Source organism: Pleurodeles waltl, chromosome 8 (genome assembly GCF_031143425.1).
Source record: "Pleurodeles waltl isolate 20211129_DDA chromosome 8, aPleWal1.hap1.20221129, whole genome shotgun sequence".
Taxonomy (NCBI): domain Eukaryota; kingdom Metazoa; phylum Chordata; class Amphibia; order Caudata; family Salamandridae; genus Pleurodeles; species Pleurodeles waltl.
Window position 1 is genome coordinate 154,582,184 of NC_090447.1, and position 1,153,433 is coordinate 155,735,616.

The window sequence follows — 1,153,433 nt, forward strand, 5'->3', positions numbered from 1 at the left end:
TGTAAGAGTGTTACTGAGGCCGAGATACCAGCATGTGCAGAAGCGACACCCTCATGTGCTTTTTTTTATTAGATCTAATCTCTGGTCTTCATTGGGGATCGCTCGATCTCATACTCCAGGAATTGTTGTGTAGGCAACATTCTGTGCATCGATGTGGTAAGAATATTTTTGTAGAGTATGCTTTTGGAAGAGACTTGCCCTCAGCCGAAGCTTTCACGGCAGTCAGAATTTCATTATCCAATTTCGTCTTGAAAACGAGTTACTGCAGCCGCAGAAGCTGTAGCTACTGCAGATTTGGCTGCTTCGTCAGCCAAAGTGTTGCCAATAATGTGTACTCCTATACGTTGGTGGCCCAATGTATGTAGCACATGGACACATAGTAGCTTATCCTTAAAATCAGCCACCCTCCCTCACAAATGTTTGTGTTTTATGGTGTTCCCTTTGGAATCTCTAAACCCCTTCAGCTTCCAATGTTTGAGATAATCATTGTAGGACCGGACGCAGTAGTATGAGTCGCAGACAGTCAGCAGTCCTGGCTCTGTGCTCTAGCGCTAGAAGAAGGGCTTTGCTGTGCAGTCCCCTAGGGTCTGCATGTAGGTATTGTGAGGGTGGAAAAATCCATCCTTCATCACTCCACCATTTGCTGCGCAAGCGGCTAAACATTGATGTTTGGTACCTATCACTGTTTGTGCTAAACCATCAGTATAAATGGCAGTATGATATCTGTCAAGGGGCAAAATATCTAGAGGAGCGGGTACTCCTGTTCATATTGGAGAAATTCTTGTGTCTGAAGTTTTGGATCAAACATGTAGTCAACATCAGTGGCAGTCAGGGAGGTTGCCCACTGAATCCAATGTGGATGTAATGCTTTAGCATTAGGAATGCTTGCTTTGGTGACTGCCTTTAAGCCTGGCACCAAGGTAACAACAATGATGTGTTTCCCTTGGGCAGTGGCCTCTCCTTAATGACATCCATTTGAACTGCAGTTAGAATTTTTTCTGTGGGTGCAAAACATTGTTATGCATTGGAGTATAAATGTGATTTATATGCTGTGGGCACTGTCTCTCCCTCGTTAAAGGTGACGTAAGTAAACCCAATGGCACCAGCAATTATTCTGATGCCAAAATTTGTTTTATTGTCTCGTGTGTGCAGGTGTTTGGCTTCTAGCATGTCCTGCTGCAATTCCCTATGGATGCGTGTGTGTTCGACTGTCCAAGTGTTTGCTAGAAAAATCTGGGCGTATTAAGTCATAAAGTGGCTTGACACGTTGTGCACAGTCAGGAATGTATGTTATGCCAAAATTAAAGAGTAACGGCTGTAGTTTCTTGAGAGTATTAGGTGGGTGAAGTTGTGCACATTTCTCTAGAAAGTGCGGGGCCAGGCTCTTCCCCTCGTTTGATAGCTCGTATCCCAGGAACAGTACGCTGAGAAAGGCTATTTTAGTTTTCCTAAAATTGAATTTGTAGCCAAGGGCTGCGAATCCTAAAACGATCCAATCGACCCTGACAAGATGAATGTTGAGGTCATCATCTGTGAGATGTCATACATGTAGGACAACGCCTCAGATCAATATCATGCAATATTGATGTTACACGGGCTGAGAACAGTCCTGGGCTGTTCTTATAGCCTTGGGGCAAACGGCAAAAGCGTTTCTGTGAGCCAAATGAGAATGCACTCAGGTCCCGACTTTCGTGTGCTACGTTTTGGCAGAAGAACCGTTGGAAATATCCAACGTTGTTTTGTATTTTTTACGCACTATATTGTTAATCAGTGCTGTGCTATGTGAATTTTGTATAGCGTATTTACATTTATGACTGATAAGTGTATGTAATCTAGGACTATTCTGTAGGAATGGTCTGGTTTTGCAACCGGAATAACGGATTATTCATTGCAGAGACATAGGGCTCAATTATTCCCTGGTACTTGCGCTGAGTGAGGAACTCCCTCACTGGAGCTTTTGCTTCATGTTTAACTGGATATTGTGGCTGAGGTTGGGGTGTAGGCCTGATAGGTATTACATGACAAGGAGAGTCCTTGTCCCAACCTACATGATTGCGGTACAACGCAGGTGCCTGCGCTAAAGTCCAATTGACAGCGTAGGCTTGTTTTACCGCTTCTGGAACAAGATCAGAGAAAGAAAGCAAAATTACATCTTCTCCGTGTGGGAGCTTACGGACGTGCTTAGGTGGCCAGTCCCTTTCGGCCAGCAGGATATCACAACTGAGTTCATCCTAGAATATTACACCAATGGTGCGCTCTACGTCTCCATCAATTTGGATATTTAAATCATAAACCCTGTTGGATGGGAGGACGCGGCCGTCCGCAGTCTTATCTGCAATGAAATCGCTAGTTGCTGTTGCATCCGGATGATCTTTCAGACTCTGGCGACATATCGTGACCTGTGCTGCGCTGTCTAACAGTGTCACTGCCCACGTCTTGTTCTTCAGCAATATTCTCAAGTGTACTGGCATTTTTAATTGACAGTGCTGCCACCTTTTTCTTTTTAATCTGTGGCTTTTGTTGTGGGGACTCTTTTTCTTCTTTGTCTGGAGACTGTGGTGAGTCTTCTGTTTCACGTATTCAGGACCTCATTCAGGACGCTCCCCTCTCTCGCTACCTCTATCCAGTGCGTCCTGAAAGGAACGAGAGGGACGTGAATCAGTATATCTGTCAGGAGCTTTTATACTTTCTCTATTTCTGAATGTATCTCCTTTCGGAGTTCTCCGGATGTGGAGAATTTGCTCTCTGATTTTGTCTATCTTTAAATTGTTTCTGCTTATCCCAGCGCTTTTTAGAATCCTCCTGTGCCTGTTTAGTACCTTCCTTAGGGGTGGTACTCTGTAATTCAAGTTTTTTCGGCTTAGCTCCCAAACTATCCCGTCCTGTACTAGTATAGGTGTCGGAAATAATTTTCAGTAGCTCTTTCTCCAGGTCCAAATGTGGAATCTCTCGGAGATGCTAACGTATAGCCAATGCTACCGCTTCGCCTTTAATGTTACTGAGTATGATTGAGGAGACTGTGTTGAAGTTATGCATTAATTTCATCCCGAAATCTAGGGCTGGTGCAGCCCTATGCTCATTCTGTATTTGTTTTAACACTTCCAGTAAATTGGCAAGTGTCGGAGTACCATGCGTGGTAGTGTATATTGCAGCGAAGACTGTACCCCATGTGGCACTGAGTCCTCCACCGAGGGAACCATCCCAAAAAGCAAGCACATTGTGAGAATTCTGTTTCTCCTGTTGTCCCGTATGGGGAAATACAGCTTCCAGCTGATTTTTTTTCTAGGCTATCCAGAACAGGATTTATTCTCGTTCTGTGGGTACCTTACCCATGATAGTATGCACTGTTGTGGATTAATCCCAGTAGCCAATTGGTATCCAGCCGGTGCTTTACATGCTGGTGTAGTGTTCAGAGTTTGCATTACCAACTGAGCTAGTCATCTGTAAAGTGTTACTAATTCAAGATATACGTTTCGCAGGTCTGCTGCCTGCATATTATGTATATCTGGGTGAGGTGTGTATGTGGCAAGAATAGGCCTCTTTGGTCCATCATTGCCTAAGGTACCTAATCTCACGGGTTTGTATTACATGTGGTAGGGCGCCTTTAAACCAGTTCTGATGCTCCTCATAAGTGAGCGGTATTTCATGATACTGGTATGCTTGGTACCGTATTGGTACGTTTGCAATTCTGTATGTGTGGAATGTGAATGTAATGTTGTCTTCCTTGGGGAAGTGTACTCAGGAATAAAATGTTTGTTTGGTAAACCTCACTAGCTTCCACTATGAATGTAACATCCCCGCCCTCTTCTGTTAAGCCATGCAGTACTAGATGTAAAGTTAATGCTTGTCTAGCATTCTCAGGAATGTCTATGGCGTTAGCCATATTGTAAAATGGGTAAAGAGATGGAACACCAAGTGGGGAGTAAAGTCCTTTTATGAGTTCGAGCTCGAACAACCTACAACCTAATTAGGTACTCCCTGTTCAGCTGAGGAGGATCTTCCCCAAGACCACAGACGTCTCCGTATAATAGTACTTAGGGTACCTGTTGTCTGTGAGACAGTGATAATCAGGGTATCCGTAAATTAGTGCCTAAACACCATTGTTGGTGGTGCCATGTCGTAGTTGGACTCTTGCTCTAGGCATGACTGCTGGTTTAAGGTTGACAGTACTTATGTTTGTAGGTGACTATGCCAGTCCTACAACAAGTTGCAACTGTTATCCCAACCCTCCGGGCTCACAAGCAGCACCTCACCAGAAACTCCAACAGTAAAAGGTGATTTGTGGCAGCTTTTACGCATGGACTTGAGTGTGACATCTCAGGGAGTGTTGTGGTTAAACGGAGATTACCCCTTTCTCACATTAACAAGATGTCTCAATCAAACACAGGCAATGAAGAAGATGCAGTAAAGTTTCAATAGGTTTTATTTAGCAAAACTGCATTCTATGATAAGTTGCATGGGTTGCAATGAATAGGATAATGAACAGTGCAAGAAACAGAATAGTAAAGACAAGAGTTGTTAATACAAAGACCCCCACCATCTTGCAATATCATGAAATGACATGAAGGGCCAGATGTAGGTAGGTCCGAGATTGCGACTGGGAAATTGCGAGTCTGTCCGACTCGCAATTTCCGAGTCGCAATCTCGAATGCAAAACGGCGTCTCAGACACTGTCTGCGACTCGCTATGGGGTCGCAAAGACCCACCTCATCAATATTCATGAGGTGGGTCGCATTTTGCGACCCCATAGCGAGTCCCTGCACTCACAGGGATGGTGGCCTGCTGAAGTCAGCAGACCTCCATGTCTGTGACTGCTTTTTAAATAAAGCAGTTTATTTTTTTCATTTTGCAGCCCATTTTCCTTAAAGGAAAACGAGTTGCAAAATGAAAAAAATACCGAAACCATTTGGTTTTGTTTTTTCAGAGTAAAAATATTTTTGTCGACATTCACAAAGGGGAAGGGGTCCCATAGGGACCCCTTCCCCTTTGTGAAAAAGGGGAAGGGGTCTCTGAAAAAATATTTTTGTCGACATTCACAAAGGGGAAGGGGTCCCCTGGGGACCCCTTCCCTTTTGCGAATGAGTTACCACCAGTGTGCCACTGGTGGTAACTGCGAGTTGCTTTGCGACCGCTTTCGTGGTCACAAAGCAATTCTGAATTGCGATGCGAGTCGCAAATAGGAAGGGAACACCCCTTCCTATTTGCGGGTCGCATTCCCAAATTGCGAGTCGGTACCGACTCGCAATTTGGGAATGAGCATCGCGTTAGGCTGTTTGCATGGCACAAACTGCGATTTTCGCAGTTTGCACCATGCAAACGGCTACCGACATCTGGCCCGAAGTGTGTAATATGTCCTAATACCCTAGCATGATAGGCCTAACCTCTAACCTAAAGGAGAGCTGGTATGTTAAACCTAATCTGCCAATGCCATGTCCATGAGAAGAGCCCCCAACCCTCGTTACCTTGGAATGAGGTCTCTAGCTCAGACTCCGTAGGGACACGAAGACTGGTTCAGCATCAAGGCGACGTGCAGCATCAATATCATCTGGTCAGAATCCCTCTGACTATCTGTTTAAGTGAGGAATATTTATACAGATCTTCTTGGACCCCCAACATAGGTTTGTTCCCACACAATAGATATCAAGGCATGCTTGGGACGGTAATTAATATAAATAATTCCCCGAAAAGCTGTGAAGAGGGAAAGTACCTAAAGTGAACACCTACAGTTTATTTATCTTTGTCGCTTGATATTGACACCTTAGCGCAGTGGCACTGATAATGCAAACTAAAACATAGGCCTAGCTAAAAACAAGGCAGGCATCTTAAGATTTAATTAAATAAATGTGCTAAAACAGAGCAAGCTAAGTAGGGTAAAGGTCACTGGGTGACGAGGGCACGAGTCTGCAAGCCAAAGGCTAAGCTAACTCCTGTAACCCATTAAAACAAACTAGGATTCACTATAAGGTACGCGACCATGGTAAGTGAAAGGTTCCAGGACTTAGGACATCACTACTGATCTCTGTTTCATGGGGTATGATTATTAGGAAGCTAAGGTATGTGTATGTGATAAGGCTTTACCTAGTGACACCAAGGACCAATCTGTGTGACTCCAGGCTTGTAGGAAGACTGACATGTCCCTAACTTCTGTATCCTGTGGGTTAGTAGTGAATGGTACCTATGCTGACAATCTGAATTCACTAGCAGTACTACTCTATCTGCTGTTTACAAAGCTAGAATTAAATGTGTGGAGATGTCCAATACAGCTGTTTTGGCTTATGTCTATGTTACAATCCCAATGTAATGAGTCTCCTGGTGATACAGTACACGTGTGATGTCCATAACAAAAGTTGTACGGTACAGAGGGACATATTGATACTAGAGTTGGCAGACATGACAGTTGAACATGGTTGATAAATGACACTTAGACAGGACGTGTTTTTAAGTGTTATTTATTGGGGAGTGCAAAACAATACGTGTAAATAGTAACCAAAAAAACACAAAGTTAACAGTGAATGGTTCACTCATGGTGAATGACATCATCAGGGTAGCTTCCACACCATTTGGGTCCAATGTCCTTGCACTATAGGAAAATGTAGTTAGGTTTCAGAACAGTCAACAGGGTGTAACTGTGGCACACAAGGGGAACCAATCAGGAGAGGTTCACTTCCTGGCAGCGGGTTTGGTCTTGGCATCTACTCCTGCTAGATGTCTGGGTGGACAGCCACATTTGCAGGGGGTTCCTCTGCCACAGAGGGTGGGGTGTCTGAGGCATGTCCTTCCCTGGAAGGGCCTCCATTCCACTAGCAGCCGCTGATGTTGAAGGGCCTAATGAATCATCACTAGTGGAAGAGCCCTGGTGTTGTTTGGCAGAACTACTCAGGGTAGTGTTGATGTCCTTCAGCATCCCAGCAATGGAAGCCAAGATGGCATGTTGTGCCTGCCACTGCTGCATGCCTCCCTAGTAGTTGTCCCTCTGCAGCTTTTGGATTTACTCCATCATGGTACCTACCTGGCCTGTCATGCCTTGGGAATTTTAGTAGACTCCCAAGACTTGGGAGATGGTTTCCTGGTCAGTATTGTCTCTTTGAGCCCCCATCATCTGGCCCACACCATCCCTCTCACGCACCCTACCCGACATGCCTGTGCCCCTGGCACAGTGTGCCCACCCCCAGTGGGGGCAGGACCATCATTGTCAGGGGTGACAACAAGAGACTCTGATACCTGTACTGTACACAGTGGAAGAAACCGTCATTGGGACACAGGTTTGGGGGCGAATGGTTACCTGTGATGTAGCTGCAACAGAACTGGGAGGATTCGATGTGGGCAGGGTGAGGCTGACAGTTGTCTGACCAGGTGTCGTTCATGGGCCAGCGTTGTCCTTAGTGTCCACACATCCAGGGGTGTTGTCCTCACTGGGGCCTTCATCCAGAGGGGTAGTCACAGTCTCTGGTATCCTCTCCATGGGGACAATGGCAGGGTTACCTGTGGGAGTAATGAAACACAGAGTTGCTGTAAGTGATACAACAATAATGTTTCAGTTAGAGTATTAGTGAAGTTGTATGAGATGCACACAGTGCCTTAACATGATCCCCAGAAATGACAATGACGGTTGCTGCCAAATCTTACTTGGTACAACATAAGACTCTAAAAGTTCAGTATCATACACCATGCTCAAAGGTATTAAGCTATGTTGTTAGTGATTCAACTGCTGATACCGTGTTATGTTATGTGTCTGACTGCTGACATGGGTGTTAACCTTTGTTGCCTAGTCAGGTGTCTGGCATGATACATGGCAGAAAAAGCTGCACAGTAGTGTCAGAGTAGGGACACAGTTTGGCGTAAGCAATTGACACTGACCTCTATCTGGACGTACTGCATGTGCATCCACTTTGGCATCTAGATCCCCCCTCCCTCAGTGAGTCAATTCCATTTTTGACATGTTTTTCTAAGGGCAGTTTGATGTGGCACTCAGCTGTGTTTTGCTTGTAATGATAGTGGGAGTGGCCCTTTGCATTGCTGTTTTTTTATCAATTCTTTTTATTGGCATTTCAAATAGTACAATGTGGTTCGTTCATATTGCCATAATAGACCGCCAAAGGCACCACATCACATTGGTATACAGCCTTGTAGGTAAAGTGTCTAGAACCTTAGTCAGTCCATGGCAGACAGAATCACAGTGGCAAAATCTAAATCTCTCTCAAAGTCTCAGTTGTATGTTTGCGAGACAGGGAGCTGGTAATCGCTCCGATCAACATCTCAGAGATGCATACCCGTATTCCCTGTGTACAGAAGCCAAAAACAAAGTGAAAAGAAACAAAACACCCTACTTAATTAACCCAGTAACTTGCCCAGTGTTTCAAAAGTCATGTATGTGGTGTACGGTTGTTTGTGCCAGCCCCTGTTCCCGGGGGCCGGGAAAGGAGGGGGCACGCGAGAGAGGCGGGACAGGGAGGGGAGGTCCGGGGGGGGGAGGGTCTCTCCCAGGACGCAGCCCAACAGCGGTCCGGTCTGCATCAGGGCTAAATCATCCCCGTGCCGTTCGAAGTCAGGGCTCCACCCATGTTATCATCCGCCTTGACATCCAGTGCCTCCCAGGCATCCACTACTTCCGCCCACAAAGGGGCAATCGGCCGGTGCCTCAGTCCCCTCATCTCCTCTCTCTGGAGCGCCCTTTCCTCTGCCCTTGCCCAATGCGTAAAATCCGTCACCCATGTGGCAAGACGGGGTCCACACTTGCTTTTCCAGGCCACCACCACTCACCAGCGTGCACGTACTAATGCCAAATCTGAAAACCTATATCCCACTTTTTTTAGCTAAGGGCTTGTCAAAAAGTCCCAACAGACACACCGCTGGCCCATCGTCTAGTTGTCTTTGTAAAACTGTGTTGAGGCGAGCAGTCACCTTTTCCCAGTAGGGTCTTAGCAAGGGGCAGCCCCAGGTCATATGGCGAAGGTCCGCGTCAACCAGCCGACATTGGGGGCATGCTCCTGCCATCCCCCCGTAGATCGGGTTAATTCTGTGCGGGGTGAGATAGGTCCCATGGACATAGTTGTATTGTATAAACTTCAGACTTGTATTACGCAAAATCTTACATGCTGAGGCTAAAGTCCTATGCCAATCGGCATCCGTCATGGTCCTATGTATGTCGGCGTTTCATTTGAGTCGCAGTACGTCTAGTGGCCTCTCAATCATCCCATTTAGAGCCTTATATATTCAGGTTACTAAGTGCGAACCTCCACCCACAACCAGTACAGTCTGGAGGGCTGCCGCCATGGGTGGTTCATCACTGCCGTCTTCCCACAGTGCTTTCACAGCAGAGCCTCATAAGTCAGGAATTGGCAGAGCAGTAGATCCTTTTGGTCTGCAAGGTCTCAGAAGGGGATCAACATCCCCCCCGGTAGCAGTCGCCCACAGTAGTGATCTCTGCATCTGTCCAACATCTAAGTTGTCCGGGGGTGAAGGCGGGCTCAGTTGCATCACGTGGGAGTCCCACAAGGGGAAGTGCAGGCACATAGGGATTAGTTGTATTTGTTCTCCGAAGGGCTCTACGCCATGCTGCCAGGGCTGTGGATACCAGTATGTTTGGTTTGGGCAGTACTGTTTTCCCCCTTAGCGTACGTGTTGTGAGTTCCTCCCCTCGCCCGGGTTCACCGTCCAGCTTTGTCTCTATCAGGTTTAGCCCATTTAGCCATCTCGCCAGCCATTGTAATTGAGCTGACAGATAGTAGAGTTTAAAATTTGTGTCTCCCAGTCCCCCCTTTTCAGTTGGTAGACAAAGTGTCCCTAGTGCCATACGCTGGAGTCCTCTTCCCAGATCAGTTCACGTTGCAGAGAATCTATTGTCCGGAACCACAATACCGGCACAGTCAGTGGTAAGTTGGTGAAGTAGTAGAGGAGTATATGGGGAGCATCACCATCTTGGTAAGCGCAATTCTGGCCATAGCTGGTAGCTGTAAAGATCGCCAGAAGGCTACCTCCGCTTTCAGAGCCCGATATGCCTTTCCCATGTTGCCCCCCCAGAGGTCTTTGTTATTATGGTAAATTTGGATCCCAAAGTACTTGAACGTCCGGGGGCCCCATTGTACATCCATCGGGCACGAGGGCGGGCGTGTCACCCCCTCATAGGGAACACATTCATCTTTTGTCTGTTAAGCCGTAAGCCTTAGTGTTTACTGAAATCCTCCAGCGTCTGGAGCACCTGTGGAAGCACTGCGCCCCCATCTCGTACATAGATAATGAGGTTGTCTGCGTACAGGGAGATAATGTGTGGGCCCCCCCCTCCGATCACACCCTGCTCCGGTCCTCTACGCCTGAACTTCTCTGCCAAGGGCTCTATAGCCAGGGCAAATATTAGGGGCGAGAGTGGGCAGCCCTGACTAGTTCCCCGGTGAACCTCATAGCTGGCAGAGATCGTGCATCCTGTTTTAACCCTAGCAGTAGGGTGAGTGTAGAGCAATTTTACCCATTTCCCCTACTCCAGTCCCAGGCCCATGCATTGCATTACGGTGTCCAAAAAATCCCAACGTACCGTGTCAAAGGCCTTTTCCAGGTCTACTGACACTATCATAGCTGTGGGGTCATGTAACATAGAGCAGCTTATAGAGCCTCTGTAGGTTACTGGAGTTGTTTCGCGTAGGGATAAACCCATTTTGGTCTTCATGGATGAGGTCCCTCGTATGTGGGAGTAGTCGGTTCACCAGTACCTTGCTGAGTATTTTAAAATCATGTTTAACATTGAAAGTGGGCGATAATCAGCAACCGTTGCCCCATCGCGCTTCCCCTTAGGTAAGGGTATCACCAATGCCTCCCTAACAGAGTGGGGCAATTCCCTCTTCTCGTAGGCCTCTGTGTACATCTCCACCAGTCCATCCAGTGCTCCCACGAACCTTTGATAAAATTCAGGGGAGAGACCGTCAGTCCTAGGGGTTTTCCCGGTCGCCAGGTCTTTTATAGCAGTCTGTACCTCCAGTGCCATCACCTGCACCCCCAGTTGTTCACTGTCAGGTCCTGGCAGCGTTCGCAGTTGTAAGCCACTCAAATAAATGTGCAGCGCACCCCTCTCTGCAAGTGGTGGTGCGCTATAGAGTGACATGTAGTAAGATATAAACTCATTGTTAATGTGTGTCGGTGCATGCAGTATAGTCCTGTCTTGGGTTGTCAGGTCGGTAATTGGAGTGACCCTGCTTTCCGATTTTATCAGCCAAGCCAGTAGCTTCCCAGCCCTCCCCTCATCCTCGTGGATCCTATTAGTGTGTACTTCATAGCCGTGGCAACAAAGGCGTTCCAGTGCCTCATTATGCGCCTCCCGCGCTGCTGAGAGCAGTCAAGGTGCCTCTGGGTTGGTACCCAATTCCGACTCCCACCTACGTATTGTTGTCTCTACCCGAAGGACTTAGGTCATCAGTTCCCTTCTGATTCCCACTGTTTGACCAAGGCAATAGCCCCGGATTACCACCTTCAGTGTCTCCCATTCCACTCTCTGATCTGAGGCTGTCCCTTTATTTAACGTGAAGTACTCCATCAGTTTAGTCGCTAAGGCGCTATGGAAGGCCTCGTCCTCTAGGGCTCTAGGATACAAGCACCACGTCAGGACCGGTGGTAGCTTCTCACCTTTCTGTATCATCACTAACAGTGACTGTGATCTGACACCGTGCGGCCTAAATATTCGGAGTGTGTGAATGTACGGCTAATGATGGCCGTGCAGAGCATATGGTTGATTCTAGTATGTATCTGATAAATGTAGGAATAGTGGGAGAACTCCCTGCTGTGCTGGTGCTTCAACTGCCATATATCTTCCACTTCCCACCCAGATCTCCAACTCATCAGGCCCTTAGCCACCCCAAATGCCGTCGCCCCCCGCAGAGGTGGAGTAGAACGGTCTATGTCAGAATCAGGGACAGCGTTGAAGTCTCCCGCCCAGGAGATAAGGGCCACCCGGGTGTAGGGCAAGCTGAGCAGACATCCTGTGTAAGAAGGAGACCTGATCTTGGTTGGACACGTATATACTTCCCGGTACCACCAGACATCCGCACAAGCGGCCCTCCACCAAGACATACCGACCCTCTCTGTCCATGTCCACCAAGACTGGCTCAAACGGCACTCCAGCCCTCACCTAGACCAGCGCTCCAATGGCATATGCAGAGTATGTGGTGGCAAACAGTTGCCCTCACCATCTTTTATGGAGGCGGTCGGCCTCCACTTTGGTGAGGTGTGTCTCCTGTAATAGTGCAATATGGACTCCCCTTCTCTTCAGGTATGTCAAGATACTGTAGCGCTTTGACATGCTCCCCATCCCCCGAATGTTCTAAGACATCAGTTTAAGAGTTGTTACTACAGGCATCAGGGAACCAGTCTGTCGCCCGCCGCTAGATCCCCCGCCCCCATTCCTGCTCCACAACCCAGCACACCGATCTTCATCCTGGGCATCATCGACTGCAAGAATAGCAACAGTAATAATCAGTCCCCAACCCCCCATCCCCATGGCAGAATGGCAACGGCTGACCACCCAAATCTGTGTTAACAGTCTAATACTGGCCATCATCTTCACTCTGCGGGAACAGTCGAGGGTCAAATGGCGGGGTACGTCCGTCTGTGAGCTTTGTAGTAGCGGCGATCCTGAGTGTAGCCCGGACCGGCCCACACTCACACTCCGGGCACTGCTCCTATAGAACAGAGTTCCATGCAGTCGCGAGAAGCGGCAGGGGCTAAATAATTTCTTCAGCTGTCTGAGGGGTGACGTGCGGCAGACCGCCAAGTGGGTCCACAACCAATTCATGGTCCGATGAGTCCCCTGACTCACCCACATCCGTGTGGCTTAGTTTGGCCTTATCAGAGAGACGCGGCTGCTTGAATCGCCGCCCGTTTGCCTTGGCTAACTTGCATCATCCTTCGTCCGAGCAGCCTGCCTCTGCGAGTGCAGACGCTGGAGCGGCGTCTCTTTTTCCGACATCTAGCCGGTGTGGGTTCGTGTAGGTTCTGATGTACTGTCCCATTTTTGTGTGTTTCAAGCCAGGACCAAGCTTCCTCCGGGGTCAGGCAGAAATGGGTGTGGCCATCACACATTTTCAGTTTTGAGGGAAAGAGCAGTGCATATCAAACCCCTTTAGTCCGGAGGGCCTTCTTCACTTCGGTATAAGATGCCCTCTTGGCCTGCACCGCAGCTGCATAGTCTGGGTACATATTGACCCTGCTGTTTTCCACGTCAAAAGGCCCCTCTTCCTGTGCTTTTTGAAGTAGCAAGTCCCGGTCCTTGTAGTGGAGCAGCTTGGCCACGACAGGTCTGACGGGTCGTTCCGGTGCAGGGGGCTTAGTCGGACCCTGTGCACTCTCTCCAGAGCAAAGAACGGTGTGAGCTGATGACGACCCATAAGTCCTTTCATCCAGGGTTCCAAGTAGGCCACCATGTTTTTGCCCTCCACTCCTTCCGTTAGGCCTACTATTCGGACATTGTTACGCCGGCTGCGGCCCTCAGCGTCTTCGGCCCTATGTTCCAGTCTCTGCACTCTGTAAGGTGGGCAAGTTGAGTCTGTTGCGCCCGGTGGGATGTGCCCATTTCATTCAGCTCTTCCTCTGCATTGTTCACTCGCTCCATCAGTTTTTGGTGGTCCGTTCTTAAAAGGCCCAGTTCCGCTGACACTTTTCCTATTTCTTGTCTGAGGGTGTTCTTAGAGTTCTCAATTGCCTCCAGGATCTTTTGTAGGGTGTCTTGCACCTGGGGTGGCTGGGGTCGGAAGTGTGGTCCCACGATCGGCGTCCGGGCTCGCCGCACGTGATTCCTGCGGCCTAGGGCGTTGCTTCCGGCTTGGTCATGATAGCCAGGTAAGGGTCCCGGGGGGGCTCTTGCCACCAATGTTGGCCCCCTCTCTACCGCTCAGGGTCTGGAGTGTCACAGCAGGTTTTCAAAGACGCAGGGCCGCCGGTGACCCGAGTCGCCCCCCTGGCGTTGTATGTGCTCCACCCTTCGTTCCTTGCAGTCGCTATGGGCCGCGCCCAGGCAGGGTATGAAAGGTGGGACTCACTGCACTCACCGGTGCAGGCACCTCTGCCCAGGCCGCACTTCACGGTTCTGCCCCATCACGGTGTAATAGCTCACCTTTTGTGCCGTGAGGGTCTGTTAGCTCCACACCAGGTGCCATCCACCCCTCCACGTCTATGCTGGGCCGGGTGGAGGAGGGGTCATAGCCCTGTCGGCCCTTATACTCCTCTTGTCTGCACCGTCCACCGCCTCATCCAACCTCTGCCCCCCCAGAGGTCCAGGGACCCCTGCAGTGTCTGTGAGCGCCAGCGCTTGGCATGCTGGCGTGCTCTGTTCCCTAGCGGCAGCTGGCCCACACTGCTAGCTTCTCAGGGATGGCGCGCGCCCGCCATTTTGTGTGGCCACGCCATCTCCACTCACCGCGTCGGCAGCTCCGCCACTCTATACCACAGGGGGCTGTTGCCCTCTGTCCCACGGCTGCTCCGTAACCCTTTTGCGTGCTGCCAGGTCCGGAGCCGTTTCAGCCCGAGGCAGCAGCCAGATCAGCAGGATACACTGCAGGCCAGTCCAGAGTCGCTTCTCTATGCCCCCTCGCCCATTGCATTGCTGTTATTGCCATAAACTGTTTTATAGTGGAACATTCATGATGGGTTAGTTTGGTAGTTAGTTTCACAAGCGTGACATCTCACATTTGTTGCACTGTTCAGGTTTTCTTAATGGTGGGATATTGCCTTCAGGGAGTTGTAGTGCTATCAGTTTCCAGTACTTCACATGCCATTCCCAAGGGTTGTGGAGCCAGGTGAGTTTAGTGGACATGTGGCATGCCAGAGAGGGGTATTAGGACATTTAGACAGGGGTGGTGAGTGGTTTGTTAATTGAGGTGGGGTAAGGTGGTGAGGGAGCATGCAGGACAAAACAATTGGGTGACATGAATGTTGTGGGGACTTAATAGACTCCACTCCACCAGGTATTCCTGTCAGGTCCTCAGGATGAAGGTTGTTAAAGACCTCCTCACAAGATGTGAAAGTTGGGGGAGGAGATGGGGGCCCCATCACGAGTCTTGTGCACCACCAGCTGGTGCCTGACAGCCATGGAACGTACCTTCCCCCGGAGGTTGTACCCCCTCTTCCTGATGTCCTCTCTTGTGTGTAGGTAGCTGCCTACAGAATTGACCCTGTCAACTATTCTTTGCCACAACTCAATTTTCCTGGCTATTAATGTTTGCTGGACCTCTGCTCCGAACAGGTGTGGCTCTACCCTGAAAATTTCATACACCATGACCCTCAACTCTTCATCAGTGAAACGTGGGTGTTTTTGTGGGGACATGGTAGTGGTGGTAAAGACGGTAAGGTAGTGTTAAAAAAATAAAATTAAATTTAAAAAAAGCCAAAAAAAAGTAAGTGATTAGGTGCAGGTGTTGTGATGTGAGTGGGTGACGTTGGTTGTGTGTGTGTAAGTAAACTGTGTGTTGTGTATGTTGTGCAGGTGTGTTATGTATGTGTGGTGAAATGTGCATAGGTGCCAAAAGTTGTTAGAGAAAATCTGTGATGGTAATTCCTCCTCTGTGGCTGTGGGGCATTTTGTTTGCAAAGGATTGTGGATTGTGTACGGGTGTGTTATATAGTGGACTTTGTAGGGGTGTTGTGTGTGTGGATGTGTGTCAGGTGTGGGATATTCAAACTAACTAATGTGGTGTTGTGTTCAGTGTGATGTGAGTTTAGACCACCACGGTTCGCACTGCTAATGGTTTTCCACCATGGAAGAGCCGCTGTTGTGATTTGTGGATCATAATCTGATGGGGGCATTTTTTTGGGCTGGCAGTGCTGGTGGTGGGATCCCCTCTTTTCTGTCATCCAGTGTCCTGTCGGTTTCAGAAATGTGTCTGTTTTTTGGCAGCCCTCACAGTGTTACTCTTAATACGACAGTCAGATTACCGCCAACATGGTGGTCTTTTGGTGGCTGCCACCACAACGGTATTACTAAAAGATTGCCAAACTCCTAACGACCCACAAAGTGTGTAAAGCATTCAAATATCACAAAACAGCAAAGAAATATACACAGGAAACATTTTTTAAATCCATGTATAGAAATAGGAAGTATTTTTATCTTTATTTTGACACCAAAACGAATAAAATCAGATAAGGGAAACCAGAGATATGTATTTTTAAAGAATAAATGTTCTTTAGCGCATAGAAACTGAAAGTGCCACTCAAGATATGTGGTCGCACCTTGACCAGGGTAAAGTCAAAGTTTAAGGCCAACCATGATGGAGCACTGCTTGGCTACCTCAAGCAGGAGGCCTCAGTCAAAAGTTTACCTTTGGACTTAGTCTTTTTCTTGAAGATTTTTCTCACCGCGACAAAGTTGCCGATTGGATCCAACCTCCCTGGAGCACTCTTCAGATACGCGTCACAGGAGACCTCTGTGAAGAATTCTACCTTCGGACGTAGTCAATATTTCGGGAAGGAAATCTTTGTCGGGCCGAAATTGAAATTGGATCTGAGGTCCCTGGAGCCCTCCTCGGATACGCTGTGCTGGAAGTCCCGGTCACATTTTTATGTCTGGACTTTGTCACCTTTTTGTTGCTTTTTCTCTCTGACGTTGGACGACCCTCCACAGCAAGCCGATTTTGAGTTGATCTCATCATATTGCCTTTCCAGGAGCCCCCAGTGAAATCCTGAAAGTCCGGGGCTCTGGAGCTTTTCAGTGGGACGAGCCTGCAAGTCGGGGCAGGTCACAGTTGATGCAGGCCAGTTCGACTCACAACGTCGGGTCGGTCCCTTTATGGAGCTTTTTACCAAACTTTCTCCAAACTTCTGGATCTTCTTCCAAAACGTCTTTGATGGTCCTTTAGGAGTCCAACACTCACCCAAAAGTTCCAAAAGCTCTGAATTGCTCCTTGAGGGTTAGAACTCCTACTCCCAGAAAGCACCTGGCTCAAACCTAAAAATGACCACTGGACAGTGGTCAAATGGTCAATTTCTTCAGGCTTTGATGCAGGGGACTGTGGTTAGCTATTTTCTACCAGTAGCAAAATGGGAGTCCTTCTTGAGCCAGTTGGAGCCAGGCAAAGCCCCTTTTGTGGTGAAGCCGAAGTGTGCAGCTGGTGCAGTCCTTCAGAGTGCAGTGTCCAGGTGCAGGTCAGGGATCTAGCAGGGCAGGCCTTCTTCTTCTAGTCTTTGTTTCTGGTAGGGATCTGAGGTGTGGGTGCAGCTCTGCCATATTTATCCTTACTCATGGGGTGGAAAGAATTGTGGGCAACTGTCCAATCACAGGCAGGCCATCACCCTCTTGGGTGACTACTTCCTGGGAAGTGTGGCAAAAATCAATCCCTGGGAGCAACACTCTTTAAAAATCCAAAATGTCAGAAATACAATTTTGGAGGTACGTCTCTGTGAGTCCACCCACTGGTGTGGCTAAAATTCCTTAACACACCCCTTTTCTGCCCTTTCCTAATCTAATCAAGGGGCCACATCTTGGACAGAAGCTCCATTGCCAGGATCTTAAACTTGGTCCTCTGCGTCAGATGCAGTCAATGTCAGAGCCATGTTAGGGGTAGATTCAAAAAGCAAAAGCAACAATCTGCTGGGTGATCAGCCTGTGGGCAGCTATAATGCTTACTATGAAACTAACACAACAAACAAGATGACAATAAAGAACACTTTGTCAAATTACAACTAAACAAACTGACAGACAGACAGTTAATGTAACTATTGACAAAAAAGGATCTGGAAAAAAAAAAACCTCACAAATTTTACGCCACCGGCAGCTAGAGTGAGGATCAACTGCACCTACTCTGCACATACACAGCAACCACCAAAGATATCCCACTAAAGAGGAAAAACAGAAAAAATACACAAGAAAATAGAACGCAGATCTTGCACAAATCCAAATGTGATTTTTAAAACAATAAAACATAAGCTTAATATGCTTTAATTATTCAATTATTACAACAGTTTAAAAAAAAAAAATCAAGCAGAGCTATGACACTCAATTGAAGTAAACATTACAAAAAAAATAAAAATCCTAACCAAACTACAACTACAGCAACTGAAGACTACAAGTGCCGAAAACGCAAGCAGGTGTTGCAACATTTGAAATCAAAATCTTTGCAGTACAATAAAAAAGAGAAATAAAACAAATGCAAATTATAGCAAGAAATAAACATTAAAAAACACAATGAAGTCTGCCCCTGTAGGCAGATCGGCATCACAAACAGCTAATCTGCAGCAAAGGAGGGCACAAAGCAAAGGCAACATTTTGGCACCCCTGAGGGGAGTGACTCTTACCCCAGCTGTCAGCCAAACACCAGTTCACACACACTGCCAGCCAAATACCAGCCAAACTGCCACCAGACACAGGTTCACACCACCAACCACAATTCTGCCACCCAAATGCCAGTCCACAATCACTGCCAGCTATATGCCAGTTCACACATGCCACCAGCCAAATTGCAGGCCAAGCCGTATACATTGCCAGCCATACACCAGTCCACACACATTGCCTGCCAAACGCCAGTTCACACACACTACCAGCTAGACACCAGTACAAATGAATTTCCCATTTTAAAATGGAGAGTGACCCTTGCTTAAGTGGCCACTCCACACTCTACATAAATATTTTCCCTGGTGTCTAGTGATGTTCCACCCCAGGGGGTAGATCAGCCTAGAAACTGGCCAATCTGCCCCCAGGGGGGATGGAAAACAGCCAAACCATGTGCTGATATATTTGGAGAGTGACCCTTGTTCAAGGGGCCACTCCCTGGCTTCCATCTAAAATATCACAGGTGGCTAGTAGATTTCTGCCCCGTTGGGGGGCAGATCAGCCTAACAAATGGCTGATCAGCCCCTGTGGAGGCGGAAAATAACCAAAATAAGTGCCCAGTCTTTTTGGGGTGCCACCATGCCCAAAGGGGCCTCTTCCCCACAGGAATGCACTGAAGAGAGACGTAGTGTCTCTGTACCCTCCTAACCTTCCCGGGAGTGAGGGTTTACCAAAAAACGTTCTCCCCCTAGATGCTCTGGAAGCAAATGGTTTCAAGTGCATCCCCAGCACCTGTTAATGGTGTAGGTGTGCCGCATGCGCTCGGACACCATCAGATTGCTGAGGGAGGGGTTGAGGGCGGCAGCAAAAGGACTTCTGCTGCCACCCTCAGAGGAGGCATGGGGGCAGTCACAAAGTGCTCTTCAGCGCTCCCCCTGTGGGTGAGTGCTAGGATGTGCTGGAGCCATCCTCAGGACCTGAGCACCAGTGCTGAGGATGGCTCCAGCACATGTAGCACCCAAGCGTTTAAGGAAAACGGACTGCATTTTTTAAAAAACTATTGCTTTATTTAAAAGCAATAATAATAGACATAGTAGTCTACTGTCGTCAGAAAACCACCATCCTTGTGTATGGCTGTCATTCCTAATGGGTTGCATCAATATTTATGAGGTACTTCAATTTGCAACCCACTATCGAACACTAATTTAAAAATAAAGGTTTCATACATTAAGAATAGTGATTACCAAACAGCGATTCAGAAAAAAACGCTATTTGGAAATTGCAATTGTTAATGCTCGTACATCTGGCCCTGGGTCTCTCTATAAAACAAAAATATGCTAACACACCGGTCAAAATCTGCAAGTGTTTATTAACAAAAGAAAAAATTATTTGTGAGTTACAGAATCAGGCGACAATGGGATTTCCATATACCCAAGAACATAACAAGACACAAATTTATGTTTTCAAATGCAGCACTCCAACATAAATCTTGTGATGAGGCAAAAGATGTTACAAAGGAGCAGGATCTGAAGTCACCGATAAGTGTACAAATCACCTTAAAACTGATACAGAGATGTAAACATTCAGTGCTGAGCAAGGCATTCAAAAATATCTTGCCTACAATGCCAGGCAGGAAAGGGAAGATTCAAACATCTGGGGCAGGTACAAGTAAGCCTCATTAGTTAGCACTGAGCAGAAAGATGGCAGCAGCACTAAGGCAGGATTTTTAAATTTCACACCATATCTGGTGGCAAATCTCTCCGAATAATTTCTTTCTGCTTTTCTGGTCTTCAGAATATGGCACTTTCCTGGCTGAACTAGAGCCTGAAATATGAGGGGGTGTTAGGATGCTTCCCGGCTTCAGATTGTTGGCTTTCTGACATGCTGAGAATAATCTATAGCTTCATCTAGGGATGGATTGTGATGATGCTGCACCCATCATTGCATGGGTGAGGGCAATACTTCAAACAATTGATCTTTTAATATCTTGTCCATCATCGTCTCCTTGGTTGTACGATATGGCCAGCCACCTATGGTTAGAGGCTTAGCTTGGAAATGAAAACGTGTAGGATTCTCTATAATTTTGAAAGAGTCTGAATGCTCTGCCGAAAAGTCTACTTGTCATACCCCTAATGTTCCAAGATGGTCTTTTAATCTCAGCATACAAAAAGAAGTGCTGTCATGGTTAGTCAAAATGTAGAGCTTCCACCTCCCTAATTAGAAGAGGTATAACAAAATGTGATCAGCGCTCCATAGGCCAGGAGGTATTAGTAACCACTTGTTCAAAAACAGTAAACAAAATAAGTGGCATCCTCCCGTTGGGTGTATTTTTGAAGTACAGCTGCTACATTCGGATGTGCCCTTTTTGCTGTTATGATGTCTGTCAGTTGGGTTTTAGTGGCTTGTCTGTTCTCTTGCACCTCCCTCTGATACTCTCCTTGGACTTACAGGGCACACTATAGGCTTTGGCAGTCTTCTTGAGACTGCTTTTAAGATATCTGTTTGATTTGGGCTGATATTGTGCCACACTTGCTTTTTAATACAGTCTTTTCTTTGCTGTGTTGCTGAGGCAGCATGGACTCATGGTCCCTCAGAAATACACAATTGTCAGTCCAGTAGTTACACAGAATGAGAGAGAGTAATCCCAAAGGGAAGGGGGCCTGTGTAAAAATATATTCTTATTATTAAAGTGAACACTAACCTCTGTGTTGTGTTCTGAATCCTGAGTTTTTGCTTCTCCAGAACAAGCACTCTTAGAAAATGCCTACCACTCGGGATGACATGTGAATCACACACCTTGTAGTCCCCTGTAAAGTGTTCTGACACCCTACAGTGGTATGAGAGGTGCTATAAAACAAATGGATTACATGCAACAGAGAAGATAGGGAGAGATGTGAGGCCCTTATGGTTTACTTCCTTTCCCCTCCACATATTTATTTAAAAAAGCTTTCTCAGATCTTACATACCCCCCCCAAAAAAAAAAAAAGACAGATATCGCTATGTAAATGTAGAATCTGACATGAGGATTCACCTTTCCTAAATAAAGCCAAACATTGAAAAGTTAGTTGCCCAGATGGAGTGCTAACCTTCCCAATAGAATGTTTCGATTTTTGCATATTTATTGCAATATAAAATAATTATATCTTTAGTAATTTGAGTATTTGCTTGGTATGTACTTTTTATATGTATATTTTTTTTTCTAAAAACACCCATTACCCGGGGTCGGCTGATGAAGGCGATCACTTGAACTTGCAGCTTTACATCGGCCTTGCTCATATCCTGAGCTTCCTGCCCCCCTGGGGCACCATTGACCCCGGATCTTGTGGACTACAGTGTGGTGAAGCAGCTGGGACGGACTCTTGCCAAGAATGGAGCCTGGGAGCACCCCAGAAAATGTTGAGGAGAGTTGTGTTGAGGACCAGGCTGGGGATGAGCTGGCGGTGTGGGCCCGAGCTGTTGTATGTGTGGAGAGCTTCTAAGCCACACGGAGCAGCGATTACACTTCCATCTGCAATCAGCAGCATGTGAGCCCATGCTAAACGGCTCCAGCGGCTGCCCCGTGCTGAGGACATGGAGGAGCCCAGTATGTGGCTGCAGCAGTATGTGGCTGCAGCCGCAAGCTGAGATCAGGTTGGTGGTGCAGGCCTGAGCTGCGATACGAGCAGCGCTCCTCTTAGCCACAAGAAGAAGCAACTACATTTTGCTCCCACAATCTGGAGCATTGAAGCTTCCACCTCACAGCCCCTTTGCCTCTCCTGAGCTTAGACGCTGGCGACGATGTAGCGGAGACCAGCAGTGGCGGCCTGCTGTGAGAAGGGCTGAGGACGAGGCTGAGTGCTCCACTGGGGAAACCCCACTGTGCTGCGGGAGCACATCGGCACCCCCAGACGCCTAAGAGGGGGTGTTGTTCCCTGGCTCCAAGTTCATCAAGACTGGTGGCGGGCCGGGGTCGCCCCGTTGAGAGACTTGACTACTCTGATAGGCCCTGCAGGGACGGGGCTGCGACCCAGTAACATTGTGGACTTGCCTTGGTGATCAGTTGGTAGCGGTAGGGCAGCTGACCCGGTCTCCTGCTGCAAGGCCCACCTGTAGAAGAGCGGGGGCTTTGAACTGCTGCAGGTCTGCCTGGCCTGTGTACTGACTGCTGCTGGGGAGCCCCCCGGTGACTGCTAAAAAACATCCGTACTGTGTTGATCGAGCTGGGCTTCTGCACCCCCATTGAGATAAGGAGTGAGGTGCCAGTAAAAGGCCACTACTGAACTGCCTTGCTGGGCCACCTTGCTCTTCATTTGTCCTAGCCCTCGGATGCCCCCCTGAGGTTGTCGCTCCCTGGTCTATTCCATCACTGGAGGTGCCAGACCTGCAAGTCTGTGGCGGGCAGCCCATGTGTACCTTAGGGGGTGAAAGACCCTGGGTTCCCACTGACGCTTGCTGAACAAACTCAGCTGTGATTGCTTGCGAGGACATGCTGAAAATATTGGAGCATACCTGGACTGGCATGGTGCTTGGCCTTTCCTTTCATCTGTGGATGCTCACATGGGCAAATCCATGACCAAGAGGCAGGGACTCCCGATGGCTCCTGCAGAATGATGATTTGCCTGCGGAGGGCGTCATATCTTCTCTGCTCCCTCCTTAGGCCCAACTGGTCAGGATATTGGAGGCTATTATGACACTAAAGACACCCTGCAGCGTGAAGTTGGCACGGTATCTGCAGAATTGGGGCTGCTTTGTGTGGATCACCACAAGTTGACCGACTCAGTGAAAGAGATGGAAGCTCAGATCAAAGAGCTCAGGCCGGGCCAGAAGGAGCTGGTCACCTAGGTCATAGACTTGGCGAAGAGAGTGAGGGTCCTAGAGCGCTGTGCTGAAGACACGAGGGACGCAACCGTCGCAGTAACATTCGTATTGTGGACCTCCCTGAGAATGAGGATATGGTGGCCTACCTGAAGACGTGGTTGTAATGGAAGTGGCCCGAAGCAACTAACCCTGTTCTTCATGCGGGAGAGGGAGCATCGTGTGGCAGCCTGCCCACCTGCCCCTGGGTGACTGCCTCAACTGGTGGTGACCAAGTTGCTCCCAACAATTGAGATGTACTGCTGCAGAGGCCTAGGGCGGATGGACCACTTTATTTGGGGAACAGTAAGGTGTTGCTGTTCCCGGACTTTACTGTGGCGGTTCAATCACAGAGAAGGGCCTCCCTTTTGGCTGTGAAGCATGCATTGCGAGAGGAGAGGGCATTTAGTATTCGTTGCTATTCCCTGAACGGCTTAAAATAATGTTGGACGGCAAGGCATACTTTTGTGCTGAGGCCCGGGCAAGGCTAGAGGCTTACAATCCAGGGCCCACTTGGCTAAAGTTCAGACTAAGGGCTCAGCACCTACCCATAAATCAAGGAAGCACACCTGCCATGCTTACCAACAACAAATGCTCAAGAAGTTGACTAAGTCTTAGAATGAGCTGGAATGAGCAACGTTGCTACTGGCAGCTGCAGCGATCACTGTGCTCAAACAAGGAGACCTGACCAGGAATGAATACTCAGGCCAGTGCTCTGGACAGTTGGATTCAGATGACTCGGAGCAGTGCAGCAAAGACCTCCCGGAACTCATGTGACTGGTGGGGCTCTGCCAGAAACTGGGGTGTGCAGATAAGTGACAAATTAGTTCTGCCCCCTGAGTGTGGGCCCCTCCCCCCCCCAGGCCCAGTGTTGTCATTTGCTGGTAGGTGGGCTCTGGCGGAGGATCCAGTCTGCTGGGAGCTGTCCTAGAGGCCCAGCGCCCCCTTGGTGATTATGAGATGGGTGAAGCTTTGACTTGTTTACTAGGCACTGTCCTCCTGGTTTAGATGGATGGAATGCCGACCCTCCTTTTCCCCCACGCCCATGCCCTGCTGTTCCTGCCCTCATGCTGCATGCCTTTGTCGATGTTCTGTATGGTGATGAGGTCCCATGGACTGGCGTGAAGGTATCTCAAGGCTGATGTGCTGCATATTTTAAGTTGAGCGCTTGCCCCTCTTTACCAGGCTTCTGTAGAGCGGTAAGTGATAACATGCTTGCACCACAGTTGTTATCTTTACTGTTTGGGTGGCCAACCATTCCTGGACTGCCCTTGGGAGGGGTTGTTTCGGAATTGTTTATTTGTTTTTTTTGCCTCAGGATTTGCTGTGGGTGCTGGATTGGAGGCTGTGGGTGTCTTGGGGTTTGGGGACGGACTTGTAACAACTGCTTAGATGGATTCACAATGACTGACACGAGCTCAGGAATCAAACTCCAGACTTGTAATATAAGAGGACTGGGATCATCAGCTAAGTGCCACAATATATACAGCTATCTTAGATGTATGGGTTAAAATAGCTATGCTATAGGAAACCCATCTTGTGGGGGTGGAGGTGCAGAGATTGCAGTGCCATTGGCGGGGACAGGTATTTGCTTCAGAATACTCTGCTTATGCTTGAGAGGTCCTCTTGTGGGTATGAGCGGGGTACCATTTGAAACACTAACCACCTTAATAAATAAGGAAGGACACTATGGCCCTCATTACAACCCTGGCGGTCGGTGTGAAAGCGGCAGTAATACCGCCAACAGGCCGGCGGAAAAAAAAATGGGATTACGACCGTGGCGGAAACTGCCAACATAGACAGCCACTTTAACACTCCGACCGTCACAGTGGTACAAACAAACAGCGCGGAGGACACCGCCAACAGACAGGCGGGAGACAATGTACCGCCCGCCCTATCACAACACGCCTATCCGCCACCTTTTCAGGGGCAGAACCAACGCAAATAAAAACATGGCAGAAACAGTACACAGAAGGGAAAACACTCACCTCTCCACACCCCACGAGGAACCAGGATGCCATGGAGGCCGAATTGCAGATACTGCCGGCAATGGTCTTCCTGCTCCTCTATCAGGAGCTCCAATGACGGTGGCGACGACCACGGTGAGTACTGCACCTACAACACAGGGGAGGGGGTAGGGAAAAGAGAGTGACACACAAACGCAACACCCCCACCCCCACTCACAACACCGTACACACGAATATACGCTGCAACAATGCATATACACCCCCAACCCCCCGGAAGAACGCAAGCACAAAAGGAAATGATTGTAACAATTGTAATCAATAAAAGTCCATTAGTCAAAAGTCGAAATCCAGTATATACAATTATGTACACCAACTACACAAGTCCGGATAGTGCACCAATCATTGTCTGTGGACCACTGGGCCCAAAATGCATGGGCGAGGCCCACACATGATACCTGACTCTAAACGGAGAGAACACTGGAGGGGCATCACAAAGAAAATATACAGGCACCTCGGGGAGGGGGTGCACCACAGCCTGATGAACGCACGATGCCACTACTCCACGAGGGGGCTCCATGCCCATTGATGTATCCTGGGGAGTGCAAAGCCACAGTCTCTCAAGTCTTTTCAGTGGGTGGTTTGCCCACTGCTTTATCCTGGGGAGTGCAAAGCCACAGTCTCTCAAGTCTTTTCAGTGGGTGGTTTGCCCACTGCTTTATCCTGGGGAGTGCAAAGCCACAGTCTCTCAAGTGGATAACAGTCTCCACTGGTTCTGGAGGGGGCTTTGTGCCCAGAGTGCTTCATCTTGCCAAGGACTGAGGTAGCGGATCAGATACTCCAGTGGTTCTGGAGGGGGCTTGGTGTCCAGAGTGCTTCATCCTGCCAAGGACTGAGGTAGTGGATGCCTTTCTCCACTGGTTCTGGAGGGGGCATGGTGCCCAGAGTGCTTCATCCTGCCAAGGACTAAGGTAGTGGATGCCTTTCTCCACTGGTTCTGGAGGGGGCTTTGTGCCCAGAGTGCTTCATCCTGCCAAGGACTGAGGTAGTGGATGCCTTTCTCCACTGGTTCTGGAGGGGGCTTTGTGCCCAGAGTGCTCCACATGCATTGTGGCCGGAACACTACACTTGCCTGGGTGTGTTTGCCACGATATTGCCGAGGTATAGGTAGGATGATACGCCATGGAGGCAGAGACATACCCCACACTGCTGGGGCTTCGCATTCCATATGCAGGTGGCAACTGTGATGACAGTGATGCTTCATGGAAGCTGCCCAGGGTCCTGGAACTCACCACCAGCCTCGGACGACTGACCACTGGGGATGGTAGCCATGTCTGCGGTTGTGCCACTGTCTGAGGATGTTGCGGGGCCGCTGGCGGTGCTGGTGGCGGGGTCTGTGGTGGCGGTGCTTGCGACAGTGTTGCGGCAGTGCTGGCTGCGGGGTCTGTGGTGGCGGTGGGGTCTGTGGCGGTGTTCTCCACCGTACAGGTTGGCGTCGACGTGGACAGAAGGTGTGACACTGGTCCCTCAGTCGGTGCCACCATGCCCTCTCCTGACCTGCCCTTTAGTTTTTGGCCCTTCCCCACCTTTGATGGTGGTGCAGCTGTCTTGCCACTATCCCCTTTTGTTTTCCCTGACCCCCTGGTGGCAGGTGTTTTTGGCTTCTCCCTCTGGGATGTAGGCACCTTTTTCACCTTGGCAGGTGGTGGAATGTCCTTGCCCTCGCTACGTGGAACACTGGCAGCCCTGATGGTTGGCCCACCCCATGACCCTGCAGTTGCTGGCACCACTGTGCCTGGGGATGTGGTGGCTGAGGTGCTGGGCTGGGACCTGGAAAGCCTGGCCCTCGGGGAAGGAGGGGGGGGGGGGGAGGTGTAGGGAAGAGGTCAATATTAGCCAGGAAAAGTTTTTTTAGACACACTGGGACGGGTAGATGGAGGGGGGTGGGGAGTGGAGGTAGAGGTAGTGGTTGTAGGAGGTGTACGTCTGCTGAATTTGGGTGAAGGTGCATGGGCTGGAGGCTGTTGTGAGGTGGATGACTGTTGGGTGGGTGTGTGCCTGCGTTTGTTTACTTTGGGAGGAGGGCTCACAGACACACTGGGAGAGGACAAGGGAAGTGTGAATGGTAGTAGGGGTGGTGAGTGCACGTGAGCAGTGTGTGGTGATGGGCGTGCTGGTGATGGAGGTAGTGGCTGAGGATGTAGTGCATGCAGGTGTGAGTGGAGGCGAGACTGGGAGGGAGGAGGGAGACGTGGAGGAGGGGGACACAGTGGAGGCAGTGGATGTTGGTATGTGTGCATGGGTATGATGCTTGTGTGAGTGCCTGTGGGATGTGTGGTGCTTATGTTTGCTTGAGCCACCCTTGTGTGTTGGTATGTGTGCATGCTGGTCTGATGGTGTGCTTGGGATAGGCTGAGGTACAGGGGATTGGGTCTGGGTGGAGGAAGTTGGAGGGGGGAGGCTGGACACAGGGACAATGGCTGCCATCAGTGCTGAGACCAGAGTCTGAAATGCTCTCTGTTGGGCTGCCTGCCCAGAATGAATGCCCTCCAGGTATGCATTTGTTTGTTGCAAATGCCTCTCAACACCCTGGATGGCATTCAGAATGGTAGACTTCACAACAGTGAGGGATCTCAGGAGGTCAATAGCCTCCTCACTGAGGGCAGCAGGGCCGACTGGGGCAGGGCCTGAGGTGCCTGGGGCGAAGGAGATGCCCACCCTCTTGGTTGAGCGGGCACGGGACACACGCTGAGGGGCTGCTGGGAGGGTGGTGCTGGTAGGGGGGGTAGTGGCTGTACCTGTCGATGCGGGGGCACAGAGTGGCCCGCACCACAAGGGAGCTCCCATCAGAGGAGGAGTCACTGTCACTGCTGTCTGCTCCTGTCACCACCGTGGAGCTCCCCTCGCCCTCCATCCCACTGGTGGCTTCAGACTCCGTTGTTTTGCCCTCCAGGGCCAAGTGGGATGCAGCTCCCTCCTGCTCCGGTGCCAATGCTCCTCCGCCTGATGATGCTATTGCACACAAGAACAGGGAGACCACAAAAAGGGGGGGAAAGACAGAAGAAAGATATGTTCAGTGCATGCAACACCACTACCGTTGGCGGACACTACAGACACAGCAGCCCTCTGCACTACGCCATGCACTTATAGTCCCTAGATTAATCACATGCCCATGGGGTACAAGGCCTAAGCCCGATTGCTGCACACATGGAGGTCACAGGAGCCTGACTAGGTGTAGATGGCACTAACCACTAGTGGGGTTGGGGTGCCACTGAGCCTGCCTCACAAGGGACCTTGTCTACCAAGATCGCCCTGGCCTACCGGAACCCACTTACCACCTCCCCCACCCAGACACCTCGTAATGCGCACAGAGTCAGCTGAATGAAAGTGTACTTACCCCCTTGTGGCTGTTGTGATGCCCTCAAGCGCCCATCCAACTCCGGATACGCCACCGACAGGATCCGGAACATCAGGGGGGGTCATGGTGCGACGGGCACCCCTCCCACATTGGGAGGCCATCCCCAGCTGGGCCTCCGCCGTCTTCTTGCTCCAGCGGCGACGGTCCTCCCATCATTTATGGCAGTGGGTGCTCCGTCTGTGGTGGACCCCCAGGGTCCGGACGTCCTTGGCGATGGCACACCAAATAGCCTTCTTCTGGTGGGCGCTGACCTAGAGGAATAGTACCGGGGAAAAGGAAAATCTTTACCCGGTCCGGACCGTCATACTCATTGGCCCACGTTCCCACCCTTGCCCTGACGCACATACACTCACCGTCCGCACATGCAGGCCTCAGTCGTCCCCCCCATATAGGGTCCAATGCAGGATTGTGCCGCGGATCTTCGACCGCCTACCGCGACGGTGTACACTGCCAGCGCAGTTACCTCATATCCCCTTGTCCCACCTTACAGGTCAGGCAACCGCCATTTCAGGGGGCCACATGGCATTAATAATAACTGCGTCACACCTGTCTAGGCCTTGCATACACACAGTAACAGGCACATTACGGATTAATAAATGTGTGCAAATGACATTTTGTGATACCTCAGTGTTGGCTGACTCTGCTCGCTGTTCTCATCCATAGGGCACGTCTGCTGGGGCAGGTGATGAGATGGCGGCATCCTCCGGTGTACAGACTGCTGGTGGACCTGTCAACAATGGAAGAGAGACACGTAATAGTCACCTACAGACTTGATTGTGCAACAATCCATGAACTGTGTGCCCAGTTGGAGCCAGACCTGACGTCAGCTATCCGCCATCCCACAGGAATCCCCCCTCTAGTGCAGGTCCTGTCAGTACTTCATTTCCTGGCAAGTGGTTCCTTTCAAACAACAGTGGCCACTGCATCAGGATGTCCCAACCAATGTTCTCTAACGTGTTGTCCAGAGTGTTGTCTGCCCTGCTGAAACACATACGCAGCTACATCGTGTTGCCTCAGGTGGAGGATTTGCCCACAGTGAAAGGTGACGTCTATGCCCTGGGACATATCCCCAACATCATATGTGCCATTGATGGGACACATGTGGCCTTTGTACACCCCCCGCGGCAGGAGTGAACAGGTGTACAGAAACTGGAAGAGGTACCATTCTATGAATGTGCAGATGGTGTGTTTGGCCGACCAGTACATCTCCCATGTGAATGCCAAATTTCATGGCTCAGTGCATGACGCTTACATTCTGAGGAATAGCAGCATCCCTTATGTGATGTGGCAACTCCAGAGGCACTGTGTGTGGCTAATAGATGAGGACAAGGACCCTATACAGTGTGAATAGTTGTCTGGGTATGGGGTTGTCCCTAAGGGTTAGTGTGTGTCTAACAGTTGTACCTCGACATTTGCAGGTGACTCTGGTTACCCCAACCTGTCATGGCTACTGACCCCAGTGAGAAATCCCAAGACAAGGGCAGAGGAACGCTACAATGAGGCACATGGGCGAACTAGGAGGGTGATTGAACGCACCTTTGGCCTCCTGAAGGCCAGGTTCCGGTGCCTCCATATGACAGGTGGTTCTCTCTACTACTCACCAAAGAAGGTGTGCCAGATCATCGTGGCCTGCTGTATGCTGCACAACCTGGCTTTGCAACGGCAGGTACCTTTTCTGCAGGAGGATGGTCCAGCTGGTGGTCTTGTGGCAGCTGTGGAGCCTGAGGACAGTGAAGAGGAGGCAGAAGAAGAGGATATCGACAACAGAAACAACATAATCATGCAATACTTCCAGTGAGACACAGGTAAGATGTCACTGCCTCCCACATCTCATACTATTGTTGGAGCTAGCATAAGTCTGTCATTTTCACTCAGTGTATGGACCCTGACTTGTCACTTTGCCTTTCCATTTCACAGATGTGGGTCCCACTTTGTGCCCTCTGCTATATTTCCTCCAGCCCTACAGCTGTGTTACATCGATATGTGAACAATTAAATTGACATTGCTATATTCCATGGTTATTGCAATTACAAGTTTGTGAAAGCACAGACTGACTCCAGATTGTTTTGTGATTGAAGTGTGTTTATTTCTGAGCAAATTAGTGGAGGGGGTTGTAAAATGGGCAGGGGTGATGGTGGACGAATGTCCATGGCAGAGTCCAGTCTATTAGTTTTACAGGTGCATTGTCCAAAGTGGCACAGGAAGTGGAGCAATGGCAGTTGAAGGATGGACAGGGTGACAAAGTGGGACAGAAGGGTCACATTCAGGGGGGGTCTCATTTCGTGGCGGGGGTCTTGGCAATGTTCTCTGTCTTGTTCCTGGATCTCAGGGACCGTTTGTGGGGTGGTTCTCCATCTGCAGGGGGTGGGATGCTGGTGTCGTGTTCCTGTGGCGGTGCCTCCTGTCCACTAGCGCCGGCGGAGGGCTGTTCATCGTCCAGGCTAGTGTCAGGGGCCCTTTGTTGTGCCACAGTGTCCCTCCTGGTGTTGACATGGTTTTGCAGCACCCCTGCAATGGTGACCAGGGTGTTGTTAATGGACTTCAGGTCCTCCCTGATCCGCAGATAGTGTTCCTCCTGCAGCCGCTGGGTCTCCCGAAACCTGGCCAGTACCATTGCTATCGTCTCCTGGGAATGATGCTAAGCTCCCATGATGTTGGAGAGGGCCTCGTGGAGAGTGGGTTCCCTGGGCCTGTCCTCCCCCTGTCGCACAGCAGTCCTCCCAGTTTCCCTGTTTTCCTGAGCCTCTGTCCCCTGAACTGTGTGCCCACTGGCACTGTCCCCAGGTCCCTGATTTTCTTGGGTTGGTGGGTTTGCCTGGGTTCCTTACAGTGGTGGACACACTGCTGATTGACGTGTCGTGGGGACAGAGGGATGGGCCTGCTGGGTGGGTGCTGTGCTGGTGTTTCCTGAGGGGGGAGGGTCAGTGGTGGCTTGTGCCAGTGTCAGGGGAACCGACTGCCCCGAGGTCCCTGATGGGCCAGGCTGGTCATCCTGATCCAGTTGTGCAGAGCTGCTATCTTCACTGTGGGTCTCTTCTGTGGGGGGAGTGGATATGTCTGGTACCTCCTGTCCGGTGACGTTGGGTTGGGGTCCTGCAGGGGTGTAAAGGCATGATTATTGCATCTGTTTGTGCCATTGTGTGCACTGGGTGAGTGACCCTGTACTCCAGTGCTCGCATTCTTGTCTTGGTCCTTGTGTGATATTTGGTTTGGGGTCTGTGTGGGTATCTGTAGTGAACATGCTTTGGTGATGGGTGTCCATGCTTTGGTGTTGCATGCAGGGCTTGGTGTTGTGATGGGTGGGTTGTGATAGTGGGGCATATGTGAGGTGTTGGTGTGATGGGGGTGAGGGTGAGGGTGGGAGTATGTGATGGCATGCAGGTAGGGTGGGGGATATAATAGTAAAGCTTTGACTTACCAGAGTCCAGTCCTCCTGCTACTCCTGCAGAAGACCTGCTCCTCCCATGTTGTTTGTTGTGGGGGAGGAGGTGTGGGTCCACCGCCAGTCCTCTGTACAGCAATCTGGTGTCTGGAGACCACGGAACTCACCTTCCCCCGTAGGTCGTTCCACCTCTTCCTGATGTCATCCCGTGTTCTGGGGTGCTGTCCCACTGTGTTGCCCCTGTCGACGATTCTGCACCATAGCTCCATCTTCCTTGCAATGGAGGTGTGCTGCACCTGTGATCCGAATAGCTGTGGCTCTACCCAGACGATTTCCTCCACCATGACCCTGAGTTCCTCCTCAGAGAACCTGGGGTGTCGGTGAGGTGCCGTGATGTGGTGTGGGTGGTGTGTGTTGTGATGTGTGAGGGGATGTGTTGTTTGAGGTGCGTGGATGTTGTGTAAATGATGGTGTTGTGTGTCAGTGGATGTCTCTCTGGCGTGGTATCAGAATTCTGGTAGTAAGGGTTTGTGGGTGATGTGGGTGTGTGTTTTATATTGGATTGGGTGTGGTGTGTGTATGTATGTCAGGTGTGTGTATTTCGAATTGTCCAATGTGGTTGTGTTTTGTAAATGTATGTGTATTTTGAGCATGGCGTTGTGTACCGCCAATGGAATACCGCGGTTGAAAGACCGCCGCGTGGATTAGTGGGTCGTGATACTGTGGGCGTATTCCTGTTGGCATGACGGTGGAGGTTTTGTTATCACCAGTTTATCACTGACCTTTGGTGTGGCGGACTTGTGTGGGTGTCTGTATTATGGCGGATTCCGAGCTGTGGGTCGTAATAGCTGTAGCAGAATTCTGTGGCCGCAGTGCTATGTTGGCAGTCTTCTGCACGGCGGTAAGCAGCATTTACCGACATGGTTGTAATGAGGGCCTATGTGCCATTCTCAGGTAGGGACTATGCTAGACAGGTTACACTGAGGAGTATATATGCACCCAACCAAGATCTTGACTTAATCTCCCTTTTCCTGGGGCAACTAGACACAGATGCGCTGCTTCTGGGTGGGGATTTTAATTGTGTCCTTAATACCAACATGGATCATTCGACTCCACCTTTGCCGGTGTAGAGGCATGGAGTGGTGTAGAGTGGAATAGCGTGTAGTGGAGTGGTTACAGTGGCGTGGCATATGGTGTATGTGAAATTTAGCAGCAATGTAGATTATGGTGTGTAGAGTAAAGCAAAACAGAGTGTTGCGCTGCGTTGCGTTTCTCCAGATTTACCAATCAACACAGGTCCATGCAAGGTGGCCTTGTGTTCCTTTGTAAATCTGACTTAAGTATTGCACTGCCCATGCGACACTGTGAGTGTTGCAAGGGTACCGCAATCCAGTAATACAGTTATAGTTTGGGCCATGGTACGTGATGTTAAGCCAATGTGTAATTGGGTAATTTTTTTTAAACTATGTTTATTGGCATTTTCATAAACCATAAATACAGTGCAATTAAGTACATCAGACAATTGTAACTCAAAGCAGCATCCACAGATGTCCTGAATATGACAAAATTTTACATAATACAAAAATAACGTTGTATAAAGTCATGACCTAGGATATTCTGCAGAACAACATCATAGTGAGTCAACAAGTCAGTGCGCTTAATGAGTGTCAACTGGAGTTCAGGGCCTTCTTGAGTGTCCCCCTCCCCTTGCCACCCTTGTGGGAGCAGACCAGTTTTCACATATATTGCAACATACAATAAAAGTCACAAGCCATCTTGCGCCAACAGGGGACAGGCACTACTGACGAACCACACAACACGTCCAACTAATAGTCTCGAAGGAGCTGCGTGTGCGACCATAAGTAGATTCAAACACAATGGGGAGAGAAGGGGGAATTGAAGTGAATGAGACCCCGGACCTTCAGTCAAGAGGAGCCCAATGAACAGGAGCTCATTCCCAGGCTGGCAACATACCCATACAGAGGGCTGCTGACACTTAAGTGACATGTAAAGGGGGGGTGAAGGGCAGGGTGTCCAGGAAGCGGGAGAAAAAGAGAAGATGGGTGTAGACTTCTTGTCTATAGAAACAGGCCAGGCCACTTCCTCAAGACCCCAACTGTAGGCTCTTCTCCCTGTGCTATCATTCGCACTGGCTGTCATCCGCAACTGAGTCAGTCCCACTCTCCCGTATTGTGTTTCTCCCCGCCAGTGGGGTTCTCCTAGTTTTCAAAAACTTCGGACCACAAACCTTTTATGGGCCATCTTCGCACTTCACGGGCCTCCTCCCGCTGTACCACTGCCTACATGGAAACATCTCTGGCACAAACCTATCTGTCGGTCCCTCCTTAAACTTCCAAGCCTTCGCAAACCTCCTCCAGACTGTGATAAATCTTGATTCTCAAGATATTTAAATGTTCACAACAGCCACTCTAAGTCCATTGGGACCTCTGCAGATTGCACACAATCCGGAGCAACAGGAACCCGGCGTGTTATCCCTCAGTTTGACCTTCAGGCCAAAGAGGGTACCAAACTCCTCCAGGAGTCGCATCCTATGTCCTGCTTCAGAGACCCCGTCCGTCTAGTATAGCAAGAGATCATCTGCTTATAAAGAGACTATAAGTTCATGCCTGCCCACTGTGAGGCCCCTGCCCTTGCATTCCAGTCTAAGATCTTCTGCCAAAGGATCGATAGCCAAGGCAAATAAAAGAGGAGATACGGGCACCTATGGCGAGTGCCCCCAATGGACGTCATACTGGTTAATCCATTAGCCACATAACCTCTTCCAGAAAGTCTCACCAGACCGTGTTGAACGCCTTCTCAAGGTCAACGGATAATCACTTCATTTGAGTTGGAAAGCGTTTCGGGGTGGTACAGCACATGGTGCAACCTGCAGAGATTAAGGGAAGTGTTGTGCATTGGTATGAACCCGTCTGGTCAGGGTGTATGAGCAATTCATATGGGGCAACAAGTGGGATGCAAGGATTTTACTTAATAGTTTAAAGTCCATGTTAAGCATGGAAAGAGGTATAAACCACACCGCTGCCATGTGAGCAGAAGCACTAGGGCCTCCCTGGTCGATGCCAGCAATACCACTTTCTCATACGTGCAGCGTATACCGCCATCATCATTGGAGACAGTAGTTCAGCATAGGCTGCCAAAAACTCTGCATGGAGGCCATCAGGCCCCTGCCTCTCGCAAGTGGCCATATCTTTAATTGCAACTTTGACCTCCTGAGGCATCATAGGTCCCCTCAAGTCACCGCTCACCCAACTAGGCAAGGCCCGGAGTGGAAGCCGCCCTAAGTATGCCCTCATTGAGTCCTTTGATACCAAAGCCGGGTGTCTATGGAGTTCAAAATAATAGTACTGAAAGTCCCTGTTAATGGAACTGGGGGAGAACCACACTGTACCATCCTAAGCAACTAGATGAGTAAACAGGGTGCCCCTCTACTCTTGTTTGGTGAGCCAAGCCAATAGTCTCCCAGCTTTCCCTTCCTCTTTGTGGGCCCTGTGAACATATTCTCTATGGTTGTGGCAATGCAGGCGCTCCAATGCCACCTTATAGCGTTCCTTTGAATCCCTCACCCTACATGTGTATCTGGGTCTGCGCTTACATTCTGGTCTATTGGCTTGAACTCCTATTTGAGCATATGTAGTTCTCTAGCCAATTTCCTACGCACACCCAGGGACTGACCCAGGCAGTGTCCACTTTGAAAGCATCCCATTCAGTTAAGCAATCAGAAGCAGTACCCTGGTTGAGGTCAAAATATCCTACTATAGAATCCCTCTGTAAGGGGCATCCGTGAGGGTGGGCGTGTTCAGCCGCCACACAAGAATGGCTGGGCTCTCTTTCTTGCGGTTGATAATTCAGTAATAGCGGGCCATGATCAGGTGCGACAGAGATACTCCATCTGAGTCATGTACCTGCTTAGCCAGGATAAGCAAATGAATGATTCCGGCGCTCCACTCCACTCTGCTATTACACTGTACACAATGCCACTGTATGCATCTCCAGCCACATCACTCCACTGTTCGCCACTACACTGGACGCTACTCCACTAAATGCTATTTCACTCTGCCATTTTACTATACGCCGCTCAACTCTACAACACTACACTGTTTGCCACTCCAGTGTACGTCACTTCACTCTACGCCACTTCATTCTTTGGTATTTGATTGGACCCCACTGCAATGTACGGCATTCCATTGTGTGCAATTACACTCTACCCCCATGCCACTGTACGCCACTCCACTGTACACTACTCCACTATATACTATTACACTCTACGCCACTCCACTGTACAACACTCCACTCTACTCCACTGTACACAACTCCACTCTATGCTATTACACTGTATGCTACACCACTCTATGCCTCTTCATTGTACGCCACTTCACTCTATGCCACTCCACTATACTCTACTCCAGGATATGCTATTCAACTCTATGCCATTCCACTCAACTGTATGCTATTCTGCCAGACTCTACTCCACTCTACCCTGTACACTCCACTGTCCAAATCTGCACTCAAATCTATGCCTATACACTCTATTGTAAAACACTGTACTCCACTATATGACAGTTTCCAACACTGCAGGACACAGCTCTCCACTCTACTGTAAGAGGTCCCACTCAAATTTGTAACACTGTCCTTGACTCTATGCTAAACCACTTCAATGTATGTCACCCCATGTTATGCTAATCCACTGTACCCTACTCCGCTCTACACCACACCACTCCACGTTATTCCACTGTATGCTACTCCACCTTATGGTAATCATTCAATACCCCACTCCACTCTACACTGCTCCATTGTATGACACTCTCTTCCACTTTATATAACCCCACTTTATAAAAGTATACCACACTTCATGGCACTCTATGACTTTCTTCTCCACTCTATCCCTATAGACTCCACTGCCCAATTCTATACTCCACTGTATGCCCGTATGCTCCAATGTACAAAACTCTATTCCACTATCCAACACTTTTCTAATTGACACAGCACTCCACTCTACTGTATAAGACCCCACTCCAATTTATAACAGTTTACTACCTACACAAGTGCACTCCACACCACTGTACTCTACGTCAGACCAATACACTCTATTGTACTTTACTACACACTACGTTACACTACTTCACTCGAATCTGCTCCACTGTATGAGACTTTACCTCACTCTACGATACTATACAACAATCTACTCTATGCAGGTTCACCATTTCACATACTATTGTACTCTGTGCAACTCTACTCTACAACACTTTACTACACTGTTTATGACTCCCAACAACTTTACTCCTGTTGAAACGTCTCCATTACACTGTACAACCCTGTACTATACGGTAGGCCACTGTACAACACTAATCCACTCTGTTACTCTCGTCTGCTATGCAACACTGTACGCAACCACTTGTATGCCACTGCACCCCACTTTACTCGACTCCACTCTGACACAGTACTCCACTCTACTCCACTGTATGCCACCCAATGCCATTGTGCTCTATAACACTGTATACCAACCATCTGTACCACGCTATACAACACTGTACAGTACACCACTCCACAAAAATGAACTAGACTATATGCCACTCTACTGTAGTCAACATAACTTTCCAATACTGTATGACACCTGACTACACTTGACTATACAATTCATGACACTTAACTCAACTGTATGCTACGCCACTCCACTCTTCTACACTCCAAGTCACTGTGGTCTACCAAACACAACTTCACTATGACATTTTACTCCACAGTACATTAGCCCACTCCAGTGTACTATACTCCACTCTAATACACTTTATCCCACTGTACTATACTCTGCTCTATGCTGCTCCACTGTCTGACACTCTACTTATACAACTCCACTCTACAACACTGTACTAAACTCTATGCCACACTATGACGCTCTACTCCACGCCCATCCATTCTACGCCACTGTACTACACTGGATGACACGCCACTCACCTTCTCTTTGTGTTAAACAATTCCAGTATCTGACATGGCACTCCACCCTACAACACTCTCCTCCACTGTAGTCTATGATACTCCAGTAGACGATACTCCACTGTTTGAAACTCTACTTTACACTACTCCACTCTAGAACACTCAACTCCACTCTAGGGTAGTCTACAACACCCTACTCTACTGTTCTACTTGCCATTCCACTGTACAACTCACTGCTCCAGTCTACGATACTTGCCTCCACTATATAAGACAGCATGCCACTACACTATATGACACTTTACTGCACTGTACGATATGCTACTACACTTTACTACACTCGATTCCAATCTACAATAGTCTAGTCTATGACAATAGACTTTACAGCACCCTCTTCCACTGTACTGTATGACACTCCACATAACTCTCCTGTTGTGACACTGGATTCTACGATCTTAAACACATTTTTATTTAAATTTGAAATAAAACCATTAAAATCAATGAAAAATTCCCTAGACAACCATGTTTAAACTGCACAAACTTTAAAAATTCTTTGGTTATAAGTTTAATTTACAATTTATCCACATCCTTCAAATTCTATGTAGCGGGCCTCGTTATACACTCTTTTCAGCTCGCTAACAGACAACACCAACTCACCACACTGTGTTCTAAAAAATAATGCTACTCCACTGTACAGCACTAAACTGTACAAGATTCTCCGGCACTCTACTGTACAACACTACACTCGACAACACTGAACTATGACACTCTACTCCATTGCACTCCACTCTATGCCACTACACTGTACAACACTCTGTCACACTCTCTGCCACTTTACGACACTCTACTTATTGACACTCCACCCCACTCTAAAGACACTTCACTATAAAACACTAAGCTCTACTTTTCAACATATCGCTAAACAATGTACAACACGCCGCACCACTCCTCTGTATAACACTTTACTCTGCTGTGCGCCACATCACCCCACTACACTCTTCAGTACGCCACTCTACAACACTAGACTCTAAAACAATCCCCTTCATTGTACTACAGTCCACTTTACAGCACTCCAATCAATGACAATACACACTGCGATTTGAAGTCCATTCTTATTTAAAAAATAAAAACCATTGACATACTATGAAAAAAAAGGTTAAGGATCATTTATAGTTAGAAATATGTTATGTATTCTTCCTATACAAACCAAACTTCAAATACACAATCATTATACATTTTAAAGTTCTAAATATTACTTGAATTTATCATTTATGCACCAATTTCAAATTACTATAAATTGTGCACCTCCAAACAGTTGTCATCTCACTCGCCACACTACATTAACTAAAACTCATGCCTTTTCCATGCACAGTTCATACCCTTTGATACTGCATCATTTTTATCGCATGTGAAATCTTAGCATTCATAACAACACTTACCTTTTCAAATTACATTATTTGTCACAACACAGAGCATGGTAGAATAGCAAGTTATGCTTAGTGTTGTCTGGTTAGCAAGCTGAAAAGAGTGTGTAATGAGGTCCGCTACAAATTGTAAATGAAAGTTATAGCTATATTTTTAGAATTTTTAAAGTTTGTGTAGTTTAAACTTGGGGTTCTATGAGGATTGACAAGCAGTGCAGCGCAGGCCAGCAAGTCACCTTGCTGCAATGCACTGCATGACTGGGAAAGAGCAGGAATGTGCCACATTTAAAAGAATACAGTGCATTCCTGCCTTTTTCCCTGCGCTGGCACCCCTTTGGCTGATAGCACCATTCAGAATTGTTTTTGTGCAGGAAGGGACACCTTACAGCACAAAAACAATCCCGAGAGGTATATTCTTCTATGTGAGCTACAACATGCAGCACACAGAAAGAAAAAGTAACAAAGAGAAATGAAGCTATTTCTCCTTATTATGCCTCTCCTGGGAAGGTGTATCTTTTTAGCACTTTCCCAGGTTTACCTGTTCTGTTAATTCTGAGAATGCGTCAAAAACCATGAAAGTTGCATTTGAACACCCACATAACACCCATGGAACACATCCCTTGCATAGAGTAAGGCAACACATCAATTTGTGCTGCATTATTTTACTCAACATTTATGGAACCCCCTCACAGCCATAGAAAGTGGCCTTGCATGGCTTCATAAATATATTTATGTATGTATATATATATATATATATATATATATATATATATATATATGTATGTATATGTATATATATATATATATGTATGTACAGCTTAAGAATACAGTTCCTTGAAGTCGATAGCTCCACCTGGGGCTATCACAGTGTCGTGAGCAAGAAAATCAACAGTTCAGACCGGCTGCGGCATTGCGGGCCAGCTACGGTGTTGGGAAGACCTGCAAGCAGTACCTTGGATTTGTAGAGTGTTGTGATCTTCGCGGTGAGCTCCTGAGAGTGGCCTGGTGTTGCAGTGTTGGTTCCGGAGTCCGTGCGGGAGTCGTCGGGCCCTTGAAGTCATGTGTGCAGATCGAACTCCAGGCTGATGAAGTCAGGAGCGCTGCCGTGGATAGCGTTGGGGCTGCTGTGTGAAGCAGGACGGTGCGACGTGCGGTGTCACCAGGTCACGGTGCAGGCAGTGGCGTTGTTGCTGAAGCGCTGGCGTTGGTAGGCCCAAGCCAGTGGGACAGGACGGTGCTTTGTGACCCTCATGAGAGGTGTCACCAGGTCACAGTGCAGGCAGGATGCCTGGTGGCGACACTGGAGTCAATGATGCTGGCGTCGGTGGACGGGGGTTGCTGTGTGGAATGGGACAGTGCTTCGTGCACCTCACGAGCAGTGTCCACAGGCCACGGTGCAGGCAGCAGCACTGGGTCAGCAGGAGCGGCAGCGCCGGCGATGCCCAGGCTGCGGTGTGAGCAGACAGTGCTGAATGCGGGGCCCACGGGTCACGTGCGAGCAGCGGCTCGGTGAAGTTGTCCCATGACAGCATCGATGACACCAGGGTCGCGGTGCGAAGCAGGATAATGCGACTCCGTGCAGCGTTGGCAGGTCACGGTGGAGGCCAGCGGCGTCACAATGGTTTCTCCTCTTGAGCAGCACAAAACGCACAGTTCTCAGTGCTGCAAGTCAAAGAAACTGAAGTCTTTGGTGTCCCTGAGACTTCCAACAGGAGGCAAGCTCCACTCCAAGATCTTGGAGAACTTGACAGTACTCCTCCTCCAGCTCTTCAGCCCTTCTCCTTGGCAGAGTTTCCTCGATTCTAAAAGTCTGGGGTTTTGGGTCATCCTCTTATACCCTTTTCTGCCTTTGAAGTTGGCAAACTTCAAAGCAAAGTCTCAAGTGTTTGACAGATCCTTCCTTGTCCAGGCCAGGCCCCAGACACACACCAGGGGGTCGGAGACTGCATTGTGTGAGGGCAGGCAAAGTCTTTTAAAGTGTGAATGGCAACTCCTCCCTGCCCTCTAGCTCAAATGGCTCATCAGGATATGCAGACTACACCCCTGCCCCCTTTGTGTCACGGTCTAGAGAGGTGCAAAACAGCCCAACTGTCAAACTGACCCAGACAGACAATCCACAAAGAGGCAGAGTCACAAAATGGTTTAAGCAAGAAAATGCCTACTTTCTAAAAGTGGCATTTTCAAACAGACAATTTAAAAACCAACTTCAATAAAAGATGTATTTTTAAATTGTGAGTTCAGAGACCCTAAACTCCACATTTTTATCCTCTCTCAAAGGGAATCTGCGCGTTAAGGATATTTAAAGGCAGCACCCTTGTTAACCTATGAGAGAGATAGGCCTTGCACAGAGAAAACCGAATTTGCCAGTATTTCACTGTTAGGACATATAAAACACACTAGTATATGTCCTACGTTAAACATACACTGCACCCTGCCTGACATGTAGTACAAGGGAAGGTTTAGGCCTGGCAAGTGGGTACAATTGCCAAGTCAAATTGGCAGTTTAAAACTGCACACACAGACACTGCAGTGGCAGGTCTGAGCCAGGTTTACAGGGCTACCAATGTAGGTGGCACAACCAGTGCTGCAGACACACTAGTAGCATTCGATTTAAAGGCCCTTGGCACCTCTGGTGAACTTTACCTGGGACTTACCAATAAATCAGATATGGTAATTATGGATAAACCAATCAACAGTACAATTTACACAGAGAGCATATGCACTTTAGCAGTGGTAAAGTGCCCAGAGTCCTAAAGCCAACAAAAACTGGTCCGAGTAGGAGGCAAAAAGATTGGGGATGACCCTGCAAAAGGGCCTAGTGGAACACCCCTCAGTGGCCTTCCTAAAACGTCTGACCTCGTTACTTTACAGACACAGATGTTACTATTTTGAAATTCACAACTTGTTGTAACTAAGTTTTGGTTTCACAATGCTCCACTCTGTAAGGTTGGATTTTCCTTATCATTTGTGAATCTGCTCTAGCTCTTGCATTAGCACCGAATCAACAAGTAAATCAATTGCCTACTCTTAAAATGAAACTAGTCCAAGCTAGTCTTAAAGGTTTGAACACTAAGCTGTTGTATGGGCTCCAGGAAAACATCAGCTTGGATGGGCGACATACAGTTCCTTGTCTCTGAGGTTCTCTGTGCAAACTACAGGCCCTCTCATCGATCATCAAGGTTGCCGTTGACGACCCATGGATTCACATAGCAGCCTCGCAGCTCTCGGGAATGGAGGCACTGCCCCGACTACATGACTCATCTTCGAATCTGGACTACGCAACACAAGCTCTAGTCAATGGGACCTTCAACAACGATGGAGTAGGACCTTGCACCGCTGCTTTGTCTCATGTTGGAACCAACATATTGCTTCAGCTGCGCAACGCATCTTTAACGCAGATCCTCCCAACGCTCCACAAACCAGGATTTAAGGTACTCTGTTCAGCAGGTCTAATTGGGGCCCTGTAACAGGCCCGCTGTCCATTGTGGATGGCCTGAACTTGTCCCGGTCCGGCGTGACCAGATATCCACAGTTGGCGCTTTACACCTTTTGGCGCTATGTTTGTTTAAATCTTTAAAACTGAATATCTCCAGTTCTACTGATTGGATTTCTGACGTTTTTTTCGTCATCCACTTTTCCAAATCTGTTGTAGACTCCTTTTGTGGTGTGTTTTCACTGTATTACTGTTTGAAGTGTTGCACAAATACTTTACACATTGCCTCTGAGTTAACCCTGACTGCTTTATGCATTCTACCAGAAGTTAAGTACTGGTTAATTTAGGGATTGCTTGTGACTTCATCCTGAGAAGAATTGTGGTTGCTACTTGAGAGTCGGGTTTCATCCCCCTCAACCAGTAACCCAATTTCTTACACCTACCTACCTACCGAAATCTCCAGCAGTCATTCTGTCTCTCTGGAGTGGGCGGGTTTGAGGGGATCAACCTGCTATGTACCCACCACAGAGTAGCAACAAAAGCACTGGAAATGAAGATTTTTTTTTTCTTCAAAAAGGGGGTTTAACCAGCCCATGCTGGCATCATGTTGAGCCCCTGCCTTCAAATGCCAAAATCTTCCTGCCGTCACCCAAGGGGCAGATTGGCGTTTTATCTCTGATCTTCCCTTCCTAGGGCAACACAAAGAACAGTGCAAACCAGCGATAGATTATAAAAGTGGAGTTCCAAGCTGGTGGATTGCTTGGGTGGTCACCTGTCCTGGCACCAGGCCATCACACCCACCCCTAAAGCACACCGTTTTCCAGCCTCCCTGGAGGGCAAATTGGGAGATATACCCTATTCTGCACTCTTGGAAGCAAACTACTCACCAGGGGTAGATTTAAATAGGATTCTAGCCAACCAGACCAGGTATTTGTCTGCACCTCTACCCTAAAGTCCACAAAGTCTTGCTGCCACCCATGGGGGCAGATTGAAGGATTTGCTACCCTTTAGTATTTAAGGATAACCTTTCCTCCATGGGGATGGGGGCACGCAGACAGAAAAAACACCTGAGGTAGGGTTTTTTTGTTTAAAGAAATGGGGTAGGAGCCAACCTGTCCTGCCATTTGACTGCACCCCCTCCCCTAGAGGACAAACAGTCATACCAGCCCTCTGGGGAGAGACAGGCAGAGTTACAGCGAACCTGCCCTCACCAGGAGGGCAGAAGTTGCATAGAACACGGGGGACATATTACAGAAAGTGTCCCAGTGGTGCAATTGGTGTTAGTACTAACATCCTGCACCCCTGGGCACTTTGGTATTCTAGAAGTGGCTTCAACCACCCTTTCTACAATATAGATCACGCTGGCACACATCTTTCACCTGCGTTAACAATGGTGAGCTTCTCCACAAACCCTGGGTATCGTTGAATACCCCAACATGTGGAGGCAGAAAGGACGCAAATTTGGCCTGGATAGCTTTTTTGAAAAAAGGTATGAAGGCTTAAGTGCGAAGTGCCCCAAATATCATCCAAAAGAGTTCCATTCTCTTGGGAGGCAAGCCTTAGCACTTAAAATCTTTATAAGGACCCATACTAATAAATGAGTGAAAGGTATTTATTTATGATATTTATCAATAATGAGTCAGACATAGTACATTACTTCCATTGTCCACTGTTTCTTTGTATTGGGTATCAGACTGTTCTATTCACGACTTTCATTTATTCATAAGTCTTCTGGTGAGTGTATTTTACTTGTTCTCTCTCATAAACAAATCAAAAATGTTAGTTGTAAGATTTTCTATTATCGGATTCACAGATCTCTTTCAAACTGGAGTTCTCTAAAACTGGGGAAGCTGCTGGGTCCAGGAAGGAAAGAAAAAAAATGGGTGACATCTGGGTTGAAGAGGTACAGCTTCCTAGCTGTTGCCCTCCTCCTTCTCTTACATCATTCTCAAGTATTGTCCCCCCCTTCCCTTCCTGTCATTTATCGCTTCCCTTGTCTGAGAGGAAGAATGGGTGAAGTTGGGTTAGAAGCCCGTTGAACATTTGGTGCCCACCATGACTGTGAAGGAATGCAATAATCCACCTGTGACCCGTCTCCTAGGATCCTGATTGATTACCATTTCACCAAACACCACCCTTGTTTTCATCCCCTCTAGGAATTAGCTATGGGCTTATCTGGATTTTGCCCTTTCAGTAGAGTTACATGGCATCCCTGAAATGTTCCTGCTTAGGGTCTTTCTACCCTGATCCTTGAGCATCTGCATCACCTTGGGTTAAAGACAGAAAAAAATAATCTAAATAAATAACACTGCATAAGCAAAGAAATTGTACTGTATACCACACCTCTATGATTTTCACCTCTTTTTTTCTATCTAAACTGACTAACTATATGTCCATGTGCACTCTTTGATCCGCCTTTTAACTCTAGGTGATGGTTATGTTCTTCAAGAAACTGTTTCTCAGTTGAAAATCCTTTCTGACCTTGGCTCCTTGTTTTGTTGGAACAATTTGCTTCCTACCATATCAAATTTAGAAAATAGCTTAAAACCATCCTGTTTTCCACCTACCATATCTTCGCCACTATTCACCCTGCCTCTCAGCATTGAGACCTTTGGGTGTATGATTGCACTCTGTAAATGCCTCTCTTAACATAACATAGCTATAATGATACCATTGATAATGCCAAAGGTAAGTTAATATGTAATGTAGTTGATGCCATTTCTGATGCCATCTAATATTTAATGTTTGTCCTTTTGGGGGGGGAGGTATGGTTTTCTTTAAAGGCGTGCCTTATGGTTTACATAGCAATCACTGGCAAATTTCAGGGGTGTTAGACCTGGCATCCTTGGCGTGGATTCATTTTTGGCCACTGACTCCCTGTTTTTCTGACTACATTTTTGCTGGCTTTAGGATTCTGACCAGTACTAAAGTGCAGGTACTCTGTAGTCTAAACATAGTGATATGGGTCTATCTGCAATTGCCATATTTAATTTACTAGTAAGTCCCTAGTAAAGTGCACTATATGTGCCTAGGGCCTGTGAATTAAATGCTATTAATGGGCCTGCAGCACTGATTGTGCCGCCCACTACAGTAGCCCTTTAAACATGCCTCAGGACTGCAACTGCAGACTGTGTGGAGTTTTAAACTGGTATTTCAACCTGGCAGGTGTACTTACATGCCAGGCCCAAACCTTGCCTTATTTTACATATATGTCACCCCTAAGGTAGGCCCTGGTTGGCTCCAAGGGCAGAAATAAAGTTGGACATGCACTTTTAAGTTTAACATGTCCTGGTTGTGAAAAACTGATAAATGTGTTTTTCACCACTGCAAGACCTATCTCTCCCATGGGTTAACATTAGAGTTCCCTTGCAGCATCCCTTAACTGTAACTTCCAATTGGGAAAAGATCGAAATTTGGAGTTTGGTGTCTCTGAACTCACAATCTAAAATCCCAATTTATGGTGTAGTCTGATTTTAAACTGTAAATCTGAAAATGCCACTTTTAGAAAGTTGGCATTTTCTTACTTTAACCATTCTGTGCCTATGCCTGTCTCTGAATACACAGCTGGGATTTGTGCATTCCCTCTAGACAGTCACACAAAGGAAGTTTGGGTGTGACATTTGCACCCTGATGGCCCATCACCAGGCTGATGGGTCTTCCTAGACTTAATGGGAGGGAGGAGCTGACACTTATACCTGAATAGGGCTTTGCCCCTCCCCAAAGGGCTGCATAACCCCTTGCAGAGTGTCTTGAGCCAGGGAACGAACGTCAGGGACCTTGTGCACTTCTAATTCTTCTCTATGAAGTCTCCCCCACTTCAAAGGCTCAACTGGATATATGTACTGCACCGCAAACCCCACCAAATTAGAACTTTGCTGGAACCAAGGACATTCTGCCTCGAAGAAAACTGCTGTGCTGCTGGAGGGACTGCCACTTTGCTAACTGCTCTGGTGTGTTGGACTGCTGAATGTTGTGCTGTAGGAGGGGCAGCCACGTTTCTACCTGCATTGATGTGGTGGCCTGCTGCTTCTTGCCTGGGGGTTGAGAAGGACTGGGCCTGTTCTCTACCTCCTTGCACCCAAGTTTCTCCAAGAGCTTGCTGGCTTGCCCCTGTTCTCCTGCAGTCAAAGAGGCATACAACTCTCCTGTTGGTTCCGGGCTCTGCCATCTGTGAGTTCTACCCATGTCTGATCTGCCCCCTCCAGTCCAGGCCCTCAGACGTGGGTTTTGCAGCCACTTTCTGCAAACAAAACAAAAACAATGCATTGTCCCCACTGCGCCTGTCTGAACCAATGCGTCAGTTCTTTGGCTCCAACGCAGAGGCTGTTCGACAACAGCGGATCAACCGCTTGCACTGCTCGAAGACGATGTTCTGTGCAGCTTGATGACAACACATTACATTCATTTTATGGAGTTAAGACACCGAAGCGGGACTCGACTGCTAGGCTCGACGACGCAGTGGCTGGAGTGCGTGGAAAATATCTCCGCTTTGCATGTGCTTCTCAACATCGATGCTTGCTCCATACAAGGTACTTGTTCAGCGGACCCTGCATGGGTTCTGTAGCCGGCCTACCCACCATTGCGGTTGACCTGAACTTTGGGTTTGGACCGGTCCCTCAAAACCTCAAGTTATCTGTTGACCGGTAGTGACTTCAAAGCACTACTTTCAGTTTATTCTTCAAAAATTCATATCTGGACTTCTTCTGATTGGATTTTTGTTGGTTTGGTCTTGTTTTAAATATTCTCTAATTTTCTAAACTGGTGTTGAGTCCTTTTGTGGTGACTTTCACTGTGTTACTGTAATTTAAGTGTTGCACAAATATTTGACACATTGCCTTTTATGTTAAGCCTGACTGCTCTGTGCCAAGCTACCAGAGGGTGAGCACAGGTTAAATTAGGGTGTGTATCTGTCTTACCCTGACTACCATTGTTGTCCCTACTTTGACAGGGTGCATACCTCTGCCAATCAGAGAGCCAATTTATAACAAGGGGATTTTTGGATTATATTTGCAATCAAAACCTGTGGGCAAAGAGCCAACAGTGGAGCATCCAGACCTCGTTGGGCTTTGGCCGTTATCCTTTTGGTTTTGCATTGCAACCATGCTATAACTTTAAATGTGTTTTTCCTAGGAATTTCTTTTTTTCTACAAGAGCATTTGCTTTTTTACACACAGTCACTGCATGTGTGTGCAGGCTTTATAGGTCATTGCCTTTGGTCGTGCATCTCTGGGTTGGACATTGGGCCTGCCCCCAAACAGATGTACAGGCCCTGATGTGGAAATTGTGCACATAGCCACATCACAGCAGAGTAGCTGTTTAGTCATGCAGACATTTCATGCTTTTATTGCTGGGTCTGTCTTCCTGGGACTCTTCAGCATCTTTGAACTGTACTCGAAGCAAAAAATATTTCCAAACATAGTGATTTTCGACAGTTGTGATATATTCCTTTGCCAGCTTTTTTAACATAGTACACTTTTCCTCTTACAAAAGAGCCTGCTACTATCCAAAGGCATGCCTTAAATGATCAAGAAACAGATTATAATCGTATATTACATACCTACCATTCAGAGGGGTGGCAAGCAGAACACAAAACACCTTACTGCTCTTCCAAATCTTCAAGAAAGTGTTCAATGGCTTTCCACAGAAACGCTATTAATGCTGCCTTACAAGCGAAGGTTCCAATGAAAATGTTCACACTTCTAGAACTATATTTGTTTATAATGGAAGCCCTTGAATAAACAGTTGGGAATATTTATTTTTCACTAAAAACGGAAATGTATTAATCATAACCAGCCAGTTTCACAAAAGCCTTTAGTTCTGCCATCAGACATCGTATAGCGTTTTCAATGTTTGAGGGATACAACATAAGGTCATCAGCGTATAAGGCTATTTTGTCTTGGGAAAGCTTCCACCACAAATGGCCCAATTTCACTGTTTAACCTCAAACTTTGTGCTAAAGGCTCCATATACAAATCAAAAAGAATCTGGGGCAGCCCTGTCTAGTCCCCCTGCATATCTTCACTGGGGAAGTTAGGCTGCCATTAACTAACACCTGAGCACGTGGCGTCTATCAATCTTAATTAGCACATTTCATATCTCATCCCCAATTCCAAACCTGTTTAGTGTGTCTGCAATATATTTCCAGTTTACACGATCGAAGGCTTCGCTGCATCCAGTTACAACTGACAGGGGGACCCTATGAGATGTGGCCAGATCTATTGAGACATTTAGAGAATGTGTGAGATCTTTCATCTGCCTCCCGGGTACAAAACCCCTGTGATCTTCATTTATCAAAATCCCCACTACCTTACACAAATGTGTTGCCAGAATACTTGTAAATATCTTGTAATCACATTTCAACAGCGATATTGGCTGGTATGCTTGACATGCATGGGATTCTTACCCAGTTTTAAAATCAATGAAATAACTGCCTCATCCCTGGAATCTGGTAAGGGTGCACCGCTCAATAATATTGCGTCGAATAATCAAGCCAAATTGGGATCACTACTTCTGACATCTCAATGTAAAATTCGTTTGGGATCCCATCTGGGCCCGCTGCCTTCCCTCTTTTAAGTTTTCTAACTGCTGTCAGGATTTCATTCCCCATAATTTTGCTACTCAGATAGAGCTGCTGCTCAGAAGAAAGTTTTGGTAACTGCTTATACAAAAGCCAATTATCCAGTTCCTCCTCATCCAACGTCAGCGTTTCTAAGTATAAGTCCTGAAAGAATTTATGAAATACACGTTCTATCCCTTCTAAGTCCTCTACCACCTCATTTTTCTCTTCATCCCTAATCTTCCTAATGATGTTTATTGTCCTATCCGTCCTTGCCTTCCACGCCAGCAGCTTTCCACAGCCATACCCCTGCTCATATTCCCTCAACTTACTTGCTTCCCATTGATGTACTTTCTCCTCCGGTTTAACTTTAAGCTTCAGTTGCAGATCCTCCAATTTCTTTTCTAGGTTCTTTCTACTTTCCCCTTGAACGTGAGATGCTTTCAAATCATTTTCTGCTATGGCTATCTCCTCTTCCAATTGTAACATCTGCCTGTTTTCTCTCCTGAACCAGACAACTGAGTTCTTCAAGGCTTTGAAAGCATCCCACACCAAATGTATAGGTGTCAAAGCCATATTCCAATTAAAAAACTCAACTGAGCCTTTCTCTATTTCATTCATAATTTCTGACTGAAAAAACAATCTTCTGTTTACAGTCCACCGTCTTCTGGTCGGGCACCTAAAGTTTCAGCAATCATGCTGTGTGTTCAGACATATGGAAAGGGAGGTTCTCCATCTCCATAATTCTTTCAGTCTCCCCTTCATCCAAGACAATATAATCAATCCTTGAGTAAAGACCATTCTTCTTACTATAGAAAGAGTAATGTCCTGTTTTGCCTCTTTAACCTACGCCATACATCACAAAGGTTCAAGTTTTCGAACATTGAAAGAAGGTAGGCCCTCCTTTTTGGAAAGCTAATTTGTGTTCGAACTGAAGGCTTCTCTAAGTTGTTATTCAATAAAATAATAAAATCTCCACCAAAAATAATAGGTGCATCTTATTCTAACAATACAAAAAAAAGAGTGGTCAGTGATGTAACATCACCCACATTAGGGCCATATTAGCTAACCACGGTACACCGCCTTTGCCATAGTTTAACTTCTGCTACTATAAGCATGCTTTTACTCTGTGGTTAAATCTGACGTTTTAAGGAGAAATCATCTTTTCACCTTCCACAGAATGTATTGGACACCAGCAAGATTGGCCAAGATGAGAGGCCATCGGGATTGTAAATACAAGCAGTGTGGAGTTCAAATGCAGATGATGTAATTTTCTGAAATATTTCTGGAGGATTGTCTGTAAGATAATTTCTCATACCCGGAATTCGAAGTGGAGGTAAGACCCACTCTTATGTTTGTTATGATGCAGCAAGGATCTGGTTGTAGGGCCCCTTCAAAACATCATGGTATGTTGATATTCTTCCTGATCCTCTTCACAAGGAGGGAGATATGTAAATTATGGTGCCAAACTTCATTTTCAGCTTGGCGGAAGTGCTGGAACTCCATGAAATATTTTAGGGAATTGGATGACAAGACTAAGTGGAATACGACCAACGCAGAATCTCAGTCATTTTGGAGTCTCTTTTAACTTTCTGGAAGGCCTGATGTCCAATGATTACAATTTTGGTCAGTTCTTAATGATGTTAGGCTCTGGGTGATACCTTGTCTCAGACATTGACTGACAACGGACCCCCATATAAGCATGGGGGCAGACTGAACAGGAGGGTGTTTATTTGAGGTTTTATGAGGACAAAAAAAAAAAAGAAAACACTAATGTGTATTTTTCTCTCAAAACTGAAACATTTTAGCTATGAAAGCAAAAACTGATACTAACCAATGTCTTTAAAAGTAAGAAAAAGTTGTAATTTAAAAAGATCAGTTATTTACCTAAAGTGTTAATAGATTACTAAAGAATATTATGACCAGAAGGATGGTCCTTTATAGTTCAATTATAATACAATAAACTGGCAACAGAGGTTTATATTAGTTTTCCAGAAATACAAGTTATACAAATACAGACAAAAACAGATCCATACATAAATAGGAGAACTCAGTATAAATAATCAAACCTTGCTTTTAAATTTGAAGCAATTATAGTTATGCATTTCTTTTTTTTAATGTTCGAAAATATTTTATTTAAATAGTTTTCAATAGAATTCAATAAGTTACTTATATTTCCATAATGAAGAAAATCAATCTGTTATCATCTATGATTTTTGTAGAGAATAAAAGACAAGAAAATAAAAAGCAAGAAAAATATCTTAATAGTATTTAAATAATAGAATCAGTAACAAAATGGATATTAAATTATTACATATATAATGCAGCCTAAGAATCAAGGTGGGTCAAAATTAGTATTGGTACCCAAGGAAGGAATGATTGTTCTGGACAAAAGGGGTGTGAACGGCATCCAGAGCAGTTGTTGTTTTATCAGCAGATGTGCAGTATGTGCATTAGCTTTGTCCAGTCCATGATGATGACAGAGCATATTCTACCATCAGAATAATTAGATTTTAGTTGTGTCCTTCCAATTAGATGTAATAATTTGTGGGGGTGTGGCCATGCCAGAGACCAAGATGGCTGCACTGCTGTGAAGCTCCAGACCTGAAGCCCCTAAATCCTGTTTAACGGGTCACTCCCCTATATCTACTGCCATCAGGTGGGCCCGACTGCTTTTAGCACTGTTGACAGGCCCAGGAGGAGCAGGATGCACAAGCGGCAGGGGCAGTGCGCAACTACACCCAGCTTGTCGAGAGTCTGCCTGCATTGAGCACTGCTCCCAGGCGATCCATTGGATTTGGACCCAGAGATGATGCTGCATAGGCTGGAAGGGCTGGTTGAGTGAAGGTGCAGCTGATACTGCAACATGTGGACTGTTGCGGCCTAATCTCCTCCTCCACAGTGAGATTCTAACGTTCTGGCAGCCAACCTAATATAGGAGATGACTTCCTGACCAGCAATGTCCGACCAATGGCCCTGCACTGACAGAGTGTGGATGAGAGGAAGCACTCACTTGCCCAGCCATGACATTGGTCGACTGGCTGTCTGAACCCAGCTGGCTCTGGTGCTATCATAGTCTCGCAGCAGCCCCTTACACTTAGACATCAGCCACCCCTTCCCCCACATGAGAAGCCACTTTATATGGGGGTTCAGTTTTTTTTGTTTTTTTTTACCCCGCTCACACTGCACCCTAATTGAGGTGCTTGTTTGTCAGTTGGCCTGGGGCCTCGTATGGACCTTGAGACTGAATTCTCGCTGCTATCCCTGCTCCTAGTGCCACCAGGCCCACTGCAGCTGCAGCCGCCATCATCGGGCTTTGCAGGATGAAATCCCTATTTCGGCCCTTCCTGAATATGGGGCGAGAAGATCCAAGGCAGCGCAAGCTCCCCTTCGAGGGTGCCGGAGACCCAGGGAAGTCAGGGACCCCCAATGACATGGAAGGCGAGTCAACTGAAGGTGTGGACCAAGAACACTCTTCTGGCACAGCTTCCTGCGGGTTCCTATCCATAGGTGCCTGGTTTGATTCCCTAGCGAGCCGAACTGAAAAACTTGGGGAGCACCTCGAGTGCCAGAATGTTTGGCTGGATGGCGCAGAGGAATGAATCTCGACCATGGAAGAAGGGGCATCAAACGTGCATAAGCAGCTAGAGAAAATTGGGTGAATGCTCAAACCATTGCCATCAAGAATAAGGATTTAGAAGTCGTATCTGTAGGAAGTTAGCTCTGTATGTGCTATTTCAAAGTAAGGAATAGCATGCACAGAGTCCAGGGGTTCCCCTTAGAGGTAAGATAGTGGCAAAAGAGATAATACTAATGCTCTATTTTGTGGTAGTGTGGTCGAGCAGTAGGCTTATCAAAGGAGTAGTGTTAAGCATTTGTTGTACATACACACAGGCAATAAATGAGGAACACACACTCAGAGACAATTCCAGGCCAATAGGTTTTGTTATAGAAAAATATATTTTCTTAGTTTATTTTAAGAACCACAGGTTCAAATTCTACATGTAATATCTCATTTGAAAGGTATTGTAGGTAAGTACTTTAGGAACTTTGAATCATTACATTAGCATGTATACTTTTTACATAAAACACAATAAGCTGTTTTAAAAGTGGACACAGTGCAATTTTCACAGTTCCTGGGGGAGGTAAAGTATTGTTAGGTTTCACAGGTAAGTAAGTCACTTACAGGTTTCAGTTTTTGGTCCAAGGTAGCCCACCGTTGGGGGTTCAGAGCAACCCCAAAGTTACCACACCAGCAGCTCAGGGCCGGTCAGGTGCAGAGGTCAAAGAGGTGCCCAAAACACATAGGCTTCAATGGAGAGAAGGGGGTGCCCCGGTTCCAGTCTGCCAGCAGGTAAGTACCCGCGTCTTCGGAGGGCAGACCAGGGGAGTTTTGTAGGGCACCGGGGGGGGACACAAGTCAGCACAAAAAGTACACCCTCAGCAGCGCGGGGGCGGCCGGGTGCAGTGTGCAAACACGCGTCGGGTTCTCTGTAGATTTCAATGGGAGACCAAGGGGTCTCTTCAGCGTTGCAGGCAGGCAAGGGGGGGGCTCCTCGGGGTAGCCACCACCTGGGCAAGGGAGAGGGCCTCCTGGGGGTCGCTCCTGCACAGGAGTTGCGTTCCTTTAGGTGCTGGGGGCTGCGGGTGCAGGGTCTTTTCCAGCCGTCGGGAAATGGAGTTCAGGTAGTCGCGGTCAGGGGGAGCCTCGGGATTCCCTCTGCAGGCGTCGCTGTGGGGGCTCACGGGGGACAACTTTGGTTACTCACGGTCTCGGAGTCGCCGGAGGGTCCTCCCTGAGGTGTTGGTTCTCCACCAGTCGAGTCGGGGTCGCCGGGTGCAGTGTTGCAAGTCTCACGCTTCTTGCGGGGAGTTGCAGGGGTCTTTAAATCTGCTCCTTGAAACAAAGTTGCAGTTCTTTTGGAGCAGTGCCGCTGTCCTCGGGAGTTTCTTGTCTTTCTTGAAGCAGGGCAGTCCTCAGAGGATTCAGAGGTCGCTGGTCCCTTGGAAAGCGTCGCTGGAGCAGGTTTCTTTGGAAGGCAGGAGACAGGCCGGTAAGTCTGGGGCCAAAGCAGTTGGTGTCTTCTGTTCTTCCTCTGCAGGGGTTTTTCAGCTCAGCAGTCCTCTTCTTCTTGTAGTTGCAGGAATCTAAATTCTTAGGTTCAGGGGAGCCCTTAAATACTAAATTTAAGGGTGTGTTTAGGTCTGGGGGGTTAGTAGCCAATGGCTACTAGCCCTGAGGGTGAGTACACCCTCTTTGTGCCTCCTCCCAAGGGGAGGGGGTCACATTCCTATCCCTATTGGGGGAATCCTCCATCTGCAAGATGGAGGATTTCTAAAAGTTAGAGTCACTTCAGCTCAGGACACCTTAGGGGCTGTCCTGACTGGTCAGTGGCTCCTCCTTGTTTTTCTCATTATTTTCTCCGGCCTTGCCGCCAAAAGTGGGGGCCGGGGCCGGAGGGGGCGGGCAACTCCACTAGCTGGAGTGTCCAGCTGTACTGGCACAAAGGGGTGAGCCTTTGAGGCTCACCGCCAGGTGTGACAGCTCCTGCCTGGGGGAGGTGTTAGCATCTCCACCCAGTGCAGGCTTTGTTACTGGCCTCAGAGTGACAAAGGCACTCTCCCCATGGGGCCAGCAACATGTCTCGGTTGTGGCAGGCTGCTGGAACCAGTCAGCCTACACAGATAGTCGGTTAAGGTTTCAGGGGGCACCTCTAAGGTGCCCTCTGGGGTGTGTTTCACAATAAAATGTACACTGGCATCAGTGTGCATTTATTGTGCTGAGAAGTTTGATACCAAACTTCCCAGTTTTCAGTGTAGCCATTATGGTGCTGTGGAGTTCGTGCAAAACAGACTCCACAGACCATATACTCTTATGGCTACCTTGCACTTACAAGGTCTAAGGTATTGCTTAGACACTGTAGGGGCACAGTGCTCATGCACTGGTGCCCTCACCTATGGTATAGTGCACCCTGCCTTAGGGCTGTAAGGCCTACTAGAGGGGTGACTTATCTATACCTGCATAGGCAGTGAGAGGCTGGCATGGCACCCTGAGGGGAGTGCCATGTCGACTTACTCGTTTTGTTCTCACCAGCACCCACAAGCTGGCAAGCAGTGTGTCTGTGCTGAGTGAGGGGTCTCCAGGGTGGCATAAGACATGCTGCAGCCCTTAGAGACCTTCCCTGGCATCAGGGCCCTTGGTACCAGGGGTACCACTTACAAGGGACTTATCTGAATGCCAGGGGGTGCCAATTGTGGAATCAAAAGTACAGGTTAGGGAAAGAACACTGTTGCTGGGGCCTGGTTAGCAGGCCTCGGCACACTTTCAATTCAAAACATAGCATCAGCAAAGGCAAAAAGTCAGGGGGTAACCATGCCAAGGAGGCATTTCCTTACACAACCCCCCCCAAACGAAAGAGGATGAGACTAACCTTTCCCAAGAGAGTCTTCATTTTCTAAGTGGAAGAACCTGGAAAGGCCATCTGCATTGGCATGGGCAGTCCCAGGTCTGTGTTCCACTATAAAGTTCATTCCCTGTAGGGAGATGGACCACCTTAACAGTTTTGGATTTTCACCTTTCATTTGCATCAGCCATCTGAGAGGTCTGTGGTCAGTCTGAACTAGGAAGTGAGTACCAAAAAGGTATGGTCTCAGCTTCTTCAGGGACCAAACCACAGCAAAGGCCTCCCTCTCAATGGCACTCCAACGCTGCTCCCTGGGGAGTAACCTCCTGCTAATGAAAGCAACAGGCTGGTCAAGGCCATCATCATTTGTTTGGGACAAAACTGCCCCTATCCCATGTTCAGAGGCATCTGTTTGCACAATGAATTGCTTGGAGTAATCTGGAGCTTTTAGAACTGGTGCTGTGCACATAGCTTGTTTCAGGGTGTCAAAGGCCTGTTGGCATTCTACAGTCCAGTTTACTTTCTTGGGCATTTTCTTGGAGGTGAGTTCTGTGAGGGCTGTCACAATGGATCCATATCCCTTCACAAACCTCCTATAGTACCCAGTCAAGCCAAGGAATGCCCTGACTTGAGTCTGGGTTTTTGGAGCTACCCAGTCCAGAATAGTCTGGATCTTGGGTTGGAGTGGCTGAACTTGGCCTCCACCTACAAGGTGTCCCAAGTAAACCACAGTTCCCTGTCCTATCTGGCATTTGGATGCCTTGATAGAGAGGCCTGCTGATTGCAGAGCCTTCAAAACCTTCTTCAGGTGGACCAGGTGATCCTGCCAGTTGGAGCTAAAGACAGCAATATCATCAAGATAAGCTGCACTGAAGGACTCCAAGCCAGCAAGGACTTGATTCACCAACCTTTGGAAGGTGGCAGGGGCATTCTTTAAACCAAAGGGCATAACAGTGAACTGATAATGCCCATCAGGTCATCAGGTGTGGAGAATGCTGTCTTTTCTTTTGCTCCAGGGGCCATTTTGATTTGCCAGTACCCTGCTGTTAAGTCAAAGGTACTTAAGAATTTGGCAGCCCCTAATTTATCAATCAGCTCATCAGCTCTAGGAATGGGATGGGCATCTGTCTTGGTGACAGAATTAAGACCTCTGTAGTCCACACAAAACCTCATCTCTCTCTTTCCTTCTTTGGTGTGAGGTTTGGGGACTAAGACCACTGGGCTAGCCCAGGGGCTGTCAGAGTGCTCAATTACTCCCAATTCCAGCATATTGTGGACTTCCACCTTGATGCTTTCCTTAACTTGATCAGACTGTCTGAAGATTTAGTTTTTGACAGGCATGCTGTCTCCTGTGTCCACATCATGGGTACACAGGTGTGTCGGACCAGGGGTTAGGGAAAAGAGCTCAGCAACCTGTTGTAGGACCTTCCTACAGTCAGCTTGCTGTTGGCCAGAGAGGGTGTCTGAATAGATCACTCCATCCACTGAGCCATCTTTAGGGTCTGATGAGAGGAGATCAGGGAGAGGCTCACTCTCAGCTTCCTGGTCCTCATCTGTTACCATCAACAGATTTACATCAGCCCTATCATGGAAGAGTTTTAGGCGGTTTACCTGGATCACCCTCTTGGGGCTCCTGCTTGTGCCTAGGTCCACCAGGTAGGTGACCTGACTCTTCTTTTCCAGGATTGGGTAAGGGCCACTCCATCTGTCCTGAAGTGCCCTGGGAGCCACAGGCTCCAAAACCCAAACTTTCTGCCCTGGTTGGAATTCAACCAGTGCAGCCTTTTGGTCATACCAACACTTCTGGAGCTGTTGGCTGGCCTCAAGGTTTTTACTTGCCTTTTCCATGTACTCTGCCATTCTTGAGCGAAGGCCAAGTACATAGTCCACTATGTCTTGTTTAGGCTCATGAAGAGGTCTCTCCCAGCCTTCTTTAACAAGAGCAAGTGGTCCCCTTACAGGGTGGCCAAACAGAAGTTCAAAGGGTGAGAATCCTACTCCCTTCTGAGGCACCTCTCTGTAAGCGAAAAGCAGACATGGCAAGAGGACATCCCATCTCTTTTTGAGTTTTTCTGGGAGCCCCATGATCATGCCCTTTAATGTCTTGTTGAATCTCTCAACAAGGCCATTAGTTTGTGGATGATATGGTGTAGTGAACTTATAAGTCACTCCACACTCATTCCACATGTGTTTTAGGTATGCTGACATGAAGTTGGTACCTCTGTCAGACACCACCTCCTTAGGGAAACCCACTCTGGTAAAGATACCAATGAGGGCCTTGGCTACTGCAGGGGCAGTAGTCGACCTAAGGGGAATAGCTTCAGGATACCTAGTAGCATGATCCACTACTACTAGGATGTACATATTTCCTGAGGCTGTGGGAGGTTCAAGTGGACCCACTATGTCCACACCCACTCTTTCAAAGGGGACCCCCACCACTGGAAGTGGAATGAGGGGGGCCTTTGGATGCCCACCTGCCTTACCACTGGCTTGACAGGTGGGGCAGGAGAGGCAAAACTCCTTAACCTTCTGGGACATATTGGGCCAGTAGAAGTGGTTGACTAACCTCTCCCACGTCTTGGTTTGTCCCAAATGCCCAGCAAGGGGAATATCATGGGCTAAGGTCAGGATAAACTCTCTGAAACTCTGAGGCACTACCACTCTCCTAGTGGCACCAGGTTTGGGATCTCTTGCCTCAGTATACAGGAGTCCATCTTCCCAATAGACCCTATGTGTTCCATTTTTCTTGCCTTTGGACTCTTCAGCAGCTTGCTGCCTAAGGCCTTCAAGAGAGGGACAGGTTTCTTGTCCCTTACACAACTCTTCCCTTGAGGGTCCCCCTGGGCCCAAGAGCTCAACCTGATAAGGTTCCAGGTCCATAGGCTCAGTTCCCTCAGAGGGCAGAACTTCTTCCTGAGAAGAGAGGTTCTCTTTTTCTTGTTGTGTTGCAGCTGGTTTCCCAGCTGACTTTCCTTTTCTCTTGGTAGGCTGGGCCTTTCTTCCAGACTCCAGCTCTACTTTTTCACCCTGTGCCTTGCACTGTGCCCTTGTCTTGACACACACCAGTTCAGGGATACCCAGCATGGCTGCATGGGTTTTCAGTTCTACCTCAGCCCATGCTGAGGACTCCAGGTGATTTCAAAGCAGTCTACTGGGATATTTGAGGAGACCACCACCTGTTTCAGGCCATTGACCCCTCCCCACTCTAAAGTTACCATTGCCATGGGATGTACTTTAGTTTGATTGTCAGCATTGGTGACTGGATAGGTTTGTCCAGTCAGGTATTGGCCAGGGGAAACCAGTTTCTCTGTCACCATAGTGACACTGGCACCTGTATCCCTCAGGCCCTCTACACTTGTCCCATTAATTAAGAGCTGCTGCCTGTATTTTTGCATGTTAGGGGGCCAGGCAGCCAGTGTGGCTAAATCCACCCCACCCTCAGAGACTAATGTAGCTTCAGTGTGACACCTGATTTGCTCTGGGCACACTGTTGATCCCACTTGGAGACTAGCTATTCCAGTGTTAGCTGGAGTGGAGTTTGAAGTGGTATTTTTCTTGGGACAGGCCTTGTCTCCAGTTTGGTGTCCAGACTGACTACAGCTACGACACCAGGCCTTTTTGGGATCAAAGTTTTTAACCTTGTACCCAGAATTGTTTTGTGAAGAGGCTCTGGGCCCACCCTCCTGTGCAGGTTTTTGGGGGCCTGTAGAAGACTCTTTACTATTTTTGTTTTTGGCTGTCTCACCACCCTTCCCCTGGGGAGGTTTTGTGACCCCTTTCTTTTGGTCACCCCCTGTGGAAGTTTTGGACACCCTAGTCTTGACCCAATGGTCCGCCTTCTTTCCCAATTCTTGGGGAGAAATTGGTCCTAGGTCTACCAGATGCTGATGCAGTTTATCATTGAAACAATTACTTAATAGGTGTTCTTTCACAAATAAATTGTACAGCCCATCATAATTATTTACACCACTGCCTTGAATCCAACCACCTAGTGTAGTTACTGAGTAGTCTACAAAGTCAACCCAGGTCTGGCTCGAGGATTTTTGAGCCCCCCTGAATCTAATCCTATACTCCTCAGTGGAGAATCCAAAGCCCTCAATCAGGGTACCCTTCATGAGGTCATAAGATTCTGCATCTTTTCCAGAGAGTGTGAGGAGTCTATCCCTACACTTTCCTGTGAACATTTCCCAAAGGAGAGCACCCCAGTGAGATTTGTTCACTTTTCTGGTTACACAAGCCCTCTCAAAAGCTGTGAACCATTTGGTGATGTCATCACCATCTTCATATTTAGTTACAATCCCTTTAGGGATTTTCAACATGTCAGGAGAATCTCTGACCCTATTTATGTTGCTGCACCATTGATGGGTCCTAGGCCCATCTCTTGTCTTTCCCTTTCTATGGCTAGGATCTGTCTTTCCAAAGCCAATCTTTTGGCCATCCTGGCTAACTGGATGTCCTCTTCACTGGAGTTATCCTCAGTGATTTCAGAGAGGTTGGTCCCTCCTGTGAGGGAACCAGCATCTCTGACTATGATTTGTGGAGTCAGGGCTTGAGAGGCCCTGTCCTCCCTAGATAGGACTGGTAGGGGGGAATCATCCTCCAATTCACTATCCTCATCCTCTGTGTTGCCATCCTCAGAGGGGTTGGCCTTTTCAAACTCTGCCAACAGCTCCTGGAGCTGTAGTTTGGAAGGTCTGGGGCCCATTGTTATTTTCTTTATTTTACAGAGTGACCTTAGCTCCCTCATCTTAAGATGGAGGTAAGGTGTGGTGTCGAGTTCCATCACATTCACATCTGTACTAGACATTATACTTCTAAAAGTTGGAATACTTTTTAAGAATCTAAAAACTAGTTCTAGAATCTAATTCAAACTTTTCACAAACTTTTAAACTCTAAAAGTAATGCTAACAGGGACTAACACAAGGCCCTAGCAGGACTTTAAAGAATTTAGACAAATTTCAAATTGTAAAAATCAATTTCTAATGACAATTTTTGGAATTTGTCGTGTGATCAGGTATTGGCTGAGTAGTCCAGCAAATGCAAAGTCTTGTACCCCACCGCTGATCCACCAATGTAGGAAGTTGGCTCTGTATGTGCTATTTCAAAGTAAGGAATAGCATGCACAGAGTCCAGGGGTTCCCCTTAGAGGTAAGATAGTGGCAAAAGAGATAATACTAATGCTCTATTTTGTGGTAGTGTGGTCGAGCAGTAGGCTTATCAAAGGAGTAGTGTTAAGCATTTGTTGTACATACACACAGGCAATAAATGAGGAACACACACTCAGAGACAATTCCAGGCCAATAGGTTTTGTTATAGAAAAATATATTTTCTTAGTTTATTTTAAGAACCACAGGTTCAAATTCTACATGTAATATCTCATTTGAAAGGTATTGCAGGTAAGTACTTTAGGAACTTTGAATCATTACATTAGCATGTATACTTTTTATATAAAACACAATAAGCTGTTTTAAAAGTGGACACAGTTCAATTTTCACAGTTCCTGGGGGAGGTAAAGTATTGTTAGGTTTCACAGGTAAGTAAGTCACTTACAGGTTTCAGTTTTTGGTCCAAGGTAGCCCACCGTTGGGGGTTCAGAGCAACCCCAAAGTTACCACACCAGCAGCTCAGGGCCGGTCAGGTGCAGAGGTCAAAGAGGTGCCCAAAACACATAGGCTTCAATGGAGAGAAGGGGGTGCCCCGGTTCCAGTCTGCCAGCAGGTAAGTACCCGCGTCTTCGGAGGGCAGACCAGGGGGGTTTTGTAGGGCACCGGGGGGGGGACAAGTCAGCACAAAAAGTACACCCTCAGCAGCGCGGGGGCGGCTGGGTGCAGTGTGCAAACACGCGTCGGGTTCTCTGTAGATTTCAATGGGAGACCAAGGGGTCTCTTCAGCGTTGCAGGCAGGCAAGGGGGGGGCTCCTCGGGGTAGCCACCACCTGGGCAAGGGAGAGGGCCTTCGGGGGGTCGCTCCTGCACAGGAGTTCCTTTAGGTGCTGGGGGCTGCGGGTGCAGGGTCTTTTCCAGCCGTCGGGAAATGGAGTTCAGGTAGTCGCGGTCAGGGGGAGCCTCGGGATTCCCTCTGCAGGCGTCGCTGTGGTGGCTCAGGGGGGACAACTTTGGTTACTCACGGTCTCGGAGTCGCCGGAGGGTCCTCCCTGAGGTGTTGGTTCTCCACCAGTCGAGTCGGGGTCGCCGGGTGCAGTGTTGCAAGTCTCACGCTTCTTGCGGGGAGTTGCAGGGGTCTTTAAATCTGCTCCTTGAAACAAAGTTGCAGTTCTTTTGGAGCAGTGCCGCTTTCCTCTGGAGTTTCTTGTCTTTCTTGAAGCAGGGCAGTCCTCAGAGGATTCAGAGGTCGCTGGTCCCTTGGAAAGCGTCGCTGGAGCAGGTTTCTTTGGAAGGCAGGAGACAGGCCGGTAAGTCTGGGGCCAAAGCAGTTGGTGTCTTCTGTTCTTCCTCTGCAGGGGTTTTTCAGCTCAGCAGTCCTCTTCTTCTTGTAGTTGCAGGAATCTAAATTCTTAGGTTCAGGGGAGCCCTTAAATACTAAATTTAAGGGTGTGTTTAGGTCTGGGGGGTTAGTAGCCAATGGCTACTAGCCCTGAGGGTGAGTACACCCTCTTTGTGCCTCCTCCCAAGGGGGGGGGGTCACATCCCTAATCCTATTGGGGGAATCCTCCATCTGCAAGATGGAGGATTTCTAAAAGTTAGAGTCACTTCAGCTCAGGACACCTTAGGGGCTGTCCTGACTGGTCAGTGGCTCCTCCTTGTTTTTCTCATTATTTTCTCCGGCCTTGCCGCCAAAAGTGGGGGCCGGGCCGGAGGGGGCGGGCAACTCCACTAGCTGGAGTGTACTGCTGTGCTGGCACAAAGGGGTGAGCCTTTGAGGCTCACCGCCAGGTGTGACAGCTCCTGCCTGGGGGAGGTGTTAGCATCTCCACCCAGTGCAGGCTTTGTTACTGGCCTCAGAGTGACAAAGGCACTCTCCCCATGGGGCCAGCAACATGTCTCGGTTGTGGCAGGCTGCTGGAACCAGTCAGCCTACACAGATAGTCGGTTAAGGTTTCAGGGGGCACCTCTAAGGTGCCCTCTGGGGTGTGTTTCACAATAAAATGTACACTGGCATCAGTGTGCATTTATTGTGCTGAGAAGTTTGATACCAAACTTCCCAGTTTTCAGTGTAGCCATTATGGTGCTGTGGAGTTCGTGCAAAACAGACTCCCAGACCATATACTCTTATGGCTACCTTGCACTTACAATGTCTAAGGTATTGCTTAGACACTGTAGGGGCACAGTGCTCATGCACTGGTGCCCTCACCTATGGTATAGTGCACCCTGCCTTAGGGCTGTAAGGCCTACTAGAGGGGTGACTTATCTATACCTGCATAGGCAGTGAGAGGCTGGCATGGCACCCTGAGGGGAGTGCCATGTCGACTTACTCGTTTTGTTCTCACCAGCACCCACAAGCTGGCAAGCAGTGTGTCTGTGCTTAGTGAGGGGTCTCCAGGGTGGCATAAGACATGCTGCAGCCCTTAGAGACCTTCCCTGGCATCAGGGCCCTTGTTACCAGGGGTACCACTTACAAGGGACTTATCTGAATGCCAGGGGGTGCCAATTGTGGAATCAAAAGTACAGGTTAGGGAAAGAACACTGGTGCTGGGGCCTGGTTAGCAGGCCTCAGCACACTTTCAATTCAAAACATAGCATCAGCAAAGGCAAAAAGTCAGGGGGTAACCATGCCAAGGAGGCATTTCCTTACAGTATCCCACTGCAACAATCTGCGCATCCTGGGAGTTGCAGAAACTACAGACACTGGCCGATGGTACCTCTTTGTTGAGCACCTCCTTTCAGACCTCTTCGGCCGCCAAAATTTTACCACCACATTTGTGGTGGAACGTGCTCAGCGCTCACTTGGACTGTGGCCCTCCCTTTGTGCGCTGCAGGACCCCGTCCTCGCCCATGTCCTGAACTTTTGGGATCGCGACCCGGCACTCCGCCTGGTGCGCAAGATGGGAGACATGCAATATCAAGGCTCCCGTCTCTCCTTCCTTCCCAACTTCACTATGGCAGTGCAAGACGAAGAACCTGAGCCTGACATATGGCATGCTCCACCCGGTCTGTTTGCCAGTTGATGTCAAAGGAAAGGCCTGTTGCCTTGGCCTTCTGCAAACAATACAGCAAAGAAAAATGTCACCCTTCCCCCGCAGCACCACACCCGTGCATATCCCCCCCCCCCGGACATGCACACAATGACCAGCACGGACCTCTTTCCATCGGACTGAATCTCACCATAGCCAGATTCAGATTACTCACCCATGACACTCTCTGGCTATTCTTCAAGCAGGACTGCATCACTTCCATTGCATTAGCAAAGTGCTGACTTTATACCTTTATGAAACCTTGCGACCTGTTCGAACCTTCATCAACCCATCATTAACCTGTCACAGGGACCCAGGCGCAGGGGCGTTGTTCGCCCCTGAGGTGTATACCACATTGCAGACTATTGAGTTATTTGCATTTCAGTTGTTGGTAATGGTCTCGGGATTCTCTGGGTGTTTACTTGTCCAGTGTGGGTGGGTTTCTCAGGGTTCTGTTTGCTTGTTTGTGGAACTCACAGGAAAGAACCATCCTCTCGACTGGGCTGGGCCACGTCTGCTCATATGACCATACTGGATGGTGATGCATGACAATTGGGGCCCAGCAGCTGAACTTTCACTTCTATCCTGGAACATCAAGGGCCCCAACAATCCATAAAAGGTCAAACTTGTGCTCCAATACTTCACACGCCACGGTATAAAAATTGCATTCCTAGAGGAGATTAATTTCCCCCCTCCAGCAATTCACACTCTTTTGCCTCTTTATGGAGCCCGCTCCGATACCTCTTCAATTACAGTACATATTCACATGGTGTGTGCATCTTAGTCTACAGGTCTGTTCCACTGCACCTCACAACTCGCCTCACTGATACATGGCAGTCGTAGGCATACTGTCAGACCATCCTGCTTCTCTTTGTTTATGCTCTAAATACGGACTCCCTGGATTTTATCCATACCCTTGTGTCACTCTTGGGGTGTGTAGAGGCCGACTATATCATACTGAGGGGGACTTTAACCTCATAATGAAACCTCTCCACATCGCCTAGCAGCAAACCTCATTTGTTGCAGGCCCTTCCCAACCTTTGCGACATGCACGTTCTGAAGGATGCCTGGCGGTTGACCCATGCTAAGACTCCTGGCTACACATTCTATTCCCCCCTCCCTCCACACCACATGGGCTTCCATAGACTATTGGTTGCTATTGGCCACAGCTGTTCTGTAGCTGTGCAGTGTCACCAATGTTCTGCGCACCCTATCTGATCTCTTGTCCAGGTGTTACTGGTCATACCATATGAGGGAGGAGTTAAGCGGTCCTGGCACTTTCCGCATAACACCCTCCTGGATGAGGTGTTCAGGTCAGAGCTCCATACTGCTATATTTAAATACTTCCAAATGAACAAAGGCTTTGTCTCAACGCAGGCCACCCTATGGAAAGCTTTTAAACCCTACATCAGGGAAATATCCATCTCTAAACACGCAAGCGTGCTGTGCGATATTCACAACAGTGTGGCCCGCGTCGAAACTGCACTGCACGACATTGACAGCATTGAGGCTGAACAATGATAGACTCCTCAGGTGGCGAGGTCGACAGTATTATTGGATGCGTTTTGAGAGCTGGCTGAGCGAGAGGTTGCATTCCTAGAGAAGCATGCCTGGGCAAACGACTGGTCGTGCTTGCTTCGATCTCCCCCCAGGGGCACTGCATACATTCCTGAACTGTAATGGCTTGATGGGACAAGGGTAACTGACATTCAGACGGTGCTGTTCCGGTATTACTCACATCTCTACTCCTCCTGCACTGCTAGTGAGGACACGGCCAGGGCAGACTACCTGCCTGAAATTGCCATGGTCTGGATCACAAACACCCACCGACAGTTCCTTAGTGAGCCGATCTCTAGTGACAAGATCATACAAGCAATTGACTCCCTAGACGCATCAAGCCCTCTGGCTTCGACGGATTCACTGGGGATTTTTATAAGGTTTATAAACAACTGCTGGCTCCACACCTACTGGAGATGTGTGCCGAATCGCTGGAAGTGGGGTCCTTACCCCCAACACTGCGTGAGGCTGTCATCACATTATTAGTAAAGCCTGGAAAGGACCCTTTGCACTGCACCACATATCAGCCCTTATTGCTACTTAATTTCGATAATAAAATACTTGCCAAGGTGCTGGCCACCAGGCTGTCGCATTTTTGCTATGTCAAATCAAATGACCCATGCAGTTGGGTTTTGTCCCACGTCGCTCCACCTCTCTTAACTTGCGCATGGTGTTTTTGGTACTAAACAGGGCTATCCCTATAGTGCCGGCAGCGGTCACCCTGCTAGATGGGGAGAAAGAGTTTGACTCACTGGAGTGGCCTTTCTTACTCATGACTTTACAGAAACTCTGGCTGCCCTGTCAGTTCACTGCACTTGTTATGTTATTAGATTCTGATCTCACAGCCCACATTAGAGCCCGTGGCTCTCTCACCCACTCCTTTGACGCCACCAGAGGGACTAGACAGGGCTGTCCTTTATTCCTTCTCCTATTCATAATTGCCATGGACCCCCTGGGTCGACATCTACATGAGAGGCACCTCCTTCGAAGGTTGCAATTTAAACCAGGCTCACTATTGTTGTCCCTATATATGCAGATGACATCTTAATATTTGTCAGTCACCCAGCATGCCCTCCATAGTTCGGGAGATCATCCGCTTTGGCACTTTCTCCGGCATCACCGTAAAGTGGAACAAGACCGAGCTCCTTCTGCTTACTAATGCCATCGTGCCAGTATCCTGCGAGTTCCACCTGAAGTGGTGCAATGGCCCCATCCGCTAACTTGGCATTCTATTGCATCTGGACAAAGAACAGGTAATCCGATTGAATGATGGTCCTGTGACAGATAAATTAATGGCACAAATTGAGGGATGGCTTTGTCTGACCCTATCAATGGCTGGTTTAATTGCCATTATCAAGATAGTTGTACTTCCCCGCTTTCTATATCTTTTTTAAACAACACATTCTTCACCACGCTGAAAACTCTTCTTCTGTGGCTAGTCTGGGTGGGCCGCAGGCCCCATGTTGGCTGGGACACCATAGTGCTTCCTTCTGACAGAGGGTAGTTCGGGGTACCACTTTTTCAACTTTACTACCTGGCTGCATAATGTCACTTCAAGTACTATTGGTATCATCGCAATGCCCGGCTTCCGTATGCCATACCAGAACGCGAAAAAGGCAGACCCCACGACTCCCTTCCATCCGCCCATGGGGTCTACCGCTAAACCCCATTGATATTTTGACACTTTCTACCATTTGTTGGGCATGAAGGACTCTCCTTTGTTTGCATGGGGGGGGGAGGTGGGTTGATCTCCTCTACTCTCCTGCATTGCCTTTAGCAAATAACCAATGAATCCCCTCAACCCGGGAGAAGCTGGTCCAACAAACATTTGTCACATCATGCTTACATACGTTCTGGGACCTATTCCCAGACGGCCATGTCCTCTCACACCCCAACGATGTACGATTTGCCCATGCTACCCCAATGGACCATTTTGTCCTATGCGGTGTTCACAGTGGCTTTCATGCACATATTCCCTCGTACCCACTAGCTCCTGAGGAGTTCACTCCTTTGCCGTTGGTCATAACTGGTCCTGATTGAGGATGCTTAGTGTCCAAACCCTACCATGCATGTGTGGCACTGTTGCCAAATAGAGATACCAGACTCCAGAAAACCTGGGAACCCGAATTGGGCCGACCCCTCTCCGATAAGATTTGGTACTATTGCTGCAACCAAACCAAGCTTATATCACCTTACCACAGACACAAACTCCTACATTACAAATTTCCATGGCGCACATACACCACCACCTAGCGCCCCAGCAAAGATAGACCCTTCGAGACCCTCAAACTGTCCAAACTGCCATACTTCGGATGCAGTTTTCACACCTTTCCCATGGTCCTGTAGCCCCATAGGTGGCTTTTAGAGCTCAGTTTTCACTCAACCCTCTCAGAAGATTAGGACCAATCTGGATCCAAACACACTCCTTGCCTTACTGGGATATGTGGAGAATGTACCACGCAGAGTCTACAGCTTCACTGCCATAGCTCTACTAGTGGCGAAGTGGAAGATTGCCGTACACTGGGTCAGTCACTGTTACCCTTCTGCCTCTGACTGGCTAAAAAGCTATTGAGGTATATGCCACGCTCCAGCCCCCTCCCCGTATCTAGACCAAAGGACAAATGGCAACCGCTTCATGAATATATGTTATTACAGGAGCAGCAGGATTTGGACTAACATGGACTGTGACACGTGTTGCTCTGCTGCCTTTTATTCCTCAATGTTTCCCCTACTGATAAGAGACAACTGTGTTGCCCTATGTGGTGCCCAACTGCCAGCCCCACTAATGATGGATGTATCAGCACCTTACTGTTCTGTGTCCAAATATCTACCTTTATCTACCTCTATCTACCTTTATAACGGCCCTTCCAACAACCATGTATTGTAATTCCATTGTTTCCAATATTCCCCTTGTGGGTTTTGGACTGTTCTACAATGTCTACAATGATAAATAAAGATTAAAACAAAAAAAAATGTAATAACGTGTAGCGCAATAGCAATAAGTAAGTTAACACATTTAGCTACCATAACCTGAGAATGCTACATATGAGATAAAACTCCTAAGAAAACATGTAATTTATCAAAAGGTATTTTAAGAGAACACGTTTCAGTTATCTTATCCCAAACTTATATTCAAAACACCTGTACAGACAGAAAGTCAAAAAACATATGTAAAAACTCACGTTGGTTCTGAAGATAAGACCATCATCTATTATCAGAGGAGAGTTTAAACCTACAGAGAGATTTGGGGACCAAAAATAATATATTGTAAATAAAATCTTAATAAGGTTTGTGTCATACTAGCTGAACGTGAGGTGGAGTGGACTTTAGATGAAATTTTCTTCTGTAGAGAAGGAGGAAAAACCTGTTGAAGATCTTTTTCCCACTGTAATTCAACAGCAGACTACGGTCTATCAACATGCCAGTCAATTAGAATTTTATATATGTGAGGTGCGTACTACAAGGGTGAAATTCAGAGGGGAGAAGCGGTATTAGTGATGGGTTGTAAGATTGGGGTAAAAAAAGAATTGGTAAGAGAATTGCCTTGAGGTGTTCATATCTGACTGCATAATATGAGGGAATACCAAATTTGTGTTGCATGTCAAAATATTCAAGAGGATCCCCATTTGAGAGGAGTTGACCTCTAGTTATAATCCTCTTACTCTTCCATTCTTTCCAAAAGAGGACCCTATTATTTAATTTGATGTGCCTATTATGCCAAATAGGGGAAGGTGTGAGATTATCCAGAGGAGATTCCGAACATGTAAGCATTGGTTTAGCTAATGAAACAGGATGGGTAAGTATTGGGGAATTAAATAACTTGGGAAGTAGTGAAACGTAAGATAGTTATTGAACAGAAAAAGGAGTAATTTGCCATATAGTGGATTTGTGCTAGGGTTCATGAAAAAGAGAAGTCTAGATCTGCGTAGTGGTGAAGGCTGAATGATACTGAAGATTGGGAGAATTGATCCCGCTGGTTTCTTTAAGGTGTTGTAACTTGACTAAGGAGATGCAAGCCTTCCACTTACTCCATAGAAGCTGCATCAACAGACTATCAAGAGTTTTAAAGAATGTAGTAGGGAGAGTGACAGGAAGCATGGATAGGTAAAACGTAATATTATCATATTAAAAGTAGCGAGTCTGGCCCACTAAGACAGGAATAGGGGAGACCATTGATCCGATAAAGTTGACATTTTTGGGTTATCAATATAGTATCTCTGATAGGGCTTGAATACAAAATGCCCAAACATTTAGTACTTTCAGACTTCCATGAAAAACCTGTGTCTTTGAATAATTCCTAAAAACAATATTCATTTACAGGGAGAACCTCTGATTTATCAATGTTGAGCTTATATCCTGAAACATCAGAGTAGTCATTGAGAAGCTGGAGACTTCTGGAACTGTATGTTGAGGATCTGATACAAAAAGATGAGATGTCATCTGCATATGTGGTGAACTTAACCTGAAAGTCCTTATAATTAAAACTGGAAAATGTATGACATCTGAAAATTTATTTCAAAAAGACTCGACGACTAAAATAAATAGCAGAGGGGATAAAAGGCAACCCTGTTCAGTGCCTCAATGCAAGGGAAAGTAATGTGACTGCTTACCATTCACAGAAATAGAAGTGGAAGGTGTGAAATACAACAGTTGAATATCTTGCAGAATGTGAGTGCTGAAGCCATGCCATATTAATTCTCTAAACATGAAAGACCAGTTGACTCAATCAAACACCTTTTTTGCGTCCAGTGCTATGGCTGCTATGGGGGAAGTAGATTTGGAAGTCAAGTGTATTTAAAAAAGTTCTGTAATTCTGATACAAGCGATCCCTGAACAAAACTGGAATGCTTCATACCAATGAGATCTGGGAGGACTTGGTTGATACACATGGCAAGTGATTCTGCAAAAATGTTACAATCTGTATTGATAAGGGAAATAGGCCTATAACTCCCACATAAGCCTAAATATTTATCCATTTTGGGAAGCAAACGTAACATGGCTTCAAAAAATGTGCCTTGTGCTCTGTTGAGGGATGTAAAGGAATGAATCAAAAGCAAAACATTTGGGATTCGAATATGGGAGTTTGGAATTTTTGCGGCTATCTTGAAAAAAGGCATCCAGGTTATCCTCAGAGGGGCTGTATAAATGAGTGTAGTAGTCCGAAAGGTAAATTCCTGTTCATCCGGGTGGGAGCTATCCAAGCATCGCTAAGCCCTCTAGAGACAATAGATTTCTTAAAACATTTTGAATTTTGGTGGGTATGTATTGAGTCTGAGAACTTTTATCGATAAAAGGATCCATCAGCTGATTACAATCCCCTCCTACAATAAGGTTATCAGATGGTCATGATAATAATGTAGTTGAAAAAATATATTTGTGACCAGAGACATTACAAATAGAGAGTGTGTTGTTTAACTTAAGATTTAAGATTTTAAAAAGTCCATCTGCCTTTGTCATCCTTAGCTTCTATCTGAAGCTGAAAATGTAAATTTTTATAGATGAGAATACTCACACCATTTTTATTGTTAAGGACAGGGCAGCAAAAAGAATGTCCAATCCAGTTTTCCCTAGGGAGACAAGATCTTGTTATTTAAAATGAGAATCTTGTAATAGTGCCATCTGACATTTCAGCCGGGAAAGATTAATTCTTTGCTTTTCAATGGGTTTACGCAGGCCTTAAACATTCCAAGAAACAACACGTAAATTACTCATATATGACATGGTAGAGACAAATCAATCAAACAGGATTTAGAAAGAGTGGATAATCATGCTATATGGTATCCAGTTGCTTGCAGGTCTCGGCAGCTCATTCAAACAATCAGGTCTTAAGGGCCCTATGGAATTCTTGATGTGAGGTGATAATCCGGAGTTGCGTGGGGAGGCTGTGGTTTTGTTGCTATTTGGGAGAAAGATCATTGTCCACTTCTGCTTCGGTGAATGGGAGGAGTGTGGGCAAGTAATAGGGAGGCCGAGCGTAGTCTTCTCATCAGTTGGTGGAATTTCTGGCGGTAGTTAATGTAAGCGGGTCCTTGATTGTATAGAGCCTTGTGTGCGTGAGTCAGCAATTTGAATTTGCATCTCTTCTGCACAGAGAACCAGTGGAGTTGCCTGAGGTGTGGTGTGATGTTGGATCATCGGGGATTAGTCATTGTAACAATAAAAATACCAATATTCAGTAACACAATAATCTCAATAGAATATATACGAAGTAAACAAAACAAACACTAAGGCCCTCATTATGACATTGGTGGAAAATCCCACTTACTGCCATGCTGACTGCTGCCAACATACCGCAACCGCGACGGTATACCACTACTCATATTATGACCCACACATGGTAATCTGTCACTATACACACACACACACACAAGTCCGCCAAGTACCAAACCCCACACCATTACGCCAACAGAACTACGCCCACAATATTATGACCCACGAATCACCGCGGCGGGCATTCAACCGCGGTAAACCATAGGCAGTACATACTGCCACGCTCAAAATACACATAACCTAACAAAACAACACCACATTGGACAATTCAAACTACACACACCTGACACACATACACACACCACACCCACACCACTATAAAACACACACATTACACACATTCTTTTGTGACTAACAAAAATTGCCACTAGAGATACAGTAAGAGCACCCACAGAACCAGAGCCACAGAACACCATCACCCATACACCATCCACGCACCTCACAGCACACACCCCAACACATCACCCCACACACCCTCACACCACTTACACGACACCCATGGCACCACAAAGACACCCCAGGTTCCCAGAGGAGGAGCTAAGGGTCACTGTGGAGGAAATTATCTGGGTAAAGCCACAGTTATTCGGATCACAGGTGCAACAGACATCCATCGCTAGGAAGATGGAGCTACGGCGGAGAATCGTGGACAGGGTCAACGCCGTGGGACAGCACCCAAGAACAAGGGATGACATCAGGAAGAGGTTGACCGACCTACGGGGGAAGGTGCGTTCCGTGGTTGCAAGACATCAGATAGCAGTACAGAGGACTGGCGGTGGACCTCCACCTTCTCCCCCACAACTAACAACATGGGAGGAGCAAGTCTTGGCAATACTGCATCCTAAGGGCCTGGCAGGAGTATCAGGAGGACAGGACTCTGGTAAGTCAAATCTCTATTACTATCACCCCCCTACCTGCATGCCATCACATACCTCCACCCCTACCCTCACCCCCATCACCCCACCACCTCACATACACCCCACCATCACAACCCACCCATCCCAGTACCCAGCACTGCATGTACCACCAATGCATGGATACCACGCAAAGCCTGCATGGACACCCATCATCACCGCATGCACACTAGAGAGAATCACCTAGTCCACAAAATAACTACTCACACAAGGCAAAGCTGACAGGGCACTCACAACCACAGAGGCCAACACACTCATGCACAAGATGTCACACACAGAAACAATAACACTGCATTTACATCCCCACAGGTCCCCCACACGTCACCGGAGAGGAGGTGCCAGCAACATCCAGTCCCCACCCAGAAGAGGCCCACAGTGATGACAGCAGCTCTGCTCGCCTGGATCAGGATGACCAACCTGGACCATCAGGGACCTCGGGACAGTCGGTTACCCAGGCACAGTCCCATACCACCACGGAGCCTTCCTCCTCAGGAAACACCAGCACAGCACCCACCCAGCGGGTCCATACCTCTGTCCCCAGGACATGTCAAACAGCAGTGTGTCCACCACTACCGGGACCCCAGGCCACCCCACAAATACAGGGCGATCAGGGACGTGGGGTTAGTGGCAGTGGGCACACAGTGCAGGGGACAGAGGAACAGGACAACAGGGAAGCTGGGAGGACTGTTGTGCGACAGGGGGAGGACAGGCCCAGGGACCCAACTCTCCACAAGGCACTCACCAACATCCTGGGAGCATACCACCATTCCCAGGAGACGATGGGCCAGATACTGGCCAAGTTGCAGGAGACCCAGCGGTGGTAGGAAGGACAATACCTGGGGATCAGGGAGGACCTGAGGGACATCCACACCACCCTGGTCATCATTGCAGGGCTGCTGGCAGACATGGCCAACACCATGAGGGAGGCAGTGGCACACCACCGGGCCCCTGACACTAGCCACACTGATGAACAGCCCTCCACCTCCGTTGAAGCTAGTGGACAGGAGGTCCGCCACAGGAACAACAGGCCACCAGCACCCCACCCGTTGCCACCAGCACCCCACCTGCTGCAGAAGGAGAACCACCCCGCAAACGGTCCCTAAGATCCAGGCAGAAGCCAGAGAACATTGCCAAGACCCCCGCCAGGAAATAAGACTCTCCTGATTGTCACCCTTGTGTCCCACTGTGTCACCCTGTCGACCTTCAACTGCCATTGCTCCACTTCCTATGCCCCCTTGGACAATGCACCTGTGATACAAATAGACTGGACTCTATCCTGGACTTTCCTCCACCACCCCACCCAGCCTATAGCAATACCCCATCCACCTATTAGAACATGAATAAACATCCTTGTAAAAAATACAAGTAATGTATACTTCGGTATGACCTGTAGTTTGCTGCAGTCAGTACACCAGGAGCCAGAGTGGGGCACAGATATCTGTAAATGGACATGTCGAAGGGTACAGTAAGTGGCCATAGTAGTGGGAATATCAGCCTGCCAGTGAAAATGTACAATTCAAAACTGCAATGGAAGGTGAAGTTACAGTGTCTTACCCGTGTGTCACTGGAAGTACTGTTGAATGATTGCTGTTCTGTTTTCCACATCCTCATCCTCATCCTCATCCTCTGCCTCATCTTCGTCACTGTCCACAGGGTCTACCACTGCCACATGCCAATCTCCAGCCTCATCCTCCTGCAGAAAAGGCACCTGGCGACGTAAGGCAAGGTTGTGCAACATGCAACATGCCACGATGATCTGGCACACCTTCTTGGGTGAGGAGCACAGGGAACCACCTGTTAGATGGAGGCACCAAAACCTGGCCTTCAGGAGGCTAAAGGTTAGCTCTATAATTCTTCTTGTTCACCCAGGTGCCTCATTGTAACGTTCCTCTGCCCTTGTCCTGGGATCCTCACAGGACACTAACCCTTGGGGCCAACCCCATACCCATGCACCAATATATACTAGGTGAGGACCATGGGCTCACCTATTAGCCACACACTGTGCCTCTGGAGTTGAGCCATCACATATGGGATGCTACTATTCCTCAGGATAAAGGCATCATGCAGGATACTTTTCATTCACATGGGAGATGTACTGGTCCGCCAGGCACACTATCTGCACATTCATAGAGTAAAAGCTCTTTCGATTTCTGAACACCTGTTCATTTCTCTGGGGGTGGGGGGACAAAGACAATATGCGTCCCATCTATTGCCCCAATACTGTTGGGGTTATGTCCCATTGCATAGAAGTCAGCTTTCACTGTGGCCAAATCCTCCACCTGGGGGAAAACAATGTAGCTGTGCATTTGTTTAATCAGGGCAGACAACACTCTGGTCAGCACTATTGAGAACATTGGCTGAGACATTCCTGCTGCCAAGCCCACTGTCACTTGGAAGGAGCCAGTTTCCAAGAAATGGAGCACAGATAGGACTTGTACAAGAGGGGGGGAACCAAGTGGGGTGACGGATAGCAGAAATCAGGTCTGGCTCCAATGGGGCACACAGCTCTTGGATTGTGGCACTGTCAAGTCTGTAGATGAGGATAATGTGCCTGCCCTCCATTGTTGCCAAGTCCACCAGGGGCCTGTACACGGGGGGGATGTCTCCATCTCCTATTCATCCTCAGCGATTATAAGCTAGGGGGCAAAATGATGAGCACCTGGTCAGTTTTCAACATTTCCTAAATGTACAGTGCATTGCATGTTGTGACAGAAACAGTATGTTGATGTATAGGCCCACATGGTGCCTATGTGTGCTGTGACGTTGTTAGGTGCCATGGCCTGCCCCCCCCCTGAAATGGCAGCCGCCTGACCTGTGTGGGTGGACAGGTGGAAATGAGGTAATGCCGCTGACGTTGTGCGCCGTTTGGGAGGCGGTCGAGTACCGCTGTGCAACTCCTCATTGGTTAACATTGGGCCCTATGGTGATGTACGCTGGAGGTGACAGTACGCGCAGCCGCGGACGTGACCTCCATTTTCTATGTGTTCACTCACTTGCTACCTGATCTTCAACAGGAGAGGACCTACACTGCAAGTGCTGCTGTGACCTGTGTCTGGAACCGGCCACGGCTCGTGTCACTGGGGAAAGGGCCCCAGCCTTCACCACTGCGGAGCTGGAGAGACTGGTGGATGGGGTCTGTGGCGGGGCATCATCCGCAGATGCCCTGGGGGTGCGTCCACAGACAACCGTGGTCCCCAGGGTACTTCCAGTGGCGTTTCTTTTTACCCAGAAGCATTAGGCCCAGAGCCGAGGACCGCCGAGACGCCAGTGGATGCAGGGCTTATTAAAGCCCGGGAAGACGAGAAACGGAGGACACCGCCACAGGAACAAACAAAGACGGACGAGCCGACCGCGACGGGGGAAGAAGAGAACTCAGCACTGCTACAGCAGCCGAACCACGGACCGGGCAGTCAGGAGGCAGCAGAACGCTGAAGCCGGCCACGCTCTAGGAAGAGCGTGGCCTAACCAGGTACGGGAAGGGGGGTGGGCGAGGAAAGAGACATTTTTTTTTCTTCATTCATAACTTTTATGTTGGATTCTCCTCTGGTATATAAACGGGCAAAAAAAAAAAAAAGGCCTAAACCTAGTGTGAGATTTATTTTCCCCATTCACACAACAGGTTGTTTGTGTTTTCTTTAGTTAGTTATGTTGGTAGATGGGGTGTAGATTTAAAGAAAAACAAAACAGAAGCAAAAGAAGAGAAGAGAAAAAAACGGAAACAGCAGACTGTTTTTTTTACATATATATATATATATATATATATATATATATATATCCGTCATTGTTTTGTTTACATTTTGACAACAGTAAGAAAACAAATATGTAATATATAGCAGACCAGAAAGAAATACAGCTAATGACAAGAAAGTGAAACCAAGACAGAAAGAAAAAAGAGAAGAGAAAGAAGTTAAGGAGGTTACAAAATAGAAGTGTAACAGAAAGGAAAGCAAAGGAACACCAGCACAAGAAATGAAAGAAGTAGAAAGAAAAGAAAGAAGGTAGAAAGAAAGAAAGAATCAGAAACAGTAAGGAGAAGGAAGGAACGTAAAACAAAAGAAAGCATACTTACCAACCACCTGTGTTCTTCTTTTCTTAACATGCTCCACTGGAGTCGGCCCATGGGTAAAAGAAGAACAAAGGAGTGGAAACCGTGAAGATCAAAGGAGAAGACCAAGACGAAGAGCCAAGACAGACCAAGGATAAAAAGATTAAAAGACTGTCATACTCTGATTTACTTTAATAAACTACTATAGCAAAGACACACGTGTACCTCTATTACTGACATCTCTCTTACAGGGTCCTACTCCAGTACTGAATGCTATATGGGCCTCCAGACCAACAGGTGAGCACACTGTGAGCACGATGCATGGGGCATGAATGCATGGAGTGCTGTATGTGAGGGCCTCATGTAAGGGGAGGGTAGTTGAGGGGTGCTGGGCTGCGTGCTGCATGGATGGTGGGCAATGTATGTGCGTAAGGGGATGGGAGATATATGGTGGGCCGTAAGTGTTACAGGCTGGACGGTATGACTGATACCTTTTCCTATGTTTCTTTTTCTGCAGGTCAGCGCCCATCAGAAAAAGGGTATATGGCGTGCCATCGCCAAGGATGTGCGGACCCTGTGGGTCTACGGCAGGCGGAGCACGCACTGTCGCAAACGGTGGGAGGACCTGAGACGCTGGGCACGGAAGATGGCAGAGGCCCAGCTGGGGATGGCCTCCCCAACGAGGAAGGGGTGCCCGTCGAACCCTGACCCCCCTGATGTTCCGCATACTGGTGGTGGCCTATCCGGAGCTGGATGGGCGCTTGATGGCATCACAGCAGCCACAAGGGGGTGAGTACTGTTCCCAATATACTACTTGCGCGTGGTGGGGTGGTCTCTGGGTGGGGGATGTGCGCCTTTTGGTGCCCCAAGGCCAGGACGGACATTGCAGGGTAGGTTCCATGTTGGGCAGGGGCTGATGAACTCCACCTCCAACCAAGCTAGTGGGCATCCACTACTGGGCAGGGCTCTGTGGGTCTCAGGTATGCTGCAACTGGTGTTACATATTACTGTCCATGGCATGGTGACTGGTAGTGCATTTTGTAGTGCGTAGGGCTGTTCCCTGTGTGTTGTGTACGCCAACGGTGGTGTTGTTGCTGCCATTGACCAAGTGTATCCTCTGTCTCTTCCCCCCCCTTTTTGTTTTGTCATCCTGTCCTTCTGTGCATTAGCATCATCTGGCCTTGCCCCAGTTAGCCCTGCTGCCCTGAGTGAGGAGGCTATTGACCTCCTGTGATCCATCTTTGTTGGGCAGTCAACCATAGTGAACGCCAACCAGGGCCTGGCAGGGCATTTGCAACAAACAAATGCATTCCTTGAGGGCATTCACTCTGGCGTGCCAGCCCAACAGAGACCATTCCAGGCTCTGGCCTCCTCCCTGATGGCAGCCATTATCCCTGTCTCTAGCCTCCCACTAAAACTTCCTCTACCCAGTCCCAGTCCCATTCCCCTCAACCCCAACTTATCCCAAGCACATATTCAGACCAGCATGCACCCAAGACAACACACAGGAGTGTCTCAGGCAAACACAAGCACCACACATCATCCCACAGGCACTCACACAAACACCATCCAGATGCTGACATAACAACATCCACTGCCTCCACTGTGTCTCCCTCCACCTCGTCATCCACCTCCCTCCCAGTAGTGTCTCCAACCACACCTGTACTACATCCACACCCACTGCCTCCATCACCATCACGCCTATTTCTACACGCCCTTCACTGGCAGTCACCACCCCCACATCCATGCACACGTCCCCTTTGTCCTTGCCCTGTCTGTGCCCCCTCCTTCTAAAGTACACAAACGCAAGCACTCAGACACCCAACAGCCATCCACCTCACAACAGCATCCAGCCCATGCAACTGCACCCAAACACAGCAGACAGACACCTCCTACAACCACTACCTCTTCCTCCAATCCCAAACCTTCACCTTCTTCCCGCCCCAGTGTCCCTAAGAAGCTTTTCCTCTCCACCATTGACCTCTTCCCTACCCCTCCCCTCCCCGTCCTTCACGTCGGGCCAGGGTGTGCAGAACCCAGGCTAGCACCTCAGCCACCCAGTCCACGGCCACTGTAGTTTCGGCAGCTACTGCAGGTGTGAGAGGCTCCAAGGAAACACCCATCCACAGTGGCAGTGTGCCTGCACCAGCTGCCAAGGAGAAGGGCAAGGAGGTACCACCAGACGGCAAGGGCAAAGGGCCTGCAGGCAGGAGGGACAGGAGGCCTGGTGCTGTGACTAAATCTGAACCCTCACCACCAACCATGGCGCCTCAGCCGTCTGAGACTGTAGGGGATGGGCTGGAGCCTACCGCCACCAGCTCCACTGCCAGCAGCAGCAGCCCCAGTGGGCAGCCGTCCAAGGCTGCAGGGGATGGGCTGGAGCTTCACCCCACCACTGCCAGCACTGCCATCAGCACCACCACCTGCACCGCCACCAGCAGCAGCAGCCCCAGTGGGCAGCCGTCCGAGGCTGCAGGGGATGTACTGGAGCCTCCCCCCACCACTGCAAGCACCACCACCAGCACCTCTGAGCAGCCGTCACCGCTGGCAGGCAGTGTGTAGTCCTGCATCCATGGGCTGTTGTGCGGCTTGGATCCTGCAAATCCAGTGGGTCTGACACCCAGGTGAGAGACTGGACCTTGCACTCCCCAAGATTTGCATCACAGGGCACAAGGCCCCCCTCCAGAACCAGTGGAAGAAGGCATCCACTCTCTCCCTCCTTGCCAGGATGAAGCACACTGGGCACAAAGCCCCTCCAGAACCAGTGGAAGAAGGCATCCACTCCCCCTCTCCTTGTCAGGATGAAGCACACTGGGCACCAAGCCCCCTCCAGAACCAGTGGAAGAAGGCATCCACTCACCCCCTTTCCAGGATGAAGCACACTGGGCACAAAGCCCCCTCCAGAACTAGTGGAAGAAGGCATCCACTAGAGAAACTGTGGCTTTGCACTGTCCAGGACCAAGCAGTGGGCAGACCTTCCACTAGAGAGACTGTGACTTTGCACTTCCTAGAAGCAAGCAGTGGGCAGACCACCCACTAGAGAGACTGTGGCTTTGCACTCCCCAGGAGCAAGCAGTGGGCAGACCACCCCCTTGAGAGACTGTGGCTTTGCACTCCCCAGGACCGAGCACAGGGCATGCTGCCCCCTCCAGGACAAGTGGTGTTGTACCATCTTCAGGCTGAGGTGCCCCCCATTCCCCGTCCCCCTGAGGTGCCTGTGTATTTTTGACCTGATGCCCCAGCAGTGTTCTCTCCGTGTTGATGCAGGAGTAAGATGGGGCCTTGGCCTATGTGATGTAGCCCTGTGGCCCACGGACATTATGGACTGGGCAGTGTCCCTCCATTTGTATATATGTAAATAGTGTTTTGAATTTTGAGGACGTATTTCTAGATTTTTATCTTATTACACTCACTTCAATCACTTCCTTTTGTCCTTGCATTATTTCTGAGGGGTACGTGGTGGATGTGTAATGTTGTTGCGTCTGTGTGTATGTTGTTGGGGGTGGGTGTGTTGAGTGTGTGTCACTCTCTTTTTCCTCCCCCCTCCTCTGTGTGCTAGGCGGCATTACTCACTGTGGTCGTTGTTGCCAGGGTTGGTATTCCTGGTGTAGGAGGAGGTAGACCAGCATGGGGAACACCTGCAGTTTGGGCTCCATGGCGGCGTGGTTCTTCCCTGAGTTTCCAGAGGTGAGTCCTTTGACTTCTGAGATCGGTTTCCGCCGTGCTTTTGTTGTCGTTGGTACTGCCCCACAAAAGGTATCGGATAGGCCTCTTGTAATACAGTGGGCGGTACATTGTCTTCCGCCTTGCTGTTGGCGGTTACCGCCGCGGTGCTTGTTGCTACCGCCGTGGAGGTTGGTTTGTTAAAGCGGCTGTCTGTGTTGGTGATTTCCGCTGTGGTCATAATTCCATTTTTTTTACCGCCGGCTTGTTGGCGGTATTACCGCCGCTTTATCACTGACCGCCAGGGTTGTAATGAGGGCCTAAATGTATGAAGACTAGGCTAGGAAAAAGCATTGCATTATGGAAAAGGAGCGAAGACAGAGGACAAAAGAGTATAGAAGTAAACAGGAAAAGAAAGAAGAGGGAGAAACTCCCCATTAGTTATAAAGAAGAGATGGCAAAAACTTCAGCCATGTGTGTTGGAACAAAGTGAAGAATGTAATAACAGTGGAAGGCGGTAAAGAGGTGGAGCGAAATCAGAGGCCAACCGGGACCAAAACCTCCACCCCAAAGGAGAAAAATACATATAGAATACAGAATGGAGGAAGGAGGACTTGGAAGTAAAATATGAGAGGAGCAATAGGGTAAATAACACGTCGGACTAAAAATCACGAGTATAGTAAAAATCTTGTGAAAATATAGGAGAGAAGAACTAACATACCAGAGAGCCCGAGCATGAAAAAGAGTTCAAATTTTGCCAGGGTCCATTTTGGTGCCTTTATGTTTGTGGATTAATTGCTTCAAATCCGCTGGGCTGTCAAAGGTGGGTGTTTTGTCTTTATACATGTCCTTGAAGAAACGGGGTGAATAAGACCATATCATGTTCATAGATTGAAGAGCCAGGCGTAAATCCAAAAATTCCTTCCTGCAAGCAGCCATTGATCTGGTAACATCCTGACTGAAGAAAACCTTATGTCCGGACCACAACATTTTCCTGCATTGTTTAGCAGCTTGGAGAGCTTTCATAAGGTTGCAGTACTGAAGAAAAAAAGTTAAATATTCCACGGTTCAAGCCAATGTAGAATATGACATATTAGGGTGATCCAAACGATGAGCTCTTTGAATATTAAAATCAGATAAGCCTTTCATGCCTACGATCTTGGCATGGAGGAATGTGATATCGGACTCCTCCATACCCTCTGGAATACCATAAATTCTTAAATTGTTGCATCTATTTCAGTTTTCTTAGTTCTCTGAATGTTTTCTTAATAGAGTAATTTCTTTGGACAGGAAATCTACCTTAGCCATCAGATCCTGAGCATCACTAACTCTCTGTTCAACTTCAGTAAGCCTGGAATCAAAGTGAGACCATTTATTTTTAATTCTTAGGAGAGCAGCATTTGTCTCCAACATGAATAGTTTAATAGTCTTAAGTTTGTCCATAATGCCCTCCAACATTTAGGGTACCAGTAACTTTGTGGGGGAGGTTGGGTCTTTTTTTACTCTTTTTTTTTTTTTTTTTTTAAATCTTTTTATTAAACATAACACACGAACAGCAGTACATTTCCTTTAAATCAGTAAGAGAGTAAACATTTTTCTCTTTTCATGTGCCTCTACACGTACTTGTGGTTTCTATACAGTACGGTTATATTTCAATGTGCTGACAATCAACTTAAACTTGATACATTTTATAACAATAGGCATATTTGCAGTGTTGTTAAAGTATATTTATATTTAGTGGAATTCGAAGCAATTGTGGTAACATTCAGCTGTGTGGGCGTGGGAGATGTCAGTATTTTGTTTACATGACATATAGTTTGTTATGGGGCAAGGGCATGATTAACAGCGCATCAGTAGCCACTAACAGTTTGCGTATTCACAATTGGGTGGTGTTGCACTTGTTATCCGATTGTGTTTTTTCGGGTTAATATGCCGGTACCAGGAGGGGTGTCTCGTCAGGTGTAATATATTCCTTATCATGATTTCTAAGTATTTATTTGAAGGGCATATTGTTCATGTTTCGTGTTTCAAGGGGGGTATTTATCATCTCTAGATTCTATTTGTACTACTAAGTGGTTCCAGTATTCGGCACCCTCTTGTATCTGACCTCTGAGTTGCAGCTGTCTTAGAGTGTGAGCCTCCGCTAGTGTGGAGCTATGCAAGGCTGCAAGCCAAACGGAATAGGGGGGGGCATTAGGGGCCTTCCAAAGTGTAGCGATCAATCGCTTATATATTACAAACGCAAGGTCTATAAACTTGTGAGTATGTTTTACATTCTTGCCCCGGTGACGTATACCCAACAAGCAGGATTCTGGCGTGGGTGTAAGCGTGTTTTCTATTATGTCTGCTACCGTTTCTGTTATGCGGCACCAACCAGTGTTTATTGTGTGGCATTCCCAAACCATATGGTAGAAATTAGCAGCGGGTGTAGCGCATCTAGGGCAGTTTGGTTTAGAGTTTGGATATATTTTGCTGATACGAGACGGTGATAGATATGCCTGGTGGATGTAATTAAATTGAGTGTATCTCAGTCTGACATTACGGGATACAGATTTAATCGTGGAAAGGGCAGCTTCCCAGGCCTTCTGGTCAACTGGTGTGGAGAGAACCCCATCCCAGCGGTCTTTGACCTGGGTCAGAGTGGTGCAGGTATCTGTTAGCAGGATTTTATATAATTTAGTGATGCTGCCTTTTGTGTTTCCTATGGTGAGTAATGATGTGAGTAGAGGGGATTCGTCGGGTTCATTTGTATTGCGCCCCCAGAAGTTTTGCAGAAGTTTGTTAATGGCGTTAAATGTTAAGAAGGCCCCTGGTTGCATGACACCGCAAGATACAAGCTCTGCGAAAGTGCTTCTCTTAGAGCTTGAGTACAGGTCCCCTATTTTCAATGCCTTGGTTACACGTATATCATGGTGATGGGAGAGGTTCTGGACACCTGGTACCTGAGCCAGAGGCAACGCAGGCGAATAAGGGGGAGTTAGAGTTTTACCCTGGACATATCTCCGCCAGCAGTACCTGGCTGTTTCCAATAGAGGATTTTTATTAGACAGGTAAGGAGGTCTGGACATGAGTGATGTCAGTATCGTTTGTGGTGCTGTATAAGACAATAGCGCTGTACACTCTGGGGTGGGGGGTTCGCTAAACCACACGGCCACCCATTGGAGTTGGGCTGCCGCGTAGTACAGTTCAAAGTTCGGCATGCCCAGCCCGCCCTCTTCTTGTGGATATTGTGTAATGGCTAATGCCACCCTCCGTCTATCTCTGCCCCATAGCAAATCTGTTAGTAGCGAGTGTAATTTATGAAAAAACGAGCGCGGTAGGGGCAACGGGAGCGCTGTGAAATAGTATAGGAATCTAGGTAATATTAACATTTTAGCTATGGCCACACGGCCCATTGGTGACAGTGGGAGGGAGCTCCAAAATGCCATAGATCCACGAGTTGAACGTAGCAGCCTGTCAAGGTTGCCCTCCCGTAAGTCTGTCATGGAGTGGTATACCTGAATTCCTAAATATTTAAAGGTCTGATATGCCCATGTCAGTTGATGTAATGGTAATGACATTTGCTGCTCCGCAGGTATGCAGGTAAGCGGGAAAATACATGATTTCGCCCAATTAACGCATAGGCCAGAGGATAAGGCGAAGTTATCCAGGATTTGTACAACTTCTGTGAGGGAAGAGGTATAGTTACGCAAGTATATTAAAGCATCATCCGCATATAAGGAAACAATATGATAAATATTGGATTCTTGGATGCCCCACCTGTCTGCGTAGCAACGGAGTTTGATTGCTAATGGCTCCATAGCTATTGCAAATAATAGAGGGGATAAAGGGCATCCTTGCCTGGTGCCTCTACCAATGGGGAACGCTTCTGATATCGTTTGGCCCGTTTTGACGCGAGCTGTTGGTTTTGCGTATAACGTGGCGATCCAGCTGATGAAGCCGTTTTGAAAGCCGAACGCCTCTAACGTGCGGAAGAGATATTCCCATCCCAGTGTATCGAACGCCTTTTCTATATCCAATGCCACAGCCACTGCCTCGGTCTCTGTTGTGCTGTGAAGTATGCGGATTAGGCGTCTTATGTTTAGAAAAGTATTCCTCCCTGGTACAAATCCAGATTGATCATGATGGATTAAGTCTGACAAATAAGGGAGTAGTCTGTTTGCTAGGATTTTCCCCAGGAGTTTACAGTCAGTATTTAACAGGGAAAGTGGTCTGTAGGATTTGACATTGAGTGGATCGCGTCCCGGTTTTGGCAGTACCACTATTAATGCTTCACACATGGAGTCTGGTAGCTGTTTTCTATTACGTGCCTCATTAAACACCTCGATCAAAGGCTGTAGTAGATGGGTGGATAATGAGCTATAGTATTCCATTGGTAATCCGTCTGAACCAGGGGTTTTGCCACGTGCCATTTGAGAGAGAGCTAAGCGTAGTTCCTCACCAGTAATGGGACCATCCAGAGTGGCTGCGTTATCAATGACATTACTATTTTGGGGAATCAATGACAGAAGTTCAGATAGTTGTTGTTCATTTGGAGGGCTAGTGGGTTGGTATAGGGAACGATAATATGTGTGGAAGGTCTTATTAATTCCAGCTTGAGTGTTAATCACTTCTCCTGAGTGTGTTCTAATCGCGCCTATAGGTGAGGTCTGTAGTGGTTGGCGCACCAGCCATGCTAGTAGTTTGCCTGATCTGTCTCCTTCTGCGTGTTGCCGGGCTTTAAAATGTCTGTAGTCATGTCTGCTGAGTCTGGCATCTGCTTCTCTGTAGTCTGATTTCAGCGAGTTTAGTGTCTCAATCGAGGTCCCACTAATAGTGGCCTCGGTCTCAGCCTTGCGCATTTTAGATTCTAGCACTAGGAGTTCTCTATTAAGCATTCTTTTAATTCCCATTGAAGCTGCAAGGCAGTGGCCGCGTATAACCACTTTGTGAGCATCCCATTCCGTGGCGCGCGCTATTGTTGTGTTTTTATTTAAGGCAAAGTAATTTATTATACATTTAGCCAACTCGGCATGAAAAGGAGGATCTATAAGGGCATCTGGTTGTAAACGCCATGTGGGAATGCACGCGAGTGTGCGGTCCATTCTCAGGGTAGCTTGGAGTGGGTTGTGATCAGATATGGTGCGAGCTAGGTAGCCTGATGTGGTTATTTTTGGAATTATGTCCCTTGATGCGAATAACATATCTAATCTGGTGTGTAATTTATGCACTGGGGAGTAGAAAGAATATTCGCGGTGTGCAGGGTGGCCTATTCTCCAGATTTCACTTAGCCTATTATTGGAAGCCCACTCTGCGAGTTCAAGTGATGCGCGCTTAGCTAGGGTGTTATCTAACGGAGGGACAGAACGGTCTTTGTGAATGTCTAATACGCAATTAAAGTCACCGCCCCAGATGACATCCATCTCTGGGTCGTTGAGCCTGCTAGTGTTAAGTGTCCTTAAAAAGTCCCATTGATTTGAGTTCGGGGTATATATTGATGCTAAAGCCATGGGTTCTCCATCTAGGGAGCCCTCCAGAAGGACATATCGACCATGTGGGTCAACTTGTACGCGGGACGTGACGTAGGGGACCCCTGGGGCTATCCAGATCACTACTCCCCGGGCATATGTTGAAAAGGTAGTACCATATAATTGCCCTTTCCATTTTACTTTGGTGTGTTCCAAGGAGGACTTATCCAGGTGTGTCTCCTGTAGCATGGCAAAATGTATTTGGTGTCTCCTAAGGTATGCGTGTATCTGTTGTCGCTTACGCGGGGAAGCCATGCCTCTTATATTCCAAGTGAGTATTTTATACTGTAAGTTATACTGTTGTCTCTGGACTGCCATGGGTTATTTGTGATTTTATACATGGGCTTTGCAAGTTTGGGGGGCTGGCTTTTATTTTATTTTTTGCTACAGTAGTGTATTTCATGCCCATTGTGACTAGCCAGTTTAAGCTGTGGTTACCTAGTGTATACTTATTGTTAACATAATAATGACATTTACTTCGAATACCATAAGCTAATCTATGCCTTGTTGTTGCGACTCTGCTAATTAAAACAGTAACATTAACTATATCTAACAATAACTGTGGTTGTGGCAAGGGCTTCGCCGATACAATACTTGCCAACCAGGTAGAACGGTCCATACGGTGCAGGGGTGTTTCGAATAAGTACGTTCAAGTCAATGCTGGCCCCGACCCGCTATATTCTTGTTGAGATTTGCTGCTCACTGGGACCAACCATAGATCTTTTTGCCGCTGTTAGGAGTAGCGGCAAAGCAGAGGCGAAGCCGGTGGGTAGTAGACAACTTTAGCGGGCGACTATTGGCTTCCACTGTGGGATATCTTGTACCATTGTGTTCGATACCGGTATGTATTTATCAGATATCGTCCGCTGTCCGTGGAGTGAGGTCGGGGCCGCAAGTGGAATCCGCAGAGTCAGAATGTACTCCTAGCTCTGCCTCCATTCCCGATTGTGTCGACACGGACCTCGGAGATGTATTAGCGAGGAGGGATGTAGTCTGCAGTAGTAAAGAACGTTCCGCGCGGGATTGCTCAGGGGTGGGTTTAGTGTCTTGTTGCCTGCGAGGTTTGCGTTTGTCCCTAGGGGGGTGTTTTGTGTCCACGGGGTTTCTTGCATTTAATGGATCAGCGATTCCCTTTGCGTGAAGCCAAGTCCATGCATCTTCTGGTGAGGTAAAGAAGAGAGTGCGGGTGTCATCCTGTATTCGAAGTTTGGCCGGGAACAGCAAAGCGTATTTGATGTTGTGATCTCTTAGTCGCTCTTTAACCCGGAAAAATGAATTACGCTTTTTCTGCACCTCTGCTGTAAAATCCGGATAAGCTGATATATTTGCTCCTTCAAAGCGTATCGGACTTTCTTTACGAAACAGATGCAATATGAGGTCCCTATCCCGGTAATTGAGGAGTCTTGTTATTAGTGGTCGAGGCTGTGTGCCGGGTGGTAAGGGTTTCCCAGGAACCCTATGGGCACGTTCTACTGAGAAGAACTTCGGGACGTTGTCCTTCAGTACTGTTTCCATTAGCCATTGCTCAATGAAGAGTTCTGCGCACGGGCCCTCAGCGCGTTCGGGAAATCCCACGAAGCGGATATTGTTACGCCTGGATCTTCCTTCCGCGTCCTCAGCTCTGCGCTTCAGAGTCTCCAACTCTGCTGTTACAGTCCCCATTTGTGACTGGAGTTTGGTTACCGCTGGTGAGAGGTGTGACGTATCTTTTTCTAAATCGGCGATCCTTTCCGTCAACGCGTGTTGGTCCGCTCTCAATAAGTTAACATCCTCGATCACCGAGCCTATTTTTGCTTCCAGAGTGATTTTGGTGTCTAATATAGCTTGTAAAATCTTTTCAAATTGCGTTGTGTGTGTCTGGAGTGTTATTTCCATCTTTTGCAGTGCTTGTTGTGTGGCTGAGGCTTCCGTAGGTGGGGTTGGGGCATCAGCATCCATTGTACCAGGAGGTGCACGTGGGGTCTTTGGTTTGCCCATTGATTATGCACGTGACGGTATTGCTGTCAGAGATTGTCTTTTCAGTAGCTACAATTGGTTAGGGCTGTAGAGGTTTGTTCCTTTGAAGTGGGGAACTCGCTACGCATCAGGCAGTTAAGTTTCTTCGCAATCGGACAAAACGTATCACATCTGTCAGGGTTGCGTGTTGCTGCCAAGGAGTATGGCCCACAGTTTGGGACCCGATATCGCTGCTTGGAATAGTGAGGATTGGGTAGGGGTACTTTGCTTGTATGATGTACTCCCTTATAGCGAGGAGCCTCAAGGCGCTGCGGTTCGACTAGTGCCGCCGGTGAAGCGCTACAGTAGGATACAGCATCATGCCCTTTTGTGTGATTTATTGTCGTCGTGCTGCTACTTGAGGCTGGGACAGGTGTGACTCAGTTTACTCAGTCTTTGTTGGTCTTGTCTTCTTTTTTTTTTTTTATTTTTTTTTTTTCTCTTCCTCCTTTATTTTGTGCCCCCTCTATTTGTTTTACCTCCTTTCTACTGGGCAGCTCCCCGGTCCGGACTTGATCCACGTGGCAGCGTCTGACGACTAGCCCAGGGCATACACTGCCAGTCGCCTTGGGTGCCGAGCCCCGGATCTATAGTATTGGAGAGGCCACACCCATCTCCACGGAAAGCGCAGCCAAAACGATAATAGTCCCGAGCTCCGTGCGGTCCAACGGGACAAAACTTGTAGGGCGAGGGGAGCGGGCCGGCCCTCCCCGGGGGCGCAGCCCACACCCGTTCGAGCGCAACCCCCGGCGCGGGCGGCCGCCCCAGACGCACAATCCCAGATTAGGGGCAGGCACCACCCGCTCTCACCGGAGTCAGCGCCTCCCCTCCGGCAACCCACTCCGGCAGCGGCACGCCGGGAGCGCGATCGCGGCCCCCGCCAGAGCCGCCGCGATGCGGGACAGCGCTTCACCCCGATGGGCCCAGCACGCGAGTCACGGCCTCCGCGACGTACCTCCGCCTCCCCTTAAGGTCGCGGCTCACTACACACTCCCGGAGCTCCGCAGCCGGGTCCGGGCAAAACAGTGTCGGTGCTCCGGTGAGAGCCGGCGGCGCCCCGCACGCTTTTGTGTGCAGGCGTCTGTGACAGGATATTAAAAGCGGGCCGGGACTGGAGCTGGTTATTATGCGACCATCCCGGTCGCCATGTTGGCCACGCCCCCCGTCTTTTTTTACTCTTTTTAGTGTTTCCTCTAGGTTCCTTGTAAACATTAGGAAGGAAAGTAGGAGAAGCGAAGGACCTTGAAGATGAAGAAGACTTGGAGTCCATTCTGAAGAGAGCAGAAAGCCACCTGCAGCACGGGTATGAAGTATGCATATAATTGTGGAAATTAATGCGCAACAGAGTCATTTGTAGTACAAATTAGCTATATTAGAGGTTTCAATCTTTGTATCAGGAAAATTCTGGTGCAGGACAAGGTCCAAAATCTGAGCTCCCTGAGAAATTCTAGCCAGTTCACCAAAAAGTTGCCAACTGTCAGGAAATCACTGCGCTGATGCTAGGAGTGGCGGATAGATGCTAATAAATATGCAGGAAGACCTTCAGAAAGATCCAAAACTCAACCCATTGCTCCCTACAAACTCTGCAACTACCACAGACCAGTAAACATTGAAGAAACGTTGTGTCTGCACTTCCTCTATGAAAACACTTCAAAAGGAATGGGAGGAGCGCAGCTAGGTGGGCATCTTGCATCAAACCCATGCGCGCCTCTTAGTAGTTATGCATTTCTGATCAGAAAGTTGACCAAACATCACAATGCCAAGTAAAAACTCAACAAAAGGTACTCACTCGTAAGGCTGAATACGTTGAGATATCGTAAAATAGATAAGGATGAGCTTTTGCTTGAGGACATCATATGGCTCCAGGACAGGGGTCTTTGAACTGTCTTTTACTCAACAAGGATGCTATTTTATCACCACTGGGAATGGGAACGGGAGTGTTCATACATAAAATTTGTTAAACATTTTGAAAAATGCTATCTATACTTGATAAGATTGTCTTCTTTGCCTGCACACAACATTTTGTTGTTTTGATGAATGTCAAATCCATTTAATGTGGCAAACACATGAATTTGATTTCAAACAATTTGGTATTTTTTAACGTTCCGCTGTGGAAATGTGATTTGTTCCTTGGAAATCTTCAAATGATTGCCTTAATTAAATAAATATTGACATGGTGAAAAAGGTCTGCATGTAATGTTAGATTACAGGGCTAGGGTTTTAAAAAAGAGGTTGTGATCTATGAAATGTTGTAGGGAAATGCCTCCCTTTGCATGGTTTCCCCCTAACTTTTTTACTTTTGTTGATGCCAGTTATGATTGAAAGTGTGATGGGACCGTGCTAACCAGGCCCCAACACCAGTGTTCTTTCCCTAAACTGTAACTTTGTTCCCACAATTGGCACAGCCCTGGCACACAGGTAAGTCCCTTGTAAATGGTCCCCCTGGTAAAAAAGGGCCCTGTGGCCAGGGAAGGTCTCTAAGGGCTGCAGCATGTATTATGCCACACTGGGACCCCTCACTCAGCACATGCACACTGCCTGACAGCTTGTGTTTGCTGGTGGGGATAAAATGACTAAGTCGACATGGCAGTCCCCTCAGGGTGCCATGCCCACATCCCACTGCATGTGGCATAGGTAAGTCACAGGAACAAAGCCTGCACTGGGTGGAGGTGCTTCTCACCTCCCCCTGCGGGAACTGTAACACCTACCGGTGAGCCTCAAAGGCTCCTGTCTGTTGTTACAGCTCCCCAGGACATCCCAGCTAGTGGAGATGCCTGCCCCTCGGGACACAGCCCCCACTTTTGGCAGCAAGTCCGGAGGAGATAATGAGAAAAACAAGGAGGAGTCACCTACCAGGCAGGACAGCCCCTAAGGTGCCCTGAGCTGAGGTGACCCCTGCCTCTAGAAATCCTGCATCTTGAGTTTGGAGGATTCCCCCAGTAGGAATAGAGATGTGCCCCCCTCAGGGAGGAGGCACAAAGAGGGAGTAGCCACCCTCAAGGACAGTAGCCATTGGTTACTGCCCCCCCCCTGACCTAAACACACCCCTAAATTCAGTATTTAGGGGCGACCCTGAACCCAAGAAATCAGATTCCTGCAACCTGAAGAAAGAAGAAGGACTACTGACCTGAAAGCCCCGCAGAGATGTTGGAGACGACAACTGACTTGGTCCCTGCCCTACCCGCCTGTCTCCAGACTCAAACAATCTGCACAGCGACGCATCTAGCGGGACCAGCGACCTCTGAGGAGTCAGAGGACTGCCCTGCACCTAAAGAACCAAGAACCTCCCGAGAACAGCAGCACTATTCAGAAACAGCAACAAACTTGCAACTTTGAAACAACTTTAAAGAGACTCTCACTTCTCGCCAGAAGCATGAGTCTTCACACTCTGCACCCGACGCCCCTGGCTCGAGTCCAGGACAACAAACACCGCAGAGAGGACTCCCAGGCAACTCCAACGACGTGGACGCCCTGAGTCTATCCCCCTGCATCCCCACGGCGACACCTGCATAGAGGATCCAGAGGCTCCCCCTGACCGTGACTGCCTGGTAACAAAGGAACCTGACGCCTGGACCAAGCACTGCACCCGCAGGCCCCAGGACCGAGAGGAACCACCTACCAGTGGAGGAGTGACCAGCAGGCAACCCTCACCCTAGCCCAGTCGGTGGCTGGCCTGAGCAGCCCCCCTGTGCCCTGCCTGCATCGCTTCAATGACCCCAAGGTCACTCCATTGCTTTCCATAGCAAACTTGATGCCTACTTTGCACACTGCACCCGGCTGCCCTTGTGCCGCTGAGGGTGTGCTTTGTGTGTGTGTCCCCCCCAGTGCTCTACAAAACCCCTGTGGTCTGCCCCCGAGGACGCAGGTACTTACCTGCTAGTAGTCTGGAACCGGAGCACCCCTGTTCTTTATAGGCGCCTATGTGTTTTGGGCCCCCCTTTTACCTCTGCACCTGACCGGCCCTGTGTTGCTGGTGCAGTGGCTTTGGGGTTGCCTTGATCTCCCAACGGTGGGCTGCCTATACACAGGAGACTGATTGTGTAAGTGCTTTACTTACCTGAGAAAACTAACCAAACTTACTTCCCCCAGGAACTGTTGATTTTTGCAGTCTCCACTTTTAAAATAGCTTATTGCCATTTTAACCAAAACTGTGTGTACTACTGTTTTATATCAAAGTTTAATACTTACCTGTGTGAAGTACCTTGCATTTTATGTACTTACCTCAAATCTTGAATCTTGTGGTTCTAAAATAAATTAAGAAAATATATTTTTCTATATAAAAACCTACTGGCCTGGAGTTAAGTCTTTGAGTATGTGTTCTTTGTGTATTGCCTGTGTGTGTACAACAAATGCTTAACACTGCCCTCTGATAAGTGTAGGAGGCTGGCCTGGCTTATAGTGGGTACCTTGGGGTACTTGCACCTTGTGCCAGGTCCAGTTATCCCTTATAAGTAGAATAGAGGTGTTTCTAGCAGCTTAAGCTGATAGAAGGTAGCTATGGCAAAGCAGCTTAGGCTGAACTAGGAGACATGCAAAGCTTCTACTATACCACTTATATCATAAAGCACAATATCACAAGAAGACACAATACTCAGAGTTACTAAAAATGAAGGTACTTTATTTTAGTGACAATATGCCAAAAGTATCTCAGAGGATACCCTCACTTAGGAGGTAAGTAATATACACAAAATATATGTACACAAACCCAAAACAGGTAAGTAACAGTAAGAAAAGTAGTGCAAACAATGTAGAATCACAATAGGATGCAATAGGTAGACATAGGTCCAGGGGCAACACAAACCATATACTCCAAAAGTAGAATGCGAATCACAAATGGACTCCAGACCTATGGGAGATTGTAGAGAGTCGCTGGGACTGTGAGAAAACAGTAAGGGTGTCCAAAATACCCCACCCCAAGACCCTGAAAAGTAGGAGTAAAGTTACCCTACTACCCCAGAAAGACACAATAGTCGTGATAGGGGATTCTGCAAGAACCACAAGTACCAGCAAAACACTGAAGACGGATTCCTTGACCTGAGGACCTGTAAAGGAAGGGGACCAAGTCCAAGAGTCACGAAAGTGTCCAGGGGGGGCAGGTGCCCACTAAACCCCGGATGAAGGTGCAAAAGGGCTGCCTCTGGGTGGAAGAAGCCGAAGATTCTGCAAGAACGAAAAGGGCTAGGAACTTCCCCTTTGAATGGAAGATGTCTCATGGCGTGCTGGATGTTGCAGAAGTGTTTCCAGGCAGAAGTACCGCAATCAAGCCTTGCTAGCTGCAAGAGTCGCGGTTGAGGATTTTGGGTGCTGCTGGGGAGCAGGATGTCGCCCCTTGGAGGAGGAGACGGGGGGCGCTCAGCAACTCGGAGAGTCCCCGCAAAAGCAGGCAGCACCCACAGAAGTACCGGAACAGGCACTTAGAAGATCTGTGAACTCAGAGTCACAAAAGGAGGTTCCCATGACGTCGGAGTCCAACTCAGCGAGTTGGGCACTGCAGGATAGAGTGCTGGGGACCCAGGCTAAGCTGTGCACAAAGGAATCCTTGTAGAAGTGCACAGAAACCAGAGCAGCTGTAAATCACGCAGTACACAGGTTTGCTGTCTGGCGTGGGGAGGCAAGGACTTACCTCCACCAAATTTGGACAGAAGGGCCACTGGACTGTGGGAGACACTTGGACCCAGCTCCTGTGTTCCAGGGACCACGCTTGTCAGGATGAGAGGGGACCCAGAGGACCGGTGATGCTGAAGTTTGGTGCCTGTGTTGGCAGGGGGAAGATTCTGTCGACCCACAGGAGATTTCTTCTTGGCTTCCAGTGCAGGATGAAGGCAGACAGCCCGCAGAGCATGCACCACCAGGAAACAGTCGAGAAAGCCTGCAGGATGAGGCGCTACAATGTTGCTGGTAGTCGTCTTGCTACTTTGTTGCGGTTTTGCAGGCGTCCTGGAGCAGTCAGCGGTCGATCCTTGGCAGAAGTCGAAGAGGGAAATGCAGTGGAACTCTGGTGAGCTCTTGCATTCGTTATCTGAGGAATAGCCTAGAGGAGAGACCCTAAATAGCCAGAAAAGGAGGTTTGGCTACTAAGAAAGGAGGCTTGGCTACTGAAAGAGGTAAGCACTTATCAGGAGGGGTCTCTGACGTCACCTGCTGGCACTGGCCACTCAGAGCAGTCCATTGTGCTCCAACACCTCTGAATCCAAGATGGCAGAGGTCTGGGACACACTGGAGGAGCTCTGGGCACCTCCCCTGGGAGGTACTGGTCAGGGGAGTGGTCACTCCCCTTTCCTTTGTCAAGTTTCATGCCAGAGCAGGGCTGGGGGATCCCTGAACCGGTGTAGACTGGCTTATGCAGAGATGGGCACCATCTGTGCCCATCAAAGCATTTCCAGAGGCTGTGGGAGGCTACTCCTCCCCAGCCCTTCACACCTTTTTCCAAAGGGAGAGGGTGTAACACCCTCTCTCAGAGGAAATCCTTTGTTCTGCCTTCCTGGGCCTGGGCTGCCCAGACCCCAGGGGGGCAGAAACCTGTCTGAGGGGTTCGCAGCAGCTGCAGTGGAAACCCCGAAAAAGGCAGTTTGGCAGTACCCGGGTTCTGTGCTAGAGACCCGGGGGATCATGGGATTGTCACCCCAATACCAGAATGGGGTGACAATTCCATGATCTTAGACATGTTACATGGCCATCTTCGGAGTTACCATTGTGACACCACACATAGGTAGTGACCTATGTGTAGTGCACGTGTGTAAAGGTGTACCCGCACTCACAAGGTTCAGGGAATTTGCCCTGAACGATGTGGGGGCACCTTGGCTAGTGCCAGGATGCCCACACACTAAGTAACTTGGCACCTAACCTTCACCAAGTGAGGGTTAGACATATAGGCGACTTGTAAGTTACTTATGTGCAGTGAAAAATGGCTGTGAAATAACATGGACGTTATTTCACTCAGGCTGCAGTGGCAGTCCTGTGTAAGAATGGTCTGAGCTCCCTATGGGTGGCAAAAGAAATGCTGCAGCCCATAGGGATCTCCTGGAACCCCAATACCCTGGGTAGCTATGTACCATATACAAGGGAATTATATGGGTGTTCCAGTGTGCCAATGAGAATTGGTAAAATTAGTCACTAGCCTGCAGTGACAATTTTAGAAAGCAGAGAGAGCATAAACACTGAGGTTCTGGTTAGCAGAGCTTCAGTGATAGTTAGGAACCACACAGGGAACACATACAGGGCATACATTATGAGCACTGGGGTCCTGCCTAGCAGGATCCCAGTGACACATGGGCAAAAACAAACATACATACAGTGAAAATGGGGGTAACATGCCAGGCAAGATGGTACTTTCCTACAATAAGCCTACTGCTCGACCACACTACCACAAAATAGAGCATTGGTATTATCTAATTTTGCCACTATCAACCTCTAAGGGGAGCCAATGGACTCTGTGCACACTATCTCTCACTTTGAGATAGTATATACAGAGCCATCTTCCTACAAATGTGTGGTATCTGCAAATTGCAGAATTACAGCAATAAGGGTCAAAGCAAACAGACACAAGACTGAGATAAGGCTATGCTCAGAAAGAGAAGACATGCAGAGGATGGAAGGTAAGAAGGGGGTCACTAGAAAAAGAAAGGAGAAGAATCAAGCTGAAGTAAGTCAAGGTCAATTTTTCATGCAGGGGTTTTGTGGGAGAAGGCTTTGTGAGATAAGCAATTTAAGGATGTAAGCTGGTGAAAGAAAGACCATTATAACTAGTGCTCGCTCTGAAAGGCAGACAGCTAAATAGTGCTCCATCTGAAGGGCAGACAACTTAAACATGCAAATCTGTGGTGTATGCATCATCTAAACATTAAGAGCCCTAGCCTGCTGTGTGCCAGGCCTTATGCAGCACTTTTAACCTTTTGGCTTGTGTATCCCAGCCTTGGTACAGGGTCTGTATGCTGCACAACAGGAGTTGGCGCTGGAAAAAGAAAAGGTCTAATTTAAAGATCTTCCCTCACTATTCTATAATTAAAGTTGTTTTTCGCCCAGCCACTAAAAATGTGTTATTATCAAGATGCTCTCAGTAGTGCTAAATGTGCAGTCAGATTATACCCTGTCGCCTAATCCTATGTGTATGTTGTGCATATTTGTGGCCACTGTAGTAATGTATTGTTCATTTAAGTTAAGCAGAACGATGAAGGCCAGTGGGTTCCCGTTTAAAAGCCCCTGGCCTGTTCCTGTGCACAATATGGGTGTGATGTTGTTTTCCCAGAGAGTGGAAGTGTAACATAAGACATACAGAGGGAGAGTACCTAGAAAGTGAAGTGAGGACAAACGAGACAATGCTCCTTGTGACAAATTAAGTCACATTTGTCCTTGCTGACAAATACTTTGCTGTAGAATTTAAAAACAAATTGAAGCTGAAAACCAGATGTCGTTTTTCATGACTCCCTCCTCTTCCACACCTTAACCTTAAATATATGGGTTCCCAGGGTATTTCTTTCCCATTTCCAGCTCGTTTTAAGCAAACCTGCACTTTCGGGGCTGACCTGAATGTTGCTCACCTTAGCGGCTCTTTTTTGATAGTACACACATATACCATTTTCGGCGATCATAGGCTCCCCTAGTGGGCAGGTATAACATGCCTGCTACGGGGCTCGACCCACTCGTCCAACCGCGAGTTTAGACCTGGACTACGAACCCACAGGCTAAAAAGTCTCGTCCACCACCATTCCAGCGAGCGCGCTCAACCCCCGACCGTGCGTTCTATCCAACAAGCGCGTGCTCGTGACTCCACGCCTGACCCGTTGCTCGGGGCAACAGGGAAAGTTGCGGACGCGTCCTAGAGACGGCGCGCTCCCGCCTCCTCACTCACTCTGCCCGCAAGCGCGCGCACCGGCCTGCAGCTGGTGGGGGCAACGGCGCGAGACAGCGGAACCCGGAGAGAGCGCGAGATACGGCGCCTGCAGCATGGCTCCGGACCCAGAGTGTGGCAGGGGAATCTTCCCCACCCTGCCCCGCCTGCCCGAAGAGGGTGAGTTAGGGGGAAGAAGGGAGCTCACTTTCATCCATGTGTTGTAAAGTTACTCGCCATGGCAATCACGGACTCCTCCAGTGAGACCAGCTTTCTCTAAATGGTGTAATGCTGACCCCGGTATCGCCGATTAATGAAACCAAAACGCCCTCCTTGCTGCCCACCTTCTCTGTGCAGATAAATGTTTTTTTTCACATTTCCTTCCTATTCGCCGCCGTTTGCAGATTCATTGTTAACTTGCCAACAGCCACCTGTTAGTAACCTTACCACAGAATAGTGATGAGCACTTTGTGTTAGAAGTATTTGCTGGTTTAGCTTGAACTGCTTATTTAAATTTGCAGGGGTCTTGGAAGGTCGGAAACTAGACGTTTTTGTCTTTGTTAGTTTTTGGTCTGGTTTTACAGTGCAGCTGTCTTCTAGACATATTGTTACTAATATCTGAGTCTACCTAGAGAGAGCATTGATGCAATATTACAAGTCAACCTTTGCTCAACATTAACTGGCTTTTGTGTCAATCTCGGTTGTCTTGCGCTTATTGGTGGCTTTCCTCCTTGCTTTGTGTTTGACCCGGTCACAGGAACGTTTTGGTTGCATCCTCGGTATATTTGTCATTCTGTGTGGATATCGCCTGGGTGAGGGCTCTGCTGCAGGAGTTGCATTTACTGGTAAAGTTAAACTTGTTCCACTCACAGGCTAATCAAATCTGATGTAAAGAGTTCGCATAAGTGCGCCTTTCTGGTTACAAGACCTAACAGTTCCTCTTTTGTTCCGTATGCAGTAGTAAAATAATCTTTTACCCATGTATTTATAGGAGTGTTAAGAAATCATAAAATGACGGTACGAAGGTAAGATTATGGAGCACATCGTTTGATGGGCTATGAGTGCAACATGCTCTGGAAATGCCAATCGGTGTTGCTTGTGTGTAAACGTAAGGAGGGGTCTTAGTGTCTATGCTGGAAAATAATATTCACACCATTACTAATAAAATATTGAGAAAAATCTCTAGTCTGTTCACATCTTTACGACCAAGGGAGACTGAACAATTGGCATCTCCAATGCTTGATTAAAATAAAAATAGTGTACACTTTGGTTCCACACAGGGGAATATCACTGTCTCCTCATGCTGTTGACGATTTGATTTATTATTCCGTCTTCCGGGGCGACTTCCATTGGAATGCGTGAGGGACTTTTTTAAGTCTGAAAAGTACACATGTTCTTCACTCTGTCAGCTCTTTATCTCCTATATTTATTTGAAAGCATTCCTTTTTTTCTACATCTTTTTTTAAGCCTTTCCAAATCAAATAGGGCTGCCTTTAATATGATAAATGCCCTTTGTGCATGTAACACATGAAAACAGTATTTGTGAATGCCGGTGTTTATGTGCATTATCACATTAGAGCCAGACATATTCGTGCCAGACATGTTGGTTGGGTTAATGCATATTACTAAAATTCAATCCAGGCTATCCAAACGAGGGTCCATTGTGAACTATAGGTACAGAGTATCTTGGGGTTATGTGAAGATGATTATAAAAGATCCTTCGTTGTCTATGTTGCTCACCTTCTGCATTCACTGCCCAACCCAGCTTCCAGTTGTGTTGCACAATTTAATATTGGCCATCTTTTGTTCTCCCTAAGTGTCTTTTCTTCAGCACATGTAATAGATACCAGCATGGCTACTCCACTTTTAAGCCTTATGATAGGTGGCTGTGATGAATATTTTTATGGAACCAGGGGTGTGGAATTTTCTAAAATACCTACCTACTTGTCCGTTAGACAGGTTGCTTCATAAATCTACTTGTCCTGTAAAAAAAAAATCCATTTGTCCTGTTGGTACCATGTAGTGCAGTGCAAAATTATGTCAGCACTCTCATTTTTTTCATAAATCTGTTTATTAGCATTTTATCACATCTTAATACCAAAAAAGAACCATTGACATACGGATAATTATCATTGTGCAGTTGCAATGCACTTGGATACCCACATGAAAGAAAAATAAAAAAGTCAGACGCCATAACAAGAAGCAGCCAAGCATCTAACCCAACCATTAAACCATGACGAACCCGAGCTCCCACATCGCATTATTGACAAATATGTAACACAGGAGTAAGATATGCTTACGTCAGGGACTCAAAGCATGAGCATCCATGAAGGAGTGATAAACAATTGCATGGTTCAACGATTCAGTCCGCAGTGTCATTTCATCCCCTCCCCTCCCATAATTGAACATGGGTATTTCTAGCTGGTAGGCAAATATTGTAAACAGGTTACAAACAAACAGTACAACCAATAACAACTGCTGGTTACTAGTCATACAGGCAACAAGTTACCATTCAAACGCGTCCTGACCGGCATGAGAACTAATCCACGTCTACCCAACATACCGGCGGAGGGGCAGACCCCAATCGCGGAACCTGGCCAACATCACCCTTCAGCACACTGGTACTGCATCACATCACACCAACGGGCACACACCACCCCATCGCAGCGCACCATTCCCCCAGCGGACGCCTATTATGTTAGCACTCTCATTATATAAGAGCTCCGACAATAGCCCCTCTGATTATGCCAGGGCTCATACCATTGTAGGGTTTGAATATTAGTATTTCCCTTATTTTGCACCTTTCAGCAGATCTACATACTGGAACTGGAGATAGAGATAAGCAACATTTCTTCTAGAGTTGGGAAAAGTGGTTGAAGGGAAAGTGAAGCTGTAATCGCTAAACAGATTTTCATATGAGCAACTCTACACATGCTTATTTGCTTGTGATAACATGTAGTTCACAGATATTTTCGGAGACTATGATTTCCTAGCCTATGTCTGCAAATTCTTGTGAATTCATGAAAGCTGAAATCCTGCACTAATGCAAGGACATATATCATTGGGTGCACTTTTGTGATTTTCTTTAAGAATTGGGCACCTAATTGGTTATCCACAACCATTTTCTTATTAAAATTCTAACTCTCTCTATACCATCTGGCTTCACTGAGTGACATGATTCTCCTCTTTCACAAGGAACTACAGTGGCAATGTGTGCTTCTTGAGACCCAAAAAATATTTTTGCTTTTTGCCAATGTTTGTTATGGTGGTGAAGGCCCGGCAGCTCCCACGATAATAACTTTTTACAAAAGCCATGTCAAAACAAGACACAGGTTGACAAAACCAAAAGGCTGACCACCAATGCCAGACAAATTGAATTTGCCACTGCTTGTTTATTTTCATGTTTCCCATAATCTTGTTTAAATTGGTTACTCAGATTTTTCTATTAAGAATGTTTTTTGGAAATACTAGCATGCATCATCACAATTTACTAAATGATGCTTCAAAGCAGTGGTGCCTAACGTTTCACAGTAGTTTAGCAAAACTGTTCTTTTTCCTAGTTGCATTTTTTATCAACATTTTATTTTGAAAGCAAAGAATCATGCTTGCTTTCTGCAGATATTTGCATGTAACCAGAGGGTATTCGGCATTCTGGGATCATTATATGTAACCTCTGATTGTTAAACTTTGCAAACGTGTCTACACATTTTTATACAGAAACCACTGTCAGTAGTACAGGCCAAGCTTAGAAAACTTTCGTAGCGTGATTACCCTAATAATAAAGGCTTTGCATTAATGAACCATAAATACAAGTTCAAACAGCATTAAGATATGGAAGCAAATATTACCTTAACTGCAAACAAAGTCCTTCGCTGATCCACAATGCGGTACTGTAAACTAGCAGCCAAATTGTTGGCGCTGCAGGGGGTTGGGCCTTCTTGTCCCAAGGACAAAAAAAACCTGTTGTCCCTGACCCCAAACAGTATGTCCTGTGCATCAGGCTATGGGAATTCCACACCTCTCTGGAGCCTCCCCTTCTCTGACTGGATTATAACCTCCCACTATTCTTTTTCCTATTTTCTGCTGACCTTGATGTTCTGAAGTAACCACAATGCTACGCACAGTTCATCCAAAACTCCATATTAAATGAACTATAGAAAAGTTTGCTCTTGTGAGCAGTGATTTGATCCTTGGGACAGTAAAATCATGGCATGGAAGGTTCACACAAAACAGTAGCTCTAGGTCAGAGTGATGTCACTACGTGGTGTCACTTCAAGGGAGGACTCTGAAGCGTGTCTCCAAGGGTACATGGAATTCCCAGGCATATCCCCACACTTGGAGGTTTTATGGTGACCCACCAGTGCCCCTGTTTACTGTGTCCTCATTTAGGTCCATCAGAAAGCTGTTCTAAATGCAAGTGTTGTATATGCTTGCAGTTTTGGCTCTATGATTCTAATATGATAAACAATCTTGGTGGTAGAACAGAACATACCTGTTTTGCTTTGGGATGACCCTGGGGTAATCATGACCACCCTACCTACCTGTCCACAGGTGATAACACATGCAATCTCATGCTGATGGATATTTTTCTCAGCCTGTCACCATGGGCTTCCCATTTTATGCCAGAGACTTCCACATTGTGGTAAGGTACCTACTACTGAGCAGAATCTTCCCTAATGAGGCAGTTAATGGGTGCATGCTGCCCGTGTATGGCACCCACAGTTACCATCCACTGAGAGCCTTCTGGCCAATACGGAAGGGGCAGTGGAGGTAAGCAGTGTTGTCCTCTCTTAGATTATTTCTACCCCAGGTGGAGCACAGTGCCCAGGTCTGCTGGGTGGTGTGCTGCATGTGCCAGATGCAGCCTAATCCCTGTCCTTTACTGAATGCTAAAATGTTGTTATGCAGCCTGTGTGGTAGGGTGGAAACTGGACAGATTTTGCTTGTCTAAATTTGGATATATTTCTGTGTGGTATCTGTGTCTCTCCCCAAGACTGTCTACAAGGTGGAGGCATTTTAAATATGCCACATTAGGCGACCAAAGAGGCTGTTTCTGTGGGACGTGAGGAGGACCACAGTGGCCTGCTAGTGATGTTTTTATTTTCATTTGGCTTCTAGTTCTTGAATTTTCCATTTTACCCTTCACCCACCTCTAGTTTTGGCAAAAGAAAACTTATCTATAATTCCTATTTGCTTGGGAGAAACTACCCAGTGGAAGAAAAATGCTGCCTGTCGGTCTTCAACTCTTTTGAAAATGCTATATTTGACAGCCCTCTGCTATTGTTTTTAAAGATGCAGTCCAAATATTGATCTTATTTTTTGTTAGCCAGAGAGGGGCCTATTTGCTGGATCATTTTTATTTTAATAAACAAGTTCTATTAGTTTTGTAACGAAACAATGGACAGAGGGAAAGACACACCTTTCATTGGGCAGTGAGTTGACAACATACAGGCAGTTACGTAGACCACAGTACAACACATACATCGGTTATGAACCATTATTTTAAAATCACAACTATTTTACCCCCTTTATCACTCATGGGAGGAGGCCCAGCCATTCCCGCCCCCCAACACTTGTATGTTTGCAGGTAGATCCCCTTACCTTATGAACCTGTTTTTCTTGTCTCGCACATCAGTCAACCCCACGCCTCCACTTCGTGAGGGACCGCGTAGTAGGCAAGTTCCAGGTATTCGCATTGTCCTGTTTCGCCATCATCAGCGCAGTACCTATGAAAGTTCGATCGGCCCTTGATCCCTCTATTCCCCCCATTACTCCAAGTAGGACCATCACTGGCAACATCTGTTGCTCTCCCCCCATTACTGCATAATGTTTGTGAAAAATCTTCTTCCATTATTGTACAATGTGAGGACAGCTCCAAACCACATGGAAGAAATCTACTGCGTCCCCTGAACATCTAGGGCACTGGGAAGTGGAACGGAGTCCTGCTTGATACATCCGAATAGGAGAAAGGTATGACCCATACAGAAAATACAATTGTATCAGCCACAACCTAGTCGATATGGCTATTAGTCTTGGTGCCATTAGTGCATCCTGCCAATCCGCGTCTTCTAGGGGGACCACCCATCCCTCCCATCTACTTCTGATATGATCTAGACCACCCGGGGGTATGAATAATTAGCATTTTATAAATTTGAGACACACCCTTTTTCCCACAAAGCCCCCATAAGCAGTTTGGCCTCTAGTGGACTATACTCAGGTACCGTGTCAGTACATGACAAGTGTGTACTAAGGGCGTGACGAAGCTGAAGATATTTATAAAATTATGTCCGAGAGAGGTGATGTGTGGTCTGGAGGTCTTAAAAGGACCGCATAAATCTTTCCCCCCACACATCTCCTAGCTGAGAAATGCCCAGCAAGTCCCATTTCTTAAATCCGCAAAAGGTAGCTGATTCTTTTAGCCAGGTGCCCTGCCATAGGGGGATCTGCTTGGTGATGATGTTATCCCACTGTATATGACGTAAGACCACACGCCAGTCAAGGAAAACCACTCCGGTCACTGGCTCTATGCTACAGGGGAGCGAGGAGCCCTAGAGGATATCTAAAATTTGTGGAATGGGAGTGAGACTAATTCAAGTTGATATGTCGGGTCAGCCCAACCCCCCTTGAACCAATCATGAATAATCAAAACCTGTGTTGCCAGATAGTATAAGTAGGTATTGGCCATACCCATGCCCCCATCGTATACCCCCTCTAACAATGCTGCCGTGCAAGTCGGTGTCTAGATTTCTGCCAAAGAAATGAGGCTGCCATCCTGTCTAGCGCCCAGAACCAGTATCGTGGAATTGGGAATGGGAAGTTCTGAAATATATATAAAAACCGAGGTAGTATGATCATTTTGTACAGTGCCACTCAGCCAAAGACATTTAAAGGCAATGTTTGCCAGCGCATCCAGTCTGCCTTGGCTCGCGACCCCAGTGGAGTGAAATTCAGGGTACATGCCAGTTCTGAGAGGAATGCCACCCAGATACCCAAATATTTGAAGCACAGCCGACGGAGAGGTACCTCGTCTTGCCAAGCATAAGTGTCTCCTGATGGGCCCAGCGGCACCAGTACCAATTTAGTTGCTTTTATTCAGAGTCCTGACGCTTCCTCAAAACAATGCAGAAGGTGAAAACTCTAAGGGTCAGAGTCTCTATGTTCTGCTATATATAGGAGGACATCATCGGCATAGAGAGCTACACGATCTTCATATGTGTTGTTCTAATTCCACCCTCGTTATATTGGGTCTATTCTGATCAGTTGTGCCAAGGGCTCAATTGCCAGGGCAAAAAGAAGAGGGGATAAAGGGCAACCCTGACGTGTCCCCCGGCAGTTAGGAACGACTAGAGATAAGATACCATTAATCTGAACTCTAGCCGTTGGGTTATTGTCAAGGGCCTGAATCAATCGACAAAATCATTGTCCCATGCGAGCCCTCAGAAGCACTAGTTGTAAATATCCCCAGTCCACTGTATCGAAGGCCTTCTCAAAATCGACAAAGAGAAGTGCCAGACTGGAAGACAAGCGATGACGCCGTGCCAGTGCAACATGGAGGCGACGTATACAATCTTGCGACCTCCGATTAGTCATGAATCTTCATTGGTGGGGATGGATTAACAGTGGTAGGACCTTCTTTCGCTAGATAATTTTTAGTATGTAATGTAGTACATCAACAGTCCTAATTTACATACTTACAAATGCTATTCATAAATGGCTTAGTTTACAAAGGGGCTAATTTACAAAGGCATTGCTGAGTATGCAAAGTAGTACTCCAGTGTTACTACTTCGCATACTTCTAAAGGCAATTCACTAAGGAGATTTCTATCTATCTGTCTGTCCTCTTACTTTGGTCCCAATTCACATAGCACTTGATTCACAAAGAGTTACTCTTGTAGTGCTCCGAATTCTAGGAGTACTACAAAAGTGGGAATTGCAGTTCACTAAAATTACACCCACATTTACTCCAGTAGTATTACTGCACCCAATCTGACTCAAATCTACTGCACTCAAGCCTGGGAGTAGGTCATACACAGCAATTGGACACTCAAATTTGCAGCAAGGTAATCACATACAAATTAATAGAGGAATTCAAAAATGCTACCAGCACAAAGTCTAGGCTAGAAAAATAGATACTATTTACCTGATTAAAACAAGACCAAAACGACAAACATGCAATCAGTAGAAGTTGATATATGAATGTGTAAAGATTAACTGTGAAATTGTTCTTATAAGTCAATAGTGGTTAAAAGGTTACTTGAGGTCGCAAAGGACTGGAGCAAATCCAAAATCCAGTCCGACTGCGATGGAGGGTAGACCGTTTACAGAACCCAGACAGGGTCCACTTAGACAGTATCTTTGATGAAGCAATGCGTCGAGGACACAAAGCGTCGGTACCAATGCTCATAGTTGGGTAGATGCATCAATATTTCCCACACAGTTGTGTCCTGCGTCAGTGCCGAACTCTGATGAAGTGAATGCGATGCATTGTCTTCGAGCTGCACAGTGTGTTGTCATTGAACCACACAGGCTGTGGATCTGATGTTGTCAAGCAGCCTCTGTGTCAGCGCCGAAGGAGCAATGCAGTGAAAATTTACACACACTCAGGGTGATGGGTTGGTTTTTGCAGCAGACAGCTGCAGAACTTACTTCTGAGGCCCAGGACTGGAGAAGGGCATCTCAGGCAAGGGTAGGACTCACATATGGCAGAGGCCAGCAGCACTAGGAGAGTTGCGGGCAGTCTTTGATGTCCTTAAGACTGCAGAAACTGGGAGCAATCCAACAAGCCCTTGGAGAATCCTAGGTTCAAGGTTGTAGAGAACAAGTCCAGTCCTTCTCACTGCAGGCAAGAAGCAGAAAGCAGCAGGCCTACATAGCAGAGCAAGTAGCAAAATGGCAGTCCCTCTTATAGCAGAGCACACAGCAAGCAGTAGGCAAACTCAGCAATGCAGTTGCAGAGCGGCAGTCCCTCCTGGCAGCACTGCAGTCCTTCTTCCAAGCAGAGTCCCTGTGGTTCTAGTAGAATTCTGATTTGTTGGGGTTTGGGGTCCTGTATTTATACTTTGTTGCCCTGGTTCTGGAATGTGGGAGAACCTTCCAGGCATTCCTTTGAAGTCCACAAGGTCCCTGCCCTTCTTACCTGCCTTCAGACATTCTACAGGGGGGTTATGCAGCCCTTTGTGTGGGGAGAGGCAGAGGACCCATCGGCCTGGTGATGGGCCTTCAGTATGCAAATGCCACACCCAAGATCCCTTTCTATGTGACTTTCTAGAGGGAATGCACAAAGCCCAGCTGTCATAACCCCAGACATGTATTCAGAGACAGGCAGAGGCACAGAATGGTTAAAGTGAGAAAATGCCAACTTTCTAAAAGTGGCAGTTTCAGACTTACAAATTAAAATCCGACTTCACTATCGGTTGTGACTTAAAATTGTGAGTCAAGGGACACTAAACTCAATATGTCTATCTTTTCCCAATTGGAAATTACACTTAAAAGATGTTTTGAGGTAATCCCAATGTTATCCAGTGGGAGAGATAGCCCTTGTAATAATGGAAAAACAAATTTAAGAGTTTTCACTACTTGGACATGTTAAACTTAAAAGTACACATTCAGCTTTTTAAAAATACACTGCACCCTGCCCTTGGGGCTAACTAGGGCCTACCTAACACGTAATTAAAAGGAAGGTTTGGGCCTGGCAGGTGGGTACACTTGTCAGATCGAAATGGCAGTTTAAAACTGCACACACAGGCTTTGCAGTGGCAGGCCTGAGACATGTTTGAGAGGCTACTGTAGCGGGTGTCACAGTCCGTGCTGCAAGCTAACTAGTAGCATTTAATTTACAGGCCCTGGGCACAAATAGTGCACTTTACTAGTGTCTTAGAAGTAAATTTAAATCTGCCAATTATGGAAAAGTCAATGTTACCATGTTTAGAGAACAGTGCACCTGCACTTTAGCACTGGCTAAGTGCCCAGAATCATAGAAGTCAGCAAAAATGAGTTAGAAAAACAGGAGGTCAGAGGGAAAAAAGTTAGGGGAAACCACACCAAAAATGCCATGTCTAACAGAAATGTTCAAGTAAGTATATTGCTAATAAATAAAAAAAAAACACTCACTTTACATCTAACACTATTCTTTACACACTCAAAAACTCATCACAACACATTGCAAGTCCCAAACAGACACACGCTCACTGACGTGCATGCATGGAGACGCACAATGACACACAACATAAAGGTGATATCTGTCTGTAGTACATCTCACAGGACAAGGTGAAGATGGCAGAGCCCTGGGTGTAGGCTTATTTAGGTGCTTCCAGTAACATTGTTTGTCAGGCGTGTTTCTGTTTCTTCAAGTGATGCCTAGTTCCCTATTCTTTTGAATTCATAGTTCTACAGAGCTTAGGGAGAGCTGCATGCCTACACTATGTAGAAGAAAGTATGTTGAAATGAATTCCCTAAGGATAAGCTTAAACCTATGTGTGTGAAGATCTCTGTATGTTGGTTTACATTTGTGGAATGAGTCGACAAGGAAACCAGTAGTATTGGCATTCATAAGTGTATCAGAAGTACTTGAAGAGTAAGTTGCACCTTCCCATAACAACGTATTTGCAAATCGAGCCCTAAGACGTTTATGAAAATGTGAGGTGCAGAAAGGTCAGTATAGATGGCAACATGCAGAATTTGTTATCACCTAGATCCTTATATCAACTGTAGTCTGAAGAATAAACTGGAGTGAGTGAACCTAGTCAGACAAGCAAAAATCCCAGTGAAACAATTGTACAGTTGTGAACCTAAGTTTGTATATAGGTACCGATTAACAGCAGATTTCATGGGGCATTCACATGCATACAAAAAGTGAAGCAAACCTATCTTACTTTTGTCTTTTCAGTTAGATTTCAGGGATGGCATGAAGGAAGACCTATGATTACCTTGCGTAGAGGAGGGCCAGGATGTGCTTTTATGGAAGACAGATGGCACTGATGTATTGCTACTACTTACAAAATAAGTTGCTATATGTAAATAGTCTGCTCCTGTTGCTTAAGAAGGGAATTGTGGGGCAGGAATGAGCAACCCATTGTTTCATGGATATCAGTTAGAGTCTGAAGGCAAACAGGAAATAATGGAAAACCTCAAATTTCCCAGGAATCTTTTCTGCCAAATTAATACTTGGCAAGAAAGTGCTCCCTTGGGATGATGAGGCTAAGATACTGCAAAGCATAGCACAAAACATGCAATTAACATTTTGGCGCCCAACACCAGATGCACTGCACGCATTATGTCTTGCGCCCAAGAAGGAGAATTGGCTCTAGCATTTCAGGGAGATGCTTGACTTGATTCATGCAGTATTCAATGAACTTGCAGGCACCACTCAGTTAACTCTCTAGCCAAATTAAGGTGTAAAAATGTTCAGAGTCATTTAGTGTGTCGGGAAACTTACGATCTAGAATCTGCACTGCCAATCTTCACCAGAATTCAAAACTGCAGAACCTGATCAGTAGGTGTATTCCACCTTTCAGTGCATAAAACTTACTATTTCAAAGAGCCCTAACACAACATACCTTATCAGAAACACAAGCAACACTTTTAATTGGTACTCTGCTAGACATGGTCAGTGATCAACACCAACATTTTGTAATGTTTTTATTTTTTATTTTAAAGAACCTTCCCCCCATTATTAAGTAAATATTCCTGTGTTCAGCCTTTCATCCAAGGGTTCATAGTTTGTATGAGTATGTCTTACCCCATGTCACAGGTGCATCTTTGACACAACGTTTTCAAAGTTTGGCCTTTCCTTTACCGGATCTCCACAAACTTCAGCCAATGTAAGTAGATGTCAAAGACCTATCAGGCACTCCCTTTTCCCACAGAGGAGTGTCACTGTGCTCTTTTTTCACTCAAAGGCCATACAATCAACTGCATCCTTGTACTAATTATCTTGGGAGGCAGATGTCTAACTTCCTTCCTATTCTGTATCCTCAGCCACAAAGCAGTACTCTCTTTCAAATAGCCCTCCACTCACTGGAAAGTAGAACTTCAAAGTTTGGCAGGAAAATGATAATTAAAGTGTTCATTTACTCCACAGGCATGCACACCTTCAGCACTTTCCCAGTATCTTCTTTCTGAACCTGTGTATGTATGTGTGTGTATATGGTATTTCTGTAGCACAGACCTAGCCCAAAGGTAGCAGAATGCTTTACATGATCAGGGACAATCATGAAGTCAACAAATAATCTCAAAGGAAGCTTGGTTATGAATGGTTAATGCATTGTGATTAGTGTCCTTTAAAGAAGTGAGTCTTCATCTGTTTCCTAAATAGGAGCAGAATCGATGTGGTCTTAGTGGATATAGGGATGTTGTTACAGATCCTGGGTCATATATGGAAAAAGGCCTGCTGTCTTGTGTTTTTCTTTTCTTTATTACACCTTTTGGTCTGCAACCTGATGTGTCTTCACTGCAGGTGTGCTTGGAACCGATAGAGATGGTGAGCTTGTCCGCAGTGTAAGAGGGGTGCTGTCATGATGACTTTGTAAACGGCGCAGCTGGTTTTGAAGATGGTGCGGGCTGGCAAGGGGAGCCAATGGAGTTCAATGAAGATGGGGATGATGGGATCATAGTTCCTTAGGTCCTAGATGAGATGTGCTGCGGCATGTTGGATACCTCTAAGGGGTGCCAGTGTGGCACTTGGGAGGGAATGGAGTAGGAAATTACCACCATTCCGATAAGAGAGTACGAGGGCTTGAACAGCAGTTCTGAAGTCTCTTTCTGAAAGGAATGGTCTGGCTTTCTGTAGAAGAGATAGCTAGTACCAGGCTGTCTTTGGTTTTCTGGCAGTGTGTTCCTTGAGGGAGAGGTTGGTGCCAAGGATGAATCCAACTAAATTGGCATTCAGTTAAAGTTGGGAATAGAAGCCATCAAGGTTCATGACTTTGAACTAGGTTTTGTACTCTATCTCGTTTGTTGTTCTTGGCAGGTAACAGGAATTCCGTCTTGGTTGGGTTGAGCTTCAAGTAGGCAATAGGCTTTGAAGTCTGGATGATGTGCAAGCAGTGTTTGAAGCGTTGAATATCTGAAGCAGAGGATAGTTTTAAACAGAGTTATGTGTCATCAGCATATTGGTAAATCTTTACATTGTTGTCTGTGAATATAGCACCAAGCAGCTTCATGTAAACGTAGAAGATGACAGGAGACAGTATGGAACCCTTAGGGATTCCACAGGTGATGAGGATCTTTTGTGACCCAGAGGTGCCCATGTGAACAAACTGGTGTCAGTAGGAAAGGTAGGAGGAGAACTAGTGAAAGACATTGCCAGTGAATCCCATTCAAGATTTCACAGTGTGTATGAGGTTGGATGGTCGACTGTGTCATAGGCAGCTCAGTAATATCTGGCGGTGAGGATCATCTTTATCTGTTGTCAAGAGGGTATTGTCTATGATGTGTAAAGTAGCGTTTTCGAATATTTTAAAGCTACACAGCTTTGTAACCCCACCACTTATAATCTCAAAGGTACTGATCAAAATCCCCTCTCAGTTTTTATAGGCCTCACAAGGTGGATCCTCCAGTGCTTAGGGATTTTTATTTTCCTCTCCACAAGTTGTGTCATTTCGTAAAAACAAACAGGGCAAATCTAATTAAAATTACAATTTCTCATAAGAGTGAAATAATAGCAAAATCAGTGCTTTAAGCCAGATGTTCTTTTGTGGCAATGTTGCTGAGCTTAGGACTTAGATATCTTCATTCCAGCGGATACTATGGCCAACAATCATGTAGTTCAGGACAAAGCAGGTTTTCTTCTGTGACTCAAATTGTAAATTTTGAAATGAAAATGTCTTGTTACTACTAAATAATAATATATTATGCAGATTGTATCTCAAATTACATGTTTCAGCCTCCCACGCAGTCACATTCTGGCTTCTTTAATTTGATTTCAAGTGGATCAAATATGCAGAATGTAGTTTTATTTACAGCACATACATGTAGGAGCTGCTCTTCTTTGTTAAAAAGGTTCTCTTTATGTACTCCGCTGTTACTTACAACTGGGCTTTCCTGTATGAAATACCCTGAATAATATTGCTGTTATCCTGTTCCTAGTAATTTGCAGGTGGTTGCTTCTAGCAAGAACACAATTCTTGTGTCTTTTGCTTTAATCAGCAACTCTCCCACATCATGAAGAATCTTTTGTGCCTGCATTGTGATCTCTTTTGCTGTAGGCGTGTGAGCTAATAGTAATAACATAGCAACACAATGTTCATGACATGTTTGTATACAATAGCAATGTGCGCCTTCAGAGCAGTGTTTTGCATTGCTATAAGCAAAGTCAGCTATATTGAGTAACACAGTCCTAATGTATAATGATGAAGCATGTGAGACATCTTCTTGGTCTTCTTTGTCTGCCCTCTGAGAATGAAATGTTTACGTTTGTTGGCATGATGGTTTACTTCTCTCCTGAGAGGCTGCCTTCTGAGGCAGGAGTTTGCTGAGAGCAGGGAGCATGTAAGGATAACCATGTGGGCCTTTATTTGGCTTTAGCACATTCGAATATGCTAATTTACTTTACAGACCATCTAACGTACTCTCGCAGAGGAGTAACAGCACAAGGGTATGTCAAAAATGGCACAACTGCTGTAGGTGCCAGGAGCTGAAAGCTGTGATTAACAGATCTGCCATAGCAAACATTTCTCTTCTCAGGAATGCACAGGACCTGAACTGATAGGAATAGCAAAGCAGAGCTGCAGACTAGTGTGTGGCTCTGCAAATCAGCGTGGGAGGATGCTATAAAAGCATTCCATACAAGGACCCCTATACAGAGAGGTTTGAGTATACTTGCTTGGAAGATCAGGTAGTTCTGGTTTTACCTCTCGTCACAAAGAAGGCTGAAGCCTTCATTACAAATGAGGTGGAGCGAAATTACCACATGGTTTCATATGGTGATGTCTTTCAGCCACACTCAAAGAATTTACTGCATACAATCTTATTACATGTGGAATTCCCTTTGTTTTTGTGGTGTGTGGCTTATCACATGAAAAATAAGGATACAAGCCAGTATGCTGAAAAGCTGTTTGCTGATAAACCGCTTATCAGATGTTAGATGCAGTGAAGCAAAAGGTTAATGAGGGAATATCACCTAATAGCCCCTGCTCGGAGCAGGTGGTAACCATCTCCCAACTATAAATTTAACTTCATTATGTAAATATTGTAAGTAAATTGTAATCTGTTTCAATGAAGACAGTTGTTTGCAATTTATAAAATTCATTTTAACAATAAAATGACATGGGGCGTGGCCAAGATAGCGACTACAACAGACGTTCTCCTGTGAGCTCTGGCATAGCTCTGTGGCAGTCCTCATTAATCCTCTCTGCAATACTGCCCAACAGTGTCTGCCCTGATGTGCATGCCCCCCTGAGGCCCTGGAGAAACGTATGCTGAAAGTGACCAAAAGAGACCAGGACAGGCACTGGGTGGCCTGAGATGGTAATGTCGCTGACGGTTCTCGTAGGCCCCGAGGGAAGTTCCTACTATCCTGGGGTGGACGGCGGCTGCAGTGGAGCCGGGGCCTTCAATCTGCTGCTGTAGATTATGTGTGGTACAGCCAGCTGTCACAGTGATGCGGCCCATTGGCAAGAGAAAGCGGCGTGCTGGAGCTGCAGAGGACTGGGCCCAACAGAGCGGAGCAGGTACGAGGTGGGAGGGAACGGACAGACCGCTGATGGCCGCCGCTGGGTGCATGACTCGGGACCTGCAAGAGAGGGGGTTGGGAGCACACTGCCTCACATCCCAGCAGAGTTCGCCCCTTTGCATCCTGGTAAATGCAGTTCTCAGTTAGCGCTTACTCGAAAATTATCTGTAGTTTCTCACCAAAGTTGGTGCAGAAATTGCTTTATATCTCTAGCCACATGTTTCTGGGTTTAGCCCTTTATCAGTAGAGAGTAGAGAACAAAGAAAATTAATCTGGGGATGGGAGCACACTGCCTCACATCCCACCACAGTTCGACTCGGGACCTGCACCTCGGTGATTGCCTATGGCTGCTGGGGACTTGTTGACCGGAACCTCGCAGCGGCTGAGATTGCTTGCCGCATTTATTTGTGGCCTAACATACAGGGACTCTGCCAGTGTGCAATGACACTGCCCAGCGGGATTTGCAACCCAGGAATGTACTCCAGGAGCTGCCCTAGATGACCATAATTTGGGGAGCCATCTTCTTCCTTGACCGCTGCCGGCCCCTACTGTGGACTGTAAGTTGGTGCCAGTTTCTGATGGTATTAGACAGTGAGTTAGACCCCCTGATGAAGCTTTAATAGCACCTGAGACCAAATTCTTACAGAAAGACTCAGGCCCACTAATTTATGGTCACTGGGTTGCATATGATACAGGGCTGGACTGGAGGTGGCTGCTCCTGCTGGGGTTCACTGGAGTAAGCCTGCACAGTCCTCGTCACAATGGGTACGATGGTTAAACTTAAGAGCACCAACCTCCCCCCCCCCCCCCACCAATAAAGACCTCATGGACTACCCAGCTGCACCACCATGAGCGGTTGGTTGGGGCGGAGGGGTGTTGTTGCCCAGGAGCCACCTCGAGGCCACCCTCAAAAAACATTCTGGACAGTATGACAAGGTACTACAAGCAATCCTAGACACCAAAATCACAGTGGAGATCAAGATAGACCTTGTGTCCCTGGAAGTGAACCTGCTCCGCATGGACCACAGGTAGCTAGTGATCTGAATGGATGACAAGGAATTTTCCATTACTATGATGCGATCCATGATGAATGAAGTCCACATTTGAATGCAGGAACTGAGAACCAGCATAGCCTCTTTACAGCGGAGGGTGGAAGATGCAGAGGGCTGCTCGAGACATAATAATGATCGCTTCACGGGCTTTCCGAAGTGTTCTGAGGGCCCAAACATGGACATTTTCCTTCATCAGTGGATGATGTCAACTGTCCGGGTTCAGAAGCTGCTGAAATTCTTCTCTGTAGAAAGGACACATTGATTATCAGGGCAACCTCCCACCACCGGGAGCCCAACCGAGACCTCTGATTGCAAGGCTGCTGACCTACACAGGCAGAGATCTTATTTTGCAAATGTTCTGGACAAAGACCTATGGCAGTTTGAAGGCAGTGTTGTCACAGCCTATCCGGACTATATGGCGAAAGTACAGCAGCTGCGCAATTCCAACACAGCAATCAAACAACAACTGCTGGGCCTGAAGTACGCACTCCTCTTCCCTGCCAAACTGAGGGTGATTGAGGGCGAGACATTGCTCTTCTTACATCTGAAGAAGCATGGGTGTGGTTGCATTCCAAAGGCATAGAGGCACCGGTGGCCAATTATCAGCAAAGCGGAGAGTGTTTGACACTATGAACAAATCACAGGCATAGGTGCACCCACCCGACGACTGGACAGGTGGCCAAAAAGAGAGCGCGGACGGTGATGGATATGCTGCAGCAAAGCCAAAGCTCATTTGCTGCCCTGCAATCGGACTGTGCATCAGTCTCTGGCACAGACTCCAAAGAGGACTGGTGCCTCTGCTGGACAGAACAGACAGGGCCTGGCACAAATGCCCAGACTGGCAGATGACTTGATCTAACTGTCGGGGCACTCATCAACTGTGGTCTGCCTGGAACTGGGATAATGATATGATCCCGCTAGGGGTTGCCGTGGCTGGCACGGGAGGGGTAATAGAGTTCTGTAACCATTAATCAGGGCTTAATTGGTCATGGACCACACAAGAGTCCTGACACGCTCTGACCTCTACTGTAATGGACCTTGAGTTACGTACTGGCAGCCTACATAGCCAATGGATATATGCTGTACTATCCTGGTTGGGCACAAAGAAGACTCCCTGTTGGTGGGGAAGGTATTTTGCGTCAACTGTTATACTACTGAGGGAACCTTTACAGATACCACAAGTCTAACCAAAACTGACGAAAGCACATGTAAGCATAAGAGAACACTTGGTGGGGACTTACACTTCAGTGATTCAATACACACTGACCCTAGGTTAGGGACTGGTGAGACAGACAGACACCCACCCACGAAGGGAATGTTGTCACCTCAGTATAAAGCACTGACATGGAACGTGAGGAACATGGCCACCCCACCAAGAAAAACTGGGTACATCCCCACCTTAAACAGCGTCATACACATAGCATTTCTACAAGAAACACATCTGATCCAAGTGAAATACAGAAAGTGTGTGAGAAGTGGGGAGATCAGATTTATGGTACTACTTCCTCGCATACGCAAGGGGGTTACTGATCTGGATTGCCCTGGGGGTACAATTAATTCAGGAAACAGTAGAAGTTGCTGCCTGGATCAGGAGATGACACAGTTGCACAAAGTGCTGTTACGAGGGCAGACTGGCCTGCCGGAATGTGGGTTAAGCTACAAGAAAGAGAGGAAGATTCAGTTATAGTCCCTTTCTGTAAGCCATGGAGTGACCAATAACTCAGTCCAGCTAATGAGGGATGTGCTGTGCTGCAACAAAGGTTTAGAGGCTAGTACTCTGCTGGCTGACAGTTGTCCCCTTGCTGATGGGGTTGGAGGGGGTGGGGTGGGGATTTGCCGTACTCTGCGTTTGCATTCCTTCTTTTTAGCATCTCTAAAAAGAAAACAAATGTGCTTCTAAAGCTGCGCTGAGCAATACATTGTCTGTGATGCAGCTCTTCCCCCATATACCATGTAAACAAACACAGCCCCATCAAAGGCACCTCTGCATAGGTTCCCGTGGAAAGCGTGCAGTTTTACAGGCAACATCACACCTGCCTATTCCCAATGTGTAACAGTCTGCCCTGGCCAGTTCCTGGTGCTGTTTTATAGTGAAGTAGTCAGAAATGGCTGTGCTAATAGAAAAGCCACAAAGCTTACTGACAGACTGGTGCTCTTGATCTGCTCGCCAGCATGAGCAAAGTCATTCATGCATTATGAAGTGCCTAACGGACCTGACTGCAGTGGAAATAATGCCTGCAAAGAAATATACAGATTTCCAAAAAGGCTGGAAGAAGCCATTAATTTTCTATTCTAAGAAAATACATTGTACAGATGTATAAGAAATACAATTGTATGTTGCAGAAAGATTCCAAATAAGTTTTGAATTATGTTGCCCATCGTAGGTCCACGAGGGTAGGTCAGAATCCATGGCTCGACTTTCAGAATTACCACTGGCTATTCAAATGTGTTTTAATGCGATTAAATGAATATTTGTTTATTTTATGTGATAATCTCTGAAAATCCAGTATGGGGTTGGCCCTCCTTGGACTACGTTCGATACCCCCTAGTCTCTGGGTTCTTTGTTCTTTTACATGCAATGTTCTAAAATTCACATGCCCACTAAACACAAAATAGATGTCATTAATCAATATAATTGAAGTTTCTGAAATTGCTTGCTTTAAATGTTGAAAGGTCTGCATTTTTAACTCTCATAACTTAATTCCTGTAATTTGGAAGATATTCAGCTCACGCTGCTCTCGTCAGGGATCGTGCCTGACTCCAGCAGGCAGGTTCGCAATCCCCTCTGTGCTAACTTCGGTGCTGTTGTGAGGAGATAGTTCAACGATTAAACCCTCGAGGTGCAATGTAGCATTGACAGCCTTGGAACATGCACAGATCACAGCGTAGGACCAAAGAGAGAACTTGAAACTCTGTAGGAACAACATATTGTAAGACACACAGCAGAAGACATAGAGCATGGAGAGCCTGATCTGTTAGCAATGGTATGACATGCCTCATTGTTCTAAGCACAACTGGTATTGCTTACTGTTGTCATAACAGCACCAGCTCTCCACCAATACAGTTTGGGCAAATACAGACCTGAAGACCAGCACAGCTGTCAGCATGTGTATACTTAAACACCTGCCCTTTTAAACATCTGCAGTTGAGGTAGCTTAAGATAGGAACACATTCACAAGTACTTTGTGATTCTGTGTGTGAGTGGGGGGATGGAAGGGGGAGGGAACTGAGGGGAGTGTTCACATCGCTCCCCAGAGGGTTGAGCTTGGGCATGTTTGATCACTGAGTTGCAAAAGTATCAGGATGTTTTCCAGAACCATCATTCTGAACAGCTATTTTTTCACAGAAAGAGTGACAAATGCAGTGAGCCCCTGGCAGCTAACACCAGTTCAAACAGTTGCAGGATCATTGGAAGAGCAACCGAAATCACAGTTTGAAAGTGACAGGTCAAAACGCTCTGACTCTGTTGTCCTGACTGAGCATTAAAGGCTTTGATCAGTCTCCAGAAAGTTTATAGCCCTGCCCTCCCGGTGTGCATATTATCAGCTCTCTGGAAAGGACACAAATTGTGTCTCCACAGGAGGTTTTTGATTTTTTTGATTTTTTTTTTTTGTCCTGCAGTGTCTTCCCCCTCATTCAGGGATGGGGAACCGGTACATATTGTTTGGGGTCAATGGCAAAAAGTTTTCATGTTTATTTAATCCTTGGGACAAGTAGGCCCAACCCCCTGCAGCACAAACCCTTTGGCTGCCAATTTACAAAGAATGTCACTGTCTGCAGTGGAGGTAGGTGTGTCCATTTGTTAATGATGTTCAAACTTGTATTTATGATTCATTAATGAAAAGCCTTCATTATTAGGGTGAGCGTTGTAAATAAAAGTTTTAAAGTCACACTGCACTATTGACAGTGGTTCTGGTAAAATGTTTTTACACACATTTGAAAAGTTTAACAATATGAGGCTGAGTGTAACGCTCCCAGAATGCTGTCTGATTAGATGCAAATGTTTGCAGAAGCTTGTAAGCAAGAGTGACAATTCTTTGGTTTCACAATAAAATGTTCAGAAAAAAATGCAAGTAAGAAAAAAAAACCTTTGTTACAATGACATTTTAGGTGCTATTTCTTTGAAGCCTCATTTAGTAAACATTTTGATGCATGCTAGTTTTTTGAAAAAAAAAATCCTAATGGAAAATCAGTGTAACCATTTTCAACAAGATTATGGAAAGCATGAAAATAAACAAGCACTGGCAAAGCCAACCAATCTGCCATTTTTTGTGAGTCTTTTGGTTTTGTCACTGCGTATCTTTTTTTGACATGGCTTTTGTAGCACTTTCTTGTTGTGGGAGCTGCCAGGCCCTCGCCATTGTAGCAAACACTGACAAAATGAAAAAAAGGTTTTTGATAACAAAAAGCACACATTGCCACCAGTGGTGTAACAAAGGCCCTGCAGCCCCCTCCAGGGGCCACAGTGAGTCTGGAGTGTGTGTGTGGGGGAGAGAGGGGGGGCGGACAGGTGGGGATCTGCTCTCCATGTTCTGTGCAGGGGGGCCCACTCCAGTTTTGTTAGGCCACTGATTGCCACAGCAGTTCTTGGCATAAAACCAAACTACTTTGTGTGCCAATATGCTCCTTGTGGAAGAGCAGAATGCGATCACTCACAGTAAAGCCAGCCGATAGAGAGAGAAATACAAGTTTAATTAAAACAAAAGGTCTTTGTTATTGCCAGACCTAATTAGGGATCTAATTCTTAAAGAAAGTCACAAAAGTGCACCCATGGTATACGTCTTTGAATTAGTGGCTTTCATGAATTCACAAGAGCTTACAAAAGTAGACCAGGAAATCGCACTCCTAAAAAATATTTGTGGACTGTATTTTAACACAAGCTAATATACATGTGTAGATTTGCTCACTTGAAAATCTATTGAGCGTTTACAAGTTCACGTTCCCTCCAACCACTTTTTTCCCAACCGTGGAAGAACGTCTACTTCTGCTATTGTCAGGAGTAAGTTTCAAACCTTTCTCATTATGGAAAAGATTAGAGAAGTGCTGGTGAATATCCTTAAAACATGCAAGATAGTAGGTTTGCATACTCAAAGGCATTCCAGCCCTGGAAATGTTGCTTACTGCTTCTTCCAGCCTCAGCATGTAGATCTGTGGAAAGGTGGCAAAATAAGGAAATTGCTATATTAGGGATTGAAATTGCAAGTATTCAAACCCTACTATAGTAGTAGCCCTGGCATAATCAGAGAGGCTATTATCAGAGCTTTTACATAATGAGATTGCTGGCATAATTTGTCGCACCAAAGGGACAAGTTGATTTAAGAAGCAACCTGTCCCACAGACAAGTAGATATTTTATTAAATTCCACACCCCTGTCATTTATCTCGTAAACAAACTTGGGTCTCTGCCAGACATTAAAGCACCATATACATTATAAATATCCGATCCTGGCCTATTAAGGCCCAGATCGTTCAAACTCATGAGGTGGTTAAAAATAAAATGAGGGCAAGGTCCTGAGGGGATTGATGAAATGATCTCCGACTTGCACATTTTCCCATGCCAACATTTCTTGATTGACTGTGAGAACTAAAGTGCTGCAACTTTGTTCCTTTGGGCAAAATAGACAAAATAGATTTCTATTTTCTTGCCCCTGACAGAAATCAACATGTCTCGGGCTTTGGTGATATGAATTGCCCACCCCTGGTATAGACTATACCTCCATGCCCAAAACTGGGAAATACCGGCTTACAGTAGATGGCTCATAATATCCTTATGTGCTGACAATGCCTTGATTTATCTGTGGGATGCTAATGTAGGCTCCCAGTTCTGATAGAGACCCTAAACAAATTCGGGGACAAATCAGGCCTCAGAGTAAACTGGACTACGTCCTGCATATTCCCACTATCTCAGCTACTGGAATATGACTGAGGGACAGTGACACAATCCAGACTTGAATGGTGCTTTGATACGTGTAAGTACATGAGAATACAAATTTACCACATGGATAATAAATTGCTGGAGGGCAATCTACATAAGGCCATCAGATCAATACGTAGAACCCTTCCATTTTGGGCATTGCGCCATTTTGTATGTCTTTGCAGCCCTACTGATATTTCTTCTGGCACACTTCTTCAGGGAACTACACATAATTCTTTCAGAATTAATATGGGTAGGAAACAGGTGGCACTTCACAGTACTTAGTGCCCCCAGTTATGAGTTATACTATGCGGCAGCTCAGCTGCAGTGGCTGCTGTGATGGCTGGGGACAGCCGCTTGCGCAAAATGACCTGATATACAATAGAATGCATTTACACTTGGTTGTCAAAAACCTGAGAAATACTACCACATGAGACCCATCAGATGAGAATAAGTCACATATGCTGGCACAAATTTGTACACGTTAGTAGGCCACGCCCACCTCACTCATCGCTGATCCCCAAATGGAATCTGCCATCCTTACAGGTCGTAGCTCAACAACATGATGCAACACTGCGGAAGGTGGCAAGGACAGAATTAGCGGGAAATTTATATGCAGAGAGCATTCTTCGATCCTTTCAAGAAATCGAAAATGCCTATGACATACCAGCGGCAAAGTTCCTCACGTATAATGCCATACAGCACGCAGTCACCACACAGTGTGGGCAGGGCTGCTCTGAACCTCCAGCAATATCTACATTACAAACAATACTGTCTTACGGAGGCACACAAAAAAGCCCCATTGTACTTAACATGGGAAACACAACTTTTTGACACGCCCACCCCCCCATCCCCGGGCACTTTTTTGGGGAAAATTTAATAAAGATATAGGCAAGTCAAAACAACTCTTTTTCTATGAATACATGGTCTTAACTATAACTACCTAGTGGCAACTGCCAGTAGGTAATATAAGCTTTAAGTCTCGTTTTGAGCTCTGTAGATCATTTAGAAGGTGCTATCATGTATATAAGTCCCAAGATGGCTGCCAGCACTTCCTGGTTGAAGTGCTGGCAGCCAATCGTGTCACACCAAGAGATCTGTGTTTCGGCTTCGCTTTGATATACAAATTTCTTTTTCCTTTAATATCTCAAAAACTACTGAATGGATTTACACCAAATAACAAAAGGGGCGTGTTCTGGACCAGAAGCTATAGTTCTTCTAAATGTGATGTAATTCAGTCCAGCGGTTTGGGCTGTAGTTGTGTCTAAAAATCCCTATGGAAATTGCATGGGGGAAAAAGCATTTTGTGACATCTCCCTCTTTTTCTTGGCCACCGCTTGACAAATCACCCCAAAACGTTCAGAACAACAGCCAAACTGATTGTTATGCTAGTTTTGAACATTTCATGAAGATTCGTCAAACGGCACTAAAGTTATTGGAAATAAACCAAAAAAGTCTTGTGTGTGTGTGTGTGTATATATATATATCTATCTATGTATGTATATATATATATATATATATATATATATATATATATATATATACACACACACATACTAGTGCAAGTTGCCACTATGTAGGTATAGTTAGGAGTGGGTTTCTATAGAAAGAGCGTTTTTTGATTTGCTAATAAGTTTGGCGCCGGCTGGCAAATCTTCACTAAATGTTCCAAGAAAATACGATGCTCGCTTGAGTTGCTGTGTGGAAAGTTTCGGGATGATCCGTCCAGGGGGCCATAGAAAAAGGGACGGTCCCAAAACACTTTTTCCCCATTCATTTTTCCTTGGGGATTGTGAAAAGCTATAGCGCCAAAACCATTGGACGGAATTACACTAATATTGGCAAAAAGGTAGGTCCTGGACCAGAAAGCAGCCTTTTTTGTTTTGGTGAAAATCCGTTCAGTAGTTTTAGAGAAATGAAAGAAAATACAAATTTGTATATCTAGGGACACGAAGGATTTGCGACCCCTCCCGATCTCCTGCTCAGATCTGATTAGCTGCCAACACTGCTGAAGCCGATTCCCAGAAAAAAAGAATACAAAATACAAAAGGGCCCAGGGTACGAACACCCTGACCCCTTAGCTCTGGTGCTGGGCTCTCTAAGGGACCCCTCATGACTAAAAAGCATTTTTTTAAAAATGTTTGCAGCGATTTGCGGCGGATCAGTGACGCTTCATCTTTTTCAAGCCCCGAGTGGACCAAGTTCTGGGGGCAATGTTTATTTGTAACATTACCCAGGGAACTGCCACCTCCCTTTGGTGATGATCAACATTAATGAGGGGGGCTGTGCGCGTGCAGTCCCTGAGACCACCAACTCCCCGGGACGATGGTCAAAATTAATGGGGGGGTCGTGCAGCCAAGTCACAGCAAACAAAGTCTGCTTTCTGACAGCGGGACCTGAAACAGGTCCCGCTGTCAGAAAGTGAAGTTTTCATCTGTCTTCCCTGCACGCAGATATGCGTGCAGGAAAGACATATGAAAACATTGCTTCAGCAACCAGGCAGCTTCTATGTAAGCAGCTCTTTGCTTTCTGGAGTAAAGGGACCGCGGGGGAGGTCTTGAGGCTCCCCTGCGGTCCCAGATAGTCTGTAAAGGGCATAGAATAAAATAACATAAATGAATAAACTGGAGTCCAGCAACCCTTGACCTCAGTTTTCAGACTCCCCTGAACCGGGTGCCTACTGGTATCAAAAACAACAATTAAAATAACAGTGAGAAATTAGAACCCATAAACTTAAAATAATCAGGTCTAGCCCATTTCATGCAGTTGAGTGACTTTGGAGCCAGGCACCCCCTAGAAAGAAGACACTCCGGTGTCTTTTACAAGGAAAGTAAAATTTGCACGGTGAACAGGAATCCTCACGTGCAGACGCCTGTGATGTTTGTTGGTAAAAACGTATGCAAATGATGTTAAGGATATGTCATTTGAACTCAGATGTAAATTAGCTTCTTCAAACTATCAATGGTAAACAAGTTAAATTTGGCCATGAGTAGGGGTGGGCAAAATATTCTGTTCCGCCGGCAGAATTGGCCAATTGCACTAATGTTTCAGTGCATTATGCTCTCCCGGCGCTTGATCACAGCATGAGCAGCACAACGCGCATATTTCCACCCATTGCAGAGCTCTGCCGAATCTCACATAGTTTTTATATAACTCTGCAGAATTCCACAGTCGCATTCCATGAGTTCTGCCCACCCTTAGCCATGAGGGGCCCTCAGATGCTATGTGATGAACAGACAAGCATTATATAGTACATCATTTCAGGGGCCTTTGTACATTTAGGAGATAGACAGAAGTTGGGAGATCCCCACAGCAAGAAATATTTACGCTTAGAACATGGCTTCTGTTATCCATGAGAGCACAAATTTCTAATTTCTGGGACCAGGGAGTAAAGCAAGTTGTTAATGTAACAGAAAAAATCACAGGGCTGTGTATTGTGATCGAGTCAATCTGCCAAAGTGACCCAATGTATTTGTACATGAAGAGGTATTTGTTGGAACCCCCTCAAGCATACTCTGAATTTGATATGGATCTTCCCAGTTGTGTAACAAATTGTGCCATGAATTCCTTCACACCATTCCATGGGAATGAGTTTTAAACAACCAATTTGTTTAAAAAAAAAAACGTTATTTATCATTGTTTTACTATACCACACAAATACAAATATGTCCTCCCAGTAATGGAAGTAGAATGGATTGCTGATTCATAACACACACAGAAAATACAAAACGTAACAATGAATATTCCTATAACACCACATGAAAGTCCAAGGCCAGCCCAGTACCGAAAATACAGAAAGTAGGTAATGTCCGCTGCTCCGTGCAAGAGTGTATTTCACGTGGTGGAGATTGGGGGGTGGTGGGGGCTAGGCTGATTCCTGAGACTCTAACGCCAGCAAGTAGTCCCGTAGTGGCTTCCAAATGTCCTTTGGTCTGGAGGCCGGTGGTTGCAGAGTTGTGAATAGCTTACTGTTAGCATCACAATAGATTAGGCTTTTAATCAATAGTAGGAGGAGGATGGCTTCCCCAGTGTATAGCTATTTCTCATTTGGCTAGGAGCAATGCGATTGCATCATATCAATGCAGTGATTTGGGCATATCTCGACATATCTCAATAGGGCTAACAATGGCATGGATTTGAGCACAATGTGTGTCATCAGGACCAGATTATCGAACACCGCCCTCCAATGTGACGCAATAGATCTGTATGTACATGATGTATGGGCAAAGTCTGCAGTCACTGCTTAACATTTCAGGCATTCACAGGGTCGAGTAGTGTCTATGCAAGCGTGTGTTGTGAGCGTGACACGCTTGGCGCAGGAATTTATGGTGTATAAACTTATGGAGATGATTAAAGGAGACTGGACACGTCACAGCAGGCATTCAAACCTTGGCAGTCCAGGGGTGTCCCAAATCAGTCTCCCATGGGACTCAAAGTCTAGAGCCTCAAGTGGTTAGGAGGTCCATAAAGGTGTGATATAATTTGGAGATTAATCTATCTCCTTCACTGTCGGGATTACCAGTGTCAGTGGTGTGAATTTGTCTGGGACCAATTAGTACAACAGGATCTGAAGGTGGCAGAGTGTCCCGAATTCTATCATCCTCCGTGCGGGAAGTGGTCTCCGATGGTGTGCAGAACAAGTTTAGTCAGAGTGCAGTAGACCAGCCTTTCCTGGGGGATGAGGAGCCAGGGGTTACTCGTTAGTGGGATTGCAGGAGAGTATAAAGTCCACCCACTCAGCACCTGGGCCAACTTTTCCATGCCAAGCTGATTGTGGCCAGTGGTTTGCTTGTCCTTTGGGTCTTATGGAAGTCCTGCCTGCAGTTAAGTTTTCAGTGGCGCCGGAGCTGCAAAGTCTTTTTCAGGTTTGGAGCAGTGTATATGTGCATCAGAATAATACCAGTGTCGAGCAAAGTGACCCTGTGCAACCAGATAGTACAAATGGATGTTGGGAACTCCAAAAAACCCGTGTTCATATGGTAGTACCAGGGTGTTCCACCCAATTCAAGGCTATGTGCCCACCCATACAAGTTGCAGGAGTATACTCTGCAAAGTCGCGAAAAATTATTGATGAGCGGAATGGGGATGTTTTGAAAAAGGTACATGGATAACGGGAGGCGGATCCAGCACTTCACCTGGGTGGTCAGCTGATCTACTTCTGAGCCATAATTTAAACGTATTACTTGTTTCTAGTCCCGGTGAATATGAATGCCTAAATACTGGACTGGGCTGATGCGCCATGTCAAGGGAAAGTCCGAGTGCACCTGGGAGGGGGCATCCGTGTGTGCAGATAACTCTGATTTAGTCCAGTTGAGGTGGAGGCCAGACTCCACCCCATATCTAACTATCTCCCAGAGTATCAGATTCAAGCTTACTACAGGGTGTCTTATGAAGAGTAAGATGTCATCCGCATATAGCAAAATCAGAATTGGGTCTGGTTTGAATTGCAAGCCCCTGTGTAGATGTTTTTCCTGCAAGTGGCTTAGTAGTGGATCCATTGTTATTATAAACAGCAATGGTGAGAGGGGACAGCCCTGTCTCGTCCCTCCTAATGACTGCAAATGGGGACAGTGCACCATTTTATCCTAATCTGAGCTGTCGGCTGCGCATAGAGTACTGTGATCAAGGAGTAAAAATTATAGGGGAAGCCAATTTTTGTGGAGTATGGCATGTAGGTATGCCCATTCAAGAGAATTGAAGGCTTTCTCTACCTCTAACAGAACGATTGCAGCAGGGACTGTGGTGGAAGTTCTATTAAGCACTGAGGTTGAGGGATGTTGAGCGGTTTGAGACGAAGCCTGATGGGGCCAGGGAGATAATCTGCTCCATTAGAGGTGCTGGTTGCGTTGCCAGTAATTTGGGCAAAATGTTATTGTCAAAATTCAGGAGTGATAGCGGTCGACAAGATCCGCTTTGTTGGGGGTCTCTACCTGGTTTCACAAGTAGTGTCATCACCGCTTCCCATAGTATGGATGGAAGCACACCCCTCTCCAGGGCCTCCAAATACATAGCAAGGAGCTCCGGCGCTAGCATATGGTTATAGGCCTCGTAAAAGGCACCTGTGTAGCCATCAAGGCCAGGCATCTTAGAGCCGTCCATTGAATCGATCACCATAATAAACTCCTCAGGGAAATAAGTTCACTGAGAAACTGTTGGTGTGCAGTAGTGAGCCCGGCCATAGCCACTTTATCAAGATAAGTCACCCTCTCAGCGGGATCGTCATTCAGTTGTGTGAAGTATCGGTGGGTGTAATAGCTAAGTAGTTCAGTCTGTATGCCCACAGTATCTGTAACTTAAGTGCCATCTGATCATTGTAATTATGATATATAGGACGTTCCTCTGTGTGGCTGTAGCAACCTCACCAGCATCCATCCTGGTCTCTCCCCCTCGCCGTAGAAGTGCTGTTGTATATTTCCCCAGGTAGTGAGCCTCTTGCTCGCTAAGTCTCAGAGCTCAGCTAGTCAAGTAGCTCAGCGGTGGGAGTTAGCCTCAGTGTTTTGATGGGCTGCTGTGCAATCTAAGTCTGCCAGAGTTGCCTTGATGCAGGACAATCTCCTGTGTATATCACACAGCACCCCAGAGTGCATAGCTAAACTTATGCCCCTGTTTCAGACCATAAAGGCTATCCACAGTGTAGCCTGAGATCGTACAGAATCTTTGTGTTCAAAATATTCAACAATAGCAGCACGGAGTACTGTGCGAAATAGTTAATCATGGAGTGCCATGCTGGGGAATCTCCATTGCTGTTCAGGACCCCCTGCAACAGGAATGCGTAACAACATTACCACTGGAGCGTGTTAGAAAAGTGTCCGTGGGAGGTGTGTGATAGAGTGAAGCCAAGGTGTAGGCATGACCAATATCAGCCAGTAGTCAATTTCTGTCTATGGATTGTGTGGCGCTGAGTGAATTATATAGGAGGAGTAGTAGTTTGTCGCAGACGCCACGGATCTTTGAGCAGATATGTGTCACAAATATCTTGCAGTATACACAGTGAGCAAGGTTTCTTAGAGGGCTCTGTGCCGTGGTATCTAGCAAAGGGGTCAAGAAGCATATTAAAATCTCCCTCCAATATAATGTGATCTGCATCCATGTGGTAAATTTGGGCCTGTGGAGCTTGGAAGAATTCCGGGTCATCAGTATTAGAGACGTACAAGTTAACTAACAATAAACATTGCCTCGCTAAATGACCTGCTACCAGTACATATCTGCCTTCCTCATCAGTATCGATGGCATAGGGGTGAAACTGTACATTTTTATGAATCAATATGGATACGCCCGATGAGTAAGTACTGTAGCTGGAGAGTAAGTAATGTAGCTGGAGAAGAATCGGTGTGGGCATTTGCTAACCTGCGGGAGGGCCTAGGTGACAGGTGGGTCTCCTTGAAGAAGACAATATCAACATTATGTCGATTCACATATTGCAGTACTTGTTTTCCCTTATGAGGATTGTTACGGCCACGGATATCCAGGGCATAAGGGTAATGTCTGCAAACAAGTGTGTAACGTTACGATTCTGGCTCCTATTGTGACAGGGGAAGCTCCCTCTCAATACACTACGGGCTAGATAGTATGGATCGTCGGCTACTTGTAATTTCTGTCAAAATAGCAACCAAGATCTGAATAAAGTTGTTTTCATTTGTCTGGCCTTGCTGTTATTTCGTCGTAGATAGTTACGTTCTATCTGTCTTCAATTTTCCCTACGTACTGCATCGGAAGTATTGCAGGCCTTCTCTGCCCCCCAAATGAAATATTTTGCTATAGAATTTGTAGCTTATTAAAATGCTTTTTAATTTTGTATTAATTTAATTATCAAATTACTTCGAAGAAATGGGGAATGTAAACTGTTCATGAAGGTTTAGGTTTTCTATTTTATGGTCTTCCTTTTCTATATTTGTTTTATGCGGACCTCCATGGGAGTTTCCTATCAGAAATAAAAATAAACTTGAAACTTGAGTGACATTACATGCAGACATGAACTAAAATCATAAATGGACTGTAGCACATATTGTATGGCATTGAAGCGCTGTGCTGTATTAATGCAAACAAACAATAACAATCAAACGAACAACTCAATGAAAAATAGCCCTTCTCCCCCCACCCACACCTGGCGAACTCATACCAAGTGAATTCCAAGAAAATCCAAAAACAACAAAACATTTCCCCCACTTCAACTGTGGTATAAAACCTCAGGGAGGTGGCAACGCCACGGCGCATGGCCTTGCTTGTGGAGGTAGCCAGCACATGGATGGGACCACAGATGGGTTAATGTAGTCATAGTGATGGAAGCATCTCTGGTGTAAGTACAACAAAAACGTGTGGTAAGGGAGTACAAAGAATGCCAGGAGCCTAATCACTCTTGCATCGAGTTTGCACAACGCTGACATGCTTCAGTCTGGCAGAAAGTGTTACATGCTGCCAGCGATCTGTGAGTTTGGCAGAAAGCGATCTGGTGTTGCACGCCCAGGGGACAGGCAGTTCTGTGGTCATTGCTTACGGAACTCCCATTTGCCTGCTGGGGTGTTGAAGAATCAGGTTTTTCCATCTACATCCAATTTGAGCCGGGCAGGGTACAGCATGCCATAATGGAGCCCCAACTTGTGCAGCGCAGCCTTTACCTCGTTGAATTTGTGCCAGGCCTCCTGGACCGCCATGGTAAAATCAGGAAAGAGGGAGATCATGTCAGCGGGTCCAGTTCTCGCTCTCTTCGAAGCACGACATTTTGGTCTCTAAAGTTGAGTAGCCTGGCGATTATTGGTCATGGCCGGGACCCAGGAACAGGGCAAGGGCTACGGGACGTATATGCATGTTCCACGACAAATGTAGGAGTAAAGTTTTGGCGTCCCAGTAGATCGGAGAGCAACACAGGTCAAAATGGCCTGTCTCCAACTACTCCGCGACCCCTAGAATACGGGTATTATTGTAACACCATCTGCCTTCTAAGTCTTCGTTCTTAATTGCCACTGCTTTGAATCGGGTCTCCAGCCTCTTAGCTGCTATGGTGATGGGGTTCTTTAAGCCTGAAATGCGCTCTTCAGCTCCCACTTCGCGTGTGTCCTACTTATATAAGAGATCCCCCATTTGATCCAGGTGGTTCGTGATGGGATCATAGCGAGCGTCGATAGCCCGAAAGACTCTCTGAACAAAGTCACTAGGTACCTGCCTTTTCTTGTTTCTGCCAGGTAGCAGAGGCAGAACAGGGTTACCGTCTATAGCCCCAGTCAATGGCATGGGTGGACATAAATGGAGTTTTGTATGGTACCTTCTTCTTCACCAGTTTCCCTGGGTTGCCTGAGTCATTAATATAAGTTTTGGGTTGGGAGTCTGTTTTTTTTCCAGCATATCTATCAAGGGGACTCTACAACAAATCAAAACATGATTCTGGCTTATTATTCCACTTCAAATGGAAGGGGGAGGTCAGTAGAATACATTTGAATTCTAAATAACACCTGATAGAGTGTGCAGTTTTGCAAAACATGTCTCAGCAAATTATTCAAGACCCTTTACATTTCATATAGTTTATGATACCATGAGACTGAACCCAGCACCTTTATGATCAAGTTTTGATTTGTGGTGCCATTGGCATGCTGAACTATTCTGTTTGACAGAAGCTGAAACAGATGTGAGAAGAGCAGTTGGACTCTAAAAGCAGATATAGGATCAGTGGATGGCCTGCTTATTTCAATCTACATATTTAGTGCAGCAAAACAGGTAGCAATGGCTTTGATCATATTCGTATTGTTGCACTGTGTAAACACTTCTACTGGGTACCAGGAGACAGATACTGTTCCTTTCCCAATGTAGATCAAGACTTAACAACTTCATCCAAAGCTGCCGAGTTTCGATTGATTTACCTTTTAAATCTGTGAACCCATTTAGATGCCAATGTGGTACGTTATATTGTTGGATCTAAAAACTAGAATTTGATACTATTATAGTAGGAACAAACGGTGATACCATTAAAGTGGGAACAAATGGTTTTGCCTTTTGGAGTACCGGAAGGGAGTTTCTATCTGTAATGTTTGAGCAGTTAAATCACCTACTGATTTAGTATGTCTACAGAGCCCATGTTTGAAGTCCCCAAGTATGGCTGCACATGCTGCGAAATATTTCTGTTCCATGCCCACAGTAGGTTACTCAGAAGGTAGTTCATTTTGAGTGTAGGCATTGTTTTTTTTCCTTTTTCGGAAACTAGAACTCTCATTGGAACAGTTCCATTTTGTCAAACCTTCTGGTAGTGCATGGCCATAGCCTAATCTTTTCTCCTCTTGTTTTTACTTGCTCCTGTTCTATTTTCGATAGCAATTTGAATTAAGTCTAAGATCGCAGGCATCACTGTTGTCAGTGGAGAATCTAAAGCAACAATTTACATCTCATATCAGTGTCTGATACATCAAAGACAAATTAAGGGCCTGATTTAGAGTTTAGCGGACAGGTCACTCCATCACAAACATGACAGAAAGAGGAAAGTTTGCTGGAAGATCCGTGTTCACTGGTATGAGATGCATATACTGGAAACCTGCTTAAATCTGTGGCCACATAGCTCCATAGTTCTAGGTAAGTATATTTTTCTTCTGACCTTTTTACATAAACAAATTCACCGTTTATGTTCATAGTAATGACTTCCTTCCTTACATTTGTTTACACTTGTGGCTCTTGTCAGACCTTCCTAAGAACACATTTCTGGCTTTCCAATTTATGAAGAGCATCCAAAGTCTAGATATAACATTTTATCATAGAAGAATAAAAAACCAAAAACCCTGATCTCTAGTAAAATGCTGTCATTTAGACCTAAAAGTCGTGCCTGTATTGCCCCTTTCCACCTGCACAGTGTATTCCCATGTGGATTAATTGTTACAGATTCCAGATGTTGGCTATAATTAGAGTCCATACTATCTGCTTCACCCATCCTTTGTCATGAGACAGCATGCTAATGTGCAACAGTTTAGTGCTTTAAGATGTAGCGACGTCATATCATTATTTTCATAGATTTGTTAAGGACAGTCTCTTTCTAATACTTCTACTTGAATAATGTATTTATTCCACATTTGAATGTGATGCATCTGATCTTGTCTGCTTTCACTCTAGATGTCAATACTATCTGGGCATGTGTGTCTGACTTCATTGAACGGCAAATGGCTTTGCAGAAGGTAGGAATTTAATATTGTAGAAATATGTACAGCTGTTAGTTGGACATTCTAAATGGTTTCATTAAATAATAGAGCTGAAATTGTTGTTCTGCTTCTGTTAGCAGATTTTTAGTTGTGTTTGCCCACTAACCTATATGCAGTGTGGTGATAAAACTACCTCTTACTCCTCTTGAAGTTTTACTTCAGACATTCTTGGGCCATGATACCCATACTTTTTCACATCCCGTGGCTAATATATAATGTCTACCTAGTCACCTTTACTTGAGAGACATCAGCTTCATGGAGGATGGATATTCAAGCTACCCAGGCTGCAGAAAATAGTGGAAAAAGTTAGTTGCAAGGGTGCAATGTTGTTAACAAGTGGATACTGGTCCAAAGTATTTAGGGGCAAGGAGAGGGTTACTATTACTTGCCTAGTAGAAATACTGGAATGCAAAATAGAAGCTTTATGGTATAGTTTGGTGTTGGATGATATGTGACCTAACCCATCATCTTTTTCTAGCAATGGTGGTAAATGCATAAACAGGAAATATGTTTAGACAAGCTAATGTGGTGGCAATCCAGGAAGAAACCTATAAAGGGGATGAGGGTTTTAAATTTTGCCTTCGGGGGGGTGCATCTATAATGGCTGACTGATCCTGGAGATCCCCTTCGCCTCTGTCCCCTAAGTCCCCTAACTCAATGTTATACCATATATCACCACTTCACAATACTCTGGTCCCATATCTCATAGCAACCTACAAAATAGTGATTGAACACCTGAAGCCTGTCTGATAAGAAGAGCAAAGCAGTCAGCTGGGGAGGTGAGACTGCTTTGACACAGTCTCACTGGTGTTGTGAAGGCTAGAAGTCATATTTTCAGGAACATGTCAAGAAGCATCACATTGTGGGAAGCAGTTTTCCTATGATCCAGGATGCTGTGGTGAGATAGGACTGACTTACAAAACGGTGTATGTGGGGGGCGGGTGTTTCTGATAAGCTGGTTCACATCAGAAGGTGCAATGAGAGGAGATCGCTCTAACAGCGGTGAGGAAGAGAATCCTAGTAGATCCAAAATAAGTAAATATACAATGGCTGCCATGTAGTAGTGGAGTGAACACCAAATCATTTATATCTCTTAATTGGTTACAATAACAAACCAGCTCATAGTAAAAGAAATGTCATCTCTCAAGCTCATCAGACAAGTAGACAGTTACAATACAGTGCAGCGTATATACACCAAATTCCATGTGCAATGTTACTTTGGAGGATCCCTTTTTCATAACATTCCTCTACTTAGATTGAAAAAGCAATGTAAATTAACCTTGGGATGGCCAAACGGTTTATTGGAGATGAAGTAAGACTTATCAAATGGGAGATCCCCAAGTGATTATGCTTTTTATTTAATAAAAGTTTACAGTTCTACGTTTTGCAAACAGAGAGATACACAATATGATAATCTTAACCAAATTAAATTGCAGTTTGATTACAGTGATCCCTAAACCAGGTACAGATATCCCAAAATTTGAAAATTATATTCTTATTTGTATTGTGAATACATTGTAAGAAATCTTACTTGTTCAGTGCCACACTCTGGCACGGCTCCTGCAGCGGGTTAAGGTTTCCCAAGAGCTTCCATTCACATGTATCCTTCCTTGGCTGTTGCACACAGGATGCGTCAGGCCCTCTGGCCATTCAGTCCTCCCTGCATGTCATGGTTTAATCTGAATCCATGCAATGCATTCTGCGGCAATTAGCTTGAATTCATCTCTGCTTCTGGGAAAGGCTGCAAGCACGAGAACTTTACCGGCACCACACATATATACCCTGTATGTTGATAGGTTTATCTTTGAAGTTCTAGAAAATATGTATATATTGAGATGTTGAAAAGGCTTTTGATTGAATAGAGTGGAACTACTTGTTTAGAACGCTGGATAGATTTGCATTTGATCAGATATTTAAAGTGAAACGTCTTTTCCAGTACCTATTTGCGAGTGGGTACTGGTAAAGACATCTTAGATACCTTTATTATAGTTAGGGGTATGCTACCAAGATGCCTTCCCTCACCCCTCCTGTTTTTGCTCCCATGTCTGCTGTCACCTCCTGTTTTTACTAGCTATTGATCTAACTCTAAAAGAGAGGCCACTAATGTTGTTCATGGATAATGTTATGACCTGCTTTATGGCTGATGTTAATACACTCACCCTGTGAAATAAATCCAAACTCCTCAATACAAGAAATAATTGCTATCGCTAACACTTTTAAACTGAAACTGATTATAATGGGGAATGTGATGCATTATCTCTCACAAAAAACAAATTCAAATCCTCCATTGGTTCACATCCATTCAGATGACATAATCCTGGCATTATGTTAAGTTCAAGTCTAGAGAGTATGGTGCAAGTCAACCTATGTCCCATGACTTAAAGCAATTGGAATCCCTCAAAGTAATCCACCTGGGGAAGAGCCCACAATATTAAAATGTCAGTCATTCCTAAATTGAATTCTTTTTCCATGATACACCTTGAGGTTGATATGAAATGTATGTGCCTAATGAGCATTAAAACTTTGTGTAGACTGCATCTCGTCCCAGACTTAAATTGACAAAATTAATCGATCGGGCCTCACTTGGTGTACTTGGCATTTCATAGAAGTGTTTTGACTCTAAACCCGTGGCAAAAGGGACCCGGGATGGGAAACAGCCATCTGCGGTGTTGATGTTGGGACAATCAACGAGCATGCATTTTGTGTTCTTTGTAAGAGCTATTATAAAGTGCAAAAATAAAGTTTACAAAAATTTCAAAATTATTTATCAATACCAACAATAGAGGACTTAAACTTTCTGGCTTTATATTATTTGGTTATCATATTTCACAGTTTTCTGTTTTCCCTAGATTTAAGATCACGCCAAATTGGCATAACTGAGTCTTAGAATCTATATATCAGAAAACAATTTGTCAACTTGTGAATATCAATTTATACAGAGATACTAAATGCTGGTGCAAATCACCATCAACTGTTTAAGTTGACTCACATATAAGTTTGCAAGCTCATATTTGGTCAAATGCTAAGATACATTTTGACAAAAATTGTTAGATGGTAGTACTGGATTGATAAAGGGATTAATTGCTTAAAGGATATTATTGAGGAAGGCTCGGTTATTGATTTTGACTATCATCATAAGGCCTTTCATTTTCCTGTTTCTGAAAAACTGAGATACGTACAACACCCACCAATGTCTTTCTAGAGTACTCAGTAATACAATAAAACGGAACAGTTTATCTTTATTTTCAGGTTTGGCCTGTTTGAGCAGTATTAAGGATGTGTCTTCTTATACACTGTACCAATAAATTAAGACTTTGTAGGTCAGGTAACAAAGAATCTTAAACTAAAGTGGGTAAGGTTTCTTCTGTGTTTTAATGTGGTTTAGCGTCCTGGACTATCATAATGAAAATGGACAAAAAGTGAGATTAAAATTGCTTCAGTTTAAGCTACTACATAACTGGCTTTGGTGGCCACTGAAAGTGCAAAAACGTAGACTAACTGCCAATGCTGATTGTCGGAGATGTCTTCATAGAGTCAATAACTGGTGAGAAGGGGAAAACTACTCTCTTACAGAAGATTAGGTTATAGGATGAATGACTAATAACATTTGTGACATGATGTTGGTCACTTTTTCTGGAATCACTTCAACATCTAGATGAAAGATTTTCAAAAAGCAAATATCAGCACTCATATTTCCTCAATGTGTAACAGCTCTGGTAGCATTGAGCGATAGAATGAATGCATCTCTACTATGGAATCATACGAATAGCAAATGTTGTAATTGTTTTTTTTTAATATGGTTACTCTTAATTCAGTTGTTTAAACAAATCCATCATTTCTTTCACAAGAAACCAATGGACAGCCTTTCTCATATGACTCACTTATTTTTGCAGCCCAAAGATTATAGAAATAGTTGCACTCTTGTTATATTGAGGTACTATCACTTGATACTTGGAGGCCCCCAAATAAGGAATGACAAATCAAGTTTGTAATTGGTTACAGCATCAATTGTTGGAGTCCACAGTATCAAAACAAAAAAACTATTCAGATTTATTGTATTTTAAACCAGCAGTCATTGAGAATCCTGTCAATATGGGAAATTGGACTTTTCTCAGCATCACATATGAAGATAATGGTCTAAACAGTAGAGTAGAGAAGGTAAGGGACTGTAAGTGAACAGGGTCTAGAGTCTAGCAAAATGACCTCTGCGTTAACTTTTAAGCCATGGGCTCCCAAACAGTGTGCAGTCTTAAAGCTCCTGCTTTTGAGGACCTCAAGGACATTAGACAGACTTTCTTCTCACAGGTAGATACGAGTGTCATCTGCAAAGGAATGAAATTAGAGCCCTTCAGACTATACCAGATGGAGCAGTAGTCTGTTCTAACATAAAACATCAGTGGAGAGAGAGGATACCCCTTGGGAGCTTACAATTATTAGAAAAAGTCCATGACAAGTGAGTTTGAGCTTTAACGATCATGACCTACTCTGAAGAAAAGAGGTAAAGCAAGGTAGAGTATCCTCAAAAGTTCCAAACACCAAAGTCATATTTTCCAGGAGCGGCACTTGACCAAGTTGATGAATGATACAGATAGGTGCAGGCAAACTCCTTTCCATCCACCAGTGTGGACCTACTGCTATACTTAGAGCAAATCAATCAATCAGGAATTTGTAAAGCGCATTACTCACCTGTGAGCGTCTCAAGGCGCTGAAGGTCGACCGCTGACCATCTAAATTACAACATTTTTTAAGCTACACTTTTCTCAACCTTTTCAACACAAACTGACTTTTTATATGATCTTTCCCATTATGGGCCTAGGTGGCATGAGCCAGTGGTTCTTAAAAGACAGGATTGAAAATAGTACACCATGGTGTCACTAGCACCTTATTGAAAGTATTTGTGACAACGTCAGAAGTCATACAGGAATCCCTACCTTGGCAACAGAAATAGAAGGGGCCTCTACGTGGATATATTTGAATATTTAAAAATACCAGGACCTTTACTTCAGTAAGCTCTGTGGACTGTGCAGAGGATGTTGATTCCTCTATTCCACAAGGCACTTATTAAAGCTTTCAGCCCCAGGTTTATGTGGTCATATTTTAGTATATTCACACACAATCTGTCTACAATGTATGCCATGCCATTGTTGGACCTCTGCCTGACAGCACGTGTTGATGTGCAACAGCATGGGTTGAGGAGGATCATAAAGGGACTCTGAATAATATCGCTTGTTTGGGCAGTTGTGCTATACGAATTTGAGCATGTCTGCTTCAGTTGAGGAGAAAGGATGAAGTAGTCCATGATAGCTTTGCCCCTTCTTCTCGCCTTTTCGTTAGTACTGTGTGGTCAACTATGTCAAAAGTCTCTGAGAGGTTGAGACCTGTCAGATCATATTTTGATTATAATACAGTTAGTAAGGAGTTCTATTCATTTATTTGCCAAAGCAGTTTTGTAACTTACAGAGGCTCTGCATCAAGAATGGTAGCTGCGAAGGTGGAGAGTTAGTTCCATGCAGATTCCAACCGTCTTTAGAGGGTTTTGCTTTAGTACATGAGATGGCAGACCAGTTGATAATTAGCCTGTATCACTCCTTCCGCATGTGGTTACAGTGTAATAATAGTGTCTTAATCCCACATGCTCTCTTTTGTGGCAGCATTTGCGAGCAGTTTAGGTTTATCAGAGGATAGTGTTCTTTTGTTAATATACCTTTATTCACATTTTCAGCCATTGAACTAACAAATTGCAGTGTGATACAACAGCTGTTAATTGTCCATGTACAATGAGACTTGCAATACAATATGGAATTTGAAGTATTAAGTTACAGAACAATAGGGGTTTAGGTGTATGGATGGTATCCATACTTTTACACATCCTGTGGCTTATATATAATGTCTACCTAGTCACTGTGCTTGAGAGTCTTCAATCTCATGGAGGTTGGACAGTCATCCTGCAAAAACATCTAAACAAAAACATCTAAAAGGAGTACAATAAACAACCATTGGGGGAGGGGGGTCCAAGGGCATGATCTTATCTCACAAACTCATGTTCACTACTCAGGTGTACTCACCACTACATTCCATACAGCTCTGAGGGGAGTTGAGGGTGGTTACAGCAGCCCAGGGGAACCCCCTTGTGGGATCTCTGCATCGTCCTTCCGGTCACCCCCAATACGGTCCACTATTTCGTCCCAATTAGCAAGATCCCTCTCCATGTGTTCATCTGTGCAGACACATCGTCGGTGTATCACTTCCGCGATTGCCCATTCCATGATATACATTTGCCATCTGTCATAATTAGGGGTCGCTACCCTTGCCCAAAGAATGACTATACAGCGTCTAGCCAGTAGCAGACTTAGGAGAGCAAATCTATAATTCATTTTTGCTGCCTTCCCTAGGGAGTTGCAGAAGGCCCAGGAGGCAATGCAAAATTGTCTGGGTCAAACTGACCCCAGTTATTCATGTCACCTATTCCTTGACTTGCGTCCAGTATGAGTGCAAGAGTCTGCAGCTCCACGTAATGTTGACGAATCTGGTAGGGGACCTACCATACCGGCTACATTCTGCAGTGTGTATAGAGTAAATCTTGCTGCGTCGCTGTGGGGTCAGATAAGCCCTATGAAGATAACAGAATTGCGTTAATTTGAACCTTACATTACTCGTGGTGTCTAGCACCTGTGCCCTTGCTCTCTGACACTCACCATCTGTTGCGTGGAGCTGGCCTCTGCTGAAGTCCCTCAACGTGCAGGTGAGCTTTTGCGGCTGTGGTGTTCGGGCTCAACACAAACAAGCCCTGATGCTTGCAACTGGGGTTGGTACCCTGGGTATTGGTGCAGGGAGGCTCTGGGCAGGCTTAGCGTCTTGAAGACTGGATGGGTTGACAGGACTGCCCCCCTGGACACTTGGGATCCTCTTCCTGGCACGATTCTCCCTTGGTGGACCTGATGGTCGGCAAAATGAGAAACCGGGCAGTCACAGTTAGTGCCCCCTGGTGTAGAGAAGTGACTGCTCTATTAGAAGGGAGATGCTGGCTGGTTGATGAAGTGCTGACAGGCCTTTAAGGCTTTTGGAGGATACACAGCTGCAGGACGAGTTGAGTCTTAGCAATTGTTGGGGCCACGGCTGGGTCAGGTAGGCAGGGTTTGGCGCCAATGTCCTCAGCTAGTACACAGTTCTTGTGGTGGTTGACTCTTCTTTGTCCTTCTTCTTCTTCTTTAGTTAGTCAAATCTAAGTTGCTGGTGTCAGGGGGCCACCTAAATACTCAATTTATGGGAGTTATGGGAGTGTAGGGTAGCAGTCAATTGGCTACTTGTCCCTGAGTTGACTTTACCCCCTATATGACCACTTTCTGTGGGGAGTGGTCATAACCCTGTCCCAGAGTTCCTAATTCCACCAAGCCCAAGATGGTGGAACCCTTCCTTCGTGGAGCACATCAGGCAGTCCACCTTTGGGGTGTGATTAGCATGGAGGTGCAACATGCCTACTTGCTTAGCTAATTTCCTGTCTGTCCTGGTGCCAAATGGGCCTCAGGGCAAGAGGTGGCATCTCCCAGGTCTGGGGGAAGCCGAGGTCACATATCAAATGCGGCAAGGACATTGAAGTCCCTGGCCTTGGTATGCAGATTAACTAGCCATCCTGCTGGAGCAGGCATTGCATCTGGCCTCAGAGAGTGTGGGACCTTACTTCCGGGGGGGGTGCAGAAACCCGCTTGTGCTGGTAGGTTGATCGATACCAGTCATCCAACACATTAGAAGACTAGTAGGTTTTCATGGCGCACCTGTGAGGTGCCCTCTGGGAGCATGTCATAAACAATCCAATACTGGCATCAGTATGGATTTATTAAGACAAGGTGTTTTATACATTTATCTGAAGTACTTGTGATAATCAGTGCCCAGTACATGACCTTAAGATGGCTGCTGGTTCACTTCCAATATCTAGTAATGGAACTAGACATCACAGGGCATATCTGCTCATGCAGATGTGTCCTCACGTAAAATATAATGCACCCTGCCATGTTGTGTTTTCACTCATGGTTTGCACTATGACACGCAGTCTACAATGGCAGGCTGAGTTTAATTTGTGTGGGGGTTCCTTAGGGTGGCACAATACATGTGCAGCTGTTAGGGACCCTCTTTACTACTCAGGCCCAAGGTACCAGGGATACCATTTACTTGGGACTTAAAGGGGTGCTAAACCGTGTGCCAGTTGGTTTACAACTAGGCCATTTTACATTTTGTTAGGGAAAGAGCACTGGCACTGGGGCCTGGTTAGCAGGGACCCAGTGCACATCAGTTGAAAAACATCAGCGACAAAAAGTGGGGTTGACCATGACAAAAAGGGGCGCTTTTCTACAGTGTTGGATAGGGCAGTGGTGTTGGGAGAGTGTAATATTTTCAGAGGTTTGTAATTTTGATTCAAGGAACAACATGAGATCCTTGCAGTGTTGTGGGCTTGCCCAAGCAGTAGTTTGCGAAGCTTTTGGATTGATATGTTTTTGGGATAAGCTAAAAATCTATTTCATCACCTCATAAGACCTGACTGCTCCGTAAATCTAAATCTTGTCCAGTTCCTTCAGTGTGTTTTTAACTGTTCTGTTTGCTCTAGATAGTGTTTTGTTCTACTATCAGGATGTGCCCACATCACTGGTATTTTAAGGCACTGTGGCTGAATGTCTTAATGCTGAGGAAAGAGAGGAACAACGCCAGCTACATTTGCTTAGATGACTGTGTCTGGCTCCACAAAGAATCTTCCAAAAAATACAACATTATTTTCTTTTTTCCACACACCATGGACAATAGGATCATGGAGTCCAACAATTTTTCAGTGAGTTTACACAAAAGTATTCAACCGCATTTACATCTTTTGGTCAGCATGCTGGTCAGCATAGTGGGTTTCTAGTTGGCAGAGGAGTGTATCCTGTCCAAGTAGGGACCACAATCCTAGTCAGGGCAAGTCAATTAGACAACATAAATTAGCCTGTGCTCTCCCTCTGGTAGCTTGGTGCAGAGCAGGCAGGCCTCACTTAGAAGGCAATGTGTAAAGTACTTGTGCAACACATACACAATAACTTCAAGAGATATACACAGAAAAAATACTTCACACGGATGTGGAAAAATAATGCTTGTTTATCTGGTTACCTTTAAGCTCAGCACAATACAGATCCAATTCACAAATAGCGAAGTATTGGCTTTGTAGACCCTAAAATAGCAAGGTTAATGATCGATGTCATAGATAAATGGGGTGGTGCCAGGGACTCTTCGTCACAGGTGTATGATGTCCTGATGGACTCTGGTCTGGTCTGGTCCTGTCCTGGTTGAGATCCTCTCTGGGTGCAGTGTTAGGCTAGGCTAGGCAGAGCCATTTGGGCTGACTGAGAGCAGCGAATGGCGAAGGAAAGCAGAGCCACTCCAGATGGTTCCCAGGTGTAAGCAACAATGGTTGACGAAGCCGCTCGGGTTGAGTTTGAAAGTAGTGAGGGGCCAAGTTTGACAAAAGCCGTTTGGATTGAAGTTGAAAGCAGGCGGCAAAGGAAAGCAGGGCTGCTCTAGGCCGGTCACAGATGCGAGCAGCAGAGTTTGGCAAAAGTTGCTTGAGTTGAAACTGAAGGCGAGCAGCATAGGGAAGCAATGCCGCTCCGGGCAGGTCACATATGTGAGCGGCGAAGCTTGGCAAAAGCTGCTCGAGTTGAAATTGAAGGTGAGCGGCAAAGGAAAGCAGAAGCTGCTCGAAGTCACTCTGGGTTTGGAGGACGAGTCTTGGGCTACCGGGCAGAGGCAGGCAGCAGGTCTGAACAGCAAAGCAGGGCAGCAGTTCCTGAGAGAAGTCAATCCTGGCAGTGCAATCCTGGCACACAGCAGTCTTTGCTCCAGCAGCATTTTCTTGAGTCTGGAAGTGTACTGATTTTAGGGGGTCAGGGACCCAGTACTTCTAGTAGAAAGTGCCTTTGATGTGGGGGTGACTGCAAAGAGTTCTTCTAAAGTACACAGTTCCCCCTTTTAGGTCAGTCTCAGCTCCAGACTGTCAGTGGGAGGTAATCAGCTCCTTTATGAGGGCTCTGGTCACTACCCTTTGAGGTGTAAGTGTGAGCTCTTCCCAACCTCCTCCCCAGCAAGACCCATCAGTATGCAGATGCAGCTGCGTATCCTGTGTTGTGGGTGTCTTAAGAGAATGAACAAGTGTAACTGTCACCTAGCCCAAGCCAAACGTGTATTGGAGACAGGCTCTGGGCACCCAGGGCAGTAAGTGCAAAGAAATGCCCACTTAGTAAAAATGGCATTTCTAAAATAGTAATAATAAATAAAGAGTCAAGCTGATTTATTATTATCATTCCAATGGTACTAAAGATGATGCAACTACTCCTCTCTGATCAGGAATTACAGATTAAAGGCAATATAAGGACTTCCGAATGCTGGCCTATAAGAGGTGATGAAAAACAACTTTGAGAGGTTTTTATTAGTAGGACATGAAAAATTGAGAAGTACATGTCCTGCCTTTTGCTTACTTAGTACCCTACCGTATGGGCTACCTAGGGCCTACCTTAGGAGTGTCATATTTGCAAGAAAAGGGGAGTGCTGGGATTGGCAAGAGGTTATAGATGCCAAGTCGGGTGGCGGTAAGATTGCACACACAGCCACTGAAGTGGCAGACCTGAGACATGTTTACAGAGCTACTTAAGAGGGTGGCACAATAAGTGCTGCAGGCCCACCAGTAGCATTTAATTTACAGGCCTTGTGTATATAGTATACCACTCTACAAGGGACTTACAGGTAAATGAAATATGCCAATTGTGGATACACCAATGTTACCATGTTTTAGGGGAGAAGCACATGCAGTTTAGCACTGATCAGCAGTGATAAAGTACTCAGAGTCCTAAGGCCAGCAAAAAGATGGTCGGAAAAATAGGAGGAAAAATGCAAACAGTCTGGGGTAAGACCACCCTAAGGATGCCAGGTCTAAAAGCATAGTTCTCCCAAAGTGTTCTGGCCTCAAGTCTTACTCTCAATGCAAAAAGCAAATGTAAGCATCTGGCCCACGTAATGGCTTTTTTTTTATTTTTAGGCCTTGTCCACAGATAGGACACCTGAGGTTTGTGGGCTCAGATGAAGGCCATGTAGAGTGTAAAGCAAAACCTTTTGGTGGTGGAAACCTAATCTAGATTCATGTGTTGTGCATTTTTCAGCGTGTGACTGTTTGGGCTTGGAATATTACCTTGTTACATTTCTGAAATTTGACCCTGGATGATATTTGGGTGACTCCTGATGAAGTTGAGAAAAACTCTTTGTACAATCTACAAAGAGTGAGCTTGCTGTGGGTTGCCATCCTTCTGTCATTGTCTTGTTTGAGTCAGACCCCGTTCTGCTATTGATTTAGGACATTGTAAGTTATATATTTTATCATCCTGCAGGATTGTATCTCTTTCACCATCATGGTATTGGGTGTATTATGCTCCCTGCTCGGAAATGCTTCCATTCCATTGAAGAATTGTCTTCAGCATCTGGCATGTGCTGTTTGGTAACTGCAGAAGTCATCTTGAAAATGAGGATTCCACCTCTAAAAGCAAACGTTCTGGAATACAGCCAAATGCGTGATTTAAGTCTGATGGAAATATGGATGTTAAGGCTCTACAATATTTACCAGCTGTTCTTTTTTTAATCATTTTATGTAAAAATATCTACTTCAAATATTACACCTGACACATATTATAGAGCACTTGCATACTTTTCTACACAAGTTCAAGTACCCTTTTCATTCTTACTTTGACAGTCTTCCTGGATTGCCTGCATCATGTGTGCAAACCTAAAAGAAGTAGCATACGCTGTCTTTATTTGCATAAATTCTGAGCTGTTTGCATTCCAAGTCGAGCACTTCAGCGGAGCGACACCCATTTGTTTACTTAAAAGCTTCAAAGACAGAAACAGAGCTTTGAAGTGGAGGCAAACATTTGTGAACAAGGTGCTTAAATTAATCCTTGAAATACGTTGTGAAAGGGCAGTAGTAAGTGAGTTTAATGTTATTCCCCTGTGTCTGCGCATGCCTGGGGTTTCAAGAGTTAGTTCCATTACTAGACTTTTAAAACACTTGTTGAGACAGGATCTCCCCACGCCTGCCGTTTGTTTGGGCTTTAAGGCTCATGGAACATGATTTGGTAATGACTTTTTTTCGCCTTGAAAATGGGTAAAAACACATTTCAAGTTGCCCCGGAAGTGCCAGAGTAGATACCCGTGTATAGATAAAGAAGAGGTGTGACATTTTATAATGGGACAGAGATGACTTCGTGTCGTCATCTGTGTGCCGGTAATTCCAATGAGCTCGGAGGAGAAATCGAGAGACATTTTAAGCATTGGCATTCGCATCACAGTTGAATTACATTTGGCTTTCTGAAACTGCACAACCTGACCCAGCCAATGACTCAGGTACTGAAGAATCTTATGAGGAAGGAACCACCTCTGCAGAGACCCCCCAAAAAGTGCTATTTCGGAAGATGAAAGAGTACAATAACGTCCCCATTATATTTTAAAATTGTTAATTGCTTTCCTGAGCCCCTGCCTTTCTGTAAGAAGGAATGCTGGGCAGGACAGTCTATACCTGATGGCAGCTTGGCAACACTCGGGACCTCAAACGGTTCACAGAGAAGGGCAGAATAAGGTTCTAATAATATGTGCAAGATCTAAATAGAAAAAATCCTTCCCATGGAAAGTCTTGGATAAAATCTCATCAAGAGAGGGGAAAAAGCAATTAATCAAATAAAAAATAGGATTGAATAAATTCTCCCAAAAATGGAAGTGTCCACAATATGTTGCTGTTCCTGCCTTGGTTTCCTGGTCAACCTGAGCATTGTGAATAAGACTATACGTGCATCACCAGCTGCGAGCCCTGTGTTCCTCTGTCATCGACAGCACATCTTGCAGGATGCGAACTCTTATTTTTGGCAAGCCCAAATCTTCAAAGAAGCAACCGAAGGAAAGTGTGCCATGCCCAAATAAGCATGTGCTAGCAAACCCTGAGTGGCGTCTAAATGGAAAACTAAGTATAACTTGCTCCCCTGTCAGTCACTGCTTATGACCTCACATATTACATCACTTATAACATGTTAAATGACTTAATTGATGACCACTGATTACACCGTCCAGTCATTGTGACAGCGGCCTATAGGGTTTGTGGACTGAAGTAGTTGTAATCAGTGATGTCATCAGTGATGTCATTTGGGAAGTCATCAGTGATGTAATATGTGATATCATAAGCAGTGCATAGTGAGGGCACAAGCTAACTATAACTGTGAATCTCTGTGTTTGTTTTTAGTTCAAAATGTAAATTTTTGTCACTGACATATTCACCTAACTATAATGTTACTTTAACCTTTGTGTTATTTCCTTATTTCCAGTAACAAAGGTTACAGGGACGTTATAGTTAGACTCACATTTAAAACATACATACCAAACCATAGAACTTCACCAATTATAATTATAAGTTTTCTCAAGTAACTGTAGCTCATGTCCTAAGGTAACTATAACTCGCACCCTTGCCATGCAGAGTTATCTGATCAATAACTTACCTCCGATGTTACATTGACATTATCAATGATGTTATCAAAGATGTCACGAGTGCTGTAGTTTGCGGTATAATTAGCAGTGTATGACGAGGGCACGAGTTATAGTTACCTTAGGACAGAGTTATAGTTATTTGAGATAACTCTAACTATAACTGGTGAATTTCTGTGGTTTGGTACGTTTAATTTTAAGTGAATTTCTATGTTTAAAAAAAATTCTATTTCCTAACTATAACGTCCCTGTAGCTTTTGTTTTTTTTTTCAATTATTTTTATTTTTATTTTTTTTAATGCAAAGTAATTTTCATTACTGTATGTTAATCCAACCACCACGGCGCCCGGCCTGCGGCCAGACTCTGCAGCCAACCCCTCTAACCACCGAACTCCACTCTGCACACTGCCCTTTCAATCAATCAATCAGTTTTTTTTATAGCGCAACTACTCACTTGTGAGGGTCTTAAGGCCCTTTGGATGTGTGCGGCCTCAGTGGGCCGCGGTGTGTCTCTCTGGGTGTGAGAATAGGTCTGACAGTGTGTATCTGGATGTGAAAGTAGCTGTGAGAGTGTCTGCCTGGGTGTGAGTGGATGTGTCAGTGTCTGTGTGGGTCTGTGAGGGGTTGCATGAGGGTTTCAGTGCCTGTGAGTGGGTGTGTGAGTGGGAGAAAGAGATTGAAAGAAAGAGAAAGAGAAAGAGGGAGAGGGAGAGAGAGAGTTTTTTTAAGGTTCTGGTGAATGATAAACTTAGAATGAGATATTTCTGGCAAATTGAGAAGAAACATGTATTTGTCAATTAAAAGAGTGAGATCACCTTTTATTATGAACCTTAAACTTTGGAAGTAGAAAATAATTTAAAGTAGAGCAAATGACCTCAGACTCACCTGGACTAGAGCCCTCAACTTTTAACGTGAGGGTCTGTGACCCTAACCATTATGCTGCAGGTGACTCCTTACTGTGACTTTGTTTTAGAAGTCATTGTATGGCGAGACCATTGCAATAACTCTCTCTCTCTTCCATCATGTTATAGAAAAGAGAGAGTGAGAGGACCGCGGGGAGAGCCTCAAGGCCCCCCCCGGTCCTAGCCTGCTCCCCAAGTCCTGCTTTTAACAGCAGATCCTTGCTTGCGGGAGCAATGTTATAATCTGTCTTCCCCGCACGCATGTTTGTGTGCAGGGAAGACAGATGACAACTCTGCTTTCTGGAAGGGAGAGCTGGTTGACAGCTCTCTTTTGCAGGAAGCGGACTTTGCACCCCTCCAATGACCTTTGCCCCGGGGGGTGGTGGTCCCTGGAGTTTGGGGGTCCGAAACAGACACCCCTTCACTTTTTAATTGTAGCCCCGTATGGTTGCGGTCCCTGGGGAAGGGGTTGCGCAGCCACCCTGCCCTGTATACATTCAAAGCCCCGTGGAGGTGGTGGTCTGCGGGGGTCTGCATATTCTTCCCACATTAAATTTGATAATAGCCCCGGGGAGGTGGCGGTCCCCGGGGCTGCATGGGGGACTGCATGGCCCAGCATCAAATTAATTTTAATCCCCGGGGAGGTGGCAGTCCCTGGGGCTGCAGGGGGCTGGGTGTCCCACCTCCATAGTTAATTGCTGAAAGCCCCAGGGAGTTTGCGGTCTCTGGAGCTGGGGGGGAGGGGGTGGCCCCCAGCACACATAATTTTTGTGGCGCCGGGGAGGGGGTGGTCCCCGCAGCACCGGGGGACATGTGAACCCCCTGCATTAAAATGGCATTGCCCCCAGGACCTGTCCCACCCGGGGTCTGTTTATAAAGCAAGTGCAGGAGCCTGCGCTAGTTTTTTTTATTTTATTTTTATTCCAGCTCTGCGGATCCACTGCGAATTGCGGTGAAATGCTTTTTAACTCTGGGGGCAGCTCTCGAACCCCAGCACCAGAGCTAAGGAATCAGGATTAATCTACCCTCACCCTTTTTCCCTTTTTGTATGTCTTTTTTGAGGGACTCGGCTGAAGCCAAGTACCAAGATGGCTGCCGACACTTCCTTGATGAAGTGTTGGCAGTCAATCATATCTCAGCCCGGCATAACAGATCACCCCCAAAACTTTCTAGACAGCACCTGATATGACTGTCAATTTTTTGGGGGGAAATTTCGTGAAGATTTGTCAACCAGCGCAAAAGATATAGGCAAGTAAAAAAAAATCTTTCTATAGAAACTAGGTCCTAACTATTATTACCTAGTGCCAATAAACAGACAAACCTTTTTTTGTTTTGCTAATATTTTTGGCACAGTTTGCCGAATCTTCACGAAATTTTCAAAAGTAGCGTGCAAGTTATTTTAGCTGATGTCTGGAAATTTTTGTGATGATTCGTAAAGGGGACCTGGGCCCAAAAGCCTTTTTCCCATTCTATATCCATGGGGATTTTGCAATACACAGCCCGAGCGGCTGAACGAAATTGCACCAAATTTGGCAGGAAGCTAGATGTTACTCTACAGATAGTGCTTTTTGTGATTTGGTGTAAATCTGTTAATTTGTTTCAGAGTTATTATTAAAGAGAAAAAGATCTAGATATCTAGGGACGTGTCCAACCGTGGGGGATCCGGGCCAAAAGGGAAGGTCCTGATTAGCTGTCCGCAACCTGAGAGAAAAGTTGTGGCTGACATTTTGTTTCTCGGTCGCCCCGGGGGAATCAAGTGAAAAATGACATAAGGGGTCATGATACAGGTATCCTGACCCCATAGGAACAAATGGAGAGGTCCCTGAGGGACTCCTCATGGGCAAGAAATTGCCCAAATATAGTTTTTTTGGTCAATCTGCGGATCAGCCTCAGCACGGTCTCCAGTGTAAGTACACGAAGGGTCTGCAGATCCGAACGGAATGAAAAAAAAAAAATAAGCACATACTCACACACCCAACCCCCTTCAGCATGCACAGCATGGGGTTGGGTGCATGCGGGGGTTTGCTGTAGTTGTTTGTGTACGTGGTTGTATTAATGTACAGTAGTAATTACCAGGTGTCCCTATCGAGCCAGATGTAAAAGCACTGACATTCTTACATGAAGCTGCAGTTCCTCTAGATTCGAGGCTACTAAGTGTCCATCACAATTCAAATGAAAAAGCATTGTAATTCTTACATCAAACCACAGTTCAATCATTCATCACTAAGTATCCCTCAGAGTGTCCCTCAGATGTCGAATGCAAAAATTCTTTCATGAAGCCTCACTTCCACTAGCCATTACTGGGAGTGCCTCAGAATGCAAAAGCATTGAAATTCTTTCATGCAGCGGTACAGTTTCACGAGTTGTTACTAGGCGTCCCTCAAGTCAAATGTAAATACATTGATATTCTTTCAAGAAGGTACAGTTACACACCACGCATGAAACTGGTGCAGGAGGCTACAATACCTGTGCCCTGGAAGAGCCCATTGGGCACATAATCGGAGGACCGAGTAAGCAAATCGGAGGAGCTGCATGGCTGTTGTGAGGAGTGAGACATTGCCTGTGCCCTGATGTTAGGCTGCAATGGCCTGGACAGCGAACGTGATGGGGCCTGTGAGCTGGTCCTACTGCGCAGTGAGTGATGAGGCACCACAGCCCTCTGAGAGGCCTTGCAAATTGCAGAGCTGGAGCAGGAAGCATTGTGACACTAAGTGTAGGCCCCAGGGGCACAGCGATCCTGAGGCCGGTGCACGCAGGAATAGAGGGCCCACTGAGAGAGGCCAGTAAAGTCAGAGAAGAGACTGAGGGGGACTGAGAACGGCCATGAGAGGAAGAAAAGGAGACCCCCAGGAATGGTGCGCTGGCCTGGTCCGAAAGAGAGACCCTGAAGTTAGCTCTATACTGCTGAGTTGGTGGCTGTAAGCCCTGCTGTCTGGGGGAGTCCAGGGAATGCCCCTGTGGGGCAGCATCGGTTAACTTGAAGTGAGCCATAAGTCATACTGTCCATACTGGTCAGGTGCTGGGGAACACAGCTCAGTTCAGTGACTGGAGGCACAGTACACTGCCCCGAACTGCATGCCACAATAGGTAAAGGTAAAGTAGCCAAACCATCACAGGCAAACAAGATTGTTAATTTTATACATGTGCTATACCCGGAGGGGACTAAAGCCGAACAATGCAACAGGAGCGGAGAGCCAGTGGATCGAGCCCCCGTGTTGGCGGATCTGATGGTGGCAAACAAAGGCTTGCAAGAGGAGCTGGTGAGTAGAATAGTCTCTGCAGCCATCAGTGTGAACCTCATGAGAACAGACCTCAGAAAAGTGGTGTACAGAGTCACTGAGACAGAGGGGACCATATTGGAGCTCAAACATGAGGTGCAGGAGATAAAAGAGGCCGTGCCTATGTTTAAAAAAAATAAAAGTTTCAGCACAGCTGGAGGACAGGATGGAAGACTCATAGGGCAAGTTGAGGTGTAAAAATATGCGTTTTATTGGGTGGCTGGAGAAATCTGAGGGACAATGAACTGAGCTGTTCTTAGAGGACTGGATCGTTAATGTGCTTCGGCCCAAAAGACTGTCAAAATTCTTTAACATAGAATGTGCACACAGAGTGTTGGCCCCACCGTCTCACCTGGGGGTGCCCCCCAGGTTCATTATAGGCTGCAGGTAAATTTCCGAGACCAGGATATTATTTGACAACATGCCTGATTACGGGGTCCGGCCCAGTTCGAGGGCAGAAATATCTCTATCTACCCAGTCTACACTAAAAAAGTTCTAGACCCGAGTAAGAATTTCATGGGAAAGCGTGGTTCTTCTACATGCCGGAAAAGGCAAATTACTGGCTGGACACTTGGCACAGTGTGACAGTCCGCAAGACTGAGAGAACGGACCACACCATCTGCAAGGCAGGATAACGAAAGACCGACAGAGTGCAAAGTTGTCTGCCCTGATGATGCCCTCATGGATAAGAAGGTGGTGCCAGACACAGGGGATTCAGTCTCAAGACACAAGAGAGACACTAGGTCAGGCAGCAACAGCACAGACATGGGACCACTTTGATCCCAAGCCTCATGTTAAAGGTACTCTGAAACACCAAGGTGGGCACACAGGGGAGCCTCAGGTGGATTTATGGTTTGGATCTGTTTTTTGTATAACAAGCAATACAACATACGTCCACCTACATCCAACGGCTACTGGGTAAAAACATATGTTGGTCCAAGGGGAGAGGAACAGGGAGGGTACGGGAAAAGTACATTAAACAACCTCACAAGGCATAGCACTTAACTTGGAGCCTCAAGTATGAGTGAGGATGGCAGGGAAGGCCCCCCCCTTTAGTTCAGTAGTTGGTGTGTAGGGATCGTGTGAGCCCCAATATGCGTAAGTATGGGGGGCAGGTGAGTTCTCTAAATTTGGCAGACAAAAAAGTGCATGTAATCTCACCATGCCTTTTGTGGCAATGTGGGCATTATACTAGTTAATTGTTCCATACCCAGTGGGTCCCATGTTTTGTGGAGCCATTTAAAGTGTGTTGGTATTTGATCTGTACCCCAGCCTGCTAGTATGACTTGTTTAGCCTCACCCAGTGCCAATAATATCGCTCTCCCCTTTGGTGAGTAGAAGGGGGTTTGTGAGTAGGTACGGTAAGCCTGAAAGGATGTAGCTAGGGAATCTCGGCAGATCTGTGTTCCAAATGTTGTTAATGTCAGACAACACTTTGTCCTATAAGTCCGAATTTGGGGGCAGTGCCACAGCACATGCAGCAGAGTGCCTGGCTGTCCGCAGTGTCTCCAGCATAGGCCGTCCATGTTCTTCTTCCACTTAGCCACCCTATTGAGCATGTAATACCAGTAGTATACTGTTTTGAACAATGTCTCTTTACCCATCACACTAGTTGCCGATTTGTGCGCTCTGCGCCAGATGTCCTTCCATTCCCTGTCTCTAAATGTGCGCTTGCATTCCCATTCCCAGCATTTCTGCACTGGTGACTTGATGAATTCTATGGGAGTGTTGAGGAATTTATAGATATCTGAGAGTATGCACTTGTCCTCTGAGCAAGTGATCAGACACTTTTCGAAGCTGGTCAGCGGGCGGCTCACATGAAGACTATTGTTTGGCTGTAGAAGCCAATTCCTCAGGGCGACGTATTGCTAACGAACAGAGGAGGAAAGGTCGTAGCATGTTTGTAATTGCGAAAAGTCCATGATGCTCTCCACTTAAAGACCTCTCCCAGCCTCTTGCAACCTGCTTTCTGCCAAGTGCCAAGGGGGGTGCCTTGTGCTGCAGGGCGAAACTCTGGGTTACCTATAAAAGGAGTCAGGGTCGAAACATGGAAATATAGGTTGTGGTGTGTCTGTACTGTGTCCCAGACTCCAGTGGTGACTTGTAAGACCGGGGAAATATAGACGCCAGGTGGGGCTATGGGGCTTAGGCAGCCAGGGTACTTTCCATATGTGGATACCGGCCACTGCTTGATCAATGAAGCACCAGTGCTTCACCGTGTGTGTTCTTGCCCACTCCACCATATATCTCAATTGGGCAGCCTAGTAGTATTACTTTACACATGGGATGCCCAGCCTGCCCTCCCCGGGAGCCAGATTCCCCTCCCTGGGAGCCAGATGCACATATTTCACCGCAATCCGCGCCTTTTTGCCTCCCCAATTAAAATTATCAATAAGCCTTTGTAATTTATCGAGAACAAGAACAGGGGGGGCTGCAGCGGCAGGGTTTGCATGATATATAACATCTTCGGAAGCAGTGACATTTGAACTGCTGCTAATCTACCCAGCCAAGATAATAGATGTTTCTTCCAGGATATTAAGTCTGCCCTGGCTCCTTGCAAGAACCTCTTGTAATTGCTATTTGTTGTGCACCCCAGCGTTGGAAGTATCTGGAGACCTAAGTGAGTGACTCACTGAAGCACCCATGTGAATGGGAAGTGTTTTTCCAGGTAGGTCTTGACGACTTTGTGCAGCATAATATTAACAATGCTAGATTTCGCATGATTAATTTTAAGTCCCACAGTCCTTTCAAACCTCTCCAATTCCCCCATCAGAGGGGGCAACGAGGCCTTGGGATCTGTCAGTACGATCATCACATCACCAGCATAAAGCCGCCCATTCTCAGGCCCTTAATGTCTCTGTTGAGTCACATCTTGGCTGCAAAAGGCTCCATGTAAAGAGCGAACAGCAGCGGTGACAGCGGACAGCCTTGACGAGTTCCTCTGTTAATAGCAAAGAAGGGACATAGTATGCTGTTCACCCTCAGTGCTGCTCTTGGGGATTTGTAACTGGTCCACCCCCATCGGCTAAATCTCGATCCCAGTCCCATTTTAGTGAGAGCCAGCTGTATGTAAGGCCAATTCACTCAATCAAATGTTTTCTCCACGTCAACCGAGAGAAGTGCCATGGGGGTATAGGAGCGGTGAGCCTTGTAGACTAAGTGACACAGACGTTTAGTGTTACCACTGCAATTGCGTTCTGGAATAAATCCCGCTTGATCTGGATCAACTAGGTGTTGCATGTGAGGGCTCAACCGAGCCGCCAGGATTCACGTATATATCTTGGCGTCTACATTTAATAGCGAAATGGGCCAATAGGATGAGCATAGGGCCAGGTACTTGCCTGGCTTAGGAATGACTATAATAGTAGCTTGGAGCATAGTTTCTGCTAGGGTGCCGTTATGCTAAATGATTTGTAGAGTCTAGCTAGTACTGGCGCTAAGGTTGGGGCAAAGGTCTTGTAAAAGGATGCTGTATAGCCATCTGGGCCTGGTGTTTTGTCTGAGGCGAGCTTTTGTATGGCCCGCTTAACCACCTTGTTTCATTATCTTTCTCCAGAGGTCCTGACTCCAGAGCGGAGAGGCTGTTCAGTGGCAGTTGGTCCAGATAGGATCCTGCATGGCTGGAGTCTAGGTGTTACAGCCGTGTACAGTGTGTTGTAGAAGTGTTCAAATGCTTGTGCTATATATTTATCTTGAACTACCTGGTTGCCCAGAGTGTCTGCCACCTCCACTATTCGCTGCCTAAGGGGTTAAGCACAGAGCCGGTGAGCCAGCAAACGCCCTGCTTTTTTGCCTCCCGCATAACATTTCTGCTTTAAGGGCAGAAAAGCATATTCTGCTTTACTTATGTCTACGGCTCTGAGCTGTTTGCATGTGACCGTCAGCTGCCTCCTGACTCTGCAGGCACCTGTGTACTTGTGTTTCTCCTCCTGGTCCCTGACCTCGGACTTCAATTTAGCCCTCTTGTCTCTCCTATCCCTGCTGAGCCGGGCCACCCTTGCGATTAAGGTGCAGCAGATTACTGCCTTCATTGTGTCCCACAGCAGGGACAACTGGGTTATCGTTGATGTGTACAAACTCTGCGATTGCTAGGGTTATTTCTGAAATCGTCTCATCCTGGAGCAGAAGTGTGTGATTTAGACGCCAGAAGTACTGTTGTATCGGTGACCTTGGCAAACGGCAGTCAACTGAAATGGGAAAGTGATCTGACAGAGCCGCCACCCCAATGTCTGCCGCTGTGGTCTGTGTGCTCAGGTGTTAGGAGGGAAGAAAATAATCGATCCGGGTGTAGGACTGGTGGACTGCGGAAAAGAAGGTGTAACTCTTATCTAATGGGTGGCGTTGTCACCAAATGTCTACGAGGCCTGCCTCCACCAGCCATTGTTTAAAAGCCGCAGAGTGTGCCCCCACCTGTCCTGCCCTCTGTGTGGACCTGTCCCATGTGGCATGTGGGACCAAATTAAAATCTTCCCCAATCATAATGTCCCTATCTGGTGTGGTCAGTATTCGCCCTACAGCCTCCTCTAAGAATGCCTCCTACTGAGAGTTTGGTGCATATAGGTTTGCTAGTGTGAATGTATACCCTTAAATGGCAATGCGCAAGGAGAGTGTTCTGCCCGTGCTTTCAAACTGGGTCTGGACCACTTGACTTGGGAAATGCCGTAGCCAGAAGGATCGCTACTCCGACCGTTTTCTTAGAGCAAGAGGTGAAGTACTGACGGTCAAACCATTTCGAGTGCAGGCGCTTCCAGTCCGCCCTAAGCAAATGAGTCTCGTGGATAAGGCAGATGTCTCAGGTGGATTTATAATGAACGTCGCTCCAGTCTAGCCTACATTCTCTGATAAGAAGGGATTGAGTGGCATGAACATTGGAGACCTGTGTATAATAGACAATAACCAACATAGACCTTTTATGGAATTATTACTCAGCCGGTGGGTGCGAATGTGTGGCCTTTGACCACCAGAGAGAGGCTTGAGTGCCACCAGCCTCATAGCTCCCTCTTAACTATGGACCACTTTCAAAGTACTAGTTGGGAGAGAGTTTCTGGTTACTAGAGGGGAGGGGATGAGGTGGTGGATAATGTTCCCCAGACTACTCGTTGCTGGGGTGGGTTGTTTGCATGTACTCCCCTTAGGAGGGGGAGAATTCAATACCATTTTAGTTTCTTGTTTGGAGGAATTTTGGACTGCTCATGTATGACTGTACCTTTGGTGATGCTATACCTTAGAACATTGTAGATGAGAGGGGGACGTGCAAGAGTCTGCATTGGTATTAAAGCTGAAAGGGACACACACAGTGATGACAGACAACATCATGAAAATATTGACATGGAATGTCAGAGTGTTGGGCCGGATGAAAAAACTACTATTCCTACATGAAGCACTATGGCTTTTCCATTGCCTTCCTGCAGGAGACACATGTCTGCGGGGTATTTGTACATAATATTCGAAAGGTATGGAGGGGTCACCTCTACTCCACCTCCTATTCAAGATTTATGAGGGGTACTCTAATTTGGGTGGCAAGAGGGACCCATTGAGCTAGAAGGGTCACAAACTGATTTGGATGGCAGGTGTGTGATCTTGTTTGTGACCCTGGATCTCACGGATGTATGCCTGTTGAATGTTTATGCCATGAATACTGGTTACTCGCAGTTTTACAGCAGAATGACTGCTGCAGTGACTGACAGCTGCAGTGACTGACAGCTGCAGTGACTGAGTGCTGTGGTGACTGAGTATATAGCCGCAGACCTGGTGCTTGCAAGAGATTGGAACTGATTTTGAATGGTACCCTGGACTGTGATCCACCTAGACTCCACAGTAAACTGACAATGACCAGGGCCCTGTGGGACACGTTAATGGGACTGGAATTTGTGGACATCTGGAGGAAGAGTCACCCCCAAGAGAGAGAATACTCCTGTTACACGCCTGCTCTTGGGACCTGCAGTAGACTAGACTATTGCTTTATCCCTGCAGCATTCATTCAGAACATTGGAGAAGTCACATGCCTGGTTTGGTACATCTCTAACCACTCCCCTCTGCAGGTGGGAAATCAACTTGCGGCATAGGCAACCGGCCAACCCTTTATGGAGACTCAGGGCAGAGGCGCTCACGGAATCTGTGTTCTCATTCCTGGTTAATGAAACACTGACACACTTCTTTGAGGAAAACTGGGGTAGTGCAGGGAGTAGGGCAATTGACTTGGATGCCATGAAGGTGATACTCTGTGGGGATTTCCTTAATACCACATATGGGGTTAAGAAACATTGGAGCGTAGCCTAGACAGCCATGAGGATAAACTGAGCTCACTTGAAAGGGTGGTACTGGATGACCCGGGTAAAGTCCCCCAATGGCATCAAGGTAAAAGGCAACTCTTAGAGGATAGAAGTAGACTAGAAAGATTTGTTCAGAAGGCCTATTACCAGAAACAACACAAGGGGCCGGGGGTGTGTGGGATGGTTGGCAAGGTGTGGGCGGCACTTGCTCGACTGATCAAACAATAAAACCCAACTCACCCCACTGTTGTCCATAAAGGATGATGGGGGAGTTCTTGTCAGCACGCAACAGGCCATCAACAGTAAGTTTGTGTTCCATTTACAAAAGACAAACCAGACACAGTCTAGAGATGTGGCGGAGAGGGGACCACAATACTTGAGGTACACAGACTTGCAGAGGAGGAAGGGGAAGAATTGGAGGCACCTATAATTAGGAAGTAGATATCGGCGGCAATATGCAGTCTCAAAACAGCAAAGGTGCCTGCTGGTGACGGGCTGCTAGCAGAACTTTACCAGAGACACACGGGCATAGCAAATGAACTCTTAGAGGTATATAATGGAGCCATGATGCTAGGGAGACAGCCAGACACGATGTGTGAGGCAATAGAGGTAATGATCGCTATACCGGGTAAGGTCCTGACGGAGTCTTCCTCCAGTCGCCCAAAAATACTTAGCAAAGTACTGGCTGCGCTCCTACTCCCGTTAGTAATACACACTGACCAGTGCTGGTTTATCCCAAAATGGAATACACTCTGTGACCTGAAGCATCTCACACATGTTCACCATGCCCCTCATCTGATGGATGGCGCCTTATGTCTTGGTGTTTCTTAATATCTAACAGGCGCTTGACTAAGTGGACTGAGAATATCTATGGTTAGTCCTTGCAAAGCGGGCATAGGGGCCTGGTATATAGGGTGGGTCAAACTCCTCCACACCGAGCCGGGGGCAAGAGTGAGGATAGGGGATGGTCTCTGAGAGGTTCAGCCTACACAGGGGTACGAGACAGGGCTGATCACTGTCTCCACTTTTATTTGCGCTGGCAATGGAGCCAATGGCGAGCATGCTCTGGCGGGTGCTTGGGCACTGGGGAATCACTGTAGGAGAGACGCAGCATGTGATCTCCCTTTATGCTGATGATTCTCTTTAATATGTAATATGCAGTGCCAATCCTACTGAAGGCAATGCGCAAGTTTGGAGACATCTCAGGACTTTGTTAATCATAAGAAATCTAAACACTTCTCCCCTTGGGACACTAAGAGCAGTCACCCTGGATAGGTTGCCAGCGATGATTCTTCCCCGGGAGACAAAATGTGTGAGATATTTAATTAGGGTTGCACCCACAGATTCTTACCCAACAAACCTGAATATGGGTAGAGTGGTGGAGAGTCTAAGACCGACGATCCGGTCCTTGAAGACACTTCTCCTGTCAATGATGGGCAGGGTTGCCATGATAACAATGGTAACACTACAGAAGATGCCTTTATACACTGCAGGGCTCACTCTATGAAATCCCACATGGTTACTTTGTGGACATAGATAAGCTGATTACAGAACTGCTATGGGGAAGGATGGGAATGGGAGGGTGCTTGGGTTTAAATTGAACCTGATGAGACTGCACAATTCTGATGACATTTTAGTAAGTAGCACTGTGATTGTGTACCCTGGGTGACTGGGATTGAACTCAGCAAAGGTAGATGTAATTACTGGTCCGGTACAGCCAAATGTGTTGGTCGACAACAAGAGCAGTAGGGGATGGAGGGAGGTGGGAGAGTTGTTTGCTGATTATTTGAACTATGTATATGGCAGTCATAGTATTGAACTTGAACTATGTACTTTGATAAAACACACTAAAATCTATATGCAGGAAAACAAAAAGTGCAAGCAGATAGCTTATTTTGGCTGTTTATATTTCAGTGGGTGTAAGTGTTATCTTTGGTTTGAGAGGTGCAATTTGTGCATACTGACAGTGCTTGTACAGCACTCCAGTAGGGGAGATGCAGTTCCACAAGTAGGTACTAAAATTTAATAAAACTAAATAAATAAAAAATAAACACTTACCTTTTCTACGCCGTCCCGTGCCGCGCTCCTCTTCCCTGCTGGCTTCACGCAGGCACAGGCTCCCAGCTGCCCTGCGGCCAATCCTGACGCTGCGCAAAGCAATGTCAGGATTGGCTGGGCACTCCCAGGCAGACTGGGAGGTGTGCAGGCTCTCTCCAGCCCGGCAACTGTGTTGCTAGGCTGGAGAGAACCTACCGCCCGAGACTGCCGGCCAAACATACATGCTCAATGAGGAGGAGTACTAAGTACTCCCCCTCACTGCTCCTAATCCCAGATGGCCCCGCTCCTTTAACAACGAGGGGATAATAAACATAGTTTATTATCCCCTTGTTTTTAAAGTTTTGCAGCTTCTGCTGCTGGCAGGGGGGCGACGCTCCTCTGCCCTAACGGAGGAGCCGCCCCTGCGCACACATTTCTAAAGAACCTGCAAGAGATTTTCAGGATCAGGGCAGTGTGCAGGGACTACTGGAGGTGCTGAAGACATTTATAGCTGTCCACAGCACCTCCCTTGCCATGCCCACTGGACCAATCCATTTTTTTTCTGGAGGTTGGGAGGGAATTGGGAGAGAGATGCAGACCAGCTCCTCCTGCTACGTTTCCCACCGCCTTCTGTACTCCCATCAACAAAAGAAATGAAACAGGAGGTAGGAACTATGATTGTTTTCATTATCTTCCTTTCTAGTCCCCACTTCCCGATTCAGTTTCACACAGCTCCTTCGTCTTACAATGCTTTACTATTCAATGGAAGCATTGTTGGAGTAAGGAGCAAGGAGCCAGACATAGTTTAAATTTTTTCTTAAGGTTCAGAAAAATAAAAGTGTCGTACTCCTTTGTAGGGGATAGACACACAGTTCTGTGCCCCAGAAGTCAGATGCAGTTTGGATTGTTTCGTCCTATGAAAAAAAACTGAATAGTGGTTGGCTCCTTTCTGGGGCACAGACACACTGTTTAGAGTTTAATAAATATTGAGTCTGTAAGACCAACATGGTTCTTACAAACACACATAAACTAAACAACAATACACATTTCATCTATGTACATTAATCTACAAAAATATTTTTCAAATGTGCTGTCAGAGCCACCGCCACCTTTACATTATTGAAGGCAAAAAATAATTGATTATGCTGTAGCAGTCCTTGTAGACTTGTAGAGTTTTCTTTAAAGAAAGGTCACAGATAATGATTTCACAGTTGCAAATAACTAATATAAATAAATAACATGGTTTATACCGCCCTGACCTTTAAAAAGGCAGTTAAACAGTTTAAACTTCTCAAAGTTGGTAGCACAAAAAAAAATGTGCAAAGCCATTGTCCTCCTCAAAGGAACTTCCATTACTTCAGAGTTCTCAGGTGGTTTAAATAAAGAAGATAGATGCTTAAAGAAAGTATCGTGTGGGAAATTCAAATCCTTTTGCCAACTAGTAGCTAAAACTTTGTCGTTATTAGATTTGATTGTTTCCTTCATCAATAACCATGTCTGTTTTACTTGATCTCGCTTATTTTGTTTAAAGAACGTTTTGTAAAAAAGGGTTTAGCTCTTTAGAGCAGAAAGGTCCCTCAGAGCACACGTGCACTGGTAATTTTATAATGTTTACAAAGCTGTCGACATTCATGAAATCATTCTGTAGCGTGCCATATGGAGGGCGATGTTCTGTTGTTACTTTTCTTTTAGAATGTATTTATTACATTTAACAGGTACAAACAAAGCTTTGTAAACAGATTAAACCTCGGGTGGCACAATCTCATGTACGAATACAAACATTGCACATATCGCTAGGTATATTCTAGGCTGCTTGCGCCTACAAAGGGACAAGGGGGAAAGGGAATCATTATCAATAAGAAAACAACAAAACATTCTTCAGGTCTTATAACGTAGGGGTGATATCATGAGCCTCTAGGCAATCAGTGTGTAACCCATTTAGGTCTGTATAGTGCAGTGGGCAGACCTAACCTATGTGGTGTCAAGTGAGAGGACAGCCAGGTGTCAGAAAAGTAGTTGTAACGCTCTGAGCCAGGGTGGATTAAAGCAAGTGAACTCTATGTGTGAAAGATGGCAAAAACCGGGCTGCCATGTAGCCAGGAATTTGTCATCAGTAAGGGACAGGCTATGCAAAATTCGCTCCAGAGACGAGTGAACCACTGGGCTAGAAAGGGTGGTATTTTCTCCTTTCATGCTATAGCTATTAACTGCCTAGCTGTGTGCATCATATAGCTATCAAGAGCCCAGTCTGCGTTAGTCATGGCTCTCAGCTGGGTGGGCCTGAGTCCCGGAATCACTGTGTAATATGTGGCTGGCAGAGGGAACCCCACTGTCATTTAAATGGCTTCCTTCCAGAAGATAGTGATTGGTGCGCACGTCCACCATATGTGAGAGAAGTCGCCCCGCTCCAAGCTGAACCTCCAGCAGGAGTCCAAGGTACCAGGGTACATGAATGCCAGCCGTGTAGGGGTATAGTACCATTGGTACATAAGCTTATAAGCTGTTTCTCTTAGGAAGAGACTGCTGTATAATTTATGCTTGTTCCGCCCTAGTCTTTCCCATTGTTTGGTGGAGATATCATTAACAGGGGCTGTAACCCACTGGCGCGGGTAGTGGTAAGATTGCTGATGTGTGGAATGTGGCAGAACTCGATAGGTGTTGGAGATTAGTCCCCAGGATCCATTATAGGTTCTGACAAGTGATTGAAAGGGGTGTATGGGTGGGTTATACCAGGATAGACTGAAGGGTGTAGAACCCAGTGACGAAGCTGGAGGTATTGCAAGCGCTCTGCTTCAGGTAGCCGATAGTCCTTTTTGCACTGTTCTAACGTTTTTATGGTACCACCCTGAAAGAAGTCTTGTAGGGTTATACATTCCGCATCCACCCAGGCTCCAAAGGTGTGCGGGCCGAGGGCTGGGGGGGAATGCGGGATTGTGTACCAAAGGTGTATTCAGTGATGGAAATGTGTTCAGGACCCTCGACTCCGCCAGACTGTCCCACACATTCAGGACCATCCTAGTTGGAGTTGCTAGATATGCACTATGGGATCGAGCGTGTCGGGGGAGTCACACCAAGTCCCACAAGGGGTGGCGTGCCACCGCTTTGTTCACGTGGAACCAATGGCTTTCAATCTCACTCGCTGTCCACATGCCGGGGATGCGCTGCTGCATAGTAGTCTAAAAGATTAGAACAGCCCAGGCCGCCCCTATCCTGGGGCTGCATTAAAAGAGAGTTGGAGAGGTGGGGTGCCCTCCCGCCCCAAATAAAGACACGCAGGTCACGCTGTACCCTCAGTAAGTCATCTCGGTTGATTGACATAGTGAAAGATTGAAACAGGTGAAGCACCTGTGGGAGCACATTCATTTTCACTAGGTTTATGTCCCCCAACCACAATATGTGGAGTGGCTTCCATAGTTTGAGATCCTCAAGGAGCACCCACCGGAGTATCCGCTCGTTCAACTTTCCAGCGTGAGGTAGAGATCCAAATATTTTATCTTACTGGGGGCCCAGTGAATGGTGCCAGCTCCTGTAGCACTCGGATGTCTGACTTTGGAATGGTGATATTCAGGACCTGTGATTTGGAGAGGTTCACTTTGAACCCTGAAATTTCCACAAACTCTGCTAGACAGGCTATCACTGCTGGTATTGAGGTATCCGGCCGGGTTAATGTTAAGAGGAGGTCAACTGTGAATACGTTGATTTTATCCTCTTGCCCTCCAAATTGTATCCCCCTAAATCTGCTTGCTGCCACTTCTCACAGTGGCCATAGGCTGCACTGCTAAGGCAAATAACGGCGATGAAAGGGGACATCCCTGCTGGATGCCCTGTCTAATATTAATGGGATTTGTGAGTCTCACGTTCACCCGGAGAGTAGCCGTTGGGGACAGGTATAAGGGCATTATTTTGGAGATCATATTGGGGCCCAGCCCCACCCTCACAAGAACCAAGCGGAGAAATCTCCAGTCGACCCTATCAAATGCGTTCTCTGTATCCAGTGAGAGAAGGCATGCAGCGATCGCTTGTAGATTGGCTTTCTGAACCAGGTGTGCTACTCAGCGGATGTTGTCCACTCCCTGCCAGCACGGAATGAAGCCACCTGGTCGGGATCTATGAGGCCAGGCATATATCTCTCAAGTCTAGCTGCTAGTATCTTTGTGTAGATTTTGCAGTTGGTATTGAGCAGGACATGGGGCGATAGGAGGCGCAGTGAGTAGGGTCCTTTCCTGACTTGGGGATTAGAGAGATCTCCATGCCTGCCATCGTCGGTGTGAGCTCTGTGGCCTCTGTAAAAGAATTGTATTGTTTAAGCAAATAGGCCTCAAGGTCGGGAAGAAACAGCCGGTACAAACTAACCGGCAATCCATCCAGCCCTGGCGCCTTGCCTATGGGAAGTTCCTGCAGCATGAGGTGTATCTCTTCTGCCCAGATAGCTGATTCAAAGGCCTCTCTATGTATGGGCTCCAATAGGGTCCAGTCGCAGGCGCTTAGGTATGTGTCAGTCTGCTCCTACAACATTATTTCACTACCATAGAGGGTCTGGTAGTAGGCACTGAGTTTGTTCTATTTGTCCTTTTTGCGACTGCCCAGGATCCATCGGATTTCAGGAGCTTAGCTATATGTGCCTTGCATTGCTGTTGCCATAGCCTGCGCACTGGTAGTGTCCCCACCTTGTTACCTCCCTCATAGTACGGTTGTTTGAGTGCCAAAAGGGATCTCTCAGCCTTATTCGTTCTATGAGCTCACAGTTGGTCCCTCAGAGTGGCCAACTGTCTTTTATTCTGGTGAGTAGGATGGACCTTGTCTTGTTGTTCCAGCACTTTTATATCAGAGGTCAGAATTTGCTATACTATGCACCCCTCCCTGCCATGTGCAATGGCTATTGTGGTGATCACTCCCTGAGTAGCGGCCTTAAAGCCGTCCCATAGAGTGTTGTGAAGTCAAATTCACGAGCCTCTTTTTGTAGGAGGCTTATGTCCACAAGATATAATACAAGGATTCGGAGTAGGCTTCAAGATAGCATTTTATTTCACTGCACCGGGTCACACCCAAAGTGTGTCCCTGAATCTCTCTGGCCAAGTGCAACTACTTCCCCCCCTTCATATGTCTTTATTGCAGTACCCACTGTACCACGCCGTACACGCATCATAAATTCCAAACAAGTTCAAACAAGCGTTTCCAGTGACACCGTCACGGGCATTTTGGATGAGCCTTTTTATGTCTGTCCATCCCACATACATGCATCTCTTGCAGGAATACAATATTGGGGTTATGTTGAAGAATATATCTCCAGAGCTGTTTACTCTTATTCGGAGAGTCAAGCCCCCGTACATTTGGAGATAATATTTTCATGCCCCCCCAGTGGCTCATCCGGAGTAAGTAGTTATCTTTTTAAGGGGCCCCATCCCCCCGTTTGCCCCACCCAGTGTGTCTAGTATGACCATGTATCTTCCCTCGTATCCCAAAGACTTAATGCAGACCTAAGGAGTAACAAATAGGAAAAACATCCAAAAACAATTCTAGGCCAGTGGGGCCTAACTTGTATATCCGCCCTCATTAGAGAGCCGTGTAAAGCCACGAGCTTCTTCATGGAGGAGTCACCCTCCAGCAGGGTGAGATACCGGGGACAGATTAGCAATATCGCAAACAGTTGTTTTCTCATTCATTCAGAGGTACCGAGGAAGCTCCAGTGGTCTCTCGGGGGCCGATGCCGCCATCAAGGTAAGTACCAAACAGGAAATGGTCCCGCACAGTAGGAGCCCACCACTAGGCATCAGAGTGTCGTTCATCGCCTGAGGAGCCCACGGCGGACCGTGCAGGTGAAGGTGGATTGTTCATGTTCCTTAGATGCTGTATGATGTCCCTCTTCGTTTACTGTGAGGACGTCGCCACCAAGCTCCTATCAGGGCAACCTCACCCCACTGTGGTCCAGGTGGGTTTCAGGAAATCACTGGAAGAACCCTCCCGCTAAGAGGAGGTCCCAGCTTCTTCTGATGTAGAGAGGCCCAACAATCGTTTCACCTCCACAAGCGTGCCTCTTATCCTCCCATTCAAAGATTAAGGCAAAAGGATGACCCCATTGATATTTGACATTTAATGCTTGTAGTTTGTCAGTTACTGCCTTGAAGTCCTTACACCTCCTTAAAGTGGTGAAGTAAAGGTTTTGATATATTTGAATCTTGTGACCCTGGCATTCTTGGCTGGATTTCAGCTGCGCAGATTCGATGGTGGCCTCTTTTTTGGTGAAATAATGTACTCGAGCCAGGATGTCTGGAGCGGCATTGGGGCACCCCGGGGCCCTGTCAAGAGATGGCAGCAGTCGCAAGTGGTCCCCCTAACAGAACGCAGTAAGGATGCAGTGTAGGCAATAATGTCCGTCCCTTCCTCTCCCCTTATCACCCCCGGTATTCGAACATTATTTTGACGAATTCTGTTTTCGAAATCTTCCTGTTTGAGTTGGAGTTCAATGTGCTGTTCTTCCAGTGTCTCCATGCGCCGCCAAAGCATTTCTTGGTTTTCTGCTTGCACGTCAACAGTGCGCTCAAGACCATCCACCTTCTCTCCAATCTCAGTCACCTCCTTCTGGACTTCTCAGATGCATGATTTGAGGTTGTCTTTGAGAGATGTAATTTCCATCCGTATCTCTTGAAAAAAGTGGTTTATATAGTCCTGCGTGATGGGGGTTGAGGGGCCCGCCGCATCCAGGTCCCACTGAGGTGTGCTTTTCAATTCCATAATGGCACTCAGAGGCTTGTTCCACAATGAGATAATGGGGTCTTCTTGGGGGTTTTAGTACGTGGCATGATGCAAGTGATCTCCAAGATATTCTCCTAGGTAGTGCCTGAGGTGGGTGCCACCGGCTGGCTATCGTTTGACTCTTTTCTCTTCCCTTGTAGCAGCGGCACGTGTGCCTCCAATCCAGTTCAGTCCAGCTTTGCTCCCCAGTTAGCCCCCATTACAGGTGAAAGGCAGGAGAGGTCTCTGGAGGCTTCCGCTCCCCCAGCTCCCCAGCAGGTCAGGGTATCTCACGACTGAATGACAATCACTGCTAAGAGTGGTGCATTTGGTGGCCCACGGGAATCCTCAGTCACAGGCATTCCCCAGCGCCCCAGCAGCAATCACCTGTCTCACCCCAGTTCCAGCCACCAGGGGTCTAGGGGGACGGGAGGCAGCAGCACATCAACAAGGTACTCCCCACCCCTCCTGACACCCACCCCACTCCCAAGTCCACCACAGGGGTCCCCGCCTGACACGCCGCCCCCGGCACCGCATGCCGCGCCCGGCACCGCATGCCGCGCCCCAGACAAGCCAGCCAGAAGAAGGGGGGTGTCCACAAACATGGATGTAGCAGCACTGTTCCTCACTATGGCCAATCTTCCTGCTGTTCAGTCTGCCACTCCTTTCTCAATCGCAGGGCCACACTAGTGTCTGGCCGTCCATGGCCCTGCCTTGCTATGGGATCCTCCAATGGGGCCCCCGGTCCAGCAGTCCAAATGGCAATGGTCCCACAGTTCTCCGTCTAGGGCCCCCGCTGCACCCTCCTCCATGCTATGCTCACCTCAGGGGCCACAGCACAGATCATCGTACAGCTCCTCACCTTCTGCACCACCAACCAGGCTGCAGTGAACTTCCGCTCGATTATTGACAGTGTCCAGGCACTTGTTGGTGTTAGTCGAGGCCGCCCGCAGGTAGTCAGCCCCGCAGTCTCTGCACCTGAGCTGGGCGTGGCAAACCCCAGGGCAGGCTGGCCCAGGCAAAGGCCTGCAGGCTGTCGATGGCTACATGGAGAGGTGGCAGGTGCGATGGGCCTGTCAAGCAGGCTTGGCCCCTCGGTCTGCTGTTCCTCTCTGCCGGCCGATCAGGGAATACCGCTCTGGTCGCTGGCCACCAGGGTCCACTCACCCGAGGTCCACGGGCCCTGGTGTCCAGGCTCTGCAGCCCGCCGGCAGACGTCTGCTATCCTGCTAGTCAAGATGGGGGCTCCGGCCAGGTCAGAATGCGATCCAGTGCCTCTCCGTCCTGCCGGCTGCACGGGCAATCCCCTCGCCAGGAGTGGGGCGACGTGCCTTTCCCCGCTCCCCTCCGCTGCACTCATGCGGCTCCCGCTGCAGTAGATGGTGCCAATTTATTGCCCTCGGGACCCTTAGCTCCCCTGCTGTATGTCCTACTCGGCGTGCATGCTGGCTACACCCCCTATTGTTATTTTTAATAGCTATAGATATTGATGACCCAGTAAATTTGAGAGATTTATCATGTTGTTTCACAAGGATCACCCAGAGACTCAATATCCAAGTTTTCCAAAGAACAAAAAGCAGGCAGTGTCTTTGGTAAAATGATGCATATTGAATCGTAGTTTTCCTAATAATGTTAACGTTAAACATCAAGAGATTAATTTCTGAAGGCTCTTGATTCAAAATCTTCAATATGAGAGTGACAACCAAATAGTCATTTTTTCACAAATTGGTACTCTTTCATCTCATAAAGCAACATATTTACAGCAGTGAAGTCAATCGGTATATCTACTGAGCTTTTATGAGTCTGACCAGTGTTGCCAGATTTTACATGCCTTCTATAGCCCAAAGCTGTTGAAAAACCAGCCCAAAGTAAGCCCAAATGAACCGGTCCCAGCCCAAAAAGTAGCCCAAACTTTTAACACTGAACTAATGCAATCGTAGGCTGAAGCAAACATTTTAAAGCATAAATCTAATTTCTATTGTAAGCAAATATGTGAATATGTTTCAGGCAGACAATTGACTCTTTGGATTTGTCATGTTTTGAAATGGGGAATGAGCCAAAGGATGGCAACTCCCTCGTATTCAAGGTTAAGTAAGAGGTATGCTCTAGCTTTCAAACTGGTTTTACAATAAAGCAACAATTCACCGATAACAGCAAAAAGTTATACATCTTAATGGACTACCCCTCATACTTACTCAACTTTTCATGCCAAACTCAAGTTTGTGGAAAGCAGACTCAATGCTGTTTTCCCTTTGCATTTTACAGTTCAAGTCCTGTTAATCCCAATATGTCAGCCCCAACATGCAAAGATAACATTTGCTACATTAGCTCAGTCATTAACCTATGATAATCAACACCCCCCAAATGGATTCAAAGCACAACCTTTGTTCTTTTCACTGCCTTTCAGATGCATACGGTAGATAAAGGTGAAATGCGAGTTGCCATCTAGCATTGCCAGTGTGTATCTGCAGTCTGCTCTACTACTGTTCTACTTTCGGGACTTTTCATTAAATGGGCAGCAGACCAACATTTCACTCATTTCCTGCCTCCTTCGGACGTACTCAGGCACTACCCCTACACTTGTTTTAGCGGGCTACCTCTACCCTGGACAGTGGATGTCAACAGGGCCCTGCAGAAACATACATCCTTGTGTGAGGTGAAAAAGGCTGTTTGTGTGAGGCGATAAACACCCTTTTACAAATTGCTACCAGAGGCCAGAACACAGTGTCCCAAACTCCGTGAACTTTAACTTAAATTATTGGTAAAGGCTAGTGTTTTGTGTCTAATGCAAGCAATGGCTACGCTGAGCAGTGCATGACTACAAGTGATGTCAATAATTTAGGCACTAAGATCACGAACAGAACCATGCAGTGAGGCTGTGCACTGACCATGTACCCTCATTTCGCTTAGCTCAGCCAATGAGACCACATTTGTGCTGGCACTGCCTGCAACTGGAGTGAAATAAATGAATAAATCAGCTGAGCACACAGCTCAAAGTGCATTAAAAAAAAGTATGGGAACAGTGATGCTGCATGCAATGGGGCAGGGTTAAACGTGTGGCTAAAAAAATATATATATATATATTCTGTTTCAGGCAGCCACATACATAACTCATGCCTTAAAATAAAAAAAAGTTAAGTTAATCACTGTATATTATGAAACCCTTATTAGTTAATGCACTGAAAGGTCTGTGTGTAACCAAAAAGCCACAGAATTAAATCTTCACTGCTGCAATGGAGAGTTGTGTATTGTGCAAATGTAAGTCATTAGGTTAAACTTGCATTACTGGCAGTATAAGACAGACTGCTACCAAACGTGCAAAAAAGTTTCAGATAAAATGGTTTAAGTAATACCCAAACTGAATGATTTTTTTTTATTTAAATGCCCTGCAAAGCACACACTGCACAACTCAGCTGGTAACCCCTTTGCATTACCAGACGAACACAATAACTCTCTGTCATCACCAACCTTCATGTGATTCCACCCAGTGCTTAATTTGTGCTTGTTGTTTCCGGTGCAGAGTACTGGCACTTATTTTTGAGGGACAGCACTCTTTTTTCCTGCCTCAAGCATTTACTGCAAGCAAAAGACACATATGGGAAAGACGGAGGAATGCAAAAATGAAAAAGAGCGCCAGAATGGGAGAAAGCAGAAAGCTGCAGGAGTGAGGTGAAATGGCTTAAAATGGACTAAAGAGGCCCAACATGGCTTTAGGATTACGCTGCCCTAGTATTCCGTGTTTGCAAATTTAATTGCAGCAGCTGCGTGTTTAAGAGGAGAGCTCTGGACACCGGCACGTTTTTATTTACAAATTAAGCACTGGCTGTGCCACTCATTCTTATTCAATCCTGCCATGCTTTAGATCCTATGCACTGTCAATCCACAATTAGTCCCTGAATATTAAAAATAAGGAACACATCTACTCACAACAAGTCACAAAGGTACAAATTGAAGGACACTTACCTTGTCTTACTCAGCTGCGCACCAACCGGCCGCACGTCAGTGTAGGTAGGGGACGTAGGTAGCACCTATACAACAGGAAGGGGCCAGGGGGGGTGTCTCCCTTCTACCGGGCCCCAATCACGCACTCTGAGGCTGGGCGCTGGCTTTAATTTGGGGTCCAAGGCTGAAGCGCACAACAAAAGAGACTTTTCCATGGGGGATGGGGGGGCACCACACCTGTGCAGGCTGAGGGCTGAGGCTCACGGCAGGGCTGAAACAGAAAAGAGCCACACACCATAGTACACCACCACGTGCTCAGCGCAGCCAGTGAGTCAACAGTGTGCCACACACTGGCTCGCTCCTGGCTCACCACTGTTGGCACCCACCCACGAAGGCATTTTAAATAATTTGGTGATGGCCCTCTGCTCCCATCATCAGCTAATGTGGGGCGCGCTGCGCCCTGCTGCCAGCTGCTGTGTGCAGTGCCGGGCGGCGTGTGCGCCGTGCAGTGTCTCAGGGGGCTGTCAATTGGTAGCGCTTTCGCGCGCTACTAGATTGACGGCCCTCTGCCCCACTGAGAGCTCCATCGAGCTCTCAGTGGGGCAGAAGGCCGTCAATTTAGTAGCGCGCGAAAGCGCTACCAATTGACAGCCCCCTGTGACACTGCGCGGCGCACCCGCTGCTTCCTGCTGCTGTGTGCGCCGCCCGCGAGTCCGAACTCGCTATCTCATGGGGCGGGGCCTGGCCGGGGCAGTATCTCCGGCGGCGCCGCCCCGCCGGGATTTTAACGCACACAGGGCTAAAAATAGCCCAACAATCGGGGTCCCCGCAATTGGGTTTTTTTCCCGCACAAATGGGAAAAATATCGCCCATTTGTGTGGGAAACCACCCAATCTGGCAACACTGAGTCTGACGTGCAGGAGAATCATTGCTTATTCTACCATTTAACACACATAATTGAAGTTCATGTACTCCCCTTCTAAACTTGCTGGATTTTATTGTCACAGAAGTGGAGTCAGGGATACCCAGCACCTCTCTGAGCAGTGACTCTTCTTTAAGGTCTATTCCGTCCCTTGTCATTGTGACATTCCTGCCTCCTATGATCAGTGTTGCTCCTGGGTAAACCTGTTGTATGTGGGTCATATTGTATTCCAACAAATCAACAAGCTGGTTAAAATTAGATAAAGTTCCCCAAGGTTGTAGATATATATTTAGGGGAATTATCTCCATCTTGTTTCCCAAATTCACCATGCAGAACTACCTGCTCATTTTAGAGAATAGCCAATGGTATAACAGAAACTGTCAATCAGGCTTTTTTAAAAATTGCTACACCACCCAAATGACATCCAGAAACTATATTGCCTGCTATTGCCACATAACCATTTAAAAATGGGGATTTTGTTAGCCACAGCTCTTGTACAAATGTTATATATATCAGGTAACAAATACATTAATCGATAGTACAGCGGCAAATAAAACCATGTATGTTTCCATTAGACAAAGAACAAATGCACACAGCATCTAGGGCTACATGTGCAAAGATTTGATACAGCGATTTGCTAATTGCAATGTCCTGCGAATCACAATAGGGAAATCGCTATTTCAAATGTGTGAAACGCTTTTTAGTTTTATTTGCCATTCTTAGTGGGTCGTAAATTGACCTACCTCATGAATATTAATGAGGCAGGTCGCAATTTGTGACCCATTAAGAATTGCAGCCATCACAGGTGTAGCGTCTTCCCCAGCTTGGTTTGCGCTGAATGACTAGGCCACACACAGAGCTGTAAATCACATGCATGTACCTGTGAACTCCCATATTCTAAAGCAAACTTTTAAGCATTCTGTTCTATCGATTATGTCACACACTGATATGGCGTCCTCGGGGAGCCATAAAGGTTCCATTAGTTTTAAATAATGCAAAATAATACAACCTGGATTGAGGCCAGCTGAGGGCAGCAGTCCACCATGTCTGTGATTGCTTTTAAATAAAGCAACTTTAAATGCAGTCCATTTCCCTTAAATGGAAACAGGATGCATTTAAAAAGAAAAAAAATGAAACTTTGAAGTTTCATATTCTATGAGTAGACAGTGGTCCGTGGGACCACTGTCTGCTCTTACAAAATATTTGTTTTTCATTCTCAAAGGGCTGGGGTCCAGTGCCACAGCCAACCGCTCCCGGAGCTCCAATACATACAATTCATTTACCATGAATGATAGATTAACTTTGTCCTGCCTGTAGAACTGAAGTCCACTTTTTTTATGTTCTTGTACTCTAGCCAACCCAACCCTTTGGTCTTGCAAAATCTCTGCATCTCTCAATTAATAATGGAATTTCTAAAGCACAAAGTTACTTCGGAGAAGTGTTGCAGCGCTGCATAGTCAGAAACTCTCAAGGATTGTTTACAGAAGGCTAGACCGAACTAACAGCCTATCTGAAAAGCCATGTCTTCAGATATTTCCGGTACAGAACCCCTGCCTCCAATTTCAAGAGGATGAGAGTTCCAGATCTTGGGTGCCAAAAAACTTAAGGAACTGCCCCCAATGGGGACCTTCTTACCTCTGGGTATTTGACAGAGGACCTGAGACACCTCGCAGGAGAGTGAGGCCTGATAAACGAGGAAAGTAACTGGCCCCTGTCTTCCTAAAGGCTCGATAGCAAAAAGCCTTTTAGGAAAGACGTTTCTTAATTGGGACGCAGTGCAGTTTGCTCAGAGCTGAGCTCACTGAGGCCCACTTAGAAAGATTTAACAAAAGAGGGTCTGTGGAATTCTGCGCACGTGCTGGAGTCTGATCAGCCAAAACTGAGAGACTCCCAAGTAAAGGATGTTACAATAATCCAACCAAGAGATAACAAGTGCCTATACACAGTTTTTTGGGCAGACTCCGGCAAAAGCCAAATGATGTTCTTAAGAGATTTCAAAATGCCAAAGTATTTGCTTATCAAGGCCGTGATTTTACTCTCAAAGGTAAGGTTTTCATCAAACTAAATGCCTAGGTTTTAAACCCAAGGAATTGGTAAAAGAAAGGGTCCTAAGTTAGATGGCCATCAATCACGAGATCAGGTTGATGGCTCCTTGCCAGAAATAAGGACCTTGGTCTTGCCCGCGTTTAATTTTAAGCAGTTGAAGTCCATCCATTGGGCTACCTCTGACAAACAGGCTCTCAGAGAAGTTGCTGCAATAGCAGATTTCTGTGTCAATGTGGCATTCAACTACATATCATATGCTATGGTATGATGTCAAACCTTCAATGCTCGATGATATCAACCAGAGGGCGCAAATAAAGATTGAAAAGGGTAGGACTCATTGAGGAGCCCTGGGGCACCCCTTACTGCAATGACGGAAACCAAGAGCGAAAAGGTTTCAGTATGACCTCAAAGGAGTGGCCCTGCAAGAAAGAGGCAAGCCACTGCAGTGCCTTGTGTCCTACACTGCAGTTCCACAGCCTCTCCAGAAGGAGGCTGTGGGATACAGTGTTGAAAGCTGCACTCAGGTCCAGTAGCAGAAGTGCTGCAGTTTCACCCCAAGCCCGAAATGTGATGAATAGACTCCAAAGCGAGCAGAAGAGCTGACTCAGTGCTATAACAGGAACGAAAGACCGATTGAGTTCTATGGGGTAGGTTCTTAGCTTCAATGAACATTGAAAGCTGTTGATTCATATATTTTCCTGCCACTTTCGAGAGACAAGGGAGCAACAAGATTGGCTTATAATTCTCAGCTTTAGTGGGATCAGGAGAAGGCTTTTTCAACAACGGCACCACAGAAGCATGCCTCCACTTTGCTGGAACTCAAGCTGTAGCAAAAAAGTTATTGATATTGTATTTCCCTATGTAGTAGTTAATAAACATCTACAAATTACCCTTTCCAAACTTTTTCTTTTGTTGTGCTATTTAAGTGCGCTCCCAGAGGCATCGACACCCCCATGTATGGTAATCTCTTCAAACCTTCCACCCTATTTTATGTCTCATTTTTCCCTGGCTTTTCATCTTTTGTTTTCTTTGCGTTCTTTCTCTTCCTTACTACCATCTTTATCTTTGGCTATCGATAATACTACGCCAATCGTAACTTTTTTAGTACCTACTCCCTTATCCACTGTATTTATACCCACCCCTCTGTCCACCTTTGTTTCTATCCCATTGCCATCTATTCCACCATTGCTCCTCACTTTCTCTGAGTTTGCTCACCGCTTCTGGAGATGATCGCCTCTGCTCGCCCCTTTCTTGATTTTGCCTCCAACCACCTACTCTCTTTCCTTCGCTGGACTTTGATTCCACCATCTGTAACACAGTATTCTTTCAAAAAGCATTAGTTGCCACCTGCTCTGCTTCCCCGAACACCTCTTTGTTTCAATCCATTCCTGCCATTTTGATATTTCACCTTTTCCCAGCCTTTCCTCCTCATCATCATAATGCAATTCATACCCCATATCACCGTCGTCAATCAAGCCACTCAACCCCGGACATTTCCCCATTGTCTACACCATCATCAAAAGGCTTCCAATCAAATTTAGAGTGCAATTTGACCGCGTCGATGTCTTCTTCTCCTCCCTAGCTGTCTGGAAGGTTGCATCAAGCCTGTCCCTTCCTTTGGGATGGTTCTTCCCGGTCGTTTCAAACCTGGCCGGTTCAGTTCCCCTGCATCTGCTGTCATCATGCAGCATTCTCCCTCTGATGCCCTGTATGTCGCCCCAGCCTGTGGGGTCTGTAGTCCTGGACCCTGACCTGTCCAGAAAGTCCCTATGATCTGTGTCTGAATTACCAGCCATCCACGCCAATCTTCCTTCCCCAAACCCTTTTTGATTATTGTAGTGCCTTACCAGGCTCTTATCTTCGCTCACCTTTTCTAATACTTGTGGCATCCCCGCATTGTCCTTTTCTGTATGAACATTTAAAGCTATCTGGTAATCATCGTTAACTGATGCTCACTCAAAAATCTGCTCCTCCTTGTGTGGGCCCTAAATTCTTTATCACCTTCATGACCTTGTAAGTGTGATTTAGAATGAAGTCGTGAACCACTGTGCGCAGCGCTGCTTCCTGCCATGGACACTCTTTTTTTCTAATAATTTGGTCCCCAGTTGTCTCCTCTATGTGAATGCTCACGCTCATCTGCATGCGTAAGCACTCTGCTGCCCCCTGCCAGGCCATTTCCGTCACTGCGCGCTGGCAAGAACCCCCTGATGCCCTCCCTTCACTGGCCATACACTTCCCTTAGATACCACGGCAATGAGCGCGGTGCCTGCTTGCCTTTAGAGGACCTCCATCTGCAACAGCTGCGGGTAAGTTCTCGAAACCCGTTCTTTGTGGGCCCTGTGGCCTAGATGTGCCAGCTTCAAATTCCTGCATTGCTTCACCTTTAAACCTAATTTTTTGTTGCAGCGGCGAACACGCAAGGACAGCCGCCGCAACACTACTTGCTGCTGACTTTTTGGGCGAGTCATGGCCATCCAAACTTGCAGCAAGATTCCAGGCTTAATTAAATCCTCCCTAGCTGCCTTACAAAGCACCTTAAGCACCTCCCTCACTGCTGCAGCTTTTCCACCATAATTATGATGTAAATAAAGCTCCTGGAGACTAAAATTAACTCAAGCTATAGTTCAAGAGAAAACCCCTAACAGGACCACACTCCCAGGGGTTCTGTAGAGACTAACCACAGCAAACGCCCCACCCTCGAAGACAAAGGGGCCAATGAAAACCTCACCAGGGCCACCCCAGGAACCCTTGTTTCGACTTGTAAAGACACGCTGTTCAAGGGTTTCGCGAGGAATTGAAGACTATGCATTTGAGCTTACTGCAGGCAATGTTTGTTTTAATAACAGGGAAGTTAACACCAGCCCAGCAAATAACCAAACAGGCCCACAAACAGACTCAAACAAAAACAGTGCACATGATGACCTGGCATACTAGACCTTCGGGCACTGCCTGATTGCTCTCTACGCCACTCCAACGCTGGCTCAGAAATACCTCTCAGCTGCTGCCTGCTATTACAGCCTTGCCCCTTCTGCACAGGTTGGCCAAAGAACACACAGCTCAAGCGGTGATGTGCAGACTTGGCAAGGTAAACAATGTAGATGGGAAATGCATTATTTTACATTGATGTAACTAAATGTTCAGTTGGTTATTGCAGTCATTGAATTTTGTCCTAGTTGGTATCTGGACTTTTTTATGTCCCTGTAGTTCACACAGGAGTCCAACCAACTAGCCCTTGGAGTCACTCTAGTAGTCCTGGGCTCAAGCAGCAAGGGATGCCTCAAGTAGCCGGGTAGTCCTCTGGGGGTCCAAGTAGTTCCTCAGAAGTCTTCCATGAGTCTAGGAGTGTAATGAAGAGTTGCCCTGAGGGTCCAATATTTACACCTGGTGCCAGCCTTTGAAGTGGGGGAACACCCTGTCTACCCCCACATCTGGTTTTGAAACTTCCTTTCTTCCTCTGCCATGGCTGCAAGACGTCTGGGGTGAGAAAAGGCTAGTGGAGGGTGGGAGGGAAGGATGGGGGGGGGGTATGTGTGTGTGTGTGTGTGTGTGTGTGTGTGTGTGTGTGTGTGTGTGTGTGTGTGTGTGTGCGCACGCTGGAGGCACCCCTTTGTAGCATAAGTGGGGTAGGGGACAGCTCCGCTCCCAGCCATCCTGCCAGCACCTAGTCTCCTTTGTCACACAGTCTGGGAGGAGTATGCAAAGCCCAACAGCAGAGCTATTCACAGACATGTGACCAAGGCCACTGTTTAGGGCCCACCTTAGCGGTGACTTCTTTGTATTAAAAAGGAAGAGTTAGGCCTGGCAAAGGGGTTATTTTGCCAGGTGGAAATGTCAGTTTGCAATTGTACTGCAGACTGTAATGGCAAGCCCGAGATATGTTTTAATGGGCTACTGTATTAGGTGGCACAGTCAGTGCTACAGGCCTAGTAGTAACATTTATCTTACCTGGGTACATGTAGAACCGTTTTGTTAGATCTGTCAGCTCTTGGCGTGGTTTCCCCTGTCTTTTTGCGTCTGACCTCCTTTTTCTGATCCTGTGCTGAATTTTGTTTTTGCTGGCTTTAGGACTCTAGGCACTTTACCACTGCTGACCAGTGCTAAAGTGCAAGTGCTCTCTGTCTAAATTGTATTGGTTCATCCATGGCTGGCATATTTAATTTACTAGTAAGTCCCTAGTATAGTGCAGCATGTGTGCCAGAGCATGTAAATAAAATGCTACTAAAGGGCCTGCAGCACTGATTGTGCCACCCACATGAGTAGCCCTGTAAACATGTCTCAGACCTGACACTGCCTTTCCGTGTGGGCAGTTTTAATTTGCCACTTCGACCTGGCAAGTGCACCAACTTGCAAGGCCCAAACCTTCCCTTTTACTCCATGCAGGTCACCCCTCAGGTAAGCCCAAGGAAGCCCCATAGGGTTCTGTGTGACTACGTGACCGGCCTGCACTCCCTCGTTAGTGGCGTCAGACTGTTGGTATCGTCTCTGTCAAGACCCCTTGATAGCTCCAGTTAGAGCTATTGTGTTTCTAAGCACTTGACTATGATTTAATTTTTGAAAATTCATATCTTTACTTGTGTATGTTGGATGTTTGTCATTTTGGGCTTGTTTTACTCAGATAAATATTGGCTATTTTTAAGTTGTGGAGTACACATATTTTGCACATTGCCTCTGAGATAAGCCAGACTGCTCTTGCAAAGCTACTACCAACTAGAGTCCTCATTTCTGACTCATATACTAGGGACTTATAAGTAAATTAATTGTGCCAAATCAGGTATAAGCCAGTTTGACCATGTTTTACGGAGAGAGCCCTAGCACTTTAGCACTTTAGCACTGGTTAGCAGTGGTATCGTGCACAGATTACTAAAGCCAACAAAAACAAATTTAAAAAAACAGGAGGAGTGAAGGCAAAAGGTTTGGAGGAAGAGCACACCAAGACTGTCAGGTCTAACACTGACCTCTCCCAAAACTGATTCTGGTCAGTTCTTTCTCTTCCCTGGTTTTGACTCCAAATTGTCTAGGATGACAAAGGCAAGGGCAGGCCTGGTGTCAGGTTCCTTTGTGTGTGTGTTGTTGGCAAGGTCATTTGAAATATAATCAGGACAGGGTACAGCTCCTCCCCATCCATCTTGCTAGGAAGGCCCTTTGCCATCTACACCCAGTTCCAATTGTTCCCTCTCTGGGCCAATACACATTCTTCATGGGGTAACAATTATCAGGCCCAGGTAGGTGGAAACTCATAAAAAGGCCTCAGAAACTTTGGGCAGGAAAATGTTAACTTTATAAAAGTGGCATTTTCAAAAGTATAATCTAAAATTCTACTTTACCATTAAAGAGAATTTTAAATTACAATTCAATTGAATTTAAACATAATTCTATATCTGCTTCCTATCCTAGGTTAGCACTTATTTACTTAAATAAGGTAGCCCAGTGTTAGCCTAAGGGAGAGGTAGTCCTTACAAGAGTGAACAATACCTTTAGGTGTTTTTCACGGTCAGGACATGTAAAACTTACACACGTCCTAATTTTTAAATATCATGCACATTGCCTAATTAGAATTAGAGCCTACCTTAGGGTGACGTATAAGTATTAAAAAGAAAGGTTTAGGCAAAAGCTTTATTTTACCAAGTCGAAATGGCAGCTTACAACTGCTCTACAGGCTGGATTGGAAGGCCAAAGACATGTTTAAAAGGCTACTTTAGTTGGTGGCACAATGAGTGCTACTGGCCACTAGCAAAAGCAACAAGATGATGGATGGAATGCTCGAATTAATCTCATCCACTGCCGATGGCTCGGGATGCATCCCCAATCCATCGTTTTTTGCCCACAATGCCATCTCAGTTTGGACCCAGCCATATGCAAATTAGTTTTGACCCTGCTTCTCATGGTAACAGTCCAGGTTGAACTGCCAGGCCAGGCCTTCCCTGAACTGGAACACAAGCAACCTGGGACCTAGGTGAAACTGGTTGTGGGTTGCTTGTTTTCCGTTTCAGGAAGTACCTGGTTTAGCAGTTCGGGCTGGACTGTTCTGATTAGAGCAGGGCCGAGGCTGATTTGCGTATAGCTGGGTCCAAAGTGATGTGACATTGTGTGCAGAATAACAATGTTTTGGGATGTGGCCAAAGTGCTTACCAGTGGCTGAAATTAATGCAGGCATTCTGTTTCTCACTTTATTTTATACTTCAGTATGTCGCCCTAATTGCGACAGGAATACCCAGATGTGGGTTACGTGAACACTGTGTCACTGGAACCAAGCTGTACCTGATTGATGATCCCATAACTAGGGCTATGCTTGTCCTGGGTTGCTTGCATTCCGTTCCAGGGAGGAACTGGCGTGGCAGTTCGGGCTGGACTGTTCCCTTTGGAGCAGGGTCAGCAGGGGGATTTGCTTATAGGTGGGTCCAAACTGAGGTGACATGGTGTGCAAAATAACAATGCAGTCTGAGTGATTGCCAGTGGCTGCATTGATTCAAGCATTCCATCCATCACTTTTTTGTATACTTTAGCTTCCCACGTGTAGCATTTAATAATTTACAGGCCCTGGGTACATGTAGTATCATTTACCTGGGACTTACGAGTAAATAAAATGCCAATTAGGTGTAGTCCAATTTTACCCCGTATGAAGGGAAGACTACAAGCATGTTAGCACGTTAGCACGGTTAGCAGGGGTAGAGTGCACAGAGTCCTAATGGCAAAAATAATTAGCTCAGCAAAAGTCAGGGAGTAAAGGCAAATAGATTGGGTGAATACTACCCCTAGGATGTCAGGTCTAAAATGTGTGTCCCCCCAGCTGAAAACATTGGTGTGGTCAGTCTCAGGCTGATGTTCCACTGTAAAGTCCATTCCTTGTAGAGAGATGGACCACATGACTAGTTTAGGATTTTCACCCCTCATCTGCATTAGCCATCTGAGGGGGCTGACCTGTCTGAGCCCAGAAGTGAGCCCCAAATAAGTATCATCTTAACTTCTTCAGTGCCAAGACTACTCCAAATGCTCCCCTTTGTCTAGCACTCCACCTCTGTTCCCTGGGGAGTAGCCTCCTGCAGATGAAGGGTAGTCCAAGCCCTCATCATGCAGATGTGAGAGCGCAGCCCTGATGCCATGCTCAGATGCATCTGTTTGGACAATGAATTCTTTGGAGATGTTGGGTGCCTTGAGCACTTGTGTGGTTCACATGGCCTCTTTCAGGTTTGTCAAAAATGTCCTAGCACGCATCTGTCCAGATCACCTTCTTGGGTTGGCTGCTCTTTGAAAGTCTGCTCTGTCAAGAGGGCAACCTTGGTGTCATATCTGTTGACAAATCTCCTGTAGTAAGAAGTGAGGCCCAAGAAGGCTGTCGCCTCAGTCTGGGTCTCAAGATGTTCCCATGCCAGGTTGGTTCATATCTTGGTTTAAAGGGGCTGCACCTCACCCATATTGACCTGGTAACCCAAGTATACCATATATCTCTGTCCTGTCAAGCACTACTGGCTTTGATAGTCATTTCTGCCTGAGGTCGGGCCTGAAGCACTTTCTGGAGGTGAAACAGGTGGTCTTCCCAGCTGGAACTGAACATTGCAATGTTATCCACGTAGGCAGCACCGAAGTTCTCCAACTCAGATAGGACTCGGTTGACCACTCTCTGGAAGGTGTAAGGGGCATTATTTAACTCAAAGGCCATCACTTAAAATTGGAAGTGGCCCTCTGAAGTGGAGAATGCAGACCTATCTCTAGATTCCTCGGTTAAGGCAATCTGCCAGTACCCTGATTTTAAGTCATATGTACTCAGAAATTTGACAACTCCTAGACGGTCGATGAGCTCATCAGCCCAAAGGATGAGGAGGGAGCCTAATTAAAAATTTAATCAGTGTCTCAATCCTTTCAGGGAACAGATTTACAATTCTTTGCCGTAGCAAGGAGTCAGATCACATTTTGAATTTTTTAGCAGACTGGAGATGCATTTTACTGTGCAGTCAAGCCTACTCGTGACATGAAACAAAGTGATCAGAATGTTGAACAGTCAGTGACATATACATGTTGCTCTGCTGTGTGTACGCACAGCAAAGTGCAAATTTGCAAACTTCACTGATAACTGAAGACAAAATGCAAGAAACATTTATAGCATGCAAAAAGAACCTTGCCGAAGGAGGAAACTGACGCTGTCAAAAATATAGATAGGATGCTCCGGACAGCAAAAGATTTGAATAAACCAGACAAAGAATCTATGTGTATTTGTATGCACACGCACATGTAGTCAAAGAGAATAAGCAACTAAAACAGGTTACAAATGAAGTAGCAAAATATAATTTTTCTATACGAAAGATACAGTGATATAGGTTACTGGTGCTGTCATTTGCTACACACAAATGACAAGTTGTGTCCTGCATTGAGAAGGGAGTGCAGCACATATGGGGTATGTATTCATTTTCTGTATTATATTTTTTTTTGTTTTGAGTGTGAATGTGTGAACAAGATGTGAGAAAGCAAGGTGTGAATTTAGTGATGGACAAAAAGAAAGGCGTTGAAAACATAGTACCTACTGTATAGGTATGTGATGATGAGCTACCCAAAGGTGATGATCCCATTCTGGACTTTATCATTGACAGATAATTGGTTTTCGGTCAAAAATAAACATTATTTCAAACAAAATGTTCTTGAGAGTTTTCAGTCACCTGACATATGTCCTGGAGGAAACAATGGGAAAAAACGTGTCTTGTTGGGTTAATTTTAACATAAATAAATATCAAAGGTTGTTTAATAAACTAACGCTCTAGCTTAACTCTCCAAGGTGTGACTTTCCCACCCACAAATGTCTGAGCTTGAACATGAAAGTACAGGTTAGCGTAGTCCACACAACCTGACTCAATATTTAGTTGATGTGATGTCCATGCTTTCTACGTTACTAACAGTCCCAAAAAGAAGTCAGGGATGTAATGGGAATTTAAACCGAAATTGTATATTTTATATCACACTTAAGTAGTGCACTAAGAAAAGACACTTTGGGCCACATATACAAAGCCCTTTTGCATTTCTTAACGGTCCGAATCGGTATTTCGGGCCGTTAAGAAATGCAAAACTGTTGGTTCGGAGTTGGAAGTTGAGGTGTTCCATGAAGGGGATGGAGTCGTCGGTGGTGGTGGAGCATTCAAGGTTCTCCTTGTATATTATGTTGATGCTGCTACTGTGTCTGTTGGATCGGTCCCAGAGTGCGATCTTGTATCCATCGGAGGTGGCTATGGCAATGTCTGGACGAAGCAGGGTTCAGCCAGGTCTCATTGATGATGAGGGCATCCGGGTCATGGGCCATGATGGTGTCCCAGATTTCTGTGGTGTGTTTTCCGAGTCAGCGTGCATTGACCAGCTGGCAGGGTACTTTTCTGGAAGTGTTGGCGATGGCCTTGTTGGTGGTTGTTTGCGAGTGGCAGGCGTGGCGTGGGTGGTTTCCATGGGATTGCAGGTGGAGCAGCATTTGCAGGAAAAAGGGCCTTTTGTGTTCCTTTGGGAGACATGGGCACTATTATTGTTGTCCTGGCATCTGGGATTAAGGGCTCAAAGTTTGTCCAAGGTGTAACAGTGGCGCTCTGTGGGGGTAGGTGTTCTGGACCTGGTCCAGGTGTGTGTGTGGCATGCCCTCTGCATGTGTCCACCTTGTGGATGCACTGCAATCCACATGGCGTAGTGGAATGGGGGGTTGTCGGTGGATCGCCGCAGGGGAGGGACCTAGTGAGGCAGAGAGAAGCAGGAGGAGGGAGAGCGGTGATTACTTACTGGGCAGGGGCAGGGGCAGCAGGCCGGGCAGGCCTGGACGAGAGCAGAAAGCCTAAGGGGCAGCGGCACGGTTCAGGGAAGGATGGGGGAGCACTGCGGGCAGCAGGCCGTGGAGGGAAGTGGAACCGGACAGGTGGAGGGACAAAAACTGAGCATGGCTGCAGGTGAGGTTTCTTACCTGAAGGCTGAGGTGAAAGAGGGGTCGCCCAGCCTCTCCAAGGCTCCGACGGGCGTGCACAGGCCCGCCCTTGGCTGGGCCCGGCCAGGGCATGTCCCGCGATACGGGAGTTGGCGAACGGTTATGAGGCGGGGGCAGGAAAAACCAGAAGGGACAGTAGCAGCTCACCTCTCAGTGGCGGAGCCTGCTAGGAGTTGTAGTGCTTATAAGGGTCCCAAGGGAGTCCCGCAATACAGGAGTGGGTGGGCGGTTATGAGGCCGTTCACAGGATGGGGTAATTGGAAGGAACCAGTAGCAGCTCACCTCTCTGTGTGGGAAGATGCTGGGAGATGTAGTGCATGGGAGGGTCCAAAGGGAGTCCCATGATGCAGGAGTGGGCAAGCGGTTATGAGGCTGGGGGGGAACAGGGGAGGGACTGTAAGGAACCAGCAGCAGCGCACCTCGCAGTGGCGGCAGCTGCTGGAAGATTTAGTGCATAGGAAGGTCCCAACGGAGTCACACGATATGGGAGTGGGTAAGTGGTTATGAGGCTGGGGGTGGGGGCGGCAGGAAAAACTAGAAGGAACCAGTTGCAGCTCACCTCTCAGTGGCGGCGACTACTGAGAGTTGTAGTACGTAGGAGGGTCCCAAGGGAATGGTCAAAGAAAAAAAAAAGATAAGATTAAGCCTTTCTATTCAACACTGTGAAGAGGCATCAGCTGTAGTTATAGAATAGAATCTTGAATATTTTGTGGCAAGCACTGATGTGGTGGGATGGACAACATCTCAGAAGAAGAATGGAGGAAGGTATTGGAAACCTGATTTGCTACATGTAGATAGGCTGGTTAAGGGAAGGTGATTTCCTGGGACTCTGTCGTTATACAGTAAAGTTATTTTTAAAAGTAAAAAACATATCCCGGTAGGACTTGAACCTACATTTCTGAAACTCAGACATGTAAGTCAGTTGGGTATAACACTTAACAAGAGTTAGCTTTCTGAAAAGTGATGGTGACCTTGCTTGTACTGCAGTGTTGAGAACAGAGCTACCCAATGTCATGTTTGCAAGACCAGTGACAAAACATTATAGTGCAATATCACCCAAATGCAAGAGTTTGACTTTTCAGAGAAGGCTTGGGAAATGTTTGGAATAGATTTCCCCTGACCGTTATCAGGCATGACTGACCAGAGAGCAAATTTGCAATAGTGTTAGTGGATTTAGATATGTTTTGTACTAATTTTCGCCAATATTGGCAATTGCCAATATCATTTTTACAGGATACCTACCTGTTTTGCTTTTCACTAATGACCGAGCTGAGCTACTCAAACACTAACAAAAAATCTCTGGAATGCACTTCGTAGTCCTAAGAAGACGTTTATTATTTCACTATACGAGGTTCCTAAAAGGAGATTAGCATGTTCAAAGCACATGTTTAAAAATAGTCACAAAATGATTCTCCACTGCAATATACTCAGTAAATATATGTATCTATATTAAATGCAAAGCAAATAATGAATTAAAAATACATCACCGTAGGGCCTGTCAGGTGCTTCATCTTTCTCATGCCAGCAAGCCGATGACCCCATTCGACTGAGAGAAAGAGAGATCTCCGCTCTCACAGGAAATCTGTATCAGGCATCCGACGTCTGAATCCTGATTGAGGCGACTCTATCTCTCACTGTCGCACTGGGTCTATTTATATCTTTAAAAAACACAAAGGAGCTTTCTGGAAAAACCCCTCCTTTTGTGATTCGAACATGCTGGCTAGTTTAGGTATGCTTTGAAAATAACACGTTGGGGTTTGGCCAATCCCAAGATGTCAAGTCAAAACAAGGCCATTCCCTGCCGTCTGAGTATATCCTTTTCAACCAAAGCCCTTGGTGCGAAAAAGCACGAAAACAAGACAGAATGCAGAGTTTACAATGTGGAAAATGACTGGCAGCCTTTAACGTGGCAGTGTCTAATGCTACAATAAAGTCAATAGGCAGAATTAAGCTAAGGCTAAACTGAATACAAAATGTAGTCTGTAACTTTGTGAACACTGATGTGACGGTGGGCAGCTAAGCCAAGTGCAAAGTGGTGCAACATGAAGCCAGTGGTCAAAACACACATTTCACTACACTACCCTATGGATTTTCTGTTGCACAATGGTGAACAGTTCACCTTATAGGATATGGAGAAATGAAACAAAATGTGGTACTGTTCCAATTGGACTGAGATGTCAGAAATGATATACATGGACGGAGATATGCTTCATAACAATTTTTATTAATACTAGCAATTATTTTTTACAAGTGCACCACAGGGAACCTTTGTTTAGCAATGGTGAGCAGTTCACCTTGCAGACTATGCAGATAGTTTTTAAGGAGCAAATATTAATCTTAAAATGTAGTTTGGGCCACCAACAAGGTGATGACATGGCCTAGAGAGCCAGTAGTATGGGAGGAGATTGTATGAAGTGGGCTGTAGCATATGAGGGTCCCCTATAGGATGCTCTGCATATCATGTTATGGTCATATTGCAAAACATGTCCCAGCTGCACATGTGTTAAGCCTTTTAAGGCAGTGAGGGACCAGTTACCACACAGTAATATCCCTCATGGTTCAGTAGGACAGTGTAGTTTAACTGGAGGAAATTAGATAGATCAGAGACAAAGTATATCAGCATGTGAGAAGACGGAGGCTAGGAATAGCAGACTATTATGTATGAAGAAGTCAGTAATAAAAAAGGACATGTTGTCAGGTTGACACTACAAACAGCAGTTAAGAAGTGTAAGATGGTAGGTGGACAAAGCCGGAGAGCTCCAATTGCACTCTGTGTGGTTCCAATAAAGTGCTCACCTACATTGTCTTTGCGGCACTTATTATTTGCCCTTCTTTTGTTCAACCCAGGAGCCTTCAAAGTGCATACAAACACTCTCTGTCTCTCATGGTCTCTCTGTACTAAATGGGGATTAAGCTCTTCTATAGATCTGTCTTTAAGGACTATACCATGAATGTGCAGCAGCTTCTTGGGTTCCAAGAAACAGAGAGTAGTATGAAAAGCAGATGAAAGGCAGTATTTCGTAGATAATCCTCTTCTTCTAAAAAGTATGCAGTCAGCTGGCAAAAAGGATCCTCGAATGACGTTCAGACCATTCAACTATTTGCTGCATACATTGAGCAAATATCATTGTCTTGTCTTTGGCTCAAGTAATAAAGCTCATTTTGGTTGTGCTGTGCTTCATGAGCTACTGATTTGACTCCTAAGTTTGATTTTTCTAGGACTATCATCCTTCAGTTTTACTGCTTTTGAAGCCCTTCAGAGTAATAGGAAACCAAGGAAAGAATTATTCATTAGAAGATCAGATTACTTGGGGATCTTTGGTAACATTATCTCAACCATACATTCCTCATCCCCATCCCAGCTCTTCTCTCTTTCTTTTTCTGTATTTCCTCTTTTGGCTTGACGCTGTCCTTCTTGACCTTACCTCTGGGGAGTGGTGATTAGGTAGACCCAAAGTCAATCTCAGTATTTTTATGAAGCTGTGACATCACTTCTAGCCATGTCAGCATGGCTCCGCCTCAGAGTTCTGTTTGTTACTACCCAGTGCCCTCTTGTGCATGTGGAGTTTAAAATCAATTTTGGATCTACTCTGACAATTGAACATATCTTAAAAGATGGCTAATATGTGAGGCAGTAGAGTATTAATCAGAAAACAATTTGGTGTAGATAAAGACTTAACTCGCATAACTTGTGAAAAGAGACCAATCTTTAGCTTGGCTATGTACGAACCAAGCAAAAATAAGTAATACCGATGTCACGTATGTTTAAAATAATTGTGAAGAGAAATGTATTCATAATTATAGCAGGTTTTAAAAAATCTTTCTTTTAGACTTACTCTTTATTTTGTTCACAGGGTGTCCATATAGCAGGACTTGGAACATTCACACTTTCAAGACAGAAAATAGATGTTGGCAATAATAAATGTGTTCTGCTTCAAAGGCCTGTCTTTGTTGTGTCTGAAAAATTTGCACAAACTCATGGACTTAAGCATACAAAAATCTATGCCACAGGTGAGAGATGTTTAGTACAGAGACCTTGTATGTGTTTATATTATTTGCTTCTACTGACCAGAATACAAATACACTAAAGAATGATTGACAATATTAATATGTTTGGGCTATGAAGAACCAAAATACTGTTTTCTTTCCCTGATTTGTATGTAATTTCTAAGGGCATTTTCCAAGCAAGCAAATAATGTGTTAAGTGACAAGTTAATCTGTAGACATAGCTTTTAGTCATATGGGTTTAGTCATCAGCCGTAGAGTATTTGTTGGGTGAATCTCAAACTGTTCTTTAACTTGGAGAAGGCCCACAGTTCCTTCCTTTGTGATTCAGTTTAATGAAAAGCACGAAAATGAAACAAGAGGTTTCTTAATATAATTGTCTTGGTCTTCTACAGCATGGAGTAGGTTAATTTGATCATCACTTAAGAGGTGCTATTTTGAGGATGCTTGGATCTGTGAAGATTGAGGAATAAATAAATGATGGAATAGTAGGTATGTTGGATTTGGCCCTCTCTGCAGGGTCATCCCCAGATGTTTTGTCTCTGCCTGCCACTTTTTGCCGAATTTGTTTTTGTTGGCCTTAGGACTCTGTGCACTTTACCACTGCTGAGTTAGTGTGTTTGTACTCTCTCCCTAAGACATGGCATAATTGGCTTATACTCTGTTGGCATTTTAATTGACTTGTAAGACCCTAGTAAAGTGGCACTACATGTGACCAGGATCTGTAAATAAAATGCTACTTGTGGGCCTGCAGCATTGATTGTGCCACCCACTTAAGTAGCCATTTAACATGTCTCAGGCCTGCCACAGCTTACACTGCAATTTTGACCTGGCAAAATTAACCTTTTGACACCAGCTGGTGCATGGAGGTGCACCAGACCCATGATGCACAATCATTGAGGCATGAGCCAATAGAGTCAACGAGTCGTAGTCCATTATAAACAGCTCTTACAATTCATCCGCTTTTCATTGAATTCTCATTCTTTAATATCTTTCTTCAACTTTTATACAAAGACCATGTTATTCACGCTGTGCACGTTTAATCAAAAATGCCAATCCCGTTCTTTTTTGTATGATATAACAACCCAGGCTTTATCTTGCAGCACAGGACAATTCTTCATCCACTGCACATAAACACCATGTTGTAAACCCAATGCCTTTCGGGCATAAGCCCTTCGTTAGGGGTCACTGTGGTGCACAGAAAGGTCACATCAGAACTAGTATTATCGACGTATCACCAGACATGCCATTTTATCATTCTGAATGCCACTTACGTAACGAACACCTTATTGAGTACTGACTCATATGCCCTCATTGAATTTTAATAATCTTAAATTAAATGAATATTCATGTGCAACTATTAGTTAAAGTAAACATTGTGCCCGAATGACTTATTAAATGGTAATGCTGGGTACTTTACGTGACTAAATGCTCACTTTTTAACCATGTGTCGAAAAACATACACCATACAGAAAACCACAATGGAAATTTCCCAAACGTGTACCAAACACTCATCTCACGGTGTAAACAAAATACGATGCTGAGCTGTTATCACTTCACTCTTCTACCACATCATCATCATGTACAAACACGCCGCTACTTTAACAGTGATGTTTCAAACCAAAGGCCATATACAAACATGTGCATCATTCCAGCTAAAACCCCAAAATGAAAACGGAAAGATGAGTTAACCTTGTACAAAGTGAACCGATCGAAAAACGACCATTCGTTCAAGTGAGTGTTACATACACAGACCTAGGTGTGTCAGTCCCATTTATAGTGTGACCTCAAGTTAAACTACACCATGTGACTTGAAATTGGTGAAATAAAAACAAACAAAATACTTCTGCCGTGCACCTTTTCCACTCAATGATATTAAATAAACTGAAATTCGTGCTTGTAAGAATGACAAAATGAAAACAACCATGAAATCACAGTCAACTAAAAAGATATACTGACTCAATCATAAGATAACTGATGTTTCATTAAAAAAACATATAAAATACATGTTTGAACATTTATATATGGAATTGTTGAGTTACAAACAAAATACTCCAGTATTTACTGATTGTTTAATTAAACAGGTCCTAACTGATCTACTAACTGCCAAAGAATGACACAAAAATAAGCCTCTGATGCTATATATGCTACTGTCGCCAATGTCTTTGCTACTATATTTTCAGTTACTCCAATTTCATCCAAGGGGGCAAACTATCCTGGTCTTTGTATAAGAGTTGAAGAAAGATATTGAAGAATAAGAAATAAATAAAAAAGCGGATTGAATTACAAAAAGTGTTTAGAATGGACTATGACTCATTCACTTTATTGGCTCATGCTTAAATGTTTGTGCATCTTGGGACTGGTGCACTTCTGTGCACCAGCTAGTGTAATAGTATTTTGGTGTGCTAGGCAGCTCACATACCAAGGTCGCACATCAAAACCTTGCCTTTGGGCTTTTAGGAAAATGATGGATGATTTGGTTTAAAGATTTAATTGGTGTGCATTCTGCCATTTATATAAAAATGAACATTTTGCTAGGCAAAACCTTCCTTTTTTATACATTCAAGTCACCCCTAGTGCAGACCCCTGGGAGCCCAGAGGGAAGGGTGTAATGTATTTAAAAAGTTGGAGATGTGCGTTTATGTTTTACATGTTGTGGTAGTGAAAAACTCTTACATTTGTTTTTCACGACTGCAATCATCTCTTCCGTAGGATAACATTGGGGTTGCCTTATTACATTTTCTAAGCGTAATTTCCAAATGGGGTGAGATAAATGGCCCTGCTTTGCTATCTCTGGAATCCTAATTTATAAACGTAAATTATGGTGGTCGGAGTTTAAATTACATTTCCGAAAATGCCACTTTTAGAAAGTTGCCTTATCCATTTTGTCCCTACATCCTATCTCTGGTGAGACAATTGGATGTAGTTGGCAGTGGGGCTTTGTTTTATTCCTCCTAGAGAGCCGCACACTGGGAACTTAGGTGTGACTGGGTGGGTCATCACTGGCAGGATGGGAGGTAGGCCCTTGACCCAACCTCACATACACCTTAATAGGCTATGTCCTGTCTATACACTTAGGGCTACATAGCCCTTGTAGTTGGTTTGAAGCCAGGACTAGCAAGGCAGGGCATCTGTGCACTTCAACTCTAGAAGTTTCTCCCTACTTCAAGGACACCACTGTGTGTAAAATAAGGACCTCAGACGCCACAACGTAAGTGCACTTCTGGACAATATTGTGCCCAGAAGAAGGACTGCTGTGCTGCTACAAGGGCTGCCACTCTGCTGGACCGCAACTTTGTTGGGCTCCTGCTTCGCTGCTGTGCTCTGCTGTGCTGACCTGCTGTCTGCTGCCCCCTTTCCTGAGTGAGAAGGACTGGACCTACATCACTTGAACCCAGAGTGATTCCATTTTGGCTGGCCTCCTGATCTGAATCCTGTTTTACTGTTTAATGTGCTGCACAAATACTTTACACATTGTCTCTAAGTTAAGCCTGACTGTTCAGTGCCAACTTACCAGGGGGGTGAGTACAGGTTTATTTGGGGTTTGCTTGTGCCTTACCCTGACCAGGATGGTGGTTGCTGCTTGACCAGGGCACAAATCCCAGTCAACCAGTGACCCAATTTCTAACAAGGTGCTTGTATGAAAGATGGATGGCTGAATAGATAGGTCAAAGAGGAAGTAAGGTGTATTGAATAAATGGATAAATTAATCTAAAGATGGGTATGTATATGAAGCATTCAATAAGACTGAGGAAATGGATGTAGGCCTAAACAAAAATCATAAAAATGTTACTAGGCCTCCAGGTCGAGTAACTTGAATAATCTACTCGACCATATCTGTAATGTACTTGACCCATAATTGGGTCTCAATTGCGTGACCCTAGGTAAGTATTTTACTTTGAGTCACCTTTTTCTTCATTCTCACAAGACTGTTCCTTCAGATATGCGAGCTCAGCATTTCTGCTGTACAAAACGTCTTTGTTTGATTAAGTAGACTAAATGTTTGCTCCATGTATAAAAATAATCTAGCCCATATATAGGAGACGCATGATCCATTACTTGCATCTTAGTTTACAGATAGCATTGCTACCAGGGCTGGAGTGTTTCTAGGTATATGTTTCTAGGGTTATGTTTAAACACCCATTTTTAATAAATGTATTACTAAAGCATGATGTGGTCGCACACTGTCAGTTACAGAGAGAAAATGTCCATGACATGCCCACAAACCTTCCCTCTAACTTGCAGATTTACTTCTAAAACTATATAATGTATCAACAAATCTGTGAAATTCGGGTTTCAAAAAACATTTATTCTTTGCACATCACCAAGTAAAGTGTTCTCATTTGTTTTCATCCTATTAAAATATTTTTATATCACATAGAAGTACAAATAATGGGCTTGCACACCTACTGAAATATATTTTTAAATGTTTATACAGTTGACTTCACTATTTGTGTGTTAGGAAAAAAAACTGACAATATCCTGGAATTCTGCAGTCAGAAGGAAAATTAATTGTAAGACAAACTGACTTTTGACCTCCCTTTCTGAACACAGACCAGGAGATGCCGTGCCCCAGGGCTCAGTCACATGTTTTTAGTTGCCCAGGTCACTCATCAAAACTTGATCAAATCATGTTCTTTTGCTTTGCATTTGACAAGGAACAGAATGTGAACATGTGAGGCATTTGTTATGATATTGCCGATACAAGTTTGCGCACACTATCTTACGTTTAGGTACATACCCAAGTCAGGATGTCTGCATGAACAATAACTTGTGCCTTTTAAAAACACCTTGGGATTGGGATTAGAAGAAAGCAATGTAATAGGATGTATATCACTAAGGAGTCGTCTCTCCACCAGTAGCCAAAGGGGGGATAATCAGATTGTTGAAAGAGTCAAAGTGATCCCTGAGTGGCCGAGAAAGCAGTTTGAAGGTTTCTAAATTCTGCTAGATTTACTCCTCCCAGTTCCACAGGTAGACAGAGCTTTTTAAGTTAAATTCTAGGGTATTTGAGTTGCCAAATAAATTATGATAGTAATTCATCAAGTTTCCTATGAAAGTCATCAGATAGGACCAGAGGGAGCATACTTATGAGATAATTAACAAAGGGGTCACCATCATTTTAGTGGTCTTGGTGCTGCCCCACCAGGTGATGAACTTAGGGTTCCAGTTACCCAAAAGCATTTAAATTTTCTTTAGGTCCAGATTTCCCTCCCGATGAAAGGTTTGTAGTGAATCAGAACCAAATTCCAAGCCTGAATGCTAAATTAAATTTGGTTGCCAGTATAGTCCAGAGGAATCTGTTATGTCTTTGGTACAAAGATTATTTAGAATCTTAACTTCTGATTTTTATTAAGTTTGTATCCAGAAACTTGACTGCATTCTTCAATAGTTTGCAGAAGTGCAGCAATTGATTGGTCAGCATTGTCTGTCTTAATCAAAATGTCATCAGTATAAGCCCCCACTTTTATCAAAAGTGATCTCAGAGATTGCTTGATTAGAATGAATGCACTATAGTAAGGGTTCAAGAGCGAGAATAAATAAGGAACGGGAAAGTGGGCAGCCCTGTCTATTACTTCTCTCTAAATTTAAGGAATCTGATAAAAGACCCCCTATTGGTACTTTTGCTGAGGGGGTGATCTAGAGGGCCATGACCATTTAAGTAAAGACTTCACCTAAGTTAAATTTACGACAAGTTTCACTTACAAAAGTCCAAGTAACTCAGTTGAACCTGCATCCAATGTTATTATCACAGTATCAGAATTCAGAGATTTAGCTTTTTCTATAATATAACAAAGGGGGCTGGTATTATCATTGGACATTCTTTTCTTCATGAAACCAACCTGAGAGTGGCTGATCAAGTGGTGTAGTAGAGGTTCTACTCTTCGGCAAAGGATTTTAGCATAGATTTTTGCATCCAGATTAATCCAGGAAATTGGTCTATAGTTTTTTTAGCCAGAGTGGGATCTTTCCCTTCTTTCGGGATCACCACGATGGTGGCCTCTCCAGCTGTCCCTGAGACAGAGCCTGAAAAAGAAAAGTGGTGAAAAGGGTTCAGAGGTATAGGGAAAGGGTAGAGGAGATTGTTTTGTAAAATGAGGCAGCAAAGTCATTGGGTCCCAGAACCCTATTGGTTTTAAGAGATTTGATCTCTGTAATAATTTCATCCAAGGACACAGGGAAGTAGAGTGATTCCTTTTCTGTTTCAGTGATGGTGGGTAATTGTATGTGTCGCAAGTAGTCTCTACCATTTCCTGGGAGGGCTTAGTATCATTGTTATAAAGGGATTGCTAGAAGTCTTTAAAGATATCTAAAATCTTTGAGGTACATTCAGATTGCCCTTCAGTATGGTGGTGATTTGTTTTTAGATTGTATGTGTTTTAAGTGGTAAACTAATCATTTATCAGCCTTATTAGATTCACATTGCTTTAAGCTTCTGTATTTATCGATCCAGACTGGCTCTCTCACTCACAATTTTATTATATTCATATATTTTTTATTTGTAAGGATTGAGAGGGTGAGTGGATCATTATTAGACCTATGCTTAGATTCTAAGGCTATAATCTCTTTTTCTAGTTCGAGGAGGTAGTTGTCATAGGGCTTGTTTAATTAGGATTGAATCTTTATAAGTGAGCCCCTGACAGTTGCTTTTAGTGTGTCCCAAAAGGTGGTGTGGCACATTCTATCACTTGAAATTTGTTTTATATAATTTTATATAGTGTTTTCAACAATGGGTTTTGAAGAGGCATCTGCATTTGATTTGTCATTGCATCTCCAGATTTTTCTGGCTGGTCTAGAATTCGTTCCACGTAATGATAGAGATGGCAGAGTGATCTGAAATGAGGCAAGGAAGAATGTCAGATTGATCAATCAAATGTGTTTAGAAATAAGAAGATAATTGATTCTGGAGTATGAATTGTGAGGGAAGGAAAATAAATTATAATCCCTGGTATTGGGGTGTTGTAGTCTCCAGGCATCCAAGAGATTAAATCTTGAGTACAATTTTAGGAGGACTGTGTGAGATCTGGACGGGTGGATAGAGGTTTTAGATTGTCTGTCTGTGATGATGTCCATGGGGATATTCAGATCTCCACCCAATATGGGTAAACTATCAGTGGGAATTTGGGGTAGGGAGGTGGTTAGTGATTCCTTAGAGTTGTGGTGCTTTTATATTTGGGCCGTAGACATTAAAAATGTAGAGCGAGTTAATGTTTTTATGAGAGTTTCGTCAGGATCCATCTACCGTCATCATCTGATATGTGAGTCAACAGTTAAGCCAGACTTCTTGGTAATCAGCGTTAGTACACCTCCTTTCTTATTAATTGCAGGTGAACAAAGGACATCACTAATCCAGTTTCAGCCAAATAATATTAGTTCTTTCTGGGTAGTCTTGGTTTCCTGCAATAGGATTATGTCAGCTTTCATTTTGTATGGATAACTTTATATTTTCATGCGTTTATCCGGGTGTTTGAGACCTTTAACATTTCAAGAAATCAATTTCAAATTGTCATCAAGTGTACTGTTATTCTTATTCATAGAATGACAATGGTATTGTGGTATAGGCACATACAGAACATGTAAGACCAGCAAATTATAAGAGTTATGGTAATCAAGGCATGGGAATGCAAGTTAACGATTTATGAGAGGTATTTCTCAGTTAGTGTGCAAAGGAATAACCTGATGATGTGAGACATAGGACTCAATCAAATGATGCAAAAGTATCAAGTCAGTCAGATCCTTAAATACAAAAGAAGAAAATATAAAAAAGGACAATGAAATACATAGGAATTACACACACAACAGATAAACAAACCAATCCCCAAAACCCACTCCCCAACCCACGTAAACCTCCCACCAACCCCCCTCACCCAAAACATTGAATATGAGGCTGACAACAACAAGGTGAAAAATCCCGCTGTTGCGGAGCTGCAATAAACAATTGTAATAGAAGCGCACTAATATGTCTGATGTATTAGGGGAATAAGAAATGTAAGAACTATAAATTTAAGGTGATCACAAAAGTTATAGTAGAGGTTGAGCTTGTCACTGAATAATATAATCAGTAGTAACTAAGTAGATATAAAAATCTAGATAATGAGTTAAAGTCACAACCTTTTTCCACCCTGGGTAAGTATTTATGGTGAAAAGAAGAAGAGAGGACTGAGAATTATATGTGATTATTCTTAATGTATATGTATGCACACAAAAGAGGAAACTGTAAATTTAAGACAGTGAATCATGGAGCCTATCATAACGTATTAGTCAAGATTACGTTAAACATATCTGTACATACAGTATAGTGATATTTACTATTAGCAGAAGTTGCACAAACAAGATATAAAACTGGGCATAATAAGAAGACAGTAATAGTACTTAGCACCAATAACAACCATTCTGCAGAGATGAATAATGCACAGCATAGAACATGAGAGGAGTCACTGATCAAGCAGGCTTATAGAATCGAGATCCTGAGGATTGATAATGGATATCCATAGAGAAATCATCCCTTTCATCTAAAAAAAATTGTAGGTCTTGATAGTCAGTAAAGAAAAATTGGCGGTTTGAATTTTTTTTTCAGCCTAGGTCTTAGAGCCAGAAAGCCTTTCCTTACCTCCACTGTAGATTTGGAGTAGTCCTGAGAAACACAAAGTTTATGACTGTTCCATAAGATGTGGTTGTTCTTCCTCATATAGTTTAGAATAGGTTCGGTCTGTTGGTATCCTAGGGGACACAGACAATCTGGTGCATGGAGTTTTTGTTGGGTGTTCTGTAGGTAGGGACACAATGAGCTCTTTCCAGTTCAAAGCCTTTCTCGAAGGAGATGTTTGTGGTTTAAAGGGAACCAGTTCTACAAAAAAGTTATACAGGAGCCTGGTGCATCTTCTGAGCCTTCTGGAATTCCAAAAATGTGGAGATCCCTCTCCAGTTTCTGCCCTCTATTTCAGGTATATCTTTTTGCAGGGTTTTGTTTGAGATTCGTAGTTTTTGCATGTCTCTGGTGAGATTGTTGGAAGTATCCTCCAATTTACTAATACGAGTTTCTGCTTCAATTAGGTTGATCTATGCTGCGTTACTGATGATAGATCACATATTCTATTAGACTGGGAGAGCTGGGCACATGGATGGGAGTAGATGGAGTGCAGAGCTGGCAGTTCAGACGGCCATCACTCTCCCCTCCCCATGTAAGCAGAGCTGAACAGAAAGGGTGTAGATTTCTGTGAAGCCCTGCTAGTAGAAGCGCAAGCAAGCAGGAGTTGTAGTCAATAGTAGCAAGTTACAAGAGCAGATATAACATTCAGTATAAAGAGCAGACACAATAAAATGTAATAGACTGTGCAAATGTCACAACAATGCCCTGTCTCTTCTGCAAATCAGGGTGGCAGAGACATCAAATAAGGAGGGGATGGCCAACATCAAGCTGCAGGGGTTGTTAACCAGCTATCAGGCATCAGAAAGTATATGAGATACAGTCACTTTATAGCGACCCTGTCATCTTAAGGTCAGGCAGAGAGGAAACAGAATATTGCTTCCATCTGCAGGTAGGATTTAACCTGAAGATAAAGACTCACAAAGCAGAAATATTGGAGTCGGTGAGGTCCTGGGCGAGAGTTAAAATGCAGGTGTATTTGGTTCCTTTATGTGAAATCTCAATATTTGTCACAGCAAGGATATTGACAATGCCCGATCGTGTCGGCCATTTTGTGGAGTTGGTATGCAGGAGCTCTGAAGGATCGGGTTGCGTTAGGAGAAATGCCAGTAGGCACACTCACTTACATTCATTTGAGCAATCATAGTGCTCCCCTGTAAATCACCTTCCCGGGGTCATTCTCATTTCCACATTTTGGCGCTGCTGTGTGAAGAAATCGTCTTTCAGCCAGCCACAATGGCAGGACCAGCAGAGTCACGCCGTAATTCCCAGCGCTGTCCAAGCCACATCCCCTATAGTATACTCTTACATCTTGTAACTCTGGGCCCCCTTAATGGGGTGAAAGCACAGATGTCTGGGCTGCTTACCATCCCAGAGAACTCTTGTTATCACTCGTTGCAGCGGGCTGTATGAAAACGCGAAATATCATAAGGACATTTTTGGAAGACATTCAATAAACTAGGAAGAGATATCATCTTAACGGGTAGAGAACGCCACACCTCTATCTTCTGTTTACTTTGATTAAATAAGGAGTGTTAGAAATTAGGTCTTTGGTTGACAGTCAGGTTACCCCCTGTTCAAGCAAGGACCCTCACTCTAGTCAGGGTAAAAGTGAATCACCCTCAGCCAACCCCTGCTTACCCCCTTGGTAGCTTGGCAGAGCAGTAGGCTTAACTTCAGAGTGCTAGGTGTAAAGTATTTGTACCAACACACACAGTAACTTAATGAAAACCCTACAAAATGACACAACACCAGTTTAGAAAAATAGGAAATATTTATCTAAACAAAACAAGACCAAAACGACAAAAATCCACAAAACACAATTATCAATTAAAAATCAAAAAGAGTCTGTAAGTAGTTTTAAACACACACTAATGCTGTCAGCGTAAAAAAGTACCTTGGGCGCGTCAAAAATAACCCCGCACGGGCGAGTGCACGTCAGAAAGGACTTGCGAGTTGTTGATTCCACTCACGAGCGGGACCATGCGTCGTTGCTCCTTTCGCGGGTCGGCGCGTCGTTTCTTCTCTCCGCAGGAGAACGATGCGTTGATCCTGTCAGCACTCTCTGGTGTGGGCAGGCCTTGTGTTGTTTTTCCACGCACAGCGGTACTTGAGTCGGAAATCCAGCCGCACGATGATCCAAAAACCATGCAGCGAAGGTTGTGATCTCCCAGCCTCCATCACCGATGCTACGTCGTTTTCTCCTGCTCCGTGCATCGATTCTTCGGTCGCGTTTCCTGCTAGCGTCGTTTCTCAGCTGCAGAGCCGGCGGTGCGTCGTTTCTTCAGCCGCAGATCGGAGTCATGTCGATCTTTTCCCCGCACGGCGTTCTGTGCGTGGATTTCCTTGTCTTTAGGCTGCCAGCTTCTCCTTTCAGGGTCCCAGGAACTGGATGGGCACCACAGGGCAGAGTAGGAGTCTCTCCAGAGACTCCAGGTGCTGGCAGAGAGAAGTCTCTGCTGTCCCTGAGACTTCAAACAACAGGAGGCAAGCTCTAAATCAAGCCCTTGGAGATTTCTTCTCAGGATGGAAGGCACACAAAGTCCAGTCTTTGCCCTCTTACTCTGGCAGAAGCAGCAACTGCAGGATAGCTCCACAAAGCACAGTCACAGGCAGGGCAGCTCTTCTTCCTCAGCTCTTCAGCTCTTCTCCATGCAGAGGTTCCTCTTGTTTCCAGAAGGGTTTCTCTAGTCTGTGGTTTTGGGTGCCCTTCTTATACCCAATTTCTCCTTTGAAGTAGGCCTACATCAAAGTAAAGTCTCTTTTGAATGTGAAATCCTGCCTTGCCCAGGCCAGGCCCAAGACACTCACCAAGGGTTTGGAGACTGCATTGTGTGAGGGCAGGCAAGGCCCTTTCAGGTGTGAGTGACCACTCCTCCCCTCCCTCCTACCACAGATGTCTCATCAGGATATGCAGGCTACACCCCAGCTCCCTTTGTGTCACTGTCTAGTGTGAGGTGCAACCAGCCCAACTGTCAAACTGACCCAGACAGGGAATCCACAAACAGGCAGAGTCACAGAAATGGTATAAGCAAGAAAATGCTCACTTTCTAAAAGTGGCATTTTCAAACACAAAATCTTAAAATCAACTTTACTAAAAGATGTATTTCTAAATTCTGAGCTCAGAGACCCCAAACTCCACATGTCCATCCGCTCCCAAAGGGAATCTACTCTTTAATCAGATTTAAAGGTAACCCCCCTATTAACCTATGAGAGGGACAGGCCTTGCAACAGTGAAAAACAAATTTAGCAATATTTCACTGTCAGGACATATAAAACACATTACCATATGTCCTGCCTTAACCATACACTGCACCCTGCGGGCCTTCCTTATGGGTGTCTGACATGTAAGAAAAGGGAAGGTTTAGGCTTGGCAAGTGGGTACACTTGCCAAGTCGAATTTACAGTTAAAACTGCACACACAGACACTGCAATCTGGTCTGAGACATGATTACAGAGCTACTTATGTGGGTGGCACAATCAGTGCTGCAGGCCCACCAGTAGCATTTGATTTACATGCAGGCCATGGGCACCTCTAGTGCAGTGTACTAGGGACTTACTAATAAATCAAATATGCCAATCGTGGATAAGCCAATTACATACACATTTTGTAATGGAGCACTTGCACTTTAGCATTGGTTAGCAGTGGTAAATTGCCCAGAGTAATAAAAACAGTAAAATCAGAGTTCAGCACACATCAACAACCAGGGGAACAGAGGCAAAAGGTTAAGGGAGACCACGCCAAGGATGAAAAGTCTAACAAGGATGTTATGCTCAGATCCCCCGCCCGTTGACTGTGCAATGGAACTTGTTTACAGAGCTAATTAAAATGATCAGTAGCTCTCTGCAGACCAGATGCCACTTCGTTATTGTTGTGGTCTCTTGTCTCTGGTATGTATACTGCTTTATCCCACTTGACGATAAGACTAGAAGCCTTTCCATAGATCTGCTGCATATACATCAGTATGGGGATAGAGTTCAGTGGCATAGCTAGTGATTCATGGGCCCTAGTGCAAGAAAGAAAATGTGCCCTCTGGCCCCTGTTGGAACTGTGAAATACAATAGTAATCAGAGTTCAGTCGGCCCCTCAGGCTGCGGGCCCCGGCACCACTGCACCAATGGAAGCTACAACCCTGATAGAATTCAGCAGGTCCTGAAGATACATTAGGATGTCATCAGCAGAAAATGATATCCAGTCTTCCTTTATATTTTACTCACTTGAACCTGCTGAATAGTGGATCTCTTCGTAGCCTCTCTGCAAACTGTTCAGTGGTCATTAGGAATAGGAGTGGCAAAAGAGGGCATCCGTGTCTTGTCCCCCTTCACACCCTGAAAGGGGGGGGAAGGACCCTCTTAACCATAATCCTAGCCCAGAGATCTGCATACAAGACACTTCGAAGAGAGGCCCAAAGTTCATGCAGTCCAGTAACTGGAACATGAAAGGCCTATGCACAGAACTGAAAGTCTTTTCGAAGTCTGAGTATCTGATAGAGATTTCTAGTTGCTGATTCCTTACCTTGGAATTTCCCCCAGGCGTCAGACTGGATCCAGAGATTTTTCTTAGAGCTATATCCTTGTGCGTCGGTAGGTGGCGTCGGTCGACTCTGCGGGCGTCGTTGTCGCCGTGATGACATCGGGAGTAGTATATAGACGCCGCCTTTGCGCAGTGAAGTCAGTTCTTTTCTTTCCGCGCCACGCGCTGATCTGGAGAAGAGCTACCCTGGTCTCTTTTTGACCGACTTCAACCGTTTTGTCGAATTTTTGAGAGAAATTTGGTGCGTCTAGGATGTTCCCGCAGAGCGGTTTCAAGCTGTGCGAGGACTGTCATCGTATGATGTCGGTAACGGATCCTCATCGGGTTTGTCTGTGGTGTCTCGAGTGCGACCACGTGCTCTGAGTGCCGGGCCATGCACCCGAAGGCTTTGAGGGAGCGTCCCTAAAGGTCATGGCGGTCCGGCACTCGACTCTGCGTAGGTCAAGGTCTCGATAGAGAGGAAGGTTTTGAGCCCGGTCGTGGAGCCATCACCACTCGTCTTCTTCAAAATCCTCAGGTCAAAGTAAGAAGAAGTCGAAGAGATCCCATCGCTATCCAACTTCGCTCCGTCGCTCGGCTGATGCGACGCGGGAGGAGCATCCACGCACAAGGGCTCCGTCCTCAGAGCCTACATCTGGGTCGGCTCCGTGCTTCCCCGAGTTTCCCGGAGCCGCAGGGACCCCCGCCCAGCTTAAAGAGTTTTATGAGGCCATGCACCTCATCTTTGGGCGGTCCGACCCCGATACGGCACCTTTGGGCCCAAGGGGTTCGGATGAGGGTCCTTCGGGTTTCGCGCCGGCGGCTTCGGCTCCAGCAACTGAGGTCACCTCCGGATCTGCACGCACCCTTGAGACCTTACCCGGCACTGCGTCGATTGTAGACGCTCCGGACTTTGGTAGTGCCCACTATCTACGTCGACCCGATTCTTAACCCCGACGACTCGGAGTCGGAGCACCGTCGGCCGACGCCGCCTTTGACTTCGATGGGGCCTATTTGTCCCAGGTCGGATTGGGACCCTTTTTCTTATGGGTACGAATATGGGGAAGGATTGGAGGGGTCCCTGGACCCTTATGAATACCAGGATGACCATTCTATGGACTGGGCTCAGGAATTGTCGACACCAGTGGTCTGGATACTTCTCCTGACGCTGGCATGCTGTCTCCTCCTACCGTGGCTACAGCAGAGGGAGCGACTTATGGTATGGTGGCCAGTAGGGCAGCTGAGGTCCTCGGTCTTGAGCTTCCCACTGTTAAGGTCAGGTCTAATCTCCTGACGGAGGTGCTTCAGCCTGGGGCTTCTACTTCAGAACCCCTTTTGCTGTTTAATGAAGCCCTCACCGATGTCCTTTTGGGTACCTGTCCAAACCCAAAACAGGGGCTCCTGTAAACAGGACTATCGCACGCCGCCATCGGCCCGCTCCGAACGATCCTAAATTCCTGTCCCAACACTCCACGCCTGAGAGTCTTGTTATCCAGGCTTCCTCCTCTTCTTCAGGCGCATTTCCTTCCGCACCCCGGGACAGGGAATCCAAAAGGCTGGAACAGTTTGGCAAGAAGATATTTTCTTCCTCCAGTCTCGCGCTGCGGTCTGTGAACACCGCATGCCTTTTGGGCCGCTTTACCCACTCTTTTGCGCAAGTCCTGCCTCAGATACTGGAGGAGGCCCGTGCTATCGTCTCACAAGGTGTGAACGATGGGAGAGATGCGGCAAAGTTGACAATCCGTTGTGGGCTGGACACGACCGACTCTCTGGGCAGATCGGTTGCTACCACGGTGGCCTTATGACGCCACGCCTGGTTGCGTACTTCTGGTTTTTCTGGGGATGTCCAACAGTCATTCATGGACATGCCCTTTGATGGCTCACGTCTCTTCGGAGACAAAGTGGACTCGGCCTTGGAGAGATTCAAGGATTCCCGGTCTACGGCTCGGTCCCTTGGTCTTTCCTCTGCCCCTCACCCCCCACAGTCTGCTTTTCGCCCCTTTCGTGTCCACGGAAGGGGCCCCCTGTCACGTCCTCCACCCAGCCACTGTGCCACCCATGCTGTTCAGCCATTGCGTGGCCCGGGACGCAGAATCCCACGTGGCCGTGGGACAGGGAACCAGAAGTCTGCCTAGTCCACCTCTGCCCCCGCTGCAGCCTCCAAACCCTCCTAGTCCGTCCCCTCACTCCCATCCAGTTGGTGGCAGGATTCGCGATCACCTGCCCCACTGGGAAAACATCACCACAGACAGGTAGGTTTTGCAGATAGTTCGAAAGGGCTACTCCCTCCCTTTCGAATCTGCTCCACCAACCATGCCTCCATCCTTCAGTCACCTTCCATAGCATCATTTGATGCTTCTCCGCCAGGACGTCGCAGCTCTCTTGGCCAAGGGAGCTATAGAAAAGGTCCTTGTGACCAAAGTAGGTCGTGGTTGTTAGTCCCGCTACTTTCTGATACCAAAAAAGGACAAGGGCTTACGTCCTGTCCTAGACCTTCGGAACCTAAACTACTTCCTCAAGAAGGAGAAATTCAGTATTCTCACCCTGACTCAGGTTCTGTCTGCCTTGGACTCAGGAGACATGATGGTAGCGTTGGACTTGCAGGACGCTTATTTCCACATCCCCATGCTGCCTGCCCACAGACGTTACCTACGATTCGTGGTAGGTCAAGAGCACTTTCAGTTTACCGTGCTCCCCTTCAGCCTTACCAGCTCCCCTCGGGTGTTCATGAAAGTGATGGCAGTGGTTGCAGCTCATCTGCGCAGGTTAGGGGTCTCAGTCATCCCCTACCTCGACGACTGGCTGTTGAAGGTGGACTTGCCCCAGAGAGTCATCTCCCACCTTCAGACTATGGCGAACCTCCTGCACATGCTGGGGTTCACTATAAATGTGCCGAGTCACACCTGACTCCCTCTCAGACACTCCCTTTCATCGGAGCAGTTCTGGACACAGTGCAGTTTCGGGGTTATCTTCCCGAAAGGCGAGTCCAAGACATTCAGGCTATGACTCCGATCTTTCGGCCTCGGTCTTGGGTTTCGGTGAGACTGACTCTGAGGCTGCTGGGCCTCATGGCCTCCTGTATCCTGCTAGTAACACATGCCAGATGGCGTATACAGGCTCTGCAGTGGGACCTGAAGTTCCAGTGGGCGCAGCATCAGGGGAATCTCTCCGACATGGTCCAGATCTCAGAGGAAACTACGAAAGACCTGCAGTGGTGGCTTTCGAATCCGCATTGGGTCCACGGCAGATCCCTCTCCCTTCCCCAACTAGATCTCTCTATAGTGACAGATGCGTCACTTCGGGGTTGGGGCCGCCACATGGGAGAGGCGGAGATCAAAGGGCTCTGGCCTCCGGCGGAGTCTGGACTCCATATCAATCTTCTGGCGCTCCGGGCGATCAGGCTTGCGTTGAAAGCATTCCTTCCCTCTCTCAAAGGGAAAGTGGTGCAGGTGTTCACTGACAATACTACCGCCATGTGGTACTACAACAAACAGGGTGGAGTAGGGTCCTGGACCCTTTGTCAGGAGGCACTACGCCTCTGGACATGGCTGGAACATCAGTGCATTACCCTGATGGTTCAACATCTCGCGGGTTCCCTCAACGCCAGAGCGGACAAACTCAGCCGTCGATGCACAGCCGATCACAAATGGCGTCTCCATCCGGAGGTGGGGCAAGGTCTCTTTCAGCAGTGGGGAGAGCCTTGGTTAGATCTGTTTGCCTCCGCAGAGAACTCGCAATGCTAGCTGTTTTGCGCGTTGGAGTTTCGTCTCGAGTAGAATTCCAGCCTCCTTTCCGCCTTCCCGCATATACCTCTTTTGCCCAGAGTTCTCAAGAAAATCAGGAACGACCGGGCCCAAGTCATCTTGGTGGCTCCGGACTGGGCACAGAGAGTATGGTATCCAGAGCTATTGAGCATGCCCATCGAAGCTCCACTCAGGCTGCCTCTTCAGGCGGATCTTCTGTCGCAGCAACAGGGGATGGTTCTTCACCCGAACCTGTCCAACCTCCGCCTTCATGCGTGGAGACTGAGCATCGACAGTTGACGGCTTTTGAACTTCCACCCAAAGTCTTCGATGTTATGTTGGCAGCCAGGCGCCCATGACCAAAACTGTATACGCCTGTCGTTGGAATTAATTTGTGGCATGGTGTACCAACAAATCTGTGGATCCCCTTTCTGCCCCTCTATTCGAGGTTCTTCTGTTCATTCTTTCTTTGGCCCAGCAGGGCTCTGCTTTGGGCACCCTTAAAGGGTATTTATCTGCCATTTCGGCCTTTCTTAGCTACCTGATCAGTCCTCACTCTTTAAATCTCCTATTGTGAGTAGATTCCTAAAAGGACACACCCATTTATTTCTTCCCACTCCATTTATCATGCCTCAGTGGGACCTCAATCTTGTACTTACTTATGTGATGTGTACTCCCTTTGAGCTAATGCATAATTGTCCCTTGCGGCTCCTCACCTTCAAAACTGTCTTTCTTGTTGCTATCACCTCTGCTCACAGGGTGAGTGAGCTTCAGGCCCTTCCCTCAAAACCTCCATACTTCTCTGTGCACCCTGACAAAGTAGTGTTGCGCACTAAGGCTTCCTTCCTTCCTAAGGTGGTCACTTCTTTTCATGTAGGCCAGTCCATCACTCTGCCTACTTTCTGCGCACCCCCACATCCCTCTCATGAGGAGGAGAGACTCCACCGTCTGGACCCAAAAAGACCGTTGGCGTTCTACCTCAATCGTACTAAAGATTTCCAGTTGGATGATCAACTCTTCGTTGTGTATGTGGGTGCGAAAAAAGGGAAGGTGGTGCAAAAGCGTACCATCTCTCGATGGGTGCTTCTTTGCATCAAAATGTGCTATGCTTTGGCCAAGAAGCAACCTCCTGAGGGCATGCGTGCTCATTCCACCAGAGCAACTGCTGCTTCCACTGCGTTAGCACATGGAGTTCTGTCCTGGATATCTGCCAGGCAGCTAGGTGTGCATCCCTGCACACGTTTGCTAAACACTATTGTCTGGACAGTCAGGTCCGTCGGGACGGCTACTTTGGTCGTTCAGTTCTGCAGGACTTCCTAGTATGACCTTGGTTCGCAGCGCACCACCGAGGATGGCATTGCTTAGGTATCTATTCTAAGGTAAGGAATCTGCAACTAGAAGTCTCTATCAGATGTACAAGTTACTTACCTTTGGTAACGAAATATCTGGTAGAGACATATTCTAGTTGCAGATTCCTTACCGCCCACCCATCCTCCACGCTTGCGAACTGATTACTAGGGACAGGGATTCCCCCTTTCAGGTCCTTAGCTCTGGCGCACCAATCTCAGTGTTCTTAGCGGCTCTGCGCTTTATCGTGGAAAGTTGTTAAAAGAAACTGACATCACTGCACGAAGGAGGCGTCTATATACTACTCCCGATGTCATCGCGGCGACTATGACGCCAACGACGCCCGCAGATTTGACCGATGTCACCTACCGACGCGCAAGGGTATTGCTCGAAGAAAAATCTCTGGATCCAGTCTGACGCCTGGGGGAAATTCTAAGGTAAGGAATCTGCAACTAGAATATGTCTCTACCAGATATTTTGTTACCGAAGGTAAGTAACTTGTACACCAAAGCTTTGTGCCCCCAGGGGCCCATGAGCATGCAAGGGCAATGCTAAGGCAAGAACTGCAAGCCTAAAAGATAGAGCTGCTTTATCTGGGGATGGCAGCCTGCTTTGCTTCCCCGCAGAGCTGAGAACCGGTGGCAGCGAGAAGACCGTGGCATTTAGGGGCGTGGCGGATGCTGTGGAGTAAGTAACTTGCCAGGAGTTAAATGATTTGCGCAGTAGCACAAGCAAATGGAAATTATCCTTGGGCAATGGGAATGTGTTAAACCGATGTTCTCTAGGGATTGCTTGAATCATTTTCTAATTTATTGGCGCAGTGACAGTGATTACTGGGTCTTTCTCGCTGTGTGGAACTGTGAGATTAGGTTTAGAAATCAAAGTGAGTTGTTGAGTGCTATAAATTATGATCTTTTTCTCTCCCATGCTCATCACTCATCAGTCTCCTCGGCAGGCAGTGAAATTGCGAAAGCTGTATATTGTGGCGGTGAATGGATGATGCTTAAATGTATCAAAATATGCTGTATTTGCTAGCAGCTAGGCTACATTTCCCATTTTTGGCCTTTAGTGGCGTGGAAAGATGTTCTATAAAAAAGATTTACGAATAAGCAGAAAGGAATTGTAATTTTCTACTCGGTTTGATAAAAAAAAATTTAACCATTGAACAAAAATGAACCCTGTATCAGCAGATGAGAACACAACATTTCATAAAGTGAAGTTGTTTACTAGATTTATTGACATTAATGTAATCCTATGTTTTTTTGATACAGGAAGTGTACGTTTTTTTAAATTTTACTTCATTTATTGAGCTTCGATAGTGATCAATTTAAAGCATTAAATAGAGGGATTTTCCCTATTGAGCGAATACAGGATCAAATATTAAATACTTGCAAAATTATATTTAGTCCCTTGGGTGATATTTCAGTTGTCTTCTCAGTCTTATGGCACTAAATGAATTACTTGATGTCATTTTTCAATTAATTTCACATTGAAAAGTATTTGTAATCCTTGTACGACCTTTTATTTAATGTCTACTATAATTCGATTTTTTTTAAATTTAGTGTTGATTGCATAATAGGATCGAACAATAAATAAACACAAAAATATGTTTAATCTCTTAGGTGATGTTCCAGTTGTTCCACTCAATTTCATGGCACTGTCCTTGGGCAGTTCATTTACCAGGGACTTAGTGGAAGGATGTGTTAAGGAGACCTTGCAGCTGTTCTCGCGCTCCATCGCTATCAAGCAGAATGCGGAATTCACGTTCACAGGGATTGGAGTGCTCATCATCAGAGATGGCAAGGTGAAAATGAAGTTCTTCAAAGAATTCCTTCATTCCATGGATGGATCCGGGAATCTGGTGAAGGCTCTGGTGAATGTGAGTGTCGTTTATTATTACAGCTTTACACTGTTTTTTAAATGTTCCATTCCGTGTTTTTTCTTTAGCACGTACATTTGTGACGTGCAGGTGGCAGAAAAAGAAAGTCTGTTAGATTATCTGGCTACAAACACTAACACACTACTCAAGAATATTCAGAAACCAGTAATAAGACATCATGTATAAAGACTTGTTTGATCAAACTATTCCATTGGTTTCGTATCATCGGAAGGAAATGTATTGTATGTAACAATGTATTTGGCGTTTAGCCTGATGAGGCCACACTTTGCTCTGATTGCCACTGGGTCACACACACTTTTCGGAGTGCATAGTTGCTGATGGTATTGGATTTGCTCTGTATGGCAGGTAGTGCATGAGGTGCATGGCTTTCAGAGACAGGCGGCACATTGATATGTGAATGCATGTGTTGAATGCTGCAGTACGCGTGAGTGTTGCAGAGACTGCGAGTAGACAAAGCATGCTTACATTCGAGTTTTCGAAACATTTAAATGGGTATCTGCATCATGCGAAAGGGAAGAGCCACATTTTAGTGCTCTCCAGAATTTCAGATGATCATCCATTCTCATTTTTGTAGTAATTGTGTTCCATAGTTAAATACCTGGACACAGTAGGAGCTTCAGTCAGCGTGTTGTTTTTTCAGTGTGTGGATGGTCGAGAAGACTGCCATCCGAGAGTGTAATGGTCCTGCTTGGCAATAGGCACAGACTTTCTATAGAAGAAAGAGTGGTACACTTCTTTGGAATTCTTGATATACAAAACACATTGCTTTGAAGGTGACATGCCAAGCCACAACCATTCACGTATATGCAGCTTGGTGAGATGTGTGTCTGAAATCCTAGACTGAGGATGGCCTTCAACATGGAGCCTGTTGTCATAGTCAAGCTGGGAAATCATTAATGCGATGGCCATTTGAACTTTTGTGGGAAATGTCAGAATGGGAATATTTTTCAAAGGCACCTCACCATGTTGGTACATTAAAAAATGATTTATCTGTGATCTGATAGAAAGATTTCAGTCTATAATCACCCCTGAATTCATCACTTTGTTGCATGCTGTTATCTAGGTTTTTTGCCTGTTTAACGTGATGTAGTTAGATACCTTCCAGTGCTCAACAGCATGTATGCTTTGAATGATGTGTAGGGAGCCAAGTTCCAATGGATTTTTGTGATTTTGTATGTCTTGTGTATCTGCATTGTTATAGCAGTTTAGACTGAAGGCGGGGATAAGGTCAGGTAGAGGGCTGAAATAAATACTGAGCAGAAGTGGAGCAAAGGAATGTCAGCTGTGGACCTATGTGGACTTGCATGGTGCTGCATAAAAGGGAGGAAGTGAAATGATGATTGATCAGTGAATTAGGAAGGAGGCAATTTAGTTAATAATAGTTCCTCTAATCCTGTTTTGTAAAGTTTCTCTTAAAGCTGAGGCAGATAAACCATATCAAAAACAGATGATAGCTCATGCGGGATAAATACTTCTTCTCCATTTGAAAATATCATCCCACAAGCAGTTCTGCATCAGCTCTGCTTCTGGGACTGACTTCAGTTAAGTAATTTGAAAGAAGGGTATTTTCCTTTGGAAATGGTGATATTTAACTGAAGGCAGGTCTTTCCTTAGGTTTGCCCATGAACGGACTATTGGAAATTGGCTGATGGAAGGATTAGCATGAGCCAGGCCCAGGTGTGCTGCTTCCAGAAAATGTATATGGTTAAACTCTCCCCTCTTCAGGACTAGCCTACATTGTCGTGAGGCCTTTTTAAAGGTCTAATGAACTGACTTAGTGTGGCCTAATTCACTTGGTCTCGGTAAACTTTAATATGAAAATTAGGCGGGTGGAATTTGGTAGCCAAATGCCTTGCATGTTTGTCTCAGAACAAGCTAAAACTTGTTATTGGCATTTTATTTTTGCATAGCACTGCAGTAGAAAGTGAAGGTGCTTCTGAGGTGTTAAACCAAGTTGCAGCACTGCTGGACATACAACTGGGTTCTGTTTTTCATCATTAATATTAATTGCAAATTCCTGGGGGTTTAAATGTTTCACTTACACCAAAAAATTATACTTTTCTTATGATGAAAATGTATTAATAGAATCCAGTCGTCATTTAGTGTGCTGAAAAATAACCTACCCTGTTGAGAATGTATTTCTGCAAAGAGCAGGTTTAATATTAATGGCTAATGTGCCGCCCATACTGAAACTCTCTGGTGTCAGTGTCGTCCCTTTAGCCATCAGTTTGAAATTATGACTGAGTGTTGAAGAAAAATAGAACTTTTGTGTTACATACATAACAGTTACTGCCTGATCAGACCAGCCAATATGTAACATCATATTTCCCACCAGTAGCACCCTGGCGACTCACAGAACAAGAAGGCAGTATACTGACATACCATATTACACGTCGAGTTTTTAGAGTCAAGGGCCGAACACCCAGAACCCAGGACTTTGGCGAGATAACCCCTCTATTGAGCCATACAATTAAATTCAACAAGTATTGCGGAGAATTTCTTGCCTGTAAGTGCCACCTTTTTTGTTATGTTGGGAGAGGGTACCCCATCAGTAAACCAAGAAGAACCTGCTCATAGGACAGGTCACACCTATGTTTTTGACTAAGCACAATATCCACAAATATTTAAAACAAATATCCACAAATATTTAAAAGGCTTTACTTGACCCTTCAAGGCCTTCCTTCCCTTGTATGTCAGTCAGCCATGAGCTTCCAACAGTTTCTCAGGTCAGAAGTGTGACCTACATCCTTCTTTCGCCCACCCCCTGGCCTCTAGGCCTACCTCCCTTGCCTCTGCGAGTCATTGTGCTTGCCAGAGTAATGTCAGTGAAGAAGTGTGTCATCATTGTGGTTGATCTTGTGTTTAGCTGAATAGAGCATTGCATGTGGAACCTCTTGCCACAGTTACTGCTCTCCCAGGAAGGTTGCAGGGACGAGCCTTCACCCATACTCAGCGCTTACATCAGCTTGTTGCATGATGCGCAATACGCAAAGTTATGGGGGACTGACAGCAGTGGGGAAATTGATTGATTTTAAGGATTTTTCTGCCAGGCTTTCTGAGCTCCTTATAGACCTGTCATCTTGACAGCTGGCTTGCTAGCATCCTTTTCCGCAATGATGAACTGTTGATGATTCCACACTTTAATGACAAAGAAGTGATAAATAGCATAAATGATCAGGAAGCCAGTGTGTCCTAGGAATTGCATTTCATTATTGCTAATTTACTTAAAGCAGAGTCGAAGCGTTGGGGCTTTTCCCTGTATACCCTCTCCAGTGCCTTAAGTTACCATCTCACCCCACTGGAGTGGAGAAGCATGCAGAATGCCCCAATTTCCAAGAAGGGAGATCAGACCGATCCAGGCAATAATAGGCCAGTCTTAGTAACCAATGTTGCAGCCAACATATTGGAAAGCAGCTCTGACTCACATCCATGTTTTACTGTGGTTTTTAAGAATTTAGGGCCAGATGTATGTAGGTCCGAGATTGCGACTCGGAAATTGCGAGTCTATCCGACTCGCAATTTCCGAGTCGCAATCTCGGATGCAGAACGGTGTCTCAGACACCGTCTGCGACTCGCTATGGGGTCACAAAGACCCACCTCATCAATATTCATGAGGTGGGTCGCATTTTGCGACCCCATAGCGGGTCCCTGCACTCACAGGGATGGTGGCCTGCTGAAGTCAGCAGACCTCCATGTCTGTGACTGCTTTTTAAATAAAGCAGTTTTTTTTTTAATTTTGCAGCCCGTTTTCCTTAAAGGAAAACGAGTTGCAAAATGAAAACAATACCGAAACCATTTGGTTTCGTTTTTTCAGGGTATGCAGTGGTCCATAGAACCACTGCCTGCTCTGAAAAAATATTTTTTACGACATTCACAAAGGGGAAGGGGTCCCATGGGGACCCCTTCCCTTTTGCGAATGAGTTACCACCAGTGTGACACTGGTGGTAACTGCGAGTTGCTTTGCGACCGCATTCGCGGTCACAAAGCAATTCTGAACACCCCTTCCTATTTGCGAGTCGCATTCCCAAATTGCGAGTCGGTATCGACTCGCAATTTGGGAATGAGCATCGCGTTAGGCCATTTGCATGGCGCAAACTGAGATTTTCGCAGTTTGCGACATGCAAACGGCTTGCTACATCTGGCCCTTAATTTTCTGAGAACCAGGCATTATTTAGGGAAGGTGTATGACCCATGTGTTTGTGCATATGACCTTATTTCAAATATTGTTTATAAGTAATTGACATACTAATTCATTGTATTATTAATTTTAGTGTTATTATTAATAATATTAATGTTGTTATTTTTCTCCTCCTCCTTTTTATTTTGCTTCATAACAAACTGGCATTTCTGAGCACTGTAAATAACAGGTTTAACTGTCACCAAATTTCTTAACCAGTTTATTAACTTTGAAAGGTGGAAAGTTCACTGTGCCTTGCTGGTGTTGAAATTGATGGTCTCTTGAAAGATAACATTGTTGTAGGTTTTATGGACTTTATGTCAACTTTTCATTATCTTAATAAAACTCTCTGGGCAGTGCATTTTTGGGTTAGTACCGACCCAGCCATAGTGAATTTGCTAGTTGCGCTCGAGGTGGAAAATTGTGCCATGATATTGTACGGTTGTTGCAGTATAAGAAGTGCATGGCGGGGCGAAAGTTATAGTTAGCTCTCCTTACTATAACTGATGAATTTCTTTCATTTTTTTTTTTTTTTAAATTAAAAAACGCTGTTATCACTGACATTCACCTAACTATAACGTTACTTTAACCTTTTTTCAATGAATTTCTCAGTTTTTTTTTTTAACAATTCTCTTTACAACACCTAACTATAACGTTACTTTAACCTTTGTTTTTTTCAGTTCATAACTAGTTTTTTTTAATGTAAAGTAATACTTAATTACCATACGTAAATGCAACCCCCCCACTGCACACGGCATTTGGCCATGAGCTGTCGGGTATTAGGCCCTGCAGCCAGCACCCCCCATACAGCCACCCCCCCCAGCCAGCACCCCCCATAAGCCAACCCCCCAATGCACGCGGCCTTTGCCCGTGCACATTGAGGCGTTGGCCATAGACCCTGGCCCTGGGAACCCCATACCCAAGGGCTGTTTTTAATTAAAGGGGAGGTGACTGTGCATGCGGCCTCTCTCCTCAAGTAGAATCCCCCAGGAACATGACTAAAAATAAAGGGGCGGAGGCTTTGTGGCCCCCCTCCCTGAACCGTTATCGGCTCTTAGGACCCCCATCCCCAGGGTCCACTAAGTTAACTAAAGGGGAAGGAGGCCTGCTGCCCCCTCCCTGAGCCTCCTCAGTCCTGTAGACCCCATCACCCAGGGACAAACATATATCTAAACAAGCATTTTCAATGCAACGGGTCTCGCATTTGTTCGAGTTAGAGCTTTTAGCGTTGTAACGCAAAAAAAAAAAACGCAGCGCGATATCGCTATGTAAAATGCAGCGCGATTGCGCTGCGTGGAAAATAAACAGATAAAGTAGTCAGGACTCCAGGCTGAAAACATCGAGCCTCGTATGTTTTTGGTACTTTACCAGTGCTGTGTAGGTGGGCTAAACACCAGAAAAGGCATGATGTGTGCATGCCTTTCACAAATGAAAGCAAGCGGATTTTAAAAGGCAAGCCCTCAAACCAATGTAAGTGACTGATGTGGCATGTGCGTGGTTTCAAGCCCAAAGAGAGATTACAGAATGGATGGAGCACTTTGTGCTCGCCCATAAAAAGGGAAGGGGGTGGCCCCGTCCTTAAGCCTTTTTATGCCCTGTGGACCCCATCCCCCAGGGCTGTGTATTTTTGTAAGGGGAGAGGGCCATGGTCTACCACCCCTCCCTCCCCACAGCCTTGTGGGATGGTTATGCACAGACATGGGTCCCGTGCGCACTGTGTCACTAGAACCAAGTTATACCTAGCTGATGGGCCCTAACCAGGGCAAAACTGGTCTTTGATTGTTTGTGCTCCAGTTCAGGGAAGACCAGGCCTGGCAGTTCGATCTGGACTCTTTCCATTGGCACAGAGTAGATACTAATTTGCATATGGATGGGTCCAAACTGAGGCCGCATGGTGTACAAAAGAGCGATGGATTGGGATGCAGCCTGAGTAATTACCAGTGGCTGAGATTAATTCAAGCATTCCATCCATCACCTTTTGTATACAGAGATCAAGAGAGCATTGTTTAAAAGTAGGTGTATAGATAAGCTGTTTTATTTTTACAACCTATGGTTAACTGCTTAATCTTTCTGAATAAAAGACACGTTCTAACAAAATATGGGAAGCTTTTCTTGTCATGATGTCTGCCCAGGACCTGTGTCACTGACATTAGTTTGTGAATGAAGAATTATGCATAGTCATACTTTTGTCCTTGGATTGCTGCTGATAGCAACTAAAAATCGTACGCACAATTATAAAAATAATTCCATAAACTGAAGGTATTACTGTGTAGTTATCTCATGCAGGCAGCAGGGATACTGTGGTTGGAAACACCAGCTTTTCACGCACCTTTCATGCAGTGTCTTTAATGGAAAACTTTCCCCCTGCTCACAATGAAAAATTTAAATGGTACAAATGCAGATCTTCATGAAATGTCATGATCACCTCTTTCTATAATTGTTGTACCATGTATGTTGTGCTGGTAGAGATCTGTCACACAGCTAATGCTCTATGAAGCTATAAATTAAAAAAAATATTAATTACTACAGCATACAGTGTTTATCTGTGAACTAGCTGGTTAGCAACTGATCCTTCTCTACAGAAAAGGGAGTGATCCATGATTGAGTACAATCTCTCTGTGTGTCTAATGCTTACTGAGGCCCACCAGCAATCCCCCTGCAGCGGGGAGCCTCAGCTTCTTCCTGAAGTGGAGGAGCGAGAGGAACGAGCAGTTTACAGTGAGATATTCCAAGCATGACTGAAGTTTTCACTCCTTGCGCTTCTGTAGTTGGTCTTTATCAGTATCTGTTTGATAGCCCCTTATGACGTCTGCTATATCCTCTAGCCTGGTCACTCATATTTAATTTGAATTAGTCATTCAGGGGTTTCTGAGGTCCTATAAGCAGACCTCACTTTCACAAGACCACAGTAGCACAGATAACCAGATCTCGCACAAAGACACACACGCTTTAATACTAGTTGCATCGTGGCTGTCTTAGTGGCTCGTTGAAGAGGGAGGACACTGAGTGAGTACTGCCTGATAGCAAGCCGAGTCTGAAAGAAGTACAGGTATTAGGACACAACACGCGAGGCTGAAGGTTAAAATAGTCCGCAAATAAATGGACAGAGCAACTGTGCAATCAAGTTACCAATAAAGAGTTGGCATTCTTAATTTAACTGTTGTTTCAGAGCACCACTATTGCACATCACACTTTGGAAACACGTTGGTGTGTTGACATTTGTCTTCTATTCATAGAAAGATGGCGTATTATATTGTATTGTGTTGTAGCATTTATGTAGTGCTTGCTACCCCTATTGGGGGGGGCACGGAAACGCTTGCCTACATTGGCAACATGCTACACTGTGTAGGGTGTGTGGTTGGAAGGATGCTGTCTGTACTTTGATTCCATGTTGGAAGTTTTTCCATGCAGTGTGTCATGACCACCAATGTGTGGTTATGGTGTTATGGGATGATGAAGTGTGAAAGGCAGATGCACAGTTTTATGTTTTTCAGTATGCTAGTAGCTTTGAACAACTCTGCAGGCCCCTTTATGGTAATTCATATGAAATAGTCTGCTTAGCTGAATGCTGCACTGGGCAGTACAATTTGATATTTGAATAGTTGTGCTCTTGAGGTGGCATAGTTGGAGGAAGAGAGACAGAGAGATCTGTTGGGATGGGCAATTTTATTTTCATCCCTTTATCCGAGTGCCTTTGTGTGATACAAATAAGCAATCAAATTGTATATATATTTGGGACCTGCAGTGGCGGACTATATTAAATTCATCTGAATTGTCCAGCAATGTGTAGCAGATCTCTTCAGTTATGCCATGTCTGTTCATTTGATGATGTTTGTGTTTTTTGGCTGTAATGTGCTGGTGATGGACAACCCTCATGTGAATTTAAGAAGTGTAAGTTACAATGTGCTGCTGACCACTGCCAATTATTATTAGTGTTATTGTGGCCCCTAGCTGTTATTCATGCAAGTACATAAATATATAACACAACGGGGAACCATAGGTCAGCTTTTCCCAACTTACAGGCATATCAACAGCAGTAAAGCAGTTTTCATGTTTAGTTGTTTCTAATTTTTGGGTTGTAAGCTGAGGAACATGCTTGGAGGTGCAACTGTTTTCTAGGCACCGTTACTGGGATGTAGGCGGTGCAGTTGTCGAATAAATAGCCACGTTGTCAACTGTTTTCAGAAGTGTATATTCTCCTGGATGCTTCTACTGGCTGTTACTGAGTTCCCGAGCTTTGTGGCTTGTACTGAGAAAGGAGTACCTTCTACAGATTTCTTATGGCATGGTGGCATGACGATAAGTGGCACAGCCGGGTGCACTGTGTTCTGATTGGTTTGTGTTGTGTGAATTTAACTTGTAGTGTATGCTGGCTTGGTTCGCTTTAGGTAGACTCTGTATGTAATGTTCTCTGTGATGACCATCCCAGAATCACCATGTGTGTGTGTAGTTTTGCCTTTTAAATCATGTATTGATGACGTCCAGCCAGTTTATGTGATTATGTCTTTCATTTCCAAACAGAGACCTGGGACGTGTGATTCAGTGATGTCCAGCAGAGAAAATGAAGCCCTGCGGCCACGTTCTTGCAGTGCTGTCTTGTTTCCAAGGTGAGCGATCAACTTTTCTCCAGCTCATTGCAATTTGTGTTGTTTGTTAAAATTCCAATATTAAATATTGAACTAACAATTTGCAGTTGCAAACGTTTCTTTTGTCTGTCCATAGATGGTCTGCCCTCTAACTCTCATCTTTCTCGCACAGCTTTGCCACATCAGTGTCTGTGACTAGTGTACAGATTCCAAAATTGGAACACAAACTAATAAATCATAATAAAGGAAAGTATTCTTCTAATAAATTAATTCTGATCCTTATTAACTTGAGTTGATAAAGGTAACCTAGGTCCTATCGGCATCAAGGAGTGCCTCTGAGGTCTTTCTCTTCCATTACCCACATTTGAGGATGTACGCATGCCAGATTGCAAAACTTGTCTGACTTAGAGATTTTGTTTCTCATTCTTGTACCATTTAACTAACACTAAAACCAGAAATATGGATATTGTTTTTACCTTTCTTCTTCGCTGGTAGCTTTAATAAACAAGTATGCACCGGGAGAGCATGCACGGACAACTCTGATAATTGGGAATCAGGAAACTTCCTACTAATATAGCTCATAAGCCAGAACACTCTCCCAAGTTACCTAGAACCAGATTCTTGTATCTGAGACAATTGGTTGCAATCAGTGAACCAAACTCATGAACTCTGTGTTAGAGTTTGAGTTGTATCTGCTGGAAGCGTGAATGCCTTGACACTTTCTTATGCTGACTCCCCATAATCATTTCTCTGTTGTATAGCCGACCCACTTAGGTCTGACCTTCAGTTTCATCTTGTATGTTTTAAAAGTGAACAGTATTTTCCTTCTGTCCCCACCTAATATACATTCCTGGAGAATATCTGGGAAATCTGACCAAGCATTGTTTATCTCTGCCTCTGCTCTGTAGAAGCATATACCAGGATTCTGTGTCTCTCCATATCCCCCACACAGAAGAAGTAGAAGGACAAAACCTTTCCATATTTAAAGAGGACCCCCACACCCCCCCAAACAATGTTACAACCTGTCCTTTTCCAGTCCTGTCTCATACAGTCATCTAGCAATTCTCTATATTGTCAATTTCCGCATCACAGAACATGATCAGAAAACATAGGGGGATACCTTGCTTCTTCAGTACCAAAGGTCATGCACACTTTCTCCAGCGTCTGAGCTTTGATTGGGAAAGCCCAATACACTTTAGAATACAACCCTTGCATGTTTAGGAGTATGCTTTGCTACCTAGCTTATTAAAGGATGAGGACATTTGGGATCTATTTGGGAAAACCCATTTTTCTGCTATGATCACATCATTAAGGGTTACCTTTCAAACTGGAAAGTAAGATACAACACAACTCAGGAAGCTCTGCAGGGTCTCACTCAACTGGACGTTTTTTTGTCAAAAGTCAAAGGAGATTCTTTTATCAAAGCCCTAGGTGACTCCTCACCCCTGAGAAAGGAGTATATGAGGGGGTAACCTAGTTGCCAAGGTGATGAAATCTTCTATGTTAACATCAGTATTAGTGCCTCCTGCTATCATTTGGCAGCAGACACCCTTGCACCGATAATTACAGATCGGTATGATCTATCTATGAATTCATCATTCTGCCCCCGATTATGGACGAATGCAAAGATCCTTCCCATTTTAAAGATACCCACAGCAGACCCTTTCCAATTGTAGAATTATAGGCCCATTTTGAGGCTGCCTTTAGCTGCAGAAATATTGAAAAAGACATTAACAGACAACTGAAGGCCGCTTGGAGATTAGTGAAGTGCTTGATAAAACACATGTGAGCTTTAGATCACTTCATGGCACAGTGCTCTCTGTTTTTGACATTAGAATGCTGTTGGATGGAGGCAGCAGTGCAAGGCTGATCCTGTTGGATCTTAGCGCTGTGTATGATACAGTCTCTCACCGTGTCCTGATTCGCAGATTGCAAATGTTGAGCACGCAAGGTAAAGCCTCAGACTGGCCTTCTTCCTTTTTATCCGGTCGTACACAATTGGTTAGGATATGGCATTTCTCCTTTTTTTTAAAATACCTTTATTTTGTGTGGTGCCCCAGGGCTCTATGCAGAGCCCTTAATAAAAAATGTGGGTTATCTTCTATGTTATATGCCGGAGACACCCAAATTGTAGTTTCTGTGGTTGATGAGTCTAAAGTGACCACTCATTTGCATGATCTCAGTGATGCAGTAGATGATCTCTAATACACTCAGACGAAATGGGGACAAGACAGAGCTGCTGGGTTTTGGCCCTCCAGACATTTTCCCTACGCTAGTATCAGGAGCAAAAATAGTTATGTTTGAAAAAGACCTTAATATAGATAAGCAAATAAATAGGATCTCGGCTTCCTAGTTTTTTTTACTTAAGGATGTTGTTTAAATTGCTCCCAATGTTACCCAAACAAATTTACGGAAAGGGAGGCCTGCCTACTGTTCTATCTTTCTTGGGCTACAGCAAGGCTCTATATTTTGGGGCTACGAATAAAAGCTATAACATTACTGGATAATCAACCAACCCTGTTATCCCAGTATTTAATACTCTGCACTGTTTGCCTGTTAGCAAGAAAATATTGTTCAAAACCACCTGTATGTCCCCAGAGTTTATTACAGTAAGGCCCCGTTATTCGATTGGAGACGTTTCAGATCCACCTACTGCGCGGGCTTGTACGGTCTACAAACGCTCTCCTGTTCACAGTTTGACAAGTCATTTCTGCTTCAAAGAATTAAAGGGCTTTTTTCTTTGTTCGTTCCAAAACTGTGAAATGTCCTGCCCCCTTCATTTGAGGGGTGAAACTGATCGTATATGGTTTTGGAACGGTCTGAAGACATGGTTGTTTCAGTAGCAGCTGTTACATTTCAGTCATCAAGCACCAGGACATCCTTGTTAGGGTAGCAGTTGCACTTTATAAATTTAGCTCATCATCATCTCTTCATCATCATAGTAGGAGGTCAGTTTTACCTACACAGAATTATACCCTGTTACATGCACACAATGGTCCTCATTATGAGTGGCGCATTAAATTCCTGTATGTGCGGTAACTGGTGTTACTGCATCTACTGACATTACTGAAAATGCTGCTAACACCGTAGCAGCACAATTTTCCACAGGTACATTTCAGCAGTTCAAACCTGCTGAGGTTTACCAGCAGAAAAAGATCAGTGATTACTGGTGCATATGGTTGTTGGAACTATAGCACCAAACCCTGCCTGTTACTCCAAACAAAAAGCTATAACCGGTCTGTTTATCCCACCTGATAAAGTCTCACCAATGCAAAGTTGGATTTTATAATAAAATAGGACACCGAAGACCTGGCCGCTTGGAATGAAGGCCAGTGTTCACCTATAATGCCAGCATGGACCAGTAAACCCAAATGGGTGCTAAGAATAGGAGGTTTATTCATGTGAACCAGAGATGCAGAATTTTAGCTGCATGTTGACCACTGGAAATGTAATAGTTCTAACCATCAGTCCATATACTGTTTGGTTTTTCTGAAAGCTTACAGTTAAACGATTACATTCAGGTTGTACCCTATGATTCTAGAATTGATCTCTTTACTGGAGCCCTACATGATTGTCCCCTATTCGGTGTTTGAAATGGAAAAATGGAAGTGCAGGTACTCTGTACCAGAGTACTTGCTTGTCTCTGAGAAGTGTTGGTACTCTACAATTAAAAGTATTACGTTTTTCTAGAGAAGTACAGGTACTCTCCGCTCCAAATAAAAAAGTGCCGGTACTCAGTACTCAACAGTACCGGCCCATTTAAATCACTGACCCAATTTATTATTGACCTGTACCGTTTCCTAAGTTGGAAGCCATATACAGTCTTATTCACGTTTAGTGTTCCTTGTATATTGTGTTCTTTTTAATTTACATTTAGTCTGTAAGCTCTTTTTCAGACTTCTAATGGCCAGATGTACAGAGCTATTTTGTGACCACCAGTGCTGCATTCCACAAAATCACAGGGTTTGCCACTGCAAAATGGCTTTTAGGTATGTATTAAACCCATGTTGCGAGCCAAAAGCCTTTATGACTAGCCCTCACAAAATGGGTTTAGCAGCTCATACTGATTCGCAATTAGAAAGAGGCGTGAAAAGCGTGTCAACTTCCCTCCCCCAACCCAAAATGTGATTTGGAATGGCATCTTATAATCGTTTGCAAAAGCTATTGTGGTTGCAATCAATTGATCAGTTCCCAACACATCAAAGGTAGTGGTAACTAATTCCCCTTTGTGAATGGTTTTGGGTTACCTTGATGGGAGGAGGCAGTATTATAGGGGACCAGTGCTTGCACTACTAAAAACTGAAGTTTTCTCAAATGAGAAGCTTGTTTCATTTTTTTAAGGTACTAATGCCTTTGCAGAACATGGCCTGCTTTAAAAAATGTTTTCTTTTTGGTAGATACATAGATAGTAGTCTAACTGTCCTGTGTAGGACTATGTCCCGGTGTTTGTAGCCAATTACGTGGTTGCAAATTAAGACCAGCCTGATGAATATTCATTAGACAGTGTTGTTTCGAGACCTCCTGCACCTAAAGATTTTGCGATGCAACCTATTGATTGGTACATAGGTTCACATTGAAAAAATGTTGCAATAACAATTATCACCCAATGATGTTTGTTCTTATTTTATCAACGCTGAACCCTGCTTCGAAGTGAGGGGCTGAACGTCCCTAGCTGTGGTCATGCAGCTGAGCTGTGCCCCCGGTCTTAATGAATACTGTTTTCTTACACATTGTTTCAATATGTGTACTCATTTGGGTTGGAATATCAGTGACAATTACAGATTTAGCTTTGACAGGGCATTTTCTTCCAGATTACACAATTTTTAGGGCAACACTTTAAATTGGCCTTTTTATTGGTTAACCTTCTTGATTTATCAGAGCTGGTGTTGACTTTTGATAGTTTCTCCACAACCTGAAAGATCTCAAAATTCTCAACTGTGTGTTAACATAATGGCATAATACTAGTAGTCTGTGAGCTTCAGGAGGGCAAGGCTTATGGCATGTATTTACTGATTATCATTAAGTGGTCCATGTTCCATTGGACTCAATGGTGGTCGATAAAACTCAGAAACCTTTTTTGGCAAGGGGCAGGGGAGGAGCCCACGCCTGATAAGGAGCAGAAGTGCGTGGTTGCATCTGGTGAAAGAGAAGCATCTGGAGCTGTTGTAACATGGCAAGCAGCTAATTCCCAGGCTTTGCCAGTCCTTATAGGGGGCATCAGTGAGGGAAGATAGAAGACAGTCTGCAACACATTCATGAACCCCACAAGAAAAAATAATTCAGGAAGGGTAGATCATTTCAAATGAGGGCCTTAGGCCTGGCTTAAATAGCACAAATATGTCCTGTGGACAAATTAGCAATGCCCTGCTGCTCTCACTGCACATCTGGCTGCAGATTTCATGTTTAAGGTCTGAGGTACACCAGTCACCCTTGAACATGCCCATGCCCTCTGACCTTGAGCATGTTTTGGTCTTAGAATAGATTAAATGTTTTAGAAGATTATAAAATATACTGAGACATTAACATTGAAGTCAACTATGTCTTGCAACAGTACTGTCTATTTTCATTTTGAAACATCACCATTACATGAACAGGCTTGTACCCGAATATAATCTTTGCATTCACACACCCCATACCAGTGTCAAGAGCAAGCACGGTAGTTTCACTAACACAGCATCACAGTTGTGAACATTTTCATGGCCATACAAGATCACAAGACAGAGGGTCTCAGGAAAGATGGACCTCTCAACTTAATTTGCTTTGATGGTGATAAAGGTGATGAAGCTGTTGGGGGTGATGGAATATTGCACCTTACTGGTTCCCAGTGTCAGGTTACAGATCCATTCTCCATGGTCCCAGGCGACATGGTTCTGGGAGGATCTAGTGTTCATAACTCCCAAAGTCAAGAACAAAGTAAAGTGTTGAAGCAAACAGTGTATCACTGGGCAGCTGTTTTGTGGACCCGAAGCCACTAGAGATCCTCACCACAGACCACATGATAGGGTGACTCTTCAGGGACAGTGGTCACCACATGTAATACCTTCAAAATTGTTGGGGTTGACAGCGCTGAGCTGGCACTCCAAGCTTTTCAAAGAAATTTACTGGACATGATTAAACAGCCAACATAACCGTGCACTATGTACAAAACCCCATTGACCTACACCCATAGAATCACACTCTTCTCTGCTGCCCTAGAAGGCTTAGCAGTTACGTTTATTCACGTTTTCGTTTAATAACTTACCATGATCCATGAGACCAAATAAATATTCTAAGTTCATTAAAACAGATTAAAAGTGATCATAAAATTAAGATGAAAGGCCTATAACAACTGAACAGAGCAGCAGTTAAAAGTGATTTATTAAAAGTTCTGAATAGGGCTGCAGTCCAACAGTATTAGTAAAGGCACATTCCCTTGTCGCACAGGATATGGAACAATCATTTAATACATTTCATAGCACTAGAAGATTCCTGGCTGAAGCAAGGATGGTTAACAGGTATGCTGCGTCAACCCTACGAGATGAATGCAAATTAAAGAGAGCCTTTAAACAGCATTTCCGTAAAGCAGTCAGCCCAAGGCAAAGACATCGAAAGTGCTTCAAAGACTCAGGCTGCACACCAGAGAGGAGAAATGCGGCCTTTAGAATTATTATCATGCTCTAAATGCCCATTTGTTTCCAGAGTAGCAGAAGCAGTAGCATAAGTACTGGTAATGTTTTTCTGGGGGTGTGGCTGTCGTTTGGCATTCTTGTGGCACCAGGGAATTGTAAGTAGGAACAAGGACCTGATCCAGTTTAGTTATAAAACAAGCTCTAAGGTCTTGCGGGAAGCTACAGGCCTTAATAGTTTAGTTTACTTTACTTCTGAGCTCAAACAAAGGCATATTGTGACATGAGCATGTCCAGCAGAGTTTGTGAGGTTGGAGTAACGTAATTAAGAATAGATCGAGCAGGCTCTGCATATTTGGCACTGTGCTTAGTGTACTCACTTCATGCCCCTGCTGGCGAAACAGCTACCAGTAGTAGACCGTGCATTAAGCAAAATTGAGCAGGAGACCTTCCTACAGGAATTTAGAACAGCATACTTTATTGCTTCTTTTGCAGATGCCTAACTTTTGAAATATGCTTGTTCGTAACAAAAGTGGTTATATTATGCCCCAGTGTATCCACACCCCCACTCTCAACCCCTTTACTGGTGGGCCTTCCTCCACCCCAGCCAACCCCAACCAATGATTACATTTTTTGGCTATATGGGGTAGTTTGCCCTGAGGGCGGCTCCATAACAGTTTTCTACTTAGGGGATGCATACCAAATTTGTGTCCTTTTTATCCAACATCCTGGGGATTCTAAAGGTACTAGAGTTTGAGTATCCCACTGGAGGGGAACGACTAAATAGGCAAAATATAGCTACAATTGTTTTTTTTTGGGAAAAATAGGAAAATGTTCTCTGAGTGAAAGTCTGTTTTTCTTCAACATCAAGAAACAGTTTGGTGTGCTAAAGTCGCCATCTTCCCAGCTTTCAGAAACATTCAGAGCTGAATTAAAAAAAAAAAAATGTGCCACAGTTTGGCATTTTTCAGAGAGGTAGCCCATTTTTCCTTTTTTTTGTGCTCTCAACCTACTTCCGGTTGGTGTGGTGGAAACCAGTGTGAAACCCATGGGTGATCCAGGAAAGCTATAGATTTCCGAAATATAGACAACATTCTGAATTCATCAAGGGGTCATATGTGTAAACCCCTGGGGGTTTTCCCTAAATAAACTAACAGTTGACATAAATATTGAAAATGAGTATGAAAAAATGCCCATTTGTGACAATGTTCTCATCTGTAACTTTTGCCACCATGGCAGATTTACAAACCCAGTATACCATTATGTCCACTAGGCCCTTCTGGTTGTGGGAGATATAGGGTTTGTAGGTTCTCAAAGAACCCAAGGTACCCAGAGCCAGCAACTGAACTGCTCCGTACAGTGGTTTTTCATTGTGTACTGAGTACACACCAATTCATGTGGTAAAATAAGTAGAGGGAAAACATTGCATCAAGGAATCCTGTGTGTTTCTGAAATGAGCACAAGATATGGAGTTCAGGACCAGTTGTTATTTTTACACATCTGAAATTGTGGGTATTCGTATTAGCATATGATTTACAGGCTATTTTTTCCAAATGTCTTCTTTCTTACACACTAGCTTACATTTGGAAGGCACGAATGCAGAGAAATCCAATTAGTAATAACAAATGTTCTTCTAGTCTATGTCTCCCAATACAAATGGTACCTCAGTTGTGTGGGTAGGCCTAGTGCCTGTAGGAAAGTACCCTCTTTTTGGCATGTTACCCCCAATTTCTGCCTCATGTCAGTGTGTTTGACTGTGTCACTGAAGTCCTGCTAACCAGGACCCCAGTGCTTATGCTCTCTCTCCTCTCAAGGATGTCACTACATACTGGTAACCCAGTATTTCACCCCAAATTGGCATACTGGTGCCCCTTATAAGTTCCTAGTATATGATACCTAGGTACCCAGGGCATTGGGGTTCCAGGGGATCCCCATGGGCTGCAGCATTACTTTTGCCACCCATAGGGAGCCCATGCAAAGGCTTCTACAGGACTGCCATTGCAGCCTGTGTGAAATGGTGCATGCACCATTTCAAAGCCATTTACACTGCACTAGGTCACTTACAAGTCATCTATATGTCGGGTCTTCCAACCCTGAAGGCTGGATGCAAAGTATATGTGTGTGAGTGCACCCCTGCACTAGCAGATGTGCCCCCATGTCGTCCAGGACCATTTTCCTGGGCTTCGTGAGTGCAAAGACGCCATTTTACGTGTGCACTGGACATAGGTCAATACCTATGTCCAGATTCACAATGGTAACTCCGAATATGGCCATGTAAGGTGTCTAACAACTGGGAATTGTACCCCAATACTGATTCTAGTATTGGTTGTACAATCCCATGCACTCTGGGGGCTCCACAGTGACCCCCAAGTACTGCCATACCAGCCTTCTGAGGTTTTCCAGGAAGCCCCAGCTGCTGTCACCTCACAGGTTTCTGCCCTCCTGTTGCTTGAGCAGCTGAAGCCCAGGAAGGCAGAACAAAGCATTCCCTTTGAGAGAGGGGTGTTACACCCTCTCCCTCTGGAAATAGGTGTTACAGGCATAGGAGGGGTAGCCTCCCAGAGCCTCTGGAAATGCTTTGAAGGGCACAGATGGTGCCCTCCTTGCATACTCCAGTCTACACAGGTTCAAGGACCCCCAGTCCCTGCTCTGCCGTGAAATTGGACAAAGGAAATGGGTGGTGCCCAGAGCTCCTCCAGAGTGTCCCTGGGTTTTGTCACCTTGGATTCCAAGGTGGTGGGGCACTCCAAGAGCATCTGAGTGGCCAGTGCCAGGAGGTGACGTCAGAACCCTCCTCTGATAGGTGCTTACCTGTGATGCTGACCAGTCCCCCTTTCAGGGCTATTTAGGGTCTCTCCTTAGGGTGTTTACTCAGATTCGGATTGCAAGACTCCTCAGCATCCTTTACTTCATCGTCTACCGACGGAACTGCATCTGGACCCTTCAGGAACTCTGCAAACTGCAACAAAGAAGCAAAGGTGACTTCTGCAACATTGTATCTTCAGCTCCTGCCAGCTACTGCAACTGTTTCCAGGTCGTGCATTCTCCGAGGACTGCCTGTCTTCAGTCCGCACCAGAAGAACTGAAGGAATCTCCCTTGAAGTGAAGGAGTCACTTCCCTGCTTCAGCAGCCACCCCTCTGCGGTGACGACCGGTGGCGTGGGTCCCGTCTCCTGACGAAGTGCATGGATCCAGCAAGACGGGAGGTGGACTGAAGTTGTCCCAATGGTCCTAAGGTCCAGCTGTCCAACTTTGGTGGAGGTAAGAGCTTGCCTCCCCACGCAAGACAGTAAATCCCATGCACCGTGTGATTTGCAGTTGTCAAGGCTTGGGTGCGACTTTCCACGAAGTTCTTCTTGCATCGTGCAGCTCCGGGGCCTAGCACTCCTTCCTGTGACGCACAGCTTCCTGAGTGGTTCTCCGGCGGCGTGGTATCCCTTTGCGTCGTGCTGCTGGGCCTCCATTTCCACCTTGTTTGTCCCGTGCTGTGGGACTCCTGTGCATGCTGCCTGGTCTTCTGAGGGCTCTCTGAGTTGCTGAGAGCTCCCTGTGTCTCCCCCTCCTGGGTAGAGGCCACCAGGTCCCTCCTGGTCCCGAGCAGCATCATTTTCCGCTAACCGCGAGCTTTGCGTGTGCCAAGGCTTGTTGGTGGAATCCAGTGATGCAAACCAGACTGCAGTCATCCATCCGGCATGGGACATCTTCTCCACCAACCAGGAACCCGCATCTGTCTTCTTGGGTGCATAACTGACTTTGTCTTCTCACTGGTGGTTCTTCTTTTGCACCTTCATCCGGGTTAGCAGGGGCTTTTGTTCTTCCTGGACTCTTCAGTGCTTCTTGGACTTGGTCCCCTTCTTCCACAGGTCTTCAGGTCCAGGAATCCATTGTTGGGGTTTTGCAGTCTCTTCTGGTTCTTGTATAATCTTCTATCACAACTTCTTGTGTGTTCTAGGAAAACTTACTGTGATTTACTCCTGTTTTCCTGGTCTCTGGGGTGGGTTCTGTTACTTATTTTTGGTGTTTTCTTACACTCCCAGCGCCCCTCTACACACTACACTTGCCTATGTGGGAAACCAACTTTTGCATTCCTCTATTTTAGTATGTGGTTTGTGTTCCCCCTAGGCCCATTGCAACCTATTGTGATTTTCACTATTTTGCACTTTCTAACAGTTTTTACAGCTATTTCTGCATTCTAGTGTATATACTGTGTATATTACTTACCTCCTAAGGGAGTATAGTCTCTAAGGTATTTTTGGCATTGTGTCACTAAAAATAAAGTACCTTTATTTTTGTAACACGTTTGAGTATTTTCTTTCGTATGTGTGAGTACTGTGTGACTACAGTGGTATTGCAAGAGCTTTGCATGTCTCCTAGATAAGCCTTGGCAGCTCAGCTACAGCTACCCCTAGAGAGCCTGGCTTCTAGACACTGACTACATTTCACTAATAAGGGATAACTGGTCCTGGAATTAGGTGTAAGTACCTTTGGTACCCACTACAAACCAGGCCAGCCTCCTACAGGGCCCGCCACAGGAAACAGGCCAAAACACACCATGGATACATCACATTTTTCCTCAGAAACCTTTTTTTTTTTTTTTTTTGCAAAGTGGGTAGCTGCGGATTTTGAGCCCTAGGTCAGTCAGATCCTAGGGAAACCTAGCAAACTTGCACATTTTTGAAAAAGCAGACACCTGAGGGAATCCACGATGAGGTGACTTGCATGGCTGTCACCAGGTATGTTTACCCAGAATCCCTTGCAATCCTCAAACTTCAACTAAAAACATATTTTCTTCACATTCCCGTGAAAGAAGGTTCTGGAATCTGCGAGGAGCCACACATTTCCTACCACCCTGATTTTCACTATAAAATAGAGTCTCCCTTGGATAGAACGATGGTTTCACTGACTGGAATTATGTTTTGAACAAATTATTTGCTCTTTTTCTAAATGTGTTTGTACTATTCGTCTGTGAAAGTTTTTTTCGAATTTCAAGGGTATTTCTATAACTACTTATATTTTTGTCCTTCACTGAAACGCTCCTTTTATGCATGGAAGCATGAGCTTCTCTGTAACATGTGTCAGTATGTAATTTATCTTGATAGGGTGTTTCTGCAAATCAAGCACATTGTGTATATTATACTCTCTTTGAAAGACGATGTGAGGGGTAGTCCGGCTGTTTCAAGAACACCTGTCCAATCGATCCGTTTCTCCCCCCAATTCACGTTCTGGATTTTTAATCCTGAATTTTGCGTCCCAACAATATTTGTACTTGTTCTCATGCATACTGCATTTACACACTGTAACCTTCTGTAGCATATTGTGAATAAAAGAATGTACACCTGGGTGCTTCAAAGATCCAGAGAGGGTCTAGTTGCTAAGTTCAGTCCTTAAACTGATTTTGTAGAAAAATCAAAACAGGTGAGTATTGATGCAAGTAAATTTTTCCAGCTTTCTCGCATCACTTGCATTGTATGCCTCTGTTTTCAACTACCTTCTGTGTCTAATTTCTTTGTTCATAGTCTTTGGAATTCTGTTAAGGTAATCATCCAAACGTGTGTATGTTTCAGGGCTCAGTATAATGGCGATGATACTAAAGCAGTCATGGAAACAATCACAGAGGAAGTAGACGAACAAGAAGATAGAGAAAATATTGTTAAATGTACTGCTCAGTCAGAAAAAGCAGAGCGGGAGAAAGATGACCGCAGCAGCAGCAACAAACAAGGTTTGTTAACAATATCGCAAATAATTTTTGAAGGACAATATTGGGGTTGGAGAATAGCCAACAATCAATAAATGGGCAATCAATATACTCTGTAAAAGTAACCTGAAACCTCTTTACCAAGGGCAAAACACTTTTTGCACAAGCATTGTGTTAAGCAAAGCAGCACACTCCTATTATCTATGTAATGTATATCTGTGCAGGTGATAAATCCCTTTTAGGTCTCACCTACCAGACAGCACAATCTGCTGGGTAGAGAAAGACCTATTGTGGGCTTATCAAAAGGTTACAGGGGCGTACAGCTGCCCGCTGCTTACCATTTGTTGGCACTCTTGTTTGCTTGCTTCTTATTTGATCGATTTCCTTGTCCTGTCTTCGTTTGTCCTTCCTCTGAAGAATTCCCTCTTTACCATTCCTTTGACTAGCTGACTTGTATCCTTCCACTGTTCACTTAAAGGGAACTATTTTCCTCTTCTGCCATGAGAATGCATGTGTTGTCCTGCTCTCTCTTGTATGCTCTCCCACAAATGCCTCTCTCCTGTACTCCTTATTACGCTGTCTCATATGTGCTGCTCACTTTCTCTTGTGTATTTCTTCCCCTGTGGTCTGTGTTGCTCTTTTCCTTGTGTGCTTTTTCAAGATCCCACATAATTCTCAACCTAGTTTGCTTCTCCTCCATCCCCTGTTAATCTTTCTCTCTGTTATGCTTCTCCCCACGCCCCTGTGCTCCATGTTCTTCTCTCCATCATGTGCTTCTCACCGTGTGGTTCCCTCCTTTGTCTTCTGCTTTTCCCCCTCCTGCCTCGCCCGCTTCTCTGTTGTGTGCCCCACTCCTGCAGTCCTTTTTTGTTTATTTCGGACATTTGTTGAAAGCAATTCTTTATTTTTTTTATAGATCCAAGTGGTGTCCACCATGTTTCATGTACTTATAAAGACATGTACTTGTATTTTCTTCCCTCCTTCATTCATTCCGTAGGTTAATTATTCCAAAATCCTATCTTCGTACCCTTTCCTTGAACTTGCTCTTTCAGGTAACTATTCATTTTCTCGCTTTCCTGGTTAATTTCCCAGTAATTAAATCCCTCTTTCCAGCAGTCCTGCCCGACCCCGTGTCAAGGATGTGTTTGGATGGAGATTTGTTGCCCCTCATTAAGATTTGATTGTAGTAGATACAATGTCAATGGTGGGATCTGATACACCTTTCCACTGGCCTGTTCTTCAGACCAATAGCAATGATGTACTGAATGGGAGTTTTATATTTAGGAGATGAGATGTCTATTGTGAGGTGCTTGTAGCTAGGTTATTGCAAGAAAGTGTTACACTGTTCTGTCTCAAGATGGCAATAAAGAACAGAGCTAATACATGTTTTATTGTTGTCTTATCTGGGCCTAATCTTGCTATAACTGTTCTGAAGGAAGAAGCCCAATCATGTGGGTGGATGTTTACTTGAAACCAGTGTAGGGATTGTCCACCTCCACGAGGCACTTTTCCTCTGAGCTCTGCACATTGTGCGTTGTTCTGGTGCATTTTCCATTATGGGTGAAAGAAGCAGCACAGCTCACTATGTTTCCATTAACTATCTGGTTTTGTTTTTGCACTATATGTTGCAAGCTTCATTTTGACATAGAGGCAAGGGAGTGAAAGCTGAACTTGTTGATACTGGGGCTGTATCATGAATGAATCATATTTCAGTATGCAGGCACAGCACTGGTCCAAGCACATGCTGCTGCTGAAATTGTGCTCTTTGCAGCACATCCTATGAAGCAGCAGTGTTTGCCTCTACATGTTACTGAGCTGTACTGTCTACAGCTCATACAGTAACCCATAGATTGTCTGAGTTAATGTATGCGCTAAAGGCGGTACAGCTTAACCAAAACCAGAGCATGACCTCCTTTTGGGGCTGTGCATGGGAACTGAAGATTGTTCATGCTATGGCTCTTGATCCTTTTATATGAAGGGACGCCGCTCGTGAGGATCTGCTTTTCAGACCATCACAATGTAAGCCTACAAACAGGAGTTATGGGTGCACGGGTTTACGGGAGGACATGGATTCTGAATGTAAAGCCCTGACCCGCTCTCAATGAAGGAGGATGGCATTGTGGAGGTTGTACATGCCCTGAACTGAGACACTGCTCAGAGTTCAGCCTCAAACCTGCTGCCGCTACACAGCAACGTTATAGTGAAACCGTGAGTTCAAGCCACTGTGAGGTGAGTCATGCTTCATGAAGAGGAGTAACTAAGACCTGGGAGGCCTAAGACCTTGCGGCTGGCACACTGGCTTACTCTGGCCTGAGTGGTTCATAGCAGGAGCATTGTAACAGAAAATTGCTTAGAGGTAGGGGCTGCGCTTACACTGTTTGTCACCAGAGGATGCATAAGCAGTAAAAATGTGGCAAAATCTGATGTTTCCCAGTTGTTACTGAAAAGCAAATTGTCCCTCTGGTGGTGTTTTAATGGTTGTAATTGGGTTTAACTGAAAATGAGAAGCCCTAATACTATTACACGAGCAACAGAACCATCATACACCATCACCTCCATTCATCACAGTCGTCTACTCTGGGCGTCCAAGGGCCTAGGCCTCTATCGGTTCTGGTTGGATGCCATATACTAACTAGTTCTGTTGATGTTTAACTAAACCTACAATAGGGAGGATCCTCCCTCGCTTTATTGTGGGCTCCATAGACTACTCCTGTGGTACTTTAGCAGCATCTCCAGTATGGTGGATCTGCTGTTGCCTCTCGGTTGAACTCGTATATTACTGCTCTGGTAGCTTAACAGCACCCCCTCTAGGGTTGGTCTGCTGTCGCTTTGAGGCACAGGCTTAAGAGTTGAAGGAGAGGGAGTCCGAAGCCAAGAAGTGGTGTTGTACGGATGATGGTGGTGATTGCAAAAATAAACGGTAGTGCTGGAGAAAGAATAGTTGTTTTCATGTAGCACTGAATCTATAAACATTTTGTCCTCCAGGGAGTTACAGTCAGATGTCACAAAGGTCAAATAATCTCAGTAGTGCAGGAAGCTGTGGTCTATGCAACAACATTTTTTTATAGAGTCTAGTCTGTTGCACTCACATCATTCATTTTGTATTCATTTATTCATGTAGTAATTTCTGTATTTATTTAATTAATTATGGTGTGTTGTGCAAAGACTAACATATTTGCATTAGGGTCACTCAGCTTAAGCAAAGCAGATAACTTTTGCAATTTCTATCATTGTGATCAAATAGTTAAATTTAATGCAGGAATGATTAAATTGTTGAGTGCAGTTTAACATTTGAAATGCATGTTTACTTCTGCTGAAAATAAGTTCTCATTTTATGCCTGTCAGGTCTAGTTTAGAGCCCTGGGATGCTTTCACAGCAACTATTTCCTTATTTATCGAAGGTACTATAACATTTTGTTAATATGGACAATTAATTCTTGAGTGGTATTTTTCCTTTATTGCCTAACTTATTTTTGATTTACAATCATTAATCTCGGATGCATATTTTTTTTGCCTGCTTATGCTATTATTATTATTTTTACAGCAGAGTGTATGTCCGGTAGACGTCTTCTAAGCCGTCAAACTATGGTGCCAGCCAAAGTGACAGAAATTAGCATGATAGAAGATGTGGATGAAATTTGCAAGCCAAAACCTTCCCCAGAAAGGTGAGTGAATGCTTGGTGTAAACTATAAAAGTAATGACTGACTTACATTTTACATGCTACAGCAATTTGAGTTCAACTCTAATTGTCTAATTGAGCCTCTTCACCCTATGACATGCAGTGTTTACCATTATTTGAATAACCACCTTTTATTGTGGAACTCTCTTGTTCACAGTAAAGCCCTGAGTAAAAGCCTCAAAGACCAGGAGGTAGAACTTCCTTGAAGTGGACTCTGCCAGCAGATGCTGGAGCTCAGCCAGCATTCCCAGCTGTGCCTTTGCAAGCATGTGCCCTTGTCTTGCAGAACGTGGTCCTTGTTGATCACAGGCGATGGAATAGGTTGGTGTAGCCAATCCCTCCAACCAGTACTGCCATGTTTTAAATGACTAAGTACCATTGTTTCCAATCTTGAGCACTCAACTAATAGATCAGTGCCATCTGGCATTAACTGTCTCGGTTTAGTTTATATGAGGGAATTGCACCAACACATCTGATGTTGGTGGTTGGGAAAGAAAAGCAAATGGCTAGAAAATGCAGTGTCTAGGTGATATGGAGTCTTTTAGTGACTCTATTTGTGCTGCTAAGTTAATAGTTTGATGCTTGGTGTGGGGACATGTACAGTTCAAGCAGAGGCAGAGCTACTGTCATTTGAGCTGACTAATTTCCCGCCTCATCATTAGGGGATGGGGGCTACTTTGTGACGTTTTTGATTTGTCTCCCATTATTCATTGTATTGCCAGATAAGATCCATTCTCATGCTCTCCTTTCCAACCTTTCTTTGATCTACAGTGGTGGGTTCTTGAAAGGGTTCCTTTCATTCTTTACCTCTGTTGCACTGAAGGCTCTCAGTTGTCATTCTCGTTATGGCTTTTTCCAATCTATTTCTGAGAAAAATCAACACATTTTTCAAAATGCCTTTTTCAGTTATTGGTACTGACACTCAAAATTTAGTTTAAGAAATCTGTGGTTCACATAGTGTCACTGCACTCTTCTGATAGCCAGCCAAGTAATTTTTGTTTCTTAGCTTTTGTTTTTGTGATTGAATGTTTATTTGCATTTGGGCACACTAGGCAAGGTTCCAGGTCTGCCTGACATACTTATTATGTGCTTGTGACTGGTCCCCTCTCATGCTACGCTTGGCATGGTATCCCCCTTCTCCTGTCATGTACATGTGTATATCCCCCTTCTCCTCTCATGTTCTGCGTACAATCGGAATGTATTTGGTTACACCAGACCTTGGGGCAATGTCCTTCCTTCGTTTTGTCTCTTTTGTGGTCTCTTGTTCCCTTCCCTGAACTTCAAGTTCCTTCATAATAGTAACCAAATCAGCAAAAAGTGAAGAAAAAAGAATAAATGAAATATCCTGGTTGGTTGTACTCATCCCAGACCTAGGCCCAAATCCACAAAAAGCCAAAAGTCGGGTTGGTAGTATTATTCCTTACATTTGAAACACATTTCGGAATTTCTTTAGCTTCTCATAGGATCTTAGGATGTCTCCATCAATCCTGCAATGGCTGTATATTCCTTAATAAATCCAGCGCACACCAGTTACTCAAACAAGCCTAAATGTGATCCATGTTATTTTACAAAAGTAACTTGTCTCTATGGGTAAAATATTTCGAATATGGGATCATTTCTTATCTGTCACCATCCTGGGAACGAGCTTACTTCTGCCTTCTATAGGAGCACATATGCTTGGAAAACACCTAATTCTCACAAACATATAAGTTTGTGAATGCCTCCCCCCCATGTTTTGCAGGGTGTCCAACATAGACACACCCACAATCCCACCGGAAACATTAAACTTTCGAGTGCTTTTGGTAATATTAAATCAAACTTTCTTTATCAGTTTGTTTTTTCCCACTCAAGTTATTCTCATGTGTAAATATTGCTTTGTCAGTTAGGCCCTAAAAGATCATTGTAGGAGGCTGGACTGGCTTGTAGTGAGTACCTAGGGGTACTTGCACCTTGCACCAGGCCCAGTTATCCCTTATTAGTGTATAGGGTGTCTAGCAGCTTAGGCTGATAGATAATGGTAGCTTAGCAGAGCAGCTTAGGCTGAACTAGGAGACGTGTGAAGCTACTACAGTACCACTTAGTGTCATATGCACAATATCATAAGAAAACACAATACACAGTTATACTAAAAATAAAGGTACTTTATTTTTATGACAATATGCCAAAGTATCTCAGAGTGTACCCTCAGTGAGAGGATAGGAAATATACACAAGCTATATATACACAATACCAGAACTATGCAGTATAGTCTTAGAAAACAGTGCAAACAATGTATAGTTACAATAGGATGCAATGGGGACACATAGGGATAGGGGCAACACAAACCATATACTCCAAAAGTGGAATCCGAACCACGAATGGACCCCAAACCTATGTGACCTTGTAGAGGGTCGCTGGGACTATTAGAAAATAGTGAGAGTTAGAAAATTAGCCCTGCCCAAGACCCTGAAAAGTGAGTGCAAAGTGCACTAAAGTTCCCCAAAGGACAAAGTAGTCGTGATAGGGGAATAAGGCAGGAAAGACACAAACCAACAATGCAACAACGCTGGATTTCCAATCTGGGGTACCTGTGGAACAAGGGGACCAAGTCCAAAAGTCACAAGCAAGTCGGAGATGGGCAGATGCCCAGGAAATGCCAGCTGCGGGTGCAAAGAAGCTTCGACTGGACTGAAGAAGCTGCGGTTTCTGCAGGAACGCAAAGGGCTAGAGACTTCCCCTTTGGAGGACGGATCCCTCTCGCCTTGTAGAGTCGTGCAGAAGTGTTTTCCTGCCGAAAGAACGCCAGCAAGCCTTGCTAGCTGCAAATCGTGCGGTTAGCGTTTTTGGACGCTGCTGCGGCCCAGGAGGGACCAGGAGGTCGCAAATTGGACCAGGAGGTAGAGGGGACGTCGAGCAAGACAAGGAGCCCTCTCAGCAGCAGGTAGCACCCGGAGAAGTGCCAGAAACAGGCACTACGAGAATGCGTGAAACGGTGCTCACCCGAAGTCGCACAAAGGAGTCCCACGTCGCCGGAGACCAACTTAGAAAGTCGTGCAATGCAGGTTAGAGTGCCGTGGACCCAGGCTTGGCTGTGCACGAAGGATTTCCGCCGGAAGTGCACAGGGGCCGGAGTAGCTGCAAAAGTCGCGGTTCCCAGCAATGCAGTCTAGCGAGGTGAGGCAAGGACTTACCTCCACCAAACTTGGACTGAAGAGTCACTGGACTGTGGGAGTCACTTGGACAGAGTTGCTGGATTTGAGGGACCTCGCTCGTCGTGCTGAGAGGAGACCCAAGGGACCGGTAATGCAGCTTTTTGGTGCCTGCGGTTGCAGGGGGACAATTCCGTCGACCCACGGGAGATTTCTTCGGAGCTTCTAGTGCAGAGAGGAGGCAGACTACCCCCACAGCATGCACCACCAGGAAAACAGTCGAGAAGGCGGCAGGATCAGCGTTACAGAGTTGCAGTAGTCGTCTTTGCTACTATGTTGCAGGTTTGCAGGCTTCCAGCGCGGTCAGCAGTCGATTCCTTGGCAGACGGTGAAGAGAGAGATGCAGAGGAACTCGGATGAGCTCTTGCATTCGTTATCTAAGGAATCCCAAGAGACAGAGACCCTAAATAGCCAGAAAAGAGGGTTTGGCTACTTAGGAGAGAGGATAGGCTAGCAACACCTGAAGGAGCCTATCACAAGGAGTCTCTGACGTCACCTGGTGGCACTGGCCACTCAGAGCAGTCCAGTGTGTCAGCAGCACCTCTGTTTCCAAGATGGCAGAGGTCTGGAGCACACTGGAGGAGCTCTGGGCACCTCCCAGGGGAGGTACAGGTCAGGGGAGTGGTCACTCCCCTTTCCTTTGTCCAGTTTCGCGCCAGAGCAGGGCTAAGGTGTCCCCTGAACTGGTGTAGACTGGCTTATGCAGAATTGGGCACATCTGTGCCCAAGAAAGCATTTCCAGAGGCTGGGGGAGGCTACTCCTCCCCTGCCTTCACACCATTTTCCAAAGGGAGAGGGTGTAACACCCTCTCTCAGAGGAAGTTCTTTGTTCTGCCATCCTGGGCCAGGCCTGGCTGGACCCCAGGAGGGCAGATGCCTTTCTGAGGGGTTGGCAGCAGCAGCAGCTGCAGTGAAACCCCAGGAAGGGCAGTTTGGCAGTACCAGGGTCTGTGCTACAGACCACTGGGATCGTGGAATTGTGCCAACAATGCCAGGATGGCATAGAGGGGGCAATTCCATGATCTTAGACATGTTACATTGCCATATTCGGAGTTACCATTGTGAAGCTACATATAGGTAGTGACCTATATGTAGTGCACGCGTGTAATGGTGTCCCCGCACTCACAAAGTTCAGGGAATTGGCTCTGAACAATGTGGGGGCACCTTGGCTAGTGCCAGGGTGCCCTCACACTAAGTAACTTAGCACCCAACCTTTACCAGGTAAAGGTTAGACATATAGGTGACTTATAAGTTACTTAAGTGCAGTGTAAAATGGCTGTGAAATAACGTGTGCGTTATTTCACTCAGGCTGCAGTGGCAGGCCTGTGTAAGAATTGTCAGAGCTCCCTATGGGTGGCAAAAGAAATGCTGCAGCCCATAGGGATCTCCTGGAGCCCCAATACCCTGGGTACCTCAGTACCATATACTAGGGAATTACAAGGGTGTTCCAGTAAGCCAATGTAAATTGGTAAAATTGGTCACTAGCCTGTCAGTGACAATTTGAAAGAAATGAGAGAGCATAACCACTGAGGTTCTGATTAGCAGAGCCTCAGTGAGACAGTTAGTCACTACACAGGTAACACATTCAGGCACACCTATGAGCACTGGGGCCCTGGTGAACAGGGTCCCAGTGACACATACAACTAAAACAACATATATACAGTGAAAAATGGGGGTAACATGCCAGGCAAGATGGTACTTTCTTACACAACCCCCACCCCCAAACGAAGGACAATAAGACTAGCCATGACCTGATGAGTCTTCATTGTCTAAGTGGAAATATCTGGAGAGTCCATCTGCATTGGAGTGGCTACTCCCAGGTCTATGTTCCACTGTATAGTCCATTCCCTGTAGGGATATGGACCACCTCAACAATTTAGGATTTTCACCTTTCATTTGTTTTAGCCAAAGTAGAGGTTTGTGGTCTGTCTGAACAATGAAGTGAGTGCCAAACAGGTATGGCCTCAACTTCTTCAGAGCCCAGACCACAGCAAAGGCCTCCCTCTCAATGGCAGACCAACGCTTTTCTCTAGGGGTCAACCTCCTACTAATAAAAGCAACAGGTTGATCCTGGCCCTCAGAATTAAGTTGTGATAGGACTGCCCCTACTCCTAATTCAGATGCATCAGTTTGGACATAGAATTTTTTAGAGTAACAAGGGCTTTTCAGGACAGGTGCAGAGCACATGGCCTGCTTCAGCTCCTCAAAAGCTTTCTGACAGCTAGCTGTCCACAATACCTTTTTAGGCATCTTTTTGGATGTGAGGTCATTAAGAGGGGCTGCAATGGAGCCATAGTTCTTAATGAACCTCCTGTAATACCCAGTGAGGCCTAGGAAGGCTCTCACCTGAGTCTGCGTGGTAGGGGGAACCCAATCTATAATAGTTTGGATTTTCCCCTGTAGTGGTGCAGTCTGTTCCCCACCAACAAGGTGTCCCAGATAAACCACCTTCACCTGCCCTATCTGGCAATTTGAAGCCTTGATAGTGAGGCCTGCCTTTTGCAGGGCCTCCAAAACTTTCCATAGGTGGACCAGGTGATCATCCCAGCTGGAGCTAAAGACAGCTATATCATCCAAATATGCTGCACTGAAAGCTTCCAGCCCTTGCAGGACTGTGTTCACCAACCTTTGAAAAGTGGCAGGTGCATTTTTCAAACCAAAAGGCATTACTGTAAATTGGTAATGGCCTCCAATGGTTGAAAATGCAGTTTTAGGTTTAGCATCTTCTGGCAATTTGATCTGCCAATACCCTGCAGTCAAATCAAAAGTGCTTAGATACTTGGCAGATGCCAGTGTATCTATGAGCTCATCTGCCCTGGGTATAGGGTGAGCATCAGTTTTGGTTACAAGGTTGAGACCTCTATAGTCTACACAAAACCGCATTTCCTTCTTTCCATCTTTGGAATGGGGTTTTGGTACAAGTACCACAGGAGAAGCCCATGGACTTTCAGAGTGCTCAACCACTCCCAGCTCTAACATTTTCTGCACCTCTTGCTTTATGCAGTCCCTGACATGGTCAGGCTGCCTATAGATCTTACTTTTGACAGGTAAACTGTCTCCAGTATCTATAGTGTGCTCACACCAAGAAGTGGTACCTGGCACAGTAGAGAAGAGTTCAGAGAATTGATCTAGGAGGTTTATGCAATGGTCTTTCTGCTCAGCAGTAAGACAATCAGCCAAAACTACACCTTCCACAAGAGCATCTTGTTCTGTGGAAGAGAAGAGATCAGGTAGAGGATCACTGTCTTCTTCCTGTCCCTCATCTGTTGCCATGAGCAGGGTGAGATCAGCCCTGTCATAGTAGGGTTTCAGGCGATTGACATGGAGCACCCTAAGGGGACTCCTGGCAGTGCCTAAGTCAACTAAGTAGGTGAGTTCACCCTTCTTTTCAACAATTATGTGGGGTCCACTCCATTTATCTTGGAATGCTCTTGGGGCCACAGGCTCCAAGACCCACACTTTCTGCCCTGGTTGGTACTGAACCAAAACAGCCTTCTGATCATGCCATTGCTTCTGGAGCTCTTGGCTGGCCTGAAGGTTTTTACTGGCCTTTTTCATATACTCAGCCATCCTTGATCTGAGGCCAAGTACATAATCCACAATATCTTGTTTAGGAGCATTTAAAGGTTGTTCCCAACCCTCCTTTACAAGTGTGAGTGGACCCCTAACAGGGTGTCCAAAAAGAAGTTCAAAGGGGCTGAAGCCCACTCCTTTCTGGGGTACCTCCCTGTAGGCAAAAAGGAGGCATGGTAAGAGGATATCCCATCTCCTGCGGAGTTTTTCAGGGAGACCCATAATCATGCCTTTGAGAGTTTTATTAAATCTCTCCACCAGTCCATTTGTTTGTGGATGATAGGGTGTAGTGAACTTGTAAGTCACACCACACTCCTTCCACATGGCCTTCAAATATGCAGACATGAAATTGCTTACCCTGTCTGATACTACTTCCTGTGGGAAGCCCACCCTAGAAAATATTCCCAGGAGGGCCTTTGCCACTGCAAGTGCTGTAGTGGTCCTTAAAGGAATTGCTTCAGGATATCTTGTGGCATGGTCCACTACCACCAAGATAAATCTATTGCCTGAAGCAGTAGGAGGGTCAAGGGGGCCAACTATGTCAACCCCTACCCTTTCAAAGGGTACCCCAACCACAGGCAGTGGAATCAGGGGTGCCTTTGGAGTGCCACCTGTCTTGCCACTGGCTTGACAGGTTTCACAGGACTTACAAAACTCTTTTGTGTCCTCAGACATCCTAGGCCAATGAAACAATGGAACCAGTCTGTCCCAAGTTTTCATTTGTCCCAGGTGCCCAGCTAGGGGAATGTCGTGTGCAAGAGTTAGGAGGAACTTTCTGTACTCCTGAGGGATCACTGGCAGTTCCAGGTTTAGGATCCCTTGCCTCAGTGTACAAGAGGTTGTCCTCCCAGTAAACTCTGTGAGAGTCACTGACATCCCCATTAGCCTGTTTGACAGCTTGCTGTCTGAGACCCTCTAATGTGGGACAGGTTTGCTGTGCCACACTCAGCTCCTCCCTGGCAGGCCCCCCTTCACCCAAAAGTTCAGCAGTGTCTGCTTGAAGCTCCTCTGGTGTAGGTTCTGCACAGGGAGGGAATTCTTCTTCCTCAGAAGTTGAATCCACTGTAGAGGGAGGGATAGTAGGAAGTGGTTTGCTTCTACTAGCCCTAGCTTTAGGGAGCACTTGGTCCATTGTTCCAGGATCCAAGCTTCCCTGTCCTTTTTGCTTTTTGGCCTGAGCCCTTGTCAAAGCAAAAATATGCCCTAGGATGCCCAGCATTGCTGCATGGGCCTCCAACTCCACATCTGACCAAGCTGATGTCTCCAAATCATTTCCTAATAGACAGTCTACAGGTAAATCTGAAGCTACCACAACTTTCTTTGGACCAGTAACCCCCCCCCCCAGTTGAGATTTACAACAGCCATGGGGTGGCTAAGTGTGTTGTTGTGAGCATCGGTTACTTGGTACTGGTGACCAAGTAGGTGTTGTTCAGGGTGGACCAGTTTTTCTATGACCATAGTCACACTGGCTCCAGTGTCCCTGTAGGCCTGAACCTCAACACCATTTATTAGGGGTAGCTGCTTGTACTTATCCATATTAAGGGGACAAGCAACTAAGGTGGCTAAATCAATAGCCCCCTCAGAGACTAACACAGCCTCTGTGGCCTCCCTAACAAGGCCAACCCCAACTAAGTTACCAATAGTGAGCCCAGCTACTCCCTTGGATTGGCTATTAGTAGGTTTGCTCCCACCACCACTGCTATTAGTAGGGACACTAGGTGTAGCAGTAGGGGATGTAGTGGTAGGAGGCTTGGTGCCTTTTTTTGGACAACTGGGATCTGTTGTCCAATGGCCTTTTATTTTACATAAATAGCACCATGGTTTCTTTTCTTTGTTTTGATTAGAAGAGGATTTGGGACCCCCACCCCCACCAGAGTGTTTTTGGGGGCCTGATGAAGACTAATTTTTAGATTTGTCCCCACCCTTGTCAGAAGACTTACCATCCTTCTTCTTGTTGCCATCTTTGTCACCCCCTGTATGAACTTTTCTTTTCACTCTTGTTCTGACTCATTTGTCTGCCTTCTTTCCCAATTCTTGGGGAGAGGTCAGATCAGAGTCCACCAAGTACTGGTGCAACAAATCAGACACACAATTATTAAGAATATGCTCTCTCAGGATCAAGTTATACAGGTTGTCATAATCAGTAACTTTACTGCCATGTAACCACCCCTCCAAGGCCTTCACTGAATGGTCAATGAAATCAACCCAGTCTTGTGAAGACTCCTTTTTGGTCTCTCTGAACTTTATCCTGTATTGTTCAGTGGTTAAGCCATAACCATCCAGGAGTGCATTCTTAAGAACTTTGTAATCATTAGCTTCATTTTCTTTTACAGTAAGGAGCCTATCCCTACCTTTTCCACTAAATGATAGCCATAGGATAGCAGCCCACTGCCTTTGAGGGACATCCTGTACAGCACAGGCCCTCTCAAGTGCAGCAAACCACTTGTTAATGTCATCCCCCTCCTTATAAGGGGGAACTATCTTATGCAGATTCCTGGAATCATGCTCTTTTGCAGGATGACTATGGGGAATACTGCTGCTGGCACCATGGGTTTCTAAACCCAGTTTCTGTCTCTCCTTCTCTACTTCTAAAGTCTGTCTATCCAAATCCAGCTGTTGCTTCTTGAGCTTCAGTCTGGTTTGTTCCACTCTCAATCTATTGAGCTCCCTTTCTAACAATCTGTCATCAGGGTGGGTGGGAGGGACATTCCTTGAAACAGAAGTATGGTGAGAATGGACAGTAGGAGACCTGTCCCTTACAGAGGGCACCCTAACAGCTTGGCTAACAGTATAATGTGAAAGCACACCATCAGTATGGTGTGATTCAACCTCTGTACCAACTATGCTAGACTGTCTAGTAATGGGCAGGCTGAGAAGTTTCTTTCCTGAATCTTTTCCTGGGGGAGTCCCTGGATCAGATTGGGAACCATTAGCTACTTTTTCAACAGATGGGGCACTTTTAGACTTATCTTGTTCTCTAAGCATGTTAAGTAACAATTCCAAGGAAGGATTCTTCCCTACACTCAAACCTCTCTCTATACAGAGACTCCTTGCTCCTTTCCAGCTAAGGTGGTCATATGCAATCTTAGACAGGTCAACATTTTGGCCTGTGCCAGACATTTTTAGAGAGAGTTAAAGTGATAGAAAATGAGAAAAAGTTTGTCAGAGCTTTTAGAAAGACTGAGAAAAAAACTTTTAAAACTTTTTAGAACTTTTTAGAAAGTTAGAAGTACTTTTCAGCACTTTAGAAAAGAGTGAAAAGAGGAAATGCAAAACTTTTTGGCAATGTGTATATATACTGAACTTGTTTTGTATATTTTTCTCTTATGAAAAGTACAATGACAAGAGTGGTAAGTAGTCTCAAAGCACTTATCCCACCGCTGCACAACCAATGTAGGAGGCTGGACTGGCTTGTAGTGAGTACCTAGGGGTACTTGCACCTTGCACCAGGCCCAGTTATCCCTTATTAGTGTATAGGGTGTCTAGCAGCTTAGGCTGATAGATAATGGTAGCTTAGCAGAGCAGCTTAGGCTGAACTAGGAGACGTGTGAAGCTACTACAGTACCACTTAGTGTCATATGCACAATATCATAAGAAAACACAATACACAGTTATACTAAAAATAAAGGTACTTTATTTTTATGACAATATGCCAAAGTATCTCAGAGTGTACCCTCCGTGAGAGGATAGGAAATATACACAAGCTATATATACACAATACCAGAAATATGCAGTATAGTCTTAGAAAACAGTGCAAACAATGTATAGTTACAATAGGATGCAATGGGGACACATAGGGATAGGGGCAACACAAACCATATACTCCAAAAGTGGAATGCGAACCACGAATGGACCCCAAACCTATGTGACCTTGTAGGGGGTCGCTGGGACTATTAGAAAATAGTGAGAGTTAGAAAATTAGCCCTCCCCAAGACCCTGAAAAGTGAGTGCAAAGTGCACTAAAGTTCCCCAAAGGACAAAGTTGTCGTGATAGGGGAATAAGGCAGGAAAGACACAAACCAACAATGCAACAACGCTGGATTTCCAATCTGGGGTACCTGTGGAACAAGGGGACCAAGTCCAAAAGTCACAAGCAAGTCGGAGATGGGCAGATGCCCAGGAAATGCCAGCTGCGGGTGCAAAGAAGCTTCGACTGGACTGAAGAAGCTGCGGTTTCTGCAGGAACACAAAGGGCTAGAGACTTCCCCTTTGGAGGACGGATCCCTCTCGCCTTGTAGAGTCGTGCAGAAGTGTTTTCCCGCCGAAAGAACGCCAACAAGCCTTGCTAGCTGCAAATCGTGCGGTTAGCGTTTTTGGACGCTGCTGCGGCCCAGGAGGGACCAGGAGGTCGCAAATTGGACCAGGAGGTAGAGGGGACGTCGAGCAAGACAAGGAGCCCTCTTAGCAGCAGGTAGCACCCGGAGAAGTGCCAGAAACAGGCACTACGAGGATCCGTGAAACGGTGCTCACCCGAAGTCGCACAAAGGAGTCCCACGTCGCCGGAGACCAACTTAGAAAGTCGCGCAATGAAGGTTAGAGTGCCATGGACCCAGGCTTGGCTGTGCACGAAGGATTTCCGCCGGAAGTGCACAGGGGCCGGAGTAGCTGCAAAAGTCGCGGTTCCCAGCAATGCAGTCTAGCGAGGTGAGGCAAGGACTTACCTCCACCAAACTTGGACTGAAGAGTCACTGGACTGTGGGAGTCACTTGGACAGAGTTGCTGGATTCGAGGGACCTCGCTCGTCGTGCTGAGAGGAGACCCAAGGGACCGGTAATGCAGCTTTTAGGTGCCTGCGGTTGCAGGGGGACGATTCCGTCGACCCACGGGAGATTTCTTCGGAGCTTCTAGTGCAGAGAGGAGGCAGACTACCCCCACAGCATGCACCACCAGGAAAACAGTCGAGAAGGCGGCAGGATCAGCGTTACAGAGTTGCAGTAGTCGTCTTTGCTACTATGTTGCAGGTTTGCAGGCTTCCAGCGCGGTCAGCAGTCGATTCCTTGGCAGAAGGTGAAGAGAGAGATGCAGAGGAACTCGGATGAGCTCTTGCATTCGTTATCTAAGGAATCCCAAGAGACAGAGACCCTAAATAGCCAGAAAAGAGGGTTTGGCTACTTAGGAGAGAGGATAGGCTAGCAACACCTGAAGGAGCCTATCACAAGGAGTCTCTGACGTCACCTGGTGGCACTGGCCACTCAGAGCAGTCCAGTGTGTCAGCAGCACCTCTGTTTCCAAGATGGCAGAGGTCTGGAGCACACTGGAGGAGCTCTGGGCACCTCCCAGGGGAGGTACAGGTCAGGGGAGTGGTCACTCCCCTTTCCTTTGTCCAGTTTCGCGCCAGAGCAGGGCTAAGGGGTCCCCTGAACCGGTGTAGACTGGCTTATGCAGAATTGGGCACATCTGTGCCCAAGAAAGCATTTCCAGAGGCTGGGGGAGGCTACTCCTCTCCTGCCTTCACACCATTTTCCAAAGGGAGAGGGTGTAACACCCTCTCTCAGAGGAAGTTCTTTGTTCTGCCATCCTGGGCCAGGCCTGGCTGGACCCCGGGAGGGCAGATGCCTGTCTGAGGGGTTGGCAGCAGCAGCAGCTGCAGTGAAACCCCAGGAAGGGCAGTTTGGCAGTACCAGGGTCTGTGCTACAGACCACTGGGATCATGGAATTGTGCCAACAATGCCAGGATGGCATAGAGGGGGCAATTCCATGATCTTAGACATGTTACACGGCCATATTCGGAGTTACCATTGTGAAGCTACATATAGGTAGTGACCTATATGTAGTGCACGCGTGTAATGGTGTCCCCGCACTCACAAAGTTCAGGGAATTGGCTCTGAACAATGTGGGGGCACCTTGGCTAGTGCCAGGGTGCCCTCACACTAAGTAACTTAGCACCCAACCTTTACCAGGTAAAGGTTAGACATATAGGTGACTTATAAGTTACTTAAGTGCAGTGTAAAATGGCTGTGAAATAACGTGTGCGTTATTTCACTCAGGCTGCAGTGGCAGGCCTGTGTAAGAATTGTCAGAGCTCCCTATGAGTGGCAAAAGAAATGCTGCAGCCCATAGGGATCTCCTGGAACCCCAATACCCTGGGTACCTCAGTACCATATACTAGGGAATTATAAGGGTGTTCCAGTAAGCCAATGTAAATTGGTAAAATTGGTCACTAGCCTGTCAGTGACAATTTGAAAGAAATGAGAGAGCATAACCACTGAGGTTCTGATTAGCAGAGCCTCAGTGAGACAGTTAGTCACTACACAGGTAACACATTCAGGCACACTTATGAGCACTGGGGCCCTGGTGAACAGGGTCCCAGTGACACATACAACTAAAACAACATATATACAGTGAAAAATGGGGGTAACATGCCAGGCAAGATGGTACTTTCCTACAGTCATTATGTACTGACCTGTGGACGGAGGGAAGGCTGTAATTTTGTCAACCAGCTCCTATGTTGTTTGGCTGATGTTAGTCCCAGAGGGCCCAGGACGGCCATAGTCCCAGTACTGCAAAATAACTAAGTGGGACAATCCAGCCTTGAAATTGCGCAATAATTTGGACAGAAATGTATTTAGATCCCAAAGTCTGGAAAATGAAAAAGCCCTTAATCTTTTCTCCAATGCTTCCCTCCAGCAATGTTGAGAGCTGAACTGTTGTGTTGCAATCTCCCAGACAGAAAAGCAACAACCAGAGTGTGGAGCAAAACATAAAAAGTAATTCTGAAAAATAACGAAATCAAAATTAAGACACATAAAGTAATAAAAATAATAATTGATTACGTTCCAGAGTGTGCAGTGTACACTTGTGCATTGCAAAGATTTGTCTTTGGTTAGCTGATTTATAAAACAATTCGGCATATATGAGCGCAACCTCGGTTTTTATAGATATAGATGTAAAGGGATAGCTGAATCACATAAATCCTATGACTACCACTATGTTTCCAGAGTCTCTGCATGCGATGTTAGGAAATCACTGAAACATCATAAATATATTTTCAATGCTTTTTTTAGGTTGAGCCTAGGCAGCGCACATGCGCTGTCTCTCGGCATGTTGTAAACTACTTCTGTGGGCTTTCACCACGCCCATCTCACACCCATTACTTTCATTCGTTCCTTGGCCTGCCTTTCAAAATTCCCTTGATTTTGTAGGTAAATGTTTTATGTTTGTACCACCTTGAGGCTGCTTTGTTATCTCCTTGGAGACTGACCCTGTTACATGGATTATGCACGATCGGCCTATACCTTAGTGTTGCGCACTATGTTTTTTTTTGTCTCGCCGTTTCGTGCTCCGTGTCCGTATGTTGTTTCTCCATCTTCCTTATTTTTTAGCATGCCGCTGTTTCTTTGTGGTGTCTGCGCCCAAAGGGTGCATGCTGGAGGGGGGTTCTTTTTCATTTATTTATTTATTTTGGGATCTTTCATATAGGGCGAACTCGATCGGAAGATCGCTTCACATGAGTACCACTTACGTACAAGTTTAGCAGTTGAAAATGTACAAACTGGGGAATTTTTAACAGAAAAAAATGCAGAAATCCTTAACGTGGCTCTCCCTGCACAGTGGGAGAGCTGATTCTACAATATTCACTGCACTCGGGAAACTTGCCCCATAATGCTTTGCCAGGCCTTTCTATTGCAAAACATTTTGGCCTATAACTCAGCCTGTGGTGGTCCTATGTCAATAGGACCACCACCAAACCATTCGGCATGACACACTCCTTCTGTCTAGGTCATCTCTGGGTCCCCACACTAGATTGAGGGATCCTAAAATAGTAACCTCTCCCACCATTCAGTGTCTTTCTAAGCTCTTATGGCTGGAACTTTTGTCTTAAAGCTGGTACTAGTTTGTGTTTTTAAGGGCCTTGTTTGTAATATCATTGCAGCAGGCCTTCTAGGCCTGAAAATATTTAAGGCACTACACCCTCTAAGGGCTTCATATATTGTTACACTGCATTATGTTCTGTCATTCTGGTTCCATGTGGTTATTCTTTCGAGGGGCTGACTATATGGTTACATGACTGTTTCTTACAATTGCTGTTTTGATTGTGGTGCCCTCTAGGGTCTATTCTGATCATTACAGCCAAGAGACTACAATATTCGCTACACTCCCACCGTCAAAACAGTCAGCACAACGTGCTCTTTCTGTCTAGGTCATCTCTGGGTCCCCTCATTATGGTGGGGGGACCCCATAGTAATATTATAAATACTAATAAATAATGGCAATATTTCATTTGTTACTGCAGCTAGAGGAAGAAGGTAAATGGAAGTGCTTTAGTTATAAGCAGGGTCACTGGAATTATGTGGCAGGGTTGACCAATTTATGTAACAAAAAAAGTCCAGTTATGCATTTACAACACCAGTAGCTCTAACTCAAGCAAATGCGAGACCTATTGCATTGCTAATGCTTGGCTTTCAATGCACCTGCCTCAAAAAAGGGAATATTGGTACAATTGCCCATAATATCTTCACTCTTAAAACTATCACTCGCTTGTACGTGTAAATGTGCACAAATGTGTAGCAAATGCATTACAAATGTTTTGTGACTACTCATTAAGTTCAGGCCGGGTAGGCGAGCCACTGACAACTCAAGCCTGGAGTCCGATTCAGCTTGAGGTCCTTTCGGAGCCTGGAGCCCATATCGATCTGAGCTTTCAGGTGGTCTCTGTCTTGTCCGCCTCACTACCTGTGCCCTGAATGTGGCATTAGGGCCAAAGCCGTCCATTTTGGACTTGGAGAACCGGGTCTGAGTCCCTGCGTCAGCTCATCATTCTGTGATTTTGGGCAAATCACTTATTTTCCCCATTCCTATGAACTTTGATCTTGTGTGATGTAACGGGTGCTTATGTGCAGCTCACCAGTACCTTTGGGTCGAGTTTGCGCTATATAAAAACTTCTGAAATGTGTACAAAGAGGTAAAAACAAAGCCTTAACCTAAGTAATGTTACTGTATAATAATGTGGGCCAGTACAGGGTTTACGTGGCAAGTGTCTTCCTCGTAGTGCAATATGGTTGTTGTTTAAAAACGTATAACTTTTAATAAAGTACTTCTCAGTGCAGTGCTATAATGTAATGTATTAATGTCCAAGCGTCCACATGCTAAAGAAATAAACTTTTTTGAATTTTTAAGAGACTTAACCATATTAACGGGAAGTTTGGTCTATGATTTACATAGCAAACATTTTGAGGGCTCGGCTTGTGCACAGGCTCTAAGATCCGAGCTAGACCCTTGGCTCAGCCCTGGCTCAGCTCTCCCTTGTTAGCTTTTTGACTCGTCCACTTCTAGTCTTCACTTCATTTGCATTGTATTTACACAACACTCCCCTCAGTATGCCCACATCTTCTTATTCACGGAGACTTTATGACTGCGTAGTTTACATGTGTCATTTTGTGACTCACCTAAATTTACATCGTGATTTTCAAACAAACCGATTTGCGACACTAAACATCAAATTTCAACCTCATTGATTAAAAAAAGTGATGAATCAGAAAACAGAACTTAAAATGTAAAAAACAAAAGACCAAGTTTAAAGCAGATAATTCAAAATCATGCTAGTCTATCTCCCATGAAGGGGCTGCCTGACAGGTCTGATTGCTGACACCGTAGGGAGGGAGGGCAGGCACCCCCCTCTCCTCTTCAGATCAGAGTCGGCATCGCTGGTCTCCATCACAGACGTTTTAAGGCATGGGCAAAGTGGGCTCTGTCCCAGGGCCCCAGCCTTTCAGGAGGCCCCTGATAGAGCCTTCTCTTTTCTACGGAGTCTTGCCCTGGTGACCTTAGTAATTCTTAAACAGATTGTTTTAGCTACCGTTTTCCTTTAATTTCTTTTTATGGGGGTGATGTGTGAAAGTCTATTACAGACATTTTGCAGAAAACTATTGTGTTTGTGTTTCATGCAGCATCCATAAGTTTCTTTTAGATCAAAACAGAACCTCACATATGAGAAATGGGAGATTGTGACAAATATTATTTGCAGTAATATTAGTGAGCTGCTGCTGTGTTGCAATATTGAAAACACACATCACTATCCCTGAATATCAGATGTAAACACATTTAGAATTTGGAGGAGTGTGTCGGTGCACTGTCACTGACCTTGCCAAAGTACACATGAAAGAGCTGAAACTGGATCATAAATTCAAAGCTGTTCCTAACGGGGCCCCCAAAATACATTCGACCCAGGGCCCCCAAAATCCTTAAGATGTCTGGTTTCCATATATTACATCTTCTCTTTTCACTACCTGGTCAGCCACTTTCATGTTCCCTACATCTGCTCTCTCCGATTGTAGCCATTTCCCCCTCCCCCGAGCTGCATCCCATTCAATGGTAATAATGACCATTCCATGGCTGTTCACTTTTTGGTCTATATATGAGCTTTATAGCAAGGTACCAAAGACAGGAGTATGCTTTCTTGTTTATGAGTGGTATCGCCAGTACCCAGACTTATATGTTCGTCTCCAGCCTTCAGCCCAAGAATCAGCCGACATGAGCTCCCCAGGCTCCCAAAAACTGCAGACGCCCTAAAGTGCATCACAAAAGTCCGGCACAACCATTCAGTGCTTAATTTGTAACATAATGAGTGCCCAGGGGCGTAGCTCCCAGTAGTGCAGCCGGTGCAATGCACCGGGGCCCAACAACAACAGCCCATTGAGCCCTGAGAAGGCATCTAAATAACCATTCTGGAGTTCTGAAGCTGAACAAGCATTAAAGAAGACTTTAACTTTTGGTTTATCTCGTCACATCCGCTGTGCGTTCAAAAATAGAGGTCAGATGTCAGCTTAGTCTTGTGACAAATTGCTCACTTTTACATAGAGACTAGTGTTTACTGTTCCTTCGCTTACTGCAAAGTGGGAGGATTTTGTAAAGTGAACAATGTGAAAGTCTTGCTGGTGTGAAAGGAAAGTCTGCTGTGTTATTTTAACACACAACAGTCTTAAAATACCTAAAATGAACCTCACAAATATTTCAAAATAAATCAACAGGAAACCACAAGTGAAACACTTTTTTCTAATTCTAAAGTGTAATGGAAATAAAGATTTTAAAGGATCACAACAAATCAAGACACTCTCTTAGTAATGCGCAAACAACTGCTGGTCTTTAAGATGTCATGTAGTCTGAGTAACAGTATTTTGCTTGGTTACTTTGTGTTACTCTGCATCCAGAGAAGTTCGGCCTCAGGAGATATTCCCTTTAGTTCAATCCCCAGGATCTCACCTGCAAATGCAGACTAGTTCTAATTGAGTAATGAGAGTACCAGTAGCCACGTTGCCATTGCAACTGGACCACAACTTTCTTATGCAAAGCAGCAAGCATCACTGCTGTAAGTTTCAAAACCATGCCACCATCTCAATATTCTATATACTCTATCATTTTTTTACTGTTACGAAAAGGCAGACTAATGCAAAGCTTTGCTTTTTAATTTTTTATGGAAGTACATGCCCCTGCACATGTGCTTCATGTGCTTTAGTTGGCTTCTTGAATTAAACTCGTGGACCGATGCACCAGATACTAAATCTGTGTATCCTATGCCACCGTCTGTCCAAAACTCTGCTCTTTCGCAGTGAACAGTGTACCAGTGTGTGAGTAGTGTGCTTGTGTGAGTGCAGGATAGCCAACATGTTTTGTGAGTGTATTGCAAGGCATGTGTTTGTGTGGGAATGCAGGATTAACATTGTCTTTTGTGACTGTAGAGTAAGTGGTCTACAGTTTGAAAGTTGCTCCTGTGCGAGTGCAGCAGGTAGAATTTACCTATGTTAGGGCAGCAGTCTTGAGAGTGGTGTCCCTGCATAGTATGTCTTTGTGTGCATGCACTTAACAAAGGCCAAACCTATTGGCTTTGGTAATGCTTTTTAGGGTTCTGGCTTTGGCGTGCTGAAACCCAGTGCTGGGAGTGGAAATACAGTTGTGTGTGTGGGAGTTTGAGTGTGTGAATGTTAGTGAGTTTTAATATTGCAACTGCAGGCTTCGTCAAAGGAGTTTGAGGAGAGTCGGGGGGAGATGGCAGATTGAGATGTCTCTTTGGTGAGGGGACCCTGTTACACTGCTTGCACAGGGGCCCATGGCAACCTAGCTACGTCACTGTGAGTGCGGGTGCCCAGACCACTTGTTTCCTCTTTGCATGTTTTCCACAGTGTTGCTCTCAAGAATGACTGATAAGGAAAAATAATTTCTGGTGACCCCACCCCCCCAGCCCCAAAACTTAGTGCTAATGGGCCTAACGGAAACCACCAGCTCAAATTAAGCACTGCACCCATTCCACATCTGGCATGGGCTAGATCTTATTTGATGCATTTGAACCTATATTTGTCCTCCATCAAAGAGTGTGGAGAAAAAGTACTGGACAAGATCAGCAAGAAAATGGGAGGGTGGGTAATAGACGAGGAACAGAAGAGGGAACAGCAGATTGTGTGAATAATGACAAGAAGAAAGGGAGTCGCAAAGAGATTGTGTGGGCTGAAGAGAAAGATTGCAGTAGAAGAGATGAGTGTAGGATTTGAAACATTTTTTATTTTCCTTTGCAGAATTGGAAGTGTTGGAGATATTTTGTGCTATAAAGCTAGCACAAACAAACCTGGGGGTTTTACTATAGGATTACAGTGCTTTTTGATAACTGAGGTTGGTTTGGTAGAGTAGTCTGTATGCAAGGGTCGTCCAGCTTTCTTACAAAGTAACTTTTTATTGCTTAAATCTTGAGTGTAGTATGGGGCAGAGAGGGTGTGACAGAAGCTTTATGTAGGTATAAGAGGATTAATGCTATCAGGAAAATTTGTGATCCAAGTGTTGACCAAATTTGCTCCTTGGCTGGAGAGGGGACCGAAACAGCTGGGGCTTGTTGAGGATGAGAGGGATCCTGAGAGAAGAAGTTGTACTAGGGATGCTTAGAACAGGGGTAGGGGAGGAAAGCAGCAGAAGGGGCAGGGAAGGGAATGTGAGGCATGGAGAATGGAAGTGCATACCGGTCAGACAGGGAAAGTTGTTGAGGGGTGTCCATAATAACCTGTTCGATAGGTGAAATAAGCAGGTTAAGAATACTGTGTAGGTGGGGCCAGCTATGAGGGGCCAGTGTCAGCAGGGAGTAAATAAGATAGGAGATATCGGAGAGGGACAGTTGGTCGCCCCAAATGTTATTCAAACTTTCCATCAATAACCTTGTTGTTTGTTGCAGTTGGTACGTACATCAGGTATTCCCAGACGTGGACCCCACGCTCACCGGCCGTAGGACTCAAGCTGCATCCTACTAATGAGACCCAAATAGGCTGAAACCAGTCTCGGGTACTTGTGTTCCCTTCTGGAATGGGTAAAGCCTGGCATTTCAGGATGGGGGGTTCTTATGAAGGTTAGGGTAAGTACTGATATGCATACAGTGGGCCTCGGTCTAGAGTTGGTTTGGTGGTCAAAAAAAGATGAACTGGCATGCACCGAGTGATTGCTATTGGCTGAAATGAATTCAAGCAGTCCATTCATCAGCATGTTTGTTGCACTCACATTGGAATGGGCTGCAATATGCAACCTATTTCATTACTGTTCATGAAGTGGGTTAGATTGTGGCCCACTTTAAATTGGAATTTTACAACATGACCTATTAGTACATAGGTTGGCTCATAAAATTCTTTACTGGTTGCTAATTGTGACCAGATTTTTGCTACCAGTTTTCTGTACATTTGACTATAAGTTTTACATTTTGAAGTAGGAAGCCAGGAGACAAGTGCTCCAAACTGCTTCTTTTTTTTGCTGTAGAGGCCGGCGAATGAGGCACTGTGACCCCACCCCAGAACTCTGGGACCAATCTTTACTGTAGATTTCAAAGCCTGCAGCTAACAGTTCATATGCAATAAGAGAACTGTCCTTGAACAGCCATGTTTCTGTTAAGTTTTTAAGTCCTGCCGATAGTGTTTACCAAGCCTACTAAATGTTGATAGAGTAGAAACATTTCCTATCACACATATGTGATTCAAGAGCTCACTAAGAGATCCACTCGGAGCTCACTGTGGACACTAAAGGCGATAGTGAAGGGGAATGCTGTGACGAAGCGTACTGCTGGAAGTGGGTGACCATCCTTTTTAACTGCTATGTGACTGTCAAGAGGTCAGAGAAGTGACTTCTTATAATAGACAGACAAGCCCAGGCCAGTTTTGGAGTTGGAGCCGAAAATGGACTTTAGTCTCTGTAGTACCAGCGTTAGGACAAGGGAGTATTTGTGGAATTCTCCAAGTTCACGGGCCGGTCCTTAGTTACCTCATATCAAGACATAGGCCATGACTGTGCTGAAGCCGATTCCGGGTTCAGCATCAGAACTGGTGCATAATCGTGAACCAGGGCCGACGCTGCCTGTGGCAAAAGAGTCAAAGTGCTTTGTGACGCTGGCAAGAGGCCGGATGGAATTCAGCCAGTGCCGCGGAAAGACCCATCAGCAGATATCTACCCAGACCCCCTTTGGATCGGTGCGTGTTGGTACCACTCTGGAGCATGGACACCCAGAAGGTCGTAATCTCCTGCAGCAGTGACGATGCCCCAGGGAACTCAGGGCACATTGGAATCAAAGCCGGAAGTGGGTCAGAGTCCGAAGAAATAAGTGGCCCACTGGCACACAGACTGTGCAGCCTCTCTTTCTTAGTGTGGGGTTATGACAGAATACAGAATCACAAACATTGATGAGTATGTCTCCTGTGAGAACTTAGTTGTGATGTTTACCAATTTCAAAACGTTTACGATGATCAAGGTCTAGCCCCCTTTCTAATTTTATTTGAACCAAAGTTATCTTTATTGTTTTTGGCCAAGAGGGCTTCTTTGCCCATTTGCCTCTGATTTTTCAAAGTGACAGCCTCCTCATTTAAATTGGTTTTATATCAAATCCCTAATGAATGCACCATAGAACCTTATATTGAGCCATTAGTGCACAACATGTCTGTTCATGCTTGCAGGAACAGCCACCGGTCCCCTTACAGAATCGTCTCATTTTGCTAAGATGGATGCCCCAGTGTCCATGTACCATCAGTTTCCCGCCACAATTGCTTGAAGGGGTCATTCAAGTGTGATGTTCGATTTTTTAAGTTTGCCTTGTTTAACCCGTTGCTGCCTGTCCTTGCTCTTTTAAATTCATCATTTTAACACATCGTTATCTAAAAATCCCTAGTCAATGCCCTCCAAAACCTCCCACCTGTTAGATTGTTTATTAAATAATTTTCAGTCTTGACCAGTATCTAATGTCCATTTTTTTTTACAGTTCACTGCCACTTATTTTTCCAAACACGAAGTCTTGGAAAAGAACTCGCACAACTGTTTAAAGTTACCTTCCGATTGCACCATAGCACAGCTTACCCCACCGGTTTCCAAAAGTGCGCCCCAACCTACAAAACCAGACAGGGTTTCGCCAATCGATAACATAGGTTAAGCTTTTCTCCCAGTCAGAGCGAGTCGCAGGCATTCGTGCGGTGAAAGTACCACGGCAGCCATGACATGACCCAAAGGCCATCAATAGTTAATGTAAACTTCGCCGCACAGTCCATTGCTCCTCACCGCAGGTCACAACAGACCTCCGTGTCCGATACCTACCCTTGCGCGCGTTCCCGCAGTTTATTAACAATTAATTGTCCGGGTCCCAGTGTCTGCTGAATGCTTTTAGCCGTCTTTCAGCAGTTTCACTTGTTCTAGGAGGAGACTGTTGAAAAACGCAGAAAGAGTGCTGATTGAAACCCATTAACCTTGCAAAAGGTTTTCAGTTTTATTCTCAAGCGCCTTCCTTTCGTGATATGGCCGTAGCTACATTATAGAGACGTGAGACGGATCCGTGTCCTTTTCTTTCACGTCCTAGGAGGTTATGAGCAGTTAACCTACAGGGGTGGTCTGGTCACCTTCCTGAAATGAGTAACACAGCCAGGCTGTGTGCCCGGTGAGCAGCCATCTGTGCACTGATATATGGGTATCAGCTTAGCATTCATTCATTTTGTTTACTGTGTGATTTGCTAGGAAACCCCACATCAATGTGCTTTATTTCCCATGTGTAGAGCACTGCTGCAGGGGAGTTGTTGAATCATATATGAAGGTCACTTGCTTACCTAACATAAAGCCCATTTATGCACAACCAAAATATCTCTAAACCTTTCAGCTGTAGTTTAGCTCCTCCCCTCCCCTTTTAGTTACGGTTGTAGAGTTATTTTGTACAAAACTCAAGTCTTTTTCATTCTCAGCGTTCTTGTTCTGTATAATAAGGGCACATACATAGCACTGAAAACACAATTAAGGCCAAACTCTTTGTTGATGTGGCACCTTTTTTCTTCAATTCACTCTGCTGCCTCAATTTCCAAGATTGCTTGCTCATTATGGGCCATGATTAAAGTGGCTGCATTAACCGATGACGGTAGAACTTGCGGCCAGCCCCTTGCAGTTGCGATCCACGGGTTTGAGAAACACTGCCTTTGGGTGTCCAAGCACCAGGCATGATGGGATGTAAACGCTCATTGCAGAATATTCATCATTCATGGTCATAGGTCCTTAATTCTCATGGTGGTTGGTAATGCCTGTGTGGAGAGAGAATACATGTCGAAATCACTCTGTCCGGGCGGGTGAACAAAATGTTCACCTCTGCAATTGTTACCTCTGCTGCTGTTTCCACTCCCCATTCCACATGATTGCTAAAAAGAAATGTCTCTGCTGAGCAAGCAGTGTGGAGTTCTCCCATCCCTCCCAAAAAGGTCCTCTGTCTAGGGATGACAGGGTCTCTAGAACAACCCCTAAGCTGAGTGGTCTTCCTTAGTGCCTGTCAACATCTGTATCGTAGTAAGACAGCTCAGGATAGTACTAGCAAAAGGTCATACCCTTTTCTGGGCTATATTTCTATTTGTATTGATGACATTATAAAACCAGTAAGTGCTGGCAGTGGGAGTGGCTCAATCAGGATCCCTCCTCCATTTATACGGAGGATACCTTTTCCATAGTACTTGCACCTATTTCATTAATGATGCTAATCCTGCTTACTTTACTCATCTTTCGATAAAGGGTACAGGGTGTAGTCCCTTCAGTGAAGTTGATGATGCCTTTAGATGGCACAAGTCATGCACGTAGCAGCCAAGAAGCTTAAAACTCTCAAACACACTTACAGTCTATTAAGAATGCTTCAGTTACTGTGCCCTAGAAGCTAGCTTTAATGGCCCCCTGCTGAGGAACCCTCAACGTTTTATATCTCAGTAACTTTTGGCATATCTCTTTTCCCCTCCTGATTGCTAATATAGTTGAAAATTACCAATCGCCTACTTTCATCTGATCTCAACAACAAAGACATTTGTGACCCCTGCCTGACAATTTTTCATGCCATGCACAATTGTGATGTGACATTGATTTCTATCCTTGACCAACTCAGATTCTTAATAGGCCAGTTTGCTGGCACATGCAACCAACATTTCATAGCTATTCGACTTTGAGATCACACCTAAATACCTTGATACCCTCATGGTGTGACCCTCCTTTTCAGGAAGTTTTTTTTGCTGTCTTTCTTGTGGTATCCCTAAGTATTCTTTGAATCTAATCCATATTCAGTCTCATTTATGGCCCTCCCTTATATTGTTACGACTTTTGTTGTATAACGTACGCAAGCAACAGTCACACGAACCTGAGTTTAATCTGGGAAAAGCTTCAGTCTACTTGTGCCACCCTTGGTGATATGCAGCTTCACTGGAAACATAGCATACATTGCAAGCTGTGTGACTAAGCCTCTTCTTCATTGTATCAGATGCTTTTCTCTCTGTTGAACCCTCTACATTTAATCTGGAAATATTCTAATTACCAAAACTTCATAGGTGGCTTGTCTGATCTGCAGGCTCCTCACTTCACTGTGTTTCTGCCCTTATAATTTAGGATTCATGCTATGATGATTGTAAGTGGTGCCTCCAGCTTCAGAGAAAAGGCGCGAGAGATCTGTGTGCTGTCTCAATTGAGAAAAACCTGGGCAGCCACTAAGAAGCATGACATTAGAATTCACTGCTCCAGGAACAGCTCTTTGTAGAGGCCTTCTCCCCTCAGCAGAAAACCAAGAAATTGCTGGTCACTCCTGCAGGACCTCTCTTCTGCGTCCTCCACTGTTCTTTCAGAGTTTTTGTAGTTCACTGTGCTTTAATAGTCGTATTCCTCAATTTGGCCACATTTGGCATGACTGAATCAACTGCCTCCTCTGCAACCCCTGATCTTTTAGGAACATTACGTAAATCTGTCCTCAAAATGTTGATTTAAGTGGGCATTGTATCACTCTTGTCCATTGGTGCTGTGCAGAGATCTTTTTTGCCACCCTTTAGATCAGCAAATTTGTGCTCAGGTGCTGTTCCGTGACCAGCAGCCGCAGACTCCTCTGTCTATGTATGTCAATGTCCCGCACAATTTAATTTTCTTGTATTGGTGTGGCCCATTTGTTTTTCACCATACATAGGATAGTTTGCTATGCTGCAGTGGAAGAATGTCTGCAGAGGTACCCAGCAATTTGAGGTTCGATGTCGTTGCCAAAGGCAGTCTCTGATCAGTTCTCCAAGTAGTTTCCTTAACCAGCCTTAATGAGGTCTTCTACTCATCCATATGTGTGACTGTGGTACCAAGCCTTACATCTACTAGCAGCTCTCTCATATATTGCAGAGTCAGGCAGACAAAATATCTTTGTTACCCTGCAAGAGCCTGTCTTTGTCTGACCTATGTTTGCTGTGCTAGGCAATGTTTCCTCCAGACTTTCCCCTTCCGCGACTCTTGTCCAAGGAGCTGGAGTCCTCAGCTTTCCGCCTTCATTTGTGGTTCGAGCTACTAATCAAAAACCCTAAAAAACCTGGCCATAAGAATTCCACTAGCCAGAGACCGGTCTCGTTTATCACCCAGTACAGCCCAGCTAGCAAGGCGATACTACGCATTCTCAAGAAACATTGGCACTTGTTAATGCTGGACACATGTCTCAAAGACTCACTAGGCAGATCCCCTACCATCATACATAGCAGGGGTCGGACTCTCAGGAATATTCTGTGCCCTAGCTTTCTCTGCCCCCCCTCTCCCATACGCCCTCTGGGGTGGATTCCAGAGAAACCCACTGGCTTCTATAAATGTGGCTGCTGCATATCCTGCCAACTGGCCCTCAACAAAACCATTTCCTTCTCATATAACACCAGGACAACGTACCACATCACGAGTTTCATTAATTGCAACACTAAATACACAGTGTATTGTTTGATATGTGTATGTGGTATGATCTACATTGGAAGCTCTATACGCCCACTGAAAGAACGCATTCAGGAACACATCAGGGCCATCAGAAATGTCAACATTAACTATCCCCTTGCCGTTCACTTCAACAATGCACACGGGGAGAGGGATCTACTTAGAATCAGATTCCATGGCATTACCCAGGTCTCCAACTCACCAAGATGTGGTGACAGAACCAGGGAACTGCGCAGATGCGAGGCCAAATGGATCATTAAACTCCGCGCTGTTGAACTAGGCCTCAACACGGACCGCGAATTACACTTCTTTCTGACATAACCTTTTGTTCCTCCTGCCTGAGGTTCCCCATTTTTTCATTGTATTGTATTCTCTCATGTACAATCCCTATGCGTGATCTTAACAATTGTACACAACTCTATCATTATTTTCCACCATTTTTAGATTTACTTCTGTGTTCTACCAATCAACGCATGTATTGTGTACAAGTTGTTGTATTGTATTTTCTCATGTACTATCCCTATGCGTGATTTTAACAATTGTACACTACTCTATCATTATTTTCCACCATGTTTGGATTTACTTCTGTGTCCTACCAATTCACGCATCTATTGTGAACAAGTTGTTACTCGTGAACTTTGTCAGTATATTCCATGTTTTCAACCCTACTATGCACAATGGCCTTGGTCATGCTAGGCATCCACTTATTCCTTTTTTATAGAGATAATTGTTGTATCAGAGCATTACATCTCATGGTCTTGCCTGTCATATTTACCATTGCCTTCGGCTTACTGGACGTCCACTATGTCTACTCTTGTACTTATCTAACTATGTCCTTATCTTGTTTCTTTTCACTACCCTTCAAATTATCATCCTCCGGCATGTTGCCTACGTTCTCAACCCTCTCTTAATTTTACTTATATTCTCTCCTTATCTCATCCATATATCTTACTCTTTTAATAGATTTTGGCCCTTTTTTCACTGTTGCCTTAAGGGCCTCGCACCACCAATCACCGCATCACCAGTCCCATTACCTATTTTAGGGCTTGTCTCTATTTCATCATTCCACAGTTCGATTATTCGTTTCTAACTTGCTCCTCGATAGCTCCTTATCTTCAATTGTGCTCCTATCAGTTCTTTCCTATCACACAGACTTTTATTTACACCTAAGATGGCCGCCACATTGTCCTCTTTAGCCTACAATTTGGTCCTTCTTCCATTTCCACAACTCCGCTACTTCCTGTTCATTATAATGAGCGCGGGTCCGTTACGACCATCAGACGCTCCTTGGCTGCTTACCGCGCCTCTCCGGCCTGCCTCTACAAGGTATGTCCTCCAAACTCCCGAGTTTTGACGTACTCGGCTCCGATTCCTTTAACAGGCATTTCCTTCACATTTGATGTATTTCGGTTTGTATATATTAACGTATATGTTCCATCATTTACGAATTAGCAACAAGTTATGTCCTCCAACTCCCGAGTTTTGACGTACTCGGCTCCGATACCTTTAAACATGCATTTCCTTCACATTTGATTTATTTCAGTGTGTTTATATTAGCGTAGAAGTTCCATCATTTACGAATTATCAAGGCCTGACTTTTCTCATTATTTACTCCACATCCCTCGATCCCGTCCCATCCTCCAATAACATGCTTTACCTTCTAACCTTTTTATTACCTTGTCTCGGCTTTTGTTCGCCTCTCACCCATCATTGTCATACGATCACCGGGTTACCTACGCGCTACCTAATATATCTACAATACCATGACGCTTTTCCTGTTCGGGCGCACTTTTGAACAACATTTAATGCCCTAACCTCACTACCCTGCTTTCTTAACTCATCTCGCACTGCCGCTTGGGTTCGCCTTTTTCACGTTTTTATATGAACCACGTACAGCATAAGATATTATCTCTCATGCTTATACTATAGCGTATACTAGCATGCGCTTTAGAACCCTATTCTGTGAACACTTAGCCCATGACATTTTGATTGACTTCGCTCTCCCTTGCTTCCCACACTACTTTTCCTGGACACATTTCCCATTTCACCAGCGCTCACCCTATAGCCCCATGGGACTTGACTCAATACCGGCTTCTCACCATAAAACCATTACTACATTTCCCATTGGACATTTTCTTGCTTCTGTTCCCTACACCCCAATTCTCTCTATTTTTATCTTTCTTTTTTGACACCTTGTAGGTTTTGTCTCATGGCTTATCAGGGCCTGCTTATACCTGAACTTACCTACGTACCCAACACCTACTAACCCTGCTGCTCCTCGGGCAGCCATACTACTTTGAATTTACTAAACTATCAAGGTATGTACCTAGTGATTTTTTCTAACCTCTAGTTTATACTCTTACTACTATGACTTCTCCTCCAAATCATTCTTTCCTTTTTTATTTTTCTTACCTCGGTCCCACGGACACTCTATGATCTTGCTCCTCTACTGTCCATTTACAACCTACCGTATCGTGTTCACTACTATTATTTTTCTTTCCCTTTCCAGATCAATATCACCTATTCTAGCCCACATACCTAATTAACATTGAGCGTTCTAGCCTTACGGCCCAGGTATGAACTATTGCTCTCGCTCCTATAGGCTCCCATTTCCTTCCTCTCTCTTAAACACTTACCTACTTTGCACCGCTCCGTCTCTTCTGATTTGGTGTTTTTATTCACACACGTTTGGTCTCTCTCAAATCCTGCCCTACTCTTGTATGTACCATACTTCACCTCACAGTTTATATAAACGATTTCACACATCCTAATTGTCTACTATCAGAGGCATACAGGTTCTTTATATTTACTGTATGGTCATTTGACTTACTTTATCTAATATATATTTTTTTCTAATTGGTGTCCCTTTCACATATGTCTGCTTGTCATGTTCACTGAGATACACATTTTCTCAAACTCTTACACTAGTCACTGGTCTCTGGTTCTGGTATCTTCTCTACATGTTCACCAATGAGTTCATTACTGATTCCGCAAACATGTATATACCAATTATTGCTTTTTTCACTATCTTCTTGCAGCCTTGATGAAGTCACTTGTGTGACGAAACACGTGTTGGCTGTCTATCTATGATGTTACTAAGGCTGTCTATCTATGATGTTGCTATGTTCTACAACACTCACGAATAAAGACATCATCTACCAGGCTGTCTATCTATGATGTTACTAAGGCTGTCTATCTATGATGTTGCTATGTTCTACAACACTCACGAATAAAGACATCATCTACCAGGCTGTCTATCTATGATGTTACTAAGGCTGTCTATCTATGATGTTGCTATGTTCTACAACACTCACGAATAAAGACATCATCTACCAATGAGAGCCAGGACTTTTCTTCAACCTCATACTTACTCTGATTTTCATTACACTATCAGGGATCCTTATCCTTGCAACACTATTGGACACTATATTCTGTGTGCTTTGGCCAATTCGTTCCAGTTTTTCCCGTGGGTACTTTGTTACCCGTTTGGTGCCTTTTGGGTAGTAGGGCACTCGGCCAGTTTGCACCAGACTTTGCTTTCTTCTTAAGATATTTGTTAAAAATAATTGCTTTACTACCTTTAAGTGCGGCATTCTGTACCCTTACTACCCTTGTGTTTCTTTTTTCTAAATATTCTGTCTGATTAGGGTTAGCCGCACTTTAGGAACTGTACACTATATTACTGTATCATTGTATTTCTTCTGATCGGAAGTTGTAACCCATCATTAGATTTTATAACATGGCTTCGTTTGATGATAACCGGGACACCTTAGCTGCTGAGTTATTTTCCAGGAAACCCCTGGCTGCACGTACCACAGACTCTACTACCGCCAAGGAAGGATTGAGACAGAAATTTATCAAACTAGAGAGACTAAGAAAACAGGAACTTGCTCGCTGGTGGGACATCACTACTCTCAAACGTTACTTAGAACTTAAACAGGTCCCTAGGGGACTGCGTGTTATAATCTTTCCATCCTTTGAAGACCTCGACCCCGACTTACTTGGGGAATGGGAACACCTTATCTCCTCCACCTCCTTCAGCATGATTAACATATTGATTAAACATGCTGATAGAAAACGTACCAAACTACTACAGGACATCGCATCCCTGGAGGAAGAGATTAAAAATCTCAACCTCCCGGAAGCCACTGACAAGAACCACACCATTATGAGGGAAATACTTACTGGGTATCAGCTATACATAAAAGACAAAAAAATGCGCAAACTGGTCAGAGATGACAACGACTACAGTAACGGTAGGATTTACACTTTTGCACGAAAATTTGACCAGTTCAACAAAGACTCCAGCATCAGACCCACTAAACCCAATACGCCTGCTGGGTCAACCGCGGGTAGTTTATCTGACATCTCCAACCTATCTAGTGACTGTAGTGAATCACTCACAGAAGGGTCCTCTGCCAGTATACATCCACTAAATACAACCCAACAGTCGAATTCTTTTTTAGAGGAACTTGGCAGATACAGAAAGGGATTACGACAGAACTACAACAGATCAGGCTTAAATACAAACCCACCCGCAGGGGGGGCAGGAAACACCACAGTAAACACCAGGGAGGGAATGACAACTCGCGCTACCACCAAAACCCTGAGACCCTGAATGGTCCCCCTCAGCAACTAACCTCTAATGTTTCAGAGGAAACAGTACAGGTCATGAATCTTTCCAATTTGCAACTTTCTGTACATGAAATAAATGTTTTGAAAAAAGGTCTGGGCTTCTGTCCTACTTCTAAACCTGACTATACTACCATTCATATAGATCTCTTCAAGTTCATACGCAATCTCAAGCTCAAGAAGTTTTTCCATGACAAGCCAGACATCAACAAAACTGTTCGTGTTACACTACCAACCTGCAATCAATCCATTAGGGACCTGCAGGACATCCATACGGTTCTCTCCCTTGACAACACTTCCTCGCCCTCACTCAGCTTTAATGAATTACTGACTGAACTTAACATCGCACCTAACTTAGAAGTGGACAGTGGGCTCAAACCCAGTTCCACGTTTGTCCCCATTTTACCACCGGACAATCATATTGATGTCTTTTACAAAGCCATCAGTACAGAACTATACAACTTAGAGGACAAGACTAACACCTGTACCTACAGACCTAAAAGGAATCTCAACCCCAATGAACTCCAAGCACTACACAAACTATCCACCTATACAGATATAGTTATCAGGGAGGCAGACAAAGGAGGCAACGTTGTCATTATGAACAAAATTGATTACATCGCAGAAATCAACAGGCAACTCAGTGACACTCAGGCTTACTCTGTGGTCCCAATCAACCCTCTTCCTGACATCACCAACTTGATCAGAACCAAACTGACGTCCTTGAAAAATCGTTGTCTCCTGACCGATCTGGAATACAGATTCTTGCTCATTGAGGCGCCACGTGCCCCCTGCATATATATCCTACCCAAAGTCCATAAACCAGGAGGATTTCCTCCAGGTAGACCTATCATCTCAGGTATTGGTTCTCCCACGGAACACATTTCTGAGTACATTGACTCTTTCCTCCAACCTTTGGTACGTAACTTACCTTCGTACATACAGGACACTAGGGACCTCTTGTGTCAACTTGAAGACATCGAATGGACGGATGCCTGCATGTTTATTTGTCTTGACGTCAGCTCACTCTACACATCCATTCCCCTGGAAAGGGGTCTAGAAATGCTCCAACGTGCACTCAGTGCTCGGGATGCAACATTGTATGAACATACACACATGCTTCTTGAACTCACGCGATTAGTGTTAGAGAACAATGTTTTTCTGCATGATGGCAGGTGGTTTCGACAGTGTCAGGGTGTAGCTATGGGAGCTAAGTTCTCCCCATCATATGCCAACCTATACATGGGTCAATTTGAGAAAATACATCTTTGGTCCAACTGTCCGACGCATCTCACCCAGCACATTCTGTACTGGGGCAGATACATTGATGACATTCTTGCCATCTGGACTGGCAACATCCCTGACTTAAACACACTCATAGAACACCTCAACATTAACGACTTTAACTTAGCGTTTACTCATAAGGTTGACACTACTCGGATTGAATTTTTAGACCTACTGCTATATACTACCAACAACAAGATTTTGTCTAGACTTTACAGGAAACCCACTGCCTGCAATTCTATCCTACATGCACAAAGCGCTCATCCCATCACACAGATCAGGGCCATCCCTTACGGTGAAATGGTTAGGATTCGACGCAACTGCACTGACACTGAGGTTTTCAAACAAGAACTCGCAAACCTGACCCACCGTTTCCAATCTAGGGGTTACTCTAATAAACTCATCTCTGGAGCCACCAAACGCATTTCCAACAAAGAACAACACGAGCTACTAATCAAAAACCCTAAAAAACCTGGCCATAAGAATTCCACTAGCCAGAGACCGGTCTCGTTTATCACCCAGTACAGCCCAGCTAGCAAGGCGATACTACGCATTCTCAAGAAACATTGGCACTTGTTAATGCTGGACACATGTCTCAAAGACTCACTAGGCAGATCCCCTACCATCATACATAGCAGGGGTCGGACTCTCAGGAATATTCTGTGCCCTAGCTTTCTCTGCCCCCCCTCTCCCATACGCCCTCTGGGGTGGATTCCAGAGAAACCCACTGGCTTCTATAAATGTGGCTGCTGCATATCCTGCCAACTGGCCCTCAACAAAACCATTTCCTTCTCATATAACACCAGGACAACGTACCACATCACGAGTTTCATTAATTGCAACACTAAATACACAGTGTATTGTTTGATATGTGTATGTGGTATGATCTACATTGGAAGCTCTATACGCCCACTGAAAGAACGCATTCAGGAACACATCAGGGCCATCAGAAATGTCAACATTAACTATCCCCTTGCCGTTCACTTCAACAATGCACACGGGGAGAGGGATCTACTTAGAATCAGATTCCATGGCATTACCCAGGTCTCCAACTCACCAAGATGTGGTGACAGAACCAGGGAACTGCGCAGATGCGAGGCCAAATGGATCATTAAACTCCGCGCTGTTGAACTAGGCCTCAACACGGACCGCGAATTACACTTCTTTCTGACATAACCTTTTGTTCCTCCTGCCTGAGGTTCCCCATTTTTTCATTGTATTGTATTCTCTCATGTACAATCCCTATGCGTGATCTTAACAATTGTACACAACTCTATCATTATTTTCCACCATTTTTAGATTTACTTCTGTGTTCTACCAATCAACGCATGTATTGTGTACAAGTTGTTGTATTGTATTTTCTCATGTACTATCCCTATGCGTGATTTTAACAATTGTACACTACTCTATCATTATTTTCCACCATGTTTGGATTTACTTCTGTGTCCTACCAATTCACGCATCTATTGTGAACAAGTTGTTACTCGTGAACTTTGTCAGTATATTCCATGTTTTCAACCCTACTATGCACAATGGCCTTGGTCATGCTAGGCATCCACTTATTCCTTTTTTATAGAGATAATTGTTGTATCAGAGCATTACATCTCATGGTCTTGCCTGTCATATTTACCATTGCCTTCGGCTTACTGGACGTCCACTATGTCTACTCTTGTACTTATCTAACTATGTCCTTATCTTGTTTCTTTTCACTACCCTTCAAATTATCATCCTCCGGCATGTTGCCTACGTTCTCAACCCTCTCTTAATTTTACTTATATTCTCTCCTTATCTCATCCATATATCTTACTCTTTTAATAGATTTTGGCCCTTTTTTCACTGTTGCCTTAAGGGCCTCGCACCACCAATCACCGCATCACCAGTCCCATTACCTATTTTAGGGCTTGTCTCTATTTCATCATTCCACAGTTCGATTATTCGTTTCTAACTTGCTCCTCGATAGCTCCTTATCTTCAATTGTGCTCCTATCAGTTCTTTCCTATCACACGGACTTTTATTTACACCTAAGATGGCCGCCACATTGTCCTCTTTAGCCTACAATTTGGTCCTTCTTCCATTTCCACAACTCCGCTACTTCCTGTTCATTATAATGAGCGCGGGTCCGTTACGACCATCAGACGCTCCTTGGCTGCTTACCGCGCCTCTCCGGCCTGCCTCTACAAGGTATGTCCTCCAAACTCCCGAGTTTTGACGTACTCGGCTCCGATTCCTTTAACAGGCATTTCCTTCACATTTGATGTATTTCGGTTTGTATATATTAACGTATATGTTCCATCATTTACGAATTAGCAACAAGTTATGTCCTCCAACTCCCGAGTTTTGACGTACTCGGCTCCGATACCTTTAAACATGCATTTCCTTCACATTTGATTTATTTCAGTGTGTTTATATTAGCGTAGAAGTTCCATCATTTACGAATTATCAAGGCCTGACTTTTCTCATTATTTACTCCACATCCCTCGATCCCGTCCCATCCTCCAATAACATGCTTTACCTTCTAACCTTTTTATTACCTTGTCTCGGCTTTTGTTCGCCTCTCACCCATCATTGTCATACGATCACCGGGTTACCTACGCGCTACCTAATATATCTACAATACCATGACGCTTTTCCTGTTCGGGCGCACTTTTGAACAACGTTTAATGCCCTAACCTCACTACCCTGCTTTCTTAACTCATCTCGCACTGCCGCTTGGGTTCGCCTTTTTCACGTTTTTATATGAACCACGTACAGCATAAGATATTATCTCTCATGCTTATACTATAGCGTATACTAGCATGCGCTTTAGAACCCTATTCTGTGAACACTTAGCCCATGACATTTTGATTGACTTCGCTCTCCCTTGCTTCCCACACTACTTTTCCTGGACACATTTCCCATTTCACCAGCGCTCACCCTATAGCCCCATGGGACTTGACTCAATACCGGCTTCTCACCATAAAACCATTACTACATTTCCCATTGGACATTTTCTTGCTTCTGTTCCCTACACCCCAATTCTCTCTATTTTTATCTTTCTTTTTTGACACCTTGTAGGTTTTGTCTCATGGCTTATCAGGGCCTGCTTATACCTGAACTTACCTACGTACCCAACACCTACTAACCCTGCTGCTCCTCGGGCAGCCATACTACTTTGAATTTACTAAACTATCAAGGTATGTACCTAGTGATTTTTTCTAACCTCTAGTTTATACTCTTACTACTATGACTTCTCCTCCAAATCATTCTTTCCTTTTTTATTTTTCTTACCTCGGTCCCACGGACACTCTATGATCTTGCTCCTCTACTGTCCATTTACAACCTACCGTATCGTGTTCACTACTATTATTTTTCTTTCCCTTTCCAGATCAATATCACCTATTCTAGCCCACATACCTAATTAACATTGAGCGTTCTAGCCTTACGGCCCAGGTATGAACTATTGCTCTCGCTCCTATAGGCTCCCATTTCCTTCCTCTCTCTTAAACACTTACCTACTTTGCACCGCTCCGTCTCTTCTGATTTGGTGTTTTTATTCACACACGTTTGGTCTCTCTCAAATCCTGCCCTACTCTTGTATGTACCATACTTCACCTCACAGTTTATATAAACGATTTCACACATCCTAATTGTCTACTATCAGAGGCATACAGGTTCTTTATATTTACTGTATGGTCATTTGACTTACTTTATCTAATATATATTTTTTTCTAATTGGTGTCCCTTTCACATATGTCTGCTTGTCATGTTCACTGAGATACACATTTTCTCAAACTCTTACACTAGTCACTGGTCTCTGGTTCTGGTATCTTCTCTACATGTTCACCAATGAGTTCATTACTGATTCCGCAAACATGTATATACCAATTATTGCTTTTTTCACTATCTTCTTGCAGCCTTGATGAAGTCACTTGTGTGACGAAACACGTGTTGGCTGTCTATCTATGATGTTACTAAGGCTGTCTATCTATGATGTTGCTATGTTCTACAACACTCACGAATAAAGACATCATCTACCAGGCTGTCTATCTATGATGTTACTAAGGCTGTCTATCTATGATGTTGCTATGTTCTACAACACTCACGAATAAAGACATCATCTACCAGGCTGTCTATCTATGATGTTACTAAGGCTGTCTATCTATGATGTTGCTATGTTCTACAACACTCACGAATAAAGACATCATCTACCAATGAGAGCCAGGACTTTTCTTCAACCTCATACTTACTCTTATTTTCATTACACTATCAGGGATCCTTATCCTTGCAACACTATTGGACACTATATTCTGTGTGCTTTGGCCAATTCGTTCCAGTCCTTCATTTGTGGTTCCCTCTGCTGCCCATCCAGTGCGTGTCTGCAACTTCATACCTGCATCCCTGTGGTAGGGGGCACAGATCATATGAGTCCTTTGACACCAACTTGTCTCGCTCCAGCCTGAGTCGCTGCAGTGCATCAACTCAAACGTACGACATCTCTGCTCTTTAGCTGTTGTCCTACTGCCAATGCAACCCCTTTTATGCATGTCTCCGTACCCCATCAGAGCCCCCAAGAAGATGGGACTGGCCTAAGTATGTCCCCCTCCTCTAACTAATTAGTTGACATTTTCATTGCACCATTATTTACAAGGAGGGGCTTATATATCACCCGATCCTGCTGCCAAGTAGTCAGCTAGAGCAACTATCTTACTACTGTAGGTGTGGGGGACTTACAGCTCCCCGGTTTTACAGCCCTTGAGCCATCTTGGTCACCATCCTCCTCCCCCCCCCCCCCAAATCTCACTGACTAAACTATGTCCCAGGTTGGTTCTGCATCTAACCAGTAGCCAGTTAAAAATGTAAGGTTTCATTTTGATCACTACCTTATACTAGCTCCCGGGTCATCAAGATTTCTGCAGTTTAATTTTTATTTCAAGGAAGTCTTCCTTGACTGCTTTTCACCTGCCAGTTACCAGCATGGACGTCACTTCACCAAAATGCCAGGGGTAGCAGAAGTGACCTTACATGCTCTTTGACCTCCACTTTCACTCACACACACACACACAAATTCACACTTACATACGCTCTCACATAAACACACTCATCTGCAAGCAGGCACACAACATAGAGTTAAAAGCATTTTTTTTTTACCTACCTCAGCTGCCATGGAAGGGCATTTCCAGCTAATTGTACTAAATTTGTATTAAACTAATAGTGAACTGATCATAAGGACGAGCTGCCACTTTGTTCCTGGCACTGAATTTGCCACCTCTGAGGCCAGAGGTCGCCAAAGCAGTGGCAGGGGTAGCAAAGGGCAAGCCAGGGGTCACAGCTGCGACCCGTGGCGACCCTTAAATGACACCCATGGTTAACAGTGGTCCATGCAGGTATAGGCTGTCAGTTACCTAGACTACTGCAACTAATTATATTTTAAGGGACCAGTTGTTTGCCACTAGTCAAGAACACAGTAGCCTGATGTCTGCTTGATCTTCCAGGTCACACAGTCATCTTTGACCATATTATGAAACTGCTCTGGCTCATGATGGTGAAGCATTCAGTGTTGAAATGCCTCTGCCGCAAGGCGTTTAATAGCAAGTAACCTTTTCATCTGAATTTGTTTTCTTTTCTTTATTCCTCTGAGGACATTTCATTCTTCTTTGGCAAGATTTCTGATGGTGCCTAAAATCTGCAAGTTGAGCACTGGGGGCTGTGCCTTCTTGTTTATAATAGTCAGATGCTGACATTATTTGCCACTGTCTCTTCACGAGCAAACTAACCTTACCTTTCACCAATTCCTAAAAGCCTGTCTGTTTCCAGTTATTGTATCTCTTTGGCCATACTCAAAGCCTTCTGTTGGTTCTTATAGCACTAGGACATCCTTGCAGCTATTTGCACACTCTACAAATACGATTAATTAGTGAAATAAATAAATGTGCAAGCCACTTGCACAGGGCAAAGCCCCTTATTATTGAGGTTCTCCCTGGTTAATATATACCGGGATGAGCCTTCTGCCGGAAGAGTGTAACAAACGGCAGATAACACCTTCTGCTCTGATATAATGATTGGTAACGGATTGGAAACGGGGACTATTGTTACCCCGTGCTACCATCATTTTTGGAATGTGGACCTAGAATCTAAGGAAGACTGTCACTATGACTGGAGTTAATGGAGAAGACTATTGATATCAAGTTTTTAGTATTGCCTTTAGACCATTTGTCCTAAGTACTCAAAGATGAGGTATGCCATCTTTAAGGGAGTCTGAGGCTCTGATTCCTCCTCCCTGCTGTTGCTGGTTACACACTTGCTATTGTAAGGCAGTGACATTGCAAGACCCTGAGCAGGATTAAATGCCAGGGATTACCTGCCATGAGAGTAGTGCCTCACATATATGTATATATATATATGCTTGGGGAGTAAGCTTCCTCTCTTAACCTGGAAGTAGTGGAGCAACCTACATTTCCTTGACTCTGACATCTTGCTGGGGGCCTAGGTTTATTTTCCTCACTACTGTCACCATTGTTTGGGCATCCTCCCTGGGAAGGAAGAAGTATGCTGTGCACACTAAAGAACATGTACTTTATATAGCCTGGCCACCTCAGCTGAGACAACTTCTCTCTCTCTGCCTGTCTCTGTCTCTCTCTCTCTCTCTCTCTCTGACTCTGTCTAGCTTGATGTACAGTGCCAGGACCTTGTTTTATTACTTAGGCTTTCATTTTATGTTTTCATTCCTTGAGGTATCATTCTTGGACTCGCCTCCCATTTTGTCCACTCTGTTCTTTGTTTACACTGTCTGCATTATCCTGATATCTCGATCTAGTCTCTGTCTCTTCTTTCTGATGTGTCTCTTGTGCCCTTGATTGCCTATTCCTCGTGTAAAAATCCCCTCTTATGTCACTCCTATTCTTTGTATGTTGGAAACTTGGATTACATTTTTTAAGACCAACACTCTAGCAGTTCTCGCCTCGTTTGAATCTAAACTTTCCCTCTCTCATGTGGATTATTTTCCTTCCTTCTAGGATCATCTCCATCGCCTCTTTTCCAACAGTTTCATTCCTTGAAAATCACAATGCTTAATGTACTCAGCCTTCTTTTATTCCTTTTCATGTTGTGTTTCTCCTGCACCTTGGCTTTCCCTATTCCCAAGCAGTAGATATCCATCTACTTATTGACAAGACTGCTGGTGACTTTCAAAGCTGTTTAGATCAAACATGTTTGATTGATATGGAGTACAGCCCACTTCTCTCTAGATCAGCGAGTCCATACCATGGACTGCTACCCTCGTTGTTTTTTTGTATTTTCTAGTGTTTTACTTCTTCAGCTTGGGTAGCTCATGCTCAACGTCCTAGTTTCAAGGCACTTATGAAGGGCCACATCAGTGTGGATTAGCTGAAACTCTAGTATAAAAAATAGACTGAGATAATGCTGGATTCTTATTTTGATGTTGCAGAGGTACATTTCAGGCTTTATTTTTTCAGGCGCTTTGCTGGGGCCATTGTCCAAGGAACCAAACAAACATGCGGAGACCCATCCCCCACCTAATGGGTGGTACTTGGCTCTGTTGCACAAAGCCCATAGTAGGCTGGGTAGTCTTTGACCCTGTTGCATATGGCTCAAAGTAGACTGGGCCTAAGGTCATCAAGAGTTAAAGGACCCACCTACCACCAGTAACCCCTGCCTACTCTGAGGCCCTCTGAAAAGGGTTCTTATAACTCTTTTCTGGGACTGACTGCTGTTGTCAGATATGTTCTCAAAGAATGAAACTTAAGTAAAGTTCTAGAGGTATTATCATAAACCATGTAGGTTACAGATGATTCTCATAAGAGAGCGGGAAAATTACAGTTTGGTTGTTAATTAGTAGAGTGTGAGCCCCGATTTATAGCTTGACAGTAAGCATACTCCATTGCAACGTTGACGGAGTATGCTTACCATCAAAATAAAGGTCTGTCCTCCCAATGATGTGGGCAGGCCATAAGTTTGCCTACAACGGTGACTGTTCCGTTATCACCATCACCCAACCTTTTCAATGTCCTGACGGAGTAAGGGCCGTTGGAGAAATGGCTATATGACTATATGACTTCTCACCCAATCAGGATGGGACGACATATAGCTGTTTTTTTTAACGTACTTCACTGCCAGGGAAATCCTGGCAGTGAGGGACTTTAAGAAGGGAATAATGCCCTCCTCGTCATGGGAGATGACTTTCATGGCGAGGGAGGATTTTTCTTTTGTGTTTTCAACAAAAAAAATCCTGTTTTGTAATTTTCTTTTTGAAAATATATGTTAACTGTTTGGTGCAGGGCTCAATCATGTAGCCAGAGCCCTGCACCAAACAGCAAAAAGCATTGACAGGAACTGCTGTGTTTCTGCCAATGCTTTATAAATGACCTCCAGCTTAGCAGGAATTTATAAATTCGGCGGGCGGTCCCCCCTAGTGAAACAACGGACTTATAATTCAGGCCCTGTGGGACAATCAGAATATAGACGTACTTACTAACTTCAACTTGCTGTTTCTAGTGATGTTATAGTCATCACATCTTTATGTAAATGAATGGCAGACTCTGTCACGTTTCAACCAGAGATAACTGAGCTGTTCTCTTCTGATGCGATGGAAATGAATCATAATGGAAAAACAATAATTATTTGTAGGGTTTTTTCAGAATGAATGGCAAATATTCTTATAAGAAGATTGCTAATACAGTCTCTATTTCCTGCCATGCCTTGTGTCATGGTTCTGATGCTTATTTTTATCTAGGTATATCGGTGCCAGATCAGTGTGTAAGCATCAGAATGTGTCTGGTGGCCCCAATAATATAATGTCTTCATGTTCTTCGCCTCAATTTGTATTCAATTTTTGGCTCTGCTCAGCCACCCTCATGTTTTGTATCCGCTATGTTGCTATTGAAGCAAGTACTTCTCAATGGTTACAGGATGGTGTTTTCTAACAACGTCATCATTGGCTGCATGTTCTTTCTGTCCACTATTGCGAAACATATTGTTATCCTACAGTGGGTTTAGAGCCTGCTCATTGCTAACCAGTGGCTGGCTTACTTTTCTCATTTGCTTGCTTCACATTTCTCAGCTTCCTTAGGCTTTCATTCCTCTTTTTGTGTTTGTCCCTCCCCAGGAGCATGGTGGGGTTACTTGTGTCCTTCCCTTGCTCACTTTTATGTTACTACTTTTTTAGTTTTGCTTAAGCACTACGAGAGGGTGTATGTTTTCCAGCTGTCTCCCTCATGTACGTCAGCCCCCTCCATGTTCCTCTTTCGCTGCCTCCCTCAGTTAACATTCTTATTTCCTCCCAATCCACCTTCCCTTGCTGATTCCACTTTCTCACGACCCCCTTGGGTGTCTGTCCACCCTCCATTGTGTGTTGGGTTTCCGGCCCCTCCCACCCACACTTCGTTTCCCTGTTTCCCCCTCCTCTCCTGCCCACCACTGTCTGTGTTCTTGCGCATCGCCTTCCGCTTGTCCTCCATTGTCTTTGTGCTTCAGTAGCAGCGAAGACCACCCAATGCTGTTTGCTTGCTTCCCCAACCCCATTCTCCATTGTCAGCTTGCTTCCTCAGTCCCTCTCATTCTCTCTTCCTTGTCAGCTTGCTGCCCCAGCCCCTCCTGCCCTCTCTCCATTGTCAACTAGCTTCCCTAGCTCCTCCGGCCTGTCCTTTGATGTCAGTGTGCTTCTCCACTGCATCCTACCCACCGTCCAGAATCATTTCGCTTCCCCACCTCCATCCTCCAATTATCAGCTTGCTTCCCCATTCCCTCTCACCCACCCCCCATTGTCAGCTTGCTCTTCCAGCCCCCTCACCAGCCCTCCATTGTCAGATTTCTCTCCCAGCGCCTCTCAACCACCCCCTGTTGTCAGCTTGCTACTCCAGACCTTCCTGCCTACTCTTCATTGTCAGGTTGCTTCTCCGTTCTCTCCTGCCCACTGCTTCTCCATTCCCCTCCTGCCCACCCTCCCATGTCAGCTTGCTTCCCCAAAGCCTTTTGCCCACCCCCTGTTGCCAGCTTGCTGTCCCAGACCCTTCCACCTACCCTCCCTTGTCAGCTTCCTGCCCCTCCCCCTTCGGGACACCCTCAGTTGTCAGTCTGCTCCTCATATCCCTCCTCCCCACTCTCCGGTGTCGGCTTCCTTCCTCATTCCATCTTACCTACCATCTGTTATCTTTGTTCCCATCCATTACCCCATCCTCTGTTTTCCATGTACACCCCACTCCCGCCCACTGACCCTCTGGTGTCGGCTATCAGCATGCTTCCCCATCCTCTCCTGCCCACCTCCATTTTCAGCATGCCCCTCTGTCCCCTCCCGTTCACCCTCTATTGTCAGCTTGCCGCCCCAGCCCCTTCTGCCCTCTCTCTGTTGTCAGCTTGCTGCCCCAGCTCGTCCTTCCCACCCTTAGCGGTCCGCTTGTTTCCCAAGCCCCTCCTGTCAAACCTCCATTGCCAGCTTGATTCCCCAGTCCTTCCTGCCCTCCCTCTTTCCGCCTTCCCAACCCCTCTTGGCCATCCTCCGTTTGTCTCCTCAATACCTTCTGCCTGCCCTCTGTTTGCCTACCCTCCTGTCCCCCACCGTTTACCTCCCAAGCCCCTCCCACCCACCCTCCATTGTCCGTTTGCTTCCCAATGTCTCTCGGGTTCCCTTTCTGCCTCATTTGTGTTGCTTCGCCCCCCTGTAGTATTTATTTCTTTATTGATATCCCTTTAAGTGTTTGGAGACTTATGTTCGATGTTCCAAATGTGTCATGGGGTTCCATGGAACATCAGGCAGGCAGTTGGCTTTCGAGTGCTAGAGAGGACAGGAGGTTCGCTGCCAGCTGGATGTTCCATGTCGTGGGTTCATCTACATTAGGAAATAAAAGATTTGAATCGTTTTCCACCGCTTGGCGGCCTATGTTTTGATATCTCACTCTGGCAACGCTACATTTTGGTACCAGGAGTGGGGTTAAGTTTATGTCTGAACCCACCAACGAGATTTTTTTTTCCCTGTGTTGGAGGACAAAGACCGGCGCTTCCAGACGATGGTTAGCAGCGAGGCAATCTTGTCCTGAAGGAGCAGGGAAGCTACGTTTATTCCGAAGGACCGGTGAGGCTGTTTTTCCTGTTTTTACTTCAACGCTCGTGCGCTTGTGCCGTGTGCTTGAAGCCTCGTTGCCTGGCAATGCGCTATCGTTTACACTTGAGAAAGCATGTGAAGGACTCCAAGGGTTGCTGGAAGCTTCATTGAAACACTTCCTAGCAACCAATGACGCGCAGTTTTCACGCTGAAGCAAAATAACTTGTAAAGAAAGGATTGTTTCTGATGGATACAACTACCTGTGGATTCCTCACCTCATGAATACTCCCATGGCGCCAGCATTCGACGGAAATCTTCTTACTAGTCTCTGCACGTCGACGAGGACGTCACTGTCTCGCACGCGACGCCGTCTGACGTCATACAGGCAATAAGAGGTCCTCGACGACGTGCGGACGTCAGTTCCCTTTTTTCCGTACATTCGAAACGGTTATCTTCGAGGGAGCAACTGTTACTCTTGCGGTTACAGTGTATATCTTGCTGCGTACTCTTTCTCTGTGGAAATAATGTCGCAGAGAAAGTCTGGATTTAAGCCTTGTCGTGAGTGTGGAGGCAAGATGTCGGTGACGGATCCTCATTCCGATTGCCTTTGGTGTTTGAGCTCCGACCACGACGTCTCGACTTGTGATTCATGTCAGCACATGAATCCGAAGGCCCTTAAAGAACGTGAGGCGAAGCTGTTTATGGCCAAGTCAAAGGAGAAGCATCACAAGAAGTCTTCTCCAAGACATCGGCGTCATCGAGACTCCCGGCGCCGTAGAGAATCTCGGCGTCATTCAAGGGAGGCTCGTTCCAGGTCTCCGGATCGGCGCCGAAAGACATGGGAGGTCAGCCCCACGGTGCCGCCGCATCCTTCGACGCCGTTGCCCTCTCCGGCGTCACCAACTTCGCCTGGACAGGCGTCGGTGATTGAGGTATTGGAGCCTCAAGTGTTTTCTCCGGCGCAGACGCCGAGGCTGGCGTCGGGGTCGCCTCCGAGACAGGCACCCCAGTATCCGGCTTTTCCCACCCCTGGAGCCGATAGTTCCGCATTCTTGAATGCGATGTATGCCATCTTCCAACAGATGGCTCCAGGGGGTGCTCCGGCTGGGCCTTTGGCCTTTTCTTTGGGTGATCCTGCGCCTCTTCGGCCGGCACCCTTTATGCCCTTTCTCCCGTTTGGGAACGTGGGCTCGGCGCCAGTGTCGGCGCCGGTGGCCGCTCCGGTGGCTTCGGAGGGATTGGCCCCAGGGATTTCCATCCCGTCGACGTCGAGATTTCGGCCTGTGACTCCGGTGGGTCCATCCGTTTCAACTGCTCTTCAGTCGGCGCCGAAGTTACCTGTGGCGCCGGATGCGGCGTCGGTGGCTTCGGAAGATCGGCGCCGATCTCCGACTTCGGCGGAGGTATTGTCGACTCCGCGGATTGAGCAACGACTGCATTCAAGGAGGCGTGCTCTCCGGGTACTAGAGGAGCAGGAGTACCAACGAGCCCTAGAGGAAGGAGAGCTAGAGGACTCGGGTGATGGGCTGCGTGGACTGGAGTCGGCCAGTGGGCTGGACACTTCCCCTGAGTGGGACCTTTCGTCCCCGGGGGAATATACTGAGGAAGCTGCTTCCTTTCATACAGTGGTACGGAAGGCAGCTAGTTTTTTGGACCTGCCTTTGCCGGTGGTGGAGGCGAAACAAAACCTTTTGACGGAGGTGTTGCATCCGGCCTCAGCCGCGGCGGAGCCTCTGTTACCTTTTAATGACGCTCTGCTGGATCCGGTTTTAGAGGTGTGGAAGAGGCCGGCATCTTCCCCAGCAGTTCACAGAGCCGTGGCCAGGAGGTATCGGACGGCTCCAACTGATCCTGGTTTCCTATCTAGGCACCCTACGCCGGAGAGCTTGGTAGTGCAGGCCTCCTGTGCGTCCAAGTCAGCGCCTGGTTCTTTCCCGACGGTGCCTGGGGACAGAGACTCAAAAAAGCTAGAGGCGCAGTCGAAGAAGATTTTTTCGTCCTGCAGTCTGGCGTTAAAAGCCACTAATGCGACCTGTATCCTGGGGAGGTATATTCATGCTCTGATGGATGACATCTCCTCTTCGTTTACAGAGCTTCCCCAGGGTCTTTTGGATCTTGTCTCTGATGCCCAGGCTGCTGCGACCCAAATTATCCAGACGGGACTGGATACCACCGACTCGGTAGCCAGAGCAATGGGCACAACTGTGGTGGAAAGGAGACAGGCCTGGCTCCGTAACTCGGGCTTTTCGGCAGATGTACAGTCCACATTGTTGGATCTCCCGTTTGATGGGGACAAACTGTTTGGGGCTAAGGCTGATTCGGCCTTGGAACGTTTTAAGGAGAGCAGGGCCACGGCTAAGTCGTTGGGACTCCAAGCTCCTTCTTCCACGGCCTCTTCCAGATTCTTCAGGAGGTTTCGTGGATTTGGGCGTGGCTCTTCCTCCTCTTCCTTTCGGGGAAGATATCAGCAACCTGCCTCTTCCCATCCCTATAGATCTTTTAGGGGGAGGGGTAGGGTCCGCACCAGGGGAGCCTCTCAGCAGCACTCTGCCTCTTCCTCATCCTCTGGCGGGGTGCAGCAGGGGAAGCAGCCTTAGGCTTCCACCATTTCCCACTCACTCCTCTCCTGTAGGGGGAAGATTACAGCATTTTCTCACCAAATGGGAGACTGTTACGTCGGACACTTGGGTTCTCAGTGTTGTGGGAAAAGGCTACACCCTTCCCTTTCGGGAGTTTCCGCCCCTCATCCCGCCCCGCCCTTCGTATTGTTCACAAGAACACCTCCTGTTGCTAGAACAGGAGGTAGAAGTCCTCCTTTTAAAGGGCGCGGTGGAGTTGGTCCCGGAGCAGGAAAGGGGTCAAGGAGTTTACTCAAGGTATTTCCTGATTCCCAAGAAAGATGGTCGTTTGAGACCAATTCTGGACCTGAGGATCTTGAATTGGTTCCTCAAGCAGGAAAAGTTCAAGATGCTGACCCTAGCACAGGTGCTTTTGGCGTTGAACATGGAAGACTGGATGGTGTCTGTCGACTTGCAGGATGCTTACTTTCATATCCCGATACTCAAGTCACACAGGAAGTATCTCCGGTTTGTGGTGGGATCGCAACACTACCAGTTTGCGGTCCTTCCGTTTGGTCTTACTTCAGCACCTCGAGTCTTCACGAAGGTGATGTCGGTGGTTGCGGCAGAGCTCAGAAGGAAGGGGATAGCAGTATTCCCTTACTTGGACGATTGGTTGATCAAAGCCAAGTCCCCGGAGCTTGTGTTGCGTCATCTGCAGTCAACAACCCAGTTGTTGTTCGACCTGGGCTTTTCGGTGAACGAGCCCAAATCTCACCTAGAGCCCTCTCAGCGCCTCCTGTTCATAGGGGCAGTACTGGATACAACATTGGGTCGGGCCTTTCCTCCGCCTCAGCGGATTCAAGATATTCAGGATTTGGTTCCAATGTTTCGAAATGGAGCGGTAGTTCCAGTCCTCAAGGTCCTTCGTCTGCTCGGTCTTTTTGCCTCCTGCATTCTGTTGGTCACGCATGCTCGCTGGCACATGAGGGCTCTTCAGTGGTGCCTCCGAAGGCAGTGGTCTCAACACAGAGGGGATCTAGAGGGTACTGTCAAGATCTCCAGAGATGCTGCTGTGGATTTGAAGTGGTGGATTGCAAGCAACAATCTTTCACAAGGAAAGCCGTTCCAGCAGTCGCCACCAGTGGCCACAGTCATAACGGATGCTTCCACTCTAGGGTGGGGAGCTCATCTGGGGGATCTGGAGATCAAAGGTCTTTGGTCTCCAGAGGAACAGATTTTTCACATCAATCTGTTAGAGTTACGGGCTGTACGTCTGGCTCTCAAGGCCTTCCTCCCTTCCCTTCGTGGTCAGTCGGTACAGGTCCTAACGGACAATACTACCACGATGTGGTACATAAACAAGCAGGGAGGAGTGGGGTCGTACCTTCTCTGCAGAGAAGCTCTTCGACTATGGTCCTGGGCAAAGGACCATCGGATTTGCTTGATAGCAAACCATCTGGCCGGAGTCTTGAACGTGCGTGCGGACAGTCTCAGTCGCCACTTCTCGGCAGACCACGAGTGGCGTCTCCATCCAGATCAAGTCCGTTTAATCTTCCAGAAGTGGGGGTTTCCTCGGGTAGATCTGTTCGCCACTCGAGAGAACGCGCATTGTCCGTTGTTCTGCAGCCTTCAGTATCCGATGCAGGAAGCGTTGGGGGACGCGTTTCAAATGACCTGGTGCGGCCAGTTGCTTTACGCGTTTCCTCCCATACCCTTGATTCCTCGAGTATTGAGGAAGATTCGCCAAGACCGGGCTCTAGTAATCTTAATAGCTCCGGATTGGCCAAGGAGGGTGTGGTACTCCGACCTTCTCCAACTCTCAACGTGCCCGCCGCTCCGTCTCCCTTTCAGGGCAGACCTCCTCTCACAGTCGCAGGGGCAGGTTCTACACCCCAACCTCCAGAGTCTGCACCTACATGCCTGGAGATTGAACGGGGCAACCTGAGTTCCTTCTCTCTCCCGCCTGAGGTAGTGGATGTTATATTATCGGCCAGGCGACACTCCACTAAATCTATCTACGCTAATAGGTGGTCTAAATTTGTTGCGTGGTGTGGAGAGAGGCAGATTGATCCTTTACATGCTCATCTATCGGATGTTTTGTCTTTTGCTCTATCTCTGGCGCAGAAAGGTTGTGCAGTGGCTACCATTAAAGGTTATTTATCGGCCTTGTCAGCCTTCATATGTCTTCCAGACCAACCATCTTTATTTAAATCCCCTATTGTTATCAGATTCTTGAAAGGTCTTCTAAATCAATATCCTCCAAAGCCATTCGTTATGCCGCAATGGGATTTGTCCTTAGTCCTGACTTTCCTTATGGGGTCCCCTTTTGAACCTATGCATTCTTGCCCCTTGAGGTATTTGGTTTTAAAAACAGTCTTCCTGATAGCTATAACATCAGCAAGGAGAGTGAGTGAGTTGCAGGCCTTATCAGTAAAACCCCCTTATACAACTTTTTATGGGGATAAGGTGGTGTTGAGGACCAAGGCTGCTTTCCTCCCGAAGGTTGTTTCACCCTTCCATTTGGCTCAGGCAATTACTTTGTCCACGTTCTATCCTCCGCCTCATCCTTCCAAAGAGGAAGAAAGACTGCACCGTCTGGACCCAAAGAGAGCGTTGAGCTTCTTTATCGATAGAACAAAGGATTTCAGGCTGGAGGATCAGCTGTTTATTGGATACGTGGGCAAGAGGAGAGGAAAGGCAGTCCACAAGAGAACACTATCCAGGTGGGTTGTTCTTTGCATTAAAATATGTTACTCTTTGGCAAAGAAGGATCCTCCTGAGGGCATTAGAGCTCATTCCACCAGAGCTAAGTCGGCCACTTCGGCCTTAGCCAGAGGTGTTCCTGTGGTCGACATCTGCAAGGCCGCAACTTGGTCGTCCCTTCACACTTTTGCAAAACATTACTGTTTGGATTCTGAGGTTAGAAGGGACGGCCATTTTGCACGGTCAGTGCTGCAGGATTTCTTGGTTTGACCATTTAGGCACCCACCGCCGGGCGTGGTACTGCTTTGGGACTCTATTCATGAGGTGAGGAATCCACAGGTAGTTGTATCCATCAGAAGAACGAGTTACTTACCTTCGGTAACGACTTTTCTGGTGGATACATTAGCTACCTGTGGATTCCTCACGGTCCCACCCGCCTCCCCGTTGCCTTTATGGTCTTGCCAAGTAATCCTTGAGTGCGCTCCTCTTGGTCTTTGAGGGTGCAATAGATGTATATATATAATATATTTATATATATATAGGTATATGTGTATATATCTTTATGTATATACTTGGTGTGTGTATATATATTTTAAAAGAGAGAGTTTTATATATATATATATATATATATATATGTACATAAAAAGATTTACAGTTATTCATACAATGTGGTGTATTTTTACAATATAATGGATGTTGCTTTGTTCTTTCATTGCATTGCCTGGTTGTTCTCATGCACGTAAAAAATGATTGGTACTGACGTCCGCACGTCGTCGAGGACCTCTTATTGCCTGTATGACGTCAGACGGTGTCGCGTGCGAGACAGTGACGTCCTCGTCGACGTGCAGAGACTAGTAAGAAGATTTCCGTCGAATGCTGGCGCCATGGGAGTATTCATGAGGTGAGGAATCCACAGGTAGCTAATGTATCCACCAGAAAAGTCGTTACCGAAGGTAAGTAACTCGTTCTTTAAGTCTGTTTCAGAACTGTCTGAAAATGTTGTGTTCTGCTTTGAAACCTTGAACATTTCTGTGTATCAGGAGAAAAAAAAAAAAGCTTAAAAAGTTCCTGAACTTTACGTTGCTAAATTGTGGAGATCTTTATTTTGCCTACGTACGCTCTGTGTTTCATGCAATGGCTACAGTACAAGGAGCTGTGCAACCACCTCCATTTCTGCAGTAGGCCGGCAAACCTGAGATTAAATGGAAAGAATAGCTGCGAATTTTTGAGAATTATCTAGCGACCATTGATGCCACTGACTATTTACCTGCAAGGAAAATGGCATTATTATTCAACCATTGTTTATCTGGAGGCAAAAACTAGAATGGGAAAACAATATACAGAAGAACCCAGTGTCATATTGGAAAGACAAATTTTTTTTAAGGCTAAGCAAGGCAGCGATGAGTTGGTGGAGCAGTATATTGCTACTTTAAGAGTATTAGCGCCCAGATGTGAATTTGAAAATAATGTGGACATTTACATCAGAGACCAGTTTGTGTTCAATAGTTATTCATAGAAAGTCCAAGAACACCTTTTGACCTGCAGAAACCCTACCTTATCTGAGACAATAGACATTGCTAGAGCCATAGAGAGATCCATTTTAACTACACAAGTACTCTTTGGTCAGAACGCACATAGTGGCACTAATCAGGAAGGTTTTTCTCCAGTCAATCTAGTTGTTGACGACACTTCCATTTATGCGAATAACAAAGGTCCTAAAGGGAAGAGGGGTTCTATTGTGTGCTATAGATGTGGCTCAAAGAATCATATAGGACATTTTCCCTCATGTCCTGCATTGGGAATTTTTTTTTTACGTTGTCGGAAAATGGCTCACTTCCAGGTAGTTTGTAAGAGTTCTTCAAGTAATTGTAACAAGATGAGGATTAGTAATGTGAACATTAATGACAATGATGAGCTTGTCTAAGACTGCCTTGATAGATTTTCTAATGTCTTGTTAACCATTGACAGTGATGAATCAAGTCATGTTGATTTGGTTCCTAACAAGAGAATCGAAGGACCATTTTGTCAAGCGACTATTGATGGGAAATCTATTACTGTTATGGCAGATTCTGGGGCTCCGGTAACAATTTTAGGTGATGTGATATTTCGTAAGTACTGGCCTACTGATATGAGTCTCATTTCACCTGATATAAATCCAAAGGCCTTTGGTGAACAAGATGTGGATTTATTAGGGTATTTTACTTCAAATTTGGAATGTTTGGGAAGGACTATTCTAACAAACATTTATGTTGCGGTGAAGGGTCGTGACATTGTTGGCTGGAAAGATTTAGCAAGACTTGGTAGTCATCTGTGTCCTGGGCACATTGAACCTATTTTTTTTGGGTGATATGCCTGTTTGTTGTTTATCATCAGACAGTAATATTGTTGATTCTTTATTGGAAAAAGATTCAGCTATTTTCAAAGAAACTATTGGCAATGTAAAGGGGTTTGAGCATGTGATTAAGTTAAAGAAAACTGCTATACCTATTGTACATAAAGTGAGGCCCGATCCTTTAAGTGTCAGAGCTGATTTAGGAAAGCTTTTAGACAAATTGGTTCAGGAGAAGGTTATTGTCCCTTCAGATTCTTCAGAATGGGTTTCTCCAATTGTTTTGACCAAGAAACATTCTGGCGATTTGAGGTTGTGTGTTGACCTCAGGTCATTAAATCAAAATATACTTGTAGATTGTCACCGTTACCACATATACAGGAGATGGTGGCCAATATCGGCAGTGCAAAATACTTTTTTACAACAGATTTGCATTCTGCGTATCATCAGGTACCTTTGAGTGAAGAGTCTCAGGCCTTGACTACTTTTGTGACACCATTTGGTGTTCACAAGTATTTAAGGCTACCGTTTGGTCTGGCATCTGCTGCCAGTGTTTTCCAGAGACTGATGGATTCTTTATTTGGTCATGAGACACACATTCAGGCTTTTCAGGATGACATTTTGGTATTCACTGAAACAATTGAGGAACATCTTGCAAAGTTAGAAAGAGTTTTTAGTATCCTGATGAAGTGTGGTATGACAGTAAAACTGAGTAAGTGCAAGTTCATGCTACAGGAAGTTGAGTATTTAGGGCACACTATTACTAGTGAAGGTATCAAGCCAAAGGCTTGCAGTGTAACTGCCTTCAAGTTGGCACCTCTGCCCACAGACTCTCTCAAATCATTTCTTGGACTGTGTGACTACTATGCACGTTTTGTTCCAGGTTATGATATTTTAGTACAACCTTTGAGATCCTTGCTTAAAAAGGGGGTTAAATGTGAGTGCTCCACACAAATTGGCAATGCTTTTGAAGAAGTTAGTTATAAATGCATCCGTGTTGTAACCTTATCAACCCCAGTATAAATCCTTTATATCCATGGATGCCAGTTTAAAGGGGCTGGGAGATGTGTTTGGACAGTGGGTTCGTAATAAAGAGAATACAGTGGCATTTGCTTCTGGATCTCTCAATGAAGCAGAGATGAAGTACAGTACCATTGAACGAGAGGCTCTTGCATGTTCTTGGGCGGTGGAGAAGTTCAAAACTTACGTTTGGTGAACATATTTTGAGTTATTTACAGACCATAAGCCTCTTGTTTTTCTTTTAAGTGGTAGTGGTTTGGGAAAAGCTTCTGCAAGACTAGTTAGGCTTCCATCTAAATTACAAGAGTACAATTTTAAGATCAAGTATATACAAGGTGAGAGGAACTTCAGGGCAGACTGTTTATCTCGGTTACCTCTCAGGGAAGATAACGATGAGATTTTCAAAGAAAAAGAAGGTGTCATAGCTGTTGTTGATGTTATATCAAACTGTGCAGGTATAATTTCTGAACAAGAGTGGTTGGAGGCTATGGAAAAGGATGAAGTATTAAGAAAAGTACTTCACTTCATAAATGTGTGTTGGCCTCAGGATAGGTCACTTTCAGGTGAGCTCAAATGTTTTGCACAAGTGGCATCTGAATTGTCTTGTGAAAATCAAATATGTGTACACAAAGATTTAATTGTACCACCTACTGCAGTAAGGAAACGTTTATGTTCAATAGCACACGAAGGACATTTAGGAGTTTCAGCCACTGTAAAAAAACTCAACATTTTTGGTGGCCAGGCATAGACAGAGCAGTTTCCCAATTTATTGAACTTTGTCCGCATTGTATTGTTTCAGATAAAATTGGAAAACTAAACACAAACCTTTATTTCCTGTAGAAATGCCTGAGTCTCCTTGGGTGAAGGTGGCTTTAGACTACTCTGGCCCTTTCCTTATTCTTCCTAGACAGCAACGTTATATAATTGTGCTAGTGGATTATTTTTCTGAATGGATCTATTATGATTTTGTTGAATCACCCATTACAAAGTGAGCTATTGATTTTTTTAAAGAGAACATTTCAAATTAAAGGTCCTCCACGCTACATTGTCACTGACAATGGAATGCATTTTGTGTCAAAAGAAATGAATGGGTTCTTGACAAGTTTAGATATTTCACACATAACAGTTGCTCTGTACAGTCCATCTTCTAATGGCTTAGTAGAGCGAGTCAATCGTATCCTCAAAGAGGGTATTCAGACAGCCATTTAATTGAACATTGATGTAGAGAGTTTTCTAAAAGAAAAAAATTTGGGCGTATGTAACTACTCCTCATTCCACTACTAATTTTTCTCCTTTCAGGGTGCTACGAGGCAGAGACCCTGGAACAAAACTTATTCCTCAGTGGTTGAATTTAACACCTGATAGCACTGACATTACTACAGATTTTGAAACTGTTAAGAAGAATGCACTGGTCAAACAGATTAAACAGAAGGACTATTATGATAAAGAAGAATAATGTACGTGAGGTTAAAATAGAAGTGGGTGATTGGCTTTTAATTAAAAAACCTATCAAATTTCTAAAAGTGGAAACAAAGTTCATGTCTCCTGTGAAAGTACAGAAAATCACAAAAACATCTCTTTTGTTACAAGGGAAGGGGTGGTGGAACAGAGATAGTGTGGTTCCTATTTCTGATTTGCAGGCTCACATTTATCAAGATGTCTATAAAGTAAAACATTCAGAAGATTCTATGCTTTCCACTGATGTTTGTCAGGATGTCAAGTGTGTTGATGACAAATCTGGTTCGTCACAACATGATAATCAGCATCCGGCTAGTGGAGATATTACATATAATCAAATGACAGGAAAATTACAAAATACATTGTGTTCAAATTCGAGACCCATAGGTGTCCGTCAGGTGAAGGTCCCCAGCAAATTTAAAGATTTTGAATTGTATTAGCAAGTTCTGAGTTTTCATTTTATATTACTATGTTTTGAGATTTGAATTGTGTTTTGTTTTGTACTTATATTTCTTTTAATGTTTTGTTAAGTTTTAAAGGGGGAAGGTGATGTAGTATGTATTTCTTTATTGATGTCTCTTTACGTGTTTGGAGACTTATGTTCTATGTTCCAAATGTGTCATTGGGTTCCATGAAATATCAGGCAGGCAGTTGGATTTCGAGTGCTGGAGAGGACAGGAGGTTTGCTGCCAGCTGGATGTTCCATGTCATGGGTTCATCTTCATTAGGAAGTAAATTAGTTGAATAGCTTTCCACTGCTTGGCTGCCTATGTTTTGGTATCTCACTCTGGCAACGCTACACCCCCATCTTCCCCCCACACAGCCCCATTTGCAACTTTAACAGCAAAAAAAAAAGCACATTAGCGTTGGCTGCATTATACCACGTTTAAAAAAACAAAACTATGCAGACAGTCCCAGTAACTGTATCAGTACTGTTTAAAAGGTGGCCCTCTTTTCATAAGATATTAAAATGCAGTTGTCTTAAAACTATCTTTTGGGAAAACATCCATACAGAAAGGCTACACAGCGCACGCCTTGAGTTTTCTGCACCTCTATCATTTACGTAGCCTATCACTGCTGAAGATTCTAGGTGAGGCCTCATCTGTGATTCGGTGCCCCGTACAATTATTTTGGACAAGACTATGCTTTAGCTATAGTTCCAGCATTGTCTAGGTTATTGGGTTTAGTGAAGCCTCAGTGAGGGAGTATCTATGAATGTCTCTGGCTTTTTGGCATACATATTTTTACTTGAATAATTTATTGATAGCCTCAGTAAAAATCTGAGAAAATAAAGATCTGTTGCAGTGGTTCCCAACCTTTTGACTTCTGTGGACCCCCACTTTATCGTTATTGGAATCCGAGGACCCCCAGTGAGTCATTATTGGAAGTTAGGGGCCCCCCGGGCCTAAGCGTTTTTGATGATTTGAACTGCAAAACAATACACAAAAAACACAGAAACAAGCATTCATCAAACATATACACAAATGATAACACATTTTAATTTGCAAACAAATATAAATAATTTAAAAAAAAAAAAAAAAACTTTAATTGGAGGGTTGGAGCTTCTCTAAATTTAATTGAAGCCACAAACCATTGATACTATATTCTGTTTGATGCACCTGCGCTACTCCTCTGAATCAATCCGAGGAGACTAATTCAGTTTTTAGCCTCTGATTTAAAATTCCTTCACATTTATAGTAAGTTTTAAATATTTCATTTGTACATTTAGCTATTTCATTTATATATACTTTATTAATCTGTTAATACTATTTAATTTTCTGTGCAGTCGTGGAGCCTCTGGGGAGGCTTTGTGGATCCCCATGGGCTCCCAGGCCACAGCTTGGTAACACCTGATCTATTGCATTTGCAGAGAGTCTTTTCTGTTCATTCTTATGTTACCTGATGCCAAGGACAGTGCTGGTGAGTGCAGGCATCTCCTTTACCCTAGGACATGATTTGTCACTGACACAAAGTAGTGTGCTTGTTATTAATATGTGATGCCTGCCTTGCTCATGCTGGTGGTCTGTAACAATCTAAGGCCAGTCTCGTTATAGCCAGGACTACACTAGGGAGTGAAGAGGAAGCCATTTTGCACAGAGAAAACTAGGAGTGGGGACTGGACTGCAGACCTCAGACCATTACATAGGTCTGTGGACCCAAAAAACCTGGGGAACTCCAGAGAAGACGGAGTTTCACTCAGTGTTGACTCGTTGTTGTTTGATGGGCTTCTTGTGTTAGTGTGTGAATTCCAAGACATACAACGCCTGGCAATGCTGAGGTTTGCTAATAATGAGAAAAAGTGTTCTTTTTAGCTGATGATTACATCTTGTTTTTGGTTGTTCCTAGGGTACGTTCACCTCTTCCTCCAAAGGCTCTGAAGGCAGACGATGCATGCATTGTCACCCAGGTGTACCAAAAAAGACTTCCGACCCCTTCATGCCTTGGTCACTGCAGGGCAGGGCAGGTACATATACGCATAATGCATTACTCTTTTTTCATTTAATAAAACCGATGAAAGCTAGAGTTCTATGAATGTCATTCTCATTTTGTTAAAATCTCTAAATGTATTAATGGTTCCTTACATTAAAGGCTAGACGTGCCAACGCATTTTCTTGGATAAAGCGCAGGGTTTGCAACTAGAAAATGTGGTTTTCGAATGCACTAAGCCCATTTACCGATTCGGTAACATGTTACCGAATCGCTAAATGGGTGTAAAAAATCATAAGGAATCGAAGTTTGGAAAGGGGGTGTTTTAGGGCGTCCTTTACAAATAGTGGTAGCTTACTTGTAAACGGGAAAAGGTCCCCAGGGGACTACTTCTCCTTTGTGAATGGCCCAAAACATCTATAAGAGTAGGCAGTGATCCATGGGTCCACTGCCTACTCTTAAAAATAGTTCTACAAATGTTTCCCTTTTTTTTAGTAAATGCATCCATTTTCCTTAAAGGAAAACGGCTGCATTAAAAAAAAAAAAAAAAAAAAAAAAAAAAAAGTTTGCTTTACGTAAAAGCAATCACAGGCATTGTGTGGTCTGCTGATCCCAGCAGCCCACCATCCAGGCGATGGCAGCGAATCGTAGTGGATCACAGTTTGCAATCTATCTCATTAATATTCAAGCAGTAGTTGAGACACACTGCGATGCAGTATTTTGTGAACCCACTTATTAAGTACATAGGACGGATTGCAAAATACCATTGGATTCGCTAAAAGTTGGTGCACAAATTGTGAACACGTTTAGCAAATGAGATGTATGTACATCTGGCCCTATATCCTGTACAAATGTATTAGGATTGTGATGTGTATTCAGGGTGCATTAAGGTAATGGTGTTAATGGCAGTCCTTATTCAACACTCAAGAAACCTGAAGCTCTGAGGTTGTTTTGCGATCTCACCTTTATTTTGCGCTGCGACTAATTAACAAGGGGTCTCAGCATAAAACACCCTGTCCCACATGATGCTTTCAAAAGTATCAGTCATACAAAAGGTGGTGGGAGTAATGCTTACAAAAAGTCTGATCACAGGCGGTCACTCAGGGTAGCATTCCAGCCTATCGTTTTTCACACATTGTGCCACTCTGGACAAAGACCAGCCTTATGCAAATCAATTCTAACCCTGCTGCGCACGGAAACAGTCCATCCCAAACTACCAGGCAAGGCAAAAAGGATTAAAATAATCCTCATACCGGTTATGCCTTTGTTAGGCCGTATCAGTGAGGTATACATTGGATCTGTACTGATTTCCATAAGGTGGACCTTTGCCTAGAGTGGCACAGTGGTGAGAAATGATGGGTTGGAATGCTGCCCCAAGCAATTGCTAGTGGTTAGACATTTTGTAAAGCATTCTTCCAATCACCTTTTGTGTTACTGATGTTACATCCTAAGTGACTAATGGAATGCCCAGACCTGGGTCCCTTACTGACTGTGCCATAGGATCCAAACTATAACTCAGTGATGAAACATAACAAGGCTGAAATCGGTCTGGGGTTGTTTTTATTCCCTTCTGAAGGGGGCCTCACCTGGCAATACGGGATAGACTGTTCCCATGAGGAGCAGGGTCAGTAATGATTTGCATAAGGCAGGCCTTTGTCTAGTGTGGCAGAGAAAGTGAAAAACTATTGGCTGTAATGCTACTCTGAGCGATTGCCAGTGGTCACACTTTTTTCTAGCATTCCTCCCATCACCTTTTGTGTGATTGATGCTTTCAAACGTAAACATAACCATTGACCAAACAATGTTGAGATGCAACCTATTACTACCCAGGCCACATTGCAAAATCAGAAGCAGGTCTCAAATAATCAATGCTCAATTTGCGACCGCTATTTGTGTGACCTGTCTCTTTATATATCGGTCTATGGTATATTGTTTTCACAGATTACTATAATGAATTGAATAAAACTGTGTGTTGTCCACAGAAAGTCAGTATGAGTATTCAAAATACTTTGGGGCATAGAACGTGTAAGCATTTCAGTAGTATTCTGTAGGAAGTTGGCTCTGTATGCACTATTTCAAAGTAAGAAATAGTGTGCACAGAGTCCAAGGGTTCCCCTTAGAGGTAAGATAGTGGCAAAAAGAGATAATTCTAATGCTCTATTTTGTGGTAGTGTGGTCGAGCAGTAGGCTTATCAGACGGTAGTGTTAAGCATTTGTTGTACACACACAGGCAATAAATGAGGAACACACACTAAAAGACTTACTCCAGGCCAATAGGTTTTTATATTGAAAAATATATTTTCTTCGTTTGTTTTAAGAACCACAGGTTCAAGATTTACAATTAATACTTTAAATGTAAGGTACTTCACTTAGATACTTTAGGAACTTTGAATAAAAGCAATATCATATACAGTCTTTGTAAAAATGGCAATAAGCTTTTTTAAAGTGGACACAGTGCAAAAATCAACAGTTCCTGGGGGAGGTAAGTAAAGGTTAAGTTTGCAGGTAAGTAAAACACTTACAAGTCTCAAAGTTGGGGCCAAGGTAGCCCACCGTTGGGGGTTCAAGGCAACCCCAAAGTTACCACACCAGCAGCTCAGGGCCGGTCAGGTGCAGAGGTCAAAGAGGTGCCCAAAACACATAGGCTTCAATGGAAAACAGGGGTGCCCCGGTTCCAGTCTGCCAGCAGGTAAGTACTCACGTCCTCTGGAGGCAGACCAGGGTGGTTTTGTAGGGCACCTGGGGGGGGGGACAAGCCGGCACAGAAAGTACACCCTCAGCGGCACAGGGGCGGCCAGGTGCAGTGTGCAAACAGGAGTCGGGTTTTAGATAGAAAGTAATGGAGGGACCCGGGGGTCACTTCAACAATGCAGGCAGGCACGGGGGGGCTCTAAGGGGTAGCCACCATCTGGGCTAGGCAGAGGGTCGCCTAGGGGTCACTCCTGCACTGGAGTTCGGTTCCTTCAGGTCCTGGGGGCTGCGGGTGCAGTGTTGGTTCCAGGCGTCGGGTCCCTTGTTACAGGCAGTCGCGGTCAGGGGGAGCCTCTGGATTTCCTCTGCAGGTGTCGCTGTGGGGGATCAGAGGGGTCGTCTCTGGCTACTCACGGGCTCGCAGTCGCCGGGGAGTCCTCCCTGAAGTGTTGGTTTTCCGTAGGTCGAGCCGGGGGCTTCGGGTGCAGAGTGGAAAGTCTCACGCTTTCGACGGGAAATGTGAAGTCTTTAAAGTTGTTTCTTTGTTGCAAGAAAGTTGCAGGTTGTTGAACAGGGCTGCTTTTCACAGGAGTTTCTTGGTCCTTGGGTGCAGGGCAGTCCTCTGAGGCTTCAGAGGTCGCTGGTCCCTGTTGGATGCGTCGCTGTTGCAGTTTTCTTCGAAGTTGGGAGACAGGCCGGTAGGGCTGGGGCCAAAGCAGTTGTCATCTCCGTCTTCACTGCAGGGCTTCAGGTCAGCAGTCCTTCTTCTAGTTAAGGATGCAGGAATCTGAATTCCTGGGTTCTGGGTGCCCCTAAATACTAAATTTAGGGGTGTGTTTAGGTCTGGGAGGGCAGTAGTCAATGGCTACTGTCCTTGAGGGTGGCTACACCCTCCTTGTGCCTCCTCCCTGAGGGGAGGGGGGCACATCCCTATTCCTATTGGGGGAATCCTCCAAAACCAAGATGGAACATTTCTAAAGGCAGGGGTCACCTCAGCTCAGGGCACCTTAGGGGCTGTCCTGACTGCTGGGTGACTCCTCCTTGTTTTTCTCATTATCTCCCCTGGACTTGCTGCCAAAAGTGGGGGCTGTGTCCAGGGGGCAGGCATCTCCACTAGCTGAAGTGCCCTGGGGCATTGTAACACGAAGCCCGAGCCTTCTCACTGCTAGGTGTTACAGTTCCTGCAGGGGGGAGGTGTTAAGCACCTCCACCCAGAGCAGGCTTTGTTTCAGGCCTCAGAGGGCACAAAGGCCCTCACCCCAGGGGCTCAGAAACTCGTCTCTCAGCAGCAGGCTGGCACAGACCAGTCAGTCCTGCACTGAAGGATTGGGTAAAATACAGGGGGCATCTCTAAGATGCCTTCTGTGTGCGTTTTGTAATAAATCCAACACTGGCATCAGTGTGGGTTTATTATTCTGAGAAGTTTGATACCAAACTTCCCAGTATTCAGTGTAGCCTTTTTGGAGCTGTGGAGTTCGTTTTTGACAAACTCCCAGACCATATACTCAATATGGCCACACTGTACTTACAATGTCTAAGAATAGACTTAGACACTGTAGGGGCATATTTCTCATGCAGCTGTGCCCTCACCTGTGGTATAGTGCACCCTGCCTTAGGGCTGTAAGGCCTGCTAGAGGGGTGACTTACCTATGCCACAGGCAGTATTTTGTGGGCATGGCATCCTGACGGGGATGCCATGTCGACTTTGCCTTTTTCTCCCCACCAACACACACAATCTACAATGGCAGTGTGCATGTGTTAGGTGAGGTGTCCCTTAGGGTGGCACAACATATGCTGCAGCCCTCAGGGACCTTCCCTGGTCATGGGGCCCTTGGTACCACTGGTACCTTTTACAAGGGACTTATCTGTGTGCCAGGGGTGTGCCAATTGTGGAAACAATGGTACATTTTAGGTGAAAGAACACTGGTGCTGGGGCCTGGTTAGCAGGGTCTCAGCACACTTCTCAGTCAAGTCAGCATCAGTGTCAGGCAAAAAGTGTGGGATAACTGTAACAGGGAGCCATTTACTTACACAAGACCCCCAGCCCACAGGTCAGGAGACTCAGCCGAAGCTGGGAGAGTCTTCCTAGTCTGTGAGGCGAGTAAGAGTAGGGGAAATAGGCTGGTTTGTTGCAGGGCCTACTCTGCCTTACATCCTCCTGTTCAGGTCATTCCCTCTGGGGAACTGACCCACTCCCACAGTGATAGGACCTATTATGAATTGCCTCTGGTCTGTGCTTTTAATGTCTTCACCCATTCTCTCTATTTTGGGGTTAGAGGTATCCACCTCTGTTAATCTTATTTTAGCCAGGGTCACCCCTAGCTTACCCAAAGAGGTTACCCAGAACTGGAGTAACCCCACCATGACCAACAGGGTCAGGGGGCCTAACTTGCTATTTGGCATGGGTTCAGACCACCATGCCAAGATTATTGCAGCCATAAAGGCTAACACCCAGCAGAGGCCACTGACAACTGTCAGTGCCCAGAACCACACCTTTAGCTCTTCACCTACAAGGGAAGGGGCTAAGTTACAGGCTTCTTTGGGTTACTATCTCTTGTAGTAAACACCCTTCTTCCACTCTTTCTTCTGTTAACTGAGGAGCCACCCACTCAGGTTTAACAGTTGCCTGACTAGCCAGGACTTCTTGTGGGTCAGGTTGGACTTTACCAGTGCCATTTTTGGAGTTCTCCCCTACTGGAGCAGAATCGCCTTGGCTTGCTGGAACCTTGGCTAAAGGTTGTCCACCTTTCCTACACTGTTTTCTTTTCTTTTTCTTCTGGGGCCTACTTGCAGTAACTGCAAGGGCAGCACCTCCAGAACCCTTGGGAGAGGACTGGCACTGAACCAGTTCCTCTTTTGGGCTCTGACTAACCTCTGGATAGTCATTTCCAAGGAGACAATCAAGGGGGAAGTCTGTACTGACTACCACCCTTCTCCAGCTAAAAGTCCCACCCACTTCTATGGGCACAAAAGCCACAGGCCTATCAGTGACCCTGTCTCGGCTAACTCTTACTCTGGCAGTCTTACCTGGGATGTACTGGTTTGAGAACACCAGCCTGTCATGCACAATAGTGTGACTGTCACAAGTGTCTCTCAGAGCAGTGGCTGGGATTCCATTCACCAGTAGGTGGTGGAAGTGTCTACTTCCCTCTGGAATCTCCAACTCACCTGTTGGGCCCTTTTCCAGTTGAAGGCTATGAAGACCTTCTTATCTGAGGAGTCATCCCCAATGGCTACACTGGTCACCCCTGGGATTTTGCTAGGGGGTTTGTTTTTGGGACAAGAAGTGTCCTTGGTGTGGTGCCCTGTCTGTCTACAGTTTTGGCAGCATGCCTTAGTGGCATCCCAGTTCTTACCCTGGTACCCACCTTTGTTTTTGGTTGTGTTTTGGGGCCCACCCACCTGGTCTGGTTTTTGGGGGCCTACGGAGGTCTCTTTTTCTTTGTTTCTAGTGTCCCCCACATTCTCCTGGGGAGGCTTTGTAACCCCTTTCTTCTGGTCACCCCCAGTGGAAGTTTTGGTTACCCTAGTCTTGACCCAGTGGTCTGCCTTCCTTCCCAATTCTTGGGGAGAAATTGGACCTAGGTCTACCAGATACTGATGCAACTTTTCATTGAAGCAGTTACTTAAAATGTGTTCTTTCATAAACAAATTATAAAGCCCAACATAGTCATGCATTTCATTTCCAGTTACCCAACCATCCAGTGTTTTCACTGAGTAGTCTACAAAATCAACCCAGGTCTGGCTCGAGGATTTTTGAGCCCCCCTGAACCTAACCTCGGACTCCCCAGTGGAGAATCCTAAGCCCTCAATCAGGGTAGCCTTCATGAGTTCATAGGATTCTGCATCTTTACCAGAGAGTGTGAGAAGTCGGTCCCTACACTTTCCAGTGAACATTTCCCAAAGGAGAGCTCCCCAGTGAGATCTGTTTACTTTTCTGGTTGCACAAGCCCTCTCAAAAGCTATGAACCATTTGGTGATGTCATCACCATCTTCATATTTGGTTACAATCCCTTTGTGGATTTTTAGGATGTCAGTGTTCTTTCTGACCCTATTTAAGTTGCTGCCACCATTGATGGGAGCTAAACCCATCTCTTTTCTTTCCCTTTCTATGGCTAGGAGCTGCTTCTCCAAAGCCAATCTTTTGGCCATCTTGGCTAACAGGAGGTCATCTTCATTGAGGCTGCCCTCAATGTTTTCAGAGGTACTGGACTCCTCTATGGAAGAACCAGTCTCTCTGACTAGGATTTGAGGAGTCAGGGTTTGAGGGACCCTGTTCTCCCTATTTAGGACAGGAGGGGGGAAGTCATCCTCCTGTTCACTAATTTCCCCATCTGAAGGATTATCCTCAGAGGGGTGGTCCCTTTTGAACTCTGCCAAAGGCTCCTAGAGCTTTACTTTGGTAGGGTTGGACCCAGTTTTTATCTTTTTTTTAGCTTACAGAGAGTCCTTAACTCTGACATTCTTAGATGCAGGTAAGGGGTGAGGTTGAGTTCCACCACCATCTCATCTGTGCTAGACATTATCACTCTAAAAGTTGGGATTACTTTTTAAGAATCTAAAAACTACATCTAGAACTTAAATCCAAACTTTTACAAACTTTTAAACTCTAAAAGAAATGCTAACAGGGACTTACACAAGGCCCTAGCAGGACTTTTAAAAATTTAGAAAAATAGCTCAGATTTCAAAAATCAGTTTCTAATGACAATTGTTGGAATTTAGTTGTGTGATCAGGTATTGGCTGAGTAGTCCAGCAAATGCAAAGTCTTAGACCCCACCGCTGATCCACCAATGTAGGATGTTGGCTCTGTATATACTATTTCAAAGTTAGAAATAGTGTGCACAGAGTCCAAGGGTTCCCCTTAGAGGTAAGATAGTGGCAAAAGTAGATAATTCTAATGCTCTATTTTGTGGTAGTTTGGGCTTACTCCAGGCCAATAGGTTTTTATATTGAAAAATATATTTTCTTAGTTTATTTTAAGAACCACAGGTGCAAGATTTACAATTAATACTTTAAATGTAAGGTACTTCACTTAGATAGTTTAGGAACTTTGAATAAAAGCAATATCATATACAGTCTTTGTAAAAATGGCAATAAGCTATTTTTAAAGTGGACACTGCAAAAATCAACAGTTTCTTGGGGAGGTAAGTAAAGGTTAAGTTTGCAGGTAAGTAAAACACTTACGAGTCTCACAGTTGGGGCCAAGGTAGCCCACCGTTGGGGGTTCAAGGCAACCTCAAATTTACCACACCAGCAGCTCAGGGCCGGTCAGGTGCAGAGGTCAAAGAGGTGCCCAAAACACATAGGCTTCAATGGAGAACAGGGGTGGCCCGGTTCCAGTCTGCCAGCAGGTAAGTACCCGCGTCCTCTGGGGGCAGCCCAGGGGGCTTTTGTAGGGCACCGGGTGGGACACAAGCCGGCACAGAAAGTACACCCTCAGCGGCACAGGGGCGGCAGGGTGCAGTGTGCAAACAGGCATCGGGTTTTAGAATGAAAGTAATGGAGGGACCCGGGGGTCACTTCAACGATGCAGGCAGGCACAGGGGGGCTCTTCGGGGTAGCCACCACCTGGGCTAGGCAGAGGGACGCCTGGAGGTCGCTCCTGCACTGGAGTTAGGTTCCTTCAGATCCTGGGGGCTGCGGGTGCAGTGTTGGTTCCAAGGGTCGGGTCCCTTGTTACAGGCAGTCGCGGTCAGGGGGAGCCTCTGGATTTCCTCTGCAGGGGTCGCTGTGGGGGCTCAGGGGGGTCGTCTCTGGCTACTCACGAGCTCGCAGTCGCCGGGGAGTCCTCCCTGAAGTGTTGGTTTTCCGTAGGTCGAGCCGAGGGCATCGGGTGCAGAGTGGAAAGTCTCACGCTTCTGGCGGGAAACGTGAAGTCTTTAAAGTTGTTTCTTTGTTGCAAGAAAGTTGCAGGTTGTTGAACAGGGCCGCTGTTCACTGGAGTTTCTTTGTCCTTGGGTGCAGGGCAGTCCTCTGAAGCTTCAGAGGTCACTGGTCCCTGTTGGATGCGTCGCTGTTGCAGTTTTCTTCGAAGTTGGGAGACAGGCCGGTAGGGCTGGGGCCAAAGCAGTTGTCGTCTCCATCTTCACTGCAGGGCTTCAGGTCAGCAGTCCTTCTTCTTGTTAAGGTTGCAGTAATCTGATTTCCTGGGTTCTGAGTGCCCCTAAATACTAAATTTAGGGGTGTGTTTAGGTCTGGGAGGGCAGTAGCCAATGGCTACTGTCCTTGAGGGTGGCTACACCGTCCTTGTGCCTCCTCCCTGAGGGGAGGGGGGCACATCCCTATTCCTATTGGGGGAATCCTCCAAAACCAAGATGGAGGATTTCTAAAGGCAGGGGTCACCTCAGCTCAGGGCACCTTAGGGGCTGTCCTGACTGGTGGGTGACTCCTCCTTGTTTTTCTCATTATCTCCCCTGGACTTGCTGCCAAAAGTGGGGGCTGTGTCCAGGGGGCAGGCATCTCCACTAGCTGGAGTGCTCTGGGGCATTGTAACACGAAGCCTGAGCCTTTAAGGCTCACTACTAGGTGTTACAGTTCCTGCAGGGGGGGAGGTGTTAAGCACCTCCACTCAGTGCAGGCTTTGTTTCTGCCCTCAGAGGGCACAAAGGCCCTCGCCGCAGGGGGTCAGAAACTCGTCTCTCAGCAGCAGGCTGGCACAGACCAGTCAGTCCTGCACTGAGGGATTGGGTAAAATATAGGGGGCATCTCTAAGATGCCTTCTGTATGCGTTTTTTAATAAATCCAACACTGGCATCAGTGTGGGTTTATTATTCTGAGAAGTTTGATACCAAACTTCCCAGTATTCAGTGTAGCCATTATGGAGCTGTGGAGTTCGTTTTTGATAAACTCCCAGGCCATATACTTAATATGGCCACACTGTACTTACAATGTCTAAGAATAGACTTAGACACTGTAGGGGCATATTGATCATGCAGCTATGCCCTCACCTGTGGTATAGTGCACCCTGCCTTAGGGCTGTAAGGCCTGCTAGAGTGGTGACTTACCTATGTCACAGGCAGTATTTTGTGGGCATGGCATCCTGAGGGGGATGCCATGTCGACTTTGCCTTTTTCTCCCCACCAACACACACAATCTACAATGGCAGTGTGCATGTGTTAGGTGAGCGGTCCCTTAGGGTGGCACAACATATGCTGCAGCCCTTAAGGACCTTCCCTGGTCACAGGGCTCTTGGTACCACTGGTACCTTTTACAAGGGACTTATCTGTGTGCCAGGGGTGTGCCAATTGTGGAACAAATGGTACATTTTAGGTGAAAGAACACTGGTGCTGAGGCCTGGTTAGCAGGGTCCCAGCACACTTCTCAGTCAAGTCAGCATCAGTGTCAGGCAAAAAGTGGGGGGTAACTGCAACAGGGAGCCATTTCCTTACATATTCATTTACACAACAAATGTGGTAATGTGTTATTTTGTTACTATTGCACCATTGATCATTTCACCCACACACCACGGTAACTCTTCAAAGAAATTCCTTCTGTTTAGATAATGTCCTTGACATGTCAACACATCCTAGTTAGGATTTTACAAACTGCCCCTTCTTCAGTATAGTGGTTGTTTCTCTGCCTTGCATCACATGAAGTGAATTCTGTGAATAATTACTGTATGCATGCGAACAAATCCAACCTCGTTTTTATGATTCTCTGTAAAGGTGGTAATTCATAGGTTCCTCATGGACAACTGCACATTGCCCTCTGGGCCTCAAGAAAGGGTTATATAAATGCAGTACAATCACTCCCTTAAAAACCAATTATGATCGTAGTCTTCCATTGCTAACCACAGACGTGGAATATCTCTGTCTCCTTGCCATGATTGATATCAATGTCATGCATTGTCACAGTTACAGGATTTTATCCCATACCTAATGCCAGACTTTATATTGGTGATCATGATAAATTCTGTATTAAGCCCGGGATTGTGGTTGATGTTGGTCAGATTCTTCAATGGGTACTCACAAATCGGAAGAAGTCAAAGGTCTAATCACAGGTAACCGTGATTGGTTAACAGCAAGAATGATGTTTATTGTGTAAGTTATCTGTACCCATGTTTATCAGGACCATTTGTTAATCACAAGGAAGCTTGACCTGTCTGACACCCATTCTCTTTTTCAGATGTGTGAATACATTTCACTTATATACTTAAATGGCTGTCTTTTACAAGTAGAAATGCTGTTTAGTAATCATAGAAGCTTAATATGTGATCTTAAAGGCGGGTACCCCCTCTCATGTTTCATTCATAAACCCAGATCAGTGGTTCGTAACCATTTGATTTCTGTGGACACCGCTTAATCATTACCACTATCCAGGGACCCCCGCTGGGTCATCATTGAGACCTGGGAACTGTGTCCTAAGCGATTTCAATGGTTTGCAAAACAGAACACAAAAATATGGAAACAAGCATTCATCAAACAAATTAAAAATAATGAACTATTTTATGTAACTTACAAATATTAAACAAATCTAAATTTTTGGTTTTAATTGAAAGATTGCAAGTTGCCTAAATTCATTTGAGGACACCCATCTTCCATACTACATTCTGCTTGATGCACTTGCGTTGCCTTCACGAATCAGTCTGCTGATACCCACTGAATTTTTGTCCTCCAATTTCAAATACCTTCACATTTACACAATGTTGTGAAATTTTTAATTGTGTTCGTTTATTTATATACACGTTGTCAATCTGTTGAAATTATCTACATTTTTAAGCAGTTGCAGACCCTTTGAGTAGGCATCGTGGACTCTTACGGGTCCATGGACCACAGGTTGAGAACCAATGTTCTAGATTATCGCACTACATGGGAGCAGTGGACATCCCCTCTTTAGAGCTACATCTGGCCATGCCAGCCCCAAACTTAGGTTTAATATATGGAATCTAGGGACCACCTGGTCCTTCCATATTGCCTGAAGCATTAACCTTGGTAACATCACCCCCAGAGTGCCTGCTACATATTTCAATACTCCTGTATGTGCAATGCAATCCCCTCCCAATGTACAAGTTTAAGTTGGTACGGGGATTGCATGTACAAGCAACTCAAACTGCTATAGAAGAAACTCCTTAATTTTATTTTGGCCTCATAATGCCATTTCCCTCATCGAGCCTGGCTTGAGTGTTCAAGTAGACCTAAAATGCCTCCTACTGGACAATCCCATCCCATGGAGCACTCCGGTGTGGTTAGAGAAGGCATACGCTAGCGGTTCCTTGCAGTGTATTCTCTGCATCAGCAGATAATAACAAATACTTGTTGACATGTAGGGTTTAATACCGCTGATTCTATGCCCTGTACATATGTGTCCATACTAACCAATTCTTTGGGACTCGCTTTATTGATCTTGAAAGATGAAAGGCTGAGTTGGCCTTGAGATTTGCGCGGAAGCTTGAAAGAAACGGCTGTCTGAGTTCTTAACTCTCTGAACCATCCTTCCAACTCCATAGTCAGTAGCTAAAAAACTGTAACAGAAGAAAAAACTAAGGGGCTGAATTAAGAGCCTCTAGCGCCTCCTTGTGCCACATTAGCGTCATTTTTTTACACTGTGGCTCAACGAGGCCAAAATCGCGGTGCCAAATTTGCAAAGTGGTGCACAACTATGTAACCCTTTGCGCTACATTATGCCTTCACCACGCATAAAATATGCAAAGGGGGCGTTCCCCCATTAAGGGGGGCCCGAAAAAAAAATTGCAAAGAAATCTAAAATGACTTTTTGCTGCAGGTGAACAACCTTTCAGAATCACATGGCTTCTACACTTGGCCAAATAACCCAGAGTGAGAACATTAGGTGGCAGAGACACTATAGCGGTAGAAGACATGTTCTCCAATGGTGAAACTAACAAAGAATTATCTAAGCTCTATAGAGCACTAGACAGATCTCCTCCCCTCTCACAGTTATCATACACCACAAAATGGTCAGACTGGAACTAACAGAAACAGACTGGATTTTGATATGGGAGAGGCTGTTAAGATACTCCTGGGCCTGCCTCCTGCATAGGGTGAACACCTTTAAAATGATGTTGAGGTGGTACTTAACCCTGGTCTGTAAGAGGGCCATGATGGGTCACTTGCATGCATGTTCATAGGACTGTGGCTCTTGTTGGGCTGCATCTCCTCCTCAATCTCACATCAGCCCCTCTCTTCCTCCACTGTCAAAATACTTCCCCCTGTTACTGTCGGCCTGCCTAGTGATATTTCAGAGATGGCAGGGTCCAGCATTACCAATGATGGGACAATGGACGAAAGTCTGGACTATTCATGCCATGGAATGCCTTATGGCAACGGCAATCTATGAATATAATACATGAGCACAGGATGCTATAAACCATGGTTTAGTGCTGGCAAGGCCACAGTGGTTCTCTGTTCAACAAATGTATGGCACCGTGAAGTCCTGTTTTATTTTGCACACTTTATTAACCGTTAAACGCCATAAACTCTGCCCAGTTGTATCTTTGAATGCGATTTTCTTGTGATACCTTAAATGTGTCTGTAAAACTGCTTTGTGTAACAAACCAATGGATCGTCCTGGCCTTGGAGAGAAAACAAAAAAAGTTTAATCAATACAGTTGTAAAAAAATGATATACTTGACACAGATTTGAGCTGCCCTTCTCCGTCCCATCTCTTGGTATTCTCCAAGCATTTGCCCCAACCCTGCCCCAGTCTTGTACATCTACACCGTCACTGATGTTTTCAATATTCTCACAACTGTGCGCACCATGGACATCTAGGGCCTCATTTACAAGGCCTTTGGGCCACCGTTGGGTCTTTTTTTTTTTTCACTCAGCAGTGACGCTAAGCAGTGCTTTACACTGCTCCCCATTTACAAACTGATGCATTGAGCCCATCACACCACTTTGTAAAGCCTTGCATCACATTATACCTGCGTCAGGTATAATGTGTGCAAGGTAGGAGTTCCCAGGCAAAAAGCCACGCAGAACTGAAGCAGTGAAATCTACTACTGCGTCATTCTGCGACTTCACTCAGTCACAATTTGAACAGTTGCTCAGAGAAGGCGTTAAACTGACACAGGGCTTTTGTCTATGGGAGCCTTCCTCGCATTGCTGGAGGAACGTCATTTTTTTTTATGCTAGTCCAGCAATGCATCAGTTTAGCACCACAGATGCTTCAAAATTTCTGACACATCTGTGAAAAAATGCACCATAGAGCTCTGTATAGTTAACACAGCACATCTGTGGCGTAGTTAAGGAATCGTTGGGAAGCGCAAGAAATACACATTGGGCCAGTGCATCAGTTTCTTGTAAATGAGGCCCCTGGTTCACTTTTTGTTCCATCTGGACATTTCTGATGCTTTCCACAGAATTGATCACTACCCGTCATGCACATATCTAATAACTTTTATTTTGTGTCTAGGTGCTTCTCCTGCAGTATTTCCAACAGTCTTGGGGGACTTCTAACAGTTTTGGGGGAATTCCTCAGCACCCCTGTACTCTGTTCTGAGCCCCCTCCTCTCACCGATGTTAACATCTCATTTAGGTTTTCCAACAACTCCTTCATTGATGAAACCCAATTGTTAATTTTCTTCTCTCTCTCTTCACTTCCTCCCAATCAAGATAATTTCCTTCTTGCAATTAAGCACTGGAAGGCTGTGCACTGTCTGATATAACTTAACTCACCAGAAAAAACGACTGTCAAGTTTTGTGCCCTCTGCAACTCCCTCAATTTTCACAAGATTCTTCCTGCTTCTTATTTGATTTAGCCAAAACCATGATTGCCCAGCATAAATAAAATAATGTCAACAAATATCTTAGGTGCGCTTCATTGCTCATTCCTTTCTGTTTCAAAAATTCTTAACCACACTTTCATCTGCCTCCCATAAAGGTCTTGATTGAAAACTAAAATCACCCTTGGCAAAGCTGCTAAAACCCAGCCCCGCACTGCATGGGCTGCAACCAGAATGGAACTATGTGGGCATTATTCAGTCATGGGAGCCTATCATGCTCTAAAAGCAGCCCCTTCCCTACCACCAACGAAGGATATGCCAGCGTGGCAGAACGGCTGGTTCAGCTCTCCTCCCATGCACTATTCACCTCCTCCTGCTGTCATCAGGGTGGCCGGTTTTCTGTCCAGTTCACACCTCTTAGCATGCTTCTCAAAAATTGCTTTCAAATTCATAATAAAATGTTCCTTCTGGGTTTCTTCGTAAAATGTTTTTAATGCTCAGCCCACCACTGGCTGATACTTGAAGGATATGTTGCTTGATCGCCACAGCTGCCAACTTTGGAGCTGGGGAACCAGGTTGGAGTCATGGTGTTGACTCAACATTTTGTGATTCTGGGCTCCTTTGAGTTACATGTCTTATGCAAACCAGTCTCAAAATAAGATTTACTACCCAATGCAAAACAGGATTTGCTTCGAACAGTAACCCAAAGTAGTGCAAAGTTGTGCAGTTTGCTGCCCTGTGTTAATTTGCAACCACCCATGGGTTTTGATACAGATCCCTATCTACAAAGAATAGTAGACAAGGGTTTGTGCCAAAATCCTTTACCTCCTCAAGGCAGGCTCAATGAGAAGTAATGTTTTAATTTCTCCTTGTTTTTCCTGCTTTGCTTGTTTGCGACATTGTACAGCACACGCGCAAAGGGAGAAAGCCTTAAAGCAAAGGCTTTGTTCCTGAAGGGACCCCTTTCAGCCCAAACCATATGCTTACCTCAACGCAGACATCCTGGCACTATGGCTCACGGGTGTGTGTGTTGGCATGTGGCAGCCTAAAGTGCGTCAGCGCAAGGAGAGAGCAGAACAGCACCGTATCTTAGTAGACATAGCTCTAATCTGCTTTATCTGGTTCACGCAGCACAGCAACTTTACTTGCTGCGCCCGGTTGCGTTAGTTTGTGGTAAATTTCTGTCTTAAGCTGAGGTTACCTGTCACCCTCTGTATTCAAAATCGCCTTAAAGAATCACATGACATCTGGAAAACAATTCCATCTCAAAATCGCTCTACGTTCCACATGTGCTTTTCCCCGTAGCCACCACCAGCACTGCGACTGGTTTACTTGTCTGAACATTATAAAGACTGGTCCAGAGTACTATTTGTAAATTGTATCTGTAAGCAGAACCTCTGCATATTTTCACTCTACCCTCTCCTTTCCTCACCTTTCCTATCAAGATATGGTTACTTTCGACATAGGTTACAATGAGAACAAGTACATTGACTCCAAGAGCATTGTTTCTTGTTGAGACTCTTACTAATTAAATACAACAATAAAAAGGCATGCACTTAGAGGCACTTAATATGTATTCTTTTTAATTTAAGCACGGATGGAAATAACACACAGCAACTGACATTTTTATTCTTATATTTTGGAACTTCAGGAGCTGTGCTACCTTTGCATGCAGCGTGCTCAAAAGAACATCCCGGTTTACTTTCACGAGGAAAGACGAAAGAAGGAAGAAGATGAAGAGCGCATATTGCAGCAGTACCAGTACATAAAGGACCAGGAAGCCTTGCGGCAGGCCCAGGTATGCTTATGGAAACAGGCTAGGAAATATCACAAAGGCTGCTCGATCGACAAAGAACCTGGGCTATTAGCTACATCCAACACAGCGATTCTTATCCCTAATACTTAATTGTTATTAATAGACAATGCATAACAGCATTAGTAAATGTTCCAACATAATGTAGAAACAAGGAGGCTTCTCTCATATTGAATGACACAGAGTAATTTAATATACATATCCAAACATATATTGCATACAGCAAAAAGGAGTCCTATTAACTTGAACCTGTAACATATACCACATCCATAAAGCAAAATAAAACACAAAACAAAACAGGTTTCAAACAAATGGCCATAAGCGACTCCAGAGAAAGTAATGAACAATGTCCATTTTTGCCCTAATGCACAGGGCAGTTTGAGTTTGTTATGGCTTAGTCGACGACATTTCGACTCTCTATATAATGTGGAGTCTCATCAGGATGAAATGATTGGTGCAGGGACACCTTTTCAAAAAGTGGAAATCACATTCACCAAGCGCATATCCCAAAATGTCAATAAGATTGTACTCACAAGAGAAAGCTGTATACAACTTCTCCTATTAATTGAGCAGTTAAAGTGGGAGATAACTAAATGTTGAAAAACTTCCAAACGTACGCCATTTTCCTTCAAACAAACTTCCAAAAGATTAAAGAGTCGAAAAGGCTCAATGGCCTTTGAGTAGAAGATCAATGCGAGTGTCCAATCACACCTCGCGTAATATAATGTATGACCCGCTATTAATATTCCTGAGAATTAGCAATCAAGGCCACAATCAATCAGTTTAAGTGGTGAGAGTAACGTGCGGGAGCGCTTTCTTTATCGGGTGATTGTGGCCTTGATTGCTAATTCTCAGGGAACATTTGGAATATCAGGAAGTTTGTTTGAAGGAAAAAAGCGTACTTTACTAATGCCGTTGTGCATTGTCTATCAATAACAATTAAGTATTAGGGGTAAGAACCGCTGTGTTGGAAGTAGCATGGAAACAGGTTAAGCACCACTAAGACTTGGAATCCAAACAACATACTGCCAGGCATTAGGGAGCAAATGAAGTCATTGAGAGGTTTCTGTATTGAAGGGCTGGACAACGTGGTCATCCTTTGTCCCCATGGCAGAAAGAGCCTGCATCGCCACACTGCAAAAAAAAAAAAAAACTTTTCTTAAGTGTGGCCGATCAAGTATTTTGTTGAGTCACTTGATGATGGTACAGTTGACTTCATCATATAATTAGAAACATCAAATAATTTCACAGGTTGGAACAAAATTGTGCGGACAGATTTTGTGGTTAAAAGAACTTTAGAAAGACCAAATTACTATCGTTTTGTAACCTTATTTGTCTGAGTTGTGCTGTGTTCAATGTTTCCGGTTGTCAGGAGAGGAACTTGTGTAAATGATTTTGTATTGTGTATGTCAACAATACTTGTGGCCTCCATGTCCTTTGATTTTTGCTCAACAGAGCCCTCCTGCCATTTTCTCATTGTATGCTCTCAGCAGCTGTCTGTCTTCTGCCAAGAAGGTAGGCTGGATGTTTCACTGATACCCTTTGTAGACAAGATCTTGTATTCAAAGTTTCACTGTCCTGAAGAGTGTGGCTATGGCATGGTGAGTATTGATGTGAAAAGAGAGCATCCGAAAATATTTTGAGGCCACTTTGCCAATGGTATGCATATATAAATGGTATGAAAATGGTGAAATAGATACTTAACGTAGAAAACAGGAATAAACATCACTTAGAATTGCAGAAGACACATAACTACGTGAGATGCAAAGGTTTTAACAATCTCAACATGGCGTGTAAATAAAATTTAGTCGACGGCTCTAGAGGAGGAAGATTCTGGCACAGTGGCCAACAGTTGCACTTATTCACTATTAAGGCGTGATTTTCTAAAGACTTTTAAAAGTGTTCCTTACTTTACTGTCAGCGAGAGAGATATGCCTTTGTCTGTTAATATGAATAAGACTTACAAAATCACTTTTTTATTTTTTATTTTTTTACTATCAAAGGAACATTGTGTCCTTGAGCAGGAGTCACAGATTTAAGACCAAAAACAGGTTATCTAATATTAAAAATGCTCTCAGCTCAAAAACAACTTAAAAAGTAAATGAACAGCTTTGAGTGTCATGGTTTTGGCACAGAACACGCACTGATGTGTTGACCCCCAAACCATTGATTAAAAGCACCCTAAAATGTAACATTGGTAGTTTTACGCGTATGTCACAAGCACCAACTTGTATCGTGGGCAGAGGAAAGGGACTGTTCATAGTTGTTGCTTATATCATAAAAATGGGCATGGCCTGACGGGCATTATACAAAACTCTCTAAAACATACTGTTATCACCCACTTTCAAAGAAATAGACTGCAGCCCTTATAAACAGTTGACCAATCAGTCAACAGGTGCACATTGGATCTTAGATTTAATCAAGTGTATGGTAATATGTTGTGTACTTGAAGGCTTTTCATTTGTCAATGCTGTTTAACCTTTACAGGCTCCTGTTTACCAGTTGCAAGAGCAATATTAGGTATGCTTTTAAATGTACTTACATGATACCCAAAATATTTACCAGTTGGAGAAAATCTCGGGTACTCAACCTAACATTTATAAATGCTTTGAATGAAATGCAGATGATACCTAGATAATTTTCTAGCTGGAGAATATCTTGGATGGTCAACCTTACACCTCTACATCCGCCGTAGGATAATGGAGTACTTCCTCTAACTATATGGAGAAAAGAATAAGATTCTTCTCTTGGGTGAGGCCATGCCTACATCTCTGCCATTTGAGAGGTATGAACGTCCAGGTTAAGTCTAATTAATTCATCAGAAAATGTGAAATAGGGGACTCCTTTTGATGCAGATCTCTTTGCCCTCAGATGAATGCAGTGGTTAAGGATGTCAATGTTCAGGTCTCTAAGCTTTGGGAATTTTTACCACTTCTCAAGTCACAACACAGGCTGTAGTGCTCTCATACCTTCATTACTGCGACCTCATCTAAATAGGTTTTCACAAGAATTTGTTATATACTGCAATAAGCCTAAGATTAAGCAGCTGGACATTGCCTCAGTCCTTCTAAATAAAACCGTGTGAAAGATGCCTTGAGTCCATTCTATTGACACCTGGGGCCATGTGTACAAGAAGTATGAACAACAGTTTTCTAATTGTGACTCTTACTGAACTGCAATTAGGAAATCACAATTCCTAATGTAAGAAAACTTACGAGTATTAGGTAGTGATTCCTAGATGGTCACAAATCAACCTACCTCATGAATATTAATGAGGCAGGTCTTTGCGACCCATCAGGAATGTTACAGCAGACCACCATGTCCGTGATTGCTTGTTAATGAAGCAATCTTTATTGTTTTTAAATACAGTCCTTTTTCCTTAAAGGAAAATGAATGTGTTTAAAAAAAAAAAATTAAAAAAAATAGAAAATGAACACTGCCTGCTCTTAAAAAATATTTTTGTTCACATTCTCCAAGGGGAAGGAATTGTGGCTTATTACCACTACTTTTTATTAGTCGATAAAAAATTTATGATTTATGACTGTAGTTTATGTTGCAAAACATTAATGCATACACCACTGTGATTCTGTAGTTGGAAGAGACCCATTAAACAAGCCCCTTCCAAATAACTGAAGTAGCTAAACCAAACTGCGATTCAGCAACAAGTTACTGAATTGCTATTTGGCATTTGTTCATTACAAAATTATTATTTTTTGCAGTCGCAACAAGCCAATTCTGTAAGTCAGTTTATTTGCGACTGCAATTTTTTTTTTTTCTTTCTACATGTGGCCCTGGTGTGGTCAAGGATTAATTACATTCAGGATCCTGTCCATGATATATAAGGCAAATTTTGTTAAAATTCCACATCTAATTAAACATCAAAGCTTTAGTGACAGATCCCAGCAACTTGCATTTCAGGAAAATCCTGTAAACTGAATTGTTTAGGTTGTTTTTTGACGAAGTAACTGTTCCGTAGAGAATGATGAAAGCACTAGTCCAAAACAATGAAAAACAAATCATTGCATTTTCATAGTGGTTGAACCAAAAATATTGTTTGGGTATGTCCACCAGTAGTAAGGACGGGGTGATGAAAGAGATGAGAAGGTAATGCTTGCATTACATTTTGAAAATTTTCATTGCTCGGATTCTCTCTTCCTCACCTAATCCTTACATCTTGCCTTTGCTCTTTGGTCTCTGTCTCAGTTGTGAGCTTTAGTAGATAACGAGGAACGAAGAAAAGCTGTTTCCACACATCAGGAGGGGCTCGAGCAAACGAGGTATGTATTTGCAAAGTGTGTTTTAGCAGAGGCTCACCCAAAGACCACTCTGTGTACTATTGTGCAACGTGCTGTCAGTGACGGATACCTGAAGCTGTCCATAGCAACAATGCAAAAAGAATTTGATGGGGAAACTGGTGGTACCTTTCAACAGGAACATAACATTGTAAGGTTGAATTTTACTTTACACCTTTTATTTAAGTTCCACAAAAAGTATTTAAACAGGTTTGTGATTTGAGGTAAGTGTCATGTTGACCTCAGGACCTAGATCAATGCTAAGTAACTTCTGCAAATAAAATAAAATAAGGTTTTAGGTCTCTGAATGTGTCAAGGTTTGAAAACTTTGGTGAAATCCACACGTACTGAAAGAGAACATTATTAGTAAAGTACCATCTCAGACAAATACCCTTTTAGTAGCATAGAGATGTGGAACTACATCTTGGCATCCTTTGTGGTATCATAGAACTTTCAAGTCTCAGATTTTAGTTACATGTTTGCAAATATGTATTTCATGCTTCTCTGTCACAAAAGGATATTCATACATTTTTACATATGAAAATAGTCTAACTAGACGTTTGTGACTCTCACTTTCTTGATTTTATGTTAGATTAAATTATTGGCCAACAAAGAACAGAGCCAGAAAATTGCTGCTTTTAATCTTGGAGTCTCTGAAGCCATTAGAAACCAGAAATGTGACAGATCCACAGACTTCCAGGTACAGTTGTTGTTGTTTCATTAGGAATGCATGTGTGTTCTTAAAAACGTGTGTTTTACTTTGACTTTACTGTTTTCAGAATACAAGTTTAAAGACATCAAGGAGGGAAAGAAATTATGTTCTTATTGCAGTTTCCTAGAAAAATCAGTTGCTTGCGGCAACTCCTTCAATAAAGAAACACAGACAGAGTCACATTTCATACGCAGTATATTCGTGATCATGGAGCCAGGTGCCCTTGAACACATGGCCAATTTGGAGAAGTTCCATCAGGTCTTTCATACATAAAACCCACAAAGGTGTGAAAGTACATTGTCCAATCAGAATAGCAGAAAAGCAATTTCTTCATCAGTACATGACTTGATGTTGAGCAGGAGATGCGCACATTACACAAACAACAGTGCCCAACCAAGAATAGGCTGTGTGGCCTGGTTGCTAACATCATGATACAATATGGCGCAAGGCCTGATGTCCACATGTCCTAATGGCTGGTTCTTTCCAGAGTTCACAGAAGCAGTTCCTCTTCACACTTGACCAATCAAGTGCAAGCCTAAAAGTAAAGCTATATGTGGTTATAGATCTAACTGGCTGTTGCTAGGGTAAGGGAGGCACCTGCATATCACCTGAAGGGTTTTTAAGCAAGCCTTGCGTTACAACCGGTTTCAGCGGAGCACATTAGTTTAATAAAGGTCATCCGACCTTTTGCATATATTTTGCAGGCCTGTTCATCATTGAATGTCACAGACTGTGGACAGGCCTGTGGAGATACAAAATTAGTTCTTTTAGTCAGTTTCCACAGCTGTATTTAGGTTTAGATACATTAGTATCTTGGGGCCTTCAAAATTAATAGTTTCTAGGAGTTTGGCACAGACTTATTCTGTGAAACATACCTGCCTTTAGGAGACAACAGCATGGAGGGGATTCCCCGTGTTCTATCATGTTGCATTCTCTGTCCCTCTATCCCTTTGTATATACCTTTTCCCCGAATCCACTTTCTAGATTTACAGTTAAGACAAACCTTAGACGTCCCCTTGGCAGTTGTTGAAGCAGATAGTGTCACATCCGTGTGGATTTTAAATTGCCTTGTTACTTATTTTAGCAGCTCTAATGTACAAAGTAAGACTTTCCAAAGAAGCCTTCACTGTGGAAGATCCCTGTGGACTCAAGCCAGGACGATTCAAAAGCACTAAATTCACACCACAGATTGCAAAAATGCTTAGAATTGAATCATTTAGGTATGTGTGCTAAATGCAGGGGCTAACTTAGACTATTGTGTTCAGATTCGCTGCATTGTCTGCTCTCCCTTAGCAGAATAACGACAGAGAAATTTCCTGGCTGCTTTGTGGGGATCTCTAAGTCATCAGTGCGTCAATCAGTGCACTGGACCTGCTGAAAGCAAAGCAAAATGCTGAGTGGGTTCCAAAGTTGGCTCCAATCAGCATTTTATTTAATTTTTCCTAACAGTTCAAAACAGTTTCTTGACAGTTCAAAACAGTGCTTTGATTCAGAAAAACAAAAAACGGCCCTGAAAATGGGGATTTTTCTCCCTATGGGTGAGGTCATTGTTTTTTAACCTACTTGGTACTGCTATGCTATACAAAGGTGAGCATGGGAAGGGAAATCGAATGGTGAGCATGGGAAAAGAAATTAAGTAACAGTGACCTGCTTTTGTGCCGGATGGTCTGCCGGGTTAAGGGTTTCCACTGGTGGGATCGGATCAGGCTCCACTTGTGGAAAATTGTCGTCTCCACCACCACTAAATGATGCAGGGGTGCCACAAAGTTGGTGTACTATCAACCGTTTTTTCAGATGCCCCTTATCCTCTTCCTCTGAATGTCCACCTTCTTCTGGAAACATATCTGTTTAGATGCTTAAATGTCTTTGCGTCGGAATTGTGGGTTACACTTTACACAATGGCTTCTCAGTCTTCCATCTGTTAGCATATTCTGAGAATAGGGTTTAAAGAGATGGGAACAAAGTTTCTTCCTGTAAACTAACCTCCATTTTCCTGATTGGTGTACCTTTCCATTTACGAGCAACATTCATCTTGCTTTCTTTAGTACAGAGTTAGAACTGTGGTTTGAACCTCAGATTATGGGTTGTTCTAACAGCTTTTACAAAGCAACACTGATAACTAGTCGTCAACCCTTGGAGAACCTCTTCCACAATTGCAGCGGTACAACGGAAAATCCATTGCTGCTTGAGCATCAACAAAAGCTAATAATTTAACCGCTTTTTTCGACATATTGTGTTGCGTGCTACAATTTGGTTCTGAGTTTGAGGCAGAGAAAATTATTTGGTGGTTTGATGCCACAAACCTCTCTTGGCCATTCTTATAAGGCGCCTTAAATAAGGATGACCTCTGTGTGTCAGCTCTCGACTGCAAAGTTCACCCAATACAGCTCTCACCATTATTAGTACAGCACAGCAGTAGGAGTGGCCATAAGGGAGAGGTATATAGGGTAAGGGAAGAATGTATATATTAGTCTTTGTCAGTGGAGCTTAAGGAGCACAGCAGCAAAGGTCATTAACAAGGTGTATTAGGGATGTACCAGGGCAGTGGTATTTGATATTAGTTTTTACAGAACATGATTGGCAGTGGTAATGGACAAGGTGAGTTAGGCGTCTTTGATGGCCGTGGCATTTGACAATAGATTTTATGGAACATGATTACCAATGTTCATGGACATTAGGCAGTTTGGAGCATTATTGGCAAAGGTAAGCAAAAATCGGTGATAATGACTTTTTTAACCAACTTTGGACTACATTTAGAATTAAAGAGTTTTGCGGACAGAGTACACCATGACAATCCCACCATCAACCGTGGTTGCGTAACCAGTCACTGACTCGGTCCTGGAAACTGTTTACTGACTTAGACAACTGAATTTGATTATATTTGCCTATCCACTGCTGCCGAGTGGCTGCTTATGGTAATGAAGAGAACTTTGCTACGGCTTCAGTGAAGCATGTAGAAAATGTTATTAGATTCCTTCATACAATCATGATCCAACAAGACATTTTCACATAAACCAATGTTTGATCTCATTTATTACCCTGAAGAATGTGCTTACAATTGGATTTGCGTCTCAGAGCCTTGGTTTTCATTATGTTACAATTCTTTCTCTTGAAAAAGACCCTATTTGGCCATGTCACTCAGATAGCACAAGCAGTGCCGTCTTCTTGCGTCATAAAAGTAAGCACTCTTAACGCATGATCAGACATAAGCGATAATACATGCTTTCAAACGCAAAACAATGCAGCAAGTTCCTTCTCATATTAAAATCACAAACATTGTACAAAGAAAAATAAAGGGTAAAACCCCGAAATGCAAGGAAGAATACAAATAAGGCCTCTGGATAATTATAATACAGATCAGCAACACTTTACCAGGGACCAACGGTACAAGCAACACCGCCTTCTCATTAAATAGAATTTGAGGAGGGTGTGCTCCAGATAATACTCAATAAAAATGACCAGTATTCTAGTATCGCTCTGGTCCACAGTCTGTTTTACCAAGGTGGTCAATCTAGCCACTCTTGGTACATTCTTTCAAAAGTTGTTGTCATTGATTAATGTACTTTCCAGATTTGGCCAGATCAGATGGCCCCTTTAAAGTGAAAATTAAGTTCCTTGCCTCATTGCTAGTCTTTATTCCATAAATTAAAAAGAGGGGTTTTAACAAAGTGCAACGTGCGTTCAACAAAGTTGTGCAGAAGCATAGAGTATGATGAAAAGACTTGGATTGGTAGCCACAAAGCCTGCAGGTCGTTATTGTGGAAAGGGAATGCCATTTTGGGTTCATGTCCTTAATCTGGAGGGCCAGCAGCCTCGCTGCCATGATTTGTGTCTGACAAGCTTTCCCAATTGTGCACTTTAGGTATGGCTGTGGATTTGTGGTGTAGGATAGTGCCACTGCTTCTATCACTGGTTTGCTGCCCAATTTCACCAGATCACTTGTCATGGTGAGAGTTCTTATCTGCGTTTTCAATGTGGCGTTAAGCACTGCATAGGAGAGCACCAGCTTACAAAGTTCCTTCTGAGCTATCTGGAGGGTTCCAAATGATTTGGCTAAATAGTGCGACCATGAGTTTGTCTTTGAGTTAACGCAGAGCTGCCTTCAGTGTACCCATATTGGCTAACTTATATTGCTCCAGGCCAAGTTCCAACCTGATCAGACAGACTCTTACATATTGGGGCAGCTTAAACACTCTCTTATAGGTTTTAACTTGTAGTTTTTCCATTGTTGTTAGTAAACTGCCCAGGGAAAGCTTCATGACCATAAGTTACCGCCGGTAGGAGTGAGGCCCTGAGTACTCTTGTTTTGGAACTGATGAGGGGCTTTCCAATAGAGTATTAAGCTGTAATGTTCTTGTGATTATCAATTCAGCCTTAGATTTGAGGTAACACAAGTGAATTTTGGATTTTCTATCTGCAGACAGCCACACTCCTAAGGAATTCTGTGATTTTGCCGCACTGATTTTTAGGGGGCCTATCCTCCAGTGGTAATGTGTCTTTTTATGCAGCCCCTTGAAAGTTATTACTTTAGTCTTCGCTGCATTGGCCTTCATTTTATTTATTTCATTGTAGTCGTTAAGGGCAATTATTGCTTTTTGAAACCCAATTCTAAAATGATCTAGCAGGACCACATAATCCGCATATTGTAGCAGCATGACTTTAAGATTTCCACTTTTTGGTGAAATCAAGCTAGCAGATTTTAATGCCAGGAACATTTCTGCTGTGTACAAGTTAAATAACTGTGGGGCTAAAACGCAGTCTTGCTTTAGGCTGTTGTTTGTGTGAATTTTCTTATTGGTGGTGGTCTGTGTTGGCTTGACCCTCATCTAGGTCGACGTATAGAGTGAAACTATTGCTTGCAGCAGGTTGTTCGGGATGCCCCAACCTCGTAGCTTCCTCCATGGTTGGTTTCTATCCACTGAATCAAATGTGGCTGAGTAATCGACAATGCAGGCACAAAGGGGGGTCGACTTCTTACTCATTGCTTGATGTATTAGATAAGAGAGAGCCACTATGTTATCCGTGGTTGAGGAGTTTTCCCTCAAGCCTGCTTGGCACAGCTTGACTGTCCCATTTATGTCTGCCCAATATTCCAGCTCTTTTAGGAGGACAGAGGCATTTGCTTTGGGTTCGATGTCAAGAAGGGCAATAAGGCGATAGTTGGCTGGGTCCTTCTTCTCATCTTTCTTGAGTATTGGATGTAGGATAGAGCCCTTCCAGCTGTTGGGGATGTCCTTAGTCGCCACGCATGTGCAGAAGAGTGTAGAAAGTGTAGTTGACCACAGCTCTATGTCATTCTTGAAACCTTGGGCAGGGATGCCGTTAGGGCCCATTGCGCCTGTAGCCCTTATACTGCACAGGATTTGCTACCTACGTAGTTTTTGGAGCAAGCTCATCATCTAAGATGTTGTCTTGCGTGCAAGATTCCTTCCAAGAATCTCAAGTGATGACATTATCTACCTATAGATTTTGTACATGCAGTATCCATTTGCTTTCATCGATCACATTCATCTTGACTCATTCTGTTCTTAATGTACCTCCATAGCTCCCCCCTGATTACGTTTGTTCAACAACGAATAAATATGCAGCCATTCTTTATATGCCTGGATGCATTTTAGGGACCAAACCATTTGCTTGTGCTGTTTAGATACGGCCCGTAACTTTAAAATTATCTCTGATTTAAGTACAGGGTTCTTTGTTTTATGGGACAATTTCTGCAGCCTGCGGATAGTACGCTTGCTCACTGTTATAGAATGTACCCGTGGGTGGCCTGCGAGACACCTACGAGATGGCAAAGCAGGTCCTAGGTTCTGTAGGAGATCTGTCATAATTTTAGGTCCGGCACTCTGCAGGTTTTCACCCTTCTGCGACATGAGAAAGGCACACCTAGTTGACATCCATGCTTTAATTGTTTCCAGTGAGATTGTCCCCCATTTTATTCGCCTTTTGAGGTCCCAAATGTTGCCTGACTATCAAGGCAAGACAAACACAAATTTAACACTGTACATAGAGGTGGGTGATCACTTGCTTCTGAATAAGGAATTTCGAAGGTCTCCAGGCGGCTGATGATTTCAACCAGGATAAAAAATTTATCAAGAGTACTTTTCCCCTGAACCGTTTTTGGAAACTTTTGCAATGGCGAGCTTTTTTCTAAGGTAAGCTGTATAGACTTGAGATCAAGTTTTTTAAGCAGGCCTCGTAGCTGTTTGGAAAGTGGGCATATGGGGTCAGGATCACCCTTGTTAGAAATGGGACCTCTAGTTGGCAGAGGTATACACCCTTGTCCAAGTAGGGACCACAATCCTAGTCAGGGTAAGTCACACACAATCCAAATTATCCTGTGCCCACCCTCTGGTAGCTTGGCACTGAGCAGTCAGGCTTAACTTAGAAGGCAATGTGTAAAGTATTTGTGCAATAAATCATACAATAACACAATGAAAACACCACAAAAATATGCCACACAGATTTGGGAAAATAGATAATATTTATATGAATAAAATAAGGTAAAAACTACAAAGATCCAAGAAGCACAAGTTGAAGTATCAAGTTGAAAAGGTTAAAAAGAGTCTCAATCCATAGAAATAAACAGCTGTCTTTTTGTTTCACATAGTACTTGGTATGCATTAAAAAAAATGACGCACGGAGACCAAAGAGGAGGCGATGCGTGGGAAAATAAGGTGTTGCATTGGATTTCCCGACGTGGCACAGACGATGCGTCGTTTCTTTCCACGCTGCATTTGGTGCCCAGTCTTGGTTCCTCACTGCGATGCATGGATATTTTGATGCCCTGGGATGATGCGTGGAAATCCTTGACACACTGGAAGAAAGCACAGGTGATGTGTCAAATTTTTCCATCGCAAGGCAGGTGCTGCGTCGAATTTCCACTCGGGAAGTCAGGCTGCGTCGTTCCGTTTGGCTGTGCGGCGATTTCTCTGTCGAAATACAGGCTTTGAGTCAATTTTTGGCAGCCGTTGCATCGATTTTTGATGCACAAGGAATTTCCTGGAGAGGTAAAGTCTTTCTTGGCCCTCAGACTTTAGCAACAGGAGGCAAGCTCAATCCAAGCCCTGGGGGAGCACTTTTGGGGGAAGGCAGAGTCCTTCCAGCAAAGTCAGAGGCCAGATGGGCAGCAGGACAGCAGTCTTTCTCAGCAAAGAGGTCCAGATGAGTCCTTTGGGCAGACAGGCAGCTCCTCTGACAGGGTGCAGGTGTAGGTCCAGAAGTGTCTGAGTTGGTGGGGTCAGAGACCCAGTTTATAAACCTAAAAATGCCTTTCAAGTGGGGGAGACTTCAAAAGAGTCGTTTTGAAGTGCACAAGTTCCCCTTTCAACCCAGTTCTGTCTGCCAGAGTCCCAGTGGGGGGTTGATCAGTCTAATGTGTGAGGGCAGGCCACTGGCCTTTGAAATGTAAGTGTCAGCCCCTCCACCCTTCCAGCCCAGGAAGACCCATTCAGTATGCAGATAATGCAGATGTGACTGAGTGTCCTGTGTTTGTGGTTATCTGGGTGAAATGCACAAGGGAGCTGTCAACCAGCACAGACCATAACGTTGATTGGGGACAGGCTGTAAGGCACTGATGTTTTTAAGTGCAGAAAAATGCTCACTTTCTAAAAGTGGCGTTTCTAAAAGAGTAATGTTAAATCCAACTTAACCAATAGGCAGGATTTTCTATTGCCATTCTGGCCATACTAAATAGGACCTGGTTACCTGTAGGAAGTTGGCTCTGTATATACTATTTCAAAGTAAGGAATAGTGTGCACAGAGTCCAAGGGTTCCCCTTAGAGGTAAGATAGTGGCAAAAAGAGATAATTCTAATGCTCTATTTTGTGGTAGTGTGGTCGAGCAGTAGGCTTATCAGAGGGTAGTGTTAAGCATTTGTTGTACACACACAGGCAATAAATGAGGAACACACACTCAAAGACTTACTCCAGGCCAATAGGTTTTTATTTAGAAAAATATATTTTCTTAGTTTATTGTAAGAACCACAGGTTCAAGATTTACAATTAATACTTCAAACGAAAGGTATTTCACTCAAGTATTCTAGGAACTTTGAATAATCACAGTAGCATGGACAGTTTTGACAAAAATGGCAATAAGCTATTTTAAAAGTGGACACAGTGCAAAAACAACAGTTCCTGGGGGAGGTGAGTAATTGTTAAGTTCACAGGTAAGTAAAACACTTACAGGGTTCAAAGTTGGGTCCAAGGTAGCCCACCGTTGGGGGTTCAAGGCAACCCCAAAGTTACCACACCAGCAGCTCAGGGCCAGTCAGGTGCAGAGGTCAAAGAGGTGCCCAAAACACATGGCCTTCAATGGAAAGAGGGGTGCCCCGGGTCCAGTCTGCCAGCAGGTAAGTACCCGCGTCCTCGGAGGGAAGACCAGGGGTGTTTTGTAGGGCACCGGGGGGGACACAAGTAGGCACAGAAAGTACACCCTCAGTGGCACAGGGGCGGCCGGGTGCAGAGTGCAAACAAGCGTTGGGTTTTGTATTGAAAGCAATGGGGAGACCCGGGGGTCTCTTCTACGAAGCAGGCCGGCACAGGGGGGCTCCTCGGGGTAGCCACCACCTGGGCTAGGCAGAGGGTCGCCTGGGGGTCGCTCCTGCACTGGAGTTCGGTTCCTTCAGGTCCTGGGGGCTGCGGGTGCAGTGTGGTTTCCAGGCGTCTGGTTCCTTGAAGCAGGCAGTCGCGGTCAGGGCGAGCCTCTGGATTTCCTCTGCAGGCGTTGCTGTGGGGGCTCAGGGTTACTCACGGGCTCACAGTCGCCGGGGAGTCCTCCCTGAGGTGTTTGTTTTCCGCAGGTCGAGCCAGGGGCGTCGGGTGCAGAGTGGAAAGTCTCATGCTTCCGGCGGGAAGCGTGAAGTTGCTTCTTTGTTGCAGGTTTGGGGTGACCCTTCAGAGAAGCCATTTCCAACAACTTTCACTTGCCCCCAAATACCTAAGGTTGAAATCTCCACAAATTATAACTAAGTGGCCGGTGTAATCACATAGCACCTCTTCTAAAGTTCCAGCTAGTCGATGCAGCCTTTCTGCTCTCCCTTGACCAAAACAGTTGAAGTAGAGATTGATTAATAAAATATTTATCCAATAGTCATCGATTTTTATGCCCTCCACTGTAATCGATTGTATCATGGACTGCAACTTTTTTCTCTTTCAAGTCCAAGCTGATGTTAATATATATGGAGAGACCACCTGCTGGTTTCCAAAGATGTTTTGCTTTACTGCTGATTGATGTACTTCGTAGTATCCAGCGATTGTCAAGGGATTTGTTGGTCATGTTTGTGGAAAGCAAAGTAAATCGGCGTCCATAAAGGTCTGATTAGTTAGGCCCGCTTTCAAAAGCCTAGACAGTCCGGCGACATTTCATGACAGTATTTTTAGATGTTGTCTCCTTCCTAGTGTTCGATTGCTAATGCTAGGAATAGTGTTTTGACTTGCTGGATAATGCTGATGGAAGCCATGCTCAGTCTATACACCTGTCTAACCGGGTCTCCTCCAGGGCAACTCTCCTGATTGGAGCCCTTGTGCTTGAAAATGATTGCGAAATATGTATTTTACTGCATGTTAGGATTAATTGAGAATTCCCAGCCCTCTTGAGAATGCTATGGGTGCAAACGTGCTGTTTTAGCTATTCCCTTTGTGTTTTTAGCAGAGACAGGTATTTAGGAGACCTTATTCTTGAGAAATCATTACCCCAGTCCTCCAGCGTTAACTTGCAAGCGAGAATTTCTTCAGCCAGTGCAGGGCTTTTTAGTGTCACTATTGTCAATTCTCTGCTTGTCCTTTGCTCTGAAAGTGTTTTGAATGCTACACTCAGGATGTCTTCCGATTTTATGTATGTCAACTTCGGGACCGCCTTGATATCATGGATTTCTTCCGTTTGAAATTGTGGGGGGGACACCAATTCAGCAGGCGCTGGTCCACTTCCAAGTTCACTAGGCAGGTCAGCATTGATTACTTGAATGTCTTTCTGATGCTCTGAATTGATGAACATTTTTCTGTTGATCTACACCACTCTGGTAGATTCCCAGGGTTCTTGCCATAACAGATGTGTTTAATTCAGTCTCCTGTACTTAGATTGTTGAGTGCTTGACTTAGATGAGGCTTACTGCGAGATATTTGAGTAATTCCATGATGATGTGGGCATTGCTGGTTTGTAGTGCAGTGGTTGCGAGGAGTCCAGAGGCGCGCTGCACTGTTGGGGTGCACCGCCCTCATACTGTTCACTGGTCAATCCTGACGCTTGGTCACAGTCAGTGCTGGGAGTGATCTTAGTTTCTATGCGTGGTGATGCGGTCTGCTACCCTGAGATACTCATACCAGGCTTTCTTTCCCTAAAAATTGGGTAGACGTTTGTTACGCTGCAGTCCACCGCCTTTTGGTCTTTAGAGCAGTGAGACTGCAGTTGTTTTTTTGCTGCCTTATTTTCTTCCTTCTTTAATCTTTTTTTCGCCCTCTTTGATAGAACCTTTGACCATTGGTGCTCAGCACTATCCATTTTCTCCTTTGCATTGCCGCCATGATTTGGCTGAGCCTCAGGTCTGATTTTGGGTTCTGGGGGGAGTTGCTGGAGAATGATGTGGGCCTCAAAATGGGCTTTCACCTGTAATGGGGTAGGATGGATGGACATAATATCCTGTTGAGAAGAATGATGCGCATCTAACTCTAATGATGCGCATGCCCAGCTGTCCCAGATTACTAAAGCATTTTCTGTAGTGTCTATACGCAAATTTGCTGGTTGTAATACTGCAATTTCAGAATCATGTATTTTGACTCTAGACTGAAAGGGTAGTTTCCAATCCAAAATCATTGAAGTCAAGACTGCCAGGAGAGTAGATAGTTTATCGATAATTGGGAAGCAAGCGCAGGTTAATGGATCTTTACTAGCAATGCCAAGACTGGTGCTGACCCCTCTTTGTTCTAAGAAAGTGAGTTTGGCCACAGTCTTAGTGATCGATGCAGCTAAAGCTTGTATGAGATCCAGTTGCACCTCTGGCTTATCCGACTGCCAGGTGAGGGCATTTATTGTAGCGACCAGGGTTGCGTTAATCGAGGCCAGAAAGTTGCCCTGGTCGCGATCAAGTTGGAGAGCCGGGGGCACTGTCCTCTGCTGGCCAGTTGAGCAGCATCTTTGACTAAAATCCTGGGAAAAATGCAGCTGAGAGTATTCCTGCAGAAAGTCTGTGTTTACGGCGACACTGGAATCCACCTCGCCGGAGTTGACTGCAGTATGACTGGCCGGATTGCCAACTAAGAAGCCCTCCTGCTATCGTACAGGCTCAGATGATTCCACTACAACTGCCAATGTTGGATCTCCTGCTCTGGACCCCCTTCCGGATGCACACCCTTATTCTGTTAATTTATTGAGCTGCGCTGGAGGATCAATTGCAGTAGCAGGCGCATCAAGTGAAATAAGTGATGCACATTGCTCTTGCGGCAGAGCGACGGCATGGGGTGAAAAGTGCCAAGACTGCTGGTTGTGTTAATAAGATCCATGTCCTGCTCTAGTTGTTCCTGAGAGTTGGGAGCAGGGGCCGATGCGAGATCTGCTACCATGCTGTCTGAGAAGCTATCTGATGATATTTCAGTGATTGTGTTATCCCACGCGTGTATAGCTCCGCTATTTCTTTGTTCAAACAGCATAGCTGATTGTGGGTTAGTAGCTGTTGAAGTGCTTAAAATAGCTGTGGGGCCAGTTGGGGGCCGCTCCATGGCATCCGATGGATGAGTTAAATGAAGTGCTTTTGACTTTCTCCTAAAAAAAAGTCCAGCATTGATATTAGTGCTGGTGATGGTGTGGCATTTATTGTGTTCAGTCCCCTCCCTCTGACACTGGGTGTTTTGCCCAGCACCCTTTCAGGAGGCCCTATACCACCATCCCCAGAAACACAAGAAGCACAATTGGGCTGCCCACAGGTCCGAGTGCTTCCAGCGCCTGTAGCTATTGAGCTGTGAGTTGGATAATTAACTGTTCTAGGTGCTATTAGCTAGGCTAGGGAGACCCTCTCACCAACCATTGCCTTGGCCTTCAAATCAATAATGAGCCTACTATTTACCTGATGTCCCCACCTTCTTGACACTGTACTTGTTCTCCAATGAAAAGACCACAAATAGTGTATTCTCTACTCAGCATGGGGTGTGGTCAGTGTGTTTGACATATTTGATGAGTATGTTAACCTCCTTAGTTTTGCGTCCTTGATCTTAAATGACCCTTGCGTCGGTCGATGCACCTCATGGACACCAGAGATAGGCTTAGCTACAGACATCCGTGGGCTGTGTGAATGGGCGTCGGTGGACAAGCAGACCCCCAAGGTGCTAATGGGATGCAGTGCTGGCCGGCAGATTTTGATTGTCACCTCTTGTCGCCTGGCTTCCTTTATGATTGCAGTGGGAGTATTGAGTAGCTTTAAAGATCTTTTTGGGAAGTTTATACTTTTACAGTACGTGCTTTTGCACTTTTAAACTTTTAGAATTTTGCATCAGCCACAGTAGGTAAGCACGTTACCTCCTTTCTGGTGCCTAATGCTGCCTTTTTAAGCATATTTTGTGCGTACTTTCTGCCTCTGCTCCCCTAAAGGCGGTGGCACTTACTGCTCCCCTGCGGGTCTGTGTAGCTTAAAGCATACCTCTGATGCTGCACGTTGCCAGGATGCCAAGACATCGAAGATACAACTTTGAGCAGGGGATCCCCCACAAGCCGAACCTGAGCCTAGCCCAGGCCCCTTCCTTGAGGGTGGTCTTTCTCCATGGACTGTGGCGCCTAGACACGGGGCTCTCACAGCGAAAACACCAGACAGCGGCTCAGTGGCAGGACCGCGGGGGTCTAAGTGGCTGGTAAGGTAGGTAAATTAGGTGAGGCAGGCAGGCGGCTGATTGAACTAGAACAGGAGGCAGGAGGTGGGCAGAAGGAAAGCCCCCGCAGCAGGTCACCAGTAAAGTCAAACTGGGTCCGAGGTCCTTGAGCTGCAGACCAGGGCACCGGCAGAAACAAGGTCAGGCACAGGGCTGTGTCTTTTCCCTTCTCCTAGCTCTCTCTTTCCTGACTCTCTCTACCCCTTGTCCTGAGCCTCCTGAACCCCCTGGCTTCTCACCGCCTCACCTCGCCCCGACTGCCGAAGGAACCGTCAGTCAGGCCAGACTCAGTCCGCTGCAGTCCGCCGCCTCGCTGCCTGGTGATGCATCACTACTGATGCTTCACCCCCGTCACTTCCGATGCCAGGTGTATTGTACTAGACTACAGAAATTAAAAGTAATCATGGAGATTAGGGAACAATTCATCGTTGCTTTGATAGTATAAAAATGTGCCTGATTTGAAATTTTGTTTTGATGCTGCTGTCTCTGCTCTGTATTTATTTCTAAACCCTCCCCTCAAGATGTCTGCTTGTATGCTGTTATTGCCAATAAATATTGATATTTTCGGTTTGCAGTCCTGGTTTTAGGACTATTCAGATTACAGAGCAGCAGTCTGGCAGTCATTCATGTGATTGTGTTTTAAAAGTTCACCGACCATGCAAGCTTATTGCTAAGCGTGAGAGATTTGGGTAGACAAGGAGTCCTAAGCCAACCACTTCAGTACACATGGTGAGCACAGGAAACCAGGGGATGCTGCCTGTCCCAGGGTATATAAATACTTGGTTTTGTAGCACTAAGGGAATGTGGAGGAGCGAAGTTGCCCCCTCACTTTTGTTTTTTTGTTTTCAGAGCTTTGGTCTACAATAGTAGAGATATTGATGTCTTTACGAGCTAAAAGAACATCAGTGCAGTTAGAGTGTCACCTTTGAACTTGCAGCTTGAAAACAGTATGCCAGTTATTTGGTATGCAACTTGTGTACATATCTGTTCGTTTGTTTAGAAGTGTATCAGAGCACAGTATAGCACTTCATAAATATTTTGGGCCTACTAGGCAACCTGTTCAATAGCATCCAATGTAAAAACAGAAATGAACAACAATATCTTCACTATAGACCACAAGTAAACAATTCAGACCTGTCTGTCGAGCAAAGGTCAATGTGCCAGAATGCATGTGAAGTGTACACGTAAGAAATTCCAGGTTATTTGCACACAAAAAATCACACTGACAAACACAGCTTAATTAATAAAGTATAGAAAGCCACACTCTCTCCCGGCCACACAACCTTAAATGTGAAATTCAGTAAACCAGCATGAAAACATCCTGAATCAAAGAACTACAACTATGAAAGAACAATCGTGGCAAAACCCAGTATGCATGCTCACACATCAAAAGGCTCTGCCGTCCAGCCACTGAATCAAAAGCACTGCCTGTATATCGGTCCAGGGAGACGAACATCACTTTGCAACCAAATAACACCAGGGCTGTAAATTGCATCCCACACCTGAGACATCATTGGAGGTCAATATTTAATTAATTCAGAGCACAACATACATACACTCACACCCCAAAGCATGAGGGAGTGCATGAAAAGTGTATAGGGAGCACATGAGAAGATACCACCTGTGATGCACTCTCAGGGGTGTATGCCACAAGCACAGGATTACAAGAGTCCCTGGGAAGTTAGCTAACTAGGTGTCTGGGTTTCACCATTGTCCAAAACAGGGTCAGGGATCAAGCTGAAAATAATATAAAGTGGAGGAGTGAAAGGTATGCTTGCCAGGCATTGTCACCACCTGTCTAATCTGAAGGTTGTAGCAGTCAGCCTGTCACCTCCATCTCGGGTGACGTATTTAAAGAGATCTGAGACATGAGTTGTCATTGAGGACACTGGTTTAATAGCCTGCATCCAATCTCTTAGTAAGGGTAGATCTTCATTTAAAACACTCCCCTGGAGCACTGATCTCCTTGGGCTGGCTGGGGGCTTTTAAAGTTACAGTTGCAGGGATGGCCAGCAGATTCTCAGCAGGGGCTTCAGGATTAATCTTTTCCAGGAAGAAATGGACAGCCTGGTCAGCCTCTGCAGGTCAATTTTCTGAATGAAGAACAAGCTAAACAACCCTCCAGAAATGGTTCCACAAAGTGGAGTCCCACACAATAAAAATAACAAAAGAAAAAGGTCAAGAGTTAGTCATACAAATTGTATATCAACCAACAATGCTGTTATCTAAATTATTATTTTATTTGCTTATAGTTATGATTATACTTAATAATATCATCTATTATATTTTTAGTGAACTGTAGGACCTAGGTGTCATGCTCCCGAATGGATGCAACCATCATACATACCATCCTAACCACTCTCAAACCAAACTCACCAAATAAAAACTCCAGTTTGAAAACAATTCTTCTCTGAAGGCCCCCCTCCCAACATCAGAAACCTAATATAGACAAAAATACTGTACATTGTTGATAGCAATGATTCAACGTTTTATTTTATCCAGGTCGCAATGTTTCTGGTCTCCAAAGAATTAATTACAATTTGCTTGATACAGCCTTATATTCCCATCATCAAAGTTCATCATTCTTAGAATAGAACATCAAAATTCATAATGTCCGGGATCCATAGAGAGAAGGATAGAATAAAATGTCATGTCCAGTCAAAAGTTGTGCCGACGCGCGTTTCAGTGCCACGTGACCTATGGTCACCCACCTTCTTCAAGGCACGTGACAATTAAACAGTACCTTGTCAAAACACCCCACAAGGGAGACTTTGGTACTGTCTTCGACACAATCTATAAACAAAAATACAAAGTATGACTTATAACTTGACCAAATAGAACCTAAACTTGGTAATTATACCTCCAATATTTCAAACAGAAGAAAGTGAACCACTGCAACCCCAGTAAGACATGCCACCAATAACCAGATGCACCCAAACATGAGTGGTTTAACCAAATGAGTAGCCCAATCGTCTCCATGTGTCACACAGTGACAGACAAAACATACCTCTATTGCGTCTTACCATTATTATCATGCTGAACCTACCCTAATTTTATCTGCTCATGTGCGCTCACCAAACACAAAGTCGAGCAATTCAGTACTAGATGGGGCTGCATGTCCTTACTCAAAATCACGGGCCCCTCTAAAGCACCAAAAATAATGAGGCAGAGGCTTACCTTCACATTAACTCCCAGAGTGCTTGCCATTACCTTACCCACATTTTCCCAGAACTTCAGACTCTTCGGGCATTCTGCAAACATAAGTACATTGTTTGCCTTCTCAAGATCACATTTCAAACATTTTGTTGTACCCCCTTTTCCTATCTTCGAAATCCTGTAAGGTGTCTAATATGCTCTGTGGAGGTAAAAGAGATGGTTTCTCCTTAAAAAGCGGGCCTTACCATATTGCATAATGTGTGTATTGATACTTGCCATAAGTCGTTTAACTGCGTTCCCAGCAAGTTTCCTCTCCATAGCTCTTCCGGCAATCCAAAGTCCCCATCTGTTATCTCCACCAACGTCCAAAACTATATTGAGACTTCCTTTTTCCTTGGCACCTGCTTTACCAAAAGTTCTTCCAGTTCGTTAGTGCTCCTTACCAAATTGTTTGTGTTTTGGAGCTATCTTGAATGTGCTTTAACCTAGATAGATTCCAGTCTGTAATCTCTTGGAACTCATTCCATGTAAGGGGTATCCCATCCTGTGAAAGTTGATCCCAGCTTTGTATGCCTGACTTTTTAATAGGTAAAGCCAGCTTGTCTCTGCTCCATTCTGGTGTACCCGGGGTGTCCCATATTGGTACTGATGTACTGTAATAAGTAACACTTTTAGCCTTGCCTTCTTGTAATGCTTAGCATCCCCAAACGTATACAGAAAGTGGTTTCACCTACTCTAACATATTTTAGCATGGCTTTTAGAAGTATACCAATCTCTAAGCTATGTGGCTTATTAAGAAGCATTCTGCAGTTTTTTTTAGCTGCAACGCCTAGGTGTAATATTTCATATCCAGTAGTTTTAGGTCCCCCCTTATCCTGCTTTCTACAAAGCTTCCTCCAAGAAATCCTTGCTCCCTTTGAGGCCAATGTAAAGCTAATGAAGCCTATCTAACAACTCCTTTTTGCAATATAACAGGACTGTGTTAAAAAAGAAAGTGCATTAAGGTAGGATGGCCATTTTTTATCAAGTTGATTCTATCAAAGAGTCAGCAAAAGATGAGCCTAGCCCTTCATCAATGTACTCGCCTCAGTCAGTGCTTTAATAAAGTTTATCTCGGGAATCATACAAGAGTCTAGTGTGATTTTCAGACCTAGATATTTCATCTGACTCCTAATTAACATATCTCACCTTGACAAATTCAAAGTCATTATCTCAGTGATGTTAACAGAATTTCCTGAAACCTTCTCAGAATCTGTTGTCAGCTGTTTCAAAGCGGGTAATATGGTTTGTAGGTCTGAGGTATAGTTCATGAGCTCACTGTATGAGGTCAACAGCTCACCGACTACCTCAAATTAAACCACCTTCTCGACACCTCACAATCAGACAATCGGTATTCTGGGCCAACCATAGCAGGGAGATTGCACTGATCGCTGCCACGGACGACATCAGGACCCTCCTTGACCGATGTGTGTTGGTAGCTCTGATTTTTCTGGACCTATCTGCGGTGTTCGATACAGTCTCCCACCACACTCTCCTCAATAGACTCCTCAACATAGGCATTCAACAAAACACCCTTAAGTAGGTTTCCTCTTTTCTCTCAGGCCGCATGCAGAGTACTTGCCTCCCTCCCATCACTTCTGCACTCAAGAACATCACCTGCAGTGTACCCCAAGGATCCTCCCTCAGCCCAACCCTGTTCAACATCTACATGACCCCCCTTGCGGACATTGTTAGATCCTACGGACTGAATATAGACTCCTACGGCAATGACACTCAACTAATCCTCTCACTCACCGAAGACCCCCACAACGCCAAAGCCAACTTCCACAATACCATGACCAACATAGCAACATGGATGAAAAACAGCTGCCTCAAACTAAACACAGACAAAATGGAAATCCTGATCTTCAGGAAGAACACCTCCGTATGGGACTACAGCTGGTGGCCAGCAGAATTCAGACCGACGCCCTCTCCATCAGACCACACATGAAACCTCAGCATCATCCTCGACCGCCAACTAGCCATGAATCGACAAGTAAACTCAGTCGCCTCCTCCTGCTTCAACATCCTCCATATGCTCCACAGAATCTTCAAATGGATCCCTACTGATACCAGAAAGACAGTCAGGCATGCCCTGATCAACAGCCGCCTTGACTATGGCATCGCTCTGTACGCCTGAGTGTCCTCACAGCTACTTAAAAGACTCCAGACTCTACAGAACACCGCAGCCAAACTTATCCTCAACCTCAGCAACACAAAAGGATGATGGACGGAGTGCTGAAACTTTTCAAACACTCACCCTGTCACAGCTCTGGGTTTAATCCATTGTTCTTTTGCTCTCAATGCCACTCCAGTTTGGACCCAGCCATATGCAAATCAGTCTTGACCCTGCTCCCCATGGGAACAATCCAGCCTGAACTGCCAGGCCAGGTCGTCCCTGTACTGGAAACAAGCATCCTGGTACCGGTTTTGGGGTATCACCCCTCAATAGCCAGGCTAGCTTGAATCCAGTGACACAGCGAGCAAGGGGACCCAAGTCACAGCATACCGTGGCCACTTAAGGTGACTTTAGCAACACAAAAGGATGATGGTGATGGACGGAGTGCTGAAACTTTTCAAACGCTCACCCCCCAGCCACAGAACTGAGTTTAATCTATTGCTGTTTTGCCCACAATGCCACCCCAGTTTGGACCCAGCCATATGCAAATCATATACCATGGGAACAGTCCAACCAGGCCATGGCACCCTCATCGCCTAGATTACCTTAGGGGTGATAGTGCTGCGCTTTACAAATGCTATGATTGATTGATTAGTTTGCATACAAGGAGAGTTTTTTACTCCACCCGATACAAATAAATGGAACAATTGCAGACTCCTGCCTAATCTTGCATACTAAAGGCTCAATATGTAGATTAAACAGAAGTGGAGGTAGTGGGCATCCTTGTCTTGTACCTCTGGATATTTGAAAGGAGGGGGTCAGGCTTCCATTCACCAGTATTCTGGCAGAGGGATCTTGGTTTATAAAATTCACTACTCTGTAGAAATTCCTTCCCAGATTGCACAGTTTTAAAACCATCTGCAAGTAGGTCCAGTTAACATTATTGAAAGCTTTTGTCGCAGCCAGTGTCAGAACTGCTAATAGGACCTTAAATGTAGTGGCCAGGTCGATCAAGCCAATAAGGGCATATGTTAGTTCATGGAGAAATCATCCTTTTAAAAAGCCCTTTTGATCTTCATGCAGAAGGCTTCCTATTATCTGATTCAGCCACCATGCGGGTACCTTAGCAAAGTTTTTATAGTCACTATTTAAAAGTGATATAGGTTTGTATGATTCACAGTGTACAGGATTTTCAGCTTGTTTAAGAATTAGGGTAACAGTGGCTTTGTTCCAGGAAGGCAGTAATGGATTTCCTTTTTCAAAAATCTCCCAAAATAAGTTTGTCATTATCTGTAATACTGTGCTATCTAACGCATTATAAATTTCCACTGGAAGACCACCCAGTCCTGCCGCTTTCCATTTTTTACTCAACCCAATTGCAGCTCTTCCTTCAGGTGAGTGATATCGCTATTGAAATTCCCATTTGCATCATCACCAAATTTGCCTAATAGCCCAAGGCCTGCCCACTCTTTAATCTTCTCCTCAGTTGTTACCACGTCTTCTGTGTATTCATTTCTAAAGAAGCTATGAAAGGCTTTTTTAATATCTTTGATGCTGGTTCAGGTTGAACCTGAGTCAGTATTTTTAATTTCCCTCATTGTGTTTCTGGCTTGTTCTGTTCTAGTTTTCCAAGCCAGTAGCTTCCCACAGTTCTCCCCTAACTCGAAAAGGTCCACCTTGCTTGCTTCCCACGTTTTCTTTATTCTAGTCTCCAATACAAGAATACGTTTCTCTCTCAGTTCTGATAACTTTCTCTCTGGTACTGTATTCTCAATCTCCCTGTGGGTTGCGCTAGGCAGTGTTCTTCTACATCGCTCAATTCAGTCTCTAAAGCATTGATCTCTTCTTTGTACCCTCTATTTTTAAAGTATGTAAGACTACATATCATCCCACTTAAAAAGGCTTTAAAGGTATCCCACACCATGTGCAACTGAGCAGTGCCTATGCTAAGTTTAAAAAACTCTTCTGATTCTGCACAGATATTCCTTACCGCCTCTTGATATAGAAGTAAATAAAAATCCACCGTCCATCTCCTCATTCTGGGGTTGCAGCAGGGTTTAAATTCTAATACTATTGCAGAGTGGTCTGACAGATGTGTGGACATGTGTTCGAGTTCCTGAAACTGGTCGATTATATCCTGCCCTATTATAAAGAAATCTATCCTTGAATAGTGACTACATTTTTTGTTGTAGAAGGTGTAGCCTTTGGTTCACACTGCGATCTGGGGAACATGGAAGTGGGTTGTTTGAGCACCCACTATCTTCCCTCAAGATGCACTCCAAAGATGAAACGTTTAAAGGGAAAGGGCTGTGCATGATAAATAATAGATGCACTTACTGAATATTTATATTTTTTAAAAGGAAGAGATTTAATCCCCACAGCACGACGCAAACTACTGTAGATACAGGGAGTGCGTTTGCACTGCAGGTAGCTGGACGAAGGCAGCACCGAAGCTGAAACGGGGGGCTGCAAGGCCACACCGAGGATTCCCCTTCGGGGAGAAGAGGGAGGGACTGAACAAGCCCAGAAGTGAGCATGCTGGCGAGAGGCGTACAAGGAGCCAGGAGCTCAGAGCTCTGGGACTCAGTAAAGGAAGACTTGGGGTGGAAACTGGGTCACTGCACTGCAGACACAGCGGTAGCAAGGAGTCAGAACCGGTCAAACCCTTGTCCCTGGTAAATTGATAAAGGAACTCCCAGATAAAAAGAACAGGTATGTGCTGAAAAGTGCTTTAAAGTTAGGGGTTAAGGGCTCATCTAGTGAGGTTAACCAACCCGCTTTCTCTCCTATGCAAAGACATGCAAATAAAACATCCAGTTAAGGATGCTACTCTGGTAGTTGCACCAAAACTCACTGATACTGATACCTTCGCAATTACAGGGCATCATAACAGAGAGCCTTTTGGCAGCCAGCAAAAACTGAGAATTACTCCCTCACTAAGAACCTTTTTAAAGTTCTGCCTAAGTCACCCTGGAAGGCAGTTGAGCAATAGACTGTAGCAGATATGCAGTCACCTGGCGTGCAGGACAACAATAAAGCTGAAATTCATATTCACGGGAGGGAGATGGCGAAACAAGGGCTAAATAGGTAGCAACCAATGGAGGGGATGGATGAAGAGAGTGTTTTTCCAGGGGTGGTGGCAATATGTGAGGAGCACCCCCAGTCAGCAGCGGTAATAGTGGGAGACGTAGTAGATGGAGAGCTGGTGTACAACCCTAAGCACATAGGAGGTGAGGGGGGGCCTCGGGATTACCATCTTTGAGGGAACTTCCTAGCACTTCAGTGGAGTCCCTGATACGATCCCTGTCTACAGAAATGAGAAACAGATTTGCTATTTCAGAGATAAACCAGAGGGGAATACAAGGGGGATGTGAGGGTCTGGAGAAGAAACTAGATGCTCTGGCTGCCAGGACTCAAGTGTTAGAGGAAACTGTAAAGGAATTGAGGGACTCGGTAGAGTCAAATAAGGAGGAGACTTGACTATTGAAATCTAGCGAGTAGGAGGTTCTAGAAAATCTTGAGGTGCTTGAAAATAACTCTAGACGCAACAACTTGAGAATCCTCAATGTACCAGAGGGGGTAAACGAAGATGACCTTAAGACTTTTGTAGTAACCCTAATAAAAGCTGGGCTAAAAATGGAGGATACCTCCCAAGAAGTTGCTAGGGGAATACAGGATTCATTGAGAACCATTCAGAATGCTCTCCACTATTACTAACAAAAGTAACCCTAGAACGATCTTAGTGAATTTCCACACTTATGCAGTAAAAGAGCAGATACTATTGAAAGCCTTAAAAATGAAGTCCTTAAAGGCAAATGGGGGATTCTTTCGAAATAATGTCTCTAGGGCAGCTGCGAATAGACAGTGGGAGTTAGGAAAGAGATTAGAAGAGTTCAGGAAGTTAGGTGCCACCGTCCAGCTAAGATTCCCTGCCACACTTAAAGTTATGCATAAGAACACGATGTATAACCTAAATCCCTTAAAGAAGCTGATGACGTGATTGAGAATATCAGGAAAAGTAAATCTCCAAAGGAATAAGGTGCCTGACTTTGGCAATGCATAACTCGTACAAGTCATCATTTTACAACTTTTTGTTTTGAACTACTTTTCTGTTCACCCTTTGCTCTCCTCCTAATATTTTCTTTATTTTATATCCAGGGAGGATGCTCATAAAGGGAGTCAGAAGTAATACAGGAAGTTTGGGAGGGTTCTTCAGTGGATTGGTTGGGTGACAGTTAAGGAAATGTGGGAGCACTTTAGGTGGGGAGCATTCAGGGAGAAAAATATAAAACATTCCTCAAGATCTGCAGGCATTTCTCAGCACTTCTTAAGTAGCACTCTCAGAAGAAATGAGTTCAGGATCTAGATCTAGGGCAATGCCAATACAAATCCTTTCGTGGAACATAAATGGGCTATGTACAAAAGGAATGTGAGACAGGACATTGCAATCCCTAAGAGATGTACAGGCACAAATCATTTTACAGGAGACTCATTTGACTAAACAAGAATGTGTGAAACTTTTTAAGGCACAAAAATGGGTTGAGCAGATGTTCTGCGTAGATCAGAATTTTTGAACTGGGGGGTAGCGGTCATGATAAAGAAACAAATAAACGCACTGATTAAAGGTAGTATTATAGATACACTGAGAAGGTGGATAATCACAATCCTGCAAATTAACAGCCATAATGGACAATAAACTAGACAGATCAGCATGAAGTAGATCTACAATTTCCCCTAAAATATAAGTTTGTATTAAAAATATGATGGTTCAATTCAGTCTACTTGATCTTCGGAGAGAAAGGGCTCGAATGGTGCAATATCTTGCCAAGTTTGGCTACTCATCTTCTAACGGGTAACATGGAAATTGGCTAATTGCAGTCATTTGATCATGCTTTAAAAAAAACCAACTTCTTTATTGGCTGTTGTCAACATCAAAAAAAAAAAAAAAGAACTAACAACAAACAATTGCCAAATTGCCATCGAGATCATAGTCACATGGAGACAGTACAAACTCCACAAGACTGTCCATGAGGAAGCAATGTATTTGGGTACTACCCATCGTCCCGTACCTAGGTGTAAGTATTACCTGGCGTTGTGGGTTCATAGGGAGTATGAAAACCTAAACTGCGTTTAACACAGAGGAATCATCACTATCATTTATGGAGACCTGCTGGGAACCCGAGGGGGTGGCATTTGATCATGCTTAATGAATGTAATGCATATATGGGAGGAATGGTGAGTTATTTCAAGCCAAACCTAAAAGTTACAGCTCAGGATAAATGAGGGGGTTGGAGGCTATAGTGGTGGGCAGGGTGGTTTGATATATGTGATATAATTTGTTTTGTTCTTTTGCATGTGTGCTGCTTTTCCTGTATGTTTCTGTTTTATATATTATAGTATATGAAAATAAATAGTAGATGTATACAAAAAACAGTTTCAAAACTAAGACACACAAAAAGTTGAGCCATTCAAAAGAACTGCTTTAAAAATCGCTTATGAAATTTAAAACCCATTGTTCATGAATTATTGATCCACAGAATTGGAAATAAAGTGATGATTGTTACTGTAATCTATTAAGGGGGCTATCGAGCAGTCTGAATGCCTAAATTATTTTTCCAGAAAGTGTTCACGTGTTTGCTCGTATTTTTTTCTTTTTGGAAAGGCGAATTAGTGCAAAACCAGTTGAATTGAAAACAAGGATTTTGCCTAAAATGTCAGCTGCTTAAGGATCCCAGCTGTCGAACTTCTGGAACCTTTCCTTTCCTGGCCACGGCTGCAGGCCAATTGCCACTTTCGCAATGTAGGCAACTCCGCTCTTTTTTGGGCTGCTTATTAATTTTATTACCATTGCACCTTCATAGGCTGAAACAATGTCCTCAAAGAGGACGTCTGGCACATGAGTAGCATTTTCCATAGTTGTCTGTTCACTCTTCTATACATCAAAAAATGTGCATAATGTGGCGTGGTTCTAGATTGACAGTTGCATCAGACCATATTGATCATTGTAGCTTTATCAACTCAACAATTTGTTCGGCGAAGCTGAACTTATCAGTCACTGGTTTGATCATACTGTACATTGTCAAAACATCCCAGTTGTGCAGGTCTTTTCCCAGAATGTTGATACACTAATGGCTTCTCCCTGTGTGGTTCAATCGTGTGGTGGTGTTGGGTCGGGGTGTTTGAATGCCAACAGGATGTCCCACCAGGCCGCTGTGATAGGGTATGTTCTACATCTACTGCGTTCCTCTTGTTTCAGTGCCACATATTCACTCTGCGTCTATTGGGATACATCTCACCTTCAAAATCGAGGAAGCCAGTCCTCCACCCTCTGTTGGTGCCTCCAGAACTGCCAGCCACATCCTGTGTCTTCCCGCTCCGCATATGAAATCATTTAGCATTTTATTGAGGTTCCGAAACAAGTCAGTCGATAGATTGGCAAAAAAGTACAGCAATCGTGGCAGCATGATCACCTTGATTAGTGCCACCCCGTCCATCACCGACGGAGATAGCATCTTCCAAAACTCCATACTACTTTTCAAGGATCACAATGCTGTCCCCATATTGCCCTCCCTGAGGTTGTCATCCCTGTGGTACACCCTGATGCCGAGGTACCGAAAGGTGCATTCACACCAACCAATATCTCCGACTGTCACCATCTGAGGCACCCTGTGGATCTAGTGGGAATGCACTGGTTTTGTTGTCAGTTCATGTGGAAGCCTGAGACTTTTCCCAGTTCTTTCAGTAGCAACAGTGTTTTATCTACGTCTGTTTGACCATCCTTAAGATAAAATATCATATGGTTTGTATAGAGGGAATTGGAGTGTATCCCATCTGTAAATTTCGCACCCCTCTCGGTCTGTCCTGACTATTGCGTCGAAGGGCTCCACCACCAGCGCAAAAAGCATCCATGACAGTGGGCATCCCAGCCTTGTGCCCGACAGACATGGTAGGACTAAGCTATTATTCAACCTGTGCATACCCTGGCAGTTGGCATAACAAGGCAATCCATTTGGACACCCAGATTCAATTTACGCAGGACCTGCCAGCTTAGTGCATCAAACCATTTCTCTAGATCTATAGACGGGGCTATCGCCGTTCTCCTGCACTCTGCTGGGATTTCCTCCAGGATGAGGAAGAGTCATCTTAAATTGTTGTTTGTGTTGCGCCCAGGGATGAATCTGCATGGATCCGGATGGATTACTAGGTGTATAACAGGCAGGAGTTGGTTGGTCAGTATTTTACTCTGTATCTTGTAGTTTAGATTGAGCATAGATAGAGGTCGTATTAGGCCACATCGGTTAAATCTCTGTGCTGGTTTGGGCGGTGATACCTATAGACTCTAGAGTCTTTCTCAGTGTTGGTACCAGAAGGCCTTCCTCTTTTGCTGCTACGTAAACTTTAGTGAGGATGTGTGTGTTGTTTTTATAGATTTAGCCAGCAGCCCATTCAGACCCGTTGTCTTTCCCATTGCCAGATCGCCTACAGCAGTCCTAACCACTGCGGTGATTGGCTAGCAGAGTCTGCCCCTCTGTTCTGCAGTTACCTGTGGAAGCTGGCATCAGGTTTGAAAAGTCCCCGATATTTGTATTGGAAACTGGCAGGCCCTACTCGTAAAGGGCCGCTAGTACTTGTGAAACACTTTATTAAATTCATGTTGAGAGTCCTCCGCTTATCTTTCACCTGTGTAGTGAGGCCTCCCCTCCTTTCTGAGTTCACAAACCACACTAGGAGTCACCCCGTTGTGTCGCCTTCCTCCTGTTGCCGTTCTAAATATTCTCTGTAACTTAAGCTCCTAAGCTCTTCTACCTGAACATACATATGTCTCCCTTTTGGTATTGTAGTGTATAATGCACTCTAGGTTTGAGACCCACCTCCCTCTCCACCTGTCTCAGATTAATTTCCGGGGTTATCAATTCCTTTTCTAATGTCTCATGTACCCCCTATGCCCCTGTGATGCAGTGGCCGCATATCACTACCTTAAATGTCTCCCATTCCACTTCAGGGGACGAACCACGCCCTGATTAGCTTCAAAACTGTTCCTTATTACTTCCCTCAGTTTCTCCTGAATCACATTGCATTGTAGTTTCCATGTGGGTACTGGGGGGGTGCTGGGAGAGGAGGGGTTGAGGTGTTCCCTACTGAACATGTATAAGTAAGGCATTGTGGTCTGACATCATCCGGACCACGTATTCAGCATGTGTGATCATCAGCGGTCTGGAAGGTAAGAAGCAGACATGCATGCCATGTGGCGCTGAATAAGAGGAATATTCCTGGCCTTTAGCCTGGTATCTGCTCAGTGCGCCTAGGTTACAATCCTGGAACCATATGGCAAATGCTTGTGTGACTGTAGTTACCAGGGTACACAGCAAGGGCAGGTAGGAGCGCCTCAGCGCTACATCCAGCACGCCATTAGTGTTCCCCCCCCCACCCCCCACCCCCCCACAGTAGTAACAGGGCCACTGTGTTTATGGCTAACTTCGTAGTCAAGAGCTGAAAGAAAGCCGGTTGAGTCACATTAGGAGCATGTCTGCTGCAGAATGTGAGATCCTGTCCATCTGCGTGGCCCGGGACCAGGACATACCTGCCCCGGGACCAGGACATACCTGCCCGCTGGGTCTCTGTCAATCTCAGTAGCCCTGAATAGGACCCCTGACCTAACCCATATTAGTGTCCCCCACCCGCGTAGGAGGAGTAGCATATAGTTGTCCTCTCCAGTGTCTTTGCAGCCTATGTGCTTTCAAGTTTGCTTCCCGAAGGAAACTATGTGGGCTTCTAGCATCATCAAGTATTTGTGAACCTCATACCATTTGATTACTGAACTCACGCCTTTAACGTTTGCTTCAGGGTTTATTAGAATATTTGAACTGGACATAATTATATTGTCGAGAATAAAGACTAGGTATGGCTCATACAGAAAGGTATAGGGCCATGTCTATGGGCCTAGCGTTCAGGGAACATATACAGTATGAGGGCACATTGGTAATTTCAGCAGATACAGAGTAGAAGAGATTCAAGACCGGGCATGGCAACTAGAAACACGTAAATGACCACAACTATGAGTTTAATTAAATGTGTGATATTTGCTAATTAAAATATCCCTTTTACTTGCAGAATTCATACATTTTTCTGAAAAGGCCACTCACTCCGCCAGCTTTTCTGAAGCAAGAGAAATATCTAAAAGTCCTCAATAAAGATGTGGAGTGGAGAAAAAATAAAGAGGCGAAGATGAAACAAGATAAGGAGATTCTAGACCGTTTGGAGCAAGTGCAACTAGCCGAAGAGTAAGTCTGGACATCATCTCTTTTTTTCCAAGCTATGTAAGGTTGAGGTTTCCTTACATGATTTACAACTGTGTCCCATTATGATGCACTGATACCACAGATGTTGCACTGATCTACACCAGACTGAACATAGGTCCAAGGTGGTGACTGGAGCCGCTTCTTCTTTATCAGAGTCTCACCTTGTACGTTTGGGATGGTGCGGGGGCACCTGGGGTGGAGCTGGTCCATTCATGCAATAGTTTAGCGCTTCAGATGTAGGGAGAGAAATATGGGATAGATTTCCAGATCCGCCAAAGGAGTTGGCTAATGTACGCACCATGTTGGAGTTATTCATTGCAGGTGGGAGACACATTTATTTGGTATATCACTCTTTTGTCTCAGACTGCCTCATGCATTTGTAGAAAGCCAGAGAAATGATCTTGTAATTAACTCCGCCAGAGGAATTGGTACATAACCTACTTTGTGAAACATGTCTTGTATACCAGCTGTTTTAAATCAATCCAGTATAACGAGTTGCACTGTAAATACATCACCCTCTATGGATTACATAGAACGAATCCACAGGGATTTGAAGTCTGGGCTTGGGGCAGATACCCACAGACCGTTTCCTTTATGTGTTTTGGAGTTGTCCATGTATTCCATTCTGCTGGCGAGATGCAACAGTGAAATTACAGAGGGCTACATGCATGCGAGATCTTTGTCCCACGGAAGTAGGTTCCTAGGATTAATTCAAAGGTAAAAAGGAAAAAAAACGAGTTTAGCCTCTCGGCATTAGTCAGCACCTAGAAAAAAAGCCCATAGCCATTAAGTGGAAAGACAGCAAAACTCAAGCACGAGGGTTGTGAGGGAGACTGTTGGTTTTCTGAAATCTGGTCCCCAGGCACTACAGGGGAAAGTTACACAGCTCTCAGCTTTGAGTGTTTACAGACCTGCTCTGAAACAATACATGGCCTGATCCGAGGTAGTAGAGGTTTCAGAATAAGGAGCATAGGCTAAAACAGAAGGACATATGTCAAAACATAAACCATGTATCAAAATAAAACAATAAAAGTTCTGTACATTTTCAAGGCTTACTATGGCCTAACTACTAGGAAGATCATTTCGTGATGGCAGCACTGCCTTTTTTGGCATCTTAGCTTCACACATATAGTCGCAGCGTCTAGTAAAATTTGGCCTCACCTTAGTGCCCTTACAGGTATCCGTAGAGTGCAGCCCAAATTGTAAACAATATGGTTTATCTTTCAGCTTTTCTGATGAAAATAGTTCTATATCTTCGCATCTTCAGTCCTGAGCAACGGCTTCTCTCAGCCACCGCAGATAAGACTCTAATGCTTAAATGGCCATTATTTGGACATGTACAACCTTTGGCTGAGTTGTTTACAGACAGGAAGATGATCTATGCCACCTAGATTATTTTAACATGACTTTTATTTCATTTCACAGCCTTGCTTCGCAGAAAGCTAAGCGACTGAAAGAAAAGAACGAAAGGATGATATCATACAGGGGGTCCCTTGATACACAGGTAATGATTTCCCAAGTCAGAAAGGAACTTTATTACAGGGTGAAGGAAAAAGTGCAAGTTACAACGTGCTCCAGATATTTAACTATAAAAGGTATAAGATGATAGGAGAAAAATGTACCATTTATGACAGCTGCTCCCTGTGGTCCTGCACGAATGACCTACTGTGCTAATGAGTCTCTGTAGCAAATGTGCCAGTTTTTAGGTCTGGTTAGACAGTGTATCTGTCAGCCACCTTCAGCTGTTCCTTTGTTTGAGGTGTCCCCTGCAGCCATTGGTCATGGTCATTCAGTCATGTCTTAGATCAGCCCTGAGGAGTAAACATCTCTCCCCTTAGAAGTGACTCAATTGGAATGCATTAGGGAATATTTTACATCTAAGAAGTACACCTCAACTTTATCCTTTTTGTCATATTCAATTCCTTATCTCACACATTCACTGTATATAAAAAGCAATCCTTTGTATTTTTTTATTTTTTTACTGCAAGACAAATTGGTTCACTTTAGAGCAAAGCAAATGACCTGCTACTTAGGGTTGGACTGGGATCATAATTAGCCCCGGGCTGTGCCAAAAAAAAGTGGCCAACATTCCTGGACGCCATATAAAGAGCCCTCTTTAGTTATCTTGCTCTTGCCTTTACAGAATCTTAAAACTTGGTCAATTAGCAGTTCATTCATTTTTATAGTTTTATATGGCGTGAATGCAGCCGAAGGGCACCGGAGTGATCGATTAGTTACATTATACAAGATCAAATTATTTTTTTATTTATTTAAAGTTTGAGCAACACCAAGACTCACTGAACATAGTTCTCAGTTTGAAAGTCACCAGCTCTGACCTTATCTCCATTCTCTCCCTCCCCCCGTGAGGTCCTACATACTTACTCTCCTTGCCCACCATGCCCTGAATGTAATGGCCCTACAAAAGCAAACAAAACACAAATGATGGACGGAATGCAGAACCAATCAAACATACACCCGCAATCACATATTTGGGTTTAATCCATCAATTCTTTTGCTTACCATGCCACCCTAGTTTGGACCCAGCCATATGCAAATCAGTCTTGACCCTGTTTTCCATGGGAACAGTCCATCCCGAACTGCCAGGCCAGATCCTCCCTGGAACGGAAACAAGCATCCTGGGACTGGTTTCAAGGTATCCCCCTTCATCAGCCATGCTAGCTTGAATCCAGTGGCATAGTGAGCCCGGAACCCACATCTGGGCATATCTGGCGCACTTACGATCCACATCCGGATCCAAACCAGCGTCAATTGTACCATTGTGCCCTTCCCTGAGGACAGTTCTGAAGTCGACGCTCCTGACAACGCCCGCGGTCGGCGTCGTTCCCATAATTTCTTTTAAAACTGCTTTTATTAGCATTTGTGCATATACATAGACTTATGCATCTCTGAATATCCATTTCTTATCCTTGCACTTATATCATAACTTTAACTGAAGTTAGAACAAAACTCCCCCTCCTCACACTCCCCCTCATCTGCTTCCAAGTCCGATGTGGGAACTGTGTTTGAGATGGCAGGTTGTCTTGGGCCAATCCCCTTCACTCAGCAGCCCCGTCCTGTAGAGTTACCTGTCTGAGAGGGAGATCCTTCTGTGTCCATGTGGGGGACCTCATTACCTCCCCCTTCACCCATGTTCCTCCCTCTCCCTCAGTGTACAGGAAGATGCTGGTTCTAAGTCTGAGTGTCCACCCCAGCTCCCAGTCTATTAAGGCTTGGGTCATAGTACTCGAGGGCATCAAATCCTCCCCAGCTTTTTCATCCTTCTAGCCCATTTCAGCATATTTCTTTTCTAGTCTGTTAAGGCGAGGGCTTTATTACTCAGCCATCCACTAACAATGCGGCGTTCGACCAACACCAGCCCCAACATGGCAAAGCGTTTACTCAGCTTCATTTTGGGGTTATCAGGGACAAGGCCCAAAATACATTTTTTGACTGTGCATGGGATGGTCCACCCTGATGAATGTTCAGTAAGTTCTAAAACAGCAGTTGAGTATTCTTTTACATTCGGGCATTGCCAGACAATATGTACAAAGTCATCTATTGCTGTCCGGCATCTGGGACAGCTCTGCGACCTATCTGGGTAAATAGTGTGAAAGCGTTTAGATGAGAGGTATGCCATGTGTATCATATAGTATTGTGTAAGCTTAAGTCTTGCGTAGAGGGGCAACATGCAGACCCCGCATGTATTTTTTTCAAGTCTTTTGGCAAGAGGGGCTCCTCGCAAACCTGTTGCCAGTTTTCCTCTAACAGAAGGAGAGCACATCTCCTGTCTGTCCTCAGGGCCCTATAAAGATGGGTTCCGGCCATTGAGAGCATTGTCACTAGTGTCTGTGTGGGCTCAGGCTCCTCCAGGAACGTGGGCCAAAGTTGTTGGGCTATTGCGGAAATGTTGGCATATTAGAGAAATTGTCTGGGCCCAGTTCAAAGACCTCTATGGCTTCTTGCATTGTAATAAAACGGCCCGCCAGATATAAGTCCTCCTGCCCACCTATCTGTTGCCATTTATGGGCCATCTGCTCAAAAGGGCAAATAATCCACAGGTCCAAGACAGGGGCGTACGGAGCATGTCCAGTCACCCTCTGAACCGTCCTCTCCCAGAGTCGACCCATTAGGCGAACTAGATGAGGAAGGGAGAAGGGTAGATCTCTACCTCTCATTGAAAGAGTTCCCGGTTGGTATCCTATATAGGTACCCTCCAACAACACCCGCTCCCAGTTGGAATCAGTATCTTGCCAGTGTACAACGTGCTGGAGATGGGGCGCTAGGTAGTATAGTTCCAGAACCTCCATACCTCCCCGTTCCCATTCCCTCTTTAAGGTCTGTCAGCTAATCTTGCATTGTTGCCCATCCCAAAGAAGGCCTAGGAGTAGATGGTCAATCTCCTGGAACACTTGATGTGGGATTTCATATATCGCCCTTGCATGGCATATGGACATCGAGGTAGGATAACCATTTTTATGAGGGCAGTTTTCCCCATCAATGAAAGTTTCAATGTGTTCCAAAATGTGAATGATTGATGTAGATTTTCTACCACTCGGCCAAAATTTAGTTGGTACGTTTGTTGTTCCCCATGTGCAATATGGACCCCTAAATATTTAACGCTATCCACCTTCCATGGGAGGCTCCGGTGGCACGACTCTCAAGCGCCCTAGGGAAAAAGGTACAGACTTAGCGGCATTGCTCTGCAGACCGGAGAATTCTGAGAACTCCTGTAAGATATTCAACATCAGAAGGGCAGATATATCCGGTCTGAGCACGTAAAGCATTGCCTCATCAGTGTAAAGGGAAACCACATGAATTGTGGCCCCCTCCGTCACCACCCCACCTGTGAAGTATCTGACATAAACGGCATGCCAATGCTTCTATTGCCAGAGCGAAGATCAGGGGTTATATGGGACACCCCTGGCATGTCCCTCTATGCAGTGTAATTGCGGACGACACATAGCGCCCTGTCCGTACCCTGGCCATTGGGGCCTTACACAATAAATTGACCCATCTAATAAATGTTTGGCCTGGCCCCATTATGTCCAGAACTTGCAACACATAGTCCCATCTTAGTGAGTAAAATGCCTGCTCTGTATCCAGGAAGGCCAGGGTGTAGGGATCATCGCCCAATTCTGGGGCATGTAGGGCGTGTGTCAAATGCCGTATATTAGGCAGCATGTTTCTGCATGAAATGAATCCCGACTGGTCTGTGGGGATCAGTCGGGGGAGATAGGGCAGCAGTCTTGCAGCTAATACATGACTAAGGAGTTTCTGATCCACATTAAGCATCGAGATTGGGTATTAGGAACCTGGCTCTAGGGAATCGCTGTCAGGATTCGGAATAAGCACAATTTGGGCCTCACACATAGAGGGCGGGAGCCATCCGCCCTGGAAGGCCTTATAATATCTATGTAATATTTTTTCTGTCAGAATATCTGGGAACGCTTTGTAAAATTCTCCAGGAAGTCCATCCCCACCGGAGATTTGGCCGTCTTCAGGGTCATTATCACCTCCAATAGCTCATGGTGGGACAAGGAGGCGCCCAGCAGGCCGCTCTCCCTGGAGGATTGGGCCAATAGTCCCAATCCTCCCAGATATTGACGAAGGCCATGCCACTCGAGTTGCCCCTGTATAGCGGCATATAGTTTGAATATGAGCTTCAAATACTTTGTTGATAGCATATTGAGTGTGCACCACTTGTCCCTGTGCATTTCGGAGAGCAAATATTGGTGTGTATGCATTCGCCGACCGGATTAATCAGGCCAATAGGCGGCCCGCCTTTTCCCCTTCCATATACCACAGTCTAATTCGTGTGGCCAATGTGTTTTTCGAATCGGTCTCACATCTCACGGACCTTATGTTTTTGTCTGTCCCATCCTCCCAGGGCTTCCGTATCTGTAGTCGCATCCAGCTTTTCCAATGTTGCTTCTTGGCAAGTCAGGTCATCCACTATAGTGCGACCAATACAAACAGAGAAGGCCATGCATACCCCATGAAGCACCACTTTCATGGCATCCCACTCTGTTGCCCTACTGTCAGTGCTTTCCCAGTTCTGATTAAAATAATCTGTTATGGCGTCCACAAGGGTTTTCTGAAAAGTCTGGTCTATTAAGGTGTCAGGGTACAGTCTCCATAATGGGACCTTCAGGCATTACACATTAGGGAATATGTAAGGAGCAGGGGAGAGGGGTCTGCGATATATTGTGCTAAATATTGTACCTCTACCACTCTATGCGCCGTCTCCTTCTGTACCAAAAAGTAGTCTAGCCGACTATATGTATTGGTTGCTGGAGTGTGACATGTTGTTCCCATACTTATTGCCGGCTCTGACACGGAGCCAGACTGGCGGTGCTCGGCGCCAGTTCCTTCTGACTTCGGATGGGACCTTGCTCCCTAGGTCAGATCCTGACCCTTATTCTTATGAGTACGAGTTCAGTGAGGGTACGGAGGGATCGCTGGAACCTTTAGAATACCAGCTTGAAGACCCTATTGACTGGGCTCAGGAACTGGGTGAAGCCAGCAGTCTGGTCAACCTCCCTGACACTGCCATGCTTTCTCCCCCTACCGTGGCTACAGAGGCGGGAGCGTCTTATCCCATGGTGGTGCGGAGAGTGGCTGAGGTCTTGGGTCTCGAGCTGCCTTCGATGGCTGTCAGGACTAACCTGACTCAGGCGCTTCAGCCTGGGGTTTCCACGTCCAAACTCCTTTTGCCCTTCAATGAAGCCCTCACTGATCGCCTGCTGGGGACCTGGTCCAAACCCAGCCCAGGGGCTTCTGTGAACACAACAATAGTCTGCCGCCATAGGCCTGCGCCTAACGATCCAGCGTTCCTGACCGAACACCCTACACCTGAAAGCTTGGTTATGCAAGCCTCAACATCCCATGGTGCATCCCTTCCGCACCCCTGGATAGAGAATCCATTAGGATGGATCATCTTGGGAAGAAGCTGTTTTCTTCCTCCAGCCTGGCATTGCAGTCCGTGAACATCGCATGCCTTATGGGCCGTTACACCCACACTTTATTGGACATGCTGCCACAGGTCCCGGAGGAGGCCCAGACCCCAGACCATTCTCTCCCAAGCTATTGCTGACGAGAGAGATACAGCTTAGTTCACAATCCGATAGGGGGCTGGATATGACCAACTCCCTATGAAAAACGGTTGCTTCAGTGGTGGCCTTGAGGTACCACGCCTGGTTGAAGACATCTGGCTTTTTAGGGGATGTCCAATCCATTCTTATGGACATGGTTTTTGATGGCACCCATCTCCTCGGAGACAAAGCAGACGTGGCGCTCAAGCTCTTTAAGATGTCCTGGGCCATGGCCTGGTCCCTAGGCCTCACAGCTGCCCCTCGCCTCCCTCAGTCTGCTTTTCATCCCTTTTGTAGCTACGGAAGGGGCACCCAGCCACGTCCGTTCCCCGCCAGCCACTCTGCTGCACATGCTGCCCAGCCTGTGCATGGCGGGGGACATGGGGTACAGTGTCTGCATGGATCAGGGAGCCAGTGGTCTAGCCATTCCACTGCCCCACCCCTCAGCTACAGCCTCCAAACCTTCCTAGTCTGATGCGTCCCCACCAGGGGCCAGTCTAAGGCAGGATTCGCCGTCACATGTCCCGCTGGCACATCATCACGTCATACAGATGGGTTTTGCAAATAGTCCGAAGAGGCTACTCTCTCCCCTTCGAGTCTACCCCTCCATCCATGCCATCATCCTACGATAGCATGAAGGAGGATCATTTGGCACTTCTCCACAAGGAGGTTACAGCTGTTTTGGCCAAGGGAGCCATAGAGAGCATCCATGTGCCAGAAGTAGGTCGTGGTTGTTATGCCCACTAATTTCTGCTGCCCAAAAAGGACAAGGGCCTCCGCCCTATCCTAGACCTTAGGTCCCTCAATCTCTTCCTCAGGAGGGAGAAGTTCAAAATGCCCCCCCCGGCTCAGGTTTTATCAGCCCTGGACCGAAGTGTCTAGATGGTAGCGTTGGACTTGCAGGACTCTTATTTTAACATTCCCTTCCTGCTGGCCCACATACGTTACTTGCAGTTCATGGTGGGCCATGAGCACTTTCAGTTCACTGTGCTCCCCTTTGGCCGCACTAGTGCCTCTCTGGTGTTCACCAAAGTGATGGCGGTGGTCGCAGCTCATCTGTGCATGTCAGGGAATTCCGTCTTCCCCTACCCTGACGACTGGCTGTTGAAGGCAGCCTCGCCCCAGGCAGTCGTCTTCCACCTCCAGACTACGGCCAACCTCCTACATTCCCTGGGGTTCACTATAACCATGTCTAAGTCACACCTGACTCCCTCTCAGCTTTAGTTTTCACATCCTTCCACATTTCTGGAGAGTCACGTTACCCATTAGAATCAATGTGTTATTTGACCACATATAATTGTTGCAATTCTGTGATCAAGAAGCTTTGCAGCTTCTTTTCCGCTGTTACCAACACACTCAAAGAACAGATCAATTTATTTTACACTCTCAATATAACATTTTCCGCTGTGCCGCAGTGTGGATTATTAATGGTAATATTTTCATTTTTTGCTGCAGATAGAGAAAGAAGGTAAATGGAAGTGCTTTAGTTAGATGCAGGGTCACTAGAATTATGTGGCAGAGAGGACCAAATTATGCGGCACTGTTTACCAATTTATGTGGCAAGAGAAGTCCAGTTATGCATTTAAAGCACCAATAGCTATAACTAAAGCAAATGTGAGACCTGTTGCATTGCAAATGCTTGTTTTAGAACTGGTTTCCTGTGTAAGCTAATCTCCAAGTTTCATCTAAGAAGGTCATTGTAATTTCTGTTTTTACAAAACCCATGCATTTCCAACGCACTCAGAAACCCTGAGTGATAGATTAGAACTTTGCTTTAGAAACCAGAGGACTTCTATATTCAGTTGCTTGTTTCTCTTGCCACTTAGAACAGAGCCATGAGTTACCAAGTGATGTAGCAGCATTTGACATGTCTCTATCCTCAGATAGCTCAGAACTTTCCCCTTGGAAGTTTTGGGGCCCATTTATCAAGAAATCACGCAGCGCAGCAAGCCACCTTGCTGTGCTGCACTGGGTGATTGGGAAAGGGCAGGAATGCGCCATATTTTACATTACACAGCACATTCCTGTCTTTTCCTGGTGCTGGTGCACAATGTGCAACCTAACGCCAGTGCAGGCATCCTTTCACAACAGTGCAGTGGTGTCTGCTTTGCAGACAGGATTGTGTTCTTGCAGGAAGGCACCCTTTTCTGCCCAAAAACAATCCTCTGAGGCTGTTTACTCTTTCCTTGTGTGCTGCAGAATGCATTTTGACGCATTCCGAGGTCTACCAGTAATGGGATATCTGGGAATGCACCAACATCCATGGCTAGATGTTTGGGAACACCCACGCTCCACCCACTGAACGCCTCCCTTGAGCAGAGTAGTGCAACACTGCACTTTGCGCTGCGTTGCATTACTCTGGATTTATCAAGCCATGTAGAGCCACACAAGGTGGCCTTGCATGGCTTGATAAACCCAACTTAGGTTTTGTGTCGCCTTTACGCCCTGTTGCGTGGTACAAGGACAAACCACATAAATATTCCACTTTATTTATTGTCCATCTATCCAAGGTTTAAGCTATTTCTGAAGCCACCTCTTTTCAGTAAATATCTTAATAACTTATTGGCTTTTATGTTGGCGATGAGGAACGGAAGGAGAAAGTTATGTGGTTAATGTCTCAGTTGGATGTTCTTTAATTTTTTAAACATGATCAAATGTATTAATATACGGGGTTGATAACGTTTAGATTTGGTTGAAAGTCATACTTGTATCTGCAGGTGGAGTGTGTGAGGCAGATTATTACATTTATAAGTCCTGTAGTATATTTTCAGGCTACAATATATATATATATATTATTATTATTAACTTATTTTTTTACACATTTAAGGATTTTTTAAAATAAATGTTAAGAACATCGATTGTTTTTGTTCTACTTCAGACTTGTCATTTCTTAATATGCCGTTTGTCATAAAGTATAATCTATATGCAATTCTTCCAGGTAAAACTGAAGACTTCTCTCAAACCAGCTGGCCATGAACCTTGTGTTTTTGAACCACTTTTTGGGACTTGTGACATGACCAATGAGAAGCTGGCAGAGAGGAGGCAGAAAGCTGAAGAGGTCTACAGGGAGCAGCTGAAGGCATCGGAGGATCGCAAGAGGATGATCATCTTTAATGCTTTGATGCAGCAGAGGAAAGAAGCAGACATGTTGAAAAAGTTAAAACAGGAGTGAGTAGAGCACACATTGAGTTGTTGATGGTCTTTCTTGGTCCACACATGAATACAAAGAAAGGGAGGATTTGGAGTGAGGTCAACTGAAATGCCATTTCCCCACTCGTGGCAATTGCACCTCTGCATCCTCGCGGAGGGCAGCAGCCACAGTTTGCTTTAAGAGCATTTTGTTCAGCCTCCCTAATTAACGTGCACACTAATGGGTTGCTCTGCTCGCTATAATTCAAAGAAGGCGAGGCAGGGTAGTTTTCAGTCTCCATCTCTTTGGGATCTCACAGTAGCTCAACATCCACATTAGAGCTAGGCCTTTGCACTGGGGACCCACCCTTACCGGGCACAAAGTGCTACTTCTGTCTCTTGAAGTCACCTCTTTTTTGATGATCTGTTTTTTAGTTTTAGGAATAATCGCCATCCTTTGTTTGGAACCATAGTTCCTTGCTCAGTAACCACTTCAGACCTGTCTTTGGCTGTAGGGTTCATCCGTTGAGCTTCTACAGGAATATTACTAAACCTGTTCAAGACCTTGCTGGTCTTATCATGTGTTTTGTTTTTCCTGGCTGAGACCGTTGCTTGTCCTCTCAAAAACTGTGACCATCTTGTCCAAGTGCCTTGTCTGTTCTTCTTCAACACTGTGGCTGCCCTACTTGATTATTCCTGGGTTGTCCATCTGATGGGCCCCTTTAGTTCACTCCTTTTTTGAGCAATAATTATTGCTTCTCTTGCTGTATACCAGGTAAGAAACTGGTTTGAGGTGAGTACTTATGGTAGCGTTTGCCATGTGTGTTAAATGTTTTCTTCTGTTATTAAGGAGTACTTGTTCCACCATATGTACTCCATTATTACTGCCTACAACCTCACGTCACACTTCTACATTAATTTTAACGTGTAACAATGATTGATGGAGCATCAGAGGGTGTTTGTCCTCTCCTGCTCCCGCAGGAAGTGCTGTAAATGTCATTGCCTAACTCAGTGGTACTCATTGAATTGAACTTATATTGGCGAAAGACTGAAACATCCTTTCTGTAATTTCAACCTGTTTCCCTCAAGCTGCACATGGTTATCATAAAGGAGTATGTGATTCCTAGGTGCTTCTCGGTTGTTCTAAGACACTGATCAAAGTTTCAGTCTCAGTACACATCTCTTTTACAACATGACTGACTTGCATCCTATAACCGTACCTGCCCATAACCTCTTTTAAGTCCGTTTTAGTTATTATGCGGGGACCCAGTAAGAGACAGTAAATTTATTTCCCCCTATTAAGAATCCCAGCTTTCCATTGCTGTTATTTAAAGTAAGATCTTCTTTTTACATATTCAAAAGTATCTCTCTCCCTGTAGGAGACATTCTCTTCATTGGTCTGGACCTGAAGTGATCTTTAATCCCTCTTCAAAGTGCGAGTGTGTTGTCACCTGCACAGAGAAACACGGGGCGGCTTCGAAGCAGCCACCCTGTATTTCACTAGAATGTGCTGCCACCAGGGCCGTGGGAGATTGGGCTTCCCTTAGGGCAGGATATTCTTTTTAATACAGCGCACTGCCCCTGTTTTTGCCTGGGGCACCTGTTTAAACAGGGACAGTGCGCTCTTTCAATAATACGGTCCCAGAGGTGCGTGAGCATACGCAGTGTCTCACGATCCCTCAGGTAGTACGTAGAGGAAGAATGAGGAAAAGCAGATCTCATGTTGAAGCCACAGGTCTTTCCACTTCCAGGCTCTGTTAGTGTTCCCCATGATAGAAATGCAATTGCTTCTTAGTCCAGGACATCTATCGTTTGGCCCAGCCCCTAGCCTTTTCATGTTCTATGAATGTTAGGGTCTTACCTTTCCCTGGTTCTTGTAGGTATTGTCCTCCAGGCTTTTTAAAGCTTTTTTGTGGAGAGCTTCCTCTAGTCTCTGTTGAAGTTGTCTTCCTCTTACATGGCAGCAGGATACCTTTCCTGAAGAATGTCCACCTTTAATGCGGGAACGGTGAGGAGGGAATAAGACATGAAACGGTGACTCTTGATTCACTGTGCTGTCCTTTTTTTGTCTAAAATGAGTTTTGGCTTCGGTCTCTAGTGCTTGTAGTCACTTTCCCTTGTGGTACTACTGAGGCTCTCCTGCTTTAATCTTATCTATTGTTTCCTCCGGTTTCGCTGTGAAGCATGGTCTTATTTCCAATGCGCCTTATTTCCCCATGGCTTGCTCAGAAAGGCATGGTATGTCTAGCTATCTTTCTAGTGGGTCTTACTATTTTGATAGTACTCCTGACTCAAGACGCTTTTGGTCTGTTGATGGCGCCTTCAACTCAACAATTTTGAATAGTCAATGTTTCAATATTTACATAATCTTTAAAAAAAACTTCTCTGCAGGTAATACCACTTCTACTATCCGCAGTGCCCATTCAGGCCCAATGCATGCCATCCTGGCAGAGGTTCTTCTTCTTGCAGATCCCTAGGCTAGGACATTCAGAAGTCAATGCACTTTCACTGTAACCTCCCCTTATCGTTGTCAATATTAACCCTAAATGAAATGCAGAACGTAATGAGGAACTCGATAATAAAGCAGAGAAAGAACTATCTTCAGTACCTTGATCAGGGGTAATGAGAACACCTTAACGCCAATTAAAGAAGACATTACGAATAAGGTTTAAAATTTTACCAAAAAATGCAGAAGCGCAGTCAGGAAGCTTCAAGATCACCATGATGGCGGTTTTGGTGACCCTTTGCGTGCTTGCTCAGTTTTGAATTTTCAGCAGTTGTGAATATGGAAATAGACCCCAACCTTCCTGGTCCTGCAGTCAATGAGTCAAGCTATTTCAACACAATCAGCAAAAAAAAAATATTAAAATGTGTCATTACACCTCCCAATAACCAGATACGGCCCAGAACACTGTAGCCAAACGTTGCTTATCTGGTGGAGTAAACATCTAATTTTCCATTCCATGGACATTGCACATGAAAGCTCCTAGAGCCATCATTCTGGGTGCAGACTCTGTTCTCTTTATACCTGTTAATTTGAGGCTTCCTATTCATGGAAAACACTTCTTTATGCTATCCATTTATGAAATTCTCACTCAGTGTAAACCTGTTGCTGTGAGCACAATTAGGACATTTCCCCTAACCCTCCCAAAACAGCCAAGCTTTCAAGTGGTTTGCAGTGAGGATGGAGATACTTCCAAGCAAGACAGATCCAAAGATCATTTTTTTGGGGGGTGGGAACATGGCGGCCAGCTAACAGACTGGACCGCGAGCTCTCGTCGGACGGGAGACGCCGGGAAGACGCCGAGGACACGTGATGCGTTGCACCTGAGAGTTAGAACTCTCTGGCTGGCGCTCAGAAAGGCCGCTGCTGCTGTTCTGCTTCGGCGGCTGAGGAATCCCCCGGAGAGCGGCGCTGGATAAGAGACGCCGGGGGAAGCTGGGGGAAGCCGGAAAACGTTTAACGCGCTGCGCCTGAGAGCTGGAGCTGGAGCTCCCAGGCCGGCGCTTGGGTGAGCCGCTTGCCACGGTTGCTGCTTTTCTTCAGTGGCCAACTTTCTTTCTTTCTTGTTATTGGGAAACGGACTTGGTCGTTTTCTGGCATTTCTGGAGGGGAAGAGGAAACGCGAGTAGGAGCAAACTCTGGCAGGTTTTTCCTTTTTTTTTCTCTTTCTCTCCTCTGTTTAGTACGGAGTGGTTTCCCTTGTTAGAGGCTTTTTTTTTTTTGACTTATTAGGGCTTGGACTCTCAAATTTTGCATACTTGTATACGGTTTTCCGGGCGCTACCAATAAGTGTTTTTTTCCCCGGAATGCACTGGGGGCATATAGACCAACATAGAGTTGTGTTGTTCATTAAGCTCATAGACACAAAGATTTTGGGAAATAGCCTTTTCCTCTCAGCTACAGCCGGTTGGACTTGAGAATATTATGCTGGGTTGATGAGTTAAAAGAACATATTTGGCTACTTGGTTGCCTCATTACCGCATTTCCCCCCTGCCGTATTGTCTTTCCCGGCCTAGGTCGGGAAATAAAAATAAAAAAAACGGCGAATAAGAAGGGGGAGTCATGCGCTTTGGCGAGAGGTGGTGGGCTGGAAACAGGTATCGAACTCCAGTATTTGGGCAGAAGCGGTGAGGGGTGTGCAACGTGGGAGATCATACACCTCTCGCTGTTCTCTTCGTGGGGGCTTACCGGGGACTCCGGGGTTTTCAACTAGGAGAAATTTTAATGGAAGTTTGGTAAGAGGAGATCGCGACAGTATCGGAGCCTCACGGTGTATGTCTCCAATTAAACGTCACCCCAGGGGTGTACGGGCAGAAGTTAAAGACTTGGTCGGTGTGAAGAAAGGTAAGCCTGGCCCCCTGGGTGTGAGTATTAAGCCTCAGCCATCAGAGACCGTAGCAGCAGCTATAGTAAATTCTGGATCAGAGACTTGCGGCGAGGGCTTAGTAAGGGGGATTGATCATACAGTGTTACACTTGGAGTCGACCCAACCCTCCCTAGAGGAGGTTCGAATTGAGCCTTTGGGAAAGAATGAGTCCTTGATCACAAGGTATTTCCGGACCACAACTCTTCCACCGCAAGATATGGCAAATGCCCAACCGATCTTAGGCGATTTAGGGGCATCAAATCTAGCTGTAAGCTCGGTCCAAAATCCATTACTTAAGGAACTAGAAGGGCAGAGAGAGGACTCTTCCATTACACCAGCCTTGTTGGAAGCAGAGGGTAATCCTCCTAATGGATCAGTGACTTATGGTATGGACGTACAGGCTTTGTTAATCTCCCTCACTAAAGAGATCAGGGAGAAATTTGAGATCTCAGAGAATAATCAAGCTAGGATTCGGGAAGCCTGTGAAGTTTTGGAAACCAAAATTAATTTGTTAACAGATCGGTTGGGTAAGCTGGAGGCTGTGGTGGAGGCCCAGGAGGAGCGGGTGTTAGCACAATCCAAGGATATTTTACAATTAAAACGTGGAGAAAAGATGCTACAGGATAAGCTAGAGACATTGGAAAACAACATGAGGAGAAACAATATTAGGCTTTTGGGAGTCCCTGAGGGAATGGAAGGGGAAGACATTAAGGGCTACATGATTGCTCTAATTAAGGAGGTTATCCCGAACATAGCAGTGCTTAATTTGGAAGAGGATATTCAAAGAGTCCATCGGGATCTGTTCAGGAAAATTACCGGAAGGAAAAACCCCAGGAGGATTTTGATAAATTTCAACACATACTCTATCAAGGAAAGAATTTTGTCTGAAGCCCTTAAAGTTGGTGTTTTCTCCAAGGGAGATTGGTCCTTCAGGATAAGATCAGATGTTTCCAAAGCAACATTAGACAGGCAGTGGGAATTGGGAAATTTTATGCGGGAGCTTCGCTCTCTTGGGGCTACGGTTCAATTAAGGTTCCCGGCTGCTCTCCGCGTCATGTGGAAGAATAAAATGTATAACATGAGAGATCCGGGGGAGGTTAGCGCATTTGTGTACCAGATTAAGGCGTCTCAATGAGATCTAGTGGAAAAGTCCCGTCCGACGGGGAGTTCGAATTGAGGATAACAGGATGGTTATCCTAGTAGAAACAGGGAGGGTTCCCCTGGGGGGGTTGGGGGTTTAGGTTTGGTTGTGTGTTGGTGTTGGTGGAGGGTGTGGGAGGCACTGGGTGTAGGGATTGGGTTCGGGTTAGGTGGGTTGAAAATGATAAAAATAGGAAAGTCCTCATAACTTGCTTAAATAGGAGGGGGAGTTCTGTGTTCATGATTTTTTTTTTCCTTCTTTTCAGGAATGACTAAGTATGGTAATTTAAGATTAAAATTTCTTTCTTGGAATGTGAATGGTTTAAGGGTGTTATGTAGGAGGAGGAAGATTTTTGAATATTTAAGATTGGCGGAGGAGGAGATCATTATATTGCAGGAAACCCATCTCCAACAAGATGAGTGGGAGAGTTGGCTTAAACGGTTAAATTGGGTTTCATTTAGTGTAAGTTCTTCCCAAACTAGCACAATTAAAGGTGTGGCAGTCCTGATTAAAAAATCCATAAGGCTTAAGGTGGGAGAGGTGCAAGTTGACTCTAGGGGGAGATGGGTAGTGGTAGAAGTGTGCTTATGCGGCTACTGGGTCACAGTGGCAGGTTACTACGGGCCAAATCTAGATGACCCGACGCCTTTTCAAGAATTATTTAATATTTTACTTCTAGCTAGGCACCCAGTGGTGCTAGGTGGGGATTTTAATATACTGTTAGATCCTGCTCATGATATGTCGACCCCCCGGGGTATGGTTAATTCAGCTAAAACGAGGGTACAGGTGAAACAAGCAATGCAGGATTTAGGATTGATAGATATATGGCACTGGAAAGGGGGTGAAGGAGATAGATACACATTTCATAATAAAAAATATGGGCATAGATCTAGAATAGATTTTTTTTTAATACATAAAAGTCTATGCTCATAGGTGAGAAAGGTAGCCCATAATCCAGCACACCTTTCGGATCACTCAGCTGTAAAACTACACTTGGATATCAGGGTTGTAAGTAAGGGTATTAGGAGTACAATCAATCGCGCTTTACTCCTAGATGACTCAATAGTAGAAGTGTTAAAAAAAGATACAAGAGACTTTTTCTACTTAAATCAAGGAACAGCAAGTTTATGGTGTGTTTGGGATGCGTTTAAGGCCTATATTAGAGGGAGGCTTGTGAGCCTGGCAATATATAAGCATCGTGAAGGGAGGGAAAAGCTGGGAGATATGGAATCATCATTAAAAACTCTTCAATTTTTAATGCATAATGCACGACTAGAAGGGAAGGACAATCTATTAGAGGAGTTGACACGCCAAGAGGAAAAGGTTCGGATTAACTTAGATGCCTTTTTGGAGGAGCGCAATAGGTCAAAGTGGGAAAGTAGTCGATATGCACACTATGAATATGGAGAAGGATGTAGTAAACTGTTAGCTTGGAAGGTTAAGTCGGACCTTTCTAAAAGGCATATTTTATCGGTTAAATCTGATCTTACGAACCAGATCTGTGTGGAGCAAGAAGAGATTGAGGGGGCATTCGTATCCTTTTTTCAAGAAATGTATTCAGAAAGCCTGGTTAATTCAGAGGAGTCGATCAGAGCATTCTTGGAAAAAGCGCATCTCCCAGTTTTAGAGGAATCAGAAAAGCTTTCATTGAATTGTAAGATAAATGAGGCTGAGCTTGTTGAAGGCATAAAGGCTTTGAAAAAAAGAAAGGCAGTTGGCCCAGATAACCTACCTAATGAACTATATATGGTTTTGGGGGAAGAACTTACTCCATTTTTATTAGAATTATTCAACTCTATGCTGGTAGAAGGGGCACAGATACCTAAATCCTGGAGAGAAGCGATAATTTGTTTATTGTTAAAGCCAGGTAAGGACTCAATGTTTTGTTCATCCTATAGACCCATCTCCTTGTTGAATGCAGATTACAAACTGTATACAGGGATTTTATCTAGGAGACTGGGGAAAGCTATAGGTAATCTGATTCATTTGGATCAAAAGGGTTTTATGAAGGGGAGGCAACTCCATGAGGTAACTCACGAGCTATTCGCTGCAGTAGACCTGGCAGAACAAGAGAAGGCTCCATTAGCGATTTTGACTTTTGATGCAGCGAAAGCTTTTGATCGTGCCAATTGGTCTTTCTTAAGGGCTGTGTTAGAAAAAGGGGGCTTGGGAATTCCTTTTGTTGGAGCTGTTAGGGAATTGTATAGATGCCCCTCTGCGAGAGTCTTGGTTAACGGCCAACTATCACAGGAATTCAGGATCTGGCGGGGCACGCGACAGGGGTGTCCTCTATCTCCCTTGCTTTTCAATTTATATATTGAACCTCTGGCAATTTTACTGCGGTCTTGTAAGGACATTTCCCCATTTCGGATCGGGGCTGGGAAAAAAAAGTAGCGTTATACGCGGATGATCTTATGTTATACACTAGCGATGTCAAGTCTACTCTACCTATGGTCAATACACTGATGGAACAATTTGGTAGATTTTCCGGTTACAGTATAAACACAGAAAAGACGGAAATTATGTGTTGGAACTTGGCTTATGCTTCTCCCTTAGTTAAACAAGAGATCAAATACTTGGGAATCCGATTAACAACTGATCTTAATGAGGTAGCTAAAGTAAATTTTGACATAACTTACAGGGAAACCAAAAAATTGCTAAAGGCGTGGGCTGCTCTTCCACTTTCTATAATCGGAAGATCTAATATTTTGAAGATGTGCATCCTCCCAAAATTCACCTTTTTATTTAACACAATTCCACTAGAGTTTAAGAGGAGCTGGTTTAAAAAACTACAGGGAGATTTATCCTCGTTTGTATGGGCCTCTAAGGGAGTAAGTATTTCATGGAAAAAGATGAATAGAAAGAAAGAGTGGGGGGGTATAGCGTCTCCGGATTTTTTTAGGTATTATTTGGCTTTTCAACTAAAAAATACCAGAATGTTATTGAACAAGAAGTCAGAGTATGATCTGGCCTGGAGAGCTTTAACGGCACATCTTGAGGAAGGAGCAGACCATTTCTTATATAAACTTGGACACCCAAAGTACTTTAAGAAGGGACATTTGAAGCTCCCCAGACAGGCATGTAATGTTTGGATGTATTTTCGGAGGGTGTTAGAGATACCTTATTTTTGTAGTTCTGCTCCAATCTGGGATTCACCCGGTACCCCTGATTGTCTTATTGACAAATTGTCAATTCCTTTGAGAACGAGTGGGATGGTAAAATGGGGTCAGATTATAGAGGGATCGGAAATTTTAAGCTGGTCTGCATTTCAGGAGGGTACTGGAGGGACAGTTTCTAAATTTAAGTATCTCCAGATTTCTAGTTGGGTGAAATCTCGACGAACAGGTGAAGTAGGGAGGAGCTTATGGGAAGGGAAATTAAACCAGAAAGTCATTAAAAAAGAAGTTGCTTTGTGGTATCATGCTTTGTTGGAAACAGCAGAGGATGGTGCATCCCTTCCCTTGCTGAAGTGGGGGGGGATTTTTCCAACCCTAGAAGTTACAGCATTGTGGCAAAGGTCTTGTTCAGAACTGTGGTTTACTATTAAACCTGCAGGGTTGAAGAAAAACCATTTGTTTACACTCCACAGGGTTTATTGGACACCGGCTAGATTAACAGCTATTGGGAAAGTTAAGAAAAACTGTCCTAGGTGTGGGGAAGACAAGGCAGATGATGTTCACATGTTTTGGCAATGTTCAAGGTTGTTGAAATATTGGGAGGATATAGGAAGCATCCTAATGGTAATCTTTAATGTAAACTTAAAAATACATGTTTCTATGGTGGTGTTTGGGGTTTGTGAACAGGGTATAAATTATCAGAGAATGTCAGTACATCAGGAGCACTTGTTGTTTGTACTAATGCTTTTAGCTAGACGAGAAATATGTTGTAAATGGGTTGATCCTCTCCCCCCTCTTGTTCAGGATTGGCAGACATCTGTAAATCGACTGTGCAAAATGGAACAACGAGGTCCTTTCTCTAGAAGAGACAATTTTTGGGTGGACTGGGAAAATGTTTATCAATAGTTCATCAAATTTGTGTTTTGTAGGTTCTTTGTTTGGTCTCCTCCTCTTGATACTTAAGTCCAATGATTAGAACTCCCCTCATCCTTTTGGGTGCTGCTTTGGTTACGATCAGGTCTCGAAGATAATAATAAGACTTGGTTGATGGCATGCGATTGGGAAAAGAGCAGTGAGTAGAACAGGTGGGGCGGCCTAATAGAGGTGTGGACCGCATACCTGGAGACATACTTACTACTCGCCGTGACCATTACCTTTTCCTTTCAACCAAAGCGTGGGTGACGAAATGAGGACAAAAAAAAAAAGACAGATCCAAAGATCGCTTTGATTATTTTGCTTTCAAGAACAATAGGGCAAATCCAATGAAAGAGTGCCAAAAACATCCTTTAGGAGATTCTTTTCTTTCCCCTTCATAGATCAAAGCAACAGAATAGATTGTTCTGTGCCCAGGTACTGACAACTGGGAGAGGGCAACACGTTTCCTCCACAGTTGGCCAGGACCTTTGGGGCCTGACGGTATTTGGCAGGTGTTCAGACTCACTCTTACAAACTTCTCAATTTCTACTCCTCTATCTGACTCATCTTCTGGGAAATGCATGAGTGGAGAAGCTCAGCAGATAAACTGCACTCCCCATAAGTGGTAGCTCCTCTTTGACACTGTTTCACAAATATTCGGCTGACTGGTCACTGTGGCTGTACCCAAGTATCCTTCTAGGAAGAAGAGAGTTAATCCACAGCAAATACACTGGTGATGTCTGGCCACAGGGACAGAACATGCCTCTTGGAAGACTTTTCCTGCTGGATTGGAACCATCTCGGCCCCACTTGCCTGCCTATGTTTCCCTACATAAAGTAAGAAGTGCAGCTCAGGGACCTGCAAGCAAATGAATGATGCACTGATGCATGGGTAATGCTGCCTGCCGTCTCCTAGGAGAGTTCAGGGAGAAAGTGGGCTGAGAGTGGAGGAACTGAGGCCCATATTTATACTTTTTTAGCGCCGCATTTGCGTAGTTTCTTGACGAAAAAATCGGCGCTAACTTACAAAATACAATTGTATTTTGTAAGTTTGTGCCGATTTTGCGTCAAGAAACGACACAAATGCGACTCTAAAAAAGTATAAATATGGGCCTGAGTGCCTTCTATGCACTAAGAAGTTTACCTTCATTGCACCGAGGTGAAATGATCCCTACTCTGTGAACATGTGGCACTTACTGCAGAAAATTATTCACCTGTATCCATCTCTGGATTTCCTTGCATCCATCTGTGCAGGAAGAGGTATTACTGGAAAACTGTTATGAGCTTTATGGGCACAATCCTACAATGGTTCCCATCCTACCTCACCAGCCAACATTAGCTTATTGAGGTAGGAAGGACCAGAGCGCAGATTCTCTCCATCACCGGCAAGGTCCCCCAGGGGACCATCCTGCCACCTATAATTTTCAAGCTCTATGTTAAATGCTTGGGACCATCCTTAGAGACAGCAACATCAAGATCTACCAGTATGCTGATGACACCCCACTCTGACTCTCAGTCTCCCCACCCAAAAATATATGAGACTGAAAGCCTTCCTTGAAACCATCTAGACCTGGATGTCAAAAGATTACCTAGTGCTGAACCCCACAAAGACCAAATTCCTCCTGTTTGGCAACAACTCCAAACATTCTCTGATTCAATCATGACTTTCCATATTACACCAGACAGCCTCATGTTCATCCTCGACTCGAATCTCTCGCTGAAAATGTTGCCAAGAAGAGCGAAGCAGCTCAGGTCTAGTTCACTCTCATGAGAAAAGTGAAGCCTTTTCTTTCAGTAGAGTTCAGAACGATAGTTTGAGCCCCAGTCCTGTCCCACCTGAATGGGGGCAACACCCTGCTCAACAGCATCCCAAAAACCACTCACACTCACTTGAAAAACACCTTTCGCACAGCAACAATGCTTATTGAGTGGCTGAAGAAATCTAAGCCAAATCACCCTTGGGTTAGAAGATCTGCATTGGCTCTTCCTGCAAGCCCGGATCATCTGTAAGATGAGCTACATCACGTACATGCATTGCACACCTAGACCTTGTCTACCTAGCTAACAAACTAACAATATCTGGAGGTGAGCGCCAGACAAGGGGCTCATACATCAGCAGGTAAGTCTCTGAACCCTGCAGGAAGGACACATCAGGAATGCAGCAACCCTATTACACTTCAGGAAGAACCTGAAAACCTGACTGCTCAAGGAACATTATCTCAGATAGGCGGACTGTTTATCCATTCCGCTAGCTCTACCTTCTCCTCTCTCATATCCCCTCCTCTCCTACACATCCCCACTGGAGCTTACCCTGTGTACAGCCCTTCATTGCTAGCCAGCTAGGTTCATGCTTTAGGAAAACTAAAATATACATGCATGCATGTTAATTCATCTAATCTCCACTGGGTGGAGTCATTGAGTCTTGTAAGGGAATGAATCCTTTCTTCATGTGAATGTGTTCTTTGTGATCCAGGGCTCCCAGTGTCTATTAGAAGTCAATAAAATAAACATTTCCTATAATCCATGCACACATCCCTTACAGTTCTTTGTGAATTGTTCTTGTCATTGCGTCAAGTAAATTGTATGGGTCTGCATATTTTCAGAGAGGAAAGTCTACTCTGGTGTATCTGAATAGCAAACAAAGTTAAACAAGCATTTGCAATGCAATGGGTCTTGCGTTTGCTCGAGTTAGAGTTATTAGCATTATAAACTCCTAATTGAACTTTTCTTGCCACATAAATTGAAAATGAAAAGAAAAACAGGTTCACATAACTAACTGCACTTTTCTTACCACTAAATTTTAGCTATACTCAACACCAGCCACACTGGTCTACAACATAACTAAAACACATAACCAAAAATAAATTATCTCTCGCATAGGTGAAACCTAGTAGCTTTGCCAATGCTTGTTTCCATTTGTGTTTTTCCTTCTCTTTCTAGAAATGTCTGAGGAAAAATGAGCGCTGGTCTGAGTGATCTGCATTAAGGACAAAGTGCTTTTGCACGAGGGGATAAAGATGCTATAGTTAGGTCAGGCTAGGCTGAATTATGATACCATTTGTTTTCACTCCAATTCCAAGTGGTTGCAATGTAGATGATGGATCCTAAATGCTGCGTCGCAGTGTTGAGCGCTAGGGAGATGTTGTTTCTTAGTCAGGCTCAGAGCTGCACCAGTTTACACCGCTGTTGTGTACTATGCACATGAAGGCTCAGCCTAATCCAGGAGCAATATATATGCGGTACCCCAGGATCCCCCATTCGCCCCTGCTCTTATTCAACGTGCCTACCGGGCTCTCTGTGAGAAACTCTCTGTTAATGGCTTTATTTTCACAGATCGCGAGCTGCATTTCTTTAACTCCCTGATGCCCACCCTCCAGTCTCAGATGCGCTATAAAGGCAGGTATTGATACAACACCACCAAACTTCAAATTCCAAAGCACGTTCATTCAGGAGCAGAAACCTGGCATGCAAGAAGGCCGACCTCCACAGTCATACGCCCCCTTCCAGCTCTGCTGCTACTCCGTGTGCCCCTTCCCAGCCCTAGCGTCACGCAGGCTGAGTAACTGGGGCGAGGACAGACCTACCGCCTCGTAACATATTCCAGCAACAAGATCAGAAGATGACAAGATGGCTGCGCCCGAGAGCTGCCCGCCCCGCACATACTGCAAGTACGAGGGACCCGTTTCATTCACAGGTGAAGAGTGATTGTTGCATCGAGGAGCCATTATTTGAATATTTCAAATATGTTAGGGCCCGGTTTAGTGTTTGGTGAATAGGTATCCGGCCACAAATGTGGCAGATATCCCGTCCACTTTTTTATAAGGGTCATAGGATGTAATGCACGTATAATAGGGTGGACGGGATATATGTGACGGAGTAACCCATCCCCTAAAGTCTAAATCAGGCCCGTAATCTGAATCCTGAATATCCAAATTGTAAAAAAAGATGTTTTTTTTCTACATTTCGCCCACCCGTCACTGTATCACAGGAGGGTATGCCTTCTGGCGCCACCTCCGCCAGCTCATTTTACCCTTCCCCTCCTGTTTTCTAATTCCTAGAGAACACATGGGACTGAATCAATTTATAGGTCACAAAGTGCAATTTGCTATTTAACTTTCATATATCCAAAGAGTTAAACAAAATGTACATGCAGTGTGAAATAAAAATAATTATAAGGCGCTTACTGTCACGGTCTAGCTAATTATAAATGGTATAATACTAGGGGTTCATTTTAACCAACTTACGGGTGCTCACATTATCAACCTCAGAAGGATGAAGATCTGACCCAGTCTGCACACAGAAGGATTTTTGGGCCATTATCCTCAGGTTAAAGAAAGATGCCTGCAGAAGGTGCATTAAACTATTGGGTGACACATTGGCCATTGAGGAGAGCAGAGCGCTCTCTGTGAAGTGTTTTCAGAACAAATCAGAAAGGAGACCTCCGATTTGCATTAAAAGCACAATAAACCTTGGTAAGACTGGACTGAACCCCTGTGGCACTTGTTGCAGTCTCTCCTTAAGCTCATCCTAGTTCTGAAGCCCACCCAGTCCAAGCCATTTCTTCAGGCCAGTCACCGGGTGCAGAAGGCAGAACATGTAGAGAAGATGCCTATGTTAAATACCCAGACTTTTCTTGCCACCTAAATTGAAAATTAAAAGTAAAATAGTTTCACATAACTAACTGGACTTTTCTTGCCACATAAACTGAAAAGTAAAAGTTTCACATAAGCGATCCGACGGCCGCCATCCACGCAAAGCAGACACACCAAAGGAAACAGAAGTTCACTTGCAGTGAAACGCTCACAGTAAAACGTATTGGCAAAAGTGCAATTATCCATCTAACCGGCAAAAGTGCAAATATCCATGTAACAGGGTTGATGTCATGCAAAGTGCTCAACTACTGCCCAGCGAGAGAGAGCTGCAAAATTAACAGAAAAAGAAGCCCAGAATCCATATGAAAAACATGGAGCCTCGTATGTCTTCAGTAGTTGGTTGGTGCACTCGAGGAGGGCTGAACACCGAAAAAGGCATGACATATACATGCCTTTCACTAATGAAATAAAGCAAATTTTAAAAGGCAAGCCCATGAACCAACCAAATTGATGGGAGTGACACGGGCGTGGTTACAAGCCCATAGAGAGATTACACCACGGACAGAGCGCTTTGCGCTCAACCCTAAAAATGACTTGATCATCCAAACACGCATTTCAGAGACATTTGAAATCACAGCCTCTCTCCCTTGCGTTTGAATGTTGACCATATAATACTGTTGACCAAATATTTAAATGTATGAAGAAAAATATTAAGGACAGCTTCAGTCACGTTTATTTGTCATTAAAGAGAAGTGAAATGAATGTGTGGCGCAAAAAATCTTACATGGTTCTCCTGTTGTAAACTAGCAAACCTCTGTTATGAACTAGAAATCTGTAATAAGATGGATTTATTTATTACGAATATCGCTAGATAATTTGAGAATACAAATGCGTACACTTACAATATTTGCCGTGTAATGATTTTCAAATTGATTTCTTAGGACTACGACTGAGAGAGCTGCTCAGTTTGATAAGATGTTCAAGTTGCAAAGAGCATTACAGGAAGATTGGGCAAGGAGTGCCGAAATGAAAAGGCAGAGAGATTGTGAAGAGGAGAAGCTTATTCAGTAAGATTTGCTCCTTTATTTCAGTCTCCTTACTCTTTGTTTACTCCTAACATATATTCTGTTTAGAAATTGCCTTTGAATGAATGAGTGAATGAACCAATGAGACAGTTGGTATGCTGAGAAAATTGATTCAAAGCAATGAATGTGATTTACAAACCAACAGCGGACTGAGTGCAGACTGTCATATAGCAAATTATTTAGCGGCTATTTAATGTAGGGTTGTGAATGTTCTGCCTCAGAAAGATCGGTCAGGTAATTCCACTGAAAAGGCTCTTATATATATTAAGAATAAGCCACATGCCAGAGAAAACAATAAGAAGCCTTCACTATAATTATGTAGGAAACTACACCTATTATCTATCACCAGAGCTCATGCAATCTTAAAGTAAGAGGCAAGCTAGTCTCGGAGCCTTTAATACTGTTCTTAATGGGCCATCGGGGAAGAGTGTCAACCAGCAAATTCCCGAAAGGATTTTAAAGAATTTATCACTCCCCTCATATAAAAGGCAGTTTTCTAAATAATTCCACTGTGGACAACTAACTCCACTTTGATGGATTCTCTTGGTTGTCCAAGATTTTATATGAGATGACTTTCATTCATTCATGGCCTAATAAATATCTGTCTTTGAGTTAAGTTATGGCCTCGGTATCTGAAACAGACCTCTTACATGCCCTGTGGTTTAATCACCCAACTGGGCCCTATGCTGCTCCAACCCTCTTCTTCCTGATTTGGAGTTTGGTGGCCATAGGATATAGTGCACTTGTAATAAGGCAGATGGAATATCTGTCATGTTTGTGATGGAATAATCCATTCACATAACTCCAAATGAGGCCCATAGTTTGGATTATCACTCAAGATGATTATCTATCAAATTTGGTAGAGAAGACTTCAGCATCTCCAGATCTTTTTAATCCCAGCATTAGCAAGCATCATCTTTCTATATCATGACACCTTAGGAACTCTTGGAACCTTCTATTATGTGATAATGTGGTATTGTTTTCCAATTCTTCATCACATGAAAAGGTAGGAAAACACAAAGATGATATGATATGTGCAATACTTGCAAAAGTCTCAACCCCTGGCAATCGCTCAGGGACGCATTACAGTCTCCCATTTATTGCCCACTGTGCCACTGCAGACAGAGACAAGCCATTTGCAAATCAGCCTTGATATTATCCATTAGGAACAGTCCAGCCTGAACTGCAAAGACGTATCCCCTGCAGACAGCTGGCATCTATATAAAGTGATATTGTGGAGGGACAATAGATGGGCTTGAATGCGATCCAGGGTGCTAGTAACCAAGATTAATTCATGCATTCCTGCCATCGCTTTGTTATTTATTGCAGTAGATGTTCGAGGTGTCACAGATATGCCCAGATGTGAGTCCTGTGCTCATTGTGCTACAAGTTATACCTCATTGATGAGGCCTAAATAGGCCAAAACCGGTCTGATGTTGCTTGTGTTCACATCTGTCAGGGTCATGGCCTAGCAGGTTTAGATGGGCTGTTCCTGGAGGGGCAGGACCGAGACTGATATGCAAATGGCCTGTCTGGCCTATCTCGGTCTAGAGGGGCAAGAAAGGCAAAAAAACAAAGGACTGGGATGCAGTCAGTTGTGGTTGAGGTTACATCACTTTGTTGTTTGTTGCACACAAACAGATAGAAGACCACTTAAACCAGTTAATCATGACTGCTTTTTGGCACATTTTCGAATAATTCCAGAAGACAGACAAGAGATGACTTCAGTTCTCTGTCTCACTATTTCGTTGTGTCCATTTGTTTTTTGTTTTTAAAAAGAGAAGTAACTTGACACACACCACTATCATAGATTCAGGCTCACTGTGACATATAGGGAATTCTGGCAAGTGCTTTAGTTGCCATAGTTGGACTCTTGCTCTAGGCAAGACTGCTGGTTTAGGGATGACAGCACTATTGTTTGTAGGTGACTAGGCCAATCCTACAACAAGTCACAACTGTCGAAAGGCTCACAAGCAGTACCTCACCAAAAACCCAAACAGTAAAAGGTGATTTGTGGCAGCATTTACGCCTGGACTCAAGAGTGCAATATCTCAGGGGAGTCGTGGTTAAACGGAGATTACCCTTTTCTCACATGAGCAACAATCTCAGTCACAAACAGGCAATTAAGGAGATGCAGTAAAGTTTTCAATAGGTTTTATTTACAAGACTGCAATCTAATGTAAATTGCATGGGTTGCAATGATAAGGATAATGAACAATGAAAGAAACAGACTTGTAAAAACGAGAGTTGTAAATATAAAGACCCCCACCATCTTGCAATAACATGAGATGTGAGATAGGCCCTAATACCCTAGCATGATGGACCTAATCTCTAACCTAAAGAGAGATAGGTGTGACAAACCTAATCTGCCAGTACCATGGCCATGAGAAGAACCCCCCTGCCAACCCTTGTTACCTTGGAATGAGGTCTGTAGATCAGACTCCGTGTGGACACGAATGGTTGGTCTTCATCAAGGCGACATGTAGCATATATATCGTTGATGGCATCTGGTAGGAATCCCTCTGATAACCTTGTCTAAGTGAGATGTATTTATACAGATCTTGTAGGACCCCTGATGCAGGTATGTTCCCAAACAATAGATAGGAAGGCATGCTTGGGGCAGCAATTACATAAACATTCCTTCCAAAAGTACATTATGTTACTGTACCACGTAAGTGGGAAAGGAACATGATGTGTATACCTACGTCTATCACTTGTCTTAGACGCTGATAGTGATGCCTTTACAGAGTGGTACTGATAACGTGAAATCAAAACATCTTCCTTACTATAAACATAGCAGCCCTCTTGGAAGAAATAATTAAATAGATGCACTAAAACAGAGCACGCTAAGTAGATTAAAAGTCACTAGGTGACAGGGGCACAGGTCTGCAAGCCAGAAGGCTAAACTAAACTCCGGATTACCATTAAAACTAAATAGGATCCACTACATTGTCTGGTGTGGGTATTTTAAATCAAGAAGAGTGTCTTTATGGTTCATAGACAAGCTTGTAGCTAGCTTGCATATTTTAACCCTCTGATTGTCAGAGAATACAGTGCCAAGCTCCACTTCCAACTTGTTTCGCTCCTGCAGTTGTCTGTGTGTGGGCTTGGGCGTTTCAATAAAGAATGGACACCTGGCTGCAACTTCATCCTAGGTAAATGTGGTGAAAAGGGCTGAGCAGGTAATACCATCACCAGCAGCACTTGCCATCATGTTTACTTCCTGAGCCCAGTAATGCGGGGAATAGCCAACAGAAACATTGTTTACGTCTGTAATCCTGCAAGCTTTCTCTGGTCACAAGTCTGGGAATTACTGGTAGATGCACGGTACTACCGTACTGTTCCCTGTTAGTACAGCAGCATCTTCTGGTAATAGCAGAGATGTTTTGATAGGGGTGTGGAGTCGAAAAATGTACTGTAAGCTTACTGTCAAATATTTCTTCTTTTACCTGTATTTTCATAATCAATGTGAAAGAATTGAACCAACCTGGAGAACATGGGGGGTTAAAAATATGTAGGAAGATTTTCCATGCAGCTAAACAGAGCCTTTAGTAATAAAACGTGAACAACAGTGCAATAGGCTCAGCTCGAAATCCTTTAGAAATGCAACTAGCCTTTCTGTGCTGATGTGGGACACCTGAGGCCTTTCACTATACCTGTTAAGTGCAAACTATGACAGCAGTACCAGACAATATTGTCGAGATTTGTAATTCCCAACTCACACTACAAATAGGATAATATTGAGATCTTACTTGCCCACGGCTGTTTTTCTGCACAGGTTAGTAGAATAAGGAGTCACCGCCACTTTCTAAATAAATCATCCGGTAGCTAGATAGGGACCTTTGCAATTAAATATATATAATTGTATTAATATCTATGATTTCCCTCGACCTTGTTCACCTCGAGGTCTATCTTTACACTGTATAATGGAGTAAGGTTGCTGTGTCTGCACGTCAGAGATATCCCATTCACAATTTCCATGGCATTACTTGGATATTGTGCTGTTCTATTAATCGCGCACTTCAGCACCAGAACATCTGCTTGATTCAGACCCACTTTAAAGCCAGCTTGGTGTTATTCACTGGTGTGTTCCGGAGTAGGTTATGTATCAACTTCAGTTTTATTAACAGTAAGGCCCATAGTTATACTTTTTTTTTGCGCCGCATTTGTGTCATCTTCTGATGTTCCTAATATGGCCGGCGGGGATCCGGGGATGCTGGCGGTCAGTGTTTTGACCGCCAGCATGAACACGGCGGTTTCGACCGCCGTGTTCATTATGAGGGCCTAATTGTTGAAACAAATTAAGATACACTGAGAAAAGAGAAGTAGGCAACAAGATTTTCATCTATAACTTTGCTGTTTGTTAAACTCTTCCAGTCTCAGAGGTTTAATGGGCGAATTTCCAAAGACATTTATGAGTATGTGAAGTAGTAATACAGGCGTACTGCTTCACATACTCTTAAATGCTGTTGTAATTGGCCCCATAGTATTAATACCATGGCCATGTGTCAGATTATAATGAAAAATCTAATGAATTAAAAGTGGGTGTGAAAGAAAGTTGTGCCTCTTTAAATGTACTTAAGAATCTAAGTTTAGGGATATTCCTGTCAGCTAGGTAGTGTGAATCCCTTCAATTTTCTGTAAACAGATTACCCAGCAATTGTCAAGGAATGGCTAAGGAAATCAATTTCCTCACACTTATGCAGAATTCAGAGCTTCAATTTCCTCGCACTTATGCAGAATTCAGAGCTTCCAGTCAACACCAGACATCCTGCATTCCTGTACTTCTGCCAGTAAAAATGGTAATCAATGTGTGGAGGATCAATCCTACTGGACAGGAATGGGCCACTACTGTGATTGTGTGAATTTCCATGTAGAACCAATGTAGTCTTCAGATGATCATGGCATTGGCCTGTTCCTTCACCATGCAACAAGCTTACCATCATGTGCAGGGGCACCTTTTTCCCAAAAGCGTGGCATGGGAACAGAGAATGGTAGGATTTTTGCTGTAGTGCACAAGCTCTGGAGTTTCTCTCACATAAATATGGGGATATAGGGGGTTATTACAACTTTGGAGGAGGTGTTAATCCGTCTCAAAAGTGACGGTAAAGTGACAGATATACCACCAGCCGTATTACGAGTCCATTATATCCTATGGAACTCGTAATACGGCTGGTGGTATATCCGTCACATTTGGGACGGATTTACACCTCCTCCAAAGTTGTAATAACCCCCATTATCTTTTACCCAAAAGTTAAGTTTTTTAAGAACAAGTGTAAGTAGAGGGATCCATGCAAGCCACACTTTCATGGATCCTCCTGGGCTTCTGGGTTTCCGAAATTGCTGAGGCGGATACTTTTCTTTTGGAGCTGCCACCCTGGGCTCAAGTACTGCAGCTATTTCCTATGAAAATAAAGAGGAAATTTGCATAGTTTGATGTTTGCAGTACATAAGGGTAAGAAACGTTGATGGGAATCCACCCTGCATGCCCTGGGGCTTTAGAAATGCTTAGGGTTGGTAATGTAGTCAGAGTTCAGCTGACCCTCGGCCCAAAAAGTGCTGCAACCCCAATGGAAATTAAGTGGAAATTGGGATTTTAGGCATAGTTTAATATTTCCAGAGAATTATGAATAAGAAAATGTAGTGAGATCTACACAGGCCACACCAACGTGAATTTTCTGCAGTCTGTACTTTTGAGCAATGCCCAGTGTGGATACGATTCCCTGCATGCCAGCCAAAATACTGCATTATCCCTCTGACAAATTGAGTGGATTTATTGTAGAGGTAGTTTGATGTTTGCAAGGCATTACTGCTAAGAAAAAGCGTGGAGTTCCATGCCAGCCGCACCACTTGGACTTCCATGAGTCTCTAGTTTTCAGTGTTGATTTGGTTTGTGGGTGATGGTAGAAATATGGCTCAAAAGCTGCTGCCAGTGGTGCCCATATTTGCATCCCTGCTGGATGTTGATGTCTTCTAGTTCACGACTTTTACCAGAGGTCTTTGGCATGGCAATAACATATTGCAGATAAGATTGTTGTATTGATTCAGAAGCCACTCTGGGTATTTGGGGGCACCTACTGCGCAAAGTGGTACCTAACGGAAGCTAAAGCATCCTACATTAGGGTTATGGGGATGCTGGAACTTGAAACCAGGATAATTCAGGTAATGTAAGTGAAAGCTAATATTTTCAAGTGTAGCACCACCAGCCTGATTTTGACACTTTCAAAGGCGTTGAACACCTTTTAAAGCAGATCGCTCAATAAGAATATATCAGGTGGTATACCATACCACTGTGCAGTGCAGCAATATTAACAACAGAGCTTTATTAACAAAGTCAGAATAACGCAGTCATTTTTGAGGATACATGAGTGTGCGGGCCTAGACACGGGCAGAGTTTACAAATGCCAGGTATATAACAAAACAGAACTATCTGTATTTGAAATAGGCATAACTTGCCTGCACCCACCACATGAGACAGGATTAACGATGTGATAACTGAGCCCAGATAAGGGTATTCGCAGGGCCGCATGCTAGAACTACAGTGTCAACTATGGGTTACGTTCCGCAGCTGGAGCTGTTATACAACTGGGGGACAACAAGTAATGTGCGCCAACGGGGTTGCCCGTCGGCCTTCAGGCCCTCACGCAAGTCCTCCAGAAGAGTATCCCAGCTATCATAGATGGGGTTTTGTGTAAGCCTCTTGTTTCCTCTCTATGTAAGTCTTTACTTTCCATCAGCGTCTAGGCCACCATTGAGAGCGCCCAGGTGGAATGTATAGGGTGGCAGCTGACTTCCCACTATGGGTAATCAGGCACTTAGCCGGGATAAGGGTCAGGTCTGTAAAGCGTGCCACTGCTTTGTTTATCTGGTTCCAAGTATTAGTCCCAGCAGGCACACCTCAGAGGTGGACAATGTGGAGAGGCCTGTACACCATGTCAGGTGTGCCATGACTTCCAACCAGTACAGGGCAAGCCACGGGCATACCCAAAATGCAGAAAATCTGCATCAGGGGTGAGGCACTGGGGGCAGGCAGCATCTGTACGGTAAAAGTATTGTTTGATTTTGTGGGGAGTTAGGTAAGCTCTGTGTTGTTTATAAAATCATGCGTTGCAGGATACCAGAGTGGGGAAGCTAATATTTCCTGCCACTTGTTATCAGTACAGGGACGGCCCAAGTCAGAATTCCAGTATTGGCGCAGTGTGGCAAGAGGAATCTCTGCATGAGTATGCAGGGGCTACCTATCCATCGCGTCAGATGTTGACCCCTTCCCATTACATGTAGGTACTGGATTGTAAGGTGCATAGTTGGTCCTGCTGTTTGTCTCCCCATCGCATTCCCAGTGACTGGATGAGGGAAGCGTGCAGCAGAAACAGCCCTGGAGGGAGCTCAGCATTCATGATATGTTCCTCTGAAGAAAGGACGACCCCATTCGGATACAATTCACCCACACTGCAGAGCCCGGCCTCGTGCCAGGGACCCAGTTGTAGCACTTCCAACCTCATATTATGCAGTGCACTTGAAGAGATATGGGTGCAACAGTGAAATCCTACTGTTCTTCCTGTGCATGAAATCATGGCATACAGGAAGTTCCGAAAGATTGTAGTGACCTCTCAAAACCGCATCCTCCATCTTCTATTGTTGGAGTGCAGGCACACTAGCACCCTTTCATGTCATCTTGACCTCTTTTTTGATGATTTGATGCTTCACGGGTGGTCAGCGTCAGCTTGGCTGCACATCCTTGTATCTCTTGACCAGATTTTCTCCCTAAGCGAGCACTACAGGAAGTCCAGCCTACTGGGCCATGACTTTGATGTACTCTTTTATGGGTAGTTCCTCTTCACTCGTGGCAGTCAAACTCACCATAAAGTGATAGTTTCAGTGTTGTCTTTCTAGTCATAGGCTTTGTTTTTCTGATAGAAAACCACGATGGGGTGTCTTTCTTCTAGCACCGCATCACTGTCATATACTACTGAGCTTTCTTTGAAAGTCAAAAATTGTGCAATATACTATCTCCAGAAGGACGGTGCCTATCGAAACCTGATGTCGTTCACTGGATACCAAGGCCAAATCAGAAAGATTACCACCTTCAATTCAAGCTCTCAGCAAACCAGTGGTGTGAGCAGTTTCTACCAGGGCTTACTACAATAGAATGAGGCATAACGGAGGGGCGTGGCTAGCAGGCCCAAGATGGCAGGCGCGTCCTGAGTTCATGAAGCGGCAGACTGGGGAGGTGACCGCATCGCTGGAGGTAGCGGGTGAGCCTGTGGACCCCAGCTGACGTCTTGCCCAGCCGTGGGGGGCCACGTCAACTACCGCTGAGGTGTCGTGAGTTTGGGGCGCTATGACAGGGTGTTTTCTCACGGCCTGGGCACTGGGCTGGGCTTGGGGCGCAGACCGTGGGTGGAGACTGCCAGTGCTGCTTGCCGTGCCCCAAGGCGGCCCTAATGAGTCGCATTATACGGCCGTAGCGTCGTGGTGGTGGACCACCCTTCTGCCCTCATCCCCTGTGAACACGTTGGCCAAAGCGATTTGAGCTCCTCGCCAGGCTTGAAATATTTGATCTGGGGGCCCAGGGAAAGACATTGATGGCGGAAGCACGGTCTGGCTGGGGGGGAACACACTGTTGGAGGAACAGTTGGAATAGGGAAAATATAGCACCTCTTGCTGCAGATGCCCAACCTTGCCACCATCTAGTTACTACACAGTATTCGGACTACGCTGCCCACTGATACACCAAGGGCGGTACAGACACTAGTCCTCTCTGGCTGTCTGGAGTGTCAACTTGTGCACTGATATCTGCAATGGGGAAGGGTGCCGGGCGGGCAGCCAGTTCATGGTGGTTGCTGGCGCGGTCCTTGCCGGACCTCCCATGCAGATGACCGCCTGGAGACACATGTGCAGACATCCCACAGGCGTCTACAAATAGGCCCTAGTGTTGGTAACTACAGCGACTGGGCAGTCATACCATCTGGACTTAACTACGTCACAGTTAATCCATGCTCCACATTTACAGCTGTCCACTGGCCTGGAGCTGCTCATACTGCAACATTGTTATTCCCCATTCAACGATCGCAATCGGGCTCCATGCTTTGCCCCCTTGCCTGTGCCCCTTTGTGGATGTGTCTCCTGGGCCCCTTCGCTCACCAAGGCGCACGCAGGCGAGCCCTCCTTTGCGGCACACGCACCACGATCTAGATCCCTCTGATGGACACAGAGTGAATTCTTGATTAACACTACCTCTAGCTCTGGTGCAGATAAAAACACCATACTGCCAGCGCCTCTTCTACATGCCAAGCAATTAGGAATAGCAGAGAACTTGCCAAGTGTACCTTACCGGACCTGGTCTCTCTAACGCTCAGTACCCGTCAACTAGCCAAGGGCCCCCTACGTTCAGGTAACCAACCTGTGACACTTCATCAGACGTAAACTATGACGCTCACATCTGGAGAACATACAATACCAGAGCTATCATACTCAGCTGTGTCCCGTGGCACTAAGTTAGGCTCTGTAATACAAGCTGTGGAGAAGATTAGTGCAAGTTTCGAGCAGACGCGCACATCACTTGAAAGCAGAAATGATAGCGTTACATTCCCACCACTGTAAATTGGTAGACAGAGTGCATGGCATGGAGCACACGCTAACAGAAATCCAACCGACGACCCATGAGTCAGCCTCCTTGGTGCAGGCCCTAATGGATCGTGTGCGCATGCTGGAGAACAGAGTGGAAGACGCGGAGGGCCGCACTACATCTAACAACATACAGGCGGTTAGTCTGCCGAAGGGGTGGAGGATCTGGATGCTGTGGCCTATGCCGAGATCTGGATCCAGGACCTCCTCCCCTGTGCGGGGCTGTCACCTTTCTTCACTGTTGAACAGGCTAATTGTGTGCCTACTCGCCAGCCGGCGCTAAAACCAGGTCTTTTCTAACTTCCGAATTACAGGGACCGTAACTGCATCCTACGGGAGGTGCGTAAGCTGCAAGTAATAAAAGTGGACAACATTCCAGTTATGATTTTTCTAGACTACACCATGGTGGTGCAGAGCCAGAGGAGCTCCTCCCTAGCTGTCAAGAGGCTTCTCTGCGAACTAGTCATACCTGTTGTCCCTCCGCTTTAATAATGTTATACGTTAGACATCCCTCAAACACCAAGCCTGGTGGATATCCCTGCCTCACTGGGGCTGTCCACAGACATGACAATAGCACACTTCCTGCATGACCCACACTAAAATTTTCACTTGGAATGTGAGGGGCATGCACATACCCGCGTGACGCTATTCTATCTACCCCCATCTCAAGCGTAGAGCCGCACACATAGCACTATTGCATGAGACACATTTAACACTTACGGAAGCCCACAAACTCCAACAGCGATGCCGTGGTTAGGTGTTCCCTACTGACCACTCTTCCTGTGCTAGAGGTGTACTGATTTGGGTATAACCAGAGAACCCTTTCATAGCAGACGAAATCATGATAGACACCGATGGTCGATACGTACTTATACGAGGATGCCTGGATAACTGCCAACTCCTGCTGGGAGCAATATATGCCCCCAATACTGACCAGACCTTGTTTTTGCATACACTGTCAAACAAACTGTTCGGCTGGCGTGAACTCCCATGGCTCCTTGGTGGCGACTTTAACTCTGTACAGGATATAGACTTAGACCGCTCCTTTCCCCCGTTAACACACACACCTTATCCGTATTCAATGCCCAAGCACTCAGCGAATGGCTCCTACACTGGCACTTGTGGTCATATGGTGTACCCGCAACCCCACTCTGTGCTCATACTCCTTCTTGTCTTCACCACACAAACTACATGTTCGACTTGATTGAATCGTAGGATCACCCAACCCCCTCCCAGCTATCCAACACTTGGATTATTTAGGACGTACACATTTGAACCACAACCCTCAATTCCTACAACTTGCATGGGGGGTCAGCACACCTGCCATACCCACCTGGTGACTCCAACCCACAGCGCTGGAAGGCCCAGTGTTTTGGCCCCCTTGGTACCGCCACAACAGAGTACTTCAAACTCAACAACAATACTGCCACTGATAGATTAGTGGAGGTGGCCTTCAGGGGGCACTGCTTGGGGTTGAAATGGAATATTCGAAAACAATTAGATGTTGAGGCCGCATGCATTGAATGCAAGCTCCTGCGACTCCATCTCGGTCCCTGATCAGATATACACCTCACAATTGGCAGAAGCACATCACAAACATTCCTTAATATTGGAGCGGCTGCGCTGTCTAAACTACACAGCACACTCATCCCCTATCCATGCCGCCTTGGGTCGGGCAGGGCGCCTGCGAACATGGTCAATATGCCAAGACCAGTCCAGGCAGCCCGTTCTTTTGCTGAGATCTTTGACGTGACACCTCCTACATACCCCGCAAGAAATACATGTGGAATAAACGCAACATTACACTTCACTCTACCAATCAGTCACAGACACCAGTTCATATTTCCTCAAAGCATTTCACTGTATGATCTACCTACTCACCATCACATCAGAGCAGCAAGTCGAACAGGACAAATCCATTACACCTTTTGGAATATGTGAAGCCATTAGGGCCTTGCTGACTGGAAGGACTCCAGGGCCAGATGGCCTACCAGCCGAGGATTACAAAACCCATGCCCATGCCTTGGCCTCCCGTCTACTCACCCTATACGAAGCAGCCCTTACAGCCTCCCTCCTCCCTGAGTCACTGCCGGAGGCACTACTTATCTCCCTCCCTAAACCTGCTCTGGGCTATTACTTCTACCTAGCCCTACTCAACACTGACTATAAAATATTGGCAAATTGACCACCTGGTGCCCTTGGTCTCATCTCTGATCCACGCTGATCAGAATGGGTTTGTCTCAGCATGCAACACCTCACTGAACCTGCGCACCCCCTCTTCCAGGTATCCAAATATTCTGCACTTTGATAACCTTACTCTGGTTGCCTGGTATTAGACCTTGAAAAGACCTTTTATTCGCTAGAATGGAGTTACTTGTTTGATGCCCTTCCTAAATACGGTATTGGGACTCCTTTGCTCTGCCTGCTCTGGATGCTATACAAGGCGCCGTTGGCTAGAGTTAAGACAGGTTCCTATATATCAGACCCAGTACCAATCTTCAGCGAGACCCCCCAAGGATGCCCGCTGTTGCACCTGACTCTTTTTGCAGGGTCATCCCCAATCATTTTGCCTCCTTCCTCCTATCTTTTCGCACCTGTTTTTGTTGGCTTTAGGACTCTGGGCACTTTACCACTGCTAACCACTGCTAAAGTGCATATGCTCTCTGTGTAAGTTGCGTTGTTGATTGGGTTATCCATTATTGGCATATTTGATTTACTAATAAGTCCCTAGTACAGTGCACTAGAGGTGCCCAGGGCCTGTAAATCAAATGCTACTAGTGGGCCTAGAGCACTGGTTGTGCCACCCACATTAGTAGCCCTGTAAACATGGCTCAGACCTGCCACTGCAGTGTCTGTGTATGCAGTTTTAAACTGCCTGTTCGACTTGCCAAGTGTACCCTTTTGCCAAGCCTAAACCTTCCCTTTTTATACATGTAAGGCACCCCTAACCAGGCCCTAGGTAGCCCCAGGGTGCAATGTATGTTAAAGGTGGGACATGCACTGATGTGTTTTAAATGTCCTCACAGTGAAATACTGCCTAATTCGGTTTTCACTGTGCAAGGCCTATCTCTCTCATAGGTTAACATGGGGGCTGCCTTTAAATATTATTAAAGTGCAGATTCCCTTTGAGCTCATATAGAAATTTGGAGTTTGGGATCTCTGAACTCATAATTTAAAAATACATCTGTGAGTGCATTTGGTTTTTAGATTGTTAGTTTGAAAATGCCACTTTTATAAAGTAGGCATTTTCTTGCTTAAACCATTTTGTGACTCTGCGTGTTTGTGGATTTCCCGTCTAAGTCAGTTTGACAGTTGGGCTGTTGAGAATTCCCTTTAGACAGTGATACAAAGCGGTCTGGGGTGTAGCCTGCATATCCTGAGCCATCTGAGCTAGAGAGGAGGGGGGTGTGGTAACTCACACCTGAAAGGGCTGTGCCGGCCCTCACACAATGCAGACTCCAACCCCCTGGTGTGTGTCTGGGGCCTGGACTGGACAAGGAAGGATTTTTCAGACAACTGAGACTTTCCTTTTCCTTTAAAGTTTGCCAACTTCAAAGGCAGAAAGGGGTATAAGTATTGGACCCAAAACCCCATACTTTTAGAATCTTTCTGGAATCAAGAGGAACTCTTCCAAGGAGAAGAGCTGAAGAACTGGAGGAGTACTGTCCCCTTGCTGTGTTGCTTTGCTGGGTTGGCGTGCAGTTGCTGTTTCTGCTTTAAAGAGAGCAAAGGGTGAACGTTGCTGTGTATCCTGCTTGAGAAAGTTCTCCAAGAGCTTGGAGTAGAGCTTGCTTCCTGTTTGAAGTCTCAGGGATATGAAAGATTCATCTTCCTACAGCACTGGGAACTGTGTGTTTTGTGCTGCAACAGAAGAAAAACCACTGCGACGCAGTCAACGAAGCTGCAGGCCTGCACGATGACCTGCAGACACCGCACTGCCCCGCTTTGCACTGTGACCCTGGTCTCACAGACGCCGGCATCGGAGGACTTCACTGAGCCACTGCTCACAGCGTGACCTGTGGGCCCCACACTCCGGCATCACCTTGCTCACACTGCAGCCTAGGCATCCCCGACGCCTCCGGTCCTGCTGACACCGACACCGCTGCTCTACACTGTGGCATGTATACACAGCTCGTGAGTAGCACAAAGCACCGTTCCGTCCCGCACCACAGCCCCGATGCAGCAACGCCAGCACCATCGACTCCAGTGTCATCAACAGATGTCCCTGTCTGTACCACGACCTGTGGATGCCGCACAGAGCCTGTCCTGATCTGCACCACCAACTTGGGCCTGCCGACGACAGCGCTTCAGCACTGATGATGCCTGCCATGTGACTTTCTGACACTGCACGTTGCACTGCCCCGCTTCACACCGCAGTCCTAGTCTCACTGACACCTCTGGAAGACCGTCACCGAGCCGCTGCCTGCACTGTGACCTGTGGGCACCGCATGTCGCACCGTCTCGCTTCACATTGCAGCCCTGACGCCATTCACGCCAGCGCTCCTGACTTCATCAGCCTGGAGTTGGATCTGCAACGCGTATGACTTCAAGGGCCTGACGACTTCCGCACTGACAACGCAACGCCAGCCACACGCTCTCCGGAGCTCACAGTGAGGATCACAACACCCTGCAAATCCAAGGTGCTGTTTGCGGGTCTTCCTGACACCGTAGCTTGCCCGCAACGCCGTGGTCAGCCTGAACAATTGGTTTTGTTGATCACTACGCCGTGATAGCCGCAGGTGGCCATATCGACTTCAAGGAACTGTATTTTTAAGTGAAATCCTGCAAAATTCATATCTTTACCACTGTATGTCAGATTTTTATCATTTTGCTCTTGTTTTACACAGATAAATATTGACTATTTTTCTAAAACCACGGTGGTGTCCTTTTGAAGTGTTTTCACTGTATTACTGTGTGTTATGTGCAAATGCTTTACACATTGCTTCTGTGATAAGCCTGACTGCTTGTGCCAAGCTACCGAGGGGGTGAGCAGGAGTTATCTGGGTGAGTATCTCCCTTTTCCTGACTAGAGTGAGGGGCCCTACTTGGACAGGGTGCAAACCGACTGCCAACTAGAGACCCCATTTCTAACACTCGCTATCTCCACTACTTTTCTCTTTAGCTATAGAACCCTTAGCCGCGGCTTTTCAGGCCCAAAGTGCAGAGTGGGGTATTTCCCTGGGAGATGAAACTCACGCAATCTCAGACGACCTTCTCCTGTACATTTGCAGTATACGTTCGGCCCCAAGTACGTTAGCCCAGACCCCTACCGACTTCACCACAATATCTGGCCTACGTGTGAATTGGGCCAAGTCATGTCTTTACCAGTTTGTCCCATCATACCTCGATCCCAACTTTGTACTCAGCGGTGTCCCTGTATTATGGCTACCTGGGGGTTCGAGTGTACCACCAGCCAACTGACTTGCTAGAAGGTCATCTAATGAGAGTAATAACAGCTATAAGATCCCAGATGTCATTCTGACGCACACTCCTGCTGTCAGTTATGGGTCGCAAAGCACTTCTTAAAACGGTAGTCCTCCCTCGTTTACTTTATTTTTTTACCAACTTACCCCTACATATCAGGCCCCCCTTCTTCTGCCCTTTGGGGGGAAACATGAAGAAGTTTATTTGGAACAAATCTTGCTATAGAGTGGCACTATCCAAACTATATTTACTAACCAGGTTGGGCTTGCGGTGGCCAACATGGAACAATATTATCTAGCCGCCCATCTTCAATGGGTGGCTAGATGGTTGATAGGGTTTCACCTTGCAGAGACTGCCGCACTCACCCCGGTCTAGCCCCTCGTGCCCCCACTTAAGCTCTTTCACGCTTGCTCTCAAGAGCTTTCACCCGCTCCTGCTCTGAGTTGCATATAGGTGTTATTGTCGCAGCCTGTATCTCACATGCACCACTATGCCCTATGCACCAGCTTTACCCCTATTGGGTACATCCACAGGCAGCAATACCACTTTATCCCCGGAGCTCTCAGCTTGGCTAGGTGCCAGCTTCCATACCCTAGGGGACTTCTACCGTGAAGGTACATTAATGCCCTATGAACCATTCATAGAAGAGGAAGGGCCTACCTATGGGCTACTTTCTTCTACACTCATCATTAATTGCAGCGCTGGGCAACAAGTGGGGAGACATGACAGGGGAACACCCAATGCTCCTTACTGTCCAGTACTTGCACGTTATGGGAACGCGCAGACATCTCACAAAATGGTTTGCAGCAACACCACGCCATCATATAGCAATATCACTCACATCACTAAGGCAACATTGGGACGACGATTTGTCACGACCATGTACAGACAAAGAAGAATGTGCTGCCATGCTGGAAGGCCCTATATGCATCCCCTGTAACGTTTGCTTCCACCTCATTCAGTAGTATGTCACCAAAAGACCCTATCTGACCCCTGATAAGATAAATAGATACTTTCACTGTGCTGATGCCCAATGTCCCAAATGTAATGTATTAAACGCTGACCTCCTTCACATGCTGTGGGCCTGCCCACTTCTAATTACTTATTGGCGTGACATCACAGCACAGTTGACAGCCTGCACGAGACGCACATTATCAACCACTTGGGAGGCATGCATTTTGGGGCTTTTTCATAGGAGCAAGAGACAAAGTCACGGCCTGCTTTCTCGATCTGGACCTGCTAACGACTAAGTGGCTTATTACAAGATGCTGGAAGGCACCTTTGCCTCCCTCCTCAGCAGCCTAGAAACGATCTCTACTAGTGTAGGCCCAAGCAGAAAGCATAGCGCTGCAGAAAGAAGATGCTTTAGGTCCCCACAAGCTCCCCCTAGCTGCCGCCTGGGATGCCATTTTACACGATTTCCAACATGAACCGAACTCAGCTTCAGAACACTGGGAAACGGAGGTGGGTCTGGATGTGGCTCCAACATCATCCTAAGATAACACCACACAAGTGATGTACAGGCAGACTTCATTGCACTCAATCCTCATCTGATCTACCGATTGTTGGGATTGTTGACTGCACTAATATACGTGTCCAATGCGTGTTTGGGGGTGGGGGTGGAGGGGGGAGTCAGGTGAGGGCTGAGGTCACCGAAGTTGGAACGGTTTGCCCCATTCAGTCATTTTTTCACTTCCATATGGAGAATCTGTTTGACATTCTGTGTTAATTGACATCCCAACATGTTGAAGGTAATGCAACAGGATACTTGTGAGGAACCAGAACGTTCCAGTATCCTGCATTGCATAAGTGATACAATATTTTGTCTGCTGCACCTGGTGACATTTCTGTATTTGATGTGTCTAATGCCCTAGTTCAGCGGTTCCCAACCTTTGATCTGGGGACCTCTGGGGGTCCGCAAACACTTTTCAGATTGTTCGTGACTGCTTAGAAAATTAAATATAATGAACAGATTAGGGCCCCAGCTTTCAGTAATAACTCAGCGGGGGGTCCCTCGATTCCAATAAAGATTCAGTGAGGATCCCCGGGCTCCAGTAATGATAAAGTGGGGGTCCACAGAAGTCAAAAGGTTGGGAACCACTGCGCTAGTCCAAACTTTGAAGGCAAGACATAGGTTATTCATATACCAATGGTAAGGCATTTTGTCTTGGCATGTAAATTCGATATCAATGTTTTTGTCAACCATCAACTGTTTTGAAAAACACAAACAATAAAACAGATAAACGAGAGAAAAAAATGAGGCATAACAGAAAATGTAAAGTTAGATGTGTAATGTAAGGATATATATCAGACATCTTAAGTGGGCGTAGGCTCACGCTTTGTAGAACAGGATGTGCTCTGCACTGTACAGCTAACCAGTACTTTCCCATTGGATATGGAATGACCACACTAGAGTACTTAACAGAACAATCATTTGCTATGCAATGGTTCTCGCATTTGCTTGAGTTAGAGCTATAAGCGAGCCCATTCAAAGCCCATGGTTGCTATGAGCATGAGTGCGAAGGAGAGAGACGAAAAGAAAAAGAAGTTCACTCGCAGTCAAGCGTATCGGCAATCGTGCAATTATCCATGTAACAGGGGCAGTCTGCAAGGCGGTAACAAAACCTACCCACTGGAGGGACAAACATAAAGCATTTACCAATGATAACAAAGGATTTTTGAAAGGCAAGCCCACAAATGAGTGAAAGTGATGGACGTGCGGTGGGCGTGTTTAAAAGCCCATAATACTTACAACAGGTCAAAGCAATTGCGCTCGACCTAAAAACTAAAGGGGCTCTAGAAACCTCATCCATTATCCATCAGTATTCTAATTTGATGAGTTACCAGTAGCCATTCTTGACCATTAGTGGGAGGATAATTTAGGTGTCTAGCCATTGTATTGTGATCTGCTAGTGAAACGTGACTTGTATCACCTATGTTGTGGTCTCTGGATTAATATAGTCAGGGTAAGCAAGGAGGTTTAATTATTAAAGATAGGATGAAACAGCTATCTCAGTATACCGTTTTTTTCAGTTTTATATGACTCTCCCTCTGATTGTTTAACAGTCTTGTAGCTAAGAGTGTAGGAAACCAGACTCTTAAACTGTAGTAGTGAGAGTTGGCTTTCTGGATTGGAGCTGAGGCTTAGCTCCTGAGAGCGAATACCAATCAGGAAATATACAGGTGAACACTTCCAAAACAATGTAGTTCAAAGAAATGAAATTTAATGATTAGAACGCCACAAACACTAGGAAAACTGGACATAGAGATCAGGAGTTATTACAAAAAAAACTACTTTCGATAGGGAACAAGAGGACACAAAATCCAGTGCCAGTTAATGAGGTGGGGCTTGCGGTAGGTCATGGTCATAAGCACACTATTCATTCACCACTGGCAGGTTTTATGGAGTGGTGGGCATCACATCATATGCATCTGACTTACATTGAAACGTGGTCAGGGAAGGGTTTGCAGTTTGTTCAATAAGCCTCTGAACAATTTCAGTTAAAAAATAGGTAGTGGGCAGGACGCCAGGGCCCACGCAGGTATCTGCAAGCCTGGAGCCTTCAGGCAGTTGCAAGCTTTCTAGTTATTCTTCCCAGTCTTCCGCTATAGGTGCTTTCCGTAGGCCACACAACTCTTCTCGTCTCAGTGCTACCTCTTCCACCTTGGCACATATGAGCATATCCACACTTCGTTCTGTTCTGGGTTAACGCTCTAGCTTTCCAGTGCACAGCTATCAGTCTATGAGTTATGAGCATCACTAGGTCAATGAACCATGTAGTGATGCCTCCCTCTTGTCCAGTCCAAGCAGACAGCTGGCCATACTGTGGAGGTCAGTACGACTCGTGAGGTCTAACAATTTGCTCGTTACCAGTAGCCACAGGTTGTGTGCTACGGGATAGTCCCAGAACATATGTATTTTATCAGCCGCTTTATCCCATGCAATGCGGGCAATGAGGGTAAGAGTCTGTGGAGTCTAGCCAGGGTAAAGCAGATCCTACGTAGTACATTGAATATATTAGAACCTGGCTTTCCATGAGACCTTCCTTGGATATAGGAGGGTTCTATCTCATTCCTTCCGAGTGAGATCTTGGCCGATGTCTTCCTGCCAGACTCTGTGGAGTGGAAGCAGGGGGTCTTGTGTATGTAGGGAAAAAGCTTGGTTCAGGATTGTAATTAGGTGGCATCTAGCGCCTACTGTGTGCAGAGCCTGTACAATGGGGTGGGTAATGGGTTCTGTGTCAGTGATCTGCCATAGTTGTTCGAGCTGCACAGTTAGGCACCTATGGGCTTAGAAATGGCCTGGTGAGAGCTGTCTATCCTTGCACAGCTGGGTGAACAGAACCTGGGCATTGTCTTGAAATGAGTCCCCCAATGTGACCATACATGCTTCCTCCCACAGTGTCACTCCAGCATCCCTAATTAGTTTCTTAAAGGACAATATATAACCTGTGCGTATTGCAGGTGTGTATGGGGCCAAGTCGGCCATGTGACGCAGACTCATGAGGTAGCTCTTGTGAGCCTCATATGGGAGATTAATAGTTTGATAGGGGAGTCCTCCCAGTGGTAGGAAGGCCTCGCCTACCACTCTTTGTGCTCAGTCCACTAGGTCTGCTCCCTCGTGTCGACCCACCAACCAGCAAGCCAGTCGCTGAAGCTGGGCTGCCAAATATTAATGTTCAAAGTTTGGAGCGCCTAGACCCCCTTTGTCCACTGTGAGCTGTAGTTTGGCTAATGGTATATGTCTCCTCCCTTTGTTCAACAGGAATCTGCTCAGTAGTGTGTGCAACATGCTGGATGTGCTGCGAGGAATTGTTACTGGGAGAATGTAGTGCTATAATCGAAGGAGTATGACTATTTTGGAAAGAGTCACCTTGCCATGACAACCGAAGAGAGCACCAAAATGTGATCTGTGGGTGGAGTGTAGCAATTGCTTTAGTGAGATTGCCATCCAAGAGTTCTACAGCTGTGTGGTAAATGCTGATGCTAAGGTATCAGAATGTATGTGGTTCCAAATAGAGGTGACCGTAGTTTTGTAGTGGGCAGGTTGGGTGAAGTGGGAACAAACAAGTCTTTGACCAATTCACACCTAGCCCTGAGGTGGCATGGGTTCCCTAGTTTTCGGTGAAGTATTGCTAAAGTGCAGTGTGAGTCAGGTCCCGAAACGCTGGGTCCTCCAATGTGGCTGGTTGTAGCCGCCATGCTGTTACTGGGGGAATCTGTGCCCCCATGACGTGCAGTAATAAGGGGTTATGTTCTGAGAAGGTTTTCCCCAGGTATTCAGTCCCCATGATCTGCAGTTGCAAGGAGTGGTGGCAGACAATTTGTTACAACCATACATTAATATCAGGCGGTGGTGAATAATAAGAATATTCTTTAGTGTGTGGGTATATTACGCGCCAGATGTGATGTAATGACCAATGTGCTAGCTATTGGTTAGGTCGAGTGCCACCGCAAGGATCGGGGAGGAGGGTGCAAGCGGTCCAGGAAGGGAGCCAGTATGCAATTAAATTCACCCCCTATGAGTCAGTAGGATGGAGAGGTTGACCCAGTATGATTGTTGGGCCAAACATTCAGGGCATATATGCATCCTAACAGAAGGGGTCTAATTGCCCCTCCACAAATACATAGCTCCCTTCTGAGTCTATTGCTGTGGTTGTTCTTTTGAAGGGTACTGTTGGTCTAATCCATATTAGGCCCTCCCAGGCATATCTTGAGTATGTAGTGCTGTAGCACTGATCTCCATTGAAAGCACGAGTCTTCTCAGTTGGAGACGTGTTTCCTGAAGAAAAGCTATCTGGACATTATGCCGTCTGAGGTACTGTTCCACTGCGTGGGGCTGCTTTTCACGGTTACTCTCTGGTATCCGCAAGAGCAGCTTGGTCCTGGCAGCACCAGGACAAGTCAAGAGGCGGTGCATCGAGGTTTCGGAGCTCAAGTCTTCTTCAGACCCAGTCTCATCCCACACCTCATGTAGGTGAGCTGACACTCATTTGATTGGTCTTGGTTTCATTCAGCACTGTGGGCCCGATTTAAGAAAGGTGGCGCTACACTTTTCTTGTGGTCCCTTGCGCTGCCCCCCCACATTCACTGCCTTCATGTGTGTGCTGTATTAAAAATACTGTGCATCATGGCCGAGTAATGAATAAAGGGAAGGGGCACTTCATTCCCCACTCCCTGAGCCTAATAATAAGGCTAATAATAAGTCTTCCTGAGCTTAATAAGGCCCTGGGGCCGACATTTATCTAAAATGACTACCCAACAGAAGTACTTTCTACTGGTTAATTAGTGAGTGCTACCTTGTTGGGTGAATGTTTCGTGCATATGCTACACTAGAGCTGCGTAAAGGACAATGGGTAATGTCTCAAGTGACCTTGTTTACGTGTAATTTTGACAATGTGATTGTTTCTCGAGCATCTTTATACAGAAATCAGTGACAAACTTAATCCTCATATAGACGACGACCCTACAGACAGAGTTGACTCTCCACCAAGCAAGGGTATTTCCTCTTAGTTATATGTAGTAAGTGCTTCTTTGTCTGGTAATTTCCTCATATTCCTCTGCATCAAGAACATACCATCAAAATTGACAGTAAACGCGGTCAGGTCCCTTTAGCAAGAATTTCTCAAAACACAAAAGACACACTCTGCATACCAGGATTTAGCTAACTGCCAAATTTGGTGTAAATCCATTCACCAGTTTTTCCCGTAGCCCTTCCTAAAGAAGTCTATAGAAAATGCATTGGGGATTTTGTGTTTTGGGGGCCCCTTTTTTCCTCAGCCCCCACTTGACAGATCACCTTGAAACTTTCCTTGCACTAACTAGTCAAAAAGTAGTACCTTTTTGAAAGGTTTTGTGGGGATTCGTCAAATGCTGCCAAAGTTATTAGCAACACAAAAAATACATTTCCTATGGAAACGCTGACCTATTAACTATAGCTACCTATATATGGGCTATATATATGTATGTGTGTATATATGTGTGTGTATATGTATGTGTATATATATATATATATATATATATATATATATACACACACACACATACATATGTACACACTTTAACAAAAACCAAGGTTACAGGGACGTTATAGTTTCAGAATTTACACACACAACTCACGCCCACGCCATGCACAAACTTCATCAATAACCTTACTGCAAATGTTGCTGTGATATTAATGATGTCATCCAAGATGTAAAATGAGCAATGTATGGCGAGGGCGCAAGTTGTAGTTACCTTAGGGCACAAGTTATAGTTTCTTGAGGTAACTCTCTAACTGCTGAATTTCTGTGGTTGTGTGTGTGTAAATTCTGAACCTAACTATAATGTTTCTGTAACCTTTGTTTTTTTTTTTTTACTGAATTTCTTAACACAGTGGGAGGTTGGCCACAGGGCCTGGCTTGCCGCCAACCCCGCATGCAGCCAACCCCAAACAGCTGGATGGGGTCAGAGGAACCAACTGGTGCTGAGGGTGAACCAGCCTGTGGTATGACAGATAGGTAGCCCTGCAGCCTCATGATGCCCCAGAAGGATTCAGAAATGATCTGAACATTCATAGTATGGACTTATGGGACTCTTTCATCTACCTCTGAGTCAGAAATGGCCCCAAAAACTATAGTTGTTTAAGGACGAGTTGTGGGATTGGCTCAAGAGTTGAGTGACTTCAGAAGCGAGATTGAGAGGCTTGGCGACTCTCTCAAGTCTTCTCAGGAGAACAAGAGTGACAGGACAGGGCCAACTCTTGCTGCGCATGGTTGAAAGACATTCTTAGGGTTTTGGCTACCTGGGAGATTGGGTACAGGCCAACTGCTGCTGCACACAGGCAGTGTTCTTGCAGTCAACCCAAAGTGCAAGGCCAAGGGGTGTGTGCAACCATGGTTAGCTTCTTGCAGTGAGTTGGGCACAGGGCTGTTTCCAGACCCAGCCCTGCAGCTGTCCTCCTACAAATGCTGTGCTCTACAGGGTATGGCTTTCCTTGGCAGATTGGGTGCAAGGCCTGGTCACTGGCCTGGTGCTGTGGTCAACCTCTGCTTCGGGTGTGCACAGCGAGAGTTTTGTCACCTGCAGTAGGTTGATGCAGATCCTTCTGCAATACACAGCTGAAGGTACTGCAGCCAACCCAGCTGTGCATGGCTTTTAGCCATGCTCAGCTGAAATAGGCCGACAGCAGGTGGTTGCGTGCAGGAATAGGCCACAGCACAGGCAGTGCAAGGACGTAGAGAAGGGTGCAAGTTATAGTTACTTCATTAAACTATAACTGGCGAATTTTAGTGGTTTTTCATTTTTTAAACTTAAGTGCTTATCTCATTTTAACACTTAACTGTAACATCACTTTAACCTTTGTTTTTTTTAAATGAATTTCCTTTTTTTTGGTACTTTTTGACCAAATTGTAAATGTATGTATTTTTTGACCTGACCTCTGTTTTTGCTAATGTTTGGTCAGGCCCACCCCTCCACTTGCGGGCAGTCTTTTTGTTGTGCAGCAGAAGGTTGCTCATAGAGACAGGCCCTGGCACCGAACTGCAGCAGAAGGTTGCTCATAGAGACAGGCCCTGGCAGTCAGCTCCTCAGCTGTGCACAACCTTCGGCCATGAGCAGTGGAGAGCTGGGTGCAGGGCCCGTATCCACCCCTCCACAGCTAGATGAATGACTGGCCACAGGACGCAGCCTCCAGCCAGGCCCTACACCCAACCGTATGCTGGAGGCCATTTTCAGTGGAGGTTAAGCCCCAATGCACAGATCTCGACAGGCACCCGTCTACTGCACACATCTTTCAGAAAGCCTTCCTATCGAGGTGTTGCTTTTCCTTGGAAGCATCATCTGCCAGTCTTGGTACCACGGTACAGGAAACAGTATTGTGGCCTGGTACCTGCAAATGCAGCTTTCAAAGGACAATGGCGCGATGGTGGAGGAGCCTGTTGTGCGACACCCAAGGTCAAATGGCTGAAACATCCTACGGGCCTCGCTGGGCCCTATGGTTATACTGCGGATCCATATCTAAAATATATATATATTTTTTTTTATTATTCTTAAACAAAGGGAAGTCCCTTGGTAAACACCTCTACCTGGGCCAGGGGTTAAGATGTTCTTGCCCTACCTGCATATGAGCCCTGTCTTTCTGTTTTTCAGGACCAAGGGACTGAATCCCCGAGCCCTGTAATTGCAACCACAGTTTTTCTAATGGTGTTGCGGCCAGCCAATCACAGATCAGTTTAGTGATCTACAGTATTTGATGACTGAGTGAAGAAAAAGCGCCCACAGCTAACCAGAAAGGAGTTATTTTTAGTTTTCGATACGCACAGACACCACAGAACCAGATAGCTTTAATACTCAATCCCCTTCTTGCCCACCTAACAAAATTCCCACCTGAGCACCTTTTTAAAAGCTAATTTCCCAAAATCTAGTGAACCCGTTAACACTAAATAAAAAAAAAAATACTTTGAGTAAAGTTCTACCCGAGTACCACATTTAGTATAATACAGTTCAGTCATTCTTTCCCATATCGGAGACCAAACTTTCCTATGGGAATTTAAATGGGAATTCACACTTTTGGGACCCCTCTTTTTCTAGGCTCCTGCTTGACAGGTCAGCTCATGAAGGAGCCATAGTGGATGCTTTTATTGCACAAAGTGCAGTTCTACAAAAACCCATCGCTCACAGTAAACTATGAAACATATTTCATGATTTCCTGTGTGATAAGGATTTCATCTTCATAATGTCAGCCCCTAACCGTTCTTCAGAGCTTAACCAGTGCCCTCGAGGGCTGTACTGCAGGAGGTACCAGGTTTTGAGATGAGGTTAAATAAACTAGGCAGCACACTCTCTGGTATTACTTTCATGCATTTGAACTACAAACAACATATTTTGTAAATTCCGCAAAATATGCTAATTATGTGGGGAATGCACTACATCCATAATCATGCAGTAAGTTGTCCATTGTTTATTAACAATTTATTCCTGAAACCAAACCTAAAAATTATATTTTCAGTCAGTTCATTTTGTTACCTGCATTTTGAAGAAACGCTCCAAGTACCTCAAAATAAAAGAAAATACACAATGGGTAACCTGTGCAATAATGTTCCATATTCCCATCTTAGGATTCTGGTGACATTTGCAAGCCTTGTGGTTTACCAGCTACTTGTTATCTATGTAGCTATCTATGGTGGTAATAGCACTTATGACGTTATGTTTATTAGAGTTTCTTTTGAAAATTAATGTGTGGGGCATGTGTAGATGCAGATACACATACTCTGCAAACTCCTGGCATCTAGTGTTGAGCTCGGACATAAACATCTGTTTTTTTTTTGTGTGTTTTTTTTTTTTAAGAAGTCTTTTGAGGCTCTAGGTAAATGAATGGAAATGCACATGGGCATCAGCTCTCCGGCTGTTTGGGTCGGCATGCTTCAGACATTTATTCCGCCGTCAGGGTCGGATGTGCTTCGCTCTGAGCCAAAGTCATGTACGCTCTTTGCCTGGGACTCTTATCTTCTGTTACTGATAGTCTTGGAAAATCCTCCTTTGCATCGAGTTTTCATCTCCTCTGTCGAGGTCCCTACGTCGGATCTGTGTCTTCAGGTTCCTCAACACCTGTTCTGTTGGGTCCCGCTCGAGAATGCAAGCACTGCGATGGGAAAACACCCTTTCGTTGCAGTCCATAGTGATATTCCAAGTATTCGTGGGCGGATCAACACACAGGGACATATTTATCAATCTCTCATGCAACGCAACACAGCAAGCCACCTTGCTGCACTGTGTGAAAGGGAAGGAATTCACTGTATTTAACATTATATGATGCATTACTGTCCTTTCCTAGGCCTGGTACACTTTTGGCTGCCTAGCACCAACACAGGCATCCCTTATGCCATGTTGCAGGTGTGTGTGCATTGTAGGCAGGATTGTTTTTGTGCAGGAAGGTATCCCTTCCTGCACAAAATCAACCCGTAGAGGCATTTCCCCTTACTTTGTGTGCTGCAGAATGTAGCTCACGTAGAAAGAGGAAAAACTAGGTGAAATAAAGACAAAGAAATAAATATATTTCTCCTCAATATGCCTCACCTGGGGAAAATTGCATTCTCACATTCCCCACGCTCACCCATGCAACTCCTCCCTGCGCAGAGTAATGCAAGGCAGCGATTTGCGCTGCTTTGCATTACTCAACATTTAGGTGGCCTTGCATGGCTTGATAAATCTCACTTAGGTTTTGCATTGCCCCTGCGCTCCCTTGTGTGATGCAATTGTGACGCAAAACCTTCCTAAATATGCCCTACAGTTTTCAATCTCTGGCTGGCGTCTGAGCATAACAACTCCACCTGACTCACCTTCCGCTCCAAAATGACCATCTGGAACCATCATGATCATAAGCTTGTTCGACGTGCCATGAACAGCACTGAGAAAACGCTATCATCAGGGAAGGTGTCAAAAAAGAAGAAGCGTAAGAAAAAGCCGCAGTTGAAAAAGTTGCAGCTTTCAGCTAGGTACCCGATTCACCCTCGGGCTCAGAGGTCTCAGACCAGGATGCCATGCCAGGCCAGGCGTCAGAAGACAACGGTGAGTACTAGTTCTCACCACTAAGTCACTGTCTGCCCGCCAGCACTGACTTAAGACCACCGAGCCAACTCCACCTCCGTGCTGAGCAAGCCACCCAAAGAACGGACCTGCCTCAATCCCAACGGCTTCCTAAGTTACCTCTAGGGTCATGGCACCAGCACCGATGGGCACCTTAGAGCTGAAACAATGGTTGACCGGTAAGCTGAAACAGCGTTTGGCGCTAGTCGGCAGACTCTGAGGAACAGGAGCTGCCAGTTCTTCAAAATCTTTAAGGAGAAGCTGGACTCTCGACAGCGAAGTCTGTTTTTTCATCCCCAGATGGCGAAAAATCACAAACCCTCCACGAAGGGTGCGGGAGATACTTCCATACAACAGGAAGCGGACATTTGAAGAGCAGCTAGCATTGGAGCTCCCTCCACCTCCAAAGCTGAAGAAACATCAAGACAGGGGCACCAGTCTGCTGCCCTCATGAGCTGCTCCTTCTCCTCCACCCCCAAAAGAACCTTCACCTCCTTCCCCAGTGGGCTCTACACATTTGTTATATGGGGAGGAGAGTCCTCATCCCTTATAACCTTACATCGCTCCCTATGACCCGGAGCCCTGGGATGATACATCGGGCAATTATGGGGTTGTTCCCACAGGTGAGACTTGACCTTTACCCTGCTAAACCTTCCCCTCTTTATGACACCGCCTCTTACCACAAGGTAATTCACAGGGAGGCCACCTTTGACAAGGTAGACCTACACACCATTGCAGAGAAGGGTGACACAGTTTTGGTCCATGGTCAAGCCTACACAGGATGCCTTCAAAAACCCTGTCAAGGCCAAAACAGTTAAATTTTAATTAACTCTCATGGTGAGTGTTTTGGCCTTGAGAGGGTCTTTGAAGGCATCCTGTGTAGGCTTCAGCCTCTGTCTTTCTAACCTGCCTTAGATTAGAGGCTAATTCTCGCCTGACTCGCTGGTGGTGCCCACTGTCTGTAAACGGGCAAATGGCCAGGGTACTGCGTACACCCCACCGCAAGATAAAGAAAGCAAGAAAATCGGAGGGGATGCAAGTTGCTACACAATCTGCAGTGCACTGGCGGATTGCCAACTTCGTGGGGTTGTTGTCCAGATGTGACTGTGCCCGTTAGGAGGAAGAGGGTGACCTGATACAGCATCTCCCTGACCTATATAAGCAATGGGCACAGGAGATTGTAGCGAAAGGGTAAACAGTCTTCAACACAACCATTAGATGCGCTCTACCGCCACCAGAGGCATTAACTCCAGTGTTCTGATCCACAGATATACTTGGCTCCGAGTCTCTGGCTTCAAGCCTGAAGTTCAGCAGCATCTGATCAACATTCCCTTTAATGGTTAACACCTCTTTGGGCCTTACGTTGATCAGATGTTTGAAAAGATAAAAAAAGACACTGACACAGCCAAAGCAATGGGCTCTCTCTAGTCTCCATTATTCTGTGTGACTTCATCACTCACAATTTCTGATGGCACCAGAGCCACCTCCTACCACACGTAGCAGCACCAGCCATAAGGCTCATGAGGCTTGCCTGTAGGGGAAACAATTCCAAGGGCAGGTGTAGAGATGGGGAAAGTAAGGGAGCCTCACCTGCCAAGCTGTGATATTTTTTTTTTCTCTCCCTCTCTCCCTCCCTCCTCCTCCCAATCACAACACCTGTCGGAGGATGTCTGCAGGGGTTCCTTCCACAATGTTGAAACATCATTCCAGACCAATGGATTCTGTCCATTGTAGAGCAGGATTACTGCCTGGAGCTCACTGCCCCACCACCAAACACCTGCCCCTGCAAACATTCCCTTTTACCAGAACACCAGGGGCTCCTCCAGTAGGAGGTAGAGGCACTCTTACTCAAGTGGGCCATAGAGCCTATGCTTCCCCCACCTAACATAGCAAAGGGGTGTACTCCCTGTACCTCAGGCCCCTACTAGGCTACAGTCCCTCAAAAATTACATCCCTTCGAAGCATTTCCACATGGTCACACTCCAGGACGTTATTCCACTGTTAAAGCAAGGCGACTTTATGACTGCCTTTGACTTGAAGAACATCTATTTATATATCCTGATTCGCCCTGCACATAGCAGTCACCTCAGATTTATGGTAAGTGGACAGCACTTTCAATTCAAAGTTCTAGCTTTCAGCGCATCCACAGCCCCCAAAGATTCACCACATGCCTTGCAGTGGTAGCCAGTCATCTCCGTAGGCGTGGCATCCACATCGTCCGTACCTTGATGACTGGCTGATAAAGAGTGCAAGCCAGCGGCAGTGTTTGGCTCACACATAAATCACCATAGATCTCTACGATCTCGGTTTCACCATTAACGTGGGCAAGTACCAACTTCAACCCACAAATTCCTAGGGGCAATACTGAACTCAGTCACCAGGAAAGCTTATCCCAATCCTGCACGGGTCTAAGCCTTCCAGCTCACGTTGTTGGGGGAGATGATTTTTACCTGCGATGTGTTAAATATTGTTAGTTTTGTTGTATAGGAAGGCTGGTATTGTGGACCAATCTGGTGGGGGTGGAACGTTAGGCATGGAACCCTGGGGGGTTTGTTGTACCAGTGTTCCAGAAAAGGCAGTTGCAGCATGGACTCAGGGACCATCGGTTGTGAATGAATAAACTGCAATCACTTACTTGATACCCTGACATCCTTTCATCTGGGAAATGATGACCAAAGCAAAATCTTTCTGGTGCAAAGACCAGCACGTGGGAAGTGCCTTTGGAGACCAAAGAAAAAAAACTAAAACAGACAACAGCAGGCGCTGTTTGTGTTGTGCTGCTAATGGGAGATAATGCTAAAACAGGTAGAAACAATATTTTCACCCTTTTTTAGCACTTACTAAAAGACCACGAATCTAGCACATATAGTGCAGTTTCTTCCCCTGGTATCACCAGATCGCAAGGCAATCATCAGGGTTGGTATACAAATAAACTGATATCTGATGTGTAGACTTGTACACTGGGAAAAAAAAGTAAAATTTTCAGAAAATGCAGATATACCACCCTGCATCTCCAGAAGATTAGATTTTGATTGTGTGTTGAAAAATCAAAGCTTTAAGGAGTTGAAAGGACGGTCTGTAATAAACTGCCCAGGGGCCGGTAATCTAAACAGAGGTTTTGTTTGGCACATTTTACATACTGTGCTATTTGGCTTCATTCATTTTTCAAGCGCTGTTTGGTGGCTGTTAAAATCAATGTTTTTACTTCATTTCTTGCCTTGAAAAGTAATTAGGGAAAACAACATACTCATTAGGTAACACTTTGCTTAGCAGGACTTTGGTGCTGATTTCCTTCACCCGGCCAGTTTATGAAAACCTGCACCTAGGTTTTTGTTTGTCTTGTAACGCTCTCCGTAACATTTTTTTCCAATAAAATTAGCTTTTTCCAGTCCTTAATTAAATATTATTTTTTACTTGTTTACCTTAGTTGTGGAAGCAACCTGGTGCATGAACAGTGCGACAAGTACCGACGCTGCTGCCAGTGCAAGAGACGCCTGAGCAACGTTGGAGAAACCAACATCTGGTGTGACTCAAGATACATACCAGGAAGCCGAATAGTGATATAGCGTCTAGCATTCTGTTCCTTCATCTGTTTTTTTTCTGATAATGTTTGTGGTTTAAAAACTGCACCTGAATGATAATGATGGCTATCTGATTGACATGTAAGCTATCTTAAGTTTTCTTAAAAAAGATAATGTGAAATAAAGAAAGAATATGTGGCCAGACAATAAATGGGCCCCATCTTTGCCATGGGAAGTTCTTGTTATATATCTGAAGACTAGACTCAACTTTGTGTGATTTTGTGTCTAATTGTTTGTATAATGTATTTATGTAATCCTCACTTGGCGTACACAATCTTGTAGATTAGAAAGTCTCCTGACCCTTCACTAATATTTATCACTCTGTTGCTTCACAGCTAGGGTTTGTGCTATGTAAATTAAAATGCAATCATGCTCCTTTACAAAAGGTGAAGTAGAATGTACATTGCCCTTTGCTTCTGCTACTTGCCTTCAGTATCCTGTGATAAGAGCACTGTTAGTATATACATCCACTACCCTGAGCATGGCTAGGGTCTTACTCATGTGAGGAGATGCTAACTAGGGAGAGACGAGGTGGATCTTGGACCAAGAAAATTGATTACTATGATTTGTTTACTTAATGTCGATCATCCCTTTCTTCATGAATTGTTTTTTCTAGCTGACTCATTCCCATTCCTGCCAAGAAATGGATATTCATATGGATCAATCTTTAAACGTCTTGATATAGGTGCAGCCTGTTTCTCAAAGTCACTATGATTGTCCTTGCAGAAGGATGCATCTTGCAAGGTTTTGCGTTACTTTGCATCAGGATGGCACCCCATGTGTGTTAGATCGGCATTCCTATGTAATCACCTATGGGTTTTGATGCAAATCCCCATCTACTACCACTGGGAGCAATGCAAAGAAAATTATATATCTTTTCGAAGCAGGCATAAAGTTGGAGCATTGTTTAAATGTCTCCAAACTTTGAATGTGCACTGTATAGTACAGCATGCATACAAAGTGGGAAAATTGTACAGTATGTAAAAGTATAGGGGCAATTTTATCATGGTTTTGCTTTGCACCATGCCAGGGGCGCAAGGGCTACGCAAAACCTAAGTGAGATTTATCAAGCCACGAACGGTCACTGTGTGCGGCTCGATAAATCTGGAGTAAAGCAAGTCACTGCAAACAGCTGCCTTACGTTACACGCCCCAGAGAGGTGTTCCATGGATGGTGTGTGGGTGGTCCCACACATCCAGCCATGGATTTTGCGCATTCCCAGATTCAAAACTCAAAAAAGGGGAAAAAATAACCCACCTCCAAATGTAAGCTCTACATAAACTTTTATACAAATGACATCAATTATCTAGCATAAAAGATTTTTCTTTATTCCTAGATTCATAAACAATCATGATGTATGGCACTCAAAACCCAATGATACACAGAGAATCCACCCCCCCCCCCTTATACAATAAGGAATATTACACTCTTAAGTACCAAGCATACCATACACATTCCTAGGTCAATGAAACTGTGTTGTACAATGCCAAACCGGTATCTCAAATCACAAATCAAAAAAGGGAAAAACAGTCAATATCATGAAGATGAACCATCACGAAATAAAAAATAAAAACAGGGGGAAGAGGATTGGAAAGGGGATGGAGGGGGCCGGGTCTCTGCTCAACCAGATCTATTGGAGTTGTTCACAGTTCTGGCTGCTCCCAGTTCCATTAGTCAGCAAGGCGCAGATATGTTTCAAAATGCTTATTGTACTCTATTAGCAAAAATTGCAACTCTCCATACAGGCATGTTATGCACGATACGGTGTCAAGTGGTCTGGCAAACAAGACCACAGGCCAAAAAGGCATGGTACTCCAGATAGGCCCTGGCTGGCTCAGCTTTATCTGATGATAACAAGATATATCCTGATCCGGCCTGATTTTGAAACATATTATTTGTTGGTTCATCTTCATGTTTCCTGAAGAAGATGCGTGGTCATCTGGGCACCTTAATACGCATCGGCACCTGCACAATAGCCTCTCCGGATTGGACTGTAATACTATTGATTAAAAATAAAGCAGATAACGATATGTATTGCATTACACTGTTGGTCCTTAGGAGGGACCCATTGATAAAAAATAGACCTAACAATCCTTTATCTCTTATTGTATAGGATAGACAAGAGTGTAAAATGTTCCTTATGATATCAACTTTTTTTGATTTGAGATACCGGTTTGGTGTAGCACAACACAGTTTTATTGACTTGGGAACGTGTATGATATGAATGATATGCTTGGTATTTACCAGTGTGATATGTTTTAATGTGTAAGGGTGGGATGGTTCTCTGTGCATTGTTTATGATTCTTGGAATAAAGAATAGAAATATATAAATCTTTCATGCTAGACAAGTGATGTGTCATTTGTATAAAAGTGGCTCTGTATGCAGAGCTTACATTTGCAGGTGGGTTGTTTACTGCTTTTTGAGTTTTATAATCTTCCTGTCCCGCTCCAGTATCAGTGTGTAGTTCTCAGGGAACCCTCTGCTTATACGGACATTCCCAGATTCACCAACACTGGTAAACCTGAGTATGCATCAAACCACTGGAAAGCAGAAAATCAGGACTTTGCAAGGGACAAATATTCAAAGGTCAATTCCCACCACAAAACCAAGTGTGAAAAGAGCAGGAATAAAGGCGAACAGTAATGTAATGGGAACTGTCACTGCCTGATGGCCAGGGACACAGTCTGCTGTTACAGAACAATCCTGTCTTTTCACCATCCAAAACCTTGGACAAAACTTGCTGTGCCTTTCCCTTTTGTTGATGGGTGTAGGTGTTTATTGTAGCTTTTTTTCTTTTGTGAAGAGCTCATGCTGTGCGGGTGGTGTCTGTCTGTAATTGAATGTGATGAGAAAGCAATCACCACTTGCTGACATTTTTCATAGGGTTTGTACTCCAAGCACGTAGGCAATTAAAAGCTGTCTTTGGTCACTGCTGTACACCGCTTAGCCCAATGTCCACTCTGAGGGCGCACCTGCAGTGTAACAGAGCGGGAACCTGCACAGAAACCGAATATTTTATAACATTACGGCCCATATTTATACTTTTTGACGCACAACTGCGCCAACGCAGTTGTGCGTCAAAAATTTTACCGCCGGCTAACGCCATTCCAAAGCGCCATGCGGGCGCCTTATTTATTGAATGACGTTAGCCGGCGCTGCGGACTGGTGTGCGTCAAAAAAAATGACTCACACCAGGTAGCGCCGGCGTAGGGGAAAATGGAGGTTGGGCGTCAAAAAATGGGGCAAGTCAGGTCTGAGGCAATATTCAGGCCTCAACCCGATTTGCGCCATTTTTTTTGACACCCAACCCCCATTGAAATGACTCCTGTCTTAGCAAAGACAGGAGTCATGCCCCCTTGCCCAGTGGCCATGCCCAGGGGACTTATGTCCCCTGGGCATGGTCATTGGGCATAGTGGCATGTAAGGGGACCCAAATCAGGCCCCCCTATGCCACAAAAAAAATACGAAAAAAAATACTTACCCCAACTTACCTCTACTTCCCTGGGATGGGTCCCTGCATCCTTGGGTGTCCTCCTGGGGTGGGCAAGGGTGGCAGGGGGTGTCCTTGGGGGCATGGGAGGGCACCTCTGGGCTCCTTCCGAGCCCACAGGTCCCTTAACGCCTGCCCTGACCCAGGCGTTAAAAAACGGCACCCATCAGGCTGGGCGCCGTTTTTTAAGGCCTGCCCCCTCCTGTGCGTCAAAATGACGTCACAGTATAAATATGGGGCACAGGCCTTAAAGTCATTTTTTGGAAGGGAACGCCTACCTTGCATATAATTAACGCAAGGCTGGTTCCCCCGTCCAATAAATGACGCACATGGTGGAACTTTGACGCCCGCGGGGTCGGACGTCAAAGTATAAATATGGGGCAGGGTTTGCGCCGATTGTGCGTCAAAAATTTTTACGCACATTCGGCGCAAACAGAGTATAAATATGCCCCTAAGGCTCTATGGGCCATAGTTACAAAAAAGTGGCGCATCAGCTTTGATGCGCCACTTTTCTTGTGCCCACCCTGACGACACCATGAGTGCCCCATATTTACAATGCTGCACACCATGGCACATGTTAGGACAATAACGTCATAATTTATGACACTATTGTGGTACTTTGCAGGATTAGCGCCATGAATTGTGGCGCTAATCCTGCAAAGTAAAGGCAGACCCATTGAAATTAATGGACATCATTTTAACGCCTGCCTTATGATACTAGAAATGGTGTTGTGAAATGTTGTAATTTTCACTGCGCCATTTTTATGGGCCTCCCTGCCTGGGAAAGGCCACCCTTGTATACACTATGCCTGGTGCAGGCATAATGTGGCACAAGGGGTTACAAAGTAGTGCTGTACATGCATTGCGCACTTTGTAAATATGGCAAAGAAGAATGGCCTCCTTATCGCCACATTAACATAAAAAATGATGGAGGCACCAGGGCAGTGTTTCCCAACCTGTGATTCGGGGACCACTGGAGCTCCGCGAAGCCTCTTCAGGGGGTCCATGACTGCTAAGAAAATTAACTTATATAAACAGATTAATAAAGTGTGTATAAAGTGGCTAAAAGTAAAACTGAAAATTTTAAAACCTTCTGTAAATATGAAGGATTTTAAAATTGGAGGCTAAAAATGTAATTAGTATCCTCAGATTGATTGTGGGAGCAATGCAGGTGCATCAAACAGAATATAGTATGGACGATATGTGACTTCAATTTAATTTAGAAAAGCCACAATCTTCGTGTTAAAATGTTATTTTTTTATTTTATTTGTTTGCAAATTAAATAAAATGTGTTATCATTTGTGTATGTGTTTGATGGAATGGTTGTTTCTGTATTTTTTGTGCATTGTTTTGCAGTTCTAGTCATTGACGATGTTTAGGCCTGGGTCCCTAGTTTCCAGTAATGACTCATTGGGGGGGGGGTCCCCAGATTCCAATAATGATTCAGTAGGGGGACCCAGGTTCCAGGAATGACTAAGTGGGGTCCACAGAAGTCAAAAGGTTGGGAACCACTGCTCCACTAGGCCCTTGTAAATCTGGCCCTATGTGCGTTGCATAATACATAAATTGATACACTTCTATAGTTGCTACATTCCAGTATAGCCACTGATGTAGTTTGTGATACCACCGACTTAACTGTATATTCCCTCTATGCAAAAAGCAAAAAGTAAAAGTAAACTGAAGGAGTCTTCAACTCCTTCTCGCCTTATCTGTCCTCCACTTAATTATTATCTTTGTCTGATGGACGCTGCGTGGCAGACAACTAATTATTTTGCCACAATTCTAGTGTTTAGTAAGGAAATCTGAAAACAAAAATTTAAAATCGTAACCATAATCTAAAAGCAAATATCTTTATTAAAGTACACACCCACATAAATGCATTTCATTTCTCAACCCCTCAATCTCAATGTTTTACTGTTGGCTAGAGGGCTCTGGAGAGTTTTACCAGTTAGGTAACCTTTTAATTGAGCGTTTTTATACCGGATACTTTAGTTGAATTTGTACTATAAAATATGTGATTTTAATATACACTCACTATTCCTGGTCTTATGTAGTTTTTCAGCTGTTGTGAATTATAAGTTAGGACAAATCCAATCTTTGTATATCCAACAAAGTATGTTTTACATAAAAAAGCTTTTGTTGAAGGGTGCGTTGATTTCCATGATCGATCAGATCTCTTGGGACCATGCACAAAACACAACTAAGGTGCTGTGCTGCTTTACGTGGTTTTTCTCTCTCCGTGTGCTGACACTTTAGGCTGCCATGCACCAATGCACACACCCTTACATCAGAGTGTGTGCATTCTGTCACGTATGGATGTACTGGAAGGGGGTCCTTTTTGTCTAAAAATTACGATTTCATATTTTTACCAAAGTGTATGTTTGCTGTTTAGTGCTGCCCACATTCAAAGTGGTAAAAATGTAGAGTTTTTTCAAAAACTTGCTCCACAGTTAACCCCCGAGCATATGATTTTGTCACAAACCCCTCTCTACCAATGTTAGCAGATAGAGGTTTGCATCAAAACCCATGAATGGTTGCATTGGAACGCCCATGTCCCACCCATGGAATGCCTCGATGCAAAGTAGCAAAAAATAGCACATATTGCTACTCTGTGGTACTTTGGTCAACTTTCCAGTGCAAATTGGTATTTGAGTTGGAAAGTAAATATCACTGTACATTTTGCACCTGGTTTGTATTAAAAAATAAATGCAAACCCGGTGCAAAGTGTTAGGAAATCAAGGCCTGTATTTTTGTCTCACACTAGTGGTTCGGTAGTTTAAAGCCAGAAGTGCTTTGTATCTTCATGGTGCTCAGTGTAAGTTTTTTGCCACCGCATGAAGGAAACAGTCAAATCAAGTCCTTCTTTAAACATCTTGAATTTCCATAGCTTCTTTTGGCCACGTGTAGTTATCAATAACAAAGGAGTCATAGTCGGGGCTGTAGATGAGAGATCTGACGAAGCTCTCTTTATCTTCAGGTTCCGGATACCAAGATGCCAGATCATTTCTGTATGCGTAGTCGACAACCTGAAAATAATGAACAATCAGTCAAACGATTGAAATGCTATAATGGATCATTATGAATTTGTTAGGAGCAGAGTTTAGCTCGTAGTTCAATGAAACACTACCAGAGTTTGACATTGCAACAGCGTGAAGGCAAATGTTCCTTTTTTTCACAATTCATTAGAAAACTACAAAAACTATAGATACGTTTCTCCCTCAGGCAAAAATAAATTCTGAAAAAAGGATTAGACTGATGTTAGCCACTTGAAACTTTCAATACTCTTTAGATTTAGGGCTTTTAAAGCCAAATGGGAGGGACGTCACTTTGCAGAGGAAGCATTTTATATGAACAGAGGGAAAATATTATAATTTAGTATACTATAAACTAAGATAATATGTTATGATTTTTTTTTTATTTTTTTTTTAGCATTTTTGAAACTAGGTTCCAGGAGAACGTTGCCCCTCCCCCAAAGGGGGCTTTATCCACCAGAGATGGTCAGTTCTTGAACAAGATAATTAGATGTTCCCAAAAACATGGTTTATGTGTTGTGTACATTAGTTTAAAAGCCTGGTAGCTACATGGAGGGCCAGTTTGAAGGCCACTAGAACTACATACAATTTGAGAATTCCTATGGTTAGGGAGTATCCACATCAGTATCCTTATCAGCACAAGGGATTAGTAGAACGAAAGATGGATACGAGGTTTGATTCCACAGTTGATTTTTTGTCCCCTTTGCCAATGCTTTGATGGGTGCTTGATGTTAGTATTTTTGTCCAAGAAGAAGCCAAAAGATTTGGGCCAGCAAAGCAGTGCAGAGGGTGTTTTATGCTGGAAAAGTGCCCTTTTCCCAGTGCAAAAACTGCGTTGCATCAAGGGCTTTACAGGGCGAATTAGCACGAACACCCAAAAGTTTTCTTGCAAATACCACAACGGGGAAATGCATTCATTTTTCCTAAAAAAAAAACATTTGTCTAGGCATAGGAGTCTGTTGGCTACTTCTAACTGCAGATTCCTCACCTTAGACTATTTTCCCAGGAATTCTGTAGCAGTGCTACCACGGGCTGATAGGTGGCGTTGTGCCGCTGCGTGCTGACTCTATGCTGACCTTGTATAGACAGAGCAGACCCGAATACACACGCCAGCCAAGCACACCGACACCAGTGCCTTTGTTTCTGCACCTATGGACATGAACCTGGAGCTGTGCTCCCACCAGTGTAGATCTTACAGCGCTTCCAAACATCTTTGTACAGGGTGTTGGGTATAACGCGGCCATCGAAAACATGATTGAAGTTGTGCCGCGATTGCAGGAAGCAGATATTGGTCATGGACCAATACAGGTGGTTCCTTTGGTACCTATGTTCAGGACACGACTCAGTCATGTTACAATTCTGCCCAAATGCACCCAAAGGTGATTCAAGACTGAATGTGAAGATGTACATTGCTAACACAAGACGTTGCAGTCTTCACACAGGTCCTGCTCCAAGTCGCTGATTTCTAGGCTGTAACTGTGACTGCTCAGCTCTCTGCTCAAAATCTTCAGGTAAGTCCAAGCTCCTTCATAAGAAAGTGCAGTGGGACTCGACCTCATCCCACCACTCTGACTCCAAATAGAAGATAAAGATTTAAGTCAAACTACTTTGAACAGATTCCTCAGTTATTCCCAATGCATCCCAAATTCCCTGGACTACCATGGACTCTGCAGAAGAAGAGAGGCCATGCTTCAATTATTTAGTGCACTTCTGGTTTCCTCTTGCATGCCTTTATGCACACATAGGACCGGATGGGCCCTCCAGTCAGGTTAACACCAGAAGGTCTTGTAAAATTGCATGCAGTTGCTTCAGGTGTCTGAACAGTTCGGCCCCCACCAGAAACCTGCAACTTCACGGCAGGAATGTAGAAGGGTCCCTTGGCCATGGATGTCATCCTCATCCCCTGTTCATAGCCCTTCTGCACACATTTAATTCTGTTTGGCTCTGCAGAGATCTGCATGTAGTTTTTTTGTCCCAATAAACCCGGTCTGTACCTTATTCCCCAGTTCAGGCTCAAACTGAAATACCCAGATTTAGGTGTAGGGCTAGTGATCGGAATCATACATTTCTCTACTCCATCCTATATCCCTGCACCTAAATCCAGGATACTTGTAATGAGGCTCCTATTTTTCTTCCTTTGTGTAACTGGAGCCACTTGGAACAATCAGTCTTCCTGGCTAACAGGCAGAGCCTCATTTTCAAATATGCATTTAACATGTTCTTGCATTACACACTTTAGTCCATTACACATAACTTTTAAAATAAGAGCATATTGATCACTTGGTGTTGAAAAATTACTTAAGAATTGGTTACTTACCTGTAACTCCCATTCTCCAGTATTGGTATCTTTCATAGATTCACATGCTTGAATCATTCCCCGTCATCAAAGTGGGAGTCCCACTGTATCATAGTATGCAGTATAAAGAATATGCAAAGTTCAGCTTAATAGCCTATCTATGTCCTTTTTTTAAAAAAAGGGTCAAAGTTGAACACTCCCAACAGAGGCATCTTCCCTCAGATTTTCTGAGCACTAGTGGGACAGACCTCACTGGCGAAGAAGGAAAGCCTCTAAGGGGAGGAGGGTGGGTCGCATTTGAATCTATGAAAGTTACCAATACTAGGGAACAGGAGTTACAGGTAAGTAACAAATTCTTTCTCCAGTATTGGGATATCTTTCATAAATGCACATGCTTGAATCAGAGTAGTTAACAGTGCAATATGTCTTAACCAAATACATATGATAGCGGATGGTGGGTACAGTATTTTATATTACATAGTAAAGGAAGCTCACCTTATTGGAAAGGATGCCAAAGTACCGCTTGACCAACAGCTGTATCAGTAGTTTGTGCTGAATCCAGACACTAGTGCTGGGTGAAAGTGTGCATGCTCGTCGATGTTGCGGCAATGCATATATTTTCAATGGAGACCTCAGCAAATAATGCCAGTGGAGTAGAAACTGCTCTTGTGGAGTGAGTTCTAGTCTTTAGTTGTAAAGGTCTGCCTCCTTTAGAATGGCAGTACTGAATAGTGGATTTGGAGACTAGTCCACCTTTGTTATTGTTACCATCGGCCAGAAAAAGCTGGTCAGTAGTGCAAATCTGGTTTGTTCAATGCAGGTACAATTGTACACATATCTTGACGTCAAGAGTATGCATACTCCGTTCCACTGGTGTTTGAGGATTGGGAAAGAAAGTCTTAAGCATGACTGGTTGATTTAGATTAAAATCAGTAGGAGCCTTTGAATATGAACTTGGGGTTAGTTTGTAAGATTACCATGAATTCTTTGAATTGTAAGAAGAGTTTGTTGATAGTAAACACTTGCAGTTTGCTTACTCTTCTACTAGAGGTGAGGGCAAGCAAAAGAGCCAATTTCCAGGAAAGGAATTTTAACTTAGACCTGTGAACGGGTTTAAATGGGCTTTTCATTAATTGAGATAACACTGTGTTAAGTTGCCATGCAGGGGGCGATTACTTTATTGGAGGATATACTCTAAAAAGCCCTTTTATGGAACTGGAGGATTAGTCTCTGTGACCATAATAAAGGAGATCCAAAAGTCCGTCTATTTCCGGAAATAGCAGCCAAATGTACTTTGACAGAGGAATGTGCTAAACTGGATTTGGCTAGAGATAGTAAATATGGTAACACCTATTCGGGATGAGATGAAATAGGCTGTATGTTGGAATTCTCACACCAAAGACACGGCATGGTTCCAGTTTGATCTTTCTGAGAACTCTGGGAATAAGAGGGATCAGGGGAAAGCGTAAGCATAGATCCTGGACCGTTTCATCATAAGGCCATTCTCCCAAGAGACCTTTTGAGGATACTGGATGGCATAAACCCAGCATTTCTTATTCTCTTGTGATGCAAATAGACCTAGGTTGGGCTTGCCCCATGTTTAAAATATGGCCTCCAGGACTCACTTGTTTAGCTCTCACTTTTGACAGCTTTGGGTTGTTCTAATCAAGGTCTCTGCTAGAGAGTTTTGAACTCCTGGGAGATGCTTTGCCCTTATAGTCACTTGATGAGTTAGTGCCACTGCCAGATAGACAGCTTCATGGGATAGAATCCAGGATTTTGTACCTCCCTGTTTGTTGAGATAATGCATGCTTGTGTTGTCTGTTTTTTTCAATACAGAGGAGCCTCAAATTCTCGGTTGAAACCCTTGAAGAGCTAGGGAGATTGCTCTGAGCTCGAGGAAGTTGATGTGTAGCATTGACGGATCCAGAGTCCACTTGCTCTGAATCTGGAGGTCTTGCAGATGAGCTCTCCACCTTTCTAGAAAAGCATCTGTTGTAATGGCATATTATGATATGGGAGGAAGGAATGTGTGTCCCGCAGAGAAATGGTTGGAGTTTATCCACCAGGGAAAAGCTGGTTGCATGAGACGTGTGATCTGTACAGTAATGTCGAAATGTCCCTCCATCTGGAGCCATTCTGCGTCCAATTGTTCTTAGAAGGATCACACTTTGAGACTACCATGAGGTACTAGCAGGAATGGCTGAGGACATTATGCCAAGTAGAGATTTTATCAGGCAAACTGAGGCGTACCTTTTCTTTTTTTTTTTTTTTTTTTTTAAAGAGAGTGGGACAGAGAGGAGTGTTTTTGCTGTCTGTCTATGGACAAGAATGCCTTGTTGAATAATGTGTCTATAGTGGCTCCTAGAAAGGTTATCCTTGTGGTAGATGAGAGAAAAGACTACTGGAAATTGACTGTGAGCCCCAGGCTTTGAAAGAGCTGAAGACATGTGGCAGTATCCCTCAACGACTGTTGGGATGATGGAGCCTTTATCAGCCAGTCATCGAGGTGAAGAAAAACTTGAATGCCTTGTTGTCGTAGGTGGGCCACCACTGAGGCGAGAGATTTTGTAAATATCCAGGAAGCAGATTGGGACACCAAAGGGTGGGACTCTGAACTGGTAGTAAGTACTGGCGACTGCGAATCACAGATACTTGTGATGACTGGGGTGGATGGGAATGTGAAAATAGGCATCTTGGAGATCGAGGCTGGTAAGAAAATCGCCATGGTTGAGAAGTTGGAGAATTTCCTGGAGGGAGCCATACAGAAAGATTGTTTCTTCAGGTAATTGTTCAGTTTTCTGAGGTCGAGACCAGGACGCCGCTCCCCTGACTTCTTCCTCACAAGAAAACAACTGGAATAAAATCACTGTCCCCTTTAAATTGTAGAACCTCTTCTATGGCTCCTTTTGACAACATAGTTAAAATCTGCTTGCAAAGAAGATGAAGGTGAGATGGGAGGAATTTTGCTTGAGTTTGAGTAAATTCCAAGGTATGGCCGTGTTTGATTAGATCTAGGAACTATCTGTCCATAGTTATGTTGGCCCAGTGATGTAGGTACTGAGAAATTCTGGCACCAAGACGAGATTGAGTAAGTGTTGTAGCCGGTACATTGATGTTGTCCCTGTTTTCTAGTGTTGCCTCTGGTTGAGGTAGGTCGACTTCTCCTTGATTGATGTTTAGCATAGGCTGCAACTGAGGCACTGTGTAGGGTTGATGTTGTTGGTAAGCGGCCCGAAAGGACTGCTGGTATGATCGGGGTTGGTATCTCCGCAGTGAGTAGAAGCCAAAAAGGCTGGAGGGTTCCATGAGAACGAGCTGTCTCTATGTCAGTGTTTATTGCTTGCAGAGCATCATCAACATGTTTTCCGAACAAAGAATTGCCATCGAAAGGCATGTTTAGTATTTTTGTCTGCACTACAGGGTGGAACGATGTAACCTTAAGCCAACTCTGGTGTTGAGGAACAGCAGATCCCACCAATTGCCTGAGGCCTATGGATGCTATATCCACAGCACAGTCGATTATTTCAGAGGCTGCTTTTTCACCCTCCTGTACAATTTGTTTAGCCTCTGTTTTTTTATCCTGTGGCAGAAAATCCAGGTATGCAGCAATATCTGACCACATTTAGCGATCATATCGGCCTAGGATGGCCAGAGAATTTGCAGCTCAGATAGTTGTTTCTGACACCACTGTGAATCTTTTACCTACATTGTCCAACCGCCTGCCCTCTTTTATCAGGAGGAGAAGTGATAGGCGTAGAAGGGTTTTTGGACATACGTTGCGCTACCTCAGTGATGACAGAATCAGATCTAGGATGTCCTATTAAACATGCTGGCGAATCATCTGGTGCTTTGTAGTTCTTGTCAGTTCTGGAAAGAACGGCTGTGACAGATGCTGGGGGGTTTCATGATTTTTATGCCTTCTTCCCTTTTTCTGGACTGATCCTTAAAATGATATAAGAAATTATAACAGAAATGGGGAGATGGAAACGTTTGGCAGCTCTCTATTAATGTTTGAAAACTGCCTATATCTCCCGGTGGAGAATCTTTTGGTTGTGGTACTGGAGGGGAAGGTGGAGGAATAAGAATTATCCCATTAGTTGGATATGGTATGATTTGTCCATTATTTCACCCTTTTCTCTGTCTCTATCAGGATCATTATAGTCAGTAGTGGAAGGATTGTTTCAAGGAGTCAAGGCAATACAAGATTGCAGAGTCATTCTAGGTGTAGGTTGTGGAGGCAGATTATCTGGAGACTGGGGTGCAGATGTGGGTATTACCATAAGTGACTGATGCCCCTCAACTAGTGTTGGAAAACGTGTATAATAATCCTTAAGCATGCTTTGTAAATCTTGCACAAGGGTAGCCGGAACCTGAACCATGTCTGGGGGTGGTGGAGGCACATAAGGATGGTATTGCTTAACATAGTGTTGGGTTTGGTAAACAGGCTCATAATATTCTTGTTCATCCTTGTTGCCCTGATACATTTACATGCAATTCAGAGGGACTGTGAACTGTTCTAAATATTCCCCGCTCTTCATCAGAGACTTGGATATCCAGTAAGTGACTGGGCATTAGAGGTGATACATCCGAGGGTGCTGTGAATGAAAGATGTATGTGATGAGGAGATGACAGAAGTGTTGTTGTGGAGGTTGTCGACAGTGTAGATACGATATTGACAGTGTTGATGGCCTCTTATGTGTTTTTGTCATCGACAAGTAAAAAAAAAAAATTGGGTCGTTGTCGGTGCCATCGTCGACACGATGGCTCTCGTCGACGCGGAGACCGTCGATGTTGGTGATGGAAGAGATGACGGTAAAGTTGTCGTCGGGCCTTTATCTTTAGTTGTTGTCAACAATGTTTTTGAAGTGTTTGTTGTCATCAACGAAGATTTTTCTGATAGTTTTGGCTTTTTTGAGACTGGTTCAGATAAAGAATTTGTTTTGAATGGTATATGCCCTGAAGGTGCAGAAAGCTTGGATTTGATTCTCAAGGAGGCCTTTTTTGTTTTTCCTGATGGGAACAGCTTTCTGTAAATCCATGATGGGTCTTTTTTTAATGCTTTTTTTCCTGTGTTGAGGGGACTCATGGTGAGACCTTTCCCTCTTCCTGGAAGTCTGTGAGGAGATGGAGCACTCACTACTTTCCTCCTCAAAGAGTACAATAGGTTTAGACTTTAATTTCTGTAGCCATAATAGAGATCTTCCCTCACGATCTTTGAGGTTTTTTTAAGAAAATTTTCTGCATCCCTTGTGGGCTGGAAGAAGGCAATATATGCAATCCTTATGAGGATCTTCTGAATGGAGACTTTTTTTTTTTTTTTACCACAGGTGGCACAGTGTTTAACAAGTCCTTTCTTGACATGTCCTGACATACTAGAATTGAGCAGTAGATATATGAAGATCAGCAAATCAGAAGAAACTGAACAGATCTCAGGGAGACTCCTCATACACAACATGCGTTGAAAATCTGAGTGAAGATGCCTCTGTTGGGAGTGTTCTAAGGGGTGCTGTCACCCGATTGGTCATTGTTCAACTTTGGTCCTTTTTGTTTTTTTAAAATGACATAAATAAGCTATTAAGCTGAACTTTGCATTCCCTTTACAGCCTATATATTCTGCTTACAATGATACTGTGGGACTCCCACTTAGATGACGGAGAATGGTTCAATCATGTGAATCTATGAAAGTTACCCCAATACTGGAGAATTGAAACTTTTTAGGGTCTGATTTCTGTTCTGGCAACAGGAGGGAGCTTTCTCCATGAAGGTTCTAGCCTCCGCCTGATCTGGAGGTGGGAAGATATGCAGTTATTGCCAGCTATCTTGGCTTGTGGGTTATCTAAAACATTTACAAACAAGTTGTCGGTCTATGTCTAAGGAAAAACAACATGCGCCGGATTTACATTTACCATTGAAATCAAAGTGTCTACTCGCAACATGAGGGTCATTCTGCTTACAAGTCATGAGAATAATATAAAATCTTCATTGGCTGCTTACAATAAGTAGTAAAGGGTACATAAAGCACACAGATAAAAGGAAAGGTAAGATGAGGGATGCATCTATCAGCTAGAAAGCAATAAGATATTTCCTACAAATCCCAAGTGGCAGATTTACTCATTTTTAAGACAACACAGCAGAGAAACCAAATTTACTGTGCCACAGGCAAATCGCAGCCCGAAGCCAAAGTTACTAAGATTGGCCTGCTGCAGCTGTCTTCCCCTGAGCTGCCTTGCACAACACACAACCTGATGGAGGTGGGTGTATGCCCTCAAGCATAAGATTTGAACTGAGTATACCCTTGCCGCACAACTTCCTGTAACTAAACAAATAGAGAAGGATCAAACACTTTAGTTGTGTAATGCGAACTTCAGTAAAACTCATGGAAACCACCTTTTCTCCTGATGGCTCCACAATAAAAACCTAATTACTTCGTAACAGGTGATTCATGCTGAGAGAGGGAGGTCCCTCAAGCCCACATTCATTCTGTAAACCCATGTAACACGACTCTCTGAAGAAACAAGCATATCAACTTGCGCAAAGTACAGGCTATGTTCTTGATTCCAAAAGCAGCTTTCCTACAAAGGTAGTAATCTAGATCGGTGTGGATTACACAACAGCAACTGGAATAGACGTCCAACCACTGTCTGGGAGAGGGTTAAAGCTAAATGGAATTGCTAAGGCAGTCCTCCTTATAGTAGTGATAGCCTAGCAGTAGCTGAATAGATAGTTTACTAAACATGGGACTGAAGCTTAAAATCCTAAGAAGGAGAGTTGAGGGATTTCACTAGGGGGACATACAAGCTGGGTTTTTGATAATGTATTCCATTCCAGTAATTTGCCCCCTACGATACCAGGCATAAAAAAACAGCAAATCCAGCTGTATTTTCATCTCTACTACACCTCAACAGGTCAGTTTTGCACCAGCACATATTTACAGTTCACACTATCAGCATATTCTTGATGAGAAGCATGCAATACATTCTGCATTTTTAAAATTCTCCACTGGATGGTAAAGACTAGCATTTCAAATAGAGCTCAATAAAGTCTCATACCCTGACTGCAATTTTGAAGGACACTTCTCTGATAGTGCTCAGCGGTGGGTACAGCCGACCTTCTGCAAGGTGTTCTTCTGTGACTTCTTCGGCGATAGCCTTGGAAAGAGAAACAAGATATTAGAGATCTTCATGAGTTTAACAAGTAAAGAAACAGTGGAAGATTAAGCTTCTTCACTCCTCAGTGTTGTCATAGCGCTGCTTATTAAACTCTTTTTTTAGTAAGCTATCTACCTGTACCTACTGCAGCTTCAACTAGCATTCTTGTAAAATTTATCTTTCTACCGCCACACCTCACCATCATTAACATGTCACCAAGATACAAGAGGTACCGCCTTTAAAAGAGAAAGTGACCAACATCTTAAGATGCAGTTCAATCCCCTCATATAGGCCTATTTAGAGGTACATTTACTATTACACCTAGGTGTAACTCTACATTTTTTTCTGTTTACCATTTACTAGTGCAAATGTACACCTAGGTCAAATCAAGAGGTGGAGCCTCCTAAAACTTTAATTATGGCACAGATTTAGTAACTCTATGTACGTGTTTGTGACCCAAACCCAGCCTAACGTGTTGGGGTGGGATTTACTATCCAACTCAAATCAAAATTGCATTGAAAATATCTAAACGTAACAATGAGGTGCACTATTGTGAGTTAAGTCGTTTCATGATTGATGGCCATTCCCATGCCACCACCCATGGTTTTGATGAAAATCCTTATCTACTAACATTTGTATACAGGGATTTGCACCAAAACCATATGCCGCCTCAAGGCAGGCTTAACAAGGAGAAAGGTTTTCATTTCTCCTTATTTTTCCAACTTTTCATTTGTGCAGCATTGCGGAGAACACCTACATAGTGGGAAAGGTAGGTGGAAATCTCTGCCACTGTTGTGGATATCTCCCTATGGGAAAGTAAAGGGAAAATGATGGAAGTTTATTATTCTTCAAAAGAAATATTTTAATACGGAATGTAAGTGCATTTAAAATATGTATTAACTTAGAACTAATAAAATAATATGTCATAGCATGTTAACTACTCAGTTTAAATGTGTATTAAAGAGTGTATTTAAATACACCAATTTAATGTACAAATCACTTTTAAACAATTATTCAAAAAATCTCACACTAGCTAGCATTTGTATTTTTATATGTACCGAACCTCATTAAAATGTAGGTGTTGAAATATTTTAACTACTTTAAAATTTAATTAAACTACATTAAAAAACAAACTAAAATAATCACATAATTTAACAAACACATATATACACACTCATATATATATACACACACATACGCACGCACACACACACAAATAAATAATTGAAGCCTCAAACTAACTTGATTAATTTAATATTAGTTCCTATGTGGTATGAATTTATTTCCGTCCCTCCATTGTTTTCTATAGGAATGTTTTGCAGTGCCTGTGAGGGGCCATGTGTGGTGCTGGACTTACTTTAAACCTAGGCTGGAGTAAATTTGAGCCTTCTTTGACACCTTTAGGACTGTAGTGTAGTTTGTGGATAACAATTGTCTTATTCATTCATGGGTTACCCTTGCCAGCTCACACAGTGTGACATGCGATATCGGCTCTCTTCACATGGTCTCTTGGTGAAGAGCTGATGTCACGTGGGGTACACACTGTGAGCTTGAAACCCTTGCATAGAGCAGGTATCCAACTAATTGCGTTCCAGCTGATGTCCCTTACGGTTTTTAAAACACCCAAAGAACATGAGCTGCATCCTCAGTAACTTTTTTGGTGAAAAGGGAGTGGGTCTGCTTAGGCAGTGTGGTGCTCCAAGCTCCATTGCCACCCCTTGACCCTCTAACTCCCTCCATGCTTTGTGAGGTGTAAGGCCCTCAAAGACCCTCCACTCCAGACCCCACACCTTCAAGAACCTTGCTCCCTCCTCCCACAGTGAAACACACTTCAAAGTTAGTAGGTCTGGTGTGTATTTGTATCAGCATGTCCCTACATAAACCCATCCCAATTAGAGGTATTCCCCATTTTCCAGCCAATCTCTCTCCCTTGTCCCTCCAACGTTTACGACAAAACCGTACAGCTACATCTGGAGAGATCTCTGCACAGAAAAGATAGGAGAGACCGTGGCTGCAGTCTCTTGCGGTAGGTTTGTGAATCGCATTATGTAGTAAATAAGTATTACTACTTAATGTACTACACAAGGCAGTTTCTGAATGGGTCGGACTACAAAGGCAGTTTCTGAATGGGCCTATAGTTATATTAAGTAATACTTTTTTTTAACTCAAAGGAAATATACTATCTTAGAAAAAGATTATTTGTAAAAAGTATGTTTAACAAGTTTCTACAATTTGTAAAGTACTTTAGATTGCTTCACTTTATGTTCTACGTACAAGTAAATCCATCTAAGTGTGTAGTAACATAATAATTTGTTTTAATCACTAGTGATAAAAAGTCATTGCTACTGCTGACCAGAAATATTCGATTGAAGTACCTCCAAACATATGCTTTAACAATATTGTAAGCAACTGAAACGTTGTATGATCATAGATACAGGAATATGGTAGGGGAAGTTCTTGAAAAATTGTGCATATTTGTGTAACTGCCTGCAGATCCTAAACGCTAAGTCCACTTTGATGTAAAAGGGTTTTTTTCTATGCAGACGATGGAAGGCAGGGAGGACAACATCAATTGTTCGTAGTTGACAATGTGTACCTTTTAAGCAATTTACGAATAATCACATGTATAGCAAGCCCAGTTGCAAATAAAGGAGCTTAGCACCAAAAAAGCTAAATAAAAATAGAGATATCCTAGTCAATTGGAGTGTTTTTAAATGTTTCTTCTACACCTGGTCGCATATCATTTTTTACCCTTTTTAGGGTTGGTAAATTGCCCGACCAAAACTCTGACATTGTAAATAGTGCAAATCACTGTTAATGCCGCCTACTACTTCTAAACTGAAAATGCAAGATGAAGTACCGAAATCCCCATCCGTATTTATGAAGACACTGTGTTGTCCTTGTGTCACTGAAAATGCTGGAGGCATTATTATTGATTAAGCATTTTATTTTGTCTGTTTAGCTAGCAGACAGTTACTTCTGCCAGTGAAAGCAAACTGATGTACTTTGTTTTATCGATTTTTAAATGTGTAGCTCTCATACCTACCCTTTCCACCAGAACTAAAAATGTTAGTGTAGAAGTATAAGTTAACAAGCAAAGAAATTAAAATGTATTTAAAATAATAGCATGTAGGCTGTGGGGAGAGATGGGGTGGTACTCACAGATTGGGGATTTCTTATTAAAAAAAAAAAGAAAAGTAAGATTGAGGCTAGAAAAGTGGATGTCCCCAGAGAAGTGTCACGGTAGTGCATATTCCAAGTACTGCAAACATCAACCAAAATATAACTTCCCTATTTTTTGCAGGAGTGTATTGGTAGTCATTTCAATGGAAAAAAATGTCCCCTGTAAATGGAAAAGAAGAAAAGATTATGTTAGGGCTCCAGCTGCAGACTTCTACTTGGTGGACAATCCGCAGTCACATTGCTGTGGCAGACTGAAGTGCATTTGGAAGCTATGAGAGTTGCAGCTTTCCAAGTAAAAGCAAGGCAGTTTTGTAAGTACCACAAAAGAAGCACATCAATCATTGCCCTATAATTGTGTTGTATTTCCCCTTTTTGTGACTCAGCTCCGTGTTCATTGTCTCGCATGGCAAACCACAGCGACAATACAAGAGGGATATAGTATATGATATGATATATGATATGATAATATATGATTTGATATGATATAGTAGATAGCATGAGCCCTCTGAGGATCCGACTGCAAAACAATGTATGTCAGCATGAGATAAAAGTGGTCCAAGTTATTTTGGGCTTTGAGTGAAGGGCCATGGTTCATACTTTATGTAACTGGTTAAGAAGTTGAATACGTTTTACTTGACACTACACCAGACTGAGTAGCATAACTTTGAAGAGTGAATGTCAGTGTAAGATAGGCGAGAGTAAAGCACCGAGCGGTGAGAACAGGAAAATTACATTTCAGGAGAGGCTACGGTGCCTTTCTGTGCATCTCAGGGCTCCAGCCTTGCCTAGGCTTTATTTGGTGTTTATCGTGAATCCTGGAATCTGATGCTTGAGAATGCAGGTGTGTGCTTCAACCATTATTAGGACTCCTGCGTAACAGTCTGCAAGACTTCCTGCTACGCAACCCAAATAAAACAGGGTTCCTCCTCTTCTCTTTCACACTTGTAAACTTGACCCACCTTTACTGGATCCCTTGAACCTGATGGCTTCTCTCCCTCGCTTTCACCAATGGTAAAATCCCTACTCCAACGTTCATAATACACATAAAACAATGAAGCTGAATCCACACATGCCTTCCTCCCCTCTCTCAAGAAGGTCAAACACCTTATGTCTACTGATCACCTGAAGCTAGCTATCCGGGCCCTCCTGGTCTCCACACGTGTCCATGAGGGTCCACTGGTGGTAGGTGTCCCCCGGCCTGCCCTGGTACCGCTCTAGCCAGCTCTCCACTCAGTGGCAGACATTTTGGCCATGCAATCCTCATTCCTCTGTGCCCTGCATGGCTGCCTCTAAATTGAAGGATCTCAAGAAACTCTGCGCCATTCCTTGCAAAGTCTGCACTGTTGTATGTTTGAGTTGTGCGTGAAGTGCCCAGGAGACTTGTGCCCAAGTTTTGTGCTGTACTTCTGACGAATGTGGTATTGGATACATTAGCTACACCTGTAACATTCAGTAAAAAACCTTACCTATCACATACAAACATAAACAACACAAACCTCGGCAGTGGTGAGAAAGATTTCTTCAGAGATGTGTCGTACTCCGCAGCCGATGATCCCAAGCGCCACTCCGGGAAACACGTAGGCATTGTTTCCCTGACCGGGGAAGAAAGTCTGTCCGTTGGGGAGGGTGACCTTATCGAATGGACTCCCACTTGCAAATATACCTCGGCCCTAGCAAAACCAGAGGAAGATGTCTTAGTGCAAACAATAAGTAACCAAAGGAAAGAAAAAAACAAGTACTAGCCAAGACAATCTGGATGGTAGTGTGTTTGGTAATTATTTTGCGTGTGTGTATATATATATATATATATATATATATATATATATATATATATATATATATATATATATATATATAAATATATATATATAAAGCATGTGCCACAAAAGTAAACGGGAAATGTGAAAATCTGCCCTCACTAAAACATGACCATCTTCTGTTTCCTATAAAAACTAAATAAAAAATAAATTTAAAAAATCACAATTGCAGCAGTTTTACCAGTGATTTTTTTTTTTTTTTTTTTTTTTTTTTTTAAATCAAGCCTTTCAGTTGTGCCATGTATTTTATTACAATTTTTTGTGAAGAAGACAAGAATAAGTCACCACTTAAATAGCACAAACTTCAAAAAGGAGTGGAGGTAAATTAAATAGTTGGTATTTAAAATTAATATAAACAAATAACATTTAAAAATCACTGTTTGAAGCAGTTTTAGCACTGTAGAGAAAGAAATTATTTTTAGGCGGATGTGATTAATGAGCACAAACTGTGCAGTCACTCAAAGTGCCATTAGGTAAGGTGCGCTGAACTCCTTCCCATGCTTCATGCTGTGGTGGGCGGGGCAAAATGTGAGTGACTATTTAACAGACAAGTGGATGAAGCCCACTGAACAAATGCTCCTTTTTGTATGTATAATATGGATGATGTTTTTGTTGAAAAACAATCGACTTATAAACAGCTAAAGGTATCACAAATGCCACACCTAATGAAAGTATTTTGGTCCAACATATAAGACCTCTGCTCGCACCCATTCCAAGATGACGGTGGTACACGCTTGCATAGTTTCAGCACAGGGAAGAATTTATTACAATTTTAATGTAGATTAATCAGTCATCACTCCCAAACATCAGGCGGCAGCCTTAGGGCGCCACCGAATAATTAAGAAATGGCATGAAAAAAAATGTCTGTTTCTTACTGGACCAGGAGTACTCCAGAGACAAAATGCTATTTTACATGGAGCGCTAAACATACTTTTAGTGATGGTGGCGAAATTACCCACCCAAAATTGAGTCGTGGTCGGTCATTAGCTATTGTAGCATTTTCATGCCCCAAAATGTAAATTAGTTGAGTAAAGTTTTTGTGAATCCGGAGTTAGGACCTCAGTGGAGCCCAGATTCAATAGGCTTTAGAGTTTTGTGTGTGCCAGCCACGTACAAAAAGTACAAACAAAAAACGTTGGCGCTAATGCTAGAAACGAACTACCCATTCAAACTCTACCACAACAAACAAATGTATAACTGGCAGTATCCAGAAAGAAATAACACGTAAAGTCTATGAATTGTGCTAGGAGTCGCGCTGCTAGAAGAGCAATGCCGTCCTCCACTCACTGGAGCCTGGTGTGTGTTTGTGAATTACCTCTGTGGTGCGGTAGCACTGCTCTGCGGTACATTCAGCTTTGCTCGTGGGATTGCTGAGAGCAAATATGAGGGGACGCTCATTGAAAGAAGCCATGTCTCTCAGGATCGGTTCTGTAAAAGCTCCTCCAATAGCTGCCACGCCTAAAAATTAAAAACAAGCATTGGTAATGTCACTGAGCCTGGTTTTTTAATTTGAAATGCCTCCTCAGTCAATGGTGGGTCTGAGCATTCAATAAGGCATCATACACGCACTCTGTCACTAATCGCAGCATTCAATCGTCAATTCATCAACCCATTAATTCACACTGTTGCGTTCATCCACTCACACAACCACAAGTAACTCATACACAAACGCAGCAACTTATGGAAGATACATTAAAAGAACAAAAAATGGAAAAAGAAAATAAGCTACCGCCTAAACATGCCAGGCATCTGCTTGCAACAGAAAATAAAATTAAACATAGGTAGCCTTATTGCACATGATGTTTCACTGCTTTTAAGCACCGGCGTGGCCGCCACGTTTAGGACCAATGTGTTGGCTAACTTGGAATAGCCAAACAATTAAGCTATGGACGATGCTGTACCAGGATGGAGGCCTGGTCTAGGGACTGTGGCCTTACAGAATGCGGTGAACTGCAGAGTAAATGAAAGACGAGCAGCCTGTTCGCACCGTCTGGGGAGCTGTAGGATGCTCCAGAAATAATGAAAATAAAAAGAAGAGAAAGATAGGAGAAGAAAACATGGAAAACTGAAGGACTGGCTTGTCAGTTCTGTCTGAAACCGCGATTTTCAGGTATTTGTGTCCGATTAGAAAAATAACTTCCAAAAGAGACTTCTAGCTACAGATTCCTCAAATTTTGAGTATTTCCCCAGGCGTCAGTCTGGATCGGTAAACCTTTTCAGCAGTATCTCTGCCTGCTGGTACAATGCAGGTCTGCACTGATGCCTTCTTGCTTTGAAAATGATGTGCAGAGCCTATTTAGGAGCCACTTTCACATGCATATGTCTGTTCCTTTCCTTCAGCGCCACCAGAAGCAGACCCTTACCTCTTCTAAAATATTCAGTGTGAAAGGGTAAATGTCACGTCTCAAAGTGACAGGTTAAAGCCCTGTAAGGACTTTCACAAACAAATCTATGACAGATCATCAGACTTGCCTGTGTTAAATTACGATTCTAAGGCCTGAAATGATTGTGCATTGATGAACCCGGAAGGCCATATGAGACTGATAGGTGAAACGTTACATTGTCAAGCACTGAGATTCAGCAACAAATCTGTTCCAAATTAAAAGTTTGGTCCCGGGTCCATTCCAGATCCAGAAGTCACAGGAGCCATTGCAGAGGTCAGTCTTCGTTTTAGACAAAGTAGTCAGGCAAGAAGAAGAAAAAGCTCAAGAAATCTAAGTGGGACTCTGGCCATTCCCACTACTCTTACGCTCTTGAGAAGGTCGGGGACGGCACCATACACCTCAATCTCACACACAAAGTTGTTCAATGTCTCAGCCTATCCCTCAACTTGTTCTGGCATAACCACAGCTTCCAGGGCAGTCGACCACTCTGAAACAGTTCAAACAGTTCCACGAGGTGACGCTCATACTCTCTGGATCCTTGCCAATTTCCTCTGGCACACCTTTGGGCCAAGTGGTCCTTCATCTGGAATAATACCACTGGGTTTGTCCTCTGCCTCACTTGGACCCTCAGAGACCATAATGGGGCCACCTCAGACTCTAGGTTTGAGTCTAAGGCCAATGCTGGTTCTCGGACCTTCTACGTCGATGCCAACTCCACTGATGAATGCAAGGTATCTCGTGTACTCTCTAACTACGAGTCCCGCTGGTTCGATCTCGACTGAGGCCTTGTCCGGCCACAGTTGAGGCACCACTTCCTCCACTCGACCTACTGGCACAAGTGAGAACACATACCGTGCATTCCCTGTTTGGCATGGATTCAGACAATGATTATGTCATGAGTGAGGAGATTGGTCACCAACACCACAATGCGAATTGGTATGATGACCTACAAGAAGCTAGTGGCCTTGATATCTCCATATGGTAGGGGCTCCTCCTGCCCCCAGGAGCTGCCACCAAAGACAGCACTTTTAATCCCATAGTAATGCACCTGGGGCCCGAAATCCTTGACCTCAAGCTCCCCACCTTGGAGGTCAAGAACAATGTCATAATAGACATCCTCAAGCAGAGTCAAAGATCCACTGAACACCTTTTGCCTTTCAATAAGGCACTTACAGGTACCTTGTAAGGGGCGTAGGCCAAACCTTGCTCTGGCCCCTAGCCAATCACCTAACTGGACGACACTGCTGCCCTGCCCCGGGTGACCCTGCATTTTTATCTCAGCATCCCTCACCTGAAACCTTGGTGCTGCAGCCATCTACAAGCATGACAAACCCAAACACATTCGCAACATCTCCCCCCGATAAGGAGTCAAAATGGGTGGAGACGTTTGGAAAGTCTTCTCATCCACCATCTCGACTCTTAGATCATTGAATGCTAGCTGCCTCCTTGGGTACTATTCCCATTCCCTTTTGGGATTCGGTGGCTCAAGTCCTTGCTGGTGTTCCTGAAGATCTAAGCCCTGTCCTGGCCCAGGGTATACACAATGGTCATGATGTGGCCAAGTTCACAATTTGTTGTGGCTTGGACACCACTTCCATCAGGCAGGCCATTGGCACTAGTGTAGCCACTCGCTGCCAAGCCTGGCAAAGGCAATGTCCAGTTATGCTTCATTGACGTGCCCTTTGATGGTACTTGCCTTTTTAGGGGCAACAGATTTTGCTCTCCAGCAGTTCAAGGAGAGTAGGACCACAGCACACTCCCTGGGCTTTTCTTTCCATCTCACCAACCACATCATCTCCATCATTGCTTTCAATATTTCACCAGAGGCACCACATACAGTTAGCCAATCAAACCTCAACAAGGTGTCCAGCAGTTTCGCTGTCGAGGCCATGGTGCCCACCGTTCCAGCAGTCAAGATCAACAGGCCACCCAGTCCACTGGCCCCCTTGCAGCCTCATGTGCCAAACTACTTTAGCATACCCTTAGTGGAGCACAATCACCTGGTGGGAGGCAGGATCGGGCAGTTCAAGCTGGGGTGACAGGCCATAACGTTGGATGGGTAGGTCCTGCAAATTGTGCGAAAGAGGCCCTCCACTTCCTTTCTTCCATTCCATGCTGTCGCACCTTCTACCTTCCCGCCAACGAATGATGGAGCATCATCTGTACATGTTGTGGCAAGAAATGTCAGCCCTTTTCGCCAAATGGGCTGTTGAGAGGGCGCTTGCACCAGAAATAGGTCCTGGCTGTTATTTCCACTACTTTTTAGTGCCAAAGAAGGATGGAGGTCTCTGCCCTATTTTAGACCTGCTTCCTCTCTCAATACCTTCTTCCGGAAGGATAAATTCAAGATGCTCATACTGGCCTGGGTCATGGCTCCTCTCGATCCTGGAGACTGGATGGTGTCATCGGACCTACAGGATGCCTATTTCTATACACCTGTCCTGCAGGCCCATCAGCACTACCTGCAGTTCGTGGTGGGACAGAACCATTTCTAGTTTGCTGTGCTTCCCTTTGTTCTTACCAGTATTCCTTGCTTGTTCCTTGGGTGTTCATAAAGGGGATGGTGGTGGCAGCACACCTTTTAAGGTCAGGGGTCCCAGTCTTCCTTCCTCAGTGACTGGCTGTTAAAGGCGGGCTCACCCCAGGCAGTTATCAACTGCCTCCAGATGATGGCAAACCTCCTGTTATCTTTAAGGTTCACTATCAGTGTGCCAAATCACACCTGACTCCTTCTCACACACTACCCTTCATTGTTACCATTTTGGACATTGTTTGGTTTTGTGCCTTTTCCAAGAAAGGAGAATCGAGGACATTCAGACTATGATCCTCATCTTTCAAATCTGTCCTGGATTTCGGTGAGGTTGACCCTGAGGCTATTGGGACTGATGGCCTCCTTCATCCTGCTGGTGAAGCAGGGGTCCTCTGGGACCTTACCCAGATCTTGGAGGAGACTGCGAAAGATCTGCAGTGATGGTACTGGACTGCATTTGGGTCAGGGGCAGTCCCTTTTTCCTACCCCCACCCAGAGTAGACAGTGGTGACTCATGTTTCCTTTCTGTTTGAGACTACCATCTCAGTGAGGTGGATATCAGAGGCCACTGGTGTTTAACAGAGGTCAGGCTCCACATCATCCTTCTGGACCAACAACTTGGGGTTGAAAGGCTTCCTTCAAGTCCATCAGAGAGGCTGGATGCAGGTGCCCACAGACAACATCACTTCCATGTGGTACTGCAACAAACAAAGTGGGGTGGGGAGCACGGACCTTCTGTCATGAGGCCTGGCACCTCTGAAACTGGTTGGACCACCAAGGCATGAGTGGCAGTTACATCCAAAAGTGGTGCAAGGTCTTTCACGAATGGGGAGAACTTTGCTCGATCTGCTTGCTACCTACAAGAATACGTAATGTCAGTACTTACATGTGTTAGAGTTCCCAAGGAGTCTCTCGCTCAGAGAGCATTTTGCTTCGAATGGAACTCAAGAATCCAGTATGCCTTTCTGCCAATACCACTTCTGCCCAGTGTTCTCAAGAAGATCAGGACCGACTGGGTCCAAGTCATCATAGTAGCCAGAGACTGGGCACAGAGAGTATGGTACCCAGAACTCCTGGGATTGTGCATCTGTCCTTCAATGACACTGCCCCTCTGGGAGTATCTGCTGTCTCAACAACAGGGCCGGGTTCTGCATCTGGGCCTCTGAAATTTCCACTCTCATTCATCATGATGATTGAGCAGTGGCAGCTGAACACCTTCCTCCGGAGGTGTTTGATGTCATTTTGGCAGCTAAGTGCCTTGACAAAAAGTGTATACACCTGTCGTTGGGACAAATTTGTGGGTTGGTGCAGTACTAGGCTGATATTTGTTATCTGATGTTTTTTTGTTTGCTTTGTCTCTATACCAGAAAGGTTTTCTCTGAGCACTGTTAAAGGCTACCTTTCACCTTTCTGCCTTTTTATGGTTTCCAGATCAGCCCTCATTGTTTAAGTCTCCTGGTATTCGCTTTATGAAAGGTTTACAACATTTCTTTCCTCCTCTTCCATTTGTCATGCCACAGTGGTGCCTTAATGTGGTCCTCCCATATCTGATGTGCACCCCCTCTGAGCCACTTCACAGCTGTCCCTTGCAGCTTCTCACTCTCAAGACGGTGTTCCTCATAGCCATAACATTGGTGCATTGTGTAAGTGAGCTGAAAGCTCACTGTGACAACCCACTGTACACCACCTTCTTCCCAAACAAGCTGGTTTTGCAGATGTGGTCATCCTTCTTACATAAAAAGTTGTGAAACCATTTCACATTGGTCAATGGCTTGCTGGCATTCTATGCTCCACCTCACCCCTCTAAGTTCTAGGAGAGATTCCAATGTTTGGTCCCCAAGAGAGCTTTAAGTTTTTATATTGATCGTACAAAAGAACATGGAGCTACAAAAAGACAAGGCTGTGGAGAAGAAAACCATCTCCCACTGGATCGTTTTGCATTAAGATCTGCTAAGCACTGGTCAAAAAGCAAGTTCCATAACAACTGCACGTTCATTCTAAAAGGGACACAAAACTGCTAGCACTTCGCTGGCACGTGCAGTCCCCGTCCTCTACATTTGCCAGGCCGCTACCGTGGTGTTGCATCAAACGTTCATGAGTCACTAGTGTCTGCAGTCAGGTTTGTCGAGAGGGGTATTTAAAAAATTAGATCTGCAAGACTTGCATTCAGTAATGCTTTCTGGTAGAGACTATCTAGCAGCAGATTTCTTACTGACCCTCCTATCCTCCCCACTTTGTTTTTCAGCTCTATCCATGAATAAGATGCCCAGGTCCAGGAATCTGCACACTGTTCACAAGCAATTTGCTATTGGGGCTCTGCATCTGAAGGAGGTGACAGCCTCTAAGGCAATTGACATCAGGGTGTGGAGCATATAAAGGCTGTGCTCGTCATTTCTGGAGTGGAATGGCATTAGTGTGAAGCTGCAGGGTGCCACCTACTGCAACACAGAAGCACTACTGAAAAGTTTCCAGATGCAACCCTACAACTAGGAACAGGTGAGGAATCTGAAGTTAGATAGCGTCTGTACCAGAAAGAGCATTACCAAAGGTAAATAACTTGTTCATCACTGCTATCACTCATGGGGCAACAGAGCCAATATCTTAAGAGGCTGAGCCTTTGCCCAATGCTGAATATTAACAAGGATGCGAGTGGAGTGCCTGACTGAGTGCCCAAAGCCCAATGCTGAATATGAACATGGATGCAAGCGAGGTGCTTCAGGCATTGACTAGAGCCCTATGTCTGACAGCTTTTTTCTGATCGAATTCGTTTTCTTTTTATTACTAATGTATTTATATAAAATCTATAATCTATTTTTATTTGTTTTTATTAAAAGGACGTGGCACAAAAGTAAGCCTAACAGATCTTCTGAAGAGAGTCTAGTAGAACGTTTTAGAGTGCAAACCGTCTACCCCCTAGAGTTTTTCAGAAGGGGTAATTAACACCAAAATCTTTGCCTGCAACAGTGTTCTGTGAAATTTCATGTAACAAAATCCAGGCCTGCAGGCTTAACACAGTACAGTAACAGTCCACCCTTACAGGCTTATTGGTTTTCCCACATTTCATAATAAATAAATGAGGTGACTTGCCCTTGTTGTAACTTTTAAAATGCGGATCACAACTAAGGCACCTAGTATAACTTTTTCCCAATTAACCAGTCACGACCAGAGGCTTTATCATCTTAACAAACTTTGACCAACATTATTGAGCACACAGTTTACCACAAGGCAACCATCACTTAACACAGTAAAAAACATAAATATGTACAAAATTATAGATGCCCAAACCACATAAAATCCCTACTAAGAGGGCCTAATGAAAATGATCACATTACAAATCTTCTATACCCACAGTTTGTTCGAGTAGGTCACAAACCCCAAAAACCCTTACCTACCATAATAATCTGTGAATTTCAGTTTAACCGAATACCTGCCTACAGGTTCTAACCACGGTGTAATACAAATCGTTTGTTAAAAGACCACTGCCTTTAACACATGCTTTTCATAATAAGTAAGCCAAGCCTACTGACCATCACTCAGCTCACTAAATACAATATTAAATAAATATGGGAAAAACTGCAAGTCAGGAGTCAGATAAACATTGGTAAAGCCAATAGGCATGGCCTTGGAGAACGTGCAATGGCTTATAATTATGCATTTTGCAAACATGAGCAATATGCAAAAAAAGTTTTATCAAACCTATTAAAATAACAGGTTGACCTAGCAGGGAAGGTACACTCGCCCTACCAGCAAAATGCACTCTTTTCAGGCATGAATTCACAGGTGGTCTTCAAAATGCCGTCACTCACATTGCATGACTGCTGTATGCTGAAGATAAACGTGAAGGACACTAGGAAGGATCAGTGGATAAAGAGAGATGACCGACAATTCCTGAATGTGTATGTGTGGTTGTTTTATTATTATTTTTTGGGAACATGTAAGGCTGCTCAAGCAACCAAAGTGATCTCAAAGCTTGACTTAAAAATTTACGGGTTTAAAATTAACAGAAAGGGAAAAATTCGCTGTTCTAAGAATAAGCCTGCAATTTCCCAAACACGCCTCCCAGACTTATGGTGCTAGTATAGCTCAGCTTCATGTTTCCTGGAGCCTGTGCCTTCACACCCCGATTGTGGGATCCGCATCCACAGTCTGCAGCAAACCACCCAAATTCTAGAACCCCTTGAGCCATCTCTTTCCGTTCTTGAGATGGTTTTTGTTTTTTACGTTGGAGTTGGCCCCTTCCCCCACAGATCCAGATTCCATTGCTAACCGGAGGAGCCTTGTCACCTATTCGGTGTCCCTAGTCCTGAAGGAGCCCACAGCCCTGGAAGGAAGTGACTGTAAAGGATACTTTTCAAGATATGCGCCGTAAGGATGTGTACCACAGGGGAATGTAGTAGTTGCTACTGATCCATTGCTTGATCAGCTGGGATCTCAGTTGATGAAGAAGAAAAAAATCATTAGTATCCTTCACTGAACACCGGTCACCACGGATTTTGACACAGAGACACTGAAGTCATACAAATACAACTTTACTGGGTTCCGACCCTCATTGATGGGCCTAGTGGGTTTTTAGGTCCATTGGATTTTTTGTTGTTACAGTTTTGATGACTGGAACCTCCGCAACCAAGGGTTTCATCCCAAGGAGTTGTCTAGTTTTGCTCTCACAGCCAGAACCAATGAAACTGTGGACCAGACATATCACAGCAAGGTTGTCTGGCACTACAATCCCATCCTATCAAAAGAACGTAAACATTATAATAAAAGATCTGTTTATGTTCCAAGATTCACCTGAGTACAGCCCTGTAGGGTGACATATAGGATAGCATTGGCCATACATCCTAAAAAAACGATCACTCAACCTAATCAGGCCACTCCTACTTGATTGACAATTCTTCAGAAGGTCACCCTCAGCCCCTATTAGACCATCTTAAGATGGTTACCTTGATTTGATTGCAGCAACGCACTTTATGTGGGACTCCCCGAACTCTGCTTATGAGCCCCGAGCTCATCCAGTATATTGTAGCTGTGAACAATTTGGGACTTTATGGGTTTACTTGTATTTCATCTCATCTTGACCAGCTACCACTGGCTTTCGGTAGAGAAACATTTTATTTTTTAAAGTGTGCCATCTTCACTTCCGACCCAGTATTTTAGTGCCATGGGCTTACCCCTCACCACCTTAGCAGAACACAGAGGTTCACCACCAGGAGGTTCTCCTCTGAAAATCTCTTCTTGAAGAGATAGTTGATTTGATAGTGAATCCTTTCACACCCTCATAGCTGATTCATGGAAAGCTGCTTCTTTTGATATATCCGGACCCGCTTTTCGGAAAACAGCTAAGAACTTGGGTCTTTAGCACCACTATTTTGTTTCCTGCCCTGTAATGTTGAGACATGTTCTTTTAGTGCCAAGAGAGAAATGCTTAGTTTGTTCCAACAGTTGCAAGTGCTGGACACAGGTACCTATTTTTGGGGACAAAGGCTTATTTTTTTTTTAATTCTTCTTATAGAGTTGACATGTTCACTATATTGAGTTATGTTTAATATAGACACTGATAGAACAATCAAACATCACAGGCATATACTAGATACATAGTAACATGGTTGTGAATATATCTATAGGACAAGTCTCTTACACTGTTAGCATCAGGGAACTTCCATGTTGGTCCACATAAGTAGCTCATTTGGCATTGTCCCTATTCACCTTCATCTACCTTCCTTGCCTCTTAACATATATGAAGCCCTTGGTTAATCTCAAACCCCCTTTTCTGTGTTTGTGCCACTGATCCCCAATCCTGTGAATTGTCAGGGGGACCCTTGCACTTTAATTGCTTCCTCTGCCAGCATACACATTCTGGGTTCATCTATCCACCCTCAGCAGGAGCTCACTAGCCCATAGCTTAACTATGTCTCAATTGCCACCGTCCGGGTGGTGTTACAAAATAGTAGATTGAATGTGGATAAGGTCTGTTACCTCCATATACCTAGGAGAACCACCTCGGGTTTAAGTAATGCCCATCTCATACCCCAACACTCTCGAAAGGCGCCTTGTTACACCTTTCCAGAACAGCCTTCCCCATTGACAATGCCACAAGGTGCGTCTCCGAAAAACTTCCTGCATACATTTACACATGCATCTATTGTTAGCAGTCTTTCCAATTTTGTATAGTGTTGTTCTTGTGAAGTAGGGTCTATGACATATTCTAAGTTGTACTAACTGAAAGCCTGTCCTAACAGCGGCCTCCCGGGATATTTACATGCATCTGTCCAGTCCTCCTCATTATCTATGACCCCCAGGTCTTTTTCGCATCTTTTCTGGAGGGCCATCAACCGTTTCCTTCTATTAATCACTAGGTTCCTTCTATTAATCATCAGGGTCTTCTATATATGAGAAATAGCATGTTTGTGTAACGGGCCACCAGAATCTATATTCAAATGGGTACTCCTACTCTACCGGGTCAATGTGGGTCTCTTATTTGGACATAGGCAATTTGGGTATAATGAATTGCTATGTGGTGGACAGTTCATAATGTAGCTGAAGGTCTCCAAAGGTCATCAGGCCCTGTGGGGCCCACTCTCCCACATGTTGGATAGGTCTAGCAAATCCCAACACTGAAACCCCTATAGCTTTGTCAAACCCTCCAGGATACCAGAGTCCCAGAGAGGTGTTTGAAGTATGAGACATATCCCTTCAGAGATGGCTCATGTTGGTCTGCAAAAGCCCAATTATTGATCATGTGTGGAACATCTCGAGATTGAGATTTGGTAAATCTATACCCTCCCTCAAACACTCTTTGTCAGTGTTTGCAGAACTATTAACGGTTAACCTCCACCCCAGAGTTACAATCGTGTTACTTGAATTGTGATGTCAAGCAGCTCAACAAATGTATCACAGATTGCACCAAATTACAGGCACCCCACAAAAAGCAGCAACCAAAATAGAACCAGGAAGTAAGCAAGTTGGAACACAAACTACAAGCAACAAAACAACACTGCAAGCAAATGGAAAGAGGATGATGATGATTACATCGGAAAGATGATGATGATTACATCGCAAAGAAGCAGACGGAGACCTTCAAAGTGGCCCTAAGATGCTACCATCAGCAGATCAGCGAAACCAAAAAGAAGGGCCATCAGAACGCATAGAAAACGGAACAGATGCAAAGAGGTCTTCGTGATTGTCAAAGAATTTGCCCCAACAACCTCCACCACCAGCAGCATCATCCCATCATTATGGATTTTAAAATTAATAAATGAAATATAATGTAAAGGCAAAAATGCACTGCACTGTACCTATAATTGCAGTGGGCTTCACTGTCTGTACCACCTCCTCTAGCGTTTTCACCTGTGGGTGGTCCTGTGCGAACATCTCCTTCTCATGGTTCAGGTTACCGCGACCCTTCAAAGACATCAAATGATACATTGGAGTCAGTGAAAAGGAAGGTCACAGCTGAGAGGCGCTCAGTTCATTCTCGGCTTAATTCTGTACACTTTAATTCCTTATTAAAATACCAGTGTCCGGTTTTTGAACAGTCAACAAGGCTTCTTTTAATAATATGTAACCCCAGACCCCAAGGTGCCAGAGAAATGAACTGCAGCTACAAAACAGGTGACAAGTACATATTCAAACCAGTATCGGATAGCTAACCATGGAGGGGACCACATTAGGTGAGATGATAATTGTTGGTGTTAATTTGGAGGAAATCATGTGCAAACATTTTTGAACTTCTCTTGTGCAAATGGTACAAATCAAGAGTGCAACAAGCAAATTATTACTATATGCCTTAAGAAAACAGTGAGTGCAGTAAATCACTTTATTGTGGATCAACAGTTTGCTACCCAAGTAAAGAATATTTTCAGTTAAAAACAAACTAGACAAGAGTGAGAAGTTTTTCTTTTGGAAGTTGATGCCTGCAATTGAGCACCAGAGCTTCATGTAGGCCTACAACAAACCCGTAGCATGTATCTTCCAGAACATGCATGCAGGATATTAATATACAGCCATGTTGCTTTTATGAAATGATTGTGTTTCTCCTTTTGTCAAAATAAGATACCGTCCGCTAACACTATAAAAAACAGAGTATTGGTACTTTGTAATCCATCCTTGTGAGGCTATTTGATGTTCAGTGCTTATACTTATTTTAGGAAGTTTTTAAGCTTATTTTTGGGAAGACTTGGATGCTAATTTCGGAGTACAAATGTGCTCTATTAAGCAATCTGCTGCGTATTTTGGAGAAAGGATTGTGCCCATTATAGTAACAATTTGTATATACTATGTCTATTCTGAATTGTCACAAAATTACCTTGATGCAGGAGGAACTGCATAAACACTCTGCCAGGCTGCCAAAGATCAATCAATCAATCATTGAATTTATAAAGCGCGCTACGTACCCATGAGGGTTTCAAGGCGCTGGGGGGGGGGGGATGAAGGAGAGCTGGTGTTACTGGTCGAAGAGCCAGGTCATGAGGAGTCTTCTGAAGGTGAGTAGGTGTTGAGTCTGTCGCAGGTTGGTGGGGAGGGTGTTCCAGGTCTTGGCGGCGTGGTATGAGAAGAATCTGCAACTGGAGGTCTTTCTTCGGATGCGGGGGACGACGGCGAGGTTAGTGGAGCGGAGCTGACGGGTGGGGTGTAGAAGCTGAGTCTGTTTAGGTAGGCTGGTCCGGTGTCGTGGAGCGCGTTGTGAGCGTGGGTAAGATGCTTGAAAGTGATCCTTTTGTCCACGGGGAGCCAGTGAAGGTTTCTCAGGTGGTGGGAGATGTGGCTGTGGCGGGGTACGTTGAGGATCAGCCGGGCGGAGGCGTTGTGGATACGTTGGAGGCGTAGTAGGTCTTTTGCTGGGATTCCTGTGTTTAGTGCGTTGCCGTAGTCCAGCCTGCTGCTGACGAGGGCATGTGTCACTGTTCTTTTTGTTTCTGTCGGGATCCACTTGTAGATTCTGCGGAGCATGCAGAGTGTGTTGTAGCAGGAGGAGGAAACTTTGTTGACCTGTTTAGACAAGGTGAGGGAGGAGTCGAGGATGAAGCCCAAGTTGCGAGCATGGTCGGACGGTGTCGGCGGGGTTCCTAGTGCGGTGGGCCACCAGGAATCGTCCCAGGCGGAGGGGGTGGGTCGGAGGATGAGGACCTCCGTCTTGTCCGAGTTCAGTTTCAGACGGCTGTTTCTCATCCATTCGGCGATGGATTTCATTCCCTCGTGGAGGTTGGATTTGGCGGTGTGGGGGTCTTTGGTGAGTGAGAGGATGAGCTGGGTGTCGTCGGCGTAGGTGAGAATGTTGAGGTTGTGTTGTCGGGCCACTTGAGAGAGGGGGGCCATGTAGAGGTTGAACAGCGTCGGTCTGAGGGATGAGCCTTGGGGGATGCCGCATATGATGTTGGTGGCTTCGGAGCGGAAGGGGAAGAGGCGAACTCTCTGGGTTCTGCCGGAGAGGAATGAGACGATCCAGTCGAGGGCTTTTCCTTGAATTCCAGTTTCGTGGAGGCATGATTTCAGGGTGCGATGGCAGACTGTGTCGGAGGCGGCAGATAGGTCCAGGAGGATGATTCTTATGTTTCGCCGTTGTCCATTCGGCATCTGATGTCGTCTGTGGCGGCGAGAAGGGCGGTTTCGGTGCTGTGGTTTCGTCTGAAGCCGGACTGGGAGGGGTCTAGGATGCTGTTGTCTTCGAGGTGGATGGTTAGTTGTGTGTTGACGATTTTTTCCAATCAACTTTGCTGGGAAAGGGAGCAGGGAGATGGGTCGGACGTTCTTGAGGTCGTTGGGGTCTGCTTTGGGCTTCTTGAGGAGGGCGCGGATTTCGGCGTGTTTCCATTTTTCAGGGAATATCGCTGTTTCGAAGGAGATGTTGATGACCTTCCGTAGTTGGGGGGCGATGGTGGAGTCTGCTTTGTTGTATACGTGGTGGGGGCAGGGTTCTGACAGAGATCCTGAGTGGATGGAGTTCATGATCTTGCATGTCTCTGTGTCATTCACGTTGGTCCAGAAGGTCAGGTGGTTTACACAGGTGGAGTGTTCGGGGGTGGGGTCTGGCGTGGGAGTGGCGTCAAAACTGTTGTGGATGTCAGTGATCTTCCGGTGGAAGAAGGTGGACAGTGCGTTGCAGAGTTCTTGGGATGGAGGGATGTTGGTGCTGGGGTTGGAGAGTTCTTTCACGATGCTGAAGAGCTCTTTGCTGTCGTGTGCGTTGTTGTCCAGGCGGTCTTTGAAGTGGGATCGTTTGGCTTGTCTGATGAGTCAGTGGTGCTTGCGGGTGGCGTCCTTGTGGGCTGTGAGGCTGTCAGGTGTGCATTTGAGGAGCCATTCCTTTTTTAGCTTCCGACAGTCGCGTTTGGAATTTAGGAGCTCGTCGGTGAACCAGGCGGCTTTTCTTCTGGCTTGGTTGTCGGTGGGCTTTTTGAGTGGCGCGAGGGTGTTGGCGCAGTCATCGATCCACAGGGTGAGGTTGTTGGCGGCGGTGTCTGGGTCGGTGGAGTCGGGGAGTAGGTTCTGGGCGAGGGCGTTGGTAAGCTGGTCTTCCATAACTTTGCTCCAGCATCGGCGGGGTGGTTGTTGGGTGCGATGGTGCTCGGTATGTTTCTTGTAGGTGAAGTGGATGCAGTGGTGGTCGGTCCAGTGGGTTACGGTGGTATGGTTGAAGGTGACGTGGGCGCCTGAGGAGAAGATGGGATCAAGCGTGTGGCCAGCGATGTGGGTTGGTGTGCTGACGAGTTGTCTGAGGCCTGGTTGGTGAGGTTGTCGATCAGGGTAGTGGAGTTGCTGTCGTTGTTCTCCAGGTGGAATTTTAGGTCCCCGAGGAGGATGTAATCCGTTGAGGTGAGTGCGTGGGTGCTGGTGAGGTCGGTGAGGGATTCGCTGAATGGTGCTCGTGGTCCGGGGGGTCTGTAGATGAGCGTTCCTCTGAGAGTGGTGTTGGGGTCGGTGTGGAAGTGTAGGTGTTCGGTGGTCTTGAGGGAGTCGTCAGTGTGGGTGTCGACCTTTAGGGAGGATTTGTGGGCGATGGCTATGCCTCCTCCGATTCCGTTGTTGCGGTCCCTACGGATGATCTTGTAGCCGTCCGGGATGGCTATTGCGATGTTGGGTGCCGAGGAGTCATTCCACCAGGTTTCGGTCAGGAAGGCTACGTCTGGGGCGGTGGAGTCGAGCAGGTCCCAGATGGCGTGCTTGCGTGTAGAGCGGGTGTTGATGAGTATGCAGTGGAGGTGGTTAGTTTCGGTCTTTGTTGGTTTCGTTGTTCTGTCGCAGGTGAATCTGCAGGTGCGGCATGCGAAGGGTCCGTGGGTGTTCCTTGGTGAGGGCTGGGAGCATGCTGTGATGCGGCCGGGATCGATGGCGTTGAGTTGGTTGGCCATGTAGCGGCGTCTGGAGGTGCAGGGGTCTCGCGGACCGGGGGGGTGGCGCTGGAACGCATGTCCAATGGGAGGGCTGGGGGGGGAGGGGCCGCAGGGGTGGGAAACTGGCTAATGGAGCGGTGAGAAGGAGGGGGGAGGCGGGAGGGCCCGGGAACACTGGCTAATGGAGCGGTGAGAAGGAGGGGGGAGGCGGGAGGGGCCGCAGGGGACGCAGCAGCAGGAAAACTGGCTAATGGAGCGATGAGAAGAAGGGTGAGGCGGGAGGGGACGCAGGGGACGCAGCGGCAGGAAAACTGGCTAATGGAGTGGTGAGAAGGAGGGGGGAGACGGGAGGGGCCGCAGCGGCGGGGAAATAGACAGAAGAAAACGGGAAAGGAGGTGGCGCTGAGCACCACTGATGCTGGTCCAGAAAATAAATGAGTGAGCAAAAGTGAAGTGGGTCTTTGTGTCAACCCAATACAATGTGGAATAATTACTAAACAGTAATCTGGCTTGTGATGCCTCACTACTTCACACCCACAAACTGTAGACTGTTAAACTTACATATGAATTTTAGGGCGTATGAGGAGGCCCTTGGTTTCAGTGGAGAAAGGATAGACCCGGTGAGCGCTCACTCACAGTTCTGTGCCTGCTAAGTGAAATATGTGCAAAGCTGTAATAATGGTGAAACCAAATCTATGACACCTTATTCAATGCAAGTGTAGAGATCTTCTTTGTCCTTATATTTGATTTGTGTTTATTTCACCTTTTAGGTGATTTTACAGCTGTTTCGCCCCATGTAACGATATCACCATAGACATCTAATGGTGTCAAATGTACAAGTACACTCACACATGAAAACCCAATCACAGACCAATAAAGACATCTAATGGTGTCTAATGTGCAAGTACTCTCACACATGAAAAACGAATCATGGGCCAATAAAGATAGGTAATGGTGTCTAATGTGCAAGTAATCTCACACATGAAAAACCAATGACTCCCAATCAGTTTTTTTTTTGTAGGAAAGGGATGGATCCTATACCCCCTCCCCCATCGTAATACTATATTAAGATTAAGGCATGGAATCATACCCAATTGTTGCTAACCCAGTTTGCTGTTTGTTCTTTACATTGCCATGTTAATGCAAGATTGACTAGGATGGACATAAGCCATGAATACCCCCCTTTACTCTAATCCTTGCTTTTACCCTTGCATATAGCTTATTTGACATACTGGAATTCTTAGTTATAGTGAGCATCATTATATATCATTCTATGTAACTGCACCTCAACCTTGCTTACACACAAGGCGGTGAAGGACCGACTCAGTCTAGTCCTGCTAAGTTCCTTGTGAGACTCAAACTCTGAAAGTACAGGAGCAAAAAAAGAGACTTGAAAGCAAACTTTCTCAATCCAAGCCTTCCAGGCTGTAGCTCAACCTCCCCATCAAACTGCTTTCCAACTCTCCGTCAGCTCAAGAATGAGCACAAGACACATCATTTTAAAGAGGATTACTGGACCCATCCAAATTCAGGCTCTCCCCCTTCCTTAGTATGTCCACCTTTCTTTTGTGCAAAATGTCTCAGTTAAGCACCCACCTCCCCCACTGTTACCTATGACCTGACACCTCTCATACCTAAAATTCTGCATTCCCTGTTCTACGTGCAACAATCTATTGCGAGGGACACAACAGGCAGGTAACACAGAAATGGATACTATGTTAATGCTCATTTAGTTATAGAATCTAATAAGATATTTTGAGGGCGCCCTAGTACTGGGATGGTGCCGCAATGCAGTAAGGTGGTGTAAATTGAATCGATACAGCTGCACCCAAGAAATGACTAACAGTGTTAAACTAATACTACACTCTACAAACTATGATGATTGGCAGATGTAAACATTGTACCAAAGTCAGTGACTCATTTGAAATTAGTGTTTATAATTATTAGAGAAACAAACATCGGTTAGTTGTTTTAATAAGGGAACTACAGGGCCACGATTAAAACCACTGTTGATATTTGGAAGTTAGGTCTAGGTCAGCAAGAATTATTATATTTTACCTGTTGTTTTACAATACTTCACACATGCTCCTTTGAGGACAAAAATGACAAGTGTTAAAAATAGGCTTTCTTGGTGTAATTCACATAACCAACAGTTGAATGAGGAAGCACAGACAACAATTTTAAATAGTAAAACGTGCAATCAGTAACTTATTAGCACAACCGTTTTAAAGTCAACGTGTGTGGTAATGGGTCTCATTGTTTAGACACTTCTCAAATGTTTACCAACAGTACTAATCAGATGTGTCACTTATATTTTGCATAAAACCACTACAATTCACTAGATATGATTAACAATGCACTCAACACATGGTATAACTCTCACCGGCTACCTTATTGTCCTCTTGATTGATGGCTCGCTTTCTGTTTCTGTGCCTTTGGGTAAGTCTGCGTTTTCAGCATGGTGGGTGGTCCAAATTATGGCATGTGCTGTGTGCGTTGTTAACAATATGTGAATTTCATTGGTTTTATGCAATGGATCCAGATCCATAACACAGTTTATAACTTTTTTTTGTAAGTGAATGTATGCTTTTATTTTATTTTTTTAGTTTACTTAATTCCCCTCTTTTCCTGCAGGTGGAGCACTGCAGGGTTGGGCTCAGGTCTGGCCTGCGATCAGTCCCTTTGCCCTCTGCGGGAGGTCATCCTCCAAAGCACACAGCCTTCAGCTGTGTGCTACAAGGGGTGGGGCACAGGGCCTGGCCGTCTGCTCAACCCCTGCCCAGGGCTTTCGGTGGGTCTCAAATCCAGCAGAAATTAAAATCTAACTTCGAAAAATAGATCCCAATGAAGTCTTATTGTGATAGTCCTTCCAGGTAAAAACATTGCAGGATTTCACTACAATATCTCAAAAGTTACTGTAAAACTAGTTAAAGAAATCAATGTCGGTGAAGTAGCAAGTGTTTAAATTTCACGTTTTACTTAATGTATTTCCCTGAGAGCATTTGCTTTCTCCATTATGCTGATTTCTCTATTTTTTTTTCAAGCAGCATATTAGTCTTGTTTTGTGCGTACTTTGAAGTAGATCATCTGTAGATGTTTGTGCAAGTTCAGGTTATGGATGGGTGTTTAGAAATGGACCACGATTGGGAGCTCTGGAGTTGAAGATGAAGGCAGTGCAAGTTTCTCACAGTGCCCGTCAGTGGATCTTATGTTTATGTCTGACATATATAAAGCGCATGGCTGTGATATTTCTTTCCACACCCTGAAATTCGTGAGTCAGTACTAACTTCCAAATTTGAAGATGGCTGAAAAATATTTTTAGAGCCCTCCTCCAGGCAATCACATTTGTAAGACAAATCAAAATGTAAATGATAGCAGTTGTGAGTCTTGAATTGCAAGTTTAAATAGCAGGTATATACAAAAGCATTACCCATTTAAAGCCAGCTCTTATCATTTTGATATGTCACAATTAAAAAAATAAGGAATGGATTCACACGAAACCATGTAAAGCAAAAAATTTTTCCGAGTAAAGTTCTACTTTTATTACAAGGTAGGAATAAATCCATTTAGCCACTTGGGTTGCAGGAATTAGACATTTCCTACAAGAGCAAAAACAGGAAAACTTTTTTTCACTATCCGTTTATATGTTCCTCCTTATATATTATCAAAATTGACACGCCAGAGTTTAGCTGCCTACACTGAAGATTGTACATATGTCATGCTAATCAGATCATGAGGTCAAAAGTTATAAGCCTTTTAAATAGCAAGTGCATCGAACCATAATTACACATTGGCGACAGCCGCATTAGAACACAGAGAGAGAGGATACAAAACAGGTCAATGTGTTCTGTTGTTTAATATTGTCCTTCAGGGGGAACCAATGAAATAAAAAATAAAAAACACGAGGTTGAAGGTCAAGTGCTTATAAACTTCACAAGAGCTACGAGGTGGCAAAACAGACATATATGTTACATGTTACCAGTTCTGTATTTTTATATTACATATTTATTTGGTGCAATTAACTTTAAAAAAAAGTGGTTTTCCACAGCGTGCATCTAACAATGGGAGCTTATTGGAATCAGAATGCTTCAAGCTGAAATATACGAAAATAATTCTGCCAGAGAATGTGCAGCGTGATTTGCATTTTTTGGCATAAAGTTTGGGCCTTCGTGCTGTATAATCCTAGTAGACTTGACAATGGGAATGTTCCGCACAGTGTTTTAGATCCGTCATCATCAATATGAAATAAATATTCCACGGTTCCTGTGAAATATGGGTGTTTATACCTGGCACTTAGCTCCCAAAAGAAATGTTCTCACCGCTGCAGCAAAAATCTTAGATTTACACCAATCCTGGCATGACCATAGACTTTCACTCAAAAATCAAGCCCTTGGGTTATGCGTAAATCTCTTCATTGCTTTTTTAATTATTAGCATTTGAAGATGGTGCCTGGTGGGCTTGAAAGTTGAAAAGGCATTTTTGCTTAGAACTTTAACACAGTTTGACAAATTGTCATGAAATTTGGTGGACACTCAACATGTTAAGCTTACTCTGGATATTTTCACATTCATCCAGATCCATCGGGGGTGGGGGTGCACCTCTAACGGGATGGGTGCATAAATGTGATTATTTGCTAATAGCTTTGGCACTGCGTGACAAATCTACCCACAATTTGGCAAAAATTTAGAGGGGTTATTTTTATATTGGCATGTCAGGTTTTGTGCCAAATAACTTGCACACAGTTTTCTGAATCTGCATGGAAGGCGGCTAACAGTTAGCAAATGAAGCCCAGTGCAGGAATATCAGGTTTGTGCCGATCTGCCTTGGGGCAAAGGGTAGTTAAGGTTAAAGGGGGGAGTCTATCGCCATCTCCTGTTGCACACAGTGAAACACTGTGCGTTGCAGGGGCTGTTTCCCAGATGTGATTGAAAGCAGGCCCCCTAGCCAACTTCTGCTACATAAGGTCAAAGGGCACGTGCAGCTTGGTTGGGCACATAAGTGAATGCAGTACATACAAAAAAAAAATGTGAGTCCACTGGAACAAAAACACAGTTAGAGGGTAGTTATGGTTCAGTAAACAAAAAAACAATAAAGCCCATGCCTTGAAAGCCACCGATGGTATGCACAATTCACACTATAACTCACCCACCAGCCTTGCCTTCTACACCACTCTACTTATGCGAGAAGGCAGATAAAACATGGTGGCTGCAAATTATGGTGTGACGTGTTTGTTTCATACCATGATTGGCAAATTTCAAGCATTTTTCAGTTTTACTTTAGTTGGGCCATAAGTAAACTATAATTGGGCTTTTTCAGTATATATATATATATATATATATATAATAATTAAAATTACCTTATATTAAAAAAAAGAAATTCACTGAATAAACAAAGGTTACAGTGATTTTATAGTTAGAAAAAAGTGAATTTAAAAAACAGAAATTCACTTAAAACCGTAGAAATTCAGTAGTTACAGTTAGAATTATTTCAAGTAACTATAACCCACGCCCTAAGGTACCTATAACTCGTGCCCCTGCCATGCATAGAATTTTCTTCAATAATTTGACTGCTAATGTTTTATTTATATTTTCGTTGACGTTATACAAGTTGTCGTTGAATGCTGTAATATCTGGGGTAATTAGCAGTGCATGGCATGGGCAGGAGTTATAGTTACATGTAATAACTAACTATAACTGCTGAATTTCTATGGTTTTGTGTGAGTAAATTCAGAACCTAACTATAACGTGTATAGGACACATGGGGGCAAAAAATTGCCGTTTTTTCTTTTTTTTTTTTTTCAGCTGATCTGCGGATTCTTAGATTCTCCTCGGATACTCTTCTGATCCTCGGGAAAAGCAAGGCCCTGATTGGCCTGCCGCAACTTGACACAAATATTAACGTGTGCGTTAAAAAAAAAAAAAAAAAAGGAAAAAAAAAGGTCACTGAAAAAACAAAAGCTACAGGGACATTATAGTTAGGGTGACCTTTTACCTATACAAAACCACAGAAATTCAGTAGTTATAGTAACACTTACAGTTATACTTATCTGAAGAAACTATAACTTCTGCCGAAAAAATAAATTTTAGGCAATGAGTGATAGTTTCTTAACATAAGTATAAGTATAACTATAACTATAACTGCTGGATTTTCATGGTTTTGGACAGAAAAAAGGTCAACCTAACTATAACGTCCCTGTAACCTCTGTTTTTTTTTTTTTTCAGCGAATATCTGCAAAACAGAAGAGAGAACCCTGGGTAGTGCCCAAGTTTAGGTGGAGGTATATTTAGAGAAAGAGAGAACACTTACACAATTGTTTCTACGCCCAGCGACACTGGTGCCAAGGAAGTCTGGTGTGGCTAAAGGCCTCATCCTGTTGCCAGAGCTCGATGGAGCTGGAACAAAATGTGGGCATTTAGCAGGAAGGCTGGGAGCATAACATGGGCAAAAGCATCCCTAGTGTAATTTGCATGGTCAAAGGCCACTCCCAGCAGGCCCTGTGGACAGGCGAACTGGGTACAGGGCATGGACAAAGATTATACCAAGTGCCAAGATCTTTTTGGGCACTGGCTGAAACTTCAAGCCCTGATAAGAGGGAGAGTTGGTGCAGGGCTTTGGGAAAGGTCATGTTTATACAGTGCTGTGCATAGTCAAAGGTAATGCCCTAAGGGCTCTTGGGGTAACTGCACAGCACGCAAGGGATGGTCATGGGTTACACAGTGCACATAGAATGAACTGTGCATGGATGAAAGGCATGTCCAGCAGGCTTTGGGGGGCATGGCATGTTTAATGCCCACAAACTGTGCCCACAGCTTGATGTGCATTGGTTGCATCCTATCCTGTACCCAAAGCGTTTTAGGTTTGTTGTGCATGCTAGACTCTAGGGCAGGAGGACCAGATGCATAGTATGGGCAACAACCACTGTCTATGCCAAGAGACCACCTAAGGATATGACCAGCACCCAATGGTCACTTCAAGCAGGGACCATGGTACATCATAACAGAAGCAAAACAAACTGAAAGAAACGTTGTTCACAGAATAATATGGTTGCTTTGCAACTAGTGCAAAAAATAGATTTGAAATGAAATGTGTTTAGCTTGTACCCAACAATCGCAATAACATGTTTTATAGTATCGTCTTATCAGATATTTGCTTTATCAATTTATTAAGACTGTAATGTGATAAACCTTTTAAACTACACATTTCTATGTTTTGTCAGCCACAGTTAACAGCCAAGGCCAAACATGTTTCCACAGACCAGTGACTAGAATGCTCATGTTGACATGGAAAATTCCTTTGCATGGTGATGGACATGTACCCCTGCCCTATGTATCACCAACTGCAATGATGTCTGGATCCCTGGGGCTGATTCTTGTTGTCATGAATGAACACAGATCATGGGTGTGTTCCATGGCATTGGCATGTCTCATAGATTGTGGTCTGTTTGCTCTGGCAGAGGTTCCCAAAGCACTACACCTGTAGTGCTGAAAAGCTAAAGCCTTTTTCAGCAGTTAAGTAGTACGAGTGTGGTGATAGCAGCAAACCGTGTAGTGATCAGTAGAAATGAGCAGGCCTTTTTACCTGAGCCTACAGGACCACGCATGTAAATTTCTGAAGCGGTGTGCTTAACTCACCCTTGCCCTACATCAGGTTAGTATGTAGTTCTGTTCAGTGCATGTTATATGCATGTTCAAGGTGTATATGTGCCTATGAATGTTACAATACATGGAAGATTCTGAGTTATGAGACCCAGAGCTGACTGGAGGACCATGAGAAGGTAGAGAATTTAACCCAGACAGATTTGTGGATTGCTTCATGCTTGTGAGCTTGGTAGGACACAGACTAAAGGAAGGACAGCACGGTTCATAGGGTGCTCTTTGCTTCACTGAGAGGTCACTGGAAATGGGCCTGGGCACATCTCAGGAAAGAGATGGGGCTCATAAAAGAATGACAAAGTGTAGGGTTGAGGCCCTGAAGTAACCTTTTGATACACATCACTGTGGCTGACATCCAGGTATGAACCTCTAGTCACTCCCAAGGCCTGTGTTGTGGGGCTATCAGATATGGTGTCACTTCTGCTGTGACAGATCACTTTCTGGAGGAAGGCAGGACAGAGGAGAGTGCACTTCAAAAGGAGGCAGACCTCCAACACAAACTTTAAAGACTCAGACCGTAAATCACATTTGGTGTCTGGAAATTGACTAAAAGAGGGTATGATCAAGGCCTCCAAAATGGAGGACTGTCAAGCAGTCAGATGGGCTGTATGAGGAGGGGACGCTCTGCAAGACTTCTTCCATTGACCAGGGCTGGAGGCTAAGGCCTGCCAGTCTCCCAGCCAGGTGAGGGGACTTCACCCAGGGACATACACCACCACCTGCCCCTGGAGTCAGGAGCACCAATGTCTGCCTGCTTGCCAAGATTAGTGTGCCATGTGAGGAAGAGGAGAGCTAGAGGGAGAGAGGTCTGGGGGAGGGAGGAGGGAGATACTGACAATTGGATCCTTATAGCGAGGATACAGCTGCTGCACCGATCAGGTTGTTGCCCAGGTGCAGGTTTAAGACAGAGACCCCTGTATATGAGAGAAGGGTGGTTTTGAAATGAGCTGTGAACTTTGCAGCACCAACCAGGTCATGGCCCAAGTGTCAGTGTGATACAGCCACCCCATATGCCCAGGGCACCCATGAAGATCGCCATGGTGATTGGGCTGTCGCCTTTGTGCATTGTGAGTCAGCGACTCTGTATGCCGGGGGGGGGGGGGGGGGGGGGGGGGAGGGGGGATTGGGGGTGCCATGAAATGGAACCTGCTGCTGTGCTGATATGGCCGCAGTCTGAGTGAAGAGCAGGTGTGGTAACCCCATATGCCAGAGGGAGCCATTGAAGAAAGGCAAGGAGCGCTACCTGGTGGATACCATTTGTCGCGTGGTGAGGCTGTTGCGGTCACTCATGTAGGCCCAAGCATTGACTGAGGGGAAGACCAAATGAAACTTACTGTTGCATTGGAGGAGAGCCAAGGGCACCCAGACATGACCCCTGCAGAGCAACATGGACAATACTCATCCGAGGCAATCTCTGCAGCCACCCTGCCTGCAAGAGACAGAGGCTCTCAGAGACTGTAGTTGGACAATCCCTGATGGTGTGGCTAAGATTGAACTACTAGCTAGAAGGCTCCAGGGAAATTTGTCTGCCAGATAGCGTTTCAGCACTGGAGCTCTTTCGACTTTTACAAGTAGGACTCCTGAGACACACTGCTAATGGGGCCTGACCCGAATGTCTCTTCTAGTCAATGAGGAATACCCACTACTTGAGAGGAAGGTGGGACTCAGGGGGTTACCATTAAACACTAGAGCCCTGACATCCGGGGTCTGCATGTATTGTTTGTAAATAAATACTAATTTTGCCATATAAGAAAGTGTTTCACTGGACAATCATATATTGTTGCTATCGAGTGTGTGTTGAGTGCGAGCTTCTGTTCACCCCCTTTATTTACTTCAACTCTACCCAAAGAATCCTTGCCCTCGATCTGTGTTACCACTAAAAGTGATGAAGGGGTAGTTGGTCCAGCTGCTCAGGATCCATAGTCAGTTGAAGCCCAAGACATCAGGAGTTAGAGGCCTAAATCCCCACGGTTGGGCCCAGTAGCTCCTGCTCACCCCATGGCTCTCCGAACTGAGTTCTGACACTCCATCTAGCCCCTGTGGTTAGAAAATTGGCATTGCAGGAATCTCTAATCCATAAAATGGCAGAAAATTACAATTTAAGATTAAAAATTAGACGTGACAGTCAATCTACCTTATCAAGCAAACTGTCAATACTGACCTGCAAATATTCAACATTAGTCAAAAGTTTTATAATGCTGGAAACCTGAAAGGAGTCGTAACTGGCTAAATAAAGTCAGCAGTATTCAAGGTCTCCAAAAAGGCAGTGAATGCTTTATTGAATTATTTATTGGTATTTATAGTACATGGTATTGAGGTCAGATGGGGTCTCTTCTCTCTTGCTGATCCATTGACAAATGTTCTGCCTAGCCACCCTTTTCCTTCTCTCACGGACATAGTGTAGAACCAGGTGGGATGTTTGTGCCCTCTCTATCAAAGGACACATATTCCCAAAGCTCCCCCCTGAAGGTACAGCACCTCAGCTCCAATTACACGCAGTCAGGGCACTTACCCTCTCAGGGCCGGTCAGTCTGAGAAAGGATGCGGTTGCATTCTTTGGGCTGGGAGGTTGAGACACTTGGAATGATGTAGAAGGGGCCAACAACTAGCAGTCATTTTTTAACTTGATTGGTTAGTGAAGCCTGTGCTTTCCTTGCCTAGATGGGGCTTAGTTTTCAGAGGTGAACTATATAAACACAGTACAACTAAAATGTGTATTTTAGCACAGGAAATACAATAAGCTAAAAAGCAGCAGATACCTTAACAATTAATCCCTTTGAGTCAACCATCCAGATTTTGCGGGTTGCTTCTTTCCTCGGAATGCCTTCTTTTTCCATCGCCATGACGATAAGGTTAGCGATACCCATAGCAGCCTATAGTAGAATAGAAGAGCATTATACACATAACAATATAGCAATGTGAAAATAGATGGAGCACATCTTACTCTGGAAATGGGAGCTTTTTCAGGTCATTTCACCTTCTGATCACTTGTTACAGTTCTAATGCTGGATCTCTCAACATGTTGGTAAGGCAACTGGAGCTTCGGCTATGCCTTATAGGGCCTCAAGTGACGGGTCAGAAGTTCACGGCATTTAGTACTCATCTTCTAGATTTTAACTGAAAGTGTATCTAAAAGCATCACTGGGTGTTAACTTACTTTTTATGCAGGTGTGGGTCAAAGTTAAACAAGAGGAACTGTATACTTTCCATTAATAACTAGCTAAGAAAATTGGAGAGAGAATATATCAATGGTAACACATCTACGCGAATGCTCTTGCCAATTTATTACACACCAATGCTAAAGTAAATAGCTTTTTTTCATTAGCCTATTATACATTTGTTATTCATTTCATCTCTGGGCCCTTCATATGGATGCAACTGTAGGAGTGACACCTTTGTTCACTATCTGACATGATGGATGGGACCAATTTCTCAAGGTGGCAAGTGTATTTGTTCTCCTAGTTCTGTTTGCTTGTGTCGACTTTTGGGGAGAAGAGGAGGAAACAACAAAGATATCTATATTTGTACTTTGTAAGCTTCACTGCTCGTAAGACATGTCTCCGATAATAAGACTAACGCCTAGTTAGTTGGTGGGCACCTTGCTGCAAGACTGCAGATACTCTTGATAGCTTGCTCTTGAGGGACAAAAACTCATATACAAGAAATTATTTCCTCATATCTCTGAAGCTCTTTCTCTTGTCAAAGGAATGGGTACAAGAAGATTTTAAAAAGTGAAGGAAAGGATCGGGAACAGTATAAAACAGTGCAGGTACTGACATACAGGTTTTTATTAGTTTATATAAGATTTGGAAAACCATCGAAACCTATAAAAGCATACCTGTAACTTCACAGAATTATGTTACATCAAACTTAAAAATAAACTTCAAAGAACAGGTTCAATTCACCGAGTGCCACCAGCAGCTGGATCCAGTCATGAGCTCTGCATACCTTCATGCTTGGTTAAAGCCATTTTAAGTAAGGAGAAATCATCAAGCAAGCCTCCTTGTATCACAGGCTTGATGACATCTAGGACACATCATGCAAAAAGGTCTGGTGCCCAACCTAAGATGGTTTATCAAAGAGAGACTAATAACCCTTCTGGCTGAACACAGGACGCAATGGTGGCATGTCAGCTGTCTGGGGCTGAAGGTAGATTGAGTGAGGTCAGAGCTTCTGGGCTACACTCAGCTCTGCAGAGCATCTGTCCATACAAAACTGTGCATGATGTTCAAAGGGGAGCCCTGGTATTGTGGTTGGGTAAAGAGTGGTGCACTGGTCCGAGCAGGCCAATGCCTTCAAGTCTAGAAGAGTGTTTGTGAGCAGCAGGTACATACAATATTAGAAAATAAAAGTGTGACACAAATTTGGTGAAAGAGCTACAAATAGCTTGTCGACAGACATAACAAAACCCCTATTAGGTACATATGGGCCACTTTGTTGCATGGGCTGAACGGAACAACATTTTATTTGGCAACTAGCATCTGATTTATTAATAAGAGTAGATTTAAGTGTAACACCCTCAAAGAATTAATAGATCACTGTAAATAAAATAGGCTCTTTTAGATAAGGAAATAGACCAAACATAATGAACATATGATGTTTGCCTCATTGTAATATGCCATCAATCCCCTTCACTATAAGGCTCACTTATGGCTCCCTGAAGCTTCTTATAATTTTGAGGTTTAGGGGTAGCAGAGGTTTTGAAAACTATTACAAGCCCAATATACGTTTTGCCTACAGAGCATTTCTTTAGATGAACAGTCATAATACAAACCTACAGGTTATGACATCTAAAGGCCATCACAAATGGACGCAAACCCCATGTGCACTCGTGTAAGGACCCTCACACCAGACCTTGTGGCTACCTGAGAAACTGAATGATGTAGAAACAACGCTGATCCGCGCTGGGTCGTGTACATCTTGTGTTTGCTCTGCCTGAATTTAAAGCTGCTTCACTGAACGGACAATAACAATAATACTAATATTATGAGAACACAGTGTTTCTATCAAACACATTTGCAAGATGCAGGTATTACTATTAATTCACTCAATAGGAATCACATTACTCAGAAGGTTTAAAGGCTGGGGCAGCCCGCTGTGGATCAAACTTAGAGATGACACACTCAGCAGACAACTTCTACATCTACTAAACGACTTTACTCACATATTTTCAGTTCTGTCTTGTTCTGAGTGCCAGCTATTCTGAAATCCTCCGACATGACAAGTTAGGCCAAGGAACTGGCAGGAACTCAAGCAGAGACTTTGTATTACCTTCAAACTAGACATTAATCTGTGTGTCATCAGCAAATGCGGCCTTGGAGGAGGTTTTTCATTATTCAGGACAAATATGAAAACATTTTTGACAAGGCAATTTCTATAAATCCCTCTCAGTCACGATGCTGCATTAAAAAAAGAACATTTAAATCCGCCAATTACCTCAAATGGTAATGACAGTGTGCCTGCACGCGCTCAGGTTTATTTCGGATATAAACCATCTCGGACTGTGATCAGTGGCGTGGAGGTGGTGGATGGGCAAAGTCATCCTGCTCCCTCTTCAGACAGTGCACAGTGGAGAGGTGAGAAAGCCAGCTGGTCTTTGTACTGCATGTGGCTCGCCTGAGATCATTCAGTACAAACATCAATTCTGCTGAACTTCAGGACATGTGAAAAACAGATGTTGTAACAAATAAAGTAACCCTTCTGTCTCTGTAGCATCTCTTTTACAGACGCTTTTATCGACATCTGGTCCCACTGGACCACTCTCCAGTTGAGTTCAGATGTGAAGTAATCTCTCGTGCATTCCAAAGGAGGTGGAAGGAAACTCCTAAACAACCAATGGAAAAACGGTGAAAATAAAATACTCCTATGGGCTGATCCCATCTGGCATTCACAATGTTTTGAGCCAATGGATTAAGGTTTTCAAGCAAACAAAACTACTGCCTGAAGGAGACTGATCCAAAGCCCCTTAAAGTAAGTTTAGATTACAAAATGTTTCCTATGCATGGTGCATGCGTGATACATGTCAACCCGTAAAAGTCCAGAGTTGAACTAAGAACACTCGTAGGGCACATTAACTGTTGTACAACACACTAGGCAGCACAATATTATTGTACATGAAAGAATGGATCAGTGGAGTCCTTAATGTCTAGTATTTAAGCAGCACACCTGGGAATTTATTATTAGAGTTGTGTGTAATTGTTTCTATGCAAGCACATTCTCTGGTAAATACTGGTTATTGGGCTATGCGTATCCCGCGTAATTTATGTTTTCTTCATGCCTATACTCATTCCATCATTTTCCCTCTTGAGGATAATCGGTTTACATAGAAAATGTCTTGCAGAGACTGTGAAACAAGGTAACTTGCGATGACGTAAGTTCTACGCCAGCACCTTTAATGGCGTGAATTTAGAAAGTAGATGGTCTATATATTGGACTTGATATCTCGCGAGCCTTTTGTTTGAGAAGAGATACCTTACTGTAATTTTCACTCTGCCCAGGGGTAATGCGCATAAACCCTATAATTCTTGTGAAGCTTAACGGAGTTGCTTTTGCGAACATTTTTGCAACTTCGTCCACATCTATTCATTATTTAACTCTTGTTTAATGCAGGGATCATGGTAATGAAGTCAATAAAGGAGTGAAGCACACATCATGGTATAGTCCAGTTCAGGAAAATTGAGGAAAACCATCCTGGAGAGATACCTCTTGACACTTTCAGACCTTTACCATCTCTGATGGGATGTCCATCCATCCAAACGAGATTATAATTTTATTGAGATTTGCACACATGGTTTTACAAAAGAGCTACAAAACATCTTCATCACAAAAATGATAGTTTGAAAAAACTGAGACAAGTATAAATGTCACTGCGAGCATTTATAAAACAATCAAAACTGTACAAACAGGAGAGCAGCTGGTCGTACTCTCCGGCTGATTAGGGTTCACTCAATTTTATATTATTTATATATTATTTTTTTTTGGAGGGAAGAGGTGCTAGGACGTTCTTAGAATTTCAAATCGGGAGGGGGTGGGTTCCTTTGCACTGTGATAGGGTGTGCAGTCTGGTTTAGCCTCAACGCAAAGGATTTGCAACATTTATGAGCCTGGCAAAGCAAAAGTTGATGCATGACTTATTTGTATGCAGTATATAATCAGTAGTGCACATTATCAAGTATGTTCTTGCAAAATGTAAACTGGAACTGAGGCAGTGCTATTTTTTTATTTCAACACAACGACCATGTGGCCTTTTCACATTGGTTAAATCTTTTTCAAAATTTGTAAACTATTAATTTGATCGATTTTGTTGGATTTACGCTATACCTCTGCTAGGGGTACAAGCTGTTATTAATGATAGATGATAATACTAATAACCATACTTTCAATAACATAAGTAGGGTGCATTTGAGAGAAGCAGAAACAGCATTTTATGTATCCAGCGGTGCAGACAGCAGCGGTGTAAGGGCGTCCACGGTATCTTTCAACACAATGGTACTTACCTGCCTTGACCCGCACACTCCAGACAAGGGGCCGGTAAAGATCATGTGGATGGTCAACATGATATTTGTCTTCCCGTTGTTTGGGACAGTGAGTAGGCAGACATACACTCCAAGCAATGCATTAGTTGATTTTATATGGAATAAAGTGCACACCCTGCAGGACATTGTAAGGATGTTGCAAGTCACAGAGGAGTTCTAAGCTGACATAGAAGTCAAGGCTGAAGACTGAATTCCTACAGAGGATGGTACTCAGAGCTGACTTACAATATCCTCATTTTGTATGGTCACACCATCACCTTTCCTACAAACCACTTAAATCTCGGGGTGTAGCTTTTGCATATGAAAGAGAGAACATGTTTGCAAACATGAAAAATACAAATAAAATCTTGAGTGCTAAATTAAACACATCAAAAAAGCTGTTAGCTGTTGCAACATTAGAAGCAGTTTAATACAAGTCAATTTATTAAAACATACAAAAATATTCTAACTTTCATGAGTGCCTTAGTGCAAAAAATAAACATGGTGCCATAAATATCTTCTTTCTGCTTGTCATTTTACAGTTATAAAAACAGAGCAGAAGAAAGAAAAAAAAACTTTGTTTTCCTTCCTTTAAACAGCTACTTTAATTATGCTTTGTGACCTGCCCTGTTTCCCATTGGCTACAGGCTCTGGCAGCAGGCATTGTGATGTGAGAACTCAGCTGGAATAATAGGTTATTAGAGATGAGTTCTGGCGTCATTTCTTTATAATCAGCGACTGGGTGAGTCAATTAGAAAGACGTTGGAGAGAGGTTTTCAGTACAAGAATTGCAGAACCCCATGCACTTTAGGTTATATTCTGCCAAGCCCTATCAAACTAAATGATAACAAAAGTACAAAAGACCAATAGTTTCATACGATAATAGCAACCATAAGGTTAATCAGGCTTATTTTTGGAGTCAACTAATTTCGGATTACTAAAATGTTTACGTTCTAATAACAATACCGCATCTTTTAAAATGCCCTAAAAATGTCCTCCTTTTCACAAACATTCCAAGCACAGCTGGTAAAAAAATACAAAAATTAAATACTGTACCTCACCAGCGCCTTGGAAAACAAATTTGTGGTCAGAGAGTTTGTTCTTTGTTATTCTGAGTGCTGCAAAGATGCCAGCAACCGCAACAGATGCAGTTCCTGCAAAGAAAAACACAAGGGGTTGATGGAAAACCCACGTTTAAAGGCAAATGTTATTCTTGGACAATATTATACTTTTATATTTCAATCAGTTTGGTCTTTTGTTTGCAACCAAGTGCTTTTTGTGTGCTGGTTTACTTTTCATTGCAGCATACATGTTTTCAGCACAAAATAATAGGACCACATGTTGCGCTCGGTTGAACAGGAGCTACACCTGACGTTTTCTGCCTCAGTAATGATGGGAACGCGCAAGTTTGACAGTTGTTTCTCTTGGTCGCTTCTCTTATGGGAATCCCATGGCCAGACTGCCCACCTACCAGAAGGCTGCGGGGTCGGTGCGTGAGAACATCTTCCCCTCTTACGTTGGAGCTTGTGACACAAATCTCTCTTACCTGGGTCTGCCATGTGAGACTTTGCAAATCCAGGCAGGCAAAATAAGCAATGGCCGTCACGTGCACTGTGCATCCTGCAGGGGAGGGCCATTGACATTTTTCTCAGCAAGCAACCCTTGGTTTTAGGGTTTGTTGCTGAGAAATAAAAAGAATGCCGGCTGGGTGCTGTGGCGGGGCGGCCATTACATTTTTAACGTGCTCCTGAGCAGACGCACTTTATTCCGGAATGCAGGGGCCGGTTCTCCATTAGAGCAGAGGAGCGTCACCCCACTAATTCCCCCAAGAAATGCCCCAAAGATGAAAACTAAAATGGTAATAAAGTTAGTTCATTACCGTTTGATTTTTGGTCAACACGTCCTGAGTTGTGTCAGGACGGTGCAGAGCCTGATGAGTGGCAGCAGTGAAGAGCTGCCTGCGAACTCGTTTACAGTGCACAGGTCACTTTGGCCGGCCATCTTGCGACGACCAGTCTGACATGCGCACTATATACCTCTCAACCCAGTTGTCTTATACTGCTGGGTTGACAGCCTGCACAGGCCCCCAGAGTACTCAGGAGCACCAAGAGGGGGTCCTCCCTCAAATCCTGGCACTGCGCTCATGCTGGTTAACAGCATGAGCACAGCGCAAGGATTGGTTAAGTGAGTTAGCTGGGGCCCTGGGCGTGACCTCAGGGGAAGAAGAGGATTTGAGCGAAGAGGACGTGTTTGCAGAAGGCCCGGTGAATACCTTTTTATTTATTTCATTGTTGTATTTAAATTTCATGCATGCATTTTTGTTTTATGTCTTCACCCATTTGCCCATCCTTCCAATCTCCGTACTTGCCAGTCACTCCTGCCGGAATGCTCTGTGCAGCAGCAGCTTGAAATACACTGATCTGGGAGGCCAGAGGCGGACCTTTTACATCCCACAGGTATGGCAGACCTCCGCTGCGGTCTAAATTACTTCTGGAGTTATCCACCTTACAATGGTGCTGAGCAAGACGTACATGTCTTAAGATTTATATTATTTTCTAAATACAATGACGTATGTGTAAAAGCAGCAAACACATTTACATTGTTGTTCGATAGGCATAAGCAATACAACAAGTGACCTCATTTTTGCAGTAGAAAAAATTCTACATATTTGATAAGAAAGCAATTTGTGCCATGCTGTACTTTCTAAGCATAATCCACAGAATAGAACATATTTTAGTGCCACAATTTGGTGCTGTCGATAAATGACCACATCTGAAAACGTATAGCTATGTCCCGAAGGTAAAAGTACGGTTTGCTTGCTACTTGCAGCTGAAATAAAACACACAATATCCGAGTGCAAGCATTTATCCATAACAACATTTAAATAAAAAAACAACTTAACAGTTGACAAATGGACGCAAATGGGGAGAGTAAATGCGATTCGTAATGAGGATTTAGACAAATAAGGTCCTGACAAAGTTCTGGCCCTGGTGGTCATGCCAAAGGGTATAGAGGGCAGAAGTATGGAATTTATTCTTTAGATGGTCTTAAAGAGCTAGTAGGAAAACATTTCTTATAAATGTCTGTGCTGTTTAATGTGCCCACGGGGCACCTGGGACACGGCTGTAGTATGGCAACGCAGAGGCATTTTGCTGCCAAGAAAGTTATAAAGGGAGACCCGGGCAGCTATTAGATCTGCTGCAGGCAACTAACATCTTAGGTGAACGATGCAATTGGCATCTTCAAATTTATTTTTTAATGTAATTTATTTTTACTTTTATTGTTTTCCTCAAATTTGGTGTCCTGCTTGTTTTGTGGCCTCACGCAAGCACCTAGTTTGCCTATTCGGTAGGACCACACTGGACAGAAAATGTAGCCGGTAAAGCACTAGGAAACGAGGACAGCTACAGAGTGGCTCTTGAAATGTGTTAAATTTCCCTGGATCCTGTATGAAACATACAAAAACAAAAAATCATTTTAACAATTCAAGAAAGAGAGAGACTTCTTAGTGTTCAGAGTATGCTGCTATTCCTAGCAAAGGGTAACATCCTACAGAATGGAAAATCCATCTAATTCGAGACACCAGAAGCAGTGTGAGACTGAGCACCAGGGTGGAATGATCCACCAGGGTGGAATGATGCAACAGAAGGAAATGCTCCACACATGAAGGGCGACTTGAAGAAATGGCCGGGGGATACATCCGCAGGAAAAGGAGTCAGTATAGAGGAGCGGGTGATTAATCCAGGATTAATTCAGAAGGAATACTGTACCGATGGGAGATTGAGAAAGGATGGACAAGTCCAACGGCACAGTAGAGTGTTATGTAGAATCCACCATCCAGCCATGAGGATACTGTGAAGAGCACCAGATTATATCTAGGAGGAGGACATGGCCTCCTCAAGCTAGTTGCAGATGGCAGTGTATAGTTATTTGAGACGTGACTACTAACACTTGAGCATCAGACAAACTGAAGACTGGCCAAGCAGGACAAATTATGCTCAGAATCTTCATAAAACCTCAACCAACAATTTTGTTAACAGCTAAGGACCTGCTTATCTCTAAATACATTCTTGCACCAAGAGGCCACATTGTGTTGCATGAGAACGTTGCAAAACAACATAAATCAATGTGCTGGCTTGGAACTGTGAGAGTAAAATGTTATTAATTCCCACTCATAAATCTTTAAGGTCAACCCTTGATATGATAGGTGGAAAGAGGGTGCACGTGTGGCGAGGAACAGTTGGTGGCGAGTGTTCCAAGAAAAAAAAAAACATATTTGGTCAAGACTGATACTTCTCATGTGGAAGAAGGAGGAGCGGGGAGTTCAGTGCTAAACTGCAGGGTGCAAGAGGCGCAGAGGATGGAAATAATATATTTTAGCATTACAGATTTCTAGTGGAAAGCCCAACTCCTGCCCCGTTTGTGGACCCGTGTGTGCTGCAAGCCACTGGTGGACTAGTGGAGCTTATGCAGAGCTAGAAACTGAGATATCTTCAGCAGAGGAAGAAAACCATGACCAGAAAAAACGCCATCTGCAAACATCTTGTGGAATACTGAAGACCCACACGTGTTCACTGGGTGTGCACGAGCCACGGTATTATTTAGACCACCACTATTCTTGCGTCTGCCACATGGATCAAGACAGCCACAGACAATGATCAAATTAAGGAAAGGAGGGAGAAGCAGAAAAGAGCGAAAAGAGAAGCACAGCTCAAGATCAACCCAACAAATGAGACCCCTAGAGACTGAACAAGCGTAAATACTACGAGGAGTTAAGTCTGCATGTCCCATTCAAACCTCAAACGGTGAGTGCATGCCTCCAGTCACTCCAATAGTCTTTGTGACTGAGGGTCGGGAAGGTGATGGGTATCCTCACGGAAGTAGTTTGCGTCACTCAACCTTCCTCGCGGAAACAACATGCAGGAGGTTGCAGTTTTCCAATGCAGTGTACACTAGCAGCTAAAAGCACCCCTTTTGCTATCAGAATTTATTCCATAAGCACAACTCAAATCCTGACAATTTTCATGCACTTGGTCAGCAAAGAATGTCTGCTTACTGATTTGATATTTTAAAACCAAGGGCTTTATTAGAAGCTCCTTGAAGTGTCAGACAGACTTACATCCATGTCAGGGCACTACTTGGTGCCACGGATACTAAAAGGGGAACAGCACTCTGTGATTCCAAAGAACAGGCAACTTTTTAAAAGTAGAGTAAATGCGGCTGATGGGCAGTGATGCTATGAAAGATTGTGCTTTCAAAGAAAAATAACTGTTTGTGGTTCTGATAAAACTTTCACGACTTTTGGTTTTTTGACATTCATTCAACACAAATTGAAAAATTAAAAATTCTCAAAATATGTATTTTATGATTGTTTTTTTAATCAAGGTGAGTATTCTAAAGAGAGTGACACTTCGTAGAGACTAACTACACCGCAATAACCTAGACTGTGTCCAGATCTAGAGCCCGATGGCTCTGAAGACCGAATTTCTTACCAAAACAGAACGGTAGGTACTGGGAGCCGCCTTGCACTTGTAACGCGGACACTTGACCTTGCATATCACTAGGTTAGTGAAACTAGGCAGCATGGTCTCCAATTCTGCCAGTGCCAGTACAGATAAAACCATGTGTAGCTCTAAACAGGGAGAAGAATTTTATTAAGGTGCAAGTGGATGAGGTTCTGTGATGATAAACCAACACTTTCAGAGCTCCTCAAGACACCCTTCCTTGTAGATATGTTCTTATGACTCTAAATACCGTATTCAGCCAGGTGGTAATTAAAGCACAGGTTGCGAAGTCCATCAATATTATTCCTTTTAGAAGCCCTTAGAGAGGCATTTAGTAGCTTCAGTTCTGGCCACACAAAGGGCACTGGTGTTACGAGGAGATAAACAGAGATGTCGTTCTTCAATACTGAAGGAACCAGACAGCCAAGCCTCTTTACTGGGCGAGTGAACGAATGAAGGCTTAGGACAACACTGATGAAAGATTGCAATTCCAAGGCCATAGAAGAGTCACCTAGATTATCTGGCATCCTTGAAGATTCTCAAGTAACTGGATTGATTTCGGGATTTTGAGGCCTACGAAATGGTAAAAAGAAACAGATTACATTAGTCTATCAGGTACTTGGCATAAATCAAAGTAGGTCCTTCCCTGTGCAGGAGGCAAGCATGCCACATTGCGAAGCTTCGCCTGCTCTCTAAAAAGGAGCCCGCACTTGCTTACAGATTTCAGGGGTTCACAAGGGTGGAGCCTGTGAGAATTGGCTCTTAGTAAGTGTGAACTGAGCATGGGATCTAATGGTCATATATTTCCTGGTCAATTAACTTTCAAGTGTAAAAGTACGTACGTGGCGCACATTTTACTGTGCCCTTGCGCGCTATCGGGCGCAGGCAGCGCCATCAGACGGCTCCGCCTGCATATGGCTGAACACATGTATCCAATTAAAGGAGACCGTGATTCTGTTTCCTTTCAGCGCTGGATAGCTATCCCCTACTCAGCCAGTGGAAAGATAGAAGACAAGCAGTGAGATACACAGTAAACGAGCAATGCTCCTGCGGTGGGCCCAACACAAGAAGAGAGGGAAGTCGCTGAATCATGGGCACTGAGCTGAGATGGAAAATGCAGCCGTCTAGGAAGGGGCAGAGAGCTGACCAAAAGCAGTCTTTATATTGTATGGTAACATTAGGTCATCACCAACAGGCAGCTGTATAGATGGCAAGACCTAAAAAGTAGAGTATCCACCTACCTGCATCAGTTTTGCTTGCTAAAAAGGAATAGCAGGAATATTTAAAAACGTTTCTCAATAGTGAAAATACATCCCCAATATTACATGTATTGGTATCTGTGTATAGCTTTGCTATTCACTACGTTTTACCCCAGTAAGTGCAAAGGGGCCAAGGGAATGGTTACCATAACATAATATGTTTATTTGTCATTTTATTGACCTCAGAAGGATGAATGGCTGAAGGGACTTCGGGATTTTAAGCTGTGACCATACAGCCAAACACAGATTCCTGCAGCGGATGCATCAGCCACTGAACCACCAGACCTGACTAAACGGCACGCACTGCATATTCTCAGAGACATAACATAAAAAGAAACAGCTAATGAATTGCCACTAAGAGAGAAATCTTGTCCCTTTGCAGCAGTAGAACAACTCGTAGGTATGGTAGTATTGGGGAGCCATGAAAAGGCTGCAGCTCATCGTACAGATGCGAGAATGTGAGCGAGCCTTAGCAGGGCATAAAAACCAACTTCTAACTTTACTTTTTTTGTTGTTTAACAAATCAGAGGAGACGAAGCATATTGACAGACTCGGGGCATATTCAAAAAGCACTTCAAGCAATCTTAATGAATTAGAGTTGCACAAGTCAACAACTCGTGGGGCCTTCAGCCATCTGAAGGTTTTTTGCATTGCCTAACTCAGTGAAGAATGTAAAATACGGCCAACTTGTACCTGAAGATGCTAACACTATTTGCTAATTCGTATCGTAAAAAACTCTTTGTAATTTACTTTCTGTAGAAATCTGGAAAAAATACAGTGAACAACTCGTAAAAAACCACTAGGGGGCAGGAGCAACGCGCTAATCAAACCACGGCAAGCAAGCAAACACTAAGAACAGGATCCAACTGAGAATGTTTGCAGATTAACATGTATATTGCAGTACAGTGAAATGTAACCGATTTCTCTATAAGTGGATGTGTTTTTTTTTTCGCAGTGGAATGTAAATCTATTTACCAAAGAAAGTCTTTTTAAATGTACACTTCCCTTCTTTGCTATTTTCTCTTTGCTCTATCGCTACAATCACTGCTTGAAATGAAAAAAATGTAATGATTTCTGAGAAGTGCCGGTACTCTCCATTTAAAAGTACTACGTTTTTCTTAAATCGAGGTATCTCCCCCTCCTTAAAATAAAAAGTGCTGGTACTGCGTACCGGGCAGTACCGGCCCATTTAAAGCTACAATGACAATTCTTACTGCCCTGTGAGGTGAGCAGTGGTTTATGTGTTCAAGTCTTGTGGAGTTAAGTTGTCGAGAACAGGGAATCGAACGAGAAGTAGTGATACTCAGCCTAGTGAAGATTACCGGCATGTGGTATACACAATACCTGCCTAAATGTGGGCTTCTGCCGGTACAGAACCACGGTGGATGACGCTGCATACGTGGTTGAACTGGGGACGCAGGGGAGGAGGGGCGGAAGGATCCGGGGTCCCACCTTGAACCATCTAAAGACCTGCCCAGATTGCGCTGTTGCTAGGGGGAGTCTTTGATGGGCTTCTAGGGACAGGGCAGGACAGACTGGCCATTCTGGGCTCTCTAAGCTGCAAGTTAGGGGCTGCTTTCAGATATGGATGAACTGACACGACCCATCTATGACCCCCCTCCAGTGGCATCGCCTTTGGCGCGGGGAAGGTCTCCGCATCTTTTCCCGGGCTCATTCTGGTTTCCAGTCTTAGGTGCTGTGTCCTCCTGAGGACCAACAGTGCGAAAGAGAAGGCACCGGGGTGCTGCTCTTAACTCTTTCGGTTCTGTGCGCAGACGCCTCGGAGAGGATGTGGCCTAACGGCCAAAGCTGCCGACTTCGGAGCTGGGGAACCAGGTTCGAGTCTCGGTGGTGGCTCAACATCCTCTGGTAATGGGCACAACACAATCTCTCGTTGTAATCTCCCGTTGCTACCAAAAATGAATGTGTCCTTGTGTAACGTGAGCAGTGCTCACGTGAAGCGCTCCTTCGGGTAGAGTTCGTGCTATATAAAACCGTAAACAAATAACATGAGGGCCTGTAAACATCTGCCTGGGTCACGTGACAGCACTGGCCAGCTGTGGCAAAGCAACTTGAGGACCAATTCAGCTACACCTGCTAACTGCACTCAAAACAGGACAGACACATTCAAACACACAACAGCCAGTTACTCACTTCACCTTAGCAAGGCTGCCAAGAACATGGCTTCAGGGACGGATCAGGACACGCACTGACAGAAGAGCAGCGATAGAAAGCAAGAGGGGGGTCAGGGATGGTGCAGTGCACTGGACTGGCCCCCTAAATCCGCATAACCACGCGACGAGCGCGGGGACTACTTTTAAAACTCAAACTCCAATGAAAATATGCCCCAGAGACGCACAACATTAAGGCACATGGACCCAACTTACCACCGCAATAAAGTGTAACTCCTTCATTGAGAGATGATAAGCACGTTCATAAGATGCCCATCTGCAAACTAGCTCCCAGGAGAGTGACGTCAATGCCTAGGCCATACAGAGCAACCCAGAGGAGCATAAGGGCGGAGCTCGTGCCACGATCGACTACAATTGAAATGCTACAGAACGCCAAAGGCAATGCTCTGGATATGGATGAAGTTCTCTTTATGGAGGACCTCATTATATATCAATACTGTGTGTACGGTAGACAATACTGGCAAATATCCTGGTGGGGATACCTGGACAGAGATGCTGTTGTAAACTGGTCTCCTGCCCGGTGAATGAATGAATGTGACATTTGTATAGTGCAACTGTCACTCCCAAAGGAGCATCCTGGCGCTGCAAAAGGCGGCTGTAGCTTTTGCTAAAGGTAATATGGAGAAAGACCAAACATAGTAAATAAATGACTGGCAAAGATCCTCTGGGGCATTAAAGATCCAGGCCTTAAGCTGGTTTCTGAAAAATGCTTCTGATTCAATAAATCTGGGGGCCCTAGGAAGTTGGTTCAAAGCTTTGGACCCTAGCACTGTAAATGATTCACCTCTTCTGGTTTTGAGTCTAAACAGGGGAGGTTTAAGAAGATTGATTGAAGATGATCTTAAGTTACGACTGGTGGCCTGGTGAGTGAATCTTAGAGTAAGGTATTTTGTCTTCTGTACTCTCTAAATGTAAACAGTAAGCAAGAACCCTCTCACAGACTGGCAACCAATGAAGACCTGTAAGGGCAGCTGAAGAGCGACGAAGTAGTCTCCACACAAGCCTGGCAGCAACATTTTGTACCACCTGAAATTTCTGGATCGTTTGTTTTGTAGACCTGGCATACAAGCTGCTACAGTAATCGAGTTTAGAGGCTATAGTCGCCACTTCTAAGGCCTTTCTTGCTGATAAAGGCAGAAAGTAAAAAAAAAAAAACATTTCAAGGATTTAATTAAACTGAAAGACTTCCCTGCACACAAAGGGCATGAGGGCGGAAGCACAGTGAGGGATAACGTTTTACTCCTAAGCTTGTCACTACTTCATCCGTAGTTGGGGGAGAAGGGGTGGAACTCGGCCACCATAGCTGGCGATCAAAACTGTCATTTCCAAGTTGCGTGATCTCAGTCTAATCAGTGTTACATTTTAAATGATTATGCTCCATCCAACGAATAACTTAGGTTAGGCAACACTGAAAGTTGGATTCCAAGCAAGTGGAGGTTTTATCCAGGGCCAGGATAAGCAGAGTGCCATCAGCATTTGAAGTGGTTCCAATTCCAAACAAGGTAAGCAACGAGATTAGCGGATCCCTACACATGTTGAATAGCACGGGCCTCAAAGATAAGCCCTGGGGGACTCCTGCAGTAATTGTCTTTTCCGCCGAGGAGTAAGGCGCTAACACCACTGGCTGTTTGCCGTCTGAAGGAAACGATTTAAGCCATTCCAGGGCGAGATGAGAGATGCCACAATTCTTGATGCGTTGCAGTAGGATGTCATGAATGACTGAGTAGAACGCAGCCGACAGGTCTAGTAGTATCCACACTGCATTCTTTCCAGCATCTGAGGTGAACTTTTGGTTATCGGAGACTTCCAATAAAGCGGACTCCATAGAATGAGCAGGACAGAAGCCAAACTGACGGGGGTGGAAAATATTTTCTTCTTCCAGAAATGCAGTCACTTGACTGTTTACAAGTTTTTCAGTAATTTTGACAAGGGCAGGAAGCAGTGAAATGGGCCGTAAATTTGAAAGAGTGGATGGGTCTCTTACCTGCTATTGCTGTAAAGTTTGACAACAGCAGATTTCCAAGCTGGCTGGACCTCCGCTGTGGATAGAGTTGTTCAAGAGCTCGTTAATTACGGGGTTCATGTCTACCACTCCGTGCAGTATAAATATAGGACAGGGATCTAGAGGGGAACCTGACTGACAAGTCAGAATGGCTTGACGGGACTGAGTTAAGCTGATTTTTTAAAATAACTAAGGAAACCTTAGTAGAGGAATTTGGCCCCTCAGCGTCAGTCTTTAGTAAATAAGTGGAAATAAACTCTTATTGAATAGTATGAATTTTATCCTCAAAGAATGAGGAAACTTGATCTCAAAGAGCTTGGGAAGGGGGAATTTCTCTAAACAATACTTTGGGTTGTATGAACGGCTTGGCAATAGTAATATTTCTAGCATCAGTCTTTGCTTTGGGCAGGACGAAGGATCTGACACCTTTCTACCTGTCAGTGGGTTTAATTATCCTCATCAGGAAGAGAGATTCCCTCCTCTTGTCAACCCCTGAAGGAAGGCCTCTGTGGCTTCCTCAGGGGGAGAGTGAAGTCCCTGGCAGCCCGCTACATGCCAATGAGTTGCATGCATACATCAGCAACAGGATCATCTAATCTTAGAAAATCAGCCTTCCTCCACAGCTTCGAGCTTCGAAGAAGGGCAGACCATGCTGTCATGAAAATCGAACCCAACTCACTGGTAGTGGTGGGATGGCTTTTCGTCAACAGGAAATTCCTGCTGGTGGGAGCCTCCATCTGCGGCACTTCCCATTACATCCAGTAGCCACCGCTTGGCTGAAGCCTTCCCCACTGGTTCAAGTAATGAGGGCCTAGATTTCCACACCGTTGCTCACAGTGTTTCCAGATAATGCCTGGAGTGCACCGAATGGAGGCACATGGGACCTTGCAGTGATGTAACATTAGTCCCCGCAGTGTGGGTGGGACCCCTCAGCACAGTACACTGTGCGCAAGCACGAGCCCCTGGCCACACAGCACCTGACCGACTGGTGGGGGGGGGGGTTAATGTAGTTTGCAGGGTGGGGGGCTCAAGTTTTATTATGCCACTGGGACCTTGATGGGTTTCTGGTTAAATTTGAGGACATTTTCAAAACATTTGTAAAGTAACCTCTGGCAACATTTATGAGTTGGTCTCATGAAGTCTAATTAAACATTTTTTTCCAATTGACAGACTAGTTTTGACAGGTAATTCTCTTTGGTAAGCAGCAACATTCATGCTGCATATTGTGGCTCGCAAAACCTTTTCTCCCTCTCTCCACTCTCTGCTAGCCATTGAATGAATCGCCCAGGGGCAGGCCATCCATCTGCTTTCCCTTGATCTTTCATTAGAAAAAAAGGCACATTCTAGGTATAATATGTCAACTTTGATTTTTATTCATGGACGGAGGGGCAGTGAAACATTTAGATCAATGATTATTCACTCATTCACTCATGCACCTGCTGGCAGAGGCCGGACCATCAACTTATCCTCCTGTAGCGATGCTGGCCAGCTCCTACTTTTCGCATTTCCTTCCTCCACAATATGAACAAAACTATAAACACCAAAGAATGCAAAGCTAGCAAGATATGGGAAATCCGCAAGAAGGACAGGATTTCGTTATGATGTGGATTTGGCAAGCTTAAGGGCAAGCCCAGTGAGTCACTGTATTCTTTTATGTGCAGCTGGGATGCCCCTGAGACAAGGTGTGCCATTACTCACGTCCCTACATTCTCATAAAACACACCGTATGACTAAGTGGAGACAGGAAACCTCTTCTCGGGGGAGAATGCCTTCAAAGATCTGAATTCAATTTATAGCCACGTGAGACCAGGCAAGTAAATAACAGCGCCAAGCCTTACATTCTCACGTAATCATTCTCCTGACCATTGTTAATGTTTGTTGTTTTGCATTGGCACAGCACACAGTCTTCTGCAGTGTGCCATCCAAGCGCCTTTCAACCTTGTAGATCTAAATTAGGTTTATGTTACTTGTTGAGTGGCGTTACTTTGCTGAGTGAATGAATGAATGGTTAGATGGATGGATGGATGAAATGGATATTTCTAAAAGTGCATTTGGCAAAAGCAGTCATATGGCTGAACCTGAAGAAGCAATCTGGCAGGATGACAGGAGTGGTAGAAAAACGTTTTAATCAGGTTGATAAAAGATTGGTACTCTGAAATGAGATGTTCAGAGCCGAAGGACGATGGCTATAAAGAGTAGCTCACAAGTACTAAAACTGTCTCTACCTTACTCCAGAAAGACAGATCTTGGGAATCTTTGCCAGAGCAAGCGAGATAACTTCAGAGTGAGGTGTAGAACTGGCTTGGAACCAGGCTCAGAGGTACAGAAGTATCACACCTTCAACAGCCGTGTGAACTATGCTTGTCGACTTGGAGGACATGTTTGTAGATAGGCAGCCCAGAGGGGTGATGCATGATGACATTTCATGGGCACTTGAAGTACCATTTCTAGAAGTGTTTTAAATATCGGGAAAAATAATGGAATAATGTGCAGAATTAACTTGTATGCTTAAAAAAAAAAAAGTGCTTTCAAATGGAAGGCGGTAACCACATTTACACATATTAGGTAGGGGTGGTTTCGCCGTAGGGGGTGCTGACCTGCTAACCGCCCCCACGGTACCACAGCAGTACAATGGGACGACCAGAGGTGTGTTATCTGAACTGCGCAGGTCAGATCGGCTGGAGTTTTCATTGTGGCCCGCCTGACAGGCGCAGTTCAGGCTTCTGCAATCAATAGCTGAAAGGCAGCTGAGAAGCAGAGGCACAGCCCAGTAAGTGTCCGATGGAGAGCTGTGTTTGCCTGCTCTAGCCAATCCTAGCACTGCTCTTATGCTGCTTAGCATTGTAAGCAGCAAGAGAGCAGTGTTTGGATTGGCTCGATGCCACCATCCAGCGAGCTGCGGGAGGCAGGAGGAAGGTTAGATGCACGTGTGCTACAGAAGATCGTCCTGAGAAGGTACGTTTTTTAAAATATTTAATTTCATTTTTTTTGTGCCCCACCACTTTGAAAATGTATTAGCCGCCACTGATACTACACCCGAATAGCTTAAACCAATTTTTCTGACAGGCTCAACTGGGTTAAGAATGTGAAATGTTTAGTTCCCGACCTTCCCATCGACATATTTTTCCTAGTGAATAATAGTTGCATATAATGTTTTCGTTCATCTCTGCAAGTGTTTCTAACACAAAAACTGCTGTTACCAAATGAACATACAATGATTGGTTAGTGAGGTAACGGAGAAGCTCACACCTGTGGATTCACCATTTCTGTAAAGTCAATGAATGGTGTAAACCTGAATGAAGGTTAACTTTGTATCTGATAGAAATGTTCCACTCGACATTGCTTTCTGTGGACTATTGTATTTCTTGTGAGATGACCTAAAGCAATCTGATTCCCATGATGACATCAAAAACAGATTGCATCACTAAAACAAGAAGAAGCAAGGTGTTGCAAAAGCTTCAGATTATGATGTCTATAATAATGCATGTTCCCAGAGCAGGGAATTCTAACCCTTTCTAATTTGCCACTCAGACCCTGACTCTACGCTGCTCTGAGACTCAGTTTGTTGAACCTCTCTTTAATGGAAGTTCTGCTTTGATTACTTTTTTAATTTGAGCTGATATTTGATGAAGAAGCTTTATGCTTTTGATCGCTCTCTCTCTCTAATTGGAACTCTTTATAGGTTAATGAGACTGACACCTTTCAACCATCCTCATTCCTGGAATAGGGACACTTTCCTTTATTGAATGCGATAAATGCACTTATTATGATGTAGTGATTACTTATTTGATCACTGACAAAACTAATGATTGAAATTGATGAACTACTATGCTGATTCTAATAAAGATGAAAACCTAAAAGATTTGATCAATAAAACTTTTAACCTCACATCCACTCTCATTAACTGAAAAGACAGAGCAAATGATTTACCAATTATTTGATGTAGACCTCCTGGTTAATCTCAACTAATGACAAAGATCCACTGGCCTGGTAAAACAGTGAGGAATTCTGTCCGGATGAATGGTAAAATCTTTCTCGTAAACTAATAACCTAACTGAGATTTCCAATTACCTGCAATCCAGAAGTCACATATTTTGGCAAGACTCAGAGTAACACGTCATGGCAAGAAAAGATCACTGGCCGTACAGCCTATTTTCTATCCATGATAGGAAAGAATTGTCATCATTTTTCTAAAAAGAAAAAAAGTAGGAGCGTGCAATCCTAATAACAGCTTGACATTGATTAACATTCCTGAACTGCTGACTAAGCAACATGGATGTCTGTGGATCCAAAGACTATTGACTAAGGCCAACACCTCACTTTTATCAGAGTTCAGCTTTAATATGTTCATGGTCATCTATGAGATCATTATTGTGAGGCAAGGGCACAAGATGACAAGAGATGCAGAACTAGTTCCAGTCGTATGTCACTGACATACATGAAAAAGGAAATGTTGGATGGTCCTATAAAGAGGCAAGTGGGGCAATATATACATTGAGCCTTAGGATGATGCATGAGGGACCCCAAAGTTCACAGGTCAAAAAGCCAACTCATGATCCGTCAAATCGAGTGAATACATTCTAAGGCATGGCACCTGATGCCCAAGCTATTGTACTTTGTTTAGTTATCATATGCTCATTTGGTTGTTTGCAACACTGCGACAAGAGGGCCTGATTTCTGACAAGATGAACCAAAATTTGCCAGTTTTTAGGCTTATGAATGTCCCTGAAAACAGATGACTACATCCTAGTAAAGATTTAAAACAGGAAATTATAAATGCATGTAATTTTGTGATGCCCTGTGTCTGTTTCTAGGTAGGTCCACAGAAATAAAAAGGTTGTCCACTGCATTATGAAGGAGATCCACTGGATTACAGAGGAGCTCCCAATCCTCCCATACCAAACAGAATACCAATAGACCCTTAATTTTTTTTTCGTTTAATGTTCATGGAAAAATTGAGACTGTGGCAGAAAGCTGACCCGCACGGATGAGAGATGTAGTCTTGAAAGAGGTCCCTATGTTTACATGGTTTTGGTTTACTTAATTTATAACCTTGTGCATACTTTATTATCCAATCTCTCTTTTTTTATGGTGAGGGTACCAGCTACAATCACTCAAGGCTGAAAGGCAACTACTCACCTTGTTTCACAAGATTTTGAAGTGAGGCATTACTAGCTTCTTCTGGAGGGTATCTGGGACCATCGAAAGCAAAAAATTATTTTGAGATCTTGATGCACAACCCCTTGAGCTTCTTCTAGGGCACCATACAACATAACTTTGCATTATTGAGTGAAAACCTTTCAGGGCATAGTTTTGAAATTGCTCTTGGATGGATGTATCCTCCAAACTTCAAACTTTGCATCTGCAAATAGGGATGCATAAACTGTATTTACCCAGCAAGTGGACTCTGGCTCAGGGAAATCCACTAACCCATTTCAGAATTTCAGATGTCTCATTCCTTCAGTCTGTACATGTGCCAGACCAGTGTACACGGCATGAGTGGCAATATATTGGTCCCACCTGAATACAATACAGGCCACTTTTGATGTTTGGCCTCTTCATGCACTCTACCTCAGCATGTTCTGTAACCTGAAGAGTCCCCATTCATACCTTCTCCAATGAAAGAAATCATAGCCCATGAACAATGAGTCCTTTTCTTTGCTTATCTTTATTATGCTTCTCTGGATTGTAATAAAAAGCCTAGATCATTTCCTAAGACATCACAATGTTTGTAGCTTTGTAATACACCGATGTTAATGCACGAGTGGCACAATAATAAAATATATCATAAAAGTGCACAAAACAGAACATCCAACTGGAAGTGCAGAGTGGCTCTACTTTAAATCCCTGGTTAAATTCAATGTAAAAGAGAACAAATGTATTAGTATGGAAATAGCTGTGTCGACAAGTGCTCTTCATATGAGGCTGCACACACATGGTGTTCTACATTCTGAATTTGCAATTGCAATCCCATTTAAAAACCTTAGGGTCCATTTTTAAACCAATCAAGTGAAACTTACTTAGGCAAAAAGCTGCATCTTTGGCCACAATTCACAGATTCTATTCCTAAGACTCTGAATCTGAGGACCTTTATAGTTTCAAATGGAATGGGGGCATATTGACTGTTTGTTGGACTTTTGCCTGGGAGGGAGCCAAGGAAAACACCTTCCAGGATAGCTTGCTGCCCTGAACCCTGAAAGTGTGGAGGAGGAGGCGTTAAGCACTACACAGTGTGCTCTACTCTCCCTCACCACTCTTATGGCGTTTTCTGGACTTTTCCCTGGGAGGCAGCCAAGAACTACACATCCCCAGGTACCCATGCTCCTGTATACCCAAAGCTGGGGGGATAAGCAAGAGGAGATTGGCACTACACACTCTGCTCTCTGGCAGCGTGCAATGCTTTTGGTGTCTGGTGGACTTTTTCCTTTGAGGGAGCCAAGAATAACACCTCCCAGGATTGCGTGCTGCTGTGGACCCTGAATGTGCGGAGGAGGAGGAGTCAGGGACTACACAGTCTGCGCTGCTCTCACAGGTGAGGACTGGGCCTATTTGTGCCCTTCAACACCTGGTAGTGGCTGGTCTGTGCCAACCCCTTTTGTCTTCCCTTTCTCACTTATCATTCTCTTATTCAATGGGGAAGCATAAGACTCCAGGTAACTCTAGTTGGGTTAACAACAGCCCCTGTCATTGCCACTGAATGTTTTGAGTGAGCGGTTGGTGTAACTCCCAAATCCCAGAATATTTAATTGCCAGTGAAGCGTATATTGGTGGAGGGGATCCCATATTTTCCCTTTTGTCTCTCTACATCTTCAACTGCAACATTTACTCTTGCAGGGCCCTCTACTTCTTTGAACATGTTCCTTTCTGGCATGGTCTACGACTCAGTGCCATCTCCTCAATGCAATGCGTTCATAAAAATCATCTAACTCACACTCCAAAGCTCCTATGTGCCTTTGCAAGACCGTAGATGAATCACTGTTATCTTCTATAGTTATACGTCTCTTGGTATGAAGGGAAAATCACTGCTGTGATTGATTCACGTTTTAAGATAGTTGAAGACAGGTCTAGTACTGAAGGCGCCTTAGACACGCTGGTTAGCAATCTTACCACTACTTTAGTTTCTCACTCAGGTTCTACTAGTGTTATCATACCTTTTTCCGTTCATGCCAGTAGAGCTTTATTGGGCTGTCACGTGCCTAACACTGGTGCTTCTTTGGCTTGTGCTCAAGCACCATTTATTGGCATTTATTCTACCTCCCTCAATATCCAGCCCGTTCAATCTTCTAGGCTCGGCAGCCAAAGGACTGCCTCCAACTTTACTACTTCTAATAGCCATATTTCAGGTCCACCCATTATATTTATTTCTCCACCCCTCCCTCCCAAACCTTCTCCTATATCATAATTCTGACCAGTGGGGGCGTGGTCAACATGGCGGCCGGAGCGGACGTGTGATTTGAGCTCCGCTCGCGGCCCACCAAAAAACGGCAAATATCAAATGTTCCTGCAATCTTCAACAACCCTAAAAGGATGCGCGGGGGTGCAGCAAACCTGTAGCAGCTCTTGTCGCTGTAAAACTGTGAGATCGGCTCTGGAGGAGCATCAGAGGGGAGAGGAGGGGCCCTGCCGGCGCCCGACCCGGCCTAACTGCAGAAGCGGCGCCGAACGCTGGAGAAGCTGTGCCGGCCCGGAGAAGAGGTGAGGAGGACCAGCGCTCCCTTGCTGGGGAGCGGAAGCGGTTTCTCCCCTGAAGGGGATAAGAGGTAACAGCGGAGGCCCTCCTATCCAGAGGAGGGACGTCGCGGCAGTGCGGACCGGGCCCTGATCTGGTCGGGACCACACAGGCAGGACGGGCTCGTCTCCAAAGCACCTGACGGCGCGAAACGGTCCCGCGAGTGAGCCCAGATGGAGGGGGGTGAGGCCTTGCCTTCGCCCGTCTGACTTGGCAACGCGTGCAAAATTAGACACCCCGGGGGCCCGCGCTGCTCTTCGGGGGAGAAGAAGGGAGACGACGCCCCCCTCACCCCCTCCAGAAGAAACACAATCTTTCCCCCCCGTGGTGAATCAGAGTGGGAAGGAGGACACGCAAAAGTGTAAAGAATAGAGCAGCAAAAAAGAAAGATGAAAAAGGTAGTGGAACAAAAGAAAAATGGTTGATAATAGTAAAAGAACTTAACAAATAAACTCTAAATAGAAGCCAACAGCGAGCTGTGTTTATATAAGGCCCCAGCCCTTATCTGAACGACTACAACAAACAGAGGCAGAGGAAAAAAAAATAATAATAATAATTATATTACCAAATTGCCAAAATTAAAACAACACGGGGCACCAGGATAAATACTACCTCATACAATAAACAACGATACCACGACAAGTACAAGCATGGGCAAACCAAAACTTCCTAAGACACACCCCAACGCAGAGACTGAGACAACCCCCCCTTGAAGGAGAAATGGATACTCAAACGGATGCTCTGCGAAGGATGACAAACTCTGGCTGCTCACTCCGCACAATTCACCAAAGTACTACAGGCGGTACTAGACACGAAGACCTCATTAGAGGGAAAAATAGACTCAGTGGTATTGTAAGTACACCTACTCCGCACCGATCAACGGAAATTGGCGGAAAGAGTCGCCACTAACGAGACCGCATTAGAATCTGTCCAACCAGCAATAGCAGAGATGAAAGCACAGATCCAACGCATGAAAAATGACATAACATCACTACAACGCAGAGCGGAGGACGCTGAAAGCCGTTCGAGAAGGAACAACGTGAGGTTTATGGGGGTTCCGGAGTGACTAGAGCTTCCGAACGCTGAACACTATCTAGAGCAATGGCTTAAAGACACAGTACTACCTCAAACAATTGCACAAACATTAACGATAGAACGAGCACACAGAGTCCCAGGCGGACCACCACGGCCGGGCGCCCCGCCCCACCTGTTGATAGCAAGGTTCTTAAACTTTAGGGACCGTAATCAAGTACTGCAAAGCTTTCGTAGCAAAAATCCGATACGAATGGAGAATGCTGAGATAACAGCATACCCTGACTATACAATGGAGGTCCAACGCAAACGTGCCACCTTCACAAGAGTCAAGCAAACCCTCTGCGACAAAAAAATTGCTTACTCCCTCCTCTTTCCGGCCAGGCTGAGAGTAATAGACTGCGATAGAACTCTCTTCTTCCCATCAGCAGAAGACGCGTGGACATGGCTCCACGCCAAGGGTCTAGTGGATCCAGTAACGGAGCCGGACGGATGTAACAAGTGGCTGGTACAGCGCCCCAGGAGGAGAAAGAAAACCACCAACAGGACGCAGTCCAGGCCAACAAGATCGCAGGCAACAGACGCACAGGCACAGGCTCTTAAGATAGCAACTAAACTTACAGCTACACAACCAACATCTAGAACTGGAAACAGAGACTCGGACTCAAACTCATCACGGGACTACCCGAGTCCTCCCCCCCCCCCCCCCCCCCTTCACCACTCATGCCTGGGCCCGCCCTGACTCCACGCACAGCAGATGACGTATGAAACCGCACAAATAAAAAATAAACAAGATAAACCTGAGCATTAAATGTGCAAGCGACAAACCAAACAAAGGCAAGCATAAATGCTCCCGGGAGGATCAGAAATAATATATAAACCAACACACACAGGACAGAGCACATTCCTCAACAGATGCGTACAGCAGCCGGATACCGAGAGAAGCTGATACGTATGAACTAACCCCAAGCGCAGGAGAAGAACCAGAAACCCGGACGAATGTGACGAGCAGACGTGTAATCAGGCAAGTGGGCTGTGGTCGATAACAGACCCAGAACCCTCTTGTTGACTGCGTCTCCACACCCAGCGGGGTCTCCGTATGGACTTGAAAATTAGAAATGTTGAACACGGCACCGGTTGTGCCACACAGTTTGGTATGGATAAAGTTTTAGTTTTTGTTTATGATAATATGCCAGCATGTACATCCCAATTGTTGCCAGAGATGACAGACATAGGGGGGAGGGGATCCAGTGGGGAGACTTTAAACTTTAAAAGGCTCACAATTAATGCGATGAAAACACCTAGCGACATAAAACTAACACCATGGCTAAATACAATATATTAGCATGGAACGTTAGGGGGATGGCTAATATAAATAAATAAATGCAATAGAATCTACAACTACCTCAAACGCCATAAAATCCACATAGCAACATTACAGGAGACACACCTAGCAACTGAAGATTTAAATAAGCTAGCCAGAAAATGTTCAGGAAAAATATACGGCACCAGCACGTCGACATACACAAAAGGGGTACTAATATGGATAGCTCCTGATGTTCCTTATGCAGTGGAACACACACAGATAGACACAGATGGTAGATTTGTCCATTTAAGAGGGAGACTGGACGGCAAACCTCTAAGGGTCACAGGTATATACGCGCCCAACACTAAACAGATAGACATCCTACAGACCACTTACGCAGCACTAACATGGGACCCATTGACCCCTAATATATGGGGAGGAGATTTCAACAGTGCACCAGACACCAACATGGATAGATCACACCCTCCACTAGCAGGTGCCCCAAGCAGAAGACTCTCACAAGCACTGCAGAATTGGATGTCAGTACTCATATTTCTCCCAGGTACATCAACTACACACTTGCATCGACTTGTAACTATACACACACGAGCTTACAACAATATTAATCAAGGCAGCCTACCTGGCTAATACGGTATCAGATCACTGCCCCTTACTGTCTACGATACAATTGGGCCGGACACGCACAAACGCGCCTACCTTGCGCCTACAGTTGCCTCTATTACGCGATCCCCCCTTCAGACAGGAATTAGCAGAGAGCATAGACTCATACTTTAAAACGAACACACACACGGCTTCGTCGCGAGCTATAGAATGGGACAGTCACAAGGTCGTGATAAGAGGCCTATGCATGTCCACTTCAGGTGGGGTATGTAAGACGCTACATAAAGAACTATGTGAGATAGAGAGGGAAATGAGGGTGGTAGAAAATACAATGGAGCAAAATAGGGAGGAAACAGACAATATGACTGAACTAAAAAAAAATGGGCCGACACTGACGCGCGGCTACGGAAATACGATTATCGCCACTATACAGCAAGTATGCATGCCGAAGGCGATCGGTCCAGCAGGCTGCTGTCCTGGTTATTAAAAGGCGAACAACAACATTCTACCATAAATGCAATTCGCACAGAAGAAGGCAATATAGTCAACACACAGATAGAAATTAACGAGACCTTTAAAAAATACTATGCAACACTATACAAAGCAAACCCTCCCCCAATCGAACACCAAACGTGCGAGTTTTACAGGACGTCTCAACTAACTAAATTGACAGCAGAACAACTGATAGAACTGGATAAACCCATCAAATTAAATGAGATTCAACAGGCGCTAAAACAAATGGCACATAATAAAACGCCGGGCGTAGATGGGCTCCCAGCGGAGTATTATCAGACCTTTGCAAAACAAACAATGGCACCATATCTAGAAATGTTGCAAGAAGCATTTGATAGCGGATACCTCCCTGAATCACAGCGCGAAGCAACTATAGTGGTCCTCCTTAATAAAGGGCGTGATCCACTAGATGTCCGGTCATATAGGCCATTGTCACTATTAAATTCCGATTGGAAATTACTAGGGAAAGTACTAGCAAATCGACTACTCCCATTAATGTCCACACTGATTCACCCGGACCAATCCGGGTTCATACCTGGACGCAGTACACATATAAACATCAGATGCCTGCTGCAACTCATAGCTGAAACACCAGAGCTAGATTACACAAGGACGGCAGTATCTCTAGATATAGAAAAAGCATTCGATACACTAAGTTGGCCACACCTGCTGAGCTCCCTTAAAAATATGGGCTTCGGCAACACATTCATAAAATGGATAACAATACTGTACACAGACCCGAAAGCAAGAGTTAAAACAGGTAAAACTATATCGGAGAAATTCGAACTAGGCAGAGGCACTAGACAGGGATGCCCACTGTCACCATTACTTTTTGCAATAGCAATAGAACCATTAACTCCCGCACTTGTCACACTGCAGAGCCGGTCCTGATTGACAATTTACCACTCACAATAAGCGTTTGCATTATAGCCAACCTCATGCATGAATTAGACGTATACACATTTTCTAGAGTGGATAATAACTGGCCGCTTTATTATTGTGGGCAATCGTGACTGCCCTGCGCTGTGAGATATACGGGCATGAGGCAAATGCATTCATATTACTCATTTGATACATCACATTATCTTTTCCAAATATTACAGTGATTAAATGGAGGGCCTTCAAGTCCTGGCCTCCATTTTTCTTGCCTCCTTTTGGCCTTCGCATATTGGCAGTCCCACCTTTGATTTTGGAGGGGCTCACTCCATTATAGTTTGTTTTAACATGCTTGCGTTGTTTCAGGGGGTAGCTTCCAGTTCTTTGTATTAGGCCCAACTCGCTACCTGGCGTATCTTATGCCCTGCCATCCGACGTGGCGGGTCTGGGCTGCAAGTGCCGTGTTCTGCTTACTCCCCTTGCTTGGCCACTTTACACCCTGCCGTTAAGGCATCCCCAGGTGCGTGGTTTTGCTCGCACACCCCCTTACTGGGTGTGTCTTCCAATCGCTTTTTGGTAAAACCTTGTTACCTTCCGCCACGCAGACAGAGAGGCTTACGTCTCCTGGCTGCTCCCCTGCTGCTTCCGTTTTTTTTTTTTTTAAATAATCCATTGCTGCTGCCAGGTTGGCCCAAAAAATGCCCATCCCCTCCTTTGACAAATGAACGCCGTCTGGCGCGTACAGCTCTGGTCGCCTGGGATGAATCAGCCCGTGGCGGAGGCTTTCCAGCCCATTGAATTTGCAGTATTTGGCGACAGCAATGTTCAGCTTCCTCCTGGAATTATCTATTGCTCTGTCTGAAGTTGCCCCGCGCCATGTGATTCTGGGGATTATTTCGGACCATATAATGGTGGTTTTGTCGAACAGCCTAGTGAAACTCCAGAGCCCTTCCCTGATGTAGTTCAGGAGTATTTTTCGCCCTAGTGTTGTTAAGTCGTTCCCGCCCAGGTGTATGATGATGGCATCTGGTTGGCTATGGGCGTTTTTGGCTAGGTTTTGCATTGTCACCTGGAGTTGATCCCATTTCATCCCTGGGACTCCCCACCATCTGATGCCAACTGTTGGTCTGTCTCTTGTGGTGGGTATCTGGTTCTGCTTCCACCAGGCTTCTAGCCTGGTTATGAATGAGTGGCCTATGATCCATACAAGCTTGTTGGGCGCACCTGCCGCAGAAATTATAAAATCTCATTATAGTAAATTTGGGCGAATGTATCCTCTATATGCTTTGGAACGCCACCTGCCAACTGCTTTGACTGCGTCTGCTTCTAGCCCCAAACTGGTGGCTGTGGTGGCTGCCCCAATGCGAAAAGAGTGAGCACTAAAATCTGATGGGCGCAAGCCCCCATTGCCTATGGCTTTTCGCATAACTGCAGTGAATTGGTATTTGCTCAGATGGTCCCCGTTGGTGTGTTTGAAAAGGGGACCGGGCCCCGCAGGGCGTACTTCTACAAACTCCCTTATGCTGCACACTGGGCAGTACCTTGTTTGCTTAATGCATTTTAGTATAATGTCGGTGCCCTTGCCCTGCTGGTCCGTTTTGGATCGCCTTAATGTGAGGCACACCAGGTCAGGCTCTAGCCGGCAGTCCTCCATTTGAAGGCACACCCTGCCCCCTGTGTTCTTAGCTGCCGCAACTATTTCACTCACTCTGAACGCCCCAAAGAAGGCTGTGATGAATGCTGCGCGGAACAGTACTAGCTCGTACTGATCAACCGTGATCATTTGCAGCGTGTCTATTACCTGTGTCAGTTTGCTAAAATCTATGGGGTGTCTGGTATCTTTTTTGGGGCCCTCAATGCGTCTCCACCCTTTCATTGCTGTCTTGATGTAGTGGGAGGCCGTGGGGTCTGAACCGGTTTGGAGTTTTGAATAATGTGCCACTGCCGCCAAGTGTGCTTGGGCCCAGGACTTTGATTTTCCCTGCTTGAATGCCCATAGAATGAATTGTTCTGCTGCTGCTCGGGTTGCAGCTGGATCGTTAAGAGACTCGAGCCCCCCAATGTCCATGAGTGTTTTGGCGTGCTTGGCATATCTGCGTTGTGTTTCAGTTGTAAATGCGTTCTGGATTAGAAAGGACAGGTCTGGTCTGCCAGGTCCCACAGCTCTGGAGGGAAAGGGGTCATCTTGCCGCTTGCTTCTGGCGCGAGCCTCCTGAATCTTTCCATCTGGAAACGAGAAAGGGCGTCCGCCCGTGAGTTCTTTGTGCCCTGTACATGTCTGGCCCTGATGTCCAGATTGCTTTTTAGCTGTATGAGGGCCAGGCGCCTTAAAAGCCTCAATGTGTTGGGGCATGACGCGGACCCTCTGTTGATGGCCATGACTACCCCTAGATTGTCAGACCATAATGTTATTTTTAGATCCTTCAACTGTGCCGTCCAGATCGACAGAGCCACCACGATGGGGAATAGCTCTAGAAATGTAATGTTTTTGGTGATCCCTGACTCATGCCAATTTGGTGGCCATTTGCCTGCGCACCATTCCCGGCCTAAAATGGCCCCAAAACCGCATCCCCCTGCGGCGTCTGTGTAGAGTGAGATCTCGCTGGCGGATAACCAGCCATCCCTCCAAATGAGTCGGCCGTTGAAATCTTTTAGAAAAGTATGCCACATGGTGAGGTCTCTTTTTACCCCCCCCATAGTCTTACGTGGTGATGTTTTTCCCGTAACCCTGCTGTTAGCCTGCTTAGGCGTCTGGCAAATACTTTGCCTGCTGGTATGACCCTGGTGGCAAAATTGAGTTTTCCCATCATGCTCTGTATTTCCCCCAGGGTTGCCTTTTGTTTGCCTAACAGGTACTCAATGTCTGTTCTCAGGTCTGCTACTTTATCGGCGGGTAAACTGGAGGTACCGGCCACTGAATCTAGCTCTATGTCTAGGAATATCAGGGAGGAGGCAGGGCCCACTGTTTTCTCGTGCGCTAGGGGAACCCCCAACTCGCTTGTCAATGTTTGAAACGCGGCTAGTAGGCTGGCGCAGGTGCCATTGTCGGGCCCCCCTATGAATAGGAAATCGTCCAGGTAATGCATCTTCCCCCCTCCCGGATGTTTTTTATGTAGAGCCCATTCCAGAAATGTGCTGAATTGCTCAAAGTAGGCGCAGGCTATGGCGCAACCCATTGGCATGGCCTTGTCTATGAACACCTGCCCATTGTGTTGGAAACCCAACAGATGGTAACTGTCCGGGTGGACCGGCAGTAGGCGGAATGCTGACTCTATGTCTGCCTTTGCCAGCAGCGCCTTTCTACCTGCTGTTTTAATCACGTCTATTGCATCATCCAGTGTGGCGTACCCTACCGCGCACGCCTCCTCTGGAATGCTGTCGTTTACCGATGTACCCTCGGGGTATGATAGGTGGTGTATTAGTCTGTATTGCCCTGGTTCTTTCTTGGGTACCACTCCCAATGGAGAGATGATTAGGTCTGCTGGCAGTGGGGGTGAGAGGGGGCCCTCAATGCGGCCCAGCTTCAGTTCTTTCTCAATTTTTTGCTGGACTACCTCTGGTTGTTGCATTGCTGATTTTAAGTTCTTGTGGGTTCCGCCTGTTACCTGCCTTTTTAAAGGGATGATTAATCCCTCCTCAAAACCCTTTATTAATGTGCACGCGTCTTGTTTGTTCTGGTATTCGTTTGCTAATTTTCTCAACCTTTTTGTGTTGATGGGGGACCTGGCCAGCGTCAAGTTCAATTGGTTGGTCGTGGGGGGTCTAGCAGGGGAGGATCTATTGTTTTTTCTTTTTGTCCTTTCTCTCCGACTTATGCTTGTGCTTTCTACATGTTGATGCTGGGTGGTCTCCCCCGCACGCTGAGCAAGAGTGTCTGAATTTACACTTCTGTCCCCAGGTGCATTCATCTGACTCGAACTTCCAGCATATAGCCTGGGATCCATTGTCCCCTTGTGCTTTGCTACTGTGCCAGGGCTTGTGTCTGAATGGTGTTTTGTATTTTTCTTGCTTCCCCTTATGATGGGCTGTCCGAAAGGACTGCTCCCCCTTCCCAGCCCAAGCGCCAAATTCTTTCGCTACCATCATTTTATGAATGTAACTAGACACATCCTCTTGGTTCCATTCCATCTCTCGATGACCTTGCATTTTTAGCCTAAAGCTTTTGTCATATTCTAACCATGCATCCCCTGGGAATTGGCGATGCGCTTCGTGTATTTTGGCCTCGTACAGCCAGAGGTCGGCGGCGCAGTGGGGAAATTTCTCCACTAGAACACAGGCCAGGATTCTAAATGCATCTAACCAATTTTCAAAGTTCCTCTCTTTCCTCGCTCTCTTCCTCTCCCTTCTATCTTCATCTTTTTTTATCACACACGTGAGGTCCAGGCCCTCCAATTGGATTTCTAACAGTGTGAAAATGTCTATAAACTCCTTTCTCCAAATTCTTTCTTTTACTGTCAAGGGGATGTTTGTTGCTAGGCCTGCGGCCCTGGTGGTCATGGAGGGGGGGCCTAGGGACGGTCGAGTGTAAGACTCGGGGGGGTTCCCTGTGCCTGTGTCGGTTGGCTTGGAGGTCGCGCCCCAAGCAGGTAATGGGTCCCCCGGGGAAAGGCGATCTCTGTGCCCTGCTGCTAGGACTGTTTGTTTGTTGGAAGCTCCCCTCTGGTACTGGCTCAGCCCCCTCGCCTCTCAGCAGTAGCGGCGCAAGCGATTTAAAGCATTCTTTAATTATTGTGCTTATATGCTCACCCTCTGCTAGTATTTGTGGTCTGCTGGTCTCCGGCATCGCTGGTGCGCCGTCGTCGGTGTCCTGCGCCATGGCTTTGGCTCTCCTGGACAGTTTCCCTGTTGGTTTCTTCTCCGCCCTCTGTTTTTTGACTGCCTTCTGGGAGAAGTGTCCTCCATTGCCGTTGGGGTGTTTGACTCGTTCTGGGGGGCTGGTTGATCAGACACGCGTTCCTGTGCTTCCCCACCCTTGTCCTCTATCTTAGCCCGCAGCCAATCCTTGCCGCGTTTTAGCGCCTCTGCCCCCATGTGCGCGATCATTCTCTCCAAGTCATCCTGCTGTTCGACCACTTGATCTTCCTCCATGCCTGCCGTACCCCTTTGGGATGTTGCTGGTGGGGGTGCTCCGGCCTGTTGCGGGTGAGGAGGGTTCCTTTAAATGCAGGTGTTTGATATCCTGCTAGTCTTGTCCCGGCTGTGATTTGCCTGAAGCAGGGATCGCAGGCCAACTCTGCTCAAATTGCTCCTGGAAATCCGGCTATTCGGTATCTCCTGCTGATTGTGCTCGCCCGTTGCCTCGGACGTTGTTGCTTTCCTTTTAGAGGAAAGGACGTTTGGAGCGGCATGTGGGTTGCCGCGGAGACGTGCGTGCAGGCCTCGTCTCACTGGGGCGCCTGCGGGGTCGCGTCGCTTGTGAGAGCGGTCCCCCGCAGTCAGGGCGCTTGTTGATTGTGCCTCTGCTTTGCGCTCGCACTAGCGCAACGGTCCTAACCACGTGGTGCTTGACGCGGGGTCGCGTCGCCTGTGAGGCGGTCCCCCGTAGCGGCAGCGCTTCGGCGCTGGAATTCCCAGCCGATGGTTGGGCTCACCGCGGGGTCGCGTCGCCTGTTTGGCGGTCCCCCGAAGTGGCTGGGGTCCCCGGATCTGGGCTTCTTCGATGCAGCGCGGGGCTCTCAGCCACGCGGTGCTTGCTGCGGAGTCGCGTTACTTGTTTGGCGGTCCCCCGCAGCGGCAGTGCCTTCTCGGCAGTGCGGAACTCATTTCCCACTGGATCACTGCGGGGTCGCGTCGCCTGCCTGGCGGTCCCCCAGCGGGCAGTGATTCCCCCTACCGGACTGCCGAAGGGTAGCTGATGATCGTGGGGCTTGTTGCGCTGCGGGGTCGCGTCGCCTGCAGGCGGTCCCCCACAGCAGCTGGGATCCGGTTTTTCGGGCCGGGCAGAGTGTGTGCGGTTCGACGCCGCAGCTGATCAACGGACGTGACGCTCGAGCTGGCTCGCCCTCGGTGAGGATGTGTCGTTGGAAGAGAGAGGTCACCCCGTCTTCGATGTTTCTTGAGGTAAGGCTGGCCTGCTTCGATGTGCCCAGAGAGTGTAGTAGTGTGCGCCTCGTTGGGGGGGGGGGGGGGGGAGGGGGGGTTAGGTCTCTTGGTCGAGCGTTGGTGCAAGCGGTGGATACTCGCTGGTCTCCGTAGTCGCTGTTCTCCGTCGCTGCTTCTCTTCTGCAGACGCTGCCGGGGTGCGTTGTCCTGGTCTTGATTAGACCTTCATGCCGGCAGCGCTGCTTAAATCCCTTTACCTGTCCCCTGTCCCCCCCTCTACTTCGATTCTATTGGGGGGTTTGTAAATAGCAACCCCCCCCCAATTGGTGGCCACAGGATGGCCAAACCCCCCTGAGACCTTCCTGGGGGGAAGGGGGGTGCGTTGGCACCTATTTGGTGCCCGCCCCCCCAAACCGGTTTAACCGGTCCCTTCCGGGCCAAGGCGACCGTTAAGGCGCCGGCCCTCAATGCCCCCTGCGGGGGCGGCCTATGCATTAGCAGCGCGTTTATGACTGGAGGCTCCAAAATGGGGCATCCCTGACAGAGTGACCTACAAGGTCATCTCGCTATACGCAGATGACGCACTGATATACCTGCGCAATAGCTCGGAATCCCTAACAGATATTCTACACCTGTTAGACACATTCGGGACCTGTCGGGACTGCGGGTAAACTGGGCAAAGTCATGCCTGTTCCCGATGCGCATAGTACCAGACCTCCATAGGGAAATAAACCCCACACATAAACTGCAATGGTGTCACACCACTTTCAAATACTTAGGGGTACAAATCTACCACAACGAACAAGACCTTAGAGAAAGTAACCTAGATCGGTTGATCAGGGCGACAAGAAACTCAATGTCCTTTTGGTGCTTGCTCCCACTCTCACCCATGGGAAGAGTAGCCATAGCCAAAATGATCATACTACCACGAATGTTATATTACTTCTCAGCACTACCACTTAAGCTCCCTAAGAGCTACTTTGCGCCTCTAACCAGTCTGTTAACAGACTTGATATGGGCTACAGGCCGCCGCCGAATAGCACTAGCTAAGACATACTTTCCATTAGAGGAAGGAGGGATGGGTGTACCTCAACTAGAACTATACTATGCAGCAGCACAAATACACTGGATCATGGACTGGATGTGCAACCCACATGGCCCAGAAAACCAAATGGTGAACACAGTAACGGGAAATACAGATACAATGCATTAGCTTATTAGCCATGACAAATTAATGAAGACTGCTAATCTACTACTGGGGATGGCAGATTGGATTTGGCATCGATATGTAGTGACAACAGGACGTAAGCCACCATACTCACCTAAAATCCCGTTACTAGCAATCCCGGGACTAAATAATACAATAAGACGATCTAAACTAACCAAATGGGCAAACAAAGGGATTAACACACTTGGCGACATATTCGAAGAAGGACATTTCTTAACATATGAAGAATTAACGAATAGACACAACCTGGGCAAAGGCGAATTTCTCACATATAGGGCACTACAAAATGTGGTGCGAAGTGCATGGGGAAATGGCAGCAATGAACCACCAACAGCACCAATACTACACGAATTATTAACAGGGTCAGGCACACAAGCGGATATATCCTGGATATACGGTATCCTACAGGGTCATCCGGAAGAGCCCCAAATACAAGCAAAAAATAGATGGGAGACTACGCTAAATACAACCATACACACAAAACAATGGAACATGGCACTACTAAACACAAAAGAAATATCACGTAATGTCTGCTTCCGATACACACAACTCAACTATCTGCACCAGACCTACTTCACCCCAGCAAGAATCAAACGCATGTATTTACAATCCAATCCGGAATGTCCAAGATGCGGGACACCGGAAGCAGATTTCTTACACATGACGTGGAGCTGCCCACCGTTACATCGCATATGGCAAGAAGTAACGACACACACAACCACATGGTCGAGATTACCCCTTACCCCCACTCCAGAGTCCTGCCTACTGGGAATACGCACACGAAAAGGAGCAGATAAACAAAAACACAGAAGTGCAGACCTTGCGTTTATTCTATTGAAGCGCCTAATTGCAACACAATGGAAATCACCCAGTACACATCGTTGGACACAAGAGATGCTACACTGGTCCAAAGCTGAGGCACAAGTGTTACAGACACTACGCGATAACGGCACGAAAATCAAAGGCACAGAAATATGGGACACTATTATAGAACAATTGGAGCAAAAAAACGACAATCGATCTCCCTGAACTGGATAAACAACCAATCCAGTAACAAGCATACCTGTACACCATTAACCAGTGAAGCTTAGACAACACGCAGATAATACCTTCAAAAACATAACCATTTTGAATTATGCACCTCAACCTCCCCTTACAAAACACGCCTACTTCCTCCTCCCTGAAGGACCATTCTCTCATATAACACCGAGAACAAACAGGCAACATGCACAAACATAACAACCAATCTATGGCAACACCAGTTACTAAGTATTGAAGAGGATTTTTTCTGGCTGGATTGATGTTGTTTTGTTTTCCTTTGTTTTTACTTTCCTTTAAACCTTGTTGCATTACCTGGCAGCAAACCATATATTGGACGCTATACCGACATAATATGTAAATGGCAACAAAATGTCAAATGAAAAGATAAAGGGTTGAAAAAAAAAAAACGGAGACATATCCTGCAAAATGTAAATGTTGTTAAATTAATAAACAGATTTAAAAAAAAAAAAAAATTCTGACCAGTGTTCTGGTTTCGTTCTCTGCTGCTACTGAGACAACCTTGCTATTTAAGAATAAGGTGATGCACTGGTTGTCTACTAAAATCACTTTAAACTTTGCTGTCTGATAGGGTTTTGTTTGAGAGGCAAACTCTCTGAATCGGCTTATCATCTAAAAGCTATCATGGGATTGTGTGGTGGGTAATCTTAGAAATCCTGCTGAAGTAAAATCTTGAAATGAAGCTAGTACGACACTCCCAAAGATTCAGTTAAGGGTTTTCCACTGGAATTTTTAATGAACCCTCTTCTGCACCTAATGTGCCAGATTCTTGGAATGTATGTAACAATGTTTCTCAGCCTAAGTCTTCCTTGTTGTTTTCCATTATACCTAACAACAATCACTTTGTGGCCCTTGATTGCTTAGATCACAATGATAGGACTTCCCAGCATAGGCAATAACATCTGTTCTGCTTCCAATATAGTTTCCCGAGTTGTCCTCATCACGCATAATGTCTGTATACATGGTAATCGTCCTTGCTTTAATTCTTCTGTAAGATCTATTGGCCTCGTGTGTCTTGTTAGTTGGAGCATAGCTGGATTACATTAAACAACTGAGTCTGGTCAGTTTGTTTTCCTGTGCGAGAAACTAATGTTGTGATGTTTCAAGAAAATGAGTTGTATTGGATTTTGTATGCGAAAGGATTGGCTTTTTTTTTTTTTTTACCCACCTTCTGATTTATGCTGATCGTTATTGTACGACCTTGTAATTTAACATGATTTCTTAATGTACAAGGATTGTTTTCTGATCATGTGAATATTCCTACTATTACAGGTAGAGGCTGTTCTATTATAGATTACATTTTTGTATATAGAGGTCTGACTGACTTCATTACTGATTATTATGTAGATGTGAACTGTTAGTGACCATAATCCTCTTTTCCTTTCCATTTGTTTGCCTGGCTGCAAGATCCAACACCCTGCCTCTGAGATCCGTTGCTAAGCAGTTAAGAATGGTGGGTTGAGAATCAATTTGTGATCCTTTTTAACATTTTTGTTGAGTTCTAATTTTGATCTTTTTGATGTTTGTCTTTAGTCTCGCTTAAGGCATAGTTCTGTATTAAGTACCTTTGTGCCAGTGTTTCAAAGTTGGTCTCTAGATCAGTCAATTCTACTGAGCAGCAGCAGAACTGTACATAGTTTGACTCTGATCGGACCGCGGCCAACAGGTGTCTTTGAGCTGCTCTTGCTAGATGTCCTAGATGTGAAGTTGAGATCTCTTCATAAAGAGAAGCTTATGCATTTGTCCTAAAATGAAGAAGGGGCATTATTAGACCAGATGCTTGAGTGCAGCTGAAGGAGGCTAGCAAATTGAAAGATGTTTCACTTTTTTTTTTTTTTTTTTTTTTAGAAAGTGGTAATGCATCCTTTTTTGGTAAGGGTTCTTGAACTTCTTTTTTTAGCTTCCAACCTCTCAGCTGAATAGTGGTTTATTCACTGCAAGCTTATTTATGACACGTTGGCTGTTTCAGTTCCTCATTTTCTTCTTTGACTTAAACATTAGCACTTGTTTTACCCCTTTGATTATGAGGACATTGAAGCAACCATTTCAGAAGGTCTGGGTGGTAGAGGCCCTGGACCAGACGGCATTCCCACTGACTTGTTTCAATCCAATATGGATCTTTGAGCCCCACTTTTGACCAACATCTTGAACTTTGCAAGTCTTTTGAGATTACAGTGTTCTTGGACCAATTCAATTATAGCTCTGTGTTAAAAAAAAAAAAAAAAAAAAAAAAAAAGTGGCCAAGCTCGTTAATCAATTCTCTTAAATAGCTTGGAGGGTAATGTTGGAAAACATTTAGCTTGATCTTCTGATAACATTCTTGCTGACTTCCAATATGACTTTAGGGAGGGCCTGGGAACTATGGAGCACAGCTTTGATTCGCATTTATTCATCAGCAACTATGCTGTATTTAAATGGGATTCTATCCATTTCGTTTTTATGGATTTGAGCAGTGCTTCTGATTGTGTTAACAGAACTCAACTATGGCAGAATTTATTCTCTATGGGTTTCAACGCATCACTTATTAACTTTCTCCATTGTTTACATACTGACTTATCTACTACTGATAGGTTTGTAGATTGTGGTAATGTTCCAAATCTTTTAGATTAATCGGGGGAGTTGGCAGGGTTGTGTTTTGGCCCCTAGTATCATGAATTTTTAGATCACTAATCTCAATGCATATTTAATTTCAAAAGGACAATATACGCCTGATATTGATCAGAACCCAATCCTGCTACTTCTTTAGTAAGACGATTCCAATTTAGTTTCATGTACAGTTAATCTTAAAAAAAAACGTATACACGCTTTTGTCACCTTAATCGATAACCTAGATTTGGATACTAATCTTTCTAAAACGCAAGTGATGATTTGTGGGTCAAAACAACTAAGACTCGTACAACAAGATAACGGAGAGTACATCACTTCTCTTATATGGGGGTTATGTTCAATTCTGATGGTACCTAGTTTCCTTGCAGTAACTTCAGCAGCATGAAATTTACCCAACATGTGAAGCTATTTTCAATTTCACCTCTAAGCTCGGTCAGAAACCTTTTATTAGATGTTTGTGATTTACAAAATGAAAGGTGTTCCCATTTTGTGCTATGTGCTGCTATTTTGGGTTACTCTTTCAGTGCCAAATTACAACCAGGCGAACATTGCTTCTGCTGCAGGTTTTTGTGTCTGCCTCCTAACATTTCCAACTTTTTTTTGCCATGAAGCACTTGGTCTGCCAAATGTTGAGCATCTTATTTTTCTGACTTCTTTATTATTACTGCTATTAAATTGGTCTAACCCTAAAGCCGCTCCATGTAGGGCCATTACTATTGAGTGCCTTAGCTTCTCAGATCCTCTTAGAATTTGTGGCCTGAAATTTATTACATTCCAAATCATCTTTTAGCAACCTCAGCAGATTGTCTCTATTTTCTAACCCAGAGTACATTGTTAAGTTAGATTAAAAACAGGGTCAGGCAGCACTTTCTTAAAAATTGCATCAGTGCATGCAAGGCTTCTGAGATTCTAAACCTTTAGTTATTGCATACGTTTTGTTGCAGAACTCATTTGCCTTGGAGTTGTACTTAACAGCTATTATTTACCCCCTCCCCGTATAGAGAAGTCTCCTTCGTCTTTTCAAGTTGGGCTCTATCCACTGCGTCTTTTCTTTCCCTACTGGGTAAAACACCTGTGAAACCATATGTTGCTGTCTATGTGATCAAGGGTGGCCCCAATCATTTTTGCGTTTTATCTTTTTTTGTAAAAATAGTAAAAACGTTTTTTCTTTAAGATTTTTAATCCCTTTGCTTAAAGCACATGCATTTACTAGATGTAGGTCCAGTAGGCCTGTCTTAATGAATTTGCAGATATTGACTAATTTGAATGTTTATGTGACAGGGTTTGTTTTTTAAATGTGTGGTTAGGTACAGTAACTCATGTTTTAATGTATTGTATTTGATGCATTAGAATTCTGTATTCTTAAAACTGTTTATTATATTTGTTGGGCCTGGCCCTTTCTGCAGGATCAGCCCAGATTTTTACACTTATTTGCTGAACCTGTTTTTGTTGACTTTTAGGACTCTCTGCACTTTATTCTCGATAATCAGTGGTAAAATGTTTGAGCTCTCCCTTGAAAACATTGTAAAATTGACCTATACCTGATGGGCACATTTAATTCATGTGGAAGTCCCTAGTACATGGTACAGCATTCACCTGGGGCCTGTAAATGAAATGCTACTAGTGCACTGGAGGATTACTTGAGCTACCCACTAAAATCGCGCTGTAAAACAAGTCTGAGGCCTGCCACTGCAGCCTGTAGTGCAAGTCCAACCTGCCATTTCGACCTGGCAAAACAAATATTTTGTCTGGCCTAAACCTTCCTTTTTAATACTTATAAGGCACCCCTATGGCAGGCCCTAAAGACTCCAGGGGCATATTTAATAAAAAAAAGTAGGGTGTCTGTTAAGTTTTACATGTCCTCCTAAAATTGATTTTCACTGTAGCGAGGCTATCTCTCTCATAGACTAACATTGAATTATCTTATTACACTTAAGTAATAACTTTAGTTTGGGAACAGATAGACAAATGCTCCTTCAACTCATTAGAATTGTAAATTAAAATCCTCTTTAATGGTAAAGTCCGATCTAAGTTACTGTTCTGATAATGAGGCCTTTGGAAAGTTGTCATTTTTCAGCCTAAAACAAATGTTCCTTTCTGCCAGTGTCACAGAACTGCAAATGGCTCTGCTGTGGTGCGTTGTGTACTCTTTCCATACATTGAGAGAAAAGGGCCTTGGGCTTGTGGCAGGCTGTTCCTCTCCCAAGCAAGATGGCCTGGGGGTTTTACCCAGCCTTCCTGAACTTCAAATGGCATTATGAGATTGTTCTCTTCCTGACTTCAGATGCTGCCTGCCCTGCCACTGATAGATGCAGCTCACACCTAGGCTTGCCTGCCCTTTGTTGCCCTAGAAAGTTTGGACCTAGACACAGGAAACAGGGAAGGTTTGAGAATGGGGCATCCCTCACCTACATGCTGGCCCTTGGAGTAAGAACAGCACCATCAGAACCTCTCATCAGAGCGGCCTGTGGAAGATTCAGAAGGACTAGCCTGCTTTCTAAAGAAAGGAGACTGGACCTGCTTGCTTTGAACCCATGCTCTTCAGAAGTGACTCAAAATGTCAGTTAGATGACTCCTGTTTGAGCATCAGGGACACAACAAGCTTCCAGAGGTCTCCTGGCAACTGCCTGGCCGACCAGCACTACCTACATCTGCCTAATGTCTGCTGCCCACCTCGGCAGGAGTGAATCCTGATCCCCAGAGGCTGGCATTAGAGGCTGGTACTCCTGACTCAAAACAGAAATCCAGGTGAAAATCCAAAAGTCTTGTGCTCCTCATGACTGCAAGTGGATTCTTTGCACCAAGGCAAGACCTTTGACAGCCCCTTTCAATGTGCATTTCCAGCGATGACCTGCTCTTTTAGTCAGCTATGACCGTCTGCGTCAGCAACAACCGCCGCCTGTCCTGCCAAGTGATCAACTCTTTGCACTGACAATGAACTTCAAGCAGCCCTCATCAATGCAAAGCTAAAGTAAGGCAACCAGAAACCTGCAAGTAGTGTTTTGTGGCACTATTTCACCTAGAACTTTAAAACTTCATAACTCTGGTGGTGCTACTGATTGGATTCATGTCATGTCAATGTGGAATCATTTATTTATAAAATGTTACTCTATTTTCCTAAATTTATTAGGGATTTCTCTTGTGTTGTGTTTTCACTTTATTACGGTATATGGAGTGCATACATACTTTACATATTGCCTTTAAGTTAAGCATGGCTGTTTTTGTGCCAAATTCCAGAGGGTTAAGCAGAGGTCATTTAGTGACTTTTGTGTTCACCCTGACAAACATTGTACTGTTACTTGAGTGGGGCCTCCAGCCCCTCCCCCCAACTAATAACCCAATTTCTAACACTATTGTAATATTTATTGACATGACTGATTTGTGCTTTTATGCATTTTTGTATATAGCCGAATAAAGCTTTATTTGATCGAAATGTAATGCAGTACTACAGGAAATGTTCCACGTTGGTGTGTTTTGCAGTCATGGGTGTGGACTGGTGGTGGGAAAAATGGGTGTTGCCATGAGGGTTGGAATTGAGAATTTGGTGAGCACCAACTTATTTGTAACTTTGGAGCGGTTTACAAATATTTGCAATACTTTGTCCCACTTCTAAAATTCTGCTAATGGCAAATAGACATAAGTGAAACAACGAGTATCAGCAAGTGCCCTAAAGAGCTTCATTGTTCAGAGGGGTGTAGCGGAATCGATTACTGCACAGAAGACATGCATAGAAATAGAGAAAAGAACAAAACTGTGCATTTGCATATCCCTTCCAGCCAGCGAACTGTGGATTTTTCACACAATTGACAATTTACAATCAGTGTATAGGACTCATAGGCCAACTCCATGGGAACTACAAAAGTACTAGTTTTCCAGGGGTAGGACTTCCACTTTTAAGAATTGTAGAAAATTTTAAATTTACTCAGAAACCGGTGCAAGCCTATGTGGTTACATCTGCAAGAGCTCTTTTCTTGATCGTGCTATATATGGTTATTCTCGTGCAGTGGTGATTTTTTGACTCTTAGCATTCTCAAAGGTTCTCTCTGGACAGGGGTAAGCTGGCATTCACAGACTAACCATTGTTCAGCATTGTCAACACATAGTGGCCAGTTCACAGAAAGGGAGTGAATCCATGCTGGAAGTGGTGCATGTGTGCAATTTGCACAATTTTCAAGTAAATTTCAACGAATCCCCTAGTACATGAGACTTGCTCACACAAATGTGTAGCAAATTCAAAAGATAATGTTGTACGGTGTTCACATAGCATGCAGATGCCAATTACTAAGCCCTTAAGTGCTTTTCCTTGGAGACACATGGGTATTCAGTAGTGGGATTGACCACTAGGGTTGTGCCGGTGGCTGTCCGTGCCCAAAATAATGAGTGGTGTTGCATTGAATGCATGGCTTTCCCTGCCAATACCTTTGGCACGACGGACTGGGAATCCAAAGCAGCCCTGCCAACTTTTTCTGACCAGGCCAGTCACCAGCAGTGTGCACGTCCGTCCATTGAGGATTTCCATGTCCTCGACCCCAAAGAGAACTTTGATCTGACAGTACTTTTCCCAACACATTCAGCCCCATAGCAGCTGGTGAAAATGCAGTTTGGGTGAAAATAGGCCAACATTCCTTTCCTCCGTATTTTAATTTCCAATTTCCTGTCAAAATAAACGACTACGAGTCCTGCTGCAGCTGAAACAACACTAAATGCTTTTTAAATATGATAAAATGTATAATAATTACACAGCCAGCCACGATTCTAATGTAGACCAACATCTGTGAATGTTACTATGGGGTGAGAATACTGGAAGGTGTTAGGAAACTGTGGTGCAACACCTATAACTAGTAAGAATGCAGTTCGGTGTGAGAGCGTAATTTTTATTACATATTATGGACGTGAAATGCTTATGATCAACAATGCTACATTAAATAAAATATTCATTGAAATATATACATTAACATAAATGATTTTATGTGTGTAAACTAATGTCAACTATAAGAGATAATCATTCAAACTGTGCCTATTAAAACGTATAAAACTGCATTCATTAGAACTCGTATATCTTAAGTTAGCATGAGCCAAGCAAAGCTGTGTAGCTCTCATATTAAAGCGTATTTTTCTGTCTCTTCAGTGTGCGGACTTGCAACGACCATGACCCAGCTATTGTTCTTTCTGTATTTGTTAGTAACATGAAGGAATTTTCTCATCCGCATGCTAGCAGCTTTTAGTATAAAATGATGTGCTTCGAAACATTAATGGACACTTCCAAGGACAATGAGACGAGGGAAAGAGAACTTTTAACCTGAGACGTGTGCAAGATGGTGAAGTAACCCCGGATATGCCACCTACGAAATGTCGATTATGAAGACCAATTAGAAGACGAGTTAATATCAAGAAATGAGAAATGCATTACTTAATGTATAATTTGATAGGTTAACAATGGTGGGGTGTATTGACTGACCAATAGAATTTTGGGGGAACGAATCACGAGAAAGGGATAAAAACCCATGACACAGGGAACAGACGGCTCATTAAGTAGGGAATGATATTGATTGCATCTCGAAACTTTGTCACTCTATTTGGTGACTTGAGACTTCGAGAAAACTATTTTTGCCCATAGACTGCCCCTTACACTTTTCTCCGTAAGAGGAGAGTGTCTTTGCCTTTAACTTAGATAGACTATTGGCGATCTAACTGATGTCCTGAAGACGAAGACTGATCCTGAATGCTGACTTAATCAGAGGAGGGTAATTATAAAATTGCTAATGAAAATTCATTTATTTGCCTTTTCTTTCTAGGTACCAACTGCTGTATGTTTTTGATTAGAGACCTTAGTTAGATGTTTTCCAAATTGGTGTTCAAATTGTTTTGCATGAAGCCCAACATGCTAATGCGAGGTTAGACGAGGTATTCATTTTGACTGACAAACCGACGTGACTGACGTGATGCTTTGCTGAACTAGTATCTTAGAACATTCGATGTATTCGACGTATTACGATTCACTTATATCCATCTGATTATCTATGCTACTGATCTATGCATTATTGAAAGCTTATTATGATTATCATCTTGTGACTGCGCTTATATGTTTCCTGGCTTTGAGATTGATGCTTTTACTCTTAGATTGTAATCAATAGGGAATAAAATTCATAAAACTCCATTAAGGTGTGGTTATTCGTGACTGAAAGGTCATGATTGCGCCGAAGGTTTATTAATGACTAAAGTAAGATATATATTGGTGTTAACTATTGACAATGTTATTGACGTATTGATTGATATATTGATCAGTTATCTCGTCCTACGGTGTCTCACCACTGGGCCCAAAGATTCATCGTCCTAAAACGAGTCCTGATGTGTATAAATTGACATAGACGGACGCGTTAACAGTTCTGGTAGCAGAGGATGGTTTGGCCCTTGGGGGCCCTAGGACGGAGTTTTCATTGTTTAATTGTTTTCTTGTGATAATGCAATCTGGAAAGATGATGAGTTGCTAGATTCACCATGGGCTTTCCCGGGATCTCGGAGCCTGCCTAAATGAGTTGGGAATGTTCTCGGCACCATAGTATGTGTGGTTAGGGTCTTTTGCGCTTATTAAATCTTATGCACTTTGCAGGCGATTGTCAATATTTGAGTGCGATTAGGCCAAATTAAGTGTTGTTTAGAAGGAGTGGGCGTACTCCACAGCATGAGAGTAGGGAAGTCGGCGTACTTCATGTGAATGCAGCGCTTGTTGCTCAAAATTATCCACGTGGTTGGTTGTTGTATACGGGCCTATTGAGGTCTAAGACCCCGGAGTATGATGTTAAAATGGTTTATGTTGTAATCTGTGCGGTTTAGTAGGTCAATCGGGCGTGGTTGACAAGTCAAGTTTCGAGTTATGATACATGTGTGAAACCTTCGATGGAGATTTGACAAGTTCTAAAGTGCACTAGAAGGAGTCATTGACAAGTCGAGAGTAGGATTTGCAGGTCGAATTCTGCTTGCGTATGAGGGAACTGAGAAGGAGAGAGTAGCGGCCGAGGCTTCAAGTGAAATCTCTGTAAAGTTCTGAAGCGAATGTGTTACCCTTCCTGTAGTAAACCGGCAGATTTGTGTTGTCATTGAAGTGCTAGCAATAATTCGCATTAGTTTGTATGAGTTGTGAGGAGTTAGCAAGGTGTGGACAAGCCGCAAGACTTTGTCAGCTGCAGTGTGTGTGAGTGTGACGTCAGTGGTGCCGCGCTGGGATAGGTCAGATGTCGAGAGGGGTCGCGCACGGATTGGTTACTGTCCGTGAGAGACAATAGGTTGAGCAAAGGGTAGGTGAAGAGTGTCCTGGGAACTAAGCCGTTTTCTGAGTAAATATAAAATAAAATGAATTTTGTTAAGGCATTCAAAAGCGCTTTGAAAGGAGATGTGTATATTGTTGCAACTGATGGGGAACCTACACCACCTGAAGGTACACCAGCTTACACGGTTATGGAGGAAAAGGGTGTTGCACCGTGTTTATGGATAAAACAATGGCGCAAACTAACAGAGAAAGAAGGGTGTCTAGCGTTTCCAGAACATGGAACATTTAATCAAAAGGTGTTAGAAAATTTGAGGTGGATGTTAAGTACGCAGAAACCACCTCCTCGACCAACACAATATGAGGCTTTGGCAATTTGGGACCTGATGGCTCTTAAATATAGACAAGAAAGATTTCACAGAAGATTGACAAGGGCAGAAAAATCCTATGCAGAGGCTAGGTGGGATAATGAGAACAAAATGTGGAGACGAGGAATAGTGGATGGGTTAAAGCTGTTTCCGGCAATAACTCAGGGAGAGGAGACACAGGGAAAGAAAGCTTCTTGCAAAACTGACAAAGAACCAGGCAAACACAAAGAGAATAAAAGATCTTGGGAAGAAGAGGACGATTCAGATGATGAGGCGTTTATGGATAGATTGTTACATGATCGTCCGCCACCATATGCGGTGAACGACAGTGCACCAAGTTCTAGCTTGGATCCTGGGAACCAGACGAAGGAGAAGGGTGTTACTGATACAGTGCAGACTAGCGATACAGCTTTGATCCAGAATGGTGTCAGTGTACCCACTGCACCAGACTCGCCGATACAGTTACAGCCTCCACCACAGATAAAAAGAATTTATCCCGATGTTCCAGTACTCGAGACTACTACGAACTTGGTGGTACCACCAGACCCGATATATACAAAGCCAAGGTTGATGCAGATTGAGTCAACTCCACAGTTAGTGTCACAACCGCCACAATTGATACCTGGGTATAACCCAGTAGCGGGTCCTTTGAAAGAACCTGCACCAGGATTATTAGAGCAGACTTATGGTGTTGAAGCTCCAAGAAGCTTGGGAGCAGGCCAGACACCTGCCGCTATATCACTACCCATTACGGTTGGTCCCCCGGTGCCGTTATATGCACAGGAGAAAACAAGGACGTGTGAACAGGGAGTCATAACTCATGAAACGATAAGAGGAGGGCCTATTATAACTCCACAAATAATGGCCCAGGGAGGACAGGTTTGTGAACAATCAAGACCCTTAATGGACCTTAGTCCAATAGGGGCACCTCTTGAGGCAATGCGACAAGCAGGATTGGGAGTCCTGACTCCCCAAACTATGAGTACAAATACCTCATACACTCCAATGATACATGCAGGGAACATTTCACTGCAGGGTTTTACAGTACAACAGTTAAATGAGTGGTTAGAGAAAACTTGCACATCACAAAAGACTACAGCGACTACAATCGAACCTGAGAAAGAAAAACACAATGAATACCTAAATATAGTACGACTAGGAGCAGAAGCTGCTGAATTGGTGGATGGAACAATGGGAGTAAATAGGTTAGAGTCTTACACTGAGGCAGAATTAAGGTTCTTATGCTCTAAAATCACCAAAGAGGAAGGCAAAGTACACCAGAAATTAACGAATTTGGCAGACAAATACAATATCGACATTGGAAACACGAAACATTTGAAACGGAGTTACAGATTAGATTTTGACACAAAGGATTTTGAACACATGAGATCTGCAGGCATGAAGACACATTTGAAAGAGTTGCTGCAAAGCGCACAAATTTGGGGTGCACTAGAGAAATGGGAAGGCCGATGGGTAAAGAAAAGAGATAAGGGAAAAAGAGATAGTCCAGGATCTAATGAAACAACAGTCACACCAAATTTAGAGACGGTGAAAATCATACCTATGAGAGAAACAGCTGGTGGTGTTTTGGTGCATGTGTCTTGGTCCAGGGGAGACATTTTGTCCTTTACGAATGATTATCCTAGGTTAAGAGAAAAACCGATTGAGTGGTATCAACAGACAGATTCGTGAAGCTTGCGAAATGTCTCTGGGAAGACTTAAATACCTTGTTTGAGATTATTGTTCCGCCAGACTTGTGGCTCGAGTGTAAGAGAGGGGTAGATTGGCCCACAAAGGAACCAGCAAGGGATAAAGTGACTGGAGCACCTTCTGAAGAGGTAATTGAGTTTTTGAAACAAAAGGTGTCGCCGAAGGTAACTGATTGGCAGAAAATCGACCGGACCTCTCAAGAGGTTAAAGAGTCAATACATGCATATTATGAAAGGTTGTTAAAGGCATTCAAACATTACAGTGGTACTGAAACAATTGAGCCGAAGGACATGAATCATCTTGTGTTCAGATTCGTCGAAGGGCTGAGACCGGAGGTCAGCCAAATGATTAAAAATCATTTGATTTGTTGGCAAGCTAAACCGATTGATGAAGTATTACAGTACGCGAAATACTGCAGTGACGAAATTGAGTTAAAGCAGAAAAAGTTGAAGGAGAAGGTGATGGTGATGCAGATAAGGGCTGCACAGGCTGGAATACAGGGAAATGGTGTTCAGCAAATGATACAGCAACAACCGCATTTGAATGGTGTGTTTCAGGCACAGCCGAGAGGTAGAGGTCGAGGGTTTGTGAACCGTGGTTCGGACATGAATAATGTTGTTGTTCAAGGTGATGGTCAAGGAGTGAAAAAGATGTCACCATGCCATGCGTGCGGGGGTGTGGGACATTGGAAACGGGATTGTCCAAATATAATGCAGGATGGTACAGTTCAGCAGAGTATTAATGCCGGTACACTGCAAAATTCACGAGGTCCAAGAATGAGACACCAGAATCAAAACTCTCAAAATAATTTGGTGCAAATGTCAGGGGTGCAACCTATGCAGCAAATGCCGCGTTTCCAAACAGTGTCAGTACAACCAATACAACAGCAGATCCCTATGGTGCCTAGACAGCAAATGCAGTTACCCCTGGATCCGATGGGACAGCAACAGGTGACGTTTCCTCAACAGGTCACAGGTCAGGTAACAAATCAAAACAACACTGTACAACAATTCCCATTACGAGGTGAAAATTAGATGAATGAGGATTGGTCAGATGATAGCTCATACAGTGAAGAGTGCAGACTCGCCGCATCCTTAGAGGTAGACCAGAGAGGCCCATATGTGGAGGGGAAGTAATGGGCTACAAAGTCTCATTTTTAGTCGATACAGGAGCTACACGCTCTACGGTTCGCAGTGCAGAGGTACCAAGATTACCTCTCTCAGGGCGCACCATACGAGTGGTTGGTGTGGCTAATCAGTACCTGACTAATCCAATCACTGACCCAGTGCAGGTTGAAATCGGAAATTTTCAGGGCCTGCATAGATTTGTTGTATGCGACTCAAGCCCAGTATCCTTATTAGGAAGAGACTTATTATGCAAAACCAAATGTTCGATTACCTGTTCCAATGGTGGAATAGAAGTACAGACAAACAGTGATGATGAGGGAGATGAGGGTCAACTCATAGAAGAAGGAGGAGGGATGAATGAAGATTATCCTCTAATTACCCTTTTCCCAGTGTTTACCTTGATCGATCTACCTGCTGATCTGCAAGGATCGGTAACAGAGAAGGTGTGGGATTTGACTGGAAAGGAGGTTGGATTAATAAAGGGAGTAGGTCCAGTCAAGGTGCAGATAAAGCCGAATGCAGTGTTCCCACAAGTGTCACAATATCACATGACTCAGGATGTCCTTATTGAAGTGACACAGATAATTTCAGATTTTCTCAGACAGGGAGTTTTGAAAGAGGTCCTGAGCAGTCCGTGTAACTCTTCAATTATGGGTTTGAGAAAGCCCTGTGGGAAAGTTCGAATTGTGCAGGATTTGAGAAAAATAAACGAAATTGTGATAAAATGCTGCCCTGTGGTTCCCAACCCAGCGGTAATAATGTACCAGGTTCCTTGTGATGCTGAATGGTTTACCGTAGTAGACCTATCACAAGCGTTTTTCTCGATACCACTTCACGAAGACAGCCAGTTTTTGTTCAGTTTCAAATTCCTGGATAAGGTGTACAGTTGGTGCAGAATTCCTCAGGGGTTTTCTGAGTCACCATCCATCTTCAATCAGATATTGAAGAAGGATTTGGAACCTCTTGTGCTGCCTTACAATTCGACTCTTGTACAGTACATTGATGATTTGTTGATTGCATCCAAAACCAAAGACAGCTGCAAATATGATACCATTGCCTTATTGAACCATTTAGGGAAAAACTGACATAAGGTGTCACCTAAAAAGCTGCAGTACTGTCAAAAAGAAGTGAAGTATTTGGGGCATCTGATTGAAAAAGGGTCCCGAAGAATATCAAAAGAGAGAATAACAGTTGTTTTACAAATGAATCCCCCAACAACAAAGAGAGATGTCAGGATGTTCTTGGGAATGGTGGGCTACTGTCGCCAGTGGATACCCAACTTCTCGATCATTTCAAAACCATTAACAAAACTGACAGAAAAGGAAGTTAAGGATGAACCATACACAATCACATTGACAAAAGAAGAGCTTGAGTCATTTCTAGAGCTGAAAGAATGCATGTGCAGGGCTCCAGCATTAGGAATGCCTGATTATGAGAAACCATTTTTGTTGTTCTGTCATGAACGTGATGCTTGTTCTTTGTCTGTTTTAACACAGGTCCATGGAGATGTAAATCGCCCTGTAGCATATTTTTCAGCTACTTTGGACCCTGTCGCAGCAGCCTTACCGGGTTGTTTGCGAGCAGTCGCAGCAGTTGGTCAAAGCCTTTCACAATGTGAGGGCATAGTCATGGGATACCCTTTGACAGTATTGGTTCCACATTCTGTTGAAATTCTGCTGACACGAACTAAGACACAACACATAACAAATGCACGACTTACCAAATATGAGACAATTATTCTGGGGTCACCCAATGTCACATTGAAAAGGTGCACTGTGCTGAACCCGGCAACTCTACTTCCCATTGAGAATACAGAAATAAAGGATGGGGAAGAGTTTGAGCATGATTGTCTGGAGGTGACTGAGCTCAGTACCAAACCTCGCTCAGATATAAAAGATACCCAGTTAGAGGAAAACGATTACATTATGTTCGTTGATGGGTCCTGTCTAAGAGATTCAACAGGAATCTTGAGAGCTGGTTATGCAGTATGTACCATATCTGGTATAGTCGAGGTCTCCTGGCTCGAGAAAGTGTTTTCTGCACAAGTGGCAGAATTGATAGCTCTCACAAAAGCCTGCCATGCTGCTGTAAATCTGAAAGTCACAATCTATACAGACAGCAGATACGGATTTGGAATTGTACATGATTTTGGTCAACTCTGGTCACAGAGAGGGTTCATGACATCCTCTGGTTCACCAGTGAAAAATGGAGAACAAATAAGAGATTTGTTACATGCGATTCAGTTGCCTCTCGAAATTGCCGCGGTGAAGTGCAGTGCTCACACCAGATCACAAGACTTTGTGTCAATGGGGAATGGTTATGCAGACCAAGTTGCCAGATTTTGTGCATTGAACTGTATATCTTTTAAAGAGCAGTGGGAACTGTTACCACAACCTGAGAATGACACAACCTTAAGTCTAGCATTACGAGTGGTTGATACTTTAGACGAATTAAAGACATTACAAAGCCACGTTGGTAGAGAAGAAAAACGTTCCTGGCAGAAAATGCAGTGTGTACAAAGAGCAGACGATATTTGGGTATCAGGAGAGGGAAAACTCGTTCTGCCAAACAGTCTTCTGTCACAATTTGCCGGATTGTATCATGGGCAGGCACATTTAGGAAGAGATGCCATGATCATATCATTTAAGATTGATTGGTTCAATCCAAAATTCAGACATGCCGCAGAAATTACTTGTCACAGGTGCGTCATTTGTCAACAGATGAACGCTGGAAAAGGAACTGTGGTAATTTTGAGCCACATTGGGAGAGCTGGTGGTCCATTTAATAAGATACAAATGGATTTCATTGAAATGCCTGTTTGCGGAGGATTGAGGTACGTGTTGGTGATTGTGTGGGTTTTTAGCCATTGGATTGAGGCATATCCCACACGTAGGAATGACAGTCTTACAGTTGCAAAACTACTACTCAGAGAATTAATACCCAGGTTCGGGTTTCTGGTTTCTATAGAATCAGATATTGGAAGACACTTCGACAATGAGGTGATTAAACTTCTGTGTGCCGCACTCAACATTGAACAAAAGCTGCATTGTAGCTATCGCCCTGAAGCCTCAGGACTAGTCGAGCAGATGAATGGTACTTTGAAATCAAGAATAGCAAAAATGTGTGCAGCAACAAACATGAAGTGGCCAGATGCATTACCTCTAGTGCTGATGTCTATGAGAAACACGCCAGATAAGAAAACGGGATTGTCCCCACATGAAATCCTCATGGGCAGAGCAATGAGGTTACCGGCGGTACCTGCAAATGCACTAGTGAATATTACAGATGATATGGTGTTGGATTACTGCAAAAGTTTGGCTGACGTGATTCGCTCTTTCTCTCATCAGGTGGAAGCTAACACGTTACCACCAATCGGCGAACCAGGACACTCTCTGCAAGCTGGAGATTGGGTGGTTGTCAAGAAGCACGTAAGAAAATCGTGTCTTGAGCCGCGTTGGAAAGGGCCATATCAAGTGATATTGACGACCACTACTGCTGTGAAGTGTGCCGGGGTTCCCAACTGGATACATGCCAGCCATACAAAAAGGGTAGCGTGTCCTGTTGAAGAGGAACTTGAAAATTCCGGTACAGCAACTTCAAGAGGAGAAGTCTCAGAGTCAGAGATCAGTCAAGAAAGATCTGAGACTACAGGAGAGCCCGCTGAGAACAGCTGTGTCCCTCAAACTATCAGTGAGTTCGAGAGAGGTGACAGAGTGCCAATCTCAGTGGAGGCAGCAGGAGAACAAAGGCAAGGAGAGGTTCTCCCAGAAGCAGACGAATACAATTCAGAATCTGAATACAGTGTCGAACAAGAAGGAGAACAAGAAGGAGAGAGAGACGAAGAAGTGGCAAATTTAAATCAGAACGAATCAGAATCTCCTGAACAAGTTTCAAGCCTATCAGGAGAAAACACCATATTACAAGAGGAGGGTGATGTCCAAGGTACTGAAGGGAAATGCCGAAGCAAGACGAACAGAGGTGACAATTGGCCAAACAAATCACACCTTAGAGTAAGAGAAATAGCAAATGAGACAATAATAGAGGAAAGCAATACCGCACAAACTGACAATTTGAGTGAAGGAGAACAACAAGGAGAACGAAAATTAAAAAGAAAGAGAATAGCAAACAGAAGATATACAGGTCCTGAATGGGTATATGCTACAACTTCTGAATGGCAACAAGAATTCTTGGCATTCTGTTTTGATCGAGAAATACCAGGCCAGTACTACGGTACCTGAAGAATATACAACAAGAAAACTGAAGATAAAAGATCGAAATTGTGAAAGCTGAAAAATAATAATCAAGAATCTTAGAAAAAAAAGAAAAAAAAACTACCGGAAAGTGACATTAAACCTGGATTTGACTTATAGAAACATAATTACGACAAGCTGCTAACCTGAATTGACGAAAAGGGTCCTGGAGTGAGTGAAGACGCTGTAAAATACGCAGAGAGAGAGTTTACTGCTCAGAGTTGATTGTTGGTTCTGCTATTCTGATTCTATACAAACATGGCTTATAGTAACAAAGGAAGTAAAGTGTGTGGCTTGTTAGGACTTATGATAGGTGTTGTATGCGCAATAATGATTGTAGGAGTGATTGTGGGGATGCCATGGAGAGAGAGTGAAACTATTAATGCAACTTTAAAACCTGAGACTACTACTACAACTAATAAACTATCACCATGGGAGAAATTTGAGCAAGACACAAGACATCTGCATGAGGGAACTAATGCAAAAGGGGAGCTTTCTACTAATGTTTTCTATCGCTTACTAAATGAGTATGTGGAAACTATGGATGCGAAAGACTTATGTATGCACTAAAATTCCTTCATCTGTGCAGGAGGGAGTTACTTATCATAGCCTCCCTCTTACGTATGGGATCAGCTGTAGCTTGCTACTAACAAGATTTTATGATCAAGAGCATGTGCAATATTTTTATTCAAATTTAGACGTTGTGTTTTCTTTTGTGCCTGTTATTGAATTCTTAAATAAGCTAGCTAAAGAGCATGATATAAAATTAGTTAGAGGATTCTTTGAACCAACACTAACATTTGGGACTGCTTATGCACATCGCAATAACTTAACATGCTTACTGTCTCCTGTAGAGAAAAGCTTTTTAGATCATACAGATGATAGACGCAAAGCATTAAAAGAAAGATTAGAAAAAGGTTTAGAAAAACGCACTTATGCAAATGATTATGCCTATACTGCAATTAAAACACAAGGCAAGTTAGCTATAGATGCATTATACATAGGTAGACTCTGCATATATAGACCGAAATCTGATCAAGATAATTTGTTTGTAGGAACGAGTGAATGTAGGCATGTGTTTTTGTTTCAGAGCAAATGGACCTTTATGTTAAATGGACAAGACCCAGCAATTCCCAGAATCTATTACATCTGTGGGTTAAATACATATTACCGTCTCCCTAAGGGATGGTATGGGACATGTTATTTGGGAATAATATTCCCAAAGATTTATCAGATTGATGACTTAAAACAACTACCTAAAACGTCTGAATTACAACATGCCAGACAAAAACGAGAATCAGTGGCAGCTGTCATTGGTGACATATTTGGAGCTATAATCCCTTCAGTGGGGGTTATCCTAAATTCTATGAAAATTCAAAAGTTGTCTACTATTGTGGATAACATGCTGACAAACTTTACAGGAGCTATACTTCTGATGGATACTGAACTTGCTGCAGAAAGAGCTATGACTCTTCAAAACCGGCTTGCTTTAGACATTCTTTTAGCAAAGAGTGGAGGTGTGTGCAAAATGCTTAATGAACGTCATTGCTGCTCATATATACCTGATAACAGTAAGAAAATTAGAAGCATGCTTACTAACCTGACTAGAGATAGTACAGATTTAAAGGGTCTAAAAGAACTTGGTGTTTGGGAGAAATTTGGAAAAGGAATTGCCCGAGTGGGAAGCTGGTTTACCAACATTTGGAATGGGGTACTTGCAAAAATCATGATGGGACTACTAATTGTTCTGATTTGTTTATTGGGATTTTGGGGAATATGCAAGATTAATGATAAAGTGAAAAGAAATTTGACTAAAAGAACCAAAAGAAACGAAGAAAGTGAAAGAGAGAAAATGTTCAATGAAATATGGGAAAGCTCACATAAAGGGCAGGATGATGAAATGCGTATTATGCGCAAGGTGAAAAATTAAGACCAAAAAAGATTTGTGATGACGAGCGTCATCAGAGGAGGGACTGAGAGAGCGTAATTTTTATTACATATTATAGACGTGAAATGCTTATGATCAACAATGCTACATTAAATAAAATATTCATTGAAATATATACATTAACATAAATGATTTTATGTGTGTAAACTAATGTCAACTATAAGAGATAATCATTCAAACTGTGCCTATTAAAACGTATAAAACTGCATTCATTAGAACTCGTATATCTTAAGTTAGCATGAGCCAAGCAAAGCTGTGTAGCTCTCATATTAAAGCGTATTTTTCTGTCTCTTCAGTGTGCGGACTTGCAAACGACCATGACCCAGCTATTGTTCTTTCTGTATTTGTTAGTAACATGAAGGAATTTTCTCATCCGCATGCTAGCAGCTTTTAGTATAAAATGATGTGCTTCGACACATTAATGGACACTTCCAAGGACAATGAGACGAGGGAAAGAGAACTTTTAACCTGAGACGTGTGCCAAGATGGTGAAGTAACCCCGGATATGCCACCTACGAAATGTCGATTATGAAGACCAATTAGAAGACGAGTTAATATCAAGAAATGAGAAATGCATTACTTAATGTATAATTTGATAGGTTAACAATGGTGGGGTGTATTGACTGACCAATAGAATTTTGGGGGAACGAATCACGAGAAAGGGATAAAAACCCATGACACAGGGAACAGACGGCTCATTAAGTAGGGAATGATATTGATTGCATCTCGAAACTTTGTCACTCTATTTGGTGACTTGAGACTTAGAGAAAACTATTTTTGCCCATAGACTGCCCCTTACACTTTTCTCTGTAAGAGGAGAGTGTCTTTGCCTTTAACTTAGATAGACTATTGGCGATCTAACTGATGTCCTGAAGACGAAGACTGATCCTGAATGCTGACTTAATCAGAGGAGGGTAATTATAAAATTGCTAATGAAAATTAATTTATTTGCCTTTTCTTTCTAGGTACCAACTGCTGTATGTTTTTGATTAGAGACCTTAGTTAGATGTTTTCCAAATTGGTGTTCAAATTGTTTTGCATGAAGCCCAACATGCTAATGCTAATTAGAGGTTAGACGAGGTATTCATTTTGACTGACAAACCGACGTGACTGACGTGATGCTTTGCTGAACTAGTATCTTAGAACATTCGATGTATTCGACGTATTACGATTCACTTATATCCATCTGATTATCTATGTTACTGATCTATGCATTATTGAAAGCTTATTATGATTATCATCTTGTGACTGCGCTTATATGTTTCCTGGCTTTGAGATTGATGCTTTTACTCTTAGATTGTAATCAGTAGGGAATAAAATTCATAAAACTCCATTAAGGTGTGGTTATTCGTGACTGAAAGGTCATGATTGCGCCGAAGGTTTATTAATGACTAAAGTAAGATATATATTGGTGTTAACTATTGACAATGTTATTGACGTATTGATTGATATATTGATCAGTTATCTCGTCCTACGGTGTCTCACCACTGGGCCCAAAGATTCATCGTCCTAAAACGAGTCCTGATGTGTATAAATTGACATAGACGGACGCGTTAACAGTTCTAAAGCACAACGTGTAAAATAGGACACATCCTTGTCCTGGACTTACTTATTTTCATGCTGCATTTCTTGCATCTCACAGCACTATTAGGGGAGTGTCAGAATAAGAGGAAAGGAAGAGCATTGCACTGACAGCCCTCAACACAGAGGCTGGGATTGCACAGAATCTGGTGCACGTGCATTCAAACCTTTTTGGAAAAGATTGGCACACGCGTGCCTGTCTGGAGCATACTTTATTAGGCTGCAGGGAGGCTGCTCCAAACCACAGTGGCCTCTATGTATATGAGCATTTCTCCATAGACACAGAATGGAGAAAACCATTTGCTACATCAGGCCCAATGACCTACCAGGTGATGGCAACATATAACTACATGGAAAACCAAAGAATCTACACAAACAGGTCTTTGAGTGACAGCAGCAGGACTTTCAGGATGTGGATTTTCACTAAGTGAGAAGGGCGTCAGAACTTGCATATTCATGCATTCATCCACCAATAAATATATTTCACTAAGACCTAAGCACCTGCTCCAAAGAGCTGTCTTTAACCTCCACTAATGCTTTAATTGTAAATGTTCTGTGAGCGAAGAAGCTTGTTCCAGTTTGCACTGTGGTATCTCTCCGGCAGGGGATGGATGATTGAACTTGCTCCCTTCTGTGAGAGAGGATCTCGCTGCTGTTCTGTGAGGAAGTAAAGCATGCAATCCCGTGCCCAATTTGTACCTGTCCTGGGATGGAGAAAGTTTTGTACTGCTGCCCTAGCTAAACCTGTCCTCCGAAAGAGGGATGTTTGCACTGTTTCTGCCCAAGGTGTACCTCTTCTATGAAGAAGGGATATTTCCCCTACTGTTGCCCCATCTTATGAAAAAACAAATTGTACTTAATGCACTTGCATTACATGCCCAGGCCAGTGAGAAGCTTTTGTGGAGTCCGGGGCAAATACTACTCACAAGGCTCTGGGCCAGAGACTGGTTTCAACCTCGGCTTCCCAGGTTGACCAAACTGTTATGTTGGGCAACTATTTGTCTTTGCTGTGCCCCCTTTTCTGTTATCACATTTGAGAGTGCCTTGAAATATGCAGTTCAGGATGCAAACTTTACAAAAGCCTCTCTTGTATTCGACTTAATAGACCACAATGTTGCATAGTCTATCAATATTAATGGCCTTGTACAGAAGACACAAGTACATTGACTTGCTTCTTGGGTCACTGATAAAATTGTAATCAGAGCAGAAGGGTGGGAAAGAACGAGATACCCATCCAGGATATGATTTGCACCATGTCTAATAAGGAAACCTAGGTCAATCCAGCTTTCCAGCTTGACCAAACCTGTGACACTAGGCAATCACCGTGCACTGTACGAAAATCTTACTTCTACATGGTTTAGACTAAAACTAAGAGTGTGAGATGGTGAATAGTAGTACTGTTGATCGCTTCCCAATGCAAGATGCAGAACCCACGCGTGAAGCATACCACACTAGGGCGGTGTGGTTCATCATCCTTTAGGAGTACATGAATATACAGCAATCCCTTCCATTTCTTCCAGGGGTTTTGTTCTTCTTGTATGTTTATGCCTGTTTACCAAAACTGAACAAAAGCCCTTTAACACCGCTCACTTGCTCTCTCATGTGGTAGCTACCCATGTTGTAAATGACCTGTTTGGAGGAGAGAATAGTGTGATGTGCCTTCTGCTATGTCCACCTGTCCTTTACTTACTCTGTGTTGTGAAGCTCAGTATAAAACTTTCCACTACACAAATGAAAAAAAACAATCGATTTACATTGCCTATGCTTGTTTTAAGGCATAATGTTAGTTAAAAACTGAGCCCTCACAAAATGTGTGCAGAGTTTACTTTTGGTTGTACATACGTAACAAAACAAGCAGTTTTTTAAAATTGACTGGACAACTTTGTAACATTTTTAAACATAGCTGACAAGCGGCTCCATATATGATAAGGACGTGCTGGGCTAGGAAGTGGGAGTTGGAGTAATTGGATTGTCCATTCAAGAGCAATAAGAAGGAGTGGGGGAGCAATGAGTAGGAGGAGGGCATTTTCGCTTAGAGTGTGGTGAAATCTGATCAGTCGACCCTTGAGAGGTGTTGCTTAAGTTCACTGCAGATCCTCCTCCTCCTTCTATGGATAATGATTAAGTGAGAGCAGTTGGCTGCAGGCGAATCTTGCCTGGAAATACTGAGCACAAAGAAAGAGCTCAAGTCCTTTTTGGCAGATGGAGTGGGAAGGATTGGGTTGTAGGGAAAGAGGAAAGGAGTTCGAGATCTTGGACGCGCTGCCAGAGAAGCACTGGCTCAGAGTGATGACTTTTGAAGAGACCGGGACCAAGACAGAGTCAACACTTCTTTTCTACTTTTGCAGCATTTCTTTCTTTCCTTAATAATAAGTTAACAGGAAACAGTGCAAAAAAGGTTGTATGTCTATCAACACTATACATAACTTCTCGGACTATGTTGACGTTCCACGAGGCACTACAGCAAACAGGTGTCAAAGGCCTGGGTGGAGCAAACAACCAGTAAGCATGTGTCCAACAACCCCCGAGAAACAAGTCTACATTTCCAGGATTTCAGGACCGCCCCGAGATAATGAGGCAAGGTATTTTAAATTTCCACTGTAGATTGCCATGGCGTGATATGAGCTCATTTGAATTGACATCTGGCTGTCATTGGTAGCACGATGAGGGTGAACAGTATGGGAGAGACGTGATCACATTTGGTGCCTAAAACCAGGTGGGCTGCTAAACTGAGCTCTGATCTAAGAGAGGACGGGTGAGTTTTGCAAATGCCAGTCATCAGATTATGTCCATAGTCATCCTCTGAGAGAACAAGGGATCGCAGTTTAGTCTGGAAGTTGTCCACTGGAATGAAATGTTGAAGTCTGGCACAAATCAGAATTGATGCTAAGCGCTGTTCACCATGGCATTGATATGGGCATGGAGATTTAGGATTTCATTAAGCTGCAATGTCAGACCTGCAGTCAAGAATGTTTGATGCATATAACTAGGTTTGAATAGGCGTTTAGCTATGGGGGAGCAAGATCAGAAGGAATTCCATAGTCTTAGGGAAAGGTGTGAGATGATGTTGGGTAATCCAGATTGTAGTTCCTTCATCACTCTTTCCAGTGGAATTGTGTTGTCGGGGAGATGATCTTCGTTTAAAGTTGAGTGTCGTCAGTGTACAGATGAAAAGAGATATTGGATTTACTCAGGAGGCGAGTCAGGGTTCTCTATACGAGTTGAAAAGGGTGTGTGAGGGGTGGAACCTAGAGGGACTCCGTGTTCTAGTGGACACAAGGTTGAGATGTTTGCCAGTTTTACCTGCTGGCTTTGGTTAGAGAGGTAAGAGGCAAACCATGCAAAAGCTGGGCAAGGGCGTATCAAGAAAAATAAAATATCCCTCACTTTGATCCAAGGTCCAAATGGCACTAGGTGTGCGATTACAGCAAGCGACAGCACAGCAATTATTTTTGGCATTATTTACCCTGTGGCAATTCTGCAAATATCTGCCTTACTTCTGTCCATCCTTCTTTAAGTTTTGATCTTCCATTTTTACTTTTCCCCATCCTTTAGCCTTGTTTGCTCTTCCTTTCCTTCAATATTTTATTTTAGCCATCTGCCCTTCTCTCTTTACCCATCAATCCATCCTCTTCCTGTTCTCTCATCTGTCCAGTGCTTAATTTGTGCTTGTTGTTTCCGGTGCTGAGCACCGGCACTGATTTGTGAGGGACGGGTCTTATTCTTATGCCTCAAGCATTTGCTGCAAGAAAAAGACACATATGGGAAAGACGGAAGAAGGAAAAACTAAAAAGCGTCATAAAGGGAGAAAGTAGAAAGTTGCAGGATGAGCTGAAGGAACAGGGGTGGCCGTAAGTGGATTGAAGTGGCCCGAGATGGCTTCAGGATTTCGCCGCCTCAGTATTCAGTGCTGGCAGATATTACAGCAGCCTTGTGTTTAAGAGAAGGGCTTTGAGCACCGGCACCTCTTTATTTACAAATTAAGCACTGCATCTGTCTCTTCACTAATCCTCCACCATCTCGACATACTTCTCTCGACTCCTCCCCCTCTGCATCCATTCCTCTCTCCATTGCTCACTTCCCACATCCCTCCCTTCTTTTCACTGCAAGAAGTGGTATTTATGAGCTTCTGATGCAAGTAAAGGTTCCACAAACAACAATTTATAAGTTTTGGGTTGCACCAAACTGCACAGTGGCACCTCACCCCAAGCTGCTAAAGTAGGCGGTTCATGACACTTCCAGAACTGGGCCCTTTAGACCTGTTTGCTCATTCAGGATCTGAAGCAGAGAGGAATGGTTGATGGTGTCAAATGCTGCTGACAAGTTCTGGAGAACTATCAGGCAGGGTTCATCCTTGTGTAAGACTATAAGAGCGTTGTCCATTATTTGTAGACTATCCAGTTCTGTGCTGTTGCCAGATCTGAAACTAGATTCTGGAGGACTGAGCAGGTTTTATTCTTCATTTAATGCTTTCAGCTTTCCAAAATCTTTGAATTCATTATAAGCATTGCAAGTTTGGCAGGACAAGTAATAACTGCAGGGATGAATGATTTAAAATTCAGCCTTGGACAACTGAATGACCATCCAAAGGGAACTTGTGATGGATACACACTAGCTTAAAGGTTATAATCGAAGCAACTTATCTTGGCTTGATGTCACCAATGGTATGCTGAGTGTAAGAGGTGTGTCTTCAGGCCTCTGGGACTTTCAGAAGCCATCCTCAAGTCTCAAGGGGAAAGGGGAGGAAGCATTCACCAGGGTGGGTCTGTGGAACAACAGGAGGGGACTGCCAAATCTTTTGAGCCTTGGTGGATGACCGGTAGCTTCAGAGAGGCTGTTCTGATGGAACGGCACACCTTGATTAGTTAACCTGGAACTGTTTTTTCCCCATTTGCTGTAAGCACTTGAAGAGCCTCAATTGGGGTGCATCACATGAAAAATATATAAAACATTCTTAAGGGAACCTTGGAATATAAGGGAAATATACAAAGGGCAAATGGAAAAAAATCCTGAAATGCAAAACAGATAAAAACAAAAAGTAATGAATAAAAAATAAATTAAGCAGCTGATGAAAGATAAGTGGATATTTAAGAAACGTGAGAATGGTCACCTAAAGCTTGGGAAGTGCAGAGAGGAGCTAATTTATCCCTCTGCTCCTTGCATCTCAAAGGCAGGTCCCAGGGTGAGCAAACTCCTTACCTGGATCCTGCTACTGGCAGAGTTGGACCCCATACAGAACTTCCACCCAATCTCCAGGTCAGAAGCGTATCACTGCTTCGGTTAATGCCCTACTTTAGAACCTACATCAACTCCACTGCTAGGAATCCTGCTCATATACATGAGGTCTTTCGTCCCTACCTAACTGACCCAGGAAACACAACTTACCCAGTAAACCATGATGTTCTGTAAATAGTTGACATGTCGCCTTTTGTTTACATTATATTAATGATTAAACAAGGGGTTAACGTTTTCTGCACGTAAGCGTTACATGTATTAGTGTGGGACAGTCCTGATAAAATACTGTCCAGCCGATGCTCCATGAAATTGGTTTGGGTCAGGAGTGATGAATGCAAGGGGGGTGGCAGGAGGAAAGATACTTAATCTGAGTGGACCGGCCAATGGCAACGCAAGTACAATCCATAAGTGGGGTGACCGCTTTAGCTGGTTATCTGCAACCATTTTGCCCTGCTTTCTTAGACTTCCTTCAATATGGCGCCATGAGCAAAGAGGAGTGCCCTTGTTGTCGTCTTACACATCTGCAGCACATATCATGCAGCTCTCCACGGATGATGCACCAGCCTAGTTAGACATGTTAAACAGTGCGGGAGCTAATAAGCACCCTTTATTAATTATCAGCCCAAGTCAGAGAGACAGATATTCTAGCTTCAGAATCACACATGCATCCTGGAGTATTTTGCTTCAGATAAACCACTTATTGTTTAAATAAGGGATGGATAGACACCCATCGTGCTGGGGATCTGCTAAAGTATGGCCACGCCAATGGAGTCAAAGGCTTGTTCGAGAGCTAATTAAGACCACATAGAGGGCATGACCAATGAGCTGGACATTTCTTAGCCCTGGTTCTTATTATGTGCAGTAAAACATAATAGTTTACTAAGGTTTGGATTGCAATATAAAGCACTAGAAAATGCCTTTGCAGAAAGAAATAATACATCCTGGCATTCTTCTGTCCCCTCTACCTCCATCTGAAAACCTGATTCTTCTACCAAACATGTTCATTTTTTTCTTTGATTCTGTGCCTCTATTTATATTCGCAGAAATAAAGACGAGGAATGGAAATGTTTACATTAACATGAACAACTGCTAACTACTCCAGTCACAATCCTTGACATCATTTTTAGCTTGTCTGTGCATTACAGAAGGGAACCAATCACATGCGAATCAGCCTTAGTCCTACTCAAATAGAAATAGTCCACCCTGAACAGCTAGTCCATGTCCCCTCAATCAGAAACAGAAGTGACGTCAGACAGAATTGTTGGACCACATCAGCGAGGGGAAGAGTGAGTTCCTTTGGCGCAGCCAGCACGGGTCCTACGTCTGGACAAACCTGAGACACTAAGGGACTAATACAGACTGCATAAAAGTTATGGGTGGATATACTTGAATTAATCTGAACCACTGGGTAGTAGTAGGCATTCCTAATGGATTATCAGAGAAACAGAATGCAAATTAAGTGAACTTAACTTTGTAGGTATTCACAAACATTTTCTAATGCAATGATCGTGCTTACTGAGCCCATGCAAGTGAGGCAGGTCCTTTGCCTCAGTGTCTGCGCCATATTACCCAAGTGAGTGCGGAGGGAAAGACGTCTTTAGGAGGCACCACAAAAAGTTTGTGCACTTTCAGTGCCCCACCAAAAGGCAGCCCTCTGGATAGATGGAAGGAAGCTCTATGGACACCCCCCCCCCCAGACATCCCCTTGCAGGTGGGTGCAGTCACTTACTGCACCCACCGACAAAGGGGTCTCTAATCCCTCATAAACGTGCAGTGGGGTGCAGTAACAGAGGAGCTTTTAAACAGCTGCTCCGTATTTCTCTTGAATGCGCTGCTCTGGGGGCAGCAGGAGTTCGCGGCAGCGCATTCAACATAATTGGGTGGACATTTCCTGTTTGTACCCGGCACACCTGCTAAAGGTGCACTGTGGCGCAAACAAGAAAAGTGCGTCCTACCTGTAATAGGCTCCCCGTTGTGTGTTTCACAAAAAGTGTTACAAAGTTTACAAATATTCCCTAATTTCCCCACAATGGAGCCCATTCACAAAGGCACTTTAGAATACACAAAGTAGTATCATTTTATGTACTGTTATGTGCCTTTGTGAATTGGCACCAAAACATCTAAAATAGAAACTCACTGGGAATATTCAGGGACGACTCATGAGCAATTAGTATAAATGGAAAGAAATCTGCCCTCTTGGCACATTTACTAATAGCGAGTTAGTCCTTTTCAGTCGATTCACAACACAAAGGAGTTTAAGAGTATGTAAAAGACTACTCATGTAGTGCTACTACCAGTACTCATACATGCTCTTGAGAATTGGTCTCGAAGTGCGTAGAAAAGAAACATCCTTCCCGGAAACAATACTTTAGATTGAAGGGAAAAATGAAATCCAAAGAATAAATATATGCTTCACTAATTTTACAAACCTACACATGCAAAAACAAGGCAGTACAAAAGCTATAAACACTTTAGGGCAGGGAACGCACGTGCACATCAACAAAGTTTCGGAAAACTATTCCTTCGATTTGTGAACATTTTGAAATGGAAACATGATGAACCTGCCTCGCAGTCAGAGATTCCAGCCATGCATCTTGGAATTCAGGACTGTTTCTGTTACCCTGGCAAAGTGGTGTTTTAACCTGCACAGCCTGTCCCACTTACTTACACAAGCTAAAGAGACTTCAAGGACAGACTTCATAAACACATCCCCAAACCAGACCTTGTTTCATGAAGCTCCCATACACCGCCTTTTACCTTGTATATCATCATTGAAGGTGCAGTATTTGTTGCGATACTTGTTTAGGAGTCTGAAAGCGTTGGAATTGGCGAAGTCCTCGAATTGGATAAGGCAGTTCATCCCGTATCTGTGTATGAAAACAAAGAAAAAAAGAATAGAAACCTATCACTCAAAAAATTGAATTTTTTGTCGAAGTCGAAAAATGTTTGTAAAAAATAAATGCTAACACAAAATCAAATTTAGCTAACGATTGGTTAAAAAATTAGCTAAACAAAATTTCGTAAAAAACAAACAGCAGTGTGTGCTTAGCTGTACTGAAAAAGATTGTTTTAACTTGAAAAAAACGGGCGAATGAATGAATACAACACTGGCAATAGTTGAGTGAATAGTCCGCTTCTATTTATATGAAAATATACCCTTTTGGCTTAATCCATATGCATTAACCTTTAGAGAGAATGAGGGCATTTAGACAGTACAGATTATTTAACAAGTGAATGAAGTCCACCATTCTCTTTATGAATCATAACTTTGTTAATTCCATCCCAAACCGCAATTACTTATTTAATGAGATAGTTTTACATTTCTAAACTTTGTGGTCTTGATAAATGAACCTGAATGCTCCAAGCTCTATACACGAATCCTTCTGCAAGGGTACTCATTTCCACCGGTTACCTCTGTGGTCCAAACTGCTTCTCCATCTCTGAGGGACTCTCCTGATGTCCCCATATAACATGAATACTATATAAGCGACCGATCTTCAGAATGAAAAAAATATTCAAAACAGTCAATGTAGACGCTTAAATTAAGAGCTAGATGTATTTATTAAGTGAGCCGTCGGGCGCAGAAAAAAATAAAACTGTTCTAATTGCTCAGTCATGCGTGGGTGGAAACTACCAGCTATAGGCAGCGCTCCCATGTTTGAAGACGTCTGCCCGGGGTTTGAGACCTAGTACGACACCATGCACCAGATCACCCCTTTAAAGTGAACGGTCCATCAACTGGAAACCCCAATTGTTGACTTGTGCATTTGGTCTACAACTAGTACCGGGTTGGAGAGACCCTACTGCGCATGTATGTTTGGCTGGCCCAAGACGGCCAGCCAAACCATGCATGCGCATTGAGAGGGAGTTCTGTGCAAGACCCCTTTGTCCCAGTCACGCCCTTGGCCCCGCCCACTTTTGTAGTAAAAACGTAATTGTTTATTATGTTTTTACTATAAAAATTTTGCAGCTCCTGCTGCTGGCGGGGGGTGGGGGAGGGGAGAGGTGTTGACTCCCCTCCATCCTAGCGGAGGAGGAGCCCCTGGTGCTGTTGTCATAGTCCCCTAGCCTTTCCCCCCTCTCAGGGAGACTGATTCCACTTTGGCCCATTGAAGTACAGTATTGTGCCACTGGGACCAGGCCTGACTGGGATCCCAAAAGCAGCCCTGGAAATTTTGTTGGACCAGCCCCTAGCAGGGGATAAGTGGGGGTTTGGGTGCAAGTGAGAAGCACTTGTTCTTTTGTTACTGGAGGCGGATATTGCAGTACCATTGCAAAACCAGCCCCCAATCACAAAATTGGCCCCCACCACTGCAAAAGCAGCCCCCACCCTTCCACTTTCCCAGGAAACCACCTGATGCCCGCTGCGGCCAGTCCAGCCTTGACTGGGATGCTCCAGTCAAGAACGAGGCCTTCCATCTTATTGTAATCGAGTGTCTAGCCAGTAGAAAAGGCAGATTCAGACATCTACTTACTACTTTCCCGGACTTGTGGCGCCTACAAAGACCTAATATGTAACATTTCAGGGTATATAATTCTAGACAATCAGTATGCAGTTGTGGCTCGCGTGAAGTGGGTGGGGGGGGGGGGAATAAATTAAATTTAATAAAATAAAACACTTACCTCTGCTGCCGCACCCCTCCATCTGCTTCTCTGCTGGCTGCAGGCACAGGTTCCCAGCCTGCCCTGCGCCAATCCTGATGCTGCTTAGAGCAGCTTTAGGATTGGCTAGGAGCGCCAAGCCACGGCGCTCCCAGGCAGACCGGGAGCCTGTGCAGGCTCTCTCCAACCCGTCAACTGTGTTGCTGGGCTGAGAGAGCCTACTGCACATGTGTGTTTGGCTAGCCAAACACACATGCACTCTGAGGGAGAGTATGCACTTCCCCCTCACTGCTCGTCACCCCCTTGGCCCTGCCCCTTTTCACAAAAACGATCATAAACGCAGTTTATCATTTTTTGGGAAAAGGTTTGCAGCTGCAGCTGCTGGCAGGGAGCAATGCTCCTCCGCCCTAATGGAGGAGCTGCCCTGCCAGAAGGTATGTCAATATAGTGGTAATCTCCTTCCAGTAGGTTTGCAGTGAGCTCTAATCATAGCCACTGGAATTATGCAGCCGAGGAAGGCCAATTTATAGAGAAGGGATGAGTAAATTATCCAGCAGGAAAAGGCAAATTATGCAGTTTAACGTGGCATATTTTGTGATAGTATTTCTTCATTATTTGGTAATTTTTATACTTGTTAACACTGTCTGGGCATTGGTTACACCTCATTAGAACCAGTTTACCACTCAATTATGGCAAAAAGCAACAGAAAGGTGACAAGTCAACATTTGCAAAGGGCTTTCCACTTTGCGTTTTTATTGACTTTTTGAACCATTTGAGCTAGAACCATTTTTTTGTCAAAATCTGCAGATTAAACAGCAAATGATGGATTTTGTAGCCAATGCAGCAACTCTAATTGTGTGAATATCACCATGGTCACACAAACGCATGGTTTCACGCAGAATCTCATACTTTTAGTGGCACTGGCTATAACATTGTGCCAGGGACTCAAGGTAAGCATGGAGAAAAGTGGTCTTATACTGGTAAGTGCTCTGAAGAAAGCTGTTGCTGTTTTATATAGCATACATTTGGCCTAAGGGCATTGGCGCTCTTAGCATGAGTACCAGATTACATCAGCACCAGACAGGGCCGGGCAGGGAAGCCAGAGCTGCCCCATACAGTGCATAGCGAACTAGTGCAGCGACTGGGCAGAGGGCATTATCCGCCCAAGAAAATTTTGGGGAACAAAATGGCAAAAATAGTGCATTTTATAACACGTTTCACTATATGTTCAATTGTATTAGTGTTTAAAGCCCAGTAAATGATCACCTTAGAGTGCACAAGAATACAGCAATCTTTATTGGGGCACTTCAATGATTCATTCACTATCACCCTCCAACAGTGCCTCATCTCTCCATTGCCCCCTTGCACATGTACTTTATTTTATAGTGCTTCTCATATCAGTGTAGGGTGTCAGAGCACTTTACATCAAACAAACAGACAATGAATCATATTTGTGTAAATCAGTGTATAGAAAATGTTACATAAGACAAAGGGGACTACAATGTTTAGGATTCATGTCATCCATACTGGTAGGGTTTTTTTTGTTTTTTGTTTTTAAGAGTGCTTGGTCTGGGGAAGCACAAAATCTGGATTCAGAACATAACACAGAGGTTAGGGTTAACTTTACTAATAAGAATTTATTTCTACCTGTTAGAAATGGGGTTTTTGGTTGGCAGTCCGGTTACCCTCTGTCCAAGCAAGAACCCTCACTCTAGTCAGGGTAAGTCATACACAATCCAAATTATCCTGTGCCCACCCTCTGGTAGCTTGGCACGAGCAGTCAGGCTTAACTTAGAAGGCAATGTGTAAAGTATTTGTGCAATAAATCGTACAATAACACAATATAGCACCACAAAAATACACCACTCAGTGTTTAGAAAAATATAGAATATTTATCTGGATATTTGTAGATCAACACAATAAAGGATGCAATAAGAATTTGTAGAGATATCACTGAAGGGTGATATAAAGTGTCTTAAGTCTTTAAAAAGCAAACAAAGTCTCTTTCAAGCACAAAGTACCTTGTTTGGAGTGGAAAATCTCCGCAGAGGGCCGCAGAGGAGATGCGTGGAAAAATGGTGTGTGCGTCGGTTTCGCCCCTTCACACATGGACTTGCGTTGTTATTTTTCACTCAGGGAAGAAGTGCGTCGTTTTCCGGCATGCGGGCCGACTACTTCTGTGGGTCACGGGATTACCAGATGTCCCAAGGTCTGTGCGTGGAATCCTAGGCTTGTTAACCGGCTGCGCGTCGTTCCGGGGGGCTGTGCGTGGAATTTTCTTCCTCACGGCAGGCATCGCGTCGATTTCCTCTCTGGAAGTCGGGCAGCGTTGTGCAGGCGAGGCCGTGCGTCGAAGTCCGGTCGCACCGTAGGCATTGTGTCGAGCGGCGTCTTTCCGGATCGGCGTGCGGTGAATTTCTCACAGCGGAACAAGCTGTGCATCGAATTTTTCAGCGCACACGGCGTCCAGTTGAAAGAAAGAAGTCTTTTTGGTCCTGAGACTTCAGAAAACAGGAGGCAAGCTCTATCCAAGCCCTTGGAGAGCATTTTTACAGCCAGGCAAGAGTTCAGCAAGGAGGCCAACAGCAAGGCAGCAGTCCTTTGTAAACAGCAGACAGGGGAGTCCTTTGAGCAGCCAGGCAGTTCTTCTTGGCAGGATGTAGGTTCTGGTTCAGGTTTCTTCTCCAGCAAGTGTCTGTGGTGGTAGGGCAGAGGCCCTGTTTTATACCCAAATGTGCCTTTGAAGTGGGGGAGACTTCAAAGGCTGGCTTAGAAGTGCACCAGGCCTCCTTTCAGTTCAATCCTGCCTGCCAGGGTCCCAGTAGGGGGTGTGGCAGTCCTTTGTGTCAGAGCAGTCCCTCCACCCTCCCAGCCCAGGAAGACCCATTCAAAATGCAGATGTATGCAAGTGAGGCTGAGTACCCTGTGTTTGGGGTGTGTCTGAGTGAATGCACAAGGAGCTGTCAACTAAACCTAGCCAGATGTGGATTGTAAAGCACAGAAATATTTAAGTGCACAGAAATGCTCACTTTCCAAAATTGGCATTTCTAAAATAGTAATATTAAATCCAACTTCACCAGTCAGCAGGATTTTGTATTACCATTCTGGCCATACTAAATATAACCTTCCTATTCCCTTCAGATCAGCAGCTACCACTTCAACAATGTATGAGGGCAGCCCCAGTGTTAGCCTATGAAGGGAGCAGGCCTCACAGTAGTGTAAAACTAATTTAGGGGGTTTACACTACCAGGACATGTAAACTACACAGGTACATGTCCTGCCTTTTACCCACACAGCACCCTGCTCTAGGAGTTACCCAGGGCACACATTAGTGGTGACCTATGTGTAGAAAAAGGGGAGTATAAGGCTTGGCAAGTACTTTTAAATGCTAAGTCGAATTGGCAGTGAAACTGCACACACAGGCCTTGCAATGGCAGGCCTGGGACAAGGTAAAGGGGCTACTTGAGTGGGTGGCACAACCAGTGCTGCAGGCCCACTAGTAGCATTTAATCTACAGGCCCTAGGCTCATACAATGCACATTACTGGGGACTTATAAGTAGATTAAATAGTCCAATTGGGTATGATCCAAAGTTACCATGTTTAAAGGGAGAGAGCATATGCACTTTAGCACTGTTTAGCAGTGGTAAAGTGCACAGAGTCTAAAAGCCAGCAAAGCCAGATTCCAACAAGTGGAGGGAGGCAGACAAAAAGTTAGGGGTGACCACCCTAAGGCATGTCAGGTCTAACACTACCCAGATATAGCCTTTTTCAGCAAAATTAAGATAATGAAAAACTGAGAAAAACATAACTTTCTAACTTGTACCATGTAGTTTGCATGCAGCTCTTTGATGGCAGTTCATACCTCACTGTGCTAGATTACAACACAGTAACGAAAGGATCTCTGTGACAAAAAGCAGTAACCCACTGAGCTATGTACCTAAAATACCGCTCTGTGAGCTGCATAGTACAGGTTCTTTGCAGCAGGCATGTTAACCCTCTGCATTACCTTCGATGAGTCAAACTGCCAGGACAGAACTCAGATCTCTCTCCAGCAGGTACATTAATCACCAGAATTATCTTGGCACTTTTATTGCCTGAAAACTGTTGAATGTACAAGGAACTCTGCACTGTTTTTCAAACTGCTACACTGCCACCAAACCAGACCAGAGTAACAAAAGTGCTCCCCCACCTTCTTCCAGCCTCCCGGGGAAATGTCCGATGCCCGGTACAGACAGTCCAGCCTTGGCACCAGAACACATTACAGAGTTCTGTATTTTTTAGCGCACGGGAGATTAAAAGAGGTGTCCAAGATCACAGAATGTTGAGCCGACACCAGAATTCCAAACTGGTTTTCCAATCCCCAGCTCTCTGGTCTAGGCAGCATTTCGTCTTTTCCTCTTATCCCACCTTGTAGGTGACAAAGCGTGAGCCGTGATGTGTCAGCATCGGATTGCAAGTAACCCATGTGGTTGAAGGGAGGCGTCGCTCGCAGGTCGGCCTGCTGTTCTGTTATCTGCCCTGTGGCGACTCGGCCCCTGTAGTTAGGACTAGAGACTACGGGCCATGTAGCAAATTCTGGCATTGCAACTCGCAAATTGCGAGTCTGAGCGACTCGCAATTTGTGAGTCGCAATGCAGGATGGTGTCTCTGACACCGTCTACGAGTCGCAAGTGGGTCGCAAAGGCCCACCTCATTAATATTTATGAGGTGGGTTGCAATTTGTGACCCCCTTGTGAGTCGCAGCACTCACAGGGACGGTGGCCTGCTGGAGACAGCAGACCACCATGTCTGTGACTGCTTTTAAATAAAGCAGTTTTTTTTTTGTAATGCAGCCCGTTTTCCTTAAAGGAAAACGAGTTGCATTACACACAAAAAAATGAAATGTGTCAGTTTAATTTTTTCAGGGCCATTCACAGGTGCGAATTGCTTTGCGACCACGTTCGCGGTCACAAAGCAATTCTGCATCGTGATGCGACTCGCAAGTAGGAAGGGGAACACCCCTTCCTATTTGCGACTCTCATTCCCATTTTGCGAGTCGGTAACCAGGTTACCGACTCGCAAATTGGGAATGGGCATTGTGAAGTGGCTTTGCGCCTTGCAAACAGCGATTTTCGCTGTTTGCGAGGCGCAAAAGCCTTGCTACATCTGGCCCTATATGACCTTTTACACCCACTACTCGTTCCTAGTTATTTACTGTTTTCTTCAGAGCTCTAATGTTCACCTTTCACAATAAAAGGGTGTAAACTAAGACGAAACCTAAAGATTTCAATTCATTCTTCTATGTTCTCACTTTACAGCTGCTCGAAAACATTCAATGTATTTAATGAAACTGGTAAACTATTCCTGGTACCGAGGAAGTGGCGTCCATGGCCAGGAATATTAATGATTTTCGCCTGTCAGGCACATGGCGCACTATTAATCACGGGCCCCTGGTACAGCGCGAAGAATGCATTTTAATACAAGTAGAACTAATCGGCCATTTCCTCCGAGAACGGCCCTTGTCTTGCAGCCTGGGCCAGACAATGAGCTGCTGACCTGTGATCTACGACCACCCCAGTACCCCACCAGGCGCAGGGGGTGTTCTGAGAAGATCTTTGTATAATCCGGCACCCCAGTCACTCATAAAAAAAATGCATACAGCAACTAATGTGTGCAGCTGAATGGAGGGCAGGGTTCGTTATTTGTAATATCCGAGTTTAAAGAATTCAGTATTAATCTTTCCTTTCCAAAATCCTAAATTTAGTACGTATTTAAAAATTGTATATACCCCTAACCCTGTCAAACATATCCCCAAAGCACAGCACAAACAAGAATGGCCCAGGAGTAACACAAATTAGTAAAATACACAAGAAAGAAAAATAAACTATTTCACATGTGACCCATCTATTATTTGACTACAACGCACCCATCTATTGCATGCAGACCTGGTCACAGTGGGCAAAATTCAGTACCTTCATCTCTTAGAATATTTCTCCTCCTATGGGGTCGGTCACCAGCCGCCATTATCCTTTGCCTTATTCAGTGCATATTTACCTCTCCCATTGGGCATATTCTGTCCATTCTCCATTACGTATCAGTCTTATGTTGAAGACTCAAACCTGTATTTAAAGGGGGGAGGGGGAAAGACCCACATCAAACCTAAGCCCCGCCAACAATTCCTCAAGTAAGCTAAATCTTAGGTCAAGGCAGCCTTCAGTGCATGGCCTAATTATGCTGGCTTGATGTATGGCTGTCATCCCAGCACAATGCTATGCAGGCTGCACAGGTCACTAATTGCTGTGGGAACACATTGTATATAGATAAAAGGGAAAGCCATCGCACCTGTGGGGCCACATGATCCATATTAAGGCTGCTGCAGAAACATTGGACCACTTTCACTCTCAACTGTTTGACATCTAATGTCCCCAGGGTGTTGGATAATGCTATCTAATTTCTATAGTGGTCTGGTAAGCTCCTTCGGTGCTAATATGAAGCTCTGACAAATGCTCTTAGCCTGTTCCCTTTTATGAACTTTTTTTTTTAAGGGAAAATGTCAGAGTTGAGCTTCAAGAATCTGAAAAACTAATATTTAATGTCTGGGCTTCTCCAGAAACTACTGCCTTTAGGAGTACATCAGTTCTGATAAGCAAGTTTAATTTTGCCACACCGTGGAAGCCTTATGCTCATCAAAAACATCCAGCCAGTTAAGAAAGAACCCTAATTATCAACAATATGCCCCAGTGTTTTAGAACTAGGATCATTGATCTCTGTGCCTCCAATTATCACCCGTATCCCTTTTCTTGCAAATTCCATATCCTCTTTCCCCACCTTCCTACGTAATTGTTGCCCACAAACACCATGTTTCTTTGCCTTGGAGATATTACATTCCATGTTTGAAGTCCAACCATCCCACACTTACAGCAGATCATCCGACCTTATTTGACGTGTGCAGTTTACCTAATCTAATCTAATGTAAAAATATAGATTTTTAAAAAAACTGTGTGTCATTTTTCCCCTAAAATAACAGGCTGTAGAGTAGCCTACAGTTATGTAAAACTCTATGTACATTCCATATCGATAAGTTATTATGCATGTGACTAATGGAAATCTGGACACTGACCGTATTGGGACGGAAAAGCCCTCTGCATGGTAAAAACATGTACCACTGCCCTGAGTGCCCAACTGTACTGCTGTACGGATCCCTAATGCTGATTTTTTGTCATTGGTGAACATGGATCATGTGTGTGAGCCATGACTTAGGCCTGTCTCATGGATTGCAGTCTTGTTGGTCTGGGAGGGCAGTGCTTAATTTGAGCGGTTGGTTGCCGGTGGGGAGCACCAGAACTTACTTTTGGGGACCGGCGCTAATTTCTCCACATCAGACATCAAACAAAAATGAAAAGGTGGAGGAAAAAGAAATTTAAAAAAAATCTGTCACCAAGGGAGAAAACAGACACCCGTAAGAGTGTGATAACAGGGCAGGGAGTGCCTGGCAGTGAATTAGAGGCCTGGGGTGGATTCGGGACTGCGCACCCTTGCTATTCTCGCTCTGATATTTTATAGCACCTGTCACAAGTGTCAGAGCAGCACGTTTGGCACCAGCACTTATTTTACAAATATAGCACTGCGGGAGGCACACCCAAAGCTACCCTCATAGTGGAGGAAGGCTACTGTCGTCACCAGGAGTTAAGCAGCAAAAGTGCGGTGGTGACAGCATACTGTGTAATTACGGGACCATTTTACCCTGTGTCACTGGAGTGAGGCCTTTAGGCTCACTCACCTTTTTAAAAGTTCTGCTGCTGTGTGCATAACTTACCCTTGGCCTACATCAGGTAGCTGTGGTGTGCTGTGCAGCACAGGAGTAGTGACTCAGCATCGGTTGCATGTGTGCCTGGGAGAGGTACAGTACAGAGTTAGAACAGTACCGTGTAGTACATGTGAGATTAGTGCTGTGCTTAGTATATGTATGCCTGGAATGAATGCTTGACATGAGAGTTGTAGTGCTGTGCTGTGCAGTGAGTGTGCAATGACAGCATGTGCTGGGTGTATGTGTACTTTGGTGAAGTACAATAAATGAAGAGCAAAGAGTTGTGCAGCGTGCACCTGATGAGCGTGTGTGCTGGCAGAGTGTATATTTGTAAGGAGCACCCACTGGTTAAAGATAGAAAAGCTTCAGTGCTGAACAGTGCAGGCAGACAGTATGTGTGCTGAATGCTTGTAAGGATACAATTTATGAAGGAATCGTGCTGGACAGTAAGTGTGAATTTACATTGGGTAAGTGAGCCCTACTATGGTTTATTACATGGACAACCCGGTGTTCCATTTTGGGAAGCCCAGACCTGCCTGGTGGAGGCATGAGGAGGATAGGAATCCACCCAGACAGTTTTGTGCATTGCTGCATTCCTGTGAGCTGGGTAGGACAAACGCTAAAAGAAAGACTTCCTTTACACTTCAAAAGACTGATGTTTTATTCAGTGATACATCACGAGGAAGGGGCCTGGGCACATTTCAGGAAGAGAGCGGGGGCTGGTAAGGGAATCATAAGGAGTAGGGCTGGGGGGTAGAGGGGGGAGGGACTAACCTCTTGATGATGCACATATCATTCTGGCTGATATCCAGGTGTGAACTCTGGTCACTGCCATGAATTGTGTTGTGGGACAAACCGCTGCGGAGTCTTGCCTGGTGTGACAGACCTCGTTCATGAGGAAAGAAGAAAAGAGAAGTATCCACTTCAAAAGTAGGAGCGCCCCAACATAAAACGTCAAAAACAGACCATAAATCAGATTTAGTGCTTGGAAAAGGACTATAAGAAGAGGAGGTTGAGTCCTCAGAAATGTGTCATCAGCTAAGCAGCCAGCTGGGATGTGAGGGATGGGGAAGATCTGCAAGGCTTCTGCCTGTGGCCAGGACAGGGAGCCACGGCCTGCTAGCTTCCCTGCTGGGTGAGGGCACATCACCAAGGAAACCAAGATCATATGCCCTGGAGATTGCTAACTATTAGACACATAACCTCAAGGGTGATTGTTTTGTTGCTTCTGAATGCTGTATTGCTTTGCATGTATACACTTTGAAATAAAATACTAGTTTTTCATATAAAACGAAGTATTTTGGTAGGACATTGATTTATTGTTCGTACTGTTCGCACTCTCAGTCATGAACACTGACCTGTGTCTACATCCCCCTGAGGGAACCTTTACTGCTGGACCATAGCTATCACTGAGACTCAAGTGCAGAAGGGGTACTTGGCCCAGTTGAGCATGATCTATAGTAGGTCAGGCCCTGGGACATCAGGAGTAAAAGGCCTCAACCACTGTGCTTCATGGCCGTCTGAAAGAGATTGACACACTGGTTTACAGGAGTTCCCCCCTGGAAATTTTGCAGAATTCCACAAAGGTTGAACATGTACTCAAAGCACAGGCGTATGCCTTAGTAACTACATTTACCTCTTTCTGTTTTTAAAGAATTATGTGCAAATATAATTCAACATTTATGGTTAGCACTGAGAGTTATGATAAAATATGTGGTTTCTAGGAGGGGGGGGGACAAGAAAATAAATGCCTTTCTAATAATTAGAAAGGCTCCCCTCAAATCATTTTATGTAAAATGAACTGTTGTCTATATTCCAAATTGATTTCACGGTTGTTTTTTCTGCTGTTTTTAGTTTTGCTTTGTCTAAACTGATAGTATCTGGTCACCATCTGTCAGTCCTTCCTGATGGAATAAATGTGGTCGGAAAAATTATATGATAAGGCAACAGGTAGGACATGGGTAGGACATGCTCTGGTCCTCTTCCAATCAGAGCAGGCCAATGATTCCTGGTAACATTTTCCTTAAACACTTTTGTAATTATTGTGTTAGTATTGTTAAACGGCGCTGTTTGCAGCCTTGCGCTCAAACCCTCTTGTCATATTTTGTAGTGCTAAAAGCGACGATTTGCTTGAATTAATTTGTTATTAATTCCCCACTCCACACCATGCCTGGCAGCTCCAGACTCATTGCAGTAATCTTTGGGGGGTGTTTGAGCAGCATTAAAAAACAAAGTGTGCAGAGGCAAGAGCAAAGTGGAGGCTGAGATGACCATGTCAAGATGGGGAAGCCAGGAGACTGTGGTATCCAACGTCGATTAGAAGAGGTTCATCATGAGGAGTGTATGGATGTTGTTGAAGAAGTAATTCTTTTTTTCCACATGACGCGGAGGATTAGTATGATTAGTATGTGTAAATGTATGTGGTTTAAACCACAGGTCCAAGAGGCAAACGGTGGAGGAGATACTTGGATCTCTGGGACCCGATACCATCTGTGAGTAGGAGTCCCATGCACCATGGGAAAAAAGGAATTTGCTGAAGGTATGGGGGTATTTCCTTCTTGCACGCACTGCTCAATGCACTTCCACTAGGGGAGTGGCAATTTTGGCAAAAAGGAGTAGCAGGTTCGGGGAGCACAAGTTGGTGGATAAGTAAGGTAAGTGGGCAATTGTTGAATGTTAGATTGCTGGGCCCAGGCTCACCATTTGTTCCATTTATGGACCTAATTTGGATGAAGTTGCCATCTTAGAGGAGCTGGTGGTGGAGTTGCCACTTGGCCTACTCCACTGAATGTGTGGCGATTTTAATCTGCATTTGGATGTCTGTGGGAACACAGGGATGAGGCATCGGGAGGAAACCGCAGGTGTACAGAGCAGTGAGACATCTTATGGGTAGCCGTGGGCTGGTGCATGTACAGGCCAGAATTAAAGTCCCATATTCTGGGTATTCTTTTTTTTCATGCCCGCACAGAAAATATGTCTGGCAGGACTATATTTTTTTGTTTTTGCGGTTAGTGGGAAAGGCTTCCATTAGGAGACTCTCTGAAGTTGTTTCCGACCATAATTCTCTAATCTTAGACCTATCTAATAGAGGGGTAACCAGGAGGGAGGCTAAGTGGACTTTCAATAGGAAATTATTCCTTAATACTCAGTATGTCAACCACAGGAGAAAGTGATAACTGACTTCGTGGAGGTTAATAGGCACAGTGCAACAAGAAGGATGGTGTGGGAAGCACTAAAAGCTGGAGTCACAGGTGAGACCACTAGCTTTGTTTCATGTATTTGGAGGTTGCAGACTAAGGAGATTAGTGGGTTGTATTAGCAGCTAGCTGATCTGGAAGCTCAACACACTGAAAGGGTCACAGCAGGTCAGGAGGCTGTAGAGATTCAACAGAAAATAGGTATGGTGAAAGCTATGTTCAATAGTTATCATGCCACAAAGCTGGCAGAAAAATTGAAACAAATAAAGTGGAAATTTATGATTATGGCGAGACAAGTAGGACGGCTACTGGCCATCCACCCTCGACAATGGGATGTGGATAGGAGTATTGAAAGCAATGAAAGGCGTGATGGTAACATAGACACAGAACCAGTCACTATTGTTGAAGTGTTTGAGGATTATTATGAGTTTTATGGAGAGGGTAGCACAACTTCAATGACTCAGGAGGCTTTTTTGATGAACTAAGGAACGATTTTCTGGAAACTGAGGATGGTGAGGCGTTAGAATCTGATATTATCCTGGAGGAGGTCATTAATGCTTTAACCCCTTTGCTGCCAGGCCTTTTCCCCCTCAGGTGCCAGGCCTTTTTTTGGCTATTTGGGGCAGTTCGCGCTTAGGCCCTCATAAATGTTTATCCACATAAGCTACCCATGCAAAAATTGCATCCTTTTTTTTCCCCAACATCCTAGGGATTCTAGAGGTACCCAGAGTTTGTGGGTTCCCCTGAAGGAGACCACGAAATTAGCCAAAATACAGCAAAAATGTTGTTTTAAAAAAAAAAAATTGGGAACAAAGTGCTGCAGAAGAAAGCATGTGTTTTTTCCCTGAAAATGGCATCAACAAAGGGTTTGTGGTGCTAAAATCACCGTCTTCCCAGCTTTCAGGAACAGGTTGACTTGAATCAGAAAACCACATTTTTTTAACACAATTTTGGCATTTTACTGGGACATACCCCATTTTTACTATTTTTTGTGTTTATAGCCTCCTTCCAGTTAGTGACAGAAATGGGTGTGAAACCAATGCTGGATCCTGGACAGCTAAACATTCCTGAAAAGTAGACAAAATTCTGAATTCAGCAAGGGGTCATTTGTGTGGATCCTATAAGGTTTTCCTACAGAAAATAACAGATTTTTGAAATCAATACACCATTACGTCTGCTGGACTCTTCTGGTTGCGGGGATATATAGGGCTTGGAAGTTCATCGAGAACCCTAGGCATCCAGAGCCAATAAATGAGGTGCACCTTGCGAAGGGTTTTCATTGTATACCGGGTATACACCAATTCATTTGGTGAAATATAAAGAATAAAGAAAAGGAATCAATCAAGGAAACCTTTGTATTTCCAAAATGGGCACAATATAAGGTGTTGAGAAGCAGTGGTTATTTGCACATATCCTAATTCTGGGGTCCCCATACTATCATGTTAATTACAGGGCATTTCTCGAACGTCTTTTTTACACACTGTCTTACATCTGGAAGAGCAAAAATGTAGAGAAAGACAAGGGGCAACAACACTTGTTCTGCTATTCTGTGTTCCCCTAAGACTCCCGATAAAAATGGTACCTCACTTGTGTGGGTAGGCTTAGTGCCGGCAACAGGAAAAGCAACATGGACACATCACATTTCTATATTGAAATCTGACGTGTTTTTTGCAAAGTGCCTAGTTGTGGATTTTGACCTCTAGCTCAGCCGGCACCTAGGGAAACCTACCAAACCTATGCATTTTTTAAAACTAGACACCTGGGGGAATCCAGGACGGGATGACTTGTGGGGCTCTCATGAGGTTCTGTTACCCAGAATCCTTTGCAAACCTCAAAATGTGGCAAAAAAACAATTTTCCTCACATTTCGGCAATAGAAAGTTCTGGAATCTGAGAGGAGCCACAAATTTCCTTCCACCCAGCATTCCCCCAAGTCTCCCGATAAAAACGGTACCTCACTTGTGTGGGTAGGCCTAGTGTCCGTGACAGGAAATGCCCCAAAACACTATGTGGACACATCAAAATTATCAAATACAAAACTACCTGTTTTTGTAGGGGGCACCTGCGTTTTGGTCCTGGGCTCAGCAATCATCTAGGGAAACCTACCAAACCCAAACATTTCTGAAAATAAGACACCCGAGGGAGTCCAGGGAGGTGTGACTTGCGTGGATCTCCCAGTGTTTTCTCACCCAGAATCCTCAGCAAACCTCAAAATTAACTTTAAAAAAAATAAATCCAATTTTTCACACATTTCTGTGTGGGATCACCACACCGGGACAAATTTCCTACCCCCAAATGTTCCCCTCAGTCTCTTGGTAAAAAAGATACCTCAATTGTGTAGGTGGGCCAAGTGCCTGTGACAGGGAAGATCCAAAAACATATAAAAAATGAAGGGAAACCAAAACGGGTCCAAAAGGGCAGTTTAAAAAAAATATATATATCATTTTTAGGCTGACATGTGAGGTAGAATTTTTATCGGTATAGATGCAACAATGCTGGGTGGTAGGAATTTTGTGGATTCCTGCAGATTCGGGAAGGTTCCATCACAAAAATGTGGAAACAATGTGTGATTTCAAGCAAAGTTGTAGGTTTGCAGGTCACTGTAGTTAAGAAAATGGTGCGGGGTGCATGTGAAGCACATCACCATGGACTCACCCAGATGTTTAGTTTTCAGATGTGTCTAGGTCTTGTAGATTTTTCAACATGGCAGCGTCCCAAAGTCCAAAAAGTGCAGCCCTCACCATTCCAAGTGGGACGATTTTGAGAGTTAGGCAAGCTCTCACGGCCCAAATGTAAAACCAAAACCCAAATTAATCAAATGTCCTCTTGCTTGCCGTGGGTAAGATGTTTTAGTGTGCTGGGGGAGAGCTGAAAGACTGTTACCCTCTTCAGTTGGGGTTGGGGCATAACTGGTTGGTAGCCTGCACCACACTTTTTTTTATTTTTATTAATTCCCTGGCATCTAGTAGGCTTTCACCCTCCCCCCCCCCCGGGGAGTGGATCGGGGGTAACTGCCCCATCTGCCCACCGATGGGCAGAACAACTTCGTCCCCATTTATTTTGGGTGGGGGTATGGCCATATCTCACCCTCTTTTAAAAAAAGAAAAAATCCTGGTGGGCTTTCTGCCCCCCCCTTGGGGACAGATGGGCCTTACAGAAATAGGCCCATCTGATCCAAAGGGGGGGAGGGGAGAAATGGGCAACAGTAATGCGCCCCCACGGGGAGTGACCCTTGCCCAAGGGGCTGCCCCCCCAAACAAAACACACGTACACACACACAACAATCCCTGGTGTCTAAGTGGTTTTTGCCCCCCCACCCACTTGGGGGCAGAAATGGCCTAAAAAAAAAATGCCCCCCCAGGGGAGCGAACCTTTGCTAAGGGGTCGCTCCCAGTCTGTAAAAAAAAAAAAACAAGAAAAAAAAATGAAAAAAACCCAACCCTAGTACCTAGTGACTTCTGATATCCAATCAAAATAGGCCGATCTTCCCCCAAAGGGGAAGAAATGGCCTAAAATAAATGTTCCCCCCCAGGGGAGCGACCCTTGCCTAAGGGGTCGCCCACTGTCTGTAAAACCATTAAAAAAAAAAAAAATCCCTGGTGCCTAGTGGTTTCTGCCACTCTTGGGGGCAGATCGGCCTAATAAAAATAGGCTGATCTGCCCCTAAAGGGGCAGAAATGGCCTAAAATAAATCTGCCCCCCCAGGCGAGAGACTCTTGCCTATGGGGTTGTTCCTCTTGCGTGAAACTGACCAAAAAAAAAAAAAAAAAAAAAAAAAAAAATTGGTTTCTAGTCGTTTCTGCCCCCCCCCCCCCCCCCCCCACCCCCCAGGGGCAGATTCGACAAAAAAAAAAAAAAAAATATGCCGATTTGCCCCTAAGGGAGGCAGTATTGGGCAAAAAATAATTTGCCTAAGTGGTCGCTCCCCACATGTTTAAAAGAAAAAAAAAAAGTCCCTGGTGTCTAGTGGGGGCAGAAAAGGCCTAATAATTAATTGTCCCCTTATACATAAAAAACAAAAAACAAACATCCCTGGTGTCTAGTAGGCATTTCTGCAGCCCGATCGCTTTATGATCGGGCTGCAGAAATGCTCCCAGAGGCATTAAAGGAAAGGAAAGGCCATTTCCTTTCCTTTCATGCCTCTGCCTGCCCCCACCTCCCGAATCGCGCTGCAACGGAAGGTGACCTCTGATGAGGTCAGCACGTGATTGTGCACCAATGTTCTTCAGACGCCCCGGGGTGGGGGGAGAGGGAAGTTTGGGGTGGTCGAGGGTGGAAGGGGAAGTGATTCCCCTTCCATCCCTGACAGGTGGGTGTGGGTGGGAGGCCCACAGAGGGAGCGCTAGCGCTCCCCGTGGGCCAGGTGCAGGACGACCAGCTCACCCGAGGCACCCTGGGGGTTAAAAACATTGGCATCTGGCAAAACTGCACACCCCAACAAAATACCTCTAGAGTTTTATAAGGTATTTTTTCCTGAACTGGCTCAGGATCTGCTAGAAATGCTCCTAGGTGTGTAGTAGGAGGGGATTTCACCTACCCCTGGTGGGGGTGTAGAGGGTGGTGGTGGTGGGGTTGGGGAGGGCACCAATATAATGATCTTTAGGAAAAAGTGCAAGCTACCAGACAAGCCGGTCTCTTACAGGCCTATTTCTTCAATCAACGCTGATCGCAAATTGTATTCTAAGATATTTGTGATGAGTGTGGGGTGGGTCATAGCCAAAATGGTTTCACCCTGGCAGAATGGGTTTATACAGGGCAGAGGGACAACAGATCATGTCAGGTGTGTTATCACATTGTTTGATATCGCTGAGGTGATAGGAAACTCAGCGACTATGATCCTCCTCCATGCAGAAAATCCATTTGAAAGTGTGTCCTGGGGCTAGCCCCGAGAGGTGCTCAGGTGTCCAAGATTCAGTCCAGGACTTATTAGGGCTATAAGGGCATTGTACCACTCTTTGCTAGCACATCTTCAAATTATGGGTTTAGAGTCAGGTAGGATTATGATAACTAGGGGGACAAGGCAGGGTTGTCCCTGCTTCCCCATTTTGTTTCCTCTCTACATTTACCGTTTGGTAAATGAATTATTAAGGAGTCAGATTATTACACCAGTAAGGGTCAAGAGTTACGAAACTAAAATCCTAGCATATGCTGATGATATTGCTGTGAGAACCCCTGACCCCCAAACTGCGTTGACTGAAGTGGAAAAACTGTGGGGAAAATTCTGCTCAATTTCATGATACTCCCTGAACAGAGAAAAAAACTCAGTTTGTATGTAATGCAACTTTGACTTGCTAGATAACCGTAGGGTAGAGAGGGCTGTCTATCTGGGAATCAACATATCACCTAAGAAGGGCTCTAAATACGAGTCAAAACTTGAACCGTAATTTGGAAAAATTAGTAGAGATCGTAGGCGAGTCCTTGGGTTACATCTTACTCTAGCGGAAAGATGCAGTGTGTTAAATATGATGGTGCTCTTCAAAGTACTATACTTGTTCAGAAACTTACCATGAGTGGTAGATGGGCCACGACTTTAGAAATTAAACGTCATGTGCACTAATTTTGTCTGGGGGTATAAAAGGACACGACAGGGGTTTAAATTTCAAACCCTCCACCGTGAGCTGGGTAGTCCTTAATTTTATGTTCTATTATTGGGCTGAGCTCCTGCATCACATGGGGGGTCTTTTTACGACCAGGACAGATATCTACGGTACATGTTTCGAAATCCCAACCATTTATGAGTTATCCCTAGGGGAAGAGGTAAGGGTATGTTTGCTAGGATGGGTTGAGCAGAGTTATTATAAAAAAGTGAGGTTTAAAACAGTGGCCGCAGTCTGGAAAATCTGGAGGTTGGTCAGGAGGAAGGTAGGAATCAGAAGGTATAACTGATACACTCCAGTGTGGCGGCTCCCCCACCTTCTCTGCAACATTTCACGATGGGGCTTGTAAGCAATGGGAGCAGTCAGGGGTGAGTAGGCTGGGCGACCTTCTCCCAAGGGCAGCTGTGCTGGTTTAGTGATCTACAGCATGATTTTGAGTTGGAGGTACAGACTTTTTTTTACGTTATCTACAGATTAGGGAACTCTTGGATAAGTGAAGGGAAGAATCTATATTGACTGAAAGAATTCCCTTACTAGACATAATTCAGCAGCCGGGTAACAAGATTGGTTATATCTATCAATCCCTGAATGATATGGTCCTGGATGATTTAGAGTCTCAAGAGACAAAATGGCAAGTAAAGCTGGGGATACGGGGTACAGACCTGCAGGCCTCAATCGAGGTCGGAATCAAAGTGCTTCTCTCATCACGTCTGAGATCCCAGCATTATAAAAAACGTTATTTAACTTATATTATACATCTGCCAAACTGTTTAGCTGGGGCAAGAGAGTTGATGATAACTGTTCCCACTGTGGGACGGGGCCTGCGAGCATGGCATATGTTTTTTAATGTGTGAGATCACAAGAGTTTAAAGAAGGGATTGAGGACTTTTGTAGGAAGTTGTTTATAGTAGCTCAAGCAATGATATTATTTGGCATCTGTCAGGGTTCCTCGGGGACTTGGGGCAGCTGGATTTTATATTTATTTCCATGGCTGCAGCACGACTCCTCAGCAACAGCATGGAAAAGTGCTGAACCTCCAACTTTGCAACAATGGTTTGCATCCTTATTAAGCATGTACAACCTAGAGAAGATCCTCTACAGCTGTAAGAGGTAGAGTTCTAAGAGTCGTGGGAGGAGGATATCTAGTCTTCAATGACTGATTGGATAGCGGATAACCTGGGGTTTAATGACTGGTTGGCTCCTGGGTCTGGTGATATCGATGACTAAAATGAGAGCTGCAGGTGGGTCAGGTATGTGGGGGTGGATTAACTACTGCCCTAATGGGGTTTACGCACACTCTGGGGGTATAAAATCTCTAGTCTCAGGGACTGCAGACTGCCCTGTCGGGGTGGACTCCCACAGCTCAGCCCCGTAATTGACTGTTATAGGAAGGAGTATACAGCATTGAGACTTTAAGCTTGTGTCATGGGTTGTTAAATCAGGGGGAAGCCGGCCTTTCTGCTTTTACTGTAACTACGCTTTTTTTGGTACAATGTATCAATGTATGGATTGACCTGAATGAAGCATTAAAATGACTGAGTTATTCTCTATGTGTATTATGTAACTGCCACCTTTTGGATTTTTTTTTTTTTTTTTTTTTTAAATAAACAGGAGTCTAATATATTTGGTCAAAAAGTTGATCCACAAGTCGGTGTGTGAAATGGTTGATACTGTGTTGAATGAGAAAAGTATCCTATTGCAACCTTATTCAGAATACAAAATAGTGCACAAGGTAGGGCTTCTCATTCCAGAGACCCTGGTGCATGGTCAGCGTGGCCAGTGTTTCACTGAAGCAGTGTCTTGGGCCTACATGTGGGTGGGTGCAGTCAACAGCTACCCTCTCTAATTGTGGGGGCTCTTGATGCCCCTGTGAAAACCATTTTACATGGGCTATCTAGCTCTATAAAAATCATGCATGTCGGGTAATAAGAAATATATTTGGTGTGATGCATATTTATGGGTATTCTAACCTGGGATACTATCTGAAGAAAGACCCAGGCCTCTTGTCTAGTGCAGCCTCGATGTTAGTTCAGGAGTCATAGAAATAGAAGATAGACACTGCATGTTTTTTCACCAAGTCGAACCACGGGTTCTGCATGCATTAAATCAACAGACCAAGAACACAACAGCTCTTAGCAATAAACTACAAAAGGATCTGGGGTAGAACTAAATGATAGTATTAGGTCAACAGTACTCTGTAATGTCTCCGAAGTGCATAGAAATGCAAGGCTTCAGTTATTACAGTTTAACTTCATGCATCACACTATTTCACCTCTGCCAGATTGCAGTGTTCTTGAATGTTGCACACATGTGCCTCAGATGTGGTGCTGATCATGCAGATTACTACCAGATGACCTTACCTTACAGCATGACTCAGACCGCCTGGAGTTGCATATGTGATGAAGTAATGAAACTGGTCAACAAATAACACATCTGTAATCCAAAAGCTTTTTTCCTGGGACTGATGTGTCAGATACAAGGCTCACAGACCCAAAGCTGTGACAGGGTGGGAAGCCAACCTCCGACACCGACACTTAAATCACATGATAAACTAATATAAACTCAGTTGAGGAAAAATCCTACATGTGCAAGCAATGTCAACCTCAAATACTTAGCATTAACACCCATCTTCACCCGAAAAAAAGGATAAATAGAAAGTCTACGGGGAAATTTAAACCACCAATAGCTTCAATTCTATCTATGTAGATTGATTTCATGAACAAGGTAAAAATGTTTTTGTACACCTCAATATTTGGAGCAGGGCTGTGCATTGGTATTTACTAATTAAAGGATAATGTTATATGAATTTCAAAGTACCTGGTAATTCTCTGGGATGTGAAATAACAGATAGACATTTAGGTATTAATGATGCTGAAAACAGGTATTCAAGTCTGATACTCTGAATTGTACAGACTTGTGAATTAAGGGCCAGATGTGCGAAGCCTGTTTGCATTTCTTAACGGTCCGAATAGGTACTTCAGGCTGTTAAGAATGGCAAACTGGGCTTTTCTAATGTACTAAGCCCTTTAAGAAGTCACAAATTGCGATTTCTACCCTGTTGAAATCACAGTTTGCGATTTCCAGAATAGGAAATGCAAATAGGGATTTCCTATTTGCATTTCCTATTCTGATGTACCATGTATTTCCAAACTGCGATTTGGAAATTTTGAAGAGGGAACTACCACCGACTTGAAGTCGGTGGCAAACAGGTGCAATTTAAAAAAAAGCACCCCAAGGTGATTTTTTTAAAATTGCAATCGAGCACATACATGGCCCTTAGGCATATGTGTGCTCTACACGTGCACCCTTATTTCTGGGGTGCACCAAGGGGGGCATTTTTCTTATTGCCATCCCTGGTTTTGCATTTCCTAAATAGCGATTTCTTAATAGGAACTCAATTGCAATGGGATTTCTTAATACCGATTTCCTAATAGCGATTCCTACATAGTAGGAATCGCTATTAGGAAATTGGTATTGTTGTATATAGCATTTTGCATTTCTTAAATAGCGATTTCTGTGACGTTGCTATTTAAGAAATGCAAAACTGCATTTTCATACATCTGGCCCTATGTTATAAGCTGTATGTTTCTTACACTTTGTCTGGATCTTTCTGAATATGTTTGAGGGCCTATAATATGTTGACACCAACTCTTGCCAAAGTGCCATTGTAGGTACAAAAGGCTCAGAGTAAAACCGGTTGTACAAAGGATTAAAAAAAAAAAATACTAATGTATACGCACATTAAAATAAACACACAAACATATCCAGTTGAGTTGTCTGAAATGTATTCAGTATTGAAAGAAGCATGAAGCTGTGATGCTAGGAGCGGCTCTCATGGCTGGGGTTGGGTGGGGATGGGTGGGGCGGTACGGGGGGTTTGTGGGAACGGAAAATTAATCAACAAATAATTTACAGAAACGCTTACCTGCTTTGCTCCCGCGCCGCTCCACTCCTGTTGCTGCTGCACGCACAGGTTCCCAGCCTGCCCTGCGCCAATCCTCACCCTGCTCAGAGCAGCATCAGGATTGGCTGGGCGCTTCCAGGCAGACTGGGTGCCTGTGCAGGCTCTCTCCAGCCCAGCCCCGCCCCTTTTACATTGAAAGGATAATAAACACAGTTTATATCCTTTCCATGTAAAAGGATTTGCAGTGGTTTCTGCTGGCTGGTGGGAGGGGGGTGGATGACGCTCCCCCACCCATACGGAGGAGCTGAGCCTGTGTGATGCTAATCACCACAGATTGAACATATTGAGCTTGGTGCAGGGTAGTTCTCAGTAGAATCCAGAAAGGAACATGATCGCTCTGTAGTACTTAACTGTATCTCTTTTTGTGAGAAATAACATCAGTACAAAGGCTGTTTGTACTGAGGATATATTTCTCTAGCAATCCCTGGAAATCACTGGGCTCTTGCAATAGGGAATCCAACAGAAACTGAGTATAGCTACATCCCCAAGTTCTGCCTGGTCTGCACCATGGCAGACCTGAGGCAGTTCCACAGACTGCACCCAATATCCACAAGGAACATGCATCATAATGGGCCAGGTACTCGAAGCTCATCCATCCAGACCCTGGGGGAGCACGGAGGGAGTTCCACCGATTCAAATGTCGCATGGTCCACCAGCACACCCAGCTAACTGCCTGTTGCAATAGGAAATGAGCATCTACCATAGCTGCCTAGTTCTGACATGGGTGCATTCTGCCAAACTGCTGCCAGCGGAGGGGATAGAGGGTATCTGATCTCTGCCCCTATTCACTTATGAATCGGGGTTTTAGTGGTGGAAGCAAAGAATGCTTGTGCCGTCCTCCAAGAGTTGCTCTAGAATCTTTTTTGGCTCGACATGGGTAGTCCCGTCCAAGAATGGCTCTTTTCTATTGCTGTTAAAGGCACTTATCCTGCACCTTCAAGGGCACTTTTTATGCACATAGGCAAGCACTCAACAGAATGTGAGCCAAATAACTTTCAGGTCGTATAGATATTAAATTAAGTCAAGATGATTATTTCAGAGACTTAAAGTTAGGTTTGGAAAGCAGCAGGATCTGTCTCTTAATGTGGTTCTTCCCTTACTCTAACTTGTGATAGCACTGATAAAGAGGGTGCACCGATGAACATGTCAACCCATCATGATTACGTGTGCCTTGACAGTGTTAATGTTTGTAAACCTATTGTTATCAATTCTTTAACATATACATCAGGCCGGCTTCTTTTCCACATCACAGGAGCATTACCCTCTCAGATCATGCTACTGGCTGTTTAATGTACCCTTTTCCCTCCTATGGAGGGCTTGCATTGGAATGAATGAGGAACTATTTTACACTTCACAAACAGACTAAATCCTCACACCTTTCTCATCTCATAGATGAACTGTAGGCTGAAAGCAATCATTTTTGTTATTTTCTTTTTTTTTAAATTCTAGTAGCCTTTTAAAACATATTTTAGTCAGTACTCAAAATCCAAGCAAGATCTGTTGGCTTTGATAATTTGTATTTTTCATTAGCATCCTGGTATCTGTAGCCCTGCCTATATAGTGGTAATAGCAAATTATAGAAAATGCAAAGAGAAAGAATCTCTGCATTAGAATTTGCAACTAACCAGGGAAAACAAGATAGCTCTGCCATAACGTGTCTCCGAATAAATGGTCCTTTTTTTTCTTCCACAAAACCTTTGAGTTTACTGCAGTGATCCTGATCGCTCATGCTGGTGCTATTAAAAATCATGGCAGCTTTTCAGGGGTGCTGACATTCTCACACAGAGGTGAGTGTAAGGCATATTGTGAAATTTGTAGGTTTATGGTACTTTTAAAGTGGGACTGTTTGCGAATCACCAGAAACAGCTTTGGGAGCCTCCTTTAAAGTCCCATGTGGATTGATCTTTAAATCCTTCCAAATGTTTAGGAATCTTACTACTTAACATGCCTATGTGTTTGCACATACAACATTGCTATACAATTTCAACTACCATCCTTGGTGCCAAACCTCCAAACATCACTCCACAGTAAAGTAGTCTTTAAATCTCATTAGATTCAGCCATTCCCACACAATTGCCGCCCTAAAATCTTTGGAAGAAGGAACCTCCCACAATGCATTTATTTCATGTGAAGGGTTATTATTCTTAGCATTGAAGTGTAATGTTGGACCTGTTGTGCCATTGCCCTTGGAATGTCAACATGTCCTCTCGTCACCTTGACGCTCACATTGCTTGCCGTATACTCATACCTTTTCTGACCCATGTACTGCCGGCAACATGATGACCTGTTTGTTGTAAACCATTGAAAACCTGATAAAAATGTTTTAAAAAGATAAGGAACTCCCTCCAACCTATAATGTAGGGTGAGCTTTAAATCTTACAATGCTTTGACCAATATTAGTGGCCTAACATGTTTACAAAGGCATTGGCACCAGTTTGCACTTGGCTTCTCCTCCCTGTACCTGCCAGGTGCTCTGCACACTGTGCATAGGAGAATCAGGACGCTAAATACAATTTGTTCAGTCCACGTACCTGCTACATTGGCAGTAAAGGCTGAGGAAAATGTGGGAAGGGCCCGAGAGGGTGATGGGCTGACATCACTGACCATAAATCAATGGCCCTATGCTGATGCAATAGTTTTAAGCTGTGGTAAAGGAAAATTTCACGGTGGGAGACACGCAAATCAGGCAGGAAAACATAATTTACGACTCCAAGATCATCTTTTGTGAATGCTTGACATTGGTAAATCTGATTATTTGTGCATGTAAATCAAGCTTACGCGGGGAAAGGGCTTTGAGAACCGCGCATATGTTGGAATAAGAATGAGTGAAAATGGATTTCTGAAAATTATACTCATCTGAAGACAAACTAAAAGCTTTCCTCATTTTCCAAAATGCCCCTTAGGTCACGCTAAAGATATATATCGCATTCGAAAGCACTCTTAGAAATTGACTTCTTCTGGGGGCCTTGCAGGCAATGTCCATCCACTGCTATCTTTTCCCATCACTAGCAAGGAGGCGAGTGTTTATTTAATCTACAGATAGGCCTGTTTTTCCACTTCTTGAGATGAAAATAAAGGATTTCCGTTTCGGAATGAACCTAAATTACAAGATTTTTGTTAGGCCTGACATTCTTTGAAATGAATCTCTAAAAGAAACAGATGTTTCGGGTGAGATTCCTTTTTATTGGCAGTAAACGAATTCCCTTAGAAGCACAGTGACAAAGCATATACTAATGACTAGCAAATGTTAATAAAAGTGTTTTAAAGTCACCCCATGAGTTACAGGCAAAAGCATGAAGCAATGAATTCTTGAGCAGGAGCAATTTAAGTGGATTAATAGTAAAGCTTGAAATTTCGGCTCTGAAATGAATAGTTCCCTTCTGCAAAGTGCCCAGCAACCATGACCAAGTTATGTTTAGCATAAACAGAAAGTGAAATAAAACGCACACCCAAATCCACCTTGCTGGCCACTCTAAAAGGTCGATTAATAGACCATTTTACGCATCTTGGTTCAACGTAGGTGCACAAAATAAATACTTTACGAACCTAATATACCAATTCTGATTCAAATAATGAGACTGATGGAATTTTATGCTCGCAACATGCACCTATAGATGCAGCAACTGAGCAAGAGTGGTGGTATTCATGCACGTGCAAGTGAAGGATTAAGGGCGGTATGCCTGGCATTTCAGGATGAGGCAACGTGAAAAAAGTAATTTGAGCGTATCAACATAGCTCCAAATTTGGGCGGGGGGGGGGGGGGGGGGGTTCAGGTAGGGGGCTTTACGCCACGAAAATGAAAGCAAATATTCTGCTCTCAAAACTAGAACTCGGTGCTGCTTCAGGGGCGGATACTGGGAAGGAACATGCCTACACTGAACGAATAAGAAGTGCATCTAAGGGGCAAATATATTTAACCTGGGAGGGGAGAAAATTGCATATGTAAAAGCACATTTGGAAATTTATTATCGCAGAATTCGCTGAGCAATAGCTGGAATGGGAGCACCCACTGCCCTGTGATGCACGCTGTAGTGGGCAGAAACAAAATGCAAACGATCCAATACATGATCGATGCTGAACTGGGCGGACTCATTTTCATATGTGGTGGTGGGTGGAAGCTGAGGAGCACATGGTGCACATGGCTAATTTAATTGTGAGTCACCCACGTTCTGCTCTTCACAAGGAGCACGCTCTCACATTCAAGTATTTCCTTTCACTGTTTTCTCGTATTGTGCATGTTGTACGTTTTTTTCCTCGTTTAGCTTCTTTTGGGAACTTCTTTCCATTCTAGCATGGAGAAATAACTTTTTTCATTTTTATTGAGCAAATTATTTTTCATGACCTAACTCACAGCATTGTAGTCTCACTTTCAGCACATAACCCTCCGCCCCACAATTCTCGGTGCATTAATATTCTATGAGTACTTCTGAATTTTAGCTAGGACACAGTATTTCAGAAGAAAATATTAGAAAGTTAACAGAGATGGGGTCTCATTAGATGACTACTGCTCAGTCCCTAACGTCTTAGTGATTCTAAGGAGGCACACATCTGTGGCAGACATGATGTCCCTATGCAAAAAAAAATCTGTGCAGCTGAGAGACAGTGGCAGGATAGCCCAAGTGTGGAGTGCAGGTACATACTGCACCAAACACAATTTAGAGTGCTCATTTCATTGCCCTCTAACAGAGTTTAGCCACAAATTGCCTCATTTACTGCTGATGCTGGGTGCAAAGTTAGTACTACAAGCTTTTGCCTATCGATTACTTTTATCTTTTTCTGGATGATGACTTCCTTAAGGAAATTGTGCACCAAGCACATTTGCATGCTAAAGTTTCTGAGCGAGCATGAAGGAACTCTCAGACCTCCTTCTAGGGCACACCTTGGACTCTCGCTTCACTTAGGAAGATGAAACATTTCTGAGCCTTCCACTGAACAAATGAATAGTGCACAAACCAACTGTATAGTCTTACCGGTTGACTTGTGTTGTTTGGGGCAACACCCGGCTTCGCACTGGTCATGAGCAAAGACAGGTTTCTGATTCTTTACAGCATGCTGCATTTCAGTGATTACTCTTCAGCACTGCCTCAAGACCATCCAGACCACACAGGTGGTGGACAAGTGAGCCTGGTTTGCAATATTTCCCTGCCAGTCATGTTTGGGGCCAAATCAGTGAAACTTGCTCTTTGGAGACTCACTAATGTATTGGGCTTCAGACCTGGGTGTCATAGTACAGGCACAGGCTCAGGAGGATAGTAAGCTGATGTTTGATTGGAAAAGGTTTAGAGACATTGAAGAAATTCTAACCACTGCCTCCTGGTTAATTTAGAAGCAGGAGTAGGGCTATCTCCAAGGGTATTGGACATTAGAAATGAGGCTGCTGTCTTCAAGTGTATACTGTGTTCTGAAGTCATATGAAGTCAAACATTTGCCTTCCTTGCAGTTGTCAAATTGAGATGTTAAAATATGACATTCAGTTAATTAATCAGTGGGATTATTTGGCATACATGGAGCTCATATTATATTATATGTGCTTCTGTTAAGAAAAATGCCTTATTTCTCATAACTGAGGTTTAACTGATAGGGAACAGTTTGGATGGCAATTCTTGCACTTTGATGTGTGTCATATAGATCCTATGGGTAATATATTTGTTGGGTTAGTAAGTTTCTGTGCAAGTTGCCCTCTTTTGTATAGAAATTGCAGTTTATGTTAGTGGTTGAACTGTGCTGAATTCTTAGTACTGCAAGAGTTTAGGAAATTTAGATGATCAACTTTTATATTGTTTTATGAGTACTGAGTAAACATTGTCATTTGACTTCATATAAAGTCGTTAGCAGTTTGGAAAAGAGAGTGTAGTACCCATCTGCATGTTTTGTGTAGGTACGTACTGGGTATGTGTGTCCAAGTGTAGTACTCTGTTGTGAGTGATACAGATATAGTACACTAGTTGGTGTTGGTGTGAATTGGGGAAAGAGCAGTACACTGTCAGTATAGATCATATGTGGGGAGTATCCCATAGGATGCGAATATAGGGAAAATTACCCTGTTGTGAGAAGTTGCAAGAGGGTTTGGGGACTTATAGCACCTCAAGGTGTTGTGTGAGATAGAGCAGTCTCACCCGAGTGTCCTCATAGACCATCATTCTCTACAAATGTGAAGATTTGACAGGCGAGTGGTGCAGGAAGCAGAGGAGGTTTCTGATTCATTTGTGGCGTGTTTTATTCAGTTTGTGTATAATGGAGTTGTTCAGTGTTTTGTATGAATAGTGACGTTTCATGTAACTCTAGGGTGTTGTAGGTGAGTACTTCTTTGTCTGCTGACATGGTTTGGTGTTAATAGTTGTATTGCTGTACTAAAAGATAGATTGTTGTATGGGGGTCAATAATATTTTTGCATGTGCTTACTGAAGGTTGCTATTGTGTTCAGACTTTTTTCTGGTGTAGTGTTCACAGGGCATGACACTGGGTGCAGAGATGGGGGCTTTCTTCAGGCTGGTACTTAGTCATGTTAGTTTAGCCAGCTACTGTGACTGGCTGTGGGGTGTGTTGAACTGCTGTGCTTTACTTTAATGCATGTGTGTGGTTATATGTTGTCCTGTTGGGATATGTGTTTTGCTTGTGGATGATAGTGTGAGAGCAGTTGTTATGTATAGTTTAGTAGCATTAGGTGCATGCCTGGCAACATTTTTGTATGAGTGTAGTTGTGATGACAGATTTTGTGTTGGAGTTTGATAGAGAGATTTTTGAATTGAGGTGATGTTTAGTTAAACTTTGTTTTGTACTTCGAATGTGTAGACTTAGCGATGACTGAGAAACCCTTTGTCAAAGGAAGCTGGTGGGTTCTGTGCCCTGGCTGTCACTTGATTAGGTGTCTGTGACTATATGTTCTGCATACATAGATGTGACATGGTGTCATTGAGAGTTTGCAGACATGTGGTAGTAAAACCTCATGTCAGAAGTGTTCCAAAGACTTTCACCTCTTGGACTGTTGTGCAATGATAGTCACAACCTAGTTGTTGTCTTGTTTCCTTGTTTGAAATGGAGTGTAAAAAGCCTCATGTATTGACGCATTGCAGAGTTTTTGTGAGAGCTGTTGTTTTTGTGTGTCTGCGCGGGTACTGGAGCATTTAATAGGTCTTTGTTGAATGAATATGTCAGCTAGACTTGTTGGAGATTGAGTAATTGTGAACAACACTTCCTGTACTTCCGGTGTCTTGAATGCTGAAAGTGGAATGTGGATAATGAATCATATAATAGAATGTTATTGCGTGGTGTGCAGTGGAAGCTAGGAGGCAGGGACAGTTGAAGGATGGAGCCCTGACAGGACCTGCCTACTGTTGTTGTAAGCTAAGGGCCTAACATGAAATAAAGAACCTACCTTCTACCACAGTACCTCCAGACTCTTGTATGAAGACACTACCCTCTAACCTACTGAGGAACTATAACAACCCCTGACATTACTTTAAAACTGAACACCCAGAGGAGTCTACAGTGGTCTGTCTTTTGTGTACCGCAATACATTTCTTACTAAGAATGCCCTGTACATTTCGAACTTTGGCTAAAATCACATATTTTCCTCACAATCTAGAGAGAGAAAGTTCTGGGAAGTTGGGAGGATCCACAAAATTCTTATTACATAACATTTCCACTCTTTTTATAAAAAAGGTACTGCACTTGTGTGGATGACCATAGCACCCGTGACTGGAGCAGATGAAAACTCTGACAATGTAAAGTCAAAGTGTTTTTTTGAATGGTCCTGCTTGACTACTGTTCTTGCTTACCTACTGTTTAACACCTCCTCAGCCAACCTGCCCTTCATCTTCTACCAATTTCCTTAGCTCTTACACTCATTATCTATCCACTTCTTCGTTGCATTATCTGCACCCTGGTGAAGGACTTATTGTTCTATGGTGTATTCTAACTTTATGGATTTCCAATAGATATATTAATGTTTGATAAGTTTTGCGTTCTTTGACATGCCGAGGTGGACCTTTAGCTTGTTTTATGTATAATGTGCTAATATTCTTTGGTTGATTGTGCTTAGTAAGAACAGGTAAATATATAAATAGGCAAATAAGTCAGGTTTCACAATTTCATGGACAATACTGTTATTGCAGAAAGACTTGAGGCCTCATCAGAGGTGTGGCTGGTGGAGAGCTAGTGCCAGGGGCCATAGGGAGAAAATAAGCATCAACAGCAGCACCCAGCAAGCTAGCCCAATGTCTTAAATTTTATATTTTCATAATAATTTGAATGATTTTTAGTCTCACCTAGGGAGAGCAATAAACTTTTTCCTGGAACTTCACAAACTGGGAAGCTTAAGCTATATGCGGATAGTGCTGCTTTATTTTTTTAAACCCATAGGGTCTCTCCTCAAAAAGGTAGAAGGACTCAATGAAAAACATCTAAATCACTTTTTCAGTCTATTATGATCAACTTTTTATTTTTTGCATTCATCTTGAAAGTATGATGTTGGAATTTATGGGGGCAGATAAGAAAACTAGAATAAACATGACTCTCTTATAATTACCTTCAGATAAAGGTGAGTCCCCAACCCATGCTTCTACTTTGCTATTATATTAGCGTATTAGCCCTATGTCAAACACAGGTCTTTTTGAATAAACTAGAACATTATTTTGATAATGGTTTGTTTCACATAAAACCGTGCACACTGTAATGTGATGTTTCCTAATTAATGTTGAGCCACCATTTCCAAAATTCATGAGACATAAGTGTATGGTAGAAGTAGTGAAAATCAGGAATTGCCTCTTATCATGTTTAAGAATTCAAATAATCCATGCAAATACAAGGCTAACAGAATTTGGATTGATTTTTGCATGCATTCCTCCTCCTGTGTTGAAAGGCCAACCCAAGTAGAATATAACGTCTGTCAGAGATTCCATACAGGACAAGTGGTCATGTGTGTCAAGGATTCCCTATAGGGCAAGTGATCACTTGGGAAGTAATGCAAAAGGGGATCCAGCGTGAGTCATATTGATACCTATTTCCTTATCCCCAAATGCAACCACATTCAGATCCTTCCCACTGTAAGTCATTACCCAGTCTGTGGGAATTACTAGTAAACTCTGTGTACAAAAAAGCAATATGGAAACATCAGTGATTATTACAAGTTCTCGTTATCATGCTTGTCTCCCTCTTTGGACCCTAGATCTCAGAAATGGCTAATGGACACTACAATAAATATCAGATGTACAATTTGATTAGATGTTTGCAATTTGAACTTTACTAGTAACAGAGGAGTGAATCTGAGAAGAATGCAATTCTTTTCACAAGACAGATGCTCTATTATACACTAGCATCCCTTCACAAATTCAAAAACCAGGATTTGGCCCAGTGACCACAGTCTATTAAAGGGAACATAGGAAACTTGCTTCAGGCTTGGACCGGTCCTCGCCTAGAAAACGTTGGTAAAAAATCTAATACATTGCATTATATCTTGTACAGAATTATTCTACGAGATTAATCTCTTGGAATACTCAATTACCAGGTGTAGAAATCCACTTACAAAAATGAGGTTTTATAGCTGCCTTGATAGGGTGCCCATTGATTACACAATATTAGAAATCAGCTACACTCCCTAAATTCCCAGAATGGTCAACTAAGACACACAGGTTTAGAAAATACGAATTCCAGTATGCAACAAGGAATGGTTCTAACAATAGTTTTAAAAAAATGTAGAGAGGATTTGATCATTACAATACAGGAATTAATTAAAACTAATATTTTAACAATTACATTTCTTCAATTTTTCTTTACGGAATTTTGAGTGATATGACAAAACCTGAATGTACGATTGCTATTTGACAAGAGCTCAGGGGTAGCATAATTTTATACTTGCAAAGTAGCTCAGTGTTTCTATCATTTTCTTCAGTGTTGGTAATTTGTATTTGATCAATAAATCCAATCAAACACTTTTTTTTTTTTAGATTACTACATTGTTAAAGCACTATTGCAATTTTAGGCATCCTACTATGTCACATTATACATTCGCTTCTTTTTTAATCTTACTTAGCTGTAACTGCTTGCATGAACTCGTCAACTAGTTCATCGTATTTTGGCCCACGAACACGTCTGTGCTTTAATCCAATATAGAGGGGATCATTGAGAAGAACCTGGAAAAGAAAGCCACCTCTTAACTCTATATGCCACAATAAGAAGGACGCAGTTGATTTAAATTCACAAATATGTAACTCATTACATTCTTGTAAAAAAATCTGACAGCTTAACAAATCCATTGTATGGGGGATGATGTGCAAGTGCAAGGATATCAGTGCTGCCACATCAGGGGTTACTGTATGTACATATGCACTGAGTAAATATAACATCAAGGTCTCCCTCCCAGAGTGGTATGGAGTCTGAAGGACACAGACGTCAGATCAGATTATAGATTTACCTGAGAATCACGGACTCATTTGTAACTACACTATTTGTACCAATATAATTTATGTCAATAGATAAATATTTGTGCTATTGGGCATAATTGATGTCTGATTACAGGTCCCACTTTGTTTTCTACAAAAGTAAACTGGATTGGCCAAACATATTTGCCAATATTATGCCACCTAAAGTCACACCAATTGCGCTGTTTGCAGTAAAGGTTACAGAAAGTTCCCAAGGCCAGTCTGTTACAGACTTCTCTGAGAAAGCAAGGACATTAGGACGACTTATGCTTGACTGGAGTTGTGCCATGAATGAGAGCCGTGCCACCTTGCCCTTCATTTATGCTGGGAAGAGCTTATAGGGAGAAGGGGAGCTCACACAGCACCATTCATGCCTATTTTCTGATCAACATAACTATCACATGGATCTCTGCTGTATGTGTGGGTATTTTGTGTGTTCCATGAGCCATTCTTAGGAGATTTTGAGGAATATCACTTTAATATGTGAGGTTTTGTGGCGTTCTTTAAATATAAGAGCCTGTCTAATCCAATTCAACTCCTCTATTTTAAACCAATAGCAATCAACCCATGTTGGCAACCAAACCTATTCCACCAACACCCAGCATTAACTCAAACTAAGAAGAATCTTGGGAATACAGCCAACTGAAAATAGTAAGCTACACAGGCACAACAAAACTGGCTTTGTCTCAATTATTAAAACACAAATATGCTACTCAGCAGCTGAGAGGGCTAATCACTACTCTTATTAACTGGACTCAATCGGTTAGTGCACCTTCAATGTGAGCACAGAAAGTATGGAATCTGGGCATACCACATAACTTCTTCATTCACAAGAGTTGACACAACCAGCCAGAACATCATCTTGCAACCAGAAAAGGTTATGGTTCTCTCCTTGCTACACCCCATTACAATCTCACCCTATTTCTGGAAACATTGAATTCCAGACTAGGCTATAGGCACATTATCTGCACATAAGTTTCTTACAAAATAGCATGACAATCTCCAAGAAGTACAGAACCATAGCACCAAACTAATCTATGGCCTGCGACTCCTCAGTCACCCCACTCCAGCCCTAAAATGGGTTCACTGGGTACCCTTGATTGAAACTAAATCACAGTTTAAATGACTGCATGTTACTCATAATCCATTGCCACACTCAAAGCACATTTCTCTAAAACCTTCCACCTCTCCAAGAACCCCAGACACCCGAGGTCAGCAACTCCAAATCAACTGATTTCTGAGTACCTACTTGGATTTTTCCATGGATTGAAGTCACCTGAGATCTCTACTACAAACCTCGATGATTTCTGCTCACATAGCAAAAAAGGAATAAGGTATTGAAACCACTGAAAAGAGAATGGCAACTGAGCCAGACCGTCGCCCTACTGAATTTTACCACCACTTTCTGGACACCGTCTAATTGCAGATTGACCAAAGTTTTCTTGTTTAGCACAACCCTGGGATTAGGCACATGCACATTTCTAGCCTAAATAGCTGGAAATCATGATGTAATAACAGTCAGGTTCCACAATCAGAACCCAGCAACCCCTCCAATCATTGACCACATTTTTGCCTTTAAATCAATACACAGCTCCTCTGCATTTAAGCCATGTTTGTGCTGTACAAATACCACACACATACATACATACACACACACACACACAGTTACAAGGAATCATCTCTACGTTGGTTGACACTCAGACTAGTTTCATCAGGCAAGATGCTTTGGAAAACATAAGGCATCTCTTCAACATAATTGCTTCCTGTACAAGGGTAGATTAATTTATTCTCTCTCTTCGCCCAGAGAAAGTGATTGAGAGAGTCCAGTGAGATTAACTCCTTCACACTTTTGGGACTGAAGGTTATTTCTTTTATTGGTTATTGAAACACTGAATAATTAACTATGGGCAACTCTTCTCTATAACATCTCCTTCTAACCCTTTTTTGGCTGTAATGAGCCATGAGAAAATGCTGCCTTCGATCATCACTCCTGTATGCTTTGGCTATTGAACCACTGGTGGCCCGAATTCGAAAATGTGATAGCCGACAAAGGATTAAAGCAATGGGAAATCCCCACAAAATTTTAGCATATGCATATGGTGCATTGTTATATATTTTGAAGAACGTGAAAATCTGTCCTTCGTCTAGGGCTGAAGCCCCAATCTCTGCTTATAAAATCACTTTTAATTAATTAATTAATGCAACTGAGGCAGCCTGTATTGGGGAAGTTGGGCTTGTAGAACTAAACAGCACATATTAAGTATCTGGCAATGTAAAATCTATTTACGTCAGACATGTATAACTATGAGTGCCTGGTAGCTGCTAACAAAATGACCATAGTGATGGGATCTTCTTTCACTTACCTTTATCTAAAGAATTAATATTTTGATAACACCACTAAAAAAAGAGTTTAGATTACCCAAATGATTCCCATAGCACTGCTTTTGAAAGAGGTAAATATCCCTTTAGCACATTCATATAAAGGATTTTACAAATGGATTAGTCTTTCAATTACAGAAGAAATTAAACCATTTGATTGGTTGGTTTGGCTGGGGAGATACCAACAGGTCTATCTCAAACAATGACCAATACAAAATAATCATCCAGCCTGGAAAATCATTATACGGGAGTCATGCATCCTTACAGGTTAACTCTATGTGCTTTTATCCCTACACACTTGAGTTTGCTTATCAATGTTCTGTAAACCTTCTGAGGAACAGAAAATCTGTGCCGAGGTCTTTCATAACTCACCTCATCGGGTGCCTGAGGGTTGCGTCCACTCACTCCAACAATGCTTATTATCTGAGATGCGGCCTTTGCAAGGGCAATGTCCCATACAAAGTCATGCTCTCTTGTGGATCCTCAGTAACTGACTGGATTCCTAGTAAACATGGGCTCCTGTATGTACAACTCTTCTGCTTCCTCTAAAAACAAATGTAAGCTGCAGAAGCCCAGAGAACTTTTTCACTTTTAGTATTTGTCTAGTGATGTGGCATGAAGTCCCTTGCATCACTGTACCACTGAAGGGAATTATCTCAGACATGGCTATCAAAAATAGGTTACCAAGAAGCTACGGTACAAACACATTTTAGTTAATGTGACAAGACTATGCTACTCGAGACTTCCTGCACAAGCCGGTCTTAAATGGGAGATATATGACCTGTTTATGATAACTAAGTGAGCCATTGCCCCATATGCTACGTTTAAGGCTCTGTTATTGTGCCTGAATGTATGTTACCATTCATGCATTTCCATCATGGCTGGTCGACTGTAGGCTAATAAGTGATAAAAATGATACGACATTTTAAATCTAAACTCTGGGGACACAGCTATAGAACTCAGAAAAACTCAGAAATTCAGACTTGAAAAAGCAACTAAGGGAAGCATCTTTCAAAGGAAATTGGTAGGGCCTTACCCAATTGTTAGATACCCTTGGTACCACCAGTCCTGCTTTTCAGAGCGAGAGGTGACCTCTTGTCAGAAGAATTGAACTATTTTCTTTGAATTCATGTTGCTTATTAATGCTGCAAACACTGTTTTCGTATAACTTTTTAATGTTTTATTATTGAAGGGAAAAATCCTTGAAAATGTACTGCCGGCGAATGGTCCGACTTAATGTCACTTCCAGAGACTGTTTTCATGTTATCTTATTGCGAATTTCATTTTGCTTTTGTGCACCAGAATACTTTCAATACAGGCCTTTGACCAAGAGAGACGCCGTCCTACAGGGTCACAGCATTCACACAGCAATGACAGATGTCCAAACAGACTAAACTCCGGACAGTGTGATGAAACAGGCTGGCGGCATGAGCTGTGCAATGGAGGGCGCCTGCCATTCGGATGAACCTGACCCAGCACCGGAGGCAGGTCAGCTGCAGCCTAAAGATGGGCTCCACTGACTGGTCCCTGCACAAGGGCACCGGCTTTCGGAGGTTCAAGCTGGCATCTCTCAACAGCTCTCACTGAGGGGCCTGTCTGCACTGGGGTTCAGTCTGATCTGGTCCGTCTAAACCTAGAGAAAGGCATGCTTGTTTTAGCAGTCGAGCTAATATTGAGGGCTTTTAGCGAGCAGGTGATGATAGAGGGAAATAGATAAGTGTAGGTGGGGGAAGGAGTCTCCAATTGAGGATTTTAAAAAATAAACACAAATGCAAGGATCTTGGCTGAGGTGTGACTGCCTCATGACCTCATCTCTTCAATCAAAGTTCTTTTAACTGCTGATAAATTAACGCGACACTCTCCACGGAACAAGGACACTGCTCCTGGCTTAGGAGATGCTTCACAGAGTTGTACTAGTGACAAACGTTAAACAAACGCGAAAGAAGAATGCCTGTGGTTTCTTCACATGCCTCGTTTAAACCCCTGCTCACTGCAGGGCTGTGGTGAGGCATTTCGAGGGGTCTCCTCTCCCCAGCCACATCCAAAGATGCGAGCTTCGCATTTGTGTCCTCAGTGGCTCCTCTCAGACACACAATTATAGCTTCGGTCACTGGAATGACAGGATATTCACACCATATAGCAAAGTCTAGGTTTCACCACAAATGCAACCAGGAAAACGGGGTCGCCGTATTTTATGATTGTTTTAGACTAAAATCTATGCTTCCCTTAAACATATTTTAATGGTGTCCCTTGTAGTAAGTCATTCCATTTACTTACTAGTGCACACCTTTCTACCCAAACTCTGCCCAACATCCAACGACCTGAGCAACAGACTTCTGCAAGCACTATACTCATCATCTTTTGTTACTTGAAACTGGCTTGGTGTCGCTTCTGCTCCCAGACGGTATGTAGTTTGGGCTGGAGTGTTCAAGACTGATTCGCACGTGGTTGCTCCTTCGCTGCAGTGGCACAGTTGGCTAAAAAATAATGGAATGCAATGCAGCCTGAGCAATTGCCAGTGCCTTTCACAAAAATCCCACCTATCACATTTGTGTTATTATGACAACCTATGTGCCATGAGCATGCCAGAAAGTGGGTCCTGTGCTTGTTGTGTGTGCCATAGAACCAACTTGCAGAACCCTGATGAAGCCCAACATGGTTGAAACTAGTCTGGAGTTGCCTGCACAGAAGGAACACCACCTGGCAGTTTGACTGGACTGTTTCTACTGCAGAAGGATCAGGACTGATTTCCATGTGGTTGATCTTAGTCTGCAGTGGGTACAAAAACACAACGAATTACAATGGAGCTCCAGTAAGTGCCAGCTGGTGATACTATAGCAAGCACTCCATCCACGATACTTCATTGTTTGCAATGTGACGCCACAAGTCTGATGGTTGCTGTGTTCCTGTTCACAGGGGTCGTGGCCAAGCAGTTGGGCAGGATTGTTCCTACTGCAGCAGAACCAAGACTAGGCTGCATATGGTTGTTCTCCATCTGGAGTGGTGCAGTGGCCAACAATTTATCATCTGAAATACACCCTTGAGCAATTTCTGGTAGTTGAAACGTTTGCAAAAACTCCACTCACTGTTTTGATGCAGTGTTAGCAGAAACCATGGAAAAGATTAACTGATTCTCGTACCTTGCCCGGCATAAAAAAATAAGGTGCAGAGGAGGCAAATGGGAATCTTTTCAGGATGGCGATCATTTTAGGATGCAATCTCCTACCGTTTTCTTGAGTATTAATTTTCACATTTATGTAAATCTTACTACACCATATCAACAACAAATAATGTATTTTTCAGTAGATGCAACATCTCTATAACTAACCATAATATCTACGTTGATTTTTTAAAAATATATCATCAAATGCATCCACCAAAGCTGCATCACCAATATGCATCCTGTACACGGATGATAAAAAAATAAATAAAAGAACAACAACAGCACTTGACTCTCAGAAAAAAAAGTGGGCCCAAAATGCATAGTTCCTCTGGCCCTCTACCTTTGTGGATTGGACACCAGTGATTTCCCCTCCCTCTACACACAAAGGCCAGATGGCATTGTTTGCTTTTGTAGACAATCCAGGATCCCCTGCCTGGCCATCCTAAAGCTAACCACACCATTGGGGGGGGGGGGTTTAAAAGTCTGAAAGACCCCAATGAAAAGGGAGAGCACATCAAAGAGACTACCCCACTAGACGTGCTCTGAATCCCATAAGGTTACTCTGCATCTATAGACAATATTTCTCCTGGAATATCAGGTGGGATTGACATACTTCACAAGTGTTTATCTCGTTTGAAGTTGTATTCCATCCATTTTAAGATCATACTTAAGCCATCATTTGTACTAACCTCGTTGTCTGTCCCAACATCGAGGAGGACAGGGAGACACTGGTGAGGGTGAACTCCACCACATGCGGTGTACAGGGCCAGTTTTCCAACAGGAATCCCCATTCCGTAACTTCCCAGATCTCCAAGGCCCAGGATCCGCTCTCCATCGGTCACCACTATTGCCTAAAATAATAAAATAAACAGTAATATCACACAGAGTGGAAATAGGTTTCCTAACCTTACAAGAAATAACAATGATGTGCCTACATCACTGGTATTTAAGATATGTTGACAATGTTTGGACACCAAAAGGGGTCATTATCTATCACATATTGACAAGTCATTTAAATTAACTGGAGTGGCAGACAATTTATTTCAAAATGTACTTGTTCTGCATAACTTCAGCATATCACCCTAAGGCTGCATATATAATTACTATAACCAGGTCCTCCTCAATCGCCAAGTGAATTCAATTAGGGAGTCGCAATAACACCACATGCATCACAGAGCTCCGGATAGTTCAGATAAAGTTTGCATGTCATGGGCAGGCAAAAAATGGGCAGAGCAGGTGATATTAAGCTTTTGAAATGGTTAAAATATTTGAAGAAGTGCATGTAAAAATACACACAGCAACTACGGTGCTGCGAAACCATCCAGGAGCTGTGTGTTCTTAAAAGGCAGGGAATGGTCAGAGCAACTGGGATTAACAAACCACTATCAGTAATATAGTTCTGTGGGAAATCTACACTGCTGCAAGTCCTTGGAAAATCTGTCATTTATTCTTACAAAAGTAAATACAAGATCAGAAAACAGAGCAGTGAACTTGGATGGGCGGATGAATGCTTAATAGGCGATGGAGAGACTGAGGTTTCTATCCAGTCAATATTTAGCTATTATGAAGAGGTAAACAAATTTGAGGTTGAAACCATGAAAAGCATCGACTGAAAACTTGGCCCTTCTATGCAGAATTCACTTCTACTGTGTGTTGGAAAACTTCATTCTCAATGCCATTCCAGTATTTGCTCTCTTTCCAAGCCCATTCCATCCATTGGCTCATTGATGTAATCATAAATATGCAGTCACTGTAATACATGTGAGTATCTCCCTAAGAAGAATACATGGAACATGTAGGGTTCCCAGCAGAGCAGCGGTGGATGGAGTATAACTGAATAAGGGGCCTTCACCTCACATTCTGTTTGACTCCACCTCCTCCCTCTTAGGCACTTTGGACTCCATTTCTTACTTTCAGTGGTCTGTAGCAGACACAAAGTAACATGTCTAGTGCTCTACAAAACTCAAAAAAGAATAAACACAAAAATAAACAACACTACCTAACAAATATTGGAATAAGCACCAACACTAGGTCGGTGTAGAAGAAATCATCAATACGCACCCATGCTAGGTCAGTGTAGAAGAAATCATCAATATGCACCCTCGCTAGGTCGGTGTACAAAACAGCAATAGCGGAGTAAAACAATGCTCTCTACTTGTGACAACCCTGTTTGCCCTGTACATAAGGTGGGTGTGGCCACCTCACTCCAGGTCATTACGAAAAGTCTGCAGTCCTGAACTTCTCACCTACAAATAACTGTTTTCAGGTGTGTTAGCCTAATTAGTTTAATGGAAACATAGCAAGACTCGAACAGTCAGAATAAATTAGGCTACAACCAAAAGACTAAGAATGGAATCTGTGTCAGTAATGTCCTGGTGGGAGGTGGCCACGCTAAGGGTCAGTATGACATGCATGCCAACTCCCCTATGGATGAGGCAAAAGTGGAAACTATATCTCTATTAATGAATATTGCTGTTAAGGGGTTTGAAGCCAGAGCCCCAACAACATTCTAGATGTAAAAAAACCTTATTGTGGCACAAACCTTTATAAATCAAAAAGTTGAAATCCAAGCTGCTAGTGTCTGGTAATTCATTTTGAAGAACTAAGAGCTTCAACTTCTGAGACAGTTACAAAAACCTGAAACTGGTTGCAGAGTACCGGGATCAGGTTATAGCCACAAGTAACAAGTATTTGCAGTGCAACAGGTCTCAGATTTTCTTGAGTTAGAGCTATTGGAATTGTAAATTTAGAATTGGACTTTTCTTGCCATATAAATTGCTCAAACCTGCCTCATAATTTCATCTTTTCCTGCCATGTTTTGGTGGTCACTGGTGGCTGCTGTTAACAGAATGAAAAGTCTTGCAAGCTCACATTACAACAATGCTATAATGAAGTTAATAGCAGAACAACCTGGGAAGATTTATGGCCCCAATAAAAGAGATAAGCAATGCCATGTGTGTGGATGTCTCTGAGGGCTGGCAGAGACTGGGCCTGGAGAGAGACTCCAGGTGACACTCAAGTTTCACACCATTGCTTCTACGTTTGGTTACATTCTATCTGAATAGGCATATTGTAGCTTTTGTGAGCTAAATGTTTAGGCATCGGGTGTTCTTTTTGTAAAATAAGCTTATTTTAGGAGGAAGTGGTAAATGAGGAGTGCACTGGAATAAAGCCGAAACAAATGTCAGCAACATGGGAGGAGGAGGTGGGAAGACGGAATTCTGCAATAAAACGCAGGCAGCTACCAGCCTAAACACCCACAGTTAAAAGTGAGCAACCAGGAAATGACAACAGTAGTCCGTTCCAACAACAGATAAAGAAACCAAAGTGGAATACTACAGTAGTTGGGTCACTGCTCTGAAACATAAAAAGGAGAGAGAAAAAGGCAGAACTAACCACTGGCGACGTTAAAGGACATGGCAGCAAACAAATGAAATCTATTTAAGCCTTAAGAAGTATACTTAAAGTATACACAAGGTCGAAAGCTTACGCTAGCCCTGAAATTGAGGGTGAAGGGGGCACATTACGTAAACATTAGAATTGGTAAAAATAAATGTTGCCAATAATGGAGTCTGTAGAGCAGCATAGGACAGAACATTATTTGCAAAAGCAACTCACTTCCCCATCAAGGAACCTCTATAAAGATGGCGTCAAGAAATGGACATCAAACTACATGCCTCACACAATGATTATAAAATGACTGCTGGACTAGTAACAAAAGTATCTTACCTAATATTTACCTAATATTTTGTTATGTCCCAAGGACAAAAAAAAAAATCAGGATTCAAAGATGGTAGGAAACAAAGCAATATTTTAGGACTCGTACACTGAATTTGAATTATTTTTATATATTATGTTTTCTGAGATTTACGTTCTTAAAACCTTGTCTAATCTGACCTTTGTTATGCTGTGTTCTGAATCTTCAGTGCTTTCTTGCATGGAGTCAACCAAACTATGAGCACATAGGTTTAGCATGAGGATATGTGCTTTATTTTGGTCCACTCACGTTAATGTATTTATTACGGACTGAAAAGAAGTTAAGATGCCCCCCCCCCCCTTGCATTAAAGGCCATGCAGCCAGCCATTTCTCTGCGGGTGAACAATGGGCAATGTTAGAGGGGTATATAGAGACACGAAGACGGTCTTTCAGAGGTATCTGATACACACATTGGAAGATTAAAAACAGCACGTAGTTCAATGGATTCCTAAAATACTGCAAATCTGTTGGATGCACAACCTTGTGAACACCAGACATACAAGAAAAGGTGTAGCATAACGGAACTCCAAGAACTCTCAGTTAATTCTTGCTTTCTTAATAAGGTCTTTTTAACTTCTTTGTACATTATTGCAAAGCACATGAGCAAAATGTAATTATTATGTTAAAGTTTTATTTATAAACCACAACAAAACTGGAGATTCTAGTGTGTTTATTGCCATCATCTCCACTCGGCTGTTGCCTATAACCTATGTTTCTTTACAAGCAATATAGGTAAATCTGTGGATGCATTTAGAAAAACACGTTTTAGAAAGATGTGTATGGTTTATACATGACTGACATATAACCTGTCAACCCTACAGGAAGTTTTGAAACCCTAAGATACCAGTCGCTACAACATTATGCCTCCGAGACATTTTAATTTATGAAGAGTGTATGGCGAAGCCACGGGCACTGAAATGCTATCTGTGCTTGTGGCCTTAAGACTGCCCTAATACAACTGATCTCTGACTTCTGCCCGAAGTCGAGTGGAATTCTGAGACCAGTCGTGCTGGTGGTCAGCACTGCAGAGGCAGTACAGCCACTAGTACCGCCAAGCCAAAAAGAGACCGCACACCGTATTACAACCCGTAATACGGTGCGGCAGTGTCCAGATGGTGAGGCGCTGCTGGCGGTGGAAGTGCCAGGACCCGTCCCCTCCCAGACAACCTCATCGGCAGACAAGGTAAGTGGATCGTCCGACAGGTGAGAGGGGTCTGAGCGTGTGAGAGTGCGTGTGTGAATGTCGTGAATGTGGGGAGAGAGGGGTGTTTGTGGGTGCATATGTGTGTGTGTGTTTGGGGGTGGGAAGGAGAGTGAGTGCATGAGGGTGATTGAGCAGATGGAAGGGGTGAGTGCATATATGCATCTGTAGGTAAGTGGACGGGGGAGAAAGGTGCATGTTTGTGTGAGTGAACGGGGAGGGGGTGCGTGTTTGTGTGAGTGAAAGGGAAGAATGGGTGCGTGTGTGTCAGTGGACGGGGTGAGCGGGTGAGTGCGTGTATGTGGTGCAGGGGGAGGGTGTGTGACTATGTATACGCTGAAGGGGAGGAGGAAGGGGGAGTGAGTGTGGTGTTTGTGTATGTATGTTAGTGTGAATGGGGGTGTATGATGCGAGTGCGTGGGGGTGTGTTTGTGTGTAGAAGTGTGTGAGTGCATCTGTGCAGGTATGTGGACGTGTGTGTGTATCCTGGCCACAGGAATGCTATTTCCAGTAGCCAGGGTGCAAGATCGCCAGGAATTTTTGCGGTGCGATCGCCAGAAAAAACTCTGGCGGTCTCCTGCCTCGTGATACCACTAGCGGTATCCCGCCATCCGCCATGCTGCTGGTGCTCACCTTCAGCCCGGTGGAACGCTGTAATGTGGCCAAACCGCAAACTCATAAATTGGCAGTATTCACTGCCAGCCCATTGGCGGTGACACCACCACAGCAGCCCTTCGGACCACCAGGAATGTGTTGAGGGCCTATATCCCTCTATTTTGAATTTGACTTGTAAATCTTACAGACTTTTAATATGGTTGATAGGAAGTACAGTGGGATTCATAAAGTCTGGCTTGACAGTGTGGCTCTCTGTAGAGGTATTGTTACCTTGTAATTAAAATCACATGAAGTGTGCTTTGACTCAGCTCGGAGGAATTTTATTTTTTCACCTCATTCCTGTTGGTAGTTTGGTGTGTCATTCCACACCCCGGGTATTGCTTTCATTCGAATGCATGAGGGACTGTTTTACATCTGAAAAGTACAATCAGTCAGCACAATGCTAAATAAATATTTTCATTTCTTTGTCTACTATATGTAATGTAAATAGGAAGTATTTATTTTTAGTACTGATTATAATCATTGGCAAAGCCAAAAGGGCAGGTTTATTGATAACATTTTAGTAAGCATTTCTTGATCCGAGGACTATTGCAAACATAGGGTTTGTAATCATCTTGTATCAGAAGGCTTGGACTGATGAGTCCTCCTACTGTCCTTTACTTACACACTTCCCATGTTTTCCGCCCCTTCCATTACTGTATGCGCTAGTGCATATTCTCCTGCCATTTTATGCTTAGCTAGCGTTTCAGTATTTCATAATGTTTTTTGCAAACATCCTATTTAGTATTTTGTTTCCTTACACTGATTTCCTAATACCGGAATTGAGTTCATACCACTCTTCTCCCCTCCTTTTCATTATAAATGTTTCGTCACAACTTTATATGCTTTGGTATATTAGATGATTTTGATCATAAACAATATTTTGTTTTTTTAATTCTTTTCCCTAATTTTACATGATGCATATCTGAGCAACATGCTCTTCTTGTGTTATTGTTTCATTACAAATAGTTTGATAGTTTATTTAAACATGAAAAAACTAAATAAGAAATCATTCGACGATTTACCACTTTGTATTGCATGAATGCTAAACAAACACTCAAAAACTCCTGGTTTTCACGGAATCCTCAAGGAAATGGCGTTTGCACTGAACAGCCAGCTTCAGAACAATTTGCAAAACGCCCTGCAGAAAAAACACCTCTTTGAAAACATCTTCTCCCTGGAACATAGGGAAACATATTTACGATCGTTCTCTGGGAACAAATCACACACAGGACAGAGGGGACACCGAAGGGGAAGGTTTGTATGATGAAGGCCTAAGTAGGCCTTGCCACGTAAAAACTACTTTCAAGTTTACCTTTATTTTGTCTGTATGTGTAATTAAGTATGCGTGGTTGTTCGTTATTTTTTCTTTCATAGTCAAAATAAACCCTGTTTGCTTTTCTTATTGGTGGATCTGTACTTGTGAATGCATGAGAGATATGGAAGGCATACCGGGCACACGGTTGTCACTCAGAACTACATACAAAAAGGGTGTATTGCCCCCCCTGCTGTCAACATTCCAGCCTGTCTCTCACGTCCCCCGCAAACACACTCGCTGCAGCCAGCATGGAAAGTACCTTTAGCAACGGAAAGGAATTCAGGGTTGAGAACGCCAGGCCACAAAAGAGGGAAGTGTTGAAATAGGATTTAAGCCAACGAGCCGGATGAATTTTTGCAAAACAAAGTAAGCAAGTAGATACAAAAGACAAGGTAACGATTACAACTTAACAGAGCGCGAATAGCAGAGCAGGCCATCTGTAGAGCTTGCACGGTCACCCTGGGATGCGCTATCAGTCTAGTACAGTGGTTCCAAACCATCTGACTTCTGTGGACCTCCACTTTATCATTACTGGAACCCGGGGACCCCCTACGGAGTCATTACTGAAAGCTGGCCACCTAATCTCTTAATATAATTTAATTTTCTAAGCAGTCGCGGACCCCCTGACCTGAGGAGGCTTTGTGGACCCCCAGGGGTCCCTGGACCACAGGTTGGGAACCACTGGTCCAGTGGACATCAGCACTTCACAAGGGATGAAACTTCAGAACATAACGTTAACTTCTTATGCTTAAAGTGTTTTTTAGTAACATTCAGCTCATGCCTTCTTACAGACCGGCAACTATTTCCTTCAGTATTTATAAATGCAGATTTGTCTAACATAACCTAATCCGGTTCAGTCTTTGAAGCAGACTGCCTGATGATAGCCTAACCGACCTCATGTGCCCTGATGGTTTATATCAGGTAATACGTGGGTTTTCTTATAAAAATGTGTGTGTAGAACAGTCCTTGCACAGCTGAGTCTGTATCTATGCACCTACTTATTGTTATTTATAAAGCTAGCTAAGGAGGAGCAGAAAAAGCACATTTTGTGGGGCATTGCGATAACGTCGAACTGATCTACATCAAGTGTGAATTACATTAAGCTTCTCATCCAAGCCTACAAAGCACTCCACAATGCAAGACCAGTTTACCTCAAAGACTGACTCCAACTCTACCAACCCTCCAGAAAAGGGAGTGGACCGAAAATTAAACTACCCCCCCGCCCTCCCACTTTGAACCAAAGCTCTTTTTGCAACCAAGCAAGCCACCACAAAGTTCCCCAAAAGAGCTCTCTTGTCTCTTCCACCCATTTTACATTTTGTCATCAATTCATTTTTTCATCCGTATTTGTCTTTGCCCATTCCATCCATCTATCTGGCCATCCATATCCAAACCCATCTCCAAACCTATCAAACCCATCGATCCTTTCACTCATCATCCCTCCTTCTACCTTTTCACTCATCCATCAGTTCACTCACCCATCAAGACCCTTTCACTCCATCCATCCTCCCTTTCGCTTATCCATTCTTTCACTCATCCATCCTTTCAGCCATACATCCATACTTCCACCCATCACCCAGACATGCATCCGTGTATCCTTTCACTCATCCAGCCATCTTTTCGCTCACTCATCAGTCCATTCATTGTTTCACTTATACATTGGTCCACCCAACATCCATATATCCAACTACACATTCAGTCATTCACCCACCCACTTTCCTCGCACATTCATACATCTTTTCACTCGCATACACACCCACCCTTTCATGTTAACTAAGAGCCTTAATCTACTGAGTTGCAGACAGACGAGGCCCATTAAGAGCTATGCCCACCCTCCACTGTAGCTGCTAAAGCAGGGAGTTTGCAATGCACCTGCCTCCAGACATCTACACTCCACTTCTCTCGGCCTCACACGAGTCCCCTGCATCCACAGAAGCAAGACAGGAGGTCATGCTTTCTCTTTCATAGCAGCCAAGAACTGTAACGAACGCCCCTTACACATCAGGACAACCAATCCATGAATGGATCTTCAACTAGGATCAGCTCCAGATCTATCCTCCTGTTCTAGCGTCTTGATACCCTCAAGGATGATAAGCTGCGCCACACAAACCTACATAACAACGACACTCACACATTTACATTTCATTTATTTTTTTAAGGGACAGTCTATGGTGCAACATATATTAAACATTCCAAACATCTAAGTACATGGTGCTGAACGTCAGAGCATTTAAAGTGCTTAACAGAGGTGCAGTTGATCAATAGGACTTTTACATTTCCACATCATGTGTTCACAAAATACAATATACATGCAATCAGCAAACATGTTCTAGAGGTTTCAGCTATATAGGTTATGTTAGCCAATCAGCAAACACATCTTGACGTTTAGTTACAATGGAGCACGTATTCTTTAGGCCTTATGGTGTGCTATAGTGTTCAGAAGGCATGCACATCTGACCTCTTGCTTAGAGAGGTGAATGTGGTAAGTAGTGTACAAGAGAGGAGTATGGGCTGGTGTAGAAACCCATAACTGAACATTCAGCTTGAGTCAACACATGTGCACACATGTCGATTTTAGCTATTTCTTTTGCGGCAGTAAGTATGTCTCTACCACCTAAACTCTTTAAAGAGACTGAGGGGGACTGATTTAGGGCTTGGTGAAGGGAATACTCTGTCACAAATGTGACAGATATCCCGTTCGCCGTATTACGTTCTCCTTAGGAGATAATGGGATCATAATACGGTGGACGGGACATCTGTCACGTTTGTGATGGAGTATTTCCCTCCTCCCAGACCTAAATCAGGCCCTGATTTCTAATCCTAGCTTCCCCACTTACCCTAACCTTGTGATCTGGGAAGATCAACTCTCCCTTTCTGCACTGCCCACTGGATTGTTCAAGGAGCATGTGAAATATATGGCAGAGGAGATCTTCCCATACAATGGAGAAGTCTAGGTGTATGCTAATGACACATTAACCACATAGAGAGAGATGAAACTAGACATGGAAGTATTACTCAGTGTCTGAAAATAACTTACTATTGATAAGTCATCATTTTGTTCAAGCAGGGTACTTTACAGACAGCTTTCCTTTCACCACAAACCAATAATTCACGGTAGTGAGCCATGAGCATTTACTTACAAGTCCTCTTTAGGTCTTATAGTGTGAATAAAGGCGAATAATATTCTTTTTTTTCATGAACCTGTTTATTGGCATTTTATCACAATATTGCATCAGAATTATAAACCATTGACATTAAAACATAATGCATTGTGTAGTGTCGCTGCCACTACATACCACTCGGCTGGATAATAACATGTTAGTGCAATATACTATGCAACGTAGCTAATGATAGCCCAGGTTTTTGGCTCATCCTCTGAACCATCTACAAATTGGGTCCAACAGCACATTCTTATCTGTTTTACCCCACTGGTGCCAACATGGTTTACCACTGCGGCCTGAAAGGATTATAATCTGCCGAGAACCGTTTGGTGAGTGCATCACTTGACAACACCCATTATTGCACCATTACTCCCATCACAGACTTTGCAGCTCGAGTGTCATTGCAGAGAAGGCAGATGCTATAAACATTTTATAAACTAACCGTACAAACAATAACAACTGCTGGTTACTGCCATCCATACAATTATTTCCCATACAATCACTTCCCGATCGGACTGAGAACTAATCTGCATCAATCCGGCATGCCGGTAGAGGGGCTGAGCCGGGCGGCAAATCCAGCAAACTGTGCCTTTCCGTCTTCCAGCACTGCATCAAATCCTGCTAGCTCACACACATATTCCCCCAACGCAGTGCACCACACCTTTAATGGACCCTCATTCGTACTAGTCCGAACCTCCCTCCTCTGGGTCCCCGCTCATGCTCCGCAATCGCAACATCAGCTCCTCCCAACCGTCCGACAACGGAAATTGGCGCAGCCCCAACACCTCCTCCCTCTTCAGTGCTGTACCCTCTGCCCCCGCCCATACCTCGAGAGAGCATCTCCAAGCCTGCACCGGCAGGGGGTCCGGTGATTTCCACCTACGAGTCACCAGTCGCTTTGCCACAATAAGTCCCAGGTCAGTGAAACGCACCTCCGCTCTATGGCGCTTACTTCTAGGGAATAATCCCAGTATACATGCCTCCCAGGTGAAAGGAACCCGCCGAGCTGTGCAGTCAGACAAATTGTAGATTACCACCCTCCAGTAGGAGCACAAACTAGGACAGGACCACACCATGTGCAGCAAATCTACGCCAACTCCATGGCATCGAGGACAAGCTCCTTCCCGGCGGGCAAAGTATTTATTCACGCAAACTGGAGTAAGGTAGGCTCTGTGAACTATGTAGAACTGAATTAGCCGAAATCTGGAATTACGGGGTATGTTAAGGTGGCCTGAAAGAGCTAACTTCCACTGCGCCTCTGCGATTGGACTGCCCACATCCTCCTCCCAGGTCGCACGCAGCGCGTCACTCTCCAGGGCAGTATGAGTTTGCAACGCATCTGCAAGCCAGCTAATCAAGCGTTGACCCTGACCCATCACCTGTAAGTATTGAATCAGCAGATGAGTGGGGGGAGCCACCGAGATATCTCCCCATCCGGACCTCAGGGCTCGCAACAAGGAATTGTACAGTAGGAACTGAACGGGCGGCAACCCCAGTCCCTGAAGCCTAGTGAACGGGAGCAGCTGACCCTCCTCGTAAAGATCGCCCAATGTACACAGTTCCACTTCATGCCACGCATGTAATTCTGAGTCTGACATGACCCCTGGGACCCCATGGTGTGCCTGCCAGGGCCGGCGCTAACAGGACCACCCGCCCCGTGAGCGGGTGGGATCTACAAAAACATCTATAGGCTACCTTGAGGAACAGCTGTCGCAGAGTCAGCACACAAGTGATTGGATGGAATAAATGCAGAATCTGCAGCAGTGACCAGGGACCCCGCTCCGATGCCGTGTCAGAGAGCTGGGCACCCGCCAGCCACCTGGATACCCACTGAAGCTGGGCTGCCAGGTAGTAGTGCTCCAAATTAGGGACTGCTAGTCCGCCCCTGTCGGGCGGTAGGTACAACTTCTTTAGGGCAACTCTGCATCGGCTGCCATTCCAGATAAAGTCCCTCAGCCCCGTCTCCAGGGCTCTAAAGAAACCAGGGGGAACATAGTGCAGGAGGTTGGGAAAAAAAAAGTACAAAAGGTGCGGCAGAACAATCATCTTCAACAGTGCTATTCTGCCCGCCACTGACAGCGGTACCGTCCTCCAAAATGACATTTGATCGAAGACACCGCTCTTGTGAGGTTGCCATCAATCAGATCCTCCTCGCGATGGTAGATTCGGATGCCCAGATATCGGAACGTGCATGGCTGCCACGGAACAGGACTCCCAGCCAGACTAAGCCCGGATCCGAGAGCCCAGGATCAAATGGGAAGAGGCACGACTTAGACCAATTGATCATAAGGCCGGATATCATCGCAAAGCGTTGTAGCAGCAACCCAAACTCCGACTGGATCTGCGTGACATCTTTAAAGTACAGAAGGAGGTCGTCAGCATACAACGACACTATGTGCAGGCCGTCCCCTAGGGTGATACCCCAGTCATTCCCTTCTCTACGCAGGGCCACCGCCAGAGGCTCCATGGCGAGTGAAAACAGCGGTGAAAGAGGACAGCCCTGCCTCGTGCCCCTGCACACTCGGATCGGCTCCGATATCACGGACCCCAGCTTCACCGGGACCTGCGGTTTGATGTATAACAGTTTAAATCAAATCAAATCATTAACATTTATAAAGCGCGCTACTCACCCGTGCGGGTCTCAAGGCGCTAGGGGAAAGGGGGGGGGGGGGTTACTGCTGCTCGAAAAGCCAGGTTTTTAGGAGTCTCCGGAATGCGGAGTGGTCCTGGGTGGTCCTGAGGCTGGTGGGGAGGGAGTTCCAGGTCTTGGTTGCCAGGAAGGAGAAAGACCTCCCACCCGCCATGGAGGCGAATGAAGGATGGCCCCATACCAAACCGCTGCAACACCCTAAACAGGTAGGGCCACTCTAGGGAGTCAAAGGCCTTCTCCAAATCAAGCCCGCCCTCGGCCAATCCCGCCTCGCGTACTGCATGACCCGAACAACCTTCTAATATTATGTCTCTAACCGGCACAAACCAGTTCTGATCGGGGTGGACCAGGTCTGGCACACTCGGCACAAGGCGCACAGCCAGCGCCTTGGATAATATTTTATAGTCGGTGTTCAGCATTGCTAGGGGCCGGTAAGATCCCATTTCCGCTGGGTCCCTCCCAGGCTTAGGAAGGGAGACAAACAACGCTTCCCTCTGAGTGGCTGACAGACAACCCCTCCGCTCAGCCTCCTCGTACACACGAAGCAACCTGGGTGCCAATTGCAGCACGAAGGCCTTGTAGAAGTCAACTGGCAAACCATCCGGGCCAGGTGTTTTACTGGATGCAAGCTCACGAATACTGGACTTTATCTCCTCAAGATCAAGAGGCGCCTCAAGTGCCTCCATCTGTTCTTCCTCTAAACAAAGGCGAATAATATTCTTGCCTATATCAGTGAACATTATAACAAAATCTTAAAGGATTTCCTTTATCACTCCTATAGCCAGAAGAAACACAAGCTTGTGAGAAAAAAAGGAGAATGGGCATTCAACTGTTCTCAGTGGCTTTTGCCTTGGGTTGCTGTATCTTACAAATAGGGTAAAACAATGGTTTTAGTGGGTACCACTTCATGAGAGATTAGGTTAGTCTGCAAAGGGCCAGATACACTACAATACCTGGACAAGTGTGGCAGTCCTCTTCTGGCAAGAATGGAACTTGGCTAAACAATTAGAAAAGAAGATGATAAAAACTATTTGCCAGAACCTCTGGCAGCTTATTTTTTTCCACACTTACCAGATACAGAAGCCATTTTAAAATGGCTAAAATGCAGTTTATTCATTTTGCCAGCATGGCCCTAACATCTCTAATATATAGAAAAATAACAAGGCCAAATCCAAATCTGCCTGAGAATGAAGCCTGTGTATAAGGGACACATAGAACAAATGGCTCTTTGGGAATCCATTGTGATTACGTATGAAGTTCAAGTAAACCTCAATTTTGATTGGCTACATTGGTCACAAATTATTATTCTTCCAAAAGGTGTTAACTGAACCAAAAAAGTGCAGATAGCACTGCTCATAGGTGCAATGGTGAAACCTTTAAAATATGATACATATATACATTTGGGGTATCCACAATTTCAATATTCAGTTCAGTACAAATACTGATTCAGGTTTAGAATCTATTCCTATTGGATGAAACCCAGTCCAGTGTCAACGTTTCAATCCACAAACTAATTCTTGTGGGTTTTCCTAGGACAAAAAACATGTATTAATGGTCTCTTAAATACATTTTTGTTAGGTCAAATTTACACAATATATTCATATATTTCTCCCCTCCTGTAGTCTGGATTTTGTTTTTGTTGGCATTAGGGCTATGTCAATGTTACCACTGCTAGCCAGTGCTAAATTGCTTGTATTCTCTCTTTTAAACATGGTACAACTGTCTAACACCAAATTGGCCCATTTTAATTTACTTATAATTCCCTAAGTAAAGTGGTACTATAGGTGCCCAGGGTCTGTAAATGAAATGCTACTAGTGGGCGTGCAGCATTTATTGTGCCACACACTTAGGTAGCCCTTTAAAGCATGTGTCAGGTTTGCCATTGCAACCTGTGTGCAGTTTTAAACTGCTAATTTGTTCTGGCAAAATAAACATTTTGCAAGGCAAAAACTCAATTTGTTAACATTTGTAAGTCACCCCTTAGGTAGGTCCTAAACAGCTCATAGGCCAGGGTAAATTGCATTGAAATGGTAGGGTGATGTCTCATGTTTTACATGTCCTGGAAGTGAAAAACTCACAAATCGGTTTTCACAACTGTGAGGCCTACCTCTCCGGTAGGATAACATTGTGTTACCTTATTCCATTTAATAATTGCTAACTTTTGATTGGGAACAGAAAGAAATGCCATGTTTGGTTTCAAAAGAACTGTAATTTAAAATCATCTATAATGTTAAAGTTGTATTTCAAGTACCAAGTCTGAAAATGCCACTTTTAGAAAGATGACATTTTTTTGTCCTACCCATTTGGTGACTGCAGCCTGTGTCCTGGGTCACATGCCTGTCAATAGTTGGCCTGTGTGTGTTCCTCCAAGAAAGTGAGACAAATGGGGACTCAGTGTTAGAAGGAAGGGCCGTCCTGACAGGGCGGATGGGGCGGAGCTGTTCTCTGCCTTGCTGATATTTTAAAAGCCTTCAGCACATTTATACTGAAACTTGAGACAAGCATATTGTCACCATAGCCCACTTGGAGCCTGAGCAGAGGAAGGAAGGAATTTTCCAGAACCAGATGTTGGGGTAGCCTTGAAGTTTTCCCCATGTCAAAGGCTTGGACCAGATATATATATTGGATCCTCAGACCAACTCTTCAGTACAGTCCTGTACCTGCAGAGGGCAGCCTTGTACTTGAGAGGACTACTCTGTTGCTTGAGGCCTGCTTTGTACCTCAGAGGGCTGCCTTGCTACGACCAGAGGACTATCCTGCTTGCCTTGTACCCTCAGAAGACCGCCCTGATGCTTGAAGCTTGCCTTGCACCCTCAGAGGACTGCCCTGCTGCTCGAGGCCTGCCTTTCCGTTTGCTCCCAGGACTATCAGAGTGACTCCAAGGGCTAGTTGGATAGACTCCAGTGTGAGCTACATGGGCATAAGCTCCAGAGTCCTTGAACCCTGCACCTGGCTTCAGCCTGGAGTACGTCCTGACCCCCTCGCACCCAAGTGCTGCCCACCCTGTCCTGGACCCTTGCAATTGGTGCTCCAGTCAAAAACGTGAAACTTAGATACATTTTCACTAAAAAGTTGTTTGAGAACCAACAGGAGACCAGGACCTACTTGCTCGCCGATCCACCTGAGGTGAATTGCCGGTTGGCCTGACTTTGCTAGAGCTCCCACTACATTATTTTATGCAGCACCAAATCCTTTTCAGTGGGACCTCTAGGTAAAGGTTTCTGGCCTTGTTGAGCCCTTATCAGTTACATCCTTTAGCTTCTTCCTGCTGGAAACTTCTGACTTCCAATTAGTGACAAAGTTCGAGCATAGAAATCTTCACTGCATCTTTGTTCAGTCGCTCCCCAACTATTATGCCTTCTCCTCTGACACCGCTGGCTGCCTAGCCCTGCTGAACTTTAGCTTTTCGGGAACTTTTCCTCTAAATTTAAGGTAGACAGAGACAAGGCCCAACCCACCTCGTGTAGCCAAACCATGTTCGGCCTTAACTTTAGACTCTGCACCGGTCTTGCACGACCAGATACCAGTGGTTGGCGCTTTGATCTTTTAGGCACTACTTTTCACTTAAAACGTTAAAAGTTCATAACTCCGGTTCTACTAATTAGAGTTAATTTGTTTTAGTGTGTGTATTTTTTAAATTTTACTCTGTTTTTCTAAATTGGTGTGGGATTTTTCTTATATTTTCACTTTATTACTGTTTGTGTGATACATAAATACTTAAGACAATCCTCAAAGTTAAGTCTGACTGCTTTTGTGCCAAGCTACCAGAGGGTTAAGCACAGGCTAATTGGGTGACTTTTATGGTTCACCCTGACAAGGACTGTGGCTGTTTGAGTAGGGGGTTCACCTCCCCCCATCATTAACCCAATTTCCTAAAATAACCCAGTAAAATATCTTCACAAAACACAAATCTGTGTGTTGCATGTTACACAATGTGCTTTGCAGCAGGGACATTAACTGTCTATGTTACGTATTTGTCATAACTCTGACTAGACAAACACTAATCTCTCCAGCAACTGCATTAACCACCATAGTTATTTTAACTGTTATTATTATCCCTTGAAAATTGCTGGGCACAAAAAGATCTCTGCAGCAGGGGCCTTAAACCTGTTAATATGCAACCTCTTTGTGACCAATTGGTAAGCCAAACTAGATTTACTGTCACATTTGTTCACAAATACTTAGCTGCAGAGTATTCGAAAAAATAAAATGTTTAAGTTGACTGTCAGACTTCCTTGTGACCCCACTCCCTTTCTACTGTCACAACTTGACTCAATTTATGGGTTCCCGGAATAAATTTGTTTCCATTTTAACCATACAAGATAAACCAAAATAAAAGAAGAATGGGTGTAGCCTGGCATCAAGTTGCAGGTAACACAAGATGTTTTTGACTTTGGTGTACTCGTGAGACAGATCTTGCTGAAAAGGCACGCTGCTTAATGCTTCAAGTGCACATTTGTTTTAAATTTTGCTAAAGTGAACTATGGCTTCTGATACAGAACATGATTAAAATAGTAGCGTGCGCGCTTATTCAGCATGCATACCTTGGCCCACATCCAGGAAAGTTTACTTGAGTGCAAGAGGCCAGCTAAAGACAGCACAGCAACAGGGCTAACATGTAAGACCAGGAAACATGCTGATCCTCAAGAAGAAACTCAACAGGCAAACAGAGGCTTGATATCCTGGAACATGTTCCCACCCTTCCTCAGAAACATTAATAATTCATATACCTCCCAAAACATCTGAAAAAAGCCATTAGGCCACTGAGCAGCTGTGCCACAGAGCAAGAGTGCAAGTAGCAGCTGCTGGACCTGGAAAGTGTTGCTTGGATGCAGGCACAGCATCTTCCTCTACTGCAGTGGTTCCCAACCTGTGGTCCGGGGACCCCTGGGGGTCCGCGAAGCCTTCTCGGGGGGTCCACGAGAGCTTAGAAAATTCAAAAATATTAACAAATATTGACAGATTAGGTCCCCAGCTTCCAATAATGATTCAGGCGGGGGTCCCCGGATTCCAATAATGATTCAGTGGGGGTCCCTGGGATCCATTAATGTTAAAGTGGGGGTCCACAGAAATCAAAAGGCTGGGAACCACTGATCTACTGCATAAAACTCACCTACATGAAGTCATGCTACAGATAGAGCCAGTGCAGTTTAGTACAAGGGCCAGGATAAATTCTGCATTTACGAATTGTGCATACTTGATGCATAGTCTGTAGATTTCAGCAAATCTGTTTTAGGAGAAATCTCCAGGCTTTTGCAAAAACTACCTGGCCACCTTTCATTTTTCAGTCTCAGTAGCATACCACAAACAACTGGCAGGTGTCCCAACAGCATCAGCCCCCCCTGCTGGCTACACTGACTTAGAAGGGGAAGTGCTTGTCACTGCAAGGCCCTTCCTATTCAATGTTGCCACCGGAAGTTGTGTCAGCCATTTTTTTCTCCTTTCCATCGGCAGTCCTGTGCAGGAAAACATAGAAAACAAAATGCACTCATGCATTGGGAGAAAACTTCTAGCGTGCCAGGGATATTGTGCTGTTTTGTTTACCAAAAACAACCCCATGCTTTGGGTAGGTGGGTGGGGGTTGAGTTGTCTTTGGTAAAAGAAAAAAAATGCCATCGTGACCACCACTGCATTGTGGAATGTTCTCCATTGTTAGTTTTTTCTGAAATGTTTCCTGCAATGGCAGTAGAAGTGTCAGCGAAAAAGAACCTTCGACCCAGCTTCAAACTCTTGGCTTGGCCGACAGGCCGAAGCTCCATCATCTTGGCGGCCCGAACATCACAAAATGAGGATCTAATCCATACTGGACAATATTACTATTGTGTGCCTATAATAGCTTCCAGTGTTGGTCACACTTGTGGATTTGGCCATAATCCAAGCAACTCACAAGCCCCGCTATATGAAAATACATATCAATTTTAGGACTCTATATGGAAAATCAGTTTTTACAAGTCTGTTTTTGGCATTGACCTATGCTTTTGATTTGCGATAGCTACTGAAAATGGGCATCTGGGAAAGCGTCATGTAGGTCGTCCCAGGGAGTGTTGATGGAGTTTCCCTTTAGCCAGATGCCTGTGACTGGGTCTGGCAGATAGTGGGAACAGGGCCCTCTGAGAGTTTGCAGTTCGTCTTGATTTAGACGGCAGCTGACCTGCAAACCCCCCTGGGGTACGACCAGGAATGGTATGCTCAAACAGTCAGTCTGAAAAAACAATTGAGGCAGAGCAGTAGCGATGAGACAAGTTTGAACCGAGTTATAGGAACACTCTGTCTCCTGGAGGACAAAACACGTTTTTCATTGTCTGCTAGCTTCCTATTTCTCCCACTGCAACTAATTGCATTTCCTGGGATTTTAGAACAATGTAGCAAAACCCAGGTTTTAACATGATTATTATAGGTGATTAAAACAATGACTGATAATGATGAAGGTATGCAATAACATTCCCATGCAAAGAACAGGCTAGACAAAAAAAGTCCTTTAGAGGAAAGTTTTTACAAGAGGAGTGAAAAATCATAAATTCCACTGCCAATGTATTCTGAAGGAGGCTACATTTGCAAGTTCACCAAGGGGCTTTTTATGAGTTTTGCTTGAATGCTGACTCGGGCACAAGCTAGTGTTTGCACCTGCATCCAAAGTGAGTGGATATTACCAACCCTGCAAATTCATCCCATACACACTTCGTAGTCGGGTAAAACCTGTAGAAACTTGTGCAGGTGAAATACAGCATCATTCTGAGTTTTAACCCTGAAATAAATAGGCATTAACCCCGTTTTAAATTGCAGAATTCAGAACAATGTGGCAATTACACAACTATGGTGTGCTACTAGGCAACACTACGTATCTCCCACCAACTTTTTGCCTGCCTCCCTCCATTTTCTGACATAGTTTAGGCCTCTGTGCACGTTACCACTGCTTACCAGTACTAAAGTGCTTGTGCTCTCTCCCCTAAGACATGGTAGCATTAGCTCATACCCAACCGGCATATTTACTTGACTTATAAGTCCCTAGTAAAGTGCACTACATGTGTGCAGGGGCTGGTAATTAAATGCTACTAGTAGGTCTGCAGCACTGATTGTGCCACCCACTTAAGTAGCCCCTTGACCATGTCTCAGGCTTGCCATTGCAGAGCCCGGGTGCACAGTTTTAAACTGACATGCCGACCTGTCAAGTTAAACCTTCTGCCAGGGCTAAATCATACCTTTTTATACCTATAATTCACCCCCACTAAGGTAGGCCCTATATTACCAACAGGTCAGGATGCAATGTATGTAAAAAATTTTTTTTTTAAAAAAACAGGACATATACATTTATGTTTTATGTGTCCTGGTGGTGAAAAACTCCCAAATTCGTTTTTCACTACTGCAAGGCCTATCCCTCCCATAAGATAACATTGGGATTATTATGTTTTTTGGCTCCTGAAATCAAGCTTTTGGGTTATTTGTGACTACAAACTGTCTCACTCGCCCTGGAACCACGCCGCTTGCATGAAAAATCAGCACGAGCCACCGCAAGTTCATCTCTTTGCACAGCAAGCATCGCCGCTCGTGACCCATCCATGACACCTGGCCGACTCTTCGCAATGGTAGACCAACGCAAGAGCTGCTCACCTTGCACCCGGCAAACTTCTTGCCCATGAACAGGACTTCTGGCTCAAGTTTTGAGAAGGTAAAACTGCAGTGGGACTTATCTGGGACTGTATCCAACCCATGCTCCATTGCGGTCGGCTTGAACATTTGGATTTCCCCCTGTCTAGCACGACCAGATATCCTCGGTTGTCGCTCTATGCTCTTAAAGCCCTATATTGCATTTTAATCTTTAAAAATTCATATCTCAACTTCTACTTAAAAGTTATTTTTCATTTTGGTCTTGGTTTGTTAATGCAAGGTGGTATCTTTTTGTGTGGTGTTTTCACTGTTTTACTCTTTGAAGTGGTGCACAAATACTTTACACATTGCCTCTTAAGACTGAAGGCTTTCGCCAAGCTACCAGAGGGTGAGCACAGGTTAATTTGTGGTGTGCATCTGACTTACCCTGGTTTTGCTTGGACAGGGGCATACTAGCCCAATTCCTAACATAGAAATCTTAAATTCCAAATTTATTTCATTCGAAACAATTGTATATAACATTTGCTTGAAAAGTATTGATTCCTTGAAAGAGAATAGAAGAGCATGCAACGAAGTAGAATTTGTAAATAGTTGCAATTGTAACTAGTGTACCTTAATGTCTTCTTCTGGCCATGAATTCAGCATGGTGGCAATATGACCCTTGTCATGGATTGTGATAAATAACCCACTAAAATAAGAAAAAGAGAAATCACATCAATTTTGAGGACTTTTGATCGCAGAGAAATAAAAGGAAATTATTGTATAGCAGCAATAATGTATTATGTTTGAATAATTAAAATCTTTACATGAAAGAAAAACAGGATACAATTATCTATGCCCAACACACTAAGATGTATGTTAAAACTTATTTACATTCCAATCACCTTAAGTTAAAACGATCATTTGAGTTTGTATTGAGTTCACTTTTGCAGTACTAATATAACATTTGTAAAAAGCTGATATTTGTATATCCATAACTAATATTTTTATGAAGTAGAAGCAAGATTCTTGAAAGTCACTTGGAAGAACTGGGTTGCTTGACATGACAGAGTTCCAAGTGTTGAGACAACATTTTAGTGCCTCTTTGCATAGTCTCATATTTTTTGTCAAAAGGATCTGTTTAACAAGAACCTTCCTCCAACCCTAACCCAGGGCCAACATCACAGAAGGAGCAAAATTGTAGTCACATAATCTGCCTCTGGGATTTCTATTGATGGGTGACCAGGATAAGCGGACTTATTTTACTAGGAAGAGAATATATTGCACACAAATGATGGATAGGCTCACAGGCTTATGTATTGAGGCTATTATAGCTCTGAGTGATCACAGTTTGTACAATTCCAGAATATAATTCAGGTGTTTATTTTTGCCAAATCCTACATGTCAGCTGTATGGCTAAGCAACATGGTCTGTGTTTTGATAACCAGTTTAAGTGCTTCTTGAGAGATATTATTTTCCTAAATTGACTTTGCTTTCACTGATTGAGCTCGATCTTCAAACCCCAATTAGTGTACACTTTCTCTGAGTTGCTATGGCAGATATCAACTATCACACCAACCCAAGTTTCTCAGTATAATGAAGTAACAGCTTCAAATAAGGGGGGACAGGATTCCTGAGGCCACCAGTTGTTTTCCACAGGATCCATAGGTGAACCTTCTACATTGCTGCTGTATAGTCAATAAAACGTGCAAGTAATGGAGCCCTTTTCTGATTGATTGCACAATGTGCCAGAAATTACAACGTCAAATTATTTTCTGTGGTGCTACTATTGGGTCTGTAGCCTATTTAGAAGAAAGGAATAATGCTTTTTTTGTTTGTTTTTAAATCTGGCCATCTTATAAATTCCTGTTTTGAAATCCCAGCATATGCTTTACCTTCAATGTCCAACAATGCTATTAGGTGGTAGCTATAAGGGTCTGATCTAATGCCCTTATTTAAAAAAAAAAAAAAAAACAGATATAAAATGGCACCACATCAAGAGCCTGACAATACCTTGAGAAATGAGGACCTAAACAATGGCGCCAACCAGGACTCCCAGTAACTTATGTCTGATTTAATCAGGCTGTCCGGTATTCATTTAGTTCTCCCAGTTGCCGAGACTTCCTATATTTTCTTTCTGGGGATTTTCATTTCCCACTAGTCTACTAATGTAATTCCAAAACTTGGTTTGTTCTTTGAGTTTTAACATTTTGAAAATAGGTCACCATTAACAGCATATTTGTTTTTTAATTCCCATTTTCCATTACAATCAGCTTTTTGTCTTTGTAGTGTTCGCACAGTATTTGGACCATTACTTCCATTGTTGAAACTCCTTAAAGTTTTCCTGTGTTGTGCTTTTTGACTCTTTAATTACAAGACAAACAACTTATTGTTCTGCAGTGTCCTGTCATTCTGCAGATGCTTCTGGTCCTTCAGAATTTCAGCTTGCAGGGATGTAATAATTTCCGGCCAGAATTTTAATAAGCTCTGTCTTAAAGTAAATGGGGACTGGCTGTTTTCCATGCTGTTAGTTTCTCTGTATTTTATGTGTTCCATCCTTGAGTCATTATGACCAACGCTAAGTCCAATGAGAGCCAACTAATTGGCTCAGGGCACACAAAAGTCTAGGATTGTAAGGGGTGGCAGGTGGTCACTTTCAAAGTCTTTCTAATGCTGAGAAGTCAAAACATTGTGTGAAAAAAGGTGATAGATGTAAATATATCCTAAAATCGGCCATGCGAACAATAGGTGATATTACCACTGTTTCAAATCTGTAGCATAATATCAAGGGTACCAGAGATAAACCGGTCAGCTATTAGTTTAAGTAGTGAATCTTGTTTTAATACGTAACTTTCTCATGGAGCTTTAGGACTTGCCGGTACACACACTGGTATTTCAGGAGAACTTCAACTTTCATTGCACAATATTAAATTGAAGTTCTCAGTACTGATCACTTTTAGCACTGATGGTCAGTGCTTTCCAAAGGAGGCAGGTATGGAGGGCGTGCTTGCCACCAGGTCCACTCTGGGCACTGGTCTCCGCAAATTGAGCGGCCACAGGATAACTGTTGTCCAAGGCCTGACATACTCGTGATAGGCCTCAGCCATGTATAGGAGAGACCGCTACAGCAGGGCCACCAGCTGCAACCTTAGGTGCTTTTATCCAGCCTAGATGGATCTCCATGAATGGAGGATGCAGCCTCATAATGTAACAGGCGGCACATGGTGGTGAGGCTGAGATGTAGAAGGATATGCAGGTCTGACTAGAAGTTCACTCCAAAGCAACTGTCATCTTGCAGTGCCACGCCACGCCTCCTAACGTATGAGACTCTTAGAGCTAATTTATGTTAAAAGAAACAATCAGATATGAAATAATCAACAAACTTGCCAATTGTTCCCTTTATAGCAATCAATAATCATGCTTCTGATTTCAGAAGAAATGATAGTATTTTTCAGACTTGGTGTTATGTTTATGACGGAAGTGTATCTTTTTTCATTTTCACTGAACAATAATGTCCTTAATTACTTATTACATTGTTGGAGGTATTTTGCTCTCTAATATTTTCATATTTCCTGGCTGGAAATGCAGATTTAGACAACGTAATTTAAAAAAATCCAATTTCACATTCATCTATGTCTAAATAAGCCAAGAAGAATAACAAAAAACTATGCTAAAAAACATTTATATTAATAAAACATAAATTAGTAAATAATTAACTAAAACTGCAATACTACCTGGAAAGGTAAATAGATGAACTAGATCGTTATTTACTCCCATCACTTTTATTGTAAACAATAAATCCTTATTTGTATGTCCAGTTCCCTTCCTACAAACACTCCAATCAGTAACAGCAATACACTTAGTTTCCTCTAATATCACTGTCAGTTCAGAGAGAACTTTACAATTAAGTTTTGTATAGACTCAAAGAGTTAGTCCTCAAAGAGAGTCCAGCAAGAGGTGCTAAGACAGGGAGCACCCTTATGCTACCCATTCATGTTGGCCTCCCTCACCTGAGAAAAGAAAGATGCTGTGAACACCTATGCCAGCTGACTCAAGGGCTCTGGACTTCTAAGTCTTCAATCAAGAAAGTGGTCCCATATTTAGTGTGACGGACAAAAGTGGTGGGTAATGTCTGGAGTGCTATCTACTAAGGTTGAAGAAAACTGAAGTGAGGTAAAAGACTTCCTGCAAATGTTTCTTACCACACGGGACAGATTTAATATTTGAAGGGATAGTGAACATTTAGAAGGGGATTAAAGGAGAGAAAAAAAAAAAAAAAGGACAATGAGAAGGTGAGAAGGAGGAAAAGTATCACCTGCAAGAGTGGTGCATACAATGTGAACTGGAGAAGTGAAGGGTTAGGAGGTTCATGTCGACACAGCCAAATATGCTCTACTTCAGGGGTGACGTGAACTGCTTTTAATAAATATTTAGGAAAAGTAACTTTCAGAAAGTTGCAATTTCCCGGTCTAAAGCTCTTGGAGCTTAATTTGCGTAACCTTGCAGCAGCCACTGCTTGACTTTGCTCCCAGAGTAGGACAATGGTTTAGGCCTAGTGACAGGGTGGGCAGAGTGTGGGCGGCATGTGATCCTTATCACCGCATGAGGAACAGCTGAGGTGGGCCCAAGAATATCATTAACTGGAAAGGGAAAGATGTGAAGCCTGCCAATTCAAACTTTAGTTTAAGAGGAGACCATTGTTCACAAGACCCACATGGGAGGCTGGTTCCGAACGCTGTGGGAGGGAACCTACTTCCCAAACTAGTTTGGAGTGGTAACAGGGAAGAAGACTGCACACTCCCTGGCCACACCTCAGGGTGGAAACAAAAGCTCTGCACAAGAGGGTTTGGGGAAGGGTTCCTCCATCTTGAATTTTAGGAGTAAAGTGCACTGTGAGATTGTTAGCGGTGGGGCAAACAGCGAGAGAATTTGTTAGCCAAGTATTGCACTCACCCACAAATGTCTCTGGAGAAGGTGTTTACTGGTAGGTTACTTGTGTGACAGCCTCAGCTACATTGGCTAGCAAGGACCAGGTATTCTTGGTTTTAATCTCAGGTTAAGGTTTTTGGCTTTTTCTTTTTGAATCTGACTGATGAAAGATATGTGCAGAAAGCTGCATCTATCCTGTTTACACTATTTAACATATATATTGCCTCTATGCACTCTATATAGGGTTGGCGGATGTCTTGCATCTAACACTACATAAGGTCCTTAGTTAAACAAATATTTGACAAAGTCAGAGAAAACTGACATAGTGGTCATCCACAGAAATGGAATAGGTTGATGCTCACATTAGAAGTCAGAGGATGTGAAAACTAGATTGAGTACATGGCCAACAGTGTGAGTAAACAGACATATTGTGCTGAATTCCTAATGTAGTAGAGGAATCAAGCAAGGGTTTAAAGGCCATATTAGATAATGAAATATCTCAATTAGATTGGTTTGCAGCTCTTTCACAGATGGGTTGCATAAGTTAGTTAATCGAATGGACTCCTTTACCTCCTTCACAGGATGTCTCTTGCTGTTTGCAATCATGATCATCAACTTACCACCAGGAGGCTTGTAAAGATTCACTCTTGTGCCTGTGGTTGGTTTATTAAGAGATTGGTCTGGCTACTTGTGTTGGTTCCTCTCCCATGTTATGTTGTTTTACTTCACATCTGCATCCTTCTGACACACCCATCAGGAGGTACTTCCCCCAGACAGTCTCATCAGATGCACAGGAAGGAATAACAAGGGCTGAGTCAGGCACACCGTAGGCAAAAGGGAAGCAGAGGAGACACGATCGGCATCCGTTAATTCAACTACAAGGCTGGCAGGCTGCAGTGAACTTTCTGTGTTCTATTCACTTTAACAATGAAAAAAAACAAAGCTACTACTCTTTCCAAGAAAATAAAAGAGCTCTTTTCAGTGTAGAACTTCAAATTGTATTTACAATCATCATAAAATAAAACTCGTTGGCGATTAGGACGTTCATCCCATGTGTAACCAATGTTCACGTCTCTCTACCTGCCAACCCTGATGTAATCTTCAGAGGACGAAAAGCCCGAACCAAAACCAAAGTGGGTGCCATGTTATTCTCAATAATGCATTTTGGAATAAGGGCTACACCTGCTGTTACACCCTCTTTTTTATTCACCCTGGGTATTCCACCATAATCCCACCTCCTTCACATCAAAAATCTGGATCAAGGACGGTGTGATGGATAAAAGACTTTGAGATACACATGTGTGGTTGGTATTCAAAATAATAAACATCTGATGTGCTTTCTCATACGTGTTGTGTTGGCTCAGCGACTATAGCCCTTATGTTGCAGTTTGAGATAAGTGAAGTAGACATGAATAAGACGCTAAAGAACTTTCAGGTTGCTTTCTACAACTGGAATGCAGCCTCAATTTTACCAAGCAGTTCTAAGAACTAGTCTTTCACATCATTCCATTGGGTATTGGTACTTAGGTTCACCAGTGAAGAGTTAGTCTGTGTCCCTGTAACCCCTGAGCAGTTAAAAATATTTCAGTGAAGCTTCTCAATCCTAGACATCTCCAGTTTCTCCCTTATAGCTCTGTATGACTCCCCTCAACCCTTTTGTTATGTGGCCTCGCCTCCAACTTCACCGCCCTTCACTCAGCATGATGGGCTGGCTGGACCAGGCAAATGCAATTTGACCTCAGCACACTTGTAGGAGGCTGGCCTGGTTTGTAGTGGGTACCAAAGGTACTTACACCTTATACCAGGCCCAGTTATCTCTTATTAGTGATATGTAGGCAGTGTCTAGAAGCCAGGCTGTCTAGGGGTAGCTGTAGCTGACCAGCCAAGGCTTTCCTAGGAGACATGCAAAGCTCATGCAATACCACTGTAGTCACACAGTACTTACACACATGAAAGAAAATACTCAGTGTTACAAAAATAAAGGTACTTTATTTTGGTAACACAAATGCCCAAAATACCTTAGAGACTATACTCCCTTAGGAGGTAAGTAATATACACAATATAGTGAAGTAATAGCTGTTAAAACAGTAAGAAAACAGTGCCTAGGGGAAAAAATAAAATAACAAAATTGTGGAATGCAAATGTCGGTTTCCCACCTAGGCAAGTGTAGTGTGTAAAGGGGCACTGGGAGAGTAAGAAAACACCAAAGGTAAGTAATAGAACCCTCCCCAGAGCCCAGGAAAGCAGGAGTAAATCACAGTAAGTTTCCTAGAACACACAAGAACAAGATAAACGATTTTGTAAGAACCAGAAGAGGCCCCCCTGCCTCTACCCAGGAGGGAGAGGCACAGGAGGCTCTCAGCAACTCACAGATCCCTCAGAAGACCAGGCAGCACACACAGGAGTCCCACAGCATGGGGAGAAAGAAGGTGCAAATGGAGGCCCACGCAGCACTACACAAAGGGATCCCACGCTGTCGGAGAACCACTCAGGAAACTGTGCGTCACAGGAAGGAGTGCTGCAGGCCGGAACTGTGCTGTGCACAAAGAACTTCGTGGAAGGTCGTACACAAGCCTTGGCAACTGCAAAACACGCGGTGCACGGGGGTACTGTCTTGCGTGGGGAGGCAAGCTCTTACCTCTACCAAAGTTAGACAGCTGGACCTTAGGACCACTTCAGTCCACCACCTGTGTTGCTGGATCCATGCACTTTGTAGTGATGACCGGTGGTGTGGGTACCCTCGCCTGACAGAGGGGTGCCTGCTGAAGCAAGGAAGTGATTCCTTCACTTCAAGGAAGATTCCTTCATTCTTTTGGTGCAGGCTGAAAACATCCTCTGAGGATGCACGACCTGGAAACAGTTGCAGTTGCTAGCAGGAGCTGAAGATACTATGTTACACAAGTCGTCTTTGCTTATTTGTTGCAGTTTGTAGAGTTCCTGGAGGGTACAGATGCAGTTTTGTCAGTAGAAGGTGAAGTAAAGGATGGATTCCTGCTGGAGTCTTGCAATCTGAATCTGAGGAAACATCCAGAGGAGAGACCCTAAATAGCCCTGAAAGGGGGATTGGTCAGCTACACAGGTAAGCGCCTAACAGGGGAAGGCTCTGACATCACCTGCTGACACTGGCCACTCAGATGCTTCCAGAGTACCCCACCACCTTGGAATCCAAGATGGCAAAACCCAGGGACAAACTGGACTCCTTTGTCCAGTTTCGCTCCAGAGCAGAGACTTGAGGTCCCTGAACCGGTGTAGACTAGATTATGCAAGCAGGACACCATCTGTGCCCTTCAAAGCATTTCCAGAGGCTCTGGGAGGCTACCCCTCCCATGCCTGTAACACCTATTCCCAAAGGAAGAGGGTGTAACACCCCTCTACCAAAGGAAATGCTTTGTTCTGCCCTCCTGGGCTCAAGCTGCTTGAGCAACAGGAGGGCAAAACCTGTCTGTGGGGTGGCAGCAGCTGCGGCTGCCTGGAAAACCTCAGAAGGCTAGTATGGCAGTACTGGGGGTCCACTGTGGAGCCCTCAGAGTGCATGGATTTATACAACCAAAGTTAGATTCAGCATTGGGGTATAATTCCAAGATGTTAGACACCTTACATGGCCATATTAGGAGTTACCATTGTGCAGCTAAACATGGGTATTGACCTATGTAAAATGGAGTCCCCGCACTCAAGATGTCTGGGAAAATGGTCCTGGACGATGTGGGGGCACCTCTTCAGGGTTGGAAGGCTTGGTATATGGGTGACTTGAAAGTGACCTGGTGCAGTGAAAATGGCTGTACATGCACCATTTCACACAGGCTGCAATGGCAGTCCTGTAGAAGCATTTGCATGGGCTTCCTATGGGTGGCTAAAGTAATACTGCAGCCCATAGGGATGCCCTGGAACCCTAATGCCCTGGGTACCTAGGTACCATATACTAGGGACTTATAAGGGGCACCAGTATGCCAATTATGAGTAGAATACTGTGTTATCAGTATCCAACAATCAAATTTAAAAGGGAGAGAGCATAAGCACTGGGGTTCTGGTTAGCAGTATCCCAGTGCCACAGTCAAGCACACTGACAATCAGGCCAAAAATGGGGGTAACCATGCTAGAAAGAGGCTACTTTCTCACAACACTCCACTGGGGAGTCTGCAAATCCCACATGTCCCTCATCATATCTGTTGTTCTCGCTCTTCTTCCATTAATCAAGCTAGGATATAGCATGCAAGATCCTCAAATTTTGGGATTTCTTTAGGCCCTGCCTAGCAAGGTCCACTGAGACTCAGCTGATGTGTGCCAAGGGCCTGGCATTGTGGCTCATGAGCATACTGGTGGTTCTGTTCTGCTCTCTCCTGCTGCCACATTAGTGCATGGAGAGGTCCTTCCTGGGACCTCTCCATAACAAAGACAGGGAGAGCAGACATGGGAAAATACAATGCAAGCCATCAACCTTTTTCACGTTGGAAGGGAAGACTTCTCCATAATAGGCCCCAGTGCCTTATGGCAGTGCTCTCATTTCAACATGGTTTCATCAATACATCATGGACTTTTACTCTTCCAGGGCATGGTCTTTCACTTCCTTTCTGTGTATTTTAAGATGCTGCTTACATACTATTGCGCGTCACAGCATTTAAGGTTTTTTTGCTGGTAGGATCATCACCCTCTTACCTAAGAGGTGTTCCACAGTGATTTTTGGCCTTTTTGGGGCTTCTATTTCTAGGATTCTATTCTTGCCTATTGATGGTTGCCCTCATTGGATTTCACCTTGCACTGACCTTAGGTCTGGCTCTGCTGGCTGTCCTCTGGTGTAAATAGTCTCTTCTGCTCTGTCCTATCTGTTTACCACTTCCTCTAGAAATTCTTCAATGAAGCTTTACTTTATCACTGGATTTACCTCCAAATTCCTGGCATCTTTTAAGGGGGGATCTCTCTAGCTCTGTGATAAACACACACCGGCTGCCAAAGTGTCGATTGAAAAAGATTGCCCTTGCATCAAATCCAAGTCTACCAGGATAAGGAAGTGACTGTTGCCTTCAGCAATCAAGAGTCAAGGGAGGAGGAGGCCCCAACTTCTATATCTATTTTGGTTTAGATTTTGGAAACCTAAAGGCTGGGATGTTTCACAAAAAAACAAAATTCCGTTGAATGTTCGGAGAACAGAGTAACTTAATTGACAATGCATATCAACATAAAAAAAACACAGCCAATAAAGCGCTCAAGAGAATTAAATACAACACAGTATCATCTGAATTAATTAAATTGCTTTAGTTATGGGCTGCTAACTAACTGTACACTGGAACACATCCAAACTTGTCTCACGCTGTGGTCACTCGACACTCCATGAAAAACAGGACATGTAAATTTACTGAAATCTGCCAAACAGGTAGGAAAAACCCAGGAATGACATGGCAAATACAGGGCATCTCTACCACTCTCTGACACCATAATCTTTGTTAAAAAAAAGAGCATGTTCTTGCTCTCCATCATTTCCCATATCTACTCCAGCCAGGCACCCGTGTTTTGCAGGTGGAGGAAAATCCTCTTAATTGATGGCTTTTGGGAGAGAGCCCTTGGCAAACAGGTCTGCTATGTGGGCACCCAGCTATGCCCCGTTTATTCAGTATTTTAACCTTAGGATCTACCACTATTGCACAATCTTGATTCCTACAACATGAACAGTTGAGAATAGAAAGTGCATGCCTTTTATTTTTTTTATTCTGTTTGGAGTGGCAGAATCTCATTCTTTTGAGTGACTGTGACATACGTCAACAATGGGTGGTGGACCCAGAAAAAAATAAATTTTGCCAAGGAGAAAATGCTGTTGATTTTAAAGAACTACTAAGCACATCAGCTAGATTCAGATTGGAATAGTTTTAGAAATGTGAAATGCTTAGCCTCCCACAGGACTACACAGAATTTTCGAAATACCAGCATCGTGTAAATTTGGGTGGGTCTTGCTCGTAATCAAATTTTATAACTCACTCCTTGGTTGTAAAGTGCTCATAAAAATGCTCAAGGCAGAGGCATTTGCCAATTGAGGTTACTCACTGTGTTGTGAACTTTGGTCAAACAAGACTGGTGAACACTGTATGCAATTTCAGCAAAATACATCTGGACATTACTAAAGTGTGAAAAGATATCCCACTAGGGTTATGTAATTGGTACTTTGTTCATTTTTATGGCTACGTTTTTTTTCTGGAAACAAGATCTTGCTTTCTCCAAAGCGGTGACATGGTTAAGGACCGGAACAGCTGACGTCCAAAATGAGATCAGACTTTGCCATTATAAGGATTTTTGGGGTTCTCTGCAAAGCATAGTCTGGGGGTGCAATCCAGTACAGATTTAAATCTATTACCCATTTCAGCCTATTCAGGTTTTTGCCAAATAATATGGAATTATATGTTAAACTTTCCCAAACCGGGGCACAGAGAAATGGATGAAAGATTAAGCTTTCAGACACCGGCAATCTAAAGACCGCCAAAAGAAAGCATGAACAAGTATTGATAAAGCCATTTATTTTTAATTTGGATCTAGCATTTCTTCTCTTTTTACAACCATATTTTATGTGGGATCCAATGTCTAATTGTCCTATTTCCATGTAGGAAAGACAAGGGTGACTTGGCCTATGTTTAGTGGACTACTGCATAATAATCTAACAAAACCAGGAACAACTCTAGCAAAGTAGACCTTGTATTCAGGAAAGTGAGAAAGCACAGGGTTTATTTTCCTTCCGGTGAGGGCCCATGACCTATGGCATTTGTTCCAAAAAGGACTTGCCCTCGTGCATTTGACGCAATGCATCAGTGCGCCAGGTATGCCCAGACGTGGGTCCTGGACTCACTTTGTCACCGGAACCAAGCTATATGTGGCTGGAGAGCCCTAACTAGGAAGGCTTGGAATACTAGCAAAGGTTGCTTGTATTTCAATTCAGGAAGGACCTGGCCTGGCAGTTTGGTCTGGGCTTTTCCCCATGAAGAGCAGGGTCAAGACTGATTTTCATAAGGATGGATCAAACTTGAGGTGGCATAGTGGGTGAAAAACAATGGACTGGGATGCAGCCCGAGTGACTGTCAGTGGCTGAGATTAATTCAAGCATTCCATCCATCACCTTGTTGGTTTTGCTTTTCTAAAGAGAGGCAGTAACAAAGGCAGAGGGAAAATATAAGAGGACACAACAGCAGAATCATTGGACTCCAGACTCTTTCCACATAACCAGGAGCTGAGGGAGAGCCAACAAAAACCAATTAACAGTTAGTAGTCAACTTGAGTGAAAACTAGTTATCAGAATTACAAATGAAAGACTTCAAACAAGGATTTGCTGTTGTACTTACACAGTCAGGACACCTTCCACTGTAAAATGGAACAATTTGATTGTTTAGGGCATTCAGGCAAAGATTATTAGCCTACCAAAAACTGGATACAGACATTGAGCAAAGTACAGGACTGAGGACCCAGTCTAATTTGCTACTCCTCTACATGTGATCCCTTCAGACACAAAGTACAAGAGCATTGTTTAGAAAGACACTGCTAATTCAGAGAATGGAAAATTCTAAATGTTTTTAGTAATCCTCCTTGGAATGAAAGAAGTCCAACAGTAAGAGAAATTGTAATTAAATCTGCAAATAAAGGAGGTCTGCCAAAGCATAGTGTGCGGAAAGTGTTTTCCTTCTATAACTTGAATCTTGTTATGAGAAACACATGAAGAACCCTATCTTAAAACTACGGAAGAAGATCAGCCAACTGGTCTTTGAACCAGAATCAATTGGTTGAATCATGAAGAATGAAGTGTAATTTCTGTCAGCTAAGCATATTATCATATCCAAATTCTACAGACTGCCAAATTATAGAAAATCCATAAATGCATTAGACCTTTCCCAGGATGCCTCATCGGATCAGGGGTTTGTTCCTTCTGGAGCCACCCTTAATTCATTGATTACCTTCTTAGACCTGAAGTATTTAGGATGCTGTCCTTCCTAAAGAACACATAAACATCCTTAGACTTTTAAAATAAATCACTTTTAAACACTTCTCTGAAATTCTCCTAACACCTTAAGTGGAATCACTCCACACCAGTGAATAACAAGGAAGCCATCCCCATGGTGGTGGAAGACATTCTGGAGCAAAGCAGAGGACACATGTTATTCCCATCATCTTCATCATGAATCTAATAGAAATTGTGACAAAAGAGAACTTTTTTAAAGTTTGAGAATGTTATCTGGCATCAGATTAATAGTACTGGTGTAGGTTGTTCATTAGCTCTAAGTGTGGCCAATTTGTATGTATACTGGATTGAGGCCCACTGGAATTGCAACTCTAGAAGCCCTTGCAGAAACTGCGTCAAGATATGATGGTGGTCCATTTAGGATATTTTTGTGATATGGCAAGGGAACAAAACAGAAGCCCAGATATTCATAGAATGATTACATCGATATTACCTCTGTTGACATTTACCAACCATATTAACTGACACCCCATTTCATTTTTGGATCTAGGGATCACAGCAGAAAGTGGTGGCTTGAGAATGGAGGTGTTCTAAAACAGATGAGAATGCACTGTTGTACTACAACAGTTGACATGCAAAAGCCCTACGTGGATGATTTTCCATTGTGTGGTATTTAATGACAAGAAGAAACTGTAAAACCCTAAGTAAATAAGATGAAAAAGCAGACAGTGAGAGGTAAGCTTTTAACTCTGGAACACACTAAAAAGACTGAGTCAGATATGAAAGGGGCCAAAACAACAATAGATATGATGTCAAAGACACATATCAGAAAGAATCCATGGACTGCATTACCTGTGTCAGCAAGTTTTAATGAGTTTCAAACCAACAGCAAAAGATCATAGACACTGTGAGCCCCTCAACACAAACACCAGGCACTGTGCAAAAAAAGCTCAGATTGCCTTTACATGGGGGTAAAAGCATAAGAGATATGATGGCACATGCCAGACCTAAAGACAATCTTCCTAACAAAAAACAGGGATGATGGGATCCAACACACCTATGCCATTTGTCCCCTAGCCATCCATTCCCTGTGGTGGGACACCTTCTATGTCGTAACTTGTTGGTTTTGCTTTTCCAAGGAGAGGCAGAAACAAAGGCAGAGGGGAAATATCAGAGGACACAACAGCAGATGCATTGGACTCCAGACTCTTCCCACATAACCAGGAGCTGAGGGAGAGCCAACAAGAACAAATTAACAAATAGGGGTCAACTTGAATGAATACTAGTTATATGAAATACCAATGAAAGACCTCAACAAAGGATTTGCTGACCATCCATTCCCTGTGGAGGGACACTTTATGTTGTAACTGTAATATTTATTGGTTGAAAAGAGCACCAATGGATGGGTTTAGATGCAAGATATAGGTCTAAAATCCTTATGGGAACAATGTTGACATTCAAACTGCAACAGTGATTACATCTTCTACAAGATCACTTGTCTGTGCGATCTAAATTATAACTGGAAGAATAAAAGTGTGGATTGAACACATTAGTCCAGCACGTTGCATTGATCTGGGCCATGTTGATCATGATGTACAGTGAGCTGTGATTGAGAAGATACACCCATCCACAGCAGCAGACAGGATCCAATTTCAAAAAGAACAGTGGAGTATGTAAAAACTACATACATCAACGCCCTGTGATGGCTTCCTAGATATAAAAAGACTAGCACATTAAAATACATAACTTGTGAAATTAGATACAAAATCTGTGGACAGAAAATCTGTGCTATGTTCCTCTGTACTTTCTATTGTCAGATACCACCCAGTTCTAGTGATGCAAGGTAGAGAAATGAGTAGTAGTGAGGCAAAGAGAGGGCTAGGAGAGAAGTAGGGAGGGGATAGAGAAAGACAGTGCAGTCAGGTAAAAAGACTGATGACGATCAGAGAGAGTTGAAGCAGATGAAGGAGAGCTACAACTAGGTGAAATGGAAACATCACTGAGGTGCAGAGAGGGGTGAGGGATAGACTTAAAGAGAGAGGGGTGAGGTAGAAAAGGTGAGGTGAAATAAAAGAAACATGAATCAAAGATTAATTTTGTATTTAATTTAAACGTCACCAACTGGCTGAGAGTGCAAAGTTAAGTGTGGGTGAGGCCTGGCATGCACACTAATCTTCTATAAAGTGCATGCACAAGCTGTCAAATTAAAACAAGCATTTACAATGCAACGGGTCTCGCGTTTGCTCATGTTAGAGCTGATCGCGTTGTAAACTCCTAACCAGACTTTTCACCTATTGGGCAAAAGTGCATTTATGTACATAACCCGAAAAAGTGAAATTAACTATGTAAAGCACTCGACTTCTGCCAAGCGAGATCGCGCTCGTAAATTAGAGAAAAAGAAGTCCACGAGCCTGATGGAAAACAGGGAGCCACGCATGTTTTCTGTATTTGGTCGCTGCGCTCGAGGAGGGCTAGCCACCGGAAAAGGCATGACGTATGTGTGCCTTCGACTAATGAAAGCAAGCAGATTTTATTAGGCGAGCCCACGCACCAATAAAAAACACTGACGTGAAGTTGACCGGGCTCCGAGCCCTTTTCTAAATACAGCATGCAACGCAGACTCGACCCTAAAAAAGGATATGTGTTTATGGACATTGTTATTACAGTGGGATGTCTGACTATCATAATCTTTTTCTTTGGGAACTCTTTGGAAGGTGGGGTCCTTTAGCAATAGCCCACTTTTCCCATGCCATGAACAGCATCAATGACAAAGAATATGAATTTATGTAAAATACTGTAGTCCATCATCATTTAACACCAGTAAGAGGTGGGGGCTCCGGACCCGGTTGTTCTAACATTACTTGGCTTATTTCAAAGTAGCATATTTTGTGTGTGCTTTAGCATCCCCTGGTGCGTATGGCTGCTTCCCATGGACAGAGTTACAATACGGTAGATTTGGGTTAGGGGTACTTGTACTTCGTTAATTTACATAACTGTACCAGTGGCGGCTGCCTCTCAACAGGTGTGGCAGGATGGGAACGAGGGGATGAAAAAAAATAATTTAAAAAAAACGCTTACCTTTGGGGGAGATGCATTTGTTTCCCCTCCTTCGTCGTCCTCTTCCTGCTTATGGGTGCACACAGGCTCCCAGCTGATCACGACACTGCTGTCACCAGCATGACAGCAGCGCCGTGATTGGTCTGAGTGGCCTGCTTGCCGCTCGGAGTGGAAGTCTGGGCACCTTTCCACTCAGCTGTGCAATACAGCCAGGTAAAGAACATGCAAAGTGTGCATGTTTGTTTGGCCAGCACAAGACAGCTGGCATGCGCACTTTGTGCTGCCCATAGCCCTCCTCCGGCCCCTCCCTCCAGCCCAGCCCCTTCTCCGAGGAAAAATAAAATGATAATAACATAGCGTTATTATCATTTTATTTTTTCATTCCCCACAATCCAGTGGGGCGATGCTACTTCGCCTTAGCGGAGGACTTGCCCCTTGATTGTACTTTATCCATATATATACAATTCTACAACAGAGTTGCTTGTTGAACTCTGTTAGTCTTGTTTCTTTGTATAAAGAACCATAGCCAACACTTGTTGCAGTCGTTCATGGCACGCAGGCCTGAGGCTTTCTCAAGGCTGTAAAACATTTGTTTCTGCATTAGAGCTGGGCAACCGTGATGGAAACCGTGAGCATCTTTTGGTCGTGAATAGGTGGTGTCCCAACCTGGTTGATCCAGAGAGGTTTGTGCATATCACTCGGTGAACATTACAAATGTGATATTCAATAGTTATACTGCAAGTATATTTCTGGATTCGAAAAAACACACAAAGTGCTGTTTGTGTTAAATGGCAGGCTAATCAGTGGAATGGAAAAGCGCATGTCTGTGTGGAAGCCAACAGGACAGTAATTTGTTAAATAAATGTCTACAATTTTAATAAAATGTTATCATCATGGAGTAGAGTATAGGTAAAAAGAACAGATGATGGACAGAATGCTGAACAATGCAAACATTCACCCCCCCAGTCACAAAGATCTGGGTTAATCCATCATTTTTTTGCTCACCACACCACCCCAGTTTGGACCTAAGCATATGCAAATCAGTCTTGACCCTGTTCCTAATGGAAACAGTCCAGCCCGAACTGCCAAGCCAGGTCCTCTCTGGACCGGAAACAAGCATCCTAAGACTGGTTTCAGGGTTTCACCCTTCATCAGCTAGGCTAGCTTGAATCCAGTGGCGCAGTGAGCACGGCCCCATGTCTGGGCATACCCTTCCCACTTGGGGCAACAAATGCAAAAAACAGATGATGGACAGAATGCTGAACAATGCAAACATTCACTCCCAGTCACAAAGATCTGGGTTTAACCCATCATTTTTTTGCTCACCATGCCACCCCAGTTTGGACCTAAGCATATGCAAATCAGTCTTGACCCTGTTTCTAATGGGAACAGTCCAGCCCAAAATGCCAAGCCAGGTCCTCCTGGGACCGGAAACAAGCATCCTAGGACCGGTTTCAGGGTATCACTCTTCATCAGCTAGGCTAGCTTGAATCCAGTGGCTCAGTGAGCACGGGACCCATGTCTGGGTATTATTCCCGTTGCCATTCTCAGGGTGCGTAGGCTGCTGACATGGCGTCACCTCCCTCAAAGTTTTACAGAGTCACCATCTATTGTCTCTCAAGCAATCAAGAAAGATCAGAAAATCCTCATCTTCCCAGAATGATCTACTCTAAGTGTAGGTGATTTGTCAGTTGTGTCTGACTCCTTGAACAAATGTAAGATTGACTCCCTGTATCTGTTGGGAATGGCGAGTTACTGCAGACACTGGGGTATGCAACTATCATTGAACCTGTCAACGATTATGTATTGTATTGTATTGTAATTGTATTTATATAGCGCTTACTACCCCTGACGAGGCGTCGAAGAACTTTTTGATGAGTAGCATGCTACTCCGGAACCCAACAAGAATTAGTGATGGATTAGTATCGTTTAATAATGAGTACAGTTTTAGTATTATTAGGAGTTAATTTGAGCCGCGGATATGAGAGTTTGTTAGTTAGATTGACTGGAGTAATGGAGGGGTGGAGGAGGAAAGAAATCCAGAAGCGTTAATTGGGAGTATATCCTTCATTTACTCAACCCAAAGGCTTGATATATGTAGATAAATATACTCCAGAACTTTTGCATTGGACCAAGGAGGAGGGACAGGCTATTTTGACTTTGAAAAAAACTTTATTATCTGCCTACATTAGGGCTACATAATTATAATAAATCATTCCTTATGTACAGACATGAGAAAAATGGGTTTGCATCCAAGGTGTTGGTGCAAGATCATGGAGCTCAGAAGACTCCTGTTGCATACTAGTCTATCTTCCACTATGCAGCTGAAGCAGAACTTCAGCTTTGCTACAAGCCTTAGCAGCTGCCCCCTATCTTGTAGAAGCTTCTGAAAATACTTCCCATTTCTCCACCCTCATTGTAGCTGTACACCATGGTGTAGCTGCTCTTTACTCACCACTGAAATCCCAACATTTGTTTGTGACAAGACTATCACAGTAAAACGTTCTTTTGTTAGCCACTTCTCATACTCCCCTAGTTTGAAGTCCTGTTCCAAATCCTGCCTCCTTGCTACCCTCTACCCAGTACAGAGAGGCACATGACTGCTGCATCTTAGTTTCAATCTGACTACATCTGTATTGATCTCTCTGATGCACCAATACTCAGTTGTGACCTTGTGTATAATGTTGATCATACTGTGGCGGGTTATGCCATAAATACACATTACAATGTTTTTTAAAGCAAAGGTTTACCTCAAGTTCACTCCACTCAAGTTGCTAAATTAATTGGTCTAGGTTGTTACTATTCACTACTGCAAAATATGCCTAAGGAGTAGCCCATGATTTTGGGGTCCTCTGGATGAACAAAGTTTCACAATATCAACCAGAACCATAATTAGATGGAGCATATGTCAAAGGATTGCTTGAGTCTCTTAGGCTGCCTTCTAAACTTGCAATTGTAAAGTGTGCCACACATCAGTTATCTCAAAAATAAGTATCAAAGGCACAATCTTTTGCTGATCAAACTGCCAAAAGGTTGTTTGGCACCAAGTTCTGAAGCTACTCTATATGTATTTTCAGGCTGTTGCGTCTCTTAGGACAACACTAAAAGATGACTGAATTGCAGAAATGTGCCTCTGAGGTAGGTTTGCATGAAACATTACTCTAAAAGTGATCCCAATGGAGTGTGAAGGAACAGTCAATCAATCAATCAATCACTGCATTTGTAAAGCGTGCTACATACCCGCAAGGGTCTCAAGAAGCTGGGAAGGGGGGGTGCTACTGGTCGAAGAGCCAGGTCTTGAGGAGTCTTCTGAAGGCCAGCAGGTACTGGGTCTGTCGTAGGATGGTGGGGAGTGTGTTCCTGGTCTTGGCAGCGAGGTAGGAGAAGGATCTGCCCCCGCCAGTGGTTTTACGGATGCGGGGGACTGTGGCGAGAGCGAGTTTGGCTGAGCGGAGGCTTCGGGTGAGGAAGCTGAGTCGGTTGTTGAGGTAGGTGGGTCCGGTGTTGTGCAGTGCTTTGTGTGCGTGGATCAGGAGCTTGAAGGTGATCCTTTTGTTGACGGGGAGCCAGTGCAGGCCTCTCAGGTGGAGTGTGATGTGGCTGCGGCGGGGGACATCGAGGATGAGTCGGGCCGAGGCGTTCTGGATGCGTTGGAGTCGTCTCAGGAGCTTGTTTGTAGTTCCTGAGTAGAGGGCGTTCCCGTAGTCGAGTCTGTTGGTGATGAGGGCCTGGGTAACGGTTTTTCTCGTGTCGAGGGGGATCCATTTGAAGATCCTGCGGACCATACGGAGGGTGTTGAAGCAGGACGCGGAGACGGCGTTGACTTGCCTGGTCATGAAGAGAGTGGAGTCGAGGATGACCCCCAGGTTGCGTGCGTGGTCCGTAGGTTCCGGGACTGTGCCTAGTGACGTGGGCCACCAAGAGTCATCCCAGGCTGATGGGGTGGGTCCGAGAATGAGGACCTCAGCCTTGTCTGAGTTCAGCTTCAGTCTGCTGTCCTTCATCCAGTCGGCTACGGCCTTCATTCCTCGGTGGAGGTTAGCTTTGGCGGTGTGGTGATCTTCAGTGAGGGATATGATCAGCTGGGTGTCGTCGGCGTAGGAGATGATGTTGAGGTTGTGTGACGTGGCGAGGGGGGCCATGTAGATATTGAACAGTGTCAGGCTGAGGGAGGATCCCTGTGGGACGCCGCAGATGATCTTGGTGGTTTTGGAGCAGAAAGGTGGGAGGTGGACGCTCTGGGTTCTGCCGGAGAGGAAGGATGTGGTCCAGGCCAGGGCATTCTCTTGGATATCGGCGTCATGGAGGCGTGCTGATAGGGTGCAGTGGCAGACTGTGTCAAAAGCTGCTGATAGGTCCAGGAGGATGAGGGCAGCTGTTTCTCCTTTGTCCATCAGGGTCCGGATGTCGTCAGTGGCGGCGATGAGGGCGGTCTCGGTGCTGTGGTTACTGCAAAAACCGCATTGGGGAGGGTCCAGGATGTTGTTGACTTCGAGGTAGCGGGTCAGCTGTTTGTTGACAATCTTCTCGGTCACTTTTGCCGGGAAAGGGAGCAGGGAGATGGGCTGGAAGTTCTTGAGGTCCTTGGGGTCCGCCTTGGGCTTCTTCAGAAGGGCGTTGATCTCGGCGTGCTTCCAGCTTTCTGGGAAGGTCGCTGTCTCGAAGGAACAGTTGATTGTTTTCCGGAGGTGGGGCGCGATGGCTGCGCTGGCTTTGTTGAAGACGTGGTGAGGGCAGGGGTCCGATGGGGATCCGGAGTGGATGGAGTTCATGGTTTTGATGGTGTCTTCGTCGCTGACGCTGGACCAGACAGTCAGCTGACTGGTGTGAGTGGTAGTCGCAGGGGTGGTGGACTCGGTGGTGGGTTCGGGGGGGGGTCGGGGTTGAAGCTGTCGTGGAGGTCAGTGATCTTGCGGTGGAAGCAGGTGGCCAGGGAGTCGCACAGGTCTTGAGATGGCGGGATGTCGTTGGTGATGGAGCTGGGGTTGGAGAGTTCTTTCACGATGCTGAAGAGTTCTTTGGTGTTGTGTGCGTTGTTGTCTAGGCGGTCCTTGAAGGCGGTCTTCTTGGCGGTCCTGATGAGTTGGTGATGTCTGCGGGTGGCGCTCTTGAGGCCTGTGTGGTTGTCTGGTGTTCGGTCTTGGAGCCATTTCTTCTCCAGCTTCCGACAGGTGTGCTTGGAGATCCGGAGGTCCTCGGTGAACCAGGCGGCTTTCTTGTTCGTGTGGTTGGTTGTAGAGGTCCTGAGAGGGGCGAGGGTGTTGGCGCAGTCGTTGATCCACTGTGTGAGGTTGTTTGCGGCAGTGTCTGGGTCGGTGGGTGGTCTCAGGGCGAGGGCGGTAGTCAGTTGGTCCTCAGTGACCTTGCCCCAGCAGCGGCGTGGTAGCTGTTGGGTGCGGTGGTGTGTGGTGGGTTTTCTGAAGGTGAAGTGGACGCATCTGTGGTTGGTCCAGTGTGGTTCGTGGTGTGGTTGAAGGAGACGTGGGGGCTTGCAGAGAAGATGGGGGTCGAGCATGTGTCCAGCGGCGTGAGTGGGTGTCGTTACGAGCTGTTTGAGTCAGAGGTTGGCGAGGCTGTCGATCAGGGCGGTGGAGTTGGCGTTGTTGTTGTTCTCGAGGTGGAAGTTCAGGTCCCCGAGGAGGATGTAGTCTGTGGAAGCGAGGGCGTGGGTGCTGATGAGGTCGGCGATGGTGTAACTGAACTGTGGGCGGGGTCCGGGAGGTCTGTAGATGAGAGTTCCTCTGAGGGTTGTGTTGGGGTCGGTGTGGATCTGGAAGTGCATGTGCTCGGCGGTGGTGAGGGTGTCATCGGTGTTCGTTGAGATTTTGATGGAGGCTTTGTGGATGATGGCGATTCCTCCTCCCACTCCGTTGGTGCGGTCTCTGCGGGAAATCTTGTAGCCCTGTGGGATGGCTATGGCGATGTCTGGTGCGGAGGTGGCGTTCAGCCAGGTCTCCGTCAGGAAGGCGACGTCGGGGGCAGTGGAGTCTAGGAGGTCCCAAAGTTCGATGGCATGCTTGTGAGTGGAGTGGGTGTTGAGGAGGATGCAGGGGAGGTGGTTGGGTTCTCTGGCTGGTGGTGTGGAGGGTTGAATGCTGGTGAATCTGCAGTTCCGGCAGTTGAAAGGCCCCTGGGTGCGTTTCGGGGTGGCCCGGTAGCAGGGGTGGTCTTGTCTGGTGTTGAGTGCGTGGAGGGTGCTTGCGTCGTAGTGCAGTCTGGCGTTGCGGGTTGCAGGGGTCCTGGTGCTGGGTGCGGTCCAGGCACGGACGGGCGCAGACGGGCGTGCCTTCGGCGCGTCAGCGGCACGCCCGCTGCACGGCTGCTTCGCGGCCTCCATATGAGGGCAGAGGGAGGGAGGAGCAGCTGGGAGGTAGGAGCGGGGCGGCCAATGGGAGTGAAGGGGGCGGGGCAGCAGGGGCTCAGCGGCGAGGGAAAAACCCGGGGAAAAAACGGCGGGATAGGGACAACAGAGCACAGGGGTACAGAAAGCAAAACACAGAGGCACAGAATGAAAAAACAAAGTGGCACAGAAGCCAAGCGCAGGGGTACAGAAAAAAGGGAGCGAGTAGTCAGGCGGCAAAAGCGGCAACGGAGGATCAACCCACAGGGTGCTGCGTGGCAGATGGGGGGAGCGACCTGCCTGGTGACAGGCAGAGGAAGAGTGGTTGCCACAAAATTCCTCCTCCTAAACCTTGCACAATTGAATACAGGTATCATCCATGTAAGCAGAAATGGTCTGATCGGGGCTACAAGTACTCATTGATTTGATACATTCTTTTCTACAGATGCCTACAAATACTGCCCCTATTGTGCCAACAATCAAGCCATCAATATTGGTAAGGGAAACAAAACCACCCCATTGTACACAACTCTATGGGAGCTTATAGTCCACGTCGAGATGGATTTTATCAAAATGCCTAAATGTACTTCACACATATGTGTACTGGTTCTAGTTTGTATGTTTTCTGTCCAGGCCAAAACGTACCCCTGCATCCATGCTAACATGATTAGAGATGTCATTATTTGAAGACTGTCACATGATTACTATTCTGAGTCTTCAATAGAGAGTTTAAACTCCACTTTGAAAAAAAATACATCAAAACATACACAAACATCCTGCTGTTGCGTGTGAACCAAGTCTCTCCTACAGGTTGTGTTCCAGTTCCAATGAACAGCTGTACTTCATTTGCTCTGGAAGTAGTGTTAGCTACCAAATCTCCTCGACTTTGTTCTCAACAGGTTACAGCCTTTCCCCCTTCTCACCAGTACCACCTCTGGCATAGGTAGTCGGAAAGTCTCCCAGTTACTTGACTCCCCAATAGATCCGGCTCACCTTTGTTGTGAGCCTTGGTGTCTGGTTCACTATGTGACTCTGTTTAGAGGCACAAGGTGGAAGGCACCAAGAGATCAGCAATACACTACCTGCCACTGACCCTTGAGGTCAATGATCTGTGTAGAGAACATCTTTTTGCACTCCCTAGAGAAATACCAACACAGCCGTAATCCCTTCTCTAGCTGCATCTTTGCCCTTTGGACCAATGATGCTTGAGGGAGGCATGTAAATTGTCTCTGTTCCCTTTGACAATGAAGAACAATGCCTCAAAATTATACCTGCTTGGTCATTTCCCTGTGGATTGCGACAATGCTTCTATTGCTATGCTGTTAAAGGCCGATTACTTATTTTCCTAACCAAGATATCATGTCCATTATTTACCTTAGCTATGGCTACGTTTCCACACCAGAGAAGATGCCCAGAGAAATATGCCAAACTACCAGTTTCTTTGCAATCATGATCTCTATGTATGGGAAAGGACTATCAATCCATGAAACTTGAACTGTAGGTCAGGTTTTAAAAGAGGCTGCCAATTCCACTGCCATAGTGTTACTATTCATATTTGATAAAATGGAAACCCAAAGAATGTCCTTTTGAACAACTGAATGGCTCTTGTTTTTTGTACTATATTACATACCACAAGGACTACCCAATACGCCCACAGGACTGTGGTAAGTGTCAACCCTACAACACAATTGTGACGTGGGATCGATTTAAACAGAGCTGTGGGTCAGACAGTCTCAGAGCTCTATAATTAATTAGCATCAACTACTTTGTTCGAATTAATTGTCAGTAGCCACATCCTTCATTTTGGATGTTCAGAAAAATTCAAGTAAGAAAAAGAATGCTGGTTCAAATATCAATTTAATTATAAGTATGTTCTTCACAATGTCCAACATATATCATAGTGCAATATATTTAAGGTGTGATAAAGTGAATCAAAAAGTGCAGGCAATGCAGTGCTCACATACAAACCACAATACAAAATTCGACATTATACATTATTATAGTATTATAATATACTGTACATTTCCCATAAGTCTTGTCAAAAAATGACTGCATTGGGTAGTTCGTAAATCAGGGCACAACCCTTCTTTTACCAAAGTCAGATTTCAAACCATATGGGAAAATAAGTTTGATGTTTCTACCTCACACTACTCTAGAGGTCCCCTCAGTGCGCCGCCGTGGGCCACTCACACCCCTCGGAATCAAATAAATTGCAATAAAATCAAGCAAAGTAGTGTCTACCAAAACCTATACAAGAGTAAGTCCCACATCCTTAGGGTGAACCCTATCATGCACTTCCACTGAGTGCTACAAGCATCCACTGGCTGATGTGACTGAAACACATATTACACCACACTCAATGAAACCTCTACTGGGGGTAGGCAGATCACCAAATGCTAATTCAGTGGCCTCAAAACAGTGCCCTCAACTCACGTGATTCAGATGTAATATACAATAATATGCTTAATTCCAATGTGGTACAAGCTAAAAAGAAGTATAGTGAATTTACATTAATGTAATACCATCCACAGATGTGTAAAGTATGGACCAACACAGTGGTAGTCTGAATGCACGTGACTTACATAACCCGGGGGGTATATCTGTACACTCTTAAAGTAATCTTTCTACAGGTGAAAACAGTGAGAATTCTAAATTTCTATACGTGTTGGCAAAGGAACCAGGCATTCACTGTCCATCAATAAACAAGACTTACTCAAAATCCTGATTAATTCCTGTCATACTGCCAGTGCGTATAAATAAACACTAAGTCTAGCAGCATGGCTCACTGGGCCATAGTTTCCACCTCCCCACCACTGTTTCTCGTGTTTGCATCCCTTCTACGTTAAGAAGACGTGGCGGACGCGCCTTCATTATCTGTTTGCCAGCGGTCTTGCAACTACCATTACATAGAGGATACCGGGAGAGCATCCATATAGGACACATAGTGGCATAAGGAATAGAAGCAAGCGATGTAAGTGATACACCCACACTATCGGTCTGAGGAAGATATCACTACTAGTTCGTCAACTTGCGGTCCCCATATTGGAGGTGTCCTGAACTAACACTCCTATCCCTGTGAATCACCTATGATCTTAATTGCACCTTTATAAATTCCGTCAATAAGTCTAAGTTATTAGTGTTCTGAAAACTGAATTCTACATGTCATATAATCACTTCCAATGCAAGCATCAGTATATCGGGAGTGTCCCATCACTGTGTATGGTATGTGGAGAAGACTACACAAGTTGAGCTGTGTAAGGGACATAAAAACTCCACACCCAACAAATATCAGGCCCATTGTCCACATCCTATTGTTCTGGCCAAGCTACACAAAAGCACTGGAGTAGGCCCTATATGTACCTGCAATTTCTACATCTATGCTGAGGTTGGATATGACATGCAAAACAGGTACCTACAAGTATCCTATTATGTATCCCTGCCAAAGAGAATGTGTGTGTGAAAACCAACAGACAGTTAATCTGTGGAACACAATTGATAAGTATAAAGCAATGGTATGTACAGATAAACAAACCGGGGAGGGGGGGAAATCCATCACCAATTTGTGACATGAGTATGGATCTCATCTCTAATCAAACCAGGTATGTTGTGGGAACTCAATTAGACAAAGGAGAACATAAATTCAAAACCGCACAACTGATAACCTTCGTATGTCATTAACATAATTACATAAATTGTAGGTGCTTTTCAGAACGTCCATCCATTTGCACTCTTTAATTTTTCCAGTGGAGTGGCCCTGACAAACAATATTACAAAGGGAAGGATTGCAGAATTTAAAAAAAAAAAAAACTGCCTTAGCATAATGTCGTAGTTTGACTCTTGCTCTAGGCAAGACTGCTGGTTCAAGGATGACAGTACTTATGTCTGTAGGCAAATATGCTATTCCTACAACAAGTCGCAACTGTCGTCCCAACACTCCCGGCTCACAAGCAGCACCTCACCAGAAACCCAAACAGTAAAAGGTGTTTTGTTGCAGCCTTTACGCATGGACTCAAGAGTGTGACATCTCCTGGAGTGTCGTGGTTAAACGGAGATTACCCCCTTCTCACATGAACACCATGTCTCAAACAAGCACAGGCAATGAAGAAAATACAGTAAAGTTGCAATATGTTTTTTTTTAACAAAACTGCAATCTGCGATAATTTGCATGGGCTGCAATGATTAGGATAGTGCAAGAAACAGAATGGTAAAGACAGTCATTAATACAAAGACCCCCACCATCTTGCAAGAACATCTAATAACAAAGTATGAGATATGTCTTAATAACATAGCATAATGAGCCTAACCTCTAACCTAAAAGAGAGCTAGGTATGTTAAACCTAATCTGCCAATGCCATGTCCATGAGAAGAGCCCCCCAACCCTCGTTACCTTGGAATGAGGTCTCTAGCTCAGACTCCGAAAGGGGATGAAGAATAGGTCAGCTTCAAGGCAACGTGCAGCATCGAATGCAGCGATGGCATCTGGTCGGAATCCCTCTGACTATCTCTTTAAGTGAGGAGTATTTATACAGATCTGCTTGGACCCTGACATAGGTCTGTTCCCAAACAATCGCTAACAAGACATACTCGGGACTGTAATTTATGTAAACAATTCCCTCGAAAGCGTGAAGAGGGAAAGCACCTAATGTGAACACCTACAGTTTCTTTATCTTTGTCACTTGATATTGACGCCTTAGTGCGGTGGCACTGATAACACAAAACTAAAACATGGGCCTAACTAAAAACAAGGCAGACATCTTAAAAGATTTAATTAAATAAGTGCGCTAAAACAAAGAAAGCTAAGTAGGGTAAAAGTCACTAGGTGACGGTGGCACGAGTCTACAAGCTAAAGGCTAATCTAACTCCTGTATCCCATTAAAACAAACTAGGATTTACTACACTAATAGTGATCGATTATATGCTGGTTAGCTTTTTGTTTTAAACATTTTATTGGAATTTTACATATGATGCAGCAGAAGCAAATGACAATGCAGGAATATCACTTTAGGTCCCACACAATGGACATCACTTCAGCTAAAGATCTTATTCATAAATACTGGAGGGTTAGACTGTAGTCAATGTTTGCTTACAAGCCATATTACTGCCTTCAGCTTTCTCCCTCCTTCTCTACTCCAACTGACGACAATCCGAGGGTCTCATATTATGGTTCTTTTTTCCATTTCCATTCAAAAAGGGATTCTCTGCTGCAAATGAGATTCTTGGGTTAGGTACAAGAAGTCAAAATACAGGAAAGAAACCCCAGGTAACCCTGTGGTAGCAGAGGGCTGCCTGGGTTTTTTCCCCTGTATTTTGGTCTCTTATCCATTTCGTTCATATATTTGGGTCCATTTGTCCTATACTGGGAGTTTGTTCAGCTTTTGCATGGGGGTCTATGTTCAGAATTCTTAGAGAATGCACTTAATATATTCTCCCATGTTTCCAGTCGAAAACAGTTTGCTAACACTTGTGCTAGTATTTCAAAGCCTGTACCCTGCCTTCCCTCATTGTGGAAATACCTCTAACAGGCACACTTCAGGTGACATACACTGGCGTAACGACAGCCCCATTTATCTGCTTGACTATATCAGACTAAAACATACATATGATGAGACAGTCCCATGTCATGTGGTCTGCGCTTGGTCGAATGATATCTGGGGAAGTTGTCCAAACTAGTTTTGAATATCTTATTTGCTCCGAGAGGCGCAAGGTAGACCCTGGGTAAGAAATTAAATTGTTTCTGTATGAATCTACTGTTTCTAGAAAAATGCGCTGGATATGCCACTATCATCATCACTCTTTTCCTACACATGGTTTCCTCCCATTGCACCCTCAAATCCATGAGTAGCTTGGACATGGGTTTAGCTGTATCGTACTGTCCTATGTTCCTGTATCCGCAACATCTGCAGGCTTCTGTCTGTTGCCAGTTCAATGTCGCTGCTGTACCATGTGGCCAAAAATATGTATACTGGGCACCCGAATGACAAAATTGTCCAAGTAGTATCTCATATACATCCTGCACCTTTGCAAAAGTGCCAAGTGGGCCAGTCGAGTTCAGGTCACCCACCTTCTCAAATGATCAATCCTCTGCTCTGTCTGCAACAAATTCCAGTTGGGCTTCACAGCATGCTTAATAGAAAAACTGTTTGAACAGTTCTATCTTTAGGATTTTTGTAAGTGAAGGTGACAGAAATGAAGGCCAGAACATTTGCCCAATTCACTCCTGAAAGCCAACTTTGATTGGCAGCTGCCCAGCAAGCACAAGAGAATGGGCACTGGGACAGAGGAAGTAATTCCTTGCAACCCCTAAACTGTGGCAAGAAGACAATAGCTGGCAGAAGACATGGCTGGCAGCCATGTGTGTGGATGGGTTTGGTGGAGGAAAAGCCATGTATCAATGGGACTCAATACTTTATTTACAGACCTTTTCCGTGAGAAGGGCCCCATTCATTGATCCCCGAGCCAAGCAGCCCAACATACAAGTAGAACAAAAACGTAGAATCAACTGTTTTTTGTCCTGGGAGTCCTTTTTGTGATTTTAGTCCATCCATCGTAGCATGGTCTTGTCCCAATCAATGAACATAGACGTTAATGTACAAGGCCACATGTAAATACAGACAGGAAGGGAGGACTGATAAAAACATGGAGCAGAACAAAACAGAGTTGATCTCTCATGTGTTTTCCATTTTTAAAGGCAGAGCACACAATTAACTCTATAAAGACGAAGAGAACAACCAAACAGGTAGTGCTAGGTAAGCTGATCTAGCATTTCAACAAAAAAGAGAAATAAACTGAGAAAGATCAGGGGCATTGCTTAAAGAACTCAGTTTTTTTTTTAATCATGTCACCACAAATGATTCATAGCATCACAATATCTATGTGGGCTATTAGTCAGAGATTCCAGACATGCTTTCCACGAAATGGGTCTGATTCCCTAAGAGAAACAGACCCGAGTGGTTTAGTTATGAGCATAACAGGAACAGAGAGGGGTAAACATCTTCATGGGAAAACAAGAATGGTTAAACATTAGTTGCCCTCCTACAAAGAAAGTCACACGGACGGCATTCAATGGCTGCCAAAAAATAAAGACTTGGGAACTAGGCAAATAAGTTTATTCCATAAATTGGGATACACTTTTTGCAATAAAAAAAATAGAAGCTCTACACATGCATGTTAGAACATTATGAGATAATACTTCTTGTGCAGGGCACACATACAATTTTTTACTAAATATTGTATTAATATGCCGATGCCCCGCTGTTGCTCATTACTTGATGTGCATTTGCAGAAACAGTACAGCTATGGTGGGGATAGTCATTTTCCATTTACAAATAGGACACCAAATTCTAAACAGATGTACAAGAAAGTGTTAAATATTGTAAATGATCTTCCTTCATTTCATATTTGGTTTAAGTCTTTTCGGTGGTTTTGGCTGAAGCAAAAGGCAAACATTAAACACAGGGATTTTCTATGAACAATCTTACATGTGTTTGGAAGGAAAAACTTCTGAACTCGTGGACCAATGTGCCAGAGGTTTGGAATGGCCAGTGTTACATGGGCCAAATATGTGTCAAATTTAACACGAATGTAATTATTAGTGCAAAATAATGAAACGAAAAGAGCTTTTCCCATGAATAGCTCAATTTAACCATTACGGCAGAGGTGCTGCCAGTCCTGTGTAATAAATACAGGCATCTCTGTCTCATAGTAAACTAAAATTCAAGTACCTAAGCAAATGTGTTAAAAAATGGCCGGGTATGCGGTTCTGTCCTTAACGGTAACCGAAATTTGGCACGCAAGATAATTAAAACCTTTTTACTGCAAGATTGCTCAATCCACCATCTATTGTGAGCTAAATTATTATTTTTAAATGCATAGAAGCATCTATCCATTTTTAAAGCACTCTGGTACCTGAAAGGGCTCCCAGTGCTAGGTCTAATTTAAAAATAAAACCAGTGTCAGTCAAGAGAATATGACAAGCCAAGTTGAGTTAAAAAGATGGTATTACTAGCCCTTAGGGGAAACAGAACTTATGGCCTGATTACGAGTTTGGCGGAGGGAGTTATCCCGTCACAAATGTGACGGATATTCCGTCCGTCAAATTACAATTCCATTATATCCTATGGAACGTGTAATACGGCGGATGGGATATCAGTCATGTTTGTGACATAGTATCCCACCTGCCAAACTCTAAATCGGGCCTTTAGTCTGAAGACAAGCTTAGAGCAAGCGGAAAGGTAATCCAGAATTTGTGACCAAATAAGAAAAGGACCATAATCTGGCATGGTTGTCTTCATCTCTACCGCACAAGATGCAGAAAGCACAGAGCACCCTTGAATGTTGCTTGAAAGATTATAATCAGTAACAGTGGTACACATCCATTAAAGTAGTTAATGCAAAAGTGGTGGGCTCGAGGCAGGGGCATAGGAATCTCCATGATTTGGTCACTGTCAATATCTCAAAGGTTATATAAAGCATGTGCGATTTCAAGGGCTGTAAAATCAGTATCTTAAACAAGGAATTAACTACGGCCCTCAGGGACCTCAGTGAGAAGGAATTCCTCGTATGGAGGATCAGCAGTGATCACTTACCTCACTTGCAGTATTCCAGATTTTGTAATGGTAAGATACTTTTGATATGTTTAAAGTGATGTCCGTAGGATCACCAATTCTACCATGCCAGGTGCAATCATGTGTCTACTGAAACATTCCCTCAAGATTGTTGAATGAATGAATGATTCTTAGTAAGTGCACTATTATCTAGAAAAGATATGCTGGTTCTGAAGGGTGAGGGGCACCCTTGGTGAACCTCCAACTTCACACTGTGTAAAGTTTTGCAATGTCTATTTGCATGCCCCACAACTAGAGATGGACACCTGAATTGAAGTTTGCTTATCTTTGAATGCCCAAAAGAGGTCATTTTCTACCACTTACAGTACTATTATGGCGAGTCTCATACGTTCGCCAATTGCTCCAAGGCACATGTATTCATGTATTTACTGAAACTGTTTGCTTATGAGATCTAAACCAGGCTTTAGTTCTTGAAACTGTAGGCAACTTTCCATTGTCCATTTGTTTGACAGAATACTAGTAGGGTGTCTGGTGATCAGCATTAGTTCTGAAGATGGCCAGACTCATGGATTTAAACAGCTGAAATGTCCACCCCTAGCAGTGGAAGTTGGATTAAATGCAACACTGCGTATTGTTGGCTAGCTGTTCATTATGTGATTATTGACAAGTCTCCAACCAGCTACATTTCAGTTTTAGTTTGCATTTATCCAATGTATCACAATTACACTCTGTTTTTCAAGGTTTTGTTTACCTTATTGGATAAGTGTATGAAATGTCCAATGCAGTACAAATTGTGCATTTATCTACCAGAGGACACTAACGCAATGGTATGGCACTATTCCATCGCCCTTGTAGGGGGGTTGAGAGATGTGTGTATCTTAATATTTCTCACGCTGCATTTTGAAATACGAAAGCAAGTTGTGAAAAAGTGCATATTTGAACTGCAGGTAAAACCTGTGGCTCTTTGAGCAAATTCGAAAGATTGAACACCCTGGTAAATACACAATTTGAATAATTTATTCTAAATTTCCTCAGTCTCAGGAGGCATTGTCCTTGCTTGCATAAGGGCTTTTAGGACCTTGCAAGGCCTTTGCAAGTAGTCTTCTTCTTCACACATTTCAGGCTCTAAGGATGGGGAGAATGAGTGGTTTTGCAATGGAAAGGACATCATGTCTTTGCAAATTGAGGAATACTGTCAGCATGAGCGACCCCGTTGAAGTCTATGGGATGCAGTTTGTTTGCTTGAAGGGTAAAGACAAGTCTATGGAGGGTGACAACCTCCAAATGAAGGTGTGTCGAGAGGTATGCTTTCAATCCACCAAACTCATGCTGCAGGAGCCAGCACATCCGTAAGAGACCAGTGCAGGCATTCAGATGACAAAAACAAAGTTAACTGCAAGAAGATTACCTCTAGTCATAATAAATTATTAATGAAGAAAGTGGTTTATATTCAAAACCCTGTAGATAGTGCTTGCTACACATTTTTTCCTGGGCATGGATTCTAGAACGTTTCACCCTCTTGCGAAAAAGAATATGCATTTTTACTCTTGTGCCATTGCATTTTCTATCATCTTTTAAAAACAGATAACCAAATGCTCCAACCTCACAGTGCTTAATTTGTGCTGGTGTTTGCCGTTGCTTGGCACTGAATGTTTTTCCTAAAACTGGCACATAATTATTACAATCTACCACATGATGGTGCTGCCTGCACAGTAGCAGAGTGTTCAACAATATAAGTATACTTTTAATAATACTAATAGCAGAACGCTTAGGCCTTTGTTACAGCTCTGCATGACCTGTAATAGTCCAAAATGACACATACATTGGAGTAGAAAGGTCAATGGTTTCATTGGAACAGGTATTCAGCAGGGCTGGCAGGACAGTGGGTGGTTAAACTATGGTGGCCTGGTGAGAATTATGCTGGGCCCTGGTTTCCTTTCTTTTGCAAATTAAGCAATATTTAACTTCTGTCCTAAACACATTGTGCAATGGAAATGACAAGGATGTGTTGAGTGCAGACTCACTTCTCTGCTTAATGATTTTCAGAATAAGCAGCTCGTACAATGTTGAGAGCCTGGATAATAGGACTGTCTTTAATTTGTAGGATTCTATGAGCTGTGTATTGTAGGATTCTATGAGCTGTGTAACTCACTTCAGAGGGCTAAAATATCCAACAGTGCCCAGACCGGGGAAGTAGATACACTGTTGCAAAATCAGCATAATTTTGAAGTTAATAAACCTCCCTAAAAGGAAACAATGGATACATTTTCCGCTGAGAAATCACCCTGGAGGAGTTCTAGGATTCCAAAGGAAGCTCAAGCCCAGTTAATGTTTCCTTCTAAGGCTGAGAAACAATACTGTCGCCGCACAATCGGTAATAGTCCTTAATAGCATCACTAGGATAAATAATCCTGATTAGTACAACATTTAGCACAGGAAATGTGCTGTGTGGGGAACAGTCCAATTGATTTCACGTTGGACACCTGCAGTGTAATCAAGTAACGCCTTCATATTGTGTGACCTCGGATGCATCCCTCAAAACAATGAAACGAAGACCTCATGACAACTGTCTAATGGTAACCACAACACTATTCAGAGGATATGAAACAAAGCTAGAGATAAAAAGAAAAATCAGCGCGCTGTATAGTGTTGTTGGACACAAACCTCCGAGAGGAAGTTCCCCAGTCAAAGACCCAACCATCACAGTTCCACCATGACATCAGGGTTCCACACGGGAACACCTTGGCTCAATAGAATTTTGCCATAGCACATGTGCGGTAGGATATCCAGTCCTCATGATTCAGAACCCTTGAGCTCTCCTCCAGGCACAGAGGTCATTCGGTATCTCAACGTAGAGAAGCCAAGGCATAGCTAACAGTGTTAACATGTAAGGCAGTGGTTCTCAACCTGGGGTCCACAAAGCCTCCTCAGGCGGTCCGTGAGTGCTTGGAAAATTAAATAATGTTAACAGATTAAAATTGTATATTAATATAGTGGCCAAATGTACAACTGAAAACTTTAAAATGTACTGGAAATGTCAAGGAATTTGAAATTGGAAGATAAAAATCAAATTAGTATGCTCACATTGATTTGTGAGAGCAATGCAGGTGCATCAAACAATATAGTATGGATGATGTGTGGCTTTAGTTGAATTTAGAAATGCACCAACCTTCCTATTAAAATATGTTTTTTATGCGTTTGTAAATTAAATAAACTATGTTATCACTTGTGTATGTATTTGATGGAATTTTTCTTTCCATATTTTTGTATATTGTTTTGTAAACTTTTGTGGTTCTAGTCATCAACAATAGGTCTGGGTCCCCAGCTTCCAGGAATAACTTAGTTCCTGGATTCCAATAAGGATTCAGTGGGGGTCCCCGGGTTCTGGTAATGATAAAGTGGGAGTCCACTGATATCAAGAGGTTAATAGCCGCTGAGTAAATGATGCAAAAGTATCCTGAACTTGCTCCTGGTGCCCTTTGCTTTCAGTAAAATAATGACTATAGGCTAATCTCTGTGCATTTGAGAATAATACCAATCCCCAACAGATGTTCTGTGTAAGACAAAAAAGTAAGCACAGTGATTGGGTGTATTTTTAAAATACAATAAGCCGGTGTCTTTTGGGGCATACGTGACAGAAAAAAAACAATGTGAAAGATTAGCACAATAGCATATTTCAAGTGAAAAGGACAGCACAATTATAGGACAACATAGTCATGTGTAAGGTTGTGAGGTAAAAGACTTACAAGCATAATGTACATTCTCTTATACCAGGGCTGGACTGTATTAGCTGTTCTGCTCAATGCACAAGGTAGACCATTCAAGCATGGGAATGTATGTGCGTGTGTATAATATATATATTATATATATATATATATATATAAATAAAAAATGTCACTTACCCAGTGTACATCTGTTCGTGGCATTAGTCGCTGCAGATTCACATGCTGTGCACATCCCGCCATCTAGTGTTGGGCTCGGAGTGGTACAAGTTGTTTTTCTTGTCTTTTCGAGTCACGAGATCGAGGGACTCCTCCCATTTCGGCTCCATTGCGCCTGGGCGTCGACTCCATCTTAGATTGTTTTCCCCGCAGAGGGTGAGGTAGGAGTTGTGTATGCTAGTAATAGTGCCCATGCAATGGAGTGAATACGTATGTACATAATGTAGTTTAAAGTGATATATTTACAAATTTATAAATGTTCAAGATCAACTTCTAAACGGCTACAGGCTCCCGGGGAGGCGGATGGGCGCATGTGAATCTGCAGCGACTAATGCCACGAACAGATGTACACTGGGTAAGTGACATTTTCCGTTCGATGGCATGTGTAGCTGCAGATACACATGCTGTGCATAGACTAGTAAGCAGTTATCTCCCCAAAAGCGGTGGTTCAGCCTGTAGGAGTTGAAGTTGTTTGAAACAATGTTCGTAGTACTGCTTGACCTACTGTGGCTTGTTGTGCCGTTAACACATCTACACAGTAGTGTTTGGTAAATGTATGAGGCGTAGATCATGTAGCTGCTTTACATATTTCGATCATTGGAATATTTCCTAGAAAGGCCATGGTAGCACCTTTCTTTCTAGTTGAGTGTGCCTTTGGTGTAATAGGCAGTTCTCTTTTTGCTTTAAGATAACAGGTTTGAATGCACTTAACTATCCATCTAGCAATGCCTTGCTTAGAAATTGGATTTCCTGTATGAGGTTTTTGGAAAGCAATAAATAATTGTTTTGTTTTTCGAATTAGTTTTGTTCTGTCAATGTAGTACATTAACGCTCTTTTGATGTCTAATGTATGTAGTGCTCTTTCAGCTACAGAATCTGGCTGTGGAAAGAAAACTGGTAGTTCTACTGTTTGGTTCAAGTGGAACGGTGATATGACTTTTGGTAAGAATTTAGGATTTGTTCGTAAGACTACTTTATGCCTGTGTATCTGAATAAATGGTTCTTGTATGGTAAATGCTTGTATCTCACTTACTCTTCTTAGAGATGTGATAGCAATTAGGAATGCAACCTTCCATGTTAAGAATTGCATTTCACATGAGTGCATAGGTTCGAAGGGTGGACCCATGAGGCGAGTTAAGACAATGTTGAGGTTCCACGAAGGAACTGGTGGTGTTCTTGGTGGTATAATTCTCTTTAGGCCTTCCATAAATGCTTTAATGACTGGTATCCTAAATAATGAAGTTGAGTGTGTAATTTGCAGATAAGCTGAAATTGCGGTAAGATGTATCTTAATGGATGAAAAAGCTAGCTTTGACTTTTGCAAATGTAGTAAGTAGCTTACAATGTCTTTAGCAGATGCGTGTAATGGCTGGATTTGATTATTGTGGCAATAATAAACAAATCTTTTCCACTTATTTGCATAGCAATGTCTAGTGGTTGGTTTCCTAGCTTGTTTTATGACCTCCATACATTCCTGTGTAAGGTCTAAGTGTCCGAATTCTAAGATTTCAGGAGCCAAATTGCTAGATTCAGCGATGCTGGATTTGGGTGTCTGATCTGTTGTTTGTGTTGAGTTAACAGATCTGGTTTGTTTGGTAGTTTGACATGAGGCACTACTGAGAGGTCTAGTAGTGTTGTGTACCAAGGTTGTCTTGCCCAAGTTGGTGCTATTAGTATGAGTTTGAGTTGGTTTTGACTCAATTTGTTTACTAGATATGGAAGGAGTGGGAGAGGGGGAAAAGCGTATGCAAAAGCGTATGCAAATATCCCTGACCAACTCATCCATAACGCATTGCCCCGAGACTGATCTTGTGGGTATCTGGATGCGAAGTTTTGGCATTTTGCGTTTTCTTTTGTTGCAAATAGGTCTATTTGTGGTGTTCCCCATCTTTGGAAGTAAGTGTTTAGTATTTCGGGCTGAATCTCCCATTCATGGATCTGTTGATGATCCCCAGAAAGATTGTCTGCTAACTGATTCTGAATCCCTGGAATAAACTGTGCTATTAGGCGAATGTGGTTGTGAATCGCCCAATACCATATTTTTTGTGCTAGAAGACACAACTGAGTTGAGTGTGTTCCTCCTTGTTTGTTTAGATAATACATCGTTGTCATGTTGTCTGTTTTGACAAGGATGTGTTTTTGGCTTATTATGGGTTGAAATGCTTTTAGCGCTAGAAATACTGCCAGTAGTTCTAAGTGATTTATGTGAAGTTGTCTTTGCTGAGTGTCCCATTGTCCCTGGATGCTGCGTTGATTGAGATGAGCTCCCCATCCTATCATGGAGGCATCCATAGTTATTACGTATTGAGGCACTGGGTCTTGGAAAGGCCGCCCTTGGTTTAAGTTTATGTTGCTCCACCATAGAAGCGAGGTGTATGTTTGGTGGTCTATCAACACTAGATCTAGAAGTTAACCCTGTGCCTGTGACCATTGTGATGCTAGGCACTGTTGTAAGGGCCGCATGTACAATCTGGCGTTTGGGACAATGGCTATGCATGAGGACATCATGCCTAGTAGTTTCATTACCATCTTGACCTGTATTTTTTGTTCTGGATACATGACTTGTATTACCTTGTGGAAAGCTTGTACCCTTTGTGGACTTGGAGTGGCAACCCCTTTTGTTGTGTCGATTGTCGCCCCTAAGTATTGCTGTGTTTGGCACAGCTGAATGTGCGACTTTGTGTAGTTGATTGAGAAACCTAGTTTGTGGAGTGTGTCGATAACATACTGTGTGTGTTGTGAACACCTTTTTTGCGTGTTGGTTTTGATTAGCCAATCGTCTAGGTATGGGAACACGTGTATTTGCTGTCTTCTGATATGCGCAGCTACCACTGCCAGGCATTTTGTAAAAACTCTTGGCGCAGTTGTTATCTCAAATGGCAATACCTTGAATTGGTAATGTACCCCTTGGAATACAAACCTTAGGTACTTTCTGTGTGAAGGCTGTATCGGTATATGGAAGTATGCACCCTTTAGGTCTAGTGTTGTCATGTAGTCTTGCTGTTTGAGCAATGGGATTACGTCCTGTAATGTCACCATGTGAAAGTGATCTGATTTGATGTAGGTGTTTAACGTTCTGAGATCTAATATAGGTCTTAGAGTTTTGTCCTTTTTGGGTATGAGAAAGTACAGAAAGTAAACTCCTGTTTCTTTCTGATGAACTTTTACTAATTCTATTGCTTCTTTTTGTAACAACGCTTGTACTTCCAGTTGTAGAAGGTCTATGTGTTGTTTTGACATATTATGGGCCTGATTCTAACTTTGGAGGACGGTGTTAAACCGTCCCAAAAGTGGCGGATATACCACCGACCGTATTACGAGTCCATTATATCCTATGGAACTCGTAATACGGTAGGTGGTATATCCGCCACTTTTGGGACGGTTTAACACCGTCCTCCAAAGTTAGAATCAGGCCCTATGTGTTTTCGGTGGGACATTTGGAGGGAATTTGAGAAATTCTATGCAATAACCATGCTGGATAATTGCTAATACCCAAGTATCTGTTGTTATTTCCTCCCATTGTTTGTAGAACTTGGTTAGTCTCCCCCCCCACAGGTGTTACGTGTTGGGGATTTGTGACGTGTAAGTCACTGTTTGTTTTGTGGAGTTTTGGGACTTTGGAACTTCCCTCTACTTTTTTGGAATTGTCCCCCTCTATATTGTCCCCGAAAACTTCCCCGCAGATATTGACTCTGATAAGTGGGCCTTGTTTGTGAGGTTGTGGGTTCTGTGCTTTGCCCTCGAAACCCCCCTCGAAACTGTGTTTTTCGAAATGTGCCTCTGCTCTGTGGGGAGTAAAGTGCGCCCATGGCTTTGGCCGTATCAGTGTCTTTCTTAAGTTTTTCGATAGCAGTGTCCACCTCCGGCCCAAACAACTGCTGTCCGTTAAATGGCATATTCAGCACAGCTTGCTGTATTTCTGGTTTAAATCCTGATGTATGCAGCCATGCATGTCTCCTTATTGTCACTGCTGTGTTGACAGATCTAGCAGCTGTGTTTGCTGCATCCATTGCTGACCGTATCTGATTGTTGGAGATACTCTGTCCTCCTTCTACTACTTGCTGTGCTCTCTTCTGGAACTCCTTGGGCAAATGTTCTATAAAGTGTTGCATTTCGTCCCAATGAGCCCTATCGTATCTGGCCAACAAAGCCTGTGAGTTTGCAATACGCCACTGGTTTGCTGCCTGTGCTGCCACCCTTTTCCCTGCTGCGTCGAATTTTCGACTTTCTTTATCTGGAAGTGGTGCATCTCCTGAAGTATGTGAGTTCGCTCTCTTACGAGCTGCCCCTACTACAACTGAGTCCGGTGTTAGCTGTTGTGTGATGTACACGGGGTCTGTTGGTGGCGGTTTATATTTTTTCTCCACTCGTGGAGTAATGGCCCTTCCTTTTACAGGCTCCTCAAACACTTGTTTGGAGTGTTTTAGCATTCCAGGTAGCATGGGGAGACTCTGGTACTGGCTGTGTGTGGACGACAGTGTATTAAATAGAAAGTCGTCTTCAATGGGCTCTGCATGCAGGCTGACATTATGAAATGCCGCTGCCCTCGACACCACCTGTGCGTAGGCTGTACTATCTTCTGGTGGCGACGGTCTAGCTGGATAACAGTCAGGACTATTATCGGACACTGGCGCATCATAAAGATCCCACGCGTCAGGGTCATCTTGACTCATCCCTGTATGAGTCGGGGATTGCATCATAGGTGGAGTGGCTACCGGTGATGGTTGCGGCGAGCGTTGTGGAGACGGTGGCGGGCTTACTTGTTTAGCTACCTTTGCCCGTGGCTGCTTGTCTTTCTCCTGGAAGGCAAGTTTGCGTTTCATTCTAATAGGAGGGAGAGTGCTGATCTTCCCCGTTTCTTTTTGGATGTGGAGCCTTCTTTGGGTGTAGTCTGGCTCCATTGTCTCCAATTCCTGTCCAAATCTATGTATTTTCATTTGTGAGGACAGTCCTTGTTCCTCTGTGTAGGAACTTGATTTCGGTTCCGAGGCCGGATGTTTCGGTATCGAAACCTTTTCGGCTACTTTTTTCGGTTCCGACGAAACCTTTTTTTTTTTTTTTCGGCGTCGTTGTCTCTCGTGCGGACTCATTTTGGTGCCGCTGTCTCGGTGCCGAACTTGCGCGGAGCCGCTATCTCGGGCCCGAGATTGCTGTGTGGCGGTATCTCGACCGGAGTCGGATGACTTCGACACCAGCATGCCCTTTTTTGGTGCCGATGTTCGGTCACCTATTTTTTGGGTTAAGCCATGGCCTGTTGGAGGTGGCGTCCCCTGGGCTTTTGTGGTCTTCTCGTGAGTTTTATGTTTCGACGTCTTACTCACGGTTTTCGGCGTTTCTTCGAGATCGAGCTCGTCCGAGTCAGATTCCTGGATGGAGAAGGTTTCCTCTTCCTCCTCGAAATGCCCTTGTCCTGTCGGCGCCGACGCCATCTGCAGTCTTCTTGCTCTTCGGTCTCTTAGTGTCTTCCTGGACCGAAACGCTCAACAGGCTTCACAAGTATCTTCATTGTGTTCTGGCGACAAACACAAGTTACAGACCAGATGCTGATCTGTATATGGATACTTGTTATGGCATTTTGGGCAGAAGCGGAATGTGGTCCGTTCCATCAGCCTTGAAGAGACACGTGGCCGGGCCGACCAGGCCCCGACGGGGGATCGAAAAAACCCCAAAGGGCCACCGGAGCTCTTCAAAAGTCGGTGTCGATCTGTTATAACTAACCCGATACCGAACGCAAACAATACCGACGATTTTTCCGAGATTCTAACTAACTTTCCGACCCGAAACCCAGAGTGAAAAGGAACACGTCCGAACCCGATGGCAGAAAAAAAAACAATCTAAGATGGAGTCGACGCCCATGCGCAATGGAGCCGAAATGGGAGGAGTCCCTCGATCTCGTGACTGGAAAAGACTTCTTCGAAGAAAAACAACTTGTAACACTCCGAGCCCAACACTAGATGGCGGGATGTGCACAGCATGTGTATCTGCAGCTACACATGCCATCGAACACATATATACACATACACACACACACACACACACACACACACACATTTATATATTCGTTCCTTACTAGCAGTTCTCCAGAGCATTCCTATTCTTAAATGTTACGAATATCTACAGCATTGATAGTCCACTGAGTCTTCAACTCACATACCCTGACTCAAGCAGTCCTCGAGGACACATACAGGCACTTAATCAGAGCAAGACTGTGCCTATTTAAGAATACCATTAAACAATGTTGTTAATAGCACTTCATACCACAGTTTTTGCCACTTTATGCACATTAACAAAGAGTTGTTAGTAACACCTAATTTAATGATATTCAAAATGTGAGGAATTAGACTAAGCAAATGCTTATATGAAAAACGTGAAACGTATACACATCAACAGCATATAGGCACAAGACTTAACTAAACTACCAACCACAGGAGTTAAACTGTTTAAGAACTCAACAGAGGCTATTTAGAACTAGACAAATGCAATGTTCTGGAGGCCCCAAAAATCCAGATATTAGGAGTATCACAATAGCCCATTTATTATGTTGATCATGGAACTTTTATATATGCTCAGTATATAATGTTAGAATGTTATTCTGTTTTCCTCTCCGATCCTGCTAGGTTTTCTTTATTACCTGTTCTGAAGCTATTTAATTGCTCATTTACCTTTATAAATCATGTGACTGCTTTTTCTTTCATATATTTAATTTTACATAAGGCCGCAGTAACAAGAAAGTGCACCAATGGCATAAAAGTTATACGTCACATGTGGACTACAGTGTACATTTACACTTCCCCATATTTGACTAAGTGTATTCCTTTCAGGACTGACACTACAGCTCTTATCTGCCCTTTAAATTGTCCATTTACTATTTCTTTGTCCCCCACACAGGTTTAATTGGTGTCTTCTGTATTCCTACACACTAGAAAACTGCTCAACACATCCGACAGCTTTGACTAATGAGTGGATGTTGCAGTTGCCCATCACTCAACCTTGCTGCACTACCAATGCCTTCAAATTTGCCTGTTATTTGGAGTTTACTTTGGCTCACCAGTTGCACACACATCTCCTTCATATCCTGCATCTATTGTGTCTAACTTTGAACCTTAGCAAAATCAGCTTTCTCTGCTACTAAACTTCTTATTGGTTTCTGTCCCAACTACTGTCCTTCCCTAAATATTATTACTGCTGTTAAATACCATTTAGTGTTCTCTGCTTTGGCTTTGAATGTATACAAGGAACAGCCTTCCCTTTTTCGTGCTCTTTTGCTTATTGGCCTCCTTTCTCTACTTTTGACGCATTATCACTTTTTTAGGGTCAATATCTTTTACCCTGCGCAATTTCGCACTTTTCTTTAAAATTACTTGACCTATAAAAATGAACTTCTCTCCACCCAACGTTGCACCTTGCTAAGCCTTGAAGTTATCCAATTTTGGTGAAACCCTTCTTTAATATGCAAGTCTATCACTTAGTCCTTAATTTTTTGTGCGCACATTGACATTTCATATTTTCTTGTTAAATTTCTTTATAGGGTGGTGGTAAAAACATAGAGAACATTCATAACGTAATACAAAATGGATATGGTTTAGAAACGTCTGTCCTTTTTTCAACCATAGTAGCTTAGACAAAGTGCATAGGGACATGAAGAGGTTATTCTGAAATAGGTTCAGAACCTCCAGCTGCATTTCAAGAAGGGACATCCTAGGAGAGAAGAGATAATAGAAGACTACAGGGCTTGGTTTGGCTGATATCAATTCATCTTTTCCTTAAGGCTTTAAGAGTCTTTGGCCCAAGTATATGTATGCATTCTGATCCATACTATACATTTATTACTGGTGACCAGCTTAAGTTGTTCTGGTTTATCACAGTTGCTTGCCACCGCTTGCATTCATCTCTGCTCCTGAGCATTACTGGCCACCCCTTCCATGCCCTGCTCAGGGCATTGCCAGTTAGAATATCATCTGAGCTGGGCAACAGAACTCATGCCACCTAGAAATGTGGCTGTCACATGTTCTGCCCAGTTGGTACCCTCCCACCACCAACACAGTCAATTCACTGCCCATGCAGGAACTCCAAAAGCTGTGAAAGTATGCCCCATCTGAGTGACATGCTACAGCGGATTGGAGGATCTACTCCACAATTCAAGGATCCTGGAATTTGAGGATTTATTGCAGGATTTGAGGATCCCTCATTCTAAAAAAGCTACATCCATGTCAGTTCAGAGGTAACCCTCCAGTGTGTTAAAGCACATATCTTGGCCATTGTTAGTTGTGTTGCCAGCCATCCAATGGCTATGCTTTGCTAAATGTGCAATATCTGCCATATAATGTAGTACAGCAACACCAGAATTTATGTAATTTGGGACAAAGTCATAAAGCATTTAATGTAGTACACTTTATCTGATTACATTTTCAACATCTATCATCTGGGAGTCGACTTGCAGTGTCAAGACTAAATGAGGATTAATGCTAGTTGGGTCACATCTTAAAGTATGAGAATTTTAGTCTGGCCTCCCTAAGGTATTTACAATGTGTATCTAAACACTCTTGCCAATAGCCTGGCATATGTTCTTCGCCTAATTGATATTCCATATTAGGACTTGGTGGAATTTAATTTACGTGGGCGTAATTTGTGTAATTTGGGGAATTTCACATTACACTTGTTATGTAAAATTCCTGAAATTACTCCACTTTGTGTAATTGCATGCCATTTGCGGTACACTTTTACTGCAAACATACCATTCACTGTAAAAATATACTGCGAATGTACAGGAACAACAGAACATAAGTGGCTGTTTGCAATGGGGCTTTTTTTGCACTGAAAAAGTGAGTTGATGCATTTCACACTATAATATACTGCGGGGGTGGCTAAGATGGCAGGTGGCTAAGACGTGTTTCACCATCTCTCTGCTCCCCGCCATGTATCGCATCGACCAGCGCCCTTTCTGCCAAAACGTCCATCCCCCCCACTCTCCCCATCTAGGGAGGTGACCACAGTGGCTGCAAGGGCACCATGGGAGCTATCGCCTACCTCCGACATTCCCCTGTCTTGGCAAAACTGATCCTGGAGCCGCATCCGCAAAAAAAGGATGGCAGAGGCGGGCTGCACTGGATAGTGAGCGTGGCCCCTGAGAACGAATCGGTGTTGTAGCTGGAGAGCAGGGCTGAGTGCTGGACTGTCGGAGATCCTTAGCAGCAGACCTTGCAATGGCAGTGAGTGACCCCCACCCGCTGGTCAAGGAGGGAGCCTAATGCACCCCCTGGCTTTTGTTCCCAACAGGACGGCTGCCTGGCCTAGTGGTGACACCCGGGCCCTGACAAGGAGGTGAACACCTTCGCAGATATCAGAGCCTGGGCCTGGACTCAATATATTAAGGGCCCGCGTGCATCCACCTGCCAATGAATGTGCCTATGGCCTTGGGGCCCCTGCTGCGGGTAGAGCAGCCTACCTGGGATGCCCAGCCCGCCCGGTGAACCAGCCTAGACAAAAAGACCTAGCTGCTCACTAATCCTGCACTGGGCCCCATGCTGAACAGTGGTTTTTGCCAGTGGCACTCCTGGCTGCTCTTGACAGCGAGCAAGGTGTACGGGGTGGTATCCTACAGCACCACGAAATGAAGCAAACACTATGGGGATGGACTCCCTCCGATGCCCCATGCGTTCAGTGAACGCATAGTGCCCAAGCCTGGGACGTACCTGTGGAGGCATGGTGCACCAACATAGCGACTGATCTCCTCACTTCCGGCAACTAGTCCCTTTGGGAGCCGGTGCAGACATTGCATTATCTGTCTCACTATCTGGGGCCCCTCGGTGAAGCCTAGTGGCATCTGAGCACCCTTGTACCTCCTCTGGCTATGGGCACCTTCTGACAAGGCGTGGTCGCTGCAGCTACGTCCACAGCCCAGAGCTTAAATGACTGCTCCCCACAGGACCTGCTGAAACGGCCTTCAGGGGGACCGGCAGGAGACAAGGTGCCTGGAAGCAATCCTCAGCAATCGCCGGAGATGGAGGACAGACAGCCCGATGTGGCATGCTTTCCTGGAGGCCTTGTTTCCCTCCCTTCAGGACGACCTAGAGGCGGTCAAGAAAGACCTCTCCTCCGATTTACGGTACGTACGCCGCAACTTGGACAATGCCAGTGAGAGGGTCTTCACACCAGATGATAAAGACAATGGTTGCAGCGAGGAGATAGAATGGCTCTAAAAAGAAATCATTGGGCTCCAGGACCAGCAGCTGGCTCTTCAGGCACACACAGAAAACATAGAGAATCGCACTAGGCCTCTCCTGAAAAGGAAATAAAATTCTATAGACTTCATCACGTGGGCCTGCCACGACCAGTGAAGAGCCCCCCCCCCACGCAGATATATAGATGTCTGCATGACTTCCAACTGAAGGAATCTATCCAAAGCAAGGCTCGCGCCCTGCAGCCACTTCAGTTCAGGGGTCATACTCTCCTGCTCTTTCAGGAGCTTACGGCCATAACGTTTCAGAAGCGGTGAGACTTCAACCCCATTACCACCCACCTAAGGAACAATGGCATCTCAAGTTTCGTTGAAGGGGAAACTTCACCAGCTCCAACCCTGCCAGGAGGCCTGCCGTCTGCTGGGTATTGAGGAGCCCTCCAAAGACGACTGCCCAACTAACCCTGGAGACCGACAGAGTTGGCCGAGGAAACATCAACCGAATTGCACCAGGGGTGTTGGGCACCCGGACCCAGAGACTATGGACTTGAGAGACAGGCTGTACTAGAATCACGGTCTGGAGACACTGACAAGTTGGACTCATCCCTCAGGTTCAACCTTATTCCTTTTATGGCAGAAGGACCCACATAGGTGAGGGCAGACCAAGGAAATCCTCCCGTTTTGAATTGGAATGATCATCTTGCTTTGGATGAGGTGGTCTTCATTCCCAGGATACCTCTCCAGTTGCAGCTTGCCCGTCTGTTTCACGTATTGCTTTCTGTTTCCATGTTTGATGAACCGTCATGTGTTTTTGATGATGAGGTTTTTATTTTGTCTATTCGGGGGGAGTTTATGGTTAACCTGGTACCTTAAGCTGACAAGGTCTTCCCCTGGCCACCTGTCTAACTCGGAAATGCACGGCTGTGGCGCCCAAAGATTCCATAGGGTGTTCTTCCCAGGCCCTCAAGAGGACTACTTTAGGCACTTGCTTACTCCTCTTAGTTGTTACGGAAATCAAAATCCTTAGTCCTAATGTTCAGACTTCAACATACCCCACGAAGATGGTGGGCGTTCTGTGCCTCCTCGAGCATTCAAGATGTGAAGTCTGCCTCCTACTGGAGACACATTACTCTCCAAAGATCTCCATAGGATGCACTCCTGCTGGTTCCCACGCCAGTTTTGGTCCTCTGGCTCTAGAAAAAGGGTGGAGTCCCTTCCCAGGGCTTCAAGAGGGATACCCTCTCCACTGTAGCGGACGTAAAGGGGCACTTCTTGGCACTTAAGCTTAAAATAGGTTCCTTCTACTTTACAATAGTGAACTTCTATGCCCCCAACACACACCAAGAGTTCTTCATCTTGAACTCACTGGTGTCGGTGCTCTAGATACTGCCATCCTGGTGTGGGGTGGGGAGGAATTAACCTGGTTATGAATTCTGAGTCAGACCAATCCGGACAGTGCTTGGATCAAAGGGGAGCTTTCTAGGCCGATGCACTTAACCCCACACCTAGGGACTACACATACTAATCAGCAGTCCATAACACTTATGCACATATTGACTATTTGTTTGCTAGCACTTATATCTGATGCAGCCACCCCCCCCCACGGTCCCTCTCTGATCAAGCCCCCTTATCCCTTACACTGCACCTGCCCTCCCCTCGGCCTACCTGCTCCCATTGGCAGTTATGGGAGACCCTACTCCGATCCCCCGCAATGGTCTCTTCTATCCGGAAGATGATTGTGTCTTACCTCCAAATCAACAACACTGGGGAGACTCCCCTGGTGTCAGTCTGGAAAGCTTTGAAATTGGTGATAAGAGGATGATTAATAGACGTGTCGGTGGCCGATAATAAATGCTACCATGAGAAGCAGCACAGACTAGAGAACACGGTCTGTGAACTGGAAGTACTCCATACATGCACTGGAGTGCACAGAGTCTGGCGGGAACTTAAGGAGAGGCGCCTCCTCAATCGCTTAGACTTGGAGAGGGCAGAATACCTGATTCTGCTCCTTAAGCATAGGTTCTATCTGGGAGCAATAGGTGTGGATATACACTGGCAAAGGCTTACAGAGCAAAACCCATGCGAGATCTGTGAAGTCGATCCGTACCCACACATCTGCGGAGACCTGCTCTGTTGAGGGCATAGTTTCAGCTTACCGCGCCTTTTACAGCACCATTTACGAAGCTGATGGAGACCTAACTGGCGACTCCTCGATCTCCAACCCTTACCGCCCTAAGCCGCATCGTTGGATTTGCCTATTCAGATAGAGGAGGTGATCTCAGCAATAGTTCATCTTTAAAGCATTGAAATCACTTGGGCGGGACAGCTTTAACTCACAATTTTACAAAATGTTCTATCATAATCTGGCTCCTTTGCTTACCTTTCTGTTCAGCTCCTTGGCGGAGACGGGCTTGCTTACAGATTCTATGCTGGATGCTGCCATTTCAGGGATACCTAAGCCAGGTAAGGACACAACATTGTGTGGGTCATATAGGCCCATCTCCCTCCTAAACATAGGCGCGAAACTCTTCACCAGCATTCCGACACACCGCTTTAACCCTCTAATGTTAGGCCTGATTGATCCGGACCAGGCCAGATTTATTCCCTCCCACCAATGCAATGACAATACCAAATGTCTCTTAGATCTTATTGATAAATGCATAAGACGCATCGTTCGCGCAAAGAAGTGCTCCTCTTATCCACTAATGTGGAGAAGGTGTTCAATCGTGTTCACTTGCCACACCTCTTTGAAATGCTGTGTCATTTCAGGATTGGAAACCAATTCTGTAAATGGGTTCAAACATATACAGTGCCCTTAGAGCCTCAGTTAGTGTCAACAATACTTCTTCTACCTCCTTCCCTATACAACGGGGTATGCGTCAAGGTTGTCCCTGTCCCCTCTTGTTTTTGCTTTGTACATGGAGCCCTCTGCTCAACGATTGCATCAGAGCCCTGGTGTAGGAGGGGGACCAACACCTCCTAAGCCTTTATACAGATAATGTTATCCTATCCATCAAAAACCCCCTGACCCTCCCTTCCTGTGCTGGTAGTCGAACTCCAAGACTTTGGTCAGATGTCAGGATATAAAGTGAATCTGCAGAAGTTCCAGATTTTGAACCTCTCAGTTAACACTGCTCATGTACAAACCCTATGGTCGTTGTTCTCATTTGAGGGGACAAAAGACAGCATTCCCTACTTGGATAGCTAATAATAAAATTGGCAGCGAGTTGAGATAAACAATGCACCTACCCCTATCACCTGTTAAAGTGTACAACCCATAACAAGTATAAAACAAAATGTGATCATTCCATGTGTGCACCGATCACAGCACCTGCCGCCAAAGTGCCAGCCCAAGGGGATTACAGATAATTGATATTTTGATAGTGCACCACTTTTTAAATATATCACAAAAGTCCAAACATTGAATGATGTCACATTGTTGTCTTCATTTTATTAAACTTTTCTTGCAACAAGTTCATAAAAACATCAGCCAACGCGTTTCGTCCTCAACATAGGACTTCTTTAGGGCTTTTATGTTTATGGCTTTTCAGGACAATCACCATCATGGTTGTTGGAATCACTCATATCCATACGGTGTGGCCTAAAAACGTCCCACTCCTTAAAAGCCGTACAGGAACCGCTTACCTCTGCAAATTTGAATATGACCACGTCTACACACAACCGTAGTGTTACACGCCATAGCAGCAGACAATTAAGGACGAAACGCATTGGCTGATGGGTCAGAGGTCAGAACAAGGACAGGAAGACAGCTGCATCTCTTGAATGATGGATTCTACTTACACAAGACAGGCGTCTTTTATCTGAGCCATATGCCTTCTTGACCCAGGAGGACAGCCCACCCAAAACTAAAGGACAGGTTCACTGGGAAGCAGAACTAGGCAGAACTTTCTCTGCCAAGGAGTAGAGCAACATTTTCTACAGAGCTCACCAGACTACACACAATATGGCTGGAACTGAAACTGCATGCAAAAGTGTCTTCTATTGGTGACTGACCCCACCTTGAATTCATAACTGGAACGCAATGCGTTCAAAAGAGTGCCAGCGGGTCTGTGGCGCCATGGGGACCCTCGCCTACCTTCTGTGGCACTGCCTGAAGCTCACCCGGTACTGGAAACAGGTCTTACTAGACACTTCAATACCTCTATTTCAAGGTTTCCCACCTACACAATACTGGGCCTCCCGGATCCCCTGACTTACTTTTTGAGTGCCATCAGAAGGAGACAGATGGCTTTAGCTTTGGCAGTGGCTCATCAGGTCATTCTATCCCACTGGGGCACCAACAAACCACCAGATCACACCTCCTGGTTGCACAAACTTTGGATTATACTAGGGATGGAGGAGCTGGCTTGGTCCACAGAGTCAGATTATGCTACATACCTGTGAGCTCCCTTCATACGCCTCCTTTCTTCTGAATTCCGAGAATTAACATGCCCTACTTACCTGAAACTTTTGCAGTCAATCCCCAACCAGTCCCCTGAGTCAACCACAGTGTCCATTAATAACTCCACACACTGTGCATCCACATCATGAATCAGCACTGCGCCACAACACATGCCTAATTTGACGTTACAGCACTAGGATTTGGAGGGGGGGTTGTTTTATTTTGTTCCTACGAGTACACTTTTCTTCATTGACTTATAATTTTTGCTGGCCCCAGGGTCGCAGGCGTTTACTAAACGATTGTCTTAACTTACATTCATTGCTTACATGCGCCTGACCCAGAGGGATGTAGGCGAACACGCCGTGTAATCATTGGTGTAGACTTTACTAATAAAAAGAATTGTTCAATGAAATATATTGGAAAATAAAAGATTTGCATTTCACATAGTTAATTTCTAATTTTGCTGACATTTCACGTAATTTTGCAAGCTTCACACACCATTTATTCCCAAAGTACCTTGCCACTTTTACTTGTAGGGGTGGAGGAAATGTGGTTGGCTATTATGTTATAAACACCAGTTATTACTCCTCTATATTTGCCCCATTTTTTAAAATAGGTCTTACTTGGGGACAATTATTGTCGTCCGGTATCTCATATATGATCTAGGCATTGTGCTACTTGTCTATATTGCCAGTGGCACGAGTCACTTAGCTCAAAGTCTTCCTTGACCATTGGGAGGGTTTGAATCTCTTCACAAGCGAAGAGGTATTCCACTCTACTTATGCCTGTTTCCGCCCATGCTTTTTAATGTAAAATGTCTTTCATAATGCCTATATCAGGACTGTAGCCCAGACTTGCATTAGCGTATAATCTTGGATGAATACCTCATTATTTCTGAAAATGGTTGCAGTTGTTGTGCATAGAGGTCATTATTGGTTCCAGGCACATTGTGGGTATCATACTAATTTTACATAAGGCATTCAGTAATTTGTGTGTACCGCTCAATCTCCTTTCCCAGTGCACCCATGGTGGAGGAGTCTCTTGTGGAGGGAATCAATACTGCTAAAGACAATTGATGAGGCAGGTAATAACTCCTCATTCAGGGTAGCAGCAAGCCACCTGCTTCAGTATGGGTTTACATTTTGGTCGCTTTTAATCATGGCTTGCTTCCCCCCCCCCAAACAAATACTCTTATGTCATTATCAATACAGGAGAAAGAGTATCTGCGTATTAATAAAGGGACCATGGGAAACAAATAACTGAAGTGCAGTGCAACTGTCATTTTCATGACTTCCACCTTGCCTCAACTGGATAAGTACAAGTGTTCCTACCAGGCCATATCACTCCTTCCCCATGACATAAGGGGTTCTAAGTTGTTGGGGTTCATTTGTTCTAGGTCTGGACTAAATAATATATTCAGATATTGTAGGCCTTTTGATTTCCATCTAATGGGGAAACCAGATAGGCATGCTTTGATAATTGTTTGGCAAAGTGGCAATGCTTCACATTTCGACCAGTTAATAGTGTATCCTGCAAAATATGCGACTGTCTTCAAGTCATCAAAGCCTCCAGTGAAATAGGGGCATTGCGGAGGGTCAGAAGGCAAAGAGAAAGGATTTCATTTGTCATCTTTGTGGGAGTAATGCCTTTAAACTTCTTAGAAGCACGATTAGCTGCAGACAGGGGTTCCACGCTTGTAAAAATAACAAAGGAGTTAGTGGTAATCCTTGATGTGCTCCCCTTTTAATCGGAAATCGTTGAGAGAGAAAGCCACCACAATTTAATTACACCACAGGATTTTCATACAACCTTTTCATGTTTGATATCAAGTCCTCCTCAATTCTGCTCTCTCTAGGGGCCCAAAAAAGTAACCTTATTCTAAGTGATCAAGAGCCTTCTTGGCTTCCAATGAGAGGACAACAGCTTCTATCAAAAGCTCTTGTGTGAATCACAATACGGGAGTAAGGGTACAAAGATGGTTTGTCAAGGTGTGACCAGTTACTAAGTCCATATGAGAGTCATGTATCGGTGTTGGCATTGCCTTCTGGAGTCTGATTGCCAAGATTATGGGTAGGATTTTTACATGACTATTTATCAATGAGACACAGTCAAACAGATCCTTGCCCTCCTCAGGTCTGAGATAAGAATGCCTTATTGGTGACCTGCCCCAAGGATCCCCTTTCCCCTGTTTCTTCATATGCAGCAAATAACACTGGAGCTAAGTCTGATAAACCGGTCTCATAAAATTCTCCCAAGAACAAGTACTTGCCAAGTAACTTACAAGTTAGGAGATCTTTTACATCTCCTGTAGTTCCTCTAATGATTTCTCTCCATCTACCAATGCTCTGTCCTACGCAGGCAATGAGGGAAGCTCAAGTAATCTCAGAAATTTCTCTTCTGCTTCTATCATATCTCCCACTTTCAGACTATAAAGTTACGTAAAAGGAGGCAAAGTTGTTTGGAATATCTGTGATTTTCGTGGGGTGGGTGGGTAAGTGACCCAAAGGGTGGTGTTTTGCAGGGAATACACATCTGTGATTCTTTATGCCTCTTTGGTAAGTGAATAGTTTCCCTGCCTATTCCCCTCTTTCATAATGGTGTTGTTTCAAATTGATTAAGTTTTTTCCTGCTGCTGATTTAAAGAGTGCATTCAACACCATTTTCTACCTTTCAGGGTCTGGGTATTGGGATTTAAGCTATTGTATAACTTGGGTTATTGTTATTTAAGCCATTGTATAACTTGTTTTAATCATTGCAATCCAGCCAAGACTTCCTTAATCTTATAGCAGTCACAGTAGACTCCCTCCACATTCCTTTGCATGCCACCCAGAGCATCTCCGTTGATATAACAGGGGCTTCTTTTTCCAGTTTATATGTAGTGAGATATATTCCTGGCTTCTTCTTTTGCTGGGTATCGACTGAGCGAGTGTATAGTTTGTGAGTGCATAGCACAGTAGGACTGATCAACTTCTGGAGCCCCCTCGAGGCACTATTCATATAATTTCTACCTAGATCATTTGGATTTTTCACCACATCATTGCAGGGACATACTCGTATTATTTGGAGCCAGGGTGTATAAGAGGGGCTATAGTAAAAAAAAAAAGAAGTGTATATCCCTCTATAGGACATTTGAGTATTCACTAATTCGAAGAGTAAGTTTCTGGAGAAGAAGATAGTTTCTGTAGTCAGTCAATATTCAGCAGTCCTACTTCTGACATAAGCTTTGATCCGGTTTGATCAGACCTCCCAATCCGCTCTCAGCACAATGGACCTTTTGGAATAGGCCTAACAGGTGCTCCGACATGACTCAGTACTACTTGTTGCCCTGTTCCACCCCCCTGCTCACTGCAGTCATAGGTGCATTTAGTACAACATTCATGCTTTAGAGAAGAGTTGCAGGTATTTTTTGTGGTTGCTGTAGTGTATGGGAGTGAGCTGAGGGTTTCTTTCACCTTCAGTTTCTGCATGCCCCGACAGCAACCTCCATATCAGCCAACATATACCACCCAGAGGCCAATTACAGTGAGTCTCAAACCGACCAGAAACTATATGATTTGGGGTTGCTTCCTTACCAGAACAAGCAAAGGGGATACACCCCCAAAAGTCTTGAGGTAAGTATTAGTGACCTGTGCGTGTTATGTCATCAGGTAAAAAGGATCAGGTAAGTAATCTCTATTTGGTCAGGACTCAGCGGTCCAACTGCTACGTAAGTCGGGTACAAGAACCTCCATGATATGCTTGTGCCCTGGAATCCACAAATGAAGAGTTGCAGTACTGTCTTAAATAGGCCAATGACACTCTGGGGCCCACTGTACAAAACTATGATCAGCTGCTGCAACAACTGTTATCTGTTTCTTCCTCTCTTTGCCTCTAACTTTAAGGGAGAGGTGGCAACTGCTCCATTAAATATTTTTTTCTCTTGTTATAGTGCTTGCAACTTGGCCTACTCTACTGGACGTAATGGCACAAGCTGCCCATTGTATTAGTGTGTCTCTTTTTCTCCATCACTCATCCTATGAGATAAGCTCAAATAGGCAGTCCTTGAAGGGCACGTAGGATGCAGCAGACCAAAAGACAAAAGAAAAATTAGAGTATTATGGATCACCAGGCACGGGTAATGAAATACAGATGGTAGTTAAAAAGTGTATGAGTGTATGATGTGTAGCAATAATGATTAGAATCAGAAATCAAATATTCAACCATTGCAACCTGTGAAAATACTGATGAAACCATAGGTAAAGGTTGCAGTATATATCATGGGCCCAACTGATGTGCCAAATGAACACAGCGTATTTTTATAATGGTAGTGATGAATTATTTCTCTGCATGATTGCATGCTAAGTTTAGGAACAAGGATGCCTATTTGTAACAATCAGATCCACAGAAAAATGATTCACTAGTGAGGATTAGTCAGAGAAGCTGGTGTTTTTGGTTAATGGTGCACACTTATGTTTTATGGACATGATGACGTCTCAAAGTATAGGTTAGAAGAATCAGTAAAAAGGGTTATAAGGATTCAGATGGCATGGACAAATGGAAAACCATATGTGGAGTTGGTTACTCTGATGTTGAGGGCTTATTGGACAACCAAACATGATGCAACAGCGTATTCCCTTTTTGAATTGTTCGGAGGGAGAAATCTGAACTACATTGATAATAGGTGACAGTTATGCTGATGGCGTAAATGAAAAAGAGGAGTAAGAACAAAGGAAAAACCCGAAGAGTGTAGAAAAGAGTTTGGTAAAAGTGGAGTGTGAAGAAACTGGATGTTGTTGAAAATCGGAAAAATCTGTAAACATTAAGCAAGTTCTAAAATTTGCAAAAGGATGAGGAAATGTTCGGAACCTATGCGAGTTGTGAGGGCTAGGGAGGAATTATGTGACTGTGGATGTCAGAATAAAAACAGAGTTGTGCTTTGCGATGAGGAAAAGAGTGAGACAACTAGCTGTGGACTGGAAGGACGAAAGGAAGGGAACTATGCTATGGAATCAGTAGTGAATAGAAAAGGCACAGGAATGAAAAAGGTGAATGCAAAGTAGCTCCCCCACAGGAAGGGTGAATTCTGCCACCAGAGTGAGTAGAATCGGTTCCCCTTTGAGTTTACTTTAGTGCAGGTGGTTAAAACAAGGAGGTTTTTAAGAGTCTCTCTAAAGATGAGCAGGATGTGTCTGTGTGTGCAGGCTCCCTAGACTAATGATGGAAAGCAGCCAGCATTGTGAATGGCGAGGTTTCCAACTCTCTCTGGTTCACCACGGCCTGCGCTAGTGTTTGCCAGAGTGAAAGGATTTCTTGAATCTGGACACGCCTTGCTCTCTGCTAGGGTGGGCCTACTTGCTGCGGATGCTGGAGTGAAGACAGTGAACAGCAGCCACCGCAGCCCTCACAGCCTCACAGCGGCATTGCTTACTAAGGGGTAACATGCCTTTGCACCAGACAGTGAATGTCCACCAGCATAGCTTGTGCATCCCTGGTAAGCATCGTATTCCGTTGCCCCAATCACCTTTTGCCCTTGCTTATACGTGAACAGGCTTCTTGGTGGACACAGTCGTGGACAGTCACGATGGCCCCGTCCTTTGAATTACTCATCTGCTAGAAGTTTGCCATAAAATTAATTAGTATGTTCAGCTGGCCTCCTCACTCCTCTCACTTTGGAGGAATTTTATAGGACAGAAAATATATTACATCTGTGGCAAGCAAAATGTAATCAACACGCTTACAAATATATTCCTACTAATGATGGAAATGCAGTCCCAAATAAATTGCTTCCAATGTGCAATTAGTGGCAGCCCTGGGTCAGTGGTGCTAGAAATACAATCATATCCCTGAAAAGTCTGAGACAGTGGGTAGAGTGGTCTTTTAAAAACAGTTGCATGAAGTCCAAGATTAAATCAAATATTTCAGATTCACAAAAACAAAGGTGCGGCAGAGTTAAGAGGAGATGCTGAATGTTAATGTTTATAATTGAATGGCGGTAAGAAAGGCTGCTTCTGTGAACCTTGAAATGGAACTACAAAGGCAGTATAATTTTTAAAGTTGGGTCATCATAAAACGAAGGCAAAGAGAAGATGAAAGAAGAGATGAAAAGTGACTTTTTCTGAATTTCAGAACAAAAACGCTGTGTTCTAAATGTTCAACACAAAATCCCAGAAAAACACCAGCTTTCTTGGGAAAAAATAATACACAGAACACAGCATGGGAGAGCTGACCACTTTGAGCAGAGCCACACTTTTACGAGCTGGCCACACACAGAAAGGCGTGCCCTGCAAACAAAAGCACATTCACAGATCTAACAGGCAAGTGGTGCTCACCGGGGCCTCCTAAAAGCCAGGCCGTACTGCTGACAAGCCAGGCCGACTGTGGGCGTGTAGACTATTGGCATAAAGCGCTCTATGTCAGACGTCAGCACTCTGTAGAACAGCTTCTCGTTTCTGTCCTGGAGGGTCATCAGTATAATGTATCTGAAAAACAAAAGAAAATTACTTTTATGGTGCTTTGCAAACTCACAAGCTTGATCCAGCTGATGAAGGGTTTAAGGAAAATTAAGCACGTGCAAGTCATCATTGCATTTTGTTTTTATAGGAACAAGTGGTCATAACACCATAGGGCTCTATTGTGTAATGCTCGGTTGATGTTTACTGCAACAGACCATTAACACTAATCCCAGTAGCGTCTTAACAACGCCAATTAAACAATAAGATTAACAATTTAGGCGTCTCGTGAATCAAAAACATACATGTTCCATCTCCCCACTGAAATGAATTCAAGCACAGAAGTTTTTCAAAAACAACACACACAATAAGCTAGACGTGGCAAATGTGAGTTCCCAAAAGATGAATATTCTACACAATGAGAAGCAGTTGAAATGGAAGCAAAATACTGACAGACTGACACAAAGGCACAGTTGGCATCCAACAATGGGAAACTGCAACATTTGAAGAAGCCATGGGTGCAGAGCTGCTGGTCACCAGAGGTCGCGTGCACCTTGGCAGGACTTCCATTCCTGGGCCCAAGCTTGAGAGTCCCTGAGTCCCCTTTTAACTGCTTCATCTTATGAAGAAAAGTTAAGAAAGTGTTTATGTCCATACCTGCACTGTCAAAAACTCTGATGCCACATAAGTGGGCTTGTGCTAAGAACATAGAATGAAAAATAGAGGGCTTTTTTACCTCAGTCCTTGGAGTTACCAGGACAATCAAGCATTTTCTAAAGTGAGATTGATTGTGTTTACCACTAACCAGGACAAGTGGCACACACCCTGAGAGAAGAGCGGCCTCCCAAGACTCCATCACTTGCAGGTTTGCTGTGGACGAGCAGTCGAGGCTTAGATTAAGGAAGGTGGTATAGGGTTGAGTCGGGCTACATCACTCATGGTCATCACAATAAAGATGTCAATATCCGACTAGATCATGAACGTTTGGCCTAGTAAAAAAAACAACACTTTAATATTACCTCAATACATCTGACAGTATGAGTGTCAGATAGTGAAAGACTCCAGATTTCTTGGGTTTGCTGGGAACTTCCACGAAGACAAGTTTTTCAGCAGCAGAGCACGCAAGCAGAGCTTATACAGGTCCTTCAGGCTTATTCCCAGCCAAGAGGAAATCGGCAGCGCTGAGCTCCACATTCTGGAATCACCAAGTGGATTTCACACAGCTCCGTCAATGGGTTCCACAGACCTTCCTCTAGCTAGAGTGGAGCCCCAGCTTAAATGTCCAAGTTTAGGCAGCGAGCAGAAGTCTACATGAAATCAGAGTCTGTGCCTCCTCCGGTCTAAAAATCCAACCTACAAACTTGGGCAAGAGGGATTTCTGGAAGCCCATCCCTTGCCATCTTACCACAAGGAACTGTGAGAGTTACTGCCTAGAAGCAGCATGTCATGTACAATCTTGAAGAACATAAGCCAACGAGCAACCGTGAGGTCACTCCTCTGCCAGGTCATGGAGGCAAAGAAAGAAGATGTAGTGAATGGGACTTTGTTGTTTCCCTGCCAATAGGAGCTGTCCTCCATCTCTTACTCTGTTTCACATGAGCAAATGGTCGTGATCAGCCCAGGGTAATTGTGTTCCTCCACAGAGCACCTGTTTTCAAACAATATTATTCATGCAAGCATGCTCCAAGTATGAAATAGTTACTGCAATAACCATGAACACAATGTTCATGAACATTCACATGAATAAAAAAAATATATATAATTTTTTTTTTGAAGGAACTGTTTTTTCCAGGCCACTGGATGTAAGGGGAGAGGCATGTAAACATCATACAAGTGCAGCAGCTGCTTCACAATATTCTGCCTTACCACCACCATTCAGGGCCTGTGTCAACCTACAACAGTTACACCTGACACTCAAAAGATAATAGCACAACCCAGTTATTTGGGAGCCTTTACTTCAGCAAACCCTGCCTTGCTACAAAACTCTGTGGAGTGGTATGGGAGTTCTAATTAATGATGGCTATCATGTCACAGATGCAAGTAGAGATATCATTTTACCATTAAGCACCCTGTAGCCACAGACTTGCAAACACAACATTGAAGCTTGGCAAGAGGACTATAGAGGCATCCACAGTCTTGAACACTCCATGCCAGGATGCACTAGGAAGCCCACGGTAAAATGGCTGCACTTAAGTGCAGCTCTGCCGACCCGGAGGCATAATCTGCCAAATATCCTTCCATTTGGCACACATTTATCCTGCTTTCTGGGGGATATGTGTGCATAAATGTGGTGGTGGAGGGAGCGGATCTGTAACCCTCATACTGAGGTGAGGGTCAAAAAGCGAGAGCGACAGAGGCCTGTGATGGCCCTGCCACGTGTGCGGCAGACAGAGTGAAGCTGAGGCTGCTGGACGCGAAGCTCCTGCTGGGCACCTGGGTGAGGTGCTGCCACTATCCTGGCTATCGCTTTCCGCTGTCGGAGACTGCAGTGATATCTGAGATGGCACGGCAAAGCAGTGGGGCCCTGACTGACCGGAGTGCCTGAGCACGTGGGCCTGTGATGCCTGCCTGGAGAAGCACATCTGAAAATAGGGCGACTAAGAAGAAAGATGCCCTGTCGGACAGGCTAGCTGTAGTGCACAGGCTGAAGTAACCTGCCTGGAGATACAGGGAGATGGGTGGCTCGGTCAAGGCTAAGGCCCGTGCTTGTCAATGACATTGAGCTGCGAGGGCTGGGTGAGCCTGCCTGGAGGTGCATGACTGCATTGGGGACTCTGAAAGACCAGGAGACAGCAGAAGACAGTTTTCTGAAGGTCAGGGTGGATCCCACTAAGGTGAGCCTGTATACCTTGCAGGCTTGCGGAGAGTACTGTGGAGCTTGCGGTGGGGAGTGCATGATCATATTAACCAGCTGGGACTGTATCCCGAGTTAGTATTAATCATGACCTGTGATAGCCCTGGCACCCTGATTTCTGGTGCATACTTTTGGACTCAGTGCCACTCCCTGTAACGACATCTGCTGCCATTACTGCAAACTGGCCAGACTGGGGATGAACACTACTGGGAAGCCTAGAAACTGAAACTGTAGTGTGCGCTTGAGCGTGGTCCCATTGGAACTCCTGTGATTGTTGGTACTGAGAAAATGTACATAAAGTTAATCATACACCATAGCTGCTAGGCATCTGTTTATCTTTATTATGTTGCCATGTGCTCGACAAACCTCCTGAACTTTGATGATTGACCTTGTGCTTGCAGCCTTGGGCTGCAATCTGCTTATCACTGCCATATTACTTTTTCCAATTACAGTTCCAAGAATTGTCGTGCTTAATCAGTAACTGCCAGAACAAGTTTGTACAGGTCGTTGCCACCTCCTGCCAGCTGCATCTGTACCTTCTCCCACCACACGTGTATCCCTGAAATATTCTGAAGACCACAGAGGACCTTGAATACGATAGGGGTGGAGTAGTCCTCTGACTAAGCAGTTTTGTGTGTATAGAAGGTTGGGTGCCCCAGAGTGAAGGGGCAGCCTCCGTAGGATAGTCACTTGACTGTCCTGGGACTCTGTATTAGCTCGAGCTATAATCCATGTAATAAACTTCTCTTTATTCCTCCAGTTGGTGACTCCGTCTGATTTGTGAACTCTCTGCTAAATTGAACCGGAGGACATAAAGGGTGTCCCTCCACCGCTGGGAAGGAGACCCCGGGTGGGGGTCAAATCTTTCCTGGTTCCTCAGTTGGCGCCCGAACAGGGACCAGAGTCAGGCATCCAGGGGACCGACCAGGTGACGGAGGACTCACGATTGGATTTCCAAGGGAGGCGCCCCCCACCAGATTCTGAGCTTCGTTCTCTGTCGTGGACCTGCGGATCTCCACTGTGTGTCTTCCAGCCGGCTCGACTTCTCCTGGCGCTGTCTGAATTCGGGTCTCTGTTTTCCGTGAATTACTGGAGTCCCCAACTGCTGGACTATAACAGAAGTGTCAGGTAAGTACGGGAGTTGAAAGATTCCGGTCTAAAAATAGGTCTGTGAGTATTGTACGTTTTCTATTGCTCTTTGCAAAGATCGACGTCAGTGGTAAGACTGACCTCAGTTGTCATTTAAGTATATAGGAAGCAAAAGGCATATTTGCCACTCATTTGGTGTATTCAAACCACTGGTGTAAGAATAAAAAAAAAAGAAATACTGGAAGAATGCCAGCGTTCAGTTGTTGCAGGAAATTGTGTTGTTGTCTTTGCAGTAGGGACTCCCGCCTGGAGGAAACATGCCCCCGCTCCTCCGGCCGGGACTCCGAATCATGATATATATGTTAAATATGGCATAGGTCCGCTTATCTGGTCTGATATATGGAGAAAAAGAACCAAAGGTAGTTCTGATTTACAATGGCCTATTCACGGGACATTTGATAAAGATAAATTAGACTATTTACAGGAACGTTTGTTTGTGACAAAAAGTAGACCAGGGATGTTTGATTCACTACGGACTTGGCAGAAAGAAGCAGACCAAAGACATAGGAAGGCAGAGAAAGAATTACAGAGACATAAGACCAGGACGGTGACTGAAAAGGTATATGACTTTGACGTAGCTGAACATCAACAGAAAATTTTAGAACATGACCGAAGGCTTCACTTACAAACTGATAAGTGTTACCCTTCCAAGACAGTAGTGGATAAGCCACAAGAGGAAGACCCCCTTTTAAACGATATGTTAGATAAACCCCCGTTATATACTCCACCAATATATCCTACACTACATCCTCATCCTGCACCGGGTGACCCTATTGTGCCATCCCCGGTTGGATCTCAGGCGAGTGCTCCACCACCCACCACCACCCCTCCTGTCACCAGACCTATAGAGGATACACCCCGCCAGACTGTACCCATCCCTCGACTGGCCCCCGTTTGGCCCACCCCTGACTCCTGTTTAGACACCACACATACCCCCTGTCCCATGACCCCGCGAAAGCGCACCCTGCGCGGACACTTGTTCTCTAATTCACAAGAGGAAGATGTCATTGAAGACATGACACGGAGGTGGATGACTAAATGGAATGACTATGGGGTCAGGGACATTGTCCACACTATGAAACAATGGGATAGTTTAGTTCAGTTACATGCAGCCACCCTTATGTGCAACATTATAATACAAGAATATGAGGATGATGGTTCCTCAGCTCCCGCGGGACTGGTGGACCTCCGAAAACGCGCCTCTACTGGGCTGCCGTTTGGTTCTGGTCTACATGATTATGTTGTTACTCTTCTCGTATATAGGGACCGCCTGTGGACATGTAGCCCTTCTTTAAGGGCATCCATGTTTCCCATGAGAGAGTTCCGCCTGTCTGGCGAGAACCGGTGATGGATGACGCTGGCCAAGTTATTACCGCAGGGCATTTTCAACAAATGTGGGTACACACCCCATGGAAAAGATCTGAAACATATACCCTAAAAGCCGCCTTACCTGACCCCCGTAAGAACTCTGCAGGATATTATAAAGAATTGCAACAAATTCTTGAATCATGTACTATGACGTTGTCCGATATTGACATGTTAATGGCAGCAGTAGTCCCACAGGAAGTATGGTCAAAAGTACGGAGGCACGACCATGCTGAACTAGGGGGCACGTGGGACCAATTGCAAGCAGCAGAAAGAGACAGGGTTGGGGGAGCGAAACCAGACCCACTTATTTTGGCTCTTCCACTGCGTATTTTGGATTTCATGAAGACCATACTTGCACCACACAGGATAAATTGGGATAAATTGGCCGCCTGTAAACAGAAACGACGAGGGTGTTTTAGACTTTTATACAAGGTTTGAGGGTGTTTTTTCTGATTACAGCGGCCAAGACATGACCACTGAAGGGGGGATAAGACTCTTTGTTGACAAATTTGTGGACAATTTATTACTAGACATGAAGGGAAAATTGAAATTGTGTGAAAGTATGTGGCCAGTCTCTACTGCCACTGGAATACTGACAATGGCCCAATATTATGAGAACAGGGAGATAGAAGAACAAGAAAAGAACGAGAAAAAAACGAAGGAGTTAAAAACGAAGGTGTTATTTCAGCAGGCCTACCCGCAGCCCCGTCAACAGCAGTCCAGATCAAGGTCACAAGGACCTTCCAATGACAGAAGGCAGTCCCAACGCCCTCCCCGTTCTTCCCTCTCTTACAATCAGTGCGCCTATTGCAGGAGGGCCACTGGAAGAATGACTGCTCCAAAAGGACAACTCCACAGGCCGCCCCATGCCCCCATCGCAACAGGACTACAGACCACACAGTAGGTCTGGTCCTGCAGACAGACCCCGCCAGCAGGCCCCTTCACGGTCCCACAGTACCCCCCGCCCGATTTATTTTGATGCTTCATCCCAGCGTCAATATTTTAATGACAACTATGATGCGTATGAAGGTCAGGGATCCTCCTTTGACTAGGACAGCCTTTGACAGAGGGGGGTGGGACCAGTTTCTATTCCTGTTAGGCAGAATGGCCCTCACGTTGAGGTACAATTAGACGGTACTCCACATGATTTTTTGGTAGATACTGGGGCCACCAAAAGTTCTGTTAAACAGGAAGAGGTCCAATGCGTCCTTCTGTCTGGCAATATTAACGTCTCTATGGGTTTTTCTGGTGTTCCGGTGGCTAACCCCGCCTCCCAGCCGCTGCATGTTGCTATAGGTCCTTACACCATTAGCTCCCCTCTCATTCTTACTTCGGCATGTAGTAAGAATTTATTGGGTTTGGACCTATTAAAGAAATTGTACCCCACCATTTATTGCTCTCCGGATGGAGTTCATGTCACTCTAGGTTCAAATATTTCCCCGTCACAATTTTTGTCAAAACCACTTCCACCCGAACTTTCATGATTTGCCAGACATTTTATGGGCCACACATAAGGACGATGTTGGATGTTTGGACATACCACCGTATGTCATACGCTTGAAAGCCAATGCCAAATTGCCTCGTCTTCCCCAATACAAATTATCCCAACACATTGAACAACTCAAAAATATTGTGACCCAGTTGATTGATTTGGGTGTCACTGAAGAAACGCGTGGTAATGATTGTAACAGTCCTGTCCTTCCTGTTCATAAAAAATTATCTGATGGCACCGCGTATCCAGGACTCCGATTTGTTATTGATTTACGGGCGGTCAATAAGATTGTAATACGCCAGTTCCCTGTTGTTCCTGACATTACAACATTATTAACAATGATACCTGCCTCCGCTACTTGGTTCTCTGTTATCGATCTTAAGAATGCATTCTTTAGCATTCCCATTCATCCAGATAGTAGACACATCTTTGGGTTTTCACTGGGTGGTCGCAGTTTCCGGTTCTGTCGCGCTCCACAAGGCTATACTGAATCACCTAGCATTTTTAGCCAGGCCCTCAAGGGTCAATTAGATGCCCTTGTTTTTCCTTGCTCCTCGATGCTGGTTCAATATGTGGATGACCTTTTAATAGCATCCACTTCAGAACAAAATTGTAAAACAGATACTGTAGCCTTATTGAAACATCTTGCACACCATCACCATAAGGTCTCCCTCTCCAAATTGCAATATTGTAGACAGGAGGTTATATACCTAGGACACCTCCTGTCTAAGGAGGGACGTACCTTAACGGCTGAGAGAATACAAGCTATACGAGACATACCGGTTCCAAGGACACAGAGAGACGTTAGGGCCTTTATAGGTATTACCTCCTTCTGTCGTCATTGGATTCCTAATTATTCTCTTTTGATAAAACCGTTTTTGCATCTCACCCACAAAGACTGTCCTGAAAAAATTGAATGGAATGATGATTTTCAGTCTGGTTTTGATGAACTGAAAAATACACTCTGCACAGCACCTGTACTGGGTACGCCTGATTATCGTAAAGATTTTCAGTTATATGTGAGCGAGAAAAATGGATGTTCACTATCAGTGTTAACCCAAGAGCATGGCGGCAAACAACGCCTCAGTGCTTATTTTTCGGCCCTACATGATCCAGTGGCCCGTAAACTCCTGAGTGGTCTACGGGCAGTAGCCGGTGCAGCGGTCGCAGTGCGCCAGTCCGCTGGGATAGTCATGGATTCACCCCTCACCCTGTTGGTCCCACACACTGTTAAACAAAACAAAAACACAGCATTTTACTAATGCACGATTAACTACTTATGAACTGACACTTTTAGCTAGTCATATAATATTGAAAAGGTGCAACACGCTCAATCCTGCCACTTTATTGCCAATTACTCGAAAAACTGAAGATTCTTATGATGACATACATGACTACATTCTCCGGACGGAGGATGAAACAAAAGGGAGAGTGGACTTACAGGACACTCCATTGAGAGACCCTGATGGCATATTATATGTAGATGGCTCATGCATCAAGCTACCCGATGGCACTACCTCTGCAGCCTATGCAGTTACAACAGTTACCACTGTAGTTGAAACAGCTAGAATACCACATAACTCTGCTCAGGCCGCAGAATTAATAGCTCTAACACGAGCCTGTGAGTTAAGTAAAGGACTTCATGTGAATGTTTACACGGAGAGTCAGTATGCATTTGGCGTAGCACACAATTTTGGTCGCTTGTGGGCAGAACGAGGATTCCTCACTTCACATAGGACACGTATTCAACATGGGACCCTTATAACTAACTTACTTTCTGCCCTGGTGTTGCCTAAAACAATGGCTATCATGAAGTGTAGTGCACACAAAAAGGTGACAGATGAAACTGGACAGGGCAACGCCCTAGCCGATCAGACAGCAAAAGATACAGCGTATGCAAAGACAGGACACATGTATGTGGTAGATAGTACAGAGACGGTTCGTCCCCATGAAATATTTGGGAACACGGTAGAGAGTGTCAGGAAGATACAGGATGAGGCAACTGAACAGGAGAGAAAGGAATGGGAAGAAGGGAAGGACAAGTTATATGAACATACACTGTGCTGGACAGATCTGTCACAGAGGGAAACATGGATGTTACCCAATGCATTCGTGCGGCCAGTAGTGACTATGGCCCATGGGCCTGCACACGTTAGTGCGAAAAGCATCTGTGATTTGCTTGATCCGGTTTGGTCTAATAAACATATCAGAAGAGTAGCTGACCAACTGGTTCAATCCTGCATGATTTGTTTACAACATAACATAGGGAAGGGTGCCTCAGTCCCCGCTGGGCATTTTTCCCCACCGACGTATCCCTTTGAAGTACTACAAATGGATTATATTGAGATGGAAAGGTGTAACAACTTGAAATATGTCCTAGTTGTGGTCTGTATGTTTAGTAAGTGGGTAGAAGGTTACCCTACTAAAGACAATACTACCCGTACCACCGCAAAGGTACTTCTGAAGGAGTTCTTCCCACGGTTTGGGGTCCCAAGGTGTGTCTGGTCAGATAATGGGAGTCATTTTGTAGGGCAGGTGATGAAAAGGGTGTGTGAAGGGTTGGGCCTCCGCCAGAAGTTTCATGCAGCTAACCACCCCCAGTAAGCAGGACTAGTTGAAAAATATAATGGCACGCTTAAATTGAAGATGTCAAAAATATGCGCAGAACACAGTATACGGTGGCCGTACGCGTTGCCCCTGGCTTTAATGTCTGTCAGGATGACGCCTCACTCTAGATCAGGGTTGTCACCCCATGAGATAGTGATGGGTAGGCCAGCAAATGTCTGGGGGTTCCCTCGAACTCACAAGTACTCAGAACTAGAACATCCTGTTTTGATGGACTATTTAAATGAACTCACTAATTCTTTGCGTTCTATTCACCAACAGGTGCGTGAAGCACTCCCATCTGTATCCACTAATCCAGGCCACAAGATACTACCTGGAGACTGGGTCCTCACAGAATTTCCAGCGGAAAAAGAGTCTCGAACCTCGATGGAAAGGTACGCGACAGGTCCTCCTTGCTACTCGAATAGCAGTTAAAGTCGAGGGAGCTAAGAATTGGATACATGCATCCCACTGTAAGAAAGTACCCCTACTCGTACCCTCTGATGAAATAAAAAGTGGTGACCACCCGACGACTGAGGACCATTTCAGCAACACTACGCAGAGTGATAAAAAACAGAACAGTGTGCTGCAGGAGGTTCCCTCAGATTTTGGTCACACTGAACAATTGTTTCCTGACCATACCATACCACAGTCCACAAGATACGATTTCCGCCCACAAAAATAAGAAAATGAACAATGAACTGATTGCTTGTCCCCTGTATTAAGTCTGATGATCGCTGCAGGGCCGTGATTTTGACTGTCGGGGCGGACCAGAGTGTGTCAATAGGACTGCTGGAATCATCCCACAGTGAAGCAACCACCAGTCACGGGCAGCACCTAGGTTGGACTGAACTGCTAGTGGGACAAGCAATAAAGAGAAATGGATGTTATACAAGACAAGAGGAAAAAGAAGAAAATAAGTAATTTAAAAAGACTATTAGGCCCACGTATAGCTTGTCTCACCATAACAATACTATTTTTGGTACTTCTGTCCTGCATTGGGTGGGTAATACATGATTCCGACTCAGAGGTCTCACCAACTACGCCACTGCCTCCAGAACACAGCCATGTTTCCTTTCCACCCCATGAGGAAGGACGACGTAAGGAATATGAAAACAATACCTTCATATCTATGTTACATCAACATCAGCTGGCTGTAAATAGAACAAATTTTTGGATATGTGGCTTGCTACCGAGTTCCGTGCAAAGAAGGTTGCCATATACTGCATTCCCTTTTTCTTTTGATAGCTGCTGCAGCGCCTGGTATGAACTATCAGCCATTTGGGGTACCTCAATGGATGCTACTAATTCCGGACTATTGGTTACCCACCTATACCGGTTATGCTGGCCCACTGGAACGAGAGTTTATGGAACAAAGGAAGAAAAGTCAGAATATGCTGACCGACGAAATAGGTCTACTGACATATATTTTTTATCCTTTAATACCACACCCCGGATTGGCCGAAGATTTTTTGTAACACAGGTCAAGGCTCCACTTTGTTTTCAGAAAAGTGGTAATAGAAGTGTAGGTGCCAGTAACTGTAATGCTACAGTAATATTGAATGGAACTAATTGGCCTACCATGATACCATCACAAAACTCGTATTTTGTTTGTGGTAATAATGCCTACACCTCCTTCGTACCCACCTGGACCGGCACGTGTTACATTGCTTGGTTTTTACCACCAACTTATACAGCTGGCCCTCAACACCACAGGACTCGGAGAGGGGTAATATCTGCAGAAGATACCTCAGCACAAGAAGCATTGGACTACTTTAAAGGAGTCCTTCCATTTTGGGGCCCTATGATGAACAGTAGGGATATCAGACATCTCACACGAGTCGTGGAAGCAACAATAAATGAAACAGCAGGAGCTCTGAGTAACATCACTGCAGAGCTCGCTGCTGACCGCCTTATTACTCTTCAAAACAGAATGGTTCTTGACATTATCTTGGCAGACTGTGGTGGAGTTTGTACTTTGATCGGATCGAGCTGCTGCATTTATATACCAGACAATGCCCCTTCAGTGTATAAAGCTATTCAGAGGTTGCATATGATAGCTTCCACAATACACCAAGACGAAGGAACATGGTCCTTGACCGACTGGTTTTGGAGCTTGATTTCCCAATGGGGCTGGAAGATACTAATATTCCTTTTTGTGCTCGCTGCTGTATTCCTCACCTGTTGTCTTTGTGTACAGTGCCTACCTGCTTTGTGCGGTTGCTGTATGGCATCCCTTGCCCCCCGGCCTGTTCGCCCTCCTCAACACACGGCTATGCTGTCCCTTGAGCAGGAGATAAAAGACCTTATGTCCATTAACATAGACACTGAATGACGTTCAAACTTGCCTCACAATGGCAAAAGGAGGGATTGAGAAAATGTACATAAAGTTAATCATACACCATAGCTGCTAGGCATCTGTTTATCTTTATTATGTTGCCATGTGCTCGACAAACCTCCTGAACTTTGATGATTGACCTTGTGCTTGCAGCCTTGGGCTGCAATCTGCTTATCACTGCCATATTACTTTTTCCAATTACAGTTCCGAGAATTGTCGTGCTTAATCAGTAACTGCCAGAACAAGTTTGTACAGGTCGTTGCCACCTCCTGCCAGCTGCATCTGTACCTTCTCCCACCACACGTGTATCCCTGAAATATTCTGAAGACCACAGAGGACCTTGAATACGATAGGGGTGGAGTTGTCCTTGGACTAAGCAGTTTTGTGTGTATATAAGGTTGGGTGCCCCAGAGTGAAGGGGCAGCCTCCGTAGGATAGTCACTTGACTGTCCTGGGACTCTGTATTAGCTTGAGCTATAATCCATGTAATGAACTTCTCTTTATTCCTCCAGTTGGTGACTCCGTCTGATTTGTGAACTCTCTGCTAAATTGACCCTGAGGACATAAAGGGTGTCCCTCCACCGCTGGGAAGGAGACCCCGGTGGGGGTCAAATCTTTCCTGGTTCCTCAGTACTGTTGGTTTATCTTCATGGTCTCTCAACAGTGTAGCTTCCAGAAGGGCACATATGTAAGTGGGTCTCCCTGGCTCTCTTAACCGCTGCGCTGTGAATACTGGCAAGAATGGGGATAACAGACAGAAGCCAAACCCGCCTCACATTTGAGTCAAAGCGTGCTACTAAATCCCAGCAAGATGCTCGCTCAAACCAAGAACAAGATACGATGCCCCAGGCTGCGACTGTGTTCAAGACCATGCTTATGGCCATGCAGCAGAATCTACAGTCTATCGATAGAGAAAATTCTTGCAGTCATACAGGCTAAAAATGAAGATCTGGAGGCGGGCTCCCACCGTAAAAACTTGTGCATTACTCGCATTCCAGAGTTCCACAACACAGGTAAAATGGAACAGTGTGTGGAAAATATGTTCATCTTGCTATTTGTCTCTGAAAATTTGTCGCACATGATGAGGAGAGTGCATTGAACCCTCATGGCGCGGCCGTTTCCATGCCCTATTATAGCCTAGCTACTCAACTGTACAGACTGGGATTTGATGCTCCGTCTGGCATGGGAGAAGGACAAACTATCAGGACAACAGTGTAGCTTTCAAGGCGGCAGTGCAGGCATCGTGCAAATAATTTATGTCTGTCAAAAAGTGTTACAGAAGTCGGCAATATCCTAAGCTATACCCTACACTGTTCGCTTATGCACAGATCATCAAGTAGCTTGGAAAATCTTTGCAACACCCAAAACTGCAATGTGTTGTTGCCATGAAACTCACCCCAGGACGTCGTTAGCAGTAGGACACCGAGATGGAAGATGATGGCAATTGATTTTCTATGCCCGCAGGCACTCTTGGAACAAGTCAAATGTGGCCAGTCTCACACCTGCCAAAGCTGATGACCTGCAGTGCAATCACAGTGCATGGCCAGGCACTTACCCAAGATAATGGGAGTCATTTGCATGATAATGGAGCGCAATTGATATGAGCTTTGTTTGGCCTATGAAACACCTAGATCTACATTGAGTGGGACCCCGACAGTGCTGCAGTGGATCCCCTTTCCACATATGATTCTGCACTTAACTCACTGCATGTTTGAACTAGCTGGTAGAGTGCTGTCACTCCTGGCCACCTCCGATCATTTGGAGGAGTACAGGGACTATGGCTGCACCAGAGTAGAGGGTTCACCTCATATGTTCTCACAATGTGATACACCAGCAGATGCTGTGAAACATGATTTAATGTTTTTATCTATGAATCTTTCTCCTTCAGGTTGCGGAAATACCTTTGGCATGTTTGGATGCTGAAGTGGGTGGGGTGGGGTTTACTGTTTGTTTTTGTTGCCAACATTGTGCTGCTGCCTGCTGTTCGCATTTGACATACAGTTTGGTTAGTATTAAAAAGATGTTGAAATGGCCTCAACCCAAGGATGCGTTTCTCCCATAACCTGGAATGTGCAGGGCTTAACAACCCGCATAAAACGAGACAGGTGCTTTCCCTCTTGGATACTCACAAAATACAAGTTGCACTCCTGCAAGAGACACACTTAACACGCCATACAGAGACTGCGCTAGGTGCTCGCTGGGCAGTATTTAGGATGGTCTCTTCCTAATCCTCCTACTTTTGAGGGGTAATGATATTGGACAAAAAGGGAGTGCCCTTCACTGTCACTCACTCTGAAAGAGACACTCATGGCCACTATGTAACAGTACAGGGTAGTCTTTTTGGCACCCCAGTGACACTCAAATTCCTGTGGGCCCAATATAGATAACCCTCAATTCTACATGAAGCTCTGGCGCTAGTTGCATCCTCTTAAACCCACTGCCATCCTATGGGGTGGGGGGCTTAACACAAATTTAGATCCAGTACTTGACTGATCGGCCACATCGGACTGGCTTGGAAAACACTCTGCCAAAGTCATATGTGAGGGAATAGAGGACTATGGGCTTGTAGACCTATGGCGATTGTGGAATCCCTCCAGACAAGAGGGTACGTTCACCTCATCGGTGCATGGGTCATGGTCCAGACTGGATTCATGGCTGGTAACTCAGGAGGTGAGTACTTGGGCTATGGATATGCAGCATCTACCCAGAACGTTGTCTGATCATGTACTAGTGAAACTGGCAGTCTCAATCCCTACTCACGCCCCTACACAATTCATCTGGAAATTTCAAGCAACAGAGCTCCTGGATCCAGTATTCCAAGAGGAGCTATGCTTGACTGTTCTCAAATATTTTGAAAAAAATGTGGGCTCCTTAGAGGGGGCAGATACACTCTGGGAGGCATTTAAAGTCACAATCAGGGGAGTTTGTATTAGCATGCAAGCAGGCTTCATGAAGACAATACGCAGGCAGTTGCAGACTATAGAACATACGCTGCAAAACCTGGAATGCGACTATTAATCTACACCTCGCCCTAGTACCCTTGCTGTCATTCGGCAATAAATCACAATCTTCACTAACATGGCAGCAGAGCTGTCCCACTTGTCAAGATGTCAGGTAGTGAGGGCCTATGAGGAGAGAGGACTTTCAGGATGCAGCTCAGCGACCAAGTTCAAGACAACCTGGGCACATACAGATATTGTAAAAATAACTGCCCCCGAAGGTACAGACTGCTATGAATCACCTGCCATTCCATCCGATGTCGCAGACTTCTAACACACATCTATTTGATGCCAAGAGCTTGGATTCAGAGGCAGAGATAGCTGAATACTTAGAAGATGTGGCCCTGGTGTGACTCTCCCTTGGTCAGTGGGAGTAGCTGGTACAGCCCATTACAGTAGACTAGGTCAAAGATGCCTTACGCCCGCTACCAACAGAACAGAAAAACTCCAGGGATCGATGGCCTGATGGGTGAATTTTACATTCCAGCGCCACACCTTCATGTGGTATATGAAGAAGCAAATGTTAAGCAGATCTTGCCTCCTTACCTCAGGAAAGCCTTAATTTATGCATTATTAAAACCTGACAAAGCGCCTGAACACCGAGTCTTAAGGACTGCTATATTTAATCACTACGGATGCAAATATCCTTGCTAATATACTAGTGACCAGGCTGCAGCCACTGCTCACTAATCTGGTTCTACCAGACCAGCCAGGCTTTATGCCCACTTGCTCAACAACACAATCTACAAACCCTTTGTGCGTTACTTTATTAACTTAATTCCTCTCTGAAGGCGGCGGCTGTTCTTCTGGATGCTGCTAAAGTCTTTGATTCCATTGGGTGGACATACATATGCATAATTCTGAATCCCATGGGGATCTCCCAGGCATTTTTATGGTGGATTCGCCTGTAATACACCAACCTGTAGCCCGGGTATGTATTAATGGTAACACTTTTGAGATGCAGCACATCCACAGGGGCACATGACAGGGCTGTCCTTTGTCACCAATATTATTTGCACTCACACTGGAACCTCTAGCATGTGATTCGCCAGTGGCGTGCAGCCTCTGCACTGCAATTCCAGCTAAGGCCTCTAGGTATTTGCCTATATCCAGATGACATGGTGTTATATGTCTGATACTCTACCACACATCTGGCACCAGTAATCCTGGAATACTGTAAATTTGAGCAATACTCAGGCCGAAGTATTAACTGGTCGAAGTAAGTCATTTTCCCTCTGACTCACAGTACAAGGTCACAACCTCTGGACTTCCCCCTAGTGTGGAGTACAGACCCTGTCAAATATTTGTGGATCTGGATCCACAGAGATCCGGAGCTGGTGGTTCCATATAATTATGGGAAAGCCATCTCGAAACTGGAGGAACAGGAAAACAGGTGATCCATACTGCCCTTATCACTGGCGGACAGAGTGGCTGTCATGAAAATGGTAATGCTACCCAAATTTATTTACCCATTTATTAATTTTCCTATAGTTCTACCACAACACTTTTTCAAAACACTGGCATGGGTGGGGAAGCAGCCCAGGATTAGTTGGGACAGGCTCACACGTCCATATGCACAAGTGGGGATTTGGTGCATCAGCCATGCACCTGTATCATTTGCGTGCCCCGGCAGTTTGCGCACTATTGGTATCACCCTAACGGCTACACACCACACCAGACGGTAGAACGTGATGATGCACATCCCATTCCACTCAAAGCCATTCGGTCACGCAGATGTATTTCGTATTAAGACCAATACCATTCACTGCACTACAAGGGCCTGGAGGATGCTCGAGATGTAAGCGAAAAAGGACCCTGTTTATTGTCCCCCACTTCCTCTACTGTTCCACCCGGCCATATCGGTCACCCAAGAGGCTGGAGCACTATCTGTACTTAACAAGTCGGGGTTGAAGGCTATGGGTTACACTTATCCAGGAGGGAATTTCATTGCTCTGGCTGACCTCTCGCACACACAGCATCTGAACCCGCTATTGACATTCACATACTACTGCCTTCAGGCAGTCATGAGAGAACTGTATCCCCAGTTACCTGAGGAGCCCACTGAACTCTGTGCACTCCAAACTTTACTCTCTTGCATTACGCGCATGAGCATTATTACTAATTTGTGCAGCGGGGCGCAGGAGGACATGCCGACAGCCTCAAACTCCGCACTTGAAAGTGGAATGCAATACTTGACACACCACTGGTCCTGGCAGACTGGGTTTTCTGTTGTACACTAACAGGCATGCTCACCTCCACTTGTAATTTGTGCCTTATTCAATTCAAGTATTTACAAATAGATTATACACCTGTCAAACTGTTTAGATATGGACGAGGAGGGATGCGACCTGCTTGCGCTGTGGAGCACTTGTAGCTTGGGTGTGTGCTCCTATCCGGCAATTTTGGGCACAATTTGTAAATGCTCTGTTGGCCATGGTGAAGGATCCAGTGGAGTGCAGCTACCAGGTGCGCTTGCTTGGACTACTTAAAAAAATACAACCAGCACATTGCAGGCTGGCGACAGAGGCTTTAGTATTTGCAAGAATGAGAGTGGCCGTACACTGGGGCAAACGAGCTGCACCAACAATAAAACAGAGGCTTAATGATATGGCGTATTCCAGAAAACAACTGGAACGTGCTGGGGAGTTTCTGCTGTCCTCGAGGCCAAAGGATATTTGGAGCCCACTTAAGGCGTAGCTACCAACAGTCCTGGATGCGTCCTAAAAAGTTTGGTTAAACAGGTGATGTACGCCACAACTCTGTGTGATAAGAAATGTAGGAGCTCGTGATACCGGTACTGTATGGAACGTGTGATTTGTCTTACGGTATGCAGCCCTCGTGGCGGTATGTTTATGCTTTTTGTTGTATGATGACAAAAATCTAATAAAAAACACACTCCATGCCAGTTCTAGGTGCACCACTTGCATTCTTATCTGCATACCAAACTCACCTTCAAGGACTAGATCAACTGGAAGCAATCTGCCGTCTAGTTGAAGCATGCGTGAAGGATTCTAGACTCCGGCATTAGAGAGGTCTAGCCAGGCTAGCAATAGACATGGGGTAGACTTGCATGCCAATGTAATGTCAGCCTGCACAAGCCAGGATACTAGGATACACCTTTCCACACTTCATGTTGGTGAACGTCACTATCATTCTCCCTATCTGCCACTCCACAAATACTGCCATGTGAAGCATAAGCGTGTAGAGATGCAGTGTGAATGCTTGCAAAACAGGTCATGCTAATGGGACAGGGCAGTTTCCATGCAAAGACAGCATCACACTGTGAAGAAATTCAAGCAGCACTTTTGGCATGACACGATTATTTTAAGGGTGTGTTCTGTTCACTTGGGTGCTAGTGTTGGCATTATCCTTTTATAGAGATGAACCATGGGAATCCAGCCATGTCAGGGTATTTCCACCTCAGTTCCAAACTGGTACAAACCCCATAATGTGTTAGAGTTATTGCATGGGCTATTTCTGGCCATTCACTGTGGATGGGGATGCAAGCAACCCAAGACTGGTTTAATTCTCCTTGGGCCTCCTCAGTGATGTGCAGGTTGAGACTTATGATAACAGCAGGCTTGGGACCCACGTCCTACTTTTGGAGACTAACTGAGCAATGTATCAATACGTAGGTTCTTAGTTAAGTAGTTTACTGAGATGCATCGCCTAATTAATAGCCATTTAAAAATGTAGTTCTTAAATTCGCTGGGCTTTGGATCAGCAGAGCTCGTCATAAGCCGCACACTTTCACGGAGTCTAGTATTGGAGCAGGCCTTTAGAAGTTGGATGGTAGAGCCGTTTGAAATGAAGAGTGCGCCCGATTACTCTTTGCAGCATTATTCATGCAATCAACTTCCAATACATTTACCTAGGACAACGCAACCATGTTTTTTCTAAGGATACAAAGCTAAGGAGTTTGAAATGTGCCTAGGATTAATTAAAATGCCAGCGCTGTGGAAGGGTAAATGCAAGTGACCTCTGTAATGGGTAGGTTCAAGTTTGGCAGCAGGACTTTGTTGTTGTTGAAACAACCTGACCGCATTTTAGGACTGAGCTAAGCAGGATGTCTTTTTGGATCAGGCCCTGGAAACCAAGCCTAGTCAGGGTACGAATTGACTTGAGGGGGAGCTGTATGCACAGGGTTTGCAAGTAGCACCGTCAAATGTTAAGTAACACTAAATGAAAGGGGTTGCAAGTCTAGCACGGTGAATGGAAAGACAACCACGAGATTCAAAGCAGCTGACGTAATCTAAAAAGCTCCTAAATGCTGATCGAATTGTCACCTAAACCTCAGAAGAGAGGTGACCCCGTTTGACCTCCTTACATGCTGATGCATGCAGTAAACCAAGCCTAGGGCAGAAGTCTTAGGGGTAAAACCACACGCTGGGCAGAATGCACCAAGAGATAAAGTGAGGACGCCTACCTGGTTGTAATTCGTACGCACTTAATACTCCGACTGCTTTTACATACCTCTGGAGACCTGTGGATTTACTTGCACATTCTGACAAGATGGTACATGTGAGTAATATGCAGCCTCATTTTATAGTGGTAATATGTTGTGTACTAGTTACCGATCAGATGGCATTGCACAGCACACACAACTTTACTCAGGATGCAGATATCAAACCACCTGCATCAGCAAACCAGGGCTAATACACAGCATGCAAGAGTACGTAAAATAGTGCTTCTGGGGTAGTCTTTTATGTACTCTAACACGCCTTTACGAATCAGTTGCAAAACTTCTACAATGGGGATACAATGAGAACATTCTGCTCCTATCTCTATACAGTTAGTACAAAAAGACAGCATTGTGCCCCGTTTGAAATTTTACTAAGGGGGAGTTGGAAGATTTAGAGCCGATTCACATAGGCGTGAAAGAGTATGTAGAAGATTACTCCTGTAGTACTACTTTCAGTACTCCTAAATGATTTTGTGAATGGTGCCCTATTTTCACAGGACTCAAACACTGGCAGATATAGGAGGAGCTTGAGACTTTACTGCTGTTGCTCACGAGGATAACAAAAGATGGGGAAGAGCGTAGAACACAGATTTACTCACTTGTCCAGGTCGTTAGATTTGGTCTCGTAGCTTTTCATTACACGAAGTACTTGGACGTCCTGACTCAAGAAGCAGGGAGGTAGAAGGCCATGAATACCAAGCTGCAGTCTTTCTTCCAGCGTGAAGGCCATGCCCTGTGGAGCGGAGGGAGAGGTCACAGTCAAGCACTTCAAGTAATAAGCTCTAAGGCTTACACAAAGACAGTATCAGAGCAAAGCAATACGTGTGGCAAAATATTACTCTCCAGGTTTTTATATTTAGCAAGTGTGTTCCATTTGTTTTATCAAACTACATTTGTTTCCAAATAAAAACATAGTATTAATAGCAAGTGATAGATGCTCATATTCTAACAAACCAGACTTGTTGACATCCTTATCATTAAGGAGAACAATCCTTAAAGTGTTCATTTTCATGCAACCTATAAGAGGAATGTATGTAATGCCACAAGGTCTAACATTTAATTCAATAGATGTGACGCTTTCACATACATGGTCTAGTGAAGCATGTTAAGAAAAAGCCTCTTCCATCAATTCCTCGTTATTGGCCCAGGTTGGCAACGAAGATACTAGGGACCTCATTATTCTTACTCAGCCAGATTTACTTACCTTGCAGCATGTTGCGCTTTCGGAAAATTCCTCCCCACAACTTGAGGTTTTTTTTTCCCTCTGGCAATTTTACTGAAGGATTATGTATTTTTCAAGTTAGGAAGACTCACTTTTGCTATTGGAGTTACTACACTTGAATTCAGCACATTTTCCCTGGATCCCTAGAACCGACCTGTTTTGTTGGTTTGTCCATCCAAATTCTACTTGGTTATTTTCTTCATGAAAATTACGCCAGGTTAATTGGCAAAATGTTTCACAAGGAAAAATTCAGTGTTTTATTTATTTTTATTTTTTACCAATTACTGCACTACTAGGTTTTGCCTATTTTAAAACACTTCCAAACTCGAAGCAACACAAGATACAGTGATTTACACAGGATCTAACAGTTTAAACCCAGATTAGAAACGGAAGGCAGGCCTCCAGGTACCAGACCCAAGCATTTTAGTTACTGAACCCCAAATCCTCGCTATTGTTATTGTCAGGAGTCCAAAGATGTGTACAATAATGGCCTCTGGCAAGTAAAACACTGGCCTGTTGATCCATGGATTCAGACATGAAAGACAGTCTCAGATCCCTACCTTGGGTAACTGTATTGCAGCAAAAGTGACATTTGCAGCTCCACCTTCGAACCCTGAGGCACCAAAAACACATCCAATTTGATGGCAAGTAACAACTCGCTGCCTTCCAGAAACATTTTTAAAAAAGGAAACAGCACTAGGGTACAAACCGGCAGGGGGCACAACACGCTTTCTGTTGGAAAACAATATAATAGTGGGGTCAGGAAGAGGACATTGTTCTACAAAGTTACAGAAGACTGTAACTCCTCCCACAAAAGTAGAAGAAGTTTGAGTTCAGATGAAGATCTCTCCATAGGATGAAAAATGCAATTGGAAATTTAACGCATGCTCAAGATTAACACAACAAGAGGAGAAAGGTGTGGGCTGACGGGTCAGGGGACAAACAGGAAGTGAAAGGCCATCCAGTAAATATCCAATGATAGGAGAGAAGATACAGAGAACAGAAATAACGGGGGGCACAAAAATCCAGAGCACCCAGAAGTGACAAACAATCTCCTTATTCTTACATTAGTTTTATTCTTGGATTTGAATTTGACTTTGAACTCAAGGTACCACAAGTAAACGCGCCTTGATAGCAAACTCATTACAGACCTGTGCTTCAAGTTTTAGAGTCACTTAAGCAAGTAATTGGGCTAATTCTGAAAAGATCAAACAGAGATTTGTCACAAAACAACAGTCCAGGCATTATTCCAATACCCACACTGAATTTCCCTTTAATTAGTGTAAATGCTTTCAGATGTTTTTTCTTTGTATTCGGATTTATATTGTGATTAACGGAAAGGCCCGAGTTGGCCAGTTGAGTTTAGGGAGTGATCAAAACACTGCTTGGTTTCTTCCTCAAACACTATTTCGCTGTTGAAGAAAATAATACTTCTGCACAGATAAAAAAAAAAAATTGACATTATACTGAAACAATGATGTAGTCCCTTTTAAGTCTTACAGTGAAGGATTGCAATCTATCCGGGCCTTGCCCCAGAAAGCCCGGATTTGGGCTGATCTGTATTGATCAGAGGGAACACTGTCACAATAGAAACTTTTGGTATGGTGTGATGTAGATAAATCATCCTTTATTTATCAATTTATTTTCTTCTTCGTGCAAGAACCCACTGCACTCCCCAACCTACTGAAGGCTCTTTTTAGGTCTGGCTTGAAACAGCAGGTGTCACCAGACCTCATGTGCTCAACCTAAAAATAGCTTTCAAGAATACTTCAGAAAGGGGTTTTGACTCAGCCCAAGTTAGTAGCCATAATTTGATTGGTCAGAACTGTTTGCTTTTCCTGAAAGAGTGCTTGTATTGTACTCCTCTTTTGGGGTTCTCTCTCACCAGTTATGGCTGCAGTGTTAAATCGTGATGGTGTGGCAGCACGCAAGGGAAACTCTAGTTAGTGCTGCAATTCCACTGGCTGAAAGGGATATTTCCTCAGCCAACATGTCTTTCCCTTTTAAAATGGTTTGCAGAGCTGCCAAGGCCTTTGTTTTGTAGTTTGTTCGGCTCCAGTTTGCGATACACCAGTACCTGCTGCCTCCTGGCTCCAGGGCTACTTTACAGTATATGATACACAGATAGCAACTGACCGGAAGAGGGACATATGCTGGCCTGCACCTCCCTGAAGAAGTACTCCAGGATTGGCAGAGCGGTCCAGGAAAGAATGGAGTCTGAATCTTCAGTTTTTTTCTACCCTCCTCCCTGGGTGACTCCAGGGAGCTCGCATTGTGTCTACTGTGTGCCGGGAGGTGCTGTGCCGGCCTGTGCGGACCCACTTCAGACACATGTACGTAACCACCGCCTGCTGCTATTGTGCCCCACCTGTTTTCACAACCACAGTGCCACCTCAAGCGCTCAATGCCCCATAATCTACACTTACTTGTCCCTTCCTCTGAATCCCTGTCCCCTGTTCTATAACTCCTGGTACATCTTTTATTATCTTTACAGTTTGCACCCATCTCTTGGCAAACTTTGGTTTTGTCTATTTATACATAACGCAAACTAGAACGATGGTCATTTAAGGGCAGATAGGTTTGAGAAAGGTGACAAATAGCAAACAGTTGCAAGAAAATGAGACTCTCCTGTTGAAATATGTCACCTGCATCACTTAGAGTTTTCCATAAACCTCAATACTTTCTCATTTCATGATTCTTTCACCCTGTCCTCGTACATACTTTTCTATGTCGCACCCCTCTCAGGGTAGTCTTTTTTTGTTTCTTTTGATTATAAAACACTAGTTAGCTGCCCCTTCTCTCCTTCTCTTCCTTTTGTTCATATGAGATTTCGATCCTTGGCGTTTCTCTCCTATTCCTCTGCCTCTCGCCTCCGCTCTCTTCCCCTGCAGCTGGCAGTGGGTTTGGTCTCCTGAGATTGACTGCTGCCTTTGTGCAGAGGCCATGAGATCACATAGTACAGTAACAGATGGGATCTGAGACTGGACAGGTTTTTAAATACTGTGACTCATTGACTGTTACACCCAAACAAGCTAAATCTTTCTGTAATTCACAATTCATTTTGAAAAAGTTGCCACTTCACCAAGTTAAGCAAGGCCATGAGTTTTAGTGCAGATGTTAAGACAGTATGCTCTCATGAAAAGTAACAGAACACGTGCAGGGGTGTGAGTGCAGGGTAAGCAGTGTGCAACTGGAGGGTGTGAGGTGTATAAGTGTGCAAAAAGAGCAGTATGTGAGTAGATAAGTGATGTGTGTGTAGTGATAGAGCCTGAAATTTAGTAGAGTCCCTAATGTCACAAAAGTCATCAGAATTGACAATTATGCCTTATGATATTCAGAGTACTAACAGTTTAAAACGTAGAGAATTTCACTTACAGGTTTATGAATGTGCCTTTCTGTATAATGCAGAGTTCAACTTAGGTGGTATTTGAATTAAATTAAATGTTAGCAGGATTAAAGTGGTATCAAAATGTAATGTAGACTCTAGGCTAACAGAATATATCAAAACAATATTGAATTTCTACCGATTATTGATTAGAATACATGTTCAAATATAGAAGAAATGTAGTACTCTGCCATGCCTATAGTTATTTCTTAACAGAATCTGTGCACATTTAAATTGAATAGAAGCATATTGTTAAAGGATTATTAATGATTAATTTATAAGTGTGCATATCAAATGTGCTTTATTAAATTGTATTAATTACATGTATTGAAAATGTTCTTGCTTTAGCTCAAGTAAGGCCTGCAAGTTGAATTTTGTGACTGTGCAGGAATGTGGATTTATTTTTTCATAACATGAGCTTTCTTTCCGATTCCATTCCCATGAGAAGCCTAGCTTTTGGTAATAGCCCCCATTGTTTAAAACATAGAGAGGTTGTATTTCAGTGACCTTGAAATCAGAACACTGTGGAGCATGGACTGCCATTTTATACAATTATTTTAAACCAGTATGGAGTCATATAGATGGAAAATGTTCCCATGACAGACCTGGGAAGGGATGCGTATGTTGCAGTTTTGAGTTGTGTGATCAATTATTATTGGGTGATGCCCCTTTAACATAATGCAACTGATTCCCCTGGCAAATCAAATCATTTTATGAACTTTGATATTATAGTGTTCTTTTTGGACTTTGGTGTCAGAGACAGACATAGAGACACTCCGAGTCAGAGGGAGAAGATGCTGCAGGTTCCAGGATGCTTTTTGACCTGAATCTTTGCTGATTAAGAACCCCTATATGGTGAACACCTTTAGACAGTATATTCCCCTCGGACTTGCCCCTTTGCAATGTCCTGTTGAGCCTTAGAATTTTCTCTCTCAAGCCCTTTCAGGTCACTCTTAATTGAGCCCCTGACATGCCGACACATTCCCTTTTTACCTATCTTTTGCCCACCTTAGTTAGATCTTGGGTGTCTGTTTTCATTCTTCCAAGTTCTTTTCATCTCTTTTGTCCGCATGAGTTCAGCTGCACACGTCAGTCTCTAATTTAGTTAAGATAGGGTTATCCCTTTGCTCATTTGAAAATTGTTAATGCCCACTGACTCTGATTCATGTTTGCCCAACCTGAGCAACACTTATCCTTATCGTCTCTACCACAATTAATTACGTTGGTGTTTTCTATTTTGGTTTTTGAATGTTTAGTTTTGTTACTGTTAGTTTGACTAAACTTCTTTAATCGCCTTGGGCAACCCCTGGTGATACTGTATGTTTATAATTTTGTATTGAGAATAATTTCCAGGACTTTAATCCTGAGTTTGCAATAAATCCCCTTAACTTTATTCCCAACTGGAGTTTCCTTGTGTGGCCAAATAGGCCATACCGTTTAAGATTTATTGCTCTGAAACTGAAATTTGTTTAATGGCTCTACCACACTATTGCTGGGTCGAAAGATCCATAGACTCGATGAGCACTGGTTATTGTGAAGGATGAATGCAGCATGAGCTGTTGTGTGTGCTGGGTGAGGTGGGCGAGTGAATAGTGAGCTGTCAGGGTGAGTTTTATTTTAGTGGTATGTGAGTGCATTGCGAGGGATGAGTTAGGTGACTGCAGTGTCCGGTGTAAGAGTGCAAGGTACATGGTGTGAGATCACAGGGTAAACTGCAGGATGAGTGGTGGTTGAGAGGTGTATTAGTACAGGGTTTGAGGTGTGCTTATGTGAATACAGAGCGAGTGGCATGCATCTGCGAGTCCAAGGTGTAGCACATTAAAGCCAGACCTCTTGGCATTGCCAATACTTCTTTTGTTTTTTCTTGGTCCATCCTATACAGTTACTGCACTTCTTTGATGTCTGACCAAGAGTCTTTCTTTGCTTAGCTTCCGCTTTGGGGCTCCTCTTGCATTACAGACCCATTTCTTCTACTAGGTCTAGATTGCGGGGATGCCCACCAGTTTTATTTTACATATTCTGCCAGCACCTACAGTGATGTATTAACCTGGTGTGCGATACTAGCATGAAAATCATTTACTGCAAGATTATACCTGTTTGGTACCTGCATAGCCTACAGAATTTATTTAAAAAGAAAACTCATAAATTCCATGACGTGTATCATAAGCTTACACTTTGGGGAGCTTTATAAGTAGTTGCAGAGGTCACTGCAGGTTGAAGGTGTATGAGAGCGAAACAAGTGTAAGTTATGACCGTTAAAGTACCCAATTCACACACCCTGCTCGTATATTGCCTTTTCCCCCCAATGATAGATGTTGTTTCTCCACATTGGGCAAATTTTGGTGTAAAGAAGCATCACAATTCAAATCTGTCTTTTGTATTATTTTTTCCTTCCATGTAAATATTTTCTTTGGAATACATGACTTTTCAACACATAACCTACGCACATGGGGAATACGGGAACACGTAGCATAGATTTGAAAGTGCAGGTAAGTGTGAGAAAAGCCTGGACATCATTTAGAGTGCCAAGCCTTCGACTCCTGGCTTGCCCCTTGCGACCTCTGGCAATGCCTATGCTACGCCTGGCCTTAGCCATGGCAAAATCAATGCAAAGAACAGAATATAAACAGTGGTCTAATGAACATGGTTTACATGCTGTTGAGTGAATGCACTTTCAGTTACAAATCAATAAATTCAGAAGTGCAATTTGCATTTTTTTTTAGAATATTTTTTTTATTTTAAAAACTTTTTTTTTTTTATTCACTGCCATGTTTGATTAAAAATTGTGTTTTCAACATCATGCCGGTCTACCAAAAGTGTAATAGTTCTCTACATGCATCATAAATAAAAGGTTATTAAGAATGTTAAAGAGCTGATCAAGACAATAACATATATGTTATGGGTAAAGCATGGCCTATGCAAATTAGTACTGGTGGGCTTGACTTCTATTGTTTTTTTACAATCTCTTGATCATCCCTTTGTGATTCAGAGAGGCACTTTCTCTTTGAGGTATACAGTGGGCTTCACCGACAGGGATGTCAACAAAATCACAGTCTTGTGGCATCACCTCCTGGGATTCAGGGTCAAAGGTCATATGATGTCAATTTCTGTCAAGTCACTAAGTTCAAGGGTTATGTGGTGTGACATCACTACTCCTGGCTCATATGTGAAACAACACCCATAGAGAAAAGCAGTCCTAATGTTTGGGAGTACACACAAGATTTAACACTTGAATTCCATTCCCTTCACAATATCCCTGGCCACTCTTCTTCAGTCCCCAGGGGGTCTTTACAACGTATACTATTGACTATAAACAAAATACACACTTAGTGCTGTACACATCCAAGACTATGCTCTTCGATGTAACATTTGCACAGTCAGTAGGGAAGGAGACTGATGGGTTCCACAAGTTCCCTCAGCAACATCTGGATCAACAGAACAGTGGTGATTTGAGTCTGACTAATGTGGTGGACATCAGAGTAAGGACAAACAAAAAGTAGAACCACAGTCTAACTGGTGAGCCTCTAGTGGGTGCATGCACAGTTAAGTATATATTACGACCGTAACTTGTAAAATTGAATTAGTCTATTTGATGCATTTGATGGTGTCAGTCTGAAATATTAGCCGCGTAGAAGAAACCTGAGTTTTGGGTACAAATATATGTTTTTTATATGGGCCTGAACAATTTGACACAACCACAGATTTTCATTGAGTCATGATCTGCTTTTATGGGTGATGGAGAAAATGAAGTCAGAGAAATTCTCATCTTTACAGCAGAAAGGGACTTTTCAAAGGCTTATGAGGTTTCCATTAACTAATGTCCCCCAGGTCACCTGCCAGCTCTTATCTATCAGCATTAGAAAAACTAGACAGTTTGAGGATTACTGGCTGACTTGTGAAGTCATTAGAAGACTTAAAACCAAGGACTGAAGACTTTATCTTCCAGTGGGAATAACAATGAAGAAGAATGGCATGGAACTATTCGGATCATGCTCATAGCATAAAACTCTGCTTCTGTTGAAAAGGAAGTCAAATACCTATTTCGCCCTTCCATCCTTTACTTGGAATTTAGGATTAGGAGGGACCTTCTTCCACTGTAAACAAGGAGGATCCCTTGGTAATGCAATGCTAGATGTGACCACTCTTCGGGGCTTCTTCAATAGGATATTGTGTGAATCTGACTAGTTTTATTTAAATCCATCATTATATAATACTTTAGAGAGATCCACCACTAGATCACAGAAATGTATTCTTCTAAGGTCTTCTTTAGCCAGTTATCTGTCCTGTTTTCTAATTTCCCTTGATATGTCTGTATGACTGAAGAGGGTACTAGACAGATTAGATCCCTCAAAGCCTCTTGATGCACCAGTCCTCAAACTTAAACAGCTATGTTTAACTCAACCACATTGTTTGCTCCGTGGAATGGGAAACGTCATTCGGTTAAAACCACATTTCAAGACTTGACTTCCTCTCAATAGTTCTAGGTTCAAGCACTTTTACACCAATACATATTTACATATAATTCTCTAAACCGTCAAGGCTGATATTGCACTCCCCAGATTCAAACCTATTCCATATGCACTCTGAGATAACCTATCCTACCTCTTGCTTCATTAATCAAAGTTATGTTGCATGTTTATACGTAAGTTTGACAGACTCTTGCTTATTTATTTATTTTATTTATTTGTGAGATTTATAGAATGCATGGCTACCAATCAAGGTTTCCCAGTGCTAATCTTCCTACTAGAGCTAATAAAGTCATGACAAGGGGACCAATGTGGAAGAAGAGAGAGGTGGGAACAGCCAAGTATATAGGCTTTATGGAAGGGTGCAAGTGATTAGCAGGTTCTTCAAGACCGAGGTAGAGTATTCTATAACATTTGTACCAGAAAAGCAAACGCCTGACCTACTTGATGGGCTCTCTTAATTCTGGGGACCTTTGCTAGTTCCTGGAAATTGGAGCAGAGCTAACGTCTGGGAGTATGCCATGAGACCAAGGAGCGCAGATAGAAGGGGCCTGAGTTGAAAAGGCATTTGTGCATAAAGCAAAAAGCTTTAAATCGTATCCATTGCTCAACAGGTAATCAGTGAAGAGTGTGAAGCAGAGTGGCTAAAGAAGTACATTTAGGAGGAAGAAGGAGAAATCTAGCTGCCACATTTTGAACAATCTGAAGCCATTTTAGAAGAAAATGTCCAACACACAAGTAAATGGCATTGCCATAGCCCAGTTTGGAGATTACCAGAGTGTGGACTACCGTTCTGTGGGCAGGTGCTGGAAGTTAGATTAGAATTTTTTTTTAGCCACTTCAGAATGACAAAACAGATGCCAGCAACTTTGTTAATTTGATGGTCCATATTCAGTTTGTTGGCAATCCAAACCCCAAGTATTTTGTACAACATGTATCGTTGACGGGGCACAGCTCAGGATATCTGAACACAGATGTGAACCCAAGATGTGGGTATGGTTGCCCACAAGTAGAACTTCTGTCTTGTCTCCATTTAATTTTAAGGTGTTCACATCCATCCAGGATGTACTTGGGCGAGACAGATGTTAAGAGGTTCTACCTGATGACTGTCCTGAGATGATAAAGATACCACAATTTGGGTGTCATCTGCACAGGAAGCAATCTTTGCTAGTGGACTCAGATAAAGATTGAACAGAAGAGGGCTTACAATGGACCCCTGTGGCACCCCATAGGTTAGATGGTATGGTTTGGACCTCTGCTGTTGAGAGTGGACCTGGAAGGTACGTGCAGATAGGAACAATCTCACCCAAGACAAAGCTGTGCTATGTACCCCTGCTTTACTCAATCTGGACAGTAAAACAGAATGATTCACAGCGTCAAATGCGGCACCGAGATCTAAAAGGATCAGTGTCACTGTGCCCCATTTGTCTAATTGACAACCCAGGTATTCTGTTACCCCAAGGAGAGCAACACTCCCTGCTGTGATCTCTAAAACCCGATTGAGAAGGATCTAATAAGCCATTTCATTCCACACAGGAGCTAAGCTGCCGATTGATGTGTTTCTCCAACACCTCAGCCAATATAGGCAGGACAGAGCTCGGCCTGTAGTGAGACCAGATCATTTTTTTTTTTTTTTTAAGCAAAGGGTGTATCCAAGGCCCGTTTCCAGGCTAAAGGGACAATACCCTAATTCAAAGAAAAGTTAAGTACTCACAGGAATTGTTCCATAACTCGTAATGCAAGCTTACCCATTATTGAGGGAAGGCATGGGTCGAGATGTGACCCAGATCTAATTGCAGCCAGGAGGGCACTGCATGAAGTCACATCTAAAGCATAAAATTATTTTAAAGTAAAAGAAGTGACAATAGAATATGTGGCTGGGCTGGCCTCGTTTAAACCAGTAAAGTATCTCCTATTTTTTTATTTTTTTTTATTTTTTAGAAAAAATAAAATCAGCAACTTCATAACATTGGACTTGGAGGAATGGTAGGGGCTGTGTTGGCCAGGTCCGAGAGATTCTTAACAACCCTGAATAGAGTTTGAGAGCAGTTTTTAGCTGCCTCAATTGTATTTGAATAAAACTTCACCTTGCCTGTCCTACATGCAAGGTAATATGTTTTTTAAAGCCAATCGTGGCCTACCTCTCGGCAAAGAGCTGGAACACCTTGCCTCTTCACCTAAGGCATTCACCATTGTTACTCAATCCAGGAATGATGCTCAATCCAGGAATTACCTTAAGACTTGGCTCTTTGACTGAAGCACAGAGGTCTGACCCCCCGCATCCCCCCACCCCACAGCACCTTAAGACCCTTATGAGTGGGTAGTGCGCTCTATAAATTCAGATTGATTGATTATCCACACAACTATGTCTTCTTCCATGCACTCTCCAGATGTTTACAGTTTTTTTTTCGAGAGAAGAGAATCACTGCACCATGCCGCAGGCAGATGAACACGAGACTTTTTACTAGTAATAGGCACACGCTATTCTTTCATTGTCCCACCAAGTCTTGTGCTAATACCATGTACTACAAATGATGGGTCAGTTTTAGGTCCTGTTGAAGGTGAAATATATATCATGGCATGTTCTAAGATATAAAGGTTGTAATCGAAGTCCTGCAGTGACTTCTTCAGCATTCTGATCTTGGCTTATTAGAACGGACACTCAGAAATGTCTGCAAGCAGCTTCTGGAGTCTGTCATTGTTACACATACACCTTGTTGCATTTTCCATTTTTTTTTTTTTTTTTTATACTTTTGCCATTTTACTTGTTTGCATATTGCATATATTTGTAACAAAAAAATAAATTAAATAAATTGCGTGTTTGTCAAGGCCAGACTTATTGGCTTTGCTGTGGTTGTTCAGGGTCGTGAGAGACCGCCAACTATTCAGCAAACAGAGGAACGCTACTAGCAGGAGCTTGTTTGTGACTCAACCATTTTGTGATTCAGAGTCTGACCACGCGAGTCGCACACCCAACCCAAGAGCAGGAATTATTTATTCTTCATGAAGGGAGACCCCGTGCACGCACAATGCACCACCAGGCCTCGTGGCACAGTGATCCTCTTATGCAGTGCAACGTCTTTCCCACAACACAGAAAAGTCTCTGATTTGGCACGTCCAGCTGGGAATCTTCGTGAAAAGATTGATTCATACAAGAACACAATTGCAGCAGCAGGGCACACTAACCTTTGGCTTCCAAATATTAAATCATAAAATCATAAAACAGAAGCTTCCATGGTCTGAGCTCAAGTCCTCAATTCTTTCTCTTGACAGACACCACTGTCTGTTTGCCTCCCATACAAATGAGGATCTTGTCTCGGGCCCTCTTGTAGGTTAGAAGAGAGTCATCTGTGTATGCAGTCCCCTAATCCTAAAATGAAACATGCAATTTTAAGGACTGTATTCAGTAGAAAAGTTTCAGGGTGAAAAATTCGAATAATCCACTTCTAAAAGGAAGAACTTTGAAAGCGTCAGTTTCAATGACTAAAAAGTGAAAAAAATTGAACTTCAAATAGTGTACTATTTTTCATTATTAATTATTTTATTAATGCTCAGCTTTTTTTGCAAGCCTCTTTTCAGTGTTATTCGTTTCTTTGCCCGCATAACTGTTCGTCATTTTTGTATCCTTCTTTGCCCTTTGCAATCTTGTTTATTGAATGAACTCCCTTTAAATGTCAAATTTCACTTGGGTTGCTATTTTCTTTAGAGAACACCCTCAAAAACCCAGGACTCCTTCTCCCTTTGCTCCATTTTACACCCCCAACACCCTCGCCCGCGCTTTCCTCTTTAATGGTTGCCCGTGGTTCTTCTTTTAGACCCTTTCAAACATTTTCAAAAAATTATTTGTGAAACTAAATGTTGCATTTCTTCAGAAATTCCTTTCTAAATTATTTTGAACATCTACATTTTTTTGCTTTCCTCAGTTGTTCGAGATTTTTAAATCTAATTCTAGTAGAAATACATTTTCATAACAAGGTCGTTTCTGTGCCTTTTCAACTTTTTGTAGAAATGATTTTCAATGAAAATACTTTACTTCTTTGCATTAGGGACAGGAAACATGCGCACTTTCCCATAATAACCTCCGTACTTGCATCGGGTCGACCAGACACAGGCCATAGAGTGTTTGTAAGGAGGTGAAACGTAGAGGAAACATACAACTCCCTGGGTAATGATGCAAATTTTCTATAGTTATAATTTATGCATAAAAACAGCTTGCCAGCGATACGTATTAGTAGAATGGAAGTGGCTGCGAATGTAGCAATTCTGACGTGCTTTAGGCTTGGAGCCACAATTGAGTTCTGTGTTTTGGTTCCAAATCCGCCAGGTGCTGAGCCCAGCACCCCAGGTGCCACGTGCTTGTTCCAAATTCTTCACCAAAAATAAGCCTTCCTATTTAGATCAGATTACCTACATCCTCCCAAGCACTTCTTAATTTCAGAAAACGAATTAATAAAAATAAGTTCAGGGGACAAAACGTTTTCTTTAGCGCCCACTGCTGACAATGCCGGAGGCTGGGGCTGTAGAATACCAATTCTGACTCCTCTTGACTGCACCTCCTGCTTCTTTCTTCCACCACCCTGCACTTCCTGTCCCTTTACCTCACTTAGCAGGTTCTTTTTACCCTCTCCATTCCCTTTCTCCACTTGTCATGGTTTTCAATTGTTCCTCCTTCCTCGTTGCTCTGAGTCAAATGACGATGAACAAATGACCACAAAATGAGTGCTGGTGCCCGCCACCTGCTGTCACCGGCACAGATCAAGCACTGCTTGCGAGAGAGTCGAGTCTAACCACCCGCAGTGAATGGGATGGCCAACAGATAAATTGGGTGCGCACTGACAAAGGAGTGAGACAATCCTCCCCACAGCCATGTGTCCTTGTGCTATTCTGTAATTCCTTATCGGTGAAATGACATGGTTATCATACTAGGTAATTGTTTAATTAACAAAACAAAAACAAAAATCAAAATAGTCTATTTATTTAAAAAAAAACAAAAAAAAACTCATACAAGTGGTGCCTCGTTATCAGAGACAGCTTACTGGTTTTCCTAAACAGTATTCTCCACAGATTCTCTGTGTCTGGGGAGACTTCACTTACAAGCACTAATATTTGAGATTGAATAATGCAATGATTGATTGGTAGCTGAATAATGTGAATGGCAAATGCTTTTCTAAAGAAATCAGCAGTGGTAAAAGTTTTTACTTTATTTTTAAGTACCACAAATCCCCAATAACACATAACGCTCCTACCCAGCATGTGACAACTGGTTCCTGACGTCCAGGGGCAGCCGGGGGCTACTGGGTCCACTTGTGACAAATGAAGTTATTTACCACTGTTGTCTTGAGTTCACGGTACTATTGGACCCCAAATTGGATTACCAAGTACTCACCTTTAGCACTTAACTCTCATTATTAACGAGGCAGAGCAATCTAAAGCCTACCCAACGAGGAGATAAGCATCACTCAAAACTCAGTAAAACACCAGAAAAATCACACTTGACGACCAGTTAGTGCTTTGCTTCACAAGAAAGCAAGTACATTAGCAGACAAAAAAACAAAAATCTATTAATAAAGTAAGGGACTCCCTAGCTCCTTCTTAGCCAGAGATCTGATCCCAAATGTTTTAGGGAATTTACATGCTAATCAAGTATACACATATCCCACATGTATGATAGTAACAGAACTCAGTTGGCGGGGACAGGAAGAACCTCTTTACATGTGGAGATTAGCAGTATATACCCGTGCTTGAAGAAAACAAAGAAAAAGGTCTGTCCACTCACTAGATGTCAGGCTGCCACCACTGCTAATCCCTCAGATAGAGGGTAGAGAATGCAGTGGGCACTTCCGCAAAGAGGGATACCCGGGGGGAGGGGGTCAAGGAAGTCAGGGCACCGTGAGTCTTTGCCAATTTAGCAGGTAGATGCCAGAGTAAGCTTTGACTGTTGGGTTCACGGAGTCAAAATGACAAAACGCAGAATTTACAGAACCATGATGTTGGATAGGACAGCATAGCTGTCCAGAGGCAAGCCAAGCATATGGACTTTACCTGCTTAGACAGCATACATGGCCAATTACACTGTACACGTGAGGAACCCCGCCTAGCAGAATCACATGGATTGTGGTGGCCATCAGGAGCACCAACACAGAATAATGTAATCCCAAGAGCCATACAGGCCCGCAGGAGGATACTGTGGCAGGCCAGTCTCATGCATGCTTCCGAATATATCGATGCTCACTTATGCATATAACAGACAATACGCTACTACAGACTCTCTCGTCTCATTTACACGGGGACCCAACCACTATTGACTCTCATACACTTCTGCATGAAGTCAGACAAATGTCCACCCACTCTCTCACACATTCAGTGACGGACACGTAAACACACTCTTTAACTTTCATCCTGGTGATGATTAACTTAAATATGTTAAACACTCTAACCAATAACAGTTTAAAAATGTTCAAACAAGCAAGCAAAATTGACTTTATTTTGACAATTTTGGCTCCCTGTGGCCAAAAACACAGCTGTATTTACCCCTGAAAACATGACTGACTAAACTCACCTTATGATACGGCCGCTAATGATTCTACTCCTACCTCCCCGACATCGGTACCTTTGCAAAAAAAACGCATGGGCAAGTTCTACATCAAAATACCTACGAAAGATCCATGGACATCCCGACGATTTTTGGTGAAAAATATCCACCATTCTGAATTTCCTGCACTAGAAATTGAAACAACTATCGAGGAGCGTAGCTTGGTCAGTGAGATTGTGGGGTGAGTATCAGCTTTTCCAACAGACACTCTGGTATACAATGTTAAAAACAGTACACAACAAGGAGGACGCGTAAGAGGGGCTTAAGGGGCAGTGGAAAGGCACAGGAATGCGGAATGGAAGGGTTAAGTTAGAGAAAACATAGGATTTTGGGGAAAAATAACCAACATTTAAGACTTTCAAAACAGAGAGACTGAAACTGTTTTTGTGTTTTCTGTCTGTGTATATGCAAAGACCTCTGACAATCCGACAGACACCTCACCATATCCAACTGAAACCACTTGCACCCAATTATTAGAAAAAATATTTATTGGAGGGTGTAACACCCCAACCCCCCCCCCCCCCCCCCCCACCGAAACTGTGCCCCTGCAAGTATCTCCTAAAAATCAAGGTTATATGACCTAGCCAGCTATGTTAAATTCCTCTCAACCGACATCTCAGAATAATTTCAATGAAAGCATACTGGGACTGAAGTGGATGCTTTTTGCCCTGGCAGCTCTGTTCAATTGCTCAGCAACCCAAAACCACTCCCTGCCCCTAAAGCCCCCCACCACCCACCCTCAGCCAGTGCTTAATTTGAGCCAGTAGGTTTCCGGTGCTCAGCACCGGCACTTAATTGTCAAGACCGGCGCTTGTGACAGTCTGCCACAAGGTGGCGCTGTCTGGCTGTTTAAGAGATGACCATAACACTTAATTGTGAAATCAATATACCTTAAAATGACTATTACTTATCAGCCAAGCCATTCTCCTAGCCTTGGGGGCCTGGATTAATCCGGACTGTCACGCTTGTTGGGGTGTGATGGTTAGCAGTTGTGTTGCTACTATCTTTGCCAGCATGGCAGAGCCAATGGGTGGTGTGAGCGGCAGTGACCTCCTGACGAGAGCCCTGGCACTTATTTATTTAGTTATTTATTTTTTATACAAATTAAGCACTGCCCTCAGTCCCCCACCTCTTGAAAGCGGACAGCTGAACGAACACATCGAACAGTGCTAATTACTTTCATTTGTATTTAGAGTGCAAAGTTAAGAGGTTTTAATCTCTTACAAATATAGGAAATCAAGTCTTTGCAAAACCAGCCGCCCTCTAGTTGAGGACACAGAACTTTTGTTAAGACTGTACCCAAGTCTTCATGTCAAGGTCTCCCAGGAAACACGTCCCTGTACAAAGGACATGGGAAGCCTCGTCTACAAGGCCAGGTCAAGATTGACTGCTTGTTCCTCAGATTTTTGAACGTGTTGTTTTACAAACTTTACTTAAATTGTAGGTTTTTCTGAGCAAGAGTTTTCACCTATGGAGATGGATAATAACTTTTTGCTAACAGTGAAGTCATGCAAACCAGTTGAACACTTTGCTATTTTCTCCGGAATGATGGTCAGACATGCATCACAGAAAAGGTAGCAAACGGTGTCCAGTAAGTGATGTCCAGCCTAAGTCCAGGAGGGTTAGATTTTCAGGTTATCCATGTAAAATACATTTACATGCAATGAATATAAAGGAAACACAGTTACATTGTCATTAGCCTGAAAATCCAGCAAGGATCCAGCCGTATTTTGTTATTTTGGACATCCCGGCTCTAAACGTTACGCTCTGGACAGACATTTTCAAGGTTGCACTTTATTTACTGATGGTGCACTGCTACTTGTAACAGTACAAATGATCCGAATTTGAAAACAGTTCTGTACCACAGCACACGTTAAATAACGGCAATCACCAAACTATAGGGAGGGGCACTGGAATTATGCAGAAGAGGCACATCAAACTCTGAGGCGGGTTTACTAAATTAGGCGACAAGAAAAGGCAAATTACGGAGCATACTGCGGTACTTTTCTACTGGATGCTTTACTATTTTGTCATTTTTACACATGGTTGTACTGTCTGGGTAAAGATGACTTACTTGCTCAGTACCAGTTTATCAACCAAGTGCAGAAATAAGCAACTGAAAGATGACCAGTTAACCTTTACGAGCGGCCTTCAACTGCATGTGAACGTGTCTGATTTTTTCATAATTTTTTATCAGTTTCAAGTAGAAATATTTTTTTGCTGAAATTTTCAGATTATGCAGCTGATGATGAATTATGTGGCAAATGCGGCGAAAACAGTGGTGGCCCCAGAATTGCATAATTCTAGTTGCTATGACTATAGAGTCTGTCTCAATAAAGACATATTGCCATTTTTTTAATTTTAAACACAAGCGTTTGAGGTCCCTACTGTAATACCAAAGTGCCCTGGGGACACGGAAGTGGAGGCACACGTCTGTTGTGTAACTGGGGCACTTTCGATAATAGGGATCCTAATCCGCAGAACTACTCTTATCCTGACATCAGAAACATCAAGAGAACACGAAGAAACATATTTACACTCACAAATGAAAAAATGTGAACAATCACAGCATGCAAATCTCACAGGAAATGCAACTGGAGGACAAATAAACATTGCTGATGTGCAGCAAATTATTTAAGAGAGTAGCATACCCACAAACGAATAAACATGCACACTGAAAAAAGCAGACACCAACATCACTACCTTCCAACAAAGCTCCTAAAGAGCTACAGAAACAAGCATTTTCAAAGCAATGGGTCTCGCATTTGTTTGAGTTAGAGCTATTAACGTTGTAAAGCAAAAAAAAAAAACGCAGCGCAATCGCGCTATGTAAAATGCAGTGCAATCGCGCTGCGTGGAAAATAAACAAATAAAGTAGTCCGGACTCCAGGCTGAAAACATCGAACCTCGTATGTTTTTGGTACTTTAGCGGTGCTGTGTAGGTGGGCTAAACACCGGAAATGGCATGACATATGCATGCCTTTCACAAATGAAAGCAAGTGGATTTTAAAAGGCAAGCCCATGAACCAATGTAAGTGACTGATGTGACATGGGCGTGGTTTGAAGCCCAAAGAGAGATTACAGAATGGATGGAGCGCTTTGCGCTCGCCCATAAAAACACTCAGGCTCCTGCATATGCAGCTCCAACAAGCAAATATACGTATAAGATGTGTTGACAAAGAACACATTGGAAACAGGTTGATGAATATGGTGGTTCTCTTCACTACATAGACTCAGACTTATCATATCACCAACATGGCCTGTCTTTTGGGGTTGAGGGGCCATGCCCTCCCATCCTTTGCCCGTCAAGAAGAGTGCCTGTCAGGCTGAGCAAAGGCCAGCTTGACAGACACTTCATTTTCAGGTCAGGCAGCCAGGAGCTAGACATACGCTATTTGCGCAGACTCCTGGCTGCCTGTGCTGAACTTTGCTGGGCTGAAGAGGTCACAGCCCTGTGGCCGTGACCTCTTCAGCCTAGCAAAGGCGCCTCAAGGTTTTCCCCCTCATTATGAGGGGGAATGTCACCGACTGCTTCAGATCTGGGCGCTTCAGATTTAAGCCCTGAAGCGCCCAGGGCTGAACGTCAGTCCGTGACACCTCATTACAGAGTGGGTGGAGTTAGCCGTCTCACTGACCCCATCCCACTCTGTGATGAGTTGGGACTGCTGTCTTCCCTCACTGGCTGACGTAAGGTACCCTCCTGGTACCTCCAAGGCAGAGCTGAAGGTAAGTGTGTGTTGAATTACCGGCCGCCACTGCCTATCACAACTCAAAAAGAGAACAAAGGAAATACAACATGACCCACATCCAGCCATGATACGTCATGTCATCCTACAAAAATATCAACACGCACCTTCACTCACAAATATGCTAGGACTAGAGTTAGAATAGTAATTGAAAATCTGGGAATGTATTAAATCACTTTAGCTGATGAAACAGATGGAAACCTTTCTCTTTGCGACTCAAGAACATCTGATATTCTTTCAGTCCACATATTTTTCCTATCTATGTGGTTAGTCTACGATGGTAGTCAAACTCAAAGGAGATAGGTGGAAATGACGAGCCTATTGACGTAGCCGATTCAAACTAAATAAGCAAACCAGAACGTTGCCTTGTTTGCTGATGCCATCTGGGGTTTTGCGCCATAGTGTGACAGTGCTCACAGGTTGGTCTCTTTAATCACTACAGATATTCAGAAGGGGCACTTACACATGCCACTGGGGAGAAGTAGATCAGTGTTATTAGTTCATTTGAGAATCTATAAAGTACAGCGGCGACCCGGAGGGTATCCCAGCACTGGTGGCAACACTCAAGTCCTTACGATACGACCACCTAAAAGGATGAGAGGTGAAAAGAGGAAAATCAGATTAATTCTGGTTGACTACAGAGCAGCCAGGTTTTTGGAACTATTCTGAATTGGAGAAGTTTGGAATATTTTTTATCTAAAAGTAGCAGTTGATTCCGGTCTTAGCCAGTGCAAAATGAAAAGGATTGCACACACCTTAGGTATTCTGTGAATTTTCAATAATAATGCAGAGTTCCAGCTGAACAGGTGGGAAGGGAATATTTTTCAGAATTTTTACTAAATTAGTATTGGATTATAAAGGCTCTAAGTGTGAATGCACAAACACTTCAACCAGACTTGTTAACGTCTTGGAAGCGAGTGCAGGCTTACATTATTATAGAACGGAATGACAAACTTCGATAGTGTGAACGTTCACCCAAGGGGCATTTTGGGGCTAAAAACAAATGACAAATTTAACAGTGCACAGTAGAGAAAGAATAAATGAACAACAGAGTACGTAGGGTTTTAAGATGTTCCGGAAGGACACATAAGCAGATAGACTTGATTACTAATCATAGATTACTTCAAATCTAAGGTCCAAAATAGGACAACATCCTACCTCCAGCCCTGGTGTTTACACGAGGTACTACCAGGAAGAGTTTGGAATTGGCATGAAGGCCTCTGGATGAGTGATGCTGAATTCATGCAACTAGAGAGATTTTTTTTTTATACCATACACAACCTTGTACACCAAAGTTAAGGTTAAACAATCATCTCCTTAACAGGGAGCCAGTGCTGCTTATCTTTGGCCTGAGGAATGTGATCATTTTTCTTCAATCCACATACCGGTCTTTATGCAAAATGTTAAGCTCTCTCCAAAGCAGAGAGTGGGTAAATCTAAATCCAAGATTCAGCCTCACCTTGTTCTACACCAGGTGAGGTGTGGCTAGCAGCTGGTTAAGTAACACCCAGTACGTGTGGCATTACTCTGTCATGTAGCCAATCGTCACTGCAGCGGCGTGCTGACATTTTTACAGCTTGTTTTGCAAACTATTCAATCTCTAAATTGGTACCTTCCAGTCAGAAGGGCGGACGCCCAATGACAGGACCCACTGGAAGAGAAGACCAGCTCTTTCAACACTCCAGAAGGAAGCCAAGGAGAAACCAGTGCTGTCTTGACTTTACAGTTCACTTAAATACATGCTCACACACCTCAGCCTAACTTAAGAAATATTCAATATTTTCCTACCAAGCTTCCACACAAGTTACCCAGGGGAGCAGTTGTTGATTTGGAGGAGGAAGGCATAAATCATTCTTTTGGCCAGACTTAAAATGTTTGAAGCACCGTTTAGTTTCCTCTTATTATTTAATGCAAACAATACTGTCGCCGCTTCAAGGGTTCCGGATTTGAAGAACGGATTAAGGAGCATCACGCGCCAAGACTCTGAGAAAAAGACTATATTAGCGGACCGCAACAGACACATCCTTCCTGTAACAGCACGCCCGAATGCATCCGGGTCAGCCCGGGTCAACAGGGAGGCAGCTTTGATAATAGACATGCAAGGCCAAGCAAAAAAATTAACACCAGGTTCTTCTTTCAGCAAGCCATACATTTAGGCCAAGAGACTGAGCGAAGACCTAAAGCAGAGCTTTATTAGGATTTTCCACATAGCTGGGTACCAGAATTTGTAATTCTAATCCCCAAATCTTTATTCACAGACTCAAGATTGGTGGCTTCTTTCAATACACATTCCATTCACCATTGTGGGAAACTCACCAAGTTGGCAGAATGTTGCACATTAGTAAGTTTGGCAAGGGGGTGGGAAAAGGGCTACTGGGAATGTTAGGAAACCCAAAGTCGTACCTGGGTAGGTGTTGACATTCTTTACCACCCTATTTGCAGACATGTAACGACATTTAGTCTTGAAAAAGGGCAGGGTGGCTTTGAAAGTTCCAAAAACACCAGATTTTCAGTAAGTTCTTGCGGAAGAATATTTTCACTGTTGAGGACGAAAGGGAAAAAGTTAATTTTTCAAATGCACATTTTTAAGCCAACTTACTCCGGGGGGTGACCTGCAGTTCCCGAGACTTAGTACGAGCAGCACAAGATCCTGGGGGCATGTAGAAGCAGCACAGGACCCAATGGCGGCTTAACGTTCCTGGCGCTGCCGCCTCATTTTTTTTCTTTTCTGGTTTCCCAGCATTCACTGGGACACTAGCACAGGCTCCCCAGCAATCCTGGCGCTGCTCTCATGCTAAACTTTTGAGCTATTTTAATTTGAGTAACTCTAACACCTCTTCTGAGGCCCTGAATAAGAGTGTGGGTTCTAATTAGCAAACCTGGTAAATAACAATACCATGTGCATGTTATTTATCAGGTGTGGTAAGTAGTCATTATTACGAGTTTGTGGGGAATAACATGCAGTCTTTGGTGTTTAACACATCAAAAGCCGCATGATACTGCAACCACCATATTTTCTTCCATTAAATTTTGGCAGATTTGACCTGCCGAAATGTAACTAATGTTGAGGTATTTAATGCATTAGATAATTATCGAATGTGTTAAATAAACATGCAACTCATACTTCTGACCCAATGCATTAACAGGAGTATTTGCACGGGTTGAAATTAATAGACCAACTCGTAATAAGGCTGAGAGTGGTGGGACTTTAGTGAGTTGGCACTAGACAACAGACCCTTTATTTTTAAGCTATATCTGGACAGTGCTGTTAATGACGAGGCAAAACAAGACAGCCGATTGCTTCTCGAAGTGCCAAATATGGCTTCACTGCCAAGGAAGCGGGCAGAAAGATCTCACCTTGCCTAGGGTGCGGAAACTCCTTGGATTGGCTCTAATTAAGGATGTCTTATCCAAATCCTTATTAAATTCAGTTCCCAAAAGAATAGATTGCATTCCTAGCATGTGCAGACTAACGTTTGTTGTGACTGTTGCTACGTCTAGATTTCATCTCATCAAGCTGGCATCAACATCAAACAAGCGCTTATGGGTTTTACTTGAGGAAGCGGGGATTCGTTGGCATCCGCACCAGAAAGAGGTGAGAAATTACTCTTGGTGACAAACACAACAGCCAAGCGCATGTGCACACATTATCAAACCTACAGTTATCCTTTCACAGCCAAAAACAAGTCAACATTCTGGAGGACTTTGTATGTAGATTTGTCAAACTGTGGTCTGATTCTTTAGATGTGTGACGTTGATCTGCACTAGGCAGTTAGGAATAAGAAAACTGCCAAAGCTTTTTTGTTTTCACCATCCTCTCCTGAATGGCTTGTTGACTTCAGAGATCAAGTTGTGCCCTTATTTGGGCACAGCAGAGTCTAATGTGTATTCACCCTTTTAAGTCTTGCCTATAGACATCTTTATTTGGCTGATAAGAGCTACTGTCGTCATAACAAATGCCACGCACATCCCCATCCATGCATACATACATACATACATACATACATACATACATACATATGTATACATGCACATACACTAAGGGTTTCTTTTGGAAAGCCTGTTTCTGCTATTGGCTACTGGGGTTCAGCAGGCTTTAGGCACTAAAAGGGCTGACCACCAGCTTTGGTTTCAGCTCACAGCATTTTGTGGATGAAGACACCACAAACGTAGTTCCAATCACATTTTTTTTTTTTTACCCTGTGGGACCCCAGCCAATGTTCTCCATTTACTCATCGTCCCTGCCCATGCTCGTTTGTTGAACCCAGCCAGCCTCACCTCAATACCACTCTTCATTTGTATTTATGATTACCCATACTTCCTGTATCAATTGCTATTTATTGGGTAGCATTGTTACTACTGATTATTAGGACTGTATTAAGCAGTCCATTTTCAGGTTTTGTATCGACCCTTCATCCTGTAATTATCACCTCGCCTCCTTGCTAGCCAGTGCCAGCGACATGTGAACCCCATCACAATATTTCCTGCTTACTTGTCAGCTCAGCTTTGCTCGGTGTGACTGAGCAAAACCTGCTTGCTTTATGGACAGGACAGCCAGCTGAGGGCAGAGGAAGAGGAGTTGAAACTTCCCAGGTTCAGTGAGGTGATCACTGGTGGCGGCCACCGTAAGAATAGGGTAGACATCTTAAGCATTTTGGGAGTCCTGGGCCAAACATTTGTTTTGGGGGGCCCTGTTCGGAACAGATTTGAATTTATGATCCAATTTCAGCTCTTTCATGCCCTCTTTGGCCAGGTCACTGACAGTGCACAGATACTTTGGTCCAAATTCTGAGAGCCTGATTCACAAAAGTAAACATACACTTTTGTGTAAGTTTACAATTCTTCGGTATTCACAAAGGGATTTATGAGTAGTATCTTTACAAGTTTGGAATCTCCGCACATAAAGACACTCCGGGCGGAGCTTAGGCTGTAAGACTGGGGGAGGAGGGGGGTTGGGGGGGGTATGTGAATGTTCGACAATCACACTGACATATCATGTTAATCATTGTGAGAGGCAGCATATACGGGGTGCTTGAAGGCCGGGAAATAATGGGCAGGTGTGGGGATTGAGAGGGGCTACTTAAATAAAATACATTGTTTTGTAAAATAACTCATCTCTCTTTTGAACATCTTAAAATATGGTTATGTGTGTGTTTGAGTATTTAAAAGTCCCAGGTGAAATCCAGCAGACATTACCGTACCCGAATGAAAGGTCCTGTACCAAACTACATTTACTTGCGGGGGGGCAGGAGGTGTGTAACACCCCCAGGAAGCTACACCCATGAGGAAACTCTGCACTCATTAAGACACTAATCGTAAAGCACTTAGTAAATAGCAAACAATCATAAACTTACACAAACGTATACGTTTACCTTTGTGAATCAGGCCTGAAATGTGTTTAGATCTAATATTCAGGGATAGTGACGTGTGTTTTAAATATTGTAAGACAGCAGCAGCTCACTAATATGGCTAATAACCTCTGTGATCTTCTCCAGTTTCTCCTACTTGAGGTCCTGTTTTGCTCTAAAAGAAATGTTCTGAATAGATGTTGCATGAAACATAAACACATTTCTCTGCAAAGTGCCTGTAATAGACTCCCCACATTGAAAATAAATTGGTGGAAAACGGTATTCAAAACATATTTTTGAAGAACTATTCGAGGTCTTCATGGCAAAGCTCTCTGCATAACAGAGCTGGCTCTCTCAGGGGGGTTGCCATGAAAGTATGGGCCTGGTCCAGAGCCCACCTTGCACATGCCTTAAAACGTCTCTGGAACGGGTCGAGAGCAGGAGTGGAGGGGGCGCAGCCAGGTAAAGGAAGCTGGCATGAGCGCAGGGAACATGCATCACCCGTTGGGAGCACTGCATGGAGAGCACAGCTAACAGCCCGGAGGTGCTAGGACTGGGAACACAGACAAGATCCGCGAGTCCTGGGCGAGCAGAGTGAGCACCCACCTGGGGAGCGCAGACAGCTGAGGCAGCAGAATCAGCCCCCCGTTATCCAACCAGTGCCAGCGTACCCCTCCAGACGGTCTGCAAGGCACACACACTCTTGGTCTCTATTTTCATTTGATGTCCTGGAGTTTGAGTTTCAATGTCACCATAGGGTCAGAAGAATCACCAGGCATCGTGTTGGAAACACTAGCATTGTTTTTTCTGTAAAAATAACACATTGTGCTCAGTGAGAACTCTTGCATGTCTTAGAACTAGGCAGCAAGGCACACAAAGTGTTATTTAGTCACTTTCAGTTTAAATAAAAACAACCTTAAAAATGCTATTCATAATTTTCTGAACAGCCACTTGCACCAGCATTTACTCCACTTCTAAAAACCCTAAAAAACGCCCAGTACCTGAAGATTAAGTAACTTTCCCAGGCCCAGACAGAGTGGTCTAGTGGAGAAGCTGGGATTAGCTGGCAATTTAGCGACTGCTAGACATATGACTTCAATGACCACTGCCAGACATATGTCTTCCATGATCACTGCTTTCATAGACATGACTTTCATGACCACTGCTTACAGACCAAGAAGCCTTGCATCAAAATCAAAAGACTGTATTGAACTTCAGGAATGTAAATATCCGCAGTAGTGTTCATCCAGCTACACCCTGGCTGCTTCATACCCCACCACGCATGTCCACCAGCAGCACCAATGTTTATTTTGTGTCCACCTGTTTGTAGTGTTCAAGGATCCAATTATGATCCCTAAGTCTAGGACACTCCTTATAGACGTGTTGTCGGTTTTGTTCTTTGGTAAAATAAATACCGAGCTTTTTTTTTTTTTTGGTTAGCAACAGAGCAGATGTGTAGCACATAGCTTCTGAGCCCAATATCTAAAAGCTGATAAAGTCACTATTTAGGAGTTCATATAGTCATACAGGAAGGGTATGACTGGAGACATTTTTCATGAAAGCGTTCATTTTCTAACACCTTTGAAAAAATAACCTTAAAGATCCTTTCATTAGGGCTATTTGAAGTTCCATTTAAAATTACTCGAATTCCTTCCACCCTTCAAAAAAAATTGTGGTGGTTTTTTTATCTTTCCACTTTTTAGCCATTAACAACATAGCATTCTCTAAAGCATGAAAGGTTAATTAATTCGCATCAACACTCTGTAAAATAGTGCTTGACTCATATTCTACCTCCGTTAATTAAATATTATTTAATCTTGAAAATATGAATCCAAAATTAATTGAGCTCTGGATAGGTGAAAAACAAATTAAAAAAAAAATCAACCTGGGATAGTGGTGGTCTTACTTCTCTGGTACACCAAGTGACCATGAGTACTTGATCTTTTCTTTTTCTGGTGATCAGATTCCCCAAGACTTGATAATGCCTTCACCATTCCAAGCTTCTAATAAATCCTTGACATTTCAGCATCACGCATTCAGCAAATGTGTTTTTTCTCCAGTAGATGCCATCATCGCTGGCCAGGTAACTTTTACTCTACCATTCTATATTGAATTATATTTGTCCTCTCTTGCACCCCTTTCCGAAGCACTCTGAGACTACTACATGGGGTTATGCAGTTGCCCTAAAAAAGCCCCAATAAATAATAACAATTTCGAGCTTGACCACCATCTGTTAGCTGTAGGTAGTACCACACAATTGGACATTTCTGATGTCATGCAGAACAATCATACAGGATTTAAGATAAATGGCTTATTTATATGTAATTGACCATCAGGTATTATATATAACTACTGTACGCTTCAATTCTTTTCTCCATCAGATAACTTAAAAGAAGATGACCACGTATGTGAAACTTATAAACATTTTACTTTAACCATTGCTTTCCCAGTTCCATCTGTTTACAATATTATGGGCCAACACTCATTTCCTGTGTTGGAAATGAGGTCCTGATCTATGTTCCCAGTTTCCGTTCCAGCACTGTCTGCTCTGCTTAAAAACTGGAAACATTCAACAAAGTACAACTACTCTTGGACCACAAATTGGATCTCCTGTCGGCCGCAGGCCACAGGAATTTGCTGGTCTCATACAGTGGGAACAATGTTTTGCAGAGGAATCTGCTTGAAGCATAGATACCAATATAGCAGGTTGTTTTAGGATGTCAGAGGCTAACATCTGTGCTTTAAATGTGCAAGGTAAAGCAGTCAGGGCCGGAATCAGACAGCTAAAACGTGGTTCAGGTTTGCAAATTGGGGCAGCTTTGAACTTGCAAGGACAAGTTGCATAAGTGTTTTGCAATATGTGGAAGACTGCATAGATTTGAGCTTATGAGCCGGCAGCAATGCTGCCACCTCTGTCCCGCTGGCCTGACGGCCGGAAATCTTGGCTTCTGCCCGTCAGCCCAGTGGGAAAGTCATAATGGGCCCGGCTGGGAGGAAGCCAGTATGGCAGCAACCTTTCCCTTGGAAGTTCAGGGGACAGGTCATCCCTTCCGCCGAACTCTTAATCAGGACCTATGTGGCTAATTTCTCTTTAAGTATCCAAAAGATAAGACAAGTCTGTATTCTTTAGTCCTTCCCTCATTACTTCTTCAAAATATACAGAAAATGGCATTTTATTCTAATTCTGAGAACTTACCAGTTGATTGCTAGTTTCAATATCAGGGAAATTAACAGTAAAAACTGTGCCAGCAGACCACAAAACAGGCCCGCAAACAAGCAAAATACGAGCCCTTTCACTGTCCTGTCAGAGCAGCCCATCAGGTGCTGCCTGATTACCTCATAGGCCAGTCGGACCTTGAAAGCATGGGAGCTGGTATCTTTGCAAGGATAAACAGTGTAAGGTGATCACAGGAGATGTGCTGAATAGAGGTGCATTCTGGCTCACAAGCATGACCCAAGCTGGTGCCAAGTGAGCCATTCACATAAATATGACAAATTCACTTGTTAAAGCCACGCTTGCCACTAGCCTGCTCCCTTTCACCTTGGTATATGTGGAAAATAACAACATCTTATCTCCCTTTCTGTAAATTGCAAACTCTAACAGCAAAAAGTTAACAGTCTTTACAGTTGAGGTTAATGTGTGTCAAGAATGATTGTGCCTATTTGTTTTTTTTCTAAATTCTTTTTAATGAGTTTTCAGTCAGATATTAAAAAAAAAAAAAAACCAAAAAAAAAAAAACAGTACCCAATCTTGTCCATCAAAAATGTTTGTGAAAGTTTGGAAGATGAGCAGGGAGGAAAAGCAGGGATAACTGAGGGGGTCCATCAACTGGAGGATGAGCTGTTCCCTGAAGAAAAGTGTGGTCAGTTCTTTCCCGAAGCACTCCCTGTACAGATTTTGAAACGTGGACCATATTGTGAATATTCCAACAGTGATGGGCATTACAAGGGATTATGTGCCTTGCTTAATGTAAACTAAACGGTAAAATGTAAATGCATTAACCAGACAAGAAGAAAATTATAATGAGATAAATGAACATATTCATAGCCAGTCAGTAAAGGCAGTTTATAATTAACACCGATATGCTTGATCGTTTCACAGTTTTGCTTTTACCACTGAAGTCGATTCACTATCCACCTTGATGCTTTAAATGCAAACTTTGCATCGTCGTTATTCTTTGATGAGTCTGAAAGGGTCTTGTAGTGACACATTCAATGTGTGACAGCTGCACCGTTGGGCTGTTTATTGTTGAGTACTGTGAGAAGGGGGATTCCAGCAACCTCACACCGCGCACAAAGAATCAACAACACACTGAGCTGTGGGGACACGTCTTAAAACAGTTGGCAGAGGCAGAATACAGGTACGGTGTTTGCTGAAGGAAATCTGTGCATGCATGCCAAGTAGAACATTTATATATTTAGCACAAAATACGTCAGTCAGAGGGGAAAGGCCTGTGCGGACGGGAGTATCCAATCAAGTGTTCCGGTCTTTCAGTACAAGACAAAACAATTTAATTGCAGCAAAACATTTTGCACGGTACCAGATAAACACATGCATTGGCTTGCTTAATCCAGGCGTGTTCCCTAAAGTATTGCTATCTGTTGTTGATCAGTACCAAAGAGAATTAAAATGTAAATCTAGTAATTCCAAATTAGAAGAACAGAATTTCACATGCATACTGCGCTCATGCACATAAGCCACACATGTACCTTTTCCACTCTAAAGTTGCAGACACCATCTTCGAAGGATGACCCTTGCTATAATAGACGCAAAGCATCGCAGGCTAATATCTCCCACCTGAGCCTTCGACGTCACGCACCGAACTCGCTTTGAAAGAGGGTCTTGCAACAGGTTTATGCTTCATGATATTGCTTCTCATTGGCCTCATGTTATGTCATCTGGCGTTTGATTCATAGCACCTTGCTTCATTGTAATTCAAGGTGCTGCAAAGGATGAACTGTAAGGAGCTCATACTCTAACATTTGTAACCTGATTTGTGTTTTATACAAATAGTGTTGGCCGGTCAGTGACAGGTATACTATGACTATGTTAACAACTTGAAGTGTGTGAATTGCAGAGCAAGACTTGATCCCCCAGTGTCCAAGATACATTACCAAGAAGAAAATAGACTCACTGAGTGGAGATGAAGAGCTGAAAGCAAATACATTCTATAACAATAATATTTCAAAGTCAAAGCATTTTAGTGCGCTATTTAACTCGGTATTATATATTGTTATTTACATTATTTGTTTGTTTGCTTGGAACGCGCATTCGTTTGCGTGGTTCGAGTGTGGAGTAGGGTTATTGGAAAAACAGGCATGAGACATGCAGAATATCATTCCACCTCAGTTTGTTATGGGTAGCCCTGGTGAGTTGCCCATGCCATGGGCCAAATGGATAAAAGTATTTGAAAATGATGAAAGTGTCTATGGTCCCAACATGGGTACTGACAGAAAGGTGGCTCTTTTATTTCATAGCTTGGGTGCTGATAGACAGGAAGTCCTGGAGGGTATTTCTAAGCTAGACAGAGGTTTAAATGAGTATGGGGTGCAGGTTAAAAGGCTCGATTTACATTTTCTTCAAGAGTTTCAACCATGTTTGCAAGATTTCACTTTGGAAAACCTAAACAAAAACTACCCATGAATCTGTGAAGAAATACACAATGGCTTTTAAGAAGCCGGCAGGAAAATGTAAGTTTGATCAACAAACTGATACCCATATTCATGATCAATGTATGATTAATTGTAATTTGGAAAAGAAGATCGAAGAGTTATGGATCAAGGATGATTTTGTTTGCAAAGAGAATAAAACAATCTAAAGTGTGCAAGTAGGCTTAAAAGGGGAGGGTGACATGTATGGTAACAATAGTGGCATTTGTACTATAAAAAGGAGACCAAAAGAAAGGAAGAACTAAGTAGTAAGTTAAAGAAGCAATGCTTCAGATGTGGCTTATCTGGCCATATGGCGAGTGTAGGAGGCTGGCCTGGCTTATAGTGGGTACCAATGGTACTTACACCTTCTGCCAGGTCCAGTTATCCCTTATTGGTAGATTAGTAGTGTTCTAGCAGCTTAGGCTGATAGAGGTACCTATAGCAGAGCAGCTTAGGCTGAACTAGGAGACATGCAAAGCTCCTACTATACCACTTATATCATATAGGTACTATATCATAAGAAAGACAATACTCAGAGTTACTAAAAATAAAAGGTACTTTATTTTAGTGACAATGTGCTAAAACTTTCTCCGAGGATATACTCCCCTAGGAGGTAAGTAAAATACACAAAATATACACACAAAACAAAATCAGAAAGTGGAATGCAAACCACAAGTGGACCTCGAGGCTAGTGTAGTGTGTAGAGGGTCGTTAGGAGTGTAAGAAAACACTAAGGGTGTCCAAGATACCCCACCCCAAGACCCTGGAAAGTAGGAGTAAATTACTGCTATTTCCCCAGAAACACACTAAAGTCGTGATAGAGGATTTTGCAAAGACCACAACAGACGGCAAAGCACTGAAGATGGATTCCTGGACCTAAGGACCTGCAAAGGAAGGGGACCAAGTCCAAGAGTCGTGAAAGTGTCCAGGGGGGGCAGGAGCACACTAAACCCCGGATGAAGGTGCAAACTGGCTGCCTCTGGATGGAAGAAGCAGAAGATTCTGCAACAACGAAAGGCGCTAGGAACTTCTCCTTTGTGCAGAAGATGTCCCATGGAGTGCTGGAGGATGCAGGGTTGTTTTCTTGGCAAAATACTGCAAACAAGCCTTGCTAGCTGCAAGAGTCGTGGTTGAAGAAAAGGGTGCTGCCCGGGCCCAGGAAGGACCAGGATGTTGCCACTTGGGAGAGGAGACAGAGGGGGCCCTCAGCAACGTAGAGAGCCCACGCACAAGATGGTAGCACCCGCAGAAGTCCTTGAACACGGGTTCAAGAAGTCTTAACACAGCGGTCATCTCAACACTGCAAAAAAGGATCCCACGACACCGGAGATCAACTCAGGGAGCTGAGCATCGCAGGACAGAATGCTGGGGACCTAGTCTTGGCTGTGCATGGAAATTCATACACAGAAGCCCGTGTAGCTGCAGTTCACGCTGTGCTCAGGATTACTGTCTGGGAGGGGAGGCAAGGGCTTATCTCCTCCAAATTTGGACAGTTGGACCACTGGACAGTCTGGGTCACATGGGTCCACCACCTGTGGTTCCAGGGGCCACGCTCGTCAGGATGAGAGGGGTCCCAGAGTACCAGTGACGCTGAAGTTTGGTGCCCGCTGAAGCAGGGGGGAAGATTTCTTCATGTCTTCCAGTGCAGGACAAAGGCAGGCAGCCCCCAAAGCAGGCACCACCAGGAAACAGTCGAGAAAGCCGGCAGGATTAGGCGCTACAATGTCGCTGGTAGTCTTCTCGCTACTTTGTTGCAGTTTTGCAGGCGTCCTGGAGCAGTTAGCGGTCGATCCTTGGCAGAAGTCAAAGAGAGATGTGCAGAGGAACTCTGGTGAATTCTTGCAAGTCGTTATCTGAGGAAAAGCCCACTGGAGAGACCCTAAATAGCCCTCAGAGGAGGATTGACCACCTAGTCAGGTAAGCACCTACCTGGAGGGGTCTCTGACATCACCTGCTGGCACTGGCCACTCAGAGGCCTCCAGAGAGCCCTCACACCTCTGGATCCAAGACGGTAGAGGTCTGGGACACACTGGAGGAGCCCTGGGAACCACCCCTGGAGTGGTGATGGACAGGGGAGTGGTCACTCCCTTTTCCTTTGTCCAGTTTTGCACCAGAGCAGGGACTGGGGGTTCCCTAAACCGGTGTAGACTGGCTTATGCAAGGAGGGCACCATCTGTGCCCTTCAAAGCATTTCCAGAGGCTGGGAGAGGCTACCCCTCCCCAGCCTTTAACACCTATTTCCAAAGAGAGAGGGTGTAACACCCTGCTCTCAGAGCAAATGCTTTGTTCTGCCTTCCTGGGACTGGGCTGCCCAGACCCCAGGAGGGCAGAACCCTGTCTGTGGGGTGGCAGCAGCGGTAGCTGCAGAGAAATCGCGAGAGAGCTGGTTTGGCAGTACCCAGGGTCCATAGTGGAGCCCCGGGGATGCATAGAATTGGCTCCCCAATATCAGATATGGAATGGGGGGACAATTCCATGATCTTAGGCATGTGACATGGCCATATTCGGAGTTACCATTGTGAATCTACACATAGGTATTGACCTATATGTAGTGCACGTGTGTAATGGTGTCCCCGCACTCACAAAGTCCGGGGAAATGGCCCTGAACTATGTGGGGGCACCTTTGCTAGTGCAAGGGTGCCCTCACACTTAGTAACTTTGCACCTAACCTTCAGCAAGTGAAGGTTAGACATATAGGTGACTTATAAGTTACTTAAGTGCAGTGAAAATGGCTGTGAAATAAAGTGTGCGTTATTTCACTCAGGCTGCAGTGGCAGTCCTGTGTACAGGTTTGTCTGAGCTCCCTATGGGTGGCAAAAGAAATGCTGCAGCCCATAGGGATCTCCTGGAACCCCAATACCCTGGGTACCTAGGTACCATATACTAGGGAATTATAAGGGTGTTCCAGTGTGCTAACTAAAATTGGTAAAAGTGGTCACTAGCCTATAGCCAAATTTAAAGGCAGAGAGAGCATAAGCACTGAGGTTATGATTAGCAGAGCCTCAGTGACACAGTTAGGCACTACACAGGTATACACATTCAGGCCACAAACTATGAGCACTGGGTTCCTGGCTAGCAGGATCCCAGTGAGACAGTAAAAACACACTGACATATACGCACAAACAGGCCAAAAAGTGGGGGTAACAATGCTAGAAAGAGGCTACCTTCTCACAGTGAGCAGTAAAGACTGTCCGGCCATAAAAGCCACATGCAACAGTTGTTAAAAGAGGGGTCATGATGCAAAATACTGCAGTGCTGCAAACGTCTGCAGGGAGGTGCAAGAAATCAAAGAAGTGTGTGATGAGGTAATTCTTCAAGTTGGAGGAAACAATAAAACATGGAAATCCTGAAGATTGGGTTTTGCTCATCAATAAAAGAGTGACAATGATGTTTGGCACATTTTCCTAACTAATGATAATTTCAGAGAGAATGTATGAGTTTATTTGTGAGGACAATAAAACTAAAACTGATGGATGTGAATCCTAAAGGGTGTGAGGGGGATGTGAATTCTAAAGGTTATGGTGGTCAGCCTCTTAAAATATTGGGCTTCTTTTAATCTACTATTGAGTTCTACTACTGAGTTCGGAGATAAAATTACTATTGGTAAAACATAGGTAGCCAAAACTGACAATGAGACATTGGATTTGTCAAAAAAAAAAAAGATTTAGAAATTTGGCTTGATCCTAATACCTCAAGTCAAGCAAGTTGAGAATGCATAAGATAAGTGTGAGAATACGTTTCCTTCTGTGTTTAAGAACGTGTGTGTCTAACAGATGTATACACTGAATTAGATTATATCAGTGTGCCCAACCTGTTTCTGTCAAAACAAGGGGATTATCATTGTTGGTGCAATGAGCAGTCAGATGTGAATTAGGTTACCTTTTTGCAACCATGATTTTTTTTTATCATCTTTTTTTGTGTGGCAAATTCTCTCGAATGCAAGTGTTTAGAGGCACTTTCTTTACTGATAGTAAAAAAAACTTTGACAATTAATGTGCTGTTTACTGTGGCGATAAACCACCTTTAAGTAATGTACAGGTTGGTGGATTGGGATCAGGCATGTTCCTGGAGCTACAAAATTTAGTGAAGTAGCACTCAAAGAAATATGGATTGAATTTTTTGAAGTACCACTCAAAAAATTTGGAAGTGGGGCTGTATGGTAAAATTGTCAACTAATAGTTTTGTAAAGGAAAGAGGAGCTGGACCCTCGCTGGAAATAAACCATCAGGATTTCCATAGTAGAAAGGTTTTCTAGCAAGCAAAATGACATTTAATTAATTATGTCATCGTATACAGACAGATCAGAACCATTCCCATGAACTTAAGCTATTGGGAGTGAGTATAGGAAGAACGTCATGGTGCAGATATATTCCACAAAGCTCATGGTGCAGATATATTCCACAAAGCACACCATGTAAGATTGTTCAGAATTTCTAAATTCTATGTTCAGTCCTTTCCTTGCATCAGAACTGCAAAAACGATCATTTTTCATAACGTGAGCTCCATTTGCAATGTATACAAATACGTTAAACATATTTTTGTATTGCAGACCTAGCCACTAATGGCAAATGAGGGTGTATACAGCTCAAGGCAGCACATCACAAATGAGCAAGCTTACAGTCACAGCTTGGGTGAAGTAAAAGACATCTCAAAGAGGGGAGACGAAACAAGCGTGTCAGAGACACAAAATGACTCATGAGAGCCTAATAAACAGCAAATGCACAGCCACTCAGGATCATCTATGGTGCAGGTCCAAGCACACAAAGTGATAGACTTGCATAATCCCTTCTTCGCCCGGTTAGGCAGGTTTTGTAAGAAAAGGAAGGGTGTAAAATCCCCTTGTAAGTGTTAGTGATACATATAATCTTGGGGATGTGGGGAGCTTGCTCCTGGCTCTCACTGAGTGAGCAGACATGCCACCAAGACCCAATACTGTCAATTTGTTGGCAAATTAGAGTGGTTTCTCAGAACTGATCACCATGGGTGAAATGAGATAGGAGTGGGAAACAATACACAGCCCTCTCTGCAATATAAGGTCAAATTATTTTGGTCTGTATTCATTTGTGTGACTGTACGGAACAGTGGCTTTTAATAACCCAAGTGCAGTGTTTGGTAGGATTAGAAGTTAGAAGCACGTGTTGGTCAATATCAAGGGCTTTGAGGGACAGGACTGTTTGATGGATACAGGCATATTCAATCTTGTAACATGTAACGGATAAAATACACATATTTACAGAAAATAAAAGGCGGTAGATGTTAAAACCTGAATGAAGAGACGCAAAGGAATAAACTGAAAAGGCAGGCCCTTTAGTGAAATACAAAATAAATGTTATATATATATATATCTCGGGAAAGTCAGAAAATACAGGTGCAGTTATTTTACAACACTTCATACTTTATGTTTTCATTTTTCAGAAAGGTATAGACCACATTTTAAATTCAACCACTTAACCGAAATCGTACCAATCAGGAAATAACAATGCTCTTTTTACAGTCAGCTATAAGTATTAATACAATTTTAAGAGAATACAGACTATATTCTTGTAGGTTACTAACATCTTTATGGTGAACTGTGCATTGATATTTTAGGTCAGCAGAGAACTCTGCACATTCTCTTGGGAAAGGCTAACACAATGTAGAATATTCAGCCTTTACTTTGTAACATGGGCTCCTTCTTTAGGTTTCACCTATAGACAGCTGTTTGTACAAGTACAGTGGCCTTTGGGCCAGCCAATTAATTATCGCTGGCATTCTAGGCAATGTTATTTGCATCATACTTAGTCAAAGGCTCTCCTTTCTCTTTGGATGAGTGTCCCTTCCCTAGAGCATAGCTTCTTTACAAGTTCTATTTCTTGGATGATGTATATGTTCCAAGGCTGACATGCAGGAACTATGTTTTTTTTGTTCCTGCTCTCCACGGGATTCCACGTGTTTTCTTGTTACCTCTCCCATAATGCTACTTTCCCTCACATCCTCACCCCATGCTCCCTGTGTTGCTCTCACTCCCCAGCTTGTCTACTGCTCCCCCCTCCAGATTTATTCCTCGCTTCCTCGCTTCCTGTTCCTCTACTGCTCTCCTCCGCTTTGTGGCCTTGACTCTTCCCTTCACCTTACACTTCTCCATTGCGCCTCTATTGGCAGATCCCAGGTTTTACTTTTTCAGAGGACCAGAGAGCTGCAGTTTGCTGCCAGACCATTATTTTTTTCTCTGTTTGGTGCCTTCGTGCACATTCTTTGAAAAGAAATGACTACTCCAAGAGTGGCACCGCCATCTTGGAACGGTAAATACCATGACTGCTGCAGTAGCATGACACATCAGGAACAAATGGTCAGGTTACACCTTTCAAGGGTGAAACCTTACAGATTTGCCAATGGTTTTTCTCCACTTCCGCCACATAACATTACCTCACCTGAATGCCAGGAGCAACTGAAGTTTCATCCCCTACCCGATATCAATGTTGCCCCTTATCCCTCCAGCCCTCACCAGTCTACCTTTAGCTGCTGTCCAAGGAGCCAAAGCTACAGAGAGTAAGCGGGGCTCCCTGAGACCTCAGATGGGGACAGCAGGGCAGTGCTAGGGGTGCCAAGAGTTGCTGCTATCTCTGGCCAGCCACAACTTTCATCCGGGCTGCCACAGAGAACCTGCAGCAATGCCATCTACGGCAATACAAGTGCAAGCAGGCTTCACTACAAACATTCCCAAAGCTTTAAATAAATGATAAAAGGCGCAGAGCCTGCCATATGAAGAAGCTGGTGGGAGTTCTACTGAAGGCTCAGACTGCAGCAATGTACAGAATGTACCAGGAAAGCATTCCGGCTGCCCACTGCCCGCAAATGCCAATACGTCAAACATCATGTTTTCAGATTTTATTCTTCTCTCGGTGTAAAAATTACTCAAAAAGATGGAACGTTACTTCGTAAAAGAATGCTCTGGGGTGCCATTTTGCTGCACAGTATTTTTCTAATTATGTTTGGTTAATGAGTATATTATTTATTGCACTTGGTAAAATGTGATACCTTCGGAATGGCTGTTTATGAGATATGATAAATAAGGCTTCCAGTTTCCCGTTTTTATGGATTTTTAAAGATAAAACACAGACCGAAAGCAATCTATTTCCTGTCTGTGTTTATTTTTTAAATTCGAAAAATACAAACAATTGTTCTTATGATTCCAAACCAACTGATTGAAACCTTGGGATTTAAAAATAGGGTGAGATTCCCTTATATGTGTTAACATATGCCTGTATTTATGTATCTGTTCGATGTAGTGTTTTGTTATGTTTGGCTGCTTCATTTGCTAAAAGGTGACAGGCATCAAAGTATAAATGCATGTTTATCAGTTAAATAAATGTGGAAATATGCCGCTTTACAACTCCATTTATTCTCAAGACATAAAATAAATATGGATAAATACCACTAAAACAGTCAAAAATAAATATGGATAAATACACACAGACATGTTAAAAAGATAAATACCGTAAATCCGGGAGGCCTAGTGACAAATATTGGCAATGATGGATTTCCTTGTTAATATGAGGAGTAACACACAGATATAGTGCTCTTCACAATAAAATCTGCATATCCTGATCTGCACCAGTAACTTGTCACCTAGTAAATTTGGCAGGTTTGACCTACCGAAATGTATAGGGGGGACTGGGGGAATAACTGACTAATTTTCACAATAAGTTTATAATTGTGACACCCTGCAGGAGTGTCTAAATGTAACTATCACATAGTCTTTATATAAATAATATGTTTATGTTTGGTAATTACACTAGACACCAGTCAGAGCATGTTACATCACATAAAAAGACACAATAAATCATACAAGTGTGTCATTCAATGTACATGAAATGTTACTTCAAACAATGAGGGATACAAGGTGCCATTCATACTTGTAGACATATGTTGAGAGTGAACATATGGGAAAAACACAAAGTCGGGATATAAAACGTGATGCAGCGATTGGGGTTGTCTGTACTAGCAAGACTTTATTAATTCCTAGAGGAGCCCTTCTTTGCAATCTTAGAATAACAACAGATTGAGATGAAGACATACAGTCAGTAAGGATCTAAATTTACAGTTTGCATGCATCTCCTTGATGCTGTCAAATGGATCACTTTGCTATGTTAGGATTGCAATGTATGAACTGAAAGTAACAATGATTTCCGTGTCAAAAGCAGTGGCCCACTTACCGATCTAATTAAAATACAAAGTTGTGGTCTGCTTGTTATACGATGTGCTTTGCAGCAGGCACATTAAGCTACTATGCTATGTTTCGAATTAAAACTGTGCTTGGAAAAAAAACTACAGAACTAACCCAGAACTGCATTAACCACCAGAGTTATCTCACCGCTATTATAATCTCCTAAAAATTGCTGGGCACACAAAGATCTCTGCAGCAGGAGTCTGACCCTCTGAGGTATTTTAAAAATAAGCCTTTTTGTGACCAATTGGGTATGCTAGAATAGATTTGTCCTTCTTTCCAATTTCTTTGCAGCAAATGTTTTAAAAATAAATGTACATGTAACTCAGACTCTGCTTTTCAAACTCTGCTCTTTGTGACTCCACCCCCTTTCCTCTACCGAACCTTGACCACAACTAATGGGTTCTGAGAGTAAATGCGTTCAAATTCCATCACTGGTATGAGTTAATGCTTGGTAAACATGTTTTTCAGCTTGACTTTCTTTTTCTGGATATGAAAAATATTTTCCCAGCAGAGAAAGAACTTTTCCAGTAACCTTTCCCTTCCAGTCCTGGTGCTGGAATTGCTCCTGCCCTTGAGGAGAGCAAATTTCATTTCATGGCCAGGGTAATAGGGCTGTGAAAAGTTTATCAACGTGTTTATGAGTGTACACCAAACTTCTGTGGCATCCTAAACTCGGAATGCCCATAGTTTAGACGTGGGTGCAGACTGAATCATGTAATATTACACTACCTGGTTGTAAATTTCCATGTGACCAAGGCAAATTCATGTTCAGTAAATTTCAAACCTCAATTTTCAAATGAGATGATCTGCAAGTGTACACTTAGTTCAACCTAGGTGAAAAAAATGCCTTTGTCATCCGGGTCCAATGCTCCAGTCATAGTACGTGTTGAAAATCACCTCTGCAGCCTCAAGAGAGTGTGAGTGTGAGTGTGAGTGTCCATGCACCAAGCATTAAAAAGACAAAGCATTATCCTTTGATGTAAAACAGAAACATTTGCCATCTATCTTGTGGCTGAATTGCACAAGGTGAGACTAGAAAAACTGGAATCAATAAGTATTTTACTGCTTGACCAAACAGTGTGATCCTTAGGAAATGTTATTTCACTAAGCCCCTTTTTTCATTATTACATAAGAACACCTTCAAATATGTGCGTTTATGATATGTGCTGTACTAAAACGTCTTGTGTTTGATTTACTAGACTATATTGTTATTCCATCTACAATTGGAATCTAGGTCCAGTGACATGGCAAGAGGCATGCCTGTTACTCTACTAACAGCACAGGCATGAGGTGGGGGGCAAGTGGCAGCATGGATGATTCGAAGTTCATGTAGAAATTCTAATAGTTTAATAAATGCCTCCATATTCAGTGATGTAATCTGATTTATTAAGGTGAAATATTCCAGTGTGATAAATAAACAAACATTTTGGAATTCTGAAGAGACTTTATTATAGTTTGATATAATGTTTATTGCACAATTTACATGGCAAATTTTCAGGGCTCCAACAATAAATGAGTTCTTACAGCCACGCCAGACCCTCAGCTCTGCTGAGCTCGACTCTCCCAGTTAATTTTTTGGCTTGTCCTCCTCCAATTCCACTTGTATCAGATCGGTTTATTGGTTTGGCTAGGTCTGTCAACACAGCTCAAACACTCCAGGTGTTAGGTGGTAGGTACTGCTATGTGCAGAAGGCTCCTATTCTCACACTGGTCTGCAACCATTTATGCCTATGTGTTGCATCATGTGTGCCAGGCTATGTTTGAAGCAGGTTTTTGAACCTTATGTGCCTCATCCTATACCTCCTCGTAAGACAAGCTACATCCTAATCCATTCTAACCACAACCACCAACCAAAACACTGTCGTAAAGGGTGCCAGGAATCTGAGTGGATGAATGGAAGGTTTGCTTGAGCACACAAGACTAATCCCTACAACCAACAATAACAAAAGACACCGGATTAACCACTAACCTTGGATTCTGGAGTAGCGTGCTGCAAACTGTAAAGTGCATAAATGCCTTTTGAGGGATAGTATAAATGCAGTTATAATTCCATTGTATTAAAAAAGCACATGATAGCCCAACAGCCACACACTGTGATCCCTGCCAAATGTGTGTACTGTCCTAGGAGAGAATAGTTGGTACAAACAGAAAAGGACAACCCCTTTAAAGATTGGTCAACCCAGAGCAGTGATCCATCTTGAAGTCTTGTGTAGGGTGGAGCAGTTTTCACCTTCTATGCTCGTCTGTACCCGCTTTAACCTAGCTTTTAGGTATTGCCTACAGACAGACCCTGCTGCCTGTTGTCAAAGATATCTTGTCCACAGTAGACTACATGTAGTGGCCTTTTTGATCTACCCCTTGCTCATAATTGAGTGGGTTTATTGCCTATTCAGTTCAATGCTCTTGATTCAATTGACTGCCTCCACATTCACGTTTTGCCTCCTCCAGGAAGATTTGCTTCTTTATCATTGTTTTGAAAGGATGAGATGCATCTTTCAATTGCTGGCATTAAGAAAATACTTTTTCATTTAGCAGTACATGGGTGGATATGGATTTGCTCTCCCAGTCTACTTTCCTTCATGCTTCCCAACTCCCCAGATTCAGCCACTGCTCCTGTGCCCCTCTCTTTAAAATATATTTGTATTTATTTGGAAAAGTCCAGCAGCTTCATGTGACTTCTAGTCACACACTGCCACAGTTGTCCATTGCATCTTTGAGCCCTCCCTGTCCTGCATTATTTTTTTTTTTTTTTTACATTTTGCAGTGGCCCACCAGTTGCACATTACCTGGTCACTCAAAATACTCAACAGCTGTCTGTGCATGTGTGCAGTTGCATGGACAGGCACCTTGAATGTTTTCCATAGTATGAAAAGGGAAACATCCTGAACAACTAGGTCCTAAACAACTACTCGCCTAAACCACTACTGCTAAACAACTAAAAAGTCTCTACAACGAAGTACTAAACAACAACTACTGTCTAAACAACGATTTTGCCTGAATAACGATTGCCTGAACAACAAATTTTAAAGTCCTTTTTTTTTTTTAATGGTTTATTAGTTGTTTAGAAGAAAAAAAAAAAAATATATATATATATATATATATATATATATATATATATATAGAGAGAGAGAGAGTTTAGAATAGATTATTTTTTATATATATATATATATATATATATATATATATATATATATATATATATATATATATATATATTTAAAAATTCGAAACAACTAATAAACCATAAAAATAGAAACTTACCTTAAAATTCGTTGTTCAGGCAATCGTTATTTAGGCAAAATCGTTGTTTCGACAGTTGTTGTTGTTCAGTACTTCGTTGTAGAGACTTTTTAGTTGTTTAGCAGTAGTGGTTTAGGCAAGTAGTTGTTTAGGACCTAGTTGTTCCATCACATATTCGTATGAACTTCATGCAAAGATGGGTGCCCGTGCAAGGTTATGTGGGCAGAGGCATGTTGAGTCATCTTGGAATGCTTTCCCATACTTCATGAACAAAAACATTCCTAGATGGCCACATGCATGCAAAGGCATGCACACCTGGACACCTGAAGGATTTAGGTTGTAAAGAACGTCAAAAAAAAAAAAAAAAAAAAAAAAAGGCTTTGATGAGAGCACTAGCTCTGCACCCGCATTTGAAAGATGACCTATTCGCTTTGTCAAGGCTTGTTAAACATGAAGTGTGCCTTCTAACAAGACGTTTAGAGAAAACAAAATCCTATACTTTTCAAACTCTGGGTAGATTAACAAACATATTACGTTTTGCTTGCCTTGCCTGAAAACAATGGTCAGCTTCATGGTGGAGGTTTGCAATCTTAAGGCCACTTAACAAGGCTCCAGCACGGATTGCTGCATCTACTCTATACATACCGGTGGCTAGGAGAGGATACTGTTCACTTAAACATTCACCTGCTGTAGTCGGACATGCAGCAGTCTCCTAGTAGGTGCAGCAGGAACTACTGATTTTCTCCCACCTTTGGCTTCTTCCAGGACACACAGATCTCTTCTGTCAATTGTTTTGACAGCTGGCTGCCCCTTGTACTGATCCTAGATTCCACAAACCTCGGAGTTCTGCAAACCAGATGTTTGGGAAACCCTCTCCCATCCTGATAACGTAAAATAACTTGGCAGTTAGAATTAGGAGGATTTGAGCAATGCATCAGCTGCCAAGAACATGACCGGAAGAAAGGAAGCACGAGAGAAATATGTGGGAACCCAGCTGCGCCGACAATTAAAACACAAAAAAACTCACAACCTCCACTTCAGTATCATTTAATGAATAGGTCCTGTGCTGCACTGAGCCATTACTGTGTGAACTTTGAAAAGTCCTCTGCTTGTTGACTTTGAAACATAAGAAAAATGTAATAATAGCAAATGGGCAGGGTGGAGGACCTCCGATTCCAGGGCTCCCATCATGCTTTAAGCTCGAACAGAAAGATTACAAAAGAGGAGGGTGAATGTTTGCAGTAATTGAGGTGATCACTGGAAAAAACGTCAATAACCAGACAAATTACAATAAAGTACTTTTAAGTCGTGAGGTATTGATCAGCAGGCAAAATAACAAAAAGAAAATGTACCGCTTAAACTTTGCCTACCAGCAAAAGCACCTTCCACAAAAGGCTTCTAAAAGGGTTGAATTGACTAAGACTGTGTAATAGGCTGGTACATATGTTTGTTGTGTGTTAGGGTCACTTCCACAGCACAGCCACATCAGCGCCCTGCTTTGAAGCCACCTTTCAATTCCCATGCGGTCAGTCAATCAAATTACTAGTCCCATTCATATTAGGAGTTCCGCAGTAACTCCTCAGATCTTGTATGTGTCACCCAGACAGTTTGGTTGCTCATGGCAACTAAAATGTCCATATGAATCTCTGGAAAAATGAGGGTCAACTGGGAGAATCTGGTGTGGTATTCCCAACTCCTCCAGCGATGTGGCATTTTTGAAGGAGCCCTCCTTGTACATGTCAAACTAGATGAAAACCCCACTCCCTCCTGCCCAGAGTTACCGATGCTCCTATATGAGTAAGTCTAATGGAGGGGGAGAAATACTCGACCAGATAGTGGGGCACTTGTAATGATGCCTAAATGTTTATTTCCACCCTTCTGCAAGTCTCTAGTATCCATTCAGGACCACAGCCATGATGTTCTTCACTACAGCCAATCAAGAGACCTGGATGCAGATGGCTCTGTTTTACTCTGATTGGGGGTTGTCTTGCACCCTCAGACAGAATCTCTTGTATGTGGAAGTAGAAGTGATACTTCTGCCAAGCCTGGTTGGTTTTGTTGCCTAACCCACTTTTTATTTTATTGCGAGCTTTTTATACAGTGCTTCTGTGGTGGTCCTATCCAGTGATGCTTCAGAAGGTGTTCCTGGTCATTTCTTTTCACTATGTTAGGCACAGTACTGGCCACCATTTTTATAGCTGCCAATGTGCTACAAAGGATTGCAATTTAACAGGTCTAAACTTTATAGTAGGATTCGTGGTTGACACTAATATATATAGCAGACCCCTCCTTATATCTTAAATAAATATAAGGCTGGTGGTTTCAAATCTACGCTACTCATATGGCATTAAGAACAATCTACTTAGTCACTCTTTCCTGCGGTCATGATGTGCATCACTAGCCACTTTCTTGCAATCTATGAACCGCAGGATGCTCTGCTGGTGCTGATGCAAGCATGGTGGGATGCACATAAACGGAATTCCTATCATCTAACAGCTACAATATCACTTCATGCTGCTGCTACTTTTGTGCTGTGTTTACTAAGGCATTTATTACGGTTTGAGTCTGCTCCTGTTGATGCTGTATATTTTTTTTTATCTAATGGGGCTTTTGTCTTGTGTTTCTTTATTTGAGGATTCCATCCTGATGTGAATAGGTTAGTCATTGTTGACATCTCGCTTTTCAAACCATAAATGAGAAGGTCCCTTCAAGTAAAGGTGCAGACCTGCCAACTTCACCAAAAATCTCAGTGTGTGGAAGGGGTGGGGCCTTGGAGGGGTCGTGACCTCGTGCCAATAAGCATCTACTAAGCACTTTTGCCACAACCTTGGCCCCAAACCACCTTCTCTATTATTTAAAAAATCGATGTCCTGGGGTGTTGTCACGCCCATTAATGGACATCAGCAGTGAAAAGCCTCCAAAAACAAACTGAAAACCACTGTTAATAGTGGTTTCCAGCTTGTTTTACCCTGGCACCGTGTGATATTGGCTCCTCAACGGGTGACCGTGTGATGGCGGACAATATCGTGTGTCACACGTTGGCACAGTGTTAGTTGGCAGGTCTGAAGGTGGCATAAGCAATTCTCGACAATAATATTAAACATGTGGTCAACGTCTGACTAGAAAGCAGGAACTGAACTGACCGCTACTACTGAAAGATATTGACCACTCTTTCAAAACTATTGTGAAGGTCACTTCGCTATTCAACGAGCATGAATATCTACTACCTGAAGATACTATTAGGACGACAAGAAGACTAAAAGGGATTACATACAAGTCAGTACAATCCATGGGAGACCAACCATGCTATGTTTGACATACAAACCATCTTGGCCTTAAAAAATCACCAGGCCTGCGCCCCATTGAGTGGTGAAACGTGTTGGCTGGCATACGTTCTCTGCTGCCTCGCAATCAAATAGAGGCTTTCACTTGCTTTCAATTGAATTAAAATAAATGTATGTGACGATTAGTACGTAATCTCTGACCACTATTTTACTCAAGGAATATCAAACTACATGTTTATTTGTATTATTATGAAGAATTGCCTATTCTACATTACTTGGATATATTTCATAGTTGTGGGGTATTGCCCTCACAGGGTAAGCAGCCAATATTGCCAAACAGCCAGTACTAGTCAGCGTAACTCCAGAACTATTACCCCTTTCCTTGATAACCATAAATGAGAAGGTGATAAGGCCAGAAAAACTGAAGAATTTATGTCTTTTGGCATGAATTCAGTTTTTAATATGGCCTATTAAGAAAATTGTGCGCAAAAGGTAGGCAAAGTGGATCTTGCCTATTTTTCCTACATATACGAATCCCAGCCTCCTTTTTCCGCGTTCTCTGGGTTGCTGCCGCTGCATAGAGTCAGGGACACCATCAGACTACTCACAAGACCTGTCCGCCTTTTTGCCCATTTCCTCATCATTGGTGAAAGAAGCTACTTGAAGCAAACTTCACCCCAGGTGGGCTTTGGACTTGAGCACTATTGGCATGGTTGTGTAGTTTACGAAGTATGTGCTCATTAACGCCTATAAAATCATGGAACTGGAAATCAGAGAAAAGCCAGTAAATGTTAAAATCCCCTTTACAGTCAATGGAGAAAATGATTCAGAGAAGAGGGTATACACCTGCAGCCACATGCACCCAAGGGAACATAGGGACCCATGGGAGGCTGACAACTAAGTTCCCACAGAACATTTTAGTATTCACAAACAGATACCGGATCAGAGCATAGTAAATGGGGGGTTACAGGCAGGAGCTTTGCTTGGAGAAGTCCAATAAGCTTTCTTTGCACCTGGAGAACGTGCACAGAAACCTTTAGTCAATAATTATATTATGGTGACAATAAGGTACACTCCCATTGCTACACCTTTACAAATAGCATGGGACATCCACGTTCTGCAATATTTGCAGACATCCGGCTTGGGTTTTGGAGCTGGAAGGACGCTACCTTCCGAAGCAAATGGCAGCCCCACAGAGATAACAGCCTATGTGGGTAACACACAATACCTCCTATGCGTCACTACTAAAGCTCCTTGGTGCAGTGCATAAATGCCATTAAGTTCGAAATGGATTTATGTTGTAAAATCTTCGGTAAGACTTTCTCTCAAAACTAGAAGGCTGCTACACCGAGTCACAGTACAATTGTCTATTTGGACACAGGACCAATTCACACTTTACATTCCAGGTGCTCTTTTGACAGATCGGGTACATGATGCTAAGAGTCAACGTGTGGGCTATTTATTGCCTAGAAAAGCTTTTAAAGCTAATAGGATTATTAGAAAGAAATATCCAAAACAATAATCTAACACTGACAGCCTAGATGCACCACAGACTGAATTATCTCTTGGTGCTTGATAAGATGTTAAGTATTAGCCAACAACCTTATCAAAAATTACAAGGTAACCTGAACCACCAGAAGGTGAACCCGTAAGCCTCAGGTTGCACATAGATCTTTGCATTGGATGTGCTAATCCACTAAACTGTGGTACATCTGGCCTAACCTAGAGGTGTGACTTACCTGGGAAAATGCAAAAGAAATGCAACTCGCCAGTTACCACAATGCTATCCCGTTACTTTCTTTCACACTTCGAATGAGAAGTGATTCCGATTAAAATTAAATTAGCATTGGAAAGATCGATCCTGAATATTTTCTAAAAAAAAGTTTGTCGATCTCTTGATAATGTTGTCCATTACAACAATTTAAGTTCCTTGATACACAGGTAGGCCTAATGTACTGACTGTAATCCTGGGGTAAAATGACAGGATGATTGACACAGTCTATGTGTAGTTGCTAGGTCAGTGACCCATTCGGATTCCTGGTGTCCTGCTGCATAGATGTGTAGCACCAAGGAACTAAGGGGGTTGTTACTAAATGCTATGTGGGTGCTTGTGTGGTGCTACACGATTTTGCGCTGCATCCACAGGCTTTTATAAAAATAATATCAACACAATGGTTTGTGTCACTTTGTGCCACCCAACAGCACATGCTTAGTAAATAATCCAAAGTGCTTCTGCCCAAGATTCAAGGGCAGCAGCATCTGGAACCCACTTCTACTGACCACAAGCATTTGCTGTATCCAGACCTTTCCAAGCAGTGTCGTTTGGTGCCATGTGAGCTTCTAAGACAGTCTAGGGGTCATCTGAAGCCATCATTAGTTGATTAGTACTGCTAATTGCTCCCGTCTGGAGAAGTTCTGGGAATTTTTTGCAAAATGAGTTCTTGAAACATGCTCAAGTTAAGCTTTCAGTGTCTGTGGGAGGCTGGTAAATTCGGATAAGGTAAATTTGCTACACAATCCATTCTATTTAATTATTAATACGGCTAAGATAGAGAACCTCCAGATGTGCGTAAAAAATTTGCAAAATACGGCAAAGATGGGCACTAATACAAAACATTATTACTGTAGGAGCTGGACACTTGCAGGGTGTGTGAAGGATGGGCAGTGCAAAAGCTGACAAAATACTCCATCTATCATGGAATCACATTTTAACATTCTCTGTTGGGGTGCCTGTGGTGGTCACTCATTGCTCACTACAGTAACAGTATCTTGCTCTAGAGAACAGGATCCTCTTCACTGAGATACCTTCTGGCACACTGGAATGATGCCAACCTAGGGGCTGATTCACAAAACCCCTTATGAGCGTGGGGAGTAGTACTACAGAAGTACTCTCAAGTACTCTTATGACTTTGTAGATTGGTCCTGAAACATCCAATGTCCTAGTACTAAAAATACAAAAAGGGTGCAGTCTTCTATTTTGTACTCATTGTAATATGTAAAAGAGTACTACAGTAGTACTACTTTAAGTACTCCAAAATGCCTTTGTGACTAGGCCCCATACTCCTTAAGTTCTCTTGAGTAATAACTTCTTACTGGCTTGAGTAATTACTTCTATTCCCAACTGACTCGAACTGACTGGTAGTATTTTGCATGCCAGGTAACACTTGCGAATCGACCTCAAAGTCTCAGGATTTGCAGTATTATTTGTGGAACACTGAGTGTACTCTCCCAGTCTAAGGATGTTGGGTGGCATCTCCACATCTGGCTGTACACAGACTTTGTGTGTGGTATTGAAAACATCTTTGCTATCATAAAGCGAGGTGCAACCGCAGGAAAACTAGTTTAGTGGCCAAAGAGTGGACTTGTGGTGCATTTTCTATCACTATTCACGATACCATGTCTGCACTTCCCTGTCCTAAGCCTTGCATCTACCTGCCAATTATCAGAAATAAGTGATGCCCATTGCATGGCAATGTCCTTGGAGAATGCCTATCTGGGCAGCTGGCACGGCTCCATTGCAGCATGCAAGCTGCGGTGTGGGTTACTCCAGCATAGTTGGATTTTTGTTTGGGCATCTTGCTTCCCATAGTTCTGAACGAGAAGCGGGTCTGCTGCAATGCCTGACACGGACTCATTTTTTACACCCAAAAATTAAACTGCACAGTACTCATTTAGGCTGATCCATACACAAAAGACTCCTTATCTAAGCAATGGCTGAAAGAAGCTAGCCCAACATGGCCAACGCCTGCAGGGGCGGACCCAAAGCCCCAGTCTATGTAATGTTTTGGGCGTTATTGACGTGCTCTGGCAGACAGATAAAGCGGGCTCTAGACCGATCTATAAAGGGAACCAAGAGCGTTTTATAGGGAACAAAATACATGTTCTGATGAGACTAGTGTGGAAACGTTATATTATGGCAAGAAGCAATTCTTATACAGGAACTAACCTCGATTATTCAGATGAAACTTTCGTTTTCTGAAAGTGTCCATCCATATGAAAAAAAACAGTGCCTGGGAGACTTTATATATATTTTATAGTCTATGTTGTACATCCTTGCCTCATGGAAAAGCTTTATTAATGAAGTGTTCAGGACAAAATCTCCTTTTAACGCAATTAATTTTTCACTGGCCTTGTTTTCTAACCAAACTATTAAGTAGTTTTCATAATCATCATGAATTTATCATTCAAATATTTTGAATATTTTGCATAGTTCTTGGCAGTACAATATGTGCAATCTCATTATTCATACATGCTCCAGTCACAGTGGAGTAACAGACCCCTGCAGGTCATGGGGCCGCTCAACCCTTTAGGGACCTGCATTCCCACCAGAGTGGGTCATTCCGAACCAAGATATGGGAGACTCCCGGGCCCCTCTTCACATTTTCAGCGGGGGCATGTTTCCACGTTACGACCCTGGCTCAGGAAACTCGAACATGGCCTAAATGTACGTTCATAATATATAAGGAACTATTTATAGCTGCGCGACAAATTTTAGATTCACAAGCCTACATTTTTCTCAAAAGCCCTTCTTATGTTTGATCCCCTCAAAAATGGTTCTAAACTAAATTCTGCCTGTTATATATATATAAAAAAATCGATACTGCGTTCACTTATTAAATAGCTTAACAAACCGTGCCACAATAGTGGGACAAGTGTTTCGATCTTAATCGCTCTTCTAAGTTGAAATGTTTCGTCATTGTAAAGCATCAAACAAATACACACTGAACTGGGCATCTGAGCTGCATTTTATGCAGACCCTGGATAGCCTAGAGAAACTGAAACACTTTGACGCTAGAGGGCGCTCAACACTGCATATATCCGCTTCAATCAAATGGGCTCCACTCGTTCACCAACATACAGAAGGTAAAAGAGTGGACACCCAAAAGTTCACTGGGCAATATTTTGCTAACGGAGGGCATGCCTGCACCCTCGACTTTGGGTGTCCGTGACTTTTTTACTTTCTTACAATATTGTGCGTCCAACTCGCATGAAATTAAAACTACGCTAATATCACTGTAGAACAACTGCTGCTATTTTGTCGTTCAATAGCGGCACAGTACATGGCAACCTGCACCCACGGTGCCCGCCTCCAGCTGCTACCGTCTCACGTTAAATAAAATGCTTTTTTCACAAGACGTCGTCCCAACATTTTGTGTACTGATGTGTTTATTTTCATAGTACAAAATGCCCATTTATAACACATTATCTGCAACTAGATCTGATCAGAAGGGTTTAGTTGAGAGGTTGGAAGGAAGGGCGATGAAGTGACCATGTACTATACGGAATAAAGTAACCCACACAAAAAGGATACTCTGAGCCACCTCTGAGTTCAGCGACCTTATACAGGAGCTCCGAGTGCAGCTTTACAGTTTTGTGTCTCCGTTCGTGAATTTAACTCCCCCGGGACTTGCAAAGCCTTGACAAAGCATGCTAGGGGTACTTTATCCAATATACAAGTACACCTGTTTGTGCAACTAGGTTGTACGCCGAGGGGAAGCCTCGTGTGAGGTCTTTAAAATATGGATTCGCTGAAAATGAGCTGTGCACAGCATAGCATCAATGACCCAACAAGCGGGCGCCATATTCGGACCTCCCCTGCCGTTCATATCACCCCCAGTCGGGTCAGCACATTCTGAAGAGACATGTCAAGCTTCGCATGTCCCAGGGGTGGGAAGCACTCCGGGCTCACATCAGGAGTTACACATCAGCCTACTGGGTTTTTTAGGCGAACAAATGGAGCAGAACAGCGACCCAGTGGTGGAAACATGACATGAATCACTTGCATGCCACGCTGACATTTCTGTGGCTGTGGGAGGCATCGGATAGGCCCAGTGATTGCGCCGGCCTCGGTGGTATGCTACGCAAGGACGCATTCCCAGAATCCATGCGCAAACCTCGTTCCGCCCTCACAGAAATCCATTAACCTCGATTCTCTGGGGCTCCAGGTCTGAGTGATGGGGCTCCAGGTCTGAGTGATGGGGCTCCAGGTCTGAGTGATGGAGAGGCACTGGCGGGTGAGCTTCACTATGGCCCGCAGGTTACAAGGTCCGGGCAAGGCCGACTCAGTCGTCCATACTTTGGTGGTGGTTACATGGATTATCATTACATGTTATAATACTAACGCTCTTTATTTTCAATGCTTCGAAATGGAGTTAGAGCGACGACTAAAAGCTATATAAACATAGTATTATTGACGTAAATCTTTCGCTGGATTCGTGGATGCTATTTTATTTGTCAGGGCTAGTTTCCACTTGTGCATTTAGTCGCCAGCAATGGACAGGCAAGACACGGAGAAAGACAAGAGCACGAGAACGGTCTCTGCCCCACATACCGTGCTTGTACGTGCAACCCTTCTGCATGCAGTCAGTCTGGGCTGAAATGTCTTAATAACGTGGCACAGGTTGCAAGAAATTGCCACAGCAACTGCCTTCGTAATAGTGTGTGATCCATTTTTTTTCTGTTTACACGTTGGCACATACGGGTCGGGGCGCGCACGTCATAGCTAGTAGCCAAGATGGTCCAAACAGATAACCCAAGTGTGACCTACTGGTCACAGTTGTAATATCAGCATGGCTTACTCATTCATTCATCCTCTCAGACAGTACCATAGCAAGGACGGCAAGGGCCCTGGTGCAAGCACGGAAAATGGCCTGTTTGCAGTTGGAGTAGTAAATACAGCAATTATCAGGGTCCAATAGGGCTCTAGGCCCTGGTGCCACTGCACTTGTTGCATTAATGCTGCCATGATGTCATCAGTGATGTCATAAATGATATCATAAAACAAGTCAGTGAGTATGTGAGGTCATAAGCAGTGCATGGTGAGGGCTCAAGTTATAGTTAGTGCTGGTAACTATAACTGCAACATTTCTGTGCTTTTTTTTTTTTTAGTTCAAAACGTTAACTGACAAATTCACCTAACTATAACATTACCTTAACCTTTTTTCCCCAGTGAATTTCTAAGTTGTTTTTTTTTTTTTTTTAATAAAAACAAATCTTTGTCTTACACCTAACTATAACTTTACTTTAACCTTTGTCTTTCAGTGATTTTTTTTTTTTTAAAGTAAATTATGATGGGTGTGTGTAACAGGATGTGTGAATGGATAGACCTCTCCTGTCAGACCTCTTTCTCAGACGACAGGTGTGCGTAGTAGAGTGTGTGTGGATGGCCTGGCATCTCCTTTCAGACGACAGGTGTGCATTGTAGTGTGTAGGGAGGGACTGCCCTCTCCTGTCAGACCTGTCTCAGATGACGGACGTGCATAGTAGGGTATATGGATGGACTGGCCTCTCCTTTCAGACCTCTCAGATGATGGGTGTGCGCAGTAGGGTGTGGGAAGAGCCTTAACTGTTACAACTCTTCTCAAGGCAACTGGCGTAGATATTGGACTGTGACAAACACCATCTCCAGTATGATTCATTCCTATAGTAGCAAGTGTGCATACAACAGTGTATTCAAAGTTCACCTACCCCTTTCTGCTTTTCACAATCCTGCAAGAGTCTTGCAGGATTGTAATAAAATAAAAAAATAAAAAATAACCTTCTACTCATCACAGTACTTATCTAATACACACTCCTGCTCAATAACAAGCATCACAATATGCATTTCTACTAGTAGAGCGTATTGAGAACTCATACTCCTTTTTACTATTCGTGATCCAGTGAGAGTTTGATGAGATTGTAAAAACTATTTAAAAAACAATGTACATTTATAATCCTCACAGTAGTTATCCCCGAGACACCTCCTCTCTAAATCAGGGGGACAGCATGCCCTTTTGCTCCCCCCACCCCTTTAAATAGCTTCTTTTTTTTTTTTATAACATCATTTCCACAACACCTCCCATTTTTCCACAGTAAACAGTAATGGCCACTATTTAATTTCTAACCTCCCAACAGCCAGCCAATCAGAGTGATCGCTGGGCTCGCAGGGGCCTTTAGCTCCGGTGAAAGTGTTAAGGCTCACAGGAAAAAAAAAAAAAAAAAAAAAAAACGGGCCTCTCGACCAAATACAGGGCTCCAGTTTTGATTTCATGCTCTCGCAGGACGCTCGCAAGCCCAACTGCCAAAATGTTCAATTCTTTTTGAACCTCAATTTCTCAAAAACTAATGATCAGATTCACACCACATCACAAAAAAGAACAAGCTGTGGACCAAACTCTAGCTTCCTGCAAAATTTGGTGTAGTTCTCTTCGGCAGTTTTTGCTGTAACCCATCCTAAAGGAGTCTATGGAAAATACATGGGGATTTTGTGTTTTGGGACCCTCCTTTTTTTCCTCAGTCCCCACTTAATGTATCACACTGAAACTTTCCAGGAGGGAGCTGAGGAGAATGAGCATTTGTTTTAGAAAGCCTTGTGAAGATTCGTCAAGTGGGGCCAAAGATATTAGCAAAACAAAAAATACTCCGTATATAGAAAAGCTGACCTAACTATAACTACCTAGTGGTGACCGCCACTAGATATTATTTAATTTTTATTTTTTCACTGAAAAAAACAAAAGGTCACAGGGACGTTAGAGTTAGGTTCTGAATTTACTCATACAAAACTATAGAAATTCAGCAGAAGGTTCCTTTAAATCTGTGTTTTGCAATGCACTATGGGATGGCCCAGTCGTAGTCTTTTGCTGAAATGCGTAGGCCAGGTTTTCTTTGTGGCACCTTACACTTTATTTTATGGAATAGGCTTGCTTTTCTATCAGAGAGCCTTCCCATCTGCATGGACCCCGGTAGTCATCATGGCAGCGGCGCTATACTACTCCTCCCTCTTCACTGCTACCTACACAAGGATCACAACTACACGTTTCCTAATTTTTTTTTTTTTTTTTAAATGAGTCAGGGTCATTTTGACCCTTTTGATGTGCACTTTAAAAAAAAAAAAAAAACGTAAATCTGTAGATTATGCAGAAATTAAGGAATATGTGGCATTTAAAAAAAAAAAAAAGTGTTTTCTCCTAAAAGTGATTTTTCAATCAATGGTGTTCCATCCAAAGACTCATCTTCCAGCGATTTTGTGGCACACGAGGATGGCAGTTGTGCTGTCCCTTCGCAGTGGGGTGACCGTAACAGGTTAGACCAACCCATAGACCAGGCAAATGCGGAGGAAAGCACAAACAAAGTGTCCTCTTGGCAGACCGCAATTTAGTTCAGCCTCAAATTCCACCTTTCAGAGGCGACGCTGGATGTAAAGTAGATATGGCCAATTATGTGCCAATTGACTACATCTATCTCTTTTTGGATTTTGACTTCCTTGAGCAAATTGTGCAGCAAACAAATGTGCGTTTCAAAATTTCTGAGATAGTATGGAGGCACTCTAGGGCTTCTTTCTAGGGTACACCAGTGGCCTCCCACTTCACTTGAAGATATTTTTGGGCCTTAAGGGCAAAATGGGGAAGTGCACAAACCAGGCTTGCAGTCGTACTGGTCTACTTGCACTGCTTGGGGAAACTCCATCTTTGCACTGTGGATGAGCAAAGATAGTTTTTTGCTATTGCAGCGTATGTTGCATTCCAGTGACAATTCTGCTGCATTGTCCCAGGACCATCCAGATCACGACAGGTTGTCCAAAATGCAGTCTGCCATGGTACACTTATCTGCCAGGATTCCAGAGATTTATATTCCTGGCAAGCATATAGCCATTGATGAATCCGTGGTCCTGTACAAAGGATGGCTGCTCTTCAGGCAGTACATTGCGAGTTATGGCATCAAGTTGTGAGAGCGCTACTGGCTAGGTATACAGTTTGAGAGTGTATACAGTACAGGAAAGGATCCACTCTAAGCCCTGTAGGTTAGCCTTCCCATGCTTGAAGTTACAGGAAAGATTGTATGGGAGCTTGTCCAGCCACTCCTTCAGAAAGGTTATGACAACTTATATACAGGAATAGGGCTTTTCATTAAGCTGTACAAAAGCTGGCACTGTGACATGCGGTACAGTTCATTGTGGCTGTAGAGAATTCCCGCAGGATCATGTTTGTAAGAAGCTCCAAAAATCGCAGAGCACTGTGTTGTGTTACAACAAACCGCTCGCAGTCAAGTTCTCCAACAGGCGTGATGTGTACAAGCTCATTACAATTCACAATGAGATCACTTGCCCCGGTTTGGGGTCAGATGGCCAAAATTCACAATCCCATCTGTATAGTTGATAACAAGTACATGGGTGGAGTGGATATGAATAACCAGGTTCTTCAGCCATACAATGCGAGTCGTAACACTCTGGGTATAAGAAGCTGTTTACCCATCTGATCCAGATGAAAACATACAAATCATATGTTATTTATCCTCAGACCACAACAGGAAGACTCATATCTTTCAATGACGGTCAACTGAAAAAGTCAAGGAAAGTCTTACTGCTAAGGGTGTAGCAGCCTCCAATTCATATGCTCTGGAGAATGTGGCAAGGCTGCAGGATCAAGACTTTGCAAATCGCATTCCTGAAACAGCTAAAAATATTCAACCATGTCATTGTTGTAGAGTCTGCTCTAAACAAGGAAAGCGGTAGAAAAATAGAGTTTACTGTCCCCGGTTCCCATCTCAGCTAGCCCGTTTTCCTACTTGCTTTATGTTGCACCATACAAAGTGAAGTATTGGGAAATTGATTGAGGTGGAGATGATGTAATGTAAACCTTTTCAATGACTGAGGATGAATACCTACAATCCATGGGCCACTTCTTCACTAAGCAGTCATATAATTTTTGTTACTCTACTTGATTAACTCATTGACTTGTTAATGGTCAGAACATAGTAGGTGTTCTGTTCACCGATTGACAAGTGCATTATAGCCCTCATGCGGCACATAATGGTGTATGGAACATAAGCCACCTTGTCACACAGTACCCTGTGTGGCAAAAATATAAAGTCTTGGCTAGATTTTGAAGTGCTTTCTGGGGAACTTATGTATGCAACAAAAGGACCACCCTGATTGCCCATGAGAACCAGAGTAAGTGTAATAAGACAAACAAACGTCTTGTGGTATTCATTCACCAGCACTTTTACTTGCTTTGAAAGTGTGCAAACTCAATTACTAACTTGAACCATACCCAATGTTATTGGAAAAGAATACAGGACACAATTTCTTGGACGATGATGATTTTCACATTTTTATTATCAGGACAACATACATTTCAGTATGTATCAAAATTAGTGCACACAACAATGCTGAGACCGTGAACTAATATGTATACAACAAAATAGAACAAGACAATGAACAGATTCCAAGCTGTATGTGATTTTTTTATCAAATGAACATAAGTGGAGACCTTGTCTGTTCATATAGGATATCTCCTGGTGAACCATAACATGTTTTGAAAGCAACTCAGTGAGGGGATGTTGACAATTCTACCTGTAGTCAGTCTTCGGGTCTCATCAGGACAAAAGCGGTCTTACTAAAGTTCCCTAGAAACTGTGGAATCTTGGGAACGTTAGTAAGGCATCCTGTAAGCAATACATTCAAGTATACTTCAAAACAGAGTCTATAATGTATATCAGCCTGCTCGGTTAGTTGGATATTTTCGGTGGGATAAACAAATTATTCAGGAGATGTACACCTTTGTATTGTGTAGAGAAAGTGGTCATACCTACATATATAGGAGTACTCCTACACAAAGCCCACAATGTAAAATGGGTCACTTGCTTTCTAAGATGGTCCCATAGAGGTAAATGGATTAATCGGGAAAAGCACACTTTTGCACTGTTATTGCAAATCAGTTCCAGATTTTTTCCAGATAGTACCAGATTTATATCTAGGACGGTAAGGATATTCTGTCACAATGGCGCAGAGTATCCTTACTGTGAAGATAATGGCCTGGCTGTCCGATATACAAGAATGGACCATTAGTGTAACTGTGGGGAAGGCTACTCCATCTCTGGCATGGTTGCACCCGTCCTATGCCCAGACTAATTAAAAGCCATCTGCGGCTGACCTCCATGTCCGCCCACATAATTTAGATGTGCAGACAAAAAGGTCAGTCTTCACTGCCTGCTACCATCTAGAAAACCATGGTGGTAACGGGCAGTCAAAACTGTCTAATGCCCTCCTCACCATGGGAGATAACTCCTATGGTGAGAGGGTCATTTTTTTCCAAATAGAAAATATGGCTTCGAAATTTTGTTTTTGGAAAAAGAAAAAAAAATAATGATAATAATTGTTGGATGGCTCTGTCATGTTAATGGAGTAATGCATCAAATGTGAAAAGGGATTGACAGGAACTGTTGTGGCGGTGGCTCCTGTCCATGCTTTTGACCACCAGCTTGGCAATCATTTCTAAATTTGGCAGGTCGAGTAGTCTCAGCATGTAATACATTAAGGGCCCTATTACAACTTTGGAGGACGGTGTTAATCCGTCCCAAATGTGACGGATATACCACCTACTGTATTACGAGTCCATTATATCCTATGGAACTCGTAATACGGTAGGTGGTATATCCGTCACATTTGGGACGGATTAACACCGTCCTCCAAAGTTGTAATAAGGCCCTTAGTCCTCTGTCATGGCCAAAATGTAAATATGGCTCTTACTGAGTCCTCCTTTTTTTGTTTTGCAGTCTAAACACCTGGAGGCATCCAGTGTGGTGTAACTTGCATTGATTCGGCTAACTTTCCCGTAATGCTGTTCAAATCTTAAAAGTGCGTACTTGGCAAACATTACTCATTTATTTACATTTTGTGTTGGAAATTTTTGTAATCTTTGGAGAGCCACAAATTGACATCCAACCAGCATTACCACGTGTCTCCGCATAAAAACTGAACACAATTTTTGCAGGTGGCCCTAGTGCCCACGATTGGAAAATATTAAAAAACACAACATAGACATCACATTTACGGAGTGAAAACACCTCTTTTCTTTGCAATGTGGGTAGGTGTGAATTTTGAGCCCTAGCTCAGTTGGCACATTTATGAAAACTAGTCAACCAGGGAAGGTCAGGGATGCAAGACTTGCACGGCTCTTGCCAAGTGTAGCAAGGTGGTAGTATTATGTGGTATGACTGGGGGGGTCTTAACATGTAATACTAACACATTACCCAGAAGTGGACTTCGGTCACACCAGTAAACCTTATTTCAGTCCTGGTAGAGTGGCAAAGAGCAGTCAGGCTACTTGGAGGAATATGTGTAAAGCAGTTCACAACAACCACATGGACAATAAGTAAATGACATGACTCGAAAGAAATCAGACACCAATTCAGAAAAATAAAGCACATTTATATCTTATATTAGACACCCAAATGAACTTTGTATATTACATACAACCGGAAGGGTATATTTTAAAGCATTGAAAAATAGAGCACCTTTAATGGTCATACGTATACCAGTGAAGTCAATGAGGGAAAATCACAGTGTGCAATTGTGGGGCGAGCTCCGGGGAATCCACTTGGAGTTAAGGTCTTGTGGTCCCCAGACCAAGCCTCAACAGTCAGTTTCTAGTTACCTTGCCCGGGAGTACAGGTGCAGAGGTGCTCTGGCTGTCCTTGGTGCCGACGGGATCCATGGGCGCTATCTAAACTGCAGCACTTGACAAAAGCACACTACAGGGTGGACTCATAATCTACCCTCGGAAAGTAGAGACCTTTGGGATCCCAAGACCTGGATTCCACAGCTGGAACTTTGCCACCATGTCTGGTGGCTCTGGGTGCAGAGGTGGCCTTGGAGCTGTCAATCACGGGACTGGTCGCGCCAAAGATGCTTTGCTGTTCCTCTCGAAGGAGTGGGGTAGTTGCCAACGTCGGCAACTATGCTGGACACTGCTCTGGAGTCAGTGATGTCCTTTGCGGGGTCGGTTACCAGGCTGGTGACTGACAAGCCTTGGCAGCGGCAAATGTACTCCATCATTACTTTGTTGACTGGAGGTCGCACAGGACGGGGTAGCAGCTCGAAACTTGGCGACAGCCTCACTACCACTCCCGGGGTGCAGGTCACCAAGTTCACTGAGTTTCTCTGGGCTCACTCAAGATCAGCCAGACTAGTTGCACTTCTTGCGACACAGCACGACTGTTCTTCTGCAGGTTGCAGGTGACTGGTTCAGTCAGTCAGGGGAGTCTGCTTTACGTTGATCACACACATTGATCACACAGTTCCAGTATATCGTCTCCTCAAGGCACTTAAGTGTCCTCTTTTTTGCACAGCGGCAGAGTTCCAAGTCCCGTTGTCAGTGATGGCATCTTCTTGGTGCCTCTTCACGGGTTCAAAGTCAGAACTGAGGTTCTGGTGCCAGGGGAGCCCCTTAAATCCTAGTCTAGGGGGGGGCATTAAGGGTGTGGAACAATGGCTAATGCGCTACTGGTCCCCTCGGCTAGTCCGCCCTCAGAGATGATGACTTCCTGTGGGAGTATGTTACTTTTCTACCCAGAAACCACCATTTCGAAGGTTTACCGACATGGCAGAACTTTCCCTTGGCTGTACAGACCTCCTAGCGCACCCAAAAGATGTGGCGGGCCTTTTGGAGGTGTACGCCTCCTGAATAACCAATTTTCTTGCCTTTCTGCCTGGACAGGAAGGGCTTTATCCTCGAGTGGGGGGGACAAGAGATTACATATCAAGGGTGGTGAAAGCCTTTGAGGCTCACCGCCTTGATTACTGTAAACACTAGCCATCCTGGGGGTGGGGGGGGATGGGGGGGGGAAAGAGGTGTGACCTCCTTCCTGCCCAGATCCTTTGTTTCCGTCCTGGGGAAGTGGTTGCACAACCAGCAGGAGGGCTGCTGACTATGGTCTTAGTGGCAAATGGCTTGTGAGAGCCTGCCAAGGCAAGAGAAAGCTGGTAACTTGGTAGGCATCCTCTAAGGATGCCACCAGGGTACATGCTAGCTAATCCTGGGCACGAGAATCATGCTCAGGGTTAAAAAGCACAGTGTTGGATACCAAATATGGGGTTGGGAGGAAAAATAAAAAAAAATAAAAAAATCGGCCAAGTCATCATGCAGCTGGACATTTGGGGTTTGCCCAGGTGCCAGACCACTTATCCTGCGGACCGCGGGCCACTTGTGGTAGCATTAAGTTTTAAATGCTTTCACAGGGTCATTTGTGCTCATGCATACATGTCGTCACTCACAACACAGACCTGTCTCCTGGTCTGTAGGAGGCCTGCCTTAGAGGTGACTGACCTGTGCTATGGGCAGTGAAGGGACTCTACTTGCATTTGGTGTAGGCAGAGTTAAACTAGAGCAGAAAAGCTGCTTGTGCAAACTGACAACATGGCAGCTCTGCAGGTTTTGCTTTTACTTGGGTCACACAGGGTGGCACAATCAATGCTGCAGCCCTGGTGACCCCTTTACAATCTCTGCCATGGGTACCACTGGTACCATTTACTAGGGCCTTAAAGGGGTGGTAAAAGTCCCTGCCAATGGGGTTTTCAAAATCTCAGTATAATTTAAGGGAAAGAGTACTGGCACTGAGGTCTGATTAGGAGGCCTCATTGCACTTTCAGGTCAAAAACAACAGCTTCAAGTCGCAAATGGGGCAAAAACTGAGGGGGGGGGGGCATTTGCAAAGAAGCCCAGTTTGCTACACCAGGCAATTTTACTCATAAGCCCTTGCAAATGTGAAACTTTGGTAAGATACACACATTTTCCTCACATTTCTGTGACAGAAAGACCTGGAATCTACAGGGAGCCACAGGTTTCCCACCACCCTGAGTTCCCAAATGTCTCCTGATAAGAACGGTGCCCCACTTGTATGGGTGGGCCAAGAGACAATAACATAGAAGATCCTAAATAGGTATGTTGAGAGATCAGCAATTGGGGAAGCTGCTGTTTTTGGGGCCGTGCTGTGGCACCACCCATGCAAAACTACAAACCACATTTTTGAAAACTAGAGAACCAGGGGTGTCCAGGGTGGTTTGCCTTGTGTGGATAACGCAAGGTTTTCTTACCCACAATGATCTGCAAACCTCAAACTCTGCCTGAAATCACACATTTTCCTTCGATTTCTATGATGGAAACTTCTAGAATCTGCAGGAATCCACAAAATTCCTACAGCCCAGCATTAGCCCACTTATGCCGATAAAAATGCTGCCCACTTGTGTGGCTGGGCCTAGTGCCCGCTACAGGAGTGACTCAAACTAAGGTCAATGGAAGCCCTCGCCAGGGGACTCCCACTGACCTTGGTTTGATCCAAGGACACCTACCCAGAGCACGTTTTCCTATTTTTCCAGAAAACTCCAAATTTAGCAATATTTGCTTATTTTCTCAGTCCCCTCCAGGGGAATTGACAAACCCTGGGTACCTTTAGAATCCCCGGGATGTTGGGAGAAAAAAAAAAAAAAAAAAAAAAAAAAGGATGCACATTTGGTGTGGATACCTTATGTGGGGGGGGGGGGAGAAGTTATGGAGTCCTAAGCGTGAACTACCCCAAATAGTCAAAAAAGGTCTCAGCACTGGGGGGAGAGGGATTGCCTAGCAGTAAAGGGGTTAATGTTGTGGTTGCTCTAAAAACCTTTTACCCCCCCCCCGCCATTATGAAAACAGGATTCTGGAGCTGGTAAGGAGGCAAGAATATTTGTGCTCATTTGCTGTGTGGCATTTTGCTCTGCTGGTAATGTGTTCTGTTTTTTTGCTGCTGTCTTTTTGTGCTTCATTATTAAAAAGTAATTTTGTTTTGTTTTACTGCAGTCTTTGTGTTGCGTTCTGCTTTGACGGTTTTCTTGAGATGAGCCATATGTTTCAATTGTGGTGCCTTGTCGCTTTCTGTAGGTTTTTCTTTTACGTTCAGTTGTTTACTTTAGATATGTCAACAAATGCTGTTATAATTTATCCACATGCAGCATATGCATTGACAGTTCCTGTGACAAGAAACCATTTACCACTTTATAAGGTGGTAAAATAACACTGCTACAGCTCTACAACTACTTAAAACACCAGTCAGACAAAAACTGTGGCCGCCACCAGTGCTCATTTTATGGGACACAGCTCCTGATGGGGACTGTTAGTCTTGCGACCATTAAATTTAACGTTTGTTCATCTCCTAATACAGACTGTCACCATTATCTCCTGGGCCCCTTCCACCTATTACACATTAGTGTTTTGAGGCTACTGTAAAGTGTCCTTCTGTGCTTTATAACCCTAAGTAAATAAATAAAACAAGACTACGTAAAGTTGCAGGGGATTCCTCAGGATATTTAGCAAGTCTGCTCTTTTCTTACAGGGTTAGGTGTAACTGAGGGCTGAGCCAGTCTTGATGTATACAGAAGATGATACTTCAGTGCAGATATTTGGGCCAAATCGCCTTTCACTCCGATAAACAGGTTGCCCAAGAATACACTAATTCCACACACACCAGCTTCTGAACATCTTGGAACAGGAAGGCAGGCACATCTGTTTAAAAGTGGTTGCCCAACTGAAGATGCCTCATTGGGCCCAGCGGATGGAAACCCCAAACCACTGGCCCAGGACCCCATTGCGGACCGATGAGGTTGTTGCACTGCTTTTTTCTGTAAAACATCGGAGTTTAACTACCTATCGTGTGACTTCTTCCCATATATCAGTAAATGTCCATTTTAAGACTGCAACCCCACCAAAAATCTGTGTTTGAAAAATGGTCCAGACTCACTGAAAAGTTCAAATTCATAAAATGCAAACCTGCACTCTCATGTGAAAACGTGTAATTGCATGCGTTTATGTGCACTTGTGAGTGGTACAACTCAGGGAAGACTCTGGGTTACATTATGGGAGAACAGTGGCTAACTGGAAGAGCATGGGAAGGTACAGGATTCCCCCGGAGAGGATTGCTGCAATTAGATCATGAGAGCTAGGTAGGATACACAAAGGAGGCAGGAAGAGCCAGGATCTTCAGTACACTTCAAAATGTACTCTTTGATTGTAAGAGAGGTCACTGGAAAGGGGTTTGGTCACATCTTAGGACGGAGATGGGACTAAAAGAATCATAAATAGTAAGTAGGACTGGGGCCCTGGGCTAACCCTTTGATGCACATATCACAGTTTCTGCCTCCTGGGGTGAACCTCTAGTCACTCCCATCCCTGTGCTGTGGGACGATCTAATTTGGAGTCACTGCTGCAGCAACAGACTGCTTTCTAGAGGAACAGTATAAAGAGGAGTGGACTCTTTGAAATATGTGCAGATAGTCTGCTTCCTTTTAAAGACTCCGACCCTAAATCACATTTGATGTCTGAAAACAGACTATCAAGGGCCCCAAAATAGTCAGCTGCCAAGCAGCCAGTTGGGTCATATGTCGAGGAAGAAAAGCTCTGCTAGACTTCTACCTGTGACCAGGACTGGTGGCTAAGGTCTGCCAGTCTCCCAGCTGGGTAAGGGGAAATCACCCAGTGAAATGCAACACCACCTGCCCTGGAGCACCAATGCCTGCCCGCTTGCCAAGACCTGTGTGTCCTGTGAGGAAGAGCCGAGTGCTTGAGGTCCAGTGGGGCCCAGTGGGGGATCCTGGCAAGTGGATCCATGTAGCAAGGTGTGAGGAAGCAGCTGCTGCACTGATCGGTCCTTGCCCATGTGGGGATTCAAGTTGATGACCTTGTGTGCTAGAGGGGGCTGTGGTGAAGTTAGCCATGGCCACATCCACACGAGTAAGTGTGATGTACTTGCATAACTACTGGAAATCCATGAAATAGGTTTGTAGAAGTTCTCCAAGGGATTTTGGGGAATCCCATTAGGTTGGGCATTTATTCCAAATGCAGGAGGAAAAGTGTTGGTAGATTTATGCTTTTCAATCATCCCCATGGTGGAGGACTGGCCACACAAATACACTGCAAACATTCCTAGAATTCTGTTAAATAATGAACACTTTAAGCCCAGTTCTTGTTAAATAATGAACACTTTAAGCCCAGTTCTTGTTAAATAATGGACACTTTGAGCCCTGTTCACAGAGATTTTGTATATAAGTAGCTGTGACTTACTCTTGCAGTACTTCTGCCTCACTATTGAATTGCAGGAGAAAGCTTCTGGAATTCGGAAGTAAGCTGGTAGTACAAGAGTAAGACACAGCTACTTATAGCAAAGGCTTTGTGAAATGGGCCTAATGTATTCAATACTTCATAAGAATTAGAGTAAGCCAGATGTACTCTTGGGTCACTCCTGAAATTCAGGAGTAAGGCAGAAGCCCTCAAAGGATATGTTACAGCAAACTCTTTGTAAATTGAGCCCTTTGTTTGTACAGACTCCATCAACCTTAACTATTTCAGCAGGCCAGCCTCAATAATGGCTCTTTTGAATTAACCATGGGCAATTTTCATCAATATATATTTTTGGGGGGGAACGTGTTAAGTAGCAACCTTGTCCATTTAGTGTAGGTATTTTTGAGACCATTTCATCTGGAGTCTAATCATACATCTTCCTGAGCTGACAGGATGGAATTCTTATTTTTGTTAATCCACACCACATAAAATGCAGCATGCACAATTTGAACAGCATGATAAGCTATACCTTTTGAAAATCAAGTAAGCCAACACTACCCTTGGCTGTACCATATGACACTGAACCGCAGTCACTAGAAGCTATCTCACGAAATACCACAGTTCCCCTTCCCATATTATAATGTTATGAAAAATGGGACAGAGCAGCGAGTACTGTGGACGTATGTGTAGCAAATCCATCTCTAATAACATGTTGTACACAAATCTATTGTTACAAAATCCAAAACAAGAAATATACGCCTTAAAAATTGTTTTGCCTTTTTATGGAGATTAACAAGATATCTCTCCGCTTTTTACCCAACGCTCCTGTTCTCTATACGCCTTACTTTCCATTTATCAGCACATTGCTTTTGCATCAGGCACATGCCAGTAGCCTAGTTTCATCAAGCATCACTAGTACTGTGTCTTGTAAGTGCTACTTTTTCTATGTTTGGCAATTGAAATGGGACTTACCTCATAATGACCTCCAGAATTCCTGGGGTTGTCTCTTACTGCATATACATCTCAACAAACCCGATTCAGGCGAGATACTTCAGATTGTTTTCAAGCCAAAAATGGCCTTATTTTGTGCGTCTCCTGCCTAAAACTGCTCCTTATGTATTGCATGCGATGATCATCACCCTGTCCGAGTTTTTATATATCTGGATTTTCGTACCTAACGGACCATAAACTGCATGCCTTTGTACATACCAGGCCTTTTTACTCTGTTCCTTTTCTGCAGATTTGACCTGCTGAAAATTAACTGGGGGTGCTAACTCTAACGCATCTGGTAATTACTGGGTGCGACCACTTATAGTTGCAATTACTTTGCAAGCATCTGTTTGCGCAGGGATCACAATATAACAGACCACTTGTATTAGGGCTATTGGTTGGGTGGGACCTGCTGCCACAAGTGTTGGACATCACCCAAATACTGGAATTCACAGCTGGCTACCATGAGCACCAAAGTCTTCAATTTGGATAATGCAGGAATTCATGTGACAATTGTTATCTTGCCTTGAGACAAGTGTAGTTTGAAACAACTGACTAAATTTGCCAAGTTTGCAATGCAAAGAACGAAACAAATTAAAATCTGTTGATCACTGTAGACTAGAAGGTCAAACTACAACCATTTATCTTCAAAGTAAACTTTATACCAAGATATGCTGCTATGCGACAAGCTTCCTCCCCGCCTGCAGGAATGGTTCCATGACTGACGTGCCTTTCTGACTTTGAGCTGTACCATGGGGACCCCGCTGTCCTTCAGGGAACTGCCTCCAGGAACACTATTGGTGTCAATGTCGTGACTTGAATGTTTAGACAAGGCTAACCAGAGGAAACCTAGTAATTTCGGATCTTCCCAATGGGCCTGTTTTAGTGAGATGTTGACAGATCTCCAAGACACAGCGTCCCTTTTGCAATATTCAATAACATTACATAATAGAACAAAAAAGGCACCAGATGTTTCTGTTTATTGATCAGTATGATTGTGTGCTGAACCCCCCCCCAAAAAAAACTTCAAATATATCTTGAAAAAAGCAAAATGATTAAATATGTAGGGGTGCGTCTCTCATACAGTACAGTGTCTACAGCACTGCATACAAATCATGGTGAGCACAATGCCAGTCCTTCAAGTTTCCTTCTACTTCACTTATTAGAGAAGCTTAGTGATAAATATGTATGTAAAGAAAGCATCAAAAGATCAAAAGATGCCCACTATTGGATACGCAGGGGAGAGGACAAGGGAGGGCGTGGATTACACAGTTTGGACCAGACTGAGGGGAAGTGATGAAAGCAGATGGACGATCCCTGAGGCATGGGGGTAAAGTGGGGAGTGGATCAACACTACCACAGGGAGGGAGAGAGCTACAAAATATTAACTACGAAAGAATGAAAAGTTCTGGAGAAGTTTGATATGCCAGGGGTTTACAAGGTAAAAGAAACAAGGGTGAAGAACACCGAACAGGTCCAGATGGACCGTTTGTTCTAAGTTTTTTTTATAATTCCAGCACCTGGAGATAAGACTCACGACTCAACATATTTTGCAGAAATTCCACAGAATTTAGGCTTTAGGGCTACAGTTCCCAAATTCTTATTTGCAAACCCCAGACGTGTAATTTTCCAAAAGGTAATGACGCAAATAAGGTAGACTTTGCACAGTTTAAAGTTTAAGTTTAGACGTAGGATTGTGCCCTTCCCCAAAATGACCATGACTCATGTTATGAAGGACCTTGCTATTAATCAATATCTTAAAACACTGGCCATTGAGACTGCTTACTGCACAAATGGATATTGCCCTAACAGTGTGATCCTGCCCCTCTCTCCACTGAGGGTATGACTAAGGGGCATGAAAATAAAACTTTTTCTGGAGAGGCCCATTTACAAGGTACAGGGCTGCTCAAGGAAACAGAAGTTATAGGAACTGTGGCAGGAGCATATCCATCGAAAGTGAAGTGGGGAAAGCGGGTGTGCAGAGCGACTCTTCTGGGTGCTGCCCGAACTATTGTAAGCTTCTTTTTATTTACATTCAGCTGATTGAACATCATCACTTCTCAGAGTTTGAACTGCCAGGTATCAGATGTTCAGTATAGCTTCTAAGTTGCTCTCTATAATTAATAACTGAATACACATTTTACAAAAAAAACAAAAACATAGGGGTGGGAGGAATGGGAGTGGCCATTTGGGCTGTGGAGAACATTTGAAAAGGCGCTACTTTAATGGAAATCACAAATTTTCCAGATGGCAGCAAACAATTACTATTACTTAACTTTATTGCTTAAAGTGCTGAAGTAAGTATTAAAATTGGATGTAAAAATACCCAAATACCTTCAAGCCTGGGTAAGCGGACATTTACCATGAGGAGAAAAAGTGCACATTGACCAATACCTACTCATGGAGACAATCCAAAGTAGTAGGTGTAGCAGACTAGCAGTACACCTTGCACCTTGCAATCTGGAACATGCATCAATTTTAGGTTGTCCTACTATTGACTTTTGTTAGTCCCACATAAACGAAGAAACCTACATAGGTCAAAAGGCTGCAATACATAGATGCATGCATTTCTGAAGAACTGTTGTAAATCGGGCCATTAGTGGTCAAGGGCAATAACTCGTTTCATTGCAGCCATGAGATAGGTTTTGCAGTAACCAGGTATGATCGAGGCATAGGGAGCATTACTAGTGGATTAACTGAACCCACTATAAGGGGTTACAACTTGGAAGCAGACCCTGGAAGGACTCCCAAGAGAGGTACTGATTTTGACATCAAATGTCTGTACATCAGCAAGTAAAGAAGAGCTGAAAAAGTCTACTCGATGCTTTCTCCAGTATGAAAGCGGGGCTCAGTGATAATCTGCAGTAGGTGGGTAGCTCTCAGTACAGTCTATGTATAGTTTTATGGATTTCTTCGTTGCTGTACATCTTTTTTCTTTCTGCATACAGTCCTCTGTGTCTTCTTTACCGCATGCCGCCTTCTGTCTTCTACCGCCTTCTGTCTTCTAACACGTCTGCCAATAAGTTTTGACTGTCTTTTTTTCTATGTAACTTGCTTAGAACTATTAGAAAAATATAATAATGTTAGTATTTAATTTAATAAAAACAAACATTATTAGAACATTTCTCTAATATTTGTAAGCCAGTTACATAGAAAAAAACTAAAAACATATGGGGAAACCTATTGGCTTTGCCAATGCAGGTTCCAACTACTAAGGCAAAAAGGAAAACTGTCCAGTACTCCAGTGGGCAGATACAAAATCTGAAAGTCACTCCACACAATCAGTGGGTGAACGGGGCTGATGCCATCAGCACTAGAAAAAAAAAAAAAAAAAAAAAAAAAAAAACACACACACAAAAAAGCATCACTGCTCCGCCACTGGATTCAAACTATCCTGGCCGATGAGGGGTGAACCCTGAAACCAATCCCAGGATGCTTGTTTCCAGCAGGCAGTTCTGGCTGGACAGTTCTAATGGGGAATAGGGTCTAGACTGATTTGCATACGGCTGGGTCCAAACTGGGGTGGCGTGGTGAGCAAAATAACAATGCATTAAACTCAGATCTGTGACTGGGGGCCGAGTGTCTGAAAAGTTTCAGCACTCCATCCATCATCTTGTTGTGTTGCCATGTTTAAGGACAGGCACTAAATGAGTGCAACTGAAGGCTTTGGAGGCGTCCAGATTATGACAGCAGAGTGCCAGTGTCTGACTGGCTCAGAAAATAGGCTTGGGTGAGAAAATAAAAGTGGCCCATTAGTGAATCCGATAGCTAGAAAAGTGGCCCACATTTGCAATTTGGGGCAACTTTGAACTTATAAATACCCATTCCTTAGGTGTTTTGGAAGGTATGCAATATTTGTTTGTGTTAACAGCCAAATAAACGTCCTACACACTGACCTCTCAAACCAGACCTCTGCCACTGCCTGAATGCCCTATACGCCAGTTCGACCCACCAGCGCCCCATAAATTAGGAAGGTTATTTTGGAGCATGAAAGGCTGCTCGTCTGCAGTTCCCATCACACCCCAAAGCAAGGGTCTTCAAACTTGGAGTCGGGCCCTCCTAGTGGGGCCTTGGGTGATCCCAGGTGGGGGGGGGGGGGGGAAGGGGACACCAGTATCTGGCCAAAAGAAGCATTATGTAGATAACAGTACCATGTATTAAGCAGAAAAAAAAACTATTGCATTTTTTAAAAGGTAACAGAACTTAACTGCAATGTTTAAACAGGTCTAGACATATTTAAACATTGCCAACTTAGGGGGGGCGATGATTATTGTTTTTCCATTGGGGGCGGGCGGCGGGCGGGGGTGAAGCATTAAAAAGTTTGAAAACCACTGCCCCAAAGTATGTGTGGAGGGGATGTACCAGTTAAAGAAATGGGAAACTGCATGGGAGACCGTTACAAGAAAAGGTTGTGAGTGCAAGGTGCAGGGGTAAAAGCAGCGAAAGAACACGTGAGCATAAAATGATAGACGAAAACAAGTGAAGAGGAAGAATGAAAAGAAACAAAAGAAAAAAAAGCGATACGAGATTGCCTTGAGTGCGCGAGGAAAACAAGAGGAATAGCACAGAGGAAACAATATTGCTTGTCTAAGGTTTTATGAGAGCAGCGCAGCTATTGCAATGAGTTTGTTGGCTGCATAGCCGCTGCCAGACTGGTCTAGAATTGGGGCGCTGTAGCGTGGCCGGCGGGCCCTCTTCACGAAGGTGGCAACCCCACCTTACCATAGTTATAGCTAAAATAGCTTGCATTTCATTCATGAGTTCTTTAGTCGGCAGTCCGGTTTTAGATCAAAGTTATTCGAGTATAGATGAGGTTGGACAGGCGAGCAAGAAAAAACAAAAACACTCTTGGACTCTACGCCAAGAGAGCACGTGAACGTCTTCTAGAACACACCTGATCTGCTCCAGAGGAGGGAGATTTAATATGCATATCGGGAGCAGCTTTTGGAGTTTTGTCAACACATGCGAACACACTGAACCGTACACAGGGAAAGTTTTTTTAAACTCTGCAAAATGGACCCGCCCTGGCCCGAGGGAGGGATCCACACTCCATGTGATACATTCCAAGCTTTCGAAATGGCGTCACAAGTGGGAAGTGGGCGGCTGTGTTGTGTATCTGACACACATCAGTTATCTATGGAAATGGCACTGACAGGGTATATGGTGAAATACAGTTATAGGAGAGTGCACTGGAAAGCGTAGCACACCCTTATCACAGGGCTGGGAAACCCTGGAGTACAGCAACTTCCCCAAATAAGGTAAAGTATGTGCGGATAAATAAATCACTTAAAGAGCTTGTCTTAGCTAACCAGAGGAATGCTTTCCATGAAGAGTGGAGGCAGCATTTCAGACTAACTACCTCAATAACCACTGAATGTTTCATAGGAGAATGATATGACGTTGTGGGTGCAGCCCATCATCCCAACAGCACAAAACAAAAATATCCAGTACCAAAAACTTACCATTGCGACATAACAAAATATGAGATTTCAAAACACTGACAACATATAAACTCATAAAATGTTGTTCAGTCGGTGGTAGCCTCTTCAAAGCATCTTCATCTTATTGCTACAGCCCCATGACTGCCAATGAGGGAAGGGAGCACGGCCCTCTACAAAGCAGCTGACAATTTACATTTTCTGTTGCTTCACAGAACCATTTTTGAGACTGGAATGCCCCCCACATGGTATACAGCTTGTTCTCCTACCCTGTGTGCACAGTTTTTGCCTCAATAATTTTACTGCAAATGTTACATTGATATTATGAATGAGGTTATCGAACATGTCATGAGTGATCTAATAGGTCGGGTAATTGGCAGTGCATGGCGAGGGCGCGAGTTATAGTTGCTTGAGCTAACCATAACTATAAATGCTGAATTTCAAAGTTTTTTCCCAGTAAACCTAATTATAATGTCCCTGTAACCTTTATTTTTTCAGTGAATTTCTGTTTTTTTTACCAATAAGTAATTTTAATTAATTTACACGGCCTTTGGCTATGCGTGACGGGGTTGACCGCAGGGCCTGGTCTGTGGCCAGGAACTCCCAAGCCTGCAATCACGCACAGTCTTGGGCAGTGCACTGCGGGTGTTAGCCCCAGGGGTTTGACTTAGAATTAACTTAGAGCATGAGTTATAGTTACTCAAGTTAACCATAACTGTAACTGCTGAGTTTCTATGGTTTTGTAAGAGTAAATTCTGAACCGAACTATAATGTCCCTGTAACCTTGCCTTTTGAGAACATTGGAAAGCAGGATGTAGAAAGCAAAGTCCAGTCCTTTCACTCCCAGGACAGAAGCAGCAAGCAGCAGGGCAGCACAGCAAAGCAACAAGCAGAGTGGCAGACCCCCTACAGCTTCCTGGCAGAATGTCCTCAGTCCAGAAGGATTGTAACTCTGTGATGTCAGTGGTCCTGCATTTATATCCATTTCGGTCTTTGAAGTATAAGTCTTTGTAATGCACAAGACCCTGCATTTCCGTCCCCTGGTCCCTGACACACTCCAGGGGGTTGGAGTCTGCTTTGTGTGAGGACAGGAACAGCCCTATTCAGGTGCAAGTGCAAGCTCCTCCCACCACTCTAGCTCAGGAAGACCCATCAGCCTGGCGATGGTCCATCAGGATATGCAGGTCACACCTCAGCTCCCTTTGTGTGACTGTCTAGAGTGACCACACAAACGGCCCAACTGTCATCCTGACCCACACGTGTATTCAGCAGATAAGCAGAGGCACAGAATGGTTAAGCAAGAAAATGCCCACTTTCTAAAAGTGGCATTTTCAAATTTACAATTCAAAAACCAACTTCACTAAGAGATGTATTTTTAAATTGTGACTTCATAGACCCCAAACGCCATAGCTCTATCTGCTTCCAATGGGAAATTACACTTAAAAGGTATTTCAAGGCAATTCCCATGTTACCTCATGGGAGAGATAGGCCTTGCAATAGTGAAAAACAAATTTAGCAGTCTTTCACTATCAGGAATGTAAACCACACCAGTATACGTGCTGCCTTTTAAATACACTGCACTCTGCCCAAGGGGCTGCCTTGAGCCTAGTTTAGAGGTGATTTACGTGTAGTAAAAGGGAAGGTTTGTCGACACTGCAGTATAAAACTGCGCACACACAAGCACTGCAATGGCAGGCCTCAGACATGTTTTCAGGGCTACTCATGGGGGTAGCACAAACACTGCTGCAGGCCCTCTAGTAGTATTTGATTTACAGGCCATGGGCACACTTTGTACACTATATTAGGGACTTACTAGTAAATCAGATATGTAAATCATGGAAAAAACAATCACCAATACATTTTTAGAGAGAGAGCATATACACTTCAGCACTGGCTAGCTGAAGTAAAGTGTCCAGAGTCCTAGGGCCAGGTCGAGCAGTGCTCATGCCTTGAGGCAACCACAGTGCTTCCTGCTGTGAGAAGCATCCCTGTAAACAAAAGCTGTGTCTGGAGAGCAGCTTGAGAAGTGTATTTGAAAGTGAACCGCCTAAACGTTCTGATGTTTGAGACTGTAGATCCCCATCCCCTGCTTGAAAATGTGTGCGAAAGTAGGATCCAATCACTCCTTGCTTCAGGCACAAATTTATCTTTACCAAGCATGGGAGGGCTCCACATAGTACTTGAAGAGATGCTATAACTAATGCTGGTGCCATTCTTTACAGCCAGTCTTCCAGAGGTGAGGGGGCATTACCTAAAGCCACCACTTGCTGCTGGAGGAGCCGAGGGTCTGCTTCAAGAAACCTAGAACTTGCCTGCCTCCTTAGGGATAGAAGGAGAGTGCCTGGCCCTGCAGGATGAGAGACTGTCCAGGAAGGAAAGGTCCAGCATGTTCCCAATGACCACTCAGAAGAAGCTGACAAATTTAATACTGTGATACAGCTGTGGCCTATGTACAGAAATGGTCATTCTCTCTGACTGGTGTTTGAGAAGCTGAAACTAAAACTGTACCAGGGCATGTCACCCACAGCCAGCCTGGCAAACTGCCAGGGGGCCACATGACTGATGCTGTCACCACCACCAAGAAGATAGAAGCACCAAAGAGGAAGCCCCAAACTGGCCTGGTGACTGCAACTGCTCGGATGCCAGCAGAGGACTTAGCCTGTCGGCCATTACTACTGCCAGCTGATGCACGCAAAGGACTGGTCCCACCGTTGGCCTGCCCCACTGAGATCAGCCAGCCTCACAGCTGCCTAAGAATGACAGGTAACCGTGGTGTCGAGCTACACCTGGGGAAAAGGAGACCAATGCACCAAGGTGAAGCAAGTACACTTGCTGGAGGGCGAGTTTTACAAAAGCCACCCTAAGGCTTTGAAATGTGTTGCCTAGAGATTTTACTAGAGGTGCGAGCATTGCACACTTGAACTTTATTCTTTCCTATACCCTAGTATAGGGAAGACAGCAATAGTGGTATCCTGACCTCAGCGAGAACGTGAGGGAATAGTAGCCCTGATGGTTTTTAGTGCAACCCATGATCACCCTGTGTAGTGGATTTATTGAACTGGGTAGAGTTTAGTTTTGCTGTAAAATTAAAAGTACTTTCTTTTTCTAAACTATGAGCACTGGGATGCAAATTATCTTATTAGGTCTGTTTTTTGACTCCGAGTTCTGAGCTTCTGTCCCCTACACAACCTCCCTGAGGAACCTGTGACTGCTCGCTCTCTCTGCCTTGAAAGCCAAGTGCGGAAAGGGTTGTCCTTGCTCTGTTTGCATAGCAGAATATTTTGTCATGTATTTGTAATGACAAGGAACATGTGTTGGATCGTTGGGACCTTTGTCCTCTAAAAGTTTGACATCATTTTGAGGATACGGAATCAGGATATTGTGAACAGCATAGCGCCCGTGAAGTGTACTACCAGAATTGTGACTTTTAAATATCTTACAACAATATTGCATCCAGAATATAGACGATAACAATACTGTGTAGGTAAATCTACTTACAACTATAGCTTTATGATTCTTAGCACAAAATGTAGGTACTTGACAAAATAGATGCCTAAACATCACAATATAGAAGTTGTTAATATTGTGGATAGAATGATTTTTGTTTTTTGTTGCCAATATCCTGACATACAACCTCCCTTGTGAGACAGAACTTGAGGATGCTTGTCATGACATTACAGACCGAGGAATGAGTAAGTCACAAAATCACGTTTAAAGTGTTGCAAATCCCAGGTGTATCATTTACATGTTCCTGTCAAATCGTCCAGTCGTAAAGTAACTGTTTGTTTTATGAATACACCGCAAATTAGTTTTAAGTTTTAGAAATACTTGAAAACACGTTTATCTCCCTGAGAAAGTATCTTGTGCCCTTGTGTGATGGGCAGAAACTGAACACCCAGCATATCATAATCAGATCAATATACAAACTGTTCCAAGAGGGAGGGTATCAGATGTGGTTTTAAAAATCTACAGAGAAGGATACAACTACGGGATCTGACAATTAGCAAGCTGTGGTGTAATGTTTGGAAGTGGGAGCCTGGTGTGCATTAACTTAAATTGAGTCCTGATTTTATGGTGCAGCCCATAACATAAAACAGATGGGACATGCTCCTCTCAGGAATGCATCTTAAGAAAAGAATGCATCCCAACCAAACCCAGAATCTAAGTTGGACCAACAAGCCTAAAGCATGACACAAGCGGTAGGTTTGATCATACACTCCTTCAATGACTGAATAACACGTGTTTGGAAAAAGAAAAAAAGTAAATGGACATTCCCATGGAGAATAGTTTCAAACTATGGCTTTCATAGTCACTGGGGCAAAGGTTCTTTTTAAAAAATGCATTTCTACTGTAATGTCCATCGCCTTTGTCTGAAATCACGTAAATTCGTACATGCATGTTAAATGTACACTCAGAAAAAGTGATCTGTGGGCAGAATTACGCTGATCCAGAATAATCAGTGGACAGTTCAGGCAAAACTTCACGGACGGATTTAGGTCCAGGTTGTAGACTCTACACTGGAGTAAATCTCTAAGAGAAGGAAAGTGGCCGTTCCCGAGTAGTTTCCAGAAAATCCCTCACAGTGCAATTATTTTACTCACGCACGTTTTGTAGGTTCTTTGCAATCCTAAAAAGTGCAGGAGTAAAAACCTTTCCAGGATGCGGAAACAATGAAGAGCGCAGGTGCTTGGAAAAGAGCTTCTCTGCAGGAATACAAGGAAACGTAATTCTATCTCTCCCATGATATTTCCAGGTGTCTCATAATAGAACACTGTAGAGCCACTAAATAAATATACAAATCACGACTTTTACAAAAAAAAAAAAAAAAAACCTTTTCTCAAATATGATATATATTTTTTTGTCTCATTCATTAGCTCATTTAGGCATAAGGACCTAACACTTCTCCAAATCATCAAAATCCCCACCCTCACATCCTCAAACCCACTTGCACACACGATTAAAACCTCAACCTGCTCTTCTGTCTGTCAATTACTCAAAATCTCCCAGCCCGTTGAAACTTACAAAAGAAAATGAAACTCCTAGCAAATCACACAATAGGTGCCGACTGCATCGACTATTACCTGCTGACTTACTACTGGCACCGCAACTTCTCTGCTGTCACTCTTCGATCCCTGCGATCATGTCACAGACAAAAAAATGTAACAGTGCTCAGACACAAACTTTTCGGGCTATGACATAAGCAATAAATGGGGTACACTTTAAATAGTTAAATCTGACCTCAGAGTTTGAAGGCCATCAATAGACCCTGAGCTCCTGAAATTAAAACACAATATCAGGATCCTCTATGCAGTGACCACATTCCACATGCCAAAGAGTCCCTCATCGGCACAGGGCACCATGCAAGTATAGTCAGGACTCTGACAAATTATTGTGCACCCCATGCTGAAACCTGCAGCATCTTGTAAGCAGTCTCACCGAACATCTGTTTCCTCCATCAAAGCCTTGGTTTGCATCTCCTAAATCATTAATGCAGTGAATTAGTTACTGGTCAGTGCCCTGACAACACTGGGACATGAGCACTAGGCACAAATGTTTGGGGAAAAAAAGACTATCTAAAAAGAAGAATTTAAGTCGTCTCTTCATGTCGACTTCTAGCCTCTAATGTCCCCATTTTAAGAAAAGCAAGGCAACAGTATGCATTCATCGAATCACGCTTCAGCTCCCATTCTCCTTGTCGTGACCGTCAAATACCTCTTTGCATGACGTGCAAGTGTGCTGCCCATTCATCGCTCCCTTTGCACAGGTGAGATCCTGATGAGATCCCTACATGAGGAAGACCCTTGGGGCCACCATCTCGTACATTCTTCGTCTTTTGCTTCTGTCCCTCCCCTTCCATCCTGATCTCTTTTCCCATCCACTACACTTCCTGCACAGTTGTCCTACCTGCTATGCACCGGCAGCCTTGTTCAATCCCTTCCCTCCGCCTGCACCCATGTTCAGTCACATTCAATGCCTGCTTCCCATCAATGTCCCTTTCTGACTGCTTACTATTCCTCCCTCCGCCCCACCACTGCCACTCTTCATATCCTGCCTCCCAACATCTCCCATGTGTGTGTCCCTTCTTCCACTTCCTGTCTCCAAACTCTGTTCTTCATGGTGTGTTCCTCTCCGACTCGCATCTGGTCTTCATGTTACTTCTGCTGCTCCCTCCTATCTCGTCTCCCTGTTCTTTTACGTAATAGAGTAACAGAACTTGAGGGGGGGGATCCTGAAAACTACAGGGAGCCCCCCTCCAGACTCAGTCAGGAGCTCTCAGGCCAGGGTACTGAGCGGAGGGGGCCCCTTGGAGCTCGAGGGACCCCACCCCCGCACCGCGGGGACTGTGAGGGCCTATGTTCCACCACAGCCTTCACGCTCCTCCTACACGCTCGTCTCAGTTTCATGTCACCATTTATGATCTCAGCGCCTCCTACAAACCTACTGTCAGGCTGCTACACAGTGCGCCCCAACACCACTCGCCCACTGAATGGATAAATATGGGGCGTCCAGAGGTGCTAAAATTTCAGGATAATTAGCTGAGTAATAACATGAGAGTTCACAGAGATCGCAGCGCAAGCGGCAAAACTATCAAAATCCATATCCAATTAGAAAATTTAATATTTTTAGCATACTTAACTTGAGAAAATCAGAAGTATTCAAATAATAAGATGTTACACCTAGCAATTCTCGTTGTGCAACATGTCTAATTAAAACAAATACATGATTTAAAAAAAATAAATAAAAAAAAAAACGCTGGGGTTTCCACTGGCTCCTCGTTATTTTACACCCAGGAACGTTGTCATAACACGTTCTATGTTTTGCAAAGGCCGTTTTGTATAAATCTCTAAGCTCCAGGACCACAGCACCCGGGCGCTGCAGAGCATGACAGGCCAGACCATCAAACCAAGGATTTTGAAATGGTTACCAGAGTTATATTATGTGTGATACACAATGCTGTCAGTAACTCCGTTACCCTGCAGCTTATCCTAAACTATTTTCAGATGCATTTGTGTTCTTATGTTGGTTGTCTTGACAACGTGTCCAACTAATCTTTCTGATGATTTGCTTAAAGAGTTCTGGAAACTTCAGGAGAGGAAACTAGTTCCATAGGTACAAGGTGACTGTAGTGCAGCTGCTTCTATCATGTTGTCATGGATTCAAAGTTTTCCACAATGCAATGAAATAACATCCTATTATTGTGTATTATTGATACCCTGTGGTTCTCCTTACTATTAACATTTCCATAGACTTGCATAGCAATTTCACATTACTCGTTTGCGGTTTGGCTAAAATCAATTATTTGCAAGTGGCTTCCAAATCACGGACAATGTGGCTTTTAGAAGCAAGAGTTCAGAGTAACGATTTAGCTGCAATTGCAAGAATTTCACCCCACCTGAAAGGGGTGTAAATAGAGGGAAAATTAATAAAGGCTCTTAAAAAAAAAAAAAAAAAAAAAAAAAAAAAAAAAAAAACACACACTAGCAGAGACTGACCCTATAATTTAAAAAACGCATTCAAAAAATAATAATTTATTTGTTCAGGGGACTACATTTTTTTAATTAATAATGATATCATGAATTAGAAGAATGTCTGCTCTGTACCGAGTGCCTGCAAGCGACTGTGTCTCATGGGATATAATGGATGTTACTATGGTCCAACTTGACAGTAATCTATTTTGTGATCCCAGAAGGATTAAGGTCCCGGTTAGCACAACCAGATGTAGCAAACATTGATTGCAATGTACATGCAGAACACAAGAGCAGGTGCTGCACTCAAGCAGTTATGTATTTGACGAGTAAAAGATTAAACGAAGAGACAAATAGTTTATTGCATGATGCTATGAAACATGAAGCAAGGAGCCGAGGACATGATTGGATGTCCATAGAAGAGCTTCGGTGTAGTCTACGACCTGGACAGGGTAGCGTTTAACAATGTGATGGGAGGGTGCAATGGTTCGAGTCCTGCTCTCCCAGTCCAATGGCTCTTACAAAACGTGACCTAATGGATCTAGGATATATTTACCAATGCACATTTAATCAAAACAAGGAAAAGCAGACACATTTACCCTACATCGCTCCGCAGGCTTTCACAAGGCTAAAAGTACAAAGAGTGGAAGAGAAAAGTAGACTTCCGATTTCGATTAAGGGCCTCCGGTGACTCCTCCGTGGCAAGTTACCGGTAGTTTGCCAGCTGCCAGTACAGGGAGTGCAGAATTATTAGGCAAGTTGTATTTTTGAGGATTAATTTTATTATTGAACAACAACCATGTTCTCAATGAACCCAAAAAACTCATTAATATCAAAGCTGAATATTTTTGGAAGTAGTTTTTAGTTTGTTTTTAGTTTTAGCTATGTTAGGGGGATATCTGTGTGTGCAGGTGACTATTACTGTGCATAATTATTAGGCAACTTAACAAAAAAAAAAATATACCCATTTCAATTATTTATTATTACCAGTGAAACCAATATAACATCTCAACATTCACAAATATACATTTCTGACATTCAAAAACAAAACAAAAACAAATCAGTGACCAATATAGCCACCTTTCTTTGCAAGGACACTCAAAAGCCTGCCATCCATGGATTCTGTCAGTGTTTTGATCTGTTCACCATCAAAATTGCGTGCAGCAGCAACCACAGCCTCCCAGACACTGTTCAGAGAGGTGTACTGTTTTCCCTCCTTGTAAATCTCACATTTGATGATGGACCACAGGTTCTCAATGGGGTTCAGATCAGGTGAACAAGGAGGCCATGTCATTAGATTTCCTTCTTTTATACCCTTTCTTGCCAGCCACGCTGTGGAGTACTTGGACGCGTGTGATGGAGCATTGTCCTGCATGAAAATCATGTTTTTCTTGAAGGATGCAGACATCTTCCTGTACCACTGCTTGAAGAAGGTGTCTTCCAGGAACTGGCAGTAGGACTGGGAGTTGAGCTTGACTCCATCCTCAACCCGAAAAGGCCCCACAAGCTCATCTTTGATGATACCAGCCCAAACCAGTACTCCACCTCCACCTTGCTGGCGTCTGAGTCGGACTGGAGCTCTCTGCCCTTTACCAATCCAGCCACGGGCCCATCCATCTGGCCCATCAAGACTCACTCTCATTTCATCAGTCCATAAAACCTTAGAAAAATCAGTCTCGAGATATTTCTTGGCCCAGTCTTGACGTTTCAGCTTGTGTGTCTTGTTCAGTGGTGGTCGTCTTTCAGCCTTTCTTACCTTGGCCATGTCTCCGAGTATTGCACACCTTGTGCTTTTGGGCACTCCAGTGATGTTGCAGCTCTGAAATATGGCCAAACTGGTGGCAAGTGGCATCGTGGCAGCTGCACGCTTGACTTTTCTCAGTTCATGGGCAGTTATTTTGCGCCTTGGTTTTTCCACACGCTTCTTGCGACCCGGTTGACTATTTTGAATGAAACGCTTGATTGTTCGATGATCACGCTTCAGAAGCTTTGCAATTTTAAGAGTGCTGCATCCCTCTGCAAGATCTCTCACTATTTTTGACTTTTCTGAGCCTGTCAAGTCCTTCTTTTGACCCATTTTGCCAAAGGAAAGGAAGTTGCCTAATAATTATGCACACCTGATATAGGGTGTTGATGTCATTAGACCACACCCCTTCTCATTACAGAGATGCACATCACCTAATATGCTTAATTGGTAGTAGGCTTTCGAGCCTATACAGCTTGGAGTAAGACAACATGCATAAAGAGGATGATGTGGTCAAAATACTCATTTGCCTAATAATTCTGCACTCCCTGTAAATAGTCGGCGAGCCCTATCAGGCAATCTGAGATCCTACAGGTGAGTTGCTTCAACTCCTGCACATTACAAGAGGCGGAGGTGCTCGGAGGGGCGTCCAATCAAAGTAAAGGTAGGGTTCAATACTGCTGCTAGCATGACCACCACCACCACATGCATGATATGGAAGTTCAAGACCGTGGGACCCTGCACCGGTGGGTGTACTGGTGTTGGTGTGAATGTGCACATATACACATGTTCATGTACTTCTTTCTGTAAACATATATCTATATGTATGCAGGGGTGACTATGCCCATACTGGTGTCTTTCCCTGGCAGACAGTCTCACTCAGGTGGTAATACAAGACATCTTTGTGTCCCTGGAATACAGTCTGCATCTCTAGCACAGACGTGGCTATTTAGGACATAATGGTGGCCACCTCCATCACAATGCTGGCAAAAAAAAAAAAAAAAAAGATAATCCAATGAGTATAGTAATTGAAACAAGTGTAACAGCTATAGTTTTGAATAATTGGGATAAGTATCCCTATAGACAAATGATGAAATGTAAGTTTAAATGTTGTTTTTGGAAAAATTGAAAAATGGATGTGGATACTTCTGAGGTGGGAATGCAAATAGCAAGGATAGTGCAATATTACAACAAATGGTAATGATGAGTATAGTAGCTGTTATGTTCATGATATTTTGCTTTATTATCGTCTGTTTACACAAAGTTTTTGTATTTTTATTTATTTTTCTAGTCTCTCTTTTGTGTCAGTAGTATACACTGGGGTTAAGAAGGTTATTGGTGTGGTGTGAATAATAGCATATACTATAAAGACTACATATCCCAGAATGCCACATAAGAGCATGGCTTAGAGGATTAGTATAAATAGTGCACGTAATGGATTGAATAATTACTGTGATCAAGACCGGGAAGGTCGAAACATGGTGTTAGTTTGTTGGGGTTCTTTTCATGTAATAAGAAAAGTTTGACGGAATCCTGTGAGTGCCGCATTCTTGACTTAATTGTCAAACTTGTGTGAAGATTATTGATGGGAGTAGGTCTTTCCCTCGTGCAGGCACCAACATGAAATGAGTGCGCCTTTTCTGGACCTGTTGGAGCTGATATATAATGTGTGTGTATATATATATATATATATATATATATATATATATATATATATATATATATATATATATATATATATATATATATATATATATATGAGGTTTGTTTATTTGTTGCAATGCGTGGTAAATTAGTGGCCACCGCTAGTGTAATGATGGCCACTGCTGGGGCTACTCTGCCAAGCCCAGACATTGTTCTGGCCTCTTCATAAAACTGTGGCCATGTTTGACATATCAAACTATCTTTCGGGTAATCGTAGACACCTGTAACATAATGTCACCATCTCTGGCATGATATATTTTGTGAGAGGGTGACTTTGGATTCCTCTTTAGCTGTTTTCTCACATGAATGTTGTGCTATATAAGGATATAATAAATAATTGACTTTCTTGCGATAATGGTGGCCTACTATCAAGTATAGTGGACCTTTTATGGCATAATGGTCTCGATCCGAGGCATAATAGTGGCTATGGCATAGTAGTTGCCACCGTTAGCATAGTGTTGCATTGTGGGCCCCTTGGAATCATGGTGATATCACTGGTGTGCGATGCTGTTGGGTGTGGAAGAATTTGTGGGTTTATATTTTTGTGCATCATTAACAACGTCCATAATGTATTTTTACACTGAATTACACAACAATACAGTGATAGCATTTGAAACAATTAATTTTTTAATCATTTGTAGAAATGTGTTTTTTTTTGCTGTGTGTTAACTAGGCCACAAATTAAGGTAAAAGTGCCACCTTTTCTAAAACGAAAGTAATTCCTGTCACACATGTAAACCTCCCGGCCACCGCCGCCCTCACACCGCTAACCTCCTTGCGAGCTCTGCAGCACATAGCCAAGCTGGGATGCACTGGTTTGTTTTCACTGTTATTTTGCTCACGATGAACTCGGCCTAGTGCAGTTGCAGCTTGCAACATCACCAAGGTCCTTCTGTTAGATCACTGGGTTCTATTCATTCATATAACACATTATTGTTAGTGAATCATATTTTGTTCTAGCATCTTTGGAAGACATTAGCATAGAGGGTGCTAAATAATTATTCAATTAAATGAGTTAGTGCTTAGGTAGTAATGCAATATGACATTTATTTTTCATGTGTTTTGATTTGCTGATGAAATGACGTGTGCTCCCACCAAAGTGAGCCTGCAGGTTTTCTAATTTCATATGCAAAAATAATGTATAAAAAACACTCAGTTTTGGAGGTGAACCAGAGAAGACTTTCCTGTTCTGTTAACATTACTTTCACAACTTTGCTGCCCACTTAAGACTTAGAATAATGTCTGTTTTTTGCATAACTTAATTTGAGAGCCTTCATGGCATTTGACTTTGTATTGCCCATTTAAAAATCTACAAAGCCCTTTAAAGTAGACATAAGTTATCGAGTTTATCCATTTACTTAATAAACTATTTTCTGAATTTGGTGCTTTGGGAGGTGCCTCAACGTCAAGGCACATTGCGTCATACCATCACCGATTCTATGAAATGTGGGCATTCTGATGGTGATAAATTCTGGGGGTGTCCTACATTTTGGGGTTTCTCTTGCCCACTATGGCATGCCAGGTTAAATTCTCCACGCCAGGCCATTCTACATATAAGTAATTGATAAACAGCACATGCTCATACTTGGGGGCATTTTTCCTTGGGGAAACTAATTAATTCCTGCAGAGTAGGGCAAAATTATTGCTAATGTTGTTTATGGGATGCCATTTTGTGAATGTATTTGATGTCATGGCTGCAATATTGATAGGCGTTTGATTAGATTATCCTTATACACATGTAAGCAAAGGTTTGGACCAATGTTGTTCAAGTTGTGCTCCTTTTATGTTCTGAAGATTGCACTGCCACTTTACATGCTGTTAACGTTTGCTCCAAGATGCTTCTGATCTTTGACTTGTCAGTGATATAAAGAAGGGAAAAGAACATTTGTTTAATGGTGGCGGATTGTAATCCTCAAGCTAAAAACCTTAAACTGTGTGAAGCAGCCATGGTTATAAGTAAACCTGTCTCAGTTTTTCAGAACTCATTCTCCCAGGGTCCACCGTGGCAGCTGATGAAACTGCAGACAGAAGGGTTCAGATAACCACCTGGAACGTCTAAGAGAAGGAAGACTTCCTCCAGGAAGGTTTTGGCAAGATCTCCCCAGGAACATTTGAATAATGGACACAAATTATGTCTGTTACAGAAAATATAAATTTTCTTAAAAGACACCGTTTTTACAGGGAATTCTGGATGGCGCTTACATAAATCGGTTAATGCAGCCATGGTGTGCCAAGCAAGATATACCGCATAAGTGTTGGGAGGGTCACTCTTTCTCGCCAGAAAAAATAGAAAGCCTGACAAAACAGTGCATTTTTCAGGTCAATTTCCATAAAAATTGATAGAAATGCAAAAGGTTTACAAAATGTGTATATAGTGGTGTTATACAATCGGACAAGGTCTCCTATAATTTTTCAAGATGTATTTGGCATCTTCACGTCTTCTTTTAAATTACCTTTTATTTTTTATCCTTTACCTTTTTAGTATAATTTCAATGGTGCATTATCACTGAGAATTTGAAGGAGCAGAGTGGAAAACGTGCTCACATTTCACCAGGCCAGGTATCATAGAGCGGAGATGTTCCTCAGGATAAACAGATGCAACAGGCTCAGTCACTGGAGTGACTCTTCGGGTTACAGAGAGCAGACAATCCAACGCTCAGGGCTCCCAACACAGCAGTGAGGAGGATATCAAAAACTCATGGCAATACGGATGATGATATACACGAGACATGAAGCAACAACCGAAGCATATTACCCAACTCAACATGAAATATTACTCAAACACCAACTTTAAATGTCTTACAGTAATGAAGTGATTTTGTCACCAGACCTCAGCAGCATGCCATTTTCATGAAACATTCAGATTTTGGCTTTAAATATTTGCTTTTTGATTTTGCTAAATACATTTATTGTTCTTCCAGAAGAACCAGATTGATAGAGTCGGCAACTGAACACAATTTGTTTTCAAATAGTATCCTTTAGTTTGGGACACAGAACTTCCCCTAAACAGAGCTTACATTTGTATTTAATTACATTTTTGTACCCAAATGCAATTTTCAGTCAATAAAGGTTTAGTTCCCACGTATCTATCTGTGTTTTTTTTTCCACATACTCATAAGTACTTACGCACCACATGAACAGGTTCTGGCTCGCATGCCAAGGTCATCAGCACACTATAAGTCAAAGAAGGCCTCAGCATTCACACAGCTAGGTGCGGGCCATCATAATGTCAAAGAGGGCAGCTTTATGCACAAGACCACCAGACGGCAAGCAGGGAAGAGTACAGAACATGCCAGAGAACACGCCATAGACCAGATCCCCCTCCCCGCACTATCCCACACACAGAGGTCCAAAGCTCCACACCTGGGAAGGCAGATATCAGGCCAATTCCCTGAGGCCTGTGTCACTCAAGAACCAGGAGGCAATTGTCTCTGTCCCAAGAAACACAGGAAGCGGATACTACTGAAAGCTCACTAAACTGCAGAATAGCTTCCCTTTAGGATTTAACTTTTTACAGTAGTGGGTGAAGCGGTCAAGGTTTGCTCTCAGGCAGGCCGTGGCAGAATATCTACATCAGGCCACACATCTCACTTGCGTCAATTTAAATGCTCAAGCTATGCTTTTTTTTAAAGGAGTAAGATTGTTTAGTTTTGTTAAGGTATATGTTCAGTATTTTATTGCATCCTTGTTATCCTCAATGTCGTCCTCAGGTTACAATGCAACTGAACTGCTTTCTAGATTAAAGAGCCAGAAACAAAGTTGTTTTATGTGGATAACCCCCACCCAGCTGTCTGCTCATAAAGGTTTGTTTTAGAGACAGTTTAATACTAATAGTCTTTAGAATTCTAGCTGAGGTGGCGGCAAGGGCTGCACATTGCGACCATTCAGCCAGTCAGTAGTCTTAGAAATTGAGGGGTGCAGGTAACTGGGGAGTTGGAAGCCGAGGTACAAGTCACATGGAGGACACCCAGTGACATAGCAAGCCCATCGACTTCGGGGTCAGCAAGCCATGGACAGAGGCAGCAGGAGGCACGCTGGCCTATCATAGTCAGTGGTCACTTGAAGAAAAGGCCGGTTGGAGGGTTGGGCACATGGGGTTCTCGTGGTTGTCAGTCGCTTGAAAATATACAGGAAAGGGTACATGAAATAAGCCTCTCATGACTATCAGCGCTTGTAAAGATGGGGCAAAGCAGGATGCAGGTGCGAAGGACTCACAACTATAGAGCACGGGTAGATGAGCAGTTATAAATGGGACATAGAACTGGCCTCTCGTGATCATTGGGAGGCTTTTTTGAGCTACTGCAAGCAGTAAGCATAATAATTAAGTTTCCTGGACTCTGGGCTCGTGAGCTTTGCTTTATACAATTTCTTAGAGAATTGGCCCATCTGCACAATATCCAAGGCGTAAATTGCTTTATGTTTTCTCTCTTCCCTTTGTGCCCTTCAGCAAGACTGGGATGAGGTGGTCACTGATGGGACCTAGTATACAGGCACGGCTCCTCCGATATGGCGGAGGAGTGTGGCCCCCACCAGCAGCAGGAGCTACAAACCTTTTACAATAAAACAATAATAAATTATGTTTATTATCGTTTTATTGTAAAAGGGGTGGGGCCACGGACTATGACGAGCATGGCGGGGGGTGCACAGCACTCCCCTCAGTGTGCATGTATGTTTGGCCCACTGTCTCAGGCCGGCCAAACACACATGCGCACTGTGCTCTCGACAACCCGGCACTGTGTTGCTGGGTTGGAGACAGCACGCAGAGGCTCCCACTCTGCCTCTGCGCCCAGGCTTGGCGCTCCAGCTAATCCATGCTGCTCATGACAGCAGCCTTCAGATTGGCCACAGGGCAGGCTGGGAGGCTGTGCCTGCAGCTGCAGTGGAGGCAGTTGAGCTACCCAGTGGTGGCAGCGGCGAATCAGGTGTTTCTTTTTTTTTTTTTTTTTTAATTAATTTCCACCCGCCACCCCTTCAATGTGCAGTGAGCCGCTCCTGCTAGCATGGAAGCTTCGGTGCCGTGCCCTAGCATTATTTGAGAGACAAACTCAGTCATCACTGCCCCCTCTACAATATCCAGGCAGGTGTCACCAATTCTGTGGTGCTGAGGATCTAAAGAAATATTATACAAAGAGCTGACAAGATAGAAAGCCAATGGAAGACTGTAGCTGTAGTCCACGGCAGTGACATAATGCAAAACGATGGGGCCCTTCTGCAGAATGGGAGAAGGGGCCCTGAGGTCTCCCAGTTTGCAGTTATTCATTGATCTTGGGCTCATTTGGGGGGGGGGGGGGGGGCTGAAGAATTGACAAGTGGTCCAGTCACCAGTGGGGACATCACAGTGGTAGCTGGTGGCCTGTGTGGCATCAGCAGGCTCAACAGAAATGCTGTAAGGACTGAACATCACCCGGAGCACGGGCACGGTCACGATTATTAAAAAGGCAGCAACTGCCGTAATGACCCCTTAAGGTTACAGAAATCAATAAATCCATTTGTAACTCATGTAACACTGTCTATCAGAGACAGGGAGTGGGGCACACAGATCTCGGCCACTAACTAAGAAACTGGAAGCAAACTGTGCTGGAGAGTTTTGAAAGAGCAAATAAACTCTTTCTTAAACTATGGCAAGGAAACGCGTCACAAGAGACAAGTTTCAGTAATGTCAGTGACAGGGGAACTATGGGGACCCAAACCCCTCAGAGGGGTCCCATTTCTTCCCACGGTCAATGAACATCTGCGAAATATGGGAGATTTGGGGGGGTCCGTCTTCACATTTTGCGGGGGCACATCATTATGTGTTACCCCACTTATACCCTCGGGGCTCGGCTTGGAAAGGAAAGCAAGATCCAAGCCAGGAGACCACAATAGAGGGAGTAATGTCAAGAGCATTCCACTAGATGTCAGCAGTAAAAAGCTTGAAGTTTAGAAGTCTCCTTTTTAAACAAGCCAATATGTTTGCTGCAATATCTTTTTTTCACTAAAAATTATACCTTAATGTTAAAAGAAAACATGCTGCCAAATCGTGGCAGACGTGCTTGCAATTATTGCCACAAAGAAAATGCTCTTCTGGCCTTGAATTACTGCAATCTAAAGACAAAGTAAAATAAAAAAAATGAATAACATAAAAGAGCATTGTCAAAGTAAAGCACTGGCCCACCAACCATGGCACTAAAGTTTGCTTCTTTTCTTTTCAAGGGGATATGCACATGCGATCTGGCAAAAAAAATGTCACCATTCACAATGCAAGAGAGTCAATGGAGAAGGGAGCTGCCCCACTGCTGTAAGCAAAATGTGAATTAGGAAATGAATCAAACAATGGATAAGGAGGGCTTCCTCAAAACTCATTTGTGTATGTTTTTATGCATAATTGTGTACTATCAGATACTAGTGAAGCAGCTAAAGCAGTCAGCGCGCCCAGACCCAAACAAATAAGGGCAACCCATTAAAAATCTAGACATCAGGTGCAACAGGTACCCAATTAGCCAAATAGCATTTTGACTGTCATCCTGATACAGCAGAGTATATAGAAATACAATCTGCCAGTCAAGTACCAATAGACGGGGCTATGCACGGCAAGTGGCAGATGGGTATCTAATCGAACAGTACCGGAGATAGTGAAGCTGATCATGAAGTAATGCTGTGTGGTAGATGTTCTCCTCCAGCTAACTTTGAATTGAATTCAGAATTCTGGGCACCATTGTTTTTGCCACTTTTTTTTACGGTCGAGCACGCAAAGCGCTCTGTCCCTGTTGCAATCTTTCTGTGGGCGTTTAACCACACCCATGTCACGCCCATCAGTTTGGTTGGTTCGTGGGCTTGCCTTTTGAAATTCGCTTGACTTCAGTGGTGAAAGGCATGCATACGTCATGCCTTTTCCGGTGTTTAGCCCTCCATGAGCGCACTGGCCAACTACTGAAAACAGAGGATGCTCCATGTTTTCTAAATGGTTTCTGGACTACTTTTTCTCTTTACTTTGTAGGCAGCGTGCTCTCGCTGGGCAGTAGTGGAGCGCTTTGCAGAACAACGACCCTCTTACATGGATAATTGCACTTCTGCCAATACGTTTCACTGCAAATTAACTTCTGTTTCCTTTTGTGTGTCTGCTTCGTGCTCATGACGGCCATTGGCTCGCTTATGTGAAACTGTTTGACTTTTAATTTTCAGTTTATATGGCAAGAAAAGTCCGGTTAGGAGTTTACAATGCTAATAGCTTTAACTCGAGTAAATGCAAAACCCATTGCGTTGCAAATGCTTGTTCTTAATCCATCACCACCCAATCCTGGAAGAACCACCACCCAATCCTGAAGGACAAAACACCCACACCTGAAGATGAAGTGCCTACTAGTGATAATCTGATAGTCACCCTGGATTAAACTTTTACCAGGATGTCTGCTCTTCCATCTGGCAACAAGAATACAGGATAGACTGATCCCGGAGACACAGCCAGGATGTAGCCAGGCATGCACCCTGGATACTGGCATCTTCAGCAATGATCAGCAAGGACCCAGGGCTGTTGTTTTGAGATTGTGGTATTGTCTTTAAAGTGTGGCTCTTTCTACTTAACTGGCAATATTAGGGCAGATCCAGGCACTTGATAGGGCTGCATGTGTCGAAGTCAGTGCTTAATTTGAGCCGGGGTTGCAGTTGAGGCACGCCGGCACTTATTTTTGGGGACCAGCTCTTATTTTCCCTCATCAGACGTGCACCTGGGGCAACAGAAAGGAAAAATACACAGTTGGGCAAGAAAGAAGAAGAGAAAGACAGAAAAACAGTGATGAAGGGAGAAACCAGGGATCAAAAGGAACCTGAAAGAGTGAGATAAAGAGGTAAGGGGTCCCTGATGGTGGATTAAAATGGTATGAGGTCAAGACTATACAGCGTTGGTACTCACACCCCTGATATTCGCAGCAGTGACTTCTGAGCAAAATTGCAGGCACCTGCACGTATTATTTTAAAATGTAAGTCCTGGTTCGAATCCTCATGGTCTTCCAGGATTCTATCTGATCCTATCCCCATGATGAATGGGCTCAAGGAGGGATGCCTACTAGGATCCTCCTTGTTGAACTATATGTGGCAGATTGGACATTACATCTATACCGTGCCAGCTGGTGCCCTCACAAATTAGGATCACTTTTGGGTTTCGCAGACAATTATAAGGTTGCAGCAATTTTTTAACCCTATTGCCTACAATGATTCTAATTATTAAATAATGAACACCTTGTATGATATATAACAAACAAGATCATGGTTTTTGGCAGAGGTAAAACAAAGCATTTTTTGTGCCATTGTTCAAAGCCAGAGCGCAGCAAACAACAGAAGTATATACGTTTTACATTAATTAATCTTGTCCTTGAGGTCACATTAGTGTAAACTTGTTTTCAGTTGCACATGGCTGTGCAGGCTGATGCCGATTATTTACAATTTCCATGATGACATCTGCAGTCCCATGCTAAGAGTACTTACCAGCAACATTGTTTCCTCTTGGATTTACTGTGCCCCAGAGCATGTAAACTGATATGCTTACTTTTTATGGGCGAGCGAAAAGCGCTCGTCCATTCTTTAATCTCTCTTTGGGCTTTAAACCACGTCCACGTCAGTCAGTCACTTACATTGGTTCGTGGGCTTGCCTTTTAAAATCTGCTTGCTTTCATTTGTGAAAGGCATGCATACTTCATGCCTTTTCCGGCGTTTAGCCCACCTACACAGCACCGGTAAACTACTAAAAACCTACGAGGCTCGATGTTTTCAGCCTGGGGGCCCGACTACTTTATCTGTTTATTTTTCACGCAGCACAATCGTGCTGCATTTTACATAGTGTGATCGCGCTGCGTTTTTTTTTCTTCTTTACAGCGCTAATAGCTCTAACTCGAGCAAATGCGAGACCCGTTGCATTGAAAATGCTTGTTATTCTTAGTCTTTATTTGCTTTTTTGCATTTAACGAATCCAAAAACCACAGGACAAAACAGGTACATCCCCACTCCAGTTTCTGGACTCTTTACCACTTAGTAGTGTTTATCTTATTCTTTTTATGTCTCAAGACTAATTTTATGCACTTGAACTTTCAGTACTTTTCCGTAAGATGCTGCCACCTAAAGGTTTCTGCAGTGTAATCTACTTAAAAAAAAAAAAAAAAAAAAAAAAGGAAGAAAGAAATTGGAAAGGTCTGATGTCTACCCACCAGCGTTCGCCCCAGCCCGAGCAGGGTAGGTCAGAACTTCCTACAGAGGCAGACCAAGCTTCACATATTTAATTCAGCTCCATCTTGAACTGGACAATGCAATCTCTTGCATTCGTGTTTCCATGTTAACTGTCACAGTGGCAACAGCATGGGGTTGTTATTGGTTTAGCTATTGTGTGCATGAGGTAATGGCAGCCTGGGAGAACTTTCAGAGGCCCATCTTGGCATTTAACACAGTCTTTTGAGATTTTGTTAAGCACCTTAGTTTCTTGAAGAGGTGACTAAAGTATGTCCCACACTACACACAGCTTTCTGAAATTAAACTTTAATCAGCCAGATCTGCTGGGTATAAAGGGCTTTGGCAGAAAGATTCACTTTCATCCTCTTTGATAAGGAGACGCCGCATTCACCATCTAGGCTTGGAGGAAGTCACCCATGTTCTGAATCAAGTCTAGGTCTAAACGAACTTGTGATCACCTAAGCTGAAACTGCGGAAAGCAAAACCAACTTCATCTTGCTTAATTTATGTGAATGCATTTCCACAGCACTAAGGCATGCTTAGGCGTCAACAATTTATATTTAGACAAATAAATAAAGTTATTTTGGATATCGCAGCTGCAGATGTCACGGGAAAACCGGGAAGTCAGATATGATGTTGCTGTTCTAAGCATCTCAAGGTTGTAGCCACAGTAGGAAGGATGCACTCTAACAAAGGTCATCAAAAGTGCCAAATAAACTGCACTCTCAACGAACAATCCTGCCAATGAATTTTATTTCATAACTTGGCGTACACAAAATATGGAATACATTTTTTTCGAAATATTTAAGGGTGGCAAGATTTGAATGGTGATGGATACAGTCCAACTCTGCAGCCGAAGTGGCAGAAAATGTCTGCCACACGGTGACTTAAGTTTAATAGAGAATTTCTCAAAGTACTGAACAAATCTGGGGCTGCAGATGCAGTCTCGGCTACTATGCACTTGGTGACATGAGACTTCTGTTACTAAGGTGTTCAAGCTTGTTGGCAGTGTCTTCAACTGCGCTTGATCTGATGGTGGCCAAGGTGGTTTTTAATTTTTTCCACTATAGCATCTTTTTTTGTGCTTTAGCATGTGCTTCTTACCGACTTGTGACTTTTCTTACTATAAACTTACGCAATTTAAAATTGTTGTTGAATTCGTATTTATTTTTGCAGTAACTGTTATAAACTTATCACACAGCAAACAAAAATGTACTTTCTTAACACTGCTTCAACGAATCAAAAAACAATTTCTTGCCAGTCTAGCTCCAATGCTAAATTTGCTACAACTTCAGGAACAAAACAATGGCTTGCAGTGGTACAATGAAAATGGGTTGAATACCCAATGAATATGTGGATTCTTCTTGCTAAAGTAATAAAACAAAAGAACTATTGCAGTCAATACTTTTACTGGTATTGTTAAGCCTAAACATACATCTCTACCCACCTAGGTAATAGGACTGAAGGTAGATTTCGCCATTGAAACCCAAGGTAGAGAAGCGCCTTGAGGCGGTTTGTGCTCCTAATTGAAAGGGGATGTGGTCGTCCTATAAGGATAGGAACCAAGACAAATTTGAAAGAAATTTTGAAAGAAAGATCAACTAAACATAATGGAGTAGAATGCTACTCACGAAAAATCCTTGGTATTAAGATTGATGTGAGAACTACCACGTCTTGTTTGCTGTGATATTTGCAGAATAATACTTTGCAGCATTAATAATATTTTAAATATTTGCATAGGTCACCCTAATCTGGCCCGTCTCTCCACATGTAAACAGGCGTTGACATTAGTGAAAAGTCTTAGCAGCCCGCAGCCATAAGTATCCATTCAGCGCCACAGCCCCAAGGGATCCGTAGTGCCAGGCTCTGAATGTTCCTTAGTTTGAGCACGCAGTACTGCTAAGTATTCGCTTTTCACTCATGCTTAGCACCATTGTATCACTGACCAGTCGAGCCAGAGTTTAAGCCCTGGGATGCAGCTGCCATTCACACAAAGAATCCAGTGCTCTTCACAGCCAGGGTCTTTCTGCCCTCTCAGTGTGAGTTGGCAATCAGAATAAGTTACAGTTGGCCAACCAACAATGCTCTTTTGCAGGAAGTTAGTGGTATCTGCGTGCCACGGTCAATATGCTCTTTAATTAATGCGTCCCTTTCGCCATTAGCCTCGGAGTCTTGAATCAAAGACCTCCTTTTACCTTTAGTACCAGGGTGCATCATGCCTTGAACCAGTTTCCCTGACAGTGTTACAGGAGTCCAGTTATTCCCTAGAATGACTATCATTGGCACCTGAGTCGATCAGCACACGCCCACACCGAAACCAGTGCCAAGATTCCAGTCTTTAACAGCAGGAGGTCCTGTATGAAATATATATTTTTTGGGTTCCAAGACTCTCTTGGTACAAGAATCTTTTACTGGATCGGAGCACAACTCTTCAATCTGAGATTTTGAGGGGTGACCTCCAATAACGGAGCCGAAGTCCCTGAAATATTACCATAATCGACACAATGGGACGAGTGGAGGGGGACGCATCAAAATTAAAAATCTTCCACTGACATCCTATGTGGATTAACACAGGCTAAAAGAGTCCATACTAGAAAAAAAAAGTTACTGGTTCAATTACTGTCTAGATTTGGACAGTTAAATACATTATTTTGTTGGCGCACTTTGAACACCGCTTAGAAGGCTGTATTTCAGAAATAATAAACAAATACTGTATATATTTACAAAATCAGTCTTGGGAGCCAGGAATCTTGGCATGAAGGGGATAGAGTTTTAATTAAACAGAACCCTCGGTTACTTTTTTAGGAAGCGGTTCCATAACATCCGGAATTAATGCATCATAAACTTGAAACACTGGCTATGATGTACAGCCAGCCTATCAGCTTTAACTGAAGAAGAGGAGAGGCAAGCTGGACTCCCACAGTTTGACTATTGAACAGCCTGTAATTAGGGACTCGTTTCTGGATTCTATAAAAGCCCAGCAGGTCTGGGCACTTAGGTAATCATGTTCAGAGTGCCCGCTGCCTCCGCGCCTGCCTTGCCAGGGGAGGTTACAGTGGTTTATTTGTTTTAAAAACCCAGCAGGTATGGTGAGATCATTTAAACCTGAAAGAATTTACCATTTCTCCATTACCAATCTTACTCAAAAATGTTCTAGCGATTTACAACCTGGCACAAAGCTGGATTTTGGAACAGAGAAAATTCTTTGTCTTACTGTGTATTTTTCACGGTGGGAAGACGGGCTGAGCAAGCTTGAACACAAAACAATTTAGCAAAGACTGGGTCTTCTAAGGAGTAGTTCATTTTTCCGAGAAAGCGAGCAAACCTTGCAGGTACATTTTTCACTCCATTTCATTTTGGAGTCTTCTGACAGATAGTTTCTTTAGAATTTTTTAGGCTTTGTTTTTTAGTTGTTTTATTTTTCTTCTATGAAACAACACGTTTTCAATTTCGTATGCACCATTTATGCAGACTACAACGTATTGCAGCATCTCTTTGGATTTTAAAGAAACCTTGTAGATTGAGATAAAAAAAAAAAAAATGACCACTACAAGCAATGTGTTTCTCTTATGTGCTTTAGTCACGCAGATCTCCAGAATACTGCTTGGGGATTAGATCTGGGCACAAAGTGGGTTTAGTGAACTCCGACAGGTTCGATGCGGAAGGGGCAGCAAACATGCTGATCAAGCGTGTTAGATTGGGAGTCCAGAAATAAGTCTTCACAAGAGACAGTAGAGCCCATGAGATGAGCACAGGATTCTATGATGGTTTGACCTACTGAAAACCTTCCTCTGGAAATACCTGTGATAGCTGCAAATTCATTCAAAATGTAAAGTAAAAGGCTTATATGTGTTTGAATGAATCGATGTGCCTAGAAGACTCAAGGAGCAATATGGAGAATACAGCACTAGGTTTGGTCTACTCGTCTCACCTGTTCTCCCACTGGGCATGAGAAGCTAAGCAGAGTAAAAATAGTGAAGATTTCAATGAAAGAATGAATTTATTTGTGAAGAACCGAGTTTGAGAGAGGACATCCAGTCATCAGTGACAGTCTCCAGACAGTGCTACAGAGTATGGAGCTAGGAACCCTCTGATTATTATTATTAGCTGGCAGACCTTATGCAGAGCTTGACACTGGGATAGGCCCAACCTAGAAGCTGCTGTCTGTACCCACTGTGGTCTTTGGGACAGAATGGAAGTGGACTTCACTATAATGAAGTGAGCAAGAACTATGCACAATGGCAAAATAGACAGAAGTACTTCCTAGCTGGCCATGCAAGAAGGCACTGGGAGGTGAAGGAGCTCAAGCAAGTAATAGTTCCCTGATCCACAGTGCACAGGGAATCACCCACCAGTGGACTTTTGGAAGTCTCAGGGTCACCCTCTGACCCAAAACCAAACTTTGCAGGGAAAGCTGCAGCAGGAATGGAGAGCAACAATAAAGCTACCTTTATGGTGACTGTGCTATACTTAGTCTATAAGGTCACTTCACATTGTAAACATGTGGTTACATGGGCCAGAAACTGCTTCAACAGTGGTTACCTAAAACACTGTGCTCCCTGTACCTTGGATGTGTCTTCCCCCAAGTGCACCCTAAGTGTTTTGTTTGGCTGTTGGTCTAGGGTTTAGCTGAAGGTATTGGATAATGGAGAGACAATATAAGCTAAATAAGTGACCACAAAGGTATATTTACACTATAACCAATGCCTGCCGTTGTTAGATTCGCAATTAACAAAATGATAGAGAAAGGGAGGCAGAGACGGTAGCCTCTAGTTGGATAGGTCTAAGGAAAAGGGATCATAAGAAATGTTTTTGAGGTCAGAATCTTGAGTAAGCTGTGCAACTCTCTAGGCATAGCCTCTAACAGGTATAGGTCTGTCTTAAATACTTGTGGTGGAGTCTGTCCTTGCAAAGGGCAACAAAGAGAAAAGCAGTATGCAACCCATCCAGAAAAGGGTGGCCTAGCCTCACATCAGCCAGAATCATTGACACTATAATTCAGAAACAAAGTCTCTACAGAGTACGGACCCTGGATTCTGCACCAATAGAAATAAAGAGTTCACATGACATCAAAATATGCAAAGCCTGCTTAGATTTGTAGGATGCATGCAGGTGTAAAGCGACAACTGTAAAATACATTCTTTTAAGTATCACTCTGTCAACAAATTGGGAACAAAAAGTAATTGATTCTTAAAAGCATCTTGCGCATGGAACACAGTGAATAGTTCTGAGACCTAGAATCCATAGCTCACTGATGCACTTGGCAGACATGCTGAAGGCAATGAAAGCAAACTTCAGTGAAAGACTCTGCATGTCACAAAACACCTTGGGCTTTAAGAGTTTCAACACGAGCTTGAAGCTGGTAGAACACAGCCTGGCAGAGGGAAAGAAGGGGCAAATGCCAGTCAGCTGATGTCTACATACCCAATAGGTTGCAGGTAAGCATTGTTGCAGTCTACTGCTGTAGTCATTAATAGCTGTAAAAGTAGGTCTTTCGGTAATCCTCATGGACGCCACTTTGCCAGCATAGGCAAGCAGGTAATTTTTAGGCAAAACTAAGTAACAAAATCTCAGCTTTGTAGCACAATCTAGTGAAGGGTGTCCTGGGAGGTGTCAGGATTTCAGAATTCACTGAGAAGAGGTGTTCATGGATCCTCAGAAAACAGGCACCAAATTAGATCAATGGTGGGCAGGAACACAGCATCTATCCTCTCTCAATGTCTGCGTATTCCTTTCTCTAAGGATGGGACACACCCATTCTGAAGATGTGCCAGATGACCAAGCACCAAATCTGAGGAGGCCAAACTGCACCTTTAAACACCTTCACTTGCTGGATGCGGATTGTCAGGAAATGCATCTTTTTGTATGGTCATCCAGAATGTTTTGGACTGATGCTGCTGAGTTTGACTCTGAAAGTACAAGGAGGCCTGCTAAACATATATCTCAGTGCTTCTTCCAAACCTTTAACTGTGTATGTTTAATCGGGTTGTGCTGAATTGGCATGAGCTAACTTACTTTTAAGTCCCTAGTACATGGTACTCATGTACACTGGTCCTGCAAGTTAGAGAGCCACCCCAGGAACTGCAGCCCTCATAGCGACACGCTGGGTGGAACTAGAGTAAAACATGGCTCCCAGTCCGCCACTGCAGACTGGAAGGGCAGTTTTAAACTGCTGACTTAACACTGCTGCTAAGCCAAGCATTCCCTTTTTGATATACCTGAGTCACCCCTAAGGCAGGCCCAGCGAGCGCCAAGGTAGGATGCTGTATATTTTAAAGTGGGACGTGTTTTTAAATGTTCCAATAGTAAAAACCCATAATTTCCATTTTTACTTTGGAAAAGGCTAGTAACCCAATTGGTGAGTGCAGAGTTGCAAGCTGTCACAGCAGTTCTGCTAACTTCTAACTGGGACTACTAAAGTTGATACTGTAGGGTATTGACCAACTCGTTACATACATTTTTTACTACCTCCCCTGTGCCCGTCCATTGTTGCACACAGGGCTTTTAATTGAGACAGCTTTATACCCTCCTGGGGAGATGTGCAAACAGCTCCCAGGAAAGAAGACAATAGTAGCCTGCTTGGGAGAGACGTGTTACCGCTCCCTGGCAAGAAGCCATAGAGGTGTTGGCCCAAAAAGCAAGCTTCAAAAAGGTGAAGTCGCCTTTGAAGAGCTAATGGAGAACACCTGGGAGAAGGGCTGACCTATTGTTTAGGTAGACAGGCTTGCTTTCAGGAAGAACAGGGGAAACCGGTTGCCAAACCGTTTTTGCCGGGGTGTGTAACCATCAGTGGCGGCTCGCGGAGGGAAAAGGGGGCGGGGCAGTGTGCTGGAGATTGGTGGGACAAAAAAAAAATAATTATGCCGGCGGCATGAAAGCAGCGTTAGGATTGGACAGAGCACCCAGCCAGGGCACTCTGAGGCAGAGTGAGTCTCTCTGCCTGCTGTTTCCAACCCAGCAACGCAGTGCCAGGTTGGAGAGAGCCTACTGTGCATGTGTGTTTGGCCAGCCTGAGACGGCCGGACAAACATACATGCACACTGAGTGGGGGTGCTGTGCACTCCCCCTCGTCCCTGTAATCGCCTGTGGCCCGCACCTTTTACAAGAAAACGATGATAAACACAGTTTATTATTGTTTTCTTGTAAAGTTTTTGCAGCTGCTGCTGCTGGTGGTGGTGGGGGAGGGGTGACGCTCCTCTGCCAATGCAGGGGAGCTGCACCTGGTAACCATACCTCTGGATTGGGCTAGGGAGCTCTGGATGTCAAGAGAGCGGTACTGCCACATTGGAAATGGGCAGAGTTGTGCATCCTGGGATAGCCGGATGCCACAATTCACAGGAAGTTGTCTTCAGGAAAAAGGGAACATGGCAGCCCATTGGCCACTAACTGCATCCTATCCTGAATGAGTTTTCTGAGGATATAAAGTGCCCCCTTGGACCATATCTCAATGGACTGGAGAAGAGGACTGAAGAAAGACTGTCCTGCTGCACAAAGAAATTGGAAAAATAGAGGCTGCGCTGATGTGGACTGCACCTGCTGAACCTGGTGGCTAGCAAAGGAGAAGAGAAACATGCTTGATGTGTCCTACTTGTGGAGAAGTAGTCTCCGGAACAGAGTCAAAGCAAAATACTCCAAGGGGACCTGTTTGCCGCACAGCACAACAGCTGAAGAAGCTTCCAGGGGTCAGTTGGCACCACAAATCTTCAAGCCACCGCTTCTCATCACGCTGCTGGATCAGAGAGACCAGGACCAGATGCTCAAAGTTGCACTTGAGACTGCTGGACCTGGGAGAGTTAGAAGTGTGTAGCTTGGTTGCCCAAAGGTGAGCTTTTCATCCAAGGAAGGATTCCACTGTGAAGGTAACTGCCTCTGTAGATACACAACAAGCTCCCTGATGGAGCAGGCCGCCTAAAGTAACTCAAAGCAACCACATTGTTACTTACCCAAAGATTCTTGAAAAGGTTTCTAAGTGTCAAATGTTCTGAATTTTCCAATGCTTGTTCACAGTCAAGTGAAAAGTGCATATTTACTATACCTTGTAATTGTTTTATCTCCAGAACCCTCTGGTGGATCTTTTTCAATGAGGTGTCTAAAAAGACATAAAAATACAGTGTATTTTCATAAATTGGTGACAGATTTGAGTGTTGTGGATATCTTCAATTGTTTTGGTGCTGTCTAAATGCTCCACACTTGTTTTATTGTGAAAGCCTGACTGCTCAAAGACACAGTAACCTAGAGCTGAGTTTAAAGCTGAACAAATTAAACCTATTGGTCCTGTAGCAGTTGGTAAATGAATTACATGGCGAGGTCACACAACCACGCCATATAATACATCCCATTTCCCCACACTGATAAACTATGAAGGGTTTTCAGTGAACAACGGTGGAATCAAGGAAGCAAGGATCTAGGTAAGCTAGACAACTAGTCAGTAGGGGACTTGGCAGGGGCTAAATGCTCTCAATGCTAGTTTTTGCATTGTACTTTTTGTATTTTAGGGGGCACGAGTCCAGGCCCACACACCGATCGATATATCCTGGCTGAACTCTGCTTTTCCTTCAGTGAGCCCCCTCAATCACTGATTAGGCAGCCCTCTCCTTTTCAGCAGCCTTCTGTAGAAAACGGGTGCTATAGTTGATAACATGGTCACTAGCGATTTTTGCTTATTCCCAGTGAGGGTGACTTCCACAAGGAGGGTCACGCACAGAACTAAATTCTTCACTCTCAGAACCGAAATTAATTATCACACAGAGTTTCAAAGTCCCAACAGTGCCATCTTGACTATTCTTCCTACTGAGGAAATCCAAGGACTTCTGGGGAACAGAATCACCCTTATTCTGTAGACAAACTGGGTAATTATGGAGGAGCCTTGTGCATAAGGCAGCACAAAGGACACAGCATGAACTGCAAGACTGCTCCACAGGCTGGGGACATAAACTCTTTGCTACCTACCGGCTAATGATTCTAAGTTTAAAGCTATAGACTGTGACTGAGTAACACGTCTGCCAATATCTAAATCAGGACCTAAATCTAGTATTTTTCGTCTCTTGCAAACAGTAGAATAAATTTTTCTGTTGGAAAACAGAAGAGTGCCTAGAAACTGCATAGTAATGCTGCACGTTTAAGAATAAATATTTACTTACTGATCCAACAGTGGCATAGGCTAGAATTTTAAAGAGAGTAGTGTAAAACCCAACAGTTATCATACAATTTGTTGAACTTTCTGCCTAAAATAATGAATTGCTCTGAGAAAGGGAATGTAAAACCTGTATTTGTTAGTTGTTTTGAGATACACACACACACACACACACACACACACATACATATTATATAAAAGAAATGTCTAGATCATCCCACCAGACAGTAGAATTGTAGCAGAAGCCACCTGCTACTAAGTGACTTCCTAAAAAATGAGAAAGTCCAGTTGGTATTCATAAATAGTGCTATGTGGCAAACAGGTTATCATTATAGATTACTCAGAAGCAAGTCCTCAGTAACTCTAACTCTTCAGTGAAAATGAACATGCCAATATAAGAGGGCCTTTGATCCTTAGGGCAGTGACTGGAATACATGGAATTCGAAACACGTAAACGTTTGAGCCAGAAATAGTGCGTGGGCTTGATTTATTCCACACGTTGCATGCTTCAATCACTCATTAATCCACTCATTCATTCAGATTAAAAAGAGCTGCTTCGACTATTTCCTTTTCTAATGATGGAGGCGCTGGTGATGATGATGCGCTTGCCGGAGGCAAGAGTCGAATTTCTGAACGGTTCAAATCTTCTTCATTGTACACTGGAAAAGCTTCATTCAGGGCACTGTCCACTGCAGTAGTGAGGGGGGCCTAGGTCTAGGAGTATGGTAGCCAGGACCAATAGAGGTCTCTATTGGTGTCAATGGTCAGGGATCCCTCAGCAGGGTCTGGTGGGAGCTGAAGAATGATCATTTCTGAGGCCACCCGCGGAGAGTTTTCATGGTGCAGGAAAACTGCTGATGGGCAGAAGCGAAGGCGGTCATGGTTTAAGACTCAGCAGAGACAGGCATTGAGGAGCTGCTGGGACTGAGAGACTAAAGATATGGGCAGCTGTGGGGACAGACACCAGGGAGATCAGTGGGACACCACACCACCAAACCTCATTAGATGTATCTGCACCACAGTGAACTGAAGTGACCTATAGCTAGGGCAACAGGAAGTACTGTTACACGGGAAAGAATGTTTAGTGCCACCCAGAAGTCAATACTCGCAGCATCCAAGTCATGGCCTCATACTTTAAGAGTAAAAGAGGCAGGAAGTAACAAAGAGGACAGAGAATATTTCAAATTCACGAAAAGCTAAAATATACAACCAATAGCCAGCTGCTCCGCTACAGACCCTATGACGAACAACAGAGGCAGGAGTTCAACAAAAGGCACCATAGTCAGGAAAAAAACATGGCTGCAGTAGTAGCGCCGCACAGCAAACACTCTCGGCGCTACATGCACTAAAGCTCAATGCATCAATTTCAATGCCAGTGACAGACTGTCAGGGGCTCCCTGTAAGATTAGAAACCTCGCGGTGCTCAGTCACATTTGGATCCGATTACAGAAAGCAATCACTCGCTGGTACGGACAGGGAGGCCGTCTCAGCAGATGTGGTGATTGAAAGACTGCGAATTCCAACCGATAAAGATAAAGTGGACCACAAGTTCAAGGAAAAGTAGACCTACGGAGACCCGTGCAACTATGACCAGCTCTAGTTCATGGAGACAGAATGAAGGGGTTGCAGACTGATAAGGTATTTGGAGGCTCTGGTTTCCAAATTATGGACCGGTTATCAAAGGGTACTGCAGGTGTCTGCAATAAATCACCAGGAAAGGAGATATGGTGTCCCATTCGAAGCAGGCGCCAACCTTTTGACTTTGTCAGTGCTTGTTTTGTCATAGCTTTTGCAAAACTTTATTGTTGTGGCAGCTGCCAGGCCCCCCCTTCAATCTTAAAATCACCCTCAACAGTAAATCTTAACTTTCTGACGTTGCTAAACATTGAAAATCAATACCTCAATGCATACAATATGAAAGGCAGTTTAGTGAGCAGAGTTGAAACAAGTTTCAAACATGCCACTTTTGAAAATGACTTATTAAACTGCTTAACACCTACCAGGCAACTAGTTATAAGCACAGTTAGGCTTGAAATGCATTCAAAGTATCTGCAACCATAGTATATTATTCATTGTACAGAAAAAAAAAGATTAAGGATTTAAAACAGATTTACGAGATGGGGAAGGTAATGGATCGGCCTTTTATTTTAAGGAATAAATCACTTGGTGTGAGAACGTGCCTCTTTTGACATGGTTAGCCCACACTTTTGCCCATATTTGATGTGGTTTCAAAGTTGTTAGTGCCAAGGGCCCCTGCTAACCAGGTTCCCTAGGCCAGATCTCATTCCCAAAACTGTTGCGATGCATTGGCACAATTAGAAACACATTTAGGTGCCCCTATAAGTCCCTAGTAAGCGGTACTAAGGTACCCAGGGCATGTGGTACTATGGGTAGGCCCCTGAGGGCAACAGCACAGATTGTGCCACCCTCGGGGACAATGCATCCAAGTGCACTTAGCATTGCCATTGCAGGCTGAGTGTCCTGGTGCAATCCCAAAATGCAAAACTGACGTGGCACACAGACGGTGTGCCTTGTCCACTAAACCTGCATGCAATATCAGTAAATCACCCCTCTGGCAGGCCTTCCAGCCCTGAGGCAGGGTGCACTATACTGCATGTAGGGGGCACAGATGCATGAGCAATATGCGCCTACTGTGTCCCTGCCACACCTGGGGCATAGTAAGCGGACAGAGCAGCCATTTTACATGCATGTGCTTGACGCAGGTCAGTACGAGATTCACAGCTACATGATGGCCACTCTGCACCCTGGGTTGGTTGGTATCAAACAACTCAAAATTAGAAGTCTAAACTGGTACCAGTACTGGATTTGTTGAAAAATTTACCCGGGGGCACTTTAGAGGTGCCCCCTGGAAAAGCTAACTATCCTGGCATTGTTGCTGACCGGTCACAATGAGCCTGCCACCAACAGGCAAGATTCTGGAACCCAGGGGTGAGAGCCTGTGCTCTCTGGGTCCAGAGAACAAAGCACTTCCTGGGAAGAGGTGTTACGTCTCCCCCCTCCCTCCCAGGAATGTGCACAGCCCTGCCTACGAGCTTCAAAGTGCTTACCGCTCTTGAAGCTCAACCCCTAGCCCTGCTGCTAGCAGCAGATGGCCACCCTTGTTGCAAACCCCCTCTTTCGGCGGGAGCAATGGCAGGAAAATGCAAAGGACAGGTGTGGCCACCCCCAGCTTGCACCACCCCTAAGGTGTTACATACAATGTGACCCTTCCATTTATTTTTCCTCCATCCTCCTTCATTATATCCTATGGGATTTAGATTTTGGCAGACAGGATATCCATCGCCATTGGGACAAAGTAATTCATCTGCCAATATCTAAATCAGGCCCTATATCTTTTCTGTTTATCACTCTTCATCTAGAAAAATCGAGCAGGTGAAGGGAAAGTCATGTTTCTTGTTTAAAGTGCAGCTTTAATTATGCTCCATGTCATGACTTTCCACGGCTGCTACCTCTGGCAGCTGGCATGGTTACATCAGTGATTACAGTGGAACAGTTATGTCATTTCTTTATTTCAGGTAACTAAGGGCTTTACAAATGGCCTCGAATGAGGAACTTAGAGACTGGCTTTAATACAGGGATTGCTGGCTCCCATGCATTAAGAGCATAACGCATATCACCAAGTAGTTCTTTGACTGTATAGAGAAACGAGTAAGTAGGACTGAAGCCCATAGTTTTGCAAAATACATTTATTTTTTTCCACACTTTAGGTAATTATAGGAAAGATTCTTTCTGTATGTTTCTACGCATTCTGAGCTACAGCGTTTTGTTAAATCTGAACTTTACTGAACTCAATCTAAACATTGAGACACATTTTTTAGTGTATTTAATTTTGCAGTAGATATTCTAATTTAATTCTTCAAGTTTACAAACAACTCATCTCTTTCATATGAAAGTGCACCACACCAAAGATACAACTGGTTTGTGGGAAGAGTTAGGGTGTGACCATGTATTATAAGGAATAAAATATTCACCTGCCATACAAATTAAGGATATTGCAAGTTACCTCCGAGTTCTTTGACCTTATAAAGGAACTCAGACTTGTTTCTCTATTTGGCTACTCCTCAGCGACCTCCAGTAATATTATAATGTATAGCAGGCGGTGCATTATGCCATGTATTACGTATGTATGGGGGAACTTTATCCCATATATAAACCAGGCTCTATCCAAGATCCTATAAGCATGACCCATCAAATATTCTGAAAATGCTGCAACGTAATACACCTCAAATGTACATGCATAATGTCTGTTTCCAGGCACGACCGAGGACAAAAAACATCAAATCTGAGTGTCTTAACTGCTGCTGCGATACAGAAATATAATGAGTTTCTTTAAAAAAAAAAAAAAGTGTAACTGTTTTAAAAAAAAAAAAAAACCTGGATGTGGGAAAAGCAGCTCAGATTGTTTAAATACAATAGGGAAAAACGAGCAGTAAGACAAGGATTTCCAAAAAGAAAATTCAAGGGAACCAGTGGCGTGTACCCTGGACTTGTGTCAACAGTTTCCAATTTATCAGTTTTCAGTAAGTCTTTCCCCCCAGCAGGTCTTATTGTCAGCTCATGGCTCACCGAGCAGCTGCTAGCCTGAACCTGGCCTGCTGTTAGCTTTCAGTTATCTTTGCTAAGCAGCATGGTAAACTGCCTGATGGCCAAAGAAAATAACTGGAAAGAAAAACAGAACTGCTTCATAGACACGGTCATTTTCACACGAGCAATAACGAGTGAGCCAAGCACCCTCGAGTATTAGTAGTAATATCAACACGCCGTTTCAAAAACACGCTGACTGACGAAAGCAACACATATGGCTTTTGTAGCATAGAAAGAGGTTCTCAAGTTCACTAACACGCACAGGAAAGGCCAGTGCGCACGTCCCTCACTCACAGACCAGGGAGAGCCTGGCAGCAGCAGGGCACGGTTCGCTTACACAGAGACAAGGTGCAGCACGCAGCAGATGTGCATGTCCACACAGATTAGGTACAGCCATGTCAATCACAGTGCAAGCTTCACTCACACAAACATACAGATGAGGTCAATTACAGACCAGTGAGGGTTTCCGCTCACTCATGCATCAGGTACAGCAACATCAATCACAGAGCACGCTTCCCTCATACAGATACATTATAAGCAGGTGTAGTGGGAGCTTCCCCCACATATACATCATGTACAGAAATAGCACTCTGTGCAAGCTTCACTTACTTAGATAACATACAAATGAATTAATGGTGCAGTCATGCAAATCACAGTGCAAGCATCCCTCATATAGACAACATGAAGAAAAATTATAGGCAGTAGTAGTGTGAGCTTCCCATATATCAGGTACAGCCACGCCAATCACAGTGCAAGCTTCACACACACAACAGAGGTAAATTATAGACAGGAGCAGTGTGAGCTTCCGATACATTAAGTACAGCCACATCAAACACAGTGCATGCTTCACACACACAACATAGAGGTAAATTATAGACAGGAGCAGTGTGAGCTTCCCATATATCAAGTACAGCCACATCAAACACAGTGCAAGCTTCACTCACACAACATAGAGGTAAATTATAGACAGGAGCAGTGTGAGCTTCCCATATATCAGGTACAGCCACATCAAACACAGTGCAAGCTTCACTCACACAGCCAGCAATATAGATATATTATAGACAGGAGCAGTGTGAGCTTCTTATACATCAGGTACATTGTTTTAGGAGGCAAAAATACCTCGTCACTGGGGAATGAAACAGTGGTGGCAACAAGAGTACAAGATCAGACGCACACGCACAGATACATACACATGCAGCGGTCAATAGCAGTGAAAGCTTCTGCACAAAGCCAGGAGGAAATATGGTAATGGGACAGGAAGAAGACGTGTGGGTTCAGTGAAAAGAACACTACAGCAGCTCGCCATGGTGACAGACAATATCTGCAACAGGCGGACATTCATCTGGATCCCACGTTTAGAAGGCAGCTCTGAGCCTGAGAGTGCCGCCTGCACAAACTCCACTCTGTTCCTCCTGAGGGCCACCAATGAAAACACCAAAAGCTGGATCAACGTGAACAAGCAAAATTGCTCAAGGAGCAGAGTAGTATGTTCTGGCTCACCGAGTCAATTACAGCTGAAGGACCTAGCAAGATTAAGGCATGCACACCCCTCTTGTCCGGTCATTGATACAGCTTCGTCTGGTGCCAGGAGTATCACCCCAGCCCCCTACCTGGTCTGAAAGCTGCCTGACCTGGGATATAGGGAGATGCAGAGACAACTTCCACTTTGAAAGTTGAGCTGGCAGAACACATCACCTGCAATGGTGAACCAGAACTCCATGGAATAAAGCAGATGGCGTCCATCATACTCCATGCCCACCTCTAATACCAGTGCAATAGTTTGTTCATGGAGCCAACAAAGCAATAAACACGGTCATTAATCTTTAATTCAACAAGAACGTGACCTACCGGCCTGACAACCTAAAACACGGGATTCTGGACTCAATGCCACATGCCAGATTCTACGGCCGGCTGCGATACACATGAAAACAAGGTTATTGTTTCTCACAGGGGCTCGCAGTTTCACCATCACATTAAACTGTACAGTGTATAAAATTCAGTGCTTAATTTGAGCCGGTGTTTGCAGGTGCGGCCCACCAGAACTCATTTTTGGGGACCGTTTTTTATTTTTCCTCAGACTTTGATCCAGAGAGACACAAACGACGGAAAGGAAGAGAAAGCTGGAAAAATAGTGCTAAAGTTGGGAAGCAGGGATAAAAAGAACCTGTAATGTGAGATAAAAGACAGGGGGCGTCGGGTGATTGATTAAAGAGTCAATCGATAATCAAAATTCTTCATTCGAGCTCATAAACAACAGATCATGAACGATGCAGCACAACGCAAGGTAAAATACATAAATAGAAACTAGAACAGCAGATATAACACACAGGCACATGGAGACAGCATCGAACTAAAAAGAAAAACTAAAGGGGGAGCTGTAAGGCGTCATCATGAAAACCTCATAGATTGACGCAATTTCAGTGCACATTTTAAAAAGGAGCCTACTGCGTGGCAAGCAATGGGGGAATCCAAGTGTTGCAAGAAATCAGTGCCACTTTATACTTGTTCAATTTAAATTTCCAAAGCACGGGGACTAAAAAACGTTTAGTAAGTGGGAGATAAAACTTGCAGAACGAGACAAGAGATGCCACAGGGTCTTGGGAGATGTCTCCTCATACGGGCATATACATAGGTCAGAGGAAGCGAAGTGACCTTTGGGGAAACATAACCACCTAATAGACCCTAGGCTAAATCGGGTCACCCCCGTTCCCAGGTGCCCAATGTCAGGTGCAAATAGGAAGCCACCCCTTGCGTGGTCTGTAAGAGACTAGGGGCCCGATTACGACTGTAGCAGATGGGATACTCCCTCACAAAGGTGACGGATATCCCGTTCGCCATATTATAAGCTCCATTATATCCTATGGCACTTGTAAAACAGCAGGTGGGCTATCGGTCACGTTTGTGACGGACTAGCCCATCCACCAAGGTCATAATCAGGCCCAAGATTCTCTAACACTCATCAGATTAAACCAAGACAACACAGCCTTGGTTTATGGCACCTCTGACCTTTTACAGCGCAGACCTCAGATTTCTGAGCAAAACCTTGCGGCCCAGAGCTTATTATTTCATTAAAAAAGCACTGGTAAATTGAAGCTAAGAACTTTAAGGGATATCAAAGTAGAAATTATTCCGTACACAGACAATCCCTCTCAATAGATTTATAGGTGGAGACAAAACTAATTATCCAGTGCTGCAGCTGATCCTTGGACAGCCACATTGTAATCGTATACAGTAAGAAGGATTAGGGTTACAAAGTAAGTCAAGAACACAAAGCAATTACTTTCCCTTAAATGCAACTGTTCTAAGCAGAAGAAAATACTGTGAATTCTTATGGAGAAGTGGAACGAGCCCCCGCTGCCTCGGCTCTTGGGTTTAGCACATCTGTATGCAGGGCCGCTTTGGATCCATTCCATGGGGGGTTAAAGGAGGGTCAGACTCGGACCTAATCCGGAGGGGATAAGCAGTATTGACATTTAACCTTACTGGATCCAGGTAATACCTGGATAACATTCTTCTGCACTAATATCAGTAGGACACTTCTCTCCAAATGGTACCTTTAAAGGTACCATAAACCAGTGCATTCCTGCGTCTATTACAACAGAAACAAACGTGCTTCTAGTTTTTGAAGTCTACGGAGGACAGGCAGCTGTAATCTGGTCTTTTCAGACTTTGCAAATATTATTTTGGGCAAATTACAAAGCAGACTTGGCATGGGTTGGACAAGTCTTTTCGAGCGCCTCAGTTCTGCGCACAATCATCAGGTCTAGAAGGACGCACAGGGCCTGCCCTTTTCAGGGCCCCACTCTCGTTAAGCAGCATTTATTTATAGATTTTTAATTGAAAGCAAGCCTGCAGTCTTCGTTCATAAAGCAGCTCACGTAGCTAAATCACTAGATGGCGCCAAACGCCATCTTGTCTGTTTTCCTGAAGTACATTTTTTAATAACTAGAAATAGGTGTCGCTTCATCACACTTGGCCAAAAGGAAAGAAACACCTACAGGGCTACGCACTAAGTTTGGACAGCAGTCCATGCACGAACGCCTGCGGCTGCATGAGCTTGCACAGTCACAAATGGGTTAGAAACGTACCTGGATGATCACAGTCATGCCATCATGACAGGACACAGCTAAAAAAAATCCTTTGTTTGTTCTCAAACATTTGTCATAACAACAGTGGGCCTGGAAGCAACTGGCTATGTTTACTAAACTGCAGAGTCTATTGGGCGAGACCTACTGTGAGAAATCAAGTTGTTGGCTGAGGAGGGTGAAACCCTACTCGGGCAACAGCTAGAATCCTTGCCCAGATGAACCACAAAAAGTCATTTAATTAACCTGTGCTTAACCCTCTGGTAGCTTGGCACAAAAGCAGTCAGGGTTAACTCAGAGGCATTGTGTTAAGTATTTATGCAGCAAACAAACTGTAACAAAGTGAAAACAGAACACAAGAAAAGTCCCACATGGCAATTAAGAAAAATACAGTAAGGTGTAGTAAATTATGTGAGAAAAAAAAAAAAACTAAAATCAAATCAGTACAACCGGAGGTATGCAGTTTTAAAGATTTAAGGTAAGTAAAGTGCCTAAAAACACAAAGCGTCACACGTGTTTATCTGGTTGCGCGAGACCGAGTGAAAGTCACTAGTTCAGGTCAGCTCTGATGGAATGCGGGCCTGATACAGGGACCAGGGTTAATCCTGCTGAAAAGCTACCTTCTAAGGTGTAGCGCAAAGACTCCAGTTTGTGGTGAAGGAGGGCGCGAGGAGCAGGAAAGCGCCACGAATGGCAGTCATTGCAGCGTCAAGTGCAGGCTGGGCATCGCAGACGGTTGTCGCTGTAGCATGGAGATCATTGCTGGAACTTCGCGTTGTGGTCACTGCAGGCTGTCAATGCTGTAGCGCAAAGTGTAGATCTGTTGTGTGTTAAGTTCAGGCTTTGAGCAATGGACCTAACATGAATGTTTTGTTTTACATCTGCCAAAAAACGTGATCATGTGTATTATTTAATCATTAGATTCATTATCACCAGTAGGGTCTGAAAATTGCTAAAGTCTCATTGGAATAAAAGGATTGTCCACTAAACACAGAAGTGCTACATTTCTGCACCATAATTTAGGAGGTTAATTTTTGGAACGTTATGGATGTGATGTCATATCTGCTACATATAGTTCAACAAGGAGCATTCTAATACGCATCCCTCCTCGAGTCTGTTCTTCAAGGTGACGGGATCAGATAGAATTCTGACTTCAGCCAGTAAATACAACAAGCCCTGCCCTATGGGCTGTTTAGGGCCTACCCTAGGGGTGACATATGGATTTAAAAAAAAGGGAGGTTTAGGCCTGGCAAAAGGTTTATTTTGCCAGGTCAAAATGGTAGTCTAACACTGCACATACAGGCTGCACTGGCAGGCCTGGGACATGTTTTAAAAGGATACTTACGTGGGTGGCACAATCAATGCTGCAGGCCCGCTGGCAGCATTTAATGTATGGGCCCATTTAGTGCCACTTTACTAGAGACTTGCAAGTAAATTAAATGTGCCAATTGGGTTTAAACCAATTTCACCATGCTTAAAGGATTGTGCACAAGCACCTTAATATTGGGTAGCAGTGGTAAAGTTCACAGGCCAACAAAAACAAATGAAGCAAAACAGGAGGAGTGAAGGCAAAAGGTTTGGGGGAAAGGCACACTAAGGCTGACAGGTCTAACACCTACATTTTAAACTTCCTTATTCTGTAGGTCCCCTTGGAAAGAAGAGAATAGGGATTTGATGCACTAGAGCGCAAGCAAATTAGTTCATTCTTCCCATATGAATGTGATAGTAGCTGCTAAAGTTGAATGAGCAACTTGAGAAAATGTCCAATTAAACTTAGAAAATAGAATAGTGAGGGGGTGGGAGGGTCAAAGCCAGACAAGCCTAGCGAAGGCCCAGTCTCTAAACTTCAGAGGTAGGCATTGGCTTACTGCAACGACCACGAGGCGGAGGAGGACCAATGTTTGAAAAGACTTGCAGAGGAAAGAATCTGGCATAGGGAGGCAGCACTCAGACACAGGAACCTTAGATTGGCAGTGTGTGCCAAGCACCACCGCCCCATAAAAACAGTGTCACCCTGGAAGCAGAGACCAGATCTTTGTGGCTGGAGATTGGTGAGGATATAGCTAGCTTCACGCGCCATCTACCGAAAATCAGAGAAGCAATAAATGCAACAAGTGAGAGGGTGAAGGGCACTGGAATTTACCGTAGCAGCACCAACTGGCAGCAATGGCAATCCAGGGTAAGCTGATAACCTGAAGAGGTATGCCTTGTGTGACACAGGGGCAGGCAGTCTACGTTCGCCGTATAAAATTAGTAACCAGCAAACATCCCAGACAATGATGGAGCATCAGACTAAATAGGCAGCAGCATCAACTGCGAAACTCGGAGGCAGTGCAATATGGGGAGGACTACTCACAGAGGGGACAAGAGATGCATTATTGGATATTCTCACCATGATGCAAAGGGAGTGAGAGAGAGGTACGCAGAGCAACATGGCATGCTCCACGCCCAAGTTGTAGCCTCAGTAGACAATCTGTTATGAAACCCTGAGACAATTAACATAAGAAATTAACACAGGTGGGGTAAAAGAAACAATTACATTAAGACATACCTTGAAGGCTGCAACCTAAAATTCCATCAACATGAAATAACACTTTCCTTGGAATTACAGTTGCTGATGCACAAAGAAGAAAGAGCAAATTCTTAAATTCTTTTACCGATGCACTGCAGGCAAAAATATAACTAGGAGGATAAAATGGAAACTTTAAAAAATTGTGGGGGAGAAGAACACCTGCATATTTTCCAGGTACATTCATACAAAGGAAGGATACCTTATGGAGGTAAGTACAAGCCATTTTGCAGTAATAGCGGAATCTGTAGAAAGCCTCACCATCTTCGGAGGTTGTGAAAGCACACAGACTACTTGTAAGAGGACCAAGGTAGAGCACGGAAGGACAGGCGCTGCGCTTGTTATACTAAACAGCTGGATAACAGGGCTGGCAACCTGGAGGAAGTGGTGAAGATGGGCATGTCACTTGTACCATGTATGCATTTTTTAATTTTCATTATGCTTCCAAGGAACCCCACACAAGAGCAGTGTAGTGAGGGCTATAAAATGTGCACATGTGAAACACTTTGATGGCTGTGAAGTCCAAAGGGGAACAGTCAACCATTCTTCAAGTACCTGAAAGAGGGTAAAAACGGAGGCAGAGAAATATTGATTTTTGTCTGATGTTATGCTATTAATAGAGCCTTATATTCTGAGCTTTGTTTTCCGGAGTCCTACCATGATGATAGTCTGCGAGTAGAGGCTGAAACAATTGGACATTTCAGTGCATGTCTGATATTCTATCCCATGTCTGAGGACTTCCAATGGACCTGCTCCTCTCATTGTACATCTATGAGCCTCCATCAGGCGCCTAGCCTAGAGTTGAGGAATTATGAATTTTGTATTTTAAGGAGAAGTTATAAATTGAGGTCATGTTGCCTTAAAGGGATTTACAGGTGAGCAATAATGAGATGGTTCATTAAGGACTTAGTGGATCACTATCAACTTTTAGCACAACTGCAATGGTAATAATTTGAGACTTTTTTTTTTTTTTTTAACAGTTGGACAAGCCCTAAAATGTTCCTATTGTTACAGAGGTAAATGAATATGGGTACAGTTAACAATGGTAGAAATAAGCCAAGAAAACAATTCAGTGTCAGGATATTTAGGCGGAGAGAAGTTGTGAAGATAGAATTAGAAAGACTAAGAAGACGATAGAGCACAAGTGATACAGGCATGGTCAACATAGAGGTCTGTGGACGGAAGGCATCAAGACCAGCTGGCATGGCTGTGTGCCAGAGAAAAGGCCAAAAGGTCATAGAAGCGAACCAGAATGGCTACATGAACCAAAAAAATCCTTATATGCGTCATATTAACAGCATCTGGATATAAGGTGTGCACTGAAACAGCCACAAATCAAGAAAACGTGAGAATGCGACCAGCAAACCGAGGTCTAACATGTTATTGAGGATTCTGTATGGAAGAACTCAGAAAAGTCTGGTGTAGTTCCAATTTGTAACTACATGTTGTAAAAGGGACGTCGGCTTCCAGAAAGCATGCGGCTCAGCTTCCCTTCCCTTGTGATGTCCCCGACTGCGCTACTCATAATCGAGGCCTGAGTGACGTTGTACTTGGGTCCCTACAGCTTCGTAGCAGGGGTAATCCTGCAGACGACACCTCTCATAGCATGATTGAGTGGCATTGGGCATCTGATGGTTGGCTTATCAAGGTCAAAGAAGGGTTGGGGTGCCAAAGTCCGATTCCGATTTAACAGATTAATTGTTTATATACAAGAGAGTGTTTTCAGTTCCACTCGAAGCAATGCGATACACAGCCAAAGGAGGAGTGGTTGGGTGTCTGCTCTCTCATGACGCTTGCCATTTTTATTCACACCTACCCACATCAGTTTTAAACAGAAACTATCACTTAAGTACACAAAGGGGGCATGCTGGTCCCGATAAGTACCCTCACTCATATAAGCCGACAAGGGGCGGCAGAAACGCGTTGACCACATTAGCAAGAAATGTATCCTAAAAACGCATCGTTTTTGCTTTTAGCCTTGTTACTGGAGTCCGCAGCAAAAATTCTTAGCCTGACTAAAGCATAAATTTAAACTTCAGTTTTCACCCCTATCTACAGTGCAAATCAAGCACTGGTGAAGGCAATAGGACTGGCATTGGCAGCCAAGATTTTGGCGTTGTCAAGGCTTGTTCATCATGGTTTTTGTAAAGTTATATTTTCAGTAGCTTCTCTGCCATCACCAGTATAAAAAAAATAAACACTGGCAAAAAGGAAAAATATTTTTGGGGCTCTACAAAGTACACGTTGCCAAAGTGGTCTCTGGTAGCAAAAGGGATCTACTTTGTGTGAGCGGCCTTTTGTATCACGTAGCAGAATGTTGTGAAGCTGACTGGCCCATTAGCTGTGCTGTTCGTGTAGAGGTGGGAACATGTGGATGACAGAGTAACAGACCAATGGAAGGCATTGGTTGATGCCAGACCCAAAAATAACCACATTCCTCACAAAGAGCCCATGCTACGCCCACCAACAATACTGTCTGCGGTGAAGGTGCGACCCCTATGAGGAAGCATGCCATGTAAGTGGTTGGGGGAGGGGGCAGTTCCCTTTTTAATCAGTTTAAGGAAAGACTGTACAGTTTAGTCCAAACTGACTACATCTGAGACACAGGGTTTCCAGCTCTCTGAATACAAAGATCTCAGTACTTGGTTCCACTGTAAATTTGAGGTGCACGGAGGGTGTGTGGCAAAAACAGTCTTACCACACAGCCTGGACCTGCATGCTATTTGATCGAAGCACCATAGATATTAACAGCAGCACTAAATCCCTTCCAGAATCATTCACAGTGCAATGAAATACTTGCAGAGGGTTTAAATACCATGGAAATGACCCAAAACAGGATTCCCTTTTCACCATGGCAGCAAAAACGCAGCCCCTGACCTGTTCCAGATGCCACGGGGCTGAGTCGTGAGTCAGCTCTTCCTCCTTCGCTGCTGATTACTAAATGCAGCATCGGCACTTTTTTTTCTAACGATTGTCTGCCTCCGCACAGCACAGTATTTACGGCTGTTTTCACCCGGTTGCTATAGCCCGCAAACAGCAGTGACAGCCGCAAGCACAGCTTCAACCTCCCACCACAAAAACCCCATTCATACAGAAAACGTATGGCAGCACTGAACGCCGAAGTTACTTCAAACAGGGCTCTTATCGTGCACAGCATCACATACCCTGCGTGGGGGAGTTTTAACCTCCATTGACAATGAGCGAGACCTCTAGTCTTCTCTGCTCGGATAGACATTTATATATTCAGGTGAGGGTACCCAGAAGTACTGGGCCAGTGACGGGATAGTTTCCCATATCAGGACATCTGGTACCGCTCAGAATGCTTCTGGGCCCCTTTAAATTCAGTGAAATTGTGTAGCAGGGATATTAATCAGGCATGGACCGAGGCGAGGGCTATGTTAGTGGCCTTATGGCATATATGCTGTCAGGCATTAATAAGTGTTAATTGCCCCAGGCCCTCTTTATATGCGGCCTCTTTCATCACAGGCTAGTATTGCACAACGGGAAATTAAGGTTGGTTGGCGTCATTGGTTTGTGTGTTTCTGTTAACACCCTGAATGGAGTGCAATAATGCACATTCATAAGACCGCTATCAGTGTGAAGACGTTTGCCCTCTCAGCGCTTACAGTCTGAAGCTGTGTGTGCGACGTTCTCATTTAAAAACTCTAAACACAAAACATGGGCCCTAAAAACGACAAACGTTTGCAAATGTGATGATGTTCCTCAAATTTAAGTGAAAAATAATGCCTAGCGAAATAGTTTGTATCAGGGTGCAAATGGAATCAGGTTAATTTTACGTCATAATGCATTTTAAAAGTTCGCCTTTTGCTCTCTCACACACACACACACACACACACACACACACCCCTTCCTCCTAGCCCCCCCATCCACCATGCTACCATACAAGGAACAGCAGACCCACGGAAACAGCCACTTTTCAAAATTGTTAAGTCCACTATCTGAACTTGGGAGCTTAGGTGGAGATCAGGCCATAAAGTATAGAGGCAAAAAGCTGAAGAAGGTCACATCTGTTTGAAACGCACAGACTAGGATTCACTGATTAACACCATCAATAAAGTTGCAGACTCCAACATGGATTGAGGAGAGCAGTCACTGATAACCCATAGGTTATCAGTACCAGGCACCGACTAACCTCCAGGGCAGACTAGGGGACCAGATTCTGCATGAGGAGGGCTTAGTGTGCAGTAGTTTTCAGGGGCTCTCTTGCATAGGCATACTGAGAACTGCACAGAGGTATCCATGTCTAGAAGATTACAGTACCCACCGTTGCAATTCACATCCCCACATGATGCCGTCTTCCTGGCCGCTGCAACAAAGCAGAAACTAGTTCATTCATCGAGTACCCAGTCAGTCAACATGAGTCCATTCAAAAGCACTCAACAGTCCAATCGTAAGGAATCCACCCACACACCAACAGTCAATTCGTAAAGAACCCAGCCACACAACAGCCAAACTCGTAAAGAACCCAACCACACAACAGCCAATTCGTAAAGAATCCAGCCACACAACAGCCAATTCGTAAAGAATCCAGCCACACAACAGCCAATTCGTAAAGAATCCAGCCACACAACAGTCTATTAAAAAAATAATCCAGTCACCCAGCGCCAGTCGATTCAAAAGAAGCCAGCCATTCAACAACACTCACATCAGAAATAATCCAGGCACACAACACCAGTCCTTAAAAAAAAATCCAGCTACACTACACCAGAACATCCCTAAAGAACGGAGCCATGCAACAACGGCCCATTCAAAAAGAACCCAGCCACACAACACCAGTCCATTCAAAAAGAATCCAGCCCTTCAACACCAGTCCATTCAAAAAGAATCCAGCCCTTCAACACCAGTCCATTCAAAAAGAATCCAGCCCTTCAACAGCAGTCCATTCATAAAGAACCCAGCCACAAAAAAATAGTCCATACCTAATGAATTCAGCTGCAACACCAATCCATTCATGAAGTGGATAACCAAGCAGTACCGGTCCATTCACAAAAAATGCGACCACACAACACCAGTTTAGTCATAAAAAAAGCCAGCCAAGCAACACTTGGACATTGGCACCCAAAACCCTCATGCATACCATTTTTGTGCCCAAGGTAATCAATAGATGAGCTGCTGTTTGACGCTGGCAAAATGTAGAATGTCCTCGGTTTCCTCACTGGAGTCGGTTACGTTTCTGCACTTCCAGGGGCACAGACACTATATTGACCCTCAGCTAGGATGAGCTTCTGGTGCTCCCAGACAACGGAGGTGCAACAATGTGTATCAAGCGATACTTCTCTATAGCCGCATATTGTGCTTATTCAGCAGCGTTAGTTTCTTCCACTACCTTTTTAAGAGCTACAGTACTCAAGGAGCATAAACTTCCCTTTCTACAAATTTTTCTCAGGATTGGAGGAATCCAAGAGTTTGCACATATTGCAAAAAGGTGTGGTCCCAGTGCTAGAGAACCACCAGAGTGGGAACTTCATCTAAAGGAGCATCATTCTGAGAGCTTTTACAATTCCAGGTAGTGTCAGCCTCTGGCAGTAGTGTCTTCTTAGGACTTGAGTTCTCCTGGAGTGCGATTTCCCCATTCTCCAAAGCAGGGCCTCCCCGGTGTCCCTCCTGTGCTAGAATTCAGCAGTGAGAGCTTCATCCAGAGTCTTGCCAGTGCTAGAGAACGTCTGCACTGTAACCTTCTTCCAGACGTGCTTTTTAGGGGCTAGCGCAAAGCGCTCCTTCCCTCTTCTAATCTTTCTTGGGGGTGAGGGGGTTTAACCACGCTCATGTTATGTCGGTCACTTTCATTGGTTCGTGGGCTTTCCTTTTAAAATCCGCTTGATTTCATTAGTGAAAGGCATGCATATGTCATGTCTTTTCCAGTGTTTAGCCCTCCTCGAGAGCACCAGTAAACTACTGGAAACATAAGAGGCTCCATGTTTTCAGTATAGTTTCTGGACTACTTTTTCTCTTTATTTCGCACTGCAATCATGCTTGTTTTGATTTTTTTCATTTAATGTGGCAAGAAAAGTCCGGTTAGGAGTTTACTGAGCTAATAGCTATAACTCAACATAATGCGAGACCCGCTGCATTGCAAATGCTAGTTTATGCTTTAAGATCAGATAACGGCAGGTGTCTAGAGCAGTGTCATCTCAGTGCTCCAAAGCTGCAGCACTGTGAGCTGCTTCCCGGTGATTCAAAGTAACGAAGGGCCGTAACTATGTGCTTTTCCTCCAGAAGACCCTCTGAAACCTGAAAGGCGTCCTCAGAGACTTGAGGTGCAATAGTGTTGACTTCCTCAGACTGAGGCGTCTTCATGGTAGAGGGCACCATTGGTGTCAGCTTATTTCACCAACGCTTTTAGTGCAATATGATCCAATGCACTGCCAAGATTCACTAGCATTTCCACAGAGTCAAGTATAGACCCAGAACAGTGAGATTCATTCACGTGTGTTCAAGAACGCCTTTTAACTGTTTCAGGATTCCAGGTAGAATCAGCCATTCCCAGCTTGGCCTCCTCAATGCTAGGAAGTATAGTTGTAAGTTATTACTATTTTGCACCATTTCTTTTCCCTTTTTCAATATTTACTTCGAAAACCTGTGCCTTTAGCATTGCACAAATCTATAGGGACTAAAGGGTGGTGGATCAAAGAGGCCTGAGGTGGAACCAAGAACCAAGACTAGCAGCCCTGGTATTCAGCATGCCAACATTTAATAGAAGCGACTGCGACCTTCTGAGCACAGCATTGGGCACGAGCACTCATTCTTTTACAAATTAAGCACTGCTTCTAGTCATTCAGAAGACAAGCTGCTGCAAAAGAGATGCTACATATTTTAATGAAAGGAGAATAAAGAAGCAGAATGGACTGGAGGAGGGGCAACAGATTTGACTGGACTCAAAAGTAAGAAAGTCAGATCCCAAGATGAAAGACTTTCAGGAGGACAAATCGCTTTATAAATAGAAGGCAAAGTCGCATCACATGAACCAAAAAAATCATTTTATCTACTTTTAGAACAGAAAATAAAAATCTGAGGGGCCCTCAAAGATGACCTCCAGGGCTGGTATCAAAGATTTTTCTTTGGATGAACATCGTCATCTGCAATTTTGAATATTTCTTTAGCAGAACTAGGAGCCTTGCTAATCATTTCAGGATAAAACAAGAACACACCAGAGAGGAAGTAAACATTTCTAGCAGTGATGCACAATCTTTTGCCTGTACCGAAGTGCAGACCCCCTCACTTTTTCAAAATCTTTTGCATCATTATTAAGATGTTATATACAAATAAACACATTAAAAAGTCATAAGATGGGGCAACAGAACAATGTCGAGGACATCTGTTCCTACTGAGAGGCATCACCACATCTGCTGCTGAAATACGCCAGTCTATACAGCCAGAGACATCCCATTTAATCAGGAGGAGGAGAATTGAGGGCCATCTCCTGACTACTCCGGGTCACCTTAGACCAGGGTCATGAGACTGGCACCCTCAAGCACCGTCCTAGCATCTCTGCTAGGTACAGAAAGTGACCAGTGTCACGAAAGGGGAAACAGAGGTGCCGTCCTTGCATCTATGGTTGCTACAGAAAGTGACCAGTGTCACAAGAGGGGAAACTGAAGAACCAATCTAGCAACTTTCCTAGGTACAGAAAGTGACCATTGTCACAAGCCAGGAAATGAAGAGCCGTTGTTGCATCTCTGCTAGGTACAGAAAGTGACCACAGTGTCACGAGGGGGGAAACTGAGGCACTATCATTGCATATCTGCTGGGTACACAAGAGGGGAAACTGAGGCACCAACTCATATCTCTGCTAGGTACAGAAAGTGACCAGTGTCACAAGAGAGGCAACTGAGGCACTATCCTTGCATCTCTGCTAAGTAAAGAAAGGCACTGGTGTCACGAGAGGGGAAACTGCGGCACCATCTGTGCAGCTCTGCTTGGTACAGAAAGTGACCAGTGTCACGAGAGGGGAAACTGCGGCACCAACCCAGCATCTCTAAGTACAGAAAGTGATCAGTGTCATGAGAGGGGAAACTGAGGTGCCATCTTTGCACCTCTGCTAGGTACAGAAAGTGTTCAGTGTCACAAGAGGGGAATCTGAGGCACCGACCTAGCATCTCTGCTAGGTGCATAAAGTGATCAGTGTCACAAGAGGGGAACTGAGGTGCCATCCTTACATCTCTGCTAGGTACAGAAACCATATACTAAAATAGTGGAATGCGAAAGTCTGTTTCCCACCTAAGCAAGTGTAGTGTGTAGTGTGTAGAGGGGCCTGGGAGTGTTATAAAACACCAAAGGTAAGTAATAGAACCCACCCCAGAGCGGAGGAAAGCAGGAGTAAATCACAGTAACTTTCCTAGAACTCACAAGAACATGTGATAGAAGAATTTGCAAGAACCAGAAGAGACTGCAAGACACCAACAATGGATTTCTGGACCTGAAGAACTGTGGAAGAAGGGGACCAAGTCCAAGAAGCATTGAAGAGTCCAGGAAGAACAGGGGCCCCTGCTAACCCGGATGGAGGTGCAAAAGAAGAACCACCAGTGAAAATGAACAGTCAGTACTGCACACAAGAAGACTGATGCGGATTCCTGGTTGATTCAGATGATGTCCCAGGCCGGATGGATGATTGTAGTCTGGTTGGCGTCACTGGATTCCGCCAACAAGCCTTGGTACACACAAAGCTCGCAGTTAGCAGAAAATGGTGCTGCCTGGGACCAAGAGGGACCTGGTGGCCTCTGCCCAGGAGGGGAAGACAGAGGGGGCTATCAGAAATTCCGAGAGCCCTCAGAAGACCAGGCAGCGTGCACAGGAGTCCCACAACACAGGGACAAAGAAGGTGCAAAAGGATCCACACACACACAACACTACACAAAGGGATCTCATGCCGCCAGAGAACCACGCAGGAGGCTGTGCATTACAGGAAAGAGTGCTTGGGGCTGGAGCTGCACGGCGCACGAAGAACTTTGTGGAAGGATGCCAAAAAGCCTTGGCAACTGCAAAACATGCAGTGCATGGGGGTACTGTCTTGCGAGGGGAGGCAAGTTCTTACCTCCACCAAAGTTGGAGAGCTGGATGTCAGGACCGTCGGGACCACTTCAGTCCACCACCCGTGTTGCTGGATCCAAGCACTTCTTCAGGAGAAGGGACCCAAGCCACCGGTCATTGCTGCAGAGGGGTGCCTGATGAAACAGGGAAGTGACTCCTTCACTTCAAGGGAGATTCCTTTGTACTTCTGGGGAAGGCGGAAGACTGGCTGTCCTCTGAGGATGCACGACTAGGAAACAATTGCAGTTGCTGGCAGGAGCTGAAGATCCAATGATGCAGAAGTCATCTATGCTTCTTTGTTGCAGTTGTAGAGTTCCTGAAGGGTCCAGATGCAGCTTCTTCTGTATGAAAGTGAAGTAAAGGATGCAGAGGATTCCTGCTGGAGTCTTGCAGTCCGAATCTGAGAAAACACCCAGAGGAGAGACCCTAAAACCCTGAAAGGGGGACTAGTCAACTACACAGGTAAGCACCTATCAGGGGAGGGCTCTGACGTCACCTGCTGGCACTGGCCACTCAGATGCTCCCAGAGTTCCCTACCACCTTGGAATCCAATATGGCAAAACACAGGGTCCCTCTGGAAGATGTCAGAGCACCACCCCTAGGATGTTGATGGACAGGGGAGTGGTCACTCACCTTTCCTTTGTCCAGTGTCCTGCCAGAGCAGGGACTGGGGGGTCCCTGAACTGGTGTAGACAGGATTATGCAAGGAGGGCATCATCTGCTCTTCAAAGCATTTCCAGAGGCTACCCCTCCCATGCCCGTAACACCCATTTCCAAGGGGAGAGGGTATAACACCCCTCTCCCAAAGGAAATCATTTGTTCTACCTTCCTGTGCTTGAGCTGCTCAAGCAACAGGAGGGCAGAAACCGGTCTGTGAGGTGGCAGCAGCTGGGGCTGCCTGGAAAACCTCAGATGGCTGTAACGGCAGTACTGGGGGTCCTCTAAGGAGCCCCCAGGGTTCATGGAATCATACAATCAATGCTTGCAAAAGCCTTGTGGTACGATTTCAACATGTTTGCTACCAAACATGGCCATATTAAGAGTTACCATTGCAAAGCTGTACATAGGTAATGACCTATGTATAGTGCACACCTAAAATGGCATCCCTGCACTCACAAAGTCCAGGAAAATGGTCATGGACGATGTGGGGGCACCTCTGCTAGTGCAGGGGTGCCCTCACACACAGGTACTCTGCACCCACCTTTCAGGGTTGGAAGGCCTGGTATATGGGTGACTTATAAGTGACCTGGTGCATTGTAAACGGGAGTTCATGCACCATTTCACGCAGTCTGCAATGGCAGTCCTGTAGAAGCCTTTCCATGGGCTCCCTATGGGTAGCAAAAGAAATGCTGCAGCCCATTGGGATCCCCTAGAACCCCAATGCCCTGGGTACTGTATACTAGAGACTTATAAGGGGTGACCATTATGCCAATTTGGGGTGAAATACTGGGTTACCAGTATGCAGTGACAAAATTTAGAGGAGAGAGTGCATAAGCACCTGGGCCCTGGTAAGCAGGATCCCAGTGACACAGTCAAAACACACTGACATCAGGCAGAAATTGGGGTAACATGCCAAAAAAGGGTACTTTCCTACACCGAACTAGCATCTCTGCTAGGTACACGAGGGGTGAAATGGAGGCACCGACTCAGCACCTGTGCTAGGTACAGAAAGTGACCAGTTTCGCGAGAGGGGAAAATGGAGGTACTGACCTAGCATCTCTGATAGGTACAGAAAGAGACCTGTGTCATGAGAGGGCAAACAGGCACCGTGCTTGGATCTCTACTAGGCACACCACTAAGAACATCTGAATGTGTTCAATTGCATAGAAAAGGCGATAAGCCGTACGTCCTACTCTAGGAGCAGAGCTGTAGACAACTTTAGCCAGGACCATAGTCATAAGCATCTGCAGTACACCTGCCACTTCTTTTAGAACTTTATTTTAAGGTTCTGCCTCCTTAAGTCGAGATTGTCTTATTCATTATCTTCACTTTTGAAAGTTGCACAGCAGAGTAGATTTAGGAAGCCTTTGTGCTGAGATGGCCTTTGCTCTTGTGACCCCTAGCTCGCCCCTTGCGACCCCTGGAACTGCATTTACGACCCCTGGGCTCAGATGGCAAAATCAATGCCAGAAACACAGGGGCACATCGTCCTTTTGGACGTCAGTTAGGGGCTCCAATGTCCTTGTATTTTGGACATTTGTATTAGTACTATAGTAGTGAATAACACTAAATTATTCACTATTAGTGTAATTAAAAAATGGAGTACAATTAGCTAGGATATAACCCTCCCTGGCAGCTGAGGTAACAAATAAAAATGCTTTTAAATGCATGTTGTGTGAATGCATGCAAATAAGCGTGTGTTTATATGGGAAAGAGTGTATGTATGCGTGATTGTGTATTAATGTGTAAGCATCTATGGGTGAGTGAATGCAAAGGACAAGTGGGTGCGATGTCACTTCCGCTTCCCCTGGCCTTTCGGTGAACAGAAGTTCATGCCTTTGACCCCTCCATTCCCAGGTGTTTAAAGCAGGTTTGTAGCAGAACCGTGAAAGCCAAGCGACAGCTAAGGGTAAGCAGAAAGAGATGGCGTTTGCTGAGGCTACTGGAAGGGGTGTTTCATCGGTGCCTGGGAGCGAACACACGAGGTGATGGGGCATCGAGTACCGCGAGGGGCCGGCCCGAGGTTTGCACGGTGCTTGCCGCACACACGTGAAAGGTGACCCCGGACTCCTTTGCTAATCACTCGCAGAAGCCGATACGGCTGGACACCGCACGAGAAATAGCTCGTGGCTATTTATTCCTGACCAATGGGGTTGCACGCTCACTCCACACCCTCTCCCGGCTACTGGAATTCACATTTCTCTCCGAGTCACCAGACATTCTTCCCATCTCTGGTTTTTCCATTTGTGAGTTGTGGGATTCACGCACTGCGGTAGTGAAAACGAGTTTCGCAAAACACATGAATACATGGTGAGACTGGTTTCGCGTCTAAGCGCTGGGAAGGGACACGCCCCCGACACCTACAGCGACGCTACACACGTGCCTGCTTCCTCTCTGAAAACACCGGTCAGCTGCCCAACATTGTCCTTTATTCTAAGTCATAACAGCCAGGGAAGCCGGTCCTGGTTCATCACGTAATTGAAAGGGTGATTAAGGCCTATTTAAAATTCCATAAACGTTACCGATTACTCCCGTCACTTCCGTTTGATCTTCCCTAAGGTCCAGAACTGACTTCCACAATTACTTCTGGGAACACACAAATCCCCTTGAATCAATACCGACCTATGCACGATGTAGTGAAAGGTGCAACTATGTTCTATACCCTGGAGTAGGGTCTCTCTCTACGTCACGGTTACGGCATAGATGCCCGCTTTATGATTACAGGGACCCGGGGACCTCACTGAGTCATAACTGAAAGCCGGGGACCCCAGCCTAAACATTGTCCATGATTTGAACCGTAAAACAATACACAAAAAACACAGAATCAAACACATAATCAAATTATAACATATATTGAATCTGCAAACAATTAAAATGTTAGTTTTAATAGGCAGGTGGGAGCTTTTCTAAATTCAATTGAAACCACAGAGTCCATACTAAATTCTGTTTGATGCACCTGCATTGCTCTCATATGAGAATACTAATTCAATTTTTAGCCTCCAATTTCAAATTCCTTAACATTTACAGTACTTTTCAAATTGTTAAATTGGACATTCAGCCACTTTATTTATATAACTTTATTATTGTGTTATTATTTAATTTTTTAAGCAGTCGCTGATTCCCTGATGAGGATTCGCAGACCCTCAGGGGTCCGCGGAGCACAAGTTGAGAACCACGGGCTTAGGTGCTTGGCCAGGGCCAGACTGGGACAGAAAATAGGCATGGGCACAAAAATAAAGGCAGCCCCCCACTAATGAATTAGATCGCAAAAAAAGTGGCCCAAGATTGAAAATTGGAGTAGTTTTGAATTTGTAAAGAGTAATGATACACTGCTAAGTAGTTTTCAAAGTGTGGGTGACTCCATGTATTTTTTGCTTGCTGTGGGCAATGTTTGTTTTAATGTCGAGAGACAAACACAAAAAACAGACCAGCAAATCATAAAACCGGCCCGCTGACAGCCAAAAAACCAGCCCACACACTGACCAATCAGCAGCCCACCGGGCACTGCCCGATTGCTCCCTGAGCCAGTCTGACCCTGCGCTTGGCCTGCACGGAGGACAGGGCGTGGTTTAGATGGCCTACATGGTTTGCTTGCACCGAGGATGGCACAGAGATGGCCATGGCATAAATGGCCTATGTACTTGGCTAGGAACGGAAAAGACAGTCCAAAGTGTACAATGTTGAGAGATAATTTACCACAAAACTAATCTTTATCTTAATGAAAATAATGTCAATAGTCATTAATAGAGCACATCCTATAACCGAAAGCCCCTTGGTGTTTACATAAGAAGTTTTATTTCTACTCAGATGACTGACATTCATTTTGTCAATCTCAGAAAGATGAATTTTGGAGTTGGGCCGGTGAAAAATGAAGCGGAATGATGTTGGACAGTGAGATTTCTGCAACAGTCACTCATTTTTTCTGGGATAGATTGGACTGAAGGTATGTGATATGCATGGAAACTAGGAAGGTGCAATAAAAAGATACTGACTCACCATCCTCAGAACATCTATATTCAAAAAAGTGAAACAAAGTTACCAGTTATGTTCATCCGCAAAAAACCAATGGAAGAACGATGAAGTCTGTTACTAGTAGACACAGAAATCAAGCAGTGCTCCAGAGCTTGGTCACTTTTTGAAGTTTCTAGTCTCTGCCCTTCGACAAGTGACTCGAGGCTGCTGAGGGTCTTAGTGTGGAACAAGGGGTGAAACTTGTGATGTCATCAGGGAGTCACTGCGGCGTGATATAATTTTCAATACTTCTTGAAGATTTGGTGCATAGGCACCCATGAAGGTAGGTACCCAGATACATGTGCTGTGCGCACGCATAGGGACTGGGGAAACACCCTACATAACCTACAATAAGGTATTGCTTTGTTTTGTGGGTTCAGGTATAGGACACAGTTGCCATTGTTAAACCCGTGCAGTCTTGATCTTCTTAAGGTTTTCATTGTTAAAGTACCACCTAATGAAACATCTAGATAATAAATGTGTGATGGACTGTACTTTTCTGTGGTCCTGCGTCTTTTGGAAAGGAAGCTTCCTAAAGCCCTATGGAGGGAACACAGAATAACTCCCCTTCTTACTTTTACTCCTACTACTATTTAGAATGCATTGGCATCCCGGATCATAAGTTTACGTTTTTGAAGAAACTTCACTTAAACACATTATAGCTTCATCTCATAAAAAAAATAAAAAAAACACACCCTTTGTCGTTCACCCTGCAATGATGATTTTTTTTTTTTTTTTTTTTTTTTTTTAAACTCGCCCGTTCTGTTCCCTCCCTCCCGTCCCCTTGGTTGTCCTTCAGCTGTTTCCGATTACATTACCATTCACTTCTCATTACATTTTAAAATATACATAACATGAAAAAACAAACAAGAACTCCTTCTCTTGTGATTCGCAGACCAGCAAACTCACCTCACCCTCCTCTGTTTGCTTTTGCAAAGAAACAAAAATTACCACAAGAGGTTCACAATCTTTCACCTCTCCCGTAGACTCCCAGCCTCCTCGGCTGCGACACAATAACAATTATATTAGGTTTGGGGGCATGTTGACAATAGATTGCCTCATAGTGCTGAAATAAAGAAAAATAAATCCCATCTGCTGTTTTTTTAATCTGCCGATTCCAAGAATATAATAAGAACAAGCACTCAAATTGAAATTCCTTAGGTTTCAACACATTTCTTTTAAGACACAGAATGGGTAAAATGAATCCTTTGATACACGAGCCTCTAACTTCTCTAAACTTTACAGGTTAGACAGACGAGAGAAGCCATCACTAAACTTTTTAATTCCCCCAAATCATTTCAGTTTTGGCTCCAATTTAGACTCAGTCACTCAGTGCAGCAGAGGGGTACAGAGGGTGTGGTGCTCTTGCAAGGAAATTCATCCTCCCCAACTAAGGTCACACTTCTCAGTTAGTTTTAAGGTATAGTTCTAATGGTTGCAGTAGGGTCACCACCATCCACTCAGGTCCACCAAAGTAAAGACCTGTGGCCACAACTGCAGGTTGATATTCCAGAGCCTCAGTCTTCAACCTGAGATGATCAAACACCTAATAGTGTCTGCCCAACCCCACTGTCCACTCCTCCTCATTTATCCAGGTCGTCAACAATGCCCCTTATTGTTTACGTCAACACCTGCATCATTTAGACTTCCTGTTCATGTCGCTCTTTCTGGGCCTCCACAAATGAAACAACTAAAAGCATCTATTATAACAATGCTGTCACTTCAGAATTCTCATGCGTGTACTTGCACAAACTGTGATCTCACTTCCTTCCGCTGCCCTGCTGATCCTGATACACTGCTCTCCACAGTGACAAGACCCCCTAAGACTCCAGTTGTCACCAATGTTCCTTTGTTCTTGAGAGCGCTCTGCACCCTGGTACAACGAAGAACTCAACGCTAACAAAAAAAATAAAAAAAATTGGAAAGATCTTGGTGAAAACGTGACTTGTCAGAGACCCTCCCAATTCTCAAAATGGCATGCAATACAAAAAAAAAAAATTGTAACTACCAAACGCTAACCTCTACATAGAAACTATCAAATTTAACCACAAAAGCAATGCATTATTGAAAGCCGTCAAATACTCTTTCAACTCCATTCCAGAAATATGTTTCACTCGGAGTACAAAACTCAGCTGATATCAATTACTTATTCTATTAAGAACATTTACATAATCATACTTAAAACAAATTCACGTCCCCCCAAACTAGTGACTTGTTGATTACCATTATTAAAGTCAATAAAACTAACGTCTTATGAGGATGCCCTCTTTCCATCATATTTTACTAAATTCTGTGCCTCCTGAGGTCCTCCCTCCTAAATTAAATGTCACCAGCACCTCTTTGCTTACAGGTATTTTCCCATCATACTTAACTTTGGTGAAATGTACCCTCAGCTTAAAACCCCACCTTGACCTAAACAAGCTCTGCCATTATTACCCCATCACAGGCCTTCCTTACTACCAAAAACTTTCTGAGCAAATATCAGTGAACCAGCTTCAAGAGCACACCCCTGACTTTTTAAAATCGGTTCTTCTCATACTTAACAGAAAAGAATCTGAACAGATGGAATCCACCGGATCTCATGTGAAGTTTCACTTGGTTCTAGCCTCGGTCTGGTTATGTTTAAATGGAGCTGCTGGGAGACCTCCCTAGCCACCAAGATATCGTTATCCAACAATGAACTTACAACACAAAATGATATCTTAGGATGTCATTAGCTAAAGACAGCAATAACCGTGAATGCTCAATTAAAACAGGATGCCTTCAAGATGTTTTAAACTCCATGCAAGATTGTACTCATAAATTGTGGTGTCACTGAACCTTCCAATTCAGGATTGGCTCAATACAATGGATTTAGACAGCTTCTCTCCCTGCCTTGCACCCGCCACTTAATCTGTAGGCTTTCTCAAAGGTTCCTCTCTTCCAGTCAGTTGTCATATCATGATAAAAAAAAAAACTGCTTGATTCCTACTTATTCTAGAGTGCAAAATTAAGCCATTCCTTCCTGCTGCGAATTTCTGATTCAGAGTTCAGGTCTACGTCTTATCACCACACCGATGGAGGTAATACTATGCTTCTTCTTCAAGATCCCTGCTAGTAGTCTTTTAAGCAGTGGTTTGATTGAGCACCAACCAAAGTAACTGCCCACCCTTGAAAGAGCTGCATTTATTACTCCTCCTAATAGAATACATTTTAAAGTTTGTTGCATGTTCTACAAAGCTCTTCATCTGAGCAAAATAGGAGAACAAACACATCAACAGGCTTTTTTGGCATATGGACCAAGGTTCTAGAATGTTGCACTCTACACCTTAGCTTTTTTTTTTAAACTCATTAGCACATTTCAAAATACAACTCAAAACCCACATCTATAAACATCTTACTACCTTCTTACGTCGAAATCTTTCCCTCAAATATTCCTTTTAGACACCTATATTTCTCTTATGGATTTTGCTTGGACTTCTAACCTAATGTTTATTAATACCCAACTCAGTGGGAGTCATTTTATAAACTTTGGAAGATTCAAAGTTTGAGTGGATCTGATGGGATTCAATCCGGTCACTATGGGGTAAAACACAGATCCCTGGAGCAGATGATTTACACATTGGTGCAACTCTGGTACTGCAAGTTCTGGAACTTCGCCAGCACGGAGTCTTAAAAAGTCTGGAGTTACTTCTTGTTTTACTACACTGTTCTATAGGCCCGCCACACAACTCTGATCATTTACTTTGAGTTCACATACATTTCCAAGCCTGTAGGCTCGTCTTTGTCTGCTTCTTCCAATGAGGCTGGGGTTCATGCATTAGGCCATATGTGGCAGTCAGCATCACTGTCTTTATATCTCAAACAATTTCTGTGAGCTCCGGAAAGAACAAGGAACTCCCACCCACTGCAACCCAACAATATATCACAACAAAGTGCATTGATTCCGCAGCTTGACTGCTCCGCACATTATTCACAGGAACATCACAAACCTAGCCCTAAACAAAATAACAGATTACCAAATACAACTTTCTTATGGAAGATACTGAAAGGGTTGCTGGGGAAGGGAAACCGAGAATGAGAGTGAGAAGCATCAAATAAAGGTTTTCTGTGAGAACTGCTGCTCTCAGAGCACATTTGCTTTGTATTTGCCTGGCCAGTGTGCGGAGGTGCCGGCCATCTTCTCATCAGTGTAATTTGACATTTTCCTACTGTTAGCATGTATTGCTTAGAGTAAGAACTCATATGTCTTCATCTCACACAGGAACATGTCCTCTAACATTGTTGAGAGCATCATTCAACAAGCAGATTCGGACTCTGGTCAGCGATGGAAGACTTGGACCCTCCCATCCCCAGATTATCAAAAGAGGTCAGAAATGCCAATATTATAACAGAACAAAGGAGTATGTTAACCATGCGCTGGGTATTTGGTGTGTACATTCTACTCTTTCCCGCTGAAACTCAAACCTAGACCTTTGAAAAGCTTTGTGAATCCGCCTCTTCTGTTCGTAGCTCTCATCCGACTCACGGTTGCATCCTCTACAGGCTTTTTAAATAACGAGGGAGTGTCGAGCCTCAAAAGTTCTTAAAATTATGCGGCATCAACACCAGTGTCGTCATAAGGACTTTTGGGGCCCCAAGCAAGAAATGTTTTGAGGGCCCCTTTTCTGAACAACTTTTAGTTTTATTGCCCTTGGTCTACTAACTGAAGCTCACGTGATGCCAAACAAACTTTCCGAAAGGGGTTGGGGGGTGGAGGCACACAAAAACAATTGAAATATGTCTTTCAAGGGACCTCAAAATCCTTAAAATGACACTGGGCACACCGTGACAGAGTAAGTGACAAGTAGGCAGAAATAATGATAGTTTTGAATATTGAAACAGAAGAAGGTAAGATAAAGTTCCCTTTAGCAGGGGATCCTTGGAAGGTAGGGGCCCTGGGCAATTGCCCACTTTGGCCATGACACAAAACATCTCTGGTCATCACGTCAGACATGAGTGCTGTGCCTTTCTCTAGGGATGGAAAGCAGAGGGCAGCCAGGGGAGCAGAAAAGCAGCTTACAGTTTAATATTAACCTATTCTACTGCACTCTGCCAAGATATCCATCTGCATACCCAGAGGTTCTTCGAGGTAACCTTGACCATAAAAATACACAGAGGTTTTGAGAGGACAGACTGATGCAGAGTTTAATCTTGTAAATGTATTCGCTGCTACAAGGGCCTGCCCAGCCTGTATTGTTTTTATATTTTCCTCTAATATGTTTTTTCCTGTTTCTCAACAGGCAGGGCCACTGCAGTTATGTGGCAGTGAAGGACCAAATTATGTGGCAGGGTTGACTAAATTGTGCGGCAAACGTTTGTAAATACATATTAGATGTTCTGCGGAAGAGCCACAATAGTTACACACCACAGTAATCTAGTTGTGACACTACTTGTCAAAAGTAATATGAAAACTGCATCACGTTACACCACCATCCTTTTGAAATAACGTATGTCAGTTGAGTTCTGATGTCAGTATCAGTAAAGAGGTTTGAGGACGGCTATTGGCTTCACACTGCGTCAAGATGCATGCTTTTTAATTTGCCAATCTAACATGGGAGATGCCCTCCTTAGATTGGTTTTAGTATTTTAATTTACCAAACATTGAAGCAAAAAAAAAAAAAAAGGCATATGAAGTGCAGAAAAGGTTGCACGTGGCCTGGCACCTACCCTCCTAAAAGTAATAAAAACATATTCACACAGAGTCGGTGTGATGTGGAATGGAGCCAGCAGGAGGGAGCTTTGGGATAAAGGAGGATAAGAAGTGTACCACAGAGGGTGAGGCGGTATAATGAGCACGATAGGGAAGGATGAAGCATCACCATGAAGAGCAAGGGGATTGGAGTAAAGTTGAAGAAGGAAGACAACAAAAGGGGGAAAGAGCAGGAAAACACGTGCACTCTCATGGAGTGTTTAAAGAAAAGGAATAAATAGTTCCCTAAATAGAACCACAGTTATCTGTGAAAGGATACAAGTCATCCAATCAGAAGGCTGTGAGACGGGATGCTCCTTGTTTTGACATAAAGATGAATAGGGAGGAAAGCATCAAATCTGGTGCATGGAAGGGAGACAGACAACAAAGCCATTTAGTCACACGCAGGGGGGCTGACCCAAAGCCCAATGTATGCATATTGGAAACAGTATGCCCGGTCTGTAGCTGAGAGCTAAATACATAAACACAGCTAATTTACTTTCCTGCATTTATGGGTTGAACAAATGTTTTCTTTCTTTTCACAGTATAGATCTGACAGCTACAGTTGCTGCATAGTGGAACCTTCCCACCGGTATTTTGAACAGATTGTATTGGTTTTACAAGATTTCGTCCAGGAACAGAAAATTATACTCAGTTTCCCATTTGAAGACTTGGTCCAATCGCGGAGCATCTTGCTGTAGCATGCATCAGTGGGAATATTTAATGTTGATCCTGTTTTATGGAATTTGGGGCCAGATGTATAAAACCATTTTGCTGTTACAAGGTCATCCATTCACAAAATCTCAGTTTTTTTATTTACTATGTACTATACCCCTTTTGCAAATATAACGCCTTTCCAAACTGCGGGAAAGGGCCACTCCTCCTATTTGCAGTGACATGTGTGAATGGGTTACAACTGTAATTGTGATCGCAAACCACTGAAAATGTACCAAGAGATCAATGCACATGGTAACTCAATTCCAGAGGGCAAGCAGATTAAAAGCTTGCCCTTTGGGACTTGTGTTGTGCAACCTTGGGGCGGAGTAGGCAGTGGTCAAAGTGACCAATGCCTGCTACCTCTGACATCTTACCAAAAGGAACATGTATATATTTTTTTAAGCAAAACCTATAGTTCACTGTGCCTTTATTACCTAACCAGGTTATTTGCTTTATTGTTGGCAGTAGGACAGAGCAGAAGCACTTTTCTGCAATCTGATGACTTGTTCTCTTTGGTTCTTCACTCCCCCAGCCTGCTCACTTTGGGATGTGTGATGCTGGATAGGTCTGGCTCGTGTGACAAGGCAGTGTGCATCTTCACACATCTGCTTTTCACCTGAGAGGTAAGCAGAAGTCCCTCTCGCTTAAGTGAGTTCTTCTGTGGTCCAGGGTGCTCACACTCACCCACCGGACTTTCTTGCTACAGTCTCCTGCATCTCCATGTCAGCCTCCACGGATGCCGATTCATGGAACTGCCAGGGTAGTGGAGATGAAATCACTCGCGCTTAGACACCCCACATCCCAAGGTAAACCCCACCCCCAGCTCTGCAACTATTTCCTCCTTCGTCCCATTTGATTAGGGAAAGTATAAGGAGTGAAAACAGCAGAAAAAAAGGTTTCTCCGGCCTTGTTTAATAGTCATGTCTTCAGCTGCTGCCTCTGCATGACCCTTAAGACGAGGGGTCGAAAGGGGAGTGCCAGCAAGTACAATAGGAAAGCCTGCGGTAGGAACTGGTACCCAAAGGCTTAGTTTATCCATTTATGACATCCATGTCTGACAGATGACACTCGTTCTATGACCAAGCCTCTGGCGTTCAGCTCGTGCCCACCAGATGTCCCAATCTGGCATGCACAAACTCAGAGCCTCCAGCCCACTCCACCTCTGTTTCCTCTCAGCCGAGTACAATCCTACTGGTAAACTGTACAGTGAACAAACACTAGATATAGCGCTTTCTCCAGAAATTGGAGGATTTTCTGTTACTGCTCAACTCTATACCAGGTGTTAGGTCTGATAAGAAACCACAAATAGCACTAGACATCAACTGCACAATGGTCGTGTTCTTCATGTTTTAAACATTTACACTTGTGTTACTGGCGTCTAAATGGAGCCAGAAATGTTTCACTAGACCAATACAATGGAAAAGCAACCAAATACTGGAAGAGACAAGTCAATCATTTCTCTGAAACAATAGGAGATGCCTGTAACTCGGATGTCTAGGCACGTTCATCGCTCAGACACGACAAACTATTGCTAGTTAAACTTCATGGTGTGAACTTCAATCGGGTGAGCTGAGAGTCAGACCTAAATCTGTCACAACAATTAGAGAGCTATACAGACCTTGGTAGCTATTGGAGAAGTGACACAACCCGTGAAGCTTTTGAGAAGATGACTCAGCTTAGACTAAGGGGTTTCAATGCAAACATTGCATCATGTTTTGCTTGCAGACCTAAGCAGAACTAGAGAACCAGTGACTTTATTGTCCATTTCATGAGGCCTTTTACACTTATTTTTGCTTCTTCTTCTGCATTTCTCTTCCTTTATTTCATTGTACGGGAACCTCACAGATTTATCTGGATAGATTATGAAAATAAGGATTTCTCCAGAAAGCTGGCAAAGATTGGGGGCAATGTGATAGACACTGCATTGTCAGAAACATTGACTGTAGGAAGGGAAAGATGAAACACAAAAAAAAACCATATCAGTCCTCAAACCAAAGCAACACATTCAACAGGGCACTCGCTTTTCCAACTTAGGAGTGATGTATAACAAGAACAAAGCGAAGATTTAGGATGTGACTTACGGATGAATGAAGATAACCTGGCCAAGTCATATACTCTCTGTGTAAACATGTACAAAATACAATTTCTTAGCAAGCCGGCTGAAACTTATGATATTGTAACTAGAGATGTAATGTCCCAAATAGGAAAATATCATTCTATTGTGTGTATGTGTATCCACTGAGGCAATATTTTTGGAAACAATGGGAGAAGATCTGCTGAAAATGATAGTCTGGTATCACAACTAAAGTCCACTTGGTGAACTGGGTCAGGTCAGCTTGTGCAATTTCCACAAGTGAACATCAGTCATCCCAACATTCAGACCACGTTGATCCATCCCTGGTCTCACGTGGATCCGAGTGGTCCATCAACATTGGCGACCCATCTCATCAATGGAGCGTAAAGACTAATACCATTTTATGGCAGCTGGCTCCTTACAGTTGTAAGGCAATTGTTCAGCGATATCCAAGTGAGAGGCGTCAGGAATTAAATCCCCCTTTTATTAACTTATGCTCAACTAAGAACATGTGTGTCCAAAGTAAGCCTGAGAAGGACAGATTAGTGGCAGATTTTTAGGATATCGATGTAAGATAAATTTAAATAACATGGTTGTAAATAGTTAGTGGTTATCCTAAAGATCTGGTGTGGATCCAGCCCTCGAGGACTTGCTAGAAGACAACAGTGTTTTCAAGCAGGGAATGAGTGTCATTGGCATTCTGTGAAAAAGGTCACCTCAGTGAGGTCTCTTTTTTTAAAAACTTCCTCTGTTTCAGTGCCTGACCACTGGCAGAGTCTTTCGATGGATCTATATTCTAGGATGAAGACCCAGCGGTAGAAACAAGAGTTTACAGAATTCTCACTTTGGTGGTTTTAATTACCATTTGTAAAACTGGCTGTCAGTTTGCACTCTGTCCAAGCAAGGACCCTCACTCTAGTCAGGAAAGTGGAGATACACACTTAAGATAACCTCTGCTCACCCCCTTGGTTGCTTGGCACAAGCAGTCAAGTTTATCTCAAAGGCAATTTGTAAAGTATTTATACCATCACACATAGTAACACAATGAAAACACCACAAAAGTACTCAAGACCAGTTTTGAATAATAGCCAATATTGATCTGCTAATTTTTTTTTTTAAAAACACACGAACACAACACAAGCAAAATTATGAATTTTCAAAGATTAAACCTCAATGTAGCCCTTATGAAATGCTTCAATTTGTGTTATCACGGTATCGTGACAGAGTTGTTCTCAACATTCTGACGCCAATGGTGCCGGTCACGGAGTCGCACAGACCCCCAGGTGCAGTACCTTTTGAAAGTGAGGAAGCAAGCCGCTGCATGGAGTCAGGGAAGCGAGGTATTGCTGGATCTGGTGCGGCGTTGGTTCTGGTGCTGCGGAGCAGTGGACCAGAGGCGTTGGTGCGAGGTGATGGGTCCTTGCTGTGGAACAGTGGAGATGAGGCGGCGTCGGTGTGAAGCGTTGGTGCCTTACGCTCCTGCGCAGTTGATGTTCAGCGAGTCAAAACACGGTGAAGCAACCTCATAGGGTCGCAGTCACACCAAGGGGCTGCAAGCACCACGGCAGAGTCGGTTGTCACGGACGTCGGTGACACGCATTCGGGACTCTTGAAGTCATGGGGCATCAGCAGGGCGGCAGTGGCATAAGGCCAGCGATGTCAGTTGGGGTCATCGCACTCCAGCGGGCACCACGGGTTTGGTAGCAGGCAGCATTGTGGGGGGGGGGGGGGGGGTGAAGGGGTCAGCCAGCAGCATCAGTCCGGGTGTCGTCTGAAGTCGGTGCACTTAGTTTTTCTTGGCTTTTAACCAGCTTTCACTGCTTAGGGCCCAGAAACTGGAGTGAGCACCACCTGGTGAGTTAGAGTCCACAGCAAGCGAACCCACAGATTGGTAGGTGAAGTCTTTACTGTCCCTGAGACTTCGTAACAGGAGGCAAGCTCAGTCCAAGCCCTTGGAGAAACCTCACTGGAAGGATACACAGCAAAGTCCAGTCTTTGCCCTCTCTAAGGCAATAGCAACAACTGCAGGCTAGCCCAGCAAAGCACACACAGCAAAGCGGCAGTACTCCTCCTCCAGCTCTTCTCCTTGACAGAGGTTCCTCTTGACCCAGAAGTGTTCTAAACGTCTGGGGTTTTGGGTCCACTATTTATACCCATTTCCACTGTTGAAGCAGGCAAACTTCAAAGGAAAGTCACTGTTGTTGACAAGGTCTTGCCTTGCTCAGGCCTGGTCCCAGACACACACCACGGGGCTTGAGACTGCATTGTGCGAAGACAGGCACAGCCCATTCAGGTGCAAGTATCCGCTCCTCCCACCACTCTTGCCCAGGAGACTCATCAGGATATGCAGGACACTCCCCAGCTCCCTTTGTGTTATTGTGTAGAGGGTATTCACAAACAGCCCAACTATCAGTCTAACCCAGACATGGATTCCCCAGGCAGGCAGCGGCACAGAACGGTTAAGCAAGAAAAGGTCCAATTTCTGAAAGTGGCATTTTCAAACTGACAATCGAAAAACCAACTTTACCAAAAGGTGTATTTTTAAATTGTGAGTTCAGAGACCCCAAACTCCATATCTGCATCTGCTCCCAAAAGGAAACTCCACTTAAAAGATATTTAAAGGCAATCCCTATGTTTACCTACGGGAGAGATAGGCCTTTCAATAGTAAAAGCCGAATTTGACAATATTTCACTACTACATGTAAAACACACCTCCTACCTTTTAAATACACTGCACCCTGCACACTGAGCTACCTAGGGCCTCTCTTAGGGGTAACTTACATGTAGAAAAAGGGAAGGTTGGGGCCTGGCAAGAGGGTGCACATTCCAGGTCGAATTGGCAGTTCAAAATTGCCCACACAGACACTGCAGTGGCCATGTTTACAGGGCTACTCATGTGGGTGGCACAATCCGTGCAGCAGGCCCACTAGTAGCATTTGATTTACAGGCCCTGGCCACCTCTAGTGCACCTTACTAGGGACTTGCTAGTTAATCAAATATGCCAGTCATGGAAAAGCCAAATTACAAATACAATTTACACAAAGATCACTTGCACTTTAGCACTGGTGAAGTGCCCAGAGTACCAAAACCAGCAACAAAAGTCCAGCACACAGTCAAAAATACAGGAAGCAGAGGCAAAAAGACAGGGGAAACGACACCAAGGATGCCAGGTGTAACACCAGTGAATGGCGTTAAGCCACTTCTAAACTTGTGAACCTTCTGTACCTCCACATCTCCCTTCAATTCCATTCATACTTTTGACTCTATTGTGAGTGAAGTGTCATGCACGATCACATGTGCAACAACTGCAACACAGAGGTGGGTGGAGAAGGAAAGGCATGTCTCAAGACGGGGTGCAATAGCAATCCTTCGGCGTGAGGGCTGACATTCTTCTTGCTCTTCCCAGCATATTGCTTCTGAGCAACCTTCTTCAAAACTACCATGAATGCCATCCTTTGACATTAGAATGTAATAAAAGTAGACAACAATCATATCAAATTGTAAATTGGTGTTGTAATGTAGTTCCACCATGTAACGTGTCTAATGTCTACTTGTACTACCTATCCATCAATATCAGCAACATTGTGTAACCCGTTAGTCACTCAATCTAGATTAGATTATCCATATTTTCTGCAGAGCTATCTGTTGCTTTTGTGCTTCTGAAGGACATGACATTTCTAATACCAATCTCCTTCTTACCACAAATACGTTTTTAAAAAAAGAAAAAAAAACACACAACATACACACACACACAAAAAATGCCATCAAACATTCTTTTCATAAGTGTGCAAACTATGCACAGAAGCATGCGACTTACTGTGTACTGTAATCTAGTTTTGGCAGCACAAATAAGTTATGACCTTTGATTTGAACAACCGGTCATAAGCTGTTGGTGCTGCCAAAACTAATTTACAGTACACAGGCAGTTGGTCAGACCACTACTTAGCACACACGTGTAGGCAATTCTTTGTCTCATCTAGACGAGACACCATCCTGAATCCTGTGATAAGTATCAACCCTGTCAAGCACGTTTAATGTTGTATCGTTCTATCTTTACCTGGCTCCTTCATGAACCGTTTTTGCAGCCTTACCTTGGCAGCGGGACAATAAAAAAGAAAACATTGTTTCCACAGTACAAGTAGTCAAACTAGCATTCATGTAACATGTATGCTGTTTCCAAGTGCACAGACAACCCCACACTGTGCTCAGAGAACATTCCAAACGCCAACTTGGTGTATTATAAGTTCAGCATACTATGGGGGTTTATAAGAGGGACGTTTTATTCCTGTATATTTGTATGGCAATAGCTTAGTGCAACTTTATACTTTTTAAAAAAAAAAATTTACAACCAAATAGTATTGCTCCATGGAATGGTACGTCATGTAGGATGAACGGCTGAGTTAACACTGCAGAGGGTGGAATATGTGAAAGTGAAGTATATTGCTATGGAACTCTTCAGTGACTTGCAATACCCTTATAATGCACAGCAGGGGGTACTAGGTCCCATATATATTTTACGCACCTTGGAATTCTACTGTCAGGTGTCAGAATTACCTATTTTTATCCTTTTAAAAAAGCAATTTACTACCAACTTCAAGACTTAGGAATTACATTTCTCCCCATTTAATTGTATCTGGAGTATAGCCAAATCCCTCCCCTTCCAACAACACAAAGTACTCAATCAATTCAATCTATGTCTGACCCACTTGCATTTTTCCAAGATTTTACTTTTTACTTTCGAATGGGGAAGAGAGAAAGACCGGTTTATGGCAGGCAATCCTATATACACGTTCGCAGAACTTAACACCACCCACAATACCAAAACACTCAACGTCCTTGTTACTCCTCATTAATTCCTTACCAACCAAATGTGAAAGTGCTTTTGAATATTCTGGAAACAGCATTAGATTGCAACTTAGTTAGATGGATGTCTGCCAATGCAATATGACATGTATTCAGTCTATTCACTACAACCGCACACCGCTTCTGGTGTTCACGGCCTTGGTGATGTTCCAAGTTGCTCAACAATGCGTTCAAGGTTTCCATCAATTGCACGGACGCCCCATATAAAATAGATATGAAAATGCAAGAATGCAATCTACCTGCTTAACCTTTGACCGAAACTGTAAAAGAGGAGTATAACCACCCCCGCTGATTAGACTTTATGGGAAGGGACGAGATATTGAGGTAAGAACTAGAGGCTTCACTTTTAGCGTTGGTTCCACTTCACTGATAGGACTCAGATGCAAGCTCAGCCGAATCAGAGGTGTAATAAATGCTGTTTCCAGTACTTGCCAAGTCAGGCATTCCTGCTCAGCAGTATAATATCCAACATGGCGTAATCCACCTGCAGCGCGAGAGACGGAGTGAATTTCCAAAGCAAACTCACACCAGTGCAACCTCATCCCACCACAGAAAGCATGCACTCCCCTCCACCCCAAGGGCTGGCGGCCATATTTAAGCAGTGCGTGCACTCTCCAGTGTAAGCAGATTAGGAAACAGAGTCAAGTTTCAATAAGTGATTGGTCTAGGATTATACTACTGGGTCAAAGGAGACACTGGATGGAGACCTGGGTTTCAATTGGATAGAAGAGATTGGAAAATTTGTGGTATTGGAAAGTTACTATGAGCACGTGGGAAAGATGACTGGTTCTTAAAAGAAATATGGGAAACTGCACAGACAAGCAAATTCTAGGAGTGACTGGGGAACAATATTTGGTAAGAAAACTGATTCTAGTTTACCTCCATTTTTTGTTCAGATCCTTCAGTGCATACAAAGTATAATCGGTATATCTTGATAAAATGAGGATTTTTAAAATAAATAAAACTTTACATTTTTCTCAAGTCAGCAACCGAACCATGTAATCAAATCATCTACCTAGATTAAAGCAAATAAATCATTAAGTGGCTAGAAAGAAAATTTGATTTATCTGTTATTTTAAACCAATCCTTATATGTGGGCTTTATTAGACACCTCAATATGCCACTCAAAGAGTTATTTCGGGTAGTGGGTGAAGCAAACAAAACAATGGTTGTGAAATCTTCACAATAGAAGATCAAATATAAATAGCAAACATCCAAATAGCATCCTTCTATCCATGTATACTCAGGTATAATGTTTGCTTTAAAAAAAAAAAATGAATATTACTGACCAAAATATTCAAAAAGGCACCTCAAAGCCAGGGCCTCCTCTGTGCAATAGTCTGTTCATATCAGCAAAACAACTCAACCAGCCTGCAGCACTCATACAGGTGGCTCTCAGTTTCAGCCATCTTAGAGGTACACAATGTTGGGCCAGTTTCTGATGCTTGTCAGGGTCACTGCTTCGAGGTGGAGTGCTGGGTGTATATGTAGTGTAGGGTCTATGACGCAAGATTGAGAGATTCCAAAACACCAAATGCTTAGACACAACTTGCTCATTTTATTCTAGGTGAGCTCAATTTATATCAATGTGGGTGTGATTTTAAAAATGGTGAGTACATCTAAACAAAATCTATAACTTGTATATCTTTACTTATTTCAAGGTATTGAAACAATCACAAGGAGTACTACTGAAAAATATAAAAATCTTATTTCTGCAAGCACACTTATATTGCTACTAGTCATGCTTCCCCAGAACATCTGCAGATTTCAAATGATTAGAAAAGTGAACGTGCACCAGTCTTTCTTTATATACATTTTACATTATATTTTCCTCGTAGAGAAAACACTATATTTATATTCCTTTGTAGCACCATCCTAATTTCACACTCCAGATGTTCCCAATATTCCTACTGGTCCCTATTACACTGTTCCCTGGGAACTCAGTATTTCACGCTCGAACTAAATCTTGGATAGTGGACAACCCAGCTAGTTGCCGGATTAGCCCTTGCTGTGTGTTCTCCAGCTGCACATCCTTTTTGCACACTGATGTTTCCCATGGAAGCGCATAATGTTCTGTGAATAGGATCATAGCTTCATTTGGCGGTGGGGCTCTACTATTCGCATCAGAGCAAAGTCTGCTGTTTCACAACATATTAGGCTAGTAAAATGGCTCAGTTCGGTAAGCACTTGGTCCTAAGAACTGGTGTGACTTGCAAGTCAGGTTTTGAGCGCCAGCACGACAAACAGCCTTTTGTCTCGGAGGCCGATAAATGGGGTACCATTAAGCTGTGTTATAGTAAAACCTGTCCTTCAAAGATCTTAGATGTACCAAACACTGCAGGATGAAGCACTGCATGAAAATAAAGATAATGACATTACCGAGTGCCTTGTCTTCCACTGCAGCATTCTTGTGTTTCTGTCTATGCTGCATCATTGCTCTTCTATATGGAAGGCTGTCTTCATGTATTGAGTGTTAGCATGCACTGGAGCAAACTGTAAGCCTCATTTGCTTTGAACACGAGAGCCCTCATTACAAGTCCCTCAGTGTTAGGTGTCATAATTAGCACATGAATAAAAGCAGACCTCAATATGTTCAGAATGTATCGAGTGAGATAATTATCGCGTATTATAATTTTTGTTGCTCTCAAAATGGGGACAATGTGCTTACCACACCAAAACCAGCATGTCGTGGAATTTGCTGGCCACATTTTCCATGACAACTCCGGGCAGGCTTGACATGCTGACATTTATCCGGGAAATGATGGTTTCATCACAAAACTCATAAATCGAATGCGTAGTAGGGGATGCCACATATATCTGAATATAGCAGGCCTCTCAGAATAAAGAGACCTTCATAATACGATGGTATTTATCACATTTACATCCCATTTAAACATGAAAGAACAGTCAAATAATTGGAGTTGGGTCTATATAACAGCAAAACAAAAACATAATAGATGTATAATTATAAAATGTCCATAAAAAGCAGCTACTTTCACTGAAAATCAACATTATTCTGGGAATCAAGGGCGAAAATTGATAGATGAAAAGGAAATAACACAACACGAAAAAAAAAAAATACAATAAGAACAAGTCAATCTCACATCAGTACCTTCAGGATCTCTGACATTACTATAGAAACGAAGGAGGAAGTGCAGGCGGCAAGAACACTGCAGGCAAACAGTCACCAAAGCCATGCAGACCTTTCCCAGCAACTTGAGACGGAGACCGTGTATGGAACCCAAAGCCCAATGTCCCTTAATATTATGACCGACCCATCAGACATTACGGAGTGAGGAATGAAACCATCGGAAAAGTGAAGTAAACAAATATGGAGCATCAGCTTTAGTCAAGTCTCACGTGCTTTTACTTTATATCCAAAGTTTTGTTGTTCTTCAAACACCAAGAGGACCTGCATAAGCTATAATACCTCCACGATCTAATTACTCAATTGTTGGTAAATAAGAACAATGCCATTTGTTGTGGACAATCTATAGAACAGAACCTCCTAATACACTTGCCACCAACTCTGTTTATTTAGGATGTTACCAAATAGAGGATAGGCATGCCTAAACAAAGCTTTCACCCTACTTTAGGTGTCATACAGAGACTGAAGACGTGCCTATTCCCCGTGTGGTCCTGTGTAAGATAAACAAGCAGTATTTTCATCAGGATTAGAAAGAGTTGTTTCAGAAGAATTACATGTAATCCTAGGGAGAAAATTGTCTTCTGCTATGTCTGCAGGATAAGAGCTTTAATTTCACGGTCAGTCGCTCAAAAGAAGACATTGCCAAGAGAAACAGGCAAATTGCTTTGATTCCAATCAGTCAGATCCTTTGGCAGAAATTCAGGAGAAGCAAACCTTTTAAATTATATTCAGTTGCTCAATTCTCTGACGCAAAAAAAGTTTTGTCTAGTGCTATTGACTTCTATGATGCACAAATAATTTACTCAAACCCACACGAATGGCGGCTAGATCTCAATACAACTGTGAAAGAAATAACTATTGATAAGGAAACAAAAAAAGAGTGGATGCACTGTTCGAAAAAGCAGACCGTAGAGTGGTAGAGAACAGACACACTTTTTAAGACAGTTTGTAGAGAAGATAAATGGGGGCACGAAAACAGTAGGTGGTCCTCAAAAGAGGACTATTTCTGGAGCTCTCTCCGCAGCACTCAGATAGTGGTTGCTAGGTTAGTGCATGTATATTTATACCTATGGAAGATGTTTTCACAATCCCAGAAAGATGACATTACAGTGGGCGCTTACCTTGTTGAAGAAGGGGTTCCTGGTGATGTCATAGCCCCTCTTCTTGATGGCCTGGTTCTTGGCTGTGTGTGTCTGGCCTCCCCCCACCGCATGACAGACCCTCACCGCCTGCCACGTGGTCCTCCCGCTGGGTGATGCGAGTGGAGGGACCCGTGGACTTCTCTGCAGCATGTCCAGCATTTTGGTCGCAACTCTATTGCAAGTGGACATCATGTCTGAATAACAAAGGTAGGTAATGTTCCAAATCTGAGAAAGGAGAGAGGAAAGACACAATGGAACAGTTACAAGTGCAATTTCTGAGGACTGCTAAGAGTTGAATAAAACAGCAGCTGCCCGGCACACGAACACACGCACGATATGTTTAAAATAAATCTACCTTTCTCTTACGCTATGTTAAAAATAAACGAAGTCATCTGTTTATTTGCAGTTGTTAACAGACATAAAGAAATTGTGAGTGAATCAAAGATTTGGCTGGAAATCACTTTGTGAATGAACGAAACGCACGCTATGCTTTGATACGGGGTCGGAGAGATGCACAGTGAGAGCAACAAAAGAACGAGTGCGGAAGGGGGCACAAGGGACAGGGATTGTGAAACCACGGGTTTAAATAAACCTGGGTTCAAACAATAAAAAGCCTTTTCGCGAAATGTCGCTACAAAAAGAACTTGATACAAAGAACGAAGCGTGGATGCCTTTATTCTGACTTCACAAAATACGGCAACAGTGTTTCAAAACAAGAGTCAGGGAAACAAAGAGAGGGGCTGCCAGGGGCATGGGAGGCCGAGGAGGCATCGCATCAGCCTTGCAGCCCGGGAAGTAGAGAGAATGATGAAAGGGGGAGCGGAGACTCCTTATTTCACGCGCACACAGGAAGCAGAAAGAGGCAAGTGCACCACGGTTCAGAGGATGCAGACGCCTCTCACGCACGCGCTGCCCCAGGAAGAAGAAACAAACAAGACATGACGGCGCAGGCTGCCCCCTCTCCCGCCCTCACCGGTGCCTCGCTTCTGCTCTGCCGGAGGGAGCCCTGGCGGGGAGCCGGCCGTGCACCCTGTGCTGTGCTGCCCTTCGGCTCGGTTGTTGTTACTCAGCAGGCCGCGGATGCGAGCAGCTGATGCTCAGCACAGTCTCTTCCCGCTGAGCAGTGGCATTGACAGCAGCGTTATAGCCTCCGCCTTCTGCCGCGCCACGTGACCCCCTGAGAGTAACGCAACAGGTCTCATCTCTTAAAATACACCCTTCGTATTTCTTCCCTTTCTAAAGGGCTCGCGCGTAGGTCTGGCAGACCCCCGGGGAAAAACGCATGTACTCCAGGGGGGCAGGACGTCGTAAAAACTCGAACCCGGACTCAGCAAGTCCATGGCTCATCAGCCCAACGCTTTCCAAAAGTACACGACCATTGCAACACCTAAAAGAATACAACATGCAATCCCCTTATAATTTAATGTAGCACGGGCATCGAGTATTGCTATGTTCGCGCGCGAATTACAAAATGCACACGTAACGCAGCATGTGCTTGTGTGTATTAATATCTGTTGCAACCTACACCTTGTATGTGTGTACTGAAGCATGGACACCGGCTTTGCAGATTTTGCATTTATTGTGTTTGCACCGAGGACCTACATAAAAGGCTTCCCGCACAATCTAAATGTTCTTAAAAGTGAGTATCTTCAGGTTGTACCGTTTGTATCTTCGTCGCCATCCATGTGTCCCCAGCTTGGCTTCTGTTGTTGTGCTTCTTACCATACAGATTGTTATGTGCAGATTTTCTGTTCGAAACGCTTCAGTTCATTTTGCCAATAATCAATGCATCGGTATCATGAACCTCTTTTTCCATCGAAGGATTTCGAGGGGCATCACAAACAGCCATAGCGAGTTTGGAGTTGTGTGTGACGCTCGGAACCTCGAGTGGAAAATATCCCCCTGTAGATATTCATGCATAATTATGTTTTGTGTAGTGATTTCCACTCTCCTTTTAACTGCCCTCATGGAGAAGAACAATAAGAGGCGAGAAGGGATATTGTGGGGGACCCATGAAACACAAGCACACCCTGCCGCTCCATCCCCACATGTTATGTATCAGACATAACACATCCCTCTGTATTTCTCCAGAACTATGCACTATACCTAGCTTGGTAACAAACATGGGGCCAGATCTAGAGTGTGGTGGACGGTGCTCTGTCCGTCAAGGTGGTGGAGGACATTACCCGATGAATTACCATCAAAAAATTTAGATATCACCGTTGGCCTAGCGAAGATCTCTGTACCTTGAGAGGAGCTGCTGTCATGGTGGTTCCTGTCAATGTACAGAAAGTTTGGTAGGCAGCTGCCATGGGTTTTCATGGCGACCATTAAACTTTTAGAAGCTTTTTGTTTCTCAGAAACAAATTCCCAAAGTGGGAGTTTGTTACTGAAATACATAAAAAAAAAAAAACTTATGGGCCCCTCGCCCAGAGAGTTGTTTTTCCTGTTTAGCAGTCATTATTTGTTTTTTTTCTGTCCATACAACCTGAGAGTGATGGACAGAAAAAATGATATGACACCATCCACCCATATGAGGGCGGGTGATGTACTGCCCTTCCTCCAGTGGCTCCTCCTTCATGAGGCTGTGGGAGCAAGCTAACTGTGGACAAAGCCAAAGCGGGGCTCTTTCCACAGAAAGTTGACAGTCGTCCCTACCCTAAATATGGTAGGTGGGCAGTTATTTTGGCAGACTGGGTACCCCGTCGTGTTTGCAACATAGTACCCTGTTCACAAACTATAAATCACCTCTTTGGTACCCATCTTTTCTGACCCACCTCCATCAGTGTATTTCAGCCATGCCTGCACACAAGGATTTAAATAGTTGGCCTTTTGACACCCTTTCCCAACATCCACATGGTCACTTCCTTCTCTTCTTTTGAAGCCCACCTACAAGTCAAGACACTTTAAGACAGCTTTCCCTGGACTCCTACAACCCTCCCCACCCTGCCTGAGTATGCCTTTGAACTACCACAAGATATACAAACACTGACATCTGGCCTCATGCCCTGACCCTCCCATTTCCCTCTCTTCCCATCCTCTTGAAGAGCTGGGGGCCTCACCTCAATCTGAGAGCAGGGGCAGCCACTGCACCTAGCACCTGTCAGAGCAAAAGAGCTGCTGATAATCACAGATACCTTCCCTCTGTTTACACTGCTCCCCTCAGGTCAGTACAGACTAAAACAGAAGCCACCTGCTCTCTCCTTTCCATGGACGTAAGGTAGGCAGAGGACTGTGGTAGGAGACAGAATTATAGCCATGGACGTCTTAAGGATGTAGAGGGCCCTGGGCCAAACCTATTTTGGTGACCCATCTTCAGAACAAGTTTGAATTTATGATTAATTTTCAGCTCTTTCACGCCCTCTTTGGCCAGTTCACTGACAGTGGACAGGCGCAATCGTTCACATTCAAAATATGTTTACATCTAATATTCCGGGATAGTGACATGTTTTCAGCATTATAACATTAGCCACAGTTCACTAATATTACTGCAAATAATCTCTGTGACACCACCCCATTTCTCATAAGTAAGGTACTATTGTGATCTAAAAGAAGCCGGATGTTGCTTGAAAAATAAACTTGTACCCGCAAATTGTCTGTACTATCACCCATTTAAAGATTAAATTAAAGCAAAGTGATGTTTAAAACAATCTGTTTGAGAATTATTCAAGATCATCAGGTCTAAGCTGTCTGCATGCAGAACAAAGCTGGCTTTATCAGGGGCCCCCTGAGAGGCTGGGGCAGTGAGCCAGAGCCCACGCCTTAAAACATCTCTGCCTATAGCAGCTGTCTGCCGTATGCATTCCCTTGCTCCTGTGGAGACCTGCACAAGGAGGAGGTGCCAAAGGAGGTGGTCCTGCATCACCTAATCTTCCTCCATTTCACTGGGGTCTTAGTGACCCAGGGGTAGGAGAACTAGGTACACGTGGCTGCTGCAGGAGCATTCATTTAGTCCTTCCGGTCAGCAGAAGCTTTGTGGAGATAGTGCAATGCAGTTGGAATTATTGTGACAGTAGGCAACCCAGTTATTTGATGGCTGGCTTGATATCACCGATGTGAACCGCTACCGGAAAATGTATTGTGTGTAATGGGTTTTCTATGCAAACCACATAGAAAAGTATGGTCTTTTACTGATTGTTCTCTTATGTCTGTCAAGTGAACAACCAACTTGATGCTCAGTGCTTAACCAAATGAAATCCAGTGGAATGTCAATTTCTCCAGATCTCCACAGACTCGAGGTACGTGGTGGGATGGTGGATGTTAAGGCAGGGCCTGCTGCCTGCTCCCCTGCCATCTTTTAAACTTTATAGACCCATAGGAAGCATAGGCGTCTGCCATGTGCGGTCAGTGCCAGTGAGAGGAAGGTAGCATTATGCCAGCTTTTTTCACTTAATGTGATGAATATAAGGAAGCCCTGATGGAGCTTCAAAGGGTTTGTAGAACACAGGTATCTTTTTTGGTTTTCAGTGGGAGCAGTGGTATAGGTGTTAGGAGAACAGTTATGTTTTGGGATGGTCCTGCACATCTGGCCACTGGGGGCAACTTACGAGGCAAGAGGGACCCAGCCACCCCCAGTGGCAAAGCACACTCAGTGATGCTGGCTCACAAAGGACTTCAGGCCAGATGAAGCAAAGGTCTTTCCCCATTCTGTGTCTATGGGAAAAAGTGTTTGTACATATGGCCCTTCATGCCTTGCAAAGTTGTTCCACCACTCCTTGAAGATTCCCTCATCCCGCTGCATTTATCACTCTATATTTCACCTCGATATCTGGTATTTAAAGGTGATCGTGTCATCAACGCAATTTCAGCTAATATACTCTCATAGGCTTAGGTGAACCAATCAGGGAGTGCTTGTAGTTTTTAGACATCTTCTGTGAACTTGAAATTGTGATGCCGCCCTGCAGTTGCAGCAAGTATTGCTTTAGGTGCGAGGCAAGGAACTTTCCTGCAGTTTTCTTGAATACTGACAGCAGTCAGTGCTAGAAGAGGCGTATTGTGCTAGCTAAAAGTAAGTGCCTCTGATGCAGAAACTGAGTAGTGGTTGTTGGGGCTTTAGGGACCTCCTATGGTTTATTGGACTGCTGATGAAAGTGCGAAAGTATGGAAAACCCCTCCCTTCAGTTTCTGCTAGTGGTAAGTGAAATGATTTCCATTTGTGTACAGCGCAGGGAATCTGTATTTTCTGCGTGGTTACCCCATATCCTTTCCCTTTTATGGACTCTAGTTTTTCTGCTGTTATGATTGTGCACTACTATGATGGCGCCATTGCACTGCCACAGTGCGTGTGCTTGCAGACTAAAGTTATTCTATGAAATTAGCTTTACTCAATTGCGTTCTTTTACTTTCCAGTACAGCCATTGTAAGTTAGCAAAGAAATTGCACCAGTGGCTTTGATATTAACTGTAATATGTGGGATGCAGTGTGTATTTACATCAAACACATTTATGACAAACATATATGGCTTCAGAGAATACTTTTGTGCTTTAGCTTGGCTTCATTTTAAAAACATAGACAGGAATGGGTGCAAAGAGTTCTTCAATCACTGCAGAGTATAAGATTGGCACCTAACCAACTACTACATAGAACATTGCTCTTCCTGGGAATAAACATCCTGCCGGAAAAAGGCTCCACCCAACTGTTGTGACAAAGAAGTCAAGGACTCCTGACTCCTGGTACCCTGATGCTGGAACTGTTCTCCAAGTTTCAAGTGTTTGGCCTCCTGATACCTGCAACAGAGGCACCAAAAGCAGAAGGGCTTCTGAATACAAGAATGCTTTTTTTTTTTTACAAGACTCTAACCTCATGATCCACCTGCTTGAAATTTACAGCTGCTGTTTTTCCTATGTCTTGGATTATATTTTTGCCCAAATATCTAATCTCAGCAAAACGTCTAACTTTCTCACAGTTATGACTCCAAGCCATTATTTCAGTTTTTCCTTCATTTATCTCATATCCAGCAAGCTTCGCAAAACTACCTAGCTTCTCTCATAAGATGTGGAAGGGCAAAGTTTACATCCGAGGTGTACACCATTAAATCATCAGCATATAGAGCATTTTCCCTAGAATATATGCCTACCACAAAAGGTTTTATCTGTTCATTTAATCTCAGACTCTCAGCAAAAGTTTCAATATAAAGATCAAAAAGAACAGGAGAGAGGGGCAGCCTTGCCCCCTTTCTATTTTCACTGGCGAGGACAAACTACCATTCATCAGAATCCTTGCAGTTGGCGCGCTATAGATCCTCGGCATCACATTTATTGAGGGTTTGCCCACTCCAAAATGGGCTAAAACTACCATAATATATTGTCAATCCACATGGTCAAATGCCTTTACTGCATCAACCGTCACAAATGCTAATGGAATACCCAAGGTTGTGGCTAAATCAATTGAACCTATTAGATTGATTAAGTTCTCCCATATTCCTCCCTGGCAAGAATCCCCTTTGATCCTGGTGTACCAAGTACCCCACCACTTTATGTAAACATGCTGCTAAAATGCTAGTAAAAACCTTGTAATCACAGTTAAGTAACAAGATTGGATGATACGTATGGCACTGTTGGGGATTCTTACCTGGCTTCAATATTAGTGAATTACCACTTCATTCCACGACCCAGGATAGGGCCACCCTCTATTGGGGTGGGATTAAACAGCTCCACCCAGACTGGGACAATCCCCTCCGCAATTGCAGAGTAAAGTTCACTAGGGATCCCACTAGGCCCTGCAGCCTTCCCCTTTTTTAACTTCCTTATACCGCCAATATCTCACTGCCAGTAATTTCCTGGCACAAGAATTGTTGCTGATCACTAACAATTTTGGGAGACGTTTCTTCTGAAGCCACATTTCCACTACCTCCATGTTTACCTCCAGATTTTCTGTATATAAATCCTAAAACAAGGTATTGAAGGTAGCTTTGATCTTACTACTTTATTCAGTAACCATCCCCGAATCTCCAATCGTAATCTAACTAATACTTTTCTGGCTCATTTCCAACCTTGATTTCAGGTAAGCAGCTTTCCACACCATTCCCCTTTTACAATATCCCTTGCTCTACTAACTTCCCATTGCTGTAACACTCTTTCCTCCATCTTAACTCTGAGCTTTAGTTGCAAGTCCTCTAGGTCTTCTAAGAACTTCATCCTTCCTGCATCACTTGGTAAATTAGTTTTTAACACGTCTTCCAATCTCGCTACCTCTTCCTCCATGTGAGTGAGTTGTAATTTCTTCTGCTTTACCCAATGCGCCAATATGTTTTTTAGAGCCCCCCTTAAATAGGCCTTATATGCATCCCAAACCACATGCCTTAAAGCAGATATCAAGTTCGAAGAAAAAAAACTCCTCTGTCTGTTGTTGTATCTTAGCTACTAACTCTGCCTGCAACAAAATCCTCCTATCAAGCGTGTCCTGTTCTCCCATACGTTCTTCAACTCAATTTTTAACAGCAAAGCCGCATGGTCTGATAAATGAATTGGGAAATGTTCTATTCCCATCACTTTCTCCATTTCCTTTCTATCCAAAAACAACAATCTAACCTTGAAAATGCTATTCTTTTTGCTATGGGAAGTATATTTCCTGCAATTCCCTTTTATACTCTGTAAAACATCACCCAAGTTACAATTTTCCACCATATCCATAAATTATGCCCTCATCCCTGGGGAACTGATTTTTATCCTCACTGAGGATCTATCAAGCGTGTTGTCTAATAAGACAGTACAATCTCCTCCTAAGATGATAGGGGCTTTAAAGTGAAGGAGATTTGAAAAAAGCTATGACAGAGGGGTGATGTCATCCATGCTTGGGCCATATACTAGGGTATATGGGAGTTGATGAATCTTTACTTCAGCAACTATCCAATGCCCCCCTTCATCCACTTTATATCGAACTAAGTTCACCCCTGACTTTACCTTAAGTACCTTTAGTACAGTGTACTTGATCCGTAGCTACTATGTTCACCACCCATCTCAGCTTCAAAAAAAGATCCCTACATTCCTGTTTCAAAAGATGGATTTCTTGGAGCATAATTATTTGGGATTTATACTCTTTCAAATATTGTAAAACTGATCGCTGCCTTTTTTGCTACACGCAGCCCATTTACATTCCAGCAAAGAATTGACAAAGATTGCTCCCTGCCTACCTCTCCTACACTCATCCCTCTCGTACTCGTTTTTTTCCCAAAGCCTATATATCTAGTTGGCACTCCCCCTGTGTGATAATCACCTGACTTAAATTGAGGACATTCACTTTTTTTTATCCCCCGGCCCCATGCTCCCCACCACAATTGCTCCCATTGGAACCCTCCCAGCTCTATTACTAGGCATTTCCTAATACACGTTCCAGCCCAGCCCCTTTGAGGGCCGACACTGCCATACTCCTAGCTTTAATTTCCCTTGGCTATCCCCCCCCTTCATCTGTGCAATAAAACTATCCACATCCTCTGGATCAGAAAAGTCGTGTATCTTATTTTGCCACATCACCTTCAGGATGGCCGTAAACCTTAGTTGTGCCATGGCTCCCAACATCAATAGCTTCTTAGCAGCTGGGCCTCCTACCCTCTCTCCCCCTCACCAGTGCTGAGCCCTTTTTTGGCTATTTGGGGTAGTTCGCGCTTAGGACTTCATAACTTTTTGTCCACATAAGCTATCCACACCCAGTTTGTGTACTTTTTTTCCAACATCCTAGGGATTCCAAAGGTACCCAGAGTTTGTGGGTCCCCTGGAGGAGACCAAGAAATTAGTCAAAATGCAGCTAAAATTTCGTTTTGTTATTTAAAAAAAAGGGAAAAAAGGGCTGCCAAAGAAGGCTTGTGGTTTTTCCCTGAAAACAGCATCAACAGAGGGTTTGCAGTGCTAAAATCACCATCTTCCCAGCTTTCAGGAACAGGCAGACTTGAATCAGAAAACCACATTTTTCAACACAATTTTGGCATTTTACTGGGACATACCCCATTTTTACTATTTTTTGTGCTTTCAGTCTCCTTCCAGTTAGTGACAGGAATGGGTATGAAACCAATGCTGGATCACAGTAAGCTAAACATTTCTGAACGTTAGACGAAATTCTGAATTCAGCAAGGGGTCATTTGTGTAGCTCCTATAAGGTTTTCCTACAGAAAATAACAGCTGAAATAAAACAATATTGAAATTGAGCTGAAAAAATCATCCATTTTTCTCCACGTTTTACTCTGTAACTTTTTTCTGCAATGTCAGATTTTTGAAAGCAATATACTGCTACGTCTGCTTGACTCATCTGGTTGCGGGGATATATAGGGCTTGTAGGTTCATCAAGATCCCTAGGTACCCAGAGCCAATAAATGAGCTGCACCTTGCAATGGGTTTTTATTCTATACCAGGTATACAGCAATCCATTTACTGAAATCTAAAGAGTGAAAAATAGGTGTCAAGAAAACCTTTGTATTTCCAAAATGGGCATAAGACAAGGTGTTGAGAAGGTTATTTGCACATCTCTGAATTCTGGGGTGCCCATACTAGCATGTGAATTACAGGCCATTTCTCAAATAGACGTCTTTTTTACACACTGTCTTACATTTGGAACGAAAAAATGTAGAGAAAGACAAGGGGCAATAACACTTGTTTTACTATTCTGTGTTCCCCCAAGTCTCCTGATAAAAATGGCACCTCACTTGTGTGGGTAGGCCTAATGCTTGCGACAGGAAACGCAACATAGACACATCACATTTTTACATTGAAATCTGACGTGTTTTTTGCAAAGTGCCTAGCTATTGATTTTGGCCTCTAGCTCAGCTGGCACCTAGAGAAACCTACCAAACCTGTGCATCTTTGAAATCTAGATACCTAGGGAAATCTAAGATGGGGTGACTTGTGGGGCTCTGACCAGGTTCTGTTACCCACAATCCTTTGCAAACCTCAAAATGTGGCCAAAAAACACTTTTTCGTCACATTTCAGTAACAGAAAGTTCTGGAATCTGAGAGGAACCACAAATTTCCTTCCACCCAGCGTTCCCCTAAGTCTCCCGATAGAAATGGTACCTCACTTGTGTGGGTCGGCCTAGTGCCCGTAACAGGAATAGATCACACAACGCCCAATGTTGGTCCTTACATGAGGCAACTGTTGACCCTGGGGTGATCCATTCCTGATGCAGGCACTAGGTACAGGCACTCAAGTGGGGTAGTGTTTTTATCAGGAAAGGTGAGGAATCACTGGGTGGTAGGAATTTTTGGGATCCCAGCATATCCCTGTAGTTTGTGTGACAGAAATGCAAAAAAAAATAGAGTTTTTATTCAACATTTCAGCTTTGCAGGGTTTTCTGGGGAAGAAAACTTTGGGGAATCAACACAAGTCACACCTTTGTGGGCTCCCCAGGATGTCTAGTTTCCAGGAATGTCTGGGTTTAGTATGTACCCGAAGATTTTTTAACCCCCCCCCCCCCTCCCTGGTGTCGGCCACTGGTCGTGACCCTCACCAGGGAGGTAGTGTGGGCGTCGGCCAGTGGCTGACGACACGCTAAAGGGGTTAACTCCTCCAATCTGTTTCCTAGCTCCCACTGCCTAACAGCTGTCTCTTTAGAGATGTCAGATCTAATCCTAAAGATAGCCTCCAGTGCTTGCAACGATCCCGATCTTAGGGTTAACCCCAATATTTTCTCCTTCACAGAGAATGATAGAAAATTCACCAAAATCTTTTGTGGGTTTTTCCGCCCAGGGTGCATTTTAAAAGGGTCTCTGGATTTCTGCCTCAAGGTTAACCACAAATTCCTCCTGTGGAAAGAGACTCTTCAGTAAATGAATTACAAAAGATTTAATATCCACCCCTTCCATCCCTTCTTTCACCCCCCTGATTCTGACATTGTTCCTTCTAGCCTTCTCACTCTGCTTCAGATGCACCACTTCCTGATTATTTTCTTGCACCACAGTTTGAAGATCCTGGAGCCCGCCTTCCAAATCCCATGTACGTTGGGTTAGGTTCCCTATCTTTGCTTCTAAGCTAGAGCAGGTCACCTGTATCTCTCTTTGATTTGCCTCAGAGATTGAGAAGCGTTCTTTGATCTCTTGGGTTAATTGGCTAAACATCTGCTGATCCGCATCCCATCCGTTAGGACTGCCATCCTCTGTGCCTGAGCCCTCAGAAGCCCGGATCTCACACTGACTGCTACTCTCCTCTGCAGGAATCTCCCCTGGCACCGGGTCTGTCTCTTCTGCTGCCAAGCATGAACCTTTATTATAAGTTGATACTACTGGGAGGGCTACAAGAGTACCCAGAGTTTCTGAATCAATACTCCCAGTCCCCATGCTCCTAGTTTCATTATTGCTCTCGCTCATTCCAGTAAAAGCCATCGCCTCCTCCATCTGCCTCACCTGACCCAAACTGGAGGTATTTCTTTGCTCACCCACTCCAGAAACCCCACATAGGTCGGACCATATTTTAAAATAAGATTTCAATGAAGGTGTAATTCTCTGGGATTTCTTAGCCAAGGGTGCCTATTTCTCATTTGGTGGGGCAGCTGCTACAATTTTTGCAGAGGATTTCCTAAAGTGAGGGGCTTTGGCTGAGGGAATCGTATCCCGAGATTTTACCTGTCTTGCAGATGCCTTTACTTTCCCCTGATCCAGTTCTGCGTCGTCCTTCCCAACTGCCCACTGGGAATTATGGGATCTTAAAGTGTATCTACTAACATCGCCTTGCAGAAGCCCAGTCTTATCTATGATCTCCATCCCCTGTTGCTTGTGTGCTGCATGTCTAATGCATTGAGAGCCCAAGCCAACGCTTGAACCCTGACCAAGCTCACCATCAGACTGCCATCCATCAGTCTCCATGAACGTGTAACACTGCCTGCTGTCTCGAACTGCAGCAAGCTTTGTCTCCATCTTCTCTCTATTGATTGCTGTCTTGCTGCCCCGGGCGTCACAACTTGTGCTATCTCTGCCAACACTTTCCCAGACGTGACCTCTATGCGGCAGAAACCACAATGCAGCATGGAGTTCCCGGAACACCCCTGCTGCTGTAACCCAGCACGGCTTCCCCGGAGCCACCATTCACTCAGCCAACCTCAAGGGGAACAAGGGGGTTCAGAGGGGGACCCCCTCCTCGTCTACCTCACTAAAGTAAGCATAACTGTTGTTTCTCCCCCACATATCACACACCCCGGGCAGCAGCTTCCGACTGGCCGCTAGACAGCCGCCATGTTCCCTCCTCGAACTCCTGCTCCCCCAAAGTGTAGTCTTAACTACAACTTGATAAGTGAGGTGGATTTTACCCCAAATCACCTTTTTGGTTTACAATATTCTGTTAACTTTTGATAAAAGAGCCATTTCAAAACTGCAAGGGAAGATAACCTCATTTATTTGGGCTAGAAAGGGTATATGTCTATCCTGGAAAAAATTAAGGAGGAAGGTTGGCTTAGGTGGGTTGAGCCTCCCGGATCTGCAGCTCTATTGCTGGTCTTTCCAGTTGAAGAACAACAGGATGCTATTACTGCACCCAGATGACACCTTGGTAGGGGTCATGTTTGAAGCAATGCTCTCAGGCCTGTCTGAGGAAGCTTTCTCTTATAAATTTGGGCCACCAAAATTCTTTAAGAAGGTCAGGCTGAAATGTTTGTGGGCAGCAGCCACCACCCAGTCCGAGATTTGATCCCTTCTGGGCATTGCTTTTTATGGCAGCTTATCTCCCATTTGGGGTTCTCCTAGAAAGCCAAATTGCTTATTGGATAGCCTCGCTATGCCTCTAAAACATAGTTGTGTCGCTAGATTGGGGCAGATGGCAAACAACAAGAAGAGGTTAACCTGGAAATACTGGAGCAATAAGACAGAGGGGGCTGTCTCTACATTTAAGGTGTATTAGGTGAATGCGTAGCTCAAGAGCCGGGGGCGGCCCGAGCCAGGACAAATGAAAATGGATCTTCCCAATTGTGGGGCCATGAAAAAGGAGGTGGCACGGTGGTACCAGCATCTCCTGACGGCAGCCGAGGAATGAATGAAAATGTTGTATGCTGTCTGGAGTGGGTACTTGCCAGATGGGGAGTTGGAAGAGTTATGGCAAGCATCCTTCTCTTCTTTGTATTCAGTGGTTAAGCCTGCCGCACTAAGGATAAATCATTTCTTTACCCTTCACAGAGCACACTGGACGCCTAAGAAATGGGCAAAGATAAGATGGGGGTGCATCCTCTGATTGTAAGCGGTCTGGCAGCAGTGAGACAGATGATGTGCACATGTTTGCCTCCTGCCCAAAATTAGAGGAATTTTGGACAGCAGTGGGCAAGACCATTTCTCGCTCTTTGGGTGTTGCTATGGAGGTAAGCCCCTCATTGATTTTGTTTGGGATAGAGCATCAGGATACGGGTGGCCTCTCCTCCCATCTGCATTATTGAAGCCTGATTTTCTATTTGGTTCTGCTTGCAAGACGGGAAATCTGTGAGTGTTGGGCTCAAACCTCTGCCCCTACTTGGCATGCATGGAAAATATCAGTACTCTTCTTTAAGGAAATAGAAAGGAGAGTAGTAAATGAGAGAGGGGAAGGTGGATTTTGGGAATTGTTGAAGATATGACATGCCATTCCATCTGATGATTATTTGCTTTTGATTCAGGAAGACTGGGAAGCCTGTCTCATACTATGGCCCAGTGAACTGACAACGGGTTCGACCATGATTACATGGGGTGGTGGCAACCTAGTTGGTGCTCATTGGGGGTATTATGAGGACAAAAACAAAATGAATACAAGAATGCTTAGCAGACCACTGTGAAGCTGACCCTGCAAAAGCCCTGGCTGGAGAGACACCAGAGTCTCTAAGTTTTTTCATCGCTTGGTGACTACTGAAGTGTAGACGCAGTGGATATTGTGAAAAATATGCGTGAATGGGAAATATTGCACTCTGGTATTTATTCTGGATTTAAGAAGGAACTCTAAACAAGGGCTTTTAAAGTTTTATACACAGTCTGGTGCCAGTCATCTCAAGATTTTGTCTGACAAGCCTCCAAGACTACTAAGCACCTTAGATAAATGAAGCAAAATGAAAGATCATCAGATGCCCTCCTTTGGCTGGGTCATTGGGGTGCTGGAAGGGCATCCAAACTTACTTTTTAAAATATAGCATGTCCTAGAATTCCAATACAGTTGATGCTGTAATTATACAACTAAAAAATCCAGCCTCCAAAATTTCTTGAACTGAAGTCTCGCTGGGTCTTTTGCAACCCTTTTCAGCCTGAGTGTACTTTAACAGTTCCCATTGCAACACCTATGCTTGTCATGTGAAGAGTTCAGAGTGGACAGCAGGGCCTCTGCTGCTTCACGCATAGAACTGTAAGTATCTTGTTATCTAAAGGAGAACTCCTGTTCTTTTGGACCAAATGTTGAAGTCAAATAAATTCACCATTGGTCAGGTATTTGTTGCACCCATATATTTCTACCTCAGGCACAGAATGTAAGGAATACTGAGTTCTTTGAACGGGCTATGGGTTGCATGGTATCATGAAAGCCTAAAAACTTTAAGGATCCCTTCATACTTGAATAAGGTCTGAGTCGTTTTGGTTAGTGTAGTCATACATTTTTACATTATTACATGTCATCATGGTATTCAATTGGAGATGTGATGGTTTACCTGCCCTTGTGTAGAACAGTTTTGTTGTGTTTCTATTCCATAAATATCATCCAGGAACTTGTAGAATGCAGCCTGATTTGAAGAATTTCTCTGAAACACCCTACTCATCACATCATTGTTTCTCTAAGCCTCTTTGTTTTCTATCAGGAAAACAACTTGGATTGTCAGAGGTGCATGGATCAGAAGCATTAATGTGAATCAAGGTAGCCTGTCACCAAGAGTGAGAACTTCTCTTTACCCGGTCTCCTAATCTTCTTTTGCCCAATGAGGATCAAGGCGCTTGTCCTACTCACTCCTCTGTCTTCCCCGACCATACATCTGCCTTCACCTATGATTCCAGAGACCTGGAGCTCAAGAAAGCAGACAAGCAGGGTACCTTGAGAATCAGAACACCCCACTGTGCAGGGACACAGTTCCAATGGAGAACAGCTCTTTGGCATTATGGAGCCGTCAGAAGTTCCATCTCCTACAAAACTGGTAACTTTTTCAAATCTAGCATGTCCTAGAATCGTAAAAAAATCGTAGGCAAACGTTTGCAACGTTATAGAAAATATCTCCTAGGTCAATGTTTGATGCATTTATCAGGCCTCTGAACACTACGCCTAACTTTTCCCTAAGCTGACCTACTCCCCCCTTTCCATAATGTTATATTCCTAAAGCTCTAGAGGGATTACCTGCCACAATTCATATACAATTGACAGTGACTTCTAGCTTCATGTCCAGTGAATGCATTTTACCTCTAGGCAAATTACTATGCCTTGGGCTCACGGCCTTATGATGCTTCCCCTGACAACAATAAACTTTGCCACCTGGAGTCATACATACCTAGATCGATCATACCAATGCAGTTCCCAACAGAGGAAAAGTCTCAGACAATTCCATTGGCATATAAATTAGATTCACTGCTCTAGTATCATCAGTGTAAGTTTTCAGTATCTCCATAGTGCATTGGATATGCACTAATGCATATTTTACTTGTGAAAACTATATCTAAAACTACTTCTCTTAGATCAATAAAGATTTCTCTAAACAACATTTTTTTAAATGAGTACTTACAAATCCCATCTCTGCTGCACCAGACAGTAAAGGTTATTTAGGATGAGGGAAGAGAAATATCCAGATTAAACCAACAGTTGCTGAAACTACAGGTTCAGAAATAATCAACTACAGGTTCGATCCTTTGCCACTGATAGTTGAGCAGAGTGTTCAGTGTTTGATTTCCCTCTAACAGTGCTAACAGTGGGTAGACATCGGGTAAAGGAAGCCCTTCTGTCTTTGACCTCTTTGTAGGTCTGGCATTAGTGAAGACCTTTGCTTTTATTAAAAAAGAAAATATATACATATATAGTTTTAAACAATGTTTGTTTTGCTTAGCAGAGGGACTGGCATCTCCCCCAACACTGCATGCAAAACCTATTAACTAACAAAATAAATATGGGCAAAGTCAAAAGCTCTGTAGCCAAAGCCAGACCTATTGACTTTGTAATGCTTGTTAATTGTTTGCTTTTATTTGGCATATGGTACAGTGGTAGGTTTGAAAAAGCATCTCACTCACTTATTGTTTCAACACTTTCTCACTCCATCATGAAGTTTGGCTGCTCAGCCACACCACTGTTATTTGGTGCTTCCTTGCAGCTCATACGGTCAGCGCTGCCCCTGTCTCTTTTTAAGGTTGAGCACAAAGCGCTCTGTCCGTGTTGTAATCTCTCTGTGGACTTATAGCCATGCCCATGTCACGCCCATCAGTTTGGTTGGTTCGTGGGCTTGCCTTTTAAAACTCGCTTGATTTCATTAGTGAAAGTTATGCATACGCCAGTGCTTACCGCCTGGAGAGCACTCGTAAACTACTGAAAACATGCGAGGCTCTGTGTTTTCGACATGGCTTCTGCACTACTTTTTCTTTTTATTTTCTATACAGTATGATCTCGCTGGACAGTAGTTGATCGCTTTGCATGACATCAACCCTGTTACATGGATAGTTCACTTTTGCTGGTTACATGGATAATTGCCCTTTCACCGATACGTTTGACTGCGAGCAAACTTCTGCTTTATTTTGTGTGTCTCCTTCATGCTCATGGTGGCCGTCGGCTCGCTTATGTGAAACTGTGTTACTTTTCATTTTTTGTTTATGTGGCAAGAAAAGTCCGGTTAGGGGTTTGCAGTGCTAAATAGCTCTAAGTCGAGCAAATGCGAGACCCATTGCATTGCAAGTGCTTGTTGTCATTGTCTCTGCCTTACTCAGAGACGATTTAAGTCATGGGCAATTGTCCAGCGCCATCACCATCCAAAGCACCTCCCGGGGGGAAAGTGATTTGTGTCTCTCTACCACTTCTATTTATCTATCTCAACATCTTCACTCTGACTGTCCACCTCTGTCTCAGGCTCTGCCACTCACTCTACCTAGTGTGATGGTAGGAATTTTGGAGCCTCAGCCAAGACACATTTTGGCTGTTTTTGTCACACCCCGTTATTGATAGTTTAACGTATATTTCAACATTGTTTGGTCATGTGCAGGCTTGGTTTAGCAGAAAATGGATAATAAAATTCAAAGTTGTACTGAAAAAGGAGGTTCCAAAATATGCCTTGCCCAGAGCCTGAAAATCCTTAAGACGACATTGATTCTCTTACGAGGGAATACTTTTCTTGCACTACCAGTTCCCTGCAGGGCTCCCTTTATCACAACCCTTACCCCTGCACGCCCTATCTTCCCCACATGGAGTATGAATTCGTCTGCCAGGGTTGGATGGCAAGGGGGCATCCTTTAGCCCACCTACACAATAATTGGTGCCATTGTGGAAAACTCTTAGTCGATTCAGGGACGGCAGGATGCTCACTGTTTTGATTTTTATTTGGTCTGTGGGACCACTATGTACTCTGAAAAAATATTTGCGCTTCCATTCACAATGGGGAAGGGGTCCCATGGAGACCCTTTCCAGTTTGCGAATGGGTTAACACCAATTGAAATTGGTGTTAACTGCTATTGTTTTGCAACTGCATACACAGTTGCAAAACAATCATACATACCATTCAGATTCAGTATTAGGAAGGGGCACCCAGAACACGTCCCTTCCTAATACCGAATGGTAAAACCCAAATTGTGATTCAGTAAGAAGTTACCGAATTGCAATTTGGGCTTTGTACATCCCCCAACAAAATGTCTAGTCGCAAACGGGCCGATTCTGCCAATCGGCCCGTTTGGGACTAGAAAAATGCTTTGTACATGTGGTTTGTATTTACTTGTGGATCTACAGCTGAAGAGGAGAGGTTGGATGGAGTAATATTGGGCTCTCTATTTGTAGGATGTCACACAACAAAATATGCTCCTCTTTCATGCACCACAATAGGAAACTCCTGTTTGCGCAGGGGTGCTGGAATTCTGACACCTATGGAGCTTTCACCATGGGATAAATATCGCCTCACTGCAATTTTTCCTATGTCCATTTTGGCAGGACAAACACTGGACAAACCTGCCAATATTTACGAGGGGAAAAAATGTCTGGTAATTAAAGAGACATGTGGAATTTGATAAGGTAGACATCAAATTACACGCGTTGTGCCCATATTCAAGTTAAAAGCCAGGACAGGTATACTGGACGTAATAATTACCTTATTTGTGGTGTCCGTATTGACCTCATCTGGTAAACAACTCATGCTCCTTCAGGGCACTAGTAATCATGGTCTGATGCACTTACAGCAAACGTCTGGTTTGAGCCAAACTTATTATTATTGTTAATAGTGAACGGAGGCAATGCTAGAATTGGTCACTTCACAGGTGAGCAGACTTTGCTTAAGACATTACAGTGATAGACATGAACTAGGTCTTGGCGTACAATCCATATGCAGTTTTAAAGTGGTTCTAATGAGCGAATCCAGAGAATGGAAGGGTGGGAGCACTGCCATAAATTTGTGGTTCTCACTCCATGTCAGTCTTGCGGTTCCGTCACTGTCTTTGGAGTTGGGGAAGCTCTGACTTTACCCTCTTGGACTCCCATCTGGCTTAGCCAGCATAAAGATTGCCTTGATGACCTGCCCACTATCAGGCTATCAGACCAAAGTGACAGGCTCCCCACCCTGTTTAGGGCATGGAAACCTTCTTTCGTTTTATCTGCCTAGAAGGGCCATGCAAGTGATGGTGGACCAAGGAAGTAAATTGCACGATAAGCAACATGTACAGGAAGAAATCCCCCACTTTGCAAGTTTGTTTTTTTTAAATAAAAAAAGCTTTGCCGAGTGGCTGCAGCGAACATGGTAATAAGTCATTGTGCTCACTGGAGCTGTAACTCCTCCATTGAAATGGAAGATATATATGTACTTACTGTTGGACATACATTTCCATTTATATTGATGTGTGTGTTTATTTTATTAAAATCTCCTTAAGAAATAATATATATATATATATATATATATATAGACATGTTCTACAGGCATTTCATAAACCCATACTCATGGGTTTATAGTGAATGTTGACAAATATCAGTATGTAGGTAGCACTGTGCATACTGAGACACATAATTTGATGGAGGTGTTAAGCTTTACTTAAAAGGGCCATCATGATGGACTCAGCTCCTCTGGTATCAGCTATGGGTGGAGGAAGGGTTGGGCCGAAACTGCCTGCTGTGTCGATACTCATTGTTCTTTAAAATCTTGCGTACCTCTGCTATCATTTAGTGTTTTCTGAGACCTCAAATCAATATAAAACCTACACGTCTGTTGGTGGCAAGAGATACAAAAGTAGAATTGATTTTGTGGGCAGAGCGCAATTAGCTGCGGTATCGATGGAAATGTAAAGGAAAATCTCCTCACATGTCAATCAAAGTCTGAAAGTATGAGCAACAAAATAAAAAATTGAAGTCTGTGAACCACAGATTGGGTCCACCAGAACTTCCCCTAGCACCACCATATGGAGCGAACTTGTGGAACAATCATAGAACGCACATTCGTATACTAGGACTCGTAAGCCTTGATTACGATTGGGTGGCTAATTCTTTTAATAAAATTCAAGTAAGTGCCTAGCTGAGCTCATAAGAATGAGTGACATGAATTTCAAATAGTAACAATAATGTGACAACAGCTTGGCTGAGCAGCAAAGGCTTTGTTTTCTTGCCTCTGGAGTCAAGGGGTGGACACAGCACAGTGCGAGACCCTGGAGCTTCGTGTGGGGTTACTTCGCACCAACGAAAATCATGGCTGCAGCAAATTATGGTTATGCTAATGTAATCATTTCTATTCCACAGAAATGTTGCGTGTAAATGTTGATGGTGGGTTGGAAAAGCCATGAATGTACATGAAAAAGCAGCGGTCTGGTGGTAAAGTGGAATTTAGATTAGGGGAACTCACCAGTGATCTGAAGGAAAGGGGGGATACAGCTCTGAATAAAGCATTTCCCCTTCTCCTTGCTTAACACGATTCATGGAGTTTTGTTTGATCTACGAGATGATAAATGATCAGCAGTGAACTTGTGCACATTTTCACGCTGTTAGTCCTCCGACCTATGACAGACACACACCATTCTGATTATGGAAGCACATGCACAGGTCCCACCCATCTTCACTCTGCACTGATCTGGGAACTCAACTTTATTGTAGGCAAAGGCGAGAACACTCTCTACGGATTGGATTGACTAGTCAGGAAGATTCTGATGGACTATGAAAGGGACTTCCACACAGCTTGATGCCCCTTGTTGGGTACAGCATGTTTTTAACCATTCGATTTTGTGTAGTTCTGTAATGCACCTCATGACGTAATCTCTTTGTTCATGGATGCAGGGAGATGTTACGTATGTTCTTCAACATTGTGAGATGACTACCTCCCTTGGTAGAGAGGATAAAGTCAAGGGTCATTCTAATTAGCATGCAAGTGGTCTTCTGGATGTGTAGCCGCTCAATTATCACGCCTAAAAAAATAGCTGTGGATTTTAGCATTTTATGTGTTGATTTAAATTGGTTTTAAGTTTTTGAGATTTTGTGGTTTATTTAAACCGAAATAAACTAAATTGAACTAGACTGAAATCAAAAACATAATGCAACAGTAACTATCCAACTTACTCAGCACTAAAAAGAACCAGAATTTGCCTCATCTAATATGACATTTCAAATTCAAACACTACTCATCCAGCAGAAATGGCTAGATGTTCAAGCCACATCCACTGATCCATATGTGAGACACATGCGCTATGGTGGCCATGCACCACTCTCTAAGGGAGAAATGTCAAACCCAACAGACAACAGTGCACCATTTTGTGGCTATGTACATGGTGTGCTCGGGAAATGACATTCCATAATCTCCACCATGTGCACTAAACATTCAGGGGAGCGAGGCCGGCAGCTGTGACCAACTTTTTCAACTACGCAGAGAGGGCCAGAGGGTATCCCCACCACAGGCAAAAGAGCATGTTACCCCCACGCTATGATTAGCTGGCATCAAGAACCACTGTCTCTTTAGCATAGGTAGGGTGACCACATTCTCACTCACTAATGTGGGATTAGAATTGGTGTGTACCCCTTTTCCAGCAGACTCTAGCATTCTACTGGCAAGCAACAATGTCAAAACAGCCACAGCACCTCTTGGGACTTTGGAAAAGTTCTGCTGAATGTCTGCACCTTACCTAGCCTATCTATTTTTTAAAGCAGAGACCTCTCTTTTGTGTCAACCTCTGCTGAAATAGCAAAATAGGTAGATACAGATACAACAGATTATGCCATGCAATCTTCCACGCAATTTTTATTTCCTTGGCTCCTATTGTGCCTTCGGTTTGCTATAATTTTGTCAATCCTACCCCCTAATTTGGCCCTCGGCTGCCACATAATTTTAACGTCCATCCTCATGCAGTTTTTTGTCTTCCAATGATCCCCCTTCACGCTCACCTACATTATGATTGCATTTTGTGTCTAAAGCAACTTTACAAGGTCAGATCTAATATATCTCCGCTTTTATGACTGACGCGCAGAATAATCAATGTTATCTCTTAGTCAAACAAATGAGAAGTTTCTCTTCCTTGTTGCACTCTGACCTCACATACAAAGTGAAAGTGCGGTGACTGGCTAAGTAATGGGCGCTGTGATTGCGGGGTTTATATTTAATGGTCGGACAAGTGAGTTTGTATTGTAGAGGCGCAGAATCAACGGGAGGTCGATCTTATACACAGATCTTGTATTTTGAAAAAATATATAAGGGGTTTTCTACAGTTTTGACAGTTTCCAATATGTCCACCTGTTAGCTACTCTTTCAGAAATCGGTGCTATTCTAAATCAAAATAAAATAGCTGCCCTTTGCACCCAACTTTGAGGCAACTGAGTTACATCCACGCGTGAAGCAACCCGGCCTAAGGAATTCGCAAGAAAGGTAACTGTCTTCAGATAACTTTGCAACAAATGACGCTCTAGCAAGCAAAGCATGTAAATATGCCTTCATGCACCAGAACACGTGTAGCTGATGTGTAATGTCTTGCAACAACAGCAACCACCTTCACTTCTGTTCTGAAGCCCCCCATCCCCCGCACATAAAGTGTCAACATTGCTGAAGTATCAATGTTCTTTTTAAATCCTGCAGATGCAGTTTGCACTATAAAATGCTACGTTTGTTACAAATGTCTCCAAAACTCCTGCCTGATACACAAATAGTGTCCGCACAGAAAGTCCTCGGTGCTCTGAAGGAGCGGTGGCTTCCCTCACAGCACAGAACTCGGAGCTAGGCAGGACTAGATCTCTAAATGGGTGGGCGGGCCTCTGCCTGAGTGGCAGGTGATGGAATACTCCCACCTCTATAACAACAATACACATAAGCAGGGCCAGTTGACCACTGCATTGTCCCTTGTCTTTCTTTTTAATTCTATCCCAGCCACACCTGAATAAAGTTGTACGCCTACTCAGGAGTCAATTTTTCTCAGGTTTTTAAATCACTTTTTCACTTCTTGCACGCTCTGAAAGCCTCACCACCTTTCAGTTCACCATAGGTCTTCTGCCAACTCTCTCAAAACATCAGACGAACGAGGCAACCCCAGCTAGGCGGGTAGAGATCTCTAAATAGAGTGGACAGGCCTCTGCCCGAGTGACAGAGGTGATGGACTACACCCCACCTGGCTCCGATGGCAGAGCTCCTGACTGTCCCCCAAATGTTACATTGTTAGTACCTTTAAGGAACAATGGTGATAGCGGCCCCCCTGCAAGGTACAGAAATGACCACTGGGCTGGAAGTCATCTCTAAATCTGATAGAAATTATGGCTAAGGTAATGTCTTCCAGTACCCTGTCTCTCACACTCTAAACCAGGCCCTAAATCTGTTTGCACACTTTGTGGCAGCCTATCGTATACTGCATATAATACAGTTTTAAAATAATGACTTGCATGCTCACAGTGTCTTGAGTTATAGGCTGGAACCTCATGGCACTATAAAAACACTCCACTATTCCCCTGGGCACCTACCAGGATTCCGTTTTGTGACTGTTTGATTACACGGAACACACACACACTTGCAGTGATCACAATAACCAATTAAGCTGCAATAATGTAAAATATATATACAGCATTTCTCACTGATTATTTTAACTTGCATTTATTTTTATTGAAAGTTCATTCGCCTGAAGGTGAAATGCCAACAAAACAGTTGCTGAACAGTTTGTTCTTCTATAGCTACATCAGTGGCTACACCCCCATTGCAGTCACTTCCACAGTTTCCTTATATTTCTATGCACTTTAGGCTCTAGGTGACCTGCAAACTCCTTCCTACAAGGCTCCACTCAAGGCCCATCTCTAGCGCTTCCTGGTACAGACAGCTTTCGAACTGCGTGTTCTGGACCCCCCAGCAGCCCTGGCTGACAAACATGGTGGGTGGGATGGGAGGTTGAGGGGGACTGCTGAAGCCCCCATAACCCAAGGGATGTTGCACGCCTGACTGTTTCACATCACATCTGTAAAGAGAAGGCTGTGCTCACATCACTGTGTAATCAGGTGCAGTTCATTCAGCATGGTTGTCTTAAGGGATTCACTGCCAAAACTAACAAGCTGTCTTGACATTGATTACATGCACGAGAGAACATTGTGTCGTGATTGGTGCAGAACCCGAACCACCGAAAACATCCAGGAAAATACATGTGTAGTGAAAGCGAATATGACCAGAGCGGAAGTCAGCATCACACAAGAGGCCTCTCTTTTGAGCCAGGGCCCTGCTGAGCCAGGGTTGACTGATACAAGCCCGGTGTGCCCGGAGGTCTGCACCCCCTGCTCTAAGGTGATGTACTGGCCGAGACAGCATGGTTTGTTCTATTGGCATTGCCACATTGAGGCCGCCAAGAGCCACCTCCAGCTCTTCCCTGGGTGATGTCACAGGAAATTAAGATATTGATTTGCGGGAAGTGATTGCGGGGACATTGGTGGTCCTCATGGGAAAGCAGCACCCGCAGCACGTGCTGCACCACGCAAGGCGGGCCATAGGGAGGCGCTCGGGAAGAGGGATGCCAGCAACTCGTTTTTCCTTTCCTACTGTCTGCTGATCGCACTGTTCTGGGAAACGATGTCTTATTACCATGCTGTTTTTTCCCCAAGGACTGGTGGCCCATTAGCAGTGAGATATTCTTGTCTGCATTTGAAAGCAGTCTGTGCCCTCTCACCCACTGGGCTGTTTAACCTTGGTGGAAAAAGCTAGAAAGTCTGGAACTAAATTTTATTTTGCATTTCACTAGTCTGTCAAGTGCACTGTAGCATATCAGCCATTCTTGCTTTTCAGCCAAGAGCATGTTGCATTGCGCAGGCTTATATTTTTGTCTTAACACTTTCTTTATTGTTCCAAAGTCCCAGAATGCAAAGTGGTGATGGCTAAAATGCCAGAACTCGCTGAAGATGGTATCCATGACATAGAACCACTTGACAGCTACATTTTACAGTGTTACAAAGTCATCTAATACATTTAAAAAGTGCTTGTTTCACACCTGAAAACCAAATGTAAACTCTGTTCAGATATTTTGTGCGGGTTTTCATTTACATCATGCATTGAAACAAGCATTGACAATTCAAACTGTTTGTCTTTTGTGTAGAGGAATGTTATGTAGCGAGCTTCACAACACAATAAACAAAATATGGACCGCAGCAATGTGGCCTTCTTTAACAGAGTGAATGAAACAAACCTAGAACACAATTACCATACATTCATATACTTGCTCAGGATAATGAAACCAGTGCTTAATTTGTAAAACAATAAGTGCTGGTGCTCAAAGCTTTGCACAGAAACCATCCACCACCTCTTATGAAAATCAGGGTGACGAATCCCAAGGCTTTGTTGTCTTGATACCATTACATGCCTCTTCAATGCTCCACCAGACACTCCCCAGCAATTTTTCCCATTCTTGCAGGTTCTTCATCCCTGCTTTCTCCCTTTGTCACTGTCTTTTTGTCCTGATCTTCCTCTTTCTTACCCCGTTTTGTATTTTTCTCTCTCCTGCTCCTGTTCAGAGGCTGAAACCCAGCTTCCTAGTGTGGTATGGTTCAGTGGGTTCCACATCTACCATTGTAAACATCCGTGAGTACTGTTGTTCACTGGTTGTATAGTCTCCTAGTCATGACTCTACTATTTTTTATAAGGTTATGGCCCTTATTTGAACACTTATGTTCCCCTCAGACCAATTTTAAAATTGTATGTGTCAGCTAAAGTTGCTTTTACTGGTGTCTCCCTGCCACAAGATTAAAAACAGAGGACAAAGTGAGAGACCCTGCTCCTCCTTTCTGTCAACATGTGTGGCGCACAAATATTTCCTCTTGGGAGTCGAAAACGTCTGCAAGACTACAGGAATATTCCACTAAATATTATGGAAAAGTCTCTGTTAATAGGACATGCTATGCAAGTGCATTATATATATACTTTTTCTTCATAAGCAGTCAAAGCACCTTCATTCAGCAGGTGAAACATTAGTTCTTCATAAAACAGGTAAATGTTGGGCAGAAATAGTGCAAGAGTTTGTCCTCCAGAAAACAAATATGGGTATGGCATTAGCAGTGTAACCTTTCCCAATCATAGGACACAAGCAAAAGAGGAACCAGCACGGCATACTTTGCTTCCTCAGAGAATTGCTACAGGATGGCAGTAGCAAAGCAAGTCTCCCACCTTTACAGAAGGGAGCAAGTGCAGTCTTCCATTCCCAGCAGAACAGATCCAACAGGGGAGGCTAGTACAGACTTTCATCGCTCACAGAGCAGTTAAGGCAGGTGTGACACGCAGATTAGAGGGCAGATCCATGGAGTGGGTGCTTAACACACTGAGGGGAATGTATAGGTGGATGAGTGAGTGAATATGTGAGTTCAGACATCTTTCTTACTTAGATGATATTTCAAGTAAACCTCCTGAAAGTGCTAAGTTTTCAGCATATTGAAAAGTAGCCACCAACTTTTAAGTTATTGTTATTTGGAGCGTCCCAGCCTAAGTAACAGGCAAACTGGTGGCAACCTCTTTGAAAAGATTTTCAACACACGTGCCCTAGGTTCCGTGAAATCCTAGGCTTGGTACTGAACCTGATCAAAATGTTGTGGGCCACCAGTGTGTGGAAAAATGTAAGTTTAAAAGGCTGGAGTGAGTTTACCTCTGCATTTTCCTCCTCTTACGTGGCCCAGCCACCACAGAATTCCCACCCTTCCAACCACAGAGGTCCAGATGAGGCAGGTGGCTAGGTGTAGGGCGGTGAGTATTACCGTGGTGGTACCCTTCCAATCAAGTAGTAGGGAGGGACCCTTGTCTAGGGTCGTAGTCCATTTAGGTGTTAGTTTGGGGTGATTTTGCATGGATGCAGACAGTTTCACCCCCATGGTTTTAGACGGAATGATAATTTGAAGATATTGGAATTTAGTATAGATTGTGGTGATAGATTAGTGGGATATCTAGGTAGATGGTTCTATTTGATCTAATTGTGGCTTAAAACCCTTTGTGTGTATGTAAAGATTTGTTGTGGTTATTTTAATAAGTGCTTGTTTTCTCTTGTATTTTAATAAATACAGCATGTGTTCAACCAGAGAATGTTGTCATTATCTCGTTATGGTGGGGAATGGGGTGGGCACCACTGGGCACCTCCTGGGCCAATTGGTGTATTGAGCAGAAAGATTTAACAAATATGGATGATTCAAAAAAGCAACTTAAGCATGAACCGCGGCTTGTATAGTGCCAGTCTACTAATATCCAAATTTGTAAATATAAACATATTTCACAAAACTGTGTATCTCCACCTTTGAATTGTGTTTTTGGCTTTTTGCATAAAAATCATGAAACATATGCTAATAATGAAGAAGTCTATGAAAGTAAGGGATCTTGTGTACCCAAAACAGAAGAATTAGGGAAATGGAAAAGTAAAAAAAGAGAATATTTTGTCTTCAAAGTTTCCAGAGAAGCAAAAAGTAAGTCAATGTCTAATGCACAAAGTCTCATTGTATTCTGTTGTAGCATCTATAGAGCACTTCATGCCCCAATATGGGGCGCTGAAGCACATTTGTGGAGGGGTAGCTCACTAAATTGTGGGTAAGTGAATGATTGATTTACCAGAATTAAAGAAACCTGTTCTCAAGGATCTATCTCCATGAGCAACTTTCCTTGATTTTTTAAAAATTAGTAGCATTCCTGAAATATCCAGTCCATGCTGGTGAATACCCTTCATGTCACAGGATTGCATTGTTCCCTTGTTTCACCTTTATGGGCGATATTCTGTGCATCACCTCACCCTCTACATTGCCTACCCTCTCCGGGTCCTTTTTGTTGGAGAGGAGTGGATTTTAAATCCATGCCTATTGTCCGCTCCTGAACCCCCCAAAACCCATTTTCCCACTAGGAGGTGGAGATCCTGGGTACGAAACTGGTAGCTCTAGCTCCTAGGAGCTAATTCCCAAGAGTTGTTATGATCACATGACCCAAGTAATGGTGCAATGTTGATATTAATGTGGGCCAAGTGGATAATGCACTCTAGATATTTACAGTGAGCCCCACCTGTTCCAGGGGTTTTGCTCGTATTAAATTGAACATTGGTCTCATGCAACTTTCTGAAAAGCTCTGGAACTTTCTGAAACTCTCTAGGACCTTCCAGAACTTTCCGGAACATAGGCACCAATCTTAGGTCCGAAGGATATATAACCTTCTCCTTTTGGACCACGCCCCTGATAGGCAATTTTGCCTCCTGGAGAAGACAGTCCTTCTCTCTATGAAATTACCTGAGGAACTGCAGAGCATCACATTTAACCTATTCAGTCCCTCTTGGCTAGGGATAGCAGTAGCTACTTCTTGCCTCTCTTGGAGGGGGGTATCTATCCAATGACAACGACCTAGGGGAAAAAAACACAAGATAAAGTTAAGGGCTTTAGAATTATGTCGTGCATGCATGTGCATGGGAAAGCAAAGGGACGGTACCTTAAGGCTACAAATAAGACAAAAGCTCCAGTTGTTTTCTCGCTGAAGTAAGCCTACCAGGGAAAGCCTCCATTTCCCAACCCAGATACTAAAAACACTGATGAAGAATTACTAAAGATACTAAGGGCTAATTGGGTGGCTTATTTCCTCGTGCCGTAGCAAAAACGAAGATTGATAATTATACAGCTGTATGAATGCAAGTGAGTGTAACATATGAAATGTAAACTGTACTTGGTGACTTGTCAGTGACTAGATAGAGTGAATAGGGTGACTCATACTGTTTATCTTTTACACAGATTCAAAAAAACAGTAATCAAGAGATATTGAAGAAAGAACATTGGTGGTGAGACAATAGGCAGCCATTAGCCACACACAGAACTGGTTGGCTGTCTTTTTTTGTTTTATCCCATTCCCTCATTCCTCTTGGTGGTCTACCTGGGAGAGTGATTCTATTGGTCTGTCAACCGAGCATCAGGGGGAGTGGATGGACTGTCTTCGTCCATCGTTTCTGCTGGCAGTACTCACAGGTTAGGCATACCAGATCTGACATGATCCCATATACCTCTTCCCTCTATTCTATTCTGCACTTTTTGTCCCTCTTCTTTTGCCCAAGTTGATTCCTTCACCTTTCTCACACATCTATCTTTGCTCTATTCTTTTTTCTCTCAACTATTTTGTTTTTTAGCCTATTTTTTCCTGTGCATTTACCATAGTACTTCTACTGTTATCCATATCCACCTGTTTACTCTCTGGACACCTATCTATGCCCTAAGCCCTCTAGGCTTTTGATAGAACCTTAATCTGAACCAACCCCCCATGTATTTGCAGAACCATCAAGAAATGTGTTTCCATTTGGTAACAACCAGAAACAAGTCCAAAACCATCCTATCTAGCTGTGAAGCAGGTTTTAGTAAGTTAGGCAGCATGGAGAGAGCTAAGTTGAAAATTCTTGACCATCTTCATAAGATACTTAATGAAGGAGACTCGTGCCCTCTGCTACTGTTGTATCTCACTGTGGCTTTGATAGAATTAATGATGCGTGTCTTTTCTTGCCAGTGACGGAACAATGCATGGGAGTTCAGGGAACATAACATTGTTGAAATGATTCGCCTTTTTTCTGTCAGGGTGATCTCAAATGCTAATCATCAGATGCCACACTTTGACGTTCACAGTCCCTCATTGTTCAATCTTAGCACCCATGCTTTTCAATGGGTGAAACCATTGGGAGCTGTGTGCAAAGGAATAACACTATTTGCACACCAAGACATCAATTACACACAGGTGTGCCTTAAAATCTTTGATCCAGGATATCTTCATGCTGCAATCAGTGTTTATCAAACTGCATACACGGATGATTTATAACCATCTTCAACTCAACTTAAAAAAGAAAGAGCTTACACTCTTCTCACCTGAAGGCAGGAATACTTATGACTCTGAACTGCTTGAGGAACTAATGTCTACGCATTTCTCAATGTTTCTGGGTTTAAACTTGGTACATCCCTTTTCTGAATAGAGACTCAAAAGCAGCCACCATCAACCTAAAGAATCTGAACCCAATTAAACGTCTTCTGTCGTCCGACCAACTCAAATCTGCTTCTCGTGGATCAATTGTGAAGAGACCAGGCTGTGAAAATATAATTCAGGCTGGATTACCACAATCTACATTGAATACAATGAAAGCCACCTTTCACACCAATACAAAATTTGTATGCTCGACTGAAAATGTTCTCACTTATCGCCCCTCCTTTCCGCTTTACTTTAACTTCCTATTGTGGAATGTTCTAACTTAAAATTGGGATGTTTCACTTCTTAACACACCATCTGACCATACCAACCGGTTTAAAATATCTTTAGTGGCAAACGAGGCTGGCCCCCTTTCCAGGGGCTGCCACCACATTGTTGAAGTCTCTTTCAAGGGATCTTAGACTGAACTCAGACCTGATGTCTTTCCGTCGACAGCTAAGTAGCCCACCAAACAGCTTGTCTTCTTGTTTTGTTACTGGTGTATGTATTACTGCTCTGAAGGTTCATGAGGCCTCTGTTGTTCAGTGTAACAGCTGCTGTTCAATTGTTCGGTGCTGCCATATTCTTGAGTAACAGACAGTTTAAAAAACTTCAAAATAAATGATAAATAAGACTAGAAATACAAGGGTAGAGCTATCAAGGTCAATGGGAGATTGTTGCAGAGTGTAGGCTGCAAATGCGTGACTCATGATTCTTACTTTGTTTCATTATAAACCCCCAGTCTTGCTAGGGTGTGGCAGGCAGGAGCTTGCAGGGATGGATAGCTTGTCCACAAGATGGTCATGTTTCTTGAAGTAAATTGTCTCGTGTATAATGCAGAATGTTTTGAACTTGGTATAAGGTGGAACTTCAGCAGTACAGCAGATGCATACAGCAGGTAGGAGCATCTTTATTTGGTGGAGAAGACACAGCTGGAACCAGCCAGTGTGTGATAGTTTTGTTGCCATTGAAGGAGTGCTCGTAGAGAGTAGGTGAGGAACAGGGTCAGGTCACTGAAGGTCATCACTGAGCTAGGATTACTATGTGGTTGAACAAACTCTGTTATTGCCGGGGTTCCATGTAAGCTACACCACATACCCATACAATACAACAACTAGGTTTACATATTATCAAAGCAGGCCTTCATACTGTGGATATCGCTGACCAGCTACATCTTTAGAGGGAGCTGTTTGTCATTGGAAAATTGCATGGAGAGTTATGTCATTGGAATATTGATGGATAGTGATGTCATAATCATAGAGAATGACCTCTAGGGGATCCACATAAAGATTAAAACAGTGGGGGTATGGAGTCCTTGGGCAAATCTAGAACTCTCCATATTAAAAAAATATTATCTTCCTGGCAGAAGTGAGTAAAAGCTTTGGCATATGTGCTCTCTGTATTCAATAGTGTTAAATCCCGCAGAGCGGTCAAAGAGGGCTAGTGGGCAGGGATCTTCTCTATCAGTAAACTTGACTTGTTTAATGCCAAAAGTCCAACAATACACACATGATACAGTGTGAGGGTGTCTGGTGCCAGCTGCCCATCTGTGAGGGGCACCACACAATTCATGAGTGTATACATAGCTCTGTTCCTCCTCTTTTTTTCACGTACTCATTTATTTATTTTATTTAATTTAGAACGTACAACTTACATCCCTGGGATTTTTTTGCCTCTGATCAGCATAGCTCTATGTCTTGGCTTGGACTTTGCTATGTAGGAAAGATTGAATGATGGTGGGTGAGGTGGTCCTCTTTAGAGTTGAGCAGCCGGTGGTAATGCATTCTGGGACTTGCAGTCCTGCATTTGGAATGATAAACATTGAAATGGAACCACCAGATGGAAAATGCTGGTGTGTCACAACCTAAGATCTCCCCTTTCTCTGTGCCTTAAATTTGGTTCATGAAACAAAAACATGCCGCTCAGCCACTCAATCACTCTATCAATCAATCAGGTATTCAGTCATTCAGTCATTCATTCGCTTACTCACACAACTCACTGGATTAGTGCCTGTTCTATCATACTTAAGAAAACTCCAAAAAGGTACACTCCCAATTTTAAAAAGCGACCAGCTTCTACTGAGTCTTAAAAAGTTGGCTGTTATAATTATAGAGATAATATCCGAATACTATGTTTAATGGTTGTAAATAACTGGACCCTATATTTGACTGCTTTGCATTTTCTTGTGAAATTAATAAATATCGTCTTAATTTTATTCATTTTTTCGCCCTTCTAAACGGTCCATTCCCAAACAGACTATGAGTGAAGGAAAGCGGGCACTTTGCCTTTAGAAGAAGCAATGTTATCCTCCTAGAAGATTTAAATCCAGGGTTTGATAGTCCTAAACGTGTTACTCTACAATTTAAACAAAGTATGAAGTCTTACACCCTGATCATAATCAATAAGCTACACCCACAAAAAGCAGGACATTTATTGAATCCTATCTTCTCCCTGTTTCACTTAATAGAAGTCAGTGATCCCACTCCATTCATATGTAGTGATCATTTGTTCCGCTGCATTTGAATTTCCTCTTTCTATGTGCCCAAATTTAAACTTACCAACAGAATTCAAACAGAGAACAACTTGGGACTGTTGTCCTCCTGAATCAGTAGCCCTTCCCATCTCTCGTGGTTTTAATACCTGCTATAAGCTTTGCATCTCTCCTTCCTCCATGATATTCTAGAATGCACCCTAAAATTCCCTTGCAAACGCAGAAAGTTAAAGCTATAAACCATAATCCTTGGTTCTCCACCGATTTAAACATCTTAAAATTCCACACTCACCAGGTAGAACAGATATGGCAACATTCTTATCAACCCGAATTGAAAAATACCTATATAAATCTCTACTAATTCTATAAGGAAAAGATTAGTGCTTATAAAAAGCATTTTTTTCACTTCAGATTGTCATGACTCCTAACCTTCCTGAATAACTTTTCGGATTATAAATAAGTTCCAGTCTCCTCTACTGTTGAAACTTTTGTCACTCCTCAGACATTCTAAGTAATAATACAGCTATTCCTTGTAGAGAATTCCCAAATGCTTTGTATGTAATAAACACGCTCCCAAACCTGATTTTTTTAGAATTTGATGGCTGTTCCATTATCTTGACGTTGTGTTTTTGTCAATTTCATTCTGTCTTGAAAGTTGCTTATGAACACTTTAAGTTCCAGTCCTCTCTGGCCCACCTGATTAAGTTGTCCAACAAAATGGAAGTAAGACTTGATTAGTTGGCTCCACAACATCTTTGCTTTTACATTATAGAGGAACTCATCTTCTCCCAGTTGAGAGTAGGCTTCCGTCCTGGCAGAAGTACCGAACTGGTCATGGTTTTTGTCTCGGATGAATCGCGTCACACTGTAGATAAGGTGGTGTTAGGGCACTGATTTGCTCAATCTGTTTGCAGCCTTCAATGCCATTGACTACTCTATAATTACCTTCAGGCTCTCCAAAAATGTACAGGAGTTTAGGAGTAATGTTAAACTGGATCAAGATGTTCCTGCATGATTGTAAACAAATTGCGGCTGCTTCACCTTTTGGATCCAAACCAAGGATCCTCCTTTGTGGTGTCCCTCAAGGCTCCATTTTATTACCTATTCTGTTTGATATATATATATATATACACACAGATATATATCTTAACATTAATGCTCTCAGAAGAGAGCATGTTAATATACAAGCTGAGGGTGGTGCTCTTATCTTCCCACTTATTTGGTTTTGATGCGATGAGTCTCACTCAAAGTGTAAAAGAATTAAATTGAAATGGAGATCATTTACAACTAATTTGAAACATAGGAGTATAGAATAATCATGTAAGAATGTAGTAAATTAAGAAGAATGTGTCATTGATTTTTTCTTCTCATAAAAACTAATTATGTTATTGTAAGGCTTTCACATATAAATGAACTGGGACTACGAGATCCAGAATGCATTGGATCAAAAGAATGTATTTAATGCCAACATGAAAGAGGGACTAACAGTTGTGAACAAGACCATTGTGTCGAAACTCGCTGACTGTTTATGAATGAATAAACAGATATTTCGTAACTGAGTGTTTCCCATCTTTGTTGAATTTATTATATATGTATATATATATATATATATACATATATATATATATATATATATATATATATATATATATATATATATAAACTCCCTTTAGTTAATCAATTCATAAGCTACTGAGTTAGACATGTCTGCATTTTAACTAACAGAGACCACTATGCTGTGCATGGCCATTCCAGACAGGGAAAAAAGGCAGTGGACATAGTGTGGGTCACGCTGCTCCAAAAACACATCTATCATTACAGTATACCCATTGGAATTCAGATCGACGCAGCAGGTTTCCTAGTAGTATCTCCAGTGATAGCTTCAACATCCCGCCATATGTAAATGAGGTGGGTATACGAGAAGGCAGTGGGTGGGACTGCCACAAGTATTCGGGAATTATCACTTTGTCGCAAACTTTAATATCAGCCCCTAAATAGTTTTTTTCAAAGGGAGGTGGAGAGATGATTATTTTCAGATTGCTCTGCTCCTAACAGTACAGCTGCAAAGTGAGAAAAAAACTTTCAATAAAAACAATCAGCAGACTTGTAAAGTGCACCTGGGACCACCAACCACATGACAGTGGCACTTTAATAGCGCTGACTCCATACGCTCCCTACAGCACCATAGGTACATACTGTTTTTAAAATGCATTGCAAGTACACAACACTATGTTGACCTACTACACATGTTGTAAATCAGAAGAGCCAGCATTCCACAGCACTCAACTGCTAAAATAAAAACAATGAAACTGTCTTTTAAGATTAACCTGCCAACCTTGCAGCAGTTCTGTGGCTTCTGGTATGGTTTTAGGGCGAGGGGACTCTTTAATAGTCGGTCACATCAGTACTGGTGTTTCTAGTCTGCTGTTGCAGCTCAGGTCGCTGTAATTCTGTTTGGTGGAGATGTTTGGTTTATTTTGCTAGGCTGTTTTATAATTATGTAGCTGATCCAACTTCTGTGTGAAAAGCTATACTTGTCTTCATTTGGAATTAATTTCCTCAGAATTCCACAGCTGCCAAAATGCTCATTTGGCAAATGCACCTAAAGATAGGCGCGCGGGTGATCACATTTGTTGGGGAAATGGAGGCTCTGTCTCCATCAGTACAGCTGCATTCCACCTGGTAAACCAAGGGGTCACTCCCAACTGGGCTGGCAGAGCATTTTGCCCAAAGTGCTCCTGCTGACACAGCAAACGCACTTTCAGTGAAAAATCATTTCCTGGTGGGCTACTATGATAGGTATGTCATAGCCATCTCCTACGCCTTGTTTTTGTTTTTCATAATCTACCAAAGAATGTGTTTGTTTCTCAGAAACAAAAGATTTATTCGTGGTGCAGGGAGTTTCTTTCTTCATGTCAGGGACATTTCTGCTTTTCCTGCTTGAAGAGGAAGATGGAAAACTGAACACCTTAACCCCTCAAATATGGCAGAACGTCTGCGGTTCAATGGGTAGCAACGCTGTGGCAGATATGCCAATGGCTAAGAATTTCCAATGGAGGAGGCAACTGAAGGCCTGCCTTCAGAATCCAGACAAGGTACCTGACCTGTGTCCGGAAACATGCATTACAATGCTGTCATAACCACGCATGACCATTATCACACATATACCTTTACCACGCATGCCTTTACCATGCAAGCCTTTATCACGAATATGCCTTTACCACTCATGCCTTTACAACGAATTTCAATCTAAAGGCATGAATAGTAAGGCATATATATATATATATATATATATATATATATATATTTCATCCAGATGTCCTGCTGCAGCTGACTGCTACAGCTTACGAGGTTGGTGCTCAGCTCCAGACGCTGGATCCGAAAATATTCAAAATTCTCTCTCAACAATAATGAAGGAGACGCTGGCACTCCAGACTTGCTTAAGAATCCATCGCTTTATTCAGGAACCAGGATGAAGAACTTTATGTGCATGTGGGATAATATTCATGATTTGTTTTTGAATTAGAGATGTTGTGATTAATGATAATAAGATTGACCGGGCATTCAGTAATGTGGCTCAGACCACTTACCTGTCTAATATAGAAAAATTGTGATTAACTAAAAGAATTGCATCGATTTGGAATTAATGAATGAAATAAGAGTTTACGGGCCACACGTACGATGCTTTTTGCACGTCGCAAACAGCGAATCTGGCTGTTTGCGACATGCAAAAAGCACTTCCCGATGCACAAACCCAGTTTTGCCATTCGATAACATTGTTACCGAATCGCAAAATGGGATTGCGACTCGCAATTAGGAAGGGGTGTTCCCTTTCTAATTGCGACTCGCAGTGCGATGTAGGATTGTTTTGTGACCGCGAACGTGGTAACACATTCACAAATGGGAAGGGGTCCCCATAGGACCCCTTCCACTTTGTGAATGTCACTGAAAACATTTTTTCAGAGCAGGCAGTGGTCCAATGGACCACTGCCTGCTCTGAAAAAATGAAACAAAAACGTTTCATTTTTTTGTTTTTTTTAATGAATTTCGTTTTCCTTTAAGGAAAACGGGCTGCATTACAAAAAACCCCCCAAAAAACTGCTTTATTGAAAAGCAGTCACAGAGGTGGTGGTCTGCTGTCTCCAGCAGGCCACCATCCCTGTGAGGGCCGCCATTCCCAAGGGGGTTTCAAATTACGACCTACCTCATGAATATTCATGAGTTGGGCATTTGCGACCCCCTCGCAAATCACAATTAGTGTCAAGGGCACTGCCCTACATTCGGATTTGCGACTCGTTTGCGAGTCACTCTGACTCGCAATTTACGAGTCGCAAATCGGAACTTTGCTACATGTGGCCCTCCGTTTCTTGGAGAGGAAGTTATGTAAAGGTGGTATATTTAGAATAGGATGGAAATATTATTTAAAATTGGATAATGTATATATTGTATTGGGCATAATTAATAACCAAGATAAGAAATAAAAATAAAAATAAATATTAATAGAAAAATTAAAATAAGAAAATAAGAGAATGGAAAAGGAAGGTATTAGTTAATGCAAGTTGTGAGATTTAAGTTGCTAGTATATTATATTAGTGTGAATATTTTGTTTATGTTTATTAACAGACAGGATATAAGGTCAAAAGGTGGTAGGGCTTGTTTTTTCAAACTAAGACAAGGTGGGCTATGAATAAGACTGACACGGTTGAAACGCGTCAGCCCTAAGGCCTTAGAGTTAATTCAGCTTTGTACAGTCGTTATGTGAATAAAGCGATGGATTCTTAAGCAAGTCTGGAGTGCCGGCGTCTCCTTCATTATCGTGTTCAGAGAGAATTTTGAATATATATATATATATATATATATATATATATATATATTCACATATATATATATATATATATATATATATATATATATATATATATGTGTGTGTGTGTGTGTGTGTATTACTTACTGGTGGTTGCCAATAGGTAGTCATGGTTAGGACCTAGTCTCCATAGGAGAAGCGTTTTCTGTTTTGCCAATAACTTTGGCGCCGTTTAATGAATCCACAAATTTTTCAAAACTAATTTGACAGTTGGTTCAGCTGCTGTCTTGAAAGTTTTGGGGTGATCCGTCAAGTGGGGGCCAAGTAAAAGGGGATCCCACAAGGTGTTTTCCCCATGCATTTCCCATAGGGATTTTGATGACGACTACAGCCTGATCCGCTAGACGGAATCACACCAAATTTGGCAGAAAGCTACCTCTTGGTCCAGAAAGCGTGCTTTTTGTTATGTGGTGTAAATCCATTAATTATTTGTAAGATATTAAAGGGAAAAATAAATATAGATTTCTAGGGACGTGGATCCTTCGCGGAGCCAACAGTCCCCATGCTGATTGGCTACCAATACTTCAACCAGGAAGTGTTGGCAGCCATTTTGGGACCCAGGTTCAGCTGAGTCCCAAACAAAATGCAAAAAAAGAAAAGGGGGCAGGGTACGAACACCCTAACCCCCTAGCCTTGGTACTGGGGTCCCCCTGGGACCTTGCCAGTGCAAAAAAGTATTTACATTTTTTTGGGGCATAATCTGCAGAAAAAGCACGGTCTCCTGCTCTTCTTAATAATTTTGCCTCTGGGTGGGCCAGGTCCTGGGGACATGGCCAATGTAATAAGTAAGGAGGGGGATGCAAAGGGCCCCCTCCTAGGACTCTTAAAGTAGTCCTTACTCAGGCTACAAATAAAAAATATAAGGGGGGCCATGCATACGTCCCCTGGCACTGGGGACCACCACCTGCCCGGGGCTATATCTTAAAAAATTGTTAGGAAGTCCACATAGGCCCAGGCCACTGAAGCCACCACTTCCTCCGCGGCTACAGTGAAAATTAAAGAGGGGGTTTGCGTGGACCCCCTTGGCCCCAGGGACCACCATCTCCCTGGGGCCCCTTAGTTTTTTAAAACAGCTATCTCCAGAGGGTGGGCACCTCAGCAGATAGCAGAAGACAGCCATGGGGGATGACAGTCCCCTGGGCCATATACGGCCCCATGGACTTCCACCTGCTGGGGCCACCCCGTGCAGAACAATGGAGGGTGTCTGCGCAGCCTTCCTCCTGGAGCCATACATGGTCCTGGGGACCGTCACTCCCCAGGGCCAGCTCCCTCTATCTCCCGAGGTGCTAACCCTTGGGAGATAGTTGTTTGCTTTTGCTTAGCAAGAGCTGAGACAGCTCCCACCAAGAAAAAAGCAAACACTCTGCTTCCAGCAAGCTGGAGCTGTAAAAATGCTCTCACTTGCTGGAAGCGTAGATTTCATCTCATTCCCTGCCTGAACGAGATGAAAGTATTGCTCCAGCACACAGGGAGCTGCATTTCCAGCAGCTCCCTGTGTGCGGGAGCAATGCTGGCTCTCGCAGGAGGTAGGAAGCCGACTGGGACTGCTGGGCATTGAGGCTCCACCCATGGGCCTCAACATATATTAAAAAAAATAAAAAATAGGCAGGACAGGATTTATTCTGGCACATTGATCATTTCACGGAAATTAAATCGCAGCAGGAAGCACTTACAGATATAAACAAACTAGGTGCCCAAGTTGTAGCTTCACTTCTGTGAAGTACTAATCATCCTAATTTCTTCCTCATTGTAAAGGCAAAGCAAGTGTTTTTTTCTCTGCATTTACCCCTTAAAACCTTGATGGGGGTGTTTGCATCCTTGTTTATTTAAAGTGCAATATTTCATGTATTGATTGCGATGACTGGGCTTTTTCTTGTCATGTTCTGCTGACACCACAGATCGTGTTATCCCTTTTAAAAACTACAAGTATTTAAAATGGCCTAGAAGCCCCACCCTTTTGGTCGCACTCCATATACATTAGTGGTACACAACGTCTTTTTGCCATTTTCCCAGGATGATGAACAACTTATAAAAGGACCCCCCAAGCACATTTCCCACCGATTTTATAGACGCATTCTTGATGCACAGGAATATGATCACATCTCCACTAAACAAAGAAGCACTTCATGAGTGGCCAGGCCTTGTGGCGAACCCCCTCCATGCACTGCCGATCTCGGCCCTGGGGGCCCCATACCCTGGGGCCTGGCCATGTGACCGGGGTGCCCCCAGTGACAATGTTGGAGACCGCAGGGTAGCCTGAAGGCCCCCACAGTCCCAGCCAGCTCCCCACCTCCTGTGAGAGCCAACATTGCTGTCTGTGAGAGCAATGTTTCCTCTGTTTCCCTGCTACCTCTCCGAAGGCATGGAAACAGAGGAAACCTCTGTCCGCATGAAGTGAGAGCTGTTTAACATTGGAGTGGAGTGTTTGCTCTGACATGGTGGGAGCTGTCAAAGCTCCCACCAAGTGAGAGGAAACAGCTATGTCCCGGGGTGGGCATCCCGGCACATAGCAGGAGCTGGTTCTGGGGGTGGTGGTCCTCAGGGACATCATTGGCTCAACAAGGGGGGGCCACGCAGCCCCCTCCATCATAAAATAGCCCATGCAGGGGGGCCTCGCACCCGCTTTGTATTTCAATTGAGCCCCAGGGAGGTGGCAGTCCCTGGGGATTGCGGGGGGCTAGGTGACACCCATGTACTAGTTTTCATTAGTGCCCCAGGTAGTTAGCGGTCCCCGGGTCTGTGGGGGGGGGTTGGGCGGCCACCCGCACTGGTTTTCTTTGTGCCCCAAGGAGGTGGTGGTCCCCAGGTCTGAGGGTGGGCCGCGCAGCCCCGCACTGTATTTCAATTGAGCCCCAGGGAGGTGGCAGTCCCCAGGGCTGCAAAGTGGGCCAGGCGACCCACCCACACTGGTTTTTATTAGTACCCTGGGGAGGTGGCAGTCCCCGGGGTTGCCGGGGGCCAGGCAGCACTGTTTTTCATCAGTTCCCTGGGGAAGTGGTGATCCTCGGGGTCCCATGGATAATTTCAATGCCCCCAGGACCTGGCCCACCTGGAGGCCTCATAGAAACAAGCACGGGAGCCAGCGCTTGTTTTTAAAAAAATAAAATGTTCAGTGGATCTACGGCTACATCGCTACGTCTGTGAAAAAGTTTCAAAAAATGCATTTTGCTAAGGAGGGAGGGAGGGTCCGTGTGGGACCCCAGCACCAGAACTAAGGGATCAGGGTGTCCCTATCCTGGCCCCTTTTGATTTTTTCATCTTTTTTTCCGGGGCTCAGTTTTTTTCTGGGACTCAGCTGAAGCCGAGTCCCAACAAACTTGCCAACACTCCTTGGTTGAAATGTTGGCAGCCAATCAGATCTCAACACGAGAACGGGAGGGTTTGTGAAGCCTTCACATCCCTATATATACATATTTGGATGTTCTTTCATTTCTTTAAAACTACTGAAAAGATTTACACCAAATAACTAAAAGGGTACTTCCTGAACCAAGAGCTACCTTTCTGCCAAATTTGATGTAATTCCGTCCAGTGGTTCGGGTGCCATTGCTGTTCAATACCCCTATGGAAAAATGAATGCAGAAAATGCATTTTGGGACCCCCCTTTTTCTCGGACCATGCTTGATAGATCACCCTGAAACTTTCCAGACAGCAACTGAAGTGAGCATCATTTTTTGTGAAAAGTGACCATCATTTTTTGTGAAGATTCATCAAACAGCGCCAACGTTATTAGCAAAACAAAAATGCTTTTTCTATAGAAACTCATAACTACCCAGTGGTAGTATATATATATATATATATATATATATATATATATAGATCAAATAAAAAAAGAACACAGGATGCCAGTTCAGCAGTGTGAAGGTGCTCCAGAATTTTAATCAAAGCAGCATTGACACCAAATCCGTTACCGGGAAACCTCCCCTTGATCACAGTGCTGTGATAGTTATCAGCGTTAAAAAGGTCACACAGATTTTAGCCCAATGGGGCAATACATCAGTGCATAAAAGAGGCCAGATGAGGGGGATAGAGGAATGCGGGATTGTATTAAGTGTCATGCACTGTAGGTCACTACGGTATTAGTATCTCTCAAACGTAATGAATCTTTTGCATTTTGGTACTATGTGGGAATTTGTCTTCCGGGGTGGGCATTTTTCACAGTAATTTTAATGTTCATTTTTTAAAATTCATTTTTATTGTCTTGCTTGACATTTAATTTTTGTAACATGGCATTTGCCAATGTTAATTTCAGACGTATGCATTGGTATACTCTTTCAAAACTTGTGTTAAGATGACCGCCAGTTGTAGATTCATGTTTCACGAAGTTGAATCTGTTGTTCCTCCTTTAGTTTGTCAGCACTGTATGCACTTATTTTTCCAGGTATAAACAAGGTGTTTTCAACCCGTGAACAAGGCGCGTGGTTGGAGCACCGAAACAGGTTGGGGTTTCCCTGTTGGCCACTAGGTTCATCTAATAAATCTTTAATTCACAAATTGAAGTGGAGTTCTGTGGTCCAGAGTGTGCACCATTCTCACAGGAGCTTTTGCGGTATGCATTGGGACATTACGGGTTCCTCACCCGTGGTGTGCACTAGAGTCGGAGGGTCCCACACCTGAGGATGAGTGACTTTGTGCTGATTTATAGATACACAAACATACATATCCATGTATGCATCCGTGTATATAAATATATTATATTTATTAAAATTATTTATAGATATTCACTGAAAAAAACAAAGGTTACTGGGACGTTATAGTTAGGAAATAGAATTAAAAAAAAACATAGAAATTCAGTTACAAAAACAAAGGTTGTTTGGCTCACATTTTAAACTTACAAAACCATAAATCTGAAGTAACTATAACTCGCGGCCCCGCTATGCACGTTTTTTCATCAAAAATTTTAATGCAAATATTACATTGATATTATCAATGATGTTATCAAAGATGTCATGAGTGCCGTAATTTATGGGGTAAATAGCAGTGCATGGCAAGGTTTTGTGTTATAGTTACTTTAGGGCCCGAGTTATAGTGTGAGTACAACAATGTATGCTATGCTAAACCTATGATGGACACACTGCCATCTAGTGTAATGTACTTGAAGTTTTGCAACATTAATTGACATTGGAGTGGAACTACTGTGGTATGTGTCTTGGCACAACATAATGATTCAAAGGCTTAAAGAGTTAGTTGTGAATTTATGTAACAATGTGTTCATCATGCAATGGGTGTGATTAGTTGTAATCATGACATAGTAGACAATTCTTTCTAGTAGGGTACTTTTAACTATCATATTTACCAATTTGACAAACAATTTCATGTGCCAAAAAAAACTATTGATCTTGTTCAGTTATACAAAATATTCAATATACTACAAATTTCATAATGTTTAATTTTGTACATTTCAAAATACACAATTTCTGTTGTGGTCGTCTATTGTTGGCAAAGTAACCATGGCAGATTGCTCAGTGATCGAGTTTGTCTGTAAGATGAGCAATAATATACATTAATAGAAGTATCTATCATGCACAATCCATCATGTTAGATTCACTTTTGCCTCCAGTCTCTGTAAGTGTTGCTAATGCAATGTATCGTGGGTGGCAGAGCATTTGCCCCTGGTGAACATGCCACTGCAGATGATTTCAGGCGCTGTCAATACCAGATTTCCTGTCTGCCTTGATGCCAGGCATTAACCAATGTTACATTGAATATGTTTCCAATGGTGGATGCATCATGATGGAGGACATACTCGACCATCATGAATAGCAGACACTGATGTCAAGGAAGGCCAATCCTCATCCAGCAGACCCGCTCCATCATGGGTAAAAAGAAGGTGATTGATTAATTTAAGTTTGTCTATTCTCTGTATTACATCTGTCAATGGAATTCTGTCACATATGAATTTTTTAAAAATACAGTCAAAACATTTTTTCTTGCCTAGTCACTGCCTACCGTATCTCACCTCCTCTGGAGCTGCTGCCCACCTAGGCTGCTTGTTATATAAATTGCTGAGGCTGGAATTCACAGGTCCCAGGCCAGCTCTCCCCTGCTGCTGCATCGCTCTCTCATTTTTGTCTTGTCTTTTCTGCCTTCTCCTCCTCTCCCCTGCTTTTTTCTAACTGATTTCTCCCTCTATTTGTCTTGTTTCTACTGCTTTCTCCTCCTCTCCCCCTGTTTTTCTGAGTTCTTTCTCCTTCTTTTTGCTTATTTTTTTCTGCTTTTTCCCCCTCTACCATTTTTCTGGGTGTCTCTCCGGTTTTTGCCTCATTTCATCACTGTTTATCCTGTTTCCTCATTGCTGCCGGTTTTCCCACCTCCTGCCTAGCCCCACCCACTGCCTTCAGTGCCCCCCCTCCTCCCAGGACCTACTTAATGGAGGCTGCATGCAGTGGGCCCACTGCTGGTGTGCCAAAGGTGCGCGAAAGGCAAGTTCATCTACGCCCATCCATGCATGGACAGTGCCCAGTGCCAGGACCCCTGGCTCTACCACCCAACCAAGATACACAGCTGCTGCCCTCCAAGCCCTGGGCCCTGGAAGCACCAACAACCACTGCTGCTGCACATCCCGCACACCACCAGAGGACAGTTCTCCTGCCAACATTGCCGCCTTACCTTCAGCACTGAAGCAACCAACAACACCAGCAACACTGCAAACAAGGCTGCACCAGACACATCGACCAAGACCACCACGACACAACTCCAGCGCATCCTATTCAATGCACATTCACTCAGTAAACATGCCACAGAGGTCTGGGACACAATCTCATCCCTCACCCAGGACATCATCTTCCTAACAGAAACCTGGCTGAACCCCTCCTCTGCACCAGACATCGCCATCACCATCCCCAAAGGTTACAAGATAACACACTGGGACCAAACTAACAAGCATGGAGGCAGAATCACAGTCTTCTACAAAGACACCATCTGATGCCCAACGTCCCCTGATGACCCGACACCTGTAATGGAACACCTCAACTTCCAACTCCACACAAACTGAAAAAACACCATCAGAGGCACTCACACCTACAGACCACAAAGACCACGCCACAGCTTCTGCAACGCCATCCCGGAACTCATCGCCCCGCAAGCAATTGACTCCGAGCATTACATATTCCTAGGGGACCTCAATTTCCACCTCGACGACAACATTGATGCCAACTCTACCAACCTCTGGAAAGCGTGAGCAGCATTAACCTCAAGCAGCTCATCAATGAACCTACCCACATTGCAGGATGCATGCTCGACCCCATCTTCAACTCCAGCAACAGAGTCAGGTACATCCACACCACTCACCTGGTCCACCCACCACAGCATACACTTCACCATCTCAGGACTCACTTCCTCCGGCATCGTGCCCCCCAGATTCACGTGAAGAAACTGGAAAAAGGTATCAGAAGACGAGTGGAATGACACTCTCCCCTTCGACCTCCCAGATTCTAAACATGTGCCTGAACAAGAGCTTCTATCAGTGGATCACAGAATGCGCTGATGCCATCACCTTCACCAGGACAGCCATGGTCAAAGAACGAAGCAAAAGAACAAGCTGGTTCATCGAGGAACTGCACTTCACCAAATGCAACTACCAACAACTTGAAAGGAAGTGGAGTAACAGCAATAAAACTGAAGACCACACTGCCTTCAGGACCACTCTCAACCATTACCACCGCCTCTTGAAAGAAATGAAGAAGAACGCACTAGTAGACTGTATTAAAGCCAGCCCAAGCTGCAGCAAAGAACTATTTGCCAATGTGAAGAAGTTCACCAATCCTGCAGCCACGAGAATGTCATCAGTCCCTCCTGGAACTGTGCGTCATCCCTGCGGACTTCTTCCACGACAATATCTTGGCCATCTATGAAAACTTCGAATACCAACTCTCCGCCACAGACAGCATCAACCAGCTCACAACCACAAACACAAATCCCAAACACCTTCTCACCCACCGGGAACTCCTGACCACGCAAGACATTATCTCTAACATGCACTCGGGAGCACCCACTGACCCATGCCCCCACCATGTCTTCAACCTCGGAAGATGAGCTCAGGAAGGTCCTGAATACCTCCATCACCATGGTCCCCTTCCCGGTGGACTGGAAACATGCTGAAGTGAGGCCCCTCCTGAAAAAATCTATCCACCGACCCAGCTGAATTGAAGAACTACCAGCCCATCTCCCTGCTCCCCTATTCAGCAAAAATCCTTAAGAAAGCGATACACCAGCAAATCACCCAACACTTAGAAGAAACAACCTCCTCTCCCTCTCCCAATCTGGATTTTGAGCTAACCACAGCACTGAGACAGCTGTGATTGCAGCCACAGATGACATCATAGCACTCAAACCAACACCCTCAAATGGATCGCCACGTAGCTCACCAGCAGAACCCAAAGAATCTGTCTGCCACTGTTCTCCTCAGAGCCCAAGGAGATCATCTGTGGAGTCCCCCAAGGATTGTCTCTCATCCCAACCCTCTTCAATACCTACATGACCCCCTGGCTGTCACCGTCAGATTGCATGGTCTCAGCATCACCTCTTAAGCCAACGACACACAGCTCATCCTCTCACTGTCCAAACATCCCTCGATCACAAAAGCTAACTTCCACAGATGCATGATAAACGTAGGGGACTGGATGAAGGACAACTGTCTCAAACTGAACACCGAAAAAACGGAAGTCCTCACCTTTGGGAACAACACCTCGCCATGGACCGACACATGGTAGCCTGCAGAGCTTGGCACGCCCCTTCCAACAGACCATGCCCGCAACTTTGGCATCACCCTGGATAGTAAGCTATCCGTGAAGAAACAAATCAACACAGTCTCATCCGTCTGCTTCCACACCCTTCATATGCTCTGCAAGATCTTCAGACAGCTCAGAGCAAACACTAGAAGGACGTCACGCAGGCCCTCATCACCAAAAGACTGGATTACAGAAACACGCTCTATGTAGGAATCACTGCACGCCTCCTGAAGAGACTTCAGACAATACAGGAATAAGCTGCAAGACTCATACTCAACCTCTCCAGAAGGACCCATATCACTCCCGATCTCAGACTCCCAATTCAGAAGAGATGCCAGTTCAAGATGCTGACGCACGCCTAAGAGGCCATGCACAACAAAGGCCCAGCTTACATCAACAAAAGCCTCACCTTCCACCAACCAACCAGACACTTCCGATCAGATTCCTTCTCTCTCGTAGACACTCCACGGATCTGTCAAGCCAACAGTGGAGCGCGCTCCTTATCACACCTGCCAGTCAAGGCTTAGAACAACCTCTCTCTGTACCTCAGGACAGCATCGTCACTTCAGTGATTTAGAAGAGAACTAAAGACCTGGATGTTCGAATTATCAGATCTCCATGGAACAGCATACAGCTCTAGAGCCTGTTTGATTAATTGAAGTGCAGGGCCCCTATTTCCACTTCTGAAGCTTCAAATCTTGGCAGCACAGCCTTGGAAAAGTAGCATGATTTTTATAGCACAGCCAACAGGCAGATGAGCATACAAAAGAATGAAATGTTGAATATGTGGCCCTAAATTGGCATGTCTGTTTCACTGTTTCACTGATGTCCCTTAAGTTATAATTTTAACTTATTCGGTTGTTAATAACACTCACCAGGGTTGCGCAAGCCAAAGAATCCACAACCTTGTAGGCGACCCAAGCACCAGAACTTAATTTTAACACCTGTCTGGCAAGAACATTTATTGGTTAGTAAGACTTCTACTTATGAGTGAAGATAGGCGGATGCCCAATCATTTCACAGTATACAGCGAAGTATATACTCAAAATAGTGTAGGTGGTACATTGGGATCATTTATTCCTCATCTCCTACATCCACTAAAATCTAAGGTGGTTAAAGAGACTTTAGCAGATTGGCAAAACAATCATAAAATTTCCAGTCCAATCATCCATGTTAAGAGTGCATTTAGATCAATAGCACTCTAAATATAGTCGACAAAACATCCACCTTTTTTGGCAGATATACAAAACTCTAAATTAATGCCCATATCAACCATATGTACTAAGAAAAATACTAGGTTGTTGCACATGAACAGCCAACATCATAACCAGTTGACCATTTCAGGGACGTGAAGTGATAGTCCACTTCACAATGTCACGCACCAACCAGTAATAATGTGATGGGCGTTTTGATTCCAGGATTCTATAGGCCATACTCTGTGTACTTCTGGATGATGGAGAGCACATTTGGCATTATGCATTTTTATTACAATGATAATAGTGAGTTTTGGGTAGATTTCATAGCATGGGTTATTTCTTAATCATGTGGAATGCAAATTGCTATTCCTCTTATTTTTACTCCACACGCAGGTGCCATTTTGCTAGCTGTTTAGATCGCCCTCACACCAAAAAGGTGATCTGGAAGCCACTGCCAAAGACGTCTGTGGCCCAGGGGTATACAGTCACGACAACATTAGCTGCAGAAAATGCTGGAAGGTCCTTCCCCACCGGATGCCGCTCACCTGCTGACACATGTGGAGGAGCTCCTCTGACCCGGCTAATGCAGCAAATCTTGGCAGTGGCCATCCACAGTTGGCGGAGGAACTGAAAGCCAAGGATAAGCAGCAAAGGAGTAAGAGTAACCCTCTATTAACATGAACACAATATTTTGGGCTAGGTAAAGACATGGTAATTCAGACTTTCAGGTGCTCAGATGATGTCATGGGCATACTTGATAGGAAGGTAAAAGCTATACAGTGCCTAAGTGTATTTGTCTGACTTGCCATCCTAATACTCATACATTTGGCTCTTATTTTGAGTTGGATAGAAGCATTAAATCCACTAAAACTGGAACTGCCCCCTGTGCCTTACTTCGTATTCCATTGACATCAATCTACAATTTTTACAATGGGTGTGACGTCTACTCTAAATAATGTCCGAAGTCTGATAAAAGGGTGTTGTTTTGAAAATGCCACGTGATGGGCTGTGTTATGTGCATGCTTTACAAAGTTGGTGTCCTAAGGCACAGGGCCTCATGTCTATTTTGTTGGATTGATGACACGTGCCAAAAAGTGGAAGATGTCCTGCCCAGTGTATTGCGTGCGTGCGTGCATGTTAATGGGACTCCTATGAAAGAAGACGGGACATCCTCTACTTTTTGAAGCATGTGCCTCTGTGCAAATCTATCAATAAGGGTCATAATAGGGTGTCATAATAGTGTGGAATGTATGCCCATTTTCCACGCAGGAAAATATAGATATTGATTGCACTGTGGCCTTCAATTACACATTATGTGGAGCTTTAATCTCAGCTTGTGAACACATTGGAGTTTACACCTGAGGTTTAGAGAAAATATTTAAATATCTGCTCGGATTCAGTGGAGGTTAAGTAAACATATGATGCATTATACAGCATCTACTCATGTTCACCAATTAAAATACATCTGTGTAGAGTCCATATACAGCAATTATTGTAAGCGTAATTGGGCAGGAAATAAATGTATTGCTGTATTCACTGCCCCAAATGTCCAGGCACACTGGAGGTAGAATCACATGTACAACGTGATTTATACCACGAAATCATTATTGCATTTTTTTCAGGTTCATGATTCATGTTCTGACTTCTGAAATGTGTTTTTGGCATCCAAGTGTCAAATAAAACTGTGCAAATAAATATCTATAGCTGCTGCAGAACTGTGTGTGCATCCTGGAGCACAAGGGCTCATGTGCCAGCCAGGGAGGCTCAGCCTTTAATCCTTCTCCTGCACTGGACATTTCAACAATTTATAGCATTTAGAACCTCCTGAAACCTGGTAGAACATGATACAAAGGCACTACGGTCATAATTTACTCCGCCTTTTAGCCCTCTTAGTCTGTTGACAGTTTCTACGAATTGTTAGTCAAGACAATAAAAACCTCAAACGATCTGGAAATCAAATTATTGTGTACTATTGTTGACTATGCTAATGCAGTTTCAACATGTCATTTTTGATGCCTTACATTTGTATACGAAAAAAGTTTGTGAACAAATCTGCGTACGATTTAGTTCTATACTCTAACGTGGTTTGGGCACATTTCTGTCATGGCCTATGCAGTACAGTTAAGCTTTTGCCATATGATGTGCCTTAGTGATTTACTTTACTTTGATTCGCAGCATTATTACAGCATCAGTATTTAAAAATACTATGTTACCTTCACCATAGACCTGCTTTGCTTTCTTCCTCCTCTCTCTGATGTTGGTGATTTTAGGATGCGCAGTCTTCCCAGCATGACGGCGCCGACATGACTTCACGGGCATAAAACCTCACAGATGATCACTCAGTACAGACAGAAAGCAAGGTAAACCCGTGCGGAAATCAAATATTTGTGTTGCTAAGTACCAAATGAACAGGGAAGCAGAGTTACATCACTGGAAATAAACCGTTCGACCTCCAGATCTGGAAATAACTAAGATATTCTTTACCTATGCTGACAAGAGCTTAGCTGGAATAAATGAGGACACCTCCGGAGAGCTCCTTTTTCAATTAACAGAGCAAAGCAGCCTCTTGGAGTCCACAGGGGGCAGAGAATTGAAACGATGTGTCCCTGCTCGTGCTTCTTCTCTGCATCAGCCTGTAAATACTGACTACTACCTCTGGTGTAAGAACAACTTTAACTAACCTAACCCAATACTCATGTGTTTTTCTGAGTACAATAACCATTGTTTTATAAAAACAGTTATACTTCAGGATGGGTACACTCTCTTAAATATATAAAAAAAGGTAAAAATAAAAATAACATGTGCCATGATTTAACCCCTTATCTGCTAGGCATCCTCTTGTTCAACTATTCTGTGTTCTCCTAAGTCTCCCAATAAAAATGGTACCTCACTTGTGTGGGTAGGCTTAGTGCCCATGACAGGAAATGGCCCAACACGGACACATCACAAATTCCCACTGAAAACTGACCATTTTTCAGTGGTCCTCTCTGTGAATTTTTGGACCTTGCTCAGTTTGCACCTAGGAAAACCTTGTAAACCTATACATTTAAAAAAACTAGACATGCAGAGGAATCCAGGATGGGGTGACTTGTGTGGCTCTCACTAGGTTATAATACCCCGAATCATTTGCAAACCTCAAACTTTGACTAAAAAAACATATTTTCCTCACATTTCTGTGATGGAAAGTGCTGGAATCTGCGGGGAGCAAAACTACCTTCCACCCAGCATCTCCCCAAGTCTGTTAATAAGAATGGTACCTCATTTGTGTGGCCAGCTCTGGTGCCTGCGACAGAACAAATCAAACCAAGGTCAATGAGGGTCCCTTTGCGAGTACTCACATTGCCTCCATTCCTGCCTCGGGTACTAGGCCCAGTCATACAAGGGGGGGCAGCATTTTTATTGGGACAGGTGGGGAAACATTAGGTAGTAGAATTGTGTGGTTTCCTTCTGATTCTGGAAAAACATGGCACAGAAATGCAAGGAAAAGGTGTGATTTTAGTCACATTTTAAGGTTTGCAGGGCATTGTGGGTAAGAAACTTGATGGTATCCACGAGGGGCACACTTCCCTATACTCCCCTGGGTGTCTGGTTTACAAATCTAGAATTGGTAGATTTTCCATGGAGACAATGTACACCCTGGTAGAGAAAGACAGAAAAGACAAATATTACGGCACAACCATCTATTCCTCTAGTACACTACACACACATACTGGTTGGATTTGGCATGAGGGTGAGTGAAAGGTTCACAGTGTAAGTAATATTAACAAGAGATTTCACGAAAATACACTGTTAATAATTAAAAGTTCAAAAAACTGAACCAAAGACTCACAGCTCGTGAGTTGTAAAGCTGCAAGAGGGCACCAACTGCTTTACAGACCATTCACACACCTTTCGTGTGTGGCACACGCAAGACCATTCACACCACCAGCCTTGGGCCCAGCACATTACAACACTCACATCAACAGGCAGCACCTGTGGGAAAACTGGACTGATTGCAGAGGTTCCCTAACGTTTTGCCCCGCATACTGGTGTTTTTCTGATTCTGATGGTGCCCTGGTCACTGCTAAACAGCCCCAGGGCTTGTGCTCTGATGAAAATGGCATTTGCAAATTAGGCTAATTATAATTGGCTGTACCAACCTACCTAAAAGTCGCTAGTATATGGTAGGGAATGTAGGTTTAGGGACCCCAGCATAGGTACTACACCCATAGGTGCACTGCTGTGGTTCCCAGTGTTATTTTAAAAGCAGGCCTGCCTCGATGGCTTCTTTTAAGTTAAAGTTGACCCCAATTTTGACTTGGGAATTAGAAGTACTTCCAAACACCTAAGCTACCCTATTTTTACATATACTTCACCCCTAAGGTATGCCCTAAGTGCCCCCAGGGTTGGGTGCAGTGTAATTACAAGCAGGGACTTTATAAAATATGTTTTATGAACCCTGGAGTGGGAAAAATAGCTAAATTAGTTTTCTCCATTGTAGTGAATGGGCTCCACGGGCTAACATGGAGAGACTTTATTTTAAAATAATAAAGTCTTATTTTCCATAGGAAGGAGCTAAATATGGCATGCTTAGTATCAAATTAAAAGTTATAATAAATCCAACAGTCTGCCACTGTTGAATTGAAAGAGTTTTAGAACTCTTGCTAAAAGTTACCAACTGCAGCCCTGCAGTGCCCTTCTCTGATTGGTGAGCCTCTGGCAGCCTGAGCCAGGCCTCTTGATGAGGTGTGAAGTGGCCTGGGCTGAAGCAAAGGAAGCATCTGATGGGAGGAGATCCGCCTCAGCAGATGGTAGATCAGGATGGAGGGAGAGCAGCCAAACTGGTCTTCAAAGGAGGGAACGTAATTTGGGACATCAACGGTACCTCCCCCATTTCCTGCAAACCCAGATAGCCAGGTGTCCCCTGATTAGACTAAGAGAGGGCTGGACAGGGGTGTGTTAAGGATAACTTAGCCACACCAATGGATGGACTCAGCCAGATCTAAACTATAAGATTTAATTTTTGCCATCTTGGATTTTGGAGGAATGTTGCTCCCTGGGACTGATTTGTGCCACACTTCCCAGGAAGTGGTCGCTCAAGAGGGTGGTGACACGCATGTGATTGGAGAGAGGCCCCTCCTGCTTCCCACCCCAGGAGCAAGGACAAATACAGTAGAGCTGCACCCCACTTCAGATCCCTACTAGAACAAGACACAAAGAAGATGAACTGCTCTGCTGGACCCGTGGCCTGCACCTGGACACTGCACTCAGAAGGACTGCACCAGCTGCACGCTTTCGGCTTCACAAAGAAAAGGACCTTGTCTAACATCTAAGATTTCAAGAAGGGACTCAATGTAAGCTACAGGTAGAAAGGAGCTGACCAGAGTCCCCTGCAACAATCCCTGCAAAAATAGCCCAGCTGACCAGTGGTCATTTTTGGACTTGAGCCAGATGCATTCTGGGAGTTGATGTCTCAACCCCCTCAAGGAGCAACTCAGAGCTTCTGGAACTTTGAGGTAAGTTGTTGACAACTAAAGAACCTTAAAAAGACCTTCTGCAAGAAGATCTAGAAATTTAGAGAAGGTTGGAGCAACTTTGTATAATAGCTCCATAAGTGAACCGACCTAATGTCGTGAGTCAAGCCGGCCAACATCAACCGTGACCTAGCCTGACTTGCAGGTTAATTCCGCTGAAAAGCTCAGGAGCCCCAGACTTCCAGGATTTCACTGGGGGAACGTGGAAAGGCAAACCAATGATGTTGCATCGAAATGCTCCAAAAATGTCCTAAGTCTGAACGTAAAAGTTTGACCGAGGCTTCCCACACAGTGGATCCAAAGAGGATTCCAGGGAGGTCAGCTTCAATGTCAAATTGGTCCCGGATGAAGATTTCCATCTCAAAAAAATAATCTAAGTCAGAACGTAGAATCCTTGACTGAGGCCTCCTGTGACACGTATCCGAAGATGACTCCAGGGAGGTGGACCTCAACAGGTGACTAGGTCCATTTCCAGAAAATCTTTAAGAAAAAGACTAAGTCTGAAGGTAAAACTTTAACCAAAGCCTCCTGCTCACTGTAGCGGAGCAGGGCTCCATCGTGGCTGGCCTCAAATTTTGACTTTGGCCCGGTCAAGTGCAACCAGATGTCCAGATTGGCGCTTTTGCTTTCTAGACACTAGAAAACATTTAGGGTCTGATTACCAGTTCAGTGGACGGTTTAGGCCGTCTGCCAGACGTCCGATGGGGAGGTTGCCACCGTAGTGGCTACGTCCCCTCCTGGCCCATTAAGAGTTTCCTGCTAGGTCGGCGGGCGGAAACCTGATTTTCCACCCACTGGCCTAGAGGGAAACATCCTACAACATTGTCTCCGGCTCGTAATCAAGCCAGCGGCAATGCTGTAGGATGCAGGGTGCACCAGCACCTTCGCAATGTTGACTGTCTGCAAAGCGGACAATGATCATTGTGAGGGTGCTGGCCAGGGGGACCCCCTGCACCCATTCTCTGTCAGCCTTTTCATGGCGGTGTTACTGATTAGGACCACCGCAACGGCCAGATGGTCTGACCATGGCATGACTGCTGTTGTCATAATGTGGCGCTCGGACAGCTGCATTGGCGGCCGTTCAACCACCACCGTGAGTCTGGGGGTCGCTTAATAATGACCACCTTAATCTTTAAAAAATAATATCTCTGGTTCCCTTTATTGAATTTTTCTCATTTTAGTGTAATTTTAAAGACAAAAATATCACCTTTTTTAATAAATTGATATTTAATTTTTATTGTGCTCTATTTTGTATTTATTTACTGTTTTGTAATTATTGAATGCTTTACACACCTGTCTCCTAAATTAAGCCTACCTGCGCATTGCCAAGCTACCAACGATTGAGCTGGGATTATTTTATTGAGACCCTGACTAGACCTAGTGGAGGTTTGTGGCCTATTGCTAAGTGTAGGTGCCCTTACCAGTAATCCGCGGCATTCAAGGGGCTTTCACTTCAAACTGGACTGCCGTTTGGCTAGCAGTGTGTGTAGTGCCCAGCAGCAAGTTACTACTCACACACCGCCAGCCAAATGTCAGCTCATACACAGTGCCGGCCAAGCACCAGTCCTTGCACACCACCAGCCAAGTGTCAGTCCATGCACATCGTCAGCCAACCTCCAGTCCACGGACACCACCAGGCAAGCACCAATTCAGTTACACTGCCAGCCAAGTGTCAGTCCACGCACACTGCCAGCCAAGCCCCAACCCATGTACACCGCCAGCCAATTGCCAATCCACGCACACCTCCTGCCAAGCAACAGTTCATGCACACCGCCAGCCAAGAGCCAGTTCAGGCACACCATCGTCACATTTATTTTTAATAAAAGGGAAAACACAAATCAATTGGAAGTAGATGGAAAACTATAACTACAAACACAACAGCTCTAACTAAATACATCACATTAATGCCCCCCATGAAATCAATCTGAACACAAAATATAAAATAATACAGACCAGTCAGTTTACTTTTACGTTCTTGGGGCCCGATGTAGCAAAGGTTTTTACCCATTCTATGTCTATGGGAAAAAGTGTTCGTACATATGGCCCTTGGTTCCTCCCAATAATTTTGTTGCATGTGGTACAATTTAAAACATGTGGGCATGCGTGCACACACAGCCCAGGATTTGAAGGTCACTCAGGGCAGTAAATACAATTCTCCTTCCGCATGTCTCTTTGGACAAGGACTCTACATCTCCTAAAGGGAAAGGTTTTTTTGGGCATGGGAGAAATGTAATCAGGAAAGTGTCAATCTTTCAATCTAGCCACATCCTCCACCACTCCAAATCTAGGAACCCTTACCTGCCCCACTACAACAAGGCTGCCTATTACAGATTGCTGAAACTGACCAAAGTCATCTTTGAATTTGGAGAACAATTCTTGAATACAACAAAAGCATCAAACGTTGCTAAAATTAACTAACAGATGGTCAACATCCTATGCCAAATGTAAGCCTTACGAACAGCAGTGAAAAGCTCCAAACTCTGATCTACTCTATCTACACCACCCATGTGCTTATTGTAGTCTCAAATGCACACAGGTTTGCACCCTTCAGCAACCTGACCCCAAACAGGCACAGGTGAAGTACTTACATCAAGAATGGTTGTCAGCATGTGGACATCTCTTCTGTCTGAAAATTTCACGGCTAGAATTTCATCACTACAAAAGGCACTGCACGGTTCCCTCTGAAGCTTTTTACATACAAGCTCTTTAGGGTAACCTTGACGGTTAGGGCGGACTGTGCCACAAGCTACAGCATCCACTTTGAACAATTCCCTGAGCAATTGCACACCAGAGTAGAAGTTATCTACTTATAAATGGCCAGACTGGGAACCCAAAGAAGCCCTGGCATTTTTTTCTGGTCAGCCGCCAGGGTCCGCAGGCATGGGTGGGGGGTATGGAGGTGGAGGAATGTGTATGCAAGTGCAAGTTTGCTGCTGCTTTTGTTACTGGTGGGTGATATTGCAGCACCTCTTCAAAACCTCCCCCAGTCACAAAACAGGCCCCTGCTGCTGCAAAACCAGTCAACACCCTTCCAGCCTCCCGGGAAAATGCCCGATGCTTGCTATGGCCAGTCCAGCCCTGGTTTCCACACAATTTTCTCACAGGCTTGGGGAGGTTTGTCTGCAGAGCTGGCGTGGTTGTCAGGGGGGTCAGCAAGGAAGCCTTAGGAAGGTGCTAAAATAGTAATGTGAAGGAGGGGGAACAACTCTGTGAATGAGAGGGGGAGCACATGAACAAGCAGCATGGTCAGGGACTGGAATAACTAACTTGGTGGGTTCAGATAATGCGGAAAAAGATTGGAACTAAAATATGATATCTATGTGGTACATACATATGAATATATATATATATTTTATTCCCAACATATTGGTCTTTGTGTGCTTTGTAGTAATTGACTTTTCCATCCAGATTTCTATATACCAGTAGTTTAACTTTCTGTTTGATAAAGCCACACTTTGTTCATTACTTATTTTACACAGTGTTGATTGTTATTAACTCGCTATCATCGCTAGCCACAGGATTACAACTCAGCAGGTTGTTGGTATGCTTTTCAAATCTTCCTCTGACCATGGTTCTGAGACTGACTCTGCACCTAAGGCAGAGGAGGAAGTCCAAAATTCTGGCAGTGAATTTTCTGTCCAAGAGGAATCATCTGATGATGAAGCTTGACCTTCCCCCAAGGGACCGGACACCTCCCATCAAGCATGCGTGCACAGACAGCCCAGGATTTGATACCCCACGGACCCTTCAAGCCAACAGCTGAGGATGCTCCTTCATGCACCTGGCAGCCAGGGCTGGAGACAACCTCCCCCTGCACCTCAGACCTGGATGTTAGAATGATTATTCCTCCACGCAGCAGCATACAACTCCAGTGCCTCAAGACCCTCAGAGGTACCTTGCTGTGCTCTATAAATGTTTGATTGATTGAAGGGGAAGTGCCTCTTTTGGAGGAGGACACTGCTGTCCCAATTGTGCAGCAAGAGGCAACTGTATTGCAGCCTTGGGCTGAAAGTATTCCCATTGGAAGTGCTGAACTCTGTGCTTCAAACATGGTGCAGCCTGTGTTGCCTGCTTTTACTGGTGTCACAGGGTGTAGAGTGACTACTGAAAACGTTGTGCCGATAAATTTCTTTTAGTTGTTTATGGATAATGTATTTTTGGATGAGATTGTTGACCAGACTAATTTGTATGCTGAACAGTATTGGAGGGACAACAGTGCCAGACCTAAGCCCGACTCTAGAGCTAGCCAGTGGACTCCCACAAATCTGGATGAATTGAAGAAGTTCTTGAGTTAAACTTTTTTGATGGGCTTGATAAGGAAGCCATCGCTGTCTTCATATTGGGCTACTTTCCCCTTGTTGGCAACAGCTATATTCCCTGCAACTAGGAGTTATGATAGGCATTTGCTTCTGCTTTGGATGCTGCATTGTGTTGACAATCACGCACAATTGCCATGAGATCACCCAGATTGTGACCTTCTTTTGAAGATTCAGCCTGTCTTTGATCATTTTGTAGATCACATTTCAGAGATCTATGTTCCAGGGAAAGAAATTGCTTTGGATGAGTCTTTAGTTCTGTTCAAGAGACGTTTGGTTTTAGGGCAGTACATTCCTAGCAAGAGGGCATGTTATTGAATTAAAATGTATATGCTGTCTGAAAGTAGGCCTGGATATGTCTATAATTTCAGGGTGTACACTGGTAGGGATTGTTCTATTGACCCCTCGGTTGTCTGTCCACTTTTGGAGACAATGAGAAAATTGTGTGGAACCCAAAACATCAAAGCACGCCCTGGTGGCCAACAGGCCATTCTAACACTCATTAAGCTGTGGAAGGGCAATTTGCTAACCTGGATTTCTCTCAAAGCAACTTTTATTTGTTGTGTCACTCTCAGGTTGTTAGTATAGCAGTCATAATTTAATAAAGTCATAGGCATACCGGATACGTGTTAGCCCATTGATCCTGAGGATATCACAGGAAATGGCACAACACAATTTAAAACCCAATAAGATATGAAGAAATATCTACTGTAACTTTAGGAAAGCAACTCCTTGCAATATGGTGTCAGCTGTGACAGCCAGCGCTTACACATGAGTTTCTGATGTTTTTACCAAGTAAATTTGGAATATGTGTGTACTTGAGTTGCTATATGTATTTCAGGTTACTTGAAAGGAGAGCACAAACCATGGGAAGCATGGGGCTGTACCCTAAGTGTACCATTATTCATTGTAGAAGGTGGCTAGCAAGCCCCTCGCCAGGCTATGAGAAAACAGGAAGGTGGTGTAGCTTAGGTTCCAGTGAGAGGCATTGCCTTCTCATCTACACTACTGAGAAAGTTGTGTAGTGAATTTTAAACCTCTTTAATCTCAAATAAATTGTGACCTTTTTTACCCATATTTAGATATTGTGCTCTTACTCTTACATAAGATGGAGTTCAAGTGTTGTATGAATTGCACCCACTGCAAGGAAAAAATATAAATGTAGTCAAAATGCATAGTTAATCAAAATAGATTTCCAAGTCCTAATACAGAGACAGAATACAGTAGGTCACTAGAGTCAGGGCAACCCAGACTTGCTCCCCCTCCTGTTTGCACCCTTCTTTACATAACACAATATACTGTGAAAATCTCATTGTCATCATAAGGCAATTGCATTGTGTACAAAAACTGACAAATCAGATTACCACATGTAATACATCATCATCTAGCACATCTCAACCCTGTCCTCTAAATGAATATTAATGTAACCCTTGTTGAGCTAATATCATTGGATGCGTCAATACAAATCTAGTAACAATCAAAACAATGACAGTCTCACTTTCTGACTCGGCCTACAGTAGCACATGCAGGAAGAGCCTTGAATGTAGCAAAAAGGCTTCCTCTGGAATTCTTTGGGAACAGCATGTCAATACAGAGCATTTCATGATGCACATTTTGCTATGTGTGATGAGAGGATAATTCAAAACATACATCATAGCTATGTTTAGGATCCAAGATGGAGTTTAAGCCTAGTGCTGGCCTAATTAGCCAGGCACAAGCATATACAGATTTACAAAGTGCAGTGTTTTCATTTTAGTGTAAAAATGTTTCTAACTTTAGGCACACTATTTTACTAAATCAGAATCTTCTTTCTCACTTCTTAATTTAGTAAATTAAGTACTATCAAATTAGTTAATAGTAACTCCTGCCAGTTATTGCATTTAGAACAGGCAGAAGTGCTATATAAATTTAAGTTGTTATTACTTGTATGTTGGATGGGGTTATGATTTTTATTGGCTGTAGCTTCTCACCAGTGACTTCAATTTCAAATAAAAACTGATTGCCTTGAGCCATCAGCTTGTATCTGTTTGGAGGTATGGTGAAGATCTGGTGCACAAAAAATAAGAGGAGTCGGACAAGAAACGCTAGCAGAAGACATCAAGTCACTCCTGGAAGGGCTATGGATATCCCCAATAAGTTAACCAGGTCTAAGAATCCCACGGTTCTGTTGAAGTAATTAATTTAAGGATTTGCATGATCTGTTGCCAAGAACAAATTATTGTGGTCCAATAGGTTGAAGGACACTGAGATGGGGGAACATCCTGTTATCTCTCTGTGAATAGAGAAAGCAGTTATTGTGGGTGGCTTCCTTTGAAGAAAACACTTTGCGGAGACAGAAGGGCAGCAGGGCACCAGTGAACCTGTTGTAGACCTTGAACTAAAGGCTTTGGTGAGGAGTAGGAGTTTCAAGGACAACAGGTAAAAGGAAAGATGATGATTTAGGTTTGAGCCTTGTTCTCTGTTGAGACCAAGAGACTGAGGTCAGTGGTGCCTGAACAAGTTTCAGAGTGGGATGCTGCCTCAATGCTCTGTCAATAAAGTCATAGGAATTATTGAAGAAGAGCCTGTGCTGCCTGGTGCGTGGAGAGGAGCTGACGCTTGACCAGGAGGACCATCAGCAAGCCATAGCTTGCATTGACTTGTCTCAATAAAACAAGACTCTCAAGAGCCCTGCGTGGGCATCGCAGCTTATGCAGACGGGCCCTGTCTTGTTGACCGTACCAGCAGTTGGCTGATTCACTGATTGGTAATCTCGGGGAACTGGAGCTGAGCTGAGGGATGGGTGGTGAACAGGATGATCAAGAGGGGATGGGTCCACAACATCCAAAACAAGGCAGAATGATAATTCCCAACATTCGTCGAATGGCCACTCTAGTTCCCAGTGCTCCCAGAATAAAACAAGAGTCCAAAGGAAATTATCCTTTACCGAGGCCAAAGTCAAAACAGTGAAATCATAACTGTGAAATAGTTATAATTAATAAAGATCTTTAATATTGGACGAATAGCCTTTGACCCACATCCATGGGGAAGAGGTTGCCCATTCTAGCTCAAAAGGTAAAAAATTTAGTAGTCTTGTTTGACAAGGATCTTTTCTTTCACTGACAATTTCATAACCTATAGACCTCTCTGGGCTTTGAAAAAGAGGATGGCGTTTCTTTCATCTGAGTTGTATTCTGCAGCAGTTAGCACTTAGAATCATTAGAACCAGATTAACTGTCCAGAAATGATATAAAACCGCTGGCCTTGTAACAAGTCTGCACAAATGTCATCATGTGTTCCAGCTCTGATAAACATTACTCTAGCTTCTGTAGTGGCCGCTGGCAGGAATGGCCGAAGAGACAGCACGCAGAGTGGATGGGTGAGGTGGGGGATAATAAAGAAAAAGAAAAAACACTTACCTGCGCTGCCAGACGCTGCCTCGGAGCTCCTGCCACCTCAGTGCTTCTCTGCTCCCTCCCCACCCAATCCAGATGCTTCTCTCATGGAGAAGAGCCAGGATTGGCCTGAGCGGGCTGAGATGCTGCTCAGGGAGGGAGTGGGAGCTTGCGCTTCATCTCTACCCGGCTGTGAAATACAGCTCTGGTGGAGAATTCTAAGTGTGCATGTTAGTTTGGGCAGCCTCAGACGGATGGCCAAACTGACATGTGCACTTAAAGCGCTCCTAGCAGTCCTTCTTTCTGGTCATGTGGAGGATGCTGTACCCGCCCTACAGTCCATGGAAAAATAAAATGATAATAAAATGCTTTTATTATTATTTTAATTTTCTGCTTTTATCTGCCTTTCTGGCTTCTGGTCAAGCAATGTGTTTACTTCAAGGCTTCGTGCTTGTCTTACTGTTCTTTCTACCAGAAAAAAAATAAAAATACTCTCCCAGCTTCTGATGGTGGATGCACCTTCACAGACCTACGAGAGCCTTTAATTTGGCTGTCTCTCACTACTGACTATTCCTTGCTATTTCTCATTATACGAAAGATCGCAGTGGGGGAAAGGTCTTCTGGGTCCCTGGCTGTAAACTTTGGAATTAACTCCCCAATTTATTTAGGCAGATATCTAACGTTGTTTCACAAAATGTGAAAATCTGGCTCATCTTTTATACTCATTACTTTCTGTTAACCCCGGTTCTGCTCCGTTCCTTTTCTTTTCTCCTGTCTTTTTCTTGGTGTTCCTGTACTAGCACAATGTTTGATGACTTTATGCATCACACTCCCCCCAGTAAGTGATAAAAAGGTGCATTGCGATCCCAAAAATGCCTAGGTATATTTTACCCGGATGTCTTTGTATAGGGCCATGTCCTATTCATAAAATATTTTGCCCTAATTGTAAAGGAACCATTAATCATTCCATGTTTGTCCTTAAAGATTCATTAATAAACCAGTGTACATGATGCAGTGCACTTTGAGCAATATTGATAATTTTGTATATATTTTTAAACAGTTTATTACAGTTTTGAAGAAACTTCTATTTTGAATGTACACACTACAAGCGCATTTGTGTAGCGAGGAAGATTTTTAAAAACATTTTTTAATTGTATTGTCCTGAAAAAGGTGGTTTGCGATATAGATATATAGACATACCACCAAAATGCATCGACGAATTATGTGATCTTACTACTAGCCTTGATGTGATTGAGATTTATTTCACCACCACCAGCTCTTTTTTTATAATAATCTGTTAGTGGAAGACTAGAGCAATGATTATTGTCTAGATTGTGCTTTATGTTTTTTCTTCCCATTTATGGTTTTTAATAAAATACTTCGTTATCGTTATATAATATATATTTTTATTTCTTCGTATTTAATAAATGAAATGTGTATGTATGTGACTTTGTTGTGATTTTTGTGCACAGTAGTCACACTGCCCTATAATTTTCTTGATAAATAACTGGGGGGAGTCCCGTTGTTTTTGTGTCAATTAAGACCCGGTCCCCTTGGTTTACAGCGATTACTCTTTTTTTGGTGGTGTCTGTGTGCATGAGCCACCCGTTTAAAAAGCTAAAAACAAATAATTAAATTGAACCACTAAATAAAGTGTAGAGTGATATTCTAGGGGAGAAAGCATTATATGGTACAGTCATGGAAGTTCACAGGTGCAACCATCGTACACCAGACATTTGTCCTAGTATGCCAGGAGAAATGGATGATAGGCTAGGAGCCTACCCTCGTAGGTCAGGTGTGAAGAAACCACTGTTAAGATAAAATATGGAAAGAGCCTATGTAGGAAATTGGGCTTATGATTGATTGGGTTAAGACCCTCCTGAAACAACAACCGCAATCTTTGTCAGGGTGAACTACAAAAGTAATTAAATCAACCTGTGCCTTACACCCTAATATCTTTGCACAAAAGTAGTTAGGCTTAATTTAGGGAAATGTATAAAGTATTTATGCAGTACACACAAAGGAATAAAGTGAAAACACAGCACAAGACAGATCCTAAACCAATTTGATAAAATAGAGTCAATTTTAATGAATAAAATGCAGGTGCAGCTCCTCCGTGGGCCTTCGCCTCCTGACCAGCAGTTTTTATTATTGTTTTTATTTTTCAGGGGGTTTGGGCCACGGGTGATGAGAGGAATGGAGGGGGAATGCACAGCACTCCCCCTCAGTGTACATGTATGTTTGGCCGGCCGTCTCGAGGCGGCCAATCACACATGTGCTCTGTCCAACCTGGCACTGTGTTGCCGGGGGTTGCAGAGAGCAGGCAGAGGCTCCCACTCTTCCTCGGAGTGCCAAGTCAGGGTGCTCAGGCCAAACCTAACCATGATATCATGAGAGATCAGTGTTAGGATTGGTCGCAGGGCAGGCTGGGAGCCTGTGCCTTCAGCGACTGGAGCGAGAAAATCGGCAAGGTAGCGGTGGCAGTGGAGGTAAGTTTCTTTTTTTAAATGTATGTATGTTGTTGTGCCCCTGTCCTGACGCTTTGCCCCTACAGGAGCCACCCCAGATAAAATGAGACCAAAACAATTAAAATCCAATCAGTATAAAAGGAGAAATTAAGTTTTAAAGTTTTAGGTAGGTATAATGCCTAAAAGCCCAAACTGCCACTTGCAATCACCTGCTCATGCTAGACCGGGGGAAATTCACAAGTTCAGGCAAACTGGGATGGAGCGCGGACTAGATACAGAAACCAAGTTAGTCCATAGTCCAACTGGAAAAGTTACCTTTTCAAAGTCTGGCGTGAATAGTCTAGTTCATGGTGGAGGAGGCAGTGAAAGCGAGCAGATGTCACAGATGGTCGTCACTGCAGCACAAAGATCAGGCCTGGCAACATGGATAGTTGGTGCAGTAGCGTGAAAATCCTTTTGGGAGCGTTGTGGATGGTCATTGATGGATTTTCCACGTTGGCGGTTACCATGGGCTGTCGCTGCTCTACTGCGAAGTGCAGTTCTCACATTGCTGGTCATCACTAGCAGTCACTGTAATGAGAAGAGTCAGGGTCACCAAAGCTTTGCATTTGTGATTGTTGCGGGCAGCAAGATTTCGGCTTGAACAGGCCTCTTCACGGTCACGAAGATCACAAAACCTCAAAACTACACACAGGCTACAAAGAATGGCCTGAGGTATGTTTTGAAGAGCTACTTAAGAGGGTGGCACAATGCGTGCTGCAGACTCACTGGTAGAATTTCATTTAGAGGCCCTAGATACATAGAGGACCACTTTACTAGGGACTTATAAGTAAATTAAATTTGCCAATAGGGTGTAATCCAATTTTACCATGTTTATAGGAGTGACCCCGAACACTTTAGCACTGATTAACAGCGGTAAAGTGCAGAGTCCTAAGGCCAACAAAATAAAATTCAGAAAACAGAAGCGGTGAGGCCAGAATAGTTTGTGGATGGCCTTGCTTAAAGTGTCAAGTCCAGCAGCCTAGAATCTTAACATGCTTCAACTGAGTATGCGCAACCTTGCAATCAATGCAATTGAGCTATTTACAAAACCAGATCAGAATATGCCTTGAATTACAATCACAGTAAAATAAGTTCAGAGGCATGGGATGTAAGGTTTATTCATATGAGCTAACCAGGGTGGCTGCATGTACCTTTTGCCGTGGTTAGCACAGCCTCTGATGCGTCAAAGGCAGGCGCCAATGAAGCAGAGGTGAGATAAAAAACAAGTCCTCCTTCTATAATAATGGCCACTGTACACCCACTGTCGCTTCTTACCCTCTTCATCCTTTGCTTCACCTTGCCTCCCTCACCTTGTCTCCATGCCGAGAGTAACCATCCAAACCCCAGGTTTCTCTGCCTTTTGTCTTCTTTTTATTACTTATCTCTCATGTGGTAGTTTTCAGTTTTCTTTATACTTTTGCCGATGGCAATTCTGTCTTGCTTAAAGTAATGATTTCCTGGTTAGTGCCTTACTCCCGATTCTTGGCCCGTTCTCTCTCTTCACTGTGTACTTTTTTACCTTGTCTGAAAACAAGAGCCTTCCATGTCTTATGTTTCTTTTGAGACCCATTTTTTGTCTTTCACTCCAGTTCCCTATTTCCATTTCTACCTCGTTCCATCTTGTGCAACTCAGAGACATTTTCTCTTCAACTGGCATGTCCCCTCTACTCCAGTTGCTAGTCTGCCTGCCATAGCAGTTCATTTGAGTTCTGGGCAAGTGTGCTGTTGTCAGAATTGCATTTGACAAACATGGAAAGGCCCAGAATCACACTGTTGATTTTCACAACTTCATGCTCTCAAGAACACATTCCCTAGTTAGTACACCTGATTAGTTGGAGCGAGAAAATGCTGCAAACAGAAAATGGATGACCCACTTCAGAGTGAAGACAGAATGAACTTTAGGCCTATAGAATCAGCGAGCATCAAAAACTGGAAAGGGAATATAGACTGTCTCTGGGAATAATGGTCCACGAGGAGCGGATTATATAACTTGTACACAAGGCACTCAAAACATAGTACAGCAACCATCCTGTTGGTAACAATCTGGGCCACACTGATGTGAGGGATAACCGAAGGCTGGAAATTACTATGCCTATATTCCTGAGAAGGTGGTAGAGACATTACACCTTGGTGAGCTGCCCTAAAATGTAGGTGTCCTGTTTACCAGTTGCCTAACCAACACACTGGAAAGAGTGCTGGGGGTGATCACAGGAAGTTTTCAAGCAGGGGATACTTGTTAGAAATTGGGTTTCTGGATGGCAGAGCTATGCACCTTGTCCAAGTAGGAACCACAATCCTAGTCAGGATAAGTCAGATACACACCATAAATTAACCTGAGATCTCCCTCTGGTAGCTTGGAACAGAATAAGCAGGCTTAATTTAGGAGGCAATGTGTAAAGTATTTGTGAAACACATAGAACAGTAAAACAGTGTAAACACCACACAAAAATAATCCACACCAGGTTAGAAAAATAGAGCTTAATTTAATGTACATAACAAGACCAAAACAACAAAAATACAATAAGTAGAAGTTGTGACATGAATAAAAAAAAATATTTATCTGCAAATATTGGCCCAGATTTAAGAAAAGTGGCACTTCATTAGATGAAGAGCCACGTTTCTTGCGCCCCATTGCATTCCCCTAACGCCACCATGTGTGAGTCATATTATTGATACAGAGCACCATGACGCACGTTAGGATCAATAGTGTCATAATTTCTGAGATTATTGTGGTACTTTGAAGGATTAGCACCAAAAATGTTGGTGCTAATCCTGCAAAGTACATAGAGGCCCATTATAAACAATGGTGTGCCTCAAATGCACTGAGCAGGCACTGAAAATGATGAGAAAAATGGTGCAGTGGAATCTCAGAGATTCCACTGCGCCATCTTTCTGAGCCTCTTAACTTGGGAACGCCTCCCTTGCATACATTATGCCTGGCGCAGGCATAATGTGGTGCAAGGGTTTACAAAGTGGCGCAATGCACACATTGCACCACTTTGTAAATTTGGTGCAGCGTTTTTGCCAACCTAACTACACATTAGCGTAAAAAAAATACGCTCTAGTGACACTAGGTGGTGCTAGGCCCTTATTAAATTTGAGCTATAGTGCCTAGTAACTTAAGGCACCAACCGGGGATATCTGGTCACGCTAGACCGGGTCAAATCTGAAAAGTCAAGCCGACCGCGTTGGAATGCAGGTCGGGTACAGAGACCAACCTTGCCCTACTGAAAAAGTACCTTTGGATGCAGGATGCATCAATGTCAGAGACTTGATGCGAGGAGCAGAGGAGGCGATGCTCAGGCGATGCATCGGTTCCGATCTGCGCAGCTGGGGATATGTCGTTGGCGAACCCTTAGCATTGAAGGTAAAGCGTTAAAGCGAGCTGCACAGCCGTTGATGCATCAGTGCTGAGGGCAATGCATCGATTCTGAGCTGCACAGCTGGTGCTGCAATGTCCTCATCCTTAGCTGCAGCTGCAATGTGTTGGGGAGAGATTCAGCAGATCTGATTGGCACAGTGACAGTGATGCATGGAGTTTTGTAGAAACAGCTGCAGAACCCACTTAATGGGCCAAGGACTGGGTTGGGACAACTTGGAAGGGCAGGCCTAACAGTTGGCAGAGTCCAGAGGCTGTATAAGGGGAGAGTAAAGTCTTTGATGTCCCTGAGACTTCAGAACAGAAGGCAAGCCAGCAAGCCCTTGGAGTCACTTTGGTTCCCGGGATGTAGAGATGCAGGTCCAGTCCTTCTCACTGCTGGACAAGGAGTCAACAGAGTCCAGCAGTGTGACAGCCCCTTCAGCAGCATAGCAGTCCTTCTTCGTGGCAGAATGTCCTCAGGTCCAGAAATGTACCGAAGTGGTGGTGTCTGGCGGTCCAGTACTTATACCCAATTGTGCCATTGAAGTGGGGGAGACTTCAAAGAGAGGCCTTTGAAGTGCACAAAGTCCCTGCCTTCCTGTCCTGGCTCTAGACTCACTACAGGGGGTTATGCAGCCCTTTGTGTGGGCTCAGGATGCAGCCGAAGTCAAAACAGTGAAATCATACACGTGAAATAGTTATAAATAATAAAGATCTTAAAGATTGGTGGATAGCCTTTGACCCACATCCATGGGGAAGAGGATGCTCATTCTAGCTCAAAAGGTAAAAAATGTAGTAATCTTGTTTGAGAAGGATCTTTTCTTTCACTGACAATTTCATAACCTATAGACCTCTCCGGGCTTTGAAAAGGACGATGGCCTTTCTTTCATCTGAGTTGCATTCTGCAGCAGTTAGCACTTAGAATCATTAGAACCAGATTAACTGTTCACAAATGATGCAAAACCGCTGGGCTTGTAACAAGTCTGCACAAATGTCATCATGTGTCCCAGGTCTGCTAAACATTACACTAGCTTCTGTAGTGGCCGCTGCCAGGAATGGCCGTAGAGACAGCACGCGGAGTGGATGGGGGAGGTGGGGGATAATAAAGAAAAAGAAAAAACACTTACCTGCGCTGCCAGATGCTGCCTCGGAGTTCCTGCCGCCTCAGTGCTTCTCTGCTCCCCTCCCCACCCAATCCAGATGCTTCTCTCATGCTGTTACTCAGCATGACAGAAGAGCCGGGATTGGCCTGAGCGGGCTGAGATGCTGCTCAGGGGTGGAGAGGGAGCTTGCGCTTCATCTCCAGCCGGCTGTGAAATACAGCTCTGGTGGAGAGTTCTAAGTGTGCATGTTAGTTTGGGAGGTCTCAGACAGACGGCCAAACTGACATGCGCACTTAAAGCGCCCCTAGCAGTCCTTCTTTCTGGTGATTTGGAGGATGCTGTCCCCGCCCTACAGTCCACGGAAAAATAAAATGATAATAAAATAGTTTTATTATCATTTTATTTTTCTTCTTTTATCTGCCTTTCAGCAGTGGGGCGACGCTCCTCCGCCATAGCGGAGGGGCCGCCCCTGACTGGCTTCTGGTCAAGCAATGTGTTTACTTCAAGACTTCGTGCTTGTCTTACTGTTCTTTCTACCAGAAAAAAACTCAAAATACTCTCCCAGCTTCTGATGGTGCATGCACCTTCACAGACCTACGAGAGCCTTTAATTTGGCTGTCTCTCACTACTGACTATTCCTTGCTATTCCTCATTATACGAAAGATCGCAGTGGAGGAGGAGTCTTCTGGGTCCCTGGCTGTAAACTTTGGAATGAACTCCCCAGTGAATTTAGGCAGATATCTAACAACGTTGTTTCACAAACTGTGAAAATCCGGCTCATCGTTTATACTCATTACTTTCTGTTAACCCCGGTTCTGCTCCGTTCCTTTTCTTTTCTCCTGTCTTTTTCTTGGTGTTCCTTTACTAGCACAATGATTGATGACTTTGTGCATCACACTCCCCCCAGTAAGTGATAAAAAGGTGCATTGCGATCCCACTGGGCAATACACTATTTCGATATGCCTAGGTATATTTTACCCTGATGTCTTTGTATGGGGCATGTCATATTTATAAAATATTTTGTCCTAATTGTAAAGGAACCATCAATCATTCCATGTTTGTTCTTAAAGATTCATTAATAAACCAGTATACATGATGCAGTGCACTTTGAGCAATATTGTTAATTTTGTATATCTTTTTAAGCAGTTTAAGTCCCGTTGTTTTGGTGTCAATTAAGACCCGGTCCCCTTGGTTTACAGGGGTTACTCCTTTTTTTGTTGGTGTCTGTGTGCACGAGCCACCTGTTTAAAAAGATAAAAACAAATAATTAAATTAAACCACTAAATAAAGTGTAGAGTGATATACTAGGGGAGAAAGCGTAATATGTCACAGCCATGGAAGTTCACAGGTGCAACCATCGTACACCAGACATTTGTCCTAGTATGCCAGGAGAAATAGATCATAGGCTAGGAGCCTACCCTCGTAGGTCAGGTGTGAAGAAGTCACGGGTAAGATAAACAATAGAAAGAGGCTATGTAGGAAAATGGGCTTATGATTGAGGGGGTTAAGACTCTCCTGAAACAACAACCACAATCTTTGTCAGGGTGAACTACAAAAGTAATTAAATCAACTTGTGCCTAACGCCCTGGTAGCTTTGCACAAAAGTAGTTAGGCTTAACTTAGGGCAATGTGTAAAGTATTTAAGCAGTACACACAAAGGAATAAAGTGAAAACATAACACTAAACCATCCTAAACCAATTTCATAAAATAGAGTCAATTTTAATGAATAAAATGCAGATGCAGCTCCGCTATGACGGAGGATTGACACCTCTCCGCCAGAAGTGTTTGTTATCATTTTAATTTTTCAGGGGGGGGTGGGACCACGGGCGATGAAAGGATCGGAGGAGGAGTGCACAGCACTCCCCTCAGTGTGTATGTATGTTTGGCTGGCTGTCTCGAGGTGGCCAAACACACATGTGCACTAGGCTCTGTCCAACCTGGCACTGTGTTGCCGGGGATTGGAGAGAACAGGCAGAGGCTCCCACTCTTCCTCAGAGTGCCAAGTCAGGGTGCTCAGGCCAATCCTAACCATGCTTTCATGTGAAAGCAGCGTTAGGATTGGTCACAGGGCAGGCTGGGAGCCTGTGCCTGCAGCGAGTGGAGCGGGAGTCAGAAAGCGGCAAGGCAGCAGTGGCGGCGGCGGCAGAGGTAAGTTTCTTTTTTTTCAAATGTATGTATTTTGTTGTGCCCCTGTCCTGCCGCTTAGCCCACAGGAGCTACCCCTGATAAAATGAGACCAAAACAATTAAAATCCAATCAGTATAAAAGGAGAAATTAAGTTTTAAAGTTTTAGGTAGGTATAATGACTAAAAGCACAAAGTGCCACTTGCAATCACCTGCTCATGCTAGACTGGGGGAAAGTCACAAGTTCAGGCCAACTGGAATGGAGCGCAGACCAGATACAGAAACCAAGTTAGTCCATAGTCCAACTGGAAAAGTTACCCTCTCAAAGTCTGGTGTGAAGAGTCTAGTTCATGGTGGAGGAGGCAGCGAAAGCGAGCAGACGTCACAGATGGTAGTCACCGCAGTGCAAAGAGCAGGCCTGGCATCATGGATGGTTGGTGCAGTAGCGTAAAGATCCTTTTGAGGACACTATGGATGGTCATCGCTGGAGTTTCTACATTGCCGGTTACCATGGGATGTCGCTGCTCTACAGCGAAGTGCAGTTCTCACGTTGCTGGTCATCACTAGCAGTCACTGTAATGAGAAGAGTCAGGGTCACCAAAGCTACAAAGAATGGCCTGAGGTATGATTTGAAGAGCTACTTAAGTGGGTGGCACAATGCGTGCTGCAGACTCACTGATAGCATTTCATTTAGAAGCCCTAGATACATAGAGGACCACTTTACTAGGGACTTATAAGTAAATTAAATTTGTCAATAGGGTGTAATCCAATTTGACCATGTTTATAGGAGTGACCACAAGCACTTTAGCACTGATTAGCAGTGGTAAAGTGCAGAGTCCTAAAGCCAACAAAATAAAATTCAGAAAACAGAAGTGGTGAGGGCAGAATAGTTTGGGGATGGCCTTGCTTAAAGTGTCAAGTCCAACAGCCTAGAATCTTAACATGCTTCAACTGAGTATGCCAACCTTGCAATCAATGCAATTGAGCTATTTACAAAACCAGATCACAATATGCCTTGAATTACAATCACAGTAAAATAAGTTCAGAGGCATGGGATGTAAGGTTTATTTATATGAGCTAACCAGGGTGGCTTCACGTAGCTTTTGCAGTGGTTAGCACAACCTCTGATGCGTCAAAGGCAGGCGCCAATGAAGCAGAGATGAGATCAAAAACAAGTCCTCCTTTCATAATAAGGCCCACTGTACACCCATTGTCGCTTCTTCCCCTCTCCATCCTTTGCTTCACCTTGCCTCCCTCACCTTGTCTCCATGCCAAGAGTAACCATCAAAACCCCAGGTTTCTCTGCCTTTTGTCTTCTTTTTATTACTTATCTCTCATGTGGTAGTTTTCAGTTTTCTTTATACTTTTGCCCTTGGCAATTCAGTCTTGCTTAAAGTAATGATTTCCTGGCTAGTGCCTTACTCCCGATTCTTGGCCCGTTCTCTCTCTCTTCACTGTGTACTTTTTTACCTTGTCTGAAAACAAGAGCCTTCCATGTCTTATGTTTCTTCTGAGACCCATTTTTTGTCTTTCACTCCAGTTCCCTATTTCCATTTCTACCTCGTTCCATCCTGTGCAACTCAGTGACATTTTCTCTTCAACTGGCATGTCCCCTCTACTCCAGTTGCTAGTCTGCCTGCCATAGCAGATCAATTGAGTTCTGGGCAAGTGTGCTGTTGTCAGAATTGTATTTGACAAAAATGGTAAGGCCCAGAATCACACTGTTGATTTTCACAACTTCATGCTCTCAAGAACACATTCCCTAGTTAGTACACCTGATTAGTTGGAGCGAGAAAATGCTGCAAACAGAAGATGGATGACCCACTTCAGAGCGAAGACAGAATGAACTTTAGGCCTATAGAATCAGCGAGCATCAAAAACTGGAAAGGGAATATAGACTGTCTCTGGGAATAATGGTCCACGAGGAGCGAATTATATAACTTGTACACAAGGCACTCAAAACATAGTACAGTAACCATCCTGTTGGTAACAATCTGGGCCACACTGATGTGAGGGATAACCGAAGGCTGGAAATTACTATGCCTATATTCCTGAGAAGGTGGTAGAGACATTACACCTTGGTGAGCTGCCCTAAAATGTAGGTGTCCTGTTTACCAGTTGCCTAACCAACACACTGGAAAGAGTGCTGGGGGTGATCACAGGACGTTTTCAAGCAGGGGATACTTGTTAGAAATTGTGTTTCTGGATGGCAGAGCTATGCACCTTGTCCAAGTAGGAACCACAATCCTAGTCAGGATAAGTCAGATACACACCATAAATTAACCTGAGATCACCCTCTGGTAGCTTGGAACAGAATAAGCAGGCTTAATTTAGGAGGCAATGTGTAAAGTATTTGTGAAACACATAGAACAGTAAAACAGTGTAAACACCACACAAAAATAATCCACACCAGGTTAGAAAAATAGAGCTTAATTTAATGTACATAACAAGACCAAAACAACAAAAATACAATAAGTAGAAGTTGTGACATGAATGAAAAAAAATATTTATCTGCAAATATTGGCCCAGATTTAAGAAAAGTGGCACTTCATTAGATGAAGAGCCACGTTTCTTGCGCCCCATTGCATTCCCCTAACGCCACCATGTGTGAGTCATATTATTGATACAGAGCACCATGACGCACGTTAGGATCAATAGTGTCATAATTTCTGAGATTATTGTGGTACTTTGAAGGATTAGCACCAAAAATGTTGGTGCTAATCCTGCAAAATACATAGAGGCCCATTATAAACAATGGTGTGCCTCAAATGCACTGAGCAGGCACTGAAAATGATGAGAAAAATGGTGCAGTGGAATCTCAGAGATTCCACTGCGCCATCTTTCTGAGCCTCTTAACTTGGGAACGCCTCCCTTGCATACATTATGCCTGGCGCAGGCATAATGTGGTGCAAGGGTTTACAAAGTGGCGCAATGCACACATTGCACCACTTTGTAACTTTGGTGCAGCGTTTTTGCCAACCTAACTACACATTAGCGTAAACAAATTACGCTCTAGTGACACTAGGTGGTGCTAGGCCCTTATTAAATTTGAGCTATAGTGCCTAGTAACTTAAGGCACCAACCGGGGATATCTGGTCACGCTAGACCGGGTCAAATCTGAAAAGTCAAGCCGACCGCGTTGGAATGCAGGTCGGGTACAGAGACCAACCTTGCCCTACTGAAAAAGTACCTTTGGATGCAGGATGCATCAATGTCAGAGACCTGATGCGAGGAGCAGAGGAGGCGATGCTCAGGCGATGCATCGGTTCCGATCTGCGCAGCTGGGGATATGTCGTTGGCGAACCCTTAGCATTGAAGGTAAAGCGTTAAAGCGAGCTGCACAGCCGTTGATGCATCAGTGCTGAGGGCAATGCATCCATTCTGAGCTGCACAGCTGGTGCTGCAATGTCCTCATCCTTAGCTGCAGCTGCAATGTGTTGGGGAGAGATTCAGCAGATCTGATTGGCACAGTGACAGTGATGCATGGAGTTTTGTAGAAACAGCTGCAGAACCCACTTAATGGGCCAAGGACTGGGTTGGGACAACTTGGGAGGGCAGGCCTAACAGTTGGCAGAGTCCAGAGGCTGTATCAGGGGAGAGTAAAGTCTTTGATGTCCCTGAGACTTCAGAACAGAAGGCAAGCCAGCAAGCCCTTGGAGTCACTTTGGTTCCTGGGATGTAGAGATGCAGGTCCAGTCCTTCTCACTGCTGGACAAGGAGTCAACAGAGTCCAGCAGTGTGACAGCCCCTTCAGCAGCATAGCAGTCCTTCTTCGTGGCAGAATGTCCTCAGGTCCAGAAATGTACCGAAGTGGTGGTGTCTGGCGGTCCAGTACTTATACCCAATTGTGCCATTGAAGTGGGGGAGACTTCAAAGAGAGGCCTTTGAAGTCCACAAAGTCCCTGCCTTCCTGTCCTGGCTCTAGACTCACTACAGGGGGTTATGCAGCCCTTTGTGTGGGCTCAGGATGCAGCCCACTCAAGTGTGTCAGCTCCTCTCTACCATCCTGCCCAGGATGGGCCTTCAACATGCAGATGCCCACTCAGTCACATCTAAGCTCTCTTTATGTGTGGCTGTCTGGAGGGAATGCACAAGAGCCCAGCTGTCACCCACCCAGATGTGTATTCAGAGTCAGGCAGAAGGCACTAGATGATTTAAATCACCCACCCAGACATGTATTCTGAGTCAGGCAGAAGGCACTATATGATTTAAATTAAGAAAATGCCAATTTTCTAAAAGTAGAATTTTTGGAATTACAATTTAAGATCCGGCTTCACCAAAAGTTGTGATTTCAAATTTTAATCCCAGAGACACCAAATTTGGGGGTCTCATCTTTTCCCAACTGGAAATCACACATATTAAATGTAATAAGGCAATCCCAAAGTTAACCTATGAGAGGATGGCCTTGTAGTAGTGAAAAGGGAATTTAAGAGTTTTTAACTTTCTGGACATATAAAACTTAAAAGTACATGTCCAACCTTTTAAATACACTGTACCCTGCCCTTGGGCTATCCAGAGTCTACCTGATGGGTGGCTTATATGTTCTAAAAAGGAAGGTGTCAGCCTAGCAAATGGATTATCTTGCCAACGCGATATGGCAGTTTAAAACTGCACACACAGGCCCTCATTTGTTGCCATAAGTGTGCTGGGTATGCCCAGACGTGAGTCCCGGGTTCACTATGCCAGTGAATTTAAGCTAGCCTGGCTGATGAAGGGTGATACCCTGAAACCGATCCCAGGATGCTTGTTTCCGGTCAAGGGAGGTCCTGGCCTGGCAGTTCGGGCTGGACTGTTACCATGGGGAACAGGGTCAAGACTGATTTGAATATGGCTGGGTCTAAACTGGGGTGGCATGGTGAGCAAAAGAATTGATGGATTAAACCCAGATCTGTGACTGGGGGTGAATGTTTGATTGGTTCCCCATTCCGTCCATCATTTGTGTTTGGGTACTTTTGTTGCCATAAGTGCGCCGGGTATGTCCAGACGTGGGTCCTGGGCTCACTATGCCACTGGATTCAAGCTAGCCTGACTGATGAAGGGAGATACCCTGAAACCGGTCCCAGGATGCTTGTTTCCGGTCCAGGGAGGACCTGGACTGTTCCCATGGGTAACAGGGTCAAGAACAGTTTGCATATGGCTGGGTCCAAACGGGTGGCATGGTGAGCAAAAGAAATGATGGATTAAACCCAGATCTGTGACTAGGGGTGAATGTTTGATTGGTTTCACATTCCATCCATCATTTGTGTTTGTTTGTCTTATTTACAAGGGGCCTGTGCCACTGGAGAATTACTTTTTATGACGCGCCCGAGGCGCAGGCCTCTCAATCATATCCATGAGGCGACACAAAGCCACCCTGCGTGGCTTTGAATCGCCTCATAGGTATGGAGTAAGGCAAGGTAGCACAAAGTTCTGCGTTGCCTTACTGTATTTCAAAAAGGCGGTCCATGGGCGTTGTGGTGGGTTTTCCCACGCTACACCCATGGGCTTTGACACATTCCCAGATTTATAAGAATTTAAAAACATGGGAATGCATCGTAACTTTATTTCTCCTCGTTTTTTCCTCTTTCTTTGAGTGACGCATTCTGCAGTACACATAGAAAGAGGAAATCACCTCCATTGATTGTTTTTGTGCAGGAAAAACAATTGGGCCAACAACGCAGGCACCCTTGCACAGTGGTGCAAGGGTGCCTGCATTGGCGTTCGGCTCCAATTTGTGCACCGGTGCAGGCAGAAGGGACAGGAATGCACTGCTTTTCATTAATACAGCACATTCCTGCCCTTTCCTTTTGACGCAGGGCAGAGCAGCAAAGTGACTTGCTGCCCTGCGGCAAAAACTAGTAAATGAGGCCCCCTGGCTCTGCAATGGCATGTCTGAGTCATGTTTAAAGGGCTACTGAAATACATGCCACAATCTGTGCTTCAGGTCCACCAGTAGCATTTGATTTGCATTACCTGGGCACCTGTAGTGCACTTTACTAGGGACTTATAAGTAAATTAAATATCCCATTTGTAGATAAACCAATGTTATCATGTTTTAAGCAGAGAGCACATGCACTTTAGCACTGGTTAACAGTTGTAAAGTGGCCAGAGTCCTAAAGCCTACAACAAGAGGTCAGAAAAAAGGGGCGGAGGAAGACAAAACATTTGGGGATGACCCAACAGAAGGGCCAGGTCCAACAATACTCATGTAATTTCAACTACACAAAAATGAATGACTCTGGGAACTATAGGGTCAGCTCAACACGACTGCTCAAATCTTGGGGGGAATTGCATAAACAATACTAAGAAATTACTAAGCAGCGGTATAAAACATGAACAGCTTGTTTGATCTTGTACCAACAGAGAATACAAAGAATTGTTCCTTTAAGCAGGATTACATCATCACTTGATTGGTGCCAAAGCAACAGACTCTAGTGAGTTTATGAAAACAGCTGATGGATATATCTGTACTATGCCCAGCAGCAATGCAGTCTCCTGGCAACCGTTTAAGTTGGGTTTGGGAATTAAAAGGCGATCCTTAGAATTCCCAGAAATGTTTGTAATAAAGAGGGCAGGAATCCAAACCTATCCAGTCAACAAAGAGGGGATATACAGAGAGGGAATGAGTCCTTTGAACTAAAATCCAAGTGGAATTGTTGGGAATGACAGGATAGCAACCAATAGAAATTGACTAAGAGATGCCCAGTGAATTTCCTAGGTAACAGACCCACTAGTGAGTTGACACATTGGGTTTCGCACAGAGGGTGACCCACAGAGACAGATCAATTGTCAGAATTTAGGTGCACATTCAGAATTTGAAAGGAATACAAAATATTCCAATTTGTGATTCTGTTGAATTTCCTCCAACACAGGGAAATATTGTGTAAGAATGCAGTGGAGGGATTGTACTCCATATTTAGAATTTCTACTAGAAAGCCTCGATCTTTGCTAACTATATGTCCCTTTGTTCATTTTGGAATAGGTTTAGCCATTACCCGGAAGAAATTTGACCATAACTAACAACATATTTTTTCTGTTTGAGAGCCAGCCATGAGATAAAAAGGCTCTGTAGTGAGAGGTGCCCTTGAGGTCTAATTGCATCTGGGATTTTGTCAGTAATTTGTACCCTTATGAAATTTACATGAATGTGTAGGCACTGTTACACCACCTACCATATTTTACCCTTTCTTTAATTTTGGGGGGGGGGGTTTAGTGCTAGCTACTGTGTTACTGGTGCTATATTCTAGGCAGTTGATTCTTCTTCCAAGTTTTTATTTGATATACTAACTTTGAGTCTCTAATTTATTAGAAATGTGGTATAGATTTAGGTCCCCCACAATTAAAAAAATGAACTAAATTGCTTCAACTACACCGGAAATATATGGGCTTAAAAAAGGACATGAAAACATGCCTCATCCTCCCTTAGGTTCACTGTGGGTGCTGAAATAGTTGAAGCTTGTCCAATCAGGAGGTGTGAAGTACAAAAGACTTATTGAATTGAAACTGGCATGAGTGAAGAAACAGAAAAACTTACACCATTTAGAAGTATGAGAATAATAGGTTCTTCTGAGCATTGTAAGTCCATAGCATATGTTTAAAAAATATAGATGTGGATGTCAGGTATCACACTAGATCCTGATCAAGCTATGAGCGGGGTTGAAGTCCTTCTTTGTCATGCACGGATCTCTTGGATCCCAGTCACGTAGAGTTGAGCTAAAGTCCTTGTGCCACATGCACAAATCTCTTGGATCCCTGTCAAGTAGAATCAAGCTCAAGACGTTGCGCCACATGAACAAATCTCCAGGATCCCAGTCAAGTAGAGTTGTGCTCAATTCCTTGTGCCCCATGTACAAATCTCTTGAATCCCAGTCAAGTGCAGTTGAGCTCAAGCCATTTCACCACGTGCACAAATCTCTAAGATCTCAGTCAAGTAGAGTTGAACTTAAGTCCTTGTGCAACATGTACAAATCTGTTGGATCCCGGTCAAGTGAATTTGGCACACCATTGAAGATGCTGCACCTGTACCAACCGGACAGATGCTGGAGATTGACCACTCACACCAGGCAATTTATATCTCTTCAAAGTGTGACATCTTACTCTTTTTACTGTCAGTGGTCACCTCTGTCAAACTCTTTCGCATCACCCGGCCTTGGACTTTTGAAATAACCAGAAAACTGAAAACCCACCTCTTTCCCAAACATATGGACTATTTTCAATGTAGCTTTATATACCACCTTGTAAGGCATTCCTTCTCTGCTCCCATTTCATGAACTTGCTCCCAATGGTACTGTATGGAATCTCCTCTGATGAAATCGTCGCAAGTACTTACCTGCCCCTACAGACTGGTAAAGGAAAAAGTGTGAGAAAATAAGCACCCTTGTACACATGTACCTACTATCTGTGGAGAGGCTTATGACATATAGTTCATGCTAATAGACTGAGAGAAAAATACTTATATAAGCTACCAACATCTGAGTGCCTTTTGGCTAGGTTTGCACTGTAGAAATACTATATGCATACATATACAGATATTGTAATATCAGCAGCAGTTACTGTAGACCATGATGCGTTGATGCACATCAACAGACTGACTTATAGTAATTAGTGGGCATTATACTACTAATAGTGCTACATGTAATGGGTTTGCCGAGGAGTGTCTGGAAAACATTGCAAAGGATGATTTGGAGGAGTTTAGGGCCAAATGTACAAAGCCATTTAGCATTTCTTAATGATCCGAATTGCTGTTGCGGGTCGTTAAGAAATGCTAAATAGGCTTTTCAGATGTACAAAGCGCTTTAGGGAATCGCAAAATTATGATTTTCTACCCAGTAGAAATCGCAATTTGTGGTCCTCTGAATAGGAAATCGCTATTTTGGAAATGCAAAACCAGCCCATTGTAACAAATGGCATGGGATTTCTTAATTGTGATTTCCTAATAGTGACTCCTACTCTGTATGAATCGCTATTAGGAAATCGGTATTTTGGTACATAACATTTTCCATTTCCTAAATAGCGATTTCTATGGAGTTGCAATGTAGGAAATACAAAATTGCATCTACGTACATCTGGCCCTACATCTCAAGGATGCCAAACCCTGCGGTTGCCAATTACGACTCACAAATATATACATAGAGCACATCAACTAACGCCCCCCCCCCCCCCCCTCCCGAGTACAATAGAAAAATGAGTAAATACGATGAAACCGTCACTCACAGGTTCACTAATTTACTTCAGTGAATAACGTGAGGGTATTAAATACTATTTATTTCCCCGCGTATTTAAGCGGAACATAGATGGCTCTGTGAGCATTTGCTGTCATATGAAACCACAGTACTAGAAATTCCCAGAGGCTAAGACACCAAATCCTCCCACCATTGGTTTATTAACCTACGTTCTTTCAAATGGATGACGTCCGACGTTTAAGAAGTCAAAGGTGTGCATTGAGCAGGTGCTTTTAAATTCATATCTCTCAATGTATCGCCACCTAGCGGTCATTTTGCAGTTTAAGTCCCCGCCACAGTATTTTCACGTAACCTTTCAAATATAATCAAACATCGGTCTTATTTCCTTGAGTCCCACTTTTCGAAAAAAGGAATTAACTGCTTTTGAATTTTAAAACGTGTGTATTTGTACATGCAAAATGTTCTAGTATGAATCCATTTGCTCGCAACTAATTTATATTGCCCCAAAGAGTTGTTTACAACATTTTATTCGAGCCAGGAACCTACGTCTCTACGCTAAGCTTTCTCCAGAACCGCATGCGCTATGTTACCCGGCTGAATAGGGCAGTTCTCAATGATCAGGATTGTTTATACCCCGATCCTAACACAACTGCACCCTTTGAAACAAGCAGACAGGCACTACCTAAGTCGAATATTATCACTAATGAAGCTACCGCGTGCAGCAGGAATTCGCACCTCCCACACATTTCCATAAATTGAAGTCCGGTGCACCCACTCCTCAGTACCAGCCATTGAGTAGTACTGCAGCAGAGCAGAAATAAGTTGAGAAAATAATAAATGTAAGTGCACCCAATGATGAGGAGTCCAAAGTGTCCAATTTTTTAAAGTTTCTTACTGTACTTTCTTTACTCCATATCCATAAAAACAGCCTCTAGCCAACACGTTTCGTTCATGAAATGAACTTCTTCAGGGCTTATGTATAATTTTATATAGTCAAACGATACTGTGAAAAACCTTCAAATGGATTCCCATAAAGACCAGAAAGACCGTCACCCATGCACTCATCAGCAGCAGGATAGACTACGGTAACGCCCTCTACGCCGGCACCACACTCAAGCTCAAACCAAACTCCAGAGGATCCAGAACGCAGCCGCCCGCCTCATCCTGGACCTCCCACGCCATGAACACATCTCCTCACACCTCAGATCCCTTCAATGGCTTCCGATCAACAAGAGGATCACCTTCAAAATCCTCATCTACGCACACAAATCCCTCCACAACACTGGACCAACCTACATCAAAGAAAGAGTGAACTTCCACACTCCCACTCGCCACCTCCGCTCTGCCGACCTCGCACTCGCCACAGTCCCCCGCATCCAACGCACCACCACCAGAGGCATATCCTTCTTCTACCTTGCCCCCAAGGCCTGGAACTCCATCCCCACCAAACTCTGCAAGACTCAGAACCTCCTGCTCTTCAGAAAAAACCTCAAGACGTGGCTGTGCGAACAGTATCCACCTCCACCCCCTCCACCAGCGCCTTGAGACCCTCATGGGTGAGTAGCGCGCTCTATAAATTTTTTTGATTGATTGATTGATGTAATCTGTATACCAGAATGCTTGTGATTTCACTCACCATGTACAACAAGAAGTAGATGTACTATCTGCCAGAAATATAGGGTATAGTGCACCCTAGAATGACCCCTGATTCCGTGTCAGAGCTACAAGTCAGCGTTGAAGCACAGGGAAAAAAAAGCCTCAAGCCTTGACTGGTGACAACTCGACCAAAACTTTCTCTACGTTTTCCTTCAGCAGCTCTTCTCTTTCATGATTTTCTCTGCCACCGTAATGCTAATTTGTTCTTCCTTTCCTCTCTTTGGACCTTTGTTACTCTATTTTCTGCTCTCTTCCAGTTCTTCCCCACCTTCGCTTTCCATTTACTCAATGATTCTGCTTTTCATCGCCCCTCCTTGTGCATGCTTCCCTCTCCATGATGTTGTCTGTGTGATGATCACCATTTTTTTGCCTCCTCTTTTAAGTGCTGATGTCAGAGGGAGCTCTCAGGCTTCCTTTTTGCTGTCTGTGATATGCCTTAGTTCTGGCACACCTGTGAGAAGGGAGTGGGTGATACCTTGTTTCACTTTAAGTTGCATCATCAGCTACAACAGTGCCACAGTTACCTGCCAGGCAAGTTAACAGTAAATTGGAGTTCATAATCATAAACAAGGGTGCTGCAGAAGTTTGCTGATCTCAGGGAGTGCCAATATGCATCAAGGATTAACTGCTTAAGAGCACACAGGGCGCTGAGAGGACCACAAGGATCCCTGGAATTGGCAAACTGACTGGCCAACTGGGTGTTGGGTCACCACACAAGGTTGGTAGGAGAGCAGAATGAGATAAAGGACAAAATAATAAAATATGGGGAAAAGAGGAGTGAGTCCGATAGAATGAGTTGCCACCATCTCAGCTACACCTGCTGGGTCTCAAGCTCATTGACAATCCAGCTCTGTCACTGGTGGAGGTTTGGAGGGGCTCACAAGATGCTTAGGAACGTTGGCGCCTGACAGGGTGCGATTTATGATGGCCAGCATTAAGCTTGTAGTGAGGGTTACAGAAGGATCAGGTCTCCGTCAGGCTCTCTTTAGATGCAGGACTAGGTGCAAGGCAGGTTTAGTAGCAACAGAAGGGCAAGCCAACCAGATTTAGACGGCCTTGGCGAAGACCCACTTCGAAGACAATGGGCAGCATTCCCTCACTACGCTTGGACTCAGATCAACAACAAAGAGTCCAGGCAGGTTCAAGTTCAGGAAATCTTCAATAAAGCCTCAGTGCAGCTGGAGCTTACATTCACAAGAGAGGGCATTTGCCAAATGCCTGGTGCCCGATCACATCAAATGCATCCTTGCAGTTTCACAGGTTCAGACAATCAGACTGAGTCAGTTTTCCATCCTCAGAGAGGTGAGTGTGATAGGTCCTATGCAGGGAATCCATGCAAACTATCTAAATGGTGCTCTGATGGAAAACTACACGTAAGGATTCAATATTGTTTTACCAAGGCACACCACAATAGTCCTTAAAGTCCATTCCTTAGTACACTGTGTCAATCAAAGTTCAAAATACACATATGTATATGGTGGAAGATTTATTCATCCAATGCATCACGAATCCAATGAAACAACAGCCAACACGTGATTTGTCAAAAAGACTTTTTCAAGGCTGTAAGTTGGACATACAAAAAAAAGGAATACAATCAAACATCTAGACGATAAACAGGGAATCTAGTTGTCGTAAGGATCCAAATCAAGACCCGTGTACATATACTCTTATTATAGGACCACAATGTGACTGTGGGGGGAAAAGCGAAAGAGGGGGTCCTACGCCTCTCCAAGTCATGCAGGTAAAGATATCATACAAGGGTGGACTAAACTAGGTGTGTCAGGTGTATCCCCAGTGATGAGTTATATGAATATTGGAAACCGCTGACTAATATATTAATAAAGACATAGATACAGGAAAAATAAGTGAAACATGTCCCGAGCGGCTGAGCCCAGAAACCATCTTTCACTGAGCAGCCACCAAAAGGTGATGTGAAACATGCGTTGGAGCATGCAATTTATATACTCCTGGAGTCAGGCCCTCTTAGAAGAGGCGAAACAAGGAAAAGAGGAGTAATAAATAAAAAATGATGACATACCACAAGTTTGAGTACAGTCTAATGTCCCAGAAATGATGCGAGGTTCACAGCACCGAGAAAGAGGAGCTAAAAAAATTGATTTGTTGTTGCCAAAACCTGAAATATCATGTAATACAGCTGGGGGGCATGGCCATGATAAGTCTGGATAGAGAAAAGTAACCACAATCAAAAAGAAGTCAGGTATATATATATATATATATATATATATATATATATATATATATATATGTAAAAAAACATCCCTTACTCTCATGAAAACCAGGAAAGATAGTATGGTAAAATACATACAGTGCAAGTATACTGCAGTATGTGTGTCCAGAATCAATGGGAGTTATAAAAAAGGCTAGGGCGCCTGTTAACAATTACTGAAAACAAAAATATCAGGACAAAGAAAAGCTGCCATATGGGTACAATACGTGGTATACACATGACACAAACCTGCGTATAAAGGAGACTAATCAAATACGTAAATAATGCTGGTTTAACCCCTTCGCCAGGCCTTTTCCCCCTCAGGTGCCAAGCCTTTTCTTGGAAATTTGAGGCAGTTCGTGCTTAGGCCCTCGTAACATTTTGTCCACATAAGCTACCCACACCAAATTTGCGTCCTTTTTTCCCCAACATTCTAGGGATTCTAGAGGTACTCAGACTTTGTGGGTTCCCCTGAAGGAGGCCAAGAAATTAGCCAAAATACAGTGAAAATTTTGTTTAAAAAAAAAAATTGAAAAAAAGGCTGCAGAAGAAGGCTTGTGGTTTTTCCCTGAAAATGGCATCAACAAAGGGTTTGTGGTGCTACAATCACCAGCTTCCTAGCTTTCAGGAACAGGCAGACCTGAATCAGAAACCCAATTTTTCAACACAATTTTGGCATTTTATTGGGACATACCCCATTTTCACTATTTTGTGTGCTTTTAGCCTCCTTCCAGTTATTGACAGCTATGGGTGTGAAACCAATGCCAGAAAGCTAAACATTTATGAAAAGTAGACAAAAGTCTGAATTCAGCACGGGGTCATTCGTGAAGATCCTACAAGTGTTTCCTGCAGAAAATAACAGTTGAAATAAAAGGATATTGAATTTGAGGTGAAAGAACACAGCCATTTTTCTCCACATTTTACTCTGTAACTTTTTGCTGCGATGTCAGATTTTTTAAAGCAATATACCGTTACGTCTGCTGGACTCTTCTGGTTGTGGGGATATATAGGGCTTGTAGGTTCATCAAGAATCCTAGGTACCCAGAGCCAATAAATTAGCTGCACCTTGCAATGGGTTTCATTCTATACCAGGTATACAGCAATTAATTTGGTGAAATATTAAAAGTGAAAAATAGGTATCAGGAAAACCTTTGTATTTTGCAAAATGGGCACAAGATAAGGTGTTGAGAAGCAGTGGTTATTTGCACATCTCTGAATTCCGAGGTGCCCATACTACCATGTGAATTACAGGGCATTTCTCAAATAGACGTATTTTTTACACACTGTCTTACATTTGGAAGTTAAAAATGTAGAGAAATAACACTTGTTTTGCCATTCTGTGTTCCCCCAAGTCTCCTGATAAAAATGGTACCTCACTTGCGTGGTTAGGCCTACTGCTCGCGACAGGAAACACAAAATGGACACATCACATTTTTACATTGAAATCTGACATGTTTTTTGGAAATGTTGGCCTCTAGCTCAGCCAGCACCTAGGGAAACCTACCAAACCTGTGCATTTTTAAAAACTAGACACTTAGGGGAATCTAATATGGGGTGACTTGTGGGGCTCTGACCAGGTTCTGTTACCCAGAATCCTTTGCAAACCTCAGAATTTGGCCAACAAAACACGTTTTCCTCATATTTGGTGACAGAAAGTTCTGGAATCTGAGAGGAGCCACAAATGTCCTTCCACCCAGCGTTCCCCCAAGTCTCCCGATAAAAATGGTGCCTCACTTGTGTGGGTGCCCCAGGTGCCTGCAACAGAAAATTGCCAATAACCTGTAGAGATCGAGAGGATAGCACAGCAACTTGGTAAGCATATATTTTTATTTTATACATCTTTTAGGCTGACTCTGATTTTGGGACCCACACAAGTGAGGTATCATTTTACTTGGTACTTGGGAGGCTGAGGGGAACTCTGGGTGATAGGAAATTTGTGCTGCAGCGGTGATCCTACAAAGAAAAGTGAGGAAAATATGCTTTTTTAAGCAAGTTTTGAGGTTTGCAGAGGAGTCTGGGTAAGAAAGTGTTGGGGGATCCAGGCAAGCCACACCTCCTTGGACTCCTTGGGGTGTCTATTTTTATAACATGTCTGGGTTTGGTAGGTTTCCTTAGATGAAGGCCGCACCCGGGACCAAAAACATAGGTGCCCCCCCCCCTCCAAACACTGGTAGTTTTGCAATAGATAAATTTGATGTATCCACCTACTTATGTGTTGTTCCAAACACTAAAATTGTGAAAAGAAACGCACTTTGGTTATGTTAAAAGGACCCCTCACCCACCAACCAAGTTGGTGGCATGCTTCATCATCGGGGTCCCACTCGAGACACCTAGCGTGTCACAGGTGTACTGCGACGCCTGATTACAGCGGAGCAGGTTTTGTCATTTTTACCACACATACTGGTTGGATTTGGCACAAGGGTGAGTGATGGTTCAGTGGATCAAATTTCATTAACAAGAGATTTCACAAAAATGTAATGCACTGTTAATAACTGAAAGGCCAAAAAACTTAACCAATGACTCCCAGCTTGTGAGCTGTAAAGCCATGACAAGGCACCAACCGCTTTACAGTCCATTCACACACCTTCCAGACATGACATGCACAAGACCATTTACGCCGCCAGCCATGGGCCCAGCACACTCGCATCAACAGACAGCGCCACTCAAGAGCCCATTACTTTCATATGCCCACATGCCGGATACAGCAATCACACCAGCTGATGAGTGTGTGGACTGGAGTTTGGCTGGCGGTGCCCGCCAAGCGCCACCTCACGCACACCGCCAGCCAAGCGCCACCCTACGCACACCGCAAGCCAAGCGCCACCCCACGCACACCGCCAGCCAAGCACCACCCCACTCACACCGCCAGCCAAGCGCCACCCCACGCATACCGCCGGCCAAGCACCACCCCTTGCACACCACCATCACTTTTTTTCTTTTTAAACAACAAAGAAACCACTAATCATAAATAAGTACAAAACTACAAACACAAAAGACCTAACTGAATACATGACAGTAATGGCAACCGTGAAACTGAACATATAAAAATATAAAACAGCAGTTTACGCTCACTGAATTTCCCAATAATTCTTCTGTGTTTGGTAGCTCCTGAAGCAGCCACCCACACACAGCCCAGGCTTTGAAGGACAATCAGGGCAGTACATCCTAGTCTCCTTCCTGATACCTCTTAGAGCACAGACTCTACACCTCTTAGCAGGAAAGTTTTTTTGGCTGTGGGAGGAATGTGCTCAGCAAAGTGACGATCTTTCAATCTAGCCACATCCTCCACCACTGCTTCTCTAGGAACTCTTGCCTGTTCCAGCACAACAAGGCTCGCTATGATAGGCTCTTGAAATTTCACAAATGTCATCCTTGACTCTGGAGAACTATCCTTGAACACAACAAAACCATTAAAAGTTGCCAAGTGGAACAAGTGAACTGCTTATTTCTTATACCAAACATAAGACTTACGAGCAGCAGTGTAAGGTTCCAACCTCTGATCTACCACTCATGTGCTTATTATAGTCTAAAATGCACACAGGTTTGCACACTTCAGCAACCTGACCCCAAACAGCCACAGGTGAAGTACTCTCATCATGGATGGTACTCAGCATGTACACATCCCTCTTGTCTACAAATTTCAGAGCTAGCAGCTCATCATTCTGCAAGGCACTCCACTATCCCTTCTCAAGTTTTTTACAGACAAGCTCTCTTGGATAGCCTTTCCGATTAGAGCGGATTGTACCACAAGCAACAGTGTCCACTCTGAACAACTCATTGAACAACTGAACTCCAGTGTAGAAGTTATCTACATATAAATAGTGACCTTTGGTAAACAGTCGTATACCAAGTTCCCACACAATTTTCTCACTAACTCCAAAAGTGGATTGACAACCAGGGGGATCAATATTGGAATCCCTACCAGTGTTGACCCGGAAATTATAAACATATCCTGTACTACGGTCAGACACCATATGCATCTTAATTCCATACCATGCCCTCTTGCTAGGAATGTACTGCCTAAAAACCAAATGACCCTTGAACAGGACCAAAGACTCATCTACAGATATTTCTTTGCCTGGAACATAGATCTCTAAAAACTGATCTACCAAGTGATCAAGGAAAGGTCTAATCTTAAAAAGACGGTCAGAATCAGGGTGATCTCGTGGCAAGGCTAAAGCATTATCTTCAAAATGCGACATCCGAAGAAGAAGCTCATACTGGTTATGACTCATGATGGCAGGAAACATAGCAGTTGCTATCAAGGACTAGTAGACCAATATGAAGACAATGATGGCTTTCTTATCAGTCCCATCAAAAACGTTAAGCCCAATAACTTTTTCAACTCTTCTAGATTTGTGGGAATCCACTGGCTAGCTCTAGAGTGTGGCCTAAGTCTGGCAGCGTTGTCCCTCAAAAACTGCTCTGCATACAAATTAGTCTACTCAACAATCTTATCCAAAAATATATTGTCCATAAACAACTCAAAAAAGTTGACGGGCAAAAAGTTTTCCGTATTAACTCAACACCCTGGGAAACCAGTAAACGCAGGGAACTGTGGCTGCTCCATGTTTGGTGCAACCCATGTGTCAGGACTTCCAATGGGAAACCTTTCAGCCGCTGGCTCCTGCACCATTGGCACATCAATGTCCTCCTCTAAAACAGGCCCTTCATCAGCACTGAGAGTGGCTTCATCATCGGATGATTCCTCTCTGACAGAAAATTCACCTCAAGAATCTTGCACTTCCTCCTCTGCCTCAGATGCAGAGTCAGTCTCATAATCATGGTCAGAAATATGACTCAAAAAGCACACCAACAACCTGCTGAGTGGTCATCCTACGGTTAGCCATGATCCTTCCTACAAAAATTAACTGGACAAATGCACCACCAACAACCAGCACTGTGTAAGATAAGTAACAAACAAAGTGTAGCTCTATCACCAAGAGTTATCAACTCAAAAACTATACAGCTCACTTGCCTGAAAAAGCTTGACTCACCAGCAACTACTCTGCACAGCCACAGCAATCACCAATAATATCCCACTGAAAAGAGAAAAAAAGCAAATTAGACATAAGACAACACAATAATCATTGTGCATTAATCTAAATACAATTTCACACACAATCCTGCATTCAGTACACCACCTACAAACATGTCATTCATGCATGGCAACAATACTCCTTTGGAGTACATTTATTTACTTACCTAAAACATGCAACTACGCATACCGCAGGACAACCACTGCCACAACTGCAACAAGCCACAGCAAAGGAAGCAAAAGCTTTGAACTAGAACAAAAAGAAGAAATAAACTGTTATCATAAATGCAAATACTTCGCCAGTTGACAAACACCCCACCACCAACCATTTTTAGGGTCGAGCCTGCGATGCATGTGCTCGCGCATGCGTATAGCAGGGAGACTCTTTTGTATTTAGAAAAGGGCTCGAAGCCCTGTCAACTTCATGTCAGTGTTTTTTATTGGTTGGTGGGCTTCCCTAATAAAATCTGCTTGCTTTCATTAGTCGAAGGCACGCATATGTCATGCCTTTTCCGGTGGCTAGCCCTCCTCCAGCGCAGCGACCAAGTACAGAAAACATGCGAGGCTCGCTGTTTTCCATTGGGCTCGTGGACTTTTTTTTCTCTAATTTACGAGCCCGATCTCGCTTGGCAGAAGTCGAGCGCTTTACATACTTGGTTTCACTTTTTCGGGTTATGTACATAAATGCACTTTTGCCCGATAGGTGAAAAGTCGGGTTAGGAGTTTACAACGCGATCAGCTCTAACATGAGCAAACGCGAGACCCGATGCATTGTAAATGCTTGTTAAATGTTCCCTTGTGTCTAGTGTTCTCTGATTAGGGGCAGATGGGCCTAAAAAAAATAGGCCAATCTGCCCCAAAGGGGGGCAGAAATGCCATAGAATATATTGCCCCCTTTGGAGGGCGACCCTTGCCCAAGGGGGCCACCCACCCATACAAAACACACACATGATCCCTGGCACAAAGTGGATTCTGCCCCCCTTGAGAGCAGATGGGCCTGAAAAAAAACAAAATACGCCAGTCTGCCCCCAAGGGGGGCAGAAATGGTCTACATTACATTGCCCCCTTTGTGGGGCGACCCTTGCCCAAGGGGCCACCACCCCACACAAAGCACACACACACACACACACAGACACACACACACATGATCCCTGGCGCTAAGTGGATTCTGCCCCCCTTGGGGGCAGAAAGACCTCAAACAAATAGGCCGATCTGGCCCCAAGGGGGCCAGAACTGCCCGATAGTAATTTTTGCCCCTTGGGGCGACCCTTGCCCAAGGGGGCGCCCCCGACACAAAAAACAAAAGAAGAAAAAAAATCCCTGGTGTCTTCATGGTTTGTGCCCCCCCCCTGGGGGCAGAAAGGCCTACAAAAACTAGGCCAATCTGCCCCCAAGGGGGCCAAAAATGATCTACATTACATTGCCCCCTTTGGGGGGCGACCCTTGCCAAAGGGGCTACATCCCCAACACAAAGCACACACACACATGATCCCTGGCCCTAAGTGGATTCTGCCCCCTTTGGGGGCAGATGGCCTCAAGAAAATAGGCCGATCTGCCCCCAAGGATGCCAGAACTGCCCAATAGTATTTTTTGTCCCTTGGGAGTGACCCTTGCCCAAGGGGGCACCCCCAACACAAAAAAAGAAAACAAAAGAAAAAAAATCCCTGGTGTCTTCATGGTTTGTGCCCCCCCTGGGGGCAGAAAGGCCTAAAAGAACTATGCCAATCTGCCCCCAAGGGGGGCAGAAAAGGCCTACATTACATTGTCCCCTTTGGGGGGGGCGACCTTTGCCGACGGGGCCAATCCCCCCCACACAAAGCACACACACACATGATCCCTGGCCCTAAGTGGATTCTGCCCCCCTTGGGGGCATTAGCCTCAAAAAAATAGGCTGATCTGCCCCCAAGGATGCCAGAACTGCCCAATAGTATTTTTTGCCCCTTGGGGGTGACCCTTGACCAAGGGGGCACCCCCCCAACACAAAAAAAGAAAACAAAATAAAAATAAAAATCCCTGGCATCTTCATGGTTTCTGCCCCCCCTGGGGGCAGAAGGGCCTACAAAAACTAGGCCAATCTGCCCCCAAGGGGGACAGAAATGGCCTACATTACATTGCCCCGTTTGGGGGGTGACCCTTGCCCAAAGGGCCAACCCCCACACAAAGCACACACAAACACATGGTCCCTGGTGCTGTGGGGATTCTGCCCCCCTTGGGGGCAGAGAGGCCTAAAAAAAATAGGCCTATCTGCCCCCCAAGGGGGGCAGAACTGCCCAATAGTGCATTTGGACCCATGGGGGCGACCCTTGCAGAAGGGGCCGCCCCCCAACACAAAAAACAAACAACAAACAACAAAAAACAATCCCTGGTGTCTAGTGGCTTTCTGCCGTCCTAAAAATAAGCGCATCTGCCACCAAGGGGGGCAGAAATGGCAAAAAAAGGTATTGCCCCCAAAGGAGAGTGACCCTTGCCCAAGGGATCGCTCTCCAAAACAACAAACACACGCAAACACACACCAATTCCCTGGTGTCTAATGGGCATTCCTGCTGCCCGATCGCATTGCGATTCCCCTTCCAGCCCTGGCCTGGTGGGGTGGAGGGCCGGCCCTCAGGGGAGCGCTAGTGCTTCTCCCGAGGGCTGTGCAATGGACGTAATGGTTACGCCCATGGTGCCTCTCAGGCGCAGCCATGGACGTAACCATTACGTCCATGGCAGACAAGGGGTTAAGTAGAGGATCACTGAAGAAACGGAGTCAATAAGTGCACGAACAGTACATCATAAAATTCCAGAGAAATACTATGGTATTCTCTGATAGAAAACTATAAGGATTCCCTCCCGACTGCCTGCACAGATCAAGAGCACGATGAAGGGTAGGGCTGTCCTCTATATGCAGCACTTTTCCTCTGTCTTACAAGCATCATTATTATTTTATGACAGCTGCTCACAAGTACTCATTGGTTGTCCTGATGTTGGTTTACCAATAAGGTTAGCAATCCCCTTTCATAACTCAAACACACAAAAAGCATTGATGCTCACACCAGAGCTAGCTATACATTAATCACAAACATTATATTTAATGCAAAATGTTCATGAAGGAACTCCTGTTGCCCAAGCCTCTAAATTTCAAATCATGGCACCACAAAACTACTCATCAGCTACCACTGGCTGAGGCAATAATCAAATGGCTTAAGGGGGGGCTACCTCCTTATGAATCAAGGAGGAAAGTACAATTTGGGTGTCCCCTCCCAGGGCTCTCCAAAGGGGTCTCCCTGGACACATCATTCTGCAGTTTGTTTGATCCATGTGATCTGCTGCCAAAAGGTAAGAAAACATCAGAACGAAACTTAAAGGGACAAAAGATAACCATAGTAGGGCTGTTCGCCACAGATAGTGTATGGGACATTTGTCTTCCAAGAATCCTTAGATCCTCATGATGCTAATTCTTAGTGAAGGGCATATATTGCACTTGATATGGTGCACTCCCTGATAAATGTTTTAATAATCAAGATGTGTAATGTAAACCTCACGTATGTGACCCCCATGCTTCCATCTCCAATTGTTTGTCTGGTCAATCTGCACTATCTGATGCCAGGGAATTGAATGCCCTATTGGACTGGTGCAGTATGCTCCAGACTTATAGTAACACATGAAATATGTTAGGTATTTTCCATTTTGTTCTCACTTCTTTCAGTTTTTACTTTTTTGATCAGCTGTATATTTTGTCATGTAATGAACTGCTTTTGAAGCTGTTCTCAAGTTAAAAAGAATCCATTCAGCAGCATATTTTTCCTTTGATCCATTTTCCTATCTAAATTAAACCTTTCTGTTAGTGTGAAGCTGATATTTAATTTGTAGAATGCGCTTTTTAGGTCTCATTGGCAAACAGACCAAATATATTGCATGCAGACTTAGAGTGGGCACCTGCCCTGGCTCAATGTACAATTACTTTTTGTCTATTGGAGTTCCCTGGCCCTGATTCAATGGCTTTCCTCCCTGTACTTATTTTGGTTCCTTCAAAGAGCATTCACTGTCTTTTGATTGGATGCGTTGTATCATTTCACTGTTGTTATAACCTTGCTTTGAAGTGCATGAGTGTGTGTCTCTTTACCTGCTTCTCCCCTCTTCTTTGAGCTCCCACTCTCTCTCTATAAGTTATTAATCTGTACAGAGCCCATTAGTTTCTAAGTCACTTGCGTCTCTCAAAGCTGCCTAATACTGTATCTGCGAGCAACCATCTTCAAGTTGATCTTAAACAGTAGTTGATGTACGGGCATGCTCAGTGACCTGGATTTTTATTTTTGTTTTAAGAAAACTTATTCAAAGATGGCCTCTTAGTATGTGGGCACATGCTTGGCTGCCACCCTTGAATAATTTCCCTAAAACACAAAAAATCCAAGATGTACTGTTTGGATGCACACACATAGACGTTGTCCATATTTGAATGATCACTCTTAAAAAAAAAAGAAAAACCATTCCAGGATGGTCATTGCCTATCCACATAAATGTGCAGTTAAAATGTGGGGAAAAAACCTGGTAAAGGCAATGGGTGTTATGGGTGAATTTTATTGGCTTTGCCAATACTTGTTTTAATTGTATAACCAAGGTGACAAAATAACAAGCCACTTAAAAGAATCCTTCCCAACCACCCATGAAAACATCTCTTCAAGAAGATAGCTTCTGTATGCAACTCAACCCACACCAAAGCCCAAACCTGACCCCTCGTCTATATGCAACTCAACCCCAACCAAAAGCCCAAACCTGATCCCCCAATAATCACCACCCACTATGACTTAGTGAATGTGGAGACTGAGAAAGATGATGATTAGATACTGAAAACTGAAGAGGTTTTCACTACCTTCAGCTCACACATTGGCAATCTGAAACATGCATGCTCTTTACAGTATATCTTCATAGAAAAAAGTTTAAAGAGTATGAAAAATACACAACAGTGCTTGATGGAAAAGGTTCTCAGTGAATCAAAACTTTTATTAAACCGGGCAAGCAGTGTGATTAAATCAGTGCAACTAAGCGAAAGTGAATGACTATTGACAGGCTTTGGCGGAGGTTCCAGAGCCTGGCATGAAGAGTTATAGTCCCTCAATTAGTAATGCAGTGTTATCGAATTGGCCAAACAGCTAGGCTCATTCTCCTCTTGACTAGGCAAAAACACCTATGCTGCCTATAGGAGTTCCTCTTGGAGTCTTTCAACAATTTCTTACATGTGAATGGGTCTTTGTGGTATCTGTTAACTTGTTATAATGACACCACAAGTGGAATGTTGCTGTAAAATGTAACTTATAGAATGCTGAGATCACTAGAAGGGGAGAGGTCAGTTACCTCCAAACGATTTGGTGGCTGAAACATTTCTGCTGTAATTAAATAAAATATATTAATCATTAATCACGTAATTCACTTTTTCACATTGGCGATGATGATGGGGATGACTGGTTTGAGAATAGACGATCCAAGGAGTCAGCTACCTTATTCGCACTACCAGGAATATATTCAACTTTGAAGTCATAATCTTGCAGAGTTACTACTCACTTACAAATGTGTGAAGAAACAGCATCTAAACTTTTCTTTGTAAACACATTCTTAAAAGGTTTCTGATCAGACCAGACGACAAATGAACCGCCCCACAGAAACTTCTTAGATTTTTTTAATGGCCCAGTAAATACATAGATCCTCTTTCCCAATGACCAATCTGATGATACTCTGCCCTAAGACTTAGAGTCAAAAAGACTACAGCGCCATCAAGCAAGGGTAACATCTCAGCAATATCGGGAAGTGGATATGTATCAGCCACTACATTCTTGTTAACGCACCTCAGATCCACACGTAACCTCATTTCTCCAGAGGTCTTGCGTGTGAGCCCACAGGCGCCAACCACTCAGTTGCCTCCGTCTCAATGATAATGCCTTCATCCTTCAGTTTGTTGAGCGAAGAAAGCAAGGAACTACACAAAGCCAATGGTACCCCATGAGCCTTACAGGATACAGGTGTTGCTCCATCTTTGAGTACGATTTTATGAGTATAGTTGGTTAAACATCACAATTTGTCAGTGCATACCTCACCAAAGTCTTTGTGTAAGTGCGTGCACATTCATCGCAATCCTTTTTTACCAATTTGACTTCTGATTTGGACTTTCTTTCCCCACATAAATGTACATCTTTCAAAATAATATTGGGTACCCCATTTGGATCCAACATGATTCCCATATCTCCTTGGTGAATCCAACTTAATATACTGTCCCCCTTACAGGATACGTATACTTTGCCTGCTGTATTTTAGATCACTCCAAAAAGAAACCCAACAGCCTTATAGGTTGACCACTGTATGCTAAAGGCTTGATGTCAGGCTTAAGAAGTTTAACCTTACCTACAAGTTTTTCTAAGTAAAATTTGTTAGATACTAGAGACATTTTTGCTCCAGAATCAAACAGCATCTGGACCGGTTGAGTATTAAAAAGCACAGTATTTACTGGGTCTTTACTTTTACATAGATCAGTTTGAAGAACATACTGACACTCACCTCCATTATTCACTTCCACTGGTGTCCTATTTTTTTGGCAAAATATCCCATTTTACCACAATTGCAACATTTGACCGAGAGAAGAACATAGCTTATTATTGCCAGATGCCCACTACTACCACAATAAAAGTGCCTTGCTTTGGTTGTTTTTTTATTCCAATTAGTTACTTTTTTTATTATCACTGGACTTATTACTGATCGTCTTTTTAACAGATCTTCCAGTAATGCCTTGTACTTTTTCAGTTTCATTATAGGCATTTTCCTTCTTTAGGACCTCAAAACAGGCAAGAAAATGTTCAATACGCTTGGCTACCATTAGTACTTTGTCTAACTTTGGATTATCTTTTCGGCAGAGTTCATCTTTTATCTTTTCAATGTTGCAGCCTAGCATAAACTGGTCACAAATGCACTCTCCCACCATACTTTCAATTTTATAAGTTGTGGCCAATCTACGTAAATCTGTGACATATAACTCCACTGATGTCTGAGCCCTTTAGATGCGCCTGCCAAAATGGTAATGTTCTAAGACAGTACTCACTTTTGGTGAGTATTGCTTATCTAGGTTAGCTAAGCATATTCCAAATTTGTTAAGACTACCAGACTCTTTGTCAATTAGCTCAGGTAAATGTTCAAAGACTTCCTGACCTTCTGACCCTAGACAATACAACAATAAAGATGTCTTCCTTTCCGCACTTAAAGACACCCAGCATACACATGCATAATTTTGGAAGACGTTTTTCCACTTTGACCATCTAATAGGTGGATCGCCCGGGGTGGATGAAAAGAGAGGTGGAAGTGTTATGTTTTGCATCTCAAAGGATATTTATCAGTGAAATTGTCAACTTAAATACAGGTTACATAGGTGCAGGTGAGGAATTAATGCACACAAAATAAGTATTAGCAATATTCTATAAAATATCACTAATAGAAATTTCTAGTTCTAGTGCACGGTAAAATAGCTACACAAGTATAATTTCACACAGTGGAAGAGTGAGACACAAGCAGATTGTAACACAGCATTTAATGGCACAAAATAAAACTATCATCATTAGTAAACTCTATAAGTTCAACTTGCCCAAAAACGTTGTCCACTTCCTTGTAGGTAAATGTAGCGAAAATTACTATAGTGAAGATATACAAGGTTTAACATGAAAGTTAAATTTACTTTTCTAATTATTGTGTGTGCATCACAGCAGTATTTGGGGGATTCTGCAAGATGTGCTGTCTGGATGACTGAAAGAAAAGTGTGAGTGTCACCGACGAGTGTTCCTTGCTAAGCCCACGAGAGTGTGCACATTACAGAAGTATTTTTGGAAGAATACAATAAGGCGCACAGTCTAGAGGATTTTTTTTTAAAAAGTGTGCATCACCGATGAACGCTTTCTGCTGAGCCCTTGAGTGGGTGAATTGTGAGTATCACAGTAGAAGCTTCTGCAATCAGGATGTATTTCAGAGTGTGCGTATCACTGACTGACACGCCGTGCTGGACCTCAAGTAGCAGCGACTTGTCCATGCATCGCATGAATTCTTCACAATGTGCACAGTGAAGGATACACCAATCCTGGGGCTCCATAAGGTGACGTCCCATAGTTGCGCTACGTAGGGATAAAAGTAGAGCTGTAAGTGCTAGAGAGAGTCTATGCCCGAGGAGAGGCCGCAAGACAGCCTGTGGAGTCAACCTGAGAGCAAGATAAGTCACGAGAGAAAGAAAATGGCTGCCCTCAAGGACAAAAGAGACGTTTGAAGATAAATAACGTGCTCGTACCTGCCCCTCATAAAGTTTATAATTCAGTCTCTACTCTGCCAAATAACGCGCTTTAAATAGATAACGTGCTTGTAAAGCGCTCTCTCAACATGCTTGTAATGCACTCACAACAGTACTTAGTGTAGTTGATATTATTGATCTCCGCTTAAAGTGATTACATTGTTTCACAGTGCTGTCAAATTAAGTGACAATTATATTTGGAAAGTGAGCAGGGTGATGATTGTGCCATCTGGTATATGCAATTCAAGTACTAGGAATTTGGATAATACAGAGGACACAGAACTTAGGGCTTCAATATGAGGCTGGGGGACCAACTGTCGGCCCGCCAGCCTTGTGGAGAGGAGACTGCTGCAGAGCTGGTGGTCTCCCCCCAGGCCTCCCCCCAGGCCTATTACGAGGTTTCCACTGGGCTGACTGGCAGAAACCTCAGAAAACAGAGGTTTCCGCTAGTCAGCCCAGTGGAAACCGGGTGGCAGCATTAGCCTCTCATGGAGCCACTGCTAATGCCGCTGCACAGTGGCCCTCGGAAAACACACTGTCTGTTATAGCAGACAGTGTGTATTCCAAGGGTTTTAGGCAGGGGGGCCCTGAACTGCCTATGCCACAAGTATGGGCAGCGCAGGGCCCCCCCTGTGGTCCCAAGCAATGTGTTTCCACCAGCCTTTCCATTGTGGGGTCCCCGCCATTGAAAGGTTGGCAGAAACAGGAGTCAAGTACACTCGTCGTCAGCCCGTCGGGAACCTTGCTCCTGGCGGTGACGGTGGTCCCCTGGTGGTCCCCTGGTGGTCCGACCGCCAGAGTCGTAATGTGGCCGTCTGACCGCCTGGAGTGCGGTGGTCTGACCGTCACCAAGAGGATGGCGGTCTCAAGACTGCCAGCTTCGTAATGAGGCCCTTAATCTATCCTGTCCAAGGAGAAGTGGTTGAGTGATAACTCGTCCTAAATATTTAAGTGACTTTGTTTGAAATTTATGTACATTGACACTTAGGCCCTCATTATGAGGCTAGCGGTCAACAGACCTCCAGCCTCACTGTGGCGGTCGTATAGCCCCGGAGCCGATGGTAAAGACTGTCGCATTACGAGATGTGGGGTTTGGCAGAAGCCAAACATCCACAACGCCACCTGGCCCGCCGGTGCGGTCGCACCGACACGGCTGCCCGTGAGCACCTCCAGCCCAGTGGCAGGTCTCAGCCTGCCAGCTGGATTACAAGCCTACAGAACGCCAGACTTTCCGTGACAGTCACCCTGCCACGAAAACCCTGGCAGAAACTCACCTGGTGACAGGAATCCCCATTCCTGCAACCCGCACACGCGCCCCCACATGTCCACACACATGCACACATGCACCCACACAAGTCCACACTCTTACAAACACACACCACACTCACCCACCCATTCGCTACATACATCCCCATTCATTAGGAGACACACACTCAAACACACATACTGAAACATGAATTCATGCACTTACACGTACTCAGGCACACCCATGCAAACGTGCACATGAACACCCCCATTCATGCTCACACATGCACACAAACATTAACATTCATTTGCATACACGCACACATTCACAACCCCCTTCTGCATACTCTCACTCACACATGCAGACACGCACACACAGACACCCCCCGAACCGTACACATCCATTCACACACCCGCACTCACACATACAGACCCCCCTCATCCACACACTTGCACACAGACACCCTACTCACTCGCTCACAAACACGCACTCATACACCCCATTCGCACACATCATGCACACGCCACACATGCACCCAACACTCCCCCCTCTTTTCGGATCATCACCTTACCTTTTCTGGCAAGCTGGTCCTCCTGGAGGGGATAGGTCCTGGCGGTTTTGCACCCCCAGCACCACCACACCAGCAAGACTCCGCCAAGCCCTATTACAGCTTGTAATACAGCAGGAGGAGTCTTGCTGCTGGGCGGTGCTGCACCCGCCTCTTCAACTAGAGTTGGACTTCCACCCATAAATGGGTGGAAGTCCTCCAACGACTCCAAATATGCTGGCTGCAGCGGCTTTGGCGGTCTTTGGAAGTTGTAATGAGGGCCTTAGTTTCATGCCTTTTTTATGCCTGTCTAATGCCTGTCTAATATTGGTTATGTATAAACAGATCACTTCTTCTTTTAAGTAGTTATATGCTTATCTCTTTTATTGTTTTTTCTTTTATGTCGTGCAGTATTAGTAGTTATATGCTTATCCCTGTTATTGGTATTTCTTTTACGCCGTGTGGTATTAGATTATAAAGTTAATTGTTTATTTGGGGAAAGATGTGTGGTATCTGTTAATTTGTTCTGATGACACCATAAGTAGAATGTTGCTGTAGAATGTCATTTATGGAATATTAGATCACTAGAAGGTGAGTGGTCAGTTCCCTGCCAGCCGTTTGGTGGCCGAGGCATTTCTCCTTCTGCTGTACTTAAATAAATAAATTATATTAATCATTCATTGAGTGAGGATTCACTTTTTCAGTCTGATCTCTTGTTGTGTGCACCAGCCCATATAAAGAATTGAAGATATGCAAACCATAAGTCGTATGACAGATGCAATGCTCTTGACCTCACCGTTGATGTGACGGATGGAATTAAAAATGTCTTGAGAGACAAGTATGAATGTAGTATTATTTATTTGTTTGCATACGTATTGTTATTTAATTACTTTGTGCTTTAGGTGTTTGCACCTAAATGGATAAACGTTATGAGGTCATAACCACTGCTTTTGATGTGCAAGTTATGGTATGCATGTCTGTTGTGCAAGTTATGGACTGCAAGCCGTACCATAACTCTATTTTCACTGTGAATTTTTTCAGAACATACACCACACCCAACAGTGTCCAGCCCCCACCCCACCTTCCTATGGGCAACCACCCCCCTTTAACCAGGTCCTCTTTTCTTCTAATCTAATTTTCTTACGAACTCAAAGGCCCCTCCAATCAGCTTGTGCCATGTACTAAGACCACATGGTAAGCTTCATAGGCCTTCCATTGGGTCCGCAGATCTGGGAAATGGGCAGGATGTCAGAATGCCTTGCTGTCATTTTGCCTCACAGTTGGAACTTACAACAATGAATTTGTGAGGAATTGGTGAACGATAATTGGAAATTGAAAGATAGAGAATTACTGTGTTGAACTTATGACAAAGGAAATGCATAGTGCCCTGACGAAGTCTCTGTATAGAGGCAAAAAATGTTGGCTGGGTCTATTAAACTTGGAAAATTGAAAATATAGTTTGACAATACTTGGCTGGGGAGGAGAAAAAAAATTCTGGAACATGATGGATTTGGATATATGACCATCTAATCATTAGTGACTTTAGTGTATGCTCTAGGGAGGTTTGAAAAACACTTAATACTTCTAGCCCTCACCAAGAATTAGATCTGGTTTTGGTTTAGCAGAATCAGAGAAAGGACCAGCATAGGTCCAGGCAGTTTGTGGGGGTTTGAGCTTCCCGCTTATGAAGCTTGCATTGGGTTTGGGGTCCCTAATCAAAATTCATGGATCTCAGGGGCCATGCTTGGTGCTGTAGACCAATCCCTGGGATGCACAAATCCTTTATCATAAGTGGAAATATTTGTATTCATTTACAGTCAGTTCCTTTGGCGGGGCAGGTTGTACTCTCTCTTCCTTCTGGTGTGACCTTTTCAGCAGACAAGAACTGTGTGCTCAAGATCCGTAATGGTGGCCACAACATTTTCTGCATGTTGGGGTAAGCCCCTCAGATTTGCAGACTCAGATGTGGGTTTGTGGACTTGAAATGGATAAAAGGAGAAAAACGTCCCATGTCCAATTAGATGTGAGTATTTTTCAAAATGTGGCTCCTCAGAGGTCTGCGAAACTGGGTTTGAGGTGCAGTCCATACACTTCTATAATTTCACCTCTTCATGCCCACTAAAAATGTTTTAATGCTAATTTCCCCAAAACTACTTAACAGATTTGCACCAAACCAAGGAAAGACATTTTTTGAGTTCTACTTTAAAACCAAATTTGGTGTAATTCTGTTCAGTGTTTTTTCTGGGGTAGTGGTGTAGGCCACCATGCACAACAATCATTGGCAAACGGCTCTGGAAAAATCATAATCAAACAAGTGCTGAACATGATAGATGACATGAGTTATAGAATGTATTGCATACTGTACATACCATAACTGGTGAATTACAGTAGTTTTGCATGTTTGAGACAGATTCATAACTCTGTTTCCTTGCTTGAAACGCTTCATTGGTGTGTCCTTACTTTGGGCGTTGCTCCTGAATGACATGAAAAGGCTGGATGATAGCTCAATGACCATCGAGGGATGGTCCACTACATAGGTTCAAGTAAGAAACCTATTAAAAAAAACACTTTTATTCCCTGAGGAAGCAATGTTTTAACCCTCGTAGCTGAAAAACACATGTTGGCATATCAAACAAGCATTTACAATGCAACGGGTCTCGCGTTTGCTCATGTTAGAGCTGATCGCGTTGTAAACTCCTAACCCGACTTTTCACCTATCGGGCAAAAGTGCATTTATGTACGTAACCCGAAAAAAAGTGAAATTAACTATGTAAAGCGCTTGACTTCTGCCAAGCGAGATCGCGCTCGTAAATTAGAGAAAAAGAAGTCCACGAGCCCGATGGAAAACAGCGAGCCTCGCATGCTTTCTGTACTTGGTCGCTGCGCTCGAGGAGGGCTAGCCACCGGAAAAGGCATGACGTATGCGTGCCTTCGACAAATGAAAGCAAGCAGATTTTATTAGGCAAGCCCACAAACCAATAAAAAACACTGACGTGAAGTTGACAGGGCTCCGAGCCCTTTTCTAAATACTAAAGTGTCTCGCTGCTATACACATGCGCGAGCGCATGCAACGCAGGCTCAACCCTAAAAAATGGCACATGTGTACAAAAAGATCAGTCATTTAGAAATGGATATTGATCACTGACATCAGTCAGTCTTTTTTATATTTTATATTTGGCAGAGTTAAGGGAAGGGACACTGCAACTTTGACCATCAGTAATTATCCACACACACACGTTTGACTTGGCTGTATCTTCGGAGCCGTTTGACAATTCTTCACAATTTGTTTTTTTTTTAAGTGTGCCCGAGGGTCTTGTTTTGCATGGATAGTTTTGGGGTGATCTGTCAAGCGTGGGCAGAGAAAAAGGGGCGGGGGGAGATCAAAAAAGTGCTTTTCCCATGTTAATTCGCATTGACTCTTTAGACACGCCTGCAGTTCGAACCACTGGACGAAATTCCACAACTTGGCCAAAAGGTAGCTTTTGGTCCACAGAGAACCCTTTTTTATTTGGTGTAAATCCATTCAGTAGTTTTTGAGATATTAAAGGTAAAGGCAATTTGGGGCTCAGCTTCAGTCAATTTTTTTGTAATATGAAGCTATGTGGAGGTCGTGGTCCCCCGCCCTCGGGGGGGGTTCCATGCGGCCCCCCCTCATATATTTTTTTAGTGTTGTTCTGGGGAGGTGGTGGTCAACGGGGCTTGGGGGGTCCGTGCACCCACCTCTATGCTTTTCTATTATGTAGCCCCAGGGAGGTGGTGGTCCCTGGAGCCCAGGGGGCCCTTGCAGCCCACCCCATATATTTTTTTTATGTTGACCCGGTGAGGTGGTGATCCCTGGGACCTAGGGGGTCTGCTCAGCCTCCCTAAGTCTTCTTATTATGCAGCCCTGGGCAGATTGTGGTTACTGGAGCGCACATACAAGCTTCACATGCAGTCCGGTGCTGCACCAAACCCATGGAAGCCAAGTGTGAGTTTAGTACACAGCAATGGAACTTTACACTAGTGGACCAGAAGGCCCGACTTCTGTGACACAGGTAAGAAGGCCTGTTCACATTGCTCATTCTACTGAACAAAAAAATGGGTATTCTTCCACCACTATGCTTGTGTCTCTTAACTCTAGGTAAGGGTAGGTGCCCTCTACCTTCACAAGAATAGCATTTGACCCCTCCCAGTCTAAACAGACTGCATTACTGTGAGTCAGGTCTAGATCACTGCGTAGACTTATGGTCCATGTTTGGGTATGCCCAAAAACAAGTACTAGGCATCCAGATATTGTTGCAGCAGGAGAACTTGGGGCATCGGTGCACGTCCATCACATGCAGGTGACTTTTCCATTGCAACACACCAAGGGGCATATTTATACTTGTTTTGCACCAAATTTGTGTGATTTTTTTGGCGCAAATTCGGTACAAAACTAACTCCATATTTATACTTTAGTGCTAGACCTGTCTAGCACCAAAGTTATGGAGTTAAAGTCATTTTTTGGATGGGGAAACCTACCTTGCGACAGCAAAAGATGTGGGACCCCATTCTAGGTAAGTATTGGTAAGTACAGGTAAGTATTTTATTATTTTTTTTAAGTGACAGTGGGGGCTCTGAAATGGGCCTCCCTACATGGCACTGGGTGCAATGGCCATGCCCAGGGGACCCTGGTCCCTTGAGCTGGCCATTGGGGTGGTAGGCATGACTCCTGTCTTTTCTGAGACAGGAGTCATGTGGTATGGATGGTTTTACATCAGAAAATGACGCTAGGCTGGTTAGAGTCATTTTTCTTTACTCTAACCTGCCTTATGTCATTTTTTGGTGCAAAACCCCTTCTCCCATACCTCCACCCCCAACCGGCTAATGTCAGGTTTTTTTTACGTTAGCCTACCCTTTGGTCCGGGTTGCACCATTCCATAAATATGGTGCCCGGCTGGTGTAAGAATGGTGCAAGCCGGTGCAAAATGTTTTGATGCAAAACTGCGTCAGGGCAGTTTTGCACCAAAAAATATAAATATGCCCCCAAAGTTGGCAGAATTTTAGAACCTTACTCCAAAAGCGTGCTTTTCATGATTTGATGTAATCGGTTCAGCCATTTTTAAAAAATTGGTCTTTAAAGTGATGCGTCAATAGGCTTGTAAGGGTTAAAAAGTGTGTATATTTGGACAGTTGGTCTCACCTGCAGTACTGTACATTTAAAAAATAAAGGTGTCCGATTAGCTGACAGACCTTTTCGGTCCTGCGGTACCAGTCCTGGGAAAGGAAAGATCTGATTGGCTGTCCAGCACTGTTATTCCCTGTGTTCTGAACATGTTAAAAAATATAAGGGGACACAGTAGGGACACCCTGAACTCCTGGCACTGCAGGAGACACTTGGTTATAGTTACGCAGGAGTACCAGCTTATGGAAAAAAAATGTAAACACAATAAATGACAAAAATGTGAGATGCGGCCCATCACAGTTGGCCGCTCACGGTTGGGGGCAACTTCTCACCCTGTAAGGCCAAATATTGTGTGTGGTGAGGGATTTTGACCTCCAGTGGGGGATTGGGCACAGAGCATGGCCACATGCTGAGTCCTACGGCCAATCCACCTCTGAGTATGGCCATAGCTATGCTCAGTGGGAGAGTTGAAAGAATTTGATCAAAAAGTCCCAGAAATTCAGTGAACAAACACAAAGGTTAAAGTGGCAGTATAGTGGATAGGGTAATAATATCTTACATTTCACTAAAATAAACCTCAGAAATTCACTGGAAAAACAAGGGTTAATGTGACATTATAGTTAGGTATGGTAATAAGATTTTAGCTTATGTTAAAAAAAACTATCCAAATTCACTGAAATAAGACACAGACTAAAGTGATGTTATAGTTAGATGTTGAAATAACAATAACATTTACAAAACAAAACATTCAAAATCACAATTATTCTTTACAGAGCTAACTTTAACTTACACCACCACAATATCCTGGTTATGACTCCTATGTCACATCACTTTCAGACCCACTCAAACACTCATGCACCCACTCACAGACCCACTGAAACAGACAGGCCCTGTGCCCAACCTGCGTTGCCCATGCCAAAGGACGTGTGTGGCGCGAGGTTGGGTGGTTATGAGGGCTTGGCTGCAAGGCCTGGCTGCAGGCCAGCCCTTGCGACCAACCCCCGCGGGGGTTGGAATAACAGTCAGCAATTAAAATTGTTTTACGTTAAAAAAACATAGAAATTCACTAAAAAAAACAAAAGTTTCAGGGATGTTATAGCTAGGTTCTGAATTTGCTTGCACAAAACCATAGAAATTCAGCAGTCACAGTTAGAATTCTTTTAAGTAACTATAATTTGCGCCCTAGGGTAACTATAACTCGTGCCATCACCATGCACAGCTAATTTATCCACATATCATATCATTGATGAGATCTTGTATGGCATCTTTGATATTATCACTGCAACATTTACAATACAATTATTGACAAGAAAACTGTGCATGGCAAGGGCACGAGTTATAGTTACCTTAGGGCGAGAGTTATAGTTACTTAAAAGAACTCTAACAATAACTGCCCCCCTTAAAGCGCTGGGAGTTGGTGGTCTCTGAGGCCCCAAACAGACCCCATATCTTATTTAAATTTAGCCCTTGGGAGGTGGCGGTCCCCAGGCCTTTGGAGGGGCCAAGCAGCCCCCCACATTTCATTTCAAATCTGTCCCAGGGAGGTGGTGGTCCCTGGGACTGCGGGGGGGCCGCCATGCATTTCATTTCAAATTCTGCCCCAGGGAGGTGGCATCATTAGGGCTACAGGGTGGAGGCAGGTGGCCCCTTACATTTCATTTCAAATTGTGCCCCAGGGAGGTGGCGGTCCATGGGGCTGCAGGCGACCAGGCGGCCCACTGCATTTGATGAATCATAGTTAGATATTAGTCCCGAGGAGGTGGGGGTCCCCGGGACTGCAGGACACCCTCCTGCATTCAAAATGTCAATGCCCCCAGGGCCTGGCCCACCTGGGGGCTTTACGAAATAAGCACGTGAGCCCAAGATCGGGGGGTTTGCAGAGTCTTCACATCCCTATATATACAAATTTGGATTTTCTTTAATTTCTCAAAAACTACTCAAAGGATTTACACCAAAAAAACAAAAAGGGCGCTTTCTGGACCAAGAGATACCTTTCTGCTAAATTTGGTGTAATTCTGTCCAGTAGTTCGCCCGCTTTTCCTAGTCATAATCCTTTAGAAAAATGCATGGGGAAAAAGCATTTTGGGACCCCCCTTTTTATCGGCCACAGCTTGTCAGATCTCCCTAAACTTTCCAGACAGCCGCTGAAGTGAACGTCGTATCTTTTGGGAAAACTTGGTGAAGATTCATCAAATGACACCAAAGTTATTAGCAAAACAAAAAACACTTTCTCCATAGAAAGTAGGTACTAACTATAAATACCCAGTGGCAATATATACATATCTATCTATATATATAGATATATATAAAACAAGAGGAAAGTGCAGCTATTTTACAATTTAGACTAAGAATGTAATATTTCCGACTCCTGATTTAGGATTTGAAAGTAGGTACATTACTGCACATAAATGTTCTCCCTTGTCTGAACCTGGGGCCAGATGTAGGAAACTGTTTGCGACTCGCAAACGGCAAAATTTGCCGTTTGCGAGTCGCAAAACGCAGTTTCCTATGCAGAAATGCATTTTGCGAGTCGGAACCGACTCGCAAAATGCATTTCCGACTCGCAAATAGGAAGGGGTGTTCCCTTCCTATTTGCGACTCGCAGTGGGATGCAATACCATTTGCGACCCCGTACGCGGTCGCAAATGGCATCGCAGTTACCATCCACTTCAAGTGGATGGTAACCCACTCGCAAATTGGAAGGGGTCCCCATGGGACCCCTTCCAGTTTGTGACTGGACCCAAAAATATTTTTTCAGGGCAGGGAGTGGTCCAAGGGACCACTCCCTGCCCTGAAAAAATACCGAAACTAAAGGTTTCGTTTTTTTTTTAAGTGCAGCTCGTTTTCCTGTAAGGAAAACGGGCTACACTTAAAAAAAAAAAAAAACTGCTTTATTTAAAAGCAGTCATGAACATGGAGGTCTGCTGACGACAGCAGGCCTCCATGTTTGCGAGTGCCTGTACTCACTATGGGGCCGCAATTTGCGACCCACCTCATGAATATTCATGAGTTGGGTCATTGCGACCCCATAGCGAGTCGCAGTCGGTGTCTGAGACACCGTACTGCATTGCAAATTGCGACTTGCAATTTGCGAGTCGGATGGACTCGCAAATTGCAACTCGCAATTTGGTTTGTTGCTACATCTGGCCCCTGATGCATTATGGCTCAAAGGCTCATTGGGCAGTCTGTGCTTCAGTCATTCGTTAAGGGCAGGCTGGTTAACTTTGTCAGAGTGAATAAAAGTTCAGATTGCAAATGCCTTTTTTGGGACATCCTTCTGATTGTGCAGGGAACAGTAAGTGCTCCTATGTAAGAGGGGGGAATCATAGTAGGCTTTTAGTGATCTGCAGACCCAGTTGTGGATTTCCACATGTGAATGTGGCACAACCTGGAGAATTTGCCTTGCCTCTGCTGCCAAGCAAGCTGACAATATTAGGCAGACCCATTATTTACAATGGACACTGTACTGTGATTCCAAGCACTGACTTCCTAGAAGGCTCTCAACGTAATATCTGGAGAAATGTGTGGCCGTGTCTGAAAGGGCTGTGTGGTACAGCAGACCTCCCTGTGTTCTTAGTGCAGGGTTCCTGCTTTTTTATTAGGGTCGAGCCTGCGTTGCATGCGCTCGCGCATGCGTATTGCAGCGAGACGCTTTAGTATTTAGAAAAGGGCTCGGAGCCCTGTCAACTTCACGTCAGTGTTTTTTATTGGTTCTGGGGCTTGCCTAATAAAATCTGCTTGCTTTCATTAGTCGAAGGCACGCATACGTCATGCCTTTTCCGGTAGCTAGCCCTCCTCGAGTGCAGCGACCAAGTACAGAAAACATGCGAGGCTCGCTGTTTTTCATCAGGCTTGTGGACTTGTTTTTCTCTAATTTACGAGCGCGATCTCGCTTGGCAGAAGTCGAGCGCTTTACATAGTTAATTTCACTTTTTCGGGTTATGTACATGAATGCACTTTTGCCCAATACGTGAAAAGTTGGGTTAGGAGTTTACAACATGATCAGCTCTAACATGAGCAAACGTGAGACCCGTTGCATTGTAAATGCTTGTTAGTCTGGCGTGGCAGCAAAAGCGTAAGCAAGATCTATTGTTACAAGCTCTTAACCCCTTCCCCGCCACGGACGTAATGGTTACGTCCATGGCAGCGCCCGTGTGGCGCCATGGACGTAACCATTACGTCCTGAATGCTTCCCTCCCGAGGGCCGCCCCCCCACCCCCCTAGGTCAGGGCTGACCGGGGAATCCCTTCCCCTTCCACCCCCGACACCCCCCACCCCCCCTGTGACGTCAGCGCGCGAGCGCGCGCTGATTTGTCACAGGGGCCTCCCTAGTCGCGCTGGAAGCTCTGCTTCCAGCGCGATTGAAAAAGAAATGCAAAAGCATTTCTTTTTCAATCACTTGGGAGGCCCGGAGGGGCTTCAAAGGGAAGGAAAAGTATTTCCTTCCCTTTGAAGTCCCTCCGAGGGTTTCAAAAGCCGGATTGCTTGCAATCCGGCTTTTGAAACCCCACTAGACACCAGGGATTTTTTTTTTTTTCTTTGAAATTGACAAAAGGGAGCGACCCCTTGGGCAAGGGTTGCTCCCAGGGGGGCCATTTTTTTGAAAAGGCCTTTTCTGCCCCCCCTGGGGGCAGATCGGCCTTATTAGGACGATCTGCCCCCAGGGGGGGCATAAACCTCTGGGCACCAGGGACCATTTTTTTTTTTTTCATTTTTTTTTATTGAGGTGGGGAGCGACCCCTTAGGCAAGGGTCGCTCCCCTTGGGGGAAAATTATATTTTGGCCATTTCTGCCCCCCTTGGGGGCAGATTGGCCTATTTTGATGAGGCCAATCTGCCCCCAAGGGGGGTAGAAACCACTAGACACCAGGGATTCTTTTTATTTTTTATTGTTATTGACAAAAGGGAGCGACCCCTTGGGCAAGGGTCGCTCCCAGGGGGGGCATATTTTCGGGAAGGCCTTTTCTGCCCCCCCTGGGGGCAGATCGGCCTACTAATAGGCCGATCTGCCCCCAGGGGGGGCAGAAACCTCTAGGCACCAGGGACCATTTTTTTTTTTTTTGTTTCATTTTTTTTTTTTTTGGTGGGGAGCGACCCCTTAGGCAAGGGTCGCTCCCCTTGGGGGAAAATTATATTTTGGCCATTTCTGCCTCCCTTGGGGGCAGATTGGCCTATTTTGATGAGGCCAATCTGCCCCCAAGGGGGGTAGAAACCACTAGACACCAGGGAGTTTTTTCTTTGCGTGAATTTCACGCAAAGGGAGCGACCCCTTAGGCAAGGGTCGCTCCCTGGGGGGAGGGCAATTTATTTTAGGCCATTTCTGCCCCCCCTGGGGGCAGATCGGCCTATTATTAGGCCGATCTGCCCCCAGGGGGGGAAGAAACCTCTAGGCGCCAGGGCAAATTTTTTTTTTGTGTTTTTTTTTTTTGTTCTTTCTTTTTTTTAGAGATGGGGAGCGACCCATCAGGCAAGGGTCGCTCCCCTGGGGGGCAAATTGTATTTAGACCATTTCTGCCCCCCTGGGGGCAGATTGGCCGATTTTAGGTCAATCTGCCCCCAAGGGGGCAGAAACCACTAGGCACCGGGGATTTGTTTTTTGGCGCCAATGTCAGGCAGGGGGAGCGACCCCGTAGGCAAGGGTCGCTCCCGGGGGGCGGGGGGTGGGGGTTGGGGGGGCAAATTTATTTTAGGCCATTTCTGCCCCCCCGGGGGACAGATCGGCCTATTATTAGGCCGAACTGCCCCCGGGGGGGGGGCAGAACACTCTAGGCGCCAGTGCAATTTTTTTTTTGTGTTTTTTTTTTTTTGTTGTTTCTTTTTTTAGAGATGGGGAGCGACCCATCAGGCAAGGGTCGCTCCCCTGGGGGGGCAAATTGTATTTAGACCATTTCTGCCCCCCCTGGGGGCAGATTGGCCAATTTTAGGTCAATCTGCCCCCAAGGGGGCAGAAACCACTAGGCACCGGGGATTTGTTTTTTGGCGCCAATGTCAGGCAGGGGGAGCGACCCCGTAGGCAAGGGTCGCTCCCGGGGGGGGGTGGTGGTTGGGGGGGCAAATTTATTTTAGGCCACTTCTGCCCCCCCGGGGGACAGATCGGCCTATTATTAGGCCGAACTGCCCCCGGGGGGGGGGGGGCAGAACACTCTAGGCACCAGGGCAATTTTTTTTTTGTGTTTTTTTTTTTTTGTTGTTTCTTTTTTTAGAGATGGGGAGCGACCCATCAAGCAAGGGTCGCTCCCCTGGGGGGGCAAATTGTATTTAGACCATTTCTGCCCCCCTGGGGGCAGATTGGCCAATTTTAGGTCAATCTGCCCCCAAGGGGGCAGAAACCACTAGGCACCGGGGATTTGTTTTTTGGCGCCAATGTCACGCAGGGGGAGCGACCCCGTAGGCAAGGGTTGCTCCCGGGGGGGGGTGGGTGTTGGGGGGGCAAATTTATTTTAGGCCATTTCTGCCCCCCCGGGGGGCAGATCGGCCTATTATTAGGCCGATCTGCCCCCAGGGGGGCGGGGGGGGCTGAAACCTCTAGGCGCCAGGGGAATTTTTCTTTTTTTTCTTTTTTTTTTTCTTTGTTTATTTTTTTTTAGAGATGGGGAGCGACCCATCAGGCAAAAGTCGCTCCCCTGGTGGACAAATTGTATTTAGGCCATTTCTGCCCCCCTTGGGGGCAGATTGGCTGAGTTTAGGTCAACCTGCCCCCAAGGGGGCAGAAACCACTAGGCACCGGGGATTTGTTTTTTGGTGCCAATGTCACGCAGGGGGAGCGACCCCGTAGGCAAGGGTCGCTCCCGGCGGGGGAGGGTGGGGGGGCAAATTTATTTTAGGGCATTTCTGCCCCCCCCCCCCCTGGGGCCGGCTGAGCTACAGGCCAAACACCACAGGTAGGCACCTTGCAAAAAACACCTCTGTTTTCTGTGAAAAAATATGTTGTGTCCACGTTGTGTTTTGGGCCATTTCCTCTTGTGGGCGCTAGGCCTACCCACAGAAGTGATGTACCATTTTTATCGAGAGACTTAGGGGAACGCTGGGTGGAAGGAAATTTGTGGCTCCTCTCAGATTCCAGAACTTTCTGTCACCGAAATGAGAGGAAAAAGTGTTTTTTGGGCCAAATTCTGATGTTTGCAAAGGATTCTGGGTAACATAACCTGGTCAGAGCCCCGCAAGTCACCCCATCTTGGATTCCCCTGGGTTTCTAGTTTTCAAAAATGCACTGGTTTGCTAGGTTTCCTCAGGTGTCGGCTGAGCTACAGGCCAAAATCCACAGGTAGGCACTGCTTTTTATAAAAAAATGTGATGTGTCCACGTTGTGTTTTGGGCCCTTTCCTTTCGTGGGCGCTAGTCCTACCCACACAAGTGATGTATCATTTTTATCGGGAGACTTGGGGGAACGCTGGGTAGAAGGAAATTTGTGGCTCCTCTCAGATTCCAGAACTTTCTGCCACAGAAATGTGAGTAACATGTGTATTTTTAGCCAAATTTTGAGGTTTGCAAAGGATTCTGGGTAACAGAACCTGGTCCGAGCCCCGCCAGTCACCCCTCCTTGGATTCCCCTAGGTCTCTAGTTTTCAGAAATGCACAGGTTTGGTAGGTTTCCCTAGGTGCCGGCTGAGCTAGAGGCCAAAATCTACAGGTAAGCACTTCGCAAAAAACACCTCTGTTTTTTTCCAAAATTTAGGATGTGTCCACGTTGCGCTTTGGGGTGTTTCCTGTCGCCGGCGCTAGGCCTACCCACGCAAGTGAGGTATCATTTTTATCGGGAGACTTGGGGGAACGCTGGGTGGAAGGAAATTTGTAGCTCCTCTCAGATTCCAGAACTTTCTGCCACAGAAATATGAGGGACATGTGTTTTTTTAGCCAAATTTTGAGGTTTGCAAAGGATTCTGGGTAACAGAACCTGGTCCGAGCCCCGCAAGTCACCCCTCCTTGGATTCCCCTAGGTCTCTAGTTTTCAGAAATGCACAGGTTTGGTAGGTTTCCCTAGGTGGTGGCTGAGCTAGAGGCCAAAATCTACAGGTAGTCACTTTGCTAAAAACAGCTCTGTTTTCTGTGATATGTCCACGTTGTGTTTTGGGGCATATCCTGTCGCGGGCGCTAGGCCTACCCACACAAGTGAGGTATCATTTTTATCGGGAGACATGGGGGAACGCTGGGTGGAAGGAAATTTGTGGCTCCTCTCAGATTCCAGAACTTTCTGCCACAGAAATGTGAGGAACATGTGTTTTTTTAGCCAAATTTTGAGGTTTGCAAAGGATTCTGGGTAACAGAACCTGGTCCGAGCCACACAAGTCACCCCTCCTTGGATTCCCCTAGGTCTCTAGTTTTCAGAAATGCATAGGTTTGGTAGGTTTCCCTAGGTGGCGGCTGAGCTAGAGGCCAAAATCTACAGGTAGTCACTTTGCTAAAAACAGCTCTGTTTTCTGTGATATGTCCACGTTGTGTTTTGGGGCATATCCTGTCGCGGGCGCTAGGCCTACCCACACAAGTGAGGTATCATTTTTATCGGGAGACGTGGGGGAACGCTGGGTGGAAGGAAATTTGTGGCTCTTCTCAGATTCCAGAACTTTCTGCCCCAGAAATGTGAGGAACATGTGTTTTGTTAGCCAAATTTTGAGGTTTGCAAAGGATTCTGGGTAACAGAACCTGGTCCGAGCCCCGCAAGTCACCCCTCCTTGGATCCCCCTAGGTCTCTAGTTTTCAGAAATGCACAGGTTTGGTAGGTTTCCCTAGGTGGCGGCTGAGCTAGATGCCAAAATCTACAGGTAGTCACTTTGCTAAAAACAGCTCTGTTTTCTGTGATATGTCCACGTTGTGTTTTGGGGCATATCCTGTCGCGGGCGCTAGGCCTACCCACACAAGTGAGGTATCATTTTTATCGGGAGACGTGGGGGAACGCTAGGTGGAAGGAAATTTGTGGCTCCTCTCAGATTCCAGAACTTTCTGCCACAGAAATGTGAGGAACATGTGTTTTTTTAGCCAAATTTTGAGGTTTGCAAAGGATTCTGGGTAACCGAACCTGGTCCGAGCCACACAAGTCACCCCTCCTTGGATTCCCCTAGGTCTCTAGTTTTCAGAAATGCACAGGTTTGGTAGGTTTCCCTAGGTGGCGGCTGAGCTAGAGGCCAAAATCTACAGGTAGTCACTTTGCTAAAAACAGCTCTGTTTTCTGTGATGTGTCCAGGTTGTGTTTTGGGGCATATCCTGTTGCGGGCGCTAGGCCTACCCACACAAGTGAGGTATCATTTTTATCGGGAGACGTGGGGGAATGCTGGGTGGAAGGAAATTTGTCGCTCCTCTCAGATTCCAGAACTTTCTGCCACAGAAATGTGAGGAACATGTGTTTTTTTAGCCAAATTTTGAGGTTTGCAAAGGATTCTGGGTAACAGAACCTGGTCCGAGCCACACAAGTCACCCCTCCTTGGATTCCCCTAGGTCTCTAGTTTTCAGAAATGCACAGGTTTGGTAGGTTTCCCTAGGTGGCGGCTGAGCTAGAGGCCAAAATCTACAGGTAGTCACTTTGCTAAAAACAGCTCTGTTTTCTGTGATGTGTCCACGTTGTGTTTTGGGGCATATCCTGTCGCGGGCGCTAGGCCTACCCAAACAAGTGAGGTATCATTTTTATCGGGAGACTTGGGGGAACATAGAATAGCAAAACAAGTGTTATTGCCCCTTGTCTTTCTCTACATTTATTCCTTCCAAATATAGGGGTGTGTGTAAAAAAGACATCTATTTGAGAAATTCCATGTAATTCACGTGCTACTATGGTCACCCCGGAATTCAGAGATGTGCAAATAACCACTGCTCCTCAACACCTTATCTTGTGCCCTTTTTGGAAATGCAAAGGTTTTCTTGATAGCTATTTTTTACTCCTTATATTTCAGCAAATGAATTACTGTATACCCGGTATAGAATGAAAACGCACTGCAGGGTGCAGCTCATTTATTGGCTCTGGGTTCCTCGGGTTCTTGATGAACCTACAAACCCTATATATCCCCGCAACCAGAGGAGTCCAGCAGACGTAACGGTATATTGCTTTCGATAATCTGACATTGCAGGGAAAAGTTACAGAGTAAAAAGTAGAGAAAAATTGATGTTTTTTTCACCTCAATTTCAATATTTTTCTTTTTCAGCTGTTATTTTCTGTAGGAAACCCTTGTAGGATCTACACAAATGACCCCTTGCTGAATTCAGAATTTTGTCTACTTTTCAGAAATGTTTAGGTTTCTGGGATCCAGCATTGGTTTCATGACCATTCCTGTCACTGACTGGAAGGAGGCTGAAAGCACAAAAAATTGCACAAATGGGGTATGCCCCAGTAAAATGCCAAAATTGTGTTGAAAAATTGGGTTTTCGGATTCAAGTCTGCCTGTTCCTGAAAGCTGGGAAGCTGCTGAGTTTAGCACCGCAAACCCTTTGTTGATGCCATTTTCAGGGGAAAAACCACAAGCCTTCTTCTGCAGCCACTTTTTCCAATTTTTTTGAAAAAAACCAAATTTTCCCTGTATTTTGGCCAATTTCTTGGCCTCTTTCAGGGGAACCCACAAAGTCTGGGTACCTCCAGAATCCCTAGGATGTTGGAAAAAAAGGACGCCAATTTGGCTTGGTTAGCTTATGTGGACAAAAAGTTATGCTGGCCTAAGCGCGAACTGCCCCAAATAGGCAAAAAAAGGCCTAGCACAGGAGGGGGAAAAGGCCTGGCAGCGAAGTGGTTAAAAATATATATGGAGTGGGCTCCACTCAGGGGAGTATTCCTCTCTTGCCTCATGCTATTGGCTGTTTAGCCTGTCATTCACGGTACTATGGATGCTTTCATTGCAATGCATGAGGAACTGTTTTACATCTAAAAAGTACACTGAATCATCATACATTAAACAATGCATATTATGATGCTTTGTATACACAAAGCCATTGTTTCTTGTTTTGCATTTTCTCTGCTCAAAATGCAGTCCAGACCTACTGCCTTTTCTTATGCTTGTTTAAAATTCCCAGGCGTTTATAAGGACCCAAACCATTTTCTGAGGGAAAAAGGGTCTACCTGTTTGCTGATGAGATGAAAAAATCAAAGGACCCACTCACGCCCAGTTTCTGTGTCTTTTGTTCTTTTCTCCATTCGTACTGACGCTGCTCTAGGTTGCTGCATCTGTAGTACACACACAATCCGATTTAAGTGTTGACTGTAAGAGACTACAGTGACACACTTGTAAACTTCCAGCACGCCCAAGGGCGCCATTTGGCCTAGGGCTAGCAATTACAGTCTGCACCTCTGCATTACACACAGGCAGCAAGAGCCCCTCAAATTAGAACCCTGTGCGAACAGAGAGTACTTCCCTGAAAAGCACCGTTGGTTCTAATGCAAATACATTCTCACTTGATTGCAACCCGTATAAAGCATGAGACCAGGAAGTGTAGCAGGTTCCAAGAAAGGAAGTCGCAGAGGCAAACATGGTGCCAGAGAGTCCTGAGAGCCCCAAAGGAAGCACCATGGAAGTTTGATGTACGTCATTGATCACATGATCTCTGTTTTTGCTTCTGGGTCACTTTTTATTTCATGTAGCCTGGGGTTATTCGTCAATTGCATATTTTTCTCCTCAGGAATGTAAGGCACCCTATACTCGTTATCCAGCGAAGGAGAGAGACTAGAGGAAAGAAAGTAAGGAAAGCGTATTTTCTACAGGTGTGCAAAATGTGCATAATATACTTTTGCGTAGTTACACAAAATACCAGAAACAAATAGGGGAAATTACTAGAAACGCAAATCTGGCATTTTGTGGTATATTGATTAATGCATCCTTCAATCAGTTTTGGATGCGTGGACCCACTTCCTCTAAAACATAATGCAAGCAACACGAGTGCCATGAACAACGGCAGCTCACTTTCTGTTCTTACACTTTGTTCTGGCGCTCCCGTGATAGGGTTTTTACCCGAGTAAACGGCAATTACGCCAAGAGGCACAATGGCAGAATTCCGCGGAATTTTACGTTAAAAGCAGAAGGCGAAATGCTGGAAATTGCACGAATTATGCTGGTTTAATTGAAACGTTATTTAGGCCTAGTTTTTCCAAACCTCTTTGGCATTTACTACAATGCTACAACATTCGTTTAAAATAATATAAAAGTGAAGTAGTAAACCAGTCCCTAGCCATACAGTAAACAACAGAGTCTCGCCTTCCAATCATTATGCACAGACACAGCTTTGTGTGGAGATAGCCAGGTCTTAGTAGACAATGGAGAATTAAAGGCGTGCCGAGCTGTGGTCGTAGTCTAGACTACCCCCAAAATAATGTAACGATCTGTGCAATGCTAAGGTGGGGCCAGGCAGGAAAGTGGCATGTGCAGACACTGCTGGGAGATGGCCTTACTCAGGTACACTCGGTTGTTTTACTGCTTTACAGCTGGCAGAGGCACGCTTTCAGTTTTATGGACTCATTTCATCTGGTAACAGAGAAGCTGGCATCTAAGAATTACAGGAGAGAATAACATTTTTACAGCATCTACAAAGGAGCAAAAAGCATGTGATATTTACACCATATGATGATTTGTGGTTTATGTTTAAGAAGTTGGACAGTTTTCCAAACAACAGCAGTACACCATGGAAATGTATTTTGTGAAATACATCATGCTGCATGTCATACATCAATCATGTTTGAGAGGTTGTACAATGTTCTCAAAGACTGCAATGCACCATTGGACCTATACTGTGCAATATGAAGAGCGCTGCTGATTATAAGATGTTTTTAGTAATTGGTGAATGTTCTAAAAGATTGCATTGTAACATGTTACATATGTCATATGACACACACACATTCTCTCTCTCTCGTGGACACTCACACTCACTGTGTCATTGATTATCATATGATATGTTTGAGTGATTGGTCAATATCCTAGGTGCTGCAATATATCAATATAAATGCATCATGTCATCTACACCATGTCACCAAATATAACTAATAAATTATGCTTGAATGGTTGAACAGTTTTCTAAAAGATTGCAAACAATACAGTGAGAATTGCACTATGCAGAAGCCACAATGTTGCAGGTGATGGCAAACCATGGTTCTACTTGAGTAGCTGCTTATGTTCTGAAGGGCGGTGGCATTTTATGGTACAAATACCATGTGAGATGCACACCTTGTAACTAATACGATAAATCATGGTTTCCCTCAAGTGATAGGGCAATGTTGAAAAAGATTACCATATAACATGGGAAACATACCATGTGATACATGCACGGCAGGTCACTGATTATATAAAATGATGGTTACGATTGAGTGGTTAAGCAAGGTTCTGAGGACTGTAATATGCCGTGGGATATAGACCATATCCCCGATTTTGATTTATCAAAATTATGTTACTGTGTTCTTATATGGCATCTGATTTTTTAGAATACCTTGTATTGTACTAAGCAGTTGTGTCCTAAACAACTTATGAATGATTTAGCACGGCTTCACAGTCTTCACTGCTTTGTGTGGATATTACACAGTGCATTTTTGATATACAATATTTTTTATCTGTAGGTTTACCAAGTCATAAGTGACGTCTTCTTACAAGGAATGGTCTCCTCTGTTTAATTTCCAGTCTATGGGAACTGGAGGACAATGACACAATCTTCATTCTCGTGCCTGAGTGATAAAGTGGTATATTGTGAAATGAGGACTCTTGCATTAAAGGTAAGCACCAAATCTTAGCATTATATTTTTATTGGGGGGGGGGGACACATTTTTACATGCCTTTTTATACAAGTGCCAGATCCGATTATGATAGATTAATTATAATATCGACTAAATACATTTGAAATAGTTTTCAATCAAATGTAAATGCTGGCAATATTGCAGAACCTAACTTCCTTCATCTGATGAAATAGTAAAATTGGCTATGTGCTACAGAGGTTGCGATAGTCAATATGATACATGTATCGACATTAATGTAACAACTGTTGAATTTACAACGATGAAGCCCACATTAACCTAGTGTAGACTCTCAGTCCTTAACTGAATTCCTATATTAACTTTTTATTTAAATATTATTTATTGGTTTTACATTTAACTACATCCACAAGGAAAAGGTTTGTAAGAACATACTACACTGTATACTAAATTCACAGAAACATAGCTAAGATCCTTATCGTTCCATTCCACAATGTCCAAAGCATAAATTAGCTATAGCTTAAAAGAAAATATACATTAGAATAAATTAAAAGAGAACAAAAGTCCCTACAATCCCTACACAAGCCAACCTCCTCATGTTCTTATTAACATGCAAGAAAGTATATGGAATAGCCAATGCATTATTACATTCCTCTGTGAAGATGTAAATAAATTGAAATTGCCCAGTTTTTGCCTATGTTGGCCTATCAAGGAAGGTGCCTCAGACGGCTTCAAATACTGGTATTTGGTCATTTCATTTGTAAATTGACCAGTGTGGTCATAGCCTCCGACCTTTCAGACAGCTGAGGGGGACAAATGATGTCCACATTCTCAGTAAGCACAATTAGCCGTTATCAATGATGAATCAGTCCATTGTTTCTTGTAATAGTGAGTCCCACAATGTCTCTTGTGTCATGTAAAATTACCAGGTATAAAGATGGGCAAATAGGCCTTTTGGTTGGTTCGCCTAAGTGTGCCCCATGTTGTCTCCCAAAAGGCAGAGATGCATGGGCAGGACCACAGCACATATCACCCTGGATGCATACAGCGTTATCATCAAGAGATATTGGCCAAGTGTGCCCTATGTAGTTTGAAGAGAGACCAGCGTCAATCATGAAATACTTTAAGGTAGATAAACTTCAGGCGAGCTTCACTGATGCTTTTATCGTGTACCATTAGGAGAGAGTCCATTCTCCTTCTGTGAAATCCTGTTAACACATCAATGACCCAGCATTTCTAATGTATTTCCTCTTTGGTTTGGAATACAGCTCTTCAATAATCACATTGGAAGTGCCTGAGATTAGGTGGGTTGGAATGGCCTCTTGTACAGTGATGGATATTTATTTCTTGTTAACTTACTGTTTTTTAGTTTATAGAAGCTACTCGGGGCATAGCACTTACCAGCCCTTGTTTTTTTGTATGAATCTGTTTATTAGCATTTCGTCATTAAGGTGAATAACAGTACTTGTACAGCTTTATCATTTAAGTTACAGCGTGCTTCCATGGTCTAATATAGAAGCTTGATTATAATATACATCACTACATAATCGACCAGTAGTATACGAGAAGCAACAACAATGGTATGCAAGTGTTGTGAGTGTCTTCCGGTGTTTTATAAGGTAGACATTTCGACAACGCTGTTGTTAATTTTGCACAGCAGGAGAAAAACAAAATTTCCCCCAACATTCAAGCTAACCTGAAATAACTATTCACTTTTACAGTAATGGCAACAGATCGTATATAAGTATATTAACAATTATTATAACAAGTACTCACTGCTCATTAAACTATGATTGAGTCATCTACAGTAGGATGGACCTGTAGAAGGTAAAGAGAAGGGACAATGTGCATAGCCCATTGCTACCCTCGTATGAGTATTGAGTGAAGTATCTGATAATGACCGTATCACTCGATACGTTTAGGCGCTAATGACTGATCAGGAGATATGAGTTAAGTTACAATTTGTATTTCATGTTGAGGCTTAGATCCGCGCGTGTTATTAGGAGGGCGGGGACGTGCGCTGCTCTGTGTCCGCGGCGCTTTCTGTCTGTGAGCTAGGTGTGTGTACATGCACTGGAGACAAAGGCGTACGCATGTCTGCAATTATAGCATCCCGGTCAGTGCCGTGGGGCACTTCCGGAGGCCGAGCGCGCCTTCCCTGTGAAGGGCCGCACTCTCGGCTTGTGCCCAGATCATCCTGGATCTCTGCCAGTGTTCATACACAGCAGAATCGAGGACCTCCACCTGCGAGTCAGAAGTCTCTTGGCTAATATTAATCCTAAATCCCAAAATGTTGACGTGACCTGATTTTATTTAGTTCTATGGAAAAGTCCCAGTATACAGGTGTCCCTCGTGAGCGGTATCGTGCGACTCACACAGTGTTGTGATCTTTGTCCCACTGCATACAGTAAATGCAAATAGCAGGGCACGACCGTATCATACGTATTAGGTCTCCATTTATTAACTGACAACAGGGGCAGTCGCATCAGTGCGATGAAAGTGTTGATTTATTTTGACAGGCGTTAATTAGGCACGTCGCATGATGTAATATTGAATGAGACGTGGCATTACTTGTCCTTGATGATGGCGTATTCAGTGATTGAGGTATATGGTTCAAGCTGTTAGCTGGTACTAGCCCAGTAAATAATGTTTGGCAAGTATGCAATAGTGGAAAGGGAATATATTATGAGACAAGGGCAGGATCGGTTGCATGGGTTTTGTTTTGATGTTCAGTAAAATGGTCTGGATTGAGATGCCATATTTCTCCCCATTTGCAACCCCATGTCTCCTACAACCTGTGTATTCATGCGACTAATGGAAATAATTCTGCATCAAGTTCCATGTGCCTTTCTGTGCCATACATGGAGCACACGCGTCATAGGAGATTCATGTTTTCATTCTTTTGAGCTACTTGCTGATAGTGATGTGTATGTGTTTGTCTGAGCACATGTATTCATGTATTGCTTTTTTCTTTAAGTTCATTGATGAGGATAGTTCCATTCTGGTCAAGCTGGTGCATAAATTCCCATATTGTATCGATGGGTGTGCTACTCAGTAATAATTTCTAAGTATTGTGTTTGTGGGTACGTCATCATCGTTGGGATTCAGTGCTGTTATTGTGAGGTTTGCATAAACTTGGCACAGGCTTCCTATTACTCAATTAAGGCACAGGAGCGTTTGGACTTGGGTTGGTGTGGTGAAGATCAAAAGATCTTTGAGGCTGCCAGCTCCTCTGGCATGCATTTTTATCTTCCTCAATCAGAGGCTAAGAATCTGATTCAGGTGGCAACATAATTTATTTTACTATTTTGTTCCTAAATATGTGCCAAGGAAATCTCTGTCCTACTTAGTTTCCAAAAATCTATTATGCGATGAGAAATAAATAGGTCCAAATTCCAAACTCCTCTACCACCATAATGTGAGATCACCACCTCACAGCTAAAGATACCAACAACCCCTAAAATGACTCCATTTGAGATATGTTTGCACCAGGATGCACTTGTGCTCATAGCCTCCCCGCCTGCTGGAGTTTAGGCACAGCAAACCTCGACAAGTCACTACATCTGCCTAGTGTTAATGCTGCCTGAGTAATGGCTGCTTCTTGGCAGAATATCTAAAACCCAATCAAGTACCAGCCGCTGGAAAACAAATGGCTTTTTGAGGTTAGCACATTGTGTGTCACCGAGGGTGTAGGCAAAATATGTTTACTTGTCTTGGCAGAGCTGTACGTACATTTACCTGTGTGCTAATGGGAGCCCACAATGAAGTTCGCTCAGATTAGGAGGTGACTTACTTTCATGGTTGGTGAAAGGTCACTGCTGAATAATATTGTAATTAATATAAGTGAGGTTTCTTGGGCGGTTCACAAACTGTGGACTGAGCGGCCCGAGCCATACTGTAAAATTATTATAGGTAGACTTGATTGATCAGGTGACTTCACAACATGGGGTACCTTTTGTCCACTATGGGACTTCATGTAATAAATCAAACCATCCTCAAGTTTGATTCAATTCTGTTAAACCAATGGGGCTACCAGACCTGTAAATAATGATTTACATAGGGGAACCCCGGGACTGGAAAGGTGGGTACTGGTGATATGAAGTCATCTGGCATTGCTAGGTGGATTTCGAATAAAGCGCAGGTTATTTACTGGGAATAAGAGTTGATCTAGATCTGCCATCTTAATGGAATGGGTTGCATGTGCCACCCTCAGATGTTCCAAAGGGCAGCATCTAAATGGTACGTGGTAGTGGTCATTCTAGTGCAAGAGATACTCCAACAACAATTTCTAATTTGATTTGTTGGTACTATTACATAAAGAGCGCTGAATGCCAACATAGGCACACAACTGTTTTTTTGCCCATGGCATTATTTCGGCTGTTAAGAATGGGCAAACATTGGGTGCAAAGGGACGTGTTTCCAGGTTTTCTGATAGCTAAGTTAGTTCAAGTGCTTAATTAGTATTGTAATTATAGGTGGTGGACACTGACAATCATTATGGAGCAAACTGACCTATTTGTCATCATCAGACGTTTACACAAAGCACGAGAAAGAAAAGTTGAAAAATAAGAAGGCAGAGAAAGATAGGAAAAAAATTCCAGTCGAAGTATGCAGGAATAAAGAAGAACATGCAAGAGAGCTATAAAAGCCAGAAGTGTAGAGTGGTGGAATAAAGAGGAATGAGGTGGAGTCGAGACTAGGTATTGTGAGAAAGTAGCCTCTTTCTAGCCTTGTTACCCCCACTTTTGGCCTGTTTGTGAGTGTATGTCAGGGTGTTTTCACTGTCTCACTGGGATCCTGTTAGCCAGGGCCCAGTGCTCATAGTGAAAACCCTATGTTTTTAGTATGTTTGTTAGGTGTCACTGGGACCCTGCTAGTCAGGACCCCAGTGCTCATAAGTTTGGGGCCTATATATATGTGTTCCCTGTGTGGTGCCTAACTGTCTCACTGAGGCTCTGCTAACCAGAACCTCAGTGGTTATGCTCTCTCATTTCTTTCAAATTGTCACTAACAGGCTAGTGACCAATTTTACCAATTTACATTGGCTTACTGGAACACCCTTATAATTCCCTAGTATATGGTACTAAGGTACCCAGGGTATTGGGGTTCCAGGAGATCCCTATGGGCTGCAGCATTTCTTTTGCCACCCATAGGGAGCTCTGACAATTCTTACACAGGCCTGCCACTGCAGCCTGAGTGAAATAACGTCCACGTTATTTCACAGCCATTTTACACTGCACTTAAGTAACTTATAAGTCACCTATATGTCTAACCTTTACCTGGTAAAGGTTAGGTGCAAAGTTACTTAGTGTGAGGGCACCCTGGCACTAGCCAAGGTGCCCCCACATTGTTAAGGGCCAATTCCCTGAACTTTGTGAGTGCAGGGACACCATTACACGCGTGCACTACATATAGGTCACTACCTATATGTAGCTTCACAATGGTATCTCCGAATATGGCCATGTAACATGTCTAAGATCATGGAATTGCCCCCTCTATGCCATCCTGGCATTATTGGTACAATTCCATGATCCCAGTGGTCTGTAGCACAGACCCTGGTACTGCCAAACTGCCTTTCCTGGGGTTTCACTGCAGCTGCTGCCAACCCCTCAGACAGGTTTCTGACCCCCTGGGGTCAAGCCAGGCTTGTCCCAGGATGGCAGAACAAAGGACTTCCTCTGAGAGAGGGTGTTACACCCTCTCCCTTTGGAAAATGGTGTGAAGGCAGGGGAGGAGTAGCCTCCCCCAGCCTCTGGAAATGCTTTCTTGGGCACAGATGTGCCCAATTCTGCATAAGCCAGTCTACACCGGTTCAGGGACCCCTTAGCCCCTGCTCTGGCGCGAAACTGGACAAAGGAAAGGGGAGTGACCACTCCCCTGACCTGCACCTCCCCTGGGAGGTGTCCAGAGCTCCTCCAGTGTGCTCCAGACCTCTGCCATCTTGGAAACAGAGGTGCTGCCAGCACACTGGACTGCTCTGAGTGGCCAGGTGATGTCCGAGACTCCTTCTGATAGGCTCCTTCAGGTGTTGGTAGCCTATCCTGTCTCCTAAGTAGCCAAACCCTCTTTTCTGGCTATTTAGGGTCTGTGTCTCTGGGGAAACTTTAGATAACGAATGCAAGAGCTCATCAGAGTTCCTCTGCATCTCTCTCTTCACCTTCTGCCAAGGAATCGACTGCTGACCGCGCTGGAAGCCTGCAAAACTGCAACATAGTAGCAAAGACGACTACTGCAACTCTGTAACGCTGATCCTGCCGCCTTCTCGACTGTTTTCCTGGTGGTGCATGCTGTGGGGGTAGTCTGCCTCCTCTCTGCACTAGAAGCTCCGAAGAAATCTCCTGTGGGTCGACGGAATCTTCCCCCTGCTACCGCAGGCACCAAAAAGCTGCATTACCGGTCCCTTGGGTCTCCTCTCAGCATGACGAGCGAGGTCCCTTGAATCCAGCAACTCTGTCCAAGTGACTCCCACAGTCCAGTGACTCTTCAGTCCAAGTTTGGTGGAGGTAAGTCCTTGCCTCCCCACGCCAGACTGCATTGTTGGAAACCGTGACTTTTGCAACTACTCCGGCTTCCGTGCACTTCCTGTGGAAATCCTTTGTGCACAGCCAAGCCTGGGTTCACGGCACTCTAACCTGCATTGCACGACTTTCTAAGTTGGTCTCCGGCGACGTGGGACTCCTTTGTGCAACTTCGGTGAGCACCGTTTCACGCATCCTTGTAGTGCCTGTTTCTGGCACTTCTCCGGGTGCTACCTGATGCTGAGAGGGCTCCTTGTCTTGCTCGACGTCCCCTCTCTCTCCTGGTCCAATTTGCCACCTCCTGGTCCCTCCTGGGCCGCAGCAGCTTCCAAAAACGCTAACCACATGATTTGCAGCTAGCAAGGCTTGTTGGCATTCTTTCGGCGGGAAAACACTTCTGCACGACTCTCCACGGCGTGAGGGATCCGTCCACTAAAGGGGAAGTCTCTAGCCCTTTTCGTTCTTGCAGAAACCGCAGCTTCTTCTGTCCAGTAGAAGCTTCTTTGCACCCGCAGCTGGCATTTCCTGGGCATCTGCCCATCTCCGACTTGCTTGTGACTTTTGGACTTGGTCCCCTTGTTCCACAGGTACCCTAGATTGGAAATCCACAGTTGTTGCATTGTTGGTTGGTGTCTTTCCTGCATTATTCCTCTATCACGACTTCTTTTCTTTTGGGGAACTTCAGTGCACTTTGCACTCACTTTTCAGGGTCTTGGGGAGGGCTATTTTTCTAACTCTCACTATTTTCTAATAGTCCCAGCGACCCTCTACAAGGTCACATAGGTTTGGGGTCCATTCGTGGTTCACATTCCACTTTTGGAGTATATGGTTTGTGTTGCCCCTATCCCTATGTGTCCCCATTGCATCCTATTGTAACTATACATTGTTTGCACTGTTTTCTAAGACTATACTGCATATTTTTGGTATTGTGTACATATAACTTGTGTATAATTGCTATCCTCATACTGAGGGTACTCACTGAGATACTTTGGCATATTGTCATAAAAATAAAGTACCTTTATTTTTAGTATATCTGTGTATTGTGTTTTCTTATGATATTGTGCAAGTGACACTTGTGGTACTGTAGTAGCTTCACACGTCTCCTAGTTCAGCCTAAGCTGCTCTGCTAAGCTACCATTATCTATCAGCCTATGCTGCTAGACACCCTATACACTAATAAGGGATAACTGGGTCTGGTGCAAGGTGCAAGTACCCCTTGGTACTCACTACAAGCCAGTCCAGCCTCCTACAGGTATCATTGTAACTAAGCGATCCCCCAGTTCATTAGTGCCGGCAGTGGGCTCCTCTGCAAAACATTGCACTGAAGAGCCAGCTGAAGACTTGCCTTCATAGTTTGTTGAAGCTGTTGATTGTGGGCTTCAGCTGATTGATCTGACTTGGCATTATTGGGCTGCATTTATTTTCTTTATTTTATGTATTGATTTTATTCTGAGAGTGGGAGAGCTCTGTGCAATTGAAAACTATCCGTCTTTGTGATTGACCTAAAGACAACTATCTAATGGGCAGGTGAGGTGTTTCAGTGTCTCACTAGTGGATTGCCAAACTGTTGCCCTATTCTGCAAGTTCTTTGGTTTGCACAGGGACATTTATATAGTGGTTTTCTATGATGCTGGAATCCAACATACCTGAGGAAATTAGATCAGGATCATTTTTCCCACAAGCCTGTTTTCTGAACTCTTCCCAAATTAATAGCATTCCCAACATGTCGATCCATTTTGATGAACAGCTAACATGCTGTCCTTTCTTATGCCCAAGTCGTTCCTCCTACTTCTGCAACTGTTTTTACCATTCTGTTTGTTCTACCACGAAATTTACTGTTGTAAACACCCCAGTACTGCTACCCCTACCTATATTCTAGTACATCTACCCCGTCTATACTCTTTGCCACATCTGATACTCCAGTTTCTCTGCTCCTGCCTATGCCCTAGTACCTTTACCCTTGTAGTGACAGTAGCTCTTCTTTCTTTGCCCCTCAACACCCTGGTACCACCAACCCAAACTATGACCTAGTACCACTATTTCTGTCTGTACCCTAGTATCTCTGCCCCTTCCTTTAGCTTAGTATTTCTGTCCCTGACTATATCGTGGTACATCTACCATTGCTTGTACCCTAGTACGCCTTGCTGGCCAACACCCTTCCATCTCTTCTACCCATATCCTAGTACCTTTATCCTTGCCCAGCTCCTAGCATCTCTACCCGTCTATCCCTTTCTTTCTAGATTGTTGCCTATACAGCAGTATATCTACCTGAAGCTTTACCCTAATACCACTAACTATACCCTGGTACTTCTGCTATAGCCCTACTGCATCTATCCCTGCTTATTCCCTTGAAATTACCTCCACCCCTGCCTGCATTCTAGCAACTCGACCACTATCTGTAGCTTGACGCGTCTACTTCCACCTATAACCTAGAACAGCTGCCCTACCTATTTCTGACTACCTTTACCCCAGCACTAGCATGCCCCCATATTTCCATTACTCTTCCCTATTTCTCCATACCTACTTTCTTGTGCTGTTTTCTATTCCCCTTTTTATGGTGTATTTTGTAGACTTTCTGTACGTTTTTCAGGGTTTCCCCTTATTTTGGAAATTCGCCAAGATGGCGTTTTATCAGCCTGGGGTCACCCGGCTTGTGATCTACATTTTCGTGTTTCTCTGAAACGAGGGAGGGCCACAGAGAGGCAGTTTTAATTTGAGCACTATTGCTACATGTTGTGAAGGGTGTGACGGGAGGCACTGCCATGTCAGTCACAACATCTGCCAGTTACTGGGGTTAGGGTCTTATCCATAGCAGCAGAATCCCCTTCACTTAAGGGGTGAGCTTACACCTGTGAATAATAGAAACGAAGAAGCCAAACACCTGGTAATACAACAAAACAAACTTTGTAAAATGTCTTATTCGTGGGTAATAGGTTGACAGTATCTTGAAATGCAAACGTTAATACTGAAGCAGTCAGTCAGAGAACGAGTCACTTTGCCAATCAGTCAGTGAAACCAATCAAATAATCAACCAATCAGTCAAGAAGCAGAATGATTGAAAAAAATAAACAAGTAAAAACTGAAAAATTCAAATATAGATAAGAAGAGAGAATTTAGCAGGAACAAGATTGAAATGTTTAAATAAAATAGTCTTGTCAGGTAACTCGCCCACTTTTAGAGACTTCTTGTCACATGGCCCTACATGATAGGCAGAGGAAGAAACAAGTATTAGAACACTGGAATGCTAGGAGCTCCATTGAAGACATTTGAGTGGCTCAGAGCCAATAGTGGCCGATATATAACTTCTGTTCCAGAACTCCAATGTTTATCTTTCTGTTTCTATCTTTTTAATTCTGAATGGGCTGAATGTTTTTATAGTTATATAGATCTTCTGCCTCAGGCTAGTTCATTTGTTAAAGGCCCTTTCCCTCCTTATATGCCATTTCCTACATATTCAGGCCATATAACAACTTTACATGCGATTGGTGGGGCCCTGGTTTGGCCAGGGGCAATCCTAGTTAGTCCTAATCTTTGGAAGATGACGTTATGTGAAGTTTCCATCATCACAATCACATTAGTCTTATGCCACCCAGCAGTCTCAAGGTCTACCTATGGATAACCAGGAAATATTCCCATTGTCATTTGGGACCAGGCCATTCAGAGCCATAGAGATGGCTCAGTTGAATGGTAGTCTGTGCTTGGACTTTGAGTCCCACTTTGATCGGATGTTACTAGCCTTGTCCTGTATCTGTAGCTTGCAGGTGTTTCCATTCTTCCTCTTCATTCACAACTCTTTCATCTACTGGAGACATTTTGCATTCATGCATGCACGTCAAGTGACAACAGACAAAATGCAACCAAGCTTGTGAGTCTTCCCATTTACCAATTTATTATACCAACTGGAGACATGTCTTAGTTTCCAGCTTGGTCGGGCCTTCTTCCAATTATCAATCATTTTTGTGAACTTCAGCCATTGCAGGAGCTGCTTTTATTGCTCTGCACTTTTACACATATATGTGCAATCACAAATAGATTCCAATGACATCAAGATCTTAGTGTCAATTGCAAGGGAGGGCCAGTCTCGTGAAGGTTAATCTGTCATGGCCACCAAGGATTGGCCTTGGCCTGATTCACAGTTGCTGAAGTAAAACTTAAGTCTAGGTTCTTCGGAACTAGGTTTCATTTCAGAGACTCGAACTGTGAAAGTGAATTCTTGCAGTGCATTGTAAGGTTTTATGGGGTAAACTGGCAAGGCAAACAGTTGCCTGTTGTAACATAGCGTGTACTTCATACATACACTATCTGCTGTCCTCGAAACAAGCACTGACAAAGCCAACGGGTCTGCTTTTTTGTTATGAGAAGTGATTGGTTGAATTTTTCTCAAAGAATAGTGTTGTGAAAATGAGTAGAAGAAGACATTTACTTTGTGACTGACGAACGTAAAGGGCTTCCACAGAAAAAAGTTGCATGGTAGATTCTTTTGACAAAGGGCCAGTATTTCCAACTCAGGTGCTGTGGAACATTCCTCACTGTTTCATTTTGTTGTTCTTTGTAATTGCAATTTATCTCATTCAAAAAATTACTGACGACAATTTAAATGAGACACTTTTCGTTTAAATACTTTGACAGTTTAAGGAAATTAATTAGACGTTATGGTAAAAACACATATTGTACATTGATGTTTGGCCTTACTGACCCATTCATAAATCCGGGACCCCCAGCCTCTGCCTAGATATACGAAAATGTGCTGAAGGTAACATTTTCAGGTGTGTTCGCCTTACATGTAGCACTTCAATTTATATATATAATGCAATTTTAATTTAACCAGGTTCCTAACCTCCATGTATGCATTTTGAAAAAGGCAAGACAACTGGAGGAACCTGAAGGCACCTAAAGAGGAGTTTGATTATGGTGCCAAAAATGATTAAGCAAGCGAGTGAGTGTGGCTCACATTTTCTGAAAGATATTGTTAGACTTGGCATCCTTGCCGTGGTCTCCCCTAACTTTTTGCTTCTGTTTCCCAGGTTGTTGATGTGTGCTGGACTCTGTTTTTGCTTTGTGTTACTGTAGGCACTTTACCACTGCTATCCAGTGCTAAAGTGCAAGTGCTCCTATGTAAAATGTATATGTAATTGGATTTCCATGATTGAAATATTTGATTTACTGATAAGTCCCTAGTACAGTGCACTAGAGGTACCCAGGACCTGTAAATCAAATGCTGCTAGTGGGCCTGCAGCACTGGTTGTGCCACCCACATTAGTAGCCCTTTAAGCATGGCTCAGATCCGCCACTGCAGTGTCTGTGTGTGCAGTTTTAAACTGCCAATTCGACTTGGCAAGTGTACCCACTTGTCAGGCCTAAACCTTCCCTTTTCTTACATGTAAGACACCCCTAAAGTAGGCCCTAGGTAGCCCCATGGGCAGGGTGCCGTGTATGTTTAAGGTAGGACATATACTAATGTGTTTTATATGTCCTGACAGTGAAATACTGCCAAATTCGGTTTTCACTGTGCAAGGCCTATCTCTCTCATAGGTTAACATGGGGGCTAACTTTAAATGTGATTAAAGTGTAGATTCCCTTTAGGAGCAGAGGTACATTTGGAGTTTGGGGTCTCTGAACTCACAATTTAGAAATACACCTTTTAGTAAAGTTGGTTTTGAGATTGTGTGTTCGAAAATGGCACTTTTAGAAAGTAGGCATTTTCTTGCTTAAACCATTCTGTGACTCTGCTTGTTTGTGGATTCCCTGTTTGGGTTAGTTTGACCGATAGGCTGTTTGCACCTCTCTCTTGACAGTGACACAAAGGGAGCTGGGGTGTAGCCTGCATATCCTGATGAGCCATCTGTACTAGGAGGGAGGGGAGGAGTGGTCACTCACACCTGAAAGGGCTGTGCCTGTCCTCACACAATGCAGTCTCCAACACCCTGGTGTGTGTCTGGGGCCTGGCCTTGGCAAGGCAGGATCTCAAAAACAAGAGAGAGGCCACAAATGGATATAAGAAGAGCACCCAAACCCCTGAAAATTAGATCACTTCTGGAAATCAAGAGGAACCTCTGCCAAGGAGAAGAGCTGAAGAGCTGAGGAGAAGTGCAGCCCTGCCTGTGACTGTGCTTTGTGGAGCTATCCTGCAGTTGCTGCTTCTGCCTGTGAAAGTGGACAAAGACTGGACTTTGTTGTACATTTCTGCTTGTGAAGAAATCCCGAAGGGCTTGACCTGAGCTTGCCTCCTGTTGTTGAAGTCTCAGGGTCATTAAAGACTTCCCCTGCCAGCACCTGGACTCTCTGTTGAGACTCCTGCCCTGCCAAGTGGTGCCCTATCCAGTTCCTGGGCCCTTGAAAGGTGAAGCTGGCAGACGAAGACTGAAAATCAATGCACAGACCGCTGTGCGTGGAAATTTTCGACACACTTTCCGAGACGCGGCTGAGAAACGACGCGCCGCCGGCTTTACGGCTGAAATCTATGCTCCACCTGCATCGCGGCTGGAATATTGATGCAACGCGGCTGGAGAAACGACGGGCAACACCCGTTGATGGAAGCTGTTAACGTCGCAACCCACATAGCGTGGTTTTCTGATACTGTGCGGCCAGATTTTTGACGCAAACCTCGCTGAGTGTGGAAAACCAACGCAAAGCCTTCCCAGACCTGAGGTGCCTGTCCGGATCAACGCATTGTTCTCTTGCAGAGAGGAAAAACGATGCATGCCAACCCGACCGGAGGAGGAATGATGCACGGTCTCGCTTGCGAGTGAGAAATCGAAGCATCGCTGGCCTTTTCCGATGCACGCTCGCCCGTGTAGTGTTATTTTGATGCTATCCAGGTACTTTTGCACGCTAACAGTGTTAACACTGTTTTTTAAAGGATTTAAGACTCTTTTTGCTTTTTAATTCATAACTTGGCCTGTGTATGGTGGATTTTTGTTGTTTTGTTCTTGTTTTGTTTAGATAAATGTTAACTATTTTTCTAAACCAGTGTTGTGTCATTTTGTAGTGTTTTCTCTGAGTTACTGTGTGTGTTGGTACAAATACTTTACACATTGCTTCTGCAGTTAAGCCTGCCTGCTCATGTCAAGCTACCAAGAGGGTGAGCAGGGTTTAGCTAAGATTGATTCTGCTTTACCCTGACTAGAGTGAGGGTCCTTGCTTGGACAGGGGGTAACCTGACTGCCAACCAAAGACCCCATTTATAACAGATATACACCAAACTGAATTTGGTTTGAGCTTGACCATTGAGATAGCTTAGGAAACATGGCCCCTGACCCATGCAGCATAGATAATAAATACAGTAATGCAACAACTAATAACAGTAGTCAGTAAGGGCCATTCAAAATGTAAATGTGAAATAAGAGAATTATTCATTTACAGCGCCTATTGTTTCAGGGAAGTTGAGGATCAATCCACACCCTAAGTCATCCATTGTTTCCATCAACCAACCCCAAGGGAGCATGTCATGTGCAGTGGGAGACAGTCCTGTTGGTCCTGTATTTGACCCCAGGCTTTTGACCACCCCAGCTGAAGCAGATGCTGTCATCATTACTGAAGGGGAAATATGCACAAAATCTAACAAACTGAACCTTCTGGATGTATTCTTAGCTCATATTTCTAAAAATATCAAATTGAGTGTCAGAGTAGGGTTTCGTCAAATCTGATTACTAAAGGAAACTTGCCCATCCCAATCAAAGGGCCTGATTACGAGGATGGCAGTCCAAAGACCGCCAGCCTCGCCGTGGCGGTCATACTGCTTTGGCTGCGGCAATCCAGCCACCACATTACGGGGTTGGCGGGTAGATCCGCCAACCTACTGCCGTCCCTGCCAGGATCTCAGATCCCGACAGGATGATGGCAGGTTGTAATAATCCAGGGCCGCGCTGAAGTCAGCGCCACCCTGCTGATTACAACCTTGTTCTCAGCCAGACTTTTCATGTGGTACCACCGTAATGATAAGACTGGCTGAGAACAGGTGCAGGGGCCCCCCTGTGGCATGGGCAGTGCAGGGGTCCCCCTGCCCAGCACCCTTGAAATGCACACTGGCAGCTGTGCAGCCAGTGCGCATTTCAAGGGTGCTGATGCCCCCTGCATGTGGCAGCATTGCCACCAGCTCAATTATGAGCCGGCGACAATGGTGCTGCACCTTTCCCACTGGACTGACCGACGGAAATCTTGTTTTCCCGATGGTCAGCCCAATGGGAAAGTCGTAATGGGGATGGCAGGGAGGTTGCCAGCAGGGCTGCAACCACCCTGTAGGGAGTTTGGTGGACGGGTGTTTCTGTCCACCAAACTCCTAATTGGCCCCTAATGGCCTGATTTAGAAGTTAGCAGATGGGTTACTCCATCACAGCGATGATGGATATCCCGTTCACCAAAATCTAAATCCCATTCGATATAATGGGATTTAAATTTCAGTGGACAGGATATCCATCACAGTTTGTGACAGAGTAACCCGTCCGCCAAGTTCTAAATCAGGCCCTGAGTTACCAGGGCCTTCCCAAAGAAATGATAGCGAATAAGATGTGGTGAAGCTTGCATATGGTATTTCAAAGTTTCTTGTTAGTGATTGTTTATTGTTGAATAAATTCGACTTTCTTTTCATACCCTCTGGACCTTTCACACCCGCAGAGGATTATTCCATTTATCAACAAACTATTCCTCACACAGGTGCAAAGGCTAAACTGCTTTATTGAAGGATTAGCATTCACCTTTTTAGTAAGCAATAATTTTCAGATATTCATTTGAAAACTTTAATTAGTTTTCATACAGATCTGCGCATTGTGGCCATATAGACTCAAAGATATTTTGTGAGGACATTCTCCCATATAATCAAATTAGCTGGCCTAGTAGTTTGGGAGAGTGACAGCCACCCATAAAAGGAAGGCAAGAGCTTGGGATTCCTCCTAAACAAAGATCTTCCTATGACACCTCAGACCAGGAAGGTAGCAGGGTCGTGTTTTGCTCTGTTAAGAGCTCTAAGAAAGACGCTCAGATGGCTTCCTATGGAGGCACGGAGAATAGTCATTCAATGCCTTATTCTATTTTGTTGGATTATGGGAACTCATTGTTCCTAGGCAGCCCAGAGTATGTCATCAGAAGGCTTCAAATAATCCAAAATGCAGTGGCCAGAGTGTTGTTACACATCTCTAGATCTCAGTCAGTCCGACTGGCACTGACTTAATTGCATTGGCTACCCGTGAAAAAAGGATCTACTATAAAACTCTATGTATAGTGCATAAAGTTAAATATGGTCACAGACCGCATACTTTTAGACATCTCATTACCCGTATCGTGCTACTCAAACCCTAAGGTCCAATTATCAATTTCTCCTGGCTACCCAGAGGATCGATAGAGCCAGAAGTGGGGAGATCTTTTGCTTTCTGGCAGCTAAGTTGTGGAACTCCATTCTGTTACAACTTAGATCTATCACCAACTTACTGAGCTTCAGAAAGCAATTATGGACCTTTCTTTTCACATAAGTAGCGTGTCCTGCCCGGTGTAATTCTCCATGGATCTTGGTAGCGCCGGGAAGCTGTGTTGGGTAGCTGTGCGCTTTTACAAGTCAATATAACATAACTAAGGCTCCCAGTTTTCAGTTTTTACTGATTTTTACAGATAAATACAGACAGAAACAATGTGTTTCCTGTCTGCATTTATTTTTTAAAGCAGAAAAATACTGAAAATTGTGCTTCTTGTAAGAGGCTGTCCACGCTGTCTTTCAGAGCAGATAGACAGTACAAGGAACTGAAAAGCAAGATAATATTTCCTTAACTGCAGGCGTATGTGAATATATATGTATATATATATATATATATATATATATATATAGTATATTGGTAAAATGTATCTGTGGGTGTAGTGCATTTTATATAGGGCGTCTTATTTTGCCGAAATGTAACTAGAACCAAAGTTTAAATGCATGTTCATCAGTAAAATAAATGTGGAAATGTAGTTTTGTGACTGGATTTATTCCAAAGACAAAATAAATATGGATAAATACCAATAAAATGGCTTAACAATACATATGGATAAATACAGATGGAAATGTGAAGAAAAAAAATACCATAAAACAGGGAGCCCTAAACATAACATAACATTTCAGTAATATCAATAAGATCATAATTTTTGTTCCGTTTTTGATTTTAGGAGCTTTCTCGATTTCCAGTACTTTAAAATTCCCAGAATTTATTCATCTGCCAATCCATGCTTCCAGGCAACTCCCTCATTGGTCCCTTCTGATTCTCAGCAGATAGGCCAGATGATCACAATCCTCCTAGAATAGTAATACACACCGAGGACACCAAAACCTGCTGAAAACATGAAAGACATGTAAAGCATTTCTCTCTTGTTGTGTGGTCTCGTCAAGATTATCATTTCAGGAGATGTAGACTGTAAATAAACCCAAAACTAATACCAAAATCGAAGAGTAAATCTAAACATTAGCAGCGAGAAAAACATTTATCTTCACACAAGGAAACAATGCTCTGGCGATGAAGGGTTAGGTACATTTAGAACCTCCTCTTCTCCCACAAGCCACTGAGTTACAAAAGTTGTATTTATCTTAAAGAATGATCACATAAGATAACTTATACATACTTAAAATAGGCATTGTATATGCACAGCTTGGCCAAGCAATTAAAACATAAAACTAGTCTAACCAACTGAAATTCCATCCTCATGTGTAAACAAAATAATGTATGCCACAAAACTGAGCAACATACTATTGTACTGCAAGGAAATTGTTAACAGAATACCAACTAACACAATATAATGAAGGTAATTATATATAGATAAATGTAGATTTACTATGTTTGACGCCACGTCTACATAAGCCACTCTTCAGCTGCAGTGGGTGGAATTTGCCAGGACATATAAACCCTCCATCTGCAGATACCAAGCAAAGGCTAATGAATCAGAAGGAGGAGAAGGAAACAAGGCCAACTCCCATACCAAGGCTATCCACCTGCAGGGGATGAAGTTTCATTTTTTGGGGTTCTGTGTAGATTTGGGAGCCCCCTGCACTTACATTCAGAAGCTAGTGACCTGTCGTTTAGCCTCTATTTATGTTGGGCCAAGAGGGAAGGAGAAGTGTGTGTGAGTCTGAACCCCAATAATTTACTGAACCCTAATAGTCTGATCCCCGCAAAATTTTGCTCCAGCACAGTGGTGTAACAAAAGCCCCCAGGGCCTAAGCAGTGTGGGGGGGCCTTAGCTCAAATGGGCCTCTGGCAAAACTGGTAGGTGGAAGTCTGGGGAGGAGGGGCCCCCTCTGCATACTTTGCAGGAGGGGGCTCAAGTTTTATTATGCCACTGCTCCAGCACCCTTGATCTTGCAATAGGATTCAATAGTCTCCATGACATCAGGTCTAAAAATGTAGCAGAGTAAATCAAAATAGTGACTAGGACAACTCAAGAACTGAGTTCTAGATCAATAAAAGTGAAAACTTTTTGTTACAGAAAATTTAGAATAGAAAATGCAGAAATAATGCAGTACATGCCATAAAAGCTCAGTTACAAAGTACAAAGTCAGAAATACGAAATCATCTCAATAGTCGGACACATTTCTGTGACAATAAATACAAGTCTCTATCCAAATGGGCAGAATTCTGCGAGGAACTTAAAAGTCTCATTTTCATTAACATAAAACCACGGGTTTCTATACACATTTTACGCATAAACAATAAGCAAAAGTGCCAACTGAGCATAGCATTAGTAGTGATAGCACATATTGGACAAAGACACAGGATTGTCATTTCTATGAATAAATGTACGTCACACTGTGCTGGGCTCCGTGGAAACCGTGAGGAGAGAAGACTCACAGGAGGACGTTGATTGGGAGAGGGAATAAGCGGGAGCAGGATGAACAAAACACTAGAATCTGCATCCATTTTAATAAAATGGTGTCTTCACGAAAATATGGCGTAGCTCATCTTTATTTAATGACACCTCTAAACATTTCTATTATTTCTCTTTAAGTGCAACATCATTCATTCATCAGTTACAACTATATTCTTCATAAAAATTATTAACACACACATTATTTATTACCCAAAATTACATATGTGAAAAACCTTCAACAGCATTAGCACCAACAGAAGACTTCAAACAGAAATAAGATATTCACTGATGGTAAACAAGCATTGGCAAAGGCAATAGATATCGCCTTTGTAAGGGACAAGCTGTAGCCCTTGCCAGTGTTTGACTGTAAAGTCTTGTAAGTGCATGGTGTAGTTTGATGAGTGTTCAAGCTCCACATGTGTATACATGGAGCTACTAGCTCTAGAGCTAATCTTGTTGAATGGTAGAAAAAAGACCAATTGCACCTCTCAGAGCAACACTATAATTCACAAATTCATCCACAGAGCTGCTGAATACGTGCCTAAAAACGCCCCAAACATGCATTTAAAGCAAACTGGACACCTCGGACTGCTAAGGTGATGAATGTTACCTGGAAATTAAGCTATGACATGCATTGCTTGTTGCATTTGCAGACGTGTGTTAGACAAGCTCTCAGATCTGTTATTTTATCTCTAATAATAAACACAAAGGATGGATAAGAAAAGCCTGGTAACGAGAGTGGTAAATAAACCCCTCCTCTGAGAATGAAGACAGAACACTGGAATGACTGATATACAGGGATATACAGGGAGGAGAAGCTAAACACCATGATTTGTTTCTACCTGAACTAATTGCTGTTTGCTGCAGTGATCAACACAATCTTCCCCCTCTCAATGTCCCTGTTGGGATTCAAAGAGGGTTTTCACTTCAGGCAATCTGTTTGTTCTACAGATGCGAGCACAGTAGGACAAATAAACTAAACACGATCTTTAAAGATGGCAATTCAGAACGCCTGCATATTAACACAACTATTTGTTGTAAAAGGCTTGGCAGCATAGGCAGAAGTGTCTAAAGTGCAAAGGAGCACATTCCACATATATACATAAAATCTGCATTACAAGTCTTAGGGGCTGTGTCCAGATGTGTCAAATCCCAGGTCAGCACAGGCATTTACTTTCTTCAAGCAGATCCCAATAGCCAGCATGATTGTCACATAAATTCTCTCACGTTTTCAGTCAGAGAAAGAAAAATAAACACCATGTTCCCTCAAAGACACAACCTGACATTTGACCTCTGTCTTTGAATGCACAGCAAATGTGAAAAGATAAGAACAAGATTTAAAGGCCTGTTTACAGAAAGAGAGTTTGTGGGAGTATACAGTAAACACAGTTTAGGCAACAGGAAGGATGAACTGATAATGGAAAGCAAATAAAGCCAGAAAATAGAAAAACAGAAAATGTGAGTTACAAACCACAAAGCCAATGGTAATCAACAGGCGGAATGCATTTGTGGGTCAACTTTCTGAAGGTCTCCAAGAGCCTTTAGCAAACCAGACAGCTGCAATCGGTAGGCTGCAACCATTATGCAATTCTCCCTGTTGTTATGGCAATATGAGGATTTTCAGGCAAAGGCACTAACATTCTTCAGAGTTAAATAATAAACCCAAGGCACAATAGAGAAATATAGGCACCTTGTATTGTTCACTACCACAGGATGTCAATAACTAGTTAAGCACCGCTACCTAGCTTCGGATTGCAACAGCAATAAGGATTCTCTTAACTTGTTACAGGGGAATCAAATTTTTAATAAAGACAAGGAAGGGGAAATAATAGGTCCTCCATCCCTCCCTTTGGACTCTTTTCTGACAGATGCTATTCTACTTTACTTTTTGTGGAACATTTATATATGGTTGCATTTCCATATTTGCAATGTTCGCTCTTTACAGTGTATGCTTCCCTCTACTGCAATGTTTCTTGCCTTTTCGTGTGACTTAGGGCCTCCTTTTTAATTCTTTTTTTTTCATTTTTCATTTCCAGTTTAATAGCTTTGCCTCAAATTGGTAGATCTGGAAACCCTAGAGGTTCCATAATGTTTCCCCATTCGGGGAGGAAGAAAGCAATGAACTTTCCCACTGGCATCGAGGAAAGAGAGTGTGGGGGAAGGCAAACATTGGTGAGGCCAGCAGGCCTCTCCTTTGGGACCTATTCCTTTGACAATGGATGAAACTGCAAAAGCAAGATTTGCCTGTACCATCGTCACAAGAGCCCATGGGTACAGGCCGATCTTGGTTTTACACTTGAAGATATTTTAGCACACTGGAGAGTGTTGATTTCTAAACAACAACCAGAGCATTAACCACTGTGATTGGTGTTGCAAGGCCAGTCCAGCCTGCAAGATAATTACAAACATGAAGAATGGCAGATGCCCAGTGCTGAAATCTGAAACACTTTACTCCGGGAACCAATTAATTGGGTGTCGAGGTGAGCATCAAAAAGGAGGTGGAGTCACAAGAGGCGGAGTCATGAAAAGCAGTCTGACAGGCAGTTTATACATTTATTTTTAAAAAAGTCTCTCACAACAAAATTGGCGCAAAGGAGAAACGCAATATTAAATCTGTTCTGGCCTAATTGGATGCAAAGGCTGCATTTAAAAAAATCTTATGGGGTGAAAGCACCTGCTATATAGCTCTTTGTGTGCCCAAGAAATCTCAGAGGATAATAATATTAATGGGAAGATAACTTTGGCGGTTAGAATACTTGCTGGAGAGATGTGTATTGTTTACCCACAGTTTGACTCATAAAATAGCAAAGAGGGTTAACGTGTCTCCTGCAAAGCACGTGTAACATGCAGATAATAGATTATTATTTTATGAACATAGGTATTTGGGTCACTGCCTTTGACACTGAGATCCTTTTATTACTTGCAGTTCATAAATTGCAGTATAGTGCAGTGAGCTATGGACTGGCATCAAGGACCTGCATGCAAAGTGCAAGACATGGTTTAAAAACCTTATTGATTTTTCTCAATCTATTATAATCCTGCTAAAAAGGGTTTCTTCGGTAGTAATAAAAGCCAACACCAAGCACTGCATTACATTTTAAATCCTGACTTTGTGTTTCAATCTTAGCATATAATACCTAACAGTGAGGACAATGTGTGACTCCTACACTTTGAAACCCACTTTGTGTTCTGTAACATTATGTGCAGTGATTTACACTACACAGTTGTATGACTTATTGTCAATGTCTAATGTGCAATGTACTTTATAGCAATAGCGCCAGTAGACCACTTTTCCAACCTGCACACATCCGGCCCTAACAGCCTAACAATAAGGAGGCTGATATTTTCAAGCATAAAAAGTATTTTTTTATTGGAATGTTGCTGGATAGGCAGCTCTGCAGAGGGTCGCAGATGACTTATCATTTCTGCATAGTGTTCTGTAACATCATGTACAGTGTTTTACACTAAACAGTTGTATGACATATTAACGTATAATGTGTGTGTGTGTGAAATTTAAAGCACTCTGACACCCTGAAGTGGGATATGTAGCGCTAAAAAAGTATTAAAAAAATATCAACTGCTATTTAAATTTTAATTCATGTAAATACTTGTACATACTGATACATCTGACATTCTCAGATGAGAAGGTTTAATAACAACTCAATCAAACCACGTGTGAAGCTGTGATGGCGAAATAGGAGGTTGACTAGATGACGGACAACTTTATAGCAAAAGCGCCAATCGACCACTTTTGGAACCTGCACACATCCGGCCCTAACCACACTAACCATAAGGAGGCTGATATTTTCAAACATAAAAAGGTAATTTGTTCTTGGGATGTTGCTGGATAGTCAGCTCTGCAGGGGGTCACAGAAGACTAATCATTTGTATACAGTGTATGCCTTGAAGCCTGGATGAACTTGGACTTGGTTTATAAGAGCTTTTGTATCCCGCAGTTAAAACATCGCCCAGGAGAGGCCTGACTGGTGGCATGGGTGTCTTAATTTTCAACTAGTTTGTTAATGGAAAGCCACAACAGGCATCCACAGGATTTTTTGTCATTTGACTTTTTACATACCCCAGGGTCGGACTGGCCTATCAGGCCATTAGGCAGTGCCCAAAGGGCCGGCCTGACAGGCGAGTGTTTAGGCCGACGTTTTTTTTTTGTGCAATATGAGGGCCTGTTTTATAATCTGCTGGGCCGGTTTTTACTTTTGGTTTACCGGGTATTAAAATAAACATTGTATGTAGCAGTCTCAGATCCAGGCAGCCTTCCATACCTTGCAACACACTTATGCAGCGTGTCTCTGCATGTTCCACACTGCTCCAATTTGCAAACATGGGCTACTATTTTAGTTATCTAATTTATTAATGAGGACCACTTTTACTTTGGCGCCCAGGCCTATTTTCTGTACCAGTCCGACCCTGCAACCGCAGGTAAAGAAAAATCGTATCACGGCAAAAAAAGATTTGAGAGCAGCACAATCTTCATTTGCTGATCAGTTGTACGAATAACAGGCAACTTCAACCTAAAGCTGATGTTTCGCACATTAGAAGATGAATGAATTTGAAAACCAAACTGAAAAAGGGTTTAAGGAGGGGTTAAAGTAACATGGAGGGCAGGAAGAAGCACATGGACAAGGTAAGTGGTGTGGAGAAGAGCGTATGTCTTCCCGCCAGGGCTGCCAACCTTGGAATTGGGAATCAGGTTTGAGTCTGGAAGTCGGCTCAATATCCTGTGATTCTGGGCAAATCACTATGGGCCTGATTATGACCTTGGCAGATGTGTAATCCATCAAAAATGTGACTGATATCCCGTCCGCCATTTTACACATTCCGTAGGATATAATGGAACTTGCAATACGTCACATGGGATATCCGTCACATTTGTGATGGAGTATCCCACACAGCAAGGTCATAATCAGGCCCTTAAACTCCTTGTGCCTACAAAATTAATGCAATGTAAGTTGTGCTCATGTACAGTGCAGTAGAAAAAATAAATTCGAAGCACTCAGTGAGATAGAGCAATAGGGGCAGTACACATTAAGAGAGAGCGATCGGGGTGGGAGCGCAGAAACACAATGGGATATAGAAGCATACAAGGGAAGCAGATAGATAAAACATCCACTGTCATGGAGTGCTTCAGGAAAAAGAAAAAAGAGTTCCTGCAAAACCAAGCACTCGTGCAAGCGACAAGTGCAAGCCAATCAGAAGGGTGCTAAAGAGGCTGTGCTCCATGGGAGGGACAAAGACAGGCTGAATGAGCTAAAACAATTAGAATCAGTAAATACGAAGATAGCAACTGTGAGTGACACAGCAAAAAGCAGTGGGGGACGCAATTGGCTGAATTAATTCCTAAGTCACATTTCAGCATGTCTCCAGTGTCTTTACAATCAGACAGCTGTGCTGCCTAGTGCTTCAACCGAAAAAGGGAGTGCATGCTTGCCTGAGACAGCGTTCGTATGGGCTCAAGAGCCCTCCTCCACTGTTTTTGCTATGCTGTCCCCTTTTGCCTGGAAGTGCCCCTCCATAGAATTGGGGATATAAACCTGCAGAGCTTTGAGGGCAGAAGGGGTGGCAGGGTCAGCCTTTTAGGTTGGTTGTATGGCCTCACTTGTAAGTACCTTGAAGAAATCTCTCTTTATTGCAGACCAGTTGCAGGCTTTTTCAAAATGATCATATAAGAACTTGGCCCAGTCCTTTTTTTAAATATAGTCATGTAATGACACTGCCTTGTCCCTGACATAAAATTAAAGTGTGGCAAATACTCAGAACTAAACCTAGACTGTTGAAATGAGAGTATGTGGAGAAAAAAATGGTTGAAACCACAAAGCAGGTAAAGTCACTTGCAGAGCTAAATAAATGTCCAAAAATAAAAACTTTACTCTCTTCCCTCCCTCATGCAGTTTGCAAACCTTCCCTGTATGTGTGTCCATCGACATACCTCACATGGGACTCAGTGTTAGAAATGGGGTCTCTAGTTGGCAGAGGTGCAAACCTTGTCCAGGTAGGGACCACGATCCTAGTCAGGGTAAGTCACACACAATCCAAACTATCCTGTACCCACCCTCAGGTAGCTTGACACTGAGCAGTAAGGCTTAACTTAGAAGGCAACGTGTAAAGTATTTGTGCAATAAATCATATAGTAACAGTGAAAACACCACAAAAATACACTCCACAGGTTTAGCAAAATATATGATTTTTATAAAGATTCAATAAACACAAGTTGAAATATCACTTTTGCAAGCTTTAAAAGAGTCTTAAATATCAACAGTTGTCTCTTGATTACACAAAGTACTTGGTTTGCCCCAAAAATAACATGCATGGAGTCTGCACAGGAAGAGATGTGAGGAAAAATAGGGTGTGTGTTGGGTTTTCCGGTGCGGCACATACAATGCATCATTTCTTTCAACGCTGAAAAGGGTTTTGCGTAATTTTTTGGCGCACAGTCTTGGTTCCTCACTGCGATGCTGGGATCTTTTTGATGCCCAGGGATGATGCGGGGAAATCCTGGACATGCGTGAAGAAGTCACAGACATAGCGGTGATCCGGTGTGGTGATGCATCTAATTTTCTGTCGCACGGCAGGCACTGTGTTGATTTTCCACTCTAGGAATGGGCTGAGTCATTCTGGTTCGGATGTGCATTGATCTGGTATGGCTGTGTGTCACATTTCCGGTCGCAAGGAAGGCGCTGGGTCGAATCTTCACATGGGAAGTTGGGCTGCATCAATCCGGCTCAGTTGTGCGGCAATTTCTTGGTCGCAAAACAACTGTGCATTGTTTTCAGCAGGCTGGTCATCGATTTTCGGCGCACAAGGACTTTCCTGAAGAGATGATGTCTTTTTGGCCCTGAGACTTCAGAAAACAGGAGGCAAGCTCAATCCAAGCCCTTGGAGAGCCCTTCTCAGCAAAGTCAGAGAGCAGCAGGGCAGCAGGACAGCAGCAGGGCAGCAGTCCTTCTCAGCAGGCAGTTTCTCTTGATAGGTTGCAGGTTCAGGTCCAGAAGTGTGTCAGTTGGTGGAGTCAGGGACCCAGATTATATACCCAAAAATGCCTTTGAAGTGAGGGAGACTTCAAAGAGTAGTTCTGAAGAGCACAAGTTCCCCATTCAGTACAGGTCTGTCTGCCAAGGTCCTAGTAGGGGGTTTATCAGTCTATTGTGTGAGGGCAAGCCACTAGCCTTTGAAATGTAAGTGTCAGGCCCTCCACCCTTCCAGGCCAGGAAGACCCATTCAGTATGCAGATGAGTGCAGGTGTGATTGAGTGTCCTGTGTTTGTGGTTGTGGTTGTCTGGGTGAAATGCACAAGGAAGCTGTCAAACAGCCCAGCTGAGATGTTGATTGGTGGTAGGCTGTAAGGCACAGAAGGATTCTAAGTGCAGAAGAATGCTCACTTTCTAAAAGTGGCATTTCTAAAATAGTATTCTAAAATCTGACCTCACCAATAATCAGGATTTTCTATTACCATTCTGGCCATATTAAATATGACCTGGTTACCCCTTTCTGATCAGAATCTACCACTCAAACAGTATGTGAGGGTAGCCCTAATGCTATCCTATGAAAGGAGCAGGGCTCACAGTAGTGGAAAACGAATTTAGGAGTTTTCCACTACCAGGACATGTACAACACACATGTACATGTCCTGCCTTTTACCTACATGGCACCCTGCCCTATGGGTTACCTAGGGCCTACCTTAGGGGTGACTTATATGTAGAAAAGGGGAGTCTAAGGCTTGACAAGTACTTTTAAATGCCAAGTCGAAGTGGCAGTGAAACTGCACACACAGGCCTTGCAATGGCAGGCCTGAGACATGATTAAGAGGCTACTTAGGTGGGTGGCACAATCAGTGCTGCAGGCCCACTAGTAGCATTTAATTTATAGGCCCTGGGCACATGTAGTGCACTTTACTAGGGGCTTACAAGTAAATCAAATATGCCAATTGGGAATGAACCAATGTTACCATGTTTAAGGGAGAGAGCATATGCACGTTAGCACTGGTTAGCAGTAGTAAAGAGCGCAGTCCTAAAACCAGCAAAAACAGTGTAAGAAAAGTGAAGGGAGGCAGGCAAAATGTTGAGGGATGACCACCCTAAGGCTGACAGTTCTAACAGTGATGATCAGGGCTGGACTGGAGAACCAAAAACAGCCCTGTCAAAATGCCCTAACCATCCCCCTCCCATGCACAGACTGTCTTTTCACATCCATCTATTCTCTCGCCTTCTCTCCCCTCACTTTTCTCCCACCTTGATTGCTGCTTCTCCTCATTCCCTCTCCATCCCACTTTCTTTCTCTCTTCTAAAGTCTCCCTGTGTCTGCTGTAATTACCCTCAAGGAGCTGGAGAAAGTGGGAAAGTCGCCAGGAGCGGCCTTGAGCTTCCAAAACTGACCTCCAAGGACTTTGACCCACCAGAGAAATGCCTAGGGGAATAAAAGGCCTGCCTGGCCCTGGTGATGATTCAGCAGGGCACAACAAAAAAATCAGAGAGAGTGACCTGTATGTAGTACCCCAACAAGATGAAACTCAGGGGCACAAACCTGTGGCGCAGCCTGTGTTAAATGGGCCCTAAAGTTAGTAAGGAAAATAGGCCCGGTGCCAGCCCCATGATGGTACTAAAATACAATAGTAAGTGGAATGCACTTGTTTTTAACAGCCCTGGAACTTGGTGTCACTGCACCTACTGCACTTATGAAAGCTTCACCCTGCTTATGGGTCTCCAAGTTCTACCTATCTTCCTAATCTCTTCCCTATCTCGTCCTTCCTTCATTTCCTTCCCCCTTTCATTCAGTCCCTGCCCTCTCTCTTACCCTCATCTCTCACTCAGCTCCTTCCTCATTTCTCTCCCTGTAATTTTAATTTTGCCACCTTTCTCTTCTCATGCCCCTTTTGCTAGTCCTCATCTCCCTTCTCTTTCACTCTCTCATCATTTCCTTGTCCCATTCCACCAAATTTTCCTCACCTCCTCTATATCTTTCACCCCCTTTTCTTTAATCGCTTTCATCTATCTTCTCCATGTTGCCATTATCCTCTATTACTCCAAGCCCCACCTGCACTTCTTGAAGAGTAAACACAAAGTTGGCCCCAGGCAGGCTCTCTGTTTAAAAAGATGTACAGAAGATAACTGCAGTCAGTGTAGGACACCTCTTGGCCCTGGTACCAATGCATCAGCTGTACCCTGAAAGAAGCCACCATCAGTGTCCAGGTCAGGTCCAGCTGGTACTGGTCAGGTGGAAGTTGCAGAAAAAGGCATTTTGTAGCTTTTTGTAGTCCAGTAGCCAAAAGAAGAGGCCAACCAAATGACCTTTGGAATCCACATCTTTATCTTGGGTACAAAAGGGAGCCATTCCAGTCCTTCAGGGCTCCTCTCAGGCCACGAACAGCAAGTCAACTCCTCTTCTGTTCTTCCTCTTGCCCAGCAGAGTTCTTAGGGGAGTCCCGGGAGTTGCCACACTTATGCCTTGCTTGTGTGCTGGATTGACTCCTGGCATCTCATTACCAATGGAGTAAAAACTCCAAGGGGTAACCCAACCCCCTTTTGCAGTAGTTCCCCTCTGCCCTACTGCAAACAATCACACAGTGCCCCTCTCTCCTAAAATCTAAAATAGTGAAACTCTTCTCTCCATGTGCCTAACATTTGGGCACAGCCAAAATAGTGGTCAGGGTAAACAGCACCCCCTGCTCTGTGGTGACTCCAAACCAGATCTTGGGGCAACTCCCCCTTCTTCTGGATTTAGTACCTGCCTGACTGGAAGAACAAATTAGGAGGCCTGTATAGGTGTCATCTGACATCTCTTTGTAACAGTGGAGGCCCCTTTAAAATAAATAAAATTGTTGGGCAGAGCCCAACTGGCCATCCTGCCAGAGGAACAAAAACATCTCCCCATATCCAGACCTCTATGCCTGCTCTGTGAGCAGTTTTCATATCTCACTCAGGGCCATTCAGCAGCTGGGTGAAGTTGGAAGGCTCATGTAAATTCAGGGGTTCCGGGGTTTCAGGCAGGGAAAAGTAAAATTTCTAAACGTTCTTTTCATTAATGGTTATTAAAGAAACAACTTCAACATTGATTTGGCCTTTCAATAAAATACCAAAAGGTGAATCATTGTTATAGCTGGCTCCTGACCGGAGATGGCAGAATTAATCTTTAATATTGCTTTTCAATGATTCTCTATAGGCAAGCCAACCTGTCTACAGTGAAAATAGATGTTGGGTGCAAATCAGTGTAAGGACATGTTAACGTTAAATTTCTACATGTCCTACTTTTAAATATTGTGCCTTGCAGGCTACAAGGCCTAAATAGGGGTGACCTATTAATATTCATAGGCAGGTTTTTCCATGGTAAAGGGGTTTAGTGAAAGGTTACAGTGCAAACATTGCATGGTTACATTCAGTTTACAACAGTATGCTTGCAGGCATGTTTGCACTGCTACGATAGTGGATGGCACTATAGGTGCTGCAGTCCACTAGTAGCATTTAACTTTCAGGCCTTGCGTACATTTTCTAACCAATACTAGGGACTAATAGGCAAGTTAAATATACCAGTTTGTAGTATGCCAGATTAACCAGATTTTAAGGGGGAGCACAATCACTTTGCTACTGGTTAGCAAGGGTAAAGTGCACAGAGTAGGTTTAAAGCCTGCAAAAATATAAGATCCAGCAAAAGTCAAACGATCTGGGATGACCACACAGAAACGTCTGATTTCCCACAGTAACCCATCAGAAATGCAATCCCTTTTTATTTTCCCACATATTTTACTTTGTCTCGCATTCCTAAGAGTATCTGCTTTTTCCAAAATGCTGTGATTTTATCATTTTTAATGCAAAATATAACTCTTCAATAGTTCATACTTTGAGCCAAGTCGTCTACAGGTGTCTGAGTTCAGGGTGCATATGGGTGTTCATAAGGGTCCATGTCAGAGATCTCTGAAGGTGAGACTGAAGGTGGTGAGAGTTTTTCACAGTGCCAGTCACTGGGTCATAAAGGTGTGCAGACTATATACACATCCATTCCTTGTCCTCTCTGCGTAGCTTACAGGAAAAACGTTGCATTTGTGCCAGTTGTACTTGTGGGAAAGTATGAACTATGCAGATGTAGGATTTCAGCAAAATGTGGGGAACAAACGCTTAACTGTCTACCAGAGTGAGAGACTGAAGAAGACAGTGGTGTGAAGTGGTGAACCGGAGTGTCGAAGCCCACTACCCCTTCCACAGACCATGGTAATTAAGACTGGATTAACCATTAATTAAAATAAGCATGTGCTGAGGGCATCAAGGGAAAGGGGTGCACCACAGACATTTTCCATTGCTAGATTTACCATCGACAAAATGATGCAAAACTGCAAATAGTGCAGCTGAACCAGGTTACACAAAAAGGGGTTCTTACAATAAATTAAAAAAATTCATACATTTATATATACATTAATAAAAATAATAATAAAATAGTAATAATAGAGGTTAATTATATACATTAATCTTGGGAATACAACAAACTTAGAATATGGTTACTGCCACCTGGTGTGAAGTTCAAAACGTGCAGATCTGTATGGATCATTAGCTGATCAACTGTGCACTTCATGAGATGAATTTGAAAGATATGAAGCAGCTATAGAGGAAATGCTACCAGATGTTGATTACAAGGCAGCTCTAACTTGCAACTGCATCAGAAAAAAGCTACCCAATGACGGAGATGCTGCATCAGAAGGATATCTGAGATGAGAAGGAGAGGAAAGATAAACAGAGAAGTAGAAGAGAGATTTTCTTTTTTAAGTGATGTGCTACATAATGTCACTTAATCATCTATAGAAATTGAAAAGTATTCTAAGTGTTGTCAAAAGCTAATTGATGTCACCCAGAGGGCTTGGAACAGGAATTTTCTCTGCTGAGCTTCAGCAATTTCACTCATATGTGCGTCATAAATTCAGTGCAAAAAAAATGTAAAAACACAATTTAGTCATGCTGAACTTTATAAAATAATTGTCGAAGACAATATGGAGTGTGCCTTTCCAAATGTAAACATTTGCTTTTGTATATTTTTAACAATAATGGTCACAAATTGCTCAGCTGAGCGTTCATTTTCTCAGTTGAAGTATATCACAAATCCCAACAGAAAACTATGCAAAAAGGGAGGCTGGATGCCTTATCTCTTCTAAATATAGAAGCAGATGTGTTACATAAGGTTAATTTTGAGGATCAGATCAAAGACTTTGCACTTAGAAAAAGTAGGAGAAAACTTTTCAAATATAAATAAACTGGAAGTATACAAAAAGAAACATTATTTTCCATCCTACTGTAAGTTCTGTTTCATTTTGAAAAATGAAATATTATTTTACCGATTATTGTTTTTATTTTGACATAGATATATATGGGGGCTCCAAAATATTTTAAGTGCTGAGGGCTTCTAAAAGTCTTAACCCGGCCCTGATAGTAATGTTTAATTAACAGTCTTATTTTTTCAGAATTGAGACATTATTAACTCTAGTTATTCGCAGCACAATCATTGTTAATAATAATATTTTTTATACAGCTAACGAGCATTAGCAAGGCCAATAGGTTGGGGTTGTTTTAGGTATATGCGTTGTTAGGTGAGAGACAAGTCAGGACGCAACAACAGAGAACTCATAGTTAGGTACCCAAATACTGGGCAGGTGGGACCCTGTATGAACCCCAGGATTTTAGTTCACATATATCAAGCCACTGCCTTAATTACATACACCAGTGGTTCCCAACCTTTTGACTTTTGTGGACCCCCACTTTATCATTATTTGAACCCAGGGACCCCCACAGAATCATTACTGGAATCTGGGGACCCCCCCACTGAGTCGTTACTGGAGTTGGGGACCTAATCTGTTAATATTATTTCATTTTCAAAGCAGTCACGGACCCCCTGAGGGAGCTTCACGGACCCCCAGGGGTCCCCGGCCCACAGGTTGGGAACCACTGACATACACCATGCCTCTTAAACAGGATTTATAGATATGCTTCTTTTACAGCTCCCTCGACAATTTATTACTCTTAAAATACACGTTCCACCGTTTGGTGTACACGTTATTGCACCTCAGACCAGCTGTTTCACAGGAGTGCCATTTCTGGCACTTGGAAGCATCTCGTTTGAGCTTCACCCAAACAGTAAATGAACTCTCTACCCCCCCAACCCACACTGTGGAAACCGTAGGTATAAATTAACCCGCAAACATCACAGAACAAGCATCGGTGATCGTGGGAGACTTCAAGTTCATCTCCTCTGAATGTTCTGCCTTTCCACTTCGGAAAATGAAATGTTAATGATTAGCCCAGCTGACAACAACCCGAAAGGGCCTTTTCCAGCGATGCTCACTCGGTCGCCTTTTGAAGTCATCACCTGGACATGAACTCCGCTAGCAGGAGAGGTCTGGAGTGTTGTTAAATATTTGCTCATGTCTTTTTACTCAATGGGTAAAGCTCTTCGACACAGATTAGGAGCGATCATTCGCACCTACCAGGAAACGTGAGCTGCCCTCGCGCCGCGAGAGTGCCACGAAGGCACACTGTTCTGCCGCAGAAGTCAGTGTGACGGACAGCACCGTTTGTTTATTCTTGGACACGGTTTGGTCGAGAGGGAATGCACACCTTGAGCTTCAGCTGCACAAAAAAAAAAAATCAAAAATGTAAAACACAGTCGGGTACTAGCTTGGGGGGAGCAGTTGGGGTGTTACACCCCTCTAACAAATGTGTTTTCAGATAAATAGTTGGGTACAATTGCTGTCAGTCGGGCAGAGCGAAGTGCCTGTTGGATTTCACTAGGGATGTTTACATATACACAGGCAAAAACACACACACATTTCCCCTTTCTCTGTTTTGAATGTCTTCAAAAATGTTGGTTATTTTACAAAATGTGTTTTCTCTTACTTAGTACCCCATCCTATCTCATTCCTCTCCCGTTCCACTGCCCCTTGAGCCCCTCTCATGTGCCCTCCTTGTCTGGTAATGTCTTATAACATTATATGTTCCCATGACGGTCAGAAACTTTGAAACTCACAACCCAGTGTTAATGACCAAGCTGTGCCCCTGGTAAAACATTAATATTTGGCCGACAATGGTTTTTAGTTCGCATTTTTTTGGTTAGAAGCGCCTCTAAGTGCCTTTCTGACCCTGGCAGGGTTCAGGAAGCGCCTCGATGTCGGTCTCTTTACCTTTGTGCCAATAATGCTACAGTTTTTTGTAAGAACTATAGTTCAAGGTTTTGTCAATAACTGAACGAATAACTGAACGTGGTAGAGACCGAAACTTGAGAATGGCTGTTAGGAAAACTGCAAAATAGCGCTGATGATTAGAAAAACGCAGTTACTGGATGTATTTACATATGATTGTTACACGGAGGAGGCTAGCGCTGTAAAGAAGCAAGTCAAGTCCATGGTCGAAATAAATTAACCCAACCAAGAGGTATTCTCAACCCGAACCATACTTGAGGCATGGATGTCATTTAAGGGTCGCCAGCGGTCGCAGCTGCGATCCCTGGCTTGCCCCCTGCGACCCCTGGCCCTGCCTTTGCGACCCCCTGGCCTCAGAGGTGGCAAAATCAGTGCCAGAAACAAAAGGTCAAGCTCGTCCTTATGGAGGCTGTTTGAGGGGCAACTTCAGGTTTTCTGCCAAATTTGTTTACACTAATAGTGAATAATGAGACATTATTCACTATTAGTGTAACAAAGAATGGATCATAGTTAGCTGCAATATGGCCCTCTCTGATAGCTGAACTTAGTGAAAAAAAATGTAAATGTGTGTTGTGCGCTTGCTTGCAGGTGTGAGAATGTTAATGTGAGAGCAAGTGTGTGAGTGAATGTGTGTGTATGTGTAAGGGTGCGTGTCTGAGCGAAAGTAAAGGTGAAATGTCGCGTGATGTCACTTATGCTATTCCTGGCATTGCGTTAAATTGACGTTCATGGCGTAAGGCCCAAAACTGTGATACATTCACAGGTGATTCTAGGGATACTACTACTACTACTACTACTATTACTACTACTACTACTAATAATAATACCATGCCTTAAACACACAATGCAAACAGAAGTGTAAGTATTCATGGTATCACAGTCTTACTCAGTAGCATTCTTTTTATTGCGTGTTGCAGATTAGCTTACGCCTCACGTTCCCGTGCGCTTAGCCTCCATCACAGACAGCGCCATGCACAGAAGTAAATCTAAACAAGCACTGGCAAACCCAGTAGGTCTGGCATCGAAGCAGGCTGGTGCGATATTTATTTAAAAAACAAAGTAGTGCAGGCGCATGCCAGAAAAAAAAAAAACTAAAAAGAAAAACAATACAACTGCCATCATCTTAACGTGGCATGCTTGTAATAAAAGTTAAAAACACAGCCAACCATCTGTTATTCATTGGTGAAGTGCTACATACCAGAGAAGTAGTAGGAAGGGATACCTTTAATCACCATATTAAAAGTGACAGTTATCCCGCCCCGGAAATGACGTAATATCCGGTGGCTGGGACTTCCGGTGTCCCAGAAAGCCCTCCCTGGAAGTGACGTGCATGGGGGTGTCACGTGGTTTGTGAACACGTGGTGTCACGTGTTAGCCTTGTGCCTGGGTCCTAGCCCCTGGGTGATGGCCTATGAGCTGTGTAAAAAAGTATGACTTAGTGTTGTGCAAGTGGTTTCAGAGCCTGAGAGGGACAGGTCTGGACATGTCAGACATTCATGCCCAAGTGCCAGTTAGGGGCCCTCATGGTGTCACGTGTTAGCCCCCCTTTTTTTTAAATGTTGCATATAAGGAGCTGGTTAGAACCGGCTGTCAAACCGTGAACCAGGGTTGAAACAGTTTGGCACGGTGCCATGAAGAGATACAATCCGATCGCAAGAAAAGCAGCCTCCTCAGGGGCCCTGAACACTATTGGTAGATATTACCGGACCCTCGCCCCTCTTACGATGGATGAGAATGCACAACAGGATGTCCCTGCCACCCAAGATACCGATGTTACCGGTTTTGAAGAGGAACTTTGCTACCGGCTTGAAAAGCTCAACCTCAAGGCTGTGTCGACCCAGATATCCCCTATTAAGGGGCCCGACAGCGACAGCAATGCCTCGAAAGATGAATTAAGTGTTGCATCTAACTTCATAGACATTGAAGATGTTGAAGAATGTGTAGCACCACCGAATTCGCCCATCTATGAAGACATGGGCGACCAGGAGGCCACCGAGTCAGAGGCCGTTATTGTACAGCCGTCAGGTGTAAGCTCCGGCACTGTTTCTGCCCCAATGGACCTCTGCGACTCCCAGGATTTCAGAGGAGCCTCTGAGTGTGATGCGAATATGGAGGTTGGTAATGACAGTTTTGTTATTTATTTTTTTATGTCTGTATACTCTAATGTCATACATTTAACTAATAATGTGTCTTGTGCTTTCTGTTTGAACCCTAGAACGTAGCTGAAGAAAGTGAGCCTCTAGAAGGGTCAACTCCAAAGGTTAACGCCGTAAATTTTTACTGCTTATGCTGTTCCAGACAGTCTGGAAGTGTTACAAGCCAGAACAAAGAGCCTCGTAAGAAATGTGTCTGCACCTACACTAGCCGCGATTTTGAAAAGGAAGCTCCGGGCGTACCCTGGGCCACCATATGGCCAGTTAAAGGTTTTGCAGCGGCCGCTGTGAACGCCTGTGTTAAACGGGATTATTATGATCTTTGTTACGGGCATAAAATTAATGCGCCTCAACAGGATGCTCATGAATGTTTATACGATGCATACACACCAAGAATAATTCGCCACATTTGTAGTCGGATAGACCCTCACCGGGTATATAGGTTGTTAAGGGTTGTGTATGGGCTGTCGGCTGTGAAGAAAGGTGTCCACAGTGATATGATTAAGGTCTTGGCTGCGGCTGTCAATGAGATCCGATACGCTGCTGAGCCCTGCTCAAAACTCGACCGCATGCATGGTATGTGTCCCCACTTTGACATAAGTATGTTAGAACGGGTTATAAAAAGACGAATGTGTGACATTTATCATAAAAACAGAAGAATGAAGTCTCTAGCCCCACGAAAGCTGTTTTAGAAAAAATAAAATAAATTAATTAATTAAAAAAAAAAAAAAAAAAAGTAGACCATGAATGTGTTACTTAACGCTCCATACTTACTCACTTTTAGGCGGGGAATCCGGGTATCGAGATGCAAGATGCCTATGAGTTACAACCGGGCTACATCTGTATCGGGAGATTGATTTTTGTGCTGGTTAAAGAAAGAATAGCTGAAATACATCCTATGACTCTGCGGTATCTGAACATTTCGGAACCTTCAGCCTTGTTGCAATGTAGCAGTCATTTGTGTATCGCCAAGTGGTGTATCAATGGGCGGCTAAACGCATCTGTTGAATGCCGGACCTCGGACAAAGACCACATTCGAGAGTTAAGACTTTCACCTGAGACGGGGATACACGAGGCGTTGGTGAACATGACTGAAGATTATGTCACAAATAAAGGTTCGGAATGGTCCTGGTTAGAACTGTATGAACTGTTGAATTTTGTCAGTATCCTGAGTGTTCAGAGTTATAGGCGTGGGGAGCGGGAAGTCCTGTCTAGAGCTATTGAGAGTATAGCCATAAAAATATCAAAGTTTGTGACGCTTAGCGTTTGTGAAAGGCCATACTCTGAGTAACATGTGTAGTGGGGGTTGTACTATGTATACGTTTGTAAAAAGACCACCACGGTCCAGCGTTATGACATCTATAAACTCTGTAGCACAAAATGTCAAATACCCGTTGGTTGTGTAGCCCAGCACCATTTTTTATGTTTTTCATGTTTAATAAAATAACCTTACACAAAACAAGCGTCTTTCATTTCGTGGTGTTGGTGGTGGGAGACAACATGACGGATGCGGATTTAAGGAAGCTTTATTACGATAAACATGGGGTTGGAAGTTTCAGAGGTTCCGAAGCTCTATTTAGAAGGGCTCGAGCTGAAAATGAATCTGTAAAACGTGCCAGTGTGAAGACTTGGTTAGCTGGGGAAGAGGCTTATTCGCTGCACAAACCTGCCAGGAGGCGCTTTAAGAGGCGGGCCACAGTTGTTAACGCACAGCTCGATTATCAGTGGCAGGCCGACATAATCAGTCTTCAAGATCTAGCAAAACATAACGATGGCGCCCTGTATATATTAACCGTCATAGATGTCTTGTCCAAATACGCCTATGCAGAGGCATTAAACGATAAAAGTGGTACCAGCATTACAGCTGCTTTTAAAGACATCTTCGCTAGCGGGCGTGTGCCCCAGAAACTACAAACAGACGGCGGAAAGGAATTTTTAAACAAACATTTCCAAAAATTATTAGACCTGCACGCTGTTCAACATTTTGTAACGCACACAGAGGTAAAGGCTGCTGTTGTAGAGCGTTTTAACCGTACTTTAAAGTCGAAGATGTGGCGATATTTCACCGCCAACAACACCTACAGATACGTGGATGTTCTAAAGGCTTTTATAGATGTTTATAACGCCACCTACCACAGGACAATCAAAATGGCCCCTGTTAAGGTAACAAGGGATAATTCGTTAACGGTGTGGAGAACGGTGTACGGCGGGCGTCTCACGCCGAAGGTCAAGAAACCGAATTTAAAAGAAGGGGATCATGTCAGGGTTTCAAAGTTGAAGGGGGTCTTCACCAAAGGCTACCAGCAAACATTCAGCGATGAGATATTCATAGTGGAAAGTGTGCAGCTTAAAGAAGGGATATATATTTACAGGTTAAAAGACTACGCTGGGGAAGAGGTATCGGGTGTCTTTTACACCGAAGAGTTGCAAAAGGTGCCCTACGATCCGAACAGGGTGTACAGGGTTGAAAAGGTTCTGAAAAGGAAAGGGAGCGGTGTCCGGAGACAGGCGTTGGTCAAATGGCGTGGGTGGCCCGAGAAATTTAACAGTTGGGTCCTGGCCAGCTCATTGCACGTTGTGTGAGGTCAAGCTGTAAGCGCCATGATGGAGAACTCCCCTTTTTATATCACGCTGCCATCCAATGCTTCGAAGGACATGTTCCCAGACAATCAGATTTCGAGTTATACGGTGAAACTTGCAAAACCAGTGGATTTGAAAGGTCCGTGGGAGGTGGCACTAACGGAAATACAGTACCCTAGAACTTGGAATACCTTTACAAAGGCCGATGTTAAATTTCATATAAAGCGCCCTCAGGATACCCTGACCTATCACCTGTCTTTCCCACACGGCTATTACCCCACCGTAGCGGCGGTAGTCGAGGCCATCAACAAAACTATAGGCAGCATCGAGACGTATGCGAATATATATCTGGTGTTGGATTACGTTAGAAGAAAAGTGTTTCTTAAAGCCCCTGAGCTCAGTACTGTGTTTAAATGTAGTGGTAAATTACAGCGGGTTTTAGGGACAGTACAACATCAACAGAGGCAGGTGGATCCAGACCCTACATGTCCCGATATTAACGGAGGCTTTTATACACTCTACGTTTATAGCGATATTGTAGAGCCGCAGAGGGTCGGGGACAGTTATTCACCTCTGTTGAGGTGGGTCCCTGTGCAGGGCGAAAATAACACAATGGTTAATATACAACATCACAAACTCGACTATGTTGCAATTTCTAAAAACCATTTTGACACTATAACCATCATGGTGTACAACGATCAGTCGGAGACGGTTGCCTTTAAATACGGGAAAGTTATTGTCAAGCTTCATTTAAGGCCACGGCGCGAAGGTGACTATTAGACAGCTGCAATGGTCATCATGAAAACCTACGGGGATCCCTCTATGTACCGGGACTATTATAGAGTTCAGGCGGGGTATAGAGGCCCCCAGCCCTACTTTCAAGGGGCTCCGGTTATGTATGGGGCGGGATTGGGTGGTTTCTTCCGGAGCATGTTTAGGAGAGCCATGCCCTTTTTGAGAAGAGGGTTCGAAATTGCAAAACCTCATGTTAAAGCGGCTGCTACAAACATCGCCCAGGATGTCGTGGGTCGTGTAACGTCTGCGGTAGCTGAACGCATGAATAGACAGCCCCAAGAAGGAGCGGGGTTGCTGTATAAAGCGCATGGTGGTGTTAAAAGGAAGCGCAGGGCTTCGAGGCGTCGGGGTCCACCAAGGCCCTATAAGAAGCGCCGGACTACTTCAAAAGGCCCTCACAAAAGAAGAGCCGTAAGACGGAAGAGATCGACCAGGAAGAAGAGAACTCGTTCTAGTGCGAATATTTTTTAAAACATCGATCATGGCCTTCGTACACTGTGCATCGGGTGAATGCGCCAAATCTGAGTTAGATCTGTTTTCTCTCAAACCCACACAGACTAGCATTGAAAACAGTTTTTTCATGGAAGTGTCGCCGATGGCCGCTCTGACACCCCTTGCACCGATAGAGTTTTATGTGTCGGGGTCCACGGATATGTACCTTGATCTCAACAACACTCTCCTGCACCTCGTCTGTAAAATAACCAAAGCGAACGGTGACAACATCGAGGATGATGCTAGAGTGGCCCCGATAGCCTATCCCATCGCAACAATGTTTAATCAAGTGGACATTAACCTAGGCGATCGCCTTGTCACACAGAGTGATAACATGTATGCCTACAGGGCATACATAGAGAGTATTCTAAATTATAGTCGCGATGCGCTGGACACACATCTTTCAGCGGGGCTCTTCTACCGAGATACCGAAGCGCATTTGGAGAACACGGCTTTGGACGGTGACAATGAGGGATTTAAAAAAAGAGCCAGCTTCGTCGCCGGCAGTAGGCATTTTGACCTCCTGGGACGCGTACATTCAGACCTTTTCTTCCAAGACAAACTGTTAGTCAACGGTATCGATCTTAAGATCAAACTCAATCGTAACAAAGACGCTTTCTGTCTCATGAGCGGTGATGCACACCAGTATAAACTGGTTATATTGTCAGCGAGCCTGTTTGTAAAGAGAGTGAAAGTGTCCCCAAGTGTCAGACTGGCCCATGCTGAAGCTTTACAATTATCGAACGCCAAGTATGCCATTGAAAGAGTTGCTCTGAAGATATTCAGCATCCCCGCCGGAACCCGATTAACGCAGCAGCAGAATCTATTTCTGGGGCAGTTACCGAAACTCATCATCATAGGGTTTGTGGACAATACCGCTTTTAGTGGCGCCTACAACTCAAACCCTTTCAACTTCAAACACTATGATATCAACTATGCTGCTCTGGTTCACGAGGGCGCCGTGATCCCCGCAAAACCTTTCACCCCGAATTTTGGAGCATCAAATTTTGTCCGGGAATATCTAGGACTGGTCTCGATAACGGGGAAACAGCTGAGGGACTCTGGAGTAGTTGTTTCAAGAGAAGGGTATGCTGCCGGCTACACTCTGTTTGCGTTCGACCTGACGCCGGACATGGAAGATGGCGACCATTACAACCTGATCAAAAACGGAAATCTAAAAGCGGAAATACGTTTTACACAGGCGCTGGCGGCCAATGTGAACATGGTTGTGTTCTCGGTATTCGACAGCGTTATCCAGGTCAACCACGCCCGTCAGCTTATGTTTGACTACCATTGAAAGAGTGTAAAATAAAAAAAATAATTTTTTTTTTTTTTTTTAAATATATAAAATGGACACTACGGAGATACGGGACTTCTTAAGTAGACATAAACATGCTAAGAAATACTTTCTAGGGGTGTACCCTAGCGATGGACTACCTGAAAAGATAGGTCCAGAAAGGCCCCGCACCCTCGTCTTTAACACCGATCCCCATTACAGGGGTGGTGCACATTGGGCGGCTCTGTTTCTGGATGTGGACAAGGTTATAGTGTTTGATAGTTTAGCCGAATTCCCTGAGCATGGTATTTATACAAAGCCGATATTCAAATATGTAAAAAAAGCATCACCCACTGTTGTGTATAATAAACTTCGGGTACAGGATCCTATGGCCATCACATGTGGGGAACATTGTATATACTTTATTAGTAAAATGTCTGAAGGTATAACGTTTAGAAATTTTTTAAATCTGTACTCAGACGATCTAGTAAACAACGATGATGTTGTTATGAAATATGTGAATGAAAACTCTAGGACAATGTCGCACGTTGTTAAAGCAGAATATGGTCTTTGTCAAAAGTGTAAGGTACTGTAAAGCTGTTATTTGTACTTATGTGTGCCTAAAATAAAAATAAAACATCTTAAACATACTTTCATCCGTGTCATTTTTTTTTTTAAGACACACTGCGCACATTCTCAAAGCATTTATAAACAAAAAGATGGCAGACTCCTGATGAAAATTTAAAAGTGTTTATTACAAGCATGTTTCAACACTAACATTTACAAGGTTAAACATATAAAATGAAGCATAATTTTTCGAACCGTAAAAACTTTTAACAAAAACTGTACAAGTGTGCAAAATTAGAGCGGTAGCCAGGTGTTCATTTTGAATAGGCTCTTTTTAGGCTCCATAGGAAGAGCAGCACGGTTCCGAACGGGTGTTAGTTGTGGAAAGAAAGGTGGTGTCGATATAGCGGGGCTCCTTGTAAAAACAGCTGGGGCCGGATCTTTTAATCTTTCAAGTTTACGGCGATTCTCTGCATTACCGATAATCGTGGAGGGAATGTTGAGTTCCGCAGCTGCACTTAGGAACTGCTCCCAGCCTCTAGGAGCGTCTTGTGTCGATAGGGTTTTACCATGTGTGAGACCCCGGACCAGATCATACATATGGGAACCAGCAATCGGCTGCCCTTTGTAAACGAATTCGCCCCGGTCGTTCCAGGTGGTCAAATCTTTAGTAGTAGTCATTTTACTGAGCAACATTTGAGCAGCCCCTCTATATTTCTGACTGATATTTTTTAAAAGGTCTAAGACAAAGGCATCCGTTGTGGTTGTGTGGCCTGTGTCTTGAGACACCATAGAGGGTCCTGGCTGCTGTTCAGCATCTGGGGTATACAGCGTCAGTTTCTTTTTTTCAGAGGTTAGCTGCTTGTAGTATTGTAGAAAGTTTTGAAGGGCTCCTGAGTAAAGCCCTGCTTTGTCGTGGGGTTTTAAATCAGTTCGGTTCAAAATGGCTTTGATTTCAGCATCGAGACGCTGCGTTTCGTTTTTGCGTATGTCCCAGACATCCGTGGTAGAAGGGCCCAGATGTTCCAGTTGTTGCCGGGGTACGAGGTACATTTTGTGGGCGTGCTCCATCAGGACCTCGACAGTAGCCCTGTGATTAGGGGTATAGCTATACCTAGCAGCGACCCTATAAAACCGCCAGACTGTTTGACCAGTTTTCTTTTGGAAAGGAGCGATGCCCTCTTATTGCTGAGCTTCTTAATAATGTGGCGCTTCTTCTTCAGAACGCGGAACTGGCTCGTTGATATCGGGACATTACCTTTTAGGGTGTTTAGGGCTATTTCTGAAATGGCGGCCACTAGATCATCCGAGGCAGCGCAAAGGATTGCTTTTCTTTTAGAGGGGCTGGCTGTGATCAACATTTTTAGAAGGCCTAAATTACGCCGCAACCTCGCAGACATTGTGGTGTCCTTATATTACAAGGTTTAGAGTGTAAATGTTATAAGCATCTTTTTACTTGTTCTTTTTATAGGTTTTGGGCATTGTTTTAGGCGTGTAGGCGACTGGGAAGTCAGGGGGTAGTATGCCGGCTCGTAGTCTGTAGTCTTCAAGAGTGTTGGGTTTCAAATCCACCAGTAAGTAACCATGGGGTTTTGCTGTAGCATCGTTAAAGGCCTCCATGAAAAACGGGGTGTTTCCGGGGTACATTTGTTTAGCTATAATGGAGATCTGAAGTTTGTCTCTGGGGTTTTTAAATAAGACCAGGTATGAGGCGTTGAGAGTTATGGATCGGCTGCTCTTGCCCTTGTAAAACAGGTTCTGCACTATATAACATATGCTCAGATTACGGTGGTGTGAATATTGCGTAAAAGCCCGCTCAATCTCGGGGTGGTCCCCGCCTTCACGCATGAGGTCATCCACCACGACCATGTTTACAAGTTGTTTTGGTAGCAAATCATCGTCGTTGAGATAATCGGGGATACCCTCTATAAACCGAATGTGGGGGAACTTTAGGGTGAGCTCCGTGTAAAGATCCTGCCAGCATGAATAAAGCCACACAATGTTGTTTGGGGTCTGAGATAAAACACCGGGAGCATTTTCTAGCAGTTTCTTTATAAAAAAACTTTTACCGCTGTTGGAGGGACCTGCTAAAACGCAGGAGAATGGGTGTTGTAGTCTAGTGTCCATGTCTGGGTGGAGTTCGCGCCTCTAATGTCATTTAGTAACCGTAAGGCAGTGTTTTGTAGTCAGATGTGAGGACCCGTTTGTCAAACACTACTCTTAAGGTTTTATACATCGGTTGGGTTGTAATTTCCCATTTTTTCTTGGACCTGACAATGCTCGGCTGGTTTACAACAATGGCTTTGCTATTTTTGTGATCGCTCGAGGCGGAGTATTCGTGCACCAGACCCTTCAGACTGTCAAAGTTTATTTTAATCGTATTGTTTACGTTTAAAGTGATACCTTTGACTTTCATGCAAACCTTGTTGTTTGAGGTCTTATAACTGTACGTCTTAGGGCCTGATGAGGTAAATTCCTGTATATACTCCCCCTTTTCGAGCTCGCTGGTCAAATCCCCTAGATAATCACCCAGCGGAGGATCTTCATCACCTTTTTTACTCACAAAGATAACCGAGTCAGTGTCATGGTACAAACACCGTTCCTGAAGCTTGTCCAGCAACCTGTAAAGCTCTAGCCTGGCGTGAGCGGTTGTGAAGCAGGCTATAAAGATGTTTATATTGTTACACGTTGTGGGGTACTCTTTGGCGTATTTCCAGCATAGAACGGCCGTCTCGTCGTCAATAAATTCACAACTGGATATGTCATAAACAGGTGTGAATATGTACTTAAAAAGCTCATCTGGATCTGTGACGATGGAAGTGTTTGACAAATTGGTACGTTGTGCGAACTTTCCCCACAAGGAATTGAGACAGAGCTTAGCTAGCTGACGGCGGGCGGGGTTAACCTTAATGAACGCCGGTCTCAGTTTAATACCCTCGCGAGCTTTGTAATCAGCGATATACTTTTTCTTTGAGGGCTCATCGACACACCATTCTGGATACCCCGAGGCCTCCTGCTTGTCTCTGAGAAACAAGTTGATGTACTCAGAAAAGAGCTGGGTTGTTGTGTTTGGAAAGTGCCAGACTTCCAGGATTTTACCTAGGCGATACCCTTTCTCTAGGGCCGTCTGCACCTCGATGGTGCACCATGTCCCCTCCAGCACCCTCTGCTCATCACTATGCCGACACTCGCTAAGCTGTTTACTTTCAACGCAGGTACGGCATAGGGGGAACATTAGCTTACCCTCGACTCTATAAGGGAGCACCGGAAAGTAAAGTTTCCGCGGTGGGTGAATCTGACACTTAATGATTCCAAAGTACTCTTTGAGAGGTTTAAAGTTCTGGTATATGATTGTAGGATGGCCCATAGGGTACAACTTCACCTTGTTCACAAACGGATACAGACTGGTGAAGTCGTAGTAATGTATTTTCTCACCAGGGCCAGCTACACGGTACAATTGAATGGCGTTTGTACGCCCGCCGAATAAGGCGTCACGGGGTTCCAGCGGTGAAGGTAACTGCTGGCTCTTAATAAAAGTGCTCAGCTCACCATCTTTCGATAGCTCAGTTACCCAATCATGTTCCCATAGAGTTCTCAAAACAAACCCACAACTCTCAATATACTGCGCCTTCGCCATAGTCCTGCGGTGCAGATGTTCAAACGAGGTTCCCTGCAGTCTATTAAACTCATGGGGCTTGTAACACTGAGGGCAGCCGTGGTAAAAACACCCGTTGAACTCAAAGGCCGTTGGTACGCCGTTAATTAATGCATACCCGTCTAGATAGTAGCGACCCAGCCGGTATTCGCCACCCTGCAGAGCGTGCTGAATGAAGATGCTCTCACGCGCAGAGACGTACATGAGCCACTGAATAGAGGGGGTGGAGTAACGTTTCTGCTTGCCGTTATAGAGGTCGGGTGGTACTAAGGCGATAGTTTCAGGCAATAAAAACATGTGTTTATAAATAGACATGCACATTGAAGCCAGAGTAATGTTTTGAAATGGGTCCAGGTATACAGTTATTTTTTTTTTACTCTTGAGTGATTCGGTTTCAACAAACAGGACCCGCTTTGTCATCGCCACAACAACATCTCTGAAAAGGTTGCATGCTTTTCGCAATATCATAACATCCGCCTGACAGTATGCTTTCAATTCAGTTTGAAAATGAAACCATTTTTCACGGTTTTCATCGTACCACTGTAGAAAACTCTCTTTTTCAGAGGGCATCATGTACTCGCAACCATAACTGTCGGGCGGAGGCATAGGGCCGCTGTAATTCTGATTAGCCCAGGTGTTAAAAAAGTGAGGGAAATAACCTTTACAGCCTTCAAACCCAAAGGCTTTTGGCAGTTTGCTCAACTTCATGGGCAGAAAATTCAAGGTGTCTATGAACCTAATGTCAAAAGGTACAACCTTAAGCAGCATTAGTTTGGAACCTTGGGTTATGAGACTAATGGGTAACTTTTCATGTATCAGGTCACGGATAATGAAGAATGAGTCATATGCTTTGGAGTTGTGAGCCAGAAATGTAAAATCCTGGTATCGAGGTTGCATGAACGTGATGAGGAAATCATTCACGCAGGACCGTCCTTCAAACTCCCAGCTCTCATCACCTGTTAGATGGTGGGCGTAAATATAGTTTGGCTGGTGCACACCCGTCTCTTGCGTACACTCTATATCAAAGACGATATAGTCTTCTGTTTTTTTTGGGTAGTGACTTCTGAGCATGTAACACTCATGTGTTGTTCCGGCTATAAAAGCAACGGTACACCTAGGGCATTCCATGCCTTTACATTCATGGTCGACAGGTTTATAGCGACCGCACGCCCCACAGTCGGCTTTAAGAACACATTGGGCTAGGCCGATGTGCGTGATTAAGCAGTCTTGCGACCGACAAAACAGCTTACACTTTGTGCAGTTCACTTTCTGAGCACTGTCATTGACACAACCGTCCCTCTGACACATTTTACAGTGAAATTCACACTGGTGTTTGGTCCGATTGTTGTATATATGATCGCAATGCTCGCACACATACTTGGCCCCTAGAAAACCCTTCAGGTTCAAGACACCGTAAAAGTGGTTTTCATGATGCAACACATACACGGTCTTGTTTTTCACACTTTCATTGGTAGTGAAGTACTTCCAAGAACCGGCGTGGTATAGAACTTTAACCGTCACGGCAAAGTGGTTCTCAAAAAGGCCCAGATCCCCAAAACCGACCATTTTGTCAGTCGGTATCTGAAGTGCCTCATGTGCCGCTACAGCCATCGACATAATGACGGTGTCTGGGGTAGAACGGTCCATCAATAAACCCGCAATGCTTGCGGCCAGACACATGTTGGTAGCTCCGGTATTAAAATCGAGCAACCACCGAGATTTCTTGCCAATGATTTTACTGTACATAACGCTCTTTAAGGCTCTGGAAGCACCACCCTCGCGACCCCTAACAACGAGGGCGATGATTCTAAAGGACCCGTACGCCAATAATTCAGCCTTGCTCTGTAAAAGTTTAGATAGGTTTTCTAAAAACGTTACAGCGTCAAACACATCCCGAGATGACCGTCTGGTAAACAGGGGACTATTGAGACCCTGTCCCTGAAAACGCATCTGAAAGAAATCATTAGGACCCACATCGTGTAACAATCGTTCGATTAGCGCTTGCACAGCCTGATGTATAGCTATAATGCCATGATCTGAGGAGTGTAGGCGATCTAGGTTAACAAACCTAAACTCCTCATAGTGCTCTGTAGCGTTAAACCGCTCTACAACTCGACTATACCGTCTCACACTTTCCATAAATACTGGTTCTGAAGCCTCAGTTTGAGAATTACTGGTTGTTGGAGAGCTCACAGGGGTATGGTTAGATGTAGATGTGTTTTCAGACCTTCTGGTAAGGCAGAGTCTGGCTTTCTTTAACTTTTTTATTACAGCCTTGCGTTTTCTAGAGCTACCAAGCCACTTTGGCTTCTTATGGGCCCATCTGGTTTTTGGTAACTGCCCCCCGCCGATCTGAACAATATTTGTGTTGTTTACAAATGGTGACACTGACCCTACACCTACTTCGGATGGGGCTCCTCCAGACTGCTTAAGGCTGAGACGGCTCGGACCGCCACCCCCAGAGGACCTGTAAAGACCAACAGCACCTCCTAACTCTATATTTTGAGGTCTTATGGGTGCTGGTTTTGGGGGTTGACATGACCTCTGACTATTGAGCGCTCGTAAAACTCTTAGAGCTCTACTAAGTAGGTGCTGTGGCTTCTTTTCATATTTAGACCTATGGCCCATTGTACTGGTAAAGGTACCTCTAACATTCCCTGTGTATGTACGCGCGCCTAGTCATGATGGTATGTTACCCATGGCTATAACTGTTGAAGCGCAAGTTTGGGCCATTGTGTTTCTACACCGAGCCATCAGCTGTCTTAAAGCCTTTATGCTAGCTCTGGATGTCGCTATATTACCGTCGTTCTTACACAGTTTTAAAGTTTTTAGACGGAGCTGGCATTTTAATTGTCTGAACGACTGATGGATTTCTTTAATGTAGCTGTCTAGAACTCTAGCACGGTTTGAAAGGTTGGTTTCAAGGCTCGAACTTATGACATTAGAGGTATGATTGCCAACTCCCTGAGCCACCCCGGTTATAGGACAATGGCTGGCGTTATCACCACCACTCACTGTTGCTGGACCAGGGCGGGACGTAAAAACAGGGTTCCAGTGTGAACACCCCGGAGTTTGAGAGTCCTGATCATCGCTCGAGGGTGTTCCAAAACTCTGATTTTGCGTTCCGCTACACCCTATACTGCTGTCGGGGTATATTGATGAGGATGGTGAAGACCATTGCGCACGGGCACTTGGCGCAGGACTGGTGGGGTCGTATGTCCCCGGGGGTGTATCGGGGGACATCAGACATGGGGATGCCGGGGCTTCAGAACTTTGGGTAGTACCAGCTAGAGCCTTAAGAAGCTCTATACAGTGGGAGTAGGGATCCTCTGCAGGGTGATCATTTTCCATGGAGGGGTCACATAACACAGAGGGGATAGTTGTACACCCTATAGGGGTTGGGGTGTGGCCAGACACCCCGGTATTAGAACTCTGGGCCCTAGGGGGAGCCGGTTGTACCTTAACAACATTTTTAAAAGACAGGTCTAAAGGTCCAGATTGCAGCTCTGGGGTCTGGAACTTCTTCCTACGACTCTTTAAGGACAACCGATTTATTTTAGGACTGTTGCACTGTTTTGGGGACCCTCCAGAGACCTCACACGGTACAAACAGTTGGGCGTTTGGTGTTGTACGATTGATACTGTCCGTTTGCCCATGCCCCATCCCCGGGATAGCTGTTGCAGAAGTGTTCGCTGTACTAGGCATTCCCTTTATGACGGTTGGTGTGGGGCCGTTAAGAGTTGTACCTGGACCATGATCGGTGGCTGTAGAGAGGTTGCAGGGTGGGTCTTGATGTTCGGGTTGGTTCACGTGTACCGATGACGCGGTGGGGTTTTGAGCAGTCCCAGTGCAGACCTTTAAAGACGACAGCCGCTGCTTAGGCTGAGGGCCGACGTCTCCGGAGCTCTGGGGTGATGATTCTAGGATGTAAAGATAGCAAAATACATATTAGGGTTAGTTATAGCCGGTATACCGGTGGGTGTGAAAGACGTTTAGACACACTAAGGACAGTATACATCAGCCTCTACATTTTCTAAAAAATCACCTTTGGTTTTTCGGCTTGAGGGGCCCTTCTTAATGGGCGGGACGTCCTTAGAACCAGGGGACTTCCTTTTGCGGGGCTGGCTTTTAAGCTTTGCATCCAAATTCCGGATCGCTTCATCCACAGGGACCCCTCGGGATAAAAAACATAAAAAATAATGTTACACATACAAGATAATACATAGACTATACGAACTCACTATGATGACCAAATATAGGTCTGATTGTAGGGCTTGTTAGGTTTTCAGAGAGGGTTACAAAAAGAACCCTAATATTTACCTGCAGTAACGTTAGCCTGTGACAAGGTGTTTGACCCATCTTGAACATGAAGGATTTGTTGGAGAGAGGCAAGCGCACACCTGAGTTCAGCATCATAACCTATGCAAGCACATGGGTTCCCATTAGCAGTAAAATAAAAATAACATTCCTGACAACGTCGTTCAGAACGACCAAGGGCCTGTAACTCACCTTGCTGCACGGTCTCCATTTGCACAGGGGGTTCCCCAGACTCTTGACAGTCCTGTGTACAAGAGAGACAGATTTGCCTTTAAACATACCACAATTCATCTTCTACGTCCGAACCCTTCATAAAAGCACAACATGGGTTGGACTAAAAAAAAAAAAAAAAAAAAAAAAATTAAAAATATATATATGTCAAGATTCAAATTGTTGAATCCCTATGTTCTGTAAGTATAAATACATATTGACAACTGTAAAACTTTTCTCAAAAACTATACACGGTTTAATAAACAAATTCCACATGGTGGCGCTCTTGCATAATACTACCTCTAGGACTGTCTCTATAAGACATAGACTGGAAAGTGGATCCTAGGATCCATGCCTGGTTTTCACCTTAGCTGAACAAGGCTGTGAACCATGTGTGGGGGCGGAGCTCAGTCTAAACTCCTAGCTGAGCCAATTCCAACACCACACAGTCTTTGTTTTAAAAAAAAAAGAAAATGGCCGGATGTGGATGCAACATGTGTGAGGTCCTGGGTTTTTTCAAGGCAACAAAATCAGATCCAATGCCATCCTGAACTAAGGTGAGTGGGCTGGGGTACTTGAGGGGTCTGAAAAGCTTTTAGCAGGGATAGTTATTTTTTAATCATTATTATTTTAATTTATTTCAATATTTTTTTTTTATTTACATGCTTTTAAAAAAAACTACCTTGTAGGCCCCTAAACCCCTGTCCACACGTGCCACACAAACACACACATATATATATATATATATATATATATAAATAAATAAATATATATATATATATATATATATTTTTTTTTAAAGGTAGGCCTGTGGGGCCCCTGGGGACCTCTGAGACTCGGGCTCAGGGCCCTCATTACCCCCAAGGCCTTATTTGTACTTTTTTTTTTTTTTAAATGGGGCCCTATGGGGCCTTGGGGACCCAATCCCCTTGCCCCCCAAAACGCTATTATTTTTTTTATTTGTAAGGGCCCTAGGACCCAAGCGCTTGTGGCCCAGGGGCCCCCACAGGCCCTGACCACGGGATGGAGCGTTAAGTAACACATTCATGGTCTACTTTTTTTTTTTTTTTTTTAAATTAATTAATTTATTTTATTTTTTCTAAAACAGCTTTCGTGGGGCTAGAGACTTCATTCTTCTGTTTTTATGATAAATGTCACACATTCGTCTTTTTATAACCCGTTCTAACATACTTATGTCAAAGTGGGGACACATACCATGCATGCGGTCGAGTTTTGAGCAGGGCTCAGCAGCGTATCGGATCTCATTGACAGCCGCAGCCAAGACCTTAATCATATCACTGTGGACACCTTTCTTCACAGCCGACAGCCCATACACAACCCTTAACAACCTATATACCCGGTGAGGGTCTATCCGACTACAAATGTGGCGAATTATTCTTGGTGTGTATGCATCGTATAAACATTCATGAGCATCCTGTTGAGGCGCATTAATTTTATGCCCGGAACAAAGATCATAATAATCCCGTTTAACACAGGCGTTCACAGCGGCCGCTGCAAAACCTTTAACTGGCCATATGGTGGCCCAGGGTACGCCCGGAGCTTCCTTTTCAAAATCGCGGCTAGTGTAGGTGCAGACACATTTCTTACGAGGCTCTTTGTTCTGGCTTGTAACACTTCCAGACTGTCTGGAACAGCATAAGCAGTAAAAATTTACGGCGTTAACCTTTGGAGTTGACCCTTCTAGAGGCTCACTTTCTTCAGCTACGTTCTAGGGTTCAAACAGAAAGCACAAGACACATTATTAGTTAAATGTATGACATTAGAGTATACAGACATAAAAAAATAAATAACAAAACTGTCATTACCAACCTCCATATTCGCATCACACTCAGAGGCTCCTCTGAAATCCTGGGAGTCGCAGAGGTCCATTGGGGCAGAAACAGTGCCGGAGCTTACACCTGACGGCTGTACAATAACGGCCTCTGACTCGGTGGCCTCCTGGTCGCCCATGTCTTCATAGATGGGCGAATTCGGTGGTGCTACACATTCTTCAACATCTTCAATGTCTATGAAGTTAGATGCAACACTTAATTCATCTTTCGAGGCATTGCTGTCGCTGTCGGGCCCCTTAATAGGGGATATCTGGGTCGACACAGCCTTGAGGTTGAGCTTTTCAAGCCGGTAGCAAAGTTCCTCTTCAAAACCGGTAACATCGGTATCTTGGGTGGCAGGGACATCCTGTTGTGCATTCTCATCCATCGTAAGAGGGGCGAGGTTCCGGTAATATCTACCAATAGTGTTCAGGGCCCCTGAGGAGGCTGCTTTTCTTGCGATCGGATTGTATCTCTTCATGGCACCGTGCCAAACTGTTTCAACCCTGGTTCACGGTTTGACAGCCGGTTCTAACCAGCTCCTTATATGCAACATTTAAAAAAAAGGGGGGCTAACACGTGACACCATGAGGGCCCCTAACTGGCACTTGGGCATGAATGTCTGACATGTCCAGACCTGTCCCTCTCAGGCTCTGAAACCACTTGCACAACACTAAGTCATACTTTTTTACACAGCTCATAGGCCATCACCCAGGGGCTAGGACCCAGGCACAAGGCTAACACGTGACACCACGTGTTCACAAACCACGTGACACCCCCATGCACGTCACTTCCAGGGAGGGCTTTCTGGGACACCGGAAGTCCCAGCCACCGGATATTACGTCATTTCCGGGGCGGGATAACTGTCACTTTTAATATGGTGATTAAAGGTATCCCTTCCTACTACTCAGAGAGGTGTACTTAAAAAGGATTAAATACTCTTCCTAATTTTATTGCACATCGCAGGAAAATATTATTCTTGCTGACACAATAACGTACCATTGGCCTTGAATTACTGTAAAATGAAATCTTCGTTGGAACACTCAAATATTATTAAAAAAAATATATCATTAACGTTGGATGTTTGCCGCAGAATTCACCCATTCCTGCTGCAGAAATCGTCAGTGTGATGGAGAGCAGCACTTATTTCTTCTTGGACACAGTTTGTCCTGGAAAGAATGCAGTCCTTGGGCTTCAGTTGCACAAAAATATAAAATGTGTAAAACATTCTTCGCTGTCTTCCCTGAAACACTCAAATTCGACTTAAGATAAAATATGGTTAAATATTTGAAAGAAAAGAACATTGCCTAAGTAAGGTATTGGGCCACCAGCCCCTGCATGGATGTGTACTTCACTTTAGCCACATGTATAAATGCGATCAGACAAAATGCCATCAGTCACAGTGCAAAGAAGCAAATGGCACTGGCATAAGTGGTCTGATCTGAATGTTGTGGTGGTCAGAAGTAAGATGTAACAGACAACTGAACTCACCCTTGTCTGGAAAGTTTAAGACAGACTTCAGGATGGCAAGAAATAAAGCTGGTCCACAAAGTTCCCGTAACGTTTACTAGGTCATGGCCTGGCATCCATTCCGATCGATACCGACCCCAATCAATCATGATGTTGTTGAACTACTCCTCACCTACCAGGGGTGAACTTACTTTTTCTTTCGTCATCACCCTCCACCTGTTTGTTAAATGACCATTGTTTGTCAGCCACAGCCCTTTTTGAGTCTCAACACTCTGGCCATGAAATGCTTCCTTTATACTACAGAACCACTGCATGTCAGAATACTGTGTACCAATATAACATCTGACATACATATTGCATCCATTATATCATTTACAAAAAGATCATCTCATTGGGTGAAGATTTTCTACTAATAACTCTAATGGGGCAATATTTTTTTTAATGATATTTGCAACACAATATTTATATCAGGTGATACTCTGACAACAATATTCAAGTACCAGAGCCCCAGAACTTGCCTCAGTATGAGTCCTTCCTTGACCTCCTTTGACTCTTTCCATGGGAGAAGACCTTCAAGAGATAGTCACCGCTGACCCCAATATCTCAGATAGTGATGTGCACCAGTACTCAAGAAGAAAGAACCTGTCCCCACTTACAGGGGGACGTGCCTCAACAACATCAGCGTAGAGCAGTGTCCTCTAGTCGCTGAGCCTCTCCAGTGGTTTCCTGGCACCTCCCAGGCATGACAGCCAGCAGAGAATTAGGGCACCTCCTGAAAAATCCAGGACTTGGTCCTCCATCCATCCCTCCCCCTGCAGTGTTACATCTTTGGTATCATTTTCACTTTTCCTGAATATACAGGGATAAAATATAATACAGAAATTTGAGCTGTAGCTTCAGTTCGTGTCTCAATCAATATTTATTGACTGATTTATCTGATCATTATTGGATGTTAATGATGCCCATTGGATGGAACCTAATTACCAATAATACATTCCTTAAATATGTTGACTTTGTGGAGCTATGAAATATCGTTTTACCATTAACCCCATCATGCTTCGTTATGTCTATAGCTATCTGTTTGAGTGTGTCTAAAAAGTACTCCTTTTACTATTACTTGAAGGCCTTGATTTGTTTAGAACAACTCAGTATTTAAATAGTTGGGAAACAGCGGATCCTTCGACACCTCTGCATGTTGAAATCCTCTTTTGAGTTTCCATCTCAGTGGAAGGGAAGGGCGAGAAAATGTATTTAAAACATTTGCTATTTAGCAATACTGGGCTAGACATGCAATATCTAAATTTTGGAAGTCATGAGAAATGATGACGTTTCATGGGAAATGTTTAATTTTTGTGGAGAAGGCAGAGTAAGTTTAAAAACGTGAAATAAAGAAGCATGGAGGACATGCCTCAGAAATTCGACCGCCGAAATTTAGTGGAGTCTCACTACCACAAATCTGTCTGCAGTTCAAAAGTTCTGTTGTGCAGGAGAGCGTTCGCTACAAAGTAAAGACACGAGGACTCGCCTTATTTACCTATTGGCTTTGACAGTACTTTTGCTGATACTGTTGTGCTTCGGCAGAAACAAAGGATCCGTGATTCAGTTGCAGCTGGCGATTGTGTCATTCCCCGAGCAAGACCATGTATGGTGATGTATGCACACTCATGGAAGCACCGAGGGAATGACAGGGGTGTCGTGTTTTTTAGCCAATCCAGGATAGCGGACTCCACTTGGATTGGTAGCAAATGGCAGCTACTGGGCCCTCCACGAGACTTAAAAAATGTGGGAAGCGAGGCGTTTGGGGACAACGGAGGAATACGAGAGGCGAATGGGAGCAGAATCAAGATGCAGAGGCCAGGGAGCAAGAGAGCAAAGGAGGAGCAGAAGCTGGGCCTAGGAAGACCTTTTAAAATATACAATCCAGTGTGGAGTTGGGGAAAGCAATAGATGTGCTTGGGGAGACGGATGAGGGAGCAACAAAGAGCAAAAGTGGGGGATTAGTGTTTGAGAGGGATCAGCACATGAGGGAGAGAGTTAGAAAACACTCACATTTTTATTGAATGCTGAAAGAAAAAGAAAAAAAGAGTTCCCTGAATGGGAACAATGGAAGGATACAAGTCACCTAGTCAAAGAACGGTAGAAAGGCAATATTCCATGGGAGGGACAAATACAAGAAGAGAAAGTAAAGCCCCAGAATAAGAAGAAAGCAAATGACAGTGACTAGAAATCCAACCAATGGTAAGTATAAGCAATGGGTGTGATCTAAGCCCAGTGTAAACTGGGGCCATAAGAGGCGGCTGGTAGGTAAAACCTCATAAATGGACTACAAGAACTGCAATTTGTAATTTTATTTATTCACAGCCATATTTGTACCTTTGTAATGAGCGAATGAGAGAGCAAAAAAGCTGACAGCTGTTATCTGGTTTGCAGAAATTAAAATCTGTAAAGCCTCACCTACTGTATTTCAGAGATTGGTATTCTGCACTTTAACAATTTACGATGAAAATACCAAGTCCTTTTTTTCTGCAGCCTGTCAAAAGACCATGCAAAGCACTAGCTTCAGTCTGTGAAAGGTACAACTTTCCAGTCTGTGCCAGCGCTCAACCAAACCGTAGTCCATCTTCACAAATCTCCTCTTTTTTGAGCTCCTGCACGCTTGATTCACTCTCTTTTAACCCTATTAGACCTGAGACTGCAGCACCAGCTGTCTTGTGAGATTAGAGCTCATGAACCTCTACAAAACAACAACTGAGTGTTGTAGATGTTTTCCCAACATGCAAAATGTGCAATGTCATGAAAAAAATTGAAATATTACAGTTTAAATGGTGCATGGAGCTGCAACTGATGTATGGATACATTTGTTCCAGAAGCAAATTGTTTAGTTCATATAGAAGTATAGATTATGCTACGAATGAGTTAGGCCACCTTTACTTGTTGTATACCATTAATGTAAAAATGGATGCTGTTTCTGTACTCTGTTCGACTTACTTCTGCTCATCTCCCTCTCTCATTGGTGTCCCACTGTAAAACCATCTTGCTTCTTCTTCTAGGGAGAATTGAGTGTGGTATTATTGTGTGGATAATTTTGCATCTGATAGCATTGTGAATGAGGCTTCCATGGTGTACCCAAAGTATCATTTTCAAGGACTTCCTCTAGAGGTTCTGGAGGAGACATGTGAGTTCTATGAGCCATTGTTCAAGAAATGTTTCATTTGTTTTGTACAACCTCCGGGGTGCAGTTGCTGAGGAAGCAATGGGAGATTTCTCTCACCCTAAGAACGGGCTTAGTGTTTAATTGCTTTGGTAAGTCAAGTATAACATTGCTGTTTCCAGTGTGCTGAATGCAACCCTCACCATGACCATGCTATGCTGAATTTGCAGAATCTATTAATAGAATGGTGTGTCTTGCTATAAAACCTTCTGTGACTCAGTAGATAGGGGGCTGCCTTTTATGGATGCTGAGGCTGTATATTATTGAAGCTGGCTGATGCTGCTGCTCTATTTCTTTCTTTTTAGGCTTTTATGTGCCATTTTCCTTAGTGGCCCATGCAATCTCTCGAGCTCCTTTGGGATACTTTGCTATATTTAGATGCCCTATTATAAAGATTCTTTATGAGTGTGGCATTTAGATTTTTCTTTTAGAATATGCCTAGCTTAAATTATGATATTGTATTATTTTCCTGTAATCATGTCTTGTCTCAGATGATTTTTGTCTATATTTCTCTGTACCATCTCTTTATATGTTCCTAATAAAATCCTTTTGCCTATTTTTAATCTAGAACTCAGTCCTTTATGCACTCTCTATTTATTCTGTTTTAACTTTGATAAATGTTTATTCCCTGATGAGGAGTGAAGTCTCTAACTGTTAGATCAAACAAGAGTGCTGAAGCTGAACAACTATTAGTAGTTTTTGGGGTGATCAATTAATGCGGTTCAGATGAATACTGGGGTTCAGCCCCCACCAAACCTTAGCTAGAATTGCAAATATCCTCACTTTGAGCTCCCATAAGGTAGACTCAATCCTCTCTTACCCTAAGGGTCTGAGATTGCAGCACCAGCTGTCTTGTGAGCTTAGAGCTCTTGAGATCCCACAAAAGAAGAACTGACCAAGACAAAACACAAACATCCTGCAACCTCTAATCAAGCATCTGCCATTAAGAAGCACCTTTCACCAACCAGAGCTTTTGATTCCTTGACAGCCTCCTTTACCATGGTGAACCAACCATCATACCCACCCCCTATGAAGCCACTGTTTGAAGAAGCCTAAAGATACAATCCACTTGCTAGTTTTGAGATCCATAAAAGATGATGAATTCCAGTGGTGACCGGAACAGGGCTAAACCTTATAAATGTATCTGGCCATGTGCACTTGCTAGCAGACCTTTTGTCCGCAGGGCACTGAAAAGACAATTGGAGGAAAATCATTTTTATAATTTTTTCACCATTCTGCAAAGGATAACATTGGATGCCATAGACATACATGGCAACCATGTCTTTACTTTTATTGACATATAAAGTTATTTTTGTATTTCCCCTTTGTCCATTTTATTCAGTTTATTAGCATAGTGAGCTAATATTTTTTTCTTGTATATGAGCTTGATTTTGGACTACACATTCTTTAGTATTTTAACTGTATATGTTTTAGTTACTGTTACTTGTAACAACAACATCTCAGATTCATTCTTTATTGCAGTCCATCCAACCTAGGGCTGAGCCAAGGATACTTTTGTTTAGGAGATAAATCTGGCAAGGGTGCTGTGGTATCTTTACCACAGCACATATAAAATAAAGTTACATACTCCTTTTCAACCTTGTCAGGTGGGCTTTGTTGGACCAGGCATTCTTGGCGTGTTTTCCCCTAAACTTGTTTCCTTCTGACCTCCTATTTTGCTAACCTCGTTTTTGCTGGCTTTTAGAACTCTGGGCATTTTCCCACTACTGACCAGTGCTAAAGTGTATGTCCTCTTTCCCTTAAATAATGATACCATTGGCTTATCCACAGCTGTAACATTTAATGTACTTATAAGTCCCTAGTAAAATGCCTGCGTGTGCCCGGGGCCTGTAGATTAAATGCTACTGACAGAGCCTGTTTGTGCAATTTTAAACTCCCATGTAGACCTGGCAAGTTAACCCTCTTGCCAGGCCCAAACCTTCCTTTTTAATACCTATAAGGCACCTCTTAGTTAGGCCCTAGACAACCCAAAGGGCTTGGTGCAGTGTATTCAAAAAGTTAGACATGAACTTTTAAGCTTTACATGTCCAGGTAGTGAAAAACTCTTGAATTCATTTTTCACTACTGCAAGGCCTATCTCTCCAATAGATTAACATTAGGATTACCTTGTTACATTTTATAATTGTAATTTCCAATTGGGAAGAGATGGGATCCCCGAGTTTGGTGTCTCTAGAATCACAATTTAAAATCACAACTTATGGCAAAATCGAATTCCAAATTGTAATTCATAAAATTCCACTTTTAGACAGTTGTCATTTTCTTACTATATATCATCTAGCTCATTCTTTCTGTCTCTGAATACACGCCTGGGTGGGTGACAGCTGGGCTCCTTTGCATTCCCTACAGAAAACCACACACAGAGGGAGCTTAGGTGTGACAAAGTGGCCATTTGCATGTCGATGGCCTATCCTGGGCAGGATGGGAGGGAGGAGCTGGCACATCTGAATGGGCTGTGTCATGAGCCCTCACAAAGGGCTGCATGACCTCCTGTAGTGTGTCCAGAGCCAGAGCAGGAAGGGCAGGGACTTTGTGTACTTCAAAGGCCTCTCTTTGAAGTCTCCCTCACTTCAAAGGCACCACTGGGTCTAAGAACTGGTCTTCTGACCCTACCAAGTCAGTACACTTCTGGACTCGAGGATATTCTGCCAGGAAGAAGGGCTGCTGTGCTGCTGTAAGGACTGTCCCTCTGCTGGACTTTTCTGGACTCTTGCTGTGCCTGCCCTGCTGCCCTCCTTATCTGGGAGTGAGAAGGACCGAACCTGCATCTCTACATCCCCAGAACCAAAGTGACTCTAATGGCTTTCTGACTTGCCTCCTGTTCTGAAGACTCAGGGACACCAAAGGCTTCACTCAGCTTTGTCACAGCCTCTGGACTCTGCCATCTGTGAGTTCTGCCCTGCAAAGTGCTGCCTATCAAGTACTGGGCCCTTGGAAGTGGGTTGCTCAGTTGTTTTCTACTACAATCCATGCATCAACATAGTTGCACCAGTCGTAACCGACACATCTTCCCCTGATGCTGATGCATCACCACCTCCGCTGAGGATAAAGACATCACATTGCTGGCTCGACTACAATGCATCACCTTTATTGCAAAGGGTTTGAAGCTGCACAGCTACTCGAGGACATTGCATCGGTTTGAAGAAGACGCATCCCTGACTGCGCAGATCGGAACATACACATTGTGTTCGCATTGTCCCCTCTGCTCCTCGCATTGGATCTTCGATGTCGACACAACCCTCCACACAAGTTACTTTCCTCAGTGGGACAAGGTTGGTCCTTGTAGCCGGCCCCTGCTCCATCCCGATTGACCTAAACTTTTTGATTTACCCCCGTTTAGAGTGACCAATTAGGCTTGTTTGGCACATTAGGTTTCTAAGCGCTACATTTGCGGATATTCTTTAAAAATCATTAGCAACATCTACTTATGGGATTTTTGTTGTTTTGTTCTTACTTTGTTCATTAAACTAAGCTCTTTTTTCCTAACCTAGTGTGGATTATTTTTTATGTGGTGTTCTCACTGTTTTACTGTTTTAAGTGTTGCTCAAATTCTTGACACATTGCTTCCTAAGTTAAGCCTGCCTGCTCTGTGGCAACCTACCAGAGAGTGAGCACAGGTTAATTTATGGTGTGTAACTGACCTACCCTGACTAGGATTGCGGCTCTTACTTGGATAGGGTGCATACCTCTGCCAACTAGAGACCCAATTTCTAACAGCCTTCTTAAATTATTGACCACAGGTTAGGGGTTATGCAGAGTTTCCAACCACAAACTAGCCTCAAGAATAAGCCTGCCTTTTCTGAGAGAACTATCTAAAGAGAGGGGTCTAGCTTGTGACTCCAAAATGCAAGAGCAAAGCATGGCTATGAAGCAAGTCTGAGGAGATCTAGGGATTACTCAAAGAATGGCGTCCACAGAATGAGAATGGAAGAGATTTGTGATGACATTTTGACCTACTATAGCCTTAGAACCCGCCGTAGCGGGCTCTAGCGGCTATTAAAGGCCCGCTCCCACGTTAAATGCCCGAGCCGAAGGCGAAGGCATTTAACAAGGGAAAGGGCCTATAATAGCCGGTAGAGCCCGCTACGGCGGGTTGCAAGGCTATTAGAACATTCTGCCACTCAGGGCAGAATGTTCTATTAAATAAAACAAATTGCTCACGGAGCCCGAGGGGATTAAAATCCCCTCGGGCTCCGTGAGGCTTTGTTCACAGCTGTTGCTGTGAACAAAGTAAACATTGGAATGTTGGCGCTGCTGGCTTTTACCGGCCAGTAAAAGGCCAGAGCACTCAATTGTTTTCAATGGAGCTGCCAACATTCCAATGTTCTAATACCATCTAATTTCTCTAAAACCAAAGCCAATAGAATAATCCCTCCAAAGCAATCACACCCCCAGAGGAAATTAAGTGGAAAAGGCTTAAAATATGGGAAAGATGGGCAGCATTTGAAGAACAGCCACTGGCTCACCTTAAGGTAGGTCAAAAATTGATTAGAGGACAAAGACTGTCTTTTCAGACAATGGGCCACTGACAACCAAGCAGCTGAGAACGTGGCAGCCAAGCAGCTGAGAATGTGACCCAACAGAACTTCTGGCACAATACATACTGATTGTTGTGACATGGGTGGTGAGTCTCCCTTGATAATGGTCTGTATAAATACATTTTAGAATGTTTTGTGCCAGAGAAGGATGTTGTAGCTTGGCTTCCTGCCCTGGAATTTAGCCGCAGCATGTGCCAGGTTTAAAAAGAACACCAGGGAGGAAGTAATGACTAGGATACGAGTGCAGGATACAAGTACTATATTATCTTTGGAGACAGAGAATAATTGTCTGTGCTGCCTGAGGCATCATTAACACACACTCTAGCAGCTAGTATTTAAAATTCTACTAATAGAGATCTACATGCACTAAAGAACAAGTATTGTAGAAAAAACAGTAGCCAACAGGACAACTGCTGCTCACATCATATGTGATTTGCAGGCCATGCGTTTGAGACCTGGTAAGGTCAATTTAGATTTCCATCCTTGAGAGCTTGGTGAAGTGATATTATTAAAATGGGTTAGGGTAAAAGTTAACACCTGTTTTTACAGCAGTTATATGCAAGATACCAAATGTAGTGAAGGTAAATCCTTTAACTGGACCTCAAAATGTCAAAGATAAATGCCATACACCAATTTTTAAATCCAGTTTGGTGAAAACCCTTTTCTCTAAAACTTGTAAACTTGTATACTGTTGTTTTTTTTGGACCACTGTTGTACTCTGCCTGCTATTGTTCCCTTCTGCCCTCCCCGCACTCTGCTTCTGAATTTATTGACGTTCCCTGCATCTCTGAGACAATGGTCGAATTCTCATTAGAAGACTGAAATGCTGGGAGCTTCATTGGAGACAATGGAGTGCTCTGGGCTTTTACTGGCTGGTAAAAGCCCAGAGCGTCAACATTCCAATGTTCTTTGTTTACAGTCACAGCTGCAAACAAAGTCCTCACGGTGCCCAAGGGGATTCCAATCCCCTCGGGCTCCGTGAGGACTTTGTTTTATTTATTAGAATATTCTGCCCTCTAATGGCGGAATGTTCTAATAGCCTTATAGCCCTTTGTGGCTGGGCCATACCGGAAATTAAAAGCCCGCCCCCTTGTTAAAGGCCCTCGCAAACGCTGGAGCAGGCCTTTTTGGCTGGTATACCCCCTAGAGCGGGCTGTAAGGCTATATTAAGTTGCACGAAATCATAAAATGTCAAACCAAAATTGATATCCATCATCTCTACTGACCAACAGATAGTATTTTGGTATTAAATATAGTATGTTCACCATTGTAGGATTCCAAAATGTGGTTGATAACCTAGAGTGCTCACATCCCATTAGACTTCAGTGACCAAAGAACATTTGTTTCAAAAGGGAACAAAACCTATATGTGAATAATGCTGCATGTAATTTCAGTTCTCAATTCACATAATCCACACAGTGCTATGATGCAAGGAATAGTCATCTGGAACAAATCAGAAAAACACACAGGACCCACCCACCCACACGCACACACATAATCACACATTATAATATAGCATTTGCCTTCAAAACACTTAAAAATCACCTTACATTTTACCCACTGCTTTTGCAATACTTCAATAAGCGCATGTGGCTGTACAAATGATGTATGAATGCATAGAAAAGGAGTTGCAAATGGGTGTCACTGGGTAACAGCGAGTGGCAGGTCACTAAAGCCTTATTGTCATTAAACACATCACCTGAATGTGTACCACTAGTTTAACTGTGTCAGTGCCTGCTGCCTGCAGGTAAAGCTCACCAGAAATGTACGCTGTGCTGCTGGTAGATGGTTCTTGAAAACATGGTTCACCTGCCTCCTGCTCTTCTACCTCAGCATCTGCGTCAGGAGATGGCACCTGAAACCCACCTAGGAACTGGGTTAGTACTGCATGTCTGTGTTAGCAATAGTGAAAACTGTTACCATACATGTTGGTGAGGTGAGAGTGGAGTGCCCTATAGGCTTTGCAGTAGTATTTACAGGGGACGTCCCTGGTAATGGAGATGCCTTGATATGTCCCTTGTTAAGCTCAGTGGTCCTTTGCTTTCATCCAATTGCTCACCAGTTTCTTACGACCCCCCCATACTGAGAAGAATGTCTCCTTCCTCTCTCATTCCTTGTTTTCCTACTGTTTCTTTACAGTGTAGTCACATTTTCAGTTTTCAAAAACCTCTTCTGCCCTGGATCTCTCTCATGCTCACCTTTGATGCCCTCTACTGGTCTCACGATAAATGGACCACCCTCATTCATATGGAAATCCACACACATTTTTGCTGTACTAGAGGATGAAGATGTGACCTAACAAGGCGGTAACCCCTAGACTGGCTGTATTTTGAAAAATGATTGCTGGGTGGGCTGATGCAGGATCTACATAAGCATGCAGTAAATCCTGCCTGTGGAATCAAATATTAGTTTCGCTGTCAAGTCCTTACACCTCTACATCAGTGCCTGCATGTCCATGCAGTGTGTGGGTGTACACTAAGCTTAGGGTTACGATTGCTCCCTTGCTCCGTTGCTCCCTGTAGAGACCAGGTCTGGCCCCTTGCTGCAGTAAAAGATTAAGAACTTTGGTTCCACTCCATTTTCCTAGGTCTTATACCTCATCCTTTATGAGTGGTTCTTCAAAAGAAGAAGAGGGGCACCTCTTGGCCCTGATGCGGGGCTCCACAATCTGGTCTAGGACAATGCCCACTGTCTGGAGTTATCTCATCTGTAGCTCCATCAGGGCACACCTCTCCTCCTCCCTTCTGTATTTGATTTGTGAATGTGCGAATGGTGAACAATTTTGTATATGAAACATATCTGTGTACAAGTTGCATAAACACATATACCAGCCTCAGTGCTGAAATGGAGAAGCATTTATATTGGGGGAATGTCATAAGCGAAACAGAAGTGCCATTAAAATGCAGATACATTTTAAGAACAGCTAGCAAAGAGGCAAAGCGCAAACGGAGACCATGAATTCAACAACATTGTTCAATATGTTTGGATCCTTTGGTACAGTAGAACATATGCACCGTATCAGAGGGCGCTTGATTTGTGTTACATGAAAATGGGACATGATGCTAAAAACATCATATTAGGCGCACATTTTAACCATCTACCCGAAATGGTACCATGCTGGCTTTAATCTGGGTTCATAGCTTCTTAGCACATTGTAAGATAAGAGGGTGAATTTGGAAAGAAGGCTAATGCCACATGGCATCTACAACTCTGAGGGTGCTGATGGGGGTATGTGTTCCTGAATCTACATCAAATGCATTCCATCGTTATGGAGGTTTGAGGCTTTCTACACTCTCTCCACTGTAAGGACTAGAGGCAATAGAGGCCTCCACATCTACAGCCACATAATTATCAACGTTGAGATCTCTTCTTGTTGCTTCATTAACAGTGCCAAATGCCCAAAGGCAAACTGTGCCCCTGAAAACACTACCACATTTTAAGTAAATGGCTATTCATTGGGAAATGATTTGCCACAGATAAAAACTGGAATTGGATACACTCATCGGCTATCACCAATCATTCATCTTTCCAAATGCACCCTGTGAACCAGCACTTGCTACAGGAAATATGAGGAATCACAATGTGCTAATGAAATGCCTTATCTCTCAATGCCGTCCTTCTGCATCGTAGTCCATGTGGTCACATGCTGAGTATTCTCAAAAGTCCCTTAGGCTGATCCTGTGACCTATCATGCACTCAATTCACGTGCACTGAGTTTAGACCTACCTGCACGCCTCAGTCTCTGGGTACATTTTATTCTAGATCAGCTGCTCTTTTCACCTGCTTTTTCCCCATGTTCCAGACACCACATATTACGTAAGTACCGATTCCTTCGTCATTGCACTCTGTGTGTGCTTGTCTTTTCGTTAGCACTTGTAACTTAAAGGTAGCATGCTGAGTTGTTTTAAAACAGCTATGTGACTTTCTATAAAAGGAAGGCATGTTGTTATGACTTCATAATATCAAAATGCTGTTTACACAGCTACTAAGATATTTTAGTTTGTGAGACGGTGTCATGGCGAAATTCCAGTGCCTGGTTTGTTTAAACTTGTATTTGTCAGTTTGGAATTGAACCAGTAGCAAAAAAAAGCCCATGGCCTTCAGTACTTTGTCCAAATGAATCGTCCACAGAATCTTTCTTAGTCACGTTTCGGGCCGAGAACTACTATTTTATTTCTCTTTCCTTGCTCAGAGTGGCACTTTCTCTTTCCTTGCTCAGAGTGGCACTACACATTACTAGGCTCCTTTCTGCCCATGCTAAGAGTCATTCTTGGAAAATGTGGTTCTGGCCAACTGGAGAAATGTTTACATTTTCCCACCGGCACTAGAATCACCTCCCTGTGCCTACAGGACGGCCAACACTCTGTGCCATAGAGTGTTGTACAAGTTCCTCCCTCTAGCAGACATCTCCTTTCATGACTTCAAAGGTCTCTGTCCTCATGCGAGCCTTATTCCTCTAGAATAAACCCCAGAGAGCATTGCGTTTCCAGCTCTGATATTTCTTGGACCCTCCACTGGGCACCCTGACATTCAAATACGAGTTAGCCCTTTCATGAACACTGGGATATCCTGAAAGAGGCATATCATAAAGCAGAGGAGCACACTGAATGCAGGTACTGGATTATGGCACTTAATTTAGAAAAGATTAAACACACAATGTTTCCTAGGGCAAGCAATACCAGGAGCTCGTCCTCCGCGCTCCTTGTGGCATTGGTTTGTGGGGTTCCAGGTGAAGATTCTTCCATTGGTTTGTCATAGTCTTGATGTGGGCGTCGTCTACTGGTATTCAGCAGGGCAGATTTAATTTAGGGCTGCTTCACCATCAGTGACGAACATAGCATAATGATCGTTCACTTTCAGATGTTATGTCATGCTATGCAGATCTGTACAGTACACTATCACCCTGGAGGGTATCCTGGCACTGAGCAGGCATGAATTTGGGCACACGTAGGGCCCAGTGTGACAACTCGAAAAGCTAGGCCTTCAGCTTCTTGCGGAATTCAAAAAGTGAGGACGATTTTATGGGTAGCGACAAGCCGTTCAACACTTTGGGAACGAAGTAGGAGAAGGTTTGAATGTAGGACCTGGTTTTTCAGATGTGTCAAATTTGCACAAGTAGGAGTCTGGACGAGCGGAGGTGTCTGGAAGGTTTGTGAAAACAGATGTAATTGTTGAGAACCAGAGTTATGTTAGTGTTATATATTCTCATAACATTTGCCTTTCTGTTTGTGTCATGTGGAGACTAAAGATGTATTAATTGCTGCTCTGTAAGCAGGAGTACATGGTGTGATAATAGACTTGTTATGTTGACAGTGACCCTCTTGAGATGTAATTCGCTGCCGATGTGACAAGCGATCTAGGAGAGCTGCTGCTTCCCTCACTCATCAGTCTGGCATGGTGGTAATGTTTCTTGTCTTCTTTTCTTTGTTTTGAGGATCCTTCCCAGAATGTTCTACAAATTCGTAATGACTGTCTTTTCCATAACAATGACTCGTAAGTCCCTTTGCTGGACATTTGCCTTCATGTGGTTATGTTTGTCCACATCAGTTCCATTCTTTCTTATGTTTAAGGTGATGGTGATATTTTTTGCTTGTTTACTTCGGTTTGTGTTCCTAAGAGTTCTGCTCTTGAGACGTTGACTTTCTTCTATGATCTCTATGTGTTATTATTAGTTCTCGTTTACATGTTTTTCTCAGTTCATTTGCCGTCACTCCCTTTTTTGGTTTGCCCTACATCAATATTTCTTATTGTATTTGTGCCTCATCAAGAATGTAAATTATTCCTTGTATATGTTCAAGAGTGTAGCTTTTCTTCAGTAGCTTGCGATATAGGGATTTGGACAGGCATCTTTCTATGATACACTCACAAATGGTGTTTTCCTCAGTAAATTAATTAAACTTGCATTATTGCACTAGGGGCCAGATGTAGCAAAGACTTTGCGAGTCGCAAACGGCGAAAATCGCCGTTTGCGAGTCGCAAATGCGTCTTTGCAATGTAGAAATGCATTTTGCAAGTCGGCACCGACTCGCAAAATGCATTTCCGAGTCGCAAATAGGAAGGGGTGTTCCCTTCCTATTTGCGAGTCGCAATGGTATGCAATTCCATTTGCGACAGCGAAAGCGGTCGCAAATGGACTCGCAGTTACCATCCACTTGAAGTGGATGGTAACCCAGTCGCAAACGGTAAGGGGTCCCCATGGGACCCCTTCCCCTTTGTGACTGGACCAAAAAAAAAATTTTCAGAGCAGGCAGTGGTCCAATGGACCACTACCTGCCCTGAAAAATACCGAAACAAAAGGTTTAGGTTTATTTTTCAAAGTGCAGCTCGTTTTCCTTTAAGGAAAACGGGTGGCACTTTGAAAAAAAAAACTGCTTTATTTAAAAGCAGTCACGGACATGGAGGTCTGCTGTTCCCAGCAGGCCTCCATCCCCGTGAGTGCCCTGAGTCGCTATCGGGTCGCAAATTGCGACCCACCTCATTAATATTAATGAGGTGGGTCTTTGCGACCACATAGCGACTCTCAGAAGGTGTCTGAGACACCTTTCTGCATCCCAAATTGCGACTTGCAATTTGCGAGTCGTAGGGACTCGCAAATTGCAAGTCGCAATTGGGGACTTTCCTACATCTGGCCCTAGATGTCTAAGGTGTATGATATAGTCATTCATTGCCTGCCCTTTTCTGTGAAGCAAGATTGAAGTAGGACCTTTCGTACCCTATACTTCTTTTTTGAAGAAACTTGGCATTTAGAGCTTCACACGCCATATTGTATTCAATGATTTTGTGGCATGGAGGTCCTTGATTGTCTTGCAATCGAATGCTTGCCTGCCTGGTAGACTCTTCATGGTAACTAGCATTTGCACTCTATCCTTTTCTCCTGTCATATCTAGTCATTCTCTCCATCGAGCCCTTTGTTTTTGTGCTGTAAGTAGCTATGTTTGAGTGCTCTTTTGTACAAGTTTATTTCCTTTTCTGGCTTGTTTTTATCATCCTACCGGAGAGTTTTCAATTCTCAGAAGTAGCTTGGATCACCAGCTGCCTTGAATTTTGTGGGCAGATTACTAGTCTGACTGTAAAATGGTTGCCTCTATATCTTCCCAAGAAGGGCCTGGTTCCAAAATGGCCACCACTTACTCACTCAATGATTATTTCTTGAAGCACCATGAGAAAAAGATGAAGCATAAATCCTACCCACCATGAAGAACCTGGCATGTTGACATTTGCAAGACAATCAAGAAATTTCTGCCGCAAAATTAACAATCAGTTAGTAGAATCGTGGTCATTTCCTGGCCTGTGGGTACAGAACTTAAAATCATTTATTCTGTAACTTTTCTCCCCTTTCTTACAAAACTTATTGTAACCTGTGTTGGACTGCAACTTATGCAACACATTCATGAGGTTGAGCTCTTTCATAACTACTAGTTGAGCTTTAACCAAAGGTGCAGCACAGAAACCACACTTCTTCAGGTCATGAATGATGAGGTCTGCATCAATGATTCAGGCAACTACTGCTAACTAATTACCCATCTTAACAAGTCTTCTGTGTTTGATTATGTGAACCACTGTACTCTCATTGAAGCTTTCAATGAATATTTGGGCATCGATGGAGTGGTTCTCATGATGTTCATCATATCAGTCCAACAGGTCATACAGCATCACAAACTGACTCCTGTGTCTCAGAGTTGGTCTTCTAACTTAGAGAGACCATCGGGGCTGTGTTTGGCCTCTTTAACTTGTATTTGTATTTTGAAACCCTTTGTGTCAAACTTAAGAACTCCAGGATCCTTTATCATCGATATGCAGATGATATGCAGGTTCATCTCACTATCACCTTTCCCAACGACCTCTCTCATCTAGTACACATTAGAAAATCTTTTCAAGACTAGTTGTCCACTCCTCATTTAAAACTGAATCCATTAAAGTTAGAATTTCCCCTCATCTCCTGCATGCAATCACCACTATCAGTCTCATCACAGATTGACTCTATGAGTGTACATGACTGAGTGTACATCAGTGATTAGGACTCATCTTCAGGCGCATACCTACAAAATTGCCAGAAATGCAAGCTTTTAGCTGTGATTGTTCTGGATTCTCTGTTGTATTCCTGATCAGGATCCTAAGGGCCTCATTTACAAGAGGTGTGCACCGCTGGTGCATCACTTTTTATAACACTCCAGTGCACAGGTCTCTCAATCATAAGGTGACGCAAAGCCACCCTGTGTGGCTTCGCATGGCCTCATAGATATGGAGTAAGGCAAGGCAGCCTAAAAACAATTGTGCCAACAGTGCAGACACCTTTGCTACATAATGCAACAGTGACTGCTTTGGCTCTAGGCACCAATTTCTCTGCCAGCACAGGTAGAAGGGACAGTAATGCACCATATTTCATTATTATAGCACATTCCTGCCCTTTTATTTTGATGCAGGGCAGCACAGTTAAGGGACTTGCTGCATCAGTGCTGTCAAGGATATACCACTGCAACGTTCTATAGACTGGACTTCTGAAATAGTATCTCATACCTTGAAGGCTGTGCTCCAAACTGCAGCACGGGTTATCTCTGCATCAAAGCTGCATCAAAGGTATTTCCAAATCTACTTGGTACTTCTCTCACACGGCCTTACATTGAAGTGAAAGTTTTATTTAAAATGGCCCGCATGACACCTCCACTTCATGTTGCCTAGCACTGAAGCTATTTCTTGAACCCTCAAAATGTTCAAAGTGACAGGCTATCCTTCTCAGGGAGTGCTACAAGAATCTGGAACTCTCTGCATCTTAGGCAATGAACCACCACTTTACTCTGTTTTCAAAGCAGAATTAAAATCACTTTTCTTGCAAAGACATTTTAAGTGAGATGGGATATTGAATTAGATATTGAAAAAGACATCTATGCAACCCATTGACTGGACACAGATGGAACAATCACTTCTGATATTTCCCCCACATACTGGAATAGTTAAGAATTGTTTCTAAATCAACCTGAAGCACACTCAGTGATGAGGAACAGTGCCAAAGAATGAAAGGCAACATGCATATGACGTCAGATGCAGCACGCCACGCTGACGTGCTGGCACCACAGAGACAACTGGCCTCTAGAGGACAGAAAGACAAATAAAAAAAAGCCAGTTATACAGGTAAGAGACAGAACACAGGGACTTTGGTGACATATAATATAGGTGAGACCAAGGACTGGTACTCATAAAGATATAACCCTTCTTTTTATAACATATCAGGATGAAAACAATGGGATCTGTGACCTTTTCTCATATTAGAATAGTAACACCAACAATTTGTTGTAGTGTTTGACTACAGAGCCAGTCCCACAGCACACCCTGTGGGGGACTCATCACCCTCTCTTGGGGTAAGTGCCTAACTACATGATTTATGATGTACTTTCTGTGAAGGTCTAGTTATATGCACAATAAGATTCCATAAAGACAAGTTCAGTATTCCATATGTGTGCCACATTGTTTTGTTTCGAGTACAGCGATTTACTAGAGCACTTTTCATGTATGTGTGCAGTGTTGTCATGTAGCAGACCTCACAATGTGAAACCTCATTCACTATGAAATGTTTGCTATGATACAACAAATCATGCTTTTTACCCTGCTCTCCAGATGACAAAATAATCTCTAAAAAACGTATGTACGGGTGCATGAATGTGTGCATGCTATGTGTTGTTTGACATTAATTCTGGAAAAGCAAATCACTAGTGGATTCAGAGAATATATTGTTCAAAGGTAATTATGGTCCTGACAAAGGCCTACTGACACCTACAGGTTATTTATTTGGCTGTAATATGTAGACCACGTGCACTAGCATTCACTTTGGCACAGATCGGTACCACAGATGTGTTTAACCTTATAAAGGTAACCTCAGTAAATCAAATTCTGGTTCTTACCTAAATTAGTGTTTCACAAACAGTTGGTCGGGACCCCCGGTGGGTCACAAGCTGATTTTTGGCTGGTCGGGAAAGTCTGAGCCTTTAAATTCTGTGGTTATCTTATCACATTTGATAGAGGTCAGATGCCAAGCTGCCTTATTATGTTAACATGGAGACAGGTTGTGTCTTTCTCTGACTGAAAAACGAGAAGAGTTTTTAAAGTGACTATATAACAATATAGCTGCAGTACAGGGAGTGTGCAAGGAGAGGCTGTAGGATGTTGTTTTTTTGCAACACACAACATGTTAGAAATGGGGTCTTTGGTTGGCAGTCAGGTTACCCCTGTCCAAGCAAGGACCCTCACTCTAGTCAGGGTAAAAGAGAATCATCATCAGCTAACCCCTGCTTACCCTCTTGGTAGCTTGGCATGAGCAGTAGGCTTAACTTCAGAGTGCTAGGTGTAAAGTATTTGTACCAACACACACAGTAACTCAGTAAAAACACTACAAAATGACACAACACAGGTTTAGAAAAATAGGAAATATTTATCTAAATAAAACAAGACCAAAACGACAAACATCCACAATACACAAGTCAAGTTATTACTAAAAATGCAAAAAGAGTCTTCATGTAATTTTACACACACACTAACACGGTTAGCGTGGAAATGGACCTTGGGTGCGTCAAAAATAACTCCGCACGGGCGAGTGTGAGTCAAAAAGGGCTTGCGATGTGTCGATATCACTCACGAGCGAGACCTTGCAGTGTTTCTCCTTTAGTCAGGTCGGCGTGCGTAGTTTTTTCTCTCCGCAGGACAGCGATGCGTCGATCCGGTCAGCACTCTCTGGTCCGGGCAGGCCTTGCATTGTTTTTACACGCCCAGTGGTGTTTGCGTCGGAAATCCAGCTGCACGATGATCCGAAAACCACACAGCACGGGTTGCGATCTCACCAACCTCCGTCAACGATGCTGTGCGTTGTTTCTCCAGCTCCGGGCATCGATCTTCGGGTCGCGTTGCAGGCGAGCGTCAATTTTCAGCCGCAAAGCCAGCGGTGCGTCGATTTTTCACCCGTGGATCGGAGTCACGCTGATCTTTTCCCCGCACGGCGTTCTGTGTGTGGATTTCTTACTTTCACTCTGCCAGCTTCTCCTTTCAGGGTCCCAGGAACCGGATGGGTACCACTTGGCAGAGTAGGAGTTTCTCCAGAGACTCCAGGTGCTGGCAGAGAGAAGTCTTTGCTGTCCCTGAGACTTCAAACAACAGGAGGCAAGCTCTAAATCATGCCCTTGGAGATCTTCACAAAATGGAAGGCACACAAAGTCGAGGCTTTGCCGTATTACTCTGGCCGATGCAGCAACTGCAGGATAGCTCCACATAGCACAGTCACAGTCACAGGCAGGGCAGCTCTTCTTCCTCAGCTCTTCTCCATGCAGAGGTTCCTCTTGGTTTCCAGAAGTGTTCCAAAGTCTGTGGTTTTGGGTGCCCTTCTTATACCCATTTTCTCCTTTGAAGTAGGCCTACTTCAAAGCAAAGTCTCTCTTATTTGTGAAATCCTGCCTTGCCCAGGCCAGTCCCCAGACACTCACCATGGGGTTGGAGACTGCACTGTATGAGGGCAGGCAAAGCCATTTCAGGTGTGAGTGACCACTCCTCCCCTCCTTCCTAGCACAGAGGGCTCATCAGGAAATGCAGACTACACCCCAGCTCCCTTTGTGTCACTGTCTAGTGTGAGGTGCAACCAGCCCAACTATCAAACTGACCCAGACAGGGAATCCACAAACAGGCAGAGTCACAGCAATAGTATAAGCAAGAAAATGCTCACTTTCTAAAAGTGGCATTTCCAAACACACAATCTTAAAATCAACTTTACTAAAAGATGTATTTTTAAATTGTGAGCTCAGAGACCCCAAACTTCACATGTTGATCCGCTCCCAAAGGAAATCTACACTTTAATCAGATTTAAAGGTAGCCCCATGTTAACCTACAAGAGGGACAGGCCTTGCAACAGTGAAAAACGAATTTAGCAATATTTCACTGTCAGGACATATAAAACACATTACTATGGCCCTCATTCTGACCTTGGCGGGCGGCGGAGGCCGCCCGCCAAAGTCCCGCCGTCAGGTTACCGTTCCGCGGTCGAAAGACCGCGGCGGTAATTCTGACTTTCCCGCTGGGCTGGCGGGCGGTCTCCTTCAGACCGCCAGCCAGCCCAGCGGGAAAGAGGCTTCCACGATGAAGCCGGCTCGGAATCGAGCCGGCGGAGTGGAAGCTGTGCGACGGGTGCAGTTGCACCCGTCGCGTATTTCACTGTCTGCGCAGCAGACAGTGAAATACATGTAGGGGCCCTCTTACGGGGGCCCCTGCAATGCCCATGCCAGTGGCATGGGCACTGCAGGGGCCCCCAGGGGCCCCGCGACCCCCCCTACCGCCATCCGGATCTCGGCGGTCCGACCGCCGGGATCTGGATGGCGGTAGGGGGGGTCAGAATCCCCGCGGCGGTGCAGCAAGCTGCGCCGCCGCGGAGGATTCAATGGGGCCGCGGTACACTGGCGGGACCCCGCCAGTGGTGCCGGTCCGACCGCGGCTTTACCGCCGCGGTCGGAATCCCCATTGAAGCACCGCCGGCTTGTCGGCGGTGCTCCCGCGGTCCTCCGCCCTGGCGGTCAAAGACCGCCAGGGTCAGAATGAGGGCCTATATGTCCTACCTTAGCCACACACTGCACCCTGCCCTTGGGGCTACCCAGGGCCTACCTTAGCGGTGCCTTACATGTAGAAAAGGGAAGGTTTATGCCTCACAAGTAATTACACTTGCTGAGTCGAATTTATTGTTTAAAACTGTACACACAGACACTGCAGTGGCAGCTCTGAGACATGATTACAGAGCTACTATTGTGGGTGGCACAACCTGTGCTGCAGGCCCACTAGTAGCATTTGATTTACAGACCCTGGGCACCTCTAGTGCCCTTTACTAGGGACTTACTAGTAAATCAAATATGCCAATCATGGATAAACCAATCAACCATACAATTTACACAGAGAGCATATGCACTTTAGCACTGGTTAGCTGTGGTAAAGTGCTCAGAGTTCAAAAGCAAACAGATTCAGGTCAGAAAAAACAGGAGGAAGGAGGCAAAAAGATTGGGGATAACCCTGCAAAAGAGCAAAAGTCCAACAGAGGTCAGATGTCAAGCTGCCTTATTCTTTTAACATAGAGACAGGTGTTTACTTTTCTTTCTCTGACTGCAAAATGAGAAGTGTTTTTAAAGGGACTATATGACAATATAGCAGCAGTACAGGGAGTGTGCAAGGAGAGGCTGTAGGATGTTGATTTTTTGCAACACACAACAAAACGTAAATACCAGTAAATGAACTGTATGCATTCAGCAGTTAGGGAATCAAAAATTAAGCACATTCTAATTCTGAAGTGTAATGGAAACCGTGATTGTAATAGTAACAAAACAAATAAAGACACAACTTGATGATGCACAAATGATAAATATTCAGAAATTATAATTTGTGATAATAGTTTTTATCAGTCAAACAGTATGTCTGTGCATATTTAGTGTCCATGTCAATAGATATTTATAACCCATGTCAATGGACAATGTGCTGTCCGTAAATGACAATGCACTAACCCATGATGCTTTAGTTACATTTAAAAATCGGTTGCTTTTTGTCCATTAAAGCCGGGCATGTTGCAAACGTTTGTCATTCTAAAAAGTGGGCTGTGGTTCTAAAAAGTTTAGAAAAAACTGCCCTAGATAGTTTTAACACTTGTTCGATGCCTCTAGCTTCTAGGAACTCCATTAACAAGGTTGAGCCCACTCGGCAGTATCACCATTCTGAGTGAGGATTCCGCTGATGAAGCGAAACCTGCAATGAATAAGACAGTGGCTGAGGGACCCTTTATAATTCCAGGAAGTATTCTCCTCTTCTTAGTTACATTTTTGAACTGGTCTGGATCATTGCCTGACAGTCCTGAATCTATAAACATACCTTATCTTTTTTTGGTTAATGTACAAACTGTCAATCACCATGGGAAATAAAGAGGACAATCATCAATTCAGGAAAGACTTTAAAATCTTCCTCTTCACTCATACATTCAATCTATCTCCAGCTTCAAAGCCAGAAATTAAAAGGAATTACCCCACTAATGCCTTGATTCTCGTTGTTCAACCAGCCTAATGAAAGTGAGCTATCCTTTTTCCTTATGCTAGTTGTTTATACTTTCTAGTAGCAGTCCCATCTTGCTTTACCTATACCATTCAGAGAGCTACAGTATAGGCGGGCTGTTGAGTTAACCATGGTGGTTGAGGCCATTTTGCAACGGTGACCTGGGGGCCCTCCTACTATGCCTTTGCAAACTTGGCCGAGAATACCCTTTTTGTTCTTGACTCACTTGGTATCAAGGGCAGCAGTAAAATACCTCTCAGGAAGGTTGTGTGGGAGGTATGAGGTTAGAACTTAACAGCCAACCAACAGACACAATACTATACTGTTCAACTGAGTGCTTATGGTCAGATTAAAGAAAGTACTTTAATCACATAGCAAACAAAAACTCACACTCCAAAGCTGTATCACGTACCAGGTTTGCAAGCTCCTTATGAGGTCTTGTGAAATGCTGAGACCTTTAAGGGCCACACTTTCTTTTTCTCTCTCCTGCTGGGAAGTTTGCTGCCTGGCTAACTTGGGCAAAGATTGAGGCATATGAGGACATTTGGCACAGGTGCAGATCACATTAAAATACCCTAAATGTTAGCTCATAGATCAGTTCAATGTTCTTTAGGCCGAATCAGTTTGTATTGGTGAGGGTTAGTGATCTATCGGTAAACTTCCATGTTTTGTGCTATGTATAGTTTTTCAGTATTTGCTGCTGCTCAAACTTTGTGGTGAATCAGTGGTGTGCACTAATGTGGTCTGTGACTTCATTCACCTGGGTCTCAGTATCGTGATGTGGGATCATAAGTGGGGGAGTCTCGCACATCTCTGGATCATCTTGGTCAAATAGCATTCTTGGCTGGCAGGTAAGCAGTAGCATTCTTGGGGCCAATGCAGGAGGACATTTGTTTTTGGCAGTCACATCCTCTGTGGCCAGTGCAGATGGACACTTGTCTTTGGCAGTTGTGATCCCCGGGGTCGATGCAGATGGATGCTTGTCTTTGGCAGTTTCAGCTTCCAGGCAGACAGGTGCTCATCTTGAGTAGCTGTGGTCTCCAAGTTGATGCAGTGGCGTGCTATGGATGACCACTTCTAGTGGTAGCAGCAGCAACAGGTTTTCAGATCAGCATTGAAAATGCCAGGCAGCATGATGCCGATTTGGTGCACAGCTTCTTATGTAACTTGCAGCAGCAACTATACCAGGATTCACACTATTCACACTTTGAATCAGTACCAGCTTCGCTCTCTGCCAGTAGTCAGCTACTTCTGGGTATTCCACACTCCCAGAGCTGGAGTTCTCCTATTGGATAGTCTCTCCTCCTAAAGGGCCAGGCACTCTCCTTTCCTCTCTGAGCAGGCAGGTAGGGTTCCAACTGTTAAGGTAGACCCTCACCTTTTTCAGTAAATTGAAAACTTTAAGTGATGTTAGACTCTAGCCCTCATCACAAAGTAGTCTATTGAGTACTACACAGAGTATAACCTTCCAGAAGAACATTGAACTAGAACAAAGTGGGGTGGTTTGTGTCCTACTTCTATTCTCCTTTTTCAGATACGGGATGTGGTTCCATTGCTTAAGTCTTTACTGTCAGTTTGTTTTGGTTTTCCTTGCAATGTCATGTTCCTCAAACACAGCGTTTGTATAAGGTCATGATTCTTACAGCTGGTAGCAATGGTGTTGGCTCCAAGCAGGAGTATCCAAACGAAGGGCACAATGGAATGTAAGATCTCTGCACCTGGCTGTCATCAGCCTCCCTGAAGCAGTAATCAGGGGCAGACAAAAGGGCAGGGCCTGTCTAGAATCTTCCACACGTTGTACAGCAGAAACTGCAGTCCGACTTCTCTCCCTACAATTTAGCAAACGGCTATGTTCCGGAAGGACTAATCTGCAGCTCCTTGCTAATGAGGGCCTCATGAATTTCTAATGGCAGCTCAGTCATCACTCTTTCTCATGGTTAGTGTAAGATTCCACCCTGCAGCCACAGGAAGGCAATATACTTCCATTTTCCAGGGAAGCTGTAACCACCATTCATCTTGTGCCATGATAGACCAGAGGCTTCTCAAAATAGGTTCCGCTGATCCCAGTACTTGGCCTCTCACCACACAAAGAGTCTTATAGCCACACAGGTGTCATATACCCATTACACATACACACACTCAACATGCACATGGAATGTCAGTGCAAGGTCTGGGATTCACATACAATGAGGAACTTTGCACTAGAGGGATCAGTAGAGAAAAGGTCTGGTCTTAATAAAGATTCACACCAACTTGTGATGCTGCCACAAACACTTTATAGGACATTATGAGTACATGATTTGGGTACCCTTACAGGTCACATGAACAGGTTCTGTACCTTGCATTCCTAGGGATAGGTCTAGGAATCTGCACATAGATTAGCATGACACCTGGGCCAAACAAAAAGCCAGGATAACAGTTTTACATGGAGTCACACACTCATGGCAGGGGTACATGCCTGTTAAATATGCAGGGGATATTCTCATCCAAACAGGTAGGACTCTGAAGTGATAGGGTATGCATCATCAAATGACACAACTATATTGAGTTACTCACTGAGCTGCTCACTGACGAGGAAGGACTCTAGCATTAGACTGTAGTCTAACACTGTCGGCACTCCCGGGGGATGGATGGAAAAGATTTTATTAGTACGTCTTGTTGTTGAAGAAGAGTGAATGATAACCAGTGATGGAGAGGACTAGCCTACCTCAAAATTAGCCAATATTCTGTTATTGAAAACATTATAACACTCTTTCAGCTATTGGTATGGTCTTGTAGCACTGCTGTCAGGCAGTTGACTTTCCAATACGTTCTGGGGTATTCTGACAAAATATAATTGGCAAAATATCATGAGACATAAATATGATGTGCTAAATATCATGATGTCAAAAATATCACAGGTCAGAATATCGCAGGTAAGATAATCATTTTTGAATTTTTTTTTTACATATTTGTAAAAATATCAGTGTGCATCATATTGTTGTAATATTTGTCAATTTTTAAAGTATTTTTGTGTAGTGTTTTACTTAAATATAATGTATTTGTTTTTAAAATGTTTCTATTTTAGGATAACGTTTTAGGATTAGGCTGTTGTGTTTATAGCGGACTAGTGTAAGAATTGTTTTAACATTTTTACTTTTTTAAGTTTGTTATGTTTGACATTATAGTGTTAATGTTTCTTTTGAAATATTTGCATTTTTGGGGATTTTTTTTTACAAAATAATATCCTTAATGCTTTTATTTTTTTTAATTATGTGAAATTCAAATTTTTATAGGTTATGTTTTTTAGATTGTTTTACTTATGTTTTAATATTGTTATATTCTGTTACAGATCTTGCCAGTTTTTGGGTATTAAATTTAATTGGAAGTTTTTGGTTCCTCGTTATTTAAAACTATTTTTTTTATAGTTTTTATCAATTGGAATACTTGAATGTAATTCATTTGAATATATGAATTGGATTAAAATTAATGTACTTTTGTAATGTGTGCATTTAATTAAATTGGGAGTCTTAATTTTATGTTGTTCATATGTATATTTTAAGAAAAGCTTAATTTCATTTTTGTTTTTTAAATCTACCATTTGTAAATTATTTATAGTTATTAATTTTAAACATAGTAGATATGTATTACATTTTAAAGATATTAGTAGTAGTCTAAATTCATTTTATGTTGTTTGGTTTATTTCTTTGAGATAATTAAAATGAATTTCTGTAATGTGTTCTTTTTAGTATTATGTTCATTATGTATTGCTTTCCTAAATGTGGTTAAGTTTAAAGTTGGAATAGAAAATTGGAACCTTTTAAATTCCAACAGTTTCCCCAATGTGCTTAGGTTTGGCATGGGAATAGTAAATGTGACCCCCCAAAGTCCAATGCTCCCCCTTATATGAGTTGGAAAAGTACATTTTAACTGTCCAAAGTCCAACATTTTACACCAATCTGGTTGCATTTGTAGCGCGAATAATAATCCTGAAGCCTCGAAGTCCAACATTTTCGCTAATGTGGAGTGGGAATAGTAAGTGTGACCCCTCCAAAGTTGAAAATTCTCCCCAGTGTCATTAAGAACAGTAAACTGGAATCCTTCAAACACTTCAAACTCGTTCCCTAATGTGGTTAAGTTTTGAGCTACAATAGTCACTTTTAGACCCCCCACCCCACTCAAATTCCAACACTTTACATTCCACTTAGATTTTGAGTGGGAATAGTAAATATGACCTCCTTAAGATCCTACATGCTCCCTGTGGTAGTGATATTTGGACTTGGAACAGTAAATCTGCTCTTCTCAAACTCCAACACCTTCCCCATTGTGGTTATATTTAGAGTGGGAATTGCAATCCTGAAGCTTCAAATTCCAACATTTTCCCCAATGTGGTTATGTTTGGAGTGGGAATAGTAAGTATGACCCCTCCAAAGTTAAACATTCTCCCCAAAGTGGTTAAGAATAGTAAACCGGAAAGCTTCCAAATCCAACACTTAATCTTGCAGTGGCAGTAGTAAATTTGAACCTCACAAAATCCAACACTTTCCATAAGGTGGTTAATTTTAGAGCTATAATAAGCACTCTTAATTCCCCTATCCCCACCAAAATTCCAACACTCTCCCTATTGCATTTAGCTTTGGAGTGGAAAAAGTAAACCTGACCTCCTCAAAGTCCTACATGTTCTCTATTGTAGTGATGTTTGGAGTTGGAATAGTATACCTGCCACCTCTCAAACTCCAACATTTTTCTCCAGTATGGTTTAATTTGGAGTAGAAATTGTAAATTTGACCCCTCCTAAAGCCCAACACTTTCCCTAATGTGGTTAAGCTTGGAGTGGGAATAGTATATTTGAGCTCTCTCAAGTCCAATATTCTCCCCAATGTGGCTATTTTTGGAGTTGTAATAGTAAATTAGAATCCCTCAAATTGTAACACTTCCCACAATATATTTAGGTTTGGAATGGGAATAGTAAAACTGAACCACCAAAAAGTCCAACATTTTCCCTAATGTGGTTAAGTTTGGATTGGGAATGGTAAATCTGACTCTCCTGCCTCCACCTCCCAAAGTCCAACCCTGTCCCTAATGTGGTTATGTTTGAAGAGGAAATAGTAAATTTGACCTCTGCCAAGTCCAACATGTTCCCTAATGTGGTTAAGTTTGGAGTTGGAATAGTACATGTGAACCCCTCAAAGACCAACACCTTCTTCAATGTAGTTATATTTGAGTTGGAATAGTAAATATGCCCCCAAAGTCAAGTATTGCCCCTAATATGGTTAGAATTGGAGTTGGAATTGTAAATCTGCTGCCACACTACCTCCCCACCCAACCACTCAAAGTCCATCTCCTTCCCCAAAGTGACTAAGGGCCTGATTGAGATATTGGCAGTAACAGTCTCACTGTCGACTTTTCGACTGGAAACCCGCCCTCCACCGCAACAGTCCACCCGCTACAGTTAGATGTTGGCAGTCCCATTGATGAAAGACTGCATTTGAACCACCGTCTCTGCCAGGATTCATCGGCCGTATCGACAGAGGGAAAGGGAAAAGGTGATGCCAGCAGGACCTCAGCCAGCCTTCCCGCCATGCAGATTTAGATTTGCCTTACCGCCAAGGAAAAAGGGTTGGTCCAACAGCCACTCCTTAATTGGCGGATTGGGGGCAAATTCACCTTTTCACCACTTCCTCCCATCTTCGACTGGACACGACTGGACAACACCTGCCTTTGTTTCTGCCACTGACCCACGGAGAAAACACAACCCCCACCCATCAGCGGACTTCAAGGTAGGGTTGCCGCATTGCCAGGGTACGTTGGGTGGGCACTGCGAGGGAGGCGGGTACCACTGGAGACTTATACATGTCACAGTAATTTTTTCAATCACTGTGATATGCATATGGGGACAAAAGTGGGTCAGATAACAGTGGGGACACACTGGTACACAACACAAATCGCACATATATACAACTGTCATTATGGTGCCAGTGGCAAATAAATGCTGGCACCACAGTGACAGTACATTCACACCTGTCAACTGTGTCCACTTGTGCACCTTGCCAGAGACCTGTACCTATCATGTTGTGCTGTAAGTTGTGTGTGTGTCAGTACATGTATGTGTGTGACTGTGTTTGTGAGTGTGTAGTTGTGTTTGTTGTGATTGTGTGGTGTATGGGTGCAGTGTCAATGGTGTGTGTGTATGTTGTGTCATGGATGTGTATCAATGTGTGTTTTTGGCATGTAAGTGTTGTGTTGTGTCAGACTGGCAAAGGGTAATTGTGTGTATGTGTTGTGTAGTGTGTAGTGCAGGGTGCACCTATCGCTAAGGGACATTACTTCCCTTCCATAGCCTCTGGCATTGTATGAAGTCCTTTTAGTTCTGCCGCCATCACCCGCTGTCAGAGAACCGCCACCAGTACAACGCCTGCAAGACTGTAACATCTAAATACGGCAGGTGGAACACCACCACCTTAGCGGTCTTCTCAGGCCCAACGCCGACGCGCCTTGGCGGTAACACTGTCAACATCTAAATCAGGCCCTTAGTTTGAAGCGGGTACATTTTTATTGGGTATAGTATACGTGATATAAATACATTGTAAACATTTGTTTGTCTTCTAATTTTGTACAGTAATACATTATATTGATTTATAACATATGTTGTTTCTTTGCTATTTAAAGTCGTTTTATAAAGTAATGTTTTAAAAAAAAAAATTTATAGGTATTTTCTTATTATCTCTTTTAAATCATACAATTGTGCATTATTATCATTAATTATAAGTTTAAAAAATTTTGTTTTGAAGAAAATAAATCATTTTTTAAATCCAACTATTCATAATTCTACATATGATATAATTAGTGTTGATACATTTTTTTTCTTTTTATACAATGTTTAGTCCTATTGTACAGTAATTTTAACAAACATAATTCTTTACATTACTTACATTTTTAAACATTATAAGTGCTAAAAACGTTTTAACGTTTTTTTATTTTATTAATATTTATATATATATATATATATACATATACATATATATAGATATATATATATATATACACACACACACACATATGTATGGTTATGCATAAAAGATGTGTGTACATTTTTTAAAGGCAGAAATATTTTTAGCATTTTTTAAATATTGTTTATTATTTCATAAACATTAATAAACAAAACACATTTTAACAGTGGTGTTTATAGGTTGATAGTCTTTTTTATAAGTTTCATTTACAGCCATTTTTTCAGTTTCTATAATTTTTTAGTGCTTCTTCATTTTGGGCAATTAGTAGAGTTTGTGGTCTTAGTTTCCTGTTGTTGGTCCCTGGTGTAGTAAGGCTATTTGAAATAAATAGTTTTTCAGAGGATTTAGTGGTGGGAGAAGGGTTTAGATTTAGCTGTTTTTTATGTGGTTGTTGTTCTAATGTATTTTGAGTGCAGTATGTGGTAATTTACAGTACTGCTGTAGACCTTTTTTGTCAAATGCAATGTTTAGTTGTCTTTTATATGTGTCTTCTGTGTGTTTACAATGAATTTCCTTTATAATAGTGTTGTAAGTGGTTTTGGGTGTGTGAATATGTGCTTTCTTTCACAGGTTTTTATTTCTGGATTTCCGACTTATACTTTTAACCTGGTTGTATCTTGTTTTTTTAAGGAAAAAGAGTTGTTTATTTTTGTTCAAAATAATTTTTTATTTCCTTAGTGTGATTTTTCTGTCTCGGTGGAACATTTATTCAGTTTTTTTAATTGATTCCATGGATCAATAGACGTGTATAGGGTGCTATTTTTTTCTGATTTATTTTAGCACTTTTGGGCTTTTTTATTCATTGGGATTGTATTTTTTGGATCATGATTTTACTGTCCAGGACTTCATCTACAAAACTGTAAGTGTTTTCTCATTTTATTTATGTATGTCATTAGGTGGATAATGTTCTTTTCTATCTTATATTTGTTTAATTATTGTCTGTTATGTTCTTTTTCATTTTTATGGTGCTAGGATATTTTGAAAGGTGGTAGAAACAATCTGTTCAGAACAGATAATTTTGGTTACTTTGCATTGTATATTTATTTTCAAACATTTATTACAGTAAATTGTAATCATCAATCTGAATTTATATCTTTTGAATTAGGACCTGATTTAGATTTTGGCGTTTCGTATAATATATTTAAGTATTGTTTCTGTTGGCTCTTGTGAGCTTGTACTGGTTTCTCTTAGGTCCTGGTAAATATTTCTGACTTCTATTTCATTAAAATTAGAGAGATGATTATGTTCTCTAACACTATCAACCATTTTAGTTTTAGTGGTAGCCCTGCCATACCATATGTTTTAACCCATTACATGCACACCCTCCCTGGTGCAGGCCACGTCCATTGGCTGATTCCAGGGAGGGCTCTAAATTGCACTGGAGGATTTTTTTAAATGCCCTCAGGAGATGCAGAAGAGCTTCCACATCTCCCTCCAACCCCTCTCGCCCATCTGTGACATCAGTGCGCCGCAAGGCGAATTGACGTCACAGTTTTTCCCCACCAGAAGATTGAGGAGCAGGTAAGCGTCCTCTCCCCACTCTGGTGGCCAAAGCAGTCTCCCTAGATGCCAGGAAGGCATCGATAGAAAGAGGAGAGTCTCCCTTTCCATCAAAGCCTTCCTGGCACCGTTTCCTGGCCACAGCTGCGATCCATGGCCAGGAAATGGCCCTAGGCCCCAGGGATCTTGTTTGGTGGGGTTGGCCCCGCGTAAGTGGGCCACCCCCCTCTCATGGGGGGCATTATTTAAAAAACAAAAAACAATGGTTTTTTTTCAATCATTCAAAATGGCGGGGCATAATTTTATTAAAAGAAAGAATGGTTTCTTTCATGGGGGGGCAATCGCACCCCTTCAAGGGATATTAAAAAAAAAAAATTTGAAAATGCTGGGGTCGGCCCTCCTGACATGGGAGACCCCCTATGGGGGCATTTTGTTTTTTTTATACATGTGTGGTTTGCCATCGGATCCTGATTGGCCCCAGGGAAAGCACACGTATAAAAAAGTGTGACTGACTCTCACTCCCTCTCGGTATATATATATATATATATATACATGTATACATATAGATATATATATATATATATATATATATATATATATATATATATATACATGTATCTCTCTCTCTCTCTCTCTATATATATATATATATATATATATATATATATATATATCACTTTGTTTTTTACATGTGTTGTTTTCTGGGAGCCACGATTGGCCCCCAGAGAAACCACACATACATAAAAAGAAGTTGAAATATATATATATATATATATATATATATATATATATATATATATATATATATACATATATATATATATATAAATATATATATATATATATAGAGAGAGAGAGAGAGAGAGAGAGAGAGACTCACTCTCTTGTTGTGAGTATATATATATAAGGTTTTTTCGTCCCCGAACAAAGTCTATTCAAGGATTATATACTTGTGGTAAATGTAAAGCGTGTAAGTATAGTTCTAATTGTAAGGAGGTGGATTTTCCGGGGCCAAAAAAACCTTTTATAATAAGAAAGCATGTTTCTTGTGTATCGGATTACTGTACTTATGCTTTAAAATGTCCATGTAATAAATTTTACATAGGCAGTACGATACACATGGCTAAAAAACGTATCCTGGAACATATGAGAGCAATTAAGAACGAAGACAAGTCATATCCTGTGGCGAGGCATTTCAAGGAATGTCATGACAAAAATGTAAACAAATTACAGTTTATGGTTCTCGACAGGATCTTAATAAGAGTAAGAGGTGGAAACAGGACTTTGGATTTGAGAAAACTTGAATCCAGGCTGATTATCAAATGTAATACGATGGACCCCATAGGGATGAATAAGGACGAAGAATTATCTGTACATTTGCATTAACTAGTTGTGAAACCAGTATTAGTCTTTTCAGATATAATTATTTAGATCTAGTATTAGTAATTTTATTGTATGGTCTGATATTATTAATGTTTCCTCATTTCTATCTCTTGACAGGAATTCAAACTGATTATATAAAAGCAAAAGAGCTATTATATTGATATAACCCAAGGACTATACGAATTGTATGGTTTTGAGAAAGTCCATTAACTACAAAAGGTATGATCATTTAGGTGAAACATTATGGAACTGATGCATTTAGAATATGTAGTAATTTTGTAGAATATATACAAAGTTAAAAAAAGTTAATTGTTATAATTTTATAAGAAGTGAAAGTATAGAAACAAGTGAGTTATAATTACTTGGATAATACTGTGAATAGGGTGGATTTCAATGTTGAATTGAGGTTATATTCTTGGTACTTGAAGTATATTCAAATATGGCAGCCATCAGTGTATAAAGGAAATTTAGTCCGTTTTTTATGTTGATGTTTTGGGTAGCATGTAAAATGGAGAGAGAAATGTGGCTGAAGATGTCTCTGTGAACAAGGGAGCTATGTCTCCTGAAACGCGTTAGAGTAAGAGTTCTTTTTGCTGTTTTGTTTAGTTTGCCACATTAAATAAATTTTTTGCCAGTGACACGAGTGGCTGTAACCCTTTCTTCTTTTTAAGAAGTAATTTGTTGAATATATATATATATATATATATATATATATATATATATATATATATATATGGTTATCTCTTATGTTCCTTCTAGTTAAAGAGATCTGACTTTTGTCTAGTGGCAGTTTTGACACCATAAAGTAGCACAGATGGTTTATATGCCTGCTGCAAAGAATAGACCTGTATTTTTTGTGAATAGCTGAGTAGATTAGTAAATCTAGGTGTTATCTGTGCTTTAAAACAAATGGAATGTATGATGTATGGACGAGGGGGGCTATGGAGAGATGAAGGGCACTTTTACTGGGTGGTAGTGAGGGAATCCGAGGAGGAGGTCATGGAAGGGGAAGCACCAAAAATGATTGTCGCACTGGGTGCCACCAGCGTGAAAGGCTGTGATGATGGGTACATGGGAAGGTGAACTAATAGTGTGTCTTTTTTGTTTTCTTCATTGTCTTCAGAGAATCTATTGATTGAGAGAAGAAGTGAAGGTAATGTGACTGATATTTACTGTTTCACCATTCACACACACACAAACACCCACCATCACTTTTTTTTTACCCTATCTGCCTTCTATGTAGGCTAGCACTTTAAAGGGACAGTTTAGCCAGTAGCAGAGATGGTGTCTTGTTGGATGACTGCTGCTCAAGCCCTAACTCAGGTTATGGAGGACAGCTCTGATGCAGGATCAGAGACTGAGACAGCAGATACGGAGACAGCATCTGAGAGAGAGGACAATGGAGCAGAATCTGGGAGTGATTTTTCAGTCGGCGGAGTCCCTTCTGGCGACTCCTCTTCCAGTGATTCTGCGGGAGACGATGAGGACAGTCACGCTGTCCCTTCACAAGCACAGTCCGTGCAGCGGGACAACAGCAGGTTAGCCCAACCCAGAGAGCAGGTGTGTGTGGCGGCAAGCACAGACAGAGTTCTTTCTTGGTAGCCCCCAATTTAGTTCAGCCCCACATTCCACCTTTTACTGGTGACGCTGGATGTAAAGTCGATACTGACCAACCTTTTGCCAATTGACTACATCCATCTCTTTTTGTCTGTTGACTTCCTTCAGCAAATTGTGCAGCAAACAAATTTGTGTGCTGAACAATTTCTGAGGGAGCATGGAGGCACTCTAGGGCACGCCAGTGGCTCACACTTCGCTGGCAGAGTTGAAGATATTTTTGGGCCTTATGCTCAAAATAGGGTTAGTGCAGTAACCCACCTTGCAGTCCTAATGGATGACTCTCGCAGTTTGTGTAACCCCCATCTGTGCACCATATATGAGCTGAGATTGTTTTTTGCTATTGCAGCGCATGCTGCATTTCAATGACAGTTCTGCTACATTGACCCGGGATCATTAAGACCATGACAAGCTGTTCAAAATCCATCCTGTTGTGAAACATTTGTCTGCCAGTTTTCCAGAGATCTACACTCTTAGAAAGAAAATACCAGTTTATGCGTCCTTGATCCTATACAAAAGGCTGTTGCTGTTCAGGCAGTACATTGCCATCAAAAGAACTCGCTATGGCATCAAGGTGTACATGCTGTGTGAGAGCTCTACTGGCTGTACATACAGCTTGAGAGAGTATACAGGGAAGGACTCCACACTAAACCCTGTAGGTTGCCCTCCCACGCTAGGGGTCACAGGAAAGATTACATGGGAGTCCAGCCACTCCTTCACAAGGGTTATAACCTTTATGTGGACATTTTCTATACAAGAGAAGAGCTGTTTAGTGAGCTTTACAAAGCTAGCACTGTGGCCTACGCTACAGTGTGTTGCCCCTCAAAGAATTCCAGCAGGAGCTTGTTTGCAAGAAGCTCCAGAAATCCCAGAGTACTGTGTTGCATTCCAATGAACTGCTCACAGTCAAATTCTTGGATAGGTGTGATGAGTACGTGCTCACTACAATTCATAATGAGAGCACTTCCCTGATCACGGTTTGGGGTCAGACGGCCAAAGTCCACAATGCCACCTGTATACTTGATTACATAAGGTACATGGGCAGAGTGGACAAAAACAACCAGGTTCTTCAACCATACAATGCGAGTCGTAAAACTCACACTAGGTACAAGAAACTGTTTACTCACCTGATCCAGATGGCAACATGCAATGCGTATGTTGTTTATCTTCAAAAAATCACAGGAAGACTCATGTCTTTCCCTGACTTTCAGTTGTCTATGACTGAAAGCCTCATTGTTGCTACAGAAGCAGCAGCCTCCACTTCGTATGTTCTGGAGGATGTGCAATGCTGCAGGAGCGACACTTCGCTGATTGCACTCCTAAAACACCCAAAAAGGATCGACCATGTTGTCGATGTAAAGTGTGCTCAAAGCAGGGAAAGAGGCAGGAGAGGCGTGTTTACTATCCCCAGTGCCCATCTCAGCAAGCCCTGTGTTTTCCTACTTGCTTTATTTTGAATCATATTAAAGCAAACTTCTGGTAAAGTGAGTGAGGTGGAGCTGCAGTTGAATAAACTTTTCAATGGCTTTGCATGGATACCTAACATCCATGGGCCACTACTTTGTCAGACGAGCAGCCACAGAATTTTAGTTCATCTACTTCAGGAAATCATGGAATTCCTTGTGGCCTGCTTGACACCCTTATTTGCTGTCAGAACGTGGTAGGTTTTCTGTTCAATGATTAATGTGCATTATAGTCCCCACACTGCACATACTAGTGGAAAGAACCTATGCCACATTGTCACAGAGTACCCTGTGTAGCAAAATGTTAAAGGCATGGCTGAATTTTGAAGTGCTTGTTAGGGAACGTATGTATACTAAACACGGACTCCCCCCTGATTGCCAATGAGAACCAGAGTAAGAGTAATAAGTCAAACAAATACCCTGGGGGACATATTCATCAACAGTTCTCTTTGTTTGAAAGTGTGCTAACTCAATATGTAGCTTCACTTTCACAGTAAAAGTAGAAGTGTTGGTGAATATGTCCCACAGGATATTTGTTTGGTTTTTTACTTTACAGACATTAGGAAGTATTCACCATTATGTCTGCCTTAGATTCAACAGTAGATATGCTCGCTCAGTTCGAGGATTGGCCTTGTAAGGCATACTTGAACACCCCCAACTTGCATCCACAAACTGGAAGGAGTTGGATTTAGCATAGTAAGGCCCAGATTTAAGAAGGCCTAGGGCCACAATAGCGTCATTTTTTTACAGTAATGTGGCGCTAGGCTTTCAAAATCACTGCTCCATATTTACAAAGTGGCATAATGCATGCATTGCACCACTTTGTAACCCCTTGCCCCACATTATGCTTGCGCCAGCCATAATTTATGCATGGCGGGCGTTCGCCCATTAGGGGGACCACAAAAATGGCACAATGGAATCTAAGAGACTCCACTGTGCCATTTTTTGCTGCTACTTTTACCACCTGCACAGAGCAGGCATTAAAAGGGGGCAAACTATTGCTTTCAACGGGCCCCTGTGCACTGTGCAGGATTAGCGCCAACATTTTGTCCCTAATCCTACACAGTACATCAATAGCGTAAACAATGTTGACTCTATTGACTCTACTATCCTACTCTGTACCACTGGCCGCTGTACATTAAATACGGCGCACACATAGTGGCGGTAGGGTGGTGCTAAGGGGCGCAAGAAAAGTGGCGCTGCAGTGAATGCAGCACCACTTTTTTTAAATCAGGCCCTAAGTGCGCTGATGGTGCATGAAAGGCATGTTTTCTTAAGCTTCAAGTAGCTAGGGATGGAAGGCATTAGTATAGGTTCACTTGGCAATTATACAGGATTAGTCAGGACTCTGATGAGGACAGAGACATGAACGGATAAGAAAAGCATATGGTCCGTGTGCTTTCCCAGGGATATTGCATAGGTAGAAGGCAGATAGTAAAGGTAGTACAGATACATATCATCTGCACCTATGGATTCAAACACATTGGTGCCCCTCACGTAGGGGCGGGTGTTTAACCTGCTTGCCATGTTTATCCTCTGTCAGAACTTAGTAAATGTTTGATATGCTGTATGTTAAGTGCATTACAGTCATAGCACTGCACATAACAGTGGCTGGGGCATATGCTACGTTCTCACAGACTACCCTGTGTGCCAAACACTACCGTTCTTCAAAGTTTATTTTGTTGTCTTTAGGGAACTTTGTGAAAATTCCCCAGTATGTCTGCCTTAATTTCAAAGGTAGATGTGGTCGCTCAGTTTGAGGAATAGGCCTCGCAAGGTGTACTCGGACTGGATTAAGTTGGATTTAGCACAGTGAGTGTGCTAAAGGCGCATAAAAGACATTTCTTCCTGAGCCTCATGTGGCTGTCATGGGAGCCATTAGTAAAGGTTTCTTACGCATGCATTACGTACTGTTCAGGAAGGAGGAGGTTACTTGACAGGTTGTAAAATGTAGTCAAACCTTTTCCATTCTTTGACATATGAATGTGATGGGCCCTTGTGTGATGGCGGTGAGTTGATGTCAATGCAATGGTTGGTTGGATTGGGCCCAAGGCTGGCGGTATGAAAGTTTTGTGTGTTGTGTGTGAATGGCGCGTGAACAGACCATAAAGCGGTTAGTGCTGTGAATAGGCTTTATGGCTCACCTTCAGAAGGCTTGCTTTCAATATTCAGATACTTTGATAAGTATTTATGCTTTAAAACCAGAACTTCTGGGGGTGCTAAAACCAACCAGTCTGAGTAGTGGATTAACTTTAACATACTAGTATAAGGGGAGACCAAGGATGCAGAACTTGCGTGGCTCTCACCAGTTTTATTTCACCCAGAATCCTGTTGCAAATCACAACCTTTGCTTAAAAAACTAATTTTCCTTGCATTTCCTTGAGGGAAAGTCCTGGAATCTACAGGCAACCACAAGTTTCCTACCATCCAGTGTTGTCCTAAGTCTCCTGAGAAAAACATTGCCTCACTTGTGTGGGTGGGCAAGTGGCCGCGAGGAAAGGCCCAAAACGTATTGCGGAGACATCCAAATTATCTATCACAACAGAACCTGGTTTTGTGAGGCGGCCACCTGCGATTTTGGTCCTGGGCTCGGCAGCCACATAGAGAAACCTAGTAAACCTAGACATTTATGAAAACTAGACAACCGAGAGAGATCACAGAGATGTGACTTGTGGGGATTCCTCTAAGTTTTCTTATCCAGAATACCTTGCAAATGTGAAACATTGAATGAAGACACAGTTTTCCTTGCATTTCTGTCACATAAACTACAGGAATGTGCAGGGATCTACAAAATTACTGCCACCCAGAGGTTCTCCATGTGTCCTGATAAAATCGCTACCCCACTCGTGTGCCTGATCTCAGTGCCCGCTTCAGGAATGGATCACCCCAGGGTCAACATTAGCCCTCATGCTAGGACTATCATTGACCCTTATGTTATCCATTCCTGTCAAGGCCACTAGGTGCCGGCACACCCACCAGTGGGGTAGCGTTTTTACTCAGACAAGTTGGGGAACGCTGGGTGGTAAGACGTTTGTGGATCCCTGCCTTCGCTGTGGTTTACATCACAGAAATGCACAGAAAAATAGTTTTTATTCAATGTTTTACTTTTGCATGGTTAAAACACATTTAGGGAATCCACACAAGCAATACCTCCCTGGACTCCCCTTGATGTCTACTTTTCTGAAATAACTGGCTTTCCCTAAATTGTGCTCGATCCCGTACTGATTGGTACACTCACCTTGGTTATCATTATCATCACAATACATTTTGGGCTCTTCCCTGTCTGGAGCACTTGGCCTACCCACACAAGTGAGGTACTTTTTCTACCGGGGGACTTGGGGTAATGGTGGGTGGAACGATGTTTGTGGCTCCACTCAGATGGCAGAACTTTGCAGCACCGAACTGTGAGTTAAGTGTGTTTTTAGAAAAAATTCGAGGTTTGCAAAGGATTCTGGGTGACAGAACCTAGTGAGAGCCCCACAAGTCACCCTATCCTGGATTCCCCTAGCTATCTAGTGTTCAAAAATGTACATGTTTGCTAAGTTTCCATAAGTGCCGGCTGAACTAGAGCCCATAATCCACAACTAGGCACTTTGCAAAAAAAGCGTCCATTTTCAGTTTGTTCATGTTGTGTTTTGAGGCATTTCCTATTGCGGGCACTATGCCTACCCACACAAGTGAGGTACTATTTTGATCGGGAGACGTGGGGAAATGCTGGGTGGAAGGTAGTTTGTGGCTTCCCTCAGATTCCAGAAGTTTCCATCACCAAAATGTGAGACTAAATGTGTTTTTAGGCATATTTGAGGCTTGCAAAGAATTCTGGGTGACAGAACCTGGTGAAAGCCCCACAAGTCACCCCATTCTTGATTCCCCTAGGTATCTAGTTTAATGTGCAAGTGTGCTAGGTTTCCATAAGTGGTGGCTGAGCTAGAGGTCAAAATCCACAGCTAGATGCTTTGCAAAAACATGTGAGTTTTCAGAGTAAAAATGTGATCTGTCCACATTGCATTTTGGGGCATTTCCTGTTGTGGGGACTAGACCTACCCACACAAGTGAAGTACCATTTTTATCGGGAGACTTGGGGGAATGCTGGGTGGAAGGAATTTTGTGGCTCCCCTCAGAATCAAGAAGTTTCCATCTCCAAAATGTAGGAGAAAAGTATTTTTTAGCCAAATTTTGAGGTTTGCAAGGGATTCTGGGTGACAGAACCTGGTGATAGCCCCACAAGTCACCCCATTCTGCATTTCACGAGGTGTCTAGTTTGAAAAAAGTACAGGTTTGCTAGGTTTCCCTAGGTGCCAGCTGAGATACAGGCCAAAATCCACAGCTAGGTGCTTTGCAAAAAACGTGAGCTTTCAGTGTACAAAATGTGATGTGTTCAGGTTACATTTTGGGGTGTTTCTTGTCATTGAGACTAGGCCTACCCACACAAGTGAGGTACCATTTTTATTGAGAGACTTGAGGGAATGCTGGATTGAAGAAAGTTTGTGGCTCCCCTCAAATTTGAGACTTCTCGATCACCAAAGTTTGAGGGAAAAGTGTTTTTTAAACCATATTTTGCAAAGGATTCTGGGTGACAGAACCTGGTGAGAGTCCCACAGGTCACCCCATTCTGCATTCCCATATGTATCTAGTTTTCAAAAATGTACAGGTTTGCTGGGTTTCCCTGGGTGCCCGCTGAGCTAGAGGCCAAAATCCACAGTTAGGCATTTTGCAAAACAATGTCAGTTTTCAGTGGAAAAATGTGGTGGTCACGTTGTGTTTTGTGGCATTTCATGTCACGGGCACTAGGTCTACCCACACAAGGGAGGTACCATTTTTATCACGAAACTTGGGGGAACACAGAATAGCAGAGCAAGTGTTATTACCAATCTCGGCATTTGGGCCTTCCAAATGTAAGACAGTGTATAAGAAATAAGTCATTTTGAGAAATGCCCTGTAATTCACATGCTAGTATGGGTCCCCCCAATTTAAAAAATGTGCAAAGAACCACTGCTTCTAAACTCCATATCTTATGCCCATTTCTGAAATACATAGGTTTCCTTGATACTTATTTTTCACTTTTTATATTTTACCAAATGAATTGCTGCATACCCAGTACACAATGAAAACACATTGCAAGGAACAGCTCATTACTGGCTCATGGTACCTTGGGTTTTTGGTGAACCTACAAGCCCTATTTATCCCCACAACCAGAATGGTCCAGCGGGTGTAACAGTATCTTGCTTTCGAAACTCTGCAATAGCTGGAAAGAGTTACAGATTAAAACAGAAATAACTGATTGTTTCCAACTCAACTTCAATATGTTTACTTTCTAGAGGAAAACTTTAAAGGATCTACACAAATGACCTCTTGCTGAATTCAGAATTTTGTCTACTTTTCAGCTATGTATAGCTGTCCAATAGATCCACCATTGGTTTCATACCCATTTCTGTCACTAACTGGAAGGAGGCTGAAAGCACAAAAAAATAGGAACAATTGGGGATGTCTAGGTAAAATGCCAAAACTGAGTTGAAAAATTTGTTTTTCTGATTCTAGTCTGCCTGTTCCTGAAAGGTGGGATGATGATGATTTTAGCACCACAAACTCTTTGTTGATGCTATTTGCAGGTAAAAAACAGATGCTTTCTTCTACAGCCCATTTTTTCCAAAAGTTTTAGCTGTATTCTGGCTAATTTATTGGTCCCCACCAGGGAAATCCACAAACCCTGGGTGCCTTTAGAATCCCCATGATGTTGGAAAAAAAGGACACAAATTTGGCATGGATTGCTTGCATTGACAAAACGTTATGGGGCCCTAAGTGCAAACTATCCCAAATAGTCAAAAAAGACTTTAGCAGCGAAGGTGTTAATGGGGGTTGTATAACAGAACCAGGCACGGCTTAACAGCGCAGTCGGAACAACGACCACGTCTTAACCACTCATGTCTTTACCACGCATGCTTTTACAACAAATTTCATTGTAAAAGAATGCTTAGTAAAGGTATATTTGGTAACGCCATGCATGGATGTGTGATACAACCCCTCGACCCCATCGCACCTGCCTTAAACCCTAAAACCTACCCTGTCCTAAAACTACCACACCCTGTCCTAAAAACGACCCCAGGGTAAACCTACCTTGCCCTGTTCTAAAACCTACCCCAAACTCCCGCGCCCATCCTAAACCCTAAACGCTATCATGCCCTGTCCTAAACCCTACCCTGTCCTATAAACTACCCCACCTTGTCCTAAAAACTACCCCGACCTCCCGCCGCCGCCCAGAAAACTGAAACCTGAAACCTACTCCGCCCTGTCTGAAAAACTATCCAAACCCCCTGCCCTAAACCCTAAAAGCTACCCTGCCCTGTCCTAAAACCTACCCCACCCTTTCCTAAAAACTACCCGACCCAGCCCTAAACCTTACCTTGTCCTAAAAACTACCCCACCCTTTCCTAAAAACTACCCGACCACCCACCCCCATCCTAAACCTTAAATCCTACCCTGCCCAGTCCTAAAAACTACCCCATACCGTGCCCTGACCTATAACCTACCTGGCCCTGTCCCAAAAATTACCCTGACTCCACACCCTAAACCATGAAATCTACCCTGTCCTAAAAACTACCCGTCCCGGTCCTAAAAAATGACCCCCCCACCCTGAACCCTAAAACCTACCCTGCCCTGTTCTAAAAACTAACCCAACCCCAACCCCCACCCCCGCCCTAAACCCTACCCTGTCCTTTAAACTACCCCACCCTGTCCTCAAAACTACCCAACCCCCGCCACCACCCTGAAACCTAAAACCTATGCTTCCCTGTCCTAAAAACTTCCTCGAACTCCACCCTAAACCCTAAAAGCTATTGTGCCCTGTTCTAAAACCTACCCCGCCCTGTCCTAAAATCTACCCCGACCCCCAAACCCAGCCCTAAAACTTACCTTGTCCTAAAAACTACACCACCCTGCCCTAAAAACTACCATACCCCCACCCCACTCTAAATCCTACGCTGCCCAGTCCTCAAAGCTACCCTGCCCTGTTCTAAGACCTACCCAGTCCTGTCCCATAAACGACCTCCACCCCAGCCTAAAACATACCTGTCCTAAAAATGACCCCACCCTGATCTAAAAATGACCCACGACCCCGCCCTGAACCCTAAAACCTACCACACCCTGTCCTAAAAACTATCCGACCCTCACCCACCCTAAAAAACCCCACCCTGAACCCTAAAACCTACCCTGCCCTGTTCTAAAAACTAACCCAACCCAAACCCCGCCCTAAACCCTACCCTGTCCTTAAAACTACCCCACCCTGTCCTCAAAACAACCCAACCCCCGCCACCGCCCTGAAACCTAAAACCTATGCTTCCCTGTCCTAAAAACTTCCCCAAACTCCACCCTAAACCCTAAAAGCTATTGTGCCCTGTCCTAAAACCTACCCCGCCCTGTCCTAAAATCTACCCGACCCCCAAACCCAGCCCTAAACCTTACCCTAAAAACTACACCACCTTGCCCTAAAAACTACCATACTCCCACCCCACTCTAAATCCTACGCTGCCCAGTCCTCAAAACTACCCCATACATGCCCTAAAAGCTACCCTGCCCTGTTCTAAGACCTACCCAGTCCAGTCCCATAAACGACCTCCACCCCACCATAAAACATACCTGTCCTAAAAATTACCCCACCCTGATCTAAAAATGACCCACGACCCCCCGCCCTGAACCCTAAAACCTACCACACCCTGTCCTAAAAACTACCCGACCCTCACCCACCCTAAAACCTACCTTTTCCTAAAAACTCACCCACCCTGTCCTATAAACTATCCCCTCCCTCTGCCCCCGCCCTGAAGCCTAAAACCTACCCCGCCCTGTCCTAAAAACTACATCACCCTAAAACCTACCCTGCCCTGTCCTAAACATTACCCGACTCCCCACCCCGCCCTGAACCCCTAAACCTACACCCCCTGTCCTAAAATCTACCCCACGCTGTCCTAAAAACGACCCCGACTCCCACCATGCTGTAAACCCTACCCTGTCCTAAAAACTCCCCCATCCTGTCCTAAAACCTACCCTGACCCCCAGCTTCTGCTGTGAACCCTAAAACCTACTTCGTCCTAAAAACTGCCCCAACCCCCATGCTAAGCCCTAAGACGTACCCAACCCCGTCCTAAAAACTATCAACTCCCCACCCTGCCCTGAACCATAAAACCTACCCACCCTGTCCTAAAAATTACCTGACCCCCACCCTGCTCTAAACCCTAAATCCTACCCTGCCCTGTTCTAATAACTACCCAACCCACCCCTAAATCCTAAAAGCTACTCTGCCCTGTCCTCAAACCTACCCTGCCCTGTCCTAAAAACGACCCCACCTTAAACCCTAAAACCTATCCCGTCCTAAAAACTCCCCCACCCTGTCCAAAAACCTACCCTGGCCCCCTGCCATGAACCCTAAAACCTACCTTGTCCTAAAAACTACCCCGACCCCCACCCTAAAACCTACCAGCCCTGTCCTAAAAACTACCAACCCTCCCCAACCCATCCTGAATCCTAAAACCTACCCCATCCTGTCCTAAAAATTGCCCGACCCCCTACCCCGCCCTAAACCCTAAATCCTACCCTCCCCTGTCCTAATAACTACACCGCCCCACCCCTAAACCCTAGGCTACCCTGCCCTGTCCTAAAACCTACCCCACCCTGTCCTAAAAACTACCTCGCCCTGTCCTAAAAACGACACTGCCCTAAACCCTAAAACCTACCGTCCTAAAAACTACCCAGACCCCCTGCCCCCTCCTGAAACCCTAAAATCTACCCTGCCCTGTCCTACAAACTACCCTGACCCCCCTGACCCCACCCTGAACCCTAAAACCTACCCCACCCTGTCCTAAAAACTATCCCGACCTCCTGCCCCCGACCTGAACCCTAAGCCCTACCCCACCCTGTCCTAAAAACTACCCTGACCCCATCCCTACCCCGTCCTGAACTCTAAAACCTACCCCACCGTGTCCTTGAAAATCCCCCGCCCCAGCCCAACTTACCCGCCCGCCGCGTTCCTCTTCCGGCTGTTCCTCCTGTGTGCCTGAACCACGCAAATGCATGGTGCCTTAAACACGCATCTGCGTGGTTAGGACAAGAAAGAGTAACGCTTGCGTGCTTAAGGCCTGCATGGCTCCAGCCGCGTTGTAAAGGCCGTTAACGGGAAGGCGATAATTGGTATATATTTATTTATGTTTACTACATTGTTGTATTTTAGTATTTTTTCCACTATATATTTGGTATTGATATTTGAGTGTTTGTTGTTTAAGTACAGGGTCGCTGTTTATGTTTTCAATATTTCTTGTCCATATTTGTGTATATAGATATTATTTTTCTTGATATAGTGTCATGCAATCTCTTCTATTCTATTGCCATAGTGGTGCCTCTAAAGGCCACTTAGGGCCTGGGCAGGGTAGGTCACCTAAGGGGAGATCTAGTTGACTCAACCCCAGCCCTACTTGCATTTGAGAGGTAACAGGTTTTTGTGAAGATATCTGGAGTTCCATAAAAGCCAACCACTGTTAGATGCAAGATATCTCCCTGGAACTGCACATGTTCCCATTTAACTTAAAGTGCTTTATTTGTAACATATTCCATGTTTTAAGATTTCTCTTAGTATTCTTCTCTCAGAGCCCTATGATGACAACTGAGTACAATTTTGAACGCCCTGATGCATCACCAGGGGACCCCAGATCTATAAGTCAAACCTATGATGTGAGAGATTATGGAGTATGACAGCTGCTGTTAGAAAACAAGGTGCACAGCACATTCGTGCCCTGACTCACTCAGGTCTCATGCACCCCCATACACACACCTGTTTTGTTTATCTAACAAACTGAGCTTTTATTTGTATATTTGATATAGTTCAGATGCCGTGTACAGAAAGTGCCCTAGGGGCACAATGTGCACGTTCACCCGCTTTGGGTGTCCCTGGGGCACTTTGGTATGACAGCAGGGGCTGCAGATGCTCGTGTGCCCTCTTCTGTAATACAGATAGCACTGGCACACATGTAGTGCCACCAATATCTCAAGAGGGTGTTCCCTCATTTGCTTGAGACATGACCCCATATAAATGTGGGATTCTCATTATCTCTGTGTTCGCGCCATATTATGGATGCGGGTGCAAAGAAGCTTTTAGGAAGCGCACTGAAAGTGCACTTCAAAAAAGTGGCGCACTGTGAGTGCGCCAGCTGATGCCATCCCTCTTGCTGGGAGAGCGGGGTATCATAGACTCCCCCAGGCATCCCCCTGCCCGCGGGTGCAGTCTCTCAATGCACCCACCTGCAAGGGGACCTTTCTCCCTTCTACAAAGTGCTGGTAGCGTGCCGCCAGCACAATGAAAGACAGAGCAGCTCTGAAGCAGCCTCTCCATATTTCACTTGAATGCCCTGCTCCCAGGGCAGCAGGAGTTCACTGCTGCCCTGGGGGCAGGGCATTCACTGTAATAGGGTGTACTTTCCCTGTTTGGGCATGGTGCAGCTATTTAAAGGTACGTTGCGGAGGAAACTGGAAACGTGTGCCCTATGCGTAATACAGCCCCAGATGGTTAATTTAACAGCCTTTTTATTTTGTGCCACACACAGATCTGATGGCTTATAGTGGCATGTGGCATGAAATCAAATTATGTGCATGTGGTCAAGTTAGTATCAGGCCTTCATCTGCTTCACTGAAAGGCTCTTGTATGTTTACACTGCTTTGCTCCCAGCGCTGGCATTTCTAGCAGAGTGCTCTCCCTACACCTGACTTTTATAGCATGGACAGATCAGTGGCTATGAAGGTATACTATAAATGGCATGGAGCCTGGCTGTCTCTGTCTTACCTACTCCCTGCCACACATTCTCACCCCCATTTTGGATCCTTTTTCCAAGGAGACCTATGCTATGGACATGTAAGACATAATTTATAAAAAACAGAGAACATATCATTTAGATCTATGCAAAATTTCCTGCAGGCAGGCGTAATTAGTGTTCCCAGAAAATAAAATTTTAAATGCCCATTAACGTACACTTAATATGAAAATAAGTTGATACTCTTCCAGTGGATTTGCATGACTAAAATTAAATCACTCTTATGTTCCCACACAACACCTCAGTTTGTCTTATTATGCAGAGGACTCTGTGCCTTGAGCTATGAACATGTTATAACCAGCTTAACTGTATACAATGCAATCTCTATCCCCTTTCACCCAGACCTTTAACACATCAAAACTCCCTGAGCATGAAAAAAACTGTGCTTGTAATTTACAAAACAAGGCCAGTGTGGAGGCGGGGTTAGAGGTTACTTGCCAACTTGCAGACTTTTCTAGCATTGGCAGACAAATGGCTGTGGGCATACACTATAAATGGCATATACCCCGGCTGCCTCTGTCTTGCCAGCAACAACTACAGTCATTTTTCTGCACCATGTCTAGTCACCGGTCCCACTCACCCAGTCACGGCTTGTGGGTATTCCTGGGGGTGGGGCGGCGCACGGGTGTTGGGGGTGGGAGGACGGGGAATTAATAACCTCAAATAAAATTAAACAATGTTAAACGTACATCAGCTCCTGTGCCGCTCTTCTGCTCCTTTGCTTCGCCGACTTCAGGCACTGGCTCCCAGCCTGCCCTATGGCCAATCCTGACGCTGCTCAAAGCAGCATCAGGATTGGCTGAGAGCGCCCAACCAGGGCGCTCCCAGGTAGACTGGGAGCCTGTGCAGGCTCTGAGAGCCCTGTGCGCATGTGTGTTTGGCCGGCCCCAGACAGCCGCCCAAATACACATACACTTTGAGGGGAGTGCACAGTGCACTCCCCTCTGCTCGTCACCCACAATGCACTGCACCTTTCACAAGGAAGGGATAATAAACACAGTTTGTTGCTGCTGGCGGGGGCGACGCTCCTTCACCCTTATGGAGGAGCCGCCCCTGCACCCATCACAACCCATTCACTGTTCTCGTTATCTGTCATACTTATACCACCAGGATTGTGATACCTTGGAGGACCTTTTCTCTTCATTTCAGGGCCGGCGTGGTGTCAGGAGGCTGCACACACACACCAGCTGTGTTAGGGCTACGCACAGGGCAGTGGCCAAAAGAGTAGAGCCAGGGGTAGCAAACTACATTTCTGGGATTGCAGCTGCAACTTTTGCCAATCCATAAACACCACCCATAACCCAACATCTGCTGCTAGCATTTACATAAATTCCACAATATTTTTTACCACCAAGTTGGCTCCTCCCATAGCAGGTTAGATGTTGGACGAAACTCTGTTACTATGGCAGTGTACTCAAAAAGTGGGTGTATTCCCACCACCACCAATGAAAGAGTAGCAGAAATTCTCCCAAGTTTGTCTGGGGACATTTCTGCCACACATGCTGAAAAATATTACAACAGCAAATTCTAAATTAGCTAAAAAGTGTTGGGTCACAGTCACTCTATCCGATGGCCAGATGGTTTTGAAGTGAGCGTACTTGGAGCTTAAAATGGGCAGTGACTTCATGTTCCAGGATCATGGATAGCCTATCAGAGTACCCTGAATTAACCACACCCTTTCCCAATGCTCTCGTGATTTCTTTTCAGCGATATTGAACCCTGCAGAACATGGCACATTCAGGGCAAAAGGATGGTAATGTCAGAAATAAAAATTATTTGCATCTTAATTAACTGTCTCAGATTTATCAAGAATTTTTGAAGAACCATAAAACTGAAAGCACTGGGAGCAATTCAAAATTGAGTTTGCACTGCCCTCGACGATTCTGACGACCTTTGAGTGGTCAGACAGCACATACCCTTCTGGGGTTAGAGGAATGACAATTTTGTAAATAAAAACTATTTGATTCATAAACAATTCCCTCTCTCAGAGTAAGCAAGAATTGTGTGAACAAGATGCAGCAAAAAAAGCAACGTGGGTTGAATGTTAGAATATTATACACAAAAATATCATCTGACATATTTGTTATGTGCTAAATACTGTTTAATAAACTATCACTCTATTGGGTATATATTTTCTAGGGAAGGGACACCTTCCTGCACATAAACACAGACACCCTTGCACTTTGGTGCATGGATGCCTGCATTGGCAACTAAATTTAGCTCCAGCGCTATGGGAAACACAGGGGTGCGTCGTATTTTTGTTAATACGGCACATGCCTGCATTTCAGGACTCACAAAGGATGGCGCTGCCAACTTTGGTGCACAGCCGCGCTGCGCCAGTTCCTTGTAAATATGCCTCTTGGTGTGGAAAATGTTGGACTTAATTTTGGATCCTGGGGCAGTCAGTGATTATTGAACAATATTCATGGTGGGTGGTGTTGTTTACCACCCGCATTGCAAGGCACTGGATACTATTGTATTTTAACAGGATAATGAAGTGAGCCCTCTATTCTTGACTCTTAAAAAAAAAAGGGGGGGTGAATTCATACAGGGTAGGACAATAGCAGTCCTACGTAACATGGGTCACAGGGCCAATGTTAGCCAATGAGGCAACTGCCACATTCCCCTATAGTCTCAGGTCTCTACTGACTTATACTGACGGGGAACAACTCTCACTAGCTGCCTTCAGCATGACACTATTTTTTTTCATTCTCTGTGAGAGTGGAGACTGCAGCTTTAGGCATACATGGAATGCGCAAAGTTGTGTGGAATTGTGGCAGGGTGCCAGGTAACGTTTTTTTTTATTAGGGTCAGGCAAGGGGATTGCAGAGGGGAGACGGGATGGTGGCAGGGCACCAGAGATGAATTATCATTCCTACACAGGAAGAGTAAGGGATGGGAATGCTCTGAGCCTGGTTTGGGAGGTTGCCAGGAGGCCAGAGAGGGATGTTTTGTATAGGTTTGGGAGGAGGGAAGCAGGTCACAAGCTATTTTTAGGCCTTGCTTGAAGGCAGCTTTAGTCGCCTCGATAGACTCGTTTTCCCATAAAAACTATACATAATACACATATATAAAGGGGCTGTTGGTCAGAAGGCTGCATCCATTGGTCTGTGTAAATTGTCTTTTGCATTTTGCTTCCACCCATTACACAAAATAGCCTAAGACCTCGTTGTCACCCTACTTTACCCTCTGGATCCCTTCATTTTAAGTGACTCCACAAAATATGTGCACATTGTTCCCATCTTCTTAAATTAGTTCCTTTCTTCACAACCACATAGCTGGTTCAAAGGGTGCTTTTTAATATTATTTATTTATGCTATCTTTAAATAACAGCTATACATTTAGACTGCATTTTGATCACCAGTTAGATTGTGATTTACTTCCTGTCTCATTTTTTTAAATTGGTGTTAGAAAGACTTTAAGGAACATTGTAAGATTGTAATTGGTTGTGATTTGAGTAACTGGTTGGGTGTTTTTTTATTCTTATTGCCTACACAAAAAATAATTAAATGGATGGTACAACTGAAAGGCTTCTTATTTAATAAACAATCACTGGTGAAACAACACCATTAATGAGCTTCTCATGTGAACGAGGTAAATTGCATACAGGTAAGTCTCAATAAAATGCTAGTTTCTTTTACCTCAAAGATTTCAGTGACATCACAGAGGGTTTAGGCTTCACTTTTATTGTCTATTTGATGTCACTCAGAACCCCTCACTTTTCACATCCCTGTCATTATGTTACACAGCTACAGTTTTGTATATAACACATGGTATTCTGCAATCCTGTATGAAAACTTGTCTCCAATACCTTTATAATCAGTGCACTGAGTAGCTGATTATAAAGAAATGATGTCAGAACTCAACAGTGACAACAGAGCAAGCAGCCAAGTTAAAAGGGGTGTCAGGCACAGAGCATAATTGAAGTAGCTGTATAAAGAGCAAAAACCAAAACATTGCTTTTCTTTTTTATGCTCTGTATGTCTAGCTGTAAATTGACAAGATAAAAGGGAAAATGTATGGAACTCTTTATTTTTTGCACTCCTTGGGTAATTAAAGAAAAAGTTAGAATCGTTCTGCAAGTTTCTGCTGCATCCTTTTTTTCCTATCTTGTATTAAAGTGCTTCTAATATCTTTTTGCAAACAATATTTAACAGCTTTTTGATTTATTTAATTTTTCAATAGAGATTCTATTTTTAATATTTATGTTTGCAAACGTGCCCTCTTTCTTATTAAAAAGCTAAGCACCAAGGATTTAAATGGCTTGTGTGAAATGTGATGGTATGACCATGCATTATGTGGAATAAAATGCCACCTGCCATACATGATAAGGATAGTGCAAGTCACCTTGGCATTCCATAACCTTAAAAAGCAACTCGAAAAAATAACTCAGCCATTGGTTCTTCTATATGGTCATGGAAATCCCCTGTGACTTGCAATGTTCTTATAATGTAGGGCAGAAGGTACTTTCTCCAACACATAATACACAGGATTCTGCAATTCCTGTTTAAAACTCTGTCCCTCATTTCTTTATGAAAGGCAACTTATGATGCACCCAGTCATTGATTATAAAGAAATTACGTCAGAACTCAATTGTAAGAACGTATTACTTTTGAGTTCTTATGTCAGAATGCCTGCTGCCAGAGTCTGCAGTCGAAGGGGAGGGGGGGTCAGGAGACAGAGCATAATTAAAGCAGCTGCTTAAAGAACGAAAATAAAACCTGGCTTTTCTTTCTTCTGCTGTTATTCTAGCAGTGTAGTGACAAGCAGAAAGGCCATATTTATAGCAACAAGTTTCTTTTTTGCCATCCTTAGGTGATTATAGAAAATGTAAAATCTTTCTGCACATTTCTACATATTTTGAGCTCCAAGCCTTTAAAAAAAGCTGACATGTTAAATGGATTCTAATATCTTTTTCCAAAAAATATCTAACAGCTTTTTGATATTTAATTTTGCACTAGAGATTCTATTTTTATACTTCATGTTTGCAAACATGTTTTTTCTTTGGTATGAAAGAGCTACACATTGTGTGAGAAAGGGGATATTGGGACCTTGTATTATAAGGAATAAAGTGCCTCTGCCTTACATGATAAGGGGAGGTTGCAAGTCACCTCAGAGTTTCATAACTTTGTAAAGGAACTCGGCCTTGGCCTTGTACCTCCATATGGTGAAGGAACTTCTCAGTGAATTGCAACGTCCTTATAATGAATTGCAGAGGTACTTCATCTCATATGTAATGTTCAATGGGGCATACATTATCGCACATACCACACAATGTTCTGCAATTGTTGCTGAAACAGGCTGACACCAATTCCAAGATTCATCTCAAGTAACCTCGAGTCACCTAGAATATCTTTCATAGCAGGTCATCACATGGCCACAAGTCAAGTTACTACCAACCGGATCGAGCAGAAATTATGAGCAGTAAATCCAGTGTATTTTTCACCAGGTATGTTAATCTGTTTGTACTTGCAAAATGCAGCCTACGTTGCCCACAAGCGTTGCAGTCAGAGTTTATATTATATTTGCATGGAAGGAAAAGTCATATCTTTTCAGTAAAACCGTTTCAGGCATCCTTTATGTTACTTAAATTCTCGTGCCAGAGCTTTGGTGAAAAAAATGATCCGCGCCCCCATGAAACGCACTCCTCACACCGGACGGCAGATGTCCCGTGCTGATTTACTACTGTGTGAAAGCAGAAGGGGAAGCTTGGGCCTCGAGACCCCCAATCTGAACAAGGGCTTTCATTTTCTGCGCATTAACATCTGCTTGGAAAGCGCTGACGTACAATGCCGCACAGCGCGGCTTTTTGTAATGTCACAGATTCCTACCATGGGGGTTCCCTCCTTTCCTTTCTCCACCGAGGGGAAATTCTGATGGGTGCCTTTCACCCCACGGCCAGACATTCTTTCCTGCCCTCCAAAGAAAAAACACACGCAGAAGGGAGGCAGTCAACCGTGGATAACGTTTTGTTTTTGGAGGAAACCGAATCATGGATTTTTTTTGTTGCTACTGGGGGTGCAGCGTGGAGTTGGGAGGGCAGAGCGTGGCAGCGGTCGTGCCGGGCTGTGCCAACAAAATCTGTCTGGGCCGCCTTCTCCTGTCCCCGGCCAGAGTGTGGGTGGGTGTGGTCACGTGACGGCGAGGCGGCCGCCGCGTTAAAGCAGCTCTGTGGGGGGAGCCGCGCGCACAAGCGAGCAGAGCCCGGCGGAGCGCGCGGAGGGAGCCACCTGCGCGCGCGCACAGCCCTGTCCCAGGTGGCGCCTCGAAGCCTGTTGCTCGCAGAGGTGGAGGCGCGCTGCCCCAAGCAATGCAGCACTAACAGAAGTGGAAGCCACGGGATTCTGGTGTAGGACGGGGATGCGCGTCTGATCTGCAGAAACAAGCAGCTGATCCATGAGTTAAAACTCCAAACAGTCTGGAGCTCCTGTGCAGTTTCACCACCTGCTTGAGTTTGGATGTAGGCGCACGGACAAGCGCGGATACTTCCAGACGGACCCCCCTTGGATGAGTCTGGTGAGTAAGGCTTGCTCTATAGGGAGGGAGGGGTGATGTGCCCACAAAGTAGACTGGCGTCTTGGTGGCAGCGTTTCTTTGTGCGCAGCGGAGTCCGATTAGCATAGGCAGGCAGGACGGACACGCTCCGTCTGAGGGACACGCTCGCGTTAGGTGAGCGTGATGAAAACCAACAAACCCTCTAAATTAGTTCAAACCACGCAATTATCACCACAAATAGCATTTCTGGACGAAGTGTGGAGCACTTTTACAGTGATGCCCGCAGTCCTCTTTAAATATATGATAGACTTGAGGTTGAGTATCGTGATTCTGTTTTCCGAAAAAAGATAACATCACCGCACTTTTTATTTAATCGGGTAAACGTGAATAGTCTGCGAGAAGCGAGAACTAAGGAGTGACCGCTGTAGGTCTGCATCCAAGGAACATGACATCTCACCTGAAGGCTTGGGTGCGCAGCCTGGCCCCGTGCAGCGCGCAGAAGCGTTTTAGCAGTAAGTGGATAATAAACAATCCGTGTTGACTTGCACCCTCGCGCTGTTATGGTTTTACAGAATAATGCACGTGTCTCTCACCAGACCCTGGCTGGAGGTAGTGCCCACCGCTTGTGACACACGTCTTTACAGTGCCATATGGTGGGATATAATACGCGTGCCACATATCCTTTTCTGATAGTGCGTGCGCCTGTGTGATACTAGGGGCGATGTTACAGCATACGGGCGTTCTTCCAAAGTAGACTTCACTTGAACACAATGGTTACCGACTGTTCTCAAACAAATGAGTCAGCGAAGGGACCTGTCAGGCTCAACATCCCCAAATGAATCTCCTTTGGCGCTTCCAGATGGACAGAATGCCACGTTGTTAATGTACAGTGCTCACTTTTTTTTCATTCACCATGCATCTAAGCGCTCTTCGTTTTCGACAAAGTAGCCGAGTCAACGATATTTCAGAGTATTTTGCATAAGATTACACAGTTTGCCTTAATGCCTTGGGCATAGATGCCGAGGCTAAAACTCGGTTATACACAGGTTTAAGATTCTGCAAAGCAGCTATTACTCCACCCTCCGCCACCAGACCACCGTTTGTCCAGTAGATCACATTTCTTCTAATGGAACACATCACCCTCACCAGCTGTATCACCTGAACTAGATCGATTTTTCACCTTAAACCACATCTCCTCCAGAAGACCACAATTCATCCACGGAACCCCAATTCGTCCAGAACACCACATGACATGAGTCCCTTCACTACCTCCATATCCTGAACTAGAGTAACTTTACTGCACTAGACAACATCTCCTCCACAAGACCATAATTAATCCACTAGACAATATATTATCCAGTAAACCAAATACCCTCCACTAGCTCCAGGAGCTTACCTAGGTCAGGGTTACTCTATGAGACCGCATCTCTTTCATAAGACCATAATCCATCCACTAGATAACATCTCCTCCACGGGACCATAAATCGTCCACTAGACAATATATTATCCAGTAAACCAGACGTCCTCCACTAGCTCCGGATGCTTACCTAGGTTAGGGTAACTCTACTAGACCACATCTCTTTCACAAGACCACAATCCATCTACTAGACAACATCTCCAGTAGACCATATCTCCTCCACTAACTATATCCTTAACTAGATCTGTGTAACTCCACTAGACCATATATCCTATACAAGATCATAATTCATCCACTGCACATCTCTAGTAGACCAGATCACATTCACTAGCTACATATTTCTACCTAGATCAGATAACTCGAGTACCCACACCTCCTCCACAAAACCATCATTTATCCACTAGACAACATTTCCTCCAGTAGCGTAGATCAGTCCGCTAGCTGCCTATTGTTAACTACATCAGCATAACTCCAGTAGACATCTCGTCCACAAGACTATCATTTGTCCTCTAGACAAATGTAGACCAGATCTCCTCATTCAAACCAAATTTTTTGAAGTAGACAACATCTCATCTAGACCACAACTGCCGTACCAGCTCATACTTCCCTCTGTAGATAGCTATTACTTACTAGACCACATTTCCTCCACTATACGACTGGTACATCACTAGACCACATCCCAGCCCTCAGACAACTCATTATTTCACTAGACCACATCTACTCCCGAAGATAACTGTGATATCACTAGAGAGCACCCCCTTCCAAGGACTATACCAGATCTCACACCGGAGATAACTGTTTTTTCTGTAGACCACATCTCTTCCGAAAGTGGCTATCACTGCATTAGACCACATTTCCTTCATTATAAGACTGTTTCTTCACTGGGACACATCTCCCCCGTAGACAACTCTTACTTTACTAAGACGACTATCACTTCAGTGGACCACATCTCTCATAGATGATTGTTACTTCCCTAGGCCACATATCACGTAGTAACTGTTACTTCACTAGACCACATGTCCCGAAGATGACTATTACTTCTCTGTAGCACATCTCCTCCCATAGATGACTATGACTTAACTGGACCACATCTCCTCTCGGAGACGACTATTACTTCACTAGATCGCATCTCCTCCCATGGATGACTATTGCTTCACTAGACCACATGTCCTGAAGATGACTATTACTTCTCTGTACCACATCTCCTCCTATAGATGCCTATGACTTTAATAGACCACATCTACTCTACTATAAGTCTGTTACTTCAATGGACCACATCTCCTTTCATAGATGACTGTTACTTCACTGGACCACATCTTCTACACAATAAAACTATTACTTCTCCGTACCACATCTCCTTCCACAGATGACTATGACTTCACTAGATCACATCTACTCTACTATAAGGCTGTTACTTCACTGGACCACATCTCCACTCATAGATGACTGTTACTTCACTGGACCACAGCTACTCCACAATAAGACTATTACTTCTCTGTACCACATCTCCTCCCAAAGATGACTATGACTTCACTAGACAATATCTACTCCACAATAAGACTTACTTCACTGGACCACATCTCCTCCCAAAGATCACTATTACTTTACTGGAACACATTTCCTCTCAAGGGAGTTTGTGGCGGGAAATATTAACTTTGATTCCTAAATGTTCTGTTCTCTTGATCGAAGATGATAAAAACATGTTTGGGGTTCAATAACTGAAACCATATAGCCCCAGGCGCCTTGGAGGAAGGCGAGGAAAGGTCCTGTGATGGCTTTCACGTGGGCATCCTTCCAGCAGAGCCTGAGCATCTGTGTGCATCTGGGGACGCAGAGAAGGCAGAATTGAGTGCAATCACAAGTGACACGTTTTTTCAATTCACAGTGGTGAAACTATTTGCAGTATTCCTTGGAGTCCCCTAAGACCTTGCTGTTTAATTGCAGTTTTCCGTTGCTTCCTCCGAGGCTCGTGGTGTAAAATACCCACACATACATTCATGCAGCAGAATGCATGCCCATCTGTGGGCGAAACAACCTTAGGGCGTCGATAGTCTCCCCTATCTGAGCCCCTACTAATAGTGAGAAGGTGTGACCAAGGCGTGAGAGCACACATCCTATGTGAACAGCGTATGATCTTAGGCAAGTTTTGATTTGTTTTCTATTTCTGCTGGCGGTCCACAAACCATAACGTTGGAGTACTTGGAACCTTCCCTACGAGGGCCGTATTGAATCCTGCAATGTCCCTACGCCCGGTCTCTCAGGGATTGACCTGCTAATCTCCTCTGGAAAACTCCCCAGTCTTTGGTACACAACCCCTCTCCCTCTGCTTCCCCCCCTCCCCCCTCCCCCACCCCCAGGCCTTATATGGCACTTTGAACACCCCAGACCAAAAACAAAACACTGCCACCTGCACCCAGCGCCTTCCACTGGGCGCGTGACTTGCTTTGCCCTGGGCAGCTGAGGCATCCATCCTTGCTACATAACTTCAGGGCACTGGGGCGCCCTGGGCACTTGCCTACGGTGCACCTAGGGGTCCGGGAAGGCCCTTGGGATGCCGACACCTTAGATGAGTTGTCTTCACATTGGGGGGACGGGTCAAGTGATCTCATGGTGGGGCGCCAAGCTCTGGCCAAAAGAACCATTATGCTAATAACAGGACTTTGATTTAAGCGAAACAAAATGAGCAGCAGTCAACCGCTCAGTAATGGGCCCTCACTAACATGTTTTGTCATTTATATCCAAGCTGGAGTGTGCCAAAAGGGAAGGTACTCCAAATGCTCTTCAAATCCCCCACTCCCAATAATCAGCTGCGGATACTTTTACAAGTTAGTAAGGTCTGCTTGACCACAATAGTATGTTTGACATCATGTATTTGATTGCTTTTTTAAAATAGTGACAGAACATAACTGCAATGTCTAAATAAGTGTAGACATATTTAACTACTGTCCATGTAATGGAATAATTCTTAACTTTTTTTGGGGGGGGGTGATTTATTTTTTTCACTAGAATCGCAGCGTTAAAACGTTTGAAGACCACTGCCTTAGGTGTTGTAACATTGTATGAGTGCATTTATGTCTGTAAATGCCCTGCTGAGTAAGGCACTTTAGATGTGTGGCCACTGCTGGACAGCAGCCTGAGCCCTTGCCAGCGCTTCTCACCATCGCCGCTGGTTACCCAGGCTGGTACAGTGGTACTGGACTTAGGGTGACCAGATTTTCCGGACTTCCTGGGACAGTTCCAGTTTTTCAGAGGACTGTCTCAATGCTTTTGTTTATTTTAAATAAATGACTAGTTTTTAGGGCAATGGTCAGGTCAACCTGCAAACGCTTTTGTTAATTTTAAATAAATGTCCCAGTTTTAGGGACAATGGTCAGGTCAACCTGTGAATCAGAAGTAAAGGTATGTTCTCCTTTCGCATGCATGCACCTCCAGTGTCTTAAATAATTGAATTAATTTATTGCTTTGTGCCAGTCCGCTGCCTCCTCTTAGATATATATATATATAAATGTATATGTATATTTATACACATTTACAAGTTTACAAGGCTCTGCAAAAAACAGAAGCGGGACAGGTCAGATATAAAAGTGAGACTAAGGCTTTAGTCCTACTTTTATGTCTGACTTGTCCTGGTTTTTGCTTCTCAAAAGATGGTCACCCTAACTGGACTTGGAAGACAGTCTGTGACATCGGGCCAGATGTCCCTTCAGTGTTGTTTCACCCCTGCTCTTTCACACCAGCAGTCTTTGTTCACGATTGTGTTTCCCTTTGTGTTATGACTCGGTTTAGGATACTCAGCATTGGGGTGGGAGGGCCGTGAAGAAAGGGTGCAGGATTCTATCGCCCTAATCAGATACCTCAGTAGGCTAATGCACCTCCTACAAGAACATTTGCTTAGCTTCTATGTTGCAGGCTCCCTTTCATCCTGGCTACCTGACTCGTCCTTTCATCATCTGTGGCTGATGAGTGTGAGTGAGATGAGTATTAGTGACACCTGTCATTCGGAGCACTGCATGGCTGAAGTAACAAATGCTACACAGAAACACTTTGGGCCTCATTTACAAGAGGCCTGCGTCGCCGGAGTGTCACTTTTCATGATTTCTAAGTGTTCTGCATTCTCCCAGCGGGGGACAATGTCGAGAAATAACTTTATTTCTCCTCATTTTTTTCTCTTTCTATGTGTCCTGCATTGTGCAGCACACACAGAAAGGGGAAAATGCCTCAGTTGATTGTTTTTGTGCCGGAAGATGCCCCTCCCTGCACAAAAACAATTGTGCCAACAACGCAGACACCCTTGCACCATGGTGCAAAGGTATCTGCGTTGGTGCTAAGGCACCAATTTGTGCACATGTGGAGGCAGAAAGGACAGGAAGTCGCGTACGGCAGTGCATGAAAGTGACTTGCTGCAGTGTCCTGCACCAAAAAAATGTAATTGGGTTGTGATCATGACTGGTCACTGAATTTCAGTTTTTATGCACTCCACGTGTAGTCTCCGCCCTTTCTTGTATCAGGATTGCAATAGAAATGATTACTACTTCGCACATTGTAGGGCCTTCTAGTGAGGGGCTGCATATATTAGTTTGTTATAAAATGTTCTCGTTCAAACAGATTTCCTATAATTTATAGTGTGATTTCGCTGTTCTGAAATTTTTGACTCCTTTAAAAACTATCTACACTTGCTGGAGAAACCCCAAAAAGCAAATAGAGGCCGGATGCAGGAATTGTTATCGAAAGAGAAAATCTGTTTGCCGTGTCTGCTAATGCCATGCTGCAGAGGGAGGAGTCTCTTTGTGTAATGTTTCACTCGAAGGAGATCCTCCAAGTGTACAGGTCTGCGTGGACCGAGACCACTGATCCGCAACGCCACACAAGGTCTCCGTGTTTCTGTTGCATCAACATCGAGCGTTCAGAAGCAAACATGCAGTCTCCATCCCACTCAGCCTGTCTCTCCTCTCCCACTTCTCACCTGCAGGAACCCCTGAGACAATGCACAAAGCGCAGAGTCCCTCTGGGTACAGTAGCTAATTAGTCAGTAGATTCAAGCAAGCGCTTAGAGGAAGATCGTGGTGTAAAAAAGCAGCGCTAAGTTAAATGTTATTTCTCTAAATCAGCAACAGACAATCCTCAAAGAAGTTCAGAGATCGGGGACATGTTTTGCCCTCTTTGGAGGAAGTGAATTATCGGGAAATCCTAATGCTTTGAGCGTTCAGTAAAAATGATGCTTTCTACGTGGCAGTCCGACACAACTACGCCAGGGGGGGCAACACGCCAACAGAATGCTGTTTGTTGTTTTTACGCCATGAGCGCCTCATTGCTTTGGCAATCTCGTGACACGGCACTGGTTCTGCGAGATTAACCTTCAGGCTGGCGGAAGGTTACTCACTAAAAACACCTCTGTCACAATTACTACTTCCCCCCAGATTGCCGCTAAGCGGTTTAACTACACAGCTCCAGGAATTCTGCAGTCTGGAACTTAGTTCCGCGCCAATGACCTGGGCACCCAGAAAGGGGACACTGTAGAATTTGCTTCTATGTTTTGTAATTGTAATGTGTTTCACTATAGCGCCTCATGTGTATGTCAAGGCACCAAAATGCTTTCTGTGGACAGGTAGCGCGCCGCCCCGTTGGTAGTGTTTGGATAGAAGGGCGTGGCTTTGTTGCGTGTCCTGTACGGAGAGAGGTTTGGTGTTATACCTGACAACCAGAGAGGCATGAATGTCATAATTAGTTGTGTTTGCGCATGAAGCGGAGTAAAAAGGCCGGGAGGACTGTGAAGCGCTTAAGCGAAATTAGCATCATCGAAAGTTGTTTTGTTATTTATCATGTCATACTTAATATGTATATATATACAGTAAAACATCCAGTTTCTAACCGCTTCCAATGTTTTCACACATGAGAACTGAAAAAAAAGGTGGACTAATTGGTAAGTTCAAGATCAGAGTGTAGTCAAGCGGGGGAGCCAGGATCACAGTCCTGGTATCCTGTGTACAAAGCCAGCATCCTAGCTATTGACTGCATTTCCTTCCTGCATTCGGCGTCTGCCTGTGTTTTCCACCAGGCAGCGAGCCCTTTCGCACACTTAGCACAGCACGGATGCCTCCCAGCCCAGGAAGCGTTTCTCGCCAGACCCTCTTGTGCTGCGCGAGGTGAGAAGTTCACACTCCTAACCAAGGCCGTCCTTAGCGCAGTGACAGTGACAGTGATTGTTGGCGCCCCCCAGTGACCACCCCCCGTCACGGATTCCCGCACTACCGCCCTTTAAAAGTGCCCTGAAGTCTCCATAACCACTCTCTCTCAGATGTATTTAACTCGTTTTGTAGCGCCACTCTTTCCAGTGTAGGGTGTCGGAGCACTTTACATAGCACACACATTACACAGAGACAATCAATCATATGTGTGTAAATCAGTGTATAGGAAATGTAACATAAGAAAGAGGACTACAAGGTGTAGGAGTCACATGTCATCCCAATTGGTCGGCTGTATAGTTTGAGTGCTTGCTCTAGAGAAGGACAAACTCAGAATTTCAAATGTAACACCATGGCTGGGGGTTCTCTTTAGAATTGATTTAAACCCGAATGAACTCTTGTTGCAACGAAAGACTGGGGAAAATGATAACACACTAATCTATACCTCGAGGAATGCATGCAGCTCTTTGATGACTGTTATTAGCTCACTGTTCTATATTAGGATTTTAACTTTTAAAATGTCAGTAACAAAAGACCTCTCTGACAAAGCCAGTAACCCAGTGCCCTATTTTATTTGCTTTATATGCACTCTGTGTTCTGCATGGTACATGTTCTTTGCAGGAGGCATATTGACCTCCTGCTGCCTTAAAGATTCCACTGGAGGAAACTCCAAACCCTCTCCATGCCGAACATTAATCACCAGAGGTATCTTGACATCTTTATGGTTCGTTGGAAAAGTGCATGACACAAGGAACACTGCAGCAGGGTCTTATAAAACTATAAGATACCTGCAAACAGCCCCCCCATTACTCCCCCCCACCCAAAGTCAGCCTCCAACGCGGAGGCACCTGTTGCACTGCCCTAGAGCCGGCCCTGCTCACAACCTGAGCCGTTCATTGCGCATTAAATCTAGATGTCAACATAGCCGTGCCCAGCACATAGTGTTAAGATAATAAACGTTTGCTCAGGCAATTTGGGCAGTGCATAGAATGATTAAATGTGCCTTGTGGTGGATGGGGAGCTCTCTCGCACGAGAGGGATCTTTTCAAGGTGTGCCCAAAAGGTGTCATCCTGGGAGTGAGTCTGTTTTGACTTTCTCTCAATCTCCTGATGGAACCGGATTCTTGAGCAGTCACTTGATGCAGCAAAGCGGCCCTATCTACACCCCACTGGAACAATGTCCCTTACATTTTTATAGCAGATTTACTGATGATAATATACTTTAATGGGTTGAAGGACAGCCCTTAAAAGCCTTCATTTCTACCCAAAACTGCTCATGACCAGTTTTCCTTTGGATGCTTTTTTCAATAGTGGAAACACCTACATGTATTTTGGTTAGTGATGCAGGCATAATAAATGACAACAAGCATTGGCAAAGTTCTCAGTCTCACTTTTGAAAGGTGTTACCTGACATTTTGGCTTTGTCAATGCTTGTTGCTGTTGCTGAACATCATCAGCAAAAGAGAATGCTGTTGTAGATCCTGAACTACATAGGCATAATAGGGACAAAATACGGCCCTTTCATACATCATGAGACATCCGCCATATTGGCTCCATATACATTTCCCGTTCCAAGAGAGCAAACGCCCATCTTGTAGAGGTAAATGAAACAAACATTTGCAATGCAATAGGTCTCGCATTTGTGAGAGTTAGAGCTATTGGCATTGTAAATGACAATGTCTTTTATAATGTGTTTTGGTTTTGGTTTGTTCTAGCCTAATAGGCCCAGCGACCTATCATGGAACACATTATCCCAATAGAGCCCCTTCAATAAGATTACATAAAAAATACACTATTTTGCGCAAAACACATAAAAGAGCGCAAGACAATGCATACTGTATCAAAGAGGAGGAATGAAATGTGTATTCCTCCAGTTTACTCTGGAAACATCAAACAATACGTGTCCCAATGTACATTATGCAGATGTATTAGAAGCATGTACACTTCTTGTATCGTGACGTAACCAGAGCATACAAACATTATTACATTAATATGGACTTTACATCTCTCTCCGTAGCAAAGAAAAGCTTACAGAAAAAAGTAAAATGCCTGGGATATTACCTCTAGAGTGTAATCCAAAAGATGGATGTAGAATCAGGCCCACTATGATGCCCTCAATGTTGCTATGTAACTGACATGGAAAGCATAAATACCTACCAAGATAGAAATAGATTACTGCTTTAAAATACAGGCACTTCCAGTTTCAAAGAAAGAAAGCCCTTGCAGGAGGGATGAGCACTGGCACAGACCCCTGAGAGTGCAGCCATTTTACAAACATCTGTAGCTGACGGACAGACTGCCAGGCCTCGCCCACCCTTTCGGCAAGGTCCCCAGTGCTATGGGCCACGACCCTCGTGTTGGTGTGAGGCACCAGGGATATGTCCTGATGCCGGTTAAAGGATGAGCCGTCTCTGGGCAGCTGTGACCGGTGGCTCAGTTGTGAGACAGCCGGTTCCCCGGGCCCAGCGCTCACACAGCTTTGTTCATTTTGCTGTCTTTTGACAGTCCTGAAAGATTGCAGTCAGAGAAAAGCTGCAAACCTGGGTGGGGACGTGCAGCAGTCAAGTGCCTCCTGATAGCACACAGCCAACGAGAAGGGTGGCCGGCGAAAGCTCTGGGTAGCCTCACTGGGGAGATCTCTGATAGCATGGCATGACAAGTGGATCTTGTGACAACAGCATATTTTGGGGGGATGCAAGTGAACATGGTAAAAACATGCAACAGCAGGAGCTCACAGTAATAAAACAAGGTGAGAACAGGAATAAGGAGTTTGTAGCAGTATAAGGGGATCCAAGCAGTGCAGCTAAAGTCTGACCCACTTTAGCCTGCTTCACCACCACCCAGCTCTCAGCCCTCGGCTCTTCCTCCACTTCTTTGAATATGGGACCTGTTGGCAGACACTACAGACTTCCAGACGCATACATAGAGATAGACAACAGACGACAATGTTATTGCCGTAGCAACATAGACACAAAAGAAAGACATAGTTTGACATCCTCAGCAGGGTTGCACTCCGTTCAGTCTCTCATACTGCTACCAAGCCCAAAGCAATCCAAGCTGCTTTACATAAATGACCTTTATGAATATGCGATGGGGAAAAGTAATGTTGCACTGCCAGCTTTTGTTCTCTTCACCTCAAAACACCCAGGAGGAGGTCCTTAGGTGCTCGTTCGCCCGTGGTAGGATGTTTACAGTCTCCCTCCGAGTCGGTGCCTAGTGCTACACAAACATACTGGGCAGAGGTTCCCATTAGAAGAATCACTTGCAGGCATGCGTCCTTTGACGTTTGTGTCGACACGATGTGCGTAGTTACAGAACTTGAAAGAATCGCTATGGTGAGACCGATAAGTAAATAATTTAAATAACTAAACAAATACATTAAAAAACTGCTACGAACGGGGAACGGAAGCATAAATCTCTACAATTTCAGTTCTTTTTTTGCTGTTTTATATAAGCGCAAACGTGACCCTCATTTATTGGACCACAAGTTACATTCCAGTTGGGAAGCAACTAAAAACAAGGGAAACTAAAAGTGCATGCTTGTGGGAAGGAGGTGCGACGGGCAGGAGGTGGGGGCATGGCAAGGGGACATTAAGTGAAGTATGTAATAAAATGCAAGCATTGACAAGCACCCTCAAAGCCAACGAAATCACTAGCACTTGTGAACACACACCCACAGTGTAACGTGATAAGGCAAGAAAAAAAAATTGCCCCACCAAAGGAACAGATAACACCTAAAGTGCAAGGATATAGTACTTGGCTGGTGCTCCGCAGTTAAGAACTGAAGTGAGATATCGGCTGCGTGAACCAGTTAGGAGGCAGCGAAAAAGAATTACACTGAAATCAATTTATTGTAAGCAGCAGGTGGGATCAAAGTCCTTTAACTGCATACAGCAGGTCTTGCAGATAGTGGGTGCCTGCTGCCTAAGCTCAACGTAAAAAAATAAAAGGTGTACAAAAGCGCATTTAGAGAAAGATGTGCCTTGGTGCCAAATTGAAACTGCTGGGCTGTCCTAAAAAATAAAAAAGAAGCCAGGGAAGGGTGGGAGAGGAATGAGGTCGGGGAACTGAGGGAGAACAACACAGGGAGCATGAGAAGGGTCTGGAATGTGCGGGGTTCCTTTCACACAGGGAGGAGAGGGAGATAGCAGGAAAACACATGCATTTTTAATGGAGTGATGAAAGTAAAAGAATAAAGTAATTTTCTGAATGTACGCAGAGGACGGACACAAGCCATCTAACCATAAGGAATGTCAAAAAGCAATGTTCCAGGAGAAGGGAAACAAAAGAAGAAAAAAGGAAAGCCACCAAATAAGAACCACTTAAATGAGAATGACAAGAAAGCAAGCCAGAGATAAGTAACGTGCTGACCCAGAGCCCACTGTAAGTATTGGTAGTGTACACAATATAATTCGCCCTTTCGCAACAGACAGCTAATGCTGTCCGTAGACTTAAAATCAAATGAAAGACAACCCAGTACACAAATTTGATTGCCATTGTCACAATAATAAACCACATCATGCAAGATCCTTTGTACAAAGTTGCACTATCATGTAAAAAAGAACAAAATCAAATATTTAGGTGGGCTGATTGAACGTGCAGCGGCAACGTCTCTCAGCGAGGCAAGAATGTTTGCCTCCTACAAGCACTTACCATGAAGACATACCAGGCACAAACAGTCTAGGCCTGCTCAGCAATATCGGGCCTGGACTGTCTTGAATTGCTAAATAAATGGCATGTTACCTGCCTGTGGCATGCCTATGCAACTGATAAGTTCTTCTGGCAGATCTCGCAGACATCAAAATCAGACATCGACCATTCATTGATCTTCGCACTGCTACCCAGCCACAGAGAGACCAGAAAGCAATACCAAGAACATGTCCTCTCAGGATGACTTAGATGCTGTTCTCCAATGAAAATTATATGCTGAGGCACCCCAGACAGGCAACAGACCTACGAGGGCATACCAGTGGCTGGCAAATGACAACAGTATAACATAGGCCCTGATTTAGAGTTTGGCGGAGTGGATTACTCCTTCACAGATGTGACGGATATCCCATCCACTGTATTAGGATCCCAAAATACGGCAGGCGGTATATTTGTCACATTTGTGTAACCCGTCCTCGAAACTCTAAATCAGGCCCGTAATCTTCCAAGCAGCAGAGACAGAGCACGGACCGGCCTGTGGATGGTTAAAATAGATCTAGTGCAACTTCTGCTCTTTTATGGCATAATTGTTCTGGAGAGTAAGTGAGGGGACACACCCATACTCGAACTGAGATGGTGGTTCTAATCATGTTCAGGTTGTTACATGTCAGCAAGGCTGACTTGGAAAACAAGTTCTCAGGTTTGAGGCGCTATAAAAATACAACTAGTGTCCGTTTTAGGTTTTTACAGTCACAGGGAATGCACCACAAAATGTGGTCATGTAATGAGGCATATTGTAGTCCACTAGCTGTCCTACTTAAGTGTTGTCATCTATTCAACTCTTTCGGCATTGCTTGTTGCACTAGTGGCCTTCTTCAAGGCTGACAAAAGAGCCTTAAAATGGCTACATGCTGGTGTGACTTAAATGGTTGGGAAATAAGTTTAGAGGTCAGCATGCAACGTCAAAGACAGGTAAAGATAGCTTATCGGTCTAAATTTATCCATGACAGAAGCCTATGCATGACCTAAAAGTCACGGATTTGGAGCCCAGCAGGTCCACTGCACCTCACATGGATAAATAAAATATGATAAAGTCGGGTAATAACAACATCGGATATGCTATGTCTTGAAATGACTCAGTGCCTCAGTTCCTAAAAGTGTGCTTTATACATGTACTATTTGCAAGGAAGCATGCATGGTTTGCAAGACCTAGAGTACTCTTGCGACACAAACGTCAGCATGAAAATACTTCCCAAGGGGTTTGGCAGCAAAACTTCAACTTCCTTTGGTCATATTTCAAAGCCCAACATGAGGGCTGGGGTTGTCTTTGAGGCCACGGGCACTGGAGAAGAGAGTGTGGTTGTGCGACCACAAAACACACATCTGGCCTTGCCCTTCTCTCTGCCTTGTGTGCCAAAGGATCCCAAACTCTGAGTAATCCATGGACTGACATTCCATGGCAGGCACCCCCCACCCCCGCCCCTTCAAGTTTTGACTCTCATTCTTCAACACTCAGGAGTGAAGACCCACAGCCTCGCTTGAAAGTTAATGAAGCCCGGTGGGTGAATGATTGCTGGAAACGTTTTACCTTCCACTGAAACGACCTCCCTCTGAAGCTGCTACTGCCTGAAGAACGAAGGGAGTGAAATTATATGTGGGGGTGGAGATGCATCAATCTTATTAGCAGTAGACCTCTGTTTCATTCAACCGGAACAACAACATTGCACATTCACATTCCCACGTAAAAGGTATGTTTTTTTATCCTCCCTCCATTTTTAGATTTTATCTGCTCGGAATTTAGTGACATTATTTTGTAATTTGAAAAACCTGGACCTTCTTATGTGCATATTCAAATAAAAAGTGGCGCCGAATTTGTTCAACCCCTTGATCACATTAGCAGCTGGGACAGGCTCCGGAGCGAATGCATAAAATGGCGGCATAAAAGACTTCCCCAATTGGGCAATTCATGTTAAGCACTTCCGGTGTGAGCAGGCATGGCGCACATAGAGGAAAGCTATGAACTCCTGGTGGCTGCTACTCACCCAAGCGGGGTACACATAGGCATCTGGTGAGATAATGAAGTAATAAAGACATACTTGTTTGTATGCAGGACTGCAACAGGGTGATATAGAAGCGAATAGTATTCTTTGGCATGCACAACCACTGAGTTTACACACGTACTGGCAGGTACAGACTTTTAACAAGCATTTACAATGCAACGGGTCTCGCGTTTGCTCATGTTAGAGCTGATCGCGTTGTAAACTCCTAACCCGACTTTTCACCTATTGGGCAAAAGTGCATTTATGTACATAACCCAAAAAAGTGACATCAAGTATGTAAAGCGCTCGACTTCTGCCAAGCGAGATCGGGCTCGTAAATTAGAGAAAAAAAAGTCCACGAGCCCGATGGAAAACAGCGAGCCTCGCATGTTTTCTGTACTTGGTCGCTGCGCTGGAGGAGGGGTAGCCACCGGAAAAGGCATGACATATGCCTGCCTTCGACTAATGAAAGCAAGCAGATTTTATTAGGGAAGCCCACGAACCAATAAAAAACACTGAGGTGAAGTTGACAGGGCTCCGAGCCCTTTTATAAATACAAAAGAGTCTCCCTGCGAACGCATGCGCGAGCGCATGCAACGCAGACTCGACCCTAAAAACTAAGGAAGCACTGCACATCCTTAATTTCCGTATTTGTAAACGTTGTATGAATGCAAGTAATATGAGGTAGAAGACAGCAAATCCGGGACCTCTCCTCCTGCACTACAGTTAGGAAATGTGATAAAATAGTTTAAAAGGCGCGGAACAGCAAAAGTGGATGCTTCTGGGTTATACTACAGCCATAAGCAATTGCTCCCATCAGAACCGTAGTCTTGATTCATAAATAATGTCAAAGTGCAGCTATACTCCCCTGTAAAGTGATGCGCTGTTCTAGGGCTCAAACCATGCTTTAGGCCAACATTTGTTGTTACAGTGTAGAAAATGGCAACACGCGCCATGAGGTGTGAGGAAGGCCTGTCCCACACCTGCAGAGTACCTCTCCATACCTCACTGTGAATGACTGATCCACCTGCTTGTATGTCATTTGCATGCACACAATGCCTCTTAGCAACGCAAACTGATGGTGAATTATTAGTGACCAGCCTCTGGGTTCATTTTTCAGAAAACTGTGTTAAACACACAATGTGGGAGTGTTGGGCAGTAAATATGTGTCCATAGATAAACTCAAGACTGTGGAAGCAGCAGTGTTTAGTAGATTGACACCTTAATATGTACTCACCAATGGTGGTTTGTGAATTGTCACATGCATATGTACCAGCTAGGGTCATGGCCAGCAAGGGATGACTGGGAGGTGAGGGTATGATTCAGAACTGTTGGATGTCGTGCGCTCTGTAAGATGGAGTGAACCTGTTGGGTGTAAACGGGTGAGACATGGTGCAAAGGGAGAGGCAGACAGGGCCTCTGTGAATACATTAGGCCTGTAACATTCGTCAAACGTTCAAAGGCTTTAAAGTTTGCTTAAAAAATTAAAAAAAGCAATTTGCGTATGCATGGCACTGCTAATATTTCCAATATATGTCTTGCTGGCACTTTCTGGTCTCGAGACCCCTGGACGTAGGTTTTCACGATATGCCAGTAGTAACATTTTGCAAACTGTATTAGCAGAAAGCAGAACACTCGTTGACTTCAGTGTAGATGTAGGAGACCTCTAAGTCACCGAGGCTAATATCTGAACTGCACATGCCCCCCTAAACTAAACTGACCTCCCTGAACAGCTGCTCCCTTCTTAGGTTTTGCTGTTCCAAGCCTCGACTGGCCTCTTACGCAAGCAGGAGACAGTCGCGGTGAAGGTTACCAGGCACCCCCTTCACACTGCACAAGACCAAGGATCTCCTGCTGAGTAATTCATATTTTGTCAGGGTTGGAAGACAGGGCCTGTCAAATGGTCCCCTTCCCTCATAAGCTACACGCTGCTCCTAGTGGGACATAGATTAATCTCCAGTTTTCATTTTGATATTCCAAACCCTGAAACAGAGCTGAACGATGCCATAGTCATTCATTGTTTACTCTTCATATAAATTAAAATCCATTACTTGACAAAGTAATATACTGAAGCAGAGTCTTGGCATCTCACAGAACTAAACGTTGGATATCAGAAGTACTTTTCCTGTTTTTCTTCTTTTTATGTTGTTTTCTTGTTTTGCCGGAAGCTGCAAATTGGGCCACTTCCTCCCTCTGTACTGTCTAGTTCAGTGGTTCCCAACCTGTAGTCCAGGGACCCCTGGGGGGTCCGCAAAGCCTCCTCAGGGGGTCCACGACTGCTTAGACAATTAAATATGATTAACTGATAGGTCCCCAGCTTTCAGTAATGACTCAGTGGGCGAGGTACCCGGATTCCAATAATGATTCATCGGTGGTCCCCAGGTTCCAGTTATGATAAAGTGGGGGTCCACAGAAGTCAAAAGGTTGGGAACCACTGGTCTAGTTACATCTTCCTCACCACTTGTTGCTAAAGAAGGATCTGTCTTTGACACAGTGGCACGAACCCACTGTGGATTGTTGATGTCTCAACAGTATAGGAAGGGGATGCTGCTGGCTCCCCAGGGATTGACCTTACTACCCAGTCCCTTTAAAAAGTCCGGAATCTGAAAGAACTTGTCACACTCTCCAGGCAGTGTGCAGGTAGAAGCTGAATTTCTAGTAAGCAAAAGTTTCAAAAATTATCCTCTAAATTGTTTGATTCACGAAGGAAAGGTGTTAGACATGATGTGGCAGGCAAGAAAATGACCATCTGGCACATGTTTGCTCGGGACCACACAATCTGGTGCTTGTTCGGGGCAATATATATTTTTTTGCGGTGACATGTTTATGGAGATTAGTGCACAGTCAAAAGAGACTGTCAGCATATTTATCCACACGGATTCCCAAGTAGCTATTTTAGGCATAGCTTTGCACTGCTGTGTGACCAGTGTTATATAAAATATATATATATATATATATATAAATATATATATATATATATATATATTTAAAATGCTGTAGAGTGTCGTTCCCCAAATGAAACATCTTGACTGGTTTATTTCTTATTTCTCACATCATCCATTACACCTAGCAGGGTAATCAGGTGCCTGCTGTGTCAGTGAGTATCTGGGTAAGGCTCTGTGTTATCTGACCACGATAGCCGAATCGTGCTAATAGAAGACCTGAAGACTGGCATGGAGTGGGCCAAAGAGAAGGTGAGTTCCAAGTTCTTTTGCACCACTACAGTGTAATTTATGACTTTTACTACCAGTTTAGCTACAGCTGATGAACATTTGATGGAAACTGTCTTATAGTATGTGGGTCAGTAGAGGATGCCACTAGACCCCCAATTTGTCAAACAACCTATCCCATCTCTAAGTTACTTTTTGCCCAATCTTTGTGCCCCTCTCCACCACATATCTACACCTGGCCTCATATTGATACTTGTCAGGTTCTGGGATGCAGAGCCTTGGAGGGTATGCTACCACGCTATTGACTATTTAATATTGTGTTCCGCCAAAATATTGTGATCGTGAAACTAAGCATATGCAGGCAAGTATAGATTTATGAATCGTAACTCCACACCGAGGCACTGAAGCTGTATTTTCAAGGTATTTAGGTGTGTAGTTAAGATCAGTAAACCTGAACTTTACCTGTATATGATTACTTTCACAAAATTGTGATTACCAATCTTTTAGGTATGATATTTTGTCCCAGGGATATTATTTCCTTGGTATTCTGACATACATCACCTTGGAGCAGGGACTAGTCTTAGACAAAGCCACCCAAAAGTCACTGAGCACTGATTTTATAATCAGTGATTTGTGCTAGACGTCTTTTGTGTCCATACTGACATGCATGTTCCATTAAAAAACCCTAGATACAAAAGGTAGACAGAGGGAGATATTGGCTATGTTATTTTCAACCTTCATTGTGCACATTTAGATTCTGTGCAGAGGTATTGCCTAAGGAGTACATTGAATTATCTGCGCCCTTGAGACTCTGGTTAGGGCTGCTAGTTGCCAAGAAGCCTGGTCTAATCAAGTTTTTCCAGTTTATGGCTACTCTGCAAGTCTGAGCAAACATCTTTCACATTGTAACTAATTTAATTGTGCTTAGCTGGAGAATGTCATTAAAAAAACATCATATGAAATGTTTGTATCCTGATTTGTATGGAATAAGGGGTGCTGTCTCAGGTAGGGTTGAAACATCCTGGTGAAGTATTCCTCTAACAACCCGCTCTTGGTTTCACCATTTCCGGGCATTGTGGTGTGCTGTCCTATGCAGTACTATTGGCACAAGCTGCTTTTCATGATTTCAAACACTGGTTTCCAGCAAAGTGCCTGACTCTGCTGGGGATATGTGGGTCCTCTCTAAGTGAACCCCCTTTGTCATGGGTACTTCCTGTACACACGGCCAGAGCGCGATACAACTGATGGTTGTGGCAGCTGATCAGCAGTTCTGTGGTGCAGGACTTTATGCCAGAAACCCAGTTTGTAAACCCTTTCTGCTGCCCCTCCAGGTAAGTCCAAGCAGTCTTTCCTCCCCTTGAATGTGGCTGGTATGTGTCTTGCATGTCTGTGAATACATGAGGGGTTGGAGTACCCTAGGCTGGTGGTCCTAATGTGGCTATATAGTCACAACATCATGGGTTTCCATATTTGATTGCATATGATGTTAGCTAAGTCTTTGTTGAGTGCAATTGCTCCACTGTTTTTTCTCCGTTCTCCCTGCACAGGCGTTTGCAACTTGACTATTGTGAGATCAAGAAAACCGGAAGAAGCGTCAGATGTCTTTCTTATTATCTCACTGGATTAATCCAGTTCAGGATGGTGGGACTGCATGGTGCAGTCTGCTAACAAAGGTTGTGGCCCTGGGCATGGTCCTGTCTCTCATCCGATCAAAGGGATGTGCTTCCTGCATTTCCAGATTCAGATTCTCACTGACTAGAGAGTCTGTGGGCATTATATGGTATGTTAGTTGCCACGAGTTAGCTGGTTGTTGGTGGTACCTGAAGGAAAATGCCCTTGGACTTAATTGGCACCCCCACAAACCTAAATCCTGCAAAAGTGGCAGAATTTTCTAGCACCACAGACCACAGTTGATGAATAAAAGCTGGTCCTGTGAGTTAGAAGGAGAGTTCTCCTTTTGACATTCACAAAGCTCTATGCACAACAGAGAAAAGAATTACACTGGGTGCAGGAATAGTCTGCCCTTATGTGGGAGTCTCGATTTTACTTTGGGACTGAGGAAGGAAGGTGTGTACCCTGAATGGCCTATATTTAACTCCACATATATGTACTTACACGGGCGTGTGCCTTCAAGGTAACTAGATGCGGAGCTAGGAATAGTAAACCTATACTTCCCAAAATGCTCTTACACTTTAATATTATGACTCTCAGTATTCTGACCCCAATATTCGTGTACCACAATATTCCGGGGGTCGGTATTCAGCAGTACAATTGGAAGGAAGTCCTGCACTGGAGGAGAATATGGTGAGACTGCTTAGCAAGCTGGGGACTTGCCAGAAATAATTTGTAAAACAGCTAAGGGCCAGCAAATGTGAGCGCCACTGTGAGGACCACATGCCTTAGGCAAAAAGCCTCCTGATAGTGGAGAGTGGTCTCTCAAGTTCCGCCCAGTCTGAGAAGAAGTGCATCAGTGGTGGCTTTGGTTCAAGTTTCCTTATCGGAGACCTCCCCGTGGTGCACGGCTGCGTCTGTGGCGTAGGAGGGAAGAGCTCAAGCACGTTCAGGTCGTATAGCTGCTTATCTGAAGGTTGTTCAAGATGCCTTTCTTCTTTGAAGCGTCTGTCCCCAACCCTAGTGCCTGTGCAATCAGAGTTCCCACGCGGCTTCATGTGCACTCACTGCCTGCTTACCCGCCGCCAGTCTGATGTGACACATTTTGAAATTCAGCATACTCCAGATTTAAGTCCTATAACTGTGAAGCTTTCACATGAATACTAAATTATTGCTCTTCATCTGGATAAACGTACTCTCTCCTTAAAATAAAGATATTAAAAGTATTGAGTAATCTGTCTGTCCTGTGTGTGAATTTTGGACCCTACAACATTATTAAAGAGTGAGCCTTGACAGTTCGACCTTGCTTACCTCTAAAATCCAGGCCCATGTTCATGGGCCTTGTGGCGCAGGGGAGTGCAGCAAGTCACCTTGCTGTGCTGCCCTACGTCACAGGGAAAGGGCAGGAATGCACCATATTTTTCCAATACAGCGAAAAGGGGCACCTTCCTGGACAAAGACAACCCTGAGAGGCTTTTCCCTCTTTCTTCTGCAGCACACATAGAAAGAGGAAAAAACGAAGAGAAATAAACATTTCTTTGCATTGTACCTCTCCTGGGGAGGCGTACCTTTTTGGAGCATTCCCAGGCTTACAAGTTCTTTTAAATCTGGGGAGGCGTCAAAATCCATGGATGTTGCATGGGAACTCCCATATAGCTCCCATGGAAACGCATCCCTAGTGCAGAGTAATGCAACGCAGCAATTTGCACTGTGTTACATTACTCCAGCTTTATGAAGCCACGCTACTTCACGCAAGGTGGCCTTGTGTAGATTCATAAATCTCACTTAAGACGTGTGTCGCTCCTACGCCACGTTGCGTGGTGCAAGAGCTACGCAACCCAGGCCATAAAGATGGCTCCCAGTGTTTAAAGTGAAAGTGCTTGACGTCAGTGAGTTTGCAACATTGGCTGGTACCTGAGGTGCCATGGACAACGGCAACCATTTGTTATAATGATTTTCCAGTGCATGTTGGATACACAATAAATTGACTTTTCAACGTTTGTGAAACAGAATGTCTCTGTTGGGTGTGCATCGGACAAAGTATTGTATTACATTAGAAATGAGATGAGACAAAATAATATGACAAGATACATAACATAGTGTGAGAATACATGTGCATCTGTAAAGTGTGTGCTCCCTGAATGCAACATCTTGGCACTGGATAATAAATGTTTATAGTTACTCAACTCCATGCTTATCATTTTCTCGACTTCGGAATGATGAAAACCTAAGTGGACGTTCGGTGATTCACATCTGTGACCTCGAGGTCAAGCACAGATTCTTGGTGGGTGTGCATTGAGCACCTGATAGGCTACTGCAGCATTTGTCCTGCACAATGTTGCAAAACTGAAATACGCACCTAGGACTGTTTTATTTTTCATTGGGCAACGTAGGCCTAGAGCTAAGGGAGGTTCTCCTCACCCCAGAGAACACATGGAACACGAGGACAATGAATGGGTGTCTAAGTTTGGAGCTTGAAGCTGCGACTGCGTTAGTGTTCTGCAGAGGGGTGACCGCAGAGCCGCTAACTGTGGGTTCAGCTCATGGCAGGGGCGTAACACAGATTCCTGCCGCCCTTGTGGCTTAGGGGGCCCCAACCCTTCAGGGTCCCAAAGACTCTTTAGAGGGGCACCATTCCATCCAAGTCCAATGAATGTGGGAAATGTGAGACTTGGGGGGCACTCTTCACAGTCTGTGAGTGGGGGGGGCATCATTTTACGTTACCCCACTGGTTCATGGTCTGACGTAGATAAGAGCGCTGGGGATAGGGGGCGGAGGGTCACCAGGGAAGCCAGAATTATCTTCATGCTCTGGGAAGGGATCAGAGTTGGAGAAGGCAGGCCTGGGATCCTCCTTTTTGGTCTGGGTGGAGGTCATAGGACGCTTGAGGTGGATATGGTCCTGGCAGTGTGTAATCAATGTAAAGGCTATGCCCCCCTCTCTCTGGACGGTTCCGCGCCCATATGTGTATATTGGAATGTTGTGCAAGTAATATGTCCCTTCTGTGGTTTGCCTGTCAGAATAATGCTCGTGTGGTATTGAGGAACGGCCATGAGCAAAGTATCATGTCTTGTTTGTATTTCGTTACTTGCACGCGTCATTGCCTCGTTCGTTTCTAAGCACACTTTGCCCTCACTTAGTTCGGTTTATTTTGGAAATAGATATTTCAGGAATTCTGCCCTCCGGCTTCAACTCCTCCGTCCTGGCACAGTTACAGAACAGTCTCAATGATGTGCCTGCTGTCCCTTCAGTGGAAAAACACTCTCGACTAATTTGGACACATCCTAAGTTTCTGACAAAGAATGTGATAACGAAGCCTCCAGTGATATTTTAACTTTTAAGGAGGTAGTCATTGATTATTTGGATAACAAAGGAAGTTTGAAAGCTTAGCAGTTTAACATATTTTTGGGACAACCAATCAGGTGGTAGTAAGAGTGTACTAGAGAATTGTGCCAATGTTTTATGTCAGCAGGTTTACATCACCTGGCCTGCTATGAATTGTGGGAAATATACTTTATGCAGAAGGAATACACTCCTCCGCTTTGCTATCGAAGGTTGTGGACGCTAACCACGCTCTTGCTATTTGATGAATGGGATGCATCTTATAGCGCCAAATATCTATATTTATCCAACTTTGTGGAAGGATCAAATGTGTTCAATGTAGATAGTAAATAATTCTATTAGATTTACAACTGTACGAATATTATGTCATGCATTAGCTAAAGGAGCATTATTGCCTTTTCAATTGACTTTTCCCCAGGCCAATTGGTTAATGCATATCTGTGCTGTAACACAGCACCGGCAAAAATTAAGCCCTCATATGCTAAAGTAAAGCATTCGCTTGCAGGGCCATAGCTGTCAAAATGCAACAGACACTAAGCAAAGAGAGTCCTTCTCCTAGTTTCTTCTTTGATCTCTAAACAGCAAAGATACAAAGAAAGTGTCATTTGTGACACTTGGAACTGATCCCAAAATTAATAAAACCTCTGATTAGGATATTGCGTGGTAGGTCGAAGTTGGGAAATATTGAGCTGAATGTGTGGAATGTGGTTTGCTGTGCATTTACCACTACTGTTGATTTCAGAGAAAAGTGTGGATTTCGTATAAATAAATACTATGCAAATTCGCACAGAAACACTGCTTTCTCAATTTTATTCCCCATTTATTTCTAAAAGATATCGTATGACTTAAAGTTATTAGGTGTTCGTTTACCTAAAATCTCATGGCACTAAAGTTCATAGGCAGATGGCCCGAATGCAGAAAAAGAAGAAATTTGCTGTAATGTTACATCTAGTGGTAGGAGAATTAATGCAAATTGGTAGAGGGAGGTGAAAGTCATTGTAGTGTTTAGGGATGCACAGAGGTAAAGGCAGGTGTGGCTCCTCCGCTATGGTGGAGGAGCGTCCCCCTCCTGCCAGAAGCAGCAGCTGCAAACCTTTTACTATAAAATGAAAATAAACAATGTTTATTATTGTTTTTTAGTAAAAGGGGCGGTCCACGGGCTATGACAGGGCAAGCCAAACACACATGCGCACTGTGCTCCCTCCAGCCCGGCAGTGTGTTGTCCTTCCCCCGCATGTGCCGCCCCGTCCCTGCAAAGTGCCGCAAGCCGCTTCTGGGTAAAGGGAACTATGGTAAGTTTAGAGTTTAGGGGAGGGAAGAGATAAAGGGAGGTAGACAGTAAAAACAGGATGGAGTGTTGGAGGATTCCCCCAAAATTAAAGTTCTATGTATACACACACACACCAACACACACACACACACACACAGTTTGAGCATACACACACACATATACATGCTAGAGATCTATCTATCTATCTATCTATCTATCTATCTATCTATCTATCTATCTATCTATCTATCTATCTATCTTTCCCACACACATATACATGGGCCTAGGTGTTCCCTATACCAACCCCCCCACACTCATTAAAATAATATATATGTATGTGAGTATACACATACATGGTATTCGTGGTATTGTCAAGCGTGGTAGTGTCATACAACTCTCCGACTCACTGTCACACGGATGGGGCGATTCATGACAGATTTCATGGTGTTCACATAGTACCCTTTTTGCCAAGCCACCTGTCTGTCCCTTCCGTGGCTTGCCAAGCCACCTGTCTGTCCCTTCCGTGGCTTGCCAAGCCACCTGTCTGTCCCTTCCGTGGCTTGCCAAGCCACCTGTCTGTCCCTTCCGTGGTATGTACATTTCAGTGAGCTCCCTTTGTTCGATATTGTGGCAGATTACCTCCGCTGTGGTCACTCTTTCCACGGTAGTTTCTCCTGATGCCCCAGAGACACAAGCCCAAGACATTCAAGCTAAAGGAATGCAGGTCTGAGGTAAGAACTATTTGCTGAGTGTTTTGGGTGTGTTCCAAAGCTGGAATGAATTGGAGGAAGACGATCGTGTTCCTTTTATATGGAATGACTCATTGGCCGCTTGCTGAATCAGGTGGGCAGCAGGGGGTGTTTCAATCAGCTCAGGAACCGCTCGGTCTCCCACGACTGCTCCATCCAGGAGGATGACTCACCCAGACTGGAGGTTCCAGACGCAGAGGAAGGCTTTTTCAAATGATGACCTCGCTCTTTCGCTATGTGCAAAGATTAATTACTTGCTATATAATTTCAATGCTAATGCTAATTTGGGGCAATATTTTCAAATAAATGTGACTTCTTGTACAGATAACTTTAATACGTATTGATTCTGCATATTGCGCGCAGTTTATATGGCTGTACATGATAGGTTTTACTGTTACCCAACTGAGAAACAGATTTGCTAACGCTTTGCACGTCACAAAGTGACACAGTGCTTCCTTGAAGAAGACGTTAACAAGGGGACACGTTTCCAATGCTCAAAAAACCCCAGGCATTGCATGTGTGATGAGGTGCACAGCAAGCGTGCAAAGCATGGGATCCTTCCGAAATGTATCCAGGCCTAGGAACTCTCACTGCACGGGTGTGTTTCAAGAATAAATGCTATGTTATAAAGCGCACACTCAACTTTGGTGCAAGGCTCCGCATCGTGCAAGGCGGGCTAATTAAAGCGCAGGGATTGACATCAGCAGCCATTCAGGCCTAGTAGATATGTCTCTGCGCTGTGTTTTCCCTCTTGTGCAATGCAGCACAACAAATTTCTTTGCTGCACTTTGCTGTGTGTAAGGTTAGTAAATATGCACTTTAATTTTACTGTTGTTATCAACCTTAGAAGAATGAGGGGGTGCGTTGGATTTCCAGGGATTCAAACCTATTACCTGCAGGTTTCAGACATATCTCAGCACCAAGGGATTAATTCTCGGAGTGAAGGTATAGTCAGTGTTTTAAGCTGATGAAAAAGGTGTGTGAGGGATTGGGCTCAAAAAAACGTGTGGCGTAACCACCAAGTTAAAAAAAAATCCCTAGGAAGCATCACATATGCAATTACGGGTGTGGCCTATTCAGCGACCGAAGTGCATTAACAAAGTATGGGAGTGTGATTCTGCATGTAATGGGGGCGTGGTCAATGAGTGTGGGGGCGGGGTCAAAGGTTTAAACAAAAAAGCTTTAAAAAAACAAATATTCTCCTTCAGGTAGCTACATATATAAATCTCATGGATTAAATGATTTTTTTTTTTTAAAGTTACGTTAATCAGTGGTAAGCACACTATTGTGTATTATAAAACCTCTATTAGTTAATACATTGAGAGGTCTGTGTGTATCCAGAAAGCCACAGAATAACATCTTGGTTGGCATAGTGGAGAATTGTGGCTTGTGTGTTGTTAGTGCTACGAGGTCCCAGCCTGCGACAAGAAGCACTGCGAAAATATAAGTCATTACGTTAAACTTGCATTACAGACAGACTGCTACCAAATATGCAAAAAGGTTTCAGATAAAACGGTGCTTCCAAAATGTAGCTTTTAGCAATACCCAGACTGTAGGTAATGAGTTATTTTTATTTAACTGCCTTGAAAAGCACACACTGCACAGCTCAGCTGCTAACTCCCTTGCACTACTAGTCGAAAAGAATAAATCTTTATCATCACAAAGCTTCGTGTGGTTCGATAAATTAAACTAGTACCTGCTCCCAAGCCACCTTTACATTTGCAGATTAACCATTTGTGCGCATATTCATTTCCTTCGGGGAGGAGGCAGCCTGGCAAGAAGGCTTGTTTATTGATAAACTGCCTGCCCGTCTCTCGGGCTCACAGCACAGGAGACTTCCTGAATGAAACTTAAGCTGAAGCATTTGCACAATCTGAGTTTATCGTCGTGGGATGGTTGTTTTTTAATAAGATGTAGGAGAACGGTTTTTCATAAATTCCGTTTCCACCCACCTCAACCACTGGGCCTGATTCATGTGAAATAAAATCTTGTTCTTGACAAATTCAGGAATAAGGTCTTACTGGAGAGAGAATAGCCAAAAACAACAGGCACCACGATTGAACAGTGGCTATTACACCATTATCCTGGGCCATAAGAAATAAAACATTTGATTACGGTAAAGTAAAAGTTATCAGCAGTAACTTGGCAATTCTGTTGAAATTAAATAGCTTTCTTCAGTTTTGGGCACTTGACGCAAACAACTGTATCGATCCGCTCCGGTGTAAGAAAGCGGGCATCCGGTGACGTTGCATTGCAGCTCCAGCGTGTGACAGGGAGGCATTTTCAGTTTTAGGTCGAGCATAGCAGTGCGCAAGCGCTGCTTTTCCAAAGTGTTGTTATCTATGTTGGCTTTTAACTACGCCCACCTCTTTCACTGGCTTGCCTTTCAGAAATCCTTTGATGACATAGGTAAAGGCTTTATGCTTGTCCCGCCATGGGGACGTTTTGTTAGCAACTTGGGGACCGAGCCTGTTACATGGATTACTGCACTATCACTGATATGTTTTGCTGTGAGCTAACTTTTTTTTTCTTTTGTGTCTCTCCTTTGTGCTACATTTGCTCTTTGTGGGCTCTTTGCACAGGCCCTGGTGGTGGGAGGCCCACTTAATTATTTAACTAATAGTTTTGAGGCTTTATCAGTACCAGCTACATTACACCAAGACATATTATTTTTTGGGAGGCGTCAGGAGGTTTAGTGATGTTGAGCTGACGCCATGACTCGAACCTGGGTCCTCAGTTCCAAAGTCTGCAGCTCTTGTCCTTGCTCCTCACCTTTTCCCTCTTTGAGTACATTTCCGTGGAACACGAGTCATTCTAGCTCCTTCAAGTGTTGCAGCGCAACACACTGCGCTTTATGTTTACATATGTTGGCCTCGCATTTTTTTACTGAGCTGTTTTTAGTTGCTAGTTTTTTTTTTAAATTAATATCTGTATTTTGTCCGCCCATCCCTGACTCGGCTTAGTTAAGCTCAGATTCCTAAATCGATGGAATCTGCAGGAGTATTCAGAGTTAGAGAGAAGTACAGGTCCGTTAGTACCAAAATGCTGCATGTTTACATTGTGGCCGGCAGCGTGCACTGCCCAACCACAGCAAGGTACACTGGAAAAGTGGGGCCAGCAGGTGAGTGGCGGAACAGGTCAGCGAGGCTTGAGTGAAGATTTGGATGGAATTTTTTGCAAAGAGCTAAGAGGGGACGGGTGGAGCGAGAAGCGGCGAGAGGAGGGGGCCGGTGGAGAAAAGATGGGTGCTGAGGGCTTGTGACGAAGGTTGGGCAACGAGTATGAGAAGAGCCAAGTGAGGGTGTAAACTGGGGAACTGAAAAGGAGATGGTTGAGGGGAGATTTAGTGAATAATGCGAGAAAAGGGTAGAATATACGACATGTTTGTTCAGTTTTTTACTTTTAAATGTTATTGTATCCAAGTTACTTGTACAAAAATATACACTTTGAATTATAGATGCATATTTGGTTAATACATAAAGCCCCTTTTTTCCAATAAAAGTTTCATGGTAACATTTACTTTGGTTTGTCGTTGCATTATATGGGAGCTGCTGGGGCTTCATTGATGTACGTTTCAGTCCTATAAACAGTCTCTTCATCTAAGGGTGTGAATTTGCAAAGCCTAAGCCCTTTACAGAAATGTAATTTACCTACTGATAAGTGGTTTCTGAAGGTCAATGAAGTGACAGGAAGCATGAAAAATCAAGTCATACTTAAACATGTATCAGTGTAGTTTAACATTTCTTTTTTTTCATTGTTTTATAGCTCATTAATAGGGGTTAGGGAGAGATTGCGGAAAGATATTCCTTGCCCTTGGAAGTTTCATACATCCTAACTCGTACTCTTGATCTTATGCCATTTAGAATATAATAACATAATATTCACTATTAGTGTAATAAAAATGTGAACATGCCCTTCCATGGCTCCCGAGGTAAATAAAAATGTTTTTAAATGTATGTTGTGTGCATGCTTGCGGGTAGGAGTGTGTTTATGTGAAAGTGTGTTTGTGTGTAAGTGTGAATTTGTGTGCATGTGTAAATATGTGTCTGTGAACGAAATTGGAGGTCAAAGGGCACGTAATGTCGCTTCCACTACCCCTGGCATTTTGGAGAACTGACGCCCATGTGGTTTAAGTGCTCGAATTGGGGGCAAAATATTTTATTTTTGTACAATGCAGTTTGGAAATCAGACTCGAGAAAACATTTAAAGAGCATATGCATTCGGTCATTTTATGAAAATGTGATTTAATGAGAAAAGATTTGTTAGAATTTCCGGAAATTGTACGTACATCAGCAGACACCTTCAATAAACTCTTTAATTCGTCAACAGGAAAAACTTTGTTTGTTCTGTGATTTCTGTTCAGCTAGTGGATCTTTTGTGACGACAGCACTTTAAAGAAAAAAATGCATCCTGAGTGTAAAGCGTAGGGTCTGAATGAATTCAGTCTCCTCGCCGGATATAGTTTTAATAAACTTGTGGTTAAGCTGAAAATACATTGCCAGACACACACATTTAATGTCAATGAAAGCCCGCCAGCCCACCCCCTTCCCATGCTGCACTGCGGTACACAGCATGTAGATTCAGGCTGTCCTTCCCCATCCCTTAGGATCTGGAGGAAATGGCTTTTCCTACTTGGAGCATACCCTCCACGCCCTTGCGTTATTCTTAAAGCTGTACCACCTTTAAAAAAAATGTACTTGGTTATTAAGGTGGCATATTTAGTAATCATTTGTGGAGTGTACTGTATTTTGATTTCTTCATAACACACATAAAGAGCTGCAGAGAGTTTTTATTTTGACTATCTCAACCCCTTTATTGGCGCGGTTTGCCTCTTGTTTATCAAGTCTGTGTCAGGAAAAGAGCAAATTATGAGGTAGGGTTGTTCAATTTGTATGGTAAGAAAAATCCAGTTATGAACTTACAGTGCCAATAGCTCTAACTCAAGCAAACATGAGAGCCATTGCATTGTAAATGCTTATTTGTTTCTTTAGTGGAGAGAGGGCAGAAATGGGGCTCTGATTCTAAGGGAAATTTTATTGTGCTTTGCCAGGGCCCCGCTGACCCACTTAGACCACAAGTCATGGAATCAGTATTAAACAACTACAGAAAAAAAAACTGAAATTAAAATATTGAAGTAAAACGAGTGCAGGAAAGTGTTTTTTCCGACCGTGACGTAAATACGATGGTCTTAAAAGCTGCTCAGTAAGCCAGAGCTCCAATTAATTGCTTAAAGCTTTAAGGCTGAGGCAATTAATACAGCCCAGACCTGGCTTCCGATTAGTGGCCGGATGCTTAAACCTTTTGCCTGAAAAACAATTTATTTAGTATCTTTAATAGGATTTAAATAAGCAGATAAACCCAGCTGCTTGTGTGAAATGTTCTTTGCGCACACCTGATGTGTTAAAAGCTCTGTAACGCACGGGCAGAAGTTGTAGAAACGGGATGCTATTGGCTGGAGCCAGATCACATTAACGAGAGTCTATTCTTACGACACAGCGCGAGCAAGCCTCACATTTCAGAGGTCTCTACAACCAAGGGACTGAATTGCAGAGCAGTTCAGCGATAGACTTTTGGTCTGTTTGCTATACTTGACTAACACTGCCCTCTACCGGGCACCTGGGACAGCGATAGAAGGGAGGAATCAAACCAAAAACAAAATGACAAAGTACAACACCAGAAGGGCAATAGAGAAAACAGAAAATAATACGCAGGAAGCGGTAACATGACAGAGGTGCGCATTTCTTTAGGCTTTTTTTGTGTCAGCCACTTAGGAGGAAATGTTATTATTTCACACAGCTCAGTGTAGCAACCAGCATCGATACCCGGAGTTCGTTGAAGGGAGAGAGCAGGACACTGCAATATCTACCGATATTTTGGCACTGATCGCTTCTCAAGCGCTGGCCCACAGTTTGGCTGCCTTGTTCCACAACACACACGGGCGTCCGCAGAAACGTTTTTTTTTTTTGTGGGGGGGGGCAGGGCAGGGGGGGAGTGTTACGCAGCACTGTGAGCCTGCACACCAGGCTGTACCTAAATCCATGGGAGGCAAGGACCCATGGGCGTAGGAAGTGTGGGGGACGCGGGGGATGTATCCCCCCAGATTTTGGAGGGTGGGGAACACGGGGGACGAAGGTGGGGGGGACAAGGGGACACAATTTCCCCTCTCACATTTATTATTCAGAGGGCCATTAGCGCACAAAAGTGCTACTTATAACAGCCCTGTCCTCCAATCTGATGGTAACAGAATGAAGGTGAGTCAGGAGGCCCCCTGCGCCCTCTGTTTTTTTGTTTGTCCTGTTCACACCTGTGGGCATTAAGGGTGCTCATAAGAACAAAGGGCACGAGGAGGAGAAAAGAGTTTTGGATGATTACTGTCTGCATCACCTGCTGCCTTGAAGAGGAGCTGCAAGACATTGAGCAAGATCTAAAGAGATAACAGAGTCCCACTCAGCCTGACACCTGCAGGCTAGAAAGGAGACTCTGTGAAACACAATGTTTGTATTTGCCTAGGATCACACCAGTTGGTGAAACAGTGAAGTCAAGATTGGGCCCAGATTTTACCTTTTCAATTTAGCTATTAGAAGGGTATATTTTTCTAACATTTATGTTTAATGTTTTGTTATCTAGGTAATGAAGGGCTTGATTATAGAGTGGCTAACAGGGAGAAGCCATATTTCATTTTGGGCCGTTATGTCTAGCGTTATTATTTATGTTGTTATCGTTACATACTTCAGCATATTGAAGTATATTATCTTTTCTCTATCTTTTCTTCACTGTACTCTGAAACAATCTACCCTATGCCACTGCACCCTACACCACTTTTCTCCACTCTGTGCTACTCTACGCCACTGCAATCTATGCTGTACCACTCTACTCTACACCACTCTACTCTGCAGCACTCTACACTACACCACTGCAATCTATGCTATTCTACTCTAACCATTGCACAATACACCCCCACACTCTTCACCACTTTACTCAAATCTAATGCACTCTATGCCACTGCACTCTATGCCAATCTACTCTGCACCGAAGCACTCTATTCCACTGCTTTCAATGCCACTGTACTCTGCGCCACAGCACTCTTGGCGACTGCACTCTATGCCACTCTACAATACACCACTGTACTCTGCGACCCTCTAATCTGCAACATTGCACTCTGCCACTGAACTCCACGCCACTCTACTCTGCACCACTGCATGCATTCAATGACACTGTACTCTGTCCCACTCCACTCTTTTCTGCACCACTGCACTCTAATCTACTATACTCTACACTACTCCACTGTAGGCCCTTCACTCTACTTTGAAATCATCTCCTCTATGCGACTATAATCTACGCAACTCCACTCTATGCTATGCCAGTCTAATCTACCCTGCGCCACTCCAATCTGCTCTGCACCGCTCTATGCTATTGCACTCTACATCACTATGCTCCACTCTGCAACAATCTACTCTTCACCACTATACTGTACTCTGCAGCAATCTACTCCATGCCACTGCACTCTATGCCACTCTATTCTACTCAGCACCACTGTACTCTAAGCCACTCTTCTCTACTCTGTATCACTCTACATTACTGCACTCTACACCAATGCACTCTATGCCACTCTACTCTACACCAATGCATTATATGACACTCTACTCTACACCACTGCCCTTTATGACACTCTACTCTGCAACACTGCACTCTGCCACTGAACTATACTCCTCTCTACTCTGCTCCACCGCACACTACTCTGCACCACTCAACTATATGCCACTCTACTGCACTCTACACCAAAGTACTATATGCCACTACACTATGCCACTCTACTCTGCACCACTGCACTCCACCACTGCACTCTACACCAGTCTACTCTACCTTGCACCACTCCAATCTACCATGCACCGAATCACTCTATGACACAGCACTCTGACCAACTGCAATCTATGCAGTGCCACTCCACTCTGCTCCCCTCTACTCTTCACAACTCTACGCTACTGCACTGTATGCTAAACCAGTGCTGTCTTCGTCAATGCACTCTACACCACTTTACTCAAAACCAACGCACTCTATACCGCCACACTCTACACCAATCTACTTTGCACCACTGTACTCTATGCCATTTCACTCTAGACCACCCAACTCCACTCTATGACACTTCACTTTGACATTACACTCCATGATACTAGACTCTGACACTCTATTCCATTAAACTCTAACACTTTCTCCACTCTGTAACTCCCTACACAACTCCCAGTACACCACTCCATTCCACTTTACTCCACTCTATGCCACTCCACACCACTCTATGCCACTTCAATCTACGATACTCTACTCAACGCCACTGCACAGCCCTCTATGCCACTCCACTATTCAACAATGTACTATGGTCAACAACACTCTACCCAACTTTCTCTATGCTAGTTCATGTTACTTTACTTCACTCTACTCCAGTTCACTCTTATTTATGCCTTTCCACTCTACGACACTCTGCCACTCCACTCTATTACACTGTGACACTACTCCACTCTACTACTACTTTATGCCATTGGCGCTTGATTAGAGATTCAGATCTCCATTGATTGCCTTGTCACTCATATGAGACGTGAGCCAGATTTATCTTCGCCGTTTTGGTTACAAGCACTATGTAACCCTTTTAACTCAAGCTTAACGAAGGCTTAGGATGATCCTGATACCTGTCTAGGGGATCGAAATATCGTCGGCCAAAGTACCTTGACTTGAATTTGTGATATTGTACGTAAGTTGGCATAAGCATAGGTACTATGAGCTAATGACTTCTTAATTCACTATTTGAGTCATTCATGTAAAAGTGGGTGTATCACAGCGTGTAAATCACTATTGTGGATGCTAACCTTGTATGAAAGTAGCCTCTTTCTAGCTTGGTTACCCCCATATTTGGCCTGTTTGCCAGTGTGTTTGAGTGTGTCTACTGGGATCCTGCTAATCAGGACCCCCGTAGTTATGCTCTCTCCCTTAAATTATGGTTGTTGCATACTGGTAACCCAGTATTTCACCCAAGATTGGCATACTGGTGCCCCCTTATAAGTCCCTAGTATATGGTACTTAGGTACCCAGGGCATTGGGGTTCCAGGAGATCCCTAGGGGCTGCAGCATTTTTTTTGCCACCCATAGGGAGCCCATGCAATGGCTTCTACAGAACTGCCATTGCAGCCTGCGTGAAAAGGTGCATGCACCCTTTCACTGCCAGTTACACCGCACCAGGTCACTTATAAGTCACCCCTATAGCAGGGCCTCCAGCCCTGAGGGCAGGGTGCAGAGTACCTGTGTGTGAGGCCACCCCGGCACTAGCAGAGGTGCCCCCACGACCTCCAGGACCATTTTCACAGACTTCAGGAGTGTGGGGATGCCATTTTACACGTGTACTGGAAATAGGTCACTACCTATTCCCAGCTACATAATGGTAACTCCGAACATAGGTATGTTTGGTATCAAACATGTTGGAATCATACCCCAAGGCTTTTGCAAGCATTGGTTGTATGATTCCATGCACTCTGGGGGCTCCTTAGAGGACCCCCAGTATTGCCATTCCAGCCTTCTGAGGTTTTCCAGGCAGCTCCAGCTGCTGCCACCTCTCAGACAGGTTTCTGCCCTCCTGTTGGTTGAGAAGCTCAAGCCCAGGAAGGCAGAATAAAGGATTTCCTTTGATAGAGGGGTGTTACACCCTCTACCTTTGGAAACAGGTTTGGAAGGCTTATCTTCCTTCCCCAGGCCACTGGAAATGCTTTGAAGGGCACATTTGGTGTCCTCCTTACATAATCCAGTCTACACTGGTTCAGGTACCCCCAGTCCCTACTCTGGCACGAAACTGGACCACCACCCCAGGTGTGCTGTTCAGAGCTCCTCCAGAGGGTCCCTGGGTTTTGCCATCTTGGATTCCAAGTTGGCAGCACACTCTGGGAGCATCTGAGTGGCCAGTGCCAGCAGGTGGGTGTCAGAGCCGTCCCCTGATAGGTGCTTACCTGTTTAGCTGACCAATCCCCCTTTCAGGGCTATTTAGGGTCTCTCCTTTGAGAGGTTCTTCAGATTCAGATTGCAAGACTCTGCATCCTTTACTTCACTTTCTCACCTAAGAAACTGCATCTGGACCCTCCAGGAACTCCACAAACTGCAACAACGAAGCAAAGACGACTTCTGCAACATTGTATCTCCAGCTCTTGCCAGCAAATGCAACTGTTTCCCGGTTGTGCATCCTCAGAGGACAGCCTGTCTTCAGTCTGCACCAGAAGAATGAACGAATCTCCCTTGGAGTGAAGGAGTCACTCCCCTGCTTCAGCAGGCACCTCTCTGCAACGATGACCATCTTCATGGGTCCCCTCTCCTGACGAGTTGCATGGATCCTGCATCACGGGTGGTGGACTGAAGTGGTCCTGATGGTCCTGACATCCTACTGTCCAACTTTGGTGGAGGTAAGAGCTTGCCTTCCCACGCAAGACAGTACTCCTGTGCACCACGTGTTTTTCAGTTGCCAAGGCTTGTTGGCATCCTTCTATGAAATTCTTTGTGTACCATGTAGCTTCGGCCCCCAGCACTCCTTCCTGAGATGCACCGCTTCCTGAGTGGTTCTCTGGCGGCGTGGGATCCTTTGTTTTTGTGCTGCGTGGACCTCCTTTTGCAACTCCTTTGTCCCCATGCTGGGGACTCCTATGTGCGCTGCCTGGTATTCCGTGGGCTCTCTGAGTTGCTGAGAGCCCCCTCTGACTCCTCCTGCTGGGTGGCCATTTTCCGGTAACCATGAGCTTTGCCTGTGCCAAGGCTTGTTGGTGGAATCCAGCGATGCAAACCAGACTGCAATCATCTATCCGGTGTGGGATATCATCTGCACCAACCACGAACCCGCATCCATCTTCTTGGGTGCAGTACTGACTGTTGTTCTTCACCAGTGGGTCTTCTTTTGCACCTTGATTCGGGTTAGCAGGGGCTCCTGTCCTCCCTGCACTCTTCTGTGCTTCTTGGACTTAGTCCCATTCTTCCACAGGTCTTTAGGTCCAGGAATCCACCCTTTGTGTCTTGAAGTATCTTCTGGTTCTTGCATTATCTTCTTTCTCGTGTTCTTGTGTGTTCTGGGAAAGTTACTGTGATTTACTTCTGCTTTCCTGGGCTCTAAGGTGGGTTCTATTACTTACCTTTAGTGTTTTCTAATACTCCCAGCGCCCCTGTACACACCACACTTGCCTAGGTGGGAAACCAACATTCGCATTTCACTTTCTTAGTATATGGTTTGTGTTTCTCCTAGGCCCATTTCTAACCATTGTGATTTTCACTAATTGCACTGTTTTCTAACTGTTTTATTGCTATTGCTGCATACTAGTGTATATAATTGGTGTATTACTTACCTTCTAAGGGAGTATAGTCTCTATGGTATTTTTGGCATTTGTGTCACTAAAAAAAGTACCTTTATTTTTGTAACACTTAGTATTTTCTTTCATGTGTGTGAGTACTGTGTGACTACAGTGGTATTGTATGAGCTTTGCATGTCTCCTAGATAAGCCTTGGCTATAGCTACCCCTAGAGAGCCTGGCGTCTAGACACTGCCTACATGTCACTAATAAGGGATAAATGGACATGGTATAAGGTGTAAGTACCATAGGTACCCACTACAAACCAGGCCAGTCTCCTCCAAACCACTGTACTATATAGGTTACCTTTTACATTTTTCTTGTAATTGGTGACATTGGGTCATCCAGATAACTTGTGTAATGCCCGAATACCAGTCTTTCTGGATTTCCCCTGTTGATGTTTTCCCACTACATTTGATCTTTTATATTTTGATTGAATAAATGCATAAAACATTCCATTTGCATACTACTTTAATATCATTGTTTATGGGAGTGGTGTTGCATTTTATTCAAGGGACCCCTGTTCCTTTAAAGTTAGTTTACTGCTCCATTCTAGGACACTCTACTTACTCCATGATACTACGTCACACCAGTCGGTGACACATCATTCTCCTTTATGCCATTAACTTTAAGCCATGCTGAATAGTAGTCTCACTAGTGTACAGCATGGCTAAAACACATTGGCAAAGGCAATATAACTTGCATAGGTGAGACCTATTGGCTATGCCAATGCTTGTTTATAAGGTATGAACTTTAAGGTGATTATGTACACAGGGGGTATTTTACCCCATATAATACATGGTCACACCACCAACTTTCCCACAAACCACTTAAAACCCTAGTGCATAGCGTCTGTCAATCCAAGCTATTAAAATACAGCAGAAGAAAGAAAACCAACATTCAATTTTTTGATTTAAACAGCTGCATTAATTATGCTCTGTGACCTGATCTGCCTTTTACCTTGGCTGCTAGCTCTGGCAGAAGACAATGTAATGTCAGAATTCGACTGTAATAACCCTATCATAGTCATTTTCTGATGTCTTTTCTTTCTAATCAGTGAATGTCTTTTCTTTACACGCAGTGACTTGGTGCATCACAAACAGCCGTTTCTAAAGAAATTAGTGACTGTAGTTTATACAGAGATTAGAGAATCCATGTTTATATAGCTTGTAACTCCAAGAGCTTCTTCAGTTGAAATTCTCCTAGTTATGATTGATGTGGAGCTGAGCTTCCCAAGATCACACAAAGGAGTAGAAGTGTTATTAGAACTATGGTTTCCGAGCACAGTTTACAACTGTTGTAACTAATCACTTTTGATCTCTCCAGTGTGGTTCCAATTGGCATGAGGCGAAGGGCATGATGGGTGTGGGGCGCAAAGAGTATGTTCTTCCTTTTTACCCTCCTACCTTTATTTGCTTGGTGCATGAAGATGCAAGGTTAATCAACATGTTATTTTCACATTTGAGCTAATTACTTTGTGAATGTAAATAACAATAAAAGATACTTTCAGACTGTGAAAACATGCCTTCCTTTCTCCCTATTTCACTTCCAATATATATATATATATATATATATATATATATATATATATATATATATATATATATATATATATGTGATTGTGTATATTTATCGGAGCCTGCAGTTCGTAAACAACAAGCGATATGTATAGGGTTGATTGAAAGTCCCCCAAAGGCTGTCCCTGTCCCCCCCAGAAATTTATTGTCTCCTACACCCCTGCAAGGACCCCACCCCCTTGCCCCCCCTGGTAAGTAGTGCAAAGGTGTGGTGTGTGTGTGACATTTAGCATAGTTTTTTGAATGAAGGCTATGTTACCAATTACAAAGAAATATACCTAGGCAAACTTTAGAACTTTTCCAATTCTGTAAGTGTATTGTATAGTACAGCACACATGCAAAGTTTGAAATGTTCGGAGAAATAAAAACATTTAATCTATTTTGTGCATGCTTCAAGGAGTCCTGACTGCCAGCTTTAGTAGGTACGACTGTGTAAAGTACGAAGGGTGGTAGCCTGTGAATGTCCATGTACCACTCACGGGATGCACTGTGGATGCAAAGTAAGGCAAAGCGGGCCTTTGGGGATAGCATAGTTAAGTGGTACCCTTGTTGGGTGTATTGAAATTGAATTGAGAAAGTGGATGAAGTTTGCATTGTAAGTGGTAAACTTAGAAGTCTTACCCAGCAAAATATCACCCAGTGGATACTTTAGACAATCAGCCTGTATTCTTATTGCACCTGTAAGGAAACCTGTGTGCCTGTGCATCTTTACTTTGTGACAGAAAAAAATCTGTACCCCACCACCTGCTGTCATGACAGCGCAGTGCACGCACACAGTGCATACCCCTCGGTGCCCTTGCATAAATATGTAAAGGCACCGAGGGGTATCCACTCCAGAGCATACTCCTCGGTGCCCTTATGTACTTCAGTAAGGGCACAAAAGGGTATACATGGCAGTGCATAACCCTCAGTGCCCTTATGTTCTTAAGTAAGGGCACCAAGGGGTATCCACTCCAGAGCATACCCCTCGGTGCCCTTATGTACTTAAGTAAGGGCACAAAAGGGTATACACTGCAGTCCATAACCCTCGGTGCCCTTATGTTCTTAAGTAAGGGCACCGAAGGGTATCCACTCCAGAGCATACCCCTCAGTGCCCTTATCTACTTAAGTAAGGGCACGGAAGGGTATAAAACGCAGTCCATACCCTCAGTGCCCTTATGTACTTAAGTAAGGGCACATAGGGGTATGTGCTGCACTGCGGTGCCATGTATACCCCATGGTACCCCTACATAACTTTGTAAGGGCAATGAGTAGTATGCACTGGAGTGGATACCGCTTGTTTTTTTTGCATTATGTAAGGGCACCAAGGGGTATGCACTGCACTGCAGTGCAGCTCATACCCCTCGTTGCATTACATAGATGTGTAAGAGCACTGAGGGGTATGCCCTGTTATGCAGTGGTTTAAACTGGGCTGGACGACAGAGCAGTCCCTCTATGTTTAGATCACTGCAGATTAAACTCTGTCTGCAGTGGTTTGGAAACACAGAGGGACTGCTCCCTCTTCCAGTCCTGTAAATTAAACACCACTGCAGTGTAATGCCACAGGAGGAGAGGTGAATTTAACCACTAATTCTGCATTACAAGAGTAACTCGAAATTGGCAGATTCCGCCAGTTCCACCAGTGGAATTAAAATTCCACCCAACCCTATTCTAGAGAAAATTAAATTGCTGCTTAACAACATTTTATTCAAGCGTTTAATTTTTTTCATTATTTTTGAGCATGAAATTGTATATTTTCTATTTTCTACTTATGTATGTCTGTCTAGTGTGGTTTTGTTACATTTCTTCTTGGTATAACCCAGAAACATTTGTAATTGAAATAACACTGGGAATAGGGAAACAGGAGAAATGAACACCGCGACTGGAAGAACCTACATCGGGGCACGGAGACACGAGTACAAGAGAGTAACTGAGGCAGCAGACAGTAACAGTGGAACTTAGAGACACTGACACTGGGGACTAGTAGACACTTATATTGAGTTAGGGAGAGATTAACAGAACTGTGATACTCCTGTGCATGGAACTGGGAGACTGCCACACTAGAACTGGGAGATATTGGCACAGGAGCAGGGAGACAGAAACACTGGGGACAGAGGGACATGCAATGGAAACCAAACACACTGGGACAGAGATGGACATCAGACAGGGCAATGCAGACACCAGGACAGAGAGTCAGGAACAGAAGTGCAGGCAGACAGACACTTGGACAGGGACATTCTGATATTGATACAGGGATGCGCTTCCATTCTAGACTGAGACTCTACGAATGACTTAAAGAATATTCTGACACCATGCATGAAAGGATGATGACACTGCTGCCTGAGAGAATCTAACAATGGGGCATGAAAACACAGACACCAGGGGCAGGGAGGCACTGACAGCAGGCACCAAGAAACAGTAACACTGGGTAGTGGAAGACAGTTGCATTGGAACCGAGAAATATAAGCTCTGGGACTGAGAGACACTGACAGTGGGGACTGACACTGTGGGAGTCTGTGGCATTAATAATGAGGAATGCAACTGTTAGCCAATGTGATGTTTTCTCATATAATTGCTTTTATCCATAATTATGGTTTTATTAATGTGTTCTTTTGTTTAACCTAGGTGTGCCCAACATGGCGGCCAGAGGTGTGACAACACTGGTTCTTTATCTATGCACTTTCTATCATGTCGTACTCTCTAATTCCCGATGGAAGCCCACATGGCCACACTACAAAGTTCCAGTAATCCTTCCACAGTCTACCTTTAATTTGGACAAAGCACAGTTTAAGGCGGAGACACACTTGGAGGTTGTATCGCCCTGTGGTCCTGAGTGTCATAAGCGCTCTCCATCACCGACATTTAATGAACTGAAGGAATATTTGTCGTATGAGACCCTGTACTCTAATGGAACCCGCACTGCCACCAAAGTAGGCATTTATGTCATCAACAATGGCGGTGAGTCTTCGAGGGTCAGATCACGGACAAAAAGGCAAATTTACGGCTACGATAGCAGATTTAGTATTTTTGGCAAGGATTTTTTGCTGAATTATCCCTTTTCCACTTCTGTGAAGTTGTCCACAGGTTGCACAGGGACTTTGGTGGCGGAAAAGCATGTTCTCACTGCAGCCCACTGCATCCACGATGGCAAAAGCTATGTGAAAGGAGCAAAGAAACTTAGGGTGGGATTCCTGAAACCCAAACAGAAGGATGGGGGCAAAAAATTTGATCCGATGAATTCTGCATTTCCTGAAAAAATGAAGTTCCAGTGGATCCGGGTCAAGAGGACACATGTCCCAAAAGGTTGGATTGAAGGAAATGCAAATGACATTGGCATGGATTATGACTACGCCCTATTAGAACTCAAGAAACCGCACAAGCGAAAGTTCATGAAGATTGGAATTAGCCCACCTGGGAAACATCTTCCTGGAGGAAGGATTCACTTCTCAGGGTATGACAACGACAGGCCTGGTAACCTGGTGTACCGCTTCTGCGACGTAAAAGATGAAACCTACGACCTTCTATATCAGCAGTGCGATGCCCAACCCGGCGCCAGCGGCTCAGGGGTATATGTGAGAATGTGGAAGAGACCCACGCAGAAATGGGAGCGCAAGATCATTGGAATCTTCTCAGGGAACCAGTGGGTGGACAACAACGGGGTGCCACAGGATTATAATGTTGCTGTTCGCATTACCCCATTGAAATACGCGCAGATCTGTTACTGGATCAAGGGCAACTACGCGGACTGTAGGGATGGATAAGACAAATCACATCTCGTATGAACAAAAGCACTTCAGTGTTCTAATCGCCTGTTCTAGGAAAGCCAAACTTTGCTTGCCCAAAGTGCATTTTGTATTCTTGTATTTGGCTTGTAATTTACAGAAAGTGATCCAGAGTCTGGACATTTAATGCCTGACTTTACTTAAGCTGCCAAAAAACACACAAAGGACAAAAGAAAAAACATGAACGTTTCAAAACATTCTAAAGCTTCAGACCCGCAGGTTAATCCTCCTTTTTCTTCTGCAAAACAAAGCACTTGAAAATATTTCTAAGTATTCAAAATTTACACGGATATTAGAAACAGTATAAGAAAATAATTATGTTGAATCATTCTTCATTGTTTGTTTTACCTGTTGCATTTCTGTAATATTGTGGGGTGTTTTTTCCACTGCCTAACTAAATTACCCGGTTATGGTTTTCAATTGTCTTTTGGATAATTATCTTCATACGTGAAAGAACATGTTCTCAGGACCTGCACTGTCTGCAAACATAATGCCCAATATATGTTTTATTAATTTCACAGTTTTTTGTTTTGTACTTTGTGCCTGTCAGCACTTTCTTTTTTATGGAGTCTTCTGGTATTGCTTCAGGGTCATATATTTTTTTGTTTTTGGTTTCCTCATTCTTCATGTCACTTCTGTGGTTTCTGTTTTGCTCCTCAGGGCTCACCTATTGCAGAGACAGAAAATAGTTTAACATCCAGATATCCCAAGTTGCAGGCCATTGTGTTAAGCTTGACACTTTGAAATAAATTGCATTCTTTTATGAAAATTGTTTTGCATAAATATATTGATTGTTATAATATTTATTCTACCTGATCCATGAATGCGGTTACTGATTCTATTCTATTTTTCTGTACAATATGGCGCTGTAATGTCCAACCAGTACTTTAAAACACTGGTTGTCCTCCATGCTAATTACACACTGGAATAAAACTATACATATAGCCTCTAGGCTGACCCAAAGACATACTGTTAGTTGTCGCTATTTAAGTGTTGAGTAAAACCTCAACAGTGGGTATTTTCATGGCAAGTACATACATCTTAAGATCAGATGAGATATTAAGGAAGCCTGCACATTTAGACCTGTTTACAAACATTGGGTGTGTTGCGGCCTCTCCTCCACATTAGACCGCTGAGGAGGTGATCAATGAATAAACAAGATAGAGTGTGACTATAAAGGGAACATCAGAGTTTACAGTGCACCATATGGAGTCATGATGATGAGGGGGTATGCATTGCATAGTAAGGCCAGTGTCATGCTTTATAACTGTAGAGATGAACCTCTCGGTGGTGAAACCAGTACTAGATAGGTATTGGAGCATCATGAAGGAGAACAGTGAATGAACGTGTTGCACCAACATGAGCGGAGATAGGGTACAGTCAAAGGCATTGCTCCATCCTATTGTTCTGTTTCTATATAAGAGACATCAAGAAGATACATTAAAATATTATCTATGATCTGACTATCCAACTGGCTCAAGAGACTGTCTTGTTTCTAGGCTCTTCAACAGAGATCTGAACCCATTGTATGATACGGCTTCATCTTAACATTGTAAAGCGGGTCATTGGCCATATGTATTAATTTATTCATGAGTACACCTCTAAATCTTCCTGGTCATTGAGCATATTAGATCTTTCACAACTCTAGTTTGAGAGTGGCAATGCCTCATAAACTAAGGGTGGAGAATTGCAGAGATGTATGTATTCTAAAATATGGTCTCAATTTCCTTTGTCAAGAGCCCGAGAGACAAAAAGATCAGATCTTCTGATGGATCTGTCGAGATCTAAATGAGACCCATAGTCTTTGCGCAGTGGTGAACAGTTGTATTTCCAAGAAGAAGTGGACAAACTCAGAACCTTGCAATAAACTACAGTGTGCTTTTTCTTTCTTCGAATTGTTGATGAATGATGCATGATCTCCATGCACCGTAAAATAGTGGTTGTAGAGACTCAGAGACATATTTATGGCCAAGTGATGCATTGCAACGCAGCAAGTCAGCTTGCTGTGGTGCTCTGCGTCACACGAAAAGGGCAGGAATGTGCACTATTTAAAAGAATATGGTCGCATTCCTACCTTTGTCCCTGCGCTGGTGCCGTTTTGGCAGCCTAGTACCAATGCAGGCACCCTTTCACAGTTGTGCAAGGGTGCATCCATTGTAAATAGGATTGTTTTTGTGCAGGCACCTTCCCCCACAAAAAAAGTCAGATGATTCAGCTTTTGATTTTTCTTGTTTGTAATGTGAGGCCTCATGGTGTGGTGGTTGTTAGGATCCGATGAGTTTGCTCAGGTTTAATTTTCAAAGAGTTCACTATTCATTAAATCAATAGATAGAAGCTGGCTAGTTTCAGTACGAAGTCATGTTGATGAATATCAGAAGGATAAAGACTTGCCATTTTGAACTAAATTTCCATTGAGGATGTGAGAAATGCTAGCCACTACTGTCGCTGAGATAGAGGAGGCAACTTAACGTTTACAAGAGTAGATCAAGTGCCATAAAATAAATTAGCAGTTCATCTGCTCACCAAACGTTTGGTCCCCCCCATTTAGAGGTGGGGCAACCACAGGGTTTTTATTGATGCAGCCTGAGGTGGCTCTGTCGGTAGAAACCCTTGACTTGATGCCCCCTGGAGTCACCAGGTCATCATGACATCCTTGCCATCCTAATAGGGCATAGTGACCATCACTAACTGTCTCTGCCTTGGACCTCCTTGCCACACATGACAATCTTCAGCATGGAAACACTCAATGACTCTGAAATGAAGAGAGAATACTCTGTGACAATCAGGTTTGTTGCATTTTTTGTTTTTCAAAAAAAATTTCTGCTTTGAGAGTTGTAAAAAACAGAAAACTATGATAAATGGGTCCAAAACAACATGGCACCTGCTCAGCAAGGTACTCTGGCTTCAGAGCAATGACTGCACGGGCAGGTGTTCTGCAGCACATAGATCCTCATCTTCCAGGCAAGGATCTGTAATCATAGGGTCCCCTTCCAGGAGATCAGTGGCCACGTGCTAGGTATTCATCTGTTACCTCTGATACCAGGGACATCACTTTACTCGTGTATTCGTTGACCAAGGGGCATAACCACACAGAATGATTAAAGTCTGCTTCAGGAGCCCTACATCTCAGACAGAGATTTCTGACTCCTCAATGGTTCCTCACTAGAAGTTTAAGAGACAGATAGTTGTGGTCAGGAATATCAATTTGGCTTTTGCCTGTGACCTCCTAGAATAGGCCGACACTGCCAGACAGTGAGCCCTCATTCCCTTCCAAGTTAATATATACCTATGCAACCTAACCTGATTGTCTATCTTTACTGGGACCACATGCTCCCTGTAGAGAGAGGTGAACATTAAAACTAGGAACCCAGTAGACAGTTCCTAAGTGTTTGATAAATGAAGTACATAGTCACCGACCACTTGTCCTGGATCACCTCCCTGCCCAGCATGATACTCCAACCCAGGCACTGTCATTTGTGGTAACCACTAGAGGCAGATGGGGCCACAGATATACCTACCAGCAGATGGAGTCCACCTACTCCACTGCCACAGGTATCGCCAGAGATTGGTAGGCAAAAGAACTTCCAGATCCTCGCTCGGAGAATACCAGTGAGCCAAGAGATGCTGCCCTGGGGATTTAACTGCATTGGGTCCAGGGCACTACATCGATAGCCCCAAATATGTAACCACTGTTTCCAAGACAGTCCCCACAGAAGCAAAATCCACTAATTGGAGGGCCTCGAGATATGACTGAAGCATCACCAGATGACCCACCAAAAGGAATGTCTTTTCCAGCTCCATTTAAATCTCGTTCCCATTGAAAGGGCAATCTTTAGCAGGAAGGAAATATGACATTCCCAGGCTCAGGAGGAAAACACATTCTTGGAGAGTCTGACACACTGTGGCTGTGCATACCTGAACCTTTAAACAGAAGGAGGACACATTACATTCTTCAACACATGTAACATCAGTAATATTCCCTGAACCTGAAAAAGCCACCACTGGTGCAAATACCTATGTAAGAATCAGAGAAGCAGATGACAAGCCAAAAGGCAGAAGGTTGTACTGGTAGTCCTCCCCTATTGCAAGGTAATGCTCCTTTGTTTGGAATGACATACTGGGACATAAGGTTCCTGTAGATACAGGGTTGACAGAAGGCACCTGGGGGTCACCAGAAGAATCACAGTCTAGGTAGATACCATCTTGTAGTTTCTGCCAACTGAAAGACTTAACTGCAATCAAATCCAGCTTGGACCAAACATCCAATGAAGGTTTCATCACCATGGTAAACTGTAGCCTTTAGCCTGAAAGGTTGCAACAACTTCTGTCTTCAGTGAACCGCTTCAAAAAGACATTCAGCTATGGCCTGAGGAGCCTCAGATCCAGATATGGCAGGCGTGATATAAGGGAACTCTAGGCAGCATCATTCTTCCATGGTCATAGCTAAATGTGTTCATAATTCTCCATGACTCCCTCCGAAGAGATGCCCCCTAACACAAATTATCAATTGTCAGATGTCACAGCAATTGCACATTCAGTTCCATAGTATTATGAAGATCGATGTAGTTTACTTCTTTGTGTACTCTTTCTTGACAGGTCTCAGTAGACAAAGAGGAAGTCATGCTAGCAAGCAAAACATTCAGGGGTTTGTTAACAAGCCCCTGTGTGCTACCAGAACATCAGTTTTTTGATGCTGCTGTGGGCCACACTGCAGTGTCATATTTACAAGGCCACTTGAAGCCACCTTGCATGTCTTTTCATGGCCTTGTAGAGATGGAATGAGGCAACGCAGCACTAGTCACTATGTTGCCTCATACTGCGATAGGGAGGCGTGCCATGAGTATTACCGTAGGTGTTCACATGTAACACCCATGGCATTTAACACGTTCCCAGATTTATAAGATTTTGTAAACCTGGGAATGCGTCAGAAGCCTACGCCTTTCCAGGGGAGGTGTAAGGGAGGCACAACGAGGAGAAATAACTTAATGTCTCTATTCATCCCTACAATGCACACCCCTTTGCACCATGGTGCAAGGGTTCCTGTGTTGGTGCATGGCAGCCCACTGTGTGCCAGCGCACGGGGAAAGGACAGGTATGCACTGTATCTCATAGATACTGCACATTCTTGCCCTTTCCTTTTGATGCAGAACAGCAGGAATCCTTGTGGTGCTGCCCTGCACCAAAACTTCACAAATGATGCCCTGAGTTTGACAGTCTGATAAAACTCAGAGTTTAAACCTTGCAATAGTTAATTGTTTCTAATCTATTTCCTTCCACTCTCTAGTTTACGATTCCCCTCATTTCCTTGGGCACAGGCAAGTGTTCAGGAGGACCTTGAGTCCCAAATAATATCATGGGATCTTCATTAGCTTCTGCAGAATGGAAAACCATATGTTCCCTAATATGCATCACATGTGAAGTCAAGTCAATAAACCTTTATTCAGTCAAGTGAGTGACCATAAAAGCACACATTTAGAAACACACATAAGAAATGTACATAAAAACCAGAATGTGTTAGTCTCATAAAACTACAGTTAAAAATAAAAGTTTCTACAACACCGGACTGACAAATGCCAGAACAAAATAACATAAAGTGCTTAGTTGACTAGCTAGAAACACCATCACAGGGGCAACATGGTAATGAGGCAAACTCAGGACCCAGTAGCAGGAAAAGCCCCTAAGAAATGAATCATGTTTACCCCAAGCTGCGTTAAAAAAAACTATTTTCTGGAGCCTTGATCCACATAAAATACGGTTCCTTGCCCTCGCTAGTTTAAAGCGGTATGTACTCTTGGACACTGACACTCAGCCATATCAATGGCTTTCATAAGTCTCAGCTTTTCTTTAAGATCAATGTACGTTTCCTTTACCTGGGTCTTAGTCAGGGGTGTAGTTCCAGAGGAGATGTGGGGTGGTACACCCTCCCCTAATAATTGAATTTTCTTATAATTGGGTTCAGATGCTTTCAGTCGGGTATGGGGATATGTCTCCCGGATTTCACCAGGAATTTTTACATTAATTCAGACATAAAACACACACACACACACACTCTCCCCTTCGGTTTTTAAAGTCATCAAAAATATTGGTAATTTTACAAAATATTGTGTTTTCCCTCTCTTAGTACCTTACCAATCTGCATTCCTCTCCCTTTCCACTGGCCCTTAGTCCCCTCCAATGTGCCCTGATTGCGTAGAATGTATTTTTACATTATATGCCACTCTGATCGTCGGAAAATTTGAAGCTCACCCCCCCAATCTTACTGACCAAGCTACACCCCTGGCATTAGTTAGTGGGGTAATCTTATCTTGAGTCTCAAAAAGATCACTCATTCCTAGATCTCGGAGGGTGCTTTTAACATAATTAATCCAAGGAATAGTTAACATGCTACTTTGTTTCAAACAATCCCCCACAATTCTGCATGAAAAATTCACCTCTGGCATAGACCAGAGATTGTCCCATAATAAAATGGGCACCAGGCCCACCATATGCTCCAAAAATCCTAACCCCACTTCATAATGAGAGATAAAACTTGATGTGGATCTCGAGAGATCTAAAAGGCTATTTATTCTCAGCTGCCTAGAGGGGCCTTACATCTGTGTGCCCCACTCACCAGCTCCATATATCCGAGCAGAGAGGCATTTACTTTTGCATAACATAGTCAGTGCTCTGGGGAGCCTATGACCCAATTTCTTTGCGAACCTAAAGATGTTTCGCACCCCGCCTCCATTGATTGGGACTTCTGGGTAATTAATCCATCCCAACTCAAGTTGTCATTGAATAGGATACCCAAATAACTAAAGCTTGTGGTTTTTATTATGAGTGTGTCTCCAATAAAAAAACGTTTTCGAGCAAGTATTCTTAGGGCCATAAAACCCATCTAAAAGTGCTTGCAATCCATTAGCAGTGTGAGCTAGCAACACTGCATCATCCGCGTACAGCAGTATGGAAACAGCAGGCAAAACAATTTTGGGGACATCAGAAGCATAGGTTCTTAAAAAGGATTAAAAATAAAAACCGGGGCAGAAGAACGAGTTACTTACCTTCGGTAACGACTTTTCTGGTGGATACATTAGCTACCTGTGGATTCCTCACCTCATGATTCCTCACCTCATGAATACTCCCATGGCGCCAGCATTCTACGGAAATCTTCTTACTAGTCTCTGCACGTCGACGAGGACGTCACTGTCTCGCACGCGACGCCGTCTGACGTCATACAGGCAATAAGAGGTCCTCGACGACGTGCGGACGTCAGTACCAATCATTTTTTACGTGCATGAGAACAACCAGGCAATGCAATGAAAGAACAAAGCAACATCCATTATATTGTAAAAATACACCACATTGTATGAATAACTGTAAATCTTTTTATGTACATATATATATATATATATATAAAACTCTCTCTTTTAAAATATATACACACACCAAGTATATACATAAAGATATATACACATATACCCATATATATATAAATATATTATATATATATACATCTATTGCACCCTCAAAGACCAAGAGGAGCACACTCAAGGATTACTTGGCAAGACCATAAAGGCAACGGGGAGGCGGGTGGGACCGTGAGGAATCCACAGGTAGCTAATGTATCCACCAGAAAAGTCGTTACCGAAGGTAAGTAACTCGTTCTTCTGATGGATACAACTACCTGTGGATTCCTCACCTCATGAATAGAGTCCCAAAGCAGTACCACGCCCGGCGGTGGGTGCCTAAATGGTCAAACCAAGAAATCCTGCAGCACTGACCGTGCAAAATGGCCGTCCCTTCTAACCTCAGAATCTAAACAGTAATGTTTTGCAAAAGTGTGAAGGGACGACCAAGTTGCGGCCTTGCAGATGTCGACCACAGGAACACCTCTGGCTAAGGCCGAAGTGGCCGACTTAGCTCTGGTGGAATGAGCTCTAATGCCCTCAGGAGGATCCTTCTTTGCCAAAGAGTAACATATTTTAATGCAAAGAACAACCCACCTGGATAGTGTTCTCTTGTGGACTGCCTTTCCTCTCCTCTTGCCCACGTATCCAATAAACAGCTGATCCTCCAGCCTGAAATCCTTTGTTCTATCGATAAAGAAGCTCAACGCTCTCTTTGGGTCCAGACGGTGCAGTCTTTCTTCCTCTTTGGAAGGATGAGGCGGAGGATAGAACGTGGACAAAGTAATTGCCTGAGCCAAATGGAAGGGTGAAACAACCTTCGGGAGGAAAGCAGCCTTGGTCCTCAACACCACCTTATCCCCATAAAAAGTTGTATAAGGGGGTTTTACTGATAAGGCCTGCAACTCACTCACTCTCCTTGCTGATGTTATAGCTATCAGGAAGACTGTTTTTAAAACCAAATACCTCAAGGGGCAAGAATGCATAGGTTCAAAAGGGGACCCCATAAGGAAAGTCAGGACTAAGGACAAATCCCATTGCGGCATAACGAATGGCTTTGGAGGATATTGATTTAGAAGACCTTTCAAGAATCTGATAACAATAGGGGATTTAAATAAAGATGGTTGGTCTGGAAGACATATGAAGGCTGACAAGGCCGATAAATAACCTTTAATGGTAGCCACTGCACAACCTTTCTGCGCCAGAGATAGAGCAAAAGACAAAACGTCCGATAGATGAGCATGTAAAGGATCAATCTGCCTCTCTCCACACCACGCAACAAATTTAGACCACCTATTAGCGTAGATAGATTTAGTGGAGTGTCGCCTGGCCGCTAATATAACATCCACTACCTCAGGCGGGAGAGAGAAGGAACTTAGGTTGCCCCGTTCAATCTCCAGGCATGTAGGTGCAGACTCTGGAGGTTGGGGTGTAGAACCTGCCCCTGCGACTGTGAGAGGAGGTCTGCCCTGAAAGGGAGACGGAGCGGCGGGCACGTTGAGAGTTGGAGAAGGTCGGAGTACCACACCCTCCTTGGCCAATCCGGAGCTATTAAGATTACTAGAGCCCGGTCTTGGCGAATCTTCCTCAATACTCGAGGAATCAAGGGTATGGGAGGAAACGCGTAAAGCAACTGGCCGCACCAGGTCATTTGAAACGCGTCCCCCAACGCTTCCTGCATCGGATACTGAAGGCTGCAGAACAACGGACAATGCGCGTTCTCTCGAGTGGCGAACAGATCTACCCGAGGAAACCCCCACTTCTGGAAGAATAAACGGACTTGATCTGGATGGAGACGCCACTCGTGGTCTGCCGAGAATTGGCGACTGAGACTGTCCGCACGCACGTTCAAGACTCCGGCCAGATGGTTTGCTATCAAGCAAATCCGATGGTCCTTTGCCCAGGACCATAGTCGAAGAGCTTCTCTGCAGAGAAGGTACGACCCCACTCCTCCCTGCTTGTTTATGTACCACATCGTGGTAGTATTGTCCGTTAGGACCTGTACCGACTGACCACGAAGGGAAGGGAGGAAGGCCTTGAGAGCCAGACGTACAGCCCGTAACTCTAACAGATTGATGTGAAAAATCTGTTCCTCTGGAGACCAAAGACCTTTGATCTCCAGATCCCCCAGATGAGCTCCCCACCCTAGAGTGGAAGCATCCGTTATGACTGTGGCCACTGGTGGCGACTGCTGGAACGGCTTTCCTTGTGAAAGATTGTTGCTTGCAATCCACCACTTCAAATCCACAGCAGCATCTCTGGAGATCTTGACAGTACCCTCTAGATCCCCTCTGTGTTGAGACCACTGCCTTCGGAGGCACCACTGAAGAGCCCTCATGTGCCAGCGAGCATGCGTGACCAACAGAATGCAGGAGGCAAAAAGACCGAGCAGACGAAGGACCTTGAGGACTGGAACTACCGCTCCATTTCGAAACATTGGAACCAAATCCTGAATATCTTGAATCCGCTGAGGCGGAGGAAAGGCCCGACCCAATGTTGTATCCAGTACTGCCCCTATGAACAGGAGGCGCTGAGAGGGCTCCAGGTGAGATTTGGGCTCGTTCACCGAAAAGCCCAGGTCGAACAACAACTGGGTTGTTGACTGCAGATGACGCAACACAAGCTCCGGGGACTTGGCTTTGATCAACCAATCGTCCAAGTAAGGGAATACTGCTATCCCCTTCCTTCTGAGCTCTGCCGCAACCACCGACATCACCTTCGTGAAGACTCGAGGTGCTGAAGTAAGACCAAACGGAAGGACCGCAAACTGGTAGTGTTGCGATCCCACCACAAACCGGAGATACTTCCTGTGTGACTTGAGTATCGGGATATGAAAGTAAGCATCCTGCAAGTCGACAGACACCATCCAGTCTTCCATGTTCAACGCCAAAAGCACCTGTGCTAGGGTCAGCATCTTGAACTTTTCCTGCTTGAGGAACCAATTCAAGATCCTCAGGTCCAGAATTGGTCTCAAACGACCATCCTTCTTGGGAATCAGGAAATACCTTGAGTAAACTCCTTGACCCCTTTCCTGCTCCGGGACCAACTCCACCGCGCCCTTTAAAAGGAGGACTTCTACCTCCTGTTCTAGCAACAGGAGGTGTTCTTGTGAACAATACGAAGGGCGGGGCGGGATGAGGGGCGGAAACTCCCGAAAGGGAAGGGTGTAGCCTTTTCCCACAACACTGAGAACCCAAGTGTCCGACGTAACAGTCTCCCATTTGGTGAGAAAATGCTGTAATCTTCCCCCTACAGGAGAGGAGTGAGTGGGAAATGGTGGAAGCCTAAGGCTGCTTCCCCTGCTGCACCCCGCCAGAGGATGAGGAAGAGGCAGAGTGCTGCTGAGAGGCTCCCCTGGTGCGGACCCTACCCCTCCCCCTAAAAGATCTATAGGGGTGGGAAGAGGCAGGTTGCTGATATCTTCCCCGAAAGGAAGAGGAGGAAGAGCCACGCCCAAATCCACGAAACCTCCTGAAGAATCTGGAAGAGGCCGTGGAAGAAGGAGCTTGGAGTCCCAACGACTTAGCCGTGGCCCTGCTCTCCTTAAAACGTTCCAAGGCCGAATCAGCCTTAGCCCCAAACAGTTTGTCCCCATCAAACGGGAGATCCAACAATGTGGACTGTACATCTGCCGAAAAGCCCGAGTTACGGAGCCAGGCCTGTCTCCTTTCCACCACAGTTGTGCCCATTGCTCTGGCTACCGAGTCGGTGGTATCCAGTCCCGTCTGGATAATTTGGGTCGCAGCAGCCTGGGCATCAGAGACAAGATCCAAAAGACCCTGGGGAAGCTCTGTAAACGAAGAGGAGATGTCATCCATCAGAGCATGAATATATCTCCCCAGGATACAGGTCGCATTAGTGGCCTTTAACGCCAGACTGCAGGACGAAAAAATCTTCTTCGACTGCGCCTCTAGCTTTTTTGAGTCTCTGCCCCCAGGCACCGTCGGGAAAGAACCAGGCGCTGACTTGGACGAACAGGAGGCCTGCACTACCAAGCTCTCCGGCGTAGGGTGCCTAGATAGGAAACCAGGATCAGTTGGAGCCGTCCGATACCTCCTGGCCACGGCTCTGTGAACTGCTGGGGAAGATGCCGGCCTCTTCCACACCTCTAAAACCGGATCCAGCAGAGCGTCATTAAAAGGTAACAGAGGCTCCGCCGCGGCTGAGGCCGGATGCAACACCTCCGTCAAAAGGTTTTGTTTTGCCTCCACCACCGGCAAAGGCAGGTCCAAAAAACTAGCTGCCTTCCGTACCACTGTATGAAAGGAAGCAGCTTCCTCAGTATATTCCCCCGGGGACGAAAGGTCCCACTCAGGGGAAGTGTCCAGCCCACTGGCCGACTCCAGTCCACGCAGCCCATCACCCGAGTCCTCTAGCTCTCCTTCCTCTAGGGCTCGTTGGTACTCCTGCTCTTCTAGTACCCGGAGAGCACGCCTCCTTGAATGCAGTCGTTGCTCAATCCGCGGAGTCGACAATGCCTCCGCCGAAGTCGGAGATCGGCGCCGATCTTCCGAAGCCACCGACGCCGCATCCGGCGCCACGGGTAACTTCGGCGCCGACTGAAGAGCAGCTGAAACAGATGGACCCACCGGAGTCACAGGCCGAAATCTCGACGTCGACGGGATGGAAATCCCTGGGGCCAATCCCTCCGAAGCCACCGGAGCGGCCACCGGCGCCGACACTGGCGCCGAGCCCACGTTCCCAAACGGGAGAAAGGGCATAAAGGGTGCCGGCCGAAGAGGCGCAGGATCACCCAAAGAAAAGGCCAAAGGCCCAGCCGGAGCACCCCCTGGAGCCATCTGTTGGAAGATGGCATACATCGCATTCAAGAATGCGGAACTATCGGCTCCAGGGGTGGGAAAAGCCGGGTACTGGGGTGCCTGTCTCGGAGGCGACCCCGACTCCGGCCTCGGCGTCTGCGCCGGAGAAAACACTTGAGGCTCCAATACCTCAATCACCGACGCCTGTCCAGGCGAAGTTGGTGACGCCGGAGAGGGCAACGGCGTCGAAGGATGCGGCGTCACCGTGGGGCTGACCTCCCATGTCTTTCGGCGCCGATCCGGAGACCTGGAACGAGCCTCCCTTGAATGACGCCGAGATTCTCTACGGCGCCGGGAGTCTCGATGACGCCGATGTTTTGGAGAAGACTTCTTGTGATGCTTCTCCTTTGACTTGGCCATAAACAGCTTCGCCTCACGTTCTTTAAGGGCCTTCGGATTCATGTGCTGACATGAATCACAAGTCGAGACGTCGTGGTCGGAGCTCAAACACCAAAGGCAATCGGAATGAGGATCCGTCACCGACATCTTGCCTCCACACTCACGACAAGGCTTAAATCCAGACTTTCTCTGCGACATTATTTCCACAGAGAAAGAGTACGCAGCAAGATATACACTTTAACCGCAAGAGTAACAGTTGCTCCCTCGAAGATAACCGTTTCGAATGCACGGAAAAAAGGGAACTGACGTCCGCACGTCGTCGAGGACCTCTTATTGCCTGTATGACGTCAGACGGCGTCGCGTGCGAGACAGTGACGTCCTCGTCGACGTGCAGAGACTAGTAAGAAGATTTCCGTAGAATGCTGGCGCCATGGGAGTATTCATGAGGTGAGGAATCATGAGGTGAGGAATCCACAGGTAGTTGTATCCATCAGAATGCAACCCTTCCCACCCCACAAGTAACTCCAAAAGTGGGTGTCTGGTGGCCTAACTGGGAATCACATATCATGTAGTTGTGAGCCCCATGGGCCAACTTGTCCCTTTGCGCTTCAGTTTCAAAGTCCTCAACGTCTTATCATTCTCATGGTCCAACTCAAGGTATTCAGCTGGAAATTACAGGGCAAATACCTTCTTCTTAACAATATATTTTAGTTCCTCATGTGACGAAGTGGCAGTCTCTCACAGCAGTACTCTCTAGTATTTCCTTGCTTTTGTATTTACTTATGACCCTGCATTTTTCCCACTAAAAACTCAGTTTGCTGACTAGGTCCTGTCAATCCTAATGGTGTGGTCCATATTGGAGAATGTGTTCACTCCGGCAGACATGACAGAGGGGTGTGAGCACTGGCCCAGCTTTAGCTCCCTGTGCCCTTCTTCCCCAAGGCCTTAGTGGGCCCACTCCGTGCTTTAGGAAGCAAAGGGGAGTACCGTAAAGAAGCAGTCACGGAGACAATGGACCTCAAGGCCAGACATTGTGCAGCAAAACCACCATGGTGGCCGTCCGCTTACCTTTCAGCCAGGATACTAGGAGACAACAAACACCCACAGCATCCTTCCTGAAATGAAAAGTACAGCTTAGTATAACTTAGGGGGATGCAACTGAAGAGACAACAAGTATAGTTATATAATGTATGGGGAACGGTAACATTTAGTGTATATTGTACAAGGTGTGTCCCATTGGTTAAGAGGAGGAAGAACTACAACTGGGTAGCCTGTCGTACACAAGTGAAAGATGATGGTTTAAGATTAACTACAAGTAAGGGTGGAGATGGAATTTGAGCAGTTGTGGTGGAACACTGGCTGTCTCAAGTTCAGCGTGTGACAAATAACAGCACTTGTGCGAGAGCTAACATCTTGAACTCTTCCAATAAGGAGTTGGAGATGATTTAGAATTTGTCTGAGCATATCACTACCCCAAACCAGAAGTGTCCCACCCCACCAAAGTCTAATTTCTCCACCAAATTTAGAAGTCGGGGAACAACCAGTGAAGCCCTAGCTGGCTTTGCTGCGGACAGCTTTGCCATAGGATCTTCAAGTCACTGTTGCATGGCTGCACCCTATTTTGTGCATGGCTACTGCCAGTGATTACTTGTGCCTGGCACTGTCATGCAAGACCTGGATTGTCTTGGGTAGGAACATGTACTTTTTTTCTTTATGTTCATGGAGCAAACAGACTATGCAACAGGGACATTTTTCTTTTGCTTTTCAGCAACAACCTCTGTATTGACATGCAGCCTACGACATTGAACTATGTGGAAAGTACAATCAGGCTCTATCTTTTGAGACTTTGAAATTATGTTGTGGGACTTAGAGGCTCTATTTATATGGTCTGATGTTTTTAGGGATGTCATGACTTCTGGATGCTAGCTCTCCTAGTCCCTCATCCAAACAAAGCCTTAGCTGGGATGAGCTCAACACACACCTCGGTTCAATTAGGGCAAAATGGGCAAGAGAAGAATAATAAAGAGATGCCAGCCCCGGTGTCCAGATCAACTTCAGCTTAGCAATCTCAATCGCTCACAACCTCACAGTCTGCAGACGCTTCTTCTTTATATGCAACAGTGGGATGGAAATCTGCATCGACTGCTGACTGTCCAGAATTGATATGATATCCATATGTGTATTGTGGTATCTGGAGTAATGCTTTGTCTACCTCCTGCAGGAAGAAGAAGATATCACGGGATTGTGACATTGACAGAACCGTATGGATTTATATAATGACTCTCTTTCTCAAGGGGTTTCAAGAAGAGCCCCTCATTGAAAGAAGAGTCCCTGGTGGGAATTGAGATTCTGGGGTTTCTGGGGTTCAAGGTGATGCAGAGATAAATGATTCACCAGTTTACCCTTGTAAAAACTAGGCCCAGAAGAGATCATCACTAAGAAATTTGTGAATGAGGATAAAGCCACCAAGAGTTGGTATTATCCTTACATCCTTCAATCAAGGGAAATACTATCACACATAGAAAAGATGTTCACTCAAAAAGCCATGGCTCTCAATTGCTGACCAAGCTACTTGGCTGGTGAACTCACTGATGTCACTGTGCTCTTGTCACTTTTGAGGTGCTGAGTGTCCTTTGTTTCTATTATTGTGGGATACATCAGATACTCTCACCAGGATTATAGCAACATATTTGGTAGAGAATGAATGAGGAAACTCACAATTGGTCCATTTTGGTGCAAGTGATTGTTGGGTTGGTAGAATGACTTCCTCCTGTGTATATCACGATTTACTTTAAAGGGGTTATGGTAGAAGCAAATAATCCAAAAATACACCACCTGACTCCATCAATGCAGCCCCAAGAGATCCTGATTAGAATGGAGTCCTGTTTCCAGAAGGAGGGGCTCGTAGGTTCAATCATAGTGTAGACTATGATAGGACCTAACGCAACTACACAGTTTATCGAAAAACACATTGGCCCAAGACATGCTCATTTTAATAGCATCTAATGCATGAAGTAAAGTGGGCCTACATAGTGACCGGCTCTAGAGCTGGGGACAGATATATCCCTAGGAGTGAATCCAGTGCAGTATCTTCCTACCGCCTCAAAGGACCACTGCTCACCAGTATATCAGACTGGGCAACAAGAACTCCTTCCAGAGCTGGGGAATTAGATAGCAGTAATACCAAGGGAGCATAAATGAGTCAAGGGGAGTCAAGAGTGAAATGTCCTCATAGTTCAATGTAAGTGCATGCTCTTGGTAATTCACCAGCCCCCACTGCCATACTGCCCAAGTGATCAACCTGACCCAACTGAATGACTAACGCTTCTATAGGCAAACTCAGCCTTTTGTAGTAGATCAGCACAATTCTTGTGCACAACCGAGATATTGCTAAACCATTGGGTTATTTCCTTGTGAGTGTCCTTGACTCTAGGGGCACCAAGAGACGAATAACACCTATGGTATGAAATGAGCAATCTACGAGTAGAGATATAGCACAGTCTGGTGGTGTGTCCAACTTGAAAATGAAGGTCTGTTGTAAAATCCATTAAAAGGGTTAACCTTGGATGAGGTGGTGTCGTAGCAGATGAAACAATCCAAGTTATTTGAGTCGTGGTTTGGACCATCACGGGCACAGCTGCAACAGCACTTTCACTTCACTTTCAACAGCACCCATCCTGTGGGAAGTGCCACCCCAAACTAAAGCCACTGAAAGCCCAGTCACTACTTATGTTCTGGAGAGTTCTCTCATACGTCAGTGTGCCAAATAACTCTGAAAGTGGTCCTGGGCTGCAAGTTGACAATGGAAAAAGGGAACCCCCCTTTCTGCTATTTGTTCTGAAAATAAATCAGCAGTTTGAAACTTTGGAAGTGTTCACGCAGTCCTCTACATATCTTATAAGGATTTCTCACCAGGTGTCCCAATATATGACCTCCTGGGTCTTGCGCGTACCAAAGTGGCCAGCAGTGTGTCTATCAAGACGCCGCACGACGAGTTGTGTTTGTAATACAGGGGCCCTTACCCAGCGTTCATAAAAGAAAAATCATTTCGTAGACAGTATGAGAAACACCTCTGTCCAGAAAAGCTGAGCCATCAATATTCTAACATCCTTGCAGAAGTCCCCTTGCAAAGCCTTTCAAGGTCCCGAGGCGGGTTCTGTAAAATTATCAGTTGAAATGAATGGAATTGCTTCTGTTTCATGTTTGTTTTTTTCTCCCAAGTGGATCACTGACAAGTCTTTGGTGTTTGGTGAAACTGGTTTGAATATGATGTCGAAGTTGAGCATAACATAAAGATACTTTTCCCTCCTGCAGCCCCAACTTGGCTAATATTGATGGTCCCTGATGTGTTGTCCGTGTCAGTCAAGAATGAGTCTGCAAGAGGGTGGTAATTGTATTCCCCCTTTACCCTCATGCTGCAAGCACGTCATCTAGCACACTGTGCATGCTCCAGACTGAACCCGGGCACACCCAAGCTGTGCATCATCATGTATTTCCCACTGCAGTGATACCCGTGCATTTATTGCTTGCTTCATATGTTATTTTACGCAAAGTGCTGGGACTCTCCTCTGACCTCCAGACTCTGTAGTTATCCTTTATGTACTTGTAACCTGAGGTCACTGTGAACGTGTTTCTCTCTCTCCCTCTCTGTCTCTCCCTCTTTCTCCATCCTTTGCACTTGTGTCCACTATCCTTGGTTTTGTAATACACGTTTTGCCCCCTGTGCCTGTGCAGTCCTTCTTCAGATGTCACTCCTCACAATTCCTCCAATTTGTTCCTGCTTAAGGCCAGATATCAGTTCTGCTTTCCGTTCAGTCAATGGGAAGGAGGGCAAGGTGTGACCTGCAGGTCAAACACTGATGCCTGCAGAGAGGGGGTAGTTCACTGAGTCATCTTAGAGGCCTCTAGTATGCGCTGTTCCATATCTGACTCTGTTTTGTGAACTCAAAATATTTTATCTGTAAATTGTCCTGCAAATGACACAGAGGGAGATTTACGAATTTTTAATGCAACCTAGCGTATGAATTAAGGCCCATATTTATACTTTTTTAGCGCCGCATTTGCGTCGTCTTTCGACGCAAAATCGGCGCAAATTTACAAACTACAATTGTATTTTGTAAGTTTGCGCCGATTTTGCGTCAAAAGACGACGCAAATGCGGCGCTAAAAAAGTAGAAATATGGCCCTAAGTTTGCTATCATGCATTGTGCAAGAGGGAAAACACAGCACAGAGTCATATCCATTGAGACTTGCCTCCTGTGTGTCGTCCTCTGCACTTGGCTTTTTAGAAACAGTCTTCCATGCTGCACAGTCTCGCAGAGATCAGTGTGCACTGGCTAGCAGAAGAATTTCTACTGAAAACATATTTTCTCAGTGCACTTCCTTTGTCTGTACAAGCATAGACGCCACACACCGGATATGTGCTGTGAACGTCAGCACTCATGGAGTGCAAGGGTTTTGGGTTGTTTGTTTGCGCCTGCTTCAAGGAGGTGCTACTTTCTGAGACAACACGCGGTCTGCCTAGCATAGTAGAAAGGGCTTTCCGTCAATAACTATGGCTGTTTGCACTGAAATACCCAATAACACCCATCCTGATGCAAAGCAACACCAAGTAGCACAGAGAGCTTTTGTGCTGCAAAAAGGCGTCTTTGAAGAGCAAAATTCCTATGTGCTGGATAGTAAATTCAATTACATTGACCTGTGTTGATCTGCATGACTTTGCATCACAATGCGATGGAGCAAAGTGTTAGTCAATCTGGGGCTGTATTATGCATAGTGACCTGGGGGCACAATGGGCATGTGTGCCCACGTTTTGCACCACTGGGGCACTATGTTAGTACACAAAGGGCCGCAGACACTTGTGCGACCCCCTCTATAATACAGCTCTACCGTGAGGGAGCGTTCCCTCATTTGCATGAGCCTGCGCTATATCACAGACGCAGATGCAAACATGCGGGGCGAAGGCCCACGACAACCGGGAGCTCAGAATGGCCGGAGCGGAAACCCCACCGTGGCCCTGAGCTAGAAAATCGCGCCAAAATGGGTGCACAAAACAAAAGGTTTCGGGGGGCGGAAGGGGCCCCCCCAAGTGAACAAACACCCTCCCTTCCTTCCGGCCCCATCATAGGGGCAACGTTGGGTGGAAGCGGAATGGAGTGGGGCCAACAAGGGAGCAAGCGGCCAATAAGGGGATTGCATCTTTTGAACCCAACTGGGGAGGGGGGGCACCCCGGGGGTAGCACCAAGGACGCTTAAAAGGGGGCTGCCCGGCACCTTGGTCAACACAGGTGACCGGGCAGCCAAGAGGAGGAAGACAACGCGAGGACCGACGAAACCCACACAGAAGACCACCTGAGGGGACCGCTCACCGGAGCGTCGTGACCCTCCAACCCTTGGTCGTCGGAAATAAGCCTCGACCGAAGAAACACTGTGAGGGGACCGCTCATCAGAGCGACGCGACCCTCCAGTGTACAGGGCGGGCATATCGTCAACAAAGCGACCCATCGGCAGCCCCCCCTCCCTTGGCCCAAAAGCAACCAAAGGACTCACCTGCCCCGGCCGCTAAGGAGAAAAGACGCGGCCCGGCCTTTGAATGCCGGTGAGCTCCGGACGCCCGTGCTCGGAACCGGGAACCAGGAAACCCGAGACGGACCCCCCCCCCCACCCCAGGATCAGCACCATACCTGTTCCGGGGATGAAGGACAACGGACGTGGCCCGGTTTGTCGGCAACAACGCCTGCAGCAGATGCTCCGCTCACCCAGGGAGCCGGGAGCGTGAAGACAGACGAGAGCGCCCCGAGGCAGAGAGGCAGCTTTGCTGTAGCCCTGGTAAGCAGAGGTGTCAGGCGCCCGGAGCCGGTTCTGCACTGCACAACTCTCTCCTGTTCCCATCGCACGCGGTCACACTCGGTGGCTTCTGTCCATAAACTCCGGCGCTCACCCTACAATTAAAACAAGCATTGTTTTGTTTTTTTACAAAACGCGGCCCAGGCTACAATCCGTCCGCATCCACACGCGGCAATATCCGAACGTTCCAAACGAGCGCCCCACCCACAAAAGGCGGGGCCACAGGGAACTCTGCACAGATAGTCCACGTGCTCAGGGACCGGGGAAAAAGAAACAGGGCACAACTGCGCCGGCCCCAAGAAAACACTGAAACAAAGCACGGGGCCAGCACAAAAAACCCCAACTGCAAGAACTAAGCCCAGGTATAAAAAAAAAAAAAAAAAGGGGAGACAAACTTGTGCTTGGACCCAGGCAGCATCCCAGCTGGTTACAGAATCTGAGCAAACCAGCCAAGTGCACACCAAGAGAAGTACAGCCAGGGACAGCCAGCAAGGCGACGCAACCTGGCTGTATATTAGCACACGGTCATAACCGGAGACAGCCCGTCGGGCGACGCGACCCGTGTGTAGACCAAGGGAGTGCAAAGTCAGCCCAGCGGGGCAGAAAGCAGCCCGAGCACAGGCTGTGGGGCGAGGCATCATGGAGATCGCAGAGGCCAACGGGGAGCTCGATTTAGAGGAGATCATCAAAGCGGCAAGAGAGGCGGCGACAACGTGCAGCAAAGACTGGATCCTGAAGCAAATAAAAGGAGCAGGGTCAGACGAGAAGGAAACGCGAGAGGTGCATGGGGGCAGCAGTACGACCGACACAGCAGGAAGTGACGTAACACCCCCTGAAACAAAGAAGCAACTGAGAAATGCAAGCAGAGGAGCGAAAAAAGGGGACAGGAGAGAGGCAGGCGAGCCCGCGGAAGCTGCAACCCCAGGGCCAAGCAAGAAAGCGAAGACATCAAGCGAGAGCAAATTAGCATAATTGTGCAGGAATGTCTGAAATCCATGGCACCACTATTGTTTGTAAAACCGGGGGGGGGGGACAGGAAGAAAAAGTGCCTAGGGACCAAGAAGTAAGGGAAGGCTCACCCCCCAGAAGGTCAAAAGGGAAAAACCCACGGACAGCCAGGGCAGACACAACACCCGAGAGAAGCATATCACCAGACAGTGGGGGGGAGGAGCCGGCCCCCCCAGGATCCCCAGCCCAGCCTACACAAGCATGGGGCGTAGGGCCAAATAAAACGGCGTGCAGGCGGCGCCACCCAACAACAGACAGGCAGGCTCCTGAGGCTTACAAAAGAGGGACCCTAGGGAGACCCTACATGGTGGCAAGGGCCCCTGGGCTAGCAAGTCTTATCCCTCTAGCAGTAAAGGAGAGGATATGGCAAAGAGAATTCATAGATATTTTCACCCTGCTAGAGATTCAGGTAGAAGGTTTAGACTTAACCACGGTAGACAAGAAAGAAGAGGAAAGTAGAGAGCGCAAGCGCGTTAGGAAGGAAAGGAATTTTGACAACTGGCTTGATGCCTTTAGGATCATGGCATGTATAAGAGTGGAGAAATTTCCACATTGCGCAAAGGACCTGTGGCTCTACGAATCAAAAATCCACGAGGCACAGAGGCAATTCTCCGGGGAAGCCTTGCTAGATTATGACAAAGGCTTCAGGTTAAAAATGCAAGCTCACCCAGACATGGAATGGGACGAGGAAGATGTAGCCGGGTACATGCATAAAATGATGGTAGCAAGGGAAGCTAGGAACTGGGCCCACAAAGGCGAGCAGCCCTTTCGCGGGAGCTTCCAGAAAAGCAGGCATTAAAAGGGTAAGCCCTACCAAAAGAGACAGCCATACACACAATGGAAGGGGCCCCAGACAGTGAGAACGGCGGCCGCAATTTGCTACAAATTCGAAAAAGACGAGTGCACGTGGGGAGCAGCATGCAAATTCAGACACGTATGCTCAGCATGTGGGGGAGGTCACCCAGCTTCGGAATGCAAGCGAGGGGGAGGCGGCAGTCTCAAGCGGGAAAAAGAGAAAAAGAAATGAACACACCAACCACATAGGCTGGCTGGGGGGAAAGGTAGAATTAGCAGTATCCCCCATTAACACTGTCAGGTTAAGACAGCTTGCCAATGAGTACAATAACCAACAAGACGCAAAATTAATATGTGAAGGGTTTGAGCAAGGCTTTAAGATACCATCCACGCTTGCATCACATAATAGAAAAACCAAAGAACCTACGCTCAGCAAGCGAGTACCCAGAAGTTGCAAAAGAAAAAATGAAAAAGGAGATAGAGTTAGGGAGATTAGAGGGCCCGCTTCCCACCCCCATCCCGCGCAAACTGATAATATCCCCGCTAGGAGTGGTCCCCAAAAAAGAGGCAGGCAAATTCAGACTCATCCACCACCTGTCCTACCCAGAAGGTGAGTCAGTGAACGATGGCATAGACCCGGTACACTGCGCGGTAGGGTATGCATCAGTGGACGATGCAGTGGATTTACTGCACGCTAGAGGGCGGGGCGTGCAAAAGGCGAAAGCAGACATCGAAGCAGCCTTTAGGCTACTCCCGGTACACCCCGAGAGTTACCACCTGCTAGGGTTCAATTTTGAGGGCAAAACTTACTTTGACAAAGCTCTGCCAATGGGCTGCTCTATATCATGTGCATACTTTGAGAAATTTAGCACCTTCATGGAATGGGCGCTACACAAGCAACACCCAAGGGGGGGCAAACTGCACTACCTGGACGATTCCCTATTCATAGGCCAGCCTAGCGGGTCGGAGTGCCAGGAGCTACTAGACGCATTTCAATCCCTAGCCGCCTCACTGGGCGTGCCGCTGGCAGAAGATAAAACCACAGGCCCAACCACAAAACTCGTATTCCTGGGAATTGAATTAGACTCAGATGCAGGCACATCCAGCATGCCGCTAGACAAAGTCAAAGACCTGCAAACTAACATCAAGGGGTTGCTGGGGAAGCGAAAGGCCACCCTGGGAGAGCTACAGGAACTTATAGGCAAGCTGAATTTCGCTGCCAGAGTGATCCCCGGAGGCAGAGTATTTTCCAGGTGGCTGTCACAGCTGACCAGGGGGCTGGAGAAGAAGCACCACCATGTAAGATTGACATCAGGGGCTGAATGGGACCTGCAGACATGGTAGGCATTTTTAGCAGACTTCAATGGGACCCTTATATGGAGAGAAGGGTGGGTGTCCGCTAGGCAAATCGAACTATACACAGATGCAGCAGGCAGCATAGGTTTTGGGGCAATATTGAAAAACAAGTGGTGCGCCATGAAATGGCCATAATCTTGGACAGCACGGGCCTGAACAGGAACATCACACTACTGGAGCTATTCCCCATTGCGGTGTCCCTAGCAATCTGGCAGGAGCAGCTAAGAAACATGAAGCTCACACTATGGTCAGACAACCAGGCGGTAGTACACGCTATCAACAGAGGAACTTCACAATGCGCAGCAATTTTAAGGCTATTGAGATAGATGGTGTTCAGGCAGCTGGAAGGCAATTTAGAATTAAGAGCCAGACATGTGCAGGGTACCGTGAACTCTAAAGCAGATGCCCTCTCTCGTTTCCAGATGGGGAAATTCAGGAGCTTGGCCCCGGAAGCAGGGAAGGAGATGACCCCATTTCCACACAGCCTGTGGGGACTGGTAGAGGGGACTTAACAGTCTTAATAGCCCACGCCTTGGCACCAAAAACAGCCAGGCGCTACGCGGCGTACGCAAACAGAGTGCTAGCAGTGACAGGCCTAAAGTCTCTACCACGAAGAATCACAAAAAGCAGAAGAGCGCTTCATACAATGGGCATTTTTACAAAAGAAAACCAAATCATGGGTCCAAGCCCACCTAACAGCTTCAGTAAGCTGGCTACTGGCAGGGACCCCACAAGCTCCCATTACATAAAAGCAGCTATGAAAGGGTGGCGCAGACTGGAAGGGCCAACAGTAGACAAAAGGCACCCAATAGATTTCAGTACACTGAAGCAGTTGGTGGGAACCCTCGGGGCCATATGCCGCAACAAGTTCGAGCATACTCTCTTCAAGACAGCTTTCACACTGACATTCTTCAGGCGTTCAGGATAAGCGAGCTGGTGGCCCACGGCAAAAACAGGTCACGAGAATGCAGGAATTCAGAGAAAAGACGTGCATATAGGCCAAAGACAGATGCTAATTATACTAAGAAAGTCCAAAACACACCAACTGGGAAAAGGGGCAAAAATAGAGCTGAAATGCATAGACGATCGCGAAGTATGTCCAGTCTGCAACACACAGGAGCTACTACAGCTCACCCCCGAAACGCAAGGAGCACTCCTAACACACGAGAATGGGGAGTGCCTGAGCCTATTCCAATTCAAATCAATACTCAGGAGGGCATTGGCCAGGGTGGGGCTACACACCAGTAATTTTGGCACCCACTCATTCAGGATAGGGGCAGCCACCACAGCAGCCAGCCACAGCATGTCAGAACCAGGCATCAAGGAATTCGGTAGATGGCGCTCCAATGCCTACAAAGGATACATTAGGGAGCAACAAGGAGGTAACCGCCCCTAAATACCCTAACAGTCACCCCACAATGTCCCCTTCCACCCACAAGTACACATAGAATGGCATGGGTGGTCGGTCACTCCTTCATTCACAGAACAAAAGCTTGGTGGGAATCTTCGGCCCTCACAAGTGGGCAACGCCCACGGTGGACAAACATAAAATGGTTCGGTTTCCCAGGCATGAGGTGGGAGCACTTCATGGACAGAATCAACAAACTCATGGCCTCCCAGCCACCCGCCCCGACGTCCTGGTAATCCACCTGGGGGGGAACGAACTGGCACAACTGGGGAGGAAAGTCCTGATGGAAATCATGAGGTTAAATCTCACCTCAGCGGCCAGACGCATGGGTGGGACCACATTGATCTGGTCGGAAATCATTCCCAGGCAACGATGGAGGGGGGCCATATCAACTGGCGCACTGGACAGATCACGGAAGAAACTAAACGTCGCAGCCAAAAAAAATTGCATCCAAAACAGCTGGGAGAGTATCAGACATGGGCTAATCAAACTGCAAAGACCGGAATACTTTGCATCAGACGGGGTACACCTATCCAGGCAGGGACGGAAGTTTTTTGGGACAACCTGTGGGCCGCATTACGGCTCGCCGGTTGCAGCTAACTCAAACAAAGGGGGAGCCGCCCTTGAGCGATAACCCAAAGTGCGGCGTGGCGTAAAGAAAGGATAAAAGAACTACAAAGGCCACACCCAGCGCAGCGGGGTGGCAAGGCTACTTACCTTGGGATGCCTCACAGCAGGGTAAGGCAGTCAGGGGAGGTACTCAGTAACACGGCACTCGCAGCCCGGGTCCACTGGAGAGCGGGACACAAGGACCAAAACAAGGTAGCGAGCTAAGCCTAAACAACAGACGAGTACCCTCCTAGCTAAAAAATAACGGACAAAGCGGGAGATTGATTGAAAACAAAGAGCAAGCGGCATGTAATAAGATAATTATCGTCTAATGAGAAAGTTGTTAAAGGAAAGCAATTATGACACAAATGTATCAAAGGTATAATGATTTTATTGCCCTTAACAACAACACATATGATTGATTTATGGCCCTCATAAAAGAAGGGCTGGCATGCTGTAAATAATCCCTCAATAAACTGCAGCCAATATGTTTCCAACAAACTATGGACTGTTGTGTATCTTTACGGTAATGGGCCATCTGGTGGGGTTTAGTTGGGAGGCACACCGACAGTGAGCCACAAAAAGATCATTTATTTCACCCGCTTGCAGGGAGATCTCTGTTCCCTCTTCAAAGTGCAGTCAGGTTGCACAGAGAAACACACAGCGGCTTCCAAGTGGCCTGTCCGTATTTCACTGAATATGCTGCCAGAAGGACAACACAAGTTTGTGACAGCCCTGAGGATAGCCCATTCATTGTAATAGGGGCACTGTCCCTGTTTGCGCCCAGTACACATGTTTAAAGGTGCCTGTGGTGCAAACAGGGAAAATGTGCCCTATATGTAATAGGTACCCTGTTTCATAGTTGTTAAAATTAATGCCAATATGTCAATTGTTATGCCTTGCTGTAGCTGAGCGCTCTCCAACCAGGCCTTTGTTGCTTGAATTAATTTAATCTAATATTGATGTTAAAGTTTATGAAAAGCACGTTACTAATATTTTGCTTTAAAATGATATGTTGACACATACAATTAACTCATGACTGTAAGGGAAAAGTTTCATTCTGCTGGCAATATATGTTTCTTCTGATAGTGCAGAATTAAACGAAGATAAAGTTAGTAAATCTTCAGCTCATATACACTAAGTGCACTCAACTACATTACAGGGTTAGCCTAAATGCACCTATTTCACATGGTCCCATTCAGGAACGCTTCTCTTGTGCTGCATGTGAGGAGCAAGGGCCCTTCATCCTGGGAGGACAGGCTAGACAGTCTTCTATACAGATGCTATCAACATGCAGTCACAGACCTTACCAAAAAAGGCAGTTTCATAATTCACCCTGAGCTCAATAGCTTAGTGTAATTAGAACTGTGTTCTGTTACCTGCAAGTGCTGAGCTTGGGTAAGTGATGAGTAATAAAACAAGAAGAGAAAGGAACATTGTATGAAGCTTGAAAACTGGCCTTTCTGTGAGTGGAAAGGCTTAGCTGTGTAGTTCGGAAGGTGTGAGCATTTATTTTCCCCTGGCAAGCACCTGGTGCTAGGTAGGCCTGTCTTTGAATAGAAAGCAGGTTTGCATATTCCCTACCAAACTACTGCAGACAGAATATCAACTACCACAATATTGCGAAAATAGTCTGAAAGAATGTGAATATGTGTGTGGTGGTAGCCAGTGCTTAATTTGTAAATAAAAAGGTGCTGGTGCGCAAAGCCCTCCTCTTAAACACGCAGCTGCTGCAATTAAATGTGGGAACACGGAATACTGAGGCAGCGTAATCCTAAAGCTACCTCAGACCTCTTCAATCCATTTAAAGCCCCTCCCTGCCCCTTCAGCTCACTCTTGCAGCATTCTACATTCTCCCTTTGTGACAGTTTTTTGTTTTTCTCTTCCTCCTTTTCCCATATATGTCTTTTGCTCCTAGTAATTGGTTGAGGCAGAAAAATAAGCACCAGCCTTCAAGAATAAGTGCTGGTGCTCAGCACCGGAAACAACTAGCACAAATTAAGCACTGGTGGTAGCCACTCTGTAGGTTTAGTTAGGGGTAACCGAGATAGGAATTCCTCAACTTTTTGTCTCTTAATAACTTTCTACCCATTCAACAAGTCTTTGCAAAACTTTGCAGACCTATTGCAACCATTACATTGGTGAAGGATTTAAAGTTTGTCAGTGTTTGGTCAAGGGGATGCAAAGAGAAAATGGAGGCCAAACCACACTTGGACTCCAATGCATTTTACATAGATGTTTGTATTTCACATAGCGCAAAAGGTCAGTCGATTTTTGATGAAATTTGACAGGATTGAAGATTATAGTGTTCAGATGATTGTTTTTGTAGAAGTGACTAAAAGAGCAATTATTTTTAGAGTTATTAGCATTTTAAACTTAGTGATATCTGTTAGCACTGTAGTTTCAAGGTAGTTTTGCGGAAGTACCTCGGTACCTAGCTATGACAAGTCATTATCCAATTAGATAATGACTGTCTTTACAAAAACTACAGGCAGCCATGTCGTTTTAAGGCCACTTTCAGGGTGCTGTAGCTTAGGGCCTTAAGTATAGGTAAGTATTTGGTTTCATTTGTTTTCCCTACCAACTACCACTTATTTTAAGTAAGTGGTAATTATTTTAAGTGGTAATAGGGAGGGAATTGTAATTATAGCTCGTATATATTTTTTAAAAAAATTACGGAGCATCAAGGTACCATCTAGGTACTACAAAGGTAGCACAGCAATACCATAAGAAAATAAAAAAAGGACAACAAATTTAAAAAATATTGTAAAATACAATATGTCACAAATGTAGTATACTTCCAGACACCTCCAAAAATATATAATACGTAATCAATCTTGTAGTTTTCTAGGAAAAAGCTGTATGGATCCTAAGGAAGTAGACACAATGGATTCAACTTGAATTGGTAACACCATATCTTTATGCAAAAATCTAAACTCATATCTACAAAATATAGTCACAAAATAATTTAAAATGATCAAGTACCCAACCTTTTGAAACATACATGCCACAATTATACCACTCATACCTCACAGATTTTAAATCTCTTCTGCATAAATATGTGCCACTTTCATCACTTAATCTAGAAATGTTATGTTCTTGTTTCTTGGTGTTCTCTAGTTGTGCATAAACATATCCTAATATAGCACACTTTCTGAAAGAATTCTCATCATTTTTGTCTCTATTACAATTCAATACTCAGCCTGCATTTTCAATAAGGCATCTCTAAACAGGAGTTCAAATTTCTTTTTGCCAAACCGTAAAGTATATATCATTCAGACACTCATGATTTTCTACTTTTAAAGAAAACATATTTAGAATAACATTGTGGCTACATTATTTTCGATCTTTCCAAATTATAGGTCTACTGCATCCAATGGAGCATTTTATAAACTGAACTTGTGGCTACATTATTTTTCAATGTGCGATTCAGTGAAGATACCTATCTCAGGAAAGGCCACATCAAATATTAATCCATTCCATTGTAAGTTGTTTATTATCAATTATCAAATCTTCAACGATAATACAGCTACCATAGAAGCCATACTTCATGGTGTACCATATATATTTATATATATACCAAAATCTATTCCAATATAGACTGAGGTGAGTGTGTCACTTACACGTTCTAACCCAACATTCCAGTGAAATGGTTACCACAACATCCATAAAACTGTAATCCGTCACTTATGTGTTTTAAAATCTTTGTGCGTTAGTCATTCATTTCTGTGTGCACTAGCCATGCACTATATATATATATTTTTTTTTTCTTAGGCAAGTAATGTCTTTCATGCATCCATCACCGTGACTATTAATCATGTGTATATGTGATATTGTACCTGCCGTAATCCTAAAGCAAGTGCTCATTACCTTATATGGTAATGTCCTGTAACTATCCTGTGAGAATAAACAGAGGTATATATTGCTTAAATCTGCTGGAGTACTACCTCTCTGCATTCTGTTGAATAGAGTATCACTGCCACATACCAAGCTAGTGTAATCCTCTAGTGGGCGATTTATTGTGTATACTGATGTCCGATAGCTTCTATGTGTGAGGGCAGGCTGAATAACTTTCCAACTTTCCACTCGCAAAGCCCCTCAGGTTGCACCATACATGATTCTCGGCCAGTCACAGCTTGTGGGATTCACAGGGGGAGGCTGGCGCGTGGGGGAGGCTGTGGGGGGACATTACACAAAACATACAAATCAAATAAATAAAAAAAAAGCTTACTTCCACTCCGCGGGCCGCTCCTATTTTCTCTATCGTCCGGATGCTGCAGGCACAGGCTCCAAGCCTGCCTGCCCTGCGGCCAGTCCTGATGCTGCTCAGAGCAGCGTCAGAATTGGCTGGGAGAGCCCAGCCAGGGTGCTTCCAGGCAGACTGGGAGCCTGTGCAGGCTCTTTCAAGCCTGGCAACACAGGGGTCTGGGCTTGAGAAAGCCTACTGCGCATGTATGTTTGGCCAGCCCGAAACATGGTTTATTATCATTTCCTTGTTGAAGGTTTGCAGCTGTCACTGCTAGCGGGGGCAACGTTACTCCACTCTAGCCACCACTGTTCTCGGCACCAAAGATCCAACTGTTAGACAATGACAGAAACAGTGCCTAAGTGTATCATGCTTCTTTATGTTCCAACCATGTGGAACCTCTGATATTTTTTTTACCAGTCCGGGCTAAAGTAGTGGGCAAAACTAATGTCTGATATATCATTTACTCCTTTTTACATATGCCACACTGTCCTACTTATTCATTCCCAAGACTCGCTAACTCAGTGTTTTCGTTTACCTGTAAAGGACTCTTCCAGCAACCACCAACCATGCTTCTGTCTTTCCTACCTTCATTCGAAACAACCCCGCTAATATAACTTTCTATTCTAGATATGCAGAAAAGAAAACATCATGGATCAGTTTGGGAGGAAAAGAATGAAGGAATTTTTTTAATTTTTGTAATTCTCAAACTACAACTGTTTGCTATTACAATCCTATAATCAAGTACCTCTAACCACTTTGTACCTTAAGCATACAATTGTATTTTTAGGTATGATAAAAACAATTCATGTGATGGCATTTTCCCATGGTATTTCTTTGTTCAGGCCTTTTTATAGGTATCCAAAGTAAAAATCCAGTAGACTTCTTTCAATTTTCTGATTTTAATCACATCATATCCTGTTTTATTCACTATTCTATCCAAAATTAACCATTTTATCTCATCTGGTGTATGTCTTTTCTTTAAGTTGTAGTTTACTAAAGAGGCATTTATTTTACCTGTTTTAGTGGTTGACCTGTGCTCAGTAATTCTTGTGGCAATACTATGCCATGTCTCACCTACATATCCCAGCGTGCATGGGCACATCACTAAATAGATAACATTAGTGGTTTTACAGTTCATCATGGACTTAAAATGTATAGTGTGGCCATTAACGGTGAACGAATCTCCTTCAATTTCCCCATCATATGTCTTGCATTGCAGACATTTAAAATGACCTCTTATAGAAGTTCCACCATCAATTGTTTTTTGCAGAAAAGTATCTTTAATCAGTAACCTAGATCGTACCAAGTTATCCTTCACATTTTTATTGCGCCTCTCTATATCATAGAATGGTGCTGTCTTGAAGGCCTCTCTAACTAGTCTATGTGGATTACCACGAGCAAGAAATATTTCCGTAATTTTGACAGGTTTCTCATCATAATCTATAGGATTAGTGCAGTTTCGCCTTAGTCACAAACATTTGGGTGTTTGATCATTTTAAATTATTTTGTGAATATATTCTGTAGATATGAGTTTAGATTTCTGTATAAAGACATGGTGTTACCAATACAATTTTAATTCATTTTGTCTACTTACTTAGTATCCATACAGCTTTGTCCTAGAAAAGTACAGGCTTGATTACGTATTATTTATTTTTGGAGGTGCCTGTTTTTTTAAATTATTTAACTTGGTTGTCCTTGTCCCCGGACCCTGATGTTGTTCAGGGAACAACAATAAAGCCTACTACTTACCTGTCTGCCTGCCTGCCTGTAAGGCCTTAAGCCACAACAAACCAAAAGTCTTCTAAAAGGATTATGGCTGCCTTTAAAATTTTACAAAGGCAGGCATTAGCCAACTATACCCTGCCTTGTTTTCGCTATCTCCCACAGTATATCGTTAACTTGCTGAGGTATACTGTGGCACAATGTACCACTACGAGACAAATTTGGGATTCTATTGTGTTACCCTTGCATTGCACATAATGTTGCAAGGGCAGTGCAATACTTATGTAACATTTACCAAACTACGCAAACCACCAATGCGTCACCCTGCTTTGCTTGGTATATGTACAGAAACACAATGCAGTGCAAGTCACTGATTGCGTCATTCTGCACACCATAATCTACTGTCCCCCAAAATGTATAGTACATACTCAACCCACTAAACTGTGTGACACTACACTACACACCATTCAACTCTACGCTACTCCACTGTACTCCCTAGCACTCTACACTAGCCCACTTTACGGCACTCCACTGTATGCCACTCAAGTGTATGCCAATCCACTCTACAACACTCCATTCTACGTTATTCTATTGGACGCCACTCCTTTGTGTGTGACTTCACTAAATAGTATTCAACTTTATTACACTGCATTGTACGACACTCCACTGTACACCACTCCACTGTACCCTACGTCACTGTATGCTAATCCACTGTACTCCACTCCACTGTACTTCACTACACTCTACTCTATACCAGTGTATGACACCCCACTCTACGACACTTCAGTCTACACTATTCCAGTTAATATCAATCCAATCTTCTACACTCCACTCTATGTTATTAGACTACACAATATTCTACTATACATATATATTTATATCCCCAACGTTATCAAGAAAATACTCTTACTCAGTTAGAAAGTAATAACAGAGATTTACTTTGAAAACAACGTGTTCTGGCTGACTATGCAGCCTTGATCAGGTTCGTGAATAGTAGAATGCACTGTAGTATGCACATTTGCCACTGTAGAAAACAGTATTAATGGAGATGGTGTGTGTCATAGTGTACTATTTAAGCCCATCAGCTTTGTAAGGGTTGTGAGTAGGGTATGGTCTCTTCCCACACCAAACAATGCACAGACATTATCAAAGAGAGGGGTGTTAGTTTGAAGGTCAGTCCCTCTCCACTCACTTTTACTTACATCTGTCATCTGAGAGAGAAGTCCCAGCAGAGAGGTCAGTCTCTCTCCACACACCCTCCTGCGCACAACTATCACCTGAGAGAGAGGTCTGAAAGGAAAGTCTAGTCCATGCACACACTTACTACGTTAATCCGTCAGCTGAGAAAGAGGTCTGACAGGAGAGGCCAGTCCATGTATACACTCTAATACACGCCTGTCATCTGAGAGAGAGATCTTATAGGAAAGGGCAGTCCCTCTCCACTCACTACTCTGCACACCTGTCACCTGAGACAGAGGTCTGTGTGGGGAGGCAAGTATCTCCCGAGACCCTACTACACACACACTTGTCATGTAGGAGATAGGTCTCAGCGGAGAGGATACTCCAGCCTACATACTTATATTTCCCTATAGTTTTGTTCTTATTCCACAAGACTCTTGCCAGAGTACCCCACAAGCCTCAGGGAGAGAAGCTTGCTACACAGACATGTGTGATCTCAAGAGAAGCTTGCGAGACACAAGGAGAAATTACTGACTCTGCCATGAGGTGTTTTATGATCCTGCAAGCCTCTTGTGAGACTCACATGGAAAATTACTGGGACTGCCACAAGGTGTTTTATGATCCTGTGAGGGTCTCCCAAGATTGTATGGGGAAAGGTATAAAAAAGGGCCAAGCTCAACCAATAGTTTCCATTCTTGTTGCATGGTTGAATAAATGTTGTGATGTGATTGGGTGCAGAACCAGGGATAGCTCAGATTGTTCTTGGTGATTTGGAGGAGAAGGAAGCCTGTTGGAGTTTTGCTCAGCAGAGGTGATGGAATTTGGAACTGAGACAGGCTGGTGTCTTCAGCTGCATATAAGAAACTGCCCTAAGTTGAGATCATTAGAAATATACATTATGAACATTATTGAAAAGTGTCAGTAAGTGCACTACTGTTGGTAGATTGATTATATGCAAGGTTTAATGAATAAAAATCTGGTTGTAGAGGTGCATGCTTATTAATATAGGTTTTGAGAGGTAAACTTTAGATTGTGGAGAGATATCACTAAGCAATGGATATTGTGTTAAAAAATGAAATGTTCAATCGATATGTAGTAGTAAGTAAAAGAGGCAGTTTCTGAAATTATAAAACAAAGCATCTGCAATCTGTTAATAGAAGGCCTATAGTTTTTAATGGACCTTACTGTGCACATGGTTTGCCCCTATAAGATGTTTGAGTGGCAAGTTTCCATTTGTAGAGTAAAACATTGTGCTCACTGTTAGGAAAGGTGTATAAAGAGGAAAGTGTTTCTTTACAAATTGTTATGGAACCATGTTTCAAGGCATGTTATAACTTAATTGTGGATTAGAAAATGCAGTGTTTGAGGCTGTAGAAGTTTTTAACAGAAAGGAACATAAAGTTAATGGAGCAGGCCATATAAATATGTGATCGTGGATGAAAAATGTAGAAATCTTCAAAGAATGTAGTGATGCATCATTGTGATCAATTAATGATCAGTATGTAACTTTACATTTTTTGATTACTTTGGTGATCATTACGAGTCTGGCGGTCACTTAACTGGCGGACTCGCGGTTGCGGTCAGACCGCCGCCAATGTGGTGGTCCGAGTGCCACATTATGAACACAGCGGTCGGTCTGCCAGCACCCCCAGGATTGGTTTTCCCGGTGGTCTGGCGGTTGTGGTGGTCCTAATGCGCTATGGCAGTGCTGGGGATTACGACCTCGTTCTCTACCAGTGATTTCATGGCAGTAACACCAGAGAACAGGTGCAGGGGGCCCAGAGGGTCCCCTGCACTGCCCATGCACTTGGCAATGTTCACTGTCTGCTTTGCTTACAAGTAAATTAAATATGCCAATTGAGTATATGCCAACCAAAAACATGTTTTAAGGAGAGAGAGCACATGCAGTTTAACACTGTTTAGCAGTGGTAAAGTGCCCAGGGTCCTAACACCAACAAAAACGAATTCAGCAAAAATTGGAAGGAAAAGGGAAATAGTTTGGGGTGACCCTGTAGAGAGGGCCATTTCCAACAATTGCTCTCAAATGCTGCCACACCCCAGTGGTACTCATTAAATGTTGCTTGTTCTGGCTGCCCCTGCTGAACTCTTTTTGGCATATGTTACAGATTACATATTTGGCAGACACTTTCTTCCCACCAGGCCTCTGCGGAAAACAATTACCAGACCAAGGACTCCCTGGGTAGATGAGACAGCTGACTTGCAGGAACAGGAGTAAGGTTCGCATCTGAATTCATATGATGACATTCTGTTTTTTTATAAATATTTGTATTATTTCCTTAGGTCAGAAAATCATGAAATAATGAAGAAAATACAGGAAACAAGACAGAAATGATCAGAGCACATAACAAATATTGAATAATAGCTGACAAATCACTAACAGAGACAGGGATAATATGCTTATAACAAATCGAATGTTCCAATAGCATCATACAACATCAGGCCAAATAAAGCATGGAAGATGAAAGGAAACAGAGGAAGGAAGGAGAGAAAAGCTGGAGTATCTTGAATAGAGAATTAGACATGGTTATTTGTCAAGCATGAATTTTAGGGTGAACTCAGGCCAGCTCCTATTCAGACACACACATTGATCTGTTGATCCGTGTAAAATGTGCCCAAGTTTGCTCTAGTTTGTTGATAGAGTGAGCGCCCCTTGCTTTAGCCATGGCTAGCTCTAGCTCATATATTTGCAGCACACCACACCACAACCCTGGGGGATCAGGAGGAGACCCATGTTCTTGCAATGCAGAGTCTAGCCATAATAATTATTATGGAAAGCAAACGTCTCACGCCAGCATCAAATTTCATCTTGTAACCCAGCATAATCTCTTTAATGAAGAAATGTACGTGACTTTCAAGACAGAGCAAGTCATTGTGTTACTCCTACACAAAATTCCTGGAGGCTGGGACAGGTAGCAAACATATGTTCTTTATCTGCTGCGTGGGTCTCACATTTGGGACACTTGGGCCCTCATTATGACTTCGGCGGTCTACAACGTTGAAGTCCCGCCAGCCACAAGACCGCCATATTATGATTGCTGACGGCTCTCCGCCATAAATTGGGCAGAGAGCCACCAAAAGCCATACTGGGGGGTGACGGTGCAGTGGAGGTTGCCATGCCTATTATGACTTAGTAGTAGGCGTGGCGGTGTTGTGTTGGCGAGGCGCTGGCGGCAGAGCAAGCGACATTGACCCCATCCCTCCCGGACAACCACCGCGACCACCAGGTAAGGTGATCGACTGACAGGGGAGGGGGGTGTTGAGTATTGTGTGCATGAATGGGGGTGTGTGTTTGTGTGACTGGAGGGGGGTGTCGTGTGTGTTTGTTTGCTTGTGTATGCAAGTGTATGTGTGCGTGTTTGAATGTGTGTATGCGGGGGTGGGGGGTGTTGAGGCCGTGTGTGCATGTGTGTGTGAATGAGGGTGCGTGTATGTATGTGTGATGTGTGCCTGCGTGGATATGCGGGGCTGGGGGGTGCGGGAGGTTTGGAATGGGGATCGGGGGTGTCACTGCTTGGGGTGTGGGGGGCTTCAGATGGGGTCGGGGGGAGGGTCCTACATGGAGGAGGGGTTGGGGAGTCCTGTAGAGGCGACAGGAATGAGCATTCCTGTCACCAGTATCGTTACTGCCAGGGATTCCATGGCGGGCTGCCGCCACAGAATCCCTGGCGGTAAGGTTGCACAAAATACCACAGGTGGTGTTAGGTGGACTTCCGGGTCGAAGGTGGTCAACCTTCGGCCAGGAGGTCCTACCACCCTGGCGGTGCAGGTGGTGAACTGGCTGCAATACAGCCAGTTCACTTCCATTGTCAAAATTTGGTGGTCCACCCGACTTAATAATTCTACCTGGAGTATAATACAGGTTATAGATTGTCTTAAATTGTTGCAGCTTTAAATTGATGGAGTGCACTGAATCGTCAATCACTAAAGCCCAAAGCATTTCCGAGGCAGAACTAGCCTCAGAGAGTGCTCTGTTCCTTTTAGCTGCCAGCACAGAGTTGTCATCAACCCCGTGCTGGCAGAGCTCCTGATTTATCTTGCTAATTAGCTATTTCCTAGGTGCCCTGTAGAAAGAGGAAAGTAAGACAGAGCTGCCCAAATCAGATTTAAGCCGACATTTCGACTTATAAAAATCCCTTATCTGAAGATATTTAAAAAAGAAAGTGATGGGGAAGATCAAAAGCATCTTGAAGTCCGGCAAATGTACGAAATCCTTTGAGATCGTAGAGTTTCCCCACCGTCTCCACCCCAAAGCATTGCCAAGCTTTACCCACTGCATCGTGAAACATAGTCAGAAGCATCAGATTGTCCCAGAGAGGTGTATCCACATGAATCAATGGACAAGAGTATTTGATGGAGATTTCCGTCCATATACTGATCGCATCAGTAATAAACTTAAACCTGACACATCTAAAATAATTGGGATCGATGTAGCAATGTAAAAATAGCCTGACCCCAGCACGAGTTGGAAACCGAAAACTGAGGGTTCTGGGTCACTTCAGGTTAACAAATTACACAGGCGACCAGCGAATGCCCAACCCCCCCCCCCCCCAAATTAGAGTTTAAAATCCGACAGCTGCAGCCCACCCTGTGCATAAGGAAACTTTTGACATCTTATAGAGCGTCTAGCACGCCTATATCCCCAAAATGAAACTACCAATAGTGCTTTCCAAGTGCTTGAAGAAATTATTAGGGATCCATAGAGGAATATCCAGAAAGAGTTATGAAATCTTAGGGAAAACATTCATTTTTATAATATTGCATCGCTCAATGATGCTTGTCAGAAGTTTATTTCAATCCGCAATTTACTAATAACAGAAAGTAATAAAGGTTCATAATTTAATGTAATCACCTTCCTTACCTTCGAACTCAATTGTACCCCAAGATATGTTACAGTTGAGCAGACTCCAGCAATCGAGGTTCCTGATTTAAAGTTAAGGAGAACAAGGGTCTTAGACAAGTTAAGTTTGTCGCCCAAGAAGGTTCCAAATCGATCAGCCTCCCTGATAACATTTGACAGTGCAGCTGACGGATTAGAAGAAAAAACAGCAATGTTGTTGGCATATGCTGTAAGTTTGAGTTCATGATCTCCCTAGATCATAGGCTGAATTTTCTTATTCCTACACAAGGATTGCAAAAACAGTTCCATATATAAAGCAATAATAAGGGCTATAGTGGACACCCATGCTGGGCGCCACAATAGATCTGAAACGGTGTAGAAGATCTCCCGGCATAAACTAACTGTACACAAGGGCTCCTATATAACGACCTCACCCACTTGCAGAAATGGTCCCCTATACCAACAGCATCTACAGTTGCCACTAGAGCCTTGCATACATACAACACGGTCAAATGCCTTCTCTGCATCTAATAATATCATCCGTAATCTTTGACCCAGTTGTTCTGCTACATCAAATGCAGCAATAGCTGAGTTGGCATGGCTCGTGGGGTCCCTACCAGGGATAAATCTGTGCTGCAATTATGAGACTAGTTCCAGCATAAGCAGAGCAAGATGGGCAGCTAGAATTTCTCCAAATACTTTTGCATCTGCGTTGATGAGGGAAATGGGATGATATGAGCCCTGTTCATCTGATGGCTTGACCTTTAAAAAAAAAAACTATAATGTTATTCATATTCCCCTGACCCGGGCACTTCCCCACCCACATCTATGTGCTGAGTAACATCCAAAAAAGCTGGTAGAGTAATATCTTTAAATGTTTTATAAAAGTCAAGTGCTATAGCATCTTCATCAGCCACCTTGCCTGATGGCAAAGCTGAAAGAGCTCATTCAGTATCACCACTTGTGATATCTTTCTGAAGTATGCTATCCTGAGGCTCCCCCAAAGTAGACAGCCTACTACTCTGGATATATTGTATGAATCCTGGGGGATTAAACCTTTGGGGCTGACTATAAAGCTCTTGATAAAAGACTGAAAATTATTTCACAATGGCATAAGGGTGAGTGTACATCACGCAGTTACTACCTTTAATGGCATGAACAGTGCACCTAGATTGCCTGTCGGCAATTTGATGAGCCAGTACGTGTCCCATCTTTTCCCCATACTCATACTGAAGGGCCTGATTCTTTACATAACAAACCACTATCTTTTCCTTCAGAGTCCGCCCTACTAGAGACTGTTCTTCAACTTAACTGAGGTATAAAGATTGCTCCTCGGCTCCCCCGCTTACTATTGCCTGTGCATGCAGTGTCTCTAGTTATATAATTTGCTGAGAGAGGAGCATAGTCTAGCTTGGCTGTCCTTTTTTGCATTTGTATAAAGTACAACATGAGCCCCCCAATAAATGCCATCATTTCATCCCAACCCACGGAGGGAGAAGCCGTACCCACGTTCATTTGTATAAATTGTACCATTGCTGGCTTTCCCGTGCGAATCTGTGATACACCTGATTTGGAGCCTTTACACGCTTCAGCAGATTTTTTGACGTTCCCCTGACCAGTTTGAGAGAGCCGCCTGTCTGTCTCTGATAGAGGCCTTTCAGAGAGCTGCACTATTACTTCCTGAGCAGCATCTGAAGGACCAGTCCCCCCACTAACCTTGCCCATATTATGGGGGCTGAGCATATGGGTAAAGAAGTACATGAAGCTGGGGAAGACTGTGGGGCTATTATTTTAGCAGAGTCAAGGGCTGGTGGAGCTGTCACAACACCCAGGATAACCCTTAAACCTGCACCATCCACATCATTTACTACAGCACAGTCCCTGCCCTTATTGCCCCCGGTAGTAGGCACCAAAATACTCACAGCATCCGGAGCCGGTCCCAGTCCTAATGGTTAGTAACAAGCACCTTTGTGAGTCTTAGTGGGCTCTAGGTTTCTCTTTCAGTGCATTAGTCCAGTTCTGTTGGTAATGGTTCTCCTCTGCAAACTTAAGGCTGCTGCAGTGTTACATTGAGAGAGGTAGCAAGCGAGGGCAAATTGGTACATTGCAGCGGGCTAAAGGGAACCACGTCTAATGAAACATTGTTGCAATCAGTCAGTGGTGTAGCAGGCGGAGAGCCAATCTTCCCAGCTGAGGCCATCGCCATTAGTGCATCGGCGACTGTAGCTGTTGTAGGGCCTCCACAGAGGGTATGATACTGGAAGCGTTCTACCACTCCTTTCTGCTCAACACACTCAGGCCAGTCAGGGAGGTGGTTGTTGTGAAGATATTGTTTATTCTGGTATTTCCCCAGTTTCAATAACCAAAAGAAAATGTCAGAGGTCTGTTAATTCTGTAGACCTTCTTTTTGCTAGCCTTTTGACATCTGGGTATTTCCTCTACTCCAGTATCTTCTCAGGCCATCCATATTCCTCGCCACCCGACGTTCATAGGGAAGAAACAAAGGCTCGGGTCAGATAGGTGGTTGTCTCTTTGTATATTTATGCATGCAGGGGAGGGGTGAGGGTTTTGTGTATTGGAGGGTTAGTAACAAGCACCTTTGGGAGTCTTAGTGGGCTCTAGGTTTCTCTTTCAGTGCATTAGTGCTGTTCTCTCCCCAAACGTCACCTTTTTAAAGTCACTGGAATTGGATGTGATTTCAGGCAAGGTGGGTTTTCTTTTTCTGATTAATCACTAGTGCCCTTCGTCCCTTCCCACCTTCCTCCTTCCCTCTCCTGGTTTCTTATTAAGTGACTAATCCGACCCCGTAAGTAGTCTCGTATCTGGTAAAGCCATGTCCCTCCAGGGACGTGGCGGAACCTGTCGCTTCTTTCAGAGTCTCTTTGCCTGTTGCGGTGTTCCTCCTCCTCTACGTGGTTCTCTTGTGCTGCTCTGACAGTTTTGCTGGTCTTTGTAACACCGCCTGTTTGCCCAGGCTACTCTGGTGTCTCTTACGCGTTCTGCTGTGTCTGTTCCCTGCTACCTCGATCGGCATCCTCTTCTTCTCCAGTGTTTGATCCCTCCCCTGCTTTAGTAAGCTTTCCTGTGCGTACCAATGTAATTCTTTCCTTCGTCCCCCTTGGGCAATGGGCCGGTGGTCTGAGGTTCTCAGCCTCATTAGCTCCTGTGATAGGAGGCGTTTCCTAGCTACAATAGCTTTCTCCCTGGGGACTACGGTCTCCTATGGGTTCATCTGTGCCTGTGAGTGAAACAGACTTGCCACAGTGCTGGCCTGCAGAAGCTTCAGAATGGGACGTCCAACAAGAGATGTGCGGCAATTTGCTGGTGAGCTGTGTCTGCTTCCCGTCCCCCCCCAGCCATGTCTGCCGGCTTTCACACCACAGGGGAAGTGCAGGCTTTTGACAAATTATGGGACCCCCAGCTGCCTCGCACAACCATATTGCGCAGCAGAACCATACCACTGTCTGAACCTCTCAGACCGGTGAGAGAGCCTCCAAGGACAGATGGCAGCAGCAGGTGAGTCAGAGGTACTAAACCTCATTGTCCCAAACCAAAAAACTGCCACATATGTGGCCTGAAGGTATCTGGTGGCAAAGAGTGTTTTTGCCAATGATCCTGATGTGGTGAGGCAATTCAGTATGGCCAATCAGAGCTCAGCAGGGGTGAGGCTGCAGACGGGAATCAGCACTCATTGAAGCAGTAGTGATACGGGATCATCCCGCCATCTTTCCCTCAGCCCGAGCTGTGGGATCAGTCTGCCATCTTCCCCTCAGCCCGAGATGATGACATTCTGATCACCGAAAATCAAAAAAGTCAGAGAGGTAGCCAAAAAGGTGTAATCAGAGAAAAGCCCAATGGGCAAATGATACAACAAGGAAGGAATCTTTCTTTGCTAAAAAAAGATGTCCATATGAACCAATCACAATCCTTCCTTAGGATGTCTTTCCTCTACCAGCCATCTCGCGGGTTCTCAAAAGAGGGATGCAAAACCATAAAATACAGAGAACTTCCTTAATATTGCAAATGCAACAATACATCAACTGTTTTTGTACTTTAAACATTACTTCTCATGTTTTACTTTCTTCTAAATGATGAATATAGACTGTTATGAACTTAATTCCAAATGTGCGATCTCGCAAGCGGATCACAAGAGCTGGACAGAAAGTACAACTTACTCATAGTGCAAGCAGGGTATTGTGTTTCGGCAGTAGCAATCGTCTCACAAGAGCCATAGGTTTCTAAACAAAATAATTAGTACAATATAGACACTGTACTGGACTTAATTATTAAACATTAGCATGCAATAATAATTAACTATATGAAAAAGAACTCTGTACAACAGATGAGAACAAAATTATAACTGCAGTCTTGCGAGCCTCTCACAAAACTGATCGCACATCTTAAAAATAGATGTACATATTGAAAACATAATGTTTACAGTATAGGAAAAACTGATCATGGTCTTTTTGAAATATAAATATGAAGTTTATGTAAAGATACATACAAAGACTATCAAAACTATGCTGGGAATATTTCTGCATATGTGAGTTACAAAAAGGAAGAAATCGAACAATCCAAGCGCAAACATTGTTAGATTACTTAGGCCCTCATTACAACCCTGGCGTTCGGTGATAAAGCGGCAGTAATACCACCAACAGGCCTGCGGTAAAAAAATTGAATTATTACCACGGCGGAAAACGCCAACACAGACAGCCACTTTAACACACCGACCGCCACAGCGGTAGCAACAAGCACCGCGGCAGTAACCGCCAACAGCCAGGCGGAAGACAATGTACCACCCACCCTATTACTCATCTCTGGACACTCAAGGAAGAATCATGATGCCATGGAGCCCGAACTACAGGTGTTACCCATGCTGGTTTACCTCCTCCTACACCAGGAACACGAACGGCGGCAAAGATGACCACGGTAAGTACTGCACCTAGCACACAAGGGAGGGGGAGGAAAAAGAGAGTGAGACACTCATGCAACACGCAACACCCCCACCCTCAACACCATACACATACACCATACACACAAACAGATGCAACCCCATAACATATAAACCCCATATCCCTCAGGAATAACACAAGGACAAAACAAAGTGAGTAAAGTCAATGTAATAATATAAATTTCAATAAATAAGTCCTCAAAGCACAAAACAGTATCTACAATATATACAAATGGAGGGACACTGCTCAGTCCAAAATGTCCTTGAGCCACAGGGCCATATCACGTAGGCCAAGGCCACATCTTACTCCTGCCTCAATACGGAGAGAACACTGCTGGGGCATCATGTCGAAAATACACAGGCACCTCAGGGGGAAGGAGAATGGGGGGCACTTCAGCCGGAAGATGGTATAACGCCACTGCTCCTGGAGGGGGCCATATGTCCTCTGTGATGTCCTGGGGAGTGCAAAGCCACAGTCTCTCTAGTGGGTGGTTTGCCCACTGCTTGGTCCTGTGGAGTGCAAAGCCACAGTCTCTCTAGTGGGTGGTTTGCCCACTGCTTGGTCTTGGGGAGTGCAATGCCACAGTCTCTCTAGTGGGTGGTCTGCCCACTGCGTGGTCCTGGGGAGTGCAAAGCCACAGTCACTCTAGTGGGTGGCTGCTCCACTGGTTCTGGAGGGGGCCTTGTGCTCAGTGTGCTTCATCCTGGCAAGGAGGGGGTGAGTGGATGCCTTCTTCCACTGGTTCTGGAGGGGCCCTTGTGCCCAGTGATGCAGATCCTGGAGGGTGCAAGGTCACAGTCTCTCACCTGGGGGTCACACCTACAGTTTTTGCAGGAGCCAGGACGCACTACACCCACGGAGGCACGACTACACACTGCCCGCCGGCGGTCATGGCTGCTCAGTGGTGGCAGTGGCAGTGCTGGTGTCGGGGCTGCCAGTGGTGGGGTGAGGCTCCAGCCCTTCCCCTGCAGCCTCGGATGGCTGCCCACTGGGGCTGCTGCTGCTGGCAGTGGTGCTGGTGGCAGTGCAGGTGGCGGTGCAGGTGGCGTTGCTGGCGGCGGTGCTGCCAGTGGTGGGGGGAGGCTCCAGTCCTTCCCCTGCAGCCTCGGACGGCTATCCACTGGGGCTGCTGCTGATGGCAGTGGTGCTGGGAGTGGTGCTGGTGGGAGTGCAGGTGGCAGTACAGGTGGCGGTGCTTGCGGCGGTGCTGCCAGTGATGGGGGGAGGCTCCAGCCCTTCCCCTGCAGCCTCGGACGGCTGAAGTGCCATGGCTGGTGTTGTTTGCTCAGATGATGCTCCAGCATCAGGCTCCAAATCCATCCTGCCTGCGGCATCTGTGCCTTTGTCATTTCCCTTGGCAGCTGGTGCTCCCTTCCTGCCCTTGGCAGCTGGTGGTGCCTCCTTGCTTCTGCCAGCTGGTGGTACCTCCTTGCTTCTGCCAGCTTGTGGTGCCTCCTTACTTCTGCAAGCTGGTGGTGCCTCCTTGCTCTGCCAGCTGGTGGTGCCTCCTTGCTTCTGCCAGCTGGTGCTCCTTTTTTGGATTTGCCAGCTGGTGCTCCCTTTTTGCCCTTGGCAGCTGGTGCAGGCACACTGGCTGTGTGGACGGGTGTCTTCACGGAGCCTCTCACAACTGCAGTGGCTGCAGAAACGACAGTGGTCAGGACTGGGTGGCTGAGGTGCTAGCCTGGATCCTGACCGCCCTGGCCCGAAGTGAAGGACAGGGGGGGAGGGGCAGGGAATAGGTCAAGGGTGGAAAGGAAAAGCTTTTTAGGGACACTGGGGCTGGAAGGGGGTGAAGGTTTGGGAGTGGAGGAACAGGGAGTGGTGGTAGGAGGTGGCTGTCTGCTGTTTGGGTGCATGAGCTGGATGCTGTTGTGAGGTGGATGGCTGTTGGGTGTCTGAGTGCTTGCGTTTGTGTACTTTGGGAGGAGGGGGCACAGACACAGTGGGAGAGGACACAGGGGATGTGTGCATGAATGTGGGGGTGGTGACTGCCAGTGATGGGCGTGTAGTGATAGGCGTGATGGTGATGGCGGTAGTGGATGAGGATGTAGTGCATGCAGGTGTGAGTGGATATGCTACTGGGACGGAGTTGGAGGAGAAGGAGGAGGCGAAGGGGGCCACAGTGGAGGCAGTGGATGTTGGTCTGTCTGCATCTGGATGGTGCTTGTGTGAGTGCCTGTGGAATGAAGTGTGGTGCTTTTGTTTGCCGGAGCCACTTCTTTGTGTAGATTTGGGTGCATGCTGGTCTGAAGGTGTGCTTGGGATAGTCTGGGGTTGAGGGGAATGGGACTGGGTAGAGGAAGTTGGGGAGGCTAGAGACAGGGACAATGGCTGCCATCAGGGAGGAAGTCAGAGCCTGGAATGATCTCTGTTGGGACGCCACGCAAGAGAGAATGCCCTCCAGGAATGCATTTGTTTGTTGCAAATGCCCTGCCAGACCCTGGATGGCATTCACTATGGTTGACTGCCCAACAGAAATGGATCGCAGGAGGTCAATAGACTCCTCACTGAGGGCAGCAGGGCTGACTGGGGTAGGGCCTGAGGTGCCTGGGTGAGCGGGCACGGGAAACACGCTGAGGGGCTGTTGGGAGGGCGGTGCTGGTACAGGGGGTGGCGGCTATACCTGTAGTTGGGGTGGTCACAGAGCTGTCAGCCACCACCAGGGAGCTTCCATCGGAGGAGGTGTCGCTGTCAGAACTGTCCCCTCCAGTCTCCGCCGTGGTGCTCCCCTCGCCCTCTGTCCCACTGGTGCACTCACCCTCGTGGATTTGGCCTCATGGACCATGTGGGATGCAGCTCCTTCCGTCGCCGGTGCCTCTGCTCCTCCGCCAGATGATGCTAGTGCACACAAGGACAGGGTGACAAAACAAAAAGGGGGGGAAGAGACAGAGGATACACTTGGTCAATGCCAGCAACAACACACACGTAACAGCCCTATGCACTAGGCCATGCACTACTAGTTACAATGCTAGTCACCAGGCCATGGAGTCCAATTTCTAACGCCAATAGCAGCACACCTGAAACCCACAGGACCCTGCCCAGTAGTAGATGCCCACTAGCATATTTGGGACTGGAGTGCATCAGACCCTGCCCATCATGGAACCTACCCTGCCATGTTCGTCCTGGCCTAGGGGCACTCAAAAACCCACATCCCTCACCCAGATTACACCTCAACACGTACAATTTTCTGATTCAGAAACTGTACTCACTGCCTTGTGGCTACTGTGATGCCTTGAAGGGCCCATCCAACTCCGGATAGGGCACCGCCAGGATGCAGAACATCAGGAGGGTCAGGGTACGACGGCCACCCCTTCCTCCTTGGGAGGCCATCCCCAGCTGGGCCTCCGCCGTCTTCCTTGCCCAGCAGCGTAGGTCCTCCCACCGTTTGCAACAGTGGGTGCTCTGCCTGTCAAAGACCCTCAGGGTCCGCACGTCCTTGGTGATGGCATGCCAAATACCCTTTTTCTGATGGGCGCTGACCTGCAGAAAAAGGTATTAGTCATACCGTCCGGACTGTTACACTCATGGCCCACCATATCCCTCCCATCCCCTTACGCACATCCATTGACCACCATACATGCAGCACTCTGCCCAGGACCCCGCAGCCACCCCCCCCTTACACGAGGCTTACACACACAGACTCCATGCATTCATGCCCCAAGCATCGTGCTCACAGTGTACTCACCTGTTGGTCTGGATGACCATAAAGTAAATGGTACTGGGGTAGAACCCCATCCACCATTCTCTCCAACTCCTCCGAAGTGAAGGCAGGAGCCCTTTCCCCAGACACTCAAGCCATGGTCACAGTGGCACTTGCAGTGTAGGTCCTCTCCTGTTGAAGGTCAGGTAGCAAGTGAGTGGACAGATAGAAAATGGCAGTCACGTCCGCGGCGGTGCGTACCGTCACCGCCGGCGTACATCACTATTGGCTACTGGAGTCCATAGGGCCCAATGATAACCAATGAGGTGTTGCACGGCGGTCATCGACCGCCTCCTGCAACGGCGCACAACGGCAGCGGAATTACCTAATTTCCACTTGTCCCTCCACACAGGTCAGGCAGCCGCCATTTCAGGGGGGCTCAGACCATGGCACCTAACTGCGTCACAGCAGACATAGGCACATTTACAGAACTACACATTAACATACTGTTTCTGTCACAACAGGCAAGGCATTTTTACTATGAGGATATGTTTGTATATGACCATCTGCTCACCGTTTTTCACCCAAGACTTCATCCGCTGCAGATGAATAGGAGATGGAGACATCCCCCGTGTACAGACCCCTGGTGGACCTGGCAACAATGGAGAACAGGCACATTATCCTCACCTACAGACTTGATAGGGCCACAATCCAAGAGCTGTGTGCCCAATTGGAGCCAGACCTGATCTCAGCTATCCGTCACTCCACTGGGATCCCCCCTCTTCTGCAAGTCCTATCAGTGCTAGATTTCTTGGCAAATGGCTCCTTCAAAGCGACAGTGGCCATGGCAGCAGGGATGTCACAGCCTATGTTCTCAAACGTGCTGGCCAGAGTGTTGTCTGCCCTGCTGAAACACATATGCAGCTACATAGTTTTCCCCCAGGTGGAGGATTTGGCCACAGTGAAGGATGACTTCCATGCACTGGGACATATCCCCAACATCATTGGTGCTATCGATGGTACACATATTGCCTTTGTTCCCCTACCTGGAGAAATGAACAGGTGTTCAGAAATTGAAAGAGCTTTCACTCTATGAATGTGCAGATAGTGTGCCTGGTGGACCAGTATATCTCCCATGTGAATGCAAAGCATCCCGGATCTGTGCATGATGCCTTTATCCTGAGGAATAGCAGCATACCATATGTGATGGCTCAACTCCAGAGGCACAGGGTGTGGCTAATAGGTGAGCCCATGGTCCCCACCCAGTGTATGTTGGTATATGGGTGTAGAGTTGGCCCTAAGGATGAGTGTCTGGCTAACAGGTATTCCTCAATATTTACAGGTGACTCTGGTTACCCCAACCTCTCATGGCTACTGACCCCAGTGAGGAATCCCAGGACAAGGGCAGAGGAATGTTACAATGAGGCACATGGGCGAATAAGGAGGATCATTGAGCACTCCTTTGGCCTCCTGAAGGCCGGGCTCAGGTGCCTCTGTCTGACAGGTGGATCCCTGGGCTACTCACCCAAGAAGGTCTGCCAGATCATAGTGGCATGTTGCACAACTTGGCCTTGAGACGCTAGGTGCCTTTTCTGCAGGAGGATTAGGCTGGAGATGGTCGTGTGGCAGTGGTGGAGCCTGTGGACAGTGACGAAGAGGAGGAAGAGGATGTGGACAACAGAACAACTATAATACAACAGTACTTCCAGTGACACACAGGTAAGACACTGTAAGCTCACCTTCCATTGCTGTTTTGTGAAGTGAATTTTCTCTGGTTGGCTGCTGTTCCCACTACAAAGGCCACTTATTGTACCCTTTAACATGTCTATTTGCAGATATGTGTGCCCTACTGTGGCTGCTGGTGTATTGACTGCAGCACATTACAGGTCATAACTATGTATACCTCACTGTACAGTCTATTTGCAATGTCTACAGCTTGTAAACAACTACATCCTTAAATCATTTGACGTATTCCATACTTGTTTATTTTGCAAGGGTGTTTATTTCATTGCTGAGAAGTAAATGGGGATGTGCAATGGGCTTGGGTGATTGTGGAGGAAAGTCCAGGATAGTGTCCAGTCTATTGGTATCACAGGTGCATTGTCCAAGAGGGCATAGGAAGGGGAGCAATGTTAGTTCAAGGTGGACAGGGTGACAGAGTGGGACACAAGGGTGACAATCAGGGGAGTCTTATTTCCTGGTGGGGGTCTTGGCAATGTTCTCTGGCTTCTGCCGGGATCGCAGTTACCGTTTGTGGGGTGGTTCTCCTTCTGCAGGGGGTGAGGTGATGGTGGCCTGTTGTTCCTGTGGTGGGGCCTCCTGTCCACTAGCATCAGCGGAGGTGGAAAGCTGTTAATCGGTGTGGCTAGTGTCAGGGGCCCGTTGGTGTGCCACTGCCTCCCTCATGGTGTTGGCCATGTCTGCCAGCACCCCTGCAATGGTGACCAGGGTGGTGTGGATGTCCTTCAGGTCCTCCCTGATCCCCAGGTACTGTCCCTCCTGCAGCAGCTGGTTCTCCTGCAACTTGGCCAGTATCTGGCCCATGGTCTCCTGGGAATGGTGGTATGCTCCCAGGATGTTGATGAGTGCCTCGTGGAGAGTCGGTTCCCTGGGCCTGTCCTCCCCCTGTCGCACAGCAGTCCTCCCAGCGTCCCTGTTGTCCTGTGGCTCTGTCCCCTGAACCGTGTGCCCACTGACACCAGGTCCCTGATCATCCTGTGTTTGATGGGTTGCCTGAGGTCCCTGCAGTGGTGGACACACTGCATATTGACGTGTCCTGGGGACAGTGGTATGGGCCCACTGGGTGGGTGCTGTGGTGTTGTTTCCTTAGTGGGGAGGGTCTGTGGTGGTATGGGACTGTGCCTGGGTAACCGACTGTCCAAAGGTCACTGATGGGCCAGGTTGGTTATCCAGATCCAGATGTGCAGAGGTGCTGTCATCACTGTGGGCCTCTTCTGGGTGGGGGGCTGGATGTTGCTGGCACCTCCTGTCCGGTGACATTGTGTGGGGGTCCTCTGGGGATGTAAATGCAGTGTTATTGTTACTGCGTGTGACATCTTGTGCATGGGTATGTTTCCCTCTATGGTTGTTATTACTAAGGCAGCTTTGGCTTGTGTGAGTTGTAATTTGGTTGGCTAAGTGATTGTCACTACTGTGCATGCTGTGGTGATGGGTGTCCACGCAGGGCTGTGAGTGGTGTCCATGCATTGGTGTTGCATGCAGTGCTGGGTACTGGGAGGGGTGGGTTGTGATGGTGAGGTGTGTGTGAGGTGGTGGGGTAATGGGGGTCAGGGTAGTGGTGGGAGTATGTGATGGCATGCAGGTAGTGGGGTGAAAGTAGTAAAGATTTGACTTAAAAGAATCCAGTCCTCCTGCTACTCCTGTCAGGCCCTCAGGATGCATGATTGCCAAGACTTGCTCCTCCCATGTTGTTAGATGTGGGTGAAGAGGTGGTGGTCCACCGCCAGTCCTCTGTACTGCTATCCGGTGTTTTGAAACCACGGAACGCACCTTCCCCCGTAGGTTGTTCCACCTCTTCCTGATGTCATCCCTTGTTCTGGGGTGCTGTCCCACGGCGTTGACCCTGTTCACGACTCTCCGCCATAGCTCCATCTTCCTTGCAATGGATGTCTGCTGCACCTGTGATCCGAATAGCTGGGGCTCTACCCGGATGATTTCCTCCACCATGACCCTTAGCTCCTCCTCAGAGAATCTGGGGTGTCTTTGTGGTGCCATGGGTGTAGTGTGTGTGGTGTGTGTGAGTGTGTGTGTGGTGATGTGTTGGGGTGTGTGTGGTGAGGTGCGTGGATGGTGTATGGGTGATGGTGTTCTGTGGCTCTGGTTCGGTGGGTGCTCCTGGCGTATCTCTCTCTGTTGTAAATTGTTTGTAGTGGTAAAGGGTTGTGGGTAATGTGGGTGTGTGTTTTATAGTGGTGTGGGTGTGTGTATGGGTGTCAGGTGTGTGTTATTTAAATTGACCAATGTAGTGGTGTTTTGTTAGGTTGTGTGTATTTTGAGAGCGCCGGTATGTACCGCCAATGGTTTACCGCGGTTGAATGTCCGCCTCAGTGATTCGTGGGTCATAATGCTGTGGGCGTATTTCTGTTGCCGTAACGGTGTGGGTTTTGATACCGCCATTTTATCACTGACCTTTGGTGTGGCGGACTTCTGTGTGTGTCTGCATAGTGGCGGATTTCTATGTTTTTTGTGTCATAATACGCATAAGCAGTATACCGCTGTGGTCGCGGTATGTTGGCGGCAGTCAATGTCATGATGAGGGCCCTAGTGTCTATGCATATATTTATTTTACAACCCTACAAATTCACTGAAAAAAACAAAGGTTAAAGTAATGTTATAGTTACGTGTAATAAAAATATGAGTGTTCACTTTAAAAAACCATTAGATATTCACTGAAAAACACAAAGGTTAAAGTAATGTTATAGTTTGGTGAATTTCTCACTGACAAGGTTAATTTTTTGAATGAAAAAGAACACAGAAATTCAGCAGTTATAGTTAGCAGCCCACCATGCACTGCTTAAGGCCTCACATAGGATATCACACATGACAGGTTTTATGACATTATTGATTGCATATAGCTATATAAATTGTTATAGCATTACACATACTATTGTTGATATTCACAGTCAGTCACAGATATATCGGTGCCCCTCATTGAGTATGATGTTTTATCTGTATTCAACTGTTCAGAGAAAGCGAAGCTGGTGAACGCCAATTGTAAAACATATGCATATGGCTGGGTCCAAACTGGAATGGCGTGGCAGGCAAAAAAACGGATGGATTACACCAAGATCTGTGACTGGGGGTGAATGTTTGATTTGTTCCGCCTTCTGTCATTCATCTGTTTTTGTTGCATTTGTCACCCTAAGTGGGAAGGATATGCCCAGACGTGGGTCCCGTGCTCGCTATGCCACCAGATTCAAGCTAGCCTGGCTGATGAGGGGTGATCCTCCAAAACTGGTCCCAGGATGCTTGTTTCTGGTCCAGGGAGGACCTGACCTGGCAGTTCAGGCTGGACTGTTTCAATGTGGAGCAGGGTCAAGACTGATTTGCATATGGCTTGTTCCAAACTAGAAAGGCATAGCAAGCAAACAAACTGATGGATTAAACCCAGATCTGTGACTGTGAGTGAATGTTTGATTTGTTCTGCACCCCACCCATCATCTGTTCTTTTTGCATATGTGAGGTTATAAGCAGTGCATTGAGGAGTGCAAGTCATAGTTAGTGCTGCAGGTGAATTTTAAAGCTAATTGTTTAGATTACTACTCTCTAGATTATTCTTTATATGCTATAAACTGTACACTATTTGGACGAGGACTCAAACTTTGGGGTTGATTCACAAACGTCATTCGCACTTGTGGCGGAGGCCCACAGTTATGGGTCTGAAGTCGTGGCGGGGGCTCCAGCCTCGTGGTGGAGGCCCCACAATTGTGGCACATCCTCCGCAATGTGTAACTGAAGTGTGGAGGTCCTACCATGAGTACAGGGCCCCAGCCACGAGTGCAGAGACCCTGACATGAGTGCAGACATCCCAGCTATGACTGCGTGGCCTCCACCATGAGGGAAGACCTCCCCCAACACGACTGCGGGGCCTGCGCCATGAGTGCGGAGGCCCTTTCTGAATATAGCTCATTGTTTTGGAGAACATTTTGCTGTAGATTTATTAGGCAAAATAATGGATTCACTTACAGGCTATCTAATTGATGATAAGACCTATGCTGGTTGCCCACCAGATCAACCACCAGTACAACACTGCATCTGTTGCTGTTATTTTTGCAGGGTGCATCTTTACCAGGCATGTCCTTAGTTGGTCAAGCTTCCAATGGGGCACGTTTGCTTTATTAGGGGTCCTTCCCAAAGGATTCCAGTGGTATTGAACCGAAGGGACCCCTCTGGGCTCCTTCTGCAGTTGCTTTCTGAATCAAACACCTTTGGATCACCCTGTAACTATGCCTGCAACACAGAACAAATTGCACAACATTGTTCATCATAGATGTAAGGCAAAGGGGGTGAATGATAGGGTTTGTTTGTTTTCAAAAACTGGCAAGAGGAGAAAACCAGGAAAAGGGAAGTATATAAAGTCTCCCAGCCACCCTTTCCTCCTCCATCAGGAAGTGAAACTACGGTAGGCGGTTGGATTCACAGTCACCCCCAGCCCTGAGTGGCTGGTGGAGGAGGGGTGTGTGTGTATGGTCAAGGAATACAGTGTTACGCTGTTGCCTGCCAAAATGTCACAGTTTACAAAGTGAAGCCACGTGGCGTTGATAAGCAATTACCAAACACACATACTACAAAACCTGAATAATGCATGCAAAAGAATAAGATACCATGGGCCAATGAATGAGGCCAAACTAGTTTGTGCTGGAGACAGTGTTGCAGCAGGTCTATTCTTCAGGGTGGTGGATTAAGTTCTGGGTGACCCAAGGATGGATAACGATCATAAAACATACGCTGGTTGTCTGCCTGATTTTCCAACAAGCACCAGGAGTACACTACAACTTGTGCTGTATCTTTTGGAGATCACACTACATATGGACCCTATGGTCCAGGAAACTGAATCTGTGCAAAAGGGTGGAGCATTATCAAGCAAACCCTAAACTATTAAGGCTTGCGACTGGCTGTTGGATTTAGAGGTGCTGTTACTTTCTTTCCAGGACCCTAATATGAGGATTCCTGAGGTATTTGCATGAAATGCCCCCTTTAGGCTCCTTCCAGTGGTTGCTTTCCGCACCAAAAATTTTTTAGATCATCCTGTAAATCTGCCAAGCCTCAGCAGCAGCAGCCACCGCCAGCTGTGAAGCCCCTCCACAACCCAAGCTTTTCCACGTTCATTATTTACCTACTGCCAGCCGCTTCTAGGAAGCCCTGCAGATCCAACAGGAATGTAAGTAGGATTTCCTTGAACCTGACCGGCATGGTCAAACAGTGCAATGGCAAGACGGTGACTCCGTTATCTAGGGGACAGAACAACAGTAAAAGTGAAAGTTTCCATTTTATGAAGCAATTCATGGAAACTTATGCACAAAAAATAATATGTTGGGAGTGGAGGATTATATATATGTCCAAAACTCGTTGTTAGCTTTACCATTGTATACATTTTTCTTTACTCATTGCAACATACTCACTATTTGCATATGGACCCAACCCATTGAAATTCCTTTTTTGTGAATGTGCAGGGCGATCACATCATCTATTCAGGACTTTATTTTTAAAACATCTCTTAATTTTTTTAATTGAGAAAGAATCTGATGTGCCCTTCTTCCTTTCTTTCAAACCGATTATGATATAATCTAATCTAATTCACTTGTAAGGACATCTCCTAATCAACAATTAGAAAATGTAAGAGCAATTGTATGCCAGAACAATGCTTCTCTCTGTTGGAAAGCCCGTAGATTGTGATGACACAACATTTGGCATAAAAGAGAGTCGCTGTCAACGAGTAGCAATTTTGCTAAATTGGTTTAGTAGATGGTAATAATTTTGAAAATATTTAGGTAGACTAATTAATATTTCTATTACGGATTTATAAATGGTACTCATATTTGGTAAAAGTAGCTGACTAGTGTTATTAGAGCAGTTCAATCTTACAATCATTTTTAAATTAAATAATTGCATTAAGGATCACAATAACGTCACTTCTTGTGACTATTGATGTAGCTAGGAGTGGTAACCGCTCCTGATCTCATCACTAACATCTCCATATATTTGAGGGAGGGCTGTAAGGTAGATTTCACAGTTGTTAATAGTTTTTCCCTCCGCTTTTGTTATTTTTTGCGAAAGTTGTTTCTGTTGGGGGTCTCTAAGGAGTGAGGAAACCAGCATTATAGACAGCGGAGCCAGAAGCAGAAATGATGCAGTAACCTGCTCAGGAGAAGCAGTGACAATACAAAAAAACAAAAGGGATAAGCAGTGACTACATTAATGGAATAGATATAGGCAGCAATTGTGAGTAGAGTAAAAGAAGAAAGTGCCATCATCATTGTTCAGAGGTATTTGTTTCAACAACAATCATCAAAACAGGAGTTAATCTATGTATATGTGCACTGCCTTGGAAAAACAACCAGTCTAAGAATCAACTAGTTTCCAAAGCTGGTTGTCCAATGATTAGTACACAAAACAGTCATGGCACAAACAATGGTAAACTTTGGTTTTAACTAACATTTGGTTTTCAATGCAAATGTGTCTGCTGGTGCGGTGGGATACCAATACACATTTCTGAATCCTGAAGACTGCAATGGCACGAATTAACCTTTTATACACCTGCTATCTCGGAAGCTACCCTTTTTAGGGTACAGACTGTTGCCTGTTGGCAATCAGACCTATTGTAGCCAATAAGATTTAATGTGGCTTGACTCAGAGTGAGCGTAATGTTCGCCACTGCTCATCTTTCGACAGCTTTGTTGTCTCCCTGAGTTCCATGTTCCTAATTTGATGGCATGCCTTGTTATTCTTGTGTTTGTCACACTCAAGGAGTATTTTGGCTCACCATGTTTTCATTGGATGAGTTGTATGCCTCCAGTGCTGATGGCACAATCTTGCATCTTGTGTTCCTCCCTGTTCCTCCTCATCCTCCCTCGGGCATCACCCATGCTTTCACTGCTGCTACCTTACATCAGCAGGCAGCCATCTGGGTGGGGGATGTGACGAGCATAGGCAAAGCAAAAAGGTGTCACAGTTCTCCATTTGACAAACTACAGTTGTTTGTCCCACCGGCTGCTGCATGTGGTCAATACCTTTAAAGCTCCCTGGGCATGGTCAATGACATGGCTATGCCTAGCCTATGTTAGGGCTGATTGGGCAGATGAGCTGCAGCTCATCCTCCTCTCTAGTACTAATTGGTGGAGTTGCAGGGTGACTGCTTCTCCTCTGACACTGATTGGTGAAGGTGCAGCCCTGACTCCCTTCCCACACTGATAGGTGGAGCACTTGAGTCAGAGGTGAGCGCATGGACTGTCCATGTGTGGTGCTGGATTGTAGACTGCAGCAATGATAGTGGAACTCGATCAGGTCCAGTCCAATTCTGACCCTATGATATATGGGTACAGTAGCTTTTAAAAAATAACCTAGGTGTGAAACTTCCACCTTGCCTGAAGAGTAACAGGTTTGAAAGAAGCATGTGGTAAATTTCGACTCTGTCGTCAGGCATCCAAGGTGGAAAAATAGTCATTGTTACTAGTTATTCTCCTCTAGTGTCCTCAAATACCTTGTATTCGCTTCACTCCTCGTGCCCATTTCCCTCTTCCCTTTTTATCCCATTTCCCTCTTTTTCACTCTATAATTCCTTCCTTGCTCCGCACCACACCTTTTCGCCTTCTCTTTGGTCCCACTTTCCCTTGCACTATAATCCCTCCTTTGTTCTTTACCTCATCCTTTTTCTTTCGTTTGCTTTCTATCCCTTTTGATCAGTTCTCTTTCTCTCCTCTCTTCCCACGTGGGAAGGATGAACCTCTCGTGTGTGTCAGCACCTCCACAGATCTGAATTCCAGATCTTTCGCCCTTTCATTTTCTTTCATTCTTTCCTTAGCTCTCCGCTCTGTGCTTCTCGTTTCCTATCTCTCACTCTTTTTCGTTGCTCTCTAGCTCTCTAGCTCTCTTTGCCTCTAGCCTTCTTTCTCTTTAAATGGGTAAGCGCCTTCCCCTTGTCTACCTCCTCATGTGTAAGTGATGAATAATGCAGAGCTCCCAGGTCTCCAGGGTTCACGTGTGAGTAGTTTATCCAGTCCTGGTTTACTATTTGTATTCTGGGGTTTAAGTCCTAATTCTGCAAGTGAAGTAACGGGGCTACCAAGCAGGAATGCACAGAAAGATCCTGGCCTGGATGAGCTGCTCGTGCATGGACCTGGAACCTCGAGGGCTGTGATACTGGTACTGTTCACCGATACAAAGACCACCCGTTGCATTAACTCTGGAGAGCACACAAGCTCCGTCTTTAGGTAATAACACAAGGTATGGAAAGCTGTGCGACGAACGTGCTCATGAAATCTGATATTTTTTTCTTGAGTTATCGTCCTGGACTTCCTGAACTTAAATGGTCACAACCTCCCACGAACCCATTGCTTCTGCCCAAATGCCCACCCACATACACTATGGCAAGACTCTCTCTCACTCTGTCTCTCTCCATTATTCCCCCCTCAATTCTCCGCGCCCCTGTTTCAACGTTGATCAAAGCAGCAGAAGCGAATATGGAAATTACTCACTTCTCTCTGCAACAACTGCTAAGAACTACATTAACAGGCGTCACATACCCATGTCTTTTCGCAATAACACTGAGCCAGTCCATCCACAGTGACTCACACCAACGCGTGCATAAACCACTCACCCACAGCATCACCATCATCACCCTCTAACACACCCAGTTCCGCTACCCATTTTCCATTGCAGCTCATAGACACCTCATAACTCATTACAGCTGCTCAAATCAGTCATCCTCACTCACGAACAGAGACCAGTGACTACATTTGCTCATAATTTACCCAATAACGCTCATCCACTTGCTTACACCATTCACTCACCCACAGCCTCTTGAAACGACACTCACGTACAATACCAGACACTCATACTCCAAACATAACTTACAGCTTGCCACATAACCTACTCAACTCAGCCGCTCGTACCACCTGGCAGCTCACAAAGCCACTCACAACAGCATTCAGCCTCCCACTCACTTCTGTCTTTGGTTATAGGATCAGTAATTGCTCTGACCACTCACTGATGGTCAACCATTTACAAAAACCCTCACTTGCGATACAAGTAACTTGCAATATCACTCACCTCCACAAAGACCCAGAGCCAGTCACCACAGTACACATTAATCCACTTAGCTATTGACAAAACTACACATCCACTCACAGCACCCCTCAGCACCAACGTGCTCACATTACCACCCACTCGTTTAATTACATCATTTACACCACTCACATTCAACATCATCACTCAACCCCTTTCTACGTTACTCACCCATATCCTGTCTGTCAAGAGTCTTGCTCTAACAGTCAATCAAGATAAGACCCTCACATATAGAAAACCATGTATTTGTAACACCACTCAGCCACCCCTGCACAGTCATCAACATCCACTTATCCACCATCAACTAACTACCATCCAGCTAAAACACAAACATCCACTCTAATTGCACGATCACACATGCCCCACCATCCATTCAGCTGTACACAATGAGAACACCGTTGCATGTTCAGCCAACACATGAGCCATCCATAGACACACATAATACTAACCACACTTCATAACACATCCCAATGCACACATTAATCACGCTATTCGCTCATTCAGCCAGTTACAAAAGCATTTACTTGCTATTCAAATCCCAATAATTATGTCAATGCACTTGCTAGATTACATATTTGTACAATCCTCCCTTAGCTCATAGACTTTGACTTCCCTACTTAGCCACTGATTGAGTACCTCACAAAACTGCTTAGCCACTTACACCACTCGAATTTTCACAAAGCCACATTCACCACAGCACACAGTTCCAGCCACTAGTACAACTCAAGCTTATTCCCTACACTACAAACCTTAGCACTTGATACAATATATAGTTAAAATGCTAACACGGTCCCAGTACCACTAACTAAACACCATTGACAGCCTAGACCAACAACTAGCAGTAACACCAATTTGCAGCTCCAGTCATTCATGCCACACACTAACACTTGTCAACAACCACTGACACCAGCACTCAAAGGCTACCACTCACACCCTACTACATCACGTACACACACACTTAGCTCTATTACCACCACTTGCTCACAGTGTTGACTCAGTCTCAGCCATATACCAGGGAAGATGTCCTTAACCTAGCCAGCTTTTACATGGACCCCCGGTTGGATGCCCTGGGAGGAGAGGATGAACTAGGGTAGTGGTTGTCTGACGCTCCCACGACCTGAGTGTGATTAAACATCCACGACCTTTTTTCATCTTCTCCTTCGTAGCAGAAACATTGCTAACACTCAGACACATATGCCTTTTATTCAGCCTCAGTTGCACCATCATTATATCACAACAGAACCCCAGCTTCACGGAAGAACCATACACACCCCACACCAGTCTCAAAAGGAATATCATGCACATCAACAACCTACTCACCCACAACCACTCACACTATTCATCAATGTCTCTCACAATGTCCCTTATTCAGCACATCACTCAGCAAGAATCACTTATGAAACATCCTTGACACATGTTCAAAACCACTCACATCATACGACTCAGCCACTCAAAACCACACTTTCCATACTCTTTACCCACAGCAACTTAAGAGAGCATGTGCTAAAAACACTATCCCTCAGTCACTTGTAGAACTCAAAACTACAATATTAATTATAACCTCCTTGCACCTCCCACCAAAAATAATCGCCACAGCCTATTTTCAGAATGAGCTGCTACATTTTATGACATAACTCTGCTGTGCGGGCGTACGTGTGAGAGTGTGTGTGTGTGTGTGTGTGTGAGAGAGAGAGAGAGAGAGAGAGAGAGAGAGAGAGAGATCAGCATTGCCCCTACATTCGCTGTACTTCTTCCCGTGAGGGAATCTTGTTCCGACTCTGTACATAAAAGGCCTGTGGTTTTGCAGCGAAGGCTTGAGCCACCATTTAAAGTGCTCTAGCTTACTTGTCAACTCACCCATGTTTGGCGGGTGTCATCGTATTTTGTACTATTCACCGCCTTACAAACAAAACTTCCAGATAGGCTATAATGGATTCATCCTGTCTTCAAACGTATATTACACCCCCAGAAAAAGTGTTCATTTCCTATATACCTTAATGGACTCACCCACTTAAATGTCTCACTTCACCTGCATTTTTGAGGCAAGAGGTTGCCGGGCATGCTCTAGTAACAGCAGCCTGAAGCCCTTTATTCACTCAAGAGCCAGAAGGTGGTGACCCTTCACTTAGTCATCACTTCTTTCTCCTCTCTCTTTTGTTTGTACTCAGCCCTTCTATGTCTCAACCCTTCCTAAGCCCACGGTCCCTGGATAGTGCCTCAGGTCTTACACACGAGCCAGGGGCTGGTTGCGGTTTTCTTGCCTTGCCTTAAAACCACCACAATTAATCTCTGCTCCCATCTCTCACTTCCTGGCCACTACTGCAGCCAGACACCGCTATTGACTTCCCATTGCTTGAAAATGTGTGCCGCCGTCTGCATAGCCAAAAGCAGCCACTCCATTTCTGAATATTATTTTTTATGCTTCAAAAATGGCCGGAATTGCAGTCTTGGATGTGGATGCCCGTGCTTGTGATGCAATTTTGGGAGCATTGACAAAACCAATAGCTGCAGATGAACATCTTGTCATTTTATTTTCTTTGCTTCCTAGATGCCTGCCAGATTGTGTTAAAATGCAATGTAACTGACATCTTAGCAGTAAGAAAAATAGCATTCCAAGAGGGCGAATGTACCCTGTGTTCATTAGATGGCCTTCTACACCCAATGTGATGACTGTCTTTGAAGTGAAAAAAGTCACATTCCAAGACTGCAAGCACACCAATTGTCTTTGGCAATGCTTGCATAAAATATACAAAACCAATGCCAGCAAACATCAAGCAATCGAAAAACAACACCAATTAGCTTTGTTAGTGCTTGTTTTAAAATGAACAGCAATGGTGACCTTTCAGAGCTTATCAAGGAAATTTCCACCCCAAGCCAATGAGCTAACACCTGCACCAGGAGGCTGAAATTCTCAGGATCAGAAATTACAGCCCTTCTCAGGGGTGTAGCTTAGTCAGTGACTTTAGAGGGGTGTGAACCTCAAATGTCCCAACCCAAAAAGCTGTGAGCTCCAGGGTGGAGTGGTGAGATGACCAAGGTTCAAGAAAGACTTTTCCCTTGAGGAATAGTGTCAGTGCATTAGGTGGGCCTCTGTCTAAAGTGGGGCAGTTAGCTAAAAACTATGACTTGAAGTGCTACACCTATTGCTACTGATTGGACTATTCGCAAGCATTCATCCGATCACCTTTTGAGTGTTTGATTACCCGTGGTACGTTTTAAAACCTGAGCCTGTTGCAACTTTCCAAGCCTACTACTACTAATGTTTGTGAGTTCCAAAAAGTAGTAAATTTGCATCCAGTCAAGGAGTACTTCTATACTTTCGACTCAGGCTGCCCCAGACCCGACTAACATGTCAAAAGTGCATGTATTTGGGGAGTGTGGCATCCCAAACACCCCCCTGAAGCTACACCCCTGCCACTTCCATAGCAAATTGGCAGGGAGGCAAAATCTGTTACACAAATGGTATTTTTAAAGTTTTCTGTCACGCACACTTTTCTGTAATTGAGTTCCGGTCTTTTGGCATATTTGTGTAGCTTCTAGAGCTGATGTAAAATGGTAACCAAGAGAACGTGCATAGCATCCTTCCTCTCAATGTCAAAGTGTACTGGCATAGAGCACTACAAAGTCGTGCAAATCAACTTTAAACAATTAAACACAGACACAAAAATAGCGTTAGCAGACATAAACACAATCATGTCCGGCAAAACTTATGGATACAAAAACATGAATTTGATCCAAAAGGCATGGGAAGGAAACAGGGACAATAGCACTGGCTCTTATGTGATGTCAGATGCATGTGTGAATCACTGTATATGCAGTGATAGTACAATTAATCTCACGTGAACACAAGCTGAATCCTGTTTGAATTACAATGGTGTGCAACTCGAACATTTAAAACAGGAATTAACACATTTTGTTCTCCCAAACAGAACAATTAACCACAAATTATTTCGTAAGGTTGAGCAGAGAAAACATGTCAGTAGACAGAAATCAACAACAGTCCCATTTCCAGCCAAAAGAACAAGTACTGACAAAGCCTCTAGGTCAGGGTTTTATGTGTTATTACACACAGCATTAGCACGTTAGAGTGAGACATACGAGAGCCAGCACGAGCGGTCAGAGGGGGTTGTGGTAGTAAAGTAGTCCCTCGTGTAGTTCATTGCAAGCACTAGAGTGGAGGCAGGATACCTCAAATAGCTAATAGCATTAGGTAAGAGATATATAGCCTACTCGGCTGAGGCAAGTCGTCATTGACAAAATGTCCAGCCAATGGGTGAAAGAGGTTGGTCGCTGAAAGCCAGTACTTAAAGGTAGGGCCCCAAACCATACTCTATCTATAGGTTTAGACATTGATCTACTTGACAGGTTCGCTGCAAACACTGCACCTGAAAAAATGCTATGGAAAGTACAGCCAGGATTTACAGCAGGTACACAATGTGCTTAACAGCCAACAATCATGTCATAGTCATGGGGCATAGCGCCATAACACAGAGCTTTATAAGCACCTGCTCTGGTAAAGAAAGACGATTGTAAAAAAACAGACGTTAAAGCACGTGTGACATTGACATAGACGAAAAACTAAAAACATTGAACTAAATGCTATTTATTCTGTGCCCTTCAGACCTACAGTTAAAAATAAAGATGCAGCCAAATTTGATAAAAATTCTGACATTTTTGAACAAAAGTTATGACGCAGCTTAAACCTACCTGACTGTACCACTCAGCTTCCTGAAACGAACACCGAGGCCGACATTGCCAGTGCCGGAGTAATTCAGCTGCGGTAGTTTTACACCCTAAATTCCTAATACTGCAGGTTTTGGTACTTCTGAGATGCAGGATTAGAAAATTAGTGAAGAATTAGGAGTAATCTGATAATGGCACTTTATGGATTGGGGAAAACGTGACTTGTTACTGTTGTATTATAATGCTGGGAGTCCTAGTGACTGCTTAGCAACAGGACATGGATTGGAATGGGGGGATGGGATAGATTGGAAGGCAGTGGACAGTTGCTGACTGTGATCTGCCAGGGTTGGATGTATACACCTTGATGGCAATAAAAGACTTAAAAAGGAGAGAAATGGAATGGTGTCTTTTTAAAGTGTCGAAGAGGATGGGATGCCTTTTCTATGAACCAACCCGGGCAATATTTTAAACCTGAGGTGGTGCATAAACTCGTGTGGTGGTGATGAACGAGTTGTTAAATGAATCAGCTGATTTGTGGAGGAAAATGGAAGGCTGGCAGTGTGTAGAAGTGCACCTAGAAAACTGAATCTGGTGTACTGAGGAGCTACAAGTTGAAACACCTCAGATTGCAGCACTAATGGGTGGAACGGTGTTTTTATCTGAAGCTGCAGTCACTTGTATATACGACAACAGTCAGCAAGGTATTCGGGAATATAAGTGATGTTAAAAAAATTCAAAGAAGAGATTGTGCATATTTTAAACCCAGCGCTTACCTTGCGCTGAAGCGGTGGAACCGTTTATTTTTCACTCACATGTTTTAGTTTGAAAAAAGCGTTCGAACCGTGTGGCGAGTGGCAGCTGACGTCATATTATAGCCGGAATCCCTTCTGGAGAGAAACGTTGTTAGTAGGACATTAGAGTGATATTAGGAATTGCCTGTAGAAAATGGATGGAATGTTTGCACGTAGACAAAACAAGGGAAACCGCCCTTAGAAATCAGACGGAGCGGCATTTACAGCATTACGGGGGGATTTTGCACGCAGTATTTATTTGTGTCTAGAGTTTTGAGGAGCGATTCTCTGCTTGTTTGAAGGAATGCACGGAGGTTTTGAACAGAACAGTTATTCTTTGGTGGCAGAGTTTCAAGAGAATATTGTATTGGTTGGAGGAACGTGTCAAGAGTGAATGCTACTACGTTGACAGGACTACAGTGACTACTTTAATTGTTTTAGTTTGTTTTTTATACACATTCATTTTTGTAAGGTAACATTATGCAATCAATAGCACCTCCACCCACATTTTTGGCAGTGCCTGGTGAACCAAGTATGCCTTCGGAGGATTGGCAAGAAGCATTCGAAACTTACTTGGAGGCATTGGGCGGGGCTATTTTATGGCTAAAAGAAAACTGGCATTGTTGAAACACAATTTAGGTGTAGAAGGTCGGAAGGCATTGAAGACATTGCCGTATGTGAGTGTTATTATGAATGGGGATGGTGGATTAGATGAAGAGGGGGATGAAGAACATGTGTATACCAAAGCAATGGGGGTGTTAGAAAATCATTACAGTAGAAAGACTAGTATTGTGGTAGAACGTCATAGGTTCTTTTCAAGAACGCAAGCACCCCATGAGTCGATTGATCAATTTGTTAGTGCATTGCCGACTTTAGCAAACGTGCAAATTCAGAGACTTACATGAAGAAATAATTAGAGATCAATTGATAAATCGTACTAAAAATGTAAGAATTCAAGAGAAGTTGTTAAGTTTAAAAGATCCATCTTTAGATGAAGCAATAGTAGTTGTGAAACGTTTAGAGGATACTTCACATAATGTTAAGGAGCTAGGAAAAAAGATGCAGAGGACATGTCGGTACAAGCTGTTGACAAAATCAAATATAACAAAAACAACAGCAAAGGGGATGTAAAAAAAAGATGCTATAGATGTGGAAGTATAAAACATTTGGCATCTTCATTGAATTACCCTGCTATGGATGCTGAGTGTTTCAAATGTGACAGAATGGGACATTTTTCTAAAGTGAGCAATCAGAAAAGGGCACTAAACAAAAAAAAGTGTGAATTTTCTTACGAAATGAAGTTCAGAAGGAGGGACATACTTCATTGAATGATGATCACATGGAGGTGTTTATGCTTAACAATGTCACCACAGAAGAAGGGATGCAGGAGAAGAATATTTGTATGTTAGACAATGATCAATATAGACCTCCAGAATGTGTTGTGAGTATAAATGGCATGCTGATAAGTATGTGGGCAGATTCACGTTCTCCCTAAACGCCTATTGATAAGGAGACATGGTGTAAACTAGGACAAAGTGATTTATCCAGATCCAAGATAGAACTGGTTGGGTATGTGGGGAACAGAATACCCATTGTGGGTTGTTTTTCAAGGAAGGATGATGTTTAAACAGAAAGAAATGACATGTTGGGTGTATGTGGTGGAGAGTGGTCGGTGTCTATTAGGGTGGAACGAACAAAGAGCGTTGAAGGTATTGTTGAATCGCAATACTGAAGAACAAGTTTCAACCGTGTTGCATGAGGATACCAAAAAATGGAAAACTGAATTTCCTAATTTATTTGGTGACACGTTGGGATGTCTAAAAAAAATGTCAACATAAAATTGTCTTGAAGGAGGGTGCAGTGCCAAAGATGCACAAAGTGAGAAGTGTACCAGTAGTGTTGAAGGACGTGCTAAAGGCAGAACTCTAAAAAAATTTGGAGATAGAGATGATAGAGGATTGAATCATCAGAATGGTTAAGTCCAGTAGTTTTGGCACAGAAGCCGAATGGCAAGATCAGGATGTGTGTGGATTTAAAAGACCTGAATGACAATAAATGGATAGATAAACATCCCATACCTAATACAAATGAGCTACTAGCTGGGATTCAAGGTGGGAAAGTGTATTCAACTCTTGATTTATCAAGTGCGTACCATCAGATTATGTTGCATCCAGAATCAAAACATCTTACATCCTTTATCATGCCTGAAGGGGCGTCTAGATTTATACGCATGCCATTCGGTCTTGCATCTGCTTTGGCAGTGTTTCAAAGGGTTATGCAAAGTTTGTTAGGTGGGGCTGAGAACGTGATTTTTTTTTAGGATGATGTGTTAGTGTGGGCGGAAAATGTGGAGGAGCATGACAGAGTAATGAGGAAGGTATGCCGAATTTTTGAGAATGCAGGACTAATTTGCAAGTTTGTATGCTAGAGTGTTGAGTATGTAGGTCATACTAGATCTGGAGATGGTATAAATCTTAAAGTTAGTTTGATGGAGGCAATTGAAAAGGCACCCATTCCAGCTGATAAAGACCAGTTAAGATCATTCCTGGGTTTGGCAGAGTATTATGCCAAATTTGTGAAAATGTTTGCTGATATAGCATAACCATTGCATGTGTTAATGAAGAAGAATCAGAAGTATGTATGGTCAGAAGAATGTCACCAGCATTTGACAATCTCAAAAGAAGTATTATTAATGCTGTTGAGCTGAAACCTTTGGTGATACAGAATTAACTGATGCTAGTATGTATGGTTTGCGAGCGGTTTTGATCAGAGTACATACAGGGAAAAATCATGTTATAGCATTTGCTTCAAGAACTTTGAAAGGAGGTGAGGTGACTTATTCTGCGATAGAAAAGGAGGCACTTGCTTGTTGGTGGGGAATTCAGTATTTCAGGAATTATGTGTGGGGGAGAAAATTTGAATTACGAACAGATCATAAACCGTTAGTTGATATTTTTACCACAAAGGGTGCCAGTCGAGCATCTTCGAGAATAGCGAAATGGATATATAGATTGCAAGAGTATACCTTTACTGTGAAATATGTACTGGGTGTGGCAATGTAAATGCCGATTGTTTGTCAAGATTGCCAATAGAAGGAACTAATGAAGATGAAGATGAGGATTGGTTGGAAGACATGAAAACCAAAGCTATATGTGAAGAGGTATGGAAGACAACTGTGGATGAGGATGCGGAGATGCAAGTGTTAAAGAAGACTTTGGACAAGCATTGGTCGAGGTTAGGAGAGAATTCCAGGATGGCGGCTAATTATAAGAATGTGTGGTCGGAACAATCTGAACAGGACAGTCTTGTGAAGAGAGGAGGTAAGTCGATCGTGCCGTACAAGTTAAGAGAGAATTCTACATGAGGATTATGGGGGTATGTCAGGTACGAAGAGGAAGGCAGGGGAGGATTTTGGGTGGCCAGATATGGATCAGGATGTGAAAAGGTGTATGAGAAATTGTCTGTGTTGTGCGCTTAGTGACAAGACACATGTTAGTGAGAAAACTCCTGTTGTTCCGAATCCGTTTCCATGCAAACCATGGTAGAAGGTGGGGATGGATGTGTGTTGTCCGTTTGAATTTGGTGGAAGTGGAAGATACTATGCGATTGTAATGAAGTACCGTTATTCCAAATGGCCAGAGGTTAGTGTGGTGAAGGATGTCAAGTCGAGTATGATTGTAGAGTTCTGTGAAGAAATATGGAGAAGAGAAGGTTATCCTGAAGATGTAGTGACTGATAATGTTCCTCCATTCACATCTAGTGAATTTGAAGATTACTTAGTATGTTGTGGTGTTAAGCACATTAAGACGGCTGTAGCACATTCTAGGGAAAATTGATTGGTGGAAAGGTTCAACAGGGTGTTGAATGAGAATATACAATTATCACTTCAGAATGGATTAAATTGGAAGAGGGAAGTTAAGAATTTATTGTGGAGTTATCGCACCACTCCACATTGCCTTACAATGGAGACCCCATTTATGTTGTCAAAAGGTAGTAAATCATGTACTACGGCTGTACCTGGTTGAAAGGGCAAAGCAGGTAAGGGAGAGGTAGAAGAAAGGAAATTGTTGAGTCGGGTTGAGAAAGATGCAAGGGAAATTATGATGAAAGAATAATGAGTACGGTGAAAGAGTGTAAGTTTGCGGTTGGAGACTGGGTGCGGACCAGGATGTGGAGATGAACTAGAAAGGGCTTATCTAAATGGTCTATGCCTAAGCAGGTAATCAGAGTAAGGAGATACAGTGTAGATTTGGATGATGGTAGGAGATGGAATTTGAAAAGTGTGATCAAATATAATGATGTGGAAATGCAAGAGTAGAATGAAGATGGTTTTGGAAACAATGGAGGAAGTGATGGGAAGGAGGTAGTGCAGATGAGGAAAAGAGTGGTTAGAAAACCAGGTTAATTGAAAGATTATTACACAGAGTAGTACTTCTAGTAGCGATGGGTTGGTGTGTTGTACTCTGGGTAATTGTTATGGTAAGTGTGTGTGTAAAGTGTGTTTTTTTGGGTGTATTGTTTGTTTGATATGCTAGCTCATGTATATAGTTTTGGTTATTATAGGAATGGAGATATGTTGTATTAAGTTGTGTTAAAATGCTGGGAGTCCCAGTGACTGCTTAGCAACAGGAAATGGAATTGGAATGGGGAATGGGATAGATTGTAAGGCAGTGGACAGTTGCTGGCTGTGATCTGCCAGTGTTGGATGTATACACCTTGATGGCAATAAAAGACTTAAAAAGGAGAGAAATGGAACAGCGTCTTTTTAGTTACTGCACCAATTAGTGCATGCAGTCACCCAAATCCAGTCATTTCTCCAGAATAAGCTCTACCTGGTTTTAACTGGTAGATTGACCCCGCTAGTACTCATGGTAATATCGAATATTACACCTCTCTAAAAGCACCATGATTTGTGCCAGGTTGCATTTTTTAAGCAATTCTTAGACTGTTGCAGTTCCTTTCGTTATATTTCCAGGATTGTGTTTTGTTTTCCAAAAAAGTTTGCGATGCCTCGAATACTGAATTATGCTTCACACTATGGGACGTAGATGTCCAGGTGCCAAACAACGGCGCTTGTGTAGTGCCGTTATGCACACCTCAACGTCATTGACTTTACTCTCTCTGTTACATATCTACACATTTAAGAACGTGTGTGGAGGGGTGGTAGAGTGCTTTGTTTTACATCATGTATGCCTGTATATTGTATGTATATGAGCTATTTACAGCCTATACAAGGCAAAGCTAGTTACAAACCACTGTAAAAGCCTAACAGAGACCCCTTGGTGTTCCACAATTTACATCCAGAAACTGGGACCTATCTCTAAACGTTTCTTCCAGGGAAGCTTGATGTAAGAGACAATCTTGAGTATTTTTGTAATGATCCTTTGACCATTTGATTTTTTCAATCTTGATTCTGCCACAGATATAACATGGAAACAGCAAATCTGCATGTATTGGTACTAGTCTCTCACATGACTTACCATCTCTTTGTAATATGATCAACTGTGGAGCATTGCTTGTGATCCTCTCCACTAAAGAGGGGTTAGTAGAATCAGTCTTGAAAGTATTTCTTCTTTCCTTCTGCCAAATATCCATTTGTGAAAATGGACTCATACTGGACCCTCGCCGTATCTTGAAAATGTAGGGTGCCATCAGTATCTTGCTATTCATTCTTTGCATAGAGCTCGTGGGTCAGTCACCATCCACAGGTATGCCTAAGAGTTTCAAACCTCTGAAACATCACAATATTGAAATCTGTTCACCTAAACGTTTAGAATGGGAGAAGTTTTTCCTCCTAAAACTGAACTCTGCAAAATTAGTGTTTCTCCTCTTTTTCCAGTTTCAACATGTCTAGAGTCCCTTTCATAGCCATGAATTTCTCTTATATTGGTTCACTTTGCCAAATTTCTTGCTGCATCAGTTAGCACAAGATAAAACTGCTACACATTGCCATTCATCTCTGGGTGATAAAGAGCACATTTCTTGTGTTTGATTCCTCTTTTCTCAAGGAATTCCTCCATTTCTTTAGATCCCAGCTGAACTCCATTATCTGTGAGTAGTGTGTCTGGATATCATTCTCTTGCCATAAGTTCTCCTAACTGATTGCACTAGTTGAGCATATTTCTGGCCATCTAGAAAACATATCAATCAAAACTATCACTTGCATTTATTGTCCATCCTCGTGAATCAAGCCTAAAATGTCTAAAGCAATTTCCTTCCATGGAACCATTGGATGCTGTCCGACTACCATAGATTGCACCCTAGCTTTTTTTGACTACTCACTCAAAACACATGGTAAACAGTCTCGCACAACCCTTTTAACTTGTATGTCCATCCCTGGCCACCAATACAATAATTATAATCTTTCCTGTGTTTTTAACATACATTGATGGGATTCGAGCTAAAACTAAGTCTTCTCTGAGACTGGAAGGTTGTATAGATCCCCTAAAAAGGAGATCATTGCATGTAGATAACTCATTCCTCATGTGCCAAAATACCTCACAGCCACCCGACCCTTGTTTTTTGCTATTCCACCCTTTTCACACTAACCGCATCACTTCTTCAAGTATCGTGTCAGATTTCAACACCTCACACCATCTTTCCTATGAAATAATACCACATTCCACCTCACACACAAATTCCATTTCCTCATCAACTTGGTCATGCTCTTCTGGTTCACTGTCCCCTTGAGGAGCCTATCTGGAAAGAGTGTCAGCTACTCAATGTTCTACTTCCAGAATATAGTTTAGTTCAAAATTTTATTCCCGTGAAGCAATAACTCATTTGGTTATCCTCCTTGACACAAACTCAATACCTTTCTTTTAAATATTTCACAAAAAGGATTGTGATCAGTTCTGATTTCGAAATTTGCTCCCCATAAAAATTCCTCCAATGTTTTACTGCCCAATACACAGCAAGAGCTTCCCTTTCAATGACTGAGGTGGTTATTCCAAGTTTAGCGGTCATCACCGAAGACCGCTGTGCAAGCAGCCGCCGAAAGACCGCCAGTGATGGCGGAATGAAGATCGCCCTATTACGAGTAACCACACAACACCGCCCAAAATGCACCCAAAAAACGACACTGTCGGCTGAAACGACGGCGTGACGGAGGCGTCTGCACCACCAGCACCACCAAGCTGAGAATATCCCGCCCGCCAAAAAATGATTCACAAATCAGCACCGCAGACCCAACACGGTGGAAATCCATTGATGGTCAGAACCGCTGTGGGAAAAAAAGGCACCACCACCAAAACACTGCATGCACCTCACTGGACAATACCATTACCCAACACCTGAGACACATACACACACCTGTCCACAGCACTACAAAACACCCCTCCACACATACCCAGAACCGTTTGCAACCAGAAACTCTGAGAGCGAGGCAAGAGCACACTGAAAGGAAGCACTGCACACAAACACCACAGAGCACACACACCTACCACTACACAAACTCACATCAACAAACAGCACACCCAGATTCCCTGCGCAACAAACACCCCCACCCACAACACAATCACCATGGCACCACCAAAAAACCCACGATTCACAGAAGAGGAGCTCAGGGTAATGGTTGAGGAAATCCTCAGAGTGGAGCCGCGACTGTTTGGAGCACAGGTCCAGCAGACATTCATAGCCCGGAAGAACGACCTATGACAGAGGATAGTCATCAGGGTGAACACACAAGGGAGGACATTAGGATGAGGGGGAACAACCTTAGGGGGAAGGTACGGTTCATGGCTTCCAGGCACCAAATCGCCGTAATGAGGACAGGTGGTGAAACTCCACCAGCCCCCCCAGAAATGTCACAGTGGAAGGAGAAGGTCCTGGCCATACAACATCCAGAAGGGCTGTTGGAAATGCCTACTGGACTGGACACTGGTAAGTCTACTGTACTCCCCGGCCGACATGTCCCTGTGCACAGCATGTACCCCCACTACTCTCTCACCTCCTCACACCACCCTGACATGCACAAGCCCACCATGGACCCAATACCCACCCTTGCATGCCACAGCACTCTACTGACACCATTCCCTCACAGGTCCACCTAGTGTATGGATACCCCACACTGCAGCAAGTACCGCATCTACCACAATGCAACACTCCCTACCCTTGCATGACTGCTACATCCACATCACATCACTGCAATTGCACCTTAAACCATGTCAGTCCCCATCACCAATAAGTATTAGGAATGCACATCAGTACATGGCAATGACAGTAGCAAGGCAAACATGAACTATCCTCCAAAACAGGCCCATTGTAACATTCCACTGATGGGAACACAAGCAGTGGACTGCTAACTGTCAATGCCATGACTGCCCTACAAATCCAGTCAAAGATGGCATACAACCATGTGTGTCACTGCTACAATGCCATCCTCTAACACAATACCTCTCATTACACAGGTCTCCCAAGTACTGCCACACAGCAGAGGAGCCCAGTGACAGAAAGCCCAGGCCTGGAAGCAGGTCCAAAAGGGAAGGACTCCCCTGGAAGCATGGATATGGACGACAAACCTGGCCCATCAGGCATGAGTGGTCAGTCCACCACCACCAGCATCACCCTGCCCACAACTGAAACCACCTCCCCTGTGGCATCCAATCTACAGCAGAGCCCACCTTCCCATACCTGTGTCCCAATGTCACATCAAACATCAGTGTGCCCCACAGGACAGGGGCAGGAGTCAACAATGCAAACCCAAGACAATGAGGGTCCTGGCGTCAGTGGGAGGGGGCACACTGCACCAGGGGCACAGGCACACGGGGCAAGGGCCAGTGGGAGGGCAATTGTAGGCCAAGGGATGAGGCTAGTACAGGACACGACTGGCTAGGAGGCTGGCTCCAGAGTCCTGGGAGCCTACCAGCAAACCCAGGACAAGATGGGCCAGAGACACACCATTTTGCAGGACATGCAAAGGCTGCAGGGGGAATGCCACCAGGAGGCCATGCAGCAGTGCCAGGCACTCAATGCTACCATGGTCTCCGTATTAGGGGAGTTCAAGGAATTTAACAACATCCTGCGGACTTCCTCAACCCAACAGCAGGCCACATCCAGTAGTCGGGCAACACCAGTGGCAACACCATCAGCACCTGCTACTGGAATTGAGGCACAGCAGGGGGACCCACAGGCCAACAGCAACCCTACCCCTGCAGCTGAGAAGCAAAATGGGCCGCCCATCCAGACATTTGCAGGACCTCAGGCCAAGACCAATCCCCGACCAGGAAGTGATCCTTCTGAACTGTCACCCTTGTGTGCCATAGTTACACCCTGTTGGCTGCCCAATACCAAGTACACAGCATTATGTGCAAATGGATACAGTACCTGTGAGACAAACAGCTGTACCACCCACTCTGATCAGCACCCACACCAATACCCCACTTCTCTGGACTGTGATGTCATACACTCAATAAACACAAATTCACACAAGTCATGGTGCACGTCTCTTCATTGTATGTAATGGCAATCCTGTTTCCAAGCAGCAAATATATACACATGTCAGCACCACAACAATGTTGAAGTGACAGATGTAGTGGGACACCCAGGCAGGTGTGTAATTGAATCCAAATTGTAATGATTTCCTGTGTCAACGATGGCAACAGAGAATACAGAAATCAGCTTGCAGACACAGATGTGACCTGAAGAGGGAAAATTAAATGGAATCAGTCACAAAGTTGTGAGGCATGTAAACACTACAAATATTCACACTATTTGAACACATACACAGAATGACAGGCCCAGCAGCTATGATACCATATATATAAGGATCTGCATAGGCAGTCACACACGTGTGGGACAGGAAAGTTGTAACATAGATGAAATCCTCTATTGTACACGTCCCCGAGTGGTCAGGAACAGGTACTTGCCACACAGCAGCTGACAATGCAGCATGACATGCCTACACATCAGGACAAGACTGATAATTCCCCCGAAAATATCCCCAAACAGGCAGACTGAGGACCCTAAACCTTTGGTACAACAATAAGGCTGTAACACAATGGTACCAGCATTCCACACACGTACTTAGCAGCAGTGCATTACCACTAACCCTCATGGTAAGTCTACTAACCTTCAAGGTCAGAAACCAAGATGGAAGGCTGTAGTCCTTATACACACCTTGAGGCATGCAAATACTGGCTAGTGACTGGCTTCAGCAATACATCTTCCATGTGCAGATGACATACAATTCACACATACCTGTACATCATTGAAAGTAGTGACGAATCAGGTCAGTCCTGTTGTCATGTGCCTCATCCTCGTCTGCCTCCCCCTCAGCATCAGAGTCACTGGCCCCAAACACTGCTCCAGCATCAACGCCCCCCTCCTCCAACAATGGGATGTGCCTTCTGAGGGCCAGATTGTGGAGCATGCACCATGCAACAATGATCTTGCAGACTTTCCCTGGTTGGTACTGTAGCGCACCACCAGACACATGAAGGCAACAAAATCTAGCTTTCAAGAGACTGAAAGTCCGCTCTATAACTCGTCTCATCTGGTCATGTCCCTCATTGTACCTGCTCTCCCCTCCTGTAGTTGGATGTCTCAAAGGTGTCAGTAGCCAGGGCAGGTAGGGGTATCAGGAGTCACCTGTGTGGAAAAGGGAACATGATGTGGAAAAGGGAACATGACCGTAGGTAACAATGCTAGGCAGAGTGCTGACTGTGTTATGAGGGGTACAAACATCTGATATGGAGGGCAATACAGATACCTATGAGCCAGGCCCTTTCTCCCTGTAGCTGTGATATCATTGCAGGGACACTGCTGTTCCTCAGGATGTAGGAATCATGTACTGATCCTGGGAATTTTGCGTTTACTTGTGTTATATACTCGTCTGCAAGACACACCACTTGTACATTGAGCGAATATGTACTCTTCCTGTTTCTGTAGACCTGTTCATTGGTCCTCAGAGGTACCAAGGCAATGTGAGCCCCATCAATGGCCCCAATTACATGTGGGACATTTGATATGTTGTAGAAGGCTGCTTTTACAGTGGGCAGTTCCTGATGTTGTGGGAACCTAATGTACCTGTGCACATGCTTGAGTAGGGTATCCAGCACATCCTGCAACACCTTACTGAACTGGGGCTGTGAAAACCTCACAGCCAGTCCCACTGTAACCTGAAAAGAGCCACTTGCCAGAAAATGCAGGACTGACAACACCTGGACTCTTGGAGGAATGGAATGGGGATTTCTCAAACCCAGCAGGATGTCTGGCTTCAACTGGGCGACCAATTCCCTGATGCACAAACGGTTCAGTTGACATGGTATCAAGATCTACAAGTGACCGTTAAACTGGTGCATTCCTCATCACTCCATTGTGGCGATATATGTGCAGGGACACAAACAACAATCTGGGAACCACTCTCAATGTAGGGCACTAAGTATGACATACAACAGTCACGAAGTGTAAATAATGCAAGTTGGTTGTCATGTTGTGGGAAGACACATTACTCCACACTCCATTCCTAACCAGACGATGGCACATGATCCCTGTGGCAATGGACGTATACAGGACATGTACACCTAAACCTTCCATGTGTTCCACTATACTGATCATATATGGTGACAACTGTAGTGACAAACGTGGTGATGTCACCAGACACTCACTACATGTGTCATTATGCACAATGTGTGAACTGATGTATCTATTTGTAACGACATGCAGGTAATTACGCAGTGTGCACCCAGGACAGTAATGTCACAGACTAACATGGCATCCGCCTGCCTGGCATGCATTGTACAGCTGGAAGTGACCTCGTTCTGAGGTGGAAGTCGTCATGCTGTAAGGCGGTCTGAACCACGTGCAACTCCCTATTGGTTTACATTGACATCTATGGGAGACTGGGTCCAATGACGATCACCGCCGGCGGTGACGGTCATGACCGCTTTGGTCGTAACCACCATTTTGTATGGGCCAGCTCACTTGACTCCTGGCTTTCGAGCAAGACAGATCTCCACTTTGTGTGCTGCTGTGTCCTGTCACTTGGAGCAACAATGGCACGTACTGCAGGGGATAGGGCCCCAGCCTTCACTATGGAGGAACTGGAGAAACTGGTGGAAGGGGTCCAACCCCTGTATGAGCGGTTGTACTGTGCTCCAGGGCAACAGGTCAGTACAACGTACTTTGGCCCACATGTCGGGTGGTGTTTGACGATGTATGTGTGTGCACATAGACATGTCATGACTGATCAGGTGCTTAGCATGCACAGGATATGTGTGGAAAATTGGCAGTGTGCATGGTCCCTGTTTGTTGTGTGTTGCCAAAGGTTACTGCTGTATTGTTGTAATTAACATCATGTCCCCCCTTTTCTGAATGTTTCCCATGCAGGTTTGCGCCCACCAGAAAAAAGGGTTATGGAAGGCCATCGCCAAGGAAGTGCGGAACCTGGTGGTCCATAGCCGACAGAGCACCCACTGCAGGAAGCACCGCGGAGGCCCAGCTGGGGATGGCCTCCCAATGTGAGAGGGGTGCCCTTCGGACCCTGACCCCCCTGTGGCCCGCATACTGGCGGTTGCATACCCACAGTTGGATGGGCGCTTGAAGGAAGCACAGAAGCCACAAGGGGGTAAGTGTTGACTGGCAGGTGACTACTGCAAGGTTGTGTACTGTGACCCTCACTGGATTAGGAATTGACGTGGTCAGATGTGATTTAGGGAATGCACAGTCCTGGTTGTCACACCCATCATGTAGGAGAGTGTGACGTTAGCTATGTTGAGCCATGCAGGAGAAGAAGTGGTGGTACTGTGACACACGTTCACTTGTAGGAATGGGTCGCTCATGTATGCAATGATGTCACTGGCTGCTTCCTCCAACTCTGCGTGTACTGTTGCAGTACAAGGTGGTCATTTAGGCACTCTATATGGGAAATGACAGGCATGTTACATGAACATTGCAAGTGTTTGACTTGCTACATCAATGGACCACTGTAGCACATGTACTCTACACATTCCTGTCAGTTAGTTAGTGTTCCCAGTACCCCTGTGCAAAGATTTGCATCATCCCGTTATGGATGACATGTGGATGGGTATGTTCCTGGGCTGGTTTGTGGGATAAGTCATTCATGCAGTTGATAGCCATGTAGTGTTCTTCATTCAGGTGTTTAGGCTGCAGGGATGAGGTGAGTTTGGATATTGCTTGCATGACCCAATAGTAAATAATTGCTAAATGGTCTCTTGTTTCCCCGGCAGGGCCTGTAATCTGTATTGTTTGTATGTGAAGTGGATGTGTGGGTTAACCTCATTTCCTCCCTTTCTGTTCCTCCCACCCTATATCTCTCTCTCCACCTCTGTCTATGTGTGAATTAGCATCATCTGGTGAAGGAGCAAGGGCACCGGTGAGTGGGGATGCAGCAGCCCACAGAACCAAGGAGGCAGTCACCAGTGAAGCCGAGGGGACCAGTTGGACGGAGGGCGAGGGGAGCACCACTGGGAAGACTGGAGCTGCAACACATCTGATTCAGATTCCTCCTCCGATTGTGGCTCCCTAGGGGTGGCGGAGCCATCTGGGACCATCCCAGCACCATCCTTGTCCACCACCCCCTTACCAGCACCGCCCACCATGTAGCACTCCACCCAGTTGCCCGTGCTGGCATACCCAGGAGGGTGGACATCTCCTTCGCCGCAGGCACCTCTGCCCCTGCCCCAATCAGCCCTGCTGCCCTCAATGAGGAGGCTATTGACCTCCTGAGGTCCCTCTCTGTGGGGCAGACAACGATCGTGAATGCCCTCCAGGGACTGATGCAGCAGTTCAATGTGTTCCTGGAAGGCATTCCCAGTCTCTTGTCTGGCCTACAGAGATTGTTTCAGGCTCTGGCCTCCTCATTGACGGCAGCCAGTGTCCCTTCATCTTCCATCCCCCCTCCGGCTACCTGTTCCCAATCCACAACCCCGCTCCCTACACCCGTCCAAAGCACACCTACATACCAGCATACACCCACTATAACAGACAAGGTACTCAAAGACAGTCATAGGCATCACAAACGTTCTCACAGGCATGCACACACAGAACACACATCTGCAGACATAACAACAGACACTTCCCCCACTACCTACTCCCTTGCAGTCACATCTCCACTCAGACCTGCCAGCACTGCATCATCACACACTGGTCCTACTACCATTCCTGTCATACCCTCAATCACCACAACAGCAGACACACACCTCACACACCACATCCGCACCCACCACAACTGCCATCTCAGCCACCTGCAGCACATCCACCTCACTTGCTCACACCACCGCAACATTCACTCACACATCTCCCATTCCCTCTCCCTGCATCTCTGCCCCCTCCTCCAAATGAATGCGCACACACACACTCACCCATTCAACATTCAGCCACCACACACAGACATTGAACACACCAGCATCCACGTACAGCACACCAACATGTCAGATGAGCACCCCCTCTACCTCCATTTCCAACCCTCAATCATGTGACCGCCCCCATGTACCTAAAAAAGTTTTCTTTGCGGCCCGTTTCCTCTTCCCTACTCTTCTCCCACCCCATTTTCCACGTAAACGCAGTGTCCTCCTGGCGCCTCTCAGGCCCTTCCACCTCCCATTCATTGAGCGCCCCCTCTGGAGTTTCCCCTGCTCCTCTACCCATCAAGAAATCCACCGCTCCCAGTGACAAAGTCACCCCTCCTAAACCCAAACTGAAACGTGCCCTTTCCACATCCAAGCCTCCCCCACCACCCTCACACCCCTGAGGTGTCTGCCTGTCCCATTGATGCCCCTATGAGGTGGAGGCCTATTTGCTGTCAGGAGTCAAGTTGGGCCCATGATTCATGGACAATGTGTCCTGCATTTATGGACTTAAAATTGACACATTTTGTATACAGTTTTTTAATTCTTTTGTCGTTGAATACAACTGCCCACATGGTGGTTGTCAAGTTGAGATGCTTGTCCTGATTTCCTTCTACATGGTGGTGTGACATCTGTGTGCAAAGGTGTGTGAGGTCTCTGTGTGGATTGTGTCTTTGTTGTTGCATGCGCTGGATAGATGGTTTGGGCCATGGGGATGTTGTGATGTGTGTGACTGCTTTGCTTGTGTGATTGTATGGGGTGTTGAGTGCATCCATGTGTATGCAGCTGCATGTGTGGATGTCCCTTGATTGTTGGTTGTACATGTTGTGTCACTTGTATCATTGTTTGGATGTGTGTTCACGGCTATTGATTGTGTGTCATTGCTACATAGAGTTCATGGTGTGTGTGTATGTGTGGTGTGGCATGACGTGCCTGTCTGTGCCTACGTTGAGGTGTTTGTGGTCTTGTTATCGTTGTGTGGTTATGGGGTGTGTTAGTGGTGTTGGTGTGCGTTGTGCTGTATGTTTGGCACGTACCAGCTTGGCTTTGTGTGTGTATTGGATACTTGCCATTGACGTATATTGTGTGTGCCTGTGTGTGGCCTTAGCTGTCTGTGCGAGGAATGTGTGTTATGTGTGGGATTGTATCACTGCCATTTCCTTCCCTCTGTGCTAGGCGTCCTTACAGTTGTTGTCTTTGTCGCTGTCGGTGGCCCTGAAGGTCTATGGGGAGATACAACACTGGGAAGACTAGCAGTTCGTCTGCCATGCCAGCCGCAAAGGAGTCTCTGTGCCTGGAGGTGGGTGTCTCCTTTTGTACTTTCTGTTTACGCCAGGTTTTCTGTGGTGGCTAGCCCGCACCAGATATTCTGGAGGTGTGGTGACTCGGAATATGGCGGGCAGAACAGTGGCTTCTGCCTGCATGAGGTTGGCTTTCGCTGCCGGTTGCTGCTCGTCGGCGGTGGCAGTGCTGGCCATGAGTTGTCTGTGTTGCATTGGGTTCACCACCTTACTCGTTATATGGTGGTCTGCACTGCCACCCTGGCAGCGGTCAAAAGACCACCGTCGGTGTGGCGGTTCTTTTACCACCAAACTCGGAATGACCCCCTGAGTAGGATTTTTTAACCCACATGAGATTAACTCATTCCATCCTGTCCATTTTGTTGCAATGCATTCCCTCATCCTTTAATGCTGGCATCTATTGTGCTCACAGATTTCTTTTTGGGGTCAAAAGTCTTTAGTTTAGGCCAGGGGCTTTACTTAGTTCTTTTTTCAGTAACAGAAATTCAATCTCGTAAAACGCATCCCATACAAACTTAACATATTATCTCAACAAATGTCTCATATTGACACTTAGCTGTGCAAAGTTTTGATTAAATTACTGTAGTACTCAACCACACCTAAAAACTTTGCCAACTCTTTTTGTGATGAGGGCAAGCTCATGCACTGGATGGTATCAACCAAATCAGTTTTGGGTATAACTCTGTTAGGAATGGGATCTTTGGTTGGCAGTCAGGTTACCCCCGTCCAAGCAAGGACCCTCACTCTAGTCAGGGTAAAGGAGAATCACCCTCAGTTAACCCCCATTCACCCTCTTGGTAGCTTGGCACAAGCAGGCAGGCTTAAGCAGGCAGGCTTAACTTCAGGGTCCAGGTGTAAAGTATGTGTACCAACATACACAGTAACTCACTGAAAAAACTACAGCATGACAACACACAAGTTTAGAAAAATAGGAAATATTTATCTAAACAAAACAAGACCAAAATGACAAAAATCCAACATACGCAGGTCAAGTTATTAAGTTTAAAAGCAAAATGAGTCTTAAATACTTTAGTAAACAGTAAAACACTGTTAGCATTGAAAAGTACCTGGGTAGCATCAAAATAACATGCATGGGCAAGTATACGCCGAAATTTTTTAGCTATGCGTCGATTTCTCACTCACAAGCGAGACCGTGTGTCATTTCCCCTTCTCAGATCGGAGCGGCGTGCGTCGTTTTTCCTCTCTGCATGAGAGCGATGCGTTGATCCAGGCAAGCACTCGGGTCCAGGCAGACTTTGCATAATTTTTCCGCGGCCAGCAAGGTTTGCGTCAAAAATTCTGCCGCACGGTATCAGCAAAACCGCACTATATGGGTTGCGATGTTATCAGCCTCCGGCAGCGGGTGTTGCGCGCCGTTTCTCCAGCTTCGTGCGTCGATGCCCCAGCCTTGATGCAGGTAGAGCAACGATTTCTGCTGCGAAGCCAGTGGCGCGTCGTTTTTCAGCCGTGTCCCCGCAGGGCGGTCTGTGCGTGGATTTTCAATCTTGGCCTGCCAGCTTCACCTTTCAAGTCCCAAGGACCTGGATAGGGCACCACTTGGCAGGGCAGGAGTCTCAGCAGAGAGTCTAGGTGCGAGCAGGAGAAGTCTTTGATGACCCTGAGACTTCAACAACAGGAGGCAAGCTCAGGACAAGCCCTTGGAGATTTCTTCACAAGCAGGAATGTACAACAAAGTCCAGTCTTTGTCCCCTTGCACAGACAGAAGCAGCAACTGCAGGATAGCTCCACAAGGCACAGTCACAAGCAGGGCAGCACTTCTCCTCAGCTCTTCTCCAGGCAGAGGTTCCTCTTGATGTCCAGAAGTGATCTAAAGTCTGTGGTTTTGGGTGCCCTTCTTATACCGATTTTGGCCTTTGAAGTAGGCTAACTTCAAAGGAAAGTGACCCTTGTTTGTGAAATCCTGCCTTGCCCAGGCCAGGCCCTAGACACACACCAGGGGGTTGGAGATTGCATTGTGTGAGGGCAGGCACAGCCCTTTCAAATGTAAGTGACCACTCTTCTCCTCCCTCCTAGCACAGATGGCTCATCAAGATATGCAGACTACACCCCAGCCCCCTTTGTGCCACTGTCTAGGGTGAGGTGCAGACAGCCCAACTGTCAAACCTACCCCGACAGGGAATCCACAAACAGGCAGAGTCACAGAATGGTTTAAGCAAGAAAATGTCTACTTTAAAAAAAGTGGCATTTTCAAACACACAATCTCAAAACCAACTTTACTAAAAGATGTATTTTTAAATTGTGAGTTCAGAGACCCCAAACTCCACATGTCCATCTACTCCCAAAGGGAATCTACACTTTAATCATATTTAAAGGTAGCCCCCGTGTTAACCTATGAGAGAGATAGGCCTTGCAACAGTGAAAAATGAATTTATCAGTATTTCACTGTCAGGACATATAAAACACATTACTAAATGTCCTACCTTAAACATACACTGCCCCCTGCCCATTAGGCTATCTAGGGCCTACCTTAGGGGTGTTGTACATGTAAGAAAAGGGAAGGTTTAGGCCTGGCAAGTGGGTACACTTGTCAAGTCGAACTGGCAGTTGAAAACTGCACACACAGACATTGCAGTGGCAGGTCTGAGCCATGTTTACATGGCTACTAATGTGGGTGGCAATACCAGTGCTGCAGGCCCACTAGTAGTATTTGAGTTACAGGCCCTTGGCACCTCTAGTGCACTGTACTAGGAACTTACCACTAAATCAAATATGGCAATCATGGAAATTCAATTACACATACATTTTACATAGGAGCACTTGCACTTTAGCACTGGATAGCAGTGGTAAAGTGCCTAGAATAACAAAAACAGCAAAAACAGAGTCCAGCACACATTAACAACCTGGGAAATTGAGGCAAACAGTTAAGGGAGACCATGCCAAGGATGAAAAGTCTAACATACTCCCTCCCCAGTAATCTTATGACCTAAATAATCAATGGTCTTTGTACCAAATCTGAATTTTTCTAGTTTTTTTTGTGAGATTACCGCCATCTAACCTCCTTAAAACCTCCCTGACAGAAGGTATTCTGTTCTTCATTGTCTCTGCCAAACACCAGGATATCATCATGGTACACACAAACACCTTTAGCCCGTTTCAAAACGTTTTCCATGACTCGCTGGAACACAGATGCTGGGGAAGCTAATCTGAAAGAAGCCTAACATATCTAAATATTCCAAAAGGTGTCACAAAAGCAGAGAAATCTCTTGAAGTCTCCTCCAACTCAATCTGATGGTAGATTAAAGTGAGATCTATAGTACTAAACACTTTTGCCCCTCCAAGCAACATTAACAACTCTGAAATGTATGGAAGGGGATAGTTGTACACAATAACATTTTTATTAAGATGTCTCAAGTCCACACATAAACGGTGACTCCTACTACATTTCCTAGCTGCCACAACTGGTGCTAGCCCCTCAATCTCTTCTATTATCCGATTGCATTTCAATTTCTCAGTCTCTGCTTCCATCCCATCTCTGACAGCTTGGGTACATTCCTTCCCTTACAACATAGTGGTCGAGCACCCTGAACTAAGCTTATTTTATACTAATAGTTTTTCAAACCCTAGACACTCTCCAGAAATGTCAGACAAGTCATTTTTAATTTCTTGCAAAAATTTCCCATCAGACAATGTATCCACACTGATTAGATTTATCTTCTCTTTTAGACATATCATGGGATCATTATTAAAATCTAAAATTACAGCTAAGTCACCTTGATGTATCCAAGTAATGATAATGTCCCCTTTTTTAAATATATATGTTCCCTGACATCAAATATTGCTTGCATGCAATTACTCTTTTGAAGTAACCATGCAGCTTTATGTGTTCACCCCCATATGCACAGGGTTTAATATCAAGTTTAAATAGAGTGACCTTACTTTTCAATTTGTTCCGATAGAACTCATTCGACATTACGGTGATGTTTCCTCCTGAGTCGAACAAAACTTTAGTAGCCTTCCCTTCAACTATGATAGTGTTCACAGGCTATTGTCGCCTACCTGAAAGACAATTTGTCTACACACAAAATCAGTGCTGTCACTTTCTTGATTATCATCCACTTCTACCAACACTGTATGCCATAGTGTTCAAGTCACAGTAGGTAAATTATTGAAAATACATTTTTAAATCACGTGTGTCACTGCCGGCAGCACTTTGGCAATGTTTAACTCCCAGCTTCCAATTGCTGGTAATTCAAGTTTGCTTCTCACTGCTTGATAAATTAATGAAGACATGCTTTTAATTCCAGTGTACATACCACTGTTGTTAAATGAACCCAGACACCCCTTAGATTGAAATGTGCATATCACTTCCAATAATAATCAATACAACCATCAAGTGTGCGTGTCACTGCAGGTAATTAAACTAGCAAGGACAGGCTTTAAAGTGCATGTGTCACTACTGTATAGCCAAAGATAGCAAAGACACTCTTTTTTTTAAATTCAAGTGCGCGTGTCACTGTAAGGATAGCAGAGGCACTGTTTTTAGATTCAAGTGTGCATGTCACTGTAAAGGATAACCAAGACATACTTTCTTTAAATTCAAGGGTGCATGTCACTGTAAAAGAACCGTAAGGAACCAATTTCTTTCAACTGTGAGAGCTGAAAGGTCAGTGCTCAAGCAGCATCAGGCAATGATGTTGTGTGTACATACTCATGGTGACACTAAGGGGTGGAGCGAACTTCCTCCAATCTCACTGGAGAAGAGTGCACAGAGGGAGATGAGCGCTTCAACGAGGCCAATGTTCCACACTGCTCCCACGTGAGGCGTGCGTGTGAAGTCAGGTGCGGCTTGCGCATGCCAGTGATGACCATTTATATTTGTGCTGTTACAAGCTGTTGAGAAAACTACTGCTCCATAGGCATGAAACTTTATAATATCACGGTCATGAAACGTGCAATTGGGGCAAATGTAAGTTACACAAGAGATATATAATAAACAAACTGTCTCAATGAATCTCTATGTACCCCTCATTAAATGTGCAAACTACAACCACATTTCAAAGAAAAACACGGGAGACCATTGCCCTTCACCGGAAGCAGTTTGCGGTCCAAGAAAAGTTTATGCTATAGCAACTCAAACCAAAACCCGCTAGCCTCACCAATCACCAGGGGGGTTAATTCTCAGATTATCTGCAGCCATTATGATGACGTATAACCACAAACTCTCTCGACAGGTTTCTTCCGGATGTGTTGAGATCTTCCTCATCCTGCTGACTACACCAGTGTAGCATTCCTCAAACAAACCAACATACAAAGTAGAGCATTGATGTAAGAGGTTCCTTTATTTATAGAGGATCTCATCCATCCGTCGCCCGGCTTTCCCTGGAGCAGCTGTATATCTTCCCCAAAACCCTCATCACATTCTTTATGACATGGTATGACATAGCAGATGACATCCATAGGGTTCCAATGACAGATAGCTCACCAGTTACCACATGAATCACATCAAGCTTCTCCACAGGTAGGATTGTTCCTTCTTCTGATGTTTTCCTCCAGGACCAGGAGTGGTCTGATGAGTGGGTGGCTGGGGTTATTATTATCACAGGCACTACCTGAGGTCACTTCTATCCATGGCACTAGTTAGTAAATGGTGACTTGTCTAGGCCATATGCAGGCAGTTTTGTCATCACAAGACATCCCACCTTTAAAGCACTATTTGTCTTGCTTCTCATTCATCTGTCGCAGATGCCTTTGTACAAGATTTCAGATATGTTCTGTGCGAGCCACTAACCTGAATTTCAGGCGTTCGATGGGGTGATGAAAATTCCCCAAATCCTGGTGAGGACTAATTTAACTATGATGAAGAATACATTGCCCTCTCACAAGACCTCAAGGAGAAGGGGGTTTTGGGAAGAGAAAAAGAGAAAATACCATTTTCTCCTAAGTGGACTGCAGAATCGGACTGCTGAACCCTGGACTCCGTGTCATGTTGGGCATCAGGACTTCTGATTTCTTAAAATACTGGGTTCTTGATTTTTTAGGATTCTGGGCTGCGAAAGACTTACTTCCTTAATATATTGAACTTGCATAAACTATTGTACATTGCATATTGTCAGTTATTGTTGACACGTTGTGCATATGTTTCTATAAGGCTGAACAAGTCTCTTCCTCTTTTTACAATACTTTCAGAGTCTCAAACTCAAAAACAATCAACTTGACTAAAGGGCTTCTTTGTGTTCTGATGCAACCTCTTGCCAATAATAGTTCTGATAAACTTGCTCTATTTCCAATCTCCTTATTCTCAGGGGAGCACTTGTTACAGGAAATATGTATTTCCTTAATGTCTCTTTAACAGTATCCTGGATTCCCACTCAAACTATTAATCACGCTAGTTTGTATTGCCATAAATTACTTAAAAGACAGAGCTCTGTTTTGTTTCATTTAAGCAATTAATATTCCTTTACCTTGAAATGTAGTTACTTGCTTGAAAGTTTCAGAAGAACCCAAACTGGGTTTTTTCACCTTTCTTATTTTCTCTCTTTAACAGGAAATACAGGATCATCAGCAGAAGATGTAAGAGGAGAGCCAGGACTCTGCAGGAAGCCGACCGGAACTCTGATGGAGGCTGTCCCGAGGGCAAGAAATGCTGGAACTTGACTGGAAGGTGGTCGGAGAACAAGGAACACTGGAACTCGACTGGAGGCAGGCTGGAAAATAAGCAACTTGACTTGCTCTGGAAGGTGACCTGAGGTAGGCTGGAGGACAAGGAACGTGACTTGACTGGAAACAGGTGAGCAGAGCAAAAGATATGAAGCCAAGCAAGGCCTCAGACTCACAAGCATCCTTAAATATGAAAATGTGCATGTATGCCTTTTGGCAGTTGATTCCTTGTTAAAGAAATTAGCAATTATCCTCCTGATTTGGCAGTTACAGTTGGAGCAGTTGGAAAGTTAGTTGGTTGCTTGTTCAGTAAAAGAGCAATTATCCTCCTGATTGTGGTACATGTTCAATACAGATCACATTGTGAAGAGCACATGTTTTGGCAGTTATAGTTGGAGCAGGTAGAATACAATATGCATAATCAACAATAATTGGTTATAGTTAATGACACATTTAACAAGCTTTGGTTATTGCAAACTTGATATTCAAGGATGTAATGAATATACCAAAATAAGTCTGAATGTTGCAAGCAACAGCATCTTACTGTAATCAAGCTCTTGGATGTGCTAGTGGACCCACAATAAGTCATGGGTTCCATTTCTAGAAATCTTAATCCCTCCCAGGTTTATCTATATGGAAATGAGGATCCATCCCCTGTTCTTAATCTGGGTACCACTGTTATCCCTACTAGAAGCAGAGAATATTTTTTGATAGAGGTCTCAGATGAAAGGCTTCCTCCAGACAAGGCCCTCTGTGGCATCTTCATGTCAAAGCCTCTGCCTGTGCCCTTTGTGATACCATCTGTTTCTATCCACTCCCAACTGGCACATCCATGAAATGTGTTCAGTGATGGCCTCACTTCTATCTTTCTCCTCTTCAAAGTTAAACCATTGTTTCCTGGCAAAGAACCTTTTGACATCTTATCTGGACACTGAGTACTGCATTTGAAAGGATGGGTAATTAGCAGATCTGGTTTATTACACCCAGGCTTCAAGGCAGCATAAAGTATGATTTTTAAGAGATACTTTCCAATTATAGATACCTGGAAGGATTATGAGGGGCAGGGGCAACTTTTGGATACTGGCTTGTGACAACTAAGGCATCCATCACTAAGCAACGTATCATTTGGCATCTGGAGTACCGCAAACAGAATGGTACGTGGATGCACTCCTCAAAGCCAACAGTGCTTCTCAACATTCCTCTTTGTGTGGCCAGACTGCTATTTCCTCTGTTTGCCCTAGAGCTTTTGACGCATCGCTTTTTTTGTTGTCCTCCCTATAAAGTTCCCACTCCGTTCCCACCCTGTAAGGTTTTTTCTGAATCTTGTTCTAGTTCTTTAACTCTTGATTCCAGTCCATGGTTCTCAGTTCTTCATTCTGCTCCTGACCAGCCTTCATCTTCAAGTTAGTTGGTTTTACTTGTTCAATGGGTAAGTACCCTGGCTATGCATTGTTATGAATACACATTGCCTGACTTTGTGTTGCACATTCTGATACATTGATTTGAACTTTCAAGCATCTGCCAAGCCTACATCATACTCTAGGTTGTGTCCATTTCCCTGTCTCACAATGCTCACATCTTTGAAAAGATGTCAACTACTGCTGTTTGTTTTTCTCTCCTTTTGCCAAGGGAAGTGCCCAAAACACCCATATTACACAACGATGAGGGTACGTACCCAGGGAAGGGGCAAATTGTTGTTTGCATCAGACAGGGCTCACAATCCTGAGAGTGTGCTAGTTCTCTCTTGACATGCATTCTGGCACAAATCCATTTCAGGCAATGTCCCAAACTACTGCAGACATCCAGGGACTCAAACATAGAGGAGTGAAGAATCAGTTCAGAGTGTTAGCCTTTGGCCCGAAATCCTCATCCGCCCCCATATCTACAAAAATGCTTGCTCCTTTGTTGGCAGTCATACATCAGAAAGGTATACCAATTCTACCCTATATAGATGATTGTTTAGTAATTTCATCTTTGTGGCAGACAACAAAACAACACGCTTAGACAATACTTGCAACTCTAGAGAACTGTGGATGTCTATTGAATTTGTCCAAATCCCATCTTGCCCCAGCACAAGATCAAATATTAATTGGGTCCAGATTAAAAATAGACGAAAACCTTGTCACACTTCACTTCCAGAAAAGAAGGTACAGAAAATTCAAACATATTTAGCACATATTATGACCCAACACAGTCTGACCATAGTTTCCTGGCTTCAGATCCAGTGGACCTTAGCAGCAACCATCTTACTTGTCCCCTAGAGGGATTTAATTTGAACAAACTAGTCAGACACATTCTGATTAGTGCCCTTCAACATGAAAAGATTTGTCTCTGACCATTCTAATGTCTTGCAAAACCACAAAGGAACTAGCGTGGTGGATGGTCCCTACAACCATATTAAGAAGCGTTACACTATCCTAAACGAAGCTGGTAATCATAACAACATATGCCAGTGCAGCAGCCTGGAAAGCTTGGATAAACTCCTAACAGGCCCAGGAAACTTTGGCACCAACACAACTGAAAGAATTCTCCAGTTGGATATAATTGGAGGCAATCTGGCTGGCAACAGATCCTTTGAGACGTGGCAGAGAATGGCTTTTTTCCATTTCGACCATCTCCGTTTGCCTTACCCCTCCTCAGGTCAGCAGATTGAGGAATCTCAGGCTGATAGTGTGGAGACTAAGGGGGTTATTACAACTTTGGAGGAGGTGTTAATCCGTCCCAAAAGTGCCGGTAAAGTGACGGATATACCACCAGCCGTATTACGAGTCCATTATATCCTATGAAACTCGTAATACGGCTGGTGGTATATCCGTCACATTTGGGATGGATTAACACCTCCTCCAAAGTTGTAATAACCCCCTAAGGGAGGAAGGCTAGTTAACACAGGATCATTGATAAAGGTAGCTCCCTCTATTCAAGGTTCTAGGAACCGTCCTACATTATCTTTCTGTACTAGACATGGCAACATTTAGAAGATGGCGGATAGCAAGACATCTGGTTCTGCATTAGGTAGAATTGCAACAAAGTTTTGAATTTCTTCAGGATGGCATTTTCTAGGTCTCAAAGTAGCTACCCTTAATCTACTGTGGGCAGTAATCAAAGATTTTAGGAGTTTCTGGGGAAATTTAGAAGAAGACAAAAATCGTTTTTAATGAACAAACCTCTTTAAAGGATGTAATGATGTCAGACCCTGACATGAGACCTTATTTTCCTCATGGGATTTACCTTTTGTCCTTCATGCCTTCGAATGTCCCTTGTTTAAGCCTTTACAATCTGTCGACTTATAACTATCGACATTAAGAGCCTTCTTTCTTGTTGCCATCAACTCACGGAGGAGGGTGGAAGAATTAGGTTATTTATCCTTCAAAAATCATCTTTTGGGTGTTTGAGTACAGAATTGTATTATGCATTGGCCCCTCATACATCTCCAAAGTATATTCTCCTTTTCACACTGAACAAGTATTAATTTTACCAGTATTTTTCCAGACCCTCAGTCACCTGAGGAGCCTGTTCTCCTTCACTCGATGTAATGCAAGCTCTTTTGATTTATTTCTAGTGGGTGTCATAAATCAGGGTCACAGTTTCTATTAGTCTGTGAATTTTGGTCCTGTAAAAAACGGTTCAAATTATCTTCACAGTCTCACAGAGGGCTAAGTTCTACAATAACTCTACCCTACAGGAAGTCAGAAGCGAGTTTGCCAGCAGGAATCGAAGGAAAGTCGATAAGCGGCATGTTAACCTCAGCACAGAATCGCAGGGAGATTCCTTTGCAGTGATTTTTGGGCAGCATCTTGGGCAACCCCCTCAAACTTATTAGCCATTATAGACTAAAAAATTGCACTACTCTGAGTTCTAGGTTTGCCTCTATTAATTATACACTCCATCCCACCCTGTTTATACTAGGCCAACTTGTAATTGAAGTGGCTTGAGTCAACAAAACCTGTACATTGGAAAGTGGGAGATATTTTTTATGGGCTTTTTTCATTTGAAGAAATGTCTATAAGGCTTGACATGGCTCGCTGTGTAATTGATTGTGGCAAAAGAAGCACTTACATTAATGCAAGTACCAGTAAGTACTTAAAGTATAACGTGCAATTTTGAGCAGCTACACATATTACAAAAGGGAAAGTCATGCAATATTCTTCTTGGCCCATGAATGCACCTGGTTTTCTTTGGTGTTAAGATTTCACTAAAAGCCAGGCCATAGCTCTTTTGGTTCTGCGTGAAAACCTATGAGTGTTGTGGTGTCCCTGATTCGTTTCGCTTACAGAGTGTATAGTACCAGGTGTTACAAAGGGATTTTAGGCACAGTACTCCATTCAATTTTCCATGCAAAGTGAATTTATGCCTAAAATTTGATTTGTGCTATTGCTGATGTTGCCTTGTACAGAAAAGTGCCACTATGCCTCATGGGTGGGATAGCAAAGAAATTGAATAAGGGCCTCATTACGAGGTTGGTGTTCTTCAGACCGCCAGCCTAGCGGTGTCGGTCAGGACCGCCGCTGCTGTGGTGGTCCGACCACCACATTACGACCCTCCAAGATACTGCTGTCTTCGCCAGGATCGATGATTCTGACAGGCTGATGGTGGAATAGGTCAGAATCAGCCCGGGCGGTGCTGCTTGCAGCACCGCCCTGCTGATTATGACCTGGTTCTCTGCTAGCCTTTTTATGGCAGTACCACCACCATTAAAAGGCTGGAGGAGACCAGGTGCAGGGGGCCACAAGGGGGCCCCTGCAGTGGCCATCCACTTGGCATGGGCAGTGCAGGGCTCCCTCTGCCCAGCACCCTCGCAATGCTCACTGTCTGATGGTGTCAGATGCTTTGCAGACAGTGAGCATTGCGAGGGTGCTGGTGCCCCCTGTGGTGGCAGCATTGCTTCGATTACGAGCCAGCGACAATGCTGCCACCACTTTCACACTGAGCTCACGGTTCCACCCATCAGCCCAGCGGGAAAGTCAGAATGGACCCGGTGGGGACTTAGTCAGTAAGGTGGCAACCTCCCCGTCAGCCCTGAAACACCTAGGTCCTGGACAAGGAGAAGAAGACCAGAACACATATTGTACCATCAAGTCAACATCAACAACAGGGCATCAGGAAACTTTACTGAAATTGATGAGGTGTGAGATTTCACTAGGCAGTCATATAGCAACTAAACCAGAGCAACCATCATGCCCTCTCACACAACACGTCACACTTTCTACCTAGATCACACAGTAACTATTCACGCTGTCAACCAGTCACACTCAACTAATCTAGCAACAAATTGGGCAAACATTGTAAAGGGGCTCATGGTCACACAAAATGCTATAACGCTTTATAGACTTGTCAAATGCAATTCTACATCTTTGGTTCACTGCCTGCTTCGTATGATTCGTGGTGTTGTGGCTAGGAGTGAATACCAGGACCCACATTACAAAGAATTTCCACTGTTAAAAAAGAAAGCAGGTCAATATATTTTTCACTATCTTTGGAACTAAGGTAACAAGGGATGGAGCTCACAGATGTTTGCTCCATCCATAACAACTAAGGATTTTTTAGCCCTAAATGGGAGCAAAAGAATTGTAAGTCAATTGCCCAAATGTCTTAAGAAGTTTTTTCAATTAAGTCCTGGTCTATCAATAAACCTTGTTATAAAAATGTAGAACGCAAATTGTGTTTTTCTTCTACTGTTAATGTAATAAGAAATGGAGCAGAGTATATATTTACCTTACACGTAGTCCTGTCTTTCACAAATGATCAGAGAGTTATGTATTTCCCTCATTTTTATTACGTAGATATAACAAAACATAGCTCAAAATCATTCTCTCCCCTGATGTAAACTTTTGTTTAGGGGAAGAGCTTGTTTGATAGATTCCCTATTATGGCAGCAGAAAGAAATGCGCTAAATCGATTAGCACAGTTTTTCAATTTTTTGATCCTGGTAAAAAGCTTTTTTTTATAGATATCCCCGTTTGCTTCATTTCCTTGTACAAAAGCACTAAGCATAATGCAACTTGCACTTACTCAACCTTTTGTACCATTGAATAGTGTTAATTTTCATCCGTAAATGAGGAAATGTGTGTGCATTGCAAAACGTTGTAAATCTGTACCCAGGCCAAAACATTACTCTGTGGGTGCAGTGTTACAACTTTGTCAAGAAAAAGGCTCCTTTTCCTCTGCATATTAGAGGGATCTAAATGTGGAGGACGACAAAACTTTACATAGAAAATGCATAGTAATTTGGGGCTGACACAAAAGTGTAATTCATACAGGAGCAAGATACAATTACTTACAGGAAAAGCTTTATGAACCAGACTCGTGGTGATGCCAGAAAACAACAGAAATGTGCTCCAAATGCAGGAGTAAATACATGGGAGTAAATCTACACCTATTGCCAGCTGCATTGTAAGTCAGGCAATAGTATTTTAGAATATTTTCTAGCATGAGAGGGTCATAAAACCCCACTCACAACACCCTAGAAATGCGCTCAGTTTTCATGACCTTCTGAAGCTGGAACAAACATCTGTTGCGATTATATAACTTCCAGTAAGCAAAAAAAAAAAAAAACTGAGTTAGTGGGTGGAATTCAAATGTCACATTGCAGCAATAGCATCTTGTTGACTTACCAAATGTCAGTGGTCACGTGAAAACTCTTTACCATGGCGGTGCAAAAAGAAAGAGCATTGTTCTATGTGCTCAGAAAAGTGGAGTTATTTCAAAACTTTGCAAGAAAAACGAAGTTCAAATATTCCATTATTCATAGAGGTACTTGTGCAGTACTCAGCCAAGCACCGAATAGGCATCTTGAGGTGTGATTTTAACAATTAGTAAAACACTTTTTTGTATCAAAATGAAATTAATGGTTCTATTAAAATATGTACATGGTAGCGATATGTTTCAAAAACTTAATGAGAACACAACAGCCTGTTTTTAAAGCAGTGGCAAGTTAAAAAAAAATGACAGAGCACAAGAAGAGCCACATGCGAAGATTATTGAATTTGCAAACTTTATTTAATATATTTCTGTACTTGCTAACTTCAAATGCACTGAAAATATCCACATTTAAAGGGCAAAATTATGTTTTCATTATCTTTAGTTCTGCCTCCTACGTGTGTAACTTTTAAAAGGTGCTAACCCAAGAAAATATGACAGAATTAAATTGTTAAATTTGAGATTTTTTCAAGACAACATATGCCATCTCGTAATGCAACTTAATGCAAATGTCTGTAATTGAATAGAGAGTGCAGCTAGGGTAGGGCAATGCGTAGACTTGTGAACAATTCCACATTTGCAACGAATGACCATCCCTGCCACCTGGGCAGTTTTACTTGTGTTTTACAATGCCACGCTCATGTGCTGAATGAGGTCGTAATATTCATGCTTTTGGGGAGATTTTGTGAAATTTGGCCTTGGAAGTATGTGTTGATGTGGAATGTGGAATGTGCCGAAATTTTAAGAATTGTGTAGTATATTCACATAATATTTTTGAGCTACCCTACCTAGCCTAGCCCAGTGTTTATTCAGCCATGGCTTGGTTGCAGCTGCATGTTGTATCCTCCAGTACTCAAGGTTCATAACTGGTATTATTATGGCACCATCAGAAAAGGAAGGGATTGAAATAAAGCTCTGCTGAATGTTGGATTTAATGACCTAAATCTTAATGTTACATAACTCAGGTGTTTAGACAAAATGTCAGCTAAAAATATTGTACTGCAGAAATATGTGTAAAGAATATCGAAAGTACAAATATATTGTGGGCAGGAATATAGAAGATAAAAAGATGGTTTTTAGTGTTATTTTTAATACCAATGTCAAAATTAGAGATCTAAATATCGTTGATATAATATCATTTTTAATGCTAAATAGTATGAAATGTATTTAATATTTTTTATTTTAAGTATTTATAATTTTGCTAAAAGTGTTTTCATTTTTGAACATTTAATGTATAAAATTGTTGAAAATCGAATTTTTTCCTTTTAATGTTTTTATTCATTTTTTAATATTGTTTTTGTAGCGAGATGTTGGGTTAATAGGGGATAAGGGTGGGGAGAGTATTAAAATGGGTGATTTAAACTTTAGTTTTAAGTTAAAGCTTTTTAATATATGCAAATTCATTTTTTAATTTTAAAATGTATATTATTATAAAAACATTTTATTTTATTTTACAGTTAATATGAAATAAGATACATTGTAATGTTTTGTGATATAAAAATGTAAATTATTTAAAAAAATTGTAATGGAGTATTTTATTTCATTTAATTTTGTGTTTAAATTGAAAAATATTCTCTTTTTATATCATTCTTATAATTTATACAAAATGTAAAGAAAATATAAAACATTTTAAAAATAGTGTATATATTTTGTTAGTGCAAAAATATAAGCCATTTTGTGAAAATTATTTATAAGATATGGTTATTTGAAACAAATGTGAGTGTAGTTTTTTAAAGTTTATGAATGGTAGAAAATTTTATTTTAAATTTTGAAAATGTTACCATTAATACATTTTATTTTTTTAATTTAATGTTTTCTATAAATGTTAGTAGTTTAAATTAGTGCGTTATAATATATAATTTCTCAAAAGTTTCTAAGTTACTAAAGTGTGATAATCTGTTCTATTAATTGTGTATTTTGCATTTTTAAATAGAATATTTTAAGTAAAAAGTTTTATATCAAACTGTATTTAAAACAATTGCAGTTTTTTAATCCTTCACCAAGTTTCTTTAGATTGGAGTGTGAATAGTAAATGTCACCTTTCAGGTTTCAACACCTTCCCTAAATTGGTTTCGACTGGAGTGGGAATAATAAATGTCACCTTTAGAATCCAACACCTTCCTCAATTTGGTTTATATTGGAGTGGGAATAGTAAATGGCACCCCTTCCTTAAATTGGTTTAAATTGGAGTGGAAAAAGTAAATTTCACCTCTTCAGTGTACAACACCTTCCCCAAACTGGTTTATATTAGAGTGATAATAGTAATTGTCACTCCTTAATGTCCAGCATCATCTCTAAATTGGTTTATATTGGAGTGGGAATAGTAAAAGTCAACACTTTCATGTCCAACACCTTCCCCAAGTTTTTTTTAGATTGGAGTGGGGACAGTAAATGTATCTCTTTAGAGCCCAATACCATCCCAAAAGTGGTTTAGATCAGAGTTGAAATAGTAAGTCATCCCTTTAATGTCCAACACCTTCCCCGAGTTGGGTTTATATTGGAGTGGGAATAGTAAATGTCACCCCTTTAGTGTCCAACATCTTCCCCAAGTTGGTTTAGTTTGGAGTGGGGGTAGTAAATGTCACCCCTCCAGAGTCCAACACATTCCCCAAATTGATTTAGATTGGAGTGTGAATAGTAAATGTCACCCCTTTAATGTACAACACTTTTCCCAAGTTCGTTTAGAATGGACTGGGAATAGCAGATTTTAGTGTCAAAGATTTCCCCCAAATTTAATATAATACAAATATCACACTTATGGTTTAATTTTTATTTTTTTACAATTTTAATTTAATTGTACTGTTTTCCAATTTGCCGAATATTTTTTTAAACAAAATGAAAGCAATTTTAAAGTGAAGTGAATAAATAAATTTGTTTTTAATTATAACAAAATACATCAAAACCGATTTCCTGTATTTAAAAACAATTTGCATAATGTTTACAATTTATATTCTATGTAAAATAACACGGAAACGTTATACAAATATGTATAAAATATGATTTATTATAAGCCAGTTGTTTTTACATAGATTACCTTTTTTTAGGTTTCCTGGAGTGGTTATTTAAAAATATATATATATATATATTTTTATTTTTTTTATGGAACCTACAGGCTTTGGATTGCTTCAAGGGATTTCATTTGATTATTTATATTTTTCATTTTTTGGGGACTTTTTGCATTTCTTTTCTTCATTTTTTTAGTGGATTATTAATTCTTGTTATGTGGAGATAGGGAAGGATCTGCAGCTACAACGCAGGAAGTATATGTTAATTTTTTTTTGTGGGTGGAAAATGTGATATGTTATTATCTGGAATTGTTTGGCTTATGTGTTGTATTTATTTGACGTGGTGGATTCAATTTTATTCTTAAGTTGGTTAGTGTTATCTTTTTTAAATTAATTAATATGTCTAATTTCATTATTTCAGGGCTTATTGTTTTTGCTTTTATATAATTGTTTCACTGATGTAATAAAATATTCATAATGTTATTAAAAAAACAGATTTGGTTTGTTGGATTGCACTATGTTGTGGTTTGTGAGGGTAGGTTAATATGTATTTCAGAGGATAGATTTGGCTATTATTTCTAAGTAGTCTGGTCCTTTGTTATTTATGAAGATTTTGATTTTAAATTGTAGCATGTAAAAAAAAATTTCTTTTGTTTGCTAAGTTTAGGGCTAATTTGGGTAACAGATTGTTTCATTCTTAGTTCTTGGTAGCTTTGTTCTTTTTGTAATGCTTTGATTTGCATGATATAAGTTACGTTAACAGAGGGAAGAGTCCATCCGTCGTGTTTTCGGCGGTCTTCCTGTCCATTTCCCTGGTGGTCTTAGCACCCGATTAGGAATGGAGCAAGAAGACTGCCACCTCTGCCAACATTTCAGCTCCAGTGGCGGGAGAGGCAGAGGTGGCCCATGAAGGGGTTTCTACTAGGTTTCCCGCAGGGTTAATCATGACTTGCCTTTCCGCCGACCCTCTCCTGGTATGGACACTGCCTTGCCAGAGTCTGTGGAAAGGCAGACAATGACCCCAAAAAGTGTGCACAATGTGACTTGGAACCTCTTTGCACACTTTGGTAGCAGTCTCCTGTGTGCATGTAGCTACTTGGCTGCGAAAGACTAAGGAAGTCAGAGAAGGTTTTATTTTATTTTGGCTGCACCATTGACCCTGGCCCCATGATCGATGAGTCTACCCCATAGCATGCCACATCACAGGTCCCACCGCTGTTTTGAATAGTCCACAATTACAAGTACCACCACCATGACTATGCCGCTGTAACACTGCCAGCCCCGTGGGGAACTCGAAATATGGCTGTCGGGGTGGAGGGCTGCTTGGCGGAATGCTTGGTACCGCTGGTGGGGAGGAGGGCTGCTCGGCAGAATGCTCGGTCCTGCTGCCATGGGGGACTAGCGGTGAGACCACCAAAATAGTAATTGGCCCCTAGGTTTGTCTTCATTTTGTTGATAGAAAGGGCTTTCTAAATAAGTTATAGAGGTTGACTACCTCTGGTATAGGGATGTAGGATAGTGTTATAATTTCTTTGTTTTTGAAGACGAATTGGTTGTTAGTAGAATATTTTGCACTTAGGGCCTGATTATGAGTTCGGAGGATGGTTTAGACCGTCCGCCGAACTCCTGATGGGGATGCTAGCGCCATACTGGCTACCTCCCGCCGGGCCCATGAAGAGTTTCCCACGAGGTCAGTGGGTAAAAACTTGAGTTCCCGCCCACTGGCCTAGTGGGAATCAGCCTACAGCATAGTCTCTGGTTCGTATTCTAGCCGGGGGAAATGCTGTATGATTCAGGGTGCACCAGCACCCGTGCAATGTTCACTGCCTTTAAAGTCGACAGTGAACATTGCAAGGGTGCTGGCCAGGGGAACCCCTGCACTGCCTAAGCCAAGTGCATGGACAGTGCAGGCCCCCCCGGGCCCTCTGCACCCATTCTCCACCAGCTTTTTCATGGCGGTGCTACCACCATGAAATGGCTGGCGGAGAATGAGGTCGTAATTGTTAGGAAACTATTCTTCAACCCTCCTCAGAGTGACGCAAAGAAAACACAAACACCAGGCAAGGCTCCGGAACAGATGAAATGCTTTCATGAGGTACCAAGGTTTATTGGCATGCCAAGGCAGAAGGCAGACGCACATCCCAGTGTAACGTCTTACAAGCTGGCATCTTCTGCCCTGAAGCATATAAGTCAGGCACTTATATATGTTAATAAGTGCTGTCACAGCACAACCCCAAAAGGGGACACAGTCCAAACATGGGCACAAAAGAAATGCTGCATACACACAACTTAAGGTCCATAGTGTAAAATATACATAATGCAGTGTGAGCATGAACACGTGAACAGACAACAGGTGGTCCCTAAAGGAAAGGGGCTGGGTTGCTGACTGGCTGAACTAAAAGTGTGAGACCGAGCTAAACTTAACAACGTGGCTTGGAGAGGTTTGTTTGTACAACTGGCATAGGTGTCAGAGAGGTCAGTAGGGAAGTCTTACTGGGATTCAGATAATGGAGGAAAGAATTGGAACTAAAGTATCATATCTATAGGTACATACATGTGAATATATATTTTTCCCGACAGTAATCCCCAGGGCAGTGCTGCCCTGGCAGATTAGACTCTGCCGCCACCATCAGACCGCAGTTCCCTGGCAGTGTGACTTGCAGAGTTGTAATGTGACAGTCAGACCGTCACTGCAAATGTGACGGTCTGTAGACTGCCACACTTGTAATAAGGCTCAGTGTTTTTGACACCAACATTTGTTTGCTCAATATCAGTGATTTTTCTAGTTATATATAAAGAGTCAATTTTTTTGTTCTCGATTTTTTATTTCCAATATATCACTTTCTCAATATTTGTTAGATCAATATTATATCAGTGATCCACAACTCATGTAGCAGGTAATAGGATATTTCCTTTCCTAAAGGAATATCACATCACCTATTGTCTTAAGAAATCTGCTTGCTATATATTATGTATAACTTTGTAAATACAGGCTGTTTTTTTCATTACACGTGCCTCAAAAGTAATGGTTCTTGCAGCATCATATTGGTGGCTCTCTGTTGTGGCAATAGCAAAGGCCATTGCATTTTACATTCTTTGGTCCACTTTATGTAAAGCTTTTTCCTGTGTGCTCGTATTACTAAAATAAATTTGCATTCTCTGCACTTCTATTAAGGTTGACACTTTTTGTTTGTGCAAAAGGTTTGTATGTATTTGTAGGAGAGCACACAGAAGACAGCCTGTTAGTGAACACAATGATCTGTCCCCTTCCTTGAGTGAACTGAGATGGTGCATGGTGCAGTGCTCCCTTCATAGGCCAGGCTACCCATTTCTAGATAATAACAATGCAACACAAATAGGATCTGTGCATGGGCTCAACCATCTGGAAAGGCAGTTGGAGTGTGAAGTCCTTGGCGCCCTCTGTGCTCCCTCTGATAGGGAATCATTGGTGGCAGGGACAAATGTTTGCATAATACGAGCGCACAGAAGGAAAAACAATCCCTCATTGCATGGGGTCATTTGAGTTCAATGGGTGGTCACTAGGTGTTACAGACAGGGGTGCCAGGCCCCCTCTCTAATACCAAACGTTACACCCTGTAGGCCTCAGGAAGAGACTTTTTTTAGTAGGGTGTCACCCTCGAAACCTGAAAAGCGTATGCCAAAGAAATGAAGTAAACCTTTTTATCTGCAAATAGAAATAGAGATATTTTGGACTGTACAAATGAGGCACTTCTCAGACAGATAGTAACAGTGCCTCCTGTTTGTGGATCAGTGGTAGTTCTGATTCTATGTCAGGACCGGAGGCTTCGGATTATGCTTCTCTTCCTTTACTGATCAAATACAGCAGCCAAAGAGTTAACAACAGAAAAACTACAACTCCCATAAACATTTGTAGTCCAGGCTGCCCAATCCCAGGCTAGCTCCTACTATAAGAGTCCCCATAGCAACCGATCCTCCTCTTTCTTTGCTGCTCCGCAGCCGAAGTTGAGTCCCTTTTCACTTCTATATTGCATTCATTTGTAAATTGTGATTGTTTTGGTGTTTTTTCTTAATTTCGAGACCCGTGGAGTGGGAGAGGGGCTGAGCGGCGCTTGCTTAATCAGGGGACGCAACATTCAGTCCTCCCGATTTATTTCACTCTTACGCGCGTCGGGAATAATACCTTTTTTTCCCTATTGCGCTCGGTTTAAGATGGTGTTCTCTCTGCCTGTGGCGTAGTTCTTTGATTTCTACGACCGCGGCGCGGGTTAGGTAGTGATTTACTCGGTCTCCAGAAGAGACCGAGTGAGCGCTGCTTCAGAGAGCAGTCCGCTCTCTAATTCTAGCCTTTTTTTGGTCCGCGCATGCGCAGACTCGGAGATTCCGTTTTTCCTCGGAATCTCCGACTAGTGCAGCGCGCGGGACGAATAAACGCTTTTTCTGCCCCTCGGGACGCCCGACGGGGCAAATAAATGATCAGGCCTCGCCTAGGAGGCTGCTGCAGGAGCTCCCTCCACGTGATTTGGGTCATCAATGTAGTTTTGTACATCTGTACATTTTACAATTTATACTCTTTACTTAAAGAGCTTATTTACCTGCTGGGGCTTCCTCCCCCCTTGAACTCCAACTGTATCCTGCCATGGCTTATTTTGCTGGGGAGGATGAGTACTACCAAGAGGAAGTGGAAGGTCCCTTCCCTGAACAGATGGAGGAGAGATTGGTGCAAGCCCTTGGCCACCATGTTTAAGACTCTGTCAATCAAGCTTTGATAAAAGTGCTAAAACCATTTACTAGACCCTTGGTCAGACATGGACAGAGAGAATTGATGGGACACCCTCCCACCGGATCACAAAGTAATGAATCTCAACCCAGAGACCCTGGTTTTACCAACATGGGACCGGTGGGTCCTCTACCCTCAGGAGAGATCCTTTCCCAAATGGCTTTGGCAGGGCTTAATGATCATGAATATAGCTCAGATCTCCAACCCCCTTCTAAAACTTTTCCTCCTCCTTCAGGGGCACATAAAGAGCTTTCTCAATCTTCTGACTCACATTCTGATTCTGATATTTCAGAGCCCAAGCTCTCGGGCAAGTGCAAGTGAAAATCTAAACACTATGCCTTTGAGGATGTAACCCTTCAAGGCAATCTACTTTTCGATCCTGAGGACATTATACACCCCAGGTCAACTGAATGGGTTCCTTGCACTGAAGTAGCCGATTATGTGCAGGATAGACTTCGTAAGGGCTTTGATAAACATGTACGTAGTACCCTTCGTTCTGAATGTCCCCATCCCTCTCTTGTGGGCAAGGTGGCTGACACCCCGGAGCTTGATCCCAGTGTGCCGACTTTTCTAAAGAAATTTACCAAAGATCCCAAAAAAGGACTGGATCGCGCCTGGAAGGGATTCCAGGATAAATTGCTGGACCTGTCTGGTCCCATTACAAAGATCCTTGACTTAGCTGTTCAGGCTAAGGAGACCAATACGCTTTTAGACCCTCAAGCTGTACTAGAATGGGCCCAAAGAGCCATTTGTCTACTCGGAAATGCGAACTGCGCCATGTCCTCCCAGCGCAGAAAGTCTTTTCTTATGCGGATAGACCCTAAGTTGGTGGAGCTGGCTCCCTCCGAACCGGGTCCCCTGGCTAATGGTCTCCTCTTCTGAGATACATTTTTGAAAGATTTAGGCAAGTATGTCTCAACCTTTACGGCCCTCGACAAGGCCCAATCATCCATGAAGCGGATGTTCACCAATGGCCTTTTTACCAGGGCCGGACCCTATAGGGGTCGAGCGTCGGGCCGTGGTTTCCAACAGACCTCGCCCAACTACGTCCCTAGGGGTCAAGGATACTATCAATCATCAGGCTTCTACCACTCCAGAGGCCGTCGAGGCCGTGGACGTGCCTTCAGAGGTTAGGGCTCAGACCAGGCCCAAGACTCCTCCAATTCAGGTGAGAATTATTTATTTTTCGGAGGTGATTCTTGGGGGGAGATTGGAGAGACATGTTCAAGCATAGGATCACATTTCTTAGGACCCTTGGGTCCTACAAACTATCCGGGGTTACAAGCTAGAATTGTATGCCACTCCGCGACAGAGCTTTCCTCCGTTTCCTCTCCTTTTTTCCCTAACAGAAAGCAATTTTATAGACGCAGAAATCGAAAGTCTTCTGCGCAAACAGGCGATTGTTCCTACAAGTCCCCATTCAAACGGTTTCGTCAGTACTATTTTCCTCATTCAAAAGAAAGGAGGAGGCTTTCACCTGGTTTTAAACCTGAAAGATTTCAACCATTGGATAGTCTACCGTCATTTCAAGATGGAGGATATCCATATGTTGAGAGATCTTCTTCAAGAGAAAGATTGGCTAGTGCGTCTAGATCTCAAAGACGCCTATCTTTCAGTTCCCATTTTTTCCCCTCACTGTCGTTTTCTTCAGTTTCCATGGAGACACCTATGGTATGAATTCAAGGTTCTTCCCTTTGGTCTTTCCTCCGCCAGTGGTGCTTCACAAAACTTCTCCGTCCTGTGGCCCAATTCCTTTGAGAAAGAGGCGTTCGTCTCATCATTTTTCTCGACGATCTTTTGATCAGTGCTCAATCCAGGGAGTCGGTCTCTCTTCACCTCTCCTGGGCAATTCAAATCCTTCAAGACCTGGGATTTTTGATCAACAGCGAGAAATCAGTAACAATTCCCTCGCAAAATATAGAATTCTTGGGTTTCCAGGTGGATTCGATTCACGCTCAACTCAAGTTACCCTTAGCGAAACGGACCTCAATCAGGAGAGAATTACAGAAAGCCCTTGTCTCTCCGACTATATCATTACGGATTTTAGCCCGACTGGTGGGGCTTCTGGCTTCCTCCATTCAGGCGATTTTCCCGGGCCCCTTGCATTACAGAGCTCTCCAACGCCTAAAGATATTGCACCTGCGCAGGGGCCTATCTTATACGGATCAGATTCCGTTATCAAAGGAAGCCAAGACAGAGACTGTCTGGTGGTTGCATCACATGGAGGCTTGGAATGGCAGAGCCATATTTGCATCCTCTTCAGAGATTGTCATAGAGTCGGATGCCAGCTGTTGGGGCTGCGGAGCGTGTTGTGGCTCAGTGGAGACAGGGGGACGGTGGTCCTCGGAGGAACTCAACCTCCACATCAATTGTTTAGAGCTGCTAGCGGGAGCCTTTGCGATTCGCTCGCTTTCTCCTGACAAAACCAGTTGTTTCATTCTTTTGAGGATGGACAATGTATCAGCAGTGAGATATATCAAACGGCTGGGCGGGACCAGATCTCATATGCTAGCGGAAATTGCCAGGGAGTTTTGGCATTATTGCCTTCAGAACCAGTATAGCGGAGTGCATTCCGGGTCGTTCCAATGTGGTGGTGGACTGGAACTCACGCTTTTTGAAGGACAGCAGCGATTGGATGCTGCATCAGTCAATGTTTCAGAATCTCTCGGAGAGATGGGGTCCCTGTGTAACAGATCTGTTTGCGTCCCGGCTCAATGCCCAGCTTCCGAGGTTTTTCAGTTGGAGGCCGGATCCAGTAGCAATGAGAACGGACGCCTTTCTCTAAAATTGGTCACACAACATTCATTATGTCTTCCCTCCATTGTCAATGATTCAGAGGGTCCTTGCTCAAGTAAAGAGACAAACGGCAGACATAGTTTTAGTGACACCGCTTTGGAAAGCCCAGACATGGTTTCCGGTGGCGATGGCACTATCATGTGCCCCCCCCAGTTCATCTTCCATTGTTCCCGTCCCTTCTTCTGGATCCCTCGGGGTTCCCCCATCCTCTGGTAATCCAGAAACAGTTACACCTCGTGCATGGAGACTTTCAGGAGACAATGGCAAGTGCTGGGAGTTTCAGGGAACACTCTGTTCTTTTTGTCCCAATCCTGGGGCCCCTCCACCCATAAACGATATGAGGCATCCTGGAAGAGATGGGTGGGTTGGTGCGGTGAACGGGATATTGATCCCTTGGGGGCCCAGATTTCCATGATATGTAATTTTCTTTCAGAATTAGCTACGCAGGGTCTTGCCTACAGAACGATTAATAATTTCAGGTCTGCAATTTCTGCAGGACATCCCCATGTGGATGGTAAACCTGTTGGCGAGCATCCGTTGATTTCCAAAATTCTCAGAGGCATTCGAATGGTTAAACCTCCTCAAGCACGTTATTCAATCTTGTGGGACGTTGATGTTGTCCTTCGTTTTATTAGATCTTGGCCTTGCAATGACGATTTGTCACGCAAACAATTATCGGCCAAACTGACTGTTCTTTTGTGCCTTATTTCATGCAGACGCGTTTCAGATGTAAAGGCTTTGGATTTGACAGGTAGAGTATTTACCCCTACGGGAGTTTCATTCACAATTTCTAAAAGAACAAAAACTGCTTCTAGATGTATTTCTTACCCAGCTTTTCCTCATAATCAGAAATTATGCGTGGTTCAATGCTTGAAAGCTTATGAGAGTTGTACCCGTGAATCTCCTAGAGATGTAAAGGGTCAGTTGTTAATATCCCTTCAGAAACCATTTGGTCCTGTCTCGGCGGCCACTTTGGCTAGATGGGTCAAATGGCTTTTGGGAGAGGCTGGTATTGATACTTCACTTTTTGGGGCTCACTCCAATCGAAGGGCTATTGCTTCCAAATCCTTTAGAGCGGGTTCCAGATTGGAAGATATCATGGCAGCGGCTGATTGGTCTTCAGATAGTACATTCAAAGTATTTTATCATAAGCCTATTGTTGATATAGCATCTAATGTGGTGGATCAGCTTTAAACTAGCATAATCTGAAGCCTCCGGTCCTGACATAGAATAAAAATATTTCTAGCTATCGCTTCAAGAATTTTCAATTCTATTAAGGACACAGAGGCGAGGATTATCCCACCCATCTACTGTTGACATTCTGTAATGTCTGATGACTGATTTGTTTTACATACATATTTGTGATGAAGAAATGTATTTAGACTCATTTTAGGATTGATTCATTTTTCTAAAGATATTATGGGTACATTTCTTTCCATTTAGGTACCGTTTCCAAAGGCGATTGAGGTTTCGATCTTGGATTTCATTCTTTCCTGTTGTATCTATGAGTTTGCCAGCACATTCCGCTGCAAGTTATGAAGGACTGGAGTGTGATTCGTCTGTCGCAAAAAAAAAGAGGAGGATCGGTTGCTATGGAGACTCTTATAGTGGGGGCTAGCCTGGGATTGGGCAGCCTGGACTACAAATGTTTATGGGAGTTGTAGTTTTACTGTTGTTAACTCTTTTGCTGCTGTATTTGATCAGTAAAGGAAGAGAAGCATAATCCTCGCCTCCGTGTCCTTAATAGAATTGAAAATTCTTGATGCGATAGCTAGAACATTTTTTATTCTTGGTATTAGGGAATTAGTCAAAGATTAACTTTATAAAAGCCAGAATATACTTGGGAGTGAGGGTGCGTTATACTGCCTCTTTAATTCATTATTGCATGCAAAGTAGGCTTCCACAATTATTGACGATTTGGGGGACATGTGTCTTTGCCAAAAAAAAGGCATGCAGCTAAATCAGTATCTTGTTGTCTAAAAAGAGAAACAGAGCGACTGTTGGTGCAGTCTTTTACTCGATTTGTCAACCTCTTAATACAAATGTATGTAAAAACACTAGGCTACATTCCATAATATCGAGTTAATACTTTTGCATAAATACTGTGAAACTGAGAGGGCTAATACAAAAGATCATTTTTGAGTATGGGGCGTTTTACTACAGAATGATTCTATTACATACTCTTACATGCAGTTCTGCATTAACCCAGAAGCGTCCCAATTCTCTCTTAGAAAAAGTGCAAAGAGGACACAGTCCTTTTTATTTGTACCAAATATACCAACTGCATGTGAGTATTCATTGAATTCCCCATTTTATCATCACTTTAAATGTTTAGGGACAATTCACAAAGGCATCTAAAGGTACATAAAAGAGTACTGTAGAAGAATTAATTTACATACTCCAAATGCCTTTTGGAATAAGTGCCAATGCCTTTAAAAATCAGCTTGTCGAATACTTCTTTTTGAATGTAAGAGTATCTTGACAATTTTTAATTTTTAGTATCTTGGTTTTGTATGTAATTATGTTTATCTTTGACATTGAGTTCATGAGATGTAATCTGGAAGTATCTTATTCATATATCATTCTCAGATTATCTCACCTTTTATTTTCTCTTTTATGTTCTTATACTCTCCTTTACCTTACTATAATGCCATGAGACAAAATTCGTGCATTAATGATGAGTCTTATTTGGGAATTCCATAGATTCTGGATTTCAGTCTTGGATACTGGAAGAAGAGCAACACCAATAGCCAGGTTGCTTCTTTAGGATCTAGTGCAACTGCTTCCCCTTTAAGGTTACTTAAATAATTGAAGAAACAGTAGCAAAATTGCCCATAAGTTGTATTTCCAAGTCCAGGGCAGCCCCGTATTCATCTTGAATTTGTTTTAACACTTCCGGTAAATTGGCAAGTGTTGGTGTACCATGTACGGTAGTATAGAGCGTGGCAAATACCATGCCCCAAGTGCTGCAGTTATCTACTGTGGAAACCATCCCAGATGGCAAGCACATAGTTAATATTCTATGCTTATCCTGAGGTCCCGTATGGAGAAATACTTCTTCCAGTGCATTTGTTTTTTGAGCTAACCAAAACGGAATCTCTTCTCGTTTGTCGGGTACTTTACCCATGATCGAATGTACAGTTGTAGGATTAATACCTGCCGTTACTGCATGTGGTTGTGCCTGGGCAGCATGTGCTGGGTTTGTATTTAATGTTTGCATTACAAATTGTACTAACCGTCTGTATAATGCCGTAAGCTCAGTATATAAGCAATGGACTTCAGCTACCGTCAAGGTTGCTGCATCAGGGTGTGGTGTATATGTGGCCAATAAAGGCCAGGTAGGACCATCATTACTTAGAGGACCTAACCTAACGTGCAGAATTGTATGTGGTAGGGCGCCATCAAGCCAATTATTATGTTCTTGACAAGATAGAGGTATTTCTAGATATGCATATGCTCTGTATTGTGCAGGATTGTTTGCTGGTGTGTAGTGGTGAAATGTATTTGTGTTCCCATCAGCTGCTGGAAATGTGACCCAAGAATAGAACATTTCTGTTCTATAGGCTGGAGGAGCCTCAACAACAAATGTAACAGGACCTCCCTGGGTGTTAGGCCATGTGCCAATATATGTGCAGTAAGGGGTGGTCGCCTATTGACTGCAATTGCTACCCTTTGTGGGTTCGCCATGATGAATGGTTGATTTTGTTCAGAGATAAGCACACCAAATGGGGATTATCCTTTTAGATTTCAAGCTTGAACAACATACAGCGTTAGTTATGTACTCCCTACTTAACTGAAGAGGAAAATCCTCAATACCACGGACGTCTCCGTATATAGTACTGAGGTGTCTTTGCATGTAGTGAGACAGAGATACTTAGGAGGACCTGAAAATTAGTGCCTGACCAAACATTGGTGGCGCCATGTCGCATAGGTTTGCATTATCCTAATGAGACTACTGGATTTGGGTGGCAGAATCACTTGTATTGTGGGGGACTGGGTCGGAACCCACACCAGGTGACACCTGTCAGCCTAATCTGAGTTTTATTCCGGCTAACTAGCAGTGCCTCATCTCCACCCAAGAGCAGGGATGATTGGGCAACTGAGTGCATGACACAAATGACTCCTCAGGGAAATCATGGTCACTCAGATCTCATCCGTTTCTCTCTGTTACATTAGTTTCAAATATGCAAGGACAATCAGAGGCAGAGTATAGTTCAATAAGGTTTTATTGAAATAACTGCATCTCATATAATAAAGCATGTATTGCAATAACTAGGACGATGAAGCATGACAGGATAAAAATTGTGACAAGGAGAGTGAAACTTAGAAGTAACGCTACCATATTATCACTAAGATCGTTAGGAATAGCTCCTACCTAGGCTATGTTAGAGCACAGCATGATAAGCTCTAATTCTACCCTTCAGGTTCCCCTGGGAAGACATCATCCCTCATACTTGAGCAAGAGGCCTGTAGTCTACATAAGCAGCTGTAGTGAAGCAATCAGCAATCAGCAATCAGCATACAGTTGTGGTCATCTGGCTGGAATCTCCTTCTAACGTACATGTGTCAAAGTAGTGTTTCTATAATAAAACAGCTCATGTTCCAGGAAAGGATCCCCACGTAAGAGCGTGTATGTTTCTGTGAACATTAGAGACAAAGCGTACAACTTTTTGCCGGCAACCTATCTTACTGTAGCCTTGAGAAAATCACAGAGTGAAAAAAATGTCTTGTTTAAGAACGCAGTGCTGGTCTAGGTGAAGAAAAGCTAGATAGAGAAAATAAAACCGCTAATGTGGCTATTGTTAAAATAATAAAAACAAAGCTGAATAAAATATATCTAGCTTAAAGTGCACAGTGGCAGGCCTAGTTTGCTAAAATAACATGTATAAAACTATAGCTAAAATGGCTGCACAATATTATAGTGCAAAGCATTTTCTGGACCCGACTGGGTTCCTTTAATATTTATGGACAGTCAAAATACCCCCAACATGATCAGTAGCAAGTACCTGCACTGACAATTTTCTGTGTTACTTGATTGGGTTCTTTAGAGATGAAGGATGCTGGTATCTTTCTTTGCCTGTAGTTTGACCCATAAGACACCAAGCTGTGTCTCCTACTGGCCAAGGTCCACTCCCTCGGCCCACACCTTTTCCCTAATTCACTACTTTGACTTGACAACATGCTAGTGGCCAACAAATGCGGCCAGCTTTGCATTGTGAGATTTTGTGCTGGTGGGCAGGCTCACTAGACTCAAGAACTGACCAGCTAGCACACATAGGCAGGTGTGGCTCCTCTGTTAGGGCAGAGAAGCGTTGCCCGTCTGCCAGCAGTGGCAGCATCAGGATTGGCTGCAAGGCAGGCTGGGAGCCTGTGCCAGCAGCATCAGTGAGATGGAGGAGAGAAGCGGTGGGCGAGGAGAGAGGTAAGTTTTTATTTTATTTTATTTTTTTAATTGATTTTTAGAACCACTACTGCCTGACCCCCCCACCCCCCGCAGGCCACCTCTGCCCCCCTCCTCATTAGCAAAGCGAGCTGCGACTGGTACTATGTGCATCTATACACAAGTGATTACTGTATTGAGATCATAATGATAAACAATAGTATGAACATAACATGTTAGATCTTGTATTCAATGTGCCAAGTGGTAAACTGTCCTTATGAACCTTTTAGAAAATCGTTCTGACCAAGACATTAGTGCATACTGAAAGTGGACATCCCTAAAACAATAAAAACAGCAAACCATGTGTACAAATCCTATTAATTGCATACAGATTTACTGAGCTCATAGCTGCAGTTAGGCGATTAAGGGTAAGAGAGGATTGAAAACTCATATTATTAAACAATAAAATTATAGTTAGTCTGGTAACGTTCAAACATCTTAGGTCGAAGTGAACTATGCATCATTTACTTTGTGAAAATGACTCAAAATGCCTAAAAAATATGCATAATTGTGAACAATTCTGCAACATGCTGGTCCATATTGGATACAAGGAAACATTTGGCTGGAAATAAAATAGCGAAAAATTGCAGGATATGGAAGACAGCCTCTGGCATTCTGTTTCTTCCCGACTCCAAACGTAGCATGTTTACCCGAATGACATTTCAGTAATGTGAATTAGTATAACAGTGTAATCTTGGGCATTTTACTTAAAAAGCGTAAGACAAAATGCCAAAATAACGTGTGATAACACCAAAGTAAGCACAATTTAATCAAGGCTTATTCACAGTATCATGGAACGATACTTGTTAGAAATGGGATCTTTGGTTAGCAGTCAGGTTACCCTCTGTCCAAGCAAGGACCCTCACTCTAGTAAGGGTAAGTCACACACAATCCAAATTATCCTGTGCCCACCCTATGGTAGCTTGGCACTGAGCAGTCAGGCTTAACTTAGAAGGCAATGTGTAAAGTATTTGTGCAATAAATCATACAATAACACAATATAGCACCACAAAAATACACCACACAGTGTTTAGAAAAATATATAATATTTATCTGAATAAATGCAGCTCAAAACGATTAAAGTTGAAATAAGCAAATGTAGGGATATTACTGAAAGTGATATCAAGTGTCTTTAGAGTTCAAAGATTACTGTAAAAGCAATAAAAAGTGTCTTAAGTTTTCCTAGAAAGAACAAGTGTCTCTTGCAGGGCAAAGTACCTGGTTTGCGTTGAAAAATCCTTGCAAGGGACCGTGGAGGAGGAGATGTGTGGAAAACGGTGAGTGTGCGTCGGTTTCGCCCCTTCGCACATGGACTTGCGTCGTTATTTTCCACACTAGGGAAGACGTTGCGTCAATTTCCAGCACACAGACTTGGATCCTCTTTGGGTTGTGGGGTTTTCAGACGCCCCGGGGACGATGCGTGGAATCCTGGGCTCGCGGAGCGAAGTTCTTACTATTTAAAAGGATGTTTAATTTCAATTTAATAGGTACCAAACATGAAATGCTTATCAATGCTAGCACTTATTACATGAAATAATGAAACTGAATGTTATCCTGTGGTACAGGTAGGCCTCAGAGTAATGAAAAACTAATTTAGGAGTTTTTACTACTAGGACGTGTAAAACTTAAAAGTAAGTGCCCAATTTTTTAACTACAATGTACCCTGCCCTGTGGGCTACCTTGGGCCTACCTTAGTGGTGACATATGTAATAAAATAGGAGTTTAAGGCTTGGCAAGGGGGTTATATTGGCAAGTCGAACTGGCAGTTTAAAACTGCATTCAGGATGCAGTGGCAGGCCTGAGATATGTTTTAAGGGGTTACTTAAGCGGATGGCACAATAAGTGCTGCAGGCTCACTAGTAGGATTTTATTTACAGACCTTGGGTATGTGGTATATCACTCTATAAAGGACATAAAAGTAAATTAATAAGTCAGTTGGTGTAAGCCAATTTTACTATGTTTAATTAAGTAAGCACAAGAACTTTAGCACTTACTAGTAGTGGTAAAATGCACATAGTCCTAAGTCCAGCAAAATGAATTCCGAAAAAATAGGAGTGAAGGCAAAATGTTTGGGGGTGACCCTGCAGAGAGGGCCAGGTCCAAGACCAAAATGAGTGGTAGCTGATAAGAGTTCCAGGAGGCCAGATACCCCTTTTCCGAGGGACTGCTGTACAGGATTTGCTGCTGGGGGAAGAACATAGTGGGAGCTACTGCGAGTTCAGGCTAACTCACGATGCACTTTATGCAGGTAGAATAGCAGATTTTGGAAGTCAAAAATCTTCAGCGAGACCAAATTGAGCACAGCCTATTCATTTGCAAGTGGGGCGGTGTCCAGATCCGCCCCACATTCTGCCAGCAGATGGCCTATTCAGGCACACCTAACAAATATACTCCAGCACAGACGTAAAGTAAGTCAAGCACCACACATGGCCATTGACTGCTACTCTAACATAGTTATATAAAATAAAATGTAGGACAGCAATTGTAATACCTCGGCATAGGTACCAATTTTTAAATAAATTATATTATTTCAACATTTAAGTGTGTATTTTTATTGTTGGAAATATATCTGATAATAAGTAAGTATTTCGGCATTTAAATGTAACAATATCATTAATTTAAAAAAAATCTAATTTAAACTATTCAATTTATATTTAAAAAACGAAAAATAATCTAAATCAATAAAACACTCAGTGCTAGATTTGCAAAACCCTAGTGCCTCCTTGGGTCATATTAGCATCTTTTTTTTTTTTTTTACGCTAATGTGGCTCAACGAGGCAAAAATCGCGGTGCCATATTTATAAAGTGGTGCAATGCATACATTGCGACCCCTTGCACCACATTATGCCTGCATCAGGCATTATGGGGGTCATTCCAACCCTGGCGGTCATCGACCGCCAGGGTGGATGGCCACGGAAGCACCGCCAACAGGCTGGCGGTGCTTCATTTGGGATTCCGACCGCGGCTGTAAAGCCGCGGTCGCCCAGCCGGGTCCGGCGGTTTCCCGCCGGATTTCCCCCGGCTGGGAGAATCCTCCATGGCGGCGCTGCAAGCAGCGCCGCCATGGGGATTCCGACCCCCTTCCCGCCAGCCTGTTTCTGGCGGTTTTTCCTGCCAGGAACAGGATGGTGGGAACGGGTGTCGTGGGGCCCCTGGGGGCCCCTGCACTGCCCATGCCACTGGCATTGGCAGTGCAGGGCCCCCCTAACAGGGCCCCAGCATGATTTTCACTGTCTGCTATGCAGACAGTGAAAATCGCGACGGGTGCAACTGCACCCGTCGCACCCCAGCAACACCGCCGGCTCCGTTCGGAGCCGGCTTCAATGTTGCAGGGCCTTTCCCGCTGGGCCGGCGGGCGCTCCCTTGGCGGGCGCCCGCCGGCCCAGCAGGAAAGTCAGAATGGCCTCCGCGGTCTTCTGACCACAGAGCGGCCATTTGGCGGTTCCCGCCAGGCGGGCGACTTCTGCCGCCCGCCCGGGTCAGAATGACCCCCTATGTATGCCAGGGGGCATTCCGGCATTAGGAGGCCCGCAAAATTACGCAATGAAATCTACAACATTGCATTGCGCCATTTTTTGCGTGATTTTTAACGCCTGGTCAAAGCAGGTGTTAAAAGGACGCACCCATCGAAATCAATGGGACTCCTTGCATTTTGCTCCACTAGTGTCAAAATGTTTGATGCTAGTGGAGCAAAGAGCCACAATAGTGTAAAAAATGTCAACACTATTGGCCTAACGTGTGGTTAATGTTCATGACAGATTAAAGTTTTTTATGAGCAGCCCACCATGCACTGTCAAACCAGCTTTATGCCCTTTCCCTAGGTCGACTAACTAGGCCTGTCATTATCTTCTTAGCTTCGTTGTAGATCCCCCCTCAAATGCAGATACAATTTTTAAAGGGTTACTTTGCTCATCAAGGCACACCAGTACCTCAACGTTTGCTGCCTGAATCATTTCTTTGACTACCTTTTTGGGACTTAATGAAGATCATTTAACCAATACCCCTTTATTGATTGCCAACCCATCATCTCCAGAGCAATACTGAAAGGGTATTAGACATTGATTTGCACTATGTATTTAATATTTTACAGTCACAGGCATTCTTGGGTCTGGCTTGTTTTGGTACCCAAGGGATGTCTCATAATAATCTGCCATCACTGCTCTGTCCACGATACCTATTTTGTGTCTGTTTCTCTAATAGCCCACGATGGAAGGAGACGGAGGTATGCTGCTTGGTGCTGCTTGGTAATATCTCCATAGACCGGGCATCACCAGTCCGCTTTTATCTTTTGGTGCCATCACATGTTTCCCAGAGAGCCTAGCCCTCTGCCCTTCCCACATGCAATTCGCTCCATTTTTCTGTAGGGACAGACGTTCATCTTTGTGTGTAGCGCCGAGGATAGTCTGAAATAAATATGTTGTGGCAGTAGGTTCATTTGTTATTGTTACTTTTAGTCCCAGCCATGAGACCTGGAGATTGGACCATCTTTGACAAGGATTGGATAATACTGATACCGAAATATGTAATTTTAGACGTAGCCTAAATAAATGACAATTCATCTTTTAGTGCCGCACTCTCTGTTTGCAACTTACGCTTTTTTAAAACAAAAAAATTACCCTTTGCTATTTCTTGTACAGGCATCGATAATAATGAATCATTAAAGTCACATCTGTTTCAGAGCCTTCTCTGAAGAACTAAAGTGTTACAAAATGTGCTCTTTGCTTTAAAAAACGTAAGGCTGCACAATATCAGATGGCACAACCTGTTAGGACTTCTCTTTTCTTTATTTTGAAGGGCATTCACGGACCTGTTTTGGTATTGTGTAGACATGTTTAGCCTTTTTACCCCAGTGTGGAGAGCATGTAAACTTTTAGCAAATAGGACTTCCAGTGACGTGTAATGCTGGACCACCTCCAATCTGCTTCCACTTAGTGAACATCTGAATTGTGTGGGTTTCATTCTAAATTCCAATATGCTGATTTTGGAAGTATTAATCATCAAACAGTTATGCTAACAATAGCCCCTAAGATGATTAGTTTTCCAGCAAACCAAATGGAGTCTGGTCGAGCATCACCAGACCATCTGCATAAAGCAGAATACCTATGTGAGGATCTTTCTTTCCAAATTTGGGAGGAAATGTTTTCGCTTCAGAAAGCGATGTTATTAAGTCAGCCCGGGATAAAACAATCAGGGGAACAAGGACACGTCCTTCTCTGAGGGCATGCCATGTCATGTTTGTATCTGTTAGCACCCCGTTACTAATGAATTGAGTCCTCATCCAGGTAAAAGAATGCGAGGCATGCTGATGTACTAGTACTTGGGGAATTCCCGCTGAACATAGTTTTACCCACAGACAGTGCATGCCAGCCCCGACGAATACTGTGCGGAAGTCAATGAAACTACCTTTTGTCATTGATAAAGGGCAAACACCTACTGCAGGATTCTGAGGCTGGGATCAAAGACAGCTTGCCACAGCAGAATTAGATGCCATTCATTTGCCTTGCCCTTCAGGCACTGGAGCAAAATTCAATCATTTTGGAAGAAAAATCAAGGATAGAAATAATCCCACATGGTCCTGAAACACCAATATTGTGTTTCGGCTTAATGTGTGTGCCACTCAGGGAAAGGGTAATTTTCCAGCTAAGGTGATACGCCTAATGAGAGGTAAGAACATTGATGCCCAAAATTCGGGAACCCTCTGAATTACTTATAAGGGACGCCATCCATTCGGCTTTAAAGATCAAATTAGTTGTACCAGATTGCTGCTAGTGATTTTTGATAATGAGTTCTACATCCAAATGTTGTATACCAGATGATAATAGATTATCATCTATTATACAACGCTGGGATGTAGAAGCTTCTAACTTCTGCCTTCCATAGAAGTCGATAATAAATGATTGCCAAGTCTGTTCTGCAATTTTGGGGGCAGGGCGTCACAGGTGGCACTGGTTCCTGAAACACAAGCCTATCGAAAAATGATCACTGCCAATCCTGGGCTATAATGATTTTTGTTTACAAAATTGAAATGCCCAACAATCAGTGGCAATGTGGTCTATGGGAGCACCAAGGAACCATTCATGAAGGTTCAACAAGCGGGCTGGTCAGCTAAAAAACATCCGTCAAAGAACAAATGCCAATCTTATCAAACCATTTCTCAATCTGTCAGCCTCGTGGGCCTTGTTTAATAACTGAGAAGATCACATATGGGATCATAAGTGCTTGTTGAAGTGTAGTGGAATCATAGTTGATAGAGAGTGTGCTGAAAATCAAAGCATAGGATCAGCTGAATACCAGCCACAGACAGGATAGACTCCATGTCACTCTATTTTATAATACCTGCTAGCAGTTGCATGTAACTGTTTAAATGGAAAACTCTTGTAGAACTCTGAAGAACCATGCAAGGGGCAGCTCATTGCAAGCCAACTGTCAAGAAACAGTGGAACAGGATAGCGTGATCCGCTGTGCCAAAGGTGGTGGAAAGATCCATAGATAAGTGACCAGGAGAGTGACACTCTTCCAAACCCACCTTACAATCATCCAACACTCTCACAGGTGCAGTTTCCATTCAATTCTAGGACAAAAACTACTCTGGGCAAAGTATTGTTCTGTAGCTTGTTAAAAAATGTTCTCCCGTGTGTAGTCTGTGAGTATGACCTCTATAGAAATCCCTATCTGAGGCTCTGGTGATGCCTCTTAGACAGAAATTATAAGTCAACAGATGAGTAAAAATGGATCATGTCAAAACCTGGTGAGGTACCTATGAAATTTCCAAGTTCATGAGATAATTTTGTCTAGCCATAAGCTTGACATGTACACAATTCTTTCCAAGATAAAACTTTATTCACAGTGAAATCCTTAGTGACATCACCATCCTTTGCCAGAAACAGCTATTCAATCCATAAAAATTTACTGGATGCCATGACCTCTGACAGAGGAAAAATGCATTCTCAAAGAGGAAGCTACAAGTGCTGGCAGAAGATGCCGTGAGGGAGGAGGCCAGGTTAATGGGTCATCCGATAGTGAAGATAGCACCAGGTCTTTGGGATATCCACATAGGTGTAGAACCTGCTCACCCTGGCATGGTGACCCTGGAATGTTCCTGGCACAATGTCAATGTATGTGTGTCTGTAATGTACAATTGAGTTACCACCCCTAATGTAAAGTGCTCCATGATGGTGAAGGAAGATTAAATGTTATGGAACATAACATTTGATTGATGACATATGCACCCAAGGTGGTTCAGAAGTTACTATTTGTCCTGTGGGTGTGACCAAAACTAGATGAGAGGGAATAAAAAGAAAAGCCATCTCCAAGGCATGCTCTGTCAGTCTTGCATGGGTCCAGAGTAAGAGCAGTTTGTGCTGCAACATCAGAAGCAATCATGCTAGCAACTGAATCAGCTGCAGTCAACAAATCTCCTGCAGAGGCAAAAACCAACCACCACCTTAGCACCACTCCTGGATCATTTAGAGCAAACAACACCCCTTCTGCATTGGCTGGGGCAACCACCAACCCAACTGCAGCTAGCATTGCCTCCATTGGCTGTACTTCAGCCGCTGATGGCACCTCAGTGACATCTCAGTGGCCAATGGAGGTGCATCCATGGATGTCAAACCCAGTGCCATTAACATCAAACCAGAGGGATCAGAGAGAACTGGCAAAGCCTCTTCCCTTGAGGAATCTGCAGAAAATAAGGCATGGGGCAGTGACATTGATATATAACATGAAACCCAGCTGGCTATCTTCTGACAGATTCCCATTCAGGGCATTCTTTTGGTGGGTATCCTCCTGATTTCACTGTTTCAACTGAAGTAGAGGCTGGTTGCCATATGCCAACAGTCCCAAGGCAGTCACAGCCATGACAGGAATTAAGGTGACCATGAGGGTCTTGTTAGCAGTGCAAAGGCAAACACAAGGTTGCAAGTAACACAGGTTTCAATAGAGGCAGAACTTAAGGGCAGTCCAATGCTATCACACTATGGCCCTCATTACGACCTTGGCAGGCGGAAAGATCGGACCACCAGGCGGCCGCCAAGGCGGCCGCACTCCTGCGCGGCCATCAGGAGATCCCCGCTGGGCCGGCGGGCGGAAACCTGCTTTCCGCCCGCCGGCCCAGCTGGGATCTCGGCCGCAACACAGGAGCCGGCTCCAAATGGAGCCGGCGGTGTTGCAGCCGTGCGACGGGTGCAGTTGCACCCGTCACGCTTTTCACTGTCTGCAGAGCAGACAGTGAAAAGCTACACGGGCCCGTGTCAGGGGGCCCCTGCACTGCCCATGCCAGTGGGCCCAGGGGCCCCACGACTCCCCGTACCGCCAGCCTTTTCCTGGCAGTTCAAACCGCCAGGAAAAGGCTGGCGGTAGGGGGACTCGGAATCCCCTGGGCAGCGCTGCCCTGGGGGATTGAAACCGCCGGTCCCGGTGGTGCGATCTCAGTGCTTTCGTCGCGGTCGTAATACTAGGGATTTCACGGCCAGCCTGCTGGTGGTGAAATCCGCCACAACAACCCTGGCGGTTCAAGACCGCCAGGGTTGTAATGAGGGCCAATCTGTCTCAAACCAGCACAGAAAACTAAAGTAATTTAAAAGATGAACTCAACCAATATTAACTCAACAAGCTCAGGGCCAATCTTACTGTATTGAGGGACAGAATAAGATCCTGGGTGCTCTCAATGACCAAGGGTACCTGTCAGCCAGATACAGGGCCATCCCAGGGATGACAGGACCCTCTGACACTTTCCTTACCCATCCACCTTCTCCATTTCCCAGAACTCCCAGCAGATGTCCCTGTAAGGCCTCGCAGGAGGTCTGCACATGCTGCCAAGATGACCTGTCACGCTCCTGCAAAGACAAAGATACCCTAAATTCATATTATATCTACCTCTACATCTTTGAAATTATAGTGTAATTGTAGCCATATGTCTTGGGAATTGATTAATTTG

General features: G+C 44.3%; 5 protein-coding genes and 1 long non-coding RNA gene across 8 annotated transcripts; 3 read left to right on the forward strand and 3 right to left on the reverse strand.

Annotated features, from left to right (window-relative positions):
• Nucleotides 1–96,506: 96,506 nt before the first annotated feature.
• Nucleotides 96,507–388,671, forward strand: CCDC81 (coiled-coil domain containing 81). Of its 2 annotated transcripts, none has more exons than XM_069203991.1 (15): nt 96,507–96,684; nt 130,225–130,286; nt 183,771–183,927; nt 203,794–204,050; nt 212,770–212,855; nt 225,004–225,158; nt 228,679–228,799; nt 284,108–284,225; nt 300,212–300,358; nt 305,258–305,365; nt 332,654–332,823; nt 334,267–334,345; nt 342,871–343,100; nt 358,136–358,261; nt 388,323–388,671. In XM_069203991.1, the coding sequence occupies exons 1-15, from the start codon at nt 96,621–96,623 to the stop codon at nt 388,459–388,461; spliced, it is 2,019 nt and encodes a 672-aa protein (XP_069060092.1). In that variant the 5' UTR covers nt 96,507–96,620; the 3' UTR covers nt 388,462–388,671. The 2 variants fall into 2 exon arrangements, with proteins under 2 accessions (XP_069060092.1, XP_069060091.1); XM_069203990.1 differs by having other exon boundaries at nt 96,512–96,684; nt 228,682–228,799.
• A 5,132-nt stretch (nt 388,672–393,803) lies between these two features.
• Nucleotides 393,804–778,315, reverse strand: ME3 (malic enzyme 3). Its single transcript, XM_069203992.1, has 15 exons — nt 778,030–778,315; nt 777,036–777,281; nt 635,368–635,501; nt 615,383–615,532; nt 560,371–560,446; nt 540,102–540,263; nt 533,479–533,582; nt 501,064–501,173; nt 441,910–442,007; nt 436,099–436,212; nt 421,653–421,758; nt 410,762–410,904; nt 409,126–409,299; nt 404,348–404,446; nt 393,804–394,993 (listed from the first exon to the last, which is right to left on the reverse strand). Exons 2-15 carry the CDS (start codon nt 777,246–777,248, stop codon nt 394,832–394,834), a joined length of 1,845 nt encoding a protein of 614 aa, XP_069060093.1. The 5' UTR covers nt 777,249–777,281; nt 778,030–778,315; the 3' UTR covers nt 393,804–394,831.
• Nucleotides 778,316–927,153: 148,838 nt separating this feature from the next.
• On the forward strand, nt 927,154–929,137 carry LOC138249076 (uncharacterized). Its single transcript, XM_069203122.1, has 2 exons — nt 927,154–927,658; nt 927,760–929,137. The coding sequence occupies exons 1-2, from the start codon at nt 927,176–927,178 to the stop codon at nt 928,387–928,389; spliced, it is 1,113 nt and encodes a 370-aa protein (XP_069059223.1). The 5' UTR covers nt 927,154–927,175; the 3' UTR covers nt 928,390–929,137.
• Nucleotides 929,138–939,741: 10,604 nt separating this feature from the next.
• On the reverse strand, nt 939,742–941,232 carry LOC138249838 (uncharacterized). Its single transcript, XM_069203993.1, has 2 exons — nt 941,108–941,232; nt 939,742–940,982 (listed from the first exon to the last, which is right to left on the reverse strand). Exon 2 carries the CDS (start codon nt 940,765–940,767, stop codon nt 939,742–939,744), a length of 1,026 nt encoding a protein of 341 aa, XP_069060094.1. The 5' UTR covers nt 940,768–940,982; nt 941,108–941,232.
• Nucleotides 941,233–996,676: 55,444 nt separating this feature from the next.
• On the forward strand, nt 996,677–1,038,898 carry PRSS23 (serine protease 23). Its single transcript, XM_069203995.1, has 2 exons — nt 996,677–997,022; nt 1,036,973–1,038,898. The coding sequence occupies exon 2, from the start codon at nt 1,036,984–1,036,986 to the stop codon at nt 1,038,106–1,038,108; it is 1,125 nt and encodes a 374-aa protein (XP_069060096.1). The 5' UTR covers nt 996,677–997,022; nt 1,036,973–1,036,983; the 3' UTR covers nt 1,038,109–1,038,898.
• LOC138249840 (uncharacterized) lies at nt 1,038,248–1,099,706 on the reverse strand. 2 transcript variants are annotated; one of them, XR_011194849.1, is made up of 3 exons: nt 1,099,596–1,099,706; nt 1,051,742–1,051,788; nt 1,038,248–1,038,796 (listed from the first exon to the last, which is right to left on the reverse strand). It is a non-coding gene; the product is annotated as an uncharacterized lncRNA (long non-coding RNA). The 2 variants fall into 2 exon arrangements; XR_011194848.1 differs by having other exon boundaries at nt 1,099,557–1,099,706.
• Nucleotides 1,099,707–1,153,433: the final 53,727 nt, after the last annotated feature.

Coding starts and splice junctions, on each gene's coding strand:
- LOC138249076 (XM_069203122.1), top strand. CDS start 927,176: ATGAAGAGATACAATCCGATCGCAAGAAAAGCAGCCTCCTCAGGGGCC. Junction 927,659..927,759: donor AGTGTGATGCGAATATGGAG/GTTGGTAATGAC, acceptor TTTGAACCCTAG/AACGTAGCTGAAGAAAGTGA.
- PRSS23 (XM_069203995.1), top strand. CDS start 1,036,984: ATGGCGGCCAGAGGTGTGACAACACTGGTTCTTTATCTATGCACTTTC.
- LOC138249838 (XM_069203993.1), bottom strand. CDS start 940,767: ATGCCTAGTACAGCGAACACTTCTGCAACAGCTATCCCGGGGATGGGG.
- ME3 (XM_069203992.1), bottom strand. CDS start 777,248: ATGATGTCCACTTGCAATAGAGTTGCGACCAAAATGCTGGACATGCTG. Junction 560,447..615,382: donor CTGGCTTTTAGGAGGCCCCG/GTGAGCACCACT, acceptor TTCTTATTTTAG/TGGGTTATTTATCACAATCC. Junction 442,008..501,063: donor CTTCAATGATGATATACAAG/GTAAAAGGCGGT, acceptor TTTTCTTTGCAG/GAACTGCATCTGTTGCGGTT.
- CCDC81 (XM_069203991.1), top strand. CDS start 96,621: ATGGCTCCGGACCCAGAGTGTGGCAGGGGAATCTTCCCCACCCTGCCC. Junction 212,856..225,003: donor AGTGCTGTCTTGTTTCCAAG/GTGAGCGATCAA, acceptor TGTATGTTTCAG/GGCTCAGTATAATGGCGATG. Junction 225,159..228,678: donor CAGCAGCAGCAACAAACAAG/GTTTGTTAACAA, acceptor TTATTTTTACAG/CAGAGTGTATGTCCGGTAGA.